At 38.1% G+C, this 897500-nt stretch overlaps 3 protein-coding genes across 9 annotated transcripts in view; 2 read left to right on the top strand and 1 right to left on the bottom strand.

Annotated features, from left to right (window-relative positions):
- The window catches only part of SerT (Serotonin transporter), a 369951-nt gene extending 12191 nt beyond the window's left edge, over positions 1 to 357760 (top strand). Inside the window, exons 2-14 of one of the 2 annotated variants that reach the window (XR_011334757.1) lie at positions 154943 to 155222; positions 173392 to 173526; positions 262682 to 262889; positions 281762 to 281900; positions 293822 to 293956; positions 295853 to 295956; positions 298801 to 298925; positions 304179 to 304277; positions 306191 to 306336; positions 323757 to 323957; positions 337659 to 337826; positions 346899 to 347165; positions 356900 to 357760. Coding sequence is in view for 1 of the 2 variants with exons in the window: in XM_069838824.1 (XP_069694925.1) it covers positions 154973 to 155222; positions 173392 to 173526; positions 262682 to 262889; positions 281762 to 281900; positions 293822 to 293956; positions 295853 to 295956; positions 298801 to 298925; positions 304179 to 304277; positions 306191 to 306336; positions 323757 to 323957; positions 337659 to 337826; positions 346899 to 346994 (1806 nt within the window). In the remaining variant the exon portion in view is untranslated. Of the gene's footprint in view, positions 1 to 154942; positions 155223 to 173391; positions 173527 to 262681; positions 262890 to 281761; positions 281901 to 293821; positions 293957 to 295852; positions 295957 to 298800; positions 298926 to 304178; positions 304278 to 306190; positions 306337 to 323756; positions 323958 to 337658; positions 337827 to 346898; positions 350028 to 356899 lie in introns of those variants that run through there. The other variant, XM_069838824.1, reaches the window with a different exon arrangement.
- Positions 357761 to 379299: 21539 nt separating this feature from the next.
- Positions 379300 to 534726, top strand: LOC138708719 (uncharacterized). Of its 5 annotated transcripts, XR_011334758.1 has the most exons (6): positions 379300 to 379448; positions 382635 to 382744; positions 393827 to 394054; positions 495193 to 495328; positions 528687 to 529010; positions 534358 to 534726. XR_011334758.1 is itself a non-coding variant. In XM_069838827.1 (5 exons), exons 4-5 carry the CDS (start codon positions 495215 to 495217, stop codon positions 528909 to 528911), a joined length of 339 nt encoding a protein of 112 aa, XP_069694928.1. In that variant the 5' UTR covers positions 379300 to 379448; positions 382635 to 382744; positions 393827 to 394054; positions 495193 to 495214; the 3' UTR covers positions 528912 to 531868. The 5 variants fall into 5 exon arrangements, 4 of the variants coding, with proteins under 4 accessions (XP_069694928.1, XP_069694929.1, XP_069694931.1 ...); XM_069838827.1 differs by lacking the exon at positions 534358 to 534726 and having other exon boundaries at positions 528687 to 531868; XM_069838828.1 differs by lacking the exon at positions 534358 to 534726 and having other exon boundaries at positions 382638 to 382744; positions 528687 to 531868.
- Positions 532260 to 879968, bottom strand: LOC138708718 (ATP-binding cassette sub-family C member 5-like). 2 transcript variants are annotated; one of them, XM_069838825.1, is made up of 26 exons: positions 879515 to 879968; positions 860989 to 861057; positions 859927 to 860053; positions 857485 to 857661; positions 857252 to 857399; positions 853237 to 853392; positions 851072 to 851175; positions 846674 to 846821; positions 845558 to 845675; positions 843756 to 843894; positions 842208 to 842331; positions 840337 to 840551; positions 837579 to 837802; positions 834350 to 834527; positions 830100 to 830277; positions 828406 to 828614; positions 826986 to 827166; positions 820394 to 820510; positions 547446 to 547568; positions 545825 to 545984; positions 544589 to 544775; positions 543430 to 543519; positions 542639 to 542828; positions 542222 to 542460; positions 540771 to 541049; positions 532260 to 539629 (listed from the first exon to the last, which is right to left on the bottom strand). In XM_069838825.1, exons 1-26 carry the CDS (start codon positions 879601 to 879603, stop codon positions 539519 to 539521), a joined length of 4080 nt encoding a protein of 1359 aa, XP_069694926.1. In that variant the 5' UTR covers positions 879604 to 879968; the 3' UTR covers positions 532260 to 539518. The 2 variants fall into 2 exon arrangements, with proteins under 2 accessions (XP_069694926.1, XP_069694927.1); XM_069838826.1 differs by lacking the exons at positions 857252 to 857399; positions 857485 to 857661; positions 859927 to 860053; positions 860989 to 861057; positions 879515 to 879968 and adding an exon at positions 853673 to 853697.
- Positions 879969 to 897500: the final 17532 nt, after the last annotated feature.

Below are 897500 nucleotides of genomic sequence, written 5' to 3' on the forward strand. Positions count from 1 at the left end.
ACTTTTTAAAGTTTTGAGATAATCGAAAAATACTGTTTTGTGGATAATCTATCGAAGATTAAACCAACATATATTGTACACATATTTTTATGTGTACAATATATGTTGGTTTAATCTTCGATAGATTATCCACAAAACAGTATTTTTCGATTATCTCAAAACTTTAAAAAGTGGACTTAGTTCCTTTCAACAATAACCGATTCAGTTATGTGAATATGTTAACAAATGCTTGGATTATTCTGCTTGAAAAACATGGCAGTCCTCTGATAGTAGCAGTAAAAATTGAAACGTATATGCTGTTTGTATATGTGGGTTATCATTATTTATCCCCAAAGTCTTCAATTAAAGTAGGCTTTCAGTGACTGAAATTCTGATGTGTTTAAAAATGTAGTTGTGAATGCAGCCAGCCGTGATAAAACATTAAGGAAAAACAAATGAATATGACATCACAATTAATTCAGTAGGCCTATTATTCGTACATAGATGGGTGATCGATGAATTCGGGAAGTATAAAATGGAAATAGTTGATAATAGTCTAATTCTGAAGTACTTAACTGTCGTGTTAATGTTGAAATGAATCCAGTTTTCTGTAACGACATATCGATAGTGTTCAGGTAAAAGGGCTTATCCCACAAACGAAGAAATTTTCAGCAACAACAAAAATCAAATTTTAACATATTACTATTAGTTACTTTATTTGAAGGAATATAAACATAATTGTCAAAAAAAAAACATATCTTCACGTTTCAGTAAAAAGGTCACATTAAAAAATCGGGGTTAAGCCCTTGTACCTAAACACCATCGATTTCATTACCCATTACAATTTCAAACAATTCAGTGGCATCATCTATATATATATATATATATATATATATATATAATTTGAACTGGTAATGGAAATTACGGGACAACGGCTGAACGGATTTTAATAAATGGCCCCTCATTTTGAAGTTTGGAACTCAAAGTTTTTCAGAAAAATAGTAGTTTTCAGTGAAATGTCAATTTTTCAACATAATTTTCCTATTTTCCAAAATCCATCTGTCGTCAGTTTTGACAACTAGCTAATTGCATTTCAGAATAAAGCAAAACACACACTACAGTAAACAATATTACACGAAGGCCATGATCTGCAAGAATGCTGACGTATTTAGAGCTCAAATTAAATTGGTTATTAAAAACTTAACTTACAAAAATAATTTACAGGTTCGATTGTGTGGTGTGTAATTTTCTGGGTACAGCTGTGTATTGGATATTAAAAACTACAAAACTTGAGGTGCTTTGATGACATTATTACCATTAGAAATGAAATATTATTGTAGTTAATGGCATGATGTGACTATTTTTCATTAATTATACATATTAATGCTATATTGATGATAAAGTGAAACGTTTTGTGGTTATTTAAGTAGGTGTAGAGAATAACTTAAATTAGATTTTGATTTCTATATTTTACTGAGTGGCGGCTATATAGTATATGTTACTGAAAGCTATAAAACTTACGTAAGATAATATTATTAAAAATCAAATATTTTTATAGTTATTAATCAAGTGGGTTGGGTCTTTTTCATATATTTAATGGCGGTGTGGTGTATATATTTATATGGGTGGTTCTCTTCATTGAAAATAAATCTGAAAAATGTTTATTTGAACGTCTAATGAACTTAGTTTGAAGCATTTGCTGCACAAGCCACTAGTATTTATTGAAGTATCAATTTCGAGCTTCATTGTTAAGTGCGTGTGAACCGAAGCAAATTGTAATATATTTTAGCCTTCTTGTTACTTTTATTAAATAGAAGAATATTATTAAAACTGAATGTACTATAAAGTACGGTAGCTATTTTATGTAAATTAATTACATTTATACTTACTTAAACCGTACCTATAATTTAGTAAGTGGTGCCAAATATCTTGACTTTGAATTACAGAGAATGAATTCCTTTTGGTTGCAATTCAGGAAGTGAAAGTTCATCTTATTTGGTTAGATGTTAAATGATGTATTTATGCCTTTTGAATTGCAGTTCTAGAAAGTAAACAATGAACAGTAATACAATTAAAGTGATAAACGAACTGAATTATTGCGAAACACGTCAAACATATGAGAAAATATGCGTCACCTTCTTGACACTCATTTTTTATATTCCTGACTCATGTATGGTACAGGCTACTGTTGAGCTGTTTCAATGGCAACGCCACGGGAACGTAAACAAAAAATGTAATCGGGTTTTTACCGGCGTATACCAACCGGCTGTTGTTGAGGACCTGGCGTGTTGAGGTGGCATATCTTGTGCTGCAGTGTCATTGTAGCATGACCAGAATCTTGCCTCGGGATGGAATGCTTCGACGGATCTAATTCCCACAAGACAGTGTCCTGTACACAAATATTTTATATTTTTCCTTGACTTCACTTTAAGGGGATAGGTACAGCTTACAGCAGTAAAATTGTGAAAATATTCAACATTTTATTTCTCCATTACTGTATCTAGTACAATAATGAAAATTAGTATGTGTAAAACACTGTCATTCTGCTATATGAAAAAAAATCTTTATAATTTATAAAAAATTATTTACATTTTTTTTTTCAAAATTCAGTTCATTGTGCAGTGATGAAGCGTTTCCCACATAACTCAAAAACTATCCAATATTCTGTGAAGAATTTTTTGTGTGTATTTATGCATGTCATATCTACAATATGATAATTGTCTGACAAAAAAATAAATTAATTTAAAAAATGGTCAAATGCCAGTATTTTCTTCTAACACAAAATAAAAAAATATATATTATTTATTAAAGAATGTAGTTGAAGGAGCATGATATTGTAAATATGAGTTTCAGTAATAACATAAAAGAAAGAGAACATTAAAAAGCTAACGAGTTTATGAGTTATGAGGGAAACTCTTCATCACTGCACAGTGAACCACCACCATTATGAATTAAAAAAAAAAAACAATTTTTTTTTAATCGTAAAAATATTTTTTTCATATAGCAGAAAGACAGTGTTTTACACATACCAATTTTCATATTGTACAAGATGCAGTAATGGAGGAAAAAAATGTTGAATATTTCCAAAAATTTTAATGTTGTAAGCTCTACCTAACCCCTTAAACAGTGTATGTTATGACTATATGTGTGAAGTTTACGTTGAATGCATGTCAAGGCAAGTTCCTCATGTTATTATTTTTACAATTTGCTATTATTACTTTCAATATAATTTTGTCGTTGCGATAACAGAAAATTCAGTCTATTGTCCAGTTTCGCCAACCTTAGTCGGGTATTGTTTGAAGAGCTTTAAAGTAGCAACTGTGAATTTTTTAACATTTCCCTGAAAAAAATCTTTCCAACAGCGCTAATAAACGGATAATTGAAGATACGCCAGTTTGACGATCTTTCAGCTCATTTAGTGATACATAGTGTGTATAGAATGTGATTCGTAGAAGCAAACAATATGGTAAATTTATAGAAATATCCTGATATGGTAAAGATGATCTTGGATCAACTGCATGTCAAACACATTGATTGTTGGAAATAAATATCTGAATTTTGGTGAGGTGGCAATTGTGAAAATTAACAAAATAAAAAATGACAGGAGATTTATGTAATCCCTTGGATTGCGTGAAACGTTTTTATTCTTGGTATGTGATTTTTATGTTAGGCAAGGAAGAATTTAAGGGTTATTTAAATACCACAAGCAGGATAAGTACACCCTGTCCAATAATTAAATAGGTACTGCAGCAAAACGGATCGTGGGAATGGATGAATGAATGAAGCGCGTTCATAATTGTTTCTCCTCGCATTCATTTGTTTACCGTGTGGAAAACCTTGAGACACATTCAATAGAGAATGGAGCAAGACGGACCGCGTAAAAACCACGAGCCACTAAGATCATCTTATACTTACGTTATGAGTGACGTCAGAGTTTACAGAATAATTTTTCATGTTACCATGTACAGTTTTTCTGTCCTTGTAGGTCGAGCATAGACGTTTCATTTTGAAATGTCTATGAGAGAATGTATAAGGAAGGGATGTGACTTAAAGCTCTAAAAGAGGCTTACAGCATATGAATTTAACTGGAGAGTAAAACATACAATTTAAAACAAATGGAAAAAATAAACGTAATCAACTTCTTCGTCAATAAATAATGACAGAAAAACAATGTGAAGTGAAGAGGCTATGTTTAGTGAAATAAGTTGATACTAACTAATTAGTGACCAATTTTTATGGGTACAGTATTATACAATATGTTAAATTTTGTACAGAAATGTTGACACTATTTGTTTTCATAGACGATTTCGTAATAAAGTGTCGCTATTGTCCAGGAAAATAATATTTAAAATTTCTTTTTAACGAAGAATATTCGAATCTTTTTCTAGACATCCAGATTAAATATCTAGGGATAAAAGATTTCTGTTTTTCACTAAAAATTATGAATTTTGTATTACAGATTATATAAAATCTCTGTATTTCCAGCATATTTAAGATGAGTAATTCTGTAGTGCTTCTCAACGATTTTACTACAATAGTAAACTCAGTTGATGAATTCCATCTTTAGATCTGACAATCGATTTGACGTCAGAGTTCTTCGACAATAGTTAAAAATCTACATTCATCCACCCGTCTTGATTCTGGTTGGCAAAACCCTCCTGTATACAAGGTAACTGAGGAGGAATAGTAAATATTTTTAGAGGTGATAATATGGACTGTTCTGAGTAAAAATTTCGTATAAACATGTGTCCAATTTTCAATGGATGTGGAGATGGCTGCTTAAATGTTACGCTTAACAAGCCTAAACGTGATATGAAAGAATGACAAATGACTACTTATGTTCTTCTGAGAGGGCAGCACTGTTCATAATGGGTGCTGAGAAACAGCTGTTTATAATTATTAGCATGGTGCAGATGCGATGCGCGCGTAGGTCTGAAACAGTTGACAAGCACTCAGCACGGTGAATAACAAGATGAAATGTATTGATACCTTGTAAATAAGTAATAAATTAGATAATTACAATAAATTTAAATTAATTTTCTTAACGATGTAGGTTTACATATTGGAAAAAAACTAATATTTTGGCAAGTATAAGGTTTGTAACAGCTAATGCAGTGGTGAATATGATATTTCTAAACATTTAAAAAGAGACGTTCATCCCAAATGCATGGCAAAGAGAATGGAAAAAAGCTTGTTGAAAATGCTAAAGTCCAGTAATAAATATGTAGGAAGCTCTGAAAATGTGTACTGCACGTTATGTTAAATCATGGGTTTCAAGCAGTAATATGGTAAGTCAAAAAATTAATATGAATTCATAATTCAGGTTTCAGTAAATTTTATGTTATGGTTATCAATTAATAAACATTGAAATGTAAATATTTCATCACATCTGGTGACATCTTTTGGAATTTGTGCTTTAGAATTAATGATAAACAGCTGGGGAAATCTATGAGTCAGAATTACTATTAAGTCATTAAGTTAATAATTTGGCATAACATATTATTAATACAGGGTGCGTCAGAAAGAACGGATGGATTTCACATGGCAAGAAAATTGTAAAGATTCATCAAATCAAAAATGTATTGTTATCAACATATTCACCAATACATGCAGTTTATTTACGGAAAACAACATTATCCATATGATGTCCTTGGCTTTCAATACAGGCATCGAGGCGTTTTCTGATGTTCGCCATCACTTTCACAGTCATAGCTGGTGCAATTGCCACGATTTCTTCACGAATCGCTGTCTTCAGTTCGTCCAGTGTATGTGATCGATGTTTACAAACTTACGCCTTCAAATGGTCCCAAAGAAAGAAGTCGCAGGGCGCGAGATCTTACCGTAGCCTCGGACAATCTCAGTGCAATAGAATTTCGTCCAGGTGATTTCTTCTTTAATGTTGAACCTGTGATACGAAATGAAGCCACCCACCGCAAAATTGTATTCCGAGTTGGAATCCTAGCGTGACATTCGATGTCGAAATGAGTCCTGAGTGGTGATCACAGACTCTTCATTTTTCAAAAATGTCTCTACGATGAAAGCACGTTGTACACCAGACCAACACCATATTCTCAACTGAAACTGCATTCTATGGCTGACCCAACAGTCGTGGTCCCCCTCGCTATATCTCTCTCCTCGTTGCGTATCGATAGTTTGAAATCCATCCGTTCTTTCTGACGCACCCTTTACAAGCCCTTCAGAAAGACGCCAGAGAAACGTGATGTACCTTACAGCCAGATAAATATTATTTTGTATTGGAAACATGTATCTACAATATGTTTTTTTTTTAAATTAAAATTTCGATTTTGAGATTCATGTTAGTTTCTTCATCTGTATGTAAAGGGATATTTTTTATTTCGTTTTTTATTTTATTTTATTTTTTTTGTAGTCATGAAAATTTCAACTCTGCACATATTCATTCCATTCGTTCTTTAAAACAAAACATAAGCACTGTATATTATGAAAAAAAAAAGAATGTCCCTCTTTGGTAGATCTAAAATCTGGCAACCCTGGTATCTCCACACCCGTTGAAAATTGGGCACATGTTTATATGAACTTCCTTACCCAGAGTAGTCCATACTGCCACCCTCTAAATATTTAATATTCCTCCGAAATCTCCTGAATGTAATATTTAAAAACTCTTGAAGTCGGCTTAAGAGCTATTTCGACGGTTTCTTTTATCAGTGAATTATGGAATCTTGTTGCTGAATCAAGCCATATCCATAGAAACGCGTTAAACACGCGATTGCGGTAGTTGGCTCGTTATCGGAATGCTTTTTAATTGAACCTGCGAGTTCATCCGTGATCAGCTTGGACAAATGAGGAAAATCTCATTAACTGAGATTCACGTGCAGGCAATGCCTGCAGGCTCGCCAACCCCGTGTTTCCATTTTGTCTGTTCTTAGTTTCATACGTCTGCTACTCATCTGTCGTATCTTTAAACTCTTAAACACTTCCCCGATTTTAATGAAAGTTTTATGTGGCAGATAATAATTTAGAGTTTGCAGTAAAATTTAACTTTGCTTACGCAGCAGCCAGTGAAACTGGCATTTGACTTGGAAGCCAAAATTAACTTTATGCCTGTTTCATGACGCGCACTTCTTTATTCGTGTACCACTTCCTGCCCTGAGGTTCCATGTAACCTAACACTGCGCAGAGACATGGTAGGACTCTCGTAACGCAGGATCCACACTGTGCCGGGCCAGGACATTGTGCATTGGCAGATAACACAGACGGGTTTGAATCCGCATTCATAACATCATAACTTTCACATGTATTATAAACAATACTTGCAACCTAAGAACAAAAAATTGAAAATAACAGAGAAAATTAAGAAAAATAATGAGACTAGATCATTGTCTTTGTCATCAATTGAAATTGTACTTGCGGGAATTTGAACCCAGTGTACGATCTGAAATTACGAAAGTTTTGCCTCTCAACTGACGAACATGCAGATGTTGTTACGACGTGAATGGTCTTTAAAATCAGACCGAAATATGCGGTATCAGGACGGAAACGGCCATGTAACGTTTGCAGGGTGATCCATTCCGACTGCATAACTTCGTGACTGAAAATAATATGATTGAAATAAAATAATGTGGTCTACTACTACGATGTGAGCTACGATGGTGGGGCCGGCGGCAACTGGCGCCCATTTTGGGCGTGCGAGAATATTTCCGGGCAGTAGGTCTGTATGTCGCCCTGATTTTGGTGCCAAACGAAACATCTCGTGCATATCTGTCCATTTAAGACACACATATTGTAATTGTAATTGTAAATTTAATGTTAATTGTAATTTTATTGTTCATATTATAGTTGTAATCCCCTGGTAGAGGGGCAGAGAAGGCCTGACGGCCTTATCTCTACCAGGTTAAATAAATAAATACTACTACTACTACTACTACTACTACTACTACTACTACTACTACTACTACTACTACTACTACTACTACATATTCACGGAAAACCCACGGTGGTGTCCCCGACACAGCCGTGGCTATTTTTTATCTTATAGTTTTGATTCGAGTGATGGGTTAGGCCACACAAACTTAAATGTGAAGTTACGCAGCGCGATCGTTTTATTTCACTGTTCGTAGCTGCAAATATCCGTCATGTACCCTGCGACAGTCTTGGACAGTCACTCGTTGTAATTAGTAACTGTTATTAAAATACAAACAAAAATAAACTATGCAGCTTTATTTGGAAACCTTCTACATTCTGGGTCAAAACATGTAAGGTGACCAGATATCCCGATTTGGTCGGAACAGTTTCGGTTTTCAGAGTCATGTCTCTTTGTCCCCGCCAGGTTCGGCGGGGACGCTCGAAAGTTCCGGTTTTCCCAAGTCAAATGAAATGACCGAAGATTTGAGATTGTAAATGCATTTGTTTAATTTTCAACACTAGTTTCGAAAGAGTGTAGGCAGAGTTATGTTAGGTCGTGAGTTAAAAAAAAAAAAAACAAACTCGTGTCATGAGTTATGACGTAACAATGTTTTTCGCATTTAAAGTAAACCCAGTTACAAAAATGAGTCGCTAGTAAAATTCCTAGCAAGTTAGATATGCCACTCTTACATTTAATAATATAACATGACATTGTTGAATCAGTTTTACAATTATAAGTTATTCGCGTTTTCATGGCTCATAAGTTGGTGCCCCTGTAAATGCAGAAGCATAAAGGAAGCAAGGAGCAGTTATGGCCGCGTGTAGAATAATATCTGTACATTACTACCAAGAGGGAGGCTTGCTGTAGTTACTTATTGGTCCCAGCTTCGACTCTGAGGAATATGGTATTCTTAAAACATGTCACCTTCTCCTGCACTATTTTTCTTGGGCACTTCCAATCTGTCTAATTTTATACCACTCCAGGGAAATTAGAACTTCAAAGTACACCGCTGTGGTGTAACGGTTAGCACGCCTGACCGTGGAACGAGCGGTTCCTGGTTCAAATCCTGGTTAGAACAAGTTAGTTGAGACTTTTCCCGAGGTTTTCCCTCAACCCATTAAGCGCAAATGCTGAGTAACTTTCGGCGCTGGACCCTGGACTCATTTCGCTGGCATTATCACCTTCATCTCATTCAGACGCTATTATAACCATAGCTGTTGATAAAGCGTCGTAAAATAACCAATTAAAAAATGTAACTGCTCTTGTTGTGTAGAGTTAGTGAGTGCATGAGGATAATAAAAAACATCTGTTTTTTATAGTTAAACCGAGAAACATCCATGGCCGCCACAACAGGAATTCTCGCTCGCACTGACTTCCAGACCAGCACACTTCCTTGTGTAGTGACTCGCTGAGTCCAGTTCTTGTTTTTGTCTTATGATATTCTATTGCTATCTTGGCCCAGGGGAACTCGGAAGACACCTGCGGGAGTCAAGTAAATGAAACGCGCACATGCCACGATGCTATAGTCCCGTCGCTCTAATTTCCGGCAGCCAATCACGTTGCAGGTCGGCTACATTTAAACGTGAGCGTCTTGTGATTTGCTGATGAAGATGTTAAGCATTTCCTAAGGCTGGATAAATACTTAATATAATCGCCCGCCATTTTGGCTCTTTCGTTGGCGTTCGCAGAAAGCACACGAGGACGTTATTTGCCGCTCAATTATTTGCTGAATTACAGTGCGTTTGATTTATTATCATAGGAGCTACGAGATGGTAATGTTTAACGGTGTGGAAAATAGATCCCTCGTCTGGTAGCTCGGCAACGAAAGAACAAAAATGGCGAACGATACTACCTACCTAGACTTTATAGAGCCTTCACTTCCTAAGACGTAAGCAAAGAGGAGGAGTCACGCCGGGAATAACAGCGTCGCGACTATAGTTGTGGGAATAGAATGAATGATACACAACTACATAGAGTCCTCGCAAAATAAGACTTCATGACTTGGTGTGACCATCAGTGCCTTTCATCTTATAATTTAAAGCAGCTACTTCTGCGTTGTAGGATGCAGAGTGCAATATTAATAATTGTGCTTGACTGTAACACTTATTCCGTGAACTAATCCGAATGCGCGTGTGGTTATCCCTTGGCTTCAGGCAGGCCTGTATTCCGATTTAAATTATTTTCCAACTAATAAAAAATGTGTCGGCACGCCGGCAATGGAACTACAGCAACTACAACAGGAATATTCAAACGATTTCATCAATAGGATCAAGAATTCCTAACAGTAGAATCAATAATAATTAGACCTATATAATGTGTACTTGTCCATTCATTCATTTCTTCTTCCTCTCGCTTCTCTTATATCCATCATCATCATCATCATCATCATCATCATCATCATCATCATCCTAGTCTTTCTAAAGACACATGTTGAAGTACAGTGATTATCTTAATTTCCTTTTTATTGGAGAAATGTTAAACTTTTAAGTAAATCCCGAAAAGACCACGTATATGATTATGTCTCGTGATCAGAATATTGTACGAAATGGAAATATAAAAATTGGAGATTTATCCTTCGAAGAGGTGGAAAAATTCAAATATCTTGGAGCAACAGTAACAAATATAAATGACACTCGGGAGGAAATTAAAGACAGAATAAATATGGGAAATGCGTGTTATTATTCGGTTGAGAAGCTTTTGTCATCTAGTCTGCTGTCAAAAAATCTGAAAGTTAGAATTTATAAAACAGTTATATTACCGGTTATTCTGTGTGGCTGTGAAGCTTGGACTCTCACTTTGAGAGAGGAACATACATTAAGAGTGTTTGAGAATAAGGTTCTTAGGAAAATATTTGGGGCTAAGAGGGATGAAGTTACAGGAGAATGGAGAAAGTTACACAACACAGAACTGCACGCATTGTATTCTTCACCTGACATAATTAGGAACATTAAATACAGACGTCTGAGATGGGCAGGGCATGTAGCACGTTTGGGCGAATCCAGAAATGTATATAGAGTGTTAGTTGGGAGGTCGGAGGGAAAAAGACCTTTGGGGAGGCCGAGACGTAGATGGGAGGATAATATTAAAATGGATTTGAGGGAGGTGGGATATGATGGTAGAGACTGGATTAATCTTGATCAGGATAGGGACCAATGGCGGGCTTATGTGAGGGCGGCAATGAATCTCCGGTTTCCTTAAAAGCCAGTAAGTAAGTAAGTAATGTTAAACTTTTAGCAAATGCAGTGGTTTTGTGGGATTTTAATTTCGCAATGATTAGAGATTCATCCGGCTGTTCTCAAATACAATCATATTAATTCTGTTATTCGTACGACCTCAGGTGTAACAGTATGTAGAACGACTCAGTTTTAACGATCTTCGCCGAAACGACCGAGAAGATCACTCCTGTGCGCGATTTCGCGAATTTTGAAGGGCCAAGGACAGCAAGGCGATAGGAAAGGTCTGACGTTTTATCTGTGCATTTCGAACAAGCTGCTCAAGGTCAAGCAATGGACTTCATTTGTCACATGTGCTTACCCCAATCCTGCACCATTCTCCTCAACTAAAGTCAGCAGGGACAGTCGGAATTACCAGTGCTTCAGTGCACAGTTTTCAGTTCAGTGACTCGTGAGTGGTTTGTACTTTTGTACGTTTGTACGTGATCTTGATCCGCCAGTTCGAAACGCACAGAAATAGTTGTATTGCAACAGTGCGTGCACTGCGTACATGAGTGATGTCAAAGCAATCGCATTTTTCTGACCTTGACGTCGTGCGCGGGCAGCAAGCGCTAAGTATGGAAAGAGGAAGGGTTGTGTATATGAATAAGCAGCCTGTTGGATTAAGAAAACAGTGATGCACAAACTTCAAACGGAACGTGAAATTTTATGTAGTTATTTTTATATGGCTTCTTTCTGTTTAATATTATCTATATTGTCTGTAAAACAAAAGTACTAACACTGATTTCTTAATATTACACTTGTGTTTTAAATCTTAATAACATTATAGAGAGTTAGGAAGGAATATTCACTTAAATTCCATAATAGTATAATATTATACTGTATTAAGTGGATGAAACACATCATTCATAAAGGAAGTGATATTCCAAAGAAAGAGATTGAGTATGACATGATAAGTTGGAATTTATATTGATGGTATCTTTAGCCTTGCAAAAGTAATCAATAAACTAATCAAAACAATATTACAGTACAAAGCAAAGTTACCTAGGTACTGTATCTGTTTTAAGTTTAACTAATATTACATAACAAAACTCTTATCGCATTATGCTTTTAAGGTGATGTTTGTGAGCAACTTCCTATCGTCAGAATATTAAATTATTTTCTCGAAATGTGCTGAAGCTATAGAGCTGACATTTTTACAACACATGGGCAAGTATCTTTTGCTTATGATGTAACAGTAGTTGCTTTGTTAATTCATTTCCTTACAAACAATTCCCATGCGAATATTTTCAAAAATTTCAATACACTATCTTCAGTAATATGTATATACGGTATATTAGATTTACGAAAACATTCTGTAAGGCTACTAAATAAATAGGCCTATACCTGAAAATTTCACTTTTCTATACGAAAAGTTGAGAAAATATTTCTTTTGAATAAAAAAATCAAACTTGTGAAAAATGAGCATTAAAATTAAAACTTACATTCTTATAATGCACTTATACTTCTCAGACAAATCTAAAAATTACCATGGATACAGTTTTAATAAGTTCTCTTCCCTTTATCTATTGAATCAGTGCTGGCCATCCCTGAATATAGCTCGACCAAGCGGCATATACCACCTCTTTCGTCTGTCTCTTTCCTTTCCGCTGTAAAGCGCTCAGGCTCTCCTGGGCTCTAAAGCGCGCTTGCTCCTGTGGGCATCAATTGACATGCCTGGCATACATTCTGAAGTGTCCTTTGCGAAGGACAAAGGTGTAGTACCTACAGTTCATAGTTCACATGTACCACGAATAATAATAATAATAATAATACTAATAATAATAATAATAATAATAATAATAATAATAATAATAATAATAAAACAATGTGTTATTTAGAGAAGAAGTAAATAATTGTTTTTCAGTCACAATGTATATAAGCACATGACAATAAGTTACCTACCCCTTAAATGTTGTTATTCATCTCTGCCTGTGTGAATGATGGTAGCTTCATATTAACGTACAATATGTATTGTGCTCGCGTCTGTGTCGCGTCCAAGTTGAAGCACAACCAGTGTTGCCAACTCGATTCTTAACCCGCTGTGAAGCCGTGCAGAAACCGCTAAATTGCTATATTTTCAGTGTAAAATTAGATTATTTTGCCGCTGTGAGTGCTAAAATTACCCGGTAATTCCCTATATCAGCAATACAGATTTAATAAATTTTAGCCGCTAAACTAACAACGAACAACGCTAGATGTAGCGGGAAAACCGCTGAATTGGCAACACTGAGCACAACTGAATATTACTTTTTCTCCTGCGGGACAAAATTCCGGCACACCAGGACGCTGATATAACCTCGGCAGTTGCGAGCGTCGTTGAATAAAACATAAATTTAAAATTTAAACATTACTTTTTAAACTCTGTTGCAACCCATCCGCGGATTATAATAAATTCTTCCAAGTAGGCTAGCAAGAAGCCGCATAACGTCAGTATAATTTTTGTTTCACAAAGTCCTCTCATTATTTCTATTAATAGCTTATAGATCGCTAATAATGGAAAAGAATTACGACTTGTTCTGTAATATTCGGTCACTACGAATTATTAAAAGACCCTGTTTTTCCTGTTACTTCTAATTTTTATTAATCTCAGAATTAACGAAAAATAGAAAATTCGTTAACATCCATTTAAAAATAATTGTTATCTTGTTTATGGCTAGGATCAGTCTGTGTTCAACAATGAGCTAGAAGCATGCTTAATATTATAGTCGCGACGCTGTTATTCCCGGCGTGACTCCTCTTTGCTTACGTCTTAGAAAGTGAAGGCTCTATATAGCAGTGTTGCCAACTCGATTCTTAAAAATCCTCTGTGAAGCCGTGCAGAAACCGCTAAATTGCTATATTGTCAATGTAATATTATATTATTTTGCCGCTATAAGTGCTAAAAATACCCGCTAAACCCTATATCAGCAATACAAATTTCATAAATTTTACACGCTAAACTAACGCCGAAAAACGCTAGATCTAGCGGGAAAACCGCTGAATTAGCAACACTGCTATAAAGTCTAGGTAGGTAGTATCGTTCGCCATTTTTGTTCTTTCGTTGCCGAGCTACCAGACGAGGTATCTATTTGCCACACCGTTAAACATTATCATGTCGTAGCTCCTATGATAATAAATCAAACGCACTGTAATTCAGCAAATAATTGAGCGGCAAATAACGTCTTTGTATGCTTTCTGGGAACGCCAACGAAAGAGCCAAAATGGCGGGCGATTATGTTAAGTATTTATCGAGCCTTAAGAAATGAATAACGTCTTCATCAGCGAATCACAAGACGCACACGTTTAAATGTAGCCGACCTGGAACGCGATTGGCTGCCGGAAATTAGAGCGACGGGACTATAGCTCGTTAGTGTTCAAATACGACGAATATAAAGTTATGGGTGACAGTAGGACAAAGAGCGGGCTGGTACTTGTGATGTTGCAGCTTGAATTTACTCCTCCAGTTTTACATAGTGTCGCATCTATCGAAGAAAACTGGCATGTTAGTGATCTTAATTAAGCACTGGATGCATTGCCACTAGTGCAGCTGGATCCATTATTCGAGGGAGTGAGTTCGAATCCCGCTTTAGCTGATTACATATTTGCTTTTATTTTGGAGGTTTCCCGAATATCAGCCGACTAACATCTCTTTATCGCCAATTCCACTGACGCTAAAAGAACCTAGTAGCTGGTACAGCGCCGTTAAATAGCCGATTAGTATAATCTACTAATCAGAGTATACAAGATGTCTATGGATGGTGGAATTAGATGAAACGCAACTACAATCATTTTGTTCCCAACTCCCTTGATGTATATTTGAAATTGTAACCATTTTGTATAAAACTCAGGCACTGTTTCCTGCGTTCTACTCGATAGCGCTTGGAGAACAGCGATACGACGCAAATGGACATTTTCCTACTGAGCTGCATAATCCCCAATTGAATCACATGCACTGTTTTTTGGACTATCGATGCATTGCAGTCCTCGCCAGCCCTAGGTTTCTGAGCATGCGATAGCACTACTAATTTTTCACTTCGTATATTTTCGAACATTGTTCTTTTTTGAACGCCACTCTATGCATGGATTTCTCTCAGCAGAGTAAAATTAACATACGCTGTGTCCAGAGCTATGGCAAGGTGTCGATGAAAACTCCTGGTTAAATTTCTCTTTACAGCTTCGGATAATGTTGAGAGATGAGAACGTAATGATCGTCGATAATGGAGCAATGGTGGAATGATGTCCAGGGAACCCGAACTATCACAAGAAAACCTGCTGGACAGCCATTGTGCCACTTAAGATCCTACAGAGTGTGCTCAAATAGTACCTTTAATTTTGTAAGAGATTCCACTTTATTCGCATTTAGTTTAGTTTCAATTCTGAGATTATTTATTTAATATTTATTAAGTGGTAAGGAAAATCACTCAAAGTTCATGAGATATTTTGAACGCACATGGTGGATAGAACGTAGGCAGCTGAAATGAGCGGACAGCTGAGACTGTGGCTGATAAAATACACATAGAGAAAGAAGTAAAGAACGAAACAAAGACAAAAAGAAATAAATATAAAGAAGGAATTAAGGAAAGTAACAAAGAAAAGTACAGAAAGAAAGAAGGAAGGCAGAAAAATGAATAAATGACTAAATAAATAAATTAGTAAAGAAAGAATGAAAGAAAGAAAGAAAAAAGAAAGAAAGACTGAATGAGTAAATAAATAAATAAATAAATAAATAAATAAATAAATAAATAAATAAATAAATAAATAAATGAATAAATAAAGAAAGAAAAAAGAATGAAAGAAAGTAAGAAAGAAGGAAGAAAGAAAGAAAAAAGAAAGAATGAAAGAAACAAAGAAAGAAAGACTGAATGAGTAAATAAATAAATAAATAAATAAATAAATAAATAAATAAATTAGTAAAGAAAGAAAGAAAAAGAAAGAATGAAAGAAACAAAGAAAGAAAGACTGAATGAGTAAATAAATAAATAAATAAATAAATAAATAAATAAATAAATAAATAAATAAATAAATAAATAAATAAATAAATAAAAATAAATAAATAAATAAATTAGTAAAGAAATAAAGAAAGAAAAAAAGAAAGAATGAAAGAAAGAAAGAAAGAAGGAAGAAAGAAAGACTGAATGAGTAAATAAATAAATAAATAAATAAATAAATAAATAAATTAGTAAAGAAATAAAGGAAGAAAAAAAGAAAGAATGAAAGAAAGAAAGAAGGAAGAAAGAAAGACTGAATGAGTAAATAAATAAATAAATAAATAAACAAAAATAAATAAATAAATAAATTAGTAAAGAAATAAAGAAAGAAAAAAAGAAAGAATGAAAGAAAGATAGAAGGAAGAAAGAAAGACTGAATGAGTAAATAAATAAATAAATAAATAAACAAAAATAAATAAATAAATAAATTAGTAAAGAAATAAAGAAAGAAAAAAAGAAAGAATGAAAGAAAGAAAGAAGGAAGAAAGAAAGACTGAATGAGTAAATAAATAAATAAATAAATAAATAAATAAATAAATAAATAAATAAATAAATAAATAAATAAATAAGTAAAGAATGAAAGAAGGAAGAAAGAAAGAATAAATATTTAAATAAAGAAAGAAAGAAATAAAGAAAGAAAAGAATGAATGAGTAAAGAAAGAAAGACGTAAGCGGACGGGCGGGCAGGCTAACTTGACACAGACAAACAGACTGACTGATAGATAGAGGGAATGAAAGCTATCCGTATTATATACCTTGGAGGCCCACAGGATGGCGGATTATTAAGGCTCCCACCTTTGCAGATAATATGCATTGGAAGGGACGTCAGTCCTACGCGATTGCAATCTTCAGTCCATGGAAAGCTTCCCAGCACTCATGGCTACAGTGCAGCCGGAAGGGCTAGGCTAGACAATGGAGGAATGCATGAACTACGAGCCATCATGTGAACAAGAATAGACTGAAAAGATAATTTAGGAAATAAATATGTGAATAAGTAATGAATGAATGAATAAACGTCATTAAAGGAGTGATGTATGATTATCTTATTGCTACTTCTGTAAGAATTCTTAATCGATGTTTCTAATAAAACTAGCTTCGCCTTTTCAATGCCCTTACTGCCTTCGACACAACCTTATGATCAAGAGGCTGCGCTTGGCGTGGGTTCGAATCCCGTGCGGGTCGGTTACCTGGTTTGGTTTTCAGGTGCTACACCTATAATTTAAGGTCGGGTAATCTCATGGTTAACGCTGTCCCGCGATATAAATCATCTAGCTGTCTCTTATTTCAACGTACATTCGATATAGCGCCGTTATACAAGGGATTAAAAAGAAAAAAATGGAAAACAAACACCCGGTACCTAGTCCCCTGTCGGGAATCGAACCAGAATGTGTAGTAATGGATGTTCTGCATAGTCGTCAGTTGTCAGTCACGTGGAGTGCATAAACAAGATTACCTGAATGCGCTGCCTTTGACGCTCTCTGTCTTCTTCGGTCATTGCCGTATAAAAAGGCTCGTTTATTTGGAGTTCGGAATGTCCGGTCGTCGGTTTATCAACATTTCCACGTATTATTCCGCTAATCCTATTATGTGCTGGTGCATTATTTCCTGAGCTTATTCCTGATATATGAGGCATTACTGTTCCAAAACATACAAATGTCGTGGCCTGCGCCATGGTCGATTATTAACCTTTGTAGCGCATTTGAAGTCAAAGCTTTGCTTTATCAGCATTTTCATAAAAATGACTATAAGTAGCCTATTCTATATATATATATATATATATATATATATATATATATATATATATATATACACACACACACACAAGGTATAAAGTGACTGAAAGTTAGAAAAAGAACCTTGACTTATCGACAGAATTTTGAGGCTCGACATACCCAACGTTTCGGAGCTGCTGCTCATATAAAAGTCCCAGCATCCTATTAGCAGTCATTTTCTGACGACTCAGGACTGACTAGTTGTCATCCTCAGTGATCTAGTGGTTACCGTGTTGCAGTTGGATTCCATGTTCACATGTTCGAACCCGCCCGAGGGAATTGGATTTTTGAAGAACAATAAAGTCTTAACATGGCTTCTAAAGGGAGGCAAGTAAAGCTTTGGATTCCTCCGCTTAGATTTACGGCGCTTCAAGAACTCTGTGACTCTAGAGCAGCCGTGGCGAGAACGTGACTCGCGAGACATTGTGGCTCGCAGTGATAGCTGTGCATTTCGCTTGCTTCTAACCTCCGCCAACCCTCACCCTCTCACTCACTGGAGTCAAACTCCGTTCCATTTGTATTTGTCTCTGACCTGCGAGTGGCATATGTCTCTCTCGAAACCATGTACGAAAGTTCCAAGTAGGATGGGAGGACGCATTTTTTTGCTGTCAATATGATGAGAATATTAAATGTATGATTTGTTCACGAGTATTACGAGGAAAACGGTTGTATAACATAAAACGGCATTATACTACATGTTACTCATGAAACATTAAAAGGTTAAGTGTTATTGTTGTTGTCATCATCATCATCATCATCATCATCATCATCATCATCATCATCATCATCTCTGTACGTCGACCCTTTTTCAGCAGATGTACGAATAATGTGGTTAGCTCTTCAATTTGAACTCACTGATTTACTATGTGATGTCAAATGAAAGCTAGATGTAAGGACTTGACAAATGTTGAACTTTCAAATCTTTGCCAAAAAATAAATATCCGAAGCTTCGTTCTTTCGCTTGCTCTGTTGAAGCCATGTTCGCTACAACTTACGTTTGTGAAAAATTATTTTCAACAATGAAAATAGTAAAAACCAAATTTAGATCACGACTGACAGACAGATACCTTCGTGATCAACTACGACATAATTCCTGATTTTGATACTTTGTCGCAGAGACTTTCTGAAGACAGTTAATTTTAGGTTGTGATAATGTTCATTTATTGTTCATTTCTTTCTTCGTTACACGTACTAAACATTAGTTTGTAGCCTTGTACTGTATAAAATTATATTTAAGTGCTTAACGTAAGGAAAATGAAAATCCGTTAATAAGTCAGACAGTTGCTTCACTTCCCCTTCGGGTGTCCGCCTCCCTCCATAGGTGCTATGCACGTTGCAGGTTACACAGTGGCTCGGCGCACGATTACATTTTCGCCACCGCTGCTGTAGAGCAATGTTTTTGAACCGCCGGGCCGCGCCCTGATACCAGCCGCGAGGTATTCTCCTGGTATTTGCCACTTTACTTTTCTAAGCATTTTTCACAAATAAATATTACTGTGGTGATATTCTCAGGAGAATAATTTTCATGATTGTGTTCAAAAGCGCAGATCCCGTTCGTCTCTAAGCTCTAAATTCTAAAATATACCTGAATAATGTGTGTAGCAAATGTCAGTGACCAAGCCAGTTATTTCTGAGTGATCGGGAATTTTTAGGACTTAGAAATCTTTCAAAATCCGGGAGAGGGAATATTGCTGTTTATGACGGCCATAAAAATTGTCTGCAAGTCGATTACAACAATGAGTAGAGAATCCTCAGTTCTCAAAACTGAATGAAATGACATCTGTGTTGCAGATGTGAGTGGCCGATTAGCTGGGAAGTATAATCAAAATCTGTTTACTTAACTTAAAGATAAGGTCGTCGGTATCTGGTTGAATACTGTCTCTTCGAAAATTCTCATTGCAGTGTGTAAGTACTCGTTTCAAAACCCGAGTGTCGTGATTTTTTAAAAGTAATAGGCATACAGATTTAAATATTAGGTTAGGCTAATATCTATAAAAGATAAGGGACTTCGCTTAATTTTGATATTAAGAAATTTCAGCCACGGGCGCGACTCAGTCGGTTAAGGCGCTTGCCTTTCGGTCTGAAGTTGCGTTCGGGTGCGGGTTCGATCCCCGCTTGAGCTGATTACCTGGTTGGGTTTTTGCGAGGTTTTCCCCAACCGTAATGTGAATGCCAGGTAATCTATGACGAATCCTAGGCCTCATCTCGTCAAATATCCCCTCGCTATCACCCATCTCATCGACGTTAAATAACCTAGTAGTTGATACAGCGTCGTTAAATAACCAACTAAAAAAAATAAATTTCGTACTGGTGATTGTGACGCGATAACTAGTGACGTATCCACCTCAAGTCCATAGAGCGATCTCCGGGATAAGCAAGAGGGAGGAAAAACTACCAGCACAGAAGAAAAAGTCTGCGTTCCCTCGTCGGTACATGGGAACTACTTCAAATTTGGTTTCATTCAATTCCCTATCACTGACCGATAGCCACGGCCTCAATGTGTCATTTGTGCTACTGTTCTGGCAAATGAAGCTATGAAGCCATCACAACTTCTTGAGATCTCTACACAAAACATTCCGATCTAGTCAACAAATTAATTGAATTCTTCATGCGTAAAAGAGATGCACTTAAAATAGAAAAGAAACTTATTTTCCGACTTTCAGGCACTTGTATTCTTTAACTCTTAAGATTACGTACATCATTGTTAATTATTTTATTATTTATTTTATTTACTTATTTTATTATGTATTTATGTATTTATTTATTTTATTATTTATTTAATTATTTATTTATTTATGTATTTATTTTATTTATTTATTTTATTATTTCTTTCTTTCTTTCTTTATTTATCCTGGTAGAGATAAGGCCATCAGGCCTTCTCTTCCCCTCTGCCAGGGGATTACAACTACAATATTAAGAATACAATATTTTGTTAGTTAAACGTGTAAACTGGAAAAAAATTGGAAAAGTATTTACGAGTAAATCTGTTGGGCCGGGCCTTGCTTTATAGAAGAAGAATTTACCGGTCCGCGACCTCAGAAAGGCTGGGAACCACTGCGCTGGATAACTTAACATCTGCCAACTTTTTCTCCCCCACGCATACATTTGACAGAACGTTCCTCGCACGTATTACTCGTTCAAGATCTCGTGGCGCTGCAAATGCATTCCGACCATTGGTTCCCTGTCTAAGAATACTCAGTTTATAGCCCTCTATCATGTGTAGAATTTTGACCCTCACGTTTTGAGACACCCTGTGTTCAAAGTCTGAAAACCAGTGCAATACAGGAAAGAGTAACAGTAACTAATGTGGAGTCACACACACGAAATAAATGAAGACAAAATATATAAAGGCTACATACAACTTATCTTTTAGGCAGGAAGTGTTTTCTTGTTTGTTGTGTGGAAAAATATAGCATCTCTCTTGAATGTCCTTCAAAGGCTCTAAAAATAGAATATTCATATTTTATTATGCTTCACTTTGCGTAAAGTTAGAACTGCAGAAGCTGCCGTGTGTATTTGACCTGAGATAGCTGTGATAAGTTTTCTGCTAACACTCCCAAGATTATTCTGCTGATTGAAACCGATTCTAATCTGTTATTTTCATCTTGCAAATGATGACTATCTTGACGTGCCTTGTGTAAGTCTTCTGTCCTTTGGAAATCCCTCTTAGCAGAAATTACTTTTCTGTATAGCAGATACCTTTATTCCGTTGGAAATAGCTTCTTACTGGCTGTAATACTAATTTTATGGGCTGGATATTTCTGTAATTACTGCTAACAGTCATCTGTCTCTGACGTTGAAATTAATAAGAACACTGAGAACTTTTACTTCACTACACGATTCAAAATCCCAGGAACTGTAATCTTATCATAAATTGCATTTAAGTGTAACGGAATGGGAATTTAGTACGTCTCGAGTGAGATATGTCTGCCGCATCAGTGGAGTGAAGACACGCTGAGTCCCGAACTAAGGACTTAAATGTCCACGTCCAACGTCCAACAGGAAACGTGATAGCCTGATAACCATCACTTTGTGGGACTCATCGTGTGTCATGCTGACGCTGAAAGCTTACTAAGGGGGCCAGGAATATTCTTCTGGATTTTAAGCAATGGTTAATTCCTTGTAGAGGATGAAAGAATAGAATTCAGTCGTGCTAACTTCCTTACATCGTCTGCAATAATTTGTTTATTTATTGCAAAGAAGTTCAAATATTCAGTATTCATTTCATTCATTTAGTGTTCTGCCCAAGGACATGCCTTTCACTGCAAACCCAGCATTCTCCAGTCTTTCCTATTTTCTGCCTACCTCTTTGTCTCCTCATATGATCCATAAGTATTAAAATCGTCTATCATCTGATGTCTTCTTCTGGCCCGAACTTTTCTCTCGTTCACCATTCCTTCCAGTGCATCCTTCAGAATACAGTTTCTCCTCAGCCAGTGACCCAGCCAATTCCTTTTCCTCTTCCTGATCAGTTTCAACATCATTCTTTCTTCACCCACTCTTTCCAACACATCTTCGTTTCTTATTCTGTCTGTATATTTCACACACTCCATTCTTCTCCATATCCACATTTCAAATGCTCCTAGTCACTTCTCTTCACTTCGTCCTAATGTCCATGTTTTTGTTTTGCCCCATATAATGCTACACTCCACACAAAGCACTTCACTAGTCTCTTAGTTATTTCTCCAGAGGTCCGCAGAAGATGCTCCTTTTTCTATTAAAAGCTTCCTTTGCCATTGCTATCCTCCTTTTGACTTCCTGGCAGCAGCTCATGTTACTGCTTATAGTACACCCCAAGTATTTGAAGCTGTCCACTTGCTCTATTGCCCCATTCAGAATTCGCAAGTTTATCTTCTTTATTTTTCTTCCTGTGACCATGGTCTTCGTCTTGTTGACATTTATATTCATCCCATACTGCTCACAGCTGTCATTTAGCTCCAGTAGCATATCCCTTAGTATCATCTCCTCTTCTGCTAACAACGCCATATCATCAACAAATCTCATACACTTTCTCCTTCTTCTTCTTTCTCCTACCATCACTCCTCCCTTGTTCTGAAAACGGTTCTATGATATTAAATTTTAGTGCTGTCGAAAGTTTGAGTGTAAATTAATATACTAACGACCTTTCGCTTCTCGAGTAGGCTGCTTTAAAAAAATTACTAAAATTTTATTATGTTTGTTGAATTCAAAATTGCAAATGAATATGCTTGAAACGCACCTTTGTGCCACTATGGAAATTATTTACTTTAGATTCAACAACTTTTTTTCATAATTGACCATCATCGCAACGTGGGTAGGCCTATAGAAAGCCAGACAAACTACTATATCTTTAAAGTTAACGACAACAACTCCATGAAATTCTTCCACGGAGAAAGCAACATAGAAAATCCCTTAAGATGGTGCTGATGCCTGAAACGTAGTATTGGATTGGACACAGGAAAGTTTCTTTATTGCTGTTGCTAAGTCAGGTTCCGTATCTGTTAATATCCTCGTTAGTTAGAACTTCGCCCAGGAAATTAAATCGGAAGCTTATAAACAGGTCCAAGGTGCGACAGATTCGCTCCTTGCAACTTGTGTTATCGATTATATTTTGTAAAGCATTGCTTTATGTACTTTATCACACAATTTGCGATAAAGTTTGTTCAGAACTTCAGAGGTCTGCGGTAACAATTGATGCGTTGGGTTTAGAAGCTCCTATGCGGAATAAAACTGTAAGGGCCATATTCATAGACATTCTTGGCGCGGGCTTCCGGTGGATGATCAACGAACTAACGTTTTTGGTATTCATAAACCAGTGTTAGCGATATATTATAATATGAATCCTGTACAAGTAATCGGTCGATAGCCGGGGCTAGTTTAGCACGCTCGTAGCGCGGGCTAGCGAAATGTCTATGCATAGCACCCTAAGAAATTAAAATCTCAATTAATTTTCGGTGTTTACGAAAACTCAAGATTTTTATTTAAGAACGACTCCACATTTCCTCATCTATTTAGTCTACGACAATGCTTCATTTAAAATATTCAATCCTATCCCACTAGCATGGATTGGTGTGGATTGAAGATGAATTATGGAATAAATACACGATTTATATTATAGTGCAGCCGTGGCGAAAATGTGACTCACGAGCACATTGTGGCTCGCAATGATAGCTATGCGCTTCCTACCTCCCACAACCCCCACCCTCTCACTCACTGGAGTCAAACACCGCTCCATTTGTACTTGTCTCTGACCTGCGAGTGGCGTATAGGATGGGAGGACGCATTTTTTGCTGCCAATATGATGAGAATATTAAATGTATGATTTGTTCACAAGTATTACGAGGAAAACGGTTGTATAACATAAAACGGCATTATACTACGTTACTCATGAAACATTAAAAGGTTAAGTATTATTATTATTATTATTATTATTATTATTATTATTATTATTATTATTATTATTATTATCATCATCATCATCATCATCATCATCATCTCTGTAGGTCGACCCTTTTTCAGCAGATGTACGAATAATGCGGTTAGCTCTTCAATTTGAACTCACTGATTTACAATATGATGTTAAATGAAAGCTAGATGTAAGGACTTGACAAATGTTGAACTTCTCAAATCTTTGTCAAAAAATAAATATCCGAAGCTTCGTTCTTTCGCTTGCTCTGTTGAAGCCATGTTCGCTACAACTTACGTTTGTGAAAAATTATTTTCAACAATGAAAATAGTAAAAACCAAATTTAGATCACAACTGACAGACAAATAGCTACATTCGTGATCAACTACGACTGGCAGTAAGTGACATAATTCCTGAATTTGAAACTCTGTCGCAGAGACATTCTGAAGACAGTTAATTTTAGGTTGTGATAATGTGTCCTATGTTTTCTTATTCATTTCTTTCTTCGTTACACGTACTAAACATTAGTTTGTAGCCTTGTACAGTATAAAATTATATTTAAGTGCTTGACGTAAGGAAAATGAAAATCCGTTAATAAGTCAGACAGTTGCTTCACTTCCCCTTCGGGTGTCCGCCTCCCTCCATAGGTGCTATGCACGTTGCAGGTTACACAGTGGCTCGGCGCACGATAACATTTTTGCCACGGCTGTTATAGTGTAATCTCTAAATTTTGCATGGAAAGCAAATTTCCGTAAATATTTTATTGAGCTCCCATTACAGGATAGTCCCCAGAGTTACTTCCTATGCGACGAAGCCGTGATGTGTCATCGATCCTGAACTATGGGATGGCCACGAAGGTGAGAATTTGTTCCTAGGTGTGATGAAAGAGAGGCCTTGGCTCGAATTAGTACTAGTGTTACATTCTGCGTTGCGGACTTCATGGAAGTAAAGACAAACTGTCAATAGCTAATAGTCTTTTGACGTGAAAATTGTAACGTTTGTCTTTCGTCAGTGTTTTTTTTGTGTCGTCATGGTGACTGCTCACACCACATGATGCTCGCTGTTAGAGACTTAGCAGTAAAATCATACTCGTAACATAAATTTCTTTCGTTCTGTCTTCTAGACCTATATTGCTAGATTTCTTTCGATATGTATCTGATTCCATATTTTCTATATGTTCACGACATCCTACTTGGAAACCGAAAACTTCGTCTGTTTCTGCCGTCTAACGTCTATATTCAACCTGCAGTAATAGAAAGAAAAATGAAGATTTTGTGGAACGGAAGTTCGACTCCGGTTGCCGTAGAAGTTCTGACGTCATATCCAATAAATCAACAATGTGAACGATTCCATTCATTCCGATAAATAAGGGGAGTCCGCATATGTAAGTAACCTGCTTGGATGAGTTCATATTTGGATGGAGATACGCAACAATAGACCAACCACATTTTGAAAAAATTGAGATATTTACACAAAACTGTTGTTGACTGAATTATGTAACTCAGAAAAAATCAAGAATACGACATCTAATTCTGCTGCCATTTATAATTTGTTTTTTTTTTTTAGTTTATTTTTTATATTTCTTTATTGAAGTAGATTTATCTGAAAACAAAATTAATTGTAAAATACTTAATGTCAATCAAACAAACTTATACAAACGATATCTGAACTTGAAAATCAGACTACATAATACAAATGCAAACATTTGATTCAACCAAAAATGTCTGAAAGAAAAACTAACACCTAATTATGCAAAAATCAAAATCAAAAGTAGAACTTTATCAGCTAAGAAAACAAAAACTTTCGCTGAAACAACATGGATCAAAAATGAAATTAAATTCCTACAATTGAACTAGATTTATCTGAAAACAAAATGATTTCTAAAATGCCATTTATAAGCAAAATTCATTTATCGAATAAAATTTATTTATTTTGCTTTGCAATATTAATTCAACTACTAGTATCTTATTAAAAATCCATTAGTATTTTTGTATTATTATTTGTGCCATATTTTTGTAACAGTATGAATATTATTAAAATTAAGATTTGGATAAAATAGCTGTAACAGGATAGGCTGCATAGCTGTATAGGATAGCGCCTTGACTTGCTACATACTAAGTAAACACTATCCCCTTCCACTATCTAAAACTCTACCTGCTAGGAAGAGCTCTCCCCACCCTGTAGCTAAAACATCAGTGAATGGAGAATACAGCCGATGGGAACTGAATATACGTCGTCACTGGGGGACAGGCGAGAACTATAGTCCCGTCGCTCTAATTTCCGGCAGCCAATCACGTTGCAGGTCGTATACATTTAAACGTGTGTGTCTTGTGATTCGCTTATGAAGACGTTATTTATTTCTTAAGGCTCGATAAATACTTAATATAATCGCCCGCCATTTTGGCTCTTTCGTGTGCAGAAAGGACACGAGGACGTTATTTGCCGCTCAATTATTTGCTTAATTACAGTGCGTTTGATTTATTATCATAGGAGCTACGACATGATAATGTTTAACGGTGTGGCAAATAGATTCCTCGTTTGGTAGCTCGGCAACGAAAGAACAAAAATGGCGAACGGTACTACCTACCTAGACTTTATAGAGCCTTGACTTCCTAAGACGTAAGCAAAGAGGAGGAGTCACGCCGGAAATAACAGCGTCGCGACTATAGTTAATGTCTGTAAACAAAACGCACGGACCAGGGATGCCTATCCTGAGACAGCTACTTTATCCGAACCATAGTTACAATATTATTTCTTGCATAAAATATTTAATAAATAACCAAATTTAATCAATCGTGAATATCTCGAAAACAAGTTTTTGTCGGTTGGTCTCTTATTGGGTAACTTCTCCAATTACAAACCCTAGTAATGCCGCACTTCGATTATTGTGACGTTTTGTTAAGTGACCTAAGTTCTGAACTGTCAGTCAAGTTACAGCGAGCTCAGAATATGTGCGTCAGATACGTGTGCAACATCCGACGATATGATCACATATCACCGTCCTTCGCAAGTCTTTCGTGGCTCCGACTTAAAGAACGCAGAACTTTACACTCTTTGTCTTTACTCTTTCGAATTCTGCACACCTCAACACCAAATTACCTTTCGTCTTATTTCTCTTATCTATACTCTAACCACGACGTAAATACCAGATCACTTATCTGTGGCACGCTAAGTATACTCTTCATAGAACATCTTGTTATTCATCATCTTTTACAGTATCCACCTCGCGTCAATGGAATTCCTTGTCACAAAGTATTAGGGGCTGCAAGACAATAAACACCTTTAAGAACAGCTTAAAAGATAACCTTATTAGCATTTCACTCCAATCATACTGACTTAAACTATCACTGACTACCCATACATTGTTACTTCATTCTTTAGACATCATCCTGATAGTGCTGTATTTTCAAAATTGTCTCATAATAATCTCTTTCTATTATCTAATATTATTTGAAATACTCGTATATTAACATTCTAAGGGTGCTATTCATAGACATTTCGCAGCACGCGCTACGAGCGTACTAAGCTAGCCCCGGCTATCCACAGAATTCAAATCATATCCTATCGCTAACACTGGCTTATGAATACGAAAAACGCTGATCATCCACCGAAAGCCCGCGCTAAAAATGTCTATGAATACGGCCCTATGTATTTTAGTTTAATTCTGCTACACAGTTTATTTCAGTGTTTAATTAATAGTTCATAGTATTTTGTTGTTTAATTCGTAAATAACTCTTGCATACACGTAACTCTCATCTAAATCAAATTGTTGAATTCTTGTAAGTTCATGCATATGTATATACAGGGACATCACTTTATTTTTACCAACATTTTTAACATTAACCTGGATATACTCGGAAACACTGTTACCCCCTTCCATTACAGAAGTTTGATGTTACTAGTGCAATATGTAAACAAATCAGTTTACTAGGTATAGGAGGAGAGAAAAGTAGTGTATCCATTTATGTTGTAGGGAAATACGATATTACGATTTTCAGTTTGATCATCACTTTTACGGAATTTATCAAAATACAGTAGAGTAGTAATATTTTTTTTTTTTCAAAAACTCAACTTTTCAGGCGGCTATGTTCGTTATGTAATGTCTACTTTATTTAGCATACTAATTTTATTGGTGTTAACATACAATATAGAGAGTGCATTTAAATTGAGGGGGTCATAAGTAAAGGGCTGTAAGTGCACTTAAGTTACTTTTGAGAAAATGGGGTTTAAATATTTAAGCTTTCGTGAAATCGGTGAAATTTTTATTTAAATTTTAATGTGTGATGCGATTAAAATATCCCTTTGCCACTAAAATTTTAGATACTTTAGCTTACACTGGATACACTTAACTCATGTTATTACAAATGTCACTAGCATTCCTTTGCTTCTAGCCACCTCAATTCAAAATAAGCTAATCTGAATTTTTAAATAAATTGCTGAAAATGGTTGCCGTTCATTACAATGCAGGCTTCAATTCAGTACGCATATTATTAAAAACATTTTGAAGCATATTCTCTGAAATTGAATTTATCGTTTCTTGAATATAATTTTTTAGTACGATATTATTAATATAGGTTCTTTCTTCTATAGAAAACGCAACCATATTTGTGAAACACACTATACACTACAGTGTTTACTTCACTGCTTGAAGACTTCGAATGTAACAGCGGCCGTAAGTTTGTGTGTCTGACGGGAGCAAGGACATTAGTGAAGGGGTGGGAGTGAAGTACATTCAGAAATGCAGGTACAATAAAAATGCAAGTAAAAATAAAATGATGTCCCTGTACACTTTTTGCTGGTTGAGTGGAAGAGAAGGCCTTACGGCCTTAACTCTGCCAGCTAAAATAAATCATTATCATTATTATTATTATTATTATTATTATTATTATTATTATTGTTATTATTATGCATGGGGTGTTGAAATATATTAAAAAAGTAGCTGATGTTATTCAGCTGTGCTTTGATATGGAAGGGAAACTGACGCGTGTACAATACTATAGACAGGCTTGGTATTGTTCACACGCAGATGGATAAATAATAACAATGTTTAAGGGATCTCTTGTGCAGCATACCAGTTAACTGTTAATTGTCTGTGCCCAAAAATTGGAGGATTGACTGTCACTCACAGGTGGTTTATCATTCCCTTCGTTAGGCACACAGAAAATTGTATTATTGACGCACACGAAATCACAGGGGATTCCTCAATTCCTCTGACATTTTTAAAAATAATTAATTGTTCTCTGATGTCATCAGTCTTAAGACACTCCACGTGAAAGTTAAAATAACACACGGAACAAACCCGGCGCCATGCAGGAGACTCCCGCCGCCCGTGAAGCATGAATGAAGTTGCCTACGCCAGGGTCGTGCGTTGTGACGTCACGTGCACTTCATTTTAGATGAGTAATGTTCTGTGTTACTTGGTGCGAAAAACAAGTTCGTGAGCTGCTGACGATCAGCTGTGAAGACATCCGTTACAATAAGGTGACTGAGACATTAGGGCAAGGAAAAGAATATTTCACAAAATATTTTCTGACAAATTTAGAGGAAGACCACCTTAATTTAAATTCGAACTAGCCAATAGTTATGTTTAGGCCCAAGCAGAGAACATTGCCAGCAATGCTATGAACCAGGTGAGTGCTGTTGTTAATGTATTTAGTAAGTGGCAATGTTTTCTGATTTTGTACGAAGTTTAGCTGCAGTCGTTGCCTATGAAAGCCAATTTGCCGACTGTTACGCACGTTAGAAATTTCGCTGTATTAAGGCTCATTCACAATGAAAATTAAACATAACGTAAGCGTTAACTTAAGAATATAATCGTTACGGTAAAATCACGAAGTCATACCATCATTCACGATGGGAACATAAACATAATCGCAAACATACTTGGTAACCATGGAAACATAACAACGACGCCATTTCCTTATATTCTGTCGTATACTTCAGCGCTCCACGATTGTGTTCTGTTTGCAAATTACGTAAGCATAAGCATGAAAGTTTGGAGTTTGCAAACTTGCACGTTAACGTCTTACGGTAATGTTTATATCAATGCTTATGTGAATCATTGTGAATGATCCCATTTGGTAGCCTGGGCGCAAACTTCTGTGTTTATGTTACGGTTATGTTTAATTTTCATTGTGAATGGGCCTTTAGCCTACACAACTTGAATTTGTTCAAAATTTGACTTACAGATAACAATGAAATTTTCTTTAAATTATTTCCTTACAGTAGAAATAGTTTTAGACGCCGAAGGGTATTCCGAAAAGTAAATGTAGCTGTTGCAATAAGCAGTATTTATCTACTTCCAAAAGCGATTAGTTTTGTGAGATTTTCTGAGTAAATGTTCAACTTGGATGGGCCGCACAATAGCGTTAAGAGCAGATGACAGAGATTTAACGTTTATATCATTAACTAATATTGAAGACAATAATAGTAGCCTACTGGGTGTACGGATAAGATGTAGCTAAAATATATACAGTGCGTTGCAAAAGTCACGCATATTTTCTGATACAGGTAAATGGAAATGCTTTTCGAAAAGCGCTCGGATACTTCAGACAGTGTATTTTAAAATACACTTTTTCACATAAAACATATCACTCTTGACATCATTGTTGTGCAAGTTGTGACGTCATCGGAAACATTTTTAAATGACACTCTGTATACCATCTGAAAGATTTTATTATTCTCAAAGGTTACACAAGCAAGCTATCAATTGTTTTATACAACAAACGTTGCTTACGGATACAATATACTCTCAACAAACTACAAGTACGTAAACATAAGTAATCTATACTAATAATAAATCTGTAGCCGAAATTTTTCTGGTAATTTTCGATTTTACAAAAATAATTGGTCCTAACATATATAATTAACCACCCTGAAACGGAAAATCGCTTTTTTGACATTTTTGTTTGTTTGTATGTCCTTCTGTCTGTCTGTCTGTATGTTTGTTACCTGTCACGCGATAATGGCTGAACGGATTTCGATGAAAATTGGAATATAAATTAAGTTCGTTATAACTTCGATTTTAGGCTATATGGCATTCAAAATACGTTATTTAAAAGGGGGGTTATAAGGGGTCCTGAATTAAGTAAATCGAAATATCTCGCTTATTATTAATTTTTGTGAAAAAGTTACATAACAAAAGTTTCTTTAAAAATAATTTTCGATAAATTTTATTTCTTGAAAAATTTTGATAGACTGATATTTAATGAGATAAATGAGTTTTAAAATTAAAATAACTGCCATCTGAGGCCGTGTAATGAATTACAAAACAAATGACTTCGTCTATAAGGGGCCTTGGACAGCAACAATCGAAAGCTATGAAAGATAGCCTACAGAGAATGTTTCTGTGTTTGTATGAAGTAATATCGGAAGCTAATTAATTTTATTGTTTAATTATTATTTCACCATTGTAAAGTGTAGTTTCTCTAGATGGACATAATGCTATAATGTTATTACAGTAACTTCTGATATATAATATAATATAATATAATATAATATAATATAATATAATATAATATAATATAATATAATATTATATAATATGATTTAAGTTATTTGAAGGGTTCAGAACCATAGTGGGCCAAGCGCCATTTACTGAATACGTAGAAATCAAGGGTTAAAATTAAGTTATTACCATAATTCAATGGAAACCTATAACAAGTAAAATAAAATATACACATTAAATCTAAATGATATGTCAATCTTCATTAAACTATGGTTGCATGTAATAAAAATTAAGAAACATGTTAAAGGAATTGTCATTGCACCAAATGAGTGTCTCTGGACCAAAATGGTCGCATTTTAATTATTTGGATGCAATTTAAATTAAGTAACATATTAAACGATTTATCCTTCTATCAAACACGAATGTTCCCTGGATCAAACGTCCTATTTTAGTTATGTAATTTCTTCATATTTATTTCTAACGGGTGCAGCGGAGCGCACGGGTACGGCTAGTTAATAATAAAAATAAAAAAAAAAGAAAATGGGAACTCTGGTGTCTTATTTTGAATACCTTTTGGTACTGTCATCCTGACATCGTACATTTGCTGTATATTTGAAGAAAGGCGCTCCGTTATTTTTCAACATATTCTTCTGAATCTTTTTAAATTTCATTGAGACTATCATTTCCAAACATACGTACATATTACAGCATGCCAGAATGGAGACTTCTTTATAATTTTACGATATATTTTCCTAATATCTATATTATTACTCATTCGGGAATATTTGTCACATTGCTGTGAAAAGTAGAGCGAACCCTATTGATGATGGTGATTCAGTTATCATCCGGCACATAGCAAGGGCTTGATATCCCAGTACAGAGCAGAACAGGACAAGATAAGAGAAAACACAATGGTGATAAAATGCAGTACATCCGTTCCAAATATTTGTCTATCATTCCAGTAAACCAACTCTTGAATATCTACATCTGAATGAGTAACCTGCCTCAAAATGAATGCCTATTTAGCAGCAGTTAGAGGAGTACCTGGTCGCTCTTTGGACGGATCCCGGTGCAGACATGGCTGCCCGGAGACTGAAACCCTTGCCCACGTCCTAGGTCAGTGTATCAGAGGTTTACTCCTCCGAAATGCCAGACACCATCATGTTCGATCCTTAATTGCAACTGCTTTGAGAAAAAAGTCTTGAATAGTAGAAGAGGAAGTTTTTTGCCTTGCTACTAATGGCTCCTCTAAACATATTGACATCATAGCGTATTCCCAGACTACCAAGAAAGGATATATAATTGATCCTACCATAAGCATTGAAACGGGGAGTAGCCAGCCGGAGGATGTCAATCAAGAAAAGATCAACATTTATCTGCCAACAGTTGATTACTTCAAAGCAAAATACCAGCTTGAAGACATTGAGGTGATTGGTCTTCTTATTGGAGCTCGTGGTGTGATTCCCAAGTTCTTTGAGAGCTTCAGGAAGACTTTTGAACTACCACAGACACTTACTGCTGACATCATAACTTCAGTTTTGAAACGCTCTTGCCAAATTATGAGTCATCATATTCACTCTGTTTAATTTTTTTTTCTTTTCTTCATTTTGTAATTCATATATGTTTATTTTAATTTTCTTTCTACAAAATTTATGTAAACATTTAATATTGTAAAATTCATGTAGGAGAGTATACTGAGTCCTTCTGGGCTACCTCCAATGGGAGGCAGTTATTATATATATATATATATATATATATATATATATATAGGAGCTGAATTTGAAAGCATAATAAAAATACAGACAAGATAAGTTTCAGGAATGAAAAATGAGTAAGACTGTGTGACTTGGACAACCGAGCCATCGAGCTGATCTGTAATATAAGCTGAAGGCAGTGAGTGAGGTAGACACAAACATAACGTACTGTTCAACGTACCACTTTCTCCCCCTCCTTTTTTTTTTTGCATCAACACTTCTGCCGTTCGATTCTAGTCTTTCCACTTCTTAACCTCGACGCATGCTTCCTGTTATTTGCTACCAAATCCATGAACTTCTTAACTCCACTTTCCTTCGGTGTGACTTGGTTTGATATCGATTCTCACTGCAGAAACTTAAATTTCTTGAAGGATTACGTTGCTCGACAGTTATTCCATGCTTCCTTAGATTTGTCTCACCGCTGTAGCCTACAGTCTGTTTGTTTCAGAGATGCCATTATGTCTGGATAGCAACGTTCTTTAATTATTGTTTAATAAAAGTCCCTGCAAACTATATGATTCTTTCTTGTCAGAATTGAAAAGGAAACATTTGTAGGAGTAATCCTCAATGAAATAAATTCATACGTAAAGGATGAGATTAAATTTTAATTAAAGAGGATTACGAGCCTCTAACTTGCACGCAATGTGTAGCCTATACTCCTCTGCAGCTTCTTTAATTTACAGCCTTGGGCGCTTCGTTGAAGTTCGGGATGCTTGAAATGGAGTTACATACATACATACATACATACAGTACGCGCTACGCACCGTATAGAGTTATGGACACAAGAGAATGAGTGAAAAGATACTACTGGATCCGTGCTATGGTATTTCCAAGGACGGCATAACGCGGTACTTTGAACTGCCAATCCTTCTGAACTCAGCCGCGGATCAGACGAAGCGCGTCTGGTTTGTTGCATATTTTTCTCTAGTCGCGTTGTTAGTGCTGATTTCCCCTCAATGCTCTATTTATTCTCAAAGTTTAGTTAACAATTGACGAGCGCTGAATCGCCGCATTTGCAGCTCAGTTGGCAGAGCGCTGGCTTACGACGACCGCAGGTTTGAGTTCAGATCCCTGTACTTTGTTACGGCAGTGAGGCATGGACATTGAGGAAGAAAGACGAAAGCAGAATAACGGCTAATTAAATGAAATTTATGAGATATACAGCGGGATATACGAAATGGAATCACAAATGCAATGAAGATGTAATGAAGGAATTACAACTAGAACATGTAATTAATCACGTAAAACATTATCGGAACAACTGGATAAATCATCTGCATCGTATGTGTAGAGATAGAATCCAAAATGTCATGCTCCACTATCGTCCAAACGGGAAGAGATCTCTCGGTCGTCCAAAGAAGCGCTGGATTTAGAATTCAACTGTGAGATCGTAAGAGGCCATTTGGCCTAATACTTGAAGAGGAGAAGAAGAAGAAGAAGAAGAAGAAGAAGAAGAAGAAGGAAGAAGAAGAAGAAGGAAGAAGAAGAAGAAGAAGAAGTATTTGTGGTGAACAAAGCCAAGGTTAAGGCTGTTTTTTTTGCTCGTTATTCCACAAACACTCTTCACAATTCTCTTTCCAATATTATCTTCGTCTCTGAAAAAGTAGGGCGGCACTTGTGTTTGTATGACGCCGAATCACCCACCATGACAGATGTTCGTCGCAGTTTGTCCAAAATTTGGTAGGTGGTAATGACAGAGTGTTCACGGATCTTCATAAGAGACATTGTAGCCCTCCACTTTCTTGTTTGGCTGACGGGAACATGACTCGTCTGGACCTGCGAGACATGGCAGACGTATTGTATATGGTATTCTATAAATGTAGACATTACTTACTTACTTACTTACTGGCTTTTTAAGGAACCCGGAGGTTCATTGCCGCCCTCACATAAGCCCTGCATTGGTCCCTATCCTGAGCAAGATTAATCCATTCTCTATCATCGTATCCCACCTCCCTCAAATCCATTTTAATATTATCTTCCCATCTACGTCTCGGCCTCCCTAAAGGTCTTTTTCCCTCCGGCCTCCCAACTAACACTCTATATGCATTTCTGGATTCGCCCAAACGTGCTACATGCCCTGCCCATCTCAAACGTCTGGATTTAATGCTCCTAATTATGTCAGGTGAAGAATACAATGCGTGCAGTTCTGTGTTGTGTAACTTTCTCCATTCTCCTGTAACTACATCCCTCTTAGTCCCAAATATTTTTCTAAGCACCTTATTCTCAAACACCCTTAATCTCTGTTCCTCTCTCAAAGTGAGAGTCCAAGTTTCACAACCATACAGAAGAACCGGTAATATAACTGTTTTATAAATTCTAACTTTCAGATTTTTCGACAGCAGACTGGATGATAATATTTTCTCAACCGAATAATAACAGGCATTTCCCATATTTATTCTGTGTTTAATTTCCTCCCGAGTATAATTTATATTTGTTACTATTGCTCCCAGATATTTGAACTTCTCCACCTCTTCAAAAGATAAATTTCCAATTTTTATATTTCCATTTCGTACAATATTCTCGTCACGAGACATAATCATATACTTTGTCTTTTCGGGATTTACTTCCAAACCTATCTCTTTACTTGCTTCCAGTAAAATTCCCGTGTTTTCCCTAATCGTTTGTGGTTTTTCTCCTAACATATTCACGTCATCCGCATAGATAAGCAGCTGATGTAACCCGTTCAATTCCAAACCCTCTCTGTTATCCTGGACTTCCCTAATGGCATACTCTAGAGCAAAGTTAAAAAGTAAAGGTGATAGTGCATCTCCCTGCTTTAGCCCACAGTGAATTGGAAAAGCATCTGACAGAAACTGACCTATACGAACTCTGCTGTACGTTTCACTGAGACACATTTTAATTAATCGAACTAGTTTCTTGGGAATACCAAATTCAACAAGAATATCATATAAAACTTCTCTCTTAACCGAGTCATATGCCTTTTTCAAATCTATAAATAACTGATGTACTGTACCCTTATGCTCCCATTTTTTTCTCCAATATCTGTCGAATACAAAATATCTGATCAATAGTCGATCTATTACTCTTAAAACCACATTGATGATCCCCAATAATTTCATCTACATATGGAGTTAATCTGATCGAAAGAATATTGAACAAAATTTTGTACGACGTCAACAAAAGTGATATTCCTCGAAAGTTACTACAGTTAGTCTTGTCCCCCTTCTTAAAGATAGGTAAGATTACGGACTCCTTCCATTGTTGACATTAGCGACATATTTTCATTTATATTACGAGTACAGTTTCACTGGTTTGAAACTTGATCGGTGTGCAGTATTTTATGCCTAGATGCCGTAGATTTTCGCATTAAAGATAAATCGTGAAGTAAAGGGGAAAGTAATTTTTTTTACGAATATGTACGTAAGAACAGGTAATATAACAACATTCTTACCGCGAAATTTTTATGCTTTAGACCTAAATGCGAAATTATATGGACTCTATTTATGCTCTTTGAAAAGCCAGGAAGATTCTTATGGTGTACCCTGATTGTCCTTCGTTTCCTCCTGCTCCTCTGTTAATCCAGTTCTTGCTCTTGATCGCCTTCCTTTGACTTATTACTGCAAAAAAATAGGCCTCGAGATTTTTACGGAAATACACGTGATAGCGAGAAAGCACCTTTAATCTTGCTTTCTGTCCGTGCACAACAATTTCTGTGAACCATTGAATTAATTTTATTCGTATTGAGGATCTACGAGTCAATTTATCGGCCAATGACGCACACGGAATATAAACACAGTTTAGTCAAAATAAACAAGCCTTTATCTGATGTAAGAGAGCGCACAATAAAGACGCAGTGAGAGAGAATCAGTGAACTTCTTCGTGAATTTTTGTACAGTATTACTTAGAATAAACTAACGAATGAAATTGTGTAACTTGTAACTTATAAAGCGACAAATTATCTCGTAAGAGCCATTATCATGCAAGTATAGAGTTTAATCTAATTTCGTTGGGAATTTGTTTTCTTTTAATTCCAATTGAGACTCGGAATCCAAGAGGGGCCCAATATTTAATCACCTTCACAATTTATTTCTCATGCAATAGTAATATGCGTTACAAGAGCGGTATGTTGACGTTTTCATGTTCGAGGAAAAGATTAAAAAAGCGAAACATAGTTGAGCTTTTTTAATTTCCGAGAACATGAAAACAAACATACCGCTCGTGTATCGTACATTATTTTGTGCGAAGATCGTTTATTACATACCTGAAAGAGGAATTCCTAATTAGTTGCAATGAAATCTCCATCTTGGTTTCTGTTCAATGACGGCAAATTTGCAAAACAAAAATATCTATCTTCAACATTGTTTCTTTAAAATGTTTTCTGTGTTTACTATACTCCAGCAGGCCGTGATATACTGTACGTCTGTCTTTTTTTTCCCCCCAGTCTATAAATGCGAACTTAAAACAAACGGTAAGGTTATATAATGATTTATTTTTCATTTTAATATTTTAACAATATTATTTATATAACATATTGCAGTAATAACATCGGCATCTGGAATCTTGTTGATTTTTTCACGGCTTCCTTAATGTTACTTGTATCAGGAATGCAATAAGTTTCGTGGAGTAGTAGACTTTACTTAATTTTTGCAAATATTTAAAAACAATAATTAACAGTGCAATTTAGGTGAAATTGCAGTGGTAAGTTTCCAATTTATAATTATTACTATGTTAAACGTCTCTAAAAATAATATGTTAAAAGCCTAAAGCAGTAAAATGAATGTCGCGCTTAAGCGGTAAGAAGAGGGAAATTGTTATGTGTGTTAGGTTGGGAATACTGAATGTGGTATTTCACACTTACCGCGTATTGGTTCTGTGCGGAAAACAAGCAAATACGCACGATTTCGCACAAAATAAATAGTAGAAGCTTGTTGCCATGGTTATATGAAAAGATGTAATGGAGATGTACTTACGAGACAAAAAATAATTAGTCATAGGCGTTTTGTAGCAACGGCAACATTTTTTTTCAGTTTCCCAAAAGTTTGATGAAATGGACTTGGGCCCATCTTGGATTCCGGGTCTCAATTGTATTTGATATACAGGGTGATTCAGACCGCTCGTAAGTCAATTATCTCGGAAACTAGTGCATTAAAATTTTCGAGAAAAAAATATTTGTAACTAAAGCACATGTGAACTTCCACTTGAGCTTGATTTCATCAATCAGCCTTAACAGGAAGTAGGGTCAGTGGCGTATTACTTAACAATTTTAAATGAAGAGTCCACTGCAAGAATGATGGATGTCATCTGGAATACATTTTGCAGGAGAAGCAATTGAAAGTTTGAAATGCTTAGCGCTCAAAGCTTAACTGTGATTTTCCGATCATTACTGGACAATGACTATCAGTGTTAATGCCATATAACTCTCTATGTACATTCTATGTGTCTTAAGCTATGCATTGACAGTCTTGGTTCATTTTCGACAAGAAAGTGACATCCATCATTCTTGCAGTGGACTCTTCAAATGAGAGTCGGGGTCAAATAGGGTACCATTTGATAGAGCTCTTCAAAACAAAGAACTTTCATACGAAATGTTTTTATCAATTCCTACTCTTTCAATGAGAAAACGTACAAAAGGATAATGTCATTAATACTGAGAAATGTTACGAGAAAAAAATGTAAACTAGATAAGTGCATTTAATGTTGATATAGTACACACGCACAATTACCTGGCTGAGTGTAGACCTGTTAGTCCTCTTGGACCTAGTAGCCGGCAGCACTGTCGAGGGGTGAATACAAGTAAACTACCCCTTTCCCTTTGCTTGCTCAGCAGTGTTTCTTTAGTCACCGAAATACAGTATCTACGGCCAGGTCTACATGTACACTGCACTTAGCCAGGTAACACAGGTAAGCTCAGGTGGCCTTGCCCAACAATCTATACTAATAATAAATCTGTAGCCAAACTTTTTCTGGTAATTTTCTATTTTCCAAAAATAATTGGTGTTAACATGTATAATTAACCATCCTGAAACCGAAAATCGCTTTTTTGAAGTTTTTGTTTGTATGTCTGTCTGTCTATCTGGATGTTTGTTACCTTTTCACGCGATAATGGCTGAACCGATTTCTATGAAAATTGGAATATAAATTAAGTTCGTTGTAACTTAGATTTTAGGCTATATGGCATTCAAAATACTTTATTTAAAGGGGGGGTTATAAGGGGACCTGAATTAAATAAATCGAAATATATCGCTTATTATTGATTTTCGTGAAAAATATTACATAACACAAGTTTCTTTAAACATAATTTCCGATAAGTTTTATTCCATACAAAATTTTGATAGGACTGATATTTAATGAGATAAATGAATTTTAAAATTACAATAACAACGCCATCTAAGGCGCTGTACTGAAATAAAAACAAATGACTTCGTCTATAAGGGCCTTGGACAACAACAATCGAAAGCTATTAAACATAGCCTAAGAGAATGTTTCTGTGTTTGTATGAAGTAATATCGGAAGCTAATTAATTGTATAATTATTAATTCACCATTGGAAAGTGTAGTTTCTCTAGATGGACATAATTCTACAATGTTATTACAGTAACTTCTGAAACATATAGCAAGTAATATAAAGTATACACATTAAAACTAAATGATATGTCAATGTTCATTAAACTATGATTGCATGTAATATCAATTAAGAAACATGTTAAAGGAATTGTCATTGCACCAAATGATTGCTCTCTGGACCAAAATGACCGCATTTTAATTATTTAAATGCAATTTAAATTAAGTAACATATTAAACGATTTATCCTTCAATCAAACATGAATGTTCCCTGGATCAAACGTCCTATTTTAATTATGTAATTACTTTATATTTATTTCTAACAGGTGCAGCGGAGCGCACGGGTACGGCTAGTGTACAATAAGAAGGAAGAATTTTATTTTCTTTGTACCTATGTATGTACATTTTTCTAGCTTTGCAATTAATTTTGTGACTAATAAAATAATTACCTAAAAGTTAAGAGTGATTACAAATAGCTCCTACGTACTACAAACAGATGCAGTCCTGTGGCATGGCCAGCACGATCTCCTGACTTGAATCTTTGGATTTCTGTCTTTGGTGACGGTTAAAAAACATCTTCTATCAAGATCGTCCCACAACAAGAGATGAGATGAAACAGCGAATCCGAGAGACCTTCCAGTCACTTGACCACGCCGAAGTGTTAGGAGTCACTGACAGTGTTAGAAGAAGAGTACGGATGTGTGCTGCTCAGAACGGCAGACAGTTTGAACATTTGTAAAAATTAATGGAATTGTCCAGTCTTTCAGTAACATCTGTCAACATTAATTGTCTTGTTTACATTTTCGTATTGTAACATTTCTCGATACTGATGGTATTGTCTTTTCGTACGTTTTCTCATTGAAAGAGCAGAAATTGATAAAAACGTTTCCTATGAAAGTTGTTTGGTTTGAAGAGCTCTATCAAATGTTACCCTATTTGACCCTGACTTCCATTTGAAATTTTAAAGTAATACGCCACTGACCCTACTTCCTGTTAGGGCTGATTGATTAAATGAAGCTCAAGTGAAAGTTCACATGTGGTTTAGTTATAAATATTTTTGTCTCGAAAGTTTTAATGCACTAGTTTCCGAAATAAATGACTGTTGCTCGTGGTCTGAATCACCCTGTATAGCGCGAAAAGCTACTTTTTAAGCTTCAAAATGTGTACTATATTCAAATTAAGAGAAACAAATGTTTATAAAACAGCTTAACCGGCCAATTTCTATAAATTCGACTGCAACAGATTTGTGAGAAGTAATGTAAGATTAAAATGTGAGTACTTGCTTTAATGTACTAAATGTACAGTATAAAAAAGGTTTGAGCCTTTTACACAGGGATATCATTTTATTTTTACTTGCATTTTTATTGTACCTGCGTTCTGAATGTACTTGACTCCCACCCCTTTCACTAATGTTCTTGCTAACGTCAGCCAAACAAACTTACGGCCACTGTTGCTAGCAGAGTACAGTGTGATTCAGAAATATGTTGTATTTTCTATAGGAGAAAGAGCTTATATTATTGAAGTTTATTTTCACACAGGTACAATATGTTCCATAACTGAATTTATCACTGAGCACAAGTGAAGATTAGAGTTACCGAAAGTACGGTACCCTATAATAGCCTATGGTACGGTACTTAACAGTATTATTTAAACAAGAGTTTCGTTTTACTGTTTGTAGGTATGAAGGCCGATGATGGAAATTGGAATTACAATATAACCGAATGTGAACAACAGTTTTTTTCCTGATTATATCATTACGGAATATGTTCGTAGAAATATAATTAATCTGGTAGATAAATTTAGAGCAACAGTGTGTACAGAAAGGAAGAAAAGTGTAAGATGGCCAACAAAGGTGACAGAAGATGCTGTAGAAGATGCTAGAGGAAGGATGCAGCAAAGTCCTAATAAGTCGGTCAAGAAGTTAGCTGTAGAAATTGGGATTTCTTACGGAAGTGCTCACAAAATTCTCAGGAATAAGTTAGGTTAGTAATATGCTGAAAAAAGTAGACATTACATAATGAATATAACCGCCTGAAGAGTCAGTTTGTAAAAAAAAATTGTTACTGCTCTACTGTTGCTTTGATAAAATACCGCAAAAGTAATGATCAAACTGAAAATCGTAATAGACTACTGTATTTCCCTGTAACATAAATGGATACACTACTTTTCTCTCCTCCTATAGTTAGTAAAATGATTTGTTTACATACTGCACAAGTAACACCAAACTCCTGCAATGAAAGGGGGTAACAGTGTTTCCGAGTATAGCCACGTTAATGTTAAAAATGTTGGTAAAAATAAAGTGATGTCCCTGTAGAAATATAGTGTTTTTAAGTGTTCGATTATACGTAATACTGTATGACTGATCTGCAGTTTGAGGGATTTCAAGCTAAGGGACTTGCCGACAGCTACTAGAATATTACAGATTTATTACATTATAGATTTATTACAGAATAATATCTGTAATATTGACTATTAATATTTGAGGAGAAAAATTCGCCCCGGCTCTCATAGCTGCATATGTCTGTACAGATTGCTGCGCACTTAACTGCGGAATCCCGGCCATTAGTCACTCAGCTGAGTGCGCTCCTAGTATAATGGCAGTTGACATTGGACATATACGTCAACATATATGCCTGACTTGGAGTCAGGCCACAAAGGGAAACACTGAAGGAGGAGGGTTCGGTCTGGTGTTGTGGATTGAATTCGGCGTAGCTCAGTGGTCAGAGCGCTTGGTACGTAGAACCAAGGACCCGGGTTCGATTCCCGGCGCCGGAGCGAATTTTTCTCCTCAAAATATTGACAGCTACTAGGCTAGGCAATAAGCAGAGATAGGCCTATTCATCTTCAATTAGAATGCACTATACTAAAAGCCGGGTTATGAACCGATTAAACAGGAAGTAGTTGGCAGGGCGAGAGGAAGGTGCGGGTTAGAGGGTTAGCCTCTGCAGCGATGACACGTTGAGTGAGGGGGGTTGGAGGGGGAAAGGAGTACGAAGCTTTTCATTGGACCTCACGTGAAAATGTCGTCTGCTAACGAAAATCTGGCAACGGGATCACGGAGACAGTGTAGCCAAACTTCCCAGTTCATTTGCAGTACCACGTGCATTACGAGTCGCATTTCGTACAGCGTCATTAGCTCCTGCTTTCTTAAAACAGTAATTTTAATTACTAATATTGTTGATAGTGTTATCGAGAACTGTAGACAGTAGTTATTTTAAACATATCGGTGACAAACGCTGAGCATGCTTTGAATCTCGCCCCACTATGTGGCAACAGAGCTCAGAAAGAGAGCAACAGAACGTTGCTTCCGGTTTAGTCGGTTCATAACCTGGCTTTTAGGCCCTATTGTATAAACCATTTAATCTTAGATCAGAGGTTAAATTGATCCTTGTTTCAGCTGAATTTGGAATTTTGTGTTGTATAAAGTCTAATCGGAGATTAATTTGTCTCAAACTAAAGTCAACTTTGACTGAAGAAATTTCTCCGATTAAGTTAGATGATCCAAGTTCAGTTATTTCTTTTCTGTTTGAAATATACGAGTGACAGATTGTGCAAATAAAATATCCATTATTATTAATATTAATAGATATGTTAGGTACATTTATATATGTTTCTTTCAATTTCTTGCCTTAATACACAAACATTTTTATATTTTATAAGGCTCTATCGTGTTCAGCAGTATCAAATAACATAACCTATAATTATATTATGTTTATAACAACCATTAATTATTAATGGATATAAATGTTCAATTAACTGTATTACTAAACGAAAATTGTCGTTTTATAAAGCTTTATTATGTTTAGCAGTATCAAACACCATAACATGATAACAACTTGGAGAACAGTCAACCTTCTTCTTATTGTCCGCCATTATTTACATTGCACAAAACAAACCAGTGTCTCCAACAGAGTGTAATACGGAAAGTCGCCAAAAAGTAGGTGTAAAGTCGCTAGATTTCTCATTATCAACAAAGAAAGATTAAATTTTGTCACTATGGGGTGCTAAAAAGGTCACTAAATCCCCATTTAAGCAATATAAAAGTTAAAAGAAATTGTTGTTGAAAAAGAGTTAAAGTCGCTAGATTGGCAACACTGAACAAACCTGTATAACATGGTCCGCGCATCACGTATTTCACCTGTTTATGCGATGTTGCCAAATCCTTTTCACGTGAACTTAGATTGCATTTGAACCAAGGTAATTTGACCGCAGAAAAGTTTTATACAATAGAAGAAGTGTCTGAACTCGGTTCACTTTTCGATCTTCGATCAAAGTTGATCTTTAGTCATGGAGTTTTATACAATTGGGCCTTAGTGTAGTGATGCTTAGAGAAACAAGCAGGACGTTCATTGGATGCATTTTTGGCTGTTAACTTCTAATATGTTGCATTGTTGGCTGCACTTGTTCATCTCACTTTTTGGTCCTTCGTTTGATCTTCTTCTGTCTACCTTGCCTGTGAATATTCTCTGTAGCTGGAAGAATGTTAAATAAACAGTAAATAAATTGCTAACACGAACTCTCTCATCTGTGATATTGACTAAGCGGAGAGAGAAACTTTCAGTGGAAATATTTTTAAAACATAAACGTAAATCATAATGCCACTAACAAAGCTTAAGAGACAAGCTAGATGTTTATCAGAGCTCTCTGCCGGAAGTGACTGCAGTGTGGCAACATGCACCGCACTGCTGACTCTTTGGTGTTCTGTTTGATGTTGCCGGCTATTTTGTTGTGTCTCGCAATTCTATTTCGCTATTTTTAATTTGGCAATGCTCTCATTCCATGTCTGATTCCTTTCTGGTCAATTTTGCAATATCTTGCATAATACCAAGCTTGTCGGATGTTCTCATTTCTAATTAAAGTTCAGATTTTTGTTTTCTCCCCGATTTTGATCGTGTCTAGTAACTCTGCCTTTTTCCAAAGAGTTTCACAGCTTCGTAAACGTAATGTATGATTTACGTATTATGCCAGCAGCAACATGACTGTGCTGCGGCGGTCGTCGAACGCAACGTTTTCGGAGATTAAATAAATATTCTAAACTGATAAAAATTAAAAGTTGTGATGCTGATATTCGTTTACCAAAATGATTGGAAGTAGTGAATCAGCTGGCCACGTGGAAAACAGTTGATTTGCGAATATACAGCGGGCCATTGTTGGGGAAAGGAAGTGGATGAAAGAACGACATTTCACTTTCAGCCAAGCAGAGCACATTCTGGTGGTTGTAGGTTTTTGATACGTAAAAGAATCCTTTTCCTGAAGGGGCGTGTAAAATTGTTTGGCCGTTTTTCACGTATGTAAAATTTTGAGGTATCAAAATGAGCCCGTGTGAGTGGCATACAATTTGAGCATGACTTCTGCCATCCTACCTCGCAACCCATATAATTCCTCGTACAGAATGTCTTTCATTGTTTATCAATAAAAATATTCCTTAGTTAAATTAAATTATAAAACGTAAGAGTTCAACTCGTACGAAATAGAACTATAAAAGTTGGAGATTTATACTTCGAAGACGTGGAAAAATTCAAATATCTTGGAACAACAGTAACAAATATAAATGACACTCGGGAGGAAATTAAACGCAGAATAAATATGGGAAATGCCTGTTATTATTCGGTTGAGAAACTTTTGTCATCCAGTCTGCTGTCAAAAAATCTGAAAGTTAGAATTTATAAAACAATTATATTACCGGTTGTTCTGTATGGTTGTGAAACTTGGACTCTCACTTTGAGAGAGGAACAAAGATTGAGGATTTTTGAGAATATGGTTCTTAGGAAAATATTTGGGGCTAAAAGGGATGAAGTTACAGGAGAATGGAGAAAGTTACACAACGCAGAGCTGCACGCATTGTATTCTTCACCTGACATAATTAGGAACATTAAATCCAGACGTTTGAGATGGGCAGGGCATGTAGCACGTATGCGCGAATCCAGAAATGCATATAGAGTGTTAGTTGGGAGGCCAGAGGGGAAAAGACCTTTGGGGAGGCCGAGACGTAGATGGGAAGATAATATTAAAATGGATTTGAGGAAGGTGGTATATGATGATAGAGAATGGATTAATCTTGCTCAGGATAGGGACCAATGGCGGGCTTATGTGAGGGCGGCAAAGAACCTCCGGGTTCCTTAAAAGCCATTTGTAAGTAAGTAAGTAAGTAAGTAAGTAAGTAAGTAAGTAAGTAAGTAAGTAAGTAAGAAAGAGTTCAACTCGCAAAATTTTAAAGTGATCCGTTCTCTTCTTCGTTCTGCGTCGTAGCTGCGTGGTTTAAGGCGTCATGTCTTGGACTAGCATAACGGCATGAGTGCTGGTTCAAATCTTAATGGGGGGAGAATTATTGTTCTCATGAAATTTCGGCCAGTGTATGGGACCTGTGCCCAGGAGCTGCAATGAGTGCTATCTTGATGACCACGTTACCCCCGTACTTGTTTACTCTGCTAAGGCCAGCAGTTGGCCTCTATGGACGGACGCACAACGAATTTGATTTGACTTTTTTATCTTTAAACTTCGTACCTTAAGTATTTGGTGTCCACACCTGTGGAGTAACGGTCAGCGCGTCTGGCCGCGAAACCATGTGGCCCGGGTTCGAATCCCGGTCGGGGCAAGTTACCTGGTTGAGGTTTTTTCTGGGGTTTTCCCTAAACCCAATACGACCAAATGCTGGGTAGCTTTCGGTGCTGGACCCCGGACTCATTTCACCGGCATGCCGTGGTAAGAATGAACATGAGTATATAGTATATACTGCACTTTTTTTTAGTAAATACTCTTATTAGTAAGAATAAAAACATTTGAGTACCTACTCATTTTTGATTACATACTCATAACATGTAAGCATAGTAGAATATACTCAAGTGTCCATCTTGTATAGAATATATACTCATGCTTGATAAGTATAAAAGCTAGTATATTCTCATATTTATAAGTTCGTTCTCGTGTTATTCTGAGTATGGTTTGTAGCAGGCTTAATTCTGAGTATTTGTTGATTTGTGTTCAGTTTAAAGTTAATTAAAAAAAAAGCAGCATTTATGAACGATGTAGTACCTCGTGGAAAAATATAGAAAAACACGTGAACTTCAGAAGCCTTTAACGCTTCACAAAAGTGAATGTGAAAAAGGCTAAACACGTATTTGTTATTCATAAAAACATAACCTATAAAAATATGAATAGCTATCAAACTATAAGGTTAGATTGTATTGTTAAATATAATTAACAATTACAGTTTATTTTGTTAAATTTGAATTGAAAAATGCAATAATTACTTGTAACTTTAAAATTATATTTATGTAACTCTCCATAATAAAAAAAATAGAATGAACATAACTGGAATTCTAGAAATGGATTGTAATCTCTATCCAACATCCTGTAATGACGATTTCTCAGTACTGTTTTCTTGTTTCCAGTTTTATTAATGTCGCTTATCTGATTCACTCTCTCTTTCATGTTTATTTATTTATTATTATTTATTTATTTACTTATTTATTTATTTATTATCAAAATTAACAAAAAACAAAACACCACTACAGCATGCGGATAGCATGTGAAAGTCTATAAAAAAAAAACTGAGCATCACGGTGCAATGTGGTCAAAGAGGATAGGTAATACGAGTGTATACTAACATTTGAACGATCAAGAAGGCTGTAGAGATGAGTATATATTCGCATTAGGTAGAATGTCTTTATTCTTACGAATATGAGTATGTTCTAGTGGTTACGAGTATATAATCACAAGAAGTGCTCATACTCATAAGTATTCACTTTGAGAAAGTACTTAAGCTTTATTCTTACTACCCTTTATCACAATCTCATTCAGACGCGAAATAACCTGAGATGTTGATACAGCGTCGTATAATAACCTAATTAAAAAACAAGTATTTGGTTGACTTCCTTCCAGGTCGCATAACTCTGTCTATAGAGTCGAACATCCGAATTGGTTATTTCTTTACAGTTGACTCGACACTTTGTTTTCCTATATACATTTTAGTGTGATATTTTCTGAAATTCAATTTGTAAAATTAAAGTTAATACATGGACTAAGTTAGCGCTGTAATGACGACAGAAGATTAAAGCTAACGCGCTCGTAAAATTCCAATACCAGCCCTTTCCCTTGCACAGATTCAAATGATTCTAAGAGCTTCTATAGAGTAACTTCGGTTGCTTCCATGGCCGTCTGCCCGAAGATTTCAACTGTTTGTATATTTCGGTATGGTAACTTTTCTTCTTTTACTTTGTAATTCCGTAGAGTTAAAAATCGGATATTACTTGTTCTAATTCGATATTCAGCACTCAGTGGTAATGCTGTGGAAAGAATAACTTTAGGGAGATAGGGTGGGCTCATCCAACAGCAAGTTGAAGAGGGGAAAACGTCGAACGCCATTACGAGCTTCAAACTTTAGGGCTCAGTTGCTATGCGTCCTCTCTACTCTTTTAAACCCTGCTGAATATAAAAGAACGCGTCTTCATAGCAACACAATCAGCTGGAATACGTGGCGGCTAAGAGCTGTTATATTCGGATGTCATTTAAACAGATTGCTCCTGTGTTAGCACTTGAGGTCATTAGAACTGCATGGCACTAGCAATCATGGCTGAGGCCAGGCAGAGAAATATAATGTGCACCAAAAGTAACGTACGGTGGAGACTTAACAGCCGACACATGTCCAGTAGCAGAAAATTTCATTATACTTAATGAAAATCTTCATGAAATAAGTTGGGAAATGAAAATATGTCAGCACTAATGTGTGTGGCATTAAGAAACACATAGTACCAGAATATTGGTACATATAGGCTATCCTGTTTGGTTCTTATCTGGTTGTGGAAGGCAAATCTTTATTAGATCGCATAAACTTACTTTTCTTATTCTACAGTAAAACAACATAGTTGCAGTGAAATAAAGATAATCCATTAATTTAGTAAAACAACATAGTTGCAGTGAAATAAAGATAATCCATTAATTTAGTAAAACAACATAGTTACAGAGAAATAAAGATAATCCATTAATTTAGTAAAACAACATAGTTGCAGTGAAATAAAGATAATCCATTAATTTAGTAAAACAACATAGTTACAGTGAAATAAAGATAATCCATTAATTTAGTAAAACAACATAGTTGCAGTGAAATAAAGATAATCCATTAATTTAGTAAAACAACATAGTTACAGAGAAATAAAGATAATCCATTAATTTAGTAAAACAACATAGTTACAGTGAAATAAAGATAATCCATTAATTTAGTAAAACAACATAGTTGCAGTGAAATAAAGATAATCCATTAATTTAGTAAAACAACATAGTTACAGTGAAATAAAGATAATCCATTAATTTAGTAAAACAACATAGTTACAGTGAAATAAAGATAATCCATTAATTTAGTAAAACAACATAGTTGCAGTGAAATAAAGATAATCCATTAATTTAGTAAAACAACATAGTTACAGAGAAATAAAGATAATCCATTAATTTAGTAAAACAACATAGTTACAGTGAAATAAAGATAATCCATTAATTTAGTAAAACAACATAGTTACAGTGAAATAAAGATAATCCATTAATTTAGTAAAACAACATAGTTACAGTGAAATAAAGATAATCCATTAATTTAGTAAAACAACATAGTTGCAGTGAAATAAAGATAATCCATTAATTTAGTAAAACAACATAGTTACAGAGAAATAAAGATAATCCATTAATTTAGTAAAACAACATAGTTACAGTGAAATAAAGATAATCCATTAATTTAGTAAAACAACATAGTTGCAGTGAAATAAAGATAATCCATTAATTTAGTAAAACAACATAGTTACAGTGAAATAAAGATAATCCATTAATTTAGTAAAACAACATAGTTACAGAGAAATAAAGATAATCCATTAATTTAGTAAAACAACATAGTTACAGTGAAATAAAGATAATCCATTAATTTAGTAAAACAACATAGTTGCAGTGAAATAAAGATAATCCATTAATTTAGTAAAACAACATAGTTACAGTGAAATAAAGATAATCCATTAATTTAGTAAAACAACATAGTTACAGTGAAATAAAGATAATCCATTAATTTAGTAAAACAACATAGTTGCAGTGAAATAAAGATAATCCATTAATTTAGTAAAACAACATAGTTACAGAGAAATAAAGATAATCCATTAATTTAGTAAAACAACATAGTTACAGTGAAATAAAGATAATCCATTAATTTAGTAAAACAACATAGTTACAGTGAAATAAAGATAATCCATTAATTTAGTAAAACAACATAGTTACAGTGAAATAAAGATAATCCATTAATTTAGTAAAACAACATAGTTGCAGTGAAATAAAGATAATCCATTAATTTAGTAAAACATCATAGTTACAGAGAAATAAAGATAATCCATTAATTTAGTAAAACAACATAGTTACAGTGAAATAAAGATAATCCATTAATTTAGTAAAACAACATAGTTGCAGTGAAATAAAGATAATCCATTAATTTAGTAAAACAACATAGTTACAGTGAAATAAAGATAATCCATTAATTTAGTAAAACAACATAGTTACAGTGAAATAAAGATAATCCATTAATTTAGTAAAACAACATAGTTACAGTGAAATAAAGATAATCCATTAATTTAGTAAAACAACATAATTACAGTGAAATAAAGATAATCCATTAATTTAGTAAAACAACATAGTTACAGTGAAATAAAGATAATCCATTAATTTAGTAAAACAACATAGTTACAGTGAAATAAAGATAATCCATTAATTTAGTAAAACAACATAGTTACAGTGAAATAAAGATAATCCATTAATTTAGTAAAACAACATAGTTACAGTGAAATAAAGATAATCCATTAATTTAGTAAAACAACATAGTTACAGTGAAATAAACATAATCCATTAATTTAGTAAAACAACATAGTTACAGTGAAATAAAGATAATCCATTAATTTAGTAAAACAACATAGTTACAGTGAAATAAACATAATCCATTAATTTAGTAAAACAACATAGTTACAGTGAAATAAACATAATCCATTAATTTAGTAAAACAACATAGTTACAGTGAAATAAAGATAATCCATTAATTTAGTAAAACAACATAGTTACAGTGAAATAAAGATAATCCATTAATTTAGTAAAACAACATAGTTACAGTGAAATAAACATAATCCATTAATTTAGTAAAACAACATAGTTACAGTGAAATAAAGATAATCCATTAATTTAGTAAAACAACATAGTTACAGTGAAATAAAGATAATCGATTAATTTAGTAAAACAACATAGTTACAGTGAAATAAAGATAATCCATTAATTTAGTAAAACAACATAGTTACAGTGAAATTAAGATAATCGATTAATTTAGTAAAACAACATAGTTACAGTGAAATAAAGATAATCCATTAATTTAGTAAAACAACATAGTTACAGTGAAATAAAGATAATCCATTAATTTAGTAAAACAACATAGTTACAGTGAAATAAAGATAATCCATTAATTTAGTAAAACAACATAGTTTGCTGTGAAATAAAGATAATCCATTAATTTAGTAAAACAACATAGTTACAGTGAAATAAAGATAATCCATTAATTTAGTAAAACAACATAGTTACAGTGAAATAAAGATAATCCATTAATTTAGTAAAACAACATAGTTACAGTGAAATAAAGATAATCCATTAATTTAGTAAAACAACATAGTTACAGTGAAATAAAGATAATCCATTAATTTAGTAAAACAACATAGTTTGCTCTGAAATAAAGATAATCCATTAATTTAGTAAAACAACATAGTTTGCTGTGAAATAAAGATAATCCATTAATTTAGTAAAACAACATAGTTACAGTGAAATTAAGATAATCCATTAATTTAGTAAAACAACATAGTTACAGTAAAATAAAGATAATCCATTAATTTAGTAAAACAACATAGTTACAGTGAAATAAAGATAATCCATTAATTTAGTAAAACAACATAGTTACAGTGAAATAAAGATAATCCATTAATTTAGTAAAACAACATAGTTACAGTGAAATAAAGATAATCCATTAATTTAGTAAAACAACATAGTTTGCTGTGAAATAAAGATAATCCATTAATTTAGTAAAACAACATAGTTTGCTGTGAAATAAAGATAATCCATTAATTTAGTAAAACAACATAGTTACAGTGAAATTAAGATAATCCATTAATTTAGTAAAAAACATAGTTACAGTGAAATTAAAATAATCCATTAATTTAGTAAAACAACATAGTTACAGTGAAATTAAGATAATCGATTAATTTAGTAAAACAACATAGTTTGCTGTGAAATAAAGATAATCCATTAATTTCAATGATTATTGTGTTTTAAATTAATTATTATAGATATAATTGAATAAATCTAAACTTTGGGCTGTTATAAGTTATTGGTATTAGTAGAACCCTTTTGAGGGTAAAAGTTGGATGTCAGTCATTAACAATACAGAAGGGCTAATACTGAGTGGATGGATTGTAGATTCAGTTATGCAGAGCTTGCTATCGGTGATAGGCAGCGCAGTATCTAGTTCGACTCCAAGCATTAATATTAATACAAAATGTTTAAATTATAAGCAGGTACAACATAATTCAGTTACGAAATTAACAAAATTATGTACTGAAATCGTCTGATTTTTTCTTCCATACTTCACCACCAAATTATATGAATTCTATAAAAATTTATATTTTTATCTGACACAATTTCCTTAAAAATCGCAGTACAGAATGGGATAAACTGTTCATCACCAAACGTGGAGTGACTTTTTATCAGACAACATACTGTATCCATAGTAATCGCTTTCCCCTTTGTTTATAACGAAGATCCAGGGCTAATTATATATGAGTGCCCATTGGTGCTTGTAACAGAGATTTCATATATATATATATATATATATATATATATATATATACATTACACGGTTTAAACCTTGACTCTGTTTCAATCTGTTACAGAGTAAGAAAATTACCATTAAAAAGACGGACATTTTGAGAAGATCTGTTTCATTTTAACAGAGATTTAAGTAAGTTGTAAATTGTTTATTTTGTTGTCACGAAAATTAATAAATTTTAAAATCTCTGTTTAAACATGGCAAATATTAAGACAATTTTAAGGCCTGTTTCGATTTCACAAACATTAGGAAATGTTTTTTTTTTTTTTTTTTCAATTTTCAGAAATTAAAAAACAAAGTACTTGATTCGTAATAACTTCTGTAAAATTGACATGTACTGCAGTTTTATTTATTTATTTTATTTATTTATTTATTTAATAATAACATATACATAAAAACGTTACATTAAAATACCCCGAAAGAGCAAAGCTCGTGTTTGGGGACAGTTCCGTTACATAGATATACATACTTTGTAGACAAAATAAAGCTCACATGAAGATGATAATAAAATTAGTAAATAATAATACTAGTAATAACTGAGTGAAAAAAGAGACGATGTTGAGATTCGTGGATTAATATTAACTTATTATTAGTAGTATAGTTAGTACAGGTCGTGTTGATATAGTAACCAAGATAAGATAGTAGAAATATACTTAGGATAGAAATAAACTTGTTTTACAATACATGGTACATAATATATATACAGGGAATTCTGTCATATAAATTTTTTTAATTCTGGATCTGAAAATTTAATTGCTTAAAGTAGTCAATTCTGGATGAAATTTTATTATCGAATTATATAGACGTGGACCATAATTGTAATTATATATTTCATCTGTTTCGGTGGTGTGTCAAGTACTAGTCATCAAAACACTCTTCCTTGTCTCCACTGTAAGTTGTATGGTAGCCTATCAAGAATATTTAGAGCTTCATAATTCGAATGTCTGTCCCTAAGGAATGGTGTAATTTGGAGGAAACCCCTTCGCTGCGTATTTTCTGCAACCAGTTGTACACAGTGTCTGTCTGTCTCAGTCGCTGTAGCAGCTCTTGTCTGCTGGACATTGTGTCGTGTGACGTGCACAGGGATCCGTACTATTTGTACAGCAGAACATTACCTACATTGTTTAATATTACAGCTCTGTAACAGTTACGGTTCTTGAAGAAGTTATCTTAAGTCTATCTTTGCTTTAATCTGGACCCACAGGCGAGTTGCTCCCTTGATGTGGGGTCAGCACGTTGGCCAGCCGTGAACTAGATATCGTAATATTACATTGATAACAGATAATATCCATTATACAATTAATATTTTTATTTAAAGTGTGATGACATTTTATGAAATAGATAAAATATGCATTTAAACAACCTGACAGCGCATTTATCATTAAATCCAAACGTTTGAGATGGGCAGGGCATGTAGCACGTATGGGCGAATCCAGAAATGCATATAGAGTGTTAGTTGGGAGGCCGGAGGGAAAAAGACCTTTAGGGAGGCCGAGACGTAGATGGGAAGATAATATTAAAATGGATTTGAGGGAGGTGGGATATGATGGTAGAGACTGGATTAATCTTGCTCAGGATAGGGACCAATCGCGGGCTTATGTGAGCGCGGCAATGAACCTCCGGGTTCCTTAAAAGCCATTTGTAATTAAGTAAGTAACAGTGTATTTATGCTTTTGTATCTTTTATATTTACATGAACGTGTTCAACTTCATACCGACTCTTATTCTTCAGCTCTTGAATGTCACGTTTTGAGTGGTACAGGGTACGCCCAATTAAACCATTCAAATGGACCTTTGCGGTACCTCCTAATTTTGACGTGGACAAGAAATGGACGGTAAATATTGTCTTAAGCCCTGTCGTATAAGGACAGGATTCTTCTATGTGCGGTGTTAGTTTTTGATAGGAAGAAATTCGTAATAAAAATTCAACTGGGTAGTATTGAATGTACTGCAGGTCATCTTCACTTTTACGTTCTCCAAGTCTTATGCTGATATTCTCCTTATGTAATTGCCAAACCAGGATTTTCTCCACCTATCAAATAGGGATTGTAATGCATGTAGATAGGGAATGGAAGACAGAAGACTGACAAATGAAGTCCTGAATATCATCGCCAAAACCCAAGGCCGGTGGGCTTTTGAAGAGTGGACAGTAACTCAGTTATTGCTAGTTTAGGATAGTATTCAGTATCATCCTAATTTCCGACGAAGTAAACGACGAGAAAAAAGAAGAGGTGCCCTTTATCATATTCCCACGGAATAAATAAACATAGGATGGCCTTGATATCTATACTAATAATAAATCTGTAGCCAAAATTTTTCTGGTAATTTTCGATTTTCCAAAAATAATTGATGTTAACATACACAATTAACCATCCTGAAACCGAAAATCGCTTTTTTGAAATTTTTGTTTGTATGTCTGTCTGTCTGTCTGGATGTTTGTTACCTTTTCACGCGATAATGGCTGAACCGATTTATATGAAAATTGGAATATAAATTAAGTTCGTTGTAACAGATTTTAGGCTATATAGCATTCAAAATACTTTATTTAAAAGGGGGGGTTATAAGGAGGGCTGAATAAAATAAATAGAAATATCTCGCTTATTATTGATTTTCATGAAAAATATTGCATAACAAAAGTTTCTTTAAAAATAATTTCCGATAAGTTTTAGTCTATACAAAATTTTGATAGGACTGATATTTAATGAGATAAATGAGTTTTAAAATTACAATAACAACGCCATCTAAGGCGCTGTACTGAAATAAAAACAAATGACTTCGTCTATAAGGGGCCTTGGACAACAATCGAAAGCTATTAAACATAGCCTAAGAGAATGTTTTTGTGTTTGTATGAAGCAATATCGGAAGCTAATTAATTGTTTAATTATTATTTCACCTTTGGAAAGTGTAGTTTCTCTAGATGGACATAATTCTACAATGTTATTACAGTAACTTCTCAAACATATAGCAAGTAATATAAAGTATACACATTAAAACTAAATGATACGTCAATTTTAATTAAACTATGGTTGCATGTAATAACAATTAATTAAGAAACATGTTAAAGGAATTGTCATTGCACCAAATGAGTGGTCTCTGGACCAAAATGATCGCATTTTAATTATTTAAAAACAGTTTAAATTAAGTAACATATTAAACGATTTATCCTTCAATCAAACACGAATGTTCCCTGGATGAAATGTCCTATTTTAATTATGTAATTACTTTATATTTATTTCTAACGGGTGCAGCGGAGCGCACGGGTATGGCTAGTTTGTGATAACTGATTATTTGGGGATAATGTAATGGTACAAATATGAATCTTCGTTTACAGTATAGCTACCTGAGTAGTACGAATATTGCTGTTTGGCACAGGCTACACGCTGCCTGGGAACTCTACTCTTTTGTGCCGCATTTTCAAGTTGCAGAGGACTGAACTAGATTCCAGATTAATCTCCCTGTGTCTTGTGTGTCTTTGGCCTTACGTTTCGCATTTGTTGCATCAAACGCTGGCCTTGCTCATGCCCACTTTTAACAAGAGACAACAAGCCACTGTGAATGCTTGTAGATGATTAATATTTCAGAATGAGACACGACTTGGCAAATGACCAAACAATTGTTAAAACTATAAACTATGTTAGATATTTGAGGTGGTATTTCTGAAAGAAAAATAATATATACAGTGAAAGGAAATGTATTACATCAATTTACAAAAGACATACGTAGTGAAATCATTACGAGTAAAGGCTCATTCACAATGAAAATTAAACATAACGTAAGCGTTAACTTAAGAATATAAACGTTACGGTAAAATCAAGAAGTTATACCATCATTCACGATGGGAACATAAACATAACAGCAAACATACTTGGTAACCATGGAAACATAACAACGACGCCATTTCCTCATATTCTGTCGTATACTTCAGCGCTCCACGATTGTGTTCTGTTTGCAAATCACGTAAGCATAAGCATGAAAGTTTGGAGTTTGCAAACTTTCATGTTAACGTCTTACGGCAATGTTTATGTCAATGTTTATGTGAATCATTGTGAATGATCCCATTTGGTAGCCTGGGCGCAAACTTCTGTGTTTATGTTACGGTTATGTTTAATTTTCATTGTGAATGGGCATTTAATATTGTCAAATGATGTTTTTATGCGATCTAACATTTACTGAAAATTTAAAAGTCGTCGTCCTCATCATCATCATCATCATCATCATCATCATCATCATCATCATCATCATCATCATCATCATCATCATCATCATCATATAGTACGCCTAGTGGCCTGTTACTGTCTCCTTCCATATTTTTAAGGACCGATCTAAAGAAAATGTAGAAGTATTGAGAAAATTAAATGCAACATAAACAATGCTGCAGAGCATAGATTAATACAGAGCAGTACGCACTTCTTTAGTTTACTGACTTGCAGAGAGACGGGTGTATTTATTTTCTATCTGAGGTGTACAAAATTTTGTCCAATATTCTTTTGAGAAGATTGACTCCATGTGTAGACGAAATCACTGGGGACCATCAATGCGATTGTAGACGTAATAGATCGACTATTGATCAGATTTTTTTGTATTCGACAAATATTGGAGAAAAATGTGAGTGTAAGGGTACGGTACATCAGTTATTCATAGATTTCAAAAATACATATTACTCGCTTAAGAGAGAAGTTTTATATAATATTCTTATTGAATTTGATATTCCCAAGAAACTAGTTCGATTAATTAAAATGTGTCTCAGTGAAACGTACAGCAGAGTCCATATAGGCCAGTTCCTGTCTGATGCTTTTCCAATTCACTGCGGGCTAAAGCAAGGAGATGCACTATCACCTTTACTTTTTAACTTCGCTCTAGAATATGCCATTAGGAACGTCCAGGATAACAGAGAAGGTTTGGAATTGAACAGGTTACATCAGCTGCTTGTTTATACGGATGACGTGTATATGTTAGGAGAAAATCCACAAACAATTAGGGAAAACACGGAAATTTTACTGGAAGCAATTAAAGAGATAGGTTTGGAAGTAAATCCCGAAAAGACAAAATATATGATTGTCTTGTGACCACAACATAGTACGAAATGGAAATCCAGACGTTTGAGATGGGCAGGGCATGTAGTACGTATGGACGAATCCAGAAATGCTTATAGAGTGTTAGTTTGTAGGCCGGAGGGAAAAAACCTTTGGGGAAACCGAGACGTAGATGGGAGGATAATATTAAAATGGATTTGAAGGAGGTAGGATATGATGGTAGAGGCTGGATTAATCTTGCTCAGGATAGGGACCGATGGCGGGCTTATGTGAGGGCGGCAATGAACCTCCGGGATCTCTAAAAGCCATTTGTAAGTAAGTAAGTAAATAAGGTACCCAGGCTGCAGCGTTGCCGGTTTTACACAGCCACGTTACTACAATTGGCGAATGAGCTTTGCAGTTCCTTTCTAGGCGATTAATCTCGTTCCTTCATGACTGCTAAAGCATAAGCGTAGCTTATTCTACATTACCCTACAGAAAGCAACTGGAATTTTAAAATAATTTCATGGAACACAATAAAAATATTAAGACAATGTAATTTCTTTCTAAAATCGTCCGCAAAGGAACAAAATATTGTTACTGTATAATTTTTGTTCGCCATTCCTCTAGGAATCATATCTGACATGGAATACAACAGTTCCCTTCCACGTTGTTCACCTCTGTGGTCTAGTAATTGCTCTTCGCGAATTCTAATCCCGACAGAGCTGGTTTTTAAGGACAATAAGCATTATTGCACGAATTTTTTCGAAAGGAAAGTTGAATTGATAAGGCTATTTTGCAGGTTTATGGCACGTAGATGAATGAGAGAGCTCCAAGCAATTTTTGCCTTCCATTTCTAGGAGTGGGCCAACGCAAATGGCTTATGTGATGTGTGCAATCTATATCATACATATACAGAGTGTTCGGGTGAGTGTGTGACAAACTTTGAGGTGTGATAGGTGGTGTCAAATGGAAGAAGGTTTACTTTTAAACCCATATCCTGCGACGCTCTAGTACAAAGCTGCATAACCTTGAAAACAGTTTCATCCATGACTATTATTCAATTAGTTTTTGTTCTCGTTTGCAGGGTGGGATGCGTGGAACGAGGAAATATCTACTGTTTTGTTGAGGCGACTCTTTTCACAGCTCCTTTATCAGTTTCAGCATTATTCTTTCTTCACCCACTCTTTCCAGCAGAGCTTCATTTCTTATTATCTGTCCAGTTCACACTCTCCATTCTTCTCCATATCCACATTTCAAAGCTTTTACTCGTTTCGTCGTAATGTTCATGTTTCTGGGCTATACGACGCCACGCTCCACATAAAGCACTTCACTAGTATCTTCCTTAGTTCTTTTTCCAGACATCCGCAGAAGACGCTCCTTTTTCTATTAAAAGCTTTCTAGGCTATTGCTATCCTTCTTTTGACTTCCTGACAGCAGCTCATGTTACTGCTTATAGTACACATATTTCATTCATGTATCATAATATATATGTGATGTGTAAATTATTTGTTTTTCTGGTATACATTGCTTTTCTCCTGAAATCAGTATTATAATAGTGATTAAAAAAAGCTTTGATTTAGCTGATATGCAATGAAAATATCCTGATTTAGTCTCCAGACATTATTAGGGCCGCATGTTTCAAAGCAAGAAAAATCGTGAACTTTTCTCCACTAAAGACCATCCAGCAGATTAAATCCGTCTTCACCAGAAAGAAGCCAGAACTGTGCCGCTCCTCTAATTGGCGTTTGGCGCAACTTCAGTCCAAGCGAACTGCGGTCAACGTGGGAGATGCGCGCAATTTCTGTCACCTTTAATTTTACCGGACAGAATTAAAGCAGAGGTTCATATTTTATTCTGTTTTAACTTACGAAGACTTCCATGATAATTAAAATAATAGACAACACTGAGTTCAATATGACTGCCATGTTAAAAATGTAGCCTAATTTTTCAAATTTATTTACAATTTACATTTGAATTGAATACATATGAATAGATACCCGAAATGAGCATAATGCTCGTGCTCGGGTACAGTCCAGTAGTCTACATAAATTTTACAGAGATCAAATAATAATGCTGATGATATAAATAATAGTAACAATAATAATAATAATAATAATAATAATAATAATAATAATAATAATAATAATAGAATAATCGTGACAGAAATTGTACAAAGGTTGTAATACAAAATAATTCATTAATAATAATAATATAATAATAATAATAATAATAATAATAATAATAATAATAATAATAATAGTAGTGATAAAACAAAAATATTTACAATAATAAAATAAATACTAAGACGGATAAAATAAAATATAAAACCACTAGCGAGAGTTAACACAACTTAAATAAGCATATAATAACCGGAAAAAATGCCAAACTCGAAAATCAACAGAAAAGTTCGTTGTATCGCAGACGACAGCAACCGCCGTATTGACATTGTGTTGTGCATTAATGGTAGTAGTGGGGAACTGAAAGTCTACGTAACTGCCGTTCTCTTCGAATCTTCTTGTAAAATCATGGGAAGTTAATGCTGAAAAAACAAAATGTCTACGAGTCAAACTGTTCATTATTACCAGGATAAATACAAATAATACTGAAATATATTAATCGAGTTTCAGTTATAGATCTCCCCTTTTGTGCAAGAGGTATCATATCAAAATATTTTATGAATGGCGTGGAAAATATAAATTTCAAAAACTTTCTAGTGACAGAGATATAGTGACAAGTACAATCAAAGTATCTGTGGCGGTGCTAAGAAAATCATTTAATGGAAATATACACTGTTATTAATTAAGAAAATGATCTATTTATATTTATTACAATGTTTTATCTTATAGGGTACATGCATCAGATAAATACAATAAAAATTAGTACCATATAATGCTAGTAACACTTAAAAAAATTATAATAAAATTTTTCAAATATCATACAAACATTTTCACTTTATTTTTAAACTTAAGAATGTGTAGATTGCTTAGGTCTGGATTATTTTTCAATACTGAATTGTATAGTCTTGGTCCATAATTCCTACTGCGTCTTAATCCAGCTGTAGCGTGGCATTTAGGTTCTGCCAAAAGAGTTGGAAAACACAGAAACACAGAGCTTTGCAGTACAGTTATGGATGCTTTATTGATCAGTCGTAAATTCCTGGCTTGTATAGCTTTGTTAATAAGGATAGATGATACACGTTAAGATTAATAACTCTGTTTGAAATGCACTTGGTCGCAGGTGTGCAGAGCATCATTGAAATGGCTGCTGGCAGGAAACGCAGATCGGTGAAAGATAAATGTAAATGTGGACTTACCTTACACTAGTTTCCGTGTTCTTAAAATCTGTCTTAATGTTGATGACGTAGGCAAACTTATCCATTAGCTTCATTACTTTCACATCACTCAGCGGCATGGAGACATATCATGATGCGATGGAGTTGGATCCATTCCTTGAAATTGAAATGGTTTGGTGCTACATGACGTAAGATGATGACAGTTGCGGGAAGTACAGGGACATCGATTTTATTTTTACTTCAATTTTTATTCTACCTGAGTTTTTGAATGCACTTCACTCCCACCCCTTCTACTAGTAAACTTCCAACCGTCCTACACACAGAACCGAGGCCGCGTATGCAGTACTGAGTTAGTGAGTATAGTACGTTCCAGAAATATATTCGCGTTTTCCTTTCAATATTGAATCATATTTTCGCACAGGTACTGTCGTCCGTTTGCCTACGTCGCATCCCGATTTCCCCCACCCGCTTCCGCTCGCACCTCTGTAAAGACTAGTGGCTGGGCTGTCTTAGCTCTTTTCTGAAAACATTAATTTCTGTTAGGAATTGGACGTCTACGTAATATTATACAACTGTTTAAAATAACTTAAATAAAAGCGCCTCGTTAAGTAATTAACTGTCACGTGATTTCCCCCCCCCCTTTCTAAGACTCTGCGACAAAACCACTTGGACGGACAGTAGATAGCGTTTATGAGTAATTTTATCTTTTTTGATCGGGCAGAAGAGAAGATTAAATTTACAGTACGTAAGGTACTCTTTTATAGAGTAGGTACAGAATTATTTCAACATGAGTTACTAGTACGAAGGACGAAATTGGTAATTGGAGTTAGGTACAATAGTCTATAGTGCGATAATATGCACAAAAGAACTAAAGCCTGTATAGAAATGAACGGCCACCATTTTAAAAAATGTGTTTAAATTTCCATATTATGATTATTTTTCAATTTAACTTCATTCTCTATATTGTACGCTAATGTGCTGTAGACAGTATAATATACACTGCATAATGAATACGTCCACATGGACAGCTCAGTTCGTGAGTAAAAACACTCATTGTTAATACTGTACTGTATTTTCATTAAACAAAACCTAATGAAAATTATAAAACTCAAAATCGCGGTATTTCCTAGTTAACGTAAATGGATGAACTACTTTTCTTCCTTCCTGTACCTAGTAAAGTGATATGTTTGCATTTTACGCCAGTATCATCGGACTCCAGTCGTGGAAGGGGCTAGCAAACGGTGTTTCCGGTTCTCGATCTGTTAATTCAAAGGTATAGCCAGGTTGATATTAAAAATGTTAGTAAAAATAAAATGATGTCCCTGTAGAAACAAGCGAATGCCGGCTTCAGAAAACTCGTTTCTTAGGTAAGATCTAAGACTAGAGACTGAAATTTTAGTTAGAATCAGAAATGAAATTCTAAAACAACCGCTTATGTTAGAAGTGAAGTGAAATAGATGGATAATTGGAGAATGCTTCTGTAAAGCTTGTTAACAAAGCAATGTGTGACAAGTAGCCTGCGGTATGTAAGGCGCGGTGTGGGCTAAATGTAAATCTACAGGAAAGAAATCTGGCTGAGTAACTTGAGCTGGCCGATGTAATAATACACCGGATGTTCGAATTTCAACAGATTGCCCCTGATGTTGCAGGCTAGACAGAACACTGACATTTTCTGAGTACACCACGTGTGATTTAAAACATATATTTGCTAAATACAGGCCTGCAGTTGATTGCACACTTTATTACACTTGTCTCCACAAGATGAACAAATGAACATCGGTACCAACAGAGGAAGTGAGTGTAATGCATAATATGAAGTCTGCTGTGTGAAGAAATGCAAGAATAAGAGAAAATGAGTACACACATTCTATTGTAACGTTTACAGTTTAAACTGAAAATGCACACCTCTGAAGCAGTAAGCTAGCTGTTTATGCCTTGTAATTATTCTAATCAGATGCATTATTTCATTAATAAATCATTCTTAAGAAGTGATATGTTTTGCTCTTGACGATACCAACTGTAATACCTGAATGAATGAATGAATGAATGACTGACTGACTGACTGACTGACTGGATGAATGACTGAATGACTGACTGACTGGATGAATGAGTGAATGACTGACTGGCTGAATGAATGAGTGAATGAATGAATGAATGACTGAATGACTGACTGACTGGATGAATAAATGAATGACTGACTGGCTGAATGAATGAATGAATGGCTGCATAAATGACTGGATAAACGAATGAATGAATGAGTGAATGACTGAATGAATGAATGAATGACTGGATGAATGAATGAGTGAATGAATGAATGGCTGCATAAATGACTGACTGGATGAATGAATGAGTGAATGACTGAATGAATGAATGACTGACTGGATGAATGAATGAGTGAATGAATGGCTGCATAAATGACTGACTGGATGAATGAATGAATGATTGAATGACTGAATGAATGAATGAATGAATGAATGACTGACTGGATGAATAAATGAGTGAATGAATGAATGGCTGCATAAATGACTGACTGGATGAATGAATGAATGAGTGAATGACTGAATAAATGAATGAATGACTGAATGAATGCATGCATGACTGACTGGATGAATAAATGATGACTGACTGGATGAATGAATGAGTGAATGAATGAATGAATGAATGAATGAGTGAATGAATGAATGAATGAATGAATGAGTGAATGACTGAATGAATGAATGAATGACTGGATGAATAAATGAGTGAATGAATGAATGGCTGCATAAATGACTGACTGGATGAATGAATGAATGAGTGAATAAATGAATGAATGACTGAATGAATGCATGAATGACTGACTGGATGAATAAATGATGACTGACTGGATGAATGAATGAGTGAATGAATGAATGAATGAATGAGTGAATGAATGAATGAATGAGTGAATGACTGAATGAATGAATGAATGAATGAATGACTGACTGGATGAATAAATGAATGACTGATTGGATGAATAAATGAGTGAATGACTGAATGGCTGCATAAATGACTGACTGGATGACGGAATGAATGAATGACTGACTGACTGGATGAATAAAAATGACTGACTGGATGAATGAATGAGTGAATGAATGAATGACTGCATAAATGACTGACTGGATGAATGAATGAATGAATGAGTGAATGACTGAATGAATGAATGAGTGACTGACTGAATGGATGAATAAAAATGACTGACTGGATGAATGAATGGCTGCATAAATGACTGACTGGATGAATGAGTGAATGACTGAATTAATGAATGACTGACTGGATGAATAAATGAATGACTGATTGGCTCAATGAATGAGTGAGTGAATGAATGAATGAATGAATGAATGAATGAATGAATGGCTGCTTAAATGACTGGATGAATGAATGAATGAGTGAATGAGTGACTGAATGAATGAATGATCAATAAATCAATCACTCAACCAATCGTGAGTCACTGAATCTGTCAATGAATCAATTAAATGAATCCATGGATGAATGAATCAATGAATCGATGGATGGATAGATCGATCGATGATTGATTGATTTGTTGATTGACTGTAGTGAGAGAGGAAGAATTGTCAATTAAATAGAAGGCCTACACGATGATAATCACGTCCTTGCAAGGGCTCTTGGAACTGCTGCATGGCTCAATGTGGTCTGCCTTTGCCGTCCACCACAAAGAATGAGAAGCAACTCGAATATTCGTTAAACCGAACTGAGACACTCCGCGAGACGGGAGAGCTTTGCATACTGACTACAGCGCCAGGCGTTCAATAGCAATATATGATTTATATTTTTCACAACCGGTTGTGCACGACTCTGACTACCGCCACTGCTCTTACTACAACCACTGTTAGTTTTTTTAGTACTACAACTACACTAATACTACTAAATTACAATCACTACTGGTACAAACCTACCACTGGTAGTGCTATACTACTACATTACCATCACTATTACCACTACGGGCAGGTAATATTACTACCAGTAGTGCTAGTGCTTGCAGTTGGCACAGATGTGGGAGTCTTCATGACGACGACGACGACGGTGATGAACAAGATTCCTTTTCTTGTGTAAATCTCGGCATAAAATAGTTGTGTGAGCAGATTATTGAAATAAACACTTACTTGTCACTTGTAGTGTGGAATATGTTTTCACAATAAATTATGAACGTGCTTTATATTTCACGCATCCCATAACGTTGCGAAATATTTAAACAAGTAGACTTCGCTTTATTTCAGTGATTGAAAATATTACGTACATACAATATCGTACATAAAAGCTGAAATATTTGTAATTTGAATTCAGAGAGCGGTATGATCTCTGCCATCAAGCTGTCCAGCTGCTGCAAATAACGGCATTGGATAGGAATGTTTAAATTGAATATTGGGCGTCATGTGCACGCGTGCCCAAGGGCTTCCCTGTTGCTTAGTGACGACTGCTTCGGTCGCAGATGAATTGCAAAGGTTTGACCAGAATCCGTTAATGTGTATTGAAGGTTTGTGCGATGTTCCGGTTGACAATGACATGTGGTCGGGGCCAAATCTGTCTAATGATAAGGAAAGTGTCGTAATCGTTTTCATCTTCATTTTTCCCCGATAATCCAGCAGTTGCCGCTTCACTCTTTCTTCTCAGCCCTCCTACATGTATTATCTCATGAAGCCTACATTCTAGCTCTACTTGAAGGCATAAACACTTGCTTATTGTATTTTGTGTGCGCTCATTTCTTTCAGGCCTTCTCGGATTTATGTGTCTTGATTTTCTGGCTAATGTTCTTCAATTGTACGTGAAATTTAATAATAATAATAATAATAATAATAATAATAATAATAATAATAATAATAATAATAATAATAATAATAATAATAATAATAATAATAATGGTTTATTTTAACTGGCAGAGTTAAGGCCATTCGGCCTTCTCTTCCACTCAACCAGTATGATAGAAAATTACTACATTGCTATGAATATAACATAATTAATACAATACAATACAATACAAACCAATACAATACTACAATACAAGACAATATAATACATAATTAATATAATACAATGACAATTCTTTTCATCTTCACAACACCAATAAAATAATTATGTAATATTAATAATAATAATAATAATAATAATAATAATAATAATAATAATAATAATAATAATGGTTTATTTTAACTGGCAGAGTTAAGGCCATTTGGCCTTCTCTTCCACTCAACCAGTATGACAGAAAATTACTACAATGCTATGAATATAACATAATTAATACAATACAATACAATACTACAATATAGTACTACAATACAATACAATATAAAACATAATTAATATAATACAATGACAGTTCTTTTCATCTTCACAACACCAATAAAATAATTATGTAATAATAATAATAATAATAATAATAGTAATAATAATAATAATAATAATAATAGTAATGATAGTCATACCTAAATTAAATTAAATTATTAAACTCGATCACAATTATAACTTCAATTTGACTGCGCCCGTAAGAAATCGTTTAGCCTTTTCTTGAAAGTGGTTATTGTCTGGCAGCCCCTAATCTTCTGAGGTAGAGAATTCCATTCACGGGGGACTGATACAGTAAACTGTGTAGTAAGTTTATCTGAAATATATTATTTAGCTGTTCGAAGCCCGGACCCGGGCACTTACGCACTCACTGAACCACTGTGCGCCCCATGATATGCGATGATTGTCCTGGGCGATATTCGTGAATTCGACGCTGACAAGTAGGCCATCCTGCCTCAAGCCAGGTCTCACCCCTAAATAAGTATCTGATAAGATCCAGAGTTTGAAGCCCCGATCCCTTGTATCCTATATAAGCATCAGAGACCTGTGCTATCCAAAGACTTCACTCAGGGCTATTTCAGAGCAGGGGGAGGTGGGGAATGTTGGCGGATTGAAAGAGGCAAGCAGGAGTATCCCGATAAACCCCAGTGGAATGTCTGATTTGTTCACCAGAAATTTTATCACAATGACATGTGGCCGGGAATCGATCCCGAGCCGCCTGGATGGAGGACCAATGTGTGCGAGCTCTCAGCCGTAGGTGAGGCCCAAATACGGCCTTGCGTATTTCCATAATAAACATGACGAGATTGCGAGCCCAGATATTTACAAGCAGCTTCCATCTTAAGCATTCTTCGATACAGTTGCCATTCTTGCTTTCCTGATCGAGGGAGTTCCCTGAAAAGCTACTGCTACGCTGACACTACATACCGTAAACTGGGGTAAAGAGGATCACATGTGGATCATATGTGTATTGTTAGATAAGTCAGCGCAAAGAAAACTATTTTTAGTGGCACTTATAGAAGAAAGGTTTTCTTTTCATGTGTGATCCATGTAGCGCTGCCTTATCTAGGCAATACACATATGATCCACTTTACCACATGTGATCCTCTTTACCCCAGTTTACGGTAGTGTTCAACTGCACAGGTTAATAATAATAATAATAATAATAATAATAATAATAATAATAATAATAATAATAATAATAATAACAATAATAATGATAATAATATTTATTTATCTATTTATCTATTTAGTTATTTATTTATCTATTTATTTATTTATTTAGCTATTTATCTATTTATTTATTTATTTACTTACTTATTTGTTTATTTATTTATTCTGACGAAGTTAAGGCCATGAGACCTTCTCTTCCACTTATCCAGAAACAAAAGAAGTTGATATAATTTGCAGTTGAAATTCAATGTGAACGAGAAATTGCCGACAAATTTTGCCTGTAGTCCTCTACCAGGTCCTTATGAAAGCTGTTCACTTGTAACACAGGTCTCCTAGTTTCACGTTCTTCTCGGAAAGTCATGCTAACTTCTCCCTTTAAAATCCATCGCAGTAGGCCGGACTTCAAATCCGCCAACTTCGAAACTATCGCCCAGCATCATAATCTGTAAACAACCGAAGATGACTTTAGACTGACATCGTCGTAAGAGGCTGTAATTCTTCTGAGTGTGGTCGATATTCTTTCCCAATTATTCTGATTTTTCTTATAATATTTTTTTTATTTTATCCAATGGACGATACTTGACATTGCGTTATTCACCGAAGCTTCCCCATCTAGGAGGGACGAACCGAAGTTGTGGATCTTTTTATTTTAGTAGGCGTTGTCCTTGGTGGGCCACGTGATACGAATTACATAGTACTTCATGATTCACTCACTCACTCACTCACTCACTCACTCACTCACTCACTCACTCACTCACTCACTCACTCACACACTCTCACTCTCACTCACTCACTCTCACACTCTCACACTCACTCACTCTCACACTCACTCACACACTCTCACTCACTCACTCACTCACTCACTCACTCACACACTCTCACTCACTCACTCACACACTCTCACACTCTCACACTCACTCACTCTCACACTCACACACTCTCACTCACTCACTCTCACACTCACTCACTCACTCACTCACTCACACACTCTCGCTCACTCACTCACTCTCACACTCTCACACTCACTCTCACACTCACTCACACTCTCACACTCACTCACTCTCACACTCACACTCACTCACTCACTCATTTATAATATTCCATAAATCTTACATGAGCAATGAAGCTTTAAGATGTGGAACAAGTCAAAATTTTACAATTACAATTTTTACAATATTTTACAATTTTTACAGTTTTACAATTTAGTAATTTTCTACAATTTTAACAATTTTGTGGTGGTGATTATCAATGGGAAAATATTGTGCTGCCGGTAATGGAAACGGATGTGCCGTGCGAAAACCTACTAAAAACACCGTCCACCTCAAATTCTACTTGGGCTCGCCGGTATTCGAACGCGGACTACCAGCTTGGAAAGCTAACACTCCAGCCGTTCGGCAGCGATGTGCTCTTGTAATAGCCTATCTGTTATGAGATTAAGCAGTACAGGCTTAAGTCGTGCCCCGTCAACGTGATTTGAAAAATCGCTGCTGATTTTTATTTTTTGTTTATGATGAGCTGTGTCTGACGCGTAATATTTTAAAGTTGTCAACTATTCCTATATTCATTTAGCTTTATTGGAAGATTTTTAGAGAGGTAAATAACATAAATTTAGAGAAGTGGAAGATTTTTTTTTGATCATTTCCTACGTCCTTATGCTGTTTAAGGTTTGGTTGTTCTTCAGGTCGTCCAACATTCCCGCAGCCTCTGGAAAGTTGAGTTCCATCCCTGGGAATGCCCTTTAATTGTAACACATCTTGAGAGGTCACTACACGGAGCCTTCGCTCAAGTGTGTGTTTTTAATCTATTTTGAGAGGTTGCTAAACTGCGCTTTGTTGAAGTGTGTGTACTCAGGTCGCTGAACGCATTACGCGTGTTAATTTTGTTCAAGTGTTTCTTTCTTTTATTACAGACTAATGGTGAGCTGTGAGTGCACATTACAGCATACTGTCCGAAGACAGGTGGCACTAATAAGGCAATTAAGCCAGGAGATAAGGTGGCCAGTTCCTTAAGAACGAAATTTGAAGGCGGAATGATAAGTTCTGCCGTTCTCCTAATCCTGAATTTAAAGTACAAAGATTACAAAACCAGTTCAAAAACACTGGCTTGAATGAAATATAGTTTCCTGCATAACATGATATTAATAATCCATTTTGAATCTTGCGTACACTACTTTTAACACTTGAATATAATTAATTGATTAACTAGTGGACTTACTCGTGTTAATTATGTAAGATTTGTTCGGCTTACAGCTGTTTCAGTGCTTCACGCACCATCCTCAGAGCCTACTAGATCTCGGCGTCATCTCGAACTTCTCTGCCTGTTGTGTGAGTGTGTTTGATTGTTGAAAGACAACATAATATACTGGCACAGATACGTAGACAACATACTCATACTATACAAAGGAAACAAAAGACAAATACACAAACTACACCAATACATAAACAAATTACACCCAAAACTTCAATACACACTGGAACTTGAAAACAACAACTCCATAAATTTCCTAGACATTACCATAACAAAAATTGACAACAAACACACCTTCAAAATATACAGAAAACCAACTACCACCACCACACACATACACAACACATCTAACCACCCCACACAACACAAACATGCTGCATTCAGGACAATGGTACACAGATTACTCAACATACCCATGAGCCAACAACACTACAATGAAGAAGTGAACACAATCAAATACATAGCACAAGAAAACGGTTACAACCCAAACATAATAGACAAGATCATAAGAAAGACAAAACAAAAACTTTACAAACACAAAAACACGCAAAACACAACACAAACACAAGAACACAAGAAATACATCACACTAACATATGAAAACAAAAGCACACATAAGATCGCATCTTCATTCAGAAAGCAGAAATACAACATAGCATACAGAACAGAAAACACACTGCAAAGACATCTCAACACACAAACAAATAAATACGACCATACAGGCGTATACAAACTCACATGTAATAGTTGCGACAAGTTCTACATTGGACAGACAGGCAGATCATTCCAAACTCGATACAAAGAACACATTAAAGCAATAACCAGAGGACACAATACATCTACATACGCCGATCACACAACCAATACTAACCATACATACAATAACATAAATGTGGACATGGAAATCCTACACATACAACCCAAGAACCAAAAACTCAACACACTAGAACAATACGAAATATACAAACACACTAAAACACACCCCGATCAAATTCTCAACACACAGATCAATTTCAGTATACACACACTATTTGACTCCATTCTTCAACACCTATCAACAATCAAACACACTCACATAACAGGCAGAGAAGTTCGAGATGACGTCGAGATCTAGTAGACTCTGAGGATGGTGCGTGAAGCACTGAAACAGCTGTAAGCCCCACAAATCTTACATAATTAACACGAGTAAGTCCACTAGTTAATCAATTAATTAATCATTCATTTCAGACATAGAAAGACAGGTAAAGATAAACAGCAATTAACAAATATCAATAGGCAATTGTTTAAATTTCTCTTTTAGACGAATTTAGGCCATTAGCGTTGTTGGGAGTATATTTCGACTTACCGGCCGCCCCAAAACTGTACCCTGCACGACAATTGAGAAATTATACTGAATTGATACATTTGTGCCGACGGATGTTTCTGGGACTAACTCGTCGTACAGAGTGACGGAATTTGATCTCCAAACAAACGCGCTGCTGGCGACCTCCTCAGGAAAGTGCACTCGTATGTGAAGTGGCTAGTAACTGCGCTGTATTTGCTTTGGATCACAGTCTTTGCAAAGTTCAGAAATTGACCGAAGAAGCTTACTGGATTCTTCGTTACAAGAGTTTGTCTTCCTTCTTTCCCGCAACAACTGCCTTTGTGAGATCAAAAAGGCAATGCCGTCACCCCCTCACCATGGTTAAATATATAATAGGATGCGAAACTGCGGTCAGCACCATCTGGCGGCGGGGGGCTGAAATAAGATGATCAGCGCCCAACGTTGTAGGTGGTGAACATTAGAACTACGTGTTGGGTACATTACCCAGAGTTCTCTATTTATCCGTTCGAGATATTACTCGAAGAGGCAAGATGGCAGACAGAAACTTGCTAATAAGTGAACATAACGTGATACTACGTGTGTATAAGCAGTGTATGTTAAACAGTGATGTTTATGGACTTGTAAAAATAGTGTTGTTGAATGTACTGTAAAGTAATAGTAATGTAATAAATTGAACTATCTAAGTAGTTCTTGCAGACTTTTCCATTGCGCTGTACAATAAATACCCAAAGAATACAATCCCAATTATCTAACCTTTTGCTTTATTTTTTGTCTCTGTCTGGTTATATTTTAATTGATCGTCTCTTTTATCTTCCTGTTGGCTCCGGTAAGAATTTTCAGTAGAAGATGCTGTGAGGAATAAAAATGTAAATGTTTTATTTTAAATTGGGTTAGTTTTGAATATCGATGAGGGTGGGAGGGAATACTTTCTGCACAGTTTAACATTTTCGTCACCAGGTGCGCTGCTAAATGCATGGAGTAATTAGTTAACTATTTTCGCTACTTGGTGCGCTACTCGATGTAATAACGCCCCCCCCCTCCCAACAGGTGGCAGCAAGATCAATTTCTACAACAGCGCCTCTAGTTGTGTTACGGGAAACTCAGTAAGTTTCGCATCCTATTATATAGTCATCCATGCCCTCACAGTCGAATGAAATTGAAGTATGAATTTAATTATTAATGAATGATGTAAACAATTTTCTGTTTGTTTCAAAGGGGTTGTTTTAATAATAATTTTAAAAATGTTATTTTATTACTTTTTAAGGCTCTTAATAGTGCGAAATATACACGAAATTGATTGTTATTTTTTAAAGAAATATTCACCGAATGAAATACTTTTAATTACAAAACCACGGTAAAATAATCACCCTAAAATCATACTTGTTCATCAAGTAATGGAAACCTTCTGTAACTTACTCAGAGCTCTAGATTTGACATGTCAGAAACCAAAATACATGCCGTACTATCTACGATCTCGTAAGTGATAAACTGAAGAGAAAGAAGAGCATGCTATTCGAAAGGAGAATAAACTGGAAGAAAAGGAGTGGGGAAAGCTTTGGTAATGAAATTAACACGCAGTTAATAGGAATGCAGAGCGATGCCGGCCAATACGAAATGTAGCCACAGCTGTCAATAATCGTGCTGAGGGCTGCCATTCATCACGGAGAGGGGCATTAATTAAACGAACAGCATCTCTGTGCCAGGAGATAATTATGGCGGGGCAGATTGACTTCATTTGTGCCGCTTTATACCCGTTGTGATGCAACGAGTTGTCTGTCAAACTTTGCAGAATAATTTTCTTGGTTTGTTCAATGTTATGAAAACAAAGAACTGCTGCGATCACAACGTGTGAATATCACTGTTACTTCATCATTTTTTGTATTTGATTATACTTGTTTAATTACATTATTACTGTACTTTATTTAAAATACTGACGGAATATGTATGATAAGAACTTTCTTGTGTTAAATTTTAAACTACCTTGTTAACATGATTCGACCTATTTTCGGTCATCTTCGGAACTGGTCGTTGTTGGTCTTGGCGCCTATTGTTTCCTGTGTGGGTGCGTTCATAATGTAGAGTCAAAGAGTGTATGTGTTTCGAAATTGAGTTGTGTGTTGAGAATATTGTTGGGATGTGTTTTCGTGTGTCTCTATATTTCATATTGTTCTAGTGTGTTGAGTTTCTGGCTTATAACAAAATTACAAAACACCTCCACATATGCAGAACACATCACAAATGCGAACCACACCTACAGAGACATCAACACGGACATGGAAATACTGCACATCCAACCAAAATGCCAGAAACTCTACACACTAGAACAATATGAAATATACAGACACAATACGAAAACACACCCCAACGATATTCTCAACACACAACTCAATTTCAAAACACATACACTCTTTCACTCTACACTACGAACGAACCGACACAGGAAACAAGAGGCGCCAACAACGACCAGTTCCGAAGATGACCGAAAATAGGTCGAAACATGTTAACAAGGTACGTTAAAATTTAACATAAGAAAGTTCTTATCATACATATTCGGAAGTGATACAGTGTTAAAAGTTGTGTAATTAAAATGTATAAAATACTGAATATGAATTCTTCACAAATATTTATTTTCCAATAGTCCTGAAGTTGTAAAAAAATTATGGTTTCACAAAAATGAAGTTTGATCTCGGAAATTCTCATGAATGGAGAACAGCGCTTTTGCAGTGACTTGACAAATGTGTTTTTGTTTTGGTTTATTTTTTAACAGAACATCAATATTTATTCATCATCATCACCATCGTCGTCATGTTCTTTCTTCATGAATCTTAGTACAAATGGTCTGTTTCAGCAAAAAGAAATTGATGTTGTCTATGAAATTTCAGATTCATTTTGTTATTCCTTTGCAGCCTGGAAGAAGTTGTACTTGGCGATTGTTGATGAAGGTTTGCAGCCAGACGTTCCGTTGTTACCTTGAAGCCTTTTCTTCATTTCGGATGTAACAGTTACCTCGCTGTGGCTCTGATTTCATTGCGTCGTAGTTCAAACCTGTTGTCCATGAGAATGTCAGCTTAAGAGTTGAATTGGAGAGGCTATTTGTTATCCTTACATATAAAAAATTATCAAATCATATATTTCCATTTTATCACTTTCATGGTTACTGCTTATCTGTGATAGTTTCTGTTTATCGAAATGTAATTATAATATACAGTGTGATTCAGAACCTCTGCAACAAACTCTGGGGACCCATAGATCTCGCAATGAGGATTATTTTTCATAAACCAACCCATGTTCTCCGATGCCTCTGTAGGAGCTGCGTAACATAGAAAAAAAAGGCAGGTTTTAGTGACATTTACAGTTAATTATGAAATGAATTATTCATTTATTTCATCAGATTACAAGTATCCTGTCATTTTTCTGCCCGGTATGAATGGAGCGCTCTTCGGAACACGCTTCCGCTGCTCATGGAGGATGCATCCTTCACGATGTGAGGGGACATGTGATTCAACATAACGTCCCAACACACTTCAACCTGGTTGTACAAGCATATCTGAACAACATCATGGAGAGCAATAGATAGGGAGAGCCGGACCTGTTGCGTGGCCACCGTGATCACCCGACTTCACGCCCTTAATCTTTTTTCTTTTTCTTTTGGTACATGTGAAGTAACACACCACTCGGACTGACACCAGAGAGGAACCGACTAAGCGAGTATTAGCTGCTTTTGATCAAATTCAACACAGGCTACGACGGTGTAATGAATGTAATCAGGTTCAGGGTATACACTTTGAACACCTGTAACTTGTCGGCAAACATATCTGAAAAATAATTCATTTCATAATTGTTAATTACTGCCTCCGTGGTCTGTTGGTCAGCATGCTGGCTTCCAGATCAGGAGGTCCCGGGTTCGATTCCCGGGCTCGGCTCTGGGTGAATTTTTCTTGAAGAAGAATAATTCCCTGGGTGTCTAGAGTCTGGAAATTTGTATGAATGTGAGTGTGATTGTGAATGTGCCGGGTTAATATGGATTGAATCGGTCGGAGCTAAAAGGAATTAAGTCAAAATATGAAGTTTTGGGTTATGCAACAATTTGAACAACTGATGTCATGTGCATCGAACGGTGGAAGAAGGAACTAAGACTTTTAAATATTCTTTTGTCTTCTATAAGATAAAAATATAATATTTGTGTTATTAGTGTAATATTTTTTTGATTCTCCTGAGAAGTTGTGAAAAGTGACTTAATTCCTTTTAGCTCCGACCGATTCAAACCAATCGTCAGAAATATAAAAATACATCAGCTGGGCAGTAACCTGAACACACGTTTCAGCGTCACATTGTTGACAGTAACTCCATCTGTTAGCACAACCATAAAGCATCTAATAGATGCTATAGAGTTACCAAAAAAAAAAGAAGGTTAATATCACTAAAACCTGTTTTTTTCGATGTCCCTTTAAATCTTAAACGAGGCATCGGAGAACGTGGATTGTTTTATGAAAAAATGATCCTCATTGCGAGATATATCGATCCCCAGAGTTTGTTGCAGAGGACTTGAAACACTCTGTGTTTGAAAGTTTTCAATTGCGGTTTGTAATGCTGTCTTTTTTTTTTACCTAGATTTAAGACTGCGTTTAAAATTCTGGGCAATGATCCTGACATTGTGAAGAAGACAGTTCATACATACACATGTCCGATTTTGAATAATTTTGCAAATAACCACGATTCTTGTCTCCGCTACATAAATGCTTGTGAGCATCGCTTGAGAGTTTAGAATATTATGCTGTAAATAACTCACAATGAAGTGCGAATCGAACCCATTGTTGACAATTTTGTTTGATTTATTGCTAGTGTGCGAACCACGTGACGCGCGAAGTCCACTCCCGGGCGACTACGTGCATTGTTGCAGAAAGTGGTATAACGTAGTCAATTTTAAAATTTTGCCATACGTTTAAATGAACTTCTTTGATCACAATTTTATCAGATATCAGTTACTAGAGTATTGCACGATCTTCGTATAAATCACTCTGTACAAAATATGCTTAGGATCTCATAGCATATTTGTAATTTTCAAATAATACTTTTCGAAAAATGAAAATCTTACTGCAACACAAGAAAAGCATCTTTATCAATGACAAATTTATACTTTAATCGTAAAATTCATGTCAAGTCAAATATCCTCACTTACTACTTACTACTTACTTACTTACTTACTTACTGGCTTTTAAGGAACCCGGAGGTTCATTGCCGCCCTCATATAAGTCCGCCATCGGTCCCTATCATGAGCAAGATTAATCCAGTCCCCACCATCATATCCCACCTCCCTCAAATCCATTTTATTATTATCCTCCCATCTACGTCTCGGTCTCCCCAAAAGTCTTTTTCCCCTCCGGCCTCCCAACTAACACTCTATATGCATTACTGGATTCGCCCATACGTGCTACATGCCCTGCCCATCTCAAACGTCTGGATTTAATGTTCCTAATTATGTCAGGTGAAGAATACAATGTGTACAGTTCTGCGTTGTGTGAAATATTCTACTTTCTTTTTATAGATGCCGTATTATAAAATTAGCCTTTTTTGTGTACCCTAGAAACCGAAAGTTTATTTTCTTATTTCGTATATAATATGAAATGATTTTAATCTTGTATTTATTTTGAATTGTAGTTCAAGAAAATAAATTGTTATGGCATTGTCAACATAAAATGACCGAATTATCGCGTAAAACTGACGAGAATATATGTGTCAACTGCACATCAATGTTTTTGTAAGACCGAAGTCTCTTTCTTTTGGAATTCTTTGTATTGTTTTGTTTCGCAGTCTCTCTTTTAAGTTGAATACAGTAATGTATATGCACTTCAGTCTGTAAATTCGAACTTACTGTTAGATACAAAAGTGTGTGTCCCTCTGGAACATAAGGCTGACTCGTGTTTTGTTTTATACTTTCCATTTAACGTCCAATGTTCACTCCGCTATCGACTTGCAGAAGTTTAATTGCGTCCCTTTAAAACTTGTTCTTCACGTAGCTCCACAATACGTTTTATCTTAAAATTACTTGACCGTAGGGAGTTCGAAAAGTCTAGTGCCAAACTGTACTACTGCTAATATTACTACTACTACTACTACTACTACTACTACTACTGGTACTACCACTATACTACTCCTACTACTACTGATACTACCACTATACGACTGCTATTACTACTGATACTACCACTATACTACTGCTATTACTACTACTACTGATACTACCACTATACTTCTGCTACTACTACTACTGATAGTACCACTATACTACTACTACTACTGGTACTACCACTATACTACTGCTACTACTACTGATACTACCACTATACTACTGCTATTACTACTACTACTGATACTACCACTATACTTCTGCTACTACTACTACTGATAGAACCACTATACTACTACTACTACTACTACTACTACTACTGGTACTACCACTATACTACTGCTACTACTACTACCACTATACTACTGCTACTACTACTGATACTACCACTATACTACTGCTACTACTACTGATACTACCACTATACTTCTGCTACTACTACTACTACTACTGGTACTACCACTATACTTCTGCTACTACTACTACTGATAGAACCACTATACTACTACTACTACTACTACTACTACTACTGGTACTACCACTATACTACTGCTACTACTACTACCACTATACTACTGCTACTACTACTGATACTACCACTATACTACTGCTACTACTACTGATACTACCACTATACTTCTGCTACTACTACTACTGGTACTACCACTATACTACTGCTACTACTACTGATACTACCACTATACTACTGCTACTACTACTGATGCTACCACTATACTACTGCTACTACTACTACTACCACTATACTACTACTACTGATACTACCACTATACTACTACTACAACCACTGATACTACCACTATACTACTACTACTACTACTGATGCTACCACTATACTACTGCTACTACTACTGATGCTACCACTATACTACTGCTACTACTACTACTACCACTATACTACTACTACTGATACTACCACTATACTACTACTACAACCACTGATACTACCACTATACTACTACTACTACTACTACTGATGCTACCACTATACTACTACTACTATTACTACTACTAGTCCATAATATCCTCAGCATAGCTTCGGAAGGGAAGTAAAGTGTGCCGTATGAGTATCTGTGGAATGTGGAGTAATTTTACGGGCCTCATCATGTTCCCTGCTGCTTCAATAAAGTAGGTTATTTTACGACGCTTTATCAACAGCTTAGGTTATTTAGCATCTGAATGAGATGAAGGTGATAATGCCGGTGAAATGAGTCCGGAGTCCAGCACCGAAAGTTACCCAGCATTTGCTCATCTTGGGTTGAGGGAAAACCCCGGAAAAAACCTCAACCAGGTAACTTGCCCCGACCGGGAATCGAACCCGGGCCACCTGGTTTCGCGGCCAGACGCGCTGACCGTTACTCCACAGGTGTGGACGCTTCAATAGATTATTATTATTATTGTTATTATTATTGTTATTATTATTGTTATTATTGTTATTATTATTGTTATTATTATTGTTATTATTGTTATTATTATTGTTATTATTATTGTTATTATTATTGTTATTATTATTATTATTGTTATTGTTATTATTATTATTATTGTTATTATTGTTATTATTATTATTATTGTTATTGTTATTATTGTTGTTATTATTATTGTTATTATTGTTATTATTGTTATTATTATTGTTATTATTATTGTTATTATTGTTATTATTATTGTTATTATTATTGTTATTATTGTTATTATTATTATTATTGTTATTATTATTATTGTTATTATTATTATTATTGTTATTATTATTATTATTATTATTATTATTATTATTATTATTGTTATTATTGTTATTATTGTTATTATTATTGTTATTATTATTATTGTTATTATTATTATTATTATTGTTATTATTGTTGTTATTATTATTATTATTGTTATTATTATTGTTATTATTATTATTGTTATTATTATTATTATTATTGTTATTATTGTTGTTATTATTATTATTATTGTTATTATTATTGTTATTATTATTATTGTTATTATTATATCAGATGTCAGTAGGAAATGGCTTTGCTAGACCAGAAAACCTCTACAAAATTAGAAGACAGGAACAATAAGGTAATATTACAATTATGTTGTATCCGCGACCGGATGGAGAATAAGTCGTCGAAATGAATAGGGGAGATGTCGTGACGTAACACGAGGAAACTTGTATAAATATTTTAACCTTTTAATTTACTGTTGTTACGAAACAAGCAAATGCAGATGACAGAAGCATGAAAAATGTTGTTCGTCCCATGATAAATGCCCGTTTTCACACAATTCTGGATTTAATTCCTCGTCGAGCGCAGCAACAGGTCAGTGGAACAGGCTGCGAGGTCAACAGCTGCATATCGCTGTTCTTTCCTGTTAAATTTTAATCGCGTTTATAAGAGAAATACTTGAGTAATTTAAATGTTGTTGGTAAGGGATAAGAATGGATATACTGTAATTATACATGCAAACAAGAAGCAGCAATAAATGCAATAGCCTACCTTCGAACAGTTAGTTTGTGAAAATAAAAATTGGGTTTAATATGCCGTTGTCTCTAAGCAAATTTACACTTCTAATTATGAAATTGAATGAAAATGTATAGGCTATATTTATAACAATTATTTACTGATTATTTCCACCAGTCTAAAAAATAATGATTGTAAGATAAAATTGATAAATCATGGAAAACTATCTTAAATTTTCTGAAAATTCGTTTGTGTTTCTAATAAATAAGAGCGTGTGAATATTGACATTAATAGAACCCACAGTTAGTAGATATTTTAGCCATAATTAAAATCTTCTTCTTCTCCTTCTTCTTCTAGTGGCGTTCCCTTTCGAGGGTCGATTTTTTATGAGTCTCCATTTGTTTCTATTCTATCACACTTGAGTTCCATCTACTTGAAGGCACCCTCTTCTCTCTTAGCCTGGTCCAGTCATCTGCTCCTTGGTCTCACCTTTTGTCTCTTTCTTCTTTCCGTCAGTTCAAGAGATTGTTATAGGCACTGTCATGACAAAACTATCTCAATAGTAGTTCTCCTAAAGATATCGAAATTTTCAACTCCTATTTCTTTTCTAATTTTTTCTGTTTTCATTTTATCAATTCTTGTCTTAGTCAAGTTTTGTTTCAGAAATGCCATCGCTGCAGGCCGAAATCTACTATTTTTTTCTTTTTGTTGATGTCCATGTCTCAGCACCGCACGTCGAAGTAGGTTTATAACAGATCTTCTGTACATTAATTGCTTAACAGTTAATCCATAACACATTTCATCAGCTGATAAAATTTTGAACTTAACTATATTCTTCCGCCAATCTTGTGTTCAATGTCAACATCTTTATTAATTTTGGTTTTCAGATACATAAAGTGTTCTACTTCTTGTATATTTGTCTCTTTTGTCTAAACTCGTTAACATAAAAATGTAAATTATATATTTAATATTAAAAAAACTTTAATAATGTTCGGATACTTCCTAGTTCTTTTTTAAACGTAGGTGCTGATCAGAGACGCATACAGATCGGCCTAATCTATATACAAGCAAACTTGTGCAACATAAATGTAAACATTTCACATGGAAAAAAAAGTAGAGAAAATACTTTCGTATCATTATCTTTATTTGCAATGTCTTTCTTAAGCATCTCTCTTTCAGACAACACATTTAGTAGAACCCAAAAAGCTACGGCATTAAATATAACTGTCCGTCATTCACCAGCCATCGCCTTCTCGGCGCTCTTCCACGTAGCCAGCTTTCATTGGTCTCTGTCCAGCTTTACACTAGCTCCCTCGTTTCCTTCACTCATGATTTCAATAGTCTTTCGATAGTTCAGCTACATTGAGTTAGAAGTCTAATGTATACTAGTGGCTTGGCAGCAAATGCTGCAAACTAAGTCCATTAGACGTTCAAATAAGTATTTTTCAGATTTATTTTCAATGAAGAATACCAGACATTCTGAAAGTTATTTGCTTCCATAACAATGAAAGATACTCTCTCTCGAGCCAATACTGAAGAGAACCACGCATATAAATATCTACACCACACCGCCATTAAATATATGAAAAAGACCCAACCCCACTTTATTAATAATTATAAAAATATTTGATTTTTAATAATATTATTATCTTACGTAAGTTTTATAGCTTTCAGTAGCATATACTATATATACTATATAGCCGCCACTCAGTAAAATATAGAAATTAAAATCTAATTTAAGTTATTCTCTACATGTACTTATATAACCCCAAAACGTTTCACTTTCATATCATCAATATAGCATTAATATGTATAATTAATGAAAAATAGTCACATCATGGCAGTAACTACAATAATATTTCATTTCTAATGGTAATAATGTCATCAAACCACCTCAAGTTTTGTAGTTTTTAATATCCAATACATAACTGTACCCAGAAAATTACACACCACAGAATCGAACCTGTAAATTATTTTTAGTAAGTTAAGTTTTTAATAACCAATTTAATTTGAGCTCTAAATATGTCAGCATTCTTGCAGATCATGGCCTTCGTGTAATATTCTTTACTGTAGTTTGTGTTTTGTTTTATTCTGAAATGCAATTAGCTAGTTCTCAAAACTGACGACAGATGGATTTTGGAAAATAGGAAAATTATGTTTAAAAATTGACATTTCACTGAAAACTACTATTTTTCTGAAAAACTTTGAGTTCCAAGATTCAAAATGAGGGGCATTTATTAAAATCCGTTCAACCGTTTTCCCGTAATTTCCATTGCCAGTTCAAATTATATATATATATATATATATATATATATATATATATATATATATATACACCGTGTTCCGCTTATAAGTATAATAAAAGAAATAGTTATAATTTCATAACAATGCATGCAAATGGGTTAAGATTGGTACCATTGTAAAGAGGAAATTGGGAAGTTTTAATCCATTGTTGTTACTTATTTTTAGAAGACTCACGCATGCGCAGATCATTAAATAAGAGAATTCGTATCGTATCTTTAGTCAGTCAGCATGTGGACGCCACAGCAGAAAGCCTTTTGTGTGCTGTCATTAGCAGAACATAGATCCATAATTCGTGTACAGCGCTTGTTTCGCCGTCAGTACAATCTTAGACCGAGGGAAGCTGTACCGACGTACGTCTCAATAATGAAATGGGATAGGCAGCTCAGAGAAACAGGAAGTTTGTTGTCTAATGCAGGTAAACATTCCAAGCGTAAAGTGTCTGACGAAAATGTCGAACGCATTCGCGAGGCATTTCAGAGAAGCCCGCGGAAATCCATTCGACAGGCTAGTGTGCAGTTGAACATCCCACCAACAACAGTGCATACAGTGCTCCATAAAAGATTGCGTTTGCGAGCGTACAAGCTGCAACTTCATCAGATGATTACGCCGAATGATAAACTGGAACGAAAACGCTTTGCAGAAACAATGTTGGATAAAGTGGACGATGACGACACATTTCTAACTCGAGTCTGTTTCTCAGATGAGGCAACCTTCCACGTCAGTGGAAAAGTAAACCGACACAATTGTCGCATCTGGGGGTCGGAAAATCCAAGTGTCGTAATTGAACACCAACGGGATTCCCCTAAATGGAATGTTTGGTGTGGGATCATGCGTGACAGAATCATTGGTCCCTATTTCTTTGCTGAAAAGACAGTCACTGCAAACACGTACCTGGATATGTTGCAACTGTATGCTGTGCCACAACTCCCAGATGGAGCAATTTTCCAGCAAGATGGGGCTCCACCACACTTTGCCAACATGGTTCGCACATTCTTAGACGAACAATTCCCTGCAAGATGGATCGGAAGAGGATCACCGTACATCACATTGCCTGCCAGATCACCAGATCTAACACCACCTGATTTTTTCCTGTGGGGGTTTGTTAAGGACCAGGTCTACAGGACGCCAGTACGTGATTTGGCAGACTTACAAGAAAGAATTTATGCTGCTGTCAACAATGTTACACCACAGATGCTTCATAACACTTGGGTCGAGGTTGAATACCGGTTGGATATTTCCCGTGCCACCAATGGAAGCCATGTTGAGGTTTATGGAACATAAGGTAACAAAAAATCCCAGTTTTCATTCTTTGTAGCAGTTGGTTTCAACTATATACTTGTATTAATTCAGAAGTTATAGCTATTTCTTTTGTTATACTTATAAGCGGAACACGGTGTATATATATATATAGTGAGGCTTGGATTTCATGTTACAAAATTTCAGTCATTGTCAATTATTGCAATTTTCTGTTGTTGACCTATAATAAGGGAAGGTAAAGTTAGCCGCTTGTTCTTGACTCTTGTACTTGCCGGTGTTGTGGAGAGCTGTTTGCCATGGTTCCAATTAAGCAAGTAAACTTTGAAGGAGATTTGAGAGAGGCTTCGAGATTGAAGCATTTTCAGTGGATTATTTTGGTTTGTTTTTATAAATAGGGGTTTAGTAAGTCAATATCTCGGAATCACAAAAAAAATGAGCAGTCATAAATTAAAAGATTTCTTGATGAAATATTATTATAAAGAAATCAATGCTTTGGTAGGCCTATGGTTAATGGTGTTATAAAGGATTCTCAAAATATTAGGTTTAAAGGCAACTTTCTTCTCAAATACCTTTAATTTTCAGCATTTTAGTTGGGACTAACTTTCCTGTAAGCATTTTGATAATCGTGTGTCTTAGTGATATTCGTCCTGTTACCGATAAAATGATGGAAACATCTGAATTTCAATACCAAGTGCTTCGAATTCCAGGACTGTGATGACGTTTGTTTTCCTGAAGAGTACGATGGAAAAGCAGCAACATTTAATAGTCTTCATTAAACACAAATTCGTGTAACTTTGAGCCATTATTTTTATTTGTTTTGGAAGCTACCTCGGAACCTCATAGTGAGGTGACTATGGAGGATTGACGGAATTTTGATAATGATAAGGGTGAGGGAAACGACAGAATCCGGAGAAAACCCCTCGCGCCCGTTTTTCCACCACAAATTCCTTCATGACACAGAAAGAAATCGAACACAGGTTGCCATGATGGAAGGGAGAGAGACAAACCCTTCGGCCACGGATGTATTTAGCAACGTTTGTGGTTAAATTTTCTTCTTAGATTTGTACTAAGTTGGAATCTACTTTCTTCAAATCCACTGAACCTGAAAGTCATTTTAATTTGGTGATAGTTATGACGATTTCTTTGATGAACCATCAGTATTTGCACGAAATATTTCGTTCCTGTTTATTATTATTATTATTATTATTATTATATTATTATTGTTATTATTATTGTTAGTATATTATTATTATTATTATTATTATTATTATTATTATTATTATTATTATTATTATTCGATCCATTCAATGTATAGAAGTATTAAGACATGGCAATGTCTTTGCTGATATTAATTGCATTATCTTTCTACACATATTGGCAATACTTTTGTATGAATCAACTCCTTTTCATAAAATATAATAGTATTAATTCTTGTAAAGTAATCATTGTAATCTATGTTCTTTATTTTGTTGTTATCACAAGTATGTAATTTGTATCTTAGTTGTTCATTTTATTGCATTATTTGTATCAATGTGCTGGACTTTTATTGGCCTATGGCTGTTGTCCAGTACATAAATATCAATAAATAAATAAATAAATAAATAAATAAATAAATAAATAAATAAATAAATAAATAAATAAATAAAAATAAATAAATAAATAATTATTGTTATTATTATAATATTATTATTGTTATTATTATTATTGTTATTATTTTCATATTATTATTATCATTATTATTGTTGTTATTAATATATTATTGTTATTATTATTATTATTATAATATTATTGTTATTATTGTTATTATTATTATATTATTGTTATTATTATATTATTATTATCATTATTGTTATTATTATTGTTATTATTATTTCTATTATTATTATTATTATTATATTGTTATTATTGTTGTTATTATTATTATTGTTATTATTGTTATTATATTTTTATTGTTATTATTATTATTATTATTGTTGTTATTATTATTATTGTTATTGTTATTATCATTATATTATTATTATTATTATTATTATTATTATTATTATTATTATATCTGATAATCGAAGATCAAGTAGACTTCACTTTTCGCTTTTCTTTGGCGCAAAGGTCACTTTATTGCAGTTGTATTTCCGTAAACTTGTTGACTGCCCACAAGCTAATATTTCGGCTTAGCCTCCTTAATCTCACTGAACATTGTTTATAAACATGCGATTTATCCAGTCTTCTCTGATAACTTGTTGATTCGTTACGAGATCCGTGCACATTGCTGTCGCCTTATCCCGGCTGGAATATGCATTTGCATATGCAAAGCGGCTTTGCGGCCGAAAACTCCGTTGCGCGATGCCGCTAAGCTCCAAGCGTCTGTGTAGTTGCCGATAGTTCCGCGGGAGGCGCAGTAATTATTTAAACTGAATGTAAAAAGCGAGATGGCTATGAAAAGCTTTAAAATATAGACATGCACTATTGTTCTGATCACAGGTTTGCTATCGAAAGAGTACACATACTGTATAATGTGCTATCGTGTTTTATATTTTATTTGCATCAGTAAAATCGGACAAACATAAACGACTGAATCGAAATCTGTAACAGCTGATCATTGGATTACGGAAGATGCACAGCTACTCGCATACAAGTGACGTCATTCATACCAGCGTGCGGGCAGCGTTTGAACGTCAGAATCAGTGAGATGTTAAAGCGAAATTGCCGTCGGATTAATATTTTATTTCAGATTAGTTTTCATTACGTGAAAATTGGAAATTTCAGACGGTTGCTAATTTTATCAATAAATACTTACTATTTATTGTTAACCCAATCTCTGGATTCAATGCAACTATCATACTGGTAGCAGATTACGAGACCAAACTTTGACCCCAGGAGAAGACAAGCAGTTTTGTGTCAGATTTTGGGTTTTATCAGCAATTGTAGTTGACTGAATTGTATTGTATTGTATTGTATTTATTAACATTCCATGGTATTCATACATTGCTTTACAGCCAGAATATGGAACAAGTCAAAAAACTTAATACTATTGTAAAGTCTTAATTTATAGTCACAATCTAGATGAAATATATACAGAAGAGGTTTACAATATAGTCCACTAGTACAACACAAAGTTTTAGTATCAATTTCATGAAGCGTTATTGAATGTCATGAATTCACAGAATAGAAGGCGTGAGAAATTAGGTACTTCTTTAATTTGGCCCTAAATAATTTTATGTTTTGAGTTTCATTTTTTATATCGATAGGGAGTCTATTAAAAATTTTTACTGCCATATAACGCACTCCTTTTTGATAGCACGATAGACTTGCCGATGGAGTATGAAAGTCATTTTTTGACGTGTATTTATGCTATGAACTGTTGAATTAGTTACAAAGTTTTCACGATTACATACAAGGAAGATTATTAATGAAAAAATATAATGACAAGCTAATGGGCATTATTTGTAGTTTTTTGAATCACCAGCTACACTGAACTAATTTCAAAAGAACGATTGAAAAAAAAGATAAATGTAAATATTTGTAAAACTTTTGTTGTAAATTTTGTTGAAAGATATTGAGTAACTTTAGTTTCATTACATTTTAAGTGTAAGCACACATCTTTTTTCAATAATAAAAAAATAATATTTTTAATGTCACACTATTTTATGGAACAATCTTTATGAACACGGCAATAGTGGAATAGTGAAGTCGCCATGTGAATTTTTTTTATTTTAATTTCTCATTAGAGAGTACTGTGATGCCGAAAAAGTCAATTTCGATATTTTTGGGTTGGCTAATACACATTTTGAACATTCAACTTCAAGAATCATGACATGGTTGTATTCCTACCGTTTCTTATGATTCTTATACATCAACATATGAGATAGGTTTACTTAGAATCTATGCAATATGTTTGGCTAAAATAAATAATAAAAATATAGGCTAGATTTAGAACCATTTCTTATTTTCGTTGCAAACCCAGAGTAAATCTTCAATTTCAGAGGCTACAATACATCAAGGGCGAACCCAATTTTACTCGTAGATAAACCAATAAACGTAGATGATAGAGATTAACAATTAATAATTTGAGTGCAACTAAATTATTTTATTTAGGCACTATGATTTTTACTAATAGTTACGGTACAGAATGTCAACTGCAACACTATCAAGGAATAGAGTTGTTGCGAAACGATAAGACGTATTGTAAGAAAGTAGGCCTATGTGTCACTTTGGTGGAGCTAATTTTTTCGTAAGTTAAGGCTCATTCGCAATGAAAATTAATCATAACGTAAGCGTTAACTTAAAAATGTAAACGTTGCGGTAAAATCAAGCACATTCACGATGGGAACATAAACATAACCGCTAAGATACTTGGTAACCATGGAAACATAACAACGGCGCCATTTCCTCATATTCTGTCGTATACATCAGCGCTCCACGATTGTGTTCTGTTTGCAAATCACGTAAGCAAGCATGAAAGTTTGGAGTTTGCAAACTTTCATGTTAACGTCTTACGGCAATGTTAATGTCAGTGTTTATGTGAATCATTGTGAATGATCCCATTTGGTAACCTGGCCGCAAACTTCTGTGTTTATGTTACGGTTATGTTTAATTTTCATTGTGAATGGGCCTTTACACTGTTGATAATGTAATTGCGTTACTTCAGCACATCAGTTTAGCGAGAACCTTGACAAACATAAAACTTTCGTCTAGTTATGACACGAGTCATTAAGCATCACATTTCATAGGAAATCTACTCATTTTGTTTTGATAAAGTGTCCAAAACAGCGGTCATCAGAACATGCACTCTCGGGCTAGCGTCTCTTACCCGCAGGTCTCATACAGCACCAGCGTGTATTCGTGGCTGCTAGCGGGTAGGCTTCCTCCTGCACGACCCGAAACCCATTTCATCGAGTGCTGACGACCACTGGTCTAAAACATTAGAGATGTTCCAAGAGAGTAGCCCATTCGAGTCCACGGTCTCCCCTCAAGAGGGTCTAATAATCCATTTTGTATGCTGCATTCAGGACAATGGTACACAGATTACTCAACATACCCATGAGCCAACAACACAATCAAATACATAGCACAAGAAAACGGATACAATCCAAACATAATAGACAACATCATAAGAAAGACAAAACAAAAAAATTAACAAACACAAAAACACGCAAAACACAACACAAACACAAGAACACAAGAAATACATCACACTAACATATGAAAACAAAAGCACACATAAGATCGCATCTTCATTCAGAAAGCAGAAATACAACATAGCATACAGAACAGAAAACACACTACAAAGACATCTCAACACACAAACAAATAAATACGACCACACAGGTGTATACAAACTCACATGTAATAGTTACGATAAGTTCTACATTGGACAGACAGGCAGATCATTCCAAACACGCTACAAAGAACACATTAAAGCAATAACCAGAGGACACAATACATCTACATACGCCGATCACATAACCAATGCTAACCATACATGCAATAACATAAATACGGACATGGAAATCCTACACATACAACCCAAGAACCAAAAACTCAACACACTGGAACAATACGAAATATACAAACACACTAAAACACACCCCGATCAAATTCTCAACACACACATCAATTTCAGTACACACACACTATTTGACTCCACTCTTCAACACCTTTCAACAATCAAACACACCCATACAACAGGCAGAGAAGTTCGAGATGACGCCGAGATCTAGTAGGCTCTGAGGATGGTGCGTTAAGCACTGAAACAGCTGTAAGCCGTACAATTCTTACATAATTAACACTAGTAAGTCCGCTAGTGAATCAATTAATTAGGGTCTAATATGTATAATCTTTTCGCTATAAGAAAAATCCTAATGTAAACAATAGCACGTGACTGAAGTGAGGCTTCATTGGCCGCTGTTTGGCGCCATAGATTCTCAGTACGTGTTCCCGCCTACTGTTGTACATTCTGTTTCATGTTAAACATTTCCCGTTACTCGTCAAGTAGACCTAACCTCACTACTATGCATTCGTTTGCTTAGGAAACATTTACTTTATAATTACTGTAATTAAATTATTTTAAACTTACGTGTAAGGCCAATCGCTGCCATAAAAAAAGGAGTTATTCCTTCCAGAATGCAGAAGCCATACTACAGCATCACGTGCTTACAACAACTACGAGCTCAAGTGACGCCAGCTTGTTACAAGAACAGACTACCTCGGTATTACTGTTGGTATTCATCCGCGTTCATAATAAATAACAAAATATAAAAGTAACTTTTCTTTTACCTAGTGTTTTACATATAATTGAAGTTATATATTTCATCGTATTTATCAACTAGAATTGAATTGTTTATTTTCAAATAATATAAGATTATGGTTTCCAAATACGGAACTATATTTTCCAGCGTGGTTTGAGTGTTTCGACTGGGAACCAATCACGAGTATGACAGCAACGTGCTTGTGTTTATATTAGGATTTTTCTTACAGCGAAAACAGTATAGAATGGATAATGTCCAAGGAGATTTGCTCACGTTATTACTACTTCATCTGGATTTATTAACGTATTTCACAATCATAATTAGTGAAGAAAGCACTGCATCTTATCTCATGATGAGAAATCCATTAGAGTCCTACGCGCGAAGAAAGTAACCGTTGAGATCCGCTGACGTGAGAGCTATCAAATGTCACTTAAAATAATACGCTTACGTCACAGTGAGGACACTGTGGCGGTGTCTGCCACCGTCAGTGACGGTCTGTATAAACAAACGTCTACATTCCTCACTGCGCGAGAAGATTAATTGAAAGCTCGCGTCGGTCTCAGCGGTGTGCTGCGGTGTTGTTCAGCCATAAAACTGACCGGTTTACAATGACGAGCGCGGAACATGCATCATGCAGCCGAAGAACAACAATGCCAAGGTGGAACGGGAAACCAGTCTGCATGTCCTCGCTTGAATTGCTTGGAATGCGCAAATGTATTTGCATTACAAAAATATATAGGGAGAGGAGATGACGTCATCATCATCATCATCATCATCATCATCATCATCATCATCATCATCATCATCATCATCATCATCATCATCATCATCATCATCATCACGGATTATACAATATATTATTTTCCCGTTAATATTCGATATTTCTGTCCTAGCTTTTCTTAAGGCTATGGATTGGAGAAAATAATAAAAAAAAAAACATAAAAAAATGGAAATTTTATCGAGATTCCCTCACGTCTTTGCATGTTACAATTCCTGTGTTCTTTCAATCTGTAAATCCGTAATAAGCAGTCTAAAAATATATCTGAAAATATTTCTTTTGGGAGTTTCGAACTCCTTTCAATTAATATTAGGTACCCTCCACAAAACTGGCTTCATTTATACACCGATGGATCCTTGATCTCCAGGGAACAAGGTGCACGTGTTACGTGCTGTCTCTTCTCACTTTATAGATCTCTTGGATATGGAACAACAAGTTGTGATGGAGAAATCATTGCAATAAGTGAAAGTCTCGGGAATCTTCTATGCTACATCAATAAATTTAAGAATGCAGTTATATTATCAGACTCCAAAGCAGCTATTCTATCAATCGTCTCTAGACACACCTTCACCTCAAATAGCAGAAATAAATAAAATGCTCTCTCAACTAATAACACTCAATAAAAGAATTGTATTCCAATGGATACCATCCCATTGTGGAATCCTGGGAAACGAGAATGCGGATGCTTTAGCAAAGAAGGGCAGCACTGTTACTTACAGACCTGTTACTAAATCTACGTATTACTCTGTGAAGAGATTTATTAAATCTACATACTTAGACTTCAACAAACAAAATTTGATAACACAATCTCAAAGGGAAAAATGGAACTCTCTGCATCATAATCCACAGTTGATTCCCGATTTACCACGAAAATCGTCTGTAGCTGCATTTAGATTGGCAACAGGCCATGATTGTTTGGCCAAACACATGCATAGAATTGGAATATATCAGTCTCCTAACTGCCCATTGTGCAACTCAAACCAAGAAATGGATTCAGAACATCTCAAAATCTGTGCGTCAGTGGCTGACCATGACAATATCTTTGAAAAATATTGGAGTGCAAGAGGTCAAATGACTTTATTGTCAAATGCCTGGCATTAGAAAACAACAACAACAACAACAACAACAACAACAACAACAACAACAACAACAACAACAACAACAACAAGAACTCCTTTCAAGTGAGTCTTCTAGAGATTAGTCTTCGAAATACGGCAATACAAAATGTAACATTTAATCACAAAACATAATATAAGTTTTCTATTCATTTCAGTGTACCCTTCGTCCCTTTCAATCTGCAAAGTTATTTCTCTTACACCCTGCATAAATTTGCTTTCATTACTTTTTCTGTCCATTTCACACACTCCATTCTTCTCCATATTAACATTTCAAATGCTTCTAGACAAAGGAAATGTGGAAATGGAGAAGAATGGAACGTGTGAAATGGACAGAGAGAATAAGAAGCTGTGTTGGGAAGAGTGGATGAAGAAAGAATGATGCTAAAACTGATCAAGAAGAGAAAAAGGAATTGGTTGGGTCACTGGCTGAGAAGAAACTGCCTACTGAAGGATGCACTGGAAGGAATGGTGAAAGGGAGAAGAGTTCGAGACAAAAGAAGATATCAGATGATAGACGACATCAAGATATGCAGAGACTAAGAGGAAGGCAGGAAAGAAAATATTGGAGAATGCTGGGTTTGCAGTGAAAGACCTGCCCTTTGGTAGAAAACTATGAATGAATGAATTTTAATTTAGCCGAGTTACTTGTGACAGAATTTCAGACTGTTTTGTTTTTTTAGGCGTTACATTATCTATGTTTTGAACTTTTCTTTTTACCAACAATATACTCTCTCACATGGTGAGTGTCCCTCCCGATGTGGTCATCCTATTGTTTTCACAAAGTACACTTACTAAGGAACAGCTCAGCACTTATAATAGTACATTATGCAACGAGCCTATAATGGTAGTAATTAAGACGCGAGTATGTTTATGGAACGAGCGCAAGCTAGTTTCATAATTTTTATACGAGCGTCTTAATTACCATTATAGGCAAGTTTCATACGACTTTTTATGCTCGACCATATTTCTAACTTGAAATTATTCATAAGTATTCATGTTATTCTTATCTGACTGGGGAGCGGAATTGACCTTGTGCAATATCTTGTAAATTGTGCGCAGACGCGAAAGTATTGATTTTTCCGAGACACACGTCATTGACCTTGATATAATCTAGAGAGTAAAATGAACATTAATCTTGATATAACCTTGAAATTGATTTAGACATTGAAAACCGAGATGACAAATTGAATTTATTTGAATATTATTTACAATTAACGCTAATTATTATAGTAACAGAACATAACCTTCTGCGACAGTATTGGATTTCCAGCCTCCGTGACGTTTCGCTAGTTGTCTTTCGATTGAATATCCGAGAATAATCGATACTTGCGCTTTCATATTGCTACAATGGTGTTTTCTGATTGGTGGAATACCTGAACTTTAATGAATAGGTGTACTTTAAAGAGGTCCATTAAAGGGCTGCTACCAGGTGTATAATTACTACATTTCGGCATGGTCGAACATAAAATAATAAAAATCAGCATTACAAATTTTCATAGAGGTATCTACAATACTTCCTGAGATAAAGGTAGTTCAAGATTATTTTGACATTCGTAATATAGGGTATCTGTCCTCACTTCAGCCTTCGAAACATTGTGGATTAATTTAAGTTATTAGGGTAAAGATCAGTTCTATTCACTTCTGAATATTAAAACCTCAATTTCTGCACTAACACTCAGAGTTAGACAAGGCGCTTGCAGAAAGTTGAAGAAGAGCGAGAAAGTGAAGTGTTAGCGACTGAAGATGCAAGGGTCTACACGTGCAGTGGGCTATTCTGCGACAGCGGGGTAAAAAAATACAGATTGGAGTAGCAAAGCTTGCGTCAGACTGTCAGCGGTCCCAAACTGCGTCGTGATACTTCACTCCACATAAAGTTAATATATGTTGCCTTCTTTTCTCGGCAGGAGACACTGATAGCCTTCAGATGTTTCAGCTGGCTTTAACTGACAAGGCTGTTCGGTACCTTTATTTAGAGCCTATTGTCATGACTACATAACCAAGTTAGATGCTGTATCATATTACGCACACACCTTTGAACATAGCAAGCCCAGTCGCCAAGAGTGCGTCTAATGAATGGATTGAAATAGGCTTAGCTCTTTACCTTAAAGATGTTCAATGTGACCCCCTTAGTAACACGGCACACATCAACCCTATAGTCAAGTTCCACGTAGGTACGCGGATTTTCCGATCCCCAGATTCTGAGGTTATGTCTGTTAATTTTACCAGAAATATGAAAACTGGTTTCGTCAGAAAACACCACGAAACGAATAAATTCATCATCGTTTTCAATTAAAGTCTGTATATTATTATTATTATTATTATTATTATTATTATTATTATTATTATTATTATTATTATTAATGATAGTGTATAAACTAACAACATTTTAGTGTCGATGGAAAAGTATTTAGTAGTAGCCTATTTATTTACTTAACCTGGTAGAGATAAGGCCGTCAGGCCTTCTCTGCCCCTCTACCAGGAGATTCCAACTATAATATGAAGAATAAAATTACAATTAGTATTAAATTTACAATTACAATTACAATAAAAATCAAAGTACGCAAAGATTAGCTGACTAATTAAAGCTAGATAATTTATCAACAGTAATCTCACTAGACGTTTTGATTTTATCGATAAATCTGCGAGTGGAACACGAGCAGATTTATCTAGAGAAAATCAAAACTCGAGTGGTATTTAATTGACTATTACACGATTAGAAGAAAATATATAAAGATTAGAAGTAACGAAGTACTCCAATACAATAAAATATCAATTGACTTACGAAAATACAACTGTCTTCAAATGTATTATTGTACCATCTCAACATTACAAATATTACGCTAGATGCATGTTAGATGGCAGTAGTGAGCAATGCCTTCTCGTCGAGAAGTTCTCGATCTATTATACACGATGGCAATGTTACTAGTCAAGAAGGCTTTGTTGATTCAGTTTCATTTTTATTAAAATGCAACATTCCACTTCAATTATCCGAACCACAGTAATCAACGTCACTTGACAGATGATTTTCAATAAATCTTAATATTAAACAATCTCTGATACATGACTATCCATAATATCATATAGCAGAAGTTATAACATAACCTAACTAATATACACAAGTGTTAGAAAAGTTTTAATTAACGACGATGACATAAAAAATAAACATGAATAATTTTAAAAGGAATAATTATTGAATGTACAATTTTCAAATTTGAATGTGGTTGGTGGTTCAATTGATGTTATATTGGACGTGTGCGTAATAGAAGTGGAACTCGTTGACTTAGGCCTACATGGTGTATTCAACTTATTCAGGATTTCCGAATGGCGCTCTTCATTTATTTGTACATCGGATTTCAGAAGATGCATAGGTATGATCAGTGATTTTTATTAATTCTTGTTCTTGAATGCCAATGCGAGTCATATTTGAAACTGCTGTGCATCGACTGGAGTGGTTTGTAATTATATATATATATATATATATATATATATATATATATATATATATTTTTTGACGTCCAGACCAGCGCAGTTTCAAATGTTGGCAAACAAAGAAACAAATGCTAGGGACGCGATAAAATTGTGCGATGAGCAGCCATGATTGGTTGAAATACATCCTTTCGTACCGTTTTATTGGTCAAAAGTAGTATGACGTAGTAAGAGTGTAATAGTCATAGAAAAACAAAATATATATGTATATATATATATATATATATATATATATATATATATATATATATATATATTTACTGAATTACAAATTAAACCTAGAATAACAAAATTGTATAGTGATGAAATTACTGGATATTGAAATATTTTGTGATAGATTAAGGAAACTATTTAAATCTGCATACTTGTGCAGAAATTTCTTCGTAGCACTTTCTCCTCTGGGTTTAGGGCTTGCAGCAACTGTCTGCAGTCGGTACGGATGAAATCGCAACCGCGTGCGAAGAATCTTGCCTTAAAATCAGGTCCACCGGGTGGAACTGCACCAAACTTTGTTCAATAATGCCGTTGCACATTAATAACTGTCTGGTTTACATGAAAATCAAGCACACAGGAAGCTTTTCTGTCCTCTAGAGCAGCCATTTCGCCTCAACAATGAACAAATTTGTTTATATGCGCTATTATGAGACACTGTTACCAAGGAAGAAAATGTTGCCACAACTAAAGGCCCATTCACAATGAAAATTAAACATAACCGTAACATAAACACAGAAGTTTGCGGCCAGGCTACCAAATGGGATCATTCACAATGATTCACATAAGCATTGACATAAACATTACTGTTAGACGTTAACATTTTGCAAACTCCAAACTTTCATGCTTATGATTACGTGATTTGCAAAAAGAACACAATCGTGGAGCGCTGAAGTATACGACAGAATATGAGGAAATGGCGTCGTTGTTATGTTTCCATGGTTACCAAGTATGTTTGCTGTTATGTTTATGTCCCTATCGTGAATGATGGTATGACTTCTTGATACGTTATGTTTAATTTTCATTGTGAATGAGCCTTAAGCTTTTTTAGTTTCTCTTTCCATTGGTGCTATTTTCATGCACCTCAGATTCATGGAACGTAAATTACATGTGTTCGAAACCGGTAAGGTAATAATAATAATAATAATAATAATAATAATAATAATAATAATAATAATAATAATAATAACATATTAAAAAGGAGAAAGAAACTGGTCACCCTACCTATTACCTCGAAGCCTAGTTGCCTCATGAGTGATGCCTTGGTGGTGTCACTTGTGGGGTCCAGATCTGTCTTCGGACAGTTGACTAAACAAGAACATTAAAACAGAATTTACTGTTAAGAGTAGAAGCTGATTTTCAGCCACATAATTATAATTAACAATTTAGTGGTTATATTCCACATAACAAGCTCAAGAAAATATCCCGTAAATATTGTTATTGTTATTTATACATCATGCATATGAATAATGACAAACTTGTATTAACTTTCTATAGTTATACAAGTACTGTGTATGCATGTGTCTTTACGCATACCTAACTAAATAACATATTTTTTTTAAACGTAGTCTATTGAAACCTCCCATGGATTACAGTATAATACACTCTTCCAACTAGGTTATGTTTTTATGCAGATTCCCCTGTGCATATGAATGGACTTTCATTTCCCATAATTTATTGTATTACACAGATTTCATTTGAATTCTCTCCCTACCTACTCTCTTTCTTCGCTCTGATATTGGATCCTTGCAGGGGAGAAAGCGAGAAAAAGATAGTTCAAGTTCTGTGCACTCTAGTAGTAGCGTTCACGATTACAAACATATAATAGTACATTAAGCAACGAGCCTATAATGATAGTAATTAATTACCATTATAGTCAAGTTCCATGCGACTTTTTATGCTCGACCATATTGATTTTTTCCGGCAATTGGTGAAATGAATTTGCGGGAATGTGCTTTGTGAAAGGCTGGAAGATGACGATGAATTGATGTTAATTTGTGTGTTGTTTTTTTCGACTGAGTTTAATATTGTCTAATCTCGCGCTAGTTGTCTTTCGATTGCATATCCGAGAATAAACGATACTTGCGCTTTCATATTGCTACAATGGTATTTTATGATTGGTGGAACACCTGAACTTTAATGAATAGGTGTACTTTAATGAGGTCCATTAAAGGGCTGCTACCAGGTGTATAATTACTACGTTTCGGCATGGTCGAGCATAAACAAACATTAAGATTCAGGATGTAACTATCCAAACGCCCCTCACACAATAAGCTATTATCCAGAAGATATAATGTTGGATCTTTCTTGAGTATGCAGTTCTGATTTCGAGTTTGGCCATCGTCCGTTTGAAGAAAAACTGAGCGCTGCAGCACAAGCGCAAGAGCAGGTTGTCCTCTGCGGTGCAGGACTTCGTGAACCGAATATCGTATACCGTAATCGAAAATTTACGCACTTTTTTTTTTTTTTATTTTTTTATTGGGTTATTTTACGACGCTGTATCAACATCTAGGTTATTTAGCGTCTGAATGAAATGAAGGTGATAATGCCGGTGAAATGAGTCCGAGGTCCAGCACCGAAAGTTACCCAGCATTTGCTCGTATTGAGTTGAGGGAAAACCCCGGAAAAAACCTCAACCAGGTAACTTGCCCCGACCGGGATTCGAACCCGGGCCACCTGGCTTCGCGGCCAGACGCGCTGACCGTTACTCCACAGGTGTGGACCGCACTTGTTGCAATACCCCTATATATTAACCAGGTTTCGGTCCTGGGCGCAGAAAGGCATGAAGTTCAGAACGCACGGACATAGTTTTGTATTGGTCGAGTGGAGTGGGAGATGGAGCGCGCCGTTACTTCGTGTCTCAACATGTAAACAGTCCGTCACAAAATATATTTCACCCTGTACAGATGCAGTATATACAGTACATTCCTAGTGTAGACAATAAATGTCTACCATGGATAAATATATAATAGGATGCGAAACTGCAGTCAGCACCATCTGGCGACGGGGGGCTGAAATAAGATGATCAGCGCTCAACGTCGTAGGTGGTGAACATTAGTACTACGTATTGGGTGCATTACCCAGAGTTCTCTATTTATCCGTTCGAGACGGTTCGAGATATGGCTCGAGAAAAGATGGCAGACAGAAACTTGCTAATAAGTGAACATACGTGTGTGTATAAGCAGTGTATGTTAAACAGTGATGTAAAAATAGTGTTGTTGAATGTATTGTAAAGTAATAGTAATATAATAAATTGAACTATCTAAGTAGTTCTTGCAGACTTTTCAATTACGCTGTACAATAAAAACCCAAAGAATACAATCCCAGTTATCTAACCTTTTGTTTTATTTTTTGTATCTGTCTGGTTATATTTTAATCGGGTAGTGTAAAATAGATCGTCTCTTTTATCTTCCTGTTGATTCCGACAAGAATTTTCAGTATAAGATGCTGTGAGGAATAAAAATGTAAGGGTGCTATTCATAGACATTTCGCAGCACGCGCTACGAGCGTACTAAGCTAGCCCCGGCTATCGACTGGTTACTAGTACAGAATTCAAATCATGTCCTATCGCTAACACTGGTTTATGAATACGAAAAACGCTGATCATCCACCGAAAACCCGCGCTAAAAATGTCTATGAATACGGCCTTAAATGTTTTATTTTAAATTGGGTCAGTTTTGAATATCGATGAGGGTGGGAGGGAATACTTTTTGCACAGTTTAACATTTTCGTCACTGCTAAATGCATGGAGTAATTAGTTACTCTTTTCGCTACTTGGTGCGCTGCTAGATGTAATAACGCCCCTCCCCCCAACAGGTGGCAGCAAGATCAATTTCTACAACAGCGCCTCTAGTATGTGTTACGGGAAACTCAGTGAGTTTCGCATCCTATTATATATTCATCCATGTGTCTACCATTAAAGTATTAACGTGAGTTGTAACCTTCAATCAGGAGTCCCTACGCCGAAGCCTGTTACACGCACCGCAGCCAAGCAGCAATAGGCCTGCACACAACGGTAATGCACATTACGGGCCCACCTGTGCTGTTGCAGTCGGGTGACTGCACACGGGTCATGACGTCACTTATACTCCGTGTACTCTAAACCTCATACTGGTTACTCTGTGTCCTTAGGCCGAAGCCTGGTTATGACACAACCATAATGTACTGGAGATCTTAAGTAAACAATACGCTTACCAAAGAACAGTAAATATGGAGAAAATGACGATGAATTTTAAAGTTACGAAACCCTTTCCACTAATAAACTAGCCTACATTAACAAACGTCTCCTCTGCTACTGGTTATGTGCGGCTTGCAAAACGTCTCTTAATTTTCAACACAGTTTATAAAATTAATTTATACATCTTCATTACACAACTTTTAACACTGTATCACTTCGGAATATGTATGACGATAACTTTCTTGTGTTAAATTTTAACGTACCTTGGTAACATGTTTCGACCTATTTTCGGTCATCTTCGGAACTGGTCGTTGTTGGTCTTGGCGCCTCTTGTTTCCTGTTTGGGTGCGTTCGTAGTGTAGAGTCAAAGAGTGTGTGTGTTTTGAAATTGCGTTGTGTCTTGAGAATATCGTTGGGGTGTGTTTTCGTGTGTCTGTATATTTCATATTGTTCTAGTGTGTTGAGTTTCTGGCTTTTTGGTTGGATGTGCAGTATTTCCATGTCTGTGTTGATGTCTCTGTAAGTGTGGTTGGCATTTGTGATGTGTTCTGCATATGTGGAGGTGTTTTGTAACTTTGTTATGACTGTGATGTGTTCTTTGTAACGTGTTTGAAATGATCTGCCTGTCTGTCCTATGTAGAAGTTGTTGCAGGTGTTACATTTGAGTTTGTATATGCCTGTGTGGTTGTATTTGTTTGTTTGTGTTGTTTGTGTGTTGAGATGTTTTTGTAGAGTGTTATTTGTTCTGTATGCGATGTTGTAGTTTAATTTCTTGAATGAGGTTGCAATTTTATGTGTGTTTTTGTTTTCGTATGTTAATTTATAGTCCCACCTTACTTACATACTTACAAATGGCTTTTAAGGAACCCGAAGGTTCATTGCCGCCTTCACATAAGCCCGCCATAGGTTCCTATCCGTGTAAGATTAATCCAGTCTCTACCATCATATCCCACCTCCCTCAAATCCATTTTAATATTATCCTCCCATCTACGCCTCGGTCTCCACAAAAGTCTTTTTACCTCCGGTTTCCCAACTAACACTCTATACGTATTTCTGGATTCGCCCATACGTGCTACATGCCCTGCCCATCTCAAACGCCTGGATTTAATGTTCCTAATTATGTCAGATGAAGAATACAATGCGTGCAGTTTGTAGTCCAGCCTATTCTGCGAAATGTCAGTTCCTATTTAGCTTGAATTTATTGTTCTTCTGCATTTAAATCAGGTCTCATGATCTATTTCTACTTATATGCAGTTTGTATATTTTTATAGTTTCGTTAGCTGCCACCTTTCTTCCCAATGTTTATGTGACCTTCCCTGAGATCTGGTTCCTATCGAATTTATGTTGATTTCTGTTTTAACAGTCTGTTGTTCTCTGGATTTTATTCTTTTTTCCTGACATTCCCCACCTATAAAATTGTATTATATCCCGTAGTTCACAATCAGCTTCCACTGAATCTTTTCTGTCAGTTATCTCCATAGTTTATTTGTATTACATTTTTCAGTGTTTTCATCTCTGACTAGTCTTTCAATTTGGATGTGTTCAGTGCAAACAGCTGACGTCATGTGCGGTTAAACATGATTGGTGCATTTTAACGCAGCTATCACACTGTAATCGTTCGTTGTCCCATTTCTTGAAGTTAATTGTCCCTACTGTTCAATATACATGTGCCGTCTATTCTACAGGGTGAGTCGTAAGAAATGTCATGAATTATTTTTATACATTTCAAACAAAAAGTTAAATACAATTTTGCTCGTTTCTTTCTTCCTTTTCGAGATAAAAATTGTTTTATATGAAACATTTCATAGCGTACATTGGGAAAGCCATTGATTTAATTCCCAATATGCTCAGTCAATTTAAGAGAGCAGTGTATTACGTTAATAAATGATTGAAATAATTTTAGTTTTCTCTTTGAAATGTGCAGAAATTTGATCGGAACAAATGTAACTTTTCGTTCTGCAAAGGAGATTTTCATACATTTTGATTACACAACTTTTAACACTATATCACTCCGGAATATGTATTATATGTCTTTCTCATGTTAAATTCTATCGTACCTGGTTGACATGTTTCGACCTGTTATGGGTCTTCTTCAGAACTGGTTGTTGCTGGTCTTGACACCTTTTGTTTTGTTTCCTGTGGGGGTTGTTTGTGTAGTGTAATGTGGAGTCAAAGAGTGTGTGTGTTCTGAAATTGAGTTGTGTTGAGAATTTTTACGTAAGAAAAATATTAATAAAATAAACTAGTAGGATTTCTCACAAAATAAATGCATAGAAACATGCAGCTACCTCATAAATACTTGCAGTAAAAATTTCATCCAGATTGATTAATATTTGGCATAAGAAAGTTGGTGTTGAATAAACAAAAGTAAACACAGAAAAATAGATTTGAAAATAAAATGAATATTTATGTAAATTAATATTCTCCTCCGCTACATTGATGTAGTAACTTTAGGGAGCCAACAAAAAGTTACTAGATTTGTAATCAGACATTTTAAAAAAGAATTCTTCGATGAAAAACAATTTTGACAGCTCTTTAAATTCCACGCCCCCTTCCAGCCTTAATTTAAAAAGTGTAAACATACGAGTATTTGTAATCAGAATTGAGCTGAATCCATTTGGGGTATGAAAATATAAATTCTGAATAAGTGAAATAGCTAAAAAATTTGGAAAAATTTTCATGATATTCAGTGAAGTCTTCCCTTAAGACCACCACTAATATATTAAGTTAATAAAAAACCCAATGTTACTTTCCATAAGTAGCTGCGAGAAACGGACGGCCGATTCGGAGTCACGCAAACACAGGGGAAGTCCTATTTTCCAAGACTGAGACGATAATGGAAAGGGAACTGTGGAAAGCGAGGTGGATGACGAGGGGGGACAGGAGCGATCGTCACAGAATTTTGACTTGAACTGGTCCGCAGCCAGCCAGCCGACCGATGCGATGCAAGCGTTTTACTTAGACATTATGTTTTTGTTTTATTATTCAAATTTAATTTCGAGAGGTTGTATGTATGCTTGGAAATTACTCTCTGAGAGAGGTTTTAATGTGATATATTTCGGAAAGAATTCCTGCAGTTTTACATTCCCACTTGCTTATATATATGTATATATATATATATATATATATATATATATATATATATAATTTGAACTGGTAATGAAAATTACGGGAAAACGGCTGAACGGATTTTAATAAATATGACCCCTCATTTTGAACCTTGGAACCCAAAGTTTTTCAGAAAAATAGTAGTTTTCAGTGAAATGTTAATTTTCCTAAATCATTTTCCTATTTTTCAAAATCCATCTTTCGTCAGTTTTGAGAACTAATTAATTGTATTTCAGAATAAAACAAAAGACACACTACAATAAACAATAGACTATTACACGAAGGCCATGACCTACAGGATTGCTGACATACTTAGAGTTCAGATGGGTCAGATTCTTTCACATCATAATGCCAATATGTCGATCTTCATTTGTGTAATTTTTTGATAACGTATAAAAATAATTTACAGGTCTGATTCTCTGGTCTGTAGTTTTCCAAGTACAGCTGTGTATTCGATACTAAGAACTACAAAACTTAAGAATGTTTGGTGACATTATTACCATTAAAAATGAAATATTATTATAGTTAATGCAACACATAATGGAATACTGATGATATGAAAGTGAAATCTTTTGGAGCCTTAAGTAAGTAGACGCATAGAAAGAAGATTTGATATTAGATCTTCATTTCTATAATTTACTGAGTAACGGCTATATATATATATATATATATATATATATATATATATATATATATATATATATATATATATATAAATTAGAAATGCCTATAACATCGACATCAACGTGAAGTTTCGATTTTATGCACGAGAACGTATAATATCATGAACTTCTTTCCATCTGACTGTAGATAATTATTTGAAGAGAAGTAATATAATGATAACGAGATACTAAGGTTATTGTTATGAACTTAACACTACTTGTATTAAACTTGTAGGATATGTGGAAATCAAACCATAGTATAGAAAACATATCTCTATACTGTGATCAAACAGTGGTTTTCTTCCTGCTCATAAAGAAGTAATGCCATTGTTTAAAACTTCTGTCGTACGTAATTTTGACGTATAATGGATAAACAATTGATCCTCACTACTTTTCCCGCCAAGAGAGCACCTCCTTCTTCTAGCTATGCCTCCGTCTTTCAGTTGCTGACTATAGTAGTCGTGACAGCAGGTTGCAACTTACACGCTTGGCCAACTTATCATGAGATATAATTATTTGGAAGTGTACGTCAGATTTACGTATCAATAGTATTAATAGAAAAATTTTTGTTAGTGCAGTTTATTTATTCCCTTAAGCGTGTTTTATCTAACAAAACAACACTGGATGAAAACTTACGTGGTGATCGACACCACTCTGCAGATCATAGATGAAAGTTCAGATGATGATGCTGATGATGACGCTGAAGGCAATGTAGAGATTGAATATGAAACTTGTGACAATCTAAGATACAGTAGGAGAGATTGAGAATCACGTAGAAAGCAAGCGAATGGAGAAAGAAGGCAAAAAAGAAAACAGGAAGAAAAGAAAAGGAGAAGGAGGAGAGGGCAGAGGGCATGAGGGCAGAGGGCAGAGGGCAGAGGGCAAAGGGCATGAGGGCACGAAGGCACGGGGGCCAGAGGCCACGAGGCCACGGGGGCACGAGGACACGTGGGCATGGGGGCACGAGGGCACGAGGGCACGGGGGCACGGGGGCACGGGGGCACGGGGGCACGGGGGCACGGGGGCACGAGGGCACGGGGGCACGGGGGCACGAGGGCAAGAGGGCACGATGGCACTAGGGCACGAGGGCACGGGGGCACGAGGGTACAAGGCACGGGGTCACGGGGGCAAAAGGGCACGAGGGCAGTGGGGAGAGGGGAGAGAGGAGAGGAGAGGATATTTTCATAACTCTAACCTACAATCCACAATAAACTGACATAGCTATTGCTTCACTCCCACATGTAAAACCGACTGATCGTTCTGACATTGTTACTTGCGTTTTCGCATTGGAACTGAAGAACTGAAGATGTATAGGTTAAATAAAAGGTATTTAGCATGAAGGAAACCATTCAGAGGGGTATGTTTCATTATTATGGAAGCAAATAACTTCCAGAATGTATGGTATTCTTCATTGGAAATTAATTTGAAAAAATTTAATTTGAACTTCTAATGAACTTAGCTAGCAGCATTTGCTGCACAAGCCACTAGTATTATTTATTTTAAATATATTTTAACTTGTAGTGTTTTTAATTTTATTGTGCTTTTATTTATTATGTAATTGACGTGTACATCCATGTATATGGCCATGTATAGAATAACCAATCAATCAATCAATCAATTCTGAATGCCTTTCCTAATTTTTATTTTTTAAAATATTTGTACCTAACACAAAATTAAAAAAACACTGAGTTCGGATCATATTCTTGCCGCGCTGTAATGTTTATCTTCGTTCATAATAATCTTAAGACTTATTTGCTTTTATTTTTATTTTATTAATTCTTCTCTATGGGGGAAGAAATTTTCCCACAAAATTTCGGCCATGTGTGGGACCGATACCCCTCGGAATCGTGATAAACTTGGGTTACTATGATAAATAGCGAAATCCTGTTCCGCAAGCTACCTTTAACGGCTGAGGGGGGGGGGAGATCATCGTACTAACTACACGTTACCGCCATACTGGTTGGATGAGGCATGTGGACGTTAGGCCAGAAATCGGCTGGGAGCTACCGCGTACAGGATTATTACTATGATGATGATATTATTATTATTATTATTATTATTATTATTATTATTATCATCATCATCAACATTAACAAATATAAATGACACTCGGGAGGAAATTAAACGTAGAATAAATATGGGAAATACGTGTTATTATTCGGTTGAGAAGCTTTTATCATCCAGTCTGCTGTCAAAAAATCTGAACGTTAGAATTTATAAAACAGTTACATTACCGGTTCTTCTGTATGGTTGTGAAACTTGGACTCTCACTTTGAGAGAGGAACAGAGATTAAGGGTGTTTGAGAATAAGGTTCTTAGGAAAATATTTGGGGCTAAGAGGGATGAAGCTACAGGAGAATGGAGAAAGTTATGCAACACAGAACTGCACGCATTGTATTCTTCACCTGACATAATTAGGAACATTAAATCCAGACGTTTGAGATGGACAGGGCATGTAGCACGAATGGGCGAATCCAGAAATGCATATAGAGTATTAGTTGGGAGGCGAGAGGGAAAAAGATCTTTGGGGAGGCCGAGACGTAGATGGGGAGATAATATTAAAATGGATTTGAGGGAGGTGGGATATGATGATAGAGACTGGATTAATCTTGCTCAGGATAGGGACCAATGGCGGGCTTATGTGAGGGCGACAATGAACCTCCGGGTTCCTTAAAAGCCAATAAGTAAGTAAGTTAGTAAGTAAGTATCATCATCATCATCATCATCATCATCATCATCATGTCTGGATATAAATCTTGAAATGAGTTTTATACAGCATCATTCTTACTTTTAATCGGTTATTTAACGACGCTGTATCAGCAACTAGGTCAGGGATGTCAAAACGCCTGTATTACGTGCTCATACTACAAGCAATACAAATCCAGCAAGGATCACTTTTTATCAAGATGAAGTACAGTCGTCGCTCTTAAGGAAATGCTGTGCGGGTTATTGATAGTATGCAGGGCAGGCGTTTGACACCCCTGAACTAGGTTATCTAGCGTCGATGGAATTGGTGATAGGGAGATGATATTTGGCGAGATGAGGCGTTGCATTAGTAGGGAAAACTCCAACAGGTATTTACCCCAAGCTAGAATCAAACCCACGCCCCAGAGGACTTCCGGGGTAGCAGACAAGCTCGCCTACCGCCTGAGCTACGCTAGCAGCATTCCATATGGATGGACTGGGTGATATTTTGACGAGTAAGGAACAATGCATCCGCGATCGATTCCATTCTCTTAAATACTGCAGTTGATGTTTTTTAGTCCTAGTGATCATTTCTGCATTTTCCTGCGTTCACTACCTCCAAGCTCCTGCTGTCCTGATACTTTCTACATCTTCTTCTCGAGCAGGTATGGCATTCTGTTACGATATCGCTCCATGGCGTGTCGTCACCACCCGGTGGTCTTATAGTTCTCATCCGCTTGACTGCTTCCTCTATCTGATCATCTTGCTCTTCATCTTCAACAGACGTCTGAGGTTTATTCACCTCAAGACTAGCGGTTAACATCGATATAAGTGAAATATCTGCTCTTCGTTTTGATATGTCTTCAGTTTCGATGCATTCGTTTATTAATTTCCTTCTCTTCCTTGCTGCGTTCCAAATTGTCTCTCTTGTCCCGTATAAATCCTGTTCTACCGCATTTCCTTCCCCACTCCTGTATTTAGACGTTCACACTATGTCTCATAATCTTATAATCTATACTGTTTTCTTTCTTAAGAGCACTTCTATACAATAAATGTATTCTTTCTTCAGTACTAGTTTTTCCCTTCTTTTCGAGGTGAAATTTCAACTGACGACCACTACATTACTGCTTACATCACTAAGTAATATATACAGGGACGTCATTTTATTTTTACTTCAATTTTTATTGTATCTGAGTTTTTGAATGTACTTCACTCCCACCCCTTCTACTAATGAAGTTCCAACTCCACACAGAGCCAAGACCGCAGATAGTAAGCAGTACTGAGTTACTGAGTATAGTACGTTCCAGAAATATGTTCGCGTTTTCCAGTGACGAAAGAGCTTTCAATATTGAATCATATTTTCGCATAGGTACTGTCCGTTTGCCTACGTCGCATCCCGATTTCCCCCACCTGCTTCTGCTCGCCCCTCTGTAAAAGCTGGGCTGTCTTAGCTCTTTTCTGAAAACATTAATTTCTCTTAGGAATTGGAAGTTTACGTAATATTATACAGCTGTTTAATTTAACTTAAATAAAAGGGCCTCGTTAAGTAATTAACTGTCACGTGATTTCCTCCCTTTCTACAATCCTGCGGCATAACCACTTGGACGGACAGTAGATAGCATGTCTGAGTAATTTTATATTTTCGGGTCGGGCAGAAGTGAAGATTGAATTAACAGTACGTAGAGTAGGTACAGAATTATTTCAACGTGAGTTACTAGTATGAAGGACGAAACTGGCAATTGGAATTAGATGCAATAGTCTATAGTGCGGTAATATGCACAAAAGAACTGAAGCCTGTATCGAAATGAACGGCCACCATTTTCAAAATTGTGTTTAAATATCCATATTATGATTATTTTTGAATTTAACTTCATTGTCTATATTGTACGCTAATGTGCTTTAGACAGTATAATATACACTGCATAATGAATACGTTCGCATGGATAACTCACTTCGTGAGTAAAAACACTTATTCTTAATACAGTACTGTACTTTCATTAAAGAAAAAAAAAATGAAAATTATCAAACTCAAAATCGCGACATTTTCTAGTTTACGTAAATGGATGAACTACTTTTCTTTCTTCCTATACCTAGTAGAGTGATTTGTGTTTTACGCCAGTATCATCGAACTCCAGTCTTGGAGGGGGGAGCAAGCGTGTTTCCGGTTCTCTAAAGGTATAGACAGGTTAATATTAAAAATGTTAGTAAAAATAAAATGATGTCCCTGTATATATATATATATATATATATATATATATATATATATATAATTTGAACTGTTAATGGAAATTACGGGAAAACGGCTGAACGGATTTTAATGAATGACCCGTCATTTTGAAGCTTGGCATCCAAGGATTTTCAGAAAAATAGTAAGTTTCAATGAAACGTTAGTTTTCCTACATAATTTTCCTATTTTTCCAAAATCCATCTTTCGTCAGTTTTGAGAACTAATTGAGTTTCAGAATAAAACAAAACACTCAGTACAATAAACAATAGGCTATTACACGAAGGCCGTGACCTGCAGGATTGCTAACATATTTAGAGTTCAGATGGCGCAGATTCGCATCATAATGCCAATATGTCGATCTTCATTTGTGTAATTTTTTTGATAACTGTGTATTGGATATTAAGAACTACAAAACAAACTTCGTATTTTAGCTGCGTCTTTAAACTAGGCTACATCAAGATTAATTTGATATTTCTTTGCTTCAATCGATTTGATTTGTGATCACTGCCAAGCATATTTTGTGGTTGGGAAAATAGCAGGCCATGTCACTTCTTGCTACCGTGATGAGTAAGTTTATTTACCGCAACCAGCAACGAATGAAACACTGAAACTGCTAACGATTTACGACGAACAATTTTATTTTGGGCGCATGTAAGATTCTACAACTCTGATATATCATTCGCCTCATTTTCCGCATCTCAGCGATAGATTCCTCACAACAATCTATACTACTGAAAATATACGGGATAATACATTACTGATAAAATAAGAGGTCTATAAGATTTTGTAGTCTCTTGATCACGTCAGCAAGGCCTAATACCTGCAAGGACGATGATGATGATGATGATGATTATTATTATTTTTAAGTTAATATTTGTATACAGGTATGTAATTTTTCTGTATGTGATTTGATCCTGGCTGAGTGGAAGAGAAGGCCTGATGGCCTTAACTCTGCTAGGGAAAATAAAACTATTATTATTATTATTATTATTATTATTATTATTATTATTATTATTATTATTATTATACTGCTCCTGGTGTATCTCGAGCGATAGCTACCTCTACATTTGAAGTGGGTGGTACGTATTGCGCATGCGTTACACATTCCAGCTACAACACATCAGTTGCAAAATATGAAGCATGTGATCAATGTTTGTAGTCTGCCGTATATGGACGTTCCTTCTTACTTTAATTCTAGTGTCCAGAAAGTCACATGGGGTTCAAGATAATACTAGTGGCTTGTGCAGCAAATGCTGCAAACTAAGTTCATTAGACGTTCAAATAAACATTTTTCAGATTTATTTTCAATGAAGAATACCAGACATTCTGAAAGTTATTTGCTTCCATAATAATGAAAGATACTCTCTCTCGAGCCAATATTGAAGAGAACCACGCATATAAATATCTACACCACACCGCCATTAAATATATGAAAAAGACCCAACCCCACTTGATTAATAACTATAAAAATATTTGATTTTTAATTTTACATCTTTCAGTAACATATACTATATATATACTATATAGCCACCACTCAGTAAAATATACAAATCAAAATCTAATTTAAGTTATTCTCTACATCTACTTATATAACCCCAAAACGTTTCACTTTCATATCATCAATATAGCATTAATATGTATAATTAATGAAAAATAGTCACATCATGGCTTTAACTACAATAATATTTCATTTCTAATGGTAATACTGTCATCAAACCACCTCAAGTTTTGTAGTTTTTAATATCCAATACACAGCTGTACCCAGAAAATTACACACCACAGAATCGAACCTGCAAATTATTTTTAGTAAGTTAAGTTTTTAATAACCAATTAATTTGAGCTCTAAATATGTCAGCATTCTTGCAGATCATGGCCTTCGTGTAATATTGCTTACTGTAGTGTGTGTTTTGTTTTATTCTGAAATGCAATTAGCTAGTTCTCAAAACTGACGACAGATGGATTTTGGAAAATAGGAAAATTATGTTGAAAAATTGACATTTCACTAAAAACTGCTGTTTTTCTGAAAAACTTTGAGTTCCAAGGTTCAAAATGAGGGATCATTTATTAAAATCCGTTCAGACGTTTTTCCCGTAATTTCCATTACCAGTTCAAATTATATATATAGACTAGCCGTAACCGTGCGCTCCGCTGCACCCGTTAGAAATAAATATAAAGTAATTACGTAATTAAAATAGAACATTTGATCCAGTGAACATTCGTGCTTGTTAGAAGGATAAATCGTTTAATATCTTACTTAATTTAAATTGCATCCAAATAATTAAAATGCGATCATTTTTGTCCAGAGAGCACTCATTTGGTGCAATGACAATTCCTTTAACATGTTTCCTAATTTTTATTACATGCAACCATAGTTTAATGAACATTGACATCATTTAGATTTAATGTGTATATGTTATTTTACTTGTTATAGGCTTCCATTTAATAATGGTAATAACTTAATTTTAACTCTTGTTTTCTACGTATTCAGTAAATGGCGCTTGGCCCACTATGGTTCTGAACCCTTCAAATAACTTAAATTACATAATATAATATTACATTACATTATAAATTATATTATATTATATTATATTATATTATATTATATTATATTATATTATATTATATTATATTATATTATATCAGAAGTTACTGTAATAACATTATAGTATTATTTCCATCTAGAGAAACTACACTTTCCAATGGTGAAATAATAATTAATTATACAAATCGGTTAATTTAGCTTCCGATATTACTTCATACAAACACAGAAACATTCTCTGTAGGCAATCTTTCATAGCTTTCGATTGTTGCTGTCCAAGGCCCCTTATAGACGAAGTCATTTGTTTTTTAATTCATTACACGGCCTTAAATGGCGGTTATTTTAATTTTAAAACTCATTTATCTCATTAAATATCAGTCCTATCAAAATTTTTCAGGGAATAAAACTTATCGCAAATTATTTTTAAAGAAACTTTTGTTATGTAACATTTTTCACAAAAATCAATAATAAGCGAGATATTTCGATTTAATTCAGGCCCCCTTATAATCCCCCTTTTAAATAATGTATTTTGAATGCCATATAGCCTAAAATCTAAGTTACAACGAACTTAATTTATATTCCAATTTTCATCGAAATCCGTTCAGCCATTATCGCGTGAAAAGGTAACAAACATCTAGACAGACAGACAGACAGACAGACAGACAGACAGACAGACAGACAGACAGACAGACATACAAACAAAAATGTCAAAAAAGCGATTTTCGGTTTCAGGGTGGTTAATTATATATGTTAGGACCAATTATTTTTGGAAAATCAAAAATTACCAGAAAAATTTCGGCTACAGATTTATTATTAGTATAGATATCGTGAGATCTACAACAGAGAGCTATTCGGCAGTGCAGGACAATGGACGAGGCTGGCGATGGGACAGTTAAATTTTAATATTGGTAATATCCTGACCGGAGGCCTCGTTCACTTGTGGTTCTTTCACGTGTCGTATATTTATGACTCGGGTTTTTCCTTTGCGAAGAAAGCCAATGTTAAGAATTGATATCGTGTTCAAAATTTCTTCGCCACCAGCTGGATTTGACCCGTGAACTTGTCCTAATGCAGCCTCCTGGAAGCGTGTAGCGAAATCCAGCACGTGAGTGATAGTTCTGTAGAGCCGACCTCGAAGTGAGCAAGTTTGAGTCAGTTCTTGTCAATAAGCCGTCGCCGACAGAGTTGTACCGTCCGCCGTCTTGTTCCTTTGAGCTGAGCGGGCAGATAAAGACAGAGGCCGCCGCACGTATGAGGGGATCCGCACAAAGACATCAGAGGCAGGCGAGTGGAGTGTCACCTAGAACTGCACTAGAAACATCTCCTGCCTGCTGTACTTCTTTTCGGTAGAGAAGATCCGTGCGTCACTTCCAGCCAGACTCGAACCAAGTCTGAGCATAACCGTCTTCAACTAACTCACGTCGTAAGTTTCCACTTCAGAAAGAAATGAAGAGTCCACTGCAAGAATGATGGATGTCACTTTCTCGTCGAAAATGAACCAAGACTGCCAATGCATAGCTCAAGACATATAGAATGTACATAGAGAGTTACATGGCATTAACACTGATAGTCATTGTCCAGTAATGATCGGAAAATCACAGTTAAGCTTTGAGCGCTAAGCATTTCAAACTTTCAATTGCTGCTCCTGAAAAATGTATTCCAAATGACATCCATCATTCTTGCAGTGGACTCTTCATATACTTTCTATTCTCTCGTCTTATTTTGTTAATGAGAGAATATCATGATAATGTAAAAAAATTAGTTTCGATATTTTAGTGGAAATATGTTTTCTATGACTTGTGATACCAAAAAATAAAATAAAATAAAATGAAATAAATAAATAAATAAGTACATACATACATAAGTAAGTAAATAAGTAAATGAATAAATAAATAAATAAGTAAATAAATAAATACATAAATAAGTAAATAAATAAATACATAAATAAGTAAATAAATAAATAAATAAATAAACAAACAAATAACTACATAAATACATAAGTAAGTAAATAAGTAAATAAATAAATAAATAAATGAATAAATACATAAATAAGTAAATAAGTAAATAAATAAATAAAATAAATAAATAAATAAATGAACAAGCAAAGAAGTAACTACATAAATACATAAGTAAATAAGTAAATAAATAAATAAATACATAAATAAGTAAATAAGTAAATAAATAAATAAATAAACAAACAAATAACTACATAAATACATAAGTAAATAAATAAATAAATAAATGAATAAATACATAAATAAGTAAATAAGTAAATAAATAAATAAAATAAATAAATAAATGAACAAACAAAGAAGTAACTACATAAATACATAAGTAAGTAAATAAATACATAAATACATAAATAAGTAAATAAGTAAATATATAAATAAATAAACAAACAAATAACTACATAAATACATAAGTAAATAAATAAATAAATACATAAATACATAAATAAGTAAATATATAAATAAATAAACAAACAAATAACTACATAAATACATAAGTAAATAAATAAATACATAAATAAGTAAATAAGTAAATATATAAATAAATAAACAAACAAATAACTACATAAATACATAAGTAAATAAATAAATACATAAATAAGTAAATAAGTAAACATATAAATAAATAAACAAACAAATAACTACATAAATACATAAGTAAGTAAATAAATAAATAAATAAGTAAATAAGTAAATAAGTAAATAAATAAATAAAATAAATGAATGAATAAACAAACAAACAAATAACTACATAAATACATAAGTAAGTAAATAAGTAAATATATACATAAATAAATAAGTAAATAAGTAAATGAATAAATAAATAAATAAATAAGTAAATAAGTAAATAAATAAATAAATAAGTAAATAAATAAATAAATAAAATTATATATTTTTGACATGCAATATGTGAGTCCATCTGTTTGCATACAGTGATTTCTTCCAAATTAATTATTTACAACTCGCTAAAACTGTTCTGTACCAAACACCAAAAAGCATTATTTTATAAAAGTAAGAAGTGAGCTAAATTAAGCCAAAGGGTTCACACACCATCGGAGCGCTGTCCCTTCTCGAAGCAGGGACATACAGCGTTTATTAGAGCTGTTGAGGGAGGGAGGTAACGCTATGTCTAAAAGATTATGTGTCCGTGAAATATGAAATCAATATACATGTAAGTCATATTAGTCTATGTATTAATCTATATATGGGTAGCCTGTAGTCAAAGAGTCTGGCTGGGCGGAAGAGGAGCCTGCTGGCCTTAGATCTGCAAATAAATAAATAAATAAATAAATAAATAAATAGATAGATAGATAAATAAATACATAGATAGATAGATAGATAGATAGATAGATAGATAGATAGATAGATAGATAGATAGATAGATAGATAGATAGATAGATAGATAGATAGATAGATAGATAGATAGATAGATAGATAGATAGATAGATAGATAGATAGATAGATAGATAGATAGATAGATAGATAGATAGATAGATAGATAGATAGATAGATAGATAGATAGATAGATAGATAGATAGATAGATAGATAGATAGATAGATAGATAGATAGATAGATAGATAGATAGATAGATAGATAGATAGATAGATAGATAGATAGATAGATAGATAGATAGATAGATAAGTAAATAAATAAGTAAATAAATAAATATATGAATAGATAAATAAATAGATGAATAGATAAATAGATGAATTGATAAATAAATAGATGAATTGATGAATAAATAGATGAATAGATGAATGAATAAATAAATAAATAGATAAATAAATAAATAGATAAATAAATAAGTAAACAAGTAAATAAATAAATAATAAGTAAATAAATAAATAAGTTAAGTAAGTAAATAAGTAAATAAGTAAATAAATATGAGTAAGTAAGTAAATAAATAAATATATAAGTAAATAAATAAATAAGTAAATATATAAATAAATTAGTAAATAAATAAATAAATTAGTAAATAAATAAGTAAATAAATAAATAAATGAGCAAGTAAATAAGTAAATAAATAACTAAATAAATAAATAAATAAATAAATAACTAAATAAATAAATATTTCTTATTATCATTTGATTGTAGGATGAAAACACAGTTTATTTTGTGTAATTCCCTCAATTTAATCAATAAGGATGACTTATGTTCTCTCTTGAAGGGTATACACCATTTTAAAATAATTTAATACACAAACACAACTATTACAAGAAGTGCTCAATAAGTTTTTGTAGCTTTATTCTCTTCAGCTCTAATCAACAATAACAACAATCCAGGTTGCCAGGCGACGATATAAAACAAAAGATACGAAAACAAACTAATGAGGTGTATAAACAACTGAATACTGTTTCATATTTAAGTATCAAAATATAGGGGTGCCATTTGAAATTTCAAAGCGGGGGGTGGCTGGGAATGGGGGTGAAATCTAAAATGCAATTAAGCCTGGTTCAGACTTCCCCCTCAATATCTCAATTGACGTGTTTTTTGTTTAAACTGAATTCAATTGAAATAATTAGTTATTTAGACTGGGAAGTTTTGAAATGAAAGCCCTGTCTGGAATTACATTTCTAGAAAATAAGCTGGAAACGTAAACATGAATGGCAACGTGACAAGGAACTGAGCAATGAAGCGTGTCGTCTTGATGACACCGATTTTTTTTTTTTTTTTACTGGCGGAGTGTAATTCGTAGAAACGTAATTTACTGCTTTACCGCTGAGCCAATAAACATTTTAGCACACATCGCTGTGCGAAGATCGATTATAAAAGCGGCATTAAAATCCGGAGGAGAAACCGTTAAGTATGACAAGAAGGGCGTCCGTCGTCTGTGGCGCTGCAGTCTGCCCGGCCTAAGATTTACTCTGATCCGCTCCCCGCGCTCTACAATGTTTAGACAACAAACACTCTTCCAGCAGGTGCCGGGTGGCTACACGCCAATCTGTTTTAATCCTCACGGTGCTACTCAGGCATGCTTTGTGATGGTTTCTATTCATTGCCTCTGTCCAATTAACCAAATCTAGACCACTTCTGAATTACTATTGCCTCGGAGACGTTCCGGGTTCTAGCCTCTACCTGGCCCTGGATATTTCATTGAAAGATTCATAGCAACTCTTGTGGCGGACAAACTTGCAGTTCTGGTTTTGTCGGGGTTTCCCCGTTATCGCATATTTGTCATCAATAGGGACCGGATTTTTATGTAATTACATATTATATTCCTTTGAACCTAACCGTATACAAATCTTTGCGAATACTGTAAATATCATTAATATATAAAAATTTAATACTACATATTTTTAAATATTTATTTATTTATTTATTTATTTATTTATTTATTTATTTATTTATTTATTTATTTATTTATTTATTTATTTATTATTTTGCTAATAATTTTAACATAAAAATATAATATATACAGAAAATTTTAGCTCGCCCCTAAAGAGTAGAACTCGTGCTCAGGGGCGGATTCCTGAATTGAATTTAATAATTATGCAATACAATTTGTCTTATGTCTACTGTGCAATTATACATGGGTTGGATAAAAAGAAATGGCAACAGTTCGATATTTCTGACATGGCTTTATTCACAGGGGTACAACATTTACGTACCTTCTATATAGTCACCCCCCTTATTTATTGCCTTTTGCCAAATGTTTGGAAGGTGTCGTACACCATCAGCGCGTCCATCTTTGTTGATGTTCTGTATTGACCGCCCTAAAGCACGGATGAGTTCATCTCTGGTATTGTACCGGGTCCCTCGCAGTGGTTCTTTCACTTTGGTGAAAAGATCGTAATCGCATGGATCATGTCGGGTGAGTACGGTGGATGTTCCAGTAGTCCGCGTTTGCCGTCTGCCTTGGAGGTACAGCGTGGTGCAGTACTACCCCATCAATGTCATACGCCACAATGAACATCTCCTTCACAGCACTTTGTGTAGGGCGCACTTTCTTTGGACGGGGAGAACCGGGATGCTTCCATTCATTTGAATGGCGTTTCAAGTTTGGTTCATACGAGCGAGTCCAGGTTTCGTCCATAGCGACGATTCGTCCAAGAAAGTCGTCACCTTCCCTTTGGTACCGGTGCAACAAGGCCTTCCCGGAACGCTTTAACCCATCGTGCAACTGTGCGATATGACAACACTGCATCGCCACATGCTTCACGCAGTCCCTGAAAACATTCTTCTGCACTACGACCTCGTGCCATTTCAATTTTGATCCAAGAACGTTGCTCTAGTTTTGTAAACGTGGTCTTAGGGCGCTCGCACTATCCCTAAGAAAATCAACGTTCTACACACTGCAGTAGATTGACAGAGTACTGTCGCCGCTGGCTGCACTAACTCATCTAACAGTCCTTGTTCATGTCCACACAGCTGGCAGCTCTCGAACGCACCATCGTCACGTGACAGCAGTGCTGCCATTACTTTTTATCCAACCTATGCAGTATATAAATTTAAATTTACAATTTTTCAATTTTTATAAAATCCATACATAACTTTTTAAATTTAATACTAGAACTATTAGAATTGACAAGATTAGGATATTTAAATATAAATTTGTTACCGGGTATATATTCTTGGGCTGAAATTACTACTATGATTAAATACTGTAACAGTGTTGCATTTTGGTTGAAACAATCTTAAAGAATTCATACCTTTTGTTTCATAACTATGAGAATACAATTCAAAATTATTTCGATTTTTATGTATGAATTTTATTAATACAATATAATAAATTTGTCTTACATTAAGTACATTAAAGTCTAGAAACAAATTTTGAGATGGAAAATCAATAGGTTTATGAAGACATATTTTAATAATCTTCTGTAATAAATAAAGTGGATTAAAATTGGATTTACATGAGCTACCCCATCCTATAATTCCATACATAATTACCGATTGAAATAAAGTTAAATATATTGTGCGTAATGAACTTATTGACAAGTAATTCCTCAATAAAACAAAATAATATACTATTTTACGTAATTTATTGCAAATGTAATTAATGTGTTGGTTCCATTTTAAATGATTATCGAAAATTATGCCTAAATACTTAACCTCAGAGGACTCCTTAATCGGACATTTACACTGTATAAGACAACAATCAGAATTATGTAATTTAATACTTAATAAAGATGTAGGAGGTTTGTTACATTTTTCAGATGATGAGAATGGAATAATTATGGTTTTATTTTCGTTAATAGAAAGATAATTTATGTCAAACCATTTTTTTTTACATATTATGGCTTGGTATTACATAAATATACATATTTAGAGGTGTTATTCATTTTTACTTCTTCAAAAGGAAAAAGAAAACTGCTGCTGGGGAAGTTTACAATTTGAAAAAGCCTTTTTACCTACCCGAGAAAGGATATATTTCGGGACGAAACATAACATCCAAGTTCCAGAAAGTAAAAGAGGCACTCACTCCTTACCGCCCACTGTAAATATGAGTGAAAAAAAGGCAACCTTTCTTATACAACTACTTTGTATTGTAAAAATCAAGAAGGGAATAATCTCATACGCATAAGCGGACGACATAGTAGTAGGGTCTAAAGACCTTACAAAGTTACAAGAAACAATAAACATCATGGTAAAATGGTGCAGTAGAATAGTAATATGCGTTACAAGAGCGGTATGTTGAAGTTTTCATGTTCGAGAAAAAGTTTGAAAAAGCGAAACATATTTGAGCTTTTTTAATTTCCGAGAATTGAAAAAAAACCTACCGCTCGTGTATCGTACATTATTTTGTGCGAAGATCGTTTATTACAAACCTGAAAGAGGAATTTCTAATTAGTTGCAATGAAATCTCCATCTTGGTTTCTGTTCAATGACGGCAAATTTTCAAAACAAAAATATCTATCTTCAACATTGTTGCTTTAAAATGTTTTCTGTGTTTACTATACTCCAGCAGGCCGTGATATACGTCTGTCTTTTTTCCCCCAGTCTACAAATGCGAACTTAAAACAAACGGCTTCCTTAATGTTACATGCATCACGAATGCAGTAACTTTAGTGGAGTTGTAGAGTTTACTTAATTTTTGCAAATATTTAAAAACAATAATTAACAGTGCAATTTAGGTGAAATTGCAGTGGTAAGTTTCCAATTTATAATTATTACTATATTGAACGTCTCTAAAAATAATATGTTAAAAGCCTAAAGCAGTAAAATCAATATGTCACTTAAGCGGTAAGAAGAGGGAAATTGTTATGTGTGTTAGGTTGGGAATACTGAATGTGGAATTTCAGACTTTCCGCAGATTGGTTTTGTGCGGAAACCAAGCAAACAAATTTGATATAAATGTGGACAAGACAGAAATGATGATACTCAGAAACGGCGGAAAAGCACCAGAAACAGTAGAAATCGTCATGAAGAACAGAAAATTAAAAATTGTACCAGACTACAAATATCTAGTCTTAACAATACAAACCAGCGCAGATATTGATATTAAAATTTTTCATGATTTCACATATTTTGATACATATTCAGCTTATTTTTCTTACATAAATATGTATATATTTCACACCTTGATATTACATAAAAACCCGGTCCCTAGTCATGAAACACTTCATAGCATTGCCCGGTCACCTGCTGGCAAGCCGGATGGGAACGAGTGGCGTTGCTTGCTCGAAATCCAATACATAACGGACCTTAGCGTGATCAGCTGGTGTGGGTTGAGAATCTTAGCTGGGGAAATAGTACAAGAGATCATAGATGGTCACATGACTCTCAATAAAGAAAATACTAACCAAGGGAATAATTAATATATTTATTTGAGCTAACGGGCGACATTTTAAGCATTGGCCCTAACTCAGTGACTCGTTGCCTCATGAAACATATGATGATGGAAGAGTGGAACAGAGAAAAATTTCTCCGGCACCCGGATTTGAACCCGGATTTTCAGCTCTAAGTGCTGACGCTCTATCCACTAAGCCACACCGGATTCCCATCCCGATGTCGGATCGAATCCTCTCAGTTTAAGTTCCACCTCTTGGGTTCCCTCTAGTAACCTACTCTTATGCACTGCGTCCACTGTCCACACATGTGCAGAGGTGCACTCGGTATGATTGATTAAGTGGCCGGGATCCGACGTCAGCACGTAGAGCTGAAAACCCGGGTTCAAATCCCGGTGCCGGAGAGAATTTTTTTCTGTTCCACTCTTCCATCATCATATGATGACGCATAATTTCTGAAATATCATATGTACTTCGGTACATGGTAATATATATAATATATAAAATATCGGTCTTACTAATAAACCGTGTATAGTTTTTATACGACACTTATGCAGCGTTGAGGCAGAAAACGTTACTAATAAACCATGCATAAGCGATGGATGTATAAACAGGCTGTAACTATACAATGGGAATTGCTTTGCAGTAGTTATATACACGAAACCCCTTGTTTAAACGTTGTATATAGAGAAAAAATGGCCGCCCCTCTGACAGCTGTTCGTATCGACTTGTCATTTTATGATGATGGTTGCCTAGTAACCACAGAAGAACACACCAAAGAGCACAGAATAAGTAGAATAATATTGCTGTAGCTTGTACTCTTTGACTAAAATATAGTGTGGTAATCGATCAGAGCCAGTTGTACTATCGATTCTTAACACGCCACACTAGAGCGCTCTACCGGATGCAATAGAGAATCTCAGATATTCTTTTACCTTTCGTAACGAAGTAATGACGAAACTATGACGTAGCTGTGTAACAGTTATACTGTTATACACGACGTATGTAGTGATTATTAGTAAGGAATTTACACACGACTTATAAACGAGCTACTCATTGTATAAGTATAAGACAGTTCAACGTCTGTATATAGAGTTTTTATTAGTAAGACCGCATATATATATATATATATATATATATATATATATATATATATATATATATAAACATATACTCATGAAACATGTTAACGTATACTTTCAGCTCTCGTGGTATCGAGACAGGTTTTTACTTAATCCAGTATTTATGAGCATTTAATTTTCTGCAGTCTAGTGAGTTGGTAGTTACCTTATTTGCCACTACGTCCGAATATTGCAAGAAAACTGTTTCTGTGTGTATTTCTGTTTCACCTGAACTATGTGCCGGAATGTCCTACGAATGGAACAATTTATCTGCTTTGTTTTCTTTTGACACAGAACACTTCTACCTAAAATGGAGTTACGTGATAGCCGTTATAACAATACAGGTTGTTTAAAAATATTGCAAAAATCTTCCTGGGATTTTGAGTTGGGATATTTGGAGTCATTTGAAGTAGAGTTGCCGCTTTTACAATGAAGTACCTCTGCATTCCCATTTTAAACGGTTTTAAATGTCCTGCCCTACCATTCCTCGAAGTGTTTTTTTTTTACAATCTCTGTTAAACATTCTGCATAGAGATTAAATCAACATTTATATTATACTACTACACGTAGTTAAATGGAATAAAGAAAACTGACAATGCGATCCGTCAATAAGAACGTCACGGGTGAAGAAATTACATTTACCAGGCATTGTCGCCGAACACAAGCGGCGATCCTTTACCTCAGTGATGTCAAAGCAAGCGCATTTTTCTGACCTTGACGTCGTGCGCGGGCAGCAAGCGCTAAGTATGGAAAGAGGAAGGGTTGTGTATATGAATAAGCAACCTGTTGGATTAAGAAAACAGTGGTGCACAAACTTCAAACGGAACGTGAAATTTTATGTCGTTATTTTTATATGGCTTCTTTTTGTTTAATATTATCTATATTGTCTGTAAAACAAAAGTACTAACACTGATTTCTTAATATTGCACTTGTGTTTTAAATCTTAACAACATAATAGAGAGCTAAGAAGGAATATTCACTTAAATTCCATAGTAGTACAATATTATACTGTATTAAGTGGATGAAACACATCATTCATAAAGAAAGTGATATTCCAAAGAAAGAGATTGAGTATGACATGATACGTTGGAATTTATATTGATGGTATCTTTAGCCTTACAAAAGTAATCAATAAACTAATCAAAACAATATTACAGTACAAAGCAAAGTTACCTAGGCACTGTATCTGTTTTAAGAGTAACTAATATTACATAACAAAACTCTTATCGTATTATGCTTTTAACATGCCCAAGGTTGCGGGTTCGATCCCGGGCCAGGTCGATGATATTTAAGTGTGCATAAATGCGACAGGCTCATGTCAGTAGATTTACTGGCATGTAAAAGAACTCCTGCGGGACAAAATTCCGGCACATCCGGCGACGCTGATATAACCTCTGCAGTTGCGAGCGTCGTTAAATAAAATATAACATTTTTTTATGCTTTTAAGGTGATATTTGTGAGCAACTTCCCATCATCAGAATATTAAATTATTTTCTCGAAATCTGCTGAAGCTATAGAGCTGACATTTTTACAACACATGGGCACGTATCTTTTGCTTATGATGTAACAGTAGTTGCTTTGTTAATTCATTTCCTTACAAACAATTTCCATGCGAATATTTTCAAAATTTTCAATACACTATCTTCAGTAATACGTATATACGGTATATTAGATTTACGAAAACATTCTGTAAGGCTACTAAATAAATAGGCCTATACCTGAAAATTTCACTTTTCTATACGAAAAGTTGAGAAAATATTTCTTTTGAATAAAAAAATCAAACTTGTGGAAAATGAGCATTAAAATTAAAACTTACATTCTTATAATGCACTTATACTTCTCAGACAAATCTAAAATTGCCATGGATACAGTTTTAATAAGTTCTCTTCCCTTTATCTATTGAATCAGTGCTGCCCATCCCTGTATATAGCTCGACCAAGCGGCATATACCACCTCTTTCGTCTGTCTCTTTCCTTTCCGCTGTAAAGCGCTCATTCCCTCCTGGGCTCTAAAGCGCGCGCTTGTTCCTGTGGGCATCAATTGACATGCCTGCTTTACCTGAATGTTGTTCGTGCCGTGTTACCATTACTGTTCTAAATGATCGTCAACATGCACTATGTTCAAGTCTTCGTGGCAATGATTTGAATTGTGTGAGCCAGTGTATTGCCCGTAGGTGTAGACAAGGTGGTATAGCTTTTAAAGGAATATTGACCTTTTTTGTTTTTCTTTTCCTGTAGACTTAGGATGTTTGGAGAACAATTTGTTATATTTTATTTTATTCTAAATTTCCCATTTCCAGAATTTATATCGGAATAACTTACTCATCATTAATTTGAAGTACTGTTGCTGCACCATTTAGGCTACATCTGGAGACTCTTTCTGGTTGTCTTTGTGTATATTTAATATCCTTTAGGCCTGACAAATGTTCGTTTTCTTATAGATTGATTATTTTTGAAGACATTTCACATTGTCGTTATTCATTTGTTATTTTTTGACTGAAACTTATATTATAATGGGTAAGGGTGACGTGAATATGTTAGGAGAAAATCCACAAACGATTAGGGAAAACACGGGAATTTTACTGGAAGCAAGTAAAGAGATAGGTTTGGAAGTAAATCCCGAAAAGACAAAGTATATGATTATGTCTCGTGACGAGAATATTGTACGAAATGGAAATATAAAAATTGGAAATTTATCTTTTGAAGAGGTGGAGAAGTTCAAATATCTTGGAGCAACGGTAACAAATATAAATGGCACTCGGGAGGAAATTAAACACAGAATAAATATGGGAAATGCCTGTTATTATTCGGTTGAGAAGGTTTTATCATCCAGTCTGCTGTCAAAAAATCTGAAAGTTAGAATTTATAAAACAGTTATATTACCGGTTGTTCTGTATGGTTGTGAAACTTGGACTCTCACTTTGAGAGAGGAACATAGGTTAAGGGTGTTTGAGAATAAGGTGCTTAGGAAAATATTTGGGGCTAAGAGGGATGAAGTTACAAGAGAATGCAGAAAGTTACACAACGCAGAACTGCACGCATTGTATTCTTCAGCTGACATAATTTAGGAACAGACGTTTGAGATGGGCAGGGCATGTAGCATGTATGGGCGCATCCAGAAATGCATATAGAGTGTTAGTTGGGAGACCGGAGGGAAAAAGACCTTTGGGGAGGCCGAGACGTAGATGAGGATAATATTAAAATGGAGTTGAGGGAGATGGGATATGATGATAGAGAATGGATTAATCTTGCTGAGGATAGGGACTAATGGCGGGCTTATGTGAGGGCGGCAATGAACCTCCGGGTTCCTTAAAAGCCAGTAAGTAGGTAAGTAAGTAAGTGTGCAAATAGCCTAAGATGTTAATATGCTCTTTAAATATTCCACTACCATCAGCACAAACTATTTTTCATTAATATTATATTTAGCGAAAAAATAACAAAAATATTAGGTCTATGTTACCTGAAGTACTTAGACAACAAACTGCCAGGACTTCCCTATCTTATCACCCGTGTACAGCTTCATATAGCTACAGGACTGTTATATCAGAGTGTTTATGTATGTATGTAATGCATGTATGTATGTATGTATGTATGTATGTATGTATGTATGTATGTATGTATGTATGTATGTATGTATGTATGAATGTATGTAATGCATGTATGTATGTAATGCATGTATGTATGTAATGCATGTATGTATGTATGTATGTAATGCATGTATGTATGTAATGCATGTATGTATGTAATGCATGTATGTATGTATGTATGTATGTATGTAATGCATGTATGTATGTATGTATGTAATGCATGTATGTATGTATGTATGTATGTATGTAATGCATGTATGTATGTAATGCATGTATGTATGTATGTATGTAATGCATGTATGTATGTAATGCATGTATGTATGTAATGCATGTATGTATGTATGTATGTAATGCATGTATGTATGCACTGTATGTAATGCATGTATGTATGTATGTATGTATGTAATGTATGTATGTATGTATGTATGTAATGTAATGTATGTATGTAAGTATGTATGTATGTATGTATGTATGTAATGTATGTATGTATGTATGTAATGCATGTATGTATGTAATGCATGTATGTATGTATGTATGTATGTATCTATATATAATTTGAACTGGTAATGGAAATTACGGGAAAACGGCTGAACGGATTTTAATAAATGACCCCCTCATTTTGAAGCTTGGAACCCAAAGTTTTTCAGAAAAATAGTAACTTTCAGTGAAATATCAATTTTCCTACATAATTTTCCTATTTTTCAAAATCCATCTTTCGTCAGTTTTGAGAACTAATTGCATTTCAGCAGTCGGCCGTGATTTCAGAATAAAACAAAACATACACTACAATAAACAATAGGTTATTACACGAAGGCCATGACCTGCAGGATTGCTGACATATTTAGAGTTCAAATTCAATTGGTTATTAAAAACTTCAAGAATTGCTAAAATAATTTCAAGTCTGATTTTGCGGTGTGTAATTTTCTGGGTACAGCTGTGTATTGGGTACTAAAAACTACAAAACTTGAGATGGTTTAATAACATTATTATCATTAGTTCACCTACAATCCACAATGACCTGAAATAGCTATTCTTTACTCCCACATGAAAAACTCACTGATCGTCTTGACATTGTTACTTGCGTATTGGCTTTGAAACTCAAAAACTGAAGGTAGATAAGTTCAAGAAAAAGTATTTGGCATAAAAAAAACATTCAGAAGGAGTATATTTGACTATTATGGAAGCAAATAATTTTCAAAATGTCTGGTATTCTTCATTGAAAATAAATCTGAAAAATTTTTATTTGAACGTCTAATGAACTTAGTTTGGAGCATTTGCTGCACAAGCCACTAGTAATATACACAAGGTGAATTGTAGGTAATGTCATTAATTTCAGGAGGATATTCTTTGAGATATTTCAAACAAAAAGTTCAGTACAATTTTGCTCGTTTCTCTTCCTTTCGGAGATAAGGACCGCATGTGGATTTTAATGCGATAGCTTTCCTCTGTGTTCGCTGTAGCAGGGCTTCCTCAGGAACAGAAGTGAATTTCGGAGTCACATTTACAGTCGGTAAAAGAACCCTGACCCAGTTTGAAAGGATTTGGGCAAAATTTACAGACCATTTGTTTCTCATTTAACTAAGTTCCGTACTTTGTGGACAGATATCTTTGTGAGCATAAGCCTCGATTGAGATTGTAGATGTCTCTGCAGGACAATGCCTTGTGAGAATTTGGATTATCTGACAGGAAAAGTAGAAAAGAAAATAGGAGGAGGGCAGCCAATGCGGATCGGATTGAGGATGGGATCTTGAAGGTATCCATATTCACGACATTGACGTGTACTGGGGCAGAAAGATAGGGTTCCCAAGCTTCCGATCTAGGAAATGGTGTATTCAGCGTCACGTTTTCAGCGCCTTTTATCCCAGGAAAGACCCGGTGCTCAATTTTATAGGAGACTAGAAGGATACAGGAGTCCTTTTCAAACAGAAAGCGATATAGAAGTCTCGCCTTGTCCCAGAGCTGAACCCGACTCATCTGCTTCTTTTCTCTCCTTTCATCGACGGAGGTACTGTTCTCACTAATAAAATATGGCGATTAAATCTTTAAATTGGTATGTGGGAGCAATTCTACAAGTTGGCGTTAATGGGTGTTGGCTAGTACTAATCTGAAGGGTAAATCGTTGATATTCTTATACAGCGCAGGGCAGCAGATGTACGAAGTTGAAGTTGGGAGAAGAAAGAGGAGCGATCAGAACAGAGCCATCCTTGACCTATACTGTTGATTGACTTCGAACCTTGTTAGGTAATTATATGGTATCTAACAGATTACGTCCATTTTCGGCTTTCCCCCCTAAAAATTTGTCAAAGTTCCTTCAATAAGAACGGCAAACATCGGAACGAGACAAGTGGCCAACTGGCTTGGAGTTCACACAGAATATTACTGCAGCACCAGATTCCACCGCGATCACTCAGGTAACTTTGAATTATTGTTATCACTCACTCACTCACTCACTCACTCACTCACTCACTCACTCACTCACTCACTCACTCACTCACTCACTCACTCACTCACTCACTCACACACTTACTCTCTCACTCTCTCACTCACTCACACTCACTCACTCACTCACTCACTCACTCACTCACTCACTCACCCACCCAATCACTCATTCACTCACACACTTACTCACTCACTCACTCACTCACTCACTCACTCACACTCACTCTCTAACTCTTTCACTCACTCACTCACTCACTCACACTCACTCTCTCACTCACTCACTTACACTCACTCTCTCACTCACTCACTCACACTCACTCTCTCACTCACTCACTCACTCACTCACTCACTCACACTCACTCTCTCACTCACTCACTCACTCACTCACTCACACTCACTCTCTCACTCACTCTCTCACTCACTCACTCACCCACCCAATCACTCATTCACTCACACACTTACTCTCTCACTCTCTCACTCACTCACACTCACTCTCTCACTCTCTCACTCACTCACACTCACTCACTCACTCACTCACACTCACTCTCTCACACTCACTCTCTCACTCTCTCACTCACACTCACTCTCTCACTCTCTCACTCACTCTCTCACTCACTCTCACCCACCCAATCACTCATTCACTCACACACTTACTCTCTCACTCTCTCACTCTCACCCACTCACTCACTCACCCACTCACTCACTCACTCAGAAGGGAGAATAGTGAACCAGCGCGATTATCAGTTCGTGATGTAGAATTAATATTTCTGATTTGAAACCAAACATAACTACATGTGAACTTTGACTATTGGAATGCACCCTCAAGCACTGGGACGGAGATATGCAAACTACTGTCCTATTCCCTGTAGGCAAACAACAACCAGTTGTGCTCCGATTTAGTCCTTTTAAGGGGAGAGGACGATATTTTTTAAAACTTTTTTCCTATTTGATGTAAAATTTTAATTTTTTGTATATAGAGAGCTCATAGCTGTGGCAACTCAACCAAATATAAATATTTTGAAAAAAAAAAATTATTTGGGGACTCAAATTTGAAAAAAAATATACCCAGTGCAGGATTGTACTAAAACCGATGTATCTAAACCGTTTTTAAAGATAGATACAAACGGTTTTTTTGCAATATATTTGCAAAAGCATGTTCTACAAACTGTCTGTAACAGAATTTTGATATTAGTCTCTACGTTTGTAAAATAAACAATTAAATTTGAATAACAATTTTCTGATTCCTTTCTTGCAAACAAACGGACGTATTTTTTAAATGAAATCAATTAACAAAATTCTGTTACAGAGAAAAGTTTCCTAATAGTCTAAATGGAACAACTGGATAATACGCACGGCAGACCAATATCGATAGTCGACTCTACTCGCTGGCCACTAGTCACCGGGCCGTACCGAGCCGTATCAAACAAAATATAATCGACATGGTGGTAGTCAAATTCGCGACTATATTCTTAAATAATTCACTCCATTAGTCAAGTTGAAGGTTTTATGTAGTACAACGGCGGTTTTTTGAATGCATTAAAAGAAAATGAAAATGTAATAAGATAATAAACTAGGTTATCACAAGGAAATTAACAGGATAAAGGCGTGTTTCACGGAATACAATTAAAATGACGGAAAGTAAATTTCCGGTTAATGTTCGCCAAAGCGTAAAGTACGTAATTATGACGGCGTTGCTGTTTTATTTCTGGCCTATAGAAAAATACTTAGCCTTTTACGAAAAAAAAATTAAGGACCATGAAATTATTCACCGCTTTCATTATAGGCCTATTATTTTTTAACAATATTACGAATCAAAAACTGTCATATTATATAATTTTAACTACTACATCGACGAATCAAATCAAGCTAACCTAATCAAAGCTAAGCTAACCTAACCTAACCAAAGCTAACCTAACCTAACCTAACCTAACCAAAGCTAAGCTAACCTAACCAAAACTAATCTAACCTAACCAAAGCTAATCTAACCTAACCTAACCTAAGCTAACCTAAGCTAAGCTAATCTAAGCTAACCTAACATAACCTTCGTAAATGCAAGGCCTGTAACCGGAGCAAGAAGGGATCTCAATAATTTAATCTGCAAGTACACGCAAAAATAAATTCAAGTAAGGATCACGCTCCCACTGCATGAGAGGTCCGCGCATGCGCTACAGCAAAACTGTTTCTGTCCCGAGCCTCTCATCTAAGGCACTCGTCATAATTTACTCGCAATATTTACGCAAATACACATTGTCGCTAACAGTGGTGCTATCTCTCAATAATGTTCAGAACGAAGGAGGTAGACAGAGAGAGAAAAAATTTCTCCCGCCAACTACGCCACACACCAACGTCATGTTCTTATGTTGGTGACATTGTGTATTTACTTAAATTTGGTGGTAAACGTAACGGCACGGTTCAAAGTGACCGTGCTAATTCTCCAGTATAACCGTCTAAATTTCATACATGAATCTATGTATCTATAGTTCAGAAATTATATCCATTTTTGTCTGGCAATGTAGCAAAAAAAAAATGAAGTTACTGGAAACCGATAAATGTTGGCGTTTGATTTAAAAACCCATAGCGCAGGAAGTTTAAAAATGACGTCTCAACATCTGATAAAGGCACAAATACCCACAAAGTGTTATGCAATGCATTCCACACATATCAAAGAGTGTTTTAAAGAACATTTTTTTTCTCAAACTTTAATTTACCAGAAACAACAATAAAATTTGGCGAATGATTTAAAAATCCATAACGCAGGAAGTTTAAAAATGGCGACTCAACATGCGATAAGGGCATAAATAACCACAAAATGTTATGCTATGCATTCAACACATATCACAGAGTATTTTAAAGATTATTTTTTGAAAATTTACTAATTTTTCGCCAAAAATTACTATTCTCTCCCCTTAAGATACGAGTATCTGATTTGGCTGAGATTGTAAAAAATGACGATTTATTTACGAACGCTTTTAATATTTTAATTCTATTCTCTGTTACCTCTGACTGAGGTTCTGGCTGATATGTACATCTGTTATCAGGCAGTACATCCCACTTGACGATATGTGTCAGAGGAAGAACAATTGTTTGTATGCATCTGAAGTCTGATTAGTGTAATATATAGCTAGTCAGCGATGTATGCAATGGAGGGGGAAAGGAACTGGTCACCCTACCCTATTATCTCCTGGCTTAGTTACCACATGAGTCATGGCTTATTGGTGTCATGAGGTTTAATCCTGTCTTCGGACAGTTCACTAAAAACAACAATAATGGTAAACCACCACTCTACCAGTTCAATTAACGATGTCCATAATATAAAACGAAAACTTGACTAATGTTCGTGGGCTGTTCTGTAACTGACGTCTTCCATCTGACTCCAAAGCTAGTGAGTACCGACGTGTTCCGTAGCTGAGATTTCACACTCAAATATTTATTAAAAGTCTGTTTGGTTTAGCAAGGAAATACACGTAAAAATAAGCTGGGTATCTTCAAAGGAATGCGACAGAACGGGTGAAGAAGACCACACCTGGAAAAATAGTGAAGGCAAATAAACGTAGATATTACCCTTCAGTATATTATTATTATTATTATTATTATTATTATTATTATTATTATTATTACTACTATTAGGTACTACTACTACTACTACTACTACTACTACTACTACTACTACTACTACTACTACTACTACTATTACCACTATTGTCTTGTTCACCATCGCTCATCATCACATTGCAAAGTCATCTCTAGAAACAAATAGACAAACGTAAGACAACAGGGACACAAATTTTTTCCACTTTGAGAAATAGAACCTAGGGGAGATGAAGTCTGTATGCTGGAATCATGGCCTTCTTCATAGACTATTTTTCTGAAAGCCATGACATTACGGTATAACACTAAATTAAGAAGGCAGTGTCCTAATGTAGTTTCATTACGAGTTATCAGCTATTATTTTTAGGAAATTCTGAACCTGTGTTTATAAACAGTTTTCCAGTAAACAGTTACTTGATTGTCAGGTTCATGAACTGAGTGGTAATTTCGTCAGACACTAGAAAAGAAACATAGAGAGATGTAAAATTGTAAAAGATGTTCAAAAGATATCTATGAAAATTACGTTTGGCTATCAACAATCAAAATACTCGTATATGTGGAAAAGATATGAGCCTGAAATATTAGAATATTAAAAAAATGTAACTCAGATAACAACAATGTCAATGTTCCAGTTAAGGTGTTATTCTACATTGAACTCACACTTTATTTTCAAAGCATCTTCAGATTTCATAACCCCAATTGCTGATGAGGTATTCATGTTTGTTTAGTATACAAGTCAACAATGAAGCAAGCATTTTCGTTTACTAGCTACTACGGACTTGATTGCTATCCACTACGTAGCTTTGGATCGTAACTTCTGACGTCACATCCGGCTATTTAGTCAACAATCTAGTTCACTTCAGATGAATATGTAGCTTTGAGACACGGCTTTAGTACGTCATCTTGGCTTCGTAGATAGCATATGCTGCGCTTCCTACCTAAGAGGTCCGTGATTCGATTCTCGGCATCGGCAATGGAAGAGATTAATCTTTGCCCACGGGCCTGGGTGTCCGTCTTCGTCACGCTAGCCGTTTCGACAGCAAGGCGCCAGTTCTCCTTGCGAGTCCAAGCAGTGTAGCCCGCGACAAGATTCACACACGGAATCACACACAATTTCTTCGTTACAGCCTAATAATGTTCCTGAGTTACATCCTCTTGTGTATAGGGTGTTTACAAATATTGGACTCCAGTCACATCTGTCAATTTTAACGCCACACAAGCCGTAAAATACGTCGGGCAGCGCTTGGTGGGGAATAAACATCTTGTACACGTAGGCTACATCCGGGTTCAGCAAAGCTAGCCAGTTCTTATCTTAAATTTTATGTTCAGACAAATCTTGTGTGCGATCTTTATTGCGTCGAAAGCTATTCTGATAAAAATTTCCCGGTTTTTTCGGCTTCCCGTAACATCACATCACCTTTGCTTCTTAACATTATGTACCGTAATATCAGTCTATTATTACGTTCTATACAATAAATTATAATTCAATAAATACAATCCAACCTCGATAAATCGAATTCTAAGAGAAAAAGAAAATATCTCGATTTATCGAGGTTTACTTTTAATATTTACTTTAACTGCCTTATAATATTTTTAGGAACAATTTTTAATATAAAAGTCTGTAATTTTAGTTATTTTCGTAGTATTAAGTTTGTGTAACACTTTCATTTTCGATTGTTACATTGGCAGAGAAATCTTCAGTAATAACATGATGGCCTGTAGTAATACCTGGCGTAATGATAAAATATAAGAATTCTTTGAAGTTAATTTTGTGAGAAAATGATGCAATGTAGTAATCTTATTTGTGTAACTGTGATGAAAGTAACGAGTATTATGATGGCAAGTTGCACAGGAATATCACGAGAAAAATTATCTTAGTACCGTCCTTAGTAATGATGAATTTTATTTTAATTTGCTGGCATTTAAAACCCAAGTCTTAACCTTCCTGGCACGAATTATGGATGTGCAAGAAATGCTTTTTGAATATTGTTACATAAAAGACGAAACTCACGTGTTCGAATTCCGTTAACTCTATGAGACATCTCTTACAGAGGCTTGCATTGCGACTTGAAAATGTGTGCGTAGCGACATAATACCCCTTCATTTGTTTCGTAGTCCATGCCCCTTTTCGGCTTTTTCTCCTTCTAAATTACGTAACAGTAAGGAGATAGTATGCTTTTGTGCTTACTAATTTTGGTGATACTGCTTCAGATGGAAGTTAACGGTGTAAAAATGTAACAAAAGTCGAATTACACGGGTACAGAACTCAGAGATATCAGGCTCGCTGGCGCCTGTGGCTAGTCTGTCATGCAGCCCTGCGTACACTCTCTGGTGACGGAGAGGTCACGACCCGAGGCCCATATAGCTTATTTCTTTTTGTGTTGTTTTTCTTTTAGCTTGTTATTCTACATTTGTAATTTGTTATGGACAATGCTACGAGACATTTTCATTTATGTCGGGAAAATCAAAACCTCGAATGATGTTTAGTAAAACATAAATAACTAATGAAGAGATGTTGGTAACGCTTATTGTTATTTACTATCCCAGTATTATATAGCTACCATTGGATAGCATGGCCTACTGTATTCCATCCAGTTATTCGGTTTTTGTTTCTATTAATTGGTTTTGTGCTTTTAGCGTTTTTGTCCTTTTTTTCCTCAGCAGGCTCATCGAATCTTCTCGAAACTTCCTATTGCATTGTGAAAATATTAATTTTGTGCGAGATCGTGCGTATTTGCTTGGTTTCCTCACAAAACCAATCCGCGGAAAGTCTAAAATTCCACATTCAGTATTCCCAACCGAACACACATAACAATTTCCCTCTTCTTACCGCTTAAGTGACATATTGATTTTACTGCTTTAGGCTTTTAACATATTATTTTTAGAGACGTTCAATATAGTAATAATTATAAATTGGAAACTTACCACTGCAATTTCACCTAAATTGCACTGTCCATTATTGTTTTTAAATATTTGCAAAAATTAACTAAACTCTACAATTCCACTAAAGTTACTGCATTCGTGATGCAAGTAACATTAAGGAAGCCGTGAAAAAATCAACAAGATTCCAGATGCCGATGTTATTACTGCAATATGTTATATAAATAATATTGTTAAAATATTAAAATGAAAAATAAATCTTTACATAACCTTACCGTTTGTTTTAAGTTCGTATTTATAGATTGGGGGAAAAAAAAGACAGACGTATATCACGACCTGCTGGAGTATAGTAAACACACAAAACATTTTAAAGCAACAATGTTGAAGATAGATATTTTTGTTTTGCAAATTTGCCGTCATTGAACAGAAACCAAGATGGAGATTTCATTGCAACTAGTTAGAAATTCCTCTTTCAGGTATGTAATAAACGATCTTCGCACAAAATAATGTACGATACACGAACGGTATGTTTTCTTCCAATTCTCGGAAACTAAAAAAGCTCAACTACGTTTCGCTTTTTCAAACTTTTCCTCGAACATGAAAACTTCCACATACCGTTCTTGTAACGCATATTACTATTCTGTATAACCAGCCATGACTTTGTGAACTGTGTACGTACGTAGAAACAATTTCCAAGCAGTAGCCATAAAACAAAATCGATCATTTCAATCGATAATATTTCAATGATAGATGGCTCTGATTGGTTAAAATTCAATGTATCTTTACACTCCATTGGTCATTAGGTATTCGGGTGAAATGGTTTCTGCAATTTACGTATGGGCGTGTTTTTCGTATGTTTAAATAACACTAATATAACAAAAGAAGAGAAGTATTGCTTCTTTCCAGAGTGCGACACTGTTCCAACATTATTCTCTTATCAGAAATGAATGACGTCACGGACTAGTGTACATAAGACCCTCGGTGAGAATCCACATAGGCCTACTTCTTTTTTTCATGCGCTTCTTTCGTTAATTACTATGAAGTATGTCTTCTTTTATCGAGTCATAAATGTTTAGGCACATTTTTCTCGCATACCTGTACATATACACTGCAATCTGTAATTATGAATAAATTGATATTTGCGTAAATCAATAAAAGAATATAAAATAGCGCAAATGTAATAACAATTGAACAATGAAAAGCAATCAAAATAAAGGACAAAAAAAGAATGCAAGTATGGACATTCGATCTTATACCAGTTTGTGACGCAGGCCACTCTGCTGATTCTGTAATGCTTCTACTATTGTAGCTGATATCTTGCAAAAACTTAATTTAGCAACTTTTAACAAGTATTTTTAATGGCTGACCGCCTAAATTTACAGCCTAGATGTGTTGGAATGTGCTTTCAAGCACTACAACACGGTATGGTTTCATTTTCCGTTCTCGGTCTCGTCAAATGCGCATAAAATCTAAAAAGGTTTCCACCATCTCGCGTCGTCCAAGAATCTGGAGACAAAAACAACAGCTATGTAAGTCTTACTTACTTACTTACTGGCTTTTAAGGAACCCGGAGGTTCATTGCCGCCCTCACATAAGCCCGCCATAGGTCCCTATCCTGAGCAAGATTAATCCATTCCTTATCATCATATCCCACCTCCCTCAAATCCATTTTAATATTATCCTCCCATCTACGTCTCGGCCTCCCTAAAGGTCTTTTTCCCTCCGGCCTCCCAGCTAACACTCTATATGCATTTCTGGATTCGCCCATACGTGCTACATGCCCTGCCAATCTCAAACGTCTGGATTTAATGTTTCTAATTATGTCAGGTGAAGAATACAATGCGTGCAGTTCTGTGTTGTGTAACTTTCTCCATTCTCCTGTAACTTCATCCCTTTTAGCCCCAAATATTTTCCTAAGCACCTTATTCTCAAACACCCTTAATCTCTGCTCCTCTCTCAAAGTGAGAGTCCAAGTTTCACAACCGTCAAGATTAACCGGTAATATAACTGTTTTATAAATTCTAACTTTCAGATTTTTTGACAACAGACTTCCGTCACTTAATCCGGAATTGTGTTGATCCAGAAATTTGGGAATAAACTACCCAGTTTACGTTTGAGAAGCTCTGATGAAATGTAACGAGTTAAATAACTTAAGCATTACAAGAGACACAAAACAATAGCTTCTCGTAGCTGAAAATTTCTAGAGAACAAACAACTCGCCTTCATTTTCGGACGTTCTGCCAAACTGGAGGCGAAGCACATCGCTGCTGTAACTCTTCATCGTTGGAGAACGTCCTTCAAAAGTGACTGTGTTTACATTCAAGTTCTTCAATTCTGTGCATATTCGTTGCTCGACGAATTTTATCATAATTTATGTGAAGTGTCGTTCAGGTGTACTTGATGTACGCATTAGAATTGTGTTTGTGCCTGAATTATTCACGTGGAATATTATTACACGCAAAAGCGAGTCGTGAAGATAACTGGCAAGAGAATAGGAGGCTATATCTATAAATCGATCGCGAATCTGTGAGATTAATGGCCAGTTTTTCCAAGTATTGTTATAAAATTTAACGACTGTTAAACTCTAAACAGTTTGTTAATTAATAAAATTGTCTGTTTTCAACACCAGTTTGGTTTAACAGATTGTTAACAGTTTGTTAATTTTAAATGTAGGATTTCGGGCAGTTAACTCGTTTAACAGTCAGTTAAATATGGTCGATGTCTCCACAGCTGTTCGAACAGAAGTTGCGAAATTAATATTTTGTGTCTCTCTGTAGGGAATGTTTAGCATATGGCTGGTAATATAACATTTAAAAAATACTTTGGACTGTTTAAATACATCAGTGTTATTTTATTTCTTTCGTATTTCGTATCCATAATAGCAATGAGGAAATATAACCTTACTTTGTAATTATTATTCAGCACGTCACCTACAACTTTCATTTGTCAACTGTTTGTTTATGGGCGTGGCCTACTATAACAGGTTGTCATTTTATGCAAGTTTCATGACTCACTCTATAATATAGAATTTAAAGATTAATTTTAGCCAATCAAAAATTGTCTTACATGTGTAGAATCATTACCAACTGCTGTTGAGTAGTTAAAATAGTGCTAACAGACGTTATAGTTAAGTGTTGGTTATCTTAAACAAAATTATGTTGAACAAATGGAAAATACATTAACAAAGCGTTAAAAATAAACAGACTGTTAATTTAACATTCGTGAAGCAAAATTAAACATTACTTGGACAAACTGGCCAATTTAAAGTCTTCATCATCAAGTCTGACATAATATATTAAGATGATAATTAGATGGCTGAACGCAGCTTCCACTAATTAGCGAAGAGACTGAGGAAGGAACTAATGCAGACAAGTATCAGTTTAAAGTAACATTATCAAAGATAACGAAAAATTCCAAGACAAATTAGAAAACTATTCTGTTAAAGATATCATCATCCTATGATGCTTCGTCCCGTTTTTCGACCATGACCTCCTTTATTACTTGTTGAAGTATCTTAAATACGATGAGTCCACCGCTATGCATGCCTGACCGTGGAACCAACGGGACCGGATTCAAATCCTGGTTGGAACAAGTTACTTGGTTGAGGTTTTTGCGGGTAAGAGTAACTTTCGGCGCTGGATCCTTCACTCATTTCGTTGAGATTATCACCTTCAGTTCACTCAAACGCTAGATAGCAATCACAGCCGATAAATCGTCGTAAAACAAATTAAATAAAATACAGGGTGTATCTAAATTGGTGTCACATATTTCGGGGACGTGTTCTTAACATCAAAACAATTAAAAAAGTTAATAATAACATGGGTCTGAAAACCATTCGTTAGGGAGTTATTACACGATTTGTCCCTTCATTGACCGCTGATTGTTTGATGGTTTTTTGTTTGTTTGTATTTTATTGAGCAAAGAAATCAGAAGAAAATGTATTCTGTGAGTGAACAGAACGAAATGATTTCCATCGTTTTAATTGATTATGTGCTTCTGGACGTCATCCAATGAATATGTTTTAACACGATGCTGCTCCAACTCATTTCAGTCTGATAGTTCGTAATTTTTTTTAATGATCGATTTTCCCAAAGATGTATTGGTCGAAGAGGATTCATTGCATGGCCTGCTCGATCGCCTGATTTGAATCCAATGGATTTCTTCGTCTGGGGACATTAAAGTCCCTGGTTTATGCGACTCCTGTACTTAATGTTGATATTCTGAGAGCGTATCCAAATGGATTTCACGAAATACGAAACGCTCCAGGAATTTTCAACAGAGCACGCCAGAGCATGTAACGCAGGTTTAGGGGACACATCGAAGCAGGAGGAAGCCACTCCGAGCAATTTTTGTAACATTAAATCTTGTCTTGTAACTCTAAAATAAATTATTTTGAGACCAATGTTCATATGAACTTTTTGTAATGTTTTGGTGTTAGGAACATGTCCCCGAAATATTTGACACCAATTTAGATACACCCTGTATAAAGAAAATAGTATTTTAAGTCTTTATTGTATTTCTGTAGCCCGTTAGACGTCATGGACATTCAGACGATGAGCTCGGACTTGCTCGCTGTTTTCGGAGTTTTTTGAGTGGTTCCTCCATGCTGCATGACTTCCGATTGCCTAGATAGATTGTGCTGCCCTGTTCGGTATTCTTTGTAGTATGTGAGCATCCCATTCTTATCTTAGCAAATTTACTGTTTCATAGTGTCTTACATAATGATTTGTTTTGTTGTTGCGATGTATTTTTAAATGACCACATAAGAACTTTTCGTGAATTCTTCGTAACAATTTTCATATCGGATATTGTGAGAAGTTTAATTTTTAGTTGCGGTTACGCTCGATTTTGCAGCGTAGGTCAAGATGGGTCTTATGGATGATTGATATATTTTTAACTTCACTGTTACGAGCTGTGTGTGGTCCAGTGGTAAGATGTCTGACATCCATTCCAGAGGTTGTGAGTTCGTCTCTCGGTACGATAAAATTATTTCATAAATGATCTTGCCCCACCCCTAATAAAAGATGTAGGTCATCCCATATTATTTGCAGATGACACAAGTATAGTAATTACAGCCAATAACTTCAACACATTCCAATCTTCAACAGAGGCAATTCTCCTCAAAATATGTGACTGGTTCTCGGCCAATAAATTGGTATTAAATTGTAACAAAACTAACATAATTCAATTTAAATCCTGTCCAAATTCAACGTCGCAAATTTCTAGCGCAATAATTAACTATAGATCCCTATTAGAAACAACAACAACCACATTTCTTGGCTTAGAAACCGATAATGTGTTAAATTGGAAAAATCATATGAAAGAAATTACCCCCAAACTAAATTCAGCCTGTTTTGCTATTAGATCTATGCAAAAGATAGTAAATATCAATACCTTAAAAACAATATACTTTGCATACTTCCACTCGGTAATGAGTTTTGGAATAATATTCTGGGGAAATTCCACAGATAGTAACAGTATATTCCTACTACAAAAAGAGTAATTAGAATAATAGTAGGTGCCAAATCTAGGGACTCGTGTAGGACTATTTTCGAAAAACTACAAATAATGCCCATGGCTTGCAGTATATCTTTTCATTAATAATCTTCCTCGTATGTAATCGTGAAAACTTTGTAACTAATTCAACAGTTCATTGCATAAATACACGCCAAAAAATGACTTTCATACTCCATCGGCAAGTCTATCGTGCTATCAAAAAGGAGTGCGTTATGTGGCAGTAAAAATTTTTAATAGCCTCCCTGTGGATAAAAAAAATGAAACTCAAAACATAAAATTATTTAGGGCCAAATTAAAGAAGTACCTAATTTCTCACGCCTTCTATTCTGTAGGTGAATTCATGACATTCAATAACACTTCATGAAATTGATACTAAAACTTTGTGTTGTACTAGTAGACTATATTGTAAATCTCGTCTGTATATATTTCATCTAGACTGTGACTATAAATTAAGACTTTATAATAGTATTAAGTGTTTTGACTTGTTCCATATTCTAGCTGTATGAATACCATGGAATGTTAATAAATACAATACAATACAATACAATACAATACAATACATGAAACTTTCAGACTCGGACTGCCTCTGTTCTTGACTTATACCAGTAAATTCCGATATCATCACCTGGTGAATAACTACTATCCGACCCTGTGGTTATGTCGCAGGGTGGGTGAAACACGGAAAATCACGTGACACTTACTTACAGGACCCTTTTCTTTAAATTATTTTAAATAATTGTACAACATTACGTAGACTTCATTTCCGAGCAGCAAATATTTTTGGGAAAGAGCCTAACAGCCCAGCCACTAGCCTTTACATAGGGGCAAGCAGAAACGGGTGGGGGAAATCGAGATGCGACATAACCACTTGGACGGACAGTACCAAACTTCTAGTTGCATTCAAGTGATACCTTGAGAATTAGAAAGCATTTTGACTTCTTTTATTGCTTTTTGCTCCAATTTTGAAATCACTCGATATAAATTCCAGATTTTCTAACTGTTGCAGATTTCGATCACACCATCTTTATAATGCATGACGTAAATATCCCTATTGCATATCTTGATTTTATGTAGACTCTTGATTTTATTTTGTTTACTGTGATATTGCAAAGTATCCAACTTTAAGTGGGCCTTATTGTATTAGTTTCAGAATTCATGGAACGCATAGTTATCCGGCATGGTTTGTCTGTTTGAAATTTCTCATTGATTTCCTGCTCAGGAATGAATTGCCAGCTTCGTTGTAAGTTTCCATCCACTTTGGGCGCTATGTCTGGTCAATTGCTAGTACTGTTTACATCAAATACCTTACTATAATAATACCGGACAGCTAGTAGTTTTACGTGCGAACGACGATGGTGCTGCTACCTACCTGGCGGGATGGAGATACTCGCGAAACAAGCTGTAATCAACTGCAATGTATATTGTTGCTGGGCTAGTTAATTTGTTAATAGTTTTATGAATTAGTACTAGTGTTAAAATGTCAGGGTGTATATGTGCTGTTTATAATTGTGACAATTGCAGCATTACAAACTGCTCCAAATCGTACTTTCGATTTCCGACAGTTCATAAAATGTGAGTCAACAAAATTCTTTAGTAGGCCTAATTCCTTCGTCTTTGTGTTGATAGAAAAATACAAATTAGTCTTTTATTTAGACCTAATAAATAAATAGAAGTTAAAATGTATCGGATTTTAAGGTTTTATCAAATTAAGTTTTATTGTTGTCCACATGCCTTTACTAATTATTACAAGCATCAGATTACTATCAATTTTATCTTTGCAGTTGTCAGCAATGCGTATATAAAACATTACTGTAAATTCATTCCTAATATCAGATTGATTTTGTCTCGGTAAACCAACGAAAAAATATGTAACAATTAATTACGGAAAGTAATATGAAGTATGCAATATTTCTCATAATATGCAGCTTTGAAATAAGATAATAATTCTACATTAAATATTATTCAACATTTCTTAAGCGTTTCATAATATAATTCCACATTAGTAACTCACGTTTTAAACAATAGTCCGAATCTCGCTATGTTAATATTTGTAGCCTATATATGGACGTAATTCCATCCCTTTGCGCTAGATGTCAGGTCCGCCAATGCTGCTAGTATACAGCTGTCCGGTATTATTATAATAAGGTATTTGTTTACATTGTGAAAATGCTTCCAGGAAAGACGATGAGAAATGACGAGCAGATTATACATCAAACATCTTAAATATTTGGGAAGATTTTAAATATTCTTGAATCGAATTCTGCTCTAAATTTCATAAAACAAAAATAATGAGTGGGAATTAAATTAATTTACGTTTTCGCTAATGTTAATGTAATCTGCTGTGATTATTTTGCTCTTCTTTAGATTATGATAATTATGACATTTTCCTTATTTGGTGTGACGAAAGTAGTCGCAGGAAATCTGCCTTATATACATCATCACATTCAATTACTTTTCTTTCAGTGATAAGTAGGGACCGGATTTTTATGTAATTACATATTATATTCCTTTCAACCTAACCGTATATAAATAACAAATCTTTGCGAATCTTGTAATTACCATTAATATATTAAAATTTGATATTACATATTTTTACATATTTATCCCACATTATATATTATGGCTTGATATTACATAAATCTACATATTTAGGGGGTTTATTCACTTTTACTTCTCTAAAAGGTGGAAAAAAAAACTTTTGTTAGGGAAGTTTACAATTGGAAATACATAGATTTAAAAAGCCTTTTTACCTACCCAAGAAAATATATATTTCGGCACGAAACATAACGTCCTTAGTTCCAGGCAAACAACAGTTTGTAAATGCCTATAGTTTGAGGTTTTAGTAGGTACTTTGTTTCTTACAGGAAGCAGCTAAAATGCATGTGTCCCACATCTCCTCTTATTTTCTCCTAATCCAGTAAAGCGAAACAGTGCTTGCAGTACTGTTGTGTCATTCATTTCACTCAGTTTTCTAGTTTTAGTACTTACAGTATAAAGTGCAAGTGGGTTTATCTACTGCTTTAACTAACTAAGATGGCCCCTGTATCTTCAACCCTAACGACAAAAATAAAATCATGGATTGCGATGGACGAAGGTTTCACTACAGATGGAAAAATTTCAATGTGTCAAGTGTGCGGTAAAAAAGTCGGGTGCTCTATGAAATCACAACTGGAGAGTCTTACCTATCCTATACCTGCCAGATATTGATATTAAATATTTTCATGATTTTACATATTTTGGTACATATTCAGCTTATTTTTCTTACATACATATTTCACACCTTGATATTACATAAAAATCCGGTCCCTAGTGATAAGTAACTCTACGCATTTGTCCCACTGAATGAAATCTGCATATTGTGAGATGCAAAAATGAGATACTTTGGTGCACAGTAATACAGTCGTTTAATCTTCGTTGCTGTTTGAGTTAGCTGACATATTTACATGTAACGGTGAAAGAATTAATTCCCAAATCCCATTTAAAGAACCATATTTACACAAGAAGAGCAAAATGTAGTGATTTCCGCTACATGTGGAATCGTTACTCTGTTTACATACAAATAACGATTCGCATAAAACAAGTGAGTGGCGTTTGGAACTGAACGACGAGAATGTTCTCGCGGGTTGCGGCTCCGTTTAAATTTGTATTTATTTGTACAGAACACGAGATGGGAGGGCTCGATTTCCAGCACAGATTTGTAGAGGAGCGCTGTACAAAGTCCACCCTATCCTCCTAACATGCCGATTTATTGGCTTGCTCCATTATGGTATACGATTCAATTTCTCGCTTCATCCGCGGTCTTGTCTCGCTGCAAAAGTTGAAAATCTCTGATCACTCCAGGATCACCTCTGATCCGGACGGAAATCAAAGTCCAGTCTGAATGTTACGTTTTATTGTCGATATATCGAGCGACCTTATCTCTCAGTGACGGGCCTGTCACGTGATCATTCCTTGTTGGATTTATCGTCCTATGAAATTTTGTGCTTAGTACTAAAGCATTGGCCGGGAACGTCCCTGAAGAATTTACTGACGGAAAGCCAAGATACTAGCAGCTCTTGAAATGGATAACAAACGACCTTCACCGTTACGTTTCAAAATTTCCTTTATAACTACACTTACTTACTTACTGGTTTTTAAGGAACCCGGAGGTTCATTGCCGCCCTCACATAAGCCCGCCATTGGTCCCTATCCTGAGCAAGATTAATCCAGTCTCTATCATCATATCCCACCTCCCTCAAATCCATTTTAATATTATCTTCCCATCTACGTCTCGGCCTCCCCAAAGGTCTTTTTCCCTCCGGCCTCCCAACTAACACTCTATATGCATTTCTGGATTCGCCCATAAGTGCTACATGACCTGCACATCTCAAACGTCGGGATTTAATGTTCCTAATTATGTCAGGTGAAGAATACAATGCGTGCAGCTCTGTGTTGTGTAACTTTCTCCATTCTCCTGTAACTTCATCCCTCTTAGTCCCAAATATTTTCCTAAGAACCTTATTTTCAAACACCCTTAATCTCTGTTCCTCTCTCAAAGTGAGAGTCCAAGTTTCACAACCATACAGAACAACCGGTAATATAACTGTTTTATAAATTCTAACGTTCAGATTTTTTGACAGCAGACTAGATGACAAAAGCTTCTCAACCGAATAATAACAGGCATTTCCCATATTTATTCTGCGTTTAATTTCCTCCCGAGTGTCATTTATATTTGTTACTGTTGCTCCAAGATATTTGAATTTTTCCACCTCTTCGAAGGATAAATTTCCAATTTTTATATTTCCATTTCGTACAATATTCTGGTCACGAGACATAATCATATGCTTAGTCTTTTCGGGATTTACTTTCAAACCTATCGCTTTACTTGCTTCAAGTAGAATTTCCGTGTTTTCCCTAATCGTTTGTGGATTTTCTCCTAACATATTCACCTCATCCGAATACACAAGAAGCTGATGTAACCCGTTCAATTCCAAACCCTCTGTGTTATCCTGAACTTTCCTAATGGCATATTCTAGCGCGAAGTTAAAAAGTAAAGGTGATAGTGCATCTTCCTGCTTTAGCCCACAGTGAATTGGAAAAGCATCAGATAGAAACCTATACGGACTCTGCTGTACTTTTCACTGAGACACATTTTAATTAATCGAACTAGTTTCTTGGGAATACCAAATTCAGTAAGAATATCATATAATACTTCTCTCTTAACCGAGTCATACGCCTTTTTGAAATCTATGAATAACTGATGTACTGTACCCTTATAATCCCATTTTTCTCCAATATTTGTCGAATACAAAAAAAAAAAACTGATCAATAGTCGATCTATTACGCCTAAAACCACACTGATTTTATAACTATATGAAACGTTAATGTAACGGTAGTTAATTGCAACGGAAAATCATGTCTCAATGTAATTCACTACATTATGACGAATGCTTAAGGTTTAAAGTCGGTGTATTTTCATATATTTAAAAAAATATATTAATTCATTAATGACTGTTGCCATGTTCACCACATGATCTCAGATTCTCGGGCTCAAACCCGGTCGAAGACAATCGTTTTTAAGTATTATAAAAGTCTATAGCTCGGAGATCTCTGTACAAAGGCTGCAGGAAAAATTTACTTTCCATATCTTGCCTGCGTTAAAAATAGCAGTTATTTTATGTGAAGTCATTTTAGAATAGCTTCTGAAAAGCACCGGTTCATATTTCGCAGTTGAGTGAACACTTAACTAAGCGAAAAACTAAATAATAATTAGGCTAGAGGTATTTGATTGCGTTACAACAAACTTATCTTGAGAGACACAATCATTAGATTTTAACACATTCTGAACAGACCTGCATAATTATATTAAATACTAGCCGTACCCGTGCGCTCCGCTGCACCCGTTAGAAATAAATATAAAGTAATTACATAATTAAAATAGGACATTTGATCCAGGGAACATTCGTGTTTGATAGAAGGATAAATCGTTTATTATGTTACTTAATTTAAATTGTGTTTAAATAATTAAAATGCGATCATTTCGGTCCAGAGACACTGATTTGGTGAAATGACAATTCCTTTAACATTTTTCTTAATTGTTATTACATGCAACCATGAACATTGACATCATTTAGAATTAATGTCTATACTTTATTTTACTTGCTATATGTTTCCATTGAATTATGGTAATAACTTAATTTTAACCCTTCTTTTCTATGTATTCAGTAAATGGCGTTTGGCCCATTATGGTTCTGAACCCTTCAAATAACTTAAATTATATTATATAATATTACATATTATATTATATTATATATATTATATTATATTATATTATATTATATTATATTATATTATATCAGAAGTTACTGTAATAACATTATAGCATTATGTCCATCTAGAGAAACTACACTTTCCAATGGTGAAATAATAATTAATTATACAAATCGCTTAATTTAGCTTCCGATATTACTTCATACAAACACAGAAACATTGTCTGTAGGTCTTTCATATCTTTCGATTGTTGCTGTCCAAGGCCCCTTATATACGAAGTCATTTGTTTTTTATTTCATTATACGACCTTAGATGGCAGTTATTTTAATTTTAAAACTCGTTTATCTCATTAAATATCAGTCCTATAAAAAATTTTTAGGGAATAAAACTTATCGCAAATTAGTTTCAAAGAAACTTTTGTTATGTGACATTTTTCACAAAAATCAATACTAAGCGAGATATTTCGATTTATTTAATTCAGGCCCCCTTATAACCCCCGTTTTAAATAATGTATCTTGAATGCCATATAGCCTAAAATCTAAGTTGCAACGAACTTAATTTATATTCCAATTTTCATCGAAATCCGTTCATCCATTATCGCGTGAAAAGGTAACAAACATACAGACAGACAGAGGGACGGACAGACAGACAGACATACAAACAAAAATTTCAAAACAGCGATTTTCGGTTTCAGGGTGGTTAATTATATATGTTAGGACCAATTATTTTTGGAAAATCGAAAATTACCAGAAAAATTTCGGCTACAGATTTATTATTAGTATAGATTCTGTATTTGTTTTTCAATGGCAATTACTATTAATTCTAGATTATAAGCTTACTACTTTGTGTTTGGTGCGCCATGAAAATAATGATTATTCTTCTGGGTGAAGGTGGTAGTGACGACTATTGTAACAGTAATGATGATCATCATCATGGTTAATGTACAAATGATTTAATTGTAGCTGGGAAAACGAGGGCACCTGCGAGAACCTGTTTCTAATATCATCTTTGAACACCACAAATTCTAATACATTTCTCCAGACTCTGGCATATATTTTCAATGAAAAGAACTAGGACATAGCGGAATCATCCACCCGTCTTCCATAGGCAAAACTGTCGCAAGTACTCAATGTAGCTTGTGGAAGCCCTACAGCCCAGATTGAGACTTATTCTTGTTTATTTCTTACATTGCATTTCTCTCGTTCGTAACGGTCGTTAGGGACTCTCACATCTTGCGCCTGCTATAGCTAGTTTACAATTTTGCTTTTCTGAGCTGTTTTTGGCTGAATTGTTACGTATTTTCAATTTGTACGCCTTGTATTGATAGACTGGGATCACTACACAGATGGTTCTTCAACCAATGAGATTATGATTTGTCATTTTCCCAATATTCTTCACCAGAGGTCTCCATAATCAGTATCGGGGTCACATCAATTACCAACAGATGTCAGTAGTGTAATGACGAACCAAAACATATGTTTTTTGTTCCTTAATATTTTTCATGAAAAAAGGGACAACTTACCTGCAATAAGTCTACTATTTTCCGCCCAAATATCCAAAGTCCAAAACAAAATGCATTCTTAAAGCTATGACTTTTACTGGCAGCTGAAACTGTGCCTTAAATGTTGCGTATATCACAGCTGGAATTTAGCTGTGTCAAATATTAGAATTATTCTCCATACATCTGATGGAATGCAATTGCAGCCTGGTTATTTTTAGTTCTTACTATACGAATGTCTGGAAGTAGATTGCAACGACTTCATTTTCAGGATTTTACTTTTAATTAAGATAGATTGATAAACGAATATCATATAATATATCCAAGCCCTCAATTTCTAACGAAGTATTACTTACATGACTAGGCCTATTTCTACAATCGAATTTTCTTCAAAAAATATTAGAAATTCTTTTCAAAACTGACATATGTCCAAGGAAATTACTCCTTACTATTTATGTAATCCTATCCGCTCTCCAAATGGAGAAAAAAAAATACTTCGTTTTATAAAAAGTCATCAAATGAATGGCAAGAACTTCTTCTACTATCTTCACAACCGTCAGTTCTGAAGCCTATTTTTTTTTTTTCGCAGACAAGTAATTTATTAAATATTTTTCCTCTCGAATTGTTTGCTTTCATATTGCTGTTGGTTACTTTAAATAATTTAGGTAATTAGAATTTAGTTACGAAAGAGTAACATCTTTTAACAGGTTGTAATTCCTAAATACCGAGTTCGGATTCATTTCACTATCAATCCACATGTCATTATCAATCACCATAATCATCATCATCATAATCGTCGTCGTCATCATCATCACGGTCGTCGTCATCATCACCGTCGTCGTCATCATCATAATCATCATCGTCGTCATCATCATAATCGTCGTTGTCGTCATCATTATCATAATCATCATCGTCGTCATCATCATCATAATCATCATCGTCGTTGTCATAATCATAATCATCATCATCATCGTTGTCATCATCATCATAACCATCATCATCGTCGTTGTCATCAACATAATCATCATCGTCGTCATCATTATAATCATCATCGTCGTCATCATCATCATAATCATCATCATCGTCGTTGTCATCATCATTATAACCATCATCATCGTCGTTGTCATCAACATAATCATCGTCGCTATCATCATCATAATCATCATCATCGTCATCATCATCATCATCATCGTCGTTGTCATCATAACCATCATCATCATCGTCGTTGTCATCAACATAATCATCATCGTCGTCATCATCATCATCGTCGTCGTCATCATCGTCGTCGTCATCATCGTCGTCGTCATCATCGTCGTCGTCATCATCGTCGTCGTCATCATCATCATCGTCGTCGTCATCATCATAATCATCATAGTCGTCATCATCATAATCATCATAGTCGTCATCATCATAATCATCATAGTTGTCATCATCATAATCATCATCGCCGTCGTCATCATTATAATCATCATCGTCGTCGTCATCATCATAATCATCATCGTCGTCATCATTATAATCATCATCATCATCGTCATCATCATAGTCGTCATCATCATCATAATCATCATCGTCGTTGTCGTCATCAACATAATCATCATCGCCGTCGTCATCAACATCATAATCATCATCGTCGTTGTCATCATCATCATAATCATCATCGTCGTTGTCATCATCATAATCATCATCATCATCATCATCGTTGTCGTCATCAACATAATCATCATCGTCGTCGTCATCATCATCCTCGTGTCATAATCATCATAGTCGTCATCATCATCATCGTCGTTATCATCATAATCATCATATTCGTCATCATCATCGTCGTCATCATCATAATCATCATCATCGTCGTCGTCTTCATCATCATAATCATCATCGTCGTCGTCATCATAATCATCATCGTCGTCATCATTATAATCATCATAATCGTCGTCATCATCATTATCATAATCATCATCATCGTCGTTGTCGTCATCAACATAATCATCGTCGTCATCATCATCGTCGTCGTCATCATCATCATCATAATCATCATCGTCGTTGTCATCATCATAATCATCATCATCATCGTCGTTGTCGTCATCGACATAATCATCATCGTCGTCGTCATCATCAACATCGTCGTCGTCATCATCACCGTCGTCGTCATCATCATAATCATCATCATCGTCGTCGTCATCATCATCAATCATAATCCTCATCGTCGTCGTCATCATTATAATCATCATCATAATCGTCGTCGTCATCATCATCATAATCATAATCATCGTCGTCATCATCATCATAATCATAATCATCATCGTCGTCATCATCATCACGGTCGTCGTCATCATCATCACCGTCGTCGTCATCATCATAATCATCATCGTCGTCGTGATCATCATAATCATCGTTGTCGTCATCATTATCATAATCATCATCGTCGTCATCATCATCATCATAATCATCATCATCGTCGTTGTCATCATCATCATCATAACCATCATCATCGTCGTTGTCGTCATCAACATAATCATCATCGTCGTCGTCATCATCATCATCATCGTCATCATCATCGTCGTCATCATCATCATAATCATCATCGTCGTTGTCATCATAATCATCATCATCATCATCGTCGTTGTCATCATCATAACCATCATCATCGTCGTTGTCGTCATCAACATAATCATCATCATCGTCGTCGTCATTATAATCATCATCATCGTCGTCGTCATAATCATAATCATCATAGTCATCATCATAATCATCATCGTCGTTATCATCATCATAATCATCTTCATCGTCGTTGTCGTCATCAACATAATCATCGTCGTCATCATCATCATCATCATCATCGTCGTCGTCATCATAATCATCGTCGTCATCATCATCATCGTCGTCATCATCATAATCATCATAGTCGTCATCATCGTCGTCGTCATCATCATAATCATCATCGTCGTCATCGTCATAATCATCATCGTCGTCATCGTCATAATCATCATCGTCGTCATCGTCATAATCATCATCGTCGTCATCATAATCATCATCACTGTAACCCAGGTTAACCTAACGGTGCAGTGTGCTGTAGGCCTATATGTACAAGAGTGCAACCGTTCGGCGACAAATATTCACAGAACAGGAATGGTGAGTAAAATTAGCCTCAGGTTGACATGCAAGTCTTCATGTCCCTTCTGTCAAGAAAGACAAAAGAGCGTGTAATCACAGTCTATTATATACAGTCACGAATCTCAATACGTAGTAAATATGCATCCATAGATAGTTGCTAACCACAAGGATCGCTAATATCACCTCATTACAGACAATGCTAAATAGTACCGTCACAGTCTATTGTTCCTAGCACCCTCAGAACTCAAGCTTCGCGACTGTATTCTACTAGACTGTGGCGTAATTCTTAAATAAAGGCGCGTATCTCTCTCTGGTATATATGGAAATGCCTTTTAGTGTGCTATTTTGAAGGCAAAAGTTTGTTTTTTGACGTGGATGTCAGTAAAATATTTCAATGAATGTTTCTTTTGAATGATAGTTCAAGAAATAAGCCGTAGATAGAATGTTATTGGTAAAAATATTCTTAAAGATCTAGATTTTTGCGGAACGAGTAAATCGCATAATCTTCATCGCGGCTGTTTTAATAGAATGAAGCATGTGGCCACGTCCCCTACCTTACGGTACGTAGCGTGTATGGCTTCTTTTCTTATAATTTATGGAGACACACAGTATATGTTGAACTGTAGAGTAGACCTACTTCTGCACTGCTTTCGTCGGCCGACACCGGAAGATATTCTTGTAGCGAAGGGAAATTGAATCGGTCACACGTTTCAACGGAAAAGAAGTTTCGTTTTACAATAAACTGATAACTCCGTAAACTTCAGCAATTTGATTTAGGACTGTGCGCCCTCTAGCAGCGTTGTGACAGTTCCGTGCACAATACACACAATATATTTTTCTCATTGTAAGTAGGGGGAATTATTGAGTAGTTCCAAAATTTCTATTTCCCTATTTCCAAAGAGCTGCACACTTTCAGGCTCTCTGCCTACTGAAAACACGATTTCTGTCGCGTTGTCCGTCTGTGTACAGCCTTTTCTTAAAAATAATTGAACTAATTTTAATTCATATTCAGTAACTAAAAATTAATCCACATTCGATCAAAAATTTCACCCACCTCCTTTCTCAAGTGAACTTTAAACAGATTAATTCAAGTAATTACAACGGAGGAGTGACGTGGCAATGAAACATCGATAGTCGAATCGAAGCACACGAGGTTTCTCTTCGTGAAATGTACTTACGAACGACCGTACAGCCACAGTCTAGTACATACAGTCGCGAAGCTCAATACGTAGTAAATATGCAAACATTAGGTAGTTGCTCACCACTAGGATCGCTAATATCGCCTCATTACAGGCAATGCAAAATAGTACCGTCACAGTCTATTGTTTCTAGCACCCTCAAAACTCAAGCTTCGTGACTGTATATAGTAGACTGTCGTACAGCACTGTAGACCTGCTTTTAATCTCGGAATGATCTCTGCGATGTATGACGCGGTATTGCCTCGGTAGAAAAGAGAAGAAAAACATATGATATACAATGGATTCCATCCCCCACAGTCTTTCCCCACAATCGGATAATTTCTACAGTATTTACATTTCTCACCCTGAAGTCTCAAATTTTATAACACAGAATGTAAACAAAATTGATTCCTTCATAAATACGTGCAATCCTTTGCTTTGTTGCGTTTTACACGTTTGTCATTCTGGATGTTTCAATTAACTGTTTTTGCTTCTTCGACCTAACCTAACCTAACCTAACCTACAAGGAAGTGAGCAGCACTGAAGAACCTGATTTCAACATCAGAATTAGTCCCAACTCAATGATACAGAATGTAAGTAAAGCATGAGCGATTTTTTGCCGCAGTATTTTGCATCAGTCGACTATAGTACTCGAAAACAATTTCGTTACGAGTTACATGATTGTCATTCTAAATGTTTAAAATAACTTTCTTATTTTTCTCTTACCATCAGACTATTCTGCATTTCTGGCAAAATCTGCTAGCAAATATAACAATTGGACCCCAATCCTATGATAAAGAATGTAAAGAAAACTTCACAGCCCACTTCTTACCCACAATCGATTCTATAGATCAGGCATGTCAACTGATGCCCATTGGTGCAAGCGCGCGCTTTAGAGCCCAGGAGAGCCTGAGCGCTTTACAGCGAAAAGGAAAGAGACAGACGAAAGAGGTGGTATATGCCGCTTGGTCGAGCTATATTCAGGGATGGCCAGCACTGATTCAATGGATAAAGGGAAGAGAACTTATTAAAACTGTATCAATGTTAATTTTAAATTTGTCTGAGAAGTATAAGTGCATTATAAGAATGTAAGTTTTTAATTTTAATGCTCATTTTTTCACAAGTTTGCTTTTTTATTCAGAAGGAATATTTTCTAAACTTTTTTTTACAGAAAATGAAATTTTCAGATATGTTTGCTTAGCAGCCTTACAGGTACTAAAACAATGTTTTCGTAAATCTAATATATCGTAAATACGTATTACTGAAGATAGTGTATTAAAATGTTTGAAAATATTCGCATGGAAAATGTTTGTAAGGATATGAATTAACAAAGCAAATACTGTCACATCACAAACAAAAGATATGTGCCTATGTGTTGGTAAAACGTCAGCTCTATAGCTTCAGCAGATTTCGAGATAATTTAATATTCTGATAACAGAAAGTTGCGCACCAATAACACCTAAAAGCATAATGCGATAAGAGTTTTATTATGTAATATTAGTTACAGTTAAAACATATACCTAGGAAACTTTGCTTTGTACTATAATATTGTTTTAATTACTTTTATAAGGCTAAAGATACCATCAATGTCAATTCCAACTTATCATGTCATATTCAGTGTCTTTCTTGGGGGTAACACTTTCTTTATGAACGATGTGTTTAATTCACTTAGTACAGTATAGTTGTAGTTATTATGGAATTTGTGTGAATATTCCTTCTTTACCCTTTATTATGTTATTAACGTTTAAAACACAACTGCAATATTAGGCTAAGAAATAGGTGTTAGTACTTTTGTTTACAGACAATATAGAAAATAACAAACAGAAAGAAGCCATATAAAAATAACGACATAAAATTTCACGTTCCGTTTGAAGTTTGTGCACCACTGTTTTCTTAATCCAACAGGCTGCTTATTCCTCCTAGCATACCTAGCGCTTAATGCCCGCGCACGACGTCAAGGTCAGAAAAATGCGCTCGCTTTGACATCACTGCTATAGATTGATAATACTACTCGAAATCTGAAGGAATTGTTTATTCCTTACGAAATACACGTTTCTCATTCTGAATTGTTAGGCTTGGTATTTCGCTTGTTGTCCGACAGTTTATTTTTTTTTTTATTTTTAAGTTCACATTATGAATGTAAGTTCAGAGACTGCTGTTAGATCGAATAGCGGAAGCTTCAACTCAAGGCATTGTTAGTTAGAAACTGACACTGGATGGATTTGCTTGCAGGTGGCTCACATTCTCGGAGTGTTAGAAACTGACTCTCTGATGGATCTGCTTGCAGGTGGCTCACATACTCGGAGTGTTAGAAACTGACTCTCTGATGGATCTGCTTGCAGGTGGCTCACATACTCGGAGTGTTAGAAACTGACTCTCTGATGGATCTGCTTGCAGGTGGCTCACATACTCGGAGTGTTAGAAACTGACTCTCTGATGGCTCTGCTTGCAGGTGGCTCACATACTCGGAGTGTTAGAAACTGACTCTCTGATGGCTCTGCTTGCAGGTGGCTCACATACTCGGAGTGTTAGAAACTGACTCTCTGATGGATCTGCTTGCAGGTGGCTCACATACTCGGAGTGTTAGAAACTGACTCTCTGATGGATCTGCTTGCAGGTGGCTCACATACTCGGAGTGTTAGAAACTGACTCTCTAGATGGATCTGCTTGCAGATGGCTCACATACTCGGAGTATTAGAAACTGACTCTCTGATGGATCCGCTTGCAGGTGGCTCACATACTCGGAGTGTTAGAAACTGACTCCCTAGATGGATCTGCTTGCAGGTGACTCACATACTCGGAGTGTTAGAAACTGACTCTCTGATGGATCTGCTTGCAGGTGGCTCACATACTCGGAGTATTAGAAACTGATTCTCTGATGGATCTGCTTGCAGGTGGCTCGCATACTCGGAGTGTTAGAAACTGACCCTCTGATGGATCTGCTTGCAGGTGGCTCGCATACTCGGAGTGTTAGAAACTGACTCTCTGATGGATCTGCTTGCAGGTGGCTCACATACTCGGAGTGTTAGAAACTGACTCTCTGATGGATCTGCTTGCAGGTGGCTCACATACTCGGAGTGTTAGAAACTGACTCTCTGATGGATCTGCTTGCAGGTGGCTCACATACTCGGAGTGTTAGAAACTGACTCTCTGATGGATCTGCTTGCAGGTGGCTCACATACTCGGAGTGTTAGAAACTGACCCTCTGATGGATCTGCTTGCAGGTGGCTCACATACTCGGAGTGTTAGAAACTGACTCTCTGATGGATCTGCTTGCAGGTGGCTCACATACTCGGAGTATTAGAAACTGACTCTCTGATGGATCTGCTTGCAGGTGGCTCACATACTCGGAGTGTTAGAAACTGACTCTCTGATGGATCTGCTTGCAGGTGGCTCACATACTCGGAGTGTTAGAAACTGACTCTCTAGATGGATTGCTTGCAAATGGCTCACATACTCGGAGTGTTAGAAACTGACTCTCTGATGGATCTGCTTGCAGGTGGCTCACATACTCGGAGTGTTAGAAACTGACTCTCTGATCGATCTGCTTGCAGGTGGCTCACATACTCGGAGTGTTAGAAACTGACTCTCTGATGGATCTGCTTGCAGGTGGCTCACATACTCGGAGTGTTAGAAATTGACTCTCTTATGGATCTGCTTGCAGGTGGCTCACATACTCGGAGTGTTAGAAACTGACTCTCTGATGGATCTGCTTGCAGGTGACTCACAATCTCGGAGTGTTAGAAACTGACTCTCTGATGGATCTGCTTGCAGGTGGCTCACATACTCGGAGTGTTAGAAATTGACTCTCTGATGGATCTGCTTGCAGGTGGCTCACATACTCGGAGTGTTAGAAACTGACTCTCTGATGGATCTGCTTGCAGGTGGCTCACAATCTCGGAGTGTTAGAAACTGACTCTCTGATGGCTCTGCTTGCAGGTGGCTCACATACTCGGAGTGTTACAAACTAACTCTCTGATGGCTCTGCTTGCAGGTGGCTCACATACTCGGAGTGTTAGAAACTGACTCTCTGATGGATCTGCTTGCAGGTGACTCACATACTCGGAGTGTTAGAAACTGACTCTCTGATGGATCTGCTTGCAGGTGGCTCACATACTCGGAGTGTTAGAAACTGACTCTCTGATGGATCTGCTTGCAGGTGGCTCACATACTCGGAGTATTAGAAACTGACTCTCTGATGGATCTGCTTGCAGGTGGCTTGCATACTCGGAGTGTTAGAAACTGACTCTCTGATGGATCTGCTTGCAGGTGGCTCACATACTCGGAGTGTTAGAAACTGACTCTCTGATGGATCTGCTTGCAGGTGGCTCACATACTCGGAGTGTTAGAAACTGACTCTCTAGATGGATCTGCTTGCAGATGGCTCACATACTCGGAGTATTAGAAACTGACTCTCTGATGGATCTGCTTGCAGGTGGCTCGCACACTCGGAGTGTTAGAAATTGACTCTCTGATGGATCTGCTTGCAGGTGGCTCGCATACTCGGAGTGTTAGAAACTGACTCTCTGATGGATCTGCTTGCAGGTGGCTCACATACTCGGAGTGTTAGAAACTGACTCTCTGATGGATCTGCTTGCAGGTGACTCACATACTCGGAGTGTTAGAAACTGACTCTCTGATGGATCTGCTTGCAGGTGGCTCGCATACTCGGAGTGTTAGAAACTGACTCTCTGATGGCTCTGCTTGCAGGTGGCTCACATACTCGGAGTGTTAGGGACCATGGCTAGTGAGCAGGTGGCGGAGGACCAGGAGGAAGGAGGCCAGCAGCAGCAGCAGCAGCAGCAGGGGGATGGCTACCAGCAGCAGGCACTGCAGCTGCAGGGCAAAGTGGTCACCGTAGCGCTGACACCATCCCACCCCCGCGAGACGTGGGGCAAGAAGGTGGAATTCCTCTTGGCGGTCATCGGGTTCGCCGTGGATCTCGGCAATGTCTGGCGCTTCCCTTACATCTGCTACCAGAACGGAGGCGGTGAGTGACATGCTATAGTTTTCTTTCATTTCACATCGCATTTCGCCACCGCTTTTGATACCGACCAGTGTATGGGGAGTGTATGTCTTCGGACCAACACTAGATAGACGTACGATGCAGTTCTTAAGAAGAAAATCAAATTATTACTTTCAAACCTTAGTATTATTATTGTATCTCCAATGAGGGTTAGCCCTATTTTATATATGTATGTTAGGGCTATAGTTTTATACACAAAAAAGATAAGCATAAAGAGAAATGGAAAAGAAAATTAAATTAGCTTGCGTGATGTAAACAAAACGTAAACAATCCGTAAATTAGGCATTGCGATTGTAAAACAAATATCAGGTATCAATTCGAGACATACAAAAACATTAACAACACACATACGTAACACTTCTATAACACAAATATGCAGCTTTCCGTACCATACATCATAAATTAATACACAATAGTCACACAAACACAATCAAACTATAATTACGACATTGCGACGACATCAAGCATCCCATAACTGACTCACATACATAACAAATCAAGCATCCGTTACAACACATACACTTCAACATAGTAACCACACTTTTAAAATTTACAAATTTAACTCCAAGAAGAATAAATAGGACACTGTTAATAATTACTATTATTTCTACAAGGCCTTAAATACATCTGTAATAAATCTGTGAAATTCCTTTAAGCAACATTGCTTCAGAAAAACGTTTGTTATCGGTGGTAAGAAAGTTGTATCGCACATGCTTATGGGTTCCTAGCCGGTACCTCTTGCGTTCTTGTAGTGGGCACTCGAATAACAGGTGGTCGACTGTTTGTGTGGGGTGTTCACAGGGACATGGAGAGCCGTTTGGGTTGTCAATTTTGAAACGTTCAAAATATGTATTAAATTTTCCGTGTCCAGTCATAAATTGCGTGGATATGTATGATGGTTCATAATTCTTTGCGGTTAGTCTATCTTTAATCATAGTCCTAAATAAGTAAAATAGGTAAAAACATAGTTTAACTTTGAAATTTGCGCTATTACGAGAAAATCTACGACATTACTGGAAATGAAATAAGCACGTCTTTTATTATACCTTATTTTAAGGATAGCTGGCAAGCGAATTGTCCGAGACTAATATCCAATCCGTCCTCTTTTGTGCAAGATGTAATAGTTTGCTTAATTTATTTATAGAACAATAGAAAGGTGAAAACAGTGTGTTTCGTTTCTAGATAAGAGAGCAAGCCTACTAGGCCGACAGGTGAACTGTCACCCTGTAGTGTGGAACGGCAGACTTCTCCGATAATCTGGTGAATAGTAGCGCATAAACAAGCACGAGTATGTTTCTCTTATAAAATCACTTTTCATAAATTCTAAACTACAGAAGTCAAATTATTTACAGTCATAGCATAATAATATCACTGTTCAAAGCTAGTGAATTTTAAAGGAATTAATATAAAAGTAGCAGTAAATATTCACGGGAATAAGAAAGAAAACACGGATAAATACCAGAATAATACTTATATTACATCTGTTTATAACAGCACCAGTACATAAAATATATTAGCAACATGTAGGCAAATAACTACCACAACTTTCTAAAAATGAACGTTTGTGGGCAGAAATGCTACAAAGCAACAGTAGTACAAAAATCTGTATGCAAAACGAACGATTTGACGAACAACAAGTTAACGCCACTTCTATCGCTACCTCCTAAGACTGTGCTGTATTATCAACTAAATGCATGTAGATCTCTTTATTTCTGAAATTTCTGTTTAAAGAAGTTTGTGCGAGATCGTGCATATTTGCTTGGTTTCCGCACAAAACCAATCCGCGGAAAGTCTAAAATTCCACATTCAGTATTCCCAACCTAACACACATAACAATTTCCCTCTTCTTACCGCTTAAGTGACATATTGATTTTACTGCTTTAGGCTTTTAACATATTATTTTTAGAGATGTTCAATATAGTAATAATTATAAATTGGAAACTCACAACTGCAATTTCACCTAAATTGCACTGTTAATTATTGTTTTTAAATATTTGCAAAAATTAAGCAAACTCTACAACTCCACTAAAGTTACTGCATTCGTGATGCAAGTAACATTAAGGAAGCCGTGAAAAAATCAACAAGATTCCAGACTCATCATATACTGAGGGGGGGAAAAAAGACAGACGTATATCACGGCCTGCTGGAGTATAGTAAACACAGAAAACATTTTAAAGCAACAATGTTGAAGATAGATATTTTTGTTTTTGCAAATTTGCCGTCATTGAACAGAAACCAAGATGGAGATTTCATTGCAACTAATTAGAAATTCCTCTTTCAGGTATGTAATAAACGATCTTCGCACAAAATAATGTACAATACACGAGCGGTATGTTTTCTTTCAATTCTCGGAAATTAAAAAAGCTCAACTACGTTTCGCTTTTTCAAACTTTTCCTCGAACATGAAAACTTCAACATGCCGCTCTTGTAACGCATATTACTATTTCGAATGTGGGGATATAACTGGAGCTGAAGTAATAATTCAACATATTCATCTTCATGTTGTACATAAGATTCAAGTCAAGGAAAAGCTCGAGTAAACCCATTTCGAGGAGATCGCCAGTAAATATTAATCCATTACCGATATCCTTTCAGTAGAAATATTATACAGGGCTTCCACAAAAGGCCTTTGCGGTTTCGAACACAGGGTCTATGAATCTGAGATGCATGGAAATAGTACGAATGGAAAGAGAAACTCAAAAAGTTTATTTCTTTTCCTTAAAGATGTTTAATGTGTCCCCACTTGGTAACACGGCATACATCAAGTCTGTAGTCAAGTTCCACGTAGGTACGCGGATTTTCCGACCCCAGATTCTGAGGTTATGTCTGTTCACCTTACCAGAAAGATGAAAAGTGGCTTCGTCATAAAACACCACGGAACGAATAAATTCATCATCGTTTTCAAATAAAGTCTGCATGCTTTTGCAGAAATTTCTTCGTAGCATTTCGTCCTCTGGTTAGAGCTTGCAGCAACTGTCTGTAGTCGGTACGGATGAACTCGCAACCGTTTGCGAAGAATCTTGCCTTAAAATCATTGTACCGTGTACGGATTGTAGGCCCACTGGGTAGATCTGCACCAAAATTTGTTCGGTAATGCCGTTGCATATTAATAACCGACTGGTTCACATTTATTTTTATGACTTATCTTCTTTACCCAAACAACCTCGAATTGCTTAATAATACGGATTATGAAATAATTCAAGAAAAATTGCAGCACATAGAAAAACAGACAGAAAAGATGGCTTTAATATCAGAGATGCTGAGAACAAACTTGTGTAAATATTTTTTACTTGGTTATTTAACGACGCTGTGTCAACTACGAGGTTATTTAGCGTCGATGGAATTGGTGATAGCGAGATAATATTTGGCGAGATGAGGCCGAGAATTCGCAATAGATTACCTGACATTTGCCTTATGGTTGGGGAAAACACGAACTTTTATATCAATGAACATCTCGAAATTGATGTTCTGCAATATCGCAGTACTTCCTGTACTGAAAGAGTAATTCTTCCACTGCCATCAACTAGAGAAAAATTGCGACAAAATAATATAACCTTAGAAATATGAAGAAGTTGAAAGCACCTCATGGAACTGCACTAATGAACCACCAGTGTTTCATGCTGAAGTTGTGGGAAGGCTCGATCGTATTCCTCGTTCTATTATGAAATCAATTTCACGGCGTAAGAAGTGTGAACAGGAAGATGTTTGCGGAAGCTCCCAATGTTTTGTCTGTCTGATCGAATGTTTAATAAGGCGAGTGGCGACTAGCAGTCTTGTAATTGGAAATTCTTACAGCAGTTAGCACTCCTAGGACAGGCGAGCTTCGCACTACAACGTCCAATCTTATGTGATGTAGACTTCGGATTTTTAGGCACTTAAAAACTGACTTTTAGACACCTAAAATAGACCCTGAACTTAGTAAAATGGACACTAAAAACTGAAAACACAATTTCAAGCAGCTAAAATGTAATTTCTATCCACACAGACTAGGGCACTTAATGAAACACAATTTAAATTTCAGATTAAGAGATGGCTACAAAATAATCCCTTTTATAATATGAATGAATTAAAAAAAAAATGATGTAGTATTTTAGTTAAATTTTATTATTTTTTACTCTTTTAATATTTTAAATATTGACACATTGTTTTTTATATTATCACATTGACGAGGCCTCTTGTATTCTTGTACCTTCAGGCAAATAAAGAATATAAATATATGAATATGAGTAACTATAAAAATTCAATTAATTAGTGAATATTAAGCATTACGGTATACAATGACAAAAACAGTAAAAGAATACTGCGGTTAGAAACTTTATTTTTGTTAAGTCTTAAATTATGAATACCGATACGTAATTTTTAATGAATTCATAGGCCTCATTGCTCTAAGGCTGCTAATACATAACTGCTTATTCAATCATAGTGTTCTGTCCAAGGGCAGGTCTTTCACTGCAAACCCAGCACTCTCTAGTCTTTCCTATTTCCTGCCTTTCTCTTTGTCTCTGCATACGATCCATATATCTAAATGTCTATCATCTGATATCTTCTTCTGCCCCGAACTCTTCTCCCGTTTACTATTCCTTCCAGTGCAAAGTGCTCATATTGCAATTAAATTAATTAATTTACCAATGAATTTACAATCAACACATTATTATAATTTGCATTGCGGTACATAACGTTTTTCTCTCATTTTCTAATGTGAAACTTTGCCTTTTTTTTTTTTTTTAGACAGAACCATTTTATAAGCAAAAGAAAAATTCTTTCCAATGATACCGAAGCAATGGATACATATTTAAATCTAGCAATATTTACCATGCTGATTTCTTTAGGCAGAACTACATCCTCCCGATTCATTACTGTCTGTTCAAAGGCTCAACTAAACCAGACACCTTCCAGGAATTTCGAATTGCTGGTAAAATTCATGTTCTGGGAATAATAAGTTAATTAGGTAGTAAAATATCGCTGCAATCGAAAAGTATTGGGAATAAATTTGAATAAGAAACAAAAAAAAGTTTCCTTCCCAGGCAGGATTCGAACCACGAAAGTCTTAGTTACCAGTCTATCGTGCTCTGAAGTGAACAAGGCTCTGAAATCAGCTACAACGGTCGGTCCGGTTCATTTGCCACTACTGTACATATAAAAAATTTTCTTCAAGAAGCGAATATGTCCAAAATTCTTTTTTCAAGAAGCCGTATAAAAGAGAACAGCGAACAGATATAAGAGAAATCTATATAAAATATGTCAGATTATTTTATTATAATATGAGAAACGTGAGGGATAGTTTTATTCGTTTTCTGAAGAATTAATATTTTGGATTTGTCCAATTTTTGCTATCAATCGTCCAATTACATTTTATTATATGTTCATCAGAGCGCAAACCAATAGTGTGATAGCATTTTGAAATGAAGATAACATATTAGGAATACATTAGATTTAAGTGACTCCTGTGTTTGTTAGCATAGGCCTCTGTATCGTGGTTAAGCTTTGGCAACCGTCGTCTGTTAAAGAAAGTGGGACGAACTTATCCACAATTTGATGTTGCAATATGGACCTTCTTGCAATGATAAATTTTTGCAGTCACTGTAAAGGCCCATTCACAATGAAAATTAAACATAACCGTAACATAAACACAGAAGTTTGCGCCCAGGCTACCAAATGGGGTCATTCACTATGATTCACATAAGCATTGACATAAACATTACCGTAAGACGTTAACATGAAAGTTTGCAAACTCCAAACTTTCATGCTTATGCTTACGTGATTTGCAAACAGAACACAATCGTGGAGCGCTGAAGTATACGACAGAATATGAGGAAATGGCGTCGTTGTTATGTTTCCATGGTTACCAAGTATGATGGTATGACTTCTTGATTTTACTGTAACGTTAAGTTAACGCTTACGATATGTTTAATTTTCATTGTGAATGAGCCTTAAGTTTTTTCATTTCAGGACAAATTTGCATCGTTACATTTTCACAGTACTTTATCTATACTAATAATAAATCTGTAGCCAAAATTTTTCTGGTAATTTTCGATTTTCCAAAAATAATTGGTGTTAACATGTATAATTAACCATCCTGAAACCGAAAATAGCTTTTTTGAAATTTTTGTTTGTATATCTGTCTGTCTATCTGTCTGTCTGCCTGGATGTTTGTTACCTTTTCACGCGATAATGGCTGAACTGATTTATATGAAAATTGGAATATAAATTAAGTTAGTTGTAACTTAGATTTTAGACTATATAACATTAAAACTAATTTATTTAAAAGGGGGTTATAAGGGGGCTTGATTTAAATAAATCAAAATATCTCCCTTATTATTAATTTTTGTGAAAAATGTTACATAACAAAGGGTTTTTTAAAAATTATTTCCGATAAGTTTTATTCTATGCAAAATTTTGATAGGACTGATATTTCATGAGATAAATGAGTTTTAAAATTTATATAACAACGCCATCTAAGGCATTGTAATGAAATAAAAAACAAATGACTTCATCTATAAGGGGCCTTGGACAACAACAAACGAAAGCTATTAAACATAGTCTACAGAAAATGTTTCTGTGTTTGTATGAAGAAATATCGATTAAAGGATATACAAGACTTTTAAAATAACAATACAATACATTTTCACCGCCGCCTTAGATTATAGCGTTGTTGTTCCTGCAATAACTCCTATGTGCAAAATATAAAATTTTTGAGTAGGAAGAAAAAACACATTTATTCATTCCGTGGCAATGGTACACAGGAAATGGTGAATTCTTACATTTTCGAAAGAAAGAAATATAATTACATATCACTATATATGCTGTATCACTATTTAAGTTATTTGAAGGGTTCAGAACCATAGTGGGCCAGAACCATAGTGGGCCAAGACGTAGAAAACAAGGGTTAAAATTAAGTTATTACCATAATTCAATGGAAACATATAGCAAGTAAAATAAAGTATACACATTAAATCTAAATGATGTCAATCTTCATTAAACTATGGTTGCATATAATAACAATTAAGAAACATGTTAAAGGAATTGTCATTGCACCAAATGAGTGTCTCTGGACCAAAATGATCGCATTTTAATTATTTGGATGCAATTTAAATTAAGTAACATATTAAACGATTTATCCTTCTATCAAACACGAATGTTCCCTGGATCAAACGTCGTATTTTAATTATGTAATTACTTTATATTTATTTCTAACGGGTGCAGCGGAGCGCACGGGTACGGCTAGTAGTTAATAAATCTTCAAATACGAAAATATAAGCACTGCTGCTTTCTAGTACATACACTCCCTAAGCATCCAGTTTAAAAATCAGAGTTCACTAATTTGACCTTTAGTTTTAATGCCTGGATGTAAGCGATCGCTAGAAATACAGGTGTTTATATTATATAGGCAGGTACACGTGTTTAAAAATTAGCTGCTACGTCATCGGGTCAATTGAAGTTTCCTGCCCGACATATAAAAGACAGTGCCTATTTCCGAACAGAGTCATCGTAGTCTATAAATAGAGGAATATAATTGTCCTCATCTCCACAATTAAAAAGTTCCTCGATGAGTGCACGTCACTGAACGGGGTGGCGAGGAGCGGAGGAAAACAATTCGCATTGTCAACTTTTTTTTCCGTCCAAACGCGCAACAGGTAGCAAAAGAGAGAATACGTGGTAACCATGGATACCGCAACCAAAGCATTATCGATCCCCGCGAGCAAACACACTGTAGCAACTATTGTCACTTTGTTGGGCGAAAAGTACGACATAAAAGGAAATCTTTCGGCGTTCTTTCGTAATTAATGTCTACATCGCCTTTGCCGCTTCGAATGATAAATTGGCGAAGCAAAAAAAAAATTGTGGAGGTTATTTTTGTTAAAGAAAAGCAGAAATGTTGGAGTTAGGGGTAGTTACCATCCACTTCGTCATCTGGCGGCGTTCCATTGTAACTTCCCCTAAGAAGAGCCAGAAACAATACGGACCCTGCTATAAAAGCGTGAGTTATAGTTCCGAAGTTGCTACAGCTGGCGCTGTCCGGCAGTTGTACTGTGGCAAGGAAGGAAGCCAGTGTGAGAGTTAACGTGGGCCAATGAAATGCGTTATAGCGGCTTTCAATATTTTATCCAATTACGTAATAATCTGAACTAACACTTGGAATAAAGCTAATTTTATATAAACATTCCACTCACAGGCGATCGGGTCATAATACGCATAAAACACGACGTGAATGAAACATCGCAACACAAACATATCATTTTAAAATATCCACAAAAACTAATGACCAGGGAACGGATTTATATGGACTAAAAATATATGAAATATGTAAATATATATGTAGTTATTTTTACCAAAATATGGAATTAAATATGGATTTTTACCAAAATATGGAATTAAATATGGACTTAAAATTATAAAAAAATGACTATGTACGTTAAATATTGGTACATTTTAATCAAACTAAACAAAAAATATAATGGACGTACCTTATCTTCCAATGTAGTTTCAACAAAACACAATTTTTATTGTCTGTTACCATAACAATAGGTTACAAACATTTCTTTCAAGTGCTGAAAAGTGAATCTTCTTCTATTGTCTCTGAGGATAGATTTATACTGACTAAAAGAGCGTTCGACGTCACAAGAAGTAACTGGTACATAATTCAATTTCACAATGTCTGCTGGGGATAAGTCCAAGTTAATCTTCACTGTTGATTCACCACTCATCACAGCAACAACCTTTTGTAGTTCTTCATATCCAGGGTTTTTTGAAAGTACAGTGTCCACCTTAGCTCTTACTGCATCTGCAACTTTACCTCTACCACGATTCAGTTGTTCCACAGTACTATTTATAATTTCAAAACTTTCAGATAGTGAAAGGTGCCTATTTTGGAGACTTTTGAGCGTTTTTATGATGCATGAAAATGTATGCTGAATGTGAGCTAAGTCATTCTTCACACTTATGTCACAGGTAACTGTTTTCGCAGTATCAATTGAGACTGCATCTTCAGAGTCCAATGCAAGGAGAACATTGTTAATAGAGTCTATATGTTCGGCATAATATTCAACTGCTTCTAGCCATGTACCCCATCTAGTTAAAATTGGCTTTGGTGGCAATGGAATTTCAGGGTACATTTCTTTCAACACGTTAACTCTACTGGGAGCTTTGAGAAATACTTTTTTCACTGATGAAATCAACAAATCTACTTTAGGGAAATTGTCTCTGACCACTTCTGCCACACGATGAAATGCATGCGCCACACAAGTAAAATGAGTCAATTTAGGATATACAACAGATAATGCTTGTCCAGCTTTGACCATATAAGGGGCAGCATCGCTAATAAAGAATAACACATTATCGTACATAATACCCTTTGGCCACAGGATACCCATAGCTTCGTTGAACAGTTTAACTATAGTTTTGTTATTGCACTTTTCTAGAACATCACAATGTAAAAGAATTCGTTCAGAATATTGTTCACTTAACAAACCGATAACTACATTACCAACAAGTCTACCTTCTTTGTCGGGAGTCTCATCAATGGAAACCCAAATTGAACTATCTTTAATTTCATCTCTTATCTTCTGTATTGTCTCATCGTAGATGGATGGAGCATACGTCTTCCTAAGTGTTGACTCATCCGGGATTGTATGTTGAGTATATTTTTCAAGGAATTCCCTGAAGACCTTATTCTTTAGTTTGTAGAGAGGAATATCAGCAGAGATGAGAGAACGGCACAGGTCGATGTTAAACTCAGATCTTACATTCGATGTTGTTGGTTGTGTTAAAAACAATTGTCTCTGCTTGGAATTTAGTTGTTTGTTGGCCTGATGTTTACTAGTTGTAATGTGTTGTTGCACCAGGAACTTTTGTGTAGATGATACTGCACACTGACACAAATTACAAAATAATATTTTATTGTCAGTTGATAAACCATCTTCTTTAAATTCTGAAATGTAACTTGTTAGTTTTGATTTTAAATTGACTGAATGACGTACTTTTGGCATATTTACCGTCTTTATAGTATGATTTACAAAACTGAACCTATGTGTACTCTGACTGGCATTTAACTGTTGAGCTGCACAACTGAAGTCTGTTAAAAATTTTAAATTAAATTAATACAGTTTTGTAACTTACTTTCCCATTGTTGATAGGACTGCTAATTTTCAAATAACTCTGATGTTAAAGGGATTACTGAACATGTGTTTAAATCTCTATTGTTGAAATGTATTTTTAAAAGTTAATGGAATTTTGTTTTGTTTTATTGTTAAACCTAATATAATAAGGACTGTTGTATATGAAATATGGAAAATATATGGAAATTAACGAAAATATGTACTAAACTCTAAAATATGGAAAAATATGGAAAATAAAAGTAGGATTTTTCAACCCTACACATTGTGAAACATAAAGATAATGCAAAATATAAATTATATTAGCTTTATAAGTAAATATGTATTTACATATAAATCCTTTCCCTGCTAATGACGTTCCGTAATGCCACCAAAACAATTTCAATTAATACACAGTGCAGTTTTAATTATGAATAATAAATTGAATGAATACGTTAGTTATATTAAATTCTTGTGCGATATTCCATCACATAAAGTGAAATTTGTATTTAAAGTAATGATATAAAAATAACATTGAAAATATGCAAGAAGATTACACAAATACTACTAAAATATGCACGATAATTGAAGGGCTCAGAGCCAAAGGCGACTAACCAACAATTACAAAATGAATAAATAAGAGTTGATATTAAGAGGATCCTGAAAAAATGATTAGTTTCACAATTTATTTTAATTGGTTTACATTGAATAAATACAAAAACATATCATGAATCTATAACAACGATGTATAGTTTTGAAAAAAGGCTTAATAATGAACAATACAAAATTGTGGGTTGGTCGCCTTTGGCTCAGAGCCCTTCAATTATAAAAGAATACTAAATTATGTAAGAACACTAAATGTGCAAGAAAATGGAAAAGCGTTGAATATGCAAGAAAATTGTGGAAGAACGCGAAAATACGCAAGGAAATTCTAGAAAGACATAAAAATATACAAACTCTGTAGCACTAAAATATGGAAAATCAATAAAATATACAAGGAAATTTTAAAAAATCCTAAAATATGCGAAAGAATTATGGAAGATAATTAAAATATGTAGAGGATTGTGGATGGACACTAAAATATACACGAAAATTGTGAAAGAGCGCTTATAATGTGCAAGAGAATTATAAAATATATATATATATATATATATATATATATATATATATATATATATATATATATATTATAAAAGAATATGGAATATCTTTCCTCTGATTGAGGTTCTGGCTGATATGTAGCCTACATCTATTAACAGGCAGTACATCTCACTTGACGATGTGTGTCAGAGGAAGAACAATTGTTTGTATGCATCTGAAGTCTGACTAGTGTGATATGTAGCTAGTCGGCGATGTATGCAATGGAGGGGAAAGAAACTGGCCACCTATTATCTCCTGGCCTCGTTGCCTCATAACCGGTGCCTTGTTGGAGTCACCTATGAGGTTCAGACCTGTCTTCGAACAGTTGACTAAACAACAACAAAGGAAAAGCAGTAATCGAACCACGTTATTTAGTTAACTGTCCGATGACAAGTTTGAACCTCATAGGTGACTCCAATAAGGCATCACTCATGAGACAATTAAGCCAGGAGATAATGAGTAGGGTGGTCAGTTCCTTTTCCCCAAAGAAACTATAAAAACTAAAATATACGGTAAAAGTAATTGAAAATTGAGAAATCGACGTTAAAATATGTAGTCTACGTAATCCATGTACAAAATTATGTACAGCTGTGGAAGAAGGACTAGAATATCTAATATAATTAAAAAAAAACATAAATATTTATACAGGGACATCATTTTATTTTTACTAACATTTCTAATATTAACCTGGCTATACCTTTGTATGAACGGTTGCTAACCCCTTCCACGACTGGAGTTAGATGATACTGGCGTAATATACAAACAAATCACTTTACTATGTATAGGAGGGAAGAAAAGTAGTTCATTTACATAAACTAGGAAATATCGCGATTTTGAGTTTGATAATTTTCATTATGTTTTTGTTTAATCAAAATACAGTACAGAATTAACAATGAGTGTTTTTACTCACGAACTGAGCTGTCCATACGGACGTATTCATTATGCAGTGTATATTATACTGTCTACAGCACATTAGCGTACAATATAGAGAATGAAGTTAAATTGAAAAATAATCATAATATGGATATTTAAACACATTTTTGAAAATGGTGGCCGTTCATTACGATACAGGCTTCACTTCTTTTGTGCATATTATCGCACTATAGACTATTGCACCTAATCCCAATTACCAGTTTCATCCTTCGTACTAGTAACTCATGTTGAAATAATTCTGTACCTACTCTATAAAAGAGTACCTTACGTACTGTAAATTCAATCTTCACTTCTGCCCGATCCGAAATCTACTGTCCGTTCAAGTGGTTATGTCGCAGGGTCGTAGAAAGGGGGAAAATCACGTGACATTTAATTACTTTACGAGGCCCTTTTATTTAAGTTATTTTAAACAGTTGTATAATATTACGTAGACGTCCAATTCCTAACTGAAATTAATGTTTTTTCAGAAAAGAGCTAAGACAGCCCAGCCACTAGCCTTTACAAAGAGGCGAATAGAAGCGGGTGGGGGGAAACCGGGATGCGACATAGGCAAATAGACGACAATACCTGTGCGAAAATATGATTCAATATTGAAAGCTCTTTCGTCACTGGAAAACGCGAACATATTTTTGGAACGTACTGTTTACTATGACCGCAAGGCTACTATGACTGTATATGCGGTCTTGGATCTGTGTGGAGGACGGTTGAACTTCATTAGTGGAAGGGGTGGGAGTGAAGTACATTAAAAACTCAGGTAAAATAAAAATTGAAGTAAAAATAAAATGATGTCCCTGTACAAATTAAATAAACAACAGAAATATGTAAAAAAAATAGAACAAACAATAACGAATACTACGGAAAGAGTATTGGAATACATATGAAAATTCTAAAAAGTTCGCTAAAATGTGTATATAAGAGAAGTAGTCTGAATCAAACAACATTAACATGGATAATGAGCTGGGTTTGTGAACATGGGTTCGACTCCACTGGGTCTGATTACCTGCTTGGTGTTTACCCAATAAATTTTAAGGCGAATGTCAGGTAATTCCATGGCTAATTTCCTGACTCATCTCACAGGATACATCTCGCAATCTAGATAAAAGTGTAGTTGATACAGCATAGTTAAATAACTAACATTTAATTGTGTTGTATAAGTATTAGCGAAACACTATACTTAATTGACAAGAAACGTAAAAGACTAGAATTGAAGTAGCTTACGTAAAGAATGCAGAATTATAGTTTTAGAAAAAGATGACAGAATTCTGTAGAAGTGAAGCTTCAACGATGAAAGGAAAAGATGACAGCCTAGAGACAGACAAAGTGAGATCTTTCATAACTGAACTTGTAGTTAAAAATGAGTGTAAAGGCATAACTCGATGATATTTTATTAATAAATAAAATTAAAATGCAAAATGGCTAGACTACGTATACATAACAGTTATCAACATTCCAAATTGAATACGAATTGCAGACTGATCGGAAGGAGAAATGAGGGACAACAATGAGTAACTGAAACTGCAACTTACCGCACTATACAATATTACATTTCAATCTGTGATGTGGATGATGATGATGATGATGATGACGAAAATTGTGGTGATAGTTTTTATGAAGAAGGTAGTGTACATTATTATTACTATTATTATTATTATTATTATTACTATTATTATTATTATTATTATTATTATTATTATTATTATTATTATTATTATGGTGATAATGACAATGGTGAGAAGATAACTATGATAAATTGAATTGAAGTACGAAGAGGCTCCTAATGTAATATTGTCTTATTTAGTTCAAAGTGAAATTTTGATGTCAATGAACCGAACAGATAGCCTACCCGGTCATGCTCTCACAACTAATTTTATTAGCAGATAAATTGTAGGTATGAAATTCCCATATTTTATTGCTAACAAAACATTATTAACCTAATTTACTTTAAATTTTCGTTCAACGAAGCGATATAACAATTTTATCCATGACCATAACGAAAAATTCTGTTTTATAAAAGAAAATATGTTGAAAATAAGTTCTCATATAATCACATATCATGGCATGGATTTTAGAATCGATACGTGTACTAGGTAGGTTATGATGTAGGAGGCCATGATTAGTGAAGAATGGTATCTAATGCGTTTGATAAATAACAAATTATAATTAATTACATAATTTTAATATATATATATATTTTTTCCTTTTAAACGTGTATTTTCGTCTTTTTGAAGTTTAGTTTCAGGGATTATTTAGAAGTGTTCACGGGACTATTGTGATTAAAATAATTTCACATTTTACTTCTGTAAACTTAAGAGGAATATTACAGCATAATCAATCATGGTGTCTGTTTAGCTCAGTTAACTAACGCGTGAGTAATTTTAATAAAAAAGCCGCCCTAAATAAAGGTTCGAATAGATCGGCCTACTAATCGATTCATGAAGAATAATCATGAAAACCAAAATCCTATAAACGCAACTTCGTAGGTTCAAGTCTCTTCGCCTCCCAGAAGGTAAATTATTACAAATTAAAAAAACATTCATATTAGATATGAATACAATGCACAAATTACGACGTAGTAGATAGAGAAAAGAGAAGGAGATTGAGTGTATGTGTATTTAAGAAATGGTAATAAAGAAGTAGAGGTAGTGACATCTAGTAACTAATATATTAACTTCTTGAGTAATAGTTCAATGGAAAAGTATACGTGTGTGCCCGGGTACTAGGAAAATATTAATGAACTGTGAGATAAAGTTCAAACTGTGAGGTAAAGTCTTTATCTCACTAGTGAAATAAAGTAATGTTGAATAAAAGCCTACTTTACAAACGCAAAAGTATTTAGTAAAGGCATGTTTTTCGTTATGGTCATGGATAAATATCTAAATTATTTCAATATTATTATTATTATTATTATTATTATTATTATTATTATTATTATTATTTCTTACCAGTGTTTATTATTGTCACACTAACATTACTTATCCAACTTTCATTATTTACTTTCATGTTGTCTTATGGTCTAGATATTGGCCCTAGATACTGGACTTAGCTCTGCCAGATTAAATAAATAAATTATTATGCTTACTTACTTACTGGCTTTTAAGGAACCCGGAGGTTCATTGCCGCCGTCACATAAGCCCGCCATTGGTCCTATATAATAAATTATTATATAGGATTTAAATGTAAAAATAAATTTTCTGTGCCTTTATACGTACGTTTACGTCATTGAAGACGTCAAAAACACGTCAGACGTGCTGCGCAGGTATTGACCAAGTGGGAAAAAAAGCCACTGTTCACGTGAGCGAGAATGTTCCTGAAAATAAATGTAATGGAAATGAGACTTTACAATAATTAATAACTAGGAGAGAAAGGCGAAAATAATATCAACACTGTTACTACTGCCATATTGTGGACATGCCACTGAAAATTATAAGACTAAGATTAAAAAGTGAATTGGAACAATTGCGTAATTCATGTCAATTGCGCTAAACAACTTATCAGACATCAGCGTACGAAACAAAAGAAACAGACAGTACTGCTGAGAACAATTAGGGGAACATTTTGAACTGCATAGGCCTAAATATTTTTTCGTTGGATAAGGAAGCAGACAGAAAAATTAGTAAACACATTATTTGTGACACCATTTAACACCATATTAATAATAACAAATGAATAATGAATTTTAATGCCAACAAACAAACAACTTTATTAAAACAATTCTACTAGGTAAGCATTTAAATCTTGTCCTAACTTTTCAAACTCAGACATCCTTCATAAAGGTCTACTAACCGTGTATGGTCTCCACGACATTCGATGACAGCTCGGCACCTTTGTGGCATAGTCTTTATAAGATTATGTATTTCCTCTTGGGGGATATTCTCCCATCCTCCTTCAGAGCACCTCCAAGTTGCTGCAGATCGGTTCCTGACATTCCCATCCCACAAGTCACAAGATTTCTTATTTCAGGTAATTACTCTGAATTCAGACCATGAATCTTTAAAATTCCTATCCATAGATGAAATTTACCAGTTTTCACCATCACAGCTTCAAGAAACAATAACCTATACCACCGTTTCTCAAACTATGGTCCGCGAACCACCTGTGGTCATCGAGTTCTGTCCTTGTGGTCCTTAAAAAAAACAGAAGAAAAAATAAAATTCAAACGAATTGCGTATCACACTACAGCTCAAAATCTCAGACTTTGGAATTTACACATGGCAATCGCCTTTCAGTTTTTCTCCCAGTACTAATATTTTATGAAATTTCTTACCCTACCCGTCTACCCAGTTCCCACTCTACTCTCAGCAACAAAAGAGGGATTTAAAGCACTATGAACGTGGCGTTTCTCGCCATCTTTTCCTTGGATATCTGGTGCTGAGCCTGTAACCCAATCAGTGACCACCCTAATTCGTAACAGAGGACCAAAGTACCGAACCTTTTCATGTATTTATGGCTTTCTTAATAGTTTTTCCGACACTCAGTCTGCACATTGAAATGGGCTCGTACTGTACGTCGTACACCAATAACAGAACGTGCCAAATTGCATCTTTACTTGTTGAAAATCGTGCATGTTTCTGCATTATTTTTTATTTGTTTTTCCAGATGACGATATAAAAAATTTTAGACTCCGCCTATTTGAAAATCTGACACTTTTTACACTTGCGTGTTTCGTCTCTAAGTGCCGTTTCAATTTCGCGGGTTTCATACACTCGTTTGAAAGCACTTCGTAACAAACAACGCACCGAGGTTTTGGTTCCCTCTCATTGCCACGCCAAGCAAATCTAAGTTCCAAATAACTCTTGTCATATTTACGGAAGTATTTTTTCTTTGAATAGCTAGTAGTAGGACTATCGATATTTCCTTAATGGCACTATAATTAATATATTTCTTCACACACAGCTTCTGAACTATTATCACTGCCTAAATGAAGCGTATCATCATGTTCCTCTCTTTTCAAAGATCCGGATCAAAGTCAGTTTTCTATTATTTATAATGGGCACTAACAGAGACATGGACAACTACTAGCGTGTACCACATAAGAAGGATTTCAAACAACCGCTAACAGGCAAGCGATGACTCAACAATGCACAGAATCTGTTATAAGTTACTTGTGATTGGCTACAAGAAATATAATTACAAAAGTATTATAATTAATTAATTCTATTTTAAAATATAAGTATACTGGTATTAAAATATGCTACAAAAATGATACATTTGCTTTCGAAGGGAACAAGAGCAAGGTGGTCAGCGGAACTGTTCTGCCTTAAAAAAGTGGTCCCCACTTCAAAACAGTTTAAGAAACGCTGCTATACAATTTATTATAAATGTTCCCCTAATTGTTTTGAGCAGTGTATAAGCGCTTAAACTGTTGTTACCAATAGGAGTTAATATACAGAAACTGTACCCGAAAAATGGAAGAAATCAGCTGATTTGTCAAATACAACTGAAACATACTGAATGCATGAAGTCAACATTGCTCCAACAGTATCCTAATATCCACTAATAATTACTACGTCACTTCGGATAAGCCTTGAAGAACTTGGACATATCCAACAGCGTTGACTGGCCTGTATGAGTAACTTACTGATAGCTTCTGAACGTTAATTTCAAGGTAAATGTATAAAGAAAGAAAACCTTTGTTGATTAACATGTGATGATATTAGGTTCATGATGATAGTGTAGTTTAATAATAATAATAATAATAATAATAATAATAATAATAATAATAAAAAATATGCTGCAGCAGTAGTACAACCTGCATTTCTGTTCCCTTGTCAAAGGATACCGAGGAAGTTCGAGGATTTCTCTGGAAGTTACAAAGAAGCCAACAGAGTGGATGATGTCTACGCTTTGGCCTACTTTGAACCTGAACCCGAAATCCAATTCTTACCGTAATATGAGCACACAATCGTGTAAAATCTTTTCGCGTTGAAAGATATTCACTGCAACATAAAGTGAACCGTTGTGCCTTGCAGGAGCCTTCCTGATCCCCTACTGCATCATGCTGGTGTTCGGCGGGTTGCCGCTCTTCTACATGGAGTTGGCGCTGGGGCAGTTCCATCGCTGCGGATGCCTCACCATCTGGAAGCGAATCTGTCCAGCGCTGAAAGGTGAGTTCAGAGAAGAGAATGCAGTTTATATCATGTTGGCTTCGTGGATTGCTCCAAAGAGGAGATTCAGAGATCAAGAGAATTTTCCCGTCAGTTACTTGGGTTGGATAAAAAGTAATGGCAACAGTTCGATATTTCTGACATGGCTTTATTCACAGGGGTACAACATTTACGTACCTTCTATATAGTCGCCCCCCCTTATTTATTACCTTTTGCCAAATGTTTGGAAGGCGTCGTACACCATCAGCGCAGCCATCTTTGTTGATGTTCCGTATTGACCGCCCTAAAGCACGGATAAGTTCATCTCTGGTATTGTACCGGGTCCCTCGCAGTGGTTCTTTCACTTTGGTGAAAAGATCGTAATCGCATGGATCATATCGGGTGAGTACGGAGGATGTTCCAGAACCTCCCATTGCCAGCGGCGCAAGAGGTCCTTGACAGCAACAGCGGTGTGACTCCTTGCATTATCATGAAGAATGAAGGGGTTCTGTACCACCAAGTGTCGTCGTTTTCTCGTGAGGGCTGGACGAAGGTGGTGCTGCAGGAACCTGCAGTAGTAGTCCGCGTTTGCCGTCTGCCTTGGAGGTACAGCGTGGTGCAGTATTACCCCATCAATGTCATACGCCACAATGAACATCACCTTCACAGCACTTCCAACAAGGCCTTCCCGGAACGCTTTAACCCATCGTGCCACCGTGCGAAATGGCAACGCTGCATCGCCAAATGCTTCACGCAGTCCCTGAAAACATTCCTGTGCACTACGACCTCGTGCCACTTCAATTTTAATCCAGGGACGTTGCTCTAGTTTTGTAAACATGATCTTAGGGCGCTCGCACTATCCCTATGAAAGTGAACGTTCTACACACTGCAGTAGATTGACAGAGTACTGTCGCCGCTGGCTGCACTAACTCATCTAACAGTCCTTGTTCATGTCCACACAGCTGGCAGCTCTCGAACGCACCATCGTCACGTGACAGCAGTATTGCCATTACTTTTTATCCAACCTATGTATTTGAACCAAGGGACATGATGGTGCTCAGAACAATGGGAGGGCACATGCTGAACTGACCTCAGAAGAAACTTTTAGGGACCAAAAATGCAAGCCCTGTCTCTCTGATGATTTAAATAATGTCATTTGATCATATTTGTGCAATATTACCAAATGTAGGTGAGCAATATCAAGTTTTGACAAGGAGAGACTTCTGTATCAGCACTCTCACCAGAGACAGCCTATCATGTCTACATTTGTCACTTAAAAGTTTACGGCTGACTGTATAAATTGTAACGGGTCACTGTACTTTCTGGAAGACCCCATAAAGATGGTTGATAATCCTGACTTTAGAGTTAGAAAGCGGAACAACAGAACATGCACTGTTTTATTGTCCTGTTCCCGTAAACTGTAAAGGGAGGGTCTGAGACGGAAAAGTTTTGACCTGATATATCCATCATCAGCATTCTCAAGGTCATTCAGCGTTTTGGGTAGGTTGCTTAATGTTCGGATCACCACACAGCTTTAAGGAGTTAGCAAATAGGCTCATGAGGGTGGCTGCAATGGAGTTTACGTTTGTCTGAGCCTCCATCCTTTGCAATCCAATCCCGTAGAAGGTTAGGTTCCCAAAAACTGCGTGCGGTGGTAAAGCTTCATAAGTAAATAAATACATTACATGCTTCAGTTCAGACGATGGCAATTCCAGCAAAAGTGTAATGGACACGGGGATCGTTCATCGACAAGGAAATAAAATATTTATATTTGCGTTATACCGGGTGTTCAGTTCAAAGTGTGTCATGGCTCGCTGTATGCCGTCATGTGGCTAGCCGATGAGCCTAGAGAATTCAATCTTCCTACACTTCCGCAGAAGTGTATAACCTATGAGGCAGAGAAGTTGCCTAGCAAGTACGGCGTTCATTCTGAATAGTACTTACCGATACGTACGGTAACGCCGGTAGTGGCAGGAATGTGAACTGTTTGGAAATACGTACTGTCGGGATATGGGGAGAGGGTTAAGACGATTACTTACGTATTTGTTGACATTAACTTCGACGGTCAACATGGACACGGAGCATTTGATTTGTGTTGTGGAATGTTACCGTACGCAACCGATGATAACAAATACCCTGCGTACGACTTGCCGGCGCAAAACACAGTTCGAAAGAGGTTATGGTAGCACACAGACCGTACAGACCGCCGTCTGTTGCTACGACGTTCAAGTTATACCGTACACGTTCTCAAGTTCAGATTGAAGAAGCCTTAAATAATAGGCAACTTCTCTAACATATAAGCTGAAACTCTCTTCAAATCGGTGACCCAACAACAGTGACGTCATGACACACTTTGAAATGAACACCCAGTAGTGTCCAGTAGAGAATTCCTTCTTTCGTATTTGTTCAACGTTTTCTGAAGCTTTGGCCTTATGCTGTGTTATCTAAGCGACCAGGAATATCTGCTGCTTGTGAAATCCTAGCGTCAGAATGAAAATAAGTATCTTCAGCAGGTAAAAGTGTCAGGGAATAATATGTCTTGATGATTGACGATAACATTAATAATAATAATAATAATATTTCTGCTATTGTAATTATAAAATAATTATTATTTTAACAAAAATTGCATTAGAATTTTAATATTTTGAGCACATACACAAAAAATTGCAAAGATTTGCAAGCAGAAACAGATTTCCGATATTTTGTCTGTAATTGAGTAATAAAAATTATTTCAAATAAAAATCTTATAATAATACTCTTTAGGACAGGATAGGACTATACCCTGTGCAGTAATTTTGCAGGCATACATTTTAGAAGTTAAATAATATAAATAATATACATTTATGCAATCCTAACATTAAAACACATTTGTTATGACGCTATAAATCATGTACAATTGGCCTAATTCTGGAACTGGTGCCTGAAAATGTTACCTAGCAACTAGTATTCCATGACGTTATCACCGCCTTCACAACACAATTTTATACAACGTACCTGCAAGAAAAGGCTTCAAAACAACAACAAAATAACATTATCTTAAAAACTGTTGCTTAGCAACCATGAAATATATTACGTCATATCCAGTCTATTCGTGTCTCTGCTAGGTCGTAATATTACATTTTGTACATTTATAATGTTTATTTTTTTACATATTTTAATGCTAGAATAGCATAAAACGTTGTATGTAACACGGTGTAATCTTTATTATGAACACTAGTGAAAATTAGCGTGTGAGTGCTAAACATTCACTCGTTCAATAATCACCAAAATGATACACTAGTCACAAAAATTACTATTAAATAAGTTGATACCAACCTAGTGAGGTTAATTCCGCAGCGTCGGATGGTCGCTCTATTGTTCTACTCCAAGAAAGGAGGTCAGTAAAGTCGGCTCTTGGTTTAGTTTTTATTTTAAATTCATTTTTAGATATTATAGAGCTGTGCTTCCGTTCAAGTGTGTGGTTTTATAATCAGCATTTAAAAATTGTAAAGCTGAGAATTTTTCAGTGATGTAGGTTGAGACTGTGACCCGTACTTAGGAGTAATATAACGGGGTTTATTTCTGTTTTAACAAAAGTGCATGCTAAAGAAATTAAATTAAAATTGTGTGCAATAGCTATAATAAGTGTTAAATTGCAGCCACGTAATTCGCGGTACCATTCATAGTCCGCGCTGCGAGCTGTATTTAATGTATTGGCCAGGTTAGGTAGTGGACATTCCTGGAACTTTGGCTCGACATATTGTCCGCTGGAAAACTGTTGTCTATAACCTGGTATCAGGTAACTTTTAAGAGTAATTCGAATAATTATGTCGTAATAATGTGGTTTATTATTAGTAGGGCTAGGATTTTGATAAAATTGCATCTTTTTTCTAGTAAGCCAGAAACATAGCTGCTTTAGTATTTATATGTTATGTGATAAACTGAGTGTTTTAAGACACATTTGTTAGGGCATTTTTTTGCAATTTTTGCCTGTTTCAACTCATAATAATATGAATTGAAATACTATTATAGTCACAATCATGCCATGGTATGAAAGAAAAATTTCACAACCTCGAGCAGGAATCGAACCTGCGACTTCCTATTCTCCGGTCAGGCGCTCTACCACTGAACTATCGAGTTCGTCTCGCGCCAAAGGCTTGGAATAATCCTTTCATACTGGCGACTCTGTTCATACCATGGCATGATTGTGACTATAATAGTATTTCAATTCATTAATATGTCACATCAACGGACGTGTATACGTCACCAAACATCGTAAGATGGAGATTACATTAATAATAATAATAATAATAATAATAATAATAATAATAATAATGATGATTTATTTAACCTGGCAGAGTTAAGGCCATACGGCCTTCTCTAACACTCAACCAGGAGTAAAAACGTTACAAAAACACTACAAATTTATAAAGTACACTACAATTTTACACACAAAACTGAATAAGATGATAATAATAAAATGTAAACAAAATTAATTAGAAATCAGACATAATATATAACATACAGAAAGAAAGAAAAAAGCATAATAAAATGTGAACAGCAGGTCAAAATAAATGAGACATACAAAGTATAAAAAAATAAGACAATTATTGATAATAATAATAATAATAATAATAATGATAATGATAATAATAATAATAATAATAATAATGATAATAATGATAAAAATAGGAATAGTAATAATAATAATAATAATAATAATAATAATAGTAATAATAAAATAGTGCAGTACAAAGCATACAATGAATACAATATTTTTAAGTACACACAGTAAGGAAAATTATGATTATATATAGCTCAACTTATCACATTATAGATATACCATTATCGGAAAATATGAAAACAAAAATATAAAATAAGTTAAATATCACTAGAACATTAAAAAATGTGAATACGTGGAAACATGCAATACAACACTGGTCATAACAGTAAGTTAGTTTGGCAACTCGTCATAAGATAATTTTCTAACTTGCATTTGAAAGATTTCAATGTTCGGCAGCCCTTGACTTCAGGCGGCAGAGAGTTCCAGTGACGTGAGGTAGCAACAGTGAAAGATGAGGAATACAGAGATGATGTGTGAAGTGAAATTTCTAGCGTGTTATCGCGTTGTGATCGAGTATTAATATTATGATAGCGAGAAAGAGTATGAAAACGAGCGAATAAATAATAGGGGGATGAAGTGTGCATAATTCGATATAAGAGAGAAAGTGAGTGCATAAGAGCATCTTTTGTTTTATTCGGACTTTTTTTATGCATTTTCATTTAAATTTGGCCATAAATCCCCATTGTTAATATAAAATAATATGTATTTCCTTTGATATTTGTCTACATATTTTGTCCATTAACACCCATTATTTTTTTACTTGGTTATTTAACGACGCTGTATCAACTACGAGGTTATTTAGCGTCGATGGAATTGGTGATAGCGATATGATATTTGGCGAGATGAGGCCGAGGATTCGCCATAGATTACCTGACATTTGCCTTACGGTTGGGAAAAACCTCGGAAAAAACCCACCAAGTAATCAGCCCAAGCGGGAGTCGAACCCGCGACCGAGTGAAACTCCGGATCGGCAGGCAAGCGCCTTAACCGACCAAGCTACGCCGGTGGCTAATACCCATTGTTTTGTATAATATTTTAATCGTTTTTCTACACAAATATTGCCCTTTTAACGCAGTACAGTCCAACCACCCCTTCAATATAGACTCCTCTATATCTGCTAATTCAGGGTAAGAGTGGCCTTGTGGTGAGCTACATGGAAATTACATCAGGTGAAATAATTAATTAAAGTGTACCACTCAGAAAAAATTATGTAAAATTAAATAAACTTAAAAGTTGGTACTACTCCTAGAATTTAATTTAATTACCAGTCTAAATATATATTAAGTAGTACAAAACCTCTTTGTGCGAGATCGTGCGTATTTGCTTGTTTTCCGCACAGAACCACATTCAGTATTCCCAACATAACACACATAACAATTTCCCTCTTCTTACCGCTTAAGCGCGACATTCATTTTACTGCTTTAGGCTTTTAACATATTATTTTTAGAGACGTTTAACATAGTAATAATTATAAATTGGAAACTTACCACTGCAATTTCACCTAAATTGCACGTTAATTATTGTTTTTAAATATTTGCAAAAATTAAGTAAACTCTACAACTTCACTAAAGTTACTGCATTCGTGATGCAAGTAACATTAAGGAAGCCGTGAAAAAATAAACAAGATTCCAGACTCATCATAGACTGGGGGGAAAAAAAAAGACAGACGTATATCACGGCCTGCTGGAGTATAGTAAACACAGAAAATATTTTAAAGCGACAATGTTGAAGATAGATATTTTTGTTTTGCAAATTTTCCGTCATTGAACAGAAACCAAGATGGAGATTTCATTGCAACTAATTAGAAATTCCTCTTTCAGATATGTAATAAACGATCTTCGCACAAAATAATGTACGATACACGAGCGGTATGTTTTCTTTCAATTCTCGGAAATTAAAAAAGCTCAACTACGTTTCACTTTTTCAAACTTTTCCTCGAACATGAAAACTTCAACATACCGCTCTTGTAACGCATATTACTATTTCCTACTAAGCCAATTATGTAAGAACAATTTTAAGGGCATTTTTGAAAGATTTTAGGTCATAAGTGTATTGTTTTTAGGACATTTTTTCATGATTTATAAGGTCATTAAAATCCTAGCCCTAATTATTAGGGCTAGGTTTATGATTAGTCCACCCTTTTAAATCTCATGGATATATAACTAAATGCAGCCAGCGAGAGCGTGCAAATATACCCGGTCATGAAGGCCAGCCCAGCAGGTGTTCCAAATGCCCCAGACGGGGCGACCTTTGTCTTCACCATTGGTTACTAATAAGGCACCTTCGTGAGCAGCACGTGAAGGAAATGGGTAAAGCTGTGCTTTGCTTTCCGAGAGCTGATTTTCTGTTGGCCATAACTTCGGCTGACCGCATGTAGTGCAGCTGTTTGTTTTCGTTATGATTTAATTAAATAATTGCAAGGGGTGATAATTATAACATTAAACAAACTCATTCCTCTGTTTTCAAGATATAGTATAACAGACTATAAATCCAGCACATCCAGGTTCGAATATATGCAGGAAATAGAAGATTTGTGTCGACCTGGTTGGCGAGTTGGTATAGCGCTGGCCTTCTATGCCCGAGGTTGCGGGTTCGATCCCGGGCCAGGTCGATGGCATTTAAGTGTGCTTAAATGCGACAGGCTCATGTCAGTAGATTTACTGGCATGTAAATGAACTCCTGCGGGACAAAATTCCGGCACATTCGGCGACGCTGATATAACCTCTGCAGTTGGGAGCGTCGTTAAATAAAACATAACATTTAACATTAGAAGATTTGCCTCTTTGTCACAGGGACTCCGTAAGTTTCCCTTTCCTTGCTCAAACAGTACTACGTCCTACTAGATCGTACACCTTATAACGAGTATCTGAATAGAGTTTTATTGAATACTTGTCACTCACTTTTGGGTTTAGTAACAGCAAACTCTTCAGTTATTATAACTGCTTGTTTTGGGAGCTTTATCCTGATAGTATTGTGTATTTAACTGAACATTATTGTGCAACTTAACCGCGTTCTATTGGATATTTTCTCTGGCTAGTTTACCGTATTTTAAAGTATATTATTTATACATCTTGATTACACAACTTTTAACACTGTATCACTTCGGAATATGTATAGAACAAATAACACTCTACAAAAACATCTCAATACACAAACAACACAAACAAACAAATACAACCACACAGGCGTATACAAACTCAAATGTAACACCTGCAACAACTTCTACATAGGACAGACAGGCAGATCGTTTCAAACACGTTACAAAGAACACATCACAGCCATAACAAAATTACAAAACACCTCCACATATGCAGAACACATCACAAATGCCAACCACACCCACAGAGACATCAACACACATATGGAAATACTGCACATCCAACCAAAAAGCCAGAAACTCAACACACTAGAACAATATGAAATATACAGACACACGAAAACACACCCCAACGAAATTCTCAACACACAACTCAACTTCAAAACACACACACTCTTTAACTCTACACTGTACCACAGGAACACACCCTCACAGGAAAAAGAACAAGTGGCGCCAAGACCAACAACGACCATTTCTGAAGATGACCCATAAATAGGTCGAAATATGTTAACGAGGTATGTTGAAATTTAACACAGGAAAGTCTTACCATACATATTCCGAAAAAATATATTATTTGGTATAGATTTTCAGGTTACTTCTAACATTTCCACTACACATTTTGAGGTACTGTAACTTTGTGGTTTTAGATATTTGCCCCAACAATCTTGCGAGTATTTTAACCGTTTATTAACAGTCCTCTATCGATTCTTTTAACAGTTTGCTAAAGGGGATTTTAACCACATTATTTTAGGTATCTTAACTACTCGTATGTTATATAGACCAGTGTTGTCACCCCGTTTGCAAGAAATTATCGTGCAGACATTTAAAAATTATCTTTTTTGGACAGAATTATCGTACAGTACTACGTTTCCTCTGTCTAGAGAATTAAGATCTTGTAACTTACTGTATCCGATAATCCGTGGCGCTACAGCCCACGAAGGGTCAAGATCGACCAGCCGGCTGCTGGCCACATGCCGAAGGGACGATCATCCAACCAGAATGGAGGTATCGTGTGGTTAGCACGATGAACCCCCCAGCCGTTATAGCTGGTTTGCGTAACCGGATTTCGCTACCTATCGCAGCTCCCCACGTGTTTACTGCACATGCGCAATGCGTTGTATGTGGAACTTGGTAAAATTAGGCGGCCCAAATTTTGTTTCTGGGTCTGTATCTTATACGTTTAGATATAAAGAAATGACATCCAGTCAAAGAGTCCTAAACCTGTTTAAAAGTAAAAAAGGTCTGTGACCAAGATACAAGCAACAACGGATGTCCTGTCGGGATCGTGAAGGCGCAGTAATGATGCTGAAGCTGGTGAACTTCAGCACTTCGCGAGGAGAGCGAGTCAAATGTTCGTCCAAGTGTACAAAATTTTCATACATGGGAACGGATTTTTTTATCGTCTGTCGTTGTACCCTTAGCCGTGAGCTGTAATGATTGATAGACGCAGCGCACGGCAGGCTAAATATACACGGCATGCGATATGCGGCACTCTTAGGTCAGTTCCTCCTGTTTTTGACCTGCACTAATTCGAAACACATATTATGCAGTTAAACGATTCTCAAAATCTCTGATCTCGAGGCTAAATAAAGGCGCTCAATATTTTGAAGGCTACACTGCAGGGCTTGGGCCACACAGACGCAAGGCTGCGTTTCTCATCCTGTGGACCGCGGACCACAAGTGGCAGCGCCGATGCGATTTCACTCTGTCACCGTGCACACGATGTTTACAACGTTACATCGGTCATTTTCGTATTAATAAAATCCATCCTTCAAAGTTGTTACTTTATTTAGAATCCTAGCTGTGCTATTAGCTGGCATCATTTTTAATTTGTTAAGACATTCGGAAGGGCAAACTTAAACTGGAGAACTGTCATTCCTTGTACCCACATTATTGATATTGTTACTTACTTACTTACTGGCTTTTAAGGAACCCGGAGGTTCATTGCCGCCCTCACATAAGCCCGCCATTGGTCCCTATCCAGAGCAAGAAAAATCCAGTCTCTATCATCATATCCTACCTCCCTCAAATCCAGTTTAATATTATCTTCCCATCTACGTCTCGGTCTCCCTAAAGGTCTTTTTCCCTCCGGCCTCCCAACTAACACTCTATATGCATTTCTGGATTCGCCCATGCGTGCTACATGCCCTGCCCATCTCTAACGTCTGGATTTAATGGTCCTAATTATGTCAGATGAAGAATACAATGCGTGCAGTTCTGTGTTGTGTAACTTTCTCCATTCTCCTGTAGCTTCATCCCTCTTAGCTCCAAATATTTTTCTAAGCACCTTATTCTCAAATACCCTTAACCTATGTTCCTTTCTCAAAGTGAGAGTCCAAGTTTCACAACCATAAAGAACAACCGGTAATATAACTGTTTTATAAATTCTAACTTGCAGATTTTTTGATAGCAGACTGGATGATAAAAGCTTCTCAACCGAATAATAAGAGGCATTTCCCATATTTATTCTGTGTTTAATTTCCTCCCTTGTATCATTTATATTTGTTACTGTTGCTACCAGGTATTTCAATTTTTCCAGCTCTTCGAAGGATAAATTTCCAATTTTTATATTTCCATCTCGTACAATATTCTCGTCACGAGACATAATCATATGCTTTGTCTTTTCGGGATTTACTTCCAAACCTACCTCTTTACTTGCTTCAAGTAAAATTCCCGTATTTTCCCTAATCGTTTGTGGATTTTCTCCTAACATATTCACGTCATCCGCATAGACAAGCAGCTGATGTAACCCGTTCAATTCCAAACCCTCTCTGTTATCCTGGACTTTCCTAATGGCATACTCTAGACTTCTAGAGCAAAGTTAAAAAGTAAAGGTGATAGTGCATCTCCCTGCTTTAGCCCACAGTGAATTGGAAACGCATCTGACAGAAACTGACCTATATGGACTCTGTTGTACGTTTCACTGAGACACATTTTATTTAATCGAACTAGTTTCTTGGGAATACCAAATTCAATAAGACTATCATATAAAAAAATTCTCTCTTAACCGAATCATATGCTTTTTTTATATAAGCATCATAATATATTGCTCTCTTAAATTGACTGAGCATATTGGGAATTAGATCAATGGCTGTCTCAAAACATGCTTTCACATAGAACAATTTTTTTTCTCGATAAGGCAGCAAAAACAGCAAACTTGTATTAAACTCTTTTGTTTGGAATATCGCAAAGTATAATCCCTTGAAACTAATGACGTTACTTACTGTACACATATCAAAGAGAAAGCGAAATTCAAGACACCTGAAGAAAGCTAGCACACGGTTTTATCCCCGTTGTGATGTAAACTGTGCCGTGACAAGACATTCGTCTTAAATTCTTTAATTTAGATTTACGTTTAGTTATGGCCACCCGGATGGAGCCGATCGATGCGCACAGTTTTAAGTGGAGGGGAGTTCAGAAACCACACATGGGAGTGCAGTCGACGAATTGAAGCGCGCTTGTTTGTTGGCAGCCCCCACGTCGAGTGACGTGCATTCGACAACAGACGTCTATGCTGCGTCCGTCGCGACGACCGGTAGCATTGTGTGTGCCTTCCTTCGTCGTGGTGAGACGCTAATTGCAAAGACTGTACATTCGAAGGAAGATGTTTATAGGCTGTACATCCAATGATATTAGAGATGAACAAAACTAACTACCGCTCTCGCTCGCTGTGTTCGTTGCATTTGTCTTTCGACTCTCGTCTCGTATCTCTAAGGGTACGTACACGTTGGAGCGACGATACACGATAAAAAAGAAGCAGCGATGCTATATCAGGGAGAATTGAAGCATGCATTGTTATTGAGGTGTGCATATTGGAGTAACGATAAAAGCGAAGATACACGATAAAAGCGAAGAAAAAGCAAAGTTCCATTTTCTTCGCTCTTGTCGTTCATATGATCTCTGATTAAGATAATATTAATCCGTACAATTACCGCTGGTTATCAATATATCCGAATATTAATCGATGTATTATTATTTCGGCATATTAAATTAATTATTGTAGATATTAACAAATTGGTCAGTTGTGTATTTATTCGTCCTATGTTATGTGATCACAAGAACCAATCACAACACAACGAATTTATACTATCTTTGGGATGAGAAACGGGTTTAATTTTGTACGTATTTAAGTTATATTAACCTTGAACTTGGCAGCTGATACTTTCTATATATCTTCTCTCATTAAGTTGATGCATAGAATATCTTCTACTGATAAATCAAGATGTTCGCTTCCCGCGTCCTCGTTGCTCCGATATGAACACTTGATTCTTTGATAATACCAAAGCGTCGCTAGATCATTTCTCTTATCGTTTATCGTTGCTCCAACGTGTACCTACCCTTATGCGCTTCGAGTCTCGCTCATCATTCTCGAAATAGCATTTGGTCGGCGTGGAAAGATTCTGTAACTTTGAATAACATACATCATTGAAATAAATAACATTATAAATGTTTAATTGATACAAAAAGATGAAACAAAGCAGTATCATATCAAAATGTTCTGGTTCTATTATCAGATATTACCTATGGTTATACAGGGACATCATTTTATTTTTACTAACATTTCTAATATTAACCTGGCTATACCTTTGGTTCAACGATTAAGAACCGGAAACAACATTTGCTACCCCCTTCCACGACTGGAGTTCGATGATACTGGCGTAATATATAAACAAATCACTTTACTAGGTGTAGGAGGGAAGAAAAGTAGTTCATCCATTTACTTAAACTAGGAAATATCGCGATTTTGAGTTTGATAATTTTCATTAGGTTTTTGTTTAATCAAAATACAGTACAGTATTAACAATGAGAGTTTTTACTCACGAACTGAGCTGTCCATGCGAACGTATTCATTATGCAGTGTATATTATACTGTCTACAGCACATTAGCGTACAATATAGAGAACAAAGTTAAATTGAAAAATAATCATAATATGGATATTTAAACACATTTTTTAAAATGGTGGCAGTTCATTTCGATACAGGCTTCAGTTCTTTTGTGCATATTATCGCACTAGACTATTGTACGTAATTCCAATTACCAGGTTTGTACTTCGTATCAGTAACTCATGTTGAAATAATTCTGTACTTACCTTATAAAAGAGACCTTACATACTGTAAATTAAATCTTCACTTCTGCCCGATCCGAAAAGATAAAATTACTCAGACATGCTATCTACTGTCCGTCCAAGTGGTTACGTCGCAGCGTCGTAGAAAGGGAGGAAATCACGTGACAGTTAATTACTTAACGAGGCCCTTTTATATAAATTATTTTAAACAATTGTATGTGTATAATATTCCGTAGACGTCCAATTCTTAACAGAAATTAATGTTCTCAGAAAAGAGCTAAGACAGCCCAGCCACTAGCATTTACAGAGAGGCGAATAGAAGCAGGTGGGGGAAACCGGGATGTGACGTAGGCAAATGGAAAATGACGCAATATTGAAAGCTCTTTCTTCACTGGAAAACGTGAACATATTTTTGGAACGTACTGTTTACTATGACCGTAAGGCTACTATGACTGTATATGCGGTCTTGGATCTGTATGAAGGACGGTTGAACTTCATTAGTAGAAGGGGTGGGAGTGAAATACATTAAAAAAACTCAGGTACAATAAAAATTGAAGTAAAAATAAAATGATGTTCCTGTATGTAAATAGAAAAAAATTCTCAAATAGATTTGCATTTCTAAGAAACGTAAAACATAACGTTAAATAAAGCGTTAACATGTTTTACTTGAGATTATACACTTGATCTCAAACTTACGAAAAAAAGTCCCTAGCCTTTTAATAAGTGCCTAATTATAAAATAAAGATTGGGGAAGGATTATTATACACTGAAATTAATATTTGAGGAGAAAAATTCGCTCCGGCGCCTGGGATCGACAAATTAATAAATCTGTAATATACACTGAAAGGTAGACATGATGTTTGAAATAGGCTACTTGATTGTTTATACATATATAACTGTTGCCAAAAGAGATAAAAGTTCAGTAATGTTATTAATTGGGTTTTCTTATAATAGGTGCTGGAACTCGACAATCCTCTGTAATAGACATTTCATATCTTTCGAAAGGATTTCTAGACAGACGATAGATTTCGTCTCTGTCGATAGATTTGAACCCTAGGCACAATTTCGTCACTTTCCAGGCTTGTGTCTTTTTGAGATAACTTTTTTAAACGATTTTGAAGAAGCCTATAGCCTATGTCATTCAGTTTTTCTTCAATTAGAACGCGATTTATCCGCTTTCCATTTTACTTAAGAATGAGCCTGTTTCTATAAAATGTTTTGCCTAAATTCTGAGTCAGATGGTTGTTGAACGCCATATATTAGCGTACAAACAGTTTTTGTACTATTTCTTCGTTACATACCCATCACAAATGAAGATTCTCTGTTGTAATATGTATTGCATTGTCATGAACTAAACTGAACTGAATGGACGCCAGCTGTATACTAATGTTATAACCTTGACGTTCCTTCAGCTGTATTATCTATCCATACTACGCAACACTAAGCCTTCCCTCGCTCGGTTCAGGGGAAATGTACAAATTCTTTCCTCATCAGTCGCGTTCAGTCTGTAAACGTAAATGACCTGAGCGAAACCTGTTTACGTGGCGAACACCCTGTACTTTCTTCGACGTGCGAATATGTGCATATAAATTATATTTTTAAACTTACTTCAGCCTTTTAATATACAGTTTAATTTGTGGGAAGTTGTAAAAACTATAATATTAATTTAGTTATCATGCAATTAGAAAATCTGTTCCACAAGAATATGGCCGTTTTCGTTACGTTTTATGTAGGAAGCATTTACAGTCCCAAGTGCTGTTAGATTAGATCAGAACCCTTTAAATTCTTGTGAATTCTTGAACATACTTGCAAAACACTGTAATGAAAGAGATAAAATGTTTCTTTATGAAGAAGATTTTTTATCTTGCCGTGTCAAGGTTTTAATATTTCACTCACTTCCCCTACGCACTAGACTGGCAGTAGCTCTAGTGACGTTGGGTCAGCGTGACACAAGATCTGTACTTGAGAAATATCATAATTCAAATTATCGGTTAAACATCTAAATTCTGACTTGGACGAGAAACGGATGGTGAATTTTATCTTCTACTCTTTTATCCAGAAACAGGCATCTTTAGCTTCTTTTTGTAGGTACTACTGAAAATATACGGTGGGGAATTCAAGACTTCATTTCCTTCGGAAGAATATCGCCTTTACAAATTTGTGTTCAGATTTAAAATCGCGAACTTGAGATCTGGTGGAAAGTGAAGTGACCTAAGCAATAAACAATAAAGGCTCATTCACAATTAAAATTAAACATAACGTAATCCTCAACTTAACGTTACAGTAAAATCAAGAAGTCATACCATCATTCACGATGGGAATATAAACATAACAACAATACTTGGTAACCATGGAAACATAACAACGACGCCATTTCCTCATATTCTGTCGTATACTTCAGCGCTCCACGATTGTGTTCTGTTTGCAAATCACGTAAGCATAAGCATGAAAGTTTGGAGTTTGCAAACTTCCATGTTAACGTCTTACGGTAATGTTTATGTCAGTGCTTATGTGAATCATTGTGAATGATCCCATTTGGTAGCCTGGGCGCAAACTTCTGTGGTCATGTTACGGTTATGTTTAATTTTCATTGTGAAAGGGCCTTAACATTGTCTAATTTGAGAGTCAAATTTGTACCTGTGAGGAACGGAGTCAGTGGCTTTCCCGTAAGTGTAGAATTTACAGAAGTCGTAAGATCGGAAAAGCTTGATAGATGAAGACTGTAAATAAGCAATAAGGAGACGTGAGGGAGGGAAGAGTGGAGTTTGTATTGCGCTCTGCAGTTATTATTAGAGTAGCGAGATGAATAAGGTTATTGTGCATGGAGATGGCCCGACGCTTGGTTAGCATTTTCTGACACCTTTGTTAGTAGGGCGGTCTGGCATGTTTTCCTCGGTAGCTGAAGAATTGAAATGCTGTGATGGATGATTGACAACTCACTGCTCTAAATTTATCAGTCTGATGCGATGCAGTCAAACAAACTATGTTCTCACGTGCGGAGAATCCAGTATTATACATAATGTGATAAAATATGAATTCCCTGTAAAGTATTTTTAAATTGGTTATTTAACGACGCTATATCAAATGCGAGGTTACCTATTTGTAGGCCTATTGGTGGTGATGCTCACAGCATTCCGTCAGCCATGTTGGTTTCGCAAATTGCCGAACAGTTTAAGTAAAGTTGCCTGAAGTCCTAAAGTTAGCTCAGGGTAGCATGTTCGCCTGCGCTTGGGCGTGGGTTCTATTCTCATTTTGGCTGATACCTAAGTTGTATTTTTTCCGAGGTTTTCCTCAAGTGTAAGGCGAATGCCAGGTAATCTATGGCGAATCTTCTACCTTATTTCACCAAATAGCATTTAGCTACCACAAATTCCATCCACGCTAAATAACCTAATACGTGATACAGCGTCCATAAACAGTATTTAAGGTCATCCAGATACCCACGCGATTGGTCTTGTTTTGTGTCTTTTCGTATGTAATTATCAAGCTGCGGATTTTTAGGCATTAAAAACAGTTGAAATAGGCAGGCAAAATAGGCATTCAAAATTCTAAAATAGGCGTTTAAAAAGGCACTAACAATTTCTAATTCTCAACGGCTAACACGACCATAGCGTAGCATTATACACTACTTTCTATAGGAATGTCATTATGGCAGCGAATAACTAAATATTCGAATAATTTCAAGGGAAAAATTGTTCCGGGGCCGGGTATCGATCCCGGGACCTCTGGTTGAACGTACCAGCGCTCTACCACTGAGCTACCCGGGAACTCCACCCGACACCGTCTCAACTTTTCCCTTTATATCCACACAACTCGCGTGGGCTGACGAAACGCCAGAGACCCACAACGAGTGCACACAATCTCTGTGTGACTAATATAATAATGTGCATAATATATACGTTACTGTGTACGTTAACAGAAAACCACAATTCGAAGTCACACAGAGATTGTGTGCACTCGTTGTGGGTCTCTGGCGTTTCGTCAGCCCACGCGAGTTGTGTGGATATAAAGGGAAAAGTTGAGACGGTGTCGGGTGGAGTTCCCGGGTAGTTCAGTGGTAGAGCGCTGGTACGTTCAACCAGAGGTCCCGGGATCGATACCTGGCCCCGGAACAATTTTTTCCTTGAAATTATTCAAATCTGCTTTACAGGGAGGTTCACCTGAAAGACTAGATTTGCAACTAAATATTCGGCCAAATGTTGTAATGAGAACTGATGTCTATTGTCTGTAAGAATGTTCTTAAATTGGGTGAAACTCCCTTCCACTTCACATGAAGTGATGGGCAATACTTCAGGGATCCAATCTCAGCTGGGGACCAAACCAGTGGCAACGCAGTAATGTCAATGTATTTTCCAATCAGTGCTTCTGATGACTTTTGCTTTGGCATATCTCCACGGTATACTTCGAGTATTACAGCAGGAAACTCAACTCCGTACTCAATTCACAAACTCACAAAATGGATACACAGTTTAAAACAACAACCCTAGTCAACTACCACAATGATTCATGCGGCTTTAGAAATACATTTTTTCTTATTGGTTGATTTTAATTTATTAGATTTCTCCGCGCTCTGGTGGCAGTAAAACGTAACACATAGAATTATCGATAGTTCTATATCACTTCCGTCTGCTAGATAAAAAAGAAACACATTACACATTTAAAAATATCGATAGAATGGTCAGTAAATTCAAGTATAATATACTGTATAATACGGATATTTAGGCAACTTTCAGGCATTTATAAGCAAATAGGCATTTACTAGTGAAATAGGCAATTATAGGCACTATAGAATTCACATATAATACTCACAATGTCTTAAAATGGATATGTAACCTAAAATCTTCCGCCTTCAGGTTGAGGATTAAAATAGGCATATAGGCATAAATCCGCAGCTTAGTAATGATGTTTTTTTTATGAATTTTTAAATCTTTTTACTTAAATGTACATGTTCCTATGAGCTTTTATTTTAAACTTGGATTAGGCTACACATTGCAATGGCGCAGGTGGTTGAACGAACTGAAGAACGAACGACACTGTGACCTTTATGTGATGATAACGACAATGAACAAGATATTCGCTTCCATCTATGTCAAGAACCACGACACACAATATTGTGGTTAGAGTACCGGGATCTCTGTGACTGCAAAGACCGCAAAAACTGTTCGTAAGTGTTTTAAACTTGTATAGGCACGTAGTACATTTAATAATAAATAAAATAACATACACAACTATTAATCATGTAAAATCTAAGTTTTCTAATGACAGGGATGCTAAACACATTAATGTTTTGTGGAATTAATGTTTTGGGGTAAACTGTACATTACTGGAATCCTAAATAAAGCAGTCAATATATATATATATATATATATATATATATATATATATATATATATATATTATATCTGTAAAATACTGATGAAATGGATGTCGAGTTAGTATATTTCACAATGAGTTACAACAGATTCAGATTTCTGTATCGTTGTATTAAATTTTTCATTATTCATGACAGAAGTACTTGACGTAAAATACATAAATCAGTCAGTCACAGAAGTTTTTAAAATATCTGTCAGTAACCGTAACACAACTTTCCTTGAAAGTTAAATTTTGACTGTTGATGAATAGTTCATTGCATTGAGGGGATGCACGGTACGCTTTTAGGCAGTGAATTCCAACAAATCGCAAAATATGGTACACATTATTGCTTCCCATTCACAATAATTCTGTGACAACTCATAATGTTGAAGTTTACTGCGAAACAGCCTGACGGATCCTACAAATCCCCATCTCTAATTGTTGATAGATCTGTTGATCAGTGTTGCCAATTCAGCGGTTTTCCCGCTAAATCTAGCTTTTTTGGATAACCGTCTCGCGGGTAAAACTATATTATCCCGCTTAGCGGGAATACTAGCGGTTTTTAATCTTTCTGAAATGAAATTCAAATTAGCATTATAAGCGGCTTTCATAATTACATTTAATTCGTTCAGTGTATGTTTTGTGAAATAATGGATGTGTTAATGTAGAGATAATTCCATATTATATATGTTACCGTTAAAACCCGAAATCCGTCAAAACCAGTTTCAAGTAGTAAGAACTAGTTTAAGCAAATAAAGAATCATAGGAAGTGAGTTTTCGTATGATCTAGAATTAGTGTTAGGTTAGGTTTGGTTTGTTTAGGTTTTGTTTGGTAAAAGCCTAAAAGGAACCTAACCTGTCATTGATTCTAGATTCTAGATATTACGAAAATTCGCTTTCTATCTATATATATATATATATATATATATATATATATATATATATATATTTTAAAACTAGTTTTTACTAGTCGAAACTGGTTTTGTCGGATTTTGGGTTTTAACGGTAACATATATAGTGCAATAAGAATTTAAATATGTTGTGTCTGTGATAAAAGTGTTCAAAATTGATTTATAGCGCCACATTGGCAATGATAAAAGTGTGCAATATTCGTTACATTGGCGGGTGGATCCTCTATCTTGACCATTATTATTATTATTATTATTATTATTATTATTATTATTATTATTATTATTATTATCATTATTATTATTATCATTATCATTATTATCATTATTATTATTATTATTATTATTACGAGTATTATTATTGAATAATAAGTATAGGCCTACATTAAAATCTGGAGATATTTGTTAGAAAATCGCGGATTTTTTAAAGCCGTCTAGTGGGATTATACGAACAACTGTTGGCAACACTGCTGTTGATCCAATAAAACGCAAACAGAAACATTGCAACGTACAGATGGCTTACTAATATTCCATGGCTCAAAACACGCTAAATGAAAAGAAACTAACCATAGGCCTAATTAGTGTAATAAAATATAAAAATTAGTAGAATTTGTGAGCACAAGAAGAGATTCGACGAAACAAAACTATTCCTTGAGTATACCGTGTGACACAGAAGTCAGTTGACAAATTGAAAACAGTACTAATTGTAAAACTGAAATATTGTACATAGTAATATAATGACTATTCTCTCCTAAATATCCGTAATCTGAATGACCGTTTTCATTTGTACTGTTACAATTGACGTGTTTCTGCTAAAGAAATAAATTGGTGTCAGTTTCTTTCCTTGCAACTTTCTCTATCTTATCTAGAACTATTTAAGTAGAAAATATTTTTTCTACTAGAAATGATTAATTAAAATCGTGATGGATCACTGAAAGTCCACGTAGTCCTGCTAACTGAAAGACAAATGTTATCACGGAGTTCAATTCGGAAAAGAATTATTACTGAGTTCATTTGCTACGAGTAACTCAACAGAAGGGGAATTTTGTTCGCAAGAATAACGTTAATGCAGTTCTGAAAACAGGACAATTTTACTGGAATACTGCAACAATCACGCAACTGCAAAGAATCAAACAGGGAAATGAAAGAAGCGCATGACATCTAATAATGTGGTGGCAGTTACGTGCAATGACAACAGCATTAGAATATCATGCTGAATCTGCAAAGAAATGCTTCAGGTTTTGTTCCACCAGATGTCATTCAATACCAGGAGAGGGTGTGTCCACACTTATGTAGGTTATTCAGTTACCAAGCGAAAGGAAATCGTATAAAATATTTAATTTATATTATATTCTACTGCATCTTAATTAATTACTGAGTCACACTTCTGTTGCAATTGGAATTAGACATATATATATATATATATATATATATATATATATATATATATATCATACACTAAAACAGACAGCAAGATAACAAATTCGTTAATGGCATGGTAGTTCTTCGCTAGCTTATTGTTTATAGTTTTACGCCAATCCCATTACTGATTAAACAGCAACTCAAATAATTTCAGTTTAGAAACATTGCTGTAGTCCCAGAGTCGAGATGAGTGACATGTCAATAAATTACTAAATTGTATAATCAAATCACCATCACTAAATCACCATCACCACGAAATTACCATCACCATCAAATCACCTTCATCAAATCACTATCACCATCAAAACACCTTCACCATCAAATCATCATCACCACCAAATTACCATCGCTATCAAATCACCATCACCACCAAATCACCATCACCACCAAATCACCAACACCATCAAATCACTATCACCATCAAATCACTATCACCATCAAATCATCTTCACCATCAAATCACCTTCACCATCAAATCACCTTCACCATCAAGTCACCATCACCATCAAATCACTACCACCATCACATCACCATAACCATCAAATAACCATCACCACCAAATCACCATCACCATCAAATCACCTTCACCATCAAATCACTATCACCATCAAATTACCATCACCATCAAATCACTATCACCATCAAATCACCTTCACCATCAAATCACGTTCACCATTAAGTCACCATCACCATCAAATCACTATCACCATCACCATCAAATCACCATCACCATCAAATAACCATCACCACCAAATCACCATCACTATCAAATCACCTTCACCATAAAATCACTATCACCATCAAATCACCTTCACCATCAAATCACTATCACCATCAAATCACCTTCACCATCAAATCACTATCACCACCAAATCACTATCACCACCAAATCACCATCACCATCAAATTACATTCACCATCAAATCACCTTCACCATCAAATCACCTTCACCATCAAATCAATATCACCACCAAATCACCATCACCATCAAATCACCTTCACCATCAAATTACCATCACCATCAAATCACTATCACCATCAAATTACCATCACCATCAAATCACCTTCACCATCAAATCACTATCACTATCAAATCACCATCACTATCACCACCAAATCACCATCACCATCAGCATCACCACCAAATCACCATCATCATCACCATTACCACCAAATCACCATCACCGTCAAATCACCATCACTATCATTATCACCATCAACAGCCTTTCCCATATTGGGCCTAGTGACCCGTTACGGACTGCTTCCATCTCGTGCGTGGTCTTCCCAAAGATCTTGTCCCACGAGGAAGGTAACGATGAATTTACTTTGGTGCCGTATCCTGGATCTGTTCATTCTGTTCACATGTTGAAGCCAAATTATTCTGTAATACCTTAAATTTGAGCTGTAGGAATTATTTGCAGCTTGTGTAAAATTTCCTGGTTTGTTTTGTGGTGGAATGAAGTAAAGCCAGCTGTCCTTAAAAATGTCATTTCAACTGTGGTCAGTCGTTGTTCGTCTTGTTCCCTAATGGTCCGTGCCTCACTTCCATACAGGAGTATTTATTTATTTATTCTGGTGTAGTTAAGGCCATCAGGCCTTCTCTTCCACAACACCAGGAATACAAATACAATAATAGAAATAAACAGAAAAAAATACACTATATACAAAGTAAAGCCACACAAAAATATACACAGGTTGCAGTCACAAACTTTAAATGAGTGATTAAGTATAATAATTAATTGTATTCGAACCAATTAACTAACATAAACAAACTTGCAATTTTAATCTCGATTAAAAAAACACAAATCAATACTTCTAGCAATACCTAAAAAACATTAACTAAGACAAAATTTTCCAATTTAATTTTGAATTTTGATAAAGTCCGGCAGTCTCTGACGTCATTAGGTAACGAATTCCAGAGGCGAGGTATTTCTACAGTATAGGAAGATGAGTATAAAGACGTTCTATGATGAGGGATAGAAAGAAGTGCTTGATGTCGGTTTCGAAGAGTTGTAAGAAATTGAAAGCGCGATAACAGATAATTCGGAGTAGAAGTATGCATGATTCTAAACAGAAGAGGCAGTGAATGTATTGTTCTTCGTTCCTTCAGACGCACCCATGAAAGTAACTGGAGGGAAGGCGTTATATGGTCAAATTTACGAGTATTGCAGATGAATCGTATGCACACATTTTGAACACGTTGTAGTCTCTCAGCTAAGAGTGAACTTACATTTAGTTAGCAAGGAATCGCAATAATCAAAATGGGGCATTACAAGCGTCTGAATAAGATTCTTTTTTAGACTAAGTGGTAGAAATTCTTTCATATGACAAAGGAGTGAAGTTGAGAAAATATTTTTTTTGCAAATGTGTGTTACTTGAGTGTTCCAATTTAGATCGCTATCCATAAAAATGCCAAGATTTTTAACGGTTTCACTGTATTTATAGTCCCGACGCTGTTATTCCCGGCGTGACTCCGCCTCTTTGCTTACGTCTTAGAAAGTGAAGGCTCTATAAAGTCTAGGTAGGTAGTATCGTTCGCCATTTTTGTTCTTACGTCGCCGAGCTACCAAGCGAGGGATCTATTTGCCACACCGTTAAACATTATCATGTCGTAGCTCCTATGATAATAAATCAAACGCAATGTAATTCAGCAAATAATTGAGCGGCAAATACATCTTCGTGTGCTTTCTGCGAACGCCAACGAAAGAGCTAAAATGGCGCGCGATTTTATTATGTATTTATCGAGCCTTAAGGAATGAATCAGCGAATCACAAGACGCACACGTTTAAATGTAGCCGACCAGCAACGCGATTGGCTGCCGGAAATTAGGGCGACGGGACTATAGCAATAATCCCATTCAGTATTATATGGGGTATAGTACTACTATCAAGAGTGCTTCGTAGGCGATTATTGTTTCACACAAAATATTGTATCCTTTTAATCTTGTGTGAATTTGAACTTCACTATTGAATGATGTCAAGGGAAGCTGGAATACGCCGAGAAAATCTGCCACAATAATGTGTCCGTAATTTCCATACTTTAGATAAGTGCTCACCCATCACCCGGTATAGTATTAGGTTTATTTTGCCTGGCAGAGTTAAGGCCATGAGGCCTTCTCTTCCACTCAACCAGGTTTCAATAATACAAATACATGAGATACAAAATTTGATTACAAAACAACACAAAAGAAAATAACTTAGAAATTACTTAAAATATAGTAGGAAATTACAATAGACAAGATCAGTTACATAATATATAAAATAAAGTAGAAAATTACACATAATCAAAATCAGTTATATAACATAAGGGGAATACACACACACACAAACACACAATTTATAAGATCTAAAATGCCCGAGACAAATTGGACGACTAATTTACTTGAGATATATTATTCAGTTAATATACTAATTGGAGAATACATATGGGTTACAAGACATAAAATGTTGATTAGCAAAGTCCTACTAAATGGCATACAAACACAAATGATTAAGTAATATATGAAGATAATTAAAAAAAAAGAAAAGAGAAAAAAAAGAAGAAGAGAGAGGAGAAAAAAAATACCAACTTGATCATTTAAGACTATTTAGAAACTTCCGCAAGAGTCTAATTCTGTTCATTAAAGACATTTCTAAGTAGAGTGTACTTAAAAGATTTTAGACTCCGACTGCTCCTGATTTCCTGTGACAAGGAATTCCAGGAACGAGCTGTGTGTATTGTGAAGGAAGCAGAGTAGAGAGGTGTTTGATGGAATGGAATTGATAGAACATGGTTATGCTGTGAACGTGTATCACGGTTGTGGTGGGATGCTAAAAGTGTGAAGCGAGGAACTAGGTAAATAGGTGTGGAATTATTTAAAATCTGATACAGCAAACAGAGTGAATGAACTGAACGTCTCTCCCGTAAACGAAGCCAAGATAATTGAAAGAAATACTCGGAGACATGATCATAGCGACGGCTGTTAAAAATGAAACGAACACAAGCATTATGAACACGCTGAAGCCTCAATGACAATTCAACACTAAGATCACTATACAAAACGTCGCAATAGTCAAAGGAGAAGAAGAAGAAGAAGAAGAAGTTGTTTGGTGTATTATGTAATTATTTCCGTTATGGAAACGCTCGTCCCTTCTTACGCCGGATTACCGTCCGTTATCTGTTGCGAGAGAGAGCGCTGACTGCAATCAAGATAAAATTTAATTCGTTTCCTTTTCTGGATATTGTATAGCAGTGGGCCTAATAATAATTTAATTAAGTTTGAAACTTTGTTGCACGGGAGGAAAGTGAAGTCGTCATCTGTTGGACAGACTTGGAACTACGAACGTAATTACTGAAGGAAAAGAGGCGGGCAGATGCTAGCCTAGTACGGAGCGAAAAAGTTGCTAATAGAAAGGAAATCGAAACTTGATTCTAGCAGACATACCTGCCGTGCTAGAACACTGCGTGCTTAAAGCTGATGACTTGCAGTCTGTGAAGAGCGAGGTACTCCATTTCCCTCACACGGACCGGGTTTCAGATCTTGGACAGTACAGCTGGGATTTGTCCTGTATAAAGGAATTTAAAAATGGATATCAGGCAAGGGCAAACGTGATCAAGGATGAGAATGGTGACTTGCTTGCAGACTCTCATTCAATCCTGAACAGATGGAAAAACTATTTTGAGCAACTACTAAATATACATAGGCAAAATAGAAATGATCGGGACGAAATTGAAATACAAACTGCTGAGCCATTTATACCGGAACCCACACTTTCTGAAGTCGAAATTGCGATAGAAAATCTGAAAAAGAACAAGTCTCCAGGTATTGATCAAATTCCAGCAGAATTAATACAAGAGGGTGGAAGGGCAGTATCTAGCGAAATTTATAAACTTGTACTTGCAATTTGGAAAAAGGAAATTGTACCAGAACAATGGAAGGAGTCCATAATCGTACCTATTTTTAAGAAGGGGGACAAGACTAACTGTAGTAACTTTCGAGGAATATCAGTTTTGTTGACGTCGTACAAAATTTTGTCGAATATCCTTTTCAGAAGATTAACTCCATATGTAGATGAAATTATTGGGGACCATCAGTGTGGTTTTAGGCGTAATAGATCGACTATTGATCAGATTTTTTTGTATTCGACAGATATTGGAGAAAAAATGGGAGTACTGGGTGTTCAGTTCAAAATGTGTCATGGCTCGCTGTATGCCGTCATGTGGCTATCCGATGAGCCTAGAGAATTCAATCTTCCTACATTTCCGCAAAGGCATATTACCTAAATGCGAGAGAAGTTGCCTAGCAAGTACGGCGTTCATTCTGAAGATTACTTACCGATACGTACGGTAAGCCAGTAGTGGCAAGAATGTGAACTGTTTGGAAACACGTACTGAAGTGAGTTTTTTTTCTTACTGTCGGGATATGGGGGAGAGGGTTTAAGACGATTACTTACGTATTTGTTGACATTAACTTCGACAGTCAACATGGACACGGAGCATTTGATTTGTGTTGTGGAATGTTACCGTACGCAACCGATGATAACAAATACCCTGCTTACGACTTGCCGGCGCAAAACACAGTTCGAAAGAGGTTATGGTAGCACACAGACCGTACAGACCGCCATCTGTTGCTACGACGTTCAAGTTATACCGTACACGTTCTCAAGTTCAGATTGAAGAACGCCTTAAATAATAGGCAACTTTTCTAACATATAAGCTGAAACTCGCTTCAAATCGGTGACCCAACAACAGTGACGTCATGACACACTTTGAAATGAACACCCAGTATAAGGGTACAGTGCATCAGTTATTCATAGATTTCAAAAAAGCGTATGACTCGGTTAAGAGGGAAGTTTTATATAATATTCTTATTGAATTTGGTATTCCCAAGAAACTAGTTCGATTAATTAAAATGTGTCTTAGTGAAACTTACATCGCACCTCCTCATACTCATCTTCTTTCACAATAGCCCTGCCAAGACTCTGGAATTCGCTACCTGCTAGCATCAGGGACTGTCGAAATAAAATTGAATTCAAACGAAAACTTACTAGGCACTTGGTCAGTAATTGATTACTTGTAAATAGTTTCTTTAATCTATCACAAAATATTTCAATATTCAGTAATTTCATCACTATACAATTTTGTTATTCTAGAGTTAATTTGTAATTCAGTAAATATAAAATATTCTTTGTTTCTCTATGATAAATTATCTAGCTTTAATTATTCAGGTAATCTTTTCGTACTTTGATTTTATTGTAATTGTAAATTTAATACTAATTGTAATATTATTTGTAATTGTAATTGTAAATTTAATACTAATTGTAATTTTATTGTTGATATTGTAGTTGGAATCTCCTGGTAGAGGGGCAGAGAAGGCCTGAAGGCCTTATCTCTACCAGGTTAAATAAATAAATACTAAATAAATACTAATACTAAAGTCCGTATAGGCCATTTTCTATCTGATGCTTTTCCAATTCACTGCGGGCTAAAGCAGGGAGATGCACTATCACCTTTACTTTTTAACTTTGCTCTAGAATATGCCATTAGGAAAGTTCAGGATAACAGAGAGGGTTTGGAATTGAACGGGTTACATCAGCTGCTTGTCTATGCAGATGACGTGAATATGTTAGGAGAAAATCCACAAACAATTAGGGAAAACGCGGAAATTCTTGTTGAAGCAAGTAGAGCGATAGGGTTGGAAGTAAATCCCGAAAAGACAGAGTATATGATTATGTCTCGTGACCAGAATATTGTACGAAATGGAACTATAAAAATTGTAGATTTATCCTTCGAAGAGGTGGAAAAATTCAAATATCTTGGAGCAACAGTAACAAATATAAATGACACTCGGGAGGAAATTAAACGCAGAATAAATATGGGAAATGCCTGTTATTATTCGGTTGAGAAGTTTTTGTCATCTAGTCTTCTGTCAAAAAGTCTGAAAGTTAGAATTTATAAAACAGTTATATTACCGGTTGTTCTGTATGCTTGTGGAACTTGGACTCTCACTTTGAGAGAGGAACAGAGATTAAGGGTGTTTGAGAATAAGGTTCTTAGGAAAATATTTGGGGCTAAGAGGGATGAAGTTACAGGAGAATGGAGAAAGTTACACAACGCAGAACTGCACGCATTGTATACTTCACCTGACATAATTAGGAACATAAAATCCAGATGTTTGAGATGGGCAGGACATGTAGCACGTATGGGCGAATCCAGAAATGCATATAGAGTGTTAGTTGGGAGGCCAGAGGGAAAAAGACCTTTGGGGAGGCCGAGACGCAGATGGGAAGATAATATTAAAATGGATTTGAGGGAGGTTTGGATATGATGGTAGAGACTGGATTAATCTTGCTCAGGATAGGGACCAATGGCGGACTTATGTGAGGGCGGCAATGAACCTCCGGGTTCCTTAAAAGCCAGTAAGTAAGTAAGTAAGTAACTAAGCCATTTCATAACTCCTCTGTGTACATTTATGTTTATCGTTGTAGATGAAACGTTTCGGGGATTCGTAGCATCCCTATAATTGAAGAGAGTGGTCCCAAAACGAGTTAAGTCCATTTTTTGTCCACTGGTCTACGGACTGAGCGAGTTCTACACACAATAATAGAAACTTTTAGACAAGGATGGGCGTTGTTTTTGAAGAAAACAAGCATAAAATATAATGATAGAGGGCTCAAACATAATCATGTATATAATTTTAACTGGTAATGGAAATTACGGAAAAACGGCTGAACGGATTTTAATAAATTACACCTCATTTTGAAGCTTGGAACCCACAGTTTTTCAGAAAAATAGTAGTTTTCAGTGGAATGTTAATTTTCCTACATCATTTTCCTGTTTTCCAAAATTCATCTGTCGTCAGTTTTGAGAAATAATGCCTTTCAGAATAAAACAGAACACAAACACACTACAATAAACAATAGGCTATTACATGAAGGCCATGACCTGCAGGATTGCTGACATATTTAGAGTTCAAATTCAATTCAGTTAAATACATTAAATTAGGTTTATTACCAAATTAAATCGATACAGAAATAAATATAATAATTATTTATTAAAAACTTTAAGACTTACTAAAATGTTTGTGTTGTATCGGAGGTGGCCCTGGCATAGAGCTGATCCCTCATCCGGGGAGGCCCTCCATGTCCTTGTGTGGTCAAAAAAGTATGTATGTGATCCATAGATTAATACCTCTCCCGACAGGTCGCGGCCCTGTAAGGCCCGGGTGGCGTGGGTCGTGTAAATGAACCTAAAAGGGAGAGGTTAAACTGAGAGAAAGAAAGAAAGAAAGAACGAAAGAACGAAAGAACGAAAGAAAGAACGAAAGAAAGAACGAAAGAAAGAACGAAAGAAAGAAAGAAAGAAAGAAAGAACGAAAGAACGAACGAAAGAAAGAACGAAAGAACGAAAGAACGAAAGAACGAAAGAACGAAAGAAAGAACGAAAGAAAGAAAGAAAGAACGAAAAAAAGAAAGAAAGAACGAAAGAACGAAAGAAAGAACGAAAGAACGAAAGAAAGAACGAAAGAAAGAAAGAACGAAAGAACGAAAGAAAGGAAGAAAGAAAGAAAGAACGAAAGAACGAAAGAAAGAAGAAAGAAAGAAAGAACGAAAGAACGAAAGAACGAAAGAAAGAAAGAAAGAAAGAACGAAAGAACGAAAGAACGAAGGAAAGAACGAAAGAACGAAAGAAAGAAAGAACGAAAGAACGAAAGAACGAAAGAAAGAACGAAAGGAAGAAAGAAAGAAAGAACGAAAGAACGAAAGAAAGAACGAAAGAAAGAAGAAAGAAAGAAAGAACGAAAGGACGAAAGAACGAAAGAACGAAAGAAAGAAAGAAAGAAAGAAAGAACGAAAGGAAGAAAGAACGAAAGAACGAAAGAACGAAAGGAAGAAAGAACGAAAGAACGAAAGAACGAAAGAACGAAAGAACGAAAGAACGAAAGAAAGAACGAAAGAACGAAAGAAAGAACGAAAGAACGAAAGAACGAAAGAAAGAACGAAAGAAAGAACGAAAGAAAGAAAGAACGAAAGAACGAAAGAAAGAACGAAAGAACGAAAGGAAGAACGAAAGAAAGAACGAAAGAAAGAACGAAAGAAAGAACGAAAGAAAGAACGAAAGAAAGAACGAAAGAAAGAACGAAAGAACGAACGAAAGAAAGAAAGAAAGAACGAACGAAAGAAAGAAAGAACGAAAGAAAGAAAGAAAGAAAGAACGAAAGAAAGAAAGAAAGAAAGAACGAACGAAAGAAAGAAAGAACGAAAGAAAGAAAGAACGAAAGAAAGAAAGAACGAAAGAAAGAAAGAACGAAAGAACGAAAGAAAGAACGAAAGAAAGAACGAAAGGAAGAAAGAAAGAACGAAAGAACGAAAGAACAGAAGAAAGAAAGAAAGAACGAAAGAACGAAAGAACGAAAGAACGAAAGAAAGAAAGAAAGAACGAAAGAACGAGGGAAAGAACGAAAGAACGAAAGAACGAGGGAAAGAACGAAAGAACGAAAGAACGAAAGAAAGAAAGAACGAAAGAACGAAGGAAAGAACGAAAGAACGAAAGAAAGAAAGAACGAAAGAACGAAAGAAAGGAAGAAAGAAAGAAAGAACGAAAGAACGATAGAAAGAACGAAAGAAAGAAGAAAGAACGAAAGAACGAAAGAACGAAAGAACGAAAGAACGAAAGAACGAAAGAACGAAAGAAAGAACAAAAGAACGAAAGAACGAAAGAAAGAACGAAAGAAAGAACGAAAGAACGAAAGAAAGAACGAAAGAACGAAAGAACGAAAGAACGAAAGAAAGAACGAAAGAACGAAAGAACGAAAGAAAGAAAGAACGAAAGAAAGAACGAAAGAAAGAAAGAACGAAAGAAAGAAAGAAAGGAAGAACGAAAGAAAGAAAGAACGAAAGAACGAAAGAAAGAAAGAAAGAACGAAAGAAAGAACGAAAGAAAGGAAGAAAGAAAGAACGAAAGAAAGAACGAAAGAAAGAAAGAAAGAAAGAAAGAACGAAAGAAAGAAAGAAAGAAAGAAAAGACTTACTAAAAATAATTTACAGGTCTGCTTCTGCTGTGTGTAATTTTATGAGTACAGCTGTGTATTGGATTTTAAAATCTACAAAACGTGAAGTGGTTTGATAACATTATCACCATTAGCAATGAAATATTATTGTAGTTAATGCCATGCTGTGACTATTTTTAATTAATTATACATATTAATGCTATATTGATGATATCAAAGTGAAACGTTTTGGTGTTATGTAAGTAGATGTAGAGAATGTCTTAAATTAGATCTTCATTTCTATAAATTTACTGAGTGGCGGCTATTATATATATAAAACTACAAAACTTACGTATGATAGTAATATTTATATAGTTATTAATCAAGTGGGGTTGGGTCTTTTTCATATACTTAATGGCGGTGTGGTGTAGATATTTATATGCGTCATTCTCTTCAGTATTGGCTCGAGAGAGCGCAAAAATTTCAGTTCCTAAGGAAAGACCAAAAGGTATTACTTACTGATAAAATAAGAGGCCTACAAAATTTTGTAGTCTCCGGATCATTTCAGCAAGATGTCTTAGCAGAATAAAATGATTTTACCGTCTACATTTCGAGCTCTACATGCAGCAGCTATACCAAGATGATATGTCTATTGTTCGAAAGCATAGCAAACCTGACTTTCTTTTTTAACTTTCACCTAAAATCCACAATGACTTGAAATAGCTATTGCTTTACTCCCGCATTCTCAATTGAAAATAAGTCTGAAAAATTTCTATTTGAACGTCTAATGAACTTAGTTCGCAGCACTCGCTGCAAAAGCCACTAGTATGAATATATATATATATATATATATATATATATATATATATATATATATATGTGTGTGTGTGTGTGTGTGTGTGTGTGTGTATAAATCTGTAAGTCACAAAAGTGACCATCCACACCTGTGGAGTAACGGTTAGCGCGTTTAGCCGCGAAACCAGGTGGTCCGGGTTCGATTCCCGGTCGGGGCAAATTACCTGGTTGAGGTTTTTTTCCGGGGTTTTTTCCTCAACCCAATATGAGCAAAGCTGGGTAACTTTCGGTGTTGGACTTCGGACTCATTTCACCGGCATTGTCACCTTCATCTCATTCAGACGCTAAATAACCTAAGATGTTGATAAAGCGTCGTAAAATAACCTAATAAAATAAAAAAAATAAAAGTGACCAAATGGACTGAGAAAGGTTTGGAATTATACTCTTCAATAAATTGCTCTCGTGGCTGTTACTAGAACTGAATTTGTGGCCAAAATGGTATATATATATATATATATATATATATATATATATATATCACATAAAGCCAAAGAAAACTGCGTATGGACTTTTATATCTGAGAATTGGTCCATGAGATAACAATTTTTTTACAAATCATAATTTTTGTTTCATAACTTTCTTTAATTTTTAAAGGTTTGCCGACCATTTATAAACCTACCACACCCACTAAAAGCGAAGTTTTCTCAAAACTAGTGTTTGGTCAATAATAAAAAGCTCCATTTGCTCCGATTTACATGAAACTACTCAAGAATGCTTAGCATGTTGCAATGCACGAAGCTGTTCGTGGAATCGGCTCTTTACTGAAAACGTTTCATGACATGAATTTTTAACTTTTAAAAATTAAAGAAAATTATGAAACGAAAATTTATTTATTTATTTACTTATTTTACTTATTTACTTATTTATTTATTTGCTTACTTATTTATTTATTTATTTATTTATTTACTTATTCATTCATTCATTCATTCATTCATTCATTCATTCATTCATTTATTTATTTATTTACTTATTTTACTTATTTAGTTACTTACTTATTTACTTACTTATTTATTTATTTACTTATTTATTTGCTTACTTATTTATTTATTTACTTATTTATTTACTTACTTATTTACTTATTTATTTATTTACTTATTTATTTATTTATTTACTTATTTTACTTATTTACTTACTTATTTACTTACTTATTTACTTATTTATTTATTTACTTATTCATTCATTCATTCATTCATTCATTTATTTATTTACTTATTTTACTTATTTACTTACTTACTTATTTACTTACTTATTTATTTATTTACTTACTTATTTATTTGCTTATTTATTTATTTACTTATTTATTTACTTACTTATTTAATTATTTATTTATTTACTTATTTATTTATTTACTTATTTTACTTATTTACTTACTTACTTATTTACTTATTTATTTATTTACTTATTCATTCATTCATTCATTCATTCATTCATTCATTCATTCATTCATTCATTCATTTATTTATTTATTTACTTATTTTACTTATTTACTTACTTACTTATTTACTTACTTATTTATTTATTTGCTTACTTATTTATTTGCTTACTTATTTATTTATTTACTTATTTATTTACTTACTTATTTACTTATTTATTTATTTACTTATTCATTTATTTATTTATTTATTTACTTATTTTACTTATTTACTTACTTACTTATTTACTTACTTATTTATTTATTTACTTATTTATTTATTTGCTTACTTATTTATTTATTTACTTACTTATTTATTTATTTACTTATTCTTTCATTCATTCATTTATTCATTTATTTATTTACTTATTTTACTTATTTACTTACTTACTTATTTACTTACTTATTTATTTACTTACTTGCTTACTTATTTATTTATTTACTTATTTATTTATTTATTTATTCTTTCATTCATTTATTTATTTATTTATTTATTTATTTATTTATTTATTTATTTATTTATTTATTTATTTATTTATTCTGGTACAGTTAAGGCCATGAGGCCTTCTCTTCCACACTACCAGAAGTGAAATACACAATGAAACAATGACAAAAATAGTACCTAATATTAATAGTCATACTTAAATATAAAAATCACATTCATGCACATTAACAAGCTTACATATAATGAAATATTAACTGAACATGATACATAATTGATTTACAATTCATATCCTAATTCTACTTTATGATAGGCCTAAATGACAATTTATATACACACAGAATAACCTATAAAAATCGGCTAACACTCACAAATCAATTCCATGTAAAAGTATGTAATTGTTAATTCTTAAATTGTCATTTATAAAAAAATGTTTGTCTCATGAACCAATCCTCAAATTTAAAAATCCATGTACAGTTTTATCATGAAATGTAAGGCCTTCACACAAAATTTTTAAAATCAAAAACAACTCCGAAGTCATCAGGGATGTTTTGAATTTACGAATAATTTATTATCATTAAAATAAGTGAAAATTAATATCTAAGGCACTAATGAATGAAATTTGGTGAAATTTGGTATTGTTATTTAAATGTACGGACACAACAAATCCTCGAATTTGAAAGAAATTAATCAAAAACTTCAAAAGTTTCAAAACTCAGTCCCATGTTTAAAGAAATTGGGTCTTATTTATAGAATACGATTCAGTGTAGCTAATGCAGCTCATGTGCCGTATACTTACTGATTATTTTCCCTTTATTTCTTTATTGAATATATGCCGCATATTTGTACAACTATTTGCTATGGAATTACTTTGTTTTATATGAATTGGTTTGTTGGACAGTCGTTAGTGTAGGTGAGAAAAATAAGAAATGCAATTATTAATAATAAAATGTACCGTAAGTTTGTCGTAGCAAACACTGTATCGATAGAAGGCTTCTATACACTCAATAGGTTATCTCATTTTTCATTAGCCAATGAAATGGCTAATTGGCTGATGACGCGCGAAGAGTCCACGCTCATTGGTCCTTTATTTTCAAATTGATAGCATCAGCGTACATTATAAACATAACCGCCTGAAATAAAACCATTACAATGAGTATAAACCAGTTGTGTATCATTGCGTAATATAAATACGTTGAAAGTGTTTATACCGTGTATATAAAAATTGTACTTACACTTGTCACTGCATTATTTTTCTGTATTTCTTAACAGTTCGTCTGCTCTCAGTGCCTGCCGTCCGTTTTCGTCTGCTAGTTTACAGTCTTGTGTTTATAAAAATTTTAACATTGAATGTTTTTTAATAGCTCATCCTAATGTTTGGAAAAAGGAGCATGTATCGGTAATGAAATGTTAGCCACACGTTCATTTACAATAATCATTATAACTCAACAATGAATTGTTACTGGAGACGTTTGTGATTAACCCACTGAATAAGCCACAAGGATAAAATGTCATAAATCGTTAATAAAAGGCAATATAACGAGAATTATAGTGAAAAACATTACTGTTATCAGTCGCTAACCCTCCACCCCTTTGCTATGCATGATTATTTTGTTAATTGTGAGTAATGTACGACCCAGCAACAAAGATTACAAAAGAAAGAATAGTAATATGCGTTACAAGAGCGGTATGTTGACGTTTTCATGTTCGAGGAAAAGATTGAAAAAGCGAAACGTAGTTGAGCTTTTTTAATTTCCGAGAATATGAAAACAAACATACCGCTCGTGTATCGTACATTATTTTGTGCGAAGATCGTTTATTACATACCTGAGAGAGGAATTTCTAATTAGTTGCAATGAAATCTCCATCTTGGTTTCTGTTCAATGACGGCAACTTTGGAAAACAAATATATCTATCTTCAACATTGTTCCTATAAAATGTTTTCTCTGTTTACTAAACTGCAGCAGGCCGTGATATACGTCTGTCTTTTTTTCCCCCAGTCTATGATGAGTCTGGAATCTTGTTGATTTTTTCACGGCTTCCTTAATGTTACTTGCATTACAAATGCAGTAACTTTTGTGGTGTTGCAGGGTTTACTTAATTTTTGCAAATATTTAAAAACAATAATTAACAGTCCAATTTAGGTGAAATTGCAGTGGTAAGTCTCCAATTTATAATTATTACTATATTGAACGTCTTTAAAAATAATATGTTAAAAGCCTAAAGCAGTAAAATGAATATGAAGCTTAAGCGGTAAGAATAGGGAAATTGTTATGTGTGTTACGTTGGGAATACTGAATGTGGTATTTCACACCGCGTATTGGTTTTGTGCGGAAAGCAAGCAAATGCGTACGATCTCGCACAAAAGAATTTGAAGGTTAACATAGATGAACCTAATCTAATTATTATGCAAAGCTGGTATTAATGTAGGCTACTTATATAGGCCTACGTGATTTATTTAAACTTACCTGTAGGCTTTAACATTCTCCGTCGTTTCGACTTTATTCTCATCAAAGCTGCTTGTAAATCAGGAACAAAATCGTCATCTTTAAAATGATCAGAGCATACTCTGCTTGTATCAAGATTGAATTTATCCTGTCTTTTGCACTCAATTAGGCTACCCATTTTTTCTAATTCCTAAATCTTTAGGAATGGTAAAGAAAGACAACTCTTTATTTTTATCGTTAGAATTGTTGCATACCGCAACAAAACACCTTTCATTGCATTTGCATTCAAAACAACATAAAAAAAACACGAGATGCTGCTTTGAAGCATTGGAGCTATGGCGGGTTCAGCCGTCAGAATCGCTCTCCTTTCCCCGTCAATCCCTCGCCAACAAGCTCGATACTAATGCAACCTATGAGAATTTTAGAAGCCTTGGTATCGATACAGGAGTTTGATCCGTTGCTAAGTAAGTGACGTCAGAATAGTCTTACGTAACTCATTGCTGTTGCTAAGAAAATGACATCAGATGTTGAAATTTCGGTAACGTTTTAGCCGTTTGAACCTAGAGCATATTATACGTTTCATGTTAAATTGAGCTGTATTACCTTTCACAAAACTAACACCGTGAGAGTTCAAGGACCAACTTTCACGGACCAAGTAACCGTAGATGTCCTTGAAGTGGGCGCAGACGCTTCGAATTCCCAAATAACGCCAAACTATTCAGAAGGGAAGTCTATGGGTTCATACCTATGCAAGATACATTTCTCAATACAATATTTTTATTCGCCATGTATTGTGGGTCCCTATCACCACGGCATGGCGCGTCCTCAGGTTGCGGATAGAGGAGACGGCCTCCAGATATGGAGGGTAGCTGCGAATATATTGAATAAGCAGTCGTGGACAGCCGATAAGGGGTGGTCCTCCAGCTTGGGGGTTGGGCGAAAGGCTAACAACCCAGCACCGTAAAAAACAGCTTGTTACGTATCCCTATAATAAGCCTCGGAATAGGACTGATTCTCTGGCACGACCACAGCAAAGGAATAAGGTTTTGAGATTTGGCACTTGGAACGTAACTAGTCTTTATAGAACAGGAGGGGTAACATTAGTAGCAAAAGAACTAGCTAGATATAGAATAGACTTCGTAGGAGTACAAGAGGTTAGGTTAGATGGGAATGGCATATCACAAATAGGAGATTACTTGTTGTATTATGGGGAAGGAAACAATAATCACCAATTAGGAACAGGATTCTTTGTTCATAAAAGAATAAAATCAGCAGTAAAAAAGGTCGAATTTATCAGTGACAGGTTATCATATTTAGTACTTAAGGGTAGATGGTGCGACATCATAGTTATAAATGCTCACGCCCCTACCGAAGAGAAAGACGACCATATAAAGCGTATGGGCGAATCCAGAAATGCATATAGAGTGTTAGTTGGGAGACCGGAGGGAAAAAGACCTTTGGGGAGGCCGAGACGTAGATGGGAGGATAATATTAAAATGGATTTGAGGGAGGTGGGGTATGATGATAGAGACTGGATTAATCTTGCACAGGATAGGGACCGCTGGCGGGCTTATGTGAGGGCGGCAATGAACCTTCGGGTTCCTTAAAAGCCATTTGTAAGTAAGTATATTTTTATTCACTTCAATTATAGGACATCGAGAAACATTTATTTTCTAAGTAGATCGTTAGAATTAGAATGAAGTCTTCTAAATGTTATTTGTTGGAATGCACTGTACTGCCTGAATAAGTTTAGCCGTTTATATTGCTTACAGACGGAATATCACAAATAGACTAATAAATGAAACTCGCCAGTAAAGCGAAAACAAAAGAAGTGTTTAAATTGCTTCCCAGAGGATGGCGCCAGCAGCGCCAAGTATCGAGTGGCGGAGGGCGATGGATTTTAGGCAGAAAAAATCCTAAGTGAGGCTTCAATGAAATGAGAAAGTAGAGTCGTCTGCCCATGTAGTAGACAAACTGCATATGAAAGAGCACTTTATTCTAGAATTAAAATGGATATGGGGAAAGCCTCTACTACTGAATGCCTATGCCTTCTCTAAAGAGATTGTGGAGGCATCTGACCAAAAAGTAGAAACATGTCAATTCAGAATTTGACTGCTACGTGGTGTTACCATACCTAAAAAATAGCACATTTCCATCAGAGTTAATTGCGAAGAAATATCATGAATAGAGTATTAGGCGTTGTAGCACAATGACGTAGCCATTGAGACCGCATTTCTTCATTTCGATAGTATTTTATGTATGAAGCGTCCTGCGCCGTAGCATCGTGGTCTAAGGCAACACTCCTAGAGGCCAATTCACAATGAAAATTAAACATAACCGTAACATAAACACAGAAGTTTGCGCCCAGGTTACCAAATGGGATCATTCGCAATGATTCACATAAGCATTGACATAAACATTACCCTAAGACGTTAACATGAAAGTCTGCAAACTCCAAACTTTCATGCTTATGCTTACGTGATTTGCAAACAGAACACAATCGTGGAGCGCTGAAGTATACGACAGAATATGAGGAAATGGCGTCGTTGTTATGTTTCCATGGTTACCAAGTATGTTTGCTGTTATGTTTATGTTCCCATCGTGAATGATGGTATGACTTCTTGATTTTACCGTAACGTTTATATTCTTAAGCTAACGCTTACGTTATGTTTAATTTTCATTGTGAATGAGGCTTAGGACTTTCTTTATGAAATGCGCTCTGGTTCGAGTTCTCGTGGGGGAGGATTATCTGACGAAATTTCGGCCACTGTATGGGACCGGTTTCTACCCAGCATCGTGATGCTTTTGAGACGTTACGATAGGTAACGAAATCCAATTACGACAACCAGCTGAAACGGCTGGGTGGTGCTAACTATACGATACCTCCGTTCTGATTAGATGATCGTTCACCTCTTTCAAGGCCAGCAGCCGGCTGGTCGTCCTTCATGGACTGTCGCATCACGGATTACTATTACTTATATGTGAAGTAATTTGAAGATTATCATTTTTGGAAAACATGGAAACATTGAAACATACTTATGGGAATGTGTATAGAATTATAAGTACTCTGGTATGAAGTAATTTAATCGTTTGAAAGTGGGGAAACTAATTCTGGACTCTGTTATAAATAAAGTAATTAATTTAAGTATTTTGTAGCCACTAGGCTGATTTGTCACCTCATACCGACATGAAAATATATTCATACTAGTAGCTTGTGCAACAAATGCTGCAAACTAAGTTCATTAGACGTTCAAATAAACATTTTTCAGATATATTTTCAATGAAGAATACCAGACATTCTGAAAGTTATTTTCTTCCATAATAATGAAAGATACTCTCTCTCGAGCCAATACTGAAGAGAACCACGCATATAAATATCTACACCACACCGCCATTAAATATATGAAAAAGACCCAACCCCACTTGATTAATAACTATAAAAATATTTGATTTTTAATAATATTATTATCTTACGTAAGTTTTATAGCTTTCAGTAACATATACTATATATTCTATATAGCCATCACTCAGTAAAATATAGAAATCAAAATCTAATTTGTTATTCTGTACATCTACTTATATAACCCAAAAACGTTTCACTTTCATATCATCAATATAGCATTAATATGTATAATTAATGAAAAATAGTCACATCATGGCATTAACTACAATAATGTTTCATTTCTAATGATAATAATGTCATCAAACCACCTCAAGTTTTGTAGTTTTTAATATCCAATACACAGCTGTACCCAGAAAATTACATACCACAGAATCGAACCTGTAAATTATTTTTAGTAAGTTAAGTTTTTAATAACCAATTTAATTTGAGCTCTAAATATGTCAGCATTCTTGCAGATCATGGCCTTCGTGTAATATAGTTCACTGTAGTGTGTGTTTTGTTTTATTCTGAAATGCAATTAGCTATTTCTCAAAACTGACGACAGATGAATTTTGGAAAATAGAAAAATTATGTTGGAAAATTGACATTTCACTGAAAAGTACTATTTTTGTGAAAATCTTTGACTTCCAAGCTTCAAAATGAGGGGTCATTTATTAAAATCCGTTCAGCCGTTTTCCCGTAATTTCCATTACCAGTTCAAATTATATATATATATATATATATATATATATATATATTTTGTATCTAGGAACAAGCACACAAATATTTTAAATTTTAAATATAGTTACGACTCGCGCTGTATAATCCTGTATCGACGTCAAATTTAAGATATCAAGAGCAGTAAGTATATTCTCAATTGATGAAGTGCGAAATAAATTCCACACAGTTCGTCGTCGTCTTTCCGTTGGGTTTTCCTGCGTGAAAAAACGAACAGTGCATGTACTTGTATGCATAGAGGTTTGGATGGGGTGGGGAGAAGGTGAAAGCAGGAGGCCGTGAAATGTTTGCAGAAAAGATATCCATGCTATATGATATCTGGCATCTCTTCTAGCAGTCTTCTTCTAAGCCCCTGCAGAAGATAGGTCATTGAAGTTTGCCACATGGAAGAAACTGTCGAACCGTTGGCGGAAGTCACATCCCGATGACACTACGAAACAGTGATAAAATACAGTACAAGGAAAAAGCGAAGGAATGTAGGTTCAAAGATAAATCTTAAATTTAGAGAAAAGTACATTTCACAGCAATTGTAAGGTTGGAGCATTTTCGGCTACCCAAACCTGAGAAGCACGTTCGAAACCCGACCAATCCAAGTGGAGTTTGTGGGGACAAATATCATGTTGATGCAGATTTTCTCTTTTTTTATTCAGATTTCTCTGTTACAAATTACACTTTTTTCCATAACTTTATTTATTTATTTATTTCAAATATACAGAATAAAGAAATATAATTACAAAACAAACAAAGAGAAATAGAAATAAAATAATACAAGCAATATAAAAAGAAGATACAGTAGTATTAACAAAATTTGAGACCGAATGAGCAGCGTTCGTGCTCGGTCGCAGTTCAGATATAATATTAAAATAAAAAATAATAATATAAATAAATAAGTAAAATAAAATAGGAACTAAAATATAATTACAGCGGCAATGGAACTATATAATATAATATTAACACTAGAGAAGAATAATATCGCACGTGAAAAGTAGGACTAATATATATTTCAAAATTATAGAATACAAATATAATATAGGTTGATTAATTCATACACATAGGCTATAAATTTAATTAATAAAATTGAAGATATTAACACGTTTCTAATTTTCTTGTTATATGTTAGTGGGTTACATGTTAGAAGTTCTGGGTGTAATTTAGTTAAAGCATTGTACAACCGAGGGCCAAAATTTATGATATGCTTTAGACCAGCAGATGTGAGACATTTAGGTTCTACTAATGTTGAATTAATATTTCGTCTTGTGTCATAATTATGTGTCTGTAATACAAACTTATTACGATTTTTATGATAAAATATTAACAGCGTATACTTATAAATTTGTTCAATATTAAATACATTAAATTCGGAATAAATTAATTTAGTTGGATAATCGAAACGTTTCTTCAAACAAATTTTAATTATTCGTTTTTGTAGTAAATTTAACGGACTAAGATTAATTTTTGTACTTCCACCCCAAACAATTATACCATATTGAATGATAGACTGAATAATGGCCAAATAAACATTTGGTAGAACTCTAATAGGTAAGTAGCATCGAAGATTAACGAATTTATAAATTGTTTTACGAAGCCTCTTACAAAGATAAGTAATGTGATGAGGCCATTTTAAATTCTGATCAATAATGATACACAGATATTTGACATACGTGGCTTCTTTCATATCATATCATATCATATCAGACTTATCACGACTGCAAAAAGCAAAGGGAAACTGCACACCTTACTATGATTTTTCAACAGTAATCTCACTAGAGGTTTTGATTTATCTAGAGAAAATCAAAATTCGAGTGGGATTTAATTGACTATTACACGATTAGAAGAAAGTATATAAAGATTAGAAGTAACGAAGAACTCCAATACAATAAAATATTAATTGACTTACGCAAATACAACTGTCTTCAAATGTATTATTGTACCATCTCAACATTACGCTAGATGGCAGTAGTGTTTTATGATTATGTTTTCTTGTTATCAGTTGTGCCAACTAAGGAATCTTCATTGAACTCTGTGGACGGTTACTAGTCAAGAAGACTTTGTTGATTTATTTACATTTTTATTAAAACAGTTGCATTCCACTTCAATCATCCGGATCCCAGTAATCAACGTCACTTGACAGATGATTTTCAATAAATCTTAGTATTAAACAATCTCTGATACGTGACTATCCATAATATCATATCGCAGAAGCTATAACATAACCTAAATAATATAAACAAGTGTTAGAAAAGTTTTAATTAGGGATGATGAAATAAACAAGAAACATTTCAATTAACGACGATGAAATAAAAAATAAACATGAATACTTTTAAAAGAAACAATTATTGAAAGTACAATTTTCAAATTTGAATGTTTTAGTGGTTGGTGGTTCAGTTGATGTTATGTTGGACGTGTGCGTAAAAGAAGTGAACTCGTTGATGTACATGGTGTATCCCTCAGCTTGTTCAGGATTTCCGAATGGTGCTCTTCATATATGACCAGTGATCTTTATTAATTCTTGTTCTTGAATGCCAATGCGAGTCATATTTGAAAGTGCTGTGCATCGACTGAAGTGGTTTGTAATTTTCTGTTTTTGACGTCCAGATCAGTGCAGTTTGAAATGTTGGCAAACAAAGAAACAAATGCTAGGGCAGTGACAAAAATAAACAAATGCTATGGACGCGATAAAATTAAACAAATGCTAGGGACGCGATAAAATTGTGCGATAAGCAGCCATGATTGGTTGAAAGACGTCCTTTCGTACCGTTTTATTGGTCAAAAGTAGTGTGACGTGGTAAAAGTGTAATAGTCAATGAAACCGTCTCCAGGGAATATGCTTATGGCGTCCCATAGAACCAAGTATCCGTAAAGAGACCTAAGAGTCGGCGCGCTGACATCTGACCCTTCAGGAGTAACAAAGCTTACATTTCTATGTATCGTAATGTCTGTAGAGTTCTCCTTTTATACAGGGTAAACCGTAAATAATGTCATTCATTTCAAGGGGTTATTCTTTGAGATATTGCAAACAAAAAAGTTTATCATCTTGATTACACAAGTTTTAACCTATATCACTTCGGAATATGTATTATATGTTAAATTTTATCATACCTGGTTAACATGTTTCGGCCTATTATTGGCCTTCTTCAGAACTGGTTGTTGCTGGTCTTGGCGCCTTTTGTCTCGTTTCTGTGGGGTGTGTTTGTGTAATGTATGCAGAACACGTCACAATTGAAGAGTCCACTGCAAGAATGATGGATGTCACTTTCTTGTCGAAAATGAACCAAGACTGTCAATGCATAGCTTAAGACATATAGGGCCGTTTTCATAGACATTCTTAGCGCGGACTTCCGGTGGATGATCAACGAACTAACGTTTTTCGTATTCATAAACCAGTGTTAGCGATATGATATGAATCCTGTACAAGTAACCAGTCGATAGCCGGGGCTAGTTTAGCACGCTCGTAGCGCGGGATAGCGAAATGTCTATGAATAGCACCCATAGAATGTACATAGAGAGTTACATGGCATTAACACTGATAGTCATTGTCCAGTAATGATCCGAAAATCACAGTTAAGCTCTGAGCGCTAAGCATTTCAAACTTTCAATTGCTTCTCCTGCAAAATGTATTCCAAATGACATCCATCATTCTTGCAGTGGACTCTTCAAATGTTAACCACACCTACAGAGACATCTACATGGACATGGAAATTCACAGACACATACATGCAGAATATATCACAAATGCTAACCACACCTACAGAGACATCTACACAGACATGGAAATACTGCACATCCAACCAAAAAGCCAGAAACTAAACACACTAGAACAATACGAAATATACAGACACACAAATCACATCCAAATGAAATTCTCAACACACAACTCAATTTCAGAACACACACACTACCGGGTGTTCAGTTCAAAGTGTGTCATGGCTCGCTGTATGCCGTCATGTGGCTAGTCGATGAGCCTAGAGAATTCAATCTTCCTACACTTCCGCAGAGGTGTATTTCTTATGTGTCAGAGAAGTTGCCTAGCAAGTACGGCGTTCATTCAGTACTTACCGATACGTACGGTAACGCCGGTAGTGGCAGGAATGTGAACTGTTTCGAAACATGTACTGAGGTGAGTTTTTTCTTACTGTCGGGAGAGGGTTAAGACGATTACTTACGTATTTGTTGACATTAACTTCGACGGTCGACATGGACACGGAGCATTTGATTTGTGTTGTGGAATGTTGCCGTACGCAACCGATGATAACAAATACCCTGCGTACGACTTGCCGGCGCAAAACACAGTTCGAAAGAGGTTATGGTAGCACACAGACCGTACAGACCGCCATCTGTTGCTACGACGTTCAAGTTATACCGTACACGTTCTCAAGTTCTGATTGAAAGCCTTGATTAATAGGCAACTTCTCTGACACAAAAGCTGAAACTCGCTACAAATCGCTGACTCATCAACAGTGACGTCATGACACACTTTGAAATGAACACCCAGTATTTGACTCCATAATACACTACATAAACACACCCCCACAGGAAAAAACAAAAAGCGCCAAGACCAGCAACAACCAGTTCCGAAGAAGGCCAATAACAGGCCGAAACATGTTAACCAGATACAGTAAAATTTAACACGAGAAAGACATATAATACATACTCCGAAAAACGTTTAGTACAGTTTTGCTCATTTTTGCTTTCTTTCCGAGACAAAAGTTGTTTTATATGGAACATTTCACAGTGTGTTTTGGGAAAGCCGTTGATTTAATTCCCAATATGCTCAGTCAATTTAAGAGAGCAATGTATTATGATAGTAAATTACTGGAATAATTTTATGCCTTAAATGTGCTGAAATTGAATCCGAAACAGATGTCACTTTTCGTTCTCCAAAGGAGTTTTAAAAGTTAAATTTGTTCAGATGAAATTTAAAGGAAAAAACTAACATACTTTCAATTATTTATTATCATAATACACCTTTACTTTTCAACTTTGCTTTAGAATATGCCATTAGGAAAGTCCAGGATAACACAAAGGGTTTCGAATTGAACGGGTTACATCAGCTGCTTGTCTATGCTGATGACGTGAATATGTTAGGAGAAAATACACAAACGATTAGGGAAAACACGGGAATTTTACTGGAACCAAGTAAAGAGATAGGTTTGGAAGTAAATCCCGAAAAGACAAAGTATATGATTATGTCTCGTGACGAGAATATTGTACGAAATGGAAATATAAAAATTGGAAATTTATCTTTTGAAGAGGTGGAGAAGTTCAAATATCTTGGAGCAACAGTAACAAATATAAATGATACAAGGGAGGAAATTAAACACAGAATAAATATGGGAAATGCTTGTTATTATTCGGTTGAGAAGGTTTTATTATCCAGTCTGCTGTCAAAAAATCTGAAAGTTAGAATTAATAAAATAGTTATAATACCGGTTGCTCTTTATGGTTGTGAAACTTGGACTCTCACTTTGAGAGTGGAACATAGGTTAAGGGTGTTTGAGAATAAGGTTATCAGGAAAATATGTGTGGCTAAGAGGGATGGAGTTACAGGAGAATGGAGAAAGTTATAGAACACAGAACTGTATTCTTCACCTGACATAATTAGGAACATTAAATCCAGACATTTGAGATGGGCAGAGCATGTAGCACGTATGGGCGAATCCAGAAATGCATATAGAGTGTTAGCTGGGAGGCCGGAGGGAAAAAGACCTTTAGGGAGGCCGAGACGTACATGGGAAGATAATATTAAAATGGATTTAAGGGAGGTGAGATATGATGGTAGAGAATGGATTAATCTTGCTCAGGATAGGGACCGATGGCGGACTTATGTGAGGGCGGCAATGAACCTCCGGGTTCCTTAAAAGTCAGTAAGTTATCATCATAATACACTGCTCTCTTAAATTGACTGAGCATATTGGGAATTAAATCAATGGCTTTCTCAAAACTCGCTATGAAATGTTTAATGTAAAATCATTTTTATCTCGAAAAGGAAGCAGAAACAAGCAAAGCTGTATTAAACTTTTTCGTTTGAAATATCTCAAAGAATAACCCCCCTCCAGAAATTATTAACATTACTTAGGTGCACTCTGTACAAACCTACTTGTATTAAGGAGTCAACTTCAAAGACGGATTCGAGACGAAAAATAATAAAAACGTTCATATGGGCCTAATCTTATATGTTAAATTCCAAGTTATAGCCATTATGGATTCCAGCGATCCTTCCATTGAACGGCTCACGGCTCCATCCAGCCATTTGCAAACTCCTCTCGGTAATATAGAGATCAGCTCGCTCGTGTCACGCATTGGATATGCTTAATGTCCGGCAACTTTGTAGTCGCTAATCACGTTACATGCAGTCCATGAAATTATTGACTCTGTTTCGCATATCGGACCCATAACACATTTGAGCGTAATCACTAATTTCTATTTCATGTCATAGCGGTATCAATTGAAGATAGTCCATTTAAAGGAAGACAATAGTATTATCTGGATAGGTAGAAAGATGTGGCATTCTTTAGGCCTATATTACATTTCTTTTAAATTATAGATGTTATACATATGATGTTTGTATCTCATTCTTCAGGGTGTTTCCGAGGTGGTGTTACAAACTTTCAGGGATGATGGCGAAGGACACATGTATCAATTTGAGATAAGGAACCCTGGTCCGGAAATGACTGAGTCGAAAGTTAGAAGCAAAAATAGTTGTGTGGAAATGAAATAATTTTATTCCTCTCTACACCTTATTTATGAGTATTTATTTGTACATCTTACACATACTGTATTCATCTGACGTTGTTTACGTTGTCTACTTACAGTATTCCATTCAGTGCGCTGTCTGAGGGGTGGGGACAGGAAACTACACTAAAGCAATGCAGATAGCGTAATGTGTAACGGACATGGTCGGTCCTGATATGCACGTCTGTAGACAGCAGTGTATGTGTTCAAGTTGCAGTGTCCAGTCGATCAGTCCTAGTGAAATGGAGGAGTACACGAGAGCGGAATAAGCAGACCTGATTTTCGAATAAGGATGAGCCAATGGGAACAGTAGACAATCTCACCGATTGTATCGGGACAAGTACCCACGTAGGAGACATCCGGCCCATACCATGATACATGTGCCCTTCGCCATCATCCCTGAAAGCTTGTGACACCACCTCGGAAACACCCTGTATAACGATTTAAGTTAGAAATAATATTCAATATTAGTGAGTTGATAAAGTGGTAATGGTCTGACTACACAGAGGTTAGGAATGACTCTGCCATGATCTATTGGTTATCCGTTTGGGAAGACATAGGCTAAAATAAAGACGCTGTAACGTGATAACTGTTATTTCTTTTTCAGTAATCTCTAAATAGAGTCTAAAAGAACGTAAGTTTTGCCTATATCAGACCTCGGCGTGCTCACCATTGTGTACACAACAGAATCCATATAGTGAGGCTAAATATTACTCGTGGATGTGTGACGTAACATCTCAGGATATTTCCCCCCAAACACTGAGGCAATCTCTGCTTTGAAATGATCATCATCCTGGGTATAGAAATCATTCTTCAGAAAAACCCCTAATAAGGAAATCGGTTGACGTCAGATCTGGAGAATCTGGAGGCTACGTTATTGAGCACCAGTTGATATTCTCTTGACCAACACATTGCGGGCCTCTCTGATCGTGTGGTCAACACAGCACAGGGCCACCGCCGAGACGACACAGGACAGTACAAACTTCCAGTCCAGTGGAGGAGAGATAAATATCTTCCATTGTCCATGCCGGAAATTGAACCACGGACCGCTTAGTAGGGAAGCGCATACGCTGTTCACAGAACCAAGGTGGCGGAAATCCTATTGTGCAGGTTTTAAATGAAGTACGAGAGATGATTATAAACATATTTTAAAAATGTATTTTATTTTATATTTGAATTAGAGTATCGGTAGCTAACTTTTCTTGTAAAACCAAGGAAAATGAGAAAATGGATTGAAGTTCGCTTATACAGTCGATCCACTTTCACAAAGAAGACTGATATAATAAATTTATTTTGTATTTACAGCTGCAGAATTACCTATTTAGAATACGAAGAAAATGTTTCATTAACAGAAATCTTAATGTATGAAACATTTTCTGACTTATCAGACATTCACGACAATTGCAGAAATTTTAAAAGTATTACACTCACATGTAGACTATTTGAAGGGTACAGGGAAATAATCAGTCACAATTCTCATAAGGGTGATGTCATCATGTAATTCAGTAGGCCTATATTACTGCAAACTTTAGTGTTTTTTCTTATGAGAACTGGTAAAGGAGAATTATCACCATGGATACAGTCACTCTTTCCTACTTTTTCATTAGGAACAGCAATAAATTCTGCAGTAATATACTGAATTAGATCATATCATCCTTAAAAGAATTGTGACTTCGATTGTTTGCTGTCGAAACGATAAATCACTCCCCTTGCAATTGTTAGCTACAATAAAATTTTTCAATGACAAATTTCTAAAATAAAAATATGTAAAAGGATGCTTATTAATAAAATTATAATTTTACATGATGCAAATAATGTGAAGAAAAAAAAAACAGACGAATGCGGAATTTGGTAAATTGCAATAAAATAAGACGAGATATGGAAGATCCCGGAAAATGTCAAACAATTGACAACCGTAATAAATCTAAGCCTATATTTGCACGTAGGCAATAAGCTTTCCTTCCTTAGCAAATTAATTGACATGATTCCTCTGTATTAATGGACCTTGACTTTGCTTTTTTTTCCATGAGAAAACCATGCTGAAGGTTTCTTTGGTTTTCAAGTGATTTAAAGGAGGGAATGTATATGGCTATTAGACGATGAGCTTCAAGTGCTGATATTTCAATCACGGGATTATATTCTAGTCAAATTCTTGAAGATACTGCAACTCTTAAATGACAATGTTGTGGAAACTTTGAAATTAGCCACCTCAGAGACAAAAGTTCTGATATGAAGATATTGAAAATCACAAGGGTGGAAGAGTGGAGATAACAGTGTAACTTAAAACGCTTCATTCTGATTTGAACACCGCCCATCATCTTTAATATGCGGGCATTACGAACGTTGTCATTATTTCCCTCCCATTTTCTTGAAAATAATTACAATTATATTTAACGAGGTAATGGAGCTTGAGGATAACGGAAAGACTGCCTGCCATGTGAGAGGGTCGAATGCCGTGTGAAATCGTCTGACTTGGGGAAGCGAGGAGCGGACTACGCAACAATGCAACGGACATGTCTGGCAGAAGACGTTTAACGTAATACCAAATTTAGATTTTGCACCTTGCCATGGATGTAGGAGCATCCAACATTTCGAAGCTGTCTTCAAATATAAATTATCATTGTTTAATTGGAGGATAAGATGCTTGAAGTCCACACCTGTGGAGTAACGGACAACGCGTCTGGCCGCGAAACCAGGTGGCCCGGGTTCAAATCCCGGTCGGGGCAAGTTACCTGGTTGAGGTTTTTTCCTGGGTTTTCCCTCAACCCAATACGAGCAAATGCTGGGTAACTATCGGTGCTGGACCCCGGATTCATTTCACCGGCATTATCACCTTCATATCATTCAGACGCTAAATAACCTAGATGTTGATACAGCGTCGTAAAATAACCCAATAAAATAAGTAAGATGCTTGAATTGAAGCGCTGCGCTGGACCGAATAACGATCTATATTACAATTTTTCAAAATCGAATTTTTAATGAAATAATGCTCTTTAATAATAATGCTCCACAAACGATTAGGGAAAACACGGGAATTTTACTGGAAGCAAGTAAAGAGATAGGTTTGGAAGTAAATCCCGAAAAGACAAAGTATATGATTATGTCTCGTGACGAGAATATTGTACGAAATGGAAATATAAAAATTGGAAATTTATCTTTTGAAGAGGTGGAGAAGTTCAAATATCTTGGAGCAACAGTAACAAGTACAAATGATACTCGGGAAGAAATTAAGTACAGAATAAATATGGGAAATGCCTGTTATTATTCGGTTGAGAAGTTTTTGTCATCTAGTCTGCTGTCAAAAAATCTGAAAGTTAGAATTTATAAAACAGTTATATTACCGGTTATTCTTTATGGTTGTGAAACTTGGACTCTCACTTTGAGAGAGGAACATAGGTTAAGGGTGTTTGAGAATAAGGTGTTTAGGAAAACATTTGGGGCTAAGAGGGATGAAGTTACTGGACAATTGAGAAAGTTACACAACACAGAATTGCACGCATTGTATTCTTCACCTGACATAATTAGGAACATTAAATCCAGACGTTTGAGATGGGCAGGGCATGTAGCACGTATGGGCGAATCCAGAAATGTATATAGAGTGTTGGTTGGGAGGCCGGAGGGAAAAAGACCTTTGGGGAGGCCGAGACGTAGATGGGAAGATAATATTAAAATGGATTTGAGGGAGGTGGGATATGATGGTAGAGAATTGGTTAATCTTGCTCAGGATAGGGACCAATGGCGGGCTTATGTGAGGGCGACAATGAACCTCCGGGTTACTTAAAAGCCAGTAAGTAAGTAATGATCTTTATAGTGTTACACAGCTGTAGAGGCGCTTGTACACGAGTTACAACCATGAATTTCTTGGTTGAAATAACGGTCTATGTCACTAGTCACGTCTAGCGTATCCAGTTGTTCACATCGTATCGGGAGTTATTGCACGGGAGTTTGTTCTCTTTACGAATACTGGGTACTTGAACCCTCTGTATCAGGTTTCGGTTGATCTATTGCGTAAAATGGACGACTGCAAGACAGTGACGATTTCTACGGTAGATATTGTAAGCAACGGTAGATATTGACCGGCTAAATATGTAAAAAAAAAAAAAAATAATCCAGACAAATTAATATTAATAAGTAGAAAGATGTGTCACGAAATTCGCTGAGAGATAGTGGTCTTGAGTATACAACAAGGAAGCCGAAGTTGCAAGTTAGTGCGAAAGATCCCCCAAATAATGTAAGTTCCTGCCTTATTTTTGCAGTATTTTATTAGTTGATTTTAATTTACACTTTACCTAGTGTTATTATAATTGGTCTTTGTTGTGTTATACGTGCTAAAAGTTAGGACAAAGCAGAATTGTAGAACTACATCCAACTCGTGCTCGATTGACGAAATCAAGAAACGGAAATATCTGTTTTCCATTTTTACCGTATTGTGGTGCTGTATGTTCACGTATTGAACTGCGCTCTGTGCGGGTTTTCTGTGAACTAACATGACCTCCGTAGTCATTTAAATATTACGTTTTGCTTGTGACTGCTAATAATTCTCCATTAAAGCCACTCACTTGGATTTAAATCACTCCTACGATATGAACGTTCATTTGTTACCAGTGTGATGTGCTGAAATGTATCAGTTGTAGGGTCGTTCTCGTTGACCCCATGTCATGTAAGAAAAAACCTGTCACTAGCAACGCAATCGGTCAAGTTTCTTATTAGACATAATATTATTCACTACTTTCAGTGGTTTAACCTCTAGTCCTGACTTCATTTTGTGCTATTTTTGTCATAATGAGAAATTTGTGTAATTCATCACAGCAACACGGAAAAATAACTTAATTTTTTTTCATGGAAATATATGTTCCATGATCGCTACATGCGATTTGTGTTGTTTTTCTTGTTTTTTTTTTTTTCCGGTTTTAACAAATACCTTACTATAATAATACAGGACAGCTAGCAGTTTTACGCGTGAACGACGATGGTGCTGCTACCTGCCTGCCGGGATGGAGATACTCGCGAAACAAGCTGTAATCAACTGGAATGTATATTGTTGCTGAGCTGGTTAATAGTTTTATTAATTAGTGCTGTGTTAAAATGTCAGGGTGTATATGTGCTGTTTATAATTGTGACAATTGCAGCATTACAAATTGCTCCAAATCGTACTTTCGATTTCCGACAGTTCATAAAACGTAAGTCAACAACATTCTATAGTAGGCCTAATTCCTTCGTCTTTGTGTTGATAGAAAAATACAAATTAGTTTTTTTATTTAGACCTAATAAATAAATAGAAGTTAAAATGTATTGGATTTTAAGGTTTTATCATATTAAGTTTTATTGTTGTCCACATGCCTTTACTAATTATTACAAGCATCAGATTACTATCAATTTTATCTTTGCAGTTGTCAGCAATGCGTATATAAAACATTACTGTAAATTCATTCCTAATATCAGATTGATTTTGTCTCGGTAAACCAACGAAAAAATATGTAACAATTAATTACGGAAAGTAATATGAAGTATGCAATATTTCTCATAATATGCAGCTTTGATATAAGATAATAATTCTACATTAAATATTATTCAACATTTCTTAAGTGTTTCATATATAATTCCACATTAGTAACTCACGTTTTAAACAATAGTCCGAATCTCGCTATGTTAATATTTGTATATGTGGACGTAATTCCATCCCTCTGCGCTAGATGTCAGGTCCGCGATTTTTCGCACTCCCGCCAATGCTGCTAGTATACAGCTGGCCGGTATTATTATAGTAAGGTATTTGGTGAGTCTAGGATTAATTTTTGTGTTGGTAAAATCCCAAGTGTCCACACCTGTGGAGTAACGGTCAGCGCGTCTGGCCGCGAAACCAGTTGGCCCGGGTTCGATTCCCGGTCGGGGCAAGTTACCTGGTTGAGGTTTTTTCCGGAGTTTTCCCTCGACTCAATATGAGCAAATGCTGGGTAACTTTCGGTGGTGGACCCCGGACTCATTTCACCGGCATTATCACCTTCATCTCATTCAGACGCTAAATAACCTAAGCTGTTGATAAAGCGTCGTAAAATAACCCACTAAAATAAAAATAAAAATCCCAAGTGGTAGTGAAATATTTTTTCAAGTCGATTTGTAAGATTCTTTGATTTAAGCGATTTTGGAAGATGAGTATTGGTTATTAAAAATGATTTTTTTAAAATGATATTTATTACAGTAGTAAAGTACTGGAATGCTTAAAATTAAGTTTGAAGACGTAATAGGCTATAACACTAACAAGAAGCAGAACAGCGGAATAGAAGTGCGGTTGTAATGTGAACATAGTTTGACGATTTGGTCCAATAATTTCAGTATTTAGACTTACGTTTTTTGGTGTTAGTGCGAAATAATCTCACTTAGACATGTGCATATGTAATTTTGTAAATATATAAAACTGGCTTAAATACCCGGATTTTCCTTTTTGGTTCTGGACTTTCAGAGAACTCGGCACCTCATCTATAGAAACCGAAAACGAGTTGTCGTTACTAACCTTTGCTCGTCCCTAAAGATGAATCTTTACACAGCGTCACTTGATGAATTACTGACCTTCTTAGCCAAAATGCCTGCCAGGGTTTATTCTACATAACCTGTGATTGCTACTTCGTTTCTTAGATTTTTCTGAATACTATTATTCAGTACTTTTCTTTAGAATTTATTGTGTAATATATTACTGCGATTTAATCTTTTGTTTCGATCTCTAAAATATACTATTCTCACCTCCTGATACGATACTTACGCGCTATTAGCATTGACATTCCTTTTCTTCCCAGGACGTATAAGTGATAATTCCCTATTTTGTTTACATGTATCGGAAGTCATTAAAAACTTGTCTTTTACAGAGGAGTTAAAATCGTGAGCAGGTGTCTAATTTCTTTTAGATCGTTTTTGCTCTTTGCAACTGTTTCACGTTGTTTTATGTTTACAATTCTAAAATCTACAAATCACGTAACGATTTTATATCTTATGAGGATTTATGCACATTTTAAACACCACCTTTAACGAAATAATTTAAGTAATTGATTAACTAGTGGACTTACTCGTGTTAATTATGTAAGTCTGTGCGGCTTACAGCTGTTTCGGTGCTTCATCACACCATCCTCAGAGCCTACTAGATCTCGGCGTCATCTCGAACTTCTCTGCCTGTTATGTGGGTGTGTTTGATTGTTGAAAGGTGTTGAATAGTGGAGTCAAATAGTGTGTGTGTACTGAAATTGATCTGTGTGTTGAGAATTTGATCGGGGTGTGTTTTAGCGTGTTTGTATATTTCATATTGTTCTAGTGTGTTGAGTTTTTGGTTCTTGGGTTGTATGTGTAGGATTTCCATGTCCGCATTTATGTTATTGTATGTGTGGTTAGCATTGGTTATGTGATCGGCGTATGTAGATGTATTGTGTCCTCTGATTATTGCTTTAATGTGTTCTTTGTAGCGTGTTTGGAACGATCTGCCTGTCTGTCCAATGTAGAACTTGTCGCAACTAATACATGTGAGTTTGTATACACTTTTGTGGTCGTATTTGACTCCACTATTCAACACCTTTCAACAATCAAACGCACCCACACAACAGGCAGAGAAGTTCGAGATGACGCCGAGATCTAGTAGGCTCTGAAGATGGTGTTGATGCACCGAAACAGCTGTAAGCCTCACAGACTTACATAATTAACACGAGTAAGTCCGCTAGTTAATCGATTACTTATATTCAAGTGTTAAAAGTAGTGTACGCAAGATTCAAAATGGAAATAATTTAATTAAGTATGGTTCCAAACTGCAAGCAAACAATAAAATTATTACCCACATAAGATTAATACCTTAATATTTGAAAAAAAAAAAAAAAAATATATATATATATATATATATATATATATATATATATATATATATATATATATATATATAGGGACATTAATGAAGTCAGACTGTAGAGATAATTTTAAACATACTGTATCACTAAAACGATAGTGTATCACATGACTATATTATTTGTAAATAACAAATAATGACAAAAAGGGTTTCGTATACAAATAGCAAATTCTGAAAGAATTCACAGGAATATTGATAAGGAATGATGTATTTTAGAGAGCAGTTGATGACTTTGAAAGAGCAAATAAAGAAGTAGACCTACAAAAAAAAAAAAAAAAACTTGGGGGAAAATTTTTTTTTAGTGAAGGCAGCAAATGCCAAAATGAAGTGACATTTATTAACCAACAAACCTGAGGAAGATTTTAGGCCATCCAATAAAATAATAATCTTTAGTTTGAAACATATCAGGAGCTAATACTATCCAAACAGAGGGGAAGGAATAAGCTTCAAATTCGTAAGCTCGAACGTGTTTGGTTTTTGTATTTTAAATCTTCAATTTCATTTTTGTTTTACATTCAGTTTCCTGGTGAAAAAACATGAGAGTTTAGCATATTCGTAATGATTTATTTTGGGGTCGAGATAAAATAATTCTTTACGTTTTATTTATTTATTTTGTTTTATTTATCACTAGCCGTACCCGTGCGCTCCGCTGCACCCGTTAGAAATAAATATAAAGTAATTACATAATTAAAATAGGATATTTGATCCAGGGAACATTCGTGTTTGATAGAAGGATAAATCGTTTAATATGTTACTTAATTTAAATTGCATCCAAATAATTAAAATGCGGTCATTTTGGTCCAGAGAGCAATCATTTGGTGCAATGACAATTCCTTTAACATGTTTCTTAATTTATTGTTATTACATACAACCATAGTTTAATGAAGATTGACATATCATTTAGTTTTAATGTGTATACTTTATATTACTTGCTATATGTTTCAGAAGTTACTGTAATAACATTGTAGAATTATGTCCATCTAGAGAAACTACACTTTCCAATGGTGAAATAATAATTAAACAATTAATTAGCTTCCGATATTACTTCATACAAACACAGAAACATTCTCTGTATGCTATGTTTAATAGCTTTCGATTGTTGTTGTCCAAGGCCCCTTATAGACGAAGTCATTTGTTTTTATTTCAGTTCAGCGCCTTAGATGGCGTTGTTATTGTAATTTTAAAACTCATTTATCTCATTAAGTATCAGTCCTATCAAACTTTTGTATAGAATAAAACTTATGGGAAATTATTTTTAAAGAAACTTTTGTTATGTAACATTTTTCATGAAAGTTAATAATAAGTGACATATTTCGATTTATTTAATTCAGGCCCCCTTGTAACCCCCCTTTTAAATAAAGTATTTTGAATGTGATATAGCCTAAAATCCAAGTTACAACGAACTTAATTTATATTCCAATTTTCATATAAATCGGTTCAGCCATCATCGCGTGAAAAGGTAACAAACATCCAGACAGACATACAAACAAAAATTTCAAAAAAGCGATTTTCGGTTTCAGGGTGGTTAATTATATATGTTAGGAGCAATTATTTTGGAAAATCGAAAATTACCAGAAAAATTTCGGCTACAGATTTATTATTAGTATAGATTTATTTATTTTTCGAAGAAGAGAGTAGCGAAACAGTTACTTATCTGAATTCTTAGTGAAGCGTTTCAGTGTTATTAGAAAAGTGTAATATGTCAACATGAATATAGTAATTGGGTGCAGTCGTGTCTTGTGGTTATGTCAAAGCATCACGTTTGGAGTTGTGATAATGGGCGAGCGGTTACAGCATTGGGGTTTTCACGCTGGTAACCCAGACTCGAATCTTAACGGGTGCAATTGGAATTTATAGTGCACAAGAACGATGCTTGTTGGTAGATTTCCGCGGTGTGCTCCTGTTTCCCCTACCGGCATTATACCATTGCTCCATTAATCATGACCATCATGCAGTGCTATGTAGTCCGTCTCTCATTGTGCACCCAGGATAACGCCTATGACGTCGGCGGCTTCTATGAATGACGTCAGGTCAAGTATTGTCGGACCATCGGATCTGTGCCCCTTCAGCGCTGTCGTCGTTCTTGGAAAAGTTAACGCCTGTACTCACTCCATTCCACCCGTTTTCCTCCCACCACGTTAAACAGCAGGCCACGAACCTTGCCGAATAAGGATGTTGTCAAACTGCCGTCAAACAGTGTCATAAATAACTGGTCCTCCATGCTACAATATAATTTCTTTCAATCAAAATACATCTTGTATTTCTACATTTTTTTAAACCTAAATCCCATGTCCCGAATCACTTTCCGTAGTTTTTCTCTCCAACCTTTGAAATTATTGCTTCTCTCGCAAGCTTCAGTAATTTATTCAATGTTGAAACTTCTTTCTGAACGGCATAAAATTCTTATATCTTTCTTCTTAAAAGACATCGGTTCATATCATCTACAATAATTAAAAGTTCCCTTGGTCTGTTCTTCCCTGGTGATTCTAGCTTTTCATCTCCTGCACAGACTCCCTCTCTCCTGATTTTCTTCATTAGGAGTTCTGACCTGCCTATATAAATTACATAAAATGTTGTATTATTAGTATTAGTTAAGTAAGTAATTTTAATACATAATAAATTGAAATAAAATAAGCCTCACGTGTGATATCAGTTGCTCTTTTCGTTCTCTGATTTATAGGAAACAAATATTGACCTGTTTGTTTCTCTTCATCGCAATAGTAATATGCGTTACAAGAGCGGTATGTTGACGTTTTCATGGCCGAGGAAAAAATTGAAAAAGCGAAACATATTTGAGCTTTTTTAATTTCCGAGAACATGAAAACAAACAAACCGCTCGTGTATCGTACATAATTTTGTGCGAAGATCGTTTATTACAAACCTGAAAGACGAATTTCTAATTAGTTGCAATGAAATCTGCATGTTGGTTTCTGTTTAATGACGGCAACTTCGGAAAACCAAAATATCTTTCTTCAACATTGTTGCTATAAAATATTTTCTGTGTTTACTATACTCCAGCAGGCCGTGATATACGTCTGTATTTTTTTCCCCCAGTCTATAAATGCGAACTTAAAACAAACGGTAAGGTTATGTAATGATTTATTTTTCATTTTAATATTTTAACAATATTATTTATATAACTTATTGCAGTAATAACATCGGCATCTGGAATCTTGTTGATTTTTTCACGGCTTCCTTAATGTTGCTTGTATCAGGAATGCAATAAGTTTCGTGGAGTAGTAGACTTTACTTAATTTTTGCAAATATTTAAAAACAATAATTAACATTGCAATTTAGGTGAAATTGCAGTGGTAAGTTTCCAATTTATAATTATTACTATGTTAAACGTCTCTAAAAATAATATGTTAAAATCCTAAAGCAGTAAAATGAATGTCGCGCTTAAGCGGTAAGAAGAGGGAAATTGTTATGTGTGTCACGTTGGGAATACTGAATGTGGTATTTCACACTTACCGCGTATTGGTTCTGTGCGGAAAACAAGCAAATACGCACGATCTCGCACAAAATGCTATTACGTACTTGCTTAATAATATTTCTTTCGCCATTCCGTGCTACAGTGTTCATGTTGAGTTGACAACACTGGACTGCAAGTGCAAATATTGTAAACTGTTCCGCAAGGAGGCCAAAACTGTGAGTAGTGGGGGACAGAAAGGGAGAGAGATAGGAATGCAGGGAGAGAAATGAATTACCGAGGCTGAGAAGGAATTAGGGTTCAGTTCGCATATCTTACGGGGGCACAGATCCGATGGTCCGACTATACACCTCATTGGTTTAGAAACACATCAAAGTATATATTCGTTACCAGTACGTTATAAATATATGGATTTATGTGTGAAATATATACAACTTAACTTTCTTTGCATGAAAATTATGCATACCTAGTTAGCTTTCTTAGATCCTAAAAATTGAAGACTAAGTGACAGCATTACAAAGTCCTTGCTAGATATGGTGGTATTCTAGTAGCTTCGGTTGCCATGGAGCCCTCCACGGACTGCGGTTCGATGAGGCCTTGAGTGCCGCGCGCGGAGGATTTAAAACTGAAAGAAGAGGACTGGAGTAGCCAAGTGTGACGTCATCCACCAGACACCGTCTTATAACGGAGGGAAACGTCTTTGATATCTTCAGCTACTTAGCCCTGCCGACACAGATCGGATATGAGCCGCTTTCAAGCGCTCAGGTTAACTGGAAAGAGTGTTCCTCTTTTATTGAAGGCACATCGCCAAACACGTGGCGAATGGGAAATTTTCATTACCTGACCCGAGGGCTGAAATCAACGACGTCGACTTTTGAAGCAACGGATCGATAGAACGGCGATATTCGTCATGTCCATTTTCGAGAAAAATAGTGTTAATGAAGTAGCTGCCATGAGTATGAAACTTATCTGGAGAACAAATTCAGAAGACTCGTAGCTTGGACTTGTAGTGAATTATCCAAAAACTCTTAATCTTGGAATGTTGGATGTACTTTCTCTTCAGACGAAAGAAAAAGTCGTTCTCCGTATCAGTCACGTACTTTTATTGTAATTTCTATCATTATTAAGGTTCTTGCTATGAAATTGGCATTTGCTGAACTGTTAAATATAAATAAATAAATAAATAAATAAATAAGTAAAGTTAGTAAGTAAAGTAAGTAAGTAAAGTAAGTAAGTAAAGTAAGTAAGGAAAGTAAGTAAGTAAAGTAAATAAGTAAGTAAATAAATAAATAAATAAGTAAGTAAAATAAATAAGTAAATAAATAAATAAATAAATAAGTAAATAAGTAAGTAAAGTAAATAAGTAAATAAATAAATAAATAAATAAATAAGTAAGTAAAGTAAATAAATAAATAAATAAATAAGTAAGTAAGTAAAGTAAATAAGTAAGTAAAGTAAATAAGTAAATAAGTAAATAAATAAATAAAATAAATAAAAAATAAATAAGTAAAGTAAGTAAAGTAAATAAGTAAATAAATAAATAAATAAGTAAGTAAATAAGTAAAATAAATAAATAAATAAATAAATAAGTAAATAAATAAATAAATAAATAAATAAGTAAGTAAGTAAAGAAAGTAAAGTAAATAAGTAAATAAATAAATAAGTAAGTAAGTAAAGTAAGTAAAGTAAATAAGTTAATAAGTAAATAAATAAATAAGTAAGTAAAGTAAATAAGTAAATAAATAAATAAGTAAAGTAAATAAGTAAATAAATAAATAAATAAATAAGTAAAGTAAATAAGTAAATAAATAAATAAGTAAATAAGTAAGTAAAGTAAATAAGTAAATAAATAAATAAATAAATAAATAAATAAAATAAATAAAAAAATAAATAAATAAAGAAGTAAATAAGTAAGTCAAGTAAATAAGTAAATAAATAAATAAATAAATAAATAAAATAAATTAAATAAATAAATAAAATTATTATTATTGTTGTTGTTTAGTCAACTGTCCGAAGACAGGTCTGAACCTCACAAGCAACACCAAGAACGCACCACTTATGAGGCAACTAGGCCAGGAGATAATGGGGTAGAGTGGCAGTTCATTATCACTAAATTAATTTTATAAGCGATTGGACCTTTCTGATTCTAAAATTCTTGTTTAAATTTTTAACTAACACCATACAATAAATAACAGGACAGCCTGAAATGTGGTTAGCATGGCGAAATTCCAAATCCTAAAAGAAGACTTAAAAACAATAACACGAAGGAACTCAGTGTTGAATAATTTCAAGGGAAAAATTGTTCCGGGGCCGGGTATCGATCCCGGGACCTCTGGTTGAACGTACCAGCGCTCTGCCAACTGAGCTACCCGGGAAGACACCGTCTCAACTTTTCCCTTTATATCCACACAACTCGCGTGGGCTGACGAAACGCCAGAGACCCACATCGAGTGCACACAATCTCTGTGTGACTTGGAATTGTGGTTTTCTGTTAACGTACACAGTGACGTATATATTATGCAAATCTAGTCTTTCAGGTTGAGACGGTGTCGGATGGAGTTCCCGGGTAGCTCAGTTGGCAGAGCGCTGGTACGTTCAACCAGAGGTCCCGGGATCGATACCCGGCCCCGGAACAATTTTTCCCTTGAAATTATTCAAATCTGCTTTACAGGGAGCTTTACCTGAAAGACTAGATTTGCAGAACTCAGTGTTGTCTACGTGGATTTGTAGTCACTTGTGCCAGAAATGCGGAATTTAAAGTGCGTTAAATGTTTTATATACCTGTTCCCTTAAACGCACCTAATAAGCTAGGCAGTCCTCACACACCAAGTAGAAGTTGCTCGTGTCACGTGGAGCAGCCTAAAGCAACCCAAGCTGCTCGAAGCTTTGAATTCCTTCCCGCTGTAGCGTTTCAAATCACACAATTCTTCACCTTCATCCCTCTCATTTATCTTCTGGAACGTCTTGTCTTTTCAGTTGAATGATCTACGTAAGAAAAATACACTTTCTCGAGTCTATTGTTACGTTCCTGTGCTTTCTTAGTCTCCTCTTTTTTATAGGTATCCGTAAGAAATGCAAAGCATCTAATACTGAAAGTTGGGGGGAGAGCGAGGGGGACAAAGACGAACTTCTTGGGGGTAGCTTGTAGATGGAAGTTACGCTTTCAAATCCATTACTCTTCAACTTTCTTCCGCATTACTCGCACTTAACGATCCTGTAGAAATGGAAAATATACTTAATTTATATTCAAATACTGTTTTTGTGTAAAACGCCGACTGATACAAGTAGGGGAGAGTCGGGTAGTATCGGACGTCGGGTAATATCGGACAGTGAGTTTCTTTCATCTACTACACGATGATAGTACCTGATTGACATGGTTACGTTTCTGTGATGTCGCATAGAGAAACGTAACCATGTCATTCAGGTACTACCATATGGTGGTAGATGAAAGAAACGCACTGTCCGATATTACCCGATGTCCGATACTACCCGACTCTCCCCTAATGGCTCAGATACGCACATGACTGCTAAACCGACCTCAGAACAAATCTTCTGCAATCTCCACATATCTCTGACAACCATTAGCACAATGTTACTCACACGAAATTTACCTATTGTGAATAGGGTTGCCATTTCCCAGGATTGTTCTGGATTTTAATGGTGCGTCCTGGATTGAGTTATATTTGTCCCGGAATAAAAAAAAAAACAATTTGTTGCTCATTTCTACAAAATTATTTTTAAATTCCTTATTCAAGCTTACTAGTGACTGAGGAAGAACCCGGGCTTTCCCCTGAGAATCTTGACGGAAAGCGGGACGGATTTAAAACTTTTATCCAGAGAGCACAACGAACTCTAATGTGTTTCATTAATCCTTTTGGGCTATTCCATCTCAAATCGACCGAAATATAGAGAAAATTGACCTTGCAATTTTTAAATACAATGAAACTTTTTCTGTCCGTTGACAACTGTGATACAATGCTTTGTGCAAAGTTTGAGGCATCAGAACTTCATAGTGTTTAAATTAAAAATATTTAAATTTATCGTATTTTCATAAAATTAGCAACTCTAAACTGTTGTGGCTCCGAAACCCTTTCACCCAATGATCAAAATCATGGTTTATTTTGATGCTGAGAAGTTAAAGTTTATATTGATATATAAACAGATTTTCTTACGTTTTATGGAAATGGAGAAATTTAGATTTTTCTTCATTAAGACTCCTTTGACCACGAAAAAAATATTTTTAAAATATATGCTTAGATTCCGCATTGAAAGTACAAATAAACACGTATTTTTTACTGGTGCACCGTTGATAAGAAAGTATTGAAAATATCAAATAAAGAAAATAAATAGTACGCGCGTGAACTAACCAGCTGACTGTGAGGCGGGAGCTAGCCGAGACAACCAAGGCCGGGAGACAAACACGTGATGTTTCGTCTAGTAGCGCATAGCTGGGCTAGCTTTATCACAAGTTTTCATAAACACGGGAGTAAAATGACGCCCAACGCTCGCTTATCTTCAGCTCTCGGCCAGTGCGAGTGGTACTGCGCCGTTCAAGTCCAGGCGTATGAAAATCTATTTAATACCCTCGAAACTTATTGGCGTACCACTAAGCAAACAATGCCGAATCCCTCTTAATAATGAAAGGTTTTTTCTCAATATTTTTTACATTTTTACAAATGGGCAAAAAGCCTAAAAGTAAGTAAAATCAGATTATCTGTCTCTCTGTACACAATAAAAATAAGGATTACTTCTTATCATAACCTACCAAATGTCAGCTTCAAAATGAGTTCTCGTTCAATGTTCTGCAGTAAATGGTTCCAGAGTTCTGAGCGCTGAAAGAGGCTTGTTTTTCTAAAATACGCTAAATTTGTCGCTCAACAATACGAAAACCGTTTGACTTTCGATAGTATATTTTTGCAAATGCACTCTTCTCAGCACTTTGTATAAATAGGGAAAAAATTAGAGTATTAAAAAAATGCGAGGTTTTTATTGATCGATTTCATATGGAATAGCCCTTATGGAAAGCAAGGAGGGATGATATGATTATCTTGTAAGTGTTATCGCATAGGCCATAGGGTTCAAATATGGCCGGCTGCTGAGGATGTGGCACGATGATTGTCCTAAGTGCACCTCAGCTTCTCTCCTCCATTCTTGACAACCTACTGCAACCTGATGACTCACGTTAAAACACGAGCGCATCACGCCTGAATGGCTGCGACAATGCGTTACCTGGTGGCCGTAATATAACTCGAATCGTCCCTAAAGTCGACAAGGCGATCAGTTGTTTAAGAGAGAAGTTTTAAAGTATCATTGGTAGATAAGTCCGCCGAGTTAGCTCTGTGGTAGCGCGCCTGCCTACAGACTATTCGACCCGGGTTCGATTTCCGTCGGAGTCAGAAATTTTCATGTAAAATTTCTACTCGGGACTAGGATAAATGGCGGTGCACAACTTCTAATCAATATATCTGGGTTAAATCCCAAATCTCTCCGCAGTGGATATGAAGGGAAGGCATATGTCACTGTTGATTGTGATTCGTCGGTAAGCCTGGCGGCCCCCTTGGCGCTATTCGACAAGAGTAGGCTACGTGCCGGCACCGGGTTTCCCCTTCTCCCTTTCACACCATCATCCTCACCCATTCCCTACAATACACTTACACTCACCATAGTACACGACATAACTCTTCACAGATACACATCATACATAACGTGGCCCGCCGAAGTGGTGTGCAACTTGAAAATGGGTCACAGTCCTGTCGTCTATTCGCAGTATGGGAATTCGAATCACGTTAAGTGAAGTGGGTAGGCATTAGATACACACATCATCATCATCATCATCATCATCCTTCACGAATTAGGCCTCTGTAGACCTGTTTCGGCCCCATCTAGCAGTTTTCTAAAAGGCCTTCCTGGTCGACGATGTCCTCTAGGTTTATACTGCATCATAATTTTTGGGATTCTTGAATTTTCCATTCTTCTTGCATGATCTAGCCAATTTAATCTGTATCTGTTGATTTTTTCTTCTACTGACTCTACTTCTTATTGTTCTAAAATTTCTTCATTCCTTTTTTGGTCTAAAAGAGTATATCCTGCTGTCCTCCTGAAAAATTTCATTTGTGCGAGATCGTGCGTATTTGCTTGTTTTCCGCACAGAACCAATACGCGGTAAGTGTGAAATACCACATTCAGTATTCCCAACATAACACACATAACAATTTCCCCCTTCTTACCGCTTAAGCGCGACATTCATTTTACTGCTTTAGGCTTTTAACATATTATTTTTAGAGACGTTTAACATAGTAATAATTATAAATTGGAAACTTACCACTGCAATTTCACCTAAATTGCAATGTTAATTATTGTTTTTAAATATTTGCAAAAATTAAGTAAAGTCTACTACTCCACGAAACTTATTGCATTCCTGATACAAGTAACATTAAGGAAGCCGTGAAAAAATCAACAAGATTCCAGATGCCGATGTTATTACTGCAATATGTTATATAAATAATATTGTTAAAATATTAAAATGAAAAATAAATCATTACAAAACCTTACCGTTTGTTTTAAGTTCGCATATATAGACTGGGAGGGGGGGGAGGAAAGACAGACGTATATCACGGCCTGCTGGAGTATAGTAAACACAGAAAACATTTTATAGCAACAATGTTGAAGAAAGATATTTTGGTTTTCCGAAGTTGCCGTCGTTAAACAGACAGCAACATGGAGATTTCATTGCAACTAATTAGAAATTCGTCTTTCAGATAAGTAATAAACGATCTTCGCACAAAATAATGTACGATACACGAGCGGTATGTTTGTTTTCATGTACTCGGAAATTAAAAAAGCTCAACTACGTTTCACTTTTTCAATCTTTTCCTCGACCATGAAAACGTCAACATACCGCTCTTGTAACGTATATTACTATTCCGTTGCTTTGATTCTGTCCATGTCTTTTTTCTTTAATGTCCAAATCTCGCTTCCATATAAAAGGGAGGGTAATGCTAGTGTATTATATATTTTTATTCTTGTAGATTTTTATACTAATTTAGCTTTTAATTTATTGTTTATTATTCCTAGAATTTGTGTAAATTTGGTAATTTACTTGTTCACATTTTTATCATTTTGATAAGATATTTCACAACCCAGATAGTTGAAATTTTGCACTTGTTCGAGGCATTGGTTATTGTGTATTATCTTACTTCTGACTGGGTCTTGTCCTAAAAATGCCATTACTTTTGATTTTTGTGCTGAAATTTCCATCCCAAAATCTTTTAATATTTTATTTAATGTATATAATCCTCTTTGTAAATTATCCTCACACACATTGTTCGATTAAATAAATTATAATAAAGTACGAAAAGTGACACCAGAAACATTGCATGAATACGTCTTTGTTTTATTGTTTTGTATTTTGTTACTTTTTGTTATTAGATATAAGATTTATTGTTTAACATGTTTATTTTATTTTATTTTTTTATTAATAGGGTTAAGGATATGATTGAGAGTTTATTTTACAAATAAAATGTAAATGATTAACATATTATTTTGTTTTACATGTCAAAAATTGTTTCCAATAAGTCACCGTTTGTATATGAAATAGATTATTATACTTTCGTGACCTTGCTGATGTTCTGTTTATTAGACATCCCTCGTGGTTTATTCTCTTGCAAGTAACTACGCAGTAACTTACGCGGTGGATGCCAGTGCGTGTATGGTTCGGCATATGCAACATCCAGTAGTGTCGTGCAATGTTCGAAAATGAGAAATTTATCAAGATACTAGAAACTTCGCCCTATTCCTTATAATAATAATAATAATAATAATAATAATAATAATAATAATAATGATTTATTTTAGCTGGCAGAGTTAAGGCTGTAAGGCCTTCTCCTCCACTCAACCAGCAAAAAGTTTATAAGCCTATACATATGCATGAACTTACAAAGAATTCAACAATTTGATTTAGATGAGAGTTACGTGTATACAAGAGTTATTTACGAATTAAACAACAAAATACTATGAACTATTAATTAAACACTGAAATACAAACTATGTAGCAGAATTAAGCTAAAATACATAGAATGTTAATATATTTCAAATAATATTAGATAATAGAAAGAGATTATTATGAGACAATTTTGAAAATACAGCACTATCAGGGCGATGTCTAAAGAAAGAAGTAACAATGTAGTCAGTGATAGTTTAAATCAGTATGATTGGAGTGAAATGCTAATAAGGTTATCTTTTAAGCTGTTCTTAAAGGTGTTTATTGTCTTGCAGCCCCTAATACTTTGTGACAAGGAATTCCATTGTCGCGAGGTGGATACTGTAAAAGATGATGAATAACAAGATGTTCTATGAAGAGGTATACTTAGCGTGGCACAGATAAGTGATCTGGTATTTACGTCGTGGTTAGAGTATAGATAAGAGAAACGAGACGAAAGGTAATTTGGTGGCAGCCAACAATACGTAGAAGTGAAGCATATAATACTATTGCTCCAATCGTATGAAACATGAAAACCGAAATGTAGCAAAACTCTTAACCTGTTGTTTTTGGTCTTGAATGCTATTTATTTCGTCTTAGTGGTGAATCCTGGTTGAGTGAAAGAGAAGGCCTGATGGCCTTAACTCTGCCAGAGAAAATAAAAGTATTATTATTATTATTATTATTATTATTATTATTATTATTGTTGTTATTATTGTTAACTCTATTGAACTTTGGTCTGACAATAATGGAATGAAAATTAATGAAACAAAAACTGTTGTCATTTCGTACTCAGAAAAACTACTTCCATAAAATTTAACTATTCTCTCAACGTCTGTATTATTAGGAAAAATTCTATTAAAGATCTTGGTGTACTACTCGATTCTAAATTATTCTTTCACGAACATGTTCAATATATTTATAATCATTCAATAAGAATGCTTGGTTTAATAAGATCTATAACTTATTCTTTTTCTACTCCAGAGTCGCTATTAATTCTATACTTTACTTTGGTTCGCTCTAAACTTGAATATGCATCTGTAGCCTGGAATTCCATTACTTCAACAGATTCGGTTAAATTGGAAAGTATTCAAAGAAAATTTATTTCCTTATGTGCTTTTCGATTTATACCCAATTCCTCTGACTTTAACTATGAGATTACCTGTAAATATTTTAACTGTTGTAGCCTTTATTCTAGACGTCAAAACCTTGATTATCAATTTTTTTGCAAAGTTATCAAGAGTGATATTGATTGTGAGTCTATCATAAACAACATCAGCCTTCGTATTCCTACAAAAGGTTTAAGATTTCAAAAAAAAATTTATAACCGAAATTCAAAATCACTTTCTCCAGTCTGTAGATGCATAAAATATGCCAATTTGCATGGGCACAATTTAGATCCTTTTAAGGTATACTTTCGTTTTGATTATTAGTATTTACTGTTCTTGTTATCAATTTTATTTATGTATGTTTTTGTTTATTAAAGATATTATTTGTTTGTTTTTGCACCTTTGTATCTTCTGTTTGTGTATTGTGCTAAACTATAACTGGCCTCTGGCTGTTGTTCAGCACACAAATATTAATAAATAAATAAATAAATAAATAAATAAATAAATAAATAAATAAATAAATTATTATTGTTATTATTATTATTACTATTATTATTGTTATTATTATTACTATTATTATTATTATTGTTATTATTATTATTTTTTTAATTGTTGTTGTAAGGACTAGCGTCGTGCATTACAGGCGCCATGTTCGGTTCAAGTTAGTCGAGTGTGGCGAAGTCCGATATTCGCCGATGTTCGCTCTGCCGTGTTTGTTCTGCCTTGTTATAAGAAATATTCGCTGTCCTCCATTCCCACCCCTTCACGTTTTAAGCACAGATGTTGCGATTAGTTTTTCATATGAAATAAGACTACGTTCGTAATGTTTTGGTTGCCTCTCTCATGTTCGAACATTGCAGGACACTAGTAAGTACATCGTTCGATCTAATTGCACCCTGACCTTTGTTTACCTAAGTAGGATTACGATTACTTACTTACTTGCTTTTAAGGAACCCGGAGGTTCATTGCCGCCCTCACACAAGCCCGCCATTGGTCCCTATCCTGTGCAAGATTAATCCAGTCTCTATCATCATACCCCACCTCCCTCAAATCCATTTTAATATTATCCTCCCATCTACGTCTCGACCTCCCCAAAGATCTTTTTCCCTCTGGCTCCCAACTAACACTCTATATGCATTTCTAGATTCGCCCATACGTGCTACATGCCCTGCCCATCTCAAACGTCTGCATTTAATGTTGCTAATTATGACAGGTGAAGAATAGGGCTACGATTAGCATTTAAAAATATTTCCCGTGAATTCTTTGGGGCTCGGACTGAGAATGTCGTAAATAAATGAAAATACTCGAATTATGATTATGGTAAATGTTCACGGTCTTCAAAATAGAATATAGAGGACAGATGGAGTGCGAAAAGCACGCGGCGGGCAGGAAGCGACTTGTTGATCGCCCGTCTGCCTAACAAAGGCTATTACTAGAGAGGAGAGGCGAACAGCAAGAGCGGCATATGATCGAGAGCTTCCGAGGGCTGGAATGTTATCAGAGACAGAAATCTCGTGCGTACGGAAAGGTACAGCACAGCGAGCGTGCAAAGTCTGAACGGCGGAGTGTGCATATTTAATGCACGGGGAAACGGTTCTCAGTCGAAGGGGGACCGCAACACGCGAGGAAGGGTTAAGGAATAGCGATTTGTTTCGATGGTTTAACAGAGTGAAATAATTCACATGTATATTAACGGTCTTACTAATAAAAACTCTGTATACAGACGTTTAACTGCCTTATACTTATACAATGAGTAGCTCGTTTATAAGTCGTGTGTAAATTCCTTACTAATAATCACTACATACGTCGTGTATAACAGTATAACTGTTACACAGCTACGTCATAGTTTCGTCACTACTTCGTTACGAAAGATAATAGAATATCTGAGATTCTCTACTGCATCCGGTAGAGCGCTCTAGTGTGGCGTGTTAAATATCGATAGTACAACTGGCTCTAATCGATTACCACACTACATTTTGGTCAAAGAGTACAAGCTACAGCAATATTATTCTAATAATTCTATGATCTTTGGTTTGTTCTTCTGTGGTTACAAGGTAAACATCATCATAAAATGACAGTCGATACGAACAGCTGTTAAAGGGGCGGCCATTTTTTCCCTATATACAACGCTTAAACAAGGGGTTTCGTGTATATAACTACTGCAAAGCAATTCCCATTGTATAGTTACAGGCTGTTTATACGTCCATAGCTTATTCACGGTTTATTAGTAACGTTTTCTGTCTCAACTCTGCATAAGTCTCGTATAAAAACTATACACGATTTTTTAGTAAGACTGTAAGTAGCTTTAATAGTTTAGACCATACCTGCACAAACAGCGCTCAACGAGCGCGCGCGCTCCTTCGGAGCGGGAGAGCGGTGTTTACCGCTCGCCGAAACAGAGAGGAAGATACGTCAGAATGACATAGACTTGCTATAGGTAGAGGAGAGGGAAACGACCACTCAGCTATCTAGTGGAGTAACTGTTTCACGTTGCTTACCTACTGCTACAGTACAGTATGGAGGAATCTAAAAGACGGAACATAACATTTAACATTTAACGATTTACAGATCGAACTTATTGATCTTCAATGTGACCTAAGGGCTAAAGATCGTTTGAATAATACTACTAGCCTGGTTGAGTTTTACAAGACTAAACATTAGCAATAATATCCACGACTACACAGGCTGGCTGGAAAATGATTGCTATGTTTGGCTCAACATTTATATTTGTGAGCAACTGTTTTCTATAATCAACTTCAATAAAGGCAGACATCGAACATCTGTAACTGATGTTTCATTACGATCAGTAGGCTACTGTTCCTTTCAGCTGCCAACAGCGTAAAACCTCGTTTTGATGTACTGATTAATAAAAATATAACAAAATGATATTGTACATTTAAGTAGCTATAGAATTTCTATTATTTCTATAAAATATTAATTAATAATAGTCCAATATAATTTCGCAAACACTGAACGGGAATTCATTTCATAGACACTCGTAATAGTAATTCCTTTTGTGTTTATTTTGTACGAGATCACCCCTTCTTCCAGTCCACCCTTATACAGAGCGCAGCTAATATCTGCATTCCGCTCATGAGCTGTGAGCCGGCTCGGAGAGCGCAAACCTTGTGCAGGCCTGCTGTATAGACAGTGAAAATATTTAGTATACTGTTGGCAGTTTTTATTTAATTTTAAATATATAAACTAAATAATACCCGCCTGAAGGACTTCAGGCTGGTACCCCCAACCTAAAATCAAAAAAAGGGTTGTAATAAGTCTACCACATCTTCAATGTCACGCTCTATAATATAAGCTATTCAAGTCTAAATAATTAATAAAAATATTATTGAACCTAAAATATCAACACACTTTTTAAAAAGAACACAGAGTAAAGAAATACTTCAGAAGGGCTCCACGATCCAATCCTACAGCAGCCACATACTGACTAATATGGTATGTTTTATAATGACGCCTTAAATGAAATTTTCTGACAATGATAATAACTTTTCCAAACTTGAACACTGTGCCCCCATTTTTTATCTCCGGAAATAAATAATCACTTTTCCACAGAGGATTCAGTTGACACCCTAAGCGTCCTTTCATCCTATCACTCGCCCTAGCCATGCTGTAACTGATTCATAAACACTGATTATGTACATCATTGGTTGATTACGTACTTTAGTTCGCTTTTTCAGTGCTGCACCGGAATTCCTCGATTACAGAAGAGACAAAGTCAAGAGAGCCTAGAGGTTAGGCAATCTTCAGAACACTGTAACGAGGTCTTGTACTGGACACGCGTGGTGAAATGCGCACGAATACCGATCTCTGATGTGCGTTCCAAAATGTAGAAGGTCCAATTGTTTGAAATGTTCATTGAATTCAATTTTTATTGTACAAATTATTAAATTATGTGAATATGCACTAGCCTATGTTATACGGCCCAAAATGAAACCTGGCCAATGTGCGTTTTCTGTAAGATGCAGCTCACAGAATTCAAATTGTTGCGAAGAGTGAAGAAATTACGAAATAAGGAAAGATTTTAATGTATCCTCTTGCTTGGACAATATAAATCATTACCCACATATAAAAATAAAATTTCAACAAATATTATGAATGTTAAATCTCAAGGATATTCACGTTGAATTTGACAGGACTTGAAATATATTAAACTTGGCAGATCCAAACTTTCTGACAGTGAAATTTGAACTATCCTGTAACTAGAGCTACCAAAATTATTTCTTTTAACTTCTTCCTTGATTACAAGGTTGCCAGAACTATAAATCTTACATAAATTATCACTTTAAAATAGGAAACTAAAAAATTACTATTATCGGCAACAATGAAAGAAATCGGAAAGCTGTCTCAGTATAAAACACGAGACAGGCTATACATGAACAAAGTATGAATGAATGAATGAATGAATGTTAGCCATGATGTCCCATGTTGGTCACAGGCCTCCTGTGATGGGGTTAGAACCCCCTCGACAGGGATGGCTCAAGTGTACTCGCTTGGTGAGCCAATCCAGGCGAGCTTGTCGTGTATACTACTTTTGTGACATTGTTAACAACCCTGTTCAACTTTAACTAGTCTCAGCACTGTTCTTTGTTCATTTTTTTTCTTGCACTGCACACATTAAGTATAGCTAGCAATAAATAGCGCAAAATATGACAGAAACGAGTTTTTAAATGTTAGGCCTATGTAGACCTAAGTGATATATCAAAATGGTTATCGATCCCTTTAGCGCTGATAAATAAATCTGTATCATGATCTCACTGAAGGTGCTCCAATTGTGACACATCTTCACGGAAAAAAGATACGGAAAGCGATATAAGTTAGAATACAAGGGAGAATGAGTAACGTAAAGACAAAAAATAAAGAATATAAGATATAAAAAGGTCCTAGGAAGCATAAATCATACTCGTCGCGATAAAAATAATAATAGTAAACTGCCCCCCATTGAGGGTAGCCCTTACGGACTCAGTATATCCTCAAAAAAAATTATTACGCATATGTAAACATAGATATTAAATTTTAAAGAAGGGAAACAAAGAAAAGGGCGTGAAAAATTACAATTGCTATTAATGTGGCACCATGTGATTAATTAGGATTTGGCAGGATTTTTTTTAACACAATTATCACAATATCATCCCTCAGAGATGTTGGCAGAGCAAACTGCCGTCGAAATTCTTCGAAAAAAGCTGGTATAGTCCCTCGAGCACCTATGAGCAAGCCGAATACATATTTCAGCTTGAATAGTTGACTGTAGGTTCATAGATCGACTTCTTCTCAAGGTGGACCTCGGCTGACTGATGACATTCTACTTCAAAACGTATCGTGGGGTCCTGTTTAGTGTCAGCATTGTACGCTAAAATATCTACTCGTCTCGTTGACCCATTTTCAGCTAGACAGGAGATTTCTTCTTCTATTATCCAGCCCTTAGTTCTTAATGCGGCAGCAATTTTGGATCTTACAAGATGATGTCTAGAGTTCCTCAAGAGCAATCCCTGTTCACAGAATCCCAAGACGTGTACTAAAGTTTCAATCTCCGGGCAGCCATGTCTGCACCGGGTACCGTCGAGAGATCTGCCCGGAACCGAACGAACAGCTGCTAAATTTGCTGTCATTTGCAGGCTAGATATCCATTCACTAGTCGAAAGTCCTTTCTTGTTTGCAATCCAACTGTTGGCGGCTGTTACTTCGCTATACATCTCAACACCTTTTCCCCGTCCTGAAAGGGTCTTCCATGATTCATATTCACGACCTCGCAATTCTTCTAGAAAATTTCGAATTGTAGCTTCAGTAAAGTTTTCGGGAAAAGAAAGGCAGAGGGAATCACACGGCGATTTGAGTTCGAAATCTGTCTCATCATGTTCACATGCGGATTATCTGCTCTGATTAATGATAGACAGATGTTACAATGTTGAAGAAAAGCTTCCCACGAAGCGCGTATTAACTGAAGTCCTTTTAACTTTTTACTAGCATACTATTTGGAATATCAGCATGCTATTTGCTATTTGGAATATCAGCTGGGAGGAAAAACATTTCTTTAACAGAGCTTCGAAGGATCTTATCAAACACAGGAGGCCTACTTCTTGTCTGGCTTTCTCTTTTAATTTCTTCACACAAGTTATCTCATGTTTTCCCGTCCTTTTATTGTCTTTGAGAGTTTTAATCCCCCTTTTTTAAATTGAATTCTAAAAGTTGTTTACCAAGTAGTTGATACAGCGTTAAATAACCAACTTAATAATGACGTTATTTAATACTATAAGCCCCTGTAATTTCTCAATTAAGTTACAATTTCCAAATTAGCCCCTTTATTGCGCATCCGGGATTTAGAACGAGTGGAATTGCTTTCGATTTAGTTCTGTACAGTTTCAAAGCGAGCGCTCTAATTTTCACGAGAGTTTATAAAGAAGATTACACACGTGTTAATGGAACATTTTATGCTATTATAGCATTAAAATGTGTAAAAAAGATTATTATAAATCTACAAAATTTATTAGTACATTAGTGCTGGATATGACATGGTTGCTAAGTAACAGTTTCTAAGACAATGTTATTTTGTTGTTGTTTTGAAGCTTTTACTTCCAGGTACAGTACGTTGTATAAAATTGTGTTGTGAAGGCGGTGATATTGTCATGCAATACTAGTAGCTAGGTAATTTTTCTGGCACCAGTGCCAGAATTAGACCAATTGTGGACGATTTATAGCGTCATAACAAACGTGTTTTAATGTTAGGGTTGCACAAAATAGTATTATTTTTAGATTTTTAGGATATGTTTTTAATAATTTCAATATGTAGAACTAACTTGAATTTAATTTTCAAACACTACAAAATTCATTAAAATTTGTGTTATTTATGTGGCTGCTTCTAACAAGAAATAACCGAGATTGTTCTCTTGTTCTTTTATGCTCGACCATGCCGATATGTTGTAATTATACACCTGGTAGCAGCCCTTTGATGGACCTCATTAAAGTACACCTACTCATTAAAGTTCAGGTTTTCCACCAAACAGAAAGCACCATTGTAGCAATATGAAAGCGCAAGTATCGATTATTCTCGGATATGCAATCCAAAGACAACTAGCGAAACGTCACGGAGGCTGGAAATCCAATACTGTCGCAAAAGTTTATGTTCTGTTACTATAATAATTACTATAATAATAGAATCAGTGAAATGTGTCGTAGTTCCAGTGCAGTGAGTGAGTTGACAGCGAAATGAGTGTAATGTTGAAAGGTACTTGTGCAGATATGAACATATACTCGTGGGTTTTAGTTCGATCTTAGTTTTAAGATACAAACTAGAATAATTCAAATGTTATTTTAAGAGATCGTTTCATTTAATTTAGTATATTCCCTGTTGTTATTATTATTATTATTATTATTATTATTATTATTATTATTAATTATTAGTACTATCATTAATTGCATTTTTAATTAATAAGTTTATTATTGTCATTATTGAGTGTAATTAGTTACCACTGCCACCGGGTATATACCCATTGCAGTGTCAATAAATACATACATTTAATTGTAAATAATATTCAAATAAATTCAATTTGTCATCTCGTTTTTCAGTGTCTAAATCAATTTCAAGGTTATATCAAGATTAATGTTTATTTTACTCTCTAGATTATATCAAGGTCAATGTCGACATTTGTTCCTCGGAAAAAAATCAATACTTTCGCGTCTGCGCACATCTCACAATTTACGAGATATTGCACAAGGTCACTTCCGCTCCCCAGTCAGATAAGAATAACATGAATACTTATGAATAATTTCAAGTTAGAAATATAGTAGAGCATAAAAAGTCGTATGAAACTTGCCTATAATGGTAATTAAGACGCTCGTATGAAAATTATGAAACTCGCTTGGGCTCGTTTCATAAACAAACATACTCGCGTCTTAATTACTACCATTATAGGCTCGTTACATAATGTACTATTATGCTTTCCCAATATCTCCAGACATTTCTCAAGTGCGAAAATGTACCAAAATGACCGTTTGAGCTGGTTGGTATGTAAAGTTAGTCGCGACCCAATGTTTCCTCTGTCCGCTGACGACTTCGAAGCTGAGGAGTGATGAATATTATAAGAGAATTCTTATTCGTCACCAGAGGAGGTGAATCTATCACGTACAGCAATTTTCCGCCTTGCTTAAGGAACGCAAACTTTTTCGATCGTGACTTATTGGCGTCCTCAGCACAGGATCCCTCGGGCCTCGCTGACTCCAAGAATCAAGCATCGCAGGTCTGCTGCCTCTTCCTCTTGCAACTGAGAATGCCACAGTGGCTTATGTTGTGCAGGGATGACTAACTTAATGATAAGTTTGTTTTTAAAATTTCAGTTTTTATTAATAAAACAACTTTTAGGCACAAATAATAAATTTAATATTTATAAATATAAACATATTTATAATATTCTACGAAATGGAAATATAAAAATTGGAGATTTGTCCTTCGAAGAGATGGAGAAATTCAAATATCTTGGAGCAACAGTAACAAATATAAATGACACTCGGGAGGAAATTAAACGCAGAATAAATATGGGAAATGCCTATTATTATTCGGTTTAGAAGCTTTTATCATCCAGTCTGCTGTCAAAAAATCTGAAAGTTAGAATTTATGAAACAGTTATATTACCGGTTGTTCTGTATGGCTGTGAAACTTGGACTCTTATTTTGAGAGAGGAACAGAGATTAAGGGTGATTGAGAGTAAGGTTCTTAGGAAAATATTTGGTGCTAAGAGGGATGAAGTTACAGGAGAATAGAGAAAGTTACACAACACAGAACTGCACGCATTGTATTCTTCACCTGACATAATTAGGAACATTAAATCCAGACGTTTGAGATCGACAGGGCATGTAGCACGTATGGGCAAATCCAGAAATGCATATAGAGTGTTAGTTGGGAGGCCGGGGGGGAAAAAGACCTTTGGGGAGGCCGAGACGTAGATGGGAGGATAATATTAAAATGCATTTGAGGGAGGTGGGATATGATGATAGAGAGTGGATTAATCTTGTACAGGATAGGGACCGATGGCGGACTTATGTGAGGGCGGCAATGAACCTTCGGGTTCCTTAAAACCAATTTGTAAGTAAGTAAACATATTTATAATAATACAGTAAGAAAATAATTAATATCAGTATTAAATATTTATATAATATATCGCTTCTTTAAAAGACCTGTAAGTATTTTTTGTACTTTTCTTGTTGATACAACTACCTAGGTATTCAAACCACTGTAATTCTATATTCTGCTTTCATTTATTCACAATTGTATCGTCATAAGGCTTGATGCATATTTTCTCCTTAAAGTCACTCATGAAAGAAGCATTATTATTATTACTAATGCTGTTGATCGATCAAAATGTTTAATCGATTAACTATTTGAATTTAATCGATTAATCGATTTAACTTGGGTTCCGTGATAAGCATAAGTATTAAATGTTGTATATCTGTATACATTGTATCGTTATACTGCGAAACAACTATCTAATTACTTACTAGCCAACGGCGTGGCTGAGTCGGTTAAGGCGCTTGCCTGCCGGTCTGAAGTTGCGTTCGGGCGCAGGTTCGATCCCCGCTTGGGCTGATTACCTGGTTGGGTTTTTTCCGAGGTTTTCCCCAACCGTAATGTGAATGCCAGGTAATCTCTGGCGAATCCTCGGCCTCATCTCGCCAAATATCATCTCGCTATCGCCAATCTCATCGACGCTAATAACCTAGTAGTTGATACAGCGTCGTTAAATAACCAACTAAAAGAAATAATTACTTACTAACATATTTATTATGAGGCTTATAATTTCTGCAGTGCCTGGGAAAAGTGACATAAGTCAGTTTCCACAAACCTTTTTTGATAATTTATTGACAACTTACACTGGTTTATGTCGATTTGATTTTTTTCTGTATGAATTATTGTAATGGGAGGAATACTTATGTATTTTTTTCCAAGCGAGCAGATGTTCCGTAAGTTGTGACTTGTGTCACTTTTCCCAAGCACTGCAGATTTATTGTGTCAGTTTCTCCGGGAATTTTTTAGATAAACATGAATAACAAAAAGTTTGAAGACTCACCTAGTTAATACTGCTTCATCCATGATTTTAAACATGTGAGTGCTTTCACATGCTCCGAATTACGCTCTACGTTTAGTAATAATTTTTCCTGCATCACTAAACACTAATTTTTTTTTTCTGTCAAGCACTTCTCCACGATCGTTCAATTTAAATCCAAGCGTTTCACCGAATTTACCTCTCAAATTCTCATATGACATAATGGAGTTTATACTTTTCACAAACCACAGAAACCTGATTTTTTTTTCTTTATCAAACTAAACACACAACCTTCATATACAAACTCAGTACAGAAACTGCAACTCCTGCAAAAGTACAGCGGTCGAAACAGAAGACTGGCCCCTATTGTAATCGAATTACCAGATTTAGAAAGAGAAGAAGGTAGTACGCTCTCACTTACACACAGTGTAGATATGGCTATTTTATAAGGGATGAGGGGGACGAATCCCAGAAAAGTGTGTATTTCATATGCTAGGAAGATGAGCTGACAACAAGGTGAAAATTTTCTTCGAAAACCATAAAACTTCATAAGGGTTTTGCATTGTTTCAACTTTCGATAGAGGGACACTAGGTCACTATCCTCATATCTTCATCTCTTTCTGAAGTGTTTGTGAAAAGATTTTCCCTACGCTACCTGGTTTACAGTTAGAAAATAACAGTACTATTGTGCTTGTAAGTAAGGAGTTTCCAAGGGAGAAATATCGCCGGAATTTTTAGTATGAGTTTTTATTAACAAAATAATAATTAATATCAACTACAACCGATTAATTTTAATCGACTCGATTATTCGATTAAATATTTTTGATAAATTAATTTTACAATAGAAATTGATCGATTAATCGATTAGATTAATAAATAAATATATAATAATGATAGGCCTAATAATAATACACGCTGGTTCGATTCCTCATGATGAAAGAAATTTTCTCATGAAATTTCAGCCAATGTATGGGACCGGTGTCAACCCAGCATCGTGATGCTTTGAGGAACTACAATAAGTAGCGAAATTCGGTTACGAAAGCCAGCTATAACGGCTGAGGGGATCATCATGCTAATGAACGATACCTCCATTCTGGTCGGAAGATCGTCCACCTCTGCATGTGGACGTGAGACAAATTTTATTTTATTTTGTTATCCACATCTGGCTACCATGTCGTAACATTATTTTTACTTCACAACATTTCCTCGCTTTAGTATTTATGGTTTTTGTTAATCCCGCAAACTTTTTAAAATTATATAATTTCTACTTTTGTTATCGTAGTTATAGCTGATTTTCAGACCCTAAGTATTTAAAATGTTCCACTTTCTACATTTAAAAGTTCTCAAGCTTTTTCCTCAGTCAACGTTTTCCTTTAACAGTCTGTGATGGTATAAAAATGATGCGTTTCACACGATAAAAATTCCACGCGACGATAAGTGCTAAACTTTTGAATCGCGATATTGTACGAAATCGGTAATTAAAGCGCATTCTGTGTGGCGGAGCCTGGCAACCAGTCATCCTCCCCTCGGGTGTGAACACAGCCAATTTCACGGTAACGTAGCTCTATCGGCAGAACTAGAATTCCATCTCTGTATTAACAAGGGCTAATATTTTATGTGCAAACTTAATCCACATTTCAACGCCTCTTCCTTGCATTCAATGCATAATTCTTCCTTCGGTGACTTTTCATAACTGCAGGATATCATTTCAGTGGGGAACATGTAAGATCATTTTAAACAATATCCCTGTAGAACAGTATTACACAGGACCTGGAAGTGCCGAACTGAGTGTAAATTTGTCTTTTACTTTTCGTGAAGTAGTTCAATTACAGCCAATAACTCCAACACATTCCAATCTTCAACAGAGGAAATTCTCTTCAAAATATGTGACTGGTTCTCAGCCAATAAATTAGTATTAAATTGTAACAAAATTTACATAATTCAATTTAAATGATGTCCAAATTCAATATTCAAGCACAATAATTAAAAATAGATCCCTAATAGAAACAACAGCAACCAAATTTTTTGGCTTACAAATCGATAATGTGTTAAATTGGAAAAATCATATTAAATAAATTACCCCCAAACTAAATTCAGCATGTTCTGCTATTAGATCTTTGCAAAAGATAGTAATATCAATACCTTAAAAACAATACACTTTGCATACTAGGGAATCGTGTAGGATCATTTGAAAAAAACTAGAAATAATGCCCATGACTTGTCAGTATATTTTTCATTAATAATCTTCCTCGTATGTAATCGTGAAAACTTTGTAACTAATTCAACAGTTCATAGCATAAATACGCGTCAAAAATGACTTTAATACTCCATCGGCAAGTCTATCGTGCTATCAAAAAGGAGTGCGCTATATGACGTAAATATTTTTAATAGCCGCCTTATGGATATAAAAATGAAACTCAAAACATAAGATTATTTAGGGCAAAATTAAAGAAGTACCTAATTTCTCACGCCTTCTATTCGGTAGGTGAATTCATGACATTCAACAACGCTTCATGAATATTTCTGTCTTGTATTAAATATCGGTCCCGCGCCGTGGCGTCGCGGTCTAAGGCATCCCGCCTAGGACTCGCGTTACGGAATGCGCGCTGGTTCGAGTCCTCGTGGGGGAAGAAATTTTCTCATGAAATTTCGGCCAGCGTATGGGACCGGTGTTCATCCAGCATCGTGATGCACTTGGGGAGCTACGATAGGTAGCGAAATCCGGTTGCGAATACCAGCTATAACGGCTGGGGGGATCATCGTGCTAACCACACGATACCTCCATTCTGGTTGGATGATCGTCCACCTCTGCTTCGGCATGTGGGCGTGAGGCCAGCAGCCGGCTGATCGGTTTAGCCCCTTCACGGGCTGTAGCGCCACGGATTATTATTATTATTATTATTATTATTATTATTATTATTATTATTATTATTATTATTAAATATCGATACTAAATCTTTGTGTTGTACTAGTAGACTATAATGTAAAACTCTTCTGTATAAATTTCAACTAGACTGTAACTATAATTAAGGCTTTGTAGTACTATTAATATTTTTTGACATGTTTCGTATTCTAGCTGTGAAGCGATGAAGGCCTACGAATATAATGGAATGTAAATTAATACATTACAATATGAAACTCTTAAGTTATTAAGTATTTCTAATAAAATCGAAGGTTAAAGGAACAAAAGAATGTTATGCCTGTCACATGTTGGTACACCGTAGTCGGCTCATATACAGTAGAAGGTATAGCTTGTATTCAATATGTAGCTACATTTTTATTCAGAACGTTTTCTGTATGGCAATACTAGCGATACACATTTTACTTAAAACAGAATCCCTGTTACCACCGCTAATAACAGAGCGGACTGAGGACAGACATTGATTACAATGTTCGCTATTAATGGTGCCGTTAGCTAAATGGTTGACTGAACCCGAACTAACATCATCAGTGACAAGTTACTAGAATGATAAAAAACATATTATCACAATACAGATCAGTTAATGCTTATAAATGCCAAAATAACCTTTCATACATTAAAAATTCTACGTAAAAGTGTGGTAGTAGGTTCGTAGAATCCATATAATTGCGTGGAACCTTGGTGGTTGTGTGATAGCAAATAATCGTAGGTCACCAATTCATGAGAATCACCCTAGCACAATCATAAAACAAGTAACTTGAAATTACAATGAATATCGTAATCAGAGTAAAGGCTGGTTCACAATAACCCGGAAACGAGAATCGGAACGAAAATGAAAACGATAAAATTGTTAAAATGTACACATTTAAATGTGAGCATTCACAATTAACGAAAAGCTTGCCGGAGCCCGGGATCGGGAACGGAGAGTTGGCCAAGTTTCAACTTCGGCGTTCACGTTTCCGATCACAGCCCACTAGATTCATTCTATTGCCATCTAAAAGCTATTTTGTCGTCGTATATTTTGTAGCAAGAAGACCGTGACATAACCTATGCATTATTTTGTTCTGTGCTGTGCATCATGGAGCAAGTTTTATTTGATGAGATTCTAATATTGAGTGTTGAGGAAAATCCTCACGTTTACGATAAGCGGCGCGCCTCGTATAAAGATGAGAAAATGAAGGAGAATACGTGGCTCTCAATAGCTGCATCTTTGAACTCCGATCGTAAGCGAATCATATTTTATTACTGTATTGGTTGTATTACACACTACATATTCATGCGTCAATTCAATAACTACTGTTCTGTTCATTTTTGTTCTATTACAAATGTTTCTTCTCTAATTATTTTACGTTATGGTAGACTTAAAATAAGTTGTGATAATAAAGATACATGGGCATATTTAACTTATAGTCCCGTACCTAATTAAATGTTTCAGTTGAAATTTCGAAGTTGGTTAACCTGTGTTTTTGTTGGCTATCTTGTACTCATGAGAGAACGCCATTGGTCAATTAAACACAAATAACATCAGAATGCGTAATATCGACTTTACTTATCGTTATTGACATACATATCGATATGCCTAGTCGTCTACGTTCTCGGTTTATTGTGAATCAAACATTTTCATATCCACGTCCTCTGCTTCTCCTTTTTAATTCTGGTTCTCGTTCCCGGTTTATTGTGAACCAGCCTTAAGAGCTTTCAAGCCGCTAGCAATATCTTGAAAGTAATGCCTATAGCCTATACATTGATATTCAAACTTCATTTATTTTACTAATAAAAATAGATACGGGTTGCTAGGCAGCAAGATCTTATGCTCTTTATTCTACTATAACCCGTCCTATGTTCTGAAAACAGTTCTTCACTAAATTCTCCAAGTACATGTTGGACAGGGTAGGCGATAAAGGACATCCTTGACGTACTCCTCTACCTATTACACTTCTGTCTGATATTCCGTCTCCTATTTCGACTTTGACTTGCTGTTTCATATAAAAATTACAAAAATATGTTAGTGTAATTTAATTACCATAATCCTCTCTTTAAAATGAAATATAGGTCCTAATATAAAATCAAGAACAACTCCCCCCAAAAAAGGAGGCGCAGTCGTACAACCAATTCCTTTTCCTCTTCCCGATCAGTTTCAGCATCATTCTTTCTTCACCCACTCTTTCCAACACAGCTTCATTTCTTATTCTGTCTGTCCATTTCGCACGCTCTTTTCTTTTTCGTATACAAATTTCAAATACTTCAGTTGTTTTTCTTCAATTCGTCGTAATGTACATGTTTCTGCCTCATACAGTGCCACACTTCATGCAAAGCACTTCACTAGTCTCTTCCTTAGTTCTTTTTCCAGAGGTCCGCAGAAGATGCTCCTTTTTCTATTGAAAGCTTCCTTTGCCATTGCTATCCTCCTTTTGACTTCCTGGCAGCAGCTCATGTTACTGCTTATAGTACACCCAAAGTATTTGAAGCTGTTCAATATAATTGTTTCACAGTCTCATTTCGAATTTGCACATTTACATTCTTTATTTTTCTTTCGATAACCATGGTCTTCGTCTTGTCTGCATTTATCTTCATCCCATACTCCTCACAAATGTTAGCATATCCCTTAGTATCGTCTCGTTTTTGTTAACAACGCCATATCATCAGCAAATCTTACGCAATTTATTCTTTTTCCTCCTACTATCACCCCTCCCATGTTCTGAAAACAGTTCTTCACAAAACCTTCCAAGTAGATGTTGGACAGAGTCGGTGACAAAGGCCACCTTTGTCGTGTCCCTCTCCCTATTCCACTTCCCTATAACATTTCTTCTTCTATCTTGATTGGACTCGTTGTTTCATAATAGTACATTATGCAACGAACCTATAATGATAGTAATTAAGACGCGAGTATGTTTGTTTATGAAACGAGCGCAAGTGAGTTTCATAATTTTCATACGAGCGTCTTAATTACCATTATAGGCAAGTCTCATACGACTTTTTATGCTCGACCATATTTCTAACTTGAAATTATTCAGAAGTATTCATTTTATTCGTATCTAACTGAAGATCGGAAGTGACCTTGTGCATCGCTCGTAAATTGTGAGATGTGCGCAGACGCGAAAGTATTGATTTTTTCCGAGGAACAATAATGTCATTGACCTTGTTATAATCTACAGAATAACATGGACTAATTTTGATATAACCTTGAAATTGATTTAGAATTGAAAAACGAGATGACAAATCGAATTTATTTGAATATTATTTACAATTAACGCTAATTATTATAGTAACAGAACATAACCTTCTGCGACAGTATTGGATTTCCAGCCTGCGTGACGATTCCCTCATGTCTTTCGATTGCATATCCGAGAATAATCGAAAACCTGAACTTTAATGAATAGGTGTACTTTAATGATATGCATTAAAGGACTGCTACCAGGTGTATAATTACTTCATTTCGGCATGGTCGAGCATAAAAATATTACTAAAGTATATGAGGATGATTTAATTTCCATAATTCACTCATTAAAATGAAATCTAATATGAAGTCAATAAAAGAATAAACCTCCCCCCCCCCAAAAAAAAATGAAATACAATCTCACAGTCAATACGTTTGGAATTGTCTTGTTTCTTTGTAACTCATTATGTAGCCTATATCTTCATTTCTTTTAGGCTATGCGCCATTTTTAGTGTTCTTATACTGTCCTAAAAGTTCTTTTTGTTTGTATTATTCTTTCGTCTTTCTCTATCATCACTCGCTTTAATTTCAATATAAATAGTTTCGGCAATGACAAGATTTTATGGATTTTAATACACCGATTTCGCCCCATGTTTCATATCCTAGCATTTAGCTCAATCTGTTTTGTCCCTTTCATTGCTCAATGGTGTAATTTGTGCTTTGTGAGTATTCTTGCAAGCGCTACTCATCTGTCAATGAAAAAGGGTAAATTTATCAGCAAAATTGATCTCTCACTGTTGCGTGCAGATAATGCTGAGGACGCATGCGCTATGCACACAATGCAGTGCCGTAACAAGACGGCCGAACACATTTAAGCGATTTTAGGAAAAGCTTTTGATGATTGAGGGTGTCATTTTTTTTTTTTCAGTTCCAGGAAAGGCAATTGTGTACGTTCTCGTGAGCAGAGTTGATTGGTGATTTTTACGACTCCACCATTGACAGCAGCAATTTTTAACTTAGAACACCATTTTTAGAATAATTATTGTTTTATTGTTTTATATCATTTACTTAATTTCCCGATGAATTAAGACCTGAAATACCTGTACAGACATACGGTGTACGAGAAACCAGTGTTAAAGGAATTGTAAGTATGGACAGTTAGCGTCGGTACTTTTCATGCAGCATGACTGATTTCATTGACCTTCAAACCAGCTTGAGCGTGAGATTCTGCATTCTCCCTAGAGTTGGCGCTGACATCACACCAGCTGGCAGTCGACACAGCGGAAATATAACACATACAATTAATACACTTAGGTACATTATGTACTCAAATAAAATAAATTAGACCGATGAAATAATAAATCCGTCATTAACTGTAATGTCTAGACTCTAGAGTTCCTTTATAATGAGAGTTGTGACGTTGACCCCCCCATCAACAATTAAAATATGCAATGATTTGATAGCGCTGAAAATTAAAAAAAAACTAAGTCCTATGAGAAGTAAAACTACATGCCTATATATTGTATAGAAATATGAAAGGAATTTAATATATAATTTTATAATGTATTATATTATTGTATAATATAATTTCGTTGTTGTTCCTGCAATAACTCCTATGTGCAAAATATAACATTTTTCAGTAGGAAGAAAAAACACATTTATTCATTCTATGTCAGTGGTACGTAGGAGATTGTGAATTCTTACATTTTCGAAAGACAGAAATATAATTACATATAGGAGATTTTATTATTTGCTGTATCACTATTTTTAAGTTATTTAATAGAGCAAAAATCTGAAAATCGATAAATATGTCACATAGGAGTTATTGCAGGAACAACGATGATTTATTATATTATATAAAACATAAAAATTATTATTACAGCTAGTTTATCACTGAGAAATAAGGAAAAGCTGTTAATTTGAATTTATTGGAAGCAAAGCCTTCATTACTGGACCATGCAGGCGATGTTTGCATCCTGTGTCTCTCAACTCTTATATTCAATTATTATCGAGAAACTCTTGGTGTGCTCGATTATACCAACCTCTAGCGCTTGAAAGTGGAACTACATAAACGTCGACGGAGCAAGTGAACACAGAAAAACAGAAAAGGAAAATTCACTCAGTGTCCATTCTATGTAAGGCCCGTAACACACTTGAAGAGTTTTCGCTAGCGAGAAATGTGTTGCGAGAAAATTAAAAAATTGATAACATGGATTCATATGGACGTCCACACACTGGAAGAGATTCTCGTTCGAGGCAAAAACCTCGCGCGAGTTTCTCGCTGGAATCGGTAGCTCAGCGAATTTTCTTGACACATTTATCAAAGATGTTTGACATTTATACTCTTTATGACGATTGAATGTAGAAAAAGATATCACAGGTGGCGATGAATTGTATTGTTTTTATTTGAAAATGAGGAAAGATGGCTGATAATTGCAGTCAGAAACTTATCGAACTTGTACGATGTCACCCGTAGGCCTATTTATATGATACACGGGATGAAAACTATAAAAACACGGAACTTAAAGAAGAAATCAGGAGACAAATATCAGTTTATCTGAAAATAAATAGGGCTATATTTTATTTTGATGAGATTTAATAGTATTAATTAAACATTTGAAATAATATATCTATATGTCTTAACAGTTTACATAATTTTAATCAGAGCATAGCAAAGAATTCTCTATCATATCATGAATAGCAAAAAACTGAGTTCCATTCAACCTGAAATAACGCCTAAACGTATCATCATTCAAATCGAAACCAGTGTCCAAAAGTCGCCCTTATTTTCGTAAGATACAATGTGATTTTCAGATATTTCTGGCTTTAATTTTAGGGCTAATTTTTCTTTTCATTAACAAAATATGTTCATGTAACTCCATTTCCTCATCATCTGAATACCCAGATTCAACACAGCGTTCGTACGTAATTTGTAAAGTACGACAATATACTTACAGGTTATATATTTAAGTACGACAATATACGTAAATACATAACCTATAATATTTCCCCCAACGAGTGATTACTATAATCAGAAAAATGCTTTCTGCATGAAGGCAGTGCATAGATGATCATAGCGAGGTGTGATCTGTGATAGCGAGAACTCGCCAAGTGTGTGGAGGAAGGCTCTTCGCCTCTTTCTCGCAACACATTTCTCGCTAGCGAAAACTCTTCAAGTGTGTTACGGGCCTAATGCCTTTTTCGTTGGAGAAAGTGCTCGTAAGTACTTCTCTATGTGAAAGGAACACATACGTGTATTTTCTTAAAATATTTAAATTCATTTTTGAAGAGTTATTATTACTTTATCTGCTCTCAACGTACAGTTATTTGCATATTTACCTTTTTATTCCATAAACAAATAATACGTTGGGACAAAATAACAAAACACGAACTGTAACTGAATTACAAAGAGATTGTAGAAGCGGAATGAGTAAGTGCTTAATAGATAATATTTTTACGATTTGCCTCATTGGAGTGAATCCAACTAATTTTGATTAGAAACCAATATTTTATACTTTTTTCTAAATCATAATCGGTTTCGCACATGAGTTAAGAAAGGAATACAGTCAGCATGACGAAATAGAACTGACTCGGCGTACATCCGTTTCGTATCAATCGAGTAACAGCAATTTCTCATATCCCGGATCATCTTGCCTCCTAATTATTCCTCTTCAAGGGAAGGGCGCTAAGATTGGAATAAACCGTTTGTCGTAGAGCTCCTAATAATTCAATTGTACGCGTTGACTTCGAGATTAGATTAGCGAGCAGAATCCGGGCCTGATTGTTATTATAAGACCCGCCCAACAAGTTGCTCGGCGGCGTCGCCATCGGATACAGTTAGCATTCAATAACGTTCCATTCAGCCAGTCACTCGCTCGGAATTGAAGTTAAGTTCGATGACATATTTAAGAAGCGGAATTAATTTTAAGTGTAACTTACATTTCTAGCATTTTCAGTTGAAACATCCTTTCTCAAATAGGCACGACTTAGGAACGAAAGTAATCTGTGAATGTGGCTGTAGCGGGAAAATAAGAAATTTCAGTCTTGTTGAAACGTATAGCTACCCATTTTGTGTTACAACGAGATTTCAACAAAGACAGTGAACGTTTCTTCAAGTCCCATTTTTGAAACTGAAAGCCTACATTCTAAGATTAATAAATATATTGTTTTTAATTATTGTTTGTTTCTAGTGCTAATACTTACTGCTAGATTGCTCGATATTGTCAGGGTTAAGATGTTGCAGTGTAAGCCGGAATGTTGCGGGTTTGATTCCCAATGAAGTGATAGCACAGTCTCGTGTATACAGTCACGAAGCTCAATACGTAGTAAATATGCATCCATAGATAGTTGCTAACCACTAGGATCGCTAATATCGCCTCATTACAGTCAATGCGAAATAAGTACCGGCACAGTCTATTGTTCCTAGCAGCCTCACAACTCAAGCTTCGTGACTGTATATACTAGACTGTGGTATAGGTTGGATCAATGGAGAAAGTCTCCGTTCGCTGCAATCACTTAGGGCTGACATCCATACTCTTAGTCCAGATATGTCAACCAAGGAAAAAATCCGGCTAGTTGGTACTAAAAATGCCGCCAGATTTGGCATCAAAATAGCTAGAGTTTTAAATCAAATTACATAATCATCTTCTCCGTTCAGGATAATGTCATTCATGTCCAATTGGGCGGAATTGTGCCGATGTTACTTGTAATTGATGTGGAAACTTCATAATCACACACTTCCCATGTTTTCTAAGACATGTCTTAATTATTTTCATGACATTAACCACATCAGTTTTCAACCCATTTCAATATGAAGTTTTAATGAAGTTCACTTTGCTTGATACATTTCGTACAATTCTACATTTTGTGGTAAACACAGTTGCAGTTCAGTCATTAAATTTTGTGGAAAATAGTCTAGAAGTTTATACTTTCAGGTTCAGCATATAAAGTCACTAATGCAAAACTGTCACTGAAATAATTCAGAAAATATTAGCACAGAAAATTATACTCTATATAAAAATTGACTCACTTTAACAATAATATTAAATTTATTTTGACTTTGTACTTCGAAATGCAGTTCATTACGACTCAGATAAATATTCTTCCCTGAATTTGAAAGAAATAGTTCGAAGAAATATCCACTCACCTACAGATATCCGGTGGTCAGTGTAGGAAGGATTACTACAGATATCCGGTGGTCATTGTAGGAAGGATTACTACAGATATCCGGTGGTCAGTGTAGGAAGGATTACTACAGATATCCGATGGTCAGTGTAGGAAGGATTACTACAGATATCCGGTGGTCAGTGTAAGAAGGATTACTACAGATATCCAGTGGTCAGTGTAGGAAGGATTACTACAGATATCCGGTGGTCAGTGTAGGAAGGATTACTACAGATATCCGGTGGTCAGTGTAGGAAGGATTACTACAGATATCCGGTGGTCAGTGTAGGAAGGATTACTACAGATAACCGGTGGTCAGTGTAGCAAGGATTACTACAGATATCCGGTGGTCAGTGTAGGAAGGATTACTACAGATATCCGGTGGTCAGTGTAGGAAGGATTACTACAGATATCCGGTGGTCAGTTGTCAGCGTAGGAAGGATTTCTACAGATTTCCGGTGGTCAGTGTGGGAAGGATTACTACAGATATCCGGTGGTCAGTGTAGGAAGGATTACTACAGATATCCAGTGGTCAGTGTAGGAAGGATTACTACAGATATCCGGTGGTCAGTGTAGGAAGGATTACTACAGATATCCGGTGGTCAGTGTAGGAAGGATTACTACAGATATCCGGTGGTCAGTGTAGGAAGGATTACTACAGATAACCGGTGGTCAGTGTAGCAAGGATTACTACAGATATCCGGTGGTCAGTGTAGGAAGGATTACTACAGATATCCGGTGGTCAGTGTAGGAAGGATTACCACAGATATCCGGTGGTCAGTGTGGGAAGGATTACTACAGATATCCGGTGGTCAGTGTAGGAAGGATTAGTACAGATATCCGGTGGTCAGTGTAGGAAGGATTACTACAGATATTCTGTGGTCAGTGTGGGAAGGATTACTACAAATATCCGGTGGTCAGTGTAGGAAGGATTACTACAGATATTCTGTGGTCAGTGTAGGTAGGATTACTACAGATATCGCGTGGTCAGTGTAGGAAGCATTACCACAGCTAAAGTTTCACGTAGTATTCACACATGACTGAGGTTTATGCCGCAGCTTTGTGTGTGCAGGGATCGGGTACGCGATCTGTCTGATGGACATCTACATGGGGATGTACTACAACACCATCATCGGCTGGGCGGTGTACTACCTGCTGGCGTCGTTCACATACGAGCTGCCCTGGACGACGTGCGGCAACCCGTGGAACACGAACGACTGCGCGCAGAACATGAGTGCGCGGAGCAACAAGAGCACCAGCCCTGCGAAGGAGTTCTTTGAGTGAGTACCTGCCTGCCTGATCTGGCATCCCTTCATGACGCTTAAAACACACAACAATAAACAATAGACTATTACACGAAGGCCATGACCTACAGGATTGCTGACATACTTAGAGTTCAGATGGGTCAGATTCTTTCACATCATAATGCCAATATGTCGATCTTCATTTGTGTAATTTTTTGATAACGTATAAAAATAATTTACAAGTCTGATTCTCTGGTCTGTAGTTTTCCGAGTACAGCTGTGTATTCGATATTAAGAACTACAAAACTTAAGAATGTTTGGTGACATTATTACCATTAAAAATGAAATATTATAGTTAATGCAACACATAATGGTATACTGATGATGTGAAAGTGAAATCTTTTGGGGCCTTAAGTAAGTAGACGCATAGAAAGAAGATTTTATATTAGATCTTCATTTCTATAATATACTGAGTAACGGCTATATATATATATATATATATATATATATATATATATATATATATAACTGAAAACTATAAAACTTACGTAACAGCGTGGTTGATCGACGGATGTTGCGTCAACATTTGTGGAGACTATAAATTAGGAATGCCTATAACATCGACATCAACGTCAAGTTTCGATTTTATGCACGAGAACGTATAATATCATGAACTTCTTTCCATCTGACTGTAGATAATTATTTGAAGAGAAGTAATATAATGATAACGAGATACTAAGGTTATTGTTATGAACTTAACACTACTTGTATTAAACTTGTAGGATATGTGGAAATCAAACCACAGTATAGAGAACATATCTCTATCCTGTGATCAAACAGTGGTTTTCTTTCTGCTCACAAGGAAGTAATGTCATTGTTTAAAACTTCTGTCGTACGTAATTTTGACGTATAATGGATAAACAATTGATCCTCACTACTTTTCCCGCCAAGAGAGCACCTCCTTCTAGCTATGCCTCCGTCTTTCAGTTGCTGACTATAGTAGTCGTGACAGCAGGTTGCAACTTACACGCTTGGCCAACTTATTATGAGATAATTATTTGGAAGTGTACGTCAGATTTACGTATCAATAGTATTAATAGAAAACATTTTGTTAGTGCAGTTTATTTATTCCGCATTAAGTGTGTTTTATCTAACAAAGTAACACTGGATGAAAACTTACGTGGTGATCGACACTACTCTGCAGATCATAGATGAAAGTTCAGATGATGATGATGCTGAAGGCAATGTAGAGATTGAGTATGAAACTTGTGACAATGACAAGGATCTAAGATACAGTAGGAGAGATTGAGAATCACGTAAAAGCAAGCGAATGGAGTAAGAAGGCAAAAAACATGAAAACAGGAGAAAAGAAAAGGAGAAGAGAAGAGAAGAGGGCGAGAGGGCACGAGGACACGGGAACACGAGGGCACGAGGGCACGGGGGCACAAGGGCACGGGGGCACGGGGGCACCAGGGCACGGGGGCACGAGGGCACGGGGGCACGAGGGCACAAGGGCACGGGGGCACGAGGGCACCAGGGCACGGGGGTACGAGGGCACGGGGGCACGAGGGCACCAGGGCAAGGGGGCACGAGGGCACCAGGGCACGGGGGCACGAGGGCACGGGGGCACGAGGGCACGGGGGCACGAGGGCACGGGGGCACGAGGGCACGGGGGCACGAGGGCACGGGTGTACGAGGGTACGGGTGCACGAGGGCACGGGGGCACGGGGGCACGGGGCACGAGGGCACCAGGGCACGGGGGCACGAGGACACGAGGGCACGGGGGAGAGAGGAGAGGATATTTTCATAACTCTAACCTACAATCCACAATAACCTGAAATAGCTATTGCTTCATTCCCACATGTTAAACCGACTGATTGTTATGACACTTTTACTTGTGTTTTCTCATTGGAACTCAAGAACTGAAGATGTGTACGTAGGTTAAATAAAAAGTATTTAGTTAGCATGAAGAAAACCATTCAGAGGGGTAGGCCTATGTTTCATTATTATGGAAGCAAATAACGTCCAAAATGTCTGGTATTCATTGGAAATAAATTTGAAAAAAATTAATTTGAACTTCCAATGAACTTAGTTAGCAGCATTAGCTGCACAAGCCACTAGTATATATATATATATATATATATATATAAAATTTGAAATGGTAATGGAAATTACGGGAAAACGGCTGAACGGATTTTAATAAATGTCCCCTCATTTTGAAGCTTGGAACCCAAAGTTTTTCAGAAAAATAGTAGTTTTCAGTGAAATGTTAATTTTCCTACATAATTTTGCTATTTTCCAAAATCCATCTGTCGTCAGTTTTCAGAATAAAACAAAACACAAACACACTACAATTACACGAAGACCATGAACTGCAGGATTGCTGACAGTTCAAATTCAGTTGGTTATGAAAAGTTTCAAGACTTAATAAAAATAATTTACAGGTGAGTAATTTTCTGAGTACAGCTGTGTATTGGATATTAAAATCTACAAAACTTGAGGTGGTTTGATAACATTATTGCCATTAGAAATTAAATATTATTGTAGTTAATGCCATGATGTGACTATTTTTCATTAATTATACATATTAATGCTATATTGATGATATAAAAATGAAACGTTTTGGGGTTATGTAAGTAGATGTAGAGAATATCGTAAATTAGATCTTCATTTCTATAATTTACTGAGAGGCAGCTATTATATATATATATATATATATATATATATATATATATATATATAATATAACTACAAAACTTACGTAACATATTGTTATTAAAAATCAAACATTTTTATAGTTATTAACCAAGTGGGGTTGGGTCTTTTTCATTATTTAATGGCGGTGTGGTGTAGATATTTATATGCGTGGTTCTCTTCAGTACTGGCTCGAAAGTTTCACCTACACTCTACAATGACCTGAAATAGCTACCGGTATTGCTTTACTCCCACATGAAAAACCTACTGATCGTCCAGACATTGTTACGAGTACTTGCGTTTTCGCGTTGAAACTCAAAAACTGATGATGGATAAGTTAAGTTCAAGAAAAAGTATTTGGCATAAAAAAACATTCAGAGGGAGTATGTTTAATTATTATGGAAGCAAATAACTTTCAAAATGTCTGGTATTCTTCATTGAAAATAACTGAAATTTTTTTTATTTATACGTCTAATGAACTTAGTTTGCAACATTTGCTGCACAAGCCACTAGTACTATTATAAAACTGTAGTATAGTGATAAGAGAAGTTATGGAGTAATTTAAAAAAAAATGTGATCTAAATCATGAGTAGTGAAATTAGCGGACATGTGTTGGATGTGGATTCAACCGCACTTTCAATACCGCATAAGCTATTCCATCTCCAATCGACCGAAATATAGAGAAAATTGACCTTGCAATTTTTAAATAGAATGAAACTTTTTCTGTCCGTAGACAACTGTGATATAATGCTTTGTGCAAAGTTTGAGGCATCAGAACTTTATAGTTTTTAAATTAATAATATTTAAATTTATCGTATTTTCATAAAATTAGCAACTTTAAACTGTTGTGGCTCCGAAACCCTTTCACCCAATGATCAAAATCATGGTTTATTTTGATGCTGAAAAGTTAAAGTTTATATTGACATGTAAACAGTTTTTCTTACTGTTTATGGAAATGGAGAAATTTAAATTTTTCTTCATTAAGACGCCTTTGGCCACGAAAAAATATTTTTAAAATATATGGTTAGATTCCGCATTGAAAGTACAAATAAACACTTATTTTTTACTGGTGGTACGTTGATAAGAAAGTAGGCCTATTGAAAATATCAAATAAAGGAAGTAAATAGTACGCGCGTGAACTAACCAGCTGACTGTAGGTAGTCGAGACAAGCAAGGCCAGGAGACAAACACGTGATGTGTCGTCTAGCGTCATGGCTGGGCTAGCTTTACCACAGATTTTCATAAACACAGGAGTAAAATGACGCCCAATGCTCGCTTATCTTCAGCTCTCGGCCAGTGCGTGCGGTACTGCGCCGTTCAAGTCTAGGTGTGTGAAAATAATCTATTTAATACCCTCGAAACTTATTGCCGAGCCACTAAGCAAACAATGCCGAATCCCTCTTAATAATGCAAGGTTTTTCCTCAATATTTTTTTTTTACATTTTTCAAATGGGTAAAAGCCTAAAAGCGAGTAAAATCGGATTATCTGTCTCTCTGTATACGATAAAAAATAAGGATTACTTCTTATCATAACCTACCAAATGTCAGCTTCAAAATGAGCTCCCGTTCAATGTTCTGCAGTAAATGGTTCCGGAGTTCTGAGAGCTGAAAGAGCCTTGTTTTTATAAAAATACGCTAAATTTGTCGCTCAGTAATACGAAAACCGTTTGACTTTTGAAAATGCACTCCCCTCAGCACCTTGTATAAATAGGGAAAAAAATAGAGTATAAAAAAATGCTAGATTTTTTACTGATCGATTTCATATGGAATAGCCCGTATGCAAAGGGAGGACAGGCCCAACGCAGTACTTGCGGGCTCCTCGGCCGGCGGCGCTGTGAACGAGGTTATCACGTGCGCACTCGCTCGAGCGGCGCGATTCGAACAGGAAGTCACCGCGGCTGCTGACGTAACGCTTCATTTCAGACGCCAATCACCAATTACAGCAACTGAAACTCCATCGCTATCAGTTCGTTATCTACATAAATCTGTTTTAATGACGACCCTCGATACTCTAAAGGCCCATTCACAATGAAAATTAAACATAACCGTAACATAAACACAGAAGTTTGCGCCCAGGCTACCAAATGGGATCATTCACAATGATTCACATAAGCATTGACATAAACATTACCGTAAGACGTTAACATGAAAGTTTGCAAACTCCAAACTTTCATGCTTATGCTTACTTGATTTGCAAACAGAACACAATCGTGGAGCGCTGAAGTATACGACAGAATATGAGGAAATGGCGTCGTTGTTATGTTTCCATGGTTACCAAGTATGTTTGCTGTTATGTTTATGTTCCCATCGTGAATGATGGTATGACTTCTTGATTTTACCGTAACGTTTACATTCTTAAGTTTACGCTTACGTTATGTTTAATTTTCATTGTGAATGAACTTTAACACTGCAAACCATCACATGGATTTGAACACTTTCACTCATATAACAAACAAGAAGCGAATGCTGGCTCCTCCTTCACGTTGCAACAATATAAAGAGAGGCATGAGCTTGGTCAGCAGTCTGTCTCAGCATAGCGACTTCCCTTACACTGCTGGTTGGATATTATTGTTCATAGGGTAAACCGTGTATAGTTATAATAATAATAATAATAATAATAATAATAATAATAATAATAATAATGAAATAATTTAGATATTTATCTCTGATATATATAACCATTAAACATTGAGAAACCTGAAACAGCTATTATTGTTAACCAAAATTGTTAGAAAAATATTTCGATAGCGTATTCTTAAATTGGTTTGATGTCTGACAGTCCCTGACATTACTCGGGAGGGAATTCCAAAGTCGAGGAACAGCCACAGTGAAAGAAGATGAATATGAGGATGTTCGGTGGGAGGGAATGGATAATATTGAAGAGTGTTGTGATCGTGTGTCTAGGTTATGATGGGTGGATAAATTTTGAAAACGAGACGCAAGATAGACATTGACCATTTAAGGAATTTCCGTTTTTGTGTATGAATAAACTGCAGAAAAAATTATAGATTTACACTTTTTTGCTATATTAAATTAATTAAATATCTTCTTTCAGTTACACTGGCGTTCAAAGATATCTGGCCTCCAGTTTTCTGATCGTGTAAGCGAAGTTTCTATCCACGGGATCAGTCAGAACCAAGAATAGAAGAAATTGACAAACTTTCAAATAGTTCCGCAAGTTCTCACTAGGTGACACTATTATTGTGACGGGTAAAAAGATATTAGGGAAAATGCTGATGTAGATTCAGTATACATTATTGTCATAATTGACGGTATCAGCGGTTTCCCGCTGTTTACAATCATTAGAGAGGGATGACATTTTGAATTCTATAATTCGAGTATATTTATTTTCTATTGGCGATACCGATTGTTATCTTCGCCATCTATTCATAGAAGTAATAACTAAGGAAGCCACACTTACACGAACAAATTAACTAAAAAAGCCACACTTACACGAACAAATTATCGATCACTATCGATTAGCAGGGTCAGCCCTGATCACATATAAAGCAGATTGACCATTCCCATGTTAAAAACGATAACATGTAGAGAACAAATCCATCACCGGTAGGAGATACTCTCATTCTCTAGAGGAGATTCGAACCCACGACAATAACTTCCACGCAACTTCAGATCTGCGCCTGCTGTTGCGAATTCCGCAACCAGCGCGGCAGCTTTGGTTGTAAATCTGCTGTGAGGAGAATTTGATTACTCGAGGCGCGATGTCCTTCCCTGCTTCTAATCCGTTTCTTGTAATGGACGGAGGGCTGAGGATTATGCATTATTGTTGGCAGCCTTCAGCTATAAACTGAAAGAGAGTTTTCTTCCCACTTGTGCAAACAAATTAAAAGAAAGAAACATAAACAGAGAGTTTAGCGCTGCTGACAGAACATACCCCTGCAAACGGGTTATTATTCTCCTTAAAGCCAGACGATTCTTCTGAACGACAGACATTCAGTGAAACGGGGGACGGACCGTAACGAAATAAAAGATTAAATATTCTTCATTCCTCTCTTTTATTGGGCCTAATCTTCCGTCTTTGGGGTTCTTATGCCGGCTTCGTAACGAATCTCCGCTATTTTAAAACTACGAATTTTTAGTACCGGTATTTTAAATGCTCTCTTCTATCGTGAGATTTTTACATATTCAGTAAAGCTGTAACATTGTGACAAAATAAAGCGAATAATGTGGTTCCTTGGCATATACTTCGGAAGGTGGTGTTCTCTTTCGACCACCTGTGGAAGCGTAAATACACAGTGGAGGGAAGCCATAGTAAGATCACATTGGAGCTACTGCGCCAATAGCTGCTTATCCCTTGTGATTACGTCATAGGGAGGGTTTGTATCAGAGCAACGTATCTGAAAAGTTCCTAGTTTTTGAGTTAAGTGAATCCGTTTGTGAATGAATAATAACATTATAGTCAATATTTATTAATTAACATTTTTCGTAATATTGCCACTAAATTTATGTTAAATAATCACAAATTTTACCAGTAAATTTTTAAAGAATGCCTTGTAGTTATATGTGGAATATTTGATTTATGTACTTTAATAATAATAATAATAATAATAATAATAATAATATATTTATTTATTTAATCTGGCAGAGCTAAGGCCAGTAGGCCTTCTCTTCCGCCCAGCCAGACTCTAATTCTAATAGAATACAATTGCTTACATAGTTATTACATTAATATCTAGACCGTAAAACAACATGAAAGTGAATAATGAAAGTTGGATAGGTAATGTTAGTGTGACAATAATAAACGTTGGTAAGAAATAGTGATAATAATAATAATAATAATAATAGTAATAATAATAATAATAATTATTATTATTATTATTTATTTATTTATTTATTTAACCTGGCAGAGCTAAGGCCAGTAGGCCTTCTCTTCCGCCCAGCCAGACTCTAATTCTAATTGAATACAATTGGTTACATAGTTATTACATTAATATCTAGACCATAAAACAACATGAAAGTAAATAATGAAAGTTGGATAAGTAATGTTAGTGTGACAATAATAAACGTTGGTAAGAAATAGTGATAATAATAATAATAATAATAATAGTAATAATAATAATAATAATTATTATTATTATTATTTATTTATTTATTTATTTAACCTGGCAGAGCTAAGGCCAGTAGGCCTTCTCTTCCGCCCAGCCAGACTCTAATTCTAATTGAATACAATTGGTTACATAGTTATTACATTAATATCTAGACCATAAAACAACATGAAAGTAAATAATGAAAGTTGGATAAGTAATGTTAGTGTGACAATAATAAACGTTGGTAAGAAATAGTGATAATAATAATAATAATAATAATAGTAATAATAATAATAATAATTATTATTATTATTTATTTATTTATTTATTTAACCTGGCAGAGCTAAGGCCAGTAGGCCTTCTCTTCCGCCCAGCCAGACTCTAATTCTAATTGAATACAATTGGTTACATAGTTATTACATTAATATCTAGACCATAAAACAACATGAAAGTAAATAATGAAAGTTGGATAAGTAATGTTAGTGTGACAATAATAAACGTTGGTAAGAAATAGTGATGATAATAATAGTAATAATAATAATAATAATAATAATAGTGATAATAATAATAATAATAATAATAATAATAATAATGAGATAATTTAGATATTTATCTGTGATATATATAACCATTAAACATTGAGAAACCTGAAACAGCTATTATTGTTAACAAGAATTGTTATAGAAATATTTCGTTAGCCTATTCTTAAATTGGTTTGATGTCTGACAGTCCCTGACATTACTCGGTAGGGAATTCCAAAGCCGAGGAACAGCCACAGTGAAAGAAGATGAATATGAGGATGTTCGGTGGGAGGGAATGGATAATATTGAGGAGTGTTGTGATCGTGTGTCTAGGTTATGATGGGTGGATAAATGTTGAAAACGAACGTAAGATAGACAGGAGTGGAGAAATGCAATATGTGAAAGAGAAGGGAAAGACAGTGGACTTTTATTCATTTAAATTGTGAATATCTTTAATTTTTAATTAAAAAAATAAAGACAAAAGAATATATTGGTACATTTTCCTACTACACTAACGATGTCACAAATCCTAATTTTCTGCACGTGTTACATATGCATGAAGACATATGAAATGCAGTTGATATTACATTTGAGAAAGATTTATAAGATTAGATTGTATGATCTTATGTTGTTGTTGTTGTTATTATTATTATTATTATTATTATTATTATTATTATTATTATTATTATTATTATTGAAGAAAGTAGTAAAACTACATGTAATGCTCTCTGAAATAGCTTGTACCACAACAAATTTTTCCTTCAATAAAGTCACTAAATATCTTTATGCTCGACCATGCCGAAATGTAGTAATTATACACCTGGTAGCAGCCCTTTAATGGACCTCATTAAAGTACACCTATTCATTAAAGTTCAGATGTTCCACCAATCAGAAAATACCATTGTAGCAATATGAAAGCGCAAGTATCGATTATTCTCGGATATGCAATCGAAAGACAACAATAAATCAATAAATCACCTATATTTGAAATGAAGTCAGTTCTATTACTATAATAATTAGCGTTAATTGTAAATAATATTCAAATAAATTTAATTTGTCATCTCGTTTTTCAATGTCTAATTCAATTTCAAGATTATATCAAGATTAATGTTTATTTTCCTCTCTAGATTATATCAAGGTCAATGTCGACATTTGTTTCTCGGAAAAAAATCAATACTTTCGCGTCTGCGCACATCTCACAATTTACGAGATATTGCACAAGGTCAGTTCCGCTCCTCAGTCAGATAAGAATAACATGGATACTTATGAATAATTTCAAGTTAGAAATATGGTCGAGCATGAAAAGTCGTATGAAACTTGCCTATAATGGTAATTAAGACGCTCGTATGAAAATTATGAAACTCACTTGCGCTCGTTTCATAAACATACTCCCGTCTTAATTACTACCATTATAGGCTCGTTGTATAATGTACTATACTGAGTTGTAGGAAGTAAAATTTTGAAGAAAAAACGCAGACGATAAACACCAGTGAAATATAGAATTTTCAGCAAGATTTGAACAATGTCTTCAAGATGCAAAGTTTCGTCTCGCTAGCCGTGCAGAAGGACCAGTTGAGTATGAGAGACATGCATAGGCTCTTTAACGAGCTGAGTTGTGACGAGGGGATCTTTAATAATACACATAATTATTATTATTATTATTTTAGAGATCGAGAGCGAATTCACGGTATTGTTGCTATAGAAACAATTTGCTTACGCGGCTGAGAGCGCAAACTGGAGTTGTTGACATAGTAGTCACATCTCATCTAACTCCTGATGACAAACTGTTCCTCCCCCCCCCCCGCGGTCGAGTCTATTTGGGGCACACATTCAAGCATAACGGATGAGCGAAATGGGTAATTTAGTGTCTCGGAGAAGTTCATGGCAAGCACAGAACTTGCTAGATGAGGTTACAGCTCGCTTTGTCTGTGGTTCAGACCTCTAGAATAATTCCTAAACTTCGATATTAAAAGGGTCTTGCATAGCATAATAAACAAAATTATTATATAATAGGCTATATTAAGTGTGCAACAAATGACTTAAACTCCAGACATTTCTCTGAAACAATAAAGCGCACATTTACAAGAAATATGCAGTCAATTTTTGTTGTTGGATTTCTGGATTACATATGTATGTATTTATTAACACTACAATTGGCAGGAAGATGCACTGTCACCTTTACTTTTTAACTTCGCTCTAGAATATGCCATTAGGAAAGTTCAGGATAACAGACAGGGTTTGGAATTGAACGGGTTACATCAGCTTCTTGTCTATGCGGATGACGTGAATATGTTAGGAGAAAATCCACAAACGATTAGGGAAAACGCGGAAATTCTACTTGAAGCAAGTAAAGCGATCGGTTTGGAAGTAAATCCCGAAAAGACAAAGTATATGATTATGTCTCGTGACCAGAATATTGTACGAAATGGAAATATAAAAATTGGAGATTTATCCTTCGAAGAGGTGGAAAAATTCAAATATCTTGGAGCAACAGTAACAAATATAAATGACACTCGGGAGAAAATTAAACGCAGAATAAATATGGGAAATGCGTGTTATTATTCGGTTGAGAAGCTCTTGTCATCCAGTCTGCTGTCCAAAAATCTGAAAGTTAGAATTTATAAAACAGTTATATTACCGGTTCTTCTGTATGGTTGTGAAACTTGGACTCTCACTCTGAGAGAGGAACATAGGTTAAGGGTGTCTGAGAATAAGGTGCTTAGGAAAATATTTGGGGCTAAGCGGGATGAAGTTACAGGAGAATGGAGAAAGTTACACAACGCAGAACTGCACGCATTGTATTCTTCACCTGACATAATTAGGAACATTAAATCCAGACGTTTGAGATGGGCAGGGCATGTAGCACGTATGGGCGAATCCAGAAATGCATATAGAGTGTTAGTTGGGAGACCGGAGGGAAAAAGACCTTTAGGGAGGCCGAGACGTAGATGGGTGGATAATATTAAAATGGATTTGAGGGAGGTGGGATATGATGATAGAGACTGGATTAATCTTGCTCAGGATAGGGACCGATGGCGGGCTTATGTGAGGGCGGCAATGAACCTTCGGGTTCCTTAAAAGCCATTTGTAAGTAAGTACAATTGGGTATACACCCGGTGGCAGTGATATATAATATACAATAATACCATTACAATTATACAATAATTACAGCAATAAAAGAAAAAAATAAAATAAAATAAACCTAAATTTATTTCTAACTATAAATAAATAGATGCAATAAACCTAGGACTATAAATAAAAACTATTCTATAATAACCCCTAACAATAAGCAAAAGTAAACCTAACTTATAAGTACTTCTATTTTACCCAGCTATTACCAATTTAAGTAATTACATATTATCTTAATTAGTTACATGACACAACTTAAATAATTACACTCCAACTACAATTACATTTTCAGTCTAATCTTCTCAACCTTTCCTTAAATGTATTGATTTTGAGAGGACCACCCTGAAAGATTGCCGCAGGTAAGCTGTTCCAGTCTACTACTGTGCGGTTAACAAAGGAACATTTTTCCACGTCCGTTCCTTGTTTTCTACATTTAAACTTCCTAATATGATCTGCCCTTCCTAAGTATGATGGTGTTGCTAATCTAGCATTGATATCGGTCCATGCTTTGTGTCCCATTTGTGCCTTAAACAATGCGGTGAGTCTGGTTTTTCGTCGCCTTGATTTGAGAGATTCCCACACTAAGTCTTTTACTATCTCCTCACCATGTCCCTTCCCCATTTTGACATAATTTGCTGCCGTGCGTTGCATTAGTCATTGGAAATTTAATTCTTGTACGGAAACTTTTTCAATTGATTTCCGAGAATTGTGGGAGTTGAGCCAATACTTTTCAGAGAGATTGCGCAAGACATGGGACTTGTTGTTAGAAGGAAACATCTCACAAGATTTACCTTCTCTGCATTTTGTACAGTTCTCTCGAACATGGCAAGGCCTTTCATTTTGTTTACGAGTAATAAATCTTTTGCTTAAAATTTTCAAATCAGTTTCATTATAAAATTTCTCAGTTGTAAATTTCCAGAACTTTCGTGGATAACTTCATTACACTTTAAGATTTTTCAGTAATTGTACAATGTTTTACAGAGCATGGCACTATTTAGACAACTGTCACCGAAAAATAAAGCTCCAAACATTGTTCAGCATTATTATTATGTTAACACCCACAAATATAAACATATTAAGTCCAGATTATCAGTGCTAACGAAGGATAGAAGTTGCACGTAACTTCTAAAAACGCGGATAATCGAAGGGAGAAGTAATAAGCTGTAATAAGTGTTGATTAACTGGTAGTTCACTATAACTTTATTAACAAAATTATAAACAAATAGACCTGGGCTGTACTGGATTTAGATTGACGTCCTACCTTTCTCTCAGGAGAGGCTTCGCCTGTTCTTCCTGATGTCTTCGTTGTAAAGGCGTGCGTACCTAACTTCTTTCCTGTCAACGTTGTCAGCTACCTAGAGTAGCCAGATATAACGTCCCCTCTGGTGTTAACCTATCTGCCAACCTAATGCAGTTCGGAAACATTGGAAATAGCAAGTTCAGGACACGGTGGGAAACCTCGAAAGTCTAAAGGCCCATTCACAATGAAAATTAAACATAACCGTAACATAAACACAGAAGTTTGCGCCCAGGCTACCAAATGGGATCATTCACAATGATTCACATAAGCATTGACAAACATTACCGTAAGACGTTAACATGAAAGTTTGCAAACTCCAAACGTGATTTGCAAACAGAACACAATCGTGGAGCGCTGAAGTATACGACAGAATATGAGGAAATGGCGTCGTTGTTATGTTTCCATGGTTACCAAGTATGTTTGCTGTTATGTTTATGTTCCCATCGTGAATGATGGTATGACTTCTTGATTTTACTGTAACGTTTATATTCTTAAGTTAACGCTTACGTTATGTTTAATTTTCATTGTGAATGAGCCTTAATTCTGATACATCATAGTGTTCGAAATTAAACAGTTCTACTTGTTAATATTTTTATCTACTTTACACGATACAACGAATTCTGATTAGCACTTGCATCGGAGCAATGCAGGGGATCTTCCAACTGGAGTGCCTTTGTGATTCGCTGCACATTGAGGTCAATCACAACTTCCACTACATTTCATCTGCCACAAATACATTGATTATTCAATTATCGAAAACAGAGAGAAGTTAAGAATTTACATTCAGTAATGCACTACATATCACTGTCGACTACATACAACTTGATGATTTAGAACAGCTGAATCACATTTAATCGTGAAAGTTGTATCTCATAACTTTACCAGAATACCAGAGTAACATCGAAAATATGAAATATTGAAAGAGATATAAATATAGCAAAAAATAAGCCTACTGATCTGATTGCAATATATGATATCTATCTATACTAATAATAAATCTGTAGCCGAAATTTTTCTGCTAATTTTCGCTTTTCCAAAAATAATTGGTCCTAACATATATAATTAACCACCCTGAAACCGAAAATCGCTTGTTTTAAATTTTTGTTTGTATGTATGTATGTATGTATGTATGTATGTATGTATGTATGTATGTATGTATGTATGTATGTATGTATGTATGTAAACATAAACATAACAGCATACATACTTGGTAACCATGTATGTATGTATATATGTATGTATGTATGTATGTATGTATGTATGTATGTATGTATGTATGTATGTATGTATGTATGTATGTATGTATGTATGTATGTATGTATGTATGTCTGTATGTTTGTTACCTTTTCACGCGATAATGACTGAACGGATTTCGATGAAAATTGGAATATAAATTAAGTTCGTTGTAACTTAGATTTTAGGCTATATGGCATTCAAAATACATTATTTAAAAGGGGGGTTGTAAGGGGGCCTGAATTAAATAAATCGAAATATCTAGCTTATTATTCATTTTTATGAAAAATGTTACATAACAAAAGTTTCTTTAAACATAATTTGCGATAAGTTTTATTCCTTGAAAAATTTTGATAGGACTGATATTTAATGAGATAAATGAGTTTTTAAATTAAGATAACTGCCATCTAAGGCCGTGTAATGAATTAAAAAACAAATGACTTCATCTATAAGGGGCCTTGGACAGCAACAATCGAAAGCTATGAAAGATAGCCTACAGAGAATGTTTCTGTGTTTGTATGAAGTAATATCGGAAGCTAAATTAACCGATTTGTATAATTAATTATTAATTCACCATTGGAAAGTGTAGTTTCTCTAGATGGACATAATGCTATAATGTTATTACAGTAACTTCTGATATAATATAATATAATATAATATAATATAATATAATATAATATAATATAATATAATATAATATAATATAATATAATATAATATAATATAATATAATATAATATAATATAATATAATATAATTTAAGTTATTTGAAGGGTTCAGAACCATAGTGGGCCAAGCACCATTTACTGAATACGTAGAAAACAGGGGTTAAAATTAAGTTATTACCATAATTCAATAGAAACATATAACAAGTAAAATAAAATGTACACATTAAATCCAAATGATGTCACTCTTCATTAAACTATGGTTGCATGTAATAAAAATTAAGAAACATGTTAAAGGAATTGTCATTGCACGAAATGAGTGTCTCTGGACCAAAATGATCGCATTTTAATTATTTAGATGCAATTTAAATTAAGTAACATATTAAGCGATTTATCCTTCTATCAAACACGAATGTTCCCTGGATCAAATGTCCTATTTTAATTATGTAATTACTTTATATTTATTTCTAACGGGTGCAGCGGAGCGCACGGGTACGGCTAGTATATAATATATATTTAATGTCATCAAAAAAATCATACAAGTAATGGTGCACCTTCACATTGCTGTATACAGGTACTCACCATAACTATACTTACATTTACATACCGTTGTCAAAGCATATACATGATAGTGACGTCCTACGTACTAATCCTTTAGGTACTCTAATTAACTGTAGCTTAACTATTAGAACTAGAACTTCGTTACTATTGGTATCACAATTACAGCTTTGTCCCTTCATTTGTAACAGCGTAATAACGGACGAATTTTCTAATTTTTTCAGTCAGTATCTGGGGCATCGTATTGACACATATTAGTCTTAACTGTTATTCTTTTTGCAAGTCGATTGTACAATACTACCACCCTAATCTCTATTACAGTACATTCACATATTTGTAATAAGAATATCGCGCACATTTCCACACTTTGGATTCTCTGGACCAGATCACGTCCTTCTCTACTGGGGTTCATTTCAAAGTGTGTCATGACGTCACTGTTGTTGGGTCACCGATTTGAAGCGAGTTTCAGCTTATATGTCAGAGAAGTTGCCTATTGTTTAAGGCGTTCTTCAATCTGAACTTGAGAACGTGTACGGTATAACTTGAACGTCGTAGCAACAGATGGCGGTCTGTACGGTCTGTGTGCTACCATAACCTCTTTCGAACTGTGTTTTGCGCGGCAAGTCGTGCGCAGGGTATTTGTTATCATCGGTTGCGTACGGTAACATTCCACAACACAAATCAAATGCTCCGTGTCCATGTTGACCGTCGAAGTTAATGTCAACAAATACGTAAGTAATCGTCTTAACCCTCTCCCCATATCCCGACAGTACATATTTCCAAACATTTCACATTCCTGCCACTACCGGCGTTACCGTACGTATCGGTACGTACTCTTCATAATGAACGCCGTACTTGCTAGGCAACTTCTCTGCCTCACAGGTTATACACCTCTGCGGAAGTGTAGGAAGATTGAATTCTCTAGGCTCATCGGCTAGCCACATGATGGCATACAGCGAGCCATGACACACTTTGAACTGAACACGCAGTAGTGTTCGCACCGTTCTACCACTCTTTAGATTATTTCATTTGTCCCCATCCCCTAGCAATATAATTATCTAAGTCCACTTTTTAGCCAATTACAATTTATCACACTTTCACCAATACTGTTATTCTCTTCATCACAATTAACACATACAATGAAATTACTTTTTAATCTTCATAAAAAGATCATCTATCTTTCCCGTTTTTTCCTTTGATTGCAATAAGTTCAACATGAATACTGAATTTCTTTCAAGAAGATTGCCTCGCTGCAGACAATATCACGGAGTTATGATTAAATAAGGTAATTTCTTTATATCTTGTGATACGATTCTCACATTGTTTTAATGTTATGCCACCGCTAGTATAATGAAATAAATACTTGGTGATTACAAAGGAATAGGCAACTTCAATAAGTTATACGACTTGAACTGCTAAATGCTGAAGTTTCTTCCAACAACTTAATGTTCGATAAGTACACCTTGCGACATGCGACATTTATCAAGGCAGTGGTTGAATTCCTGCCTAACAAGTAATAACTCATTTTCCTCAAGATTTTCAACATCTGCTCTGATGCGAATTTTCATGTCATCTAGATTGGTAGAAAGAGGAGGAATTAAAACTGGATCTTTTATATACCCCCTTAGAAAAAAGGCACAGGGGTTAGGTCGGGGATTTTTGGTGGCCAAAATATTAGTGATTAGTTTCCAACTGTTGCATGACCAGTCTAGCGTTGTAGAAAAGTTCTATCGAGATGATATCTAACTTCCCAGCAGTGCCTCATCCTGTCTCACAATGAAGTTTTCTCTGTCTTCATGCAACCAGTTAATGACCATGTCGAGATAAGAAGCTCCTGTAACAGTTTTATGTTGAAAAATGAAGGGTCCATTCACCTTTTTGCAGGACAATGCAAAACATATTAACCGCAATACTCCAGTGTTGCTCTAGAATTTTCAGTTTCGTATTCGAACGTTCTGTTTACTTACCTTTCCATTGATGTGGAATATCAACAGAATTTGTTTTGGTTAACTCAAGCACGCAAAATTTCTTTTCATATATTTATATATACAGAGTGTTTAAAAAATACGGGGCATAATTTCAGGTGTGTATTTCCCACATGTAGACAATCAAAATAGTTCATTACAACATGTGTCCGGAAATGCTTTTTTTTCCGATTTATGGCCTTCACAACATTGAAATTCACCGGAACGTTTTTCTTTCCGCAGGTCGTTACAGTCAAAGAAGACATTAAGAGGGCACTCTGACAGTTCATTCCGAGGCGAAGGTTACATTCAGTGTTGTGTAGGTACTTGGATCGAAGGTTTCCTGATCAATGGATAGGTAGAGGTGACCCAGTTGCTTGGCCTCCACGCTCACCTGATCTGAACCCTCTCGATTTCTACTTGTGAGGCCATTTAAAATCATTGGTTTATTCGTCTCCGGTGCCTGATTTGGAATCCCTTTGGAATCGAATTGTGGCATGTTCTGAGGACATACGCAATACTCCTGGAGTTTGGGATCGTGTTCGCAGGTCAATGAGACACCGATGTGAGGTCTGTATTCAAGCAGGAGGTGGACATTTTGAACATCTTCTGTAATGACAACGACCTGCGGAAAGAAAAACGTTCCGGTGAATTTCAATGTTGTGAAGGCCATAACTCGGAAATAAAGCATTTCCGGACACATGTTGTAATGAACTATTTTGATTGTCTACTTGTGGGAAATACATACCTGAAATTATGCCCCGTATTTTTTAAACACCCTGTATATATAGCGATAGAAATGCTATATAGAAAGAATCTACAAATAGAATATCTACATTTTCACTGGCCATGATTTTACAACTTACTGAAGTTGTACAATTCTTTTGTAATCTATGTATTTAAATGAGATGTTACTAGATAAATATTGGACCTAAATTAGAACGTACTTTTAAAATACTGTAATATTATAACCATCGCCTACATTGTTACGTATTCGCCACTATCAAACATTTCATGTATGCTTCGGAAGATGGCATCTTTGTTAAATATCATTTATATAAACATGTAATTCTTTTGTGTGTATTTTTGGAAGGCGAAATTTCTAGCTAACATGTTGTATTTTCGACACTCTTTAAAAATGTTGTAATATTCGTAACATGTACTTTCTTAAAATAAATATTAATATTTTCGTCAGAGTGTCCAAAAATTAGAAAGATCTGTGAACTTTGTGCATTGTTCAGTGATTTTGATTGTTAAGGTTGCATTTTCTTACACAACACGAACCACAGGCGTAACTCAGGCGATAGCGCGTTTGCCTGCACTTCAGGAGCTGCTCTTGGGCGTGGGTTCGAATCCCGCTGGACCTGATTACTTTGTTGGGTTTTTTCCCCCAAGGTTTTTCTGAACTGTAAGACAAATATCAGGTAACCTCATCTCATCAAATAAGATCTCGTTATCACCAATTCCAACGGCACCAAAGAAGCTAGTAGTTGATACAGTGTCCTTAAAAAACCAACTAAAACGCAACACAAAATACTGAAACACCAGCACATCCAAGACTGCGGAATACAGAATGGGTTTGAGTGTGGGAGACACTTGGAATCCGATCTTCTTTCGATGTCATTAACACTGCGCTGAAAAAATGGATATGGGGATGAAGGGGGTTACTGCTTGAGGCATACAGTCACATGAATCCTAGCGTACATAACAGATTAATTTTATCCATTACCGTACCATCAATATGTGGTCTTGCTTGAGCACTACTAACGCAAGTTGTACTTCCTTTTCTGTTTCAGACTAAGGGTTCTGCAACAGGACAAGTCGGACGGTCTGGACAGGATGGGGCCCATCAGGTGGCAACTCGCCCTGTGCGTGCTTGCCGTCTTCATTCTGGTCTATTTCGCACTTTGGAAGGGCGTTCGCAGTGCGGGAAAGGTAAGCAAACTAAGTTTCTATGCAGGATATACAACATGCTAGAATACACATGGGCGGTCCTGTTGTTTCGTGACTAAGGTTCCTGATGAAGTGTCTCGCACCTGTATTACCATCCGTAGAACAATCACCCTCTGTTCCATTTGATGGTTATTCTCTAAGAATTTGTAAAGAAAACTAGTCTGCACCGAGATCGAACATTCGGCCTTCAGTACAGTTCTGACTTCTTTCGTCTGTTCATATTATTACTGTATGTATGTATGTATTTTTGTATGTATGTATGTATTTTTTGTATGTATGTATGTATGTATGTATTTTTGTATGTATGTATGTATTTTTTGTATGTATGTATGTATGTATTTTTGTATGTATGTATGTATTTTTTGTATGTATGTATGTATGTATTTTTGTATGTATGTATGTATGTATGTATGTATGTATTTTTGTATGTATGTATGTATTTTTTGTATGTATGTATGTATTTTTGTATGTATGTATGTATGTATGTATTTTTGTATGTATGTATGTATTTTTTGTATGTATGTATGTATTTTTGTATGTATGTATGTATGTATGTATGTATTTTTGTATGTATGTATGTATTTTTTGTATGTATGTATGTATGTATTTTTGTATGTATGTATGTATGTATGTATGTATGTATGTATGTATGTGTGTATGTATGTATGTATGTATTTTTGTATGTATGTATTTTTTGTATGTATGTATGTATGTATTTTTGTATGTATGTATGTATGTATGTATTTTTGTATGTATGTATGTATGTATTTTTTGTATGTATGTATGTATTTTTGTATGTATGTATGTATGTATGTATGTATGTATGTATTTTTGTATGTATGTATGTATTTTTGTATGTATGTATGTATTTTTGTATGTATGTATGTATGTATTTTTGTATGTATGTATGTATGTATTTTTGTATGTATGTATGTATGTATTTTTGTATGTATGTATGTATTTTTGTATGTATGTATGTATGTATTTTTGTATGCATGTATGTATTTTTGTTTGTATGTATGTATGTATGTATTTTTGTATGTATGTATGTATTTTTGTATGTATGTATGTATGTATTTTTGTATGTATGTATGTATTTTTGTATGTATGTATGTATTTTTGTATGTATGTATGTATTTTTGTATGTATGTATGTATGTATGTATGTATGTATGTATGTATTTATTCACACTGCAATGGGTATATACCCGGTGGCAGTGGTAACTAATTACACTCAATAATGACAGTTAATAATAAACATAACTAATAAAACAATAGTTAATAATAATAATAATAATAATAAAATAATAATAATAATAATAAAATAATAATAATAAAATAATAATAATAATAATAATAAAAATAATAATAATAAAATAATAATAATAATAATATAATAATAATAATAATAATAATAATAATAATAATAATGAGCATCCTAAATTAAATGAAGCATGGTCACTTAAAATAACATTTAAAGTAAATCTAATTTGTATCTTAACCCTAAGCTCGAACTAAGACCCACGAGTCTGACAGGTTCATACCTGCACAAGTACCTTTCGGCACTACATTTATTTCGCTGTTGTCAGTAAGTTCATTATTTTTTATTATTATTAGTATTAGTTTTATTAATTTTATTATTGTTGTTCTCGTCGTCATCATCATCATCACCACCATCATCAGTCCCGATATGACTTAATAATATTTTAACTTGTCGGTAAAAATTCGGCAGAAAGATTGTAATTTAATAACAGCTTATCATCGTCTTATGTTTATTCTGAGTTATCGCAAGCGATGACTTGTCGTCATGGTGACCACGCGAACAGGTAGATATACATTTGTGTATGACTGCTTACAAAATGTAAAAGTGAAAGAGTCACTAATTTTGATATAAATAATTTTCTTACATTTTTTACTAGTAATGGCATTAATAATAATAATAATAATAATAATAATAATAATAATAATAATAATAATAATAATAATAAATAGTAGTAGTAATAACAACAGTAATAATAACAACAACAATAATAATAATAATAATAATAATAATAATAATAATAATAATAATAATAATAATAATTTCTCATTTACTAATTTTATTTATTTACTAATATTTGATTGTGCTGTACAACAACCAGAGGCCAATCACAATTCAACACAAAATGACAATACAATATGACAAAATTAACAATGACAAAAAAATTAAATAAAAGTACATAAAAATAATTATTACAAATAAAGACAATAAGAAGACGTAATAAAATGGATACTGCAAAACATATAATCCAGAATAACTCAATAAAAACAATAGTAACATTCATAATATATGAATATAATAAATGAATTAATACAAATGATATCAATGATTATAAATAATTTAATAAAAATAATTCTAAAGAAGACATAAATTAATTAATAACAAAATTAAAAACAACTCAATAAAATAAACCCTCCACATTAAATGGATCCAAATTCAATCCATGCAAATTGGCATATTTTATACATCTGGAGACCGGAGAGAGAGGTTTTCAGTTTCTAATGTAAATTTTTTTTTAAATCGTAATCCTTTGTTATTGTTTAAGAAGAATTCATAGTCAATATACCCTTAATGACCTTACAAAAAATAAATAATAGACTATAACAATTAAAATAATAAATAAATAAGTAAATAAATAAATAAAATAATTAAATAAATAAATAAATGAAATAATTAAATAAATTAAATAAATAAATAAATAAATATTTGTAGTCAATCTCATAATTGTAATCACAGGAATTAGGTAAAAATCCAAAATAACACAATGAAATAAATCTAATTTGAATATGTTCCAATTTAGCCTAGTCAGTTGAAGTTCCTCTCTCAGTGGATGTCAATTGTTGCCAGTGCAAGAAAATCTCCCTCCCCCCTTCTTTTTGAACATGTTACTGCAGCTCATAGATTCATTGTGTTTGTGTTAGTGTTGTCTGATGCTTGGCGATGATTATAGAAACAGTGGAATACTGGAATGATAGCAAGAAGCTAGGAGAAGTAAAGTCGTCCTCTAGGAACTAGAGGAGTACGGATCCTATAACCAAAGAATTTATGAAAGAAATCATTATAGGCGCTAAAGAATAATTTTATAATATTATGATATTAAGGTATTTGACATCAGTTCTCAAATATTTACACATTTTTAAACACTTGCACTAAATAAAATTGAGTTAATAAAATAATAATTTAATGCCTTGTAAAATGCAGTAATATCCCAACGCCTAACGGATATGCAACTGGCATAGCAGATGAGTACAAGAAGTTGCCGCATATGCAAGGAGAATTGCACTCGCTATATTAATGAAAACCACTCCGGAAAAAAGTAACATCAAATTAATTAAACGCGTCACTTAGATGTAGAAAGTAATTTTGAAGCATTCATTTACAACAATAAATTACTGCATCCAATAGCTGATTAAACCTGTATCCTCGATTAGTGACATTTTTGTGCTATAATAAACATAGGCCTAAGTAAATATACCCCTGAAATTATTTTCCTTTATCTTGAAAATGTACATTACAGATTCGTTAGTTGCATCCTTATTTCTAGGAGATCTTCAAATGTAAAATAGAGAAAAACAACACAATATCTTCGTAGCAAGTCGTTGTTGAATTTAGAAATCTTATTTTATGATTTCCCTTCGTAATTTCTGGAATAAATGGATAATCGAATGATGGACAAAGGAATTTGGTAGGTCAAGAACTGCTAGCAATCAGAAGCTTCGAAAACCAGTTACATTTCATGATGTAGCAGAGCCTGTCTGACTTGAACTGTAGTCTGATGAAGCTCTGTATTAGAACCAAGTTTCGTGGATTCACATCCGCCAATGGAGAATAAGAACTCAATCGTTAGGCAATGAGACACAGAGTCTGCTGTGATGTTGCCTCTAACCACAAACAGTCTTGTCCTTCATTCATGTCATCGATCAAGTAGAATACAGTCCGTAACATTATTTATGCTCTGAGGAATGATTCTTAAAATACACACACGATCAAGTTTTCAATTGCATCCCTCTTTCACATATTTTCTATTCCAGCTTCAATTTTTTTCTTTCCAGTCTTATTAATCCTTCAGCGTTGTTTCTATTTTATTAATATTCTTCCAGTTATTTCTTTCTTCCTCTGTATGATTCCCTTCTCCTTTTTTCACATTTCCTGTTCCTCCTCCAACGTTTTTCTTCTTCTTGTTTCTCCTTCTATCTTGATCCTTTTGTTATCTTTTTACTTATTTTCGTTATGTTTCTTCACATTCTTGTTAATCTCATTCTTCCCCATTACTACCTCTTATCTTCCTTCCCCATCTTCTTCTTCTCCCTCATGCATTATTCCGTTCTTATATTTTCTTCATCTCTTTATCTTCGTTTTCACTTTCTCTTTAGGCTATTCTTCTGCTTGTATTTTTCTCTCACTTTCTCCTCTTTCGTTTCTTCCTCCCTGCTTTTATTTTTCGTTTTACCTTCTCATTTTCCACTTACTTCCCCGTACATTATTTGCCTGATTTCTCTCATTCTTTTCATTTCCATCTTATTTCTTATCTTCTAGTTTTATCCTCCACTTACTTTTCTTCTCTTTGCTTTTACTCCCAACCTTGTCCTTCCATTTATTCTCCTTCGTTTTTCCCTCCTTTATTTTGTATCCTTCATTCTGTTCTTAATTTCCTTTTCTAACTCTGATTTTCTATTCCTTATGTTTCTTGCTGTACTAGCTTTCATCCTTATCGCTCCTTCTTGCTGTATTCATTTTTCTTTCTTTCCTGGCTGTTATTTCCTCTTTTTCTTCCTGTTCATTCTCTGCTCTTTCTGTTTCTTCTATTCCTATTCTTGCTTGTAATTTCCTTCTCCTCTTGTTTTCCTCTATTAAATGTTATTCCCATCCTTAATTCTTGTTGTATTTATTTTCACTCTTCTCCTAATTAATTTACTTCTACTAAGTCTTCATACTCCTTTTTCATTATTTATTTTCAAGTTCGTTGTCTGTTTGCATAGTTCGTGTATTCCATCGACTACTTTGACATCTACTCGTTATTTTGGTGCTCCGAATATACAGAATAATTCAGAAGCTTATTTCAGTACGTTGAGAGACGACAGGGCTGATGATTTTCAACAATAAATGTGAACTTTCTTCTGCGTTTTTTTATCTACCTTTCTTATGTAAAGAAACGGAGCATTCTGTACTAAACTATACTGAGATCTTGAAGTGGGATATTACAAAATTAACAAAGTGGTCAGGGTTCACGTTGTATACTACGATTAACGATGTGCTATTTGTGAACAATTGAGTTACTACATCTATGGCCGGTTTTTTTCAAGTAATGTTAGAAAATGTAACGACTATTAAACTCTAAACAGTTTGTTAATTAATAAAATTCTATGTTTTCAACACCAGTTTAGTTTAACAGATTGTTAACAGTTTGTTAATTTTAAATGTAGGATTTAGGGCAGTTAACTCGTTTAACAGTTAGTTAAATATGGCCGATGTCTCCACAGCTGTTCGAACAGAAGTTGCGAAATTAATATTTTGTGTCTCTCTGTAGGGGATGTTTAGCATATGACTGGTAATATAACATTAAAAAATAATTTGGACTGTTTAAATACATGAGTGTTATTTTATTTCTTTCGTATTTCGTATCCATAGTAGCAATGAGGAAATATAACCTTACTTTGTAATTATTATTCAGCACGTCACCTACAACTTTCATTTGTCAACTGTTTGTTTATGGAGAGTGGCCTACTATAACAGGTTGTCATTTTATGCAAGTTTCATGACTCACTCTATAATATAGAATTTAAAGATTAATTTTAGCCAATCAAAAATTGTCTTACATGTGTAGAATCATTACCAACTGCTGTTGAGTAGTTAAAATAGTGCTAACAGACGTTATAGTTAAGTGTTGGTTATCTTAAACAAAATTATGTTGAACAAATGGAAAATACATTAACAAAGCGTTAAAAATAAACAGACTGTTAATTTAACATTCGTTAAGCAAAATTAAACATTACTTGGACAAACTGGCCACTAAAGTTGTAAATTTCCTAATGATTATAAAATTTCATAGTTCGAAAGCTGTGCCTGTTAGGAATAATGTGTATATTTACTATAAATTATATTGATACATCTTCTGAACTGCTAGCTTCTTGTGTTGTTGTTACCCGTAAAATGGATGCCAATTAAACATGAATGGTGTGGTGATGACGAAGATGGAAGTACTTCGTGGAACCCTGCTTTGCCGGATTATTGACATTGGAAGTGGATGCGCTATCCGCTTGGATGTCAGCTTTCTATATATCCCTTCAACTTATGCAAAACTCAACACGCACTTCCATATTATGCAGCTGAAATGTCCCAAGTTCTTGCCTCTCACTCATAGCTACAACTTCTGTTTACTTACATCAAACAAGACAGTTTACCAAGATGGCGCGGGACGAAGTCACGCTCGGGAACATCAAACTGTGCAAGGCTCGGCAACAACAACAACAACAACCCGCTCTTATCGGCCACAAACAACCGAAGAGCAAATCAGTGCTGCAGCAATATCAGCGCATGACTGGGCGATCAAGTCGAGTTGCTGCAGCGCGGGATCTCTATTCCTGCCGTCCAAGTGAGATTTGTAACGGTCAGAAACGTTGCTGGGCTGGTTCATAGCGATATGATCATAATCACTAGGGCTAGGATTTTGATGAAATTGCATCTTTTATCTAGTAAGCCAGAAACATAGCTGCTTTAGTATTTATATGTTATGTGATAAACTGAGTGTTTTAAAACTTATTTGTTAGGACATTTTTTACTTCTTACAACTCATAAGAGCATTTTTTGTTTTATTCGGTCATTTTGGGGTATTTTAATTTAATTTCGGCCATAAATCCCCATTATTAATGTAAAATATTATTTATTTCCTTTGATGCCATTCCTACTTTGCTATATGGATAAGAAACTTGGACTCTAACAACTAGTCAACTGAAAAGAATAGAAGCAGCTGAGATGAGATTACTAAGACCGCTAGCAGGCTACACTCTCTGTGACCATAAATATAATGAAGACATCCGACAGGAACTAAATATCGCAGCCATTACAGAGACAATCCACAAGTATCGGAGCAACTGGCATGAGAATGTTCTACGGATGCCAAATGATAGACTACCCAGGAGATTATTAAATTACAGACCCCTTGGATACAGAGATCGTGGACGCCCGAAGAAGCGATGGAGAGACCAGCTTTTCACCTGAGACGGAACAGGCCAAATGGCCTAAACCCTGATAGCTATTGATGATGACATTTTCTCTACATATTTTGTCCATTAATTCCCACTATTTTGTATAATATTTTAATCGTTTTTCTACACAAATATTGCCATTTTAACGTAGTACACCCCATGTAATGGATCAGTCCAACCACTCCTTCAATATAGGCTCCTCTATACCTGCTAGTTCCGGATAAGAGTGGCCTTGTGGTAGACTACATGGAACTACATCAGGTGAAATAATTGAAGATTGAAGATTGATTTATTGATATTGTTCACAAAAGTACAAAACTTAATAATTTCACAAAAGATCTATATACAAATGTAGTTCTACATAATAAATATACAATTTCCTAAACTAATTAATCTATCGCAAATCTCAATAATTTATTGGTTCAAACTTGCACTTACGTCTTGTTTTAGTGCATGTTTAAACCAATCGTGATAACCCTTAAGACTTTAAACCTTATTTAGGTGAAATAATTACTTAAAGTGTACTACTTAGAAAAGCTGTGTAAAATTAAATATACGTTAATGTTGGTACTAGAATTTAATTTAATTACTAGTCTAAATATTAATATTCTTATTAAGCCAATTATATAAGATCATTTTAGGGAATTTTTTCATGATTTATAGGTCATCAAAATCCTAGCCCTAATAATCACCAAACATTGACAAAATTCAAATCTGTTAGTCGTCTACCACTCTGGAACAAAGCATGATGAATGCTACCTTGCAGATATGCAACGTGTTTGTTGCTAGGAAAAAGTGCACGTGAGTCCTGAGAACAAAAATTTTCAGGAATGAAATAAAACTGTTCTGCATTAAATTTACTTGACAGCTATCTCAAAATCGTTTCTCATAAGCAACAAAGTTCGCAACAAAAATAAGGCTAGCTCTGAATTTCCATAGTTTATAACATCAACACTAAATTCACACATCTGTTTACTGTGCGCAAAATCAACGAGCTAATGCGAATTATACTCAGAAGACAACACGAGAAAGACTGAAAATGTTCCAGTCGACGTCCAAACCATGAACTAGAAAAGTTAACACAAAGTCAGACTTTCAGATATCTTCGTGTATATCACAACCCAAAAGTACAGTCTGGTGCATCTCCAGTGCAGCGAAACGCCGTTACTGGATCTTCGCACGCCCCCATAGAAGGAACAGAATATTCGGATGTGCGTTTGTTTTAATATAATGTAGAAATACTAACGCGAGAATCACATACATACTTCTCCACGTCTAAATCTTAGCTTTAAAGAGAAAAGTGAAATGGTGCTTAGATAATAATTTTATTGTAATGGTGGAATGTTCATTAACTCACAAACAGCACCAATTTCGATGGACCACACATTCAGTTTCAATTAAATTGGTAATAGTGGAAAATCTATAAGAGACTACATTCGCTGTTGGAAAGACTACACGTACACGATTTTAAAAACGCTTTTGACACAGTTAATCGTAGGTCTAGGTCTGTCTGGAATAAGCGTATGTATACCACTGCTGGAGAAATTAACAAATGTAAATATACAGGGTGGACCATAAGTTATGTGATTAATTTCAGGGGATTTATATATGTATTTCAAACAGAAACGTTTAATACAATTTTGTTCGTTTTTACTTCCTTTTCGAGATAAAAATTGTTTTATAATAGCTATATAACATTTCATAGTGTGCTTTGGGAAAGGCATTGATTTAATTCTCAATATCCTCAGTGAGTTTAAGAGAGCTGTGTATTATGATACACTGATAACGGGAATTTTACTGGAAGCAAGTAAAGAGGTTTGGAAGTAAATCCCGAAAAGACAAAGTATATGATTATGTCCCGTGACGAGAATATTGTACGAAATGGAAATATAAAAATTGGAAATTTATCTTTTCAAGAGGTGGAGAAGTTCAAATATCTTGGAGCAACAGTAACAAATATAAACGATACTCGGGAGGAAATTAAACACAGAATACATATGGGAAATGCCTGTTATTATTCAGTTGAGAAGCTTTTATCATCCAGCCTGCTGTCAAAAAATCTGAAAGTTAGAATTTATAAAACAGTTATATTACCGGTTGTTCTGTATGGTTGTGAAACTTGGACTCTCACTTTGAGAGAGGAACATAGGTTAAGGGTGTTTGAGAATAAGGTTCTTAGGAAAATATTTGGGGCTAAGAGGGATGAAGTTACAGGAGAATGGAGAAAGTCACACAACACAGAACTGCACGCATTGTATTCTTCACCTGACATAGTTAGGAACATTAAATCCAGACGTTTGAGATGGACAGGGCATGTGGCACGTATGGGCGAATCCAGAAATGCATGTAGAGTGTTAGTTGGGGGGCCGGAGGGAAAAAGACCTTTAGGGAGGCCGAGACATAGATGGGAGGATAATATTAAAATGGATTTGAGGGAGGTGGGATATGATGATAGAGAATGGATTAATCTTGCTCAGGATAGGGACCAATGGCGGGCTTATGTGAGGCGGCAATGAACCTCCGGGTTCCTTAAAAGCCAGTAAGTAAGTAAATAAGTAAGTAAGTGTATTATTATAATAAATTATTGAAAGAATTTTAGTCTTATCCTTTAAACATGCAGAAATCTGATCCCAACAAATGTAACTTTGAAAAATTCCTTTTCAGAACCTAAAGTTGCATTAGTTCGCATCGAATTTCTGCACATTTAAAGGACAAAATTAAAATTCTTTCAATCATTTATTATCATAATACACTGCTGTCTTAAATTGACTGAGCGTATTGGAAATTAAATCAATGACTTTCCAAAACACGCTATGAAATGTTTCATATAAAAGAATTCTTATTTCCAAAAAGAAGCAAAAACGAGCAAAATTGTATTAAACTGTTTTGTTTGAAATATCTCAAAGAATAACTTCTTGAAATTAATAAGATTACTTACGGTTCACCTGTATGATTGACAATATATAGCCTGATTAAAGATTGAAGAAAAGATCGAGGATAATTCCCATTAACCTTGACAGTGCCTCCAAAAATTCGATTGAATCATTTTTATCCAGATTCTCCACGTGGAGATAAGCCTACGAGTGACAACAGCTTCATAGTCAACAACATGCGCGCGATTTTGACGTGTTCTGTTTGCGCTACCCTTATTTACGTTGAGGTTGCATGTGGACAGAGAGAACAGCAATCATTGTACGGGAATTCCTCTGCCTGTCATTGCCAGGTATAGCCTGTTAGTTTTTCACAAGTCCTTAAAATAATTTAATGGATAGAATATTCTGTTACAAATATCTCGTATCTTGGTTCGCGTCTCGGCAGGGAATTGGATAATTATCTGCCTACCACATGTATCTATCTTATGTCGTCTTAAGTATTGATTTACGACACTCATATTAAAAGAGAGTCAGTTACTTGTGAATATTTGATTTTGGTTTAAAATCTTTACAATTGTCAAAGCCTCCCAATTCTCCAGTTGTTAGTTCAGTGTTCTTAAGGGGAGGGGATGGTATTTTTAAAACTTTTTTCCTATTTGGTGTAAAATATTAATTTTTTGTATGTAGAGAGCTCATAGCTGTAGAAACTCAACGAAATAAAAATATTTTGAAAAAAAAAATTGGGGGCCCAAATTTGAAACAAAAATATACCCAATGGAGTATTGTACTAAAACCGATATATCTAAACCGTTTTTAAAGTATATTCAAACTTTTTTGCAATGTATTTGCAAAAGCATGTTCTACAAACTGTCTGTAACAGAATTTTGATATTAGTCCCTACGTTTGTAAAATAAACAATTAAAATTTAATAACAATTTTATGATTTCCTTTCTTGCAAACAAACGGACGTAATTTAAGATGGAATCAGTTAACAAAATTCTGTTACAGAGAAACGTTTCCTAATAGTCTAAAGAATGTGTATTCTAAATTTCATGCATGTATCTTTAATAGTTCAGAAATTATATCCATTTTTGTCTGGCAACGTAGCAAAAGAATGAATTTACTGGAAACCGATAAAAGTGGGCGTGTGATTTAAAAATCCATAGCGCAGGAAGTTTAAAAATGACGACTCAACATCCGATAAGGGCACAAATACCCACAAAATGTTATGCAATGCATTCCACACATATCAAAGAGTATTTTAAAGAATTTTTTTTTTTAATTTACTCATTTTTCACCAAAAAAACACCATCCTCTCCCCTTAAAGAATGAGTGGTCGAATTATCTCATCTTGCTTCAAAGTCGTTACAAAAATGGGAATAAATTAACAGAATGGCCCAAATCTAGTGTTGTTGGTAATCGTTACAAAAATAAGAATAAATCGACGAAACGGTCCAGATTTCCTAACGCTAGTTCAGAATTCTTAAAATAACAAGAAGAAATTTACAAAACGGTTGAATTATTTATTGCTAAAGATGGTTGAAAATCTTACAATAATGCGAATAAATACACCAAACCGCAAATTCGTCTAATGTTGAATGTTGGATCAAACTCTTCACAATTGTGGGAATAAATTGACGAAATGACTCGCTTCTCCTTAACAGAAAATAAGCCAGTTGTTTCAGAATGTAGCCCGCATTTCTGTACTTCCGACATCCTGACAAGATTTTTGTTACGAACTTACATAGAATTGTGTACGGATGTGACGTCACTGGGTTTCTTTCAGGCAGTTTGGGTGACGGCACTGGCGCCCTACGTTGTGCTCTTCATTCTGCTGGTGCGGGGTGTCACACTTCCAGGGGCGAGCAATGGCATCTATTACTACCTCACGCCGCAGTGGCAGAAACTCCTGACCTCCAAGGTAAGTGTGCGTCCAGTTTACCTCTACACCTTTTTGGCAGGGACTCAGTTTACCTAGACATATTTTTGCAGGGACTCAGTTTACCTATACACTTTTTCCATGGACTCAGTTTACCTACACATCTTTTTGCAGGGACTCCGTTTACCTACACATCTTTTTGCAGGGACCCAGTTTACCTATACACTTTTTCCATGGACTCAGTTTACCTACACATCTTTTTGCAGGGACTCAGTTTACCTACACATCTTTTTGCAGGGACTCAGTTTACCTATACACTTTTTTTCCACGGACTCAGTTTACCTACACATTTTTTTGCAGGAACTCAGTTTACCTACACATTTTTTGCAGGGACTCAGTTTACCTATACACTTTTTTCCATGGACTCAGTTTACCCACACATCTTTTTGCAGGGACTCAGTTTACCTGTACACTTCTTTTCATGGACTCAGTTTACCTACACATCTTTTTGCAGGGACTCAGTTTACCTACACATCTTTTTGCAGGGACTCCGTTTACCTATACACTTTTTTGCAGGAACTCAGTTTACCTACACATCTTTTTGCAGGGACCCAGTTTACCTATACACTTTTTTCCATGGATTCGGTTTACCTACACATCTTTTTGCAGGGACTCAGTTTACCTATACATCTTTTTGCTGGGACTCAGTTTACCTATACACTTTTGCAGGAACTCGGTTTACCTACACATTTTTTTTGCAGGGGACTCACTTTACCTATACACTTTTTTCCATGGACTCAGTTTACCTACACATCTTTTTGCAGGGACTCAGTTTACCTATACACTTTTTTCCATGGACTCAGTTTACCTACACATCTTTTTGCAGGGACTCAGTTTACCTACACATCTTTTTGCAGGGACTCCGTTTACCTATACACTTTTTTGCAGGAACTCAGTTTACCTACACATCTTTTTGCAGGGACCCAGTTTACCTATACACTTTTTTCCATGGATTCGGTTTACCTACACATCTTTTTGCAGGGACTCAGTTTACCTATACATCTTTTTGCAGGGACTCAGTTTACCTATACACTTTTGCAGGAACTCGGTTTACCTACACATTTTTTTGCAGGGGACTCACTTTACCTATACACTTTTTTCCATGGACTCAGTTTACCTACACATCTTTTTGCAGGGACTCAGTTTACCTATACACTTTTTTCCATGGACTCAGTTTACCTACACATCTTTTTGCAGGGACTCAGTTTACCTACACATCTTTTTGCAGGAACTCAGTTCACCTACACATCTTTTTGCAGGGACTCAGTTTACCTATACACTTTTTTCCATGGACTCAGTTTACCTACACATATTTTTGCAGGGACTCAGTTTACCAGATTTTTCACTGTTGGGACTGACTTTGCCAACCCCGGCATTACCAAAGGCATTTCAACATTGTATACCTTCGCACTTTCATAAACGTGTACCTTTTTCAACTCCTAGTCGAAAAGTAGGCATTAAACGGACATTCGTCATTTCTTAATGTACATTATTCTAATACCTATATTTTTATCTTTATATAAAGTAATCCATCTAAGTCGTTCGTCATAATCTTCGAAGTCCATTATTTTTTCGGTTTGTCAGTTTGTAAGCGTGAAATATTTCACTAAATGGCGGGCATTGTGTGACAGTGAACTGCCTTTAATATCATTCGCTTTCCATTTAACTGTTACTTACGTAAGAAACTTGAAAATAAATTTTTCGATTTTCACCAGTAGAAGTAAGAAATTAGCGAGACTTCAGTTGAGTGACAAGTCTGAATACCGCCATTAACTTGCTTCAATTTTTATTTTAATGATGGACTTGCACTGAAGTGTCCAAGCCAAGTATATTTTACCCGTTCTAATAGTCGGTATTAACACGTGTTTCTTTTTCCAGGTTTGGATAGATGCAGCGTCCCAAATCTTCTTCTCATTGGGTCCAGGATTCGGGACCCTTCTGGCCCTGTCAAGTTACAATAAGTTCAACAACAATTGCTACCGGTATATAGTCTTCATAACTATTCAGTGAAATCCTTAAGTACTGCAGGCCTCCGTCAATTCAGATGAAACTTACCTGCGACACTGACGATATAATGCGTAGCCTGCTTGCTCTTTTGTGTTAAGGATCACTTTCCAAAGATTGCTACTGCAAAATTTCAACGTTTTTGGAAGTCTATAAAGGAGTGTTGAAAAACCTTTGCTTTGATATTGAGACGCTATGCTGCCCGCACACCTGAAAGTCAGCACAACCTACTGGTACACTAGTCTAGGGAATGAGGAAAAATTGTTGTGACAACCACAGAATATTGATCATTTGAAAATACAACCATTTACTGCTGGGGTTCTTAAACCCTTTTGGTCAAGACGCAAAGTCAACTAGGTGATCAATTTGGGCGACCCATGAGTAGACCTATATTTTGAAGTTCAACAGTGCTCATTTGTCTGTCGATCCGGAGTTGCGTCGGGTGTCGGTTCGATTCCCGCCTCGGCTGATTACCTGGTTGGGATTTTTCTAAGATTTTCCCCAACCCTGAGGCGAATGTCAGGTAATCTGTGGCAGTCCTTCGCCTCATCTTGCCATCTAGTTATCATCAATTCTATTGACGCTAAATAACCTAGTAGTTGATAGAGCGTCGTTAAATAACAAATTAAAAAACTCTGTTGATGTAATAATACTGCATAAATAAATATATGCATTTATTATTATTATTATTATTATTATTATTATTATTATTATTTTATTATAATTTTTATTATTGTTATTATTATATTTATGATTATTATTATTTATTATTATTATTATTTTATAATCATTTTTGTTACTTACTTACTTACTTACTTACTTACTTACTTACTTACTTACTTACTGGCTTTTAAGGAATCCGGAGGTTCATTGCCTCCCTCACATAAGCCCGCCATTGGCCTCTATCCTGTGCAAGATTAATCCATTCTCTATCATCATATCCCACCTCCTTCAAAACCATTTTAATATTATCTTCCCATCTACGTCTCATTATCATTATCATTATTATTTTTATTATTGTTATTATATTTATTATTATTGTTATTATTTTATTATTATTACTATTTATTTATTATTATTTTATTATTATTATTATTATTTTATTATCGTTTTTGTTAGTGATATTATATTTATTATTATTATTGTTATTATTATTATTGTTTTTATTTTATTATTATTATTATTATTATTGATATTATTGTTATTATTTTTTATTATTATTATTATTATTATTATTATTATTATTATTATTATTATTATATCTCGTGACGGGAATATTGTACGAAATGGAAATATAAAAATTGGAAATTTATCTTTTGAAGAGGTGGAGAAGTTCAAATATCTTGGAGCAACAGTAATAAATATAAATGATACTCGGGAGGAAATTAAACACGGAATAAATATGGAAAATGCCTGTTATTATTCGGTTAAGAAGCTTTTATCATCCAGTCTGTTGTCAAAAAACCTGAAAGTTAGAATTTATAAAACAGTTATATTACCGGTTGTTCTTTATGGTTGTGAAACTTGGACTCTCAATTTGAGAGAGGAACATAGGTTAAGGGTGTTTGAGAATAGGGTTCTTAGGAAAATATTTGAGGCTAAAAGGGATAAAGTTACAGGAGAATGGACAAAGTTACACAACACAGAACTGCACGCATTGTATTCTTCACCTGACATAATTAGGAACATTAAATCCAGACGTTTGAGATGGGCAGGGCATGTATTACGTATGGGGGAATCCATAAATGTATATAGAGTGTTAGTTGCAATGCCGGAGGGAAAAAGACCTTTAGGGAGGCCGAGACGTAGAAGGGAAGATAATATTAAAATGGATTTGAGGGAGGTGGGATATTATGATAGAGAATGGATTAATCTTGCTCAGGATAGGGACCAATGGCGGGCTTATGTGAGAGCGGCAATGAACCTCCGGGTTCCTTAAAAGCCAGTAAGTAATAATAATAATAATAATAATAATAATAATAATAATAATAATAATAATATTAGCTAGACTTGAAAGTTGAAACAAGGATAATTATGTACCACACTATAGAACACCCACACACAAACACGCACATACAAAATAGCATACAGGATGTTTTTGAACTCTACCGGCTGAATGGATGAATCTGGTTCTTTAAGATAGCAGACCCATAAGAAATAAAGCCTTCCTCCTAAGTTATCGGAAAAACACGCATGCTGGATCATATAAAAGATGGGTAAGACAACATAATTTTAGCATCCATTTATTATTTGCACGATATGTTTAAACATATCACCCACGAACATCACGACAAACTGTCAAACATTGACTGACGTGCCGCTGTAGCATTCCAGTAGCGCGCATCTGAGCACATTCGGCAATAATGCGAGCAACAAGATCTAATTGTTCATCTTCCACATGTCCTCCAAGGGAATAAGGTCAGGTGATCTGGCTGGCCATGAGATAGGACCACCCCTTCAGCTACGAACCAGAACTATACCCAGAGCATGAATGAAGGGAGGGATAACATGAGCTAGTGATGACGTATTGTTAGACAGGGTTTCGTTTACCAACGAATAAATCCTATAATTTCGAAACGAGTTGCGGTAGCCAATGATTCCTGATCTCAAATTGTTCAGATACTTCCTCCGGACATCCGCTTGAAGTCGATCGGTACATTTCGGAAACATCCTGTATATGTATATGTATGTTACGTTTCGTACATGTAATAAATTCTTAACTAGGTTTCTGTCCATCCAATACTTTTTAACCTATCCAAACATGAGTTATTTTCAGGGAAGTAACGGTATTCACAAAAGTTATGATTTTAATTCTGTGACAGGGACGCCATTGTCACAAGTAGCATCAACTGCTTGACGAGCTTCTTGGCGGGGTTCGTGATCTTCTCCGTGCTGGGCTACATGGCGTTCAAGCTGGACAAGCCTATACACGAAGTGGGACTCGAAGGTAAGTCCCTTGCAGTGACGACTCCGCCATGAATCAACTCTGCTGAAGGCTTCGTATAAATCGCATGCTTATGAATGATGAATGGCACAATATGGTTTGATGTGTCATTATAAGGAACAAAATGAACACTTCTACGTGCTTTATATTTATTTTCAGACTGGTTTAGATTTTACAACAATAGGCCTTTAATATAGGGTGGGGTAGCCACATCATTAAGTGGGGCATCATACAAGAATAGAATTTCCCAACATTTTGAAACAATCATAAACATCACTTCTACCAGTCTTCTCCAAAATCTTTGAAAAAGTAATGTATAAAAGATTATATCATCATCTAGAAAGATACAACATTTTAGTCCCAGAAAATTTGGATTTAGGAAAAATAAAGGCACAGAAAATGCAACATTTAGTTTAACTGACAAAATTCTGGAGGCAGTTAATAAAAAATTACAAGTTGGAGGGATTTTCTGTGATTTATCCAAAGCATTTGACTGTATAAATCATAAAATGCTGCTAGATAAATTAGATTTTTATGGAATTAAAGGTGTTGCACGCCAATGGTTTCACTCATATCTCATAGATAGGAAACAGAAAGTTGAAATCAATACAACTATGAAATCTGCATCGACATGGGGAACTATTAATAATGGAATTCCTCAAGGATCAATATTAGGTCTCCTACTTTTTCAAGTGTTTATAAATGATCTTGCCCCACTAATAAAAGATGTAGGTCATCCCATATTATTTGCAGATGACACAAGTATAGTAATTACAGCCAATAACTCCAACACATTCCAATCTTCAGCAGAGGAAATTCTCTTCAAAATATGTGACTGGTTCTCAGTCAATAAATTAGTATTAAATTGTAACAAAACTAACATATTTCAATTTAAATCCTGTCCAAATTCAACCTCGCAAATTTCTAGCGCAATAATTAACAATAGATCCCTATTAGAAACAACGACAACCAAATTTCTTGGCTTAAAAATCGATAATGTGTTAAATTTGAAAAATCATATTAAAGAAATTACCCCCAAACTAAATTCAGCTTGTTTTGCAAAAGATAGTAAATATCAATACCTTAAAAACAATATACTTTGCATACTTCCACTCGGTAATGAGTTTTGGAATAATATTCTGGGGAAATTCCACAGATACTAACAATATATTTCTATTACAAAAAAGAGTAATTATAATAATAGGCCTAGTAGGTGCCAAATCTAGGGACTCGTGTAGGACTATTTTCAAAAAACTACAAATAATGCCCATGGCTTGTCAGTATATCTTTTCATTAATAATCTTCCTCGTATGTAATCGTGAAAACTTTGTAATTAATTCAACAGTTCATAGCATAAATACACGTCAAAAATGACTTTCATACTCCATCGGCAAGTCTATCGTGCTATCAAAAAGGAGTACGTTATGTGGCAGTAAAAATTTTTAATAGCCTCCCTATCGATATAAAAAATGAAACTAAAAACATACAATTATTTAGGGCCAAATTAAAGAAGTACCTAATTTCTCACGCCTTCTATTCTGTAGGTGAATTCATGACATTCAATAACGCTTCATGAAATTGATACTAAAACTTTGTGTTGTACTAGTAGACTATATTGTAAAGCTCGTCTGTATATATTTCATCTAGACTGTGACTATAAATTAAGACTTTATAATAGTATTAAGTTTTTTGACTTGTTCCATATTCTAGCTGTAAGCAATGAATACCATGGAATGTTAATAAATACAAAACAATACAATACAAAATGTTGAATTTACTAGAATATTATTACGTCTTAACAAGAAAGTAGATTATCAATATATGAAAATATTGTTTAATATGGAGCACTCCTGTGTAACTCATGAAATCAGTATGATGATGTGGGATCGTACAATCCCTGCAGTACTGTGGAATGTTTAAGTGATTGTGTGATTACAGATAATCATAGGTTAGCACTTGAGGGGAATCATCTTGGCATTATCATAGAATAAAGAACTTTAACTTTTAATGGATATCGTAACCAGTGGAAGAAAATTAATTCAGAATTCGCTGCTCTAGCCATTATCATTTTGAATGTAATACATATCATGTGTATTTCAAACTGTAGTACATAGGGAATTAACATTGCCATAGGAAATCCATATATAAGAAATAGAAAGTTCAATTTCATGTAGCTGGCCACATGTAATAAATCAGTAGGTCTTGTAGGAAAGAAGACACTATCACAGTCTAGTATATGCAGTCACGAAGCTCAATACGTACTAAATATGCATCCTATAGATAGTTGCTCACCACTAGGATCGCTAATATCGCTTCATTACAGACAATGCGAAATAGTACCGGCACAGTCTATTGTTCCTAGCACCCTCACAACTCAAGCTTCGTGACTGTATATACTAGACTGTCCTGAAACTTTAGCCTACTTGAGCAAAACATTATTCAGTTAAGTGGTTGGATCAAACTTTAGAATATTTCGTGGGAATAAAATTCTTCTTTCGAGTTTTCCATATCCATAGTTTCTTTTTGGATTTATTTGCAGGGAAACTAAAAGTGAAGAATATAATTATGGCAATCATTTACGTTATTTGATAATTAAAACCAAGCCTTGAACATGATATTTACAATTGAGGTTATGTATATGCCGATACCTACGAACTTACGAATTAAACTATACGATTTGATTTATTTGGATATCTGTATTAGTTCTTTCACGTAGAGTGTCTAATTTCGTGAGTCACTCTGGGTGAAGATCGCTCCCTATACGGAGTGTGAACAAAGTCATATTCTACATAAAAATGTTCAAATACGAGTAAATCTACAAACAACGATGTGACAATTTCTCCTTGTAAGTTAATAATCTGTGTACTACAAGATGTGACGAATCTGGCTTACTTTCACTAGCGACAAGTAAAATATTATAGTCAGTTATTAATATAACGGAGATTTTTAATCTGATTGTAATGCATGGGTTTCATAGAGTTTTAGAATACCTAGTCATTGAGTAACTATTTAATTTTCGGTGTAAATTTCTGTTACACACTACACAGAACAGAATTCACATCACGCGGTGCATTTGCAAATATTTGTGTTGCGGTAGAGCTGTAAATGAGGTACGTATGATGTAACCTTAAGTTGCTGAATTTCCAACTGAAGTCAAGGAAGATACAGAAGACAAATCTGCGCCTGAGGGCCTTCACGGCAGTTCATCTCTGCCTCTCCGTCTGCCTTCTCCTCCAATTTATTACCAGAGTCAACATTAAATGCATCTTTCATCTTTCTACAGATATTTCTGGTCTCTCACGGAAGTTGTGTATGTGTGGAGCTTCAGAAAATTATACAAGCCAACATTAAGTATAATTTTATGATAGGGTAAAACATGCTGTAAAATTAATCAGGCCTACCTAATTCGGAGAAAGGTTTATGAGTGAGAAGTAATTGATTGAGTAAGACCTGAATGTTACTGCATAAAAGGAGAGTTCATTTGTTGTCACTCATTCTAGAAATGTTTTGTTTTGTCTAACGAAAGTTTGTATTTGTATTAAATTCCCTATTCTGCAATGCTGTTCTTGGTCGGAATTTTCATAACATATATGTTTATGTATGTACAGTACATCGTGTGTATATATATATATATATATATATATATATATATATATATATATATATATATGTGTGTGTGTGTGTGTGTGTGTGTGTGTGTGTGTGTGTGTGTGTGTAGGCAAATGTGAGTAAAAAATAACCTTAACAAGTATTTTATTAATTGGATATATACAATAAGACTACAAACACTTCATCACTTTTCAACATAATAATAATAATAATAATAATAATAATAATAATAATAATGTTTTATTTTCGCTGGCAGAGTTAAGGCCATAAGGCCTTCTCTTCCACTCAACCAGCCTTAACCAATACAATACATATTTAAATTACAAATATTTACACTACACTTAAAAGGTTCTCCAGCAATAATCTTCAGTTTTAACGACTAGTAGACTACATATTTATTTAAATTTAGATAAACCTATAAGGTAAAGTAGTAACTTAATTTATGAACTAATTTAATTCAATCAATTATAATTAATTTAATATTTGAGATACCTAGTAAAATGATGAAAATTAATTTAATATAAGCTTACTAGGACTATGTTACAGGGAGAAAAAAAAAATATATATAAATCTAAAATATATTTCTATAATGAGAATATTCATGTAATTTCCATTAGAGGTTTTGTAAATCTATTTAGAGAAATTAATGATAATAATAAGAATGGACAGATGTTAGTTTCATTATAAGTAACAAATATTAATCAGCAATTAATCTGTTAAGTAAGAATTTATGTAATTTTGACCTAAATGAAGTTATTGTCCAACAACCCCTTACATCACTCGGAAGAGAGTTCCAATTTCTAGCAACTGAAACTGTATAAGATAGTATCCATTACGTTCAATGCAAGTGTTTCTATTATACTACAGTATGTTGAAAAGTGATGAAGTGTTTGTAGTCTTATTGTACATATTCAATTAATAAAACAATTATTAAGGCTACTTTTTGACTCTCCCTCATATATGAACGGAATTTTCAAACTCTATATTTTTCTTGTTCAGATTAAAACACAAAATTTTGTTATTATTTACTTATGTCTTTTTGGCATGTTACGGGGATACCTTTACCTTTTACCTTTTTTATGTCTTTTAGAGAACCCAGAGGTTCATTGCTGCTCTCACATAAGACCGCCATCGCTCCCCATCTGTATTAAACTACATATCAGTAGAGATGGTAGATTTTAACAACTTCAAATTAAAAATTTAGCACATTAGAGATCATATTGGCATTTTATAGCACTTCTAATATTATAATTTAGCATCTTGTAGCGTTTTGAGTTGGAAAGATTTTAATGGAAACTTTAGTGGTAGAAATTCAATATAGTCAATATGCTAATAGGCGTATTTTCGTCTGCTTTATTGAATTCAGTTGTTTGGGTATAACGGATGCAACAGGTTAGGCGACCTTTGGATGTCGGGAGAAATATGTGTGATAATGGAACTTGTAAATAGGATGCAACGGCTGGGAGTTAAGTCTCAACAATGGTTGGAAACACACATTTTTTCTGTGAACACAAATTCGTGTGAGTCTAAAATCCTGTATCGTTTGTATGTAGATATTATTTAGTACTTTGCCATTTATTATTGTACATTGTAAATAACATATTATTAAGCTATGAATTAACTAAGAGGTTTTTGATCCTGTTGCAGGTCCTGGCCTCGTGTTCATCGTGTACCCTGAAGCGATCGCAACAATGTCTGGCTCAGTCTTCTGGTCCATCATCTTCTTCCTCATGCTCATCACTTTGGGTGAGTCTCTTTCCTCTTATAGAAGTCTGAACATTTGCAGTCATGTGCAAAACAATCGCTGTTTGGGAACTAAGATTTTAGAAGCGATTTATTTATTGAAAAGTAAAATTGTAATCTATTAAGCCACCAATTAGAAGTTTGCGAAAATAATTTTCGCCTAAAATCGAAAATGATTTTGGATGAAATTATTTGGGTTATCCTTAAAATCATGTTAAATATTTTAGGGAAATATCATATCATTGTGCCATCCCTGAATAATCAGGCAATACTACTGCGTGTTGAGTTCAAAGTGTGTCATGGCTCGCTGTATGTCGTCATGTGGCTAGTCGATGAGCCTAGAGATTCAATCTTCCTACACTTCCACAGAGGTGTATTACTTATGTGCCAGAGAAGTTGCCTAGCAAGTACGGCGTTCATTCTGAAGAGTACTTACCGATAAGTACGGTAACGCCGGTAGTGGCAGGAATGTGAACTGTTTGGAAACATGTACTGAGGTGACTTTTCTTCTTACTGTCGGGATATGAGGAGAGGGTTAAGACGATTGCATACGTATTTGTTGACATTAACTTCGACGGTCAACATGGACACGGAGCATTTGATTTGTGTTGTGGAAAGTTGCCGTACGCAACCGATGATAACAAATTTCCTGCGTACGACTTGCCCGCGCAGAACACAGTTCGAAAGAGGTTATCAGCGTATTCCGAATCTCACCGGTCAGGTGGGATCAGTGACGTCACGTTGTAACGAAAATAAGGAACAAAACTGCTGGAAGAATCGATGGCTGTCATGGCGACTGTGTAAGTGGTTATCTGTGCTACTCTAGCAAAATTTTGCGAAATTTTCGTACTGCCATCTCGTTCAAAGAAAAGAGAGCATAAACAATTTATTTCTTGAACCGGTAGTAATAACTGGTCCGTTGACATGTTCGCTCATAAGCCATTAACATATTGTTTTTACGTTGTGCTCATTACAAACAATACAGCAGAACACACCGCCATGACACAACAGTGCACGATGTTATTCGTCTGCTAATTCCCGCCCTACACAAGAACCAATCAGATTCACTGATGGCGGCTGATGGAGACTGCCACCACCTCCGCAAGCTGATGGCACCGGTGCGACACCGGTGGAGCATCAATGACGTCATCGGTGGAATTCGGAACACCGTGATGCCATCGGATTGCTCACCGGTGAGATTCGGGATACGCTCATAGATAGCACACAGACAGTACAGACCGCCATCTGTTGCTACGACGTTCAAGTTATACCGTACACGTTCTCAAGTTCAGATTGAAGAACGCCTTGATTAATAGGCAACTTCTCTGGCATAAAAGCTGAAACTCGCTTCAAATCGCTGACTCACAACAGTGACGTCATGACACACTTTGAAATGAACACCCAGTATAATATCAATACTGGTTTGGGTATTACTATTCTTGCACGAAGAAGTATCGCCGTAGGAATCCCATGCACTAGGTATTGCTTGTTAGAATCTAAACCACACTCCAGCACAAGGAAAGGATTGTGTTTAATTTAATTTGGTGTTATCATGTAATCTCGACATATATACTGTCTCCGACCTAAGAAAACAATCATGATGTAACCTGAAAGTAATTTCAAACGTCGGCGAAAGACTATCTCAAGATTCGCTTCATAATTTCAAATTATTCTTGACGAGGTGTACAGTCAGACCCTCGCTGTATCTGAACACTAAGGCCGGGGCATAAGTCATTGCAGATTTTTTTTTTTTTTCAAAGTTAAGTGATTGTGTCACGAGATGTTGTAAGTCGTTCGGCATCCGTAGTATGTGTTCGCATGACCATGTATTCCTCAACTCACCACTGATAATAGGTTGGAGTTAGTGTTGATTGCTGGCAATGTAATTGGAAGCTATTGATGTTGGTCTCCCGCAGGACTGGACAGCACATTCGGCGGCCTGGAAGCCATGATCACTGCCCTCTGTGACGAGTACCCCAGGGAGCTGGGCAGGCACAGGGAGATCTTCGTGGCCGTGCTGCTGGTGCTCATCTACATCTGCGCGCTGCCCACCACCACGCAAGTACGTGCAGCTCTGAAGGGCTCTTCCATTATTTCGTAGCCACACTGCATTTTAATATTTATCACCATCATGTCGGCTTGATGGCATCAGTTTGACTTGACGCTTTCGAAGGGGGCGAAAGGTCACTCTAGTGGGACTTCACCGGAACCTTATGCATACACGGTTGAATCGATTAACGGCACCACATAGTTGGGTTACGATATCTGCAGAGAAAGCGGCCGTTCGAAGAATCATTCTAAAATAAATTAGTGATAAGGCGTGACATGCCCATTTGAGGTTGCATTGCTAGCCTTCCGAACTGTCCTCTGTGCAAGGTTAGAAAATATATAAGATCACACTAAAGGAATAGTGTGTACTCCTGAGTGTTCATAGACTATCCGGAGCAACAACAACGTTTTTGGCTACAAATGCAGCTTTATACAAGATAACAGCTAAATTGCCAAAAATTAATTTTGCCAATGCTCCTCTAGATTAATAAATAAATTATTGTTTAGGGAGAAATATAAAGTTTGAATTATTGTAATAATCTGTGTTTTTCTTCCTCTCTTTTTACTTTTTATTCTGCTGATTAATAAAATACTTATTTTAAAATTTTATGAGATGCCTCCAGAACACGAGTATAGTTACCTGGTTGAGGTTTCTCCAGGGTTTTCCGTCAACCCAATATAAGCAAATGCTGGGTAACTTTCGGTGCTGGACCCCGAACTCATTTCACCGGCATTATCACCTTCATCTCATTCAGACGCTAAATAACCTAAGATGTTGATACAGCGTCGTAAAATAACCTACTAAAATAAAAATAAACACGAGTATGTAAATTTTCAGGGGTCGCTAGAGTGATTATTTCATAAAAAATATATGTATCTCTGTTCTAGCAATAAATTATTATTATTATTATTATTATTATTATTATTATTATTATTATTATTATTACTGTGAAACTAATTTGTCCCTTCCCTTTAAAATTATCTATACTAATAATAAATCTGTAGCCGAAATTTTTCTGGTAATTTTCGATTTTCCAAAAATAATTGGTCCTAACATATATAATTAACCACCCTGAAACCGAAAATCGCATTTTTGAAATTTTTGTTTGTATGTCTGTCTGTATGTTTGTTACCTTTTCACGCGATAATGGCTGAACCGATTTATATGAAAATTGGAATATAAATTAAGTTCGTTGTAACTTAGATTTTAGGCTATATGGCATTCAAAATACTTTATTTAAAAGGGGGGTTATAAGGGAGCCTGAATTAAATAAATCGAAATATCTCGCTTATTATTGATTTTTGTGAAAAATGTTACATAACAAACGTTTCTTTAAAAATGATTTCCGATAAGTTTTATTCCTTGCAAAATTTTCATAGGGCTGATATTTAATGAGATAAATGAGTTTTAAAATTAAAATAACTGCCATCTAAGGCCATGTAATGAATTAAAAAACAAATGACTTCGACTATAAGGGGCCTTGGACAGCAACAATCGAAAGCTATTAAACATAGCCTACAGAGAATGTTTCTGTGTTTGTATGAAGTAATATCAGAAGCTAAATTAACCGATTTGTATAATTAATTATTATTTCACAATTGGAAAGTGTAGTTTCTCTAGATGGACATAATGCTATAATGTTATTACAGTAACTTGTGAATAAATCGAGAACAGGTAAGATTAAAGTAGCTTCTTATGGACAGAAAATTTGATAGGCTATTTTGTACATTCGTTTTCTGTATTTCTTAAAATAATATTTGCTGTATGTACACTCATTTTAATCTCAGAGAATTAACAAACAACGAGAGTGTATTGATTTAGTATTCAGTAATAGTACGTTAGCTTAGCAATCCATTATTTTATAATTCAAATTTTAACTATGCTCAATTGAATCGTGTTAAAAATATATATGCAATAAATGCAATGCAAAAAAAAATTGGGTAATGAGCGAAGCAGATTATCTTGCGCTGTTGTAAAAGTTGTTCCCTGGATCAAACGTCCTGTTTTAATTATGTAATTACTTTATATTTATTTCTAACAGGTGCAGCGGAGCGAACGGGTACGGCTAGTGTATCAATATATTCTTTGATATTGTCATATCTGCCATTCCCGATATCTTGTGTATCTCTGCAATCTGATTTATATTTTGAAATATTATGAAGTGTATTAAATATATTTCCATTCTTTGTTTAATGAAGATAAGAAATCAACGTGTTGTTTTGCTGATGAAGGATGATGAATTTATGTATTTATTTGTTTTTCTGTCTCTTCCGTTGTAGCTGATTGCACTTCTCAGAAATTTCATCTCTGGAATCTGAAAGTTTGCTTTTCTTTCTTCACTGAAGATAAAAAATTCATAATGTTTGTCACAAAACCAATCCAGGGCATGTGTTTCCAGGAAACAAGCAATCACGAATATTTCTGGAATTGTGTCATCAGCTATTCCATAATAATTATGACGATGATTGCATAAATTTAAATTTTACAAAAATAACAAGGCCTACATGTTCGTCAAAGAATTAGGACATTGTTTGTAACACGTTTTTGAATAACATTAATAAATCTACGAACGATCGTAAACTTTTAGGGTACTAAAATACATTCTCATCCCTAATTGAATAAGTTATGAATTTCACTGAAAAGCTTTGAGTTACTAATTTTATTAAAATATACATTTAAAAAATTTAAAAGACGCTCATTCTCTCATGTTCTCTTGTACAATTGCTAGACAACTGGGTTTCGTATGGAACTTACAAGATATACATCCTTAACATTTTAACACTTATTTAATCCCCCCTTTTCAGTGCCAGCGTTACCATGCGATCCTAGTGGACCGGGTTCACATTGCTTTAATGGAATCAACAGTAAGACGGAATATTTTTAGTGTTCTGATTATATGAGTTACATTTTCGTTACTTTAATACAGCAAATGTATTTTGTAAACTATAACATTTAATGCGATTTTATGTAACTCACTGAATAGTCCAGAAATTCACAGGAAACTGAGAATATTGCATTTGAAAATTCGTAACAGAATAAATTGTTACGAGAACTTCTCTGGAAAGATTATAATAGTCAGTTTAGCCTTGTAGAACAACTTTCAGCAACTGATCCAACGGGTAGATTCTCCTTTCCTTGTCCTCCCTGATGTAATAATAATAACAATAATAATAATAATAATAATAATTTTATTTAATTATTTACTCTGGTGGAGTTAAGGCCATCAGGCTTTCTCTTCCACACTACCAGAAATGCAATACAACTACAAGAAAAATTATACATAAATGCAATTAATCTAATGTAATAACGAGTGACAGAATGAATGACATAAAAACAACTTAACATACAAGTATAAATTGAAAATAATAATGTTAGTCTAACACATTAAATGATGCAAAAAAGGTAAAAACATATATAACACATATGGCCAGTTTGTCCAAGTAATGTTTAATTTTGCTTAACGAATGTTAAATTAACAGTCTGTTTATTTTTAACGCTTTGTTAATGTATTTTCCATTTGTTCAACATAATTTTGTTTAAGATAACCAACACTTAAATATAACGTCTGTTAGCACTATTTTAACTACTCAACAGCAGTTGGTAATGATTCTACACATGTAAGACAATTTTTGATTGGCTAAAATTAACCTTTAAATTCTATATTATAGAGTGAGTCATGAAACTTGCATAAAATGACAACCTGTTATAGTAGGCCACGCTCCATAAACAAACAGTTGACAAATGAAAGTTGTAGGTGACGTGCTGAATAATAATTACAAAGTAAGGTTATATTTCCTCATTGCTATTATGGATACGAAATACGAAAGAAATAAAATAACACTGATGTATTTAAACAGTCCAAAGTATTTTTTAAATGTTATATTACCAGTCATATGCTAAACATCCCCTACAGAGAGACACAAAATATTAATTTCGCAACTTCTGTTCGAACAGCTGTGGAGACATCGGCCATATTTACCTAATTGTTAAACGAGTTAACTGCCCGAAATCCTACATTTAAAATTAACAAACTGTTAACAATCTGTTAAACCAAACTGGTGTTGAAAACATAAAATTTTATCAATTAACAAACTGTTTAGAGTTCAACAGTCGTTAAATTTTCTAACAATACTTGGAAAAACCGGCCAATACAGACACAAAATAACAGTGACAATGAGCATCATTATTATTAACCAAGGGACAAAAAGCTGTTCTAGTATCTTGGCACAATGATAAGAGAAAGGGTTAATCTAACAAAAAGAAATTATTGCCAAAATACTAAAGATAAAAACTTTGGCATAATCTAGAAACTTCTCAAAACGGATTTCGTGAGATAAAACAAACGTTTACAGTTTACTTTAATAATATTAGTAGTAGTAGTAATAATAATAATAATAATAATAATAATAATAATAATAATAATAATACATTTAATGACACCTTCAACTGTAAAGTTAATTCAATATCGAAATTCAACGTGGGTGAGAAATGACCGACTAAGTTTGTCTGGATCCTTCTATCAGGGATAGGAATTTCTACGCGCCGTGAATGTAACACAGGGATCTGTAGTTCCACTTCCCACCATAGGATGCTAAGGATTTTATTGCAGTCGCTTTCGCCCGGGTGTGAACTCGCGAATCTCAAATCCAAAGGCTAACATTAGAATACCGAAGATGACGTGAAATAATAGTTTTGCTCCGCTGTTGATGAAGCTGAATCTCGCGGACCGCTAGTGGTGCGCGGGTCATAGTTTGAGAAACGCTGTACTAGGACGTTTTTAAAATTCGTGGTTTATATATGACTGAAATGAATAACTCGCACTACTCAAACTAATTGGATGAAGGCATGTTCATGAAGGAAAGAACGCTGGCGTGCAAAATATGGGGTCACATTTACGATAGAATAGGATCGTTGAAATTCGCACAATCTTGCCGCTTCTTGGTCTCCGTGGTAGCAAATCAACCCACTCCTAAACTCCCAAGGGAGCAGAACAATGGCTATGATAATGGCGGACAGAATAAACTAGGCCATTGCTGGGATAAGAGACTACGGGAGAGAAATAGCTCTGATTGAATAATTCCACCGTTCCTTCCCTCTATCTCATTGTTGAGAAAACTCCTCGCTGTTCTTCACCCCTTTATCACTAGTACATGAATCTTCCATGAGAGTGCATCACTCGCTGGCAGGTCAGACACCTTGACTTCCTTTAACCGCGCTAAAAGGATTCCAATGTTATTCTGAGATCAGACCGAGTCAATTGATTCAGCAATCAGATTGCGGCCAATCAATTTGCCCTGACGGCGAGGCGCGGATGTCCGCAAAAGCCAGTCTTTTGTTTGGTTAATTCTGTTTACAAAACCAACAGAGAGACGAAAGCTTTTTGCTATCCCTCGCTCACTCGTGTTTCCGTTAAACTTGGGTTTATTGCTTGGTTACGTTAGAGTGCCGAGCGTGTTACGGTTGAAGACGGTAGGTGGGAGGGGGGGGGGAAGTCCGCCTGTTTCATTTGAGTGCTGTACACGCCGGCCGTCGTGACGCTGGGCGCCTTTTAATTAGAGGCAAGAATGCATCCCTCTGGTTTCAGCGCACTTCCAAATTAAAAACTTCAATCTTCTTTAATTGGAAATATTTAAAATCACTCTACGAGCTGAAGAAAAACACTCCGACATTTTCGGCATGCTTCAGTTGTGGCACAACTCTTTCATTCTTAACCTTTTGCATTGAAAAGTATACTTAAAATCTCAGTTCCAGCTTCAAGAACGTGAAGATGTTTCGAAATGTCATATAATTGTCTGTTTCTGTTCATGGTAAAATTTATCTTCCGTGGACTGTTGAAACTAAAATACGTAATTTCTAAAGTCTTATTAATAACTAAAATTAATGACGATCTGGACTTAATCTGGACATGGACACGGAAATTCCGACTTAAACTAAACCCAGAAAAATCACAGTCAATCATTGTGGGCCATTCACGTTTGTTAAGCACTATTACCATACCAAATTTGTCCCCGATTAAAATATAACGCACCGAAATTCCGTTCAGTGAATCAATAAAGAATCTAGGTATTTATATGGATAAAAGTTTAAATTGGAACATTCAAGTTGCAGAAACCTGCAAAAAAAAGTATTCCCCTTAATCCACTCGTTTAGGCGATTGAAGAATTTTCTATCCTTTTCCATGAAAAAAATGTTAGTGCAAACACTCGTGATGCCCCACTTCGATTACTGTGATATTCTGCTTACTGATCTAAGCGTTACTTCGGCGCAGAGACTGCAACGTGTTCATAATATGTGCGTCCGTTTCGTCTGCAATATTCGCCGGGCTGATCACGTAACACCATCCCTCGAAATGTTGTCCTGGCTCCGTCTAGAAGATCGTAGGAAAATCCACTGTCTTTCCCTTTTCTTTCACATATTGCATTTCTCCACTCCTGTCTATCTTGCGTCTCGTTTTCAAAATTTATCCACCCATCATAACCTAGACACACGATCTCAACACTCCTCAATATTATCCATTCCCTCCCACCGAACATCCTCATATTCATCTTCTTTCACTGTGGCTGTTCCTCGGCTTTGGAATTCCCTACCGAGTAATGTCAGGGACTGTCAGACATCAAACCAATTTAAGAATAGACTAACGAAATATTTTTCTAACAATTCTTGTTAACAATAACAGCTCTTTCAGGTTTCTCAATGTTTAATGGTTATATATATATATATCACAGATAAATATCTAAATTATTTCATTATTATTATTATTATTATTATTATTACCAATGTTTATTATTGTCACGCTAACATTACTTATCCAACTTTCATTATTTACTTTCATGTTGTTTTATGGTCTAGATATTAATGTAATAACTATGTAAGCAATTGTATTCAATTAGAATTAGAGTCTGGCTTGGCGGAAGAGAAGGCCTACTGGCCTTAGCTCTGTCAGGTTAAATAAATAAATAAATTATTATCATTATTATTAATTAGCAGCAATTGGGCCCAATTTTCTCTGTGGTGTTTATCGCGACAATTCTGCAATCCAGCAGGATCAAGTGTTGTCCTGCAAACACATACTGATGTCATGTTTCAGAGACAATGGAGTGTGCAGTAAATTTCCTGGTACCCGGATGATAATCAGGAGTAGTTGTAGAATTTTATAAATTCCAGATAGATGCGACAGTTCGAAACATTTTGCATTTCTTGGCGTAGATTACACCGGAACGATGAAATCTTCTGATCATTTGGCTCAGAAAAGTTGTAACGAACTCTTCACAGCCTTGACTTCTTCAAACTCAACATGTTAAAAAATATGACGATGGTTATGATTATGACTTATTGACATAATTATGTTGGGATAGTGTCGAAGATTAGGGAATATACAAAATAACTGTGAATCCGAACATCGTCTTTGAACACTCAGGATTCATTTGATCTAGTCGAAAGTTGTTGTTTTCTAATGCCAGGCGTTTCACAATAAAGTCATTTGACCTCTTGCACTCCAATATTTTTCAAAGATATTATCATGGCCAGCCACTGAAGCACAGATTTTGAGGTGTCCCGAATACATTTCTTGGTTTGAGTTGCACAATGGGCAGTTAGGGGACTGATATATTCCAATTCTATGCAGGTGTTTGGCCAAACAATCATGGCCTGTTGCCAATCTAAATGCAGCTACAGACGATTTTCGTGGTAAATCGGGAATTAACTGTGGATTATGATGCAGAGAGTTCCATTTTTTCCCTTGGGATTGTGTTATCAAATTTTGTTTGTTGAAGTCTAAGTATGTAGATTTAATAAATCTCTTCACAGAGTAATACGTAGATTTAGTAACAAGTCTGTAAGTAGCAGTGTAGTAGTAGTAGTCGAAAGTTCAAATAATAACATATAAGTTATATTATTAGCCTATACCTGTATTCTGTTTGGGGTGAAAATGAGTGGTCATCATCTGCTAGTGGGGCCTGTGTCACAAAAAATGTTGATAGAAAAGGCGAGAAACATTTGATCTGTAAAAAAGGTACAAGGTAAGCAGATTTTTCATCCTACCGGCCTTCTGTGCCCGAGGTTGCGGGTTCGATCCCGGCCCACGTCGGTGGCATTTAAGTGTACTTAAATGTGACAGACTCATGTCAGTACATTTACTAACATGTAAAAGAACTCCTGCGGGACAAAATACCGACACACCGGCGATGCTGATATAACTTCGACAGTTGCGAACGTCGCTAAATAAAACATGATTTACAAATTTTTATCCTACCCGTATCTACAGCTTAGCCTAGCGACTGACATTTCGAAATATCATTTATGAAAGAGTAAACAGAATACAGTCTTCTTCAAAACTGTTGTCGTAACTGTTGTCGTGTTACTTCCACGACTCGGTTTGAAATTTGCCAAGAAATGCTTCAACACTGTAGCAATGCTGTATCTTGTAAACAGTTCTTACAGTCTAGTGCAGCGTTTCTCAAACTATGGTCCGCGGACCACCTGTGGTCCTCGAGGTCTGCCTTTGTGATCCTTCAAAAAAGACAGAAGAAAAAATAAAATTCAAACGAATTGCGTATCACACTATAGCTTAAAATCTCAGAGTTTGGAAATGACACATGGCAATCGAATTTCACTTTTTCTCCCGGTACTGCATTTTATGAAATGTATTACCTTACCCATCTATAGACTTCCCATTCTACTCTCAACAGCAAAAACGGGAGTTAAAGCACTATATACGTCGTGTTTCTCGACATCTTTTCCCTGCACATCTGGCGCCGCGCCTGTAACCCAGCCAGGGACCACCCGAATTCATAACAGAGGACCAAAGTACTGAACCTTCATTCAATTTTAAAATATAAGTATACTGGCATTAAAATATGCTACGAAAATAATAAATTTTCTTTCGAAGGGAACAAGAGTAAGGTGGTCCGCAGAACTCTTATGCCTTATGTCGGCGTGTCTCAGGTGACAGAACTTTTGCCTGCTGATCCGAAGATACTCTCGGTCGTGGGTTCAGTTCCAGATTGGGCTCATTACCTGGTTGTTATTGTTTTTTTTTTCTTTTTGAAGTTTCACTCAAATGTAAGGCGAATATTAGGTAATCAAATGGCTAATCCTCGGCCTCATCTCGCTAACACTAATTTCATCGGCCCTAAATAGACTAATAGTTGATAGACCGTCGTTGAATAACCAACTAAAAATAATATAAAAACTGTTAATGTTTTACAAGCAAATTGTATGAATTTAGGATCCACGGCTTCTTGCCTCAGAGATTTATTGCATGTACAATAAGTTTGAACGAAAGAACACAACACAAAGTCTACACCACACTCTTTGGCGTGGAAATAGCAGGACTGCACGTGTGTCGGGTTGCTTGTCGGCAACTCAGCTGCATTTAATACAAATGGTATTGGGTTTTATGACGTGCCAGGCACGGAGCATTGATCGGCTACAAGCCATTGGAAGCTGCCGCCAAACATATGCAGCTGGCGCATTATCTCGTACTCCGTGCGTTTGGAGCGGGGGAGGGAAGCGCTCATAAGCGTAACAAGCTGAACGACATTTTTAATCCAGCATCAATAACCCATGCTGGAAATTCTTATCTTTGGACGAAGTGCTCAGTGTTGCCGGGTTGAGGGATTTATCCCTCGGCGTAGGGATTTTTTGGTCGAAAAGGGATTGAGGGATTTTTTTGACGGAATGACACAAAATGTAGGGATTTTCACACCTTTCCAATTTTTCCATTTTTTTAAATATTTTTCAAAATATTTTTATTTTTCAGATATAAAATGAGTTTCTTAATTTTTATTAAAATCACATAAAAGCGATTTAACACTGAAAACTCTATTAAATGCTTAATATATGGTTTGTCAACAATGGGTTGTTATAACATATAATTTTAATTCAAAGAGTTGAGTGATTCAGATAGAAACGACCAATGAGATTTATGTTTTTCTTTTATAATTTTACTGCTTGTTGGCTGCCATTTATCATTGTCGTTTATATTCAAATCGATTCAGTACTTCAGTAGGAGAGATGGGAAAAGTTGTTATTTTCTCGTAACAGTTCCAACTGTTCCAGTTCCATGAAAATACTAGGTTCCAAATAACAGTTCCAAAATAACACAGTACCACCATATATTTTATAGCCTACGCCGATATATATATATATATATATATATATATTTAATGTGGAAACTGTACCAAAATAAAACACACCAGGAATGAACGAAACTCCTCCAGAGTCAAGTCCCTAAATTCAGTTCTGTCATTCTGTGAAGCGTGTGACACAATTTATTTTTGTTAAAACCCTTTAGTCAAAGTAGTTTATGCAAACATTTGGGTAAAAAAGGCAATAGTATAAGTCGAGGGCCATGAGAAAGTCCAGAAGTCATACTGACAGTATTGACACCACGAAACCAGTTACGTTATACACGTATTAATGCAAGACGCCAGTTCAGGATAAAAAGTTGGTATTTATTTTGTTCCTGAAAATTGTTAAAAGTAGCCAGATCTAGTGACAAAGTCGGTAAATTGATAACACTGCAGCAACGGTTGTCATAATGTAGTTCCATACACGGCAGACTTGATGCTAGCTTCGCTTCACCTTTGAAAGCGAAGGTATCATCAAGTCGGCCGTGTTCCATAACATCGAGTATATTGTAACAGGTAACAGCAAGTATTTTGTATAACAGGTACAGTACTACTAGTATGCAATGTAACAGTGATGGTTTGGAACAGGCCGTTACGTTATTTTATAGTCATGACTCATAATGTAGTTCCATAACATCGAGTATTTTTTGTAACAGGAGTATTTAGTGTAACAGTGGAAGAGCCACGTACTACTAGTACGTAATGTAACAGTGGTATTTAGGAACATGTACGGACGCTAAATGGTCACATACTTGTGATGCAGTACGATGTCATAATGAGTCGAGATGTGAATTCCTGGAAATGAAATCTTTTCTAATGCTAAATTGAATTCGTAGATCAGGTTTGTTCGAAGCAGGAAATGTAATGTCATTTTAAATTATTTGTAAATTGGTCACGAAATCGAAATGGATCCCAGTGGTAAATAAAACCTAACCTATTCTTCCTCTTCTGCTCAGCTGAAGGTCACAGTAGTGTTCAATTTCTCCAAAAATGCGTAAATAAAAGCTATAATAATTTTGGCCGTGCTAAAATTCATATTAATAATGTATCGTCATGAAGAATAATAATCTCATTGTAATGAAATATGAAAATTTACCGTTGTACTTTTTTTTAAACAAAAGAACTTCAATAATACAGTCATGTTTCAACAGATTTTAGTTTAATTTCAAGAATTGGCAATGAAACTAAAACTGTAAAATATTTGGAAATAAAACATAACCTATATATTTTCATCTCTCTTGATAAAATTCACAATGTAGTTCCTATAATACAGGCATTATGTTATTTGATAGAATCCTATACTTAATTAACATCAGTTCCAAGATAGTGTGTACATTTTTTAAAGGCTATCTTCGTATCTTTACTATTTATCTTTTACTTTAGTTTCCAACATTTATTTCAATACGACGAAAGGATTCCTAATTCTGCTTTCAAACAGTGGCGCCAACTTATATGGGCTCGTGGAATCCGAGCCCACCCAATAACTTATCGTGAAATTTATTTAACTTAAGGCTCGTCAAATGTTTGAGCCGTAAGCAACGGTTTGAGCCCACCTACTGTTTTTCAAAAGTTGGCGTCACTGCTTTCAATAGTGCCAAACATGTTCCGTTCTGTGGAACAGGCGTTGTCATAATGTAGTTCCAAAGTGAAACGAGTATTTGTAACCGCAAGTATTTCGTACTAGGTCAGAGCAACACTGTTATTTTGGAACATAGTGTTCCAAGGTGCTGTTACTTTTGGAACAGTTCCAAACAAGGAACGGTTCCAAAATAACTGTTACGTTATTTTTTCCCCACCTCTATTCAGTAGACAGTAGATTGTTGCGAACGTGAGTACGTTAGGGATAGAGTAGACTGTAGTTTTAGTTCTTGTGTTAACAGCCGGGAAAAATGTAAGTAGGCTATTGTACATTATGACCATAGTTTTAAGTCGATATTTTTTAAGTGTCTGTTTATTTTTATTTATTTTTTTTTTATTTTAGTACGTTATTTTACGACGCTTTATCAACATCTGGGTTATTTAGCGTCTGAATGAAATGAAGGTGATAATGCCGGTGAAATGAGTCCGGGGTCCAACACCCAGCATTTGCTCATATTGGGTTGAGGGAAAATTCCGGAAAAAACCTCAACCAGGTAACTTGCCCCGACAGGGAATCGAACCCGGGCCACCTGGTTTCGCGGCCAGACGCGCTGACCGTTACTCCACAGGTGTGGACGTGTCTGTTTATTTTCTTATTTTTAAATTACTGATATTTTTAAGCGTGTGTTTATTTTATTTGTGCAATGAGAGATCCTCAAGAAGGACCGTCCACGCCGAAAAAAAAAGTGAAATCAGGAAAGAGTTATCTAAAAGTGAGAAATCTTGGCGGAAACAATCATTCGTTGAATCGTGGTTGGAGGATCCTCACTTTGAAGGTTGGTTGGCTAAATCTAATGATCCCTATAAAGTAAAATGTTTGTGTTGCAAAAAGGAACTATCGGCCGGTAAGAGTGAATTACAAAGACACAGCTCCACGCCCATTGTCTTGTTCTAATTTATTATTTTAATTCGATTTTAAAATGTGTATCTTGGAGTTTAGACCATATCACCCCAAGAGTGATTTCTTCTAAATTTAAGGGATTTTTCAACCCATCTGAGGGACTTTCTTTCGTAAAAATCTGGCAACACTGGAAGTGCTTGTTGGTCATGTGACTTCGCGCTTCGTGTGAGTGGACCTCACGATAAAGCCGTCTGACAGGTCTTGACATTCAAATCATCTAGGCTGCAAGGTTCACTCTTGTTTTGATTCAGATATTACAGGTAAATTATTTCAATCAGTCAATAATGTACAGAACAACCCATTATAGACCTGTATTAAAACATATTCATGAACTTCACCTTCACTTACATCCGACTTTTAGCACGTCTAGCCGCGAAACCAGGTGGCCCGGGTTCGATTCCCGGTCGGGGCAAGTTACCTGGTTGAGGTTTTTTCCGGGGTTTTCCCTCAACCCAATATGAGCAAATGCTGGGTAACTTTCGGTGGTGGACCCCGGAATCATTTCACCGGCATTATCACCTTCATCTCATTCAGACGCTAAATAGCCTAAGCTGTTGATAAAGCGTCGTAAAATAACCTACTAAAATAAAAATACATCCGACTTTAGTGGGTAGCAAACGCAGAATTTGTGTTCAGTCACAACTTAACTTACACTTTAGTCGTAACATAGTCTACATTCACAATGAAAATTAAACATAACGTAAGCGTTAAATATAAACGTTACGGTAAAATCAAGAACTCATACCATCATTCACGATGAAAACAAAACATAACAGCAAACATACTTGGTAACCATGGAAACATAACAACGACGCAATTTCCTCATATTCTGTCGTATACTTCAGCGCTCCACGACTGTGTTCTGTTTGCAAATCACGTAAGCATAAGCATGAAAGTTTGGAGTTTGCAAACTTTCATGTTAACGTCTTACGGTAATGTTTATGTCAATGCTTATGTGAATCATTGTGAATGATCCCATTTGGTAGCCTGGGTGCAAACTTCTGTGTTTATGTTACGGTTATGTTTAATTTTCATTGTGAATGGGCCTAACAGTCACGAAGCTCAATACGTAGGGAATATGCATCCATATATAGTTGCTAACCACTAGGATCGCTACTATCGCCTCATCACATACAATGTGAAACAGTATCGGCACAGTCTATTGTTCCTAGTAGCCTCATCAACTCAAGCTTCGTGACTGTGACTGTAGTAGGCCTAAGTAAGATTCAAGATATGTGAAGACCGACCGTACACGTCACTTAGCGCCATAATTTGCCTGGCCAACAAGTAATGAGATAAAGTTAAATTTAAGGGCTGAAATGGATTTAGAAGATGGCAATTTCCAAGAGATTATGGGTTCTCTGTCATATCATTTGCTTCTTTATTCTCAAGTTATGCCTATGTAATCATAACCTCAGTCTTATCTCCAGCTTCGATTCCCGCTTGGGCTGATTACCTGGTTGGGTTTTTTCCCCGAGGTTTTCCCAACCGTAAGGCGAATGTCAGGTAATCTATGGCGAATCCTCGGCCTCATCTCGCCAAATAACATCTCACCAATCCTATCGGCGGTAAATCACCGAGTAGTTGATACAGCGTCGTTAAATAACCAAGTAAAAAGATAAAAATAAAATCCACACAAGTATTAGGTTTTATTTAAAAGAAATAGGACTCAATTGAGGGGAGAGGAATTGGTGACGATGTAAAGAAGACAATGTGCATATTCTGTGCCATTTTTCTGCTTTATTTCTAGAATACACAAATACATTACAAAATATCGGAAATTGACTTTTCCTCGATTTTGTAAAAAGCACTTCCCAATCTTTTATCGTGATATACTATTTCAACGCTACTGCACGGACATCATTTTATTTTTACTAACATTTCTAATATTAACCTGGCTATACCTTTCTAGTAACGATTGAAACAGGAAACGCTGTTTGCTACCCCCTTCCACGACTGGAGTTCGATGATACTGGCGTAAAATACAAATCACTTTACTAGGTATAAGAGGGAAGAGAAGTAGTTCATCCATTTACGTAAACTAGGAAATATCGCAATTTTGAGTTTGATAATTTTCATTAGGTTTTTGTTTAATCAAAATACAGTACAGTATTAACACTTAGTGTTTTTACTCACGAATTGAGCTGTCCATTCGGACGTAGACTATTCATTATGCAGTGTATATTGTACTGTTATAGCACATTAGCGTACAATATAGAGAATGAAGTGAAATTGAAAAATAAGCATAATATGGATATTTAAACACATTTTTGAAAATGGTGGCCGTTCACTTCGATACAGGCTTCAGTTCTTTTGTGCATATTATCGCACTATAGACTATTGTACCTAATTTGAATTACCAGTTTCGTCCTTCGTACGAGTAACTCATGTTGAAATAATTCTGTACCTACTGTATAAAAGAGTACCTTACGTACTGTAAATTCAATCTTCACTTCTGCCCGATCCGAAAAGATAAAATTACTCAGACATGCTATCTACTGTCCGTCCAAGTGGTTTTGTCGCAGGGTCGTAGAAAGGGGGGGGGTAATCACGTGACAGTTAATTACTTAACGAGGCCATTTTATTTAAGTTATTTTAAACATTTGTATAATATTACGTAGACGTCCAATTCCTAACAGAAATTAATGTTTTCAGAAAAGAGCTAAGACAGCCCAGCTACTAGACTTTACAGAGGGGCGAACAGAAGCAGATGGGGGAAACCGGGATGCGACGTAGGCAAACGGACGACAGTACCTGTGTGAAAATATGATTCAATATTGAAAGCTCTTTCATCACTGGAAAACGCAAACATATTTCTGGAACGTACTATACTCACTAACTCAGTACTGCTTACGCGCCCTCGGCTCTGTGTCGTGAACGGTTGGAAGTTTACTAGTAGAAGGGGTGGGAGTGAAGTACATTCCAAAACTCAGGTACAATAAAAATTGAAGTACAAAATAAAATTATGTCCCTGTACTACTGCTACTGCTAGGTCCTAGTACTGCTACTTTGTTGCTACTACTGCTACTACTACTACTAGTACTACTACTAATACTACTAGTACTACTACTACTACTAGTACTACTACTGCTACTAGTACTACTACTACTACTAGTACTACTACTGCTACTAGTACTACTACTGCTACTAGTACTACTGCTACTAGTACTACTACTACTACTAGTACTACTACTGCTACTAGTACTACTACTGCTACTAGTACTACTACTACTACTAGTACTACTACTGCTACTAGTACTACTACTACTAGTACTACTACTAATATTACTACTACTAGTACTACTACTACTACTAGTACTACTACTGCTACTAGTACTACTACTACTAGTACTACTACTAATATTACTACTACTAGTACTACTACTACTACTAGTACTACTACTGCTACTAGTACTACTACTACTAGTACTACTACTAATATTACTACTACTAGTACTACTACTAGGACTACTACTACTAGTACTACTACTAATATTACTACTACTAGTACTACTACTACTACTACAAGTACTAGTACCACTAGTACTACTACTACTACTAGTAGTACTAGTACCACTAGTACTACTACTACTAGTACTACTACTGCTACTAGTAGTACTAGTACCACTAGTACTACTACTACTAGTACTACTACTAATATTACTACTACTAGTACTACTACTACTACTACTACAAGTACTAGTACCACTAGTACTACTACTACTACTAGTAGTACTAGTACCACTAGTACTACTACTACTAGTACTACTACTAATATTACTACTACTAGTACTACTACTACTACTACTACTACTACAAGTACTAGTACCACTAGTACTACTACTACTACTAGTAGTACTAGTACCACTAGTACTACTACTACTAGTACTACTACTACTACTAGTAGTACTAGTACCACTAGTACTACTACTACTAGTACTACTACTGCTACTAGTACTACTACTACTAGTACTACTACTAATATTACTACTACTAGGACTACTACTACTAGTACTACTACTAATATTACTACTACTAGTACTACTACTACTACTACTACAAGTACTAGTACCACTAGTACTACTACTACTACTAGTAGTACTAGTACCACTAGTACTACTACTACTAGTACTACTACTAATATTACTACTACTAGTACTACTACTACTACTACTACTACAAGTACTAGTACCACTAGTACTACTACTACTACTAGTAGTACTAGTACCACTAGTACTACTACTACTAGTACTACTACTACTACTAGTAGTACTAGTACCACTAGTACTACTACTACTAGTACTACTACTGCTACTAGTACTACTACTACTAGTACTACTACTAATATTACTACTACTAGGACTACTACTACTAGTACTACTACTAATATTACTACTACTAGTACTACTACTACTACTACTACAAGTACTAGTACCACTAGTACTACTACTACTACTAGTAGTACTAGTACCACTAGTACTACTACTACTAGTACTACTAGTACTACTACTAATAGTACTACTACTAGTACTACTACTACTATACTAGTACCACTAGTACTACTACTACTAGTACTACTAGTACTACTACTACTACTACTAGTACTACTACTAATACTACTAGTACTACTACTAATACTACTAGTACTACTACTAATACTACTAGTACTACTACTACTACTACTACTACTACAACTACAAAAGTTCGAGCCCACGTATTAAATAAAGTTGTGTAGATAAATGATGGAGTTGAGCTTTTTGCAGGGCGGCGTGTACCTGGTGAATCTGCTGAACGTGTACGGGCCCGGCATCTCCATCCTCTTCGTGGTGTTCGTGGAGGCGGTGGGCGTGTGCTGGTTCTACGGCGTCAACCGCTTCTCTCGCGACATCGAAAAGATGATTGGCCACCGGCCGGGAATCTTCTGGCGGGTCACCTGGACCATCATCTCCCCGATCTTCCTCCTGGTAAGCTGTTATCATTATTATTAATATTATTATTATTATTATTATTATTATTATTATTATTATTATTATTAGTATTAATATTATTATTTTCATTTTATATGACTCCTCTTCTCTTTATGAAATGACGTTGCTAAGTGCAGGCACACTGGAAACAGATTATCAGTGTGCACAGCTGCAGGTTGGGACGGTGAAGGCTAATTCACACGGGATAGTTTACAGGAGTCAAGTGCTTGGAGCAAGTCGACTTTCCTTCAACTTTCCCCCCTGTGATATAATCGAGACAGTCAAGTTGTGACTTGGCGGTCAAGCAGAATTTGAGTTGACGACCCGTCAACTTTTGTTTCCACTTTCCCGTCACGTGACCAACTTGAGTCCACCACTTCTCTCGTGTGAATGCGAACTTGTAGCAACTTGGCAAGTAGAAAGTTTGTACTTTTAGGCCTATTGTCGAAGTAAATTAATAATAATTAATAATGAGCGTCCCTAAGTGGAATTCAAACGATATCATAAAGTTTTTGGAAGTGTATGAGAAGTACGAAATTTTATGGAATATACGTGACAAAGAATACCTCAGTAAAAACAAGCGGGAATTATTATTCCAGAAACTAGTCGGTGAACTCATGGAAAAAGGTTTCGAAAACATATTCAATTCAATTTATTTGGCCATTAGACATACAGTTTTAGGCTTCGTCAGAATACATTGAAAAACATATAAATAGCCTACATTTTAAAAAACACTAATAAAAGGAACAGTGACGTAGAAGTGGTTCGAAAAAAGTTAAAAACCCTTAAAACAGGACTCATTCTGAGATGCTTCCTGTATTCTGCAGGATCTTCTTCAGCTAATTCTTTCAACAAGATATTAGATGCACCTTGCATAATTCTTCTACGAATCCATTTCTTAACCCATGTTCTCTTTTCCTTTTTTTTCAAGAATATTTTGTAATTCATACAATAACAAGGCGCCAATTAGCTGCACACATGCTCGAATATGTGCTGGTGGCAGTTTCACCAAACTAAAAATGCCAGTTCACTATTGATTTTTATTAACTATAACAGAATCCAAACACCACTGCGAATACAACATTCAGCGCGCGCTTTTTTTCAAGCATGGTTTCAAGTTTAATGTCTCCGTGTGATCACAAATATAACATCAAGTTTAGAGGCTTCAAGCACTTGACTCCTGTAAACTATCCCCGTGTGACTCGGGTTTAAATTTCTGATTAGTATAGTGAAGTATTTTGATAGCCGAGTTACGCCCTCTGTGTGTTTTGTTTAATGCTAATGCTAGGCTGATTGAAGCTGTCGACCTCTATGACAAATTTAATGGTACTAATAAAGAACTCTCCCCCCTACCCAATCAATTGAGGGTTGTGTGTGAGGGAATAAGGTAGTGACGAGCCAGGGTTAAAGGAACCCCAAGCGTTTGGATGTCAACTTGCTGATAGAAGAGTTCGGAGTGAATACTGGAGCTCGAATGGGTAAATATCTGAAATCAGAGCAGACAAACGATATTTCATATAGAAACACTGAAACACCAAACCACAATAAAAATGTATAAGTAATTCCCAAGAAGACTCAAAATAGATCTTCCTCTTCAAATTCAGTTGCTGTTACTCGGTCACTTTTCTATAAAACTTGTGTAATATAATGCTCTTAGGTAATATTTAGTTTGAAAAAGTCGAAAATAAACATTTTAAGACATTTATATAAAAGTACAGTAAATAATTAATTTATTAGCATTTTTTCATATTTCTATGATTTGTATGAAAATGTGACTTCTTGGAAGAAATTGAAGATTATTTTCTAATTCAGCGCAAAAAATTCCTACAGAACCGCATGTGAGAAGCAGAACAACAGAAAAAAGTTTTTTTTTGCACGATCGTGTTTTTTTTTTTGTTGTATTTAGATCTATAGCTATTGTTGTTAGACCTTGAAAGTTAGAATTCCCACACAGAAACTTGTTGCTAGGGAAACCATTCTTTATAACATGAAACTATACTGAAATAGACCCATTACAGTGCACTTACTGTTACTTCGATTTTACACCATCGATATGATGACGTGGAACACCAAGTTCACTTGTTTTCCACTTTACATTTGACTTTTGTAAGTACCGGATTCTGCACTTTGCTTTATGTTACCTAGCTTCTGATTTGAGGAGGTCAAGACGAAGTGAAAATATTTTTCAGCTGTTTTAAATTCGGGAGACATAGTAACCGGCTTTAGTACAAACCAATAATATGTACCTTCTTGAAAGTGTATGCATGTATATAGCATATGTATTCAAAGTGGCTTAAAAGTCACTTCACTCCCTTAAAAAAGAATGTGCGTGTATTAATATTATAAAAAAACGTACCGTCAACGGGAGTAACATTGGCCCATTAAGGGTAACTTTGGCCCAATAGAGATTACATAATTTTAATTGTTATATCTCTCACAAAATACTGGCAAGAGCTGCCATCTATACAGTACAGTTGAAGCTATTAAGATATACCATACTTTGAGGGAGATATAAAAATTCAAATATGTAATCTCTATTGGGCCAAAGTTACCCTTAATGGGCCAGTGTTACCCCCGTTGACGGTACCTTATGTAATTTGGCGCCTATAATTTAGGAATGGCGTTTAATGTTGGTATCATAGTAGAATTTTACGGGTAAGTAACAAACAGAAGAGAAGCAGTTACGTTGGTATCGTATATAATCAAAGTTTTGCAGGTTGGTTATGAAACAAAAGACAAACATTTAGGTTGGTATCGTATTAATCAAAGTTTTGTAGGTTGGGTATGAAATAAAAGACAAACATTTAGGTTGGTATCGTATATAATCAAAGTTTTGCAGGTTGGTTATGAAATAAAAGACAAACATTTAGGTTGGTATCGTATATAATCAAAGTTTTGCAGGTTGGTTATGAAACAAAAGACAAACATTTAGGTTGCTATCGTATATAATCAAAGTTTTGCAGGTTGGTTATGAAATAAAAGACAAACATTTAGGTTGGTATCGTATATAATCAAAGTTTTGCAGGTTGGTTATGAAATAAAAGACAAACATTTAGGTTGGTATCATATATAATCAAAGTTTTGTAGGTTGGTTATGAAATAAAAGACAAACATTTAGGTTGGTATCGTATATAATCAAAGTTTTGCAGGTTGGTTATGAAACAAAAGACAAACATTTAGGTTGGTATCGTATATAATCAAAGTTTTGCAGGTTGGTTATGAAACAAAAGACAAACATTTAGGTTGGTATCGTATATAATCAAAGTTTTGGAGGTTGGTTATGAAACAAAAGACAAACATTTAGGTTGGTATCGTATGTAATCAAAGTTTTGCAGGTTGGTTATGAAACAAAAGACAAACATTTAGGTTGATATCGTATATAATCAAAGTTTTGCAGGTTGGTTACGAAACAAAAGACAAACATTTAGGTTGGTATCGTATATAATCAAAGTTTTGCAGGTTGGTTACGAAACAAAAGACAAACATTTAGGTTGGTATCGTATATAATCAAAGTTTTGCAGGTTGGTTATGAAATAAAAGACAAACATTTAGGTTGGTATCGTATATAATCAAAGTTTTGCAGGTTGGTTATGAAAGAAAAGACAAACAAAATAAACGAAAGACTGTCGCCGAGCTCAAATTTGTTTGGATTAATTGCAGAAACGTGTTCCCTTTGAAAATTCGTATTGTTTTTAAGCTCGTCTTGAACGCTTTGTATATTATTATTACTTCCCAGTATTACTTTGAAGCCTGTACTAGAGTTCAAACTACAAAGACATAACACTTTTGCTGTCCTCATCTGAGTTTATTCTGCATTACGTAGGCCTTCATCAAGGGTATAAAATGTCCATGACTATGAAAGGGAAAGAAACTAGAACCAGAACTGCAAATGTCGCAAACCTGCAGCTCTCTGTCATTTATGGAAGCTGCTGCTGCGGTTTCACACACGAGAGCGGCATTAATCACTTGCAGAACGCGGTCTTTTCTACTTCCTTCTTCTAACTGTAACCTGGCCCCTAATTACACGCGTTTCATTAGCGAACTTCACTTTGCAGTCAATCCTTCAGCCCGCCTCATTCACAACTCTGCCGTCGCACAATACTGGCTTTTGTCGGTACACACGTAAATTCAGCTGCTGCGCCTGCCAACGAAGATTATTCACTTGTACAAACAAGTTTTTCAGTGTTCCGTCTTGGTTACTTTAAGGTGCATCTACATGGTTCAACTTTTGTTTCAAGTTTAGGCATTCAAGCAATGCATGCAAGATTCGTATTTAATATTAATTCATATAATATATATAGTGACGATGACGTTCAAAACGACGCACCATGTAGACACAAAATCTGCATGCATGTTAATTGAACGCGCGTTTTAAATTTCATTCTTTCATTATTCTTCCAGATTGCATGCGTACACTCATAATAATGTAGTTATTCTAAATGATAATGTAATTAAACTAAATGACCAATTTTGTAGATACGAGGTATCACTTCTTAACCATCGACATGCTAAATGAAACTGAATTGTAGATAGGATCGAAAACTTAGTTCTAAACAGACATGTCCACAAAGTATGTGGAACGTTAAAAAGAAAGGAGGTTCTTATTGTGGTGGTGGTGGTGATGATGGTATTATTATTATTATTATTATTATTATTATTATTATTATTATTATTATTATTATATAAATGATACTCTGGAGGAAATTAAACACAGAATAAATATGGGAAATGCCTGTTTTTATTCGGTTGAGAAGCTTTTATCATCCAGTCTGCTGTCAAAAAATCTGAAAGTTAGAATTTATAAAACAGTTATATTACCGGTTGTTCTGTATGGTTGTGAAACTTGGACTCTCACTTTGAGAGAGGAACATAGGTTAAGGGTGTTTGAGAATAAGGTGCTTAGGAAAATATTTGGGGCTAAGAGGGATGAAGTTACAGGAGAATGGAGAAAGTTACACAACACAGAACTGCACGCATTGTATTCTTCACCTGACATAATTAGGAACATTAAATCCAGACGTTTGAGATGGGCAGGGCATGTAGCACGTATGGGCGAATCCAGAAATGCATGTAGAGTGTTAGTTGGAAGGCCGGAGGGAAAAATACCTTTGGGGAGGCCGAGACGTAGATGGGAGGATAATATTAAAATAGATTTGAGGGAGGTGGGATATGATGGTAGAGAATGGATTAATCTTGCTCAGGATAGGGACCAATGGCGGGCTTATGTGAGGGCGGCAATAAACCTCCGGGTTCCTTAAAAGCCAGTGAGTAAGTATAATAATAATAATAATAATAATAATAATAATAATAATAATTATTATTATTATTATTATTATTATTATTATTTAGTAAAAATTAAATTCTGTCTGGGCCGAGCAGTAAGCAGCTAGTGTCCTAATAGAAGCTTCCCCCGGTCCTGTGTTCAATACACTTGGGTTACACCTGCTGGTATTTTCCGAGGTTCTCCACGTTGTAAGGCATACCTACGTCCCATCTTGACAAAATACCATCTCGTTATCATCAATTGTAATACACTAAATAACCTCTCAGTTGAAAAACGTCGTTAAGGAGGGCTAAAAAAATCTTTTACTACTGCATTGTACTACAACTTACGTCGGATGGCTTGCGCAATGGTTTGCTACCGTGTTCGACTCCTGGAGACAACCATGCTCAAACTGATCAGGATTTCTGATACCAGAATATTATCTAATAATGAAATAGACTGCACTTTGTTTCAACTTATCTTAACATTTTATTGGTTAGTTAATTTCACTAATACTACGGTACTTAATTTAGCTAGTATCATTTGTTTACTTAACGTGGTTGTTTCACTTATGCTAGTCTAACTAGTCATGATATCTACTAGGAAATCTACTTGGTTTCTTGGGTTCAGGTAATTTAACATTCAAGAGTACTTAAATTAATTACAAATAAAACTATTCTCGTTTATTCAAATTTAAGATCTCTTACCGCTATATAAGCGTATTACTTACATAAAACATTAGCCTACACGCACTTTCTTTCGTTCTTCTGGCCGCCAACTGATGGCAGAATTTCTTCTGAACTTTGTTTAAATATCTTCTGCAATCCACGTCTGACCTTAAGTAATGAAAAGCCCGAAAACCAATATCCGCAAAAAGTCCAACAATAGTCATAACGGACGCGAACTTCAAATAAACAGTTTTCTTTTTTTAATTTAAACAACCCCATCACACCTGCAGTACGCAAAAAACCCTTAAGATGTTTATGCCTTAAGAGAAAAGAAAGTGTCATCATAATTAACACAATACTAATTATCACACCTGGATATCTTTAACAACAACAACAACAACGTTATAAGTGAATACAATGGAAAATAGTTCTGTTAACATTCCGTCATTTGTAACCAATCAGAATTAATCACGAATACACGTATCGAACTTCTTTGATTTGCGTGAAGGAATGCACTTGACTGCTGGCGTCCAATCGGAGTCCGTAGCTAGATCAGCGAGTTTCCTATGCTGGCGATAGATTTAGTTCAATTAAACACTGAAGAGTTAGCTTTCCTAGACGTTTATAAAATGTAATAGCATTTCTAAAATATTTCTTAAGATGATCATAGGCCAATAGAGAGAGTGCTACAGGGTAGTTATGCCCGAGGACACAAAAATGCCTACGATGTTTTATTTATCTCTTTTGTTACGGTATCTATAATTACCACAGGGTGAATACCCATTCGTAGTTTATACAATCTTGGTCCATTATTGTTTTTATTGTTTGTTAATGATATTGTGAATTGTGTACAACATTCTAAAATTTTATTATTTGCGGATGATATTAAATTGTATAAAGAAATCAAAACTATATCAGATTGTAAGCTACTTTAAACAGATATTATAAACTTACATATTTGGAGTATTAATAATAAATTGTTATTTAATATTAATAAGTGTATACATATGACCTTTTCTACATTGAAAAATACAATTAAATTTTCATATAAAATAGAGGCAAAAGTTTTACCAACAGAAAATGAACATAAAGATTTAGGTATATTATTTAGCAGTAATTTTACATTTCATAGTCATATTAATAATATTATAATTTGTGCTATAAACGTTTAGGTTTTGTTATGAGAAATTCTTGTAAATTTAAAGTCAAAACTATAATAATTTTGTATAATTCCATTGTTCGATCAAAATTAGAGTATGCTGCTGTTATCTGGAACCCAGTTACTAACAAATATATTCTGTTACTAGAAAAAATTCAAAATAAATTTCTAAAATGGTTATATTACAGACTTCATAATGATTATCCTACCTATGAGAGTTATGCTGCAATGCTTCAACATTTCCATTTTGCTGAATCCCACAAAAATTCCCCAGTTTTCCAAATGTTACAGTTATACAATAAATTACATCCTCATCCGAATGTTGATATTTTCAATATGAATTTCTCTAAATTCAGAATTATTTTTCATATTTTACAGAATATTGTTGTTAGTTAATTTGAAGCTATTTTCACACCTTATTTCCAATTTCTCTTTTTTTCTTTCTCTTATTTCTGTTTTGTTTCAGTTTTTCATAAGTGTATGTTTCCTTTTCCTTTTTTATGTTTTATAAATTAGTTTGTTAGTCGTGAACATTGTAATTGGGCTTTGCCTGTTATATTCAACAACAAATGAATAAATAAATAAAATAAATATTCCTTCATACTCATTTCATTAAAAGAGTGTAGATTGTAATTGCAGTCAGAATATTTTAATTTACATTCAGGCATATGAGAATCGAGTTATTGTCGTGTTGTTTGTTTTCTATTTGGAAACGTCTAATAACAAAATTATCTAACATTTTGTTTAACTTTCTCCCATGTTTCAATTTCTGAACATGTCTGTCGTTCTCGTTCAGAAGGAAATCGAACTGAAACGCATTCATTTCATTTAATTCGACGTTTTCTTCTGAATGCTTCTCATTGCGCTCGATGCGAGACCTCATGTGAAGCAACTCCAGTCTGTTATAGCCACACTTATTCTTCACGTACCTGCAATAAATGTGCACAATATTGAACAAATTAGTTCGCTAGAATACTCGAAACAACTTCTTAATTTGAGCTGTGAAATGCAGCGGAATGTGGGTGTAATGCCGTCCACTGAAAGTGGGATGGATGTTTACGAATCTGCCGATTCAATTAAGCTTTTCTAACACTGTTTATTGCTTCCGGTTTACATGCTACGACCCTTCCATTACCGTTTGAAAGAGAAAAGGTGCAGATTTAGGATTGCTGAAATCGACCACAGTGCAATCACGCCACGACGCCTCACCTCTCTGTAGCGTTAGTTCACCAAGCCTCCGCAGAAAATGCTGATTAGCTTCAAAAGAAATGGTGCACGGACATGTAGATGTATTTTAAATCCGAGCCTACCATGACTTAGATCTTGACAGTGTTATTCACGTGTTCATGATATCGCGGTTCGAATTCCTAGTTTTCAGGAATGGGTCTCGTACAAATATCTGGTTCCAGTCTGAATCACTTGGAGAAATTTCGCTGTTCACCCGATTTGACCGGCCCGCCCCCGAACTTGTAGGGCACATCCTCTATTCGGTTTTTATCATTCAAAATCATCCTGCTTCTCGTAGTGCAGCCGTGGCGAAAATGTGACTCACGAGCACATTGTGGCTCGCAATGATAGCTGTGCATTTCTCTTGCTTCCTATCTCCCCCACCCCCACCCTCTCACTCACTGGAGTCAAACTCCGTTCCATTTGTATTTGTCTCTGACCTGCGAGTGGCGTATCGTCGAAATGTCTCTCTCGAAACCATGTACCTCTACAAAAACGAAAGTTTCAAATAGGATGGGAGGACGCATTTTTCTGTTGCCAATATGATGAGAATATTAAATGTATGATTTGTTCACAAGTATTACGAGGAAAACGGTTGTATAACATAAAAGTGCATTATACTACATGTTACTCATGAAACATTAAAAGGTTAAGTGTTATCATTATTATTATTATTATTATTATTATTATTATTATTATTATTATTATTACTATTACTACTATTACTATCGTTATTATTATTATTATTATCATTATTATTATTATTATTATTATTATTATTATTATTTCGATCCTTTTTCAGCAGATGTACGAATAATGCGGTTAGGTCTTCAATTTAAACTCACAGATTTATAATGTAGCCCTTATGTTACAATGAAAGCTAGATGTAAGGACTTGACAAATGTTGAACTTTTCAAATCTTTGCCAAAAAATAAATATCCGAAGCTTCGTTCTTTCGCTTGCTCTGTTGAAGCCATGTTCGCTACAACTTACGTTTGTGAAAAATTATTTTCAACAATGAAAATAGTAAAAACCAAATTTAGATCACGACTGACAGACAAATACCTTCGTGATCAACTACGACTGGCAGTAAGTGACATAATTCCTGATTTTGAAACTCTGTCGCAGAGACATTCTTAAGACAGTTAATTTTAGATTGTGATAATGTGCCCTATGTTTTCTTGTTCATTTCTTTCTTCGTTACACGTACTAAACATTAGTTTGTAACCTTATACTGTATAAAATTATATTTAAGTGCCTGACATAAGGAAAATGAAAATCCGTTAATAAGTCAGACAGTTGCTTCGCTTCCCCTTCAGGTGTCCGCCTCCCTCCATAGGTGCTATGCACGTTGCAGGTTACACAGTGGCTCGGTGTACGATTACATTTTCGCCACGGCTGTCGTAGTAGAATAATATCGTGCCTAGTGCGACAAGTGGTAAAGGGATTGCAGCTTAGATATTCCATCAGATGGAAGAACCACGACACTTCTCTAGATCTGTGCATCTTTAAATATATTGAGTTATACGTCATTTTGACGAATTTATTGTTCATTTTGGAGTTAATGAAATTGTTTTAATGTTGGTTTTCGAATTCTCTACTAATACTGTAGAATAGCCGTGGCGAAAATGTAATCGTGCGCCGAGCCACTGTGTAAGCTGCAACGTGCATAGCACCTATGGAGGGAGGCGGACACCCGAAGGGGAAGTAAAGCAACTGTCTGACTTATTAACGGATTTTCATTTTCCTTAAATATAATTTTATACAACATAAGGTTACAAACTATGTTTAGTACGTGTAACGAAGAAAGAAATGAATAATAAATGAACAATATCACAACCTAAAATTAACTGTCTTCAGAATGTCTCTGCGACAGAGTTTCAAAATCAGGAATTATGTCACTTACTGCCAGTCGTAGTTGATCACGAAGGTATTTGTCTATTAGTCGTGATCTAAATTTGGTTTTCGCTATTTTAATTGTTGAAAACTATTTTTCACAAACGTAAGTTGTAGCGAACATGGCTTCAACAGAGCAAGCGAAAGAACGAAGCTTCGGATATTTATTTTTTGGCAAAGATTTGAAAGTTCAACATTTGTCAAGTCCTTACATCTAGCTTTCATTTGACATCACATTGTAAATCAGTGAGTTCAAATTGAAGAGCTAACCGCATTATTCGTGCATCTGCTGAAAAAGGGTCGACGTACAGAAATGATGATGATGATGATGATGATAATGACAACAACAATAACACTTAACCTTTTAATGTTTCATCAGTAACATGTAGTATATTGCCGTTTTATGTTATACAACCGTTTTCCTCGTAATACTTGTGAACAAATCATACATTTAATATTCTCATCATATTGACAGCAAAAAAAATGCGTCCTCCCATCCTACTTGGAACTTTCGTACATGGTTTCGAGAGAGACATATGCCACTCGCAGGTCAGAGACAAATACAAATGGAACGGAGTTTGACTCCAGTGAGTGAGAGGGTGGGGGTTGGCGGAGGTTGGAAGCAAGCGAAATGCACAGCTATCCCTGTGGGCCACAATGTCTCGCGAGTCACGTTCTCGCCACGGCTGCTGTAGAATGTTCCATTCTAACGTAAGAAATTTGCATTTGCTGTGGATTTGTTACTTCCATTCCGAACTTCATTTCTCATTTTGTCTCAAAGGCTGATTCTCTTCCTCAGTTCCTTCTCCTTTCAGCTTTAGTTCTCCTCGCAGTCGTCTTAGAAATTTAGAATAATATTCAGCATTAAATGCCGTACACAGTTCTTGGATTGTCAACCGAGATAATTTCTCTCGTCTCAAAAACGTCCTCTCTTTCAGGAGAGTGCTAGAATATTTGTATATTCATAATAATAAAATTGCTTATAATTTACAATTTACAGAATTTTTCCAGTTGATTTCTGCGTTCTAATCATATTTGCGGCAGAAAAACGGGGCTCCTTCCACTGCGTGTTCAGTTCAAAGTGTGTCATGGCTCGCTGTATGCCGTCATGTGGCTAGTCGATGAGCCTAGAGAATTCAATCTTCCTACACTTCCGCAGAGGCGTGTTACCTATGTGCCAGAGAAGTTGCCTAGCAAGTACGGCGTTCATTCTGAAGAGTACTTACCGATATGTACTGTAACGCCGGTAGTGGCAGGAATGTGAACTGTTTGGAAACACTTACTGATGTGAGTTTTTTCCTTACTGTCGGGATATGGGTAGAGAGTTAAGACGATTACTTACGTATTTGTTGACATTAACTTGGACGGTCAACATGGACACGGAGCATTTGATTTGTACTGTGAAATGTTCCCGTACGCAACCGATGACAACAAATACCCTGCGTACGACTTGCCCGCGCAAAACACAGTTCGAAAGAGGTTATGGTATCACACAGACTTTACAGACCGCCATCTGTTGCTACGACGTTCAAGTTATACCGTACACGTTCTCAAGTTCAGATTGAACGCCATGATTAATAGGCAATTTCTCTGACATAAAAAATGAAACTCGCTTTAAATCGCTGACTCACAACAGTGACGTCATGACATACTTTGAAATGAACACCCAGTATAATTTGTGTTGACTTCTAAATTAAGAGTTAAAGTGGTGAAATCGTGTTCCGTTCATAATAGCACAACTGCTCAGAAACATTATTCTATATCTCTTTGAAAACACTGAATAATCTGAAAGCAATACTGCACTCTTTCCTCATTCCATTCTCCAGGGCCTCATTTAGCATAGATCACCGTATCTGTCGGATATTCTGTGATTAGATAAACACGACATTGGGTGATAACCCAAGAGCAAATATTATTGCGGTCGATAGAAGGAAAAATAGCGGAATTATAGATCCTACTATTATAGTTAAGCAAATTTATGAATGTTCCATCCCTTATTTTCGAAACTCTTACACAGTCAATAATATTGAAGTGTCTGGCCTCTTTCAGGCGTCATTCATAAATTGTTTCAGCACTGGAGAGTGAGCACTGTACATGTGAATATGCTGAGTGTTACTGAAGACTCAAATTCTACCAGTGAAAGAGGCAGACTGATTGCTGATTGGTCAGTTTCATTTCTCGTAACAGGGGTGCATTGGCGCGAAAACTAATTTTCAGCTCTCGCCTAACCTGAACTAACTACCACCCCTTTTATGCTAGATGGACTTTTCCAAACGAACTTCGGTTCCAGCAAATTAGGTAAAATCTTCTTCCCTTCCCTTCTGAAACCAATATGGAATGAACTTGCCATATCAATGTTTGTAAGAGTTTTTTTTTTAATTTTAAATAGCATTTTTCTTGTGTTTTGGGAATCTTTTCAGTTTTTGGTGCCGGTATTTTCATTTAAATGTACGGAAAATACTAAAAATAAACTTTTCAGGCATGAGTTTATGGTTCAGGCGTTTTAGGCTCTATAGAATTTTAATTAGGTATTCTGTGTAAGGATATGAAACGTAGAGATCTGTAAATAACAGACGCAGCAAAGAAAATAGGTATGGAACTAGTAATCTGTTTCTTAATGATTATAAACATAACATCTAGTAGAAGAGACGGAATCTCTTAATACATATTATATACAGAGTGTTTCCGAGGTGATGTTACAAACTTTCAAGGATGATGGTGAAGGGCACATGTAGCAATTTGAGATAAGGAACCCTGGTCCGGAAATGACCGAGTCGAAAGTTACAAGCAAAAATAGTTGTGTGGAAATGAAATAATTTTATTCCTCTGTACACCTTATTTATGTGTATTTATCTGTACATCTTACACATACTGACGTTGTTTACGTTGTCTACCAACAGTATTCCATTCAGTGCGCTGTCTGAGGGGTGGGGACAGGAAACTACACTAAAGCAATGCAGATAGCGTAATGTGTAACGGACATGGTCGGTCCTGATATGCACGTCTGTAGACAGCAGTGTATGTGTACAAGTTGCAGTGCCCAGTCGATCAGTCCTAGTGAAATGGAGGAGTACACGAGAGCGGAATAAGCAGACCTGATTTTCGAATATGGATGAGCCAATAGGAACAGTAGACAAGCTCACAGATTGTATCGGGACAAGTACCCACGTAGGAGACATCCGGCCCATACCATCTTTCCACGACTGTTGCAAAGGTTAAGGGAAGGAGGGCACGTGGTGCCAAATTACAATTCCATTTCCACACAACTATTTTTGCTTGTAACTTTCGACTCAGTCATTTCCGGACCATGGTTCCTTATCTCAAATTGATACATGTGCCCTTCGCCATCATCCCTGAAAGTTTGTAACACCGCCTCGGAAACACCCTGTATTTACAACGTTACTGTCTTATTAAAAGATTAATGTAATGCCATTGTTGGCAATTTTTCATGTAACCACAAGCTGTTAAAATGATTCAATTTTCAGGTCATATTCATCGTCTCGTTGACGGGATACGAACAGATGCTGGAGGGAGCCTACAAGTATCCCCCGTGGAGCATCGTGGTCGGCTGGATATTGACAGCATCCTCCTTGCTCTGCATCCCCATTTATATAGTCTTCAAGCTTATCGTCACCCCAGGAAACATCATCCAGGTATTACCAATGAGATCGCGAATAAAATATAATATTTTTATTGAACATGGGAGAAGAGCTAAGTCTTAATTAAGGCCGGTATCACACTTGCAGAGTTTTCGCCTGCGAGAAAATTAAAAAATTGATAACATGGATTCAAATGGACGTCCACACGCTGGAAGAGATTCTCGTTCGAGGCAAAAACCTCTCGCGAGTTTCTCGCTGGAATCGGTAGCTCAGCGAATTTTCTTGACACATTTATCAAAGATGTTTGACATTTATACTCTTTATGACGATTGAATGTAGAAAAAGATATCACAGGTGGCGATGAATTGTATTGTTTTTATTTTAAAATGAGGAAAGATGGCTGATAATTGCAGTCAGAAACTTATCGAACTTGTACGATGTCACCCGTAGGCCTATTTATATGACACACGGGATGAAAACTATAAAAACACGAAACTTAAAGAAGAAATCTGGAGAAAAATATCAAATTATCTGAATATAAATAGGGCTATATTTTATTTCGATGAGATTTAATAGTATTGACTAAACATTTGAAATAATGCATCTATATGTCTTAACAGTTTACGTAATTTCAATCAGAATATAGCAAAGAATTCTCTATCATATCATGAATTGCAAAAAAAAAAAAAAACTGAGGTCCATTCAATCTGAAATAACGCCTAAACGTATCATCATTCAAATCGAAACCAGTGTCCAAAACTCGCCCTTATTTTCGTAAGATACAATGTGATTTTCAGATATTTCTGGCTTAATTTTAGGCCTACTTTTTCTTCTCATTAACAAAATATGTTCATGTAACTCCATTTCCTCATCATCTGAATACTCAGATTCAATAAAGCGTTCGTACGTAATTTGTAAAGTACGACAATATACTTCCAGGTTATATATTTAAGTACGACAATATACGTAAATACATAACCTATAATATTTCCCCCAACGAGTGATTACTATAATCAGAAAAATGCTTTCTGCATGAAGGCAGTGCATAGATGATCATAGCGAGGTGTGATCTGTGATAGCGAGAACTCTCCAAGTGTGTTACGGGCCTAATGTAAGTCAACATTTCAGTTTTCAATACGTTCGTCATTGCTTAACATCTCAGCCTAACCAACACATATACAGGATGTTGTATTGTAAATGTCGGCTGGAATGCTTTAACATTTCCTTGCAGTCTCTGTGTGTGAAGCTGGAAATGTCTTAGACGAGAATTAGTAGTAATGTGTGTGTCCGCTCAGATATACTTAATGCTTCTAAAACTTGAAACTTCAGAAGTGTTGAAGAAGGTAATATACCTTACTGACAGACGGTGCAGTCCTACGCTGGTGTTCTGTCATCGTAGTGTCTCTTGAATTACTGTTTTTGCTTTTCGTTGTTGTTGTTGTCTGTGGTGGGGTATGCTGCTCTTATGGTGGGGGTTTTTGTGTGTTGTGTGTTATTAGACCAAATAACGTTTGTGCGAGATCGTGCGTATTTGCTTGGTTTCCGCATAAAACCAATCTGCGGAAAGTCTAAAATTCCACAGTCAGTATTCCCAACCTAACACACATAACAATTTCCCTCTTCTTACCGCTTAAGTGACATATTGATTTTACTGCTTTAGGCTTTTAACATATTATTTTTAGAGACGTTCAATATAGTAATAATTATAAATTGGAAACTTATCACTGCAATTTCACCTAAATTGCACTGTTAATTATTGTTTTTAAATATTTGCAAAAATTAAGTAAATTCTACAACTCCACTAAAGTTACTCCATTCGTGATGCAAGTAACATTAAGGAAGCCGTGAAAAAATCAACAAGATTCCAGACTCATCATAGACTGGGGAAAAAAAAGATATAGACGTATATCACGGCCTGCTGGAGTATAGTAAATACAGAAATCATTTTAAAGCAACAATGTTGAAGATAGATATTTTTGTTTTGCAAATTTGCCGTCATTGAACAGAAACCAAGATGGAGATTTCATTGCAACTAATTAGAAATTCCTCTTTCAGGTATGTAATAAACGATCTTCGCACAAAATAATGTACGATACACGAGCGGTATGTCTTCTTTCAATTCTCGGAAATTAAGAAAGCTCAACTACGTTTCGCTTTTTCAAACTTTTCCTCGAACATGAAAACTTCAACATACCGCTCTTGTAACGCATATTACTATTGTTCTGAATTGTAATTGCCTATTAAGTATTATGCTATTGTGTGCATGTAGATTTCATATGGTTCCAGCTCTCAGTAAGTTATATAAACTGTTTTAATAGTTTTAACACTTTTAAAAATTTTAAGTTTAGGAAAGTTTTATATTTTTAAAGAGTATTATAATAAACAACAAAGACAAAATAATGTTTATAGTATATTATTTTCTTCTACTTTTCTTATTTATTTATTTGCATATTTCATTAATTAGTTAATTAATAAATAAATAAATTTATTTATTTATTTACTTATTTATTTATTTACTTATTTATTTATTTATTTACTTATTTATTTACTTATTTATTTATTTATGCGTTTATTTATTTATTTATTTACTTACTTACTTATTTATTTATTTATTTACTTATTTATTTATTTATTTACTTATTTATTTATTTATTTATTTATTCGTTTATTTATTTATTTACTTACTTACTTATTTATTTATTTACTTATTTAATTATTTACTTATTTATTTATTTATTTACTTATTTACTTATTTATTTATTTACTTATTTATTTATTTATTTATTTATTAACTTATTTACTTATTTATTTAATTATTTACTTATTTATTTATTTATTTATTTATTTCATTATTTATTTATTTATTTATTTATTTACTTACTTACTTACTACTTATTTATTTATTTTTTATTTATTTATTTACTTATTTACTTACTTATTTATTTATTTATTTATTTACTTATTTATTTATTTATGTATTTACTTATTTACTTATTTATTTATTTACTTATTTATTTATTTATTTATTTATTTATTTACTTATTTATTTATTTATTTACTTATTAACTTATTTATTTATTTACTTATTTATTTATTTATTTATTTATTTACTTATTTATTTATTTATTTATTTATTCGTTTATTTATTTATTTATTTACTTACTTACTTACTTATTTATTTATTTATTTAATTATTTACTTATTTATTTATTTATTTACTTATTTATTTATTTATTTATTCGTTTATTTATTTATTTACTTACTTATTTACTTATTTATTTATTTACTTATTTAATTATTTACTTATTTATTTATTTACTTATTTACTTATTTATTTATTTACTTATTTATTTATTTATTTAATTATTTACTAATTTATTTATTTATTTCATTATTTATTTATTTATTTATTTATTTATTTACTTACTTACTTACTACTTATTTATTTATTTATTTATTTATTTTTTATTTATTGATTTACTTATTTACTTATTTATTTATTTATTTATTTATTTACTTATTTATTTATTTATGTATTTACTTATTTACTTATTTATTTATTTACTTATTTATTTATTTATTTATTTATTTACTTATTTATTTATTTATTTACTTATTTACTTATTTATTTATTTATTTATTTATTTATTTACTTATTTACTTATTTATTTATTTACTTATTTACTTTTTTATTTATTTATTTATTTACTTATTTATTTATTTATTTACTTATTTATTATTTATTTATTTATTTATTTATTTATTTATTTATTTATTTACTTCTCTACTTATTTATTTATTTACTTATTTATTTATTTATTTACTTATTTATTTATTGATTTATTTACTTATTTATTTATTTATTTACTTATTTATTTATTTATTTACTTATTTATTTATTTACTTATCTACTTATTTATTTATTTATTTACTTATTTATTTATTTACTTATTTATTTATTTATTTACTTACTTACTTATTTATTTATTTACTTATTTACTTAATTATTTATTTATTTATTTATTTATTTATTTATTTATTTATTTACTTATTTACTTATTTATTTACTTATTTATTTATTTATTTATTTATTTATTTATTTATTTATATATTTATTTATTTTCGGGTCCGGGGCTGCGCTGGAGCGTAGGTTCGAATCCCGATTGGGATTATTACCTGTTTGGGTTTTTTCCACTGTACAGTAAGGCGAATGTCAGATAGCCCAATCTATGGCGAATCCCCGGACCTATCTCACAAACATCTCGCTATCGCCAATTCCGCCAACATTACGAATCACAAACACAACCCTGCCACTACCTACACATTCCCTCCAACAAGAACATTTGTGTATTGAGTATGTGTTCTGCAAGTGTGTTTGTGTGTCTGTATAGTTCGTATTTTGTAGCATGCTTAGTTTTTGGCTTTTGGGTTCAAATTAAAATGAAAATTTCCATGTATGTTTCCATTTTTTATAGTTGTGGTTGTTGTTTTGGATATGTGTGATTTGGCCATGGCTGTGATGTGTTTGAAAAGATCTCCCAGTTTGATATAGAAGTCATTACAACTAATCTTGTTAATTTGCAAACACGTGCCAGGTTGTGTTTATTTGTTTGTCTTGTTTGTTTATATGTTCTTGTAATGTGTTCTGTGTGCAATGTTGTATTTTAATTTCTGAAAGAAGATGCAATAGTATGTATATATATAATTTGAACTGGTAATGAAAATTACGGGAAAACAGCTGAACGGATTTTAATAAATGACCCCTCATTTTGAAGCTTGGAATCCAACGTTTTTCAGAAATGTCAATTTTCCTGCATCATTTTCCTATTTTCAAAAATCCATCTTTCGTCAGTTTTGAGAACTAATTAATTGCATTTCAGAATAAAACAAAACACACACTACAATAAACAATAGACTATTACACGAAGGCCATGACCTACAGGATTGCTGACATACTTAGAGTTCAGATGGGTCAGATTCTTTCACATCATAATGCCAATATGTCGATCTTCATTTGTGTAAGTTTTTGATAACGTATAAAAATAATTTACAAGTCTGATTCTCTGTTCTGTAGTTTTCCGAGTACAGCTGTGTATTCGATATTAAGAACTACAAAACTTAAGAATGTTTAGTGACATTATTACCATTAAAAATGAAATATTATTATAGTTAATGCAACACATATTGGTATACTGATGATATGAAAGTGAAATCTTTTGGGGCCTTAAGTAAGTAGACGCATAGAAAGAAGATTTTATATTAGATCTTCATTTCTATAATATACTGAGTAACGGATATATATATATATATATATATATATATATATATATATATATATATTATATTACTGAAAACTATAAAACTTACGTAACAGCGTGGTCGATCGACGAATGTTGCGTCAACATTTGTTAAGACTATAAATTAGGAATGCCTATAACATCGACATCAACGTGAAGTTTCGATTTTATGCATGAGAACGTATAATCTCATAAACTTCTTTCCATCTGACTGTAGATAATTATTTGAAGAGAAGTAATATAATGATAACGAGAAACTAAGGTTATTGTTATGAACTTAACACTACTTGTATTAAACTTGTAGGATATGTGGAAATCAAACCACAGTATAGAGAACATATCTCTATACTGTGGTCAAACAGTGGTTTTCTTCCTGCTCACAAGGAAGTAATGCCATTGTTTAAAACTTCTGTCGTACGTAATTTTGACGTATAATGGATAAACAATTGATCCTCACGACTTTTCCCGCCAAGAGAGCACCTCCTTCTTCTAGCTATGCCTCCGTCTTTCAGTTGCTGACTATAGTAGTCGTGACAGCAGGTTGCAACTTACACGCTTGGCCAACTTATTATGAGATATAATTATATGGAAGTGTACGTCAGATTTACGTATCAATAGTATTAATAGAAAAATTTTTGTTAGTGCAGTTTATTTATTCCCTTAAGTGTGTTTATCTAACGAAGTAACACTGGATGAAAACTTACGTGGTGATCGACACCACTCTGCAGATCATAGATGAAAGTTCAGATGATGATGCTGATGATGACGCTGAAGGCAATGTAGAGATTGAATATGAAACTTGTAACAATGACAAGGATGTAAGATATAGTAGGAGAGATTGAGAATCACGTATAAAGCAAGCGAATGGAGAAAGAAGGCAAAAAACAAGAAAACAGGAAGAAAAGAAAAGGAAAGGGAAAGGGAAAGGAGAAGAGAAGAGAAGAGAAGAGAAGAGAAGAGAAGAGAAGAGAAGAGAAGAGAAGAGGGCAGAGGGCAGCGGGCCAGAGGGCACGAGGGCACGAGGGCACGAGGGCACGAGGGCACGAGGGCACGAGGGCACGAGGGCACGAGGGCACGAGGGCACGAGGGCACGAGGGCACGAGGGCACGAGGGCACGAGGGCACGAGGGCACGAGGGCACGAGGGCACGAGGGCACGAGGGCACGAGGGCACGAGGGCACGAGGGCACGAGGGCACGAGGGCACGAGGGCACGAGGGCACGAGGGCACGAGGGCACGAGGGCACGAGGGCACGAGGGCACGAGGGCACGAGGGCACGAGGGCACGAGGGCACGAGGGCACGAGGGAGGATATTTTCATAACTCTAACCTACAATCCGCAATGACCTTAAATAGCTATTGCTTCACTCCCACATGTTAAACTGACTGATCGTTCTGACATTGTTACTTGCGTTTTCGCATTGGAACCCAAGAACTGAATATGTATAGGTTAAATAAAAAGTATTTAGCATGAAGAAAACCATTCAGAGGGGTAGGCCTATGTTTCATTATTATGGAAGCAAATAACTTCCAAAATGTCTGCTATTCTTCATGGAAATAAATTTGAAAAAATTTAATTTGAACTTCTAATGAACTTAGTTAGCAGCATTTGCTGAACAAGCCGCTAGTTGTATATATTTTGTTAGTGTGATCGTAATGGAATCTTATGACCAATGTGGTGTGCTTTTTGTTGTCTTGTATTGTGCTTTTTTTGTTTTTAGTGATTCTGTTTTGTCTTTTTTATTATATTTATTGTGTTGGGGTTGTATCAATTCTCTTGTGTTGTGTTACAATCTTGTTGGTTCATTGATATGTTAATTAATCTGTGGATCATGGCTCAGAATGCTGTTTGTTTGTGTTACTTTTTTTGTTAGATGTGTTACTGTGGTTGTGGCTTTCCTATAAATCTATCTTTGTTATTTTGATATCTAAGAAATTTGTTGATTTGTTGTTCAGAGTTTCTAGTGTGTCGTGTAGTTCATTTTATGTATCGGTGTAGGTTTTCAATTTGTCTTCTGTTTCCTTTTTATAGCATATTAGAATGCCGCTAGGTATGTGTACTAATGTATAATCCTGTCTGTGTAGGTGAAGTATTTCTACTTTTAAATCATGCCCCTTCCTGATGAGTGATGACTCTGAAGGCCTATTCAGAATGAAAATTAAAGATAACCGTAACATAAACACAGAAGTTTGCGCCCAGGCTACCAAATGGGATCATTCACAATGATTCACATAAACACTGACATTAACATTACCGTAAGACGTTAACATGAAAGTTTGCAAACTCCAAACTTTCATGCTTATGCTTACGTGATTTGCAAACAGAACACAATCGTGGAGCGCTGAAGTATACGACAGAATATGAGGAAATGGCGTCGTTGTTATGTTTCCATGGTTACCAAGTATGTTTGCTGTTATGTTTATGTTCCCATCGTGAATGATGGTATGACTTCTTGATTTGGAACAGATGCATTATAGGACCCACCCTAAACACAGAAATATGCAAAGCCACAAAAAAAGGTCAACGGAAGTTGCGTTTCGATCAATTAAATGATCGATATATATTGTTTTCATTATGTTGCAAACCAGTCAATATTGTTGTAAATTAGTTTGATCATAATCATGGCGGCAATTTCGAATGCTATAGTTAAATATAAAAAGGAAGTGGATCGAATTCTCCCTCTTGATTTAAAATGTCGGCCTCGAAATGGAAATTATGGAATTATAAATAAGTTGTAAACATTTTAGTAGCTTTATCCATGAATAAAGACATGTAGACTATGTTTATGGTTTTTTTTAAATGCAAATTTGGTTTACTTAGGAGTGAAATGTTTTGCGAAACATGTAATCCTGGGATGAGACTGAAGAAATTTAAAGTTAAACAAGATGAACTCCTGTGGAGATGACATTGGACATTACAAGGTATCAAATGATAGACACAGGAACGCCGTATCGTAGCACTTTGTGAAATCACTCGGATAACGGAGAAGAAGAAACGGAACATCTCGAGTGAAGTCCATGGTAAAATGATAATTTTACACCAATTTTATTTTTAATTCTTTGGTCCAGGGAAAATACTAGTAAAAATGTGTTTTTGTGAAAGATTAGTATTTTCCCTGGACCAAAAATGCAGTATAAATGGTGTAGAATTAGTATTTTATAATGTATTATAAAGATGACTAATATGAACTTAATTTTACTGTTGTATTAATACCAATATTTTATTGTTTGAAAGTTTAATGTTACTGTGTTTAAAGTTTAGCTTTGGTTTGTTTGTTTAACTTTATTTTGAATAAAATTTAATATACTGTGTAACAAAGGTGACTGATATGAGCTTAATATCATTATTGTTGGTTTTATTAAATTATACATGTTTATAGTACTATATGTATTTAGTATTGTTAAGATGGCATACTTGATATAATAATCGAAACTATATAATATATAATCGATACTATGGAATACTCGGGGTGGGTCCTATAATGCATCTGAGGAGCATCGTTTCAAAACGTGTTATGTGCAACTTACAATTTTTTTTACACGAACGACGAAAAACTGGATTACTCGTAAACCGGAGAAGTTTTCAAAACACTACACAAAACCATTTTTAAGTACGGTTTCACAGTTTACAAATATGATGACTTGGAACCATCAGACTTCACAGCATGAAAGATAAATGAATAGAAAGTAACAAATTTAATTTCGTCCACTGGGGGTCTTAATACGTTTTGAAACGATGCTCCTCATCTGTTCCCTTGATTTTACCGTAACGTTTACATTCTTATTATGTTTAATTTTCATTGTGAAAGAGCCTTAACGGTTTTAATTTCAGCGTGTGACGAAGATAATCAAGCCTGAAGAGCTGTCGGAGGAGAGTCGTCTGAACGTGCGAGTAAATTCGTCGTACGGCACCGGAACCCACGTCTGACTTGCCCCTTGCAGCGACGACCCTGCGCTGACGCTGGACGCATTGTGCAGATGGGGGGGCACGGAGTGGCTGGTCTGACAACACCAACACGAGACTCGCTTCTGTAATATCCAGGCTCTGCTCCACGCCTTTCGTCGGTTTGAGTGGAACGAAGGAAATAAGTTCTTGCACGTGAGTCATACTGTAGGGACATCGACAAGGAAGAAACGTAATCCGCTGTCTTGGCAGGCGCAACGTCACAGATAAAAAGAGATGAGGATGCAACCCCCTAATGCTACAGATTTAAATAACTCATTCCGCTATAGTATAAAAATGTCATCACAATTCCTGTAATTTAGTTCTCCAAGTTATAATAATATGAAAACCAGTATTGAATTTGAAAATTAGAGTCGAAAGTTATCATAAAAATAAGCTGTTTTATTTATTTACATGTATATTTTATTATGATCAGAAAGATTATGCACTGAAACTTCTTTTGCTCTGCGTTACTGTAGCGGTAACTTAACTTCGGTTTCAGGTGGGCTTTGGAAGGGCTGTAATATGGCAAAATGGCGACCCTGGCAACAAAGTTTTCTGCGCCCTGATCAGTTCCGACGCCCTTCAGTATTCGAAGAACATGAACCCTCCGAAGGATTTTTTATGTTGTGACAGTTTAACATTTTTTCTCTTTTCGTTCAAAGTTCTGTTCCCGGAACAGAAGTCCAGACCTCTCCTTTTAATCCACTTCGGACCTAAACTGCCACTTATGTATATACCTTACTACAAAAGTATCCAGCGGAATATGCGTTATATACTACGAATAATTGAAAGCAATTTTTAATGACGTATGATTGAAATCTCTGCACACACTTTCCGTTGTTTGTCTCACCCACTGCAACAATAAGGGTACTTCATACAAAAAGTAAGATTTTATGTATAAAAATATAACACTCACCGTCACATTGAAAATATTATCTTCGAGTTCGCTGAGCCTTAAAATGGCGTGGGGGGGGGGTATATTGTTGTAAGATTATAAATAATATAATTGTAAAACAGTTGCGGTACTGAAATTCACAGAGATTCTGCGGTCTCATACATTTTAACGTCCTCTTTTATTTCTTGAAAAGTTGGCATTCACTATATTCTAATGTTGTTAAAATAATTTTGGCTTGATAAGTGACGGAGGTTGGAGTTTTGTATATTTCTTCAAAATAACACAAAGCTAAACATTAATGAGTAAAATAGTTATCGATGAGCATAGAAGTCCTGTAAGCAGCGCTTTTTTTCAGCCGGAACGGTCCGGTAAACTTTTTGCCATTACAAATTCCAACGAGATATATTTTATAAGCGAAATTGAAAATTAAAATTACCGCCACTTCCGAGTCCAAGAGTTTACATTTTCCCATTATTATCGTTGGTGCAAAAGTAACTCATGCAATCTAGTGCTGCCATCTTCCGTTATTGATCCTGAAACTATAGCTCGAAATCGCAAAATTTCCGTTATGCTTAAAATCGATTAGCTCCGTTTGGAACTTAAGGTATGTAGGCCTAATATTTTTAAACCTACGTTTTTGTTGTATAATGTGATCGAGTGATAGAGTTCCGGTAAACTTTTTTCCAGTAAAACAAGCACTGACTGTAAGGAATTATATTTGTCGGGTAGGCCTACTTAAATATTTTGTGTTAGTTCCCTCACATTTTACATTTTCAGGTGCATTTATGAAACTCGATTAATTATTCTTAACGAAAATGCCTTCTTTCCTAAAACATTTCCTCTTTAGAATTTTGTCTGTTCTTTTCACAGCAACACGTATTGCTGTATCATATTTAGACACTTCGTTCTTCCATTGTATTCTAGATTCATATTTTCATTTTCATTATTTTATTTACCCTTCTCTCGGTAAGCATTTCAGAATGGTCGTAGGTTACTCCTACATTGTTATACTTATCTATAAAATTTTAATGATTTATTTTGCAGTTTGTACATAGTTATTTAATCCATTATAATAATTATTTTTATCATAATCTTTATCCAGTACTTTGCCGTTGGTTTGAAATACATTCTCATATGAATAAATTCTATTTTCCTATTTTCGTATTCAGTGGTGAAACACTATTCCTTAAATATAGAGAAATATTTTTATACCAAAGTAAGTCATTTAATATTTTAGTTGCATTCTTTTCGTGTCATTCTCTGTGTATTTGTTTGTTACATCAGCGACTGTTCCAAGTTCTAATCTTTCCTGGCGAAAGGTACGGGTCTTGAAATTCTACCGTGCACCAAATAATATTATAATCCTCAACAATAAACTTGGCAACGCATACTCCGATTTATAATACTGTTGCTTTCTTATCTACATTTTAAAGGAGATTCGTAAATGTTAACTTGTTCTGTATTTAACGTCATTCACACAAAACTGACAGACGGTTTGTATTGGAAAATACATTAAGACGCCTTTTGGTAATATCGAGACAAGAAGCAGAAGAAACAGGGACTCCGGCACATTGCCAGCTACGAATTTAATTTCCACGTTTTCTCGTCGTGCTGGCATGCAGAAAGTACATAATAATATCTTTAACTCTGAAATTGATATTATCTGTTTGAGACTTGCTTCTGGCTTGTTTACATCTTTTGCAGTTTATCAATCCTACAAATAAAATTAATGTCTTAGTCGATAATTATTTATTTCTGAATATGAATATGAAAGCACATTCTTCTCATAGAATGTCAGAAGAATTTATGTTATGACATTAATATTATGTACACACGAAAACTAAGCAATTACGTACACTACACAGCTACCTTGTTTAAGATTAGTTTATACAGAGGCTGGGTACGGAAAACAGTCTCACTTTGACGTGGTGCATAGTCATCCAAGATAAATTTCTGTTGAACTGTCATTATTGTACTGTTATTCAATGACTATTAAATTAAGGAAAGTCTTCAGATGTAGGCCTGTATTACTTACAATATGCCCACGTATGTTTCTGTATAGAACAATAGGAGCAATACTGCAAACGATGACGGCAATGCCATAAGTCTTACATATACATACAGGTGCACTTTCAGAGATATTATATATACACATACATACACAGATACATACATACATACATACATACATATATACATACATACATACATACACTTACATAAGTACTTATTTGCTTCCTTGTTTACTTAAATTGTTGCTTACTTACTTGCTTACTTAATTACTTTCTTGCTTACTTCGATAATTACTTGTTGCTTATTTAATTTCTTACTTATTTAATTACTCACTTGGTTACTTAATTATTCACTTATTTAATTACTTAATTACTTGCTTGCTTACTTATTTAATTACTTACTTGCTTACTTAATTACTTACTTATTTAATTACTTACTTGCTTACTTAATTATTTACTTATTTAATTCCTTACTTGCTTACTTAATTACTTACTTATTTAATTACTTACTTGCTTACTTAATTACTTAGTTACTTGCTTACTTATTTAATTACTTAGTTGCTTATTTAACTACTCGCTTACTTACTTGCTTAATTAATTACTTATTTAATTACTTACTTGCTTAATTAATTACTTATTTAATTACTTACTTGCTTACTTAATTACTTATTTGATTACTTACTTGCTTACTTAATTATTCACTTATTTAATTACTTAGTTGCTTAGTTAATTACTTACTTGCTTACTTAATTACATACTTATTTAATTATTTAGTTACTTGCTTACTTAATTACTTATTGAATTACTTAGTTATTTAATTACTTATTTACTTGCTTACTTAATAACATACTTATTTCATTATTTAGTTACTTGCTCACTTAATTACTTACTTATTTAATTATTTACTTGCTTATTTGATTACTTATTTATTTAATTACTTAGTTACTTCCTTGCTTATTCAATTACTTATTAATTTAATTATTTACCTATTTGATATAACTTTTACACATTTCAAATTGCATAAATATGTACAAGTTTTAATAAAGAGCTTTATCGCTAGTGTGAGCATTCCAGCACTCCAGAATAACAGAACGCTATGTCATCGTATACTGCACAGTCCTCTGGTTGAGGTTCTGCTGATATGTATATCTGTTATCAGGCAGTACATCTCACTTGACGATGTGTGTCAGAGGAAGAACAATTGTTTGTATACATCTGAAGTCTGACAAGTGTAACATACAGCTAATCGGCGATGTATGCAATGGAGGGAGAAAAGAACTTGTCACCCTACCCCATTATCTCCTGGCTTAGCTACCTCATAAGAGATGCCTTGTTGGTATCATTTGTGAGGTTCAGACCTGTCTTTCGACAACTGCCAATGTAGTACTTTCCAATAATGGTTATACTTATAAGTAAGAATTAATAAACCTGTTTAAGCAATGAGTGCCATTTACTTCACCGTTTGTGTAATAAATTGGGATTTCTTCGCAGTTGTTTTTTCTCTTCATTGACATCGTTGCTTAATTCGTGACGAACTCCAGCGGGCACAGTTTCTTTAAATTTCATGCAGTCACTCTTCCAAAATATCTACGAGTATATTTACTTCAACGAATGTGCAGCAAACTGAGACAGTCTTCTTCTTCTGTGGCATCAAAAGATCTTTATTGCACAATTCAACTGACAGTATTGTTATTTATAGAGAAAGCTGCTTCACTAATTGTTTGTGTACGTTACCACTTATCATTGCTAAACTCCAATATAAGAACAGGGTAAAAGACTTACTCAAAAGCATTTATGTTTACAAACAGAATTCGAGAAAAGCCAACTGTCGGATGTCCATTACGACAGTCAACTTTTCATGGAGTGGACATTGAGTAATCTACATGTGAAAGTTTCTAGTGTTGAAATACGAAACGTCTAGACAATATTTTTAAACTGATTAGACGGTGTCTGTTCCACATGCAATATTAAATCTCCCTTATTGCAATGAAATACAAGTATATTAATTTAATATGTTACAAGTCCAATCAGCACATGCCTTTAGATTTGTGAAAGACGTGGATAATTGGAAAGGAAGTTTATTAGAAGCTATTATAAATCAAACTTTTATTTGTTGTTTCTTTAAACTTTGACGATAGAAACTATAAGCATAAATTGTTTGTATAGGTGGTGCATACGTCTATAGAATTTATTGCGTGTGCCTATGTGTCTGGAAAAAGTTAAAAAAAATGAGGGAAAGCTACTTGCTACACTTTTTAAAAGTTTAAATTTTCAGTAATAACAAGAACAGACTTGAAGACGTGGACAATCTATCAATTAACAATTATGAAATTAGAAATCTACAATCAGTAATTTCAATCGATGTACAACTATTTATATGGATAACAATCTGACTTAGAATTTGGTATAAATTAAATTTAAAAGTCTGCATAGTAATATAACATATCCTACATTCTACCTCTAAAAAATATGTATATGAATATAGAACGATAATTCTTCTTACCAATGAAAATAGATCCTAAGTGACAGATAACGAGCAAGTGTTACAAAATGTATGTTGCGTTTGCCACTTAAAAGCACCAATTTCTGTAAACGTTCTGCACTTTAGAATTTTCTTCAGTATTTCTATTCAATCATCAGTGTAGCTGCCAATGAAAGCCTCGTGACGAATCGGTACTACTCGACTTCATATTAACCATTGAAAATCCTGAATAGCGTATAAGTGGCTCAATTTGTAGTATAAAAGGCACGGATATATTTTAAAAAATCCATACCTGTAATTCCCTTTTCTAAGTTTGTGTGTCTAAAAATTAGCTTGGAATTCATTTGTTAAATTATTTAGATGACAGACGTAAGTATTCATATATTTGAAGAAATAAATTATATCCCATGAATTCTAAAATATAATATTAAAAATAAAGTTAGTCATAGTTAAATCTACGAGTATGAAACTTTGTAATAGTTAAACATACAGTCAAAGATACAACCTTAAACGTAGAATTTACTTTCACAATATAGATTTTAAACAATGAAATTTATTGCATAGATAGCTGTTGATAGTAAACTGGCCAGGAGAATGAATCTTGGAATATGAGAAGTGTAGGAACTCTAAATAGGCTACCAAATGAAAGAGTGAAGAGAAATATAGGGAAAACGACTGGAAATGTAAATCGTAAGACAGCTTGGATGTGTCAACGAAAAGGCAACTCAATTTATTTCAAAACTTGAAGTAAAGTATAAAAAGAAGGATCTTCCGATTTTTTGAAAGGTATTACACTTATAAGTGTATAGTGACACTTCAGTACTAAGAAAACCCTTCCTACATTTTAAACTCAATGTCAGTTGCCACAAGAATGTGCGGTACAATTGTGGCCAGGAAAGTGATGCTGTACTTCATATCTGCAGTAATTTACATGTATGGTTAGACTTTTCTTCCATTATTTTCAGTTTTCATCTTCAGCTTCAGTTTTTTTAGAAATAGTGAGAAAGTACTCGGCCGTCGATTGCAGGTTCTTTATAAAGGGTAAAAACATACTACAATTTTAACAACAAAATTTTACGTTTAAATTTCATCAGAGTGGGTGAAGGCAGATACATTAAAAAATTGGAAGATACCAACATAATCATTTATCGACCATATATAAGTATAATTCATTTTTACGCATTTCATATTTTTGTTTCCAATAATTATTACAACAATGAAACATATTCGTCAAAATAAAAATAACTAGTGGCTTGTGTAGCAAAAGCTGCAAACTACGTTCATTAGACGTTCAAATAAACATTTTTCAGATTTATTTTCAATGAAGAATATCACACATTCTGAAAGTTATTTGCTTCCATAATAATGAAACATACTCCCTCTCAATGGTTTTTTATGCCAAATACTTTTTCTTGAACCTATACACCTTCAGTGTTTCAGTTTGAAAGCGAAAATGCAAGTAACAATGTCAGGACGATCAGTGGGTTTTTCATGTGGGAGTAAAGCAATAGCTATTTCAGGTCATTGTGGATTGTCGGTGAAAGTTAAAAAAAATATCAGGTTTGCTATGCTTTCGAACAATAGACATAGCATCTTGGTATAGCTGCTGCATGTTTCGTAAACTACCTCGAAATGTAGAGAGTAAAGTCATTTTATCCTGCTAAGAGATCTTTGGGAGACTACAAAATCTTGTAGGCCTCTAATTTTATCAATAAGTAATACCTTTTGATCTTTCCTTGGGAACTGTAACTTTTGCGCTCTCTCGAGTCAATACTGAAGAGAATCACGCATATAAATATCTACACCACAACGCCATTAAATATATGAAAAAGGCCCAACCCCACTTGATTAATAACTATAAAAGTATTTGATTTTTAATAACAATATTATTATCTTACGTAAGTTTTATAGTTTTCAGTAACATATACTACATGTACTATATAGCCGCCACTCAGTAAATTAAAGAAATCAAGATCTAATTTAAGATATTCTCCACATATACTTATATAACCCCAAAACGTTTCACTTTCATATCATCAATATAGCATTAATATGTATAATTAGAGAAAAACAGTCGCATCATGGTATTAACTATAATAATATTTCATTTCTAATGGTAATAATGTCATCAAACAACATCAAGTTTTGTAATTTTTAATATCCATTACACAGCTGTTCTCAGAAAATTACACACCACAGAATCAGAACTGTAAATTATTTAGCAAGTCTTGAAGCTTTTAATAACCAATTTAATTTGCGCACTAAATATGTCAGCATTCTTGCAGATCATGGCCTTCGTGTAATATTGTTTATTGTAGTGTGTGTTTTGTTTTATTCCGAAATGAAATTACTGACGACAGATGAATTTTAGAAAATAGAAAATTATGTTGAAAAATTGACATTTCACTGAAAACTACTATTTTTCTGAAAACTTTGGGTTCCAAGCTTCAAAATGAGGGGTCATTTATTATAATCCGTTCGGCCGTTTTCCCGTAATTTCCATTACCAGTTCAAATTATATTTATAGATAGATTGATTACCCACATATCACGTACAAAATTGCTTTCAAATTCTCTGGTTGTGTACTAAGTAAATCAATGACCTGCGCCTGCCTGTACTTATTTTAAAGAAAGGAAGTTAATATTGTGAACATGGGGACGATGGAGTTACTAAAGAATTCTCAAAACTGTAATTAATTATGGATGCAAGTAAGCTCGTAGTGTGCCATATTGTTGAGATTAATAGTAGAAGACGAAGGAAGCATTGTACCTGCAGACTTATTGAGGTTGGATATTACATTGCATTCGTAGTTTCTTATGTATAACAACGTATTCAAAGTAGACTGAAATATTAGACAAAATTAGTCCCTTGTAACCAGTAACGCCGGCTTCTTCCGAAATAGAAAAAAGCCACAAGTTGAAAGTATAATTTCTTGCTTCAAATATTTCGAGGAATTTAATTTTATAAGCTTGTAATGATTACTGACAGACTTGTGACTTATCATCAAGATTATAATATACCTATTAGTATATGAAAAGCTCTTTAGACATTGTTTTGATCCGGCATAATACAATTAAAGTCAGAAAACTCCTGAACATAACACGTTTACGTTTCAAAATATTTATAGCGAAATATTGTTTTTTTTTTTTAAGCTGTCTCCCGTTAGGAACAAAAATATATATTTATACATCCATACAAAGTTTAAGTATGAATTTAAACATGTTTTCCGTTAATTTTAAATTAATTTAAATAATGAATTAGGCCTATATAACTGGAAGTGACATAAACTATATGTTTTGATTTCAAAAACTGTAGAAGCTATAAATGTAATGAAGACAAAGTAGCCTTTTTTTTTACAAAATGTAATTTTAAAGAAATACATAACCTAATGTAACTATTAACTTGTTCCTTTGCAGTCTAAGAATTGCATATTTATTTACGGAAGATAAATATTCCTGATTTTATAGCAATGTCTTTTATGTTCAATTGTTAATTTGTTCAAAATTACCGCAATCAACCTTGACAGTTTAAGATCTATAACACATCTCAGTAACAACATATTTTTGTGCTGGAATATCTGCAATATGAGATGTGTCGGGGAAAATAGTACGTTGTCTAATATTTCAAGTCAATCTTATTTGTTACTGTGTCCATCACAATGAACTGTAGTTTGTAGTCACGTGTTGTTCTCGTCGTGGCAGTTAGTGCTAACTAGTCATTGTAGCCTAAACACATTTGTGCAAGAAACGTGTGCGTTGTCTTATCTTTCAGTAATTTTAAGACTTATACAAACAAATTCAAATATATCATTCAAACTGTTTGCTGTATAGTCGAAATAGAACATTTAAGAATGGCCTCATTGTTGATGTGTGACTGATCTGTGGAGAATAATGACATTTAATTTGATATTGGGAACTGCTCATATTTGGTGAATTCATACTCTCTCTAATCAAAAGGTGTGTTTCTATGTAGTAAGTAATATTACACGGCGTGATAAGAGTTAAGTGTCAAAGAAATCTTAAGTTTAATTCTAGCCTTGTTCCTCGTCATATAGAAATGCATTGTGTATGTGTACTATTTGCAGCTAGGTGACTTTACATACATACATAATGACAAGTCTTACATCTAGTATAATTGCGGATGAAACGGGAACTTAATGTAGTGTGTTGAACTTGCTGTAGTACTTCTTCGACAATTGAAAATTGAGTGATTGTGTGTGAATATGTGTTTTGTATATATTACAGTAATAGCCTCAAAGAAAGTTACGATATGCGGTTTATAGGTTAGTGTTTGGCCATTTCTACTTAACAAGTGAGCGTCTATATTGCAATGTGTTACTCGACGTGTCTAATATAAAATATTTAAGAAGTTATTTTTAGAACTGGAGCGTCGACCTATTTCAGGACTTGAACATACAGTATATATATAGACTGTTAGTAATATATTATACATTATATTTACAGAAAATGTACTTTTTATAATGGTTTGTACTTGGCAGTGACAATGATGTCCCCTCTTCCTCCTTCCTGCATGCATCACAGACACAAGTCGCGAACAGCCATCGTGATGACGTCAAACTGAAGCACAAGAGTCCATCTTCCCATGTGGACGTTCTGATGTGGTGTTACAAGTAATCACTGCCTGACATTAGTAACTTGCAGTCGCTTGTGTTTGGACCTTAGTCCTGATGATAACAATATGTGTGTAGCTTATACTGTGTTCACTTGGATGTAGAGAAGTAGTGGACGCCATACTTGCAGCATCACCGATTGTATGAAGACAATCAAACGTTCATCTAGCCACTCTTCACACTGTATTCAGAGGAAGGGCGCAAGTTCGTTCCTGAACCTCTGTTAATGTAGTATGTAGTATTATTCATAAAGAAACACTTTGTAATTTCTCAAACCCACTGGCTTTACGTGCACTGATTTCGAGTGTAACAAGATGTCTTAACTTCATGAGGGTACGAACACACTGAATTTCTATTGGTTCATATGCAGTGGAATATCTTTCACTAATAGAACTCAATCTTTCAAAAACTTTTGTTTTGCAAACTGATGCAAATGAGATCAGTGTTGCCAAGTCAGCGGTTTCGTAGCTAAATCTGGTGTTTTTAGGACTATGGTCAGCTACAGAATTTTACCGTCAGCGGTTAGCTGTTTATTTGGCGTTTTTTTAATGATTCCGGGGGAGGGAGACGATATTTTTAAGTTTTTTTTTTTCTGTAAAGATGTTATAATTGTTTTCATATGTACTTGCGAGACAACAATATTAGTTAATCATAAACTAGAGATTAATATGGTATTATCACAATTTTTCATTGTGCGAGTATAAAATGTCAACATTTTATGCTAACTCGATTTGGTACATTTAGTAGATAATGAACGGAATTATTATTTTCATTTATGATAACTTATGTTATGATTGATTGATTGATTCATTCATTCATAGTGTTCTGCCCATGAGCAGGTCTTTCACTGCAAATTCAGCATTCTCCAGTCTTTCCTATTTTCTGTCTTCCTCTTTGTTTCCTCATATGATCCATATATCTTAATGTCGTCTTATATTATATATTAGTCAATTTATCATTCCACATTGTAGTTTATGTAACACAGACACGTCTCCAGCTCAGTGTGAAGTCAGATTTCGAACGGACTGGTGTGATTGTGAATGTGATTATTTCCGAAGTGTCCAGTATATTCTTGAGCTACTTCATTCAATTTTGAAGAAATATGCCGCGTAAAACTCCATACGTACAAACGTTTAGAGATGTTAAAAAAAAACATACTATGTTGAAAGATTGGGTGGGAGAAGTTGCCGGTGATAGTTGGAAAGCTCGATGTAAATGGTAAATGCAAAATATTCAGATTTAATTGTACATGCGATTTTGCATAGAACATAGAGCCAAGAAGTGATATACACTTTCCATTATTTAGTCTACATTTTTATAAAATTCTACAGTTCCTAAAACTGAATAGTTCGTATTTCAAATTTGGAAGTGATGTGTTAAGAAAACTGGAGTTTTTCAACTACAGTTTAGCGGTTTTTTTTAAGCTTGTGCAGCGGTAAATGGAATTCTGAGTTGGCAACACTGAATGAGATAGTGATTCACAGTTACGTAGGCTCTTTTTCAATTGTACACGTTTCATTTTAAAACTGGAATATATATCACATATGTTAATAGAAGACTGAAGATGCTGAATGCATTGTTCTAATGCGCATAAGCCAGTGGGTTTAACAACATTATTTTAACTTGGATAATAAGTAGCTATTAACATTGTCTGTTGCATAAATTAACACAGCTGATGTGCTTTAGTCTCATGGTTAGAACACCCTGACTTGGAAAGCTGTGCTGTAAACAATCACTGTAAATAGAAGCTAGTTGTAGCTAGTTCTGTAGACGCTTTAGGCGTGTGTAGATAGGCAATAATAGTTATTACAACAAACACGTAGAGCGCATCGGTATAAAAACAAATGAATAGCAAATCATATAGTTACAGACATGTTGTGAGGCTGTTAGTGTAACCGCAGCTTCCAGTGACACTGACACCAAGTGCCAGGCTGCTTGTCCGTTCACTACCTCAGCGTATTGTTGTTGTTGTTGCTCTCGTTTGTAACATTGAGCTTTCGTTTCGATGACTTAACAGAAGGATACTAGATGTGTTCTATAAAAAATGTAATATTATCAATGTGACTATGAAATCTCCTCTTTTATACGCAGATTTCCTCTCTTCTGTGATAAAAATAGCTTGTTCTTAAATTCAAATCAAACTTATAGCTCCGCATTTCTTAATATACCAAAGCTATTTGTTGTATTTATAATACAGTTTGTCGCTATCATAAGAACTTTCGAATTTCATCAGTTGGTATGTCTCATTTTCACAGAATTTAACTAAAAATCAGGAGTTTCATTTAAGTAATAAAGGTAATATTAGAATACTCTGATATTTTCTGTAAGTTTTCACACTCAGGTCCACGAGCAAAAGTAATAGAAACCATAAGTTAAATATATTTATAAAAATTATATCATTGCTATTTTAAAATTCAAACTAAACTTATTTTAGCTCTCGAGGGTCATTTATGAAATCCATGTCACTTTAAATAAAATAACAAAAGACAATAGGTTGCAAGAAACATGTATTACATAAACAAAAATGTTAGGTAATTTAAATAGTTTAGTTTTTATTGGTAGTATATATTTGTAATTAACATTTAAATGAATCCATGAGTCTAGTAAACAATGCGAGACAGAGAAACTACAATCTCTATGTTGAAATTAGGAGTGAACTGTATTAAAAAATTGAACAAGAGTCGAGAGAAATTTAATTTTTCCGTTTTAGTAAAATTACATGTACATTGGGCTGCAAAAGAAATGCTGATACGAAATAATATCTTTTTTTGAGCACTTTAGCAAACATAGCGAGGTGGAAAACTATTTTCCTAAGATCAATTTTTTAAAAACATGTACAGTAAATAAGATTTTTATTACATATCCACGTTATTATTTAATATGAATTGATTTTAAATTATTTATATATAGGTACTTTTATTTTACAACTTAATAAGAATACTACACGAAAATAGTGAAACTGCAGTTTATATGATATTCCACAGCCTTCCTTATTATCCATGGATGCTGTCATTGTTACAATCGATATATACGGCCAGTTACGTTTCATATTCTATTAACAAAAAAAAAATTCAATAAATATAAAATTTTATTATAAATACAGATACAGAACTGAAAATTGAATCTAATTGAAACATTTAACTACACATTTCTCCTTTGCATGGAATAAAATCTCTGGCACTATTATCCGAGGTCAGAACTGGCGTAACGTGTCACTCCAGAAATACGGTATAAGGCATGGTGTTTTCTAAAATGTATAGTTTATTTATAGTTTATTGAAGACATACACGAACAAGCTGAATGATATGATAACAGAGCAATAATAGAATTTATATTATGCAAAGCCTTCTGTGTATCTCTATTTCTATTATTGCCCAAGCGGAATCCTCGTAACACGATAATATTTCATATCGATAGCGACTTCGTTTCGGCATTTCTTTTGCAGTCCAGCGTACAACGTTTGGAATATCGTTCATTAAGAAGCTGTTATTATAAGTAACATATTACAAAACGTGAAAAAAATCTTCCGTTATAATATTGAGTAAAATACAGGCGGCACAGAAATGCATTGCACATTTTAACAGTAAATAAATTTTATGTAAGGTTAATATTAAAACAATTTCAGAAGTAGAAATAGTTTGGACATTAACTAACAAAATAGTACCAAAAGTGATATACGAAAAAATGTTTATTGTATGAAGGATGTTTTTAATTAATAATCACCAAGTTACTGGTTCCGTATTAGTGTGTAGGAATAGTCTGTCTTCAGGCATAGGAATGTATTCTGAATTAGCAACATATTATACAGTTTCAACGGAATTCACTTGATTGAACATCGTTGCATTTTAATTTGAGTCGACTGTATAGCTTGAGAAAAATTTCCAAATTTTTGGAAACCTAATTTTGAATGTAATAAATACAGTATAAACAGGTCTATAATAAAGAAAATTCGTAATTGAGAAAACATGAAACACTAACTATTAATATTTCACTGTAAAGATTTTTTTAAGATTGTCATTTCGTGTAACATCCGGAAAGCCTAAACTTATTTCTGTGACCTGATTGCTATCGGACAAGCAACACTGAGGTGAGATTTGAATACATATTAACCTTACTTTTCTTGCAACTGCAAATTATCCATATTGCTTTTTTTTAGCCTTAGATGAATAGTAAAGCTGCGAAGAAGTACCATTTTTGTCTCAAACTGATAAAATATTTCGCATTACAAATAATGTTATAATTATTGATAACAAAACATAATTATGACATACTCAGTATATGACTAGCTGAAAATAGGATGCTATTTTAGAATATTACATATTCAATTTGTTACATGTATGTTATTTAAGCATGTTGAGGAAGATGAATAGTAGTATTAAAATTACTAAATTATTTTAAGAAAGGAACTTCATTCATGTTGTTCAATAAATGTTAATATGGACATACATTATAAAATAAGAAAAAGATCCTTCACGTTGTTCATTCAATGTTGACACAAATGCCGAGGTTAGGATTTGTAAACCTCTCTGAAGTGGGCGTAGTGGTTTCTACTTATAGTAGGTGAAGTAAAAGCGAGTCTGGCTATAAATAAAACATCTGGTGGACATTGTACTCAATTATTTGCTATATCTGCAAAGGAAAACGTAATAGATAGCAAAATGTACTGCTTGGAATTTTCTGTTATACAACACCTACCTATGTACTTTACGATCATAATAGACATCACATACGTAGAATAATTAAAAATTGGGCAAATTGTTGAGAAATGTCTTTTCATTTATTTAAATGATTACGTGCAACTATTAACAAATAAATATGAAGCCGCTATTGTATGCCTAGTTTTATTTGAAATTTGTGCGATATTTTCAATCAAAACTTGTAGTTGTATTAACATTGTAAAATATTTGCTCTTTCATATACCGGTACGAATTCATCTTTTAGAAAAATCTCGCATAATTATGAACAATTATAAGATTTGTCTCCGAACATCGCATATGAAATTATTATTATTATTATTATTATTATTATTATTATTATTATTATTATTATTATTATTATTATTATGCTAATTTGCATGGAATGAACTTGGATCCATTTAATGTGTAGTATATCTTTTGAGTTTTTATGTCAGTTTTATTAATTTATGCCATTTGTTAAAATATATGTATCATACTATTCTTGTCAATTGCATATCTTTACAATATTACTTATAGACAGTTATATTGATTGTATTTCATCTCACTGCCATTTTCTATCATTCATTCTCATCATCATTTGTTGGTTTCTTGTGCTAAACAGTAATTGGCCTTGTGCTGTTGTTTTGCACGTTAATATCCTAAATAAATAAATAAATTATTATTATTATTATTATTATTATTATTATTATTATTATTATTATATATTAGATTCATGTTTATAGATTGTTCACATTTGTGTGCAATCTTGACGTATCTCAACATTTTCAATTGAAAACACAACATGTTATGAAATCTAAGTTTCGACTTTATATTAGTCCTCGCAATACCTGAAATTCTAATCGATCTTGAGTAGAATTCTAATTACAGCGCTGTAGTTCACAGAACGATGTAAATGTAAATCAATAATGAAATATGCATGTTATTGCCATCTTCATTGTCATGCAGGAATATGAATAATTTCAGAGCAGATACCGAAAAAATTAAATTGCAGGATTTCTAAGTATATATGAGTAACATACGTTGTATTTTCACTTCATTGAGAAGCACAACCTTTCAATAACGTAGATGCCATTTTCCCACTAATATAAAGTCCCATTTCAGTAGCATAATTTTAACAAAGAAACAATAATATGTTAAATCTATAGGCCTACTTAGTAAATTATGTGACATTTCTTATCATAATGCGATAGGTGTATCCATTAAGAATTTTAATTTCGATATATACTAATTTAAGAACTACAGATAAAAAATGATGTTTTTTTTTTTTTCAAATAATATGCTCTTTGCAAATGCTTTCCATACTGCATAAAACGATACGAAATAAATCCCAATTACATTGCAACTAAAATAATCATAAACTTCTTGTGTCACAACAGTAATCCCAGTAAATTTATTTGTACACTGACGTTCAGAGATAAATCACCCCTACTAATCGATATAGATCGATAATTTGTTGGTATTTTTTTTTTTATATGCTTGTTTCAATAAGTTCCAGGTCTCTTATGGACCCTTGCCTTTCGCAGTCGTGTAGAGAAATATGATTATGTTACATTGACGTTTTCATCTTCCTTTCATCTTCATCAATGATGGAGATAGGTGAGCTGAGTGTAGCAGGTGGAGGGTGATCACTGAGTTAATTCTTGCATGAGAGGGTTGATGTGGCAATGTAGCTTTTCCAGATAATTTTTCCGTAACGTTCGAACGTAGTCACTAAATAAACTGATGTTGAGGTCTCTGTACAATTGGGTATTCCGGATGTGGTAATCTGCTCCAGTGATGGTTCTGCATACTGCACGTTGGATACCGTCGAGTCTTCGAAGATGGCGGGGGTGGGCGTGAGACCATGCTTCACATGCATACATCATGAGTGATCTGATGACGGATATGTACAGTTGTAATTTGGTTTTTGTTGGTATTGAGCTCTTGAAGATGGGATATAGGAACATGAATCGTTGAAAAGCTCTATTTCTCACGGAATGAATGTGGTGTTTGAACGTTAGTCTCTTGTCAAGGAGGACTCCAAGATATTTGTTGGTATAAGTGTGGCTTCTTTAGTTATTATTTTTAGGAATAGATGGCGAAGATAAGTCAGTGTTGTTGATCGTACATAAATATCCCCGCATTATGGAATTCAATATATCATCCCCCCTCTGCTGATGTTAAAACAACACTGGGTTTAGCTGGAAACCGTTGATATTGTCAATTATGATAATAATGAATTTTCTCGACAGTTTTTAATCGCCACAATAATGGCGCTATCTCTTGAGAACTAGCGGAACTCTTTGAAAGTTTGTCAATTTTCTTATATCTTTGGTTCTGACTTATCGCGTGGTTAGAAAGGTGGCTTACACGACCATGAAGTCGTAGGTCAGATATATTTGAACGTCAGTGTACCAGTAAATGTTAAGCGTTTCACGGGAACTTTGGTAATAAACAAAATATCTTATTACATGCTCTGTTGCTGATTTTTTACTATTCAAATTACTAATTAAGTTACATCATTATTTTAATTTTTTCATTCATAGTTTTCTGCCCAAAGGCAGATCTTTCACTACAAATCCAGAATTATCTAATCTCTTCTATTTTCTTACTTCCTCTAAGTCTCCGTATATGAACCATCGATCTTAATGTCGTCTATCATCTGATATCTTCTTCTGTTCACCATTCCTTCCAGTGCAGTTTCTTCTCAGTCAGTGACCCTACCAATTCTTTTTTCTCTTTCTGACCAGATTCAGCATCATTATTTCTTTACTCACTCCTTGTAGCATAGCTTCGTTTCACATTATATTAATTTTGAATTGTTTTATTGCATTTTAGAGAGTCCTATTCATTTCGTTCATGCTGTGATAATTTGTTAAACAAAAAGTTTGGGAAAGTAATAGTTAATTTTTTATTTTCGTTCTTGGTTTATTATTTGTAATTGGTGTCTCATTTTATTCTTATAATTTTCAACGTATCGACGTGACAATAATAATATTATAAATACATTTTTGTTAATTATTATGAAATAGAATATACAAACAAAGGAAAATAATAATTAAAATGAAACCGGAATGTAGTCTATTCATATTTCGGATAATTTTTCAGAATTAATTAACTTTTAACCGGCCATGTTTCTTGGAGTCTTTGGAGAATGATATAAATATTTACTGGTTGTTGTAATGGACGCCGGTGCATAGAGATTCCATAACAGTCTCGATGCGCGCATATTTTATGTTATTTGGAGACAATAAAGTTAGCATTTAACTTAAAAAATAGAAACTGGCCACTTTTAATCCCTGTTAGAAATTCTTTGTAAAACTGTGTTGTGAAACCAATTCAGCTTTGGCACTATATCGATCAATCTTATCACAAAAAATGATTTCGAATATCACTTGCGTACAGTCAGAGGAAACCAATATCAGCCTCCCATTGTACTTATTACAAACAACAATATTTTGCGTCACATATTCCTAATGGATATGAAATGTGTTCTGATAGACAAAAACGGTTTTAAGGACAACTTTCTACGCGTATTCTGCCTCCAACAGATATTTTTAAGTTAATGCCATGTTTTGATTTGCATACCTCATTCGTATGTCATATAACAAAATCCATACACAGTGCATATATTTTATTTTGTGCGAGATCGTGCGTATTTGCTTGGTTTCCGCACAAGACCAATCCGCGGTAAGTCTAAAATTCCATATTCAGTATGCCCAACCTAACACACACAACAATTTCCCTCTTCTTACCGCTTAAGTGACATATTGATTTTACTGCTTTAGGCTTTTAACATATTATTTTTAGAGACGTTCAATATAGTAATAATTATAAACTGGAAACTTACCACTGCAATTTCACCTAAATTGCACTGTTAATTATTGTTTTTAAATATTTGCAAACATTAAGTAAACTCTACAAATCCACTAAAGTTACTGCATTCGTGATGCATGTAACATTAAGGAAGCCGTTTGTTTTAAGTTCGCATTTATAGACTGGGGGGAGAGGGAAAGACAGACGTAGCCTATATCACGGCCTGCTGGAGTATAGTAAGCACAGAAAACATTTTAAAGCAACAATGTTGAAGATAGATATATATATATATTTTTTTTTTTGCAAATTTGCAGTCACTGAACAGAAACCAAGATGGAGATTTCATTGCAACTAATTAGAAATTCTTCTTTCAGGTATGTAATAAACGATCTTCGCACAAAATAATGTACGATACACGAGCGGTATGTTTTCTTTCAATTCTCGGAAATTAAAAAAGCTCAACTACGTTTCGCTTTTTCAAACTTTTCCTCCAACATGAGAACTTCAGCATACCGCTCTTGTAACGCATATTACTATTTCATCGCTCTCATGTGTACTGCCGCGCCCGCTATACACCTGCGAGCGTAGAAGATAAAATATACTATTCACTGTACATAAAATTAATTTTTTTCGAATAATCTTAAATATTGTTTGATTACCTTTTTAATGTCGTCTGCATTCTCTGATACATAATATAGCCGAAATATTCTTATTTTTTTTTAGGAAAAGGTATTTTCTTCTATGATTACCACTCTTCGAATTTCAGCATACCTATGATTATAAACAATTTGCCGCAAGATATTCATGTAGATGATTAGAAAGTTGAGAATTATTATTGTACAATGTTTCAAAATTATTGACCAAGTAGGATTTCACATTTTTCATTACCTTAGTTTTAGTTATCCTCGGCATGGAACATGTTACCATATTAAATAACACACAGAGTATAATTTAAGTTTAAATGGTGACTGCGCGACAGGAAGGTCTGCATAAAGAAATTGTGTGTGATAAAACAAAGAGCTTGTAGGCTAAGTTACTTCACGAACGTAGTGTGGATTATCGTATTGTAATATAAATTAGTCTAAGTGATAACTACTTATAAAGGAAAACGTGTTTATATAATGAGAGATAACATAAACTTATCTGTAATATATTATATTGTCTTTCGTCTCTAGGTCAAGGAACTGCTTGCTCTAGGATTTGGCGTAATGTAGGGCTCTTAAACGTCGAAGTGAATATAACGTTGTTTATGGTTGACAATACAAATTAATATAGTACATAATTTTGAGATATATAAAGTAATGCAGTATTAATTTTATTGTAACTTAAAATTTGTTTGATGTAATGTTTAACATGCATTTTAATTCCAGAAATTTTTTAAGTATTGGAGGTGAAGAAACCCTGTTCTTATTAGTATGTTACATAGAGGATATTGTGAAATATATAAGACGTACATGTATATCTATATATTTGTGTGTGAATGCGTTGTATAGCAATGTAGTTCATTGACAGTGGTAATTTTATTTTGCTCTGGTCAGTGGGAAGTGAACTATTTTCAAGTTTGGTGACATATGCCAATTTGTATAGTACAAGGACATTACAAAATAGCCATAAAATGCTTTAATAAATGTAATACAGAATATATTATATAAATTAATGCGAAATCGATGTTATGTAACGAGATGTGTGTCCAGACTCTCTATATTTGTATCGATATTATTTTAATGAATATCGATACCAAAATGCGTGTTACTTAGTGCCTGCCGTGGTCCATCATCCTCAGCCAGAGATGGGCCACGGATCTCATTGTTAAACATGGTAACTTATATTGTTTGTTGGTTAACAAAGAATCACTGGCAAAGAAAAATATGTTCCTTACTGAACTTAAACCTGTATCAGCTGTACTTTCCATGGAACGATTATTTAGTTGTGACAACAAATACATGCCGAGGTGGAAGAGCACAAAAGAGGAATAAAGTCTTGTGTTTGTAAGTCTTCTTGTTCAATCTATCCCTTAAAATGGCCCATTCACAATGAAAATTAAACATAACTGTGACATAAACACAGAAGTTTGTGCCCAGGCTACCAAATGGGATCATTCACAATGATTCACATAAGCATTGACATAAACATTACCGTAAGACGTTAACATGAAAGTCTGCAAGCTCCAAACTTTCATGCTTATGCTTACGTTATTTGCGAACAGAACACAATCGTGGAGCGCTGAAGTATACGATAGAATATGAGAAAATAATAATAATAATAATAATAATAATAATGATAATAATAATAATAATGATTTATTTAACCTGGCAGAGTTAAGGCCATACGGCCCTCTCTAACACTCAACCAGAAGTAAAACTGCATTACAAAAAACACTACAAATTTACAAAGTACACTACAATTTTACACACAAAACTGAATAAGATAATAATAATAAAATGTAAACAACAAGTAAGTAGAAATCAGACATAATATGTAACATACAGAAAGAAAGAAAAAAGCATAATAAAATGTGAACAGCAGGTCAAAATAAATGAGACATACAAAGTATAAAGTATAAAAAATAAGACAAATAATAATAATAATAATAATAATAATAATAATAATAATAATAATAAATAAGAATAGCAATAATAATAATGATAATGATAATAATAATACTAATAGTAATAATAAAATAGTGCAGTACAAAGCATACAATGAATATAATATTTTTAAGTACACACAGTAAGGAAAATTATGGTTATATATAGCTCAACTTATCACATTATAGATATACCATTATCGGAAAATATGAAAACAAAAATATAAAATAAGTTAAATATCACTAGAACATAAAAAAATGTGAATACGTGGAAACATGCAATACAACACTTGTCATAATAGTAAGTTAGTTTGGCAACTCGTCATAAGATAATTTTCTAAATTGGATTTGAAAGATTTCAATGTTCGGCAGCCCTTGACTTCAGGCGGCAGAGAGTTCCAGTGACGAGAGGTAGCAACAGTGAAAGATGAGGAATACAGAGATGATGTGTGAAGTGGAATTTCTAGCGTGTTATCGCGTTATGGCGTCGTTGTTATGTTTCCATGGTTACCAAGTATGTTTGCTGTTATGTTTATGTTCCCATCGTGAATGATGGTATGACTTCTTCATTTTACCGTAACGTTTATATTCTTAAGTTAACGCTTACGTTATGTTTAATTTTCATTGTGAATGAGCCTGCTCAGTACCAAAATATTTCCAAATAAAGTAATAGAAAACGAGAGCTGTTGCAATTAATTCAATATTCATATGTAACAATAATTGGATATTTCGATTATAAGCCTATGGATTAGTTACTTTTGTAACTTAATTGAATATTTTACCAATATCGTAACTTAACATGTATCTCTGACGTTAAAATTTAAACAATAAAGATGTTTTTGCTATTACGAAATAGGCCTATATCGTTCATCTCCGATTCTGCCTAAACATCCGTTTCTTCGCATGAAACAATTCAAAGTTCGTATGGGTTTTTAGTTTTTTACGGTCAATGTTTCCAAAAATAGACTTTCAGGTCTTCCACTGTGGCTTGAAACTTAACATTTCCAATGTTTCATAACTACGTACAGATTCCATCATCAGGGTGGATAGTAAGGCCAGAGGGGTGCCTATCTGTTGGGCTCAGTCACCTGGAGTAGCGACAGCAAAGTAGGCCATCCCACGGGTCATAACGATTTGCCCCGACGTTGGAACCTGTAGTCTCTGTACTTCCGAAATGTTAAGTTTCAGACAACGGTAGAATATTCTAAAGTGTAACTGAATTCAAATTTCTCTCGACAAATATTAAAAAAAACTGACATTTAGTAGTTTTAAGAAAATGTACCAGTAGAATTCTAGTTTTTGATCTGAATATGACATTTGTAACTTTTGACTCAAGTAGACGAATCTCAAGAAAGAGAACAACGACCACAAATACATCTGATATGCAAAGCTGTTTAATTTGGATCTCAACCAATTGAATAAGGTAAACTCGCACAATTCTGACATGGATAAAAAGAAGATAGAAATGCCGGAAAACTTTGTTTACTAGGGCTAGTATTTTGATGTAATTGCATCTTTTTTCTAGTAAGCCAGAAACATAGCTGCTTTAGTATTTATATGTTATGTGATAAACTGAGTGTTTTAAGACATATTTGTTAGGGCATTTTTTGCATTTTTTGCCTGTTTCAACTCACAAGAGCATCTTTTGTTTTATTCGGTCATTTTTTAGGCATTTTCATTTAATTTTGGCCATAAATCCCCATTATTAATGTAAAATAATGTTTATTTCCTTTGATATTTTCTTTACATATTTTGTCTATTAATACCCATTATTTTGTACAATATTTTAATCGTTTATCTACACAAATATTGCCATTTTAACGTAGTACACCCCATGTAATGGATCGGTCCAACCACCCCTTCAATATAGACTCCTCTATACCTGCTAATTCCGGATAAGAGTGGCCTTGTGGTAGACTACTGGGTGTTCATTTCAAAGTGTGTCATGACGTCACTGTTGTTGAGTCACCGATTTGAAGCGAGTTTCAGAGGAGTGGATCAGGACAGCACGTTTGCACATCTCCTTTTTATGTTAGGTTAGGTTCTTTTCAAATTGAAATGGCGAGTAAGCGTACAGTTAAAATTACTCTAACCTAACCTAACCTAACCTTTTTATGTTAAGTTAGGTTAGGATAGGTTAGGTTAGGTTAGGTTAGGTTAGGTTAGAGTAATTTTAACTGTACGTTTCACTCGTCATTTCAGTTTGAAAAGAACCTAGCCTAACATAAAAAGGAGATGTGCAAACGTGCTGTCCTGAGCCACTCCTAGTTTCAGCTTAAATGTCAGAGAAGTTGCCTATTATTCAAGGCGTTCTTCAATCTGAACTTGAGAACGTGTACGGTATAACTTGAACGTAGTAGCAACAGATGGCGGTCTGTACGGTCTGTGTGCTACCATAACCTCTTTCGAACTGTGTTTTGCGCCGGCAAGTCGTACGCAGGGTATTTGTTATCATCGGTTGCGTACGGTAACATTCCACAACACAAATCAAATGCTCCGTGTCCATGTTGACCGTCCAAGTTAATGTCAACAAATACGTAAGTAATCGTCTTAACCCTCTCCCCATATCCCGACAGTACGTATTTCCAAACAGTTCACATTCCTGCCACTACCGGCGTTACCGTACGTATCGGTACGTACTCTTCAGAATGAACGCCGTACTTGCTAGGCAACTTCTCTGCCTCATAGATAATACACCTCTGCGGAAGTGTAGGAAGATTGAATTCTCTAGGCTCATCGGCTAGCCACATGACGGCATACAGCGAGCCATGACACACTTTGAACTGAACACCGAGTACATGGAAACTAAAAGTAAAGTAAATCCATGGCGCTACAGCCCATGAAGGGTCAAGACCGACCAGCCGACTGCTGACCTCACGTCCACATGCCGACGCAGAGGTAAACGATCATGCATGGAAACTACATCACGTAAAATAATTAAAGTGTACTACTTAGAAAAATTATGTAAAATTTAATTTGATTACTAGTCTAAATATTAAGTAGTACAAAACCTCTTTTTCTATTAATCCAATTATGTAAGATCAATTTTAGGGCATCTTAAGGGCATTTTTTTTTAAGATTTTAGGTCATAAATGCATTGTTTTCAGGACATTTTTTTGCATGATTTATAGGTCATAAAAATCCTAGCCCTAATGATTATAATCCACGAGCCCAAAGATAGCAAGGTTTAGAGAGAAATGAGAGGAATAATTCTTTAAAGACGGAACAGACCTAGAAAGATTGATCATCACTAGAGTCTGCTGTGTCGTTCCAGTTTTAGATAGAACAGGGTAACAGTGGTGCAGCTCAGTAGCGGTTAAAAAATGTGACGTAGCTCGTCGACTTGGGTAAAGGTTGGGTACCGGTACTAATAATATTATGATAATTCTTTTTGAGAATTTTTTACAATTTTACTGAGCGAGAGAAGGACCGGTTTTGTGCTGCAGCTTGTCCACGAACATTCCTTAATACGTTGACGCAAAAAACCGATCTTCCTCTCGCTCAGTAAAATTGTAAAAAATTCTCAGAAACAACTATCATAATATTATTAGTATCACAATTTTACCAACCTTTACCCTATATATCTATTAAATTGAGAAAAATTCGTCCCGGCACCGGGAATCAAACCCGGGACCTCTCAGCTCTGCAGTATGGCTACTCGTCAATGAGGACGGCGAGACCCCACATGTGATATCGTCGAGTATAGTACACGGAATCGCAAAACGTTCCAATATTTCTCCCGTCACTTTCTCCCCAACAGTTACATTTCAGACATAGATATAGGGTTAAATGAATGTGCTTTAACCCAAACTTCATTATCCTGAAATATTTTACCTTCCTCCTGCGACAGACAGCATATTTGATCTCGACGCCGACGCTATGGATTTCAATATTTATTTCAGTCGTTGAATGTTTGCCGAAGATCCCAAGGAGCTGATTTCCCAGTGAAGCAGATACGTGCAATATATTTTCTTTATCGGCAACATTGTGTGTTCATTTGTTCGCATCTATGTCATACTAACAGTAAGTATAGGCCTATGTAAATTACTTATAGCATAGACCTGACAAATAAATAAGGGAAATGCCTGTTATTATTCTGCTGAGAAGCTTTTATCATCCAGTCTGTTGTCAAAAAACCTGAAAGTTGGAATTCATAAATCAGTTATATTACCGGTTGTTCTCTATGGTTGTGAAATTTGGACTTTCACTTTCAGAGAGGAACAGAGGTTAAGGGTGTTCGAGGATAAGGAGCTTAATAATAATAATAATAATAATAATAATAATAATGATTTATTTTAGCTGGCAGAGTTAAGGCCGTAAGGCCTTCTCTTCCACACAACCAGCAAAAAGTGTATATACATATGCATGAACTTACAAAGAATTCAACAATTTGATTTAGATGAGAGTTACATGTATACAAGAGTTATTTACGAATTAAACAACAAAATACTATGAACTATTAATTAAACACTGAAATAAACTGGGTAGCAGAATTAAACTAAAATACATAGAATGTTAATATATTTCAAATGATATTAGATAATAGAAAGAGATTATTATGAGACAATTTTGAACATACAGCACAATCAGGATGATGTCTAAAGAAAGAAGTAACAGTGTAGTCAGTGATAGTTTAAATCAGTATGATTGGAGTGAAATGCTAATAAGGTTATCTTTTAAGCTGTTCTTAAAGGTGTTTATTGTCTTGCAGCCCCTAATACTTTGTGACAAGGAATTCCATTGACGCGAGGTGGATATTGTAAAAGATGAGGAATAACAAGATGTTCTATGAAGAGGTATATTTAGCGTGCCACAGATAAGTGATCTGGTATTTACGTCGTGGTTAGAGTATAGATAAGAGAAATGAGACGAAAGGTAATTTGGTGTTGAGGTGTGCAGAATTCGAAAGAGTAAAGACAAAGAGTGTAAAGTTCTGCGTTCTTTAAGTCGGAGCCACGAGAGACTTGCGAAGGACGGTGATATGTGATCATATCGTCGGATGTTGCACACGTATCTGATGCACATATTCTGAGCTCGCTGTAACTTGACTGACAGTTCAGAACTTAGATCACTTAACAAAACGTCACAATAATCGAAGTGCGGCATTACTTAGGAAAATATTTGGGGCTAAAAGAGTTGAAATTATAGGAGAATCGAGAAAGTTGTACAACGTAGAACTGCACGCATTGTATTCTTCACCTGACATAATTAGGAACATTAAATCCAGGCGTTTGAGATGGGCAGGGCATGTAGCACGTATGGGTGAATCCAGAAATGCATATAGAGTGTTAGATGAGAGGCCGGAGGGAAAAAGATCTTTGGGGATACCGAGACGTGGATGGGAAGATAATATAAAAATGGATTTGAGGGAGGTGGGATATGATGATAGAGAATGGATTAATCTTGCTCAGGATAGGGACCAATGGCGGGCTTATGTGAGGGCGGCAATGAACCTTCGGGTTCCTTAAAAGCCATTTGTAAGCAAGTAAGTATAGACCTGAGAAGGATAAAAATTTTAAACTCTGCCTATGTTTGGAAACTGAAAATATACTTTCAAGGAGTGGGTAAATTTTACCATAGAAACAAAAATAAATAAATAAACCATGAGATCACCCTATATTGTGACTTAAAATAATAAAAGGTACTGATACTTAAATGGATAATATATAAAATATACAGTATATAAAATATGTCCAATGCATCTGTTTATCATATTTTTATGGTCAAGTTTACCCCAGTTTCTGGTAAGAAAAATAGCTCATTTCGTAGAAAATAGGAAGGAGTACGCCACGCGATATACCCTGTAGGGTCTTTCCTAAAAAAAATCCCTCACAAGCAAAACCTGAAATGACACTCCTGGGTTCATAGTAAACCGAGAAACATCCATTTTCATCACACGATCACCATATGAAAATCATCGCTCGCACCGACTACCACACTTAGTAGAAAAATTAACTCTCTTGAGTCCATTTGTTTTGTATTTGTCGTGTGTTGATCTTGGCCAGCGTACACAGCAAGAGGCGCGTCAGGAAACTCAGTCATACTATAGCTGCGAAAATTGAAGTGCTACTTGTTATAAAATAGGCACCCTGTATCTGCAACGTATAACGGATGTTTAAGTTGAAAACACTGCTAAACATAATCAACTAGTCACCAGGACTAAATGTCTCTTTCGCCACATTTGTAGTAACATCACAGAATGAAGTCTGCAGATATTCGCATTTCGATCTTATGTCAAGAACATTATCTCTTGCAACACGCTCTCTGTTAAAAGTTCATCAACAAACTTTTCGACTAGTTGTAGAAGAAATCCTCAGCAAATCCCAATCGACTGAAAAGAATTAGAAACCTGTCAACATATCACAATGCAAACCAATCAGACGGTGAAGTATTGAGCTCGCGGCCTTTTGTTCGCCTTTAACGATGTTTCCCGTTACAGTTCTGGCTCCACACAAAACCCAGCCTGTGTTAGTCACAGAGTTCTGAGGGACAGAGAACGACTGCAGCTTGTCGGAAAACATTGCGTATTGTGAAGTTGAGCCTTATTCGTAAGCAAGGTATAGAGTTAGTGACATAAGAGCAAATACCTTACTATAATAATACCGGACAGCTGTATACTAGTATAGCATTGGCGTGAGTGCGAAATATCGCGGATCTGACATCTAGCGGAGAGGGATGGAATTACGTCCACATATACAAATATTAACGTAGCGGGATTCGGACTTGTTTAAAACGTGAGTTACTAATGTGGAATTATATTATGAAACACTTAAGAAATGTTGAATTATTTAATGTAAAATTATTACCTTATATTATCAGAGCTGCATATTATGAGAATATTGCATACTTCATATTACTTTCTGTAATTATTAATTGTTACATATTTTTTCTTTGCTTTAGTGAGACAAAATCAGTTCTGACATTAGGAATGAATTTACAATAATGCTTCATATACCCATTGCTGACAACTGCAAAAATAAAAATGGTAGTATTCTGATGCTTGTAATAATTATTAGTAAAGGCATGTAGACAACAATAAAACTTAATTTGCTAAAACCTTAAAATTTCCAATATTAATTTATTAGGCCTAAATAAAAAAGCTAATTTTTATTGTTCTATCAACACAGAGACAAAGGCATTAGGCCTAATAACGAATTTTGTTGACTCACGTTTTATGAACTGTCGGAAATCGAAAGTACGATTTGGAGCAATTTGTAATGCTGTAATTGTCACAATATTATAAACAACACACACACACCCTGACATTTTAACACAGCACTAATTAATAAAACTATTAACTATACTAAAAGCCAGGTTATGAACAGACTAAACCGGAAGCAACGTTCTGCTGGTCTCTTTCTGAGCTCTGTTGCCACATAGTGGGGCGAGATTCAAAGCGTGTTCAGCGTTTGTCACCGATATGTTTAAAATAACTACTGTATATAGTTCTCGATAATACTATCTACAATATTAGTAATTAAAATTACTGTTTTTATGAAAGCACGAGCTAATGACGCTGGTACGAAATGCGACTCGTAATGCACGTGGCACTGCAAATCAACTGGCTACACTGTCTCCGCGATTCCGTTGCCAGATTTTCGTTAGCAGACGACATTTTCACGCGAGGTCCAATGAAAAGCTCCGTTCTCGTTCTCCCCTCCATCCCCCACACTCAACGTGTCATCACTGCACAGGCTACCCCTCTAACCCGCACTTTCCTCTCGCCCATCCAACTACTTCCTGTTTCGTCGGTTCATAACCTGGCTTTTAGTATAGCCCGGCAGCAATATACATTGCAGTTGATTACAGCTTGTTTCGCGAGTATCTTCACACCGGCAGGTAGGTAGCAGCACTAGCGTCGTTCGCACTCAAAACTGCTAGCTGTCCGGTATTTTGATAAGTGGTCCTTCCCTACGAATTTACTTATATTTGATGCCAGGATTTCGGAATAATTTACTGATATCGTGACGACTTAGTTAAGCTGAGGATATCTCAACAGTAAGGTTCCGCACATTTAAACTTGGTCTAGGCTTAGTTAATTGGTTACTGTTGATCTTTCTTCTAGTGCGTGGAGTCCTACATTGTGTGATTCGTGGTGCAGTAATTTTAGGTTTTTGTACCGGGTCATAAATATTACAGAATCATTACATGCGTCATAATAGTAAGTAAAGGAAATGAGAAATAACTGATTTGATTTCTAAGGGAGGAAAGTTCTTGTTAGCGGAAATGTTGTGTAAAGTTTTTCCCTTTTGTTGGCTATAAGTCTATGATGTCAAAGCAAGCGCATTTTTCTGACCTTGACGTCGTGCGCGGGCAGCAAGCGCTAAATATGGAAAGAGGAAAGGTTGTGTACATGAATAAGCAACCTGTTGGATTAAGAAAACAGTGGTGCACAAACTTCAAACGGAACGTGAAATTTTATGTCGTTATTTTTATATGGCTTCTTTCTGTTTAATATTATCTATATTGTCTGTAAAACAAAAGTACTAACACTGATTTCTTAATATTGCACTTGTGTTTTAAATCTTGATAACATAATAGAGAGTTAAGAAGGAATGTTCACTTAAATTCCATAGTAGTATAATATTATACTGTATTAAGTGGATGAAACACATCATTCATAAAGAAAGTGATATTCCAAAGAAAGAGATTGAGTACGACATGATAAATTGGAATTTATATTGATGGTATGTTTAGCCTTACAAAAGTAATCAATAAACTAATCAAAACAATATTACAGTACAAAGCAAAGTTACCTAGGTACTGTATCTGTTTTAAGTGTAACTAATATTACATAACAAAACTCTTTCGCATTATGCTTTTAATGTGATATTTGTGAGCAACTTCCTATCATCAGAATATTAAATTACTTTCTCGAAATCTGCTGAAGCTATAGAGCTGACTTTTTACAACACATGGGCACGTATCTTTTGCTTATGATGTAACAGCAGTTACTTTGTTAATTCATTTCCTTACAACAATTTACATGCGAATATTTTCAAAAATTTCAATACACTATCTTCAGTAATACGTATATACGGTATATTAGATTTACGAAAACATTCTGTAAGGCTACTAAATAAATAGGCCTATACCTGAAAATTTCACTTTTCTATACGAAAAGTTGAGAAAATATTTCTTTTGAATAAAAAAATCAAACCTGTGAAAAATGAGCATTAAAATTAAAACTTACATTCTTATAATGCACTTATACTTCTTAGACAAATCTAAAAATTAACATGGATACAGTTTTAATAAGTTCTCTTCCCTTTATCTATTGAATCAGTGCTGGCCATCCCTGAATATAGCTCGACTAAGCGGCAAATACCACCGCTTTCGTCTGTCTCTTTCCTTTCCGCTGTAAAGCGCTCAGGCTCTTCTGGGCTCTAAAGCGCGCGCTTGCTCTGTGGGCATCAATTGACATGCCTGGTATAGGTCACACTTCCAACATCCTCGGCATGATCATCCTTAATAACTCATTGTTAGCTGATCCTCAGCTTGTACTGCTGATCTGAACTTGAAGGACACATGTAGAGTATCAACGGAGTTAGAACTTTGACCAAGATTCTTTTATTATGTGCCGCGACGAGGGAGGATCTCCACCGTTTTGCTGTCGCTTTCATTTTATTGCATAGCCTAAAAATGTGATAGCCTGCTGTATAATAGTATAGGCTACTGTAATACATTAGCCTACTACAGCCACAACGAAAACAGCGGACCGATATAGGAAAGTTTTAGTTTTTAAGTAGGACCGTAATAAACTGAAACCAGCTATTACCCGACCATTCTGTATGTGGAACGGCGTCTTAAAAAATGAAGGAGATATGTATTTATTTGTAAACATGCTAAAATATATGTTCAACTATTATGAATGCTAAAACATTTAACAATTTAAAATATGGTTTTTAATATCTATCGGTACTCAAAATTACCAAATTTGCCATTTTTTAAAAATGGGCACAAAAATATGCAGGTAAACTCTTGAAGGGTGTTTAATTTACTTTAAAACAACTTATAAGCATTAACAATTATTAATATTATATCCCATAGTTCATTAACATGTAAAATTTCAGCAACAGTGACATATCTCACTACATAGAGTAGTATGTTTTTAAGCGGTTAATTGTAAAATATATTATATTACTCGTAGTATGAATATTTTTTTGTAGTTTGTATATATTATGTCAGTGTTTTCAATGTGCAGTACATGCTTGTATATGTGTATTTCCAAGATAACCAGATATGCTAAGGTGTTCATTTAGTGTTTACCGCCTAACAAAGGATCTGAAGATGTCATTTACGGCGAAAACGTTTGTCCTCATCCCCACCGGGGGTCCTATTTTGAGTTTGTATAATGAGGTCATGTTTTGACTTATTTATATATTAAAGATAAGCAACTGACGGAACCATATATAAATTATTTTATTTTATTGTGCCCGCTTATCGGACCACTATGCCAATGAAACTGTGGATTCTTTAGTTATTATTCCTATGAATAGATGGCGAAGATAACTGTCAGTGTCGCCAATAGTACATAAATATACGCGCATTATAGAATTCAAAATTACATTTCTCTTTAACAATTGCGAAAAAAAACCTAGATTTAGCTGCAAACCGCTAATACTGTAAATTATGAGAATAATTTATACTTAATCTACATAATCATTTTCCCCAACACATTTTTATCCGGCCCAATAAAAGTGTCACCTATTGAGAACTAGCGAAACTATTTCAAAGTGTGTCAATTTGTTATATTTTTGGTTCCGTCTGTGATTAGAAAGTTGCCGTACATGATCATAAAATTGTAGGCCAGACACGTCTATGGTCAGACATCTTTTGAACGCCAGTGTACGTTTTATGGTTCAAAGATACCTGACCCCACTAATCCATAGTGCTCGATAACTTTTACTTCTTTAGTTATTACTTCTATGAATAGATGGCGAAAGTAACAGTCAGTGTCGCCAATAGTTAATAAATATACCCACACAAAGACGTTTAGCTGCAGGGGGTTAAAATAACTTAGATGCGCTGTTATAATACAAATAGACATTATTAGTAATTATAAATTGTTTATTATTAACTACGTAATCTTATTTTACTATGACAATATAGCAATTTAGCAGTTTCTGCAATTTATCTTAGCGAGTTTTTAAGAATCGAGTTGGCAACACTGATAACTTCACGTCTTTGGATTTCGAAAGTTTTACGCGGGAGCCAGCGGAACCCAAGTCCAGTTTCGAGCTTGTTAGAGAACATTTTCGAGACTTTAAGTTTAAAAATATGAGAAATTGTTAAAAATGTAAGGCCGTAACCTATGGGCTAATAAACTAGCAGTGAGGTAAGTTCCTTTCCTACTCCGCTTATACACGTTGCATAGCCGAATCTGTGACAGGTTAGGTTTGGTTAGTTCAGGCTTCGTATGCTTTGCATATGCGGTCAACTGCATCGCATAAATTGGGAAAACTTCAGTATATGGTTATCCCACTGCCAACATTTATCTTGAAATGCCAAAAAGAGCAGATCTGTATGTGTTTATTGAATGCGCATCATCATGCTTACGAAAAGACACTTTTCAGTGTCAATGATTTGTGTGCAGAAGATATATCTTAGAATGTTGCGGGAAGAGGGGAAGAAAGGTAACCGTGTTCTGAAATGTATCCCATAAATTCAACGATTTTCACTTCGGAAATGATCGGAACTACTTTTGTGCTAGTTTCACCTAAGGTAATTGTTGTCAGTGAGGTATCTACATACTAAAATTTTCCCCGATTATTCTATACCAGTAGGGTACTTGATTTAAAATGATTAATAGTAATTCTCCACATTAACTCTGCCAGTGTCACAAAAGGTCTAGGAGGAATTAAGACAACCGACTTATGATGGTCTTTCGCGGCAGTGGTACAGTTAATCTGGAGAATACCTAAACATTTAAAACCAAGTAGGCAACTGGTACAGTTTTCAAAAGCACATTTCCTCAAATTCAAAGCAGATTGATAAATAATTGAAGGGATAACTGGTGTGGTCACTGACATAAAAGTGAAAGGAGTGCAGTTCTTTTGGTAGTTCTTCATGGAATACTTGCAGTTTCTGATGTTTTGTATGCTGTCGTACAAAATAAAAATATATATAGTCTATAGTTTATTGTAGTCTCAAGGTTGTTGAATTTTGTAATGGTCTTTAAAAAATTGAACATGAAGAATGAAGAAGTGTGGATGGAAGTAGAAAATTATGAAGATAAAGTAGAAATAAGACAAAAAGGAAGAACATTGGAAAAAGTAGATATCTACAAATAACGAATTTGTTTTGAAATAATTGATACTCATATCTCACTTTACCAAGTGAGCTTGATCAGACAGTAGCATTTGAGATTCGCATTTGGGAGGTCCCGGTTTCAAACCCTGTATCTGGCCAATCTGACTGGGGTTTTTCATGGTTTCCCTCAGTCACAAAGGCAAATGCCAGATTGAAAATTTACATATAGCCTATCACGATTCATCACCGCCTCAATCACCAATATCATAAACATTAATTAAAATATAAAATTAGTTGGACATGAACACAAGCCATCTACAACACACAATAGAAAGAGGAACTGAAGAGTAAGAACGGCCTACTGGTATGCCCAAAGATTTTAAACACGCGATGTGACCAGAGATGTTAAAGTATGTATAAGTAAATAAACTAAAAAGAAATTTTACACAATCACTTTTAGCCTATAATACTAGCCTATGTATTTTTTTTTTTACTTTTCATTTCATTACTCTTCAATGTATTTTCATCTCATGTTTCTCCGAAATCAAATTGTACTTTATTTTTAAATTTATCATTCTTCTGTATTCTCTCCGCAATCATATTGTATTTTTAATTTAACCTCTGCTTTGTATTCTGGATCCTAGTGGTCTGCCATAGATTTCGGCAGATGTCCCAAATTGTGGAATTTGTGTTCTTACAAATACGAGTCTCAAAAGAATCTGAAGTTTATCTTTCTTTTGAGATCTGCCAGATTCAATACTCATGCCTGTTATTTTCAGAAAAAATGTTACCATTATGTAAACTTAAACATATTTTCTCTTTTGTGATGTTGCGTGCATTAAAAATGAGCTATGAGCTTGTTGTTTGTTAATTTAATGTGCCCCAAAGTGGGCTTACCATTAAGGCATTGAATAACTTAATTTTTTTTTGTATTTGTAAGTAAGTTGTAAGTAAATTAATATAAAAATATGGGACATAAAATAATCCACAAAGTTACATTTTAATTAATACAGATTTGAATTATATAATAAGTTTCTTGTGTTAGGTTTCGCCTAAGAATCTAAATACCATAAAAACGATGTCTTGAGATAGCAACTGAGTGCTTTACTTAATATTAGAATGTTATTTTGTAAACACTGTGCTAACTTATAAGTTCCTTTCCATTGAACAAAAAAAATTAAGAAAAGTACGGTTGTTGTAGGTTGATAAATGTCCCTTTCCTCCATGCAACTTCTGCTGGTTGTGCACTTGGTATTTCGATCCAAATAGTAAGATCGAATCAAATGCCTATATGATTTATAACCTACTGTAAAAGTAAAGGAGTATTGGGTAATCCATAAGTAGAAATATAAGGTGTAAATCACATGGAACTTATAAATCTTGAATACAAATAAAACTTAACACATGATCGAAATGATAGCCATCCAAATCTTGGATTTAAAATATCGGCATCCTAATCAATTCAAATGAACAAAAAAGGAAATGTAAATTAACGTTAAAAAAATACATAATGAAATTTTAAAAAAGAATATTTTGCGACAAGATGTGGATACAAATTTATTGAAAATAAATAATATACATTGAATATTATAAAGATGAATAGAGATGGTGATTGATGATGTTCAATTAAGATTTTAAAATGGTTGATGCAATTGTCTGAAGAGTCTTTTCAGGAACCTTTAATTTTCTGAGGATCTCCAATGTAAATTTAGGAATTGTTCCTCGCACACCAAACATAAGTCCAATGACATTCCAATCTTGAATATTATATTTATGACTGAGATCATCACAGCATGGAAGGTAAATAGCGCGTTTCTCTTCATGTACCTGCTTTGGTTGATCTTTATTAATTTCGAACCTTACAGTGGGGTCAAGAATGAGACCAGTTTTTTTATCTCGATCAATTATTATGATGTCAGCACGCCGTGTAGATCCTTCCATTGAACTTCCTCATATACTTCGTATGTCCCCTTAATCTGTTAGCAATTATTGAGCGGACTGTGTTATGTCTGTCAATTCGCAGTAATTCGCCCTGAGGGCAGAAACCTAGCACGTGAGGTAACGTTTCATGCTCATTGCATCTCCTGCATTAATTTATTGTCAATATTAATCCTAGAATTAGCATCGGCTCAGTCTTGGTCAATTAATTATGATAATGTCAATTCGACACCTGCTACCGTTATCAGTGGATCTCCTCGTGAACCTCTAGTCCTGTAGTTTGGAGAGCATAGGCCAACATCGTGCTTATGGTGTTCTGTCTCTTGATTTTCAGCAGGACAACTTCCCAGCACATGCGGAAGAGTTTGCCGGGCCCCAGCAGAGAATGTAGCCTACCGGTGCAGCCATAGCAGTCATCTTCAACATATTGGTTGCTAATGCTCGGTATGTTGGAGTTCTTCCATTTGCCTTCTTGCTTCCCAGTATCGTAATGACAGATCTGTAGCTGTTAAATTTTTACAGTTCTTGAGGTGTGTCATATCCATTATAGTATTATCTTCTTTGTAAACCTTCGCCATTACTTGCCTACTCATGTATTACGTTTGGTTTATTTGGCTATAGTTGAATCTGTTATCCAATATGGTATAACTGGATGGGGAGGCATTACAAAAACTGCTCTAATTATGTTGCAAAAACGTATAATCAAAATTTGTTTGAAAAGGCGACTGGATTATCCAACAAATTTGATCCATTCCGAATTGAATGTTTTTAGAATTGACCAAATTTATAAATACTCTTTAATGAAATTCTATCATAAAAATATAATTAATTTTGTAGCTCAGCCACATGATCATAACACAAGACGAAATGAAATTCTTAATTTAGTTGAACCTAAATGTTTCACATCTGCTGCTTTACTACACAGTACAAATTATGGTCCACGTCTATATAATTCGATAATAAAATTTCATCCAGAATTGACTACTTTAAGCAATGAAATTTTCAGATCCAGAATTAAAAAATTTATATGACAGACCTCCCTGTATTTATACTACTGGGTTCAAAAAGTTCCCGGAATTTTACTACCATTTTTCGTATTAATATATAACAAGGGATATTATACATTTGTTTTGTTGGTAACATTCATGATGTCATTTCCTTAAAGTTTGTTGATAATGGCGATTGTTGGTTTTGAGTTTTAGGCAATTGTTTATCATAGTGTTTTGTTTGTTCGTCGCATTTTGTAATTATGTCCACAGAGCAACGTACAAACATCAAGTTCTGTGTTTTGTTACACAAAACTCCTGCAGAGACATTAAGATTGTTGGAAGAAGCATATGGCGAAGCAGCAATGAAAAAAACTCAAGTGTATGCCTGGCATAAACGCTTTTCTGGTGGCCGCGACAGCATCAAAGATGACGTACGCAGCGGCCCACCAACAACTGCAACAAATGAAGCAATCGCTCAGCGTGTGCGTAATGTTGTGAGGGACGACCGACGTAAAACCATAAAAGAGATAGCAGCAGAGGTCGGAATATCAGTCGGAAGTGTACACAATGTTCTTCACAAGCATCTCAACATGCATTACGTGTCTCAGAAGTTTGTTCCGAAAATGTTGTCGGCAGAACAGAAAGAAACAAGAATGACTCTTGCTGGGGACATGATCAGTATGGCTGATGAAGATGGTGATTTCTTAAACAAAATTATTGCTGGTGATGAAACTTGGTGCCACTTGTACGACCCAGTCCCTAAACGACAGTCATCTAAGTGGAAATCGAAAACATCTCCTCGGAAGCAAAAATTTCCTAGGGACACTTCCAAAGGCAAAGTTATGTTGGAAGTTTTCTTCGACTCTCAGGGTCTCATCCACCATGAGTTCATTCCAGAAGGTCGTACTGTAACGAAAGAATTGTACGTAGAAATCCTCCGTCGCCTCCGGGACACAGTGAGAAGGAAACGTCCAGAAAAGTGGGTAGAAAACAACTGATTCCTTATGCATGACAATGCACCTGCTCATCGCCCAATTATTGTAAAGAATTTTCTTGCCATGCACAACATAACTGCTTTGGATCACCCACCATACTCTCCTGATCTCTCACCCCCTGATTACTTTCTGTTTCCCCGTCTGAAAAGTCATCTGAAAGGACGGAGATTCAATGCTGAAGAGGTTATCGCAAACGCGACGAGAGCACTAAGACGGGTTTCACAAAATGGCTTCCAGGCCTGCTTCCAGGAACTCTACACGCGTTGGCAAAAGTGTGTTGTTCTGGAAGGCAACTATTTTGAAGGGAATGCTGTAGAATAGTGTTTAAGGTACGTTGTTTCTATGATACTAGCAAATTCCGGGAACTTTTTGAACCTAGTATGTATTGTGCACCATGTATTGTAAAACAAGTTTATTTCTATCCTAAGTATATTTTTCTATCTTATCTTGGTTACTATATCAACATGATCTGTACTAATTATACTACTAATAATAATTTAATATTAGCCCACCAATCTCAACATCGTCTCTTTTTTTTCACTCAGTTATTACTAGTATTAACTTATTATTTACTAATTTTATTATCATCTTTATGTGACCTTTTTTCTGAAGTATTTTGTCTACAAAGTATGTATATTTATGTAACGGAACTGTTCCCGAACATGAGCTTTGCTCTTTCGGGGTATTTTAATGTAACGTTTTGATGTATATGTTATTATTAAATTAATCTAAATCTTTACAAAGTAAACAATTAGGAGTAGGAAAAATATTTATTTTATACAGATGGGCAGCCAAACAATCATGTCCCGTATGTAATCGATAAAGTGCGACAGCTTTCATTCGTGGACATTTTGGAATTAAGTTTATTTATTAATTATTGTTTAATAGAATATTCAATTGTTCATTTACACTCTCATGTATTAACTTTTCATGTAGTTCTTGTTGCATAATTTGGTTAATTGTTAGTTTTGAGGACTGAAATGATAAATATGAATTTGTAATTTGTTGGATTACTGTGCCCTTTTTCGCTGAGGAATCTGCTATCTTATTACCAAGAATTCCACAATGTGAAGGAATCCATTGCAAAAAGTATTGTTTTGTGAAGAGATCGTATTGTATTGTATTGTATTTATTAACATTCCATGGTATTCATACATGCTTACAGCTAGAATATGGAACAAGTCAAAAAACTTAATACTATTATAAAGTCTTAATTTATAGTCACAGTCTAGATGAAATATATACAGACGAGATTTACAATGTAGTCTACTAGTACAACACAAAGTTTTAGTATCAATTTCATGAAGTGTTATTGAATGTCATGAATTCACCTACAGAATAGAAGGCGTGAGAAATTAGGTACTTCTTTAATTTGGCCCTAAATAATTTTATGTTTTGAGTTTCATTTTTTATATCGATAGGGAGGTTATTAAAAATTTTTACTGCCATATAACGCACTCCTTTTTGATAGCACGATAGACTTGCCGATGGAGTATGAAAGTCATTTTTTTGACGTGTATTTATGCTATGAACTGTTGAATTAGTTACAAAGTTTTCACGATTACATACGAAGAAGATTATTAATGAAAAGATATACTGACAAGCCATGGGCATTATTTGTAGTTTTTTTAAAATAGTCCTACACGATTCCCTAGATTTGGCACCTACTATTATTCTAATTACTCTTTTTTGTAATAGAAATATATTGTTACTATCTGTGGAATTTCCCCAGAATATTATTCCAAAACTCATTACCGAGTGGAAGTATGCAAAGTATATTGTTTTTGAGGTATTGATATTTACTATCTTTTGCATAGATCTAATAGCAAAACAGGCTGAATTTAGTTTGGGGGTAATTTCTTTAATATGATTTTTCCAATTTAACACATTATCGATTTTTAATCCAAGAAATTTGGTTGTTGTTGTTTCTAATAGGGATCTATTGTTAATTATTGCGCTAGAATCGTAAGTGTTGATATTGATATTGCTTTATTGCCATAAAACACGAATTATACAGGTATTGCCAAATATTAAAATTTATATTGAAAAAATCATTAACATTATACAGACATTCCTTTATTTTATTTTATTGGGTTATTTTACAATGCTGTATCAATATCTAGGTTATTTAGCATCTGAATGAGATGAAAGTGATAATGCCAGTGAAATGAGTCTGGGGTCCAGCACCGAAAGTTACCCAGCAACATTCCTTTATTAAAATGGACGTAATTTTACTTTTAAACACATTATCAGGCAAACGTCTCGTATTGAGAGGTAAACTATTATCAGAGTTAACTGACATAAAATACCAATTCTTTTGAGACATACTAAACTGATAAAATTTATTTCCTATTTCTTCATTTTTCCTGGTATAATGACTATGATGAGTATTATTTATTAAAAATTTATCTTTGCCTTTCCTTACAATTAAAATTAAGTAAGATATAGTCAGTAAGGTAGGCCTGTACAAATTGGGCCAACTAGTACTTACAATTTTCTTCGACAATTTTTGCAGTATAAGGAACCTTTCCTTCATTGAAAAGGTTTAAAACTTTCTTTAGGATTAAGCTACTGGAAGAGCAAGTTCATCTAATAACCTGGGGAGCCATTCCATGTGAAATTAACCTCAGATTCAGACCTCATAGTCTGATATTCCTGGTTTTTTATTTATTACATTTGCGCATGTGCCCATGGAGTAAACAAAAAATGCAAAGTTTCAAAATTTTTGGGCCGAAAGATTGTGTTCTTATAATTTCAAAATATAAAAAATTACCCAATTTTGTGCACAATTATGTTATGACATTTGTTCAATTTTTGAATAACTCAAAACACCCCTTTTAATCTTTCTCAAACAAATATATGTTTCTCATACATAATGTGGTAAGAATATGAAAATTGACAAGAAATGAGTTCAAGAGGAATTAAATTTTGAATGTAATATTGCATGAAATTATTTGTGATTTACAGGTGAGGAATGGGAATTTACATTAATTCATTCTCTTTAAAGAAAGTTCAGGTAATATGCTTACTGAATACAGCTAATCTCGGTTGATATAGAACGTACACAGATACTCTAGGGAGCTTCCACCTGAAAGCTAGATTTGCAAGGTATATTCGTTACTGGAAGTACGTTAACAGGAAGCCACAATTTAAGTCACACAAAATTTGTGTGCACTCAAAGTTGGGTTCTGGCGTCTTGTCAGCCCAGTTGAGTTGTGTGGATGTAAGGGAAAAATTGTGACGGTGTCGTGTATAGTTCCTGGGGTAGCTCAGTCAGGAGAGCATTCGTGTGCTAAGTGAAGGGTCCCGGGATCAATACCCGGCCCCGGAACAATTTTTTCTTGAAATTATTCAAACCTGCTTTACAGGGAGCTACTACCTGAAAACCAGATTTGCATGCTCTAAAATATTGTTTTCAGATTTACCTGAAGTAGAAGTAGCTGCATTGAGAGGGAAATAATTCCAGGGGCATATTTCATTAGGCCCATATTTCATATCCCGGCCCTTTGGCTAAACAAGGATGCAAGTTCATTCAGTCATTGCATCCAGTTAAAAATAAATACTTCAATATTACGTTTTGCACCTACATTTCATATTTCAAGAATTTGATGTTTCATCCTTTTTTTGCGGAGATCTTCAAATATATATTACTGTTGACACTAAAGTGTCCTGTTCTAATTACGAACGTTGTGTTCATGACTAGATCTGATTTTATATTATTCTCAAAAAATAATTTAATATTATTATTTTATTATAATAGATTGGAAGTGAAATAACCCTGCAGATTTTATAGCGGATAGCTTATGTTGTATGTAACAAAATAACTTTGATGTGATATTGATGTAAAGTTCATAGTTTTCTCAGAAAAGTTTTTTTTCTCAAATGTTTAACACCCTCTTATTCGGTAATGTTTGCGAGTTGGGTCGTGATTTTTGTCCATATTGATAGAAATCTAATAATAATTTATCCACCCTATATATTCCTTTTGGTGATAATTTGTTGCAGTACCTATGTAGGTCATGGCGCAAGTGTTCATGTAGGTCATGATTAGTTTATATATTATTTGTCTTGATTTAATTTGGAGAAGTAATTTTTACAATATTTATTTGTATTCTAAATAGACGATTTAGATCATTTTTATGAGAAATATTTCCCAATTTCGTTTCATTGATGTATATATAAATTACAAAATATTGTACAGATTATAATTTATAAAATATCACTAATTTTTTCATTTAAACATGAGATCTTATTTATTTTTTCTCTTTTTATCTCACCACATTCATCCATGTAAATTACATCATATTGTACTTACGAAAAATATTTTTAACATAAGGTATAAATATTATAATGTATTTATAACCTAACATGCCTATCTTGGGTAAGATAGCGTTCTATGTAGAATTGGAGTGTAATAAAAAATTTCTCCAATCCTGAAATCCATATCTTATGTTTTATTTTGTTAGTGCAAAGCATGCTGCCTTCACATAAGCCCGCCATCGGTCCCTATCCTCAGCAATTATTTTTTTTATTTATTTTTTTTTTTTACCTTGGGGATATGATTGAAGTGAATTCATTATGGCAGGCAGAGTAACTATCTCATGCCTCCATGTTTTAAATTGCTACCAGTGTACTTCATTAGAACCAGGTACCCAGCTTCGAAGCCGTTAGCCCTGTGATCTTACAGTATATTTATTTTTCCCTATTATCATAATACAGGTTATCTAAGAAATTAGCAAGTTCTTTGTGATAGTAGGAGAGAAAGTGTGGGGGAAGGGAAGTGGTCCGCGGCCCATTTCTTTTAGGGCTCATCCCGACATTTGTCTTATTGCTCAAGGGAAACCACGGAAAAACCTTGAGCAGGATGAGGTGTCGTGCTGACGACAAGCCAATTGGCTACAATGGAGTCTGAATATGTTGAGATGGGAGGTTGTCTTTTAATCATTATTTAAAGTACTGAAACATTAAAATACATAATAATTATTTACAAAGAATACAAGCATCCATGCAGCCAATAACGTGATGACCCTGAAACAGAGAAATAACATTATTAGCGTTAATAGATTATGTCTGACTGTAGAGTCGAGTGGTTGTTTAAGAGTTCAAGTTGGTATTTGTCTTGTACGTTGTCGTTCCAAGCTAGAGGGTGGAGTACGCTCTTAGGTCTTTTATGTTTGTCTAACGCAGGGTTGTAATTTCCCAGTGAAGAAATTAGTGGGTTTGTGCTGCTGTACGACTTGGTGTACGTGCAGAAGGCTTGATTTGAAATATATTCTTGGATTGTCGAAATTTCTAGTTCTTCATGAATCAATCTAACAGGAGTTACTCTAGGAAGTCCTGTGATGAATCTTAAAATTTTGTTTTGGAAAACTTGTAATTTTTTACGGACTGTAATAGGTGCATGTCCCCAAGCAGGACAAGCATATAGTATTACTGACCTAATGAATGTTTTATACAAAGTTAGAGCTGTGTGTATGTTTACATGTCTGCTTTTATTTAATATTGGATAAAGCTCCACCATTCTAGAATTGGCACGTCTGAGTTTTTGTAGTACATGTTCGGAGAAAGTGAGCCGTCTGTCTAGTATTACTCCGAGATATTTTACTGAAGTTTTCCACTCGATTTGTGATCCATTTATGGCTAATTTTGTATGATTTATTCCCGGTCTATTGAATTTATTTCTTCTGCAAAATAAAATTGCTTGTGTTTTGGAGATATTTAATTTAATTCTCCATCATCCTCAGCAAGATTAATTCAGTCCATAGCATCATATCCCATCTTCCTCAAATCCATTTTTATATTATCTTCCCATCCATGTCTCGGCCTCCCCAAAGATCTTTTTCCTTCAGGTCTTACAACACATTACATGTAATTCTGGAATCACCCATACATGCTACATGTCCTGCCCATCTCAAAACTCTGGATTTAATATTCCTAATTATGTTAGGTGGAGAATACAATGCGTGCAGTTCTACTTTGAGTAACTTCAGCCATCTAAGCACCTTGTTCTCGAAGTAGGAGTCCAAGTTTCACAACCATACAGAACCGGCAATATAACTGTTTTATAAATTCGAAATTCCAGCTTTTTAAAGCAGCCTGGATGACAAAAGCTTTTTAAATGACTGAAGAGGCATTTGCCATATTTATTCTAAGTTTAATTTTCTCTCCAGTGTCCTTTATATTTGCCACTGTTGCCCTAAGGTATTTTATTTTTCCGTTCTTTCTGATGATAAAATTCCAATTATATTTACATTTCGTACTATTGTATGTTCTGGTCACTAGATATAATCATATACTTTTTTTTTTTTTTTGCTGCAAAACAGTATTTGTCGAATACAGGGGGGAGAGCCATTAATCCTTCCCATTGAAGGCTTTAAGGAAGCAACCTGGACAAATACCCAATGTCCCATCCCTACCCTCCCGTGGTGCAGCTGTTAGTAAGCATAATTTTACAAGCTGAACTAAAGGGAGGGACTACTCATCAATTAGCACTGGTCAGCTTGATGAGTTAATGACTGAATTTGGTATAATTTTCCTCTACTCAATACCTAATTCCCTCTTTACCCTTTCCTATCCAGTCCTCTGACTGAACTCTTACTTTCTTCGACCCTGACGGCATTAGAGCATTCGAGGCCTAGGGGTTCATTTCCCTTTCCTTCCTCCTCTTTCTACTTTTCTGTTCCTAGTGCTGACCTGCTATGGCACTAAAATCGTCCTCCGTGGCTTAAGGAGGGAAAGCTGGTGATCAACAAGATCTCCCAGCTAGGTCCAATGGACCCGTCGACCAACAGCAGGTGTGGTCCTCCAGGCATTCTGGGGGTTGTGTGTGAATGAAGTAGCCACCAAAACGTTAAAATATGGTGTTCACTTAAATCGGCTACAACTTGCCATTTTCACTCCAATATTACATATTGGAGTGCAAGAGGTCAAATGACTTTATTGTCAAATGCCTGGCATTAGAAAACAACAATTTTTTTTTTTTTTTTTTTTTACTTCCAAACCTATCTCATTACTTGCTTCAAGTAAAATTTGTGTTTTCGCTAATAGTTGGTAGGTTTTCTCCTAACATATTCGTTACCATGAACATATTTTTTTTTTATAACTACGAGACAACGGCAATTTTCTATGTTCTTTGTATGTAAACATTTTACCTACTTGTTACTTGAAATATGCACAATTCACTATCGAGTAGCCCCAACTAGGCTACGTAGAGAATGCAGCGATCCTCTCTATACTTCTGTCCTCTCGACCTATACCCACACCTCGGGAACCCCATTTTTTAATTTTCCCAATCCCCCATCCTACAGCTTCACACTACAATACAGAATTCTTATGTATGAACTTAGAGACAATGCAGTGTATGGGAAGATAAATTTTAAGGCATTAGAGCAGTAGAACATTTGCGTGTGAGTAGCAGTTTAAAAGATGGCGTGCGGACAGACACAATCTTGTAATACAGGTTAGTAGTTAATAGGACATGAAAATGTAATTGTGTGCTTGCTATTATAAATCAAAATCCATATATATAATTTGAACTGGTAAGGGAAATTACAGGAAAACGGCTGAACAGATTTTAATAAATGACTCCTCATTTTGTAGCTTGGAATCCAAATATTTTCAGAAAAATAGTAGTTTTCAATGAAATGTCAATTTTCCTACATAATTTTCCTATTTTCCAAAATCCATCTGTCGTCAGTTTTGAGAACTAACGGCTTTTCAGAATAAAACAAAACACACACACTACAATAAGCAAAATTACATGAAGGCCATGACCTGCAGGATTGCTGACATATTTAGAGCATCAGGGCAAATTCTGTGACATCATAATGACAACAATATGTTGATCTTCATTTGTATAATTTTTTATAATGTCTATATAATTGGTTATTAAAAACTTTCAAGTCGTACTAAAAATAATTTACAGGTCTGATTCTGTGGTGTGTAATTTTCTGAGTAAAGCTGTATGTTAAGAATACGAAACTTTAGCTGGTTTTATGACATTTTCACCATTAAAAGTGGAATATTATAGTTAACGCCATGATAAGAGTATCTGTCAGTGATATACATACTCCCACATGAAAAAATCCACTGATCGTCCTGACATTATTACTTGCGTTTTCGCTTTTAAACTCTAAAACTGAAGATGGATAGGTTCAAGAAAAAGTATTTGGCATAAAGAAACTATTCAGAAAGAGTATGTTTCATTATTATGGAAGCAAATAACTTTTAAAATGACTGGTAGGCCTATTCTTAATCTATACTAATAATAAATCTGTAGCTGAAATTTTTCTGGTAATTTTCGATTTTCCAAAAGTAATTGCTCCTAACATATATAATTAACCGCCCTGAAATCGAAAATAGCTTTTTTGAAATTTTTGTTTGTATGTCTGTCTGTCTGTGTGTCTGGATGTTTGTTACCTTTTCACGTGATAATTAAGTTCGTTGTAACTTAGAATTTAGGCTATATGGCATTCAAAATATTTTATTTAAAAGGGAGGTTATAACGGGGCTTGAATTAAATAAATCGAAATATCTCCCTTAATATTAATTTTCATGAAAAATGTTACATAACAAAAGTTTCTTTAAAAATAATTTCTGATAAGTTTTATTCCATGCAAAATTTTGATAGGACTGATATTTAATGAGATAAATGAGTTTCAAAATTACAATAACAACACCATTTAAGGCGGTGTAATGAAATAAAAAAACAAATGACTTCGTCTATAAGGGGTGTTGGACAACAACAAACGAAAGCTATGAAACATAGCTTACAGAGAATGTTTCTGTGTTTGTATGAAGTAATATCGGAAGCTATATTAACCAATTTGGTAATTAATTATTAATTCAGCATTGGAAAGTGTAGTTTCTCTAGATGGACATAATGCTATAATGTTATTACAGTAACTTCGGAGTGAATTGAGGACAGGTAAGATTAAAATAGCTTCTTATGTACAGAAAACTTGATAGGCATTCGTTTCCTGTATTTCCTAAAATAAGTTTTATGACCAAATGAGTGGTCTCTAGATCAAAATGATCGCATTTTAATTTTTTAATACAATTTAAATTAAGTAATATAATAAACTATTTATCCTTCTATCAAGCAAGAATGTTCCCTGGCTCAAATATCCTATTTTAATTATGTAATTACTTTATATTTATTTCTAACGGGTGCAGCGGAGCGCACGGGTACAGCTAGTTGAAAATAAATCTGAAAAATTTTTATTTGACTTCTAATGAACTTAGTTTACAGCATTTGCTACACAAGCCACTAGTTATACATATATGAGCAAAAATACGGATCGATAATGGCACAGTCTACACCTGCCGCGAAAGCATATCTGATGCGCGTGTTCCAGGCTGAATGCTCTGCATTATTGGTGTTGTAGTATTTCTGCGAGAAGGAGTTCGTCCACTGTGTAGGTTAGCAGACATTTGTTTACACCTCGGCTTTGAACAAAATGTAGACTAGGGAATCGAATGTGGATCTCGTAGTACGAAATCCTCTGCTCGATGTCGGGTTGAGAGCGCTCTAATCTTTTCAGGCTGCCAAAGAGGTTCAGCAAAGCGAGCGTCCCCTCTCCGCAGTCCATGTTGTGACAAAAGCCTCGAGCCGTTACCTAGGAGACGCTTGCTTGCGTCGTTGTCGCAGTGCACCTTGGGTGTATACCTGATAGGCGTCGGGCTGATCGTTAAGGTGGTGTTCGTGTACGGAACAGCTGTTCGCGCCCCAGCCTCGCGGCCGTGTTTCGTTCCCCGTGTGGTCTCGACAGGTAAGCTCTTCTTCATTGCACATTTATCAGTTACTTCGCAGTTTGTACTCACTGACAATTCCATGTCAGCTGGCTTCAAGAAGCTCTGATCTAGTTCCGACGCTCCGGCGGGGATGCCAAGGCAGTAACACTGCAACGCGTGATTTACACTAGAAAACCACAAAACACACTGTCAATTGGTGCCATTGTCAATCAACACAAGCTCCTGAAGATAATAGTGCGGGGTGTTATATAAACGAACTCTAGCGACAAGATAGATAACAATCTTTGACACTAATATCGCCTTGAGATATGCGTCCCATTACAGTGCATAGCTTTACGTGTATTGGCATAGCTTACGTGTGAATCCTGTGACAATGCAGACTTGTAGAGAATATGCGGAGTAGAAATTAATATAAAGAGAAAATAATGCATAAATTAAATGTTTACATTTTCGCGGGAAAACACGTTTTCAACGTTCCTGATACCGAATTGGTCAGGCCTCTGTCTGTTTCAGCGATTTCTCCTCAATCATTGTGCGGAATTTAGTCACATTCAGTAGCTACGAGTTAATGGGTGAATTTGTACTCCAACATGCATAATTGACATAAAATGTGATAAACTAATAGGCTATAATAATGGAAATATTAATTGTTTCAGTCTAAAACTGAGCTAGCGAATTTGTAGTGGGAAATGAAACGATGAAATCAGTATACACGGAAAAACGTTGTTGTTGTTTTCTAATGCCAGGCATTTGACAATAAAGTCATTTGACCTCTTGCACTCCAATATTTTTCAAAGATATTGACATGGTTAGCCACTGACGCACAGATTTTGAGATGTTCTGAATCCATTTCTTGATTTGAGTTGCACAATGGACAGTTAGGAGACTGATATATTCCAATTCTATGCAGGTGCTTAGCCAAACAATCATGGCCTGTTGCCAATCTAAATGCAACACGGAAAAACGTTATGCAAAGAGAAATTAATTATTATAAATAAAGATTATATTAGGCCTATAAATGGAGATTATTTTGCAAACCCTCTGACTGGATGACTGGACAGATAAACCGAAATATACAAATTGTAAACAAATCCTTCCTAAAAAAATTAACTAGGTGAAAATGTTGTATAGAAATAAAATACATTTAGACGCAATATTACGTATTACAGTAATTCAGATGAAAATGAAGGAATGTGTTTAGAGTGTTGTTGTGAACCAACAACGCTTACATTCGTTTTAATTGCACATTTTACATAAATATAAAAATAATATTGGAAATTATTACAATAAAAGTAGGTACAGATATCTTATGTAAATTTATGCAAAATTAATTGCTTATAATTTCTTAAATCGTAAGTTATAAATTAAATCAAATGTCTTCCCATCTTTGAGATGATGCCTTTTGTGTGCCCTCCAGAAAATCTAAGTTTATCTCTTGTATGGGTGTGTAATAAATCACACATTCAGCGGCACAATAACCACATTCGTGTAGATCGTGGGAAAGCATTGTCGTTGCTATCTCTTGTAATATTCCTTGTAATATTGTAATTTTGCTCACGACAGTCCCACCATATCTAACGTCACAGAAGCACTGAATAATATAATTCAGCTAGACCAAAATAAAAAAGCTATATCATGATCATAATCATCATCATCTCTGGCACTTGAGTCCGTTATGGACCCTGGCCTCCATGAACTGTCGCCAACTTTCCCTAGCTTTAACTAGAATAAAATTATTTACATGTACGCCCTACATAATTTTTTGAATTTGACCTATGTAAATGTAGTGAAGTACATCAAGTCCTCAGGTGTATCTACAACAAACGAGTACACTGTTGTTGCATTAAGGAAAAGCATTACGTTCAAGTGTAATCGTGAAATATATGTAAACAAGTCGGAAAATGTTATCGGTTTCCTGGGAGATCCTACAAGATTAGAGATAATTTTTATTACGAACATATTTTCTACCTAAGTAGAACATTTACGTAAGCATTAAATGTGACGTTTTTTTTTTCCTGTCTATGTCAATAGCTATGTCAGACTATTGTACGACATGGAACTATAAAAGTAGGAGATTTATCCTTCGAAGAGGTGGAAAAATTCAAATATCTTGGAGCAACAGTACAAATATAAATGACACTCGGGAGGAAATTAAACGCAGAATAAATATGGGAAATGCCTGTTATTATTCGGTTGAGAAGCTTTTGTCATCTAGTCTGCTGTCAAAAAATCTGAAAGTTAGAATTTATAAAACAGTTATATTACCGGTTGTTCTGTATGGCTGTGAAACTTGGACTCTCACTTTGAGAGAGGAACAGAGATTGAGGGTTTTTGAGAATAAGGTTCTTAGGAAAATATTTGGGGCTAAGAGGGATGAAGTTACAGGAGAATGGAGAAAGTTACACGACTCAGAGCTGCACGCATTGCATCCTTCACCTGACATAATTAGGAACATTAAATCCAGACGTTTGAGATGGGCAGGGCATGTAGCACGTATGGGCGAATCCAGAAATGCATATAGAGTGTTAGTTGGGAGGCCAGAGGGGAAAAGACCTGTGGGGAGGCCGAGACGTAGATGGGAAGATAATATTAAAATGGATTTGAGGGAGGTGGGATATGATGATAGAGACTGGATTAATCTTTCTCAGGATAGGGACCGATGGCGGGCTTATGTGATGGCGGCAATGAACCTCCGGGTTCCTTAAAAGCCAGTAAGTAAGTATGTCAATAGCAAGCTTGGAAAATAAACAATCTATGATATTATACAACTGGATACAGTAGCACTCGAAGTATCCTTCTGCCTACATAATAAACACTAAAGTCTAGACTAGGATTATGTGAAACATTTATTTAATTTTACAAGTCCAGTCATATTTCAGAAATGTTTCTTCCTTTTGGACGCAATGTCAGAAGATTCCATACGTTTTTCCGAATGTTATTTTTTTTAGAAAAGTTCAGAAACCAGTTTCCGAAATTGTTCGGCAATCTTCCATCTGGAACATTCACCACGTAATTCTTAACACTTTTGCGGTCTTCAATTTTATAATTGAGGCGTTCTCTGGAATAAGAACTTAACTACAAGAGCTTGAATTTGAGATACAAAGCATAAAACATTTTAAATCTGGTGTGACAGCATTTCGCAGAACGACAGTCAGACAATTACGACAGTCACAGATGGATACTGAATCCATTTTTAAATAGTTGCGTTCAGGTGGCTGAAATTCCAAAAGATATAAATGAAAAAGTAATTTAAATTTGTTTTTACTGATGGAATATTGAAACTGCGATATAGTTTCTTTTCGCAGAGTGTACGTCAGTTTTAAAGAATGCAAGAATACCGCGAGCTTACAAAAAAATCTCTTTAAATTTTGATAACATTTGCAAATTCGTATTTGTGCAGAATAATTTTCTAATCTAAAATTGTCATCAAAACAAAAGCGAGAAGTCTCCTTAAAATTGAAAATTATATCACTGTGCGTATCGGATATAGAGTCCAGATTTAAGAAGCTATTTTCTGAAAACAGACACACTTATCACATTAATTATTTTTTACTTTATAACCATTGAAACATTTTTTTTATTTTTACGTCAACGTTGTTTATGTTTCTAAAAACAACATAAATGTAGCATATGTTAATAAGGAATTTTATGCTTTTTGTTGTAATCATTTCGTGACCCCCCTTATACGACCCACATTTTTGGGACCACTGATCTAGAGGGAAAAAAATATGAAAAAAATGAATGCAATATTTCACATGCGAAAAGCTTCAATCACTTTAATTTGTTACACTTCAATATGAAAGTTACCATAGCAACAATTTCAAGTCCAAGCCGCTTGTAAATTGCATAGCGTTTTATTTATATTTCATGCAAGCCTTATTTTTAAAAGAGTTTTCCCAAATTAAAAATATCCTGAATTTTTAGCCTATTACTAATTCTCTGGTAGAAAAGTAGAAATTTATCTTAATTTCTTTTGCACTTGTGCTGCGCTTCCTTACGAAGTATTCTAACACCATAACTACGTGTCATTAGACCAGAGAGTGTCGCTGCTTGTGAATATCTAAATTTGGACCATAATATTTAAAGTAGGACGGGAGGATATTTTTAGACCAACTATTGGAAAAGAGAGCCTACATGTAACTAGTAGTGACAATGGAGTTAGATTAGTCAACATATACATAAATATACAATATATAGCGAAATTTATAAACTTGTACTTGCTATTTGGGAAAAGGAAATTGTACCAGAACAATGGAAGGAGTCCATAATTGTACCTATTTTTAAGAAGGGGGACAAAACCAACTGTGGTAACTTTCGAGGAATATCACTTTTGTTGACGTCGTACAAAATTTTGTCCAATATTCTTTTGAAAAGATTAGCTCCGTACGTAGATGAAATTATTGGGGATCATCAGTGCGGTTTTAGGCGTAATAGATCGACTATTGATCAGATTTTTTGTATTCGACAGATAATGGAGAAAAAATGGGAGTATAAGGGTACAGTACATCAGTTATTCATAGATTTCAAAAAGGCATATGACTCGGTTAAGAGGGAAATATTATATGATATTCTTATTGAATTTGGTATTCCAAAGAAACTAGTTCGATTAATTAAAATGTGTCTCAGTGAAACGTACAGCAGAGTCCGTATAGGTCAGTTTCTATCTGATGCTTTTCCAATTCACTGTGGGCTAAAGCAGGGAGATGCACTATCACCTTTACTTTTTAACTTCGCTTTAGAATATGCCATTAGGAAAGTTCAGGATAACAGAGAGGGTTTGGAATTGAACGGGTTACATCAGCTTCTTGTCTATGCGGATGACGTGAATATGTTAGGAGAAAATACACAAACGATTAGGGAAAACACAGAAATTTTACTTGAAGCAAGTAAAGCGATCGGTTTGGAAGTAAATCCCGAAAAGAAGAAGTATATGATTATGTCTTGTGACAGAATATTGTACGAAATGGAAATATAAAAATTGGAGATTTATCCTTCGAAGGGGTGGAAAAATTCAAATATCTTGGAGCAACAGCAACAAATATAAATGACACTCGGGAGGAAATTAAACGCAGAATAAATATGGGAAATGCGTGTTATTATTCGGTTGAGAAGCTTTTATCATCTAGTCTGCTGTCAAAAAATCTGAAAGTTAGAATTTATAAAACAGTTATATTACCGGTTGTTCTGTATGGTTGTGAAACTTGGACTCTCACTCTGAGAGAGGAACATAGGTTCAGGGTGTTTGAGAATAAGGTGCTTAGGAAAATATTTGGGGCTAAGCGGGATGAAGTTACAGGAGAATGGAGAAAGTTACACAACACAGAACTGCACGCATTGTATTCTTCACCTGACATTATTAGGAACATTAAATCCAGACGTTTGAGATGGGCAGGGCATGTAGCACGTATGGGCGAATCCAGAAATGCATATAGAGTGTTAGTTGGGAGACCGGAGGGAAAAAGACCTTTGGGGAGGCCGAGACGTAGATGGGAGGATAACATTAAAAAAGGATTTGAGGGAGGTGGGATATGATGGTAGAGACTGGATTAATCTTGCACGGAATAGGGACCGATGGCAGGCTTATGTGAGGGCGGCAATGAACCTTCTGGTTCCTTAAAAGCCAGTAAGTAAGTAAGTAAATCTTCATAATATTTAAACAGTATGAACTTCAAGTTCAGTGACTGAACAGATTGTAGCAACGACGACAATGATGATTATAATAACAATAATAATGATGCGCTAGCGTTCAAAGATACCTAACCCTACTAATCGATAATGGACTGTAAATTTGTTCGTGTAAATATGGCTTTTTTAGTTATTATTTACATAAATAGATGATGAAGATAACAATCAGTGTCGCCAATAGTATATAAAAATACCCGCATTATAAAATTTAAAATTTCATCCCCCTCTAATGATTGTAAGAAACAATAGAATTAGCGGGAAATCGCTGATAATGTGAATTATGAAAGTAATTCATACTTAATATAAATCATCATTTTCTCCAGCACTTTTTACCCGCCCCAGTAATAATGTCACCTATTGAGAACTAGCGAAACTATTTCAAAGTTTGCCAATGTTGTATCTTCAGTTCTGATTTATCTCGTGGTTAGAAAGTTCGCTTACACGATCATAAGATATCTTTGAACGCCAGTGTACACTGTAATAACAGTTGCAATGTCGGGTTAAGCAATATTACAAGATGGGCGTAAACATCTGACGCTTTGAATAAACTGTCAGTTTTTGCTAGAATGAAACATGTTTACAAAATAAGGGTGGACATCATATGGATACTGTTTTCTAGCAATAATTTAAATATTAATCCGAACTCCATGGTACAGCTTTTGAATAATATACGTAATATATATTTGAGTAAAGATATTGTTTTTAAATCATTTCAAAACAGCCAGGTGTTTATGCCCCACTCTTTATAAATACCTTAAAATTTCATGTAATGAATCAGATGAAAAAACTTTGTGAGTTTGCACACAATTTTAAATGATATAAAACAAAAGTTAAATTTAGTTTAGTTGGGTAGTGAAAGAAATCTCTTATCTTCAACATCGTCATAAATAAACTACGAATTGCGTCTCTTCAGACTTGTTGAAAGTGTTGTAAGTCACGCCATGTCGTCCAGAGTTACGTCTGCATTGGAATGGTAATTTTGATACTCAGTTTTTTTCTTGTCCATTTGTTGTGTTATTCCTATTTATGTTGGCAGTATGTTACGTCTTCTATTACTCGTAATTACATTCTACACTTCAAATTTTCTTGCCGAACCTTATGAGCCTTTTATTAATAATTATGTTTTTCCAACTTCAGCGTTTGGCTAGTTCTTTTCTATAGAATTAAGGCTTTGCAACTGTACAGAAAAATTATTCTTGAAATGACATTACGTAATCTTGATTTGGTGTGTTGTCTTACGATTTCGAAAACTAAATTCTACTGTTGCATTGCTTTGTTATATGATTTGCTAATGCTGTCTTTACTATGTAATGATGTCTACATTTCTTACGAAAAAAATACCTGTAAATGTAAAAATATGTTATATAAAAATAGCCGAAGTAATTTTGATAGGTTAAGAATTCAGAGCATTACATTCTATACACCGCAAAATGGTGCGAATTTTAGGAACAGTCCGAATTTTCATAAAGTATAAATTTAACGCGAAATTCAGTTTAGAAATGGGTAACTCGAAAAAAAAAAATCCGAGTTTGATGTTTAGAAATTACTATGCTATACATTTCTTACTAAAAAACTAAACAAGTAATGCATTGCTTATTTCTAAGGGATGTTGACAGAAACCAGCTATCACCCTCACCTATAGGCCTAACAAGACATTCAATATTTCGTCGATGCAGTAACTAAAAATATATGAGATCCAATAATTGAGAAAAACACTAATCTGACGATTTCATAAGTTTATTAAGTACCGTACTTACATTCACAACGTGTGTGATAACCTGATAGATGTACTGTATATAATTGAGACCCGGAATCCAAGAGGGGCCCAAGTCCATTACATCAAACTTTTGGAAAATTGAAAAAAATGTTTGCTATTGCTACAAAACGCCTCTGACTAATTATTTTTTGTTTCGTAAGTACATCTCCATTACATCTTTTCATATAACCATGGCAACAAGCGTCTACTAATTACATGTGAAATAAATTTTGAAAGTGATTAAATATTGGGCCCCTCTTGGATTCTGAGTCTCAATTATATTAGTTCCGTGACATGTCAAAAGATTTTTGGACTTGAGATTTTCCCGGCGTTGGATGTGAAATAATGCCTCTCGGGTTCTCAGCCAGGTGAGGTGGATAGTTGCTTCCAAGCTTTCGATGACTAGCTCTGCCATCTTCTTCAAGGGTGGACTTAAACGGCGCTTCATCCCTGAAGAAGATGGCAGAACTAGTCATCAAAAGTTTGAAAGGAACTATTCGACTCCAGGCCGAAAGATGCTTTTCCTTTAATGAAAGCACAAAGAATTATAAAAAAAAAAAACGTGACACAATATCACCGATCAACTCCTATTCTGAACAATAATAAAACGAAAAATCACCATCCCTAGTGATATGGGATTGCTCAGTAACTAGCCTAAGAAGTTTCTATATTATTTTGTTGTATTTCAGACACTCGTGCTACAATGTGTCTTGCGTGGCAGATACACGGACTCATCGTGTTGCATGATCGAGTAAAAAAAAAATCCAGTTCTGAGAAATACATCCTGTAGTACTCATTTTTTGAACACAAAATATATCTCGTAGCAGGCTATGCCACGATGTTCCTAAGTAGCATTCAACAAAACATTTCTTTGGAATGGAGGCCAGTCGACATCCGACGATATGATCACATATCACCGTCCTTCGCAAGTCTCTCGTGGCTCCGACTTAAAGAACGCAGAACTTTACACTCTTTGTCTTTACTCTTTCGAATTCTGCACACCTTAATACCAAATTACCTTTCGTCTCGTTTCTCTTATCTATACTCTAACCACGACGTAAATACCAGATCACTTATCGGTGGCACGCTAAGTATACCTCTTCATAGAACATCTTGTTATTCATCATCTTTTACAGTATCCACCTCGCGTCAATGTAATTCCTTGTCACAAAGTATTAGGGGCTGCAAGACAATAAACACCTTTAAGAACAGCTTAAAAGATAACCTTATTAGCATTTCACTCCAATCATACTGATTTAAACTATCACTGACTACATTGTTACTTCTTCCTTTAGACATCATCCTGATAGTGCTGTATTTTCAAAATTGTCTCATAATAATCTCTTTGTATTATCTAATATTATTTGAAATATATTAACATTCTATGTATTTTAGTTTAATTCTGCTACACAGTTTATTTCAGTGTATAATTAATAGTTCATAGTATTTCGTTGTTTAATTCGTAAATAACTCTTGCATTCATGTAACTCTCATCTAAATCAAATTGTTGAATTCTTTGTAAGTTCATGCATATGTATATACACTTTTTGCTGGTTGAGTGGAAGAGAAGGCCTTACGGCCTTAACTCTGCCAGCTAAAATAAATCATTATTATTATTATTATTATTATTATTATTATTATTATTATTATTATTATTATTATTATTATTTGTTGTAAGAGTTAACGTTAACAACAAGTAATTCTAAATTGAAAATCAAGTTTAACAGGTTGACTGCGAGGCCGAAATTTGAAAAATATCTCCCTCAGGCCGAAATCAATATTATGTTGCAAATTGGTTGTAAATGATTATGATATAATTAGTTTTTTTTTTCAAAATAAAAAGGAAATAAGCTGGAAATAACACATTTTTGAGTAGCGGACATCTGTGATCTCTGTGCCCTGGGACATTATATTTTATTACTGCCTCGTAACCATTGGTTGAATACTTTTCTGTACTCTTTCCATGTAAAACTTATAATTGATCAAAGTAACCACAAATAACTATTGTGCGTATGTAAATGTGTTTCTTATATTCACATTCATTTGAAGGAAAATGAAGATTTAATATGACTTCTGTCATTCTTGCACCAAAATGAAACATTCCATAAGAACTGTTGCACGAGGTTAATGTGGGCCATAGCGGGCACATGCATAAACAAAATGCTGAACCAGCGGACTTGTGGCAGTGAGACACCGGTGTTCTCTATGGCAAGGAGGAAAATGTTCTGGAGAGGACACCGACAGTGAATGAATGCGTGTATTATATAGATGTTCATGGATTTACACAATTTAGGCCCGTAACACACTTGAAAAGTTTTCGCTAGCGAGAAATGTGTTGCGAGAAAGAGGCGAAGAGCCTTCCTCCACACACTTGGCGAGTTCTCGCTATCACAGATCACACCTCGCTATGATCATCTATGCACTGCCTTCATGCAGAAAGCATTTTTTTGATTATAGTAATCACTCGTTGGGGGGAATATTATAGGTTATGTATTTACGTAAATATATAACCTGTAAGTATATTGTCGTACTTTACAAATTACGTACGAACGCTATGTTGAATCTGAGTCTTCAGATGATGAGGAAATGGAGTTACATGAACATATTTTGTTCGTGAAAAGAAGAAATAGGCCTAAAATTAAAGCCAGAAATATCTGAAAATCACATTGTATCTTATGAAAATAAGGTCGATCTGGTTGGCGAGTTGGTATAGCGCTGGCCTTCTATGCCCAAGGTTGCAGGTTCGATCCCGGGCCAGGTCGATGGCATTTAAGTGTGCTTAAATGTGACAGGCTCATGTCAGTAGACTTACTGGCATGTAAAAGAACTCCTGCGGGACAAAATTCCGGCACATCCGGCGACGCTGATATAACCTCTGCAGTTGCGAGCGTCGTTAAATAAAACATAACATTTTAACGAAAATAAGGGCGAGTTTTGGACCCTGGTTTCGATTTGAATGATGATACGTTTAGGCGTTATTTCAGGTTCAATGGACCACAGTTTTTTTTGCCATTCATGATATGATAGAGGATTCTTTGCTATGTTCTGATTAAAATTATGTAAACTGTTAAGACATATAGATACATTATTTCAAATGTTTAATCAATACTATTAAATCTCATCAAAACAAAATATAGCCCTATTTATTTTCAGATAATCTGATATTTGTCTCCAGATTTCTTCTTTAAGTTTCGTGTTTTTATAGTTTTCATCCCGTGTATCATATAAATAGGCCTACGGGTGACATCGTACAAGTTAGATAAGTTTCTGACTGCAATTATCAGCCATCTTTCCTTATTTTCAAATGAAAACAATACAATTCATCTCCACCTGTGATATATTTCTCTACATTCAATCGTCATAAAGAGTATATAATTCTCTTGTTCTCTTATTTCAAATTCTGCGCACCGCTACCCCAATATATTTGGCTTCTCGTTTTCAAAATTTATCCGCATATCATCAGCTAAGTACAAGATCTCATTATAACAATTTACTCATTATACCCCACCACAAGACATCTTTATATTCTTCATCTTATACAGTTTCAGTTGCTAGAAATTGGAACTCGCTTCCGAGTGATATAAGGGGTTGTTGGACAATAACTTCATTTAGGTCAAAATTACATAAATTCTTACTTAACAGATGAATTGCTGATTAATATTTGTTACTTATAATGAAACTAACATCTGTCCATTCTTATTATTATTATCTTTAATTTCTCTAAATAGATTTACAAAACCTCTAATGGCAATTACATTAATATTCTCATTATAGAAATAGAAATATATATATTCTCCCTGTAACATAGTCCTAGTAAGCTTATATTAAATTAATTTTCATCATTTTACTAGCTATCTCAAATATTAAATTAATTATAATTCATTGAATTAAATTAGCTCATAAATTAAGTTACTACTTTACCTTATAGATTTATCTAAATTTAAATAAATGTGTAGTGAAGATTATTGCTGGAGAACCTTTTAAGTGTAGTGAAAATATTTGTAATTTAAATTTATGTATTGTATGGATTAAGGCTGGTTGAGTGGAAGAGAAGGCCTTATGGCCTTAACTCTGCCAGCGAAAATAAAACATTATTATTATTATTATTATTATTATTATTATTATTATTATTATTATTATTATTATTATTATTATAAATGTCAAACATGTTTGATAAATGTGTCAAGAAAATTCGATGAGCTACCGATCCCAGCGAGAAACTCGCGCGAGGTTTTTGCCTTGAGCGAGAATCTCTTCCAGTGTGTGGACGTCCATTTGAATCCATGTTATCAATTTTTTAATTTTCTCGCAACACATTTCTCGCTGGCGAGAACTCTGCAAGTTCGTTACGGGCCTTGTGTGTTTTCAGAATCCATCCATTCAGTGAAATGTCAGCTCTGTTTAAGACGTACGCGCTTGAAAGTTGAACGTAGGCTGAGTTGGGAAACTCCAGATTGCAGTCTCTTCGTCATCACGATACTTTGATCTGGAGGAGGGGGAAGAAATATCCAAGAAGTGGGTTATAACAGAGTCGAATACGTGATCTTGTAAGATCTGTCCACTTGCCAAGCCCACGAATTTTAGGATTTCAGTTGATTCATCAATATCTAAACATCTATACTAATAATAAATCTGTAGCCAAAATTTTTGTGGTAATTTTCGATTTTCCTAAAATAATTGATGTTAACATGTATAATTAACCACCCTGAAACCGAAAATCGCTTTTTTGAAATTTTTGTTTTTATGTCTGTCTGTCTGTCTGGATGTTTGTTATCTTTTCACGCAATAATGGCTGAACGGATTTCGATGAAAATTGGAATATAAATGAAGTTGGTTGTAACTTAGATTTTAGGCTATATGACATTCAAAATACGTTATTTAAAAGGGGGGTTATAAGGGGGCCTGAATTAAATAAATCGAAATATCTCGCTTATTATTGATTTTTGTGAAATATGGTACATAACAAAAGTTTCTTTAAAATTGATTTCCGATAAGTTTTATTCTATGCAAAATTTTGATAGGACTGATATTTAAGGATATATAAGACTTTAAAAATAACAATACAATACATTTTCACCGCCGCCTCAGATTATAGTATTGTTGTTCCTGCAGTAACTCCTATGTGCAAAATATAAAATTTTTGAGTAGGAAGAAAAAACATATATATTCATTCCATGGCAATGGTACATAGGAGATCGTGAATTCTTACATTTTCGAAAGAAAGAAACATAATTACATATCACTATATATGCTGTATCACTATTTAAGTTATTTGAAAGGTTCAGAACCATAGTGGGCCAAGCGCCATTTACTGAAGACGTAGAAAAGAAGGGTTAAAATTAAGTTCTTACCATAATTCAATGGAAACATTAGCAAGTAATATAAAGTTTACACATTAAAACTAAATGATATGTCAGTCTTCATTAAACTATGGTTGCATGTAATAACAAATAAGAAACATGTTAAAGGAATTGTCATTGCACCAAATGAGTGGTCTCTGGACCAAAATGATCGCATTTTAATTATTTAAATACAATTTAAATTAAGTAACATATTAAACGATTTATCCTTCTATCAAACACGAATGTCCCTGGATCAAATGTCCTATTTTAATTATGTAATTGCTTTATATTTATTTCTAACGGGTGCAGCGGAGCGCACGGGTACGGCTAGTATGTAATAATCCTCTAGGGCCGTATTCATAGACATTCTTAGCGCGGGCTTCCGGTGGATGATCAGCGAACTAACGTTTTTCGTATTCATAAACCAGTGTTATCGATAAGATATGTTATGAATCCTGTACAGCTGTCAAAAAAAAAAAGTGGCCGCACTCGTGAACAGCGAATATTTTCAAAGTCCACTTCGGGTCGCGGCGATGTTACACGATGCATGTGCTTGTACAAGCAGTTCCGGAACTATGAAAGTGTTCCATGTCTGCGCCTCGTAGGCCAGCGGTAGAGTGCTTGTTTAATGATTCAAAGGTCGTGGGTTCGGGCCTTCTTCAAGTTTTCATTTTATTTTTTAATCGTTCTTTAGCGATGTAAATGATATTCAAATTATCATTTATATCCAGTTATCGTTCTTTATGGATATCACGTTATTTATATTTTGTTATCGTTCTTTAGAGACATGAATAAAATTCAGGTCATCATTTGTATTCTGTTATCGTATTATAACGATATGAATAATAATTATTATTGTATCTCCAATGGGGGTTAGCCCTATTTTACATATGTATGTTAGGGCTATAGTTTTATACACAAAAAAGATAAGCATAAAGAGAAATGGAAAAGAAAATTAAATTAGCTTACGCGATGTAAACAAAACATAAACAATCCGTAAATTAGGCATTGCGATTGTAAAACAAATATCAGGTATCAATTTGAAACATACAAAAACATTAACACACATACGTAACACTTCTATAACACAAATATGCAGCTTTCCGTACCATACATCAAATTAATACACAATAGTCACACAAACACAATCAAACTATAATTACGACATTGCGACGACATCAAGCATCCCATAACTGACTCACATACATAACAAATCAAGCATCCGTTACAACACATACACTTCAACATAGTAACCACACTTTTAAAAGTTACAAATTTGGCTCCAAGAAGAACAAATAGGACACTGTTACTAATTACTATTCTTCTACAATTTCTTAAATACATCTGTAATAAATCTGTGAAATTCCGATATGAATAATATTCACGTTTTTTGTATTGTTATCGTTCTTTAGCGATTTAAATAATATTCAAGATCATTTATATTCTGTTTTCCTTCATTAGCATTATAATACAATATTCAAGTTATTTATATTGTTATTGTTCTTTCGCAATATATTAATTAAACAAACCGATATTTATCATTTATATTGTTATCGTTCTTTAGTGATACTGTATAAATAATATTCAAGTTATTTATATTGTAATCGTTCTTTAGCGATATAAATAACATAAATTTAATATTAGGTTAGGAAAAATCCAGTTGCATAATACTGGTATTAGTTTTTCTTTTTGTATTATTACATTATACTATCTTGAACCACAGTAAAATGAAAAGGAGTAAGGAGGAATTGAACCTGAGACGTTGACATCTAAATTCCGACGTTCGTCCGCTGAGCTACGAGAGCAAAAGTGTGAAAACATTTTCGGAAAAATTGACCCAATCACACTCTTAAGATTTTCTGATGATTCGTAGAAGCTAGTCCAGGATGCGGGGGGCAAAGGCTAATTGAGATTTCCCGGTTTCTGACCGGGTCAAACATCCTGATAGAATTAATATTTAACCCTTGCCGTGACTTTCGGTGAAGTCCGGAGGGCCCAATTAGTCAAATCCACTCTCCTCATCTCCACGCTTGGGCCCCCTGGAATTTAATAAGATGCGAAAGAGATAGTGGTGTGCGGAAAGCAACGGGATGTTACCGCATTTAGGCCTATCCTTCCCAAGAAAACTGCAAACATGAACAAAGGAAGCTTTTAATAGGAGAAGAAGGATCTTCTGCGGACCTCTGGAAAAAGAACTAACAGACTAGTGAAGTGCTTTGTGTGGAGTGTGGCATTGTATGGGGAAAGAACATGGACATTAAGACGAAATGAAGAGAAACTAATTGAAGCATTTGAAATGTGGATGTGGAGAAGAACGGTGCGTGTGAAGTGGACAGACAGAATAAGAAATAAAATTGTGTTTGAAAAAGTGAGTGAAGAAAGAATGATGCTGAAACTGATTAGAAAGAGAAAAAGGAATTGGTTGGGTCTCTGGTTGAAAAGAATAATAGACGACATTAGGATATGTGGATCATATGCGGAGACTAAGAGGAAGGCAGAAAATAGGAAAGATTGGAGATTGCTGGGTTTGCAATGAAAGACCTGCCCATGGACAGAACATTTATGTGTGTATGATCAGAATGCCTGGAATATCGTGTCTAAGAACAGTCGCTATTTGCAAAGACTAGTCGATTCCATGCCCACTCGACTGCAAGATGATCGAGATAAGAGGAAGATAGACTAAATATTGAATTGTGGCTTTTTGTTTTGTTTTTTGAACGCTTAATTGTTTGAATGTTTTAAGGCCGACGCCAGTAAATTTGTTATGTTTATGCCAGGAAAGATATTTTATTGAGAATAAAATCTTTTTTCTTTCCATTTGCAGCCACAATATCATAATGAAAATGATAAAGTCATGGCATAATATATTAATGAACCTGATGTTAATTACTAAAATAATCATAAAAGAGAAAGGAGCCATTATGTCTAGTTTGTCTCTCTCAAAAACAGAACAAAAAAGGACATAAAAAGCACGAGGTTGTAGTCGAACGCAGGACCTCATGAATAAGAGGCCTGAACGCTACCATTATGCTATCGAATAACACACAGTATACTTCAATTATAACTGTAGATATCAGGCAACGTGGTCCAACAACATGTAACATCGCCTGTCTCCGAATTGTAGCGAAGATACCCGAAGGGAACTGTGTTTCAGGAGAGCGGCCACTTTTTCTTTTGACAGCTGTACAAGTAACCAGTCGATAGCCCGGGTTAGTTTTAAATATGACTCTAACTTCCAATTTAATTCACACTTTGAACCCAACAACCAAGTTGTTTTTCCAAAATACTCTTTATAACAGTCATCTTTGGGGTTGCTGATGGGTCTGGGTCCTTCATGTGGGCTAAATTGAATCTAACATAGCTGAAATGTTGGTAGTGAGCGGTATGATGCAGGTATTACTTCGTCATTAAGCAATTCAATTCACTAATGTGTATCCACGAAATGTTGGACAGATTAGAAGACCACGCGCTGCAAGTTTATCATTAAACCCGACAGTGTTTGCTGTCTGATTATCCAGTTTTGAGAGACGCTGAAGGTGTGTTGATGGACAGGAAAAGTGTGATGCCGCTCCCTATGCCTCACTTTCCTAAAGGCGCTACTTCCTCGTGTAGTCGTAATTACGAAAATGCCATCCGCCTTTGTACATGATTTGATAGCCTACAGATAACGACAAGTTATTTCAGCTCATTGGAGAACATTTTAAACTATATTGCTTGCAAATAATCGAGTAATGTTGGACGTGTGATAAGCAAACGCGACGGATGTTTAATGGTGCCGGTAGTTAACTTTTACACCATGTTGAACTAAATTCATGTCAGCTGCTGCCACTTAGCTAAGAGCAAACACTGCGACCAGTTCCGTTCAGTTTATAACGTCATACGTAATCTTTGGTTCATGAGGACGCGGCTTTTTAGCTGTCCAGAACAACACGAGCCATTCGCGCTCGAGCAGCGTTGCCTAGTTGTAATGTTAAGGCACAGTATAGTAGACCTATATAGTCACGGAACTCAATAGGTAGGGAATATGCATCCATTGACAACTGAGCGTTCCTAGTGGCTAGCTACTAGGACGTTCATCACAGATCTCTTCCCTAGCGGACGACAAAATGTATTATACTTTCGTTATCGTGTTCCTTTGGAAAAATTAAGACCTTCCTTCCATTATTGAAATATTAAATACGTAAGGTTTATTTATTATTTTCATGAAGTATATTAAATTCCACCATAAACACGAACATAGAAGAAATAGTAATATAGGGTGCGTCAGAAAGAACGGATGGATTTCAAACTATCGATACGCAACGAGGAGAGAGAGAGATAGTGAGGGGGACTACGACTGTTGGGTCAGCCATAGAATGCAGTTTCAGTTGAGAACATGGTGTTGGTCTGGTGTACAACGTGCTTTCATCGTAGAGACATTTTTGAAAAAATGAAGAGTCTGTGATCGCCACTCAGGACTCATTTCGACATCGGATGTCACGCTAGGATTCCAACTCGGAATACAATTTTGCGGTGGCTGGCTTCATTTCGTATCACAGGTTCAACATTAAAGAAGAAATCACCTGGACGAAATTCTATTGCACTGAGATTGTCCGAGGCTACGGTAAGATCTCGCGCCCTGCGACTTCTTTCTTTGGGACCATTTGAAGGCGTAAGTTTGTAAACATCGATCACATACACTGGACGAACTGAAGACAGCGATTCGTGAAGAAATCGTGGCAATTGCACCAGCTATGACTGTGAAAGTGATGGCGAACATCAGAAAACGCCTGGATGCCTGTATTGAAAGCCAAGGACATCATATGGATAATGTTGTTTTCCATAAATAAACTGCATGTATTGGTGAATATGTTGATAACAATAAATTTTTGATTTGATGAATCTTTACAATTTTCTTGCCATGTGAAATCCATCCGTTCTTTCTGACGCACCCTCTATTAGCCTATTGTTTTTTAATATTTACGCAAAACTGTATATACCAAACTGTATACCAAATTACCTTTCGTCTCGCTTCTACTATCTATACTCTAACCACGACGTAAATACCAGATCACTTATCTGTGGCACGCTAAGTATACCTCTTCATAGAACATCTTGTTATTCATCATCTTTTACAGTATTCACCTCGCTTCAATGGAATTCCTTGTCACAAAGTATTAGGGGCTGCAAGACAATAAACACCTTTTAAAAACAGGTTAAAAGATAACCTTATTAGCATTTCACTCAATCATACTGATTTAAAATATCACTGACCACATTGTTACTTCATTCTTTAGACATCACCCTGATAGTGCTGTATTTTCAAAATTGTCTCATAATAATCTCTTTCTATTATCTAATATTATTTGAAATATATTAACATTCTATGTATTTTAGTTTAATTCTGCTACACAGTTTATTTCAGTGTTTAATTAATAGTTCATAGTATTTTGTTGTTTAATTCGTAAATAACTCTTGTATACATGTAACTCTCACTTAATCAAATTGTTGAATTTTTTGTAAGTTCATGCATATGTATATACACTTTTTGCTGGTTGAATGGAAGAGAAGGCCTTACGGCCTTAACGCTGCCAGCTAAAATAAATCATTATTATTATTATTATTATTATTATTATTATTATTACTATATACAGTCATGAAGCTTGAGTTGTGAGGGCACTAGGAACAATAGACTGTGCCGGTACTATTTCACATTATCTGTAATGAGGCGATATTAGCGATCCTAGTGGTTACCAACTATCTATGGATGCATATTTACTACGTATTGAGCTTCGTGATTGTATATACTAGATTGTGATATAACCTTGAATGAATAAAGCCATAATGAAGGAAGGTCAAAATGACAGTTTTTTTAAATTTGCCGGCCTCTCCCGTCCAAATCAACGGGGATAGAGAGTTGTCCTTTATACTGAAGATAGAGTTCGACGAGCTGTATTCAACGCACTCTTCGGCTTTGTTGTTACTACACGCACTGCGGAGTTATGGCGGCTAGAATGTCGGCGGAAGGGTGGTTTAAACCCTTCCCCTTTTTTTCTCGAAAATCAGTTTGTGTTCGCGATTGCCATTTTGATGCTATCGTGTAAGAAGGTAGTCAAGGGGGAATACGGGGCCGCATCCCGTTCCTCGGTATGGCCATTATTTCCGGAAGTAGAGACTGAAATATTTTAGGTACCCAAAAATTGAGGTTAGAAAAAAGTGCGACGGATTTGCCGGATATTAGCGGTGATTACTAGGCAACCTGCGGGGATGCTACAGTTAAAAGGGCGGGCCTCTGAGTCGTTTCGTTCTCCTTGTGTAAAAAAAATTCTGTTTTGAAAAGTCCAAATGACCATTTTTTTTAATTTTGCCGGCCTCTCCTGTCCAAACGAACGGGGATAGCGACTTGTCCTTTATACTGAAGATAGAGTTCGAAGAGCTGTATTGAATGCACTCTTCGTCTTTGTTCTAACTATACGTACTGCGGAGTTATGGCGGCTAGAATGTCGGCGGAATAGGTGTTCAAACCCCTCCCCTTTTTTTCTCGAAAATCAGAAAGTGCTCGCGATTGCCATTTTGATGCTATCGTGTAAGAAGTAAGTCAAGGGGGAATACAGGACCGCATCCCGTTCCTCGGTATGGCCATTATTTCCGTTATTAGAGACACAAATATTTTAGGTACTCAAAAATTGGGGTTAGAAAAAAGTCCGACGGATTTGCTGGATTTTTGCGGTGATTACTATGGAAGATACTGGGATGCTACAGTTAACTAGGCGGGTCTCTGAGCCCCTTCGTTCTCCTTGTATAGAAAAGAGTCTGTTTTGGACGGTCAAAATGACCATTTTTTGAATATTTGACGGTCTCTCCTGTCCAAACGCGAAGGAACAGAGAGTTGTCCTTTTTACTGAAGATAGAGTTCGAAGAGCTGTATTGAATGCACTCTTCGTCTTTGTTCTAACTATACGTACTGCGGTGTTATGGCGGCTAGAATGTCGGCTGAATAGGGGTTCAAACCCCTCCCTTTTTTTTTCTCGTAAATCAGTTTGTGTTCGCGATTGCCATTTTGATGCTATCGTGTAAGAAGTAAGTCAAGGGGGAATACAGAACCGCATCCCGTTTTTCGGTATGGCCATTATTTCCGTTATTAGAGATACAAATATTTTAGGTACTCAAAAATTGGTGTTAGAAAAAAGTACGATGGATTTGCTGGATCTATGCGGTGATTACTATGGAAGATGCTGGGATGCTACAGTTAAAAGGGCGGGCCTCTGAGCCCCTTCGTTTTCCTTGTATAGAAAAAAGTCTGTTTTGGACGGTCAAAATGTCCATTTTTCTAAAGTTTGCCGGCCTCTAGCGTCGAAAGGCGACGGAATAGAGAGTTGTCCTTTATACTGAAGATAGAGTTCGAAGAGCTGAATTCATTGCACTCTTCGTCTTTGTTCTAACTATACTTACTGCGAAGTTATGGCGGCTAGAATGTCGGCGGAATAAGGGTTCAAACCCCTCCCCTTTTTTCTCTAAAATCAGAAAGTGTTCGCGATTACCATTTTGATGCTATCGTGTAAGAAGTAAGTCAATGGGGTATACAGGACCGCATCCCGTTCCTCGGTATGGCCATTATTTCCGGAAGTAGAGACACAAATATTTTAGGTACTCAAAAATTGTGGTTAGAAAAAAGTGCGACGGATTTGCTAGATTTTTGCGGAGATTAATATGGAAGATGCTGGGATGCTACAGTTAAAAGTGCTGGCCTCTGAGCCCCTTCGTTCTCCTTTTATAGAAAAAAGTCTGTTTTGAACGGTCAAAATGTATATTTTTTTAAAGTTTGCCGGCCTCTAGCGTCGAAAGGCGACGGAATAGAGAGTTATCCTTTATACTGAAGATAGAGTTAGAAGAGCTGAATTCATTGCACTCTTCGTCTTTGTTCTAACTATACTTACTGCGAAGTTATGGCGGCTTTTTTCTCGAAAATCAGAAAGTGTTCGCGATTACCATTTTGATGCTATCGTGTAAGAAGTAAGTCAATGGGGTATACAGGACCGCATCCCGTTCCTCGGTATGGCCATTATTTCCGGAAGTAGAGACACAAATATTTTAGGTACTCAAAAATTGTGGTTAGAAAAAAGTGCGACGGATTTGCTAGATTTTTGCGGAGATTAATATGGAAGATGCTGGGATGCTACAGTTAAAAGTGCTGGCCTCTGAGCCCCTTCGTTCTCCTTTTATAGAAAAAAGTCTGTTTTGAACGGTCAAAATGTATATTTTTTTAAAGTTTGCCGGCCTCTAGCGTCGAAAGGCGACGGAATAGAGAGTTGTCCTTTATACTGAAGATAGAGTTCGAAGAGCTGTATTCAATGCACTCTTCGTCTTTGTTCTAACTATACGTACTGCGGAGTTATGGCGGCTAGAATGTCGGCGGAATAGGGGTTCAAACCCCCTGCCCTTTTTTTTCTCGTAAATCAGTTTGTGTTCGCGATTGCCATTTTGATGCTCTCGTGTAAGAAGTAAGTCAATGGGGAATACGGGGCCGCATCCCGTTCCTCGGTATGGCCATTATTTCCGGAATTAGAGACTCAATTATGTTAGGTACCCAAAAATTGTGGATAGAAAAAAGTGCGACGGATTTGCTGGATTTTTGCAGTGATTACTATGGAAGGTGCTGGAATCCTACAGTTAAGAAGAATAAAATAATGTGTTTCGGGTACAAAGCTGTTGCTAGGAATCGTAATGTGACCAAGAGGCCTTTCGTTTATACTAATGGCAATCCTCATAGTTGCGTTTTTTTGCCAAATACAGGTCCGATGTGTAAGCTCCATGCGTATACCGGCGAGATATCCAGCATTTTTCCCACCTAGATCTATATGTCCTCTGCCTTCTTCAATTCAGAAGAATTTCAAACTACAGCCGCCGCAAAACGTCGTGTTTCTGCTGTATTTGTAAACGCACTGACCAGCCTGTTCTTTTCTACTCGTATATGCTCACAACACTCTCTCTCACTCTAAACTGTCTGAAGCATGTAAAAGGTCCGGAGAGTTACATTAGACTTTAGAATTATATAAATCTCATGAAAGCTCGCTAATGGGTGTAAACACTCCGTTAGATAGCTCTCCTGATACTTTAGATCTTCTCTCGCTCTAAACTGTCGCCGTGGAAACCTAGCATAAGTGTACGGACCTTTCCCGGGTGCAATCCTCTTAAGCCAAACCAGTCAGCCATCCACTGATCTATAGCTGCAGAAACGCTAGTCATTGAGGAATGCTAGTCACACATAGAATACCATTTTTTGTTAAGGAACATATGCTAGATAATAATAATAGTTTTATTTTCCCTGGCAGAGTTAAGGCCATCAGGCCTTTTTTTCCACTCAACCAGGATCAAATCACATACAGAAAAATTACATACCGGTATACAAATATCAACTGAAAAATAATAATAAACATAATTAAGTAGAAAAGAGAGATTGAATACATATACACAATCAGTATTAACTTTGAAATAACAATAATAAAAAAAATATATATGTAATAAAAAAAAGAGACTGAATACATAATCACAAACAGAAAAATACATTCTAGTATACAAGTATTAAGTTAAAAGAAAAAAAAAAGAATTAATACATATGAATATAATCTCACAACTAAAGGAATACTAGAATTAGTATGATCAGCATAGCACGTGTTACATTGAGACAATGACAATTACCTAGATATTAGTGTTAATGGAAAAATAAAGTAATGACTGTATAAAATAATAATAATAATAATAATAATAATAATAATAATAATAATAATAATAATAATAATAATAAAAATAAAAATTATACCTAAAACTAGTTCTGTGCATTTAAAATATTTCTAAAGAACCTAATTTTAAACAACTGGGGACTAAGACTACCCCTGATTTCCAGCGGCAGCGAATTCCATGAGCGGGCCATGGCTATTGAGAAAGAACTTGAGTACAGAGATGTCTGATGACGTGGTATTGATAGCAACAGATTGTGCTGTGAACATGTATTACGATTATGATGTGAAGCTAGGGGCAAGGTAGTTGGGTGTGGAATCATGTATAATTCGATATAGCAGGCAAAGAGAATGTACTAAACGTCGATCTTGCAAGCGGAGCCAGGAGAGTCGTAGGAAATATTCCGATATATGATCATGTCGGCGGATATTGAAAATAAATCGGACGCAGACATTATGTACACGTTGAAGTTTTTGAGAAAGTTCAGCACTTACGTCACTATATAAAACATCACAATAGTCAAAGTGAGGCATTACAAGGGTCTGTACTAGAATTTGTTTTAGTTTAGTAGGAAGGAAATTTTTCAGGCGTTTCAAAGAATACATGATAGAGAAAACTTTTCTACAGATATATCTGATTTGCGTATTCCAGTTCATATCAGAGTCGAAATAGATGCCGAGGTTTTTTACAGTAGCACTGAAAGGAATTATTTTGTTGTTGAGAGAGACAGGCTGAATGGTGTTCATAGATGACACAGCCTTCAAAATTACCGGTCCTTTCTAGAAGCGCATTCCGTATTGCGCATGTTGCACAAGTGTGCCAGTCCATTGCGTCTCTGCTACACTGCTATAGTTTGTTGTTCGTCTATGTCAGGCCTGGGCACTATAATAAAGGCAGAAGAAATAGGCGGGTTTTTGATCTTGTTCGGAAACTACTCACTCCACACTTTCTCTAGCGGTTTATGACCTGAACAAAGAGACCTTCCTATCGCTGCGTTCGAATGCTAGTTGTTGACAAGTGCTCGTCTGTGATATATTACTGTGTTATAGATTGTTCGCTAATACAGGGACATCATTTTATTTTTACTTCAACTTTTATTGTACCTGAGTTTTTGAATGTACTTCACTCCCACCCCCTCTACTAGTAAACTTCCATCCGTTCTCCACACAGAACGGAGGCCGCGTATGCAGTACTGAGTTAGTGAGTATAGTACGTTCCACAAATATGTTCGCGTTTTCCAGTGACGAAAGAGCTTTCAATTTTGAATCATATTTTCGCACAGGTACTGTCGTCCGTTTACCTACGTCGCATCCCGGTTTCCCCCACCTGCTTCTGTTCGCCCCTCTGTAAATTCTAGTAGCTGGGCTGTCTTAGCTCTCTTCTGAAAACATTAATTTCTGTTAGGAATTGGACGTCTACGTAGTATTATACAACTGTTTAAAATAACTTAAATAAAAGGGCCTCGTTAAGTAATTAACTGTCACGTGATTTACCCCCCCCCCCTTTCTACGACCCTGCGGCAAAATCACTTGAATGGACAGTAGATAGCATTTCTGAGTAATTTTATCTTTTCGGATCGGGCACAAGTGAAGATTAAATTTATAGTACGTAAGGTACTCTTTTATAGAGTAGGTACAGAATTATTTCAACATGAGTTACTCGTACGAAGGACGAAACTGGTAATTGGAATTAGGTACAATAGTCTATAGTGCGATAATATGTACAAAACAACTGAAGCCTGTATCGAAATGAACGGCCACCATTTTCAGAAATGTGTTTAAATATCCATATTATGATTATTTTTCAATTTAACTTCATTCTCTATATTGTACGCTAATGTGCTGTAACAGTACAATATACACTGCATAATTAATACGTCCGAATGGATAGCTCAATTGGTGAGTAAAAACACTGAGTGTTAATACAGTACTATATTTTGATTTAAAAAAAACCTAATGAAAATGATCAAACTCAAAACTGCGGTATTTCCTAGTTTACATAAATGGATGAACTACTTTTGTTCCCTCCTATACATAGTAAAGTGATTTGTTTTTATTTTACGCCAGTATCATCGAACTCCAGTCTTGGAAGGGGGAGCAAGCGGTGTTTCCGGTTCTACACTTTTAATCCAAAGATATAGCCAGATTAATATTAAAAATGTTAGTAAAAATAAAATGATGTCCCTTTATATATGTAATAATAAACAGTATCTTTAAATACTAATCACTCATAATAACCAGTATTTTAAAATACTAATTATCCAAGTAATAGCTATCATGTTTCAGTCGAGCCCTGATATTAGAATTCATACCAAAGGCGTTATTTATCAAGTTTCTTGTTTCTTGAAAGAACTTGAAGTTTGTGACGACATTAAAAGTGCCCTATCATCAACGCAGACAGCCACTGCCAAGGCGTGTAGTGTTTCTCTGCGATCGGTTAAGAGAACCTGTGCAGAACGAGTTTTTAGTCATACTTATTGTGTCATTTGTTTTGTTAAGCTAAGCCATTCTTAAGCGTGCTTTTAATATATAAGTATTTTTTATTACGAAACTCGTTCATGTTAAAATAACGTGTACATTTTCAACACACAGTAAAAATATATTAATTTTTGCACTTTAAGTTTTAATTTCCTATTGATTCACAAAGTTGGTAACTGTATAAACATTATTTAGTAGGTAGTTACTATTTCAATACAATATTCTGAAAAAAAAAAAAAAAAAAAAAAAAAAAAAACATAAAAATAAAATACTAATTGTGTGTAATGCTAAATATTTGATTTCTCGTATTAGGGTTACAGTACATGATAATAATTATTACATTTGTGAAATGGGTAACTTGCGAAATATTATAAATGATAATATTATCTAAAGTCTGATTAGTGTGATATATTAGTCTACTATTCAGCGATGTAGGCCTATGCAACGGAGGGAAAAGAGAACTGGTCACCATAAGCCATTATCTCCTGGTTTAGTTACCTCACTAGTGATGCCTTATTGTTGTCACTTATGAGTTTCAGACCTGTGTTCGGACAGTTGTCTAAACAAAACAACAATATTCAGTAAATCAGGTATTTGTAATTACTAGAAATCACGTTATTATTTTATTTGTTCTTATAAGTTTTCCTATAGTGCAAAAAGTGTGAATGGAGGAGTAAGTTATTTGGGACAGAACCATACACCAAGCAGGTTCTGAGGGGTATAGAGTCGGGGTAGTGAATGAGGGGTTCGCCATACCCGCCTATTTCTTCTGCCCCTAGTATAGTAACACAATTGAGTCACAGCAGATTTCCCCTTAACTCCCCGCTTCAGCTTTCCCGGCTGAGATGAGTAGACAGGAAGGTAAGCATTGTTCAGTGACGGTTTTATAAGGCTCTCGATGGTTGCCTGAAATCCATCACTGATACACAGTGCGTTTGTTTATAAGGCAGTGTAAGCGAAAAGGACTTCTCCATTTTGCCCAGGGCTGGTCTCTGTGATACACATTCTGGTCATTGGAATAGTCTGGCGGTGACAAACGGGACTCTTGCTAGGACGTGGGTTTGAATCTCACTTAGGCTGAATAATTTGGTGGATTTTTTCGAGGCTCTTCCCAATTGTAAGTGAACTACATCAATTCCACCGACGCTAGAAAAGGTTGAAATTTTACAGTGTCGCTGATAACTGATTAAATGAATAAGTTAATTCTACAGTTTCAGTTATTAAATGTAAAAGCCCATTCACAATGAAAATTAAACATAAACATAACGTAAGCATAAAACCTTGTGTCCATGTTATTTAATGAAAGCATTCACAATGAATTACATAAGCATAAACTTAATCTTAATCATAAGACGTTAACATGAAAGTTTGCAAACTCCAAACTTTCATGCTTATGTTTATGCGATTTGGAAACAGTACACAAGCGGAAAGCGTGTTTTCACTTTTTGTTTAACATCTCATGGGCTTTGCCTACAAGCAATATTTTGATCTATTGGCCGTGATGATAGCTAGGCGCGCAACATGGAAACATATGACGAAAAGTTGATTATTGTATACCAAGAAAACCCTTGTCTATACAAGAAACATAAAACATACAAAGATATTACATTAAAAGAGAATGTATGGAAAAAAAATAGCACAGAAAATGAATTCTGAAGGTAGGTATTAGTTACATCATTAGTAGATAAGAAATGATGCTTACGTCACAGGTGTAAGGGTGGAAGGCTGACGTCAGAAGTGGGCGTGGCAAGTGACGTCATTGTGGGCGTGGCCAAAGTATTACGTCATAGTGGGCGTGGCCAAATTATTGCGTCATGGGCGGGGCTTAAGTTATGACGTCACGGATGGGGGTGGGGGGCTTAAATTATGACGTAGGAAAGGGGCGTAACGTCATAAATGGCAATCTAAGAGTTCAAGGTTAAATTGTGACGTAATGCATGTAATGGCATGACAAGTTTATCTCCTCAATGTGGAAATTATGACGTAGGAAAGGGGCGTAACTTAAATTACGTCAAGGTTAAAGTGTGACGTCATGCAGGTATGATGTTTATCCCCTCAATGTGGAAATTATGACGTAAGAAAGGGGCGTAACGTCATAAATGGCAATCTAAGAGTTCAAGGTTAAAGTGTGACGTGCAGGTATGTTGTGGCATGACAAGTTCATACATGTTTATCTCATCAATGTCGCTATGTGTGTAAATATAATGCTGAGTCATATCCGGCAATTGTTCTCAGGTGAAAGACACAAGTTCATACATGTTTGAAAACTGCTATGTGTGCAAATATTATACATCCGGCGAAGAATTAATCTATCACACTTAAACACATACATTCTTTTTCTTAAGATTCTAATGTAATGGTAATTTAATTGATTGGGGAATGGGCGTTGGAATGTGGGACATAAATGGATAAAAAATTAATCTAGCACACTTGTTGTGGCTGAAGTTGGAACTGGGGGAGGGGGGTAATAATTTGAAATACACACGGCATAACTTAAAGTGTGACGTCATTCACAAGTGCAGGTTGAGGAGTAACGTAATAATTTGAAATGCACATGTTCATACAAGTTTGTATAGTAAATTGTAGGTGGGGGGGGGGAAATAGACAAGTTCATACATGTTTGTATATTTGAAAGTGAGTTGTGAATGTTAAAATAATCACTATCTGCTATGTGTGCAAATATTATGCAAGGTTGCTAATTTTACTGGTTGTACTTTAAGCCAATTGCTGAGTAATTGATAAAAAATATCAAGATTCTAATGTACTGGTAATTGAATTGATAAATAGTAATAGGAAATGGAAATTGGAATGCGGGAATTATTGATGTCGTAAATGGTTGTACTTTAAGCCAATTTATAAAAAAATTAATCTAGCACACTTTTAAATTAAACACATACATTCTTCTCATATTATTCCAATGTAATACATTTTGAGTGGTTTGTTTAGCGTATTTAATTTAAGCCATACATTATTACCACGTGTTATATTACACAAATATTGCATGATGCTAATAATATGCAAGCTGTTAATTCACATCCGGTGAAGACGCAAGTGCTGAATAATAGCCAATTTATTATTATTATTATTATTATTATTATTATTATTATTATTATTATTATGGTTCCAATTTAATACATTTTGAAGTAACATTTATTGGATTGATTAATAATTAATACATTTTGAAGTAACATTTATGGGATTTATTTTAAGCCATACATTATTACCGAAGCACTTCGTAATATAGTGATAGCTTCTTCTTCTCATTATTATTATTATTCGTCATAAAGAAGATTAAAGTGTGACGTTATAAATTTGTAATTGAAGTTGGAAATGGGTGAGGGCTGTTTATAATTTGAAATACATACGGCATAACTTAAAGTGTGATGTTATAAATTTGTAATTGAAGTTGGATATGGGGGGGAATTTGATAAAATTCTAATGTAATAGTAATTTAATTGATAAATAGTAATGGGTAAGGGAAATTTGCAAGTGTTAATTGAAATTGGAATGGAGGAATTATTGATGGCGTAAATGGTTGTACTTTAAGCCAATTTATAAAAAAAATAATCTAGCACACTTGTAAATTAAACACATACATTCTTCTCATATTATTCCAATGTAATACATTTTGAGTGGTTTGTTTAGCGTTACATTTTGAGTGGTTTGTTTAGCGTATTTAATTTAAGCCATACATTATTACCAACATTAAATTCATCAGAATGTGACATTATTATGATTTAGAGCAGTAATTTTAGCAGATAAATCAATGTAGATGTATATGTTGAAGTGTGCAAATATTATGCAAGCTTGCTGAATCACTTCCGGCGACGATGCAATTGCTGAGTAATGATAAAAGCATCTTCTTTAAGCACCTGCAACGTGTCATATTACACAAATATTGCATGATGCAAATAATATGCAAGCTGTTAATTCACATCCGGTGAAGACGCAAGTGCTGAATAATGGCCACCTTATTATTATTATTATTATTATTATTATTATTATTATTATTATTATTATTATTATTATTATTATTATTATTATCGTTCCAATTTAATACATTTTGAAGTAACATTTATTGGATTGATTAATAATTTAATACATTTTGAAGTAACATTTATTGGATTTATTTTAAGCCATGTATTATTACCGAAGCACTTCGTAATATAGTAATTGCTTCTTCTTCTTCTCATTATTATTATTATTCGTCATAAAGAAGATTAAAGTGTGACGTTATAAATTTGTAATTGAAGTTGGAAATGGGTGAGGGTTGTTTATAATTTGAAATACATACGTCATAACTTAAAGTGTGATGTTATAAATTTGTAATTGAAGTTGGAAATGGGGGGGGGGGAATTTGATAAAATTCTAATGTAATAGTAATTTAATTGATAAATAGTAATGGGTAAGGGAAATTCGCAAATGTTAATTGAAATTAGAATGGGGGAATTATTGATGGCGTAAATGGTTGTACTTTAAGCCAATTGATAAAAACATTAATCTAGCACACTTGTAAATTAAACACATACATTCTTCTCATATTATTATTATTCCAATGTAATACAATTTTGAAGTAAAATTGAGTGGTGTGTTTAGCGTATTTAATACATTATTACCAACATTCAGAATGTGACATTATTATTTCGTAATACAGTAATTGTAGCAGATAAATCAATGTAGATGTATATGTTGAAGTGTGCAAATATTATGCAAGCTTGCTGAATCACTTTCGGCGAGTAATGATAAAAATATGTTTTTGAAGCACCTGGAACGTGTTATATTACACAAATATTGCATGATGCAAATAATATGCAAGCTGTTAATTGACATCCGGCGTCTTATGTTACACAAATATTGTATTGATTACAAGTAAATAATAGCTATCTGCTATGTGTGCAAATATTATGCAATGTCACATCCGACGATGAAATTGCTGAGTAATGATAAAAAACATGTTTTTGATAATGACCTTGGAGGTAATATGGCTGGATGATGAGGTGAATTATTTAGAAGTGTAATGAAAGAAGTATTGCAGTTTGGAATAATTGACATTGAACAAGTTTAGACAGCAGTGGGAGGGGGGCAAGATGATGAATAATACGCTCGAATTTATACAACTATTACACTATCACATATTTTATAAAAGATCTTTGTCAAAAAAAATTGGTAGTGCAATAGCAGCCATAGCGTTAATAATGTCTCACAATATTTATTTTTAATTTTAATTTAGATGATACTGCATCTCCAGTCTCGGTTTGAGCTGAAGAAGAAGAAATCGCACAATTTAAATGCTCTGAGTGTAACAAACGGTGACCATGATGAAGCGTGGTGAATGTTAAGCTTGATTATGAAGAATGTTCGAATTGTAATAAATGTTATTTTTGGAAATAGTTTTGCACTGTAATTTCTTCTATGTCTTAACCATCCATTTCCATCCCACATAACCAAAGGGTTGGGTTCGTTTAGAGAATTAACCTATAACACTTTCCTTTCAAATATTAGTAATCCTTTTCCAATATTAAGAATTGGTATATAGGTTTTCAAATGTTAATAATCCATCGTAATCTTGTGACATATATGTTACAGCTTGTCGAAAATCATAATCTTGTGACCTATACGTTACAACTTGTCGAAAATCGTAATCTTGTGACCTATACGTTACAACTTGTCGAAAATCGTAATCTTGTGACCTATACGTTACAACTTGTCGAAAATCGTAATCTTGTGACCTATACGTTACAACTTGTCGAATATCGTAATCTTGTGACCTATACGTTACAACTTGTCGAAAATCGTAATCTTGTGACCTATACGTTACAACTTGTCGAAAATCGTAATCTTCTGACATATACGTTACAACTTGTCGAAAATCGTAATCTTGTTGCGACAATGTAACACCATGTCGAAAATCGTATTCTTGTTGCGATAATGCAACACCATGTCGAAAATCGTATTCTTGTTGCGATAATGCAACACCATGTCGAAAATCGTATTCTTGTTGATGCTAGCTTGCAATACAGCATGTCTTTGTCAAAGTGTAATAGCAGCCTTACACTTTCATATATTTTATCTAAGATCTTTGTCAAAGTGTAATACCAGCCTTACACTTTCATATATTTTATCAAAGATCTTTGTCAAAGTGTAATACCAGCCTTACACTTTCATATATTTTATCAAAGATCTTTGTCAAAGTGTAATACGAGCCATACACTTTCACATATTTTATCAAAGATCTTTGTCAAAGTGTAATACCAGCCTTACACTTTCATATATTTTATCTAAGATCTTTGTCAAAGTGTAATACCAGCCTTACACTTTCATATATTTTATCAAAGATCTTTGTCAAAGTGTAATACCAGCCTTACACTTTCATATATTTTATCTAAGATCTTTGTCAAAGTGTAATACCAGCCTTACACTTTCATATATTTTATCAAAGATCTTTGTCAAAGTGTAATACGAGCCTTACACTTTCATATATTTTATCTAAGATCTTTGTCAAAGTGTAATACCAGCCTTACACTTTCATATATTTTATCAAAGATCTTTGTCAAAGTGTAATACGAGCCTTACACTTTCATATATTTTATCTAAGATCTTTGTCAAAGTGTAATACCAGCCTTACACTTTCATATATTTTATCAAAGATCTTTGTCAAGGTGTAATACGAGCCTTACACTTTCATATATTTTATCTAAGTTCTTTGTCAAAGTGTAATACCAGCCTTACACTTTCATATATTTTATCAAAGATCTTTGTCAAAGTGTAATACGAGCCTTACACTTTCATATATTTTATCTAAGATCTTTGTCAAAGTGTAATACGAGCCTTACACTTTCATATATTTTATCTAAGATCTTTGGCAAAGTGTAATACCAGCCTTACACTTTCATATATTTTATCAAAGATCTTTGTCAAAGTGTAATACGAGCCGTACACTTTCACATATTTTATCAAAGATCATTGTCAAAGTGTAATACCAGCCTTACACTTTCATATATTTTATCTAAGATCTTTGTCAAAGTGTAATACCAGCCTTACACTTTCATATATTTTATCAAAGATCTTTGTCAAAGTGTAATACGAGCCTTACACTTTCATATATTTTATCTAAGATCTTTGTCAAAGTGTAATACCAGCCTTACACTTTCATATATTTTATCTAAGATCTTTGTCAAAGTGTAATAGCAGCCTTACACTTTCATATATTTTATCTTTGATCTTTGTCAAAGTGTAATACGAGCCTTACACTTTCATATATTTTATTTAAGATCTTTGTCAAAGTGTAATACCAGCCTTACACTTTCATATATTTTATCTAAGATCTTTGTCAAAGTGCAATAGCAGCCTTACACTTTCATATATTTTATCTTTGATCTTTGTCAAAGTGTAATACGAGCCTTACACTTTCATATATTTTATTTAAGATCTTTGTCAAAGTGTAATACCAGCCTTACACTTTCATATATTTTATCTAAGATCTTTGTCAAAGTGCAATAGCAGCCTTACACTTTCATATATTTTATCTAAGATCTTTGTCAAAGTGTAATACCAGCCTTACACTTTCATATATTTTATCAAAGATGTTTGTCAAAGTGTAATACGAGCCTTACACTTTCACATATTTTATCAAAGATCTTTGTCAAAGTGTAATACCAGCCTTACACTTTCATATATTGTATCTAAGATCTTTGTCAAAGTGTAATAGCAGCCTTACACTTTCATATATTTTATCTAAGATCTTTGTCAAAGTGTAATACCAGCCTTACACTTTCATATATTTTATCTAAGATCTTTGTCAAAGTGTAATACCAGCCTTACACTTTCATATATTTTATCAAAGATCTTTGTCAAAGTGTAATACCAGCCTTACACTTTCATATATTTTATCAAAGATCTTTGTCAAAGTGTAATACGAGCCATATACTTTCACATATTTTATCAAAGATCTTTGTCAAAGTGTAATACCAGCCTTACACTTTCATATATTTTATCTAAGATCTTTGTCAAAGTGTAATACCAGCCTTACACTTTCATATATTTTATCAAAGATCTTTGTCAAAGTGTAATACCAGCCTTACACTTTCATATATTTTATCAAAGATCTTTGTCAAAGTGTAATACGAGCCTTACACTTTCATATATTTTATCTAAGATCTTTGTCAAAGTGTAATACGAGCCTTACACTTTCATATATTTTATCTAAGATCTTTGTCAAAGTGTAATACCAGCCTTACACTTTCATATATTTTATCAAAGATCTTTGTCAAAGTGTAATACGAGTCTTACACTTTCATATATTTTATCTAAGATCTTTGGCAAAGTGTAATACCAGCCTTACACTTTCATATATTTTATCAAACATCTTTGTCAAGGTGTAATACGAGCCTTACACTTTCATATATTTTATCTAAGTTCTTTGTCAAAGTGTAATACCAGCCTTACACTTTCATATATTTTATCAAAGATCTTTGTCAAAGTGTAATACGAGCCTTACACTTTCATATATTTTATCTAAGATCTTTGTCAAAGTGTAATACCAGCCTTACACTCTCATATATTTTATCAAAGATCTTTGTCAAAGTGTAATACCAGCCTTACACTTTCATATATTTTATCAAAGATCTTTGTCAAAGTGTAATACGAGCCATACACTTCCACATATTTTATCAAAGATCATTGTCAAAGTGTAATACCAGCCTTACACCTTCATATATTTTATCTAAGATCTTTGTCAAAGTGTAATACCAGCCTTACACTTTCATATATTTTATCTAAGATCTTTGTCAAACTGTAATAGCAGCCTTACACTTTCATATATTTTATCTAAGATCTTTGTCAAAGTGTAATACCAGCCTTACACTTTCACATATTTTATCAAAGATCTTTGTCAAAGTGTAATACGAGCCTTACACTTTCATATATTTTATCTAAGATCTTTGTCAAAGTGTAATAGCAGCCTTACACTTTCATATATTTTATCAAAGATCTTTGTCAAAGTGTAATACGAGCCTTACACTTTCATATATTTTATCTAAGATCTTTGTCAAAGTGTAATACCAGCCTTACACTTTCATATATTTTATCAAAGATCTTTGTCAAGGTGTAATACGAGCCTTACACTTTCATATATTTTATCTAAGATCTTTGTCAAAGAACTTTCATTGTGTAATTCCAGCCTTACGCTTTTATATAGTTTGTAATATAAGATGATCTTTTTATCAAAGATAGTGTAATGGCAGCCTTACACTTTTATATATTTTATAATATATACTTCATAAAAGATTTTTCTCAAAGAATTTTGTTAGTGTAATGTGTAATACTAGCTTTGCACTTTCACATATTTTATCAAAGATCTTTGTCAAAGTGTAATACCAGCCTTACACTTTCATATATTTTATCTAAGATCTTTGTCAAAGTGTAATACAAGCCTTACACTTTCACATATTTTATCAAAGATCTTTGTCAAAGTCTAATACCAGCCTTACACTTTCATATATTTTATCTAAGATCTTTGTCAAAGTGTAATACCAGCCTTACACTTTCATATATTTTATCTAAGATCTTTGTCAAAGTGTAATACCAGCCTTACACTTTCATATATTTTATCAAAGATATTTGTCAAAGTGTAATACCAGCCTTACACTTTCATTTATTTTATCAATGATCTTTGTCAAAGTGTAATACCAGCCTTACACTTTCATATATTTTATCAAAGATCTTTGTCAAAGTGTAATACGAGCCTTACACTTTCACATATTTTATCAAAGATCTTTGTCAAAGTGTAATACCAGCCTTACACTTTCATATATTTTATCAAAGATCTTTGTGAAAGTGTAAAACGAGCCTTACACCTTCATATATTTTATCTAAGATCTTTGTCAAAGTGTAATACGAGCCTTACACTTTCATATATTTTATCTAAGGTCTTTGTCAAAGTGCAATAGCAGCCTTACACTTTCATATATTTTATCTAAGATCTTTGTCAAAGTGTAATAGCAGCCTTACACTTTCATATATTTTATCTAAGATCTTTGTCAAAGTGTAATAGCAGCCTTACACTTTCATATATTTTATCTAAGATCTTTGTCAAAGTTTAATACCAGCCTTACACTTTCATATATTTTATCAAAGATCTTTGTCAAAGTGTAATAGCAGCCTTACACTTTCATATATTTTATCTAAGATCTTTGTCAAAGTGTAATACCAGCCTTACACTTTCATATATTTTGTCTAAGATCTTGGTCAAAGTGTAATAGCAGCCTTACACTTTCATATATTTTATCTAAGATCTTTGTCAAAGTGTAATACCAGCCTTAGACTTTCATATATTTTATCAGAGATCTTTGTCAAAGTGTAATACGAGCCTTACACTTTCATATATTTTATCTAATATCTTTGTCAAAGTGTAATAGCAGCCTTACACTTTCATATATTTTATCAAAGATCTTTGTCAAAGTGTAATACGAGCCTTACACTTTCATATATTTTATCTAAGATCTTTGTCAACGTGTAATACCAGCCTTACACTTTCATATATTTTATCAAAGATCTTAGTCAAAGTGTAATACGAGCCTTACACTTTCATATATTTTATCAAAGATCTTTGTCAAAGTGTAATACCAGCCTTACACTTTCATATATCTTATCTAAGATCTTTGTCAAAGTGTAATACGAGCCTTACACTTTCATATATTTTATCTAAGATCTTTGTCAAAGTGTAATACCAGCCTTACACTTTCATATATTTTATCAAAGATCTTTGTCAAAGTGTAATACAAGCCTTACACTTTCATTTATTTTATCTAAGATCTTTGTCAAAGTGTAATACCAGCCTTACACTTTCATATATTTTATCAAAGATCTTTGTCAAAGTGTAATACGAGCCTTACACTTTCATATATTTTATCTAAGATCTTTGTCAAAGTGTAATACCAGCCTTACACTTTCATATATTTTATCAAAGATCTTTGTCAAAGTGTAATACCAGCCTTACACTTTCATATATTTTATCAAAGATCTTTGTCAAAGTGTAATACCAGCCTTACACTTCATATATTTTATCAAAGATCTTTGTCACAGTGTAATACGAGCCTTACACTTTCATATATTTTTTCTAAGATCTTTGTCAAAGTGTAATACCAGCCTTACACTTTCGTATATTTTATCTAAGATCTTTGTCAAAGTGTGATAGCAGCCTTACACTTTCATATATTTTATCTAAGATCTTTGTCAAAGTGTAATAGCAGCCTTACACTTTCATATATTTTATCTAAGATCTTTGTCAAAGTGTAATAGCAGCCTTACACTTTCATATATTTTATCTAAGATCTTTGTCAAAGTGTATACGAGCCTTACACTTTCATATATTTTATCAAAGATCTTTGTCAAAGTGTAATACGAGCCTTACACTTTCATATATTTTATTTAAGATCTTTGTCAAAGTGTAATACCAGCCTTACACTTTCACATATTTAATCTAAGATCTTTGTCAAAGTGTAATAGCAGCCTTACACGTTCATATATTTTATCTAAGATCTTTGTCAAAGTGTAATACCAGCCTTACACTTTCATATATTTTATCAAAGATCTTTGTCAAAGTGTAATACGAGCCTTACACTTTCATATATTTTATCAAAGATCTTTGTCAAAGTGTAATACCAGCCTTACACTTTCATATATTTTATCTAAGATCTTTGTCAAAGTGTAATACGAGTCTTACACTTTCATATATTTTATCAAAGATCTTTGTCAAAGTGTAATACGAGCCTTACACTTTCATATGTTTTATCTAAGATCTTTGTCAAAGTGTAATACCAGCCTTACACTTTCATATATTTTATCAAAGATCTTTGTCAAAGTGTAATACGAGCCTTACACTCTCTTATATTTTATCTAAGATCTTTGTCAAAGAACTTTCATAGTGTAATTCCAGCCTTACGCTTTTATATAGTTTGTAATATAAGATGATATTTTTACAAAGATAGTGTAATGGCAGCCTTACACTTTTATATATTTAAAAATATATACTGCATAAAAGATTTTTCTCAAAGAATTTTGTTAGTGTAATGTGTAATACTAGCTTTACACTTTCACAAAAAATTTAATAAAGATCTTTGTCAAAGTGTAATACCAGCCTTACACTTTCATATATTTTATCAAAGATCTTTGTCAAAGTGTAATACGAGCCTTACACTTTCATATATTTTATCAAAGATCTTTGTCAAAGTGTAATACCAGCCTTACACTTTCACAGATTTTATCTAAGATCTTTGTCAAAGTGTAATAGCAGCCTTACACTTTCATATATTTTATCTAAGATCTTTGTCAAAGTGTAATAGCAGCCTTACACTTTCATATATTTTATCTAAGATCTTTGTCAAAGTGTAATAGTAGCCTTACACTTTCATATAGTTTATCTAAGATCTTTGTCAAAGTGTAATACCAGCCTTACACTTTCATATATTTTATCTAAGATCTTTGTCAAAGTGTAATACGAGCCTTACACTTTCATATATTTTATCTAAGATCTTTGTCAAAGTGTAATAGCAGCCTTACACTTTCATATATTTTATCTGAGATCTTTGTCAAAGTGTAATACCAGCCTTACACTTTCATATATTTTATCTAAGATCTTTGTCAAAGTGTAATACCAGCCTTACACTTTCATATATTTTATCAAAGATCTTTGTCAAAGTGTAATACGAGCCTTACACTTTCATATATTTTATCTAAGATCTTTGTCAAAGTGTAATACTAGCCTTACACTTTCATATATTTTATCTAAGATCTTTGTCAAAGTGTAATACCAGCCTTACACTTTCATATATTTTATCTAAGATCTTTGTCAAAGTGTAATAGCAGCCTTACACTTTCATATATTTTATCTAAGATCTTTGTCAAAGTGTAATACCAGCCTTACACTTTCATATATTTTATCAAAGATCTTTGTCAAAGTGTAATACGAGCCTTACACTTTCCTATATTTTATCTAAGATCTTTGTCAAAGTGTAATACCAGCCTTACACTTTCATATATTTTATCAAAGATCTTTGTCAAAGTGTAATACGAGCCTTACACTTTCATATATTTTATCTAAGATCTTTGTCAAAGTGTAATACGAGCCTTACACTTTCATATATTTTATCTAAGATCTTTGTAAAAGTGTAATAGCAGCCTTACACTTTCATATATTTTATCTAAGATCTTTGTCAAAGTGTAATAGCAGCCTTACACTTTCATATATTTTATCTAAGATCTTTGTCAAAGTGTAATACCAGCCTTACACTTGCATATATTTTATCAAAGATCTTTGTCAAAGTCTAATACCAGCCTTACACTTGCATATATTTTATCAAAGATCTTTGTCAAAGTGTAATACCAGCCTTACACTTTTTTATATTTTATCAAAGATCTTTGTCAAGGTGTAATACGAGCCTTACACTTTCATATATTTTATCAAAGATCTTTGTCAAAGTGTAATAGCAGCCTTACACTTTCATATATTTTATCGAAGATCTTTGTGAAAGTGTAATAGCAGCCTTACACTTTCATATATTTTATCTAAGATCTTTGTCAAAGTGTAATACCAGCCTTACACTTTCATATATTTTGTCTAAGATCTTTGTCAAAGTGTAATACGAGCCTTACACTTTCATATATTTTATCAAAGATCTTTGTCAAAGTGTAATAAGAGCCATATACTTTCACATATTTTATCAAAGATCTTTGTCAAAGTGTAATACCAGCCTTACACTTTCATATATTTTATCTAAGATCTTTGTCAAAGTGCAATAGCAGCCTTACACTTTCATATATTTTATCTAAGATCTTTGTCAAAGTGTAATACCAGCCTTACACTTTCATATATTTTATCAAAGATGTTTGTCAAAGTGTAATACGAGCCTTACACTTTCACATATTTTATCAAAGATCTTTGTCAAAGTGTAATACCAGCCTTACACTTTCATATATTGTATCTAAGATCTTTGTCAAAGTGTAATAGCAGCCTTACACTTTCATATATTTTATCTAAGATCTTTGTCAAAGTGTAATACCAGCCTTACACTTTCATATATTTTATCTAAGATCTTTGTCAAAGTGTAATACCAGCCTTACACTTTCATATATTTTATCAAAGATCTTTGTCAAAGTGTAATACCAGCCTTACACTTTCATATATTTTATCAAAGATCTTTGTCAAAGTGTAATACGAGCCATATACTTTCACATATTTTATCAAAGATCTTTGTCAAAGTGTAATACCAGCCTTACACTTTCATATATTTTATCTAAGATCTTTGTCAAAGTGTAATACCAGCCTTACACTTTCATATATTTTATCAAAGATCTTTGTCAAAGTGTAATACCAGCCTTACACTTTCATATATTTTATCAAAGATCTTTGTCAAAGTGTAATACGAGCCTTGCACTTTCATATATTTTATCTAAGATCTTTGTCAAAGTGTAATACGAGCCTTACACTTTCATATATTTTATCTAAGATCTTTGTCAAAGTGTAATACCAGCCTTACACTTTCATATATTTTATCAAAGATCTTTGTCAAAGTGTAATACGAGTCTTACACTTTCATATATTTTATCTAAGATCTTTGGCAAAGTGTAATACCAGCCTTACACTTTCATATATTTTATCAAACATCTTTGTCAAGGTGTAATACGAGCCTTACACTTTCATATATTTTATCTAAGTTCTTTGTCAAAGTGTAATACCAGCCTTACACTTTCATATATTTTATCAAAGATCTTTGTCAAAGTGTAATACGAGCCTTACACTTTCATATATTTTATCTAAGATCTTTGTCAAAGTGTAATACCAGCCTTACACTTTCATATATTTTATCAAAGATCTTTGTCAAAGTGTAATACCAGCCTTACACTTTCATATATTTTATCAAAGATCTTTGTCAAAGTGTAATACGAGCCATACACTTCCACATATTTTATCAAAGATCATTGTCAAAGTGTAATACCAGCCTTACACCTTCATATATTTTATCTAAGATCTTTGTCAAAGTGTAATACCAGCCTTACACTTTCATATATTTTATCTAAGATCTTTGTCAAACTGTAATAGCAGCCTTACACTTTCATATATTTTATCTAAGATCTTTGTCAAAGTGTAATACCAGCCTTACACTTTCATATATTTTATCAAAGATCTTTGTCAAAGTGTAATACGAGCCTTACACTTTCATATATTTTATCTAAGATCTTTGTCAAAGTGTAATAGCAGCCTTACACTTTCATATATTTTATCAAAGATCTTTGTCAAAGTGTAATACGAGCCTTACACTTTCATATATTTTATCTAAGATCTTTGTCAAAGTGTAATACCAGCCTTACACTTTCATATATTTTATCAAAGATCTTTGTCAAGGTGTAATACGAGCCTTACACTTTCATATATTTTATCTAAGATCTTTGTCAAAGAACTTTCATTGTGTAATTCCAGCCTTACGCTTTTATATAGTTTGTAATATAAGATGATCTTTTTATCAAAGATAGTGTAATGGCAGCCTTACACTTTTATATATTTTATAATATATACTTCATAAAAGATTTTTCTCAAAGAATTTTGTTAGTGTAATGTGTAATACTAGCTTTGCACTTTCACATATTTTATCAAAGATCTTTGTCAAAGTGTAATACCAGCCTTACACTTTCATATATTTTATCTAAGATCTCTGTCAAAGTGATATACAAGCCTTACACTTTCACATATTTTATCAAAGATCTTTGTCAAAGTCTAATACCAGCCTTACACTTTCATATATTTTATCTAAGATCTTTGTCAAAGTGTAATACCAGCCTTACACTTTCATATATTTTATCTAAGATCTTTGTCAAAGTGTAATACGAGCCTTACACTTTCCTATATTTTATCTAAGATCTTTGTCAATGTGTAATACCAGCCTTACACTTTCATATATTTTATCAAAGATCTTTGTCAAAGTGTAATACGAGCCTTACACTTTCATATATTTTATCTAAGATCTTTGTCAAAGTGTAATACGAGCCTTACACTTTCATATATTATATCTAAGATCTTTGTAAAAGTGTAATAGCAGCCTTACTCTTTCATATATTTTATCTAAGATCTTTGTCAAAGTGTAATAGCAGCCTTACACTTTCATATATTTTATCTAAGATCTTTGTCAAAGTGTAATAGCAGCCTTACACTTTCATATATTTTATCTAAGATCTTTGTCAAAGTGTAATAACAGCCTTACACTTTCATATATTTTATCAAAGATCTTTGTCAAAGTGTAATACCAGCCTTACACTTGCATATATTTTATCAAAGAACTTTTTGTCAAAGTCTAATACCAGCCTTACACTTGCATATATTTTATCAAAGATCTTTGTCAAAGTGTAATACCAGCCTTACACTTTTTTATATTTTATCAAAGATCTTTGTCAAGGTGTAATACGAGCCTTACACTTTCATATATTTTATCAAAGATCTTTGTCAAAGTGTAATAGCAGCCTTACACTTTCATATATTTTATCTAAGATCTTTGTGAAAGTGTAATAGCAGCCTTACACTTTCATATATTTTCTCTAAGATCTTTGTCAAAGTGTAATACCAGCCTTACACTTTCATATATTTTATCTAAGATCTTTGTCAAAGTGTAATACGAGCCTTACACTTTCATATATTTTATCTAAGATCTTTGTCAAAGTGTAATACGAGGCTTACACTTTCATATATTTTATCAAAGATCTTTGTCAAAGTGTAATACGAGCCTTACACTTTCATATATTTTGTCTAAGATCTTTGTCAAAGTGTAATACGAGCCTTACACTTTCATATATTTTATCTAAGATCTTTGTCAAAGTGTAATAGCAGCCTTACACTTTCATATATTTTATATAAGATCTTTGTCAAAGTGTAATACGAGCCTTACACTTTCATATATTTTATCTAAGATCTTTGTCAAAGTGTAATACGAGCCTTACACTTTCATATATTTTATCTAAGATCTTTGTCAAAGTGTAATACGAGCCTTACACTTTCATATATTTTATCTAAGATCTTTGTCAAAGTGTAATAGCAGCCTTACACTTTCATATATTTTATCAAAGATCTTTGTCAAAGTGTAATACGAGCCTTACACTTTCATATATTTTATCTAAGATCTTTGTCAAAGTGTAATACTAGCCTTACACTTTCATATATTTTATCTAAGATCTTTGTCAAAGTGTAATTCCAGCCTTACACTTTCATATATTTTATCTAAGATCTTTGTCAAAGTGTAATAGCAGCCTTACACTTTCATATATTTTATCTAAGATCTTTGTCAAAGTGTAATACCAGCCTTACACTTTCATATATTTTATCAAAGATCTTTGTCAAAGTGTAATACGAGCCTTACACTTTCCTATATTTTATCTAAGATCTTTGTCAAAGTGTAATACCAGCCTTACACTTTCATATATTTTATCAAAGATCTTTGTCAAAGTGTAATACGAGCCTTACACTTTCATATATTTTATCAAAGATCTTTGTCAAAGTGTAATACGAGCCTTACACTTTCATATATTTTATCTAAGATCTTTGTAAAAGTGTAATAGCAGCCTTACACTTTCATATATTTTATCTAAGATCTTTGTCAAAGTGTAATAGCAGCCTTACACTTTCATATATTTTATCTAAGATCTTTGTCAAAGTGTAATAGCAGCCTTACACTTTCATATATTTTATCTAAGATCTTTGTCAAAGTGTAATAGCAGCCTTACACTTTCATATATTTTATCTAAGATCTTTGTCAAAGTGTAATAGCAGCCTTACACTTTCATATATTTTATCTAAGATCTTTGTCAAAGTGTAATAGCAGCCTTACACTTTCATATATTTTATCTAAGATCTTTGTCAAAGTGTATACGAGCCTTACACTTTCATATATTTTATCAAAGATCTTTGTCAAAGTGTAATACGAGCCTTACACTTTCATATATTTTATTTAAGATCTTTGTCAAAGTGTAATACCAGCCTTACACTTTCACATATTTAATCTAAGATCTTTGTCAAAGTGTAATAGCAGCCTTACACGTTCATATATTTTATCTAAGATCTTTGTCAAAGTGTAATACCAGCCTTACACTTTCATATATTTTATCAAAGATCTTTGTCAAAGTGTAATACGAGCCTTACACTTTCATATATTTTATCAAAGATCTTTGTCAAAGTGTAATACCAGCCTTACACTTTCATATATTTTATCTAAGATCTTTGTCAAAGTGTAATACGAGTCTTACACTTTCATATATTTTATCAAAGATCTTTGTCAAAGTGTAATACGAGCCTTACACTTTCATATGTTTTATCTAAGATCTTTGTCAAAGTGTAATACCAGCCTTACACTTTCATATATTTTATCAAAGATCTTTGTCAAAGTGTAATACGAGCCTTACACTCTCTTATATTTTATCTAAGATCTTTGTCAAAGAACTTTCATAGTGTAATTCCAGCCTTACGCTTTTATATAGTTTGTAATATAAGATGATATTTTTACAAAGATAGTGTAATGGCAGCCTTACACTTTTATATATTTAAAAATATATACTGCATAAAAGATTTTTCTCAAAGAATTTTGTTAGTGTAATGTGTAATACTAGCTTTACACTTTCACATATTTTATCAAAGATCTTTGTCAAAGTGTAATACCAGCCTTACACTTTCATATATTTTATCAAAGATCTTTGTCAAAGTGTAATACGAGCCTTACACTTTCATATATTTTATCAAAGATCTTTGTCAAAGTGTAATAGCAGCCTTACACTTTCATATATTTTATCTAAGATCTTTGTCAAAGTGTAATAGTAGCCTTACACTTTCATATAGTTTATCTAAGATCTTTGTCAAAGTGTAATACCAGCCTTACACTTTCATATATTTTATCTAAGATCTTTGTCAAAGTGTAATACGAGCCTTACACTTTCATATATTTTATCTAAGATCTTTGTCAAAGTGTAATAGCAGCCTTACACTTTCATATATTTTATCTAAGATCTTTGTCAAAGTGTAATACCAGCCTTACACTTTCATATATTTTATCTAAGATCTTTGTCAAAGTGTAATACCAGCCTTACACTTTCATATATTTTATCAAAGATCTTTGTCAAAGTGTAATACGAGCCTTACACTTTCATATATTTTATCTAAGATCTTTGTCAAAGTGTAATACTAGCCTTACACTTTCATATATTTTATCTAAGATCTTTGTCAAAGTGTAATACCAGCCTTACACTTTCATATATTTTATCTAAGATCTTTGTCAAAGTGTAATAGCAGCCTTACACTTTCATATATTTTATCTAAGATCTTTGTCAAAGTGTAATACCAGCGTTACACTTTCATATATTTTATCAAAGATCTTTGTCAAAGTGTAATACGAGCCTTACACTTTCCTATATTTTATCTAAGATCTTTGTCAAAGTGTAATACCAGCCTTACACTTTCATATATTTTATCAAAGATCTTTGTCAAAGTGTAATACGAGCCTTACACTTTCATATATTTTATCTAAGATCTTTGTCAAAGTGTAATACGAGCCTTACACTTTCATATATTTTATCTAAGATCTTTGTAAAAGTGTAATAGCAGCCTTACACTTTCATATATTTTATCTAAGATCTTTGTCAAAGTGTAATAGCAGCCTTACACTTTCATATATTTTATCTAAGATCTTTGTCAAAGTGTAATACCAGCCTTACACTTGCATATATTTTATCAAAGATCTTTGTCAAAGTCTAATACCAGCCTTACACTTGCATATATTTTATCAAAGATCTTTGTCAAAGTGTAATACCAGCCTTACACTTTTTTATATTTTATCAAAGATCTTTGTCAAGGTGTAATACGAGCCTTACACTTTCATATATTTTATCAAAGATCTTTGTCAAAGTGTAATAGCAGCCTTACACTTTCATATATTTTATCGAAGATCTTTGTGAAAGTGTAATAGCAGCCTTACACTTTCATATATTTTATCTAAGATCTTTGTCAAAGTGTAATACCAGCCTTACACTTTCATATATTTTGTCTAAGATCTTTGTCAAAGTGTAATACGAGCCTTACACTTTCATATATTTTATCAAAGATCTTTGTCAAAGTGTAATACGAGCCATATACTTTCACATATTTTATCAAAGATCTTTGTCAAAGTGTAATACCAGCCTTACACTTTCATATATTTTATCTAAGATCTTTGTCAAAGTGCAATAGCAGCCTTACACTTTCATATATTTTATCTAAGATCTTTGTCAAAGTGTAATACCAGCCTTACACTTTCATATATTTTATCAAAGATGTTTGTCAAAGTGTAATACGAGCCTTACACTTTCACATATTTTATCAAAGATCTTTGTCAAAGTGTAATACCAGCCTTAAACTTTCATATATTGTATCTAAGATCTTTGTCAAAGTGTAATAGCAGCCTTACACTTTCATATATTTTATCTAAGATCTTTGTCAAAGTGTAATACCAGCCTTACACTTTCATATATTTTATCTAAGATCTTTGTCAAAGTGTAATACCAGCCTTACACTTTCATATATTTTATCAAAGATCTTTGTCAAAGTGTAATACCAGCCTTACACTTTCATATATTTTATCAAAGATCTTTGTCAAAGTGTAATACGAGCCATATACTTTCACATATTTTATCAAAGATCTTTGTCAAAGTGTAATACCAGCCTTACACTTTCATATATTTTATCTAAGATCTTTGTCAAAGTGTAATACCAGCCTTACACTTTCATATATTTTATCAAAGATCTTTGTCAAAGTGTAATACCAGCCTTACACTTTCATATATTTTATCAAAGATCTTTGTCAAAGTGTAATACGAGCCTTACACTTTCATATATTTTATCTAAGATCTTTGTCAAAGTGTAATACCAGCCTTACACTTTCATATATTTTATCAAAGATCTTTGTCAAAGTGTAATACGAGTCTTACACTTTCATATATTTTATCTAAGATCTTTGGCAAAGTGTAATACCAGCCTTACACTTTCATATATTTTATCAAACATCTTTGTCAAGGTGTAATACGAGCCTTACACTTTCATATATTTTATCTAAGTTCTTTGTCAAAGTGTAATACCAGCCTTACACTTTCATATATTTTATCAAAGATCTTTGTCAAAGTGTAATACGAGCCTTACACTTTCATATATTTTATCTAAGATCTTTGTCAAAGTGTAATACCAGCCTTACACTTTCATATATTTTATCAAAGATCTTTGTCAAAGTGTAATACCAGCCTTACACTTTCATATATTTTATCAAAGATCTTTGTCAAAGTGTAATACGAGCCATACACTTCCACATATTTTATCAAAGATCATTGTCAAAGTGTAATACCAGCCTTACACCTTCATATATTTTATCTAAGATCTTTGTCAAAGTGTAATACCAGCCTTACACTTTCATATATTTTATCTAAGATCTTTGTCAAACTGTAATAGCAGCCTTACACTTTCATATATTTTATCTAAGATCTTTGTCAAAGTGTAATACCAGCCTTACACTTTCATATATTTTATCAAAGATCTTTGTCAAAGTGTAATACGAGCCTTACACTTTCATATATTTTATCTAAGATCTTTGTCAAAGTGTAATAGCAGCCTTACACTTTCATATATTTTATCAAAGATCTTTGTCAAAGTGTAATACGAGCCTTACACTTTCATATATTTTATCTAAGATCTTTGTCAAAGTGTAATACCAGCCTTACACTTTCATATATTTTATCAAAGATCTTTGTCAAGGTGTAATACGAGCCTTACACTTTCATATATTTTATCTAAGATCTTTGTCAAAGAACTTTCATTGTGTAATTCCAGCCTTACGCTTTTATATAGTTTGTAATATAAGATGATCTTTTTATCAAAGATAGTGTAATGGCAGCCTTACACTTTTATATATTTTATAATATATACTTCATAAAAGATTTTTCTCAAAGAATTTTGTTAGTGTAATGTGTAATACTAGCTTTGCACTTTCACATATTTTATCAAAGATCTTTGTCAAAGTGTAATACCAGCCTTACACTTTCATATATTTTATCTAAGATCTCTGTCAAAGTGTAATACAAGCCTTACACTTTCACATATTTTATCAAAGATCTTTGTCAAAGTCTAATACCAGCCTTACACTTTCATATATTTTATCTAAGATCTTTGTCAAAGTGTAATACCAGCCTTACACTTTCATATATTTTATCTAAGATCTTTGTCAAAGTGTAATACCAGCCTTACACTTTCATATATTTTATCAAAGATCTTTGTCAAAGTGTAATACGAGCCGTACACTTTCATATATTTTATCTAAGATATTTGTCAAAGTGTAATACCAGCCTTACACTTTCATTTATTTTATCAATGATCTTTGTCAAAGTGTAATACCAGCCTTACACTTTCATATATTTTATCAAAGATCTTTGTCAAAGTGTAATACGAACCTTACACTTTCACATATTTTATCAAAGATCTTTGTCAAAGTGTAATACCAGCCTTACACTTTCATATATTTTATCAAAGATCTTTGTGAAAGTGTAAAACGAGCCTTACACCTTCATATATTTTATCTAAGATCTTTGTCAAAGTGTAATACCAGCCTTACACTTTCATATATTTTATCTAAGATCTTTGTCAAAGTGCAATAGCAGCCTTACACTTTCATATATTTTATCTAAGATCTTTGTCAAAGTGTCATAGCAGCCTTACACTTTCATATATTTTATCTAAGATCTTTGTCAAAGTGTAATAGCAGCCTTACACTTTCATATATTTTATCTAAGATCTTTGTCAAAGTTTAATACCAGCCTTACACTTTCATATATTTTATCAAAGATCTTTGTCAAAGTGTAATAGCAGCCTTACACTTTCATATATTTTATCTAAGATCTTTGTCAAAGTGTAATACCAGCCTTACACTTTCATATATTTTGTCTAAGATCTTTGTCAAAGTGTAATAGCAGCCTTACACTTTCATATATTTTATCTAAGATCTTTGTCAAAGTGTAATACCAGCCTTAGACTTTCATATATTTTATCAGAGATCTTTGTCAAAGTGTAATACGAGCCTTACACTTTCATATATTTTATCTAATATCTTTGTCAAAGTGTAATAGCAGCCTTACACTTTCATATATTTTATCAAAGATCTTTGTCAAAGTGTAATACGAGCCTTACACTTTCATATATTTTATCTAAGATCTTTGTCAACGTGTAATACCAGCCTTACACTTTCATATATTTTATCAAAGATCTTAGTCAAAGTGTAATACGATCCTTACACTTTCATATATTTTATCAAAGATCTTTGTCAAAGTGTAATACCAGCCTTACACTTTCATATATTTTATCTAAGATCTTTGTCAAAGTGTAATACGAGCCTTACACTTTCATATATTTTATCTAAGATCTTTGTCAAAGTGTAATACCAGCCTTACACTTTCATATATTTTATCAAAGATCTTTGTCAAAGTGTAATACCAGCCTTACACTTTCATTTATTTTATCTAAGATCTTTGTCAAAGTGTAATACCAGCCTTACACTTTCATATATTTTATCAAAGATCTTTGTCAAAGTGTAATACGAGCCTTACACTTTCATATATTTTATCTAAGATCTTTGTCAAAGTGTAATACCAGCCTTACACTTTCATATATTTTATCAAAGATCTTTGTCAAAGTGTAATACCAGCCTTACACTTTCATATATTTTATCAAAGATCTTTGTCAAAGTGTAATACCAGCCTTACACTTCATATATTTTATCAAAGATCTTTGTCACAGTGTAATACGAGCCTTACACTTTCATATATTTTTTCTAAGATCTTTGTCAAAGTGTAATACCAGCCTTACACTTTCGTATATTTTATCTAAGATCTTTGTCAAAGTGTGATAGCAGCCTTACACTTTCATATATTTTATCTAAGATCTTTGTCAAAGTGTAATAGCAGCCTTACACTTTCATATATTTTATCTAAGATCTTTGTCAAAGTGTAATAGCAGCCTTACACTTTCATATATTTTATCTAAGATCTTTGTCAAAGTGTATACGAGCCTTACACTTTCATATATTTTATCAAAGATCTTTGTCAAAGTGTAATACGAGCCTTACACTTTCATATATTTTATCTAAGATCTTTGTCAAAGTGGAATACCAGCCTTACACTTTCACATATTTAATCTAAGATCTTTGTCAAAGTGTAATAGCAGCCTTACACGTTCATATATTTTATCTAAGATCTTTGTCAAAGTGTAATACCAGCCTTACACTTTCATATATTTTATCAAAGATCTTTGTCAAAGTGTAATACGAGCCTTACACTTTCATATATTTTATCAAAGATCTTTGTCAAAGTGTAATACCAGCCTTACACTTTCATATATTTTATCTAAGATCTTTGTCAAAGTGTAATACGAGTCTTACACTTTCATATATTTTATCAAAGATCTTTGTCAAAGTGTAATACGAGCCTTACACTTTCATATGTTTTATCTAAGATCTTTGTCAAAGTGTAATACCAGCCTTACACTTTCATATATTTTATCAAAGATCTTTGTCAAAGTGTAATACGAGCCTTACACTCTCTTATATTTTATCTAAGATCTTTGTCAAAGAACTTTCATAGTGTAATTCCAGCCTTACGCTTTTATATAGTTTGTAATATAAGATGATATTTTTACAAAGATAGTGTAATGGCAGCCTTACACTTTTATATATTTAATAATATATACTGCATAAAAGATTTTTCTCAAAGAATTTTGTTAGTGTAATGTGTAATACTAGCTTTACACTTTCACATATTTTATCAAAGATCTTTGTCAAAGTGTAATACCAGCCTTACACTTTCATATATTTTATCAAACATCTTTGTCAAAGTGTAATACGAGCCTTACACTTTCATATATTTTATCAAAGATCTTTGTCAAAGTGTAATACCAGCCTTACACTTTCACATATTTTATCTAAGATCTTTGTCAAAGTGTAATAGCAGCCTTACACTTTCATATATTTTATCTAAGATCTTTGTCAAAGTGTAATAGCAGCCTTACACTTTCATATATTTTATCTAAGATCTTTGTCAAAGTGTAATAGTAGCCTTACACTTTCATATATTTTATCTAAGATCTTTGTCAAAGTGTAATACCAGCCTTACACTTTCATATATTTTATCTAAGATCTTTGTCAAAGTGTAATACGAGCCTTACACTTTCATATATTTTATCTAAGATCTTTGTCAAAGTGTAATAGCAGCCTTACACTTTCATATATTTTATCTAAGATCTTTGTCAAAGTGTAATACCAGCCTTACACTTTCATATATTTTATCTAAGATCTTTGTCAAAGTGTAATACCAGCCTTACACTTTCATATATTTTATCAAAGATCTTTGTCAAAGTGTAATACGAGCCTTACACTTTCATATATTTTATCTAAGATCTTTGTCAAAGTGTAATACTAGCCTTACACTTTCATATATTTTATCTAAGATCTTTGTCAAAGTGTAATACCAGCCTTACACTTTCATATATTTTATCTAAGATCTTTGTCAAAGTGTAATAGCAGCCTTACACTTTCATATATTTTATCTAAGATCTTTGTCAAAGTGTAATACCAGCCTTACACTTTCATATATTTTATCAAAGATCTTTGTCAAAGTGTAATACGAGCCTTACACTTTCCTATATTTTATCTAAGATCTTTGTCAATGTGTAATACCAGCCTTACACTTTCATATATTTTATCAAAGATCTTTGTCAAAGTGTAATACGAGCCTTACACTTTCATATATTTTATCTAAGATCTTTGTCAAAGTGTAATACGAGCCTTACACTTTCATATATTATATCTAAGATCTTTGTAAAAGTGTAATAGCAGCCTTACTCTTTCATATATTTTATCTAAGATCTTTGTCAAAGTGTAATAGCAGCCTTACACTTTCATATATTTTATCTAAGATCTTTGTCAAAGTGTAATAGCAGCCTTACACTTTCATATATTTTATCTAAGATCTTTGTCAAAGTGTAATAGCAGCCTTACACTTTCATATATTTTATCAAAGATCTTTGTCAAAGTGTAATACCAGCCTTACACTTGCATATATTTTATCAAAGAACTTTTTGTCAAAGTCTAATACCAGCCTTACACTTGCATATATTTTATCAAAGATCTTTGTCAAAGTGTAATACCAGCCTTACACTTTTTTATATTTTATCAAAGATCTTTGTCAAGGTGTAATACGAGCCTTACACTTTCATATATTTTATCAAAGATCTTTGTCAAAGTGTAATAGCAGCCTTACACTTTCATATATTTTATCTAAGATCTTTGTGAAAGTGTAATAGCAGCCTTACACTTTCATATATTTTATCTAAGATCTTTGTCAAAGTGTAATACCAGCCTTACACTTTCATATATTTTATCTAAGATCTTTGTCAAAGTGTAATACGAGCCTTACACTTTCATATATTTTATCTAAGATCTTTGTCAAAGTGTAATACGAGGCTTACACTTTCATATATTTTATCAAAGATCTTTGTCAAAGTGTAATACGAGCCTTACACTTTCATATATTTTGTCTAAGATCTTTGTCAAAGTGTAATACGAGCCTTACACTTTCATATATTTTATCTAAGATCTTTGTCAAAGTGTAATAGCAGCCTTACACTTTCATATATTTTATATAAGATCTTTGTCAAAGTGTAATACGAGCCTTACACTTTCATATATTTTATCTAAGATCTTTGTCAAAGTGTAATACGAGCCTTACACTTTCATATATTTTATCTAAGATCTTTGTCAAAGTGTAATACGAGCCTTACACTTTCATATATTTTATCTAAGATCTTTGTCAAAGTGTAATAGCAGCCTTACACTTTCATATATTTTATCAAAGATCTTTGTCAAAGTGTAATACGAGCCTTACACTTTCATATATTTTATCTAAGATCTTTGTCAAAGTGTAATACTAGCCTTACACTTTCATATATTTTATCTAAGATCTTTGTCAAAGTGTAATTCCAGCCTTACACTTTCATATATTTTATCTAAGATCTTTGTCAAAGTGTAATAGCAGCCTTACACTTTCATATATTTTATCTAAGATCTTTGTCAAAGTGTAATACCAGCCTTACACTTTCATATATTTTATCAAAGATCTTTGTCAAAGTGTAATACGAGCCTTACACTTTCCTATATTTTATCTAAGATCTTTGTCAAAGTGTAATACCAGCCTTACACTTTCATATATTTTATCAAAGATCTTTGTCAAAGTGTAATACGAGCCTTACACTTTCATATATTTTATCAAAGATCTTTGTCAAAGTGTAATACGAGCCTTACACTTTCATATATTTTATCTAAGATCTTTGTAAAAGTGTAATAGCAGCCTTACACTTTCATATATTTTATCTAAGATCTTTGTCAAAGTGTAATAGCAGCCTTACACTTTCATATATTTTATCTAAGATCTTTGTCAAAGTGTAATAGCAGCCTTACACTTTCATATATTTTATCTAAGATCTTTGTCAAAGTGTAATAGCAGCCTTACACTTTCATATATTTTATCTAAGATCTTTGTCAAAGTGTAATACCAGCCTTACACTTGCATATATTTTATCAAAGATCTTTGTCAAAGTGTAATACCAGCCTTACACTTGCATATATTTTATCAAAGATCTTTGTCAAAGTGTAATACCAGCCTTACACTTTCATATATTTTATCAAAGATCTTTGTGTAAGTGTAATAGCAGCCTTACACTCTCATATATTTTATCTAAGATCTTTGTCAAAGTGTAATAGCAGCCTTACACTTTCATATATTTTATCTAAGATCTTTGTGAAAGTGTAATAGCAGCCTTACACTTTCATATATTTTATCTAAGATCTTTGTCAAAGTGTAATACCAGCCTTACACTTTCATATATTTTATCTAAGATCTTTGTCAAAGTGTAATACGAGTCTTACACTTTCATATATTTTATCTAAGATCTTTGTCAAAGTGTAATACGAGGCTTACACTTTCATATATTTTATCAAAGATCTTTGTCAAAGTGTAATACGAGCCTTACACTTTCATATATTTTATCTAAGATCTTTGTCAAAGTGTAATACGAGCCTTACACTTTCATATATTTTATCTAAGATCTTTGTCAAAGTGTAATAGCAGCCTTACACTTTCATATATTTTATATAAGATCTTTGTCAAAGTGTAATACGAGCCTTACACTTTCATATATTATTTCTAAGATCTTTGTCAAAGTGTAATACGAGCCTTACACTTTCATATATTTTATCTAAGATCTTTGTCAAAGTGTAATACGAGCCTTACACTTTCATATATTTTATCTAAGATCTTTGTCAAAGTGTAATAGCAGCCTTACACTTTCATATATTTTATCTAAGATCTTTGTCAAAGTGTAATACGAGCCTTACACTTTCATATATTTTATCTAAGATCTTTGGCAAAGTGTAATACCAGCCTTACACTTTCATATATTTTATCAAAGATCTTTGTCAAAGTGTAATACCAGCCTTACACTTTCATATATTTTATCTAAGATCTTTGTCAAAGTGTAATACCAGCCTTACACTTTCATATATTTTATCAAAGATCTTTGTCAAAGTGTAATACCAGCCTTACACTTTCATATATTTTATCTAAGATCTTTGTCAAAGTGTAATACCAGCTTTACACTTTCATATATTTTATCTAAGATCTTTGTCAAAGTGTAATACCAGCCTTACACTTTCATATATTTTATCAAAGATCTTTGTCAAAGTGTAATACCAGCCTTACACTTTCATATATTTTATCTAAGATCTTTGTCAAAGTGTAATAGCAGCATTACACTTTCATATATTTTATCTAAGATCTTTGTCAAAGTGTAATACGAGCCTTACACTTTCAAATATTTTATCTAAGATCTTTGTCAAAGTGTAATACGAGCCTTACACTTTCATATATTTTATCTAAGATCTTTGTCAAAGTGTAATACTAGCCTTACACTTTCATATATTTTATCTAAGATCTTTGTCAAAGTGTAATACCAGCCTTACACTTTCATATATTTTATCTAAGATCTTTGTCAAAGTGTAGTACCAGCCTTACACTTTCATATATTTTATCAAAGATCTTTGTCAAAGTGTAATACGAGCCTTACACTTTCATATATTTTATCTAAGATCTTTGTCAAAGTGTAATACGAGCCTTACACTTTCATATATTTTATCTAAGATCTTTGTCAAAGTGTAATACCAGCCTTACACTTTCATATATTTTATCAAAGATCTTTGTCAAAGTGTGATACCAGCCTTACACTTTCATATATTTTATCCAAGATCTTTGTCAAAGTGTAATACGAGCCTTACACTTTCATATATTTTATCTAAGATCTTTGTCAAAGAACTTTCATAGTGTAATTCCAGCCTTACGCTTTTATATAGTTTGTAATATAAGATGATCTTTTTATCAAAGATAGTGTAATGGCAGCCTTACACTTTTATATATTTTATCAAAGATCTTTGTCAAAGAACTTCGATAGTGTAAAGGCAGCGTTATCATAATCATCACGCGCATGCGCAGACGCTTTCTTAATGAGTCACATTTGTAACTGATGGCGTGGCGGCTGTAACCTGTACTATTTCCCAGCATTATTAATGCGACCACGTGACACTTACCTAAATCGAATGAAAATCGGAGTCCTGGACTGCGTGTGAGCAGGTTGCTCCAGGAACTAGGTTGCAATTCTGAATCCATCACATCCTGAGCTCTAACAACAAGTTTCAGATGGATAAGGCTGTGAGGCATTACCGATAGCATCTCAGTGCTGATGTCGGCGTAATTCATGGTTAGTGTGTGCAAAGCAGTAAAGCTTTCCAAAGCTTTTGGAGCCAACAAGTTGCCTTGGAGCAATGCTCCATCCAGAGCTAGATACTTCAAGGATTGTGCTGAACGGTAGGACGTTGCTCTCAGAAGGACACGGATCTCCCTCGCAGATAGCTTTGCGTCGGTGAACTCCACCCGTCGTAGACGTTTCTGACGACTGCAATGCATTGCATACTTCATTTCAGCTCCTGAGTTCTCATGCATAGCGGGGATCACAAAAGATTAGTTCCTAAAGGTCGTATACATGAACGAGACTATGGATGAAGACTTAACTGAAGTCGACTTTCGTAGCAGAGTTTGACTTTGTTACATTTTAACCACTAGCACACTGCTTGTTATTTTTAATACTTCGTACGGTTTTACATTTCATGCTACACATATGTTCATAATTACATATCTTTACACTGCCTATCATTTTAACCTAGTTTTTCCAAACATATTTTTAATGATTGTATTTAAATCAGAAACCATAAGTGTTCATCATGTGTTTTTGCTTCTTTGAGACCTGAGGATGCCATACTCATGGCGAAAACGTTCATCGCTCATTATGTACCACCTTATGTCATGATCTAATGATTTTGAATAGTTGATTGTTGATAAGTAATTCTGACGATAATAAATCCGTACATGTTTGAAAATGTAAATATGCCATTCTAACATTAACAAATGATGATCCTACAAATTTTCAAATTTCTGTCTCGTAATATATTCCGCCTGCTACATACCCGTTTCATAAAAGTTTTACCATGGCAGGCAAAATTTTACAATTTCTCAAGACTTTTCTGACATATTTCACTTTATGGAACAGAAAAATGTCAATTCATTTGTTGACAATTCTACAGATTTGTAGAATTGTCATGAAATTCTGACACCTCATATTTCGTATGTCATAGGAAGTTGACAATTTATTGTTTCAAGTTGAGCTGTATTGTAATTGAGACAATTGAATATTGGTGTGGGTTTTGCGGAAAAAAATTATTTTAAGTAAGTCATGTTCAATACTAGCAACAGTAGAGAAAGTAATGATTATAGATAGAACCACTCAGAGCAAGGGTTTTTAAAGAAAGGATCACTCTAAATTTTACATTTTCAGTGAGTTTGTATTCATTGATAAATTTCGTATTAGCAAAACGTCAGCTGAAAATATAATGAGCAAAATAGGAGAATTGCTGCACAAAAAATAAATAAATAATAATAAAACACTTCGTCCAAAATAATTATGTGTTCTTACACTGGCTGGGAAATGTAGCTAAGTATCACTTAATCGCTGATGCATATAGCTTATCGAAGTTATTCCACAGCTCTTCTTGAGAGCAGCCATTTGCCAAGAGTTTATGGAATTATTGATGGGCTGCTTCCTTTGAAACTGAGTCTACATTAATGAGGAGCAGACAATGAAAACGGTATAAGTGTGTTGTGGTTCCTCCATTACACTCCTTGCGAGCCTGCCTCGACTTTTTCTTTATTACCTAGTTTCACCCGCCACATGGCAAATCTTAGAGAGCAGACGGTCATCTCCCCCTGCCTTCTACCCTTGCTACCCTTGTTAAGTAAGGGGAGAACGGTTTGGCCACCCAGGTTGTAGAAAGACTTTACTCCCAATGACCGGCTATTTTGCATCCCCACCCTGTCAATGCAGCCTGTGTAGCCCACACAAGTAGTCTACTTTAAATTCCACAAGAGGGCATTCAGGCGAGACACAGATCGTTAAGTAGGGGAAATTGCCTTCTCCCCATTGGTCCGCACCAATGTGACGTCATTAGTCACGTGATGGGGGGGGTGATGTTATAGTATCCCTACAGTGAGGGATACTGCCTGTTTTAGGGCCTTATGTGCCCTCTTCAGGCCGGGGTTTTTGTTCTATAGAGTTTGTTATTTGTCAACTTGCGCAGGAGAGACAAAGGAGTTGTGGCTCACGATCTTGGCGCATCCGCAGCTGTGGCATTATTTAGGATAGTTATTATTGATGATAATATAATGGCTGACATGATTGGATTTTGGAGCTGTGGGGTTGGGAGTTCTACAGTTTTGCTAGTTCGTAATGGACTTATACCAGTGCTGTATGACACATTGCAAGGGTTTCTCTCTTAGGGTGGGCGGTTTCTATATTGAAGGAGTAAATTGTCAACTGTGGTTGGGGGGTTTGTATTGGGAGGATTTAGGAAGACATGTTGGATAAAGGGTCTATCGAGGGCATTGTGGACATATTTGATGTTCTTGTCTGTGATATACTGGGAAATTGGTTGGATTCTGGTGACGTCGTATACGGTTTGGTTGTCGGTATTCCGGGGCAGGTTAAATGCTTTTCTGGCTAGTCGTCTTTCGGTAGCACAGAGTTGTGACATATGGGTTGGGGATAGCCTGGTGTATAGTTGGGATGCATATAGGATAGAAGGGCGGATTATTGTTTTATATATCATTATTGTGGTGTTTGGTTTGCAACCTGGGTTTTCGGGTCCTCTGCTTGCCATGCGGTACAAAAGTGGGATTGAAAATTTTAATTTTTTTTCGGAGATGATGAATGTGACTTGCGAGATTAAGTTTATCATTGAAGGTGACACCTGGGTATTTGATGTTGCGTTTGTATGGAATTGGGGTGTTATTGATTAGGACAGGATATCTTGCTCTAGCACCCAACGGACAGTTTTGTTTCTTAATCAACATGGCTTGGGATTTATCAGCATTGACTACAAGTCTCCACTGTCCAAGCCATGTTGATAAGGTTTGTAGTGTGGAGTTGATGTGCCGCCTCGCTATATTTATTCGATAGGATGTGGAGGTGTATATGACGTCATCGGCGAATTGTCCGAGTCTAACGTTGTCGTCTTGTGGTATCGGGATATCTGCTGCATAGAGATTGAATAGGGCCCGTGAAAGGACCGTGCCTTGTGGGACGCCACTGAATATGGTTATCTCGTTTGATAGTTGTTCATTAATTTTGATTTGGGCCATCCTATCTCTTATGAAGTCAGATATCCACCGCGTGAATTGTGATGGTAGCGCAAGTCGCGTGAGTTTATATCTAAGTCCGTCTAGCCAAACCGAGTCGAATGCACATTGTGTGTCCAGTGCCACCATGATCGTAGTCTTGCGAGTTTCCAGGCCGTGTTCTACTGGTGTCATAATCTTTAAGAGTTGGTCTACGATGTCTGTGTCTTGTCGGAAACCGGCCTGTGTGTCGGGTAGTAAATTGTTGTCTTGTATGTAGAGTTGCAGTCGTCTGTTAAGAATTCTTTCGAATACTTTACAGACTGTCGCAGTCAGACTAATCGGTCTATAGTTTTTCTTGTCGGTATGGTCTTTTCCGGGTTTCGGGAAGAGCAATATATGGGCGTGCTTCCAACGTGGGGGCAAAATTCCCATGCGAAAGCTCGCCCGATATATTTCCGTCAGAAACTCAATGGCCTTCTGTGGGTATTGTTTTAGGAGAATGTTCTGTATAGTGTCAGGTCCTGCGGCTGTGTTTCTAGTTCTGTCCATGCTGTTCGTGACTTCCTGTTGTGTGTGTTTGCGGTGAGTATGTTTATGTTCGCAGGGGCTTCTGTGGGTGTATAGAGGTTGTTGTTTTCTCTAATGTTTTCAGTGATTGCATTGTAATGTACTTGATCGAATAGTGGGTTTTCTTGGATGCTGTGTATTTGCTGTAGATGGGCTCTGAAGATGTCCAGTTTCTGTGTTGTGTGATAGATGTGCGTGTTGTTATCTTTTAGTGGGTGGTTAATGCTGGATTGACCCTTGAGTTTCTTTAGTAATGTCCAGAATTTCGTGGGGTCGTCTTTTCTTGTATTGTCTAGTTTCCTGGTGATTTCTGTCCAGCAATATGTGTTATAACGTCTGATTGCGTCTTTTACGTCTTGCTGTAGATCACGTGATGGGTGGGGGAGCCAGCCTTTATAAGCTCGTTTCGAACGTGCCAACAGGCTTGGAGCTCACATATTTAGTTTCTTACAGCCCCCCACCCCTTGCAAGGACGCGTTTGCGTACCTTTTCAATTTATCCTCCCAATTCTCCTCTCTTTTTCGATTTTTCGATTGCTACAGCCAGTCGGCTCCTCATCTTCAAACTAACCACTTCTCTTCTCCTCTGAGCGCTTCACTCTCTCGCCTTCTCTTCCCACATTCACCCCCGGCTTGCTCAACCCTAGTCCTTCCTTCAAACCCCCTGTAGTGGTCGGAGTCGCGGGCCAAGTCTAGCGAGCTCGATAACTGCATCCCATCTCTTCATCGGTCGGTTTCGCGGGCCATGTTTGCGAGCTCGATAGGTGAAGGTATCTAGTTCACATCTCCCTCTTACTCACCTTAGTCGCCCCCTTGTCTCTCGAGGAAGTTTAGTTTCACCTCTTTCCAGATACTCCCGTTACCCCTAACTTCTTATACCTCCCGTCCTAGCTCCATCAGCTCTTCAACTAGTCTCAATCAGAGGCACAGGAACATATATTTCAATATTAGAGATTTTTAACGACACTCCCGTTTCCCGTGCCCAAGACCGAGTAGAGGAACTAATTATTGAAATAAATATCTGTATCTGTACGCAGAGTTTTTCCTTTCAACATCGCAACATCATCCCCACACACACACGTCGGCCTATCTTGTCCCGTCACTCCCGTTTCCCCTCTCTACACCTGTGACCACAGCATTTAGCAGAGGGACGTCAGCGGAGATCGGCGCACGACAAGTGCCTCCGAGGTCAAATTTTGTTTTGGTCGTGGAATGTGATATACGTAGCAGCGCCAATGTCATAGTAATGGATATATGTGCCAAACATCCTTCCATACAGTCAAACGAGATGGCACTCGATATAAGTCCCGTAGTATAGTCCTGACGATATAAGTGCCACCTAGTGTATGTTCTGTGAAGGGTTACTCGCTGTGTTGATCTGCAGTGAATGTAGCGCTTTTGTAGCATTTATCATGGATAATAACAAGTCACTAACTATAGAAGTATTTAAGGCAAAGAAGTGTGCAGAAAATGGGAAACTACAGCAGCAAGGGAAGCCATACACAACTGCTAAGGGAGAGGGTTTGTAAAGCCATGAGATGCAGGACATTGTAACGTTGGCCAGAACTAAAAAAACCATTCAAAGTTATTTCAATTAAATCTGAAGACTTCTTGGATGTGGCTTCAGAAGTTAATACGGCTCTAAATACGTTAACATTGCGCATTACTCAAGTATCATGGATTCGAGTTGCTTGTGATCACCCAACATTGGTCCTTATCAGGAATAACTTGAGTGATTCTGAACAGTGGGAGACATGTCAGGTTCTAAGAAGAGGACAAACACTGCAGTCTATTACAAATCTGCAGAAGTTTGCTATGCTGACTCCTGAGAACTCTTTGAAGGCACAGATGAAGAAAAACCTTGTATAATTAATTTTGTATCTTAGTACGAGAGGACCAGATATTTGGAATAATTTTTAGTTTTATGATTATTATTAATTTTTACTATTTTGGCAGATATGATAAATTATTTCAGGTCAAGGTGCGGAAGTTATTAAATATAATTATTGAAAATAAAGAGATGAAGATAAATGAGGCTCCTTGATAAACATTTTTTATACATCTTGATTACACAACTTTTAACACTGTATCACTTCGGAATATGTATGATAAGACTTTCTTGTGTTAAATTCTAACGTACCTCGTTTACATGTTTCGACCTATTTATGGGACATCTTCAGAACTGGTCGTTGTTGGTCTTGGCGCCTCTTGTTTCCTGTGAGGGTGCGTTCGTAGTGTAGAGTCAAAGACTGTGTTTTAAAATTGAGTTGTGTGTTGAGAATATATTCCGAAACATTTTTTGTTCCAATGGGCACTAAGTACCATGGTTTTTTAAAAGGACCTATACCAGTAAGAAAAACAGTTTCTCATGCTTACAAATCGAATTGTTAGTGTTCTATCTTTTAATATTCACAAACCACTCGACTGTTTGTACACTTTTCAAGGAAATTGTACATGGCTCTTATATCATTGTCAGACTTTGATAATGTGAGAGCCAGTTACACTACATAATATTGTCAGTAATGGATTGTTTCAGAGCTCAGTATGTTTGCAGGGAACTTGGATGTTGAGACACTTTATGTTGAAAAAATTAAATAGTAATTGCAAGTATACAATTTTTTTGTCTTCGCCACACGTTGTCATTTTGGTACATATACCGTTTTCCTTGTCCAGTCCACATTTTGTTGATAGAAATGTGGTTGCTTTCTGTGAATAGACAATGTCTTTAACAAAACCATACACAAAGACGTCATGAGGGTTAGATTGGGAGTTCAGGGGCCAAGCCAAGAGATAGCTGCTTCTCGTCTAACTGCGTTTAAATAAATTATGACGTGCTTAAATATCATTTGGAAATTCTAAATCACCTTCTGTACTATTCAAAGTATACAACGCTTATGTTTTGCTTAGCCTGAACCGCATTTGCACATCTTTTTCGTCCATTGTATTGAAATAATGTTCTCTTTCTGAAATTATCCTCGCCCGTCTTGGTGAAAAATCGTAATCTTCAAATATCTAGTCCATCATTCACCTCGCCATCATGAATATTGTTTTCATTAATGCAGGATTAATAATTTATAAATGACCAAATATTGACCAGTTAACTTAAGTGTAGTTTAATGAGAGTTTAAAGCCCAATTTGTGTTGGTGTAATGCATTGTCGCTTTAAGTGTCAATTAAAAAGACTTTAAGTAACAATTAAAGTCAAATAAGCTTGGTGAAATCAGCCCTAAACCTTAAAAGCATCTTAAGAGCTTCGCTGTTATTTATACTCGCTTTGGTCATATCGCGAGTTAATCTTTTGGTTGAAATCCGAAGGCCTGTGTATTATTCTTGAGACTGGTTCTATTGTTGTAAACTAGATGGCGACTGTATATGTATTACTGATTTGTTATGAATATGATTTCGGTGATGAATGAGGCCGGTGATATTCAGGGATGTTGTGGTCCGAATTTCCTGGCATTTGCCTTACGGTTGAGGGAAAACCTTGAAAAACCTCAAACAGGAAATTCAACCTGACCGGTAATCGAACCCGGGCCCTCTGCGTAAGATACCAGCATGCTGATTCCTACACTACAGAGATGGTGAATTCTGTATTATTGATTACAGACTTACAAAAAATGCAAACATATAAAATAATCATCCTTTTTTTAAAAACACAGGGTAGTTACAAAAATCCTGTTCCATTTTGTTGAAAACGTATACCAAAATTAATGAACTTCAGATATGAGCCGTTCAGAGCAGAAGTGGTGTAAGTCAAAATTGGGTAATGATGTTTAAAGTAAAAATTCTGTAAAATGCAGCGCAAAATAGCAATTAATATGTCCTTCGTGCTATCCACTGAGTACTAATAGTTTAAATAAATTGAATATTAAATTCTACTTTGTGCTGTATTTTACAGAATGTTCACTTTAACCCTCATTATCCATTCTTGACTTACACCACTTCCGCTCTCAACGGCTCATATATTACTGATGACACTATAAGGTAACATATACAGTAAATTTAAATTTGCCTCTCTTCCATTTCAAGACAAATTCATTTATTACATAATTCTGACATGGTGGAAAACACATTTACAAGCAATGAAAGTCACGGTACTATAACATAGGGGAGAGTCGGGTAGTATCGGACAGTGCGTTTCTTTCATCTACCACCATATGGTAGTACCTGAATGACATGGTTACATTTCTCTATGCGACATCACAGAAACGTAACCATGTCAATCAGGTACTATCATCGTGTGGTAGATGAAAGAAACTCACTGTCCGATATTACCCGATGTCCGATACTACCCGACTCTCCCCTAAATTGGAAATCATTAAAGTTAGTTATTGAAAATTAAATATTAGAATCCTTATGCAGAACCATGACCAACTCAAAAACATTTGTTTTTTATTAAGATAAAATAAAAATGAATTCCTGAAAATAAATAAATAGAAATACGAAAATAGTAAATCGCCACTGGCGTAGCTCAGTCGGCTAAGGCGCGCCTGGAGACCCGGTGTTGCGCTCGGGTATGGATTCGATTCGCGCTTGGGGTGATTAACTGGTTAAGATTTTTTCGAGGTTTTTCCGAACCGTAAAACAAATGTCAGGTAATCTGTGGCGAATCCTCGGCCTCATCTTTCCAAATACCATTTAGCTATCACCAATCTCATCGACGCTAAATAACCTAGTAGTTGATACAGCTTCGTTAAATAACCAAGTAGAAACTAACGAATCTAATTTCAGTTATTTGTTGAAATTCAAATACTGTATTGGAACATCACCTATGCTTCAATGAGCTTCTCGAAAAAAAAAAAAAAAAGGCTAAAGTAATAAATCATTTGTAGCAAAATCACTTTCAGAAAAACCTTAACACACAGAAATAAAAGATTAAAAAATTGCGAACAAAAGATCATAATATAAATAACAATATAAAATTGTTATAAATAACACAAAATATAATAATTTTGAGGTAGACAAACATAGATATGATGAAAACTAAGCTACATCCTATTGAATTTTATATCCTGGAATTGTCAGGACACTGCCTACTAAAGGGGGGGGGGGGTAACTAGATCACCCCACTTAAATAATGTGAATTACATCAGAAATTAGAGTAATTATTTATTTTATCGTTAATTCAAATTGTTAGTAGACATATAACGGACAAATACGTGGAATTTCAAAAAGAAATACGGAGAAAAATAAAAATAATATTGAAAAATCGTCAGTGGGGTAATCCCATTACCCCTCTTCATAGCAGGAGGGTTAATAGTTTTTAGGGCATGAACTTCCGGGCCCAATTATAGAAAAAAATTGGAGGAAGATAACAATAAAAATACGAAGAGAAAAGGGTCCATACATACGTGAGGAAGAACTTCAGCGCCCTTATAATGCTCTTGACCGAGCGCCTGCTTTTCCAGCGCCTTCTGAGTTTCAAATTTTCGACGTTCAGTGAGAGCAGCTGACAATCATCTTGGAGATCTCTCAAATATTTGCAGAGCTGCCGTGAATAGGTGATGGGACTCTGAGTACTCACTACCCGCAACTTTAGATAACGAATGAACTGCGACTTTTTCTTTGCGATTTTAATTGATGTCGGGGATATTTTCAGTTGTTGTGAGCGCCAAATTCTCGGAGATCTGAACGTGTCCCCCCAACGTTTACACGCTAAAGATGCGTGAAATCGATCACGCATAGACAGATTGCTAAAAATCTGTTCCAAGACAAGATCAGGTAACCTCTGCCAGTCCATTTTTCAGTGTTTTGCTTTCCCGTAGATGGAAGCCTTCTCGCTCGTGAAACACGCGTTGTTAGGCAACAGCTTGCTAGTGTTGACCGCTGTCAGGTAACGATAGTTGAGCCGTAGATTACGAGTAGGGTTGCCAACCCTTCCGTATTTGGCAGTAATTTTCAATAGTCTCCCGACTGCAGTATTTATCTCCTCTTCGAGCATTACTTTCCTTCCTTATTTTTGCATAATGTATAAGTTTTATTTCAAGCATTTAATTTTGGCACGAATGAAAATGATTTACATGATGAATTGTTATTCCAGAGACGCATTAAAATTAGGCTGAGCAGAATTTTATGGTCCAACAGGAACATCGACAATTTCAAGAAAAGCCACACACACTCATCTAGTCACTATCCGTTGAAATGTTGCAAAAATTACATGTAACAGTAAATACAGGGACATAATTTTATTTTTACTAACATTTTTAATATTAACCTGGCTATACCTTTGGATTAACGTTTGAGAACCGGAAATACAGTTTCTACCCCCTTCCACAACCGGAGTTCAATGATAGAAACAAATCACTTTACTAGGTATAGGGTGTAAGAAAAGTAGTTCACCCATTTACGTAACCTAGGAAATACAGCAATTTTGAGTTTGATCATTTTCATTAGGTATTTTGTTTAATCAAAATACAGTACAGTATTAACAATAAGTGTTTTTACTCACGAACTGATTTAACCATGCAAACGTTTCATTATGCAGTGAATATTATACTGTCTACAGCACATTAGCGTACAATATAGAGAATGAAGTTAAATTGAAAAATAATCATAATATGGATATTTAAACACATTTTTGAAAATGGTGACCGTTCATTTCGATAAAGGCTTCAGTTCTTTTGTACATATTATCGCACTATAGACTATTGCATCTAATTCCAATTACCAGTTTCTTCCTTCGTACTAGTAACTCATGTTGAAATAATTCTGTACTTACTTACTTACAAATGGCTTTTAAGGAACCCGGAGGTTCATTGCCGCCCTCACATAAGCCGGCCATCGGTCCCTATCTTGAGCAAGATTAATCCAGTCTCTATCATCATATCCCACCTCCCTCAAATCCATTTTAATATTATCTTCCCATCTACGTCTCGGTCTCCCTAAAGGTCTTTTTCCCTCCAACCTCCCAACTAACACTTTATATGCATTTCTGGATTTGCCCGTACGTGCTACATGCCCTGCCCATCTCAAACGTCTGGATTTAATGTTCCTAATTATGTCAGGTGAAGAATACAATGAATGCAGTTCTGCGTTGTGTAACTTTCTCCATTCTCCTGTAACTTCATCCCGTTTAGCCCGAAATATTTTCCTAAGCACCTTATTCTCAAACACCCTTAACCTATGTTCCTCTCTCAGAGTGAGTGTCCAAGTTTCACAACCATACAGAACAACCGGTAATATAACTGAATCTCTGATTGGAAAAGCGAAGGTTGTCAATGCACCTATGTTTTGAGAAAACTAAGAAAAACTTATTAACACTTACAATATTGTTCCTACAGCTTTGTGATGCATTACAAACTTGTAGAACTAAGTTCCCTGAACTGTATGGTGTGTCGTTTCAGCGCATTCGATAAATATTTTCGAATCCATCCTCTTTTGAAGTTGATGGACATTCTTCCTTTTTCCAATAAATTAAAAATTCTCATGAGTAATTTGTAAAGAAACTCAATTAAACACAGGTTTAATCTGCTATTTATTGTTAGTTAAATTTCTATTGTTAACACAGTGTGAATATTATTTAGTTTCAGTCAAACATCTTAAGAATTTTATAAATTGTGCTGTTGTATTAAAAATAATTTTAATTACAATTTAACTAATAATCTTCATCAGATTGGATAGGATTTCTTGTGGGCCATTGAAGAATGTTGTTATAAAACTCCTAACACTCTGATGGAATATATTTAATTATTTTGTTAACGTCTTGCAGCTTCGTGGGATGTATAGGAACTTTGGAGTCGTATGCCATGTTTCTAGGAGCAAATGGTGTTTCTCTTCCCTTAAAGTCTGTATGTCTTGCGATCCAATCCATCTATCCTTCCAATGAAACGACATAGCCTGGGGCATTCTGTTTATAGGTCAATTGCCGGCAGTTAGCAAGTGAAAACTTTTACTTCATGTGAATATTCAGAGCAATTTAAGATTCTTTTTAAGAAGTGTGGCCACCATTCTTTAACATCAATGATATCTTGATGTCCAATAATCTTGACTTGAAAAGCATTCTGTGTTTATCTTGAATTAACTATCATCTCAACATATTGTTTCACAGAGTAGATTCTGTCTTTTTTGTATCACTCTTTTTATTACGGTGAAATCCCTGTTGCACGGGAGGAACGAGTGGCCTCGTACAGGATAACAGTGCTGAATTACCTGAAACTTGGCAGTCAATGTTCGATACATAAGGCAACGTACAACAGTGTTATTGTCCACAAGTGTGAAGTAACAGTTAGGCATCTGGCCGCGAAACCAGGTGGGCCAGGTTCGATTTCCGGTCGGGACTAGTTACTGATTGAGGTTTTTTCCAGCGTTTTCCCTCAACTCAACATCGGTGTTGGACCTCGGACTCATTTCACGGACATTATCACCTTCATCACATTCAGACACTAAATAACCTAAGCTGTTGATAAAGCGCCGTAAAACAACCTACTAAAAAAACAGTGTTATTTCGATTCTGTCCGCCACAAGGATCACTGAACACATGTAGCTCTTTCACTGAGTCAAGTTCACTTATGTAGTCATTGAGAAATGTGCAGACTTCAATGGGGCCTCGATTAGCTTGTCCTTCATGGTAGCTATAAAACTGTGCTGTATTGTTTTCCTGGTTATGGATTCCAAATACAAAAAGCCACAGTTTTCTTAAATAGAACATTTCCTGTACAAGAAGACAAGAAAGGGGAACATTTTGCATAAGTCGAACACTAGGTCGACTACGTCATTTCTTTCAGCACGTAATTTTATTACGTCTTTCTTGTTGTTTTATTTTATCAAATTTTGATGTTCGTCGTCTGTGAACTAACAATTCTGCGAAAGCCATCGTTTTGTATTTTAATAAAACAAAAGATTTAATTTTGGCGTCTTTGTACAGGTGAATGTTCTATCAGTGCCATTAGATACACATATTTCCTCTTTTTAGTTCTACCATCTTATAATGTAGTGATTATTTCCATTTGGTCTTCATCTTTAAAATTTTCAAAACACCTTCTGGAACAACAACACTAAAACAAACACCAAACTGCAGCATATATTATGTATTCACAGAAATATTTAGCAGTAGAAATATAGCCAAATAACACATAAAACATACCAGATCTTTCCTTCATTATGGACCAGGCAGTTTTGCTGGCACAACTCCCCCTTTTGAAGTTACGTATTCTTTTCCCAAGATCTAGATTTCTTGCGTTTTTCTTTTACATATATTATTCACCAATATTTCTTACTCCCTTTCTTTTCCAGAGTATTTGTTCACTATCAGAATTACTTTCACTCAAGTTGCTATGAATGATTTACAGACAACGAACTTACAACCACACTGACAGCAAATTAGCAAATTTAAACGAGAGACAGACTTCCTACCTGACATCTGGTGGTGATGCTTACAATATTGATTGGAAAAAGGAAGAAAGTCCGGACATTCTTCCTTATTCCACTAATTGAAAACTTTACTGGGCTGTTACTTCATTGTTATTGCTGGTAGACTCTTCCTTTTTCCACTAATCGATGGGTGGATGGCTCAAGAAAAAAATGTATATCTCAGTCTATTTTCGAAAAAATTGGACTTTCTTCCTTATTCCAATCAGTGATTCGTTTTATAAATTCTAACTTTCAGATTTTTTTGACAGCAGACTAGATGACAAAAGCTTCTCAACCGAATAATAACACGCATTTCCCATATTTATTCTGCGTTTAATTTCCTCCCGAGTGTCATTTATATTTGTTACTGTTGCTCCAAGATATTTGAATTTTTCCACCCCTTCGAAGGATAAATCTCCAATTTTTATATTTCCATTTCGTACAATATTCTGGTCACGGGACATAATCATATACTTTGTCTTTTCGGAATTTACTTCCAAACCGATCTCTTTACTTGCTTCAAGTAAAATTTCCGTGTTTTCCTTAAGCGTTTGTGGATTTTCTCCTAACATATTCACGTCATCCGCGTATACAAGAAGCTGATGTAACTCGTTCAATTCTAAACCCTGCCTGTTATCCTGAACTTTCCTAATGGCATATTCTAAAGCGAAGTTAAAAAGTAAAGGTGATAGTGCATCTACCTGTTTTAGCCCTCAGTGAATTGGATAAACATCAGATAGAAACTGGCCTATACGGACTCTGCTGTAAGTTTCACTGAGACATAATAATTCTGTACCTACTCTATAAGAGTACCTTACGTACTGTAAATTCAATCTTCACTTCTGCCCGACTCGCACTGATAAAATTGGTCAAACATGCTATCTACTGTCCGTCCAAGTGGTTATGTCGCAGGATCGTAGAAAGGGAGGAAATCACGTGAGAGTTAATTACTTAACGAGGCCCTTTTATTTAAGTTATTTTAAATAGTTGTATAATATTACGTACGTAATAGTTGTATAATATTATTAGTCTTTACAGAGGGGCGAGCAGAAGCAGGTGGGGGAAATCAGGATGCGACGTAGGCAAACGGACGACAGTACCTGTGCGAAAATATGATTCAATATTGAAAGCTCTTTCGTCACTGGAAAACGCGAACATTTTTCTGGAACGTACTATACTCACTAACTCAGTACTGCTTATTATATGCGGCCTTCATTAGTAGGAAGGGTGGGAGTGAAGGACATTCAAAAACTCAGGTACAATAAAAATTGAAGTAAAAATAAAATGATGTCCCTGTACAATGATAGAACTTTGCACATAAATTTGTAGAATATCTTAACTTTCTGAATTAACTGAATAAACATATATAACGTCTATACATAATTATGGCCACTAAGAATTCAATTTCAATACTGACGCACGTATCGAAGTCTTTCACGTGATATTTCACACACTGAATTCTAACACACACATTTTACAAGTACTGGTCTGAAGAATATATCTTTTTAAGGATGTGTTCATTTCCATACAGCTTCACACTAAGTTCTTCACATGAGAAATGAAAGTTTGTTTTCACTTGTAACAAAGCTGTTTCAATTTTCATTCTTGACTTTCCATCAGTCCAGATTGAGTTCATTGTGGAGAAAAGTCTTTCAAATGACGAATTACTGACTGAAAGACACATGATTAATGACACTATTTTGAGAAGATTTTGAAATGGAATAAAATTTTTCTTTTTGAAATGTTGAAAAACATCACACTAATTTTCACCCGTTGGTTTGTCACAAAACTTTTCAGTTTTTGAACTCCTTAAAAATGGACGCTGCGGCAGTTCTAACGCTTCCGCGCAACGCGAATACATATTTATTTGTTTTACTTGATCATTTAACGACGCTGTATCAACTACTAGGTTATTTAACGTTGATGTAACTGATGATAGCAAGATAGTATTTGGTGAGATGAGGCTGAGAATTCGCCCGCCACATTACCTGACTTTTGCCTATCAGTCCAAATGGGGATCGAACCCACGCCCAAGCGCAACTCCAGATTGGCAGGCAAGTGCCTTAGCCGACAGCTAAGCCGGTGGCCTTGTACATAATTCCCCAGCAAATGTTTATATAAGATGTGACATACACCACTGTAATACCAGGTTGAAATCAAACGTAAATTATGCTTTATTTTAGATTAAAAAAGACCCAGAGGTCTACCAGTAATAGTCACTTGTTTCTAGAACCTAAATTTTACAATAAGTTTTCTGAAAATGTAAAGCATTTAAATAGTAAACCTTTTGTAACTGGGGTAATGTAGGGCCTATTTAATAATTTATTGCTTAATTGGTTGTTGGGCTGCATTAAAGAGAATGATACATCTGTGTTGCTGGATCACACTAGATTGCCCGCCAATAGCACATATACTGTATGGTAGTCGATTAAAGAAAAGGATTACGCGGTACCATATGAATGAATAAACTTATTCATTACTTGAAAAGTATTTGTATTCAAGCCCTAAGAGAAACTTTGGAACAGAAAGTGAAGCTAGACGCAGAACACAGTAACTAATGCGTGATTAATAATCTATAATAATAATAAATCTGTAGCCGAAATTTTTCTGGTAATTTTCGATTTTCCAAAAATAATTGGTCCTAACATATATAGCCTAATTAACCACCCTGAAACCGAAAATCGCTTTTTTGAAATTTTTGTTTGTATGTCTGTCTGTCTGTCTGTCTGTCTGTCTGTATGTTTGTTACCTTTTCACGCGATAATGGCTGAACGGATTTCGATGAAAATTGGAATATAAATTAAGTTCGTTGTAACTTAGATTATAGGCTATATGGCATTCAAAATACATTATTTAAAAGGGAGGTTATAAGGGGGCCTGAATTAAATAAATCGAAATATCTCGCTTATTATTGATTTTTATGAAAAATGTTACATAACAAAAATTTATTTAAAAATCATTTCCGATAAGTTTTATTCTTTGAAAAATTTTGATAGGACTGATATTTAATGAGATAAATGAATTTTAAAATTAAAATAACTACCATCTAAGGCGGTGTAATGAAATAAACAAATGACTTCGTCTATAAGGGGCCTTGGACACAACAATCGAAAGCTATGAATCATAGCCTACAGAAAATGTTTCTGTGTTCGTATGAAGCAATATCGGAAGCTAAATTAACCGATTTGTATAATTAATTATTATTTCATCATTGGAAAGTGTAGTTTCTCTGTATGGACATAATGCTATAATATTATTATTACAGTAACTTCTGAGTGAATTGAGGACAGGTAAGATTAAAATAGCTTCTTATACACAGAAAACTTGATAGGTTATTCTGTATATTCATTTCCTGTATTTCTTATAATAATATTTATGAACATATTCATTTTTATCTCAGAGAATTAATGAACAACGAGAGTATATTGATTTAGTATGCAGTAATAATACGTTAGCTTAGCAATCCATTATTTTATAATTCAAATTTTAACTATGCTCAATTGAATCGTGTTAAAATACATAAAATACATATGCAATAAATGCAATGCAAAAAAATTGGGTAATGAGCCAAGCAGATTATGTTGCGCTGTTGTAAAAGTTGTTCCTCCTGAGATTCAAGAGCTCCCACAACAAATTAAAAACTTTCTAATTCGAGTACATCCGTTATCAACACACTTTTTCATAACATAATATAATATAAACATAATAATAAATGTGTAGCCAAAATGTTTCTGTTAATTTTCGCTTTTCCAAAAATAATTGGTAATAACAATTAAGAAAGATGTTAAAGGAATTGTCATTGCACCAAATGAGTGGTCTCTGGATCAAAATGATCGTATTTTAATATTTTAAATACAATTTAAATTAAGTAACATATTAAACGATTTATCCGTCTATCAAACACGAATGTTCCCTGGATCAAATGTCCTATTTTAATTATGTAATTACTTTATATTTATTTCTAACAGGTGCAGCGGAGCGCACGGGTACGGCTAGTAATAAATAAAGAAGCTTTTAGATGAATTGCAAACTACGAAGTAAACATTAATCTTACCTTGTTTACTGGGTTCATCATCACTGCATGTATTTTTAGTCTGTGTTGAAAAAGATATGTACAATGTTTTCCTGAAAGAAAAAAAAATAATGTTTGTTCCAAGCAAAGAATTTTCCATAGAAATAAACTTCTTTTCTTTTCTAAATATGTGGCTTAATAAAAATTATTGTACTAGTAATTCTCTGTATGAAAATGCAAACAAAATATTACTTCCACAATACAAAAACTGTTTAACTCTTATATCTTATTGAAGAAGGTCATCATCAACATCATCATCATCATCATCTTTATCATCATCATCCTTGCATGAATTGGGCCTAGTGGCCCATTATGGTCTCTTGCCAACGCTTGAACTGTCTGTCAAGGATCTCTTGCCCACAGGATAGTAATTTAAAATTTGGCGTGGAATTCTAGAACGAGGCATTCTGATGACGTGTGATCTCCAGTTTTGATCGTGGGTCGTTACCATTGTAAGCAGTCGTGTTCTGTGTTTGTAGAGATTGAAGAAGGTATTATAAAATATAGGGTGTCCCAACAGAATGCCGGATATAATAATGTGAATAAATGCACCAAACAGATAACAGAATAGATAACAGTGCCGACAAACTAACAACATGTCCCATCAAAATGTTGTTATTTTTGGGTCTGGCGGCACTGCTATCTGTTTTGTTGCATTTATTCACATTGTTAAATCCGGTGTTCTTATTGGGACACTCTGTACATATTCTGTTTTTCATAGAATAAGTAATTGAATGTGTCATATTGTTGTAAAATTGTTACAAGGGTAACCACAAGACAGATGAATATTAAAACCATAATCTGAATGGCATGGTATTTGAATTAGTTTGTCATTTAGCCACGTGTATACACCAACCTGACTTTTCAGATATTTTATACATTTAAAAGAGCTATAGCCCCTACTGTGAATAATGTTCACATTTGATAGTTTTCATTTCTTATAAAATCCTTAAAAACATCCATTTCTGTAGACAAACTTTTGTTAGTTGTTAATATTTTCGTTATAACAAATAGAATTTAGAGTGTTTTACAGCTTTTATTTTTGGGTAAGTCTGCATTTTATTTCTGTTGTATTATTTTCAGGGTGATATATTTTCATAACCATGTAAGTGTATTACATATGGTTTTATTTTTTTCTCCAACACCAAAATTCAAAATTAATATTTCTTCTTCAATACATAAATAAATATAAACTTATTGAACTGAAGACAAACCCGTACACTGGAAATGAAATGAGACAGTCACACTCACCGATCGAAACACACTTCCGAGAGTTTAACAATAAAGTGTCTGTTGTATATCTTACGAAACACAAAGCAAAAAAAGATCTAAAAAAAAAAATAATTTTTCACCTGAAATATAATTAAGATTACAAACAATCAAATTTGTATTAACAATAAAGTCAACTTCGAAACATTCGATTTACATTTTTGACTAATGCATGCAGCTATGCATAAATCAATGCAATATTCTATTAAGTAGAGAATATCCAACGACATAACTATGTACTGTCCGTAACAGCAGTTTTCTTTCCATAAACACAAGTTAACCTTTTGGATAACTACATTTCTCAAAGCGTTTACAGATCTTTATCTTGCACTTCGCTTCGCAAATTACACAAATTTTCACAGACTACGATGTAATTAATTTCGTATTAGAGCCTTCAAAAAGAAGAACAACTCTCCACTCTCTTCAATGTATGAGCCAAACTGAACCGATTAACCGAGTGATCACACGTCATTCCCAAATCTGCACCAACAAACTTTGAGATGTCAGAAACGACTACGTTATACTGGAAGGCTAGATATATCGATCATAATGACGCTATGTTACAACGTAATAAATAACATATTTGTCAATGGTTATAACTTAAGTAATCAGTAACTTTATACTTTTGCATCGATTCTTTATATTTACCAATGTATGTTACAGCTATGAATCGAAGGCATTATAGGAACAGAATGGAAAGTGGGCCTATATTTGCAGTAACACCGTAGTAGAGAGGGAAGTATGTTCGTTTTTAAATTCAGCATACTAAAAATTCCAGTTTACATCCAGTCTAGAATACCTGCTGCATTCTTAATTAAATTTATCAGTATTTGTCACAAGTACTCAAGTTTTAGTGAGTGGTACACATTCAGCAACGTTTTTTTTTTCTACTTTTCAAATGTTAGCCTGTTTCATTAGGTACAGTGAACATAAAACCAATTGCAGGACATTTAGAAACTTCTCTGGAAAGCTTGGCCAAGGTTCGATGCCTGCGATTAATAGGACCTCTGAAAAGAAAACGAGTATCAACATCTTTCAGAATTAGGCTTTCGGGTACTCCATCGTGTCCTGAAACTAGAAATTTTCAACGTTTATTTAGTTAATACTTAGAAGACCCATCATCAGGACAGCTAGGGAAGAACAAAGGAATCGCCTGCTCTGTTGGGTTCGTAATGTCTGGATACTCCAGGCTCAGTCGCATATTCATCCATGCAGCCATTGTTGACGTCTGGCTGGCCAATGTCTCTGATTTCCCTATCGCTGCCTGCAAAAAAAGTTAGAATTACACAGAGTTCTAATTTTAATTTTCATTTCCTTCTCTTATAGCTATGTTTATAGCATAGTAGACACTCGAACTTTCAGGGCAGCAGACTGTAATTCTGACCATTATTTGGTGATTGGAGAATTAATAGAAAGACTATCAGTAGCCAAGCGATAGAGCAACAAGCTAATATTAGTATATTCAATATTCTGATATTAAAGGACTAGGAAACTAAGCAACGTTTTCAGGTCGAAATTTGGAATAGGTTTGCTGCTGTAGCAACTTCCGACGAAGTTGAGAAAGAATTAGATGTTAATAGCGCATGGGAAAATATCAGAGATAATATCAAAATTGCAGCTGAGCAGAGCATACGTTATTTTGAAACTAAGAAAAAGAAACCGTGGTTTGATTACGATTGTTCCATTGTAGTAGATAGAAGGAAACAGGCAAAATTGAAATTCTTACAGGATCCAGTTGAGGTGAATAGAGATAATTATTTCGATGAAAGACGGGAAGCAAGTCGTACACTTAGGAATAAAAAGAGAGGTTACTTGAAGGAAAAACTGAACGAGGTAGAAACAGGAAAAATTGAAATTCTTACAGGATCCAGTTGAGGTGAATAGAGATAATTATTTCAATGAAAGACGGGAAGCAAGTCGTACACTTAGGAATAAAAAGAGAGGTTACTTGAAGGAAAAACTGAACGAGGTAGAAACAGGAAAAATTGAAATTCTTACAGGATCCAGTTGAGGTGAATAGAGATAATTATTTCAATGAAAGACGGGAAGCAAGTCGTACACTTAGGAATAAAAAGAGAGGTTACTTGAAGGAAAAACTGAACGAGGTAGAAACAGGAAAAATTGAAATTCTTACAGGATCCAGTTGAGGTGAATAGAGATAATTATTTCAATGAAAGACGGGAAGCAAGTCGTACACTTAGGAATAAAAAGAGAGGTTACTTGAAGGAAAAACTGAATGAGGTAGAAACAGGCAAAATTGAAATTCTTACAGGATCCAATTGAGGAGAATAGAGATAATTATTTCAATGAAAAACGGGAAGCAAGTCGTACACTTGAAGGAGAAACTGAATTAGGTAGAAACAAATAGTAAGAATGAAAACATTCGAGGTTTATACTACGGTATAAAGGAATTTAAAAACGGATATCAGGCAAGGGTAAACGTGATCAAGGATGAGAATGCTGACTTGCTTGTAGACTCATTCAATCCTGAAGAGATGGAAAAAAAAACTATTTTGGACAACTACTAAATATACATAGGCCAAATAGAAATGATCGGGACGAAATTCAAATACAAACTGTTGAGCCATTCATACCGGAACCCACACTTTCTGAAGTCGAACTTGCGATAGAAAATCTGAAAAGAACAAGTCTCCAGGTATCGATCAAATTCCAGCAGAATTAATACAAGAGGGTGGAAGCGCATTATCTAACGAAATTTATCAGCTTCTACTTGCTATTTGGGAAAAGAAAATTTACCGGAACAATGAAAGGAGTTCATAATCGTACCTATTTTAAAAAGGGGGACAATACTAAATGTAGTAACTTTTGTTGACGTTCTACAAAATTTTGTCCAAATTTTTTTTTATTTTAGTAGATTATTTTACGACGCTGTATCAACATCTCAGGTTATTTACCGTCTGAATGAGATGGTGATATTGCCGGTGAAATAAGTCCGGGGTCCAACACCGAAAGTTACCTAGCATTTGCTCATATTGGGTTGAGAGAAAACCCCAGAAAAACCTAAACCAGATAACTTTCCCCGACCGGGAATCGAACCCGGGCCACCTTGTTTCGCAGCCAGACGCGCTAACCGTTTCTCCACAGGTGTGGACTCAAATATTCTTTTGAGAAGATTAACTCCATATGTAGTTGAAATTATTGAGGATCATCAGTGTGGTTTTAGGCGAAATAGGTAACTATTGATCTGATTATTTGTATTCGACAGATACAGTATTTGAGAAAAAATTGGAGTATAAGAGTACAGTACGTCAGTTATTCATAGATTTCAAAAAGGCATATGACTCGGTTAAAAGAGAAGTTTTATATAATATTCTTATTGAATTTGGTATTCCCAAGAAACTAGTTCGATTAATTAAAATGTGTCTCAGCGAAACATACTGCAGAGTCCGTATAGGTCAGTTTCTATCTGATGCTTATCCAATTCACTGTGGGCTAAAGCAGGGAGATGCACTATCACCTTTACTTTTTAACTTCGCTCTAGAATATGCCATTAGGAAAGTTCAGGATAACAGAGAGGGTTTGGAATTGAACGGGTTACATCAGCTGCTTGTCTATGCGGATAACGTGAATATGTTAGGAGAGAATCCACAAACGATTAGGGAAAACACGGAAATTCTACTTGAAGCAAGTAAAGAGATAGGGTTGGAAGTAAATCCCGAAAAGACAAAGTATATGATTATGTCTCGTGACCAGAATACTGTACGAAATGGAACTATAAAAATTGGAGATTTATCCTTGGAAGAGGTGGAAAAATTAAAATATCTTGGAGCAACATTAACAAATATAAGAGTAAATGACACTCGGGAGGAAATTGACGCAGAATACGGGAAACACTTGTTATTATTCGGTTGAGAAGCTTTTATCATCCAATCTGCTGTCAAAAAATCTGAAAGTTAGAATTTATAAAACAGTTATATTACCGGTTGTTCTGTATGGTTGTGAAACTTGGACCCTCACTTTGAGAGAGGAACAGAGGTTAAGGGTGTTTGAGAATAAGGTTCTTAGGAAAATATTTGGGGCTAATGTACACAGAACTCTAGTAAAGGAGTCAAGCTTGGTTTTCAACCAAATAGATTCTTCGATGCAACTGAAGTAACGATATGCACGAATACTAATGTTAGTGGTTTTTCGCATTAGCAGTAAATGCGAAATGTCTTCAATTAAGTCATTTTAGTATTTTTATTTTTCACGAGTTCTAGATTGATTATTTCGTTTATATGACGTCATTCCATTTTTGGCCAATGAAGTATAATGAAATTTTGAATTCTAACCAATCACAGTCATACATCGCGATAATTTCTGCAGCTCGGTTTATCACTATTAATTTATCGCATGGTCGTTCTTTTGTTTAGTCAGTGTCGCCAACTGTTTCCCCTTAAATCGATGAGCATGAATCCATTGTACCAAATAAAGTGCGAAATCCTACTCCAGGAGATCAACCGTGAAAGGAATGTGCTTACTATTGCGTCATCTATTGAAGCAAAGTAGGTAGATAATGTTATTGTTATAAAGTCAGTTTAAAGACCATGCGCTCTCCTGCATTTGTATACTTACTTACTTACAAATGGCTTTTAAGGAACCCGAAGGTTCATTGCCGCCCTCACATAAGCCCGCCATCGATCCCTATCCTGTGCAAGATTAATCCAGTCTCTATCATCACACCCCACCTCCCTCAAATCCATTTTAATATTATTCTCCCATCTACGTCTCGGCCTCCCTAAAGGTCTTTTCTACCAACATTTAAATTACTTATTTAACATGAACATATAAACTACGCAATTATCTAGCGTCAATGTAATCGTGATGATATTTTCGCGAGATAAATTGAAAGAATCGCCATTATATTTCTTGATATTCGTATTGCAGTAGGGAAACTTGCAAAATTACAATCGGGTAATCAGCCCATCACTTCCATATTCGCCTTCATTTTCATCTTAACCATTATCTTCACTTTCACATTTTTTTTTCATCTTCACCATTATCTCCACTTTCACCCCTCATTTATCTTCATCATTATCTTGATCTTCATTGCCATACTCATCAATATAGGCCTAATTATCATCATCTTTACAATTTACTCATATTGATGATAAGTTAATTATTGATAATTAAATAATTTCAATAATTTCAAGGGAAAAATTGTTCCGGGGCCGGGTATCGATCCCGGGACCTCTGGTTAAACGTATCAGCGCTCTTACCAACTGAGCTACCCGGGAACTACAACCGACACCGTCTCAATTTTTCCCTTTATATCCACACAACTCGCGTGGGCTGACGAACCGCCAGAGACCCACATCGAGTGCACACAATCTCTGTGTGACTTGGAATTGTGGTTTTCTGTTAACGTACACAGTGACGTATATATTGTGCAAATCTAGTCTTTCAGGTAAGGCTCCCTGTAAAGCAGATTTGAATAATTTCAAGGAAAAATTGTTCCGGGGCCGGAGTTGTGTGGATATAAAGGGAAAAATTGAGACGGTGTCGGGTGTAGTTCCCGGGTAGCTCAGTTGGTAACGGAACAATTTTTCCCTTGAAATTATTCAAATCTGCTTTACAGGGAGCCTTACCTGAAAGACTAGATTTGCATAATTGATAATTACTTCATCGTTTTCTTCATAATCGTTCCCAAGTGACCTAATTTCAGAACCCGGCCTGCTTTTAATGCAAGAACAAGAAATTTGAATTCAGTTTTTGTAGTCTAAACAAGGCGTATCTAAATATATTTGCAATTCCTGTGCTCTAATATTGTATGAACATCCTCAAGAACTTTGCAGCTAAACTTCGCAATCACCTCGGAAGCTTGTGTTTCTACAACGCTCGTTACCATGGAAACTGAGTTGCATCCAAATTGAAGCTGTAGTGTGTTTAGTTTGCGCTACCCACAGCGATTGTCATTTCTTATTTTCTGACAATGTAGCATGGAGACCATGAAGCTTTTAATAAAATTTAACACAGAGCGAATAAAAATGTGGTGCTGCCTTTCGAAACAGAAGGCGGTCGGTAACACGTATTCCTGCACTTGCTTCTCCCCCAAGCCGAGAGCCGTGTTGTCCATTCTTCGATATTACACGCCAAATTTTCGAACTTTTCTTGCATATACGCTGAAAATAAATATTAATAAATATTAATTTCTGGTATCGTGTGGTTAGCACGATGATCCCCCAACCGTTGCAGCTGGTTTTCGTAACCGGATTTCGCTACCTATCGGTCCCATACTCTCGTCGAAATTTCATGAGAAAACTCCTTCCCCATGAGGACTTGAACCAGCGACCAATCCTAGGTAAGATTCCTTAGAGCAGTGATTCTCAATCGGGGGTCCGAAGAGCAGTTAACAACAGGCGCGAACGAAGTAATAATAATAATAATAATAATAATAATAATAATAATAATAATAATAATAATAATAATAATAATAATAATAATGGCGTCACGGTGGTCTAATGGCTAGAGCGCAGTATTCGTAAAATTCGCGATCGAAATGTCGGCATATTTCTTCAAAAAACCCCGCAAAAACGAGCAAAATGGTATTAGACTTTTTGTTCGTTATATTTTAAGGAATCACATCCTACAATAATGTGTACCTTACTTTCTACCCTATATGGGGTGTTGGGTGACATGCGTAGCAAGGAATTTCACCATTACCTCACGACAGAAGTTTAACCAGTCTGCGGTGGTATTGGGGGACGTACCGAATTCTGTAGAAATCAGGTATGACGGCGTTATTACGATGAAATCACGACGTACGCGCAAGAAAGGCATAAGTAACTAGCATGGATAACAAGCAAACGTTCTAATAGGGGCATATAAATAAGTTAAATTTTTTTCTTCCACCATGTTAATAATGTCAAAAGTAGTGCTTATACAAATTTGGCCACTCAATCGCAATTACGAGGCCGTCCAGAAAGTCATTTTCCCTGGGGCCGTTTATAGAAAAAAACACAATTGCATGGAAATATTCATTGAAACAGATACAGCAATTGTTGCGCTATTTGTCAACATATCCACCACTGGAATTGAGACATTCGTCATACCATGGGATCACTTTTTGTGTCCTAGCGCCTCAGATCGGAACCAGCGTCTGCACCTCTCTCTGTCGATCCATGATGTGAGAAATGTCTCAATTCCGATGGAAAATATGTTGAAAAATATCTGAACAATTGCTGTGTCGGTTCCAATAAATTTGTCCAATGAAATTATGTTTTTTTTCTGTTAACGGTCCCTAGCAAACTTATTTTTTACGGCCCTCGTAATTGTGGTCGAGAGACCAAAATTTGTAAAAGCACTTCTTTTGACATTATTAACATGGTGAAAGAATAGTACATTATGCAACGAGCCTATAATGGTAGTAATTAAGACGCGAGGATGTTTATGAAACGAGCGTAAGCGAGTTTCATAATTTTCATACGAGCGTCTTAATTACCATTATAGGCAAGTTTCATACGACTTTTTATGCTCGACCATATTTCTAACTTGAAATAATTCATAAGTATTCATGTTATTATTATGTGAATGGGAAGGAAACTGACCTTGTGCAATCTCGTAAATTGTGAGATGTGCGCAGACGCGAAAGTATTGATTTTTTTCCCCGAAACGAATGTCGACGACCTTGATATAATCTCGTTAAACTTAATACAACCTTGAAATTGAATTCGACATTGAAAAACGAGATGACAAATTGAATTTATTTGAATATTATTTACAATTAACGCTAATTATTATAGTAACAGAACATAACCTTCTGCGACAGTATTGTATTTCCAGCCTGCGTGACGTTTTGCTAGTTGTCTTTCGATTGCATATCCGAGAATAATCGAAAACCTGACCTTTAATGAGTAGGTGTACTTTAATGACATGCATTAAAGGACTGCTACCAGGTGTATAATTAGTGCATTTCGGCATGATCGAGCATAAAAAATTTTAACTTTTTTATCTGCCCCCATCAGAACGTTTGCCTGTAAGCCTGAAGTAAGGGGAGGGAAAGAAGGCCCTCATCATCAAAAAGGTTGATAAATACTGACTTAGATCACAATGCTACGGCGCGGGACGACTTTTTAGTAATCACACCGATGGTGTTGAACAGCAAGCTCCTCTGTCATAATATTCAATTTTACAGCAGAGGGAAAGAACATTTTAATATATTGATACCGAACAAATATCTGACATAAGAGGATATTCTTGTAAATACTGTATCCATGCAAATGTCTTTGCAGAAGATTTTAAAAGACTTTTTACAGGGATAAAGTGAAATCTCATTTCTTTATTTTTTTTAACACAGGAGGTTGCTGTTCAACACCATCGAAATTTAAAATAAAATAAACTACAAAAATTCCAAATAAAATCGTTATGGAAGAGATGCGTTGTAGAAGATACTTTAATATAAAAATAGCACTGACGAAAAACCGAAATACGAAGTTACCCCACTTGTTACAGAAGTGTTATCTTACAAAAACAACCCAGCTAAAATAATACTGAAACGGGAATTCAGTTCAATTGTTCCGTTACTCTGAATGCATTCGCGCGGTATTTAGACTGAAATTGGCATGTTGGAACAGTAAGTGCGACGGATTTGCTGGATTTTTGCGGTGATTAGTATGGAAGATGCTGGAATGCTACAGTTAAAAGGGCGGGCCTCTGAGCCGCTTCCTTCTCCTTGTGTAGAAAAATGTCTGTTTTGGAAGGTCAAAATGACAATTTTTTTTTATTTTGCCGGCCTCTCCCGTCCAAACGCGCCGGGATAGAGAGTTGTCCTTTATACTGAAGATAGAGTTCGACGAGCTGTATCCAATGCACTCTTCGGCTTTGTTGTTACTACACGCACTGCGGAGTTATGGCGGCTAGAATGTCGGCGGAATAGGGGTTCAAACCCCTCCCCTTTTTTCCTCGAAAATCAGAAAGTGTTCGCGATTGTCATTTTGATGCTATCGTGTAAGAAGTAAGTCAAGGGGGAATACGGGACCGCATCCCGTTCCTCGGTATGGCCATTATTTTCGGAATTAGAGGCTCAAATATTTTAGGTACCCAAAAATTGAGGATAGAAAAAAGTGCGACGGATTGCTGGATTTTTGCAGTGATTACTATGGAAGATGCTGGGATGCTACAGTTAGGAACAATAAAATAATGTGTTTCGGGTACAAACCTGTTGCTAGGAAGCGTAATGTGACCAACAGACTTTCCTTTATACTAATGGCAATCCTCATAGTTGCGTTTTTTTGCCAATTACAGGTCCGATGTGTAAGCTCCATGCGTATTCCGGCGAGATATCCAGGATTTTTCCCACATAGATCTATTTCTCCTCTGCCTTCTTCAATTCAGAAGAATTTCACCCTATAGCCGCCGCAAAACGTCGTGTTTCTGCTGTAGTTGTAAACGCACTGACCAGCCTGTTCTTTTCTAAATGCTCTCAACACTCTCTCTCACTCTAAACTGTCTGCACCATGTAAAAGGTCCGGAGAGTTACATTAGACTTTGGAATTATATAAATCTCATGAAAGCTCACTCCGTTAGATAGCTCTCCTGATACTTTAGATCTTCTCTCGCTCTGAACTGTCGCCGTGGAAACCTAGCATAAGTGTACGGACCTTTCCCGGGTGCAATCCTCGTAAGCCAAGCCAGTCAGCCATCCACTGATCTATAGCTGCAGAAACGCTAGTCATTGAGGAATGTTAGTCACACATAGAATACCATTTTTTGTTAAGGAACATATGCTAGATGACACAGCCTTCAAAATTACCGGTCCTTTCTAGAAGCGCGTTCCGTATTGCGCATGTTGCACAAGTGTGTGCCAGGCCTGGGCTCTAGTAACACAATTGAGTCACAGCAGATTTCCCCTTAACTCCCCGCTTCAGCTTTCCCGGCTGAGATGAGTAGACAGGAAGGTAAGCATTGTTCAGTGACGGTTTTATAAGGCTCTCGATGGTTGCGTGAAATCCATCACTGATGCACAGTGCCTATTGTGCGTTTGTTTATAAGGCAGTGTAAGCGAAAAGGACTTCTCCATTTTGCCCAGGGCTGGTCTCTGTGATACACATTCTGGTCGTTGGAATAGTCTGGCGGTGACAAACGGGACTCTTGCTAGGACGTGGGTTTGAATCTCACTTAGGCTGAATAATTTGGTGGATTTTTTCCGAGGTTTTTCCCAGTTGTAAGTGAACTACATCAATTCCACCGACGCTAGAAAAGGTTGAAATTTTACAGCGTCGCTGATAACTGATTAAATGAATAAGTTAATTCTACAGTCTCAGTTATTAAATGTGATAACTGGGACGACTTTCTTCTTCTATGTTTATTATGACCTTCAAAAATCTGGAGCTAATTACTTCGTGGAGTCAGCATGGCGCTAGGTCTACATACAAGGAAAAACAAGATCCCAAAGCATTATATTATTTTAGTAGCATGGACAAACTATAAGAAGCAACTGTGTTAGCATCGGCAGTGAGCGTCTTAAATTGGAGCAACGCCGTGTGAACGAGTAGGCCTAGCTGCTATGTATTGTTGTAATATGTTGATTTGTGTATTTTTCCAGAAATGATCAAAAGTGCGGATTGTCCAAAGTTCTGAATGCAACGTTTGTGTGTACCAACATGTCACATAAGTCTATATTGAATTGTGACCGACTATTTGAACTCGATTGGTTCTTGTTTGAATTGCGTTCAACATTTTCCTTGTGTACTTTAATATTGCAGTGTCTTTCAAAATACTACTTCTTAGTTCGTGATAATCTGAAATTACACACGACACATACGACACTTTCTTCTTCTATAATAGCCTAAATATATCGCGTCCGAATTGTTCCACTAAATTATTTAGTACTAGCCGTACCCGTGCGCTCCGCTGCACTCGTTAGAAATAAATATAAAGTAATTACATAATTAAAATAGGACATTTGATCCAGGGAACATTCGTGTTAGATAGAAGGATAAATCGTTTAATACATTACTTAATTTAAATTGCATCCAAATAATTAAAATGCGATCATTTTGGTCCAGAGACACTCATTTGGTGCAATGACAATTCCTTTAACATGTTTCTTAATTTTTATTACATGCAACCATAGTTTAATGAAGATTGACATCATTTAGATTTAATGTGTATATTTTATTTTACTTGTTATAGATTTCCATTGAATTATGGTAATAACTTAATTTTAACCCTTGTTTTCTACGTATTCAGTAAATGGCGCTTGGCCCACTATGGTTCTGAACCCTTCAAATAACTTAAATTATATTATATAATATTACATTACATTTTATATTAAATTATGTTATATTATATCAGAAGTTACTGTGATAACATTATAGCATTATGTCCATCTAGAGAAACTACACTTTCCAATGGTGAAATAATAATTAATTATACAAATCGGTTAATTTAGCTTCCGATATTACTTCATACTTCTTGTTATCCTCTCAGCTTCATACAAACACAGAAACACTCTCTGTAGGCTATCTTTGATAGCTTTAGTTCGATTGCTGCTGTCCAAGGCCCCTTATAGACGAAGTCATTTGTTTTTTAATTCATTACACGGCCTTAGATGGCAGTTATTTTAATTTTAAAACTCTTTTGTCTCATTAAATATCAGTGCTATCAAAATTTTTCAAGGAATAAAACTTATGGCAAATTATTTTTAAAGAAACCTTTGTTATGTAACATTTTTCACAAAAATCAATAATAAGCGAGATATTTCGATTTATTTAATTCAGGCCCCCTTATAATCCCCCTTTTAAATAATCTATTTTGCATGCCATATAGCCTAAAATCTAAGTTACAACGAACTTAATTTATATTCCAATTTTCATCGAAATCCGTTCAGCCATTATCGCGTGAAAAGGTAACAAACATACAGACAGACAGACGGACAGACATACAAACAAAAATTTCAAAAAAGCGATTTTCGGTTTCAAGGTGGTTAATTATATCTATTACTACCAATTATTTTTGGAAAATCGAAAATCACCAGAAAAATTTCGGCTACAGATTTATTATTAGTATAGATTGCACTTCGAGAGCGAGTTGTTTTAGGCATTGTAATGTGTGTCATTTCACACACGCAACTCTTCAGTATGACAGCTAAACACACTCTGAACGTTTCGGGTTGGATGCACGGAACAGTACGGCGAAAGGCGAGAGAGACTTACGTCACACTCTATACCCGTCTGCATAGTCAACAGCAACCGGCGTGTAGGCCGCACTCCCGCGGTCTAATAATTACATTTACTGTTAATTTTACTTACTTTACGAGCTTGATAATGCCTCACGTCTGGGTGTTGCGGTCCTGGCAATTCAGTCATTTGCTGTGTGAAAAAATGCCTAACATCTTCCATTAGAGCTTCAAAATTTCACTCGCTCCTACAGACTGGATGTGGCATAGCTTATCTTCCCACTCTTTCATTGGATGAAAACTTATATGATCACTTTGTGTATTTTCTGAATATGTGCCAGTTTTTTTTCTTCTCTCTTCTGGATGGGCTTTACCCATATGTATATTTATTCCTGCATTGGATTTACATAATTTTCTGAAAATTAGACAACGTGCTGTTCCTTCATTTGTGCTATCTTGTGACATTTTAAAGGTAATTATATATCAAACAAAATATTCCTTTTTTTTTTTTTTTTTTTTTTTTTTTTTTTTTTTTTTTCGTTGTTGGTAACTCTATAGCATCTACTAGATGCTTTATGGTTGTGCTAACAGATGGAGTTACTTGTCAACAATGTGACGCTGAAACGTGTGTTCAGGTTACTGCCCAGCGACAGTCGTAGAGAATCCTCGACTCATCTCGCCAAAATACCATTCAGCTATCATCAATTCCGCCTGTACGAGATAAACGCATAAATACACAGATAAGATAGTGCAGTAATTCGTATTAACGACATGCATACGAACATCGAAGTCAGGGTCATGGCTTCCATATCACCTTAAGGCTCATTCACAATGAAAATTAAGCATAACGTAAGCGTTAACTTGAGAATATAAACGTTACGGTAAAATGAAGAAGTCATACCATCATTCACGATGGGAACATAAACATAACAGCAAACATACTTGGTAACCATGGAAACATAACGACGCCATTTCCTCATATTCTGTCGTATACTTCAGCGCTCCACGATTGTGTTCTGTTTGCAAATCACGTAAGCATAAGCATGAAAGTTTGGAGTTTGCAAACTTTCGTGTTAACGTCTTACGGTAATGTTTATGTCAATGCTTATGTGAATCATTGTGAATGATCCCATTTGGTAGCCTGGGCGCAAACTTCTTTGTTTATGTTACGGTTATGTTTAATTTTCATTGTGAATGGAGAAATGCGTCTAGCCATAGCGCACGTGGCGACGCGCGGTCCGAAGCCAATCAGTCATAAATCAAATGAAAACGATGCTGCTGACGTGCACTGACTCGTCTTCTTCCCGATCGAAATGTCGTCGACCTATTTATATGTCGATCACGAGTTCCGGCACGCTATGGGGCACACGGCGTGTACACGGAGAAGCTATTTCAGCAGTAGAAAAACACGACAGCAAATCTTATTCAAGCTATAAAGGTGAACTGCAGACTTATAAAGTTGTATGGTTGAAATATTCACGTCGGCCTAATTTCCCACAACTTGTTGATTTATTAGAACAAGCTCAACAGTTCACGGTACATGTAATGTAAAAAATACTATACATTTAAAAAGTATCACGTGATGCGGCGCTTCGCAAGCTTTCAGTTTAATATATAATCTTTTCTCTGTAAGAAAAATCCTAATGTAAACAATAGCACGTGACTGAAGTGAGGCTTCATTGGCCGCTGTTTGGCGCCATAGATTCTCAGTTTGTGTTCCCGCCTACTGTTGTACATTCTGTTTCATGTTAAACATTTCCCGTTACTCGTCAAGTAGTCCTAACCTCACTACTATGAATTCATTTGTTTAGGAAATATTTACTTTTTAATTACTCTAATAAAAACTCACATAACTTATTGTATACATTTAAGACTATTTGTTTTTCTCCGCTTTTGAGAGGGTTTCCACTCTTACGATTAATAACCACACACAACGAGGATGCAGAAGCCATACTTCAGTACCACGTGCTAACGTGAACGACAAGCTCAAGGGACGCCAACTTGTTACAAGAACAGACTATCTCGGTATTACTGTTTGTATTCATCCGCGTTCATAATACATAACAAAATATAAAAGTAGCTTTTCTTTTAAATATCGTTTTACATATGAGTGAAGTTATATGTTTCATTGTATTTAACAACTAGAATTCAATTTTTTATTTTCAAATCATACAAGGTGATAGTTTCCAAATACGGACTATATTTTCCTGCGTTGTGTGAGTGTTTCGACTGGGAGCCAATCACGGGTATGACAGGCACGTGCTTGTGTTTACATTAGGATTTTTCTTACAGCGAAAACAGTATAGGTGTAGGAACTATAGTGCCAAAGTGATCCGCTTCAGTATTCTCTCCCCCTCTCTCTATCAAACCTGTTTTCAAGCTCCCCACTCTCTGTGTGCCCACCCTATTTCCCCTATCGTGCCCGTGTCTGATACAGGCAAAAGGCCTGTAGAAGGTACTCCAGCATCGTGACGTCATGCCTTAGAGACTATCGATACGGAATGAGCGCAGATTCTCATGAAATCTCGACCAGTGTATGGGCACAGTCTAGTATACACAGTCACGAAGCTCAATATGTAGGAAATATGCATCCATAGATAGTTGCTAACCACTAGGATCTCTACCATCGCAGACAATGCGAAATAATACCGGCACAGTCTATTGTTCCTAGTACCCTCAACGACTCAAGCTTCGTGGCTGTATATGCTAGACTGTGATATGGGACTAGTGATCACCCAGCATCAAGATGAATTTGAAGAGCTACAGTGAGTAGCAAAATCCGTTTTTTAAGCCAGGTATAACGACCGGAAAGATCACCATATTAACCACATGTTATCCGTCACCGGATGGAAAATCATTCACCTCAGCAGCCATGGGCCACCACGCCACGGATTAGTTGATGTGAAACATTGTCAATATCAATATCAAAGAATACATTGAGACTTCACAAGCAGGCGAGAGAGTAGGAGAGATGTGGACGGCCTGAAAAGCGATGGTTGTACCAGCGAATAGGGATTATAAACAATGGACTGACACTTCGCGTCGGTACCTTTGATGTAGCCGGACTGATTTCATTGACCTTCAAGCCAGCTAGACGTGAGATTCTGCTTTCTCCCTAGAGTTGGCGCTGACATCACACCAGCTAGCAGTCGACACAGCGGAAATATAACACATATAATTAATACATCTAGGCACATTATGTACTCAAATAAAATAAATTGGATCCACAAAATAATAAATCCGTCATTAACTGTAATGTCTAGACTCTAGAGTTCCTTTATAATGAGAGTTGAGACGTTGACCCCAAGAACAATTAAAATGTGTAATGATTTGATAGCGCTGAAAATGGAAAAACAAAACCCTTACGGGAAGTAAAACCATATACCTATATTATATTATATACAAATATTAAACGAATTTGATACATAATTCTATAATGTATTATATTATTTTATAATATAATTTATTATATCTGAAATATAAAATATTATTATTACAACTAGTTTGTCACTGAGAAATAAGGAAAAGCTGTTAACTTGAATTTATTTGAAGCAAAGCGTTACTGGATTATGCAATAAGGTAGGCGATGTTTGGATCCTGTGTCTCAACTCTATTCTCAATTATTATCTTAGCGTATGCTCGATTACACTAACCTCTAGCGCTTGAAAGTGGAACTAAACGCTGGCGCACAGAGAAACAAAACAGAGGAAAATTCGCTCAGTGTCCATTCTTTATAATCCCTATTCGCTGGTTGTACCAGTTCTGAGCCTCGGAAGAGACCATGGAGGTCTAAACATTGAGACAAATAGAAGCAGAAACATTTGATTGTTTTAAGAAATAAAGTTCAAATTAGTCATACCCCACCTGTATGAAACACAACTTCCCAGTTATAAGATGGGTTAATATCTTAGTTGTAATTTTATTATGATCAAATGTCCGTTTTCGTCAGTATTTAAACTTAGCCTATATTGTGTGTACAGAAATGAATTGCATAATCAAAACACACCATACGAAATTCGGTGTTCTCTTTCTTTGCCGTGTTTAACCTTCACCTTTTTTACCGACACATTCCAATGCGGTGTAAGGGAGGATAATATATTTGTACCAACACCACAGTTCCTCACAATGCAGACCTCCCCAATCGTGTGGTCGGCACGGTGCAGGGTCACCGCGAAGACGTGACAGAATAGTCTAAGTACAAAGAAAGGGACAAACCTCCACCAAACATAAATATTGTCTATGCGAGTTTTTATATCAGATTCGATTTATAAATTAAATGTAGGCCTACTTTGCTTGTTCCTCTCCTTTCTACCTACCGGTACTGAATGTTCATATATTTTTTTGCTTGAAGTTCGAGCATAGTTTTAAACATACAATTTGTATTTCAGACTTACCTGCAGTCGTCACATCTTGGTGTATAGTGAGTATTACCAACTATAATTATTAAATATTGCATCCACAAAACACTAAATTCACAATATTCGTACATCGCACTGCAATGACGCAACTGCACGACTTGATGTTCACTTGGGCTTCAACCACGGTACAACTTCCGCAAAACTCACTATGATTAACATTAATTTGTCTATTGGAAGCAAACTGCCGATATCTGCGACACCCGTATTTAGCGCTGCTTCTTGCTTTCTAGCTCCAGTACAGACAGCGTGGGGAATTGTAAGTCTGGACACTGCGTTCATCGGTACATTTGATGAATTTCAGTGACCTTCGAACCAGCTGTACCGGCATCAGCGTGAGGTTCTTTTTCCCTAGAGTTGGCGCTCATATCGTATCAGCAATCGACAGTAGACTTGCCAGCGAATAGGGATTGCTGTTCCACCGTTCGCTGGTGCACGATTATACTGACCTCTAGCGTTTGAAAGTGGAATCAATCGCCAAATGCGCACAAAAACTATTGAAAACACAGCAAAATGTTTTACTTTTTTGTTATTCTCCACTGAAGGAATCACTCACTACTATTAATAACATTGCTTACTGTTATAGAATAGCTTAGGCACTGTTAATTAGTAACGTTTTGCGTTCCAGCGGTGTGTAAGTCCTCTATAACTTTAGAGATAGTTTATTGGTAAGACTGTTAATAAGAATAAAAAGTAGTCACAACAGACAAGAATAAAACTGTCATAATAGGGATTATGAAGTATCACTATTTTATAAAATAAATTTTGTAGGTAGGCTACTTCATTTCCTTATTTAGTAATGAATTCGTGTATGCTGTATGTAGGCCTATTGAAGAAAACCAATGTCCATTATATACCTCTTTTTAGATAGACAAGATGGGGAAAATTCTTTTTCACAGTTACGGAAACTGCAAGAATGCATTTCTTATAAAGATACCTCATTATTGATTCTCTAGACAATGTAGAAAGAAAATGTATGAAGAATTTAGAGAAATGATTATGTGCCATTCGTTATATAAAACATGAATTTTGAAATTAAGATAAAAATGTTATACTTTTACAGTATGTGCTACGGGGCCAAAAGATTTGTTTTATATATATATATAATTTTTTCTCTCTCTCTCTCTCTCTCGACGATGATGATGATGATGATGATGATGAGGATGATGATGATGATGATGATGATGGCGATGATGGCACTACTATGACGACGAAGAACAGGTGGAATTATATCGAGGAAGAACGTAGGTTTATATCTAATTAAACTAATTGGTTCTTATTTAAGTTAGATTACATAATCGACATTTCGTGAATGCAAACAGAATGTTATGTAACTACTTTATTACGTAGATTTCAATTCATGGCTATTTATTTCAGATAGAAATATTTGTAAAAAGTAACAAAAATGTTGAAGCTAATTAGTTTGCACGGAAATTGAAAATCATCGCTTCTTGTTTGAGATACAGCCTGCCTTTTGAATGTGTCAGATACATAACTACTGCTTTACTTGGATTGCAATTAATTACTCGAGACAATATCTTGAAATGTAGCCCAATGTTACAGCCCACATAATTTCTGCCTTACCGGATTGCATTAAATTAATGCTCCTTATTTTAGATCATTTGCATAGTTGATAGGTTTTCAGATATAGTGGAAATTAATACACCGTGTCCCAGTGGCGGCTCCTGAATATTTCTTAAGAGGAGGGAAGAAGGTAACAGGACGAAATGACACCTTCTTGAATGAAACATGCTACAAATTAGCCTACATGCATACATGTAAGACCAGGTAGTGTTGGGGTTGGCCTTCCCTTCTGTGTAGCAATAATCTGTTCTTGTAAACTGAGTTTCCTAAATTGTCCAAAATATATTATGATTTCACTTCCATTCATTGTTGAATAATTGCACAAATTAACAATTACAAGGAAATTCACAACCTCGCAGCATTTTTCGAGCATACTACAGCATCACACGTGTTGGAAGAGACTATAGCTACTAACTCGTCACCGGAACCGTTTTACGTAAATGGAAATGGGAAATAATCTGAGGAAAGCGAGAACACTGCACCCACCCACGTGGTCTGTGTTGCCACATGTACATTTTACAAGTTCAGTATCACATACGTTTGAAGAATGTCAGTTCTTGTGAAGTCATACTACCATTATTGTTCAAAGCTGCCGGTGGCCGATTAATTTTTTATGTTAAAAATGATGTAGTGTGGAGTACCTACTTTCAGTTTCAAAAATATTTGTACAAAACTGACAACTTGGCTGTTGCCCTGTCTAGTAAACAATGAATAGAAGTGAATTTCAGGGGCCAACTACGTAGAACTACTTCCTCTTTGTTTTACACAAACCCGACTTTAACTTTCAAATATCCACGAAAGTTTCAAACCATGAATAGTAGCCTATATAAAGTGCAATTAATAATATTTTTGATTTATACTTTTAAAAAAGTTTACATGGTGTCTTTCATAGCGTTGCGTTAAAACTGTTTTTGTTGTGTCTCCTCCTAGATGTGTTATAGTCCGGTTGAATGCAACATCGTTAGGTGGCAGCGGTAGCGAGCTTGCTGCACGACCAGTCGGTTTCTATTTCCCGCCATGACTGATTCAGAGGAGGATCTCCTCCCTCTCCGTTCATTTACTTGCTTTAAAACTCTGCTTCTTTCTCTGGCCGCTAGTGCGCTGTTGTCTATGTGTGTTAACTGCAGTAAAGGAGGAATGGAGTGCCTTTCCTCCACACAAACAATCTCGCATCTTTCTCACAGTTTTCTACAGCACATGAGCGCGCGTCGTTTAAAACTCGATCAGCCGAGGTTTTCTTATAGCTGTGAACTTAAAAATTATCCAATCTTCCTCGAATTTCAAGGCACATATTTTATTTGGTATTTACTTTCAAAAGAAGAAAATGTGAGGAGGACTTTCCTCCCTTCCCTCCCCCGAGGAACCACCACTGCCGTGTTCCGCTTAATACAACTTCGTCATCGTCGAGGTTTGAACTCGGACCGCTAGCTCTCTGCCAAGGCTGCTGTTAACTGTGATGCTGATAATGAAAGTGATGATTGTGAGGAATTGAAGAAATATAATATCGGCAACGCCTAGCTTACATGTTTCCAATTGTTATAGTGGGAAAGTGACTTGCTCTTGTAACAAAAGTACATAGACTCAATTTGATATTTTGGTACATAAATATTTGACGTCTTTCGTGTGTGCTTACCAACCAGATGCCTTGTTATCTTAGAACTCAGTGACTAGACCGTATGACAGTTTTAGAAAGCAAGTAGGTGTTGTTTTTCCTCGTTAAAACTGTTTTCATTAATTCGGTATTTACAGCAGGTGTATTGATTGGAACCGATACAATACAGCGAGTCTCATGCCTCAGCACACTCGCTGCGTGGTGTGGAGCTCCTTTCAGAAGTAATTGATCGAATGACACAGAGAATTGCCAGCAGAGACAAGTTCAGACTCTGAACTCATCTTCCAGTTCGTCGTCGGCTAGTCCGGACTCTGGTTTGCCGGCTTTCTGATCCAGCTTACTTTTAAAACGTTGTAACTGTGTTTGAGGAGATTGTACCAGTTTTGTACCCCAGCTAACAACTGTTATGTATTTGCTACTTATGAAATATAGAAACACTAGTGGCTGCGAACTAAGTTCATTAGATGTTCAAATAAAAATTTTGCATATTTATTTTCAACGAAGAATACCAGACATTTTGAAAGTTATTTGCTTCCATAATAATGAAACATACTCCCTCTGAATGTTTTTTTATGCCAAATACTTTTTCTTGAACCTATCCACCTTCAGTTTTTGAGTTTCAACGCGAAAACGCAAGTAACAATGATAGGATTATCAGTGGATTTTTCATGTGGGAGTAAAGCAATAGCTATTTTAGGACATTGTGGATTGTAGGCGAAAGTTAAAAAAAAATGTCAGGTTTGCTATGCTTTCGAACAATAGACATAGCATCTTGGTATAGCTGCTGCATGTAGAGCGTGAAATGTAGAAGGTAAAAAGGTACCTATCCTGCTAAGAGATCTTGCTGAAATGATCGGGAGACTACAAAATTTTGTAGGCCTCTTATTTTATCAGCAAGTAATACCTTTTGGTCCTTCCTTAGGAACTGAAATTTTTGCACTTTCTCGACCCAATACTGAAGAGAATGACGCATATAAATATTTACACTGCACCGCCATTAAGTAGGCCTATATGAAGAAAACCCAACCCCACTTGATTAATAACTATAAAAATATTTGAATTTTAATAACAATATTATTACCTTACGCAAGTTTTGTAGTTTTATATATACTATACAGACGCAACTCAGTAAATTATAGAAATGAAGATCTAATTTAAGATATTCTCTACATCTACTTATATAACCCCAAAATGTTTCACTTTCATATCATAAATATAGCATTAATATGTATAATTAATAAAAAATAGTCACATCATGGCATTAACTATAATATTTCATTTCTAATGGTAATAATGTCATCAAACCACCTCACGTTTTGTAGATTTTAATATCTAATACACAGCTGTACTCAGAAAATTACACACCGCAGAATCAGACCTGTGAATTATTTTTAGTAAGTTTTAAAGTTTTTAATAACCAATTGAATTTGAGCTCTAAATATGTCGGCAGTCCTGCAGGTCATGGCCTCCGTGTAATAGCGTATTGATTATTGTAGTGTGTGTTTTGTTTTTTTCTGAAATGCAATTAGTTCTCAAACTGACGGAAGATGGATTTTGGAAAATATGAAAATTATGTAGGAAAATTAACATTTCACTGAAAACCACTATTTTTCTGAAAAACTTTGGGTTTCAAGCTTGAAAATGAGGGGTCATTTATTAAAATCCGTTCAGCCGTTTTCCCGTAATTTCCATTACCAGTTCAAATTATATATATATATATATATATATATATATATATATATATATATATATATATATAAATTTGCATACTTACGAGGTGTTATCAACATACGCATCTTGAAAATGTAAACAGACTAGTGGCTTGTGCAGCAAATGCTTCAAACTTTCATTAGAAGTTGAAATAACATTTTTTTCAGATTTATTTTCCAGAAAGATTACCAGATATTTTGAAAGTTATTTGCTTCCATAATAATGAAGATGTAACATTCAAAGCAACATAGTAACTCAATGAAGTGTAACCCTGTCAATACATCTCTTTTAAAAATCTTCCCTCTAAATGTTTTTTATATCAAATACTTCTTCTTGAACACATCCATCTTCAGTTCTTTGAGTTTCAATGCAAAGACTCAAGTAACAATATCAGAATAATCAGCGAGTTTTTCATGTGGGAGTAAAGCAGTAGCTATTTCAGGTCATTGCGAATTGCAGGTAAGAGTTAAGAAAATGTCAGGTTTGCCATGCTTTGGAATAATTGGCCATAAGCTCATAATGAATTGTTAATGGAGAAAGATCAGAGACGTAAGTCGTCATCATCATCATCATCATCATCATCATCTTCAAGGTTTAGGCCTGGTGGCCTGTTCCTTCCTCTTGGAAAGTGTCCTCCCATCTGTTGCGGGTCTTCCGACATCCCTCCTTCCTTCCGGTCTGTAGTTCAGTATTTTTTTTTTGGGAATCTGCCTTCATTCATCCTTAAAATATGTTCTTTCCAGTTTTTCTTTTGTCTTGCTAATCTGTCGTTTAAGTTGAAAATTCCCAGTTGCGTCCTTATGTCTGTGCTTCTTTTCTGGTCCAATAGAGTGTATCCTGCCGCTGATCTCAGAAATCTCATCTCTGCAGCCTCTATCCTTCTTCTGTCTGATCGAGTCAATGCCCAGTTTTCGCTGTCATGCATAGGAACAGGGACTGGCATTACTTTATAGAATTTTAGTTGGGTCTCTTTTAGTGTTTTCCGGGATAAAGTTCTTTTTATTGTACCGCACATTCTCTGGAATTTATTTATTTTGTTGTTAGCATCGTTATTTTCGCAATAGGATACGTTGCAACCCAAATGATTAAAACTGCTCACCTGCTCAATTATTTATCCTCTATTACTATTTTGGTCCTTAGAGTCCACACCTGCGGAGTAACGGTCAGAGCGTCTGGCTGCGAAACCAGGTGGCCCGGGTTCGAATCCCGGTCAGGGCAAGTTACCTGGTTGAGGTTTTTTCCGGGGTTTTCCCTCAACCCAATTCGAGCAAATGCTGGGTAACTTTCGATGCTGGATCCCGGACTCATTTCACCGGGATTATCACCTTCATATCATTCAGACGCTAAATAACCTAGATGTTGATACAGCGTCGTAAAATAACCCAATAAAATAAAATAAATTGGTCCTTAGATGCCTAGTCCCCAGAAAGTCCATTGCTTTAGTTTTTGTTAAGGATATTTTAAGATTATAATCTTTAATAACTTTTAATAACTAATGTGTTGCTATTTGCAAACCGTCCTCTGAATTACTGAAAATCATTTGATCATCGGCAAACAAAAGAGTGTCTACGCTCTCTTTGCCGACTATAAAATGTTCTGTTAAAATACTTTGTCATTCTTCAATGACATAAAAATTGCTGGTGACAATGGGCATCCCTGTTTCACTCCCTGGTTTATTGCCACCGTTTTGTTCGTAATTCCTTGTCCATTTTCTATACTTATAGACGTAAGTTATTTATCTATTATCCCGTATATTTTCATCAGTACAGGCTGTTTTGAGGAATCTATTGCTGAGATGCAGAACATGAGGCGAATGTTATATCAGAGTTGTAGAATGTTGTATGCGTCCTAAATAAATTTGTTCATCGTATGTTCATTTGTTGCTGGAAATAAACTATCTCATCATGGCAGAAAGAAGTGAAATGGCATGCTGTTCTCCCTACAACAAAATGATATGCTTGGCAGTGATCACAGATCTAATCGATTAAACCAAAGAAATATGAAATTAATTTTGATATAGTTTAAAGATGCAGATAAAATAGGAAACGTGACCCAATTGCTATAGTCTTTTCCATATTACTGCACTACTACCTAGGAAGATGAGAGAATCACACATATAAATATCTACATCATACCGTCATTAACTATATGAAAAAGACCCACACCACTTGATTAATAACTGTAAAAATATCGTTGGCTGAGTACCAGACTGTTCTAAGTCCAACTTTTTATAAGAAAGAAATCTGTGTTTCATTTGTTCCAGTTCTTGTCTGCATATATGAATCGAACAAAATTGTAAATATTCCTCTCCATAAGGTTGCTGTGAAGCTATTCCAAATTGTTTCATGAAGCTTTGAATGTCAGGAGCTTAAAGTAGCTCTCCTGAAGAAAAAAAAATAGTAAAATGGACTTGGAACAGCCTGGTTCTGGGCCATCGATATATTTTCATTTTTAATAATAATATGGAACAGATGCATTATAGGACCCACCCTAAATATAAAAATATGCAAAGCCACAAAAAAAGGTCAACGGAAGTAGCGTTTCGATCAATTAAATGATCGATGTATATTGTTTTCATTATGTTGCCAACCAATCAATATTGTTGTAAATTAGTTTGATCATAATCATGGAGGCAATTTCGAATGCTATAGTTAAATATAAAAAAGAAGTGGATCGAATTCTCCCTCTTGATTTAAAATGTAGGCCTCGAAATGGAAATTATGGAATTATAAATAAGTTGTAAACTTTTTAATTGCTTGATCCATGAATAAAGACATGTAGACTATGTTTATGGACTTTTTATGTGAATGTGGTTTACTTAGGAGTGAAATGTTTTGCGAAAGATGTAATCCTGGGATGAGACTGAAGAAATTTAAAAGTAAACGAGATGAACTCCTGTGGAGATGTCATTGGATATTAAAAGGTATTAAATGATAGCCACAGGAACGCCGTATTGTAGCACTTTGTGAAATCACTCGGATAACGGAGAAGATGAAACGGAACATCTCCAGTGAGGTCCATGGTAAAATGCTAATTTTACACCAATTTTGTTTTTAATTCTTTGGTTCAGGGAAAATACTAGTAAAAATGTGTTTTTGTGAAAGACTAGTATTTTCCCTGGACCAAAAAAGCCGTATAAATGGAGTAGAATTAGTATTTTATAATATATCATAAAGATGACTAATATGAGCTTAATTTTATTGTTGTATTAATACCAATGTTGTATTGTTTGAAAGTTTAATGTTGCTGTGTTTAAAGTTCAGCTTTGGTTTATTTCTTTAACTTTATTTTGAATAAAATTTAATATATTGTATGACAAAGGTGACTGATATGAGGTTAATTTCATTGTTGTTGGTTTTATTAAATTATACATCTTTATAGTACTATGTATTTAGTTTTGTTAAGATGGCAAACTTGATATAATAATCGAAAATAAACAATATATAATCGATACTATGGAATACTCGGGATGGGTCCTATAATGCATCTGTTCCAATAATATTGTTATCTTATGTAAGTTTTGTAGTTTTTAATAACATATAATATTATATAATATGTATATATATACATACATAGGCCTATATGTAATATAATATATAGCCGTCACTCAGTAAATTATAGAAATGGAGATTTAATTTAAGATAGGTCTATTCTCTACGTCTACTTAATGTATATAACTCCAAAAGGTTTCACTTTAATATCATAAATATAAAATTAATGTGTATAATAGTGACAGATACTCACATCATGGCATTAACTACAATAATATTTCATTTTTAATAGTGCAGTTTTTTGTGCTTAGTGCTCCAAATATAACTATAATTATTACCAAAATTAATTACCATAATAAAATTACTAAAAATTCTTAATACTGTATGTGAAATGATGTCAACAGTAATGCATAGAAATTTACTTTTGACATATATGTGATACCAGCAAAGTTGCTTGGGTAAGAATGTGTTGTCTAGCTTGTGATCTGCATAGACTATTGATGTAATAGGTCTGATGGTGGGAGCACGAGGTACATTACCCTCCTTCTTTGCCAACAAATGTAAAAACCTGGGGCTAACGCACAGCATTGTGAAGGAAATAGCCATTAGTGCCCTCAAAGGATCTGTTCAGATATTGAGAAATCATTTGTATGGGAGTGATAATGGAAATTTCAAGTTATCTTAACCAATGGCTGTTGATTGGTTTCGATATCAATGCCAATCAATCCGTACTATTATTTTTCTCACGGTATATGGCATTCAAATCATTCTAACCTATCTGATGTTTTTTTTCCCCCCATTCTTAACTGTAAATGAGCACAGACGCTACTTAGGTGTAAATTTTTCTGACATTTTGTATATTCGATTTCCTAACCGATTCAGATGTATATCATTTTACCTTTTAGGTGTGTTTCCAAATTATATGTAATATGCTTTGTCAAATCTGGCAACCTTTTCATAAGGGAAGCTAAATTTATTTATTTATATATCCTTTTCTTTTACTAAAATATTAAACTATTTCGAATTTGTTCATATTGAGCATCTGCGAGTAAATTAAAGCATGCAAAGGTTAGAATATGATTCAAACCAAGAATGTTTCATTTGATGCGTGTCACTCTACAGTAGTGGCAAAAAAAAACCGGACCGACCCTTGTAGCTAATTTCATAGTCACAGATTCAAATTTTACTAGTCACAGAAAAAACATCCATCTTGCATAATTAATGTAACAATGAAATTTATTGCATTTGTTCGATTCTTACCGTCATTTGTTTCCTTCAGTGCTCCAAACTTACAGACGAAAAAACTTTGAGAGTTTTATTTTCATCTGGCATCAATATTACATTTCTGTCTCTATTCGGCAAAGATAACTGCGTATTTTTACATTAAAAGCAGTACATACCTCTGGCTTCACTATCCATATTGAAATTACCACAGTTTGACACAATACACAGCACAGGATTCTTTTGTATCAGCTACAAGGGTCGGTCCAGTTTTTTGCCACTACTGTACGTACATTGATTTAAAGTGCCTGCTTGAAACAAAATTAACACTATGTATTTCTCAAAGACACGTGCTAATGTGTGCAACGAGTGCTACTGTTTGTGTTGTTTTCACGGAATCAAAGGATAGATAGAGGCTCAGAATTAATGTAGTGGAGTTGGTGAGAATTTGTAGGAAGATTTTAAATCACAAAATTATCTTTTTCACCTTCACTCAGAGAGTCTCTTGTTTACCAGAGTGGTACCCTATTTGATATTTACGAGTATGTAGACTGCAGCTGGTGTTGATACTTCATTTCTTTCCAATGGACAGCATATCCCCAAACTGTTGAGGATGGCGATTCAATTTTTACAACAAGAAGCAAGCACTCGCAGTCCAGCTTGATAACTGTTTTAGCTTCAGTCAGATGAATGCCTGCTTACAGCACAATCTTGAATTTTCCTTTGGAAACTACAGAAGATCGTTCATGGAATCGAATGTACAATACTTTTTATATACCAGGAGAGCACACATGTTGTTTGTTGTTGTTTTCTAATGCCAGGCATTTGACAATAAAGTCATTTGACCTCTTGCACTCCAATATTTTTCAAAGATATTATCATGGCCAGCCGGTGAAGCACAGATTTTGAGATGTTCCGAATCCATTTCTTGGTTTGAGTTACACAATGGGCAGTTAGGGGACTGATATATTCCAATTCTATGCAGGTGTTTAGCCAAACAATCATGGCCTGTTGCCAATCTAAATGCAGCTACAGACGATTTGCGTGGTAAATCGGGAATTAACTGTGCATTTTGATGCAGAGAGTTCCATTTTTTCCTTTGAGATTGTGTTATGAAGCTTTGTTTGTTGAAGTCTAAGTATGTAGATTTAATAAATCTTTTCACAGAGTAATACGTAGATTTAGTAACAGGTCTGTAAGTAGCAGTGCTGCCCTTCTTTGCTAAAGCATCCGCATTCTCGTTTCCCAAGATTCTGCAATGGGATGGTATCCATTGGAATACAATTCTTTTATTGAGTGTTATTATTTGAGAGAGCATTTTAGTTATTTCTGCTGTTTGAGATGAAGGTGTGTGTTTAGAGACTATTGATAGAATAGCTGCTTTGGAGTCTGACAATATAACTGCATTCCTAAATTTATTGATGGCATAGAAGATTCCTGAGGCTTTCACTTACTGCAATGATTTCTCCATCAAAACTTGTTGTTCCATATCCAAGCAATGTATAAAGTGAGAAGAGACAGCACGTAACACCTGCACCGGCACCTATTTCCCTGGAGATCAAGGATCCTTCGTTGTATAAATGAAGCCAGTTTTGTGGAGGGTGCCTAATATTAATTGTCTCTAAAGACAATTGTTTCATTATTTCAGTGTTTACTTCTGATTTCAGTATTTCTTGTGTTAAATTTAGATTATACTCTATATTTAATAGAGTTAAAGGGTTTGGTTTAATTTGTAGGTTTTCTTTTAAATTCGGGATGTTTATTTTCTGTTTTAATTCTTGAACCATGATAGAAATGTTCAGTGTACGGTATTGAGTTATTCGTTATCCATTTTTATTTATAAAGAAATTTCATTCCACCTGAAATTTTATTAATTATTTACAATGAAATACTGATTATTGTTCCAGATTCACCATTTCCTCCGAAGAGATGAAAGACAAGCCACCTGCTTCCAGCTCGTCTGCAGTAACAACGGCACAGCCAGTGATAAGGCAGAGGAAGAAGCCTCATATGTTGCCGCCTCTTGAGAAGAGAAGAAACTCGGTAAGTGATGTCACATAATAGCAGTTAATTACATATCACTCATAACAAAATTCACAAAACACTAATATGTATAAGTAATGAAAAATAGTCACATCATGGCATTAACTATAATAATATTTCATTTCTAATGGTAATAATGTCATCAAACCACCTCAAATTTTGTACATTTTAATGTCCAATACACAGCTGTACTCAGAAAATTACACACCGCAGAATCACGCCTGTGAATTATTTTTAGCAAGTCTTGAAGATTTTAATAACCAATTGAATTTGAGCTCTAAATATGTCAGCAGCAATCCTGCAGGTCATATATATATTCCTAGCACAGATTTCCACTAGGGATTTTGCCCGTTTTTTTACATAAGGTGATGTGGTAATGGTCACAGGGTTCATCGCAGAGCTCACATACACAGTTTCCGTCGGGGTCATGGAAGCACTTGAGTTTACATATTTTATGGTGATAACCATGCACTGCTAGCCAGTTCACCAGGTGTCAGAGTTCTCGGTTTGTTTCTGTCCAGGCTCTGTTCGTGTAGAAGTTCGGCCAGATTTCCTTCCTCTTCCTCTCTCTTTTCTGTAGCAGTTTCTTCCAGTTGTCTGTGGACGGCAGCATTAGCTTCAGGCGCAGGTCTTCGATGAAGAACGTCTCTTTGGCGAGTTCATAGACGAGCCTCGATCTTGTGTGTTTTGATACTCCCAGGACTGCTTTCAGAAAGCGCGATTTAACTGCTTCCAGTGTCCTTAGCTCCTTTTACACTTAGCTTGTCCCATATAATCTCTGTTCCATATGTGGCGATGGGGATTATTTTTGCGTCAAATGTCAAGGCGGTTTCTAACGATGGTCTCGTTAGTGCCTTGATATCAAACATGGCTTTTGTAGCAGCTGTTGCTCTAGATTTCACCTGGCTGTGGTCTGCAGTGTCATTCCCAGGTATTTGAAATCGTTGACTGTCCTTAGGGGTTCCATTCCTAGGTAGAGCCCGGACGAGAAGTTATGGCACCAGCGCGAGGGACACATTTTAGTTTGTTTGCTTGGATTCGCCCTCACACTCAACTGGAGGGCTGTTGGGTCAGTTGGTTACTAGCATTCCGAGTGTTCAGATCATTCTGCTACTACCGCTATTGCTATTACTGAAGACATTGTCCTTCTGAGCGGCCTCATTATGGCATTGTCTAAGGTGTGAAATCATAGTGAAGGGCATGAAATAGCATACAATGTATGGAAATTCATGTCAGAAGAGGCTGTAAATGGAATACCAATTCCATTGAAAAGCGTGTGTGCAAGAGTACTGGCTGCCACTGGTATTTCAAAGCGAACCTTGGCAAGAATCAGGAAAGAAGGGAAAAATATTGAGGCAGGAACAGCAGATTCTTTCTCCAGTCCGGAAAAATCACAGCCGAAGAAGAAGATTGTTGCAGCTGTAGACAGTTTTGATGAGGAAGTCCTAAGAAGACTCATCTATAATTCCTATGCTACGCATAAGCAGAGGCCGACTCTGCAATCGCTTCTTCCAAGAATGGATATCAGTGTATGATTATGTGAAGAAAGTAGAGAACAATTACGTTGAAAGTGAGCACGTGATGGACAGTATTTTGGAGAACATTTCCATAAACTTAGGGACATCTGATTCCAGCTCAGATCAGTCGTCTGATTCGGACGGAGAATAAGAATATAGAGATGGAATAGCGGGCGTAATTCCATTAGGTACCTTCGGACTCTGAGTAGGAAAGTGGTGATACTAAGGTAAGACGAATGTTTTTGGAAAGAGATGAAACGGATATGCCTGCCGCTCTGAGCTTGAGAACCGTAACCCAAACAACCCCCACTCCTCTACCCTGTTGGGCGGCAATTTAAAATTTCGCGCAGGTTGGTGCCATAACATCTCGTCTCAGCTCTATATTCTATCGTCTGCTGCGGAATGTCATCATTACAGTTTTCTCTGCGTTTATTTCCAGTTTGTTTTCTCTTGCCCAGTTGGTTGTAGCTTTTTGCTTGGAGTGAGATCCGATAACCATATCGTGAGCATATATGTATACACTCATGTTTTCAGTTTCTTGTCTTATCTTACTAACAATGTCGTATGTAGCAGCGTTGAACAACAGAGGACTTAAGGAGTCACCATGCAGTACACCGTTGGTTTGTGTTATTGTCTTGGAGGTAGTGACACCATCTGCGATTTGAATACAGTTGGGTACTAGCATGTTGTGGATGATCGTTGTAAATTTGTTATCTTCTTCTGTTATGGATATCAGCTTAGAGAGTAATATGGATCTGTCGAGTTTATCGAAGGCCTTTGTATAATTCACGAATACTGCGTGAAGTTTTTCTCGTGGGAGCCTCAGGGTGTTTTCTATGTCTTCAATGAGGTTCCTGATGGCTTGTAGGGTGTTCCTTTCCTTCCCTTTCGGAAATCGAATTGCTCATCTGGGATCTTATGTTCCACTTCTTTGGAGATTCGTTTGGTGATAAGTCTTCTGAGTATCTTTAGTGTACACTTTTCCAGGGCTAGCCCCCGATAGGAGTTCGGATCCGATTGGTTTCCTTTTCCCTTGGATAGAATCTTGATTGTCGAGGTCCTCCAGGTTTTTGGTATGTTTCCCTTCCGCAGACACAGATTGTATTGTATTGTATTGTATTGTATTGTATTGTATTGTATTGTATTGTATTTATTAACATTCCATGGTATTTATACATGCTTACAGCTAGAATATGGAACAAGTCAAAAAACTTAATACTATTATAAAATCTTAATTTATAGTCACAGTCTAGATGAAATATATACAGACGGATTTACAATATAGTCTACTAGTACAACACATAGTTTTAGTTTCAATTTCATGAAGAGTTATTGAATGTCATGGATTCACCTACAGAATAGAAGGCGTGAGAAATTAGGTACTTCTTTAATTTGGCCCTAAATAATTTTATGTTTTGAGTTTCATTTTTTATATCGATAGGGAGACTATTAAAAATGTTTACTGCCATATAACACACTCCTTTTTGATAGCACAATAGATTTGCCGATGGAGTATGAAAGTCATTTCTTTGACGTGTATTTATGCTATGCACTGTTGAATTAATTGCAAAGTTTTCACGATTACATACGAGGAAGACTATTAATGAAAAAATATACTGACAAGCCATGGGCATTATTTGTAGTTTTTTGAAAATAGCCCTATACGATTCCCTAGATTTGGCACCTACTATTATTTCTAATTACTCTTTTTTGTAATAGAAATATATTGTTACTATCTGTGGAATTTCCCCAGAATATTATTCCAAAATTCATTACCGAGTGGAAGTATGCAAAGTATATTGTTTTTAAGGTATTGATATTTACTATCTTTTGCATAGATCTAATAGCAAAACATGCTGAATTTAGTTTGGGGTAATTTCTTTAATATGATTTTTCCAATTTAACACATTATCGATTTTTAAGCCAAGAAATTTGGTTGTTGTTGTTGTTTCTAATAGGGATCTATTATTAATTATTGCGCTAGGAATTTGCGACGTTGAATTTGGACAGGATTTAAATTGAATTATGTTAGTTTTGTTACAATTTAATACTAATTTATTGACTGAGAACCAGTCACATATTTTGAAGAGAATTTCCTCTGTTGAAGATTGGAATATGTTGGAGTTATTGGCTGTAATTACTATACTTGTGTCATCTGCAAATAATATGGGATGACCTACATCTCTTATTAGGGTGGCAAGATCATTTATAAACACTAGAAAAAGTAGGGGACCTAATATTGATCAGATTTAGTAGCTTGGAGCAGGAGACTGATTGAACCTTGAATATGTTCATGTCGGGCTCTGGCGCCTTTCTGTTTTTCAGTGCTATAATTGCTTCTTGTACTTCTTCCTTCGTGATGTCTGGCTAGGTAGCTCCCCTCATCGGTTCATAAGCTGCGCTATTTTTATTTATGTTTAGTATGCTGTTTAAGTGTCTCTCCCATGTTGTTATGTCTATTTTCCCATTGTTCAGGGCTTTCCTCAGTTTAGTGCTAGGCATGGGCCTCTTTTGGCTTCTTCCACCATTCTAGTTGCTTCTAGCTCCATGTGTTCCGTTTCCTCTTTAGCAGATTTTTGTAGTCCTTCCTCATTCTGGTGTAATATCGTGTGTCTTCTTGGTTCTTGCTGCATGCACAGCCTGAAGTACAATCTTTCTTTTAACATAAGTCTTTGTCGAACCATTTCTGCGCTTTCTTTTGGGTTTATAATATTATCGCTGCCTTGATCGTTCTTTCCAGTTGTTATGGCAACTGATTCGATGTCATTTTCCTCTGTTTTTCTTAAACTCCTTCCATTCCTCTGTAATTAAATAAAAAAAAATGTTAAAAAGACTAAAAAAAATATAAAATATCAAATATAAAAATTTCAAACGAAAAATTCGAAAAAATAAAAAATAATTATATAAAAAAACATAAAAAAATAAAGAAAATTGAAAAAAGTAAAAAAAGAATTAATAAAAATAATTTAAAAATAAAATAAAAATAAAAAACTAAAAATATATTTTGAAAACATAACAAAAAAAAATCCAAAATAAAAATAAGAAAAAACTTTAAAAAAATTTAAAAAGAAATTAAAGAACTTTCAAAACGGCATTTAAAATTTTTTAAAGAAATTAAAAAAAAAATATTTTCAAAAAAGTTAAAAGAAAAAATTAAAAAAAAAGATTAAAGTAAAATAAATTAAAGTAAAATAAATTAAAATAAAATACATTGTAACAAATTAAACTGAAATAAAATGAAATAAAATACATTAAATCAAAATAAAATAAAATAAAATTAAAATTAGATAAACTAAATTATAATAATATAAATTGAAATAAAATAAGGTGAATTAAATTAAATTGAAATAAAAACAATTAAATTGAAATAAACTAAATTAAATAAAGTAAATTGAAATAAAATGAAGTATCATCATCATCATCCATAGCGCTACAGCCCGGATCGGGCATCGGCTTCCTTAAGAATTCTTCTCCATCGGTCTCGATCTTTAGCCACCGTCCACCAGAAAATGAAGTAAGTTAGGTTAAATTAAGATAAAATAAATTAAAATAAAACATAACATAATAAATAAAATTAATTAAGTTACATTAAATTAAATTAAAATAAATTAAATTGCAATAAATTAAAACAAATTAAAATGAAATAAATTGAAGTAAATTAAAATTAAATAAATAAATTAATATAATTTAAATTGAATTAAATTGAAATAAACTAAATTAAAATGAAATAAATTTACTTAAAATAAATAAATAAAAATAAAATAAATTAAATTGAAATATTGCAGTGTTTGTTATACATACTAAATTGAATATCAGTAATTTCCCATTGAACTTGAATTTTCACGAACACCATACGAGAAGTTGACTTACGCAAGTACAAGACTGTACGAAATAATTTGTATTATATGTCTCTGAAGTTGTGTAATAGGTTACCAAGTTCAATTAAAAATTCGAAACTGAAATTAAACGAAATTTTACTCAAAATGAAAAAAAAACGAAGAAATAATTTTAAAAAATTAAAAATTAGGAAAAAATAAAAAATATTAAAAAAATTGAAATAAAAACTAAAAAAAAAAGCGATCAAAATACAAATATATATTTTTCTTTTGAAAAAAAAAATTAAAATTTTCAAAGTAAAAGAAAAATAAATACATTAAAATCAAATAAAGTATATTAAATTGAAATAAATTAAATTAATTTTTTTTATTGGGTTATTTCACGACGCTGTATCAACATCTAAAATTAAATTAAAATAAAGTGAAATAAAATAAATGAAATTAAAATAAAATAAATTAAATGAATATGAATTAAATTAAAATAAAATAAATCAAAGTAAATCAAGAATAAATTACAATTAATTAAATAAAAGTAAATTAAAATGAAATAAATTAAAATAAATTAAAAAATTGGAATTAAACATTAATAAAAATTAAATTAAATTATATTTAAGTTAATTAAAATAGATTAACATAAATTAAAACAAATTAAATAAAGTTACATTGAATTAGAATAAATTAAACAAAAATTAAGTTAAAATAAATTAAATTAATTTGAAATAAATTTAATTAGATAAACTAAATTAACCCATTTATGCCCATAACTTTTTTTGTTGAATATTTTCATAATTTTACTAATTATAGTTTATATACAGTATATCCAAGGAGTAACCTTCTATCAATGAAATTTTATTTGTGTTCTTTGTTACTGTGTAGAGGCCTGTTGCGAAAACGCAACGCTAAGCACATACGATACCAATATTGCTTTAAATTACAGCAGGTCATAGAACATATTAATAATAATAGAATAAATGCGCACAAGTCGTGCATAAGGTTGTTAAGCTACATAAGATACAGACTGAACTTAGCACTCTGTTGCTCACATTGTTTGTGCTCGATGTTCTACCGAGGATTTCCCTCTAACTGTTCACCTTGTTCATTATTCACAGAATTCTACCAGGGATTTCATTCGTTTTTTGCATTTGGTTACGTGGTATTGGTCACACGCTTGCTCGCACAGTTCACACACACAGTTGTTCCCGGGTTCGTGGAAGCACTTGGTCTTGCATATTTTGTGGTGGTATCCATGCACCGCTATTGAGTTCACTAGGTGTCGGAGATCTTGATTTGTGTCGGTCTAGGATCTGTTTGTCATGGCTTCTGTTGTATAAAAATCCAACCATATGTCCCTTCTCTTTTTCTCCCTTTCGTGTAGAAGTTTCTTTGAGCTGTCGGTAGATGGGAGTCTCATACGTAGGTCTTCTATGAAGAAGGGTTCCGTGGCGAGTTCATATGCTAGCCTCGACTTTGTGTATTTGGAGATACCCAAGGTGGCTTTCAGAAATCGTGACTTCACTGCTTCCAGAGTCATTAAGTCTTTTAGGCTCAGCTTTTCCCAGATGAGGTCATATTGAAATGACATAAAATGTAACATGTGTGACTTTTATCTATAATTTTATAAATTAAACTTCACAAATAATTGTCAATCAAGATTATTTTAAGATTTAACTCTAACATAATATTCAAATTCAGTAAAAGATGTACAAACAGTGCCAAAAGTGAGACTACACTCTAGTACAAATTCACGAAATGTATTTTTTTGAATCCAGTCGCTCTTTCATAACAGTTCATTTTACATGAAAAGCAAGAAAGCGTTTTTCATGACGGACAACTTCACATTTTGCACATTTCTTCATTGTCGCAGATTTGCACATAGCACACCTTGTCCTCCAATTCTGTGAAGAAATTTAGTGACTCACATTTTCGAATCGAGAGCCCAAGGAAACACGCTGGCCGTAGGTGTCTTCACAGAACAGTGTTACTTCTTGGTTGGCCGAATCTTCCAGTACCTATATATATAATTTCAACTGGTAATGGAAATTACGGGAAAACGGCTGAACGGATTTTAATGAGTGACCCCTCATTTTCATGCCTGGCATCCAAAGTTTTTCGGAAAAGTAGTAGTTTTCAGTGAAATGTCAATTTTCCTACATAATTTTCCTATTTGCCAGAATCCACCTATTGTCAGTTTTGAGAACTAATTTTATTGAATCACGGCCGACTTGATTGAATTTCAGAACAAAACACACACTACAATAAACAATAGGCTATTACACGAAGGCCATGACCTGCAGGATTGCCGACATATTTAGAGCTCAATTCAATTTGTTATTAAAAACTGATTCTGTAGTGTATGATTTTCTGAGTACAGCTGTGTATTGGATATTCAAATCTACGAAACTTGAGGTGGTTTGATGACATTATTACCATTAGAAATTAAATATTATTATAGTTAATATCATGATGAGTCTATTCTTCATTAATTGTACATAATATTGATGCTATATTGATGACATGAAAGTGAAACGTTTTGAGGTTATGTAAGTAAATGTAGAGAATATCTTAATTTCGATCTTCATTTCTATAATTTACTGAGTGACTGCTATATAAAACTACAAAACTTAAGTAAGATAATAATATTGTTATTAAAAATCAAATATTTTTATATTTATTAAACCAGTGGGGTTGGGTCTTTTTCATATACTTAATGGCGGTGTGGTATAGATATTGATATGTGTCATTTTCTTCAGTATTGGCTCGAGAGATCGCAAAAATTACAGTTCCTAAGGAAAGATCAAAAGGTATTACTTACTGATAAAATAAGAGGCCTAGAAAATTTTGTAGTCTCCAGATCATTTCAGCAAGATCTCTTAGTAGGATAAAATGATTTTACGCTCTACATTACAAGTTCTACATGCAGCAGCTATATGAAAATGCTATTGTTCGAAAGCTTAGCAAACCTGGCATTTTTTTAACTTTTGCCTACAATCCACAATGACCTGAAATAGCTACTGCTATCGTCCTGACATTGATACTTGCGTTTTCGCGTTGAAACTCAAAAACTGAAGTTGGATAGGTTCAAGAAAAAGTATTTGGCCTAAAAAAATCCATTCAGAGGGAGTATGTTTCATTATTATGGAAGCAAATAACTATCAAAAAGACAAGTATTCTTCATTGAAAATAAATCTGAAAAATGTTTATTTGAACGTCTAACGAACTTAGTTTGCAGCAGCATTTGCTGCACAAGCCACTAGTTGCAATAGATACGTTCCTTCTGAATTCCATTAGGTGTAGTGTATCAGAGCCAGTGGCACTAGTGGATCTTCTGTGAAGGTGCCAAGCATTCTACGGAGATACATTCAGAATCCAGATGTAAGTAGGCCATTCTTTGAATGGACGCTGGTTCTATAGCTGGATACGTTTTGATCCATTATTTCCATGTCGCCCATATTTGAATTGTAAGTTTTTACCTAAAAGTGTTGTGAAATCTGCACTGTCTTGTTTTGAGTAGCTGAATAGCAAGACGCATTTGAAAGTGGTTCTATGCCTTCATAATTAGACACCATGGTAACATTGTCATTCCATCAACAAATTACCAAGGGCGTACTCAAATCTGTACCATACATAGCCTACGTCATATGAGCCTGTGTATTTTTTCTTCATGTCAGTGACATGACTAAGCGGATATGTCTTAGTAGTGAATTTTATTTCCCCTTATGGTACCTATTAATCTTCTTCTTCTGCTTCAAGCTGTTAGGCTTTAAGCCCGTTGCGGCTCCTTTATTTCTTGTATCCATCTTTTTGCTGGTCGGCCGATACTTCTTTCTCCAGTGGGTACATAGGCAGCGATTATTTTCGGGGTTCTAGCTTGGCTAATGCGTTGTACGTGCTCCCACCATTTCTCATTATACTCATCTACAGTTTCTAACAGACTGTTAACTTTTAGATTGTATCTTATTTCCTCATTCCTGATATGATCCAGTCGAGTTACTCCTACTACACTTCGAAGAAATCGCATTTCAGCTGCCTGTAGTCGACTTCTATCTAACGAACTAAAATAAAATATAAAAACTAAGTTAAATTAAATTGAAATGAATAAAAATGTGTTAGAAAAGCAAAAATCAAAAAGAGAATTAAAAAAAATTAAAACTTTTTCAAAAGAAAAATTAAAAAAACCTTCAAATAAAATTTTGGGAGAGTAAGACGCAAGGGCAAGATGAAGAGCTTTTCCACTTGCCCTCGCTGTGCTCTTGCTCCTGATCTTCCCCTTGCCCTTGGTCTTCCCCTTGAGCCTGCTTTTGCCCTTGTCTCTGCTCTTGCCCTAGACCATGATCTTGACCCTGCTCTTGCCCTTGTCTCTGCTCTTGCCCTAGACCATGATCTTGACCCTGCTCTTGCCCTTGTCTCTGCTCTTGCCCTTGACCCTGTCTTGCGCGTACTCTTGCACTTCCTCTTGCCTTTGCCCGTGATCTTGACCCTGCACTTGCCCTTGCCAGTGCTCCTGCCATTGCCCGTGCTTTTGTCATTGTCACCTCTCTTGCCCTTGCCCTGATATTACCACTCTTGCCCTTGACCCTGCTCTTCCCCTTACCCCTGCTCTTCCCCTTACCCCTGCTCTTGCCCTTGCCCCTGCTCTTGCCCTTGCCCGTGCTCTTGACATTGCCCCTGCTCTTGACCTTGCCCCTGCTCTTGCCCTTGACCCTGTCTTGCGCGTACTCTTGCACTTCCTCTTGCCTTTGCCCGTGATCTTGACCCTGCACTTGCCCTTGCCAATGCTCCTGCCATTGCCCGTGCTTTTGTCATTGTCACCTCTCTTGCCCTTGCCCTGATATTACCACTCTTGCCCTTGACCCTGCTCTTCCCCTTACCCCTGCTCTTGACCTTGCCCCTGCTCTTGACCTTGCCCGTGCTCTTGCCCTGCTCTTGACCTTGCCCGTGCTCTTGCCCTTGCCCGTGCTCTTGCCCATGCCCGTGCTCTTGACCTTGCCCCTGCTCTTGGCCTTGCCCCTGCTCTTGCCCGTGCTCTTGCCCTTGCCCGTGCTCTTGACCTTGCCAGTGCTCTTGCACGTGCTGTTGCCCCTGCTCTTGCCATTGCCCGTGCTCTTGCCCTTGCCCCTGCTCTTGCCCTTGCCCGTGCTCTTGCCCTTGCCCGTGCTCTTGACCTTGCCAGTGCCCTTGCCCTTGCCCGTGCTCTTGCCCTTGCCCGTGCTCTTGCCCTTGCCCGTGCTCTTGACCTTGCCAGTGCTCTTGCACGTGCTGTTGCCCCTGCTCTTGCCATTGCCCGTGCTCTTGCCCTTGCCCCTGCTCTTGCCCTTGCCCGTGCTCTTGCCCTTGCCCGTGCTCTTGACCTTGCCAGTGCTCTTGCCCTTGCCCGTGCTCTTACCCTTGCCAGTGCTCTTGCCCGTGCCCGTGCCCTTGCCCGTGCTCTTGACCTTGCCCCTGCTCTTGCCCTTGCCTGTGCTCTTGCACTTGCCCGTGCTCTTGCCCATGCCCGTGCTCTTGCCCTTGCCCATGCTCTTGCTCTTCCCCCTGTTCTTGACCTTGCCCGTGCTCTTGCCCCTGCCCCTTCTCTTGCCCTTGCCCTTGCCCGTTCTCTTGCCCTTGCCCCTGCTCTTGCCCGTGCTCTTGCTCTTGCCCGTGCTCTTGCCCTTGCCCGTGCTCTTGCCCTTGCCCCTGCACTTGCCCGTGCCCCTACCATTGCCAGTGCTCTTGACCTTGCCCGTGCTCTCGCCCTTGCCCGTGCTCTTGCCCTTGCCAATGCCCATGGCCGTGCTCTTGCCCTTGCCCGTGCTGTTGACCTTGCCCGTGCTCTTGCCCTTGCCCGTGCTCTTCCCCTTGGCCGTGCTCTTGACCTTGCCAGTGCTCTTCCCCTGCTCTTGACCTTGCCCGTGCTCTTGCCCTTGCCCGTGCTCTTGGCCTTGCCCCTGCTCTTGCCCGAGCCCTTGCCCGCGCTCTTGCCCTTGCCCGTACTCTTGCCCTTGCCAGTGCTCTTGCCCTTGCCCGTTCTCTTGCCCTTGCCAGTGCTCTTGCACGTGCTCTTGCCCCTGCTCTTGCCCTTGCCCCTACTCTTGCCCTTGCCCGTGCTCTTGTCCTTGCCCGTGCTCTTCCCCTTGGCCGTGCTCTTGACCTTGCCAGTGCTCTTCCCCTGCTCTTGCCCTTGCCCGTGCTCTTGCCTTTGCCCGTGCTCTTGGCCTTGCCCCTGCTCTTGCCCGTGCCCTTGCCCGCGCTCTTGCCCTTGCCCGTTCTCTTGCCCTTGCCCGAGCTCTTGACCTTCCCAGTGCTCTTGCACGTGCCCTTGCCCATGCTCTTGCCCTTGCCCGTGCTCTTGCCCTTGCCCGTGCTCTTGCCCTTGCTCTTGCCCTTGCCCGTGTTCTTGCCCTTGCCCCTTCCCCTGCCCTTGCCCGTGCTCTTGCCCTTGCCCGTGCTCTTGCCCTTAACCGTGCTCTTGACCTTGCCCGTGCTCTTGACTTTGCCAGTGCTCTTGCCCTTGCCCGTGCTCTTCCCCTACCCCATGCTCTTGTCCTTGCCCGTGCCCTTTCCCGTGCTCTTGCACTTGCCCGTGCTCTTGCCCATGCCCGTGATCTTGCCCTTGCCCGTGCTCTTGACCATGCCCGTGCTCTTGCCCTTGCCCGTGCTCTTGTCCTTGCCCGTGCTCTTCCCCTTGGCCGTGCTCTTGACCTTGCCAGTGCTCTTCCCCTGCTCTTGCCCTTGCCCGTGCTCTTGCCTTTGCCCGTGCCCTTGGCCTTGCCCCTGCTCTTGCCCGTGCCCTTGCCCGCGCTCTTGCCCTTGCCCGTTCTCTTGCCCTTGCCCGTGCTCTTGACCTTCCCAGTGCTCTTGCACGTGCCCTTGCCCATGCTCTTGCCCTAGCCCGTGCTCTTGCCCTTGCCCGTGCTCTTGCCCTTGCCCGTGCTCTTCCCCTTGGCCGTGCTCTTGACCTTGCCAGTGCTCTTCCCCTGCTCTTGACCTTGCCCGTGCTCTTGCCCTTGCCCGTGCTCTTGACCTAGCCCGTGCTCTTGCCCATGCCCGTGCTCTTGACCTTGCCCCTGCTCTTGGCCTTGCCCCTGCTCTTGCCCTTGCCCGTGCTCTTGCCCTTGCCCGTGCTCTTGACCTTGCCAGTGCTCTTGCCCTTGCCCGTGCTCTTGCCCTTGCCCGTGCTCTTGCCCTTGCCCGTGCTCTTGACCTTGCCAGTGCTCTTGCACGTGCTGTTGCCCCTGCTCTTGCCATTGCCCGTGCTCTTGCCCTTGCCCCTGCTCTTGCCCTTGCCCGTGCTCTTGCCCTTGCCCGTGCTCTTGACCTTGCCAGTGCTCTTGCCCTTGCCCGTGCTCTTACCCTTGCCAGTGCTCTTGCCCGTGCCCGTGCCCTTGCCCGTGCTCTTGACCTTGCCCCTGCTCTTGCCCTTGCCTGTGCTCTTGCACTTGCCCGTGCTCTTGCCCATGCCCGTGCTCTTGCCCTTGCCCATGCTCTTGCTCTTCCCCCTGTTCTTGACCTTGCCCGTGCTCTTGCCCCTGCCCCTTCTCTTGCCCTTGCCCTTGCCCGTTCTCTTGCCCTTGCCCCTGCTCTTGCCCGTGCTCTTGCTCTTGCCCGTGCTCTTGCCCTTGCCCGTGCTCTTGCCCTTGCCCCTGCACTTGCCCGTGCCCCTACCATTGCCAGTGCTCTTGACCTTGCCCGTGCTCTCGCCCTTGCCCGTGCTCTTGCCCTTGCCAATGCCCATGGCCGTGCTCTTGCCCTTGCCAATGCCCATGGCCGTGCTCTTGCCCTTGCCCGTGCTGTTGACCTTGCCCGTGCTCTTGCCCTTGCCCGTGCTCTTCCCCTTGGCCGTGCTCTTGACCTTGCCAGTGCTCTTCCCCTGCTCTTGACCTTGCCCGTGCTCTTGCCCTTGCCCGTGCTCTTGGCCTTGCCCCTGCTCTTGCCCGAGCCCTTGCCCGCGCTCTTGCCCTTGCCCGTACTCTTGCCCTTGCCAGTGCTCTTGCCCTTGCCCGTTCTCTTGCCCTTGCCAGTGCTCTTGCACGTGCTCTTGCCCCTGCTCTTGCCCTTGCCCCTATTCTTGCCCTTGCCCGTGCTCTTGTCCTTGCCCGTGCTCTTCCCCTTGGCCGTGCTCTTGACCTTGCCAGTGCTCTTCCCCTGCTCTTGCCCTTGCCCGTGCTCTTGCCTTTGCCCGTGCTCTTGGCCTTGCCCCTGCTCTTGCCCGTGCCCTCGCCCGCGCTCTTGCCCTTGCCCGTTCTCTTGCCCTTGCCCGAGCTCTTGACCTTCCCAGTGCTCTTGCACGTGCCCTTGCCCATGCTCTTGCCCTTGCCCGTGCTCTTGCCCTTGCCCGTGCTCTTGCCCTTGCTCTTGCCCTTGCCCGTGTTCTTGCCCTTGCCCCTTCCCCTGCCCTTGCCCGTGCTCTTGCCCTTGCCCGTGCTCTTGCCCTTAACCGTGCTCTTGCCCTTGCCCGTGCTCTTGACTTTGCCAGTGCTCTTGCCCTTGCCCGTGCTCTTCCCCTACCCCATGCTCTTGTCCTTGCCCGTGCCCTTTCCCGTGCTCTTGCACTTGCCCGTGCTCTTGCCCATGCCCGTGATCTTGCCCTTGCCCGTGCTCTTGACCATGCCCGTGCTCTTGCCCTTGCCCGTGCTCTTGTCCTTGCCCGTGCTCTTCCCCTTGGCCGTGCTCTTGACCTTGCCAGTGCTCTTCCCCTGCTCTTGCCCTTGCCCGTGCTCTTGCCTTTGCCCGTGCTCTTGGCCTTGCCCCTGCTCTTGCCCGTGCCCTTGCCCGCGCTCTTGCCCTTGCCCGTTCTCTTGCCCTTGCCCGTGCTCTTGACCTTCCCAGTGCTCTTGCACGTGCCCTTGCCCATGCTCTTGCCCTAGCCCGTGCTCTTGCCCTTGCCCGTGCTCTTGCCCTTGCCCGTGCTCTTCCCCTTGGCCGTGCTCTTGACCTTGCCAGTGCTCTTCCTCTGCTCTTGACCTTGCCCGTGCTCTTGCCCTTGCCCGTGCTCTTGGCCTTGCCCCTGCTCTTGCCCGAGCCCTTGCCCGCGCTCTTGCCCTTGCCCGTACTCTTGCCCTTGCCAGTGCTCTTGCCCTTGCCAGTGCTCTTGCACGTGCTCTTGCCCTTGCCCCTATTCTTGCCCGTGCTCTTGCCATTGCCCGTGCTCTTGTCCTTGCCCGTGCTCTTCCCCTTGGCCGTGCTCTTGACCTTGCCAGTGCTCTTCCCCTGCTCTTGCCCTTGCCCGTGCTCTTGGCCTTGCCCCTGCTCTTGCCCGTGCCCTTGCCCGCGCTCTTGCCCTTGCCCGTTCTCTTGCCCTTGCCCGTTCTCTTGCCCTTGCCCGTGCTCTTGACCTTCCCAGTGCTCTTGCACGTGCCCTTGCCCATGCTCTTGCCCTTGCCCGTGCTCTTGCCCTTGCCCGTGCTCTTGCCCTTGCCCGTGCTCTTGCCCTTGCCCGTGTTCTTGCCCTTGCCCCTTCCACTGCCCTTGCCCGTGCTCTTGCCCTTAACCATGCTCTTGCCCTTGCCCGTGCTCTTGACCTTGCCAGTGCTCTTGCCCTTGCCCGTGCTCTTCCCCTACCCCATGCTCTTGTCCTTGCCCGTGCTCTTGCACTTGACCGTGCTCTTGCCCATGCCCGTGCTCTTGCCCATGCCCGTGCTCTTGCCCATGCCCGTGCTCTTGCCCTTGCCCGTGCTCTTGCCCATGCCCGTGCTCTTGCCCTTGCCCGTGCTCTTGTCCTTGCCCGTGCTCTTCCCCTTGGCCGTGCTCTTGCCCTTGCCCGTGCTCTTGCCCTTGCCCGTTCTCTTGCTCTTGCCCCTGCTCTTGCTCTTGCCCGTGCTCTTGCCCTTGCCCGTTCTCTTGCTCTTGCCCCTGCTCTTGCCCTTGCCCGTGCTCTTGACATTGCCCCTGCTCTTGCTCTTGCCCGTGCTCTTCCTCTTGCCAGTGCCCTTGCACGTGCTCTTGACCTTGCCCCTGCTCTTGACCTTGCCCGTGCTCATGCACTGGCTCGTGCCCTTGCCCGTGCCCGTGCTATTGCCCTTGCCCGTTCTCTTGCCCTTGCCCGTCTTCTTGCCCTTGCTCTTGCCCTTGCCCGTTATCTTGCTCTTGCCCCTGCTCTTCCTCTTGCCAGTGCCCTTGCACGTGCTCTTGACCTTGCCCCTGCTCTTGACCTTGCCCGTGCTCATGCACTGGCTCGTGCCCTAGCCCGTGCCCGTGCTATTGCCCTTGCCCGTTCTCTTGCCCTCGCCCGTCTTCTTGCCCTTGCTGTTGCCCTTGCCCGTCTTCTTGCTCTTGCCCTTGCCCGTGCTCTTGCCCTAGCCCGTGCTCTTGCCCTTGCCCGTGCTCTTGCTTTCCCCCTGCTCTTGACCTTGCCCGTGCTCTTGCCCTTGCCCGTTTTCTTGCCCTTGCCCGTTCTCTTGCCCTTGCCTCTGCTCTTGCCCTTGCCCGTGCTCTTGACCTTGCCCGTGCTCTTGACCTTGCCCGTGCTCTTGCCCGTGCTCTTCCTCTTGCCAGTGCCCTTGCACGTGCTCTTGACATTGCCCCTGCTCTTGACCTTGCCCGTGCTCTTGCCCGTGCCCGTTCTATTGCCTTTGCCCGTACTCTTGCCCTTGCCCGTCTTCTTGACCTTGCCCGTGCTCTTGGCCTTGCCCCTGCTCTTGCCCTAGCCAGTGCCCTTGCCCGTGCTCTTCCTCTTGCCCGTGCTCTTGCCCTTGCCAGTGCAGTTCCCCGTTCTCTTGCCCTTGCCCCTGCACTTGCTCCTGCCCGTCTTCCTGCCCTTGCTCGTGCTCCTGACCTTGCCCGTGCCCTTGCCGGTGCTCTTGCCCTTGCCCGTGTTCTTGCCCTTGCCCCTGCTTTTGACCTTACCCGTGCCCTTGCCCGTGCTCTTGCCCTTGCCCCTACTCTTGCCCTTGCCCGTGCTGTTGACATTGCCCGTGCTCTTGACCTTGCCCGTGCTCTTGCCCTTGCCTGTGCTCTTGGACTTGCCCGTGCTCTTGCCCATGCCCGTGCTCTTGCCCATGCCCGTGCTCTTGCCCATGCCCGTGCTCTTGCTCTTCCCCCTGTTCTTGACCTTGCCCGTGCTCTTGCCCTTGCCCCTGATGTTGCCCTTGTCCGTTCTCTTGCGCTTGCCCCTGCTCTTGCCCTTGCCCGTGCTCTTCCTCTTGCCAGTGCCCTTGCCCGTGCTCTTGCCCTTGCCCGTGCTCTTGCCCGTCTTCTTGCCCTTGCCCTTGCTCTTGCCCTTGCCCGTGCTCTTGACCTTGCCAGTGCCCTTGCCCGTGCTCTTGACCTTGCCAGTGCTCTTCCCCTGCTCTTGCCCTTGCCCGTGCTCTTGCCCTTGCCCGTGCTCTTGCCCTTGCCCCTGCTCTTACCCGTGCCATTGCCCGTGCTCTTGCCCTTGCCCGTTCTCTTGCCCTTCCCCGTGCACTTGACCTTGCCAATGCTCTTGCCCTTGCTCTTGCCGCTGCTCTTGCCCTTACCCTTGCTCCTGACCTTGCCTGTGCTCTTACCCTTGCCGGTGCTTTTCCCCTTGCCCGTGCTCTTGCCCTTGCCCGTGCTCTTCCCCTTGCCAGGGCCCTTGCACGTGCTCTTGTCCCTTGCCCGTGCTCTTGGCCTTGCCCGTGCTCTTGCCCTTGCCCCTGCCCGTGCTCTTGCCCTTGCCCGTGCTCTTGCCCTTGCCCGTGCTCTTGACTTTGCCAGTGCTCTCGCCCTTGCCCGTGCTCTTCCCCTAACCCATGCTCTTGTACTTGCCCGTGCTCTAGTCCTTCCCGTGCTCTTGCCCATGCCCTTGCCCGTGCTCTTACCCTTGCCAGTGTTCTTGCCCGTGCCCGTGCTCTTGCCCTTGTCCGTGCTCTTGACCTTGCCCGTGCTCTTGCCCTTGCCCCTGCTCTTGCCCGTGCTCCTGCCTTTGCCTGTGCTCTTGCCCTTGCCAGTGCCCTTGCCCGTGCTCTTCCCCTTGCCAGTGCCCTTGCACGTGCTCTTGACCTTGCCCGTGCTCTTGTCCATGCAATTAACCTTACCCGTGCTCTTGCACTTGCCAGTGCTCTTGCCCGTGCTCTTGCCCTTGCCCGTGCTCTTGCCCTTGCTCTTCCCCTTGCCAGTGCCCTTGCACATGCTCTTGCCCTTGCCCCTGCTCTTGACCTTGCCCGTGCTCTTGCCCCTGCCCGTGCTCTTGCCCCTGCTCTTGCCCTTGCCCGTGCTCTTGACCTTGCCAGTGCTCTTGCCCTTGCCCGTGCTCTTGGCCTTGCCCCTTCTCTTGCCCTTGCTCTTGCCCTTGCCCCTGCTTTTGCCCTTCTCCCTGCACTTGCCCTCGCCCCTGCTCTTGCTCTTTGCCAGTGCCCTAGCTCCTGCCCGTGATCTTGCTCTTGCCCTTGCCCTTGCCCCTGCCATTGCTCTTTCCATTGCTCTTGGCTTTCCCCGTGCTCTTACCCAATGGTTACAAAATTACCTCAGATATTCCAAGTTACCCTAAAGTAACCTAAGTATCCCTAAATCACCCTCAATTCCCATAAATTACCCAAATAACACTAGTTCTTCTAGTTCCCGTAAATTGCACCAAATTACCCCAAGTTACCCCAAATTACAGCAAATTACCCAAAGTTACCCAAAACTACCCCAAATTACACCAAGTTACCCTAAGTTACCCCAAGTTACCCCAAATTACACCATATTACCCCAAGTTACACCAAATTACCCCAAGTTACACCAAATTACCCCAAATTAAACCAAAATTACCCCAAATTACAACTAATTACCCCACGTTTCCCAAATTATCCCACGTCTCCCCAAATTACCACAAATTATCCCAAGTTACCCCAAATTACACCAAGATACCCCATATTTCCCCAAGTTACCTCAAGTTACCTCAAATTACCCCAAGTAATCCCAAATTACACCAATTTAACTCACATTATCCTAAGTTACAATAATTACACCAAGTTACTCCAAATTACCCGAAGTTACCCCAAATTACAACAAATTACCTCACATTATTCTATGTTACCCCAAATTACCCCAAGTTACCCAAAATTACCCCAAGTAACCACAAATTAACCCAGATTACACCAGATTACCTCACATTATCCTAAGCTACCCCAAATTACACCAAATTACTCCAAGATACTCCAGATTATCCCAAGTTACCCCAAATTACCCCATGTTACCCCAAATTACAGCAAGTTACCCCAAATTATCCCAAATTACTCCAAGATACTACAAATTATACCACGTTACCCCAAATTACACCAAGTTACACCAAAATACCGCCTAGCTGCCCGAAATTACACCTAATTACCCCAAATTACCCTAAGTTACACCGAATTACCCCATGTTACCCCAAATTACACAATATTACGCCAAGTTACCCCAAATTACCCCAAGTTACACAAAATTATCCCACGTTACCCCAAATTACACCAAATTAACCCAAGTTACACCAAATTACCCGAAGTTACACCAAATTACCCGAAGTTACACCAAATTACCCTAAGTTACCCTAAATTACCCCAAGTAACCCTAATTTTAACTAAATTACACCAAATTACCTGACATTAACCTAAGCTACTACAAATTACACGATGTTACCCCAATTTACCCCAAGTTACCCAAATTATACCAAGATACCCCAAATTACACCAAATTACTCCAAGATACTACAAATTATACGAAGTTACCCAGAATTACACCAAGTTACACCAAAATACCCCCTAGCTACCCCAAATTACACCTAATTACCCCAAATTACCCTACGTTACACCAAATTATTCCATGTTATCCCAAGGTATGCCAAATTACTCCAAGTTACCCCAAATTATCCCAAGTTACCCTGAATAACCCCAAATTCCCGCAAATTACTCCAAATTACATCAAGTTACCCCAAATTACCACAAGTTACCCCAAATTATCCCAGGTTACCGCAAACTACCCAAATTACACCAAATAACCCCAATTTACCCCAAATTACACCAAATTATTCTAAGTTACACCAAATTACACCAAGTTACCAAAAATTACACCAAATTACCCGAAGTTACACCAAATTACCTCAAATGACACCAAATTACCCTAGATTACCCGAAAATACCAAAGTTTACCCTAAGAACCCGAAAATTACCCACAGTTACCGAAAGTTCCCCTGAAGTAACCCAATTTCACAAGTAAAAAAAATTGAAGAAAATTTTTTTTTGAAAAAGGAAAAATAAAAAAAGACACAAATTTGAAAATTAGAAAAAGATGAAAAGAATTTGAAAAATATTTTTAAATAAAAAAAAATATTAAAATTTGAGAAAAAATGAAAAATCTAAAATATTCTTGATTAAAAAATAAAATTAAGAAAATTCGAAATAATTTAATTTTTCAAAAAAAAAATTCTTTAAAGTTAAAAAAAAATAAAAAAAAACAAATTTCAAAATGTCAAAAAATGGATGAACAAAATTAAAAAAAAAGAAAAACATTTTTTTTGAAATTGAAAAAAACAAATTTAAAAATTTCAAAAAGAATTTTAAAAAAATTGAAAAATAAATTTTGAAATAAAAATTAAAATTTGAAAAAAAAATAAAAATATATTACAGAAAAATTATTGATGGAAAAAAAAATAAGATTTCAAAAAAAAAAAAATTTAATTTCTTGAAAAAAAAAGAAACCCAAAAAAATTTAAAACAAAAAAGAATTTCCAAAGAATGTGAAGAAAAAGAAAGAAAGAATAAAAAAAATAAAAAAAAGGAATGTTGAAAAAAAATTTTCAATATTTTTTTAAATTTTTTTTTTGCCTCGAATTTTTTTTTTCAAATTTTTCTTAATTTTAATTTTTTTCAAGATTTTTTTTTAGGTTATCATTTTTTCAAATTCTAATATTTTTCAAATTTTTTAATCAAAAAAATGTTTTTCTTTTTTTTTTTAATTTTGTTTTATCCATTTTTTGACATTTTGAAATTTGTTTTTTTTTTATTTTTTTTGCTAACTTTAAAAAAAATTGAATTTTTATGAAATTGTATTTTTTTTTAAATTTTTTTCCTCAATTTTTTTCATATTTTTTCTAAATTTTTTTTTTAATTTGTTTAATTTTTTTGTTTTTCTTTTCTAATTTTTTTAATTTTCATTTTTTTTTTAATTTAAACATGTTCATCCTTTATAAATTTTTTTAAATAATTTTTTTTGTTTCTTTTCGAAAAAAAATGTAATTACTAGGGAAAATATAGGGTAATTAGGGGTAATTTAGGAGAATGTGGGTTAATTTTGGTGAGTTTATGGTAATTTCGGGTACGAGGGGTGATTTGAGTTAACTTGGTGTAACGATGTTATTTAGGACAACTTTTGTTCGGGGTAATATGGGTTAAGTTAGAGGAACTTGTGGGAACTTGTGAAATTGCAATTCTTAGGGTAATTTATGGGAACTTACGGTAACCGGGGGTAATTTTTTGTTACTTAGGGTAAACTTTGGTAGTTTGGGGTAATCTGGTGTAATTAGGTGCAATTTGGTGTAATTTCGGGTAACTTAGGTTAATTTGGTGTAACTTGGGGTAATTTGGGGTAATTTTGTGTAACTTGAGGTAATTTTGGTGTAATTTGGGTAACTTGGGGTAATTTGGTTTTATGTGGGGTAATTTGGTGTAAATTAGCGTAATTTGTGGAAACCTGTGGTAATTTTGGGTAACTTGGTGTAATTTGGTGTAACTATGGGTAACTTAGGGTAATTTGGGGTAATGAGGGCTAATTTGGGGTAACGTTGTGTAATTAGGGGTAACTTTGGGTAACTTGGGGTAATTTGCAGTAAATTGGGGTAATGAGGGGTAATTTGGGGTAACGTGTAGTTTGGGGTAACTTTGGGTAACGTGGGGTAACTAGGGGTAATTTTGATGTAATTTGGGGTAATGTGGTAATAGGGTAATTTGGGGTAATTAGGAATAACTTGGTGTAATTTTGTGTAACTTTGGGTAATTTGAGGTAATGGGGTAATTTTGTGTAACTTGAGGTAATTTTGGGGTAACTTGGGGTAATTTGGTTTTATGTGGGGTAATTTGGTGTAATTTAGCGTAATTTGTGGTAACCTGTGGTAATTTTGGGTAACTTGGGGTAATTTTGTGTAACTTGGGGTAATTTGCGGTAACTTGATGTAATTTGGGCTAACTTGGGGTAATTTGCTGTAATTTGGGGTAACTTCGGGTAATGAGGTGTAATTTGGGGTAACGTGGTGTAATTTGGGATAACTTGACGTAATTTGGGGTAATTAGGAGTAACTTAGGTTAATTAGGGATAACTTGGTGTAATTTGGTTTAATGTGGGATAATTTGGGGTAACCTGTGGTAATTTCGGGTAACTTGGGGTGATTTACCGTAACTTGGGGTAACTTGGTGTAATTTCGGGTAACTTAGGTTAATTTGGTGTAACTTGGTGTAACATGGTGTAATTTGGGGTAATTGGGGGTAACATGGGGTAATTTTGGTGTAATTTGTGGTAACGTGAGGTAATGTGGTAATAGGGTAACTTGGTGTAATTTGGGGTAATTTGGAGTATCTTAGGTTAATTAGGGATAACTTGGGGTAATTTGGGGTAACTTGAATTAATTGGGTGTAATTTTGTGTAACTTGGGCTAATTTGGGGTAACTTGGGGTAATTTGGTGTAATTTAGCGCAATTTGGGGTAACCTGGGATTTATTTACTTTTATTTATTTATTTACTTTTTTATTTATTTATATGTATATGTTTTGAAAGCATAAGAAAGAAGTTCAAATCTTCTATTAACTTTACTTAAATTAATACACTTAAACCAAACACAAAAACAAATAAATTTTGATTCCTAAAAAAAATAAATAATTCAATGATAAAGGTAAAAACCTTCATTTTCCGAGCTGAGAGGACGTGGTCTTTTAGTTGGTTTTATACCAGACGTTTCGTCTGCAACTGCGGCAGACATCTTCAGTGGAGTGGTATCCGAGGTCGCAAGACTCTGATCTGCGTACCTGAGGCAACTGATCTTGTGGCTGGTTGTGCGGGCGTATTTATTTACTTATTTATTTAATTAATTTATTTATTTAATTAATTTATTTAATTTAATTTATTTATTTAATTTAATTAATTTATCTATTTAATTTAATTAATTAATTTATTTAATTTATTTTATTTAATTTCTTTAATTTATTAAATTTTATTAATTTATTTAATTTAATTTTTTTTTTTTTTTTTTTTTTTTCCAGTTAAGATAAGTGTTTAATGTCAATATTTTATATGTATTTATTTATTTATATTTAATTAATTAATTTATTTAAATTATTAATTTTATTTATTTATTTAATTAATTTATTTATTTAATTTATTTATTTATTTATTTATTTAATTTATTTCTTTAACTTATTTAATTTATTTATTTAATTTATTTAATTTAATTTATTTCATTTAATTTATTTAATTCAATTTATTTTATTTATTTATTTATTTATTTAATTTATTTATTTATTTTATTTATTTAATTAATTAATTAATTAATTTATTTAATTTATTTATTTAATTTAATTTATTTATGTAATTTAATTTATTTGATTTAATTTATTTAATTTAGTTTATTTAATTTTATTTATTTATTTAATTTATTTATTTAATTTATTCATTTAATTCAATTTATTTATTTATTTTATTTATTTAATTAATTTATTTAATTTACTGATTTATTTAATTTATTTATTTAATTTATTTAATTTATTTATTTTATTTAATTTAATTAATTTATTTATTTTATTTTATTTATTGATTTAATTTATTTATTTAATTCATTTATTTAATTTATTTATTTAATTTATTTAATTCATTTCTTTAATTTATCTATTTATTTAATTTATTTTATTTAATTTATTTAATTAATTAATTTATTTAATTAATTAATTTATTTAATTTATTTCTTTAACTTATTTAATTTATTTCTTTAACTTATTTAATTTATTTATTTAATTTAATTAATTTAATTTATTTCATTTAATTTATTTAATTAATTAATTTATTTATTTAATTAATTTATTTATTTAATTTATTTATTTAATTAATTTATTTATTTTATTTAATTAATTAATTAATTTATTTATTTAATTTAATTTATTTATGTAATTTAATTTATTTATTTAATTAAATTTATTTGATTTAATTTATTTAATTTAGTTTATTTAATTGATTTAATTTAATTTAATTTAATTTAATTTATTTATTTAATTTATTGATTTAATTTATTTATTTAATTCATTTATTTAATTTATTCCTTTAATTTATTTATTTATTTAATTTATTTTATTTAATTTATTTAATTAATTTATTTATTTAATTTAATTTATTCAATTTTATTTCTTTAATTTATTAATTTTATTAATTTAATTTAATTTAATTTATTTATTTAATTTATTTATTTAATTAATTTATTTTTTTAATTTATGTATTTAATTAATTTATTTAATTTATTTATTTAATTTATTAAATATATTTATTTAATTTAATGAATTTAATTGAATTTATGTAATTTAATTAATTTAATTTATTTAATTTATTTAATTTATTTAATTAATTAAATTTATTTAATTTACTTATTTATTTAATTTATTTAATTAATTAATTTATTTAATTTAATTTATTTTGTAATTTAATTTAATTTATTTAATTTAATTTATTTATTTAATTTAATTTATTTACTTTAATTTAATTTAATTTCTTTAATTTATTTAATTCTATTTCTTTAATTTATTAATTTTATTAATTTAATTTAATTAATTTATTTAATTTATGTATTTAATTTATTAAATTTATTTATTTAATGAATTTAATTTAATTTAATTTAATTTATTTAATTAATTAAATTTATTTATTTCTTTTTTTATTTTTTTATTTAATTTATTTAATTTATTTATTTAATTTACTTATTTATTTAATTTATTTATTTAATTTAATTTATTTGATTTAATTTATTTAATTTAATTTGTTTAATTTAATTTATTTAATTTAATTAATTTAATTTATTAAATTTATTTAATTTTTTTTATTTAATTTATTTGTTCAATTTATTTAATTTATCTATTTAATTAATTTAATTTAATTTATTTATTTATTTTATTTATTTAATTAATTAATTTATTTAATTTAATTTACTTCTTTTATTTAATTTATTTATTTAATTTAATTTTTTTAATTAATTAATTTAATTTATTTTTTTAAATTTATTTAATTTAATTTATTTAATTAATATTTAATTTATTTATATAATTTATTTATTCACTTTATTTATTTATTTAATTTATTTAATTTAATTTATTTATTTATTTAATTTATTTATTTATTTAATTTATTTATTTATTTTATTTTATTCGTTTATTTAATTTATTTATTTAATTTACTTCTTTATTTAATTTATTTATTTATTTATTTTATTTATTTATTTATCTAATTTTTTTATTTGTTTCTTTATTTAATTTATCTAATTTATTTATTTAATTTATCTAATTTATTTATTTAATTTATTTTATTTATGTATTTATTTAATTTATTTATTTTATTTATTTAATTAATTTATTTATTTTATTTATTTAATTTATCTAATTTATTTATTTAATTGATTTATTTATTTAATTAATTTATTTAATTTAATTTATTTATTTAATTTAATTAATTAATTTATTTAATTTAATTAATTAATTTATATATTTAATCTATTTATTTATTTAATTTTAATTATAATTTAATATAAATTTATTTATTTATTTAATTTATTTATTTAATTAATTTAACTAATTTAATTTATTTAATGTATTTAATTAATTTATTTAATTTATTTATTTAATTTATTTATTTAATTTATTTTTTATTTGATTTAATTTAATTAATTAATTTAATTAATTTAATTTATTTATTTTATTTATTTAATTTATTTTATTTATTTATTTTATTTATATAATTAATTAATTTATTTAATTTACTTATTTTATTTAATTTATTTGTCTAATTTATTTATTTAATTTATTTATTTAATTTATTTATTTATTTATTAGTTTATTTATTTAATTAATTATTTAATTTATTAATTTATTTAATTAATTTATTTATTTTATTTATTTATTTTATTTATTTAATTTAATTATTTAATTTATTTATTTGTTTTATTTAATCTGTTTATTTCATTTATTAATTTTTTAAATTCATTTAATTTATTTATTTAATTTATTTATTTAATTTACTTATTTATTTAATTAATTTATTTATTAAATTTATTTATTTTATTTATTTATTTTATTTATTTATTTATTTAATTTTTCTAATTCATTTATTTAATTTATTTATTTAAGTTATTTAATTAATTAATTAATTTAATTTATTAATTTAATTAATTTATTTAATTTAATGTATTTAATTTATTAATTTAATTTATTTATTTATTTAAAATAATTTGTTTATTTATTTAATTTAATTAATTTATTTAATCTATTTAATTAAGAATTTAAAAAAAATTGAAAAATAAATTTTGAAATAAAAATAAAAATTTGAAAAAAATATTATTTAATTTATTTAATTTATTTATTTAATTTATTTAATTGATTCAATTTATTTATTTAATTAATTTATTTAATTTATTTATTTATTTAATCCATTTATTTATTTATTTAATTGATTTATTTAATTAGTTAATTTAATTAATTTATTTATTTGATTTATTTATTTAATTTGTCTAATTTATTTATTTAATTTATCTAATTTATTTTATTCATTTAATTTATTTAGTTTATTTATTTAATTTATTTATTTAATTAATTTATTTAGTTTATTTACTTTATTTATTTATTTAATTTAATTTATTTAATTTATTTATTTAATTTAATTAATTAATTTAATCTATTTATTTATTTAAATTTAATTTTAATTTATTTATTTATTTATCTTATTTATTTAATTAATTTAACTAATTTAATTTAATTTATTTATTTAATTTATGTATTTAATTTAATTTATTTATTTAATTTATTTTATTTATTTAATTAATTTATTTAATTTACCTATTTATTTAATTTATTTATTTAATTAATTTATTTATTTAATTTATCTAATTGATTTATTTAATTAATTAATTTATTTATTTTATTTATTTTTATTTAATTAATTAATTTAATTTATTTATTTAATTTATTTATTTAATTCATTTAATTTATTTATTTATTTAATTTTAATTTAATTTAATTTAAATTTATTTATTTATCTTATTTATTTAATTTATTTATTTAATTTCATATTTATTAGCTCATGCGATAAGTATAACATTGTAAACTAATTTCATAATAATGGTCCATGGGCGTGAATTTGAACTGCCACTGGGGGAGACCCTGGTGTACCAGCATCATGCGGAAGTACTGCGTGAAGTCTGCAGCCAGGTAGTGCCACTCGAAACTTCTGTCCAGCAGCCAGATCTTGGGATTTAACTAATTTAATTTAATTTAATTTATTTATTTTATTTAATTTATTTATTTAATTTATTTATTTTTATTTAATTAAATAATTAAATTTATTTATTTAATTTTATTTATTAATTTATTTATTTTTATTTATTTAATTTATTTAATTAATTACTTTATTTAATTTATTTATTTAATTTATCTATTTAATTAATTTAATTTATTTATTTAATTAATTTATTTAATTTATTTATTTAATTAATTTATGTATTTAATTTGTTTATTTAATTTATTTACTTAATTTATTTATTTAATTAATATATTTATTTATTTAATTTATTTAATTTATTTATTTAATTTAATTTATTTATTTAATTTACTTAATATAATTTATTTATTTAATTTAATTAATTTATTTATTTTATTTATTTAATTTATATAATTTATTTAATTTAATTTATTTATTTAATTTTATTTATTTAATTAATTTATTTATTTACTTTATTTATTTAATTAATTAATTTAATTATTTATTAAATTTATTTATTTATTTAATTTATTTATTTAATTTATTTAATTTATTTTATTTTATTTATTTATTTAATTTATTTAATTTATTTTATTTAATTAATTTATTTAATTTACTTATTTATTTTATTTATTTATTTAGTTAATTTATTTTATTTATTTATTGATTTTATTAATTAATTTATTTAATTAATTAATTTATTTAATTTATTAATTTATTTAATATAATTTATTTATTTTATTTATTTAATTTTATTCTATTTATTTCATCTATTTAATTTATTTATTTAATCTATTTAATTAATTTATTTAATCTATTAATTTATTTAAATTTAATTTTAATTTAATTTAAATTTATTAATTTATTTAATTAATTAATTTATTTAAATTATTTAATTAATTAATTTATTTATTTGATAAATTTATTTATTTAATTTATTTATTTAATTTAATTTATCTAATTTAATTTAATGTATTTAATTAATTAATTTAATTAATTTATTTATTTAATTTATTTATTTATTTTATTTATTTAATTTATTTAATTAATTAATTTATTTAATTTACTTATTTTATTTAATTTATTTATTTAATTTATTTAATTTATTTATTTAATTTATTTGATTTATTTAATTTAATTTATTTATTTAATTTATTTATTTAATTAATTTATTTATTTTATTTATTTAATTAATTTATTTAATTTAATTTATTTACTTTATTTATCTAATTTATTTATTTAATTTATTTATCTAATTTATTGATTTGTTTAAATTATTTATTTACTTTATTTATTTAATTTATTTAATTTAATTTATTTAATTTATTTATTTATTTAATTTATTAATTTATTTATTTAATTTATTTATTGAATTTATTTATTTTATTTATTTTATTTGTTTATTTAATTTATTAATTTATTAAATTTATTTAATTTATTTATTTAATTTACTTTTTTATTTAATTTACTTATTTATTTAATTTATTTATTTATTTAATTTTTCTAATTTATTTATTTAATTTACCTAATTTATTTATTTAATTTATCTAATTTATTTATTTAATTTATTTAGTTTATTTATTTAATTTATTTAGTTTATTTATTTAATTTGTTTATTTAAGTTATTTAATTAATTAATTTATTTATTTATTTATTTAATTTATTTAATTTAATTTATTTATTTAATTTAATTTAGTTTAAATTTATTTATTGATTTAATTTATTTATTTATTTAATTATTTAATTGATTTAATTTATTAATTTAATTAATTTATTTAATTAATTAATTTATTTATTTTATTTATTTATTTAATTTGTTTAATTTAATTTATCTAATTTAATTTATTTAATTCAATTTATTTAATTTTATTTATTTATTTTTATTTATTTATATATTTATTTATTTAATTAATTAATTTATTTAATTTATTTATTTAATTTATTTATTCAATTTATATAATTTATCTATTTAATTAATTTTATTTATTTATTTAATTAATTTATATAATTTATTTATTTAGTTTATTTATTTATTTTATTTATTCATTTTATTTATTAATTCAATTAATTTATTTAATTTAATTAATTTATTTTATTTATTTAATTAATTTATTTAATTTATTTATTTATTTAATTTAATTTATTTATTTAATTTAATTTTATTCATTTATTTATTTAAATTTAATTTTAATTTAATTTAGTTTAAATTTATTTATTTATTTAATTTATTTAATTGATTTAATTTATTTATTTAATTAATTAATTAATTTATTTTATTTATTTAATTTAATTTATCTAATTTAATTTATTTAATTCAATTTATTTAATTTTATTTATTTATTTTTATTTATTTATATATTTATTTATTTACTTAATTTATTTAATTTAATTTAATTTATCTAATTTAATTGATCTAATTTAATTTATTTAATTTAATTAATTTAATTTAATTAATTTAATTCATTTAAATTATTTATTTATTTAATTTATTTATTCAATTTATATAATTTATCTATTTAATTAATTTTATTTATTTATTTAATTAATTTATATAATTTATTTATTTAGTTTATTTATTTATTTATTTATTCATTTTATTTATTAATTTAATTAATTAATTTATTTAATTTAATTAATTTATTTATTTTATTTATTTAATTTATTTATTTAATTTATTTAATTTATTTATTTAATTTAATTTATTTATTTAATTTACTTAATATAATTTATTTATTTAATTTAATTAATTTATTTATTTTATTTATTTAATTTATATAATTTATTTAATTTAATTTATTTATTTAATTTTATTTATTTAATTAATTTATTTATTTACTTTATTTATTTAATTAATTAAATTATTTATTAAATTTATTTATTTATTTAATTTATTTATTTAATTTATTTAATTTATTTTATTTTATTTATTTAATTTATTTAATTTATTTTATTTAATTAATTTATTTAATTTACTTATTTATTTTATTTATTTATTTAGTTAATTTATTTTATTTATTTATTGATTTTATTAATTAATTTATTTAATTAATTAATTTATTTAATTTATTAATTTATTTAATATAATTTATTTATTTTATTTATTTAATTTTATTCTATTTATTTCATCTATTTAATTTATTTATTTAATCTATTTAATTAATTTATTTAATCTATTAATTTATTTAAATTTAATTTTAATTTAATTTAAATTTATTAATTTATTTAATTAATTAATTTATTTAAATTATTTAATTAATTAATTTATTTATTTGATAAATTTATTTATTTAATTTATTTATTTAATTTAATTTATCTAATTTAATTTAATGTATTTAATTAATTAATTTAATTAATTTATTTATTTAATTTATTTATTTATTTTATTTATTTAATTTATTTAATTAATTAATTTATTTAATTTACTTATTTTATTTAATTTATTTATTTAATTTATTTAATTTATTTATTTAATTTATTTGATTTATTTAATTTAATTTATTTATTTAATTTATTTATTTAATTAATTTATTTATTTTATTTATTTAATTAATTTATTTAATTTAATTTATTTACTTTATTTATCTAATTTATTTATTTAATTTATTGATTTGTTTAAATTATTTATTTACTTTATTTATTTAATTTATTTAATTTAATTTATTTATTTAATTTATTAATTTATTTATTTAATTTGTTTATTGAATTTATTTATTTTATTTATTTTATTTGTTTATTTAATTTATTAATTTATTAAATTTATTTAATTTATTTATTTAATTTACTTTTTTATTTAATTTACTTATTTATTAAATTTATTTTATTTAATTTATTTATTTAATTTATTTAATTTACTTATTTATTTAATTTATTTATTTAATTTATTTATTTATTTAATTTTTCTAATTTATTTATTTAATTTACCTAATTTATTTATTTAATTTATCTAATTTATTTATTTAATTTATTTAGTTTATTTATTTAATTTATTTAGTTTATTTATTTAATTTGTTTATTTAAGTTATTTAATTAATTAATTAATTAATTTATTTATTTAATTTATTTAATTTAATTTATTTATTTAATTTAATTTAGTTTAAATTTATTTATTGATTTAATTTATTTATTTATTTATTTATTTAATTGATTTAATTTATTAATTTAATTTATTTATTTAATTAATTAATTTATTTATTTTATTTATTTATTTAATTTGTTTAATTTAATTTATCTAATTTAATTTATTTAATTCAATTTATTTAATTTTATTTATTTATTTTTATTTATTTATATATTTATTTATTTAATTAATTAATTTATTTAATTTATTTATTTAATTTATTTATTCAATTTATATAATTTATCTATTTAATTAATTTTATTTATTTATTTAATTAATTTATATAATTTATTTATTTAGTTTATTTATTTATTTTATTTATTCATTTTATTTATTAATTCAATTAATTTATTTAATTTAATTAATTTATTTTATTTATTTAATTAATTTATTTAATTTATTTATTTATTTAATTTAATTTATTTATTTAATTTAATTTTATTCATTTATTTATTTAAATTTAATTTTAATTTAATTTAGTTTAAATTTATTTATTTATTTAATTTATTTAATTGATTTAATTTATTTATTTAATTAATTAATTTATTTATTTTATTTATTTAATTTAATTTATCTAATTTAATTTATTTAATTCAATTTATTTAATTTTATTTATTTATTTTTATTTATTTATATATTTATTTATTTACTTAATTTATTTAATTTAATTTAATTTATCTAATTTAATTGATCTAATTTAATTTATTTAATTTAATTAATTTAATTTAATTAATTTAATTCATTTAAATTATTTATTTATTTAATTTATTTATTCAATTTATATAATTTATCTATTTAATTAATTTTATTTATTTATTTAATTAATTTATATAATTTATTTATTTAGTTTATTTATTTATTTATTCATTTTATTTATTAATTTAATTAATTAATTTATTTAATTTAATTAATTTATTTATTTTATTTATTTAATTTATTTATTTAATTTATTTAATTAATTTATTTAATTTATTTATTGAATTTACTTTTTTTATTTAATTTATTTATTTAATTTATTGATTTAATTTATTTAATTAATTTATTTTATTTATTTATTTAATTAATTTATTTAATTTATTAGTTAATTTATTTATTTTATTTATTTTATTTATTTATTTATTTAATTTATTTATTGAATTTATTTAGTTTATTTATTCAATTTATTTAGTTTATTTATTTAATTAATTTATTAATTTAATTAATTTATCTAATTAATTAATTTATTTAATTAATATATTTCATTAATTAATTAAATTTATCTATTTAATTAAATTTATTAATTTAATTAAATTTATTTAATTTATTTATTTAATTTAATTTATTTAATCTATTTAATTTATTTATTTAATTAATTTATTTATTTTATTTTATTTATTTAATTAATTTAATTTATTTATTTAATTTACTTTATTTATTTTATTTATTTAATTTATTTATTTATTTATTTAATTAATTTTTTAATTCAATTTATTTAATTATTTATTTATTTAATTTATTTATTTATTTTAATTAATTTAATTTATTTAATTTAATTTATTTAATTTTATTTATTTATTAATTTTTATTTATTTATTTAATTTGTTCATTTAATTAATTTAATTTAATTTATTTATTTAATTTATTTATTAATTTATTTTATTTATTTATTTAATTAATTAATTTATTTAATTTTATTTATTTATTTAATTTATTTTATTTATTTTATTTAATCTATTTGTTTGTTTGTTTTTTGTTTGTTTATTTATTTATTTATTTATTTGGTGAAGCTTCTGCCTGAAGACAGCTGGCCGTTACCTCCATCTTGCTGTGTCAGAATCTGTTAATTCTCGGAATGGAAAGTATAAATTAAGATGTTTATGTTGTTACAGTTTATATTTCTTTGTTGATGTTATAACACTGACGACGATGGTGCCAGTGACTGTAGTAGTCTCTACTGCCATGGCTACATGACTTTATGATTATTAAGCAATGGCGAATTTAGAAATGTTATTTCTAGTTCGCTCATTAGTAAGTCCTTTTTATGACATACAAGAATTTTTTAACTGGAACTTTTACTAACTGTTAAGTGTTCGCATAGGCTTCTGCGGCTGGTGCCCATGATGTGTGGATAAGCTTCAGGGCTTCTACTGTGTTGTCTCGGTGTTGGCGGCTGACGTTTCGACCGCTGTGTAGCCATGTTTGAAGTAGTTATGTAGACATGAGACGACCTGCTGCTGTTGGAACTGTAGCTAGTACAGTTTGATATTGAGATATTGTATAATTGTGCCTGAAGATGCCTGAATGGGCGAAAACGTTTGTAATTTGTAATTCATGTATATAAAACTTAATGACCATATAATATAAGTCATTATTTTACATTGATTTGTCATTTGACTGAGTAACAAATATTATATTGTGTTTATCTATATGACGATAAATTAGCGATATTATACAATAAGCTTATGCCTATGTTGGTGATAAAATCTACTTAGTCTTTAATTGCAAATTCTATTGTTCTGCAGGTTGACTGCCGTGCTGAAGTTGGTAGTCCCACTCCGAAATGGAGACGTCCGAGTCTTGAAGAACAACTCATCCTGGAAGAACCTCCAGTTGATGGGCGTCCAGTCATCAGACTCACACGCTGTCCTGATGTTGCCAACCCTTTGCCAGTTGCACCAACAATACACATTGCAAGTCGATATACGCCTCTTGAGCCAATTAAACGCAGAAATAGCCAACAAACCTGAATGAAGAGTCAATGATTTACCAGACTACTTCTGTTATCCATTATCATTTCATACAGACAGACTGTTCCCAGCTGCAGTATATTATAAATGTTGCTATATGTAAGTATGTACTATGTAAAAAGTGTAAGAAATATTGTTAAATTAATATTGCTAACTAAACAATTCATGTATGACTTGAGGCTTTCCCGGCGTTTGATGTAGAATAACTCTTCACGGGTTCTCAGCCAGGTGAGTTGGAGATTAGCTTCCAAGCTTTCCACGGCTAGCTCTGCCATCTTCTTCAGGGACGAAGTGATGTGGGACCACGTCTAGCCGGTATATATGCAAAAGTAGGGCTTCCCGTTGCGGGCCAATCAGGGATTAAAACCATCCATAAGCCGCCCACAAAGATCCAGAACTTGCTGAGACCAGTTAAGGACGACCTTGGTCTCAGGACACCTGGTGTCTACAGAATACCTTGTGAGTGTGGGAAATGTTACATCGGGCAGACGGGATGAACTATTATGGAACGCTGCAAGGAACATCAACGCAGCATAAGACTATATTACCCCGATAGAAACTGGTCACAAGATAGATTTCGGCGCCACCACCATCTTGGACAAGACATCAGGTTACTGGGACTTAGTTATCAAGGAAGCCATCGAAATCCAGCTAGATGGTAATAATTTCAACAGAGACGGGGGTCTACAGCTGAGTACGGCATGGAAACCTGCCATCAATACGCTTAGACCACCAGCACACGGCAGACAGTCTGGACCAGCAAGTAGCTCCTGATTGGCTGCCGTGTCCACCAACCAGAATGCACCTGGCGGTCGGGACTAGGAACTAGCTCCTGATTGGCCCGCAACGGGAAGCCCTACTTTTGCATATATACCGGCTAGACGTGGTCCCACATCACTTCGTCCCTGAAGAAGATGGCAGAGCTAGCCGTGGAAAGCTTGGAAGCTAATCTCCAACTCACCTGGCTGAGAACCCGAGAAGAGTTATTCTAAACAATTCATACCTGTCAACTTATTAAGCAAAGTAATAATATGTAGATATTCTGCAGTATGTTTTCATTATAATAAAATTCACTTGTTACATTTTATAGCACACGATACAAAGTTCTTTTGCTAAAACAAAATAAAGATAAATTGTTTTCTTCGATATACAATTCAAGATGAATTCAACTTAGGATGATGTACACTGAAGGGAAAACAACTTCTGAGGACGAATAGAGTTCACAATCCTGCCGCTAGCCCATTTTGTTTTGTTCATCTGCAGCCTGTATTCCTTATTGCCGGTACGCTGGTGGAGAAACCGTTCTGCGTTCTGGAATTTCACACTACTGCAGTCCTACGTGCATTTCGTATAAAATTCGAAAAGAACCCACATAGTGAAAATTAAATTTGGAAATAATTGAAAGAAACAGATTTTCTGTGCAAAGGAAAATCACCTGGTTGCCCATCAACCTTAGAGGAAGACATGTTCTGTGTGCAGCCAACAGAAATCAACAGCAATTGTAGCTAAAGAACTGGACATGTGAAAAACAGCGTGGCCCACACGATCACCGGACCTGTGACTTCTTTTTGTGGGGTTACATCAAAGACAGTGTATTCAGTCCATCGATGCCACATAATATCGCAGACCTAAGGCTCTGCAGCAGTTGAAGCTATGTTGATGCGAGTGTGGTAAGAACTTATACTATCATATGGATGTGTGCCATTTCAGCCATGGTACACAAATTGAACATTTTCGGGTGTAAAAAAGCTGTGAGTTCCTCGTTCGTTCTGGACTGGTTTCATTGACGTAAGTTCAATAGTTTGGTCACAATAAAGTTATTTAACTCCTCAAATATTTATGAAAAACGGTGTATAAAAATAATATTAAGCAAATTTAAAACCAAAATAGGCTAGTTTAGATATTTGCTCTGTTTATGAAAGGTATTCCTCTAGCAACAAGTGTCTTGCTAGAGCTTATAACATACCGGTATGATTCCATTTTGGTGAATTGATACATTTCAGACAAAAAGCAATATAAGTATCGGTATATCACTTAAAATCACTAATAGGTGTAAGTGTAGGGCTTAATGATATAGTGCGAAAAATGCCCAGTTTAAGAGCTCTTAGTTATTTTCAGATTTTGTTCAGATGTAGCTGTGTATCTCTTGTGTAAGTACTGATGATAAAAACTTGACTGTTGTTGACAGGTATGATTATACTAAACAAGTACAATATTACGTATTAAAAAGTGGATTATGTTCTTGCAAAAGCATCTGTGAGAAAATGTCAAACAGAAAATAGCTCACTATGACTTAGTAAATCTATTCTGATGTAAAACATGTCAAAATGGCAACTTTTAACAGCGAAGGCTTATCTGCATGGAGGTAAAGTCTGCATTGTAATAAATAATTTTAAAGTTCGAGTTGTTCTAACATGCGTCCGTTACAGTAGCTCTTCCCACATCATTTAATTCGGTAGCAACAATTCTGATAAATAACAAACAGTGAAACTCCTATTAAAGTTTGGCTGCGTGGCAATGTAAATGACGAAGTTTAATATTATATCTAGAGAAACATTAAATGTAAACTGCTATATTGTTGTTGAAAATTTAATCTGTGTAAAAATCTACAACTTCGAACATAGTGTAATACAAAATGAAAATGAAAATAATCGTCCAATGATTTCTCGATTTGCAGAAACCTGGAGTTATTTTTGTACTAGTTTTTAACATGGACAGATGATATCTTTCAAAATAAAATGACAAATATGATAAAGTAGAACAAAGTTTCATCATGACATAACATGAAATGTTTGAACACTCCTGGAGATAGTTCCAGAATTCTGCTGAAAAATCTCTTTTTTGAGAGACGCTACCACAACTTGATGGTCTTTCTTAAACAGCTGAAATTAATGTTTCAATGTATACATTAATTTTTTGTACAAAAAAAAAACTGAAAAAAAAAAAATAACAAGAAACTGAATGCACATGAGAAAACACACAGCTCAAAATTGTTGAGTAGACCATCAGCCACCGATACAGACAAGCTTGATTCAATCCGTCTGGTTTAGATTTGCTCGGTTTCGAAAATGAATAACGCTGCGCTGGCCACATATGTTTGTTTCTGTGGCGGCACACTCTGCTCGGCTCGCAGTGTGAAAGTTTGATTTGGTTGTGAAATCCACAAGTTTCACAAACAGTGTACAGGGTGCCAGCTCTAACATTGTATCCAGAGAGAAGTGCTTTAAAATTTATGTGGATCCCTGACTTAGACGTGCAAGATTTTGTTGGCTTTAAATATATTTTTAGATAAAAATAAAATAAATAAAAATATTTATCAGGGTAAAATTTTTAAATATAGAAATAAAGTAATTTTCACATTTTATTAGATTAAGTTGTCACAAAAATATGTAAAATGGAACACAGTTCAACAACAATAATTACAGAAAAACATAATTGTAATACCATCGCATGTGACAGAAGTGAGCAACTAAGCTACGTGCTACACAGATACAAGTATAATGTAATGAACATGTACGTGACAGTACTAAATAAAATGATGTCCAGTATGTAATTTGATTTGTTTCACATTTCTGTAGCATATGATTACATGACTACAAGTATGAGTACCTTCCGAATTAAACAGCTGTTTAGGACTTCATCTCGCAAGAGCTTAAAATGTTAACTGTTACTCCTGCAACGATGGAAGGAAGCATTGCTCAATTTTCAGTACACATACAGCATATGTTTAATTTGGAATATACTCTAAGACACGCAAGGACGGCACATCACTAAACTCTGAATGGCCCCAACTATGCTTTAAGGTTGTAATAAAGACACATCAACTGCTATACTAGAAGCAACAGTTTTAATTTGAAATTTCATAACAAATAATGGCAATTTTAGTTATACAAAATGACTTGTTTTACAGTAACACAGCTGCGGTCCTCCTTAAGAATCAGTTTTCAAAGTAAACGGTGTAAGTACGTTGTTTGTTCCTACCATGAGATCTATTATGAGGCTCATTCTTAACTGCATACTGCTGACTGTAAATTGTGAAACATAAAGTCCAAAGCATGAGGCTGAGGCGTAGTAACTCCTGCCGACATTCACTACCTATTCAGCATTCACGATCTTGCAACTGAATTATAACGATAACAAACACAAATACAAATTTGAAGCTTTCTGTGAAAAATATAATCACGAAGTTAATATGGTTAGTTGTTTTTATTTTGTTCTTGACTTCATGTCGAAAATGTTGTTATAAGGAATTATTTCAATTATGAGCATGCGGTTAGGCAAGTTTACAAGTGAAACGCTGTATCAACCACTATGTCATTTAGTGTTGATGGGATTGGCGTATTTGGTATTTGGCGAGATGAAGCCAGGAATTCGCCAAACATTACCTGATAATCGCCTTATGGTTGGGGAAAACCTCGGAAAAACCCAACCAGGTAATCAGTCCAAGCGGGAATCAAACCCATGCCTGAGCACAACTCTGGATCGGAAGACAAGCACCTCACCCGACTGAGCTATGCCGGTGACGGCCATTAATTCTTACAACAATAAAGTTTAAAGAATTATAATTTAGTTAATATGAGCGAAGAAAGCAATGAAAATATTCCACGTGATATAAAGGAATCGGCAAATAATATTATATTATATTCCTGAAAAATCTAGACTTCAATACAAGAAAAAGTATGAAGAATTTGTGAATTGGCGGCAGGAAAAGAAAGTCAAGAAGAGGTCGGATGAATTTCTTCTTGCTTATCTCAGTGGAAAATCTAAAGTTTATAAGTCTTCAGTCACGTGGTCGAAGTTTTCTACGTTAAAATAAACTATAACCACAGTCACGAAGCTCAATACGTAGGGAATATGCATCCATAGATAGTTGCTAACCACTAGGATCGCTACTATCGCCTCATTACAGACAATGCGAAATAGTACCGGCACAGTCTATTGTTGCTAGCACCCTCACAACTCAAGCTTCGTGACTGTGCTATAACTGTAAAGGAAAATATAGATGTAATTATTCTAGAGTGGAAGGTTAAGTTAAGGTTATAAACATAAGCAACATTTCCAACAGCAAAATAACTATAAATTAAAAAAAATTAATAATGATGTTATATTTTATATTGAATAACATGTTCAAAACTTAGCTAATTTTCTTTTTTAAATCTGAATTGTTTCAAGTCTGCAAACCTTGTTTTTTTAAAGTGTGCAAAAAAATGCACAGCATACAAAATTGACAAACTTTAGACACTTGAAACATATTAAAAATGACATATTTTAGAACTAGGTAGTGGAAAAACAATTTTTTATACTAATCTTTAATTTCTTCTTTTCAGCGTTCAAGCTGGGTTTTTAAAACATGTTCTGCATTTATTATGTGAAGTGTTAAACTCATACAGTAAAGTTGCTGCTACAACAAATACTTTTTACTTGCACTCTTTCCTTTTATTTTCAGCACTAATGAAAGGAATGCTATCAGATCCAAGATTTCACAGTTATCAGACAATGACAAAACTAAACTCATCAAAATCACAGCAACCTTCACCTCAGTTCTTCTAAAGATAGTTGTTACAAGTATGCAGATATATAAAAACATGAACATATTTGTACAAGTATTATAATATAAGTTTTACAAAATTAAACATCATCTGAACCATTGCCCAGCATTCCAAAATTTTCACGATATCTCCTCCAAATATTGGAAAGCAAGAAAGAGAATAACTTCACTGTTAACTCTTCAGCATTAGATACATAGTACATACATACAAAATTAAACACAATATATATAAGGCAATTAGAATTTATTTAGAAACCACAAAATATTCTAAATAACTCTAGAACAAGTGTAGATCTTGAACATTACAATCAAGTGGTGTAACTTTTTGCCAGTCACTGTAATTTTGTACCACTTTCCAATTTCAAGTAACTGGCGTTTTGTCTGTTCACAATATTTCTATATAACATTGCATTGCTCGTAATAAAAAGACTACTGTATACTTAGATGGTTCACCAGTCATTTGAAAGAGGTGCAAAGTTACTCCAATAATTATTATTAATTTGGCAGTAGCAAAAGACATTGAAGTTGAATATTTAAATCAGAAATCACATTTCCTAAGATAAAAAAATTATGATGCAATATCAGAACATTCTAAAAATCCCGAAATAATCTTACATTCGAATTGCTGGCAGCTCAGCAATCCTGCTAAGAGCAAGGCACATATTTATCTAGGCAAAAAACTATAAGAGCGCAAGATGTTCACTGGAAATACATTGTATCTAAAAATACAAGTCTGTAAACAATTTAAGAATAAAATGCATTTATGTACTAAGTTGTGAAGAACAAATGTGTGTCAGTGATTCCAAACTTTCACCAAAGTTTCATAGGTGAGAATTAAATATTTCAAGGGACAGAAAACTTTTTTCCTATTTTAATTCCAGCTAATATCAGAAGAAGTGTCTATAATGAATTCTTTGTCTAGCATTCCTACTTCAGTTTCTACTTTTGAAGTTCATATAAACTGAAATTTGTGTTTTTTTGGATAAGTTGTACACTAAAGTGAAAGAAATAATTTTAAATATTAGTAGCATCAGCTATACCTAATTCTATTCACAATATTGGAAATCAATGATATACACGAATGAAGCTGTAAAAAGTTTCAGAAATATTGGATAACATTATAAAAAGTAGCGGGAAACTTCAGGGGAGGCAAGGAAAGTTACGAGAAATAGAATTCAGTTTTATGCTTGCAAATATATGGGGAAGGGAAAGTGATTTTTTAAACATTTATAATTTTAATTCTATCAAATTCTTTTGTACATCAGCAGAGGACGTAAGTCTAAAGTAACAGTTAAATCTAGATGTTATGTATTTTTTATTATAGCCAGGCAACATTCACTTCAAAGTTGGTCGAAACCAAATGCTTCTACTGGTCAGAATGTGGAAGGGGATGAAGTCATTTGTCTCGATTCTCGAAGAGCACAGATCTGCTCCTATGAAGTACGGTTTACTCTAGATAGTGTAATTCCTACTCAGGTTTGTCTTAAAGTGTAAAATGGCCTACCTCACTGTCACGTCTCTCGTTATCAGGTAGGAGGTGTGGAACAATGACATCATGCGCAACTCGAAAACAGAAGCACTATGTTTTGAATGTTATCTGGTTATCATAGTTTTTTAAATTCTGGAGTAAGTCTATCCCCTTTCAGCCTAGGAGAAAATAAAGTTCTGCTGTATTACAGATGGATTGAGCATGGTGCATATTCACAGTTTAAACCAGGGCTGGGAGTCGAGAGCGGATTTAGACTCTAAACAGGGACGCTTAATATTCATCCGTCACTGAATCAACGCTGTGCGGTGTTCGGCGGGGAAGAAAGGGGATGAAGAGAAATGATGCGACTCCCCGTAAGAGAGTAGAATCTGCTCTTGCTGTCCAGCTCTGGTTTAAACACTTGGCAACATTGCTGTTGATTCACCTTCTCCATTTATTTTTGTCACTTGCAGAGTTTCATTTCTCATAAAGAATTGTGACTCAATGATAGTGACATGTAGAAACTACTAGAGTTTAGAATAATATAAAGATTCTGAATTATAATGATAAAGTACATTCAGTTGGAATAACAAGACAATTACAATTATCAAGAAATTTTTGACGAGTACAATGATCAAATCTCTGCTTTGGAAAATTACAAACAGAAGGTAACAATCTAGTTTGCAAACTCTTATGTTACACACTACAGATCTTCACATTTAACTCGTCAATATTCTCCCGAGAATGTACTGTCTTGCAGTAAAGTTACTGCATGTAAAGAAAGTACCATAATCTTCTATCAGTACATTATGCTAGAGTTGAAGATCTCCTTAACAAAATACTCAACAGTTTTACATAAATAATTCGTGTCTGTGGTGACAATGAAACACCAATAGCCAGGCTTTATTTTTTTAAAGACTATTCACACTGGTTTTATTGCTGTCCCAGACGCGTTATTAATATTTAAGAGTGAACGCCATAAAGAACAAGCAGACACGAAAACTGTCCAACAAGTACAACTTCGTCAGAAAGTTAGAAAACTGGGAAATCGCCAACAAGAAATTCTCGAGCAATGCTTAAGTAACATTGTGCTCAAGTATCAATTATTTAGGAGTAAATTGTTTGTTATTATTATTTGAAGAGTTCGCGGGAGAAACGATGAATGTCACATTTCTATTAAGGTTTACATAATGATCTAATTGAGTCTATAACTGCAAGATGTAGTGCTGTTTCTATAGAAAATAAAGGAAAGGATTACTGTAATCGTGGTGAACAACATTAAATTTCGCAATAATCCATTGAATTAGATAATGACATCAACCTTAAGAAAACTGTGACATTCATCGTTTTTCCCGCAAACTCTTCATTATTACGTATTCATAAAATATTGCTCTCTGGAAAACAAAGATTTACGAAAATTTTAATTAAGAATGCAGTTTTTGGGCAATCTAATGTGTTGGGAAAATAAACCTTCCCATTTGCTTTTAAGGTCCGCACTTTTGTAGATGTCGGTAGTGCATGACATGTAGTATGTTGGAGAACTTCAAATCTTAATCATGTTAAGAGCAATTTGCTGCAGTTTCACTTGCATGATGGCAGCACAAACAAGAATATAGTATTTCAATTCGCTACTTGACATACGAACTGCATGGGAATGGCTACCGATAGTTGCGATGTATTTTCTATAATACTTCAGTAACAATATACAAAAATAGCAGTTTAGTATGTTTCTCTTTTAAAGAAATATTAACGAGGTCAAAAAATAGAATTATGTAATAAAACGAAAACATCTAAGCACTACAGACACAGCAAGCATTACAGAAGGAAATCTGAAGTGAGTGTGAAATAACAAATTCTTCAAAGTACCAACACGATTAACATTGAGATATACGTTAAGTAGAAATCTTTGTGGAAGAGGCTCTGCCTGCAGAACCAAGCACACAAAATGGCGACACAATCCTTATTTACAGGAATTAGGCAGCATCACTTCCAGAGATAATTTAACACATTTTAATTCTATCACATTAAATAGTTCACCAAACGTTTGGAAACTGTATTTGAAGGCAGGGTTACATTCAGGCTCAACATAAGTGATATTACGAAGTGTGTATACATGGCGTTGGCATAGAAGTCTTGCCAATAACAAGTCTCGACTTCTTTTTGCTGGACATGCACTGATGAGTTACAGAGCATGAGCACTAAATATAAAAGAACTATTGACCTTTGCAAGGTACCGCCTAGTTTGCTGCTATATCAACAACTTGTTATTGATATGAAATAGTTCTGTATAAAATATAAACAATCGAGCTTGAAAATCATGAATCAAAATGAAATCACATGATTGGGTAATATGTAAAAGTATGAGATCGGCAAGTAAATTAGGTACTTAATATTTTGGAAGAGAAATATATCAGATAAAAGTAAGTACTCAACTAAGAACTGTCATGGAATTTTCATCAGTACTGCCAAAGGAACCGATTACACTCCCTTGTTACTCTAGCCTATTACACATTTAACTAAAGCTATATCTAACAGTATAAATTCATTTCATTTATCATTTCAATATACTTTTGACACAGATAACATATAAATATTTGTACTGCATATAACTGTGCAGAAGAGTCAACAATTATTGTAACAAGTTCGCATCTTGCTATTCAAAGTAGGGATGTGCAACAGTATGGTAATGATATAAATGATGCTGTTGTCATTTAGCTTATTCTTTCCAGATACATTTTAAATTATTATATGTTATAATATTTGTTTTGTAAAACTTAGATAAGTAAGTACAGGGAAATACATATTTAATTGATCCAGACCTAAGCATTACACAGTATTACAACATATATGTTTAAGATATAAATGCAATAATAAGAAAAGTTTCAATGACGTGAAAAAGACATGGATGCACAAACATTATCAAACTGAGTTGTTTATGAGATTCCTCGGTTGAAACATACTTTGATACATTGGTAGACAGTCTGTCAATGGTCATACTACTCGACATAGTTACTGATTTTCTTTTACATCTTTCACTGGTGATGTAACATTTCATCAGTCTTCACTGTTCATAGGATAGAAGGAAGAACAGAGCAACTACAGAAATTCCAAGAGTTGCCACATCCCTAATTGTTTAGCAGATTGCATAATATATGTATAAAATATAAAGCTCAATGATCAAACTTGAAGTATTACCTAGCATATAAATATTTACTAACCCGACAATTTCAAAATTGAATTGATCACAAGCTTGTCTTGTAATTTTGCAAACCATTAACTTGCTTCAACTACTACTTGTAATACAACCCTGTACTGTACCATTAAAATATATCTTTACTCTTGCTAATTCTCCTCCATTTATCAAAATGCTGTTGCACATTTCGAATATATCGCAAGTTTTGAGAGAGGGACTCTTTTCAAAGCTATTTGCAGACCAGCGTCATGTGTTTCAGTTGCCACCCTTTGCTTATAGCAGAGGATATTTTCAACTGCTGCACAACCAACAGCAGATAACTTAACATGTTCACAGTTATAATTCTTTGTATTAAAATTTATACTACGAACAATATCAACAGCCTAACTTCCCGATGATCATGTAGCAGAGTTGTCCTGCAGAGAAGAAACGCCCATTGCCAACATCATCTGACGAAAAACTGAATCATCCCGGCTCATTAGGTGTTCTGGAGAATCAAATTCAATGATCTGGAAATGCATAAAAAAGATTAAATTATAAACAAGGAAATATAACAGATTCCTAAAACAATGGCAACATGCAAATCACATGTACTTCGTTATACATTTTATCCCCCATTACATATAACAAACTGATTAGCCTAATGGTCTTTCAAGACAACCCTTTTTTATCAATTTCGCTACACTGCCATCTAGCAACTGCTAAGGAAGTCATGTTATAACACTTATGGAATTGCATGGAGGAACTGTACTGCCATCTAGCGGTCGTTAACAAAAAATGCCATTTTGACAGTGGAGGCTCTGGTGGTGGTTTTCTTTTTATGTTACCATTTCATAACTGTATATGTGATCGGAAATGTTATGCAGAAACTAACATATCCAATGTCTTGCTTAAAGATGTGATAAATTTATGACATTATTTCACATTCCTTTTGGTTCGAAAATTCACAATCATCCCAATACAATTGAAACAAAGTGACCAATTTCGTTTTTTAACATGAATATAAATTTTTTGTGAGTTTTTCTAACAAATGTTCAAATGCATTCAAAAACTTTGTTCCCCACTCCTGACTTTATACATTCTTTCTCCTCTTCAGCTGCCTACATATTCGTATTCATGTGATGTTAAAAATAATTAAAAGTGATAAAATAAAATTAAAAAGCACTTTTTAATAGACTATACAGACGTTAATATATTGCAAATATGATGCATTTGCAAGAAATGAGAAATCATATTTAATGAACTTAAAAAGTTTGTATAGCTGATTTATCAGCATACAATTATTGGTCATCAAAAAAAAATTGCAAATGCATCAATTCCCACGCCTACTTATACTGTAGGACGTAACAGCCAAATATTTGATCTTGAATTAACCTCTAAACAAAATCGATACTACAACCTTGTGCACCAGATAACCTTGGTGATATAAAAGATTAACACGTTTATCGTTGGACTGAAGAATTTGCAGGTTCAAACTTCCTGATAGTCATCTTATAGGTCCAGATTTTTGAGGTTCACAAGATGCTATCAGATTAACAGTCAGAAAGGCTTTTCTTTTTGAACGAAGTTCTGATTTTAAATCCTATTCTTTCTTTGTGATAACAATGTTACTGCATACAATAAAACTAATCACTACATTAGATATATTACCTTTCCAGAGTCCATAACCATAACACGGTTGTACGTGGTCACGGTGTTCAGACGGTGGGCTATGGTAAGTACTGTACAATGACTAAAGGCATCGCGGATCGTCTCTTGAATTAAGTAGTCTGTTTCCACATCCACCGATGCTGTAGCTTCATCCAAGAGGAGAATTTTATTTTTGCGAAGCAGAGCTCTGGCCAGGCAAATCAACTGTTTCTCTCCAACAGACAAGTTCTCTCCATCTGCTTCTACAGGACAGAACAGCTGTTTTTCCTCTCGACTAATCTATGTACAGAATGATATAAATTGTATGCATCTTCGTAAATGTGTGAAATGATATTCAAAACATGCAATGTTATTGGTTCTCCAAAATAAAATTCTTTATCAATTCATTCATTCATAGTGTTCTGCCCAAGGGCAGGTCTTTCACTGCAAACCCAGTATTCTGCAATCTTTTCTATTTCTCGCCTTTCTCTTAGTCTCCGCATATGATTCATGTAAGAATGAGGGAAGTTATTCTGAATAACATAGGAAGGCTGAATGGATCAAAAAAGATTTGTAATTTGAAGCAAGAAATAGAAGAAAACTGCTACTCTCATTTATTTAGTATTTATTTATTTAACCTGGTAGAGATAAGGCCGTCAGGCCTTCTCTGCCCCTCTACCAGGTGATTCTAACTATAATATGAACAATAAAATTACAATTAACATTAAATTTACAATTACAATAAAAATTAAAGTACGACAAGATTACCTGATTAATGAAAGCTAGACATTTTATCATAGAAGTTAAGAACAAAGAATATTTTTGTATTTACTGAATTACAAATGAAACCTAGAATAAAAAAATTCTATAGTGATGAAATTACCGGATATTGAGATATTTTGTGATAGATTAAGAGAACTATTTACAAGAAACCATGTCTGAACGAGTCTCAATTACTGACCAAGTGCCTAGTAAGTTTGCGTTTGAATTCAATTTCATTTCGACAGTCCCTGATGCTAGCAGGTAACGAATTCCAGAGTCTTGGCAGGGCTATTGTGAAAGAGGATGAGTATAAGGAGGTGCGATGGGATGGTATTGTTAGTATTGTTTCATGACGAGAGCGTGTGTTCAGATTGTGGTGGGAAGAAAGGTAAGTGAAGCGAGACGACAGGTACGAAGGAATAGAAGAGTTCAAGATTTCGAAGAGAAGGAGAAGTGAATGTAAATTTCTTTTCTTATCTAGTTTAAGCCAACCTATTGTTATAAAAGCAGCCAGGTCGAAAGGTCATTTTGTGTAAACATAAGCCATCAAATATAAGAAAAACGTAAATCTTGCCTGGCAGCCCTACTCCAAGAGTTAAAGCAACCACCCATTTCCCCTACCACATTGTTTCCTTGCTCTCTCTTCTGTCGTTTTGTCTGGGCACCTTTGTACTGTATTTAAGTCTGCATTAGTTGCATTTATACATTACCTTTTCTTTCAAGTGAGCTTTGTCCAAGGCCTCCCATATTTTATCATCACTATGCTCTTCAAAAGGATCCACATTGTACCGTATAGTCCCTTGGAACAGAACAGGGTCCTGAGGGATAATGGCGACAGCTGAGCGCAGGTCATGCAGTCCAATTGTTGAAATATCGATACCGTCAATCAATATACGGCCTCCTGCCAACTCAGTCAAACGTAGTAACGTAGTCACCAAAGATGATTTTCCTAATAAAAGTGATAGAAAACTTGGAACTTATTGTGATAGTACAGGGAATAATGTACACATGATTCATTTCAGCATAGAAATATTACTAAAATTGAATTGATTTCACGAATTGATATTTTATAGAACAAAAAATGTACTCTTTCCTCATTTAAGCAAAAACGCAAATTGGTAAGATACCTGCGCCTGTTCTGCCAACCACTCCCACTTTCTCTCCTCCTTTGATATCAACTGCAATACTGTGAAGTACGAGTGGCAGATCTGGACGGTACCTCAGCTGTACATCTTCCATTAATATCTGTCCAGTCCATGGCCAATTATCAGGCGGTCTCTTGTTTTCTATTCTAGCAGGAGCTTCTTCCGGAAGATCCTGAGATTACATTCAAAACCAAATAAAACTAAGCTTTCAAACTGTAAACTACTTCTTCAATTTTTAAGGAGAAAAACTGTTTTAATGAACAGCTATTCGAGTATAATAAAACGATAGCATTTCAATGTAATATTTCCCAGAATAAAGTATGTCAGGTACAACCAGTGCATATAAATTTTCGTTGCTAGTCAAGAGGACTGATGATCACTGGGAGTTCTGAACAGTTTAATATAACTGAACCGTTCACAGCGGAAGTGGTGTAAGTCAAAAATGGGTAATGAGGGTTAAAGTAAACATTCTGTAAAATACAGCGCAAAGTAGCAATTAATATTCAATTTATTAAACTATTAGTAGTCAGTGGATAGCAAGAAGGACATATTAATTGCTACCTTGCGCTGTATTTTACAGAATTTTTACTTTAAACCTTATTGACTTACACCACTTTTGCTTTGAACGGCTCAATTGTTGATGTGAAACAACTTGTATTTTGCTAGTAAGCATAAGTGCAAGAAATTAATGAACAACCAATCGTATATAAAGAAGGTAACAAACAACATACTATCATTTTATATAAAGATTTCTTATGTTATAAAATGTGTACCTGTGTATATTCTAAGATTCTTTCCACAGAAGTAAATCTTGCTTGCATCTCTGATTTGAGTTGCATCACATATGGTACAAATGTGCTCACCTGTAAAAAATAAAATATGCGTTTTGATAGGAGCCTGAAGGAAAAACGTATAACTGAAATGGCATTTAATAATTATCTGAAATTGTATTAATTTAATAACATGTGATTATTTAGTTATGGCAGCACTAGATTGCATAAGTTACTTTTGCACCAACGATATAGTGAGGGTCACGTAAGTGTAGTTCCTAAAAGGCTAATTTGGCCGTCTCTTCAGTGTTGCCAACTAATACCAGATATCACCAAAGAGGGTAAAATCACAATGCTACGTACTGAAATAATAATAAATGTCTTGCTTATATTTACCACATCTCATCTTTATGTTTTGAGGTGTTTCCTAAATGATTCAATAATTTATAAAATAATACGTTTTCCTCCTGAAATTCTCGCATATTATGTTAGTCATTAGGACTAGTTATGATCTAATATTAAAATGGATTTTGTCCGACATGAAATTTATTGCTTTGACTAAAGAGTTTACGATTCATGAGACCTAACCTAAAAATGTATTTCCTTACTTCCATTTTCATCAGTTTCCTATACTGGAAACCGAAATCATTGCTGCCAACATAACAGTTAGAAAATAACTAGCAGTTTTAATATTTGTCAGTACCCGAAATTCGAAACGAAGTTGGTAAAAAAAAATTCAACCTGAGAGCTAGAAAATCACTATAATTCACTAGCATATGTAGTAATAGGGGGAAAATGGTTAGGTTTCACCCTTAGGATATTAAGTAAGCTGATCCTGACTATAATCATGAGAAAATGTAAACTCTTGGACTCAGCAGTGGCGGCAATTGTAATTTTCAATTTTGCTTGTAAAATATATCTCGGAATTTGTAATGGCAAAAAGTTTACCGGAAGGCGTTCCGGCTGAAAAAAAGCGCTGGTAATAACCCTACTAGGATAATTTATTTAGAAAATTCATGTTTCGACAATCATGTTAAATAATATTTCTTTGACAGTAATTCTTAATAAAAATTATTTCACTATCTCGACTCAGAGGGCTGCAGCAATTAAATTACAAAATATTTAATTATTAAATGCTATTTTAATATTACTTAAAACTCACAGCAAATACGCAAGACAGGGCCAGACCACTCTGAGCAGCGGTAACGGAGTCACGAAGAAGCACCACCACAAGTCCTGTTAACGTTACTGTCACTACTGCTATCATGTCCATTCTGAACGTGAACCATCTAACAGAAGAACGGAAGATGAAATCTGATGCCAGTGTCCTATTGAGCCTTGCACAGAACCTGAAAAATATAAGAACAGTCGAAACAGAAGTGAATACCATTGCGATGGACTAACAAAGAAAATGTGTTATCACTAGGGCTAGGATTTTGATGACCTATAAATCATAAAAAAAGTCTTAAAACAATGCATTTATGACCTAAAAATCTTTCAAAAATGCCCTAAAAATTCCCTAAAAATTGATCTTACATTCTAAAATTGGCTTAGTAGGAAAAGGAGTTTTGTGCTACTTAATATTTAGACTAGCAATTTAATGAAATTCTAGTACCAACATTTAAGTTTATTTAATTTTATACGTGGTACACTTTAATTAATTATTTTACCTGATGTAGTTTCCATGTAGTCCACCACAAGGCCACTCTCATCCGGAATTAGCAAGTATAGAGGAGTCTATATTGAAGGGATGGTTCGACTGATCCATTACATGGGGTGTATACTACGTTAAAAGGGCAATATTTGTGTAGAAAAACGATTAAAATATTATACAAAATAATAGGTATTAGCCACCGGCCTAGCTTGGTCTTTTAAGGCGGAGTTGCGCTTGGGCGCGGGTTCGATTCCCGCTGGGGCTGATTATCTGGTTGGGTTTTTTCCGAGGTTTTCCTAACCGTAAGGCAAATGTCAGGTAATCTATGGCGAACCCTCATCTCGCCAAATATCATATTCACTATCACCAACTCCATCGACGCTAAATAACCTCGTAGTTGGCACAGCGTCGTTAAATAACTGAGTAAAAAATAAAGGGTATTAATGAACAAAATATGTAGACAAAATATCAAAGGAAATAAATATTATTTTATATTAATAATGGTGATTTGTGGCCGAAATTAAATGAAAATGCCTCAACAATGTCCGAATAATACAAAAGATGCTCTTATGAGTTGAAACAGGCAAAAAATGCAAAAAAATGCCCTAACAAATATGTCTTAAAACACTCGGTTTATCACATAACATATAAATACTAAAGTGGCTATATTTCTGGCTTACTAGAAAAAAGATGCAATTACATCAAAACCATAGCCCTAATTATGACAGCAATATGCCAATATACCTTTCTAGAAATATCTTCTGACGGCCATATGTACGTATCACAGAAAGACCAGCCATAGTCGATGATATATGATTGAGTACCGGTGACTTTAACAGGTTGTCCAATCTTTTGGTTTCTCTTAATCCCACATTCAGCCATACATCCAGCAGCATGAACAAAGCTGTAAAACAAACATTTTTTTAAACCTGTTCAATTTCTAAATCAAGATTAAAATATATCAAATCATATCACAGTATGTAACTCTTACATTTAATAATAATGCTATAAATTGTATCCTATAATTTATTTCAGAATTCTGTTATTTTTTAATCACTGTGAGATATATGCCTCACTTGTACTGTATGTCAAATCACATTCTTAGTTATAAGGAATTTGAATACAACATTTTTAAACATAACATTGTTTTATATCTGATGCGATGGAGAAGTGCCAAGTACCACGTATTAAATTTTACATTTTTTAATAAAGGTATTTAATAATGCGTCACAAATTTTCATACTGCCCCATTTACATTTTCAACTTAACAATACAGCAATGCAATGGCATACAATCCAAATGGAACCTGTCTATGTCTTTGTATATTTATAAGGCAGCATAATGTACAATTACGTACACAGAATATTCACGATTATTTAAAAAAGATAGAATTCATATTTACACAAACTCTTTTAAAATAGCTAGGTATATTAAATGAAACATATACTGTACTAATCAGTTATATTGCAAATAGCTTCCTTGTTAGAATTAAAAAAAATAGCAATAGCAAGAATTCTAACAGATATTCCTTTGTAACAAGTATTTTTATAGTTTCGAAGAGTTCTTTAAAAATTGAATTCCTTTGGTGTTACTTATTCTATTGTATTATCTTTTAAAATCAGTTCTTTAATAATGCTGTATGCACCATCACCTGGACTATGCCAGTGGCCAGCAGTGATACATTCCTTATATCATCCCATTTTCCTTTTTCTTTTCTTCTTCTTCTTCTTCTTCTTCTTTTTTTTTTTTTGTAAGTTCACAACAATAATTCAGTCTGTTCTCTACATAGCAAGGACAGCAAAACTTACCCTACCTGACTTACTTACTTAATTACTTACAGCTTTTAAGGAACCCGCAGGTTCATTGCCGCCCTCACATAAGCCCGCCATCGGTTCCTATCCTGTGCAACATCAATCCAGTCTCTATCAGCATATCCCACCTCCCTCAAATCCATTTTAATAATATCATCCCATCTATGTCTCGGCTTCTCCAAAGGTGTTATTCCCTCTGGCCTCCCAACTAACACTCTATATGCATTTCTGGATTCGCCTATACGTGCTACATGCCCTGCCCATTCCTGTCTGGATCTAATGTTCCTAATTATATCAGATGATGAATAAAATGCGTGCATACCATACCATCTTTAATTTTTACCAGCATTGAATTTTCAAAGAACTACAAATATGTTTATGTGTAACAGTAAGTATATTAGTAAAATATATCAACCAATCATTGATTCTGCATTAAATCCACGATACGTGGAAACAAAAAAATTAAAATATGAATAAGACTAAGCGTTGTGATATACTGCAAAGATATATAACAGTATTCACAACGAAATGATGCTTCTTGACACGGTACTAACCTGTTGCAACAATCATGGCAGCTGAGAAGATTGGAAAGATTACACACACCAGCAACATTTGTGTAATAACAAACATCAGGCCTTGGCAGACAAACTCGAAGAAGAAGGGTACTCGAACATCCACTGTAAGAGATATCCATTATTGTTACTTAAGCACCAAACTTGCATCTATGTTAATTAAACAAACTGGTCTAAAATCATTCAAAATATGAAAATTCTTAATTACTTACAACATGTCCACCTGAGATATATTTTTCCCTCGCCCACATTCTAGCTGCCATATCTCCGTCATATGGGTAGAGAGAACAAACCAGGTAAGTGCTACCGTATCCTCGGTTAATCAAAGGGGAATGCAGGGCCGCATCCCATTCCTCGATAACGTCATTATTTTCGGAAATAGAGACTCAAATATTTTAGGTACCCAAAAAATGAGGTTAGAAAAAAGTGCAACGGATTTGCCGGATATTAGCGGTAATTACTAGGCAACCTGCGGGGATGCTACAGTTAAAAGGGCGGGCCTCTGAGTCGCTTCGTTTTCCTTGTGTAAAAAAAATTCTGTTTTGGAAGGTCAAAATGACCATTTTTTGAAATTTTGCCGGCCTCTCCTGTCCAGACGAACGGGGATAGAGAGTTGTCCTTTATACTGAAGATAGAGTTCGACGAGCTGTATTCAACGCACTCTTCGGCTTTGTTGTTACTACACGCACTGCGGAGTTATGGCGGCTAGAATGTCGGCGGAAGGGTGGTTTAAACCCTTCCCCTTTTTTTCTCGAAAATCAGTTTGTGTTCGCGATTGCCATTTTGATGCTATCGTGTAAGAAGGTAGTCAAGGGGGAATACGGGGCCGCATCCCGTTCCTCGGTATGGCCATTATTTCCGGAAGTAGAGACTGAAATATTTTAGGTACCCAAAAATTGAGGTTAGAAAAAAGTGCGACGGATTTGCCGGATATTAGCGGTGATTACTAGGCAACCTGCGGGGATGCTACAGTTAAAAGGGCGGGCCTCTGAGTCGCTTCGTTTTCCTTGTGTAAAAAAATTCTGTTTTGGAAGGTCAAAATGACCATTTTTTGAAATTTTGCCGGCCTCTCCTATCCAGACGAACGGGGATAGAGTGTTGTATCTTGTAAGAATTAAGTCAAGGGGGAAAAGAAATCCATTGCACTATTTCCTGGTCTTTTTTTTTTTTGCCCATCTGAAATGTTTGAGCCTCTAATCTACGGAAATAATTGCCATACCGAGGAACAGGATGCGGTGTTCTATTCCCGCATGTCTATCCTAGAATACGGTAGCGTCAAAATGTGAATCCCGAACACAAAGTAATTTTAGAAAAAAAATATCCGGCAAATCCGTCGCACTTTTTTCTAACCTCAATTTTTGGGTACCTAAAATATTTCAGTCTCTACTTCCGGAAATAATGGCCATACCGAGGAACGGGATGCGGCCCCGTATTTCCCCTTGACTACCTTCTTACACGATAGCATCAAAATGGCAATCGCGAACACAAACTGATTTTCGAGAAAAAAAGGGGAAGGAAACCACCCTTCCGCCGACATTCTAGCCGCCATAACTCCGCAGTGCGTGTAGTAACAACAAAGCCGAAGAGTGCGTTGAATACAGCTCGTCGAACTCTATCTTCAGTATAAAGGACAACTCTCTATCCCCGTTCGTCTGGACAGGAGAGGCCGGCAAAATTTCAAAAAATGGTCATTTTGACCTTCCAAAACAGAATTTTTTTTACACAAGGAAAACGAAGCGACTCAGAGGCCCGCTCTTTTAACTGTAGCATCCCCGCAGGTTGCCTAGTAATCACCGCTAATATCCGGCAAATCCGTCGCACTTTTTTCTAACCTCAATTTTTGGGTACCTAAAATATTTCAGTCTCTACTTCCGGAAATAATGGCCATACCGAGGAACGGGATGCGGCCCCGTATTCCCCCTTGACTACCTTCTTACACGATAGCATCAAAATGGCAATCGCGAACACAAACTGATTTTCGAGAAAAAAAGGGGAAGGGTTTAAACCACCCTTCCGCCGACATTCTAGCCGCCATAACTCCGCAGTGCGTGTAGTAACAACAAAGCCGAAGAGTGCGTTGAATACAGCTCGTCGAACTCTATCTTCAGTATAAAGGACAACTCTCTATCCCCGTTCGTCTGGACAGGAGAGGCCGGCAAAATTTCAAAAAATGGTCATTTTGACCTTCCAAAACAGAATTTTTTTTACACAAGGAAAACGAAGCGACTCAGAGGCCCGCCCTTTTAACTGTAGCATCCCCGCAGGTTGCCTAGTAATCACCGCTAATATCCGGCAAATCCGTCGCACTTTTTTCTAACCTCAATTTTTGGGTACCTAAAATATTTCAGTCTCTACTTCCGGAAATAATGGCCATACCGAGGAACGGGATGCGGCCCCGTATTCCCCCTTGACTACCTTCTTACACGATAGCATCAAAATGGCAATCGCGAACACAAACTGATTTTCGAGAAAAAAAGGGGAAGGGTTTAAACCACCCTTCCGCCGACATTCTAGCCGCCATAACTCCGCAGTGCGTGTAGTAACAACAAAGCCGAAGAGTGCGTTGAATACAGCTCGTCGAACTCTATCTTCAGTATAAAGGACAACTCTCTATCCCCGTTCGTCTGGACAGGAGAGGCCGGCAAAATTTCAAAAAATGGTCATTTTGACCTTCCAAAACAGAATTTTTTTTACACAAGGAAAACGAAGCGACTCAGAGGCCCGCCCTTTTAACTGTAGCATCCCCGCAGGTTGCCTAGTAATCACCGCTAATATCCGGCAAATCCGTCGCACTTTTTTCTAACCCCAATTTTTGGGTACCTAAAATATTTCAGTCTCTACTTCCGGAAATAATGGCCATACCGAGGAACGGGATGCGGCCCCGTATTCCCCCTTGACTACCTTCTTACACGATAGCATCAAAATGGCAATCGCGAACACAAACTGATTTTCGAGAAAAAAAGGGGAAGGGTTTAAACCACCCTTCCGCCGACATTCTAGCCGCCATAACTCCGCAGTGCGTGTAGTAACAACAAAGCCGAAGAGTGCGTTGAATACAGCTCGTCGAACTCTATCTTCAGTATAAAGGACAACTCTCTATCCCCGTTCGTCTGGACAGGAGAGGCCGGCAAAATTTCAAAAAATGGTCATTTTGACCTTCCAAAACAGAATTTTTTTTACACAAGGAAAACGAAGCGACTCAGAGGCCCGCCCTTTTAACTGTAGCATCCCCGCAGGTTGCCTAGTAATCACCGCTAATATCCGGCAAATCCGTCGCACTTTTTTCTAACCTCAATTTTTGGGTACCTAAAATATTTCAGTCTCTACTTCCGGAAATAATGGCCATACCGAGGAACGGGATGCGGCCCCGTATTCCCCCTTGACTACCTTCTTACACGATAGCATCAAAATGGCAATCGCGAACACAAACTGATTTTCGAGAAAAAAAGGGGAAGGGTTTAAACCACCCTTCCGCCGACATTCTAGCCGCCATAACTCCGCAGTGCGTGTAGTAACAACAAAGCCGAAGAGTGCGTTGAATACAGCTCGTCGAACTCTATCTTCAGTATAAAGGACAACTCTCTATCCCCGTTCGTCTGGACAGGAGAGGCCGGCAAAATTTCAAAAAATGGTCATTTTGACCTTCCAAAACAGAATTTTTTTTACACAAGGAAAACGAAGCGACTCAGAGGCCCGCCCTTTTAACTGTAGCATCCCCGCAGGTTGCCTAGTAATCACCGCTAATATCCGGCAAATCCGTCGCACTTTTTTCTAACCTCAATTTTTGGGTACCTAAAATATTTCAGTCTCTACTTCCGGAAATAATGGCCATACCGAGGAACGGGATGCGGCCCCGTATTCCCCCTTGACTACCTTCTTACACGATAGCATCAAAATGGCAATCGCGAACACAAACTGATTTTCGAGAAAAAAAGGGGAAGGGTTTAAACCACCCTTCCGCCGACATTCTAGCCGCCATAACTCCGCAGTGCGTGTAGTAACAACAAAGCCGAAGAGTGCGTTGAATACAGCTCGTCGAACTCTATCTTCAGTATAAAGGACAACTCTCTATCCCCGTTCGTCTGGACAGGAGAGGCCGGCAAAATTTCAAAAAATGGTCATTTTGACCTTCCAAAACAGAATTTTTTTTACACAAGGAAAACGAAGCGACTCAGAGGCCCGCCCTTTTAACTGTAGCATCCCCGCAGGTTGCCTAGTAATCACCGCTAATATCCGGCAAATCCGTCGCACTTTTTTCTAACCTCAATTTTTGGGTACCTAAAATATTTCAGTCTCTACTTCCGGAAATAATGGCCATACCGAGGAACGGGATGCGGCCCCGTATTCCCCCTTGACTACCTTCTTACACGATAGCATCAAAATGGCAATCGCGAACACAAACTGATTTTCGAGAAAAAAAGGGGAAGGGTTTAAACCACCCTTCCGCCGACATTCTAGCCGCCATAACTCCGCAGTGCGTGTAGTAACAACAAAGCCGAAGAGTGCGTTGAATACAGCTCGTCGAACTCTATCTTCAGTATAAAGGACAACTCTCTATCCCCGTTCGTCTGGACAGGAGAGGCCGGCAAAATTTCAAAAAATGGTCATTTTGACCTTCCAAAACAGAATTTTTTTTACACAAGGAAAACGAAGCGACTCAGAGGCCCGCCCTTTTAACTGTAGCATCCCCGCAGGTTGCCTAGTAATCACCGCTAATATCCGGCAAATCCGTCGCACTTTTTTCTAACCTCAATTTTTGGGTACCTAAAATATTTCAGTCTCTACTTCCGGAAATAATGGCCATACCGAGGAACGGGATGCGGCCCCGTATTCCCCCTTGACTACCTTCTTACACGATAGCATCAAAATGGCAATCGCGAACACAAACTGATTTTCGAGAAAAAAAGGGGAAGGGTTTAAACCACCCTTCCGCCGACATTCTAGCCGCCATAACTCCGCAGTGCGTGTAGTAACAACAAAGCCGAAGAGTGCGTTGAATACAGCTCGTCGAACTCTATCTTCAGTATAAAGGACAACTCTCTATCCCCGTTCGTCTGGACAGGAGAGGCCGGCAAAATTTCAAAAAATGGTCATTTTGACCTTCCAAAACAGAATTTTTTTTACACAAGGAAAACGAAGCGACTCAGAGGCCCGCCCTTTTAACTGTAGCATCCCCGCAGGTTGCCTAGTAATCACCGCTAATATCCGGCAAATCCGTCGCACTTTTTTCTAACCTCAATTTTTGGGTACCTAAAATATTTCAGTCTCTACTTCCGGAAATAATGGCCATACCGAGGAACGGGATGCGGCCCCGTATTCCCCCTTGACTACCTTCTTACACGATAGCATCAAAATGGCAATCGCGAACACAAACTGATTTTCGAGAAAAAAAGGGGAAGGGTTTAAACCACCCTTCCGCCGACATTCTAGCCGCCATAACTCCGCAGTGCGTGTAGTAACAACAAAGCCGAAGAGTGCGTTGAATACAGCTCGTCGAACTCTATCTTCAGTATAAAGGACAACTCTCTATCCCCGTTCGTCTGGACAGGAGAGGCCGGCAAAATTTCAAAAAATGGTCATTTTGACCTTCCAAAACAGAATTTTTTTTACACAAGGAAAACGAAGCGACTCAGAGGCCCGCCCTTTTAACTGTAGCATCCCCGCAGGTTGCCTAGTAATCACCGCTAATATCCGGCAAATCCGTCGCACTTTTTTCTAACCTCAATTTTTGGGTACCTAAAATATTTCAGTCTCTACTTCCGGAAATAATGGCCATACCGAGGAACGGGATGCGGCCCCGTATTCCCCCTTGACTACCTTCTTACACGATAGCATCAAAATGGCAATCGCGAACACAAACTGATTTTCGAGAAAAAAAGGGGAAGGGTTTAAACCACCCTTCCGCCGACATTCTAGCCGCCATAACTCCGCAGTGCGTGTAGTAACAACAAAGCCGAAGAGTGCGTTGAATACAGCTCGTCGAACTCTATCTTCAGTATAAAGGACAACTCTCTATCCCCGTTCGTCTGGACAGGAGAGGCCGGCAAAATTTCAAAAAATGGTCATTTTGACCTTCCAAAACAGAATTTTTTTTACACAAGGAAAACGAAGCGACTCAGAGGCCCGCCCTTTTAACTGTAGCATCCCCGCAGGTTGCCTAGTAATCACCGCTAATATCCGGCAAATCCGTCGCACTTTTTTCTAACCCCAATTTTTGGGTACCTAAAATATTTCAGTCTCTACTTCCGGAAATAATGGCCATACCGAGGAACGGGATGCGGCCCCGTATTCCCCCTTGACTACCTTCTTACACGATAGCATCAAAATGGCAATCGCGAACACAAACTGATTTTCGAGAAAAAAAGGGGAAGGGTTTAAACCACCCTTCCGCCGACATTCTAGCCGCCATAACTCCGCAGTGCGTGTAGTAACAACAAAGCCGAAGAGTGCGTTGAATACAGCTCGTCGAACTCTATCTTCAGTATAAAGGACAACTCTCTATCCCCGTTCGTCTGGACAGGAGAGGCCGGCAAAATTTCAAAAAATGGTCATTTTGACCTTCCAAAACAGAATTTTTTTTACACAAGGAAAACGAAGCGACTCAGAGGCCCGCCCTTTTAACTGTAGCATCCCCGCAGGTTGCCTAGTAATCACCGCTAATATCCGGCAAATCCGTCGCACTTTTTTCTAACCTCAATTTTTGGGTACCTAAAATATTTCAGTCTCTACTTCCGGAAATAATGGCCATACCGAGGAACGGGATGCGGCCCCGTATTCCCCCTTGACTACCTTCTTACACGATAGCATCAAAATGGCAATCGCGAACACAAACTGATTTTCGAGAAAAAAAGGGGAAGGGTTTAAACCACCCTTCCGCCGACATTCTAGCCGCCATAACTCCGCAGTGCGTGTAGTAACAACAAAGCCGAAGAGTGCGTTGAATACAGCTCGTCGAACTCTATCTTCAGTATAAAGGACAACTCTCTATCCCCGTTCGTCTGGACAGGAGAGGCCGGCAAAATTTCAAAAAATGGTCATTTTGACCTTCCAAAACAGAATTTTTTTTACACAAGGAAAACGAAGCGACTCAGAGGCCCGCCCTTTTAACTGTAGCATCCCCGCAGGTTGCCTAGTAATCACCGCTAATATCCGGCAAATCCGTCGCACTTTTTTCTAACCTCAATTTTTGGGTACCTAAAATATTTCAGTCTCTACTTCCGGAAATAATGGCCATACCGAGGAACGGGATGCGGCCCCGTATTCCCCCTTGACTACCTTCTTACACGATAGCATCAAAATGGCAATCGCGAACACAAACTGATTTTCGAGAAAAAAAGGGGAAGGGTTTAAACCACCCTTCCGCCGACATTCTAGCCGCCATAACTCCGCAGTGCGTGTAGTAACAACAAAGCCGAAGAGTGCGTTGAATACAGCTCGTCGAACTCTATCTTCAGTATAAAGGACAACTCTCTATCCCCGTTCGTCTGGACAGGAGAGGCCGGCAAAATTTCAAAAAATGGTCATTTTGACCTTCCAAAACAGAATTTTTTTTACACAAGGAAAACGAAGCGACTCAGAGGCCCGCCCTTTTAACTGTAGCATCCCCGCAGGTTGCCTAGTAATCACCGCTAATATCCGGCAAATCCGTCGCACTTTTTTCTAACCTCAATTTTTGGGTACCTAAAATATTTCAGTCTCTACTTCCGGAAATAATGGCCATACCGAGGAACGGGATGCGGCCCCGTATTCCCCCTTGACTACCTTCTTACACGATAGCATCAAAATGGCAATCGCGAACACAAACTGATTTTCGAGAAAAAAAGGGGAAGGGTTTAAACCACCCTTCCGCCGACATTCTAGCCGCCATAACTCCGCAGTGCGTGTAGTAACAACAAAGCCGAAGAGTGCGTTGAATACAGCTCGTCGAACTCTATCTTCAGTATAAAGGACAACTCTCTATCCCCGTTCGTCTGGACAGGAGAGGCCGGCAAAATTTCAAAAAATGGTCATTTTGACCTTCCAAAACAGAATTTTTTTTACACAAGGAAAACGAAGCGACTCAGAGGCCCGCCCTTTTAACTGTAGCATCCCCGCAGGTTGCCTAGTAATCACCGCTAATATCCGGCAAATCCGTCGCACTTTTTTCTAACCTCAATTTTTGGGTACCTAAAATATTTCAGTCTCTACTTCCGGAAATAATGGCCATACCGAGGAACGGGATGCGGCCCCGTATTCCCCCTTGACTACCTTCTTACACGATAGCATCAAAATGGCAATCGCGAACACAAACTGATTTTCGAGAAAAAAAGGGGAAGGGTTTAAACCACCCTTCCGCCGACATTCTAGCCGCCATAACTCCGCAGTGCGTGTAGTAACAACAAAGCCGAAGAGTGCGTTGAATACAGCTCGTCGAACTCTATCTTCAGTATAAAGGACAACTCTCTATCCCCGTTCGTCTGGACAGGAGAGGCCGGCAAAATTTCAAAAAATGGTCATTTTGACCTTCCAAAACAGAATTTTTTTTACACAAGGAAAACGAAGCGACTCAGAGGCCCGCCCTTTTAACTGTAGCATCCCCGCAGGTTGCCTAGTAATCACCGCTAATATCCGGCAAATCCGTCGCACTTTTTTCTAACCTCAATTTTTGGGTACCTAAAATATTTCAGTCTCTACTTCCGGAAATAATGGCCATACCGAGGAACGGGATGCGGCCCCGTATTCCCCCTTGACTACCTTCTTACACGATAGCATCAAAATGGCAATCGCGAACACAAACTGATTTTCGAGAAAAAAAGGGGAAGGGTTTAAACCACCCTTCCGCCGACATTCTAGCCGCCATAACTCCGCAGTGCGTGTAGTAACAACAAAGCCGAAGAGTGCGTTGAATACAGCTCGTCGAACTCTATCTTCAGTATAAAGGACAACTCTCTATCCCCGTTCGTCTGGACAGGAGAGGCCGGCAAAATTTCAAAAAATGGTCATTTTGACCTTCCAAAACAGAATTTTTTTTACACAAGGAAAACGAAGCGACTCAGAGGCCCGCCCTTTTAACTGTAGCATCCCCGCAGGTTGCCTAGTAATCACCGCTAATATCCGGCAAATCCGTCGCACTTTTTTCTAACCCCAATTTTTGGGTACCTAAAATATTTCAGTCTCTACTTCCGGAAATAATGGCCATACCGAGGAACGGGATGCGGCCCCGTATTCCCCCTTGACTACCTTCTTACACGATAGCATCAAAATGGCAATCGCGAACACAAACTGATTTTCGAGAAAAAAAGGGGAAGGGTTTAAACCACCCTTCCGCCGACATTCTAGCCGCCATAACTCCGCAGTGCGTGTAGTAACAACAAAGCCGAAGAGTGCGTTGAATACAGCTCGTCGAACTCTATCTTCAGTATAAAGGACAACTCTCTATCCCCGTTCGTCTGGACAGGAGAGGCCGGCAAAATTTCAAAAAATGGTCATTTTGACCTTCCAAAACAGAATTTTTTTTACACAAGGAAAACGAAGCGACTCAGAGGCCCGCCCTTTTAACTGTAGCATCCCCGCAGGTTGCCTAGTAATCACCGCTAATATCCGGCAAATCCGTCGCACTTTTTTCTAACCTCAATTTTTGGGTACCTAAAATATTTCAGTCTCTACTTCCGGAAATAATGGCCATACCGAGGAACGGGATGCGGCCCCGTATTCCCCCTTGACTACCTTCTTACACGATAGCATCAAAATGGCAATCGCGAACACAAACTGATTTTCGAGAAAAAAAGGGGAAGGGTTTAAACCACCCTTCCGCCGACATTCTAGCCGCCATAACTCCGCAGTGCGTGTAGTAACAACAAAGCCGAAGAGTGCGTTGAATACAGCTCGTCGAACTCTATCTTCAGTATAAAGGACAACTCTCTATCCCCGTTCGTCTGGACAGGAGAGGCCGGCAAAATTTCAAAAAATGGTCATTTTGACCTTCCAAAACAGAATTTTTTTTACACAAGGAAAACGAAGCGACTCAGAGGCCCGCCCTTTTAACTGTAGCATCCCCGCAGGTTGCCTAGTAATCACCGCTAATATCCGGCAAATCCGTCGCACTTTTTTCTAACCCCAATTTTTGGGTACCTAAAATATTTCAGTCTCTACTTCCGGAAATAATGGCCATACCGAGGAACGGGATGCGGCCCCGTATTCCCCCTTGACTACCTTCTTACACGATAGCATCAAAATGGCAATCGCGAACACAAACTGATTTTCGAGAAAAAAAGGGGAAGGGTTTAAACCACCCTTCCGCCGACATTCTAGCCGCCATAACTCCGCAGTGCGTGTAGTAACAACAAAGCCGAAGAGTGCGTTGAATACAGCTCGTCGAACTCTATCTTCAGTATAAAGGACAACTCTCTATCCCCGTTCGTCTGGACAGGAGAGGCCGGCAAAATTTCAAAAAATGGTCATTTTGACCTTCCAAAACAGAATTTTTTTTACACAAGGAAAACGAAGCGACTCAGAGGCCCGCCCTTTTAACTGTAGCATCCCCGCAGGTTGCCTAGTAATCACCGCTAATATCCGGCAAATCCGTCGCACTTTTTTCTAACCTCAATTTTTGGGTACCTAAAATATTTCAGTCTATACTTCCGGAAATAATGGCCATACCGAGGAACGGGATGCGGCCCCGTATTCCCCCTTGACTACCTTCTTACACGATAGCATCAAAATGGCAATCGCGAACACAAACTGATTTTCGAGAAAAAAAGGGGAAGGGTTTAAACCACCCTTCCGCCGACATTCTAGCCGTCATAACTCCGCAGTGCGTGTAGTAACAACAAAGCCGAAGAGTGCGTTGAATACAGCTCGTCGAACTCTATCTTCAGTATAAAGGACAACTCTCTATCCCCGTTCGTCTGGACAGGAGAGGCCGGCAAAATTTCAAAAAATGGTCATTTTGACCTTCCAAAACAGAATTATTTTTACACAAGGAAAACGAAGCGACTCAGAGGCCCGCCCTTTTAACTGTAGCATCCCCGCAGGTTGCCTAGTAATCACCGCTAATATCCGGCAAATCCGTCGCACTTTTTTCTAACCTCAATTTTTGGGTACCTAAAATATTTCAGTCTCTACTTCCGGAAATAATGGCCATACCGAGGAACGGGATGCGGCCCCGTATTCCCCCTTGACTACCTTCTTACACGATAGCATCAAAATGGCAATCGCGAACACAAACTGATTTTCGAGAAAAAAAGGGGAAGGGTTTAAACCACCCTTCCGCCGACATTCTAGCCGCCATAACTCCGCAGTGCGTGTAGTAACAACAAAGCCGAAGAGTGCGTTGAATACAGCTCGTCGAACTCTATCTTCAGTATAAAGGACAACTCTCTATCCCCGTTCGTCTGGACAGGAGAGGCCGGCAAAATTTCAAAAAATGGTCATTTTGACCTTCCAAAACAGAATTTTTTTTACACAAGGAAAACGAAGCGACTCAGAGGCCCGCCCTTTTAACTGTAGCATCCCCGCAGGTTGCCTAGTAATCACCGCTAATATCCGGCAAATCCGTCGCACTTTTTTCTAACCCCAATTTTTGGGTACCTAAAATATTTCAGTCTCTACTTCCGGAAATAATGGCCATACCGAGGAACGGGATGCGGCCCCGTATTCCCCCTTGACTACCTTCTTACACGATAGCATCAAAATGGCAATCGCGAACACAAACTGATTTTCGAGAAAAAAAGGGGAAGGGTTTAAACCACCCTTCCGCCGACATTCTAGCCGCCATAACTCCGCAGTGCGTGTAGTAACAACAAAGCCGAAGAGTGCGTTGAATACAGCTCGTCGAACTCTATCTTCAGTATAAAGGACAACTCTCTATCCCCGTTCGTCTGGACAGGAGAGGCCGGCAAAATTTCAAAAAATGGTCATTTTGACCTTCCAAAACAGAATTTTTTTTACACAAGGAAAACGAAGCGACTCAGAGGCCCGCCCTTTTAACTGTAGCATCCCCGCAGGTTGCCTAGTAATCACCGCTAATATCCGGCAAATCCGTCGCACTTTTTTCTAACCTCAATTTTTGGGTACCTAAAATATTTCAGTCTCTACTTCCGGAAATAATGGCCATACCGAGGAACGGGATGCGGCCCCGTATTCCCCCTTGACTACCTTCTTACACGATAGCATCAAAATGGCAATCGCGAACACAAACTGATTTTCGAGAAAAAAAGGGGAAGGGTTTAAACCACCCTTCCGCCGACATTCTAGCCGCCATAACTCCGCAGTGCGTGTAGTAACAACAAAGCCGAAGAGTGCGTTGAATACAGCTCGTCGAACTCTATCTTCAGTATAAAGGACAACTCTCTATCCCCGTTCGTCTGGACAGGAGAGGCCGGCAAAATTTCAAAAAATGGTCATTTTGACCTTCCAAAACAGAATTTTTTTTACACAAGGAAAACGAAGCGACTCAGAGGCCCGCCCTTTTAACTGTAGCATCCCCGCAGGTTGCCTAGTAATCACCGCTAATATCCGGCAAATCCGTCGCACTTTTTTCTAACCTCAATTTTTGGGTACCTAAAATATTTCAGTCTCTACTTCCGGAAATAATGGCCATACCGAGGAACGGGATGCGGCCCCGTATTCCCCCTTGACTACCTTCTTACACGATAGCATCAAAATGGCAATCGCGAACACAAACTGATTTTCGAGAAAAAAAGGGGAAGGGTTTAAACCACCCTTCCGCCGACATTCTAGCCGCCATAACTCCGCAGTGCGTGTAGTAACAACAAAGCCGAAGAGTGCGTTGAATACAGCTCGTCGAACTCTATCTTCAGTATAAAGGACAACTCTCTATCCCCGTTCGTCTGGACAGGAGAGGCCGGCAAAATTTCAAAAAATGGTCATTTTGACCTTCCAAAACAGAATTTTTTTTACACAAGGAAAACGAAGCGACTCAGAGGCCCGCCCTTTTAACTGTAGCATCCCCGCAGGTTGCCTAGTAATCACCGCTAATATCCGGCAAATCCGTCGCACTTTTTTCTAACCTCAATTTTTGGGTACCTAAAATATTTCAGTCTCTACTTCCGGAAATAATGGCCATACCGAGGAACGGGATGCGGCCCCGTATTCCCCCTTGACTACCTTCTTACACGATAGCATCAAAATGGCAATCGCGAACACAAACTGATTTTCGAGAAAAAAAGGGGAAGGGTTTAAACCACCCTTCCGCCGACATTCTAGCCGCCATAACTCCGCAGTGCGTGTAGTAACAACAAAGCCGAAGAGTGCGTTGAATACAGCTCGTCGAACTCTATCTTCAGTATAAAGGACAACTCTCTATCCCCGTTCGTCTGGACAGGAGAGGCCGGCAAAATTTCAAAAAATGGTCATTTTGACCTTCCAAAACAGAATTTTTTTTACACAAGGAAAACGAAGCGACTCAGAGGCCCGCCCTTTTAACTGTAGCATCCCCGCAGGTTGCCTAGTAATCACCGCTAATATCCGGCAAATCCGTCGCACTTTTTTCTAACCTCAATTTTTGGGTACCTAAAATATTTCAGTCTCTACTTCCGGAAATAATGGCCATACCGAGGAACGGGATGCGGCCCCGTATTCCCCCTTGACTACCTTCTTACACGATAGCATCAAAATGGCAATCGCGAACACAAACTGATTTTCGAGAAAAAAAGGGGAAGGGTTTAAACCACCCTTCCGCCGACATTCTAGCCGCCATAACTCCGCAGTGCGTGTAGTAACAACAAAGCCGAAGAGTGCGTTGAATACAGCTCGTCGAACTCTATCTTCAGTATAAAGGACAACTCTCTATCCCCGTTCGTCTGGACAGGAGAGGCCGGCAAAATTTCAAAAAATGGTCATTTTGACCTTCCAAAACAGAATTTTTTTTACACAAGGAAAACGAAGCGACTCAGAGGCCCGCCCTTTTAACTGTAGCATCCCCGCAGGTTGCCTAGTAATCACCGCTAATATCCGGCAAATCCGTCGCACTTTTTTCTAACCTCAATTTTTGGGTACCTAAAATATTTCAGTCTCTACTTCCGGAAATAATGGCCATACCGAGGAACGGGATGCGGCCCCGTATTCCCCCTTGACTACCTTCTTACACGATAGCATCAAAATGGCAATCGCGAACACAAACTGATTTTCGAGAAAAAAAGGGGAAGGGTTTAAACCACCCTTCCGCCGACATTCTAGCCGCCATAACTCCGCAGTGCGTGTAGTAACAACAAAGCCGAAGAGTGCGTTGAATACAGCTCGTCGAACTCTATCTTCAGTATAAAGGACAACTCTCTATCCCCGTTCGTCTGGACAGGAGAGGCCGGCAAAATTTCAAAAAATGGTCATTTTGACCTTCCAAAACAGAATTTTTTTTACACAAGGAAAACGAAGCGACTCAGAGGCCCGCCCTTTTAACTGTAGCATCCCCGCAGGTTGCCTAGTAATCACCGCTAATATCCGGCAAATCCGTCGCACTTTTTTCTAACCTCAATTTTTGGGTACCTAAAATATTTCAGTCTCTACTTCCGGAAATAATGGCCATACCGAGGAACGGGATGCGGCCCCGTATTCCCCCTTGACTACCTTCTTACACGATAGCATCAAAATGGCAATCGCGAACACAAACTGATTTTCGAGAAAAAAAGGGGAAGGGTTTAAACCACCCTTCCGCCGACATTCTAGCCGCCATAACTCCGCAGTGCGTGTAGTAACAACAAAGCCGAAGAGTGCGTTGAATACAGCTCGTCGAACTCTATCTTCAGTATAAAGGACAACTCTCTATCCCCGTTCGTCTGGACAGGAGAGGCCGGCAAAATTTCAAAAAATGGTCATTTTGACCTTCCAAAACAGAATTTTTTTTACACAAGGAAAACGAAGCGACTCAGAGGCCCGCCCTTTTAACTGTAGCATCCCCGCAGGTTGCCTAGTAATCACCGCTAATATCCGGCAAATCCGTCGCACTTTTTTCTAACCTCAATTTTTGGGTACCTAAAATATTTCAGTCTCTACTTCCGGAAATAATGGCCATACCGAGGAACGGGATGCGGCCCCGTATTCCCCCTTGACTACCTTCTTACACGATAGCATCAAAATGGCAATCGCGAACACAAACTGATTTTCGAGAAAAAAAGGGGAAGGGTTTAAACCACCCTTCCGCCGACATTCTAGCCGCCATAACTCCGCAGTGCGTGTAGTAACAACAAAGCCGAAGAGTGCGTTGAATACAGCTCGTCGAACTCTATCTTCAGTATAAAGGACAACTCTCTATCCCCGTTCGTCTGGACAGGAGAGGCCGGCAAAATTTCAAAAAATGGTCATTTTGACCTTCCAAAACAGAATTTTTTTTACACAAGGAAAACGAAGCGACTCAGAGGCCCGCCCTTTTAACTGTAGCATCCCCGCAGGTTGCCTAGTAATCACCGCTAATATCCGGCAAATCCGTCGCACTTTTTTCTAACCTCAATTTTTGGGTACCTAAAATATTTCAGTCTCTACTTCCGGAAATAATGGCCATACCGAGGAACGGGATGCGGCCCCGTATTCCCCCTTGACTACCTTCTTACACGATAGCATCAAAATGGCAATCGCGAACACAAACTGATTTTCGAGAAAAAAAGGGGAAGGGTTTAAACCACCCTTCCGCCGACATTCTAGCCGCCATAACTCCGCAGTGCGTGTAGTAACAACAAAGCCGAAGAGTGCGTTGAATACAGCTCGTCGAACTCTATCTTCAGTATAAAGGACAACTCTCTATCCCCGTTCGTCTGGACAGGAGAGGCCGGCAAAATTTCAAAAAATGGTCATTTTGACCTTCCAAAACAGAATTTTTTTTACACAAGGAAAACGAAGCGACTCAGAGGCCCGCCCTTTTAACTGTAGCATCCCCGCAGGTTGCCTAGTAATCACCGCTAATATCCGGCAAATCCGTCGCACTTTTTTCTAACCCCAATTTTTGGGTACCTAAAATATTTCAGTCTCTACTTCCGGAAATAATGGCCATACCGAGGAACGGGATGCGGCCCCGTATTCCCCCTTGACTACCTTCTTACACGATAGCATCAAAATGGCAATCGCGAACACAAACTGATTTTCGAGAAAAAAAGGGGAAGGGTTTAAACCACCCTTCCGCCGACATTCTAGCCGCCATAACTCCGCAGTGCGTGTAGTAACAACAAAGCCGAAGAGTGCGTTGAATACAGCTCGTCGAACTCTATCTTCAGTATAAAGGACAACTCTCTATCCCCGTTCGTCTGGACAGGAGAGGCCGGCAAAATTTCAAAAAATGGTCATTTTGACCTTCCAAAACAGAATTTTTTTTACACAAGGAAAACGAAGCGACTCAGAGGCCCGCCCTTTTAACTGTAGCATCCCCGCAGGTTGCCTAGTAATCACCGCTAATATCCGGCAAATCCGTCGCACTTTTTTCTAACCTCAATTTTTGGGTACCTAAAATATTTCAGTCTCTACTTCCGGAAATAATGGCCATACCGAGGAACGGGATGCGGCCCCGTATTCCCCCTTGACTACCTTCTTACACGATAGCATCAAAATGGCAATCGCGAACACAAACTGATTTTCGAGAAAAAAAGGGGAAGGGTTTAAACCACCCTTCCGCCGACATTCTAGCCGCCATAACTCCGCAGTGCGTGTAGTAACAACAAAGCCGAAGAGTGCGTTGAATACAGCTCGTCGAACTCTATCTTCAGTATAAAGGACAACTCTCTATCCCCGTTCGTCTGGACAGGAGAGGCCGGCAAAATTTCAAAAAATGGTCATTTTGACCTTCCAAAACAGAATTATTTTTACACAAGGAAAACGAAGCGACTCAGAGGCCCGCCCTTTTAACTGTAGCATCCCCGCAGGTTGCCTAGTAATCACCGCTAATATCCGGCAAATCCGTCGCACTTTTTTCTAACCTCAATTTTTGGGTACCTAAAATATTTCAGTCTCTACTTCCGGAAATAATGGCCATACCGAGGAACGGGATGCGGCCCCGTATTCCCCCTTGACTACCTTCTTACACGATAGCATCAAAATGGCAATCGCGAACACAAACTGATTTTCGAGAAAAAAAGGGGAAGGGTTTAAACCACCCTTCCGCCGACATTCTAGCCGCCATAACTCCGCAGTGCGTGTAGTAACAACAAAGCCGAAGAGTGCGTTGAATACAGCTCGTCGAACTCTATCTTCAGTATAAAGGACAACTCTCTATCCCCGTTCGTCTGGACAGGAGAGGCCGGCAAAATTTCAAAAAATGGTCATTTTGACCTTCCAAAACAGAATTTTTTTTACACAAGGAAAACGAAGCGACTCAGAGGCCCGCCCTTTTAACTGTAGCATCCCCGCAGGTTGCCTAGTAATCACCGCTAATATCCGGCAAATCCGTCGCACTTTTTTCTAACCCCAATTTTTGGGTACCTAAAATATTTCAGTCTCTACTTCCGGAAATAATGGCCATACCGAGGAACGGGATGCGGCCCCGTATTCCCCCTTGACTACCTTCTTACACGATAGCATCAAAATGGCAATCGCGAACACAAACTGATTTTCGAGAAAAAAAGGGGAAGGGTTTAAACCACCCTTCCGCCGACATTCTAGCCGCCATAACTCCGCAGTGCGTGTAGTAACAACAAAGCCGAAGAGTGCGTTGAATACAGCTCGTCGAACTCTATCTTCAGTATAAAGGACAACTCTCTATCCCCGTTCGTCTGGACAGGAGAGGCCGGCAAAATTTCAAAAAATGGTCATTTTGACCTTCCAAAACAGAATTTTTTTTACACAAGGAAAACGAAGCGACTCAGAGGCCCGCCCTTTTAACTGTAGCATCCCCGCAGGTTGCCTAGTAATCACCGCTAATATCCGGCAAATCCGTCGCACTTTTTTCTAACCTCAATTTTTGGGTACCTAAAATATTTCAGTCTCTACTTCCGGAAATAATGGCCATACCGAGGAACGGGATGCGGCCCCGTATTCCCCCTTGACTACCTTCTTACACGATAGCATCAAAATGGCAATCGCGAACACAAACTGATTTTCGAGAAAAAAAGGGGAAGGGTTTAAACCACCCTTCCGCCGACATTCTAGCCGCCATAACTCCGCAGTGCGTGTAGTAACAACAAAGCCGAAGAGTGCGTTGAATACAGCTCGTCGAACTCTATCTTCAGTATAAAGGACAACTCTCTATCCCCGTTCGTCTGGACAGGAGAGGCCGGCAAAATTTCAAAAAATGGTCATTTTGACCTTCCAAAACAGAATTTTTTTTACACAAGGAAAACGAAGCGACTCAGAGGCCCGCCCTTTTAACTGTAGCATCCCCGCAGGTTGCCTAGTAATCACCGCTAATATCCGGCAAATCCGTCGCACTTTTTTCTAACCCCAATTTTTGGGTACCTAAAATATTTCAGTCTCTACTTCCGGAAATAATGGCCATACCGAGGAACGGGATGCGGCCCCGTATTCCCCCTTGACTACCTTCTTACACGATAGCATCAAAATGGCAATCGCGAACACAAACTGATTTTCGAGAAAAAAAGGGGAAGGGTTTAAACCACCCTTCCGCCGACATTCTAGCCGCCATAACTCCGCAGTGCGTGTAGTAACAACAAAGCCGAAGAGTGCGTTGAATACAGCTCGTCGAACTCTATCTTCAGTATAAAGGACAACTCTCTATCCCCGTTCGTCTGGACAGGAGAGGCCGGCAAAATTTCAAAAAATGGTCATTTTGACCTTCCAAAACAGAATTTTTTTTACACAAGGAAAACGAAGCGACTCAGAGGCCCGCCCTTTTAACTGTAGCATCCCCGCAGGTTGCCTAGTAATCACCGCTAATATCCGGCAAATCCGTCGCACTTTTTTCTAACCTCAATTTTTGGGTACCTAAAATATTTCAGTCTCTACTTCCGGAAATAATGGCCATACCGAGGAACGGGATGCGGCCCCGTATTCCCCCTTGACTACCTTCTTACACGATAGCATCAAAATGGCAATCGCGAACACAAACTGATTTTCGAGAAAAAAAGGGGAAGGGTTTAAACCACCCTTCCGCCGACATTCTAGCCGCCATAACTCCGCAGTGCGTGTAGTAACAACAAAGCCGAAGAGTGCGTTGAATACAGCTCGTCGAACTCTATCTTCAGTATAAAGGACAACTCTCTATCCCCGTTCGTCTGGACAGGAGAGGCCGGCAAAATTTCAAAAAATGGTCATTTTGACCTTCCAAAACAGAATTTTTTTTACACAAGGAAAACGAAGCGACTCAGAGGCCCGCCCTTTTAACTGTAGCATCCCCGCAGGTTGCCTAGTAATCACCGCTAATATCCGGCAAATCCGTCGCACTTTTTTCTAACCTCAATTTTTGGGTACCTAAAATATTTCAGTCTCTACTTCCGGAAATAATGGCCATACCGAGGAACGGGATGCGGCCCCGTATTCCCCCTTGACTACCTTCTTACACGATAGCATCAAAATGGCAATCGCGAACACAAACTGATTTTCGATTTCCGCCGACATTCTAGCCGCCATAACTCCGCAGTGCGTGTAGTAACAACAAAGCCGAAGAGTGCGTTGAATACAGCTCGTCGAACTCTATCTTCAGTATAAAGGACAACTCTCTATCCCCGTTCGTCTGGACAGGAGAGGCCGGCAAAATTTCAAAAAATGGTCATTTTGACCTTCCAAAACAGAATTTTTTTTACACAAGGAAAACGAAGCGACTCAGAGGCCCGCCCTTTTAACTGTAGCATCCCCGCAGGTTGCCTAGTAATCACCGCTAATATCCGGCAAATCCGTCGCACTTTTTTCTAACCCCAATTTTTGGGTACCTAAAATATTTCAGTCTCTACTTCCGGAAATAATGGCCATACCGAGGAACGGGATGCGGCCCCGTATTCCCCCTTGACTACCTTCTTACACGATAGCATCAAAATGGCAATCGCGAACACAAACTGATTTTCGAGAAAAAAAGGGGAAGGGTTTAAACCACCCTTCCGCCGACATTCTAGCCGCCATAACTCCGCAGTGCGTGTAGTAACAACAAAGCCGAAGAGTGCGTTGAATACAGCTCGTCGAACTCTATCTTCAGTATAAAGGACAACTCTCTATCCCCGTTCGTCTGGACAGGAGAGGCCGGCAAAATTTCAAAAAATGGTCATTTTGACCTTCCAAAACAGAATTTTTTTTACACAAGGAAAACGAAGCGACTCAGAGGCCCGCCCTTTTAACTGTAGCATCCCCGCAGGTTGCCTAGTAATCACCGCTAATATCCGGCAAATCCGTCGCACTTTTTTCTAACCTCAATTTTTGGGTACCTAAAATATTTCAGTCTCTACTTCCGGAAATAATGGCCATACCGAGGAACGGGATGCGGCCCCGTATTCCCCCTTGACTACCTTCTTACACGATAGCATCAAAATGGCAATCGCGAACACAAACTGATTTTCGAGAAAAAAAGGGGAAGGGTTTAAACCACCCTTCCGCCGACATTCTAGCCGCCATAACTCCGCAGTGCGTGTAGTAACAACAAAGCCGAAGAGTGCGTTGAATACAGCTCGTCGAACTCTATCTTCAGTATAAAGGACAACTCTCTATCCCCGTTCGTCTGGACAGGAGAGGCCGGCAAAATTTCAAAAAATGGTCATTTTGACCTTCCAAAACAGAATTATTTTTACACAAGGAAAACGAAGCGACTCAGAGGCCCGCCCTTTTAACTGTAGCATCCCCGCAGGTTGCCTAGTAATCACCGCTAATATCCGGCAAATCCGTCGCACTTTTTTCTAACCTCAATTTTTGGGTACCTAAAATATTTCAGTCTCTACTTCCGGAAATAATGGCCATACCGAGGAACGGGATGCGGCCCCGTATTCCCCCTTGACTACCTTCTTACACGATAGCATCAAAATGGCAATCGCGAACACAAACTGATTTTCGAGAAAAAAAGGGGAAGGGTTTAAACCACCCTTCCGCCGACATTCTAGCCGCCATAACTCCGCAGTGCGTGTAGTAACAACAAAGCCGAAGAGTGCGTTGAATACAGCTCGTCGAACTCTATCTTCAGTATAAAGGACAACTCTCTATCCCCGTTCGTCTGGACAGGAGAGGCCGGCAAAATTTCAAAAAATGGTCATTTTGACCTTCCAAAACAGAATTTTTTTTACACAAGGAAAACGAAGCGACTCAGAGGCCCGCCCTTTTAACTGTAGCATCCCCGCAGGTTGCCTAGTAATCACCGCTAATATCCGGCAAATCCGTCGCACTTTTTTCTAACCCCAATTTTTGGGTACCTAAAATATTTCAGTCTCTACTTCCGGAAATAATGGCCATACCGAGGAACGGGATGCGGCCCCGTATTCCCCCTTGACTACCTTCTTACACGATAGCATCAAAATGGCAATCGCGAACACAAACTGATTTTCGAGAAAAAAAGGGGAAGGGTTTAAACCACCCTTCCGCCGACATTCTAGCCGCCATAACTCCGCAGTGCGTGTAGTAACAACAAAGCCGAAGAGTGCGTTGAATACAGCTCGTCGAACTCTATCTTCAGTATAAAGGACAACTCTCTATCCCCGTTCGTCTGGACAGGAGAGGCCGGCAAAATTTCAAAAAATGGTCATTTTGACCTTCCAAAACAGAATTTTTTTTACACAAGGAAAACGAAGCGACTCAGAGGCCCGCCCTTTTAACTGTAGCATCCCCGCAGGTTGCCTAGTAATCACCGCTAATATCCGGCAAATCCGTCGCACTTTTTTCTAACCTCAATTTTTGGGTACCTAAAATATTTCAGTCTCTACTTCCGGAAATAATGGCCATACCGAGGAACGGGATGCGGCCCCGTATTCCCCCTTGACTACCTTCTTACACGATAGCATCAAAATGGCAATCGCGAACACAAACTGATTTTCGAGAAAAAAAGGGGAAGGGTTTAAACCACCCTTCCGCCGACATTCTAGCCGCCATAACTCCGCAGTGCGTGTAGTAACAACAAAGCCGAAGAGTGCGTTGAATACAGCTCGTCGAACTCTATCTTCAGTATAAAGGACAACTCTCTATCCCCGTTCGTCTGGACAGGAGAGGCCGGCAAAATTTCAAAAAATGGTCATTTTGACCTTCCAAAACAGAATTTTTTTTACACAAGGAAAACGAAGCGACTCAGAGGCCCGCCCTTTTAACTGTAGCATCCCCGCAGGTTGCCTAGTAATCACCGCTAATATCCGGCAAATCCGTCGCACTTTTTTCTAACCTCAATTTTTGGGTACCTAAAATATTTCAGTCTCTACTTCCGGAAATAATGGCCATACCGAGGAACGGGATGCGGCCCCGTATTCCCCCTTGACTACCTTCTTACACGATAGCATCAAAATGGCAATCGCGAACACAAACTGATTTTCGAGAAAAAAAGGGGAAGGGTTTAAACCACCCTTCCGCCGACATTCTAGCCGCCATAACTCCGCAGTGCGTGTAGTAACAACAAAGCCGAAGAGTGCGTTGAATACAGCTCGTCGAACTCTATCTTCAGTATAAAGGACAACTCTCTATCCCCGTTCGTCTGGACAGGAGAGGCCGGCAAAATTTCAAAAAATGGTCATTTTGACCTTCCAAAACAGAATTTTTTTTACACAAGGAAAACGAAGCGACTCAGAGGCCCGCCCTTTTAACTGTAGCATCCCCGCAGGTTGCCTAGTAATCACCGCTAATATCCGGCAAATCCGTCGCACTTTTTTCTAACCCCAATTTTTGGGTACCTAAAATATTTCAGTCTCTACTTCCGGAAATAATGGCCATACCGAGGAACGGGATGCGGCCCCGTATTCCCCCTTGACTACCTTCTTACACGATAGCATCAAAATGGCAATCGCGAACACAAACTGATTTTCGAGAAAAAAAGGGGAAGGGTTTAAACCACCCTTCCGCCGACATTCTAGCCGCCATAACTCCGCAGTGCGTGTAGTAACAACAAAGCCGAAGAGTGCGTTGAATACAGCTCGTCGAACTCTATCTTCAGTATAAAGGACAACTCTCTATCCCCGTTCGTCTGGACAGGAGAGGCCGGCAAAATTTCAAAAAATGGTCATTTTGACCTTCCAAAACAGAATTTTTTTTACACAAGGAAAACGAAGCGACTCAGAGGCCCGCCCTTTTAACTGTAGCATCCCCGCAGGTTGCCTAGTAATCACCGCTAATATCCGGCAAATCCGTCGCACTTTTTTCTAACCTCAATTTTTGGGTACCTAAAATATTTCAGTCTCTACTTCCGGAAATAATGGCCATACCGAGGAACGGGATGCGGCCCCGTATTCCCCCTTGACTACCTTCTTACACGATAGCATCAAAATGGCAATCGCGAACACAAACTGATTTTCGAGAAAAAAAGGGGAAGGGTTTAAACCACCCTTCCGCCGACATTCTAGCCGCCATAACTCCGCAGTGCGTGTAGTAACAACAAAGCCGAAGAGTGCGTTGAATACAGCTCGTCGAACTCTATCTTCAGTATAAAGGACAACTCTCTATCCCCGTTCGTCTGGACAGGAGAGGCCGGCAAAATTTCAAAAAATGGTCATTTTGACCTTCCAAAACAGAATTTTTTTTACACAAGGAAAACGAAGCGACTCAGAGGCCCGCCCTTTTAACTGTAGCATCCCCGCAGGTTGCCTAGTAATCACCGCTAATATCCGGCAAATCCGTCGCACTTTTTTCTAACCTCAATTTTTGGGTACCTAAAATATTTCAGTCTCTACTTCCGGAAATAATGGCCATACCGAGGAACGGGATGCGGCCCCGTATTCCCCCTTGACTACCTTCTTACACGATAGCATCAAAATGGCAATCGCGAACACAAACTGATTTTCGAGAAAAAAAGGGGAAGGGTTTAAACCACCCTTCCGCCGACATTCTAGCCGCCATAACTCCGCAGTGCGTGTAGTAACAACAAAGCCGAAGAGTGCGTTGAATACAGCTCGTCGAACTCTATCTTCAGTATAAAGGACAACTCTCTATCCCCGTTCGTCTGGACAGGAGAGGCCGGCAAAATTTCAAAAAATGGTCATTTTGACCTTCCAAAACAGAATTATTTTTACACAAGGAAAACGAAGCGACTCAGAGGCCCGCCCTTTTAACTGTAGCATCCCCGCAGGTTGCCTAGTAATCACCGCTAATATCCGGCAAATCCGTCGCACTTTTTTCTAACCTCAATTTTTGGGTACCTAAAATATTTCAGTCTCTACTTCCGGAAATAATGGCCATACCGAGGAACGGGATGCGGCCCCGTATTCCCCCTTGACTACCTTCTTACACGATAGCATCAAAATGGCAATCGCGAACACAAACTGATTTTCGAGAAAAAAAGGGGAAGGGTTTAAACCACCCTTCCGCCGACATTCTAGCCGCCATAACTCCGCAGTGCGTGTAGTAACAACAAAGCCGAAGAGTGCGTTGAATACAGCTCGTCGAACTCTATCTTCAGTATAAAGGACAACTCTCTATCCCCGTTCGTCTGGACAGGAGAGGCCGGCAAAATTTCAAAAAATGGTCATTTTGACCTTCCAAAACAGAATTTTTTTTACACAAGGAAAACGAAGCGACTCAGAGGCCCGCCCTTTTAACTGTAGCATCCCCGCAGGTTGCCTAGTAATCACCGCTAATATCCGGCAAATCCGTCGCACTTTTTTCTAACCCCAATTTTTGGGTACCTAAAATATTTCAGTCTCTACTTCCGGAAATAATGGCCATACCGAGGAACGGGATGCGGCCCCGTATTCCCCCTTGACTACCTTCTTACACGATAGCATCAAAATGGCAATCGCGAACACAAACTGATTTTCGAGAAAAAAAGGGGAAGGGTTTAAACCACCCTTCCGCCGACATTCTAGCCGCCATAACTCCGCAGTGCGTGTAGTAACAACAAAGCCGAAGAGTGCGTTGAATACAGCTCGTCGAACTCTATCTTCAGTATAAAGGACAACTCTCTATCCCCGTTCGTCTGGACAGGAGAGGCCGGCAAAATTTCAAAAAATGGTCATTTTGACCTTCCAAAACAGAATTTTTTTTACACAAGGAAAACGAAGCGACTCAGAGGCCCGCCCTTTTAACTGTAGCATCCCCGCAGGTTGCCTAGTAATCACCGCTAATATCCGGCAAATCCGTCGCACTTTTTTCTAACCTCAATTTTTGGGTACCTAAAATATTTCAGTCTCTACTTCCGGAAATAATGGCCATACCGAGGAACGGGATGCGGCCCCGTATTCCCCCTTGACTACCTTCTTACACGATAGCATCAAAATGGCAATCGCGAACACAAACTGATTTTCGAGAAAAAAAGGGGAAGGGTTTAAACCACCCTTCCGCCGACATTCTAGCCGCCATAACTCCGCAGTGCGTGTAGTAACAACAAAGCCGAAGAGTGCGTTGAATACAGCTCGTCGAACTCTATCTTCAGTATAAAGGACAACTCTCTATCCCCGTTCGTCTGGACAGGAGAGGCCGGCAAAATTTCAAAAAATGGTCATTTTGACCTTCCAAAACAGAATTTTTTTTACACAAGGAAAACGAAGCGACTCAGAGGCCCGCCCTTTTAACTGTAGCATCCCCGCAGGTTGCCTAGTAATCACCGCTAATATCCGGCAAATCCGTCGCACTTTTTTCTAACCTCAATTTTTGGGTACCTAAAATATTTCAGTCTCTACTTCCGGAAATAATGGCCATACCGAGGAACGGGATGCGGCCCCGTATTCCCCCTTGACTACCTTCTTACACGATAGCATCAAAATGGCAATCGCGAACACAAACTGATTTTCGAGAAAAAAAGGGGAAGGGTTTAAACCACCCTTCCGCCGACATTCTAGCCGCCATAACTCCGCAGTGCGTGTAGTAACAACAAAGCCGAAGAGTGCGTTGAATACAGCTCGTCGAACTCTATCTTCAGTATAAAGGACAACTCTCTATCCCCGTTCGTCTGGACAGGAGAGGCCGGCAAAATTTCAAAAAATGGTCATTTTGACCTTCCAAAACAGAATTTTTTTTACACAAGGAAAACGAAGCGACTCAGAGGCCCGCCCTTTTAACTGTAGCATCCCCGCAGGTTGCCTAGTAATCACCGCTAATATCCGGCAAATCCGTCGCACTTTTTTCTAACCCCAATTTTTGGGTACCTAAAATATTTCAGTCTCTACTTCCGGAAATAATGGCCATACCGAGGAACGGGATGCGGCCCCGTATTCCCCCTTGACTACCTTCTTACACGATAGCATCAAAATGGCAATCGCGAACACAAACTGATTTTCGAGAAAAAAAGGGGAAGGGTTTAAACCACCCTTCCGCCGACATTCTAGCCGCCATAACTCCGCAGTGCGTGTAGTAACAACAAAGCCGAAGAGTGCGTTGAATACAGCTCGTCGAACTCTATCTTCAGTATAAAGGACAACTCTCTATCCCCGTTCGTCTGGACAGGAGAGGCCGGCAAAATTTCAAAAAATGGTCATTTTGACCTTCCAAAACAGAATTTTTTTTACACAAGGAAAACGAAGCGACTCAGAGGCCCGCCCTTTTAACTGTAGCATCCCCGCAGGTTGCCTAGTAATCACCGCTAATATCCGGCAAATCCGTCGCACTTTTTTCTAACCTCAATTTTTGGGTACCTAAAATATTTCAGTCTCTACTTCCGGAAATAATGGCCATACCGAGGAACGGGATGCGGCCCCGTATTCCCCCTTGACTACCTTCTTACACGATAGCATCAAAATGGCAATCGCGAACACAAACTGATTTTCGAGAAAAAAAGGGGAAGGGTTTAAACCACCCTTCCGCCGACATTCTAGCCGCCATAACTCCGCAGTGCGTGTAGTAACAACAAAGCCGAAGAGTGCGTTGAATACAGCTCGTCGAACTCTATCTTCAGTATAAAGGACAACTCTCTATCCCCGTTCGTCTGGACAGGAGAGGCCGGCAAAATTTCAAAAAATGGTCATTTTGACCTTCCAAAACAGAATTTTTTTTACACAAGGAAAACGAAGCGACTCAGAGGCCCGCCCTTTTAACTGTAGCATCCCCGCAGGTTGCCTAGTAATCACCGCTAATATCCGGCAAATCCGTCGCACTTTTTTCTAACCCCAATTTTTGGGTACCTAAAATATTTCAGTCTCTACTTCCGGAAATAATGGCCATACCGAGGAACGGGATGCGGCCCCGTATTCCCCCTTGACTACCTTCTTACACGATAGCATCAAAATGGCAATCGCGAACACAAACTGATTTTCGAGAAAAAAAGGGGAAGGGTTTAAACCACCCTTCCGCCGACATTCTAGCCGCCATAACTCCGCAGTGCGTGTAGTAACAACAAAGCCGAAGAGTGCGTTGAATACAGCTCGTCGAACTCTATCTTCAGTATAAAGGACAACTCTCTATCCCCGTTCGTCTGGACAGGAGAGGCCGGCAAAATTTCAAAAAATGGTCATTTTGACCTTCCAAAACAGAATTTTTTTTACACAAGGAAAACGAAGCGACTCAGAGGCCCGCCCTTTTAACTGTAGCATCCCCGCAGGTTGCCTAGTAATCACCGCTAATATCCGGCAAATCCGTCGCACTTTTTTCTAACCTCAATTTTTGGGTACCTAAAATATTTCAGTCTCTACTTCCGGAAATAATGGCCATACCGAGGAACGGGATGCGGCCCCGTATTCCCCCTTGACTACCTTCTTACACGATAGCATCAAAATGGCAATCGCGAACACAAACTGATTTTCGAGAAAAAAAGGGGAAGGGTTTAAACCACCCTTCCGCCGACATTCTAGCCGCCATAACTCCGCAGTGCGTGTAGTAACAACAAAGCCGAAGAGTGCGTTGAATACAGCTCGTCGAACTCTATCTTCAGTATAAAGGACAACTCTCTATCCCCGTTCGTCTGGACAGGAGAGGCCGGCAAAATTTCAAAAAATGGTCATTTTGACCTTCCAAAACAGAATTTTTTTTACACAAGGAAAACGAAGCGACTCAGAGGCCCGCCCTTTTAACTGTAGCATCCCCGCAGGTTGCCTAGTAATCACCGCTAATATCCGGCAAATCCGTCGCACTTTTTTCTAACCTCAATTTTTGGGTACCTAAAATATTTCAGTCTCTACTTCCGGAAATAATGGCCATACCGAGGAACGGGATGCGGCCCCGTATTCCCCCTTGACTACCTTCTTACACGATAGCATCAAAATGGCAATCGCGAACACAAACTGATTTTCGAGAAAAAAAGGGGAAGGGTTTAAACCACCCTTCCGCCGACATTCTAGCCGCCATAACTCCGCAGTGCGTGTAGTAACAACAAAGCCGAAGAGTGCGTTGAATACAGCTCGTCGAACTCTATCTTCAGTATAAAGGACAACTCTCTATCCCCGTTCGTCTGGACAGGAGAGGCCGGCAAAATTTCAAAAAATGGTCATTTTGACCTTCCAAAACAGAATTTTTTTTACACAAGGAAAACGAAGCGACTCAGAGGCCCGCCCTTTTAACTGTAGCATCCCCGCAGGTTGCCTAGTAATCACCGCTAATATCCGGCAAATCCGTCGCACTTTTTTCTAACCCCAATTTTTGGGTACCTAAAATATTTCAGTCTCTACTTCCGGAAATAATGGCCATACCGAGGAACGGGATGCGGCCCCGTATTCCCCCTTGACTACCTTCTTACACGATAGCATCAAAATGGCAATCGCGAACAGAAACTGATTTTCGAGAAAAAAAGGGGAAGGGTTTAAACCACCCTTCCGCCGACATTCTAGCCGCCATAACTCCGCAGTGCGTGTAGTAACAACAAAGCCGAAGAGTGCGTTGAATACAGCTCGTCGAACTCTATCTTCAGTATAAAGGACAACTCTCTATCCCCGTTCGTCTGGACAGGAGAGGCCGGCAAAATTTCAAAAAATGGTCATTTTGACCTTCCAAAACAGAATTTTTTTTACACAAGGAAAACGAAGCGACTCAGAGGCCCGCCCTTTTAACTGTAGCATCCCCGCAGGTTGCCTAGTAATCACCGCTAATATCCGGCAAATCCGTCGCACTTTTTTCTAACCTCAATTTTTGGGTACCTAAAATATTTCAGTCTCTACTTCCGGAAATAATGGCCATACCGAGGAACGGGATGCGGCCCCGTATTCCCCCTTGACTACCTTCTTACACGATAGCATCAAAATGGCAATCGCGAACACAAACTGATTTTCGAGAAAAAAAGGGGAAGGGTTTAAACCACCCTTCCGCCGACATTCTAGCCGCCATAACTCCGCAGTGCGTGTAGTAACAACAAAGCCGAAGAGTGCGTTGAATACAGCTCGTCGAACTCTATCTTCAGTATAAAGGACAACTCTCTATCCCCGTTCGTCTGGACAGGAGAGGCCGGCAAAATTTCAAAAAATGGTCATTTTGACCTTCCAAAACAGAATTATTTTTACACAAGGAAAACGAAGCGACTCAGAGGCCCGCCCTTTTAACTGTAGCATCCCCGCAGGTTGCCTAGTAATCACCGCTAATATCCGGCAAATCCGTCGCACTTTTTTCTAACCTCAATTTTTGGGTACCTAAAATATTTCAGTCTCTACTTCCGGAAATAATGGCCATACCGAGGAACGGGATGCGGCCCCGTATTCCCCCTTGACTACCTTCTTACACGATAGCATCAAAATGGCAATCGCGAACACAAACTGATTTTCGAGAAAAAAAGGGGAAGGGTTTAAACCACCCTTCCGCCGACATTCTAGCCGCCATAACTCCGCAGTGCGTGTAGTAACAACAAAGCCGAAGAGTGCGTTGAATACAGCTCGTCGAACTCTATCTTCAGTATAAAGGACAACTCTCTATCCCCGTTCGTCTGGACAGGAGAGGCCGGCAAAATTTCAAAAAATGGTCATTTTGACCTTCCAAAACAGAATTTTTTTTACACAAGGAAAACGAAGCGACTCAGAGGCCCGCCCTTTTAACTGTAGCATCCCCGCAGGTTGCCTAGTAATCACCGCTAATATCCGGCAAATCCGTCGCACTTTTTTCTAACCCCAATTTTTGGGTACCTAAAATATTTCAGTCTCTACTTCCGGAAATAATGGCCATACCGAGGAACGGGATGCGGCCCCGTATTCCCCCTTGACTACCTTCTTACACGATAGCATCAAAATGGCAATCGCGAACACAAACTGATTTTCGAGAAAAAAAGGGGAAGGGTTTAAACCACCCTTCCGCCGACATTCTAGCCGCCATAACTCCGCAGTGCGTGTAGTAACAACAAAGCCGAAGAGTGCGTTGAATACAGCTCGTCGAACTCTATCTTCAGTATAAAGGACAACTCTCTATCCCCGTTCGTCTGGACAGGAGAGGCCGGCAAAATTTCAAAAAATGGTCATTTTGACCTTCCAAAACAGAATTTTTTTTACACAAGGAAAACGAAGCGACTCAGAGGCCCGCCCTTTTAACTGTAGCATCCCCGCAGGTTGCCTAGTAATCACCGCTAATATCCGGCAAATCCGTCGCACTTTTTTCTAACCTCAATTTTTGGGTACCTAAAATATTTCAGTCTCTACTTCCGGAAATAATGGCCATACCGAGGAACGGGATGCGGCCCCGTATTCCCCCTTGACTACCTTCTTACACGATAGCATCAAAATGGCAATCGCGAACACAAACTGATTTTCGAGAAAAAAAGGGGAAGGGTTTAAACCACCCTTCCGCCGACATTCTAGCCGCCATAACTCCGCAGTGCGTGTAGTAACAACAAAGCCGAAGAGTGCGTTGAATACAGCTCGTCGAACTCTATCTTCAGTATAAAGGACAACTCTCTATCCCCGTTCGTCTGGACAGGAGAGGCCGGCAAAATTTCAAAAAATGGTCATTTTGACCTTCCAAAACAGAATTTTTTTTACACAAGGAAAACGAAGCGACTCAGAGGCCCGCCCTTTTAACTGTAGCATCCCCGCAGGTTGCCTAGTAATCACCGCTAATATCCGGCAAATCCGTCGCACTTTTTTCTAACCTCAATTTTTGGGTACCTAAAATATTTCAGTCTCTACTTCCGGAAATAATGGCCATACCGAGGAACGGGATGCGGCCCCGTATTCCCCCTTGACTACCTTCTTACACGATAGCATCAAAATGGCAATCGCGAACACAAACTGATTTTCGAGAAAAAAAGGGGAAGGGTTTAAACCACCCTTCCGCCGACATTCTAGCCGCCATAACTCCGCAGTGCGTGTAGTAACAACAAAGCCGAAGAGTGCGGTGAATACAGCTCGTCGAACTCTATCTTCAGTATAAAGGACAACTCTCTATCCCCGTTCGTCTGGACAGGAGAGGCCGGCAAAATTTCAAAAAATGGTCATTTTGACCTTCCAAAACAGAATTTTTTTTACACAAGGAAAACGAAGCGACTCAGAGGCCCGCCCTTTTAACTGTAGCATCCCCGCAGGTTGCCTAGTAATCACCGCTAATATCCGGCAAATCCGTCGCACTTTTTTCTAACCCCAATTTTTGGGTACCTAAAATATTTCAGTCTCTACTTCCGGAAATAATGGCCATACCGAGGAACGGGATGCGGCCCCGTATTCCCCCTTGACTACCTTCTTACACGATAGCATCAAAATGGCAATCGCGAACACAAACTGATTTTCGAGAAAAAAAGGGGAAGGGTTTAAACCACCCTTCCGCCGACATTCTAGCCGCCATAACTCCGCAGTGCGTGTAGTAACAACAAAGCCGAAGAGTGCGTTGAATACAGCTCGTCGAACTCTATCTTCAGTATAAAGGACAACTCTCTATCCCCGTTCGTCTGGACAGGAGAGGCCGGCAAAATTTCAAAAAATGGTCATTTTGACCTTCCAAAACAGAATTTTTTTTACACAAGGAAAACGAAGCGACTCAGAGGCCCGCCCTTTTAACTGTAGCATCCCCGCAGGTTGCCTAGTAATCACCGCTAATATCCGGCAAATCCGTCGCACTTTTTTCTAACCTCAATTTTTGGGTACCTAAAATATTTCAGTCTCTACTTCCGGAAATAATGGCCATACCGAGGAACGGGATGCGGCCCCGTATTCCCCCTTGACTACCTTCTTACACGATAGCATCAAAATGGCAATCGCGAACACAAACTGATTTTCGAGAAAAAAAGGGGAAGGGTTTAAACCACCCTTCCGCCGACATTCTAGCCGTCATAACTCCGCAGTGCGTGTAGTAACAACAAAGCCGAAGAGTGCGTTGAATACAGCTCGTCGAACTCTATCTTCAGTATAAAGGACAACTCTCTATCCCCGTTCGTCTGGACAGGAGAGGCCGGCAAAATTTCAAAAAATGGTCATTTTGACCTTCCAAAACAGAATTATTTTTACACAAGGAAAACGAAGCGACTCAGAGGCCCGCCCTTTTAACTGTAGCATCCCCGCAGGTTGCCTAGTAATCACCGCTAATATCCGGCAAATCCGTCGCACTTTTTTCTAACCTCAATTTTTGGGTACCTAAAATATTTCAGTCTCTACTTCCGGAAATAATGGCCATACCGAGGAACGGGATGCGGCCCCGTATTCCCCCTTGACTACCTTCTTACACGATAGCATCAAAATGGCAATCGCGAACACAAACTGATTTTCGAGAAAAAAAGGGGAAGGGTTTAAACCACCCTTCCGCCGACATTCTAGCCGCCATAACTCCGCAGTGCGTGTAGTAACAACAAAGCCGAAGAGTGCGTTGAATACAGCTCGTCGAACTCTATCTTCAGTATAAAGGACAACTCTCTATCCCCGTTCGTCTGGACAGGAGAGGCCGGCAAAATTTCAAAAAATGGTCATTTTGACCTTCCAAAACAGAATTTTTTTTACACAAGGAAAACGAAGCGACTCAGAGGCCCGCCCTTTTAACTGTAGCATCCCCGCAGGTTGCCTAGTAATCACCGCTAATATCCGGCAAATCCGTCGCACTTTTTTCTAACCCCAATTTTTGGGTACCTAAAATATTTCAGTCTCTACTTCCGGAAATAATGGCCATACCGAGGAACGGGATGCGGCCCCGTATTCCCCCTTGACTACCTTCTTACACGATAGCATCAAAATGGCAATCGCGAACACAAACTGATTTTCGAGAAAAAAAGGGGAAGGGTTTAAACCACCCTTCCGCCGACATTCTAGCCGCCATAACTCCGCAGTGCGTGTAGTAACAACAAAGCCGAAGAGTGCGTTGAATACAGCTCGTCGAACTCTATCTTCAGTATAAAGGACAACTCTCTATCCCCGTTCGTCTGGACAGGAGAGGCCGGCAAAATTTCAAAAAATGGTCATTTTGACCTTCCAAAACAGAATTTTTTTTACACAAGGAAAACGAAGCGACTCAGAGGCCCGCCCTTTTAACTGTAGCATCCCCGCAGGTTGCCTAGTAATCACCGCTAATATCCGGCAAATCCGTCGCACTTTTTTCTAACCTCAATTTTTGGGTACCTAAAATATTTCAGTCTCTACTTCCGGAAATAATGGCCATACCGAGGAACGGGATGCGGCCCCGTATTCCCCCTTGACTACCTTCTTACACGATAGCATCAAAATGGCAATCGCGAACACAAACTGATTTTCGAGAAAAAAAGGGGAAGGGTTTAAACCACCCTTCCGCCGACATTCTAGCCGCCATAACTCCGCAGTGCGTGTAGTAACAACAAAGCCGAAGAGTGCGTTGAATACAGCTCGTCGAACTCTATCTTCAGTATAAAGGACAACTCTCTATCCCCGTTCGTCTGGACAGGAGAGGCCGGCAAAATTTCAAAAAATGGTCATTTTGACCTTCCAAAACAGAATTTTTTTTACACAAGGAAAACGAAGCGACTCAGAGGCCCGCCCTTTTAACTGTAGCATCCCCGCAGGTTGCCTAGTAATCACCGCTAATATCCGGCAAATCCGTCGCACTTTTTTCTAACCTCAATTTTTGGGTACCTAAAATATTTCAGTCTCTACTTCCGGAAATAATGGCCATACCGAGGAACGGGATGCGGCCCCGTATTCCCCCTTGACTACCTTCTTACACGATAGCATCAAAATGGCAATCGCGAACACAAACTGATTTTCGAGAAAAAAAGGGGAAGGGTTTAAACCACCCTTCCGCCGACATTCTAGCCGCCATAACTCCGCAGTGCGTGTAGTAACAACAAAGCCGAAGAGTGCGTTGAATACAGCTCGTCGAACTCTATCTTCAGTATAAAGGACAACTCTCTATCCCCGTTCGTCTGGACAGGAGAGGCCGGCAAAATTTCAAAAAATGGTCATTTTGACCTTCCAAAACAGAATTTTTTTTACACAAGGAAAACGAAGCGACTCAGAGGCCCGCCCTTTTAACTGTAGCATCCCCGCAGGTTGCCTAGTAATCACCGCTAATATCCGGCAAATCCGTCGCACTTTTTTCTAACCTCAATTTTTGGGTACCTAAAATATTTCAGTCTCTACTTCCGGAAATAATGGCCATACCGAGGAACGGGATGCGGCCCCGTATTCCCCCTTGACTACCTTCTTACACGATAGCATCAAAATGGCAATCGCGAACACAAACTGATTTTCGAGAAAAAAAGGGGAAGGGTTTAAACCACCCTTCCGCCGACATTCTAGCCGTCATAACTCCGCAGTGCGTGTAGTAACAACAAAGCCGAAGAGTGCGTTGAATACAGCTCGTCGAACTCTATCTTCAGTATAAAGGACAACTCTCTATCCCCGTTCGTCTGGACAGGAGAGGCCGGCAAAATTTCAAAAAATGGTCATTTTGACCTTCCAAAACAGAATTATTTTTACACAAGGAAAACGAAGCGACTCAGAGGCCCGCCCTTTTAACTGTAGCATCCCCGCAGGTTGCCTAGTAATCACCGCTAATATCCGGCAAATCCGTCGCACTTTTTTCTAACCTCAATTTTTGGGTACCTAAAATATTTCAGTCTCTACTTCCGGAAATAATGGCCATACCGAGGAACGGGATGCGGCCCCGTATTCCCCCTTGACTACCTTCTTACACGATAGCATCAAAATGGCAATCGCGAACACAAACTGATTTTCGAGAAAAAAAGGGGAAGGGTTTAAACCACCCTTCCGCCGACATTCTAGCCGCCATAACTCCGCAGTGCGTGTAGTAACAACAAAGCCGAAGAGTGCGTTGAATACAGCTCGTCGAACTCTATCTTCAGTATAAAGGACAACTCTCTATCCCCGTTCGTCTGGACAGGAGAGGCCGGCAAAATTTCAAAAAATGGTCATTTTGACCTTCCAAAACAGAATTTTTTTTACACAAGGAAAACGAAGCGACTCAGAGGCCCGCCCTTTTAACTGTAGCATCCCCGCAGGTTGCCTAGTAATCACCGCTAATATCCGGCAAATCCGTCGCACTTTTTTCTAACCCCAATTTTTGGGTACCTAAAATATTTCAGTCTCTACTTCCGGAAATAATGGCCATACCGAGGAACGGGATGCGGCCCCGTATTCCCCCTTGACTACCTTCTTACACGATAGCATCAAAATGGCAATCGCGAACACAAACTGATTTTCGAGAAAAAAAGGGGAAGGGTTTAAACCACCCTTCCGCCGACATTCTAGCCGCCATAACTCCGCAGTGCGTGTAGTAACAACAAAGCCGAAGAGTGCGTTGAATACAGCTCGTCGAACTCTATCTTCAGTATAAAGGACAACTCTCTATCCCCGTTCGTCTGGACAGGAGAGGCCGGCAAAATTTCAAAAAATGGTCATTTTGACCTTCCAAAACAGAATTTTTTTTACACAAGGAAAACGAAGCGACTCAGAGGCCCGCCCTTTTAACTGTAGCATCCCCGCAGGTTGCCTAGTAATCACCGCTAATATCCGGCAAATCCGTCGCACTTTTTTCTAACCTCAATTTTTGGGTACCTAAAATATTTCAGTCTCTACTTCCGGAAATAATGGCCATACCGAGGAACGGGATGCGGCCCCGTATTCCCCCTTGACTACCTTCTTACACGATAGCATCAAAATGGCAATCGCGAACACAAACTGATTTTCGAGAAAAAAAGGGGAAGGGTTTAAACCACCCTTCCGCCGACATTCTAGCCGCCATAACTCCGCAGTGCGTGTAGTAACAACAAAGCCGAAGAGTGCGTTGAATACAGCTCGTCGAACTCTATCTTCAGTATAAAGGACAACTCTCTATCCCCGTTCGTCTGGACAGGAGAGGCCGGCAAAATTTCAAAAAATGGTCATTTTGACCTTCCAAAACAGAATTTTTTTTACACAAGGAAAACGAAGCGACTCAGAGGCCCGCCCTTTTAACTGTAGCATCCCCGCAGGTTGCCTAGTAATCACCGCTAATATCCGGCAAATCCGTCGCACTTTTTTCTAACCTCAATTTTTGGGTACCTAAAATATTTCAGTCTCTACTTCCGGAAATAATGGCCATACCGAGGAACGGGATGCGGCCCCGTATTCCCCCTTGACTACCTTCTTACACGATAGCATCAAAATGGCAATCGCGAACACAAACTGATTTTCGAGAAAAAAAGGGGAAGGGTTTAAACCACCCTTCCGCCGACATTCTAGCCGCCATAACTCCGCAGTGCGTGTAGTAACAACAAAGCCGAAGAGTGCGTTGAATACAGCTCGTCGAACTCTATCTTCAGTATAAAGGACAACTCTCTATCCCCGTTCGTCTGGACAGGAGAGGCCGGCAAAATTTCAAAAAATGGTCATTTTGACCTTCCAAAACAGAATTTTTTTTACACAAGGAAAACGAAGCGACTCAGAGGCCCGCCCTTTTAACTGTAGCATCCCCGCAGGTTGCCTAGTAATCACCGCTAATATCCGGCAAATCCGTCGCACTTTTTTCTAACCTCAATTTTTGGGTACCTAAAATATTTCAGTCTCTACTTCCGGAAATAATGGCCATACCGAGGAACGGGATGCGGCCCCGTATTCCCCCTTGACTACCTTCTTACACGATAGCATCAAAATGGCAATCGCGAACACAAACTGATTTTCGAGAAAAAAAGGGGAAGGGTTTAAACCACCCTTCCGCCGACATTCTAGCCGCCATAACTCCGCAGTGCGTGTAGTAACAACAAAGCCGAAGAGTGCGTTGAATACAGCTCGTCGAACTCTATCTTCAGTATAAAGGACAACTCTCTATCCCCGTTCGTCTGGACAGGAGAGGCCGGCAAAATTTCAAAAAATGGTCATTTTGACCTTCCAAAACAGAATTTTTTTTACACAAGGAAAACGAAGCGACTCAGAGGCCCGCCCTTTTAACTGTAGCATCCCCGCAGGTTGCCTAGTAATCACCGCTAATATCCGGCAAATCCGTCGCACTTTTTTCTAACCTCAATTTTTGGGTACCTAAAATATTTCAGTCTCTACTTCCGGAAATAATGGCCATACCGAGGAACGGGATGCGGCCCCGTATTCCCCCTTGACTACCTTCTTACACGATAGCATCAAAATGGCAATCGCGAACACAAACTGATTTTCGAGAAAAAAAGGGGAAGGGTTTAAACCACCCTTCCGCCGACATTCTAGCCGCCATAACTCCGCAGTGCGTGTAGTAACAACAAAGCCGAAGAGTGCGTTGAATACAGCTCGTCGAACTCTATCTTCAGTATAAAGGACAACTCTCTATCCCCGTTCGTCTGGACAGGAGAGGCCGGCAAAATTTCAAAAAATGGTCATTTTGACCTTCCAAAACAGAATTTTTTTTACACAAGGAAAACGAAGCGACTCAGAGGCCCGCCCTTTTAACTGTAGCATCCCCGCAGGTTGCCTAGTAATCACCGCTAATATCCGGCAAATCCGTCGCACTTTTTTCTAACCTCAATTTTTGGGTACCTAAAATATTTCAGTCTCTACTTCCGGAAATAATGGCCATACCGAGGAACGGGATGCGGCCCCGTATTCCCCCTTGACTACCTTCTTACACGATAGCATCAAAATGGCAATCGCGAACACAAACTGATTTTCGAGAAAAAAAGGGGAAGGGTTTAAACCACCCTTCCGCCGACATTCTAGCCGCCATAACTCCGCAGTGCGTGTAGTAACAACAAAGCCGAAGAGTGCGTTGAATACAGCTCGTCGAACTCTATCTTCAGTATAAAGGACAACTCTCTATCCCCGTTCGTCTGGACAGGAGAGGCCGGCAAAATTTCAAAAAATGGTCATTTTGACCTTCCAAAACAGAATTTTTTTTACACAAGGAAAACGAAGCGACTCAGAGGCCCGCCCTTTTAACTGTAGCATCCCCGCAGGTTGCCTAGTAATCACCGCTAATATCCGGCAAATCCGTCGCACTTTTTTCTAACCTCAATTTTTGGGTACCTAAAATATTTCAGTCTCTACTTCCGGAAATAATGGCCATACCGAGGAACGGGATGCGGCCCCGTATTCCCCCTTGACTACCTTCTTACACGATAGCATCAAAATGGCAATCGCGAACACAAACTGATTTTCGAGAAAAAAAGGGGAAGGGTTTAAACCACCCTTCCGCCGACATTCTAGCCGCCATAACTCCGCAGTGCGTGTAGTAACAACAAAGCCGAAGAGTGCGTTGAATACAGCTCGTCGAACTCTATCTTCAGTATAAAGGACAACTCTCTATCCCCGTTCGTCTGGACAGGAGAGGCCGGCAAAATTTCAAAAAATGGTCATTTTGACCTTCCAAAACAGAATTTTTTTTACACAAGGAAAACGAAGCGACTCAGAGGCCCGCCCTTTTAACTGTAGCATCCCCGCAGGTTGCCTAGTAATCACCGCTAATATCCGGCAAATCCGTCGCACTTTTTTCTAACCTCAATTTTTGGGTACCTAAAATATTTCAGTCTCTACTTCCGGAAATAATGGCCATACCGAGGAACGGGATGCGGCCCCGTATTCCCCCTTGACTACCTTCTTACACGATAGCATCAAAATGGCAATCGCGAACACAAACTGATTTTCGAGAAAAAAAGGGGAAGGGTTTAAACCACCCTTCCGCCGACATTCTAGCCGCCATAACTCCGCAGTGCGTGTAGTAACAACAAAGCCGAAGAGTGCGTTGAATACAGCTCGTCGAACTCTATCTTCAGTATAAAGGACAACTCTCTATCCCCGTTCGTCTGGACAGGAGAGGCCGGCAAAATTTCAAAAAATGGTCATTTTGACCTTCCAAAACAGAATTTTTTTTACACAAGGAAAACGAAGCGACTCAGAGGCCCGCCCTTTTAACTGTAGCATCCCCGCAGGTTGCCTAGTAATCACCGCTAATATCCGGCAAATCCGTCGCACTTTTTTCTAACCCCAATTTTTGGGTACCTAAAATATTTCAGTCTCTACTTCCGGAAATAATGGCCATACCGAGGAACGGGATGCGGCCCCGTATTCCCCCTTGACTACCTTCTTACACGATAGCATCAAAATGGCAATCGCGAACACAAACTGATTTTCGAGAAAAAAAGGGGAAGGGTTTAAACCACCCTTCCGCCGACATTCTAGCCGCCATAACTCCGCAGTGCGTGTAGTAACAACAAAGCCGAAGAGTGCGTTGAATACAGCTCGTCGAACTCTATCTTCAGTATAAAGGACAACTCTCTATCCCCGTTCGTCTGGACAGGAGAGGCCGGCAAAATTTCAAAAAATGGTCATTTTGACCTTCCAAAACAGAATTTTTTTTACACAAGGAAAACGAAGCGACTCAGAGGCCCGCCCTTTTAACTGTAGCATCCCCGCAGGTTGCCTAGTAATCACCGCTAATATCCGGCAAATCCGTCGCACTTTTTTCTAACCTCAATTTTTGGGTACCTAAAATATTTCAGTCTCTACTTCCGGAAATAATGGCCATACCGAGGAACGGGATGCGGCCCCGTATTCCCCCTTGACTACCTTCTTACACGATAGCATCAAAATGGCAATCGCGAACACAAACTGATTTTCGAGAAAAAAAGGGGAAGGGTTTAAACCACCCTTCCGCCGACATTCTAGCCGCCATAACTCCGCAGTGCGTGTAGTAACAACAAAGCCGAAGAGTGCGTTGAATACAGCTCGTCGAACTCTATCTTCAGTATAAAGGACAACTCTCTATCCCCGTTCGTCTGGACAGGAGAGGCCGGCAAAATTTCAAAAAATGGTCATTTTGACCTTCCAAAACAGAATTTTTTTTACACAAGGAAAACGAAGCGACTCAGAGGCCCGCCCTTTTAACTGTAGCATCCCCGCAGGTTGCCTAGTAATCACCGCTAATATCCGGCAAATCCGTCGCACTTTTTTCTAACCTCAATTTTTGGGTACCTAAAATATTTCAGTCTCTACTTCCGGAAATAATGGCCATACCGAGGAACGGGATGCGGCCCCGTATTCCCCCTTGACTACCTTCTTACACGATAGCATCAAAATGGCAATCGCGAACACAAACTGATTTTCGAGAAAAAAAGGGGAAGGGTTTAAACCACCCTTCCGCCGACATTCTAGCCGCCATAACTCCGCAGTGCGTGTAGTAACAACAAAGCCGAAGAGTGCGTTGAATACAGCTCGTCGAACTCTATCTTCAGTATAAAGGACAACTCTCTATCCCCGTTCGTCTGGACAGGAGAGGCCGGCAAAATTTCAAAAAATGGTCATTTTGACCTTCCAAAACAGAATTTTTTTTACACAAGGAAAACGAAGCGACTCAGAGGCCCGCCCTTTTAACTGTAGCATCCCCGCAGGTTGCCTAGTAATCACCGCTAATATCCGGCAAATCCGTCGCACTTTTTTCTAACCTCAATTTTTGGGTACCTAAAATATTTCAGTCTCTACTTCCGGAAATAATGGCCATACCGAGGAACGGGATGCGGCCCCGTATTCCCCCTTGACTACCTTCTTACACGATAGCATCAAAATGGCAATCGCGAACACAAACTGATTTTCGAGAAAAAAAGGGGAAGGGTTTAAACCACCCTTCCGCCGACATTCTAGCCGCCATAACTCCGCAGTGCGTGTAGTAACAACAAAGCCGAAGAGTGCGTTGAATACAGCTCGTCGAACTCTATCTTCAGTATAAAGGACAACTCTCTATCCCCGTTCGTCTGGACAGGAGAGGCCGGCAAAATTTCAAAAAATGGTCATTTTGACCTTCCAAAACAGAATTTTTTTTACACAAGGAAAACGAAGCGACTCAGAGGCCCGCCCTTTTAACTGTAGCATCCCCGCAGGTTGCCTAGTAATCACCGCTAATATCCGGCAAATCCGTCGCACTTTTTTCTAACCTCAATTTTTGGGTACCTAAAATATTTCAGTCTCTACTTCCGGAAATAATGGCCATACCGAGGAACGGGATGCGGCCCCGTATTCCCCCTTGACTACCTTCTTACACGATAGCATCAAAATGGCAATCGCGAACACAAACTGATTTTCGAGAAAAAAAGGGGAAGGGTTTAAACCACCCTTCCGCCGACATTCTAGCCGCCATAACTCCGCAGTGCGTGTAGTAACAACAAAGCCGAAGAGTGCGTTGAATACAGCTCGTCGAACTCTATCTTCAGTATAAAGGACAACTCTCTATCCCCGTTCGTCTGGACAGGAGAGGCCGGCAAAATTTCAAAAAATGGTCATTTTGACCTTCCAAAACAGAATTTTTTTTACACAAGGAAAACGAAGCGACTCAGAGGCCCGCCCTTTTAACTGTAGCATCCCCGCAGGTTGCCTAGTAATCACCGCTAATATCCGGCAAATCCGTCGCACTTTTTTCTAACCTCAATTTTTGGGTACCTAAAATATTTCAGTCTCTACTTCCGGAAATAATGGCCATACCGAGGAACGGGATGCGGCCCCGTATTCCCCCTTGACTACCTTCTTACACGATAGCATCAAAATGGCAATCGCGAACACAAACTGATTTTCGAGAAAAAAAGGGGAAGGGTTTAAACCACCCTTCCGCCGACATTCTAGCCGCCATAACTCCGCAGTGCGTGTAGTAACAACAAAGCCGAAGAGTGCGTTGAATACAGCTCGTCGAACTCTATCTTCAGTATAAAGGACAACTCTCTATCCCCGTTCGTCTGGACAGGAGAGGCCGGCAAAATTTCAAAAAATGGTCATTTTGACCTTCCAAAACAGAATTTTTTTTACACAAGGAAAACGAAGCGACTCAGAGGCCCGCCCTTTTAACTGTAGCATCCCCGCAGGTTGCCTAGTAATCACCGCTAATATCCGGCAAATCCGTCGCACTTTTTTCTAACCTCAATTTTTGGGTACCTAAAATATTTCAGTCTCTACTTCCGGAAATAATGGCCATACCGAGGAACGGGATGCGGCCCCGTATTCCCCCTTGACTACCTTCTTACACGATAGCATCAAAATGGCAATCGCGAACACAAACTGATTTTCGAGAAAAAAAGGGGAAGGGTTTAAACCACCCTTCCGCCGACATTCTAGCCGCCATAACTCCGCAGTGCGTGTAGTAACAACAAAGCCGAAGAGTGCGTTGAATACAGCTCGTCGAACTCTATCTTCAGTATAAAGGACAACTCTCTATCCCCGTTCGTCTGGACAGGAGAGGCCGGCAAAATTTCAAAAAATGGTCATTTTGACCTTCCAAAACAGAATTTTTTTTACACAAGGAAAACGAAGCGACTCAGAGGCCCGCCCTTTTAACTGTAGCATCCCCGCAGGTTGCCTAGTAATCACCGCTAATATCCGGCAAATCCGTCGCACTTTTTTCTAACCTCAATTTTTGGGTACCTAAAATATTTCAGTCTCTACTTCCGGAAATAATGGCCATACCGAGGAACGGGATGCGGCCCCGTATTCCCCCTTGACTACCTTCTTACACGATAGCATCAAAATGGCAATCGCGAACACAAACTGATTTTCGAGAAAAAAAGGGGAAGGGTTTAAACCACCCTTCCGCCGACATTCTAGCCGCCATAACTCCGCAGTGCGTGTAGTAACAACAAAGCCGAAGAGTGCGTTGAATACAGCTCGTCGAACTCTATCTTCAGTATAAAGGACAACTCTCTATCCCCGTTCGTCTGGACAGGAGAGGCCGGCAAAATTTCAAAAAATGGTCATTTTGACCTTCCAAAACAGAATTTTTTTTACACAAGGAAAACGAAGCGACTCAGAGGCCCGCCCTTTTAACTGTAGCATCCCCGCAGGTTGCCTAGTAATCACCGCTAATATCCGGCAAATCCGTCGCACTTTTTTCTAACCTCAATTTTTGGGTACCTAAAATATTTCAGTCTCTACTTCCGGAAATAATGGCCATACCGAGGAACGGGATGCGGCCCCGTATTCCCCCTTGACTACCTTCTTACACGATAGCATCAAAATGGCAATCGCGAACACAAACTGATTTTCGAGAAAAAAAGGGGAAGGGTTTAAACCACCCTTCCGCCGACATTCTAGCCGCCATAACTCCGCAGTGCGTGTAGTAACAACAAAGCCGAAGAGTGCGTTGAATACAGCTCGTCGAACTCTATCTTCAGTATAAAGGACAACTCTCTATCCCCGTTCGTCTGGACAGGAGAGGCCGGCAAAATTTCAAAAAATGGTCATTTTGACCTTCCAAAACAGAATTTTTTTTACACAAGGAAAACGAAGCGACTCAGAGGCCCGCCCTTTTAACTGTAGCATCCCCGCAGGTTGCCTAGTAATCACCGCTAATATCCGGCAAATCCGTCGCACTTTTTTCTAACCTCAATTTTTGGGTACCTAAAATATTTCAGTCTCTACTTCCGGAAATAATGGCCATACCGAGGAACGGGATGCGGCCCCGTATTCCCCCTTGACTACCTTCTTACACGATAGCATCAAAATGGCAATCGCGAACACAAACTGATTTTCGAGAAAAAAAGGGGAAGGGTTTAAACCACCCTTCCGCCGACATTCTAGCCGCCATAACTCCGCAGTGCGTGTAGTAACAACAAAGCCGAAGAGTGCGTTGAATACAGCTCGTCGAACTCTATCTTCAGTATAAAGGACAACTCTCTATCCCCGTTCGTCTGGACAGGAGAGGCCGGCAAAATTTCAAAAAATGGTCATTTTGACCTTCCAAAACAGAATTTTTTTTACACAAGGAAAACGAAGCGACTCAGAGGCCCGCCCTTTTAACTGTAGCATCCCCGCAGGTTGCCTAGTAATCACCGCTAATATCCGGCAAATCCGTCGCACTTTTTTCTAACCTCAATTTTTGGGTACCTAAAATATTTCAGTCTCTACTTCCGGAAATAATGGCCATACCGAGGAACGGGATGCGGCCCCGTATTCCCCCTTGACTACCTTCTTACACGATAGCATCAAAATGGCAATCGCGAACACAAACTGATTTTCGAGAAAAAAAGGGGAAGGGTTTAAACCACCCTTCCGCCGACATTCTAGCCGCCATAACTCCGCAGTGCGTGTAGTAACAACAAAGCCGAAGAGTGCGTTGAATACAGCTCGTCGAACTCTATCTTCAGTATAAAGGACAACTCTCTATCCCCGTTCGTCTGGACAGGAGAGGCCGGCAAAATTTCAAAAAATGGTCATTTTGACCTTCCAAAACAGAATTTTTTTTACACAAGGAAAACGAAGCGACTCAGAGGCCCGCCCTTTTAACTGTAGCATCCCCGCAGGTTGCCTAGTAATCACCGCTAATATCCGGCAAATCCGTCGCACTTTTTTCTAACCTCAATTTTTGGGTACCTAAAATATTTCAGTCTCTACTTCCGGAAATAATGGCCATACCGAGGAACGGGATGCGGCCCCGTATTCCCCCTTGACTACCTTCTTACACGATAGCATCAAAATGGCAATCGCGAACACAAACTGATTTTCGAGAAAAAAAGGGGAAGGGTTTAAACCACCCTTCCGCCGACATTCTAGCCGCCATAACTCCGCAGTGCGTGTAGTAACAACAAAGCCGAAGAGTGCGTTGAATACAGCTCGTCGAACTCTATCTTCAGTATAAAGGACAACTCTCTATCCCCGTTCGTCTGGACAGGAGAGGCCGGCAAAATTTCAAAAAATGGTCATTTTGACCTTCCAAAACAGAATTTTTTTTACACAAGGAAAACGAAGCGACTCAGAGGCCCGCCCTTTTAACTGTAGCATCCCCGCAGGTTGCCTAGTAATCACCGCTAATATCCGGCAAATCCGTCGCACTTTTTTCTAACCTCAATTTTTGGGTACCTAAAATATTTCAGTCTCTACTTCCGGAAATAATGGCCATACCGAGGAACGGGATGCGGCCCCGTATTCCCCCTTGACTACCTTCTTACACGATAGCATCAAAATGGCAATCGCGAACACAAACTGATTTTCGAGAAAAAAAGGGGAAGGGTTTAAACCACCCTTCCGCCGACATTCTAGCCGCCATAACTCCGCAGTGCGTGTAGTAACAACAAAGCCGAAGAGTGCGTTGAATACAGCTCGTCGAACTCTATCTTCAGTATAAAGGACAACTCTCTATCCCCGTTCGTCTGGACAGGAGAGGCCGGCAAAATTTCAAAAAATGGTCATTTTGACCTTCCAAAACAGAATTTTTTTTACACAAGGAAAACGAAGCGACTCAGAGGCCCGCCCTTTTAACTGTAGCATCCCCGCAGGTTGCCTAGTAATCACCGCTAATATCCGGCAAATCCGTCGCACTTTTTTCTAACCTCAATTTTTGGGTACCTAAAATATTTCAGTCTCTACTTCCGGAAATAATGGCCATACCGAGGAACGGGATGCGGCCCCGTATTCCCCCTTGACTACCTTCTTACACGATAGCATCAAAATGGCAATCGCGAACACAAACTGATTTTCGAGAAAAAAAGGGGAAGGGTTTAAACCACCCTTCCGCCGACATTCTAGCCGCCATAACTCCGCAGTGCGTGTAGTAACAACAAAGCCGAAGAGTGCGTTGAATACAGCTCGTCGAACTCTATCTTCAGTATAAAGGACAACTCTCTATCCCCGTTCGTCTGGACAGGAGAGGCCGGCAAAATTTCAAAAAATGGTCATTTTGACCTTCCAAAACAGAATTTTTTTTACACAAGGAAAACGAAGCGACTCAGAGGCCCGCCCTTTTAACTGTAGCATCCCCGCAGGTTGCCTAGTAATCACCGCTAATATCCGGCAAATCCGTCGCACTTTTTTCTAACCTCAATTTTTGGGTACCTAAAATATTTCAGTCTCTACTTCCGGAAATAATGGCCATACCGAGGAACGGGATGCGGCCCCGTATTCCCCCTTGACTACCTTCTTACACGATAGCATCAAAATGGCAATCGCGAACACAAACTGATTTTCGAGAAAAAAAGGGGAAGGGTTTAAACCACCCTTCCGCCGACATTCTAGCCGCCATAACTCCGCAGTGCGTGTAGTAACAACAAAGCCGAAGAGTGCGTTGAATACAGCTCGTCGAACTCTATCTTCAGTATAAAGGACAACTCTCTATCCCCGTTCGTCTGGACAGGAGAGGCCGGCAAAATTTCAAAAAATGGTCATTTTGACCTTCCAAAACAGAATTTTTTTTACACAAGGAAAACGAAGCGACTCAGAGGCCCGCCCTTTTAACTGTAGCATCCCCGCAGGTTGCCTAGTAATCACCGCTAATATCCGGCAAATCCGTCGCACTTTTTTCTAACCTCAATTTTTGGGTACCTAAAATATTTCAGTCTCTACTTCCGGAAATAATGGCCATACCGAGGAACGGGATGCGGCCCCGTATTCCCCCTTGACTACCTTCTTACACGATAGCATCAAAATGGCAATCGCGAACACAAACTGATTTTCGAGAAAAAAAGGGGAAGGGTTTAAACCACCCTTCCGCCGACATTCTAGCCGCCATAACTCCGCAGTGCGTGTAGTAACAACAAAGCCGAAGAGTGCGTTGAATACAGCTCGTCGAACTCTATCTTCAGTATAAAGGACAACTCTCTATCCCCGTTCGTCTGGACAGGAGAGGCCGGCAAAATTTCAAAAAATGGTCATTTTGACCTTCCAAAACAGAATTTTTTTTACACAAGGAAAACGAAGCGACTCAGAGGCCCGCCCTTTTAACTGTAGCATCCCCGCAGGTTGCCTAGTAATCACCGCTAATATCCGGCAAATCCGTCGCACTTTTTTCTAACCTCAATTTTTGGGTACCTAAAATATTTCAGTCTCTACTTCCGGAAATAATGGCCATACCGAGGAACGGGATGCGGCCCCGTATTCCCCCTTGACTACCTTCTTACACGATAGCATCAAAATGGCAATCGCGAACACAAACTGATTTTCGAGAAAAAAAGGGGAAGGGTTTAAACCACCCTTCCGCCGACATTCTAGCCGCCATAACTCCGCAGTGCGTGTAGTAACAACAAAGCCGAAGAGTGCGTTGAATACAGCTCGTCGAACTCTATCTTCAGTATAAAGGACAACTCTCTATCCCCGTTCGTCTGGACAGGAGAGGCCGGCAAAATTTCAAAAAATGGTCATTTTGACCTTCCAAAACAGAATTTTTTTTACACAAGGAAAACGAAGCGACTCAGAGGCCCGCCCTTTTAACTGTAGCATCCCCGCAGGTTGCCTAGTAATCACCGCTAATATCCGGCAAATCCGTCGCACTTTTTTCTAACCCCAATTTTTGGGTACCTAAAATATTTCAGTCTCTACTTCCGGAAATAATGGCCATACCGAGGAACGGGATGCGGCCCCGTATTCCCCCTTGACTACCTTCTTACACGATAGCATCAAAATGGCAATCGCGAACACAAACTGATTTTCGAGAAAAAAAGGGGAAGGGTTTAAACCACCCTTCCGCCGACATTCTAGCCGCCATAACTCCGCAGTGCGTGTAGTAACAACAAAGCCGAAGAGTGCGTTGAATACAGCTCGTCGAACTCTATCTTCAGTATAAAGGACAACTCTCTATCCCCGTTCGTCTGGACAGGAGAGGCCGGCAAAATTTCAAAAAATGGTCATTTTGACCTTCCAAAACAGAATTTTTTTTACACAAGGAAAACGAAGCGACTCAGAGGCCCGCCCTTTTAACTGTAGCATCCCCGCAGGTTGCCTAGTAATCACCGCTAATATCCGGCAAATCCGTCGCACTTTTTTCTAACCTCAATTTTTGGGTACCTAAAATATTTCAGTCTCTACTTCCGGAAATAATGGCCATACCGAGGAACGGGATGCGGCCCCGTATTCCCCCTTGACTACCTTCTTACACGATAGCATCAAAATGGCAATCGCGAACACAAACTGATTTTCGAGAAAAAAAGGGGAAGGGTTTAAACCACCCTTCCGCCGACATTCTAGCCGCCATAACTCCGCAGTGCGTGTAGTAACAACAAAGCCGAAGAGTGCGTTGAATACAGCTCGTCGAACTCTATCTTCAGTATAAAGGACAACTCTCTATCCCCGTTCGTCTGGACAGGAGAGGCCGGCAAAATTTCAAAAAATGGTCATTTTGACCTTCCAAAACAGAATTTTTTTTACACAAGGAAAACGAAGCGACTCAGAGGCCCGCCCTTTTAACTGTAGCATCCCCGCAGGTTGCCTAGTAATCACCGCTAATATCCGGCAAATCCGTCGCACTTTTTTCTAACCTCAATTTTTGGGTACCTAAAATATTTCAGTCTCTACTTCCGGAAATAATGGCCATACCGAGGAACGGGATGCGGCCCCGTATTCCCCCTTGACTACCTTCTTACACGATAGCATCAAAATGGCAATCGCGAACACAAACTGATTTTCGAGAAAAAAAGGGGAAGGGTTTAAACCACCCTTCCGCCGACATTCTAGCCGCCATAACTCCGCAGTGCGTGTAGTAACAACAAAGCCGAAGAGTGCGTTGAATACAGCTCGTCGAACTCTATCTTCAGTATAAAGGACAACTCTCTATCCCCGTTCGTCTGGACAGGAGAGGCCGGCAAAATTTCAAAAAATGGTCATTTTGACCTTCCAAAACAGAATTTTTTTTACACAAGGAAAACGAAGCGACTCAGAGGCCCGCCCTTTTAACTGTAGCATCCCCGCAGGTTGCCTAGTAATCACCGCTAATATCCGGCAAATCCGTCGCACTTTTTTCTAACCTCAATTTTTGGGTACCTAAAATATTTCAGTCTCTACTTCCGGAAATAATGGCCATACCGAGGAACGGGATGCGGCCCCGTATTCCCCCTTGACTACCTTCTTACACGATAGCATCAAAATGGCAATCGCGAACACAAACTGATTTTCGAGAAAAAAAGGGGAAGGGTTTAAACCACCCTTCCGCCGACATTCTAGCCGCCATAACTCCGCAGTGCGTGTAGTAACAACAAAGCCGAAGAGTGCGTTGAATACAGCTCGTCGAACTCTATCTTCAGTATAAAGGACAACTCTCTATCCCCGTTCGTCTGGACAGGAGAGGCCGGCAAAATTTCAAAAAATGGTCATTTTGACCTTCCAAAACAGAATTTTTTTTACACAAGGAAAACGAAGCGACTCAGAGGCCCGCCCTTTTAACTGTAGCATCCCCGCAGGTTGCCTAGTAATCACCGCTAATATCCGGCAAATCCGTCGCACTTTTTTCTAACCTCAATTTTTGGGTACCTAAAATATTTCAGTCTCTACTTCCGGAAATAATGGCCATACCGAGGAACGGGATGCGGCCCCGTATTCCCCCTTGACTACCTTCTTACACGATAGCATCAAAATGGCAATCGCGAACACAAACTGATTTTCGAGAAAAAAAGGGGAAGGGTTTAAACCACCCTTCCGCCGACATTCTAGCCGCCATAACTCCGCAGTGCGTGTAGTAACAACAAAGCCGAAGAGTGCGTTGAATACAGCTCGTCGAACTCTATCTTCAGTATAAAGGACAACTCTCTATCCCCGTTCGTCTGGACAGGAGAGGCCGGCAAAATTTCAAAAAATGGTCATTTTGACCTTCCAAAACAGAATTTTTTTTACACAAGGAAAACGAAGCGACTCAGAGGCCCGCCCTTTTAACTGTAGCATCCCCGCAGGTTGCCTAGTAATCACCGCTAATATCCGGCAAATCCGTCGCACTTTTTTCTAACCTCAATTTTTGGGTACCTAAAATATTTCAGTCTCTACTTCCGGAAATAATGGCCATACCGAGGAACGGGATGCGGCCCCGTATTCCCCCTTGACTACCTTCTTACACGATAGCATCAAAATGGCAATCGCGAACACAAACTGATTTTCGAGAAAAAAAGGGGAAGGGTTTAAACCACCCTTCCGCCGACATTCTAGCCGCCATAACTCCGCAGTGCGTGTAGTAACAACAAAGCCGAAGAGTGCGTTGAATACAGCTCGTCGAACTCTATCTTCAGTATAAAGGACAACTCTCTATCCCCGTTCGTCTGGACAGGAGAGGCCGGCAAAATTTCAAAAAATGGTCATTTTGACCTTCCAAAACAGAATTTTTTTTACACAAGGAAAACGAAGCGACTCAGAGGCCCGCCCTTTTAACTGTAGCATCCCCGCAGGTTGCCTAGTAATCACCGCTAATATCCGGCAAATCCGTCGCACTTTTTTCTAACCTCAATTTTTGGGTACCTAAAATATTTCAGTCTCTACTTCCGGAAATAATGGCCATACCGAGGAACGGGATGCGGCCCCGTATTCCCCCTTGACTACCTTCTTACACGATAGCATCAAAATGGCAATCGCGAACACAAACTGATTTTCCGCCGACATTCTAGCCGCCATAACTCCGCAGTGCGTGTAGTAACAACAAAGCCGAAGAGTGCGTTGAATACAGCTCGTCGAACTCTATCTTCAGTATAAAGGACAACTCTCTATCCCCGTTCGTCTGGACAGGAGAGGCCGGCAAAATTTCAAAAAATGGTCATTTTGACCTTCCAAAACAGAATTTTTTTTACACAAGGAAAACGAAGCGACTCAGAGGCCCGCCCTTTTAACTGTAGCATCCCCGCAGGTTGCCTAGTAATCACCGCTAATATCCGGCAAATCCGTCGCACTTTTTTCTAACCTCAATTTTTGGGTACCTAAAATATTTCAGTCTCTACTTCCGGAAATAATGGCCATACCGAGGAACGGGATGCGGCCCCGTATTCCCCCTTGACTACCTTCTTACACGATAGCATCAAAATGGCAATCGCGAACACAAACTGATTTTCGAGAAAAAAAGGGGAAGGGTTTAAACCACCCTTCCGCCGACATTCTAGCCGCCATAACTCCGCAGTGCGTGTAGTAACAACAAAGCCGAAGAGTGCGTTGAATACAGCTCGTCGAACTCTATCTTCAGTATAAAGGACAACTCTCTATCCCCGTTCGTCTGGACAGGAGAGGCCGGCAAAATTTCAAAAAATGGTCATTTTGACCTTCCAAAACAGAATTTTTTTTACACAAGGAAAACGAAGCGACTCAGAGGCCCGCCCTTTTAACTGTAGCATCCCCGCAGGTTGCCTAGTAATCACCGCTAATATCCGGCAAATCCGTCGCACTTTTTTCTAACCTCAATTTTTGGGTACCTAAAATATTTCAGTCTCTACTTCCGGAAATAATGGCCATACCGAGGAACGGGATGCGGCCCCGTATTCCCCCTTGACTACCTTCTTACACGATAGCATCAAAATGGCAATCGCGAACACAAACTGATTTTCGAGAAAAAAAGGGGAAGGGTTTAAACCACCCTTCCGCCGACATTCTAGCCGCCATAACTCCGCAGTGCGTGTAGTAACAACAAAGCCGAAGAGTGCGTTGAATACAGCTCGTCGAACTCTATCTTCAGTATAAAGGACAACTCTCTATCCCCGTTCGTCTGGACAGGAGAGGCCGGCAAAATTTCAAAAAATGGTCATTTTGACCTTCCAAAACAGAATTTTTTTTACACAAGGAAAACGAAGCGACTCAGAGGCCCGCCCTTTTAACTGTAGCATCCCCGCAGGTTGCCTAGTAATCACCGCTAATATCCGGCAAATCCGTCGCACTTTTTTCTAACCTCAATTTTTGGGTACCTAAAATATTTCAGTCTCTACTTCCGGAAATAATGGCCATACCGAGGAACGGGATGCGGCCCCGTATTCCCCCTTGACTACCTTCTTACACGATAGCATCAAAATGGCAATCGCGAACACAAACTGATTTTCGAGAAAAAAAGGGGAAGGGTTTAAACCACCCTTCCGCCGACATTCTAGCCGCCATAACTCCGCAGTGCGTGTAGTAACAACAAAGCCGAAGAGTGCGTTGAATACAGCTCGTCGAACTCTATCTTCAGTATAAAGGACAACTCTCTATCCCCGTTCGTCTGGACAGGAGAGGCCGGCAAAATTTCAAAAAATGGTCATTTTGACCTTCCAAAACAGAATTTTTTTTACACAAGGAAAACGAAGCGACTCAGAGGCCCGCCCTTTTAACTGTAGCATCCCCGCAGGTTGCCTAGTAATCACCGCTAATATCCGGCAAATCCGTCGCACTTTTTTCTAACCTCAATTTTTGGGTACCTAAAATATTTCAGTCTCTACTTCCGGAAATAATGGCCATACCGAGGAACGGGATGCGGCCCCGTATTCCCCCTTGACTACCTTCTTACACGATAGCATCAAAATGGCAATCGCGAACACAAACTGATTTTCGAGAAAAAAAGGGGAAGGGTTTAAACCACCCTTCCGCCGACATTCTAGCCGCCATAACTCCGCAGTGCGTGTAGTAACAACAAAGCCGAAGAGTGCGTTGAATACAGCTCGTCGAACTCTATCTTCAGTATAAAGGACAACTCTCTATCCCCGTTCGTCTGGACAGGAGAGGCCGGCAAAATTTCAAAAAATGGTCATTTTGACCTTCCAAAACAGAATTTTTTTTACACAAGGAAAACGAAGCGACTCAGAGGCCCGCCCTTTTAACTGTAGCATCCCCGCAGGTTGCCTAGTAATCACCGCTAATATCCGGCAAATCCGTCGCACTTTTTTCTAACCTCAATTTTTGGGTACCTAAAATATTTCAGTCTCTACTTCCGGAAATAATGGCCATACCGAGGAACGGGATGCGGCCCCGTATTCCCCCTTGACTACCTTCTTACACGATAGCATCAAAATGGCAATCGCGAACACAAACTGATTTTCGAGAAAAAAAGGGGAAGGGTTTAAACCACCCTTCCGCCGACATTCTAGCCGCCATAACTCCGCAGTGCGTGTAGTAACAACAAAGCCGAAGAGTGCGTTGAATACAGCTCGTCGAACTCTATCTTCAGTATAAAGGACAACTCTCTATCCCCGTTCGTCTGGACAGGAGAGGCCGGCAAAATTTCAAAAAATGGTCATTTTGACCTTCCAAAACAGAATTTTTTTTACACAAGGAAAACGAAGCGACTCAGAGGCCCGCCCTTTTAACTGTAGCATCCCCGCAGGTTGCCTAGTAATCACCGCTAATATCCGGCAAATCCGTCGCACTTTTTTCTAACCTCAATTTTTGGGTACCTAAAATATTTCAGTCTCTACTTCCGGAAATAATGGCCATACCGAGGAACGGGATGCGGCCCCGTATTCCCCCTTGACTACCTTCTTACACGATAGCATCAAAATGGCAATCGCGAACACAAACTGATTTTCGAGAAAAAAAGGGGAAGGGTTTAAACCACCCTTCCGCCGACATTCTAGCCGCCATAACTCCGCAGTGCGTGTAGTAACAACAAAGCCGAAGAGTGCGTTGAATACAGCTCGTCGAACTCTATCTTCAGTATAAAGGACAACTCTCTATCCCCGTTCGTCTGGACAGGAGAGGCCGGCAAAATTTCAAAAAATGGTCATTTTGACCTTCCAAAACAGAATTTTTTTTACACAAGGAAAACGAAGCGACTCAGAGGCCCGCCCTTTTAACTGTAGCATCCCCGCAGGTTGCCTAGTAATCACCGCTAATATCCGGCAAATCCGTCGCACTTTTTTCTAACCTCAATTTTTGGGTACCTAAAATATTTCAGTCTCTACTTCCGGAAATAATGGCCATACCGAGGAACGGGATGCGGCCCCGTATTCCCCCTTGACTACCTTCTTACACGATAGCATCAAAATGGCAATCGCGAACACAAACTGATTTTCGAGAAAAAAAGGGGAAGGGTTTAAACCACCCTTCCGCCGACATTCTAGCCGCCATAACTCCGCAGTGCGTGTAGTAACAACAAAGCCGAAGAGTGCGTTGAATACAGCTCGTCGAACTCTATCTTCAGTATAAAGGACAACTCTCTATCCCCGTTCGTCTGGACAGGAGAGGCCGGCAAAATTTCAAAAAATGGTCATTTTGACCTTCCAAAACAGAATTTTTTTTACACAAGGAAAACGAAGCGACTCAGAGGCCCGCCCTTTTAACTGTAGCATCCCCGCAGGTTGCCTAGTAATCACCGCTAATATCCGGCAAATCCGTCGCACTTTTTTCTAACCTCAATTTTTGGGTACCTAAAATATTTCAGTCTCTACTTCCGGAAATAATGGCCATACCGAGGAACGGGATGCGGCCCCGTATTCCCCCTTGACTACCTTCTTACACGATAGCATCAAAATGGCAATCGCGAACACAAACTGATTTTCGAGAAAAAAAGGGGAAGGGTTTAAACCACCCTTCCGCCGACATTCTAGCCGCCATAACTCCGCAGTGCGTGTAGTAACAACAAAGCCGAAGAGTGCGTTGAATACAGCTCGTCGAACTCTATCTTCAGTATAAAGGACAACTCTCTATCCCCGTTCGTCTGGACAGGAGAGGCCGGCAAAATTTCAAAAAATGGTCATTTTGACCTTCCAAAACAGAATTTTTTTTACACAAGGAAAACGAAGCGACTCAGAGGCCCGCCCTTTTAACTGTAGCATCCCCGCAGGTTGCCTAGTAATCACCGCTAATATCCGGCAAATCCGTCGCACTTTTTTCTAACCTCAATTTTTGGGTACCTAAAATATTTCAGTCTCTACTTCCGGAAATAATGGCCATACCGAGGAACGGGATGCGGCCCCGTATTCCCCCTTGACTACCTTCTTACACGATAGCATCAAAATGGCAATCGCGAACACAAACTGATTTTCGAGAAAAAAAGGGGAAGGGTATAAACAACCCTTATGCCGACATTCTAGCCTCCATAACTCCGCAGTGCGTGTAGTAACAACAAAGCCGAAGAGTGCGTTGAATACAGCTCGTCGAACTCTATCTTCAGTATAAAGGACAACTCTCTATCCCCGTTCGTCTGGACAGGAGAGGCCGGCAAAATTTCAAAAAATGGTCATTTTGACCTTCCAAAACAGAATTTTTTTTACACAAGGAAAACGAAGCGACTCAGAGGCCCGCCCTTTTAACTGTAGCATCCCCGCAGGTTGCCTAGTAATCACCGCTAATATCCGGCAAATCCGTCGCACTTTTTTCTAACCTCAATTTTTGGGTACCTAAAATATTTCAGTCTCTACTTCCGGAAATAATGGCCATACCGAGGAACGGGATGCGGCCCCGTATTCCCCCTTGACTACCTTCTTACACGATAGCATCAAAATGGCAATCGCGAACACAAACTGATTTTCGAGAAAAAAAGGGGAAGGGTTTAAACCACCCTTCCGCCGACATTCTAGCCGCCATAACTCCGCAGTGCGTGTAGTAACAACAAAGCCGAAGAGTGCGTTGAATACAGCTCGTCGAACTCTATCTTCAGTATAAAGGACAACTCTCTATCCCCGTTCGTCTGGACAGGAGAGGCCGGCAAAATTTCAAAAAATGGTCATTTTGACCTTCCAAAACAGAATTTTTTTTACACAAGGAAAACGAAGCGACTCAGAGGCCCGCCCTTTTAACTGTAGCATCCCCGCAGGTTGCCTAGTAATCACCGCTAATATCCGGCAAATCCGTCGCACTTTTTTCTAACCTCAATTTTTGGGTACCTAAAATATTTCAGTCTCTACTTCCGGAAATAATGGCCATACCGAGGAACGGGATGCGGCCCCGTATTCCCCCTTGACTACCTTCTTACACGATAGCATCAAAATGGCAATCGCGAACACAAACTGATTTTCGAGAAAAAAAGGGGAAGGGTTTAAACCACCCTTCCGCCGACATTCTAGCCGCCATAACTCCGCAGTGCGTGTAGTAACAACAAAGCCGAAGAGTGCGTTGAATACAGCTCGTCGAACTCTATCTTCAGTATAAAGGACAACTCTCTATCCCCGTTCGTCTGGACAGGAGAGGCCGGCAAAATTTCAAAAAATGGTCATTTTGACCTTCCAAAACAGAATTTTTTTTACACAAGGAAAACGAAGCGACTCAGAGGCCCGCCCTTTTAACTGTAGCATCCCCGCAGGTTGCCTAGTAATCACCGCTAATATCCGGCAAATCCGTCGCACTTTTTTCTAACCTCAATTTTTGGGTACCTAAAATATTTCAGTCTCTACTTCCGGAAATAATGGCCATACCGAGGAACGGGATGCGGCCCCGTATTCCCCCTTGACTACCTTCTTACACGATAGCATCAAAATGGCAATCGCGAACACAAACTGATTTTCGAGAAAAAAAGGGGAAGGGTTTAAACCACCCTTCCGCCGACATTCTAGCCGCCATAACTCCGCAGTGCGTGTAGTAACAACAAAGCCGAAGAGTGCGTTGAATACAGCTCGTCGAACTCTATCTTCAGTATAAAGGACAACTCTCTATCCCCGTTCGTCTGGACAGGAGAGGCCGGCAAAATTTCAAAAAATGGTCATTTTGACCTTCCAAAACAGAATTTTTTTTACACAAGGAAAACGAAGCGACTCAGAGGCCCGCCCTTTTAACTGTAGCATCCCCGCAGGTTGCCTAGTAATCACCGCTAATATCCGGCAAATCCGTCGCACTTTTTTCTAACCTCAATTTTTGGGTACCTAAAATATTTCAGTCTCTACTTCCGGAAATAATGGCCATACCGAGGAACGGGATGCGGCCCCGTATTCCCCCTTGACTACCTTCTTACACGATAGCATCAAAATGGCAATCGCGAACACAAACTGATTTTCGAGAAAAAAAGGGGAAGGGTTTAAACCACCCTTCCGCCGACATTCTAGCCGCCATAACTCCGCAGTGCGTGTAGTAACAACAAAGCCGAAGAGTGCGTTGAATACAGCTCGTCGAACTCTATCTTCAGTATAAAGGACAACTCTCTATCCCCGTTCGTCTGGACAGGAGAGGCCGGCAAAATTTCAAAAAATGGTCATTTTGACCTTCCAAAACAGAATTTTTTTTACACAAGGAAAACGAAGCGACTCAGAGGCCCGCCCTTTTAACTGTAGCATCCCCGCAGGTTGCCTAGTAATCACCGCTAATATCCGGCAAATCCGTCGCACTTTTTTCTAACCCCAATTTTTGGGTACCTAAAATATTTCAGTCTCTACTTCCGGAAATAATGGCCATACCGAGGAACGGGATGCGGCCCCGTATTCCCCCTTGACTACCTTCTTACACGATAGCATCAAAATGGCAATCGCGAACACAAACTGATTTTCGAGAAAAAAAGGGGAAGGGTTTAAACCACCCTTCCGCCGACATTCTAGCCGCCATAACTCCGCAGTGCGTGTAGTAACAACAAAGCCGAAGAGTGCGTTGAATACAGCTCGTCGAACTCTATCTTCAGTATAAAGGACAACTCTCTATCCCCGTTCGTCTGGACAGGAGAGGCCGGCAAAATTTCAAAAAATGGTCATTTTGACCTTCCAAAACAGAATTTTTTTTACACAAGGAAAACGAAGCGACTCAGAGGCCCGCCCTTTTAACTGTAGCATCCCCGCAGGTTGCCTAGTAATCACCGCTAATATCCGGCAAATCCGTCGCACTTTTTTCTAACCTCAATTTTTGGGTACCTAAAATATTTCAGTCTCTACTTCCGGAAATAATGGCCATACCGAGGAACGGGATGCGGCCCCGTATTCCCCCTTGACTACCTTCTTACACGATAGCATCAAAATGGCAATCGCGAACACAAACTGATTTTCGAGAAAAAAAGGGGAAGGGTTTAAACCACCCTTCCGCCGACATTCTAGCCGCCATAACTCCGCAGTGCGTGTAGTAACAACAAAGCCGAAGAGTGCGTTGAATACAGCTCGTCGAACTCTATCTTCAGTATAAAGGACAACTCTCTATCCCCGTTCGTCTGGACAGGAGAGGCCGGCAAAATTTCAAAAAATGGTCATTTTGACCTTCCAAAACAGAATTTTTTTTACACAAGGAAAACGAAGCGACTCAGAGGCCCGCCCTTTTAACTGTAGCATCCCCGCAGGTTGCCTAGTAATCACCGCTAATATCCGGCAAATCCGTCGCACTTTTTTCTAACCCCAATTTTTGGGTACCTAAAATATTTCAGTCTCTACTTCCGGAAATAATGGCCATACCGAGGAACGGGATGCGGCCCCGTATTCCCCCTTGACTACCTTCTTACACGATAGCATCAAAATGGCAATCGCGAACACAAACTGATTTTCGAGAAAAAAAGGGGAAGGGTTTAAACCACCCTTCCGCCGACATTCTAGCCGCCATAACTCCGCAGTGCGTGTAGTAACAACAAAGCCGAAGAGTGCGTTGAATACAGCTCGTCGAACTCTATCTTCAGTATAAAGGACAACTCTCTATCCCCGTTCGTCTGGACAGGAGAGGCCGGCAAAATTTCAAAAAATGGTCATTTTGACCTTCCAAAACAGAATTTTTTTTACACAAGGAAAACGAAGCGACTCAGAGGCCCGCCCTTTTAACTGTAGCATCCCCGCAGGTTGCCTAGTAATCACCGCTAATATCCGGCAAATCCGTCGCACTTTTTTCTAACCTCAATTTTTGGGTACCTAAAATATTTCAGTCTCTACTTCCGGAAATAATGGCCATACCGAGGAACGGGATGCGGCCCCGTATTCCCCCTTGACTACCTTCTTACACGATAGCATCAAAATGGCAATCGCGAACACAAACTGATTTTCGAGAAAAAAAGGGGAAGGGTTTAAACCACCCTTCCGCCGACATTCTAGCCGCCATAACTCCGCAGTGCGTGTAGTAACAACAAAGCCGAAGAGTGCGTTGAATACAGCTCGTCGAACTCTATCTTCAGTATAAAGGACAACTCTCTATCCCCGTTCGTCTGGACAGGAGAGGCCGGCAAAATTTCAAAAAATGGTCATTTTGACCTTCCAAAACAGAATTTTTTTTACACAAGGAAAACGAAGCGACTCAGAGGCCCGCCCTTTTAACTGTAGCATCCCCGCAGGTTGCCTAGTAATCACCGCTAATATCCGGCAAATCCGTCGCACTTTTTTCTAACCTCAATTTTTGGGTACCTAAAATATTTCAGTCTCTACTTCCGGAAATAATGGCCATACCGAGGAACGGGATGCGGCCCCGTATTCCCCCTTGACTACCTTCTTACACGATAGCATCAAAATGGCAATCGCGAACACAAACTGATTTTCGAGAAAAAAAGGGGAAGGGTTTAAACCACCCTTCCGCCGACATTCTAGCCGCCATAACTCCGCAGTGCGTGTAGTAACAACAAAGCCGAAGAGTGCGTTGAATACAGCTCGTCGAACTCTATCTTCAGTATAAAGGACAACTCTCTATCCCCGTTCGTCTGGACAGGAGAGGCCGGCAAAATTTCAAAAAATGGTCATTTTGACCTTCCAAAACAGAATTTTTTTTACACAAGGAAAACGAAGCGACTCAGAGGCCCGCCCTTTTAACTGTAGCATCCCCGCAGGTTGCCTAGTAATCACCGCTAATATCCGGCAAATCCGTCGCACTTTTTTCTAACCTCAATTTTTGGGTACCTAAAATATTTCAGTCTCTACTTCCGGAAATAATGGCCATACCGAGGAACGGGATGCGGCCCCGTATTCCCCCTTGACTACCTTCTTACACGATAGCATCAAAATGGCAATCGCGAACACAAACTGATTTTCGAGAAAAAAAGGGGAAGGGTTTAAACCACCCTTCCGCCGACATTCTAGCCGCCATAACTCCGCAGTGCGTGTAGTAACAACAAAGCCGAAGAGTGCGTTGAATACAGCTCGTCGAACTCTATCTTCAGTATAAAGGACAACTCTCTATCCCCGTTCGTCTGGACAGGAGAGGCCGGCAAAATTTCAAAAAATGGTCATTTTGACCTTCCAAAACAGAATTTTTTTTACACAAGGAAAACGAAGCGACTCAGAGGCCCGCCCTTTTAACTGTAGCATCCCCGCAGGTTGCCTAGTAATCACCGCTAATATCCGGCAAATCCGTCGCACTTTTTTCTAACCTCAATTTTTGGGTACCTAAAATATTTCAGTCTCTACTTCCGGAAATAATGGCCATACCGAGGAACGGGATGCGGCCCCGTATTCCCCCTTGACTACCTTCTTACACGATAGCATCAAAATGGCAATCGCGAACACAAACTGATTTTCGAGAAAAAAAGGGGAAGGGTTTAAACCACCCTTCCGCCGACATTCTAGCCGCCATAACTCCGCAGTGCGTGTAGTAACAACAAAGCCGAAGAGTGCGTTGAATACAGCTCGTCGAACTCTATCTTCAGTATAAAGGACAACTCTCTATCCCCGTTCGTCTGGACAGGAGAGGCCGGCAAAATTTCAAAAAATGGTCATTTTGACCTTCCAAAACAGAATTTTTTTTACACAAGGAAAACGAAGCGACTCAGAGGCCCGCCCTTTTAACTGTAGCATCCCCGCAGGTTGCCTAGTAATCACCGCTAATATCCGGCAAATCCGTCGCACTTTTTTCTAACCTCAATTTTTGGGTACCTAAAATATTTCAGTCTCTACTTCCGGAAATAATGGCCATACCGAGGAACGGGATGCGGCCCCGTATTCCCCCTTGACTACCTTCTTACACGATAGCATCAAAATGGCAATCGCGAACACAAACTGATTTTCGAGAAAAAAAGGGGAAGGGTTTAAACCACCCTTCCGCCGACATTCTAGCCGCCATAACTCCGCAGTGCGTGTAGTAACAACAAAGCCGAAGAGTGCGTTGAATACAGCTCGTCGAACTCTATCTTCAGTATAAAGGACAACTCTCTATCCCCGTTCGTCTGGACAGGAGAGGCCGGCAAAATTTCAAAAAATGGTCATTTTGACCTTCCAAAACAGAATTATTTTTACACAAGGAAAACGAAGCGACTCAGAGGCCCGCCCTTTTAACTGTAGCATCCCCGCAGGTTGCCTAGTAATCACCGCTAATATCCGGCAAATCCGTCGCACTTTTTTCTAACCTCAATTTTTGGGTACCTAAAATATTTCAGTCTCTACTTCCGGAAATAATGGCCATACCGAGGAACGGGATGCGGCCCCGTATTCCCCCTTGACTACCTTCTTACACGATAGCATCAAAATGGCAATCGCGAACACAAACTGATTTTCGAGAAAAAAAGGGGAAGGGTTTAAACCACCCTTCCGCCGACATTCTAGCCGCCATAACTCCGCAGTGCGTGTAGTAACAACAAAGCCGAAGAGTGCGTTGAATACAGCTCGTCGAACTCTATCTTCAGTATAAAGGACAACTCTCTATCCCCGTTCGTCTGGACAGGAGAGGCCGGCAAAATTTCAAAAAATGGTCATTTTGACCTTCCAAAACAGAATTTTTTTTACACAAGGAAAACGAAGCGACTCAGAGGCCCGCCCTTTTAACTGTAGCATCCCCGCAGGTTGCCTAGTAATCACCGCTAATATCCGGCAAATCCGTCGCACTTTTTTCTAACCTCAATTTTTGGGTACCTAAAATATTTCAGTCTCTACTTCCGGAAATAATGGCCATACCGAGGAACGGGATGCGGCCCCGTATTCCCCCTTGACTACCTTCTTACACGATAGCATCAAAATGGCAATCGCGAACACAAACTGATTTTCGAGAAAAAAAGGGGAAGGGTTTAAACCACCCTTCCGCCGACATTCTAGCCGCCATAACTCCGCAGTGCGTGTAGTAACAACAAAGCCGAAGAGTGCGTTGAATACAGCTCGTCGAACTCTATCTTCAGTATAAAGGACAACTCTCTATCCCCGTTCGTCTGGACAGGAGAGGCCGGCAAAATTTCAAAAAATGGTCATTTTGACCTTCCAAAACAGAATTTTTTTTACACAAGGAAAACGAAGCGACTCAGAGGCCCGCCCTTTTAACTGTAGCATCCCCGCAGGTTGCCTAGTAATCACCGCTAATATCCGGCAAATCCGTCGCACTTTTTTCTAACCCCAATTTTTGGGTACCTAAAATATTTCAGTCTCTACTTCCGGAAATAATGGCCATACCGAGGAACGGGATGCGGCCCCGTATTCCCCCTTGACTACCTTCTTACACGATAGCATCAAAATGGCAATCGCGAACACAAACTGATTTTCGAGAAAAAAAGGGGAAGGGTTTAAACCACCCTTCCGCCGACATTCTAGCCGCCATAACTCCGCAGTGCGTGTAGTAACAACAAAGCCGAAGAGTGCGTTGAATACAGCTCGTCGAACTCTATCTTCAGTATAAAGGACAACTCTCTATCCCCGTTCGTCTGGACAGGAGAGGCCGGCAAAATTTCAAAAAATGGTCATTTTGACCTTCCAAAACAGAATTTTTTTTACACAAGGAAAACGAAGCGACTCAGAGGCCCGCCCTTTTAACTGTAGCATCCCCGCAGGTTGCCTAGTAATCACCGCTAATATCCGGCAAATCCGTCGCACTTTTTTCTAACCTCAATTTTTGGGTACCTAAAATATTTCAGTCTCTACTTCCGGAAATAATGGCCATACCGAGGAACGGGATGCGGCCCCGTATTCCCCCTTGACTACCTTCTTACACGATAGCATCAAAATGGCAATCGCGAACACAAACTGATTTTCGAGAAAAAAAGGGGAAGGGTTTAAAACCACCCTTCCGCCGACATTCTAGCCGCCATAACTCCGCAGTGCGTGTAGTAACAACAAAGCCGAAGAGTGCGTTGAATACAGCTCGTCGAACTCTATCTTCAGTATAAAGGACAACTCTCTATCCCCGTTCGTCTGGACAGGAGAGGCCGGCAAAATTTCAAAAAATGGTCATTTTGACCTTCCAAAACAGAATTTTTTTTACACAAGGAAAACGAAGCGACTCAGAGGCCCGCCCTTTTAACTGTAGCATCCCCGCAGGTTGCCTAGTAATCACCGCTAATATCCGGCAAATCCGTCGCACTTTTTTCTAACCTCAATTTTTGGGTACCTAAAATATTTCAGTCTCTACTTCCGGAAATAATGGCCATACCGAGGAACGGGATGCGGCCCCGTATTCCCCCTTGACTACCTTCTTACACGATAGCATCAAAATGGCAATCGCGAACACAAACTGATTTTCGAGAAAAAAAGGGGAAGGGTTTAAACCACCCTTCCGCCGACATTCTAGCCGCCATAACTCCGCAGTGCGTGTAGTAACAACAAAGCCGAAGAGTGCGTTGAATACAGCTCGTCGAACTCTATCTTCAGTATAAAGGACAACTCTCTATCCCCGTTCGTCTGGACAGGAGAGGCCGGCAAAATTTCAAAAAATGGTCATTTTGACCTTCCAAAACAGAATTTTTTTTACACAAGGAAAACGAAGCGACTCAGAGGCCCGCCCTTTTAACTGTAGCATCCCCGCAGGTTGCCTAGTAATCACCGCTAATATCCGGCAAATCCGTCGCACTTTTTTCTAACCCCAATTTTTGGGTACCTAAAATATTTCAGTCTCTACTTCCGGAAATAATGGCCATACCGAGGAACGGGATGCGGCCCCGTATTCCCCCTTGACTACCTTCTTACACGATAGCATCAAAATGGCAATCGCGAACACAAACTGATTTTCGAGAAAAAAAGGGGAAGGGTTTAAACCACCCTTCCGCCGACATTCTAGCCGCCATAACTCCGCAGTGCGTGTAGTAACAACAAAGCCGAAGAGTGCGTTGAATACAGCTCGTCGAACTCTATCTTCAGTATAAAGGACAACTCTCTATCCCCGTTCGTCTGGACAGGAGAGGCCGGCAAAATTTCAAAAAATGGTCATTTTGACCTTCCAAAACAGAATTTTTTTTACACAAGGAAAACGAAGCGACTCAGAGGCCCGCCCTTTTAACTGTAGCATCCCCGCAGGTTGCCTAGTAATCACCGCTAATATCCGGCAAATCCGTCGCACTTTTTTCTAACCTCAATTTTTGGGTACCTAAAATATTTCAGTCTCTACTTCCGGAAATAATGGCCATACCGAGGAACGGGATGCGGCCCCGTATTCCCCCTTGACTACCTTCTTACACGATAGCATCAAAATGGCAATCGCGAACACAAACTGATTTTCGAGAAAAAAAGGGGAAGGGTTTAAACCACCCTTCCGCCGACATTCTAGCCGCCATAACTCCGCAGTGCGTGTAGTAACAACAAAGCCGAAGAGTGCGTTGAATACAGCTCGTCGAACTCTATCTTCAGTATAAAGGACAACTCTCTATCCCCGTTCGTCTGGACAGGAGAGGCCGGCAAAATTTCAAAAAATGGTCATTTTGACCTTCCAAAACAGAATTTTTTTTACACAAGGAAAACGAAGCGACTCAGAGGCCCGCCCTTTTAACTGTAGCATCCCCGCAGGTTGCCTAGTAATCACCGCTAATATCCGGCAAATCCGTCGCACTTTTTTCTAACCTCAATTTTTGGGTACCTAAAATATTTCAGTCTCTACTTCCGGAAATAATGGCCATACCGAGGAACGGGATGCGGCCCCGTATTCCCCCTTGACTACCTTCTTACACGATAGCATCAAAATGGCAATCGCGAACACAAACTGATTTTCGAGAAAAAAAGGGGAAGGGTTTAAACCACCCTTCCGCCGACATTCTAGCCGCCATAACTCCGCAGTGCGTGTAGTAACAACAAAGCCGAAGAGTGCGTTGAATACAGCTCGTCGAACTCTATCTTCAGTATAAAGGACAACTCTCTATCCCCGTTCGTCTGGACAGGAGAGGCCGGCAAAATTTCAAAAAATGGTCATTTTGACCTTCCAAAACAGAATTTTTTTTACACAAGGAAAACGAAGCGACTCAGAGGCCCGCCCTTTTAACTGTAGCATCCCCGCAGGTTGCCTAGTAATCACCGCTAATATCCGGCAAATCCGTCGCACTTTTTTCTAACCTCAATTTTTGGGTACCTAAAATATTTCAGTCTCTACTTCCGGAAATAATGGCCATACCGAGGAACGGGATGCGGCCCCGTATTCCCCCTTGACTACCTTCTTACACGATAGCATCAAAATGGCAATCGCGAACACAAACTGATTTTCGAGAAAAAAAGGGGAAGGGTTTAAACCACCCTTCCGCCGACATTCTAGCCGCCATAACTCCGCAGTGCGTGTAGTAACAACAAAGCCGAAGAGTGCGTTGAATACAGCTCGTCGAACTCTATCTTCAGTATAAAGGACAACTCTCTATCCCCGTTCGTCTGGACAGGAGAGGCCGGCAAAATTTCAAAAAATGGTCATTTTGACCTTCCAAAACAGAATTTTTTTTACACAAGGAAAACGAAGCGACTCAGAGGCCCGCCCTTTTAACTGTAGCATCCCCGCAGGTTGCCTAGTAATCACCGCTAATATCCGGCAAATCCGTCGCACTTTTTTCTAACCTCAATTTTTGGGTACCTAAAATATTTCAGTCTCTACTTCCGGAAATAATGGCCATACCGAGGAACGGGATGCGGCCCCGTATTCCCCCTTGACTACCTTCTTACACGATAGCATCAAAATGGCAATCGCGAACACAAACTGATTTTCGAGAAAAAAAGGGGAAGGGTTTAAACCACCCTTCCGCCGACATTCTAGCCGCCATAACTCCGCAGTGCGTGTAGTAACAACAAAGCCGAAGAGTGCGTTGAATACAGCTCGTCGAACTCTATCTTCAGTATAAAGGACAACTCTCTATCCCCGTTCGTCTGGACAGGAGAGGCCGGCAAAATTTCAAAAAATGGTCATTTTGACCTTCCAAAACAGAATTTTTTTTACACAAGGAAAACGAAGCGACTCAGAGGCCCGCCCTTTTAACTGTAGCATCCCCGCAGGTTGCCTAGTAATCACCGCTAATATCCGGCAAATCCGTCGCACTTTTTTCTAACCCCAATTTTTGGGTACCTAAAATATTTCAGTCTCTACTTCCGGAAATAATGGCCATACCGAGGAACGGGATGCGGCCCCGTATTCCCCCTTGACTACCTTCTTACACGATAGCATCAAAATGGCAATCGCGAACACAAACTGATTTTCGAGAAAAAAAGGGGAAGGGTTTAAACCACCCTTCCGCCGACATTCTAGCCGCCATAACTCCGCAGTGCGTGTAGTAACAACAAAGCCGAAGAGTGCGTTGAATACAGCTCGTCGAACTCTATCTTCAGTATAAAGGACAACTCTCTATCCCCGTTCGTCTGGACAGGAGAGGCCGGCAAAATTTCAAAAAATGGTCATTTTGACCTTCCAAAACAGAATTTTTTTTACACAAGGAAAACGAAGCGACTCAGAGGCCCGCCCTTTTAACTGTAGCATCCCCGCAGGTTGCCTAGTAATCACCGCTAATATCCGGCAAATCCGTCGCACTTTTTTCTAACCTCAATTTTTGGGTACCTAAAATATTTCAGTCTCTACTTCCGGAAATAATGGCCATACCGAGGAACGGGATGCGGCCCCGTATTCCCCCTTGACTACCTTCTTACACGATAGCATCAAAATGGCAATCGCGAACACAAACTGATTTTCGAGAAAAAAAGGGGAAGGGTTTAAACCACCCTTCCGCCGACATTCTAGCCGCCATAACTCCGCAGTGCGTGTAGTAACAACAAAGCCGAAGAGTGCGTTGAATACAGCTCGTCGAACTCTATCTTCAGTATAAAGGACAACTCTCTATCCCCGTTCGTCTGGACAGGAGAGGCCGGCAAAATTTCAAAAAATGGTCATTTTGACCTTCCAAAACAGAATTTTTTTTACACAAGGAAAACGAAGCGACTCAGAGGCCCGCCCTTTTAACTGTAGCATCCCCGCAGGTTGCCTAGTAATCACCGCTAATATCCGGCAAATCCGTCGCACTTTTTTCTAACCTCAATTTTTGGGTACCTAAAATATTTCAGTCTCTACTTCCGGAAATAATGGCCATACCGAGGAACGGGATGCGGCCCCGTATTCCCCCTTGACTACCTTCTTACACGATAGCATCAAAATGGCAATCGCGAACACAAACTGATTTTCGAGAAAAAAAGGGGAAGGGTTTAAACCACCCTTCCGCCGACATTCTAGCCGCCATAACTCCGCAGTGCGTGTAGTAACAACAAAGCCGAAGAGTGCGTTGAATACAGCTCGTCGAACTCTATCTTCAGTATAAAGGACAACTCTCTATCCCCGTTCGTCTGGACAGGAGAGGCCGGCAAAATTTCAAAAAATGGTCATTTTGACCTTCCAAAACAGAATTTTTTTTACACAAGGAAAACGAAGCGACTCAGAGGCCCGCCCTTTTAACTGTAGCATCCCCGCAGGTTGCCTAGTAATCACCGCTAATATCCGGCAAATCCGTCGCACTTTTTTCTAACCTCAATTTTTGGGTACCTAAAATATTTCAGTCTCTACTTCCGGAAATAATGGCCATACCGAGGAACGGGATGCGGCCCCGTATTCCCCCTTGACTACCTTCTTACACGATAGCATCAAAATGGCAATCGCGAACACAAACTGATTTTCGAGAAAAAAAGGGGAAGGGTTTAAACCACCCTTCCGCCGACATTCTAGCCGCCATAACTCCGCAGTGCGTGTAGTAACAACAAAGCCGAAGAGTGCGTTGAATACAGCTCGTCGAACTCTATCTTCAGTATAAAGGACAACTCTCTATCCCCGTTCGTCTGGACAGGAGAGGCCGGCAAAATTTCAAAAAATGGTCATTTTGACCTTCCAAAACAGAATTTTTTTTACACAAGGAAAACGAAGCGACTCAGAGGCCCGCCCTTTTAACTGTAGCATCCCCGCAGGTTGCCTAGTAATCACCGCTAATATCCGGCAAATCCGTCGCACTTTTTTCTAACCTCAATTTTTGGGTACCTAAAATATTTCAGTCTCTACTTCCGGAAATAATGGCCATACCGAGGAACGGGATGCGGCCCCGTATTCCCCCTTGACTACCTTCTTACACGATAGCATCAAAATGGCAATCGCGAACACAAACTGATTTTCGAGAAAAAAAGGGGAAGGGTTTAAACCACCCTTCCGCCGACATTCTAGCCGCCATAACTCCGCAGTGCGTGTAGTAACAACAAAGCCGAAGAGTGCGTTGAATACAGCTCGTCGAACTCTATCTTCAGTATAAAGGACAACTCTCTATCCCCGTTCGTCTGGACAGGAGAGGCCGGCAAAATTTCAAAAAATGGTCATTTTGACCTTCCAAAACAGAATTTTTTTTACACAAGGAAAACGAAGCGACTCAGAGGCCCGCCCTTTTAACTGTAGCATCCCCGCAGGTTGCCTAGTAATCACCGCTAATATCCGGCAAATCCGTCGCACTTTTTTCTAACCTCAATTTTTGGGTACCTAAAATATTTCAGTCTCTACTTCCGGAAATAATGGCCATACCGAGGAACGGGATGCGGCCCCGTATTCCCCCTTGACTACCTTCTTACACGATAGCATCAAAATGGCAATCGCGAACACAAACTGATTTTCGAGAAAAAAAGGGGAAGGGTTTAAACCACCCTTCCGCCGACATTCTAGCCGCCATAACTCCGCAGTGCGTGTAGTAACAACAAAGCCGAAGAGTGCGTTGAATACAGCTCGTCGAACTCTATCTTCAGTATAAAGGACAACTCTCTATCCCCGTTCGTCTGGACAGGAGAGGCCGGCAAAATTTCAAAAAATGGTCATTTTGACCTTCCAAAACAGAATTTTTTTTACACAAGGAAAACGAAGCGACTCAGAGGCCCGCCCTTTTAACTGTAGCATCCCCGCAGGTTGCCTAGTAATCACCGCTAATATCCGGCAAATCCGTCGCACTTTTTTCTAACCCCAATTTTTGGGTACCTAAAATATTTCAGTCTCTACTTCCGGAAATAATGGCCATACCGAGGAACGGGATGCGGCCCCGTATTCCCCCTTGACTACCTTCTTACACGATAGCATCAAAATGGCAATCGCGAACACAAACTGATTTTCGAGAAAAAAAGGGGAAGGGTTTAAACCACCCTTCCGCCGACATTCTAGCCGCCATAACTCCGCAGTGCGTGTAGTAACAACAAAGCCGAAGAGTGCGTTGAATACAGCTCGTCGAACTCTATCTTCAGTATAAAGGACAACTCTCTATCCCCGTTCGTCTGGACAGGAGAGGCCGGCAAAATTTCAAAAAATGGTCATTTTGACCTTCCAAAACAGAATTTTTTTTACACAAGGAAAACGAAGCGACTCAGAGGCCCGCCCTTTTAACTGTAGCATCCCCGCAGGTTGCCTAGTAATCACCGCTAATATCCGGCAAATCCGTCGCACTTTTTTCTAACCTCAATTTTTGGGTACCTAAAATATTTCAGTCTCTACTTCCGGAAATAATGGCCATACCGAGGAACGGGATGCGGCCCCGTATTCCCCCTTGACTACCTTCTTACACGATAGCATCAAAATGGCAATCGCGAACACAAACTGATTTTCGAGAAAAAAAGGGGAAGGGTTTAAACCACCCTTCCGCCGACATTCTAGCCGCCATAACTCCGCAGTGCGTGTAGTAACAACAAAGCCGAAGAGTGCGTTGAATACAGCTCGTCGAACTCTATCTTCAGTATAAAGGACAACTCTCTATCCCCGTTCGTCTGGACAGGAGAGGCCGGCAAAATTTCAAAAAATGGTCATTTTGACCTTCCAAAACAGAATTTTTTTTACACAAGGAAAACGAAGCGACTCAGAGGCCCGCCCTTTTAACTGTAGCATCCCCGCAGGTTGCCTAGTAATCACCGCTAATATCCGGCAAATCCGTCGCACTTTTTTCTAACCTCAATTTTTGGGTACCTAAAATATTTCAGTCTCTACTTCCGGAAATAATGGCCATACCGAGGAACGGGATGCGGCCCCGTATTCCCCCTTGACTACCTTCTTACACGATAGCATCAAAATGGCAATCGCGAACACAAACTGATTTTCGAGAAAAAAAGGGGAAGGGTTTAAACCACCCTTCCGCCGACATTCTAGCCGCCATAACTCCGCAGTGCGTGTAGTAACAACAAAGCCGAAGAGTGCGTTGAATACAGCTCGTCGAACTCTATCTTCAGTATAAAGGACAACTCTCTATCCCCGTTCGTCTGGACAGGAGAGGCCGGCAAAATTTCAAAAAATGGTCATTTTGACCTTCCAAAACAGAATTTTTTTTACACAAGGAAAACGAAGCGACTCAGAGGCCCGCCCTTTTAACTGTAGCATCCCCGCAGGTTGCCTAGTAATCACCGCTAATATCCGGCAAATCCGTCGCACTTTTTTCTAACCTCAATTTTTGGGTACCTAAAATATTTCAGTCTCTACTTCCGGAAATAATGGCCATACCGAGGAACGGGATGCGGCCCCGTATTCCCCCTTGACTACCTTCTTACACGATAGCATCAAAATGGCAATCGCGAACACAAACTGATTTTCGAGAAAAAAAGGGGAAGGGTTTAAACCACCCTTCCGCCGACATTCTAGCCGCCATAACTCCGCAGTGCGTGTAGTAACAACAAAGCCGAAGAGTGCGTTGAATACAGCTCGTCGAACTCTATCTTCAGTATAAAGGACAACTCTCTATCCCCGTTCGTCTGGACAGGAGAGGCCGGCAAAATTTCAAAAAATGGTCATTTTGACCTTCCAAAACAGAATTTTTTTTACACAAGGAAAACGAAGCGACTCAGAGGCCCGCCCTTTTAACTGTAGCATCCCCGCAGGTTGCCTAGTAATCACCGCTAATATCCGGCAAATCCGTCGCACTTTTTTCTAACCTCAATTTTTGGGTACCTAAAATATTTCAGTCTCTACTTCCGGAAATAATGGCCATACCGAGGAACGGGATGCGGCCCCGTATTCCCCCTTGACTACCTTCTTACACGATAGCATCAAAATGGCAATCGCGAACACAAACTGATTTTCGAGAAAAAAAGGGGAAGGGTTTAAACCACCCTTCCGCCGACATTCTAGCCGCCATAACTCCGCAGTGCGTGTAGTAACAACAAAGCCGAAGAGTGCGTTGAATACAGCTCGTCGAACTCTATCTTCAGTATAAAGGACAACTCTCTATCCCCGTTCGTCTGGACAGGAGAGGCCGGCAAAATTTCAAAAAATGGTCATTTTGACCTTCCAAAACAGAATTTTTTTTACACAAGGAAAACGAAGCGACTCAGAGGCCCGCCCTTTTAACTGTAGCATCCCCGCAGGTTGCCTAGTAATCACCGCTAATATCCGGCAAATCCGTCGCACTTTTTTCTAACCTCAATTTTTGGGTACCTAAAATATTTCAGTCTCTACTTCCGGAAATAATGGCCATACCGAGGAACGGGATGCGGCCCCGTATTCCCCCTTGACTACCTTCTTACACGATAGCATCAAAATGGCAATCGCGAACACAAACTGATTTTCGAGAAAAAAAGGGGAAGGGTTTAAACCACCCTTCCGCCGACATTCTAGCCGCCATAACTCCGCAGTGCGTGTAGTAACAACAAAGCCGAAGAGTGCGTTGAATACAGCTCGTCGAACTCTATCTTCAGTATAAAGGACAACTCTCTATCCCCGTTCGTCTGGACAGGAGAGGCCGGCAAAATTTCAAAAAATGGTCATTTTGACCTTCCAAAACAGAATTTTTTTTACACAAGGAAAACGAAGCGACTCAGAGGCCCGCCCTTTTAACTGTAGCATCCCCGCAGGTTGCCTAGTAATCACCGCTAATATCCGGCAAATCCGTCGCACTTTTTTCTAACCTCAATTTTTGGGTACCTAAAATATTTCAGTCTCTACTTCCGGAAATAATGGCCATACCGAGGAACGGGATGCGGCCCCGTATTCCCCCTTGACTACCTTCTTACACGATAGCATCAAAATGGCAATCGCGAACACAAACTGATTTTCGAGAAAAAAAGGGGAAGGGTTTAAACCACCCTTCCGCCGACATTCTAGCCGCCATAACTCCGCAGTGCGTGTAGTAACAACAAAGCCGAAGAGTGCGTTGAATACAGCTCGTCGAACTCTATCTTCAGTATAAAGGACAACTCTCTATCCCCGTTCGTCTGGACAGGAGAGGCCGGCAAAATTTCAAAAAATGGTCATTTTGACCTTCCAAAACAGAATTTTTTTTACACAAGGAAAACGAAGCGACTCAGAGGCCCGCCCTTTTAACTGTAGCATCCCCGCAGGTTGCCTAGTAATCACCGCTAATATCCGGCAAATCCGTCGCACTTTTTTCTAACCTCAATTTTTGGGTACCTAAAATATTTCAGTCTCTACTTCCGGAAATAATGGCCATACCGAGGAACGGGATGCGGCCCCGTATTCCCCCTTGACTACCTTCTTACACGATAGCATCAAAATGGCAATCGCGAACACAAACTGATTTTCGAGAAAAAAAGGGGAAGGGTTTAAACCACCCTTCCGCCGACATTCTAGCCGCCATAACTCCGCAGTGCGTGTAGTAACAACAAAGCCGAAGAGTGCGTTGAATACAGCTCGTCGAACTCTATCTTCAGTATAAAGGACAACTCTCTATCCCCGTTCGTCTGGACAGGAGAGGCCGGCAAAATTTCAAAAAATGGTCATTTTGACCTTCCAAAACAGAATTTTTTTTACACAAGGAAAACGAAGCGACTCAGAGGCCCGCCCTTTTAACTGTAGCATCCCCGCAGGTTGCCTAGTAATCACCGCTAATATCCGGCAAATCCGTCGCACTTTTTTCTAACCCCAATTTTTGGGTACCTAAAATATTTCAGTCTCTACTTCCGGAAATAATGGCCATACCGAGGAACGGGATGCGGCCCCGTATTCCCCCTTGACTACCTTCTTACACGATAGCATCAAAATGGCAATCGCGAACACAAACTGATTTTCGAGAAAAAAAGGGGAAGGGTTTAAACCACCCTTCCGCCGACATTCTAGCCGCCATAACTCCGCAGTGCGTGTAGTAACAACAAAGCCGAAGAGTGCGTTGAATACAGCTCGTCGAACTCTATCTTCAGTATAAAGGACAACTCTCTATCCCCGTTCGTCTGGACAGGAGAGGCCGGCAAAATTTCAAAAAATGGTCATTTTGACCTTCCAAAACAGAATTTTTTTTACACAAGGAAAACGAAGCGACTCAGAGGCCCGCCCTTTTAACTGTAGCATCCCCGCAGGTTGCCTAGTAATCACCGCTAATATCCGGCAAATCCGTCGCACTTTTTTCTAACCTCAATTTTTGGGTACCTAAAATATTTCAGTCTCTACTTCCGGAAATAATGGCCATACCGAGGAACGGGATGCGGCCCCGTATTCCCCCTTGACTACCTTCTTACACGATAGCATCAAAATGGCAATCGCGAACACAAACTGATTTTCGAGAAAAAAAGGGGAAGGGTTTAAACCACCCTTCCGCCGACATTCTAGCCGCCATAACTCCGCAGTGCGTGTAGTAACAACAAAGCCGAAGAGTGCGTTGAATACAGCTCGTCGAACTCTATCTTCAGTATAAAGGACAACTCTCTATCCCCGTTCGTCTGGACAGGAGAGGCCGGCAAAATTTCAAAAAATGGTCATTTTGACCTTCCAAAACAGAATTTTTTTTACACAAGGAAAACGAAGCGACTCAGAGGCCCGCCCTTTTAACTGTAGCATCCCCGCAGGTTGCCTAGTAATCACCGCTAATATCCGGCAAATCCGTCGCACTTTTTTCTAACCTCAATTTTTGGGTACCTAAAATATTTCAGTCTCTACTTCCGGAAATAATGGCCATACCGAGGAACGGGATGCGGCCCCGTATTCCCCCTTGACTACCTTCTTACACGATAGCATCAAAATGGCAATCGCGAACACAAACTGATTTTCGAGAAAAAAAGGGGAAGGGTTTAAACCACCCTTCCGCCGACATTCTAGCCGCCATAACTCCGCAGTGCGTGTAGTAACAACAAAGCCGAAGAGTGCGTTGAATACAGCTCGTCGAACTCTATCTTCAGTATAAAGGACAACTCTCTATCCCCGTTCGTCTGGACAGGAGAGGCCGGCAAAATTTCAAAAAATGGTCATTTTGACCTTCCAAAACAGAATTTTTTTTACACAAGGAAAACGAAGCGACTCAGAGGCCCGCCCTTTTAACTGTAGCATCCCCGCAGGTTGCCTAGTAATCACCGCTAATATCCGGCAAATCCGTCGCACTTTTTTCTAACCTCAATTTTTGGGTACCTAAAATATTTCAGTCTCTACTTCCGGAAATAATGGCCATACCGAGGAACGGGATGCGGCCCCGTATTCCCCCTTGACTACCTTCTTACACGATAGCATCAAAATGGCAATCGCGAACACAAACTGATTTTCGAGAAAAAAAGGGGAAGGGTTTAAACCACCCTTCCGCCGACATTCTAGCCGCCATAACTCCGCAGTGCGTGTAGTAACAACAAAGCCGAAGAGTGCGTTGAATACAGCTCGTCGAACTCTATCTTCAGTATAAAGGACAACTCTCTATCCCCGTTCGTCTGGACAGGAGAGGCCGGCAAAATTTCAAAAAATGGTCATTTTGACCTTCCAAAACAGAATTTTTTTTACACAAGGAAAACGAAGCGACTCAGAGGCCCGCCCTTTTAACTGTAGCATCCCCGCAGGTTGCCTAGTAATCACCGCTAATATCCGGCAAATCCGTCGCACTTTTTTCTAACCTCAATTTTTGGGTACCTAAAATATTTCAGTCTCTACTTCCGGAAATAATGGCCATACCGAGGAACGGGATGCGGCCCCGTATTCCCCCTTGACTACCTTCTTACACGATAGCATCAAAATGGCAATCGCGAACACAAACTGATTTTCGAGAAAAAAAGGGGAAGGGTTTAAACCACCCTTCCGCCGACATTCTAGCCGCCATAACTCCGCAGTGCGTGTAGTAACAACAAAGCCGAAGAGTGCGTTGAATACAGCTCGTCGAACTCTATCTTCAGTATAAAGGACAACTCTCTATCCCCGTTCGTCTGGACAGGAGAGGCCGGCAAAATTTCAAAAAATGGTCATTTTGACCTTCCAAAACAGAATTTTTTTTACACAAGGAAAACGAAGCGACTCAGAGGCCCGCCCTTTTAACTGTAGCATCCCCGCAGGTTGCCTAGTAATCACCGCTAATATCCGGCAAATCCGTCGCACTTTTTTCTAACCTCAATTTTTGGGTACCTAAAATATTTCAGTCTCTACTTCCGGAAATAATGGCCATACCGAGGAACGGGATGCGGCCCCGTATTCCCCCTTGACTACCTTCTTACACGATAGCATCAAAATGGCAATCGCGAACACAAACTGATTTTCGAGAAAAAAAGGGGAAGGGTTTAAACCACCCTTCCGCCGACATTCTAGCCGCCATAACTCCGCAGTGCGTGTAGTAACAACAAAGCCGAAGAGTGCGTTGAATACAGCTCGTCGAACTCTATCTTCAGTATAAAGGACAACTCTCTATCCCCGTTCGTCTGGACAGGAGAGGCCGGCAAAATTTCAAAAAATGGTCATTTTGACCTTCCAAAACAGAATTTTTTTTACACAAGGAAAACGAAGCGACTCAGAGGCCCGCCCTTTTAACTGTAGCATCCCCGCAGGTTGCCTAGTAATCACCGCTAATATCCGGCAAATCCGTCGCACTTTTTTCTAACCCCAATTTTTGGGTACCTAAAATATTTCAGTCTCTACTTCCGGAAATAATGGCCATACCGAGGAACGGGATGCGGCCCCGTATTCCCCCTTGACTACCTTCTTACACGATAGCATCAAAATGGCAATCGCGAACACAAACTGATTTTCGAGAAAAAAAGGGGAAGGGTTTAAACCACCCTTCCGCCGACATTCTAGCCGCCATAACTCCGCAGTGCGTGTAGTAACAACAAAGCCGAAGAGTGCGTTGAATACAGCTCGTCGAACTCTATCTTCAGTATAAAGGACAACTCTCTATCCCCGTTCGTCTGGACAGGAGAGGCCGGCAAAATTTCAAAAAATGGTCATTTTGACCTTCCAAAACAGAATTTTTTTTACACAAGGAAAACGAAGCGACTCAGAGGCCCGCCCTTTTAACTGTAGCATCCCCGCAGGTTGCCTAGTAATCACCGCTAATATCCGGCAAATCCGTCGCACTTTTTTCTAACCTCAATTTTTGGGTACCTAAAATATTTCAGTCTCTACTTCCGGAAATAATGGCCATACCGAGGAACGGGATGCGGCCCCGTATTCCCCCTTGACTACCTTCTTACACGATAGCATCAAAATGGCAATCGCGAACACAAACTGATTTTCGAGAAAAAAAGGGGAAGGGTTTAAACCACCCTTCCGCCGACATTCTAGCCGCCATAACTCCGCAGTGCGTGTAGTAACAACAAAGCCGAAGAGTGCGTTGAATACAGCTCGTCGAACTCTATCTTCAGTATAAAGGACAACTCTCTATCCCCGTTCGTCTGGACAGGAGAGGCCGGCAAAATTTCAAAAAATGGTCATTTTGACCTTCCAAAACAGAATTTTTTTTACACAAGGAAAACGAAGCGACTCAGAGGCCCGCCCTTTTAACTGTAGCATCCCCGCAGGTTGCCTAGTAATCACCGCTAATATCCGGCAAATCCGTCGCACTTTTTTCTAACCTCAATTTTTGGGTACCTAAAATATTTCAGTCTCTACTTCCGGAAATAATGGCCATACCGAGGAACGGGATGCGGCCCCGTATTCCCCCTTGACTACCTTCTTACACGATAGCATCAAAATGGCAATCGCGAACACAAACTGATTTTCGAGAAAAAAAGGGGAAGGGTTTAAACCACCCTTCCGCCGACATTCTAGCCGCCATAACTCCGCAGTGCGTGTAGTAACAACAAAGCCGAAGAGTGCGTTGAATACAGCTCGTCGAACTCTATCTTCAGTATAAAGGACAACTCTCTATCCCCGTTCGTCTGGACAGGAGAGGCCGGCAAAATTTCAAAAAATGGTCATTTTGACCTTCCAAAACAGAATTTTTTTTACACAAGGAAAACGAAGCGACTCAGAGGCCCGCCCTTTTAACTGTAGCATCCCCGCAGGTTGCCTAGTAATCACCGCTAATATCCGGCAAATCCGTCGCACTTTTTTCTAACCTCAATTTTTGGGTACCTAAAATATTTCAGTCTCTACTTCCGGAAATAATGGCCATACCGAGGAACGGGATGCGGCCCCGTATTCCCCCTTGACTACCTTCTTACACGATAGCATCAAAATGGCAATCGCGAACACAAACTGATTTTCGAGAAAAAAAGGGGAAGGGTTTAAACCACCCTTCCGCCGACATTCTAGCCGCCATAACTCCGCAGTGCGTGTAGTAACAACAAAGCCGAAGAGTGCGTTGAATACAGCTCGTCGAACTCTATCTTCAGTATAAAGGACAACTCTCTATCCCCGTTCGTCTGGACAGGAGAGGCCGGCAAAATTTCAAAAAATGGTCATTTTGACCTTCCAAAACAGAATTTTTTTTACACAAGGAAAACGAAGCGACTCAGAGGCCCGCCCTTTTAACTGTAGCATCCCCGCAGGTTGCCTAGTAATCACCGCTAATATCCGGCAAATCCGTCGCACTTTTTTCTAACCTCAATTTTTGGGTACCTAAAATATTTCAGTCTCTACTTCCGGAAATAATGGCCATACCGAGGAACGGGATGCGGCCCCGTATTCCCCCTTGACTACCTTCTTACACGATAGCATCAAAATGGCAATCGCGAACACAAACTGATTTTCGAGAAAAAAAGGGGAAGGGTTTAAACCACCCTTCCGCCGACATTCTAGCCGCCATAACTCCGCAGTGCGTGTAGTAACAACAAAGCCGAAGAGTGCGTTGAATACAGCTCGTCGAACTCTATCTTCAGTATAAAGGACAACTCTCTATCCCCGTTCGTCTGGACAGGAGAGGCCGGCAAAATTTCAAAAAATGGTCATTTTGACCTTCCAAAACAGAATTTTTTTTACACAAGGAAAACGAAGCGACTCAGAGGCCCGCCCTTTTAACTGTAGCATCCCCGCAGGTTGCCTAGTAATCACCGCTAATATCCGGCAAATCCGTCGCACTTTTTTCTAACCTCAATTTTTGGGTACCTAAAATATTTCAGTCTCTACTTCCGGAAATAATGGCCATACCGAGGAACGGGATGCGGCCCCGTATTCCCCCTTGACTACCTTCTTACACGATAGCATCAAAATGGCAATCGCGAACACAAACTGATTTTCGAGAAAAAAAGGGGAAGGGTTTAAACCACCCTTCCGCCGACATTCTAGCCGCCATAACTCCGCAGTGCGTGTAGTAACAACAAAGCCGAAGAGTGCGTTGAATACAGCTCGTCGAACTCTATCTTCAGTATAAAGGACAACTCTCTATCCCCGTTCGTCTGGACAGGAGAGGCCGGCAAAATTTCAAAAAATGGTCATTTTGACCTTCCAAAACAGAATTTTTTTTACACAAGGAAAACGAAGCGACTCAGAGGCCCGCCCTTTTAACTGTAGCATCCCCGCAGGTTGCCTAGTAATCACCGCTAATATCCGGCAAATCCGTCGCACTTTTTTCTAACCTCAATTTTTGGGTACCTAAAATATTTCAGTCTCTACTTCCGGAAATAATGGCCATACCGAGGAACGGGATGCGGCCCCGTATTCCCCCTTGACTACCTTCTTACACGATAGCATCAAAATGGCAATCGCGAACACAAACTGATTTTCGAGAAAAAAAGGGGAAGGGTTTAAACCACCCTTCCGCCGACATTCTAGCCGCCATAACTCCGCAGTGCGTGTAGTAACAACAAAGCCGAAGAGTGCGTTGAATACAGCTCGTCGAACTCTATCTTCAGTATAAAGGACAACTCTCTATCCCCGTTCGTCTGGACAGGAGAGGCCGGCAAAATTTCAAAAAATGGTCATTTTGACCTTCCAAAACAGAATTTTTTTTACACAAGGAAAACGAAGCGACTCAGAGGCCCGCCCTTTTAACTGTAGCATCCCCGCAGGTTGCCTAGTAATCACCGCTAATATCCGGCAAATCCGTCGCACTTTTTTCTAACCTCAATTTTTGGGTACCTAAAATATTTCAGTCTCTACTTCCGGAAATAATGGCCATACCGAGGAACGGGATGCGGCCCCGTATTCCCCCTTGACTACCTTCTTACACGATAGCATCAAAATGGCAATCGCGAACACAAACTGATTTTCGAGAAAAAAAGGGGAAGGGTTTAAACCACCCTTCCGCCGACATTCTAGCCGCCATAACTCCGCAGTGCGTGTAGTAACAACAAAGCCGAAGAGTGCGTTGAATACAGCTCGTCGAACTCTATCTTCAGTATAAAGGACAACTCTCTATCCCCGTTCGTCTGGACAGGAGAGGCCGGCAAAATTTCAAAAAATGGTCATTTTGACCTTCCAAAACAGAATTTTTTTTACACAAGGAAAACGAAGCGACTCAGAGGCCCGCCCTTTTAACTGTAGCATCCCCGCAGGTTGCCTAGTAATCACCGCTAATATCCGGCAAATCCGTCGCACTTTTTTCTAACCCCAATTTTTGGGTACCTAAAATATTTCAGTCTCTACTTCCGGAAATAATGGCCATACCGAGGAACGGGATGCGGCCCCGTATTCCCCCTTGACTACCTTCTTACACGATAGCATCAAAATGGCAATCGCGAACACAAACTGATTTTCGAGAAAAAAAGGGGAAGGGTTTAAACCACCCTTCCGCCGACATTCTAGCCGCCATAACTCCGCAGTGCGTGTAGTAACAACAAAGCCGAAGAGTGCGTTGAATACAGCTCGTCGAACTCTATCTTCAGTATAAAGGACAACTCTCTATCCCCGTTCGTCTGGACAGGAGAGGCCGGCAAAATTTCAAAAAATGGTCATTTTGACCTTCCAAAACAGAATTTTTTTTACACAAGGAAAACGAAGCGACTCAGAGGCCCGCCCTTTTAACTGTAGCATCCCCGCAGGTTGCCTAGTAATCACCGCTAATATCCGGCAAATCCGTCGCACTTTTTTCTAACCTCAATTTTTGGGTACCTAAAATATTTCAGTCTCTACTTCCGGAAATAATGGCCATACCGAGGAACGGGATGCGGCCCCGTATTCCCCCTTGACTACCTTCTTACACGATAGCATCAAAATGGCAATCGCGAACACAAACTGATTTTCGAGAAAAAAAGGGGAAGGGTTTAAACCACCCTTCCGCCGACATTCTAGCCGCCATAACTCCGCAGTGCGTGTAGTAACAACAAAGCCGAAGAGTGCGTTGAATACAGCTCGTCGAACTCTATCTTCAGTATAAAGGACAACTCTCTATCCCCGTTCGTCTGGACAGGAGAGGCCGGCAAAATTTCAAAAAATGGTCATTTTGACCTTCCAAAACAGAATTTTTTTTACACAAGGAAAACGAAGCGACTCAGAGGCCCGCCCTTTTAACTGTAGCATCCCCGCAGGTTGCCTAGTAATCACCGCTAATATCCGGCAAATCCGTCGCACTTTTTTCTAACCTCAATTTTTGGGTACCTAAAATATTTCAGTCTCTACTTCCGGAAATAATGGCCATACCGAGGAACGGGATGCGGCCCCGTATTCCCCCTTGACTACCTTCTTACACGATAGCATCAAAATGGCAATCGCGAACACAAACTGATTTTCGAGAAAAAAAGGGGAAGGGTTTAAACCACCCTTCCGCCGACATTCTAGCCGCCATAACTCCGCAGTGCGTGTAGTAACAACAAAGCCGAAGAGTGCGTTGAATACAGCTCGTCGAACTCTATCTTCAGTATAAAGGACAACTCTCTATCCCCGTTCGTCTGGACAGGAGAGGCCGGCAAAATTTCAAAAAATGGTCATTTTGACCTTCCAAAACAGAATTTTTTTTACACAAGGAAAACGAAGCGACTCAGAGGCCCGCCCTTTTAACTGTAGCATCCCCGCAGGTTGCCTAGTAATCACCGCTAATATCCGGCAAATCCGTCGCACTTTTTTCTAACCTCAATTTTTGGGTACCTAAAATATTTCAGTCTCTACTTCCGGAAATAATGGCCATACCGAGGAACGGGATGCGGCCCCGTATTCCCCCTTGACTACCTTCTTACACGATAGCATCAAAATGGCAATCGCGAACACAAACTGATTTTCGAGAAAAAAAGGGGAAGGGTTTAAACCACCCTTCCGCCGACATTCTAGCCGCCATAACTCCGCAGTGCGTGTAGTAACAACAAAGCCGAAGAGTGCGTTGAATACAGCTCGTCGAACTCTATCTTCAGTATAAAGGACAACTCTCTATCCCCGTTCGTCTGGACAGGAGAGGCCGGCAAAATTTCAAAAAATGGTCATTTTGACCTTCCAAAACAGAATTTTTTTTACACAAGGAAAACGAAGCGACTCAGAGGCCCGCCCTTTTAACTGTAGCATCCCCGCAGGTTGCCTAGTAATCACCGCTAATATCCGGCAAATCCGTCGCACTTTTTTCTAACCTCAATTTTTGGGTACCTAAAATATTTCAGTCTCTACTTCCGGAAATAATGGCCATACCGAGGAACGGGATGCGGCCCCGTATTCCCCCTTGACTACCTTCTTACACGATAGCATCAAAATGGCAATCGCGAACACAAACTGATTTTCGAGAAAAAAAGGGGAAGGGTTTAAACCACCCTTCCGCCGACATTCTAGCCGCCATAACTCCGCAGTGCGTGTAGTAACAACAAAGCCGAAGAGTGCGTTGAATACAGCTCGTCGAACTCTATCTTCAGTATAAAGGACAACTCTCTATCCCCGTTCGTCTGGACAGGAGAGGCCGGCAAAATTTCAAAAAATGGTCATTTTGACCTTCCAAAACAGAATTTTTTTTACACAAGGAAAACGAAGCGACTCAGAGGCCCGCCCTTTTAACTGTAGCATCCCCGCAGGTTGCCTAGTAATCACCGCTAATATCCGGCAAATCCGTCGCACTTTTTTCTAACCTCAATTTTTGGGTACCTAAAATATTTCAGTCTCTACTTCCGGAAATAATGGCCATACCGAGGAACGGGATGCGGCCCCGTATTCCCCCTTGACTACCTTCTTACACGATAGCATCAAAATGGCAATCGCGAACACAAACTGATTTTCGAGAAAAAAAGGGGAAGGGTTTAAACCACCCTTCCGCCGACATTCTAGCCGCCATAACTCCGCAGTGCGTGTAGTAACAACAAAGCCGAAGAGTGCGTTGAATACAGCTCGTCGAACTCTATCTTCAGTATAAAGGACAACTCTCTATCCCCGTTCGTCTGGACAGGAGAGGCCGGCAAAATTTCAAAAAATGGTCCTTTTGACCTTCCAAAACAGAATTTTTTTTACACAAGGAAAACGAAGCGACTCAGAGGCCCGCCCTTTTAACTGTAGCATCCCCGCAGGTTGCCTAGTAATCACCGCTAATATCCGGCAAATCCGTCGCACTTTTTTCTAACCTCAATTTTTGGGTACCTAAAATATTTCAGTCTCTACTTCCGGAAATAATGGCCATACCGAGGAACGGGATGCGGCCCCGTATTCCCCCTTGACTACCTTCTTACACGATAGCATCAAAATGGCAATCGCGAACACAAACTGATTTTCGAGAAAAAAAGGGGAAGGGTTTAAACCACCCTTCCGCCGACATTCTAGCCGCCATAACTCCGCAGTGCGTGTAGTAACAACAAAGCCGAAGAGTGCGTTGAATACAGCTCGTCGAACTCTATCTTCAGTATAAAGGACAACTCTCTATCCCCGTTCGTCTGGACAGGAGAGGCCGGCAAAATTTCAAAAAATGGTCATTTTGACCTTCCAAAACAGAATTTTTTTTACACAAGGAAAACGAAGCGACTCAGAGGCCCGCCCTTTTAACTGTAGCATCCCCGCAGGTTGCCTAGTAATCACCGCTAATATCCGGCAAATCCGTCGCACTTTTTTCTAACCTCAATTTTTGGGTACCTAAAATATTTCAGTCTCTACTTCCGGAAATAATGGCCATACCGAGGAACGGGATGCGGCCCCGTATTCCCCCTTGACTACCTTCTTACACGATAGCATCAAAATGGCAATCGCGAACACAAACTGATTTTCGAGAAAAAAAGGGGAAGGGTTTAAACCACCCTTCCGCCGACATTCTAGCCGCCATAACTCCGCAGTGCGTGTAGTAACAACAAAGCCGAAGAGTGCGTTGAATACAGCTCGTCGAACTCTATCTTCAGTATAAAGGACAACTCTCTATCCCCGTTCGTCTGGACAGGAGAGGCCGGCAAAATTTCAAAAAATGGTCATTTTGACCTTCCAAAACAGAATTTTTTTTACACAAGGAAAACGAAGCGACTCAGAGGCCCGCCCTTTTAACTGTAGCATCCCCGCAGGTTGCCTAGTAATCACCGCTAATATCCGGCAAATCCGTCGCACTTTTTTCTAACCTCAATTTTTGGGTACCTAAAATATTTCAGTCTCTACTTCCGGAAATAATGGCCATACCGAGGAACGGGATGCGGCCCCGTATTCCCCCTTGACTACCTTCTTACACGATAGCATCAAAATGGCAATCGCGAACACAAACTGATTTTCGAGAAAAAAAGGGGAAGGGTTTAAACCACCCTTCCGCCGACATTCTAGCCGCCATAACTCCGCAGTGCGTGTAGTAACAACAAAGCCGAAGAGTGCGTTGAATACAGCTCGTCGAACTCTATCTTCAGTATAAAGGACAACTCTCTATCCCCGTTCGTCTGGACAGGAGAGGCCGGCAAAATTTCAAAAAATGGTCATTTTGACCTTCCAAAACAGAATTTTTTTTACACAAGGAAAACGAAGCGACTCAGAGGCCCGCCCTTTTAACTGTAGCATCCCCGCAGGTTGCCTAGTAATCACCGCTAATATCCGGCAAATCCGTCGCACTTTTTTCTAACCTCAATTTTTGGGTACCTAAAATATTTCAGTCTCTACTTCCGGAAATAATGGCCATACCGAGGAACGGGATGCGGCCCCGTATTCCCCCTTGACTACCTTCTTACACGATAGCATCAAAATGGCAATCGCGAACACAAACTGATTTTCGAGAAAAAAAGGGGAAGGGTTTAAACCACCCTTCCGCCGACATTCTAGCCGCCATAACTCCGCAGTGCGTGTAGTAACAACAAAGCCGAAGAGTGCGTTGAATACAGCTCGTCGAACTCTATCTTCAGTATAAAGGACAACTCTCTATCCCCGTTCGTCTGGACAGGAGAGGCCGGCAAAATTTCAAAAAATGGTCATTTTGACCTTCCAAAACAGAATTTTTTTTACACAAGGAAAACGAAGCGACTCAGAGGCCCGCCCTTTTAACTGTAGCATCCCCGCAGGTTGCCTAGTAATCACCGCTAATATCCGGCAAATCCGTCGCACTTTTTTCTAACCTCAATTTTTGGGTACCTAAAATATTTCAGTCTCTACTTCCGGAAATAATGGCCATACCGAGGAACGGGATGCGGCCCCGTATTCCCCCTTGACTACCTTCTTACACGATAGCATCAAAATGGCAATCGCGAACACAAACTGATTTTCGAGAAAAAAAGGGGAAGGGTTTAAACCACCCTTCCGCCGACATTCTAGCCGCCATAACTCCGCAGTGCGTGTAGTAACAACAAAGCCGAAGAGTGCGTTGAATACAGCTCGTCGAACTCTATCTTCAGTATAAAGGACAACTCTCTATCCCCGTTCGTCTGGACAGGAGAGGCCGGCAAAATTTCAAAAAATGGTCATTTTGACCTTCCAAAACAGAATTTTTTTTACACAAGGAAAACGAAGCGACTCAGAGGCCCGCCCTTTTAACTGTAGCATCCCCGCAGGTTGCCTAGTAATCACCGCTAATATCCGGCAAATCCGTCGCACTTTTTTCTAACCTCAATTTTTGGGTACCTAAAATATTTCAGTCTCTACTTCCGGAAATAATGGCCATACCGAGGAACGGGATGCGGCCCCGTATTCCCCCTTGACTACCTTCTTACACGATAGCATCAAAATGGCAATCGCGAACACAAACTGATTTTCGAGAAAAAAAGGGGAAGGGTTTAAACCACCCTTCCGCCGACATTCTAGCCGCCATAACTCCGCAGTGCGTGTAGTAACAACAAAGCCGAAGAGTGCGTTGAATACAGCTCGTCGAACTCTATCTTCAGTATAAAGGACAACTCTCTATCCCCGTTCGTCTGGACAGGAGAGGCCGGCAAAATTTCAAAAAATGGTCATTTTGACCTTCCAAAACAGAATTTTTTTTACACAAGGAAAACGAAGCGACTCAGAGGCCCGCCCTTTTAACTGTAGCATCCCCGCAGGTTGCCTAGTAATCACCGCTAATATCCGGCAAATCCGTCGCACTTTTTTCTAACCTCAATTTTTGGGTACCTAAAATATTTCAGTCTCTACTTCCGGAAATAATGGCCATACCGAGGAACGGGATGCGGCCCCGTATTCCCCCTTGACTACCTTCTTACACGATAGCATCAAAATGGCAATCGCGAACACAAACTGATTTTCGAGAAAAAAAGGGGAAGGGTTTAAACCACCCTTCCGCCGACATTCTAGCCGCCATAACTCCGCAGTGCGTGTAGTAACAACAAAGCCGAAGAGTGCGTTGAATACAGCTCGTCGAACTCTATCTTCAGTATAAAGGACAACTCTCTATCCCCGTTCGTCTGGACAGGAGAGGCCGGCAAAATTTCAAAAAATGGTCATTTTGACCTTCCAAAACAGAATTTTTTTTACACAAGGAAAACGAAGCGACTCAGAGGCCCGCCCTTTTAACTGTAGCATCCCCGCAGGTTGCCTAGTAATCACCGCTAATATCCGGCAAATCCGTCGCACTTTTTTCTAACCTCAATTTTTGGGTACCTAAAATATTTCAGTCTCTACTTCCGGAAATAATGGCCATACCGAGGAACGGGATGCGGCCCCGTATTCCCCCTTGACTACCTTCTTACACGATAGCATCAAAATGGCAATCGCGAACACAAACTGATTTTCGAGAAAAAAAGGGGAAGGGTTTAAACCACCCTTCCGCCGACATTCTAGCCGCCATAACTCCGCAGTGCGTGTAGTAACAACAAAGCCGAAGAGTGCGTTGAATACAGCTCGTCGAACTCTATCTTCAGTATAAAGGACAACTCTCTATCCCCGTTCGTCTGGACAGGAGAGGCCGGCAAAATTTCAAAAAATGGTCATTTTGACCTTCCAAAACAGAATTTTTTTTACACAAGGAAAACGAAGCGACTCAGAGGCCCGCCCTTTTAACTGTAGCATCCCCGCAGGTTGCCTAGTAATCACCGCTAATATCCGGCAAATCCGTCGCACTTTTTTCTAACCTCAATTTTTGGGTACCTAAAATATTTCAGTCTCTACTTCCGGAAATAATGGCCATACCGAGGAACGGGATGCGGCCCCGTATTCCCCCTTGACTACCTTCTTACACGATAGCATCAAAATGGCAATCGCGAACACAAACTGATTTTCGAGAAAAAAAGGGGAAGGGTTTAAACCACCCTTCCGCCGACATTCTAGCCGCCATAACTCCGCAGTGCGTGTAGTAACAACAAAGCCGAAGAGTGCGTTGAATACAGCTCGTCGAACTCTATCTTCAGTATAAAGGACAACTCTCTATCCCCGTTCGTCTGGACAGGAGAGGCCGGCAAAATTTCAAAAAATGGTCATTTTGACCTTCCAAAACAGAATTTTTTTTACACAAGGAAAACGAAGCGACTCAGAGGCCCGCCCTTTTAACTGTAGCATCCCCGCAGGTTGCCTAGTAATCACCGCTAATATCCGGCAAATCCGTCGCACTTTTTTCTAACCTCAATTTTTGGGTACCTAAAATATTTCAGTCTCTACTTCCGGAAATAATGGCCATACCGAGGAACGGGATGCGGCCCCGTATTCCCCCTTGACTACCTTCTTACACGATAGCATCAAAATGGCAATCGCGAACACAAACTGATTTTCGAGAAAAAAAGGGGAAGGGTTTAAACCACCCTTCCGCCGACATTCTAGCCGCCATAACTCCGCAGTGCGTGTAGTAACAACAAAGCCGAAGAGTGCGTTGAATACAGCTCGTCGAACTCTATCTTCAGTATAAAGGACAACTCTCTATCCCCGTTCGTCTGGACAGGAGAGGCCGGCAAAATTTCAAAAAATGGTCATTTTGACCTTCCAAAACAGAATTTTTTTTACACAAGGAAAACGAAGCGACTCAGAGGCCCGCCCTTTTAACTGTAGCATCCCCGCAGGTTGCCTAGTAATCACCGCTAATATCCGGCAAATCCGTCGCACTTTTTTCTAACCTCAATTTTTGGGTACCTAAAATATTTCAGTCTCTACTTCCGGAAATAATGGCCATACCGAGGAACGGGATGCGGCCCCGTATTCCCCCTTGACTACCTTCTTACACGATAGCATCAAAATGGCAATCGCGAACACAAACTGATTTTCGAGAAAAAAAGGGGAAGGGTTTAAACCACCCTTCCGCCGACATTCTAGCCGCCATAACTCCGCAGTGCGTGTAGTAACAACAAAGCCGAAGAGTGCGTTGAATACAGCTCGTCGAACTCTATCTTCAGTATAAAGGACAACTCTCTATCCCCGTTCGTCTGGACAGGAGAGGCCGGCAAAATTTCAAAAAATGGTCATTTTGACCTTCCAAAACAGAATTTTTTTTACACAAGGAAAACGAAGCGACTCAGAGGCCCGCCCTTTTAACTGTAGCATCCCCGCAGGTTGCCTAGTAATCACCGCTAATATCCGGCAAATCCGTCGCACTTTTTTCTAACCTCAATTTTTGGGTACCTAAAATATTTCAGTCTCTACTTCCGGAAATAATGGCCATACCGAGGAACGGGATGCGGCCCCGTATTCCCCCTTGACTACCTTCTCACACGATAGCATCAAAATGGCAATCGCGAACACAAACTGATTTTCGAGAAAAAAAGGGGAAGGGTTTAAACCACCCTTCCGCCGACATTCTAGCCGCCATAACTCCGCAGTGCGTGTAGTAACAACAAAGCCGAAGAGTGCGTTGAATACAGCTCGTCGAACTCTATCTTCAGTATAAAGGACAACTCTCTATCCCCGTTCGTCTGGACAGGAGAGGCCGGCAAAATTTCAAAAAATGGTCATTTTGACCTTCCAAAACAGAATTTTTTTTACACAAGGAAAACGAAGCGACTCAGAGGCCCGCCCTTTTAACTGTAGCATCCCCGCAGGTTGCCTAGTAATCACCGCTAATATCCGGCAAATCCGTCGCACTTTTTTCTAACCTCAATTTTTGGGTACCTAAAATATTTCAGTCTCTACTTCCGGAAATAATGGCCATACCGAGGAACGGGATGCGGCCCCGTATTCCCCCTTGACTACCTTCTTACACGATAGCATCAAAATGGCAATCGCGAACACAAACTGATTTTCGAGAAAAAAAGGGGAAGGGTTTAAACCACCCTTCCGCCGACATTCTAGCCGCCATAACTCCGCAGTGCGTGTAGTAACAACAAAGCCGAAGAGTGCGTTGAATACAGCTCGTCGAACTCTATCTTCAGTATAAAGGACAACTCTCTATCCCCGTTCGTCTGGACAGGAGAGGCCGGCAAAATTTCAAAAAATGGTCATTTTGACCTTCCAAAACAGAATTTTTTTTACACAAGGAAAACGAAGCGACTCAGAGGCCCGCCCTTTTAACTGTAGCATCCCCGCAGGTTGCCTAGTAATCACCGCTAATATCCGGCAAATCCGTCGCACTTTTTTCTAACCTCAATTTTTGGGTACCTAAAATATTTCAGTCTCTACTTCCGGAAATAATGGCCATACCGAGGAACGGGATGCGGCCCCGTATTCCCCCTTGACTACCTTCTTACACGATAGCATCAAAATGGCAATCGCGAACACAAACTGATTTTCGAGAAAAAAAGGGGAAGGGTTTAAACCACCCTTCCGCCGACATTCTAGCCGCCATAACTCCGCAGTGCGTGTAGTAACAACAAAGCCGAAGAGTGCGTTGAATACAGCTCGTCGAACTCTATCTTCAGTATAAAGGACAACTCTCTATCCCCGTTCGTCTGGACAGGAGAGGCCGGCAAAATTTCAAAAAATGGTCATTTTGACCTTCCAAAACAGAATTTTTTTTACACAAGGAAAACGAAGCGACTCAGAGGCCCGCCCTTTTAACTGTAGCATCCCCGCAGGTTGCCTAGTAATCACCGCTAATATCCGGCAAATCCGTCGCACTTTTTTCTAACCTCAATTTTTGGGTACCTAAAATATTTCAGTCTCTACTTCCGGAAATAATGGCCATACCGAGGAACGGGATGCGGCCCCGTATTCCCCCTTGACTACCTTCTTACACGATAGCATCAAAATGGCAATCGCGAACACAAACTGATTTTCGAGAAAAAAAGGGGAAGGGTTTAAACCACCCTTCCGCCGACATTCTAGCCGCCATAACTCCGCAGTGCGTGTAGTAACAACAAAGCCGAAGAGTGCGTTGAATACAGCTCGTCGAACTCTATCTTCAGTATAAAGGACAACTCTCTATCCCCGTTCGTCTGGACAGGAGAGGCCGGCAAAATTTCAAAAAATGGTCATTTTGACCTTCCAAAACAGAATTTTTTTTACACAAGGAAAACGAAGCGACTCAGAGGCCCGCCCTTTTAACTGTAGCATCCCCGCAGGTTGCCTAGTAATCACCGCTAATATCCGGCAAATCCGTCGCACTTTTTTCTAACCTCAATTTTTGGGTACCTAAAATATTTCAGTCTCTACTTCCGGAAATAATGGCCATACCGAGGAACGGGATGCGGCCCCGTATTCCCCCTTGACTACCTTCTTACACGATAGCATCAAAATGGCAATCGCGAACACAAACTGATTTTCGAGAAAAAAAGGGGAAGGGTTTAAACCACCCTTCCGCCGACATTCTAGCCGCCATAACTCCGCAGTGCGTGTAGTAACAACAAAGCCGAAGAGTGCGTTGAATACAGCTCGTCGAACTCTATCTTCAGTATAAAGGACAACTCTCTATCCCCGTTCGTCTGGACAGGAGAGGCCGGCAAAATTTCAAAAAATGGTCATTTTGACCTTCCAAAACAGAATTTTTTTTACACAAGGAAAACGAAGCGACTCAGAGGCCCGCCCTTTTAACTGTAGCATCCCCGCAGGTTGCCTAGTAATCACCGCTAATATCCGGCAAATCCGTCGCACTTTTTTCTAACCTCAATTTTTGGGTACCTAAAATATTTCAGTCTCTACTTCCGGAAATAATGGCCATACCGAGGAACGGGATGCGGCCCCGTATTCCCCCTTGACTACCTTCTTACACGATAGCATCAAAATGGCAATCGCGAACACAAACTGATTTTCGAGAAAAAAAGGGGAAGGGTTTAAACCACCCTTCCGCCGACATTCTAGCCGCCATAACTCCGCAGTGCGTGTAGTAACAACAAAGCCGAAGAGTGCGTTGAATACAGCTCGTCGAACTCTATCTTCAGTATAAAGGACAACTCTCTATCCCCGTTCGTCTGGACAGGAGAGGCCGGCAAAATTTCAAAAAATGGTCATTTTGACCTTCCAAAACAGAATTTTTTTTACACAAGGAAAACGAAGCGACTCAGAGGCCCGCCCTTTTAACTGTAGCATCCCCGCAGGTTGCCTAGTAATCACCGCTAATATCCGGCAAATCCGTCGCACTTTTTTCTAACCTCAATTTTTGGGTACCTAAAATATTTCAGTCTCTACTTCCGGAAATAATGGCCATACCGAGGAACGGGATGCGGCCCCGTATTCCCCCTTGACTACCTTCTTACACGATAGCATCAAAATGGCAATCGCGAACACAAACTGATTTTCGAGAAAAAAAGGGGAAGGGTTTAAACCACCCTTCCGCCGACATTCTAGCCGCCATAACTCCGCAGTGCGTGTAGTAACAACAAAGCCGAAGAGTGCGTTGAATACAGCTCGTCGAACTCTATCTTCAGTATAAAGGACAACTCTCTATCCCCGTTCGTCTGGACAGGAGAGGCCGGCAAAATTTCAAAAAATGGTCATTTTGACCTTCCAAAACAGAATTTTTTTTACACAAGGAAAACGAAGCGACTCAGAGGCCCGCCCTTTTAACTGTAGCATCCCCGCAGGTTGCCTAGTAATCACCGCTAATATCCGGCAAATCCGTCGCACTTTTTTCTAACCTCAATTTTTGGGTACCTAAAATATTTCAGTCTCTACTTCCGGAAATAATGGCCATACCGAGGAACGGGATGCGGCCCCGTATTCCCCCTTGACTACCTTCTTACACGATAGCATCAAAATGGCAATCGCGAACACAAACTGATTTTCGAGAAAAAAAGGGGAAGGGTTTAAACCACCCTTCCGCCGACATTCTAGCCGCCATAACTCCGCAGTGCGTGTAGTAACAACAAAGCCGAAGAGTGCGTTGAATACAGCTCGTCGAACTCTATCTTCAGTATAAAGGACAACTCTCTATCCCCGTTCGTCTGGACAGGAGAGGCCGGCAAAATTTCAAAAAATGGTCATTTTGACCTTCCAAAACAGAATTTTTTTTACACAAGGAAAACGAAGCGACTCAGAGGCCCGCCCTTTTAACTGTAGCATCCCCGCAGGTTGCCTAGTAATCACCGCTAATATCCGGCAAATCCGTCGCACTTTTTTCTAACCTCAATTTTTGGGTACCTAAAATATTTCAGTCTCTACTTCCGGAAATAATGGCCATACCGAGGAACGGGATGCGGCCCCGTATTCCCCCTTGACTACCTTCTTACACGATAGCATCAAAATGGCAATCGCGAACACAAACTGATTTTCGAGAAAAAAAGGGGAAGGGTTTAAACCACCCTTCCGCCGACATTCTAGCCGCCATAACTCCGCAGTGCGTGTAGTAACAACAAAGCCGAAGAGTGCGTTGAATACAGCTCGTCGAACTCTATCTTCAGTATAAAGGACAACTCTCTATCCCCGTTCGTCTGGACAGGAGAGGCCGGCAAAATTTCAAAAAATGGTCATTTTGACCTTCCAAAACAGAATTTTTTTTACACAAGGAAAACGAAGCGACTCAGAGGCCCGCCCTTTTAACTGTAGCATCCCCGCAGGTTGCCTAGTAATCACCGCTAATATCCGGCAAATCCGTCGCACTTTTTTCTAACCTCAATTTTTGGGTACCTAAAATATTTCAGTCTCTACTTCCGGAAATAATGGCCATACCGAGGAACGGGATGCGGCCCCGTATTCCCCCTTGACTACCTTCTTACACGATAGCATCAAAATGGCAATCGCGAACACAAACTGATTTTCGAGAAAAAAAGGGGAAGGGTTTAAACCACCCTTCCGCCGACATTCTAGCCGCCATAACTCCGCAGTGCGTGTAGTAACAACAAAGCCGAAGAGTGCGTTGAATACAGCTCGTCGAACTCTATCTTCAGTATAAAGGACAACTCTCTATCCCCGTTCGTCTGGACAGGAGAGGCCGGCAAAATTTCAAAAAATGGTCATTTTGACCTTCCAAAACAGAATTTTTTTTACACAAGGAAAACGAAGCGACTCAGAGGCCCGCCCTTTTAACTGTAGCATCCCCGCAGGTTGCCTAGTAATCACCGCTAATATCCGGCAAATCCGTCGCACTTTTTTCTAACCTCAATTTTTGGGTACCTAAAATATTTCAGTCTCTACTTCCGGAAATAATGGCCATACCGAGGAACGGGATGCGGCCCCGTATTCCCCCTTGACTACCTTCTTACACGATAGCATCAAAATGGCAATCGCGAACACAAACTGATTTTCGAGAAAAAAAGGGGAAGGGTTTAAACCACCCTTCCGCCGACATTCTAGCCGCCATAACTCCGCAGTGCGTGTAGTAACAACAAAGCCGAAGAGTGCGTTGAATACAGCTCGTCGAACTCTATCTTCAGTATAAAGGACAACTCTCTATCCCCGTTCGTCTGGACAGGAGAGGCCGGCAAAATTTCAAAAAATGGTCATTTTGACCTTCCAAAACAGAATTTTTTTTACACAAGGAAAACGAAGCGACTCAGAGGCCCGCCCTTTTAACTGTAGCATCCCCGCAGGTTGCCTAGTAATCACCGCTAATATCCGGCAAATCCGTCGCACTTTTTTCTAACCTCAATTTTTGGGTACCTAAAATATTTCAGTCTCTACTTCCGGAAATAATGGCCATACCGAGGAACGGGATGCGGCCCCGTATTCCCCCTTGACTACCTTCTCACACGATAGCATCAAAATGGCAATCGCGAACACAAACTGATTTTCGAGAAAAAAAGGGGAAGGGTTTAAACCACCCTTCCGCCGACATTCTAGCCGCCATAACTCCGCAGTGCGTGTAGTAACAACAAAGCCGAAGAGTGCGTTGAATACAGCTCGTCGAACTCTATCTTCAGTATAAAGGACAACTCTCTATCCCCGTTCGTCTGGACAGGAGAGGCCGGCAAAATTTCAAAAAATGGTCATTTTGACCTTCCAAAACAGAATTTTTTTTACACAAGGAAAACGAAGCGACTCAGAGGCCCGCCCTTTTAACTGTAGCATCCCCGCAGGTTGCCTAGTAATCACCGCTAATATCCGGCAAATCCGTCGCACTTTTTTCTAACCTCAATTTTTGGGTACCTAAAATATTTCAGTCTCTACTTCCGGAAATAATGGCCATACCGAGGAACGGGATGCGGCCCCGTATTCCCCCTTGACTACCTTCTTACACGATAGCATCAAAATGGCAATCGCGAACACAAACTGATTTTCGAGAAAAAAAGGGGAAGGGTTTAAACCACCCTTCCGCCGACATTCTAGCCGCCATAACTCCGCAGTGCGTGTAGTAACAACAAAGCCGAAGAGTGCGTTGAATACAGCTCGTCGAACTCTATCTTCAGTATAAAGGACAACTCTCTATCCCCGTTCGTCTGGACAGGAGAGGCCGGCAAAATTTCAAAAAATGGTCATTTTGACCTTCCAAAACAGAATTTTTTTTACACAAGGAAAACGAAGCGACTCAGAGGCCCGCCCTTTTAACTGTAGCATCCCCGCAGGTTGCCTAGTAATCACCGCTAATATCCGGCAAATCCGTCGCACTTTTTTCTAACCTCAATTTTTGGGTACCTAAAATATTTCAGTCTCTACTTCCGGAAATAATGGCCATACCGAGGAACGGGATGCGGCCCCGTATTCCCCCTTGACTACCTTCTTACACGATAGCATCAAAATGGCAATCGCGAACACAAACTGATTTTCGAGAAAAAAAGGGGAAGGGTTTAAACCACCCTTCCGCCGACATTCTAGCCGCCATAACTCCGCAGTGCGTGTAGTAACAACAAAGCCGAAGAGTGCGTTGAATACAGCTCGTCGAACTCTATCTTCAGTATAAAGGACAACTCTCTATCCCCGTTCGTCTGGACAGGAGAGGCCGGCAAAATTTCAAAAAATGGTCATTTTGACCTTCCAAAACAGAATTTTTTTTACACAAGGAAAACGAAGCGACTCAGAGGCCCGCCCTTTTAACTGTAGCATCCCCGCAGGTTGCCTAGTAATCACCGCTAATATCCGGCAAATCCGTCGCACTTTTTTCTAACCTCAATTTTTGGGTACCTAAAATATTTCAGTCTCTACTTCCGGAAATAATGGCCATACCGAGGAACGGGATGCGGCCCCGTATTCCCCCTTGACTACCTTCTTACACGATAGCATCAAAATGGCAATCGCGAACACAAACTGATTTTCGAGAAAAAAAGGGGAAGGGTTTAAACCACCCTTCCGCCGACATTCTAGCCGCCATAACTCCGCAGTGCGTGTAGTAACAACAAAGCCGAAGAGTGCGTTGAATACAGCTCGTCGAACTCTATCTTCAGTATAAAGGACAACTCTCTATCCCCGTTCGTCTGGACAGGAGAGGCCGGCAAAATTTCAAAAAATGGTCATTTTGACCTTCCAAAACAGAATTTTTTTTACACAAGGAAAACGAAGCGACTCAGAGGCCCGCCCTTTTAACTGTAGCATCCCCGCAGGTTGCCTAGTAATCACCGCTAATATCCGGCAAATCCGTCGCACTTTTTTCTAACCTCAATTTTTGGGTACCTAAAATATTTCAGTCTCTACTTCCGGAAATAATGGCCATACCGAGGAACGGGATGCGGCCCCGTATTCCCCCTTGACTACCTTCTTACACGATAGCATCAAAATGGCAATCGCGAACACAAACTGATTTTCGAGAAAAAAAGGGGAAGGGTTTAAACCACCCTTCCGCCGACATTCTAGCCGCCATAACTCCGCAGTGCGTGTAGTAACAACAAAGCCGAAGAGTGCGTTGAATACAGCTCGTCGAACTCTATCTTCAGTATAAAGGACAACTCTCTATCCCCGTTCGTCTGGACAGGAGAGGCCGGCAAAATTTCAAAAAATGGTCATTTTGACCTTCCAAAACAGAATTTTTTTTACACAAGGAAAACGAAGCGACTCAGAGGCCCGCCCTTTTAACTGTAGCATCCCCGCAGGTTGCCTAGTAATCACCGCTAATATCCGGCAAATCCGTCGCACTTTTTTCTAACCTCAATTTTTGGGTACCTAAAATATTTCAGTCTCTACTTCCGGAAATAATGGCCATACCGAGGAACGGGATGCGGCCCCGTATTCCCCCTTGACTACCTTCTTACACGATAGCATCAAAATGGCAATCGCGAACACAAACTGATTTTCGAGAAAAAAAGGGGAAGGGTTTAAACCACCCTTCCGCCGACATTCTAGCCGCCATAACTCCGCAGTGCGTGTAGTAACAACAAAGCCGAAGAGTGCGTTGAATACAGCTCGTCGAACTCTATCTTCAGTATAAAGGACAACTCTCTATCCCCGTTCGTCTGGACAGGAGAGGCCGGCAAAATTTCAAAAAATGGTCATTTTGACCTTCCAAAACAGAATTTTTTTTACACAAGGAAAACGAAGCGACTCAGAGGCCCGCCCTTTTAACTGTAGCATCCCCGCAGGTTGCCTAGTAATCACCGCTAATATCCGGCAAATCCGTCGCACTTTTTTCTAACCTCAATTTTTGGGTACCTAAAATATTTCAGTCTCTACTTCCGGAAATAATGGCCATACCGAGGAACGGGATGCGGCCCCGTATTCCCCCTTGACTACCTTCTTACACGATAGCATCAAAATGGCAATCGCGAACACAAACTGATTTTCGAGAAAAAAAGGGGAAGGGTTTAAACCACCCTTCCGCCGACATTCTAGCCGCCATAACTCCGCAGTGCGTGTAGTAACAACAAAGCCGAAGAGTGCGTTGAATACAGCTCGTCGAACTCTATCTTCAGTATAAAGGACAACTCTCTATCCCCGTTCGTCTGGACAGGAGAGGCCGGCAAAATTTCAAAAAATGGTCATTTTGACCTTCCAAAACAGAATTTTTTTTACACAAGGAAAACGAAGCGACTCAGAGGCCCGCCCTTTTAACTGTAGCATCCCCGCAGGTTGCCTAGTAATCACCGCTAATATCCGGCAAATCCGTCGCACTTTTTTCTAACCTCAATTTTTGGGTACCTAAAATATTTCAGTCTCTACTTCCGGAAATAATGGCCATACCGAGGAACGGGATGCGGCCCCGTATTCCCCCTTGACTACCTTCTTACACGATAGCATCAAAATGGCAATCGCGAACACAAACTGATTTTCGAGAAAAAAAGGGGAAGGGTTTAAACCACCCTTCCGCCGACATTCTAGCCGCCATAACTCCGCAGTGCGTGTAGTAACAACAAAGCCGAAGAGTGCGTTGAATACAGCTCGTCGAACTCTATCTTCAGTATAAAGGACAACTCTCTATCCCCGTTCGTCTGGACAGGAGAGGCCGGCAAAATTTCAAAAAATGGTCATTTTGACCTTCCAAAACAGAATTTTTTTTACACAAGGAAAACGAAGCGACTCAGAGGCCCGCCCTTTTAACTGTAGCATCCCCGCAGGTTGCCTAGTAATCACCGCTAATATCCGGCAAATCCGTCGCACTTTTTTCTAACCTCAATTTTTGGGTACCTAAAATATTTCAGTCTCTACTTCCGGAAATAATGGCCATACCGAGGAACGGGATGCGGCCCCGTATTCCCCCTTGACTACCTTCTTACACGATAGCATCAAAATGGCAATCGCGAACACAAACTGATTTTCGAGAAAAAAAGGGGAAGGGTTTAAACCACCCTTCCGCCGACATTCTAGCCGCCATAACTCCGCAGTGCGTGTAGTAACAACAAAGCCGAAGAGTGCGTTGAATACAGCTCGTCGAACTCTATCTTCAGTATAAAGGACAACTCTCTATCCCCGTTCGTCTGGACAGGAGAGGCCGGCAAAATTTCAAAAAATGGTCATTTTGACCTTCCAAAACAGAATTTTTTTTACACAAGGAAAACGAAGCGACTCAGAGGCCCGCCCTTTTAACTGTAGCATCCCCGCAGGTTGCCTAGTAATCACCGCTAATATCCGGCAAATCCGTCGCACTTTTTTCTAACCTCAATTTTTGGGTACCTAAAATATTTCAGTCTCTACTTCCGGAAATAATGGCCATACCGAGGAACGGGATGCGGCCCCGTATTCCCCCTTGACTACCTTCTTACACGATAGCATCAAAATGGCAATCGCGAACACAAACTGATTTTCGAGAAAAAAAGGGGAAGGGTTTAAACCACCCTTCCGCCGACATTCTAGCCGCCATAACTCCGCAGTGCGTGTAGTAACAACAAAGCCGAAGAGTGCGTTGAATACAGCTCGTCGAACTCTATCTTCAGTATAAAGGACAACTCTCTATCCCCGTTCGTCTGGACAGGAGAGGCCGGCAAAATTTCAAAAAATGGTCATTTTGACCTTCCAAAACAGAATTTTTTTTACACAAGGAAAACGAAGCGACTCAGAGGCCCGCCCTTTTAACTGTAGCATCCCCGCAGGTTGCCTAGTAATCACCGCTAATATCCGGCAAATCCGTCGCACTTTTTTCTAACCTCAATTTTTGGGTACCTAAAATATTTCAGTCTCTACTTCCGGAAATAATGGCCATACCGAGGAACGGGATGCGGCCCCGTATTCCCCCTTGACTACCTTCTTACACGATAGCATCAAAATGGCAATCGCGAACACAAACTGATTTTCGAGAAAAAAAGGGGAAGGGTTTAAACCACCCTTCCGCCGACATTCTAGCCGCCATAACTCCGCAGTGCGTGTAGTAACAACAAAGCCGAAGAGTGCGTTGAATACAGCTCGTCGAACTCTATCTTCAGTATAAAGGACAACTCTCTATCCCCGTTCGTCTGGACAGGAGAGGCCGGCAAAATTTCAAAAAATGGTCATTTTGACCTTCCAAAACAGAATTTTTTTTACACAAGGAAAACGAAGCGACTCAGAGGCCCGCCCTTTTAACTGTAGCATCCCCGCAGGTTGCCTAGTAATCACCGCTAATATCCGGCAAATCCGTCGCACTTTTTTCTAACCTCAATTTTTGGGTACCTAAAATATTTCAGTCTCTACTTCCGGAAATAATGGCCATACCGAGGAACGGGATGCGGCCCCGTATTCCCCCTTGACTACCTTCTTACACGATAGCATCAAAATGGCAATCGCGAACACAAACTGATTTTCGAGAAAAAAAGGGGAAGGGTTTAAACCACCCTTCCGCCGACATTCTAGCCGCCATAACTCCGCAGTGCGTGTAGTAACAACAAAGCCGAAGAGTGCGTTGAATACAGCTCGTCGAACTCTATCTTCAGTATAAAGGACAACTCTCTATCCCCGTTCGTCTGGACAGGAGAGGCCGGCAAAATTTCAAAAAATGGTCATTTTGACCTTCCAAAACAGAATTTTTTTTACACAAGGAAAACGAAGCGACTCAGAGGCCCGCCCTTTTAACTGTAGCATCCCCGCAGGTTGCCTAGTAATCACCGCTAATATCCGGCAAATCCGTCGCACTTTTTTCTAACCTCAATTTTTGGGTACCTAAAATATTTCAGTCTCTACTTCCGGAAATAATGGCCATACCGAGGAACGGGATGCGGCCCCGTATTCCCCCTTGACTACCTTCTTACACGATAGCATCAAAATGGCAATCGCGAACACAAACTGATTTTCGAGAAAAAAAGGGGAAGGGTTTAAACCACCCTTCCGCCGACATTCTAGCCGCCATAACTCCGCAGTGCGTGTAGTAACAACAAAGCCGAAGAGTGCGTTGAATACAGCTCGTCGAACTCTATCTTCAGTATAAAGGACAACTCTCTATCCCCGTTCGTCTGGACAGGAGAGGCCGGCAAAATTTCAAAAAATGGTCATTTTGACCTTCCAAAACAGAATTTTTTTTACACAAGGAAAACGAAGCGACTCAGAGGCCCGCCCTTTTAACTGTAGCATCCCCGCAGGTTGCCTAGTAATCACCGCTAATATCCGGCAAATCCGTCGCACTTTTTTCTAACCTCAATTTTTGGGTACCTAAAATATTTCAGTCTCTACTTCCGGAAATAATGGCCATACCGAGGAACGGGATGCGGCCCCGTATTCCCCCTTGACTACCTTCTTACACGATAGCATCAAAATGGCAATCGCGAACACAAACTGATTTTCGAGAAAAAAAGGGGAAGGGTTTAAACCACCCTTCCGCCGACATTCTAGCCGCCATAACTCCGCAGTGCGTGTAGTAACAACAAAGCCGAAGAGTGCGTTGAATACAGCTCGTCGAACTCTATCTTCAGTATAAAGGACAACTCTCTATCCCCGTTCGTCTGGACAGGAGAGGCCGGCAAAATTTCAAAAAATGGTCATTTTGACCTTCCAAAACAGAATTTTTTTTACACAAGGAAAACGAAGCGACTCAGAGGCCCGCCCTTTTAACTGTAGCATCCCCGCAGGTTGCCTAGTAATCACCGCTAATATCCGGCAAATCCGTCGCACTTTTTTCTAACCTCAATTTTTGGGTACCTAAAATATTTCAGTCTCTACTTCCGGAAATAATGGCCATACCGAGGAACGGGATGCGGCCCCGTATTCCCCCTTGACTACCTTCTTACACGATAGCATCAAAATGGCAATCGCGAACACAAACTGATTTTCGAGAAAAAAAGGGGAAGGGTTTAAACCACCCTTCCGCCGACATTCTAGCCGCCATAACTCCGCAGTGCGTGTAGTAACAACAAAGCCGAAGAGTGCGTTGAATACAGCTCGTCGAACTCTATCTTCAGTATAAAGGACAACTCTCTATCCCCGTTCGTCTGGACAGGAGAGGCCGGCAAAATTTCAAAAAATGGTCATTTTGACCTTCCAAAACAGAATTTTTTTTACACAAGGAAAACGAAGCGACTCAGAGGCCCGCCCTTTTAACTGTAGCATCCCCGCAGGTTGCCTAGTAATCACCGCTAATATCCGGCAAATCCGTCGCACTTTTTTCTAACCTCAATTTTTGGGTACCTAAAATATTTCAGTCTCTACTTCCGGAAATAATGGCCATACCGAGGAACGGGATGCGGCCCCGTATTCCCCCTTGACTACCTTCTTACACGATAGCATCAAAATGGCAATCGCGAACACAAACTGATTTTCGAGAAAAAAAGGGGAAGGGTTTAAACCACCCTTCCGCCGACATTCTAGCCGCCATAACTCCGCAGTGCGTGTAGTAACAACAAAGCCGAAGAGTGCGTTGAATACAGCTCGTCGAACTCTATCTTCAGTATAAAGGACAACTCTCTATCCCCGTTCGTCTGGACAGGAGAGGCCGGCAAAATTTCAAAAAATGGTCATTTTGACCTTCCAAAACAGAATTTTTTTTTACACAAGGAAAACGAAGCGACTCAGAGGCCCGCCCTTTTTACTGTAGCATCCCCGCAGGTTGCCTAGTAATCACCGCTAATATCCGGCAAATCCGTCGCACTTTTTTCTAACCTCAATTTTTGGGTACCTAAAATATTTCAGTCTCTACTTCCGGAAATAATGGCCATACCGAGGAACGGGATGCGGCCCCGTATTCCCCCTTGACTACCTTCTTACACGATAGCATCAAAATGGCAATCGCGAACACAAACTGATTTTCGAGAAAAAAAGGGGAAGGGTTTAAACCACCCTTCCGCCGACATTCTAGCCGCCATAACTCCGCAGTGCGTGTAGTAACAACAAAGCCGAAGAGTGCGTTGAATACAGCTCGTCGAACTCTATCTTCAGTATAAAGGACAACTCTCTATCCCCGTTCGTCTGGACAGGAGAGGCCGGCAAAATTTCAAAAAATGGTCATTTTGACCTTCCAAAACAGAATTTTTTTTACACAAGGAAAACGAAGCGACTCAGAGGCCCGCCCTTTTAACTGTAGCATCCCCGCAGGTTGCCTAGTAATCACCGCTAATATCCGGCAAATCCGTCGCACTTTTTTCTAACCTCAATTTTTGGGTACCTAAAATATTTCAGTCTCTACTTCCGGAAATAATGGCCATACCGAGGAACGGGATGCGGCCCCGTATTCCCCCTTGACTACCTTCTTACATGATAGCATCAAAATGGCAATCGCGAACACAAACTGATTTTCGAGAAAAAAAGGGGAAGGGTTTAAACCACCCTTCCGCCGACATTCTAGCCGCCATAACTCCGCAGTGCGTGTAGTAACAACAAAGCCGAAGAGTGCGTTGAATACAGCTCGTCGAACTCTATCTTCAGTATAAAGGACAACTCTCTATCCCCGTTCGTCTGGACAGGAGAGGCCGGCAAAATTTCAAAAAATGGTCATTTTGACCTTCCAAAACAGAATTTTTTTTACACAAGGAAAACGAAGCGACTCAGAGGCCCGCCCTTTTAACTGTAGCATCCCCGCAGGTTGCCTAGTAATCACCGCTAATATCCGGCAAATCCGTCGCACTTTTTTCTAACCTCAATTTTTGGGTACCTAAAATATTTCAGTCTCTACTTCCGGAAATAATGGCCATACCGAGGAACGGGATGCGGCCCCGTATTCCCCCTTGACTACCTTCTTACACGATAGCATCAAAATGGCAATCGCGAACACAAACTGATTTTCGAGAAAAAAAGGGGAAGGGTTTAAACCACCCTTCCGCCGACATTCTAGCCGCCATAACTCCGCAGTGCGTGTAGTAACAACAAAGCCGAAGAGTGCGTTGAATACAGCTCGTCGAACTCTATCTTCAGTATAAAGGACAACTCTCTATCCCCGTTCGTCTGGACAGGAGAGGCCGGCAAAATTTCAAAAAATGGTCATTTTGACCTTCCAAAACAGAATTTTTTTTACACAAGGAAAACGAAGCGACTCAGAGGCCCGCCCTTTTAACTGTAGCATCCCCGCAGGTTGCCTAGTAATCACCGCTAATATCCGGCAAATCCGTCGCACTTTTTTCTAACCTCAATTTTTGGGTACCTAAAATATTTCAGTCTCTACTTCCGGAAATAATGGCCATACCGAGGAACGGGATGCGGCCCCGTATTCCCCCTTGACTACCTTCTTACACGATAGCATCAAAATGGCAATCGCGAACACAAACTGATTTTCGAGAAAAAAAGGGGAAGGGTTTAAACCACCCTTCCGCCGACATTCTAGCCGCCATAACTCCGCAGTGCGTGTAGTAACAACAAAGCCGAAGAGTGCGTTGAATACAGCTCGTCGAACTCTATCTTCAGTATAAAGGACAACTCTCTATCCCCGTTCGTCTGGACAGGAGAGGCCGGCAAAATTTCAAAAAATGGTCATTTTGACCTTCCAAAACAGAATTTTTTTTTACACAAGGAAAACGAAGCGACTCAGAGGCCCGCCCTTTTAACTGTAGCATCCCCGCAGGTTGCCTAGTAATCACCGCTAATATCCGGCAAATCCGTCGCACTTTTTTCTAACCTCAATTTTTGGGTACCTAAAATATTTCAGTCTCTACTTCCGGAAATAATGGCCATACCGAGGAACGGGATGCGGCCCCGTATTCCCCCTTGACTACCTTCTTACACGATAGCATCAAAATGGCAATCGCGAACACAAACTGATTTTCGAGAAAAAAAGGGGAAGGGTTTAAACCACCCTTCCGCCGACATTCTAGCCGCCATAACTCCGCAGTGCGTGTAGTAACAACAAAGCCGAAGAGTGCGTTGAATACAGCTCGTCGAACTCTATCTTCAGTATAAAGGACAACTCTCTATCCCCGTTCGTCTGGACAGGAGAGGCCGGCAAAATTTCAAAAAATGGTCATTTTGACCTTCCAAAACAGAATTTTTTTTACACAAGGAAAACGAAGCGACTCAGAGGCCCGCCCTTTTAACTGTAGCATCCCCGCAGGTTGCCTAGTAATCACCGCTAATATCCGGCAAATCCGTCGCACTTTTTTCTAACCTCAATTTTTGGGTACCTAAAATATTTCAGTCTCTACTTCCGGAAATAATGGCCATACCGAGGAACGGGATGCGGCCCCGTATTCCCCCTTGACTACCTTCTTACACGATAGCATCAAAATGGCAATCGCGAACACAAACTGATTTTCGAGAAAAAAAGGGGAAGGGTTTAAACCACCCTTCCGCCGACATTCTAGCCGCCATAACTCCGCAGTGCGTGTAGTAACAACAAAGCCGAAGAGTGCGTTGAATACAGCTCGTCGAACTCTATCTTCAGTATAAAGGACAACTCTCTATCCCCGTTCGTCTGGACAGGAGAGGCCGGCAAAATTTCAAAAAATGGTCATTTTGACCTTCCAAAACAGAATTTTTTTTTACACAAGGAAAACGAAGCGACTCAGAGGCCCGCCCTTTTAACTGTAGCATCCCCGCAGGTTGCCTAGTAATCACCGCTAATATCCGGCAAATCCGTCGCACTTTTTTCTAACCTCAATTTTTGGGTACCTAAAATATTTCAGTCTCTACTTCCGGAAATAATGGCCATACCGAGGAACGGGATGCGGCCCCGTATTCCCCCTTGACTACCTTCTTACACGATAGCATCAAAATGGCAATCGCGAACACAAACTGATTTTCGAGAAAAAAAGGGGAAGGGTTTAAACCACCCTTCCGCCGACATTCTAGCCGCCATAACTCCGCAGTGCGTGTAGTAACAACAAAGCCGAAGAGTGCGTTGAATACAGCTCGTCGAACTCTATCTTCAGTATAAAGGACAACTCTCTATCCCCGTTCGTCTGGACAGGAGAGGCCGGCAAAATTTCAAAAAATGGTCATTTTGACCTTCCAAAACAGAATTTTTTTTACACAAGGAAAACGAAGCGACTCAGAGGCCCGCCCTTTTAACTGTAGCATCCCCGCAGGTTGCCTAGTAATCACCGCTAATATCCGGCAAATCCGTCGCACTTTTTTCTAACCTCAATTTTTGGGTACCTAAAATATTTCAGTCTCTACTTCCGGAAATAATGGCCATACCGAGGAACGGGATGCGGCCCCGTATTCCCCCTTGACTACCTTCTTACACGATAGCATCAAAATGGCAATCGCGAACACAAACTGATTTTCGAGAAAAAAAGGGGAAGGGTTTAAACCACCCTTCCGCCGACATTCTAGCCGCCATAACTCCGCAGTGCGTGTAGTAACAACAAAGCCGAAGAGTGCGTTGAATACAGCTCGTCGAACTCTATCTTCAGTATAAAGGACAACTCTCTATCCCCGTTCGTCTGGACAGGAGAGGCCGGCAAAATTTCAAAAAATGGTCATTTTGACCTTCCAAAACAGAATTTTTTTTACACAAGGAAAACGAAGCGACTCAGAGGCCCGCCCTTTTAACTGTAGCATCCCCGCAGGTTGCCTAGTAATCACCGCTAATATCCGGCAAATCCGTCGCACTTTTTTCTAACCTCAATTTTTGGGTACCTAAAATATTTCAGTCTCTACTTCCGGAAATAATGGCCATACCGAGGAACGGGATGCGGCCCCGTATTCCCCCTTGACTACCTTCTTACACGATAGCATCAAAATGGCAATCGCGAACACAAACTGATTTTCGAGAAAAAAAGGGGAAGGGTTTAAACCACCCTTCCGCCGACATTCTAGCCGCCATAACTCCGCAGTGCGTGTAGTAACAACAAAGCCGAAGAGTGCGTTGAATACAGCTCGTCGAACTCTATCTTCAGTATAAAGGACAACTCTCTATCCCCGTTCGTCTGGACAGGAGAGGCCGGCAAAATTTCAAAAAATGGTCATTTTGACCTTCCAAAACAGAATTTTTTTTACACAAGGAAAACGAAGCGACTCAGAGGCCCGCCCTTTTAACTGTAGCATCCCCGCAGGTTGCCTAGTAATCACCGCTAATATCCGGCAAATCCGTCGCACTTTTTTCTAACCTCAATTTTTGGGTACCTAAAATATTTCAGTCTCTACTTCCGGAAATAATGGCCATACCGAGGAACGGGATGCGGCCCCGTATTCCCCCTTGACTACCTTCTTACACGATAGCATCAAAATGGCAATCGCGAACACAAACTGATTTTCGAGAAAAAAAGGGGAAGGGTTTAAACCACCCTTCCGCCGACATTCTAGCCGCCATAACTCCGCAGTGCGTGTAGTAACAACAAAGCCGAAGAGTGCGTTGAATACAGCTCGTCGAACTCTATCTTCAGTATAAAGGACAACTCTCTATCCCCGTTCGTCTGGACAGGAGAGGCCGGCAAAATTTCAAAAAATGGTCATTTTGACCTTCCAAAACAGAATTTTTTTTACACAAGGAAAACGAAGCGACTCAGAGGCCCGCCCTTTTAACTGTAGCATCCCCGCAGGTTGCCTAGTAATCACCGCTAATATCCGGCAAATCCGTCGCACTTTTTTCTAACCTCAATTTTTGGGTACCTAAAATATTTCAGTCTCTACTTCCGGAAATAATGGCCATACCGAGGAACGGGATGCGGCCCCGTATTCCCCCTTGACTACCTTCTTACACGATAGCATCAAAATGGCAATCGCGAACACAAACTGATTTTCGAGAAAAAAAGGGGAAGGGTTTAAACCACCCTTCCGCCGACATTCTAGCCGCCATAACTCCGCAGTGCGTGTAGTAACAACAAAGCCGAAGAGTGCGTTGAATACAGCTCGTCGAACTCTATCTTCAGTATAAAGGACAACTCTCTATCCCCGTTCGTCTGGACAGGAGAGGCCGGCAAAATTTCAAAAAATGGTCATTTTGACCTTCCAAAACAGAATTTTTTTTACACAAGGAAAACGAAGCGACTCAGAGGCCCGCCCTTTTAACTGTAGCATCCCCGCAGGTTGCCTAGTAATCACCGCTAATATCCGGCAAATCCGTCGCACTTTTTTCTAACCTCAATTTTTGGGTACCTAAAATATTTCAGTCTCTACTTCCGGAAATAATGGCCATACCGAGGAACGGGATGCGGCCCCGTATTCCCCCTTGACTACCTTCTTACACGATAGCATCAAAATGGCAATCGCGAACACAAACTGATTTTCGAGAAAAAAAGGGGAAGGGTTTAAACCACCCTTCCGCCGACATTCTAGCCGCCATAACTCCGCAGTGCGTGTAGTAACAACAAAGCCGAAGAGTGCGTTGAATACAGCTCGTCGAACTCTATCTTCAGTATAAAGGACAACTCTCTATCCCCGTTCGTCTGGACAGGAGAGGCCGGCAAAATTTCAAAAAATGGTCATTTTGACCTTCCAAAACAGAATTTTTTTTACACAAGGAAAACGAAGCGACTCAGAGGCCCGCCCTTTTAACTGTAGCATCCCCGCAGGTTGCCTAGTAATCACCGCTAATATCCGGCAAATCCGTCGCACTTTTTTCTAACCTCAATTTTTGGGTACCTAAAATATTTCAGTCTCTACTTCCGGAAATAATGGCCATACCGAGGAACGGGATGCGGCCCCGTATTCCCCCTTGACTACCTTCTTACACGATAGCATCAAAATGGCAATCGCGAACACAAACTGATTTTCGAGAAAAAAAGGGGAAGGGTTTAAACCACCCTTCCGCCGACATTCTAGCCGCCATAACTCCGCAGTGCGTGTAGTAACAACAAAGCCGAAGAGTGCGTTGAATACAGCTCGTCGAACTCTATCTTCAGTATAAAGGACAACTCTCTATCCCCGTTCGTCTGGACAGGAGAGGCCGGCAAAATTTCAAAAAATGGTCATTTTGACCTTCCAAAACAGAATTTTTTTTACACAAGGAAAACGAAGCGACTCAGAGGCCCGCCCTTTTAACTGTAGCATCCCCGCAGGTTGCCTAGTAATCACCGCTAATATCCGGCAAATCCGTCGCACTTTTTTCTAACCTCAATTTTTGGGTACCTAAAATATTTCAGTCTCTACTTCCGGAAATAATGGCCATACCGAGGAACGGGATGCGGCCCCGTATTCCCCCTTGACTACCTTCTTACACGATAGCATCAAAATGGCAATCGCGAACACAAACTGATTTTCGAGAAAAAAAGGGGAAGGGTTTAAACCACCCTTCCGCCGACATTCTAGCCGCCATAACTCCGCAGTGCGTGTAGTAACAACAAAGCCGAAGAGTGCGTTGAATACAGCTCGTCGAACTCTATCTTCAGTATAAAGGACAACTCTCTATCCCCGTTCGTCTGGACAGGAGAGGCCGGCAAAATTTCAAAAAATGGTCATTTTGACCTTCCAAAACAGAATTTTTTTTACACAAGGAAAACGAAGCGACTCAGAGGCCCGCCCTTTTAACTGTAGCATCCCCGCAGGTTGCCTAGTAATCACCGCTAATATCCGGCAAATCCGTCGCACTTTTTTCTAACCTCAATTTTTGGGTACCTAAAATATTTCAGTCTCTACTTCCGGAAATAATGGCCATACCGAGGAACGGGATGCGGCCCCGTATTCCCCCTTGACTACCTTCTTACACGATAGCATCAAAATGGCAATCGCGAACACAAACTGATTTTCGAGAAAAAAAGGGGAAGGGTTTAAACCACCCTTCCGCCGACATTCTAGCCGCCATAACTCCGCAGTGCGTGTAGTAACAACAAAGCCGAAGAGTGCGTTGAATACAGCTCGTCGAACTCTATCTTCAGTATAAAGGACAACTCTCTATCCCCGTTCGTCTGGACAGGAGAGGCCGGCAAAATTTCAAAAAATGGTCATTTTGACCTTCCAAAACAGAATTTTTTTTACACAAGGAAAACGAAGCGACTCAGAGGCCCGCCCTTTTAACTGTAGCATCCCCGCAGGTTGCCTAGTAATCACCGCTAATATCCGGCAAATCCGTCGCACTTTTTTCTAACCTCAATTTTTGGGTACCTAAAATATTTCAGTCTCTACTTCCGGAAATAATGGCCATACCGAGGAACGGGATGCGGCCCCGTATTCCCCCTTGACTACCTTCTTACACGATAGCATCAAAATGGCAATCGCGAACACAAACTGATTTTCGAGAAAAAAAGGGGAAGGGTTTAAACCACCCTTCCGCCGACATTCTAGCCGCCATAACTCCGCAGTGCGTGTAGTAACAACAAAGCCGAAGAGTGCGTTGAATACAGCTCGTCGAACTCTATCTTCAGTATAAAGGACAACTCTCTATCCCCGTTCGTCTGGACAGGAGAGGCCGGCAAAATTTCAAAAAATGGTCATTTTGACCTTCCAAAACAGAATTTTTTTTACACAAGGAAAACGAAGCGACTCAGAGGCCCGCCCTTTTAACTGTAGCATCCCCGCAGGTTGCCTAGTAATCACCGCTAATATCCGGCAAATCCGTCGCACTTTTTTCTAACCTCAATTTTTGGGTACCTAAAATATTTCAGTCTCTACTTCCGGAAATAATGGCCATACCGAGGAACGGGATGCGGCCCCGTATTCCCCCTTGACTACCTTCTTACACGATAGCATCAAAATGGCAATCGCGAACACAAACTGATTTTCGAGAAAAAAAGGGGAAGGGTTTAAACCACCCTTCCGCCGACATTCTAGCCGCCATAACTCCGCAGTGCGTGTAGTAACAACAAAGCCGAAGAGTGCGTTGAATACAGCTCGTCGAACTCTATCTTCAGTATAAAGGACAACTCTCTATCCCCGTTCGTCTGGACAGGAGAGGCCGGCAAAATTTCAAAAAATGGTCATTTTGACCTTCCAAAACAGAATTTTTTTTACACAAGGAAAACGAAGCGACTCAGATGCCCGCCCTTTTAACTGTAGCATCCCCGCAGGTTGCCTAGTAATCACCGCTAATATCCGGCAAATCCGTCGCACTTTTTTCTAACCTCAATTTTTGGGTACCTAAAATATTTCAGTCTCTACTTCCGGAAATAATGGCCATACCGAGGAACGGGATGCGGCCCCGTATTCCCCCTTGACTACCTTCTTACACGATAGCATCAAAATGGCAATCGCGAACACAAACTGATTTTCGAGAAAAAAAGGGGAAGGGTTTAAACCACCCTTCCGCCGACATTCTAGCCGCCATAACTCCGCAGTGCGTGTAGTAACAACAAAGCCGAAGAGTGCGTTGAATACAGCTCGTCGAACTCTATCTTCAGTATAAAGGACAACTCTCTATCCCCGTTCGTCTGGACAGGAGAGGCCGGCAAAATTTCAAAAAATGGTCATTTTGACCTTCCAAAACAGAATTTTTTTTACACAAGGAAAACGAAGCGACTCAGAGGCCCGCCCTTTTAACTGTAGCATCCCCGCAGGTTGCCTAGTAATCACCGCTAATATCCGGCAAATCCGTCGCACTTTTTTCTAACCTCAATTTTTGGGTACCTAAAATATTTCAGTCTCTACTTCCGGAAATAATGGCCATACCGAGGAACGGGATGCGGCCCCGTATTCCCCCTTGACTACCTTCTTACACGATAGCATCAAAATGGCAATCGCGAACACAAACTGATTTTCGAGAAAAAAAGGGGAAGGGTTTAAACCACCCTTCCGCCGACATTCTAGCCGCCATAACTCCGCAGTGCGTGTAGTAACAACAAAGCCGAAGAGTGCGTTGAATACAGCTCGTCGAACTCTATCTTCAGTATAAAGGACAACTCTCTATCCCCGTTCGTCTGGACAGGAGAGGCCGGCAAAATTTCAAAAAATGGTCATTTTGACCTTCCAAAACAGAATTTTTTTTACACAAGGAAAACGAAGCGACTCAGAGGCCCGCCCTTTTAACTGTAGCATCCCCGCAGGTTGCCTAGTAATCACCGCTAATATCCGGCAAATCCGTCGCACTTTTTTCTAACCTCAATTTTTGGGTACCTAAAATATTTCAGTCTCTACTTCCGGAAATAATGGCCATACCGAGGAACGGGATGCGGCCCCGTATTCCCCCTTGACTACCTTCTTACACGATAGCATCAAAATGGCAATCGCGAACACAAACTGATTTTCGAGAAAAAAAGGGGAAGGGTTTAAACCACCCTTCCGCCGACATTCTAGCCGCCATAACTCCGCAGTGCGTGTAGTAACAACAAAGCCGAAGAGTGCGTTGAATACAGCTCGTCGAACTCTATCTTCAGTATAAAGGACAACTCTCTATCCCCGTTCGTCTGGACAGGAGAGGCCGGCAAAATTTCAAAAAATGGTCATTTTGACCTTCCAAAACAGAATTTTTTTTACACAAGGAAAACGAAGCGACTCAGAGGCCCGCCCTTTTAACTGTAGCATCCCCGCAGGTTGCCTAGTAATCACCGCTAATATCCGGCAAATCCGTCGCACTTTTTTCTAACCCCAATTTTTGGGTACCTAAAATATTTCAGTCTCTACTTCCGGAAATAATGGCCATACCGAGGAACGGGATGCGGCCCCGTATTCCCCCTTGACTACCTTCTTACACGATAGCATCAAAATGGCAATCGCGAACACAAACTGATTTTCGAGAAAAAAAGGGGAAGGGTTTAAACCACCCTTCCGCCGACATTCTAGCCGCCATAACTCCGCAGTGCGTGTAGTAACAACAAAGCCGAAGAGTGCGTTGAATACAGCTCGTCGAACTCTATCTTCAGTATAAAGGACAACTCTCTATCCCCGTTCGTCTGGACAGGAGAGGCCGGCAAAATTTCAAAAAATTGTCATTTTGACCTTCCAAAACAGAATTTTTTTTACACAAGGAAAACGAAGCGACTCAGAGGCCCGCCCTTTTAACTGTAGCATCCCCGCAGGTTGCCTAGTAATCACCGCTAATATCCGGCAAATCCGTCGCACTTTTTTCTAACCTCAATTTTTGGGTACCTAAAATATTTCAGTCTCTACTTCCGGAAATAATGGCCATACCGAGGAACGGGATGCGGCCCCGTATTCCCCCTTGACTACCTTCTTACACGATAGCATCAAAATGGCAATCGCGAACACAAACTGATTTTCGAGAAAAAAAGGGGAAGGGTTTAAACCACCCTTCCGCCGACATTCTAGCCGCCATAACTCCGCAGTGCGTGTAGTAACAACAAAGCCGAAGAGTGCGTTGAATACAGCTCGTCGAACTCTATCTTCAGTATAAAGGACAACTCTCTATCCCCGTTCGTCTGGACAGGAGAGGCCGGCAAAATTTCAAAAAATGGTCATTTTGACCTTCCAAAACAGAATTTTTTTTACACAAGGAAAACGAAGCGACTCAGAGGCCCGCCCTTTTAACTGTAGCATCCCCGCAGGTTGCCTAGTAATCACCGCTAATATCCGGCAAATCCGTCGCACTTTTTTCTAACCTCAATTTTTGGGTACCTAAAATATTTCAGTCTCTACTTCCGGAAATAATGGCCATACCGAGGAACGGGATGCGGCCCCGTATTCCCCCTTGACTACCTTCTTACACGATAGCATCAAAATGGCAATCGCGAACACAAACTGATTTTCGAGAAAAAAAGGGGAAGGGTTTAAACCACCCTTCCGCCGACATTCTAGCCGCCATAACTCCGCAGTGCGTGTAGTAACAACAAAGCCGAAGAGTGCGTTGAATACAGCTCGTCGAACTCTATCTTCAGTATAAAGGACAACTCTCTATCCCCGTTCGTCTGGACAGGAGAGGCCGGCAAAATTTCAAAAAATGGTCATTTTGACCTTCCAAAACAGAATTTTTTTTACACAAGGAAAACGAAGCGACTCAGAGGCCCGCCCTTTTAACTGTAGCATCCCCGCAGGTTGCCTAGTAATCACCGCTAATATCCGGCAAATCCGTCGCACTTTTTTCTAACCTCAATTTTTGGGTACCTAAAATATTTCAGTCTCTACTTCCGGAAATAATGGCCATACCGAGGAACGGGATGCGGCCCCGTATTCCCCCTTGACTACCTTCTTACACGATAGCATCAAAATGGCAATCGCGAACACAAACTGATTTTCGAGAAAAAAAGGGGAAGGGTTTAAACCACCCTTCCGCCGACATTCTAGCCGCCATAACTCCGCAGTGCGTGTAGTAACAACAAAGCCGAAGAGTGCGTTGAATACAGCTCGTCGAACTCTATCTTCAGTATAAAGGACAACTCTCTATCCCCGTTCGTCTGGACAGGAGAGGCCGGCAAAATTTCAAAAAATGGTCATTTTGACCTTCCAAAACAGAATTTTTTTTACACAAGGAAAACGAAGCGACTCAGAGGCCCGCCCTTTTAACTGTAGCATCCCCGCAGGTTGCCTAGTAATCACCGCTAATATCCGGCAAATCCGTCGCACTTTTTTCTAACCTCAATTTTTGGGTACCTAAAATATTTCAGTCTCTACTTCCGGAAATAATGGCCATACCGAGGAACGGGATGCGGCCCCGTATTCCCCCTTGACTACCTTCTTACACGATAGCATCAAAATGGCAATCGCGAACACAAACTGATTTTCGAGAAAAAAAGGGGAAGGGTTTAAACCACCCTTCCGCCGACATTCTAGCCGCCATAACTCCGCAGTGCGTGTAGTAACAACAAAGCCGAAGAGTGCGTTGAATACAGCTCGTCGAACTCTATCTTCAGTATAAAGGACAACTCTCTATCCCCGTTCGTCTGGACAGGAGAGGCCGGCAAAATTTCAAAAAATGGTCATTTTGACCTTCCAAAACAGAATTTTTTTTACACAAGGAAAACGAAGCGACTCAGAGGCCCGCCCTTTTAACTGTAGCATCCCCGCAGGTTGCCTAGTAATCACCGCTAATATCCGGCAAATCCGTCGCACTTTTTTCTAACCTCAATTTTTGGGTACCTAAAATATTTCAGTCTCTACTTCCGGAAATAATGGCCATACCGAGGAACGGGATGCGGCCCCGTATTCCCCCTTGACTACCTTCTTACACGATAGCATCAAAATGGCAATCGCGAACACAAACTGATTTTCGAGAAAAAAAGGGGAAGGGTTTAAACCACCCTTCCGCCGACATTCTAGCCGCCATAACTCCGCAGTGCGTGTAGTAACAACAAAGCCGAAGAGTGCGTTGAATACAGCTCGTCGAACTCTATCTTCAGTATAAAGGACAACTCTCTATCCCCGTTCGTCTGGACAGGAGAGGCCGGCAAAATTTCAAAAAATGGTCATTTTGACCTTCCAAAACAGAATTTTTTTTACACAAGGAAAACGAAGCGACTCAGAGGCCCGCCCTTTTAACTGTAGCATCCCCGCAGGTTGCCTAGTAATCACCGCTAATATCCGGCAAATCCGTCGCACTTTTTTCTAACCTCAATTTTTGGGTACCTAAAATATTTCAGTCTCTACTTCCGGAAATAATGGCCATACCGAGGAACGGGATGCGGCCCCGTATTCCCCCTTGACTACCTTCTTACACGATAGCATCAAAATGGCAATCGCGAACACAAACTGATTTTCGAGAAAAAAAGGGGAAGGGTTTAAACCACCCTTCCGCCGACATTCTAGCCGCCATAACTCCGCAGTGCGTGTAGTAACAACAAAGCCGAAGAGTGCGTTGAATACAGCTCGTCGAACTCTATCTTCAGTATAAAGGACAACTCTCTATCCCCGTTCGTCTGGACAGGAGAGGCCGGCAAAATTTCAAAAAATGGTCATTTTGACCTTCCAAAACAGAATTTTTTTTACACAAGGAAAACGAAGCGACTCACAGGCCCGCCCTTTTAACTGTAGCATCCCCGCAGGTTGCCTAGTAATCACCGCTAATATCCGGCAAATCCGTCGCACTTTTTTCTAACCTCAATTTTTGGGTACCTAAAATATTTCAGTCTCTACTTCCGGAAATAATGGCCATACCGAGGAACGGGATGCGGCCCCGTATTCCCCCTTGACTACCTTCTTACACGATAGCATCAAAATGGCAATCGCGAACACAAACTGATTTTCGAGAAAAAAAGGGGACATTCCGCCGACATTCTAGCCGCCATAACTCCGCAGTGCGTGTAGTAACAACAAAGCCGAAGAGTGCGTTGAATACAGCTCGTCGAACTCTATCTTCAGTATAAAGGACAACTCTCTATCCCCGTTCGTCTGGACAGGAGAGGCCGGCAAAATTTAAAAAAATGGTCATTTTGACCTTCCAAAACAGAATTTTTTTTACACAAGGAAAACGAAGCGACTCAGAGGCCCGCCCTTTTAACTGTAGCATCCCCGCAGGTTGCCTAGTAATCACCGCTAATATCCGGCAAATCCGTCGCACTTTTTTCTAACCTCAATTTTTGGGTACCTAAAATATTTCAGTCTCTACTTCCGGAAATAATGGCCATACCGAGGAACGGGATGCGGCCCCGTATTCCCCCTTGACTACCTTCTTACACGATAGCATCAAAATGGCAATCGCGAACACAAACTGATTTTCGAGAAAAAAAGGGGAAGGGTTTAAACCACCCTTCCGCCGACATTCTAGCCGCCATAACTCCGCAGTGCGTGTAGTAACAACAAAGCCGAAGAGTGCGTTGAATACAGCTCGTCGAACTCTATCTTCAGTATAAAGGACAACTCTCTATCCCCGTTCGTCTGGACAGGAGAGGCCGGCAAAATTTCAAAAAATGGTCATTTTGACCTTCCAAAACAGAATTTTTTTTACACAAGGAAAACGAAGCGACTCAGAGGCCCGCCCTTTTAACTGTAGCATCCCCGCAGGTTGCCTAGTAATCACCGCTAATATCCGGCAAATCCGTCGCACTTTTTTCTAACCTCAATTTTTGGGTACCTAAAATATTTCAGTCTCTACTTCCGGAAATAATGGCCATACCGAGGAACGGGATGCGGCCCCGTATTCCCCCTTGACTACCTTCTTACACGATAGCATCAAAATGGCAATCGCGAACACAAACTGATTTTCGAGAAAAAAAGGGGAAGGGTTTAAACCACCCTTCCGCCGACATTCTAGCCGCCATAACTCCGCAGTGCGTGTAGTAACAACAAAGCCGAAGAGTGCGTTGAATACAGCTCGTCGAACTCTATCTTCAGTATAAAGGACAACTCTCTATCCCCGTTCGTCTGGACAGGAGAGGCCGGCAAAATTTCAAAAAATGGTCATTTTGACCTTCCAAAACAGAATTTTTTTTACACAAGGAAAACGAAGCGACTCAGAGGCCCGCCCTTTTAACTGTAGCATCCCCGCAGGTTGCCTAGTAATCACCGCTAATATCCGGCAAATCCGTCGCACTTTTTTCTAACCTCAATTTTTGGGTACCTAAAATATTTCAGTCTCTACTTCCGGAAATAATGGCCATACCGAGGAACGGGATGCGGCCCCGTATTCCCCCTTGACTACCTTCTTACACGATAGCATCAAAATGGCAATCGCGAACACAAACTGATTTTCGAGAAAAAAAGGGGAAGGGTTTAAACCACCCTTCCGCCGACATTCTAGCCGCCATAACTCCGCAGTGCGTGTAGTAACAACAAAGCCGAAGAGTGCGTTGAATACAGCTCGTCGAACTCTATCTTCAGTATAAAGGACAACTCTCTATCCCCGTTCGTCTGGACAGGAGAGGCCGGCAAAATTTCAAAAAATGGTCATTTTGACCTTCCAAAACAGAATTTTTTTTACACAAGGAAAACGAAGCGACTCAGAGGCCCGCCCTTTTAACTGTAGCATCCCCGCAGGTTGCCTAGTAATCACCGCTAATATCCGGCAAATCCGTCGCACTTTTTTCTAACCTCAATTTTTGGGTACCTAAAATATTTCAGTCTCTACTTCCGGAAATAATGGCCATACCGAGGAACGGGATGCGGCCCCGTATTCCCCCTTGACTACCTTCTTACACGATAGCATCAAAATGGCAATCGCGAACACAAACTGATTTTCGAGAAAAAAAGGGGAAGGGTTTAAACCACCCTTCCGCCGACATTCTAGCCGCCATAACTCCGCAGTGCGTGTAGTAACAACAAAGCCGAAGAGTGCGTTGAATACAGCTCGTCGAACTCTATCTTCAGTATAAAGGACAACTCTCTATCCCCGTTCGTCTGGACAGGAGAGGCCGGCAAAATTTCAAAAAATGGTCATTTTGACCTTCCAAAACAGAATTTTTTTTACACAAGGAAAACGAAGCGACTCAGAGGCCCGCCCTTTTAACTGTAGCATCCCCGCAGGTTGCCTAGTAATCACCGCTAATATCCGGCAAATCCGTCGCACTTTTTTCTAACCTCAATTTTTGGGTACCTAAAATATTTCAGTCTCTACTTCCGGAAATAATGGCCATACCGAGGAACGGGATGCGGCCCCGTATTCCCCCTTGACTACCTTCTTACACGATAGCATCAAAATGGCAATCGCGAACACAAACTGATTTTCGAGAAAAAAAGGGGAAGGGTTTAAACCACCCTTCCGCCGACATTCTAGCCGCCATAACTCCGCAGTGCGTGTAGTAACAACAAAGCCGAAGAGTGCGTTGAATACAGCTCGTCGAACTCTATCTTCAGTATAAAGGACAACTCTCTATCCCCGTTCGTCTGGACAGGAGAGGCCGGCAAAATTTCAAAAAATGGTCATTTTGACCTTCCAAAACAGAATTTTTTTTACACAAGGAAAACGAAGCGACTCAGAGGCCCGCCCTTTTAACTGTAGCATCCCCGCAGGTTGCCTAGTAATCACCGCTAATATCCGGCAAATCCGTCGCACTTTTTTCTAACCTCAATTTTTGGGTACCTAAAATATTTCAGTCTCTACTTCCGGAAATAATGGCCATACCGAGGAACGGGATGCGGCCCCGTATTCCCCCTTGACTACCTTCTTACACGATAGCATCAAAATGGCAATCGCGAACACAAACTGATTTTCGAGAAAAAAAGGGGAAGGGTTTAAACCACCCTTCCGCCGACATTCTAGCCGCCATAACTCCGCAGTGCGTGTAGTAACAACAAAGCCGAAGAGTGCGTTGAATACAGCTCGTCGAACTCTATCTTCAGTATAAAGGACAACTCTCTATCCCCGTTCGTCTGGACAGGAGAGGCCGGCAAAATTTCAAAAAATGGTCATTTTGACCTTCCAAAACAGAATTTTTTTTACACAAGGAAAACGAAGCGACTCAGAGGCCCGCCCTTTTAACTGTAGCATCCCCGCAGGTTGCCTAGTAATCACCGCTAATATCCGGCAAATCCGTCGCACTTTTTTCTAACCTCAATTTTTGGGTACCTAAAATATTTCAGTCTCTACTTCCGGAAATAATGGCCATACCGAGGAACGGGATGCGGCCCCGTATTCCCCCTTGACTACCTTCTTACACGATAGCATCAAAATGGCAATCGCGAACACAAATTGATTTTCGAGAAAAAAAGGGGAAGGGTTTAAACCACCCTTCCGCCGACATTCTAGCCGCCATAACTCCGCAGTGCGTGTAGTAACAACAAAGCCGAAGAGTGCGTTGAATACAGCTCGTCGAACTCTATCTTCAGTATAAAGGACAACTCTCTATCCCCGTTCGTCTGGACAGGAGAGGCCGGCAAAATTTCAAAAAATGGTCATTTTGACCTTCCAAAACAGAATTTTTTTTACACAAGGAAAACGAAGCGACTCAGAGGCCCGCCCTTTTAACTGTAGCATCCCCGCAGGTTGCCTAGTAATCACCGCTAATATCCGGCAAATCCGTCGCACTTTTTTCTAACCTCAATTTTTGGGTACCTAAAATATTTCAGTCTCTACTTCCGGAAATAATGGCCATACCGAGGAACGGGATGCGGCCCCGTATTCCCCCTTGACTACCTTCTTACACGATAGCATCAAAATGGCAATCGCGAACACAAACTGATTTTCGAGAAAAAAAGGGGAAGGTAAACCACCCTTCCGCCGACATTCTAGCCGCCATAACTCCGCAGTGCGTGTAGTAACAACAAAGCCGAAGAGTGCGTTGAATACAGCTCGTCGAACTCTATCTTCAGTATAAAGGACAACTCTCTATCCCCGTTCGTCTGGACAGGAGAGGCCGGCAAAATTTCAAAAAATGGTCATTTTGACCTTCCAAAACAGAATTTTTTTTACACAAGGAAAACGAAGCGACTCAGAGGCCCGCCCTTTTAACTGTAGCATCCCCGCAGGTTGCCTAGTAATCACCGCTAATATCCGGCAAATCCGTCGCACTTTTTTCTAACCTCAATTTTTGGGTACCTAAAATATTTCAGTCTCTACTTCCGGAAATAATGGCCATACCGAGGAACGGGATGCGGCCCCGTATTCCCCCTTGACTACCTTCTTACACGATAGCATCAAAATGGCAATCGCGAACACAAACTGATTTTCGAGAAAAAAAGGGGAAGGGTTTAAACCACCCTTCCGCCGACATTCTAGCCGCCATAACTCCGCAGTGCGTGTAGTAACAACAAAGCCGAAGAGTGCGTTGAATACAGCTCGTCGAACTCTATCTTCAGTATAAAGGACAACTCTCTATCCCCGTTCGTCTGGACAGGAGAGGCTGGCAAAATTTCAAAAAATGGTCATTTTGACCTTCCAAAACAGAATTTTTTTTTACACAAGGAAAACGAAGCGACTCAGAGGCCCGCCCTTTTAACTGTAGCATCCCCGCAGGTTGCCTAGTAATCACCGCTAATATCCGGCAAATCCGTCGCACTTTTTTCTAACCTCAATTTTTGGGTACCTAAAATATTTCAGTCTCTACTTCCGGAAATAATGGCCATACCGAGGAACGGGATGCGGCCCCGTATTCCCCCTTGACTACCTTCTTACACGATAGCATCAAAATGGCAATCGCGAACACAAACTGATTTTCGAGAAAAAAAGGGGAAGGGTTTAAACCACCCTTCCGCCGACATTGTAGCCGCCATAACTCCGCAGTGCGTGTAGTAACAACAAAGCCGAAGAGTGCGTTGAATACAGCTCGTCGAACTCTATCTTCAGTATAAAGGACAACTCTCTATCCCCGTTCGTCTGGACAGGAGAGGCCGGCAAAATTTCAAAAAATGGTCATTTTGACCTTCCAAAACAGAATTTTTTTTACACAAGGAAAACGAAGCGACTCAGAGGCCCGCCCTTTTAACTGTAGCATCCCCGCAGGTTGCCTAGTAATCACCGCTAATATCCGGCAAATCCGTCGCACTTTTTTCTAACCTCAATTTTTGGGTACCTAAAATATTTCAGTCTCTACTTCCGGAAATAATGGCCATACCGAGGAACGGGATGCGGCCCCGTATTCCCCCTTGACTACCTTCTTACACGATAGCATCAAAATGGCAATCGCGAACACAAACTGATTTTCGAGAAAAAAAGGGGAAGGGTTTAAACCACCCTTCCGCCGACATTCTAGCCGCCATAACTCCGCAGTGCGTGTAGTAACAACAAAGCCGAAGAGTGCGTTGAATACAGCTCGTCGAACTCTATCTTCAGTATAAAGGACAACTCTCTATCCCCGTTCGTCTGGACAGGAGAGGCCGGCAAAATTTAAAAAAATGGTCATTTTGACCTTCCAAAACAGAATTTTTTTTACACAAGGAAAACGAAGCGACTCAGAGGCCCGCCCTTTTAACTGTAGCATCCCCGCAGGTTGCCTAGTAATCACCGCTAATATCCGGCAAATCCGTCGCACTTTTTTCTAACCTCAATTTTTGGGTACCTAAAATATTTCAGTCTCTACTTCCGGAAATAATGGCCATACCGAGGAACGGGATGCGGCCCCGTATTCCCCCTTGACTACCTTCTTACACGATAGCATCAAAATGGCAATCGCGAACACAAACTGATTTTCGAGAAAAAAAGGGGAAGGGTTTAAACCACCCTTCCGCCGACATTCTAGCCGCCATAACTCCGCAGTGCGTGTAGTAACAACAAAGCCGAAGAGTGCGTTGAATACAGCTCGTCGAACTCTATCTTCAGTATAAAGGACAACTCTCTATCCCCGTTCGTCTGGACAGGAGAGGCCGGCAAAATTTCAAAAAATGGTCATTTTGACCTTCCAAAACAGAATTTTTTTTACACAAGGAAAACGAAGCGACTCAGAGGCCCGCCCTTTTAACTGTAGCATCCCGCAGGTTGCCTAGTAATCACCGCTAATATCCGGCAAATCCGTCGCACTTTTTTCTAACCTCAATTTTTGGGTACCTAAAATATTTCAGTCTCTACTTCCGGAAATAATGGCCATACCGAGGAACGGGATGCGGCCCCGTATTCCCCCTTGACTACCTTCTTACACGATAGCATCAAAATGGCAATCGCGAACACAAACTGATTTTCGAGAAAAAAAGGGGAAGGGTTTAAACCACCCTTCCGCCGACATTCTAGCCGCCATAACTCCGCAGTGCGTGTAGTAACAACAAAGCCGAAGAGTGCGTTGAATACAGCTCGTCGAACTCTATCTTCAGTATAAAGGACAACTCTCTATCCCCGTTCGTCTGGACAGGAGAGGCCGGCAAAATTTCAAAAAATGGTCATTTTGACCTTCCAAAACAGAATTTTTTTTACACAAGGAAAACGAAGCGACTCAGAGGCCCGCCCTTTTAACTGTAGCATCCCCGCAGGTTGCCTAGTAATCACCGCTAATATCCGGCAAATCCGTCGCACTTTTTTCTAACCTCAATTTTTGGGTACCTAAAATATTTCAGTCTCTACTTCCGGAAATAATGGCCATACCGAGGAACGGGATGCGGCCCCGTATTCCCCCTTGACTACCTTCTTACACGATAGCATCAAAATGGCAATCGCGAACACAAACTGATTTTCGAGAAAAAAAGGGGAAGGGTTTAAACCACCCTTCCGCCGACATTCTAGCCGCCATAACTCCGCAGTGCGTGTAGTAACAACAAAGCCGAAGAGTGCGTTGAATACAGCTCGTCGAACTCTATCTTCAGTATAAAGGACAACTCTCTATCCCCGTTCGTCTGGACAGGAGAGGCCGGCAAAATTTCAAAAAATGGTCATTTTGACCTTCCAAAACAGAATTTTTTTTACACAAGGAAAACGAAGCGACTCAGAGGCCCGCCCTTTTAACTGTAGCATCCCGCAGGTTGCCTAGTAATCACCGCTAATATCCGGCAAATCCGTCGCACTTTTTTCTAACCTCAATTTTTGGGTACCTAAAATATTTCAGTCTCTACTTCCGGAAATAATGGCCATACCGAGGAACGGGATGCGGCCCCGTATTCCCCCTTGACTACCTTCTTACACGATAGCATCAAAATGGCAATCGCGAACACAAACTGATTTTCGAGAAAAAAAGGGGAAGGGTTTAAACCACCCTTCCGCCGACATTCTAGCCGCCATAACTCCGCAGTGCGTGTAGTAACAACAAAGCCGAAGAGTGCGTTGAATACAGCTCGTCGAACTCTATCTTCAGTATAAAGGACAACTCTCTATCCCCGTTCGTCTGGACAGGAGAGGCCGGCAAAATTTCAAAAAATGGTCATTTTGACCTTCCAAAACAGAATTTTTTTTTACACAAGGAAAACGAAGCGACTCAGAGGCCCGCCCTTTTAACTGTAGCATCCCCGCAGGTTGCCTAGTAATCACCGCTAATATCCGGCAAATCCGTCGCACTTTTTTCTAACCTCAATTTTTGGGTACCTAAAATATTTCAGTCTCTACTTCCGGAAATAATGGCCATACCGAGGAACGGGATGCGGCCCCGTATTCCCCCTTGACTACCTTCTTACACGATAGCATCAAAATGGCAATCGCGAACACAAACTGATTTTCGAGAAAAAAAGGGGAAGGGTTTAAACCACCCTTCCGCCGACATTCTAGCCGCCATAACTCCGCAGTGCGTGTAGTAACAACAAAGCCGAAGAGTGCGTTGAATACAGCTCGTCGAACTCTATCTTCAGTATAAAGGACAACTCTCTATCCCCGTTCGTCTGGACAGGAGAGGCCGGCAAAATTTCAAAAAATGGTCATTTTGACCTTCCAAAACAGAATTTTTTTTTACACAAGGAAAACGAAGCGACTCAGAGGCCCGCCCTTTTAACTGTAGCATCCCCGCAGGTTGCCTAGTAATCACCGCTAATATCCGGCAAATCCGTCGCACTTTTTTCTAACCTCAATTTTTGGGTACCTAAAATATTTCAGTCTCTACTTCCGGAAATAATGGCCATACCGAGGAACGGGATGCGGCCCCGTATTCCCCCTTGACTACCTTCTTACACGATAGCATCAAAATGGCAATCGCGAACACAAACTGATTTTCGAGAAAAAAAGGGGAAGGGTTTAAACCACCCTTCCGCCGACATTCTAGCCGCCATAACTCCGCAGTGCGTGTAGTAACAACAAAGCCGAAGAGTGCGTTGAATACAGCTCGTCGAACTCTATCTTCAGTATAAAGGACAACTCTCTATCCCCGTTCGTCTGGACAGGAGAGGCCGGCAAAATTTCAAAAAATGGTCATTTTGACCTTCCAAAACAGAATTTTTTTTACACAAGGAAAACGAAGCGACTCAGAGGCCCGCCCTTTTAACTGTAGCATCCCCGCAGGTTGCCTAGTAATCACCGCTAATATCCGGCAAATCCGTCGCACTTTTTTCTAACCTCAATTTTTGGGTACCTAAAATATTTCAGTCTCTACTTCCGGAAATAATGGCCATACCGAGGAACGGGATGCGGCCCCGTATTCCCCCTTGACTACCTTCTTACACGATAGCATCAAAATGGCAATCGCGAACACAAACTGATTTTCGAGAAAAAACCACCCTTCCGCCGACATTCTAGCCGCCATAACTCCGCAGTGCGTGTAGTAACAACAAAGCCGAAGAGTGCGTTGAATACAGCTCGTCGAACTCTATCTTCAGTATAAAGGACAACTCTCTATCCCCGTTCGTCTGGACAGGAGAGGCCGGCAAAATTTCAAAAAATGGTCATTTTGACCTTCCAAAACAGAATTTTTTTTTACACAAGGAAAACGAAGCGACTCAGAGGCCCGCCCTTTTAACTGTAGCATCCCCGCAGGTTGCCTAGTAATCACCGCTAATATCCGGCAAATCCGTCGCACTTTTTTCTAACCTCAATTTTTGGGTACCTAAAATATTTCAGTCTCTACTTCCGGAAATAATGGCCATACCGAGGAACGGGATGCGGCCCCGTATTCCCCCTTGACTACCTTCTTACACGATAGCATCAAAATGGCAATCGCGAACACAAACTGATTTTCGAGAAAAAAAGGGGAAGGGTTTAAACCACCCTTCCGCCGACATTCTAGCCGCCATAACTCCGCAGTGCGTGTAGTAACAACAAAGCCGAAGAGTGCGTTGAATACAGCTCGTCGAACTCTATCTTCAGTATAAAGGACAACTCTCTATCCCCGTTCGTCTGGACAGGAGAGGCCGGCAAAATTTCAAAAAATGGTCATTTTGACCTTCCAAAACAGAATTTTTTTTTACACAAGGAAAACGAAGCGACTCAGAGGCCCGCCCTTTTAACTGTAGCATACCCGCAGGTTGCCTAGTAATCACCGCTAATATCCGGCAAATCCGTCGCACTTTTTTCTAACCTCAATTTTTGGGTACCTAAAATATTTCAGTCTCTACTTCCGGAAATAATGGCCATACCGAGGAACGGGATGCGGCCCCGTATTCCCCCTTGACTACCTTCTTACACGATAGCATCAAAATGGCAATCGCGAACACAAACTGATTTTCGAGAAAAAAAGGGGAAGGGTTTAAACCACCCTTCCGCCGACATTCTAGCCGCCATAACTCCGCAGTGCGTGTAGTAACAACAAAGCCGAAGAGTGCGTTGAATACAGCTCGTCGAACTCTATCTTCAGTATAAAGGACAACTCTCTATCCCCGTTCGTCTGGACAGGAGAGGCCGGCAAAATTTCAAAAAATGGTCATTTTGACCTTCCAAAACAGAATTTTTTTTACACAAGGAAAACGAAGCGACTCAGAGGCCCGCCCTTTTAACTGTAGCATCCCGCAGGTTGCCTAGTAATCACCGCTAATATCCGGCAAATCCGTCGCACTTTTTTCTAACCTCAATTTTTGGGTACCTAAAATATTTCAGTCTCTACTTCCGGAAATAATGGCCATACCGAGGAACGGGATGCGGCCCCGTATTCCCCCTTGACTACCTTCTTACACGATAGCATCAAAATGGCAATCGCGAACACAAACTGATTTTCGAGAAAAAAAGGGGAAGGGTTTAAACCACCCTTCCGCCGACATTCTAGCCGCCATAACTCCGCAGTGCGTGTAGTAACAACAAAGCCGAAGAGTGCGTTGAATACAGCTCGTCGAACTCTATCTTCAGTATAAAGGACAACTCTCTATCCCCGTTCGTCTGGACAGGAGAGGCCGGCAAAATTTCAAAAAATGGTCATTTTGACCTTCCAAAACAGAATTTTTTTTTACACAAGGAAAACGAAGCGACTCAGAGGCCCGCCCTTTTAACTGTAGCATCCCCGCAGGTTGCCTAGTAATCACCGCTAATATCCGGCAAATCCGTCGCACTTTTTTCTAACCTCAATTTTTGGGTACCTAAAATATTTCAGTCTCTACTTCCGGAAATAATGGCCATACCGAGGAACGGGATGCGGCCCCGTATTCCCCCTTGACTACCTTCTTACACGATAGCATCAAAATGGCAATCGCGAACACAAACTGATTTTCGAGAAAAAAAGGGGAAGGGTTTAAACCACCCTTCCGCCGACATTCTAGCCGCCATAACTCCGCAGTGCGTGTAGTAACAACAAAGCCGAAGAGTGCGTTGAATACAGCTCGTCGAACTCTATCTTCAGTATAAAGGACAACTCTCTATCCCCGTTCGTCTGGACAGGAGAGGCCGGCAAAATTTCAAAAAATGGTCATTTTGACCTTCCAAAACAGAATTTTTTTTACACAAGGAAAACGAAGCGACTCAGAGGCCCGCCCTTTTAACTGTAGCATCCCGCAGGTTGCCTAGTAATCACCGCTAATATCCGGCAAATCCGTCGCACTTTTTTCTAACCTCAATTTTTGGGTACCTAAAATATTTCAGTCTCTACTTCCGGAAATAATGGCCATACCGAGGAACGGGATGCGGCCCCGTATTCCCCCTTGACTACCTTCTTACACGATAGCATCAAAATGGCAATCGCGAACACAAACTGATTTTCGAGAAAAAAAGGGGAAGGGTTTAAACCACCCTTCCGCCGACATTCTAGCCGCCATAACTCCGCAGTGCGTGTAGTAACAACAAAGCCGAAGAGTGCGTTGAATACAGCTCGTCGAACTCTATCTTCAGTATAAAGGACAACTCTCTATCCCCGTTCGTCTGGACAGGAGAGGCCGGCAAAATTTCAAAAAATGGTCATTTTGACCTTCCAAAACAGAATTTTTTTTACACAAGGAAAACGAAGCGACTCAGAGGCCCGCCCTTTTAACTGTAGCATCCACGCAGGTTGCCTAGTAATCACCGCTAATATCCGGCAAATCCGTCGCACTTTTTTCTAACCTCAATTTTTGGGTACCTAAAATATTTCAGTCTCTACTTCCGGAAATAATGGCCATACCGAGGAACGGGATGCGGCCCCGTATTCCCCCTTGACTACCTTCTTACACGATAGCATCAAAATGGCAATCGCGAACACAAACTGATTTTCGAGAAAAAAAGGGGAAGGGTTTAAACCACCCTTCCGCCGACATTCTAGCCGCCATAACTCCGCAGTGCGTGTAGTAACAACAAAGCCGAAGAGTGCGTTGAATACAGCTCGTCGAACTCTATCTTCAGTATAAAGGACAACTCTCTATCCCCGTTCGTCTGGACAGGAGAGGCCGGCAAAATTTCAAAAAATGGTCATTTTGACCTTCCAAAACAGAATTTTTTTTTACACAAGGAAAACGAAGCGACTCAGAGGCCCGCCCTTTTAACTGTAGCATCCCCGCAGGTTGCCTAGTAATCACCGCTAATATCCGGCAAATCCGTCGCACTTTTTTCTAACCTCAATTTTTGGGTACCTAAAATATTTCAGTCTCTACTTCCGGAAATAATGGCCATACCGAGGAACGGGATGCGGCCCCGTATTCCCCCTTGACTACCTTCTTACACGATAGCATCAAAATGGCAATCGCGAACACAAACTGATTTTCGAGAAAAAAAGGGGAAGGGTTTAAACCACCCTTCCGCCGACATTCTAGCCGCCATAACTCCGCAGTGCGTGTAGTAACAACAAAGCCGAAGAGTGCGTTGAATACAGCTCGTCGAACTCTATCTTCAGTATAAAGGACAACTCTCTATCCCCGTTCGTCTGGACAGGAGAGGCCGGCAAAATTTCAAAAAATGGTCATTTTGACCTTCCAAAACAGAATTTTTTTTTACACAAGGAAAACGAAGCGACTCAGAGGCCCGCCCTTTTAACTGTAGCATCCCCGCAGGTTGCCTAGTAATCACCGCTAATATCCGGCAAATCCGTCGCACTTTTTTCTAACCTCAATTTTTGGGTACCTAAAATATTTCAGTCTCTACTTCCGGAAATAATGGCCATACCGAGGAACGGGATGCGGCCCCGTATTCCCCCTTGACTACCTTCTTACACGATAGCATCAAAATGGCAATCGCGAACACAAACTGATTTTCGAGAAAAAAAGGGGAAGGGTTTAAACCACCCTTCCGCCGACATTCTAGCCGCCATAACTCCGCAGTGCGTGTAGTAACAACAAAGCCGAAGAGTGCGTTGAATACAGCTCGTCGAACTCTATCTTCAGTATAAAGGACAACTCTCTATCCCCGTTCGTCTGGACAGGAGAGGCCGGCAAAATTTCAAAAAATGGTCATTTTGACCTTCCAAAACAGAATTTTTTTTTACACAAGGAAAACGAAGCGACTCAGAGGCCCGCCCTTTTAACTGTAGCATCCCCGCAGGTTGCCTAGTAATCACCGCTAATATCCGGCAAATCCGTCGCACTTTTTTCTAACCTCAATTTTTGGGTACCTAAAATATTTCAGTCTCTACTTCCGGAAATAATGGCCATACCGAGGAACGGGATGCGGCCCCGTATTCCCCCTTGACTACCTTCTTACACGATAGCATCAAAATGGCAATCGCGAACACAAACTGATTTTCGAGAAAAAAAGGGGAAGGGTTTAAACCACCCTTCCGCCGACATTCTAGCCGCCATAACTCCGCAGTGCGTGTAGTAACAACAAAGCCGAAGAGTGCGTTGAATACAGCTCGTCGAACTCTATCTTCAGTATAAAGGACAACTCTCTATCCCCGTTCGTCTGGACAGGAGAGGCCGGCAAAATTTCAAAAAATGGTCATTTTGACCTTCCAAAACAGAATTTTTTTTACACAAGGAAAACGAAGCGACTCAGAGGCCCGCCCTTTTAACTGTAGCATCCCCGCAGGTTGCCTAGTAATCACCGCTAATATCCGGCAAATCCGTCGCACTTTTTTCTAACCTCAATTTTTGGGTACCTAAAATATTTCAGTCTCTACTTCCGGAAATAATGGCCATACCGAGGAACGGGATGCGGCCCCGTATTCCCCCTTGACTACCTTCTTACACGATAGCATCAAAATGGCAATCGCGAACACAAACTGATTTTCGAGAAAAAAAGGGGAAGGGTTTAAACCACCCTTCCGCCGACATTCTAGCCGCCATAACTCCGCAGTGCGTGTAGTAACAACAAAGCCGAAGAGTGCGTTGAATACAGCTCGTCGAACTCTATCTTCAGTATAAAGGACAACTCTCTATCCCCGTTCGTCTGGACAGGAGAGGCCGGCAAAATTTCAAAAAATGGTCATTTTGACCTTCCAAAACAGAATTTTTTTTACACAAGGAAAACGAAGCGACTCAGAGGCCCGCCCTTTTAACTGTAGCATCCCGCAGGTTGCCTAGTAATCACCGCTAATATCCGGCAAATCCGTCGCACTTTTTTCTAACCTCAATTTTTGGGTACCTAAAATATTTCAGTCTCTACTTCCGGAAATAATGGCCATACCGAGGAACGGGATGCGGCCCCGTATTCCCCCTTGACTACCTTCTTACACGATAGCATCAAAATGGCAATCGCGAACACAAACTGATTTTCGAGAAAAAAAGGGGAAGGGTTTAAACCACCCTTCCGCCGACATTCTAGCCGCCATAACTCCGCAGTGCGTGTAGTAACAACAAAGCCGAAGAGTGCGTTGAATACAGCTCGTCGAACTCTATCTTCAGTATAAAGGACAACTCTCTATCCCCGTTCGTCTGGACAGGAGAGGCCGGCAAAATTTCAAAAAATGGTCATTTTGACCTTCCAAAACAGAATTTTTTTTACACAAGGAAAACGAAGCGACTCAGAGGCCCGCCCTTTTAACTGTAGCATCCACGCAGGTTGCCTAGTAATCACCGCTAATATCCGGCAAATCCGTCGCACTTTTTTCTAACCTCAATTTTTGGGTACCTAAAATATTTCAGTCTCTACTTCCGGAAATAATGGCCATACCGAGGAACGGGATGCGGCCCCGTATTCCCCCTTGACTACCTTCTTACACGATAGCATCAAAATGGCAATCGCGAACACAAACTGATTTTCGAGAAAAAAAGGGGAAGGGTTTAAACCACCCTTCCGCCGACATTCTAGCCGCCATAACTCCGCAGTGCGTGTAGTAACAACAAAGCCGAAGAGTGCGTTGAATACAGCTCGTCGAACTCTATCTTCAGTATAAAGGACAACTCTCTATCCCCGTTCGTCTGGACAGGAGAGGCCGGCAAAATTTCAAAAAATGGTCATTTTGACCTTCCAAAACAGAATTTTTTTTTACACAAGGAAAACGAAGCGACTCAGAGGCCCGCCCTTTTAACTGTAGCATCCCCGCAGGTTGCCTAGTAATCACCGCTAATATCCGGCAAATCCGTCGCACTTTTTTCTAACCTCAATTTTTGGGTACCTAAAATATTTCAGTCTCTACTTCCGGAAATAATGGCCATACCGAGGAACGGGATGCGGCCCCGTATTCCCCCTTGACTACCTTCTTACACGATAGCATCAAAATGGCAATCGCGAACACAAACTGATTTTCGAGAAAAAAAGGGGAAGGGTTTAAACCACCCTTCCGCCGACATTCTAGCCGCCATAACTCCGCAGTGCGTGTAGTAACAACAAAGCCGAAGAGTGCGTTGAATACAGCTCGTCGAACTCTATCTTCAGTATAAAGGACAACTCTCTATCCCCGTTCGTCTGGACAGGAGAGGCCGGCAAAATTTCAAAAAATGGTCATTTTGACCTTCCAAAACAGAATTTTTTTTACACAAGGAAAACGAAGCGACTCAGAGGCCCGCCCTTTTAACTGTAGCATCCCGCAGGTTGCCTAGTAATCACCGCTAATATCCGGCAAATCCGTCGCACTTTTTTCTAACCTCAATTTTTGGGTACCTAAAATATTTCAGTCTCTACTTCCGGAAATAATGGCCATACCGAGGAACGGGATGCGGCCCCGTATTCCCCCTTGACTACCTTCTTACACGATAGCATCAAAATGGCAATCGCGAACACAAACTGATTTTCGAGAAAAAAAGGGGAAGGGTTTAAACCACCCTTCCGCCGACATTCTAGCCGCCATAACTCCGCAGTGCGTGTAGTAACAACAAAGCCGAAGAGTGCGTTGAATACAGCTCGTCGAACTCTATCTTCAGTATAAAGGACAACTCTCTATCCCCGTTCGTCTGGACAGGAGAGGCCGGCAAAATTTCAAAAAATGGTCATTTTGACCTTCCAAAACAGAATTTTTTTTACACAAGGAAAACGAAGCGACTCAGAGGCCCGCCCTTTTAACTGTAGCATCCACGCAGGTTGCCTAGTAATCACCGCTAATATCCGGCAAATCCGTCGCACTTTTTTCTAACCTCAATTTTTGGGTACCTAAAATATTTCAGTCTCTACTTCCGGAAATAATGGCCATACCGAGGAACGGGATGCGGCCCCGTATTCCCCCTTGACTACCTTCTTACACGATAGCATCAAAATGGCAATCGCGAACACAAACTGATTTTCGAGAAAAAAGGGGAAGGGTTTAAACCACCCTTCCGCCGACATTCTAGCCGCCATAACTCCGCAGTGCGTGTAGTAACAACAAAGCCGAAGAGTGCGTTGAATACAGCTCGTCGAACTCTATCTTCAGTATAAAGGACAACTCTCTATCCCCGTTCGTCTGGACAGGAGAGGCCGGCAAAATTTCAAAAAATGGTCATTTTGACCTTCCAAAACAGAATTTTTTTTTACACAAGGAAAACGAAGCGACTCAGAGGCCCGCCCTTTTAACTGTAGCATCCCCGCAGGTTGCCTAGTAATCACCGCTAATATCCGGCAAATCCGTCGCACTTTTTTCTAACCTCAATTTTTGGGTACCTAAAATATTTCAGTCTCTACTTCCGGAAATAATGGCCATACCGAGGAACGGGATGCGGCCCCGTATTCCCCCTTGACTACCTTCTTACACGATAGCATCAAAATGGCAATCGCGAACACAAACTGATTTTCGAGAAAAAAAGGGGAAGGGTTTAAACCACCCTTCCGCCGACATTCTAGCCGCCATAACTCCGCAGTGCGTGTAGTAACAACAAAGCCGAAGAGTGCGTTGAATACAGCTCGTCGAACTCTATCTTCAGTATAAAGGACAACTCTCTATCCCCGTTCGTCTGGACAGGAGAGGCCGGCAAAATTTCAAAAAATGGTCATTTTGACCTTCCAAAACAGAATTTTTTTTTACACAAGGAAAACGAAGCGACTCAGAGGCCCGCCCTTTTAACTGTAGCATCCCCGCAGGTTGCCTAGTAATCACCGCTAATATCCGGCAAATCCGTCGCACTTTTTTCTAACCTCAATTTTTGGGTACCTAAAATATTTCAGTCTCTACTTCCGGAAATAATGGCCATACCGAGGAACGGGATGCGGCCCCGTATTCCCCCTTGACTACCTTCTTACACGATAGCATCAAAATGGCAATCGCGAACACAAACTGATTTTCGAGAAAAAAAGGGGAAGGGTTTAAACCACCCTTCCGCCGACATTCTAGCCGCCATAACTCCGCAGTGCGTGTAGTAACAACAAAGCCGAAGAGTGCGTTGAATACAGCTCGTCGAACTCTATCTTCAGTATAAAGGACAACTCTCTATCCCCGTTCGTCTGGACAGGAGAGGCCGGCAAAATTTCAAAAAATGGTCATTTTGACCTTCCAAAACAGAATTTTTTTTTACACAAGGAAAACGAAGCGACTCAGAGGCCCGCCCTTTTAACTGTAGCATCCCCGCAGGTTGCCTAGTAATCACCGCTAATATCCGGCAAATCCGTCGCACTTTTTTCTAACCTCAATTTTTGGGTACCTAAAATATTTCAGTCTCTACTTCCGGAAATAATGGCCATACCGAGGAACGGGATGCGGCCCCGTATTCCCCCTTGACTACCTTCTTACACGATAGCATCAAAATGGCAATCGCGAACACAAACTGATTTTCGAGAAAAAAAGGGGAAGGGTTTAAACCACCCTTCCGCCGACATTCTAGCCGCCATAACTCCGCAGTGCGTGTAGTAACAACAAAGCCGAAGAGTGCGTTGAATACAGCTCGTCGAACTCTATCTTCAGTATAAAGGACAACTCTCTATCCCCGTTCGTCTGGACAGGAGAGGCCGGCAAAATTTCAAAAAATGGTCATTTTGACCTTCCAAAACAGAATTTTTTTTACACAAGGAAAACGAAGCGACTCAGAGGCCCGCCCTTTTAACTGTAGCATCCCCGCAGGTTGCCTAGTAATCACCGCTAATATCCGGCAAATCCGTCGCACTTTTTTCTAACCTCAATTTTTGGGTACCTAAAATATTTCAGTCTCTACTTCCGGAAATAATGGCCATACCGAGGAACGGGATGCGGCCCCGTATTCCCCCTTGACTACCTTCTTACACGATAGCATCAAAATGGCAATCGCGAACACAAACTGATTTTCGAGAAAAAAAGGGGAAGGGTTTAAACCACCCTTCCGCCGACATTCTAGCCGCCATAACTCCGCAGTGCGTGTAGTAACAACAAAGCCGAAGAGTGCGTTGAATACAGCTCGTCGAACTCTATCTTCAGTATAAAGGACAACTCTCTATCCCCGTTCGTCTGGACAGGAGAGGCCGGCAAAATTTCAAAAAATGGTCATTTTGACCTTCCAAAACAGAATTTTTTTTACACAAGGAAAACGAAGCGACTCAGAGGCCCGCCCTTTTAACTGTAGCATCCCGCAGGTTGCCTAGTAATCACCGCTAATATCCGGCAAATCCGTCGCACTTTTTTCTAACCTCAATTTTTGGGTACCTAAAATATTTCAGTCTCTACTTCCGGAAATAATGGCCATACCGAGGAACGGGATGCGGCCCCGTATTCCCCCTTGACTACCTTCTTACACGATAGCATCAAAATGGCAATCGCGAACACAAACTGATTTTCGAGAAAAAAAGGGGAAGGGTTTAAACCACCCTTCCGCCGACATTCTAGCCGCCATAACTCCGCAGTGCGTGTAGTAACAACAAAGCCGAAGAGTGCGTTGAATACAGCTCGTCGAACTCTATCTTCAGTATAAAGGACAACTCTCTATCCCCGTTCGTCTGGACAGGAGAGGCCGGCAAAATTTCAAAAAATGGTCATTTTGACCTTCCAAAACAGAATTTTTTTTACACAAGGAAAACGAAGCGACTCAGAGGCCCGCCCTTTTAACTGTAGCATCCACGCAGGTTGCCTAGTAATCACCGCTAATATCCGGCAAATCCGTCGCACTTTTTTCTAACCTCAATTTTTGGGTACCTAAAATATTTCAGTCTCTACTTCCGGAAATAATGGCCATACCGAGGAACGGGATGCGGCCCCGTATTCCCCCTTGACTACCTTCTTACACGATAGCATCAAAATGGCAATCGCGAACACAAACTGATTTTCGAGAAAAAAAGGGGAAGGGTTTAAACCACCCTTCCGCCGACATTCTAGCCGCCATAACTCCGCAGTGCGTGTAGTAACAACAAAGCCGAAGAGTGCGTTGAATACAGCTCGTCGAACTCTATCTTCAGTATAAAGGACAACTCTCTATCCCCGTTCGTCTGGACAGGAGAGGCCGGCAAAATTTCAAAAAATGGTCATTTTGACCTTCGAAAACAGAATTTTTTTTTACACAAGGAAAACGAAGCGACTCAGAGGCCCGCCCTTTTAACTGTAGCATCCCCGCAGGTTGCCTAGTAATCACCGCTAATATCCGGCAAATCCGTCGCACTTTTTTCTAACCTCAATTTTTGGGTACCTAAAATATTTCAGTCTCTACTTCCGGAAATAATGGCCATACCGAGGAACGGGATGCGGCCCCGTATTCCCCCTTGACTACCTTCTTACACGATAGCATCAAAATGGCAATCGCGAACACAAACTGATTTTCGAGAAAAAAAAGGGAAGGGTTTAAACCACCCTTCCGCCGACATTCTAGCCGCCATAACTCCGCAGTGCGTGTAGTAACAACAAAGCCGAAGAGTGCGTTGAATACAGCTCGTCGAACTCTATCTTCAGTATAAAGGACAACTCTCTATCCCCGTTCGTCTGGACAGGAGAGGCCGGCAAAATTTCAAAAAATGGTCATTTTGACCTTCCAAAACAGAATTTTTTTTTACACAAGGAAAACGAAGCGACTCAGAGGCCCGCCCTTTTAACTGTAGCATCCCCGCAGGTTGCCTAGTAATCACCGCTAATATCCGGCAAATCCGTCGCACTTTTTTCTAACCTCAATTTTTGGGTACCTAAAATATTTCAGTCTCTACTTCCGGAAATAATGGCCATACCGAGGAACGGGATGCGGCCCCGTATTCCCCCTTGACTACCTTCTTACACGATAGCATCAAAATGGCAATCGTGAACACAAACTGATTTTCGAGAAAAAAAGGGGAAGGGTTTAAACCACCCTTCCGCCGACATTGTAGCCGCCATAACTCCGCAGTGCGTGTAGTAACAACAAAGCCGAAGAGTGCGTTGAATACAGCTCGTCGAACTCTATCTTCAGTATAAAGGACAACTCTCTATCCCCGTTCGTCTGGACAGGAGAGGCCGGCAAAATTTCAAAAAATGGTCATTTTGACCTTCCAAAACAGAATTTTTTTTACACAAGGAAAACGAAGCGACTCAGAGGCCCGCCCTTTTAACTGTAGCATCCCCGCAGGTTGCCTAGTAATCACCGCTAATATCCGGCAAATCCGTCGCACTTTTTTCTAACCTCAATTTTTGGGTACCTAAAATATTTCAGTCTCTACTTCCGGAAATAATGGCCATACCGAGGAACGGGATGCGGCCCCGTATTCCCCCTTGACTACCTTCTTACACGATAGCATCAAAATGGCAATCGCGAACACAAACTGATTTTCGAGAAAAAAAGGGGAAGGGTTTAAACCACCCTTCCGCCGACATTCTAGCCGCCATAACTCCGCAGTGCGTGTAGTAACAACAAAGCCGAAGAGTGCGTTGAATACAGCTCGTCGAACTCTATCTTCAGTATAAAGGACAACTCTCTATCCCCGTTCGTCTGGACAGGAGAGGCCGGCAAAATTTAAAAAAATGGTCATTTTGACCTTCCAAAACAGAATTTTTTTTACACAAGGAAAACGAAGCGACTCAGAGGCCCGCCCTTTTAACTGTAGCATCCCCGCAGGTTGCCTAGTAATCACCGCTAATATCCGGCAAATCCGTCGCACTTTTTTCTAACCTCAATTTTTGGGTACCTAAAATATTTCAGTCTCTACTTCCGGAAATAATGGCCATACCGAGGAACGGGATGCGGCCCCGTATTCCCCCTTGACTACCTTCTTACACGATAGCATCAAAATGGCAATCGCGAACACAAACTGATTTTCGAGAAAAAAAGGGGAAGGGTTTAAACCACCCTTCCGCCGACATTCTAGCCGCCATAACTCCGCAGTGCGTGTAGTAACAACAAAGCCGAAGAGTGCGTTGAATACAGCTCGTCGAACTCTATCTTCAGTATAAAGGACAACTCTCTATCCCCGTTCGTCTGGACAGGAGAGGCCGGCAAAATTTCAAAAAATGGTCATTTTGACCTTCCAAAACAGAATTTTTTTTACACAAGGAAAACGAAGCGACTCAGAGGCCCGCCCTTTTAACTGTAGCATCCCCGCAGGTTGCCTAGTAATCACCGCTAATATCCGGCAAATCCGTCGCACTTTTTTCTAACCTCAATTTTTGGGTACCTAAAATATTTCAGTCTCTACTTCCGGAAATAATGGCCATACCGAGGAACGGGATGCGGCCCCGTATTCCCCCTTGACTACCTTCTTACACGATAGCATCAAAATGGCAATCGCGAACACAAACTGATTTTCGAGAAAAAAAGGGGAAGGGTTTAAACCACCCTTCCGCCGACATTCTAGCCGCCATAACTCCGCAGTGCGTGTAGTAACAACAAAGCCGAAGAGTGCGTTGAATACAGCTCGTCGAACTCTATCTTCAGTATAAAGGACAACTCTCTATTCCCGTTCGTCTGGACAGGAGAGGCCGGCAAAATTTCAAAAAATGGTCATTTTGACCTTCCAAAACAGAATTTTTTTTACACAAGGAAAACGAAGCGACTCAGAGGCCCGCCCTTTTAACTGTAGCATCCCCGCAGGTTGCCTAGTAATCACCGCTAATATCCGGCAAATCCGTCGCACTTTTTTCTAACCTCAATTTTTGGGTACCTAAAATATTTCAGTCTCTACTTCCGGAAATAATGGCCATACCGAGGAACGGGATGCGGCCCCGTATTCCCCCTTGACTACCTTCTTACACGATAGCATCAAAATGGCAATCGCGAACACAAACTGATTTTCGAGAAAAAAAGGGGAAGGGTTTAAACCACCCTTCCGCCGACATTCTAGCCGCCATAACTCCGCAGTGCGTGTAGTAACAACAAAGCCGAAGAGTGCGTTGAATACAGCTCGTCGAACTCTATCTTCAGTATAAAGGACAACTCTCTATCCCCGTTCGTCTGGACAGGAGAGGCCGGCAAAATTTCAAAAAATGGTCATTTTGACCTTCCAAAACAGAATTTTTTTTTACACAAGGAAAACGAAGCGACTCAGAGGCCCGCCCTTTTAACTGTAGCATCCCCGCAGGTTGCCTAGTAATCACCGCTAATATCCGGCAAATCCGTCGCACTTTTTTCTAACCTCAATTTTTGGGTACCTAAAATATTTCAGTCTCTACTTCCGGAAATAATGGCCATACCGAGGAACGGGATGCGGCCCCGTATTCCCCCTTGACTACCTTCTTACACGATAGCATCAAAATGGCAATCGCGAACACAAACTGATTTTCGAGAAAAAAAGGGGAAGGGTTTAAACCACCCTTCCGCCGACATTCTAGCCGCCATAACTCCGCAGTGCGTGTAGTAACAACAAAGCCGAAGAGTGCGTTGAATACAGCTCGTCGAACTCTATCTTCAGTATAAAGGACAACTCTCTATCCCCGTTCGTCTGGACAGGAGAGGCCGGCAAAATTTCAAAAAATGGTCATTTTGACCTTCCAAAACAGAATTTTTTTTACACAAGGAAAACGAAGCGACTCAGAGGCCCGCCCTTTTAACTGTAGCATCCCCGCAGGTTGCCTAGTAATCACCGCTAATATCCGGCAAATCCGTCGCACTTTTTTCTAACCTCAATTTTTGGGTACCTAAAATATTTCAGTCTCTACTTCCGGAAATAATGGCCATACCGAGGAACGGGATGCGGCCCCGTATTCCCCCTTGACTACCTTCTTACACGATAGCATCAAAATGGCAATCGCGAACACAAACTGATTTTCGAGAAAAAAAGGGGAAGGGTTTAAACCACCCTTCCGCCGACATTCTAGCCGCCATAACTCCGCAGTGCGTGTAGTAACAACAAAGCCGAAGAGTGCGTTGAATACAGCTCGTCGAACTCTATCTTCAGTATAAAGGACAACTCTCTATCCCCGTTCGTCTGGACAGGAGAGGCCGGCAAAATTTCAAAAAATGGTCATTTTGACCTTCCAAAACAGAATTTTTTTTACACAAGGAAAACGAAGCGACTCAGAGGCCCGCCCTTTTAACTGTAGCATCCCCGCAGGTTGCCTAGTAATCACCGCTAATATCCGGCAAATCCGTCGCACTTTTTTCTAACCTCAATTTTTGGGTACCTAAAATATTTCAGTCTCTACTTCCGGAAATAATGGCCATACCGAGGAACGGGATGCGGCCCCGTATTCCCCCTTGACTACCTTCTTACACGATAGCATCAAAATGGCAATCGCGAACACAAACTGATTTTCGAGAAAAAAAGGGGAAGGGTTTAAACCACCCTTCCGCCGACATTCTAGCCGCCATAACTCCGCAGTGCGTGTAGTAACAACAAAGCCGAAGAGTGCGTTGAATACAGCTCGTCGAACTCTATCTTCAGTATAAAGGACAACTCTCTATCCCCGTTCGTCTGGACAGGAGAGGCCGGCAAAATTTCAAAAAATGGTCATTTTGACCTTCCAAAACAGAATTTTTTTTACACAAGGAAAACGAAGCGACTCAGAGGCCCGCCCTTTTAACTGTAGCATCCCCGCAGGTTGCCTAGTAATCACCGCTAATATCCGGCAAATCCGTCGCACTTTTTTCTAACCTCAATTTTTGGGTACCTAAAATATTTCAGTCTCTACTTCCGGAAATAATGGCCATACCGAGGAACGGGATGAGGCCCCGTATTCCCCTTTGACTACCTTCTTACACGATAGCATCAAAATGGCAATCGCGAACACAAACTGATTTTCGAGAAAAAAAGGGGAAGGGTTTAAACCACCCTTCCGCCGACATTCTAGCCGCCATAACTCCGCAGTGCGTGTAGTAACAACAAAGCCGAAGAGTGCGTTGAATACAGCTCGTCGAACTCTATCTTCAGTATAAAGGACAACTCTCTATTCCTGTTCGTCTGGACAGGAGAGGCCGGCAAAATTTCAAAAAATGGTCATTTTGACCTTCCAAAACAGAATTTTTTTTACACAAGGAAAACGAAGCGACTCAGAGGCCCGCCCTTTTAACTGTAGCATCCCCGCAGGTTGCCTAGTAATCACCGCTAATATCCGGCAAATCCGTCGCACTTTTTTCTAACCTCAATTTTTGGGTACCTAAAATATTTCAGTCTCTACTTCCGGAAATAATGGCCATACCGAGGAACGGGATGCGGCCCCGTATTCCCCCTTGACTACCTTCTTACACGATAGCATCAAAATGGCAATCGCGAACACAAACTGATTTTCGAGAAAAAAAGGGGAAGGGTTTAAACCACCCTTCCGCCGACATTCTAGCCGCCATAACTCCGCAGTGCGTGTAGTAACAACAAAGCCGAAGAGTGCGTTGAATACAGCTCGTCGAACTCTATCTTCAGTATAAAGGACAACTCTCTATCCCCGTTCGTCTGGACAGGAGAGGCCGGCAAAATTTCAAAAAATGGTCATTTTGACCTTCCAAAACAGAATTTTTTTTACACAAGGAAAACGAAGCGACTCAGAGGCCCGCCCTTTTAACTGTAGCATCCCCGCAGGTTGCCTAGTAATCACCGCTAATATCCGGCAAATCCGTCGCACTTTTTTCTAACCTCAATTTTTGGGTACCTAAAATATTTCAGTCTCTACTTCCGGAAATAATGGCCATACCGAGGAACGGGATGCGGCCCCGTATTCCCCCTTGACTACCTTCTTACACGATAGCATCAAAATGGCAATCGCGAACACAAACTGATTTTCGAGAAAAAAAGGGGAAGGGTTTAAACCACCCTTCCGCCGACATTCTAGCCGCCATAACTCCGCAGTGCGTGTAGTAACAACAAAGCCGAAGAGTGCGTTGAATACAGCTCGTCGAACTCTATCTTCAGTATAAAGGACAACTCTCTATCCCCGTTCGTCTGGACAGGAGAGGCCGGCAAAATTTCAAAAAATGGTCATTTTGACCTTCCAAAACAGAATTTTTTTTACACAAGGAAAACGAAGCGACTCAGAGGCCCGCCCTTTTAACTGTAGCATCCCCGCAGGTTGCCTAGTAATCACCGCTAATATCCGGCAAATCCGTCGCACTTTTTTCTAACCTCAATTTTTGGGTACCTAAAATATTTCAGTCTCTACTTCCGGAAATAATGGCCATACCGAGGAACGGGATGCGGCCCCGTATTCCCCCTTGACTACCTTCTTACACGATAGCATCAAAATGGCAATCGCGAACACAAACTGATTTTCGAGAAAAAAAGGGGAAGGGTTTAAACCACCCTTCCGCCGACATTCTAGCCGCCATAACTCCGCAGTGCGTGTAGTAACAACAAAGCCGAAGAGTGCGTTGAATACAGCTCGTCGAACTCTATCTTCAGTATAAAGGACAACTCTCTATCCCCGTTCGTCTGGACAGGAGAGGCCGGCAAAATTTCAAAAAATGGTCATTTTGACCTTCCAAAACAGAATTTTTTTTACACAAGGAAAACGAAGCGACTCAGAGGCCCGCCCTTTTAACTGTAGCATCCCCGCAGGTTGCCTAGTAATCACCGCTAATATCCGGCAAATCCGTCGCACTTTTTTCTAACCTCAATTTTTGGGTACCTAAAATATTTCAGTCTCTACTTCCGGAAATAATGGCCATACCGAGGAACGGGATGCGGCCCCGTATTCCCCCTTGACTACCTTCTTACACGATAGCATCAAAATGGCAATCGCGAACACAAACTGATTTTCGAGAAAAAAAGGGGAAGGGTTTAAACCACCCTTCCGCCGACATTCTAGCCGCCATAACTCCGCAGTGCGTGTAGTAACAACAAAGCCGAAGAGTGCGTTGAATACAGCTCGTCGAACTCTATCTTCAGTATAAAGGACAACTCTCTATCCCCGTTCGTCTGGACAGGAGAGGCCGGCAAAATTAAAAAAAATGGTCATTTTGACCTTCCAAAACAGAATTTTTTTTACACAAGGAAAACGAAGCGACTCAGAGGCCCGCCCTTTTAACTGTAGCATCCCCGCAGGTTGCCTAGTAATCACCGCTAATATCCGGCAAATCCGTCGCACTTTTTTCTAACCTCAATTTTTGGGTACCTAAAATATTTCAGTCTCTACTTCCGGAAATAATGGCCATACCGAGGAACGGGATGCGGCCCCGTATTCCCCCTTGACTACCTTCTTACACGATAGCATCAAAATGGCAATCGCGAACACAAACTGATTTTCGAGAAAAAAAGGGGAAGGGTTTAAACCACCCTTCCGCCGACATTCTAGCCGCCATAACTCCGCAGTGCGTGTAGTAACAACAAAGCCGAAGAGTGCGTTGAATACAGCTCGTCGAACTCTATCTTCAGTATAAAGGACAACTCTCTATCCCCGTTCGTCTGGACAGGAGAGGCCGGCAAAATTTCAAAAAATGGTCATTTTGACCTTCCAAAACAGAATTTTTTTTACACAAGGAAAACGAAGCGACTCAGAGGCCCGCCCTTTTAACTGTAGCATCCCCGCAGGTTGCCTAGTAATCACCGCTAATATCCGGCAAATCCGTCGCACTTTTTTCTAACCTCAATTTTTGGGTACCTAAAATATTTCAGTCTCTACTTCCGGAAATAATGGCCATACCGAGGAACGGGATGCGGCCCCGTATTCCCCCTTGACTACCTTCTTACACGATAGCATCAAAATGGCAATCGCGAACACAAACTGATTTTCGAGAAAAAAAGGGGAAGGGTTTAAACCACCCTTCCGCCGACATTCTAGCCGCCATAACTCCGCAGTGCGTGTAGTAACAACAAAGCCGAAGAGTGCGTTGAATACAGCTCGTCGAAATCTATCTTCAGTATAAAGGACAACTCTCTATCCCCGTTCGTCTGGACAGGAGAGGCCGGCAAAATTTCAAAAAATGGTCATTTTGACCTTCCAAAACAGAATTTTTTTTACACAAGGAAAACGAAGCGACTCAGAGGCCCGCCCTTTTAACTGTAGCATCCCCGCAGGTTGCCTAGTAATCACCGCTAATATCCGGCAAATCCGTCGCACTTTTTTCTAACCTCAATTTTTGGGTACCTAAAATATTTCAGTCTCTACTTCCGGAAATAATGGCCATACCGAGGAACGGGATGCGGCCCCGTATTCCCCCTTGACTACCTTCTTACACGATAGCATCAAAATGGCAATCGCGAACACAAACTGATTTTCGAGAAAAAAAGGGGACATTCCGCCGACATTCTAGCCGCCATAACTCCGCAGTGCGTGTAGTAACAACAAAGCCGAAGAGTGCGTTGAATACAGCTCGTCGAACTCTATCTTCAGTATAAAGGACAACTCTCTATCCCCGTTCGTCTGGACAGGAGAGGCCGGCAAAATTTCAAAAAATGGTCATTTTGACCTTCCAAAACAGAATTTTTTTTACACAAGGAAAACGAAGCGACTCAGAGGCCCGCCCTTTTAACTGTAGCATCCCCGCAGGTTGCCTAGTAATCACCGCTAATATCCGGCAAATCCGTCGCACTTTTTTCTAACCTCAATTTTTGGGTACCTAAAATATTTCAGTCTCTACTTCCGGAAATAATGGCCATACCGAGGAACGGGATGCGGCCCCGTATTCCCCCTTGACTACCTTCTTACACGATAGCATCAAAATGGCAATCGCGAACACAAACTGATTTTCGAGAAAAAAAGGGGAAGGGTTTAAACCACCCTTCCGCCGACATTCTAGCCGCCATAACTCCGCAGTGCGTGTAGTAACAACAAAGCCGAAGAGTGCGTTGAATACAGCTCGTCGAACTCTATCTTCAGTATAAAGGACAACTCTCTATCCCCGTTCGTCTGGACAGGAGAGGCCGGCAAAATTTCAAAAAATGGTCATTTTGACCTTCCAAAACAGAATTTTTTTTACACAAGGAAAACGAAGCGACTCAGAGGCCCGCCCTTTTAACTGTAGCATCCCCGCAGGTTGCCTAGTAATCACCGCTAATATCCGGCAAATCCGTCGCACTTTTTTCTAACCTCAATTTTTGGGTACCTAAAATATTTCAGTCTCTACTTCCGGAAATAATGGCCATACCGAGGAACGGGATGCGGCCCCGTATTCCCCCTTGACTACCTTCTTACACGATAGCATCAAAATGGCAATCGCGAACACAAACTGATTTTCGAGAAAAAAAGGGGAAGGGTTTAAACCACCCTTCCGCCGACATTCTAGCCGCCATAACTCCGCAGTGCGTGTAGTAACAACAAAGCCGAAGAGTGCGTTGAATACAGCTCGTCGAAATCTATCTTCAGTATAAAGGACAACTCTCTATCCCCGTTCGTCTGGACAGGAGAGGCCGGCAAAATTTCAAAAAATGGTCATTTTGACCTTCCAAAACAGAATTTTTTTTACACAAGGAAAACGAAGCGACTCAGAGGCCCGCCCTTTTAACTGTAGCATCCCCGCAGGTTGCCTAGTAATCACCGCTAATATCCGGCAAATCCGTCGCACTTTTTTCTAACCTCAATTTTTGGGTACCTAAAATATTTCAGTCTCTACTTCCGGAAATAATGGCCATACCGAGGAACGGGATGCGGCCCCGTATTCCCCCTTGACTACCTTCTTACACGATAGCATCAAAATGGCAATCGCGAACACAAACTGATTTTCGAGAAAAAAAGGGGACATTCCGCCGACATTCTAGCCGCCATAACTCCGCAGTGCGTGTAGTAACAACAAAGCCGAAGAGTGCGTTGAATACAGCTCGTCGAACTCTATCTTCAGTATAAAGGACAACTCTCTATCCCCGTTCGTCTGGACAGGAGAGGCCGGCAAAATTTCAAAAAATGGTCATTTTGACCTTCCAAAACAGAATTTTTTTTACACAAGGAAAACGAAGCGACTCAGAGGCCCGCCCTTTTAACTGTAGCATCCCCGCAGGTTGCCTAGTAATCACCGCTAATATCCGGCAAATCCGTCGCACTTTTTTCTAACCTCAATTTTTGGGTACCTAAAATATTTCAGTCTCTACTTCCGGAAATAATGGCCATACCGAGGAACGGGATGCGGCCCCGTATTCCCCCTTGACTACCTTCTTACACGATAGCATCAAAATGGCAATCGCGAACACAAACTGATTTTCGAGAAAAAAAGGGGAAGGGTTTAAACCACCCTTCCGCCGACATTCTAGCCGCCATAACTCCGCAGTGCGTGTAGTAACAACAAAGCCGAAGAGTGCGTTGAATACAGCTCGTCGAACTCTATCTTCAGTATAAAGGACAACTCTCTATCCCCGTTCGTCTGGACAGGAGAGGCCGGCAAAATTTCAAAAAATGGTCATTTTGACCTTCCAAAACAGAATTTTTTTTACACAAGGAAAACGAAGCGACTCAGAGGCCCGCCCTTTTAACTGTAGCATCCCCGCAGGTTGCCTAGTAATCACCGCTAATATCCGGCAAATCCGTCGCACTTTTTTCTAACCTCAATTTTTAGGTACCTAAAATATTTCAGTCTCTACTTCCGGAAATAATGGCCATACCGAGGAACGGGATGCGGCCCCGTATTCCCCCTTGACTACCTTCTTACACGATAGCATCAAAATGGCAATCGCGAACACAAACTGATTTTCGAGAAAAAAAGGGGAAGGGTTTAAACCACCCTTCCGCCGACATTCTAGCCGCCATAACTCCGCAGTGCGTGTAGTAACAACAAAGCCGAAGAGTGCGTTGAATACAGCTCGTCGAACTCTATCTTCAGTATAAAGGACAACTCTCTATCCCCGTTCGTCTGGACAGGAGAGGCCGGCAAAATTTCAAAAAATGGTCATTTTGACCTTCCAAAACAGAATTTTTTTTACACAAGGAAAACGAAGCGACTCAGAGGCCCGCCCTTTTAACTGTAGCATCCCCGCAGGTTGCCTAGTAATCACCGCTAATATCCGGCAAATCCGTCGCACTTTTTTCTAACCTCAATTTTTGGGTACCTAAAATATTTCAGTCTCTACTTCCGGAAATAATGGCCATACCGAGGAACGGGATGCGGCCCCGTATTTCCCCTTGACTACCTTCTTACACGATAGCATCAAAATGGCAATCGCGAACACAAACTGATTTTCGAGAAAAAAAGGGGAAGGGTTTAAACCACCCTTCCGCCGACATTCTAGCCGCCATAACTCCGCAGTGCGTGTAGTAACAACAAAGCCGAAGAGTGCGTTGAATACAGCTCGTCGAACTCTATCTTCAGTATAAAGGACAACTCTCTATCCCCGTTCGTCTGGACAGGAGAGGCCGGCAAAATTTCAAAAAATGGTCATTTTGACCTTCCAAAACAGAATTTTTTTTACACAAGGAAAACGAAGCGACTCAGAGGCCCGCCCTTTTAACTGTAGCATCCCCGCAGGTTGCCTAGTAATCACCGCTAATATCCGGCAAATCCGTCGCACTTTTTTCTAACCTCAATTTTTGGGTACCTAAAATATTTCAGTCTCTACTTCCGGAAATAATGGCCATACCGAGGAACGGGATGCGGCCCCGTATTCCCCCTTGACTACCTTCTTACACGATAGCATCAAAATGGCAATCGCGAACACAAACTGATTTTCGAGAAAAAAAGGGGAAGGGTTTAAACCACCCTTCCGCCGACATTCTAGCCGCCATAACTCCGCAGTGCGTGTAGTAACAACAAAGCCGAAGAGTGCGTTGAATACAGCTCGTCGAACTCTATCTTCAGTATAAAGGACAACTCTCTATCCCCGTTCGTCTGGACAGGAGAGGCCGGCAAAATTAAAAAAAATGGTCATTTTGACCTTCCAAAACAGAATTTTTTTTACACAAGGAAAACGAAGCGACTCAGAGGCCCGCCCTTTTAACTGTAGCATCCCCGCAGGTTGCCTAGTAATCACCGCTAATATCCGGCAAATCCGTCGCACTTTTTTCTAACCTCAATTTTTGGGTACCTAAAATATTTCAGTCTCTACTTCCGGAAATAATGGCCATACCGAGGAACGGGATGCGGCCCCGTATTCCCCCTTGACTACCTTCTTACACGATAGCATCAAAATGGCAATCGCGAACACAAACTGATTTTCGAGAAAAAAAGGGGAAGGGTTTAAACCACCCTTCCGCCGACATTCTAGCCGCCATAACTCCGCAGTGCGTGTAGTAACAACAAAGCCGAAGAGTGCGTTGAATACAGCTCGTCGAACTCTATCTTCAGTATAAAGGACAACTCTCTATCCCCGTTCGTCTGGACAGGAGAGGCCGGCAAAATTTCAAAAAATGGTCATTTTGACCTTCCAAAACAGAATTTTTTTTACACAAGGAAAACGAAGCGACTCAGAGGCCCGCCCTTTTAACTGTAGCATCCCCGCAGGTTGCCTAGTAATCACCGCTAATATCCGGCAAATCCGTCGCACTTTTTTCTAACCTCAATTTTTGGGTACCTAAAATATTTCAGTCTCTACTTCCGGAAATAATGGCCATACCGAGGAACGGGATGCGGCCCCGTATTCCCCCTTGACTACCTTCTTACACGATAGCATCTAAATGGCAATCGCGAACACAAACTGATTTTCGAGAAAAAAAGGGGAAGGGTTTAAACCACCCTTCCGCCGACATTCTAGCCGCCATAACTCCGCAGTGCGTGTAGTAACAACAAAGCCGAAGAGTGCGTTGAATACAGCTCGTCGAACTCTATCTTCAGTATAAAGGACAACTCTCTATCCCCGTTCGTCTGGACAGGAGAGGCCGGCAAAATTTCAAAAAATGGTCATTTTGACCTTCCAAAACAGAATTTTTTTTACACAAGGAAAACGAAGCGACTCAGAGGCCCGCCCTTTTAACTGTAGCATCCCCGCAGGTTGCCTAGTAATCACCGCTAATATCCGGCAAATCCGTCGCACTTTTTTCTAACCTCAATTTTTGGGTACCTAAAATATTTCAGTCTCTACTTCCGGAAATAATGGCCATACCGAGGAACGGGATGCGGCCCCGTATTCCCCCTTGACTACCTTCTTACACGATAGCATCAAAATGGCAATCGCGAACACAAACTGATTTTCGAGAAAAAAAGGGGAAGGGTTTAAACCACCCTTCCGCCGACATTGTAGCCGCCATAACTCCGCAGTGCGTGTAGTAACAACAAAGCCGAAGAGTGCGTTGAATACAGCTCGTCGAACTCTATCTTCAGTATAAAGGACAACTCTCTATCCCCGTTCGTCTGGACAGGAGAGGCCGGCAAAATTTCAAAAAATGGTCATTTTGACCTTCCAAAACAGAATTTTTTTTACACAAGGAAAACGAAGCGACTCAGAGGCCCGCCCTTTTAACTGTAGCATCCCCGCAGGTTGCCTAGTAATCACCGCTAATATCCGGCAAATCCGTCGCACTTTTTTCTAACCTCAATTTTTGGGTACCTAAAATATTTCAGTCTCTACTTCCGGAAATAATGGCCATACCGAGGAACGGGATGCGGCCCCGTATTCCCCCTTGACTACCTTCTTACACGATAGCATCAAAATGGCAATCGCGAACACAAACTGATTTTCGAGAAAAAAAGGGGAAGGGTTTAAACCACCCTTCCGCCGACATTCTAGCCGCCATAACTCCGCAGTGCGTGTAGTAACAACAAAGCCGAAGAGTGCGTTGAATACAGCTCGTCGAACTCTATCTTCAGTATAAAGGACAACTCTCTATCCCCGTTCGTCTGGACAGGAGAGGCCGGCAAAATTTCAAAAAATGGTCATTTTGACCTTCCAAAACAGAATTTTTTTTTACACAAGGAAAACGAAGCGACTCAGAGGCCCGCCCTTTTAACTGTAGCATCCCCGCAGGTTGCCTAGTAATCACCGCTAATATCCGGCAAATCCGTCGCACTTTTTTCTAACCTCAATTTTTGGGTACCTAAAATATTTCAGTCTCTACTTCCGGAAATAATGGCCATACCGAGGAACGGGATGCGGCCCCGTATTCCCCCTTGACTACCTTCTTACACGATAGCATCAAAATGGCAATCGCGAACACAAACTGATTTTCGAGAAAAAAAGGGGAAGGGTTTAAACCACCCTTCCGCCGACATTCTAGCCGCCATAACTCCGCAGTGCGTGTAGTAACAACAAAGCCGAAGAGTGCGTTGAATACAGCTCGTCGAACTCTATCTTCAGTATAAAGGACAACTCTCTATCCCCGTTCGTCTGGACAGGAGAGGCCGGCAAAATTTCAAAAAATGGTCATTTTGACCTTCCAAAACAGAATTTTTTTTACACAAGGAAAACGAAGCGACTCAGAGGCCCGCCCTTTTAACTGTAGCATCCCCGCAGGTTGCCTAGTAATCACCGCTAATATCCGGCAAATCCGTCGCACTTTTTTCTAACCTCAATTTTTGGGTACCTAAAATATTTCAGTCTCTACTTCCGGAAATAATGGCCATACCGAGGAACGGGATGCGGCCCCGTATTCCCCCTTGACTACCTTCTTACACGATAGCATCAAAATGGCAATCGCGAACACAAACTGATTTTCGAGAAAAAAAGGGGAAGGGTTTAAACCACCCTTCCGCCGACATTCTAGCCGCCATAACTCCGCAGTGCGTGTAGTAACAACAAAGCCGAAGAGTGCGTTGAATACAGCTCGTCGAACTCTATCTTCAGTATAAAGGACAACTCTCTATCCCCGTTCGTCTGGACAGGAGAGGCCGGCAAAATTTCAAAAAATGGTCATTTTGACCTTCCAAAACAGAATTTTTTTTACACAAGGAAAACGAAGCGACTCAGAGGCCCGCCCTTTTAACTGTAGCATCCCCGCAGGTTGCCTAGTAATCACCGCTAATATCCGGCAAATCCGTCGCACTTTTTTCTAACCTCAATTTTTGGGTACCTAAAATATTTCAGTCTCTACTTCCGGAAATAATGGCCATACCGAGGAACGGGATGCGGCCCCGTATTCCCCCTTGACTACCTTCTTACACGATAGCATCAAAATGGCAATCGCGAACACAAACTGATTTTCGAGAAAAAAAGGGGAAGGGTTTAAACCACCCTTCCGCCGACATTCTAGCCGCCATAACTCCGCAGTGCGTGTAGTAACAACAAAGCCGAAGAGTGCGTTGAATACAGCTCGTCGAACTCTATCTTCAGTATAAAGGACAACTCTCTATCCCCGTTCGTCTGGACAGGAGAGGCCGGCAAAATTTCAAAAAATGGTCATTTTGACCTTCCAAAACAGAATTTTTTTTACACAAGGAAAACGAAGCGACTCAGAGGCCCGCCCTTTTAACTGTAGCATCCCCGCAGGTTGCCTAGTAATCACCCCTAATATCCGGCAAATCCGTCGCACTTTTTTCTAACCTCAATTTTTGGGTACCTAAAATATTTCAGTCTCTACTTCCGGAAATAATGGCCATACCGAGGAACGGGATGCGGCCCCGTATTCCCCCTTGACTACCTTCTTACACGATAGCATCAAAATGGCAATCGCGAACACAAACTGATTTTCGAGAAAAAAAGGGGACATTCTAGCCGCCATAACTCCGCAGTGCGTGTAGTAACAACAAAGCCGAAGAGTGCGTTGAATACAGCTCGTCGAACTCTATCTTCAGTATAAAGGACAACTCTCTATCCCCGTTCGTCTGGACAGGAGAGGCCGGCAAAATTTCAAAAAATGGTCATTTTGACCTTCCAAAACAGAATTTTTTTTACACAAGGAAAACGAAGCGACTCAGAGGCCCGCCCTTTTAACTGTAGCATCCCCGCAGGTTGCCTAGTAATCACCGCTAATATCCGGCAAATCCGTCGCACTTTTTTCTAACCTCAATTTTTGGGTACCTAAAATATTTCAGTCTCTACTTCCGGAAATAATGGCCATACCGAGGAACGGGATGCGGCCCCGTATTCCCCCTTGACTACCTTCTTACACGATAGCATCAAAATGGCAATCGCGAACACAAACTGATTTTCGAGAAAAAAAGGGGAAGGGTTTAAACCACCCTTCCGCCGACATTCTAGCCGCCATAACTCCGCAGTGCGTGTAGTAACAACAAAGCCGAAGAGTGCGTTGAATACAGCTCGTCGAACTCTATCTTCAGTATAAAGGACAACTCTCTATCCCCGTTCGTCTGGACAGGAGAGGCCGGCAAAATTTCAAAAAATGGTCATTTTGACCTTCCAAAACAGAATTTTTTTTACACAAGGAAAACGAAGCGACTCAGAGGCCCGCCCTTTTAACTGTAGCATCCCCGCAGGTTGCCTAGTAATCACCGCTAATATCCGGCAAATCCGTCGCACTTTTTTCTAACCTCAATTTTTGGGTACCTAAAATATTTCAGTCTCTACTTCCGGAAATAATGGCCATACCGAGGAACGGGATGCGGCCCCGTATTCCCCCTTGACTACCTTCTTACACGATAGCATCAAAATGGCAATCGCGAACACAAACTGATTTTCGAGAAAAAAAGGGGAAGGGTTTAAACCACCCTTCCGCCGACATTCTAGCCGCCATAACTCCGCAGTGCGTGTAGTAACAACAAAGCCGAAGAGTGCGTTGAATACAGCTCGTCGAACTCTATCTTCAGTATAAAGGACAACTCTCTATCCCCGTTCGTCTGGACAGGAGAGGCCGGCAAAATTTCAAAACATGGTCATTTTGACCTTCCAAAACAGAATTTTTTTTACACAAGGAAAACGAAGCGACTCAGAGGCCCGCCCTTTTAACTGTAGCATCCCCGCAGGTTGCCTAGTAATCACCGCTAATATCCGGCAAATCCGTCGCACTTTTTTCTAACCTCAATTTTTGGGTACCTAAAATACTTCAGTCTCTACTTCCGGAAATAATGGCCATACCGAGGAACGGGATGCGGCCCCGTATTCCCCCTTGACTACCTTCTTACACGATAGCATCAAAATGGCAATCGCGAACACAAACTGATTTTCGAGAAAAAAAGGGGAAGGGTTTAAACCACCCTTCCGCCGACATTCTAGCCGCCATAACTCCGCAGTGCGTGTAGTAACAACAAAGCCGAAGAGTGCGTTGAATACAGCTCGTCGAACTCTATCTTCAGTATAAAGGACAACTCTCTATCCCCGTTCGTCTGGACAGGAGAGGCCGGCAAAATTTCAAAAAATGGTCATTTTGACCTTCCAAAACAGAATTTTTTTTACACAAGGAAAACGAAGCGACTCAGAGGCCCGCCCTTTTAACTGTAGCATCCCCGCAGGTTGCCTAGTAATCACCGCTAATATCCGGCAAATCCGTCGCACTTTTTTCTAACCTCAATTTTTGGGTACCTAAAATATTTCAGTCTCTACTTCCGGAAATAATGGCCATACCGAGGAACGGGATGCGGCCCCGTATTCCCCCTTGACTACCTTCTTACACGATAGCATCAAAATGGCAATCGCGAACACAAACTGATTTTCGAGAAAAAAAGGGGAAGGGTTTAAACCACCCTTCCGCCGACATTCTAGCCGCCATAACTCCGCAGTGCGTGTAGTAACAACAAAGCCGAAGAGTGCGTTGAATACAGCTCGTCGAACTCTATCTTCAGTATAAAGGACAACTCTCTATCCCCGTTCGTCTGGACAGGAGAGGCCGGCAAAATTTCAAAAAATGGTCATTTTGACCTTCCAAAACAGAATTTTTTTTACACAAGGAAAACGAAGCGACTCAGAGGCCCGCCCTTTTAACTGTAGCATCCCCGCAGGTTGCCTAGTAATCACCGCTAATATCCGGCAAATCCGTCGCACTTTTTTCTAACCTCAATTTTTGGGTACCTAAAATATTTCAGTCTCTACTTCCGGAAATAATGGCCATACCGAGGAACGGGATGCGGCCCCGTATTCCCCCTTGACTACCTTCTTACACGATAGCATCAAAATGGCAATCGCGAACACAAACTGATTTTCGAGAAAAAAAGGGGAAGGGTTTAAACCACCCTTCCGCCGACATTCTAGCCGCCATAACTCCGCAGTGCGTGTAGTAACAACAAAGCCGAAGAGTGCGTTGAATACAGCTCGTCGAACTCTATCTTCAGTATAAAGGACAACTCTCTATCCCCGTTCGTCTGGACAGGAGAGGCCGGCAAAATTTCAAAAAATGGTCATTTTGACCTTCCAAAACAGAATTTTTTTTACACAAGGAAAACGAAGCGACTCAGAGGCCCGCCCTTTTAACTGTAGCATCCCCGCAGGTTGCCTAGTAATCACCGCTAATATCCGGCAAATCCGTCGCACTTTTTTCTAACCTCAATTTTTGGGTACCTAAAATATTTCAGTCTCTACTTCCGGAAATAATGGCCATACCGAGGAACGGGATGCGGCCCCGTATTCCCCCTTGACTACCTTCTTACACGATAGCATCAAAATGGCAATCGCGAACACAAACTGATTTTCGAGAAAAAAAGGGGAAGGGTTTAAACCACCCTTCCGCCGACATTCTAGCCGCCATAACTCCGCAGTGCGTGTAGTAACAACAAAGCCGAAGAGTGCGTTGAATACAGCTCGTCGAACTCTATCTTCAGTATAAAGGACAACTCTCTATCCCCGTTCGTCTGGACAGGAGAGGCCGGCAAAATTTAAAAAAATGGTCATTTTGACCTTCCAAAACAGAATTTTTTTTACACAAGGAAAACGAAGCGACTCAGAGGCCCGCCCTTTTAACTGTAGCATCCCCGCAGGTTGCCTAGTAATCACCGCTAATATCCGGCAAATCCGTCGCACTTTTTTCTAACCTCAATTTTTGGGTACCTAAAATATTTCAGTCTCTACTTCCGGAAATAATGGCCATACCGAGGAACGGGATGCGGCCCCGTATTCCCCCTTGACTACCTTCTTACACGATAGCATCAAAATGGCAATCGCGAACACAAACTGATTTTCGAGAAAAAAAGGGGAAGGGTTTAAACCACCCTTCCGCCGACATTCTAGCCGCCATAACTCCGCAGTGCGTGTAGTAACAACAAAGCCGAAGAGTGCGTTGAATACAGCTCGTCGAACTCTATCTTCAGTATAAAGGACAACTCTCTATCCCCGTTCGTCTGGACAGGAGAGGCCGGCAAAATTTCAAAAAATGGTCATTTTGACCTTCCAAAACAGAATTTTTTTTACACAAGGAAAACGAAGCGACTCAGAGGCCCGCCCTTTTAACTGTAGCATCCCCGCAGGTTGCCTAGTAATCACCGCTAATATCCGGCAAATCCGTCGCACTTTTTTCTAACCTCAATTTTTGGGTACCTAAAATATTTCAGTCTCTACTTCCGGAAATAATGGCCATACCGAGGAACGGGATGCGGCCCCGTATTCCCCCTTGACTACCTTCTTACACGATAGCATCAAAATGGCAATCGCGAACACAAACTGATTTTCGAGAAAAAAAGGGGAAGGGTTTAAACCACCCTTCCGCCGACATTCTAGCCGCCATAACTCCGCAGTGCGTGTAGTAACAACAAAGCCGAAGAGTGCGTTGAATACAGCTCGTCGAACTCTATCTTCAGTATAAAGGACAACTCTCTATCCCCGTTCGTCTGGACAGGAGAGGCCGGCAAAATTTCAAAAAATGGTCATTTTGACCTTCCAAAACAGAATTTTTTTTACACAAGGAAAACGAAGCGACTCAGAGGCCCGCCCTTTTAACTGTAGCATCCCCGCAGGTTGCCTAGTAATCACCGCTAATATCCGGCAAATCCGTCGCACTTTTTTCTAACCTCAATTTTTGGGTACCTAAAATATTTCAGTCTCTACTTCCGGAAATAATGGCCATACCGAGGAACGGGATGCGGCCCCGTATTCCCCCTTGACTACCTTCTTACACGATAGCATCAAAATGGCAATCGCGAACACAAACTGATTTTCGAGAAAAAAAGGGGAAGGGTTTAAACCACCCTTCCGCCGACATTCTAGCCGCCATAACTCCGCAGTGCGTGTAGTAACAACAAAGCCGAAGAGTGCGTTGAATACAGCTCGTCGAACTCTATCTTCAGTATAAAGGACAACTCTCTATCCCCGTTCGTCTGGACAGGAGAGGCCGGCAAAATTTCAAAAAATGGTCATTTTGACCTTCCAAAACAGAATTTTTTTTACACAAGGAAAACGAAGCGACTCAGAGGCCCGCCCTTTTAACTGTAGCATCCCCGCAGGTTGCCTAGTAATCACCGCTAATATCCGGCAAATCCGTCGCACTTTTTTCTAACCTCAATTTTTGGGTACCTAAAATATTTCAGTCTCTACTTCCGGAAATAATGGCCATACCGAGGAACGGGATGCGGCCCCGTATTCCCCCTTGACTACCTTCTTACACGATAGCATCAAAATGGCAATCGCGAACACAAACTGATTTTCGAGAAAAAAAGGGGAAGGGTTTAAACCACCCTTCCGCCGACATTCTAGCCGCCATAACTCCGCAGTGCGTGTAGTAACAACAAAGCCGAAGAGTGCGTTGAATACAGCTCGTCGAACTCTATCTTCAGTATAAAGGACAACTCTCTATCCCCGTTCGTCTGGACAGGAGAGGCCGGCAAAATTTCAAAAAATGGTCATTTTGACCTTCCAAAACAGAATTTTTTTTACACAAGGAAAACGAAGCGACTCAGAGGCCCGCCCTTTTAACTGTAGCATCCCCGCAGGTTGCCTAGTAATCACCGCTAATATCCGGCAAATCCGTCGCACTTTTTTCTAACCTCAATTTTTGGGTACCTAAAATATTTCAGTCTCTACTTCCGGAAATAATGGCCATACCGAGGAACGGGATGCGGCCCCGTATTCCCCCTTGACTACCTTCTTACACGATAGCATCAAAATGGCAATCGCGAACACAAACTGATTTTCGAGAAAAAAAGGGGAAGGGTTTAAACCACCCTTCCGCCGACATTCTAGCCGCCATAACTCCGCAGTGCGTGTAGTAACAACAAAGCCGAAGAGTGCGTTGAATACAGCTCGTCGAACTCTATCTTCAGTATAAAGGACAACTCTCTATCCCCGTTCGTCTGGACAGGAGAGGCCGGCAAAATTTCAAAAAATGGTCATTTTGACCTTCCAAAACAGAATTTTTTTTTACACAAGGAAAACGAAGCGACTCAGAGGCCCGCCCTTTTAACTGTAGCATCCCCGCAGGTTGCCTAGTAATCACCGCTAATATCCGGCAAATCCGTCGCACTTTTTTCTAACCTCAATTTTTGGGTACCTAAAATATTTCAGTCTCTACTTCCGGAAATAATGGCCATACCGAGGAACGGGATGCGGCCCCGTATTCCCCCTTGACTACCTTCTTACACGATAGCATCAAAATGGCAATCGCGAACACAAACTGATTTTCGAGAAAAAAAGGGGAAGGGTTTAAACCACCCTTCCGCCGACATTCTAGCCGCCATAACTCCGCAGTGCGTGTAGTAACAACAAAGCCGAAGAGTGCGTTGAATACAGCTCGTCGAACTCTATCTTCAGTATAAAGGACAACTCTCTATCCCCGTTCGTCTGGACAGGAGAGGCCGGCAAAATTTCAAAAAATGGTCATTTTGACCTTCCAAAACAGAATTTTTTTTTACACAAGGAAAACGAAGCGACTCAGAGGCCCGCCCTTTTAACTGTAGCATCCCCGCAGGTTGCCTAGTAATCACCGCTAATATCCGGCAAATCCGTCGCACTTTTTTCTAACCTCAATTTTTGGGTACCTAAAATATTTCAGTCTCTACTTCCGGAAATAATGGCCATACCGAGGAACGGGATGCGGCCCCGTATTCCCCCTTGACTACCTTCTTACACGATAGCATCAAAATGGCAATCGCGAACACAAACTGATTTTCGAGAAAAAAAGGGGAAGGGTTTAAACCACCCTTCCGCCGACATTCTAGCCGCCATAACTCCGCAGTGCGTGTAGTAACAACAAAGCCGAAGAGTGCGTTGAATACAGCTCGTCGAACTCTATCTTCAGTATAAAGGACAACTCTCTATCCCCGTTCGTCTGGACAGGAGAGGCCGGCAAAATTTCAAAAAATGGTCATTTTGACCTTCCAAAACAGAATTTTTTTTTACACAAGGAAAACGAAGCGACTCAGAGGCCCGCCCTTTTAACTGTAGCATCCCCGCAGGTTGCCTAGTAATCACCGCTAATATCCGGCAAATCCGTCGCACTTTTTTCTAACCTCAATTTTTGGGTACCTAAAATATTTCAGTCTCTACTTCCGGAAATAATGGCCATACCGAGGAACGGGATGCGGCCCCGTATTCCCTCTTGACTACCTTCTTACACGATAGCATCAAAATGGCAATCGCGAACACAAACTGATTTTCGAGAAAAAAAGGGGAAGGGTTTAAACCACACTTCCGCCGACATTCTAGCCGCCATAACTCCGCAGTGCGTGTAGTAACAACAAAGCCGAAGAGTGCGTTGAATACAGCTCGTCGAACTCTATCTTCAGTATAAAGGACAACTCTCTATCCCCGTTCGTCTGGACAGGAGAGGCCGGCAAAATTTCAAAAAATGGTCATTTTGACCTTCCAAAACAGAATTTTTTTTACACAAGGAAAACGAAGCGACTCAGAGGCCCGCCCTTTTAACTGTAGCATCCCCGCAGGTTGCCTAGTAATCACCGCTAATATCCGGCAAATCCGTCGCACTTTTTTCTAACCTCAATTTTTGGGTACCTAAAATATTTCAGTCTCTACTTCCGCCGACATTCTAGCCGCCATAACTCCGCAGTGCGTGTAGTAACAACAAAGCCGAAGAGTGCGTTGAATACAGCTCGTCGAACTCTATCTTCAGTATAAAGGACAACTCTCTATCCCCGTTCGTCTGGACAGGAGAGGCCGGCAAAATTTCAAAAAATGGTCATTTTGACCTTCCAAAACAGAATTTTTTTTACACAAGGAAAACGAAGCGACTCAGAGGCCCGCCCTTTTAACTGTAGCATCCCCGCAGGTTGCCTAGTAATCACCGCTAATATCCGGCAAATCCGTCGCACTTTTTTCTAACCTCAATTTTTGGGTACCTAAAATATTTCAGTCTCTACTTCCGGAAATAATGGCCATACCGAGGAACGGGATGCGGCCCCGTATTCCCCCTTGACTACCTTCTTACACGATAGCATCAAAATGGCAATCGCGAACACAAACTGATTTTCGAGAAAAAAAGGGGAAGGGTTTAAACCACCCTTCCGCCGACATTCTAGCCGCCATAACTCCGCAGTGCGTGTAGTAACAACAAAGCCGAAGAGTGCGTTGAATACAGCTCGTCGAACTCTATCTTCAGTATAAAGGACAACTCTCTATCCCCGTTCGTCTGGACAGGAGAGGCCGGCAAAATTTCAAAAAATGGTCATTTTGACCTTTCCAAAACAGAATTTTTTTTACACAAGGAAAACGAAGCGACTCAGAGGCCCGCCCTTTTAACTGTAGCATCCCCGCAGGTTGCCTAGTAATCACCGCTAATATCCGGCAAATCCGTCGCACTTTTTTCTAACCTCAATTTTTGGGTACCTAAAATATTTCAGTCCCTACTTCCGGAAATAATGGCCATACCGAGGAACGGGATGCGGCCCCGTATTCCCCCTTGACTACCTTCTTACACGATAGCATCAAAATGGCAATCGCGAACACAAACTGATTTTCGAGAAAAAAAGGGGAAGGGTTTAAACCACCCTTCCGCCGACATTCTAGCCGCCATAACTCCGCAGTGCGTGTAGTAACAACAAAGCCGAAGAGTGCGTTGAATACAGCTCGTCGAACTCTATCTTCAGTATAAAGGACAACTCTCTATCCCCGTTCGTCTGGACAGGAGAGGCCGGCAAAATTTCAAAAAATGGTCATTTTGACCTTCCAAAACAGAATTTTTTTTACACAAGGAAAAAGAAGCGACTCAGAGGCCCGCCCTTTTAACTGTAGCATCCCCGCAGGTTGCCTAGTAATCACCGCTAATATCCGGCAAATCCGTCGCACTTTTTTCTAACCTCAATTTTTGGGTACCTAAAATATTTCAGTCTCTACTTCCGGAAATAATGGCCATACCGAGGAACGGGATGCGGCCCCGTATTCCCCCTTGACTACCTTCTTACACGATAGCATCAAAATGGCAATCGCGAACACAAACTGATTTTCGAGAAAAAAAGGGGAAGGGTTTAAACCACCCTTCCGCCGACATTCTAGCCGCCATAACTCCGCAGTGCGTGTAGTAACAACAAAGCCGAAGAGTGCGTTGAATACAGCTCGTCGAACTCTATCTTCAGTATAAAGGACAACTCTCTATCCCCGTTCGTCTGGACAGGAGAGGCCGGCAAAATTTCAAAAAATGGTCATTTTGACCTTCCAAAACAGAATTTTTTTTACACAAGGAAAACGAAGCGACTCAGAGGCCCGCCCTTTTAACTGTAGCATCCCCGCAGGTTGCCTAGTAATCACCGCTAATATCCGGCAAATCCGTCGCACTTTTTTCTAACCTCAATTTTTGGGTACCTAAAATATTTCAGTCTCTACTTCCGGAAATAATGGCCATACCGAGGAACGGGATGCGGCCCCGTATTCCCCCTTGACTACCTTCTTACACGATAGCATCAAAATGGCAATCGCGAACACAAACTGATTTTCGAGAAAAAAAGGGGAAGGGTTTAAACCACCCTTCCGCCGACATTCTAGCCGCCATAACTCCGCAGTGCGTGTAGTAACAACAAAGCCGAAGAGTGCGTTGAATACAGCTCGTCGAACTCTATCTTCAGTATAAAGGACAACTCTCTATCCCCGTTCGTCTGGACAGGAGAGGCCGGCAAAATTTCAAAAAATGGTCATTTTGACCTTCCAAAACAGAATTTTTTTTACACAAGGAAAACGAAGCGACTCAGAGGCCCGCCCTTTTAACTGTAGCATCCCCGCAGGTTGCCTAGTAATCACCGCTAATATCCGGCAAATCCGTCGCACTTTTTTCTAACCTCAATTTTTGGGTACCTAAAATATTTCAGTCTCTACTTCCGGAAATAATGGCCATACCGAGGAACGGGATGCGGCCCCGTATTCCCCCTTGACTACCTTCTTACACGATAGCATCAAAATGGCAATCGCGAACACAAACTGATTTTCGAGAAAAAAAGGGGAAGGGTTTAAACCACCCTTCCGCCGACATTCTAGCCGCCATAACTCCGCAGTGCGTGTAGTAACAACAAAGCCGAAGAGTGCGTTGAATACAGCTCGTCGAACTCTATCTTCAGTATAAAGGACAACTCTCTATCCCCGTTCGTCTGGACAGGAGAGGCCGGCAAAATTTAAAAAAATGGTCATTTTGACCTTCCAAAACAGAATTTTTTTTACACAAGGAAAACGAAGCGACTCAGAGGCCCGCCCTTTTAACTGTAGCATCCCCGCAGGTTGCCTAGTAATCACCGCTAATATCCGGCAAATCCGTCGCACTTTTTTCTAACCTCAATTTTTGGGTACCTAAAATATTTCAGTCTCTACTTCCGGAAATAATGGCCATACCGAGGAACGGGATGCGGCCCCGTATTCCCCCTTGACTACCTTCTTACACGATAGCATCAAAATGGCAATCGCGAACACAAACTGATTTTCGAGAAAAAAAGGGGAAGGGTTTAAACCACCCTTCCGCCGACATTCTAGCCGCCATAACTCCGCAGTGCGTGTAGTAACAACAAAGCCGAAGAGTGCGTTGAATACAGCTCGTCGAACTCTATCTTCAGTATAAAGGACAACTCTCTATCCCCGTTCGTCTGGACAGGAGAGGCCGGCAAAATTAAAAAAAATGGTCATTTTGACCTTCCAAAACAGAATTTTTTTTACACAAGGAAAACGAAGCGACTCAGAGGCCCGCCCTTTTAACTGTAGCATCCCCGCAGGTTGCCTAGTAATCACCGCTAATATCCGGCAAATCCGTCGCACTTTTTTCTAACCTCAATTTTTGGGTACCTAAAATATTTCAGTCTCTACTTCCGGAAATAATGGCCATACCGAGGAACGGGATGCGGCCCCGTATTCCCCCTTGACTACCTTCTTACACGATAGCATCAAAATGGCAATCGCGAACACAAACTGATTTTCGAGAAAAAAAGGGGAAGGGTTTAAACCACCCTTCCGCCGACATTCTAGCCGCCATAACTCCGCAGTGCGTGTAGTAACAACAAAGCCGAAGAGTGCGTTGAATACAGCTCGTCGAACTCTATCTTCAGTATAAAGGACAACTCTCTATCCCCGTTCGTCTGGACAGGAGAGGCCGGCAAAATTTCAAAAAATGGTCATTTTGACCTTCCAAAACAGAATTTTTTTTACACAAGGAAAACGAAGCGACTCAGAGGCCCGCCCTTTTAACTGTAGCATCCCCGCAGGTTGCCTAGTAATCACCGCTAATATCCGGCAAATCCGTCGCACTTTTTTCTAACCTCAATTTTTGGGTACCTAAAATATTTCAGTCTCTACTTCCGGAAATAATGGCCATACCGAGGAACGGGATGCGGCCCCGTATTCCCCCTTGACTACCTTCTTACACGATAGCATCAAAATGGCAATCGCGAACACAAACTGATTTTCGAGAAAAAAAGGGGAAGGGTTTAAACCACCCTTCCGCCGACATTCTAGCCGCCATAACTCCGCAGTGCGTGTAGTAACAACAAAGCCGAAGAGTGCGTTGAATACAGCTCGTCGAACTCTATCTTCAGTATAAAGGACAACTCTCTATCCCCGTTCGTCTGGACAGGAGAGGCCGGCAAAATTTCAAAAAATGGTCATTTTGACCTTCCAAAACAGAATTTTTTTTACACAAGGAAAACGAAGCGACTCAGAGGCCCGCCCTTTTAACTGTAGCATCCCCGCAGGTTGCCTAGTAATCACCGCTAATATCCGGCAAATCCGTCGCACTTTTTTCTAACCTCAATTTTTGGGTACCTAAAATATTTCAGTCTCTACTTCCGGAAATAATGGCCATACCGAGGAACGGGATGCGGCCCCGTATTCCCCCTTGACTACCTTCTTACACGATAGCATCAAAATGGCAATCGCGAACACAAACTGATTTTCGAGAAAAAAAGGGGAAGGGTTTAAACCACCCTTCCGCCGACATTCTAGCCGCCATAACTCCGCAGTGCGTGTAGTAACAACAAAGCCGAAGAGTGCGTTGAATACAGCTCGTCGAACTCTATCTTCAGTATAAAGGACAACTCTCTATCCCCGTTCGTCTGGACAGGAGAGGCCGGCAAAATTTCAAAAAATGGTCATTTTGACCTTCCAAAACAGAATTTTTTTTACACAAGGAAAACGAAGCGAACCAGAGGCCCGCCCTTTTAACTGTAGCATCCCCGCAGGTTGCCTAGTAATCACCGCTAATATCCGGCAAATCCGTCGCACTTTTTTCTAACCTCAATTTTTGGGTACCTAAAATATTTCAGTCTCTACTTCCGGAAATAATGGCCATACCGAGGAACGGGATGCGGCCCCGTATTCCCCCTTGACTACCTTCTTACACGATAGCATCAAAATGGCAATCGCGAACACAAACTGATTTTCGAGAAAAAAAGGGGAAGGGTTTAAACCACCCTTCCGCCGACATTCTAGCCGCCATAACTCCGCAGTGCGTGTAGTAACAACAAAGCCGAAGAGTGCGTTGAATACAGCTCGTCGAACTCTATCTTCAGTATAAAGGACAACTCTCTATCCCCGTTCGTCTGGACAGGAGAGGCCGGCAAAATTTCAAAAAATGGTCATTTTGACCTTCCAAAACAGAATTTTTTTTTTACACAAGGAAAACGAAGCGACTCAGAGGCCCGCCCTTTTAACTGTAGCATCCCCGCAGGTTGCCTAGTAATCACCGCTAATATCCGGCAAATCCGTCGCACTTTTTTCTAACCTCAATTTTTGGGTACCTAAAATATTTCAGTCTCTACTTCCGGAAATAATGGCCATACCGAGGAACGGGATGCGGCCCCGTATTCCCCCTTGACTACCTTCTTACACGATAGCATCAAAATGGCAATCGCGAACACAAACTGATTTTCGAGAAAAAAAGGGGAAGGGTTTAAACCACCCTTCCGCCGACATTCTAGCCGCCATAACTCCGCAGTGCGTGTAGTAACAACAAAGCCGAAGAGTGCGTTGAATACAGCTCGTCGAACTCTATCTTCAGTATAAAGGACAACTCTCTATCCCCGTTCGTCTGGACAGGAGAGGCCGGCAAAATTTCAAAAAATGGTCATTTTGACCTTCCAAAACAGAATTTTTTTTTACACAAGGAAAACGAAGCGACTCAGAGGCCCGCCCTTTTAACTGTAGCATCCCCGCAGGTTGCCTAGTAATCACCGCTAATATCCGGCAAATCCGTCGCACTTTTTTCTAACCTCAATTTTTGGGTACCTAAAATATTTCAGTCTCTACTTCCGGAAATAATGGCCATACCGAGGAACGGGATGCGGCCCCGTATTCCCCCTTGACTACCTTCTTACACGATAGCATCAAAATGGCAATCGCGAACACAAACTGATTTTCGAGAAAAAAAGGGGAAGGGTTTAAACCACCCTTCCGCCGACATTCTAGCCGCCATAACTCCGCAGTGCGTGTAGTAACAACAAAGCCGAAGAGTGCGTTGAATACAGCTCGTCGAACTCTATCTTCAGTATAAAGGACAACTCTCTATCCCCGTTCGTCTGGACAGGAGAGGCCGGCAAAATTTAAAAAAATGGTCATTTTGACCTTCCAAAACAGAATTTTTTTTACACAAGGAAAACGAAGCGACTCAGAGGCCCGCCCTTTTAACTGTAGCATCCCCGCAGGTTGCCTAGTAATCACCGCTAATATCCGGCAAATCCGTCGCACTTTTTTCTAACCTCAATTTTTGGGTACCTAAAATATTTCAGTCTCTACTTCCGGAAATAATGGCCATACCGAGGAACGGGATGCGGCCCCGTATTCCCCCTTGACTACCTTCTTACACGATAGCATCAAAATGGCAATCGCGAACACAAACTGATTTTCGAGAAAAAAAGGGGAAGGGTTTAAACCACCCTTCCGCCGACATTCTAGCCGCCATAACTCCGCAGTGCGTGTAGTAACAACAAAGCCGAAGAGTGCGTTGAATACAGCTCGTCGAACTCTATCTTCAGTATAAAGGACAACTCTCTATCCCCGTTCGTCTGGACAGGAGAGGCCGGCAAAATTTCAAAAAATGGTCATTTTGACCTTCCAAAACAGAATTTTTTTTACACAAGGAAAACGAAGCGACTCAGAGGCCCGCCCTTTTAACTGTAGCATCCCCGCAGGTTGCCTAGTAATCACCGCTAATATCCGGCAAATCCGTCGCACTTTTTTCTAACCTCAATTTTTGGGTACCTAAAATATTTCAGTCTCTACTTCCGGAAATAATGGCCATACCGAGGAACGGGATGCGGCCCCGTATTCCCCCTTGACTACCTTCTTACACGATAGCATCAAAATGGCAATCGCGAACACAAACTGATTTTCGAGAAAAAAAGGGGAAGGGTTTAAACCACCCTTCCGCCGACATTCTAGCCGCCATAACTCCGCAGTGCGTGTAGTAACAACAAAGCCGAAGAGTGCGTTGAATACAGCTCGTCGAACTCTATCTTCAGTATAAAGGACAACTCTCTATCCCCGTTCGTCTGGACAGGAGAGGCCGGCAAAATTTCAAAAAATGGTCATTTTGACCTTCCAAAACAGAATTTTTTTTACACAAGGAAAACGAAGCGAACCAGAGGCCCGCCCTTTTAACTGTAGCATCCCCGCAGGTTGCCTAGTAATCACCGCTAATATCCGGCAAATCCGTCGCACTTTTTTCTAACCTCAATTTTTGGGTACCTAAAATATTTCAGTCTCTACTTCCGGAAATAATGGCCATACCGAGGAACGGGATGCGGCCCCGTATTCCCCCTTGACTACCTTCTTACACGATAGCATCAAAATGGCAATCGCGAACACAAACTGATTTTCGAGAAAAAAAGGGGAAGGGTTTAAACCACCCTTCCGCCGACATTCTAGCCGCCATAACTCCGCAGTGCGTGTAGTAACAACAAAGCCGAAGAGTGCGTTGAATACAGCTCGTCGAACTCTATCTTCAGTATAAAGGACAACTCTCTATCCCCGTTCGTCTGGACAGGAGAGGCCGGCAAAATTTAAAAAAATGGTCATTTTGACCTTCCAAAACAGAATTTTTTTTTTACACAAGGAAAACGAAGCGACTCAGAGGCCCGCCCTTTTAACTGTAGCATCCCCGCAGGTTGCCTAGTAATCACCGCTAATATCCGGCAAATCCGTCGCACTTTTTTCTAACCTCAATTTTTGGGTACCTAAAATATTTCAGTCTCTACTTCCGGAAATAATGGCCATACCGAGGAACGGGATGCGGCCCCGTATTCCCCCTTGACTACCTTCTTACACGATAGCATCAAAATGGCAATCGCGAACACAAACTGATTTTCGAGAAAAAAAGGGGAAGGGTTTAAACCACCCTTCCGCCGACATTCTAGCCGCCATAACTCCGCAGTGCGTGTAGTAACAACAAAGCCGAAGAGTGCGTTGAATACAGCTCGTCGAACTCTATCTTCAGTATAAAGGACAACTCTCTATCCCCGTTCGTCTGGACAGGAGAGGCCGGCAAAATTTCAAAAAATGGTCATTTTGACCTTCCAAAACAGAATTTTTTTTTACACAAGGAAAACGAAGCGACTCAGAGGCCCGCCCTTTTAACTGTAGCATCCCCGCAGGTTGCCTAGTAATCACCGCTAATATCCGGCAAATCCGTCGCACTTTTTTCTAACCTCAATTTTTGGGTACCTAAAATATTTCAGTCTCTACTTCCGGAAATAATGGCCATACCGAGGAACGGGATGCGGCCCCGTATTCCCCCTTGACTACCTTCTTACACGATAGCATCAAAATGGCAATCGCGAACACAAACTGATTTTCGAGAAAAAAAGGGGAAGGGTTTAAACCACCCTTCCGCCGACATTCTAGCCGCCATAACTCCGCAGTGCGTGTAGTAACAACAAAGCCGAAGAGTGCGTTGAATACAGCTCGTCGAACTCTATCTTCAGTATAAAGGACAACTCTCTATCCCCGTTCGTCTGGACAGGAGAGGCCGGCAAAATTTCAAAAAATGGTCATTTTGACCTTCCAAAACAGAATTTTTTTTACACAAGGAAAACGAAGCGAACCAGAGGCCCGCCCTTTTAACTGTAGCATCCCCGCAGGTTGCCTAGTAATCACCGCTAATATCCGGCAAATCCGTCGCACTTTTTTCTAACCTCAATTTTTGGGTACCTAAAATATTTCAGTCTCTACTTCCGGAAATAATGGCCATACCGAGGAACGGGATGCGGCCCCGTATTCCCCCTTGACTACCTTCTTACACGATAGCATCAAAATGGCAATCGCGAACACAAACTGATTTTCGAGAAAAAAAGGGGAAGGGTTTAAACCACCCTTCCGCCGACATTCTAGCCGCCATAACTCCGCAGTGCGTGTAGTAACAACAAAGCCGAAGAGTGCGTTGAATACAGCTCGTCGAACTCTATCTTCAGTATAAAGGACAACTCTCTATCCCCGTTCGTCTGGACAGGAGAGGCCGGCAAAATTTCAAAAAATGGTCATTTTGACCTTCCAAAACAGAATTTTTTTTACACAAGGAAAACGAAGCGACTCAGAGGCCCGCCCTTTTAACTGTAGCATCCCCGCAGGTTGCCTAGTAATCACCGCTAATATCCGGCAAATCCGTCGCACTTTTTTCTAACCTCAATTTTTGGGTACCTAAAATATTTCAGTCTCTACTTCCGGAAATAATGGCCATACCGAGGAACGGGATGCGGCCCCGTATTCCCCCTTGACTACCTTCTTACACGATAGCATCAAAATGGCAATCGCGAACACAAACTGATTTTCGAGAAAAAAAGGGGAAGGGTTTAAACCACCCTTCCGCCGACATTCTAGCCGCCATAACTCCGCAGTGCGTGTAGTAACAACAAAGCCGAAGAGTGCGTTGAATACAGCTCGTCGAACTCTATCTTCAGTATAAAGGACAACTCTCTATCCCCGTTCGTCTGGACAGGAGAGGCCGGCAAAATTTCAAAAAATGGTCATTTTGACCTTCCAAAACAGAATTTTTTTTACACAAGGAAAACGAAGCGACTCAGAGGCCCGCCCTTTTAACTGTAGCATCCCCGCAGGTTGCCTAGTAATCACCGCTAATATCCGGCAAATCCGTCGCACTTTTTTCTAACCTCAATTTTTGGGTACCTAAAATATTTCAGTCTCTACTTCCGGAAATAATGGCCATACCGAGGGACGGGATGCGGCCCCGTATTCCCCCTTGACTACCTTCTTACACGATAGCATCAAAATGGCAATCGCGAACACAAACTAATTTTCGAGAAAAAAAGGGGAAGGGTTTAAACCACCCTTCCGCCGACATTCTAGCCGCCATAACTCCGCAGTGCGTGTAGTAACAACAAAGCCGAAGAGTGCGTTGAATACAGCTCGTCGAACTCTATCTTCAGTATAAAGGACAACTCTCTATCCCCGTTCGTCTGGACAGGAGAGGCCGGCAAAATTTCAAAAAATGGTCATTTTGACCTTCCAAAACAGAATTTTTTTTACACAAGGAAAACGAAGCGACTCAGAGGCCCGCCCTTTTAACTGTAGCATCCCCGCAGGTTGCCTAGTAATCACCGCTAATATCCGGCAAATCCGTCGCACTTTTTTCTAACCTCAATTTTTGGGTACCTAAAATATTTCAGTCTCTACTTCCGGAAATAATGGCCATACCGAGGAACGGGATGCGGCCCCGTATTCCCCCTTGACTACCTTCTTACACGATAGCATCAAAATGGCAATCGCGAACACAAACTGATTTTCGAGAAAAAAAGGGGAAGGGTTTAAACCACCCTTCCGCCGACATTCTAGCCGCCATAACTCCGCAGTGCGTGTAGTAACAACAAAGCCGAAGAGTGCGTTGAATACAGCTCGTCGAACTCTATCTTCAGTATAAAGGACAACTCTCTATCCCCGTTCGTCTGGACAGGAGAGGCCGGCAAAATTTCAAAAAATGGTCATTTTGACCTTCCAAAACAGAATTTTTTTTTACACAAGGAAAACGAAGCGACTCAGAGGCCCGCCCTTTTAACTGTAGCATCCCCGCAGGTTGCCTAGTAATCACCGCTAATATCCGGCAAATCCGTCGCACTTTTTTCTAACCTCAATTTTTGGGTACCTAAAATATTTCAGTCTCTACTTCCGGAAATAATGGCCATACCGAGGAACGGGATGCGGCCCCGTATTCCCCCTTGACTACCTTCTTACACGATAGCATCAAAATGGCAATCGCGAACACAAACTGATTTTCGAGAAAAAAAGGGGAAGGGTTTAAACCACCCTTCCGCCGACATTCTAGCCGCCATAACTCCGCAGTGCGTGTAGTAACAACAAAGCCGAAGAGTGCGTTGAATACAGCTCGTCGAACTCTATCTTCAGTATAAAGGACAACTCTCTATCCCCGTTCGTCTGGACAGGAGAGGCCGGCAAAATTTCAAAAAATGGTCATTTTGACCTTCCAAAACAGAATTTTTTTTACACAAGGAAAACGAAGCGACCCAGAGGCCCGCCCTTTTAACTGTAGCATCCCCGCAGGTTGCCTAGTAATCACCGCTAATATCCGGCAAATCCGTCGCACTTTTTTCTAACCTCAATTTTTGGGTACCTAAAATATTTCAGTCTCTACTTCCGGAAATAATGGCCATACCGAGGAACGGGATGCGGCCCCGTATTCCCCCTTGACTACCTTCTTACACGATAGCATCAAAATGGCAATCGCGAACACAAACTGATTTTCGAGAAAAAAAGGGGAAGGGTTTAAACCACCCTTCCGCCGACATTCTAGCCGCCATAACTCCGCAGTGCGTGTAGTAACAACAAAGCCGAAGAGTGCGTTGAATACAGCTCGTCGAACTCTATCTTCAGTATAAAGGACAACTCTCTATCCCCGTTCGTCTGGACAGGAGAGGCCGGCAAAATTTCAAAAAATGGTCATTTTGACCTTCCAAAACAGAATTTTTTTTACACAAGGAAAACGAAGCGACTCAGAGGCCCGCCCTTTTAACTGTAGCATCCCCGCAGGTTGCCTAGTAATCACCGCTAATATCCGGCAAATCCGTCGCACTTTTTTCTAACCTCAATTTTTGGGTACCTAAAATATTTCAGTCTCTACTTCCGGAAATAATGGCCATACCGAGGAACGGGATGCGGCCCCGTATTCCCCCTTGACTACCTTCTTACACGATAGCATCAAAATGGCAATCGCGAACACAAACTGATTTTCGAGAAAAAAAGGGGAAGGGTTTAAACCACCCTTCCGCCGACATTCTAGCCGCCATAACTCCGCAGTGCGTGTAGTAACAACAAAGCCGAAGAGTGCGTTGAATACAGCTCGTCGAACTCTATCTTCAGTATAAAGGACAACTCTCTATCCCCGTTCGTCTGGACAGGAGAGGCCGGCAAAATTTCAAAAAATGGTCATTTTGACCTTCCAAAACAGAATTTTTTTTACACAAGGAAAACGAAGCGACTCAGAGGCCCGCCCTTTTAACTGTAGCATCCCCGCAGGTTGCCTAGTAATCACCGCTAATATCCGGCAAATCCGTCGCACTTTTTTCTAACCTCAATTTTTGGGTACCTAAAATATTTCAGTCTCTACTTCCGGAAATAATGGCCATACCGAGGAACGGGATGCGGCCCCGTATTCCCCCTTGACTACCTTCTTACACGATAGCATCAAAATGGCAATCGCGAACACAAACTGATTTTCGAGAAAAAAAGGGGAAGGGTTTAAACCACCCTTCCGCCGACATTCTAGCCGCCATAACTCCGCAGTGCGTGTAGTAACAACAAAGCCGAAGAGTGCGTTGAATACAGCTCGTCGAACTCTATCTTCAGTATAAAGGACAACTCTCTATCCCCGTTCGTCTGGACAGGAGAGGCCGGCAAAATTTCAAAAAATGGTCATTTTGACCTTCCAAAACAGAATTTTTTTTACACAAGGAAAACGAAGCGACTCAGAGGCCCGCCCTTTTAACTGTAGCATCCCCGCAGGTTGCCTAGTAATCACCGCTAATATCCGGCAAATCCGTCGCACTTTTTTCTAACCTCAATTTTTGGGTACCTAAAATATTTCAGTCTCTACTTCCGGAAATAATGGCCATACCGAGGAACGGGATGCGGCCCCGTATTCCCCCTTGACTACCTTCTTACACGATAGCATCAAAATGGCAATCGCGAACACAAACTGATTTTCGAGAAAAAAAGGGGAAGGGTTTAAACCACCCTTCCGCCGACATTCTAGCCGCCATAACTCCGCAGTGCGTGTAGTAACAACAAAGCCGAAGAGTGCGTTGAATACAGCTCGTCGAACTCTATCTTCAGTATAAAGGACAACTCTCTATCCCCGTTCGTCTGGACAGGAGAGGCCGGCAAAATTTCAAAAAATGGTCATTTTGACCTTCCAAAACAGAATTTTTTTTTACACAAGGAAAACGAAGCGACTCAGAGGCCCGCCCTTTTAACTGTAGCATCCACGCAGGTTGCCTAGTAATCACCGCTAATATCCGGCAAATCCGTCGCACTTTTTTCTAACCTCAATTTTTGGGTACCTAAAATATTTCAGTCTCTACTTCCGGAAATAATGGCCATACCGAGGAACGGGATGCGGCCCCGTATTCCCCCTTGACTACCTTCTTACACGATAGCATCAAAATGGCAATCGCGAACACAAACTGATTTTCGAGAAAAAAAGGGGAAGGGTTTAAACCACCCTTCCGCCGACATTCTAGCCGCCATAACTCCGCAGTGCGTGTAGTAACAACAAAGCCGAAGAGTGCGTTGAATACAGCTCGTCGAACTCTATCTTCAGTATAAAGGACAACTCTCTATCCCCGTTCGTCTGGACAGGAGAGGCCGGCAAAATTTCAAAAAATGGTCATTTTGACCTTCCAAAACAGAATTTTTTTTTACACAAGGAAAACGAAGCGACTCAGAGGCCCGCCCTTTTAACTGTAGCATCCACGCAGGTTGCCTAGTAATCACCGCTAATATCCGGCAAATCCGTCGCACTTTTTTCTAACCTCAATTTTTGGGTACCTAAAATATTTCAGTCTCTACTTCCGGAAATAATGGCCATACCGAGGAACGGGATGCGGCCCCGTATTCCCCCTTGACTACCTTCTTACACGATAGCATCAAAATGGCAATCGCGAACACAAACTGATTTTCGAGAAAAAAAGGGGAAGGGTTTAAACCACCCTTCCGCCGACATTCTAGCCGCCATAACTCCGCAGTGCGTGTAGTAACAACAAAGCCGAAGAGTGCGTTGAATACAGCTCGTCGAACTCTATCTTCAGTATAAAGGACAACTCTCTATCCCCGTTCGTCTGGACAGGAGAGGCCGGCAAAATTTCAAAAAATGGTCATTTTGACCTTCCAAAACAGAATTTTTTTTTACACAAGGAAAACGAAGCGACTCAGAGGCCCGCCCTTTTAACTGTAGCATCCCCGCAGGTTGCCTAGTAATCACCGCTAATATCCGGCAAATCCGTCGCACTTTTTTCTAACCTCAATTTTTGGGTACCTAAAATATTTCAGTCTCTACTTCCGGAAATAATGGCCATACCGAGGAACGGGATGCGGCCCCGTATTCCCCCTTGACTACCTTCTTACACGATAGCATCAAAATGGCAATCGCGAACACAAACTGATTTTCGAGAAAAAAAGGGGAAGGGTTTAAACCACCCTTCCGCCGACATTCTAGCCGCCATAACTCCGCAGTGCGTGTAGTAACAACAAAGCCGAAGAGTGCGTTGAATACAGCTCGTCGAACTCTATCTTCAGTATAAAGGACAAGTCTCTATCCCCGTTCGTCTGGACAGGAGAGGCCGGCAAAATTTCAAAAAATGGTCATTTTGACCTTCCAAAACAGAATTTTTTTTACACAAGGAAAACGAAGCGACTCAGAGGCCCGCCCTTTTAACTGTAGCATCCCCGCAGGTTGCCTAGTAATCACCGCTAATATCCGGCAAATCCGTCGCACTTTTTTCTAACCTCAATTTTTGGGTACCTAAAATATTTCAGTCTCTACTTCCGGAAATAATGGCCATACCGAGGAACGGGATGCGGCCCCGTATTGCCCCTTGACTACCTTCTTACACGATAGCATCAAAATGGCAATCGCGAACACAAACTGATTTTCGAGAAAAAAAGGGGAACCCTTCCGCCGACATTCTAGCCGCCATAACTCCGCAGTGCGTGTAGTAACAACAAAGCCGAAGAGTGCGTTGAATACAGCTCGTCGAACTCTATCTTCAGTATAAAGGACAACTCTCTATCCCCGTTCGTCTGGACAGGAGAGGCCGGCAAAATTTCAAAAAATGGTCATTTTGACCTTCCAAAACAGAATTTTTTTTACACAAGGAAAACGAAGCGACTCAGAGGCCCGCCCTTTTAACTGTAGCATCCCCGCAGGTTGCCTAGTAATCACCGCTAATATCCGGCAAATCCGTCGCACTTTTTTCTAACCTCAATTTTTGGGTACCTAAAATATTTCAGTCTCTACTTCCGGAAATAATGGCCATACCGAGGAACGGGATGCGGCCCCGTATTCCCCCTTGACTACCTTCTTACACGATAGCATCAAAATGGCAATCGCGAACACAAACTGATTTTCGAGAAAAAAAGGGGAAGGGTTTAAACCACCCTTCCGCCGACATTCTAGCCGCCATAACTCCGCAGTGCGTGTAGTAACAACAAAGCCGAAGAGTGCGTTGAATACAGCTCGTCGAACTCTATCTTCAGTATAAAGGACAACTCTCTATCCCCGTTCGTCTGGACAGGAGAGGCCGGCAAAATTTCAAAAAATGGTCATTTTGACCTTCCAAAACAGAATTTTTTTTACACAAGGAAAACGAAGCGAACCAGAGGCCCGCCCTTTTAACTGTAGCATCCCCGCAGGTTGCCTAGTAATCACCGCTAATATCCGGCAAATCCGTCGCACTTTTTTCTAACCTCAATTTTTGGGTACCTAAAATATTTCAGTCTCTACTTCCGGAAATAATGGCCATACCGAGGAACGGGATGCGGCCCCGTATTCCCCCTTGACTACCTTCTTACACGATAGCATCAAAATGGCAATCGCGAACACAAACTGATTTTCGAGAAAAAAAGGGGAAGGGTTTAAACCACCCTTCCGCCGACATTCTAGCCGCCATAACTCCGCAGTGCGTGTAGTAACAACAAAGCCGAAGAGTGCGTTGAATACAGCTCGTCGAACTCTATCTTCAGTATAAAGGACAACTCTCTATCCCCGTTCGTCTGGACAGGAGAGGCCGGCAAAATTTCAAAAAATGGTCATTTTGACCTTCCAAAACAGAATTTTTTTTACACAAGGAAAACGAAGCGACTCAGAGGCCCGCCCTTTTAACTGTAGCATCCCCGCAGGTTGCCTAGTAATCACCGCTAATATCCGGCAAATCCGTCGCACTTTTTTCTAACCTCAATTTTTGGGTACCTAAAATATTTCAGTCTCTACTTCCGGAAATAATGGCCATACCGAGGAACGGGATGCGGCCCCGTATTCCCCCTTGACTACCTTCTTACACGATAGCATCAAAATGGCAATCGCGAACACAAACTGATTTTCGAGAAAAAAAGGGGAACCCTTCCGCCGACATTCTAGCCGCCATAACTCCGCAGTGCGTGTAGTAACAACAAAGCCGAAGAGTGCGTTGAATACAGCTCGTCGAACTCTATCTTCAGTATAAAGGACAACTCTCTATCCCCGTTCCTCTGGACAGGAGAGGCCGGCAAAATTTCAAAAAATGGTCATTTTGACCTTCCAAAACAGAATTTTTTTTACACAAGGAAAACGAAGCGACTCAGAGGCCCGCCCTTTTAACTGTAGCATCCCCGCAGGTTGCCTAGTAATCACCGCTAATATCCGGCAAATCCGTCGCACTTTTTTCTAACCTCAATTTTTGGGTACCTAAAATATTTCAGTCTCTACTTCCGGAAATAATGGCCATACCGAGGAACGGGATGCGGCCCCGTATTCCCCCTTGACTACCTTCTTACACGATAGCATCAAAATGGCAATCGCGAACACAAACTGATTTTCGAGAAAAAAAGGGGAAGGGTTTAAACCACCCTTCCGCCGACATTCTAGCCGCCATAACTCCGCAGTGCGTGTAGTAACAACAAAGCCGAAGAGTGCGTTGAATACAGCTCGTCGAACTCTATCTTCAGTATAAAGGACAACTCTCTATCCCCGTTCGTCTGGACAGGAGAGGCCGGCAAAATTTCAAAAAATGGTCATTTTGACCTTCCAAAACAGAATTTTTTTTACACAAGGAAAACGAAGCGACTCAGAGGCCCGCCCTTTTAACTGTAGCATCCCCGCAGGTTGCCTAGTAATCACCGCTAATATCCGACAAATCCGTCGCACTTTTTTCTAACCTCAATTTTTGGGTACCTAAAATATTTCAGTCTCTACTTCCGGAAATAATGGCCATACCGAGGAACGGGATGCGGCCCCGTATTCCCCCTTGACTACCTTCTTACACGATAGCATCAAAATGGCAATCGCGAACACAAACTGATTTTCGAGAAAAAAAAGGGGAAGGGTTTAAACCACCCTTCCGCCGACATTCTAGCCGCCATAACTCCGCAGTGCGTGTAGTAACAACAAAGCCGAAGAGTGCGTTGAATACAGCTCGTCGAACTCTATCTTCAGTATAAAGGACAACTCTCTATCCCCGTTCGTCTGGACAGGAGAGGCCGGCAAAATTTCAAAAAATGGTCATTTTGACCTTCCAAAACAGAATTTTTTTTACACAAGGAAAACGAAGCGACTCAGAGGCCCGCCCTTTTAACTGTAGCATCCCCGCAGGTTGCCTAGTAATCACCGCTAATATCCGGCAAATCCGTCGCACTTTTTTCTAACCTCAATTTTTGGGTACCTAAAATATTTCAGTCTCTACTTCCGGAAATAATGGCCATACCGAGGAACGGGATGCGGCCCCGTATTCCCTCTTGACTACCTTCCCACACGATAGCATCAAAATGGCAATCGCGAACACAAACTGATTTTCGAGAAAAAAAGGGGAAGGGTTTAAACCACCCTTCCGCCGACATTCTAGCCGCCATAACTCCGCAGTGCGTGTAGTAACAACAAAGCCGAAGAGTGCGTTGAATACAGCTCGTCGAACTCTATCTTCAGTATAAAGGACAACTCTCTATCCCAGTTCGTCTGGACAGGAGAGGCCGGCAAAATTTCAAAAAATGGTCATTTTGACCTTCCAAAACAGAATTTTTTTTACACAAAGAAAACGAAGCGACTCAGAGGCCCGCCCTTTTAACTGTAGCATCCCCGCAGGTTGCCTAGTAATCACCGCTAATATCCGGCAAATCCGTCGCACTTTTTTCTAACCTCAATTTTTGGGTACCTAAAATATTTCAGTCTCTACTTCCGGAAATAATGGCCATACCGAGGAACGGGATGCGGCCCCGTATTCCCCCTTGACTACCTTCTTACACGATAGCATCAAAATGGCAATCGCGAACACAAACTGATTTTCGAGAAAAAAAACTCCGGCAAAAACTCCGCAGTGCGTGTAGTAACAACAAAGCCGAAGAGTGCGTTGAATACAGCTCGTCGAACTCTATCTTCAGTATAAAGGACAACTCTCTATCCCCGTTCGTCTGGACAGGAGAGGCCGGCAAAATTTCAAAAAATGGTCATTTTGACCTTCCAAAACAGAATTTTTTTTACACAAGGAAAACGAAGCGACTCAGAGGCCCGCCCTTTTAACTGTAGCATCCCCGCAGGTTGCCTAGTAATCACCGCTAATATCCGGCAAATCCGTCGCACTTTTTTCTAACCTCAATTTTTGGGTACCTAAAATATTTCAGTCTCTACTTCCGGAAATAATGGCCATACCGAGGAACGGGATGCGGCCCCGTATTCCCCCTTGACTACCTTCTTACACGATAGCATCAAAATGGCAATCGCGAACACAAACTGATTTTCGAGAAAAAAAACTCCGGCAAAAACTCCGCAGTGCGTGTAGTAACAACAAAGCCGAAGAGTGCGTTGAATACAGCTCGTCGAACTCTATCTTCAGTATAAAGGACAACTCTCTATCCCCGTTCGTCTGGACAGGAGAGGCCGGCAAAATTTCAAAAAATGGTCATTTTGACCTTCCAAAACAGAATTTTTTTTACACAAGGAAAACGAAGCGACTCAGAGGCCCGCCCTTTTAACTGTAGCATCCCCGCAGGTTGCCTAGTAATCACCGCTAATATCCGGCAAATCCCTCGCACTTTTTTCTAACCTCAATTTTTGGGTACCTAAAATATTTCAGTCTCTACTTCCGGAAATAATGGCCATACCGAGGAACGGGATGCGGCCCCGTATTCCCCCTTGACTACCTTCTTACACGATAGCATCAAAATGGCAATCGCGAACACAAACTGATTTTCGAGAAAAAAAGGGGAAGGGTTTAAACCACCCTTCCGCCGACATTCTAGCCGCCATAACTCCGCAGTGCGTGTAGTAACAACAAAGCCGAAGAGTGCGTTGAATACAGCTCGTCGAACTCTATCTTCAGTATAAAGGACAACTCTCTATCCCCGTTCGTCTGGACAGGAGAGGCCGGCAAAATTTCAAAAAATGGTCATTTTGACCTTCCAAAACAGAATTTTTTTTACACAAGGAAAACGAAGCGACTCAGAGGCCCGCCCTTTTAACTGTAGCATCCCCGCAGGTTGCCTAGTAATCACCGCTAATATCCGGCAAATCCGTCGCACTTTTTTCTAACCTCAATTTTTGGGTACCTAAAATATTTCAGTCTCTACTTCCGGAAATAATGGCCATACCGAGGAACGGGATGCGGCCCCGTATTCCCCCTTGACTACCTTCTTACACGATAGCATCAAAATGGCAATCGCGAACACAAACTGATTTTCGAGAAAAAAAGGGGAAGGGTTTAAACCACCCTTCCGCCGACATTCTAGCCGCCATAACTCCGCAGTGCGTGTAGTAACAACAAAGCCGAAGAGTGCGTTGAATACAGCTCGTCGAACTCTATCTTCAGTATAAAGGACAACTCTCTATCCCCGTTCGTCTGGACAGGAGAGGCCGGCAAAATTTCAAAAAATGGTCATTTTGACCTTCCAAAACAGAATTTTTTTTACACAAGGAAAACGAAGCGACTCAGAGGCCCGCCCTTTTAACTGTAGCATCCCCGCAGGTTGCCTAGTAATCACCGCTAATATCCGGCGAATCCGTCGCACTTTTTTCTAACCTCAATTTTTGGGTACCTAAAATATTTCAGTCTCTACTTCCGGAAATAATGGCCATACCGAGGAACGGGATGCGGCCCCGTATTCCCCCTTGACTACCTTCTTACACGATAGCATCAAAATGGCAATCGCGAACACAAACTGATTTTCGAGAAAAAAAGGGGAAGGGTTTAAACCACCCTTCCGCCGACATTCTAGCCGCCATAACTCCGCAGTGCGTGTAGTAACAACAAAGCCGAAGAGTGCGTTGAATACAGCTCGTCGAACTCTATCTTCAGTATAAAGGACAACTCTCTATCCCCGTTCGTCTGGACAGGAGAGGCCGGCAAAATTTCAAAAAATGGTCATTTTGACCTTCCAAAACACAATTTTTTTTTACACAAGGAAAACGAAGCGACTCAGAGGCCCGCCCTTTTAACTGTAGCATCCCCGCAGGTTGCCTAGTAATCACCGCTAATATCCGGCAAATCCGTCGCACTTTTTTCTAACCTCAATTTTTGGGTACCTAAAATATTTCAGTCTCTACTTCCGGAAATAATGGCCATACCGAGGAACGGGATGCGGCCCCGTATTCCCCCTTGACTACCTTCTTACACGATAGCATCAAAATGGCAATCGCGAACACAAACTGATTTTCGAGAAAAAAAGGGGAAGGGTTTAAACCACCCTTCCGCCGACATTCTAGCCGCCATAACTTCGCAGTGCGTGTAGCAACAACAAAGCCGAAGAGTGCGTTGAATACAGCTCGTCGAACTCTATCTTCAGTATAAAGGACAACTCTCTATCCCCGTTCGTCTGGACAGGAGAGGACGGCAAAATTTCAAAAAATGGTCATTTTGACCTTCCAAAACAGAATTTTTTTTACACAAGGAAAACGAAGCGACTCAGAGGCCCGCCCTTTTAACTGTAGCATCCCCGCAGGTTGCCTAGTAATCACCGCTAATATCCGGCAAATCCGTCGCACTTTTTTCTAACCTCAATTTTTGGGTACCTAAAATATTTCAGTCTCTACTTTCGGAAATAATGGCCATACCGAGGAACGGGATGCGGCCCCGTATTCCCCCTTGACTACCTTCTTACACGATAGCATCAAAATGGCAATCGCGAACACAAACTGATTTTCGAGAAAAAAAGGGGAAGGGTTTAAACCACCCTTCCGCCGACATTCTAGCCGCCATAACTCCGCAGTGCGTGTAGTAACAACAAAGCCGAAGAGTGCGTTGAATACAGCTCGTCGAACTCTATCTTCAGTATAAAGGACAACTCTCTATCCCCGTTCGTCTGGACAGGAGAGGCCGGCAAAATTTCAAAAAATGGTCATTTTGACCTTCCAAAACAGAATTTTTTTTACACAAGGAAAACGAAGCGACTCAGAGGCCCGCCCTTTTAACTGTAGCATCCCCGCAGGTTGCCTAGTAATCACCGCTAATATCCGGCAAATCCGTCGCACTTTTTTCTAACCTCAATTTTTGGGTACCTAAAATATTTCAGTCTCTACTTCCGGAAATAATGGCCATACCGAGGAACGGGATGCGGCCCCGTATTCCCCCTTGACTACCTTCTTACACGATAGCATCAAAATGGCAATCGCGAACACAAACTGATTTTCGAGAAAAAAAGGGGAACCCTTCCGCCGACATTCTAGCCGCCATAACTCCGCAGTGCGTGTAGTAACAACAAAGCCGAAGAGTGCGTTGAATACAGCTCGTCGAACTCTATCTTCAGTATAAAGGACAACTCTCTATCCCCGTTCGTCTGGACAGGAGAGGCCGGCAAAATTTCAAAAAATGGTCATTTTGACCTTCCAAAACAGAATTTTTTTTACACAAGGAAAACGAAGCGACTCAGAGGCCCGCCCTTTTAACTGTAGCATCCCCGCAGGTTGCCTAGTAATCACCGCTAATATCCGGCAAATCCGTCGCACTTTTTTCTAACCTCAATTTTTGGGTACCTAAAATATTTCAGTCTCTACTTCCGGAAATAATGGCCATACCGAGGAACGGGATGCGGCCCCGTATTCCCCCTTGACTACCTTCTTACACGATAGCATCAAAATGGCAATCGCGAACACAAACTGATTTTCGAGAAAAAAAGGGCCTTCCGCTGACATTCTAGCCGCCATAACTCCGCAGTGCGTGTAGTAACAACAAAGCCGAAGAGTGCGTTGAATACAGCTCGTCGAACTCTATCTTCAGTATAAAGGACAACTCTCTATCCCCGTTCGTCTGGACAGGAGAGGCCGGCAAAATTTCAAAAAATGGTCATTTTGACCTTCCAAAACAGAATTTTTTTTACACAAGGAAAACGAAGCGACTCAGAGGCCCGCCCTTTTAACTGTAGCATCCCCGCAGGTTGCCTAGTAATCACCGCTAATATCCGGCAAATCCGTCGCACTTTTTTCTAACCTCAATTTTTGGGTACCTAAAATATTTCAGTCTCTACTTCCGGAAATAATGGCCATACCGAGGAACGGGATGCGGCCCCGTATTCCCCCTTGACTACCTTCTTACACGATAGCATCAAAATGGCAATCGCGAACACAAACTGATTTTCGAGAAAAAAAGGGGAAGGGTTTAAACCACCCTTCCGCCGACATTCTAGCCGCCATAACTCCGCAGTGCGTGTAGTAACAACAAAGCCGAAGAGTGCGTTGAATACAGCTCGTCGAACTCTATCTTCAGTATAAAGGACAACTCTCTATCCCCGTTCGTCTGGACAGGAGAGGCCGGCAAAATTTCAAAAAATGGTCATTTTGACCTTCCAAAACAGAATTTTTTTTACACAAGGAAAACGAAGCGACTCAGAGGCCCGCCCTTTTAACTGTAGCATCCCCGCAGGTTGCCTAGTAATCACCGCTAATATCCGGCAAATCCGTCGCACTTTTTTCTAACCTCAATTTTTGGGTACCTAAAATATTTCAGTCTCTACTTCCGGAAATAATGGCCATACCGAGGAACGGGATGCGGCCCCGTATTTCCCCTTGACTACCTTCTTACACGATAGCATCAAAATGGCAATCGCGAACACAAACTGATTTTCGAGAAAAAAAGGGGAAGGAAACCACCCTTCCGCCGACATTCTAGCCGCCATAACTCCGCAGTGCGTGTAGTAACAACAAAGCCGAAGAGTGCGTTGAATACAGCTCGTCGAACTCTATCTTCAGTATAAAGGACAACTCTCTATCCCCGTTCGTCTGGACAGGAGAGGCCGGCAAAATTTCAAAAAATGGTCATTTTGACCTTCCAAAACAGAATTTTTTTTACACAAGGAAAACGAAGCGACTCAGAGGCCCGCTCTTTTAACTGTAGCATCCCCGCAGGTTGCCTAGTAATCACCGCTAATATCCGGCAAATCCGTCGCACTTTTTTCTAACCTCAATTTTTGGGTACCTAAAATATTTCAGTCTCTACTTCCGGAAATAATGGCCATACCGAGGAACGGGATGCGGCCCCGTATTCCCCCTTGACTACCTTCTTACACGATAGCATCAAAATGGCAATCGCGAACACAAACTGATTTTCGAGAAAAAAAGGGGAAGGGTTTAAACCACCCTTCCGCCGACATTCTAGCCGCCATAACTCCGCAGTGCGTGTAGTAACAACAAAGCCGAAGAGTGCGTTGAATACAGCTCGTCGAACTCTATCTTCAGTATAAAGGACAACTCTCTATCCCCGTTCGTCTGGACAGGAGAGGCCGGCAAAATTTCAAAAAATGGTCATTTTGACCTTCCAAAACAGAATTTTTTTTACACAAGGAAAACGAAGCGACTCAGAGGCCCGCCCTTTTAACTGTAGCATCCCCGCAGGTTGCCTAGTAATCACCGCTAATATCCGGCAAATCCGTCGCACTTTTTTCTAACCTCAATTTTTGGGTACCTAAAATATTTCAGTCTCTACTTCCGGAAATAATGGCCATACCGAGGAACGGGATGCGGCCCCGTATTCCCCCTTGACTACCTTCTTACACGATAGCATCAAAATGGCAATCGCGAACACAAACTGATTTTCGAGAAAAAAAGGGGAACCCTTCCGCCGACATTCTAGCCGCCATAACTCCGCAGTGCGTGTAGTAACAACAAAGCCGAAGAGTGCGTTGAATACAGCTCGTCGAACTCTATCTTCAGTATAAAGGACAACTCTCTATCCCCGTTCGTCTGGACAGGAGAGGCCGGCAAAATTTCAAAAAATGGTCATTTTGACCTTCCAAAACAGAATTTTTTTTACACAAGGAAAACGAAGCGACTCAGAGGCCCGCCCTTTTAACTGTAGCATCCCCGCAGGTTGCCTAGTAATCACCGCTAATATCCGGCAAATCCGTCGCACTTTTTTCTAACCTCAATTTTTGGGTACCTAAAATATTTCAGTCTCTACTTCCGGAAATAATGGCCATACCGAGGAACGGGATGCGGCCCCGTACTCCCCCTTGACTACCTTCTTACACGATAGCATCAAAATGGCAATCGCGAACACAAAGTGATTTTCGAGAAAAAAAGGGGAAGGGTTTAAACCACCCTTCCGCCGACATTCTAGCCGCCATAACTCCGCAGTGCGTGTAGCAACAACAAAGCCGAAGAGTGCGTTGAATACAGCTCGTCGAACTCTATCTTCAGTATAAAGGACAACTCTCTATCCCCGTTCGTCTGGACAGGAGAGGCCGGCAAAATTTCAAAAAATGGTCATTTTGACCTTCCAAAACAGAATTTTTTTTACACAAGGAAAACGAAGCGACTCAGAGGCCCGCCCTTTTAACTGTAGCATCCCCGCAGGTTGCCTAGTAATCACCGCTAATATCCGGCAAATCCGTCGCACTTTTTTCTAACCTCAATTTTTGGGTACCTAAAATATTTCAGTCTCTACTTCCGGAAATAATGGCCATACCGAGGAACGGGATGCGGCCCCGTACTCCCCCTTGACTACCTTCTTACACGATAGCATCAAAATGGCAATCGCGAACACAAAGTGATTTTCGAGAAAAAAAGGGGAAGGGTTTAAACCACCCTTCCGCCGACATTCTAGCCGCCATAACTCCGCAGTACGTATAGTAACAACAAAGCCGAAGAGTGCGTTGAATACAGCTCGTCGAACTCTATCTTCAGTATAAAGGACAACTCTCTATCCCCGTTCGTCTGGACAGGAGAGGCCGGCAAAATTTCAAAAAATGGTCATTTTGACCTTCCAAAACAGAATTTTTTTTACACAAGGAAAACGAAGCGACTCAGAGGCCCGCCCTTTTAACTGTAGCATCCCCGCAGGTTGCCTAGTAATCACCGCTAATATCCGGCAAATCCGTCGCACTTTTTTCTAACCTCAATTTTTGGGTACCTAAAATATTTCAGTCTCTACTTCCGGAAATAATGGCCATACCGAGGAACGGGATGCGGCCCCGTATTCCCCCTTGACTACCTTCTTACACGATAGCATCAAAATGGCAATCGCGAACACAAACTGATTTTCGAGAAAAAAAGGGGAACCCTTCCGCCGACATTCTAGCCGCCATAACTCCGCAGTGCGTGTAGTAACAACAAAGCCGAAGAGTGCGTTGAATACAGCTCGTCGAACTCTATCTTCAGTATAAAGGACAACTCTCTATCCCCGTTCGTCTGGACAGGAGAGGCCGGCAAAATTTAAAAAAATGGTCATTTTGACCTTCCAAAACAGAATTTTTTTTACACAAGGAAAACGAAGCGACTCAGAGGCCCGCCCTTTTAACTGTAGCATCCCCGCAGGTTGCCTAGTAATCACCGCTAATATCCGGCAAATCCGTCGCACTTTTTTCTAACCTCAATTTTTGGGTACCTAAAATATTTCAGTCTCTACTTCCGGAAATAATGGCCATACCGAGGAACGGGATGCGGCCCCGTATTCCCCCTTGACTACCTTCTTACACGATAGCATCAAAATGGCAATCGCGAACACAAACTGATTTTCGAGAAAAAAAGGGGAAGGGTTTAAACCACCCTTCCGCCGACATTCTAGCCGCCATAACTCCGCAGTGCGTGTAGTAACAACAAAGCCGAAGAGTGCGTTGAATACAGCTCGTCGAACTCTATCTTCAGTATAAAGGACAACTCTCTATCCCCGTTCGTCTGGACAGGAGAGGCCGGCAAAATTTCAAAAAATGGTCATTTTGACCTCCCAAAACAGAATTTTTTTTACACAAGGAAAACGAAGCGACTCAGAGGCCCGCCCTTTTAACTGTAGCATCCCCGCAGGTTGCCTAGTAATCACCGCTAATATCCGGCAAATCCGTCGCACTTTTTTCTAACCTCAATTTTTGGGTACCTAAAATATTTCAGTCTCTACTTCCGGAAATAATGGCCATACCGAGGAACGGGATGCGGCCCCGTATTTCCCCTTGACTACCTTCTTACACGATAGCATCAAAATGGCAATCGCGAACACAAACTGATTTTCGAGAAAAAAAGGGGAAGGAAACCACCCTTCCGCCGACATTCTAGCCGCCATAACTCCGCAGTGCGTGTAGTAACAACAAAGCCGAAGAGTGCGTTGAATACAGCTCGTCGAACTCTATCTTCAGTATAAAGGACAACTCTCTATCCCCGTTCGTCTGGACAGGAGAGGCCGGCAAAATTTCAAAAAATGGTCATTTTGACCTTCCAAAACAGAATTTTTTTTACACAAGGAAAACGAAGCGACTCAGAGGCCCGCTCTTTTAACTGTAGCATCCCCGCAGGTTGCCTAGTAATCACCGCTAATATCCGGCAAATCCGTCGCACTTTTTTCTAACCTCAATTTTTGGGTACCTAAAATATTTCAGTCTCTACTTCCGGAAATAATGGCCATACCGAGGAACGGGATGCGGCCCCGTATTCCCCCTTGACTACCTTCTTACACGATAGCATCAAAATGGCAATCGCGAACACAAACTGATTTTCGAGAAAAAAAGGGGAAGGGTTTAAACCACCCTTCCGCCGACATTCTAGCCGCCATAACTCCGCAGTGCGTGTAGTAACAACAAAGCCGAAGAGTGCGTTGAATACAGCTCGTCGAACTCTATCTTCAGTATAAAGGACAACTCTCTATCCCCGTTCGTCTGGACAGGAGAGGCCGGCAAAATTTCAAAAAATGGTCATTTTGACCTTCCAAAACAGAATTTTTTTTACACAAGGAAAACGAAGCGACTCAGAGGCCCGCCCTTTTAACTGTAGCATCCCCGCAGGTTGCCTAGTAATCACCGCTAATATCCGGCAAATCCGTCGCACTTTTTTCTAACCTCAATTTTTGGGTACCTAAAATATTTCAGTCTCTACTTCCGGAAATAATGGCCATACCGAGGAACGGGATGCGGCCCCGTATTCCCCCTTGACTACCTTCTTACACGATAGCATCAAAATGGCAATCGCGAACACAAACTGATTTTCGAGAAAAAAAGGGGAACCCTTCCGCCGACATTCTAGCCGCCATAACTCCGCAGTGCGTGTAGTAACAACAAAGCCGAAGAGTGCGTTGAATACAGCTCGTCGAACTCTATCTTCAGTATAAAGGACAACTCTCTATCCCCGTTCGTCTGGACAGGAGAGGCCGGCAAAATTTCAAAAAATGGTCATTTTGACCTTCCAAAACAGAATTTTTTTTACACAAGGAAAACGAAGCGACTCAGAGGCCCGCCCTTTTAACTGTAGCATCCCCGCAGGTTGCCTAGTAATCACCGCTAATATCCGGCAAATCCGTCGCACTTTTTTCTAACCTCAATTTTTGGGTACCTAAAATATTTCAGTCTCTACTTCCGGAAATAATGGCCATACCGAGGAACGGGATGCGGCCCCGTACTCCCCCTTGACTACCTTCTTACACGATAGCATCAAAATGGCAATCGCGAACACAAAGTGATTTTCGAGAAAAAAAGGGGAAGGGTTTAAACCACCCTTCCGCCGACATTCTAGCCGCCATAACTCCGCAGTGCGTGTAGCAACAACAAAGCCGAAGAGTGCGTTGAATACAGCTCGTCGAACTCTATCTTCAGTATAAAGGACAACTCTCTATCCCCGTTCGTCTGGACAGGAGAGGCCGGCAAAATTTCAAAAAATGGTCATTTTGACCTTCCAAAACAGAATTTTTTTTACACAAGGAAAACGAAGCGACTCAGAGGCCCGCCCTTTTAACTGTAGCATCCCCGCAGGTTGCCTAGTAATCACCGCTAATATCCGGCAAATCCGTCGCACTTTTTTCTAACCTCAATTTTTGGGTACCTAAAATATTTCAGTCTCTACTTCCGGAAATAATGGCCATACCGAGGAACGGGATGCGGCCCCGTACTCCCCCTTGACTACCTTCTTACACGATAGCATCAAAATGGCAATCGCGAACACAAAGTGATTTTCGAGAAAAAAAGGGGAAGGGTTTAAACCACCCTTCCGCCGACATTCTAGCCGCCATAACTCCGCAGTACGTATAGTAACAACAAAGCCGAAGAGTGCGTTGAATACAGCTCGTCGAACTCTATCTTCAGTATAAAGGACAACTCTCTATCCCCGTTCGTCTGGACAGGAGAGGCCGGCAAAATTTCAAAAAATGGTCATTTTGACCTTCCAAAACAGAATTTTTTTTACACAAGGAAAACGAAGCGACTCAGAGGCCCGCCCTTTTAACTGTAGCATCCCCGCAGGTTGCCTAGTAATCACCGCTAATATCCGGCAAATCCGTCGCACTTTTTTCTAACCTCAATTTTTGGGTACCTAAAATATTTCAGTCTCTACTTCCGGAAATAATGGCCATACCGAGGAACGGGATGCGGCCCCGTATTCCCCCTTGACTACCTTCTTACACGATAGCATCAAAATGGCAATCGCGAACACAAACTGATTTTCGAGAAAAAAAGGGGAACCCTTCCGCCGACATTCTAGCCGCCATAACTCCGCAGTGCGTGTAGTAACAACAAAGCCGAAGAGTGCGTTGAATACAGCTCGTCGAACTCTATCTTCAGTATAAAGGACAACTCTCTATCCCCGTTCGTCTGGACAGGAGAGGCCGGCAAAATTTAAAAAAATGGTCATTTTGACCTTCCAAAACAGAATTTTTTTTACACAAGGAAAACGAAGCGACTCAGAGGCCCGCCCTTTTAACTGTAGCATCCCCGCAGGTTGCCTAGTAATCACCGCTAATATCCGGCAAATCCGTCGCACTTTTTTCTAACCTCAATTTTTGGGTACCTAAAATATTTCAGTCTCTACTTCCGGAAATAATGGCCATACCGAGGAACGGGATGCGGCCCCGTACTCCCCCTTAACTACCTTCTTACACGATAGCATCAAAATGGCAATCGCGAACACAAAGTGATTTTCGAGAAAAAAAGGGGAAGGGTTTAAACCACCCTTCCGCCGACATTCTAGCCGCCATAACTCCGCAGTACGTGTAGTAACAACAAAGCCGAAGAGTGCGTTGAATACAGCTCGTCGAACTCTATCTTCAGTATAAAGGACAACTCTCTATCCCCGTTCGTCTGGACAGGAGAGGCCGGCAAAATTTCAAAAAATGGTCATTTTGACCTTCCAAAACAGAATTTTTTTTACACAAGGAAAACGAAGCGACTCAGAGGCCCGCCCTTTTAACTGTAGCATCCCCGCAGGTTGCCTAGTAATCACCGCTAATATCCGGCAAATCCGTCGCACTTTTTTCTAACCTCAATTTTTGGGTACCTAAAATATTTCAGTCTCTACTTCCGGAAATAATGGCCATACCGAGGAACGGGATGCGGCCCCGTATTCCCCCTTGACTACCTTCTTACACGATAGCATCAAAATGGCAATCGCGAACACAAACTGATTTTCGAGAAAAAAAGGGGAAGGGTTTAAACCACCCTTCCGCCGACATTCTAGCCGCCATAACTCCGCAGTGCGTGTAGCAACAACAAAGCCGAAGAGTGCGTTGAATACAGCTCGTCGAACTCTATCTTCAGTATAAAGGACAACTCTCTATCCCCGTTCGTCTGGACAGGAGAGGACGGCAAAATTTCAAAAAATGGTCATTTTGACCTTCCAAAACAGAATTTTTTTTACACAAGGAAAACGAAGCGACTCAGAGGCCCGCCCTTTTAACTGTAGCATCCCCGCAGGTTGCCTAGTAATCACCGCTAATATCCGGCAAATCCGTCGCACTTTTTTCTAACCTCAATTTTTGGGTACCTAAAATATTTCAGTCTCTACTTCCGGAAATAATGGCCATACCGAGGAACGGGATGCGGCCCCGTATTCCCCCTTGACTACCTTCTTACACGATAGCATCAAAATGGCAATCGCGAACACAAACTGATTTTCGAGAAAAAAAAAGGAAGGGTTTAAACCACCCTTCCGCCGACATTCTAGCCGCCATAACTCCGCAGTGCGTGTAGTAACAACAAAGCCGAAGAGTGCGTTGAATACAGCTCGTCGAACTCTATCTTCAGTATAAAGGACAACTCTCTATCCCCGTTCGTCTGGACAGGAGAGGCCGGCAAAATTTCAAAAAATGGTCATTTTGACCTTCCAAAACAGAATTTTTTTTACACAAGGAAAACGAAGCGACTCAGAGGCCCGCCCTTTTAACTGTAGCATCCCCGCAGGTTGCCTAGTAATCACCGCTAATATCCGGCAAATCCGTCGCACTTTTTTCTAACCTCAATTTTTGGGTACCTAAAATATTTCAGTCTCTACTTCCGGAAATAATGGCCATACCGAGGAACGGGATGCGGCCCCGTACTCCCCCTTGACTACCTTCTTACACGATAGCATCAAAATGGCAATCGCGAACACAAAGTGATTTTCGAGAAAAAAAGGGGAAGGGTTTAAACCACCCTTCCGCCGACATTCTAGCCGCCATAACTCAGCAGTACGTATAGTAACAACAAAGCCGAAGAGTGCGTTGAATACAGCTCGTCGAACTCTATCTTCAGTATAAAGGACAACTCTCTATCCCCGTTCGTCTGGACAGGAGAGGCCGGCAAAATTTCAAAAAATGGTCATTTTGACCTTCCAAAACAGAATTTTTTTTACACAAGGAAAACGAAGCGACTCAGAGGCCCGCCCTTTTAACTGTAGCATCCCCGCAGGTTGCCTAGTAATCACCGCTAATATCCGGCAAATCCGTCGCACTTTTTTCTAACCTCAATTTTTGGGTACCTAAAATATTTCAGTCTCTACTTCCGGAAATAATGGCCATACCGAGGAACGGGATGCGGCCCCGTATTCCCCCTTGACTACCTTCTTACACGATAGCATCAAAATGGCAATCGCGAACACAAACTGATTTTCGAGAAAAAAAGGGGAACCCTTCCGCCGACATTCTAGCCGCCATAACTCCGCAGTGCGTGTAGTAACAACAAAGCCGAAGAGTGCGTTGAATACAGCTCGTCGAACTCTATCTTCAGTATAAAGGACAACTCTCTATCCCCGTTCGTCTGGACAGGAGAGGCCGGCAAAATTTCAAAAAATGGTCATTTTGACCTTCCAAAACAGAATTTTTTTTACACAAGGAAAACGAAGCGACTCAGAGGCCCGCCCTTTTAACTGTAGCATCCCCGCAGGTTGCCTAGTAATCACCGCTAATATCCGGCAAATCCGTCGCACTTTTTTCTAACCTCAATTTTTGGGTACCTAAAATATTTCAGTCTCTACTTCCGGAAATAATGGCCATACCGAGGAACGGGATGCGGCCCCGTACTCCCCCTTGACTACCTTCTTACACGATAGCATCAAAATGGCAATCGCGAACACAAAGTGATTTTCGAGAAAAAAAGGGGAAGGGTTTAAACCACCCTTCCGCCGACATTCTAGCCGCCATAACTCCGCAGTACGTGTAGTAACAACAAAGCCGAAGAGTGCGTTGAATACAGCTCGTCGAACTCTATCTTCAGTATAAAGGACAACTCTCTATCCCCGTTCGTCTGGACAGGAGAGGCCGGCAAAATTTCAAAAAATGGTCATTTTGACCTTCCAAAACAGAATTTTTTTTACACAAGGAAAACGAAGCGACTCAGAGGCCCGCCCTTTTAACTGTAGCATCCCCGCAGGTTGCCTAGTAATCACCGCTAATATCCGGCAAATCCGTCGCACTTTTTTCTAACCTCAATTTTTGGGTACCTAAAATATTTCAGTCTCTACTTCCGGAAATAATGGCCATACCGAGGAACGGGATGCGGCCCCGTATTCCCCCTTGACTACCTTCTTACACGATAGCATCAAAATGGCAATCGCGAACACAAACTGATTTTCGAGAAAAAAAGGGGAAGGGTTTAAACCACCCTTCCGCCGACATTCTAGCCGCCATAACTCCGCAGTGCGTGTAGCAACAACAAAGCCGAAGAGTGCGTTGAATACAGCTCGTCGAACTCTATCTTCAGTATAAAGGACAACTCTCTATCCCCGTTCGTCTGGACAGGAGAGGACGGCAAAATTTCAAAAAATGGTCATTTTGACCTTCCAAAACAGAATTTTTTTTACACAAGGAAAACGAAGCGACTCAGAGGCCCGCCCTTTTAACTGTAGCATCCCCGCAGGTTGCCTAGTAATCACCGCTAATATCCGGCAAATCCGTCGCACTTTTTTCTAACCTCAATTTTTGGGTACCTAAAATATTTCAGTCTCTACTTCCGGAAATAATGGCCATACCGAGGAACGGGATGCGGCCCCGTATTCCCCCTTGACTACCTTCTTACACGATAGCATCAAAATGGCAATCGCGAACACAAACTGATTTTCGAGAAAAAAAGGGGAAGGGTTTAAACCACCCTTCCGCCGACATTCTAGCCGCCATAACTCCGCAGTGCGTGTAGTAACAACAAAGCCGAAGAGTGCGTTGAATACAGCTCGTCGAACTCTATCTTCAGTATAAAGGACAACTCTCTATCCCCGTTCGTCTGGACAGGAGAGGCCGGCAAAATTTCAAAAAATGGTCATTTTGACCTTCCAAAACAGAATTTTTTTTACACAAGGAAAACGAAGCGACTCAGAGGCCCGCCCTTTTAACTGTAGCATCCCCGCAGGTTGCCTAGTAATCACCGCTAATATCCGGCAAATCCGTCGCACTTTTTTCTAACCTCAATTTTTGGGTACCTAAAATATTTCAGTCTCTACTTCCGGAAATAATGGCCATACCGAGGAACGGGATGCGGCCCCGTATTCCCCCTTGCCTACCTTCTTACACGATAGCATCAAAATGGCAATCGCGAACACAAACTGATTTTCGAGAAAAAAAAGGGGAAGGGTTTAAACCACCCTTCCGCCGACATTCTAGCCGCCATAACTCCGCAGTGCGTGTAGTAACAACAAAGCCGAAGAGTGCGTTGAATACAGCTCGTCGAACTCTATCTTCAGTATAAAGGACAACTCTCTATCCCCGTTCGTCTGGACAGGAGAGGCCGGCAAAATTTCAAAAAATGGTCATTTTGACCTTCCAAAACAGAATTTTTTCTACACAAGGAAAACGAAGCGACTCAGAGGCCCGCCCTTTTAACTGTAGCATCCCCGCAGGTTGCCTAGTAATCACCGCTAATATCCGGCAAATCCGTCGCACTTTTTTCTAACCTCAATTTTTGGGTACCTAAAATATTTCAGTCTCTACTTCCGGAAATAATGGCCATACCGAGGAACGGGATGCGGCTCCGTATTCCCCCTTGACTACCTTCTTACACGATAGCATCAAAATGGCAATCGCGAACACAAACTGATTTTCGAGAAAAAAAGGGGAAGGGTCCTTCCGCCGACATTCTAGCCGCCATAACTCCGCAGTGCGTGTAGTAACAACAAAGCCGAAGAGTGCGTTGAATACAGCTCGTCGAACTCTATCTTCAGTATAAAGGCCAACTCTCTATCCCCGTTCGTCTGGACAGGAGAGGCCGGCAAAATTTCAAAAAATGGTCATTTTGACCTTCCAAAACAGAATTTTTTTTACACAAGGAAAACGAAGCGACTCAGAGGCCCGCCCTTTTAACTGTAGCATCCCCGCAGGTTGCCTAGTAATCACCGCTAATATCCGGCAAATCCGTCGCACTTTTTTCTAACCTCAATTTTTGGGTACCTAATATATTTCAGTCTCTACTTCCGGAAATAATGGCCATACCGAGGAACGGGATGCGGCCCCGTATTCCCCCTTGACTACCTTCTTACACGATAGCATCAAAATGGCAATCGCGAACACAAACTGATTTTCGAGAAAAAAAGGGGAAGGGTTTAAACCACCCTTCCGCCGACATTCTAGCCGCCATAACTCCGCAGTGCGTGTAGTAACAACAAAGCCGAAGAGTGCGTTGAATACAGCTCGTCGAACTCTATCTTCAGTATAAAGGACAACTCTCTATCCCCGTTCGTCTGGACAGGAGAGGCCGGCAAAATTTCAAAAAATGGTCATTTTGACCTTCCAAAACAGAATTTTTTTTACACAAGGAAAACGAAGCGACTCAGAGGCCCGCCCTTTTAACTGTAGCATCCCCGCAGGTTGCCTAGTAATCACCGCTAATATCCGGCAAATCCGTCGCACTTTTTTCTAACCTCAATTTTTGGGTACCTAAAATATTTCAGTCTCTACTTCCGGAAATAATGGCCATACCGAGGAACGGGATGCGGCCCCGTATTCCCCCTTGACTACCTTCTTACACGATAGCATCAAAATGGCAATCGCGAACACAAACTGATTTTCGAGAAAAAGGGGGAACCCTTCCGCCGACATTCTAGCCGCCATAACTCCGCAGTGCGTGTAGTAACAACAAAGCCGAAGAGTGCGTTGAATACAGCTCGTCGAACTCTATCTTCAGTATAAAGGACAACTCTATCCCCGTTCGTCTGGACAGGAGAGGCCGGCAAAATTTCAAAAAATGGTCATTTTGACCTTCCAAAACAGAATTTTTTTTACACAAGGAAAACGAAGCGACTCAGAGGCCCGCCCTTTTAACTGTAGCATCCCCGCAGGTTGCCTAGTAATCACCGCTAATATCCGGCAAATCCGTCGCACTTTTTTCTAACCTCAATTTTTGGGTACCTAAAATATTTCAGTCTCTACTTCCGGAAATAATGGCCATACCGAGGAACGGGATGCGGCCCCGTACTCCCCCTTGACTACCTTCCTACACGATAGCATCAAAATGGCAATCGCGAACACAAAGTGATTTTCGAGAAAAAAAGGGGAAGGGTTTAAACCACCCTTCCGCCGACATTCTAGCCGCCATAACTCCGCAGTACGTGTAGTAACAACAAAGCCGAAGAGTGCGTTGAATACAGCTCGTCGAACTCTATCTTCAGTATAAAGGACAACTCTCTATCCCCGTTCGTCTGGACAGGAGAGGCCGGCAAAATTTCAAAAAATGGTCATTTTGACCTTCCAAAACAGAATTTTTTTTACACAAGGAAAACGAAGCGACTCAGAGGCCCGCCCTTTTAACTGTAGCATCCCCGCAGGTTGCCTAGTAATCACCGCTAATATCCGGCAAATCCGTCGCACTTTTTTCTAACCTCAATTTTTGGGTACCTAAAATATTTCAGTCTCTACTTCCGGAAATAATGGCCATACCGAGGAACGGGATGCGGCCCCGTATTCCCCCTTGACTACCTTCTTACACGATAGCATCAAAATGGCAATCGCGAACACAAACTGATTTTCGAGAAAAAAAGGGGAAGGGTTTAAACCACCCTTCCGCCGACATTCTAGCCGCCATAACTCCGCAGTGCGTGTAGCAACAACAAAGCCGAAGAGTGCGTTGAATACAGCTCGTCGAACTCTATCTTCAGTATAAAGGACAACTCTCTATCCCCGTTCGTCTGGACAGGAGAGGACGGCAAAATTTCAAAAAATGGTCATTTTGACCTTCCAAAACAGAATTTTTTTTACACAAGGAAAACGAAGCGACTCAGAGGCCCGCCCTTTTAACTGTAGCATCCCCGCAGGTTGCCTAGTAATCACCGCTAATATCCGGCAAATCCGTCGCACTTTTTTCTAACCTCAATTTTTGGGTACCTAAAATATTTCAGTCTCTACTTCCGGAAATAATGGCCATACCGAGGAACGGGATGCGGCCCCGTATTCCCCCTTGACTACCTTCTTACACGATAGCATCAAAATGGCAATCGCGAACACAAACTGATTTTCGAGAAAAAAAGGGGAAGGGTTTAAACCACCCTTCCGCCGACATTCTAGCCGCCATAACTCCGCAGTGCGTGTAGTAACAACAAAGCCGAAGAGTGCGTTGAATACAGCTCGTCGAACTCTATCTTCAGTATAAAGGACAACTCTCTATCCCCGTTCGTCTGGACAGGAGAGGCCGGCAAAATTTCAAAAAATGGTCATTTTGACCTTCCAAAACAGAATTTTTTCTACACAAGGAAAACGAAGCGACTCAGAGGCCCGCCCTTTTAACTGTAGCATCCCCGCAGGTTGCCTAGTAATCACCGCTAATATCCGGCAAATCCGTCGCACTTTTTTCTAACCTCAATTTTTGGGTACCTAAAATATTTCAGTCTCTACTTCCGGAAATAATGGCCATACCGAGGAACGGGATGCGGCTCCGTATTCTCCCTTGACTACCTTCTTACACGATAGCATCAAAATGGCAATCGCGAACACAAACTGATTTTCGAGAAAAAAAGGGGAAGGGTCCTTCCGCCGACATTCTAGCCGCCATAACTCCGCAGTGCGTGTAGTAACAACAAAGCCGAAGAGTGCGTTGAATACAGCTCGTCGAACTCTATCTTCAGTATAAAGGCCAACTCTCTATCCCCGTTCGTCTGGACAGGAGAGGCCGGCAAAATTTCAAAAAATGGTCATTTTGACCTTCCAAAACAGAATTTTTTTTACACAAGGAAAACGAAGCGACTCAGAGGCCCGCCCTTTTAACTGTAGCATCCCCGCAGGTTGCCTAGTAATCACCGCTAATATCCGGCAAATCCGTCGCACTTTTTTCTAACCTCAATTTTTGGGTACCTAATATATTTCAGTCTCTACTTCCGGAAATAATGGCCATACCGAGGAACGGGATGCGGCCCCGTATTCCCCCTTGACTACCTTCTTACACGATAGCATCAAAATGGCAATCGCGAACACAAACTGATTTTCGAGAAAAAAAGGGGAAGGGTTTAAACCACCCTTCCGCCGACATTCTAGCCGCCATAACTCCGCAGTGCGTGTAGTAACAACAAAGCCGAAGAGTGCGTTGAATACAGCTCGTCGAACTCTATCTTCAGTATAAAGGACAACTCTCTATCCCCGTTCGTCTGGACAGGAGAGGCCGGCAAAATTTCAAAAAATGGTCATTTTGACCTTCCAAAACAGAATTTTTTTTACACAAGGAAAACGAAGCGACTCAGAGGCCCGCCCTTTTAACTGTAGCATCCCCGCAGGTTGCCTAGTAATCACCGCTAATATCCGGCAAATCCGTCGCACTTTTTTCTAACCTCAATTTTTGGGTACCTAAAATATTTCAGTCTCTACTTCCGGAAATAATGGCCATACCGAGGAACGGGATGCGGCCCCGTATTCCCCCTTGACTACCTTCTTACACGATAGCATCAAAATGGCAATCGCGAACACAAACTGATTTTCGAGAAAAAAAGGGGAACCCTTCCGCCGACATTCTAGCCGCCATAACTCCGCAGTGCGTGTAGTAACAACAAAGCCGAAGAGTGCGTTGAATACAGCTCGTCGAACTCTATCTTCAGTATAAAGGACAACTCTATCCCCGTTCGTCTGGACAGGAGAGGCCGGCAAAATTTCAAAAAATGGTCATTTTGACCTTCCAAAACAGAATTTTTTTTACACAAGGAAAACGAAGCGACTCAGAGGCCCGCCCTTTTAACTGTAGCATCCCCGCAGGTTGCCTAGTAATCACCGCTAATATCCGGCAAATCCGTCGCACTTTTTTCTAACCTCAATTTTTGGGTACCTAAAATATTTCAGTCTCTACTTCCGGAAATAATGGCCATACCGAGGAACGGGATGCGGCCCCGTACTCCCCCTTGACTACCTTCCTACACGATAGCATCAAAATGGCAATCGCGAACACAAAGTGATTTTCGAGAAAAAAAGGGGAAGGGTTTAAACCACCCTTCCGCCGACATTCTAGCCGCCATAACTCCGCAGTACGTGTAGTAACAACAAAGCCGAAGAGTGCGTTGAATACAGCTCGTCGAACTCTATCTTCAGTATAAAGGACAACTCTCTATCCCCGTTCGTCTGGACAGGAGAGGCCGGCAAAATTTCAAAAAATGGTCATTTTGACCTTCCAAAACAGAATTTTTTTTACACAAGGAAAACGAAGCGACTCAGAGGCCCGCCCTTTTAACTGTAGCATCCCCGCAGGTTGCCTAGTAATCACCGCTAATATCCGGCAAATCCGTCGCACTTTTTTCTAACCTCAATTTTTGGGTACCTAAAATATTTCAGTCTCTACTTCCGGAAATAATGGCCATACCGAGGAACGGGATGCGGCCCCGTATTCCCCCTTGACTACCTTCTTACACGATAGCATCAAAATGGCAATCGCGAACACAAACTGATTTTCGAGAAAAAAAGGGGAAGGGTTTAAACCACCCTTCCGCCGACATTCTAGCCGCCATAACTCCGCAGTGCGCGTAGTAACAACAAAGCCGAAGAGTGCGTTGAATACAGCTCGTCGAACTCTATCTTCAGTATACAGGACAACTCTCTATCCCCGTTCGTCTGGACAGGAGAGGCCGGCAAAATTTCAAAAAATGGTCATTTTGACCTTCCAAAACAGAATTTTTTTTACACAAGGAAAACGAAGCGACTCAGAGGCCCGCCCTTTTAACTGTAGCATCCCCGCAGGTTGCCTAGTAATCACCGCTAATATCCGGCAAATCCGTCGCACTTTTTTCTAACCTCAATTTTTGGGTACCTAAAATATTTCAGTCTCTACTTCCGGAAATAATGGCCATACCGAGGAACGGGATGCGGCCCCGTATTCCCCCTTGACTACCTTCTTACACGATAGCATCAAAATGGCAATCGCGAACACAAACTGATTTTCGAGAAAAAAAGGGGAAGGGTTTAAACCACCCTTCCGCCGACATTCTAGCCGCCATAACTCCGCAGTGCGTGTAGTAACAACAAAGCCGAAGAGCGCGTTGAATACAGCTCGTCGAACTCTATCTTCAGTATAAAGGACAACTCTCTATCCCCGTTCGTCTGGACAGGAGAGGCCGGCAAAATTTAAAAAAATGGTCATTTTGACCTTCCAAAACAGAATTTTTTTTACACAAGGAAAACGAAGCGACTCAGAGGCCCGCCCTTTTAACTGTAGCATCCCTGCAGGTTGCCTAGTAATCACCGCTAATATCCGGCAAATCCGTCGCATTTTTTTCTAACCTCAATTTTTGGGTACCTAAAATATTTCAGTCTCTACTTCCGGAAATAATGGCCATACCGAGGAACGGGATGCGGCCCCGTATTCCACCTTGACTACCTTCTTACACGATAGCATCAAAATGGCAATCGCGAACACAAACTGATTTTCGAGAAAAAAAGGGGAAGGGTTTAAACCACCCTTCCGCCGACATTCTAGCCGCCATAACTCCGCAGTGCGTGTAGTAACAACAAAGCCGAAGAGTGCGTTGAATACAGCTCGTCGAACTCTATCTTCAGTATAAAGGACAACTCTCTATCCCCGATCGTTTGGACAGGAGAGGCCGGCAAAATTTCAAAAAATGGTCATTTTGACCTTCCAAAACAGAATTTTTTTTACACAAGGAAAACGAAGCGACTCAGAGGCCCGCCCTTTTAACTGTAGCATCCCCGCAGGTTGCCTAGTAATCACCGCTAATATCCGGCAAATCCGTCGCACTTTTTTCTAACCTCAATTTTTGGGTACCTAAAATATTTCAGTCTCTACTTCCGGAAATAATGGCCATACCGAGGAACGGGATGCGGCCCCGTATTCCCCCTTGACTACCTTCTTACACGATAGCATCAAAATGGCAATCGCGAACACAAACTGATTTTCGAGAAAAAAAGGGGAAGGTTTTACACCACCCTTCCGCCGACATTCTAGCCGCCATAACTCCGCAGTGCGTGTAGTAACAACAAAGCCGAAGAGTGCGTTGAATACAGCTCGTCGAACTCTATCTTCAGTATAAAGGACAACTCTCTATCCCCGTTCGTCTGGACAGGAGAGGCCGGCAAAATTTCAAAAAATGGTCATTTTGACCTTCCAAAACAGAATTTTTTTTACACAAGGAAAACGAAGCGACTCAGAGGCCCGCCCTTTTAACTGTAGCATCCCCGCAGGTTGCCTAGTAATCACCGCTAATATCCGGCAAATCCGTCGCACTTTTTTCTAACCTCAATTTTTGGGTACCTAAAATATTTCAGTCTCTACTTCCGGAAATAATGGCCATACCGAGGAACGGGATGCGGCCCCGTATTCCCCCTTGACTACCTTCTTACACGATAGCATCAAAATGGCAATCGCGAACACAAACTGATTTTCGAGAAAAATCCCTTCCGCCGACAATCTAGCCGCCATAACTCCGCAGTGCGTGTAGTAACAACAAAGCCGAAGAGTGCGTTGAATACAGCTCGTCGAACTCTATCTTCAGTATAAAGGACAACTCTCTATCCCCGTTCGTCTGGACAGGAGAGGCCGGCAAAATTTCAAAAAATGGTCATTTTGACCTTCCAAAACAGAATTTTTTTTACACAAGGAAAACGAAGCGACTCAGAGGCCCGCCCTTTTAACTGTAGCATCCCCGCAGGTTGCCTAGTAATCACCGCTAATATCCGGCAAATCCGTCGCACTTTTTTCTAACCTCAATTTTTGGGTACCTAAAATATTTCAGTCTCTACTTCCGGAAATAATGGCCATACCGAGGAACGGGATGCGGCCCCGTATTCCCCCTTGACTACCTTCTTACACGATAGCATCAAAATGGCAATCGCGAACACAAACTGATTTTCGAGAAAAATCCCTTCCGCCGACAATCTAGCCGCCATAACTCCGCAGTGCGTGCAGTAACAACAAAGCCGAAGAGTGCGTTGAATACAGCTCGTCGAACTCTATCTTCAGTATAAAGGACAACTCTCTATCCCCGTTCGTCTGGACAGGAGAGGCCGGCAAAATTTCAAAAAATGGTCATTTTGACCTTCCAAAACAGAATTTTTTTTACACAACGAAAACGAAGCGACTCAGAGGCCCGCCCTTTTAACTGTAGCATCCCCGCAGGTTGCCTAGTAATCACCGCTAATATCCGGCAAATCCGTCGCACTTTTTTCTAACCTCAATTTTTGGGTACCTAAAATATTTCAGTCTCTACTTCCGGAAATAATGGCCATACCGAGGAACGGGATGCGGCCCCGTATTCCCCCTTGACTACCTTCTTACACGATAGCATCAAAATGGCAATCGCGAACACAAACTGATTTTCGAGAAAAAAAGGGGAAGGGTTTAAACTACCCTTCCGCCGACATTCTAGCCGCCATAACTCCGCAGTGCGTGTAGTAACAACAAAGCCGAAGAGTGCGTTGAATACAGCTCGTCGAACTCTATCTTCAGTATAAAGGACAACTCTCTATCCCCGTTCGTCTGGACAGGAGAGGCCGGCAAAATTTCAAAAAATGGTCATTTTGACCTTCCAAAACAGAATTTTTTTTACACAAGGAAAACGAAGCGACTCAGAGGCCCGCCCTTTTAACTGTAGCATCCCCGCAGGTTGCCTAGTAATCACCGCTAATATCCGGCAAATCCGTCGCACTTTTTTCTAACCTCAATTTTTGGGTACCTAAAATATTTCAGTCTCTACTTCCGGAAATAATGGCCATACCGAGGAACGGGATGCGGCCCCGTATTCCCCCTTGACTACCTTCTTACACGATAGCATCAAAATGGCAATCGCGAACACAAACTGATTTTCGAGAAAAAAAGGGGAAGGGTTTAAACCACCCTTCCGCCGACATTCTAGCCGCCATAACTCCGCAGTGCGTGTAGTAACAACAAAGCCGAAGAGTGCGTTGAATACAGCTCGGCGAACTCTATCTTCAGTATAAAGGACAACTCTCTATCCCCGTTCGTCTGGACAGGAGAGGCCGGCAAAATTTCAAAAAATGGTCATTTTGACCTTCCAAAACAGAATTTTTTTTACACAAGGAAAACGAAGCGACTCAGAGGCCCGCCCTTTTAACTGTAGCATCCCCGCAGGTTGCCTAGTAATCACCGCTAATATCCGGCAAATCCGTCGCACTTTTTTCTAACCTCAATTTTTGGGTACCTAAAATATTTCAGTCTCTACTTCCGGAAATAATGGCCATACCGAGGAACGGGATGCGGCCCCGTATTCCCCCTTGACTACCTTCTTACACGATAGCATCAAAATGGCAATCGCGAACACAAACTGATTTTCGAGAAAAAAAGGGGAAGGGTTTAAACCACCCTTCCGCCGACATTCTAGCCGCCATAACTCCGCAGTGCGTGTAGTAACAACAAAGCCGAAGAGTGCGTTGAATACAGCTCGTCGAACTCTATCTTCAGTATAAAGGACAACTCTCTATCCCCGTTCGTCTGGACAGGAGAGGCCGGCAAAATTTCAAAAAATGGTCATTTTGACCTTCCAAAACAGAATTTTTTTTACACAAGGAAAACGAAGCGACTCAGAGGCCCGCCCTTTTAACTGTAGCATCCCCGCAGGTTGCCTAGTAATCACCGCTAATATCCGGCAAATCCGTCGCACTTTTTTCTAACCTCAATTTTTGGGTACCTAAAATATTTCAGTCTCTACTTCCGGAAATAATGGCCATACCGAGGAACGGGATGCGGCCCCGTATTCCCCCTTGACTACCTTCTTACACGATAGCATCAAAATGGCAATCGCGAACACAAACTGATTTTCGAGAAAAAAAGGGGAATGGTTTTAAACCACCCTTCCGCCGACATTCTAGCCGCCATAACTCCGCAGTGCGTGTAGTAACAACAAAGCCGAAGAGTGCGTTGAATACAGCTCGTCGAACTCTATCTTCAGTATAAAGGACAACTCTCTATCCCCGTTCGTCTGGACAGGAGAGGCCGGCAAAATTTAAAAAAATGGTCATTTTGACCTTCCAAAACAGAATTTTTTTTACACAAGGAAAACGAAGCGACTCAGAGGCCCGCCCTTTTAACTGTAGCATCCCCGCAGGTTGCCTAGTAATCACCGCTAATATCCGGCAAATCCGTCGCACTTTTTTCTAACCTCAATTTTTGGGTACCTAAAATATTTCAGTCTCTACTTCCGGAAATAATGGCCATACCGAGGAACGGGATGCGGCCCCGTATTCCCCCTTGACTACCTTCTTACACGATAGCATCAAAATGGCAATCGCGAACACAAACTGATTTTCGAGAAAAAAAGGGGAAGGGTTTAAACCACCCTTCCGCCGACATTCTAGCCGCCATAACTCCGCAGTGCGTGTAGTAACAACAAAGCCGAAGAGTGCGTTGAATACAGCTCGTCGAACTCTATCTTCAGTATAAAGGACAACTCTCTATCCCCGTTCGTCTGGACAGGAGAGGCCGGCAAAATTTCAAAAAATGGTCATTTTGACCTTCCAAAACAGAATTTTTTTTACACAAGGAAAACGAAGCGACTCAGAGGCCCGCCCTTTTAACTGTAGCATCCCCGCAGGTTGCCTAGTAATCACCGCTAATATCCGGCAAATCCGTCGCACTTTTTTCTAACCTCAATTTTTGGGTACCTAAAATATTTCAGTCTCTACTTCCGGAAATAATGGCCATACCGAGGAACGGGATGCGGCCCCGTATTTCCCCTTGACTACCTTCTTACACGATAGCATCAAAATGGCAATCGCGAACACAAACTGATTTTCGAGAAAAAAAGGGGGAAGGAAACCACCCTTCCGCCGACATTCTAGCCGCCATAACTCCGCAGTGCGTGTAGTAACAACAAAGCCGAAGAGTGCGTTGAATACAGCTCGTCGAACTCTATCTTCAGTATAAAGGACAACTCTCTATCCCCGTTCGTCTGGACAGGAGAGGCCGGCAAAATTTAAAAAAATGGTCATTTTGACCTTCCAAAACAGAATTTTTTTTACACAAGGAAAACGAAGCGACTCAGAGGCCCGCCCTTTTAACTGTAGCATCCCCGCAGGTTGCCTAGTAATCACCGCTAATATCCGGCAAATCCGTCGCACTTTTTTCTAACCTCAATTTTTGGGTACCTAAAATATTTCAGTCTCTACTTCCGGAAATAATGGTCATACCGAGGAACGGGATGCGGCCCCGTATTCCCCCTTGACTACCTTCTTACACGATAGCATCAAAATGGCAATCGCGAACACAAACTGATTTTCGAGAAAAAAAGGGGAAGGGTTTAAACCACCCTTCCGCCGACATTCTAGCCGCCATAACTCCGCAGTGCGTGTAGTAACAACAAAGCCGAAGAGTGCGTTGAATACAGCTCGTCGAACTCTATCTTCAGTATAAAGGACAACACTCTATCCCCGTTCGTCTGGACAGGAGAGGCCGGCAAAATTTAAAAAAATGGTCATTTTGACCTTCCAAAACAGAATTTTTTTTACACAAGGAAAACGAAGCGACTCAGAGGCCCGCCCTTATAACTGTAGCATCCCCGCAGGTTGCCTAGTAATCACCGCTAATATCCGGCAAATCCGTCGCACTTTTTTCTAACCTCAATTTTTGGGTACCTAAAATATTTCAGTCTCTACTTCCGGAAATAATGGCCATACCGAGGAACGGGATGCGGCCCCGTATTCCCCCTTGACTACCTTCTTACACGATAGCATCAAAATGGCAATCGCGAACACAAACTGATTTTCGAGAAAAAAAGGGGAAGGGTTTAAACCACCCTTCCGCCGACATTCTAGCCGCCATAACTCCGCAGTGCGTGTAGTAACAACAAAGCCGAAGAGTGCGTTGAATACAGCTCGTCGAACTCTATCTTCAGTATAAAGGACAACTCTCTATCCCCGTTCGTCTGGACAGGAGAGGCCGGCAAAATTTCAAAAAATGGTCATTTTGACCTTCCAAAACAGAATTTTTTTTACACAAGGAAAACGAAGCGACTCAGAGGCCCGCCCTTTTAACTGTAGCATCCCCGCAGGTTGCCTAGTAATCACCGCTAATATCCGGCAAATCCGTCGCACTTTTTTCTAACCTCAATTTTTGGGTACCTAAAATATTTCAGTCTCTACTTCCGGAAATAATGGTCATACCGAGGAACGGGATGCGGCCCCGTATTCCCCCTTGACTACCTTCTTACACGATAGCATCAAAATGGCAATCGCGAACACAAACTGATTTTCGAGAAAAAAAGGGGAAGGGTTTAAACCACCCTTCCGCCGACATTCTAGCCGCCATAACTCCGCAGTGCGTGTAGTAACAACAAAGCCGAAGAGAGCGTTGAATACAGCTCGTCGAACTCTATCTTCGGTATAAAGGACAACTCTCTATCCCCGTTCGTCTGGACAGGAGAGGCCGGCAAAATTTCAAAAAATGGTCATTTTGACCTTCCAAAACAGAATTTTTTTTACACAAGGAAAACGAAGCGACTCAGAGGCCCGCCCTTTTAACTGTAGCATCCCCGCAGGTTGCCTAGTAATCACCGCTAATATCCGGCAAATCCGTCGCACTTTTTTCTAACCTCAATTTTTGGGTACCTAAAATATTTCAGTCTCTACTTCCGGAAATAATGGCCATACCGAGGAACGGGATGCGGCCCCGTATTCCCCCTTGACTACCTTCTTACACGATAGCATCAAAATGGCAATCGCGAACACAAACTGATTTTCGAGAAAAAAAGGGGAAGGGTTTAAACCACCCTTCCGCCGACATTCTAGCCGCCATAACTCCGCAGTGCGTGTAGTAACAACAAAGCCGAAGAGTGCGTTGAATACAGCTCGTCGAACTCTATCTTCAGTATAAAGGACAACTCTCTATCCCCGTTCGTCTGGACAGGAGAGGCCGGCAAAATTTCAAAAAATGGTCATTTTGACCTTCCAAAACAGAATTTTTTTTACACAAGGAAAACGAAGCGACTCAGAGGCCCGCCCTTTTAACTGTAGCATCCCCGCAGGTTGCCTAGTAATCACCGTTAATATCCGGCAAATCCGTCGCACTTTTTTCTAACCTCAATTTTTGGGTACCTAAAATATTTCAGTCTCTACTTCCGGAAATAATGGCCATACCGACGAACGGGATGCGGCCCCGTATTCCCCCTTGACTACCTTCTTACACGATAGCATCAAAATGGCAATCGCGAAAACAAACTGATTTTCGAGAAAAAAAAGGGGAAGGGTTTAAACCACCCTTCCGCCGACATTCTAGCCGCCATAACTCCGCAGTGCGTGTAGTAACAACAAAGCCGAAGAGTGCGTTGAATACAGCTCGTCGAACTCTATCTTCAGTATAAAGGACAACTCTCTATCCCCGTTCGTCTGGACAGGAGAGGCCGGCAAAATTTCAAAAAATGGTCATTTTGACCTTCCAAAACAGAATTTTTTTTACACAAGGAAAACGAAGCGACTCAGAGGCCCGCCCTTTTAACTGTAGCATCCCCGCAGGTTGCCTAGTAATCACCGCTAATATCCGGCAAATCCGTCGCACTTTTTTCTAACCTCAATTTTTGGGTACCTAAAATATTTCAGTCTCTACTTCCGGAAATAATGGCCATACCGAGGAACGGGATGCGGCCCCGTATTCCCCCTTGACTTCCTTCTTACACGATAGCATCAAAATGGCAATCGCGAACACAAACTGATTTTCGAGACATTCTAGCCGCCATAACTCCGCAGTGCATGTAGTAACAACAAAGCCGAAGAGTGCGTTGAATACAGCTCGTCGAACTCTATCTTCAGTATAAAGGACAACTCTCTATCCCCGTTCGTCTGGACAGGAGAGGCCGGCAAAATTTCAAAAAATGGTCATTTTGACCTTCCAAAACAGAATTTTTTTTACACAAGGAAAACGAAGTGACTCAGAGGCCCGCCCTTTTAACTGTAGCATCCCCGCAGGTTGCCTAGTAATCACCGCTAATATCCGGCAAATCCGTCGCACTTTTTTCTAACCTCAATTTTTGGGTACCTAAAATATTTCAGTCTCTACTTCCGGAAATAATGGCCATACCGAGGAACGGGATGCGGCCCCGTATTCCCCCTTGACTACCTTCTTACACGATAGCATCAAAATGGCAATCGCGAACACAAACTGATTTTCGAGAAAAATCCCTTCCGCCGATATTCTAGCCGCCATAACTCCGCAGTGCGTGTAGTAACAACAAAGCCGAAGAGTGCGTTGAATACAGCTCGTCGAACTCTATCTTCAGTATAAAGGACAACTCTCTATCCCCGTTCGTCTGGACAGGAGAGGCCGGCAAAATTTCAAAAAATGGTCATTTTGACCTTCCAAAACAGAATTTTTTTTACACAAGGAAAACGAAGCGACTCAGAGGCCCGCCCTTTTAACTGTAGCATCCCCGCAGGTTGCCTAGTAATCACCGCTAATATCCGGCATATCCGTCGCACTTTTTTCTAACCTCAATTTTTGGGTACCTAAAATATTTCAGTCTCTACTTCCGGAAATAATGGCCATACCGAGGAACGGGATGCGGCCCCGTATTCCCCCTTGACTACCTTCTTACACGATAGCATCAAAATGGCAATCGCGAACACAAACTGATTTTCGAGAAAAAAAGGGGAAGGGTTTAAACCACCCTTCCGCCGACATTCTAGCCGCCATAACTCCGCAGTGCGTGTAGTAACAACAAAGCCGAAGAGTGCGTTGAATACAGCTCGTCGAACTCTATCTTCAGTATAAAGGACAACTCTCTATCCCCGTTCGTCTGGACAGGAGAGGCCGGCAAAATTTCAAAAATTGGTCATTTTGACCTTCCAAAACAGAATTTTTTTTACACAAGGAAAACGAAGCGACTCAGAGGCCCGCCCTTTTAACTGTAGCATCCCCGCAGGTTGCCTAGTAATCACCGCTAATATCCGGCAAATCCGTCGCACTTTTTTCTAACCTCAATTTTTGGGTACCTAAAATATTTCAGTCTCTACTTCCGGAAATAATGGCCATACCGAGGAACGGGATGCGGCCCCGTATTCCCCCTTGACTACCTTCTTACACGATAGCATCAAAATGGCAATCGCGAAAACAAACTGATTTTCGAGAAAAAAAGGGGAAGGGTTTAAACCACCCTTCCGCCGACATTCTAGCCGCCATAACTCCGCAGTGCGTGTAGTAACAACAAAGCCGAAGAGTGCGTTGAATACAGCTCGTCGAACTCTATCTTCAGTATAAAGGACAACTCTCTATCCCCGTTCGTCTGGACAGGAGAGGCCGGCAAAATTTAAAAAAATGGTCATTTTGACCTTCCAAAACAGAATTTTTTTTACACAAGGAAAACGAAGCGACTCAGAGGCCCGCCCTTTTAACTGTAGCATCCCCGCAGGTTGCCTAGTAATCACCGCTAATATCCGGCAAATCCGTCGCACTTTTTTCTAACCTCAATTTTTGGGTACCTAAAATATTTCAGTCTCTACTTCCGGAAATAATGGCCATACCGAGGAACGGGATGCGGCCCCGTATTCCCCCTTGACTACCTTCTTACACGATAGCATCAAAATGGCAATCGCGAAAACAAACTGATTTTCGAGAAAAAAAGGGGAAGGGTTTAAACCACCCTTCCGCCGACATTCTAGCCGCCATAACTCCGCAGTGCGTGTAGTAACAACAAAGCCGAAGAGTGCGTTGAATACAGCTCGTCGAACTCTATCTTCAGTATAAAGGACAACTCTCTATCCCCGTTCGTCTGGACAGGAGAGGCCGGCAAAATTTAAAAAAATGGTCATTTTGACCTTCCAAAACAGAATTTTTTTTACACAAGGAAAACGAAGCGACTCAGAGGCCCGCCCTTTTAACTGTAGCATCCCCGCAGGTTGCCTAGTAATCACCGCTAATATCCGGCAAATCCGTCGCACTTTTTTCTAACCTCAATTTTTGGGTACCTAAAATATTTCAGTCTCTACTTCCGGAAATAATGGCCATACCGAGGAACGGGATGCGGCCCCGTATTCCCCCTTGACTACCTTCTTACACGATAGCATCAAAATGGCAATCGCGAACACAAACTGATTTTCGAGAAAAATCCCTTCCGCCGACATTCTAGCCGCCATAACTCCGCAGTGCGTGTAGTAACAACAAAGCCGAAGAGTGCGTTGAATACAGCTCGTCGAACTCTATCTTCAGTATAAAGGACAACTCTCTATCCCCGTTCGTCTGGACAGGAGAGGCCGGCAAAATTTCAAAAAATGGTCATTTTGACCTTCCAAAACAGAATTTTTTTTACACAAGGAAAACGAAGCGACTCAGAGGCCCGCCCTTTTAACTGTAGCATCCCCGCAGGTTGCCTAGTAATCACCGCTAATATCCGGCAAATCCGTCGCACTTTTTTCTAACCTCAATTTTTGGGTACCTAAAATATTTCAGTCTCTACTTCCGGAAATAATGGCCATACCGAGGAACGGGATGCGGGCCCGTATTCCCCCTTGACTACCTTCTTACACGATAGCATCAAAATGGCAATCGCGAAAACAAACTGATTTTCGAGAAAAAAAGGGGAAGGGTTTAAACCACCCTTCCGCCGACATTCTAGCCGCCATAACTCCGCAGTGCGTGTAGTAACAACAAAGCCGAAGAGTGCGTTGAATACAGCTCGTCGAACTCTATCTTCAGTATAAAGGACAACTCTCTATCCCCGTTCGTCTGGACAGGAGAGGCCGGCAAAATTTCAAAAAATGGTCATTTTGACCTTCCAAAACAGAATTTTTTTTACACAAGGAAAACGAAGCGACTCAGAGGCCCGCCCTCTTAACTGTAGCATCGCCGCAGGTTGCCTAGTAATCACCGCTAATATCCGGCAAATCCGTCGCACTTTTTTCTAACCTCAATTTTTGGGTACCTAAAATATTTCAGTCTCTACTTCCGGAAATAATGGCCATACCGAGGAACGGGATGCGGCCCCGTATTCCCCCTTGACTACCTTCTTACACGATAGCATCAAAATGGCAATCGCGAAGACAAACTGATTTTCGAGAAAAAAAGGGGAAGGGTTTAAACCACCCTTCCGCCGACATTCTAGCCGCCATAACTCCGCAGTGCGTGTAGTAACAACAAAGCCGAAGAGTGCGTTGAATACAGCTCGTCGAACTCTATCTTCAGTATAAAGGACAACTCTCTATCCCCGTTCGTCTGGACAGGAGAGGCCGGCAAAATTTCAAAAAATGGTCATTTTGACCTTCCAAAACAGAATTTTTTTTACACAAGGAAAACGAAGCGACTCAGAGGCCCGCCCTTTTAACTGTAGCATCCCCGCAGGTTGCCTAGTAATCACCGCTAATATCCGGCAAATCCGTCGCACTTTTTTCTAACCTCAATTTTTGGGTACCTAAAATATTTCAGTCTCTACTTCCGGAAATAATGGCCATACCGAGGAACGGGATGCGGCCCCGTATTCCCCCTTGACTACCTTCTTACACGATAGCATCAAAATGGCAATCGCGAACACAAACTGATTTTCGAGAAAAATCCCTTCCGCCGACATTCTAGCCGCCATAACTCCGCAGTGCGTGTAGTAACAACAAAGCCGAAGAGTGCGTTGAATACAGCTCGTCGAACTCTATCTTCAGTATAAAGGTCAACTCTCTATCCCCGTTCGTCTGGACAGGAGAGGCCGGCAAAATTTCAAAAAATGGTCATTTTGACCTTCCAAAACAGAATTTTTTTTACACAAGGAAAACGAAGCGACTCAGAGGCCCGCCCTTTTAACTGTAGCATCCCCGCAGGTTGCCTAGTAATCACCGCTAATATCCGGCAAATCCGTCGCACTTTTTTCTAACCTCAATTTTTGGGTACCTAAAATATTTCAGTCTCTACTTCCGGAAATAATGGCCATACCGAGGAACGGGATGCGGCCCCGTATTCCCCCTTGACTTCCTTCTTACACGATAGCATCAAAATGGCAATCGCGAACACAAACTGATTTTCGAGAAAAAAAGGGGAAGGGTTTAAACCACCCTTCCGCCGACATTCTAGCCGCCATAACTCCGCAGTGCGTGTAGTAACAACAAAGCCGAAGAGTGCGTTGAATACAGCTCGTCGAACTCTATCTTCAGTATAAAGGACAACTCTCTATCCCCGTTCGTCTGGACAGGAGAGGCCGGCAAAATTTCAAAAAATGGTCATTTTGACCTTCCAAAACAGAATTTTTTTTACACAAGGAAAACGAAGCGACTCAGAGGCCCGCCCTTTTAACTGTAGCATCCCCGCAGGTTGCCTAGTAATCACCGCTAATATCCGGCAAATCCGTCGCACTTTTTTCTAACCTCAATTTTTGGGTACCTAAAATATTTCAGTCTCTACTTCCGGAAATAATGGCCATACCGAGGAACGGGATGCGGCCCCGTATTCCCCCTTGACTACCTTCTTACACGATAGCATCAAAATGGCAATCGCGAACACAAACTGATTTTCGAGAAAAAAAGGGGAAGGGTTTAAACCACCCTTCCGCCGACATTCTAGCCGCCATAACTCCGCAGTGCGTGTAGTAACAACAAAGCCGAAGAGTGCGTTGAATACAGCTCGTCGAACTTTATCTTCAGTATAAAGGACAACTCTCTATCCCCGTTCGTCTGGACAGGAGAGGCCGGCAAAATTTCAAAAAATGGTCATTTTGACCTTCCAAAACAGAATTTTTTTTACACAAGGAAAACGAAGCGACTCAGAGGCCCGCCCTTTTAACTGTAGCATCCCCGCAGGTTGCCTAGTAATCACCGCTAATATCCGGCAAATCCGTCGCACTTTTTTCTAACCTCAATTTTTGGGTACCTAAAATATTTCAGTCTCTACTTCCGGAAATAATGGCCATACCGAGGAACGGGATGCGGCCCCGTATTCCCCCTTGACTACCTTCTTACACGATAGCATCAAAATGGCAATCGCGAACACAAACTGATTTTCGAGAAAAATCCCTTCCGCCGACATTCTAGCCGCCATAACTCCGCAGTGCGTGTAGTAACAACAAAGCCGAAGAGTGCGTTGAATACAGCTCGTCGAACTCTATCTTCAGTATAAAGGACAACTCTCTATCCCCGTTCGTCTGGACAGGAGAGGCCGGCAAAATTTCAAAAAATGGTCATTTTGACCTTCCAAAACAGAATTTTTTTTACACAAGGAAAACGAAGCGACTCAGAGGCCCGCCCTTTTAACTGTAGCATCCCCGCAGGTTGCCTAGTAATCACCGCTAATATCCGGCAAATCCGTCGCACTTTTTTCTAACCTCAATTTTTGGGTACCTAAAATATTTCAGTCTCTACTTCCGGAAATAATGGCCATACCGAGGAACGGGATGCGGCCCCGTATTCCCCCTTGACTACCTTCTTACACGATAGCATCAAAATGGCAATCGCGAACACAAACTGATTTTCGAGAAAAAAAGGGGAAGGTAAACCACCCTTCCGCCGACATTCTAGCCGCCATAACTCCGCAGTGCGTGTAGTAACAACAAAGCGGAAGAGTGCGTTGAATACAGCTCGTCGAACTCTATCTTCAGTATAAAGGACAACTCTCTATCCCCGTTCGTCTGGACAGGAGAGGCCGGCAAAATTTCAAAAAATGGTCATTTTGACCTTCCAAAACAGAATTTTTTTTACACAAGGAAAACGAAGCGACTCAGAGGCCCGCCCTCTTAACTGTAGCATCGCCGCAGGTTGCCTAGTAATCACCGCTAATATCCGGCAAATCCGTCGCACTTTTTTCTAACCTCAATTTTTGGGTACCTAAAATATTTCAGTCTCTACTTCCGGAAATAATGGCCATACCGAGGAACGGGATGCGGCCCCGTATTCCCCCTTGACTACCTTCTTACACGATAGCATCAAAATGGCAATCGCGAACACAAACTGATTTTCGAGAAAAAAAGGGGAAGGGTTTAAACCACCCTTCCGCCGACATTCTAGCCGCCATAACTCCGCAGTGCGTGTAGTAACAACAAAGCCGAAGAGTGCGTTGAATACAGCTCGTCGAACTCTATCTTCAGTATAAAGGACAACTCTCTATCCCCGTTCGGCTGGACAGGAGAGGCCGGCAAAATTTCAAAAAATGGTCATTTTGACCTTCCAAAACAGAATTTTTTTTACACAAGGAAAACGAAGCGACTCAGAGGCCCGCCCTTTTAACTGTAGCATCCCCGCAGGTTGCCTAGTAATCACCGCTAATATCCGGCAAATCCGTCGCACTTTTTTCTAACCTCAATTTTTGGGTACCTAAAATATTTCAGTCTCTACTTCCGGAAATAATGGCCATACCGAGGAACGGGATGCGGCCCCGTATTCCCCCTTGACTACCTTCTTACAGGATAGCATCAAAATGGCAATCGCGAACACAAACTGATTTTCGAGAAAAAAAAGGGGAAGGGTTTAAACCACCCTTCCGCCGACATTCTAGCCGCCATAACTCCGCAGTGCGTGTAGTAACAACAAAGCCGAAGAGTGCGTTGAATACAGCTCGTCGAACTCTATCTTCAGTATAAAGGACAACTCTCTATCCCCGTTCGTCTGGACAGGAGAGGCCGGCAAAATTTCAAAAAATGGTCATTTTGACCTTCCAAAACAGAATTTTTTTTACACAAGGAAAACGAAGCGACTCAGAGGCCCGCCCTCTTAACTGTAGCATCGCCGCAGGTTGCCTAGTAATCACCGCTAATATCCGGCAAATCCGTCGCACTTTTTTCTAACCTCAATTTTTGGGTACCTAAAATATTTCAGTCTCTACTTCCGGAAATAATGGCCATACCGAGGAACGGGATGCGGCCCCGTATTCCCCCTTGACTACCTTCTTACACGATAGCATCAAAATGGCAATCGCGAACACAAACTGATTTTCGAGAAAAAAAGGGGAAGGGTTTAAACCACCCTTCCGCCGACATTCTAGCCGCCATAACTCCGCAGTGCGTGTAGTAACAACAAAGCCGAAGAGTGCGTTGAATACAGCTCGTCGAACTCTATCTTCAGTATAAAGGACAACTCTCTATCCCCGTTCGTCTGGACAGGAGAGGCCGGCAAAATTTCAAAAAATGGTCATTTTGACCTTCCAAAACAGAATTTTTTTTACACAAGGAAAACGAAGCGACTCAGAGGCCCGCCCTTTTAACTGTAGCATCCCCGCAGGTTGCCTAGTAATCACCGCTAATATCCGGCAAATCCGTCGCACTTTTTTCTAACCTCAATTTTTGGGTACCTAAAATATTTCAGTCTCTACTTCCGGAAATAATGGCCATACCGAGGAACGGGATGCGGCCCCGTATTCCCCCTTGACTACCTTCTTACACGATAGCATAAAATGGCAATCGCGAACACAAACTGATTTTCGAGAAAAATCCCTTCCGCCGACATTCTAGCCGCCATAACTCCGCAGTGCGTGTAGTAACAACAAAGCCGAAGAGTGCGTTGAATACAGCTCGTCGAACTCTATCTTCAGTATAAAGGTCAACTCTCTATCCCCGTTCGTCTGGACAGGAGAGGCCGGCAAAATTTCAAAAAATGGTCATTTTGACCTTCCAAAACAGAATTTTTTTTACACAAGGAAAACGAAGCGACTCAGAGGCCCGCCCTTTTAACTGTAGCATCCCCGCAGGTTGCCTAGTAATCACCGCTAATATCCGGCAAATCCGTCGCACTTTTTTCTAACCTCAATTTTTGGGTACCTAAAATATTTCAGTCTCTACTTCCGGAAATAATGGCCATACCGAGGAACGGGATGCGGCCCCGTATTCCCCCTTGACTTCCTTCTTACACGATAGCATCAAAATGGCAATCGCGAACACAAACTGATTTTCGAGAAAAAAAGGGGAAGGGTTTAAACCACCCTTCCGCCGACATTCTAGCCGCCATAACTCCGCAGTGCGTGTAGTAACAACAAAGCCGAAGAGTGCGTTGAATACAGCTCGTCGAACTCTATCTTCAGTATAAAGGACAACTCTCTATCCCCGTTCGTCTGGACAGGAGAGGCCGGCAAAATTTCAAAAAATGGTCATTTTGACCTTCCAAAACAGAATTTTTTTTACACAAGGAAAACGAAGCGACTCAGAGGCCCGCCCTTTTAACTGTAGCATCCCCGCAGGTTGCCTAGTAATCACCGCTAATATCCGGCAAATCCGTCGCACTTTTTTCTAACCTCAATTTTTGGGTACCTAAAATATTTCAGTCTCTACTTCCGGAAATAATGGCCATACCGAGGAACGGGATGCGGCCCCGTATTCCCCCTTGACTACCTTCTTACACGATAGCATCAAAATGGCAATCGCGAACACAAACTGATTTTCGAGAAAAAAAGGGGAAGGGTTTAAACCACCCTTCCGCCGACATTCTAGCCGCCATAACTCCGCAGTGCGTGTAGTAACAACAAAGCCGAAGAGTGCGTTGAATACAGCTCGTCGAACTCTATCTTCAGTATAAAGGACAACTCTCTATCCCCGTTCGTCTGGACAGGAGAGGCCGGCAAAATTTCAAAAAATGGTCATTTTGACCTTCCAAAACAGAATTTTTTTTACACAAGGAAAACGAAGCGACTCAGAGGCCCGCCCTTTTAACTGTAGCATCCCCGCAGGTTGCCTAGTAATCACCGCTAATATCCGGCAAATCCGTCGCACTTTTTTCTAACCTCAATTTTTGGGTACCTAAAATATTTCAGTCTCTACTTCCGGAAATAATGGCCATACCGAGGAACGGGATGCGGCCCCGTATTCCCCCTTGACTACCTTCTTACACGATAGCATCAAAATGGCAATCGCGAACACAAACTGATTTTCGAGAAAAATCCCTTCCGCCGACATTCTAGCCGCCATAACTCCGCAGTGCGTGTAGTAACAACAAAGCCGAAGAGTGCGTTGAATACAGCTCGTCGAACTCTATCTTCAGTATAAAGGACAACTATCTATCCCCGTTCGTCTGGACAGGAGAGGCCGGCAAAATTTCAAAAAATGGTCATTTTGACCTTCCAAAACAGAATTTTTTTTACACAAGGAAAACGAAGCGACTCAGAGGCCCGCCCTTTTAACTGTAGCATCCCCGCAGGTTGCCTAGTAATCACCGCTAATATCCGGCAAATCCGTCGCACTTTTTTCTAACCTCAATTTTTGGGTACCTAAAATATTTCAGTCTCTACTTCCGGAAATAATGGCCATACCGAGGAACGGGATGCGGCCCCGTATTCCCCCTTGACTACCTTCTTACACGATAGCATCAAAATGGCAATCGCGAACACAAACTGATTTTCGAGAAAAAAAGGGGAAGGGTTTAAACCACCCTTCCGCCGACATTCTAGCCGCCATAACTCCGCAGTGCGTGTAGTAACAACAAAGCCGAAGAGTGCGTTGAATACAGCTCGTCGAACTCTATCTTCAGTATAAAGGACAACTCTCTATCCCCGTTCGTCTGGACAGGAGAGGCCGGCAAAATTTCAAAAAATGGTCATTTTGACCTTCCAAAACAGAATTTTTTTTACACAAGGAAAACGAAGCGACTCAGAGGCCCGCCCTTTTAACTGTAGCATCCCCGCAGGTTGCCTAGTAATCACCGCTAATATCCGGCAAATCCGTCGCACTTTTTTCTAACCTCAATTTTTGGGTACCTAAAATATTTCAGTCTCTACTTCCGGAAATAATGGCCATACCGAGGAACGGGATGCGGCCCCGTATTCCCCCTTGACTACCTTCTTACACGATAGCATCAAAATGGCAATCGCGAACACAAACTGATTTTCGAGAAAAATCCCTTCCGCCGACATTCTAGCCGCCATAACTCCGCAGTGCGTGTAGTAACAACAAAGCCGAAGAGTGCGTTGAATACAGCTCGTCGAACTCTATCTTCAGTATAAAGGACAACTCTCTATCCCCGTTCGTCTGGACAGGAGAGGCCGGCAAAATTTCAAAAAATGGTCATTTTGACCTTCCAAAACAGAATTTTTTTTACACAAGGAAAACGAAGCGACTCAGAGGCCCGCCCTTTTAACTGTAGCATCCCCGCAGGTTGCCTAGTAATCACCGCTAATATCCGGCAAATCCGTCGCACTTTTTTCTAACCTCAATTTTTGGGTACCTAAAATATTTCAGTCTCTACTTCCGGAAATAATGGCCATACCGAGGAACGGGATGCGGCCCCGTATTCCGCCTTGACTACCTTCTTACACGATAGCATCAAAAAGGCAATCGCGAACACAAACTGATTTTCGAGAAAAAAAGGGGAAGGGTTTAAACCACCCTTCCGCCGACATTCTAGCCGCCATAACTCCGCAGTGCGTGTAGTAACAACAAAGCCGAAGAGTGCGTTGAATATAGCTCGTCGAACTCTATCTTCAGTATAAAGGACAACTCTCTATCCCCGTTCGTCTGGACAGGAGAGGCCGGCAAAATTTCAAAAAATGGTCATTTTGACCTTCCAAAACAGAATTTTTTTTACACAAGGAAAACGAAGCGACTCAGAGGCCCGCCCTTTTAACTGTAGCATCCCCGCAGGTTGCCTAGTAATCACCGCTAATATCCGGCAAATCCGTCGCACTTTTTTCTAACCACAATTTTTGGGTACCTAAAATATTTCAGTCTCTACTTCCGGAAATAATGGCCATACCGAGGAACGGGATGCGGCCCCGTATTCCCCCTTGACTACCTTCTTACACGATAGCATCAAAATGGCAATCGCGAACACAAACTGATTTTCGAGAAAAAAAGGGGAAGGGTTTAAACCACCCTTCCGCCGACATTCTAGCCGCCATAACTCCGCAGTGCGTGTAGTAACAACAAAGCCGAAGAGTGCGTTGAATACAGCTCGTCGAACTCTATCTTCAGTATAAAGGACAACTCTCTATCCCCGTTCGTCTGGACAGAAGAGGCCGGCAAAATTTAAAAAAATGGTCATTTTGACCTTCCAAAACAGAATTTTTTTTACACAAGGAAAACGAAGCGACTCAGAGGCCCGCCCTTTTAACTGTAGCATCCCCGCAGGTTGCCTAGTAATCACCGCTAATATCCGGCAAATCCGTCGCACTTTTTTCTAACCTCAATTTTTGGGTACCTAAAATATTTCAGTCTCTACTTCCGGAAATAATGGCCATACCGAGGAACGGGATGCGGCCCCGTATTCCCCCTTGACTACCTTCTTACACGATAGCATCAAAATGGCAATCGCGAACACAAACTGATTTTCGAGAAAAAAAGGGGTAGGGTTTAAACCACCCTTCCGCCGACATTCTAGCCGCCATAACTCCGCAGTGCGTGTAGTAACAACAAAGCCGAAGAGTGCGTTGAATACAGCTCGTCGAACTCTATCTTCAGTATAAAGGACAACTCTCTATCCCCGTTCGTCTGGACAGGAGAGGCCGGCAAAATTTCAAAAAATGGTCATTTTGACCTTCCAAAACAGAATTTTTTTTACACAAGGAAAACGAAGCGACTCAGAGGCCCGCCCTTTTAACTGTAGCATCCCCGCAGGTTGCCTAGTAATCACCGCTAATATCCGGCAAATCCGTCGCACTTTTTTCTAACCTCAATTTTTGGGTACCTAAAATATTTCAGTCTCTACTTCCGGAAATAATGGCCATACCGAGGAACGGGATGCGGCCCCGTATTCCCCCTTGACTACCTTCTTACACGATAGCATCAAAATGGCAATCGCGAACACAAACTGATTTTCGAGAAAAAAAGGGGAAGGGTTTAAACCACCCTTCCGCCGACATTCTAGCCGCCATAACTCCGCAGTGCGTGTAGTAACAACAAAGCCGAAGAGTGCGTTGAATACAGCTCGTCGAACTACCTTCTTACACTATAGCATCAAAATGGCAATCGCGAACACAAACTGATTTTCGAGAAAAATCCCTTCCGCCGACATTCTAGCCGCCATAACTCCGCAGTGCGTGTAGTAACAACAAAGCCGAAGAGTGCGTTGAATACAGCTCGTCGAACTCTATCTTCAGTATAAAGGACAACTCTCTATCCCCGTTCGTCTGGACAGGAGAGGCCGGCAAAATTTCAAAAAAATGGTCATTTTGACCTTCCAAAACAGAATTTTTTTTACACAAGGAAAACGAAGCGACTCAGAGGCCCGCCGTTTAACTGTAGCATCCCCGCAGGTTGCCTAGTAATCACCGCTAATATCCGGCAAATCCGTCGCACTTTTTTCTAACCTCAATTTTTGGGTACCTAAAATATTTCAGTCTCTACTTCCGGAAATAATGGCCATACCGAGGAACGGGATGCGGCCCCGTATTCCCCCTTGACTACCTTCTTACACGATAGCATCAAAATGGCAATCGCGAACACAAACCGATTTTCGAGAAAAAAAGGGGAAGGGTTTAAACCACCCTTCCGCCGACATTCTAGCCGCCATAACTCCGCAGTGCGTGTAGTAACAACAAAGCCGAAGAGTGCGTTGAATACAGCTCGTCGAACTCTATCTTCAGTATAAAGGACAACTCTCTATCCCCGTTCGTCTGGACAGGAGAGGCCGGCAAAATTTCAAAAAATGGTCATTTTGACCTTCCAAAACAGAATTTTTTTTACACAAGGAAAACGAAGCGACTCAGAGGCCCGCCCTTTTAACTGTAGCATCCCCACAGGTTGCCTAGTAATCACCGCTAATATCCGGCAAATCCGTCGCACTTTTTTCTAACCTCAATTTTTGGGTACCTAAAATATTTCAGTCTCTACTTCCGGAAATAATGGCCATACCGAGGAACGGGATGCGGCCCCGTATTCCCCCTTGACTACCTTCTTACACGATAGCATCAAAATGGCAATCGCGAACACAAACTGATTTTCGAGAAAAAAAAGGGGTAGGGTTTAAACCACCCTTCCGCCGACATTCTAGCCGCCATAACTCCGCAGTGCGTGTAGTAACAACAAAGCCGAAGAGTGCGTTGAATACAGCTCGTCGAACTCTATCTTCAGTATAAAGGACAACTCTCTATCCCCGTTCGTCTGGACAGGAGAGGCCGGCAAAATTTCAAAAAATGGTCATTTTGACCTTCCAAAACAGAAATTTTTTTACACAAGGAAAACGAAGCGACTCAGAGGCCCGCCCTTTTAACTGTAGCATCCCCGCAGGTTGCCTAGTAATCACCGCTAATATCCGGCAAATCCGTCGCACTTTTTTCTAACCTCAATTTTTGGGTACCTAAAATATTTCAGTCTCTACTTCCGGAAATAATGGCCATACCGAGGAACGGGATGCGGCCCCGTATTCCCCCTTGACTACCTTCTTACACGATAGCATCAAAATGGCAATTGCGAACACAAACTGATTTTCGAGAAAAAAAGGGGAAGGGTTTAAACCACCCTTCCGCCGACATTCTAGCCGCCATAACTCCGCAGTGCGCGTAGTAACAACAAAGCCGAAGAGTGCGTTGAATACAGCTCGTCGAACTACCTTCTTACACGATAGCATCAAAATGGCAATCGCGAACACAAACTGATTTTCGAGAAAAATCCCTTCCGCCGACATTCTAGCCGCCATAACTCCGCAGTGCGTGTAGTAACAACAAAGCCGAAAAGTGCGTTGAATACAGATCGTCGAACTCTATCTTCAGTATAAAGGACAACTCTCTATCCCCGTTCGTCTGGACAGGAGAGGCCGGCAAAATTTCAAAAAATGGTCATTTTGACCTTCCAAAACAGAATTTTTTTTACACAAGGAAAACGAAGCGACTCAGAGGCCCGCCCTTTTAACTGTAGCATCCCCGCAGGTTGCCTAGTAATCACCGCTAATATCCGGCAAATACGTCGCACTTTTTTCTAACCTCAATTTTTGGGTACCTAAAATATTTCAGTCTCTACTTCCGGAAATAATGGCCATACCGAGGAACGGGATGCGGCCCCGTATTCCCCCTTGACTACCTTCTTACACGATAGCATCAAAATGGCAATCGCGAACACAAACCGATTTTCGAGAAAAAAAGGGGAAGGGTTTAAACCACCCTTCCGCCGACATTCTAGCCGCCATAACTCCGCAGTGCGTGTAGTAACAACAAAGCCGAAGAGTGCGTTGAATACAGCTCGTCGAACTCTATCTTCAGTATAAAGGACAACTCTCTATCCCCGTTCGTCTGGACAGGAGAGGCCGGCAAAATTTCAAAAAATGGTCATTTTGACCTTCCAAAACAGAATTTTTTTTTACACAAGGAAAACGAAGCGACTCAGAGGCCCGCCCTTTTAAATGTAGCATTCCCGCAGGTTGCCTAGTAATCACCGCAATCGCGAACACAAATTGATTTTCGAGAAAAAAAGGGGAAGGGTTCAAACCACCCTTCCGCCGACATTCTAGCCGCCATAACTCCGCAGTGCGTGTAGTAACAACAAAGCCGAAGAGTGCGTTGAATACAGCTCGTCGAACTCTATCTTCAGTATAAAGGACAACTCTCTATCCCCGTTCGTCTGGACAGGAGAGGCCGGCAAAATTTCAAAAAATGGTCATTTTGACCTTCCAAAACAGAATTTTTTTTACACAAGGAAAACGAAGCGACTCAGAGGCCCGCCCTTTTAACTGTAGCATCCCCGCAGGTTGCCTAGTAATCACCGCTAATATCCGGCAAATCCGTCGCACTTTTTTCTAACCTCAATTTTTGGGTACCTAAAATATTTCAGTCTCTACTTCCGGAAATAATGGCCATACCGAGGAACGGGATGCGGCCCCGTATTCCCCCTTGACTACCTTCTTACACGATAGCATCAAAATGGCAATCGCGAACACAAACTGATTTTCGAGAAAAAAAGGGGTAGGGTTTAAACCACCCTTCCGCCGACATTCTAGCCGCCATAACTCCGCAGTGCGTGTAGTAACAACAAAGCCGAAGAGTGCGTTGAATACAGCTCGTCGAACTCTATCTTCAGTATAAAGGACAACTCTCTATCCCCGTTCGTCTGGACAGGAGAGGCCGGCAAAATTTCAAAAAATGGTCATTTTGACCTTCCAAAACAGAAATTTTTTTACACAAGGAAAACGAAGCGACTCAGAGGCCCGCACTTTTAACTGTAGCATCCCCGCAGGTTGCCTAGTAATCACCGCTAATATCCGGCAAATCCGTCGCACTTTTTTCTAACCTCTATTTTTGGGTACCTAAAATATTTCAGTCTCTACTTCCGGAAATAATGGCCATACCGAGGAACGGGATGCGGCCCCGTATTCCCCCTTGACTACCTTCTTACACGATAGCATCAAAATGGCAATCGCGAACACAAACTGATTTTCGAGAAAAAAAGGGGAAGGGTTTAAACCACCCTTCCGCCGACATTCTAGCCGCCATAACTCCGCAGTGCGCGTAGTAACAACAAAGCCGAAGAGTGCGTTGAATACAGCTCGTCGAACTACCTTCTTACACGATAGCATCAAAATGGCAATCGCGAACACAAACTGATTTTCGAGAAAAATCCCTTCCGCCGACATTCTAGCCGCCATAACTCCGCAGTGCGTGTAGTAACAACAAAGCCGAAGAGTGCGTTGAATACAGCTCGTCGAACTCTATCTTCAGTATAAAGGACAACTCTCTATCCCCGTTCGTCTGGACAGGAGAGGCCGGCAAAATTTCAAAAAATGGTCATTTTGACCTTCCAAAACAGAATTTTTTTTACACAAGGAAAACGAAGCGACTCAGAGGCCCGCCCTTTTAACTGTAGCATCCCCGCAGGTTGCCTAGTAATCACCGCTAATATGCGGCAAATCCGTCGCACTTTTTTCTAACCTCAATTTTTGGGTACCTAAAATATTTCAGTCTCTACTTCCGGAAATAATGGCCATACCGAGGAACGGGATGCGGCCCCGTATTCCCCCTTGACAACCTTCTTACGCGATAGCATCTAAATGGCAATCGCGAACACAAACTGATTTTCGAGAAAAAAAGGGGAAGGGTTTAAACCACCCTTCCGCCGACATTCTAGCCGCCATAACTCCGCAGTGCGTGTAGTAACAACAAAGCCGAAGAGTGCGTTGAATACAGCTCGTCGAACTCTATCTTCAGTATAAAGGACAACTCTCTATCCCCGTTCGTCTGGACAGGAGAGGCCGGCAAAATTTCAAAAAATGGTCATTTTGACCTTCCAAAACAGAATTTTTTTTACACAAGGAAAACGAAGCGACTCAGAGGCCCGCCCTTTTAACTGTAGCATCCCCGCAGGTTACCTAGTAATCACCGCTAATATCCGGCAAATCCGTCGCACTTTTTTCTAACCTCAATTTTTGGGTACCTAAAATATTTCAGTCTCTACTTCCGGAAATAATGGCCATACCGACGAACGGGATGCGGCCCCGTATTCCCCCTTGACTACCTTCTTACACGATAGCATCAAAATGGCAATCGCGAACACAAACTGATTTTCGAGAAAAAAAGGGGAAGGTAAACTAAACCACCCTTCCGCCGACATTCTAGCCGCCATAACTCCGCAGTGCGTGTAGTAACAACAAAGCCGAAGAGTGCGTTGAATACAGCTCGTCGAACTCTATCTTCAGTATAAAGGACAACTCTCTATCCCCGTTCGTCTGGACAGGAGAGGCCGGCAAATTTTCAAAAAATGGTCATTTTGACCTTCCAAAACAGAATTTTTTTTACACAAGGAAAACGAAGCGACTCAGAGGCCCGCCCTTTTAACTGTAGCATCCCCGCAGGTTACCTAGTAATCACCGCTAATATCCGGCAAATCCGTCGCACTTTTTTCTAACCTCAATTTTTGGGTACCTAAAATATTTCAGTCTCTACTTCCGGAAATAATGGCCATACCGAGGAACGGGATGCGGCCCCGTATTCCCCCTTGACTACCTTCTTACACGATAGCATCAAAATGGCAATCGCGAACACAAACTGATTTTCGAGAAAAAAAGGGGAAGGGTTTAAACCACCCTTCCGCCGACATTCTAGCCGCCATAACTCCGCAGTGCGTGTAGTAACAACAAAGCCGAAGAGTGCGTTGAATACAGCTCGTCGAACTCTATCTTCAGTATAAAGGACAACTCTCTATCCCCGTTCGTCTGGACAGGAGAGGCCGGCAAAATTTCAAAAAATGGTCATTTTGACCTTCCAAAACAGAATTTTTTTTACACAAGGAAAACGAAGCGACTCAGAGGCCCGCCCTTTTAACTGTAGCATCCCCGCAGGTTGCCTAGTAATCACCGCTAATATCCGGCAAATCCGTCGCACTTTTTTCTAACCTCAATTTTTGGGTACCTAAAATATTTCAGTCTCTACTTCCGGAAATAATGGCCATACCGAGGAACGGGATGCGGCCCCGTATTCCCCCTTGACTACCTTCTTACACGATAGCATCAAAATGGCAATCGCGAACACAAACTGATTTTCGAGAAAAAAAGGGGAAGGGTTTAAACCACCCTTCCGCCGACATTCTAGCCGCCATAACTCCGCAGTGCGTGCAGTAACAACAAAGCCGAAGAGTGCGTTGAATACAGCTCGTCGAACTCTATCTTCAGTATAAAGGACAACTCTCTATCCCCGTTCGTCTGGACAGGAGAGGCCGGCAAATTTTCAAAAAAAGGTCAATTTGACCTTCCAAAACAGAATTTTTTTTACACAAGGAAAACGAAGCGAATCAGAGGCCCGCCCTTTTAACTGTAGCATCCCCGCAGGTTGCCTCGTAATCACCGCTAATATCCGGCAAATCCGTCGCACTTTTTTCTAACCTCAATTTTTGGGTACCTAAAATATTTCAGTCTCTACTTCCGGAAATAATGGCCATACCGAGGAACGGGATGCGGCCCCGTATTCCCCCTTGACTACCTTCTTACACGATAGCATCAAAATGGCAATCGCGAACACAAACTGATTTTTGAGAAAAAAAGGGGAAGGGTTTAAAACACCCTTCCGCCGACATTCTAGCCGCCATAACTCCGCAGTGCGTGTAGTAACAACAAAGCCGAAGAGTGCGTTGAATACAGCTCGTCGAACTCTATCTTCAGTATAAAGGACAACTCTCTATCCCCGTTCGTCTGGACAGGAGAGGCCGGCAAATTTTCAAAAAATGGTCATTTTGAACTTCCAAAACAGAATTTTTTTTACACAAGGAAAACGAAGCGACTCAGAGGCCAGCCCTTTTAACTGTAGCATCCCCGCAGGTTGCCTCGTAATCACCGCTAATATCCGGCATATCCGTCGCAATTTTTTCTAACCTCAATTTTTGGGTACCTAAAATATTTCAGTCTCTACTGCCGGAAATAATGGCCATACCGAGGAACGGGATGCGGCCCCGTATTCCCCCTTGACTACCTTCTTACACGATAGCATCAAAATGGCAATCGCGAACACAAACTGAGAAAAAAAGGGGAAGGGTTTAAACCACCCTTCCGCCGACATTCTAGCCGCCGTAACTCCGCAGTGCGTGTAGTAACAACAAAGCCGAAGAGTGCGTTGAATACAGCTCGTCGAACTCTATCTTCAGTATAAAGGACAACTCTCTATCCCCGTTCGTCTGGACAGGAGAGGCCGGCAAAATTTCAAAAAATGGTCATTTTGACCTTCCAAAACAGAATTTTTTTTACACAAGGAAAACGAAGCGACTCAGAGGCCCGCCCTTTTAACTGTAGCATCCCCGCAGGTTGCCTAGGAATCACCGCTAATATCCGGCAAATCCGTCGCACTTTTTTCTAACATCAATTTTTGGGTACCTAAAATATTTCAGTCTCTACTTCCGGAAATAATGGCCATACCGAGGAACGGGATGCGGCCCCGTATTCCCCCCTGACTACCTTCTTACACGATAGCATCAAAATGGCAATCGCGAACACAAACTGATTTTCGAGAAAAAAAGGGGAACCACCCTTCCGCCGACATTCTAGCCGCCATAACTCCGCAGTGCGTGTAGTAACAACAAACCCGAAGAGTGCGTTGAATACAGCTCGTCGAACTCTATCTTCAGTATAAAGGACAACTCTCTATCCCCGTTCGTCTGGACAGGAGAGGCCGGCTAAATTTCAAAAAATGGTCATTTTGACCTTCCAAAACAGAATTTTTTTTACACAAGGAAAACGAAGCGACTCAGAGGCCCGATCTTTTAACTGTAGCATCCCCGCAGGTTGCCTAGTAATCACCGCTAATATCCGGCAAATCCGTCGCACTTTTTTCTAACCTCAATTTTTGGGTACCTAAAATATTTCAGTCTCTACTTCCGGAAATAAAGGCCATACCGAGGAACGGGATGCGGCCCCGTATTCCCCCTTGACTACCTTCTTACACGATAGCATCAAAATGGCAATCGCGAACACAAACTGAGAAAAAAAGGGGAAGGGTTTAAACCACCCTTCCGCCGACATTCTAGCCGCCGTAACTCCGCAGTGCGTGTAGTAACAACAAAGCCGAAGAGTGCGTTGAATACAGCTCGTCGAACTCTATCTTCAGTATAAAGGACAACTCTCTATCCCCGTTCGTCTGGACAGGAGAGGCCGGCAAATTTTCAAAAAATGGTCATTTTGACCTTCCAAAACAGAATTTTTTTTACACAAGGAAAACGAAGCGACTCAGAGGCCCGCCCTTTTAACTGTAGCATCCCAGCAGGTTGCCTCGTAATCACCGCTAATATCCGGCAAATCCGTCGCACTTTTTTCTAACCTCAATTTTTGGGTACCTAAAATATTTCAGTCTCTACTTCCGGAAATAATGGCCATACCGAGGAACGGGATGCGGCCCCGTATTCCCCCTTGACTACCTTCTTACACGATAGCATCAAAATGGCAATCGCGAACACAAACTGATTTTCGAGAAAAAAAGGGGAAGGGTTTAAACCACCCTTCCGCCGACATTCTAGCCGCCATAACTCCGTAGTGCGTGTAGTAACAACAAAGCCGAAGAGTGCGTTGAATACAGCTCGTCGAACTCTATCTTCAGTATAAAGGACAACTCTCTATCCCCGTTCGTCTGGACAGGAGAGGCCGGCAAAATTTCAAAAAATGGTCATTTTGACCTTGAAAAACAGAATTTTTTTTACACAAGGAAAACGAAGCGACTCAGAGGCCCGCCCTTTTAACTGTAGCATCCCCGCAGGTTGCCTAGGAATCACCGCTAATATCCGGCAAATCCGTCGCAGTTTTTTCTAACCTCAATTTTTGGGTACCTAAAATATTTCAGTCTCTACTTCCGGAAATAAAGGCCATACCGAGGAACGGGATGCGGCCCCGTATTCCCCCTTGACTACCTTCTTACACGATAGCATCAAAATGGCAATCGCGAACACAAACTGATTTTCGAGAAAAAAAAGGGGAAGGGCTTAAACCACCCTTCCGCCGACATTCTAGCCGCCATAACTCCGCAGTGCGTGTAGTAACAACAAAGCCGAAGAGTGCGTTGAATACAGCTCGTCGAACTCTATCCTCAGTATAAAGGACAACTCTCTATCCCCGTTCGTCTGGACAGGAGAGGCCGGCAAATTTTCAAAAAATGGTCATTTTGACCTTCCAAAACAGAATTTTTTTTACACAAGGAAAACGAAGCGACTCAGAGGCCCGCCCTTTTAACTGTAGCATCCCCGCAGGTTGCCAAGTAATCACCGCTAATATCCGGCAAATCCGTCGCACTTTTTTCTAACCTCAATTTTTGGGTACCTAAAATATTTCAGTCTCTACTTCCGGAAATAATGGCCATACCGAGGAACGGGATGCGGCCCCGTATTCCCCCTTGACTACCTTCTTACACGATAGCATCAAAATGGCAATCGCGAACACAAACTGATTTTCGAGAAAAAAAAGGGAAGGGTTTAAACCACCCTTCCGCCGACATTCTAGCCGCCATAACTCCGCAGTGCGTGTAGTAACAACAAAGCCGAAGAGTGCGTTGAATACAGCTCGTCGAACTCTATCTTCAGTATAAAGGACAACTCTCTATCCCCGTTCGTCTGGACAGGAGAGGCCGGCAAATTTTCAAAAAATGGTCATTTTGACCTTCCAAAACAGAATTTTTTTTACACAAGGAAAACGAAGCGACTCAGAGGCCAGCCCTTTTAACTGTAGCATCCCCGAAGGTTACCTCGTAATCACCGCTAATATCCGGCAAATCCGTCGCACTTTTTTCTAACCTCAATTTTTGGGTACCTAAAATATTTCAGTCTCTACTTCCGGAAATAATGGCCATACCGAGGAACGGGATGCGGCCCCGTATTCCCCCTTGACTACCTTCTTACACGATAGCATCAAAATGGCAATCGCGAACACAAACTGATTTTCGAGAAAAAAAGGGGAAGGGTTTAAAACCACCCTTCCGCCGACATTCTAGCCGCCATAACTCCGCAGTGCGTGTAGTAACAACAAAGCCGAAGAGTGCGTTGAATACAGCTCGTCGAACTCTATCTTCAGTATAAAGGACAACTCTCTATCCCCGTTCGTCTGGACAGGAGTGGCCGGCTAAATTTCAAAAAATGGTCATTTTGACCTTCCAAAACAGAATTTTTTTTACACAAGGAAAACGAAGCGATTCAAAGGCCCGATCTTTTAACTGTAGCATCCCCGCAGGTTGCCTAGTAATCACCGCTAATATCCGGCAAATCCGTCGCACTTTTTTCTGACCTCAATTTTTGGGTACCTAAAATATTTCAGTCTCTACTTCCGGAAATAAAGGCCATACCGAGGAACGGGATGCGGCCCCGTATTCCCCCTTGACTACCTTCTTACACGATAGCATCAAAATGGCAATCGCGAACACAAACTGATTTTCGAGAAAAAAAGGGGAAGGGCTTAAACCACCCTTCCGCCGACATTCTAGCCGCCATAACTCCGCAGTGCGTGTAGTAACAACAAAGCCGAAGAGTGCGTTCAATACAGCTCGTCGAACTCTATCTTCAGTATAAAGGACAACTCTCTATCCCCGTTCGTCTGGACAGGAGAGGCCGGCAAATTTTCAAAAAATGGTCATTTTGACCTTCCAAAACAGAATTTTTTTTTACACAAGGAAAACGAAGCGACTCAGAGGCCCGCCCTTTTAACTGTAGCATCCCCGCAGGTTGCCTCGTAATCACCGCTAATATCCGGCAAATCCGTCGCACTTTTTACTAACCTCAATTTTTGGGTACCTAAAATATTTCAGTCTCTACTTCCGGAAATAATGGCCATACCGAGGAACGGGATGCGGCCCCGTATTCCCCCTTGACTACCTTCTTACACGATAGCATCAAAATGGCAATCGCGAACACAAACTGATTTTCGAGAAAAAAAGGGGAAGGGTTTAAACCACCCTTCCGCCGACATTCTAGCCGCCATAACTCCGCAGTGCGTGTAGTAACAACAAAGCCGAAGAGTGCGTTGAATACAGCTCGTCGAACTCTATCTTCAGTATAAAGGACAACTCTCTATCCCCGTTCGTCTGGACAGGAGAGGCCGGCTAAATTTAAAAAAATGGTCATTTTGACCTTCCAAAACAGAATTTTTTTTACACAAGGAAAACGAAGCGACTCAGAGGCCCGCCCTTTTAACTGTAGCACCCCCGCAAGTTGCCTAGTAATCACCGCTAATATCCGGCAAATCCGTCGCACTTTTTTCTAACCTCAATTTTTGGGTACCTAAAATATTTCAGTCTCTACTTCCGGAAATAATGGCCATACCGAGGAACGGGATGCGGCCCCGTATTCCCCCTTGACTACCTTCTTACACGATAGCATCAAAATGGCAATCGCGAACACAAACTGATTTTCGAGAAAAAAAGGGGAAGGGTTTAAACCACCCTTCCGCCGACATTCTAGCCGCCATAACTCCGCAGTGCGTGTAGTAACAACAAAGCCGAAGAGTGCGTTGAATACAGCTCGTCGAACTCTATCTTCAGTATAAAGGACAACTCTCTATCCCCGTTCGTCTGGACAGGAGAGGCCGGCTAAATTTAAAAAAATGGTCATTTTGACCTTCCAAAACAGAATTTTTTTTACACAAGGAAAACGAAGCGACTCAGAGGCCCGCCCTTTTAACTGTAGCATCCCCGCAGGTTGCCTAGTAATCACCGCTAATATCCGGCAAATCCGTCGCACTTTTTTCTAACCTCAATTTGTGGGTACCTAAAATATTTCAGTCTCTACTTCCGGAAATAATGGCCATACCGAGGAACGGGATGCGGCCCCGTATTCCCCCTTGACTACCTTCTTACACGATAGCATCAAAATGGCAATCGCGAACACAAACTGAGAAAAAAAGGGGAAGGGTTTAAACCACCCTTCCGCCGACATTCTAGCCGCCATAACTCCGCAGTGCGTGTAGTAACAACAAAGCCGAAGAGTGCGTTGAATACAGCTCGTCGAACTCTATCTTCAGTATAAAGGACAACTCTCTATCCCCGTTCGTCTGGACAGGAGAGGCCGGCAAAATTTCAAAAAATGGTCATTTTGACCTTCCAAAACAGAATTTTTTTTACACAAGGAAAACGAAGCGACTCAGAGGCCCGCCCTTTTAACTGTAGCATCCCCGCAGGTTGCCTAGTAATCACCGCTAATATCCGGCAAATCCGTCGCACTTTTTTCTAACCTCAATTTTTGGGTACCTAAAATATTTCAGTCTCTACTTCCGGAAATAATGGCCATACCGAGGAACGGGATGCGGCCCCGTATTCCCCCTTGACTACCTTCTTACACGATAGCATCAAAATGGCAATCGCGAACACAAACTGATTTTCGAGAAAAAAAGGGGAAGGGTTTAAACCACCCTTCCACCGACATTCTAGCCGCCATAACTCCGCAGTGCGTGTAGTAACAACAAAGCCGAAGAGTGCGTTGAATACAGCTCGTCGAACTCTATCTTCAGTATAAAGGACAACTCTCTATCCCCGTTCGTCTGGACAGGAGAGGCCGGCAAAATTTCAAAAAATGGTCATTTTGACCTTGAAAAACAGAATTTTTTTTACACAAGGAAAACGAAGCGACTCAGAGGCCCGCCCTTTTAACTGTAGCATCCCCGCAGGTTGCCTAGGAATCACCGCTAATATCCGGCAAATCCGTCGCAGTTTTTTCTAACCTCAATTTTTGGGTACCTAAAATATTTCAGTCTCTACTTCCGGAAATAAAGGCCATACCGAGGAACGGGATGCGGCCCCGTATTCCCCCTTGACTACCTTCTTACACGATAGCATCAAAATGGCAATCGCGAACACAAACTGATTTTCGAGAAAAAAAAGGGGAAGGGCTTAAACCACCCTTCCGCCGACATTCTAGCCGCCATAACTCCGCAGTGCGTGTAGTAACAACAAAGCCGAAGAGTGCGTTGAATACAGCTCGTCGAACTCTATCCTCAGTATAAAGGACAACTCTCTATCCCCGTTCGTCTGGACAGGAGAGGCCGGCAAATTTTCAAAAAATGGTCATTTTGACCTTCCAAAACAGAATTTTTTTTACACAAGGAAAACGAAGCGACTCAGAGGCCCGCCCTTTTAACTGTAGCATCCCCGCAGGTTGCCAAGTAATCACCGCTAATATCCGGCAAATCCGTCGCACTTTTTTCTAACCTCAATTTTTGGGTACCTAAAATATTTCAGTCTCTACTTCCGGAAATAATGGCCATACCGAGGAACGGGATGCGGCCCCGTATTCCCCCTTGACTACCTTCTTACACGATAGCATCAAAATGGCAATCGCGAACACAAACTGATTTTCGAGAAAAAAAGGGGAAGGGTTTAAACCACCCTTCCGCCGACATTCTAGCCGCCATAACTCCGCAGTGCGTGTAGTAACAACAAAGCCGAAGAGTGCGTTCAATACAGCTCGTCGAACTCTATCTTCAGTATAAAGGACAACTCTCTATCCCCGTTCGTCTGGACAGGAGAGGCCGGCAAATTTTCAAAAAATGGTCATTTTGACCTTCCAAAACAGAATTTTTTTTACACAAGGAAAACGAAGCGACTCAGAGGCCCACCCTTTTAACTGTAGCATCCCCGCAGGTTGCCTCGTAATCACCGCTAATATCCGGCAAATCCGTCGCACTTTTTTCTAACCTCAATTTTTGGGTACCTAAAATATTTCAGTCTCTACTTCCGGAAATAATGGCCATACCGAGGAACGGGATGCGGCCCCGTATTCCCCCTTGACTACCTTCTTACACGATAGCATCAAAATGGCAATCGCGAACACAAACTGATTTTCGAGAAAAAAAGGGGAAGGGTTTAAACCACCCTTCCGCCGACATTCTAGCCGCCATAACTCCGCAGTGCGTGTAGTAACAACAAAGCCGAAGAGTGCGTTGAATACAGCTCGTCGAACTCTATCTTCAGTATAAAGGACAGCTCTCTATCCCCGTTCGTCTGGACAGGAGAGGCCGGCAAAATTTCAAAAAATGGTCATTTTGACCTTCCAAAACAGAATTTTTTTTACACAAGGAAAACGAAGCGACTCAGAGGCCCGCCCTTTTAACTGTAGCACCCCCGCAAGTTGCCTAGTAATCACCGCTAATATCCGGCAAATCCGTCGCACTTTTTTCTAACCTCAATTTTTGGGTACCTAAAATATTTCAGTCTCTACTTCCGGAAATAATGGCCATACCGAGGAACGGGATGCGGCCCCGTATTCCCCCTTGACTACCTTCTTACACGATAGCATCAAAATGGCAATCGCGAACACAAACTGATTTTCGAGAAAAAAAGGGGAAGGGTTTAAACCACCCTTCCGCCGACATTCTAGCCGCCATAACTCCGCAGTGCGTGTAGTAACAACAAAGCCGAAGAGTGCGTTGAATACAGCTCGTCGAACTCTATCTTCAGTATAAAGGACAACTCTCTATCCCCGTTCGTCTGGACAGGAGAGGCCGGCTAAATTTAAAAAAATGGTCATTTTGACCTTTCAAAACAGAATTTTTTTTACACAAGGAAAACGAAGCGACTCAGAGGCCCGCCCTTTTAACTGTAGCATCCCCGCAGGTTGCCTAGTAATCACCGCTAATATCCGGCAAATCCGTCGCACTTTTTTCTAACCTCAATTTGTGGGTACCTAAAATATTTCAGTCTCTACTTCCGGAAATAATGGCCATACCGAGGAACGGGATGCGGCCCCGTATTCCCCCTTGACTACCTTCTTACACGATAGCATCAAAATGGCAATCGCGAACACAAACTGAGAAAAAAAGGGGAAGGGTTTAAACCACCCTTCCGCCGACATTCTAGCCGCCATAACTCCGCAGTGCGTGTAGTAACAACAAAGCCGAAGAGTGCGTTGAATACAGCTCGTCGAACTCTATCTTCAGTATAAAGGACAACTCTCTATCCCCGTTCGTCTGGACAGGAGAGGCCGGCAAAATTTCAAAAAATGGTCATTTTGACCTTCCAAAACAGAATTTTTTTTACACAAGGAAAACGAAGCGACTCAGAGGCCCGCCCTTTTAACTGTAGCATCCCCGCAGGTTGCCTAGTAATCACCGCTAATATCCGGCAAATCCGTCGCACTTTTTTCTAACCTCAATTTTTGGGTACCTAAAATATTTCAGTCTCTACTTCCGGAAATAATGGCCATACCGAGGAACGGGATGCGGCCCCGTATTCCCCCTTGACTACCTTCTTACACGATAGCATCAAAATGGCAATCGCGAACACAAACTGATTTTCGAGAAAAAAAGGGGAAGGGTTTAAACCACCCTTCCACCGACATTCTAGCCGCCATAACTCCGCAGTGCGTGTAGTAACAACAAAGCCGAAGAGTGCGTTGAATACAGCTCGTCGAACTCTATCTTCAGTATAAAGGACAACTCTCTATCCCCGTTCGTCTGGACAGGAGAGGCCGGCAAAATTTCAAAAAATGGTCATTTTGACCTTGAAAAACAGAATTTTTTTTACACAAGGAAAACGAAGCGACTCAGAGGCCCGCCCTTTTAACTGTAGCATCCCCGCAGGTTGCCTAGGAATCACCGCTAATATCCGGCAAATCCGTCGCAGTTTTTTCTAACCTCAATTTTTGGGTACCTAAAATATTTCAGTCTCTACTTCCGGAAATAAAGGCCATACCGAGGAACGGGATGCGGCCCCGTATTCCCCCTTGACTACCTTCTTACACGATAGCATCAAAATGGCAATCGCGAACACAAACTGATTTTCGAGAAAAAAAAGGGGAAGGGCTTAAACCACCCTTCCGCCGACATTCTAGCCGCCATAACTCCGCAGTGCGTGTAGTAACAACAAAGCCGAAGAGTGCGTTGAATACAGCTCGTCGAACTCTATCCTCAGTATAAAGGACAACTCTCTATCCCCGTTCGTCTGGACAGGAGAGGCCGGCAAATTTTCAAAAAATGGTCATTTTGACCTTCCAAAACAGAATTTTTTTTACACAAGGAAAACGAAGCGACTCAGAGGCCCGCCCTTTTAACTGTAGCATCCCCGCAGGTTGCCAAGTAATCACCGCTAATATCCGGCAAATCCGTCGCACTTTTTTCTAACCTCAATTTTTGGGTACCTAAAATATTTCAGTCTCTACTTCCGGAAATAATGGCCATACCGAGGAACGGGATGCGGCCCCGTATTCCCCCTTGACTACCTTCTTACACGATAGCATCAAAATGGCAATCGCGAACACAAACTGATTTTCGAGAAAAAAAGGGGAAGGGTTTAAAACCACCCTTCCGCCGACATTCTAGCCGCCATAACTCCGCAGTGCGTGTAGTAACAACAAAGCCGAAGAGTGCGTTGAATACAGCTCGTCGAACTCTATCTTCAGTATAAAGGACAACTCTCTATCCCCGTTCGTCTGGACAGGAGTGGCCGGCTAAATTTCAAAAAATGGTCATTTTGACCTTCCAAAACAGAATTTTTTTTACACAAGGAAAACGAAGCGATTCAAAGGCCCGATCTTTTAACTGTAGCATCCCCGCAGGTTGCCTAGTAATCACCGCTAATATCCGGCAAATCCGTCGCACTTTTTTCTAACCTCAATTTTTGGGTACCTAAAATATTTCAGTCTCTACTTCCGGAAATAAAGGCCATACCGAGGAACGGGATGCGGCCCCGTATTCCCCCTTGACTACCTTCTTACACGATAGCATCAAAATGGCAATCGCGAACACAAACTGATTTTCGAGAAAAAAAGGGGAAGGGCTTAAACCACCCTTCCGCCGACATTCTAGCCGCCATAACTCCGCAGTGCGTGTAGTAACAACAAAGCCGAAGAGTGCGTTCAATACAGCTCGTCGAACTCTATCTTCAGTATAAAGGACAACTCTCTATCCCCGTTCGTCTGGACAGGAGAGGCCGGCAAATTTTCAAAAAATGGTCATTTTGACCTTCCAAAACAGAATTTTTTTTTACACAAGGAAAACGAAGCGACTCAGAGGCCCGCCCTTTTAACTGTAGCATCCCCGCAGGTTGCCTCGTAATCACCGCTAATATCCGGCAAATCCGTCGCACTTTTTACTAACCTCAATTTTTGGGTACCTAAAATATTTCAGTCTCTACTTCCGGAAATAATGGCCATACCGAGGAACGGGATGCGGCCCCGTATTCCCCCTTGACTACCTTCTTACACGATAGCATCAAAATGGCAATCGCGAACACAAACTGATTTTCGAGAAAAAAAGGGGAAGGGTTTAAACCACCCTTCCGCCGACATTCTAGCCGCCATAACTCCGCAGTGCGTGTAGTAACAACAAAGCCGAAGAGTGCGTTGAATACAGCTCGTCGAACTCTATCTTCAGTATAAAGGACAACTCTCTATCCCCGTTCGTCTGGACAGGAGAGGCCGGCAAAATTTCAAAAAATGGTCATTTTGACCTTCCAAAACAGAATTTTTTTTACACAAGGAAAACGAAGCGACTCAGAGGCCCGCCCTTTTAACTGTAGCATCCCCGCAGGTTGCCTAGTAATCACCGCTAATATCCGGCAAATCCGTCGCACTTTTTTCTAACCTCAATTTTTGGGTACCTAAAATATTTCAGTCTCTACTTCCGGAAATAATGGCCATACCGAGGAACGGGATGCGGCCCCGTATTCCCCCTTGACTACCTTCTTACACGATAGCATCAAAATGGCAATCGCGAACACAAACTGATTTTCGAGAAAAAAAGGGGAAGGGTTTAAACCACCCTTCCGCCGACATTCTAGCCGCCATAACTCCGCAGTGCGTGTAGTAACAACAAAGCCGAAGAGTGCGTTCAATACAGCTCGTCGAACTCTATCTTCAGTATAAAGGACAACTCTCTATCCCCGTTCGTCTGGACAGGAGAGGCCGGCAAATTTTCAAAAAATGGTCATTTTGACCTTCCAAAACAGAATTTTTTTTACACAAGGAAAACGAAGCGACTCAGAGGCCCACCCTTTTAACTGTAGCATCCCCGCAGGTTGCCTCGTAATCACCGCTAATATCCGGCAAATCCGTCGCACTTTTTTCTAACCTCAATTTTTGGGTACCTAAAATATTTCAGTCTCTACTTCCGGAAATAATGGCCATACCGAGGAACGGGATGCGGCCCCGTATTCCCCCTTGACTACCTTCTTACACGATAGCATCAAAATGGCAATCGCGAACACAAACTGATTTTCGAGAAAAAAAGGGGAAGGGTTTAAACCACCCTTCCGCCGACATTCTAGCCGCCATAACTCCGCAGTGCGTGTAGTAACAACAAAGCCGAAGAGTGCGTTGAATACAGCTCGTCGAACTCTATCTTCAGTATAAAGGACAGCTCTCTATCCCCGTTCGTCTGGACAGGAGAGGCCGGCAAAATTTCAAAAAATGGTCATTTTGACCTTCCAAAACAGAATTTTTTTTACACAAGGAAAACGAAGCGACTCAGAGGCCCGCCCTTTTAACTGTAGCACCCCCGCAAGTTGCCTAGTAATCACCGCTAATATCCGGCAAATCCGTCGCACTTTTTTCTAACCTCAATTTTTGGGTACCTAAAATATTTCAGTCTCTACTTCCGGAAATAATGGCCATACCGAGGAACGGGATGCGGCCCCGTATTCCCCCTTGACTACCTTCTTACACGATAGCATCAAAATGGCAATCGCGAACACAAACTGATTTTCGAGAAAAAAAGGGGAAGGGTTTAAACCACCCTTCCGCCGACATTCTAGCCGCCATAACTCCGCAGTGCGTGTAGTAACAACAAAGCCGAAGAGTGCGTTGAATACAGCTCGTCGAACTCTATCTTCAGTATAAAGGACAACTCTCTATCCCCGTTCGTCTGGACAGGAGAGGCCGGCAAAATTTCAAAAAATGGTCATTTTGACCTTCCAAAACAGAATTTTTTTTACACAAGGAAAACGAAGCGACTCAGAGGCCCGCCCTTTTAACTGTAGCACCCCCGCAAGTTGCCTAGTAATCACCGCTAATATCCGGCAAATCCGTCGCACTTTTTTCTAACCTCAATTTTTGGGTACCTAAAATATTTCAGTCTCTACTTCCGGAAATAATGGCCATACCGAGGAACGGGATGCGGCCCCGTATTCCCCCTTGACTACCTTCTTACACGATAGCATCAAAATGGCAATCGCGAACACAAACTGATTTTCGAGAAAAAAAGGGGAAGGGTTTAAACCACCCTTCCGCCGACATTCTAGCCGCCATAACTCCGCAGTGCGTGTAGTAACAACAAAGCCGAAGAGTGCGTTGAATACAGCTCGTCGAACTCTATCTTCAGTATAAAGGACAACTCTCTATCCCCGTTCGTCTGGACAGGAGAGGCCGGCTAAATTTAAAAAAATGGTCATTTTGACCTTCCAAAACAGAATTTTTTTTACACAAGGAAAACGAAGCGACTCAGAGGCCCGCCCTTTTAACTGTAGCATCCCCGCAGGTTGCCTAGTAATCACCGCTAATATCCGGCAAATCCGTCGCACTTTTTTCTAACCTCAATTTGTGGGTACCTAAAATATTTCAGTCTCTACTTCCGGAAATAATGGCCATACCGAGGAACGGGATGCGGCCCCGTATTCCCCCTTGACTACCTTCTTACACGATAGCATCAAAATGGCAATCGCGAACACAAACTGAGAAAAAAAGGGGAAGGGTTTAAACCACCCTTCCGCCGACATTCTAGCCGCCATAACTCCGCAGTGCGTGTAGTAACAACAAAGCCGAAGAGTGCGTTGAATACAGCTCGTCGAACTCTATCTTCAGTATAAAGGACAACTCTCTATCCCCGTTCGTCTGGACAGGAGAGGCCGGCAAAATTTCAAAAAATGGTCATTTTGACCTTCCAAAACAGAATTTTTTTTACACAAGGAAAACGAAGCGACTCAGAGGCCCGCCCTTTTAACTGTAGCATCCCCGCAGGTTGCCTAGTAATCACCGCTAATATCCGGCAAATCCGTCGCACTTTTTTCTAACCTCAATTTTTGGGTACCTAAAATATTTCAGTCTCTACTTCCGGAAATAATGGCCATACCGAGGAACGGGATGCGGCCCCGTATTCCCCCTTGACTACCTTCTTACACGATAGCATCAAAATGGCAATCGCGAACACAAACTGATTTTCGAGAAAAAAAGGGGAAGGGTTTAAACCACCCTTCCACCGACATTCTAGCCGCCATAACTCCGCAGTGCGTGTAGTAACAACAAAGCCGAAGAGTGCGTTGAATACAGCTCGTCGAACTCTATCTTCAGTATAAAGGACAACTCTCTATCCCCGTTCGTCTGGACAGGAGAGGCCGGCAAAATTTCAAAAAATGGTCATTTTGACCTTGAAAAACAGAATTTTTTTTACACAAGGAAAACGAAGCGACTCAGAGGCCCGCCCTTTTAACTGTAGCATCCCCGCAGGTTGCCTAGGAATCACCGCTAATATCCGGCAAATCCGTCGCAGTTTTTTCTAACCTCAATTTTTGGGTACCTAAAATATTTCAGTCTCTACTTCCGGAAATAAAGGCCATACCGAGGAACGGGATGCGGCCCCGTATTCCCCCTTGACTACCTTCTTACACGATAGCATCAAAATGGCAATCGCGAACACAAACTGATTTTCGAGAAAAAAAAGGGGAAGGGCTTAAACCACCCTTCCGCCGACATTCTAGCCGCCATAACTCCGCAGTGCGTGTAGTAACAACAAAGCCGAAGAGTGCGTTGAATACAGCTCGTCGAACTCTATCCTCAGTATAAAGGACAACTCTCTATCCCCGTTCGTCTGGACAGGAGAGGCCGGCAAATTTTCAAAAAATGGTCATTTTGACCTTCCAAAACAGAATTTTTTTTACACAAGGAAAACGAAGCGACTCAGAGGCCCGCCCTTTTAACTGTAGCATCCCCGCAGGTTGCCAAGTAATCACCGCTAATATCCGGCAAATCCGTCGCACTTTTTTCTAACCTCAATTTTTGGGTACCTAAAATATTTCAGTCTCTACTTCCGGAAATAATGGCCATACCGAGGAACGGGATGCGGCCCCGTATTCCCCCTTGACTACCTTCTTACACGATAGCATCAAAATGGCAATCGCGAACACAAACTGATTTTCGAGAAAAAAAGGGGAAGGGTTTAAAACCACCCTTCCGCCGACATTCTAGCCGCCATAACTCCGCAGTGCGTGTAGTAACAACAAAGCCGAAGAGTGCGTTGAATACAGCTCGTCGAACTCTATCTTCAGTATAAAGGACAACTCTCTATCCCCGTTCGTCTGGACAGGAGTGGCCGGCTAAATTTCAAAAAATGGTCATTTTGACCTTCCAAAACAGAATTTTTTTTACACAAGGAAAACGAAGCGATTCAAAGGCCCGATCTTTTAACTGTAGCATCCCCGCAGGTTGCCTAGTAATCACCGCTAATATCCGGCAAATCCGTCGCACTTTTTTCTAACCTCAATTTTTGGGTACCTAAAATATTTCAGTCTCTACTTCCGGAAATAATGGCCATACCGAGGAACGGGATGCGGCCCCGTATTCCCCCTTGACTACCTTCTTACACGATAGCATCAAAATGGCAATCGCGAACACAAACTGATTTTCGAGAAAAAAAGGGGAAGGGTTTAAACCACCCTTCCGCCGACATTCTAGCCGCCATAACTCCGCAGTGCGTGTAGTAACAACAAAGCCGAAGAGTGCGTTGAATACAGCTCGTCGAACTCTATCTTCAGTATAAAGGACAGCTCTCTATCCCCGTTCGTCTGGACAGGAGAGGCCGGCAAAATTTCAAAAAATGGTCATTTTGACCTTCCAAAACAGAATTTTTTTTACACAAGGAAAACGAAGCGACTCAGAGGCCCGCCCTTTTAACTGTAGCACCCCCGCAAGTTGCCTAGTAATCACCGCTAATATCCGGCAAATCCGTCGCACTTTTTTCTAACCTCAATTTTTGGGTACCTAAAATATTTCAGTCTCTACTTCCGGAAATAATGGCCATACCGAGGAACGGGATGCGGCCCCGTATTCCCCCTTGACTACCTTCTTACACGATAGCATCAAAATGGCAATCGCGAACACAAACTGATTTTCGAGAAAAAAAGGGGAAGGGTTTAAACCACCCTTCCGCCGACATTCTAGCCGCCATAACTCCGCAGTGCGTGTAGTAACAACAAAGCCGAAGAGTGCGTTGAATACAGCTCGTCGAACTCTATCTTCAGTATAAAGGACAACTCTCTATCCCCGTTCGTCTGGACAGGAGAGGCCGGCTAAATTTAAAAAAATGGTCATTTTGACCTTCCAAAACAGAATTTTTTTTACACAAGGAAAACGAAGCGACTCAGAGGCCCGCCCTTTTAACTGTAGCATCCCCGCAGGTTGCCTAGTAATCACCGCTAATATCCGGCAAATCCGTCGCACTTTTTTCTAACCTCAATTTGTGGGTACCTAAAATATTTCAGTCTCTACTTCCGGAAATAATGGCCATACCGAGGAACGGGATGCGGCCCCGTATTCCCCCTTGACTACCTTCTTACACGATAGCATCAAAATGGCAATCGCGAACACAAACTGAGAAAAAAAGGGGAAGGGTTTAAACCACCCTTCCGCCGACATTCTAGCCGCCATAACTCCGCAGTGCGTGTAGTAACAACAAAGCCGAAGAGTGCGTTGAATACAGCTCGTCGAACTCTATCTTCAGTATAAAGGACAACTCTCTATCCCCGTTCGTCTGGACAGGAGAGGCCGGCTAAATTTCAAAAAATGGTCATTTTGACCTTCCAAAACAGAATTTTTTTTACACAAGGAAAACGAAGCGACTCAGAGGCCCGCCCTTTTAACTGTAGCATCCCCGCAGGTTGCCTAGTAATCACCGCTAATATCCGGCAAATCCGTCGCACTTTTTTCTAACCTCAATTTTTGGGTACCTAAAATATTTCAGTCTCTACTTCCGGAAATAATGGCCATACCGAGGAACGGGATGCGGCCCCGTATTCCCCCTTGACTACCTTCTTACACGATAGCATCAAAATGGCAATCGCGAACACAAACTGATTTTCGAGAAAAAAAGGGGAAGGGTTTAAACCACCCTTCCGCCGACATTCTAGCCGCCATAACTCCGCAGTGCGTGTAGTAACAACAAAGCCGAAGAGTGCGTTGAATACAGCTCGTCGAACTCTATCTTCAGTATAAAGGACAACTCTCTATCCCCGTTCGTCTGGACAGGAGAGGCCGGCAAATTTTCAAAAAATGGTCATTTTGACCTTCCAAAACAGAATTTTTTTTACACAAGGAAAACGAAGCGACTCAGAGGCCCGCCCTTTTAACTGTAGCATCCCCGCAGGTTGCCTAGTAATCACCGCTAATATCCGGCAAATCCGTCGCACTTTTTTCTAACCTCAATTTTTGGGTACCTAAAATATTTCAGTCTCTACTTCCGGAAATAATGGCCATACCGAGGAACGGGATGCGGCCCCGTATTCCCCCTTGACTACCTTCTTACACGATAGCATCAAAATGGCAATCGCGAACACAAACTGATTTTCGAGAAAAAAAGGGGAAGGGTTTAAACCACCCTTCCGTCGACATTCTAGCCGCCATAACTCCGCAGTGCGTGTAGTAACAACAAAGCCGAAGAGTGCGTTGAATACAGCTCGTCGAACTCTATCTTCAGTATAAAGGACAACTCTCTATCCCCGTTCGTCTGGACAGGAGAGGCCGGCAAAATTTCAAAAAATGGTCATTTTGACCTTACAAATCAGAATTTTTTTTACACAAGGAAAACGAAGCGACTCAGAGGCCCGCCCTTTTAACTGTAGCATCCCCGCAGGTTGCCTAGTAATCACCGCTAATATCCGGCAAATCCGTCGCACTTTTTTCTAACCTCAATTTTTGGGTACCTAAAATATTTCAGTCTCTACTTCCGGAAATAATGGCCATACCGAGGAACGGGATGCGGCCCCGTATTCCCCCTTGACTACCTTCTTACACGATAGCATCAAAATGGCAATCGCGAACACAAACTGATTTTCGAGAAAAAAAGGGGAAGGTAAACTAAACCACCCTTCCGCCGACATTCTAGCCGCCATAACTCCGCAGTGCGTGTAGTAACAACAAAGCCGAAGAGTGCGTTGAATACAGCTCGTCGAACTCTATCCTCAGTATAAAGGACAACTCTCTATCCCCGTTCGTCTGGACAGGAGAGGCCGGCTAAATTTCAAAAAATGGTCATTTTGACCTTCCAAAACAGAATTTTTTTTACACAAGGAAAACGAAGCGACTCAGAGGCCCGCCCTTTTAACTGTAGCATCCCCGCAGGTTGCCTAGTAATCACCGCTAATATCCGGCAAATCCGTCGCACTTTTTTCTAACCTCAATTTTTGGGTACCTAAAATATTTCAGTCTCTACTTCCGGAAATAATGGCCATACCGAGGAACGGGATGCGGCCCCGTATTCCCCCTTGACTACCTTCTTACACGATAGCATCAAAATGGCAATCGCGAACACAAACTGATTTTCGGGAAAAAAAGGGGAAGGGTTTAAACCACCCTTCCGCCGACATTCTAGCCGCCATAACTCCGCAGTGCGTGTAGTAACAACAAAGCCGAAGAGTGCGTTGAATACAGCTCGTCGAACTCTATCTTCAGTATAAAGGACAACTCTCTATCCCGTTCGTCTGGACAGGAGAGGCCGGCAAAATTTCAAAAAATGGTCATTTTGACCTTCCAAAACAGAATTTTTTTTACACAAGGAAAACGAAGCGACTCAGAGACCCGCCCTTTTAACTGTAGCATCCCCGCAGGTTGCCTAGTAATCACCGCTAATATCCGGCAAATCCGTCGCACTTTTTTCTAACCTCAATTTTTGGGTACCTAAAATATTTCAGTCTCTACTTCCGGAAATAATGGCCATACCGAGGAACGGGATGCGGCCCCGTATTCCCCCTTGACTACCTTCTTACACGATAGCATCAAAATGGCAATCGCGAACACAAACTGAGAAAAAAAGGGGAAGGGTTTAAACCACCCTTCCGCCGACATTCTAGCCGCCATAACTCCGCAGTGCGTGTAGTAACAACAAAGACGAAGAGTGCGTTGAATACAGCTCGTCGAACTCTATCTTCAGTATAAAGGACAACTCTCTATCCCCGTTCGTCTGGACAGGAGAGGCCGGCAAAATTTCAAAAAATGGTCATTTTGACCTTCCAAAACAGAATTTTTTTTACACAAGGAAAACGAAGCGACTCAGAGGCCCGCCCTTTTAACTGTAGCATCCCCGCAGGTTGCCTAGTAATCACCGCTAATATCCGGCAAATCCGTTGCACTTTTTTCTAACCTCAATTTTTGGGTACCTAAAATATTTCAGTCTCTACTTCCGGAAATAATGGCCATACCGAGGAACGGGATGCGGCCCCGTATTCCCCCTTGACTACCTTCTTACACGATAGCATCAAAATGGCAATCGCGAACACAAACTGATTTTCGAGAAAAAAAGGGGAAGGGTTTAAACCACCCTTCCGCCGACATTCTAGCCGCCATAACTCCGCAGTGCGTGTAGTAACAACAAAGCCGAAGAGTGCGTTGAATACAGCTCGTCGAACTCTATCTTCAGTATAAAGGACAACTCTCTATCCCCGTTCGTCTGGACAGGAGAGGCCGGCAAAATTTCAAAAAATGGTCATTTTGACCTTACAAATCAGAATTTTTTTTACACAAGGAAAACGAAGCGACTCAGAGGCCCGCCCTTTTAACTGTAGCATCCCCGCAGGTTGCCTAGTAATCACCGCTAATATCCGGCAAATCCGTCGCACTTTTTTCTAACCTCAATTTTTGGGTACCTAAAATATTTCAGCCTAAAATATTTCAGTCTCTACTTCCGGAAATAATGGCCATACCGAGGAACGGGATGCGGCCCCGTATTCCCCCTTGACTACCTTCTTACACGATAGCATCAAAATGGCAATCGCGAACACAAACTGATTTTCGAGAAAAAAAGGGGAAGGGTTTAAACCACCCTTCCGCCGACATTCTAGCCGCCATAACTCCGCAGTGCGTGTAGTAACAACAAAGCCGAAGAGTGCGTTGAATACAGCTCGTCGAACTCTATCTTCAGTATAAAGGACAACTCTCTATCCCCGTTCGTCTGGACAGGAGAGGCCGGCAAAATTTCAAAAAATGGTCATTTTGACCTTACAAATCAGAATTTTTTTTACACAAGGAAAACGAAGCGACTCAGAGGCCCGCCCTTTTAACTGTAGCATCCCCGCAGGTTGCCTAGTAATCACCGCTAATATCCGGCAAATCCGTCGCACTTTTTTCTAACCTCAATTTTTGGGTACCTAAAATATTTCAGTCTCTACTTCCGGAAATAATGGCCATACCGAGGAACGGGATGCGGCCCCGTATTCCCCCTTGACTACCTTCTTACACGATAGCATCAAAATGGCAATCGCGAACACAAACTGATTTTCGAGAAAAAAAGGGGAAGGTAAACTAAACCACCCTTCCGCCGACATTCTAGCCGCCATAACTCCGCAGTGCGTGTAGTAACAACAAAGCCGAAGAGTGCGTTGAATACAGCTCGTCGAACTCTATCTTCAGTATAAAGGTCAACTCTCTATCCCCGTTCGTCTGGACAGGAGAGGCCGGCTAAATTACAAAAAATGGTCATTTTGACCTTCCAAAACAGAATTTTTTTTACACAAGGAAAACGAAGCGACTCAGAGGCCCGCCCTTTTAACTGTAGCATCCCCGCAGGTTGCCTAGTAATCACCGCTAATATCCGGCAAATCCGTCGCACTTATTTCTAACCTCAATTTTTGGGTACCTAAAATATTTCAGTCTCTACTTCCGGAAATAATGGCCATACCGAGGAACGGGATGCGGCCCCGTATTCCCCCTTGACTACCTTCTTACACGATAGCATCAAAATGGCAATCGCGAACACAAACTGATTTTCGAGAAAAAAAGGGGAAGGGGCCGACATTCTAGCCGCCATAACTCCGCAGTGCGTGTAGTAACAACAAAGCCGAAGAGTGCGTTGAATACAGCTCGTCGAACTCTATCTTCAGTATAAAGGACAACTCTCTATCCCCGTTCGTCTGGACAGGAGAGGCCGGCAAATTTTCAAAAAATGGTCATTTTGACCTTCCAAAACAGAATTTTTTTTACACAAGGAAAACGAAGCGACTCAGAGGCCCGCCCTTTTAACTGTAGCATCCCCGCAGGTTGCCTAGTAATCACCGCTAATATCCGGCAAATCCGTCGCACTTTTTTCTAACCTCAATTTTTGGGTACCTAAAATATTTCAGTCTCTACTTCCGGAAATAATGGCCATACCGAGGAACGGGATGCGGCCCCGTATTCCCCCTTGACTACCTTCTTACACGATAGCATCAAAATGGCAATCGCGAACACAAACTGATTTTCGAGAAAAAAAGGGGACATTCTAGCCGCCATAACTCCGCAGTGCGTGTAGTAACAACAAAGCCGAAGAGTGCGTTGAATACAGCTCGTCGAACTCTATCTTCAGTATAAAGGACAACTCTCTATCCCCGTTCGTCTGGACAGGAGAGGCCGGCAAAATTTCAAAAAATGGTCATTTTGACCTTCCAAAACAGAATTTTTTTTACACAAGGAAAACGAAGCGACTCAGAGGCCCGCCCTTTTAACTGTAGCATCCCCGCAGGTTGCCTAGTAATCACCGCTAATATCCGGCAAATCCGTCGCACTTTTTTCTAACCTCAATTTTTGGGTACCTAAAATATTTCAGTCTCTACTTCCGGAAATAATGGCCATACCGAGGAACGGGATGCGGCCCCGTATTCCCCCTTGACTACCTTCTTACACGATAGCATCAAAATGGCAATCGCGAACACAAACTGATTTTCGAGAAAAAAAGGGGAAGGTAAACTAAACCACCCTTCCGCCGACATTCTAGCCGCCATAACTCCGCAGTGCGTGTAGTAACAACAAAGCCGAAGAGTGCGTTGAATACAGCTCGTCGAACTCTATCTTCAGTATAAAGGACAACTCTCTATCCCCGTTCGTCTGGACAGGAGAGGCCGGCAAATTTAAAAAAAATGGTCATTTTGACCTTCCAAAACAGAATTTTTTTTACACAAGGAAAACGAAGCGACTCAGAGGCCCGCCCTTTTAACTGTAGCATCCCCGCAGGTTGCCTAGTAAGCACCGCTAATATCCGGCAAATCCGTCCCACTGTTTTCTAACCTCAATTTTTGGGTACCTAAAATATTTCAGTCTCTACTTCCGGAAATAATGGCCATACCGAGGAACGGGATGCGGCCCCGTATTCCCCCTTGACTACCTTCTTACACGATAGCATCAAAATGGCAATCGCGAACACAAACTGATTTTCGAGAAAAAAAGGGGAAGGGTTTAAACCACCCTTCCGCCGACATTCTAGCCGCCATAACTCCGCAGTGCGTGTAGTAACAACAAAGCAGAAGAGTGCGTTGAATACAGCTCGTCGAACTCTATCTTCAGTATAAAGGACAACTCTCTATCCCCGTTCGTCTGGACAGGAGAGGCCGGCAAATTTTCAAAAAATGGTCATTTTGACCTTCCAAAACAGAATTTTTTTTACACAAGGAAAACGAAGCGACTCAGAGGCCCGCCCTTTTAACTGTAGCATCCCCGCAGGTTGCCTAGTATTCACCGCTAATATCCGGCAAATCCGTCGCACTGTTTTCTAACCTCAATTTTTGGGTACCTAAAATATTTCAGTCTCTACTTCCGGAAATAATGGCCATACCGAGGAACGGGATGCGGCCCCGTATTCCCCCTTGACTACCTTCTTACACGATAGCATCAAAATGGCAATCGCGAACACAAACTGATTTTCGAGAAAAAACCACCCTTCCGCCGACATTCTAGCCGCCACAACTCCGCAGTGCGTGTAGTAACAACAAAGCCGAAGAGTGCGTTGAATACAGCTCGTCGAACTCTATCTTCAGTATAAAGGACAACTCTCTATCCCCGTTCGTCTGGACAGGAGAGGCCGGCAAAATTTCAAAAAATGGTCATTTTGACCTTCCAAAACAGAATTTTTTTTACACAAGGAAAACGAAGCGACTCAGAGGCCCGCCCTTTTAACTGTAGCATCCCCGCAGGTTGCCTAGTAATCACCGCTAATATCCGGCAAATCCGTCGCACTTTTTTCTAACCTCAATTTTTGGGTACCTAAAATATTTCAGTCTCTACTTCCGGAAATAATGGCCATACCGAGGAACGGGATGCGGCCCCGTATTCCCCCTTGACTACCTTCTTACACGATAGCATCAAAATGGCAATCGCGAACACAAACTGATTTTCGAGAAAAAAAGGGGAAGGGTTTAAACCACCCTTCCGCCGACATTCTAGCCGCCATAACTCCGCAGTGCGTGTAGTAACAACAAAGCCGAAGAGTGCGTTGAATACAGCTCGTCGAACTCTATCTTCAGTATAAAGGACAACTCTCTATCCCCGTTCGTCTGGACAGGAAAGGCCGGCAAAATTTCAAAAAATGGTCATTTTGACCTTCCAAAACAGAATTTTTTTTACACAAGGAAAACGAAGCGACTCAGAGGCCCGCCCTTTTAACTGTAGCATCCCCGCAGGTTGCCTAGTAATCACCGCTAATATCCGGCAAATCCGTCGCACTTTTTTCTAACCTCAATTTTTGGGTACCTAAAATATTTCAGTCTCTACTTCCGGAAATAATGGCCATACCGAGGAACGGGATGCGGCCCCGTATTCCCCCTTGACTACCTTCTTACACGATAGCATCAAAATGGCAATCGCGAACACAAACTGATTTTCGAGAAAAAAAGGGGAAGGTAAACTAAACCACCCTTCCGCCGACATTCTAGCCGCCATAACTCCGCAGTGCGTGTAGTAACAACAAAGCCGAAGAGTGCGTTGAATACAGCTCGTCGAACTCTATCTTCAGTATAAAGGACAGCTCTCTATCCCCGTTCGTCTGGACAGGAGAGGCCGGCAAAATTTCAAAAAATGGTCATTTTGACCTTCCAAAACAGAATTTTTTTTACACAAGGAAAACGAAGCGACTCAGAGGCCCGCCCTTTTAACTGTAGCACCCCCGCAAGTTGCCTAGTAATCACCGCTAATATCCGGCAAATCCGTCGCACTTTTTTCTAACCTCAATTTTTGGGTACCTAAAATATTTCAGTCTCTACTTCCGGAAATAATGGCCATACCGAGGAACGGGATGCGGCCCCGTATTCCCCCTTGACTACCTTCTTACACGATAGCATCAAAATGGCAATCGCGAACACAAACTGATTTTCGAGAAAAAAAGGGGAAGGGTTTAAACCACCCTTCCGCCGACATTCTAGCCGCCATAACTCCGCAGTGCGTGTAGTAACAACAAAGCCGAAGAGTGCGTTGAATACAGCTCGTCGAACTCTATCTTCAGTATAAAGGACAACTCTCTATCCCCGTTCGTCTGGACAGGAGAGGCCGGCTAAATTTAAAAAAATGGTCATTTTGACCTTCCAAAACAGAATTTTTTTTACACAAGGAAAACGAAGCGACTCAGAGGCCCGCCCTTTTAACTGTAGCATCCCCGCAGGTTGCCTAGTAATCACCGCTAATATCCGGCAAATCCGTCGCACTTTTTTCTAACCTCAATTTTTGGGTACCTAAAATATTTCAGTCTCTACTTCCGGAAATAATGGCCATACCGAGGAACGGGATGCGGCCCCGTATTCCCCCTTGACTACCTTCTTACACGATAGCATCAAAATGGCAATCGCGAACACAAACTGAGAAAAAAAGGGGAAGGGTTTAAACCACCCTTCCGCCGACATTCTAGCCGCCATAACTCCGCAGTGCGTGTAGTAACAACAAAGCCGAAGAGTGCGTTGAATACAGCTCGTCGAACTCTATCTTCAGTATAAAGGACAACTCTCTATCCCCGTTCGTCTGGACAGGAGAGGCCGGCAAAATTTCAAAAAATGGTCATTTTGACCTTCCAAAACAGAATTTTTTTTACACAAGGAAAACGAAGCGACTCAGAGGCCCGCCCTTTTAACTGTAGCATCCCCGCAGGTTGCCTAGTAATCACCGCTAATATCCGGCAAATCCGTCGCACTTTTTTCTAACCTCAATTTTTGGGTACCTAAAATATTTCAGTCTCTACTTCCGGAAATAATGGCCATACCGAGGAACGGGATGCGGCCCCGTATTCCCCCTTGACTACCTTCTTACACGATAGCATCAAAATGGCAATCGCGAACACAAACTGATTTTCGAGAAAAAAAGGGGAAGGGTTTAACCACCCTTCCGCCGACATTCTAGCCGCCATAACTCCGCAGTGCGTGTAGTAACAACAAAGCCGAAGAGTGCGTTGAATACAGCTCGTCGAACTCTATCTTCAGTATAAAGGACAACTCTCTATCCCCGTTCGTCTGGACAGGAGAGGCCGGCAAATTTTCAAAAAATGGTCATTTTGACCTTCCAAAACAGAATTTTTTTTACACAAGGAAAACGAAGCGACTCAGAGGCCCGCCCTTTTAACTGTAGCATCCCCGCAGGTTGCCTAGTAATCACCGCTAATATCCGGCAAATCCGTCGCACTTTTTTCTAACCTCAATTTTTGGGTACCTAAAATATTTCAGTCTCTACTTCCGGAAATAATGGCCATACCGAGGAACGGGATGCGGCCCCGTATTCCCCCTTGACTACCTTCTTACACGATAGCATCAAAATGGCAATCGCGAACACAAACTGATTTTCGAGAAAAAAAGGGGAAGGGTTTAAACCACCCTTCCGTCGACATTCTAGCCGCCATAACTCCGCAGTGCGTGTAGTAACAACAAAGCCGAAGAGTGCGTTGAATACAGCTCGTCGAACTCTATCTTCAGTATAAAGGACAACTCTCTATCCCCGTTCGTCTGGACAGGAGAGGCCGGCAAAATTTCAAAAAATGGTCATTTTGACCTTACAAATCAGAATTTTTTTTACACAAGGAAAACGAAGCGACTCAGAGGCCCGCCCTTTTAACTGTAGCATCCCCGCAGGTTGCCTAGTAATCACCGCTAATATCCGGCAAATCCGTCGCACTTTTTTCTAACCTCAATTTTTGGGTACCTAAAATATTTCAGTCTCTACTTCCGGAAATAATGGCCATACCGAGGAACGGGATGCGGCCCCGTATTCCCCCTTGACTACCTTCTTACACGATAGCATCAAAATGGCAATCGCGAACACAAACTGATTTTCGAGAAAAAAAGGGGAAGGTAAACTAAACCACCCTTCCGCCGACATTCTAGCCGCCATAACTCCGCAGTGCGTGTAGTAACAACAAAGCCGAAGAGTGCGTTGAATACAGCTCGTCGAACTCTATCCTCAGTATAAAGGACAACTCTCTATCCCCGTTCGTCTGGACAGGAGAGGCCGGCTAAATTTCAAAAAATGGTCATTTTGACCTTCCAAAACAGAATTTTTTTTACACAAGGAAAACGAAGCGACTCAGAGGCCCGCCCTTTTAACTGTAGCATCCCCGCAGGTTGCCTAGTAATCACCGCTAATATCCGGCAAATCCGTCGCACTTTTTTCTAACCTCAATTTTTGGGTACCTAAAATATTTCAGTCTCTACTTCCGGAAATAATGGCCATACCGAGGAACGGGATGCGGCCCCGTATTCCCCCTTGACTACCTTCTTACACGATAGCATCAAAATGGCAATCGCGAACACAAACTGATTTTCGGGAAAAAAAGGGGAAGGGTTTAAACCACCCTTCCGCCGACATTCTAGCCGCCATAACTCCGCAGTGCGTGTAGTAACAACAAAGCCGAAGAGTGCGTTGAATACAGCTCGTCGAACTCTATCTTCAGTATAAAGGACAACTCTCTATCCCGTTCGTCTGGACAGGAGAGGCCGGCAAAATTTCAAAAAATGGTCATTTTGACCTTCCAAAACAGAATTTTTTTTACACAAGGAAAACGAAGCGACTCAGAGACCCGCCCTTTTAACTGTAGCATCCCCGCAGGTTGCCTAGTAATCACCGCTAATATCCGGCAAATCCGTCGCACTTTTTTCTAACCTCAATTTTTGGGTACCTAAAATATTTCAGTCTCTACTTCCGGAAATAATGGCCATACCGAGGAACGGGATGCGGCCCCGTATTCCCCCTTGACTACCTTCTTACACGATAGCATCAAAATGGCAATCGCGAACACAAACTGAGAAAAAAAGGGGAAGGGTTTAAACCACCCTTCCGCCGACATTCTAGCCGCCATAACTCCGCAGTGCGTGTAGTAACAACAAAGACGAAGAGTGCGTTGAATACAGCTCGTCGAACTCTATCTTCAGTATAAAGGACAACTCTCTATCCCCGTTCGTCTGGACAGGAGAGGCCGGCAAAATTTCAAAAAATGGTCATTTTGACCTTCCAAAACAGAATTTTTTTTACACAAGGAAAACGAAGCGACTCAGAGGCCCGCCCTTTTAACTGTAGCATCCCCGCAGGTTGCCTAGTAATCACCGCTAATATCCGGCAAATCCGTTGCACTTTTTTCTAACCTCAATTTTTGGGTACCTAAAATATTTCAGTCTCTACTTCCGGAAATAATGGCCATACCGAGGAACGGGATGCGGCCCCGTATTCCCCCTTGACTACCTTCTTACACGATAGCATCAAAATGGCAATCGCGAACACAAACTGATTTTCGAGAAAAAAAGGGGAAGGGTTTAAACCACCCTTCCGCCGACATTCTAGCCGCCATAACTCCGCAGTGCGTGTAGTAACAACAAAGCCGAAGAGTGCGTTGAATACAGCTCGTCGAACTCTATCTTCAGTATAAAGGACAACTCTCTATCCCCGTTCGTCTGGACAGGAGAGGCCGGCAAAATTTCAAAAAATGGTCATTTTGACCTTACAAATCAGAATTTTTTTTACACAAGGAAAACGAAGCGACTCAGAGGCCCGCCCTTTTAACTGTAGCATCCCCGCAGGTTGCCTAGTAATCACCGCTAATATCCGGCAAATCCGTCGCACTTTTTTCTAACCTCAATTTTTGGGTACCTAAAATATTTCAGCCTAAAATATTTCAGTCTCTACTTCCGGAAATAATGGCCATACCGAGGAACGGGATGCGGCCCCGTATTCCCCCTTGACTACCTTCTTACACGATAGCATCAAAATGGCAATCGCGAACACAAACTGATTTTCGAGAAAAAAAGGGGAAGGGTTTAAACCACCCTTCCGCCGACATTCTAGCCGCCATAACTCCGCAGTGCGTGTAGTAACAACAAAGCCGAAGAGTGCGTTGAATACAGCTCGTCGAACTCTATCTTCAGTATAAAGGACAACTCTCTATCCCCGTTCGTCTGGACAGGAGAGGCCGGCAAAATTTCAAAAAATGGTCATTTTGACCTTACAAATCAGAATTTTTTTTACACAAGGAAAACGAAGCGACTCAGAGGCCCGCCCTTTTAACTGTAGCATCCCCGCAGGTTGCCTAGTAATCACCGCTAATATCCGGCAAATCCGTCGCACTTTTTTCTAACCTCAATTTTTGGGTACCTAAAATATTTCAGTCTCTACTTCCGGAAATAATGGCCATACCGAGGAACGGGATGCGGCCCCGTATTCCCCCTTGACTACCTTCTTACACGATAGCATCAAAATGGCAATCGCGAACACAAACTGATTTTCGAGAAAAAAAGGGGAAGGTAAACTAAACCACCCTTCCGCCGACATTCTAGCCGCCATAACTCCGCAGTGCGTGTAGTAACAACAAAGCCGAAGAGTGCGTTGAATACAGCTCGTCGAACTCTATCTTCAGTATAAAGGTCAACTCTCTATCCCCGTTCGTCTGGACAGGAGAGGCCGGCTAAATTACAAAAAATGGTCATTTTGACCTTCCAAAACAGAATTTTTTTTACACAAGGAAAACGAAGCGACTCAGAGGCCCGCCCTTTTAACTGTAGCATCCCCGCAGGTTGCCTAGTAATCACCGCTAATATCCGGCAAATCCGTCGCACTTATTTCTAACCTCAATTTTTGGGTACCTAAAATATTTCAGTCTCTACTTCCGGAAATAATGGCCATACCGAGGAACGGGATGCGGCCCCGTATTCCCCCTTGACTACCTTCTTACACGATAGCATCAAAATGGCAATCGCGAACACAAACTGATTTTCGAGAAAAAAAGGGGAAGGGGCCGACATTCTAGCCGCCATAACTCCGCAGTGCGTGTAGTAACAACAAAGCCGAAGAGTGCGTTGAATACAGCTCGTCGAACTCTATCTTCAGTATAAAGGACAACTCTCTATCCCCGTTCGTCTGGACAGGAGAGGCCGGCAAATTTTCAAAAAATGGTCATTTTGACCTTCCAAAACAGAATTTTTTTTACACAAGGAAAACGAAGCGACTCAGAGGCCCGCCCTTTTAACTGTAGCATCCCCGCAGGTTGCCTAGTAATCACCGCTAATATCCGGCAAATCCGTCGCACTTTTTTCTAACCTCAATTTTTGGGTACCTAAAATATTTCAGTCTCTACTTCCGGAAATAATGGCCATACCGAGGAACGGGATGCGGCCCCGTATTCCCCCTTGACTACCTTCTTACACGATAGCATCAAAATGGCAATCGCGAACACAAACTGATTTTCGAGAAAAAAAGGGGACATTCTAGCCGCCATAACTCCGCAGTGCGTGTAGTAACAACAAAGCCGAAGAGTGCGTTGAATACAGCTCGTCGAACTCTATCTTCAGTATAAAGGACAACTCTCTATCCCCGTTCGTCTGGACAGGAGAGGCCGGCAAAATTTCAAAAAATGGTCATTTTGACCTTCCAAAACAGAATTTTTTTTACACAAGGAAAACGAAGCGACTCAGAGGCCCGCCCTTTTAACTGTAGCATCCCCGCAGGTTGCCTAGTAATCACCGCTAATATCCGGCAAATCCGTCGCACTTTTTTCTAACCTCAATTTTTGGGTACCTAAAATATTTCAGTCTCTACTTCCGGAAATAATGGCCATACCGAGGAACGGGATGCGGCCCCGTATTCCCCCTTGACTACCTTCTTACACGATAGCATCAAAATGGCAATCGCGAACACAAACTGATTTTCGAGAAAAAAAGGGGAAGGTAAACTAAACCACCCTTCCGCCGACATTCTAGCCGCCATAACTCCGCAGTGCGTGTAGTAACAACAAAGCCGAAGAGTGCGTTGAATACAGCTCGTCGAACTCTATCTTCAGTATAAAGGACAACTCTCTATCCCCGTTCGTCTGGACAGGAGAGGCCGGCAAATTTAAAAAAAATGGTCATTTTGACCTTCCAAAACAGAATTTTTTTTACACAAGGAAAACGAAGCGACTCAGAGGCCCGCCCTTTTAACTGTAGCATCCCCGCAGGTTGCCTAGTAAGCACCGCTAATATCCGGCAAATCCGTCCCACTGTTTTCTAACCTCAATTTTTGGGTACCTAAAATATTTCAGTCTCTACTTCCGGAAATAATGGCCATACCGAGGAACGGGATGCGGCCCCGTATTCCCCCTTGACTACCTTCTTACACGATAGCATCAAAATGGCAATCGCGAACACAAACTGATTTTCGAGAAAAAAAGGGGAAGGGTTTAAACCACCCTTCCGCCGACATTCTAGCCGCCATAACTCCGCAGTGCGTGTAGTAACAACAAAGCAGAAGAGTGCGTTGAATACAGCTCGTCGAACTCTATCTTCAGTATAAAGGACAACTCTCTATCCCCGTTCGTCTGGACAGGAGAGGCCGGCAAATTTTCAAAAAATGGTCATTTTGACCTTCCAAAACAGAATTTTTTTTACACAAGGAAAACGAAGCGACTCAGAGGCCCGCCCTTTTAACTGTAGCATCCCCGCAGGTTGCCTAGTAATCACCGCTAATATCCGGCAAATCCGTCGCACTGTTTTCTAACCTCAATTTTTGGGTACCTAAAATATTTCAGTCTCTACTTCCGGAAATAATGGCCATACCGAGGAACGGGATGCGGCCCCGTATTCCCCCTTGACTACCTTCTTACACGATAGCATCAAAATGGCAATCGCGAACACAAACTGATTTTCGAGAAAAAAAGGGGAAGGGTTTAAACCACCCTTCCGCCGACATTCTAGCCGCCATAACTCCGCAGTGCGTGTAGTAACAACAAAGCCGAAGAGTGCGTTGAATACAGCTCGTCGAACTCTATCTTCAGTATAAAGGACAACTCTCTATCCCCGTTCGTCTGGACAGGAGAGGCCGGCAAATTTTCAAAAAATGGTCATTTTGACCTTCCAAAACAGAATTTTTTTTACACAAGGAAAACGAAGCGACTCAGAGGCCCGCCCTTTTAACTGTAGCATCCCCGCAGGTTGCCTAGTAATCACCGCTAATATCCGGCAAATCCGTCGCACTGTTTTCTAACCTCAATTTTTGGGTACCTAAAATATTTCAGTCTCTACTTCCGGAAATAATGGCCATACCGAGGAACGGGATGCGGCCCCGTATTCCCCCTTGACTACCTTCTTACACGATAGCATCAAAATGGCAATCGCGAACACAAACTGATTTTCGAGAAAAAACCACCCTTCCGCCGACATTCTAGCCGCCACAACTCCGCAGTGCGTGTAGTAACAACAAAGCCGAAGAGTGCGTTGAATACAGCTCGTCGAACTCTATCTTCAGTATAAAGGACAACTCTCTATCCCCGTTCGTCTGGACAGGAGAGGCCGGCAAAATTTCAAAAAATGGTCATTTTGACCTTCCAAAACAGAATTTTTTTTACACAAGGAAAACGAAGCGACTCAGAGGCCCGCCCTTTTAACTGTAGCATCCCCGCAGGTTGCCTAGTAATCACCGCTAATATCCGGCAAATCCGTCGCACTTTTTTCTAACCTCAATTTTTGGGTACCTAAAATATTTCAGTCTCTACTTCCGGAAATAATGGCCATACCGAGGAACGGGATGCGGCCCCGTATTCCCCTTTGACTACCTTCTTACACGATAGCATCAAAATATCAATCGCGAACACAAACTGATTTTCGAGAAAAAAAGGGGACATTCTAGCCGCCATAACTCCGCAGTGCGTGTAGTAACAACAAAGCCGAAGAGTGCGTTGAATACAGCTCGTCGAACTCTATCTTCAGTATAAAGGACAACTCTCTATCCCCGTTCGTCTGGACAGGAGAGGCCGGCAAAATTAAAAAAAATGGTCATTTTGACCTTCCAAAACAGAATTTTTTTTACACAAGGAAAACGAAGCGACTCAGAGGCCCGCCCTTTTAACTGTAGCATCCCCGCAGGTTGCCTAGTAATCACCGCTAATATCCGGCAAATCCGTCGCACTTTTTTCTAACCTCAATTTTTGGGTACCTAAAATATTTCAGTCTCTACTTCCGGAAATAATGGCCATACCGAGGAACGCGATGCGGCCCCGTATTCCCCCTTGACTACCTTCTTACACGATAGCATCAAAATGGCAATCGCGAACACAAACTGATTTTCGAGAAAAAAAGGGGAAGGGTTTAAACCACCCTTCCGCCGACATTCTAGCCGCCATAACTCCGCAGTGCGTGTAGTAACAACAAAGCCGAAGAGTGCGTTGAATACAGCTCGTCGAACTCTATCTTCAGTATAAAGGACAACTCTCTATCCCCGTTCGTCTGGACAGGAGAGGCCGGCAAATTTTCAAAAAATGGTCATTTTGACCTTCCAAAACAGAATTTTTTTTACACAAGGAAAACGAAGCGACTCAGAGGCCCGCCCTTTTAACTGTAGCATCCCCGCAGGTTGCCTAGTAATCACCGCTAATATCCGGCAAATCCGTCGCACTTTTTTCTAACCTCAATTTTTGGGTACCTAAAATATTTCAGTCTCTACTTCCGGAAATAATGGCCATACCGAGGAACGGGATGCGGCCCCGTATTCCCCCTTGACTACCTTCTTACACGATAGCATCAAAATGGCAATCGCGAACACAAACTGATTTTCGAGAAAAAAAGGGGACATTCTAGCCGCCATAACTCCGCAGTGCGTGTAGTAACAACAAAGCCGAAGAGTGCGTTGAATACAGCTCGTCGAACTCTATCTTCAGTATAAAGGACAACTCTCTATCCCCGTTCGTCTGGACAGGAGAGGCCGGCAAATTTAAAAAAAATGGTCATTTTGACCTTCCAAAACAGAATTTTTTTTACACAAGGAAAACGAAGCGACTCAGAGGCCCGCCCTTTTAACTGTAGCATCCCCGCAGGTTGCCTAGTAATCACCGCTAATATCCGGCAAATCCGTCCCACTGTTTTCTAACCTCAATTTTTGGGTACCTAAAATATTTCAGTCTCTACTTCCGGAAATAATGGCCATACCGAGGAACGGGATGCGGCCCCGTATTCCCCCTTGACTACCTTCTTACACGATAGCATCAAAATGGCAATCGCGAACACAAACTGATTTTCGAGAAAAAAAGGGGAAGGGTTTAAACCACCCTTCCGCCGACATTCTAGCCGCCATAAGTCCGCAGTGCGTGTAGTAACAACAAAGCCGAAGAGTGCGTTGAATACAGCTCGTCGAACTCTATCTTCAGTATAAAGGACAACTCTCTATCCCCGTTCGTCTGGACAGGAGAGGCCGGCAAATTTAAAAAAAATGGTCATTTTGACCTTCCAAAACAGAATTTTTTTTACACAAGGAAAACGAAGCGACTCAGAGGCCCGCCCTTTTAACAGTAGCATCCCCGCAGGTTGCCTAGTAATCACCGCTAATATCCGGCAAATCCGTCGCACTGTTTTCTAACCTCAATTTTTGGGTACCTAAAATATTTCAGTCTCTACTTCCGGAAATAATGGCCATACCGAGGAACGGGATGCGGCCCCGTATTCCCCCTTGACTACCTTCTTACACGATAGCATCAAAATGGCAATCGCGAACACAAACTGATTTTCGAGAAAAAAAGGGGAAGGGGCCGACATTCTAGCCGCCATAACTCCGCAGTGCGTGTAGTAACAACAAAGCCGAAGAGTGCGTTGAATACAGCTCGTCGAACTCTATCTTCAGTATAAAGGACAACTCTCTATCCCCGTTCGTCTGGACAGGAGAGGCCGGCAAAATTTCAAAAAATGGTCATTTTGACCTTCCAAAACAGAATTTTTTTTACACAAGGAAAACGAAGCGACTCAGAGGCCCGCCCTTTTAACTGTAGCATCCCCGCAGGTTGCCTAGTAATCACCGCTAATATCCGGCAAATCCGTCGCACTTTTTTCTAACCTCAATTTTTGGGTACCTAAAATATTTCAGTCTCTACTTCCGGAAATAATGGCCATACCGAGGAACGGGATGCGGCCCCGTATTCCCCCTTGACTACCTTCTTACACGATAGCATCAAAATGGCAATCGCGAACACAAACTGATTTTCGAGAAAAAAAGGGGAAGGGGCCGACATTCTAGCCGCCATAACTCCGCAGTGCGTGTAGTAACAACAAAGCCGAAGAGTGCGTTGAATACAGCTCGTCGAACTCTATCTTCAGTATAAAGGACAACTCTCTATCCCCGTTCGTCTGGACAGGAGAGGCCGGCAAATTTTCAAAAAATGGTCATTTTGACCTTCCAAAACAGAATTTTTTTTACACAAGGAAAACGAAGCGACTCAGAGGCCCGCCCTTTTAACTGTAGCATCCCCGCAGGTTGCCTAGTAATCACCGCTAATATCCGGCAAATCCGTCGCACTGTTTTCTAACCTCAATTTTTGGGTACCTAAAATATTTCAGTCTCTACTTCCGGAAATAATGGCCATACCGAGGAACGGGATGCGGCCCCGTATTCCCCCTTGACTACCTTCTTACACGATAGCATCAAAATGGCAATCGCGAACACAAACTGATTTTCGAGAAAAAACCACCCTTCCGCCGACATTCTAGCCGCCATAACTCCGCAGTGCGTGTAGTAACAACAAAGCCGAAGAGTGCGTTGAATACAGCTCGTCGAACTCTATCTGCAGTATAAAGGACAACTCTCTATCCCCGTTCGTCTGGACAGGAGAGGCCGGCAAAATTTCAAAAAATGGTCATTTTGACCTTCCAAAACAGAATTATTTTTACACAAGGAAAACGAAGCGACTCAGAGGCCCGCCCTTTTAACTGTAGCATCCCCGCAGGTTGCCTAGTAATCACCGCTAATATCCGGCAAATCCGTCGCACTTTTTTCTAACCTCAATTTTTGGGTACCTAAAATATTTCAGTCTCTACTTCCGGAAATAATGGCCATACCGAGGAACGGGATGCGGCCCCGTATTCCCCCTTGACTACCTTCTTACACGATAGCATCAAAATGGCAATCGCGAACACAAACTGATTTTCGAGAAAAAAAGGGGACATTCTAGCCGCCATAACTCCGCAGTGCGTGTAGTAACAACAAAGCCGAAGAGTGCGTTGAATACAGCTCGTCGAACTCTATCTTCAGTATAAAGGACAACTCTCTATCCCCGTTCGTCTGGACAGGAGAGGCCGGCAAAATTTCAAAAAATGGTCATTTTGACCTTCCAAAACAGAATTTTTTTTACACAAGGAAAACGAAGCGACTCAGAGGCCCGCCCTTTTAACTGTAGCATCCCCGCAGGTTGCCTAGTAATCACCGCTAATATCCGGCAAATCCGTCGCACTTTTTTCTAACCTCAATTTTTGGGTACCTAAAATATTTCTGTCTCTACTTCCGGAAATAATGGCCATACCGAGGAACGGGATGCGGCCCCGTATTCCCCCTTGACTACCTTCTTACACGATAGCATCAAAATGGCAATCGCGAACACAAACTGATTTTCGAGAAAAAAAGGGCAAGGGTTTAAACCACCCTTCCGCCGACATTCTAGCCGCCATAACTCCGCAGTGCGTGTTACTTACTTACTTACTTACAAATGGCTTTTAAGGAACCCGAAGGTTCATTGCCGCCCTCACATAAGCCCGCCATCGGTCCCTATCCTGTGCAAGATTAAGCCAGTCTCTATCATCATACCCCACCTCCCTCAAATCCATTTTAATATTATCCTCCCATCTACGTCTCGGCCTCCCTAAAGGTCTTTTTCCCTCCGGTCTCCCAACTAACACTCTATATGCATTTCTGGATTCGCCCATACGTGCTACATGCCCTGCCCATCTCAAACGTCTGGATTTCAAGTTCCTAATTATGTCAGGTGAAGAATACAATGCGTGCAGTTCTGTGTTGTGTAACTTTCTCCATTCTCCTGTAACTTCATCCCGCTTAGCCCCAAATATTTTCCTAAGCACCTTATTCTCAAACACCCTTAACCTATGTTCCTCTCTCAGAGTGAGAGTCCAAGTTTCACAGCCATATAGAAGAACCGGTAATATAACTGTTTTATAAATTCTAACTTTCAGATTTTTGGACAGCAGACTGGATGATAAGAGCTTCTCAACCGAATAATAACACGCATTTCCCATATTTATGCTGCGTTTAATTTCCTCCCGAGTGTCATTTACATTTGTTACTGTTGCTCCAAGATATTTGAATTTTTCCACCTCTTCGAAGGATAAATCTCCAATATTTATATTTCCATTTCGTACAATCTAACAATATCTTTTACAGTTCCTCATTTACTGTAGGAATTCGTAACAAGCTGTTTTTTACGGTGATGGGTTGTTAGCCCATCGCCCAACCCCCAAGCTGAACGACCACCCCTTATCGGCTGTCCAAGACTGCTTATTCAATATATTCGCAGCTTCGTCTGGACAGGAGAGGCCGGCAAAATTTCAAAAAATGGTCATTTTGACCTTCCAAAACAGAATTTTTTTTACACAAGGAAAACGAAGCGACTCAGAGGCCCGCCCTTTTAACTGTAGCATCCCCGCAGGTTGCCTAGTAATCACCGCTAATATCCGGCAAATCCGTCGCACTTTTTTCTAACCTCAATTTTTGGGTACCTAAAATATTTCAGTCTCTACTTCCGGAAATAATGGCCATACCGAGGAACGGGATGCGGCCCCGTATTCCCCCTTGACTACCTTCTTACACGATAGCATCAAAATGGCAATCGCGAACACAAACTGATTTTCGAGAAAAAAAGGGGAAGGGTTTAAACCACCCTTCCGCCGACATTCTAGCCGCCATAACTCCGCAGTGCGTGTAGTAACAACAAAGCCGAAGAGTGCGTTGAATACAGCTCGTCGAACTCTATCTTCAGTATAAAGGACAACTCTCTATCCCCGTTCGTCTGGACAGGAGAGGCCGGCAAATTTTCAAAAAATGGTCATTTTGACCTTCCAAAACAGAATTTTTTTTACACAAGGAAAACGAAGCGACTCAGAGGCCCGCCCTTTTAACTGTAGCATCCCCGCAGGTTGCCTAGTAATCACCGCTAATATCCGGCAAATCCGTCGCACTGTTTTCTAACCTCAATTTTTGGGTACCTAAAATATTTCAGTCTCTACTTCCGGAAATAATGGCCATACCGAGGAACGGGATGCGGCCCCGTATTCCCCCTTGACTACCTTCTTACACGATAGCATCAAAATGGCAATCGCGAACACAAACTGATTTTCGAGAAAAAAAGGGGAAGGTAAACTAAACCACCCTTCCGCCGACATTCTAGCCGCCATAACTCCGCAGTGCGTGTAGTAACAACAAAGCCGAAGAGTGCGTTGAATACAGCTCGTCGAACTCTATCTTCAGTATAAAGGTCAACTCTCTATCCCCGTTCGTCTGGACAGGAGAGGCCGGCTAAATTACAAAAAATGGTCATTTTGACCTTCCAAAACAGAATTTTTTTTACACAAGGAAAACGAAGCGACTCAGAGGCCCGCCCTTTTAACTGTAGCATCCCCGCAGGTTGCCTAGTAATCACCGCTAATATCCGGCAAATCCGTCGCACTTATTTCTAACCTCAATTTTTGGGTACCTAAAATATTTCAGTCTCTACTTCCGGAAATAATGGCCATACCGAGGAACGGGATGCGGCCCCGTATTCCCCCTTGACTACCTTCTTACACGATAGCATCAAAATGGCAATCGCGAACACAAACTGATTTTCGAGAAAAAAAGGGGAAGGGGCCGACATTCTAGCCGCCATAACTCCGCAGTGCGTGTAGTAACAACAAAGCCGAAGAGTGCGTTGAATACAGCTCGTCGAACTCTATCTTCAGTATAAAGGACAACTCTCTATCCCCGTTCGTCTGGACAGGAGAGGCCGGCAAAATTTCAAAAAATGGTCATTTTGACCTTCCAAAACAGAATTTTTTTTACACAAGGAAAACGAAGGGACTCAGAGGCCCGCCCTTTTAACTGTAGCATCCCCGCAGGTTGCCTAGTAATCACCGCTAATATCCGGCAAATCCGTCGCACTTTTTTCTAACCTCAATTTTTGGGTACCTAAAATATTTCAGTCTCTACTTCCGGAAATAATGGCCATACCGAGGAACGGGATGCGGCCCCGTATTCCCCCTTGACTACCTTCTTACACGATAGCATCAAAATGGCAATCGCGAACACAAACTGATTTTCGAGAAAAAAAGGGGAAGGGTTTAAACCACCCTTCCGCCGACATTCTAGCCGCCATAACTCCGCAGTGCGTGTAGTAACAACAAAGCCGAAGAGTGCGTTGAATACAGCTCGTCGAACTCTATCTTCAGTATAAAGGACAACTCTCTATCCCCGTTCGTCTGGACAGGAGAGGCCGGCAAAATTTCAAAAAATGGTCATTTTGACCTTCCAAAACAGAATTTTTTTTACACAAGGAAAACGAAGCGACTCAGAGGCCCGCCCTTTTAACTGTAGCATCCCCGCAGGTTGCCTAGTAATCACCGCTAATATCCGGCAAATCCGTCGCACTTTTTTCTAACCTCAATTTTTGGGTACCTAAAATATTTCAGTCTCTACTTCCGGAAATAATGGCCATACCGCGGAACGGGATGCGGCCCCGTATTCCCCCTTGACTACCTTCTTACACGATAGCATCAAAATGGCAATCGCGAACACAAACTGATTTTCGAGAAAAAAAGGGGAAGGGTTTAAACCACCCTTCCGCCGACATTCTAGCCGCCATAACTCCGCAGTGCGTGTTACTTACTTACTTACTTACAAATGGCTTTTAAGGAACCCGAAGGTTCATTGCCGCCCTCACATAAGCCCGCCATCGGTCCCTATCCTGTGCAAGATTAAGCCAGTCTCTATCATCATACCCCACCTCCCTCAAATCCATTTTAATATTATCCTCCCATCTACGTCTCGGCCTCCCTAAAGGTCTTTTTCCCTCCGGTCTCCCAACTAACACTCTATATGCATTTCTGGATTCGCCCATACGTGCTACATGCCCTGCCCATCTCAAACGTCTGGATTTCAAGTTCCTAATTATGTCAGGTGAAGAATACAATGCGTGCAGTTCTGTGTTGTGTAACTTTCTCCATTCTCCTGTAACTTCATCCCGCTTAGCCCCAAATATTTTCCTAAGCACCTTATTCTCAAACACCCTTAACCTATGTTCCTCTCTCAGAGTGAGAGTCCAAGTTTCACAGCCATATAGAAGAACCGGTAATATAACTGTTTTATAAATTCTAACTTTCAGATTTTTGGACAGCAGACTGGATGATAAGAGCTTCTCAACCGAATAATAACACGCATTTCCCATATTTATGCTGCGTTTAATTTCCTCCCGAGTGTCATTTACATTTGTTACTGTTGCTCCAAGATATTTGAATTTTTCCACCTCTTCGAAGGATAAATCTCCAATATTTATATTTCCATTTCGTACAATCTAACAATATCTTTTACAGTTCCTCATTTACTGTAGGAATTCGTAACAAGCTGTTTTTTACGGTGATGGGTTGTTAGCCCATCGCCCAACCCCCAAGCTGAACGACCACCCCTTATCGGCTGTCCAAGACTGCTTATTCAATATATTCGCAGCTTCGTCTGGACAGGAGAGGCCGGCAAAATTTCAAAAAATGGTCATTTTGACCTTCCAAAACAGAATTTTTTTTACACAAGGAAAACGAAGCGACTCAGAGGCCCGCCCTTTTAACTGTAGCATCCCCGCAGGTTGCCTAGTAATCACCGCTAATATCCGGCAAATCCGTCGCACTTTTTTCTAACCTCAATTTTTGGGTACCTAAAATATTTCAGTCTCTACTTCCGGAAATAATGGCCATACCGAGGAACGCGATGCGGCCCCGTATTCCCCCTTGACTACCTTCTTACACGATAGCATCAAAATGGCAATCGCGAACACAAACTGATTTTCGAGAAAAAAAGGGGAAGGGTTTAAACCACCCTTCCGCCGACATTCTAGCCGCCATAACTCCGCAGTGCGTGTAGTAACAACAAAGCCGAAGAGTGCGTTGAATACAGCTCGTCGAACTCTATCTTCAGTATAAAGGACAACTCTCTATCCCCGTTCGTCTGGACAGGAGAGGCCGGCAAATTTTCAAAAAATGGTCATTTTGACCTTCCAAAACAGAATTTTTTTTACACAAGGAAAACGAAGCGACTCAGAGGCCCGCCCTTTTAACTGTAGCATCCCCGCAGGTTGCCTAGTAATCACCGCTAATATCCGGCAAATCCGTCGCACTTTTTTCTAACCTCAATTTTTGGGTACCTAAAATATTTCAGTCTCTACTTCCGGAAATAATGGCCATACCGAGGAACGGGATGCGGCCCCGTATTCCCCCTTGACTACCTTCTTACACGATAGCATCAAAATGGCAATCGCGAACACAAACTGATTTTCGAGAAAAAAAGGGGAAGGTAAACCACCCTTCCGCCGACATTCTAGCCGCCATAACTCCGCAGTGCGTGTAGTAACAACAAAGCCGAAGAGTGCGTTGAATACAGCTCGTCGAACTCTATCTTCAGTATAAAGGACAACTCTCTATCCCCGTTCGTCTGGACAGGAGAGGCCGGCAAAATTTCAAAAAATGGTCATTTTGACCTTCCAAAACAGAATTTTTTTTACACAAGGAAAACGAAGCGACTCAGAGGCCCGCCCTTTTAACTGTAGCATCCCCGCAGGTTGCCTAGTAATCACCGCTAATATCCGGCAAATCCGTCGCACTTTTTTCTAACCTCAATTTTTGGGTACCTAAAATATTTCAGTCTCTACTTCCGGAAATAATGGCCATACCGAGGAACGGGATGCGGCCCCGTATTCCCCCTTGACTACCTTCTTACACGATAGCATCAAAATGGCAATCGCGAACACAAACTGATTTTCGAGAAAAAAAGGGGAAGGGTTTAAACCACCCTTCCGCCGACATTCTAGCCGCCATAACTCCGCAGTGCGTGTAGTAACAACAAAGCCGAAGAGTGCGTTGAATACAGCTCGTCGAACTCTATCTTCAGTATAAAGGACAACTCTCTATCCCCGTTCGTCTGGACAGGAGAGGCCGGCAAATTTAAAAAAAATGGTCATTTTGACCTTCCAAAACAGAATTTTTTTTACACAAGGAAAACGAAGCGACTCAGAGGCCCGCCCTTTTAACTGTAGCATCCCCGCAGGTTGCCTAGTAATCACCGCTAATATCCGGCAAATCCGTCCCACTGTTTTCTAACCTCAATTTTTGGGTACCTAAAATATTTCAGTCTCTACTTCCGGAAATAATGGCCATACCGAGGAACGGGATGCGGCCCCGTATTCCCCCTTGACTACCTTCTTACACGATAGCATCAAAATGGCAATCGCGAACACAAACTGATTTTCGAGAAAAAAAGGGGAAGGGTTTAAACCACCCTTCCGCCGACATTCTAGCCGCCATAACTCCGCAGTGCGTGTAGTAACAACAAAGCCGAAGAGTGCGTTGAATACAGCTCGTCGAACTCTATCTTCAGTATAAAGGACAACTCTCTATCCCCGTTCGTCTGGACAGGAGAGGCCGGCAAATTTTCAAAAAATGGTCATTTTGACCTTCCAAAACAGAATTTTTTTTACACAAGGAAAACGAAGCGACTCAGAGGCCCGCCCTTTTAACTGTAGCATCCCCGCAGGTTGCCTAGTAATCACCGCTAATATCCGGCAAATCCGTCGCACTGTTTTCTAACCTCAATTTTTGGGTACCTAAAATATTTCAGTCTCTACTTCCGGAAATAATGGCCATACCGAGGAACGGGATGCGGCCCCGTATTCCCCCTTGACTACCTTCTTACACGATAGCATCAAAATGGCAATCGCGAACACAAACTGATTTTCGAGAAAAAAAGGGGAAGGTAAACTAAACCACCCTTCCGCCGACATTCTAGCCGCCATAACTCCGCAGTGCGTGTAGTAACAACAAAGCCGAAGAGTGCGTTGAATACAGCTCGTCGAACTCTATCTTCAGTATAAAGGTCAACTCTCTATCCCCGTTCGTCTGGACAGGAGAGGCCGGCTAAATTACAAAAAATGGTCATTTTGACCTTCCAAAACAGAATTTTTTTTACACAAGGAAAACGAAGCGACTCAGAGGCCCGCCCTTTTAACTGTAGCATCCCCGCAGGTTGCCTAGTAATCACCGCTAATATCCGGCAAATCCGTCGCACTTATTTCTAACCTCAATTTTTGGGTACCTAAAATATTTCAGTCTCTACTTCCGGAAATAATGGCCATACCGAGGAACGGGATGCGGCCCCGTATTCCCCCTTGACTACCTTCTTACACGATAGCATCAAAATGGCAATCGCGAACACAAACTGATTTTCGAGAAAAAAAGGGGAAGGGGCCGACATTCTAGCCGCCATAACTCCGCAGTGCGTGTAGTAACAACAAAGCCGAAGAGTGCGTTGAATACAGCTCGTCGAACTCTATCTTCAGTATAAAGGACAACTCTCTATCCCCGTTCGTCTGGACAGGAGAGGCCGGCAAAATTTCAAAAAATGGTCATTTTGACCTTCCAAAACAGAATTTTTTTTACACAAGGAAAACGAAGGGACTCAGAGGCCCGCCCTTTTAACTGTAGCATCCCCGCAGGTTGCCTAGTAATCACCGCTAATATCCGGCAAATCCGTCGCACTTTTTTCTAACCTCAATTTTTGGGTACCTAAAATATTTCAGTCTCTACTTCCGGAAATAATGGCCATACCGAGGAACGGGATGCGGCCCCGTATTCCCCCTTGACTACCTTCTTACACGATAGCATCAAAATGGCAATCGCGAACACAAACTGATTTTCGAGAAAAAAAGGGGAAGGGTTTAAACCACCCTTCCGCCGACATTCTAGCCGCCATAACTCCGCAGTGCGTGTAGTAACAACAAAGCCGAAGAGTGCGTTGAATACAGCTCGTCGAACTCTATCTTCAGTATAAAGGACAACTCTCTATCCCCGTTCGTCTGGACAGGAGAGGCCGGCAAAATTTCAAAAAATGGTCATTTTGACCTTCCAAAACAGAATTTTTTTTACACAAGGAAAACGAAGCGACTCAGAGGCCCGCCCTTTTAACTGTAGCATCCCCGCAGGTTGCCTAGTAATCACCGCTAATATCCGGCAAATCCGTCGCACTTTTTTCTAACCTCAATTTTTGGGTACCTAAAATATTTCAGTCTCTACTTCCGGAAATAATGGCCATACCGCGGAACGGGATGCGGCCCCGTATTCCCCCTTGACTACCTTCTTACACGATAGCATCAAAATGGCAATCGCGAACACAAACTGATTTTCGAGAAAAAAAGGGGAAGGGTTTAAACCACCCTTCCGCCGACATTCTAGCCGCCATAACTCCGCAGTGCGTGTTACTTACTTACTTACTTACAAATGGCTTTTAAGGAACCCGAAGGTTCATTGCCGCCCTCACATAAGCCCGCCATCGGTCCCTATCCTGTGCAAGATTAAGCCAGTCTCTATCATCATACCCCACCTCCCTCAAATCCATTTTAATATTATCCTCCCATCTACGTCTCGGCCTCCCTAAAGGTCTTTTTCCCTCCGGTCTCCCAACTAACACTCTATATGCATTTCTGGATTCGCCCATACGTGCTACATGCCCTGCCCATCTCAAACGTCTGGATTTCAAGTTCCTAATTATGTCAGGTGAAGAATACAATGCGTGCAGTTCTGTGTTGTGTAACTTTCTCCATTCTCCTGTAACTTCATCCCGCTTAGCCCCAAATATTTTCCTAAGCACCTTATTCTCAAACACCCTTAACCTATGTTCCTCTCTCAGAGTGAGAGTCCAAGTTTCACAGCCATATAGAAGAACCGGTAATATAACTGTTTTATAAATTCTAACTTTCAGATTTTTGGACAGCAGACTGGATGATAAGAGCTTCTCAACCGAATAATAACACGCATTTCCCATATTTATGCTGCGTTTAATTTCCTCCCGAGTGTCATTTACATTTGTTACTGTTGCTCCAAGATATTTGAATTTTTCCACCTCTTCGAAGGATAAATCTCCAATATTTATATTTCCATTTCGTACAATCTAACAATATCTTTTACAGTTCCTCATTTACTGTAGGAATTCGTAACAAGCTGTTTTTTACGGTGATGGGTTGTTAGCCCATCGCCCAACCCCCAAGCTGAACGACCACCCCTTATCGGCTGTCCAAGACTGCTTATTCAATATATTCGCAGCTTCGTCTGGACAGGAGAGGCCGGCAAAATTTCAAAAAATGGTCATTTTGACCTTCCAAAACAGAATTTTTTTTACACAAGGAAAACGAAGCGACTCAGAGGCCCGCCCTTTTAACTGTAGCATCCCCGCAGGTTGCCTAGTAATCACCGCTAATATCCGGCAAATCCGTCGCACTTTTTTCTAACCTCAATTTTTGGGTACCTAAAATATTTCAGTCTCTACTTCCGGAAATAATGGCCATACCGAGGAACGCGATGCGGCCCCGTATTCCCCCTTGACTACCTTCTTACACGATAGCATCAAAATGGCAATCGCGAACACAAACTGATTTTCGAGAAAAAAAGGGGAAGGGTTTAAACCACCCTTCCGCCGACATTCTAGCCGCCATAACTCCGCAGTGCGTGTAGTAACAACAAAGCCGAAGAGTGCGTTGAATACAGCTCGTCGAACTCTATCTTCAGTATAAAGGACAACTCTCTATCCCCGTTCGTCTGGACAGGAGAGGCCGGCAAATTTTCAAAAAATGGTCATTTTGACCTTCCAAAACAGAATTTTTTTTACACAAGGAAAACGAAGCGACTCAGAGGCCCGCCCTTTTAACTGTAGCATCCCCGCAGGTTGCCTAGTAATCACCGCTAATATCCGGCAAATCCGTCGCACTTTTTTCTAACCTCAATTTTTGGGTACCTAAAATATTTCAGTCTCTACTTCCGGAAATAATGGCCATACCGAGGAACGGGATGCGGCCCCGTATTCCCCCTTGACTACCTTCTTACACGATAGCATCAAAATGGCAATCGCGAACACAAACTGATTTTCGAGAAAAAAAGGGGAAGGGTTTAAACCACCCTTCCGCCGACATTCTAGCCGCCATAACTCCGCAGTGCGTGTAGTAACAACAAAGCCGAAGAGTGCGTTGAATACAGCTCGTCGAACTCTATCTTCAGTATAAAGGACAACTCTCTATCCCCGTTCGTCTGGACAGGAGAGGCCGGCAAAATTTCAAAAAATGGTCATTTTGACCTTCCAAAACAGAATTTTTTTTACACAAGGAAAACGAAGCGACTCAGAGGCCCGCCCTTTTAACTGTAGCATCCCCGCAGGTTGCCTAGTAATCACCGCTAATATCCGGCAAATCCGTCGCACTTTTTTCTAACCTCAATTTTTGGGTACCTAAAATATTTCAGTCTCTACTTCCGGAAATAATGGCCATACCGAGGAACGGGATGCGGCCCCGTATTCCCCCTTGACTACCTTCTTACACGATAGCATCAAAATGGCAATCGCGAACACAAACTGATTTTCGAGAAAAAAAGGGGAAGGGTTTAAACCACCCTTCCGCCGACATTCTAGCCGCCATAACTCCGCAGTGCGTGTAGTAACAACAAAGCCGAAGAGTGCGTTGAATACAGCTCGTCGAACTCTATCTTCAGTATAAAGGACAACTCTCTATCCCCGTTCGTCTGGACAGGAGAGGCCGGCAAATTTAAAAAAAATGGTCATTTTGACCTTCCAAAACAGAATTTTTTTTACACAAGGAAAACGAAGCGACTCAGAGGCCCGCCCTTTTAACTGTAGCATCCCCGCAGGTTGCCTAGTAATCACCGCTAATATCCGGCAAATCCGTCCCACTGTTTTCTAACCTCAATTTTTGGGTACCTAAAATATTTCAGTCTCTACTTCCGGAAATAATGGCCATACCGAGGAACGGGATGCGGCCCCGTATTCCCCCTTGACTACCTTCTTACACGATAGCATCAAAATGGCAATCGCGAACACAAACTGATTTTCGAGAAAAAAAGGGGAAGGGTTTAAACCACCCTTCCGCCGACATTCTAGCCGCCATAACTCCGCAGTGCGTGTAGTAACAACAAAGCCGAAGAGTGCGTTGAATACAGCTCGTCGAACTCTATCTTCAGTATAAAGGACAACTCTCTATCCCCGTTCGTCTGGACAGGAGAGGCCGGCAAATTTTCAAAAAATGGTCATTTTGACCTTCCAAAACAGAATTTTTTTTACACAAGGAAAACGAAGCGACTCAGAGGCCCGCCCTTTTAACTGTAGCATCCCCGCAGGTTGCCTAGTAATCACCGCTAATATCCGGCAAATCCGTCGCACTGTTTTCTAACCTCAATTTTTGGGTACCTAAAATATTTCAGTCTCTACTTCCGGAAATAATGGCCATACCGAGGAACGGGATGCGGCCCCGTATTCCCCCTTGACTACCTTCTTACACGATAGCATCAAAATGGCAATCGCGAACACAAACTGATTTTCGAGAAAAAAAGGGGAAGGTAAACTAAACCACCCTTCCGCCGACATTCTAGCCGCCATAACTCCGCAGTGCGTGTAGTAACAACAAAGCCGAAGAGTGCGTTGAATACAGCTCGTCGAACTCTATCTTCAGTATAAAGGTCAACTCTCTATCCCCGTTCGTCTGGACAGGAGAGGCCGGCTAAATTACAAAAAATGGTCATTTTGACCTTCCAAAACAGAATTTTTTTTACACAAGGAAAACGAAGCGACTCAGAGGCCCGCCCTTTTAACTGTAGCATCCCCGCAGGTTGCCTAGTAATCACCGCTAATATCCGGCAAATCCGTCGCACTTATTTCTAACCTCAATTTTTGGGTACCTAAAATATTTCAGTCTCTACTTCCGGAAATAATGGCCATACCGAGGAACGGGATGCGGCCCCGTATTCCCCCTTGACTACCTTCTTACACGATAGCATCAAAATGGCAATCGCGAACACAAACTGATTTTCGAGAAAAAAAGGGGAAGGGGCCGACATTCTAGCCGCCATAACTCCGCAGTGCGTGTAGTAACAACAAAGCCGAAGAGTGCGTTGAATACAGCTCGTCGAACTCTATCTTCAGTATAAAGGACAACTCTCTATCCCCGTTCGTCTGGACAGGAGAGGCCGGCAAAATTTCAAAAAATGGTCATTTTGACCTTCCAAAACAGAATTTTTTTTACACAAGGAAAACGAAGGGACTCAGAGGCCCGCCCTTTTAACTGTAGCATCCCCGCAGGTTGCCTAGTAATCACCGCTAATATCCGGCAAATCCGTCGCACTTTTTTCTAACCTCAATTTTTGGGTACCTAAAATATTTCAGTCTCTACTTCCGGAAATAATGGCCATACCGAGGAACGGGATGCGGCCCCGTATTCCCCCTTGACTACCTTCTTACACGATAGCATCAAAATGGCAATCGCGAACACAAACTGATTTTCGAGAAAAAAAGGGGAAGGGTTTAAACCACCCTTCCGCCGACATTCTAGCCGCCATAACTCCGCAGTGCGTGTAGTAACAACAAAGCCGAAGAGTGCGTTGAATACAGCTCGTCGAACTCTATCTTCAGTATAAAGGACAACTCTCTATCCCCGTTCGTCTGGACAGGAGAGGCCGGCAAAATTTCAAAAAATGGTCATTTTGACCTTCCAAAACAGAATTTTTTTTACACAAGGAAAACGAAGCGACTCAGAGGCCCGCCCTTTTAACTGTAGCATCCCCGCAGGTTGCCTAGTAATCACCGCTAATATCCGGCAAATCCGTCGCACTTTTTTCTAACCTCAATTTTTGGGTACCTAAAATATTTCAGTCTCTACTTCCGGAAATAATGGCCATACCGCGGAACGGGATGCGGCCCCGTATTCCCCCTTGACTACCTTCTTACACGATAGCATCAAAATGGCAATCGCGAACACAAACTGATTTTCGAGAAAAAAAGGGGAAGGGTTTAAACCACCCTTCCGCCGACATTCTAGCCGCCATAACTCCGCAGTGCGTGTTACTTACTTACTTACTTACAAATGGCTTTTAAGGAACCCGAAGGTTCATTGCCGCCCTCACATAAGCCCGCCATCGGTCCCTATCCTGTGCAAGATTAAGCCAGTCTCTATCATCATACCCCACCTCCCTCAAATCCATTTTAATATTATCCTCCCATCTACGTCTCGGCCTCCCTAAAGGTCTTTTTCCCTCCGGTCTCCCAACTAACACTCTATATGCATTTCTGGATTCGCCCATACGTGCTACATGCCCTGCCCATCTCAAACGTCTGGATTTCAAGTTCCTAATTATGTCAGGTGAAGAATACAATGCGTGCAGTTCTGTGTTGTGTAACTTTCTCCATTCTCCTGTAACTTCATCCCGCTTAGCCCCAAATATTTTCCTAAGCACCTTATTCTCAAACACCCTTAACCTATGTTCCTCTCTCAGAGTGAGAGTCCAAGTTTCACAGCCATATAGAAGAACCGGTAATATAACTGTTTTATAAATTCTAACTTTCAGATTTTTGGACAGCAGACTGGATGATAAGAGCTTCTCAACCGAATAATAACACGCATTTCCCATATTTATGCTGCGTTTAATTTCCTCCCGAGTGTCATTTACATTTGTTACTGTTGCTCCAAGATATTTGAATTTTTCCACCTCTTCGAAGGATAAATCTCCAATATTTATATTTCCATTTCGTACAATCTAACAATATCTTTTACAGTTCCTCATTTACTGTAGGAATTCGTAACAAGCTGTTTTTTACGGTGATGGGTTGTTAGCCCATCGCCCAACCCCCAAGCTGAACGACCACCCCTTATCGGCTGTCCAAGACTGCTTATTCAATATATTCGCAGCTTCGTCTGGACAGGAGAGGCCGGCAAAATTTCAAAAAATGGTCATTTTGACCTTCCAAAACAGAATTTTTTTTACACAAGGAAAACGAAGCGACTCAGAGGCCCGCCCTTTTAACTGTAGCATCCCCGCAGGTTGCCTAGTAATCACCGCTAATATCCGGCAAATCCGTCGCACTTTTTTCTAACCTCAATTTTTGGGTACCTAAAATATTTCAGTCTCTACTTCCGGAAATAATGGCCATACCGAGGAACGCGATGCGGCCCCGTATTCCCCCTTGACTACCTTCTTACACGATAGCATCAAAATGGCAATCGCGAACACAAACTGATTTTCGAGAAAAAAAGGGGAAGGGTTTAAACCACCCTTCCGCCGACATTCTAGCCGCCATAACTCCGCAGTGCGTGTAGTAACAACAAAGCCGAAGAGTGCGTTGAATACAGCTCGTCGAACTCTATCTTCAGTATAAAGGACAATTCTCTATCCCCGTTCGTCTGGACAGGAGAGGCCGGCAAATTTTCAAAAAATGGTCATTTTGACCTTCCAAAACAGAATTTTTTTTACACAAGGAAAACGAAGCGACTCAGAGGCCCGCCCTTTTAACTGTAGCATCCCCGCAGGTTGCCTAGTAATCACCGCTAATATCCGGCAAATCCGTCGCACTTTTTTCTAACCTCAATTTTTGGGTACCTAAAATATTTCAGTCTCTACTTCCGGAAATAATGGCCATACCGAGGAACGGGATGCGGCCCCGTATTCCCCCTTGACTACCTTCTTACACGATAGCATCAAAATGGCAATCGCGAACACAAACTGATTTTCGAGAAAAAAAGGGGAAGGGTTTAAACCACCCTTCCGCCGACATTCTAGCCGCCATAACTCCGCAGTGCGTGTAGTAACAACAAAGCCGAAGAGTGCGTTGAATACAGCTCGTCGAACTCTATCTTCAGTATAAAGGACAACTCTCTATCCCCGTTCGTCTGGACAGGAGAGGCCGGCAAAATTTCAAAAAATGGTCATTTTGACCTTCCAAAACAGAATTTTTTTTACACAAGGAAAACGAAGCGACTCAGAGGCCCGCCCTTTTAACTGTAGCATCCCCGCAGGTTGCCTAGTAATCACCGCTAATATCCGGCAAATCCGTCGCACTTTTTTCTAACCTCAATTTTTGGGTACCTAAAATATTTCAGTCTCTACTTCCGGAAATAATGGCCATACCGAGGAACGGGATGCGGCCCCGTATTCCCCCTTGACTACCTTCTTACACGATAGCATCAAAATGGCAATCGCGAACACAAACTGATTTTCGAGAAAAAAAGGGGAAGGGTTTAAACCACCCTTCCGCCGACATTCTAGCCGCCATAACTCCGCAGTGCGTGTAGTAACAACAAAGCCGAAGAGTGCGTTGAATACAGCTCGTCGAACTCTATCTTCAGTATAAAGGACAACTCTCTATCCCCGTTCGTCTGGACAGGAGAGGCCGGCAAAATTTCAAAAAAATGGTCATTTTGACCTTCCAAAACAGAATTTTTTTTACACAAGGAAAACGAAGCGACTCAGAGGCCCGCCCTTTTAACTGTAGCATCCCCGCAGGTTGCCTAGTAATCACCGCTAATATCCGGCAAATCCGTCGCACTTTTTTCTAACCTCAATTTTTGGGTACCTAAAATATTTCAGTCTCTACTTCCGGAAATAATGGCCATACCGAGGAACGGGATGCGGCCCCGTATTCCCCCTTGACTACCTTCTTACACGATAGCATCAAAATGGCAATCGCGAACACAAACTGATTTTCGAGAAAAAAAGGGGAAGGGTTTAAACCACCCTTTTTCTAACCTCAATTTTTGGGTACCTGAAATGCTTTATCATTATCTTAGGTAATTTAGCATCTGAATGAGATGATGGTGATAATGGCGGTGAAATGAGTGCACAGTCCAGCATCGAGAGTTACCCAGTATTTGTTCATATTAGGTTAAGGGAAAACCCCGGAAAAAATCTCAAGCAGGTAACTTGCCCCAACCGGGAATCCAACTCGTGCCACCTGGTTTCATGGCCAAACAGGCTAACCATTACTCCACAGGTGGGGACCCTATGACGTATTCAGACTGTGGCAATTTTGTGCTTCGGAATATAGAGGGAACAAAATTTGAGCACTGAATTCATATTTTTCATAAGGCGGAATTGCACTTCATTTACCCATTGTAATTTTTAGATTGGATCAAAAGTCAAAGAAAGCTCAATTTAATTCCCAAATATGCACGCAAGAACTGATCAGAGTACTGCGAATATAGAAAGTAATGCCAAAATAAAGTTAAATCATGATCAATATACTTACTTTCTTACTGGCTTTCAAGGAGCTCAGAGGTTCATTGCCACCCTCACATAAGCCCGCCATTGGTCCCTGTCCTGTGCAAGATTAATCCAGTCACTACCATCATATCCCACCTCCCTCAAATCTATTTTAATATTATCTTCCCATCTACGTCTCGGCCTCCCAAAAGTCTTTTCCCCTCCGGCCTCCCAACTAACACTCTATATGCATTTCTGGATTCGCCCATACGTGCTACATGCCCTGCCCATCTCAAACATCTGGATTCAATGTTCCTAATTATGTCAGGTGAAGGATACAATGCGTGCAGCTCTGTGTTGTGTAACTTTCTCCATTCTCCTGTAACTTCATCCGTCTTAGCCCCAAATATTTTCCTAACCACCTTATTCTCAAAAACCCTCAATCTCTGTTCCTCTCTCAAAGTGAGAGTCCAAGTTTCACAGCCATACAGAACAACCAGTAATATAACTGTTTTATAAATTATAACTTTCAGATTTTTTGACAGCAGACTAGATGACAAAAGCTTCTCAACCGAATAATAACACGCATTTCCCATATTTATTCTGCGTTTAATTTCCTCCCGAGTGTCATTTAAATTTGTTACTGTTGCTCCAAGATATTTGAATTTTTCCACCTCTTCAAGGGATAAATCTCCAACTTTTATATTTCCATTTTGTACAATATTCTGATCACGAGACATAATCATATACTTAGTCTTACTTCCAACCCTATCTCTTTACTTGCTTCAAGTAGAATTTCCGCGTTTTCCCTAATTGTTTGTGGATTTTCTCCTAACATATTCACGTCATCTGCATAGACAAGAAGCGATGTAACCCGTTCAATTCCAAACCCTCTGTGTTATCTTTAACTTTCCTAATGGCATATTCTAGAGCGAAGTTAAAAAGTAAAGGTGATAGTGCATCTCCTTGCTTCAGCCCGCAGTCAATTGGAAAAGCATCAGATAGAAACTGGCCTATACGGACCTTGCTGTAAGTTTCACTAAGACACATTTTAATTAATCCAACTAGTTTCTTGGGAATACCAAATTCAATAAGAATGTTATATAAAACTTCTCTCTTAACCGAGTCATATGCCTTTTTGAAATCTATGAATAACTGATGTACTGTACCCTTATACTCCCATTTTTTCTCCAATATCTGTCGAATACAAAAAATCTGATCAATAGTCGATCTATTACGCCTGAAACCACACTGATGATCCCCAATAATTTCATCTCTATATGGAGTTAATCTTCTCAAAAGGATATTTGATAACATTTTGTACGACGTCAACAAAAGTGATATTCCTCGAAAGTTACTACAGTTAGTCTCAATCATGATCAATATAACTACGTAAATTTGAATCTTAATTTCACGACAACATTTCAAAATTTCTCTGCAAGTTGGCAGTCAATCTTATAATTAAATATATCATATTCAGGAGATATCAAATGACTACGCTATGCTATATTTGAAGTTTCAACAATGCTTTAGTTAGAAAATCTGCAAAAAGAACTGAAATATCAAGTGGAGCACTCACTACAATCTCGTAACTGTAGCCATTTCTTTAAATTTTAGCATTCAACACATCGAGTATTAATTACATAGTGTGTACGTGTAACAACTGTTTATCTAGTATTTTATCCAGGCATAGTGAACACTTACATATTTTTCAACTTGCTACAAAAGTTATCGCAGTCATCTCTATATATTTTGTCCAAGTTAATGAAAATATTTGAACTTACATTCATCCATATCTCTCGAAAACCTCTGCAAGATTCTTCCAGAAGGAGTAACATCAAAGAAAGAGACAGAGCAGCGCATAACTTTCCGAAACATGGTATCATGAAGACGGGATGAACCTGCAGCGAAATCACATGTTGATTACTTGAGTGCTTATTGTTGGTAAATGCTCTCTTTCAACGGGTGGTAATTATATTTCACAAATTCATTAGTACGAGGGAGATCCAGGAAATAACGACCGTTCGCGCATACCCGCCGCGCAGCTGACTCCCCTTCCTTGTTTGAAGGTCAACTGGCTTCCTCAACATGTGTTCTCATAACGTTGTGAGTACTGCTTGCAACAAGTCGCCATTGTGCATTTTGTGTTACTTCAAAATGAACGACGTGATTGATAATCCCACCGACTGTGAGGTGAGGAGTGTGATACGATTTTTGAATGCCCGACATTTGAAACCTGCAGAAATGTACCGGCAATTGAAAGAAGTGTATGGTGATACTGTAATGAATGAAAGAAATGTGAGAAAATGGTGCGAAATGTTCAACAATGGGCGAACAAATGTCCACGATGAAACTCGACCTGGACGCCCATCACTCATCACTGAAGACTAAAGTGAACGACAGAATCTTGCAAGACAGGCGCACATCACTCGACGAATTGCATATTGCCTTTCCTGACATTTCTCGTTCTTTGCTTGGTGAAATTGTGTCGCAACATCTTGGCTACCACAAAATCTGTGCACGATGGGTTCCACGGCAACTGAGTGACCAACACAAAACTCAGAGAATGGCTTCAGCATTGACATTCTTGATGCGATATCACACAGATGCAGACGCCTTTCTTGATCAAATTGTGACTGGTGATGAGACCTGGGTGTCTCACAACACCCCAGAGACCAAGCGCCAATCACGTCAGTGGCATCATCCCTCATCACCCAAGAAACCGAGAAAATTCAAACAGACTCTCTCAACACAAAAAGTCATGGCTACTGTCTTTTGGGATTTCATGCCAAAAGGCACTACGATCAATGCAAATCGTTATTGTGAGACTTTACGAAAACTACGGCGAGCCATCCATAACAAGAGGCGAGGAATGCTTTCGAGAGGAGTTGTGCTTCTTCATGACAACGCCTGCCCGCACACTGCTGCTTCAACTCGAGAATTGCTGGATCAATTCGGTTGGGAAATCTTTGATCATCCGCCCTATAGTCCAGACCTTGCTCCTAGCGATTTTCACCTTTTCACTAAGCTGAAAGACTTTCTGGGTGGTACGCATTTTGGAAGTGATGAAGAGTTGAAGAAGACAGTGAACACCTGGCTTAATGAACTGGCGGCAGAGGAGTATAACACGGGAATTCTAAAGCTAGTGAACAGATACGACAAATGTTTAAATGTAGGTGGTGATTATGTAGAGAAGTAAAGGAAGCTTCAGTTATGTAACAGACTTTGTTTTTTCAAATAAATATATATTTTTTTAATTATTACAACAAAACGGTCGTTATTTCCTGGATCCCCCTCGTACAAATGGGGAAAAACATAAAATTATACACATTCAATTCAATTTATTAAGCCATTAAACATACAGTGATAGGCTTCGTCACAACATACATTTGAAAATACACATACAATTGAAAAGAGTAAAGTTTAATTAGAATGAAAACACAAAACATTTTGAAACCCTAAAATTAATGAAAACACTTCACTCTTAATGTAATAATTGCAACTAAAAGTATATAACTTTATTTATTAAAAAACAATTTCGTATGAGTTTATGTTAAGAAACTCATCTACAGAGTAGAAAGGATTAATTAAAAGCCAATTATAAAATCTAGCTTTGAAACTATTGGTTGGTAACTTATGATATTGACTGGGAAGCTTATTATATAATTTCATCCCCATGACAGAAAAATTTGTACTAGTTTTATGTAATCTACAGTATGGAATATTAATTTGTTCACTATTTCTAATTTCTAATTGGCTATTAATGAGTAATTGTCTATATTTTGTCGAGTGTAAAGTACTAGGTCGTATATATATAAATTTATGACAGTCAATATCTATGATCATTTGAAAACAGGTCGACAATGTTCAAGATAGTTTGATTGACATAGAATTGTAATGGCTTTCTTTTGCAAAATCAAGACACTGCCAATTTTGCTACCATTTCCCCAGAAAATTAAAGCATACCTAATTATCGACTGAAAGAAAGAAAAGTAGGTACATCTTAAATAATTTTGAGAAACGCAAGTCACTAATTTCTTTAATAAATATATAACTCTTGATAATTTTGTGCATATAATATATATTCGATGTTTTTCCCATGTTAAACTGGAGTCCATAAAAAGTCCTAGAAATTGGTGTAGTTTTGTATGTTGTCCTTTTTTATTACATGATTTAGGGTAAAAGTTATGTTGATAGTCTTTTCTTTATTAAGCGAAAAACCATTAGAATCAAACCATAAAGCCATCTGTGATAGAATATCATTGGTTAGAGCATGTAATTCATTCAGAGTAGAGCTAGGACATAAGAATGTAGTGTCATCAGCATACATCATTGTTATAGCTTTACATCTTACTAACAAACCGTGTATAGTTTTTATACGAGACTTATGCAGCGTTGAGACATAAAACGTTACTAATAAACCGTGAATAAGCTATGGACGTATAAACGGTCTGTAACTATACAATGGGAATTGCTTTGCAGTAGTTATATACACGAAACCCCTTGTTTAAGCGTTGTATTTAGAGAAAAAATGGCCGCCTCTCTAACAGCTGTTCGTATCGACTGTCATTTTATGATGATGGTTGCCTAGTAACCACAGAAGAACAAACCAAAGAGCACAGAATAATTAGAATAATATTGCTGTAGCTTGTACTCTTTGACCAAAATATAGTATGGTAATAGATCAGAGCCAGTTGTACTATCAATACTTAACACGCCACACTAGAGCGCTCTACCGGATGCAATAGAGAATTTCAGATATTCTATTACATTTCGTAACGAAGTAATGACGAAACTATGACGTAGCTGTATAACAGTTATACTGTTATACACGACATATGTAGTGATTATTAGTAAGAAATTTACACACGATTTATAAACGAGCTACTCATTGTATAATTATAAGACAGTTAAACGTCTGTATATAGAGTTTTTATTAGTAAGACCGTTAATGAATTTAGGAAGGTCATTTAAAGTCATTCAAGCAGTCACTACCATATAGTTCTTTTACGCCAATCAGAATGTATAAAACACTGGCATGGCCTGCAATGACAAGTGAGACTCCTGATCCTAAGTTGCTTTTGGGCGTGGGTTTCAATCTCGATTGGGCTGCTTACAAGTTAGATAGGCACAGTAAGTCAATAACAATGTCCACTTATCATTTATAGCAAAACTTTTTAACAAATGAACAAAGAAAAACGAAAAGTATACCACTGTGTAAACAAAGGAGTCTCATAACTGTAAACATGTGCAAGGCCCTGCTCAAAAGCTACGTTCTGGATATAACGCTGTGAGATCTGAATGTCTGAGCATCAATCAATTGATCTACTAAATAAAGTAGGAGAAAAAAAAATCAGGATAAGCTAGATTCTCTACTTTCAAAAGGTAGTTGTGAAAATTTGTGAACTTTCAAAATGCCTCGAAATTCAAATACTGAGAGGATGTAAAAGTGGAGACGAACACAACAGGAGAAAACGGAATCCGAATAATAATCAAATAAGTCCAACACCACTACTGTAGAGTACAAGAGATGGCAGAGGAAAGGTGGTCACCAGGGGCCTGTTTCACAATGTTTACAATCTTTGTAAATTGTAAACTTTGCTTGTAAATTGTAAACTTCTGTTTCACAATCTTTGTTTGTAATGTTGAACTTTACAAAGGAAATCAAATCTTTACAAATTAAATTTTGCTCACTTTACAAGTACCGGTATTCTGTTTCACAATGAAGAATGATTTTACAAACGTGTAAATTTTACTTGTAAAATTAGCACATTTTCTACAATACCTCTGAGATGTGTAAAGTTTGATATTGCAACAAATTATTAATAAATACAATAAAGAAATACTTATTAAATTAATTTTTGAGTAACTTGATAATATTAAGAATTAAACTAAAGCAGTTTTGATGTTATTAAGGAGTTCTAATGACTCAGATGAAGATATTGAATTTAGGCCTAATCAAACGAAGACGTATACGTAAAATTCTCGGGCAAGAATTAATAACAAGTTCGTATCATTGTATAAATTTAATGAAAGGTTTCGAATGAGTCCCGCGCTATACTTAAGAATACCGCATAAGTATTTATACACAAAGACTGTATTTAATAAATACTCGCATTAATAAAGAAGTTCCTTGCACCAAAAATAAATAATTCAATAATCCAATAGCGACACTAGTTACGCGGTATTCTGAAGTCGTTTCAAGTCCCATTTCGCTGGAATCTCTCCTACAAGATATGGACATCATATTCAACATCCAAAAGAGAAAAGTGATGCCCTAACCTCAAAGCGAGAACTGTATTGTTTTGCATTGGATGCATACTAGCTGTCAGTTCCGTGGGTTAGCAGATAAGCACGGAATTTCTAAGATATCAGTGTGCAAAAGTGCCCACAGGGTAGTTGATGTTGTTAAAAGAGTTAAATTCGGGGCAGGTTTTTGATCACCAAAATGTTATTTACTAAAGCACAGAATTTTTATGCTGCTGATGGGATCACTAATGTTTGTGAGGTTATGGATGCAACATTAATAAATACTGATGGATCAACACAAAAAATTAACCTGATTTTGTGGTTAGACATCATAATTATTTTATCAATTGCATATTTGTACGTGGACCAAATCTGTTATTTACTTATTTGACTGAATTTTCTGCTAACTTTGGTCCTTTAAGTAATAGACGTATTGGTATACTCGACCAATCACATCACATGAAACTCCATTGTCGCCAATATATAAAAATCTAAATACTTTTAATTTTTTTAAACAATATTTTATATTTTCTGTTGGTGAAATATGAATCAGCAAGCTTAGAATAATCTATTTTAGTACAAAATATAAACATATGTATTGATAGTAGTAAAAATACAGCGACTTTAGCTCTGCTCCTTAGTGATTTTTGTAAACTGTCGTTGGCGATCGTGTGTAACCAATAATGCATACTTGTAAATTCCTTTAGCTGATTTTGTAAAGTTCGTCAGACTTAGTTGTTATTTGTAATTTGTAAGGATTGTGAAACGGGCCCCAGGTCGCAGTGGTGTCTGAACAGTCCACGAATGCCATTGCCACTAGCTGGCCCGAGACCAAAGCATCAACGAAGCATATGGCAACATCGACACCATTCAAACTGGACTGTCAAGGTACCAGACATGTAGATCTACATCCATAAACTCTCACTAGTGAGCCGTTGCTATTTTTTTCTGAGGTATTCTCTAATTGTAAGGTGAATGTCTGGTAATTCTGTACCAAAAGTCACGTTGTCAGATCAGCATCTTGCTATCACCAATCCCAACAAACCTACATAACCATGCAGTTGACATAACTTCGTTAAAAAATGTGTACATCGCATTACGATTCGTCACTAACACATATTCAAATATTTTTTATGGTAATTATTCAGTGACTCATTATCCTTACGCAGGCTACATCTTTCATAACATTTATGTACATATGATGAACTACTGCCAATCTAAACCCCATTTCAGTTTGGTTGATAGGCTTTCCCCTCTACTCACACTCCCTACCATCAGTGAAGGGGAAGATGCTAATGTCCATCTCACAAACGTTCGAATAATTAACTTTCTACATAGTGACAAATTTTATTTCTGAAAGTGTTTACCGGTACTTTATATTTCGAAAGTCCATTCTAAGCGTTCAAAATAAACATTAAAAAATACGGAACAAAAAAAAATAAACAAATAAAACATTAGCCGCTAAGTACAATAAATTATGTTGAATTTTATTGCTGTTTATATTAACTGGCACATTAAAACCTACTGACAACAGAAGATAAATGTTTTCTACACCGCTAGTTGCTACTCTACAGCATACACAATGGAACAGCCTGTACTGTGTCGCACCCCCTGACTTCACAATACAAACTAACATTCCTAAATGTAATTAATTATTAGTTGAAAATATTGTAAGAACTACACAAAAATATACTCTAACATGTAAGTTTCAAACATATGTCACACTGTTTTTTATATTCACTTATGTAGGCCTACTTTATTTAATATTTTATTTGCTAGTGTGTACAATTTCGGGGGTGCAGGTATAAGAGGTTAACAGCTACCAGTCTGTCACTGACGGACTCAGGGCAAGTGGAAGGGGAAAGAAATGCCTTCGCATCCTTGTATGAAATGTCGTTTAAAGTACCTTCTTTGATGGGCAATAGTGACTGCTTGAGTGTGCTATAGATAACCTGTCATGCTTTTCTTGGTTTCACTTCTGAACAGCTATTGAATCACCACCATTACCAGAAAAATTACCTTAAATTTGACAAGTGCTAATGGAAATGAGCATCTATGGAATGAAATACAAACATTTGACATTCAACAAGTCTTGATTATGACTGATTTAACAGTTGCGAAACTTACCTAGCAGCAACTGTCGAGCAATGCCAATTCCTTTTAGTAATCCAATGAACATTATGAAAGCAAACGTAACACCATATATCAGCTGGTAGAACCATAAATGAGGATTGTCATTGACAAACCCCTTAAGTTCTTCCTCTGTCATATTTAAATTGTATTCTGTATCGTTTATTCTTCTTTCAGCCTGGAAATAAAAGCACACAAATTAAAATTTGCTATTAAACCCACAAAGTACTAAAGAGAAACATTTTTACTCCATTTTTATCAGAACTTTCTCGGTTTTGTATGGTTTAGGGCTTGTGTATAAGTTCCAATGCTATTAATTATTATTCCTAAAGATGGAATACTAAAACAATTTCATTTCTGGCGCTACTTCCTGCTAGTGGATGGAACACTAATAACAAAGGCCAACTGGCAAATGACCGACACTTAAAGAAACAGGACTTCTGCAAAGCTATTATTCGTTCTTTAATTGGAACAATTAATTTCCCCCCCCCCCCCCACGAATTATAAGGCATGAAAAAGGATTACAGTACAAAAAAAATATATTCAGTATTAAAGCTAACAAAAATACTGTTTTTAATGGCTAATTCTCTACACCTATAATGTTTGGCCTACAACAATCGTCACATAATTGTCTTTGGGTTTACTTCACAATTTAACAGCAATTATTCAACATCTCACAATTTTAAGCACTTTCTTTTTACAACCAGCCGTGGTGCAGCTGTTAGTAAGCATAATTTTACAAGGGAGGGGCTACTCATCAATCAGCACTGGTCAGCTTGATGAGTTAATGACTGAATTTGGTATAATTTTCCTCTACTCAATACCTAATTCCCTCTTTACCCTTTCCTATCCAGTCCTCTGACTGAACTCTTACTTTCTTCGACCCTGACGGCATTAGAGCATTCGAGGCCTAGGGGTTCATTTCCCTTTCCTTCCTCCTCTTTCTACTTTTCTGTTCCTAGTGCTGACCTGCTATGGCACTAAAATCGTCCTCCGTGGCTTAAGGAGGGAAAGCTGGTGATCAACAAGATCTCCCAGCTAGGTCCAATGGACCCGTCGACCACCAGCAGGTGTGGTCCTCCAGGCATTCTGGGGGTTGTGTGTGAATGAAATAGCCACCAAAACGTTAAAATATGGTGTTCACTTAAATTGACTACAACTTGCCATTTTCAACACCTCAAAATCTGTGCTTCAGTGGCTGACCATGATAACATCTTTGAAAAATATTGGAGTGCAAGAGGTCAAATGACTTTATTGTCAAACGCCTGGCATTAGAAAACAACAACATATTTTCCCTTTTCATGGAGGAGGGGCCCAAAGTTCTGCATCGCAGCCTAGGCTTAAAGTAAATATTTTTTTTGTAAAAGAATCAACCAAGAAAGACATATATGCTGCCAAGACAGTAGTCATTACTCACCTCTTTCCCATCGCCTTGATCCAACCATATTTGAAGCCAAACTCCCGAAGACATTCTTGACAGTGTGAACAGTAAGACCAGAAGTAAAAGCATGGTCATAACAAAATAGCCACCACAAAATTTTGCATAATCGAAGTAAACTTTCCAGCCTGTTCTGCTCATGGTATGTGTCTCCTCTGATGTCAACCTTCCAGCTGCTTCATCTCCACCTGTAATCATCACGATGGTCTTTATTTAAAAGCAAAACACAATAAAAAGAGGATCTGTTTCAATATGCATTTACATCAATATTGTGAAATAAAAATGTTTGTTTGTTTAACTATCGATGGGCACTTGACTTCACGCATATGAAGCCAGTTGTTGTGTAGACCAATTTACCGACAGTCGTTGCCAGGGGTGCGCCATAGGAGGCGAGAAATAAAAACAGTATATACTTTATCATTAATTTTGTACATTCTGGCCCAGTTGCACCAATCCTTGTTAAATATTTAACATGTCGTTAAGGCAGTTTAACAGCAAACTTAACGGAAGAGATGTTTCATCAACTGTTGTTACTGCTAACATCATGTTAAACCCATTGTTAAATTAACATAGCATACTCCTGCAGTTAAATCCTTAACATCCTGTTACAGCGTGAATCATGGCTGCCAGAGAACATTATGTTACACGCCACATTATTATATCGAGATATATTTGCAGTGAAAACAATTAGCTGCAATCACTACTTCAGCATGTTTAGTTATTCAGAATTGATATGTTCATAAATACTAAAATGATTCATATTAATATTAGCACTGCATCCGCAGTAAAGAGAAGATATGTGTTTATTAACGTAAGCATTTCTGTGATTATTATTTCGTATTAATACTCAGATATAACTGCAGATTTTTAAAACGATATTTCTTTATTTCACTGATTTAACAATTCACAAGTAATTATGACCAATGACGTGTGAAGATATGTTAGATATATAAGATATGAAAATAATGTTAACTCTTATTCAGCATCACAATTGTTTTCATTTCCTATTGGTTCTATTTGATCCTGGATAGTTGAAAGAATCTTCGTACAAATATCAACTTTGAGAGTGAAAGTACCACTGACAGTTTTCAAATATTCCACTGTATCTTGTGCATGACCCGTCTCAGCATTTCTTTTAATATTTCCATAACATTGATTTGTTTCATAGTTTGCGTTTTCACATCCAAATGATGATTGAAAATATTGGGTTAACGAGACCCATGCTTGTTCCTTTTTCCTAATGAAAGTTCCATCACTACGTTTAAGTTCAATACTGCTCCTTACACTTTCTTTTTCTCGATTTCTGTTGTAATTATGTTAGTCTCCAATACTTCCATAATGTAAAAATACAATTCTCCGCTAAAACAAATGACTACACTAACTAAAGGCACATTCAGTAAACTTTCATACAATCACTGCTTCTTTGATTCCTGTTACATTATTCTTAACATCATGTTACCTAACCAAAGTACCTCAAATGGTTGGTGAAACACTATTACACTAACAGGATGTTTAATTTTTAACAACACGTTAGTTAACATGCTATTAGCGTTATTTTAACGAAGTTTGGTGAAACTGGGCCTCAGTATTAAATTGGACGCAAATTTGCGTTATTTAGCTTTCTTTTTTCTTAAACTATTATTGGGCTAGTAATTTTATTATAAACAACTGACCTTCTGTGTTACCAGTTTCATCAGCTTCCAAATCAGTAACGGGTTTCTGATCCCTCACTTGATCAAACTGCAACATCTGAGCGTAATCACCATTTTGAAAAATTAACTTCTGATGATTTCCTCTTTCAGAGATTATTCCATCTTTCATGTAAAGAACTTCATCACACTGTTCAAGAAACTGTAACAAACAACAAAAATTAGTTCTGAATTACTGAGGTGACACACAAACATTCTCCTAATGAGGTATCTAGCTAGAAATTAAATACTACTGTACGCTTTTGCATATACCACTGTGTTCCTGGAACTTATCATCTCCAACTTTACGAAATTATGTATCAGGGCAAATAGGTATCAACCTAAACCTACTAGGCCCATTACGCTCGGCTGAGTTATGAGCCGTAATAACAGAACCTGTATGTAGTTCTGAAATGTGTGTCTCTAAAGCCTACCCACTTCACTTGCGTGATTCGGGTTCTGCAATGCAGACAGACGGCAGAAATGTGACCCATTTTCAAATTGCACACCACTTCGGTGGGCCATGTTATGCATGATATGTATCTGTGAAGAGTTATGTCATATACTAGGGTGAGTGTATGTTAAGTGTTCGTATAAATAAAGAGAAATGCCTTGAGGCTTTATGAAACATACTTTTGTTGTCACAGTGAAAAATAACAAATTGAAATAGATTGAAACACAAAATAATATACGAAGTAACGTCAAGAAGATGTCAATTAAAGATATGGTCCATGTATATAATGCCTGAAAATAACTATTGATCATTTGCGTGTTTGTTTTTAAAATAATGTGTTTAATCTGTAACTACAGCCAGTGTATTGATATTATATCTCTTTGTTGTTACCTATTGCTTTAAAAAGAATGTGTTTAACTTGTAATTTTAAGCCAATTTTTTTCTACTATTCCTTTACTGTTTATATTTGTTTCTAAATCTTTTGTATTGCCCCTACTATTATATATTGCCCTTCAAGAATTTCGTTATTCGTTAGTTGTAAGTCGTTACTTGTGTTATCATTTTAATTATTGTACTTGTTCCTGAATCACGTATGTAACTTGTAACTGTAAATCAATGCTTGTAATATCCTTTTGTTACTCTTAACTGTTCCATTGTCCATGAATTAAGTATTAATTTGAAAGTGAAAGTCAAACTTTGTTATATTAATCTACTATTGATTATCTTTTTAGGTCGTGATTTACTCTGAAATGGTTAGACATTCTTGTATATCTTTTGCATTGATTACTCCTCAAACATCTCATTAATCTTTAACAGGATCCATTCTTTCATTAATGTGCATTCTTCTACATAATTCATGTGAATTGTAACTGTGACCACAATTTTATAATATAATTTTATTATTGTTTATTGGTTATAAAATATGTATTTTGATGCCAACTATAACCCTAATATACCTCAGGGTGAACTAGGGTTTATTAAATTGGATAATAAAAAAAAGTGTAATGTACGGAATGGGTGAGGATGATGATGGTGATGAAGGGAAAAGGGGAAACCCAGTGCCTTCTCCTGTCGAATACCACCAAGGGAGCCACCAGGTTTAATGTGCCCATCTGATGGACATATGCCTTTCCTTCATATGCACTGCGGAGAGATTTGGGACTTAACCCACGCATATTGTTGCACAATTTAGTGATTAGAAATTATGCACCACCATCTCTCCTAGTCCTGAGGTAGAAATTTTACATGAAAATTTCTGACCCCGCCGGGAATCGAACCCGGGTTGGCTAGTCTGGAGGTAGACATGCTACCACAGAGCTGAAATGTTGAAGATATTAAGTTCCAGGACAAAAGTCGTACTTCTGAAAGCGTAAATCTCGTATAGAAATATAGATTGAAGTGAATAAAAACTCTTTTTATTTTACTTTATTTTTGTATTCAAATTCGAGTGAGAGAGTCTCAAAGTGACCTTGGTATAAACATAGTTTGTCTGTAACAAGTCTTGCCACTTTATTTCCTGATGCAAATCTGATTGTAACATGTAACATTTCCTAACTGACGACCAGACGAAACAATTACCGACAGGTTGAACGGTCACAGCAATCCAGGCTACCCTTACCGTTCCCTCCAGTGTATGTACAAGTATGAATGCTACAAAGTGCAACAATGCCAGTGTAATTAAAAGCCCATTGTTCCACATAATCAAGAACAGTGCAAACACATTCAAAGCTTACTGTTAAAAGTGATAACTGAACTGAATGTGTTAAATCTCCACAACAGTACCGGTATATAACAACGTTCATTCTGCATTAAAAAGCAACATTCATATTACCCATGTTTTCAGTTATCTGTATGTAAAGGGTGCGGCAAAACATCCTCCCTAATTTAAAATTTAAATAAAAAACAGATGGATCAAAATAAGGAAACTATTAATATGAATGGTATCTAAACAGTGGTAAATTTAGGTTTACATGCGTTGCCATAGCGATATCAAATGACATGCGCAAAACAACAAGAATTGAATAGGAAACTTTATTAATATGAATGGTATCTTAACAGTGGGGAATTTTTCATTTTTTGAATAACGTGTCTCTCAAGTGGTGTCCTTCACTATCAATGCATTGTTGAATGCGACTTAGGAAATTCTGAATCACTCTAATTAGCATTTATTGAGGAGAAGACCAATTTTTTGCTGTATTACATTTCTTAGGTCTGGCAAAGCCCTCGGCCAATATTTGAACACCTCAGCCTTAAGATGTCCCCACAGAAAAAAATCGCAGGGTGCAAGGTCTGGTGATCGTGCTGGCCAGGGGGCGTCGCCACGTGAAGAAATTAAGCGTCTGGGAAACATATGTCTCAGGACTTGGAGAGAAATCTGAGCTGTGTGAGAGGTGGCGCCGTCCTGCTGAAACCATACCTGGTCAATCTGCAGCGCATTGAGTCTTGGTGCCAAAAAATTGTTGATCATAAAAGAGTACCGCTGAGAGTTCACTGTCACAGTAGCACCATCCTCTTCAAAAATATAAGGACCAAGTATTCCGACTCTTGCAACCGCGCACCATACAGTAAAGGTACGGTCACACGTCGCTACTTTTGCAGCGCTGCAGTACAAAAAACTGCGCAACTCTTGTACTGCGATGTGTGAACAACGGTGCAACCTGAAAAGTAGCGGCTGCCGAACCTGCTGCCCGCTACTTTTCCATGCTGCGCGCGGCTTAGAAGTAGCGACGTGTGAACAGGGTTCTCAGGGTTGCAGCCGCAGCATTTTTGATATCGGTTTTGTTGAAACTTTTGCTGCGGTTGCGATCAGTGTTGCCACCCAAATGTGCCAATGATACTTTTATTGTTTGGATATATTTTAATGTTAGATGTGATGAAAATAAATTATTTGTAACAGTTATTAAATGCACAACACAGTCTGAGCATATTTGCTGATGATATAATTCATTTTTTTAATTTTCTGTAACGTAGTTTCAAACAGGAGGGTTGCCAACATTGATTACGTGAATATGCTGTTGGTTATCATTTAAGATATAGGCGTTTTTAAAAGTTTTAATAGTAAAAATTATGCCAATTTCTGAATACTAGATATGACAGAAAAGCAAATAATAGATAAGGAAGCTTTCGCATGAGTTTCTTAATAATGCGAACATAACCACAAAATGTATATTGAGAAGTCAACACGGAGATGGAAACTTGCAGCATGACTGCGGCTGCAAAAGTAGCGCCTTGTGTGTGAACAGACTCGCAACCTCCAGTTGCAACTTTTGCTGCACTCGGGTTGCGCAGCACGAAAAGTAGCGTGCAGCGCGCTACTTTTGGCTTACATGTGAACTCAACACGCAACTTTTGCGGCTGCAGTACAAAAGTTGCGCAGCAAAAGTAGCAACGTGTGACTGTACCTTAACACGGTCGTTATGTAGAGGTTTTTCATGAAGTTCACAAGGGTTCTGTCCACTCCAATATCGGAAATTTTGATGATTAACGCAAGTAAACCTAAATTTCCCACTGTTTAGATACCATTCATATTAATACAGTTTCCTTATTTTGATCCACATGTTTTTTATTTAAATTGTAAATTAGGGAGGTTGTTTTGCCACACCCTTTATTTGTCTGGTGATTAGCCCGGATAACAGAGTTTGTTGTAAAAAATAATGAAGCGGTATGATCTTGTTAATCTGATATCAGGTAGCTTGCTGTTATTTGCTCCTTCCTGACCAGAGTACTGAACACAAATCATTTGACAATTTACTTCATACGTGGAGCAGCAGAATTAACATACCTGCATACCGTGAGTAACCAGAAGAACAGTTTTTCCTTGCAGTTTATGTTTGATGCATTTGCTGAAAATACTGCGTGCAACCTTGGCATCAACTGCACTCAGTGGATCATCCAGAAGGTAGATGTCCTTATTCGCATACACTGCACGGGCAAGGTTCACTCTCTGTTTCTGTCCACCACTTCAAAGAAACATACATACATGTAACAAACTGGCTAGGAACAGGAGATGCAAAGTATATTAATTTTATACCTTTTTACAATAGCTGAAAAGAGAGTTGCACCTTATAAAGGGATTTCAAACTATAGCATCAAGTGACTATTGAATTCTAACAAAGATTATAGTGAGGATAACATAAGTGAAGTTCCTAAATGTCTAATTTGACTGTCTCTTCACTGTCGCCAACTAATACCAAAGTCTACTATATACAGTCACGAAGCTTGGGGTGATTTTTTGCAAATCTCGCGGTAGTTGCAAGCCGCTTGGAGCACTGTGAGTACTAGGAGCAATAGACTGTGCCACAGCCATCGTGATCTAATACAGGCCGTAAGGCAGACCATGTGACTCGTTTAACCAGATCACGAAGGGCGGCGTTTCAACCATATAAATTAGTTGGAATGCATAACCAGTAACATATGTTTCTCTAAAATGTAGTGTAATTCCATTAATAAAATTTAAAACAATGATTATGAGACACTTCAGACATAATTTACTTGCGAGTTAAGATGTAATATTATTTATGGTGTGAAAATTACGTTGTTCGTATGTGTGATATCTGCCTTTATTTCGATTAAATATTGCGAAATTCTTGTACATTCATTTATGCACGATTCAATAATTTTCAATTGCACCGCACAGATATTTAGATATGTTGAAATTATAGGTTATGTTTACTGTACCAGTTGCCCCTTTGTCTAAATTTAGTGATCTCCAATGCCTTGCCATTCATATGAAAATTATAGGTTATGTTTACTATATTTAACTTATAATCCTAAATTCCCAATCATACATTATAATTAAAAGCATAATGTCATGTATGATACCCCGGACATTCAATTTGTCTGTATTTTAATACTAAAATTGAGTAATGAATTATTGTATTTATCTACTACTTAAGAGATGAAGTAACACAATTGTACGTACATTAATTTCATAGAAGTGGTATGGTAAATGTTTTGTCTAAAATTAAGGAAGGTAAATGTGCTAAATTGAAATCCCAATATAAATTCTTTTTATTAAACCTCAAAATAGCTTCCATTCTAAACTTGAAATGCTGACACGAACAGATTATGTTAACATGTAAAATTCTCTTCACATTAAAATAACACAGTTTCGTAATTATTTCTGCAACATATTATGCAACAAGAAGTAAACGGAACTTATGGACACATTAAACTAAATAAAACTTAGCAATGATAAACAATAAAGTTATAATATTTCACTGAGCTCCATACACTGAAATAGAAAACCCGAACAAAATTACGGCCGGGTCTAGATCGAAAAAGCAATGACTGTGCCGTATTTCGCATTTTTGTGAAAAGTTCGTTATCAGTTGTAATAACTGTAAATGGCTAAAATACAATAATGTGAATAATAATATGGGACAAGGAGATGTTTGCAGTACTATAAATTGTAAGAAAAATAGGTCAGAGTTATCCTTTCGAAAGATCCAGGAAGGTGAGTTTATAGAATATAATATATATATTTTATGAAAATAATATATAAACCTTATGTATTTCATATTTAAATAGTGGAAGGAAGGTGTTAATTTTTTCAAAAGAACACGATATCGAAAGTACAATACATTTTATGGTCTGCTAGGGAAAGAGTCTGTGATGAGGCGATAGTAGCGATCCTGGTGGTAAGCAACTATCTATGGATGCATATTTCAACTGTTTATGTTTGCATATTTAGTAAGTATTAAGCTTCGTAACTGTGTATAGTAGACTGTGCTAATACCAAACATCACCAAAGAGCATAAGATCACAATGCTACGTACATTACTTACTTACTTACAAATGGCTTTTAAGGAACCCGAAGGTTCATTGCCGCCCTCACATAAGCCCGCCAGCGGTCCCTATCCTGTGCAAGATTAATCCAGTCTCTATCATCATATCCCACCTCCCTCAAATCCATTTTAATATTATCCTCCCATCTACGTCTCGGCCTCCCTAAAGGTCTTTTTTCCTCCGGTCTCCCAACTAACACTCTATATGCATTTCTGGATTCGCCCATACGTGCTACATGCCCTGCCCATCTCAAACGTCTGGATTTAATGTTCCTAATTATGTCAGGTGAAGAATACAATGCGTGCAGTTCTGTGTTGTGTAACTTTCTCCATTCTCCTGTAACTTCATCCCGCTTAGCCCCAAATATTTTCCTAAGCACCTTATTCTCAAACACCCTGAACCTATGTTCCTCTCTCAGAGTGAGAGTCCAAGTTTCACAATCATACAGAACAACCGGTAATATAACTGTTTTATAAATTCTAACTTTCAGATTTTTGGACAGCAGACTGGATGATAAGAGCTTCTCAACCGAATAATAACACGCATTTCCCATATTTATTCTGCGTTTGATTTCCTCCCGGGTGTCATTTATATTTGTTACTGTTGCTCCAAGATATTTGAATTTTTCCACCTCTTCGAAGGATAAATCTCCAATTTTTATATTTCCATTTCGTACAATATACTGGTCACGAGACATAATCATATACTTTGTCTTTTAGGGATTTACTTCCCTTTGCTGTGGTCGTGCCAGAGAATCAGTCCTATTCCGAGGCTTATTATAGGGATACGTAACAAGCTGTTTTTTACGGTGATGGGTTGTTAGCCCTTCGCCCAACCCCCAAGCTGGAGGACCACCCCTTATCGGCTGTCCACGACTGCTTATTCAATATATTCGCAGCTACCCTCCATATCTGGAGGCCGTCTCCTCTATCCGCAACCTGAGGACGCGCCATGCCGTGGTGATAGGGACCCACATTACATGGAATGCTACGTACAACAATAATAATAATAATAATAATAATAATAATAATACGTACAACAACAATAATAATAATAATAATAATAATAATAATAACAATATAGTATTAACAATAAATAACTTATGAAATAGTATATTTTCCTTCTGGACTTGTCGCATGTTATGTTGGTAATTAGGATTAGTGTCATCTAATATTAAAATGTACATTTTATTTACACTATATAGAAAACAAACAGACAATTACCTGAGATTTGAGCCACCTTCACTTATTTCACTTTTATCCCCATTAGCCAAGAGTTCCAGATCTCTCTGCAAACAGCAACACTCAATGACAGCTTGGTATTTACTTTCATCAAATGGCAGTCCGAACAGAATGTTTTCTCTCACGGTATCATTGAAGATCCAAGCTTGCTGTGACACAATCGCCATGCTTCCCATTACTCGAAGCTGTCCCGAAGATACTATCATCTGAAGGAGAAAAAAATTACAGTTCCAAAAGTGTATTAATGAAAAGTCTCTTTTCACTGAATATACCAACAAGGAACATATTTAAAATCAAAAGGGGCGAATTTAAAGACTTCACACTCGTAATATCAACAATACATAAAAAGGCATGGAATATGTGGCGATAACATTATGACATCTGGTGTAGGAATTTTCAGCAAAACAGATCCCATACAATGCAGATTTCATTCCCTGTGACTTCTGACTTTTCCCAAAGACAAAATCGCTGTTGAAAAGGAGAATATTTCAGACTGTAGGAAAGATTAGCAGAATGTGACGAGGTATTATCGCCGAGGCCTCATCCTTAACATGTTGGCATCATACAATAACGTGCAGTGTGCTTTTAAAACATAACTTTGCCGGCCGATTGTTGCTCTGTAGGTTTCACTCTAAGCGTCATGTTGTCACATCTACTTCCTCGATAAGAATAAGCACTAGTTTGTTATATTGTTAAATGGCTATTATTATTATAATTATTATTACTGTTTCATATTCGAGTACGTTGACATTCTTAACTCTTACACACAAATTCCACAATTTGGGACATCTGGCCGACATCTACGGCTGACCACTAGGATCCAGAATACAAAGCAGAGGTTAAAAATACAATATGATTGTGGAGAGAATACGGAACAATAATAAATTTAAAAATAAAGTACAATTTGATTTCGGAGAAACATGAGATGAAAGTACTTTGAAGAGAAATGAAATGAAGTAAAAAAAAAAAAATAACTCTTTAATAATAATTTTTAATCACATACCTTAATATTCGTCCTCAGTACAAAACATTGCAACCTCGTTTTTAGTCCACGTGGATTAGACAAGTAGGTGTCATTTAATAATGGAAGCAGCTTATTGGTTGCAATATTGAAATTAAGGCGAGTGATTGGAGCGGCGACATAAGAAATTGAAAACAATAATGCAATTAAATTTCAAAGACCTACCGAATGTTAAGCATGAGACCGCGGCAATAACAGCTGAAGGTGGTCCTCGATTGTTTTCAAAACCTGAATGAAAGCTGGGATGTACCCCAAAGGGAGTACTTTGAAGAAGACTATGACATCATTATCATTTTCGTAACAATAGCAATTTTGTGGAACGAATTAATGACAATTGAAGTTCACTGTTTAGTAGTAGTAGTAATAATAATAATAATAATAATAATAATAATAATAATAATGGTGGCAAAATAATAAATAAACAATAATAATAATAAAACTGAATCTGTCTCGAATTTGGCCAAGTGTAGGTTAATTACAACCTAATATTGTTTCTTAATGGCTATTTTAAACTTGTAGATGTCCGTGTCTCCAGACACTGAATACAATCAAATAATTCTTAAATGTAATATTTAACAATTTATGCAAGTTTTCAATACACTAGTGCTCGTGCTACATTGTTAGGGACCGGATTTTTATGTAATTACATATTATATTCCTTTCAACCTAACCGTATATAAATAACAAATCTTTGTGAATCTTGTAATTACCATTAATATATTAAAATTTGATACTACATATTTTTACATATTTAGCCCACATTACATATTATGGCTTGGTATTACATAAATGTACATATTTAGAGGTTTTATTCATTTTTACTTCTCTAAAAGGGGGAAAAAAATTCTACTGGGGAAGTTTACAATTTGAAATAATTACACAGATTTCTCTCGAACTATAATTGTTCTGCACACGTCTTAACAAGCCGTTCCCATGCAATTTGCAACCTTACCCACCCTCTTCCTAATCCTTCCAGGGAAAACCCATGTCAACCCTGACATGAGCCCCCAAACTGGAACGATGTTGAAAGATTAAAATAAATAGCTTTTCAGGTTATAGCTTGACCTTTTTACTTTAAATTTAGTAGATCTATACGGAAATGGGATTTTCTGAGCAATTAGAAAGTATGATTCTCGGCTGAAATAATCCGACCCTTTTCAAACAACAGTTTGTAAATGCCTATAGTTTGAGGTTTTAGTAGTACTTTGTTTCTTACAGGGAGCAGCTGAAATGCATGTGTCCCACATTTCCTCTTATTTTCTCCTAATCCAGTAAAGCGAAACAGTGCTTGCAGTACTGTTGTGTCATTCATTTCACTCAGTTCTCTAGTTTTAGTACTTACAGTATCTATAAAGTGCAAGTGAGTTTATCTACTGTTTTAACTAACTAAAATGGCCCCTGTATCTTCGACCCTAACGACAAAAATAAAATCATGGATTGCAATGGACGGAGTTTTCACTACAGATGGAAAATAGTAATGTGTCAAGTGTGCGGTAAAAAAGTCGGGTGATCTATGAAATCACAACTGGAGAGTCTTACCTATCCTATACCTGCCAGATATTGATATTAAATATTTTCATGATTTTACATATTTTGGTACATATTCAGCTTATTTTTCTTACATAAATATGTACATATTTCACATCTTGATATTACATAAAAATCCGGTCCCTATACATTACCTACAGAATATTATATAATACATGAATTTACACTTACGTCTCCCATTATAGCCGACAGCAATGAACTCTTGCCTGAGCCCACACTTCCACAGATACCAATCAGCCTTCCTCTGGGTACCTCCAGTTCCACATTACGTAATGTTTCTATAGGCTGGTTCTCATCAGGTGATATGAACTGTCCCTTCTCCTCTGCTGTCGCACTCACTCCATTCACTACTTTATGAACCTGTTTCTGACTTTTTTTAGAACGGCCTAAAATCAGAAATTTTACTTTCTATAAAGTAGTCAATTATTGCCGCTGCACCACAGATGTATGCACAAAATGTTTTAAATGGTTAATTATTACTGAAAAAAAATTGCAGCTTAATAAATACTGATATTACACAGAACTATAAATATACTGATTTCAGAATCAATTTCTATTAACAACAGAATGAAAATATAGTAGCCTACCGAAGCCATTTTAAGAGATACAAAATTGTAGATATCCACTATAATATTGTGTTGTGAAGAATAATGTGATATTGTTATTGCGATTTACTGTTTCTGTCACTTTGAAACCACATACAAATCCAAACAGTTGGGCTAGTTAACAGGGCAGACAATAGCTATAGGTAGTTCAAAACACCAGAGAGAGTACATCTCAAGACACAGTTAATAATTCCTCTTAAGTCAGTAAATTATTCAAAATACTTTCTGTAAGTGGAAAAGTTAACTTCTAAAGTAAAATAAAACAATATTGCATATAGTAAGAGTTTTATAGTAAAGGGTGCGGCAAAACATCCTCCCTAATTTAAAGTTTAAATAAAAGACAGATGGATCAAAATAAGGAAAGTTTATTAATATGAATGGTATCTAAACAGTGGGAATTTTTCATTTTTTGAATAACGTGTCTCTCAAGTGGTGTCCTTCACTATCAATGCATTGTTGAATGTGACTTCGGAAATTCTGAATCACTGTAATTAGCATTTCGTGAGGAATAAGACCAATTTCTTCCTGTATTGCATTTCTTAGGTCTGGCAAAGTCCTCGGCCGATGTTTGAACACCTCAGCCTTAAGTTGCTCCCAAAGAAAAAAATCGCAGGGTGCAAGGTCTGGTGATCGTGCTGGCCAAGGGTCGTCGCCACGTGAAGAAATTAAGCGTCCAGGAAACATCTGAGCAGCAACAACGGAATTACCACTTACCAGAAACGATATCACAGCGTAAGCACGTTCTTCACCCGTCCACGGCATAGTTGGAATTCGTTACAGATTATAATTTGAACTAATTGAATGTCAATTCCGTGTATTCAATGTCCTATTCAATTCTTGTTGTTTTACGAATGTCTTTTGATATTGCTATGGCAACGGATGTAAACCTAAATTCCCACTGTTAAGATACCTTCATATTAATAAAGTTTCCCTATTTTGATCCATCTGTTCTTTATTTAAACTTTAAATTAGGGAGGATGTTTTGCCGCAGCCTTTATTTATTAAATAAAAATCTGTAGTTAAAAGGATTCATTATCAGATATCGTAGAGAGGCAAACATAATCTCAACTGGACTAAAATTATAGTATCAGTCAAATAGAGAAACAAATTCTGCTTTACATAGCATTAAGAAAAGAAGCTTACTTACTTACTGGCTTTTAAGGAACTGGGAGGTTCATTGCCGCCCTCTCATAAGCCCGCCATTGATCCCTATCCTGAGCAAGATTAATCCAGTCTCTATCATCATATCCCACCTCCCTCAAATCCATTTTAATATTATACGTCTCGGCCTCCCCAAAGGTCTTTTTCCCCTCCAGTCTCCCAACTAACAGTGGATCTTCCTGAATGCATTAGCTTTTGTAAACTACATTCAGAAATACACAAATGCATAATGAAATTAAATCAATATATATTATAAATAAGAACAGAATAACATACCCTTCTTTCGTGGTTCGTCGAACTGGGAAGCCTCCCATGCAAATGTACCATCTTTGATTTCGATTACATTCTGGCCAACAGATTTAATTACTGGCGATTCATAATTAGGTCTCAGAACAAATTTCTGGAACAAATACAGTTAAATATAAAGAAAGAAAATTATGTACTTTTTTTTACAACTAAAGAATTGAGGTATGTATGTGGATTTAATCCTTGTAAACGATGACAAAAACCCTTAGCACATCTTTCTTTGAAGAAGTAAACCTGGAGGTATTATGTGATACAGAATAGAAAAGAACTGCCTGTGAACGAGAGAGTATCAGACAAAACTGACTGGTCATTTTTCACTCATTTAAGAAATTCAATTATGCTAGTCAAAATTCTCGTTTATCCTCTTATCACAGGGTTAATTTCTTCTGTTTTACAGGTACCCGTAAATAAGAAATGGAATTCAACATTGATAAATTAAGAGAATTCCAGAATCTTCTTATTGATCTATCTAGAGACACTGGAAATTATCAAATCAACAAACAATACAAACACTATTTAGTACGAAGTATTCAGTCTTACAACTAGTGTACAAATGTAATGGATAAAAATGCTATTTGGATGTTGAACATATTTTATACTCCAAAAGTCTGTCTGTCTGTTTGTCTTAATGGTGAATGATTAATTTTGCACCCTGCTAATTCAGTTATTTCTTAGTATGGACTTCCTTGTAAGATGCTGCATGAAATGTTCTACCAGCAAATAGGGATTATAAAGAATGGACACTGAGCAAATTTTCCTGTGTTTTGTTTCTCTGTGCACCAGCGTTTAGTTCCACTTTGAAGCGCTAGAGGTAGTGTAAGCGAGCATACGCTAAGATAATAATTGAGTGTAGAGTTGCGACACAGGATTCAAACATCGCCTACCTTATTGCATAATCCAGTAATGCTTTGCTTCAAATAAATTCAAGTTAACAGCTTTTCCTTATTTCTCAGTGACAAACTAGTTGTAATAATAATTTTTTATATTTCAGATATAATAAATTATATTATGAAATAATATAATACATTATAAAATTATGTATCAAATTCGTTTAATATTTGTATATAATATAATATAGGTATATGGCTTTACTTCTCATAAGAGTTTTGTTTCTCCATTTTCAGCGCTATCAAATCATTACATATTTTAATTGTTGTTGGGCCCAACGTCTCAACTCTCATTATAAAGGAACTCTAGAGTCTAGACATTACAGTTAATGAAGGATTTATTATTTTATGGATCCAATTTATTTTATTTGAGTACATAATGTACCTAGATGTATTAATTATATGTGTTATATTTCCGCTGTGTCGACTGCTAGCTGGTGTGATGTCAGCGCCAACTCTAGGGAGAAAGCAGAATCTCACGCTTTAGCTGGCTTGAAGGTCATTGAAATCAGTCCGGCTACATCAAAGGTACCAACGCGAAGTGTCCATACTTAATTACCTATATGCTGGTTTCACCATAAAGACATTGCACTTAGAATGTGAAATATTCACAAAATACTGAGGCTATTACCTGAAGTTTCTGGCAGCTAACATTCGCTTCTGCAAGGCACTTGATACCATATGGTAATGTTCCCACTGTAAACTGCATTGCAGTGAACACGGAAAATATTGTAAAAGCCTCCGTTGCAAAGAGGTTGTTACCTGTCAAACTGAATAAAAAGATGAAATTATAATCTAAACAAATGTGTAATTCCGCCATAATAAATACACATTATAAATTAACAAATAGATGGATAGATAATTATTACAGAACTCATAAAGATAATGGCAAAATCTTCTTGTAACAATTTCACAAAATTGATATATTTTAAACACGAGCAGTATAAAATTTATTTCGAACAAAATGCAAAACAATTAGAGAATCAGATATGGGTGAATATTCTGAAATGGACAAATATGAATAACAAAACTGGAAAAATATATTATATTAAATTGTGTACTTTTTTCTCACATTGGTTACATTTGTTCCTATTATTGAAGATTCTGGTATCAGTTGAGCTTAAAAAAATGTTTATGTGAGATCTTCTAATTTTAAAAAAAGCCAGGGGATTGTTGTTATCTTTCCCTTACAGCCCATTGTTTAAGGTATCTTCTAAACTTCTGTACTTCAGATTTCACTTGTCTTCGAACATTTCTTTTTTCACGATCAGTCATATCTACTATTTTCTTTCTTTTTTTTATATTCTTTGCCATAGTCCCTTTTTTTCTGTAACTCCTCTTCAGTCATATTTGCCCTCTGCCTACGTATCTTCTCCCTTCCATCATCAGACTTTTTTTTTCTTTCCTATAAACAATCACATGAAATAATATTCGAAGTTACTTTATCCACCAGTATTTAATAATTGTATGTTAAATGAAACCTTGTCCCATAATAAAGGGACTGACCTAACAGGGACTGTTACAAATTAGTATAATTTCCGCAATAGTTGTGACAAAATAAATCGTTAAAAATATCATGGAGGTTAGATTTTTTAGTCCACAAACATTGTAATGTTTTGCATATACTACGAAAGTTTAGTATATACAAACTATATTTAATACCACCTGGGACGGGTGTTACCAATAGAAAACATAACATTCAGTCATCAGTGATGATTTTTGTATTTTTCAATAAAATAAATTACGATAATGGACGAAACGTTTTTCAACTGGCGCCATCTTGACTCTCATCACTACCAACCAACTGTTAAAATTTACCACATGGAGCAAAATTGTCTTGTGTAGCTCTTTTATTTCGAGGGACCGGCGTTACGAAATTTTTGGGGACAAACTTTAAGTTGAAGTTGTGTCCTTTCAGAATTAAACAAACAACAATTCCTGTCTTTCATAAGTATTTTAACTATTTATTTTTATAATCTTGGCCGAGGAAATAAAATCAAATCGAAACATTCCGAGAAAAACTTAGTAAAACAGTAAAATGTAGTTGGGGACATAGGGACCGTAGTTACATTTTGACGTTTGGACGTTATTTTTTAATTATAAATTTTAAAATTAATCCTTTTATACTTTGTTTCCAACTAAAACATGTGAGAGTTAGTTAATTAAACGCAAAAGTAATCAGTTAACATTTTCAAGAAACTCCTTAAATCAGCCGGGACATACATTTACCCATTTCAGAATATTCACCCATACACAATTAACATCCAGACACTGGAAACATAGTTACGAAGTCACTGGAGACAAGAAGCAGAACAAAAACAAATGAAAATCTACTATTCTTTAATATTTAGGAAATGAAACATCATTAAACTAATTTTTCATGATTTCACTCACACTACTCAAAAGAATAAAAAGACGAATTCATATAAATACCTGTATCCAAGGAATGTTGAAATTGAAGCTAACAAAGTGATAGCTGGTGTAATAGTATTACTGAATGACTGAAGAAATGCTGCAGTCTGTAATTGTTTTCTTTCCTTGTTGCGGACATCTGCAATATAATATTCATTTGTTTTCATAGTTGCATATTTTAAAATATTTAATTTGAAACACATATATTACACGTAAAATACATAGGTTGGATAAAAAGTAATGGCAACACTGCTGTCACGTGACGATGGTGCTTTCGAGAGTTGCCAGCTGTATGGACATGAACAAGGACTGTTGGATGAGTTAGTGCAGCCAGCAGCGACAGTACTCTGTCAATCTACTGCAGTGTGTAGTACGTTCACTTTCATAGGGATAGTGCGAGCGCCCTAAGACCATCCTTACAAAACTAGAGCAACGTTCCTGGATCAAAATTGAAGTGGCACGAGGTCGTAGTGCACAAGAATGTTTTCAGGGACTGCGTGAAGCATGTGGTGATGCAGTGTTGCCATATTGCACAGTGGCACGATGGGTTAAAGCGTTTTGGGAAGGCCTTGTTGGAAGTGCTGTGATGGTGATGTTCATTGTGGCGTATGACATTGATGGGGTAATACTGCACCACGCTGTACCTCCAAGGCAGACGGTAAACGCGGACTACTACTGCAGGTTCCTGCAGCACCACCTTCGGACCTCTTGCGTCGCTGGCAATGGGAGATTCTGGAACATCCACCGTACTCACCCGATATGATCCATGCGATTACGATCTTTTCACCAAAGTGAAAGAACCACTGCGAGGGACCCGGTACAATACCGGAGATGAACTTATCCGTGCTTTAGGGCAGTCAATATGGAACATCAACAAAGATGGACGCGCTGATGGTGTACGACGCCTTCCAAACATTTGGCAAAAGGTAATAAATAAGTGGGGCGACTATATAGAAGGTACGTAAATGTTGTACCCCTGTGAATAAAGCCATGTCAGAAATATCGAACTGTTGCCATTACTTTTTATCCAACCCAAGTATAAGGGTGGAAAAGTGTGGGAAATGTGGTGCATGTCTATGTATATATGACTGCACAATAGTTTTAATTTTAACCTTGCACTAAAGGCGAAGTACTTACCTGCTATCTTATTGGCAAAACTGTCTTCCCAGGCATACATTTTGATAAGGCGAATACTGTTCAGGATCTCACTCATAAGGCCAACTCTCTCATCAGTCACCTTCACAGTCTTGATGCGAACCATGCTCGTCAGGCTCGCTATTGCTCCCTGCAGCACAGTGATGCAAACATATTTCATAAAGAAGATGCCAATATTAATAAGCAATTATTGTACGAGCTATTCCATCTCAAATCGACCGAAATATAGAGAAAATTGACCTTGCAATTTTTAAATACAATGAAACTTTTCATTCATTCATTCATTCATTCATTTATTTTATTCCATAGATCTTACATGAGCAATGAAGCTTTAAGATGTGGAACATGTCAACATTTTACAATATTACAATTACAATTTTTACAAATTTTTATAGTTTTACAATTTAGTAATTTTCTACAATTTTTACAATTTTGTACAATTTTTTACATTTTTTTACATTTTTTACATTTTTTTTACATTTTTTTTACATTTTGGCGAGATGTAGTGAGATGAGATGAGGTCCGAGGATTCGCCAAAATATTACCCGGCATTTGCCTTTTCGGTGGGGGAAACCTCGGAAAAACCCAACCAGGTAATCAAATCAAAGGGGTTGATGTCAAGGACTCGCCATAGACCATCCGGCTTCAGTCCCATGGCTGGGGAAAACCTCCGAAGAAACCAAAGTCCTTTTTCTGTCAGTTGACAACTGTGATACAATGCTTTGTGCAAAGTTTGAGGCATCAGAACTTCATAGTGTTTAAATTAAAAATATTTAAATTTATCGTATTTTCATAAAATTAGCAACTTTAAACTGTTGTGGTTCCCAATGATCAAAATCATGGTTTATCTTGATGCTGAGAAATTGAAGTTCATATTGACATGTAAACAGTCTTTCTTACTTTTTATGGATATGGAGAAATTTAGATTTTTCCTCATTAAGATGCCTTTGACCACGAAAAAATATTTTTAAAATATATATTATGGTTAGATTCCGCATTGAAAGTACAAATAAACACATATTTTTTACTGATGGTATGTTGATAAAGTATTGAAAATATCAAACAAAGAAAATAAATAGTACGCGCGTGAAGTAACCAGCTGACTGTGAGGCGGGAGCTAGCCGAGACAAGCAAGGCCAGGAGACAAACACGTGAGGTTTTGTCTAGTAGCGCATAGCTGGGCTAGCTTTATCAAAAGTTTTCATAAACACAGGAGTAAAATGACGCCCAACACTCGTTTATCTTCAGCTCTCGGCCAGTGCGTGCGATACTGCGCCGTTCAAGTCTATGCGTGTGAATATAATCTATTTAATACCCTCGAAACTTATTGCCGAGCCACTAAGCAAACAATGCCGAAGTCCCTCTTAATAATGCAAGTTTTTTTCTCAATATTTTTTACATTTTTACAAATGGGCAAAGAGCCTAAAAGTAAGTAAAATCAGATTGTATACAATAAAAATAAGGATTACTTCTTATCATAACCTACCAAATGTCAGCTTCAAAATGAGCTCTCGTTCAATGTTCTGCAGTAAATGGTTCCAGAGTTCTGAGCACTGAAAGAGGCTTGTTTTTATAAAATACGCTAAATTTATCGCTCAAAAGTACGAAAACTGTTTGACTTTCGATAGCATATTTTTGAAAATGCACTGTCCTCAGCACCTTGTATAAATAGGGAAAAAATTAGATTATTAAAAAAATGCGAGGTTTTTTACTGATCGATTTCATATGGAATAGCCTGTATTCACTAATGAAAATTAAAACCTACTAAGCAAGAAAAAAAAAATAAATGAAGTACAGTAGGCCTATATTACACTATTGCAAAATTTGTATTAAATTTAACTTTCACAGGAATAAATGCTCAACTTCCATGCTCCCTCCGACTTCAGCATTATACATTCCTAAACAGCTACTGGCAACACATTTCGACATATCAACAGTCATCTTCTATACCTAATGGACCAGCCATCTGTCCAGAAAGTAGCAGAATACATTGGCTGTCAACACTGCCCTCTCTGGGAAGACAAGATCAACCTGAGGAAAGTGCCCAGGAAGAAAAAAAGATCTGTCTATAACTAAGTAAAGAGATCGTTACTAATCCGTTCAGTAAGATGTCCAGAGTATAAGAAATCAGCAACAGATGAGACAACTTATAGGTTTTCATGTAGGACAATGCAAGTAAACATGTCATATTCTCAATTAACTTTGTGATTGACTATGGACTGCGTGTGGCTGCTTCCGGTTCCTGGGTTTAAATCCAGGGGATTTATATTTATGAAATGAACAGAAAGGCAGAATTAAAACAAAAGAATAATGCTGAAATTTCCATCACAAGACAAGAACTTCACCAAGTTTCTGCCAACAACTTTACAAGATGCAAGGCATACATTCAAGAAAAGGGTCATTACTTCGATATTACACATTGTAAGAAAAAAAAACACACACACACACACATAAACAAATACAAACTTACAATGAAAATTGCACTGAGCATCTCCTGTGTTGTTTACTGAAGAACAAGTATTCATATCCCATGTTTATTAGACTTTTTGTCTTGTTTCGATGAATACCACTGCCTCTCAAAACATTGAATTTTTTTTTTTCTTTCCAGTTATCCAGACATGTTCTATTCTCAGTCTACATGTTTCTGCCACAGATTTTCGTGAAATTTCATTGCATTCTACGATTTACACAGTATTTCCCATTTCTTGCCAAAAGCGTTTTTGATATCAGACTTATGTAATCACAGACTCTTCATTACCTTCCTCACAGAGTAATAGGGTAAGTTAGTAAGTCAAGGTGACTTCGTCAAACAAATCCACTGTAAGACAACATATGTATTCATCATCTTTCTATTGCCTACAATTCTAAGGCATTGTACTCATGTGTAATTTGCTATGGCTGCTTTCGAATTTATTATTTTTTTATGTGTCAATATGGTACGATAGATTACACAGTTATGAGTCAATGACTTCATTTCCCGATGAAAGTCTGCAGTTCCAAATCCTAAGGTACTGAGTTTTGTGCCATCATTTTAGTACGAAGAATATTTAGATTAATGTCTCATCTCTAATGATAACATTTTAAGGTTCTGAAGCAATCCCATGATTGGGATTACAAAAGAAGAACTTTAATAAAACCCAGTTAAAATCATAGAAAATAAAACCCATAAAATGGTTTTGCTAAACCAGGGCATTAAGCACCAACAACAACAACAAATAACAAAGTTCCCATTTATTAAAATCTTTATCCCGACAAAAAAGAAATCAAAATATAATTCTGTTTCATTAACTTAACTTTTAATGTACACATAAAGACAATGATATACACATAGTTGTGGATCAGAGTGCTGCATTGGAGTTAAATTACTCGGTTGAACTCGGTCGAGTGTCGCACCCTCGAGTGAGATACGATCGGTCGTGATACGCTCGTAATAAATAGAAGCACAGTACAAGGTCATCTCACCGACATGTCTTATCTTGTATGGAAGGCGACAGATAAGATACACATATGTTTTGCTCACACGGTAAAAATAAGGCTTTATTTTCTGCGTTTATGACAAACATTTAATGGAACAGTCAATGGAACGTACCAAAACAGGAACATGAAGTTATAAATAAAATAGTATGAAAAACTTCGATATACAGTTATTATTGCTAATTAATAATTATTCAATATTTGATTTACCACATATATAATATGATAGGTACATACATAGTGTTCCGCCTATATACTGCAACAATGTAGAAACGTTTTACAAAATATTATTGATATAGCAGTAGATTAATAACAATATTACTACAGAGATAACGTCACAGAAAATATAATAAAACGAATAATCATGCTGCACAACTGTTACAGACGCAAAGATTGATACACTAATTATTAGAGATTATTATTATTATTATTATTACTAGAAAACTTGATACAGTTCTTGCATTATCGTGATTGTGTTCTCCGTTTATAATAATTACATTTACATCCAATAACATCTATCAGATGTGGCAAAAACAAAATCACTCCTGTGTGGAAAAAAGAAAACATTTACCTACAACATTTATATTAAATTTTAAAGCAAGTTTTGTAGTTGTACTATGGAGAGGTTAGTTAAACACTGCAAAGTTTTGAAATGATAAACATCTATGATGTTACTACACAGTTCATCACTGTAACAAGAACGAATTTCTAATGCTCGGCTTATACCGTTCGAGGATTTATCGCTAGTGACAATTTTACCCACCATGCATGTGCGCTACCTATCGGATTATGCTATGAACTACTTGGCGCTCGAGCGAAAACGTCCGATGCAGACCTCTGTTGTGGATGATATCGATATAGAGGGCAGTGCACATAATGCACAAAGAAACAAGCAGCAGTACTTACCATGATGGGGTAGAAGAGCAGTATAACAAAGTTGCCCACAAGTGCCCAAGGACCCAGCACCAAAAGAGAGTAGGTTAAACACATCACAAACATCACAGGGGTGCCTGCATTAAAAGAGCCCAAAGCACGAACTTTGTTAAAATATTCAACTCATTAATTAATCCTTTTTAAGAATTTACATTATGCCAGGGACGTGTAACAATTCTCTCAGAGAGCTTAGCTTCTACCTCCCCTACGTATGTAGGTACTCATGCTGACTGCTCTGTTTACAATACGAGTTCCCCGTCCCTGCATTATGCTAGTATTTCATTAACAAGCTTTCACTGACATTTTCTTATAAAGCAAGTGAAGATGAGCATATATAGTAACCTGGCCAATTAGCCGATGTAGCTTACATATGATCTGGCCTCTCATTAACAGGAAGATTAAAAGTGTTTGGAAATAAATCAAAGAGAGATTACCGGAATATCTCGTTTCACGAAACAGGCCTAGCTCAAATGCTCACTATTATGGAACTTTTGTGAGTAAATCAGCACGAAGGGAATAATATAGCTTATAAATAATTCATTAAATGGCGATCTTACTCGTGTTAATTATGTAAGCATGTGTGTCAGAATTTATAAAACAGTTATATTACCGGTTGTTCTGTATGCCCGTGAAACTTGGACTCTCACTTTGAGAGAGGAACAGAGATTGAGGGTTTTTGAGAATAAGGTTCTTAGAAAAATATTTGGGGCTAAGAGGGATGAAGTTACAGGAGAATGGAGAAAGTTACACAACACAGAACTGCACGCATTGCATCCTTCACCTGACATAATTAGGAACATTAAATCCAGACATTTGAGATGGGCAGGGCATGTAGCACGTATGGGCGAATCCAGAAATGCATATAGAGTGTTAGTTGGGAGGCCAGAGGGGAAAAGACCTTTGGGGAAGCCAAAACGTAGATGGGAGGATAATATTAAAATGGATATGAGGGAAGTGGGATATGATGGAAGAGACTGCATTAATCTTGCTCAGGATAGGGACCGATGGCGGGCTTATGTGAGGGCGGCAATGAACCTCCGGGTTCCTTAAAAGTCAGTAAGTAAATAAGTAAGTAAGTGTGGCTTACAGCTGTTTCGGTGCTACTTGACACCATCCTCAGAGCCTACTAGATCTCGGCGCTATCTCAACTTTGCTGCCTGTTGTGTGGGTGCATTCGTGTGATGAAGAGTTGTGTCAAATAGTGTGTGTGTTCTGAAATTGATCTGTGTGTTGAGAATTTGATCAGGGTATGTTTTAGTGTGTCTGTATATTTCATATTGTTCTAGTGTTGAGTTTTTGGTTTTTGGGTTGTATGTGTAGGATTTCCAAGTCTGTATTTATGTTATTGTATGTGTGGTTAGCATTATGTAGATGTATTGTGTCCTCTGGTTATTGCTTTAATGTGTTCTTTATATCGAGTTTGGAATGATCTGCCTGTCTGTCCGATGTAGAAACTGTCGCAACTATTGCATGTGAGTTTGTATACGCCTGTGTGGTTGTATTTATTTGTTTGTGTTGTTTGTGTGTTGAGATGTCTTTGTAGTGTGTTTTCTGTTCTGTATGCTATGTTGTATTTCTGTTTTCTGAATGAAGATGCAATCTTGTGTGTGTTTTCGTTTTCGTATGTTAGTTGATTAAATGGCGATCTTACTCGTGTTAATTATGTAAGCATGTATGGCTTACAGCTATTTCGGTGCTACTTGACCCAATCCTCAGAGTCTACATATAGGTAAATAAATAAATAAATAAATAAATAAATAAATAAATAGGTGTGTATTATACACTGTATCTATTTTAAATATTATTTCTTTACAAATGTAATTTAATGTCATTTGAAGTTTCTCAGCGTTATATCATGTTACAGAAATTTTACAAAAGGACGACACAGAAACAAAACTATATTATCTAATGTGAGGTGTCACAAAACAAAGCATGTTTAAAAAATACTCAAGTTGCGAAGTTATACAGGAAATTTTGTACTTAAAAAAATTAATCTTCAATCCACAAAAAATTTGAACATATTAATTAATTTCCCTTTAAATTGTTAATGTCATCATGCAGTAACCTGAATGAAGGACCATTTGAATGTAAGACAAAAATGAAACCCTTGGCTGGCTTGCCAGTAAGAATGTACATACCAAGGAGAAGAACACCCATGTGGCAAGCTTCGAACAGACGCTCCTGTTCATTGGTGCAGAAGGTGAGCACTTGTCCAAGAACTTTCTCACCGCCACTACGCAACAGAAGCATCTTTTTATAAATGAGATGCTGCATTGCGCCTTGAACCCTGATTGCTGTGGGGAAAATTAATAAAATAAAATAAATTAACATACAATTAAATTTTCAAGGAGTGACATCTAGTTAACTAATGGCTCATGAATTTATTGTGATAGATGTTTTATACAGAGCCATCATTTTAAACGGGCTGTAAGCGCATACTGCTTTCCTGTCAACACTTCAGTCCTTGTGCAGTCAGTGAACTGGTGTGTCAAGATAAACAGTATGAATGGACAAGGCTACATTAGTACCATTATACTGCAAATTAAAATTGTGATCATGCCTAACATTGCATACCTTTTCAAAAAAGCTGTCGAAATTGTTCTCCTTGTGCTTCAAGACAGATGTTGTAACAAATATTCAACTCTGCTTGCGAAATGTTGGCTATTTCTTGTTGTATATTATTTTTCAGTTCATTTAATGTTCACGGATTTGAAGTTATACACTCTGTCTTTTAAAGTTTCCCACAAATATAAATAGCAGGGCATTATTTCTGGGGATTGAGCGAGCCACAACCCTGCACTGACTGCAGCCCCATCTTCCTGAAACACACCATACATTCGTTTTCCTCCAGTCAAGTAAGAAAAAAACTGTTCCAAAATTACAGGTACGTACAGGGACGGCATGAATTGTTTCATTTAATTTTTTTAATCCCTTTATGTTTTTTTTTGGGTAATTCTTGATGAATAATGCAGTCATTAATATTTCGTGAAAAAAATAGTGTGATGTAGTTTATGCCGCGGGTATTTTTATGTTATAATGGTGGCTACATTGCTTCCTTTATTTTTCGTGAACGCACCTCCATCTTCTCCTCCTCTGATTGGAGGAAGAAGAGAACCGGGGACTGTCTGCTGGAGGAGCGAGGAGTGACCAGGAGAGACGGACTCTTGTTCGCAGCGAGACAGAGAGAGGACGAGCAGTATCTGACCTCTACTGGAGGATTCGTTGCTTGTTGGTACTTCGCCATCGTCAGGGTTGAGTCGGCTGCCTGGTTGAATTGGAACGACTCTGATATTGCGTGGGACGCATCATCGATAGAACATTGTTTGCATATTGTAGTTACATAGACCCTGGGACGGTCTGCTTCATCTCTAACAGTGCATTGGCCAGTGCTGTTAATTACAATATTCTACACAGTGTGGGTGCTTGACATCCTTAATACGACAGTGAAGTTTCTTCGAGTCTATGCTGGTATTAATGGTGATAGTTTGTGAGTCGGCGACGGCATATTCTACACGGACCTGTACCGGCATTCAGCTAAAGGTTGGAGTGTTGAACTTTATTGGATTTATCAGAGCCCGTGTGCAACGGGGAACTGTACTTTCTTGTGGGTGTTTGATCACTCCTGGTGCATATTACCATCTTTCACATCCTATTCTATGTTAGTTATTATCTCTCTCTCTTCTCTCTCTCGGCAATTTATGCCGTTATTAGACTTTAGTTTTCAATGTCTTTAATTATCCCCACCCCCTTGTCTGGGGTTACTCTTAAATATTTACAGTTCTTAACTTGTACAATATTTGTAACTCCTTTTCTCTCTACTTTGTTTGTGCTTTATTAAATTATTATGTTCATGATGGCTTTTCTTATAAGTACTATTGTTAGAGGCAACCAAAAACCTTGAATGATACAATCCCTTTTTCCCTTCCTGGGTTTCCCCCAGGCACGCCAACACGACAATAGGGATGAGTAAACAGTCAAAATAATCCTAACTGGTCAACATAAAATCCAAGATTCATACACCAAAGTCCACTACGTGATTCTACTAAGGTTAGAGTGCGACTAGAATAATTGGCCCCATTTTTTAATGACAATGCAGACCAGTACGTACCCGTAATTCTGGAACAGTTTTTCCCTCACTTAACTGAAGAAGAATGAATGCGTGGTCTGTTTCACCAAGACAGGGCTACAGTTCGAATTTCATTACGTGCGATCGCTGACGTTTTTTGGTGACAAAGTTGTCGATCCCCAGACCTAATGTCCTGCGATATTTATTTGTGGAAAACTTTAACAGACAGAGTATATAAATTAAATCCACGAACATTAGATGAACTGAAAAATAATATAAGAGAAGAAATAGCCAAAATTTCGCAATCTGTAAACAAATTACAGTATAACACTATCTACGAGAAAAGATGGGAAACTTATTTATATATTAAAAGGTGTATTTCCGCACTGAGAAAGTCTCAGAAGCTGTAACTCTCTCACTATCTAATATGGAACAACTGAGCCTGCAAGCAGATGTGAGAACATATCAACTTTCGAGTGCTATGTGTGATTTGGGTTGTATAACGGACTGAAATGAGTTAACAACATACCGGTACTGAATTAATACAAATTCAATCACTTTCTTCTCAGTAGTGATGTAACAAACCCAGGGATGAAGGGATTAAGTTATAAATCATATTTTAAGCATGTGAACATAGAGATAAAGCTTCGTGCCAGTTCACATGTGCTCGAGAGATACTTATAAAATACCATACACCCTATCAGTTAAATGCCAACTATACATTGTGATCATACACGAAATGAAAGAAGAGAACATAACGTTATCCATGCAATCACGCTAATAATCTATACATATAATTTGAACTGATAATGGAAATTACGGGAAAACGGCTGAACGGATTTTAATGAGTGACTCCTCATTTTCATGCCTGGCATCCGAAGTTTTTCAGAAAAATAGTAGTTTTCAGTGAAATGTCAATTTTCCTACATAATTTTCCTATTTTCCAAAATCCATTTGTTGTCAATTTCGAGAACTAATTTTATTAAATCACGGCCGACTTGATTGCATTTTAGAACAAAACAAAACACACACTACAATAAACAATAGGCTATTACACGAAGGCCATGACCTGCAGGATTGCCGACATATTTAGAGCTAAAATTCAATTTGTTATTAAAAATTTCAAGATTTACTAAAAAATAATTTATAGGTCTGATTCTGCAGTGTATAATTTTGTGAGTACAGCTGTGTATTGGATATTCAAATCTACGGAACTTGAGGTGGTTTGATGACATTATTACCATTAGAAATTACATATTATTATAGTTAATGTCATGATGACATGAAAGTGAAACGTTTTGAGGTTATGTAAGTAGACCTAAATGTAGAGAATATCTTAATTTAGATCTTCATTTGTATATTTTACTGAGTGGTGGCTATATATATATATATATATATATATATATATATATATATATATATATATATAACTACAAAACTTACGTAAGATAATAATATTGTTATTAAAAATGAAATATTTTTATACTTATTACCCAAGTGGGGTTGGGTCTTTTTCATATACTTAATGGTGGTGTAGTGTAGATATTGATATGTGTCATTATCTTCAGTATTGGCTCGAGAGAGAGCGCAAAATTACAGTTCCTAAGGAAAGACCAAAAGGTATTACTTACTGATAAAATAAGAGACCTAGAAAATTTTGTAGTCTCCAGATCATTTCAGCATGATCTCTTAGTAGGATAAAATGATTTTACGCTCTACATTTCAAGTTCTACATGCAGCAGCTATACCAAAATTCTATTGTTCGAAAGCTTAGCAAACCTGACATTTTTTTAACTTTCACCTACAATCCACAATGACCTGAAATAGCTATTGCTATCGTCCTGACATTGATACTTGCATTTCCACGTTGAAACTCAAAAACTGAAGGTGGATAGGTTCAAGAAAAAGTATTTGGCCTAAAAAACCCATTCAGAGGGAGTATGTTTCATTATTATGGAAGCAAATAACTATCAAAATGTCAAGTATTCTTCATAGAAAATAAATCTGAAAAATTTTTATTTGAATGTCTAACGAACTTAGTTTGCTGGCATTTGCTGCAAAAGCCACTAGTAGGTCTATAATCTCACCTGTATGTAATCCCATGACATATCCTGCTCCAAAACAATAGTTTCGTAGCAACTGACACCAAAAGAGAATGATCACCAGGACCAACCCCCACCATAAAGGCATTGATTTATCTTCTACAAACTGAAGAATGAACCGCTGTATAATTGCCTAAAAAACAGAAAATCCATTAGAAAGAACATGTGGTATTCAAAAACTAACAAAGTATACAGATTAAAGTCATCAATAAACTTACGGGTCCTAGGAACTGGAAGATAACAGCAAATATCATGAACAGCATAGCAACAATACAACGTGTACGACAAAATCTCCACACGACACGTGATAATGATGACTTCCCACCAAACTGTGACACATGTTCATGCCACAATCCTTCAAGACGGTAAGCATTTGGTTCAGCTCGATCACTCTCCTGTAACATAAACAATAAACATCTTGAAACTAAAACAACTTTACTTCAATTTATATTTTTTAAAAGATTACCCTATGCAGATTTATCACAAATCATATCTGATTGAATGATTAAGAGACTGATAAATTAATTAATCAATCAATGAATTAGGCATTATGGAGCTTGTCGACTCTGTGCCGATTTCACAAAGTACCTGTCACTATTCTGTCCGCACCTATTTTAAAGATAAACTTCACTGTAAAAGGAACTAATTACAATATAATGCTTGAAGACAAAAGATGCAACTCAAAGAGGTTATGAACCTTAACAACAAAGAATCATTGCAGTTTTCAATAAAAGAAATAAATAAGCAAATATTGTTTTATTTAACAACGCTGGCAACTGCCGAGATTATATCAGTGTCACCGGTGTGCCGGAGTTTTGTCCCGCAGGAATTCTTTTACATGCCAATAAATCTATTGACATACTGACATGAGCCTGTCGATTTAAGCGCACTTAAATGCCATCGATCTGGGCTGGCATTGAACCCGCAACCTCGATCACAAAAAGTCAGCACTCTACCGACTGCTCCATCCAGGCCGATTTTAATAAAAGATGCAGTGACCAATTTTGAGTTAATGAACCTAATCTGTAACAAGACAAGAAAAAGATAATCATCATCACAATCAATAAGTGTATTATGATGAAATTATTACCAATTACTACATAACGAAAAACAACATCTTAATACTAAAACCGAATTCTAAATGAGGCAGTAGAGCAAGGGGACAGCTTCAAATACTTGAGGTGTACTATAAGCAGTAACATGAGCTGCTGCCAGGAAGTCAAAAAGAGGAAGCAATTGCAAAAGAAGCTTTTAATAGAAAAAGAAGCATCTTCTGCTGACCTATGGAGAAAGAACTAAGGAAGAGACTACTGAAGTGTGATATTGTACGGGGCAGACACCTGAACATTACGATGAAGTGAAAAGAAACAACTAGAAACATTTTAAATGCAAAACGTGTCAAATGGACAGACAGAATAAGAAATGAAGCTGTGTTGTAAAGAATGAATAAAGAAATAATAATGCTGAAACTGATCACGAGGAGAAAAAGGAATTGGCTGGGTCACTGCTTGAGAAGAAACTGCCCACTGAAGGATGCACTGCGAGGAATGGTGAACGGGAGAAGAGTTTGGGGCAGAAGAAAATACCAGATGATAGATGATATCAAGATACATAGATCATATATGTAGACTAAAGAAAAGCAGAAAGCAGGAAAGACTGGAGAAAGACCTGTCCTTGAGCAGAATACTAAAACCTAACGAGCTTCTTCCGATTATTCTTTTCAAAGCATTGAAAACTGTTCACATATAAATCAGCATTACTTTCTTGTTCATATCTATGGAAATGGTTTTCTCGTTCAAATCCAGAGCAAAATACAATTTTCGAAGACATTTTGGTATGGTTACAAACGTCAATTTATTATTAAAATGAAATATGCTATAAAGTCCAAATTCCCGGATGGTGATGGTTGTTGTGTTAGATGTGATAAAGAATAGCTGTAGTAATAAGGGGGGAAGGAAACGGACAAGCAGCAGGATATTCCTGACAATGATAAATGTATACCAGATTCATTGATTTGGCTTTGCAGGTCACAGTGTTGCAACTTGGTAAACACAGCTCACATTTAAGTGGATGATGCAAACACAATTCAACTGTCATCCAATGGTAATACAATGAGCCAACAAAATAACATATAATAAACATCTAAGAATGTATGAAAGGCACATTTGACTTACTTAATATGTCACTCACGTTGATTACTAGTATTAAAAATCGCATTCCAATGTAAAGATATCCTTATGCTTCAGTGAAAAAAATTAGTGGGGGTTTTACAAATCAGACAATACGTAAGTCACCGCTATTCAGTAAAACATGTAATTTTTTCCTGCATTCGTAAAACATTTTCCAGCTATAAAAAATTTTACAAGAATGGCGAGCAGGGCGCATTGTGATAAAGGCAATGAAATTGTAAACAGAAAAGCCTTGACATGAAATATCTGTCTACACACACATTGAACTGAGAGCTGTTAGTGTTTTTGTAATTTCAAATACTTTCCACTAAAACCAAAAATTTCCAGCATTACATTTTTTCATGCACCTTACATTATTTTAATACTCCTCGCAATTTTTTTTTCTTCCTTAATTTACTGTCAGTTTTGGTAAATCATTGTATGGAAGAAACTACAAACTCTCCTCTCTCATATTACAGATCAGCAGCCTACCTGTAAATCATAAAGGTCATCTTCTGTCAAACCATGTCGATAGGCTTTCCACATAAGACCTGTCATCCAGGCGACAGCGACGTAAGAGAAAAATCCAGCAGAATTACTTGGCATTGCTCGGCTGTCTCTGCAAGAAAAATTTGCTGCCAGTCACTTTTACGATCAGATATGTATTCGAAATAATATTTTACAGATTAGAAATAGCAGTGCTAGTATTACTGTAGGATGATGATGATGATGATGATGATGACGATGGTGGTGGTGATAATGACGATGATGATGATGACTGTGAAGACAGTAGTACACCATATAAAAACAGGCGTGCCATTCTTTCAGAAATAAACTACAGGATTTTAACATCTGATTTCTATGTTTAGAAACACACAGAACTTGATACATAAGGAAGTATGAGAAAAAAATCTGCATTATCATTGGGTAAGTCTGTAAATGATAGTGCATGAGAGCTAATGAAACAGTAAGAACAAAAATTAAAATGTTAAATGATTTATATTGTTAATTATAGTTAAACATACTACACAAGGTACAGGACAAAACCATTCACTACTTAATGACTCTTGTTGCATAAGAAATTTCAGACATGGTCCAAAAATCTTCCTTATTCTTAGTCTAACCATTTCAATTACTGTAGCCACTCATGAATGTGACTATTTTAGTGAAACGAAATACGAAGGGCAAACTAAAACAAAAGAAGGAAAAAAATAATACAACTTCATGATAAAATAAAATGTTTATGTTCTGATTATATTTATGGGGCACAGTACAGTACGAAACATGTCCGTCAGCTTTCAACGAACATTTGCACATATTTTTCACGTTAGGGCTTAAAATTGAAAATCAGCTCACCAAATGAATATAATTTCTAAATCAAGAGACACAGTTTATGAACTTATACACAAAAAGGTAAATGTGTGTGTCTAATGTCTACCCACTTCACTTGCGTGATTCGGGTTCCGCATACTGCAGATAGATGTTATATGAAGGTTTTTCTGTATACATTATTCTACTTGATTTGATAAGTAGCCTACAATATTTTTTTTTTACCTGGGGGATGGTCGGTATGGTAGAAAATGTTTAAGAGCTGGTCCATATTTGTTCCTCTTCTTGGAACTACTGTAAAAAAAAACAACAGAATTTTATTAGTAATTTTCAAATTGAAGGCTTACAGGATTGAGTGCATAAATGAGTACTAGGTAAGAAGTTTAATAAGGGGAGTAAAAAGACGCCACTGTACACCAGCACAGTGTATGTTCTGACATGACGACAATTTTTAATAAAGTAGCCTATCTAGGCTTAAACAGGAACACAAAAATTGAAGCATTAAAACTTATGTTAGATGTTATTTGGTTTCGTCATGCAACATCATGTGCTTTAGTTATTTTGTTTTTAATGATACAATTTGTAATTGATAATGATTGAGGGGCTGATCTACTGCATCAACCCCCAACTTGGAGGGACAGGTGATTTGTGTTCTATAATTTCTTCCCTTGGAAATTTGACCAACATGTGTACAGACCCACATACAACTATACATTCTGCAAAGCCCATCACTTTAATTGCGAAATCGGAAAGTATAATGGCCACTTCATTCAATGTTGCCACAAAACTTTCAGTAATTTGGCAGCATATTACACTTTGGACACTGTATACATGAGATATGAGACAGTGAAATTATCAAATGTATGATGAACCTACATACACAGATCGATTTTCCTTTAGTTATAAAATATATTCTCCCTAAAAGATTACTTCATAATAATCAGTCCGGAAAGGGACAGTGCATATTGGTTGTCTAAAAATTAATATGTATTAATAATAGATATTTATTTATTCTGGCGAAGTTAAGGTCATCAGGCCTTCTCTTCCACTTAGCCAGAAACAAAAGAAGTTGATACAATTTTACAGACTAATATTTAAAGAACACTAATAAAAATTTATATAGTTATACAAGCACAAGTCGAGTAAAATAATGCGAACATATTAAATAATAATTACAAAATAATATAAGGCTAGATTAGGTGCCGTATTTCATAAATATTGCATTGTACTGACAATTTTCAAAGTACCAGTAGCTTATTAAAATCTGGATGAAGGAAATACAATAAATGTGATGTTTTAAAACTGAATGCATTTTTCACGGTATGTTGTCACGTGCTACTAGTAGTAGTAATAATAATAATAATAATAATAATAATAATAATAATAATAATAATAATAATAATAATAATAATAATAATTTCATCACAGTTTTCTGTCCAAGGGCAGATCCTTCACTGCAAACCTTAATCCTAATGTTGTTTACTATCCGATACCTTCTGCAATAATAATAATAATAATAATAATAATAATTTTATCATAGTTTTCTGCCCAAAGGCAGGTCCTTCTCGCCAAACCTTAATCCTAATGTTGTTTCTGTAATAATAATAATAATAATAATAATAATAATAATAATAATAATAATAATAATAATAATTTTATCATAGTTTTCTGCCCAAAGGCAGGTCCTTCTCGCCAAACCTTAATCCTAATGTTGTTTCTGTAATAATAATAATAATAATAATAATAATAATAATAATAATAATTTCATCACAGTTTTCTGTCCAAGGGCAGATCCTTCACTGCAAACCTTAATCCTAATGTTGTTTACTATCCGATACCTTCTGCAATAATAATAATAATAATAATAATAATAATAATAATAATAATTTTATCATAGTTTTCTGCCCAAAGGCAGGTCCTTCTCGCCAAACCTTAATCCTAATGTTGTTTCTGTAATAATAATAATAATAATAATAATAATAATAATAATAATAATAATAATAATAATAATAATAATTTTATAACAGTTTCCTGCCCAAAGGCAGGTCCTTCACTGCAAACCTTAATCCTCATGTTGTTTACTATCCGATACCTTCTGTAATAATAATAATAATAATAATAATAATAATAATTTTATCATAGTTTCCTGCCCAAGGGCAGGTCCTTCACTGCAAACCTTAATCCTCATAATGTTTACTATCCGATACCTTCTGTAATAATAATAATAATAATAATTTTATCATAGTTTTCTGCCCAAAGGCAGGTCCGTCACTGCAAACCTTAATCCTAATGTTGTTTCTGTAATAATAATAATAATAATAATAATAATTATTATTATTATTATTATTATTATTATTATTATTATTACTTTATCACAGTTTTCTGCCCAAAGGCAGGTCCTTCTCGCCAAACCTTAATCCTAATGTTGTTTCTGTAATAATAATAATAATAATAATAATAATAATAATAATAATAATAATAATTTTATCATAGTTTCCTGCCCAAGGGCACGTCCTTCACTGCAAACCTTAATCCTAATGTTGTTTACTATCCGATACCTTCTGTAATAATAATAATAATTTATTTATTTTATTTATTTATTTATTTAGAATATTAACGTGCAAAAACAACAGCACAAGGCCAATTACAGTTTTGCACGATACAAAACAGAACAAAACAACAAATGATGATGAGAATGAATGATAGAAAATGGCAATGAGATGAAATACAAACAATATAATGGTCTACATAATCAATGATCAAATAATAATTATAAAATTAGTACAATGAGATAATTGAAATAATGGAATAGTCTACATTAATCAATTGACCAAATGCAAGAAATAAAATGGACAAATAATTATTAAAACGGATCAGTGAGTTAAAAACTCAAAGATATACTACACATTAAATGGATCCAAGTTGAATCCATGCAAATTAGCATATTTAATGCATCTGCAGACCGGAGAGAGAGATTTAGGATTCTTATTATAAAACAATTTATGAAATCTTAAACCATTAGCAGGAATACGAAGACTGATATTGCTTATGAAAGATTCACAATCAATATCACCCTTAATGACTTTGCAAAAAAATAAATAATCAAGATCCTGACGTCTGGTGAACAAACAACCGCAATTGAAATAATTGCATTTAATCTCATAGTTATAATCGGAATTTCGTAAAAATCTATAAGAACACAAGGAAATAAATTTTCTTTGAATATTCTCCAATTTAGCCGAGTCAGTGGAAGTAATGGAGTTCCATACAACAGATGCATATTCAAGCTTGGATCTAACCAACGTATAGTATAAAATTAATAAACACATAGGAGTGGAAAAAGAATAAGTTATAGACCTAATTAGACCAAGCATTCTTAACGAATGGGTATAGATATATTGCACATGATCATGGAAATATAATTTTGAATCAAGTAGGACACCAAGATCTCTAATACAATCTGTCCTAGTAATTACGACATTACTGAGAGAATAGTTAAATTTTAGGGAGATAGTTTTCCGTGAAAAGGAAATAACAGAAGTTTTGGATTGATTAATTTTCATTCCATTTTCAACAGACCATTGTGAAATTGAATTAATGTCATTTTGAAGAATTTGACAATCAACCAAACTATTAATTTTGCGAAAGATTTTGAGATCATCCGCAAACAAAAGGCAGCTAGAACTTATTCTTTTACTTATATCATTTATAAATAATAAAAATAAGAGAGGTCCCAATGTAGACCCTTGAGGAACACCGCATAAACTATTAAATGGAACCGAGAGAGAATTACCTAGTCGAACACAGGACTGTCTATCTGTTAAATAATTTTCAAACCAATTAACGTAGTTAGTGGAGAGACCAAAATTACTTAATTTATTTAATAAAATTTTGTGAGGAACAACATCAAATGCTTTGCTAAAATCAAAATAAATTGAGTCAATTTGACCTTGATTTTCAACTATAGGCATTATGAGATTAAGATAGGAAACTAAATTAGTAGTTGTAGATTTCCCTCTTGTAAATCCATGTTGGGCCGAATTGATCTTATTTTTGACATAAAATGAAATGTGTTTATGAATAATTTTTTCAAAAATTTTAGAAAAATTGTTTAGGATAGAAATGGGTCTATAATTAGTAACACTATTTTTATTACCATTTTCGAAAACTGGAATAATGGATGCTTCCTTCCAAAGTGACGGGTAAATTCCTGTTTTTAAGCTAAGATTGAATAAAAAAGTTAAAACAGGCAAGAGAATATTAGAGCAACCCTTGATTATAAAATTAGGAATGCTATCAGTACCTTTACATTTATTAGGCTTTAGTTTTTTAATAGCTTTATTTACATCATCGAATGTAATATTAGGCAGGGACAAACAGTCAGTGATATTAGAATCATAAGTAATGAAATTAGAGTTACAATTTTGTTGAACAGATTTAAATTGACAAGCAAATGCATTTGCAATTTTTTTTTCATCTGTGATGTGAACGCCATTTATTATTAGTTCTGTGGGATTACTATTTGTTTTTCGAAAAGTTTCTACATATTTCCAAAATTTATTTGGTTCGTGCTTTAGGTTATCATCAATTGATTGTAACCATTTGAATTTATCAGATTTAATCATGGCTTTGACTTGTTTTCTAAAATTAGAAACAATTTGATAATGATGATCAGTTTTATATTTTTTGTAATTTTTATGAGCTTTATTTTTTTTCTTAATAAGCTGACGTAAATCGTTTGAAAACCATTTAGGATAGTGCGATTTTTTAACAAAGGTGACAGGGACACAAAGAGATATAGCATTGTTTATAATTTGAGACAAGGAATTTGCAGCAGTGTTTACATCAGTAGTCTGATATATGCTAGTCCAATCATAATTGTATAGAATAGAATAAAGATTCAGATAATCACCTTGAGAATAATTTAAATAAGAACTGATTAGAGAGTGTTCCGGTAACGATAATTTTACTTCAATATAAATAGAGATAGATGGATGATAAGTATCCTCTAAAACTAGAGAGTGATCGGCAAGTTTAACTGTACTGTTTTTATCATTAGTAAAAACCAAATCAAGAAGCTTTTTACTCGTAACGGTAGAGTTAATTTGAATTAATCCAAGAAGGCAGGACGAGGAATATAAATCCTTAGCCTTAATTTTAGAGTAATAATGAGTATCATTAAGATTAGAACCAGTTGTCCAGTCCATACCAGGAGTGTTAAAATCACCAAGGATTACTATTCTAAAATTATGAGTGTCGAGATTTTTTTCAAGAAAATTAAGATAAGATTTTAAGTGAATATGATCTGTATCAGGAGAGAAATAATGGTTACCTAATAACAGATTAAAACCATCAGTCATTCTAAGTTCAACCCAAACGCATTCACTAATAATTTCTAAGTCAAAACGTCTTTTAGTAAAAGGTAACTGGTTGCTAATCGCTGTTAGGACACCACCACCTCTTTTTTTGTTAGTGTCTGCAAACAGTCTATCTGCACGAAACACAGTATAGTTATTTGGAAATAAATTAGAATTAATAACTGACTCAGATAACCATGTTTCAGTGAGACAGATAATGAGATCATTATTACTCACTATATTCTGAAAAATTTCATCAACTTTAGTGTTAAGTCCTCGAACATTTTGGTAGAAAATCTCGAGATGATTAATAGAACTGAACATTGAAAATGAGAGCGAGCAAGACTAAGACTAAGAGGCATTTCCCTGAGAATCAACAGAGTTCGAATTATCAGAATGCGCAAAGTGCTGCTCAGGCTTTAATTTACCATAAAATGGTGCAATTAGGCAACCAGCAGGCCAAACTTCAGGTTTGTTAATGGAATCGAAATCCCTCACATCAACAGTGATGTGAAAGGAAGAATATGATTGATATTTGGTTTTTAGTTTAGTTACAGCAAGAGATCTTAGCTGAAGTTGATTCTTCAGGGAGTCCTCTATACTGTTTGTGTTGACTTTGGAACTAAATCTCGAAACAAATAGAGATTTAGTTTTAATTCTCTCAGGGGCCATTTCAATGCTACTCATGGCCAATGTTCCAACTTTAGGTTCTCTTTTTTTATATTTTTTGCGAGTAACTAATTGAAAACCATCAGATACGTTGGCAGAAGTTGAAGCATTGGCCTGATTTAGTTCAATATTGTTATGTCTATCATTAGCAGGAGGAGTTGTTGACACAGACTTCCTTGTTGCTGACGCATCAGAATTACAAGTATGCAAGTTGTCAGCAGCTTTGTTCACAGACACTACCTTGCTATAAGATTTCTTAATGGGGTCATTAGACTGACCCACAGAAGAAATACTATGAGATGATTTATGGGGGCAGCACCCCTTTGATAACATATCTGCCATTTGAACATTTAGGATAGAATTTTCATTTGCAAGTTCAGCGTAAGACTTCCTAGGGCCCTTAGCTTGCACAGATTCATATTGCATTGATACAGAAGGGGCATTACCCTTATTAGTGAGAACATTAGAATTAGTTTTCACAAAAATTTCGGCCACCTGAATTTTCAGAGCCGCATTTTCGTTCTTAAGTTCTATCATCTCCTTTTGGAGACTCTTCACATATTCCAAAATGTCGCTCTCTGTGTCCAGAATGTTCATACTATTTAAACGAACAGTTTCAACCTGGACGGAAAGTGAATCTACTGAAGGCAGGCTCGGTAGGTTGAGATCCCTTGAAGGTGAAACGACTTTTTTTGTAGGTGAGATCACCTTCTTCTCACCTGGAGCAGTAGGACGCACTGGCGTGTTGTCCCCCTGTGTAGATTTCAATGCACTCACACACTTTTTACACTTAAAAGTAGAACTGCCACTCTGCATATATATATCATACTCGGCCTCACCAATATTTAGGCAATCTAGATGATAACGAAGACCACAAGGCCCTGCACACTTCAGAAACTTTTGCCTTCCAAAGAAAGGCAAGTTACACACAAGACAGACGTCTTTACTAGGCGCCATATCCAAATTACAACTTCGATGCACCTGCTGTACGCTGCAAGTTACGGGAGCTACACGCACACACAACCGAACAGCATGACGGCTCACGACCGAATAATAATAATAATAATAATTTTATCATAGTTTCCTGCCCAAGGGCAGGTTCTTCACTGCAAACCTTAATCCTAATGTTGTTTACTATCCGATACCTTCTGTAATAATAATAATAATAATAATAATAATAATAATAATAATAATAATAATAATAATAGTAATAATTTTATCATAGTTTCCTGCCCAAGGGCAGGTCCTTCACTGCAAACCTTAATCCTAATGTTGTTTACTATCCGATACCTTCTGCAATAATAATAATAATAATAATAATAATAATAATAATAATAATTTTATCATAGTTTCCTGCCCAAGGGCACGTCCTTCACTGCAAACCTTAATCCTAATGTTGTTTACTATCCGATACCTTCTGTAATTTATTTATTTAGAATATTAACGTGCAAAAACAACAGCACAAGGCCAATTACAGTTTTTCACGATACAAAACAGAACAAAACAACAAATGATGATGAGAATGGATGATAGAAAATGGCAATGAGATGAAATACAAACAATATAATGGTCTACATAATCAATGATCAAATAATAATTATAAAATTAGTACAATGAGATAATTGAAATAATGGAATAGTCTACATTAATCAATTGACCAAATGCAAGAAATAAAATGGACAAATAATTATTAAAATTAGATCAGTGAGTTAAAAACTCAAAGATATACTACACATTAAATGGATCCAAGTTGAATACATGCAAATTAGCATATTTAATGCATCTGCAGACCGGAGAGAGAGATTTAGGATTCTTATTATAAAACAATTTATGAAATCTTAAACCATTAGCAGGAATACGAAGACTGATATTGCTTATGAAAGATTCACAATCAATATCACCCTTAATGACTTTACAAAAAAATAAATAATCAAGATCCTGACGTCTGGTGAACAAACAACCGCAATTGAAATAATTGCATTTAATCTCATAGTTATAATCGGAATTTAGTAAAAATCTATAAGAACACAAGGAAATAAATTTTCTTTGAATATTCTCCAATTTAGCCGAGTCAGTGGAAGTAATGGAGTTCCATACAACAGATGCATATTCAAGCTTGGATCTAACCAACGTATAGTATAAAATTAATAAACACATAGGAGTGGAAAAAGAATAAGTTATAGACCTAATTAGACCAAGCATTCTTAACGAATGGGTATAAATATATTGCACATGATCATGGAAATATAATTTTGAATCAAGTAGGACACCAAGATCTCTAATACAATCTTTCCTAGTCATTACGACATTACTGAGAGAATAGTTAAATTTTAGGGAGATAGTTTTCCGTGAAAAGGAAATAACAGAAGTTTTGGATTGATTAATTTTCATTCCATTTTCAACAGACCATTGTGAAATTGAATTAATGTCATTTTGAAGAATTTGACAATCAACCAAACTATTAATTTTGCGAAAGTATTAATTTTGCGAATAATAATAATAATAATAATAATAATAATAATTAACCCATAAATTGAAACGACATTTTAAGTTATTACATTTGGACATAAAATAAAGAAAGGCTGACTGCTATTTATGGTCTCCTGTTTCCAGAACGTAATATACAGTACAGGTCACTAGTATAATATTACATAATTATATTGAATTACATATATTAAATTCACACTGCAAGGCAGAAAAGCCAAATGAGGTGGAAAAGCTGTAAAACCCAGCAGATTAAATCGGCATGGAAACGAGAAAAGAAAGAGAAAGATAAGCAAGAGAGAAGATTAACTTATTATTTATGCCCTGCATAATAACGTGTTGGTAAACATCAGAGATCAGCTCGGGCTGGCTCCACTTTCAGTTCAGAATTACATTGTAAAATTCCACATCATCCTGAATGGTTTATAACATTCCCATTACAGTGTTGTGCATGACCTCCTTCAGTTCAATTGAGTGTCAAGGCAATACCAAGTTAAAATAGCCTACCAGACCTATTATGAAATTCATGTTATGTAAGTGTATGAAAGAATGTGGCCATTGTTCTTGACTGAAATCTTATGAAGTCCAGGTCCTCTCTCATGATAATCCAGCATATGAGAATTTGCTTAGTCAACTGTCCGAAGACAGATTAAAATGAAAGCTAAACGTTCACTATTGAAATACAACCTGATAAACGTGAATCCATGTTTAATTAAAAAAATAGATGTGATGAAATGACACATACTTCCTCAATGCATATAACTGCATATAACCACCACACACATACGCAACACATCTAACCGCCCCATACAACACAAACATGCTGCATTCAGGACAATGGTACACAGATTACTCAACATACCCATGAGCCAACAACACTACAATGAAGAAGTGAACACAGTCAAATACATAGCACAAGAAAACGGTTACAACCCGAACATAATAGACAACATCATAAGGAAGACAAAACAAAAACTTAACAAATATAAAAACACGCAAAACATAACACACACAAACACAAGAACACAAGAAATACATCACACTAACATATGAAAACAAAAGCACACATAAGATCGCACCTTCATTCAGAAAGCAGAAATACAACATAGCATACAGAACAGAAAACACACTACAAAGACATCTCAACACACAAACAACACAAACAAATAAATACAACCACACAGGTGTATACAAACTCGCATGTAATAGTTGCGACAAGTTTTACATTGGACAGACAGGCAGATCATTCCAAACACGCTACAAAGAACACATTAAAGCAATAACCAGAGGACACAATACATCTACATACGCCGATCACATAACCAATGCTAACCATACATACAATAACATAAATGCGCACATGGAAATCCTACACATACAACCCAAAAACCAAAAACTCAACACACTAGAACAACATGAAATATACAGACACACTAAAACACGCCCCAATAAAATTCTCAACACACAGATCAATTTAAGTACACACACACTATTCGACTCCACTTTTCAATACCTTTCAACAATCAAACGCACCCACACCACAGGCACAGAAGTTCGAGATGACACCGAGATCTAGTAGGCTCTGAGGATGGTGTGATGAAGCACCGAAACAGCTGTAAGCCGCACAGACTTACATAATTAACACGAGTAAGTCCGCTAGTTAATTAATTACTTATAACTGTATGTGTGAATATAGGAAAAAGAGAAACTGGAAGAATTACGTGTATTATTACCATTGCCATGGGCCAACAGGGGGTGTTTGGGAGGTCGAGTTGAACATTCCTGGACTTCTTTGTAGATGAAGTCGGAATGTTGTTACTTAGTATTAAGTTTATAATAAGCTTGTGTAATCAATCCTTGACGCTGTGTTTTACTTCCAATATAAAATTGAATTAACTTAGTTTTACATGATACTTAGAATTAAGATTGCATTAAACTAGTGGCTTGTGCAGCAAATGCTGCAAACTAAGTTTGTTAGACGTTCAAATAAAAATTTTTCAAATCTATTTTCAATGAAAAATACCAGACATTTTGAAAGTTATTTGCTTCCATAATAATGAAACATACTCCCTCTGAATGTTATTTTATGCCAAATACTTTTTCTTGAACCTATCCACCTTCAGTTTTTTAGTTTCAACGCGAAAACACAAGCAACAATGTCAGGGTGATCAGTGGGTTTTTCATGTGGGAGTAAAGCAGTAACTACAGTATTTCAGGTCAATGTGGATTGTAGGTGAAAGTTAAAAAAAAGTCAGGTTTGCTATGCTTTCGAACAATAGACATAGCATCTTGGTATAGCTGCTGCGTGTAGAGCTTTAAATGTAGAAGGTAAAATCATTTTATCATGCTAAGAGATCTTGCGGAAATGATCGGGGTACTACTAGGCCTCTTATTTTATCAGTAAGTAATACCATCTTTCCTTAGGAACTGTAATTTTCGCGCTCTCTCGAGCCAATACTGAATCTACACCACACCACCATTAAATATATGAAACATACCCAACACACTTGATTAATAACTATAAAATATTTGATGTTTAATAATAATATCATTATTATCTTACACAAGTTTTGTAGTTTATATATTAACATCATGGCATACATCTCGCCAAAATGTTGTAAAAAATTGTAAAAATTGTAGAAAATTACTAAATTGTAAAACTATAAAAATTTGTAAAAACTGTAATTGTAATATTGTAAAATTTTTACTTGTTCCACATCTTAAAGCTTCATTGCTCATGTAAGATCTATGGAATAAAATAAATGAATGAATGAATGAATGAATGAATGAATAGTAATAATTAATTTCTAATGGTAATAATGTCATTAAACCACACCAAGTTTTGTGGATTTTAATATCCAATACACAACTGTACTCAGAAAATTACACACCACAGAATCAGACCTGTAAATTATTTTAGTAAGTCTTGAAGCTTTTCATAGCCAATTGAATTTAAACTCTAAATATGTCAGCAATCCTGCAGGATATGGCCTTCGAGTAATAGCCTATTGTTTATTGTAGTGTGTTTTGTTTTACTCGTGTTGAAATGCAATTAGTTCTCGAAACTGACGAAAGATGGATTTTGGAAAATAGGAAAATTATGTAGGAAAACTGACATTTCACTGAAAACTATTATTTTTCTGAAAAACTTTGGGTTCCAAGCTTCAAAATGAGGGGTCATTTATTAAAATCCGTTCAGCCGTTGTCCCGTAATTTCCATTACCAGTTCAAATTATATATATATATATATATATATATATATATATATAGATGTTATATTATGTTGTGTACTGACGATTCCATGCATATCTGTAATTCTTTACAGCTAATGAAGACGTAATCAAATCTAATGTAAAGTCTGTGACTATAAAGGTTCGTTATCTACGAATACATTTTTACAAATGTCTTTCTCTTGGAGTCACCAAATTTCCACTATCGGATTTACTAGTTACCTGCTCTAACCTTTATCCTAACATACAATCACGATGAAGAACACTTCCAAATCATCAACCATAAGTTTTTAGACGTGACCACCAACCCAGACATGAGAGAGAGGGTCAAGAAGGGAGAAAGAGAGACAATACATCACAAAATTTGTTTCGAAACGTTTCCATTAGAGACATTTTTGTTATAAATTTCTGCATGATGCTTTATTGTTTTGTAACTGTTAATTTATTCTTGCTCAGCATTTAAGTCAGGTTAACTTATTCATTTTATTAATTTTCTTTTTTATACCTACACCTTTTGTTCATTATTCTTTGCCTTCATGGCAACGTCTCCTTACAAAATAAAATAATTAATTTCTCAGACTCGCCATTTTTGGACACAATGTCCATGCCCGTAATGTTTTTCTTTTTTTAATATGAAAGCGAATTTAGGAAGCAAATCCTTAGGGTTAGTTTTGACTAAAGTCACTTAGTGCTATTTGCAAATAAGATCAATTATGGTTTCATATTATGTATGGAATTATAGGATGGGGTAGCTCACTTAAATCCAATTTTAATCCACTTTATTTATTACAGAAGAAAATAATTAAAATATGTCTTCATAAACTTATTGATTTTCCATCTCAAAATTTGTTTCTAGACTTTAATGTACTTAACGTAAGACAAATTTATTATATTGTATTAATAAAATTCATACATAAAAATCGAAATAATTTTGAATTGTATTCTCATAGTTATGAAACAAAAAGGTATGAATTCTTTAAGATTGTTTGAACCAAAATGCAACACTGCTACAGTATTTAATCATAGTAGTAATTTAGGCCCAAGAATACATAACAAATTCATATTTAAATATCCTAATCTTGTCAATTCTAATAGTTCTAGTATTAAATTTAAAAAGTTATGTATGGATTTTATAAAAATTGAAAAATTGTAAATTTAAATTTATAGGCCTATACTATAATTGCACAGTAGACATAAGACAAATTGTATTGTATAATTATTAATTTCAATTAAGGAATCCGCCCCTGAGCACGAGTTCTACTCTTTCAGGAGCGAGCTAAAGTTTTTCTGAATATATATATATATATATATATATATATATATATATATATATATATTTTATGTTACAATTATTAGCAAAATAATAAATAAATAAATATTAATTATTACAATTAATTTCTTCGTTTTCGCCCGTATAGTTACTGAATATGAACGAAATCTGTTCAACAGTTTTTCTGCAGACAAACTGCAAAATTACTGCCAACACAAAATATTTACTGAAAATTTGAAACAGACTTCTTGCACTTTTATTCGAATTCCATATAATTACAAAGCCATGTCCTGATTTCCTGCTGTCAGCCTTATCTATTCAACATCCAAATAACTACCATGTTTGTAAAGTGAATGACACTGCACTTAACCTGTCAGATTTAATAACACACACAGTTCATTACTTTTAATGCCCTTTCTAATAGTTGGTTTTAGATTCATTCAAGCAGGAAATCAAATGGTGAAGATATGTAAACTCTTCCAAATATCAAGCACATCTCTCGTGAAAGCAGGCCGTGGTTCAAATCCTTTTCGAGATAAAAATTGTTTTATATGAAACATTTCATAGCGTGTTGGAAAAGTCATGGATTTAATTCCTAATATGCTCAGTCAATTTAAGAGAGCAGTGCATTGTTGTTGTTTAATCAACTGTCCGAAGACAGGTCTGAACCTCACAAGTGATACCAACAAGGCACCACTTATGAGGCAACTAAGCAAGGAGATAGTTCCTTTCTCCCTCTATTGCATACATTGTAGACTAGCTACATATTATACTGGGTGTTCATTTCAAAGTGTGTCATGACGTCACTGTTGATGAGTCAGCGATTTGAAGCGAGTTTCAGCTTTTGTGTCAGACAAGTTGCCTATTAATCAAGGCGTTCAATCTGAACTTGAGAACGTGTAAGGTATAACTTGAACGTCTTAGCAACAGATGGCGGTCTGTACGGTCTGTGTGCTACCATAACTTCTTTCGAACTGTGTTTTGCGCGGCCAAGTCGTACGCAGGGTATTTGTTATAATCGGTTGTGTACGGCAACATTCCACAACACAAATCAAATGCTCCGTGTCCATGTTGACCGTCGAAGTTAATGTCAACAAATAGTAAGTAATCGTCTTAACCCTCTCCCCATATCCCGACAGTATGAAAAAACTCACCTCAGTACATGTTTCGAAACAGTTCACACTCCTGCCACTACCGGCGTTACCGTACGTATCGGTAAGTACTCTTCTGAATGAATGCCGTACTTGCTAGGCAACTTCTCTAGCACATAAGTAATACACCTCTGCGGAAGTGTAGGAAGATTGAATTTTCTAGGCTCATCGACTAGCCACATGACGGCATACAGCGAGCCATGACACACTTTGAACTGAACACCCAGTACTAATCAGATTTCAGATGTATACAAACAATTGTGGAATCCTGGGAAACGAGAATGCGGATGCTTTAGCAAAGAAGGGCAGCACTGCTACTTACAGACCTGTTACTAAATCTACATATTACTCTGTGAAAAGATTTATTAAATATACTTCAACAAACAAAATTTGATAACACAATCTCAAGGGAAAAAAATGGAACTCTCTGCATCATAATCCACAGTTAATTCCCGATTTACCACGAAAATCGTCTGTAGCTGCATTTAGATTGGCAACAGGCCATGACTGTTTGGCCAAACACTTCCACAGAATTGGAATATATCAGTCCCCTAGCTGCCCATTGTGCAACTCAAACCAAGAAATGGATTCGGAACACCTCAAAATCTGTGCTTCAGTGGCTGACCATGATAATATCTTTGAAAAATATTGGAGTGCAAGAGGTCAAATGACTTTATTGTCAAAAGCCTGGTATTAGAAAACAACAACAATTGTTCTTACTCTGACACATATCGTCAAGTGAGATGTACTGCCTGATAATAGTAGATGTGTATAGGCTATCAACCAGAATCTCAAGCAGTGTATTATGATATTAAATGACTGAAATATTTTAGTTTTGTCCTTTAAATGTGCAGAAATATGGAAGGAGTGATAGCAGGAAGAAGAAGAATAAAGTGCATAAGATTTGCTGATGATAAGTGGCATTGTCAGCAGAAGAAGAGACGATACTAACGGATATGCTACTAAATGACAGCTGTGAACAGTATGGGATAAAGATAAATGCAAATAAGATGAAGACGATGATTGTCGGATGAAAAATAAAGAAGGTAAACGTGCAAATACTAAATGAGGTAGTAGAGCAAGTGGACAGCTTCAAATACTTGGGGTGTACTATAAGCAGTAAGATGAGCTGCTGCCAGGAAGTCAAAAGGAGGATAGCAATGGCAAAGGAAGTTTCTAATAGAAAAAGCAGCACCTTCTGCGGCCTTCTGAAAAAAAAAACTAAGGAAGAGACTAGTGAAGTGCTTTGTGTGGAGTGTGACATTTTATGGAGCAGAAACATGGACATTACGACGAAGTGAAGAGAAGCGACTAGAAGCATTTAAAATGGGACATGGAGAAGGATAGAGCATGTGAAATGGACAGACAGAATAAGAAACGAAGCTGTATTAGAAAGCATAGGTAAAGAAAGAATGATGCTGAAACTGATCAGGAAGAGAAAAAGGAATTGGTTGGGTCACTAGCCGATAAGAAACTGCCTACTAAAGGATGCACTGGAAGGAATGGTAAACGGGAGAAAAGTTTGGGGCAGAAGAAGATATCAGATGGTAGACAATATTAAGATATATGGATCATATGAGGAGGCTAAGGGGAAGGCAGAAAATAGGAAAGATTGCAGAATGCTGTTTTTGCAGTGAAAGATCTGACCTTGGGCAGAATACAATGTAAGTATTTGATCCGAACAAATGTTACATTGTAAAATTCGTTTGTAGAACGAAAAGTTACATTTGTTTTGATCAAATTCCTGCACATTTAAAGGACAAAACTGATATTTTTTGAGTAATTTATCATCATAACACACTGCTCTCTTAAATTGACTGAGCATATTGGGAATTAAATCAACGGCTTTCGGAAAACACGCTATGAAATGTTTCATATAAAACAATTTTTATCTCCAAAAGGAAGCAAAAAACGAGCAAATCTGCATTAAACTTTTCTGTTTGAAATATCTCAAGTTTCATTTAATGACATTCACCCTATATACAGTACAATGTCCGAAGAGGTAATTAAATTTACTGTTAACACTTTCAATTCCTTGCGTACTCAGTTTGAAAAACATTAGTAGATAAGCTATCTTAATGTGTCTCCAGTGCAGTAAAGAAGTGCATTTACTTGACTATTACTTACACGCTAATTTACATTTCCGCAAGAGATTAGATAAAGGACTAGTATGTACATACCAATAGTTAACATTTAACTCGTAAATATTAGCAAACTTAAACATGTGTTCTAAGTAACACAGTAGCCTACTGTATAGCAGGCTATGAACACAAAATGTGCTAACAGCACTGAGATAATTTAGGGCTTTCTTTATACACTACAAATAATGAGTCCTATTACGTAAGTTTGTGTACATTGTAGGTATTATCAGGTAATGTCAAAGTTTAAACACAAACATTTATATTTTTTGAAGAGAAAAAATTGTCAATATTACAGATATTATTCTGTAGGACGAATTAATAAAAGATAAAATCTTTAATACAAACATTTCTGCAGAGGAAGTCTTCATACAACATTTATTTCAAGTCATTCAATTCTGGTTAACTTAACAACAGCCACAACCCAAAACCCCCTTGAGTTGTCATGAAAATTTGCAGATTACAAGATTTCGTGGTTTTATTTAATTTTATGAAGTAATAAAGATCATATAGGCCTAGGTCAGTTTCTATCTGATGCTTTTCCGATTCACTGCGGGCTAAAGCAGGGAGATGCACTATCACCTTTACTTTTTAACTTTGCTCTAGAATATGCCATTAGGAAAGTTCAGGATAACAGGCAGGGTTTGGAATTGAACGGGTTACATCAGCTTCTTGTCTATGCGGATGACGTGAATATGTTAGGAGAAAATACACAAACGATTAGGGAAAACACTGAAATTTTACTTGAAGCAAGTAAAGCGATCGGTTTGGAAGTAAATCCTGAAAAGACAAAGTATATGATTATGTCTCGTGACCAGAATATTGTACGAAATGGAAATATAAAAATTGGAGATTTATCCTTCGAAGAGGTGGAAAAATTCAAATATCTTGGAGCAACAGTAACAAATTTAAATGACACTCGGGAGGAAATTAAACGCAGAATAAATATGGGAAATGCCTGTTATTATTCGGTTGAAAAGCTTTTATCATCCAGTCTGCTGTCAAAAAATCTGAAAGTTAGAATTTATAAAACAGTTATATTACCGGTTCTTCTGTATGATTGTGAAACTTGGACTCTCACTCTGAGAGAGGAACATAGGTTAAGGGTGATTGAGAATAAGGTGCTTAGGAAAATATTTGGGGCTAAGCAGGATGAAGTTACAGGAGAATGGAGAAAGTTACACAACGCAGAACTGCACGCATTGTATTCACCAGACATAATTAGGAACATTAAATCCAGACGTTTGAGATGGGCATGGCATGTAGCACGTATGGGCGTATCCAGAAATGCATATAGAGTGTTAGTTGGGAGACCGGAGGGAAAAAGACCTTTAGGGAGGCCGAGACGTAGATGGGAGGATAATATTAAAAGGATTTGAGGGAGGTGGGATATGATGATAGAGACTGGATTAATCTTGCACAGGATAGAGACTGATGGCGGGCTTATGTGAGGGCGGCAATGAACCTCCAGGTTCCTTAAAAGCCATTTGTAAGTAAGTAAGTAATAAAGATCTCTGCTGAATACTTTTTTTGGAATTAATATTTGAATTTTTTTAAAATCTTATGCTTACCCTGCAAGACCTTTCATCAGGTATATTACCTAGGCAGTCAGTATTGATTTTCGAACTACTATAGGGAAAACTTAATAGTCTCCAACCTGCAGACTGTGACAGAATAAAGGAACATGTGATGTGATATAAAAAGAGAACTAATGAATAATAGGCTATATCGATTACTACAAAAATATTGAGAGTTCCATCATCAAACTTACATGGTACCGGTATGTTAAATATACAGAGTGTTAAGAAAAAAGGGTCTAATATTTTGAGAAGAGGTAGTATTTATAAAAACAAGAAAAATATGTCTAATAGACATGAGTCCTATTTAATTTATATTTTTGAAAAAACAAGAACTGTGAAACTGATAATTTGCTAGGAGAGTCGTTGCATATAGACCACTTTTACACTAAACCTAACCTTAGTTTATACAACGTATACTAAAACACTAACCTAACCTGTCACAGATTAAGGAAAAGGTTAGGTTAGGTCAGTTTAGGGTTTTAGAATATCTTGCAAAAACAAATTTTAGGTTAGTGTAAAAGTGGTTTATATGCAACGACGTCTCCTAGCAAATTACCCTAGTGGTAATTTGTTTTTGCAAGATATACTAAAATCCTAAACTGATCTAACCAAACCTTTTCCTTAATCTGGGGCAGGTTAGGTTAGTCTTTTAGTATATGTTGTATACACTAAGGTTAGGTTTAGTGTAAAAGTGGTTTACATGCAACGACGTCTCCGAGCAAATTACCCTAGTGTGAAAACTTACAAATTAGCACCTAGACAGTTTATATGCGAAGGTAAGCACGTGCCACGTTATATAATGTTTTAAAGATATTGCCTATATGTAAAACAAGTACACTCATGATTAATAGGAAAAAATGAATTAGTTTTACCTGAAAAGAATTCCGTCCTTTTCTTTTTCATCCACAGCATCAACATTTAGATATATAGAACCGGTAGACAGCCACTTGTGCATTGACATGTTTTCGTTCAACACTGAAAACAACTAATACTTTCGTTCACGCACTACTCAGCTGATTCAAATCTCATTCACATGTTATGCAATAACACAGCTAATTGGATATATGCTTATTTTTAAAATCAGCTTCTTCTCTTACATAATGCTACGCACGCCAGCTTCACAACTCTTTTATTAACTGTAGCACTTTCATTACTGACTGCAAATCACAATTCGCAACCCTGTCTTTCATCTGAAAAACTATCAACAAAGTAACAATCAATGTCAACCTTGACAATAATACCTATCATGTAAACAAGGAATTACAATACTTTACGTCACATACCGATTATTACAAACAAAACTTTTACACCCCTACTCTCACGTCATTTGTCTCCTCTGTGGTACTTTCAATGTTGCCAAGTTTTTACGAAACAAAATCCCTCCGATAGGTTGAAAAATCCCTCAAATTTAGAAAAAATCCCTCTTGGAGTGGTCTGGTCTAAACTCCAAAATACATATTTTAGAAACGAATTAAAATAATAGAATAAGACAATGTTCCTAATAAATATCACAGTGGAACAGAGTAATCACCCTAAGATCGGCATATTATTGATGACCCTGTTCACATTATTCTTCTCTCTCTTCTTCCGCAACCAGCAGCCCAGCTATTTTGTTGTCTCTTGAATCCTTGTTGTAGGTTACATATTTTCATTGAACAGTTTCAACATTTACTGTAGATAACTCTTTTCTAATTTCATGTTTTTTTTCGGCATGGATCTTGAAGATCACTCATTGTACCAATAAAATAAACACACGCTTAAAAAAATCAGTAATTTAAAACTAAGAAAATAAACAGACACTTAAAAATATCAACTTAAAAGTATGTTCATAATGTATAATATGTACATTTTTCCCGGCTGTTAACACAACTACTGAAACTACAGTATATCCCTAACGTACTCATGTTCGCAACAATCTGCTCTCTACTGAAGTACTGAATCGATTTGAATATAAAGCGGGAAGATGTAAATTACAATGTTAAATGGCAGCCAGCAAGCAGTAAAATTAAAAAAGAAGAATATAAATCTCATTGGTCGTTTCTATCTGAAACACTCAACTATTTAAAACTCAACTCAATTAAAATTATATATTATAACAACACTCATTGTTGACAAACCATATATTAAGCATGTAATAGAGTTTTCAGTGTTAAATCACTTTTATGTGCTTTTAATAAAAATTAAGAAACTCATTTTATGTCTGAAAAAAATAAAAATAGTTTGAAAAATATTTAAAAATGGAAAAATTGAAAAGGTGTGAAAATCCCTACATTTTGAGTCATTCTGTCAAAAAATCCTTCAATCCCTTTTCGACCAAAAAATCCCTACGTCGAGGGATAAATCCCTCAACCTGGCAACTCTGGGTACTTTTCTTGCAGTGACCAGTGTTGCCAACTAAAGTGTGTGGAAGTTGCCGGACTGTAGTTCAAAAGTTGCTAGAATTCTTATTATTTACTTATTGTAAATGGTTTTATTTTTGTCGCTAGAGGGTTCTTAAAAAGTAACTAAATCCTTATTTAAGTAACATAAAAAGTTAATAGAAATTGTCGCCGAAAGACAGTTAAAAATAAACAGATTTATTGGCAACACTGACAACTGTCAGGCTTGCCAACGGGTAACATTATACCCCTTAACACAGATATCGGATTGGCCATTCTCGCGGTTATTTAGTAAGTCTATGGGCCATTCCCATGTTATGAAATGGCAACAAAGAATGAGAATCACCACCAGAGCCTCCACCGAAGAAAAGGCATTTTTGATGAAAGTAGAGTTTCTCCAAACCATACCATAAGGGCAAGATTATTACATTATTACAATGTAATAATCTTGCCGTAAGGGTTACACGACTGTGAGGGTTATAACATGATTTATTTCGCAATCGCTAGATGGCAGCATAATGATTATTTATTCAAAAAACAACTAAACAACTAATAGAATATAGTAATAGAATATGACAGACGTTACAGGAATAATAATAATAATAATAATAATAATAATAATAATAATAATAATAATAATAATAATAATAATAATAAAAAAGTAGGACATACTCGCTTTTCATTAATTTATCTTATACAACATATTATATATCGATATTTCAAGAAACAAATCTTTGAATGAGATCAGACGTCTTACTTTCTGGTTTACATAACAAAGCCTATCGTTGCAACGCAGAAACTGAAGGTTTATCTTCTTTTCCTGGCATGCGGTAAATGATTTCATTTAATTACGTTTTTTACAGTGGAAGATAAAATATATACTACACATATTAATATTATTTTCAGCATGAGTCAGTAAAATGAATTACCTGAAACTCGGAAAACTAATGAGAGAATATTTATTTGTCTATAGTATGCGCTATATTCGTGGCACAATTTTAAATGTTATGTGTCGTCGAACTCGATTGAGCCCGAAGTTGGTCTCAATCCGTTCAGCGACGTTTATTTCCGTCGATAATAAAATTGTAGGCTCATATTTGTATGTATGTTTATAAAACTTGTGTTTCAAAATATCCAGGATATGAGTAGGTATACTTATTTACTATTAGTGTTGATTACACAGATACAGTGCTTGAATATGGAATATAAATAAGATACAATCATAAAATTAACAGGCTAACGTTAACATTACACAAAAATTTTTAAGTAAATAGCAAATCGCAAGCTAACTCAATTAACAGTAGAAATTAATTTGTAAAATAAATAGTAAATCAATAAACACAAACTAACTAAATTGACAAAAGTGTAAATTAATTTTTCAAATAAATATCCAGAACTTCACATTCGAGACTTCAGCAGTTTTCGTTACGGAGTGCAGATGGCAGCATCCGTATGCTTAGTACAGATCGCATGATTGTCAATGAGTGCATGAGATGGCAGGAGATGCTGAAGTTTTCTTATTACTGTCACCCTTGTGTTTTCGTTCGATAAAATACTGCAGATGATATTGTGTACTGTAGTTTATGATCTTTAACATAATGCATTCACTCGATAAATACAATTTGTTATTTAGTTAGAGTAGGCCGGGATCAGCTTCCTACTGTGGAAAATTACTATCACAGCCAAACAAAACTGCACTTAATGTTCCGCATGAAATTAAGAAATTATAGAAACTGCACTTGATGTCCCGCAAGAAATTAAGAAATTTTAGAAACTGCACTTAATGTCCCGCAAGAAATTAAGAAATTTTAGAAACTGCACTTAATGTCCCGCAAGAAATTAAGAAATTATAGAAACTGCACTTAATGTTCCGCATGAAATTAAGAAATTATAGAAACTGCACTTAATGTCCCGCAAGAAATTAAGAAATTATAGGAACTGCACTTAATGTCCCGCAAGAAATTAAGAAATTATAGAAACTGCACTTAATGTTCCGCATGAAATTAAGAAATTATAGAAACTGCACTTAATGTCCCGCAAGAAATTAAGAAATTATAGAAACTGCACTTAATGTCCCGCAAGAAATTAAGAAATTATAGAAACTGCACTTAATGTCCCGCATGAAAATAAGACATTATAGAAACTGCACTTAATGTCCCGCAAGAAATTAAGAAATTATAGAAACTGCACTTGATGTCCCGCAAGAAATTAAGAAATTTTAGAAACTACTGAATGAATTTCATTAATATGTCACATCAACGGACGTGTATACGTCACCAAACATCGTAACATGAAGATTACATTTAGAAACTACACTTAATGTTCCGCAAGAAGTTAGGAATTTTAAAAACTGCACTTAATGTCCCGCATGAAATTAAGAAATTTTAGAAACTGCACTTAATGTCCCGCAAGAAATTAAGAAATTATAGAAACTGCACTTAATGTCCCGCAAGAAATTAAGAAATTATAGAAACTGCACTTAATGTCCCGCAAGAAATTAAGAAATTATAGAAACTGCACTTAATGTTCCGCATGAAATTAAGAAATTATAGAAACTGCACTTAATGTTCCGCATGAAATTAAGAAATTATAGAAACTGCACTTAATGTCCCGCAAGAAATTAAGAAATTTTAGAAACTACTGAATGAATTTCATTAATATGTCACATCAACGGACGTGTATACGTCACCAAACATCGTAACATGAAGATTACATTTAGAAACTGCACTTAATGTCCCGCATGAAAATAAGACATTATAGAAACTGCACTTAATGTCCCGCATGAAAATAAGACGTTATAGAAACTGCACTTAATGTCCCGCATGAAAATAAGACATTATAGAAACTGCACTTAATGTCCCGCATGAAAATAAGACGTTATAGAAACTGCACTTAATGTCCCGCATGAAAATAAGACATTATAGAAACTGCACTTAATGTCCCGCATGAAAATAAGACGTTATAGAAACTGCACTTAATGTCCCGCAAGAAATTAAGAAATTTTAGAAACTACTGAATAAATTTCATTAATATGTCACATCAACGGACGTGTATACGTCACCAAACATCGTAACATGAAGATTACATTTAGAAACTGCACTTAATGTCCCGCAAGAAATTAAGAAATTATAGAAACTGCACTTAATGTCCCGCATGAAAATAAGACATTATAGAAACTGCACTTAATGTCCCGCATGAAAATAAGACATTATAGAAACTGCACTTAATGTCCCGCATGAAAATAAGACGTTATAGAAACTGCACTTAATGTCCCGCATGAAAATAAGACATTATAGAAACTGCACTTAATGTCCCGCATGAAAATAAGACGTTATAGAAACTGCACTTAATGTCCCGCAAGAAATTAAGACATTATAGAAACTGCACTTAATGTCCCGCAAGAAATTAAGAAATTATAGAAACTGCACTTAATGTCCCGCAAGAAATTAAGAAATTATAGAAACTGCACTTAATGTCCCGCAAGAAATTAAGACATTATAGAAACTGCACTTAATGTCCCGCATGAAAATAAGACATTATAGAAACTGCACTTAATGTCCCGCATGAAAATAAGACATTATAGAAACTGCACTTAATGTCCCGCAAGAAATTAAGAAATTATAGAAACTGCACTTAATGTCCCGCAAGAAATTAAGACATTATAGAAACTGCACTTAATGTCCCGCATGAAATTAAGACATTATAGAAACTGCACTTAATGTCCCGCAAGAAATTAAGAAATTATAGAAACTGCACTTAATGTCCCGCAAGAAATTAAGAAATTATAGAAACTGCACTTAATGTCCCGCATGAAAATAAGACATTTTTCAAAGTCCAATGATGTGACACTGCGCAAGCACAAGAACCAGAAGCTGTAAGTAAAGGAGCACAAAATACGCAAGAAGTATTTTGGCACTCATTCAGAGGGAGAGCATAGCGGGACAATAATACTGCAGTTGAGCCGCACCTTCTTCCTAGACGTATTTTTTGTGTACCTAAAATATTTCAGTCTCTAGTCTGCGGAAATAATGGCCATATCGAGGAACGGGATGCGGTGTTGTATTCCCCCTTGACTAACCTAGGATACGGTAGCGTCAAAATGGGAATCCCGAACACAAGCAGATTTTCGAGAAAAAAATACCAAGGAACCCTATTGCGCCAACATTCTCGCCGCCATAACTCCGTCGAATGTGTAGTGAGAACAAAACTGATAAGTGCGGCGAATAGAGCTCCTCGAACTCTATCTGCAGTGCACAGGGCAACTCTCTGCCCCCAGAAATATGGACTGTAGAGCCCGGCAAAATAAAAAAAACGGTAATTTTGACTTTCCAAAACAGACTTTACTCTACACAAGGAGAACGAAGGGGCTCAGAGACCCGCCCTTTTCACTGTAGCATCCCAGCATGTTTACCACTAATCACCAGTAAAATCGACCAAATCTACTGCACTTTTTCCTTACTTACTTACTGGCTTTTAAGGAACCAGGAAGTTCATTGCCGCCCTCACATAAGCCCGCCATTGTTCCCTATCTTGAGCAAGATTAATCCAGTTTCTACCATCATATCCTACCTCTCTCAAATCCATTTTAATATTATCCTCCCATCTACGTCTCGGCCTCCCCAAAGGTCTTTTGCCCTCCGGCCTCCCAACTAACACTCTATATGGCATTTCTGGATTCGCCCATACGTGCTACATGCCCTGTCCATCTCAAACGTCTGGATTTGATGTTCCTAATTATGTCAGGTGAAGTATACAATGCGTGCAGCTCTGTGTTGTGTAACTTTCTCCATTCTCCTGTAACTTCATCCCTCTTAGCCCCAAATATTTTTCTAAGAACCTTATTCTCAAACACCCTTAATCTCTGTTCCTCTCTCAAAGTGAGAGTCCAAGTTTCACAACCATACAGAACAACTGGTAATATAAGTGTTTTATAAATTCTAAGTTTCAGATTTTTTGACAGAAGACTAGATGGCAAAAGCTTCTCAACCGAATAATAACAGGCATTTCCCATATTTATTCTGCGTTTAATTTCCTCCCGAGTGTCATTTATGTTTGTTACTGATGCTCCAAGATATTTGAATTTTTCCACCTCTTCGAAAGATAAATCTCCAATTTTTATAGTTCTATTTCTTACTATATTCTGGTCACGAGACATAATCATATATTTAGTCTTTTCGGGATTTACTTCCAACCCAATCGCTTTACTTGCTTCAACTAGAATTTCCGCGTTTCCCCTAATCGTTTGGGAATTTTCTCCTAACATATTCACGTCATCCGCATAGACAAGAAGCTGATGTAACCCGTTCAATTCCAAACCCTCTGTGTTAGCACTTTTTCCTAGCCGTATTTTTTGTGTACCTAAAATGTTTCAGTCTCTAGTGTGCGGAAATAATGACCATAACGAGGAACTGGATGCGGCCCCGTATTCCCCCTTGACTAACCTCGGATACGGTAGCGACAAAATGGGAATCCCGAACACAAGCTGATTTTCGAGAAAAAATTACCAAAAATTCGGTCAAAATTCTCGGTGCCATAATTCGGACGAATTTACAGCGGGACGAAAGCTTATATGTAGTACAAATAGGGGTGGTCGAAGTCTATCTGTGGTACAAAGGGCAATTCTTTACCCTACGGCGTATTGAACGGTAGAGGAAGGCAAATTCTTAAAAAATGTTATTTTTTAATTTCCAAAACAGACTCTTTTCTATAACAGGAGAACGAAAGGGCTGAGGGCCGAGACGCCTGTACTGTTGGTTGCGTACGTACTAAATTAAAACAGACGCTGGTACAGACACTCATTCTCGATTATTGCGACGTTTTGTTCAGTGATCTCAGGATTGATTCCGGCCAGAAACTACAGCGTGTTCACAACGCGTGCGTCCGCTTCATTTGTAATGTTCGATACTATGATCATATCTCACCTTCTTTCGAGAAGTTATCATGGTTTAGGTTACATGAGAGGAGAAATCTGCACTCACTTTCTCTCCTATATCGAATTATGCACACTTCATCCCCTATTATTTATTCGCTCGTTTTCATACTCTCTCTCGCTATCATAATATTAATACTCGATCACAACGCGATAACAAGCTAGAAATTCCACTTCACACATCATCTCTGTATTCCTCATCTTTCACTGTTGCTACTTCTCGGCACTGGAACTCTCTGCCGCCTGAAGTCAAGGGCTGCCGAATATTGAAATCTTTCAAATCCAAGTTAGAAAATTATCTTATGACGAGTTGCCAAACTAACTTACTATTATGACAAGTGTTGTATTGCATGTTTCCACGTATTCACATTTTTTATGTTCTAGTGATATTCAACTTATTTTATATTTTTGTTTTCATATTTTCCGATAATGGTATATCTCTAATGTGATAAGTTGAGCTATATATATAAACATAATTTTCCTTACTGTGTGTACTTAAAAATATTGTATTCATTGTATGCTTTGTACTGCACTATTTTATTACTACTATTAGCATTATTATTACTACTAGGCCTGTTATTATTTTACTATTATTATTATTATTATTATTATTATTATTATTATTATTATTATTATCATTATTATTACCATCCTTATTTATTATTATTATTATTATTATTATTATTATTATTATTATTATTATCAATAATTGTATTATTTTTTATACTTTGTGTGCCTCATTTATTTTTGACCTGCTGTTCACATTTTATTATGCTTTTTTCTTTCCTTCTCTATGCTATATATTATGTCTGATTTCTTCTTACTTGTTGTTTACATATTATTATTATTATTATTATTATTATTATTATTATTATTATTATTATTATTATTATCTTATTCAGTTTTGTATGTAAAATTGTAGTGTACTTTGTAAATTTGTAGTGTTTTTTGTAACGCAGTTTTACTCCTGGTTGAGTGTTAGAGAAGGCCGTATGGCCTTAACTCTGCCAGGTTAAATAAATTATTATTATTATTATTATTATTATTATTATTATTATTATTATTATTATTATTATTATTATTATTACCAGTGACCCAGCAATAAAATGGGGCTCCTCCATTGCACTTTATGTTTGCCTGAGGAAAACATTTTTGCCTGAGTTCTGCGGAATAAAGGCGATACCGAGGCACGGGATGCAGTGCTGTATTCACCTATGACCCACCTCGGCTGCGGTAGCATTGAAATCAGAGTCCCAGACACAAGCTTATTTTCGAAAGATAAATACTTTCGGCCAACTTTCTTGCCGCCATAACCGGGACGAATGTGCAGTGGGAAGAAATACAGGGACATCATTTTATTTTTACTTCAATTTTTATTGTACCTGCGTTTCTGAATGTACTTGACTTCCACCCCTTTCACTAATGTCCTTGCTAACGTCAGTCACACAAACTTACGGCCGCTGTTGCTAGCAGTGAAATAAACAGTAGAGAGTACAGCGTGTTTCAGAAATATGTTGCATTTTCTATAGAAGAAAGTGCTTATATTATTGAAGTTTATTTTCACACAGGTATCATGTGTAGCGTAACTGAATTTATCTGTGTGGACTGAGAACAAATGAAGATTAGAGTTACCGAAAGTACGGTACGCTATAATATGGTACGGTACTTAACAACATTATTGAAACAAGAGCTTTGTTTTACTGTTTGTAGGTATGAAGGACGATGATGGAAACTGGAATTACATTATAACCGAATGTGAACAACAGTTTTTTTCACAATTTCCTGATTATATCATTACGGAATATTTTCGTAGAAATATCATTAATGTGGTAGATAAATTTAGAGCAACAGAATTTACAGAAAGAAAGAAAAGTGTAAGATGGCCAACAAAGGCGACAGAAGATGCTGTAGAAGATGCTAGAGAAATGATGCACCGAGGTCCTAATAAGTCGGTCAAGAAGTTAGCTGTAGAAATTGGGGTTTCTTGCGGAAGTGCTCACAAAATTCTCAGGAATAAATTAGGTTAGTAATATGCTGAATAAAGTAGACATTACATAATGAATATAACCGCCTGAAGACTTGAGTTTGTGAAAAAAAAAATGTTACTATTCTACTGTTTTTTGACAAAATACTGTAAAAGTAATGATCAAACTGAAAATCGTAATACTGTATTTCCCTGTAACATAAATGGATACACTACTTTTCTCTCCTCCTACAGCTAGTAAAATGATTTGTTTACATGTTGCACTAGTAAGGCCAATCTCCTGTAATGGAAGGGGGTAACAATGTTTCCGAGTATAGCCAGGTTAATGTTAAAAATGTTAATAAAAATAAAGTGATGTCCCTAGAATGTGTGGTATGAACAGAGTTGGTCGAAGTCTATCTGTGTTGTGCAAAGAACAACTCTTTACTCCCAGGCATATGGACGGTAGAGCATGGCAAATTCATAAAAAAAAATGGTATTTTTGAGTTTCCAAAACAGATTTTTTTTTCTATAACAGGAGGACGAAGGGGCTGAGGGCCCGTATATCTGTACCGTAGGATGCCCGCATACTTAATAGTGACCCAGCAACAAAATCGAGCTCCTCCATTGAGCTTTATTTTTGCCTGAGAAAAATATTTTTGCTTGATTTCTGCGGAAATAAAGGCGATATCGAGAAACGGGATGCGGTGATGTATTCATCCACGACCCACCTCGAGTGCCGTAGCGTCAAAATCGGAATTCCAGACACAAGCTGATTATCGAAAGAAAAACACCAAAGCTATATACTTCTATACAGCTTGATACACAACTTTTAACTAGCTTATATTACTTCGGAAAATGTATTTATTGCTTTCACGTGTTAAGGGGACACTCAACTATATTTTGGAACTTTTTTCCTATTTGACCAATCTTTTTCAAATTTGGAGAAAAAGTTTAATATACACATGGAAAGTAACATGCAAAATCTCAGCTCATTAGATCCAATACTTTTCAAAATAAAAAATATTTCAATTTTTAATCAATCATTAATTGAAATATCACTTTTAATTATCATTTTTTATTTTTTGTCTTTGTGCATTTGACTGTGACTTCTCAATGAATAGGGGAAGAATGCTGCGTATTGATTTAGTTCTGTCACGTAAATTAGTGTAGAAATTTAATTTTTTCATTTCTATGACACTTTTTCTCCAATTTTTAAGTTGAGTGTCCCCTTAAATACTAGTACGGAATCTTGTTGACTGGTTCCTGCCTGTTGTGGGCTATCTTCAGAACTGAGTGGTCCTAGTTAGTTTACGCGCCTTCTGTTTGCGTTTCCTGTGAGGGTGGGTTTGTTTAGTGTAATGTGGAGCAGTAGCGGCTGGTGGTCAAAATAATGAGTGTGCTACAATCTCTATATCTCCCTACTATATACACTGATATGTATTTATTTTAATTTGAGACTCGCCTAGTGACGAAATATGAAGTCCATACGATGTTCCTTCCTACTGCAGAACTTGTCATTTACCCTGGAGTTAAACCCCTCCATCTTGGACATCATACTCTTTTCTATTGACAGTATTGCAAGAGCAGTGAAACGATCCTGGGACATAGTGTTCCTTAAAAACTTTTTTATGCGTTTCAAGCAAGAAAAACATCTTTCTGGCTCAGCAGCGGTCATTGGTGTTGTAATCAAAATATTTAACAACTTCGTTACTTCACGGAATGGATCCTGTAAATTGTTGGAGACTATGTATTGTAACAATAGAACAGACATCTATATTTTGGAAGTCGGGTTTTCCGTATAGATTTTTTATTACCTTGGGGATTTGGTGAAGTGAATTTTTAATGGCAGGCAGAGTAACTATCTCATGCCCCCATGTTAGATTGCTACCAGTGCACTTCATTAGAACCAGGTACCCAGCTTCGAAGCCGTTAGCCCTGTGAACTTACAATATATTTATGTTCCCCTATTGTCATAATTCAGGGTTGGTATCTAAGAAATTAGCAAGTTCTTTGTGATAGTAGAAGAGAAAGAGTGGGGGAAGGGAAGTGGTCCGTGGCCCATTTCTTTTAGGGCTCATCCCGACATTTGTCTTATTGCTCAAGGGAAACCACGGAAAAACCTAGAGCAGGATGAGATGTCGTGCTGACGACAAGCCAATTGGCTATAGTTTGGTCGGAATATGTTCGGGTGGGAGGTTTTAATTTAATCATTATTCAAAATTCACATACATTAAAGGTCCATAAAGTGTTAACAATTGGGACAATGGATCTAAACTGCCAATAACATGATGACCCTGAAACAGAGAAATAACATTATTAATGCATTAATAGCTTTGTCTGTGTGTGGAGTCAAGTGGTTATTTATTGTTCAAGTTGGTATTCGTCTTGTACGTTGTCGTTCCAAGCTAGAGGGTGGAGTACGCTCTTAGGTCTTTTATGTTTGTCTAACGCAGGGTTGTAATTTCCTAATGAAGAAATTAGTGCGTTTGTGCTGCTGTACGACTTTGTGTACGTGCAGAAGGCTTGATGTGAAATATATTCTTGAATTGTCGAAATTTCTAGTTCTTCATGAATCAATCTAACAGGAGTTACTCTAGGAAGTCCTGTGATGAATCTTAAAATTTTGTTTTGGAAAACTTGTAATTTTTTACGGACTGTAATAGGTGCATGTCCCCAAGCAGGACAAGCATATAATATTACTGACCTAATTAATGTTTTATACAAAGTTAGGGCTGTGTGTATATTTAGGTTTCTGCTTTTATTTAATATTGGGTAAAGCTCCACCATTCTAGCATTGGCAAGTCTGAGTTTTTGAAGTATATGTTCTGAAAATGTGAGCCGTCTGTCTAGTGTTACTCCGAGATATTTAACTGAAGTTTTCCACTCGATTTGTGATCCATTTATTGCTAACTTCGTGTGATTTATACCCGGTCTATTGAATTTATTTCTTCTGCTAAATAAGATGGCTTGTGTTTTAGATATATTTAATTTGATTCTCCATCTGAGGAGCCATGGTTCAATGTCACGCAGGTGACCTTGTAGCCTGGTAATGGCGACAGTTGGCTTCCACGAAGCAGTGAGAAATGCCGAGTCGTCAGCGTATAGTGCTAAAATACTATTATTGAAATTTTGATTAAAAGGTAGGTCATTAATATAGATTTGGAAAAGAGTCGGTGCCAGAATGCTGCCCTGAGGCACACCAGCGTTAATACCTCGCGACGTTGAGTGCACGTCGTTCCGTATAGAACTCCAAGTTGTGTCTTTAATACTCTTTTGTTCAGTATAGTATAGCTGTTGACAGCAACTTCAAGTTCGCGTTCACGAAAATTATACAAAAAATTCTAAAAAATTCTTTCTGTTTAACAATTTTGTTGCGTCTAGGTAGCTTAAAGACTGGAAACGGTGAGTAGTTTCCTGAATTATACAGTCACATACTTCCTTGGCTTCAATTTTCTGGGATTCCATTTTCCGTCGCTTGCTAGCTGATTCAGGAGAAACCTCATAGGCGTATAGGTAGATGGCAGCAGCAGTCTGATATTTGAATTACCAAATGCATTGTAAATAGTTCCGAGTTCTTCCACAAACAAGCATTCTTTCGTTACGCTTTACTTTTGTAATCTCCAAGCTGTGTTGTGCTGAAGCTGACTACAGCACTTTCCCGCGTAAAAATAGCCAATCAGAGCAGTGATTTCAGCTTCGCACATGCGCATACATGTCTACATTCTCATGAAGTTCAGAGTAGCACAACGAACCCCCTGAGGCAGCGAAGAGCGAAGACTAAACACTCGATAATGCGTCATGAATATAACCACGGGAAATTGTTAAATGACAGATCAGATACTATGGTATTACAAATACATTATTTGAGCAAAAATTATCAGTGTACTGTAGCACTGTAGCACATAGGGACGGGCCGCCCCTGATGTGGAGTCAAAAAGTGTGTGTGTTCTGAAATACCCACAACAGGCTGAAACTAGCCAACAAAGTGCCGTAATCTAATATTTAACACGTGAAAGCGATTACTGTAAAATATTCCGAAGTGATGTAATGTTAAAAGATGTATAAAATGAATCCCGCTTCCTGATTGTATTGTTTGCTGCATGACTATTGTCCATTTTCCTAATGTTTGTTTTTAAAGTGACGAATGACGGATTCAGAAAAGAGCAATACGAAAATATCACATGCTAATTTATACTTGGGAACTATTTTCATAAAAAGAATGGCTGCTTCATGTGTGTCAAAATTGGAGGAGTCAAGGCAAAATCGATAATTAATTTTTGTCACTGATAAGGAATGGAATTTATTAAAGTATTTATTTTCCTGTAATAGTAACCAGCTAGGCTCAAAATGACAAGCGCATTGTGAAACGAGAACATAATTATTATATTGATGCATTACACCAGTGGTCAGCACTCGCTGAAATGAGTAGAGTGCAAGGAGTGCAACAAAATATGCTCCGTCGTGCAGAAGGGATAGGGATAGGGAGACAGCATACCTGCCAGCAGCCACGGATGCACACTGGTGCTGTAAGAGACGCTAGCCCGAGATTGTAGTGTTCTGATGATCGCTGCATTACACCATGCATAAGATTTTTTAGTGTGCAACTTGTCAGCAAGAATATAATTAAAGACCTCCTTCGAAAAAAGGTGCAACATCAAATTAATGAAATATGTAACTTCGTTGGAAAATGTAATAGCTGAATTAACTTGGATCTTTGATTAATCAAATGATTCTGCTGGTAAATATAGGTCTAACGAAATATGGCCCTGAAATTATTGTCTTTTCTCTTGAAACGTGTATTGTAGATTTGTTGGTCACACCAGCGTATAGGTAACCAAGTATGGACACTTCGCTTCGGTATCTTTGATGTAGCCGGACTGATTTCAATGACCTTCAAGCCAGCTAGAGCGTGAGATTCTGCTTTCTCCCTAGAGTTGGCGCTGACATCACACCAGCTAGCAGTCGACACAGCGGAATAATTTGATAATTAATACATCTAGATACATTATGTATTCAAATAAAATAAATTGGATGCATAAAATAATAAATCCGTCATTAACTGTAATGTCTAGACTCTAGAGTTCCTTTATAATGAGAGTTGAGACGTTGACCCCAACAACAATAAAATTAAAATATGTAATGATTTGATAACACTGAAAATGGAAAAACAAAACTCTTATGAGAAGTAAAACCATATACGTATTATATACAAATATTAAACGAATTTGATACATAATTTTATAATGTATTATATTATTTTATAATATAATTTATTATATCTGAAATATAAAAAATTATTGTTACAACTAGTTTGTCACTGAGAAATAAGGAAAAGCTGTTAACTTGAATTTATTTGAAGCAAAGCGTTACTGGATTATGCAATAAGGTAGGCGATGTTTGGATCCTGTGTCTCAACTCTATACTCAATTCATTATCTTAGCGTATGCTCGATTCCACTAATCCCTAGCGCTTGAAAGTGGAACTAAACACCGGCGCACAGAGAAACAAAACACAGGAAAATTCAGTTTTATTTTTGTTTTGTTACCCATAAGCTGCTGTAATTTAATGTGTAACACTTTTATTAGCCGCCAATGCTTATCTAGTACAATAGTCATTTACATCATTTACACGAGTAAGGTTTCTACATGAACGTTTTCGATACTATTATGTGTATCATCTTCAGATGCATTATAATTATAAATCAACAATTAAATTTGTAAATGATTGAAAACCTAGCCATTGGAGTGTGTGTTCTGTGAACTTCCATTTCGTGGTTGTGTGTGATACATTTATTGTTGTCGCTGGTACGTATGTAATTAGTGCTAATAGTTATACTAAGCCAACTTAATATCAATCAATATCTAAAATGCAATATGAAACTTATAATATTACAACAATAACGATATAAAAACTCTTATAAAAGAACACTCGTTCGGTCTCTTTTGTTGTCATTTGAGTTCTTTAGTGTCTTGCCGTTGAATGGGGCGATTATAACGGTTTCTCTTTGTATTTAAAACTGGAATGATGACGTTAAGAACTTCATAATAATAAAATGCTGAATCATTATGTAAGAAGCAATTTGTAGAGCACTTGTTTAAATCTCTTAGTTTGTTATGCAGTAGAATGAGGTTACTTACGTATTATTACTTTCACTTTTGCATTGTGTCTTGTTGTTGTATCAAGTAACCGCTTGTTGACATTGCCATTTTGAAGTTCACTGTTGCCCACTATTTCCTATGCAAATTCGATCGTCTAACAGGTTGAGTTACAATTTGGTTTGATGTCGAGCTCCGTATTCAAAGCCAGTGCTTCTCTGTAACATTGTTAATATAATTAATGTTAGGATTAGCTACTCAAGATGGAACACCAGGAGTGATGAAGCCCCTGACAGGCGGCGGATAAGTTGCCTAAGATCAGGTGGAGGTAAGTGTCTATTAGGTGAAGGAGCGCCACATTAAAGAACCCGATTCAACTTGTGCCATTTGCTTATTGCGTATGGGCTATTCCATATGAAATCGATCAGTAAAAAACCTCGCATTTTTTATACTCTAATTTTTTCCCTACTTATACAAGGTGCTGAGGGGAGTGCATATTCAAAAATTTACTATCGAAAGTCAAACGGTTTTCGTACTATTGAGCGACAAATTTAGCGTATTTTATAAAAACAAGCCTCTTTCAGCGCTCAGAACTTTGGAACCATTTACTGCAGAACATTGAACGGGAGCTCATTTTGAAGCTGACATGTGGTAGGTTTTATTAAGAAGTAATCCTTATTTTTATTGTATACAGAGAGACAGATAATCTGATTTTACTTGCTTTTAGGCTTTTTGCCCATTTGTAAAAATGTAAAAAAATATTGAGAAAAAACCTTACATTATTAAGAGGGATTCGGCATTGTTTGCTTAGTGGTACGGCAATAAGTTTCGAGGGTATCAAATAAATTATTTCCACACACCTAGACTTGAACGGCGCAGTACTGCACGCACTGGCCGAGAGCTCAAGATAAGCGAGCGTTGGGTGTCATTTTACTCCTGTGTTTATGAAAACCTGTGATAAAGCTAGCACAGCTATGCGCTGCTAGACGGCACATCACGTGTTTGTCTCCTGGCCTTGCTTGTCTCGGCTAGCTCCCGTCTCACAGTCAGCTGGTTACTTCACGCGCATACTATTTATTTTCTTTATTTGATATTTTCAATACTTTCTTATCAACGGTGCACCAGTAAAAAATGTGTGTTTCTTTGTACTTTCAATGCGGAATCTAACCATATATTTTTAAAATATTTTTTCGTGGTCAAAGGTGTCTTAATGAGAAAAAATCTAAATTTCTCCATTTCCATAAAAAGTAAGAAAATCTGTTTATATGTCAATATAAACTTTAATTTCTCAGCATCAAAAAAAAACATGATTTTGATCATTGGGTGAAAGGGTTTCGGAGCTACAATAGTTTAAATTTGCTAATTTTATGAAAATACGATAAATTTAAATATTTTTAATTTGAACACTATGAAGTTCTGATGCCTCAAACTTTGCACAAAGCATTGTATCACAGTTTTCTACGTACAAAAAAAGTTTAATTGTATTTAGAAATTGTAAGGTCAATTTTCTCTATATTTCGGTCGATTTGAGATGGAATAGCTCGTATGTAGAAATATTGACATGCTGTTATAACCAATTAAGAGATGGAAAGTACGCTCTGCAAGTAATTTTCTCAGAATCACATCTTTATGTTGTTGTCAGGTTGTCATGAAGGGTCGCTGGAATCGCCCTGACTTGCGCGAAACCGCCGCCTTAAGCTTCAACATTCCCTACCCAGAAACAGACAACGACAAAGAGAGCAGCAGCTCGCACGACAGCGACTATGAGGCACGGAGGGACGTTTACGCAGGCCTCTTCGAGAGGGTGCAGCCCCTCGTGTTCCCTGCGACCTCGACGGACCCAGAAGGGAACGAACGCCTCGTTCACAGCGCGGCCATCCATTTCTACAGAAGACTCCTCCAGCGAGATCCCAGCAGGAACTGTAAGATACTTCCTGTAGTCCCAGTTTCTTGTCCCAGGATACGATGCCCTTTCCTGTTGGAGGTTCACGTCCGTACAACGGCGCTAAATAGCCCTAACAAACTTCAATCCTGCTAGCTACAACAAGCATGCAACCTTGTCCTGCGATGTTGAAGTCGGTCAGACATCGATTAATCGATTAAATTAAAAAAGTTAATCGATTAGTTAATTTTGATCTATAAACAGCACTAGTATACAGGGTGATTCAGGCCACCCCTAACAGTAATTTATTTCGGAAACTAGTGCATTAAAATTTTCCGAGACAAAAATATTTATTACTAAACCACACGTGAACTTTCACTTGAGCTTGATTTCATCAATCAGCTCTAACAGGAAGTAGGCTCAGTGGCGTATCACTTTAAAATTTCAAATGGGAGTCCGGTAAAATTTTCAAATTTGGTACTATTTGATAGAGATCTTCAAAACAAACAACTTTCATAGGAAACGTTTTTATTAATTCCTACTCTTTCAATGAGAAAACGTACGAAAAGACAATGCCATCAATATTGAGAAATGTTACAACAAGAAAA

This window comes from Periplaneta americana, chromosome 11 (assembly GCF_040183065.1).
Source record: "Periplaneta americana isolate PAMFEO1 chromosome 11, P.americana_PAMFEO1_priV1, whole genome shotgun sequence".
NCBI classification, from domain to species: domain Eukaryota; kingdom Metazoa; phylum Arthropoda; class Insecta; order Blattodea; family Blattidae; genus Periplaneta; species Periplaneta americana.

Bases quoted from the DNA above. Each gene is read 5' to 3' on its own strand.
- LOC138708719 (XM_069838827.1), top strand. From the start codon at position 495,215: ATGAAAGACAAGCCACCTGCTTCCAGCTCGTCTGCAGTAACAACGGCA. The intron at 495,329-528,686 runs GTAAGTGATGTC...ATTGTTCTGCAG, and splicing joins TTGAGAAGAGAAGAAACTCG to GTTGACTGCCGTGCTGAAGT.
- LOC138708718 (XM_069838825.1), bottom strand. From the start codon at position 879,603: ATGTCAATGCACAAGTGGCTGTCTACCGGTTCTATATATCTAAATGTT. The intron at 860,054-860,988 runs GTAAAAAAAAAA...TTTTTCTTGCAG, and splicing joins CCATACCGACCATCCCCCAG to AGACAGCCGAGCAATGCCAA. The intron at 542,829-543,429 runs GTACACATTTTA...ATGTAATCTCAG, and splicing joins GAATCTTAGAATATACACAG to GATCTTCCGGAAGAAGCTCC.